The sequence below is a fragment of the Rhinopithecus roxellana genome, chromosome 9 (assembly GCF_007565055.1).
Source record: "Rhinopithecus roxellana isolate Shanxi Qingling chromosome 9, ASM756505v1, whole genome shotgun sequence".
Taxonomy (NCBI): Eukaryota; Metazoa; Chordata; class Mammalia; order Primates; family Cercopithecidae; genus Rhinopithecus; species Rhinopithecus roxellana.
Window position 1 is genome coordinate 34,539,944 of NC_044557.1, and position 1,153,433 is coordinate 35,693,376.

Below are 1,153,433 nucleotides of genomic sequence, written 5' to 3' on the forward strand. Positions count from 1 at the left end.
GTACTTGACTAAGAACAATAACTGTCAAATGGACTTGAGGAAACAACAGAATTAAATGACAACCTATAAAATGAGAGACTATATTTGCAAACCTTACATCTGAGAAGGGCTCAATATCCAAAGATATTTGAAGAAATGATACAGCTTAATAACAAAAAGAGTAATCCAATTTAAATATGGGCTAAGAACCTGAACAGACATTTCTCCAAAGAAGACATACAAATGATCACAGGTTATGTAAAGCTGCTTGTTGTCACTAACATACGGAAAGTAGGTTAGATGCTACTACGGGCTGGGGAGAGGGGCAAGAAATGGAAAAGTATTGCTTAACAGAGAAATGCATATCAAAGCCACAATAAGATATTACCTCATACCTATCTGGCTGGCTATTTTTTTTAATGACAATTTAATGCTGTCCTCATGAAATGCATTGGAAAATACTTCCTTTTCTACTTTCTGAAAATGTTTATGTAAGACAGATATTATTTCTTCCTTAAATATTCAGACAAATTGATAAAGCCATTTGGATATAGAATTATTTGTTTCTTTTTGTGTGTTTTGGTAATTTGTTTTCAAAACATATTTCACTTTTTAAAACTGTTTTCTTATTGTGGTACGTATAAAACATAACACCATTTTAACCACTTTAAATGTACAATTCACAGGCATTAATTACATTCACCACCACATTTATTTCTCAAATTTTGCATTATCCTAAGCAACAATTTCCTATTTCCTGCTCCTCTCCCCAGTCCCTGCTAACCGCTAACTAGCTTTCTGTCTGTATGAATTTGCTTACTTCCTGTAAGTGGAATCAAACAATATTTGCCCTTTTTACCTGGTTTATTTCATTTAGCATAAGGTTCATTAATGTATTAGAACTTTGTTATTTTTATGGTGAAATAATATTCCACAAAGCAAGAGGTATATGACACATCTTGCTTGTCTGTTGATCTATTGACAGACGCTTGGGTTGTTTCCACCACTTGGCTATTGTGAATGATGCTTCTATAAAACGTTGGCATACAAGTATCTGTTTTATTTTATTTGTTACATTTGTTTGCATGAAATTGTTTATAGTATTCCCTTATTATGTGACCTTTTTCTTTATTCTTTATCCTTCTAATTCTATTAAATTTACTTGCTCTTTTTTCCAACTACTTAAAGTGAAAATTTACATCATTTATTCCAAAGTTTCTTCATTTCTAATTTATGCAACTAGAGTTATAAAGTTCTCTTATCACTGTTTAGCTATATCTCACAAACTATGCTGCTTTGATTACATTTTACTTCAAGTATTTTCAAATGTCTTTGTGATTTATTTTGAACAGGTTTTATTTAGAAGTATTTAATTTCCAGATGTCTTTACTTTGTTTTGATTTCTAATTTTGTACTATTGTTACTAGATTACATATTTGTATTATTTCTATCCCTTCAAATATACAGATATAATTTTATAGACTTTGTATGTTCTTTCTTGATGAATGTTTCAAGAGCACTTAAAAAAAATGAATCGTGCCCTAGACAAAATGTTTGTATAAATGTCAATTAGGTCAGATGTGTTGACAGTGGTGTCTGGTCTTGTAGATCCTCACTGATATTTCTGTCTACTATTTTTATCAGTTAATAACACAGGAGTGACAAAACTTACCACTGTAAGTATGTATTTGTCTATTTCTCCTTTTTGTTGTCAATTTTTGAAAATTTAATTTGAAGTTTTGTTGTTAGGTGCATACATTTTTACCATTATTTTTCTTTATTATTAGAAAACTAAACTTTTATCATTATGCCATATCCATCATTTCCCTGGTGCTATTCTTTTTGCTGAATTCCACTTTGGTATTAACACAGGCATTTCCACTTTTGTAGAATTAGCGTTTGCATGGTATATATTTTCTATATTCTTACTTTTAAACTTTATATGTCTGAATACTAAAAGTGTTTCTCTTGCATGGTACATAGTTTAGACTTGTTTTTTCCCCAGGATGGTAACCTCTGCCTTTTACTTCAAGTGTTCAGAATGTTGTTCAATAGAACTTTCTATGACAATAGAATTGTTCTATATCTTCACTGTCTTAAACCACAGCTGTAAGCCACATGCATCTATTGAGCACTTGAAATGTGGCTAGAGCAACTTAGAAATGGACTTTTTGTATTATTTAACTTTAATTAACTTAAACAGCTTGTATATTTCACATAATTGTTGGTATGGTAGAATTCAAATCTACCGTCTTGCTATTTATTTCTGTCCTATCTCTTCTTTCTCTTTCTATCTTATAAATGCATGATTATTTTTAGTATCCCTTTTCATCTACTTTGTTGCCTTGTAACTATGTCTTTTGTGTTGTATGTTTGCAGTGGTAGTACTATGGTTAAAAATAGCACCTTTAACATAGTAACCAATCTGTAAATAATGTGATACCTTCTCATGTATTTACTTGACAATTTGCTTTTATTATCCCATACTATGCCTGCTTTTCTGTATGCATTTTACTTCTACATGTATTATAAACCACACAATTTATTGTTGTTATTTTAAAACTCTAAATTATTTATTTTTTAAAGTGAAAATATAATTATCTGCATATTTACCACTTTTGGTGCTCCTAATTACTTTGTGTAGATCTGAAATGTCTTATTTTTATTCAGCCTCAATAACTTGCTTCGGCAGATATTGTAATGCAATTCCACTGGGTGTAAATTTCATTTATTGTCTGAAGATGTCTTTATTTTGCCTTTGTTGTTGAAAGATGTTTTTTGCTGGACATAGAACTCTAGGCTGATGATTTTTTAAAAATATGTTTAAAATTTAAAGTTTTTAAATGTCATTTCATTGTTTCCTTTTTTTATTTTGCATTGATTAAGAGACTGGGATCAAGTCTTATTTTTGTGCCTTTGTGGTTGCATTTAAGGTTGTAGTCGTATCCAATTTTGAAAGTATCAAATCATTATTTCTTCAAATATTTTTGGCTTTCTTTCATTTTGGGGACTTTAATTAAACATTTGTTAGACTGTTTTATATTTTTCAATAGGTGTTTACAGTCTTGTTTAGTTTTTAAAGTGGTTTTTATCCCTGTGTATCTCTCTCTGTCTCTACCCACCCATCTATTTGTATCCACCTGTTTAATTTTTGCTATATCTTCAAGTTTATTGAACATTTTTATCAGTATCTAATAACCTGTTAAGCATTTTGAGGATTTTTCAATTTCCTTATTGTATTTTTCTTGGTTATAAGTTTATCCATATTCATAAGTTCTGCCTGTCTTGTTTTGGGGGCTTACATTTTCTTATTTGTTTGTAATTGCTATGTTAGAGTCCTTTTCACTTGATTCTGTCTTCTCTGTCATATTTCGTTATTTCTATAGACTTATATTTCTTCTACCTATAGGTAATACTTCCCTGCTTTTCAAATTCTAATATATTTTAAGTTGGTTCTGGTTAGTTTGTCTATCACATTTTTAACTAACTGGTTTTACCTTTCTTTAAACAATTTTGAAGTTTATTTTGATAGTCAAATTGTTTTTAGAGCAGCTTAGTCCTTTAGGAGCTTATTTTTAAAACTTTTAAGGGTTGTTCTGGACTAGGTATATTAATCTCTTTGCTGAGGCATCGTGCTCCTGGTTTTTCTACTGAATGCCTTGAGTGTCCATCTCCGTTTCTAGCAGGTTGTAACCTGAACATCTCCACTATAGCAGGCTGTAACCCGAACACTTCCATTATAGCAGGTTGTAACCTGAACGTCTTCTAGCTGTAGGTGAGCGCTGGTAATTGTTTCTCTATAACACAGAATATATCTTTTCCTGGCTGCAAGGTATTTATTCTACATGTGAACAAATTAATGATCAGCAATAAACTTGAGTGGCACTCTATACAGATTTTTGGACGTCTTTCTCAGTATAGTTGCCTTCTCTCCAATACTCTGCCCTAAAACAGTCAGCTCCAGACCCTATCAAAATGCAACTTTGTCTCCGTAATTCAGCAAAACTTTCATGGTCTACTCCATACTCTGATATTAAAAGTACCTCTACACAAAACCTCAGGTGATTTATAAACTTCTTAGTTTCCTTTAATTTTCTCAGTGATTGTAGTCCTGTACTGCCTGTTGTCTAATGTACAAAATCAACTGTGTCTTATATTGCTTCCACTTGTTTTTCTACTTGTTTATAGTAAGAGGTAAAGTTTGATGCTAGTTATTCCAATATGGCTGCCTGTGATTTTACAACTTTTCTGGCATATTCTCATTATAAAAAATTAGAAGAGCAGCCTCCTTAGTCTTTTTGTCTTCTACTGAAAGTGGAAATCAGTACTACTAATATTTATTAAACTCTCAAAAATATAAAGGTTTCTATCATATTGTAAGTTTTATTCCAGTTGGGATTGTACCACTCTGCTGTAAGAGTGGATAGTGGTTAGCTTGCATGTCTCTCAGTGAAAGCTATTTAATTCTCCAGTTCCATGTGTACCAAATCATCACATGAAACTTAGGGGATTCTATAGTGGTTGGTATTGAGCCTTGATCAAATACAAAACACTGTGGAGATAAGACTACCAAGAAAGTCTAAAACACATTGCAGTCTTCTAAGTAGCAATAACAAGGAACATAATAGTCATTCTTTCATAGTTTTATTGCTGTATTGTCATGTTGAGCCATAATCTACTCTTTGGAGTCAATATTCAGTTAGGCTATTCCTCATGAAAAGATCAGAGATAGAACGGCACAATATAATGTGCAGTATTACAAGGAATAAAAAGTTATCCCACTGTGACATCTCTTTCCTAGGTTATTTTGAAATATGTGCCCTCAATTTACATCAGTGTCACAGAATGTATTCTAGGGGATAATTATTTCTTCTTACATAGAAGTAGTTCACTAAAGTAATTCTATAGTAGTGCATACTTTTTGTTTGTTTGTTTAAGACCCTCAGAATAATTTAAGAGGACTTTGGCTGAGTTTTCCTTTACTAAAAGGGCAATACTGAGTTGGGAAATTAAATAGAATATCTAGAGGGACATTTATTCAGTAGTTTGTGATTATTTCAGACTTGCAAATAGCCATCAAAATAGTCTAGTTTTTCTGAGTAGCTTTGTAACACAGAGATCACTTTTGTTCATTCGTGTGGATGATTTTGAGCAATTTGGCTACCTTCTATGAAAGAACAATTGGTAAAGAGAAAGTAAAGAGTAATTATTAAAACAGAGATTTTAAAGGAACCAGGTGAGGTAAGGTAACTAGTTGGTTCTAAAATATTTTATATTACTTAATTTCTTCTTCTTCTTTTTTTTTTTTTTTTTTTTTTTTTTTTTTTTTTTTTTTTTTTTGAGACGGAGTCTCGCTCTGTCACCCAGGCTGGAGTGCAGTGGCCAGATCTCAGCTCACTGCAAGCTCCGCCTCCCGGGTTCCCGCCATTCTCCTGCCTCAGCCTCCAGAGTAGCTGGGACTACAGGCGCCGCCACCTCGCCCGGCTAGTTTTTTGTATTTTTAGTAGAGACGGGGTTTCACCGTGTTAGCCAGGATGGTCTCGATCTCCTGACCTCGTGATCCGCCCGTCTCGGCCTCCCAAAGTGCTGGGATTACAGGCTTGAGCCACCGCGCCCGGCCGTATTTCTTCTTCTTTCATAACAACTCTCATATATCCAATATCTTATAGCAAGTTAACTGTATTTTAGTTATACTTTAGTTGGATGAGCATAGTTCTAAGGACAAGTTAATTAACTCATTTTTATAAGTCTTTCTTTTAGTTGTTCTCAGAGGACCTCAAAAAGATAATTAAGCATTCTCTAAGGCATTTTTGCTGCCTTTGTTACTGTTGATCTCTAACAAGGCAGCAGAAAAAAAATTCCTCTTTTTGCAGGTTAACAGAGTAGTTTTTAAAAGGCTTTGTTATGTTTGAGTATGATAATATCAATTACTACAGGAATGATGCTTTTCAGACCAAAGCGGAAGGTAGACAAAACACAGAGATGTCATTTATTTCATTTTGCTGTCATTCAATCTATCTGTCAATAGCCTATATACATGAAATTAAGCGTTTTCTCCCCATTCACATTTCAGAATTCACAAGTTCAAATGCCATACTTGTTTACTCTAAGTTTTATGTCTCAATCAATTTAGCACAAATCAGTTCAATCTAAGCCCAGGCGTATAAAATATGGTTGCCACAGGTTAAAAAAATATTTTAAATTATATGTAAGCTATATTTAACTGCAAGAGCAGACTGTTTGATGCATTTATGTCCACTCATAATTGTTTCAAGTGGTTATACTAACACATTTTATAAAAATCTTAGCATATTCAGAAAAAACCGTTTTGTAATTGGTAACTATAAAAACATTTAGAGAAAGTAGAATGTGTTCCTTTGATTTGCACCCAAACCAAATGAAGGACAGACATTTCCATTCCCTATTTTTAAAATTTAAACTGGCAATCCATATACTTGTGCACAAAATTCATTCATTTACCAGACACTTGTCTGGAGTAATCTGCTTCTCCCTGGGACATTTTCATAAAGTGGCACATTGGAAAAAAATCTTTACCTCTGCCTTTAAAATTTATGCATAGGAAGTAGAAAACATTACTTCTAGTCTGGCAAAGAGAAGTAAGGCAAACAACTAGACAGCCACTCCGTATAAGGTCAACGTAAGCTACATGCAGTTGCAACAGTGGGTAAATCATCTGCTTCACACCTCATGCTTTTTGCTCAACTGCCCTTCCGCTTGAAAGGCCCTTGTGAATCTCTCGACACTACACCACACCAGCCTGATAAGCACATTCATTATTCAAGACTGAGTTTAAGCTCACTTCATTATATTCCTACTGAACATTCTGTAATCTCAGTTCAACTGACAATTTAAAAAAAATTTTTGACCTGCATATATCTTTGACTAGTGACGTAAGTTCACTATTTTCTATTTATATACATATAAACATCAGATAGATAAATAATATTCAATTCCGACTCATCACCCCTTTTTTCTGCAGACATGTACCAGAGCAGAAGAGTAGACATTCTGGAGCTGGAACAGCTTAGTTTTTTTGGTGTGTTTTTCTTTTAATTATGGTAAGAACACTTAACATGCGCTGTATCTTCTTAACATATTTTTACATGTACAATACAGTGTTAAGTATATTCACAGTGCTATGCAGAAGATTGCTGGAATTTATTTATCTTACATAACTGAAACTTTATGCTCATTAAATAGCAAATCCCCATTTTCCCCTCTCCCTAGCCCCTGACAACCACGAATCTACTCTCTGTTTCTAGGAATTTACCTTTTTTTATATATAAATGGAATCATACAGTATTTGTTCTTCCATTGATTTATTTCACTTAGCATAGTGGTATCCAGATTCATACATATTATCACATGTGGCATGATTTCCCTCTTTTTTAGGCAGAATAATATTCCATTATAGTATGTAACACATTTTCTTTATTCATTTATCTGTTAATGGACATTTAAATTGTTTTTATATATTGGCTATTATAAATAATGCTGTAATGAACATGAGAATGAATATATCTCTTTGAGATCATGATTTCAATTCTTTCAGATACATTCCCAGAAGTGGCATTGCTGGATCATATGGTCATTTCATTTTTAATTTTTTGAGAAATCATTAAAATGTTCTCTATAGCAGCTGCACCATTTTGCATTTCCACCAATAGTGTAAAATGTTTTAATGTCTGGACCAACTTTGTTCGAGTCTCAGCTTTATCACTTACTAGTTGCAAAATATGTAAATTATAATGCAATTAACTCCATCTCATTTTCCCATTTGAAAACTGAGGGTTATAGTAGCTATGTTATAAGGTAATTGTAAGCAATAAATTATATAAATATAAAACACATTGTATCATTCAATATATTAGCTATGAAAGAGAAATGCAGAAGATCTACATCCACAGGCAAATTCAGAGAGAGAGAAAGACAACTACAAAGAGAAAGTCCTTTGGAAGCTTTAGCAGTTGCCTCAAAAAATTAAATTCTACCTCAAAGCAGGTGGGGCAATGTTACCCAAACTGACTGCTTTTGCAAAGAGCAAAGACTTGGGGCATCGGACTTTTTCCTTGAACCACTGAAGCACAATGTATTTAGTGTTAAGCAACTGGTGTTTGAGAAGGTGCCAGGGAACAGATCCCTTTATACATATTGTTAAATTAACTTAAATTTGGCCCAAAGCTACCTGTGTACATAACTGTACCCTAATTTAAAAGTATATTCTTGTATCAAAGAACCAAGGCTCAGCCAATCACAGTAGCCAAGCTTCAGTCAATCACATGCTGCCAACTGGTCAGACCATGTCCACATAAGGCAAATGCCTCATCACACCATGCCCCAGTGAGGCAAATGCTAATCATGCTGTTTTTATATGTCACTCCCTTTTTCTGTCTATTAATACTGCCTCACCACATTGCTAGGTGGAGCTCCATGAGAGTCTACTGGTTCAAGATGCTGCCCAATTCATGAATCCTTTTTTTGTTAGAATAAACTCTGTTAAGATTATTGTGTTTAAAGTTTATCTTTTAACAACACTAATAGGAGTAGAAATTGGTAAATATTTTGCATGTAAGTTTGGCAATATGTGTATCCTTGAATACATAACACTTTTGAATGTCACAAATATCACTTAAGATTTGTATACATTTTACTAAGAAATTACGCTTTTAGAACTATTTTGCAATAAAATCATCAGTTGTATATGTAGACATATATAGAATACCAGAGCTTTATGTGTAAAGAAGTAAAACCATAGATATGTTCAATGATAGAGTTAATATGTAATTTTTCCCAACAACTAGGTTTTTTTGATAAATGAGAATATTACATAATAAAATTATATCATAGAATAATTTATAATACCATAGAAGGATGTTCATAAAGTATTACAGAAGTCATATTTTATATTTATTTTATATCCATGAAGTAGAGAAGATCTTAAATTTAATCTATTTATTTATATCATAAGTTGACACATACACATGCACACACATCTCAAATAGGTCTGAACAGATCTGTACTAAAAACCACTATTGACAATGGTTATCAGTGGATAGTGTCATTATGTATTTTCTCGAATTTTTACAATGAATTTTTATGACTTTTGTGAGGGAAAAAAAACACTTGGTATGTGACCTGTGCTTCCTTTCTTTTCAGTAATGCTGCATACATCAGGATCCTAATACTTTTAAAGAGGCTCACATTATTTATCCCCAATCTTCATTAGGGCAGTGATCCTGGCACTACTAAGGAGAAAATTTGTGAAATTAACTTAAATTTGTGCAATTTTGTATATAAACCCTTTGTGTGGTAAGAGTCAAGGATCCTGAGGGAGGTTGTCTTGCAAAAATAGTAACCTGTCCTTTTGCAAATACCGACCTGGCTAAGTGGATGCCAAGTCAGTTTCCACAGCCACCAACAAATGGACAATTGGCCTTCATGAGGCCAGAGAGCTGGAACAAAAGTAAAATTTGAAACAAAGACAATCTTTGGCCACCTGGATGCTTTGTGTTATGACCTTCAACCCTCTGTGATAAGTTTGCTAGCCATTCAGGCAAGGAGAATGAACATGCTAAGTGGATGATGTGCCATGTGTTAATGATCATGCATACAGCCAAATGTGGATTGCTTTAAAATTACTGAATTCTGTATATAAACAAAAGAGAATATCAGCATTTTTTTCTTGTGTAGGAAGAAGGGGAAACTTCTTATTCTAAAGTCTCACATGTATCACTACAGATAAATAAAACCCAACATACTCATCTGAGGATGTAATAAAATTTGCCCTTTGATGTTTATCCTGTAGTTTCTAATTCTGTAGAACAACAACAAAAAAAAATCACTGAACAAAATAACATTATGGCAGATTTTATTAAAAACTTCACTGTAAATCATATCAATTATAATATAAAATGCAAGTGATGAATACACTTTTTTGCTCCTCCTTTTGTCAGGTGCTTTATAGCTTTATATGATACTCATTCATTCATCCTATGGGTATATATTGAGTATCTACTAAGGTGATGCCATTATCAACACAGAAGTCACCCTTGCTCTCAAAATCAGACGAATGATGGGGAGAAATATTAAACAATAGTCATCCTTAATTAATTCCCATTGTGGTCAAAGATGTAAAGTGTAAGTCCAAGAGATAAGGGAAGACTTTACTGAAGAAGTAATACTAAAACTGCAAACTATAGGATACCGGGTGAAGTGGTGATGAAGAACAGAAGAACATTCTAGGTAACAAATACAGCACATGGTGCATTGAAAGCCAGGTATTATTTCCAGTTTACAGGGAAACAAAAAACAACAGAAAAATGGAGATTTAAGTAGAACACTTAAGTGAGTCCATAACATGCAAATAGGAAAGCCAGAATTTAAACTTGGATCTACTTGACATCAAAATTCTTTTTTAAAAACTTACCTACAATAATATGTTTGCTTTGATCTGAAAAGGAAAGATTTCCGAATATCTCTTTTCAGTTCTTTTCACTCAATTAGTGCCTTAAATACTATTGTTTAAATATATGCAGGGCTCTTTTTCTTTTGTTTTCTTCATCTTTAATTTAGTGGTTGTTTAAAAACTGGGATAATATGAACGCTTTATTGTTTAAGTTTTTAATCCAAAAGATACACATTTAAATGTCAATATAGGAAACTTACATGGCCAGAAGCTATCCAAACATTGCATAATTTGAAATAATTTTTCACAAGATTTAACTATGCCTAAATTATATAGGCTGAGACAGAAGAATCGCTTGAACCTGGGAGGCAGAAGTTGCAGTGAGCCGAGATAGCACCACTGCACTCCAGCCTGGGTGACAGAGCAAGATTCCATCTCAAAAATAAATAAATAAATAAACGAAATAAATAAATAAATAAATAAATAAATAAATAAATAAATTATGCAGTAGTCCATTTTCAATAATCAGGGAGACATATGTTCTATATTATGGAAATATTTAATGCAAATAGCCTTAGGTAGAAGACACAAAGGATTTTTTCAGAAATCATTTTTCAGTCCCAGGTTTCATTATATTGGTTCTTGACACAACATTAAAATATGACTCAAAAAACATTTTTATGTATTTTTCATCTAAGAAAGTCTCCCCCAAAACCAAGGCTTATTAATAAATGTGACATGAGATTATATGTTCTTGATTATAATTTCACAGTATTGTGTTCATCTATATAAGCGTTACTAAAACCATTCTCAGTAATTATCTAAAAATTATCTAAAAATTCTCATCATATAAAAATGTTCTTCATAACGTAAAAGAGGCAGAAATATCCTTTGGAAACTTAATTTAGCAGATAATGTGAAAGATTTTCATGAAAATTTATTTTAGCCACTCAAATTCTTGACTATTCTGTTTTGAAGAATATTGGGCTCTTAAGGTGCTATTCGATACCTCTGGCTACTTTGCTGTGTAAAGTTCAAGGTTAAAAAACACAAATTTTGATTAATGCAAAAATAAAGTATTGGAACTCAACTGCTAAAATTATACTTTTATAGAAAAATGCTCAGTTAGGAAATAGAAGTTCTAGTTTAGGGTCCAATCCTAAATTAATATTCACATTGCAAGTTGGCACTTTTAGAATCATTTACTGTGTGAGAATTGAATCTGCAAAGATAAAGATTAAACTTTACTCAGATACAAAGCCTATTATTTTACTATACTGTTAAGTTTTTCTAACATGCAAAGAAATGGGCTGTTTCCAATATTCCTGTTGCTCTTACTTACTGCTCATCCTCTCTAGTATGCTCGGAAAGTCTTGTACCTCAACATCTTTAAATGTAGACCATCATTGATTCCAAGTTTTAGTGATATATAATCAAACTTTCAAGTGCACTCACTAACATACATTAAATACATAATTTTTAGTAAGTACGCCCACATCCATAATTTTGTTCTTTTCCATTGTTATGAGGCATTCTCTTTGTCTCATACTCTGGAATAAATTCCCCGACATATTCCCCTATGTTTTTGCAATGTCTTGTTATGTATCTATCTTCTCCTGATTCAGATTTTGTATCAGTTCTTCTGGAGCATACTAACATTGACACTAGTGTCAGCCAAACATCATCTCCTTTGTTGTTTGGTTCCTAGAATACAGGTCTTCTACCCCAAGTTCAGAAACACCAGAACGAACCAACGAGGATCAACCTCCCTCTCAGAAGTCTAAGTTTCAGGTTAGTGGGGCTCATTTCTCATGCTTCTAAGTTTTAGTGATTCCACCTTTTTGCCTCACTGTCCCTTACATTGTGATAGTACATGCTTTCTATATGTAAGTAAAAGTATATAACATAATATATAACAACGTAAGGTAAATTGCCATGATACCTTAATGTATTTTATTTTGCGTTTTGTTACCTAGTTAACAATTCTGCATGCCATGTTAAAAATTCTTCTTTTAAAATTCTCTGTTAAAATAACTGCTGTAATACCAGTCTCCTGACTGGACACTGACTAATCTATAAATTTTTATTGAGAGTGGTCCATGAAATGGTTTCTCAAAGATTGGGCTTAGCTATTGGCCTCATCATGTCTCAGAGCTTAAGCACAATCCCAGATCCTTGCCAATGAGAAATGGGATGCCAGTTAGTTATGATGATGCAGAATGATGAGTGATCACCTGTAGTTAATTTCAAGGAAGTGTCTTCTCAAGTAGATGTCTTGAGGACTATAGGGTTTCTGCGATTAATCTTATTATAGAAATGTCAATGATAAAAATAGGGTGGTGAAATCAGTTTTAAGCTGGTAAATATTTAACAACGAATTACTTGTTTAAAAAAATGAAATATTATTTGTAGGCATGGTCAATTTCCTTGGTCTAAAGATTCCCACCATGGCCAATATCAAGCTATGAATGTGATGTCACTGAACGTGGAGATGAGAAGGGATGCTTGTATCATCTTCTGCTAACTGGTATGAGCCAGGTCCAGCACATGGCTGCATGAGATGGATTTTTCTGACTATACTGGAGTGTTTTCCAAGAAAATGACAAACTCAACTGTGCAACCTCTTATATAATGATCAGAAAACTATAGAGCTTCTTTAGTAGCCCAAGAAGAATCTCTTATTTATGAAGCAATACGGATAATTTTTCTGCAAAACAAATACAGACTTTAATGGTGAAGGTTGCAGAGCTACAACTCAAGTTGAATTGCAAGTATTGTCAAATTTTTTATCTGAAAGTGAAGCTATCATTGGGAAAGCGTGAAACCTTAAGATTTGGAATGGGGACATCTGGGTAGATTTAAATGAAGTTGAGGTGTCTTAGTCACTCTAATAAGTACTCTCTAGCCAGTGAAAACAACCTTCCTCCTGTTTCTCTGAGAAAATTAGCCTCCCTTTGTTTGAATACCTTGCCTTGAGGAAAATGATCATGAATATGTATCTCCTTGGATACTTTTGTCTTTCTTCTTCGAACATGGCAGTGGTGACTGAAGGAGCTGATTTTTCTCTTTAGTGGGAGGAATGCTTTACGCATCAGTTCTCAAAGTGCGTTTCTAGGGACAGCAGTATCTATATCACCAGAAAACTTGTTAGAAATGGAAATTCTTGGGTTTCAACCTGAGCCTATTGAATCAAAAACTCTTGAGGATGGGCTCAGCAATTTATTTGCCAACCTTTCCAATTCATTCTGATTCAAGGCAAAGTTTAAAAACCATGGTTTAAATTCTACCTTGAGAAACTTACTGCTTCATTTTTCTTGATTAGGAAAAATGTTTTCAGTATCAATTTTTAAAAATCCTTAAAATTTAATGCATTTTGGAAAATTATATAAAGCTCTACTTACTATGATCTCAGATACACAGTTCATATGTTATAGGCAAATACAATCTTTAGTGGGGTACACCATTCTTCTTTTTTGGTTATGTTTTATGTTATCAAAAGTATAAGTAATAAAATTATTTACATATTTGCCATGTCAAGTCAACAAGTAGTTTGGGATATCTTGTATGTACCCATTTAAGTATTAGGCATTAGGAGACACGGAATGAAGGTAAGCATATCTTCCCTAAGAAAGACATCAAAATGACATTTATTATTTGTGGTGACTAAGATAAATCTTTTCTCGTTGTACTCTTATGAGTCCCGTTGATTAAAGATCTTACGATCTTATGGAGGAAATGAGGCTTATAAAGTAGAAACAATTACTAATTAGTACAAACTAATTCATAGTCAAGTGACATCTTGTATAATATAAATTATGAATGCTTCATTTGTTAGAATAGAGGAATTACTGTTCATTAACAGAATAGGAAGGCATCATTGGAAATACTTGAATTAAGCCTTAAACCTCAGTGAAATTGTGATAGATAGAAGAAGAATGATGAAGGGGTTGGCTAGGGAAGAGTATATAAGTATCATGGCATAGAGGTGGAGATGAGCATACTCAGAGGGCACAAATGATGTGTTTTTAGAGTAGTTGAAGACATAATTACATAAGTTTAATTATACCAAATATTAACATAACATGAGCATACTTATATTAGCAATTTAATTTGTGATAAAACTCATAGAGAATTTGCCAATGTGACCTGAAATGAATGGACAAAAGCTACTTAACCTAAGGCTGGCAAACAGCACTGGAAGGCCAGGACAAGGAGCAAGTGGAGAAAGCATTAAGATTATAGTGGGTAAATGTACCAGTTGATCCTTGATTTGACACACAAATGATAAATCTAAGGGATGAGAATAACTTTAGGAAAGAAGGAAATAGTGTGGCAAGATCATATACTGCTGAAACTATACAAAATACATTAATGTATGATCAGTCCATATTTTGTTGCCTTTTGTTCATCATTGAGTACACTGGCCTTCCCTACTCGATTTTTTTCTCTTACTTACAAAATTCATTCTTTTGAATTTTGTGCTGCAAACTGAAAATTAGAAGGGACAGTGGAAGAAAAGAGATGAGTAGAACTGGACTGGGGAAGAAACTTCAGAGGAGGTAGATATAAGAAGTGAGGTAAAAGAGATTTGTGTGAGAAAGAAAGGAAAGACAGTTAAGTATTGATATGAACTATGCCTATATTCATTATAAGTGAAAAACAGAAAGAATACCTGAGCTATCTTTTTTTTTTTTTTTAGATGAAGTCTCACTCTGCTTCTCAGGCTGGAGTGCAATGGCATGATCTCAGCTCACTGCGATCTTCACCTCCTGGGATCAAGCAATTCTCCTGCCTCAGACTCCCAAGTCGCTGGGATTACAGGCATGTACCACCATGACTGGCTAATTTTTTTGCTTTTTTAGTAGAGACGAGGTTCCACCATATTGGCCAGGCTGGTCTTGAACTCCTGACTTCAAGTGATCCACCCACCTTGGCCTCCCAAAGTGCTGGGATTATAGGCATGAGCCACCTTACTCGGCCTTCCGGAGCTATTTTGTAGTTGTTTGCAGGTGTTCATCTCTGTCTTCTGTACCATAACCCTGCTCTGAGACTGGATCACATGACTCGTGATGTCAGTAGAGTTATAAAGGAATAGTCTAGTTTTTACTGTGATATTTGCTACAAAAATGCATCTCTTAAGTCTATCATGAGTTCAAAGGCTAATCAATGTCACTGTTTAGCTTTTGCATACCCCTTATCTCTGAAAAGGATTCAGATCCTACACACCTTCCAAAGACATGGGATAGTAGCCACCCACTGCATTCCTAATCATCTTACTGGAGAAATTATTCTAAACTGAGAAGGGAAAGGGAATGAGGATAGGCAGAAATGTCCCTGATCCATCTGAGACCGATCTAGAACAGCCTCTAGATAAGACTCTCTACTGCAACTTATCTCATACTGACAGAGACCCTGAAATAAAACATGGTAAATCCAATTAGCTCTTATATTACTATTATTTCACTGGAAGTACAGGTTTGATTCTTTGAGAGGAGGAAAACTTTTTCTTTATGTAATTCCCCCAAAGGTCACCAGTAATTTTCTCTGACTGAGTAATTATAACAACAGCAACAGCAGCAACAACTGTTTATTGAGTTCCTACTATATGCCAGGCATTGATCTAAGTTCTTTGCTGGTTTTGCATGTTAAAAACAAACAAACAAACAAAAAGAACGGTTCTACTAAAATATTTACTAACCCCAGATAGTGAACAGCATAGGCAAGATTTATTTCCACTCTACTGCAGATTCCTTGCTCTAAACAAAATAATAAATGTTTATTGCTGAATAATGCATTTTAAGAGATTCTCATTCAAAAAAGTTACAAAAAAATCATTCAGAGAATATGCTTATCATCTCTTACTTGAAAGTTTTCAGAAAAGAAAATACTACTTTCCTTGGTAAATATTGTCTAATATTTGTAATATTATTATGAATTAAGCATCATTTTATGTATCTAATCCAGAGCTTCTCAACCAGGGAAGATTTTGCCCCTGGGGGCGTCTGACAATGTTGAGATTGTTGGTTGTCAAAATGAAGAGTGCTACTAGTATCTAGTAGATTGAGGCTAGTCATGCTGCTAAACATCCTACAAAGCCTAAGACAGTCCCTACAACAAAGAATTATGCAGATTAAAATATGTATATTCTGAGGTTGATAAACCATGATGTGATCTAAAACTCTTCTTTGAATCACTGTTAAAGGGATATAATAAAATCAACTTTAATAAACACATTAATTTTTCTTTTTCTTTCTCCTTCTACATTCAAACTATCAGATGGCTCTAAGACTCTAGTTTTCAAATCAGACCCTGGATCCTAACAATTATCACTCTAAGATTTAGGTCAAGCCATCATCATTTCTGCTGTTATTCTTGTTCCTCCTAGATTTCATTAGTTGAAGTGAAATTTTTCCAAAGCCTAAATAAGGATATGAACCTCCCCTGCTCCAGATCCTCAAGCTTTCTTTCGGATTCAAAATCAAACTCAACTGCAAACCATGGCATGCAATATGCCACACGATTTGGTTGCTGACTAAGCTCAGTTCTTATTAGCCATAATGCTCCATTTTTTTCACTATTTTCTGGGCACACTGGTCTTTCGTTTTCCCATGGATATGCTAAGTTCACCCCATCTTGGGGCTTTGCACTTGAGTTTCCTCTCACTAGAATGCTCTTTCTTCACGGTTTGTCATGGTTTCCCCTTTTCATTTTTTAGGACCCAACTTGGAGGAAACTTCCTCCAAGAATCCTTATCCCTAACCCATGATTTATTTTCTTTGTAGTTTTCATCATTTTCTGAAATTGTCTTTTGTCTTTAGGTCTCAACTGACTATTAATTACAAGTATGTAAGCCTTAGGGGGAAGAAGCTTTGTCTTACCTTGCTTTTGCATTTCCCATCTCTAGAACAATGTCTGACATGTAATGGATGATCCATAATATTTGTTGAATAGTGACTAAGTGACAGAATGAATGAAATTTACAGGCTAGGGTTTTCTTTTCTATTGGTATGGATTCATTAAGGTAGGCAGAGTACCTGTCTTCCCTCTGTAGCCTGTGGTAACTTTCTCCTCAGGGAAGTAAAGTGTAAAATGACACTCAAAGAACAGCAAGAAATTAGACCAGCAGAGCATGAGTAAGAGTTTTCTGGAAAGGTGAATTATGGAATGCCTAGACCCGGAATTGAGAGGGAACTGAGTCTGTTGGAGACACAGAAAGAGGGACAGCATTGCTGTGTAAAGAGAAGCATGGACCAGAGTGGAGACTGGAGGGTAGAAAAAGCTGATCTTTGTTAAAAGGATAGACTTTATCATAAGAGACTGGAGGGCTCTGGAAGAGTATTAAATGAGTAGATAATGCTGTCTGTTACACAGTGATCAAAACATGGAACCTGAAGTAACCCAGGCTACAACTAAGCCACATCTGCACAACAGTGAGGTGACAACTAGGGTAAATAAAAGGATTGCTGATGAATGGGGGATTCCTGCTACAGTTCTGAATCCAACAGTTAGTACTCACACTGAATGAATTATGCAATGGCTCAGTGCTAGTCAAAGTGGCAAATCCTGGGTCAAATGATACTATCTCTTCCACAAGATATTGAGCATTTCACAAATTTCAGAAGACTTTTTTTTTCACTAGCGAGACTACTTCAGTTGTGAACTCTTCCATAATTATCCTTTGAAATAAATCGGTTTAATTTTTTTTCTTCTATTCAGGTGCAGATATGCTAAATTATGCTTCATGAAAGTAAAGTAGTCAGATTCAATCAAACCATTCATTCATACCAGCCAGGGCTCTTAGTAATTACTTTTTATCTCAGATCATTGTAATTTGCTTTCCATTTACATAAGAAAATCATTTTGTATTACTCTACCAATATCTCGGAAGAATAATTTAAAACATCAATATTGAGTAATTATCATTTATTTTATTTGCTTTGCCAAATTTGCATATATTCTACTATGTGCAAGATGCCCTTGCCATAGACAAGCAGGAAGATCATGATTATATGCCAAATACAAAACTAAACACCTATGACAATCACTGTTTAGAAGTTCAGACAATTCTGGGCCCAGTGTAAAGTTTCTTGGGAATGTGTAATCAGATTTGACCACCTTCACAAAAGTATTCATCAAACAACATCAAATAATTTTATTCTAATTTTTGAATTTGTAGACCAAAATGAATGAAAAATTATTTGCCTATGTCACACAAATTGGCTTAAACTTAGCCCATAAGTTCCTATAACTGTAATTGATTTACAATAAGAAATTGAGTCCTAAATTTTCTTTATATTCTTTGCTATTAGTGCAGTGCTGGGCATAGAATAGATGCAAAATGTGCATTTGTTAAATGGAACATAGTGAGAATAACTGTTCTTTTTTTCTCCTACAAATTATTTGGCCATGAGATTTGCCTGTGGGAAAATTTATTTAAATGTCTATGAAATCTCATACTGAAAACTGATTCCACATTAATTGTGTCCTCACATCAGACAGCAACATTTGGTACTCAAGGAATGAAGTCTACTGTGATTGTTCCCCTTGCATATGTATCCTATTCAGTACTTTTCATAACAGAAACACCTGTGATTCCCCAGTGATTAGCCTGTGAATAACTGTGCATGTCTTGTTTATTTACATTCAAATCTTGTTCCACCTATCAATTTTACTGACATTGAGATGTGAACAATTTAAGGCATATTGTTATAAATATTAAAATATGTGAAAGTAGGATAAATATAAAATATGTGAAAGTAGGATGAGTTTGTTTTGCATTAATGAAGCTTTTATGCAGACTACTTCCTATTGTCTAATTAGTAATGCAGAAATGTAAATATAATTCTCCAAGGAATCATGAACTTGAATACCTGGCAATGTCAGCATTGTAATGCAAATTGCTGATATAAAAAAAAAATTTTAACTTTTGTTGAAAATGCATACTTACATTCTTAAACATCAAAGTAAGATTTAGATTTTAGCTGAAAGAGATGTGAAAAATAAATCAAATTGAAAAAGAATAAAATATATTTAAAATTTCCCAAATTCCAAACCCAGCAAAAAACTTGGTTTTTTTTCATGATTTTCCCAAATAATTGAATAAAAATTCAGTTATTTTAAACTACACTTAAATAATTATATTATGGGGATATTACCAAGAAAATAGCCATGATATCTACTTAACATTTATTAGATTTTCATATGATATATATGGCATAATATTTATATTTAAGATTAAGTAACTTATTACTTAGGATTGTTACTGAGTTTCATAAAGGGATTTAGAGAAATAATCAGTTGCCAAGTCTAGTTTTTCTCAGGGCACAGGGTACATGTGCAAAATAATTAATTTATGTAAAAATGTATATAAGACAGTGATACATCTCATGATTGCACTAAATAACTTTAGATATTCATTTTAATTTAATAGCACAATATTAGACCCATAAGAATATTCTTGCTGTATTTTTTAAGCTTTCACTTGTAACGAAAGGAGGACTAAAAAGACAACCATCTGTAATTTTAAAAAATCAAAACTTTTGCTAAGCATTTTGGTTAGAGTTTTTTGTTGTTGTTATTAATTATCTACATTTCTTTTATTACTTTTTTTTCAATTTGCATTAAATTGTTATACCTATTTCATTTTTCTATTATTTCTATTATTCCTTTCTTTGCCCCCTATATACTAAAAACTTTCTTGCTGGCTCATAGTATTACTTTCCACCGAAGTTCCACTTGGGTTTCAGTGTTGACAGAATGACTTGTTCTACTCTGGGCCTCCATGTCCCAACTCTGGACTAACCACACAATTTCCTTCTCCATACTTGAGGAAAGCCTATACCTCTGCAGAACAGTGCTTCAATGAATTTATTTTTCTAGTCTTTAAATGGAACACCAGTATTACCTGGCAATTTTCTTATACTTCTGAGCCCATTCTCTCTCCCCATTCTTACAGTAATTATTCAAATCACTGTCAGCAAATACCTGATTCATAGAAAAAATACAGACCCTGTCATGCAGAAACCCTCCAAACTGACCACTGCCAACTGGCCTTAATTGTGATTTGTTCTAAATCTTTTACTTTTAGTAGCAGGGAAGAATCTGTGAATCTTTCATGTCATATCTTTGAGGCTAATTCTTCCACCTCTGCTCAGGGTCCAATGTCCTCCTAGCTCCTCAGCAACCTGTCCATCATTTATCCTTCTCTCTCTTTCCTAGTTATGGGCCATATTATTTTGTGCTCTCCACATGTCTAGTATTTTTTAATTCTGTACTTAAACTTGAGAATGCTACATTGTTAGATTTTTGGTCTAACTCAAAAGACTTTTGGATTTTGTTTTGACCACTACTTTTGGGTCTCCTAGAATCATTAAAACTTTGTATTTTTTTACAATTTTATTAGTGTGGATCAGAGCCAGCTTCTTGGGTGTGCAACCAGGGTATGCTACCTACTTCTTGGGTAGTTGTTAATGGAGAGAAAACATGGCCAGTATCACCATGACCATAAGTAGAAGCTTGTCCTTGTTTATCACTGTTTTTGTTTATAAATATGCTAAGGTGTCTCCCATATTAAAAACACTTCTCATTTCCTACTTACCCAACATTGGCCACCCAGTCCAATAAACCCAAGGGTTTAAATATCAGTGAGATAATCACTACAACCCAGTAACAATTTCTTACTATCCGCTTTGATAATATTAACACCAAGTTTTCTTGCCTCTACTACCAAAAAATGTTTCTATTTTGCTTACTTGCTTTCTATCTCAAATAAACACCAAGTCATTATTGCTTCTCATCTCAAAATGGCAATAACCTCCAAATTGGCCTTGCTGGTGTCAAGAAAAACTTCTTGACACCAAGGTCAAAGCTTCATTTATCACAAACTAGACAGCAATCCTTTAATAGATTAGACTAGATTACATCATGCCTCTGGTTAACACATTCCAGTGGCTTCCTATTGTACTTAACATCCAGTCTCGGCCTTATACAATCTAATTCCAGTCACCTCCCTGACTGCCTCCATTTATTTCCTCTGTATTCAGAGCACTCCGGTCACACTGGATGCCTTTGTGCTCTTCAAATATGAGACTCTTTGAGCCTTAGGCTTTTCTCTTGACTTGGAGGGTAATTCCTTCAATGTGCCCTGACATTCTACTAGCATTTTGTATTAGTCCATTTTCACACTACTGATAAAGACATACCTGGGACAAGGTAATTTATAAAGAAAAGAGATTTAATTGACACATAGTTCAGCATGACTGGGGAAGCCTCAGGAAACTTACAATCATTGCAGAAGGGGAAGCAAACATGTCCTTCAAATGGCTGTAGGAAGGAGAAATGCTGAGCGAAGTGGGGAAAGCCCTTATAAAACCATCAGATCAGCTGGGTGCAGTGGCTCACACCTCTAATCCCAGAACTTTGGGAAACTGAGGAAGGTGAATCACTTGAGGTCAGGAGTTCAAGACCAGCCTGCCTAACATGGTGAAACCTCACGTGTACTAAAAATAGAAAAATTAGCCAGGTGTATTGGTGCGTGCCTATAGTCCCAGCTACTTGGGAGGCTGAGCCAGGAGAATCACTTGAATCTTGGAGGGGAAGGTTATAGCAAACAGATATCGTGCCATTGCACTCCAGCCTTGGCAACAGAGTGAGATTCCAACTCAAAAAAACAAAACAAAACAAAATCCCATCAGCTCTTGTGAGAACTCACCACAGCGAGAACAGCATGAGGGTAACCACCACCACGACTAAATTACCTCCCACCAAGTCCCTCCCATGCCACGTAGGGACTATGGGAACTACAATTCAAGATGAAATTTGGGTGGGAACACAGCCAAAACCTATCACTTTTAGAATATTTGAATGAATACATGTTTTAATTTAAAAGCCATAGATAAATTGAAGAATCTTAACTAAGAATGTTATGGAAATTCTGAATTTAGACAAATCTAGATATGAATCTGTGCTTAGCCACTTTCTAGACTAAAATTTCCTTTACCCATTGGAGTTTCAGTTTCCTCATCTATAAAATTTGGATGATAATATCTGCTTTTCAGACATAATGTATTGGTCCATTTTCATACTGCTATGAAGAAATACCTTAGACTGGGTAATTTATTTAAAAAAACGAGGTTTCATGGACTCACAGTTCCACATGGCAGGGAAGACCTCACAATTATGGTGGAAGGCAAAGGAGGAGCAAGGCACATCTTACATGGTGGCAGGAAAGAGAGCATGTGCAGGTGAACTGCCCTTTATAAAACCATCAAATCTCATGAGACTTATTCACTACTATGAGAACAGCATGGGAAAGCTCAACCCTGTGATTTAATTACCTCCTACTGGGTCCCTCCCACAACACATGAGTATTATGGGAGCTAAAATTCAAGATGAGATTTGGGTTAGGACACAGCCGAACTGTATCATTCTGTCTCTGGCCCCTCCCAAATCTCATGTCCTTACATTTCAAAACCAATCATGCCTTCCCAACAGTTCCCCAAAGTCTTAACTCATTTCAGTATTAATCGAAAAGTCCACACTCCAAAGTCTCATCTGAGACAAGGAAACTCCCTTCTGCCTATGAGCCTGTAAAATCAAAAGTAAGTTAGTTATTTCCAAGATATGATGGGCATACAGGCATTGGGTAAATACACCCATTTTGAATGGGAGAAATTGGCTAAAATGAAAAGGCAACAGGCCACATGCAAGTCTGAAACCCAGTGGGGCAGTCATTAAATTTTAAATCTCCAAAATGATCCACTTTAACTCCATGCCTCACATCCAGGTTATGCTAATGCAAGAGGTGGGTTCCCATAGTCTTGAGCTACTCTATGGCTTTGCAGGGTACAAGCCCCCCTCCTGGCTGCTTTCATGTGCTGGCTTTGAGTGTCTGCAGCTTTTTCAGATGCACAGTGCAAGCTATTGGTGGATCTATCATTCTGGGGTCTGGAGGATGGTGGCCCTCTTCTCACAGCTCCACTAGGCAGTGTCCCAATGGGGACTCTGTGTGGATGCTCCTACCCCACATTTCCCTTCCACACAGCCCTAGCACAGGTTCTCTATGAGGGCCCCTCCTCTCTAGCACACCTCTGCCTGGATATCTATGTATTTCCATAAAGCCTTTGAAATCTAGGTGGATGTCCCCAAACCTTAATTCTTAATTCTTGACTTCTGTGCACCAATACCACATGTAAGCCACCAAGGCTTGGGGATTGCACCCTCTGAAGCAATGGCCTGACCTGTATGTTGGCCCCTTTTAGCCATGGCTAGGATGCAAGGCATTAAGTCCTGCCCAAAACAGCAAGATGCTGGGCCCAGCCCATAAAACTGTTTTTTCTTTTTGGCCTCTGGGCCTGTGATGAGAGGGGTTGCTATGAAGACCTCTGACATGTCCTGGAGACATTTTCCCCATTGCCTTGGCAATTAACATACAACTCCTTGACACTTATGCAAATTTCTAGCTGGCTTGAATTTCTCTCCAGAAAATGGGTTTTTCTTTTCTATTGCATCATCAGGCTGCAAATTTTCCAAACTTTTATGCTCTGCTTCCCCCCTTTTTTTTGAATCTCGCTCTGTCACCCAGGCTGGAGTGCAGTGGCGTTATCTCAGCTCACTGCAAGTCCCGCCTCCAGGGTTTATGCCACTCTCCTGCCTCAGCCTCCTGAGTAGCTGGGACTACAGGCGCCTGCCACCTCGCCTGGCTAATTTTTTGTATTTTTTAGTAGAGACTGGGTTTCACCATGTTAGCCAGGATGGTCTTGATCTCCTGACCTCGTGATCTGCCTGTCTCGGCCTCCCAAAGTGCTGGGATTACAGGATTGAGCCACCGCACCTGGCCTCTGCTTCCCTTTTAAACATAAGTTCCAATTCCAAACCATGTCTTTGTGAATGAATAAAACTGAAGGCTTTTAAAATCACCCACATCACCTCTTGAAAACTTTGCTGCTAGAAATTTATTCCACCAGATACCCTAAATCATTTCTATCCACAGGTTGGGTGCCGTGGCTCACACTTGTAATCCCAACACTTTGGGAGGCCAAGGAGGGTGGATCACCTAAGGTCGAGAGTTCAAGACCAGCCTGACTAATGTGGACAAACCCCGTCTTTACTAAAAAAAAAAGGCAAAATTAGCTGGGCGTGGTGGCACATGCCTGTAATTGCAGCTACTCGGGAGGCTGAGGCAGGAGAATCACTTGAACCTGGAAGGCGGAGGTTGCAGTGAGCTGAGATAGTGCCATTGCACTCCAGCCTGGGCAACAAGAGCTAAATTCCATCTCAAAAAATAATGATCATTTCTTTCCAGTTCAATGTTTCACAGATCTCTAGGCCAGGGACAAACTGCCACCAATCTCTTTGCAAGAATCACCTTTGCTACAGTTCCCAATGAGTTACTCATCTCCATCTGAGATTACCTCAGCCTGGATTTTTGGGTCAGAACCATTCAACAACTTTCTAGGAAGCTCCAAATTTTTCCATATCTTCCTGTCTTTTTTTGAGCCCTTCAAACTGTTCCAACTTCTGCCTGTTACCCAGTTCCAAAGTTACTTCCACATTTTTGCATATCTTAATAGCATTATCCCATTCTACTGGTACTAATTTACTGTATTAGTTCATTTTCATACTACTACAAAGAAATACCTGAGACTGGGTAATTTATAGAGAAAATAAGGTTTAATGGAGTCATAGTTCCACATGTCTGGAGAGGCTTCACAATCATGGCAGAAAGCAAAGAAGGAGCAAAGGCATGTCTTACATGGTGGCAGGCAAGAGAGCATGTGCAGAGGAACTACCCTTTATAAAACCATTGGATCTCATAAGACTTATTAACTCTCATGAGAACAGCATGGGGAAATCCACCCCTATGAATCAATAACCTCTCCCTGGGTCCCTCCCATGATGTATGAGGATTATGGGAGGTAAAATTCAAGATAAGATTTGAGTGGAGACACAGCTAAATTATATCACATAGTATATAAAGGACACATCATTGAAGGCTTAAAGCATAGTAAGTACCTAATGAGTTATAGCTATTAATATAACAAAATAGGAAGAAAAGAAAACAAATTATTATATATAAAGTACATATATATATACATGCATGTATATGTGCTGTGGTTATTTACATGCAAATATATGCTGTCTGAGTTTTAACTATCAACAGATTACTTTTTTGAAATGTTGTAACCTTGAGGTCTCTTCTTATATAAGCATTCCTCATCTCATGATCATGCTATTAATTCTCTGTCCAGTTAACTTTGGTCTGTCATTTTCCTATATTAGAAAAAATGTAGGCAGTGGACAGATTAGCTTATGTTTCCCCTAGATCTTAGTCCTGTTTATTATACTTTAGTTTTTAAATGTATATGTTAATTCACATAACATTCTATGCTCAACTGACAATGCTTATATTTTAAATACACAAAGTGCAGCCAAATTAGATTCAGGGTAACTTTATTGAAAAGCAAGACCTCCAAGGTCTGGCTTCCTCAGGCTCTTTTTTCAGTGACTAAAATAGATCTGAAGGCGGAACTGAGAGAATCTGAACATGAGCCCTCTGTTCAGGCATGACAGGCATGGCAACCTGAGCATCCAAGTGGTCATCTCTAGAGAAGGGATTATGACACCTTTCACATCCTTATAATTAGACCTCCTGAGTATGACTGTTAAAACGACAAAAGAGATCTGAGCAATGGCCCATAGAGGTACTTTTTTTTTTTTTTTTTTTTTTTTTTTTTTTTTTTTTTTTTTTTTTTTACTTTCAATGGGCATCAGTAAATTTTGGTCAAAAGTACAAAAATGGCAAACATGGCATTCCACAAAAACACAAACCAAATGTAAGCAAGATGATTATTTTGAAATTTTAACTTTTTGAAAGAAAACTGATGATTTAGCTGTTCCTTCCCCTTGTGGATTTCTCATAATTAAAATTAGGTTTAAAACTGAGGCTAATCACTTCACAGGAGTAGATAATATAAAATCTTAAAAATGCAAATTTGTTTTTAATCTGTAAAATATGCCTTAAACGCAATATCAGATAAAATTTTAAGCATCAATTTTAATCGTTTAGGAATTAGCCTTTTCTTGGAAGAAAGATTTCTGAAGCCCCAAAATGCTAAATGCATGAAAAAAATAAGAACAAATGTTTGAGAAGAATGCATACAAGAAAGGAGTTTGAGATTAGGACCTTATGAATGACTAGATGTAGCCGGGAACTGTCACTCCCACTGAGAGAGGCCAAAATTTTGAGTAGAGAAACGTAATTTGAACAGATATTTGTAGAGAAAACACTGAGAGTGGATGGAGAAGTGATGCAGACACTGAGGCTGAAGAGGGAGAAAGCTGGGAACCCTGTGTAGGGTATAAACATGCTCGAGCTGATTCCTGGTCCTGAATGGCTCCTGGGGAAGGGGTGAGTGAAGGGATTGTGGGACAGCCTACTCTCGCCTTCTGGGATCCTAGCTACAAGGGACCCCACATCTATCATGGACATTTGATCTGGCGGGGTATCTGCCTGAAGAGTAGGTTTCAGCCAGCTTGGAGTTGGGGGACTTTATGTGGGTGTCAGCTCTGGCAGAGTGCAGCCACAGGTGTCAATCCCCCAGAGACCCCCACCTCTCTCCAGGGAGCTCCTTCAGGAAGCTCTAGGTCCTCCAGAAAGGTCTAGCCCCAGCTCACAGCTGGGGCAGGAGAAAGTGAGGCCAACTTTCACATGGAACCATGTCTGTTCTGCAGGCCCTACTGCCTGCCTGCTCCTCCCAGGGCCCCTGCCTGGCCAGCCCACAGGAGTCTGTTCATAGCACAGTCTCTGCTGCCCAGCTTTGGTGCTTTAGTCTATCTGGGTATGTTCCCAGCAGCCTGGGGGCACTTTGGATTCCCCAGTGCACCTGGAACCTGACCCCACATGTCTGGAAGCTGAAGCTGAAGTGAACTTGTTGTCTGGGGTGACACCCGAAGTTCTGGTCTCACAGCTATGGAGATCAAGGGGGCAGACACACACAAAGGATGAAGTTAGAGAAGAAATTTAATAGGCAAAAGAAAGAATAACTTTCTGCTACAGAGAGAGGTCCTGGAAAAAATGGGTTGCTAATCCATGTTGAAATGCAGGGAATTTTATAGATGAGCTAGTAGGGTGGTGGTGTCTGATCTCCATAGGGCATGAAAAAATGGTTAGGACCAGGTGTGCCATTTGCACAGGGCAGGAATCTCTGGCAGCCCCAACCCCAATCTTTTATTATGCAAGTGGGTTTTCAGCCTGAGGTACTCCATGTTGGACATTTATTTCTTATTGTGCACATGTTAACAAAACATAAAAGAGAAGATGGAGGCCCCATGATGGATATGCCTAGTCCCAGGTAGTGCTTTTTTTTGGTGCAACTGCTGGCATCCCTTTGTGCAAGCTTCCAGCTTCCTTGTCTATGTTTGTGGTTCTATCTTTCAGGCTTCTCTTTGATAGAAAAGAATTAATTTCTACTGCTGCTTTGTTAGAGGGAAGTTCTGCGAATGACTCTTTTCCCCTCACTATCTGCCTAAATAATTTCTCTCTATCTCCTGTATCATTCCCCCACTCAGGAGTGGAAAGCCTAACTGCTATTAGGGGGTGTTGAACGATGACTCTTCTAACTACTTCCTGCTGGAGAGGGGCATTGTGCGGAGAACAGCAACTAGGTTTCCTACTGGGGTCAATCTAAGAGTCCTCAGAAGAAAGACATTTACATGTGTGGTCACCATTTGGTGTTTAATAGCTTCTAGGTGAGAGGAAACAATTCAAGTTACTGTATTGAGTATACAAGGTCCAAATATTAGTAGAAAACACATGAGCAAAAGGTGGCTTAATAAGGGAGCTAACCAGTACCGTAAAGAAGACTGGAATCTATTAAGGAGGGATTGTAGCCACCTGGGGCTGGAGCCTGCACTTTCTCTTAACCTGTCAATGATCCTAATTTGATCTTTAAGTACCATTAGGTTCTCTTCTAGTTGACTAGAGATGTTGGTCTTTGAAGCAACATGGTTCATTTAAAAGTGCACAGGTGGCCAGCCTCATGCCTGTAATGCCTGAACTTTGGGAGGCCAAGGCAAATGGATCACTTGGGGTCAGGAGTTCAAGACCAGCCTGGCCAACATCGTGAAACCCCATCTCTACTAAAAATATAAAAATTAGCCAGGTGTGGTGGCAGGCACCTATAATCCCAGCTACTTGGGAGGCTGAGACAGGAGAATTGCTTGAACCCAGGAGGTGGAGGTTGCAGTGAGCCAACATTGTACCACTGCACTCCAGCCTGGGTGACAGAGTGAGACTCTGTCTCAAAAAAAAAAAAAAGTGCACATGTATCCCCTACTTTGGACATAAGGTAATCCAGAACCTGTCTATTTAGTGCTACTACTGAGGCTAAAGAATCTATGGATTACTGTTTCGTTTCTATGGCTCCTACTGTTGACTTCCACCCTCATTGCATCATAATAGAAATATTAGGTACTGATCTTTCAAGGAGAAGAATACCAACAAATACCAGAATACCAGAATAGTCCTCTGGCTATAGAATCCCCTTTCCAGGGCTTTTCTAAGATAGGATTGTCATGTGCATGTCTTCCCCAGTCTTCTCTTTCAGTTAAGTCTCCATGTGAGGGCATGGAAATGATAGATGTTTGTTCAGTGGATCTGAGCTAGTGCACTTTGTAGAAAAGAGCCTAAGTTAGGGATCTGAGATAGTACACTCTCTAGAAAAGATCCTAAGTTAGGAATGTCCCCAGGTGATGCTGCCATGTTAGTGGAATGTAAAAATAACAGGTCTGGGATCACTGCTACTATAGTGCAGGCTCCCTTCCAGTGACTAGGGAAGATTAAATGCAGCCAAAAGCCACAAAGAAAATACAGTCCTGCTCCTCGAAAGGACAGTTCTAAGTTGTGACTTGTGAAAAACACAGATAAATCTTTCTCATCTCTTAGAAGCTTCCTCTTCTTGGATATAATAGCAGCATCTTTGGGATAGGGATAGCCACACTCAGACAGTCACTCACAATGCCGTTTGCAATTTTACATACTAAATGAGTAGGGCCCCCCTGACAAATGGAGTTTTGAAAGATTAGAGACACAATATGTCCTGGCCAATATCTCAGATAATCCTTGTGGCAGGGGATGACAGCCCAGACATCCCCTGTTTGCCTACAGATTTGCAGGCCACTAGTATTAGCAAACATCACACAGGGGTCTGGAATTACATGAAGGGACATGTTTGTGGAAGCCCATGTGTTGTTTTCTACATCATAGTACCATGTGTCAAGGCAGTTACCCAGCGCCTACCATTCCCACTGGGACTGCCAAACCAGGAGGAAAGGCCAGATTCTAAAAGCCACCGCACAGGGCTTCCAATTTTCTTAGATCTTCCCTATAGCGTTTTTTTTTTTTTTTTTTTTTTCTCCAAACTTTTGAGCTTTCAGCAATTACATGTATAGTGTTACAGTATTTGAGATTTCCCATGTACGGTCCTTTTGCCCTGCTTTTAAAGCAGAGGGAGGAATTTGCTATTGCATGTTCAACTTTTCCTAATATGAAGATATGAAGCTTATCTTTGAAGGAATAGTTTTCTGGCACCAGAGGTGAAGTGTTTTCCTCGGTTGAGTTAGTTACCCAGTTGAAAGTTCTCCCATACCATGTTCCATTTATGCCTGACTAGTTGTTTAATAAAGATAAAGCTAACAAAGGGGTTCCTAAGACAGTAAGTTCCAGGTCATCAAGAGGTTCCTTAGTGTTATTGAACTAAACAAATTGCTCAGGACAGACCCAGCAAGTAGTTCTGTTGTATAAATGTGCCATGACTGATACTGTAGGAGCTAAAGGGTGTGACATATTACAAAACCCAATAAAAAGTCCTAGCAGACTCAGTGATAGACTTCTATGTTTACTTTTTGTCTGTAACTATTAAAGCCACAGCTCATCCTAGAGTCCCAGGCCTGAGGCATGCAACTTATGGGTACTGAGACAACATCGTTGCTGGCACTCAAGTGGGGAAGAAGCCTACATTCTTGGAGTACTGAGAAGGGTAAGACATGCATGTTCATGGGCTGGTACAAGAGCAGGGTGTGTTTCTCTCCACAGGACTGGTCCAGAAAGACTGTGGCCTATCTCCCTGCCAAGGCCTCTGCTTGAGGGAGCCCCATGGCCTGGAACACCTAATAAAAGAAATGCAGGTACAGTGTCAGTAATCAGAAGGGGGTCCTTCGAGGCCCAGGAGAGGACTTGGTGAAGAGATCTTCTCTCTCCCCACTGCACCACAGAGCACATGCTAATATGAGGAAATACAAAAGAGCCACGTGGCTAAGAGCATATCTACTGGCCATTACCCTTAGTCTCCATCTACTGGACCACAGCTCAAACTGCAATATCAAAAATATTTTGCTAATACATCCTCCATGAAACCAATGGCAATAATTCAGCCACAAATAAAGACCATGTACAGAGCCTTGGCCCTCTGAAAACATCCAGAAAGAAAGCCAACTGACTGTACTCAACTTACACTACAGTTAAAGGAACTTTGACCCTCCCAGATGAGAAAAAATGAGCACAAGAACTCTGGCAATTCAAAAAGTCAAAGTATCTCCTACTTCCAAGTGAGTCCTTTAGCTCCCCAGTCATGACTTTTAACCAGTCTGAAATGATTGAAATGACAGATATAAAATTTAGAATCTGGATGACAAGGAAGCTCATTGAGATTGAGGTGAAAGTTGAAACCCAATATAATGAATCCAAGGAATACAGTAAAACAATCCAAGAGCGGAAAGATGAAATTGTCATTTTAAGTAAGAGACAAACTGAACTTCTACAGCTTAAAAATTCACTGCAAGTATTTCATAATACAATCTAAATGTTAACAGGATAATCAAGAAAAAAAAAATCTTAGAGCTTGAGGACCAGTGCTTTGAATCAACTCAGATAAAAATAAAGAAAAAATGATTTTAAAAAATTACCAAAACCTCATATAATTAAAGGATTATTGTAAAGAGACTATATCTATGATTCATTGGCATTTCTGAGAGAGGAGAAGGGGAAATAAACAATTTGGAAAATATATATGAGGATATAGTCCATGAAAATTTCCCTAATCTTGCTAGAGAGGTTGACACACAAATTCAAGAAATACAGAGAACCTCAACTAGATACTAAACAAAATGACCATCTTCAAGGCACATAGGCATAAGATTCACCATGGTCAACACACACACACACACACACACACACATACACACACAAATCTTAAAGGCAGCTAGAGAAAAGCATCAGGTCACATACACAGGAAACTCCATCAGGCTAGCAGCCGAACTCTCAACAGAAACCTTACAAGCCAGAAGAGCCAGGGGGCCTATTTTCAGCCTACATAAAAAAAATAAAAAATAAAAAAAATAAAAAAAAAAATTACAACCAAGAATTTTGTGTTTAACCAATCTAAGTTTCCTAAGTGATGGAGAAATAAATTCCTTCTCAGACAAGCAAATGCTGAGGGAATTCGTTTCAACTAGACCAACCTTAGAAGATTCCTTAATCCCTTTCTGGTTAAGAAAAAACAACAACAATAAAATGTGAAGCTCACTGCTACTGCTCATTTAATTTTACATAAACATGCTCTTTGAGGCTGAAGCAAATTTGACTGATTTTCAATGTGCTAATACAATATAAAAACTGTTCTTGGAGTTATGTCTAAACAGAACTAACATCAGAATCATTTGAATCATCAGAATCATCTATTTCAGAAAAAATCAGATTCATCGAATACATCTTTGATCAATGACTGTTCAAGAACAATGTTAACATCATATGCAGGAATGTTGCATTTTCTAGGATCTGACATTTTCAGCATTTGGAATTTGCTATATGTTGTAAATGGAAATACCACTACTAAAAACAGAATACTATAAATAGGATGATGTATTTTGTTTCCAAAGCCAATATACTAAAATGATGCAAAAATAGTAATAAAAATGAGATACCTTTTGGGAAAGTTATCTCAGGGTAAATACTGCAGCTGCAAGTGCCACCAGTGAGTATTTTTGGTGCAAATGGGAACAAGGTTAAAGTAGTGGGGTAAACATGTAATTAAATGGGTAACACCTACTACCACAAAAACACACTTAAGCCCATAGCCCACAGACATTATAAAGCAACACCATATTCATTTCTACATATCAACTGGCTAACAACACAATGACAGAATGAAAATCTGGCATATCAATGCTAACCCTGAATGTAAATGGGCTAAAAGTCCAACTTAAAAGATATTAGTGACAATCTGGATAAAAAGACAAGACCCAACCATCTTCTCTCTTCAAGAGACCCATTTCACATGTAACAATATCAAAAGGCTCGAAATAAAAGGATGGGGAAAGATGTATTGTGCAAACAAAAAACTGCAAGAGTAACTATTCTTACATCAGATAAAAACAGACTTTAAACCAATAACAATTATGAACAACAAAAAAACGGCATTACGTAATGATAAAGAGTGCAATCCAACAAAATGACTTACTTATTCTAAGCATAAACACACCCAACATTGGAACACCCAGATTCATAAAACAAGTACTTCTTACCCTATGAAAAGAATTAGATAGTCATACAATAGTAGTAGGAGACTTCAACACCCCACTGACAGCCTTAGACAGATCATTAAGGCAGAAAACTAACAAAGAAACTCTGGACTTAACTTCAACACTTGACTAATTGCACCTAATAGACATCTTCTGAACACTCCACCCAACATCCACAGAGTATAGCTTCCTTTCACCTGCACACAGAATATAGTCTAAGATCAACCACATACTCAGTCATAAATCAATCTCAATAAATTTAAAAAAATTGAAGTCGTGTCAACAATACTCAGACCACAATGCATAAAAATGGATATCAGTCTCAAGAAGATATCTCAAAATTACAAATATACATGAAAATTTAAAAAGTTGATCCTGATTAACTCCCAGATACACCCCCAAATTAAGGCAGAATTCAAATATTCTTTGAAATTAATGAAAATAGGACACAACTTACCCACATCTCAAGAATGCAGCTAAAGCATTGTTAAAAGGAAAGTTTACAGCACTAAATGTCTTCATCAAGCAAATAGAAAGATCTAAAATTAACAACAAATGTTATATCTAAAGGAGCTAGAAAGAAAAGAACAAACCAACCTCAAAGCTAGCAGAAGAAAAGAAATAACTAAAATTAGAGAAGAATTTGAAACACAAAAATCCACAAAAACGTGTGAAATCAATAGTTTTTTTTTTTTTTAAAGAATAAATGAGATTGATAGACCACTAGCTAGATTAACAAAGGGGAAAAAAAATAAACACCCAGAAGATCCAAATAAGAACAATAAAAAATGACAAAGGTGACATACCAACGGATCCCATAGAACTACAAGAGATCATCAGAAACTACTATGAAAAACTCTATGCACACAAATTTAAAAATCTAGAGGAAATGAATAAGTGTCTGGAAATAGAAAATCTTCCAAGCAGGAATAGATTAAAACTCCCAATAGACCAATATGAAGTTCAGAAATTGAATCAATAATAATAATAATGACAATAATAGTAAACTTACCAAGCAAAAAGAAACCCTGGAATAGATGAAGTCACAGCCAAATTCTACCAGATGCACAAAGAGGAACTGGTATCAATTCTACTGAAACCATTCCGAACACTTGGGGAAGCGGGGCTTCTCCCTAACACTTTCTATGAAGCCAGCATTAGCCTGATACCAAAATCTGGCAAAGACACAATTAGAAAACTTCAGGCTGATATCCCTGATTAATGTAGACACAAAAATCTTCAACAAAATACTAGTAAACTGAATTCAGCAGCACACCATCATTACCAAGCCTACATGCTCAAGTGGGCTTTATTCCTGGGATGCAAGGATGATTCAACACATGCAAATCAATAAATATGATCTACCATATAAACATGAATAAAAACAAAAACTTTATGATCATCTCAATAGATGCAGAAAAAGCATGTAATAAAATTTACCATCCTTTGATGATAAAAACCCTCAATGGACTAGGTAGGCATCAAAGAAACATACCTCAAGATAATAAGAGCCATCTATGACAAACCCACAGCCAACGTCATACTGAATGGGCAAAACGGCAAGAGTGCTTACTGTCACCACTCGTATTCAACATAGTACTGGAAGTCTTTGCCAGAGTAATCAGGCAAGACAAAGAAATTAAAGGAATCCAAATATGAAAAGAAGCCAGACTAACTATCTTTATTGACGGTATGATTCTATACCTAGAAAACACAAAAGACTTCACCAAATAGTTCCTACAACGGATAAATGAATTTAGTAAAGTCTCAGGATGCAAAAACAATGTTCAAAAATCAGTAGCATTTCCATACACCAGTAACATCCAGGATCCAGACCGAGAATCAAATCAAGAACACATTCGCATTTACAACAGCCACAAAGAAAATGAAATACTGGGGAATACATCTAACCAAGGAGGTGAAAGAGCTCTACAAAGAGAACTACAAAATACTGCTGAAAGAAATCAGAGATAACACAAATAAATGGAAAAAAAAATCCATGTTCATGGATTAAAAGAATCAATATTGTAGAAACAATTATACTCCCAAAGGAATTTACAGATTTATTGCTATTCCTGTGTAACTACAAATGTCATTCTTCATGGAATTAGAAAAAAAACTATTCTAAAGTTCACATGAGACCAAAAAGAGCCCAAATAACTTAACATTTCTAAGCAAGAACAACAAAGTCAATCATATCACAAGATCTAACTTCAAACTATACTATAAATCTACAATAACCAAAACAGAAGGGTACTGGTACAAAAATAGACACATACACCAATAAAATAGAATAGAAAACTCAGAAATGGAGCCGCACACCTACAATCATCTGCTCTTCAACAAAACCAACAAAAAACAAGCAGTGAGGAAAGGACTCCCTATTCAATAAATAGTTCTGGGATAATTGCCAACCATAAGCAGAAGAAGGAAATTGGACCCTAACTTTCACCACATACAAAAACTAACTCAAGGATTAAAGATTTAAATGTAAAACAGCAAACTATAAAAATCCTAGAAGAAAACCTGGGAAATGCCCTTCCTAATTGACCTTGGCAAATAATTTTTGGATAAGTCCCCGAAAGCAATTGCAACAAAAACCAAAATTGACAATTGGGACCTCATTAAACTGAACAATTTTTGCAGAGAAAAAGAAACTACCAACAGAGTAAACAGACAAACTACAGAATGGGAGAAGCTATTCTATTCACCAACTGTCCATGTGACAATGGTTTCACATCCAGAATCTATAAGGAACTTAAATCAACAAGAGAAAAGCAAATAACCCCATTAAAGATGGGCAAAGGACATGAATAGTTACTTATCAAAAGAAAACATACAAGTGACCAATCAACTCATGAAAAATATCCTCATCATCACTAATCATCAGAAAGATGCAAATCAAAATTGTGATGAGATACTATCCCACACAGTCAGAATGGCTATTACTAAAATATCAAAAAAATAACAGATGGCAAGATGGCCGAATAAGAACAGCTCCAGCCTCCAGCTCCCAGCGTGAGCGACACAGAAGACGGGTGATTTCTGCATTTTCAACTGAGGTACCCGGTTCATCTCACTGGGGCATGTCGGACAGTTGGCGCTGGTCCGTGGGTGCAGCCCGTCCAGCAAGAGCTGAAACAGGGCAAGGCATCACCTCTCCTGGGAAGCACAAGGGGGAAGGGAATTCCTTTTCCTAGCCAAAGGAAATTGAGATACACAATACCTGGAAATTTGGGTAACTCCCACCCTAATACTGCACTTTACCAAGGGTCTTAGGAAACGGCACACCAGGAGATTATATCCCACACCTGGCCCAGAGGGTCCCACGCCCACGGAGCCGCCCTCATTGCTAGCACAGCAGTCTGAGATCTAACTGCATGGTGGCAGCGAGGCTGGGGGAGGGGCGTCCGCCATTGCTGAGACTTAAGTAGGTAAATAAAGCCGCTAGGAAGCTCGAATTGGGTGGAGCCCACCACAGCTCAAGGAGGCCGGCCTGCCTCTGTAGACTCCTCCTCTGGGGATAGGGCATAGCTAAACAAAAAGCAGCAGAAACCTTGGCAGAGCTTTGAAGAGAACAGTGGATCTCCCAGCACGGAGGTTGAGATCTGAGAATGGACAGACTGCCTTCAAGTGGGTCCCTGACCCCTGAGTAGCCTAACTGGGAGACATTCCCCACTAGGTGCAGACCAACACCTCACACCTCACACGGTGGGGTACACCCCTGAGACGAAGCTTCCACAGCAAGAATCAGACAGTAACACTTGCTGTTCAGCAATATTCTATCTTCTGCAGCCTCTGCTGCTGATATCCAGGCAAACAGGGTCTGGAGTGGACCTCAAAGAAACTCCAACAGACCTACAGCTGAGGGTCCTGACTGTTAGAAGGAAAACTAACAAACAGAAAGGAAACCCACACCAAAACCCCATCAGTATGTCACCATCATCAAAGACCAAAGGCAGATAAAACCACAAAAATGGGGAAAAAGCAGTGAGAAAAGCTGGAAATTCAAAAAATCAGAGCACATCTTGCCCTCCAAAGGAATGCGGCTCATTGCCAGCAACAGAACAAAGCTGGATGGAGAATGACTGTGCCAAGTTGAGAGAAGAAGGCTTCAGTTGATCAAACTTCTCAGAGCTAAAGGAGGAACTATGTAACCAGCGCAAAGAAACTAAAAACCTTGAAAAAAGAATGGATGAATGGATAACTAGAACAATCAATACAGAGAAGACCTTAAAAGAACTGATAGAGACGAAAACCATAACATGAGAACTATGTGCCAAATGCACAAGCTTCAGTAACCAACTCGATCAACTGGAAGAAAGAGTATCAGTGACTGAAGATTAAATGAATGAAATGAAACGAGAAGAGAAGTATAGAGAAAAAAGAGTAAAAAGAAATGAACAAAGCCTCCAAGAAATATGGGATTATGTGAAAAGACCAAATCTTCATCTGATTGGTGTGCCTGAAAGTGATGGGGAAAATGGAACCAAGTTGAAAAACACTCTGCAGGATACCATCCAGGAGAATTTCCCCTACCTAACAAGGCAGGCCAACATTCTAATTCAGGAAATACAGAGAATGCCACAAAGATACTCCTCGAGAAGAGCAACTTCAAGACACATAATTGTCAGATTCACCAAAGTTGAAATGAAGGAAAAAATGTTAAGGGCAGTCAGAGAGAAAGGTTGGGTTACACACAAAGGGAAGCCCATCAAACTAACAGCAGATCTCTCGGCAGAAAATCTCCAAGCCAGAAGAGAGTTGTTGCCAATATTCAACATTCTTAAAGAAGTAATTTTCAACCCAGAATTTCATATCCAGCCAAACTAAGTTTCATAAGTGAAGGAGAAATAAAATCCTTTACAGACAAGCAAATGCTTAGAGATTTTGTCACCACCAGGCCTGCCCTACAAGAGATCCTGAAAGAAGCACTAAACATGGAAAGGAACAACAGGTACCAGCCATTGCAAAAACATGTCAAAATGTAAAGACCATCAATGCTAGGAAGAAACTGCATCAACTAGCGAGCAAAATAACTAGCTAATATCATAATGACAGGATCAAGTTCACACATAACATTATTAACCTTAAATGTAAATGGATTAAATGGTCCAATTAAAAGACACAGACTGGCAAATTGGATAAAGAGTCAAGACCCATCAGTTTGCTGTATTCAGGAGACCTATCTCACATACAGAGACACACAGAGACTCAAAATAAAGGGATGGAGGAAGATCTACCAAGCAAATGGACAACAAAAAAAGCAGGGGTTGCAATCCTAGTCTCTGATAAAACAGACTTTAAACCATCAAAGATCAAAAGAGACAAAGAAGGCCATTACATAATGGTAAAGGGAACAATTCATCAGGAAGAGCTAACTATCCTATATATATATGCACCCAGTACAGGAGCACCCAGATTCATAAAGCAAGTCCTTAGAGACTTACAAAGAGACTTAGACTCCCATACAATAATAATGGGAGACTTCAACACTCCACTGTCAACATTAGACAGATCAACGAGACAGAAAGTTAACAAGGACATCCAGGAATTGAACTCATCTCTGCACCAAGCGGACCTAATAGACATCTATAGAACTCCCACCCCAAATCAACAGAATATACATTCTTCTCAGCACCACATCACACTTATTCCAAAATTGACCACATAATTGGAAGTAAAGCACTCCTCAGCAAATGTACAAGAACAGAAATTATAACAAACTGTCTCTCAGACCACGGTGCAATCAAACTAGAACTCAGGACTAAGAAACTCAATCAAAACCACTCAACTACATGGAAACTGACCAACCTGCTCCTGAATGACTACTGGGTACATAATGAAATGAAGGCAGAAATAAAGATGTTCTTTGAAACCAATGAGAACAAAGATACAACATACCAGAATCTCTGGGATACATTTAAAGCAGTGTGTTGAGGGAAGTGTATAGCACTAAATGCCCACAAGAAAAAGCAGGAAAGATCTAAAATTGACACCCTAACATCACAATTAAAAGAACCAGAGAAGCAAGAGCAAACACATTCAAAAGCTAGCAGAAGGCAAGAAATAACTAAGATCAGAGAAGAACTAAAGGAGATAGATACACAGAAAACCCTCCAAAAAATCAGTGAATCCAGGAGCTGGTTTTTTGAAAAGATCAACAAAATTGATAGACCACTAGCAAGAATAATAAAGAAGAAAAGAGAGAAGAATCAAATAGATGCAATAAAAAATGATAAAGGGGATATCACCACCGACCCCACAGAAATACAAACTACCATCAGACAATACTGTAAACACCTCTACACAAATAAACTAGAAAACTTAGAAGAAATGGATAATTTCCTGAACACTTACACTCTCCCAAGACTAAACCAGGAAGAAGTTGAATCCCTGAATAGACCAATAGCAGGCTCTGAAATTGAGGCAATAATTAATAGCCTACCAACCAAAAAATGTCCAGGACCAGACAGATTCACAGCTGAATTCTACCAGAAGTACAAGGCGGAGTTGGTACCATTCCTTCTGAAACTATTCCAATCAATAGAAAAAGAAGGAATCCTCCCTAACTCATTTTACAAGGCCAACATCATCCTGATACCAAAGCCTGACAGAGATACAACAACAAAAAAGAGAATTTTAGACCAATATCCCTGATGAACATTGAAGCAAAAATCCTCAATAAAATACTGGCAAAACGAAAACAGTAGCATCTCAAAAAGCTTATCCACCATGATCAAGTGGGCTTCATCCCTGGGATGCAAGATTGGTTCAACATATGCAAATCAAGAAACGTAATCCAGCGTAAAAACAGAACCAAGGACAAAAACCACATGATTATCTCAATAGATGCAGAAAAGGCCTTTGACAAAATTCAACAGCCCTTCATGTTAAAAACTCTCAATAAATTCAGTATTGATGGAACATATCTCAAAATAATCAGAGCTATTTATGACAAACCCACAGCCAATATCACACTGAATGGGCAAAAACTGGAAGCCTTCCCTTTGAAAACTGGCACAAGGTAGGGATGCCCTCTCTCACCACTCCTATTCAACATAGTGTTGGAAGTTCTGGCTAGGGCAATCAGGCAAGAGAAAGAAATCAAGGGTATTCAGTTAGGAAAAGAAGAAGTCAAATTGTCCCTGTTTGCAGATGACATGATTGTATATTTAGAAAACCCCATTGTCTCAGCCTAAAATCTCCTTCAGCTGATAAGCAACTTCAGCAAAGTCTCAGGATACAAAATCAATGTGCAAAAATCACAAACATTCGTGTACACCAGTAACAGACAAACAGAGAGCCAAATCATTAATGAACTCCCATTCACAATAGCTTCAAAGATAATAAAATACCTAGGAATCCAACTTACAAGGGATGTAAAGGACATCTTCAAGCAGAACTACAAACCACTTCTCAGTGAAATAAACGAGGACACAAACAAATGGAAGAACATACCATGCTCATGGATAGGAAGAATCAATATCGTGAAAATGGCCATCCTGCCCAAGGTATTTTATAGATTCAATGCCATCTCCATTAAGCTACCAATGAGTTTCTTCACAGAATTGGAAAAAACTGCTTTAAAGTTCATATAGAACCAAAAAAGACCCTGCATTTCCAAGACAATCCTAAGTCAAAGGAACAAAGCTGGAGGCATCACATTACCTGACTTCAAACTATACTACAAGGCTACAGTAGCCAAAACAGTATGGTACTGGTACCAAAACAGAGATATAGACCAATTGAACAGAACAGAGTCCTCAGAAATAATAGCACACATCTACAGCCATCTGATCTTTGACAAACCTGACAAGAACAAGAAATGGGGAAATGATTCCCTATTTAATAAATGGTGCTGGGAAAATTGGCTAGCCATAAGTAGAAAGCTGAAACTGGATCCTTTCCTTACTCCTTATATGAAAATTAATTCAAGATGGATTAGAGACTTAAATGTTAGACCTAAAACCATAAAAGCCCTAGAAGAAAAGGTAATACCATTCAGGACATAGGCATGGGCAAGGACTTCATGTCTAAAACACCAAAAGCAACGGCAACAAAAGCCAAAATTGACAAATGGGATCTAATTAAACTAAAGAACTTCTGCACAGCAAAAGAAACTACCATTAGAGTGAACAGGCAACCTACAGAATAGGAGAAAATTTTTGCAATCTACTCATCTGACCAAGGGCTAATATCCAGAACCTACAAAAACTCAATCAAATTTATAAGAAAAAAACAAACAACCCCATCAAAAAGTGGGCAAAGGATATGAACAGACACTTCTCAAAAGAAGACATTCATAGAGCCAACAGACACATGAAAAAATTCTCATCATCACTAGCCATCAGAGAAATGCAAATCAAAACCACAATGAGATACCATCTCACACCAGTTAGAAAGGCAATCATTAACAAATCAGGAAACAACAGGTGCTGGAGAGGATGTGGAGAAATAGGAACACTTTTACACTGTTGGTGCGATTGTAAACTAGTTCAACCATTTTGGAAAACAATGTGGCAATTCCTCAATGATCTAGAACTAGAAATACCATTTGACCCAGCCATCCCATTACTGGGGATATACCCAAAGGATTATAAGTCATACTGCTATAAACACACATGCACACATATGTTTATTGCGGCACTATTCACAATACCAAAGACTTGGAATCAACCCAAATGTCCAGCAGTGACAGACTGGATTAAGAAAATGTGGCACATATACACCATGGAATACCATGCAGTCATAAAAAAGGATGAGTTCGTGTCCTTTGTAGGGACATGGATGCAGCTGGAAACCATCATTCTCACAAACTATTGCAAGAACAGAAAAACAAATACCGCATGTTCTCACTCATAGGTGGGAATTGAACAATGAGATCACTTTGACACGGAAGGGGAATATCACACACCGGGTCCTATTGTGGGGGCTGGGGATAGCAATTAGGAGATATATTTAATGTAAATGACGAGTTAATGGGTGCAGCACACCAACATGGCACATGTATACATATGTAACAAACCTGCATGTTGTGCACATGTACGCTAGAACTTAAAGTTTAATAAAAAAAATTTTAAAAAATAACATGCTGCCAAGGTTTTGGAGAAAAGAGAATGCTTGTATGCTGCTGGTGGAATGTAAATTAGTTCAGTCCCTGTAGAAAGCAGGTTTTAGACTTTTCGAAGAACTATAGATAGAGCTACCAATTGATCCAGCAGTCCCACTACTGGGTATATATCCAAAAGAAAATAAATCATTCTACCAAAAAGACACATGCACTCCATGTTCATTGCCATGCTATTCATAGTAGTAAAAACATGGAGTCAACTTAGGTGCCCATCAATGGTGGATTGGCTACTGGAAAGAAAATACGATACACATGCTTCATGTAATATTATACCGCCATATAAAAGAATACAATCATATTCTGTGTAACAACATGGATATAGTTGGAGGCCATAATACTAAGCAAATTAATGAAGGAACAGAAAACCAAATACCACATATTCTCACTTATAAGTGAAAGGTAAACATTGAGCACAACTGGACATACACATGGGAACTGAAGACTATGAGAGAGGAGAGGAAGGCAGTCGAGTGTGTTCTGACAAACTACCTGCTGGGTACTATGCTCACTACCCGGATGATAGGATCTGTACCCCAAACCTCAGCATAATACAATATTCTCATGTAACAAACCTGTACGTGTACCCCTGTATCTAAAATAAAAGTTGAAAAATGTTTAAAAAGAATGAATTTCTTGCCATCTTTATACTTTTAGTTTCTTCAGAGAAGATGAAACTCCACGGTAGGGAGGAATTTAGTTCAAGAGGACAAAAGTAATCTGCTCTCTTCTTCCTCCAGTCAATGCCCCAATGAGAGGAGGTGAGAATAAAAGATCCCCTAAATATATTTTAAAGGTGGAAGACAGTCTAAAAGTAGATGGCACCTGGATCCCATTTCCTTAGTGACATCTAAGTTTCAGCAGAGGTTGCAGTAACAAATACACAAAAAAGTGGGCAGCCACAGGCAGGCAGACAGGGAAAATGCCAGTTCCTGGAATCCTCTGTGTCCATAGAAAGTAGAGTGCCTAGGAAAGTCTCCCATGACTCTACAAAGGATATGGGTGTGGCACTGACCTACTGAATTGTCTTTAGCAATAGTCTCAACAAAGAAAAAGATCAGTACATGCAAAGTATGCCTTAGGGCAGTGGTTCTTAATGCTTGTTCCCTGAACAGCAGAATCTGCATGAGCTGGTACCATGTAAGAAAGGGAGATAGGAGTGGGCCCAGCAGTCTCTGTTCTAATAAGCCCTCCAGAGAATTTTGGTGCAGATTTAAGTTTGAGGACCACTGCTGGTGGATGTCTGCAGAGGACAGAAGGATTGCCAGCATATGTGGACGAGGAACAAAATATACTCTGAAGAACAGTGGGAAGGTGGGGTGGGTGGCAAAATTTTTAATTTGTGGAGTTTAAGAACGTCATTGAGAAATTACTGAATTTGAGAAAGTTAATCTGTGATTGACTAGATTAGGATGAAACTAGATTAAGATGACTAGATTCAGATTAATGGCCTCACTTTGTTACCAGTGAAAGGCGTCTGAGTTACCCTGAGTTACCAGTGGCCTGCCTGTATACATCTGCAGTAACTTCGATTCTTGCCTCCTCAGAAGAAAGAATTCGACTGAGGGGCATAAAGCAGAGGAAGAAACCAAGGCAAGTTTCAGAGTAGGAGTGAAAGTTTATTTAAAAAGGCTTTAGAACAAGAAAGGAAGTAAGGTGCGCTTGCAGGAGACCCAAGGGGGCACATGAAGGTTATTCCTGTTCCTAGGGCATTATAAGCTCACCTTTCTCCCATGATTCTTCCCTTAGGGTGGGCTTCCTGCATGTGCAGTGCCCTCTTTACCCTTGGGAACTGAGCCTGGGCAGTGTGTTTAGGAAGCTGTACATATGCCCATCTGAGGCTGTCTTCCTTTTTTCCCATGGAGTGTACCCGGAAGGTCATGCTTTGCCATTTTGTCTATGAATGCACATATCAGAAAGTTCCTTCTCCCTGGCAATTGTATTCAGTTAACACTTTTATGTTAACAGCTGTGGATTATCAGGAGATAGTCTTTCCCTGGCTTTAGAGAGGTAGTGTGGTAATTGTTGAACCATCACTGATATTCTGAGTGGTTTGGGGGAGAGCTCTCTCCTGCCCTGCTCATGACTAACTACCTGTAACAACTTTATAGATAAAGAAACTGGAAAGTTTGGTGACTTGTCTAGTATCATAAGCCATTAAGATCAAGCAGCACCATTAAATAACTTTTCAATGGCAAACTGAGAAGAAATTATTAACATAGAAATAATTTTGGTATTTTGTTCTGCAGAATCAGGGAAATAAATATTAGTGATAGTAATAGGGGTGATAATGAACTACCATGGCTTGGGAGGTGTTTTTCGTATTGCACAGTCATGCAGGACAGAACAGTCTGAAATGTGAAGGCACCTAGCTGAATAGGCTCATATGGAAGCCAAGTGCACTTTGATGACCCGTGAGGACCTACTGAACTGATTGGAGGACTAGGTTTGTGACATGGTAGATAGTCTCAAAGTCACCTGTAGTGATCACAGCGTATGACCTCAACCTGAACTGTAAGCCCCGCAAATGGCCTTTCAAAAGGATAAACCATTCAGATACTATTGTGTGGCAAAAAGAACACAATATAAAGAAACAACAGGGAACTTTTCATGCATTTGGAAAAGACATCCCAGAAGGCCCTGAGAGATTGATGACAGACATCATTAATGAAACAATCTTTTTGTGTCAATTTCCTTTGGAGATCAAGTCCTTCTATATAGAGCAATGTCCTGAGGATTCCCATCTTACTGAATCTGTTGACTTGTTGATGTCAAATGTTGGTGAGATTGTCAGAGGCTCAACACATATCTGCGATGGTGAAGAAATGCTAGCAGGTTATGAAATGAAAGAGATTGACCACTCCCCATTACTGGTATATAGATCAGAGAAAAGACAGTTCATGTCCTCATGGAGGATATGGCTTGTGTCACACCTGAGATGTACGCTTATACCCTTGATGTGTCCAGTGCTGCAAGTCATAACCAATTCCTTCTGAAGCGTGAAGGAAAGAATATGATTCATGAAAGGAATAGGCTCCCCCTTTAAAAAAACAAGAACAAAAAAAGCCAAAATCTTCCTTTTGTGTTGTTTCATTGGTGCATAACTGTTTCTGTTTTGTCTTTCTGTTTTTTATTTTTACTACCACAAAAAGTAGCCCAGATCAGTTGAATATGAAGTGACATGAGATTGTCATCTTAACAAAATATACATTACAAAATTTGGGGAAAATCTGTGGCATGTAACTCTGTGGTTATGGATACAGTTCATCATTTTACCCAATTATAAGTCATATATACCATATAAATATTTCAATAGTTTTTAAATTATGGTCTAATACATTCCAGTAACTTAACATTTCTGTTCTTTTGAGTATAACTGGAATTCTTTAATTCATTTTATTGCATCAGTGAGTTTAAATAAACATCTTTGGAGGGATTGGCAATATGGTGTGAAAATCTGCTAGTACTAGAATACAGTATAATTCAGAAGTAGATACCGGAATCAAATGAATATAGTCTTTTGCATCAATTATTAATGTTTTCTAAGTCTGTATAGGTGCTTATAATTCTGAGACATACAAACTGATAAGGAATAATTTGTGAAAATGGAATGGCCTTGAAGAATTTGAAGTAAGAGCACAATTCTGGGAGTGGAGTTCTTAGATGATTCAGAACATTCTTCTTAGGATTAATTTAAGGTAAAGAGGCAGACTGATCTTCTTTCTTTTCTGATTATTCCTAAATAGTTAAGAATAAATAAGTTCCAAAGGAATTTGCAGCTGGAATCATTATAATAACTGTAAGTGGCTGTTTGAGTTGCCCCCACCATGACCTCAGATCTAATCTGTGCTACCTTATTACATCACAGAAGGCTTATTGAACGGCTTCACTTCAGAGTTAATTTCTCCCCTAAATGCATATCATGTGCTCTTAATAGGCTGTATTCCAAGCAAGCAATATATAAATACACATAAAATATTTTTTGAGGAACTTCCAGACCACTTTCCAAAGTGGCTGCACCATTGTGTTTACCCACCAGCAGTGTATGAAGGTAACAGTTTAACCACATCCTCACCAACACTTGTTATTACCTGTCTTTTTTATTATGGCCACCCTAGTGGGTGTGATATGATATCTCCTTGGGGTTTTGATAGCATTTTTCTGATGGCTAATGATATGGACCATCCTTTCATATGCTTATTGCTCCTCTGTATATTTTCTTCAGAAAAATGTCTATTCCAATTCTTTGCCCATAAATTATTTGTATTTTCATGATTGAGTTGTAAGAGTTCTTTTATATTCTATAGAAGTCCCTTATCAAAAGTATTATTTGCAAATATTTTCTTCTATTCTGTGGATTGTCTTTTTACTTTCTTAATGATATTCTTTGAAGTACAAAGGTTTTTAATTTCAATAAAGTTAAATTTATCAAACTTCTTTTTTTCACATATGCTTTGATGTCATATCTAAGAAGTCATTGCCTAGTTTGAGATCATGAAAATTTAATCTTGTGTTTTATCCTAATAAATTTACAGTTTTAGTTCTTACATTTCAGGCCATGATACACTTTGAGTTAATTTTTGTGTATGGTGTAAAGTAGGGCTCCAAAGTCATTCTTTTGTGCGTGGATATCCACTTGTTCCACCACTATGTGTTCTTAAACTATTCTTTTCTCTCACTGAATTGCCTTGGTCCCTTTGTTGAAATTCAACTGGAAATAAATGTTACAGTTTATTTTTTCACTCTCAATTTTATTCTACCTATGTTTGTGTTTATTTTTATAACAGGACCACACTGTCTCGATTAGGATAGCTTTGCAGTAAGTTTCTAAATCAGAAAGTGCAAGTCTTCCAACTTTGTTCTTCTTTTTCAAAATTACTTTGGCTAATCTGAGTCCTTTGCATTTCCATGTAAATTTTAGGATAAACTTACAAATTTTCCCACAAAAGTTAATTGGGCTTTCATAGAAATTGCATTGAATCTGTACATTAACTAGGTGAGCACTGTCATTCTATCAATATTAAACCTCATTTTGACCCAAGAACATGCTTTTCTATTTATGTAATTTTTAATTTTTTTTGCACAAAATTAGTTTTCAGAAAAATATGTTTTACAAAATTTTTGTTAAATTCCTATTTAAGTATTTCGTTCTCTTGAATGCTATTGTAAATGAAATTATTCCTTAGTTCATTTTCTAACTCTTCATTGCCAGTACATATAAACAACTGATTTTTGTATGTGGATGTTGTTTCCTGCAACCTAGCTGGACTTTTTTTTCTGTTCCTGTGAAGAATGTCATTGGTATGTTGATAGAGATTACATTGAATCTGGAGATTGCTGTGGGTATTATAAATATTTTAACAATATTAATGCCTCCAATCAATGAGCATGGGGTATCTTTTTTTGTTTGTTTTGTTTTCTCTTCAATTTCTTTCATCAGTGTTGTATAGTTTTTCTTGTAGAGATCTTTTACTTCTTTGGTTAAATTTATTCCTAGGATTCCTTTTTTTTTTTTTTTTGTAGCCATTATAATTGGGATTCTTTTCTTGAATTCTCTTTCAGATTGATTGCTGTTAGCATATATAAATGTTACTGAGTTTTAATGTTGATTTTGTATCCTGCAACTTTACTGAATTTGTTTATCAATTCTAAGAGATTTTTGGTGGAGTTCAGGTTTTTCCCAATATAGTATGCTGTCATCTGCAAACAAGGCTAACTTGACTTTTACTTTCCAATTTGGATGTTGATGTGGGTTGGCTCTGTGTCCTCACCCAAATCTCATGTGGAATTGTAAACCTCAGTGTGGGAGGTGGCCCTGGTGGGAGGCGATTTGATCATGTGGGCAGACTTCTCCCTTGCTGTTATTGTGATAGTGGGTGAGTTCTCGGGTGATCTAGTTGTTAAAAAGCACTTCCCCCTTCACTGTCTTCCTTCTGGTCTGGCCATGTGAAGGCATGTCTGCTTCCCCTTTGCCTTCTCTCATAAGTTTAACTTTCCTGAGGCCTTGCCAGCTTTCTTCCTGTACAACTGACATAACTGAATTAATTAAACCTCTTTTCTTTATAAATTACACAGTCTTGGGTATGCCTTTATAGCAGTGTGGGAATGGACTAATACAGATGTCCTTTATTTCTTTCTCTTACGTACTTGCACTGGTTAGGAATTCCAGTACTATGTTGAAAAGAAGTAGTGAAAGTGTACATTTTTGTCTTGTGCCAGGTCTTCATAGAAATGCTTTTGTGTATATTGTATAATATTAGCTGTGGGTTTGTCCTATATGGCCTTGATTATGTTGAGGTATGATTCTTCTATGACCAATTTGTTGAGAGGTTTTATAAGGAAAGGATGCTGAAGATAATGTTTTTTAAGCATTTGTTGAAATGATAATATGGTTTTGTCCTTGATTCTGTTGATGTGAAGTATCATATTTATTGATATGCATGTGCTGAACCCATCCTTGCATCCCTGGGATGAATCCCACTTGATCATGGTAAATAATCTTTTAGTATGTTCTTGAGTTCAATTTCGTAGTATTTTGTTCATCAGAGATATTGGCCTGTGGTTTTCTTTTTTGTTGTGTCCTCATCTTGTTTTCCTATCAGGGCAATCCTGGACTCTTAGAATGAGTTCAGAAGTACTTCCTCTTCAATTTTTTGAAATAGTTTGAGTAGAATTGCTGTTAGTTCTTCCTTAAGTGTTTGGTAGACTTCAGCAGTAAATTCCTCAGGTCCTAGACTTCTCTTCGTGGGCGACTTTACGAATACTTTAATCTGATTATCTGTTATTAGTCTGTTCACGTTTTCTAGTTCTTCATTGCTCAATCTTAGTAGATTGTGTGTTTCCAGGAATTTACCCATTTCTTCTAGGTTTTCCAAATTGTTGATGTATACTTATTTGTAGTAGTCTCTAATAAGCCCTTGTATATCCATAGTATCAGTTGTAATGTTCTCTTTTTCATTCCTGATTTTGTTAATTTGAGTTTTCTGTTTTATTTCTTAATTCGTCTAGCTAAAATTTGTCAATTTTATCTTTTCAAGGAACCAACAATTTGTTACTTTGATCTTTTATATCTCTTTTTAGTCATAATTTCTTTTATTTCTGTTCTGATCTTTATTATTTTTTGCCTTCTATTAGTTATGGGTTTGGTTCTTGTTTTAATTATCCCTTGAGGAGCATCATTAGATTGTTTATCAGAAGTCTTTCTATTTTTATAACCTAGGCATTTATTGCTATAAACTTCCCTCTTAATCTGCTATTCTGGTATGTTCTGTTTTCATTTTCATTGTTTCAAGAAAATATTTAGTTTTCTTTTTAATTTTTTAATTGACCCATTGGTCATTTAGAAACATTTTTAAAAAAAATTTCCATGTATTTGCACAGTTTCCAAAGTTTCTTTTGTTATTAATTTCTAGTTTTATTCTGGTGTGGTCAGAAAAGATACTTGATATAATTTTTACTGCTTTGAATTTGTTGAGACTTGTTTTATGATCTAAAATATGGCCTGCCCTGGAGAATGCTCCATATATCGATGAGAAAAATGTATATTATGCAGCAGTTCAATGAAATAATGTTCTATAAATTTCTGTTAGGTCAATTTGATTTAGAGTAGGTAAATCTGATGTTTATTTGTTGATTTTATTCCTGGATGATCTGTCCATTGCTAAAAGTAGGGTCTCCTACTATCATTGTATTGCAGTCTATCTCTCCTCATTTAGATCTATTAATGTTTCCTTAATATACTTGTGAGCCCTAGTGTTGAGTGTATAGATACTTATAAATGTTATATCCTTTTGCTGAATTGACCCATTTATCATTATATAGTAACTTTCTTTACTCCTTTTTACAGTCTTTGATTTGTAGTCTGTTTTTCTCATGTAAGTGTACTTACTCTTGCTCTATTTTGGTTTCCAGTTGTGTAGGATATCTTTTTCCACCCCTTCACTTTAAGTCTATGAGTGTCCTTATAAATGAAGCAGATTTATTGTAGGCAGCACATACTTGGGATTTGTTTTTAAATCCATTCAGTCACTTCGTGTCTTTTAATTAGGGAACATAGTCCATTTACTTTCAATGATCTTACTGTTAACCAAGAACTTACTACTACCATTTTGCTGCTTGTTTCCTTGTTATTTTGGAGACTCCTCTCTTTCCTCCTTTCTGTCTTTCTTTGTGGTTAGTGATTTTCTCTGATAGTATGTTTAAGTTTCTTATTTAATTTTTAATGTATCTCTTATAATTTTTATCCTGTGGTTATCATCATGCTTATGAAAAAAATCCTATAAATATAATAAGTTATTTAAATGGATATCAACTTAACTTTGATCACAACAAAGAGGAAAAGAATCCAACCAACAACAAAAAAATCTATACACATTAAATCCTTTCTCTCCCCATATTTAAAATTTTTAATGTCACAAATTTGTATTTTTCATTGGTTCTCTTAACTAATTGATAGCATTATTATTTTTAATAGTTTTATCTTTTAGTTTTCTTATATAAGTGATTTACATGCCATGGTTCCAATATTAGTGTAACAGTAACATTAGTGTCCTTTTTTTTTCAGTTTGAAGAACTTTTAGCATTCTTATAGAATAGGTCTAGTAGCAATAAATACCCTCAGCTTTTGTTTGACTCTGAAAGCCTTTAATCTTTTCAGTTCAGAAAAGTAGCTTTGCTGGGTACAGTTTTCATGGTTGACAGGGTTTTCTTTCAGCACTGTTACTATATCTTCTCACTTGCTCCTAGACTACAAAGTTTCCTCTGAGAAGTCTCCTGCCAGGCATATTGGATCTCCCTTATATGTTATTTGCTTCTTTTCTCTCACTGCTTTCAGGATCCTCTCTTTGTTTTTGAACGTTGAGAGTTTAATCATGTCTTTGGCTACTCCTATTTATGTGTATCTGATTGGTGACCACTGACCTTCCTGTGCCTAGATATTTATATCTTTCACCAGGTTGGAAAAGGTTTTTTTTTTGTTTGTTTGTTTGTTTCTCTCAGTTCTCTCTTTAACTCCAGTAACTCAAATATTTGCTCTTTTGATGTCCAACAGATCTTGTAATCTTTGTTCTTTTATTTTCTTTCTTTTTTCTCCTCCAATTGTGTATGTTCAAATAGTCTGTTGCAGAGTTCACATGTTCTTCCTTCTTTTTGATAAATTCTCCTGTTGATTCTCTTGATGAGGTAATATTTCCCTGAATGTTCTCAGTGCTTGTGGGTGTTTGACCATGCCTGCACGTTAAGGGGTTTGGTATTTATTTTAGTCTTTGCAGTCTGGCTTTCTGTATGCCTATTTTTCTGTAGAGGACTTTTCAGAGATTTAAAACAGACTCACTGTTTTCTCCCTGAGCCTATGACCACTGCAGCCATCTCAGTATGAGAGGATGCTCTCAATCCATGCTTGCCATAGGTCTCACATAGATTCCATGCTGACTCAGGTGGATCTGGGAAAGATAAAAGCAGTTTAGTGAGGCTTTGTGGGAAAACTGGCCAGGGATATTAGTCCAGAAGACTGTCCTGGGGGGTCAGATCAGTGTGATTCTCAGCAGGTCTCTGCAGCGGTACAATGGGCCCCTGTCTATGGCAAGAGGGGCTGGATTTGAAACTGTTGTAGTGAGAATGGAGTTGCATCTGCTGTGAATGGAAGCTGATGGGCCCATTTATCCTATGTGGAACTTGTCAAGATTCTTGAATATGAGAATTACTGTTTTTCATCAGATTTGGGAAACTTTCATCCATTATTTCATTGAATTTTTTCCCGTTTGTCTTTCTCTCCTCTTTATTGTATTCTCATTTCATGTCTGTTGGTGTGCTCAATGGTATTTTACATTCTTCTAAGTCTCTGCTCATTTGTATTCATTTTTTTCTCTTTTTTCTTTATATTGAATAAGGACCATTAATCCATCTCCAAATTTACTGCTTCTTTCTCTTGAAAATTCAAATATACCACTGAGCCTCTCTAGAGAATGTTTTATTTCAGGTATTGTGTTTTTCAACTCTAAACTTTTCATTTGGTTTTTTTAAAAAATAATTTCTATCTCTTTATTTATATTTTTTTTGATGAACATTGTCACTCTATCTTCCTTTACTTCTTCATTCACGGTTTCCCTTAGTGCTTGGAAAATATTTTTAGTGACTGCTTTAAAGCAACTTTGTGAAGTCCAACATCTAGGTCTTTTCACAGGCAGTTTTTAGTGACTGATTTGTTTTCCCCTGTATATTATTAGTTCATTTTTCTTTTCATCTGCATTCCCCTAATTTTTTAATGATAATTTAACATTTTTGATAGTATATTATAGCAACTCTGAATATTGATTTCCTTTCTGAGCTTTTTATTATTGTTTGCTTATTTATTTGTTTTGTTGTTTGCCTTGACTATTTTAGAAAAGTCTATTTCCTGCACAGCAGAAAGCCACTCATGTTGCTCTTCAGAGGGTGCAGCCATGGAACTGCACAAAGTCACTCTAGAATGAGAGTGGTTTTAGCAGGGTTTTATCTTCCTCATCTCTGTTAAGCCATTTTTTTTCTGTTAGTTTCACACCAAGATTTTATGTTATACTAATGGATGGATGATTCCTCTATTGTTTTTGACAATGCACTTAGGGGTATAAATTGTTCCACAGTGTGATATTTGGGTACTTTTTCAGGAATAGATTTTGCATTTTATCCTTATTCCAAAAGGGTTCTTTTTATCTTTTCTTCTGGTTGTCTTTGGTAAACTAGCTGACTTTCAATGTAGTTTGTTTTCTAATGGATTACCAATCTCCTCTTAATTGCTTTCCTTCAAAATACCATTGCATTTGAGAGGGATCTTAGGTAAATTTTTTACACTCTGTTGTAAATAAAATAAATTCTTTTAAGAAGAGTTTTGGCGCCTCTGTTATAAGGCCTGCCTCTTCCCCTGAGCAATATCTTTTTGAGGCCAGTGCTCCTTAGTTGGTCTTGGACAGTGGCCCCTTTCCTTGGAGTAGAATCCTTGCATTATGAGCAGGGCACTGGGTGAGGGAAGTACCCTGTGGTCTTTGCATTTTGTCTTTCCTAACAGTGGAACCTAAGCCTTATGAGTGAGCTGGGGTGGAGGTCATTGGGACTCACTATTCTTGGATTGCCACACCTGGAATAGAGCCCTAGTCATATGTATGCGGAATGGATGGAAAAAAGGTGCCCCCACTTCTCAGCTACGCTCACCTGGAACTAAATGTCTTCAATCCAGAGCTAGGAGAGGATAAGAAATCCTGGCAGCTGCCCTCCTTGCAGAAATACCTGATCTCATGACTGGGAGCTTGGAGAGAGGGAGCACTGTTATCTTGGCACTGCTTGTAGTAGAGCTTCCATCACAATGAGGGGAATTGTGAGGACGGAGAATTTGGGACATAGCTCAAGTGCTACAGATACAATTCTAAGATTAAGTAGAATTTCCTGAAAAAATGTTTCTTCACTGCTGTATCTTCTTAAGATAATTTGCAGAGACTTTAAATGTGGTTTTAAAAAAAAACTTTCACCAGTATTTGGTTTCACTAAGATGCAAGTCCATGAAGTTCTTTATGCCACCATTTCAGAAGTCAAAGCACCACTATTCATTTTACAGCTTCTTTCTGCAAGGCACTGTACTACCTTCTGAATGTAATATGTAGTTGAATAAAAAGTTATTACCGTATTCAATAATGTAATGGAAGAGGCTGGAACATCCACAATTAGATATTCTGCAAGGCATACATGGTAAGTGCTAGAACAGAGGTGCAAAATGTTTTCATTTCTTACAGTAAAAGCTCCATTGTGTTTAAAGTGGCCTAAAAAGCTTCCTCAGAAAAGCAGCACTTGTAAAGGCTTTGACAGACAAAGGGGGAGAAAAATGCAAGAGGAAGGAAGGTCAAGATCCTCTTCCTGGTAGAAAGAATGGTAAGAAATCTACTGTTTGCAGTAGAGGATCCAAGCTACATTTTCTTTCACAGATTAGCATTTTCTCATACAAAATAATTTAGTTACTTTGGAATTCGGGTTGATACTTACTTTTCAAGCAATCAGCTGTGATTGTTTACAAAGCAAATGTGGATTATAAGTAAGCATAGCAGAATGGTTTAGAATAATTCCCACTCAAAGTACATGAAAAAAAAATTTTAAGCAGCTCCTAGTATTAATATTTATTAAAAGATTTAGCTTTACAGTTTAAAAATAACCAAACAATTTTGAAGCTCTAAAGCTGTTAAAAACACAGAAGTTTTATCATGCATATTTTTTCCCTCTACCCCTTCCAGCTTTAACACATATTAACTAGTGCTTCATTTGGCTGCCACCAGCATCAACAATGTTTAGACAACTGAATCCCAGGAGGAAGGTTGCAACTTGTGCCTCTTCTAGGTTATAATCTTTCCTCATGTTTTAGTTACTTTCTCACCCATGTCTGCCCTTTTTTCTTTTTACCTCTTGTCTATGAACATCTCTTTGAATTCAACAAATTAGAGAGTAAAAGATGAAGGGAATCTGCACATGAGTTGTTAGACTTTAGATCATTTGACCTACTCTTTGCTAGATATTGACATTTAAGATGGAAGTTCAGCAGTTCTGCTAAGTTGAAGTCTATGAGAACCAGCATAGTTCTAGAAAAAAAACAGCTATGATCACCAGATGTTTTTAAAAGGGGCTTTTAAACGTAATCAACTAAGAAACTGCTAGATCCTCTGTACCTTTGGCAAACATCAGAGGACTGAATGTATTGGGTGTAGTTACATTTAGTATACTGACATTTCCCAGAAGATAATTCAAAATCAAATCGTTTCATCTTTGAATATTAATAATGCTGAGGTTGAGAAAAAGCAGTGAAAATGAAAATAAAGTTTGAAATGAATCCTGAGAAACAACAGAACGAGGAAAGAGATACGCACAATGTTGAAAATGTTCAAGTAGGTCATACCAAGTAGTAACAGTAAACAGAGATCCTTGTTATACAAGGGCACATAGCACAGACAACTGAGAATCTACAGTAATACATGAGTTGAGTCAGCGACAGATGCATCTTTATGTGGGTATACTGTATCTGAGCAGTGGCTCTATTACCACAGATTATTTGTGGGATTCCCTCTGCATGTGTGTGTGGTGAAGTTGTTAAAGGTGGAGGGTATCCATGTTCTTGACGTCTTGAACAAAGAATTGGACAAAACACACAAAGCAAGGAAGGAATGAAGAGATTTATCGAAAATGCAAGTACACTCCACAGTGTGGGAGCAGGCCAAAGCATAGGGGTTCAAAGGCCTCATTATAGAATTTGTGCAAGTTTAAATACCCTCTACCTGGGATATGCTCTATGTAAATGAAGAAGATGAAGTAAAGTTACAAAGTCATTTACTTAGCCTATGCCCTGTGGAGAGGGTATTTCCTGTCATAGCTGCAGTATAATCGGCCTTATGTTCCCTGCCTCCAGACCCTATTTTCACGCCTCAATGTGATAGCGAGAGGAGTCTAATGTTAAAAAAGAAATCCCCAAAGCAAACAAACACCAAAATGTGTTGACTGGCTTTCCTTCTCTGCATCTCGCTTCCCCTAGTCTCTTCACTGTTGGCTCACTCAGTCAGAGGATGAATGATCCACATTTACTTTCTCTGTGGCAGTTGGGTGGAGAGGACTTCAGCTGTCATGAGAAATGTCACCATGATCTTGGCAAAAATGACTAAACTTAAGGTAAGAAAACAGCCCAGGCAACATGGCATCATGACCCACCAATTCTTCCATTTCTGTTTTGTTAAATATCATATAACAATTATGTAGCTTCGTTATACTCCTCAAAGGAGTTCCTGAGAAGCAGTTTCTACTAAAGAGAGTGCTTTTTATTGTGTTCTACATGCCCTAGAGTTTTGCGCTTAAACCACAACAACTGGATTTGTCTATTTTGTTTATTAGTAATGTAAACAATGTTATGACAAATGGGATTGGGAAACATTTTCATTTTTAAAATCTTAATAATATCTTGATAATAAGGAATGTTTTGCTCAAAAAACATTTTAGAAAGACTAATATAGTGGTTAGAAGCCTGATTTGGACCTACAGTTAACTAGATTAGAATCCTGACTCTACCACTTTCTACTGGAGTGTACATGGGCAACCTAAACTAACTCAGCTTTAAATTAATCACCTAAAAAACAAAGATAATAATATTTCACCAGCTTGTTTTAAGAATAAAAGGAGATGATGAAAATAAAACTCACTATAATGTCTGACACATCATCTGCACCAAATGGCAGTTGTTACTGTCATTATTCTTTTATAGAAAAGAAAAATCCAGAAAGTCCTGTAATTTTTCAATTTTTTAGGGTATTTCATCATGACCTTTGTACCTGGCTTTATCACAAGCAGAGTCCAATTGAGAACAGATGCCTGGCCAAAAAACCAGGTCAAAACTGAGGAGATCTAGGTAACTCCTAGGTATTGTTGTAGGGGAAAATGGGTTATTAGTAATTATGGGGGAAGAGAGGCAGATAGTTCAGAATAAAGCTTCAGGCAGGCAAAGAGAGTCATTTCAACAAAGCTATAAATCAATGCTAATGGATACATATGGTTTCATAAATTATAAATGATTTGAACTCTTTATAGTTATGGTAAAAGCAATTTTGACTTATTTGCATACATTTGCATACATAAAAATTCTATAATAACATTGAAAGATAAATATTATAAACCACCACATTTGAAACATGAAGATACTGAATACAGAAATGATTCTGGACTGTACCCAAGATCAGAAGCCAGAAAGTGGCAGAGCCCAGGTTAGAACCCAGATCCGTTTGACTCTACAATCCTACTCTTTGTATTTTTTTCTAGCCTTAGTTTCATAGCAAATAACGAACTCCTAGAGGATGGGAGCAATGGTGTTCCTATGTACCTTTGTGACTATTAGCTGTGGTTTTTTTTGCTGCACTTCTCCCTGCCTCTCCACTCCCACCCAGTGCTGCTTCCCTGAGGTCAGTTCTGGGAAGCTGCATTGGTGATCATGAGCAGACAGGCACTGACCACTGATTGCAATAGCATTTGCTCTGGCTTGGCTTTGGGTCTGGGGAGGAGGAGAGTGTATTCTTTTCCTAGGGCTGCCTTAATGCAGTTCGACAGACTGGTTGGGTTAAACCAATGGCAATTTTTTTGTCTCGTGGTTCTGGAGACTAGAAGTTCAAGATGGAGATGTTAGCCCGACCATGCTTCCTCTAAATTCTATAAGGAAATGTTCCCTTGCCTCGTGCTGGCTTCTGATTTTTTGCTTCCAACCTTGGCCTTCCTGGGCTAGTAGGTGCACCACTTCAATCTCAACCTTTGTTCTCCACATGGCATTCTACCATGTCCCATTTTTCACATAGCTGTCTTCTTATAAGAACACCAGTCATATTGAATTCCTGGCCCATCCTACTCAAAGATGACCTCATTTTAGCTGGCTACATCTGCAATGATCATATTTCCAAATAATGTCAAATTTTAAGGTTTAGAGGATTAGGACACCAACATTTTTTTCCGGGGGACACAATTCAACTCATAGCAGAGAGAATCTTGCTTCTCTAATTTATATTTTCTAAAATTTGATTTGTTATATAGTCAGGAGTCTTATTGAGAACTTTATCAGAAATATCTTTATAGAATACAACAGAATTTCAGAGTCAAGGAAATAAAATGTTTATATTTAAATCATCCTTATAGATATACCTGTTTGTTTCTTCCTAAGATTCATTGAGTATATTGGTAACAGGATGAACAATTAATCAAAGTTAAGTGTACCCAGTAGACTGAGGCATAGCGGAAGTCAAGCCATGACCCTCCCATGTCTCTGTGCCATTGGCACAGAGGTGTGATTTCTCTAGAGTTAGATCATTGCCACGCTCATTTTTCCCAAGAAAGTTTCTCAGCCTTTATTCCTTCTGAGTAGAGCAATAGTCAGTCTTTGAGGACACATGAAAATGGTAGAGATCAGGTCTGAGCTGCATTCCAGTCTCATTTTACTATAGAATATTCAGGAAAGAGCCCATGACCTACAGGCAAAGCAGGTGACCAGCAAGAACAGATGGCATGAGTAAGTGGCCATAGCAGCCACCTGCAAAGCCATGCTGCCCCGGGCATAGCAACTGTAAAAATTGCAATAATAAAACGAATCAAGCAGAAATCCACCTCAGCTCAGCTGCTGTAAAGGAAGTTGACTGGGATGACTCTGGAACTTGGACCCCAGACAGAAAACAGCTGTTCCCATGAGAGGCGCTTGAAATGGCTGTTAATTCCATACTACCTAGAAAATTAATGGGAACACAAAGAAACCACCCAAGGCAAATAAAGGTCAAAGAGCTTTCTGATTGTAAAGACAGCTACAGAACCAAGCAAAGGAGGAAGCTATTTGTAGAATGATAAAACCACCACCACCACAACAAATTAATCTTAAAGATCCTCTTTGATGTCAATTCTAAGCATTTTCTGATGGAAAGGCCAAGAATGATCTCTCTGCATATGGCACGAAGGACTCTAAAAGGGCTTAGAGAAGAGGATGAGCTTTGTGTTTACAATAGTGCTGTGGAATGGTAGTGCAACTATTATCAACTAACATTTTTCTCTGAAACTCCTACAGTGAAATATTTCTACATATAGGTCTTATTCAAACCTCCTTCCCCAAAGTGCAGATCGGTGGATCCTTTGTGTTTCAGGAATCTGGTCAGGCTCAGTGGGAAGTGGGTGTAGAAGGGGGTCAGTCCTCCACAGACTGTGCTTACATAGAACCCAGAGGGTGTGACCCATGTAGTAGGTTCATGGGGAAGAATTTTCCATAAAAATCAGGCAGATCATCCAACCGATTTATTTGTCAGAGAAGCTAGATAGAGAGGAAAGATCCCGGTATGAAGCAAAAGTACAGCTCTTAGGAAAATGGATGAGAGCAAGTGGATTCTGAGCAGAGGAAAGTCTGGAAGCCTGGAGGGATGCCCTGCCCCTAAGAAAGAAGCTTACTATTCAATAATCTTAAGCCTCAGGCTGGGCAGCTGAAAATGAGCCAGACTAAACCTGGACTGGAACCTTATCTTTGTGGGTGTGTACTATGTTACCTGAACAACCCAAATTCTCCTGTCTTTTGTTTGTCTAGCCCATGATTAACCCTTCAAGCATGCATAATGAAATGAGAAAGAGGGAAGAGAGCCAGCCTCACTCCTTTGTGAGTGATAATGACTACCAAGGTGCCTTCAATTCAACCACCAGGTCTTGCAATAGTAAAATCTCACAGCATCTCAAATATCAGCTTTTTGTGTTCATATAAAGGGCCGAGGAATGTGCAGTTAGTTGGCACAAAAAAAAAAAAAAAAAAAAAGAAAGAAAGAAAAAAAAACTATGTGGACAGTTTTTCAATGCTGATTACAATAACTTTAATAACTTTCTATTTTCATAGTACTTAACTGTGGGAAGCACAAATTTTTTGGAATCCTTTGTGAGTTCTTGCAGTATTTTCCTGAGGCAACAAATACCTTCATTGCAGGTGTTCAGATGATCTATTGTAAGAAATTATACTGAGAAGCACCCAGCATATGTCTCGATCTACATGAGCACTGCCCTGCACTGATGCTGGGTGGTCCTAAGTGGATGTCCATTTCCTATGAAATCGCAACTGCCTTTTCCACAGCCTTTCAGAACATCTGCCAGTGCTAACCAAACAAATCCTGGTGTAATTAGACAGTTCTAATGTAAATGCTTAATACAAACATGGCATTCTCATCTGATTACTTTGCTGCTGCCAAAAAAAGGACGTAATTTAACATTAAGCCTATAATTAGCAAATAGTGCTCTTTTGCTAGGATAAACAAAATCCCTTGCATTTTGACAATAACTTTCATTCAGAATTTAAATTAAAATAACCTAGATACTCATAACCCTACTTTGAAGAAAGAAACTCAGTCAATATCATTTAAGTTACATTCAAAAAGTAAATTCGAATCACTACTTTTCAAGAGTTGATTTTACTAGGAGCTGTTACTTTGTTAAAAAAATTGTTTTTATTAACATGGTAATCTTTATTAGTAACATGGGGATCTTAATTAGTAACATGAAAATTTTCATTCCGCCTTATTTTTATTTTCAGTTTCTTGGTGTATTTTTAGTGGTTGCAGAGTATATATCTGTGTATTAGAAAGTTTATGGATTTTATGGTTCACATTAAGATAGCAAAGGTATAAATAGCATAAACAGTCTTAATACGCATCTTCTTCTGGTTGCTTCTATTAAGAAGAAGAGGTACCCAGTGGCTCCATCTTTTATGTTCCAAGTCAAGGGAGTCGATTAATCCAGTCTGGATTCTCAATGTCTTAGGGCACTTAGTCCTGTGCTGCTGTTGTACAGGTTTCTGTTGGTGTCCAGGGAAGCTGATAGCCCTTATACAGTGCCACAGATTAGGAGCTGAGTAGAAGCTGTCATTTTGTTCTACAGTGCTTAGCAATGACAAGTTCCTGGCATGACCATGACAGTGAGTGCCTAAGATAGAGTGGGTGGAAAAGGTCCTGTGGAGAGCAGACCAAGCAACTGAGAGTCCAGTGTGTGGGAAGGATCAGCCACATATATACTGAAGTTGCCAAGAATCAAAGTAGAAGAGAGTCTCCTGTTTCATAAAAGGAATGTATCTTAGACTACCTGTACTGCTGTGGAAAAATGCCCAAGACTAAATAATTTATAAAGAAAGTCATTTTCACAGTTGCGGAGGCTGGAAGTCCAAGATCAAAAAATCGTGCCTTGTTACTGCATTCTCCAGCAGGGAGGAATGCCGTGTTCTCAGGCAGTGGAAGGGATGAAAGGGCAAGAGAGCTCAACAACTCCCTGTATCCAGCCATTCTACAGCAGCATTAATTCATTCTTGAGGGTGAAGTCCTCTTGACTTAAACATCTCCCAAAAGTCCCCAGCTCTCAACACTGTTGCATTGAGGATTGCTTCCAACACATTAAGTTTGGGGGACATATTCAGACTGCAGCAGAATGATGAGAACCAGTAACTAGAACCAATAGAAATGAATAAAAAAAAAATTGCAAAGAGATTGATTGGATATATGAGATTTAAATCTTGCAAAGCCTTTGGAAGAAAGAGAAGGATCAAAACTTCTAAGGTTATTAAAAAGAAGAAAAATCAGAGAAATCATGACAGCCAGGAGGAGCCTAAAGAGCTATGACAATGAAATGTAATGTGATAACCTGGATGGGACCCTGGAACAGAAAAAGGACAGTAGGTAACATCTAAGGAAATCTGAATAAACTATGATCTCCAGTTAACAATAATGTATCGGTGTTGGTTCGTTAAGTCATTGCCACTTAGGAATGTAAGATGTCAGTAGTAGAAGAAACTGGGTGTGAGGTATCGGGGGATTCTCTCTGCCAGTTTCTCAATTATTCTGTACATACAAAAATGAAGTCTTTTAAAAAAACAAATTAACTAAAATGAAGGATTCAATGAACATGTTTAGAGCAGACTATATAGAGTTGACAAAAAAATCAGTGAGAAATCAAAATATCAAGACAGATCAGAAGATAATGAGAATGAAGGATAAGGAGACAAAAAGATCTAAAATAAAGAAGAAGTTAACAAGTTAACAGGCAGGGTGAGAAAGTCTAAACACGAACTTCTGCAGGAGAGAAAAAAAATGAATGAGGCAGCAGTAATATTACAAAAGATAATGGCTTAGAATGTTCCAGAAATGATGAAAGATCTCAATCCTTACATTTAAAATCCCAGTGAAGCCCAAGCAGGTTAAATAAAAAGAAATATATACTAAGACTCTTAGTGAAGCTGTGGGAAATCAAAGAAGATAATCAAAGTAACAGCCTTTAGACTAACAAGTAGCTTCTCTAAGGCATCCACAGCTGTTGAAAGAAAAAAGAAGAATATCTCTGATGTGCTAAACGAAAAAAAATAAAAGGTGACTGCTAACCTTGAATTCAATGTGCAGAGAAATTATCTCTCAAGAATCAAAGCAGAGGGGGCAGTTTTTTCAGGTAAACAAAAATTGAAAGTATAATTAAACGAGGATGTGAGAGAAATTACCACCCCTAAATCTTTGGAGTCTTTGATGATTTTCCTAGCTCCTACAGTATCCCCTAACAAGAGAGATATAGAGATGCATGCTGTACTGCTGTTTGGTAGATAGGGAGCTCCAGGAACCTCCCACTGGCTCTGTACACCTTTGGTCTTAGTCTGTCAGCAGAGACAACAGTGTAGAGATGCTGCCTTCCCTTAAAGATGTTAATTCCAAATATGCATTAGGGAGCTGTAAAAGCAACCATAAAATGGAATTGAAGCCTTTCAGCTTTTCCAGAAAGCTAAAGTGAAAACTCTAGTTTTCTCCTGATGCCCATAAGACCCAAGTAAGATTGGTGGTATGTGGCAGTGTTTGGGGATTCCAGGAATTAGATGAATTAGGTGAGACATGGTGCCTCACAGTTCTTAAACGATTTGATATTTTTATTCCATTGAAGAATTTTCCTAGTAGGTGGCTTTAGGGTCCTTTGAGTATGGCTAGGAAAATTTCACGGGTCATCACACATAGTGGATACATTGCAAGGTTCATTCTTAAGTCCACCCTGCCTTCCTTTTTTCAAGTTCTTTGATGCTAACTATTTCAGGATTGGGAATTGAGACAGAACTGAAACCGTTTATTACGGTGGTTCACAACAGACTTTCATTCCCCAGACCTGAAATTCTTTCTTTTAGTTTTGATTTGCTTCCAGGAAACTAATGCTCAATTGACTCATGGCTTTGACTTGACATTTGTTACTCTCGAGTATGGAACATTTCTTAATTTTTATGGCAGAAGCACTGTAATCTCCCAAAGTCTCACCATAAATAGGAACTTGATTTTGGAGAAGCACAAGTGGGAATTTAATTAACTAATATAGTTGCCTCATTCCACAGAGTGCTATATTCCTCCCCAGGTTTACTGATGGGAATTGTCACTATCAACTGCCTTATTTTTTGCCTAGAATGAATTCCAGCTTTCTCTTATTTAACTAATGGGCTTTTTACCTGTACTATTGTTAACCCGAGTCAGTTAGGGTTTATAAATGCAAGCAACAGAAATGAATATTAATAGTAAGGGAAATTTATCGGAATATTATTAGATGAGTTCATAGAGTAATTAGGTTACTAGGCTCCATTTTCGGAAAACATGCTGGAATCAACGAGCTCTGGAGAGCTAGGTAGAATGGATGACAGGCGTCTCCAAGAACAGAGTGTCTGAGTCCACCATAGTTTGCAGTGTAAGAGTTAGTATGCACTCAGAAATTATCATTGTTTTTGTCAACCATGATGTTTCTTTAATCCCATCAAACTTCTAAACAGAGCAAAAATTAGATTTTACATACAGCATATATTATTGGCAATTGCTCCATCAAAATTTTTGCAGTTTTATTGCAAGTTTATTTTGACAACATCTTTAAATGGACTTTTGCATTCAAATGTTTCAATCAGTCCACTAAGAGACAAGAGAACAAACATTTAAGAGAGTGAGAATTGTGTTATTTTAAAACCAGTAATAATTAGGCTACCTCTAAGCATGACCTTTTCAAATCAGCTTATAAATATTCCGAAAGTAAGAAATTGAGTGGTAATTGGAACATGAGCTACTTAAACTTCTGTTAAAAAAATTAACTATAGGTTATATCTCATTAAAAGTACATTAGAATACCCTGAGGATAATTTTCTGGCTTAGGAAGCAAATGTCTTTATTAGTTTTGTAATAGGAAGCAAAGTTGAGTTATCCAATACCTAAAGCTAGACAATCACCACTGGAAAAGCTTTTACAAACTGAGTTCAGGATCTAAAGAAGTGAAAAACTTTGTAAATAAGAAAAAAAATTAAGAGTGCAGATTTGAGGAATTAAGGATAACGTGTAAGGACAAAGGAGACCAGAAGAAGAGGATACCCCAGATCTTAAAAGTAAGCAAATAATTCACTATTCCTCTTTTCTTTGTCTGCCAAGGACATATCAGGTAAAGCGGTGGATAAAAATTAATCCCCTAGCTGGTAACTTCACAAGGTGAAATACTCCATGCAAAACTTCAGAGGCTTCTGCTATAAGAAACAATTTCTTCCCACTAGAAAAAAAGAGTGAAACCCTTGAGTTGCTTGTATTATAAGGAGCTATATTTAGGAATGTCTTGTATATGGATAGATAATTACAAGAGGTTGTTTTGATTGATTGAAGAAAAGTCAGACAACTCTAAATTTGAACTGAGTTAATAAAGAATAATTTTTTCCCCCAGCTCTTTCTGTGGTACCATTTGTTTGAGTAACTTGAATTTGACTGATGATTTCAGAACAGATAAGAAGTGTATCCATGTCTTAGTGGTAGCAGGGCTCAGGAGATGGTGATACAGGAATTAACAGGCAAAATTAAGACCGCATGTGGTAGCTCGTACCTGTTAATCCCAGGGATTTGGGGTCCAAGGCAGGAGGATTGCTTGAGGCCAGGGGATTGAGACAAGCCTGGGCAATAGAGCAAGACCCCATCCATAGGAAAAAAAAAAAACTTAGCCAGGCATGGGAGGCTAAGGCCAGAGGATCACTTGAGCCCAGGAGTTCCAGGCTGCGATGAGCCAAGATCAAGCCACACACTCCAGCCTGGGTGACAGAATGAGATGTAGACTCAAAAAAAAAAAAAAAAAACATATTTTTTTCAAAGCCCAAATTGTCTTCCCACAGTTGTAAAACTAGTTTATGGCCAACGGAGAAGGTGAAAAACTGAAGCACAGCTTTGTAAACAAATTCAGACTAATTTTATGATCCTAATAGCTGTCAGCCTCAGATTTCCATTCTAAGAAATAAAAGTGTTAAATAATCTCTGAACACCTTTTGGATTTATGTGTCTGTGCTTGCAGTTTAACTCACTAAAAATGAATTATCTCATTATGAAAAAATATTGTTACGTATTTTGTTTTACCCTGTTTTTTTTTTTTTTTTTTTTTTTTGGTCTAATATTGTTGAACTTCACACTTATGTTCTGTTAACACTAGAGGTCAGGCTAAGAATAGTCCTGTTTCTTATATTATGAACCACATAAGATATTATAGATACTTCAGATATTTTGACTTTTTTTAGTTAGAACTTTTGAATTTCCACTATAATTGTTACATTACTCATTCACGCTTTGTCAACCATAAAAGTAATGAAAGTCTTTTTCTAAACACTAAAAAAACTAAAAAAATAAAAAGTTTACCTTTGTTGTGTGTGCTAATATTACAAATAAAAATTCAACAGATTTTTAAGTAAATCAACAACTTACATTTTCTTCACCTAAATATACCATTATCTACATTTTCCTAAACTTACTCATAATATTTTTCTTTTACTTTTTCATATTTTATCCCCCTGCAGAATTACAAGCACTATGACAAAAGTAACAATTTACCACAACCTTGAAATAACCTTGAAAATCAAACAAAAGCAAAAATAAAGATGCAAAATTAATAGCATCACTTTAAGTAAGCTTAAGGCTCTAGGTAGCCTTTTGAACTTGCCAGGAATTTGGGTGAACCTTGTACATAACCAATCTCACACCCAAATGCACACAGAAATAGACTTAATACCATTTTACAGAGAATTAGTAAATTCTTTGATGTCACACTTGGTAATCTAAAGTAAAGCAGAGGAAGGTATGAAAATGTGATTAAAACTCAGAAGAGAAGGTAAGAAAACATTAAGCTAGGGCTTATGGGCCATACTAGGTAGAACTGGTCTCTACACAAATATAAACAGATAAAATATACTCTTTGCATTTCAGAAATAGAGAACTTCTAGCCATTGGGGGAAAAATAAATAAATGCATCGTGTGTGTGTGTGTGTGTCCCATTCATTCATTTAGTTCACACGTGCCTACATATTCGCAACTAAGTCTTTTTCTTTAGGCAGCGTAAGATATGCATGTAAATCTTCAAGACATTTTTACCCCTAAAACAGGAAGTTCATCAAGAAATTACTATATCTTCAAAGAACCAATGTTATCAACCATCTCCCTAAAAGAAAGTCTTTGCCTGAAGAATCACTAGATAAAAATCAAGATACTGTGCAGAGGACAGGGGCGATTTTCCTAAGGTTGTTGTGTTGAGATAAATGCACTGAGCTGCAGGTAGAGGACCAGCTTTCCGATGAATCATTTCCAACAAGCCCTGACCAGCCCTCTGCGCTCTCTTAGCACTCAGGGGCTGGCCAGCCTGGCATCCAGACTGTTTGGATCAATTGATTGAATCAATTGACCTTTTATGTTCTTTTTTTATTGTTTCCACAATTTTATTGTTTCCCAAATTCCCCATCGGTGTTTCATTTTCTCCAGAGCATCTTTCCACACCAGACACGTGGAATACTTTTTCATCTATGGAAAATGAAGACTCCTCACAGGTAGAGCTTGGAGGTGAAGGGTTAAGAAGAGGTCAGCTACTCCCATATTATTTCTGTTTCTGCCTAGTGAACAGGGGAAACCCCTACATTCACCTATGTCTTTTTTTTTTTTTTTTTTTTTTTTTTTTCCAGAGGACTTCTGCATTCTCTCTCCTAATGGCACGGTTAAAATAGTACTCCCCGTTTTTTAAGTCAAGAGTTCGTTTCTCAGTACTGCATTCACTCTTTTTTTTTTCTTTGAGAGGGAGTTTCGTTATTATTGCCCAGGTTGGAGTGCAATGGCGCTCGCGCAACCTCCGCCTCCTGGGTTCAAGCAATTCTCCTCCCTCAGCCTCCCGAGTAGCTGGGATTACAGGCATGGGCCACTGCGCTGGCTAATTTTGTATTTTTAGTAGCGACAGGGTTTCTCCATGTTAGGCTGGTCTCGAACTCCTGACCTCAGGTGATCTGCCTGCCTTGGCCTCCCAAAGTGCTGGGATTACAGGCGTGAGCCACCGCACCTGGCCTGTTTTCACTCTTATTCACCAACCATACCGTATACAAGTGAGGCACTTTTCATTATCTTCGTCCTCTTGATCCTAAGCAGTTCTTCCCCTCAGGCTTTCTGAACCACAGGGTGGTTATGCTCCTGCCTCTAACTTGGAACAGCCCGGTCCATACCTCCCTAATGAAAAGAATGTGATTGTGCCATCTAGAGTACACAGTAGAAGCAGATAGCAGCACCAAAAAAACACATTTTTTTTTCTCTCTGTATTGCATCCTTGCCTAGCAAGATTAGTTTTGAGTAACTTTGGAAAATATCAAGTTGGATTGTTGACATGAACATCCAAATATGTGTCAAGAAAGAAGCAAGTTAAATATATTCTTTGCCATTCTGCAGCTGATTATACTCTAGAAGGCACAGCACTGATATAAATCATAAGATGTTCAGCTGCCTTAGCATTATTAAGAAGGGATGACATTACGCAAATGTGATTTGTATATTCTTCATCTGTAAAAATATTCATTGCTGGGTTCTTTTTATATATATATATATTTATATGTTTATGAAAAGTGGCTTGGAATTTACTTATTAACAAAAAGTAAATCTACTGCAGTGGTTTACCATTTAAGAAGATCTTCCTGCGGATCCGTTTAGTGAGGTGAAAAAAATCTCTTATTATTTATTTATTCTCTGGATATGTAGAGGATATGGGTTTTCGATACATTTATGTAACATGAATTATATAAACACAATATTTTGTATTACTAAAAGAGATGGGTTAAAAAAATAAAGGTGTAATCTATTGAATGCTGCCAAGTATCCAGCTCCATACCAAATATATCATCAAATTTTCAAAACAGAGGAAACAGGTTCTTATATGATTCTCAGTTTATAGGGAGTGGCACTGAAGCTTAGAGGTTAACTCATTCACCTACAATTACAGTGAGTATAGTGCTAGGCAGAGCTGGGATTCAGAAACTTCTTCTATCTGACTGTGGAAGGCCAAGTTTGAAACCCCTCTGTTTGTCTCTCTTTCTTTCTCTCTCTCTCTCTCTCTCTCTCTCTCTCTCACACACACACACACACACACACACACATTCAAATAGAAGACTTTTCAAAACACTGATGGCAGTTGTGGCTGTGTAGAAAAAGAACTCTCAGTCCATCACTTTCCCTGCCATTCCAGGTGCACGTACTTAAACCAAAGATGACAGAACAGGGTAAACTGCTAGTGGGCAACATAAAAACACCAAGGGTATTTTTTCTTATAAGGACATTTAATCAATATAAATTTAGTTGAAATTTTCTTATAAGGAAATTTTCTTTTCTTATTTTTTTTAGAGAGAGAGAGTCTCACTCTGTTGCCCAGCTGAAGTGCAATGGTGTCATTACAGTTCAACCTTGAACTCCTGGGATCAAGTGATCCTTCCTCCACTACAGCCTCCTAAGTAGCTAGGACCACATGTCTGCACCAGCACACCTAATTTTTGTTTGTTTGTTTTTGTGTAGAGATGAGGTCTCACTCTGTTGTTCAGGCTGGTATCAAACTCCCTGCCTCAGGCGAACCTCCTGCCTCAGCCTCCCAAAGGGCTGGGATTATAGGTGTGAGCCACTGCGCTCCTGACTGAAATTTTCTGTTTGCATTGGAAAAACAGAACATGCTAATGCATAACAATTTGGGAACTGGAGGAAAGGAGAAAGGCAAAAAGTCACCAAAAATATTACTGTCAACAATTCTATTTTTGAGGGTTTTTTTTTTTTTTCAAATCTAGTTGTTTTCTTTCCAATAGAGATATAATCATGGTTCAAAAAATTGCATTCTGATATTGTATATTCTTTGTAAACACCTTAAATTAGGGCATATTCATTCTCCAACTTTATTTTCAGTAAGTTAAATTTACTAGTTTTAAAAGTTAGTTTTTTCAACATTTTATTTTTATACTTTATTTCAAACTCACAGAAGAATTACAAGCATGGTACAAAGAACTATTGTACAACACTTACCAAGATTTCTTACCAAGCTTCACCGTTTGTTACGTTTTGTCCCATATGATTTATCATTCACTCAATGTCTCTTCTCCCTTTCTCTTCCTCTTTCACTGCTTTTCTCCTATTCTTGTGTTCCTCCAACACCTGAGGAAAAAAGTGGGTTGTGAAACCTTTAATTTTTGCCAGTTCCAGAGCTGAGTAATAGATCCAGGGTAGTTATTTTTTTATTTTTCATTTTACAAGTGAAAGTGAACATATGTGTAAAGATCATTTTAAATATTTTCTTTGTAAATTCTTCATCTTTTTGCTCATATTTCTATTGCTTTTTTCTCTTCCTCTGGTTTTAAATATTCCTTGTATTATTAATATTAGTTCTTTATCTGCTATATGTACTGCAAAGTATTTTCTTTCAATTTGTAATTTATCTTTTAACTTTGCTTATGGTGATCTGGCCATATAAAAGTACTCTATTATTTGTTTTATTTGATTAAATTTATAGATTATTCTTTTATTATCCTCATATTTTCAGTGTTATTTAGAACATTTTTTCTGTACTCAAATTATACAGGTACTTATTCTTTTATAATTAATAATTTCAGGGGTAGATACTTTGAGAATATGTAAAATTCAGTTACTCAACACATTTTAGGTCCATTTATATCAATATAAAATCATAGTTTCCTCTTTTAATAAGTGAGCTGAAATATGTTACTATGATTAGTTATGTGATGCTTATATTGTAGTACACTGGCTTTTGTGCCTTTTTGACATGTCCCCATCATTATTTGGGTGCTTTCATGCTTTCTGGCACCCACACAAAAATGCCATATGTCCCAGCCTTGGATTCAGTCACTTCTTCAAAGAGCCGTGGTTGCTTTAGGTGGAGAATGTTCACTTCTCTCTAGATGTCATCCTCATTCCAGCAGCTTCAACTACTGACTCTGGGCCACCACAGCTGCCTCCCCTTTGTAGAATGGTCATCTGCCTTGTTCTGACGCACTAAAGAGCTTGCAATGAATCAGTCTGGAAGGAAAAAAAGAGACAAGGGAGGAAGAGGAAACAAAAAAGAAAAAGAAAGTAGAAAAAAGTTAGTTCATTTATTTTCATACTTTACATTATTTTGCTAAAATGGTTTAAACCTATTAGTTTTCTTCTGATTGTTGCTTTGAATATATATAATATGTAGTCTATTTTTATCATCATGTTAAGATATTTTGTATTTTAGTTTGAATTATCTTCATACATGGAGATTATTTCAAGGGTTTTAAAATAGATTTTCTTTTATATGTACATTTTTTAAGTGAAAGTAGATTATGGAGGTGTCAGTATTTTCTATTTTATTGCATTGCAGTCAGAAAGTATTGTTCATAATACTTCTACATTATCCAACTACAGATGTTTTCTTATGGCTCAGGAAATCATTCATGGAATTTATAATCCATTTTTAATATTCCATGTGCACTGAAAATAAAGGTGCATCTTCTGTTAAGTAGGTATACAGTTTGTTTTATATTTATACAATGTACCTTATCTTATTGATTATGTTATTTAGGTCCTCAATATCCTTTTTATTTTAATCACTTGATCTGTCATACTGTAAATGATATTCAGGTCTTCTCTTATTACTGTCTTTCTATCTGTTCTTCTTTCATCTTTTTTCATCTCCTTTAATTTCCTGTAGTTTCTCCTCTGTAAAGGTAGCAATGTATAATATTATTTGGTGTGTAGATAGTCATAGTTGTTACTTCTATTAGCAATTGTGGTTTTTATTATAAAAAGTGTCTTTGTCATACTTAATTTTTTGTTTATTTGACTTGACTTCACTTAACAGGATCATAAATCCTATTTTCTTGTTGTATGCATTTGACTGATACATCCTTGAGTTGTCCTATTAGTCTTTTGAATCATGTTTTTTTAGTTATCTTATGTCCAGAATTATAGCATAGTATTTCTTTGTTAGCAAAACTGAAAGTTTTCTTTTAATAATTGAGTTAAGCCAATTCATATTTATTGAAATGACTAATATAACCCATTTTATAGTTCCTATAACTTTATATAATTATAATCACATCATTATTGTATGTATTATATTATATTATATTTGTTTTGTCTTCTGCATTAGTTGTATTTACTTTATTCTTTTACATTTTAAATTAAATTTGATGTTTAGAATAGTTAGTATTTTCTTCTAGTGGTTACTTTTTTACTTTTTACTTTCTAATGCTTTCAGTGTCTTGGTTTCTTATCTAAACATTTACTATCAGGTTTGTTGATTTTTAATAGTATCTTTTGACTCCTGCCTATTGCCTGTATAAAAATCAATGAGCTTATTCTATGTTCCTCTTTTGCTTTTTTCCATTATTTTAGTGCATTATTTTTACTTTATCAAAATACATAACACATAAAATAACACTCGTTCGCCATTATTCCACCTTCTTCCCCACTTTAGTCGTAATCTTAGTTCTATACTTCAATACATAAGTGCTCATCATGATGTCTTTTGCTGATGATCCCCCCACCCCTCCAGTCATCTCTTGGTTTTAAAGCTCTACTAGATTAGATTCTTCAAAAAGAACTGTGAGCACTGTACAACCTGGGTTGTTGAATGTTTACAATCATTTTCTTCACAGCCTTGATACTTAAATAGTAGTTTTGTTGAATGTAAAATATTTGATTCACTTTTTTTCCCATGAAAATGCTGCTATATTATTGTCTTGCTTTTCATGTTGCTTTTAAGAAATCTGATTTTCTTGTCCTTTTAAATTACTGATCCTTTTGCCTATAAGTCAAAAGGATTTGCCTGGTAAGGATTTTTTAAATCATTACAGTCTTGTAGATTTATTAACATACTTCTTGGGGCTGGTCATTGCTAAGGTCTAACCTTGCCACTTCTCTCCCCTTTGAGGGCATCCCATGTCAAAACACACCTCACCAAGGCCAGTGAGGGCAAGAAATTCAAAGGTTCATTACTCATTCAGGGAAACTTAAAGTAAAGGAGTCCCTTTAATGTCATTTGATGTCAAGACCAAGGGAGAGAGATGGAGATCCTGGATGGGTACACAAACACACGCACACACACATCCCGGGAATATATAAATAATGCCAAAGTAGATTAATTCTAGAATGGTGCTAGTGTGTGAGAAAACAGATAACAAAGATTAGCAGTAGTAAATAGGGCTAGGATAGTCTTTGGTTCTCTCTCCAGTAGGTGTTAACGATTTCGAGAAATGTCGTTTACTGTGACTTATTCCTTCCAACTTTATTTCTCCACAGTCATTTCAAGAAAAGTGCTCAGGAACCTATGAGGTGTCTTCCATATTTAAAAAGAGTCTCCGCCGGGTGCGGTGGCTCACCCCTGTAATCACAGCACTTTAGGAGGGTCGAGGCAGGCGGATCATGAGGTCAGGAGATGGAGAGCATTCTGGCTAACACGGTGAAATCCGGTCTCTCCTAAAAATACAAAAAAAAATAGCCGGGCGTGGTGGCGGGCGCCTGTAGTCCCAGCTACTTGGGATGCAGAGGCAGGAGAATGGTGTGAACCTGGGAGGCGGAGCTTGCAGTGAGCAGAGATCTCCCTGCTGCACTCCAGCCCAGGCGACAGAGCGAGATTCTGTCTCAAAAAAAAAAAAAAAAAAAAAAAAAAAAAAAAAAAAAGTCTTTATTTTATCTCCAGGAATTTTTATATTATGACTTTTTATATACTATTTTTATTTTTATATATGACTTGTTTGCTATTAGCCTGCTTTCTACTTATTTAGCTACTTTCCTTCTCACTCTTTTTATTTCTTATTGTAACTCATTTTCACTCTCTTGGTAATTTCCGACCTTTCTCCCACGTCCCTTATTAAGTTTTTACTCTCCCCCGGGTTCCCAATAATTTAGTCATCACTACTGATGAAATGTTGTCTTCTCTCTCCTGCCCACTGTTCCTCATCCCCTCTCATTCCCTTATCTGCTTCCTTCTGCTGCTTCTTAGAATTCAATCAACTTTCATTTCATTTCTTCCTTAATATATGAACTTCTTATTCTTGTTATATATATCCACAATTGCTTGTCTGAGGCTGTTTAATTTAGTTTGAAATATTGTGTTAGACTCTTCTGCTTTGTGGTTGGTTTCTTGAGAGAGAATTTTCATCAGGTAAAATGTCTGCTTCTCACTTTGTTTTTCTTTTGTAGTAACTGTGTAGATAAAGACTGTTTACATTTATGCAATTTGTGGGCAGAATGCCAGCAGGTTTGGTTACAAGTTTCCTGTATCAAGAGCATCTTCTTAAGTCAGTGTTGGCAAATGCACATCTTTATGAGAACAGATGAGATTGGGCACGTTCAGGGTGTTATGGCCATAGACTGCACATCTTTAATTATTGCCCTTGTTTAGTTTGTTATTTGGTTAGTGTGAGAAGAGCCTGAATGTCCTGGATTTTATTTTATTTTTTTTCTAGCAGGATCACAATATTTTCCCTTTTGCTTCTTTTCCCCTTTTCCTTCCATTCTCCAAAGGATGCCTCTCCTTTTATTGTACTCTTATTCTTTGGAAGCGTTGCCTCTCAACTCAGCCACCAAGCATCCCACACACTATTATATCCCTTCCCTGCAGCCAGTGCACTGATTTACCAGAAATATTTTTCAGTATTTTCACACTTACAGTGGATGCTTCCTTTCTTGCCGGGGTAGGGGAGTGGATTTTAGGCCAGTTGTAGTCTCTTTCTTCTCTCATTCCCTCTTCCTCAGCAGTGTTTCCAGCATCCACCCCCAGCCCCACCTTTCTGCAAAATTTGAGAGATGGCTCTGCGAAAATAGGCAATTTTTTTTTTGTACTTACAGTGAATTTGAAGTTTGTAATGTTCTCTGAATTCTAGTTATGCTATTTGCCTGATTTTATATGTTATGTTGAGCAAAAGATACTACAAAGGAGTGGCCAGTGGGGATAATGCAGTGTCACAAAGCCAAGGAAAAAATTTTTTCAAGAATAAGGAAAAGATCAATATGTCAAGTGCTGCTGGGAGGTTGATTAAGTTGAAGGCTGAAAGCTAACCATTGGTTCAGGCAGCCTTGAAAAGTCTCACTGTTGAAAAGCCAGCACAAAAGACCTATTGACATGGGATCTACAAAGAAAACAGTGTGAGAAAGTGGATACAGTAAATGGAGCAAGTACAGAACACTCATTTAAGAAGGCTTATTATAAAAGGCCAGATGCACGTATGGTAGTTAGAGGGCACTGTGGGGTCAAGTGTTTTTTTTTTTTCACCTTTAATTTAAGCATATATACTTACAAACGTGCACATATTTTAAATATAGCTCTTGATGAATTTTCAGAAACTCAACAGGCTGCAGATCAAAGAAAAGAGCATTACTATATCCCCAGAAGCCCCCAGTGCTCCATGCAGTCAAAAATTACCCCCAAAAGTGCAACCCCTATACTGCAGTCCAACACTAGAGGGTTAGGTAATCTTTTCTTTCTGGTTTCCTTTGCCGTGCATTATTTTCTGAGAGAATTATTCGTTTTGTTACAAGTAGCTATAGGTTTTTCATCCTCACTGCTATTTAATTTTCTATTGTCTGGATATATGTACTATAATTTATTTATCCATTACAGTGTTGAAGGGAATTTGAAAAGTTCACAATTTTGGATAATTATGCATAGTGCCACTATGTGCTATTAATAATTTCTTAGTTACTAGTCATATATTTTCTAGTACATGGATTTTGGTGACTTATGTATGAATTTCCATGGGGCTTACACCTGGGAATCAAATTGCTGGATCATAGAAAAGACATATATTAAGAAACTATGGCCAAAGTATTCTAAATATTTTTTATTGAAACACTTTATAAGCATTTCAGTTGCTATTTTTGCTAAAACTTAGTTGCATTTTCATTTCATTTTATCAATTGTGATACGTTGTTATTTGCATTTTCCTGATGGCCAATGAGATCATATATTTATTGGCCAATTGGACCAGATGTAGTATCTTTTAAAATGTGTCAATTGTCAACTTTTCTTTTTGGTTAGGTCTCTTATCCTTACTGATTTTTAGGGTTTGTAAACATTCTGTTTATAACTGATTTACTGGCTGAAGTATATTTTGAGATGTGAAAAATATTAAAGTATGTTTTATACTAATAGCAGTAATTTGGTGATTCAAGATACAGAGAGAATAACTGCAGCAGAAAAACCCTTGAGTTAACAATAGTGGATGGGACCCAGGATAGTCATAGCTGACTACAGAAGCTCTATAATATTTAAATTTTTGTTATAGCTAAATGTTTCTGATATTTTACTATTATAAATGTGATGAATATTTTAACTCAGTAAAATTTTACCTATATATTGGGTGATTGTCACTTTCTAAATATTGGAAATATTGATTAAAAAATGAAAACATTAAGACTTTTGGTGCAAATATATAGGTAAAGCATTTTGTGCTGTGTGCATTTGCTTTCTGTTATAAAGACAGTGCCACCAAGCCATGTTATTAATTCTTAGAATACTGTCATTGTACATTTCACTTTTACTTTTTAGTCTGTTTTTCTCCTTCAGGTCTTTTGACTAAATCCATTTTGCATTATTTTATTAATTATATTGTTGTATCTTTTAAACTTTTAACACTTTCGTTGAATGTCCTAAGCATATTCCAACCACTTCAACATTTTTTGTTTAATTTTTTACGTTTTACTTTTTGGGTTTATTTTAGCAAGTTCTAGTTTGTCTGAATTTTTACATTTCTCTTTTATTTCTTGTTTATTTTAATTATGGTCTTTATATTGTATTTTTATTTTTGCTAAATATACTTTTAGTTTTTCTTGACTAACAGAAAATATATTAGAGTAGCTATTTAAATAACTCATACCCTAGTTTTAATAGTTTTAATCCTTTATTTGGCCTTCATGGATCTTTGGCCCTTTCTATCTCTTTTCGTAGCAAAAGAGATAATGCAAAAATCCATGGTCTTTGCTTGTGTAATTATGAATCAAAAGACAGGTCATGCAATAGTTGGCTATTTAACAAAAGAGAGAGGTTGACTGATAATTCTATTGATGAAAGGTACCTCTCTCATGGATAAATTTAATCAAACAGTAAGTGTTCAAAAGATACTTCGGATTTCTTTTATATTCCTATATGCTAAGGCAACATTGACTAGGGCAGGGGTTATACAATTTTGGAATAAAGACAGTTTACTCTTTTGGAGATTACCTAACAAACACAAAACAACCCTTAAAAAAGTAGCATGACCTTGGCTGTTATTTTAGAGCAAAAAGAATCCCGGCCTCATCTCTTACTTTAATCCTCAGTTGTACTAAAACAAGGGTGGACTCCTTAACAGTGTTGCTCGTGACTTTGGAAGAAGTTTTTATTTTTTTTTAAACAAGTCTTGTGTCTTTGCAGCCCGGTGCAGTGGGCTCATGCATGTAATCCCAACACTTTGGGAGGCTGAGTTGGGAGGATCACTTGAGCTCAGGAGTTTGAGTCCAGCATGGGCAACATGCTGAAATCCCATCTCTACAAAAAATACAAACAAAAAGTAACCGGGGGGGTGATGTGCGCCTGTAGTCCCAGCTACTCAGGGGGCTGAGGTGGGAGAATCTCTTGAGTCCAGAAGGTTGAGGTCAAGAGGCTGCAGTGAGCCAAGATCACGCTGCTGCACTCTAGCCTGGGTGACAGAGTGAGATCCTGTCTTAAAAAAAAAAAAAAAAAAAAAAAAAAAAAAAAAAAGCAGGCTTCTTTCAGTGTTAGCCAAGGAGTATGGAGATAGGTCCTAGTGACCTAACATTGATTATAATTTTTTTTCTCAATTTTACTCCAAGATTTCCAGTTTCCTTCTTCATTACAGAATGGTATTTTTTTCACCCTGCCTCACAATATAATTACCCTTTCACATCCCCCCTTTCTGAACAATTATAGATGCTTGGTCTTCTACATTGCTCATTATCAGACACCCAAAGGTGGGAGCTGTATATGATTATTATTCTCAGCTGATTTACTTCTCTGTTTGCATGCATCTCCCTATAAAATCTAGTCTAGGAGCCAGAGGACTTTTCCACCACACACACACACAACAAAGTTAAACACAAGATGCAACCTACGTTAGGTCTGCTGTATCCAGCGAGCAGTGATGTCTGTCAAGTCATGGCGATATACCTTCACTTTCCACATCTCCCTGAGGCAAATAATAGGTTATTTCTATACTGAAAAGACTGCCAGACTATACTTTCCAGTGGCTAACATAATTACAAACAATTTAGATTTTTTTTTAACTCCCCTCTTTGTCTCTATTTTATCCTTCTAAGTTGCCTGGATTATAAATAAACTAAACCCACTTTTTTTTTTTTTAGAAGATTCACATCTGTTTAATGTATATAAAACCAAGGAAAGGGCAGTCCCGGACTCAATAGAAAAATATTCTGTGAAATTCATATGGTGGGATTGAGGGGGAAGGGACAAGGCTATAGAACCCACATCCGAACATGTACAAAAAATAACATACAGTAACCCCCATCCTCAAGGATGATGCAGATCTGCCCAGTCCCCGGGGCTCGGGGGCACACTGCAGACATGGCATTGTGGGAGACAACCAATGTGGGCTCCAGGTGCAGGTGGGAGTGACGAGGGCATCAGTCAGGAGGGGTGGGCGGCTATTAGGAGGCCTTGAAGCGGTTGCCGCCAGAGCACGAGCTCACCAGCTTGTCCACCTTAGTGTGGGCGTAGCAGCCAGCTCCTTGCAGCAGCCTTACTCCTCCACGAGACTCAGGTGGTTAGGTGTGGAAGTTCCGCTTCTCGTCGATGTAGGCGACGGCTGCCCTCGGTGGGCACAAGATGAGGTTGATGTGATCCTGGAAGAAGTTGATCTGCACGCTGGCGTTGCTGAGGTGCAGGATGATGGCGCTGCGGGTGCGGAACCAGGTCCGCAGGTAGGGCAGCCGGGCGAGCTCATTGCTTTCGCGCGGTGTGATGTTGGCACCTGCCTTCAGCAAGTGCTCGCTCAAGTAACTGCGGACATATTTAAAGAGTGTGATCTTCTTCATCAAGGAATTGGGATGGGGATTCACGGTGAAGTAGGACTCGGTGCCATCACACTTTATGTACTGCAGGCTGTCACCATCATTGAAGAGCACCTCCACGCTGTTATCCACAACTGATACCCAGGAATGTACTTGTCTGAATAGTCCATCCACTTGCTGACCCAGAAGATGGAGATGCGGGCAGGATCCTCAGCCTCCTCTTGCCTGACCAGCCCTCCCTCCGAGGGCTTGGAGGCATTGACGCTGTGCAGCAGGCAGCATGTCATGAGGTGGCAGTCGACCACCTCACCCGTCTCTGAAACCGCTGGTTCTTCTTTTTCCCGGGGACTCTCAGGCAGGGTCTTCTCCAAGAGTTTATTCAGGACCGTAAGGGGCTTTCTGTTGCTGGGGTCCGGGCTGCTGGGAGCGATGGAAAACCTCGGTAGAATGGTCAGGCAGGTGATGGGGAGACTGGCTGGGATGTAGCCAGAAGTAAAGAACTCATTGTTAAGCTGTTCGTTAATGGTTGGGCGGGCAGTGGGGTCCGTCTGAAGCGTCTTCTGGATGAGGGAGGCGACCACAGGGTTGATGTGCTTGGGAATACTGTATTCACTCTTCTAGATTCGGAGTTAGGTCTCTTTTAGGCAAGAGGTGCCAAAAGGTGGTTTGCCCACTGACGAGGTATACATGATACACCCACTGGACTGCACATACACCTCAAAACTATGCCCTTTCTTGCTCAGCATCTCGGGAGCTACGTAATTAGTAGTTCCACACAGGGTCTTCTTTCTCTCACCGTCATATTCGACTTGGGTTGCCAGTCCCAAATCCCCTGTTTTCACCTCCAGATCCTCATTCAGGAAAAAGTTGCCCAGCTTGAGGTCTCGGTGAATAACTCGGTTTTGGCGCCGGTACTGGCAGCCAAGCACAATTTGCCGCAGAATACATAGTGCCGGGCTTCAAGTTCAGTTAGGGCTTTCCTCCTCTTGTGCAGCTCCAGGAGAGACCTCTGGCTGCAGAACTCCAACACCACCACGAACACAAAGTCGTTGTCCTCAAAAAAGCCGTGGAATCCTACGACATGCTGGTGGGCGAGGCTGCGGTAAATGGATATTCCTATGGACATCTCCTTAGTGCAGCATGAGCAGCAGAGACTTAGGCACAATCTTGCCCGTGAACACTACCTTGGTGTCCGCCTCTGAGAGCTCGGAAGCACTTGGCAAAGCGGTCCTTGCCCAAAAAGCTGTCCCGCACATAGCGCTGCCGGCTGCGTGGGTCCACTAGGACCTCCGGGATCTCTTTCGCCGGTGGAGCAGCCTCTGGAGCTCCCGGAGCTGCAAATCCGGGGACCCCAGCTTTCCCAGGGACTGCCGGTGCCCGTGTCACTTCCCCGCAGTCACCGTTGCAGTCATGTTCCTGGAGCTGCTCAGCAGATGTGGATCCCAGCAGAGGCTCCTCACCGCTCCGCTCCTCCATGAATTCCTAAAACCAGTTTCTTTAAGGCTTTTCGCTCTTTCCTCTCTGGTTATAATGGAAACAATATAAGGGACCTGGCCATGGCAAGCCTAATTAATAGCAGGCAGTGGCGAGAAGTGGAAGTTCATCACATCCTCCACTTCCACTCACAGGCTCAGGTAAACATTTCATAGGTTTCCCAGTTAGATTCTGACATCAGTAAGTTAGAAACAGCATGACTTCACATTGATAGACCTCTTGCCAAAATTGTCAACTAACTTGTTTTTACAAGAAAAACTTTTTATCCCTGATATCATTTAATTCCTAAAAACTGGCATAATTATTTCTCATGACAACACCTGGCTTGGTAAAGACATTGTTAAAGTCAGGATTTCAGGACTGGTCAGTCTAAACTTGGAGAATTGTCTTCCCTAGGCTGCTCATTTCCTGATAGTTTGTGACTCCAGGAGAAACATGTCCAACCAATTTGGGTTTAATAAATGAATTCAAAAGAAGCAGCCACCAATCAAAATCTAACACAGAAATATTAATTGTTGCTTACTCAGTGAGGGAAAATGGTGCTTGCAGGATGCAATGTCTTTGAATAAAGCAAACTGCTGATCTTCTACAGGGTTTGGACAAGTGAGATTGATGGACGCACAGACGCAAGACCTGTTAGGGATGTGTCAACCTTTAACTGTGGAGAGTTAGTTATTTAGGTGTAGCTGTTGCATATTAGTTGACTCCCAGAAGTGTGGATCTATCACAAAATGCTAGGCATCCAGAAGTGTTATTACTGATGTGAGGTTGTCACTGGTCAGTTAGAATTGTTTCACACCAGATCTGGTAGTTGCTTGTTACTACAGCTAAAGAATAATCAGTGTTTTTTTTTCTAGATAATTAAAATGTTTTGCTCTCGAATATTTTACATACTACTGTGTACTAGCATTATACATGCTAATGTTTCATCTAATTGACCATATTTTAATACTTTGAGGGATGCTGTCTTATGACATTTTATCCCCATTTCCTATAGCATCTTGCATAATAAGTTATAATCACAAGCCCTAGTGGGGTAAGACATACTACGTGGCCAAACTCTTCAGGAATTTAGCAGTAGTGCTGCCAGAGGAAAGAGGTCCAGTATCCTTTTAACAGGTTCAAGGAAAATGGATGGGAAAATAAAACTACAGCCACAGAGATGGCTATAATTACATCACACATAAAATCTAGTATACAGTAAACATATGGAAGGCTAGGATAGAAGTCAAAAGTGGAACCTAAAAACACTCTTCTATAGACCCTTCTTTGCTTGTATGGCTCCTTAAACCTGCCTTCATCTGGGATCTCATCTGCACCTACAGGTCTGGTCCAATTCCCTTTTCCAAAACTGACCTTCTTTTTCTCTGCCCCATCAACCTCTCCCCAGGTCAGCAGCACTGCAACATTATTCACATCTAAAACCTGGCTGAGAAGTTCATCTTTTCCAGAACACAGGTCTCTTCTTCCTCTCCACGAGTCACACTAGGATTGAACACTGTGAACTTACAATTATAGCCCTTGAGTCTCTGCAGACCTTGCCCTTTCATTAATGTTAACTTAAAATATCAGGGATTTGCCAAGGTTCCAAACCCACCTGTGGTTCAGAGACTCATCTTAAGATTCTATACTCTGTCTAGAGACTCACCTTGAGCTCCAGAAATAGAGCTAAAACTGAGGAGACTTCATGAATACCTGAGAATACCTAGTGGTGTGCTCTGAGATCAGCCCCTCAGACCAAATAATCTTTCCTCAGGTCTTCAACTCTAGGAACACTAGAGGGTCCCAGGTTTTCTTTCATCATGCTACTTCTGTATTTTTTTGAGCACCCTTTTTATAGCCAATGCAAGCCTTCACAGGATATAGCTAACTTTTATGAATTGAAAAGATTGACTAATTCAAAGAGGATACCTTGTTTTGGTGTTATGAGACATTACTACAAAACATAATTTATAGTGCTCTGCAATGACGTAAGCATTGCTATAGTGAACATCTATCATAAATTTAATAGGGAGTAAGTTTGTCAAATAAATATAATCATTGATTAATGTCCAATTGAAAACAAATGGAAGGAAGGTATAGTAGGTATTGTCAAATATTTATATGCAATATGAAATATGTAAAGATGATATTAATAATGTGGTTTTAGACTAGAGTATAAGAAGAGAGTGTAAATTTTTCTTACAGCTTACTTACACTTTGTGACAGACGATGAGTAATGAGAAACCAAACCCAAAGTGAACTGGAGCAATAAAACATTACCAGTTACACATTATTGGCCCCTGGGATTTCCCTCAGGAATTCTAAGCATTAGGAATACACCAGAAAGCCAGGACTGCAGTACCTTTCTAGCATTCAGCACAATGAATATCTATTTCTTGGATGACTAAAAGAGTGAATGATTTGAAGAGATTCCAAGATGTATTTCATTTTGACATTGAAAGAAGAAAAATATGGCAAACTGGGCATAATGCAGAAGTTAGTATTAGGGAAGTTTTACACTTGGAAGAATTAATAGGGAAAGGTTTCTTTCATATATGTATTTAATGAAGCTGAGAAGATCAGTAAAAAATAGAGAGCTGGAGTCACTGCAGCTCTATAATTTTAAGAGTTTATAGACAAAACACAATTGTTTTGGGAAATATGGATAAGGGTCTTTGAGCTAACAGTTGGTAGCATTTAGGGAAAAGAAATATGGTTGAAACAATAGTTTGTACATATAAGATCATGCACAAAATTCAGAATATTTTCATTTACTTTTACTAACATCTCTAGTTAATTACTGGGCTCTTGTTAACCCACAACTTTATAGTGGAACTAAACCCAATGTAAGATTCTAATGGCTAAGATGAAAAACAGTTCTAAGGATTTTTGCTATAGAGACGGTGAGCAAGAAAGTAAATGTCTGCAAGAGAAACTATAGTGATAACGTTAGAAAAAGGTGTAGTGAGATGGGCTCTCCTGTCCATTGATAGTGGAAGCAAAAATTGTTAAAATTTTTCTGCAAAAATAATTTGTCGAACAAATAAGTTATTAATGCCATTTGACCTGGTAATTCCATTTCTCAGCATCAATTCTGAAGATAAATTTAGACAAGAATTCAAATAAAAACAATATGAAAGAATGACAAAATATTTATCTTGATACAAAAGTTCTAAAATAGAAGTAAATTAAGTATATTATGTTAGATCAATACAATGAATTACTATACTCTTACTGACTTACATTTTTGAAGTAATTTTGGTAAAGACAATGACAATACTGTGAAGCTAAGAAAAAATATGTGTGCTATATTTTTTATATGTGTGCTAATATGCAAACATATTGACACAAACATATATATCTACATAATAAAATCAAATATATATATCATCATGTTAACACTGATTGTTTCTGTGGAGATAAATGTTACCTTCTTTTTTTTCTTATTGTTTTCTAAGTTCTCTAAAATAAGCTTAAATTCTGTGTTACAATTTCAGGAAAGGAAGCATCAGGATTGAATGATAGCCTGAGGGAAAAAGGAACAGAAAATGATATGTCCTAGGGTTGAGCCTTCTTAAAGACTGCCTAAATTTCTCTTTCTGGAGATGAAACATAGTTTCTACTCTCTGATATGACTGTTGGTATTTACTAAGATTAAAAAGGATAATATATTAGCGTATCCCACAAGTCACTAAACAAATGTTTTAACATCCCTAGAGATAGCACAATTAAGGCAGACTGGAAGATGATTAAATAATATCATCATCCAAAGTAACAGAAAAAAATGAATACACAGAAGTATTAGTTGATGAAAGTACTCTGTAAATATGATTTGAATGTGGAACACAGGGGTAAAGAAGCTATACAGCCTCTGATCCCAGCCAAGCATAGTACCAGATATTTTACATGAATGTCCATTTTGCTAGTAACAGACAAATGTTTTCATAACTGAAACAGAATTGAGACTCTGAAAGTAAGTATGTACAGAGAAGCAAATGTCCTCTAGCAATTGTCTTCAGACTTGGCATAGTTACAGGACACTTACCCTGATTACCAATTACATCCCCTCATTTTCATGACAGACAAAAAGTGAACGTTACCTTCCATCGGGGTTCAGATAGGTACAGACAAAAAAGTGGAGAGAGGGGAGGGTACTGGAAGTCGGTCATCACATGCGTTCAGTGACATTCTCGATGTAAGTGTCCAACAATTGTATTGTTCTTAACACATGCAAAGGACATTCGAGAGCCCCAAAAGTGGCATTAATTATTTTATGTGTTAGTTCAAGAAATAACTGCATTACCCACACTGTTGATGGTAAAAAATAACCTTATGTAGAAAAATCATGGAACTAGAAGACTGTAAGTCACAAAATCATTCAGTCAAGGTGTACATTGAATGTGAAGGTGTTTTAGGGCATGTTAACACATTTATTATACTTATTATCTAACATATTCACAAACAGAATGTATGATAAAAATATATTATCTTTTGAAGGAGGTGGTTCAAGACTAGATGCAGCTTGTATGAACCTCCTCCACAGAGAGGAACCAAAATAGCATGTATATATTCACGCTTCAAATAGATCATCTAAACCAGAACACTGGGGTTCAACAGAGAAGTAATGGGAAGTAAATAAGAAGAGGGAAGGCCAGGTGTGGTGGCTCACGCATGTAATCCCAGCACTTTGGGAGGCCGAGGTAGGTGGATCACGAGGTCAAGAGATTGAGACCTCCCTGACCAACATGGTGAAACTCTGTCTCTACTAAAAATACGAAAAAAAAAAAAAAAAAAATTAGCCAGCTGTGGTGGCAGGCATCTGTAGTTCCAGCTACTCGGGAGGCTGAGGCAGGAGAATCGCTTGAACCCAGGAGGCGGAGGTCACAGTGAGCCGAGATTGTGCCACTGCACTCCAGCCTGGTGACAGAGTGAGACTCTGTCTCAAAAAAAAAAAAAAAAAAAAAAAAGAAGAGGGAAGCTAGGCAGCCTGCTTGGCTGGTTGGCTGGGATTGGCTGAGGACTGAGAAAAGTGCCCAAATGCTAGCAAAGGGCAGGCAAGAATCCCCCAGAGCTCCACATTCCCATCGCAAACTCTCACAATCCTAGCTATTGGAAAGCCCCCAATACGTGTAGGCCTCAACACTAACACAGAGAGTTGCCCAGAGGCTGCACAGAGGAACTGCTCTAGAGAGGTAACTCATGCTGAGTCCCATAGACTTCCAAACCCTGAGCAGCTGCAGCCTTTTGCCATTCTGAAAGTTAAGCTCCCCCAAAACTAAATCCTATCCTGGGGCTGATGATACTGTTGCCGCCCCAGACCAAGGAAGGGGAGAGAAGGCTGGGCACCTTCTCACACTGCAAGAACAAATGCCCCCGTAGCTGCAGCCTTCAATAGGAGCAAACCACAATCCCCACAGCTAACTGCCTACAGAGCTCTCCTTGAGAATGGCTCCACCCTCCCCTATCTCAGGCCTGCAGCTAGTGTTATTCTAAGAGCCCAAACTGTAAAAGTCTGTGTCCTGCCGTAGAGCCAGGGCTGTTGCTGCTTTTGCCACTGCTTGACCAAGGAGGAAGACGGGAAGCTGGGCACTTTCACATGCCATGAGGACACATCGCACCATCACTGCTGCAGGCTGCTATGGGACCAAAGGGCAAGGAAACCACGCATCACAAAGCTACCTCCCTACATTGTCCCCACTGAGAATAACCTCACTCCACCTGGTGGAAAGCCCACAGTGTTGCTGCCACTGCCTACTGTGGAGCATTTGGCCAGTCTCCTGGGGACCACTCTGCCTCTGCCTATCTCTGCCAGCGCCTGAATGTACTACTAGGGTGCAAGAGGACAAGTCTGCTGGCCCATCCCATTGCCCTAGTACTTGTGCACCCAGGGGCCTAGAAATTGTCCAGCCCAGTCCTCCACCAATTGCATCTAAATACTCCCCCCAGGGTCTGAGGTCAGGCCAACAAAACCTGCTGATAACACACAGCTGGCACTCATCCACATGCACCACCAGCAAAAAAAGGTGAATGGTACACTAAACTTGTTGCAGCTACCACAAACACCAACAGAGCCTCTTGGGTGCCAGGGGGTTGCTCCACCACCACTACTGCCATTGTTCATATCAAATCCACTGCTAAGGGACCCAAGAACCCTCCAACATGCCTGGACCACCACTGACATTACTGACACCGGAGTAAGTCACCTGTCACCTGGAGCCCCAAGAATCAGGTTGATTGAACTCACTGACATTGGTGCCAGCATATACCACAGTGGAGCCCAAGGACAAGCATACTCAACCCAATGCTATTACCAGTAGGGCCTGAAGACTGACTCACTTGGCATTATAATCTCCAACAAAACTTTACCACAGCTTCTACCAATAACTGCACCCTAAGCTACTAGAAAAATCACAGATATCACTAATGCTCTTTATGGCTAAATAAATCATATAGAGAGAACACTACTGCATGCATCCAAAATCAAACCAAAATGCCCTACCCAACCAAATATATATTTATTCATATATATATGTGTGTATATATATTCTGAAAAAGTCCTCTCCTATGAAAGAAAATTTTAAAAATTAGAAGAAACAACTGTTATGCAAGATGCACGGATATCAACGAAAAGACACAGGAAACATGAAAAAGCAAGGAAGCATGACACATCCAAAGGAACAATTATTCTCCAGCAATAGATCCTAATCAAAATGGACTTTATAAAATCCCAGATAAAGAATTCAAAACATTGATTTTAAAGAAAGATAAAAGAGGATTGTGTAAAAAATATAGAGAAATTAGAAAACAATTAAGAATAGGAATTAGAAATTTACCAAAGAGACAGACATGTAAAAGACAACCAAACAGAAATTCTGGAACTGAATAATTCATCAAATTAATTACAAAACACACCTGAAAACTCCAGCAATAGACTAGATCAAACATAAGAAAGAATCTCAGAATTTGAAGACAGAACTTGTCAAATAACATAGTCAGACAAAAGTTTAAGAAAAAGGCTATAAATATAATAAGCAAAGCCTTTGTAAAATTTGGGAAACATTAAACAATAGAATATTAGAATTATCAATGTCTCTAAGAGCAAAAGGAGAACAAAGACATTGGAAAACCTGCTTAACAAAATAATTAATAAACTCGAATAGGCAGATGACACAATGAATATTGCCGAATGAATGGATATAATTAAGAACTTTTAGCAAGTGTCAGAAAGTCTCTGACAGAAGTCTGAATCACAAGACAAGGGCCATCACTCTTTAGGATCCGAACTCCCCCAAAGCTACCTAACCTATTCCCCAGATTCATCCAGGACCATGACTACCTGAAAGTACTTATGAAAACGAATACACCCATAAATTATATGTCTCAATACTCATTACTCACATGATTAGCCAGAAACTTAAGTCCTCAGCTATTTGGTTATGTGAATTATAAACATGTAAATGTTCCTTGATACCTTAGGGTCATTGTATCCTCTCACCAAAGATCTGTCTTTATTCCTAATATAAAAAATTCTATGTTTTATTCAGTCATTACTTCCCTTGATGTAAATATGCACATTCCACTCAGGCTTCTCAATTCTTTCTAATTCCATTTCTTAGGGGGACATGCCAATTATCTCTTGCTGCAAAACTAATTATCTCAAAATATAGTGACTTGAAATGAAAGGCATTTTATTACATCGCATGATTGTGTTGATTAGAACTTGGGCAGGCCTGGCTGGGTGGTTTTCTCTCTTTGACATTGACTGACATTGTTCACATAACTTCACTTTCATGCCTTGTATTTGGAGAGTGACATCTGGAAGACTGGCTGCAGCTGGGCTCCTTAGTTCAAGTTCTCCTTTCCTTCCCCATGTATTCTTAGGTCTCCTTCATGTGGTGTCTCCACCTGGGAAATCAGATTTTTAAATGGTAGCTCAGAGCTTAAGAGATAAAGGCAAAGGCTTCTAATCTTCTTAAAATCTAGCCCTGCAACTGCCATAATGTCACTCTCACTCCATCCCACCATGCCATGTGCTCAGGGAACTCTCAGTCCAATGGGAAGGAAAATAAATCCAACCACCCAATAGGAGAAATGTCAGAGAATTTGTTGACATCATTACTCTGCTACTAACTTTCCTACAGCCACAAATTATTTGTATCTATCCCACATGGAAAATGTGTTAATTTCCTGTATGATGCCCAATGTCTCATTCAACTTCCACATCATCGCAAAGTCCAGAATCTTGTTATCTAAATCAGGATCGTGTTATGAATCTCCTCAAGAGGGGTTCCAGTCAACTAAAGAGACAAATCATCTACACTCCCCTACACAAAACATAAAATGTGAAACTGAGGTACGGCAACCTTTGAAATGTGGGAAAATAGGAGCCACAAAACAGACTTCTTCATAGCAGCTCTGAATCCAGCCAGCCACATGTTGACATGTTGACAGTTCCTTGATCAAGGCTCTGCCCTGGTTCCTGAAAAATATTCACAGTTGTATTTGGATTCACTCTGTGGATTTGAGTCATCCTTCCTTTTCTATTAAGAAATGCATCAGTTTTGCAGTTGAGTAGCCTTCTCAGCCTACTTCCTGTCTGTGGAAGGTTAGAGAATAAATATTATTTGGTTTTCATTTTGTACTGTGTATGTCTGTTTTAGGTCAAACTGATAGTCTTTCTGCTAGAGTATAAATCTTAAAAATTTGTAGTTATCTAATATATCAAATTATATTTCATTCCATTAGACAAAAGCCACACCCGTATTACTTCACAAGACAGACACTTACCTGACTTAAGCAATTTGTATTTTGGAAAAAAAAAAAAAATCGTAATATTCTTTAAAATACTATTGCTTAACCAAAAGAATCTGTAAGGCATACCCTTATATATTTCTGCGGTATTTAACAAGGGGCCTTACAGCCTCATTCTGACTTCAATTTTTCCCAGAGTTCTAGACTTACTGCCTTGGGCTTAACTTTTGCTCTATGGACATTTCTGACTTTCAGAATATTTTGCTGGCTAGAAAGACTTTCCTGGGCACTCTATATGTCCTCTAAATTATGTTAAAATAATGAGGCAGTCCTGGCCGGGCGTAGTGGCTCACGCCTGTAATCCCAGCACTTTGGGAGGCTGAGGCGGGCAGATCACGAGGTCAGGAGATCAAGACCATCCTGGCTAACACCGTGAAACCCTGTCTCTACTAAAAAGTACAAAAAGTTAGCCGGGCGTGGTGGCAGGTGCCTGTAGTCCCAGCTATTTGGGAGACTGAGGCAGGAGAATGGCATGAACCCTGGAGGCAGAGCTTGCAGTGAGCTGAGATGGTGACACTGCACTCCAGACTGGGCAGCAGAGCAAGACTCCGTCTCAACAACAACAACAAAAAAGAGACAGTATCTAACTTTCTTCTTATATTGTATTCTAGACTAGACTATTTTACCATAGGTAGAATAGTGAATATTTCAGCATTCTGCCTTGAAATCTCCTTAGCTAGATCATTGAGTTCATTAGTTAGGTACAATTTCATATTTCCTATATTACTTCAAGTCAAAAGGGTTGCCAAACTTTATACTATAAGACTAGGTCCCGTTTTCTTCAGTTCTAACAATGTTCTCTTCATTGTCTTTCAAGTATTCATGAATGATCTCCCCAAACTCTTCTAGCTTTCCTTAACCATCTCCTTGAGGCCATTCTAACATCTGCCACCAGTTTCAGATTTTTGTATTGAAATACTTCATTTCTGGTCACAAGTACTCTTTTTGTTATCTATTGCTTTGTAACAAAGTACCCAAACTTAGTGGCTTGAAATAGCAACCATTTACTTAACTCACACAATTTTATGGGTCAGGAATTTGGGCAGGGCTCAGCTGGGTGATTCTTCTGCTCTATATGTCATCAACTGGGGTCACTTAGTGGTGTCTACCTAATGGGGAGGCTTATCTGGAGGGTCCAAGTTAGACTCATTTACAGGCCTAGTACTTTGCAGGGGATGTTGTTGGAAACATTGGACTTAATTGGGCCCCCTTTCATGTAGCCTCAGAGCCCTTCCTCTCCTGATCCTCCTGCATCCCCTCCCACTACCATAATTTTACTTGAAGGGTGGTCTGTGGGAAAGGTAGCTTATTGGATTTTACTGAAAGGTACCTGTTGCATCAGGAGTGAAAGGGAAAGGCAAAAACTAATCTTTTTTTTTTTTTTTTTTCCCCCAAAGAATTGGTTCTAAATGGCAGAGATTTACTTCTACTACATGCTATGGTCAGTCACAGATCAGGCCAGGTATAAAGAGAGAGAAAATACGTACCACATTTGATGGAAGGAGTGTTATCCTATTCTTCCTTCAATGTTTATTTGCATCATATGAGGTCTTGCTATAAACCAGACATACAAATTATTGGGAAGCTTGCACCCAAGGTACTAGTAGCTCTACTTTTGGAAGTTTGAATATCCAACATAAAAGCCTTTTTAAAAAATAGTTAGGCACTGTATAAGGATATATTGGTCAACAACAGACTTCATCTATGACAGTTGTCCCATACAATTATAAAGTAGCTGAAAAACTCTCAATACCTAGTGATGTTGTAGCTGTTGTAACATCATAGCACAGGGCATTACTCACATGTTTGTGCTGATGCTGGTGTAAACAAATTGCACTGCCAGTCTTACAAAGGCATAGCACACACAATTATGCATAGTACATAATACTTGATTATGATCATAAACAATTGTGTTACTGGTTTATATATTTACTGTACTTTTTATCATTGTTTTAGAGTGAACTCCTTGTACTTATAAAAAAAAAAAGTTAACTGTAAAACAGCCTCAGAGAAGTCCTCCACAAGGTATCCAGAAGCAAATATTATCATAGGAGATGAGAGCTCTATGCACATTATTGCCACTGAACACCTTCCACTAAGATATGGAGGTGGAAGACAGTGTCGTTGATGATCCTGATCCTGCGTAGGACTAGGATAATGTGTGTGTTTGCGTCTTTGTTTTTAACAGAGTTTAAAAAGTAAAAAAATAAAAATAGGCCAGGTGCAGTGGCTCATGCCTGTAATCCCAGCATTTTGGGAGGCCGAGGCAGGTGGATCATCTGAGGTCAGGAGTTTGAGACCAGCCTGGCCAACATGGTGAAAACCTGTCTCTACTAAATATACAAAAATTAGCCAGACACAGTGGTGTGCTCCTTTAATCCCAGCTACTCGGGAGGCTGAAACAAGAGAATCGCTTGAACCTGGGAGGCAAAGATTGCAGTAAGCTGAGATCACGCCACTGCACTCCAGCCTGGGCAAGAGAGCGAGACTCCATCTCAAAAATAAATAAATCAATAAATAAAATAAATAAAATAAATTTAGATAAAAATAAGGATATAAAAAATAAAATGTTTGTTGTACAGATGCACAATGTATCTGTGTTTTAAAATGGGCCATAATAAAAAAGTCAAGAAGTTTAAAAAACTAAAATGTTTATAAAATACAAAATAATAGTAAGTTAAGGTTAATTTATTATTGAAGAAAAATATCTTAAATAATTTTAGTGTACACTGTTTATAAAGTCTACAGGAGTTTACAGTAATGTCCTAGGCCTTCATATTCATTCACCACTCACTCACTGGCTCACCTAAAAGTCAGCAACTTGCAGTCCTGCAGGCTCCATTCATGGTAAATTCTCTATACAGGTGTACCTTTTAAAAATCTTTTACATCATATTTGTACTGTACATTTACCACGTTTAGATGTTTAGATACACAAATACCGTTTTGTTACAATTATTTACCATATTCAGTACAGTAACCTGCTGTATAGATTTGTAGCTTAGGAGCAATAGGCTCTATAATCTAGCCTTGGTGCATAGCAGGTTACACTATCTGGGTTTGTGTAAGTATACTCTGTGATGTTCACAGAATGATAAAATAATGTAATGATGCATTTTTTTCAGAATGTATCCCTATCCGTCATTAACCCGTACATGACTGTGCAGTTTTGTGCTGTCTCATGCTCCTCCACTCTCCAAACTCAGTTCATCTCTTTCTCATATACAGCCTACTTTTTTCTTTCTCTTTTTTCTGTATGCTAAACAACATACTCTGCTTCATACTCGTCCATGTCCCTATTGTTTTTAGAGCCCATACTCCAGTCCCATCTCATGCAACTTTCCCCTTTGCTCGCTGAATTTCTGCCACATAATCTTGCACTTTGCAGATTTTTCTTGCCTAAAATATGTGTGAACATTTCCAACAATCCTCTGTTGTGGTTATCTGGACAATATGTCTCTTCTAGTGAATTGTAAGTTCCATGTAGACAAAGGCCTCATCTGTTTCAATACTATTATTTGCCAGCAGCCAACACAGTTACTGATACACATTTGATGTTCAGAAATTATTTATTCAAAAACTAATTATAAATGTGAATACAAACAAAGTTAAGTGAAAAATTAGGAATAGAGATGTTATCTATCCACAAAAAAGTCAAAAATGTTAAAATGAAATAACTAGTTCCCAGTGTCACACTATTAACGCCTGTCAAAATGCCCAGAAATCGTTTGAGGCATTTCTATATAAATGTTCTTCTACCTCCTCCAACCCTGATATTTGAAATGAAGACATGCAACACATAAAACCTATTTCCATTTAATTCATGCTTAATGTTTAAGGTTAAAGTAGCATTATTTTCCTTCATTGGGTTAAGCAGCCTTTGGAGGCTAAACAGGACAATAAATCAACATTGCTCATAAAAAATGCATGTTTGTTTTTCAGATTTCCAAGTTTTGGAACACAACCACACTAAGTGGAGACCTGCCTAAATAATCTACGAGTATAGAAAAATAAATAGATTATGTGCCATTTTCCAACAGCATGGTACAATTTTTGACAGCCATTTATATCTTCAAATTCTTTTTCACTATGAATTCAGAGACAGCATTTTGGAAGATTTCTAACCTATCTCCTGTTTATTGAATTTATATAACAAATGAATGTGTGTATTTTGGGAGGATTTTCTCCATTCTCATTGCATGAGTTTTCAGTGTTACATTAAAAACTGTAGTTCCTCAACCCACAAGACCTACAACCTTCACAATCAGTGAAACTTTGTAAATGTCTTCTAAGGCAGCAGTATTGGTTTAGTACACTATAAATGCTTATCATTGCCTCTAGAATATTTTATGTTTGCTCTCTTCACAAAGTAATAATTTTTCTTAACACATATTACCGATTTAAAAGTATGAATCTTAGAATGTGAGCCCTGAAAAAGACCTTGAGAAGTCTTCTAGTCCACATCCTTGTATCCATATAGGTCAACTACACCCCACCCTGGATAATGTTCATTGATCCCATATTTAAATACTTCAGCAGGAAGAGGGTTCTCTTTGTTTTTGTCTGTGGTAGATTTCAATGTTTAATAACCCATAAAGCTCTTAGGAAATTTTTCCTTATATCTACCCTAAATTACCAATGGCACACGGATTTAGAGTTGAATCTTTTTTTTTTTTTTTTTTCCGTTCATTCCAATTAACATTTTTTTTTTTTTTAATTATACTTTAAGTTCTAGGGTACATGTGCATAACGTGCAGGTTTGTTACATATGTATACTTATGCCATGTTGGTGTGCTGCACCCATCAACTCGTCAGCACCCATCAATTCATCATTTATATCATGTATAACTCCCCAATGCAATCCCTCCCTCCTCCCCCCTCCCCCCTCCCCATGATAGGCCCCAGTGCGTGATGTTCCCCTTCCCGAGTCCAAGTGATCTCATTGTTCAGTTCCCACCTATGAGTGAGAACATGCGGTGTTTGGTTTTCTGTTCTTGTGATAGTTTGCTAAGAATGATGGTTTCCAGCTGCATCCATGTCCCTACAAAGGACGCAAACTCATCCTTTTTTATGGCTGCATAGTATTCCATGGTGTATATGTGCCACATTTTCTTAATCCAGTCTGTCACAGATGGACATTTGGGTTGATTCCAAGTCTTTGCTATTGTGAATAGTGCCGCAATAAACATACGTGTGCATGTGTCTTTGTAGTAGAATAATTTATAATCCTTTGGGTATATACCCAGTAGTGGGATGGCTGGGTCATATGGTACATCTAGTTCTAGATCCTTGAGGAATTGCCATACTGTTTTCCATAATGGTTGAACTAGTTTACAATCCCACCAACAGTGTAAAAGTGTTCCTATTTCTCCACATCCTCTCCAACACCTGTTGTTTCCTGACTTCTTAATGATTGCCATTCTAACTGGTGTGAGATGGTATCTCATTGTGGTTTTGATTTGCATTTCTCTGATGGCGAGTGACGATGAGCATTTTTTCATGTGTCTGTTGGCTGTATGAATATCTTCTTTTGAGAAATGTCTGTTCATATACTTTCCCCACTTTTTGATGGGGTTGTTTGTTTTTTTCTCGTATATTTGTTTGAGTTCTTTGTAGATTCTGGATATTAGCCCTTTGTCAGATGAGCAGGTTGCAAAAATTTTCTCCCATTCTGTAGGTTGCCTGTTCACTCTGATGGTAGTTTCTTTTGCTGTGCAGAAGCTCTTTAGTTTAATTAGATCCCATTTGTAAATTTTTGCTTTTGCTGCCGTTGCTTTTGGTGTTTTAGACATGAAGTCCTTGCCCATGCCTATATCCTGAATGGTACTACCTAGGTTTTCTTTTAGGGTTTTTATGGTATTAGGTCTAACATTTAAGTCTCTAATCCATCTTGAATTAATCTTCGTATAAGGGGTAAGGAAAGGATCCAGTTTCAGCTTTCTACTTATGGCTAGCCAATTTTCCCAGCACCATTTATTAAATAGGGAATCCTTTCCCCATTTCTTGTTTCTCTCAGGTTTGTCAAAGATCAGATGGCTGTAGATGTGCGGTATTATTTCTGAGGACTCTGTTCTGTTCCATTGGTCTATAGCTCTGTTTTGGTACCAGTACCATGCTGTTTTGGTTACTGTAGCCTTGTAGTATAGTTTGAAGTCAGGTAGCGTGACGCCTCCAGCTTTGTCCTTTTGACTTAGGATTGTCTTGGCAATGTGGGCTCTTTTTTGGTTCCATATGAACTTTAAAGCAGTTTTTTCCAATTCTGTGAAGAAACTCATTGGTAGCTTGATGGGGATGGCATTGCATCTATAAATAACCTTGGGCAGTATGGCCATTTTCACGATATTGATTCTTCCTATCCATGAGCATGGTATGTTCTTCCATTTGTTTGTGTCCTCTTTTATTTCACTGAGCAGTGGTTTGTAGTTCTCCTTGAAGAGGTCCTTTACATCCCGTGTAAGCTGGATTCCTAGGTATTTTATTCTCTTTGAAGCAATTGTGAATGGAAGTTCATTCCTGATTTGGCTCTCTGCTTGTCTGTTACTGGTGTATGAGTTGAATCTTAAGTAACTAGAATAAATTACCTCTGCTATGGAAATAGACATCCGCTCTGAATTTGAAAAACTGTTGTCTGTGTGAAATAAACTGAAAGTATTACTTCTCAGGGATGGAGTACGTGATTTTCAATCAAGTGTCCCAACTCCACAAAGTGTTTGTGCTGTAGTAAGCTAAATGACTGAATGGTCTTGGTATAGCCTTCCAAGACACTTGTGAGCAGTGTAAACACCAGAGCCAAAACAGAGTGCAAGAGATGAACCATGACAAGGAATCAGACAAAATTATGGTCAAGCCATCTGGGTGATGGGTTATGCACATGCACAGGCATCCCACACACATCTCAGCAAACACTGTGTTTAAGCAGATGTGGACAAGCTGAGCCAAGGTTCCTGTTCATATCATTGCTTCATGTTGGTGAAGGGGACTTCACCAACAGAGACTCTTTTCTAGGATTTTATTCAGCTAATACCACTGTATTATTTGTGATTACACAACTTATTTATCTACAGGTGAAAATCTTTCCGTTTACTCATCCTCTAAGTTCATTTTGCCTAATGTTTGACCTTGACATCTGATGGCACGTGATGGTGGAAGGTCAAGGATTTATGTGAACAGTCAGCATACTCTAGGAATGGAAGAAGGTGAAAGTTAAAAAATAAGTAAGTAGTGTTGGCAAATTATTCAAATTCTTATTAGTTGTGTCACTTCAGGTACATTATTTAAGCTTTTTAAAGCTAAGTTTCTTCAACAGTAAAATAGACGTCACCATATCTACATCATGAGTTTGCATGAGGATTAAGTGGGTGCCATAATTCATGAGAAAAGCTTGGTACTCTTAACTATTGTTTCTGACAGTTAATGCATGAAAGCATGAACATGCTAATATTAAAGAAGCTTCATTTATTTTTAATTCAATAAGCATTTGCCTATCATCTACCCAAGTATAAGATCTAGGTTCAGACTCGTTGGTGAAATTAAGAATGAATTAGAGAAAGATCCTAAATTCAATCCGTGAAAAAGAGATGTGAGGCTTATCTAACAAAATGTAGGTAATAAATATCTGACAATATTGTCAATCAACATTTCCTCTTGCATAAAATGAAAAAAGTTATTATAATGCAATATATAACAATATTGGAGAAAAATCAAGCTAAAGGGTCATATAGTTCAAATGGGGGAAACAGGCTAAAAAATGTCCAGATACGGGGCGGGCGGAGCAAGATGGCAGAATAGGAACAGCTCCAGTCTCCAACTCCCAGCGCGAGCGACACAGAAGACCGGTGATTTCTGCATTTTCAACTGAGACTCCACCTCTGGGGACAGCGCACAGCTGAAGACCAACAGGGGAAGCAGCAGGGGCCGGTGCAGACGCGAACGACTCTGTCTGACAGCTTTGGGGAGAGCCGTGGATCTCCCAACGCGGAGGTTGAGATCTGAGAACGGACAGACTGCCTGCTCAGGTGGGTCCCTGACCCCTGAGTAGCCTAGCTGGGAGACATCCCCCACTAGGGGCAGTCTGACACCCCACACCTCACAGGGTGGAGTACACCCCTGAGAGGAAACTTCCAAAGGAAGAATCAGACAGGTACACTCGCTGTTCAGCAATATTCTATCTTCGGCAACCTCTGCTGCTGATACCCAGGCAAACAGGGTCTGGAGTGGACCTCAAGCAATCTCCAACAGACCAACAGACAGTCCTTCTGACTGTCAGAAGGAAAACTATCAAACAGGAAGGACACCTATACCAAAACCCCATCAGTACGTCACCATCATCAAAGACCAGAGACAGATAAAACCACAAAGATGGGGAAGAAGCAGGGCAGAAAAGCTGGAAATTCAAAAAATAAGACCACATCTCCCCCTGCGAAGGAGCGCAGCCCATCGCCAGCAACGGATCAAAGCTGGTCAGAGAATGACTTTGACGAGATGAGAGAAGAAGGCTTCAGTCCATCAAACTTCTCAGAGCTAAAGGAGGAATTACGTACCCAGCGCAAAGAAACTAAAAATCTTGAAAAAAGAGTGGAAGAATTGATAGCTAGAATAATTAATGCAGAGAAGATCATAAACGAAATGACAGAGATGAAAACCATGACACGAGAAATACGTGACAAATGCACAAGCTTCAGTAACCGACTCGATCAACTGGAAGAAAGAGTATCAGTGATTGAAGATCAAATGAATGAAATGAAGCGAGAAGAGAAACCAAAAGAAAAAAGAAGAAAAAGAAATGAACAAAGCCTGCAAGAAGTATGGGATTACATAAAAAGACCAAATCTACGTCTGATTGGGGTGCCTGAAAGTGAGGGGGAAAATGGAACCAAGTTGGAAAACACTCTTCAGGATATCATCCAGGAGAACTTCCCCAACCTAGTAGGGCAGGCCAGCATTCAAATTCAGGAAATACAGAGAACGCTACAAAGATACTCCTCCAGAAGAGCAACTCCAAGACACATAATTGCCAGATTCACCAAAGTTGAAATGAAGGAAAAAATCTTAAGGGCAGCCAGAGAGAAAGGTCGGGTTACCCACAAAGGGAAGCCCATCAGACTAACAGCAGATCTCTTGCAGAAACTCTACAAGCCAGAAGAGAGTGGGGGCCAATATTCAACATTCTTAAAGAAAAGAATTTTAAACCCAGAATTTCATATCCAGCCAAACTAAGTTTCATAAGTGAAGGAGAAATAAAATCCGTTACAGATAAGCAAATGCTTAGAGATTTTGTCACCACCAGGCCTGCCTTACAAGAGACCCTGAAGGAAGCCCTAAACATGGAAAGGAACAACCGGTACCAGCCATTGCAAAAGCATGCCAAAATGTAAAGACAATTGAGGCTAGGAAGAAACTGCATCAACTAACGAGCAAAATAACCAGTTAATATCATAATGGCAGGATCAAGTTCACACATAACAATATTAACCTTAAATGTAAATGGACTAAATGCTCCAATTAAAAGACACAGACTGGCAAACTGGATAAAGAGTCAAGACCCATCAGTCTGCTGTATTCAGGAGACCCATCTCAAATGCAGAGACATACATAGGCTCAAAATAAAGGGATGGAGGAAGATCTACCAAGCAAATGGAGAACAAAAAAAAGCAGGGGTTGCAATCCTAGTCTCTGATAAAACAGACTTTAAACCATCAAAGATCAAAAGAGACAAGGACATTACATAATGGTAAAGGGATCAATTCAACAGGAAGAGCTAACTCTCCTAAATATATACGCACCCAATACAGGAGCTCCCAGATTCATAAAGCAAGTCCTTAGAGACTTACAAAGAGACTTAGACTCCCATACAATAATAATGGGAGACTTCAACACTCCACTGTCAACATTAGACAGATCAACGAGAGAGAAAGTTAACAAGGATATCCAGGAATTGAACTCATCTCTGCACCAAGCAGACCTAATAGACATCTATAGAACTCTCCACCCCAAATCAACAGAATATACATTCTTCTCAGCACCACATCGCACTTATTCCAAAATTGACCACATAATTGGAAGCAAAGCACTCCTCAGCAAATGTAAAAGAACAGAAATTATAACAAACTGTCTCTCAGACCACGGTGCAATCAAACTAGAACTCAGGACTAAGAAACTCAATCAAAACCGCTCAACTACATGGAAACTGAACAACCTGCCCCTGAATGACTACTGGGTACATAACGAAATGAAAGTGGAAATAAAGATGTTCTTTGAAACCAATGAGAACAAAGATACAACATACCAGAATCTCTGGGACACATTTAAAGCCGTGTGTAGAGGGAAATTTATAGCACTAAATGCCCACAAGAGAAAGCAGGAAAGATCTAAAATTGACACTCTAACATCACAATTAAAAGAACTAGAGAGGCAAGAGCAAACACATTCAAAAGCTAGCAGAAGGCAAGAAATAACTAAGATCAGAGCAGAACTGAAGGAGATAGAGACACAAAAAACCCTCCAAAAAAATCAATGAATCCAGGAGTTGGTTTTTTGAAAAGATCAACAAAATTGACAGACCGCTAGCAAGGCTAATAAAGAAGAAAAGAGAGAGGAATCAAATAGATGCAATAAAAAATGATAAAGGGGATATCACCACTGACCCCACAGAAATACAAACAACCATCAGAGAATACTATAAACGCCTCTACGCAAATCAACTAGAAAATCTAGAAGAAATGGATAATTTCCTGGACACTTACACTCTTCCAAGACTAAACCAGGAAGAAGTTGAATCCCTGAATAGACCAATAGCAGGCTCTGAAATTGAGGCAACAATTAATAGCCTACCCACCAAAAAAAGTCCAGGACCAGATGGATTCACAGCTGAATTCTACCAGAGGTACAAGGAGGAGTTGGTACCATTCGTTCTGAAACTATTCCAATCAACTGAAAAAGAGGGAATCCTCCCTAACTCATTTTATGAGGCCAACATCATCCTGATACCAAAGCCTGGCAGAGACACAACAAAAAAAGAGAATTTTAGACCAATATCCCTGATGAACATTGATGCAAAAATCCTCAATAAAATACTGGCAAACCGGATTCAGCAGCACATCAAAAAGCTTATCCACCATGATCAAGTGGGCTTCATCCCTGGGATGCAAAGCTGGTTCAACATTCACAAATCAATAAACGTCATCCAGCATATAAACAGAACCAAAGACAAGAACCACATGATTATCTCAATAGATGCAGAAAAGGCTTTTGACAAAATTCAACAGCCCTTCATGCTAAAAACGTTCAATAAATTCGGTATTGATGGAACGTACCTCAAAATAATAAGAGCTATTTATGACAAACCCACAGCTAATATCATACTGAATGGGCAAAGACTGGAAAAATTCCCTTTGAAAACTGGCACAAGACAGGGATGCCCTCTCTCACCACTCCTATTCAACATAGTGTTGGAAGTTCTGGCTAGGGCAATCAGGCAAGAGAAAGAAATCAAGGGTATCCAGTTAGGAAAAGAAGAAGTCAAATTGTCCCTGTTTGCAGATGACATGATTGTATATTTAGAAAACCCCAGCGTCTCAGCCCAAAATCTCCTTAAGCTGATAAGCAACTTCAGCAAAGTCTCAGGATACAAAATTAATGTGCAAAAATCACAAGCATTCTTATACACCAGTAAGAGACAAGCAGAGAGCCAAATCAGGAATGAACTTCCATTCACAATTGCTTCAAAGAGAATAAAATACCTAGGAATCCAGCTTACACGGGATGTACAGGACCTCTTCAAGGAGAACTACAAACCACTGCTCAGTGAAATAAAAGAGGACACAAACAAATGGAAGAACATACCATGCTCATGGATAGGAAGAATCAATATCGTGAAAATGGCCATACTGCCCAAGGTTATTTATAGATGCAATGCCATCCCCATCAAGCTACCAATGAGTTTCTTCACAGAATTGGAAAAAACTGCTTTAAAGTTCATATGGAACCAAAAAAGAGCCCACATTGCCAAGACAATCCTAAGTCAAAAGGACAAAGCTGGAGGCGTCACGCTACCTGACTTCAAACTATACTACAAGGCTACAGTAACCAAAACAGCATGGTACTGGTACCAAAACAGAGCTATAGACCAATGGAACAGAACAGAGTCCTCAGAAATAATACCGCACATCTACAGCCATCTGATCTTTGACAAACCTGAGAGAAACAAGAAATGGGGAAAGGATTCCCTATTTAATAAATGGTGCTGGGAAAATTGGCTAGCCATAAGTAGAAAGCTGAAACTGGATCCTTTCCTTACCCCTTATACGAAGATTAATTCAAGATGGATTAGAGACTTAAATGTTAGACCTAATACCATAAAAACCCTAAAAGAAAACCTAGGTAGTACCATTCAGGATATAGGCATGGGCAAGGACTTCATGTCTAAAACACCAAAAGCAACGGCAGCAAAAGCAAAAATTTACAAATGGGATCTAATTAAACTAAAGAGCTTCTGCACAGCAAAAGAAACTACCATCAGAGTGAACAGGCAACCTACAGAATGGGAGAAAATTTTTGCAACCTACTCATCTGACAAAGGGCTAATATCCAGAATCTACAAAGAACTCAAACAAATATACGAGAAAAAAACAAACAACCCCATCAAAAAGTGGGGAAAGTATATGAACAGACATTTCTCAAAAGAAGATATTCATACAGCCAACAGACACATGAAAAAATGCTCATCATCACTCGCCATCAGAGAAATGCAAATCAAAACCACAATGAGATACCATCTCACACCAGTTAGAATGGCAATCATTAAGAAGTCAGGAAACAACAGGTGTTGGAGAGGATGTGGAGAAATAGGAACACTTTTACACTGTTGGTGGGATTGTAAACTAGTTCAACCATTATGGAAAACAGTATGGCAATTCCTCAAGGATCTAGAACTAGATGTACCATATGACCCAGCCATCCCACTACTGGGTATATACCCAAAGGATTATAAATTATTCTACTACAAAGACACATGCACACGTATGTTTATTGCGGCACTATTCACAATAGCAAAGACTTGGAATCAACCCAAATGTCCATCTGTGACAGACTGGATTAAGAAAATGTGGCACATATACACCATGGAATACTATGCAGCCATAAAAAAGGATGAGTTTGTGTCCTTTGTAGGGACATGGATGCAGCTGGAAACCATCATTCTTAGCAAACTATCACATGAAGAGAAAACCAAACACCGCATGTTCTCACTCATAGGTGGGAACTGAACAATGAGATCACTTGGACTCGGGAAGAGGAACATCACACAATGGGCCTATCATGGGGAGGGGGGAGGAGGGAGGGATTGCATTGGGGAGTTATACATGATATAAATGATGAATTGATGGGTGCTGACGAGTTGATGGGTGCAGCACACCAACATGGCATAAGTATACATATGTAACAAACCTGCACGTTATGCACATGTACCCTAGAACTTAAAGTATAATAATAAAAACAAAAAGTTAAAAAAAAAAAAAAAGACACCGAAGCAATTAAATAAAGGAAAAAAAAAAATGTCCAGATACATAGATAACATAGATCAGGAAGGTGTTACAGGGAATTTTGAAAGTGTATGTGGTTTGTGTTCTAGGAAAGTTATCTTTTGCACCATTTATCTTCTGAATATTATACATTATTAGCAGTTCTCAAGAACCCACAGAAATATATTACTTTTCCAGTTCAGATGTCCTAAAAGGAGAATGACACTGTCTTACTACATTTAAGGATCTTTACAGATAAGTAATAGAATGGGACATCAGTCTCCAAAGAGGATAATTTCACCGTTCTGGTTGAGGACATGTCTTCACCCATGCTAAAGGTTATGTTTACTCCTATCTGGTTTTCCATGTGATCTCCCTCTTTTTCTCTTTTCTCTACTTGCAATCTTTCCCCTCTATTGGCTCATTCTGTGCAGTTCAAGCCTCTAGCAATAAGGGAATAAAATCCTTAAATCTTTTATCTTTATTTTATTCTTTCACATCACAACTAAGCTGCTTTAAAAAGCATTTTGTGAGACTTTCTGTTTTTGGCCTAGCCTGTAAATAGTTTGGAAGTCACTACTCCATCCTAACAATAAGCAAAAAGCTGAACAAATGGAAAACTCAACAACTCTTCTTAGATCTGACAGAGAACTGAGGACACAGGGCAAGGTGGTATCTCAAAAACTGGAAAGAGAGATAGACAGGTGGATATAAAGAATCACAATTCACTAGAGCATAAAGCTATGAGCAGCAACCTCCATAGGGAACCAGAGTCAGATGAGGAAAACCTGAATTGTAATTGAGAAACTGATGAAGGTTCAGAGTAGACACATTAGAGAGATGCAGACTCCAGTGGGACCCAGTCATTGGGGGCCCCCATATTTTTGTGCATTTTTTCCATCAAGAGTTCTGCCAACCTCTCACAGAGAAAACTGGATAAAAATTCCCTCAGAGTTCCAGCAAAAGGAGGGGGAAAATAACCACTTTGAACTATACCAGAGCATTCTGTGTCTGTTCTATTTAACCAGATATTTTGCCAGAGCTTAACCTATTGGAATTTTTGTCACAGCCTAGCCGTTCTCGAAGAGAGGAAATACCAAACTCCAGTCCCACCTAGCTATCCTGTGAAACCTAGGAAAGTAGGAAAAAATAAATAAAAAGCATTTGTCAATATTGTCAACCAACATTTCCAGCCCCATGTTGCCATCCTATAAAACCTAAAAGAGATTCCCAGCCTAAAGGAACTTCACAGTCCAGGGCACAGGATTATTAAAATACTGAGACATAATCATAGGACTATAGAATGCTTCCTCTCCCTGGACACCTTACTGCTACATGATTAAAGGCCTATTTAACATAGTTCCTTTACCTAGTACATCATGTCTGCCTTTCAACAACAACAATGACAAATTATCAGACATACTAAAAGCCAAAACCACAATTTGAAGAGACAGAGTAAACACCAGAACCAGACTCAAATACATCAGGGATGTTGTAATTATCAGACCATAAATTTAAAACAACTATAATTGATGTGCTAAGGGGTCTAATAGAAAAAAGAAAAGACAACATGCAAGAACTGATGGACAATGTAAGCAGAAAGATGGAAATTCTGAGTCATTCAAAAAGAAATGCTAAAGATCAAAAACACTGTAACAGAAATGAAGAATGTCTTTAACGGGCTCCTTAGTAAACTTGACTTGGCTGAGGAAAGGAATCACTGAGCTTGAGGATATGTCAATAGAAACTACCAAAACTGAAAAACAAAGTGAAAAAGACTAACAAAAAACTGGAATAGAATATCCAAACCTTGTGAGATGATGACAAACGGTATAGCTTACATGTAATAGGAATACCAGAAGTAGATAGATGAGAGAGAGAAAGAACCAGAGAAATATTTAAAGCAGTAATTACTGACAGTTTCTCAAAATTAATGTTGGACACCAGAGTACAGATCAAGGAAGCTCAGAGAACACCAGGAAGGATGAATGTCAAAAATAATACACCGAGACATACCATAAACTACAAAAAAATAGAAGGTAAAGAAATAATGTTAAAAGACATCAGAGGAAAAAAATATCTATAGAGGAACAAAGATAAAAATTATACCTGACTTCTCAGAAAGGAGTACAGTGAAATATTTAAAATATTGAGGTGAAAAACCCAACAACCTAGAATTCTGTACCCTGCAAAATGATTCTTCAAAAATGAAGAGGAAATAAAGTCTTTCTCAGATAAACAAAAATTGAGTGAATTTGTTGGCAGTAAACCTGCCTTGCAAAATCATTAAAAGATCTTCAGAGTTAAAGAAAATTATATAGGTCAGAAACTGTGATCCACATAAAGAGAGAAAGGACACTAGAAAATGAATAAATGAAGGAAAAATAAAAACATTTACTTTTCTTATTCTTAATTGATCTAACATTTAAAAATTTGTTTAAAATAATAATATCAATATATCCGATTATGCATTTCTATGTCAATGTAATTATATGTATGCTTGTGTACAAATGGAAAGAATACCACAAATGATACAAGGCCTAGAAGGGAGAAATTAAGAATATTTTATTATTTTAAGGTATTTGCCCTACCCATGATATTTCTACCAGCATCCTATTTAATATTCTATCATTTTCTAAGAGGATATAAGCTTTATTTATCGTAAGTCTCACTTCTTCTGTACCCTCACCAGCAGCATATTTAAAGTCCATATCTCTAGCAACAATGTCTTTATGATTATTTAGATGATTACCATAATAACACCCCACTTATGATACCAAAATCTATGTTAATTTCCCATTCTTGCTGCAAAAGTTTACTATAAATTTAGTGACTTAAAAATCACGTTTATTTTCTTATAGTTGCAGAAGTCAGAAGATCAAAAACAGTTTCACTGAACCAAAGTCAATATATCATCAAGGTTAGTTCTTACAGAGGCTCTGGGAGAGGATTGGTTTCTTGTTTCTTCCATCTTATAGATGCTGCAGCATTCATTGGCCCCTGGGTATATCATTTCAATCTCCACTTCCATCATCACATTGCCTTATGATTGCTAAATCAATCATATGTTAGCATAAATGTATTGATTTCTCTTTGCAAAGGCAATCATTGTTATTTGAAAAGCCATGGAGAAATCAGAAATGAAAACAAAACAACAGAAAACTTGGATTACTCTTCCTTATATGCTTCATGGTTACTCTTTTCTCAAAGTTTGGGGGGTTAAAGGAGTAGTGTTCAAAAGGCCAAAGTTCCTAATACAAATTCAAGTGTGCAAGAGTAATAACTTTGAGCTGTGTGCTATCCTAGAATTCAGTTTAGTTTTCTAAGGTTTTGATTTAAAATGTAAATAAGGACAGAACCTGTATAAGCTTTGTCCTGTAAACTTAATTCTTTTTATTATATAAAAATGTATAGTATGAGAATGTTTACTCCATGAACTGAGATGGTTCTTGCTTGTCATTGAAATATTGTGGCCTTAACAACATTTCTTTGTAATAGTGCATTAGGAACAGGCATTAGAAAACAGTAGGAAAAATTGAAGACTATTTGTCAGCAAACTGTGACACAGATAAAGAAACATGGCTAAACTTGTGAATGGTGGAGAAACCTGGGGAAGGGATGACTTACTGATTTGTTGCAGTGTGGCTTCAGAGTGGTAATGAAGATTATAATAGAATATAATGTTCACAATATTAGATTTCTGAAGGGATAAGAAAGAAATGTCCAGAGGAAAAAAGGTCAAAATCTGAAAAAGTGATGACTTAATAGAATGTCAAGCATTATTTTATGTGAGATGTGATACTTTAGTATCATTAGGATGAAGAGAGGGAATATAAACATGAGAGTCTAGAGTAGAAAGAGGGAAACAAAATAACAGGTTATATAGTTTTTTGTGCTAACTTATATGTGCATTACAAGTGAATTCTACAGGAAGGATAAGGGGGAGGAGTAGGAGTAGGAAAAGAAGTAGGAGGAGGAGGAAGGAAGAACAAAGAGAAGAATAGAAGAAGAAGGAGAAAGAGCAGAAATACAGCAGTAGCAGCAGTTCCAGCAAAGAACAAGAACAAGAACAAGAATATGAACAGGAATGTCCTGATAACAAGCTGGGTTGCTTTATGTGGCTCTGGAGAAACTGAACAGATTACAGCTCTTGAGGCGGGAGACCCCTATCACAGTTAACACTTCAGCAAAAACTGAGAAGTATCAGAATATGGCAACGGCTACCCCTAGAAGCAAGGCTTCCTGCCAATAAAGATCAACACTTGCACAGAGCTTAATGTCTGCTAAGGACTACAATAGGTGCTATACATTTATTAATTCATTTAATAGTTATAAAAAGTCCATGAGATAGGTGAAATTATTATCCATATTTTGCCAATTAGGAAATTCAGGAAAAAGAGGTTAAATAATTTACCCAAGCTAGTCAGTGTCTGAACTGGGATTTAAACTGAGACAATAAGAGAGGCCTAACATGAACAACATGAAAAAGTAGGAGTTCCAGGCCTTCATCCCTCAACTAAAAGCAATAATTAGACATTTTTCATGAACAAAATAGCTCTCGGAGAGTGCAAGAGTCCAGTTACAAAGCTACAGGAACACAGTAGTGCAAAGAGAGAGAAAGGGAGAGACTATTAACCACACAGAAGGGTAGGAAGAACAGTTTCATTCTGCCTTCATCATTCCATCCCTCAGGACTTTCCTCAGCCCACAATTTCCCTTCATAGGGGAAATGAAAGGCAGAGTGAATGACCAGCTTTTGGAGCATTGCCCATGTGACAAACATTATTTTCACCCCATCCACTGGAGAGATCAGCATAACCAAGATGTCTAGAGATGGCTAGGAGTAAAGAAGAAGGAAGAGGCTGCCAGTATCATCCACACAGTGGGAGCCACTGCAGTCCACAGTGTCCTGTTCCTCAGAGGACTCCCACAACCTTCACTAATGAAGACCTCAACAGCTATCATGAATGCCTTGCTGTTTTTGCTAGAAGGACCCTGCAGTTTTTCACATTTACAGACCTCAGCTGCCCAAACTCCTAAACCATCCTGCCAGAAACATTCCATCCTGTGCCACCACAGGTGTTCTAGCTCCAGAACCCAGTTTAGCCACCACATATATGTCTGAAACCAACTCCAACCCTTGCGAGCAGTGTTTCCCTCCTCCCCATTGTTCATGCACCCATGGTTGACCACTTACACGCAGCCTATGCTGGCCGTACTGACAGTCCCCTCTTCCACACTCATGCACATTGCCAGTCCTGACATCCACAACTGGGCATGCACAGACAGACAAACCCAAAGCCTGCCAACAGCCTCTACCACTGTGTATACAGACACAGCTGGTCACTGCAGCTGCTTGCACGCAGGCTGACAGCTTGGCCTTTGCAGGTGTTCATGCACACATGATTAGTCCCAACCCCCATCAATGCCAGAGCCTATCACCAAGCATATACATACCACTGACATAAGCATGAGATGCCACCTGCCTTAGTTCCTCTCCACCAAAAGAAGATCACTGCTAAACCAAAAAGCACCTCCAAGGACCCAAACAATTCTCTCAGCCACCACAGACATTTGTAGCTCTCACCCCATGGGTCATGGAGTTACTGCTGTTACAGACTGACCCCAGTTGCCCGATCCATGAGACTGTGTCCCCCTGCCACATTTGGTGTCCCATGATAGTATGCCCAGTGTCACTATACATTTGAATGTGCCCCCTCAACAACACCCAAGGAACTCCACCCTACCTCTGTCAATGCTGAAGGTATTGCTGAAGGTCGTTTCTTACTGAAGCCAGTACATAAAGTCCTAAGCAAGTCTACAAGGGTTACAAAGACTCAGGGAAATATGACACTACCAAAGGAACAAAATAAACTTCCAGCAACTGACCCAAAATAAATAAATATCCATAATTTGCCTGAAAAAAATTTCAAAATATGTATGCTAAAGAAGTTCAGTGAGCTACAAGAGAACACAGATACACAATTTAACAAATTCAGAAAAATAATATAAGAACAAAATGAGACCAATAAACAAAAGTTAGAAAACATTAAAAAAAGAGAACCAAATAGAATTTATGGAGCTGAAGAATATGATAACAACAACAACAAAAAAATACAACAGAAGTGTATTAGGGTTCTCCAGAGGAACAGAACCAATAGGAGATGTGTGTGTGTGTTTGTGTGTGTGTGTGTGTGTGTGTGTATGTATGTATGAGGTCATCATGGAGAACTGGCTCAATATAATTGCAAAACAAAGTACTGATATAGTTCCAATGAGTGGAGGAACACCAGGGCTCTTGCTTCGTGCGAACTGGATAAAACTACATGGACACACATGTAGTGGCTTTAAGGAGTGGAGGGTTTAATAGGCAAGAAAGAAGGGAGAAGAAAGAAGGAAGAAGCTCCCCTGTACCGAGACAGACCAGGGTGGGGGGTGGTGGCTCCAAAGCCAAAAGAGGAGACCCCGAGTGTGTTTTTTTTTAATAAAAAACCCTGAGTCAGTTTTATATGAAGGTTGGAGGAATCGGTGTCTGATTTGCATAGGACCCAGGGGATTGGTTTGACAAGGCATGTCATTCACATAGCCTTTGGAAAAAACTGGCCCTCCTACTCTAGCCTTTTAATATGCAAATACAAGGCTCCATGATGTTCTACGCACGTGGAGATATGTGGGGGTGGCATGTTACCAGGCACATGTGGTGACAAGGGCAAGAGGCAATGGTGGAATCGCCATGTTGGGTGGACCCAATTTCTAATGACCTGCATTTGCATATCAAAGGTTGCTGGCCTAGCTCTAAGAGCCAGGACTTTCCTGCTAGACAAGAAACATTTCTGGAGCTCTTTAAAAGAGAAAAAAACTTCCCAATGACCCCTTTCCTCTCTGTCTAAAATAATTTTTTAATAACTCCTACCAGAGTACCACTTAGTCTATCTGCAAGCAGGGGAAAGAGAATTTTCTGACACAATTACAAAAACAAAGTACCACATTAGGCTATCTGCAAGCAAGAGAAAGAGAAGCCAGTAGCATGGCTCAGTCCAAGTCCAAAAGCCTCAAAACCAGAGAGGCCAACAGTGCAGCCCTCAGTCAGAGGCCAAAGGCCCATGAACCTTTGGGAGGCACTGGTGCAAGTCTGAGTCCAAAGGTCAAAGAACCAGGAGTTTGATGTCCAAGGACAGCAGGAGAGGAAGCCAAGCATCCAACACAGCATGGGAAGAGAGAGAGCAAGCCGACTCAGCAAGCAAGCTACCTGTCCCCCTTCTTCTACCTGCTTTGCTCCAGCTGCTCTAACAACCAAATGGATGATGCTCACCCACATTGAGGTGGGTCTTTCCCAGTCCTTTGATTCAAATGTCAGTCTCCTCTGGCAGTACCCTCACAGACACACCCAGGAACAATGCTTTATCATCCATCTAGGCATCCCTCAATCCAGTCAACTTGACACCTAATATTAACCACCACAGACAGCTACAGTAGCAGATTCAATCAAGCAGAAGAAAGAATTCCCAGCAAACTTAAAAACAAATTTGAAATTACATAGTCTGAGGAGATCAGAAAAAATACATTTTAAAACAGTGCAGAAAATTTACCAAATTTATGGAACACCATTAAGAAAAATCAATGTACAAACTATAGGCATCCAGGATCCAGGAGGAGAAGTGAGAATGAAAGGAGCAACAAATTTATTTTTTAAAAAAGAGGGAGATAGGATTAAGATGGCGTATAGGAGGCAGGACTAGCTTGCAGCTCCCACTCGGACGCGCAGAACGGCATGTGTTAACTCACATTGTGAACTTTTGCTCCAATGATTACCACAGAAACATACCAGGAAAGCCAAGAGAATCCACAGACCCTTTGAAGGAACTGAATCACTGCTGCAGGCTCCCTGAGAGGCCAAAAACCTGAGGGTATGATTGCTTTCTGCTTGCTTTCTCAGCAGGGAGGCTTGTGGTCTGGGGCAAGTCCTCAGCCCTGTTCACTGGCTACCTGGAAATAGACTCAGTGTGGTGTTGTGGGGTACGGCATGGTGGGAGTGAGACTTGCCTTGAAGACTGTGGGCTGTGTGGGTGTGGGGTGAGGCCTGTGACTGCCAGCTTTCTCTCACTTCCCTGGTGACCTGAATGACTCAGCAGAGGCAGCCAAAATCCTTCTGGAAACAACTCCACTGGACTGGGGACCACACCCCTATCCCCACAGCAGCCACAGCAAGCCCTGCCCAAGGAAAGGCTGCGCTCAGACACACCTATCTCTGCCCCCACCCACTGATCTTTCTCTACCAGCCCTGGTAGTGAAGATAAAAGTTATAATCTTTTGGGAGTTCCGTGGCCCTGCCCACTGCCTGAGAAACCTGAATGCTTAACCAGGTGCCCCTAGGGCAAGTTTACATCCTCGCTATAGGGGCTGCAGCTGATGCACTCTTGAAAGCACCACATCTTGCCTGGAGGCCAACGAACACAAAATCAGAGCAATAAATAAAAATACAACCAAGGACCCTCACAGAGTACACTTCACTTCCCTGCTACCTCCACTGGAGCAGGTGCTGATATCTACAGCTACAAGACTTGAAGATGGGTCACATCACAGGACTCTTTGCAGACACTCCCCGGTACCAGCCGGGAGCCCAGTAGCTCTACTAGGTGGTTAGAGCCAGAAGAGCAACACAATCACTACAGTTCAGCCCTCACTCAGGAAACCTCATTCCTAGGGGAAGAGGGCAAACGCCATAAGGGAGCACTCTGTGGGACAGAAGAATCTAAACAGCACCCCTTGAATCCCAGATCTTCACTCTGACGTACTCTAACCAAAAGAAAAGAAACCCGAAAAACAATTCTGGCAATATGACAGAATAAGGTTCTTTAACAGGCTCAAAAGATCATACTAGCTCACCAGCAATGGATCCAAACCAAAATGAAATTTCTGAATTGCCAGAAAAAGAATTCAAAAGTCGATTATTAAGCTAATGAAGGAAACACCAGAGAAAGGTGAATTCCAACTTAAAGAAAAAAAAAATCATAGAGGATATGAAAGGAAAATGCTTCAGGGAAATAGATGGCATAAATAAAAAACAATCACAACTTTTGAAAATCAAGGACACACTTACAGAAATGCAACATGCACTGGAAAGTCTTAGCAATAAAATCAAACAAGCAGAAGAAAGAACTTCAGAGCTCGAAGGCAAGGCTTTCAAATTAACCCCATCTGTCACAGGCAAAGAAGAAAAAATTCTTAAAAATGAACAAAACCTTCAAGAAGTTTGAGACTATGTTAAACATCCAAACCTAAGAATAATTGGTGTTCCTTAGAAAGAAGAAAAATCTAAAAGTTTGAAAAACATATCTGAGGAAATAAAGAAAACGTCCCCTGTCTTACTAAAGATCTAGACATCCAAATACGAGAAGCTCAAAGAACATATGGCAAATTCATTGAAAAAAGATTATTGTCCACACACATAGTCACTGGGTTATCTAAAGTCAAGATGAAGGAAAAAAGCTTAAGAACTTTTTTTGAGACAAAAGCATCAGGTAACCTATAAAGGAAAACCTATCAGATTAACAGCAGATTTCTCAGCAAAAACCCTTCAAACTAGATTAACAGCAGATTTCTCAGCAGAACCCTGTGAGTTAAAGAGGTTATTTTTAGCCTCCTTAAACAAAACCATTATCAGCCAAGAATTTTGTATCAGCAAAACTAAGCTTCAAAAATGAAGGAAAGATACAATCTTTCCCAAACAAATGCTGAGACAACTCCCCACTACCAAGTCAGCACTACAAGAACTGCTAAAAGGAGCTTTAAATCCTAAAACAAATCCTCAAAATACACCAAAATAGAATGTCCTTAAAACAGAAATCTCACAGGACCTATATAACAATAACACAATAAAAACAACAACAACAAGGTATTCAGGCAACAAATAGCATGATGAATATAATAGTATCTCCCATCTCAATACTAACGTTAAAAGATACAGAATGAAAGAATGAATAAGAATTCATCAACCAAGTTTCTGCTGTCTCAAGGAGACTTGCCTAACACATAAGGACTCACATAAACTGAATGTAAAGGGGTGGAAGAAGATATTCCATGCAAAAGACACAAAAAAGGAGGCAGGAGTAGCTATTCTTTTATCAGACAAAACAAATCTTTAAAGCAACAGCACTTAAAAAAGAGAGCCATTATATAATGATAAAAGGACTAGTCCAAGAAGAAAATATCACAATTCTAAATATACATGCACCTAACACTGGAACTCCCAAATTTATAAAACAATTACTACTAGACCTGAGAAATGAGATAGACAACACAATAATAGTGATGGAATTTAATACCCCACTGACAGCACTAGACAGATTATCAAGACAGAAAGTCAACAAAGAAACAATGCACTTAAACTATACAACTAATGGGCTTAACAGATATTTACAGAACACCCTGCTCAGCAACTACAGAATGTACATTCTGTTCATCAGCATATGGAACATTCTCCAAAATAGACCATATGGTAGGACACAAGAAAAGTCTTAGTAAATTTTTTAAAATTGAAATTATATCAAGTACTCTCTCAGATCACAGTGAAATAAAATTGTAAATCAACTCCTAAAGGATCCCTCAAAGCCATGCAAATACATGGAAATTAAATAACCTGCTCCTGAATGATCATTGGGTCAACAATGAAATCAAAATGGGAATCAAATGGAAATTAAAATGGAAATTCAAAAATTATTCAAACTGAACGATAATAGTGACACAACCTATCAAAACTTCTGGGATACAGCAAAGCAATGCTAAGAGGAAAGCTCATAACCTTAAGTGTCTACATCAAAAAGTCTGAAAGAGCACAAATAGACAAACTAAAGTCACATCTCGTGGAACCCAAGAAGCAAGAATAATCAAACTGAAAGCCAGCAGAAGAAAACAAATAACATAGATCAGAGCAGAACTAAATGAAATTGAAACAACAACAAAAATGTACAAAAAATAAATCAAACAAAAATCTGGTTCTCTGAAAAGATAAATAAAATTGATAGACCATTAGCAAGATTAACCAAGAAAAGAAGAGAGAAGATCTAAATAAGCTCAATTACAAATAAAACGTGAGATGTTACAACTGATACCACAGAAATACAAACGATTATTCAAGGCTACTATGAACACTTTCATGGGCACAAACTAGAAAACCTAGAGGAGATGGATAAATTCCCGGAAATATACAACCTTCTTAAATTAAACAAGGAAAATATAGAATCCTTGAACTGACCAAAAACAAGCAGCAATACTGAAACGGTAATTTAAAAATTTGCCGACAATGAAAAGTCTAGGACCAGACAGATTACAGCTGAATTCTATCCATTGACAATCTTACTGACACTATTCCAAAAGATAGAGAAAGAGGGAATCCTCCCTAAATCATTCTATGAAGCCTGTATCACCCTAATACCAAAACCAGGGAAGGACACAACAAAAAAATTATAGACCAATATCCCAGATGAACACAGATACAAAAATCCACAACAATACTAGCAAATGGAATCCAATAGCATATTGAAAAGATAATCCACCATGATCAAGTCAGTTTCATACCAGGGATGCAGGAATAGTTTAACATAAGTCAATAAATGTGATACACCACATAAACAGAATTAAAAACAAAAATCACATGATCATCTCCATAGACGCAGAAAAGGCATTTGACAAAATCCAGCATCGCTTTATGATTAAAACCCTCAGCAAAATCAGCATAGAAGGGACATACCTTAAAGTAATCAAAGCCATCTATGACAACGCTACAGCCAACATGATACTGAATGAGAAGTTGAAAGCATTCCCTCTGAGAAATAGAACAAGGAAAGGATGCCCACTTTCACCACTTCTATTCAACATAGTACTGGAAGTCCTAGCCAGAACAATCAGAAAAGAGAAAGAAATCAAGGGCATCTGAATCACTAAAGAAAAAGTCAAACTGTCACTGGTGATGATATGATTGTTTATCTAGAATACTCATCCAAAAAGCTCCTAAAGCTGGTAAATGAACTCAGCAAAGTTTCAGGATACAAAATTTAGGTACACAAATCCGTAGCTCTGCTATACACCAGCAGCGACCAAGCTGAGAATCAAATCAAGAACTCAACTCCTTTCACGATAGCTGCAAATAAAATAAAATAAAATAAAATAAAATAAAATAAAATAAAATAAAATAAAATAATAAAATAAAATAAAATAAATAAAATAAAATAAAATAAAATAAAATAAAATAAAATACTTAGGAATATACCTAGCCAAGGATGTCAAAGACATCTACAAGAAAAACTACAAAACATTACTGAAAGAAATCACAGATGACACAAACAAATGGAAACACATCCCACGCTCATGAATGGGTAGAATCAATATTGTGTATATGACTATACTGCCAAAAGCAATCTACAAATTCAATACATTTCCCATCAAAATGCCATCATCATTCTTCACACTAGAAAGCAGTCCTCTAATTCATATGGAACCAAAAAAGAGCTTGCATAGCCAAAGCAAGACTAAGCAAAAAGAACAAATCTGGGACATCATATTACCCAACTTCAAACTATACTATAAGGCCATAGTCACCAAAACAGCATGGTACTAGTATAAAAATAGGCACATAGACCAATGGAACAGAATAGAGAACCCACAAATAAGTCCAAATACTTATAGCCAACTGATCTTCGACAAAACAAAAACATAAAGTGGCAAAAGGACACCCTATTTGACAAATGGTGCTGGGATAACTGGCAAGCCACAGGTGGAAGAATGAAACTGGATCCTCATCTCTCAACTTATAATAAAATCAACTCAAGATGAATCAAAGACTTAAATCTAAGGACTAAAACCATAAAGATTCTGGAAGATAACATCAGAAAAACCCCTCTAGACATTGGCTTAGGCAAAGACTTCATGACCAGTACCCAAAAGCAAATGCAACAACAAAAAAAGATAAATAACTGCTCTTTAAAAATGAAGGGGAGACAAATTCTTTCCAAGACAGAAGGACTTTGTCACTACTTGACCTATCTTACAAAAAATGCTTAAGGAAGGTCTTCAAGCAATGTAAAAGCATATGAAGGTAGAAATCTCACAGGCAAGGTAAATATACAGTCAAATACAGAATAATAAACACTAACGGTGGTGTCTAAAATACTTGTAATAACTAAGATAAAGGTTTGGTTAAATTATTAAAAAATAACTACTAAGATTTGATAATGAATTTAGAATATAAATTTGATAAATAATTCACAATGAATGAAATCAGAGTAATCTCTGACTTGAACATGTAGTGTGAGTGGGGCAGGTAAGAGTGCAGAGTTTTTTTTTAATACAATTTAAGTTGTTATCAACTAAACTAGAGGGCTGTAACTATAAGAAAGTTTATGTAAGTCTTAATCCCACAAAGAAAAACCTATAGTGGATACACAAAAGATGAAGTGAAAGTAATCAAACCAAACCATTACAAAAAAATCATATAATAAAAGAAGACAGTAAAAGACAAAAAGAGAAACAAAAGAGTTGCAAAAGAGAAAGAAAACAATAAAATGGCAGTAGTAAGACATCAATAATCACTTTATATGTAAATGAACTAAACTCCTCCATCAAAAGGCAGAGTGTACCTGACTGGATATTATTTTATTTTATATTTTTACATTGTCGATTCAGGGGGTATAAGTGCAGGTTTGTTACATGAGTATATTGTATGATGCTAAAGTTTGGGCTTCTAATCATCCTGTCACCCTAGTGGCTAACATATTACCTGATATGCAGTTTTTAAACTCTTGCTCTCCTCCCTCCCTCTCCCCTTAAAGAATCCCTAGTTCTTACTGTCCTAATCTTTGTGTCTGTGTGTACTCAATGTTTAGCTTTCACTTATAAGTGAGAAAATGAAGTAATTGGCTTCTTGTTTCTGTGTTAATTTGCTTAGGATAATGGCCTCCGGCCATACCCATGTTGTTGCAAAGGACATGGATTCACTCTTTTGTTTATGGCTGCATCATGCCCCATAATGTATATGTATCACATTGTCTTTATCCAGTCTACCGTTGGTGAGCATCTGGGTTGATTCCATGTCTTTGCTGTTGTGAGTAGTTGTGTGATAAACACACAAGTGCAAGTGTCTTTTTAGTAGAACTATTTATTTTCCTTTGGGTAGATACCGAATAATGGGATTGCTGGATTGATGGTAATTCTATTTTTAGTTCTTTGAGAAATCTCCACATTACTTTCCATGGTGGCTGAACAAATTTGCATTCCTATCAACAGTGTATAAGCATTCCCTTTTATTCACAATCTTGCCAAAATCAGTTATTTTTTTATTTTTTAGTAATAGCCATTCTGACTGGTATGAGATGGTATCTCATTGTGGTTTTGATTTGCATCTCTGTGGTGATTAGTGATGTAGAGTATCTTTTCATATATGTGTTGGTCACTTTTATGTCTTTTTTTGAGAAGTGTCTGTTCATGTCTATTGTCCACTTTTTAGTGGTGTTATTTATTTTCTTGTTGATTTAAGTACCTTACAGATTCTGGGTATTAATCTTTTACCAAATGCATACTTTGCAAATACTTTCTCCCATTCTGTAGGATGTCTGTTTACTTTGTTGATAGTTTATTTTGCTTGCAGAAACTCTTCAGTTTAATGAAGCCCCATTTATCTATTTTAATTTGTTACATTTGCTTTTGGAGCCTTCTTCATAAATTCTTTTCCTAGATTAATGTCTGGAAGAGTATTTCCTAGGCTTTCTTCTAGGATTTTTATAGTTTGAGAACTTACATTTAAGTCTTTAAACCATCTTCAGTTAATTTTTGTATACTGTGAGAGGTAGGTGTACAGTTTCATTCTTCTGCATATGGATAGCCAGTTTTCCCAGTACCATTTATTGAATAGGGTATCACTTCCCCATTATTTTTGTTGACTTTGCCAAAGATCAGTTGGTTGTAGGTATGCAGCTTTATTTCAGGGGTCTCCATTCTGTTCCATTGGTCTACATATTTATTTTTGTACCACTACTTGCTATTTAGGTTACTGTGACCATGTAGTTTAGTTTGAGCTTGGTGAGATGTGATGCCTCAAAACTTTATTCTTTTTGCTTAGAATTGTTTTGGCCATTATGACTCTTTTTTAGTTCCATATTAATTTTAGAATAGTTTTTCTAATTCTGTGAAAAATGACATTGATAATTTGGTAGGAATAGCATTAAATCTGCAGCTTGTTTTGGACAGTCTGGCCATTTTAATGATATTGATTATTCCAATTCATAAGCATGGAATGCTTTTCCATTTATTTATGTCATCTATGATTTATTTTATCAGTGTTTTGTAGTTTTCCTCATAGAGTTATCTCACCTCCTTAGTTAGATGTATTCCTAAGGATTTTATTTTTCTGTGTGGCTATTATAAATGGATTGCATTCTTGATTTGGTTATCAGCTTGAACGTTATTGGAGTATAGAAATGCTACTGATTTGTGTATGTTGAATTCATATCCTAAGACTTGGCTGAAGTAGTTTAACAGATCTAGAAGTCTTTTCATAGGATCTTTATGGTTTTCTAGGTATATAATTGTATCATCAGTGAAGAGAGACAATTTCACTTCCACTTATTCTATGTGGATGTTTTGCATTTCTTTCTCTTGCCTGATTGCTCTGGCAAGAACTTCAAGTACTATGCTGAATAGAAGTGGTGAGAGTGGACATCCTTGTCTGTTCCAGGTTTTAGAAAGAGTGCTTCCAACTTCTTCCTGTTCAGTATAATGTTGGCTCTTGGTTTGTTATCAATACCCCTCATTATTTTGAGGTATGTTCCTTCAGTACCAAGTTTATTGAGAGATTTTATCATGAAGGGATGCTGGATTTTATCAAAATCTTTTTCTGTGTCTTTTGAGATCATCATATGGTTTTATTTTTTATTTTATTCTGTTTATGTTGTAAATCTCATTTATTGATTTGTATATGTTGTACCCCCTTTTATGCTGGCAATAAAACCTACTTGATAATGGTGAATTAGCTTTGTGATGTGCTGCCGGATTTGGTTTGCTAGTATTTTATGGAGGATTTTTCATCTATGTTCATCAGGGATATTGGCCTGTAGCTTACTTTTTTGTTGTGTTTTTGTCAGATTTTGGTATCAGGATAATATCAGTTTCCTGGAACGAGTTAAGGAAGACTCCCTCTTCCTCAATTTTTTGGAATAAATTTATTATGATTGGTATCAGCATGTTTTTATATGTCTGGCAGAATTTGACTATGAATCCATCTAATCCAGGGACTTTTGGATTGGTAAGGTTTTTTTTTTTTTTCTTACAGATTCAATTTCATTATTCATTATTAGTCTGTTCAGTATTTCTGTTTCTTCCTGGTTCAATCTTTGAAGGTAGTGCTTTCCAGGAATTTATGCATTTCCTTTAGGTTTTCTAGTTTGTATGTACAGAGATGTTCATAATAGTCCCTGAGGATCTTTTTGCATTTCTATGGGATCAGAAATAAACTCTTATCATTTCTGATTGTGCTTATTTGAATCTTCTTTTTTTTCTTCTGTTAACTTAGCTAGTGGTCTGTCAGTGTGGTTGATGAAATGAAAGAACTTTTCATTTCATTCATCTTTTGCATGGTTTTTGGGGGGTCTAAATTTCACTTAGTTCTTCTCTGATTGTAGTTATTTCTTTTTGCTTGTTAATTTTGGGTTTAGTTTCTTTTGTTTTTCTAGTTCCTTCATGTGTGAGGTTAGGTAGTTTATTTGCAAACTTTCTGTTTTCTTGATGTAGGTATTTAGTGCTATAAACTTCCCTTTTAACAGTGCTATTGCTGTATCCCAGAGGTTTCTGTCTGTTCTTTCTCTGTTTTCATTTGCTTCAAAGACTGTTTGATTTCTGTCTTAATTTTGTTGCTTACCCCAAAGTAAGTTGTAAGTTGTTTAGTTTCCATTAACTTGTGTGGCTTTAAGAGTTCCTCTTTGTATTGATTTCTATTTTTATTCCACTGTGGCTCACGAAGATGCCTGGTATAATTCATATTTGAATGTGTTGAGACTTGAGACCTGAGCATGTGGTCAATCTTGGTCAATCTTAGTCAATCTTACGGAGTTTCATGTGCAGATGAGAAGAAAGCACATTCCGTGGTTGTTGCAAGGAGTATTCTGTAGATTTCTATGATGTTGAACTGCTCCATGTCAAATTTAAGTCCAAAATTTATTCCCAAAGTGCTGGTATTACAGACATGAGCCACCACACTTGTTCCTTGTTTTCAATAATGAATAGAACATTCAGACAGAAAATCAGTAAGAAACAGCAGCCATGAGCAAAAATAGACCAAATATACTTAACAGAAAAATGCAGACTTTCCACCCAACAGCAGAATGCACATTCTTCTTAAGTTCACATGAAACCTTCTCCAGAACAGATCACATATCAGGTGACAAAATAAGTCTTAGCAAATATAAGAATATTAAAATAATACCAAGTGTCTTCTCAGACCACAATGTAATAAAACAATAGATCAAAATTAGAAAGCAAACAAGAAAATTAGCAAATATATGGAAACCAAATGACACTCTCTTGAACAATTATTGAGTAAAAGAGAACATCAACAGAATATTTTAAAAATATCTTGATACAAACAAAAATGCAAATAAAATCATCAGAATTTATGAAATGCTGTGAAAACATTATAGTTTACAGCACTGAACACCAATATTTTTTTAAAAGAAAGATCTGTATAAATCAATGCTACTTTACAACTGAAAGAACTAAAATAAACAGAAAGTCAGCAAAAAAAAAAAAAAAAGAAGAAGAAAGAAAGGAAATAATACTGACTAGAGTAAAAGTACACGAGGTAGGAGTAGAAAAACAGAAAAAAAAAAAAACAAAAATTGATTTTTTAAAAGATAAATGAAATTGACCAACCCTTATCTAAGATAAAAAGGGAGAATACTCAAATAAACAAAATCAGAAATTAAGGAGTAAACATTGCAATGCATAACACAGAAATAAAAAAGATCACAAGGCATTATGATGAACAATTATATGCTAACAAATTTGATAACCTGGAAGACTTGGATAAATTCCTAGAAACATACAATTTACCAAGACTAATTCAAGAAGAAATAGAAAGCCTGCACAAACCATTAACAAAAACATTAAATCTGCTCTCAAAACTCTTCAACAAAGAATAGCACAGTATCAAGTGGCTTCACGGGGAAAGTCTACCAAACATCCAAAGAATTAATATCAACCCCTTTTATACCCTTCCAAAAGATAGAGGAACAAACACTGCCAAATTCATTTTGTGTGGCTTGGTTCCAAAACCAGGAAAAGGAAATGCAAGAAAACTACAAACCATATCCCTGAAAAAAGCTGGAGTCATCACACTATCTGATCTCAAAATGTGCTACATAGCTACAATAATCAAAATATCATGTTACTGGCACAATAAAGACATATAGACCAATGGACAGAAGAGAGGACTAAGAAATAAAACCACACCTTTACAGTTAACTGATCTTTGACACAGGTGTCAAGAACACACAATGGAGAAAGGACAATCTCTTTAATAAATGGTGTTGAGACAACTGAATATATGCATGCAGAAGAATGAAATTAGACCCTTAATTCACTCCATATTTCACAAAAATCAACTCAAAATGCTTAAAATATTTTTTGCCTTATACTGGAAGCTAAAACTTGTAGAAGAAAACATGAAGAAAAACCATCTTGGCATTGATCTTGGCAATAATTTTCTGGATATTACCAAGCACAGGTATGAAAAGCACAGACAACAAAAGCAAAAATAGGCAAATGAGATTATGTCAGACTAAAAATCTCCTGCATTGCAAGGGCAACAATCAACAAAACCACAAGGCAATATTAATAATGGGAAAAATATTTCCAACCCCTATATCTGATAAGAAGGTAATATCCAAAATATATAAAGGACTTATGCAATTCAGTACCAAAAGAAAAACTCAATTAAAAAATAGTCAAAAAGACTTAAATAAACACTTTCAAAACAATATATTCAGATGGTCAAAAAGCCCATGAAAAGTTACTCAAAGTCTCTAAACATTAGGGAAATAGAAACCAAACAAAAACTGAGACATCACCTCACACGTTAGAATGACTGTTACCCAAAAGACAAAAGATATCAAGCATTAGAGAGGATGTGGAGAAAAGGCAACCTTGTATACCGTTGGTAGAAATGTAAATTGGTATAGCCATTATGGCAAAAAGTATACATGTTCCTCAAAAAAAATCAAAAACTATCACATGACCCAGTAATCCTACTACTGGGTATACATCCAAGTAAGTTGAAAACAGAATCTTTCCCATGTTGATTGTAGCATTATTCACAATAGCCAAGATATGTGGCATATTATGTAGCCTTCAAAAGGAAGAAAATTCTGCCATAGGTGCAGCTGGAAGCCATTACACTAAGCAAAATAAGTAACACAGAGAAAGTGAAATACTGCATGATCTCACATACATGTGAAATCTAAAATAATAGAGCTTACAGAAGCCGTAAGAGTAGAATGGTAGTTTGCAGGGGGCTGGAGGGAGGAAGATATGCAGTAGTGTTGGTCGAAGGATACAAATCTTTAGTTATGCAAGATGAATAATTTCTGGAGATCTAATATACACTGTGGTAATAATTATTAAAAACAGTGGATTGCAAACTTGAAATTTCTTAAAAAGATAAATTAAGTCTTCTCACCATACATGCATAAGTGGTAAATCTGTAAAGGCAATAAATACATTAATTAGCTGGAATTTACAATGTATATGTATATCAAAACATCAAATTGTACACTTTAAATATATAAAATATTGTCAATAGTCTCTCAGTAAACCTGTTAAAAATGTGAATTTGATTGTGTTGATAGTTATACAACTTTGTAGATATACCAAAATCTATTGAATCTGTACACTTTATATGGGTGAATTATATGTGAATTTTATCTCAATAAAGCTTTTTACAAAAAAAAAAAAAAAAAACCCACAAGACAGTCGTGTTCCAGAATCCACGTTCTGTTTGTTTTTCAGAAACCCTATTTTTGACTATTATTCTGCACTGCATCTCACGCTAAATTAGAATAGGGAGAATTTTTCTGGCAGGGCGTGGTGTCTCACACCTGTAATCCCATCACTTTGGGAGGCCCAGGTGGGCAGATCACTTAAGGCCAGCTGTTTGAGACCAGCCTGGTCAACATGGTGAAACCCTGTCTCTACTAAAACTACAAAAACATTAGCTGGGCATGGTGGCACATGCCTGTGATTCTGGCTGCTGGGGATGCTGAGGCACGAGAATGGCTTGAACATAGACTGAAGTTGCAGTGATCTGAGATCGCACCACTGCCCTCAAGCCTGGGTGACACAGCAAGACTCTGTCTCAAAAATAAGAAAAACAAAACAAAAGAGTGGGAGCATTTTTCAATGAAAACCCTAATTAGTACATGTAAATTGTCTTGATTTAGCCATTTCACAATATACACATATTTCACCATATCATCTTGTATGCCATAAATATATACAGTTTTTGTCAATTTAAAACATTAGTTAATATAAAATAAAATAAGATTTTACATTTTTTAAAAAAGAAAATACTAATTAGTATACGCTCAGGTCACTGAACTGACATCTGGCCCACTAGTCAGGGTGGAGACACATCAGTGTATCCCATTTATAGGTACAATCATCAGAGCTGATCAAATGCAGTGAAAAAAGAAAACAAAACAATAATCTTGAGTCATTTTGAACCAGATATTTAAAGTTTTAGTTTTCTTAATCATGAAATATATATTTTTTAGTAGTAGTTCCTTCACACAAAGAGAAAATAGTAAATGACAACTAGCAAACCACCACCGATATAAGAGAATAAAATTGTACCATGTCAGGCTTATAGAATATAAACACGGTTGCCGAGAACATTATGAATACAGTAAGTGCAAGACAAGCTACTGCATTTTTATCCTTATTGTCATGGCTGTGGGACAGGAGTAAGAAGAATTCTCCATTGTCAGGCATGTACCTGATCTGCTAATCCTGGAGACAAAACTCTCTGCTGGCAGCAATGCTCACAGTGAGTGCTGCCCAGTATGACTGCGCAGTGGCAGTATCAGGTGTGAATTCCTCAGTGGGCTCCCTGCCAGGGTGGCTATGCTCAGAATTCAGTAAGTGTGCTGGGCTTCTTGGTTAAGTATTGATGGTGGAAAAGTGTGTTTGTTTTAAGCTGAGGCTGTATTTCAATATCACAGCCCGTTGTTTTCCTTATGTATTAAAAGAACCACCAGGTGATAAGCTGCTCTCCTTTGAAGCCTTTCATAACAACTTTTTCACCTTTTGCCCGTGTATCAGCTTTTCCTGCCTAATAAATCACCTCAAAACGTAGCGTTTTAAAACACCTAAAATGTATTTAAACTTCGCTGGGTGGTTCTTTGACTGGCCTGGGATATGCTTGTCCTTGTGCCTCTATCTCGCTGGCTTCCAGAGCAGCTCAGCGTTGGTTGCTCAAGGGGGCCTCACCTGGGGCGGCTGCTTCAGGCTTCATGGGTCTCTCATCATCCCTGGACTAGGCTGGGATTGTTCCTGTGGTCTCAGAAGGGCTTCAAGAGTTGCCTCTGAATAATGAAATCTCTCAGGTGTTCCGGCCTGGTATCCACTTTCTATTGTTACTGGAAGATCGCAAAGAGGCCATAGCTTCTATAAAGTGGACCCGGAAGCAGAACGCCACCATTCCTAGTCTCTACCCCTGGGATTCGTTTATCTGACCTTACCTGCTCCCAGGACCCAGCCTCGCCTAAGCGCGACCCTGCGCATGCGCACGCAGTAGCACAGCCTCACCCGCGTCCACCTTCCTGCCCGCTGCGGCGCACAAATGGGGATGACTGTGCTCATTTTTCAATTGAAAAATAAAATTTAAGTTTCAGTGACGTTGGAATTTGTTCAGTGCGATTGTTTCAGAATTGTAGAGGAGAAGTTCTCCACAATATATCTCCCCTGAAGTCATGGTCTCTTCATAATGACATGTTGAAAATTAACATCTATTGAAAAAACAAGTGTATCAAGGAAAACATGAAGAATTTGTTTACATCCCAGGTAAGCATATTGAATACAATCATAAAACCCATTGATGAGAAATGACAACAGAGGCCCCTCCCCAGGTCTGCTCTGCCCTGCTAGCGCTCCCGGGGACTGATTGTCCCTCTACCAGCAGTAGAGACTTAGGGTTATTTATGGATGACAGATAATTTCATTGGCTTTCTGCTTACTGAAACCTCTGATCTGATTTTAACTCTGAATTTAAAAATGAAGAAGTAAGACTCCTTAGTTCCCCCAACCTCTCCTCATCCTGTCAAAATCCTCTGGCTTTTGGAGGAAATTCACTATCCTGTGCTTTTAGAAGGTACATTTAAATTTTGAACACGTGGTATAGCACAAGCACCCACCAGTCACCCCAGAGACTGGCTGTGGAGCCAAGCATCCGTCCTTTGGCTCATGGGAAGGTGCCAGGGCTCCAGGGAATAAAGAGGCTGGGGGAAGGGAGGAGTGGAGAGGGAATTTTTGGATGGCTTGGTGTAATGACCAGTTTCTCACTGGAAAACAATATTTTAATATTTTAACACCAGTATGGCTCTACCAGTATGAATCAGTTAAGCATCAAGACTTTGTGAGTTCCTTAAGAGCAGAGACTGTTTTATTTTTCATTAAACACCACAGTTCCACAAGCATTTATCTGCAATTCTGAAATCTAAAAACTTGAAGAAAACAAAAATTGTCTCTATAACTTCTCTGACTGCAAAAACTGGTTTATTTTGACTTGAGACCATTTATAAACTTTATTATTCCTAAGTGAATAGTCATGATTTTCACTGCTGACACATTAATGTGTTTGATTATAGCATACTGCTCAGGGTCCCCCCAGGGCGTATTTTGTAATAGAAAATGCATGCACTGTTTTACTTTCCTAAAATTTGAAAAAAATTACATTCTGGGGCACATCTGCTCCCAAAGGTTTTGATAAAGGATTGTGTACAGATACTACCCAGCTTGGTGTGTGCTCTGAGGCAGAGTGGGTAGTCAACAAATTCTGTGTTGTTCAGTGAAACTGCCTAGGTGCGTTTAAATTTTGATTGATTAGATGAAATGGCAAAAGGGATGAAAAACACAGTTTCTGCCCAGACTCAGTTTTGTACACTTTTTTTTTTTTTTTTTTTTTGAGACAGAGTCTAGCGCTCTTGCCCAGGGCGGAGTGCGTACAGTGGCACAACCTTGGCTCACTGCAACCTCCACCTCCCGGGTTCAAGCAATTCTCCTGCCTCCCAAGTAGCTGGGATTACAGGCATGCACCACTATGCCTGGCTAATTTTTGTATTTTTAGTAGAGATGGAGTTTTGCCATGTTGGCCAGGCTGGTATTGAACTCCTGACCTCAAGTGATCCGCACAACTTGGCCTCCCAAACTGCTGGGATTACAGGCACTGTGCCTGACCTGTACACTTTTTTAAATCTGTAACAGAGCCAATAGTATTCATGGATTTACATTACTCCATTGTTTACTCCACACATACAAAAAATAATGTTTTCTTATCATTTACAGACAGACCACGTCCAAATATAGGTCTTAAGCAACATACCCATGTGACTAATTCTGCACTTTTTTAATCTCTTAATTAAGGGTATATGTGGAGACACATATGGAAAATATTCATAATCTTATTTATACATTAGTAATAAAGTTTAAAGGAAGATAAATGTCAATTTATGAAACAATGTACTTCATTTTGCCTGGAAATGTTTTCAGTGTTCAAAATTACTCTGATGTCACTTTGTGAATAGTCAAATTGGCTTTTATACACTTAAAGTGATTAAAAACATATAAAATGTAGCCCTTAAAAGTATCAGAAATTGTCTCATAGGAATAATGTGAAAGAAATATTAAAGGTTGAAGAGATAATACAGATTCATATGAATATTTCTGCAAGATGAATTAACGTGAACCCACTGGAAAGCCATCAAGTTTTATCAATAAAGGATTCTTATCAAATCACAATCATACAGCATGGATAGGAAATGTCATAAAGCCCAGAATCATAAAATGATGGGAAAGGAAAAGGAAGGAAAACCAGATAAACTTGAAGTCTAGGAATACTGAAAGTAGAATGAGGAGGGGAGATACTCCCTCCAGAAGGGATGGAAGTGGGTGTGGGGAAGGGAATCCCAAGCACTCAAAAGGCTTGGAAACCCTGGGCAGTGAGAGAGCTGAGTGCAGGCCTGAAACACCATCTGGACTGTGTGAAGAATCCATTCCGAAGGAAAGACACAGGAAGCAGGTAAATCAACTGTAAGATTACTGCAATAAATCAGCTTAGGCATGATGAGACACCGAACCAGAGAAGTGATGGTGAGGATGAAAAAATATGGTGAGGAGAGACTGAATAATAATACACTAAATTTCTTTTCGACTTAAATCCTAGAATCAAGCTAATGTGTTACTCATAAGCCTAGGCTGATGAGCTAGAAATTGATAGATCTTGCCTCTTTCAGCATATTTCTATATTTTTATAAAGAAAGTTTACTTAAGGTTAATGAGTACATGCAAGGGAATGGTTAGAGATGTTTTGTGAATGTTTCACGAGGAACTGAAGACATATAGCAGCCTCTGCACAATTGTCATAATCTGATGTATTTTACCACTGTTTTCTGTCACCTTCATGGGAAAAGCATAAAGGAAAGACATACAGACCTGCCCTTGATGAGGTCTGACAATGGGCAATGGTAATGTTCCTTTTATTCAAAATATAATTCTTCTTCATGATAAACTCAGAAGTAATAGAAACTACATTGAGAAGGGGGTGACTACAATTATGTGAAGTTCCTTTTTGTTGTGCTTTAAACACATAAAAGATATCATTTCATAAAAATCACTTGCATTACACCATAATCCAATAGGATATTAAGCATTTCTTTGAGGATAAAATTCTAGGATTATTAATCTATATAAAACCAAATTCTTCAGCATTGAGGAAAGTAGAAGTTTCCCAAAGGAATTTTGACTTTTCTCTAATCCTAAAAAAAAGCACCAGTTCAAATTTTTATCAATAAACTTTTAAAAAAGATAATACATATGTTTTTAAAAATAAAACACCCCTTCTATTAGGTTTATTTATGTATTCTGCCTCTTCGAGGAAGTTAGTTCTTAGAGTTTTTCTGACTTGAACAATTTTATAAACTATAAAGAACTGAATAAAGTACCACCCACACATTCACCTTAAATTTCTTCCATTATTTGCAACGTATTTCCTTTATGTTGATATTGAGTAGTGTTGCTCAGTTACACTTTATAGTGAATCTTACAAATACTTTATTAGAGCTAAGCTGTTTACCATTACTGATGATATAAAAGTGAAAACTATTATTTCTTTCTTTCTTTTTCTTTTTTTTTTTTTTTTCAGACGGAGTCTCACTCTGTCGCCCTGGCTGGAGTGCAGTGGCGCGATCTCGGCTCACTGCAAGCTCCACCTGCCTCCTGGGTTCACACCTTTCTCCTGCCTCAGCCTCCCCAGTAGCTGGGACTATAGGCGCCACTGCACCCGGCTTTTTTTGTATTTTTAGTAGAGATAGGGTTTCACCATGTTAGCCAGGATGGTCTCGATCTCCTGACCTCACGCTCTGCCCGCCTTGGCCTCCCAAAGTGCTGGGATTACAGGCATGAGCCACCGTGCCCAGCCAAAAACTATTATTTCTTGATGTATACTTTGTCAAAAAAACGAGTTTGCATATTTGATTATCGAGTGAACGTATTGCATACGGTAGTATGGGAACTAGCTTGTTCTGTGACTTTGGGCACTTTTCTATACCTAGCTTCAATTTCCTCATCAGTAAAATTAAGAACAAGTAAGAATGATTTCTATAATCTGGATATGCAATACATATTTTGAGAAAATGAATTTTTCCACCATTGTTAAAATATCAATATTTCATATCAAGTATATTAAGGAATACTTGTGCATCCATTTGTAATATTTTATAATATATTGTAGGTGACTAATAAGTATGTTTTCAAGAGTAAAGTATTCTGTTAACTTTTCAGGAGCTTGTCTTCAATAAACTGCCTATGTGCTATTACTGATATACTTCTGGACAAGGACAAATTTAGGATGAAAACTTAAAGACAAAATATCAAGACAGTAATAGCCTTTACGACTGAATAATCTAGCATCACCGATATGGATATTTCCTAATAAACTAACAGGTGATTCTGAAAATGCAGGTAGATTTTTCTGTTAGGTCTCTTTTAGAGCGATTTTCTCTGAGCCTTTTGATTCAATGATAAAAATGAGAACTGAAGATTTCCTTGTCAATATTGAATCATAAAGTTCTCACCACCGGGAAACACTTCTGGAGAAGCTTGTCTAAGGAAGACAGAGTTGAGCAAAGAACTTACGAAAAAGGTCTTTGTATATTCTCTAGTTACAGTGTCTTTACTCATTTGGAGGTGGTGGAATTTACATCAGTCATTGAAATGACTCTTTTTAAAAATTTAATTTAATTTAATTTTACATTCCAGGATACATGTGCAGGAAGTTCAGGTTTGTTACATAGGTAAACATATGCCATGGTGGTTTGCCGCACCTATCAACCCATCACTAGGTATTAAACCCCGCATGCATTAGCTATTTATCCTGATGCTCTCCCTCCCACTGTGACCCAGCTTGTGATGTTCTCCTCCTTGTGTCCATGTGTTCTCATTGTTCAGCTCCCACTTATAAGAGAGAACGTGCGGTGTTTGGTTTTCTCTTAATATCTACTCTTAATCGTTTTACATGAAAGAAACTTGTAAGGTATGTATACCTGAACATATTTACTGCACTGTATTTGTTCCAGTTTCAGGTGAGATAGTCTTGTCATGCTATCAGCTACCCTTTTCCACAAGACACTTGTTTCCCCTTGACATAAGGGTCCCACTTCATGCTTCCTGAAGCATTGCAATCTTTTCAAAACTTAAACATCTTTGTGGGGTCCCTGAATCTTGTAGCTTTTTGACCTTTTTAAGGAATAACATTCTACCTTGGTTGTAGAACTGCCTTTCTTCTGTGTTGGCGTCAATTAAATTGAATTTAATGGGCATCCCCTCTAAATCCAGCATTGTGTTAGGTTTTCTAAGAGACTGAAAAGAAAAAATAATATGTGAGCCTGAGTCTTGGGCATAGTCCCTCCTCAGCTTCTTTCCCCTCACCTGAGTTCAAAGATTCCCTCACAGTGCATCTCCTGTCTTGCCCCAACTGTCAAGCCATTTCATGTTTTCAGCAAGAATATCAATAATTGAACAAGGAACCTGACCTCACCATTAAACTGTGCTCCTCAAACATTAGATTCGGTTGTCTGATCACAATGGCTGGGTTTCTGCACACTTCGTCAAATACATATGTCACTAGTAATCACAGGCAGGGACTTGGGCAGAAGTGATACCATGTGTTTCCGTGGTCTTTGAATCAAAACACTCACCACCTCCTTCCCAGGATGGCTCATTACAGTTAGGTAATTAGACTTCATCTGCCTGGTAAACTACTAAGTACCTAAATTGCTTGGCATAAAGTTTTCCTTTGCCTTTTCCCCTCTGTGTGGTATAGTTTCTGCCAGAAAAGCTTCTGCCAGATCAGTGTTCCTCTCAGTTTGGATAGTTTTTGCCATTTTTCGAATCCAACATAAGTAACATTCCCCCTGATTCCAACCACCAACTTGTTTAACCCATTGAATTGATATGAATCAGAGAAACCGCTATTTTATATTGCTCATGAGATTGGAGCTTCTCTTTCCAATGATCCCTGGAATTCCACTTTGAATACTACACATTGAACCATCTGATGGTTCTCGATGGGGATTCATAACCTTAGAGTTTTCATTAACATGTGAGAAAAAAATATTTTTAAGCAAAGCTGAAATGAAATCCCACCAACCAGAGCTTATTTCTGGGATGGTAGAACGAGAATATCAGTTTCTTACTTTCCAAACATTATCTTCCTTTACAAATCAGTCTGCCCACCCAACAAATTTCACCCTTTAGTAGCATTATAATTCTTCCAGATTTTAAACTTCAAAGTTTTCTTTTTCTTTTCTTATCTTGTATCTACTTACTCTCTAATACTTAATTTTCTTGGCTTGCCATTTTACAGTGTATAATTGTATTACGTGGCTTCCCTCACCTTACATGTCACATATCATCTGAACTCCATGTTTTCTGCTTTAATCCATCTTGTATACCATGACCAGTCTTTATTAAGCATTACTTTAATAATATCAATTTTCTATTTAAAACTTTCCAGTGGCTTCAAATTTTTATAGATAATTAAGATTAACCTTGTTTTAGATATTGTGATTTTGACCATGAATTCTATCTTATTTCACGCTTATTCAAAATACACCTTCTTATCCCTGTCAAAGTTGGCTTATTTGCTGTCTCGTGAACATGTTATAACCATTCCCACTTTTGTCTCTGCAAAACTGGATGGCAAACTTAAATTGGATATTAGATCGATTTTAATAAAGGAATATTTTTGTATATACAAAAGTATGGACAGAAGTAGGGAAACTACCATAGAGAGTATAATTCCCCAGGGTTAGTATCAGTGCAGACTGTTAGATCAGAGGGGCCAGGAGATGAAGTGGATACTAGGAACTGCAAGAGGAGACTGGTGTTGATAGTATGACCAGGAAAGTCCTGATGCTCAGCGGAAGATCACAGCCAAGGTCAGGCCCACAGGGAGGGTTCGGGAGAATTATTACCCTAACATCTCCTTCCTCCTTCCTCTGATATCACAATAGGGGTACCATTTGGCAAAGTCCATTAAAAGACTGATGGTACAGAAACATGTTGAAGACTAAACATGTTGAAGACAGGTAAGCCTGTCACTAAGAAGTGTGAAGAAGGGGTGAGATTGATTTTGTAGTTAAAAAAAAATCCAACATATTTGTTTAATTTTAATTTTTCTTGAAAGTATTTTATCTTTATAGCTTTCCACTTCCAACTCACCTTATTCTCATCTTTATATTTACATACAATAAACATACTCTTTTTAGTATACAGGTTTATGAGTTTTAACAAGTGCATAGAGTAGTACAACTACTATCAAAATTAAGATACAGAACATATCCATTACCTCCCCAAAATTTCCTCATGCAGTTCTTTGCAGTGACCTCTTCTGTTCCTCTAACCTGGCATCCAGTGCTATATTCTCACTTCATTGGAGTATTCTGTCTTCCAGAACCTCATATGAATGAAATCATATGACCACAAAAGGCAGTATATAGCATCTAAATCTGGCTTCTTTCACTTATCAAAATGTATTTGAGATTCATTCATGTTCTTGAGTGTATCAATAGTTCATTTGCTTTTAATCATAAAGAAATATTTTATTGTATGAATGCACCATATTTTTAAAAAATCCATTTACCAGTTGAAGGACATATGAGGTATTTCCCATTTAGAGTGATTATAAATAAAGGTGCTATAAACTTACATACAGACTTTGTGGTGTGAATCTCACCTAAGAGTAAGATCATTTGGTCATAGAGTAAGTGTTGTTTTACTGTACAAAGTGACTTAACATTTTGCATTCCCTCCTATGAGCAATGTATGAGAGTTTCACTTACTCCATATCCTCATCCCATGCTTGGTGTTGTCATTTTGCTTTGCTTTTGCTTTGCTTTGTTTTGCTTCGGCCATTCTAGTATATATAAAGAGCTATCTCATTGTGATTTACATTTGCAATTAGTGACTAATTATGTTCAGTCCATTTTCACGTGCGTGTTTTGCCGTCTTCTTAGTATCTCATCTCTCCATATATCTTCTTTGCACACCTGCCTGCTTAAAATTTTGTCCATTTTTTATTAGATTGCTTCTTTTCTTTTTGTGTTGTCAGTTCTTTATATACTTGGAGAAAAGGTCCCTTGTCACATGTTATTTACAAATGTTTTCTGCTGGTCTGAAAGTTTCCTTTTCATTCTTTTAATAATGACTTTTCAAGAGTAAAAGAGTAAATGTTTATACAAAAAGAACTAATCATTAAAATAAAATATATTTAAAACAAATGGCAAAGGACAATATTTTACAGCATTGTTTAAATACTAAATGAAATGCACAATTTTCTAGAAAGGAAAGAGAATTCACCAAAATTTGGCCTCAGTAGAAGGTTAGAACAGCTACCATAGAATAAATAGGGAAGTGGCAAGCCTACCGGCTTTGAGAGGGAATTCTGACAAACTTTTAAAGACTGTATAATCCCAATGTTCTTAAATTATTTGAAAACATAGTAAAAGAGAAAAAAATTTAATTCCATTTTAAAATTTGGTTCGAAATAATGCAGGAGGAGCAGGTGTAGGAAATACAAATCAGACAAAATTGGTCTTGAGTTAAGAAATATTAAAGCTACCTGGCTGAGTGTGGTGGCTCACACCTTTAATCCCAGTACTTTGGGAGGCTGAAGCAGATAAATCACCTGAGGTCAGGAGTTCCTAGACCAGGCTGGCCAACAGGGTGAAACCCCATCTTCACTAAAAACAAACAAACAACAACAACACAAAAAAAAAGAAAGAAAAAAAAGAAAGAAAGAAAGAAAGTAAGAAAGAAAGAAAGAAAGAAAGAAAGAAAGAAAGAAAGAAAGAAAGAAAGAAAGAAAGAAAGAAAGAAAGAAAGAAAGAAAGAAGAAAAGAGAAAAAGAAATGTCAAAACCACATGATAGGAACACAAAGGTTAATTATACTCTTCTCTGCAGTTTGTAATGTCTGAAATGTTGCACAGATACAGTTTTTAGTAAATCAAACCACCAACACACAAAGAACATAAAAGCATTTATGAATAGAAATGAAAAAATGACACAGCAATAACTTTCATAAATCTATAGGAAATAAGCATTTTAAATAGAATCCCACCATTGATAAGAGATATGAAGAAAACATTGCAAGGTAAGTAATTGAAACAAAAATTAATGAGTGAGAATAGAATAAATCTCACTGTTTCATTTAAAAATAATAAAAACATTTTCTGATGATTATACATTAAACTAGAATTAATTTTTAAAGAGGTGAGAAATCGTTACAACCAGATTTTTAAAACTTCTTTAAGAACATCTCTGTACTAAAAGGAATAAACAAATCAAAATTAAAGAATTTCTTTTAGAAATAATTACAACTGTACCAAAAATGCTTTATGGAATACAATTAAAACAATGCTCAGAGAAAAATTTGTGGTTCTTAATACAAATAGCAATAAAAACTGGGAAAGGGAGATGAATCAACTAACCATTATTTAATAAAGAAAGAAAGTAACAACTAAGTAAATATAAGGAAAGCAGAAAAACAAAATAATAAAGATAAAACCAGAGAACAGTAAATTAGAAAACAAGGAAATTAAATAATACCTTTTTAAAAAGTTGATTTTTGATGAAATCAATAAAACAAACCCAATAGCTTACAAAACCAAGAAAAAATGTAATAAACATAAGCACAAATACACAAAATTAAAATTATAGAGAAAATAATTTTTGAAGTTACAATAATTTTAAAAATTTTCTTAGGTGACTTTATACAGTTCTTTGGAAATCAAATTGAAAACTTAAATGAGAAAAGTAAATTCCTAGTTAAAGTTTGCGAAAACAATCCTAGGAAGAAGAGAAAGTTTGAATTTCAATACCCATAGAAGAAATAGAGAACGATGTGAAAATGTTATACTCCCAAAAAGGCCCTCATTCAGATGTTTCCATACAGACTGATATTAAATCTTCAAAGAACAATAATGTTATGCTATTTAAATTATTCCAAGGCTTATAAAATAAGGAAAACTTTCAAATTAATTTCATAAAAGAGCATTAACAATGATCCTCAAACCTGGCAATGATTGCAACAATTACAACCACAGAAATGACTGAATTACAAACTAATCTCTTATAGATATTGATGAAAAGTTATAAACAAATCATTAAAAAATAGAATTCAGCAATACATTTGTTAAAATGCATTACGAGTAAATTACACTTATCCCAGAAGACTAAAGACAAATCAAAATCAATATCCTAATTAACAAGGAAACATCTTTCTTGTTGTTATTAAAACCACAAAAAAGGCAAGAATGACTATAATATCCACTACTACTTAATATTATAGTGAATACTTCAGAAAAGATTAATAATTTGAGGCATAAAAATGAAAAAGAAGGAAGAAAAATTGTTTTTATGTGTAGGTTATATGATAGTATACCTTGAAACCAGAGGCAACCACTGAAAAAAATTAATACGAACAAGAGAATCAGTAATTTAGCAGGTTATAAAAGTTAAAATACAAAAATCAATAGCCCCTTTATGACCCAAAATAACCAAGTTTAAAATATATTGGAAGAGAAAATGCCACTTATTACAGAAACAGCAAGAACAAATATTCATGAATATTTTTAACAAAATACATGGAAATATAAATGAGGGAAAATCTAAAATACCATTGAAAGACTGAGAAAGTAGGTTCTTTCACATGGAGAACCCTTTTATGATCTTGGATAGAAAAACTCAACTAAAAGATGCCACTACTTCCCATGTTAATGTATACATTTAATGTAATACCAACACAATCTAACATTTAATTTTATTTTCTTTTTCTGGAGCTACACACAGTAATTTTAAAATTAATATTACAAAATAAAAAGGGACTGTCTGGAAAACCCTGAAAAATGTGAACAATTGAGTTGAAGAGAGTGTGTATATATGTATTTGTATATATGTGAAAATATAAAAATAACCAGTATATATAACCATAAATGATATACATTATTATATTATAACATATTAAATTCTAGATATATCAGTAATACGTGTTATATATTATATTATCTAAAATATGCTGAACATTTATATTTTGTTTTATATATAATATACATATTACAAAGCCAATAATACTAATAAAACAGAATAAAATACAAAGACAACTAAAATACATGTGGAAAACATTTATATAATAAAGATGTAATCTCAAATATCTGAGAAAAAGATGGAATGTTTAATCACTAGTGTTGGAACACTTAAATGGCAACTTAGTACAAGTTTATTTGAAAATGGTACTTCATGCAACCCACTTCAATAAATTAAAAATGGAGATCTAAATGTAAAAATTAAAACATGTAAGTATAACAAGTGGTGGAAAAAGACAAATGACAAACTGGCAAAAAAGTACTTGCAACTAATATCACACATAGGTGTGTCAAGTCTCTAATGTATTCAACAATGTTGAAAATCAAGGAAAGACATAGATTCTAGAAAGAGAGGCAATGTGAGAAGTTCCACAGAAGTACACCCTAGCAAGACAACAATAACTGGTGAAGATATTAATTTTAAAAAAATTAAAGTCTTTGCAAACTGTGCTAAGGGCATACAGAAAATAAAGAAACTTTTTTTTCCCCAAGAAAATGTACCCCACTTTGTTTAGAGCACAGTCTCTGACACTTGACCAAGACCTGCCCCCTCCCTCCCCAGCCAACTCTGCAAGAAAAACCGCCAGTCCAGATGGGATGGGTGTGGCCACAGCACCAATCTAGAACAATGGTATCTTCCCCAGGAGGCTCAGGCGGCCAGGATTTCTTACTGTCCCCCAGCTCCATCTTGTAGAGGCTAAATTTAGGCAGGTAAGTGAACCAAAGTGTTAGGGCTTTCTTCCTCCATCTGCCCCCACTCATAGGGCAGAGCCTCTATTCTAGTCATGGCTCCCAAGAATACTGGATCCTAATCATCTTCATCCTGGGATCCTCATAACGCAGAGGTTCCACGCTGCCAGAGACGAGCTGAAATGACCTGTGTCTGCTGCTTTCACCCAGCTACTCCTCATCAATCAGAAGTTCGCTCTGAAAGAAGGGGACCACCATCCCGCCCCCGGCTCAAGAGCAGCAGCTCAGAGATTTTGCTCTGGTCACAAGAACAGAGCTCTGTAGCTTTTATCAAGGAAACTGACTTCATTTGAAATTGAGCGTGGGACTCTTCAAGTCTAAGGTTCCTATTAAAAAACAATGAAGATTTTTGTAGAAAGTTATTAAAAGGAAGCTGGTAGCTCCATGAGAACAGCAAGCTAAACTGAAGGCCAACTATTTTACCAGAAAGAACTAGAGAAAGAGAAAGATTTTTAAATGTCTCCAAGGGGTCACAGCAACACTCAACTGCTTACCTCAAAAAATATACCTGCAAAGGCTATCAGACCTTGAAGAAATTTATGCCTAGGGCACTGTTGAAAATACAGCAATTAGTCAGCTATTAGTGCAGCCTAACAGCTATACGTGATACTATCAGAAGTAGACAGCTAAATAGAGAGATCAGAGACAGTGACCAAAAAAAAATCGTGTTAATACTACTGTAATCCCTGGAAACTGTGCATGCCCAACAGTGCACCCTCTGCGTGAAATCAGGGGCTTTCAATGTGAGCTGAGCAGTAGTATTTACTGGTGTAAGGTAACGATTATGAGGAGGACGTCAAGAGGATGTGCAGAAACCCTGGTGCTGGCATTGGAACACTGTTGAAGCAAAGCCAACAGTCACCTCTATGCAGACTTCTTGATATGAGAGGAAAAAAATCCCAACTTGGATATGCTTTTATAAATCAGATGCCATGCATCTTGCTTGTGCAACCATGAGGATCAGGAATAAAATGTGCAGGGTTTTGTTTTTCCACACTTCATAGGACTCAGTTCCTAAGTCACCTGGTGGTGAAAGGGAAAGTGGTAATGGAATTTTAAACTGCAGATACCTGCGCTCTGCTCTAAGACTTCTGATTTGGTTGTCCAAGGTGAGGTTCAGAAATCTGTATTTTTAATAAGAATCCCAGTGATTTGTGGGATAAAAAAAGGTACTTGGCTGGCAGTGTTTAGTTTCAAAAATTATGAGAATTTACATACCTTAATACAATTATCTTCCAAACTTCTTAGTTTTCATTAGATTCATCTGTGTTTAGAAACTTTATTCAGTTATTTGGGGACATAAATATGCCCAGAATTTCAAGAGTTATGTTTATGTGAAAAGATACATTAAAATAATTTAATTAACAAATTTGTTGTAACCACATTTATATTTCATTGTAATTTATAAACAATGACTTCCTTATGTTCTGCAATGAGCACTCTAAGTAAGAAGTCATTCAACTCGGTAGCATAATTAAAGAGTGGTACCTTAATTTTGGATCACTGTGGACACAAAATGAGACATTTAGTCTATTCCTTGCTCTCACCTTTCAATCTACTGCTTCTAGTTTGTACCTCCTTTTTTGTCTGTTCACGATAAGAATTAGTAAATACTCTATTTGTGTTCTCTGCAATTTCGATGGCATGTTAAGTGCAACAAAAACATCCTTTACTCCCAAGAGCTTAAAGCCGAAGCTTCCCATTCAGAGAACTCGTTGACTTCATTTGCTTCTGGGATACAGCAAGAAATAATGTAGAGGGAAAATATAACTTTTTGGATGACACATCAGTCCTGTTTGAATCCTTCAAACTTATACAGCCAAAAGAAATGTTCCTAAACTCAAGAACTATGAAGTACGAATTTTAGATTTTTGAATGCCATATTATCAAATAAGTCACTTTTAATCTATTTTAGTCCATTTAGAAAGATGAGGACAATATCACATACTTCAAGGCACGACTGTGGAATGTATGAAAGTGTGAGTAAATAGTTTGTGATTGAAAACTGCTAAGGGTTGTATCAAGGGCTGTGCCTCAGAGAGCATCTGTCTGCACTGCGTGTGCTGCACTTGGGGTTGGGGAGTTCTGTGAAGGCGAGTCATTCCATTTAGCTTCTTCATGACTCATTGATCTAAGCTTTTAGACACTGCTTGAACTTCACATTTCTTAGAAGTGGTTAGAGCGAGTAGCAGACTGCTCACTGGGGACCACTTGGAATGCCCCTAAAGCAATATTAATGATGACATGCATTAGATATGTAGGAGAATCTGAAAGGTGAAAACTTATGGACCTATACGGTATATTACCTCCAATGCTTCCAATTTTGCTCTGGGGTGGATTTTCTCTAAAAATATGTTATCTGAGTGACTGTTAAAAATTCCAATAGCAATAACTTGTCTGACTGTGACTGTGGGTTTTCAGCATCTCCGCCAAGTTTTATGGTGAAGATTCTGCAAAGCAGTAGAAATCTGAAATCTGGCACATACCCCAGACTCATACTACTCAGGGGCTCTAAATAATAAATATTCTTTATCCAATATTCATTCCAGGTACCCTTCCAGCAGAAGTGAGCATGTTTGTTACAAAGCAGAAAAAAGTGAAGATTTTTGAGACAGTTTGTGTGTTTCACTTCAGTTTCCTCTGAAAATGCAGCCTGAGAAGGGGTTTCAGGGTAGGTAGCTTATCTGAGATATGATCTCAAGATGCAGAAGTCAGAAAAGGAGGGAGACAGAAAGACACCACGGGAAGAAAAAACTATATATGTGTGTATTATTGCTTCTACTGCTAAAGGCAATTGGGCTCAGTTCATCTAGAACCTCTGAGAAATGAACAGAACACTTCTCAGAAATGGCCTCATGACAATCAGGAGGCTGAAGCCATTATCCACTGACATCTGTCTCACATTGGTGGAAGGTCACTGTTAAGGGTACTAGCTTCAGGCTGTTCCTACACATGGGCCAAGCAAGTTCTGCAGACATCTCTGAAAGCCCTGGAGCACAATGCATTGATTCAGGCTATGCTTGGTGAGGTTCAGCAAGGTGAGTCAGACCTTGTATGCCACTGTGTACTGCAGATGAGACTAAAAATGAGATAAGCCAACTGGCACCTGCTACAATCTAGCCCATCACCCTGTTCAGATTATCTCATGCCTCTCATGGAGTCCATTCTGTCACTGCATTTTCAAGGTGGTAACTGGCTACAATTTCCTTCAAAAAGCTTTAGATAGGCAGTATCAAGATCATAACTGAAATCTATCACTTTCTTTTCAACAATCCATTCTAAATTTCGCTCATTCACCCAGTACTCCTGAAGAACTAAGTTGCTTGCCCGGTAGCGTGTCTCATGTCTTCAAGCCTGAGGGATCTGTCCTGGTTACCTTGCCATTTTTAAGCAATGGTTGCTACAATTGTCCATTCACAGCTTTCACCAGGCACAGAAGCACAAAGGGACAACACAGTGGATCCTGAAATTGTAGACATACTCTCCTCTTAGTTCCTGATGGCAACCAAAATAATGCTCAAAAATACAACCCACTTTTGTGCTGAAATAAAGAGTCTAAAAGAAACAATCAGAGCTCCAGTTTCAGGGAAATTGTCCTTTCCCTGATGTCCTTTCCCTTGCCACCATTTCCTCTACTCCCAGCAAAAAGCTTTAATCCAGTGGGCCTAAGATCTGTATTGTACATATTCTGAAGATGTGTTGATGGCAGTGATGGGGTGGGAGGTAATTCTATTTGTATCTTTGTTGAATGCAGACATCTAGTAATACCTATCCGAGGTCCCAAGATGCCATTATTTTTCCTAAGGGCCCTTACCTTTAGCAAAGGATATCTCTCAGAGTTATACATTCAGTCTTCACAGAGCCTTCACCCTCGTAACACAATCGTGGGCTACATTTTTAGCATTATTTTGCCCTATGGCTGCAGGTGATACTTGATCGTTGCCATGGAATCCTTCTGGCTATCAGAAAATGCCCTGTGTTGATAGTTGAGAGGAATCAGGAAGCAGAGAAATTGAAACAAGGAAAGATGGAAAGCCAATATAATAAGAGTGCATTATGTAGAATACTATTGCAGGCAGTAGTAGCTCAGTTCTTCCAGGACTTCTAAGAATCATAGAAAATGCTCCCAGAATTATCCAATGAATCCCTTCTCCTGATAGAGGTGCTAAATTTTTTGTAATTCCAGGCTATGCAGGAGCACAAGCTGAAATGTGATCTGGCTAAGTTGGATGAGGTCTTGTGAGAGAATGGAAAAAGATGCAAGGCACTTTAGTAGGTGGGATACTAGAAGTCCAAAGCAGGCTGAGCTTCATTAGAACCATCCCTTACAATTAAAATTGAGATCAGAAGTATGTAGTCAATGTTATTGTGAAGACAGCATGTAATGTGTGAGCTGTGATGCTCTTCACCTGACTTTTAACCCTCCTCGCTCCCCATGTTGAATACTATCCTGCTGGTCACTCTGCTCATACACCACCCCATAAATGAGGTATCTGTGGAGGTGCTCAGAGAGCAGCCAGAGACCCACAGCATATTCTCCTCTACTTTCATGTACTGGCCTGCAGATAACACTGATTGCATGTAAAAAAAAAAAAAAAAAAAAAAAAAGGAAAAAAAGACCTGATGATTGCAGATCTTATTGGAAACTTAGACCACAAAGAGTAGAGAGGGGACGCTTCTCCTGCACCACTCCTCACAATGCATATCTAAATCTGGCTATATGGAACTTGATATTCTTCTCCAAAGACAGGAGGCAAGAAGTTGTGTTAAGCACTGGGCTTGGGAGATGACAGACCAGAGTTTAGATCCTGGCCCTTAACCTACTATGCATTCTTTGTCAAGTTAGGCAAAGTGTCCAATTTTTGACTATCTCATCCTTAACAGGGGAATATCATATCTCTTCACAGGCTTGTCAGAAGGATACTCTGCTGGTTTATGTATTTCTATACATTACATACAATAGGCAATGTGCTTTGTACATTCCCTGGCACATAGCAAATGCTCTGTAAATATCCCTGTGGATGGGAGCTTTTGGCCAATTAGGACTTTGCCACCTTCTCTATCTTCCCAGAATGGCACCTCTGCCATGCGTCCTTCACAGTTTCTGAATTGTCCTTGAATGTGCTTAGTCAGAGTTAATTGCCCAGTATCATTTGTGGACCAAATATAATTTTATGTAAGACACTGCCAGGTACCTTGAGAAAATACAATGTCTTCTGCATTTCTCTTCATGTATCAGCCAGGAACCCTGTTGAAAAAGAGTCACTTAAATCTTACATGGCTTAGAATTAAAAGATACATGATATACCTTTCTAACTTTTCCCATTTTGGTAAATCTTTTTCAACTCTTCCATGGATAGAATCTATAGTTAGTAGAATCAAAGACTGTTGGCCATCTATAATTTTTGGATATAAAGCTCATGCTGTTTCAGATCTTCAAAGAACCCTGTCCAAGACAGGATTGATGTGCAAGAGAATTACTGGGGAAATGCCATGGAGCATAAGGGGTGGGGGAGGTGGGAGAAAAGAGCCTTTAGACTGTGATGCCTGTGTGGTCTCTGTGAGAGGAGGAGGAAAAGGAAGGTGAGGGTAGGAAGGGCTTCAGACTATAGTGCATTTCTGAGATAGTCTCACCATGCTGACAGTGTTACTGAAACACCAGGAGTTTGGTCTAGGTCCCACTGCCTGCCTCACAGAAAGCCAGTCACTGAGACAATGAGTATTGCCAGAGGAGAAGACTTTAATTGGGTGCTGCAACTGAGGAGATGGGAGAGATCAGTCTCAAATCCATCTCCCTGACCTAGTAAAATTAGGGGTTTATATGGTAGAGAAGAAATGTAATCATGTGTGGGAAAACAGGAATTAGGGAAAGATAAGAGAGAGTTGGTTAACAGGATGCAGATGGTTGGTTAGGGAATCATGAAGGGTGAGGGGTCTGGTGTCTCATTGCCCTGGCACAGTGATCTGATAAGTCTCGGTTCTTTGATACCATCTGGGAGGCCTAATGGTTGATTTCCTGAGAAAGGAACTCAAATAAGACAAATTTAATTTTCTCAAGTTTCAAGACTGGGAGGGTCAATTTCTATGGTTATTCAAAAGAAACCATAAACATCAGTTCTATGGGACCTCCTGTTTCAATAGGTGATCTCCAAGCAGAGACTGCTGTTAGCAGTTCCAAGTCAGGCATGTGTGGCCTGGTTCCATAGCCCTGCCATGTTCAGTCACTGATGGGAGCAGCAGGGGGAAGCAGGCCTCAGCATGGGGACTGCAAGGGACTCAGAAGTGCAACAGCTGGGGGCTGTTAGTCCCCACTGGAGGGAGTCCTGCCAGAGATGGGGGTCTAGCACCTTCGTGGCTACAAACCTATCTCTCCATTTCAAAGCACCACTATCCCACTTTAAATCCTTAAGCATTTATAACTTCTGGCCCCAATTCTGTGACTAGCTTGGGGCATAAATTGGCAAGGCCAGAATATGTAAATTAATTAATTTATTTATTAATGAATTTGTCTTTTCTTGAGACAGAGTCTCACTCTGTTGCCCAGGCTGGAGTATAGTTTCAGGATCTCTGGTCACTGCAACCTCTGCCTCCTGGGTTCAAGTGATTCTCCTGTCTCAGCTTCCCAAGTAGCTGAGACTACAGGTGTGCACCACCACACTTGGCTAATTTTTGTATTTTTTGAGTAGAAACAAAGTTTCACCATGTTGGCTGGTCTCAAACTCTGACCTCAAGTCATCTCCCTACCTTGGCCTCCCAAAATGCTGGGATTACAGGTGTGAGCCACCACACCTGGCTCAATTCATTTAAAGCTAAATGTGTAAACTTACACATGTAGATACTATGTAAAGCCTCTAATGCTCTCAGTAACACATCATCTGCAAGATAGTTTGGAGTCAGATGGGAAAAGATAGTTGTTCTGTTATTCAGCACTCATTATCTCTCCCGTTCAGGACATTGGGCTCAGCCCATTCAGTCCTGCCCTGTCCCAGATATGTAGAATTTTAAATGAAGAGTTAGCTAAGTTTTGGTTGTGCTAAATGTTGATCTTTCCTGAGTAGTTGATTGCAGATTTTTGCTGCATCATTGGGCACTGGCATTTACCCAACTCCAGGCATTTCAGGCAATGCCTTTGATGGATCCAGAGCTTTCTTTTTCATTCAGTGACTCGCTCCTTCACTTTTCCACCCCTTGCACATTTCTTGTTAAGGGACGCTCATGTTCACTACAGTTGGCAGGTTGAAAGTAGGGCTTCAGACTCCTCGTTTAATAGAAACCTTTGTCTCTGTCCTGTGGTTTGTCAAACAGCTTCACGGGCACTTTAATGAGTTTGCCAAGCTCATCTTTTGTCTCTATTGATGAGCGTTGGGATCCATTTATTATTATTATTTTTTTTCTGGGAGGGAGTCTTTCTCTGTCTACAAATCAATTTGGGCTTGACGTTTAAAGCTAAGACTTCCTTCCATTTCTGAGTAGTTTTGTTGGTATCAGTTTCTATACCATGTCAGTTCCAATGCTATTTAGTATCTTTTCTAATTTAGCCTTAGGGGCATTGCAGAAAATATAAACAACCTGGTCCTGCTGGGACTTCTGACACCCCAGTGTTAGTCAGTTGCAATTTATCTGTTCTGTTGATAACCAAGAAGCCAGACGGGTTTTATCTTTTCAACATCCTACATCATGACAAATTGAATGCCATGAGTTTTCCCTTCCAGGTGGAGTGAAATAGTTAACTAGGTCAATCTTTGGTGTGGGGAGACACAAATGTCTCTTGATTGTTTTCTCCCCAAAGGATCTGAGAGTGGCAGGTTTGATCTGATAGGGGAAGCAAGTGCTCAGTGTCTGAGAGTTGCTCTGGGTAACTCTTCACTGCTTCCCAAAAGATGAGGTACAGATATTATAATATCATCTTAACATAGGCAGCCAAATTCTCATAGATTGTGTCCCTGGATAAAAACCTGTTCAGCTCTGAAAAGTGTACTTCCTCCTTTGACCATACCGTCCTAGAAAAAATAATTACTTAGGAAAGCAAAGGCTTCACAAAAAGCCGTTCATTATTTATCAAATCACTTTTGTGAGGCAAAAAAAAAAAAAAAAAAAAAAAAAGGGAAGCATAAAGGTATAATTCAGACAAGGTCTGAAGTGGTGATTTGAAGCAATCATTGATGTCTTTCTATTTCCATGTTTTGATGATTCTACATAACATCGGTTTTCACCTTTCTTTTTATATACTCTCATTTTTAATTAGGCACCAATTATCTGGCATACAGAATCACAGAGAAGTGTGTCACTGACAAAAATACATGGCTAGTAGGTAGCACATAACTGAGTACCTTCCATTATATGTACGTTTTTCTTCTGCTGGTTTTTATTCCACTTACTTATGACCAGAATAAAGAGTTTTTTGTTTCCATTTGGATACATTTTTGTTTCATTCTATTGCATGTTCTGCCTGCTTTTCCTGGGGATAATGTCTGCTATTTTATACCTTTGTTTCTTGCCTTCCTTCAGTGTGGCCATCTAGCATAGTGCTACGTTTCAGGAAGGGAGAAAACACAAAGGCATCAGCCTCCTCTCTTTGACCTTGAGGTCTGATATTAAAGGGGGCTTCTTGTGCTATGTCCCCACATGACAAAGAGAATGCTATGAATGCCTCGAAATCACTTTCGGCTCAATTCCATTAAGTGAAAATTTATAGAAAGTAGTTCCATAGAGTTATAGGGACACACTTTTTATGATTATTATTATTGATTGCAATCGGTTTCAGTCCCACTTTAACCCTAGTATCCAGGGTCCATGGTGGAGATGGAGAAGGTTCCTGTGACCTTGGCCTCAACTATTTGGTTTCTTATCATTTGTCTTTAAAGTATGAGCTGCAGAAAGTCTGTTCTAACTATTTTATGTGCACTAAATTGAATTTTATTTTCTTATGAGAGTTTACTTCGTCAAAGTTCTAATTTTTTAGGATTAATCTTCCTTAAATGGCAGTCTCTATGCACTACAGTTTAAACTGGGAATAAGTTTTAATGGCATATACCGAATGCTGACATCATGGGTGCTGGCTAGGACAAAGAGCTTCAGTGAAAGAATTTTCACACTGGGAGCTTTAATGAAAATGTTCCAGGAGAAAAAAGAGAATAATCAGAATAAATTATGAGTGTTTATTCTTTATTCTGTCTTGCAGCTTGATATACAGTACATTTTTTAGATCAAAAACAAACATTGCAGTAATACTTTGGAGAAGGCAAAAATTCTATGAATATAATCCTCTGCAATAGATTAAACACTGAATTGTAACAATCAATAAATAATCATTGATGCCCTATAATATCCCCAAAGAGGGAAATCAATATAACTAAGTTTTCCTAGGGGACACTGTTGATGATACTTGTGTACCAGGGGCTGCTAAGGGCCTATCGGCTGTGATTGCTGAAAGTGGAAGAACAGAGGTAGTAGGAGCGGAGTAGGAAGTGAGTGTCAGGTGGACAGAGTTGTCTATATCTACAACAACTTTAGGGGAAGTCAACAGAGTTGATAAGTAGACAAGTTGGTCCCTGCACTTGGTGACCTGTCTCAGTGTGGTCAGTCCTGGAGGGGTGGTGGTGGAAAAGGGCATCATGGCTGGGCTGGTGAAGTTCTCAAAGAAGCCAAAATGGGGAAATCACCTCTCCTGACTCCACTGTCTATGCTGGTGATGGCCTGGATCACCTGGATGGCTGGTAAGAGCCTACTGTGATTCTGGGAGGAAGTCAGCTCAATTCACAAGATTTCTTATGTATCTTCCTTTGCAGTTGGTCTTGGACAAAAGGAGATAGCTGTGACATCAACAAAATAAAGAGAGAGCTTTTTACCCTAAAGCTCCTGTCTCTCTATCTACTCCCATACAATATACCTGTACTGAATCTCTGCATCACTGACTGTGCACAATTCTGCTCCTGCTTTTCTCAGCCATCAATGGAACAGGTTTTGTACTGGCAAAGAAAAGCAAAGACGGGCAGTGGTGCAGAGAAATGGCTGTGACCCTGAAAATTAAGGACAGACCACTCTTTTCCCAGGCTTCTGGCCTTGAATGAGTCTTTCAATGCAGGTGTGCGAAGTTTAAAAGGTGCTCTAGAAAATACTAAATGTAAGGTAAAATGTTCTCCAGAAACATCCAGAAATTCAATGACAAGAAATGCAAAAGTGAACTTTATTTTAATATGAGGATTCTTTAACTATTCTTTTCATTTTATGGAACTCAGATACCAGGCATTGTGATGACCCTGGTGGATAAAGGGATGGAGAAGTCACGGTTCTGTCTCCCTAGGAGTGTACAGTTAATTGCATTGGAGAAGAGACATATAAACAAATAAACATTCTTTGGGTATTTCATGCTGTAAGAGAGGTAGAGAATTAGGGGAACCCAAGAAGAGAGGGGTCACGTTCCTTTAAGGATCAGGGATGGGTATCTGGAAGAAGAGATCCTTGTTTAATCACCAAAGACTTTACCTTTTAACCAGTTGAATTGATGTTGATGTTATAGTGAGATATATCCAGGATAAAAGGCTTTATGTTTTTAGTGAGGATATATTTCCAGAAAAAGTCAGGCATTTTGAAAAGGTTTTTGAAGAAACAGTTTCACAAGCCAGAGGACTTCAGAAATTATGAAGTTTGGTGGTCATGCTGGGTGATCAGTAAAAGGCTTAAAAATTCTATATTCTCATTGAACATAAAGCCTAAGAAATTTTAGATCTTTAATTACAGATCATTTTCTTAGATTTTATTCTAGCCCTGTAGGAAATATTCAGCCTAATGAAGAAAAAATTAAGTTATTATCCCCATCTCCACACAACAGTTTCATTTACATCATGTTATAAAATCTGATAACATGTGTATGTTTTAAAAAGAGAAAGAGTGAAAAAGAAGCAGAAATTGTCAATTATATTATAATAAAAAGCAAATATACTCTTGATCATCAAGTCCCTAGTAATGTCAAAGGTATTTACTATTGACCTTATAATTTTTAGAATGTATAATACAGTGTCATACAGAATATGACGCTGCTTTTTATTAAGTGATTTATAAAATTTAAGCTCCTTACATTATGATCCCCTCTGACACATGCAGGGTAAGGTGGTGAGATTTTCTAACTCCATCTCCTAGGAAAGTGCTTTGTGAATGCAGGGGCCAGGGTGAGATGTTTGGCCACACAAAGAACACAGAATTGTTCACCAGCTGGATTGAGAGACGATGAACAGCCTGGCTAAGCAACTTCATTTAGTTCTCTTTTCTTTTCATTTGTCTGTAGCACAATAAAGGAAATTAAAATCAGTGATTGATTGTGCTTGAGTGCATTATCATCAAGACTGAATACATAAACAATGCACCAAATGAGAAACTATTTAATCACATTCTTTTTTTTTTTTTGTTACTATATATCTAACTCAGTATATCATGGGCCAAGGAACTGACATTTATTTTATTCAGAAGAAGAAAATAAATTCATTTATTTTATTTGAGTGTTTCTCCTGTGTTAATAGAACATTCTATTTTCCTTGAAAATTTTATATTAAAAACATACAAAAACTTTATTAATGGAAATCATTATCATATAACTTTTTGAAAACACTACTGTTTTGGATGTTTCTCTTAACTGTTGGTTATTAGTTTATTTTAGTTCCTAGAAATCTTCAGTGTAAATGCTGACATTTCAAATATACCAGGAAATTATTTTTCTTCATTGGAAAGGGTTTAAGAAGCCTATTCCTTTTACTGAATCAGATTATCTTATTGCATTAATTTTATTTGGGAATAAGCTTGAAAGTTTTAAAATACATACACACAAAAATGTGATTCAAACCCTTCTAATTATCAAATTTCCTTGCAAGGATAAGCTTACACCCTGGAAGAACTGGCTTACATTTTCATTAAATTGGTTAATTACTCATGTAGTCATAAAGACATTAGATCTAAATGGGTTATGGTACTGGCAGTGAATAAAATGAACTGGTGTTACATGGAACTGGGCACACAACACAAGATAATCTGGAGGAAAATTTGAGATTATTTTTTAAAATGGTCTTCTCCACACTCCCTTTAAAATATCTGTGACTTGGTAACTGAAACAATATTCATGCATTTAGTTAAATGTTTATTAAATGATAAACTTCTCAGTTTAAAGTCTTGATGAAGTGAGTTACAGTCATTCATGAAAGCTGGGGATGTCCTGGTGTAGAAGCATCTCCTAGAATTTGTACTCATGGCTTTTCCAACTTTCTACCTAACAGCTTTGTTTGAAATGAGGCTCCATAACAGGACTAGAATTGTGGTTTTTGTTAGTCCTCAAGTATGTTACAGTTTCCCAAAATAAAGAAGAATAGAAGGTTAGGATTTAAAATCTGCCTCTGCCCTTGATATGGATTGGTTCTGTCTGCACCCAAATCTCATGTTGAATTGTAATCCCCAATGTTGAGGGAGGAATCTAGTGGGAGATGATTGGATCATGGTGACAGATTTTCCCTTTGCTCTTCTCATGATAGTGAATTCTCAAAAGATCTGGTTGTTTAAAAATGTGTAGCACTTACCCCTTTGTACTCTCTCTCTCTCCTGCTCCACCATAGTCAGATGTGCTTGCTTCCCCTTTACCCTTCCACCATGTTTGTAAGTTTCCTGAGGCCTCTCAACCATGCTTCCTGTACAGCCTGCAGAACTGTAGGTCAATTAAACCTCTTTTCTTCATAAAGTATCCAGTCTCAGGTAGTTCTTTATAGCAGTGTGAGATTGGATGAATACAGCCCTAACCTCACTGTGACCCTGGGCAAGTCAGCTAATCTGCCTGGACTTCAGTTTTCCTATCGATAGAATTGGATTAACAGCTCTTCATTCCCTATGCAACGTCAGCCCTGTAGCAGCAGGTTGAAGCAAATATTGTACCATTGTTGGTGGAGTACCTATAATTGAAGGCTGATAATCCCACTTTGATAGTTCAAGTTTATAGGTTAGGGTGATTAATTTGACCAGAACGCCAGATGGGGCATCTTTATTTGTCCAAGACTTTGCATAGAGGAGGATAAGCACAGCCATTAGAGTGTACACAGCAATACAGATGTATCACCTTGATTTGTGCATATATAGCTATTTTAGCATCAAGTCATTTTTTATGGTGAAATGTCAACAGGTGGACTCTAACTAATTTAGATCCTGTGTTGATCTTACCTAAGGAGAGAAACCTATGGCTTCAGCTAAAAAGCTCAGTTAGATAAATCACTGTGTAAATGTATCTCCTTTACAGAAAAATTGATACAGCCCTGGGAACCTTGTGTCTGCTTTCTTTTAGTTCTTCTAGGGTGAAGACTGGGTGCCAATAAAATATATAGAAGACTATAAGAAGAAACTTCAAATAAGTGTCAGATAAGATTAATGTTTTCTCCTGACTGACCGCTGGTTTGTTTGGTATGCACATATGATTTAAGAAGGCAAAGCCTGAGTTTGTATGTAAAAATATTTAAGACCCCCAAAATCTGATCATGTTAATTTCTATGTATTGCAAATTATATGGAAACTGTATATTCTGATGTTAAGATGAGCGTTTAGAGCATAGAAAAAAATATAAAAATAAAAAATTTGTAGACATTGAATTTTTTAGTCATTCCTTACTCCTAATTTTTCTTTATTAAAACATTCACAGTAATATGTATCAGATTTGCCTCAGAAACTTTTAAATTAGAAATAAACTTACATATATAATCGAAGTTTCTATTTCCACCCAATTCCCCAAATCCCAAAGATTATGTTTATTCACATTTGTGTATAGCCACAGTTTGTGTTATGATATGTGCTTTTAGAGTTCCCATAAATTATATCATATTTTACATATATTTTTGCATTTGCTGTTTTCACTCAACATTATTTTCCAGATTTATCCATAGAAATTCAGAAAATTAATTTTAACCGATGTGTAGTTTTACATTGTATGCACATACTCATGATTCGCTTTTCCATTTTCTAGTGATGAGCTTTAAGATTATTTCCAATTTTTGGCTATTATCAAAAATAATTCAACAAACATCTTTGGACATATCTCTTCTGCAAATGTATGTGGATTTCGCTTTGAAAAGGTTTACCTTGTGGAATTTCTAGTGTGTGTGTGTGTGTATATATATAGATACACACTTATATGTGTGTATCTATATATACATATATGTATGTATGTATATATACACACACATATATATTACATATTTTCAACTTTACTATATATTTCCAAAAGCTATCCAAAGTGGAAGATTTAAACTCCCCTTAGCAGTATATAAATTCATGGTTCCTAAAGCCCTTGGCATAGTTTTGTGCTTTTATAGAAAAGAGCATAAAGTCTTATTGCTGTTAAATTGTACCTTACTCTTTTAAATTGTATTTTCATAATAATTCACTATTCATTTTATCATCTGTTGTGAATATAGTGTCATAGTTCTTAATCATTTTTTCTACTAAATTCTTTATTTTGTATCATTAATTTGTAGAAATCCTCTTTATATTATATTTTTCAATTATATATTTTGTAAATATTTTACCCAATTTTCTGGCTTGCATTTAACCTTTATTTAGGATGCCTAGAATTTTTCATTTTAATACTGTCTAACTTATTATTCTCTTCTTTTATTCTTCATAGTTCTGGCATTTGATTAACAGGCCATTTGTTGCCCAACATCATTAGTTTTCTATGTATGTTTTAAACATATACTATCTTAAACATTTAATATTCACAAATAATTTCACAAATAGTTTAAGATTTGAGTCTTCAGCCTAAATAGATATAAGTTTTTGTCATATAGTATAATATACAGATTTTTATTTATATATGAATAGTCACTTATTCTGACATCATTTATTGAATAGTATAATTTTTCTATTGACTTGTAGTATCATATCTTTCATTACAAGTCCAAAGTATTCAGCATATCTATGGATCTATTTCTTGATGTTCCATTTTCTTCCAATTGGTTTATCAGTGTATTACTGAGTCAAAGCAAACCATTTTAATTATTATAATTAAAAAATATTTTTTAACCATTTTAATTATTATAATTAAAATACATTCAAATATTGATAAGGTATTATTCTTCAAAATAATTTTGGTTCTTCCTTTTTATTATTTTAATAAGACTTTTCCAATCAAATTCTAAAAAAATTACTGGTGGTATATTTATTGGAATAGCTGTAAATTAATGTATTGGTTTATTTGTGATTGTAAGCCTTTCCATGCATGAACATGGAAACCTATGTTTTGTTTAGGTGCTCTGTTATGTCACTCAAAATTAAATAAAATATCGTGTATATGTTTTCTGAATTCTTAGGTACATTAATGTTTTATGTTATGAATATGATATTATAATATAATATTTTTAATTGATTGCTACTGTTTACAAGAATTTCACATTTCTTTTTACTTCACCTTCATATCTAAAAATCTTGCTGATTTGATTAAGGCATCCACAAATTTTCTTTGATTTTCTATGGGTAATTTAAAAATCTCCACACAATGAGGTTGCAGTAAAAAATAGTGATTATGCTTCAACATTACATATGGTGGTGTTGATGGTTTTGTTATAGATAAACTTATCAGGTTAAGAAATTTGTCTGCCTTTCCTAGTTTTATATAAGGATTTTAATATAAATGAATATTGTATTTTATCATCTTATATTTTTCCTACGTCTTCTGAGGTAATCCTATGTTTTCCCTCCTTCAATCTCCTATTGTGGTGAATGGCATTAAAATACCTTTTATTGTTAAAACATTCTCACAATGCTGTATAAATGCCATTATTCTGTATTACTGATGGATTTTTGAAGAATACGTAGGTATACTTAGTTTTGTAAGGAGAATAGAACTTCTAATAGTTTTAAAAGATTTTGCATCTATGTTCTTAAGGACATTGGTGTATCATTGCTATACCATCTGGCTACCAGAGGAGCTGACTGAAAATCACACTGCTAGGGAGGGGAGAGGTGACTCTTTTTCTGTTTCTGGTGTTTGTAGCCATCTCCAGGGGTAGTTGCAGTAATAATAATGCTGCAAATGCCAACAGTTCTGGAAAGGGTAACAATAGTGATTTCAGCAGCAGTAGTATTGAGGGATCTCCTTGATGAAGCAATAAAAATAATTCTGGAAGCAATGATAATATCAGCTGTGGCTGTAGCAGCTGAGATGTGAGTTCTCATGGTGGCAGCTTCAAGGACAACAGTAATGGTCCAATGGCCCCCAGACCTAGAAGTGCACATTTCTTCAGCACCTGCTCCAGACGCTGAACTTTGACAGTTGACGCCTTGGATCATCTGCCACTGATCTCTAGTCAACATTTTTATGCACCCAACATGAAAGAAGCAGAGATTTATTGAGTTACTTATTTTTTAACAACCTGACCCTTTCATCTTTTGTTACTCATACTCTTGTAATTGATCTTTCCATGAATTGTTTTCTGTTTAAAGTATCTAGAATGTTTTCTGCTTCTTGACTTGACTCTTACTAATATTTTATAGGTACTAGAAATGGTTCTCAAAATAGATCTTTACACATGAGAATCTGGAAGTGGTTTGCTGACCTGTTTCATTTTGAAGGAAATCCTGACCTTCTTGTCGGTAGAAGACAGAAACCTGGTCATCTGTAGTGTATGGTGGTCTCATGATTGCTTAAATCATTAAATGATGTTATTGGGAATGATGTGTGGTATATGCGAGATAAAATGGTATATTGTAGTTAAATATATTAAAGTATTATTAAATGTAATATTAAATATTAAATATTAAAGTAATATTAAATACATTATTAAATATGTATTAAAATATATTAAAGTGGTATATGTGAGATAAAATGGTTATTGTAGTTAACTGTTGCAGTTATAATATTGTCAACAAGGTCTGTAAGACTACAATGGGCCAGGCGCAGTGGCTCAAGTCTGTAATCCCAGCACTTTGGGAGGCTGAGGCAGGTGGATCACGAAGTCAGGAGATCGAGACCATCCTGGCTAACACAGTGAAACCCTGTCTCTACTAAAAATACAAAAAACTAGCCGGGCGTGGTGGCAGGCGCCTGTAGTCCCAGCTACTCGGGAGGCCGAGGCAGGAGAATGGCATAAACCTGGGGGCCGGAGCTTGCAGTGAGCTGAGATCATGCCACTGCACTCCAGCCTGGGCGACAGAGCGAGACTCAGTCTCAAAAAAAAAAAAAAAAAAAAAGTACAGTGGAGAGCAGGTAGAAAATGGACATCGTTTAAAGACCAAAACAACCACACTATTTTGCTAAATCTTATCAGCGAAAGCCTAGAAAATGTATGAGGCATAAATTTACATGGTGTTTGAGTAAAGCATGCAGAATATAATCTTGACATAGGCTAACTTTATCAACATGGATACATAGAGATTCTGAAGTTAAAGTCTTAGCCCAAGAAGTTAGAAGAGGTGCTCAAGTTTGTTTGTCCAACAGAAACCGTGAATCCACACTGGCCTGCTTATTTTGAGGTTGTGTTGCCAGAGCTTTCCTAGCATAATAAAGAGAGATGCATACAAAAGCATAGGAATAGTAGAAGGTTGGGGTAAAAATATCAGGTATGGTTCACATGCCAAGCCGTCCCCCACTCTGTCCCACAAGAAGGCCCAGAAAATATTTCTCTAAGAAATTAAGAATTCATTTACTGGGGGTGGGAGGTCGGCACTGGAATGCTCAAAAAGTGCTGCGATGGCTGAATTTTGTGGATTTGGGGAGATTGTGGGTTCTCTGATTTCAAGGGGGATGATGTGATCCTAGAGGTGCAAAGAACAAGTGACAGTGGAGGCACTTATTTTGTGTGACTGCACTAGAGACAAGGAAGACACAACTATAATAATGAGTAGCAGGAATGGAGCGGCCAACAGAATATCTGACTATTAGAGGTCTTTGATGAAGGCTAATTGATTCTCAGGGAGTGAACTAGATCAGTGACCAACTATTTGTCTTTATCTAACTGGGTAATGTGGAGGGACTCTAATAAAGGCACTACTTACAGCACAGTAGGAAAGATATAAAGAAACCAGAAAGAAGAGTGTAAGTAGTAAGGGGCAAAGTAGTCACCTAACTAGAGACAGTGCTAACTTTCCAAGAAGGCCCCAGACAGAAGCTGTGACATTCAGCAAAGGGACACAGTGTGCCTGTGCTGACCCTGCAGGGGCAAATGCGGGGGATAAACTCACTCTTTTCTCTCCTATCTTCTGTCACCCCCTCCATTAGCAGAACCCCAATAAAAGCATGAAGGTAAGGGAGATATCTGAAATATCCAATTCAGGTCAGCCTCCTAAGGAACAAAGCAGAATGTAGAAAAGTAAAGAGTGGGTCTAGAGAATAAAACAGAGATATGTACCAGAGCATGATGATGTGTCTGGGAAAGAAGAATATACAAATACTTTTGAAATTGCTAGACACTAAACCTGAGATGACACTAATACAGGTGAATCTCACTTAATGGTAATATATGCCAAGAAATGCATCATTAAGTGACTTTGTGTCTGTGCGGACACCATAGAGTGTACTTATACAAACTTAGATAGTATAGCTTACTACATACCTAGGCTATATTGTATAGCCTATTGCTCCTAGGTTACACACTGGTGTAGCATGTCACTGTGCTGAATACAGTAGACCAGTGGTCCCCAACACCCAAGCCATGGACCAACACCTGTTTGTGTCCTGTTAGGAAGTGGGCACAAAGCAGGAGATGAGTGGCTGGTCAGCCGAGCATTGCACCTGAGCTCTGCCTCGTGTCTGACCATCAGCAGCATTAGATCCTCATGTGAGCGTGAACCCTATTGTGAACTGCACACGTGAGGGATCTAGGTTGCATACTCCTTATGAGACTCTAACCCTGCCTGATGATCTGAAGTGGAACAGTTTCATCCCCAAGCCATCCCCACTTCTTGGAAAAATTGTCTTTCACAAAACCAGTTCCTGATGTCAAAACGGTTGGGGACCACTGCTGTAGGCAATTATATCACAATAGTAATATCTGAACATAGAAAAGGTAGGGTAAAAATATAGTACATTGGGAGGCCGAAGAGGGCGGATCACCTGAAGTCAGAACTTTGAGATCAGCCTGACCAACATGTAGAAACCCTGTCTCTACTAAAAATATAAAATTAGCTGGGCGTGGTGGCATGTGCCTGTAATCTCAGCTACTCGGGAGGCTGAGGCAGGAGAATCACTGGAACCCAGGAGGCAGAGGTTGCTGTGAGCCAGGATCACCTTTGCACTCCAGCCTGGGCAACAGAATGAAACTGTCTCAAAAAAAAAAAAAAAGAAAAGAAAAAGAAAAGATATATATATATATATATATGTGTGTGTGTGTGTGTGTGTGTGTATATATGTGTGTGTGTGTGTACATGTATATATCTATATATAAAACAAAAGTTAAAAAAAAGTGGTACACCAGTATAAGACACTTACCATGAATGGAGTTTGCAGGACTGGCAGTTGCTCTGATGAGTCAGTGAGTGCATGGTGAGTGAATGTGAAGGCCTAGGATATTACCATACATGATTGTAGACTTTATACACACTCTATGCTTAGGCTACACTCAATGTATTTAAAACTTTTATTTCTTTAACAAGTTCATCTTAGCTTATCATAACTTCATTTTATAAACGTTTTAATTTTTTAAACTTTTTGATTCTTTTATAATAGCACATCTTAAAACACAAACACATTGAACAGCTGGACAGAAATTCTTTATATCCTTATTCTATAAGCTTTATTTATTTTTATTTTGTTATGTTTTAATTTGTTTTGTTGAAAACTAAGATACAAACACACACACTAGCTTAGCCCCATAAGGGTCAGGATAATCAATATCACTGTCTTCCATCTCCACCTCTTGTCCCAGTGAAAGGTCTTCAGGGTCTTCAGGGGCAATAACATGCATACAGCTGTCATCTCCTATGATAACAATGCTTTCTTCTGGAATAACTCCCGAAAGACCTGCCTGAGGATGTTTTATAGTTAATTTTTTTTTAATGAGTAGAAATACTACACTCTGAAACATGAATAAAGTGTATAGCATGATAAAATGCTGTTGATTCTTGAACAATGCAAGGTTTAGGGGGACCAGCCCCTGTGCAGTTGAAAATCCATATATAACTTTTGGCTACCCCAAACTTAACTACTAATAGCCTATTCTTAACTGCAAACTTTACTGATCAAATAAACAATCAATTAATGCATACTTTGTTAATTACATACTGTATTCTTACAATAAAGTAAGGGAAAACAAAATTTCGTTAAGCAAATCATAAGGAGGAGAAAATATGCTTACTATTCATTAAGTGGAAGTGGATCATCATAAAGGTCTTTGTCTGCATCTTCATGTTGAGCAACCTGAGGAAGAGGAAGAAGAGAAGGAATTGGTCTTGTTGTCTCAGGGGTAGAAGAAGCAGAAGGAAATTTGTATATAAGTGGACTCATGCATTTCAAATCCATGTTGTTTGAGGATCAACTGTACATAAACTAGTAACATAGTCATTTATTACCATTACCAAGTATGACATACAGTACATAATTATATGTGCTAACCTTTAATGTCACTGACTTTGCTTATACCAGCATCACCACAAACACATGAGTAATGCATTGTGCTATAATGTTATGATGGCCACAGGGTTACTAGATGGTAGGAATTTTTCAGCTCTGTTATCTTCAGCGACCAACATTGTATGCATTTACCAAAAAAAAAAAAAAAAAATTATGTGACACATGACCATATTTGGGACTTTTAGTGTCCTCTGTTCCCTGGATCCTTCTATTCAAAATGTGAACTCATGCATGGTTTAAAATTTGCGATGCTGTGCAGTGGACACATGGGGAATTGATATATTATTCTCTTTACTTTAGAATAGTTTGATGTTTTTAAAAATAGAAAGTCAGAATGGTTTAGGTTTCCAGGGGTCAAATGATAATGAAATTTTTACCTGATTGTCTCACAGTTGGTTCAGTGATCCTCTGGGTCCATTCTATGGCTAAACAGACATGCTTGGAAACTGACAAATTTCCCACTCTGATTCACTTACCTACCTAGTGTACTCATGGTTTTACCAGAAGTGGACCCTGATTCATGAGTAGCTGCTAATAGTTTGGCTAGATGATCAGGGAATTGAAAGGAAGAATATTAAAAGACAGATGATGAGAGGATGACTTCTTAAAACAGACACAAAGTATGAAAATACTTGTATCCCAATAAAATTCTCATTAGAGGGAATCCACTGAAGAGGAGTAATCATATGCATAAAATGACATGTTGTATAATAGATGTTAGTCACCTGACACTTATTCAATGGGCTCTTGGACAAATACACATGACATTAAGGATAGAAGGTATTCGTGACTTTACATAATCAAATTTTATCTGGACTAATGTAGAACAACTCTAAGGCTAATATGACAACCTTCCCTCAGGGGCTACCCAGTCAACTTGAGGATTGATGACATTGAAACCCATGCCTTAGGGATTTTGTTCTCATTGAAATAGATACCTATTTTGGGTATGAATTCACCTTTTACATTTGCAATTATTCTGCTGGTACTACCATGCATGAACTTAAATAATTTGTTATTCACTATCATGGTATCCCATACAATATTGTTTTTGACTAAGGCACTCGTTTTGCTGCCAAAAAAAAATGTGGTAATAGGCTCATGTTTATGCAATTCACTGAATTTACAACAGTTGAATTCTTCACTTAGAAGAACCTGAAATGATAGAATGGAATCATGTAACTCGGTTAATGCTCCCAGCTGGTAAACAACACATCGTAAGGTTGGGATGTTGTCCTACAGTATGTGGTATAAACTTTGAATCAGTGACCAATGTGTAATTTCTCTTACAACAAAAACACACGAATCTGAAAATCAAGAGGAGGGAGCTCCCTGCACTATTATGCCTAATTTGCACTTGCAGACTTTTGCTTCCCTTTTGTGAAACTTTGGGTTCTCCCCATTTAGAGATATTCGTTCCCAAGGGAGGAAACTACTTTAGATGACAAGTTTCATTAAATGGAAGTTGAAATACCACTTGGGCATATTAAGTTCTTCTTGAAACTAAAGCTAAAGAAAACAGTAAATCTATTTACAGGTAATTGAACTAGAGATAACCAAGGTGAAATTGGGTTTCTCTATTCAGTAGGGGCAGGGAGGACTATGCATGGAACACAGGATTATCTCATTAATTTCATGTGTAATAGCATATGAAAGAGACAAGCAGTTGTAATGCTGTTCACTGTGCAAAAGTATCCCTTCTTCCTAACATGGGAGGACCGCTTTTGCAAATACGTCTGTGCTATTTTTCACTGGTCCTGACTCTTCTGTTCTTGGAATCAAACTCAGTCCACGGCAGATTCCACTACTACCTGAATTTCTTTATTAGTCCTGCGCAGAAAAGAAATTTTGTATAGCACCTCAGGGGATTTCTTTAATTTTGCAAAACTATATCATCCTAATTTATTTTTTTAATAATATCTGGTAATGAGCATCCTCTCTCTGCTTCCTATCATATCCAGCTTACAACTGCTTCAGGTGACCTCCTCTTATTTTTAGGTTCAGAATTATGACTCACTTCTGGTTTAATGAACAGAATTTATTTTGGTTTCTCATTTTATTTAATGCTTATATCTTCAAACTAGAAATCCTAGAATTTATTAGATTTATTTTTATGTTTATTTTTGAAACAGTATCCTGCTCTGTCACCCAGGCTAGAGTGCAGTGGCGCAATGACTGTTCATTGTGGCTTTGACCTCCTGGGCTCAAGTGATTCTCCTGCCTCAGTCTTCTGAATAGTTGGGGCTACTGGTTTGCACCACCATACCCAGCAAATTCTTTTATGTTTTCTGTAGAAATGGGTTCTCTCTGTGCTGCTCAGGCTAGTCTCAAACTCCTGGGCTCAAGCGATCTACCTGCCTCGGCCTCCCAAAGTGCTGGGACTACATGTGTGAGTCATCGTGCTCAGTCTAGTTCATTAGATTTAAATTGATATTAGCATTTGTATCCTCTTTTTAATCTTCCAATTGTTTTATGATGTCTAAAAAAAATGAAAAATTGCTTGAATTACCTATAGAATAAAATAGAAAATAATTTTTGTACTCAGTGGCAGCATTCTAAAATGAAATTTGGTTGGGCTTTACTATCACCAGATCTTGGTTTCAGTTACTTTTATTCTACTTATTAGATGTTTGATATTTAATAAGTTATTTATTCACCATTGGACTTTCTCTCTTTGTCTGGAATTCTTGGAGGGTGTCATTAGGATAAAAGTATATAAAAGAGAAATGTCTGGCACATGAGTCACTTGAATGTTAGTTCCCTTCCTTGTTTAAAGGAGTGTGAGTTAACTCTTATTTACAAAAGGAGAAGAGAGAGGAGGAGGAGGTGAAATGTCTTTATGGACACCAGCTTGGTAAATCTAGATATTAATATTACTAACTGATATTTATGGCACCATATTATATTAGAATATCCTAGAGGTTGACCAAAAGTCTTGTGGTAGAAGAACAAAAACAAACTATAAAACACAAAAATTCAAGATCATTCTCTAGAATGCTAATTATGAAACAAACTATTAAACAGAGGTGGCTAAATAATTGCTCCAAAGACAAATATGACTCATTTGTTTTGCTGACCCATATGGTGCTTTAATTTCTTAAATTAATTATAATTGTGGAAAAAATGGAAGTTACCACATAAAAATCCAATTTTCAGCCTTCTCTTGATAAACTCCAGAGTTTCAGTCCCATGCAAAGCAACAATTAGCTGAAGCTGAGTATTGACCGCTTCTTTTAATCAACACTATCCCCTCCATTCACCACATCCCCACCCAGCCTGCTGCCCCTGATCACACTTCCTGCCTGGATATGAATGCATTTCTATTTGCCGCGCCTACTGTAAATGGTCAGTGAGCACAGCAGAATTTCAAGAACATTATTTATTTCCTTTACTTGCCTAAACAAGATATATTTCAAAAGTTATGTAGAGATAATAGACTTAAATTTGAATACTCGTATTTAGAGCCACCTGTAGCTATTAAATGACAAATAAACAAGTTGATCAAATAAATATAATATTAAAATAGTTTGGAAACTTCTGGAATAGCAGGTTTGTTAAAAAGCTTCAAGTAGAAGATGACATTATTTGTGCCAGATTCTCAAGTCTTTGTAGCTTTGGATTTTTTTTTTCTATGTATATGAATCCTTTGAAGGCAATCAGGGCTGACTGCCGAGGACTCTCTGTGCAATCCAATCAGGCTAATTTCAATTTTAAGTGCAACAAACAGGCATGCTTTTCATCGCCTCCTTTGTGAAGCTGTGATGGATTGGCTAGGGTTGAGTTAGTAAGATTTCGAACTGCTTAGAAATTTGGCAAATGCTTAGAACAAATGCTGTCTTAAGCGGCCTGTTAACTAATAAACAGACCTCAAGTCTGAAAATCTCCCACTTGCTGGCTTATTTTAAGAGCAGGGTAAAGCCCCACTAAAACACAGAATACATTTTCACTTTGCAGTTTCATCTGAAAAGCTACCAATATTTACATTCCCACATGATTCAAATAAGAAGTGAAAGTAAGGAATCCCTGTCTGTGATAACATACAGACTTGTACGATCAAGAACTGATAAGAAAAAGTACAAGTTTTTAAAAATATACCATCTTAGCATACTCCCATTTTTGCCTCATCTATTTGAAATTCCTTTACAGAAATCTCTTTTTCAAAATATGGATAGAATACAATGACATAAACTATTAAACAATTAAGGTTATTTTATTTAACTAATAATGAAATAAAATTATTTTTAAATGATTATCGTATGTTCATATGTGTGTGTAAATATAAATATATCAAATCATAATTTGAAAATAGGCATTAGCTATATGAGACTTAGGACAAACTGAAATGTTTCCTAATAATATTCTTTAGTTTACTTTGTATTACTTGCATTCTCTGGAAAGAAAAAGTATAAAGTAAGAAAAAGAACAAAAATAAAAAATTATGTGAACAACTTTAATATGAATTTTCAATTAGAATAAAGATTTTAAAAATTGTCTTAATTAAAATAACACCCATCTGTTACTGCACATTATCCATGAGTGTGGGGCACCTCCAACTGCTTTATGTTAGTTTGTTCATTTAATTTTCACAACACTTACACGTTTTAAATACTTTTAGCATCATCCTCTTTTTACAAAGAAGGACCTGGAAGTAACATAAGTTTCTCAAAGCCATCAAGTAAATCCCTGGTAGTCCAAGATTTCAGGCCAAGAAATCTGGGTCTGGAGTTTTTATCATTACATGTTGCTGGCTCTCATTTGCCAGGTACATATGCTTATGTTTGGGTTTATAATGAGACTTTGCTAATGCTTTCTGCCTTAGAATGGACATGAGCCATGTTTTCTTGGGGCTCAGGGCACATCAATTCTGTGTAATTTTGTCTAATTCAGTGTCCCCATGCCACCTTCAGTGTGTTTGAAGCGCTCTGTGAACTTTCTGAATTGTAAGAGGAGTTTGATGAAGCCTGGGGAGAGAAGGAGCAGTTGGATAAGATCTCACAGAGGAGTTGTCATTTCAGTTGAGCCTTGAATTGGATTGAGAACTCCCCAGGTAGAATTGGAGAGCACACATAAATTGTGTACATTTGGAACCTGGTTCTGGAGATGGGAGTGTTGTAGGAAACTTACTCATGCCAGAAAAAAATAGTAAGAGAGTCAGATAAATGGTGAAGGACTTTGTAAACCCTGCTTAGGACCTCACCCCACACCTGGATCACAGCTCACCAAGCTGGAATACAGGGCTTGCCAAAAATCTTTCTGGATGCTATAGGCCATTTATTATGCTTCAAAGGGGGAAGGTCTTGGATAGACCAGACTCTGATAACACCTGAGACTTTCAGTCAATTCTAGCATTAAAATGATATTTATATCAAATTTAGGAAACCTTTCCTAGGCTAGTAAATTCCTTCCATTCTTCTCCTCTTGGGAATCACTGGGCCCAGTCTCAAAGTCAGGCCTCTCTGGTGACTTCTGTGGCTCTGCTCCTCTACCTCTGCACTCATCCTCACCTCTGGGTTCATCTTTCTCCTCACTCCTTAGATTGTGTCCAGTGGAATTAAACGTTACCTTGAACAAGTTCTTCACACATTTTTATCATCCTACCACGTTTTAGAACTACCAAGAGGAAAAAGATGCCCTGGAAAGGAGGAGATGCTAATTTTTTCCTAGTGTTTTTTTCCTATTCTGAACCTAGACCCATCTATGCTGTGTATTTTCAAATGATTACTGTTTCACTATTAAACAAAAATGTACTGAAGCCCAGGGCATCCAGCTATAATACCACCTGCCTGCCCACCTCTATATGATATTCAGTTTCCGGGTCACTCTTCTGTATTTAGGAAGAATTTGGAGGCCTGGTTCATAGATTTAGCCCCCATCCCAATTTCTGACATTTTTAAAGGAAGCAGAATTATTTGACCATTTGATTTCTAATGATTTTCACTTTCATTCGGTTTAAGCCACTCCCTCTCAATGATTGCAACCTGGACATTTGCGTCAGCCAGAACCATGCATCTGTGAAATCTCAAACTCCTACAGGCCACTCTTCAAATCCAGCGCCTGCTAGAAATTGACTTTGTCTATTAGACTATAGACTAGTCTTCCTCAGACTTCAATAGTGGCTTTTATGTGTCATTTTATGCTGCCACCCCGTGCCTCCTTTCTGAGAGTCTCCTCCTGTTGTCTCCCTGACTCCGTGTATCGAGGATGGTTGATTTTTTCTTTCCTATATAGATGACAGCAGACAGAGATGGGGTTTCATAAGGCAAGCACTAATAGAATCTGCACACCAGAGAATAACTACTCAATAAATTTTCTAATAGAAAAATCTCCTGTGATGGAGTCTTTATTAGGCTTATATGTGAGCAAAAACTGATGAAATCCTAGGGTTTTGCTCTAGTTAGACTAAATGTTTATTCAAAGATAGGTTTATTTGGGCTTAATAGCCAACTGAACATGAAGAAACAATTGAATTGTCTATATAACTCAATGTAATCTCTTTGCATGCCCACCTGAAAGAAGCTTAACCCTGACTTAAAGTTTCTGTGTCTTAATGCAGTTTTCTGGGTATGCCATATGAATTACATAGCATACTGCTATAATGCATATGGAAACATACACATACAGTCTAGTTTCACTAGTCATGGTAGTTATGTTCTAGAAAATCAAGTTACCTCATCGCTTGCAAAAAATATCCTTTTGTTATAACTTTTTATTTTAAGTTGGCTTCATAGCATACAAAAACTTTACAATTTTACTCTCCTCCCTAGGTTTATATTCTTATAGTCTGAGTTTAGTTCTTTATATATGGCACATACATTAACAATTTTTTTGTGGTTATTGCTATTTTTAATAGTTTTGTCTTTTAACTTTTATATTAAGGTGGTACAAGGCAAGAGTGCCCACGTTTACCACTTCAATTCAACATGGCACTAAAAATTCCTACTCAGAAAACTTAGGCAATAAAAAGACATAAAATGCATCCACTTCAGAAAGGAAAAAGTAAAATTATCTCTGCGTGCAAATCACATAAACATATATGCAGAAAACCCTAAAGACTCAACAATAAAGACTATTAGAACAAGTAAACAAATTCAGTAAAGTTGCAGGACACAAAACTTAACGTAAAATATTAATGTTTCTTTGTACAAACAATAATCCATCCAAAAATAAAATTAAGAAAATCGTCCTATTTAAAATTGCAGTGAAAGAAAAATACAGACTTAAGAATAAACTTAAAGAGGTGAAAGCCTTGTATGGTAAAAATTATAAAATATTGATGAAAGAAATCAAAGAAGACACAGGTAAATAGAACTATATCTGTGTTCCTGGATTGTTGAAATTATTATTAGACTTATTGTTGAAATGTCTGTACTACCCAAAATGATTTACAGATTCAGTGTAATCCTTATCAAAATCCTGATGGGATTCGTTAGAGAAATAGAAAAAAAATCTCGAAATTCATATAGAACCACAAAATCCTAAGTAACCAAAGAAATCTCAAGCAAGAATAATAAAGCTGTAGGCATCACACATCCTGATTCCAAAGTGGATTATAAAGCTATTGTAATCAAAACAGTGTGATACTGGCATAAAAATATATATATAGAACAATGCAATAGGAGAGAAAGTACAGAAATAGATACTGTCAACTGATTTTCAGAAAACAGTGCCAAGAATACACAATAGGGCAAAAATAATCTCTTCAATAAATGGTATTGGGAAAATTGGATACTCACATGCAGAAGAATGAAATTGTGTCCTAATGCAAAAAAAGTGGATTAAAGACTTAAGTGTTAACACCTGAAGCCAAATAACTACGGGAAGAAATCATGGGGAAAGAGCTTCTTGACATTGGTCTGGGCAATGATTCTTTGCCTATAATCCCAAAAGCACAGGCAACAAAAGCAAAAGCAAAAATAATCAAGTGAAGTTTGTATCAGATTAAAAACCTTCTGCACAGTGATGGAAATAATCAACAGAGTGAAAAGTTAACTGATGGAATGGGAGAAAATATTTGCAAACAATAATTCTGATAAAGGGCTAATATCCAAAATATATAAGGAACTCATACAACTTGAAGGCCAAAAATTTAATCACCCTATTAAATAATGGACAAAGAACCTGAGTAGAGATTTCTCAAAAGAAGACATAAAATAGGCAACAGATATATGAAAAGGTGCTCAACATCATGAATCACCAGGAAAATTTTTATATGGTACATACTTTAACAAATTTTAGTGGTTATTGCTATTCTTAATGGTTTTCCAATAGCAGATCCAAGCTATTATTAGTTATCACGTCACATCCTTTAGAATGCCTATAATCAAAAAGACAAAAGATAACAAGTATAAGTGAGGATATGGGGGAAAAAAGGGGAACCCTTGTACTCTGTTAGTGGGAATGTAAATGGGTACAGACATTATAGAAAACATGCAGGTTCCTCAAAAAATTAAAAATAAAACTACCATATTATTCAGCAATCCCACTACAGGGTGTATATCAAAAGGAAATGACATCAATATTTGCACTTCAATGTGCAATAGAACATTGCACATTGTTATCAAGGCAGTATTAATACAGTAGCCAAGATAGTAAAATGCATGTTCATAAATAAATGAATGTATAGAGAAAAATGTAAATACAATGGAATAGCTTTTAAAAAAGAAGGAAATCCTGCTGTTTGGAAAACATAGATAAACCAGAAGGGCATTATGCTCAGTGAAATAAGACTGGTACAAAAACCAAATATTGCATGATCTCACTTATAAGTAGAATTTAAATAACTAAAATCTATGGAAGCAGAAAGTAAAATAGTGATTTCCAGCATCTGGGAAAAGGGGGAAAATGGGAACATGTTGGTCAGAACATGTTGCATGGAGTATTTACTTAAGCAAGGTGAATATGTTCTGGAGAGCTAAGGTACAATATGGTAACTACAGTTAACAATACCGTGCAGTCTACTTGAAGCTTGCTGGGAAAGAATATCTTAAGTGTTTTCACAAACAAAAGAGAAAAGAGGAAGGAAGGAAGGAAGGAAGGAAGGAAGGAAGGAAGGAAGGAAGGAAGGAAGGAAAGAAATGGTAACTACATGTGGTGTTGGATATTTTAATTAACTTGATTGCAGCAATCATTTTATAATGTATAGATACGTCAAGATATCGATTAGTAAACCTAAAATATACACAAATTTTGTTAGTTAAAAAAAAGGCAGAGCAGGTGACAGGCAAAATGGCCGAATAGCAAGAGCTCTGGTTGGCAGTTACCAGAGAGACCAAAGGAGAAGGCAGGTGATTTCTGCATTTCCAACTGAGGTACCTGGCTCATCTCATTGGAACTAGTTAGACAGTGGGTGCAGCCCATGGAGGGTGAGCCGAAGCAGGGTGGGGCATTGTCTCACCTGGGAAGCACAAGGAATTGTAGAACTGTTTCCCCTAGCTAAGGGAAACCTTGAGAGAATGTGCTGTGAGAAATGATGCACTCCAGCTCAGATACTACACTTTTTTCACAATCTTCACAACCCGCAGACCAGGAGATTCCCTTGGTTGCCTATGCCACCAGGGTCCTGGGTTTTAAGAACAAAAAACTGAGCAACTGTTTGGGCAGACACCAAGCTAGCTGTAGAAGTTATTTTTCATACCCCAGTGACACCTGGAATGCCAGTGAGACAGAACCATTCACTCCCCTGGAAAGGGGGCTGAAGCCAGGGAGCAAGGTGATCCAGCTCAGTGGACCCCACCCCCATGGAGCCCAGCAAGCTGAGATCGACTTTCTTGAATTTCTCCCTTCCAGCACAGCAGTCAGAAATCAACCGGGAACTCTCAAGCTTGGTGTGGGGAGGGGCATCCACCATTACTGAGGCTTGAATAGGTGGTTTCACCCTCACAGTGTAAACAAAGCCCTCAGGAAGTTCGAACTGAGTGGAGCCCACCACAACTCAGCAAAGCCGCTGTAGCCAGACTGCCTCTCTAGATTCCTCCTCTTTGGGCAGGGTACCTATAAAAGAAAGGCAGCAGCCCCAGTCAGGGACTTATAGATAAAACTCCCATCTCCCTGGGAGAGAGCACTTGGGGGAAGGGGCGACTGTGAGTGTAGTTTCAGCCAACTAAAACATTTCTTCCTGCAGACCCTGAAGTGTGCTGTGGATCTCCCAGCACAGGGCTCCAACTCAGCTAAAGGACAGACTGCCTCCTCAAGTGGTTCACTGACTCCCATGCCTCCTGACTGAGAGACACCTCCCAGCAGGGGTCAACAGACCTCTAATGCAGGAGAGTTCCAGCAGGCATCTGGTGGGTGCCCCTCTGGGACGAAACTTCCAGAGGAAGGAACAGGCAGCAATCTTTGCTGCTCTACATCCTGTGCTGGTGATAGCCAGGCAAACAGGGTCCGGAGTAGACCTGCTGCAAACTCCAGCAGACCTACACAGAAAGGCCTGACTGTTAGAAGGAAAACTAAGAAACAGAAACGAATAGCATCAGTATCAACAAAATGACATCCACACAGAAACCTCGTCTGAAAGACACCAACATCAAAGACCAAAGGTAGATAAATCCATGGATATCAGGATAAAACAGCATAAAAGATTGAAAATTACAAAAACCAGAATGCCTCTTCTTCTCCAAAGGATCCAAACACCTTGCCAGCAAGGGAATAAAACTGGACAGAGAATGAGTTCGACGAATTGACAGAAGTAGGCTTCAGAAGGTTGGTTAATAACAAACTCCTCCGAACTAAAGGAGCATGTTCTAACCCAATGCAAGAAAGCTAAGAACCTAGATAAAAGGTTAGAGGAAATGCTAACTAGAATAACCAGTTTAGAGAAGAACATAAATGACCTGATGGAGCTGAAAAACATGGCATGAGAACTTCGTGAAGCGTACACAAGTATCAATAGCCGAATCGATCAAGCAGAAGAAAGGCTATCCGAGATTGAAGATCAACTTGAGGAACTAAAGCAAGAAGACAAGATTAGAGAAAAAAGAGTGAAAAGGAGCCAACAAAGCTTCCAAGAAATATGGGACTATATGAAAAGACCAAATGTACATTTGATTGGTGTACCTGAAAGTGAGGGGAGAATGGAACCAAGTGGGAAAACACTCTTCAGGATGTTATTCAGGAGAACTTCCCCAATCTAGCAAAAGAGGCCAACATTCAAATTCAGGAAATACAGAGAACACCACAAAGATACTCCTGGAGAAGAGCAAACCCAAGACACATAATCATCAGATTCATCAAAGTTGAAATGAAGGAAAAGTTAAGGGGAGCCAGAGAGAAAGGTTGAGTTACTCACAAAGGGAATCCCATCAGACTAATATCAGATATCTCTGCAGAAACCCTACAAGTCAAAAGAGAATGGGGGCCAATATTCAACATTCTTAAAAAAAAGAATTTTCAACCCAGAAATTCATATCATTCAGTCAAACTAAGCCTCATAAGCAAAGGAGAAATAAAGTCATTTACAGACAAGCAAATGTTGAGGGATTTTGTCACCACCAGGCCTGCCTTACAAATAGCTCCTGAAGGAAGCACTAAATATGGAAAGGAAAAACTGGTATCAGCCACTGCAAAAACATATCAAATTTTAAAGAGCATCGACACTATGAAGAAACTGCATCAACTAATGGGCAAAATAACCAGCTAGCATCATAGTGACAGGATCAAATTCACACATAACATTATTAACCTTAAATGTAAACAGGTCAAATGCCCCAATTAAAAGACACAGACTGGCAAATTGGATAAAGAGTTAGGACCATCGGTGTGCTGTGTTCAGGAGGCCCATCTCACGTGCAAAGACACACACAAAATAAAGCAATGAAGGAATTACTCATAATAAAGGGATGGAGGAATATTTACCAAGCAAATGGAAAGCAAAAAAGAAAAGCAGGTGTTGCAATCCTAGTCTCTGATAAAACAGACTTTAAACCAAGAAAGATCAAAAAGGACAAAGAAGGGCATTACATAGTGGTAAAGGGATCAACGCAACAGGAAGAGCTAACTATCCTAAATATATATGCACCCAATACAGCAGCACCCAGATCATAAAGCAAGTTCTTAGAGACCTACAAAGAGACTTAGACTCTCACACAATAAGAGTGGAACTCTTTAACACTCTGCTGTCAATATTAGACAGATCAATGAGACAGAAAATTAACAAGGATATTCAGTACTTGAACTCAGTTCTGAACCCAGTGGACCTAATAGACATCTACAGAACTCTCCACCCCAAGTCAACAGAATATACATTCTTCTCAGCACCACATTGCACTTATTCTAAAATTGACCACATAATTAGAAGTAAAACACTCCTCAGCAAATGCAAAAGACCAGAAATCATAACAAACAGTCTCTCAGACCACAGTACAATCAAATTAGAACTCAGGATTAAGAAACTCACTCAAAACCACATAACTACATGGAAACTAAACAACCTGTCCCTGAATGACTACTGGGTAAATAACAAAATGAAGGTAGAAATAAAGAATGTCTTTGAAACCAATGATAACAAAGATACAATGTACCAGAATCTCTGAGACACAGCTACAGGAGTATTTAGAGGGAAATTTATAGCACTAAATGCCCACAGGAAAACACAGGAATGATCTAAATTCAACACCCTAACATCACAATTAAAAGAACTGGAGAAGCAATAGCAAACAAGTTCAAAATCTAACAGAAGACAAGAAATGACTAAGATCAGAGCAGAAGTGAAGGCGATAGAGACATGAAGTACCCTTAAAAAAATCAGTGAATCCAGGAACTGGGTTTTTGAAAACATTAACAAAATAGGCCACTAGCAATACTAATAAAGAAGAAAAGAGAGAAGAATCAAATAGATACAATAAAAAATGATAAAGGGGATGTCACCACTGATCCCACAGATGATCCCACAGACATACAAACTACCATCAGAAAATACCATAAACACCTCTATGCAAATAAATTAGAAAATCTTGAAGAAACAGATACATTCCTGGACACATACATCCTCCCAAGACTCAACCAGGAAGAAGTCGAATCCCTGAAAAGACCAATAACAAGTTCTGAAATTGAGTCCGTAACTAATAACCTACCAACCAAAAAAACCCCAGGACCAGACAGATTCATAGCTGAGGTCTACCACAGGTACAAAGAGGATCTGGTACCATTCCTTCTGAAACTATTCCAAACAATAGAAACAGAGGGACTCCTCTGTTCAGAAAAAGAAAATTTCAGGCCAATATCCCTGATGAACATTGATGCAAAAATCGTCAATAAAATATTGGCGAACCGAATCCAGCAGCCCATCAAAAAACCTATCTACCATGAACAAGTCGGCTTCATCCACAGGATGCAAGGCTGGTTTAACATACACAGATAAATAAACGTAGTCTATCACATAAACAGTACCAATGACATAAACCAAATGATTATCTCAATAGATACGGAAAAGGCCTTTGATAAAATTAAACACTGCTTTATGCTAAAAACTCTTGATAAACTAGGTATTGATGGAAACTTTCTCAAAATAATAAGAGTTGCTTATAACAAACCCACAGCCACATCATACTAAATTGGCAAAAGTTAGAAAAATTCCCTTTGAAAACCATCACAAGACAAGTATGCCCTCTCTCACCACTCCTATTCAACATAGTATTGAAAGTTCTAGCCAGGGCAATCAGGCAAGAGAAAGAAATAAAGGGTTTTCAAATAGGAAGAGAGGAAGTCAATTGTCTCTGTTTGCAGATGACATGATTGTATATTTAGAAAACCCCATTGTCTCAGCCCAAAATCTACTTCAGCTGATAAGCAAACTTCCGCAATGCCTCAAGATACAAAATCAATGTGCGAAAGCACAAACATTCCTCTACACAAATTAACAGAGAGTCAAATCATGAGTGAACTCTCATTCACAATTGTTACAAAGAGAAGAAAATGCCTAGGAGTACAACTTACAAGGGATGTGAAGGACCTCTTCAAGGAGAACTACAAACCACTGCTCAAGGAAATTAGAGACGTCATAAACAAATGGAAAAACATTCCATGATCATACATAGGAAAAATCAATATCATGAAAGTGGTCATACTGTCCAAAGTAATTTAGAGATTTAATACTATCCTCATCAAGCTACCATTGACTTTCTTCATAGAATTAGAAGAAACTACTTTAAATTTCATGTGGAACCAAAAAAGAGCCCATAGAGCAAAGACAATCCTAAGCAAAAAGAACAAAGCTGGAAGCATCAGGCTACCTGACTTCAATCTATACTACAATGCTACAGTAACCAAAACAACATAGTACTGGTACCAAAATAGATATATAGAATGATGGAACAGAACAGAGGGCTCAGAAACCAGGCCACACATCTACAACCATTTGCTCTTTGACAAACCTGACAAAAACAAGCAATGGGGAAAGGATTCCCTATTTATTAAATGGTGTTGGGAGAACTGGCTAGCCATATGCAGGAAACTGAAACTGGACCCTTTCCTTACACCTTATACGAAAATTAACTCAAGATGGATTACAGACTTAAATGTAAAATCTAAAACCATAAAAACCCTAGATGTAAGATCTAAAACCAAAAAACCTAGGCAATACCATTCAGGACATAGGCATGGGCAAGGACTTCATGACTATAACATAAAAACCAGTGGCAACAAAAGCCAGAATTGACAAATAGGATCTAATTAAACTAAAGAGCTTCTGTACAGTGAAACAAACTATCATCAGAGTAAACAGGCAACCTACAGAATGGGAGAAAATTTTTGCAATCTTCCCATCTGACAAATGGCTGATATCCAGGATCCACAAGGAACTAAACAAATTTATGAGAAAAAAACAACCCCATCAAAAAGTGGGCAAAGGATATGAAAAGACACTTCTCAAAAGAAGACATTTATGTGGCCAACAAACACTTGAGAATAAGCTCATCATCACCGGTCATTAGAGAAATGCAAATTAAAACCACAATGAGATACCATCTCATGCCAGTTAGAATGGTGATCATTAAAAAGTCAGGAAACAACAGATGCTGTTGAGGATGCGGAGAAATAGGAATGCTTTTACACTGTTGGTGATAGAGTAAATTAGTTCAACCATTGTGGGAGACAGTGTGGTGATTCCTCAAGGATCTAGAACCAGAAATACCATTTGCCCTAGCAATCCCATTACTGGTTATATACCCAAAGAATTATAAATCATTCTAGTATGAAGGCATATGCACACTTGTGTTTATTGCAGCACTGTTCACAATAGCAAAGACTTGTAACCAACTGAAATGCCCATCAATGATAGACTCAATAAAGAAAATATGACACATATACACTGTGGAGTATTATTCAGTCATAAAGAAGGATGAGTTCATGTTTTTTGCAAGGACATGGATGAAGCTGGAAACCATCCTTCTCAGCAAACTAACACAGGAACAGAAAACCAAACACCGCATGTTCTCACTCATAAGTGGGAGTTGAACAATGAGAAAACATGGACACAGGGAGGGGAACATCACACACCAGGGCCTGTCAGAGTTTGGGGGTTACAGAAGGGATAGCATTAGGATAAATACCTAATGTAAATGATGGGTTTATGGATGCAGCAAACCACCATGGCACATGTATACCTATGTAACAAACTTGCAGGTTCTTGCACATGTATCTCAGAACTTAAAGTATTCAAAAAAAATGTTGGCCGGGCGCGGTGGCTCAAGCCTGTAATCCCAGCACTTTGGGAGGCCGAGACGGGCGGATCACGAGGTCAGGAGATCGAGACCATCCTGGCTAACACGGTGAAACCCCGTCTCTACTAAAAAATACAAAAAACTAGCCGGGCGAGGTGGTGGCGCCTGTAGTCCCAGCTACTCGGGAGGCTGAGGCAGGAGAATGGCGGGAACCCGGGAGGCGGAGCTTGCAGTGAGCTGAGATCCGGCCACTGCACTCCAGCCTGGGTGACAGAGCAAGACTCCGTCTCAAAAAAAAAAAAAAAAAAAAAAAAAAAAAAAAAAAAAAAAAAAAAAAAAAATGTTGGGAAGTATTTCCTCTCCTTATAATCTTTTAATGCTCTAATATACTACTTGTTATTTCCTCCTGTGAAATGAAAAATTCTCCTGCACCTGGTTTTTTTGTGGAAGTATTAATAATAAATTCAATAATAATCTACTGTATAAATAATACATTTTTTAAAAAGGCACAGCATCACCTTGACTTCAGCTAAGAATATCTGCCTCAATTTTTTTCCTGCTTTGCACATGACAATGAATAACTAATATGTTGTGAGTATTGATTTGAAGGTTACAAATGAATTTTAGTTAATAGGTGAGTTTGGTAATATGTGTTCTGAGAATAGTAATCATTGAATATATGTTTTGTGTTTGTGTGTGTGTGTGTGTGTGTGTGTGTGTGTATGTGTGCATGTCTTCACTGGTGCCATCTCAATTTTTTTCTTTTACTGACAATGATGAATTTTTAAAGGTTTAAATAGAGCTGACCTGCGGAATAAACCTGAAGCTACTCATGCAGGCATTTAACAACTTTAATAAATGAAATCATGGCATTTGCAGGAACCTGGATGGAACTGGAGACAATTTTTCTAAGTAAAGTAACTCAGGAATGGAAAACCAAACATCTTATGTTCTCACTCATAAATAGGAGCTAAGCTACAAGGACACAAAGGCATAAGAATGATATAATGGACTTTGGGGACTTGAGGGAATGGACGAGGGGGTGAGGGATAAACGACTACACATTGGGTAAAGTGTACACTGTTCAGGTGATGGGTGCACCAAAATCTCAGAAATTACCACTAAAGAACTCATGTAACCAAACACCACCTGTTCCCCAATAACCTATTGAAATAAAAAAAATCTTGTTTTCGAATTGTCTTTACTACTAACTAGTGCTACTACAACTACTCCTTACATATTAGGAAATTTGCAATTATTTTTAAATAATCTTGTTTGTTTCTCCTGCAGACAGTAAGCTATCGAAGGGCCAGGGCAAGGTTTTATTTCGTGTATACTCAACTCCTCTACAGTGCTTGGTTTATTGTAGAGTCCCAATAAATATGGGGTCTTCTTTTGTCATTGTATTATTTTTAGTAAAACTGCATTGGATAATACTAGAAAAGAATGCTCAGATAGGTAGGAGAAGAGACCAGCCAAGGGACGCATGGTCTGTGGTGTCAAGTGCTACAGAGAGACTAAAAAGGAACAGGAACAGGATTAAGAAGGAATAGGATCTGAAGATGATCACAGCTATAATTCAGGGGACCCACTCTAATGACCAGCAGAAAAGGCACCTCAAACTCAGACATGTCTCTTTCCAAAGTCCGTAGTCCTTCCCCTCAGACCATATCATCTGCATCACAGAAAGGAGTATGGAAAGACAGGAAGCCAGATTTACGCTAGCTTTTGGTGTTTTATATAAACAAATGGTGGCAGTTATATTTGGGTAAGTGTCCTGAAGCCATCTTGCAAAGGGACTTGGGTCCCAAACAAGATCTCAAAGACAATGTGATCTCTAACTTCCCGTAGGGAAGTCAAAATTCAACCAAGCCTTCTCTGGTTGAACTTGTATCCCTGGGTCATCCAGAAGGCCACCAGGGCTGAGAACAATCTGGTAACTTTGCATGAGGGAGTAAAACCCAGAACACCTTTAACCAAATTTTTTAGGAATAAATATATTCTGGTGGAGCTGCTGGTCATCATTATCCATGCTTCTGCCATGGGCATTAAAAGATAAAGACATGAACACTAAGGTCAAACTTGTAGTTAGAATCTTACTTGAAGCACCCAGAGCTTTGCTTTGTCATTCATGACTACAGTTGTATTTATCCTGTGCTTTCTGATATGAGGATTAAACCATCTGAATTTCCTTTTTTGGGGGTACCTAATGATGTTTATGAATGAAATGCTTGTTAAATGCTATATAATATTTGTTGTATTTACCTTTATTATTATCCTATGACAGACACAATACTAATGAGAGAAAATATTGCCTGAATTCATGTGACAAGTTAAGCCCAGAAGATATACTCCTATTTTCTGCAGAGTAAATTCAATCTACACAGATTAATAGCCGATTTTATACTGGTTATGATAGGAAGACTCTGCTTTTTTTTTTGCACTGTTCTTGTAGGAAAAAAACCTCCTCTCAGTTTGCTTACAAATACTTAGCAACTTAGTCATTTTACATAAACCACCTCAGTTTCAACAAAGAGTGCTGTTTTATAACATGAGATATGGGCATATGAATTTAAAACTAGATCATATTCATGTCTGTCAATTAAAGAAAAAATTGAAAATATGATTTGTTAAAAATATTGATGAAACTATAAAAAATACAGTGGGGTCTATACAAAAGATAACAGCAGATGAAAATCTTCTGAAGCATTTGTGCCAGCACAGGGTCATCCAGAGTATGAAGAGGTGACAGGCTGATGTAGAAGACTTATCTTCGTGAGCACCCCAAATGCTTCAGGCAATGGGTGTAAGCATGAGACCTCCTTGGACAGGGACAAACGGTAAAAATTTTTGGAAGCATTTGTTTTTTTTTAACCACGTGTACAGCTTTTTGGATTGGCATCTCCAGTGATTCTCATTTTAGCTCACCATAAATCTTCCCTTCCCACCACTCTGCATTAACAAACATTTATTACGTTCCCTATACGTGTCAGAGACTGTGTGAGGAGTTTGGCAGGCACAAAGAATAAGCCAGGACTGTAGCTGTGACCAACTCGAGAGGAGCCCTGGTGGATTTCTATATAATATGCCTGTCCTTTGGGTTTATAACACTGTAGTTGAAATGAATGTTACTGTCAACAAGTTAAGAAAAAAAAAAAGACATAAAAATTCTAATCTCGCTACTGAATGTGATTCATGGATGTGACAAATTTCTCAGGGCTTTTATGACTATTTCCTCTTTCTTTGATATGACAAAAGGAAATAAGCCATAGTATTTATAGAGTTAAACATATTTCTGTTCCCCACATCTTCTCTACTCCACTGAAGAAATAGCAAAAGTCAAATTCCTTTGTCATTTGTTTTACCATAGCATGCAGGAACAGCTTTCAAAGAACCAGGTACTTTTGTTCCTATTGCAAATTGTCACTTGTCATTATAAACAGAGAACACATACCACTGGAGAAGTATAATGTGGTGATATTAGTGGGGCTAAAAGAGGGATACAAAAATCACTAGCACCATCTCAGAAAAAAAATGGCCAATAATAACATTTTACATGTCAGCCATATAGGGAAAAAACCCAAACAACCTTGCAGACTTATGAAATAGTAATTATGCTATTCACAGTCAATAATATGGCTCTTATTGCTACACACTATATACAGAACATAATTATGTTACCTTTAAATGATGTAATTAATGATTAGCAAGACAGACATAAGTGATCATATAAGATTTGGTAATCCTGCCCATTTTAATACTGTGATGAAATGATGAATTCAAAGCTGAAAGAAAAAAATACCACAACATACATTCTGCATAGGCTCAGTCATTATTGTTGCCCGCGTCAAAGTTGGAAGGGAACAGCAGTGCTCATACCCAGGGCCCCTTCGCTTCCCCAAAACCCCGCTGTGACTGAGCTCATGTTCCAATACCGCTCGGGAAATGCTGGGATTCAACGCCCTGCCATGTGTCTGGGAAGATGGCTGATAAAGGTTTTGTAGATATCCTGTTCCATCTGCTTAAATGTTAGGTTTTCTCCCGGTGAAGAGTCTAACGTGTACAGTAGTTTTCAAATGTGGGTGGCTGAAGTGTTTTTAATATGCAGGTTTCTAGACCTTACCCTGCTTCAGTTATGCTGTGTGAGACACTGCTGAAAATCACAGTGTGTTACAGATATTTATTTTTACCCACTGCTGTGAATTTGGTTGTGGTTCAGAGGGAATGGTGCTATGATCTGAATGTTTATGTCCCCCCAAAATTCATAGGTTAAAACCCAGTTACTGAGGTTAGAAGGTGGGGTTTTGAGGAAATGATTAGGTCACCAGGGTAGAACTCTCATAAATGGGATTGGTGTCCTTATACAGGTGACCCTGGACAGCTAGCTAGTCCCTTCTACTATGCAAAGACACAGATGGAAGTTGCTGTCTTTGAGGAGCAGGACCTCACCAGACACGGAATCTTCCAATGCCTTAATCTTCGACTTCTCAGCCTCCAGAACTGTGAGAAATAAATTTCTGTTGTTAATAAACTACTTTGTCTATAGTAGTTTGTTATAGCAGCCCAGATAGAATAAGACAGCTGGTCTTTACTGGGTTTGGGTTCAAGTCTGCCCAGGACTCTCTTTCTAGAATACAGACAAAAGGAAGAGCAGCTTCATGGAGTCTGCACTTTTTATGACTATGGCAGGAGCATAAGAAGATGAATGAAAACATGTCATGGTCCTTAAAGTCCCTGTTTGGAACTGACCCACCCTAGATTCCAGACACATTTTTATTACTCCAAGTGAGTCACATGACCAGACTCAAGTTCAGTGAAGTCCAAAAGTATCCCCTGCTCCGTGGGGCAAAGGAGGAGGAATGATCAATTGGAGATTGATGCTAAGGGACTGGGTATAGCAAACTCCACAGGTGAGCCTTCTTTTCTTTTCTTTTTTAAGAGACAAGGTCTTGCTCTGTTACCCCGACTAGTCTCAAATCTTTGGTGTCAAGTCATCCTCTCATCTTGGCCTCCTGAAGTGCTGGGATTGTAGGGATGAGCCATGGGTAGTTCTTATGAAGTTAATCCTGCACCTGTTGGGGGATTGCCATCTTGGTACCACTAGAGAACATGCCATAGTAAGAGAAATGATGGGCTCCATTCTTTCAGTAGCTCAACTGTCCAAAATTAGAAAATGTTAATGCAATTCATGTAATTTAATAATAGAGGACAGTTAAGAATGGAAAGGGAACAAGAAAAGGGGCACCTATATACAAATGGAGAATGAGGATGAGCATATCAGGAAAGGTCTTCCAGATAAAGCAATATCTGAGCTCAGTGATAACGACAGGTGAACATTTTCTAGAGCTGGGAAGGATATGAAGTGGTGGGAGTAGTCTAGGCAGAGGAGATCCCAGGACAAAATGAGGAGTTTAGAAGCAGCATAATATATTCGGCAGAGTGCCATATGTTCTCCAAATCTTGCTTCTTTTCCATCTTAGTCTCAGAGTTTGGTAACATTTCCAAGCCTAGCTTGCAGTCAGGTATGGCCATGTGGCTGATTATGGCACAAGAATGAGGACATAATTAATACATTATCTTTCACATCTGGCCTTTAGAAACTTGCCACATGTAAACCTCCATTGTCTCCCTCTTTTCCCTCAATCAGGTGAGTGGTAGGAGGGTGAAGCCACAAAGGGAAGGCACAGAGACACCGGATGATCATATGGAAAGTCTTCCCCAGCTAGGAATGTTTGCATGAGTCAGAGACAAAGTTTTATTGTGTCAAGTCACTAAAATTTAGGATGTTTGTTACAGCAGCTAATATTACTTGCCTTAATCAATATAGTATCCGTATGTTTTGCTGATGGTAAGTAATGGCTATGAGGCAGGAAAAAGAGATGACAATCATTGACTAGCCATGTTAGTCATTTCTTCTAGATACTTTGGGGGTTATTCTAGAAACCAAGTGGATTAAAAGATAGAGTAGCACCCTAGAAACATAAACCTGGGCAAGGCATTAATATGAACATGTAATCATGCCCAGCTTAAGGGCTGGTTCATGCAGCAGAGACTGTGTGTGAAGCACAATCATTTATAGTATGCACGTATGGCAGAAGAATCATGAAGATGTTGTTCTGGCAGCTTTTTTGTTCCTAATGTGTTTGGATGCGTGCCCCTCAAAGGTTCATGTTTAACTGCAGCTGAGGTGAGCTTCCCCTGTACCTTTCAACCTTGGAAGTGTCTGTTAGCCAGTGAGACCTAAAGAAAAAATCCCAGCACATGAATCGGTATGTCGTTACATGACTGGAATTAAATAGTTTAACAATAAAACCTCTGAGTTGAAACTATGACAAGTAAGACAAGGTATATGTTCCTGCTTCCTTTTTAAAGTAAGATGCCACCTGGAAGTTATTCTTCCTGCCAAAGAAAGTAGAGACACAAAGGCTCCCTTTTCCTTTCCAAAATGATGACTCACAGAAGAGCTGAGCTCTAGCAAATAGAGAAATAAGCCCTTACAAGGGATAATAGGGACTGGTGAGAGGCAGGTAAGAGAAAGCCCCTTTCAAAGGAAACCTTTTCTTAACACACAAGATGTTAACTTTGTATTGAATATGGATTTTGGCCACACACAAGCAGAGGCCTAGAATATTTGGCATATAATTATAATAAGCGTCTTGGCACAAGGGCAAGATTACTTCATTGGGGATCTTCATGGGAAACAATGACAGAGGAAACCCAGAAGCAGGCTTGGTAGAACCCATCAATACCAGAACAGAAACACAGAATTGACCAAAACAGAGGTAATTCTTCTAGTTACTTCAGTAAGTAGAGAGTGGAAACACGTCTGCGCTCCTACTGTGTCGAATCTCTGATGCTTGACCCTATGTTGTAGGCTCAGTCATTATCCTCTAATCTTGTTCCTATATTTATAAAATCTGGATTCAAAGACTCCTTCAAATTCTTTTCATATATAAAAAGCGGGGTTGAATCCCATTGATTATTTATTCAAGATCCTGGTGCCAAGAATGAACAGACTAGGAGAGTGCAACCATGTCTAAGTTTGAGGTTTTAGGGAAGCAGATTCTGGGACAAGAATTAAAATGCAAGCAGTTTATTTGGGAAATGGTCCTTGAAACCACAGTAGATAAGTGAGAAAGTAAAGCCAAAAAAGGGAGGGCCAATAGAAGTTGGATTATGAAGCAAAGTACCACAGTATTCCACCAAACCTGGGGAACTTTGGAAATGGTACAATATGCACCCTATAGCCATCTTTTCCTAAGGACAAGGGTGCAGAGGTATTTATATACCAGCTCTTGACAAGTCAGAAATTGAGAATTGTTCCTGGGATATTTTAATTCCTCATACCTGCAGCCTGCCCTAAAGGTGAAACACAGGTGCTGGCAGGAGGAAGCTAAACCTCTGTGCACTGAAATAGTAAGGGCAGGAAATACGCGTGTGATATTAAGGACATCTATAAACCCCTGTTGGATGCTTTTTCTAGACTAGATGTGCTGCTTGGTAAAATTACTTCCATGTATTTCCCATTTTGTCCCAACACCAGTAATTTGGCTATACACTGGAGAATCTGTGTGCAGGTACTCACGGTTATTTTTAAGCAAAAGTTGGATTTCTGTGCCTTTTACTATTTATGTAATACAATAAAAAATGACTTCAAGTAAAAAACTGAGCCAGGTCTACAAACATTTTCAAAATGCATCAGTTCCTTACCATTGTTCAGTATATGCATGCTATGGAAAACACATGGGTAAACCTAAGAAAAAGGACATTGTCTAATAAAATATGCTGTCCTGTAGTGAGCTGTACATGAGACCACAACCTTACTGAGGGCACATTTGTGATCCAGTAAATGCAAAGCAAATCTATACTATTTGGCCTTGAGTGGCACTTCTAATTTTCAAAACTACTTAATAATATCAACCATCATAGTACTTTTTTATACTATTATACTTTAAGTTTTGGGACACATGTGCAGAACGTGCAAGTTTGTTACATAGGTATACACGTGCCACAGTGGTTTGCTGCACCTATCAACCTGACAAGTACATTAGGTGTTTCTCTTAATGCTATCCTGCTCCTAGCCCCCTGACCCGTGAGAGGCCCAGATGTGTGATGTTCCCATCCCATCCCTGTTTCCATGTGTTTTCATTGTTCAAGTCCACTTATGAGTGAGAACATGCAGAGTTTGGTTTTCTGTTCCTGTGTTAGTTTGCTGAGAATGATGGTTTCTAGCTTCATCCATGTCCCTGCAAAAAACATGAACTCATCCTTTTTTATGGATGCATAGTACTCCATGGTGTATATGTGCCACTTTTTTTTATCCAGTCTTTCATTGAGGAGCATTTGGGTTGGGTCTAAGGCTTCACTATTGTGAACAGTGCTTCGATAAACATATGTGTGTATATGACTTTACAATAGAATGATTTATAATACTTTGGGTGTATACCAAGTAACGGAATTGTTGGGTCAAATGGTATTTCTGGTTCTAGATGCTTGAGCAATCACCACACTGCAATGGTTGAACTAATTTACCCTCCCACCAATAGTGTAAAAACATTCCTATTTATCCACATCCTCTCCAACATCTGTTATTTCCTGACTTTTTAATGATCACCATTCTAACTGGCATGAGATGGTATCTCATTGTGGTTTTGATTTGCATTTCTCTAATGACCAGTGATGACGAGATTTTTTTCATGTTTGTTGGCCACATAAATGTCTTCTTTTTGAGAAGTGTCTTTTCATATCCTTTGCCCACTTTTTGATGGGGTTGTTTTTTTCTCGTAAATTTCTTTAAGTTCCTTGTGGATCCTGGATATCAGCCATTTGTCAGATGGGAAGATTGCAAAAATTTTCTCCCATTCTGTAGGTTGCCTGTTTACTCTGATGATAGTTTGTTTCACTGTACAGAAGCTCTTTAGTTTAATTAGATCCTATTTGTCAATTCTGGCTTTTGTTGCCACTGGTTTTTATGTTATAGTCATGAAGCCCTTGCCCATGCCTATGTCCTGAATGGTATTGCCTAGGTTTTTTGGTTTTAGATCTTACATCTAGGGTTTTTATGGTTTTAGATCTTACATTTAAGTCTGTAATCCATCTTGAGTTAATTTTCGTATAAGGTGTAAGGAAAGGGTCCAGTTTCAGTTTCCTGCATATGGCTAGCCCGTTCTCCCAACACCATTTAATAAATAGGGAATCCTTTTCCCATTGCTTGTTTTTGTCAGGTTTGTCAAAGAGCAAATGGTTGTAGATGTGTGGCCTGGTTTCTGAGCCCTCTGTTCTGTTCCATCATTCTATATATCTATTTTGGTACCAGTACTATGTTGTTTTGGTTACTGTAGCATTGTAGTATAGATTGAAGTCAGGTAGCCTGATGCTTCCAGCTTTGTTCTTTTTGCTTAGGATTGTCTTTGCTCTATGGGCTCTTTTTTGGTTCCACATGAAATTTAAAGTAGTTTCTTCTAATTCTGTGAAGAAAGTCAATGGTAGCTTGATGAGGATAGCATTAAATCTCTAAATTACTTTGGACAGTATGACCACTTTCATGATATTGATTTTTCCTATGTATGATCATGGAATGTTTTTCCATTTGTTTATGACGTCTCTAATTTCCTTGAGCAGTGGTTTGTAGTTCTCCTTGAAGAGGTCCCTCACATCCCTTGTAAGTTGTACTCCTAGGCATTTTCTTCTCTTTGTAACAATTGTGAATGAGAGTTCACTCATGATTTGACTCTCTGTTATTTGTGTAGAGGAATGTTGGTGATTTCGCACATTGATTTTGTATCTTGAGGCATTGTGGAAGTTTGCTTATCAGCTGAAGTAGATTTTGGGCTGAGACAATGGGGTTTTCTAAATATACAATCATGTCATCTGCAAACAGAGACAATTGACTTCCTCTCTTCCTATTTGAATACCCTTTATTTCTTTCTCTTGCCTGATTGCCCTGGCTAGAACTTTCAATACTATGTTGAATAGGAGTGGTGAGAGAGGGCATACTTGTCTTGTGATGGTTTTCAAAGGGAATTTTTCTAACTTTTGCCAATTTAGTATGATGTGGCTGTGGGTTTGTTATAAGCAACTCTTATTATTTTGAGAAAGTTTCCATCAATACCTAGTTTATCAAGAGTTTTTAGCATAAAGCAGTGTTTAATTTTATCAAAGGCCTTTTCTGTATCTATTGAGATAATCATTTGGTTTATGTCATTGGTACTGTTTATGTGATAGACTACGTTTATTTATCTGTGTATGTTAAACCAGCCTTGCATCCTGTGGATGAAGCCGACTTGTTCATGGTAGATAGGTTTTTTGATGGGCTGCTGGATTCGGTTCGCCAATATTTTATTGACGATTTTTGCATCAATGTTCATCAGGGATATTGGCCTGAAATTTTCTTTTTCTGAACAGAGGAGTCCCTCTGTTTCTATTGTTTGGAATAGTTTCAGAAGGAATGGTACCAGATCCTCTTTGTACCTGTGGTAGACCTCAGCTATGAATCTGTCTGGTCCTGGGGTTTTTTTGGTTGGTAGGTTATTAGTTACGGACTCAATTTCAGAACTTGTTATTGGTCTTTTCAGGGATTCGACTTCTTCCTGGTTGAGTCTTGGGAGGATGTATGTGTCCAGGAATGTATCTGTTTCTTCAAGATTTTCTAGTTTATTTGCATAGAGGTGTTTATGGTATTTTCTGATGGTAGTTTGTACGTCTGTGGGGTCGTCTGTGGGATCAGTGGTGATATTACCTGTATCATTTTTTATTGTGTGTATTTGATTCGTCTTTCTTTTCTTCTTTATTAGTCTGGCTAGTGGCCTATTTTGTTAATCTTTTCAAAAAACCAGCACCTGGATTCTTGTTTTTTGAAGAGTTTTTTGTTTCTCCATCTCCTTTAGTTCTGCTCTGATCTTAGTTATTTCATGTCTTCTGCTAGCTTTTGAATTTGTTTGCTCTTACTTCTCTAGTTCTTTTAATTGTGATGTTAGGGTGTCAAATTTAGATCATTCCTGCTTTTTCTTGTGGACATTTAGTGCTATAAATTTGTCTCTAAACACTGCTTTAGCTGTGTCCCAGAGATTCTGGTGCATTGTGTCTTTGTTCTCATTGTTTTCAAAGAACTTATTTATTTCTGCCTTAATTTAGTTATTTACTCAGTAGTCATTCAAGAGCAGGTTGTTCAGTTTCCATGTAGTTGTGTGGTTTTGAGTGAGTTTCTTAGTCCCGGGTTTTAATTTGATTGCACTGTTTTCTAAGAGACTGTTTGTTATGATTTCCATTATTTTGCATTTGCTGAGAAGTGTTTTACTTCCAATTGTGTGGTCAATTTTAGAATAAGTGTGATGTGGTGCTGAGAAGAATGTATATTCTCTTGATTTGGGGTGGAGAGTTCTATAGATGTCTATTAGGTCCACTTGATCCATAGCTGAGTTCAAGTCCTAAACATCCTTGTTAATTTTCTGTCTCATTGATCTGTCTAATATTGACAGTGGGTTGTTAAAGTCTCCCACTATTATTGTGTGAGTGTGTAAGTCTCTTTGTAGGTCTCTAAGAACTTGTGTTATGAATCTGGGTGCTCATATATTGGATGCATATGTATTTAGTATAGTTAGCTCTTCTTGTTGTATTGATCTCTTTATCATTATGTAATGCCCTTCTTTGCCTTTTTTTATCTTTCTTGGTTTAAAGTCTGTTTTATCAGAGATTAGGATTGCAACCTCTGCTTTTTTTTTTCTTTCCATTTGCTTGGTAAATCTTCCTCCATCTCTTTATTTTGAGCCTGTGTATATCTTTGCACATGAGGTGGGTATCCTAAATATAGCACTCTAATGGGTCTTGACTCTTTATCCAATTTGCAAGTCTGTGTGTTTTAATTGGGGCATTTAGCCCATTTACATTTAAGGTTAATAATGTTATGTGTGAATTTGATCCGTCATTATGATGCTAGCTGGTTATTTTGCCCATTAGTTGATGCAGTTTTTTCTTAGTGTCAATGGTCTTTAAAATTTGATACGTTTTTGCAGTGGCTGGTACCAGTTTTTCCTTTCAATATTTAGTGCTTCCTTCTGGAGCTCTTGTAAAGCAAGCCTGATGGTGACAAAATCTCTCAACATTTGCTTGTTGGTAAATGACTTTATTTCTTATTTGCTTATGAAGCTTAGTTTGGCTGGATATGAATTTCTGGATTGAAAATTCTTTTTTTTTTTTAAGAATGTTGAATATTGGACCCCCTCTCTTCTGGCTTGTAGTGTTTCTGCAGAGAGATCTGATATTAGTCTCATAGGGTTCCCTTTGTGGGTATCCTGACCTTTCTCTCTGGCTGCCCTTAACATTTTTTCTTTCATTTCATCCTTGGTGAATCTGAAGATTATGTGTCTTTGGGTTGCTCTTCTGCAGGAGTATCTTTGTGGTGTACTCTGTATGTCCTGAATTTGAATGTTGACCTGTCTTGCCAGGTTGGGAAAGTTCTCCTGCATAATATCCTAAGAAGTGTTTTCCAAGTTTGTTCCATTCTCCCATCACTTTCAGGTACACCAATCAAATGTACATTTGGTCTTTGCATATAGTCCCATATTTCTTGGAGGTTTTGTCGGTTCCTTTTCATTCTTTTTTCTCTAATCTTGTCTTCTTGCTTTAGTTCCTTAAGTTGATTTTCAGTCTCTGATATCCTTTCTTCTGCTTGATTGATTCAGCTATTGATTCTTGTGTATGCTTCACGAAGTTCTCGTGCTGTGTTTTTCAACTCCATCAGGTCATTTATGTTCTTATCCAAACTGATTATTCTAACCTTTTAGAATAACAACTCTAAAAGGTTTTAGAATTGTTAACCTTTTAGAATAGCAATTTCTCTAACCCTTTATCAAAGTTTTTCACTTCCTTGCATTGGGTTAAAACATGCTCCTTTAGCTCGGAGGAGTTTGTTATTATCAACCTTCTGAAGCCTACTTCTGTAAATTCCTTTAACTCGTTCTTTGTCCAGTTTTATTCCCTTGCTGGCGAGGAGTTTTGATCCTTTGGAGAAGAGGCATTCCCATTTTTGTAATTTTAAGCCTTTTGCGCTGTTTTTTCTTTATCTTCGTGGATGTATCTACCTTTGGTCTTTGATGTTGGTGAAATTTGTATTGGGTTTCTGTATGTATGCCATTTTTGTTGATGGTGATACTATTTCTTTCCATTTGTTAGTTTTCCTTTTAACAGTTAGGCCCATCTGCTGCAGGTCTGCTGTAGTTTGCTGGAGGTCCACTCCAGACCCCGTTTGCCTGGGTATCACCAGCATAGGCTGCAGAACAGCAAAGACTGCTGCTTGTTCCTTCCTCTGGAGGCTTTGTCCCAGAGGGGCACCTGCCAGAGGCCAGCTGGAGCTCTCCTGTATAAACTATTTGTTGAACCCTGCTGGGAGGTGTCTCCCAGTCAGAAGGCATGGGGTCAGGGACCCACTTGAGAAGGCAGTCTATCCCTTAGCAGAGCTTGAGCACTGTGCTGGGAGATCCACTGCTCTTTTCAGAGCTGGCAGGCAGGAACGTTAAGTCTGCTGAAGCTGTGCCCACAGTTGTCCCTTCCCCCAGGTGCTGTGTTCCAGGGAGATGGGAGTTTTATCTATAAGCCCCTGACTGGGGCTGCTGCCCTTCTTTCAGAGATGCCCTGCCTAGAAATGAGGAATCTAGAGAGGCAGTCTGGCTACAGCAGCTGAGTTGGGCTCCGTCCAGTTCGAACTTCCCGGGGCTTTGTTTACACTGTGAAGGAAAAACCATCTATTCAAGCCTCAGTAATGGTGGACGCCCCTCCCCTCACCAAACTCCAGAGTCCCAGGTGGACTTCAGACTGCTGTGATGGCAGCGAGAATTTAAAGTCAGTGGTTCTTAGCTTGCTGGGCTCCATGGGGGTGGGATCCGCTGAGCTGGACCACTTGGCTCCCCGGCTTCAGCCCCCTTTCCTGTAGAGTGAATGGTTCTGTCTTGGCGTTCCACTTGCCACTGGAATATGAAAAAAAAAAAAACAAAACAAAACTCCTGCAGCTAGCTGCATGTCTGCCCAAAGGGCCACTCAGTTTTCTGCTTGAAGCCCAGGGTTCTGGTGGCGTAGGCACCTAAGGGAATCTCCTGGTCTGCTGGTTGTGAAAACCATCAGAAAAGCATAGTATCTCGGCCAGAGTGCACTGCTCCTCAGGGCACAGTCCCTCATAGCTTCTCTTGGCTCGGGGAGGAAGTTCCCCCACCCTTCAGCTTCTCAAGTGAGGAGATGTCCCACCCTGCTTCGGATGGCCTTCCATGAGCTGCACCCACTGTCTAACCAGTCCCAATGAGATGAGTCGGGTACCTCAGTTGGAAATGCAGAAATCTATATTGATCTCTCTGGGAGCTGCAGACCGGAGCTGTTCCTATTCAGTCATCTTGTCAGTCACTTGTCTCATCACAGTACTGTTAACAACTACTTACTCACTTTTCCTTCCTACCAATTTCATTTTCTAATTTTCTCCTTTGAGAACACAGTGGGAAACTATTTGGTTTTACCAAATAGCTTAATTGTTTTTAAAAATCCTCTCAATTTCTTGAATAAAAATATACAGGAAAAAGTAGAGTCATGTTCATATTGAAATGTAAGCTTGTCTTAGCGATGAAAAAATACAAATTGTATATTTATGTATCTTGGTGTATTTGGTGATTTTATATGAATATTAATATATCATGAACAAATAAGAAAAATCTATCACTCATGTTTCCGAAAAACAGTTCATTCCATATTAGCCTGAGTTAACATATTTTGTGTTAGGTTTTACATTTCTGATGGGCAATCTGTTCAGTATTTCATATGCTTACTGTAAATGCATCACACATTTGTATAAGATTGTTTCTTATTTTTAACTAGAAATAATCCTAGATGTACAGAAAAGGTGCAAAAGTAATACACAGAGATCCTATTACCTTTCACTCACCTTCCTTGTTGGAAACCTTTTACAGAAACATAATGCAGTAATATAGGGTTGATTCTTGAGCCAGACAGGTGTGAGAAAATCTGCTCCAAAAGTACATTATCTGATAGAATACTCTCTCTCTGCATATGTTATAGCAGTGCCTCCCTTGTTTGAAAATGGAAGGTAGTGGGGGCATTATTCTCCATACTTTGGAGCACTTAATGTAATCTAATAAATACACACATGCATGCTTACAGAAAACGTTCATGGTGGCATCTGGATTTGCAGAGACTGTATTTGTGTTTTCTTTTCATTTCAATCATGTTACCCTTGCTCTTACTTTGCTACTGTCAATTGTTGGGGCTCTAGCCCATGAGGACTTGTCTGATCTGAGCTCCTGAAATCTTGAAAGCAGAGAGCAGCTGAATTTTCAATAGTTGTAATGAATTGTTTGTATCTCTGATATGAGGACTCTGACGTGGCTCCGAAGGTACACAATATGCATGTACGTTGCAGAGAAATCCCAGTGGCTGCCAATACTCAGCAGTAAATTAAGCAGTGAGGAATTATTGAACTTGCCGGTGTTGGTGGGGTCTGCTCACCGAATGATATTAAAAAAAACACTAAATGGGCCAGGCGCGGTGGCTCACGCCTGTAATCCCTGCACTTTGGGAGGCTGAGGCGGGTGGATCACCATAGGTCAGGAGATTGAGACCAGCCTGGCCAACATGGTGAAACCCCGTCTCTACTAAAAGTACAGAAATTAGCCAGGAGTGGTGGTGCATGCCTGTGATCCCAGCTACTCAGGAGACTGAGGCAGGAGAATCGCTTGGACCCGGGTGGCGGAGGTTGGAGTGAGCTGAGATCGCACCATTGCACTCCAGCCTGGGCAAAAAGAGTGAAACTCCATCTTAAAAAAAAAAAAAGAGAAAAACACTACATGTGTATCACTACAGTACTAATTATAACCAGATCAGTGTTTTCAGGCCACTGATAGAGTTAATGTTAATTGAGGCTTATTTTTAACCAAAACAGAAATGGAAAAAAGGTGTTTGGCTATATCTTTCCAATTGCAGAACTAATTATAAGTTACATTTATTCAATCAAAATATACCAAATAACTTTTCTTATCCTTTCTCCTTTGGTTTCTCCCACTCTACAAGTTTTCCAGTGACCTTAGAAACACCCCCATACAGTATGTCCATCTCCAATTTCTTTCTTATCTGTCAATTAAACAGCCATCTGGGGGGCATTTTTAAATGTTCATATGTAAAGTGCTTAAAATATCAAGAAATATATTTTTAGAGAGTAAGAAAGTATAAAAAATATAACTGTTATCATTTTTCCCTCTTGTATGCCCCCAACATTCATACATCCATTGCTACGCATAATAAGTGAACCAATTCTAACAAGAAGGATTGTCTCAACAGCCATGCAATGGCACACTTATGTTCTGCAGCCCTTCACAGGCATGCTTCAAACTCGCCATACATGTGGTCCACATTTTGCTCCAGTGTAAACCTTATCTTCACTCGAACTGAGCTGGCATACTGCTTTGAAATATCTGTCGGATAATCATGAAGTGATGAAGAAAATCATGAAGAGAATTATAATTTGCTTGCTCCATGAAGGCCCCAATGAGGTTCTCCCAATTAAGTAGGCATCAGAGGAAACACATATATTTACTAATACTTTGAAGAACTTTTCACAGTGGAGGTAGAATGCTTAATCAGGCAATAAACTCTTCAACTCAGTAAAAATGCAGAACTGGGAGGCTTACACAAACAATTAAATAAAAAACAGTGCAATAATTAAGGAGTAATGTTAATTCAAAATAATCTTAATTTAAGGAGAAATTTAAAGCTGGTGTCCTATAGCTAGTATTTGAAAGTGAATCCCCAGAAGTTGGGAATCTGGAAATCTGCACTGGTAGATCTGGCCTCTGGATGTGCTGTCTCCCCCAGGTTATCTGTTAGTTTGGACAACTCACTCCTCTCTTAAGGGAGATAGGACTGAAGTTTCTCAAAAGGGATTTCACCAAGAAATAAAGGCATAGAAGAGATAGACATAAGACAAAAACAAAACAAAACAAACACACAGACTCAAATGGCATTAAGAAGTGTGTGTGTGTGTGTGTGTATGCATATGTTTAATACTCACTACATACTATATATGTGCATGTATACATATATGTTCAACATGATGTGTGAAGTATTATGCTAAAAATGTATACCCATCATTATTCTTCTTGCAACAAATACTGAATTTAACCACTGTTATAAGTACTGGGGAAACAGCTTTGTATTTGAGTTGGGGAGACAGGAAATCATATAGTATGCAAACAATCAGTTGGAAGAAAAATAGAGTGACTGGAGTATTATTTTAGGAGGCCTGTTAAGTAAAGGCCTCCATGGGATGCGACATGAGGCTGAGACCTGCATGAGTCAAGGCTGTAAACTCCACGGAGACAAGCAAGGAGAAAAGGCTAAGGCTTAGCCCTCTGGGGCAAGTCATTTTTATCACACCCACTTTATGTATGGGGAAAATAGGGCTCACAGGGGAGCAAAATGGCTTCCCTGAGATTCTACGGCCAAGAAGCAGTATTAACAGCCATATATCTGATGGACTGTTCAATTTAGATTATTTCCTCTCCAGTTGCTTTTACCAAACTCCTGTTCAGGCCCCATCCTTTCCATTGCTCTGTCATTTTCTAGTCTCATTTCCTCTCCCCAAGAGACTGGTAATTCCTCTTTTAAACCTTCTCTAACTCTCACAGGAAGAAAACTTAATGAAACCAGTTGGCACTAACCTCTTTCAGAGGGAGTGTTACTTTAGGCCTGCAGCTGCTCTCCCTTCCCACCTGTAAGCCCTTGAGGGGAAGAGAGGGCGTGATACCATTTACCTTTGCAGAGCAGGCAGCTAGCGCAGCCCTTTGCATAGAAGCAATTAAGAAGTGAACTAGTAAGAAGTATTTGAGGGAAGGATGGAGAAAGGAAGGAAAAAAAGGAAGGGAGAACGATTTTTAGTTCAGGATGTAATACAATTTAGAAAATGAGAATAAGAGATTGCAGAGAGAAATAAAGGTAGCTTCACACAATTTCTAGACTTATTAGCATTGTGTTATCTTTATTTCTTGTTTAAATGCATTTAGTAAAAATGCATTTTTCAACGGTCTTAAATTACACAAGGAAGAAACTCCAATTTGAGGCTATCAGTAAAGGCGGCAATGGGAAAGGAAGAGGTACACGGGACCCTCCTGATCTCCTAAAATCATACCACATGGGTGATACTAACTCTGAATGTTAGATCAATGTACATTATTACACCTACTTATGAGGGAACAGTTAGCTTCCCTGTGGGTAACTGCTATTTGTGTCCCAAGCTTCAGAGGCAGCATAGGGAATATGTAAATCTAGGAGCTCTAGAATCAAATTCCTTGGCTTTGCATTCCTCTTCCTGGTTTAGCAGCCAGGGGAGCCCCTCCTCTTGTTTCCCTATCTTTTCAATGGTGATGTTCACAGCACCCACCCCATGAGGCTGCAGTCATCATTAAATGAGTGAACACATATAAAGCACTTAGATGGGTGTATGGCACCTGGCAAGGACCCAGTGCAGGTTAGCTGCTAATATGGTACTTTCTAAATAAATAAAATCATGACAAAGTATACTGGGGTAAACATATGTGATTTGGAGAGAAGAAAGTGTCAGTATTTTTATTACCATCATTCATCACAGTCTCTGGAGATGAAGACGTTACAACAGTTTCTGGAAGTTATAGATAGAAGACTTGTTCATGTCCCCTCACTTTTCAGCTGCTTCCTACAGCTTTTAGAGGGGTCAATGGCCTGAGATGTTCTGCAATGTCCTTTTCTATATGCTAAACTACTTATTTTTTAGTGTTCATTTTTTCCTATTGTTTTCATCCATCAAGAATGATGACGAGTATGCGGATTGTGCATAAAGGCAGGGTGCTCACATGATCCTTGATCACTGATGTCTTAAAGCTCGGGTTAAAAAAGGACGGGGAGTTCTGACTCGACTTCTCCGTTCTCCATGATAATAACAGAGGCGGAATGTAAACAATGAATGTTCCCGACCCTTTTATTAACCCAAATCCTGAAGTTATTCATGTGTCCCTACTAGAATTTCAAAGATGTGCAGACTTCCTTGGGAATGATAACTGTCTTAAATTATAAACATAGATCCTGAAGAAACGTTTCAGAAAGAGGATAAAAGTAAAAATAGGACTGCTTTTAATGCCTGAACTAAGGGCTTGAGCAGTTTCCATGTCTAGAGTGGAAGTATTAAAAACGCAAAGACGTCTTGCCTTTTCTTACCAACCTACCGCCAAGAACCCAGGAGGGCAGCAGTGGGCTAGAAACAGGGTTTCTGTGCCAAATTCTGAAGACAGCCTTTTCCGAGATAATTGGCCTGCAGGCCTGTTCCCTGTTCTGGTGTGCTTTTGAGCTCCTTGCGCAGTTCCACCAGGTACAACAAATGCGCCCATAAAATCTGACTTTGAGCCCTGATGAAATTTAATCCTCTGCAGAACGCCTCCTCTCTGTTTTATTAAGTGGGAGAGAGCAGGAGAGTTTCCACAGGATTCACAGAGTTTGTCTGTATCTTAATTATCCGAGATCTGATTTCCAAATCCTTCTCAAACAATTTATTTCTATGAAGATATATTTATGCTCATTCCGGAAACCTTCCCCATTTCTAGAAAAAGCTACGCATCTTCTTCTTTCTCGACTTCTCCTGTCTCCCTCCGGGTGAGGATTTCAAAGGGTCTGTGAGTTGAGAACCCTAAGCCAGGTCTCCCCACGGCGTCCTGGCTAGTCCCGGCGCCCTGGGCCGGAGCATCTCTCAGCCGCAGCGCCCCTTGCCAACCAACTCTGTCCAACTTTCCTTTCAGACTCCAGCAGGGGCGTCCTCCAGGCAACCGGCTGCGGCAGGCAAAAGCAACCTCGGCTCGCAGACCCCCGAGCTGAGAGCTCAACGCCGGTTGAACAGACTCACCCGCGCAGCGCCCGCCAGCCCCCTCGCAGACGGGAAGGTTCCAGAGCTCGGCCTTGAGCTCCGCCGCGCCCGCCCACCCTGGGTGTCTCGCGCCCCGACGCTTCCTCCCCCGACCCCAAGTCATCCCAACTCCCATCCTCGCCACCTCTGGGGCAGCTCAACTAAGCCGTGTCCCTTCCGTTGCAACCGCGTCCGACCACCCTCCCAATCCCCAGCACAACCCTCAGCGAGAAAGCCCAGCTGGGTCTACCCAGTTACACCGGTCAACGAGGGTCTCCAACGCCGCCGGCCGCCCTAATTCACGCTCATTCATATTCATTCTCTTTTCTCTCTGTCCCTCTTCCTTTCTCCCCAAAGACTCCTAACTAGGCAGGCCGATCCTCCGCAGCGGCACTCCCTTTCATTCTTCCCCTCCCACCACACACACACACTCACACACACACACCCGGACCCAGACAGCCCACTCCACTTTCCAGACGCCCACCTCCTACATACTCCCCTCCCCTAAACAGACATTCACCCACTCGCCATCTGTAGCCTCCTTCCGCCCCCCGCCCCGCCCGCCTGGCTCCCCCTCCCCAAGAAGCAGACCTGCACAGTGGGACCCAGGGACCCCCGCCAGACGCTCGGGTCGTGCACGCCGCACTGACCTCGGCCCGCCCCGCCGGGAAACTAACAAAGGCGGGCGAGAGCCCGGAGCCCAGGAGCCGCGAGCGGCGGCCGTGGGGCCAGGGAGCCTGGGCCGGGCCGGGCGGGGACTACTCCGGAGTCAGGAGGCAGCAGCTGCGGAGGAAGCGGATCCCTGGCAGTCAGCGCCGCTCGGACGCTGCCGGCACCATGGGCTGCTGCACCGGACGCTGCTCGCTCATCTGCCTCTGCGCGCTGCAGTTGGTGAGTGCCCCGCGCGCCCCTGCCCCAGTACATGTCCCTGCTCCAGGACCGGCCTCTCAGGCTCCCTCTGCGGTTCCGCAGCTCCAGGCAAGGGGCGAAAGGGTGAGCAGGGCGCTCCGCCCGGCTCCCAGCCTCCTCGCTGCCCGGCTGGGCTCGCACTGCTCTCCAGCCGCGGGCACTCGCTGGGTCGCCCCTGCCCTGCGGGAGGGCGCGGTCTCACCCCCGGTCTCGCGCGCTGGGGTTCGCCGCGCTCCCGCCGGGCGTCGCCACGAGGTCCAGGGGTTGCTGTCCAGGCGCCGGGGGAGTGAGCGATTTCCCTGCCCCTTGATCCGACACCTGGCTTTAGCACCCTCCGAGTTCGTGACGAAGTTACACGGGGACTTGTGGGCTCTTTCTTCTTAGGATGATTTCCAGGAATGTTGCTTAATTACACAATGTGTGTGAATGCCCAGGTTCTGAGGAGACAGAAGCTTCCTCAACTCTGTTAGTGAAGAGTGAGGTGGTTCTTACCTTCAGCAGGTTGAAAGGTGATGGTTAAGGAGTCTGGGACCTCCAGGAAGGAGATCAGGCTGTGTGCTTCAGCCCCGCCCTTCCAATTCCGCTTTGGATTTTATTGAAATATTGCATGTTCAGGCGGCGACGGACTGACAGCTGTCATCAAGGAGAGAACAGAGTGAACCGGCTCCATTGGCGCGGTGCCTTGCAGAGGGAGTGTGTGTAATGGGAAGTTAGAAACTAGAGTGAAGGAAAAAGGGCCTTTCAGAGCAGAGCAAATGCTCCTCTTAATCCCTTTGGATCCTGGACTGGCCCTGTGGTCTATTCCATGGTCACTTGAGGACAAGGCCATAGACCTTTTGAGTCAAACGTGTGTGTGTGAGAGATTAATAGACATCTCCCTTGCGTTATACCTAAGACAGATTCTGAGTGCTCTGCCAAGCTTTCTTCGAAGCACTGTATTTTTTTTCGAGTCACAAATATAAACCTAGTATATTTTGACAAGCGAGAGGAAAAAGCTTGCAATGAACTTTACTCAGTAATGTCATCCCTTGCAAGACTTATGAACTGAGATATAAAATCGTGCTTTTTAGTAGTTAGTCCTTGTTTACATGAAGGTTTTAGAATGTTTTCACTTTTCTCTTGCCTCAGTGTTCCAGTCTCCCATGAAAACCTCACTTTGGATGTGCCCTTCATTGTTCACATAATGCATGCGTAATTTATGTATTCGTAAGTTTGAAATCAGTGACCACTTTTTAAGTCTAATGGATAGTGCCTTCTGTCGTGTGAAATACTTGAATGAAATATATTTTATAGTTTTCTTGAAAAATAATTTTAAAAATTTACAATATGAATGTTTTCTTTCACTGAGAAGGCAGGAGCTTGATTTGTACTTTGGTTTTTAGAAAGGGACATGGTTTGTAAGTTGGAAAAACTGACTAAACATTGAGTCAACTCTTGATTCAATGTAAGATTATGGATAGGCAGCTGGATTGCATAATCTATAATGCATAATATCTATTTTGCATGGAAATAACAAGTAAGGTTTTTATGTAGCAGATTTATCAATGCAATTATGATTTTCTTAACAGGCATTGTGATGATAATGTTTTTGAGATTTCATCCATCAGCCAAGCATGCCCCTCTTTCCACTTTCTCAGTTGATACTTATTTGTCAAAGCTTATCTTAAAATTCCATTTTTTAACGAAGTCTTCCTTGGTGCTCCAGGTAAAATCCCTTATATTCCTATATTCCTTATATTCATAGCACTTCACTTTTTCCTCTGTTAAAAAACATTTGATATACTCTTAAATAATTTTAGGTTATTAATACATATTTCTCACCACTAGATTGTAAGCAACTTGAGGGTAGGGACCATAGTATTAGTGACCTTTGCAAACTCTGCAAGTTGTTAGAGCTCATATTAGGAGCTGAAACATATTTGCTGAATTTCTGATAATACATAACATTTGCAATCCATTCAGGGTTTTGACATAAACATTTCTTTTGACTTTTAAAACTATCCTGTGAGGTAGATACTCATTTCATTTGTTTGCAGGTGAGGAAGTTGATATTCACAGAGTTAAACAATTTTTCCATAATCAGTAGTTTTTGGATGGTAGAAATATTGGGATGATGGTAAGCATTTAACAACTGGATTGTAACCAAAACAAAACATATGTATATATTCCATTATAATATCATACAAGATACTCTTCTTTATGTAAAAGACATGTAACTCTCAGTTGACAAATGATTAGCAGTAGTAAAATATGTAATAGTCTTTAGTGTGAATTCCATACAGCCATTTAATGTTGGCAGAATCTTTTTGCTGAGTTTGACAAACTCTTGGTTTTACAGATGTGACATGAATGCTGGTGAATATTTTTGTTTGCTTTAAGAAGAGGAAAGTGAAAATTGGAAGAAAATATTAGAACTTTACTTCATCAATTACATGAACAGATTCTTGGCTGAACTGGATAATAGTTTTTAAATATTTAAAAATTATTTCCTCAGTTTCTTTCATGCTATTGACAATGTAATGTCTATAGACATGACACACTGTTAGGTTTAATATGCATTACTTAAAATATTTCTCCATTATTTAAAAAGCCTAGACAATCAACAAAACAGTAAGCAACCACTGATTTGTGGAGTTTGCCAAATTCTTTGGTGTAAATACTTCCATCTTGACCAATTTCAAGTTTACCTTTATATAGCATTTCCATCATATACATAAGATAGGCATAACCTCAAAAGCATTGGTAAAGTAAAACACAGCAAAATAATTTGGAAGGAATAACTGTTAACTATTCAGTATCTTGGCTTTTAGTAGGATTTCTTTAAATTTAAGTTTACATAATTTATTTTTTAATAATGGCTGTATTTAACAACTTGCTCACAAAATTCCTAAAAATCTAACAAAACCAATTCTAACTCTGAGCCCATATAAGCCTGCTTCAGCATATCATAGGGTAGAGATCCCTGTTTCCCAGATCTGGTGCACTTTCTACTGAAACCAATTGTCTTTTTTTGCCCTTTTATGTTTTTTTCTGCTTCCACCAGCTATCAGACAATGGAGGTTATGAGGCAGTGAACTAACGAGGGTGTTGAAAGAGGATGACATTGGGAGAACACGTCTGCTGAAGACAATCTACATGCTCATGACTAAGGCTTGACTGGGAGGTCATCAAATAGATGGTACATTAGCTCCTCCTAAAAGTTAAAGGAACATATAAAAGCTTTTCATTATCTTATTCCCATTTCATCTGAGCTACTGTCTGGAGTGGGAAAATAAAAACTCAAATTGGGAAATTTACTTGGAGCAAACATGTCCTTTTCAAGCTAGTATTTGTGGATGAGCTTTTGTTTGCAAAATCTCAGTCATTGTCTGCCTTTCTCACCCCACTGCTCTGGCTGTCTTTCATCATTAGTTTTTCTCCAGGCTTCTGCCCTCAAGGTGTTTGCCCCATGGTTTTATGTTTGTGATCTTCCTGATTTTCCTAGATGAAATTAAAGAGAAAATGAAAAGTATGAATACAGTCCCATCAAAAACTATGTGAAATAAATGTTTTTTTTAAGGAAGTGATTCGTTACTGTGTCACTAATCCATCTAGTCATCCAAGAGCCTTTAAGTACATTTTTTCTTTGTAAGGATACTTTCAGTTTTGCTTGTTTTATAATACTGTATATACTTATTATTAGATAGGTGTAATCTATACATAAAAAGAAACACTTGATCATATGCGGTTAGCACATTCTTTTCAGGTACCACTTTTAAATAAACCTTAATGCATGATTTCAAAGTCTGACATGCCACATCTCATTTCAGAGCCATTTTCTGAGAGTAGCCTCAGTGAAGCACTAACTAATTTTGGCAGTCATTGTTCCCACAGAGCTTTAGACATCTTTCCAACCTCACAGAGGTCAGACTCTGGCATGTTCAACGCAACTTTGGCATGTTCAATGCAACTTTGTCTCAGGATGTTATTATTACCCATGCACATTCATTGCACCTTTCGTCACTTCAAGGTAAAAGTCTTACTATTAGACCTATGAATCAGGGAAATAGAACTCAAAACTTTCACTGGACATATCTGTGGTACCAGAACCCTACAAAATTTAGAGAAAATAGGCAGCTTTTAACTCATAGATGAATATTTTTTATTGTAGAGAACATCTGACTGGGTACAGTGGCTTATGCCTATAATCCTAGCACTTTAGGAAGCCAAGGTCGGAGGATTGCTTGAGTCCAGGAGTTCCAGATCAGTCTGGGCAACATAGCGAAACCTTATCTCTACAACAAATTTAAAAAAATTTTAGCCAGGTGTGGTGGCTTGTGCCTCTAGTCCCAGCTACTTGGGAAGCTAAGGTGGGAAGATCGCTTGAGCTCAGGAGATCGAGACTGCAGTGAACTATGATGCCACTATTGCACTCCAACATGGGAGACAGAGTGACACTCTATAAAAACAAATAAATAAGTAAGTAAGTAAATAAATAAATAAATAGGGAACATTCTCTCAAATTAAAAAAAAAACCAGCATTTTTTTTCTCACAGTGGAAGCGAAGTTTAGTTAAGTTTCTTTCCATACCACATTCAAAGCACCTGTGAGTAAAGCACCTATGACAGTAGAGTGCCGAGATAGATGTGTTAAGAGGTGTCTGTAGGGGGGTGGTGTAGCTGTGGTAACATGTTTTTAACTAAGTACTATGAAAGATGCAGCTCACCTGCCATAGATATTGGACAGCAAATGCCGAAATATATTTCTTTTACTCTGTATTTATACTGATACTTCGGCTTTGACATGGTTTTAATTTTAATAGTTATTTTCTTCTCCTCTGTAATATAATTCTTAATCATTTTGTTTCCGTTCTCTTTCTTTATTTCAACACTGTGGTTCATGTTATGAAACTTAGAAAAGAGAAAGGTTAGTGAAATTCAAATTTTATCTACTAATGAGACTTGAGTTATACTGTGACTGGTATTGAAACCATTCTGCATTAGCCAATACTGAAGGGTTACATCATGAGTAACACAATGAATTGTGGTGCTTGGGTACTGTGTGTGTGTGTGTGTGTGTGTGTGTGTGTGTGTGTGTGTGTGTAAGTGCAGCAGATGTGTTTGGATACATAAGGGTTCTGTTTTAGATACACCGAAGTCCTAATTCCCCATACCTCAGAATGTGATTTTATTTGGAAATGTGGTTTTTTGTTTTTGTTTTTGTTTTTTTGAGACGGAGTCTCCCTCTGTCGCCCAGGCTGGAGTGCAGTGGCCGGATCTCAGCTCACTGCAAGCTCCGCCTCCCGGGTTCCCGCCATTCTCCTGCCTCAGCCTCCCGAGTAGCTGGGACTACAGGCGCCCGCCACCTTGCCCGGCTAGTTTTTTGTATTTTTTAGTAGAGACGGGGTTTCACCGTGTTCGCCAGGATGGTCTCGATCTCCTGACCTCATGATCCGCCCGTCTCGGCCTCCCAAAGTGCTAGGATTACAGGCTTGAGCCACCGTGCCCGGCCGGAAATGTGGTTTTTATAGAGGTTATTAAGCTAAAACGAAGTCATTAATTCCTTATGACTGATGGCATTAAAACCAGGAAATTTGACACAAAGACAGAAAAGCACAGAGGAAAGACACTGGGATGACACAGAGAGATAAAAAATCACTCATTAAAAATAAAAATAAAAATCAGAAAGGAAAACACGCAATTGGGATGCTTTGAGGAAAAGATGACAGACAAGATGTTACCGAGCTAGAGAGACAGTCGACCTTCCCTTTCTTCCAAGGTGCCACGTGAAGACTGAGGATTGGAGTGAGCCAGGGATTGCTGGCAAACCCATGGAAGCCAGGGAGAGGCAAGGAGGGAGTCCCTTACAGGCTTCAGAGGGAGTGGGCCCTGGTGGCACCTGGATTTTGGATTTCCAGCCTTGAGAACTGTGAGATAAGTTGTTCCTCTTGTTTTAAGCCACTTGGTTGTGATACAAGGAAACCCTAGGAACTTAATACAGAGAGAGAGCTAGTCTGGAGTATGTTTTAAGGTAGAACAAACCTAGATTTAATTAAAACCACTTAAATGGTGAAAGAAATGCTTATGTCCAATGTGCATATGGATTCGGGCTTATGGGTGGCAGAAGGTGGAGAGGATGTCATGGCAGGAATAATCAGAGTCAAAGGGTTAAGTTCTTAGGCCAGCAGAGGCAACAGGCCGGGCCTGAGGACCCCTGGACAGTGCTGCCCTCGTGGGCGTCTTTGGATCAGCAGTATCAGAATCATCTGGGAGAGCTTCTCAACAACGGTGGCTCAAGCTCACCAGGATCTACTGGATAGAAATATTTTGGAGAAGGGCTCGAGAGTCTCAAATTATTGAAAGCTCCTTGCATGATTCTGAGGTAGATCAAGGTTTGGGAACGTTTACTCAAATGAAGAGTCCCCTGGGTCAGAAGAACTTGAAGAGAAAAGACTGGATACTTCTTAAGGCTATTAGGGGCAAACCCAATTTCTGAAGGTCAGTTGAGAGCAGAGTTAGCTGAGTTGCCACTGTGAATGTCCTTAGCTTTTTAAGATTTTAGGACAGATACTGGGTATGGTGCCTCATGCCTATAATCCTGCACTGTGGGAGGCTGAGGTGGGAGGATCACTTGAGGCCAGGAGTTTGGGACCTGCCTGGACAACAAAGTGAGACCTGTATCTACCAAAAAAAAAAAAAAAAAAAAAAAAAAAAAAAAGAACCAGACAGTAAGATGAATACTTGTAGCCCTGCCTCCTTGGAGACTGAGGTGGGAGGATTGCTTGAGCTCAGGAAGTCAAGGCTGCAGTGAGCTATGACCGTGCCACTGCATTCCAGCCAGGGTGACAGAAAAAGACTGTCTCCAAATAAACAAACAAACAAATAAGTAAATAAATAAATAGAGTTTTAGAAGAGTTGCTTCTCTTATGAAAGCTTAACGTCTGTGATAGCAGGGAGTCATCCTAACAGACTCTTCGAGGTCTGTGGTCTGTTTCAGAGGGAGTGTCGTGTTTCCTATCCTGAATAGGTCAGTCACTGAGACTGCCTGTCCTCTGCACATGTAGCATCTGGTGTATCTGCAGTAGGCTCTCTGCTCTTTTAGGTCATAGACTGGGTCTGGTTCACAGCCTGCTTTGGAGAGGGAGCCCAGATAAAAGCCCCAGCAGGAAGTGGGCAAGGTGCCTCCTCGCAGCCCCTTTTGACACTGCGTCTATTTCTTTAGCCTAGGACAGGAAAGATCACTTTGCTTTGATAAAAGTGCCTCAGGGCTCATACTGCATGGTTTCAAGGTTTACTTGAAGTAAATGGTTTCAACATTTCTTCTAGAGGACACACTAAAAATGGTTGTAGACCATATTTGTGAGGCTGAGGAATGTTCCTGTTTCTGCTTTGCAAACCAAATTTCTTATTTTTAATTTTAATTGGCAAATAATAATAGTATATACTTATGAGGTAATTTGATGTTTTGATATATGCATAAATCATGGAATAATTAAAACAAGCTAATTAACACATTCATCACCTCACATATCATTTTTTTTTTTTGTGGCAAGACATTTGAAATTTACTCCCTTGGCAATTTTGAAATATACAATACAGTATTATTAACTATAGTCACCATGCTGTGTAATAGATTTCAAACTAGAGTCCTTATGTTTGTAACCCTGATCAGCATTGGTTTGAATATGTCCTTCTAATAAGTATTCATAAGAAAGTTCTGCATTTCTCATGATTTAAGCCTCCCTGACATATAACTATGAAATTTATAACATCCATCAGACCTTTTCTCTCTTGAGCTTCAGTTACTTATTTCACCTTTTATTTTATTAACTAATACTTCATATTCTTTAGGTTGAAACCTAATTTGTTTTTAATTCTTTAGGTTGAAACCTCCTTTCCCAGATTCTCCCTTCAGCTTGCTTGCCCTGCCAAGAGATGTAATGAATTCACTCTCTACAATGCCTGATTGATCTTCTTTAAGTGGAAACTTCAATCTGTCACTCCTCTTCAAAAAATAATCATGTCTCTGTAAGCTGCCATTTAATACCTTACCAATATAGAATTATTTCCTACTTTTCCAGGTCTGCATCCTCAGTTCCATAGGGACAAATTTCTATTTCATGAACAACACATATTCATACTCTTGAACATATGTGGTTCAGGCTTCTTGAAGCAAATTTCAAGGTTGTAAAACTAAGAAAATGGAGATGAACAAAATTTTCACTGAAATAGAAAGAAGTATTTATATATAATGTGGTTTTTATTGTTTATAAAATAATGAATTGCTTTTGTTTTTGTCAAATTATATTCTCCATTTTAATCAAATCATTTTCATTCTCGTTACTTACATGTAGATTTTTGTTTTGCGTAGTCTTTATTTTTTTCCCTTAGAAGGATAATCTTTATCAAAAGATTTTGGGAATTAAATCATTTTCTATCCCCAGAGCATCAATAGTCTTTGCTTTTAAAACATAAACTACTTATTTTATTTTATTTTTTTACCTTTCTCTCGCAAATTGTGCCTGTGATGTAGCAATGTATGTTTTCGATCTTTCGATCAGATTGACTGGGGATGGTATCTCATACCTGTAATCCCCACATTTTGAGAGGCTGAGGTGGGAGGATTCCTTGAACCCAGGAGTTCCAGACCAGTTCTGGAAGGACAGGGAGACCCCACCTCTCCAAAAAAAGGAAACAAAAATAAAACATAGATGGTTGTGGCTGTCTGTGCCTGTAGTCCCAGCTACTTGGAGGCTGAGGTGGGAGGAGAATCAGTTGAGCCCAGGAGTTCCAGGCTGCAGTGAAGCCTTAATGGTGCCACTGCACTCTAGCCTTGGGGACAGAGTGAGACACTGTTTCAAATAAATAAATAAATAAATAAATAAATAAATAAATAAATAAAATAAGGTTTACAAGCACTTAATACAAATAACTCATTAAAAATAAAAATAAAAATCAAGATGGAAAACACAAAATTGGGATGCTTTGGGAAAAAGATGACAGAAGATGTTATTGAGCTAGAGAGACATAGACTTTCCCTTTTTCCCAAGGTCCCAGTGTCTGAATGAAACCAAAATAGTGTGAGGAAGAAAACTGGAGCAAACAGCAGATCGGCAACACTGAAGAATCCAGGAGACAAGTAGAGTGTATTTGGCCCAAGGCCTTAATATTAGTTTGTGCACTGTGTACACGGCATGAAGGTGTTCCTGTGTTACACATAAATTCGGCACTTGTTCCACTTGCACGAAGGGCATAGTGGGCATAGTGCTGGAGTATTGGTGCCTTTTGGCTTCACATGTTGAGAGTTGGATGATTGATAACATTGTGCAGATGATATGGAATGAGAGAATAAATATGCTACTTATTTTAAAAATAAAGCCAATTAATGTGGAAGTTAAGATTTACAGGATTTTGGACAACAATGAGAAGTTAAAAAGAAAACCACAAATTATTCTTTATTGCTTATTTTGATTTTCTTATAATACTTTCTATGTTACACTTTAAAGTAACATTAATTTTGAAAAAGAGAAGAGATTTTCCAAACAATTAGTGGATGCTTTGAGGTCAATTTTAGGAAGACTATTTGGCAAATACTTGATAAGGTTATATTTAGTATAGCTTCTTTCTTAGGTGCATCAAAAATTCATGCTTTTAATCCCCATTAACACTAATTGGTGTTAATGTATGTGAACATGCATCTACAGCAGAATATAACATTAGACTAAAATACTTCATCAGTGATTAGTATTCAAAATGCCAATTAAATGGTAGTACATGCAAATGACATATAGCACAAACTATCTAATTTACATTTTTAATTTGCTATGTTTTGCAAAGATATTGAAATAAAATGGAAGGTAGGCTATGAATGCCCTGTAATGGAACATTCTTACCTTAGGTCTTGATAGAGTATAGGAGAATAGATATTTTAAGATAAGCATAGTAATAAACAAACAAAAAAAATCAGGTGAAGGCATTGACTTAAGTTGGAGAATGTGAAACAGTTGAACTAGTAGGTTGTTGTTCTGTTTGACACTGGTAAGAGCATCTGCAGTTCATTGAATTGGAGGAGAAACTTTTATCCATTGGTAAAGGGAGATGAAGGTGAAGGTGGGTGGGCGGCAGGAGTTGGAGTACTGACAAGGACTCTAATTGCAAGAATTAGATAGCTTATTGTTAAAGGAAGCAAGGGAAGATCATGGCAGTGTTAATGATATTATTCATTTTTTAAATTTTTTTCTTTCATTTTTTGCAGAATAGCATTCTTTAGAATGCTTCGTTCCTTTATTAACAAGAAGTATTGAAACAGGATTTTAGTGATCAGTTTCTCGTAAGAGATATGAGCTCAACAGGGGTGATGATAAGTCATAAATATATTTCTGAAAGTTTCTATTCCAGTAATGAGAGGCATTGTAATACTTTGGTATTGATTAATATCTAGTATAATAAGAGTTTGCATGTGGGAAGCCATAGGCTACAGATGTTGATTGGTTAAATTGGTTAATTAAGGTACAAACAGGAGTGCTCTACACTGAAGTTATGTTTCCTGTGCTGGTAGCTAGCTGTAAATGATCATCATTAAGACAATGGGAGCTATAAATGGTTGTTAATGATAATTATTTATCAAATCTGTATTTAAAATATAAATTCTTGATGAAGTTCTTTCAAATTATAGTTTATGAAAAGTAACATTTCTTAACTTCAAGAGGTCCTCAAGAAATCATCTAGAGCCATTGTTAGCTCCAAAGCAGTTATGTGTGTGATGCTTCAATACTAAAGTCTCTCCTGTGGAATCTTAAATGTCTCTGAGAATATAAAACTTGCTTTGATTTCTGTTGTCTTCTATTCATTTGCTTTATATCTGGATGGTGAACAGCAGATGGAGACAGTCATGGGCTGGAGCTCACTCATACCAACTGGGGACAGCTTCCTGATAGGTTTCCAGGAATCATGTGAGCCAGTTGTTAAATACAGCTTTATTAAAAATTAACCATATAAATGTATAATTAAATTACATTAAAAACAAAAGTATACATATTTAAAAGTCAACACTTTCTAATGATTTTATTGCAGTATACTGTTATCTCTGCTCTGGGGGTTATTTTACATCTACACGGTATGGATTTTACCTACAGTTTGTATGGTGGAAATTCTGTATAATAGAGGACTATCTATTGAGTATCTCTTCCCAATTGTACATCCAGTGACATCATATTGGTAACTAAAAATTTTTTATGAAGTATTTATAGCATAGAAATATCCTCCTTAAGCTCCCAAGGCCAGTTGTTAAATTATTTACTAGCATATCACCAGGTAGGGGCTTTCTTCATCAGGCCAGTTTTTTTCCTTGTACCAAATTGGAACTGATTCATAAGCTTTTAATGTAACTAATTAATGCATGTATAGAGAGTATATTTTATAACCTAAGTGTTTTATTTATTGCTTTGAATACATCTGTAAAATTGCTTAAACATAAAATAGAAGTTTTTATTTTCAAAAAATTACAATATTAAATCCTTTGGCCTTAATAATAGCTTTTGGATCTCCCTAAAGTGTTCATACACTTTGCATGGTAACTGATTTGTTGGTAACTGATTTGCGGCTAAATGATTCAGAACTGATAATGGGTTATAGGTTGTACTTCTAGGTGAGTGACTAGAATCTAGAATCTCTCACTATGAGGGAAAGTTATTTTTGCTTAATGAGTGCTGATTAGTTCCCATGAGGTAAAGGTGGACTTACTCCAATACCCAGTTCTTCCACCTGTTGGGATTATTGGTCCTAATTAGCTTCTTCCACAAGGATGTCAAATAATCAATGGTGAAATGATTGAAATGCCTTTTGACACCCACATCTGGTTCTTCCAGGCTGGGATAATCTGCATTTTCCATTGTCCCCACATTGAAATACTAAATATTCTATCTTGAAGAAGGCTTCAAGAAGATGATTTATGTGCGAGCATACCAAAACTTATTTAGCTCATAAAATTTCTCTTCTAAATTTTTAAAAGCCATCATTGTTACAGTGTGAAACAAAATCCTCTTGTACCTCAAATTCCACTGTATCATTCTTATTTTCATGAGGCAGATATTAATATATTCTCATTTACAGATGAGAAAACTGAAATGTGGGAAAATTAAGGAGTATGTTGAAATTATATGTTATGCTATTGCTTAAAGCATGAGAAATGTAGAAATGCAGAGAACAAAACTGTGTGTGTGTGATCTTAGATTAGATCTTCGATTGTAGTATTGTGATTGCATTAAAAAAGAGTCACTCTTCTGGACTTAGGTCAAATCTGTTGTGAAGAGTAATTATTTAAGCAAGCAATTTTTGTACATGAAATGTGATTTTTACAATGTAATCCAGATGACTTGAGTAGTAAGAAGAGACAATAACCCTGGGACACAGCTTTTTCTTTTGTTTTGTTTTGGCATTTCTGTTGGTAGAGGGTAGCTTTCCCTCATTATTGACATCTATTTTTGGAATCCCTCAGGAGGAATCCCAACTTATCCTGAAACAAAAGAATGAAATGCAAGCTTTCTGCAGACCAAGTATTTTGCAATTTTTGCATGCTCTATTTTCTTCAGCTGATGAACCACTTCTGACAAAGCTTTCTCACTGTCCGGATATAATCTGCTAATACCACTGGGACCTACACTCACAAGTATCCTCTTTCTCCATAAAAGTTTAAGCCACTAATTCTTTTTGATATCTGTTGGGAAACTCTTCCTTTTCCTTGTAGTATTGTGATTGCCAAAGATTTGAATGTGGCAACCAGACCACTGACCGAGCGTCTTGAATGCAGGGCCAATTAGAGGGAAGCACTAGATGAAGCCACTGAACCATTAGGAGGCTTGCAAAGATCCCCTAACAGTCTTTTCATCTACAAGAGAGCTGTGGTTGGAAATACACAGATGGAGTTGTCCTTAGGGATGTGCTCTTCACGCATGTGGTTCTGTTGAAGCATTTTGCAAGTAGAAGACAACGTTTTGTAATATTTCACAGACCCTACATCATACAGAGGCACATTGGTCATCTATTATTAATATGTTTGTTTGGCTCAACAAAAGTGTCTTTCTACACACTTTTTAACTCCTTCCCTACTAATGATACATTTATTGTAAGGCAGAGGTTTTGATTAAAGATATAAGTAATATGATTTTTTAGCTTAGTTTTTCTTTCAACACAACACAAAGTAAAGCACATTAATTTTCCTTATTGATGAAAAACTGGTTTGGCATTTGCAAAACTCTGCATGAATTCTAATTCCAAATAGCTTGATTTTTGTCCCACTATATTTAGGAAATAATATTGTTTCAACATTTAGAGGACCACATCAAGGCTAAAAAGATAATTTCATTTAAACATATTTGAACATGTTTAAACTGCGTATTTTTATATTTTTAGTTATCAGAAAATTTAATTTGTTTCCAAAATGCTGGTTAATTTTAATTCCACCAAATAAAGGTTTAAAGTGCTCTTAGGAGAATGGTAGTCAAAACTCTTATAAAAACAGAAATGTACTTCTTTAGTCAATATGTAGTTTGCTTTGTATTAAATAAAGAGGTAATCTGAAATGTACATTTGGATTAAGTGCCAACTGTAATGCCTATGTACTTTTCATGGCCCAAAATGAAAGGAAAAACATTGGAGAACTGTTATCCCACAGGCATCAGAATTACGCTGATGGGCCATCAGCTGCTCTGCAGCCATGCTTTTCTCCAAGGTGCTCCAGTGAGTACTGCAGGCTGACCTCATGAATGGATGGGTGAAGAATCACAACTAGATGACAGGACTAGCATTCTAGGAGCAATATTTAATGTGACATAACTTAATCCAAGTTGTTATATAATTATGATAGTAGTCAAAAATCAGATGACATTAGAAATAGATGTAACTGAAAAGACTGTAGTAAACCATTGCAAACTTAATAATCTTCATCTGTAGACCTAAGGAATAAAATCATTGAATATTTTTGGACTTATTTTCCATTCAAGTATAGAGGAAATGGTGTTTTGGGCAGGACTACATTACATATTTGTATATGAACATTGATACAAGCAATGATGCCAATTTACAAGAAAGTCCTGAGTACGAAGATCTAAACAGTAATAAACTACAGACGAAAGATGAATCAGAAACATAATGTTTTCTTAAGCAGTAAGTATTGGAATGCCTAAATATAGGCTAATCGCTAAATATATGTAGCCATCCACTGAACATTGGTCAGATACATTTAAACAAAAGAATATGATAGTTTCATATTTCTCAAAAGAATATGATAGTTTCAAATTTTCAAATTGAAAATTTGAAGTATTTTCAAAACTATACAGTCAAACTTAAAAAGAAAGCTAATTTGGAAATGGTTCACAAGGAAAAATGAGGAAATTCACATTGCTTAGCCTAATGGTGAATTATTCGCCTCCTAAGGAGCTGTCTCAGAGTGTTGAAAGGAATATATTCCCTGCTGGCCACCTGCTTGTGCCCTGTTTTCTCCATCCCTGGTGTCATTGTCCCACTTGGCATGTTCTGACCCACCCCAATTCCTGAGCCAATATTGACGAAGTCGAGATAGTATGTATATTATCTTCAGCTCTGCAGTTGGTATCCATTAAAACATTAATTAAATACTTAAACTTCTCTGTTTTAGAAGTGGGAAGAATAACAAGGTAACGATATTGTAAGATGGCTGACTAGAGGAACTTGGGCATCTTCCTCGTTCCTCCTTCCCCACTTGGTTCTCAAGCTTCCTTAGTGGTTCCCAAGTCTTGGTACCTGCTAACTAGTGATTCTACCCTATGTTATTAGTCTAGGCCTATGGATATAATAAGATGCAGTTGGAGTTTACCTGGCACCAAAGTTAGCTACAGCTGCTGCTTGTGCTCTGTGTCAAGCTCTTACTACTGAGAAAGATACAGGCACAGAGGTTTCTATTCCAATTTTTATGATATAGCATCCTCACCCTGCAGACCCCAGCTGCAGCTTGATGTGTCCAGCTGTCCATTGTGATGGTAAAATTACAACATCATGGTGCATGTGCCACTGCTCCTGGGACTGTAGCCTGGCTGCATCACACCATGAATCTTTCTCACTAGTCGCATGTTTTCTGAGTTCAACACTCTTGTGGAGACTCTTGGAGGTCACCTGGAGCAATGTTTTATGATCTGGCCTTCTTCCATCCATATGGCTGAGAAAGGAGCCAGGTGATATTTCCAACATGGCCGCTTTCTTGACCTAAGAAAAGAGTGATATCAGAAGTATACAGCTTATGGCAGCACATCATGGATAAAACAGGTACATAAAAGGTACCATTACGGAAAAGGAGTTTAACATTAATTTTAGGTCAGTGTATAAGTGATCTATTCTTAACTGTCTACTGCCCAAATCATTATTTAAAATTGCTGCCTGGGGCTTGAAAGTACATACATCCTTCTTTCTACTGTTTCTTTGCTTTTCTCTTCACAGTAAAGCCATGAAAGTGACTATTCTATAATTAATCTCTTCTACAAACTGCCAGACATAATCAAATTCTGTAAATACTTTTGTCTGTGTTTACACAGACATGTTGTAACACTTATGGAAGAATATTTGGGAAATTATTTCTATGAAGATCTGTAGAATAGATTGGGGATACTTTTGTCCAAAAAGGTAGAGACAGCCATTATCAGAGTCAAAGAAATAAACTGAGCAGCTTTCAGTAAACATCTATAGATGTGTAATTGGCACATGGCATTGGCAAAACAAATATTTTTAATATTTATACATTTTAACAAAAATTTAAAATAAGGTAGTTTTATTTAAATATGAAAGTAAATCTATTTTATATTTTATTTGTGTCTTCAAGCCTATTCCCTTCTTTATTCACACTTAAATTTTTAACACTCTGAAATAGAGTCGCTGGAAAGCTCTGCATGGTGAAATCTTTTTGGCTGCATTTTTATAGTACACATTTTTATACAAAGATGTGGCATTAACACTGTAATTAGGTGACTTCAGATTTTTGGACACAAGAAAATTTAAAACAATTCAAAACTTTTAACCTTTGTGTATGGTGTCTTTCCCGTTTAGTTTGAGATTTTTAAGTACCTGAAAGTTAGTGGCCTCAATATGATATGATTCCTGCATTTATCATATAAGACCACAGTGCCAGTGAACAGTACCCTGGGGATCTATTTTTCAGAATATTCCACGGCCCACAAAATTGATTTAAATTGAGTTCTCCTTTGCTTTAAAGGAATTTGGTCTCTTCACCCTCCTTCTCTCCTTCCTGTCTCCCTCCGTTCACTCTTCTCTCTTCTATCCTTGGGTCCTAGAAAGTCTCCTTTTGGACTCCTCAGAGTGAAGAAATAAGGGAACACCGAGCAAGGAGCCCTGGACCCCTCCCCTGGCCTTACTCCATAGGAAATGAAGGCTCAGAGGATTTTGAGTGAAAGAATTAAGATTCTATGTTTTGTAAAACACTGGAGTCTAAATAAGACTTAATTTGGGAAAGGAGTTATACTACTGAAAAGAATCATAAAACCACTGCTTTAGAGTGTGAAGTGAAATAGTTCCAGATTTATGTAACCTTGGTAGGAATTATCATGTTAAAATAAATTAAGATTTCTCTCTTCATATGCATGCCTTCTTATTAAATGATGTCAAATCCCTTTTAGTAATATACACATATGAAAGAAAAATAATTATTTTAAATAGATATCAAAGTTTCAGACATATTCAAGGGAAACATAGCATGAGTTAGTTTTACTTACTATGTAATTTAAAGGAAATCTTGACAAGTTGTAACGTATGTCTCATGTAATAGTTGTAGTTGGCTCCATCTGAGGCAGGAGGCGGGACTCGACTCTGGAGGCGGGGCTCAGACAGGAAACAAGGTGGAGGACTAGCTAAAACAGGGAAGAGAGAGAAGCGCCTCTCCCTAAGACAAGCCCACCAGTGTGTCAGGTCAGTTTACTGCTGCCATGGCAACACCCGGAAGTTATTGCCCCTTTCTGTGGCAGTGACCGGACAACTCAAAGGTTACCACCCCTTTTGTAGAAATGTCTCCACAATCCACCCGTTAATTTGTATATAATTAAAAAGCAGGTATAAATATGGCTGCAAACTGCCTTTGAGCTGCTCCTCTGGGCACGCTGCCTATGGGGTAACTTGCTCTGCAAGGAGCAAGACCTCTGCTGCTGCTGTGCATTGCCATTTCAGTAAATGTTGCTAAGACCCTGACTTGCCCTTGAATTATTCCCTGGGTAAACCCAAAACCTCCCAGGCTAAGCCCCAATTATGGGGCACATCTGCCCTGCATCACATCCATCATTGCTGTAGTAGGGTAATTACATTTCAAAAATGTTTGCATGATATCGTATTATTTTCAAAAGCATAATAACTCTGGTTTCTGAGTTATTACAAAACATAAATATAATTATCTTATTGTGTTCCACATTGAAAATTTTGGAGCATGTAGATATGATTCAGAATTGAAGCAATAGAACAAATCATTCAATTTGATTTTCCTGCAAAACATTTTTCCTTACACAGAAAACTTGCCAGTTTGTTTCCTTTTTAGTAGATTACTAAATCAGTGAACCATGGTAAAACTTCAGTGTTTTCAGTTTAAAAATCCGCAGTTTCTTATGTTTCCCTTATTTGTTATGATTCTCTTGGCAGATAACATGTGACATTAATACATTTAATATTATAAGATGGTTGTCTTCTCTACGCTATTATTTCATGCTAATATTCCACATTGCTTTACTTTTCAGTTAACCTTTTACTATTTATATATATTTTTCTTCTATTTGAAGGAAGGAAAGGGTCCTGCCTTACTTGCTTTTGTATTCCCCACAGTGCTTGTGTCCTGATATACACCTAACAGTTGTTCAGTACGTATTCATTGACTTCTTGATAAATGGGTTATTATGTTTCCTACACCATCAGGCTAATTTTGGTCATAGGAAGCAGATAATTCAGGAAAAAATTGCTTAAGCTGGTGCTACTGGAAGTGTGTCCCATAGATTGTTGGTCAGAATACAAACTGTTTATTTCTGATCTGCAAGTAGCTAAGTAATTAAGATTATGCATTTAGAAACATTTACAGCAATTTTAATGTATCGTGATATCCAATGGCTGGTCATTTATCCTAGGAATTTGTTTTTATTGTATTTTACAATAGTTTTTGTCCTCAACTGATTGAAAATTTTAAAAAATCTAATTTCTTAACCACAGGGTGTTTAAGAAGCACAGATTTAGACAATGGGTATTTATTAATAATAAATCTCACATAGTAAGAAATCAAGGAAGAGATAGTTGCTGGGTTGGGGTTCAGCAATGTTCAATAGTGGTAAGGCTCCAAGTTGATGTTTCTTGGGTTCCCTTGGTCTTCCAGCTTAGCTACAATATGCCATCAGCAGTTACAAGCCTCATGCTTTCACATGAAAATACTCAACTGGAGAAGGAAAAGGACAGATGCAGAACAGCCTCTTCTCTCTCACAGCTCTCTTTTTGTCTGGAGAGAAAGACTGTCCATATCTAGAAGACTGTTCATACTTCTTTCTATATCTAATTGACCAGAACTGCATCCCTGTCTTCCCCTGAATCAATCCCTGTAAAATGATCATGGCTTAGTCCAGTGTGATCTATCCTCTGGGTGGGACACCTAGCTGCATGACCAGAGTCAGGGATCTCTCAGCAAGAAGGACTGGAGAATGGCTGTTCTGCAAATTTCTCCAAAGACCTAAAATTATCAGAAATTGACATCACCACTGACAATGTTTCAATAAGTGGGAAGGTGTAATAATAATGGCTCATGTTTATGCAATGGCTGTTATGTTAGGTATTCTGCATAACTCTTCATATTTTGTAAAGCTTCCCTCCACACAGTCAATATTATCCCTCTTTTATAGATAGGAAAAAGGAAACATCAATATGTTAAGTGTTTTACCCACGGTCACATCGCTGGGAGGTAAATAGGGCTGAGATTCCAACCCAACACCATGAATGTCTACACCCAGGTTCTCTCTACTGCTACAAAGGCAATTTTTGTATGGTGCTGGTTGGGTAGCCTGTATATATTTAATACCACAAATCTGAGAAGGCCTGACCAGGGATACTGGCTTGAGAAAATGCCTCTCTAAATAGGCAACATAAACTCTCTTAACATTTCTAAGTACAGTTATTGCATTTCTGGTACGTGGGACTTTTTCCTTTAGCTCACTAAAATGTTACCCTCTCTGTTGCTGTCTGAAATACATCTTCCTGTACAACATCTGTCCCTGTCATTGCTGCTCCAGGTGTCACAGGACTCTGCTGTTGTCTTGAGTTTGGATGTAATATGCAGGAGATGTATTCTTTGTAATTCTGGAATCTAGAAGAACATTGCTCAGTAAAACCCCTGTGCATGGTTTATAAGTATTGCTTGCAACTTTACTAATACTTTATGGCCATGCTATATATCAATAGCACTGTGGCTATTGCTAGGCTTTCCTGGGCTATCAAAAACCATTTTTAACCCCAGAGAGTGTGAAATAACCAACTTTCAAACAATTCTTTGCAGCACAGCTCTTTGATAAGCTGAAAATTGCCCAGTTTATGGAATTCTTTCTTAATCTTATAGTTCCTCATATTCCAATTCCCTAGAAAATTGCTTTTGAGAAAGAGTAGACAATGTATCTCTGAAGTAGTCCATTTTTTTTTATTCCACTGCTGAGCTAGGTATACAATCCTATTTATCTTTGACCGTGTTCCTTTCTGCAGGTGCTAGTCTATTCTAGCTAAAACATTGTGCATAGCAAATTTTAAAAGGCTATGAAAATAAGCTTGGGGACACTCAACTTCAATGCTCAAATACATAGATTTTATTATCACATTTCTGAAAATGTATTACTTATTAAACTATGTGGATCCACCTTAAGGTAAGTTTTTCCTTTCACAGTCCTATATTGTTAATTATACTCAATTGTGAGTTACTTTACGTCAGCAACTGTGACTTGTGTGGCATTTGGTAATGCTCATTAATGTTGCTGTCACTGTCTTTGGATGGAAAACCTCAGCATGTATATAATGCATAATTTCACCAGATTCACTGTTTTATAAGAAGCCATAAAAACAAAATGTGGGGTATAATAAGTCTGTCTATCATCTAAAAATTTCCATGTACTTTCCTTTAAGGAAAAAAAAGTAATTTATGTTAAAGTACCAACAATGAAAACAATTTACTTAATTTATCTTTCTTTAGCTAATGTGGAGGTCCTTATTATTATTTTTTTGATTTTTCCATTGTTTTGTAACTCAGATTGCAGAGTTTTTATCTGTTTGTTTTGAGAGAGGGTCTCACTCTGTCACCACTGGAGTGCAGTGGTATGATCACAGCTCACTGCAGCCTTGAACTCCTGGGCTGAAGTGATCCTCCCATCTCAGTCTCCTGAGTAGCTGGTACCAAAGGCATGTGTGACCACACCCAACAAAGTTTTAAAATTTTCTTATAGAGATGGGGTCTTGCCATGTTGTCCAGGCTGGTCATGAACACCTTGGGTCAAGCAATCATCCTTCCTTGGCCTCTCAAAGGGCAGGGATTACAGTCATGAGCCCTTGGGCCCATCCCATATCACAGGCTTTGTACTTTCAGATCATATGCAATGTGTTTCTTTAAATCAAATTTTAAATTATAAATTTAAAAATTATAGTTGTTTATATTTATGAAGTAAAATGTTATAATTTATGAGAATTATGTAGAATAATTAAATCAAATGAATTACTATATATCACCTAAAATATTTATTTTGTGATGAAAACATTTAAAATTTACTCTCAGCAATGTTGAATGTATAATACATTATTATTTACTATGTTCACCACGTTGTGCAATATATCTCAAAGAAAAAAAACCTTATCCTGCCTTTCTAATTGGCTATATACCCTTTGACAATCATCCCTCCATTACTCCTGCCAATCTCCAACCTATGGTAGCCAGCATTTTACTCTGTGATTCTTTGAGTTCAATTATTGTAGATTCCACATGTAAGTAAGAACATGTGGTATTTGCGTTTCTGTGCCTAGCTCATTTCACTTAGCATAATGCCTTCCAGTGAAAACCAAAAGCAATATTGAAGGGTTGGCTCAACTGAAGTTTAGCATGCCTTGTGAAATAATTTTTTCTTCCTGTTCATTTGAAAACTTGTGAAAATATTAAAAATTGGTACTAAAAACATAACTAATATTTTTAAATGTCACTCATAAGAACATACATATTCATCACATTTTTTGGTATAAACCAAGAAACACAAGAAAAACATCCGAAAAACATTTTAATATCTTTACAGGCTGCTTTAGTTTTAGTTAGAAATAATATAGAGAGTCAGAGACTCAAATTATAAATCTAAGTGGCTCTGCATTCTGCCAAGATTGGAACGCTGCATGGATGAAATTTACTGTGACCCAAACTTTCAACAAAATAGTCCATGACAACAGGATAGGACCACAAATGAGGTTTTTTATTCCAATACATTCTGTGACTTATCTGTTCTTACTGTTGTCTTTAAGCACAAGATTTGTAGTGGGCCCCCAAATTGGGAATTTTAGAAAAGAAAGTTTTACATGGAACTGACTCCAGCTGGGAATTGAGAACTGTTTGGTGTTTTGTCTGGGAGGAAGTATCAAGGTGTACCTAAGAGCTGAGGTATATCTGAAATGGTAGTATCAGGAAGTTTGCAGGGTAGTGTGAAATGAAATGAAAATTTCAATTGTACTGTATCCCAACCAATAATGTAATGTCTTTCTTACATAATGGGCATAATGCTAGAGTTTCACACAGTAAAGAGTACCAACAATAAATAGGCCCATGTTAGCTGTTTTAATTTTTTCAGCATGTGAAGGGTTCCATTGGCGTGATAGCACTAGAGAGGATTTAGGATTTTTTTCCCTTTTTTAAAAAAAATTTGTTTTGGAGATCATCTACCACAGTCACTTTTGTCAGAGAAGAGAGAATTGATTTCAGCTCTAGTGATTCTTCAAATAACATTCTAGAATGCTGAAATATTGTGGTTCCTCAGCTTTATTATCCACAACACTTAGGGAAAGTCCACAGAAACGTGTTATGAGCTGGAGCTGCTTGCCTCCATGCTGCGGAGAGGGGCGGGATTGTTGGGTGGAAGCGTTGCGCTATTTACGTAGCTCAGCTGAACAGTTCACAGAGATGTGGCTATTACAGAGGCAGTAACGTTAACCTATAGGAAATATCTGCCCTCCAACCAGCCTCAGATCAAACAGTAGAATCACAGATTCTACCGGAAAAAGTGCTCAATTGTTTGTTGTACAAATGGATTGTTGTACAAATGAATAAATGAGGGAATAAGGTGATAGAATTTTGGAATGAAAATGTGGTTCCTTGATTCAAGTTATTCAATAATTGTCCTTTGGAATTCGTACAGCAGATCCTCCCAACTTGCTTTTTAACCCAGGTCAGCATTGTACCTTTCTACTCACCTAGGGCATTTAAGCCTGTGCGGAGACACGTAGGTTATCAGAGTGATGGGAATATTGGGGATATGAGTGTTGTGGTTACTTAGTTTCGAAAGCACTGAGATGCTAATGCCCCTGATGAACAGGAAGTCCTGTGCAACGAGGAATTCTTGCCTACAATAATAAATAATATCCCCAATGAGAAGCAGTGAGTCTCCCTCTGGATTCTCCGACAGGAAGGTTAAAGACAAAAGTCCTCATTTCTCAAGTAATTGGTTACTTTGGTGGACATTTAACATTCAAAAAAAGACTTCCTTATACCTTATACTTTGCCAAAACATTTCAAATTGAACTCAGTACCGGCTTTGTCCTTCAAGGAATAGAGACCTGCCAGCTTCTGCTAACGTTATTCCTACAACTCATTTACCTATGTTGCCTATCTGGTTACTTTCTTGAGAGCGCTATCCAGGTTGTCTCTGTCCCTGTCAAGGTGGGGCATTCAAAACTCCATCCAGTCCTCTAACTATGGCCTGCCAAGTGCTATAAATAACACATACAGTCTTAGCGGTCATAACTACTATTTTTTTTTTTTCCGTTAATGCAAACTAAGATGGCATTATTATTATTTTTTGTTGTTAGCTTGTTATCAACGAAAACTTCAGATCTTCACATAAACTGTTGTCAGTCTGAGCATACATCATTCTGAGCTAGGGATTAGCAAGCTTTCTTGGTTAAAGGCCAGATAGCAAATACTTTAGATACCAAGGGTCATTCAGTCTCCATCACAACTACTGAATTCCACCGCTGTAGCATGTAGCCACGGACAACACAGAAATCACTGGGGTGATTGTGTTTCAATTTAACTTTATTTGTAGAAACAGATGGTAGGATATATTTGACTCTTGGGCCATAGTTTGCTGATCCTTGTTCTATACTTAAAGAAATATTAGATTAAAACAGAAATATAGTGCTTTTTAATTATGTCTGTTCATATTATTTTGTTGATTTCAGCCAATCATTCCAAACAGCTGAGAACTTCTTGAATTCTAATTGTGGGAGTTCTGTTATTTAATTTAAAAAGAGTATACTCCTTTTCAACTTTGTATCACCTAACACATGACTTCTATGCTTTTATCTATTAATAGTTCTTTTCCATTCCAAAACAAAAACAATACCTGAGTAGAAAAAAGCCTTAAAAAGACCTTATACTATATACTAGATTTTTAGTTTAAGATGGTCAGTGATATAATTGATAAACCTGTTTTGGTTACTGTAATGATAAAACCACAACATTCTTCTGTCATGCAGCACAGTTCTTTCTGTTCTTTATAAGAAGTACTGGTGCATGTCTGCATTTCCTTCCTGAAATCAAGATGCATGTCTGTGACAAGTTCTTGTTGTGCCTCAAGTGTTAATACCAACAAATCTAATATTGGTCAGTTATAACAGGCTTTTAGTAAATCATCTGTTTACTCATGTATTTTTGCAATCAGCTTAGAAGAGATGTGAATTTTATCAGCTCAGCCCTGTACCTCCCTTTGAGATGTTTACCCGAATGGGGCTTTTATTCCATTGTAGCATGAATATGTAAACACCTTGCTATGTTTCTGAAATCATAGTTATGAATCCGTTAGCACCCTAATGGGAAGGAAGGAGTTAACTGTGGTTTTGTAAATCCCCCCTTCCCTTCCTGAAGACAATCTGGGCCAGGTGCTGACCTCCACCAGGCCTCCTGTAAACATTCCAAGGAGATTTAATAACACAAAGATGATCTAGGAAGTTCAAATATAAGAATGTTTTTATTTGGGTATTCTTTTTCTATCTCGATTACTTATTATAACTAAACCCTTAATTTGTGGGTTTATGTGATGCATATGGCTGGAGAGTGGAAGTTAGTCAAATGAGCTCTTTATCTGCATGAGAAATAACTAAGAAGTCTTAAAGTTATTATTATTTGTTTTCTGAGATAGCTTGCACCATACACATAATGAGCATTCATCTGTTATTCTGGAACCAAACTGCATTCCATTTGAAAAAAAGCAATTTTTTGGAGATTGTGAGAGACAGTTCAAGTCTTTTTGTTACTACATGTGTTTCTGTCGTTACTATATGCTTCGCCAATTGCCAGTGAAGTTGGGTGTAGTCTATGATCTATGATTCCTGTTAGTCGGCTGTGATAACGTAACTCTTTGGGATTCTGCATTATGACAAAATGCAGATGGTCCTAAGACTTGAATGCATCTAAGGCATTGGGGAGGGTCTCTGGTGGCTTTACGTTTTCTTGATTTCTTAAGTTCAATTTCCTTTTAAGGTATTTGTTATTTGATGTTCCATTTTGATTAGAAAAAGTGGAGAAAGAAATTTTGTAATTCTGAATTTTCTCTGTCATTTACCCCACATTATGAGCCTATTAAGTGGATTGCTTCCATATTGATAGACTTACTTCAAATTCTTTTTTGTAATCATACAAATTCTTCCCTTTCTAGTTTAAAGACCAGCTTTTATGACCAACTAAGGGTAAATTTAAGTGTGTGAAACATAGCTAAATGTTTTTAGGTTAAAGGAGTAGAAGAATCCTATGAAATTTACATTTAAAAGCTTATTTAATTTAGTGTCATGAATCGCATTTGGCATATTACAATTGCTAAATGCTAACATTATGTATATCAGCAAATTATTTATATATTACTATAATGTGAGTCTTTAAATTATTTTGATATTGAAATGGAGATAATATATTGAATAGTATTGACTCTTCTAAATTTGATGCTTACTATTCATTTTCTTCTTGGAATATCCCATGATTTTTTAGGTGCTTAAGAAATAAACGTATTGAGGCTGTAGCAGCTGTGTAGAAACTCAGGGTATCTTTTTTTGGTTTAATAATACACAAAAGGTTGGAAATGTACAAAAAATATTAAATCTGAGAGCATGGTAAGTTCTTGCATCAGTTTACTATGTCTGTTCTGATTTTGACTTTTTTCTTTTTTCTTTTTCTTCTTTTTTTTTTTTTGGAGACAAGAGTCTCCCTCTGTCACCCAGGCTGGAGTGCAGTAGCACAATCTCAGTTTACTGCAACCTCTGCCTCCTGGGATCAAGTGATTCTCTTGCCTCAGCCTCCTTAGTAACTGGGATTACAGGCCTATGTCACCACATCCAGCTAATTTTTGTGTTTTTAGTACAGATGGGATTTCGCCATATTGGCTAGTCTGGTGTTGAACTCCTTACCTCAAGTGATCCACCTGCCTTGGCCTCCCAAATTGCTGGGATTACAGGTGTGAGCCACCACGTCTGGCCTGATTTTGACTTTTTTCATTAGCAATGGAGGAGAAGTAATTCAGAGTAGTGTCAAGGCACTCCATTGCTTGATGACAGCATGGAATATAAGAAAAGAAATCTAGATCTAGATCAATTATTGTGCTGCTGATGATCTCAAGCTCTATCCTAATAAGCCATTATGAAAATGAGAGATGATGTGCTATTAAGTACACACATGCTTCATACAGATTTTGAGTGTACCTACATATTCGGTTTTGTCTGTTAAAATCACTTAAAAATTAGGTTGGCAAATTTCCCAATTTATTAATTTATCCATTTTTTTCAAGATAGAAAAAAGTAATGTTCAAGAGAGTGTTATGAAAGGTTGAATATAAAGGCCAGGAATTTGTAATTACTAGCAATCATGCTTTGCTAAATTAATGAGAAGATAATTGTCAATACTTTTTCAGTAGGAATAGTTTTGTTTAAGTCAAACATTGTATTAAAATAAATAATTATTTGGACTCTTTTTAGAATACAACTACGATTTCTCTGCTTTATTTTCAATGGTGAATAAAATGCATGTTTTCATTATTTTCCTATATTTAATTTTTCCTAGAACTCCATACTTTTACCATATAAGATTCTAACATTTTGGCCTTTGACTTCTGCAATTTTTTGGCATTATAATTTTAATAAATTGTTAATAATAGTTCAATTTTATTGATCACTGAGTTTCATATTTAATAATGATGCATATGGTAAGCCTTTTTCAGAAAATATTTAAAAACTATTTGTGAAAGTCCAGGATAAATACTACAGAAATTAATAAAAATTTGTTATTACTGAACAAGTATATTTCAGCTACATTTTTAATGAATCTGTCAAAAGAGTTATTGGGTAGGAAATTATATACGTAGGATACCTTTTTTCCTAGGGTAGTTTTTGGAATCTGCATGATTACTGTTTCCTAATTGAACAGAAAGCAATTTGTATTTTTAAGCATCTGGCTTTTTTCATAATTATACTTAGACTTAGGTAGAATTGTGCAGATATGTAGGGGTATAGGTGGACAGGATTTATCAATGGCTGCTAATGACTGTCTCCCACTCCTAATACCTCTGAACTGTCCAGTGTTGCAACCCCTCCTTCTGTGGGCTTTGGTGGTGACTGACATCTCATGTGTAAGAAAGGTGAGTCATTATCCTTTATACGACATAGCTTGTGTGGTATGAAAATTTATCATCTTCTCCAAAACTTTCTAATATATAGTCACCTCTAAAGTTAAGTAATTCACTTAAGCTAAGCTATTTTTCCAGTTAGAAATACTAAAAAGGGAGATTTAAAATTTATCTTGTGGAAAAGGTTAAGGTAAGTTCAGATGGACTTTGGATATGACCTTGAATAAAGTTCACTTTATTTACTTTTAAAATCCACTTTTAATTTTCTGAGGACTTCTGCTTCTGGCAAGGATGAAGTCGGTGCTTTTGAATCTACTCTTTTAAGGGTAATGGCTATACCACTGGATAAAATAGATGATGCAGTGGTTTTCAGGCACTGCACAACAGGTAATGTGGGACTATGATCTTGAGACTTTACCTTTAAGGTGCTTTTCTAATGTAGAGCAAGGACCTGGAACCTAGCCGGAGTACAGCAGTCTTGCTAACATGACAAGACAAGTATTGGAGATCAGCACAGAAACATGCAGAGCAAGTAAGAGAAAGCTACATAGAGAGGAACAAGGTGTTGATGTGGTACTGTCTCAAGACATTGCCCATGGCCTGGGCTGCCACACTTGCCTGGATTGAGACTCTGTGGAGCCTCTCCTAGAAAAGCTGCTGCAGGATGGAGAACTGAAGAGACTCAGGTCATACAAAGTGAAGAGGCCTACCTGAGAAGCCCTAAGGCAATTAGTACCATAAGGGTCATGCCAAGGAGTAAGTCATCATACCCTAGAGTAAGGGTCACATGCTAGAACTAAGGAATGAAGCAAAGTAGACCCACTGTATAAAGCATAAAGCCATGCATGACAGGACCCAGAGATTCTGCTGTTAGTTTAACTGGCTGCTGGAATAAATGCCAATGTCCTTGAAAGGAAAACAGCATAATCCAGACTCCACATAATCCATGATGTCTAGAATAAAATAAAAAATTGTTAGATATTCACAGAACCAAACAAAAAAGTGATTAGTAATTTAGAGGAAATTTAGTCAATAGAAACAGACCTCAAGATGATCAAGCTTTTGGAATTAACAGAAAAAAACTGTCTTATAAATATGTTGAGAGGTTTAAAAGAAGACACAGAAATGATGAATGGAGAGGACAACTCAGTAGAGGAAATCAAAGAAAAGAACCAGACAGAAATTCTTCCATTAAAATGTACAATGACAGAAATGAAAATGTCTTCTAATGGGCTATAATAGGTATACCATGCCAATCACAAGCATCAGAAAGCTGGTGTGCTTTATGAATATTAGACAGAAAGGAAATCAAAAATGGCATTTTCACAAAGGGGAAATATTTTAATAATGATAAAAGTTCAATTCATTAGAAATTCCCCAAAATCCTAACATGCATTTGACTATTAACAGAATTTCCAAGTATATTAAGCAAAACCAACAGGACTAGAGGGAAAATAGATTCACAATTACAGTTTTTAACAACTCTCAGATATCCATGGGAAAATTAGACAAAAAGCAAATCAGTAAGGATGCAAAAGATTTAAACCACACTGTGAATCAAATTGACATAAGTGATATTTATAAAACATATTCAGAAACTGCATATTATAGGTTCCACACAATCCTGTCAAAAAACTTAAAATGTTTCTTTTGTTATAAGTTAAGAAACTGATTCTAAAATGTATATGGAACTTAAAGGGCCCAAAATATCCAAAACAATTTTGGTAAAGAAAAGCAAAGTTGGGGGGAACTCATAAGATCTGATTTCAAGATTTATTATAAACCTGCAGTAACCATGACAGTGTGGTATAACCAAGGACAGACATATAGATTTAAGGTAACATTATAGAATGCAGCAACAGACCCAAACACAGTTGTTCCATTAATTTTTGACAGGGTATCAAGGCAATTCAATGGAGTCAAGAGAATCTCAACAGATGGTACTGAAACTCTGGATAGACATAGAAAAATATGACTTTTGATCCTGATTTCACTTCACTTACAAAAACTAATTTGAAATAGAACATAGACATAAACATAGAAGCTAAAGTCACAAATTTCTTTAAGAAAACATGGGGAAAATATTGTTGCAACCTTGAAACAGGTAAGCACATCATGCCAAGGCATTTACCATTAAAAAAAGATAAATTATACTTCATCAAAATTAGAACCTTTTGTTCACCAAAAGACAAACTTTAAAAATGTAAAAGCAAGACGCAAACTACAGAAAATATTTGCATTACACCTTCCTGACAAGGGACTTGTGTCTAGAATATTTTAGGAACTAATGTAAACCAATAGTTTAAAAACAAATGGCTCAATTAAAAATGAGCAAAGAACTGGAAGAGACACTCACACAAGAATGTATACAAATGACAGTAAAGCATATGAAAAATATTTTCAACCATTATTATTTATCAGGGAAATGTAAATTAAAACCACAATGAAATATTATTTCTTACTCTTTAGAATAACTAATGTTAAAGACTGATAATCAAAATGTTCAGACATTGTTGGGAAAAGATACAATGGTACAAACACTTTGAAGCAGTGTTTGGCAATTTCTCAGAAATGTAAACATATATTTATCCTATTACCCAGGATTCCACTCCTAAATATTTACACACACACACACACACACACACGTCAAAACAAAAACTTGTGTATGGATTTTATGGGAGCTTTATACTTAATACCCCCAAATGGAAAACAACCCAAATGTCCATTAATGCAAGAATGATTAAGGAATTTGTAGTATTACTCACCAAAGAGAATGAATGAATTACTTATATGTGTGATAACATGGATGAATTTCAATATTATATTGAGAGAAAGAAAATAGATATGATCCTTTAAAAGAAAACATAGGAATTCTTACTGTATAATAGATTTCAAGAACTTCTACTGTGATATAATCAGAATGGTGCAGGAGGAGAAGAGTTGACTGGAAAGTGGCAATTAGGAACCTTCTGAGGTGGTGGAAGTGTTAAGTAAGTTGCTAGTTAAATGGGTGTATAGATTTGCCCAAACTCATTGAATTCTATAAACACAATCTTTTCATTTCACTGTATGTAAATCTCTCTTCAATCAAAAGTATTTTAAAATATTCAGATGTAGAGTCCCTTTCAATGCTCTAAAAATCTGAATTCTTTTGATGTTTCACATTTAATAAAAATCATTTTTGTGTTGCAGAGTTAACTGCAAATTAGTATTCCTAGAGCCTTATTTTGATAACTATAGGCATTATATTGTCAGCAGTCTTAGTCAGTTCCACATTTTGTCTTTTTATTAAAAGGAATGTTAGTGCAGAGACCATTTCCTCCATCTTGTTAAGCATTATGTCTACTGTCTCCAATGACCAACTGATGGTTAATAAATTTCTCCTGGACTCCTGAAAACCAGCTAATTAGACTAATTCCTTTCTTCTGCTCTGAGGATTTCTGACTATAGGGAACAAACACACTTAACCCCCATGACAGTTTCAGCTACTTGGTTTACTTGGCCAGTTGTTTGACAGAATAGTCTTGGGCACAAACCTACTTAAGGAAGAGACCTGGGGTGTCTGAATGGCTCTGCAGACTGCAGGAGTTGGAGAGCTGATGGTAGAGCTCCAGTCAGCACTGCTGAAGTCACAACACATGGAAACCTTTCTCATTAAACAGCTGTCTAAAATCAACACTCCAAAATGCTTTTGTTTGCTGAAATTTAAAATAAACTAACAATATTTATGATTAACACTGTTCAACTTGGTTATAGATGGAAAGTACTTAATGTCAAGTCATGAATTATAATAGCGTCTATAGATGTAACGAGTATTTACTCACTATATACAAGATATTTGATAGATTCTGTTAGGAATACCAAAATGAGTATGGTGCAGTTTTTGTGACCATCAGGGAGTTTACAATTTATAAGGAACATAGCTGTGTAAAGACTTATGAAGATCATGATAAGGGCTATGATTTTTGGAGGATGACTAAATTAGTTTACTAGAATCAGGTGAGGCTTCATGGGAAAAAATTGTATTTGAACAAAATCAGTAATTCTTAATTTTTAAATACTTTTCTCCTGATTATAATGTTAACTCAGACTATGGAAATTTTTGACAGTAAAGGCAAGTACAAAGACATATTAAAAACAGCTGCAATCTTATCTGCGTGCTTGTTCAGTTCAATATTTTAGATCGTTTTCTTTTGATTTTGTGTTGGTTGTTTAGATGTTAAGCATGTGTTTATATACATATATGTAAATGTAGGTGTGTGTGTCATCCAGATATAGTATGAGTTCACATTTTCTTTTATGCTGAGCACATATCCAAGTTGAATACAAGAAGCCCAGGCATTTTATGAGTTCTCATGAAAAATATCATAGGAATGACAAAAATTTTATTTTTTAGAAAGCATGCTTTTTCCACTCACATCTCATATCCTGTCACTGTCATTTCACCTAAATTCTCTGTCCTCTCTCAAGTTATCTTTTGCTTTCTTGCGACCATCTGCTCTTATGTGGCTATTTTTTTTTTTTTTTTGAGTCTTCTAAATACATTTGCATCAATCCTGATCACAAACCCATTTTTCAGTCCCTTGAAGTAGTTGTGGGGATGTGACTGTTCCATAGAACAAAATGTTAGTCAAGGGTCATGTATAACAAGAAAATTACACAAAAAGAAAATTTAAATTGGGTCCCTGATTTGGTCCACAAATCAAAGTTCTGTCACAGGATCCCTTACTGGAAAATTCTCCAGGACCTGGATTAACCCAAGGTTACTATTTTAAATCATATACATGTCATTATATTTTCTAACTAATTATTGAAGTCATATAGCATATCTTTTCTAATGATTGAAGTTAGATTTTAAAATATCTTATATATTTCATCTTTGATTTAACTGTGTTTCAGGAGATTCCCTTACTTTAAAAAATAATACAATTTTATAACTGCAAATATTGGCAACTTTTCTTCCATCTTCTTTGCATAGTATGTCACAGCATTTCTGTTTGTCCTATAATGGTCCCAAAAGCCATTTTAGGTGATGCATGGACAAATATTTTATTTTAGAAATTTTGTATTTTGTATACTTTCAAAAAATATACAATAAAAAACACTTGAAAGATTTTTTATTTCTTTGGGAATACTTTAAAAATTAATGTATTAATATAAAGAGAAATCATAAAACAGGCATCACAAAAGCATCAAAAATTATGAAAGTGACATGTAAAAATTCTTGTGCATGAAAAACTGAAATGCCTCCATCCCTGCTCATTATGAATGCCTTCTTCCACTTTTCCTTTTTGAGACCTGTGACCACATAGCCCAGAATGTCATGTGGATATATTCTTCTCAGGAAAATGGGAGTCCCAGAAGGGGTATCAGAGAAAAGTTTGCCAGGGTGAGGTGGGCCAACAGGCATTGGTGTTGTCTGGCTCACAAAAGTCTGTTTGTGAAACTCTGGGGAGCTGTCAATTTTCTGGTTGTTGTAACCTCTGTGACTGGGACTTAGGGGAGACAGTGGTGGCTTTCTGTCTTTTTCCACTTTTTTTGGTGCTTGCTGTGCTAGTTAAAAGGGTAAGCTGTGCCCAGGCACGGTGGCTCACGTCTGTAATCCCAGCACTTTGGGAGGCCAAGGTGGGCAGATCACCTGTGGTCGGGAGTTCGAGACCAGCCTGACTAACATGGAGAAACCCCGTCTCTGCTAAAAATACAAAATTAGCAAGGCATGGTGGCACATGCCTGTAATCCCAGCTACTCAGGAGGCTGAGGCAGGAGAATCGCTTGAACCATGGAGGCAGAGGTTGCAGTGAGCCGAGATCACACCATTGCCTTTCAGCCTGGGCAACAAGAATGAAACTCCATCTCAAAAATGAAAGAAAGAAAGAAAAAGAAAGAAAGAAAGAGAAAGAAAGAAAGAAAGAAAGAAAGAAAGAAAGAAAGAAAGAAAGAAAGAAAGAAAGAAAGAAAGAAAGAAAGAAAGAAAGAAAGAAAGAAAGAAAGAAAGAAAGAGAGAAAGAAAGAAAGAAAAAGAAAGAGAGAAATAAAGAAAGAGAAAGAAAGAAAGAAGGAAGGAAGGAAGGGAGGAAAAAAAAAAAAAACGAAAAAGAAGAAAGAAAAAGAAAGAAAGAAAGAAAAGAAAAGAGAAAAGAAGAAAGAGAAAGAAAGAAAGAAAGAAAGAAAGAAAAGAAAGAAAGAAAGAGAGAGAAAGAAAGAAAGAGTGGACTGTGTGGTGCTTAGTTTCCGGAAGTAGGAAGTGCAGCTCATTCAAGATCCAGCAGTAACCAAGGTAGACCAACAGGAAGAAAGGGATAAAACATGTATGTGGTGTAGATAAGATGCAAAAATAAACTCTGAAAGCTGGATAATCTCACCTATATAATTACTTACATGCAAGCGAACAATAATTCCTTAACTGTGGTTCAGATTTCCTCAAGGGCATCTGAGTTCAGTGGTTCAAACATTCATCTTTGAGTAAGTTGGTGGGGAAAATTGACCTCTTAGTTTTTAAATTCTCTTTAGTGTTGGTTCAGGGATATACTAGAATGGCTGTAGTTTCATCTCAAATATATTGGTATTTTTAGAAACTAAAGTACTATCCTGGGACTCTTCAATACTCATCATAAAACCAATCCTTTAATCTTACTCCTGGTGTATCCCACGCTTCACAAATGCTAATGTCCCCCAAATGTAGGTCTCACTAGAAGAGAAAATGTCACTGTAAAATGGGGAATGTATGTGTTCTAAACTATTGATCTGAAGTTGGCAGCTATAAAATCTTGGCAAAACAATGCTTCTATTGGGTTGTATATTTCACGATGAAGAAAAGTTGAGAGAATACATAAATGTATACCGTGCTCACCTACAGAAATAGCATCTGCTTTTTGGGGGAAATTCTAGCTTTGTTGTATCTCATTGTCAGGAGCTGTGGTCTTCTTTTCAGGTGTCCTTGGAATGATAGCTGAAGAGTCTGAACCAAAAATCACCTGTGGCTAGAGCAGATTATGTGGAGCAGCTCATTAGACAGTCTCCGAACCCTGCCCTGGGTTTCACTACGTGCTCTGATCTGTCTTCTCCTCCCAGTGGGGCTCCGAGTTAGACTTCAGGTTTTCCTCAGAGTGACTCTCAGAGCTGTCTGTGTGAGCATAGCTGTTATTGGTCCCACTGCCATTCGATGTCACCACGTGAATTTAGGATGAAGCCTGATGGCCCAGGGCCTTCAAACTCCACTCTGTCCAATCCCTTTTTCCTTGAACTTGGCAGATTAGGGTGACCCAGTCATACAAAAATATCTGAACCAGACAGCTTGAAAGCAATGGCAGTTTTTCTTCACTTAAGAATTTACATAATTTGTCAACTCAATTTTCTATACTTGAATATTGGGGGAAAAAAGGAAATGCTGAATTTGCAGCTATTCTAGACAATTGAATCTGTGTATTATGTATGTGGGCATATTTATTTATGCTGCACCTTCTTCCATTTACTGAACTTGCAGTGGCTTACATATTTTTATGTGCAAGATATTTATTTATATCTGCATCCTAAATGGTTAGTCAAGTACTTCGTATATTATAGGTACTCCATAAATGTTTGTTAAATCAAAATGACTTTAAAATAGAGTAAAGATGGTTTAAAGGAAGGAAGTGATCATTCCAGATATCTGAATACAGCAGAATATTATCATTAGGCCATTCATTTGACTGTAAGCTTCTTAAATTCAGGACACTAACCCCTTTGTAATAAATTGTGCAGGATTTAGTTTCTCACAAAACAGTGCATAAAAACCTTACCTTGAAAGTAAAGGAACACAAAATTTATCTTAGCAGACTACACATAAAGAAGTGGTGAAATATAGTGGTAAGCATCCTTGACTATTTTGTATTTATATAAAAGAAGATACAGTAATTTTTTTAAATGAACAGTACTCATATGCCCACTCTCAAAGCTAGAAGGCACGATACTGAACCGTAATTTAATGAAGGAATTCTCTGTGGAAGAGAGATAATGTCTAGGAATCCTCTGTTTATAGTGTAATTTAATACAGTAGGACTTGAATAATTTAAATGAATAGGTTCCTATTAAACCATCACTTTCAAATAGTATTCTTGGCCAGTTTCCAGAACCAATCAGTTTGTGATTCCTTAACAAGTGTCTGTACCATGGCAAGTCACTGTTACTGATTAAATAAGGAATCTGTACTTTCAAGTACTGACATGAAGAGGCAAAGGTGACCTTCAGTGGCGGGTGGCTTGGGAGCCTGACTTGTGTTCTTTGCCTGGACAGAAACCAGTTCATTTCAGCATAAGATTGAGCTGCAGGGGAGTCTTTGGGGAGCAAATGGAAATGTGTTAATGGCATTTGTCTGTACTGTGAATATAGATACTTGGAAGTATGTTTGTCTTATTGTCTTGTTTCATTTTAGAAAATTTATTTTGGACTGTTTCTATACTCTTTGCAGATCTTTGGGGAAAACATCTTATATGAAAGGCTGAAAGGGTAGCTTCAGTGTATTTCAACTGGCACATGGAAATCCCTAGATTATTCCCTCATACTATTATCTGCATGGCTCAGACAACGGGACATTCCTTTATACCCATGCCCTGATTTTTGCAGACCAAATCAGGCCATGGATATAAAGGAATACCCCCTTGTCTGAGCCATGCAGATTACAATAGGCCTTCGGCTCATACGAGGTTGTGATAACGTGTTAGATTAGTTTCTGGTTCTGATTTTTAGAAGGTTTAAGCTATAATGTCCAGCAAAAATGCATCAGTGAAGCTGACAGGTGCGTAAGGCAAACAACCTAATGCCATTAGACTCAGCGTGATTTCATGTAATAATATGGAGTTTGGGTTACGCTGACCTCACATCCTGATTTGAATCCTGATTCACCGAGCAGCAGTGTGAACTAGGGCAACACAACAATCTCTGAGCTTCAGTTTTGTAGCTTTGTGGTCTATTAAAATGGAAATAAATATTAACACATATCTTTGAGGCTTATTTGTATACACATAGTATGTTAGTTTATATTTCACAGCTTTTTGGGGGGAATTCTTGAATTCTTGCGTATAAAATAAGATTGCTTTATTTAACAACAGAAAATCCTGGTTGTTGGATTCTATTAGCACCTCTCTTTGGTTAGAAAACCTACTAAATACAAAATAAAATTTCTCTTAGGTATTTTTTTATGTTCATTTATCAAAATTTAATCTAATAAAGTTTTAACCTATTAAAATCTTTTGGTGAGTTTCATAGCCTACAGATAAAGTACACATTCTTAGCATGGTCCTTCCACATTCTGATTCTAACCTGGCTATTCTTTGTGTCTTCTAGTCATCTCCCTCTACTGTGATCTCCCTGCAGACTCCTTTTGGGAAGCACAGGCGTCTCATGCCTTCTGGTTGTGCTCTAATCATATTGACTTGCTCAGCCTCTGCTTAACCTGTATGTTCTAGCACTTCCTAGTGTCCACGTGTTTTCTCACCTAATGACCTCTTTCTCTTCTTTCTACCTTCACCTGGCAATAGACTATGAAGGCTTTTATTCTCAGTTTATATAGCTCGTCTTCAATAAGACCTCCTAACCCTCCTAGTAAAATAAGCCTCTCCACTTGCCTTGTGCTTCTACAGTGCCTTTGGTAGAATCACATTCTGTCTTTGGGTCTATATACCTGTCCTGCGTGCTGGACTGTGGGCTTCATGAGAACAGTATTTTCATCAGCGTTTATCTTACATAGCATAGTTCCTTTCTGAGAGTAGGCACTCAAAAATATGTATTGAGATTAATTGATTTTAAAAACTTTGATGGAAAGTATCTTTCCCTCATATTCAGCATTTCTTATTTAACTACAAAAAAAGATTATAATAAATAAAATTATAAACATTGAACACCCTGCTCCATACAGGTTTGCTAACAGATGTGTTCTTCCTACTCTTAAATACTCCCATGTTTTGAGACAGAACCTTACTCTATCACCCAGGCAGGTATACAGTGACAAGATCATGGTTCACTTTCAGGCTCAACCTCCCGGACTTCAGCTATTTTCCCACCTTAGCCTGGGGACCACAAGCAGGTGCCATCATGCCTGGTAAATTTTTGTAACTTTTTTTTTTTTTTTTTTGGTAGAGATGGGGTCTCCCTTTGTTTCCCAGGCTGGTCTCCAACTGGTGGGCTCTAGCAAATCTCCCACCTCAGCCTCCCAGTGTACTGGGAATACAAGTGTGAGTCACTGCACCTGACCTCCTGTCAAAATTGAGTCAAAGTAATTACCTACATAGTTCAAATTCTAGAGAGGACTCAACACTTCTATCCTTCCCAAAAACATAACAAACACACGCCTCTAAGGTCCTTTTGATATTCTGGGACATGTTCCAGTGTTTATGTGATGTTTTTGGGGTAACCTTTTACGTGGATACTTGAATCATTTTTTCTTCTGGAAATCAATGTGGCACCTGTCCCTCAGACTTTGGAGGGTATAACAACAAATCCAGGAGTACTTTGAAAGGAGGCACAACCTTAAATAGAATAGTTTGTTCCTTTGGATTTGTTTTGGTGTACCTCATCTCATTACCAAAGTGTAGGCCATTGCAGACCAAATCAGCATGTGGATATGAGGGAATATGCCTTTGTCTGAGACATGCAGATTATAGTAGACCTCTGGTTCATAGGAGGTTATGCCAGTATAAGTGCTAGATTAGTTTCTGACTCTAATTTTTGTAAGGTTTCAGCTCTAGTGTCCAGCAAAAATGCATCAGTGAAGCTGACAGGTGTGTCAGGCAAACATCCTAATGATATTAGACTCAGTGTGATTTCATGCGATAACATGGAGTTTGGGTTACTCCGACCTCACATTGTGGTTTGAATCCTGATTCACCGAGCAGCAGCGTGAACTAGAGCAACACAACAATCTCTGAGCTTCAGTTTTGTAGTCTATAAAAAGGGAAATAAATATTAACACATATTTTTGAGGTTTATTTGTATATATGTAGCATAGTGGTTTCCATTTCACAACTTTTTGGGAGGAATTCTTGAATTCTTGGATATAAAATAAGATCGCTTTATCTAACAAAAAGAAAATCCTGTTTTTTGGATTCTGTTAGCTCCCCTCTTCGATTAGAAAATCTGCTAAACATAAAATAAAATTTCTCATAAAGTGTTTTTTTATGTTCATTTGTCAACATTTAATTAATTGATTATATTTGTTTGTTTGTATATTCAACAATGTTTATTGAGAAGCTACTTTAGACCAGCAAATTCTATGTGCTGTGGATACAGCAATGAACAAGACAGACCAATCTGTGCCGTCATAAAATTACATTTCTAGTAGTCTCACACTTTAGTGTAAATGTTCTGTTTTAGCCAAGACCAACTTTCACATCACCAAATAAAGCTAGTCCATATTTTTGTTTGACCTGTAAGACTGCATTGAATTATTTCAAAAATCACTGCTGGCTTTGACGAGAGCAAATGCACCCTTAGTATGTGCTGTGATCTGTGTAATTCCACGTGGACCTAAAACTCTTTTTGTGTTTGGAGAAGAGAAGAGTTGTTAGGGAAACACAAGGATACACCAGGACTCCTTCATAGAGAAATTAAAGAAGTGGATGCTGGAATGTTTGCTACTATTTCCTCCTTTGATGTAGTTAAAGGTGAGGAAGGGTGAAAAGTAGGAGGAGGCTGAATAACTTTCTGAGGCAGTCGTGAGAACCAGACTGCTGGAAAAAGCTTGACTAAATTGAATGTGTCAGTGTGGCCTCCCTGTGATCATTTCATCATGACCTACCACTAATTTGTGTGGGAGTTGAATGTGATAGGAACCTAAGATGCTATGCCAATAAACAGTTATAAGAAATCCTGTGTGCCTTATGTTTGAAAATCTTTGAACATACCATCTCGTATACAAGGTTGGTTGTAGCATATTAACTGTAATTTTTTTGAAAGAGATTTTACAGTTGCTGTAATTAACATCTTCAACAGAGCAAGAAAGGACAGGATGTATTTCAAGTGATTGAAACCTTGTATTTTCACAGTTTAGTGTGAAAGACACTATGTTAGAATTGTAAATTTAGCAGATCTGCATTGAGAGGAAAAAAATAAATATGCTTCTTTGGTGTTCATCTACATGGCAACAGCTCCAGGATTCCTATCTCTAGCCAGACTTTCTGCTGTGTTCCAGATCCCTGCTACCAGTTTCTTCTGCTTCACTGGCCTCCCTAATGTAAGAATTCCAATATGTAGCCCTTGGTCTCTTCCTTCTCATGCTTCTCAGTAGCTTTTCCTATTTTTCGACTTCTGGTACTTGTCTCCACCCATTTGCTCATTATAGAGACCCAAAACCCTCGCATTCTTTCTCATTGTTCTTTCCTGGGCCATGATCAAGTTGTTCAGGTTCTATCGCCAAATAGATCTGCAATACATTTGCTTTCCTCTGCCACCATGTTTTTCTAGATCACTGCAATCACCTGCTAAATAGACTGCTCGGCCTTCTTTTATTCTTCACGTGGCAGCCATAGGGATCTTTCCAAGAATACCTCTGATCTGATTCTGGCATGCCCCAGTATCAACCCTACCAAAAAATTCCCACCACAATTGAGATGGTAAGCCCCAGTCCACAGCAGAGACTCTTCTGGTCTCCACCTCCCTCCCTGGCATGACCACCCTTTGTCCACTGCACTGCACTGCAGCCACACTGGCTTTTTTTTCTGTGCTCCTAAGTCCCATGTTCTTTCTATCCAGAGCTTTCCCAGGCGCTACTCATTGTCAGTAAGCCACGTGTGTATTACCTTTCTTGTCTTCTCTTTGGGATCAGTGTAAAGTAAGGGCACTTTTCAAAACGAGTCTTTCCAACCTGAATCTGTTCCTCCAGCTATAGATCTTGTTTTTATTTTTGTGGTATTTATCATATGTTTTCCCCAAGACAATACAAGATCTCTATCACTTGACAGCTTCCTATCACAATACAGTAAGTACTTCACAAATATTTGCTGCATGAATAAATGAATGAATGAAAAGTTTAGAGATGAAAAGATACAGTTTTCCCTATATGTCTAAGACCTAGCTTTTTCATGTTAAATAAACCCATGCTTCTCATAGAGCTAACCAACTTAATGTTAGTACAGTGTTGTGTACTTGTAAATAGAAAAAAGATTGCTGTTCTATCATTTTTTGCACTTTTATAAAAATTTATTTAAAATTATGGCTAAACATTGTGCAAAGAAGAGAAAAACCTCCTCTCCCCCATGCCAATTTATTATCCTCCCTGTTTCAGTGGAGCAATGGATTTGGTGTGATAGGTGCTCAGATGAAGGTACTGTCATGGGTCCGTTTCACAGTAAAGGAAGCCACAGTGGCTTGGTTGTGTGGCCCATGTCAGAAATTTGGCTTTGATGATGAAATTGGAAATGCTTCTTCCCTGTTCACACAGGTTGACCTCCCAGGGTGACCAAGAGGTCTATAATCTTGCTATAATAAGTGCTCCTCGGACTGAGAACTCAGGATTGAAAGCACAATGGTTAGCTCAAATGAATTTTATTTTGTCATTACCTGTTTTTCACATAAAGTCAAGATTTATATTCAAACCAGTTTTGGAGAAATACACATTTGATTGTAAATTTAGGACTTGATGTTGACTCAAAAAAAAAAAAAAAAAAAAAGGAATATTTCTCTGTGTATTACCCCAAATTTTTCTGCCTCCTACTTTTATGGCAATGTTCATATATAGTCTACTAAAAGAGGTATTTATTTTAGTTACACTTAGAAATATGAGACAATTTTAACAATATGTGAACACAGAAATGCTTTATTTTTATTGCTTTTGCCACCTTTTCTTTTCTTAGAGGAAAAGAACACAGTATTTTGTTACCATTTTCCTGGCATAATTTTAGTTTAAAAATTGTCTTTTAAAAGTTGATATGCTGCCTTAAATTGTAGTGTGGATCAGTAAATTTTAAATGAGAAATTTGGAGAATAGTAGTGTTGTATTTACAATCATGATCAGAACAAGAATCGTTTCTGTTTCATTGGTAAAACTTGAATGGCTGAAGGATTTTCACATCCTGTAGTAGCTGTAACAGATCGATACTGTTAACTGGATGCAACATTCTTATCCTTAGCTGCATACCGGTTTGTATGCATGGTGGTGGTGGTTGGTGTGCATATGACTCAGCGGGGGTCGGGAACCCTTCTAAGAGGTGGCCACACGATAACGATGAAAGAATATGTTCACAATCATCTGAAACCTAATCATATTTTTTAATTCCAAGTAGAAAAGAACCTCTTTGGAACAGATGTATAAACAATATTAAATTAAAGCAACAATGCGATTATAATCCTGCTGTTATTTCACTTAACTTTATCTGGGTAACATAATTAGATAAAGGTAGATCTAGATCATAATAAATTTATCTACTCAAATGGAAAAACAGAGACTTCTGTGAAAAGTTTAATTTCTAATATAAAAAGTGGAAATCACAGTCAATTTTAACCTTTTATTATCACCTTTAAAATATTTTTTTCTAACAATTAAAAAACAAAGTCTATGAGATAAAAATATTTCAGAAAGGAAAAGTAAAAGGAGCTTTAAATGTATCTTATTTGGCCCAAATAATTCCTTATTATAATTGTTAGCGTTTATCTTACATTTTCCTATTTGATGTCAAGTGAAAAATGGAAAAACATAATTTTCATACAAATTATTCAAAAGGTTTGAAGAAGTCACAGTCAGCTGCAGCAAACATTTTCTTTTGTGGAGCAGTGAATATGTGATGGGGTTGGGAGCACACTGAGTGTTTTAGCTCCACTGAGTTATTTACATGTTCTTAAATGTGTGCCTTTTTTTTCTCCTTAACCAGACTTCGAAGCTCCTTTAATGTAGATATCATTACGAAGTACAAATTAGAGTGAAAAACACAGTACAGGATAAGAAAACAAAATATACATTATAATAGTAGTAAACTTGGCAGAAATTGTATAGAACTATAAACAGAAGACTATCAAATATTCTAAAGAATAAAGACTTTGGTATGTGAAGAAACTGGGCATTGCTCTATTTTGTATACATTAAATGTAGTAAAAGTATGAAATTCTTACAATCGAATTCATAAGTTTAAGAAAATTAGATCAAGTTCAAAGAGGAAATTCTATAAATTCAAAAAATCATTCTAATATTCACTTGAAGTAAATAATAATTTTTATCATAATATTAAAATGTTATTTAAGGGAAACTCTCTATAGCTAGTGTTAAAAGAAAAACCTTAGAAAAGTTAAATTGTCCAGAGTTTAATGGAGCAAAGAAGTATTTGCCAATTGGACAGCCCCCAAAACAGAATAGGTTCAGAGAGGCTCTAGCATTGCCTCGTGATTGAAGATTTATGAATAGAAGAAGGAAAATGACCTACAGAAAATATAAATAAGATACAAAACAGCTTACTTGGCATTTGTCTCATTTGAACCCTGTTTGAACAGTTGGGCACCTGTGATTGACCCAAACCCAGTGATTGGCATAAGAATAGATTACAGCCCATTATATCTTGTTAGGTTACAATTCACTATGTATGAAGAAACCTTCTGAACTTAAAATATGTAAGGAGGCAGCTTTAGACTAAACTTAATTTAACAATAGCATTGATATTTTAAGAAGCGAATTAATTTTCAAAACAGTGTTTGTAGGTTTGGTACACAAATAGGTTTGTAAAATAGAACTGGTTTCCCAGAAATATTTTCTTATATAATTATAATTATAATTAGTTTTTCCAATTTGAATCAGCCTTTTAAGGAGGCATACACAAAAGCAATAAATAGAAATGTGGCTGTTACCGTGCTGTTAACCAAAGTTGAAAAAATCCAGGGATGCCAATAGAAACTTAAACTTTCTATTTCATCTTGGAAAGGCTTACTCCATGCTATCTTACCACCTGTACCATTTGGAAATTCTTCATTTTCAGCGATGGCCACCACAGACTTTCCTAAAAAAAGACTGAATGCCACTATTTAATTAATCTGAGTGTTCTCACTTCCCTAATTACTCTACAAGGCTTCCAAGATGAATAAAAACATGTTCATCTAGAACTGCCTCCTTCCATGCTCAGAATTCTCAAATGAAGCTATTCATGGAGGCATGACTTGGCAGTGTTTTCTATTTCAGGTTCGCCAAATGGGTAAACCAGGGCATTCATGTGGGTTACCTATTCATTAGGAAGAAAGCACTTCTGTATACTTGCTCATTAATCTCTTCTACTTCCCTAAACCACATGAATAAAAGACATTCTTTCTTCTTACCTCAGCTGGGTTCCACACTTCTTTTGCAGTCTTTTGCATCAAAGGGAGCTCTACAGGTCAATATTTCAAAGACTAGACATCATTTCTAGCTCCTGTAGAGAAAAATAAAGTTTATAACACAGAGGCTCTTTTCCCGTTAGCTTCTTTTTGAAAGTTGTATCAATAACAAAGACGGTATAAACATTATTTTAAAATATCATTTTAGTTAAGCTTATACTTTGTTGTAGTCACAGACTAGCCCAAGTAAGTGACCATGAGGGATATCAATATACTTTTTGGACTCTTGATAGTGAATTCTGGCTTTTGTTGTAGTGCCAGGACATAGAAGGTGCTCTATGGATATTCACTGCATATAGATAAAAATCCTTTCCCCTACATTGTTTCAGAGGTGAAAAAACTGATAATGGATCTCCAGAGAAAACGTTACAGTTTATTTTCTTCTTAGTAAACAAATGCATAAGGGAAAAATAGAATGACAGGGTTTAATCTGATCATAACAATGTGTTATTCAGGGCATTTTTGCTCAAAGATTCACAGTTTGTTTGCTCATGCTCCCTGGGATTTCTTTACAGTGGTAACATTATATAGAAGTTTGGGCTGTTAACTCCTCCCAGGTCATGTCGCCTAGGAATACAGTGGCCTCTTGATACATTCACATTGCAAATCACTTGAGCTGCATACCTGAGTTCTACTTCAGGGGGTGAATATACAAGGAGAAGAAAGTTTAGCTCCCTGGTCATTGTTGGGGACTCTGGGATAATGAAAAACAAGGTATAACATTCAAATCAGTAGGGACAATTGGGAAAATGTGTTCTCCAGTGGTTGATTTACTGTTTCTTTTTAAAACAGTTGTGCTTTTTGGTCATTGAATTGGTGACAATTAAAATGAAATGTGTGAAGTTGTTGAATGATCCCTAGATAAACTTAATAGCCCTGGAATGCTCCACAGTGTGAGCAAATTTCCGCATCCTAATTTCCTGAGATTGTCACATGGCTCTTGAAAAACAGCCAATGACTGAGGATCCAATTTCTAGTCCACTCATTTCCTATCTCATGTATTTTTAATAGATTCTTTCCCCCAAAAAGTTGTTTGCTAACAGTGAACTGCACTTCAGAGTACCCAAGTGAGGTTTATCTGAACCAGATAAGCTAATGGCAGAATAGATTGTCTTAAAATGAGGACTCCTTTTGGAATTGTAGGTTAATGTGGTGAAGGGATTCACACACATCATTTAGAAGCTATGAGATCTTGTAGTTGCATTTTCAAAGAATAGCATTGACAGACACTCCACTTTATTGCTTTATCTCTCGAGTTGGATATGATACATCTTAGTTAGGAATCAGCTTATTTTTTGAGAGTTTTAATTTGAAGAAAAGTCAGATAACCTCAAATTCCAGGTCAAATTGTTGAGACTATAATTTAAAAAAAAATACGTATTGAAAAATTGCCTGATGCATAAAAGAAATACAGCCCCTAAAACTCATAACCTAATGTCTTATTTTTAATACTGCAAGATTATTAATGCCTAGAATAAAAACAGCTATTTAAATTGTGAAGGTTGTTACAGTTCTAGAAGTTTAATTTCTAAGGAAGTATTTGATAATCTACTTCTAATTTCGATTTTGAAAAACATGATTAGTACTGCCAGGAGCAGGGAAGTAGGAAAATGGAACAAGACTTCATTTTCTTCCTAATCAGCCACAAGATCTGGGGTAAACCTGTTTTTATATTTCAATTGAAATAGGATGGGCATAGCCATCAGCATATATACATCCTAAGGGATGGTGTAAAAAATGAGTTGCTGAGAAGATGTGTATCTATCTAAATCCATAGAGATTTGGCCCTACCTTTAAGCAGATTGTCTATCAGGAAGAGAACTGGTGCTCTCTCAGCCCCAATCTAAGCACAGAGAAATGTAGTATAGCTTGGTGGAAGTGTTTTTTGTGGAGCTCCAATTCACTTTTTTTCTTATATGGTCCACTAAGAAGCTGTTTTCTAATGCATAATTTAATCTTCTAAGCTGAGTTTCTTAGGACAAACTAGACATCTACATGCTTTACCCCCTTTTCCTATGGTTTGTAACTAGCACATAATGATTATAGATATTTTGAGAGAACAGTGTGATATTTCAATACATGATACAGTGTGTAAATGGTCAAATCAGGGTATTTAGCACATCTACCACATCAAACATTTATCATTTATTTGTATGTGTATTTGTTAAAATGTAAATATGCAAGCATAATGGAGAAAGAGTAGGGAATTGAAAGCCAGCAGGTATGAAGTACTAGTCTCAACCTGTTGCTAACTGATATTGTCTTCTGGGGTAATTACTTAAACACTCCTGACCTGATATTCTATGATTTAATGATTTCCCACCACTGACTGGCTTAGGAATCTTCTGCTGGAACTCGACCAGAGTGACAGCATCCTGCTGTGGTTGTGTCCTTGGTGTGTAGGCATTCAGCATGATGTTCATAGGCCAGCAGAAGCTACTCCAAACTCAAGTGGAAATCCATTTGGGGTGGACCAAATATTGCATTATAAAGTCTCAGTTGTCATGGAAAGTGTCAGAGATGCGAGGCAAAAATGTAATGAAATCTCAGTTCTAAGCCTCTTTCACTGTGTGACCTTTGTCTGTCAGATACTGATGTGTAAAATGAGAATAATTATCAGCTGGTTTAAAGACCGGAAGGAGGGTCTGTAAAGGAAATAGTACATTGCCTGGCACAGAATAGCTTATCTTTAATCAATGGCTATTCTTAATGTGGGGTTACATTTATCATAACATGTTACTCTTATCATTCATTATATAAAACTTAAAGGATTTTTTTTGTCTTTCAACCCCCAGTAGCACATCCATTTTTATTGCTGCTTTAGTTGTTAATAGTTATTTTGAACACAGATATTTCTATGAAATATGACTTTAAAGCTCTAATAGTTACAGATCATTCAGCAGAAATTGGGCTTTAAAGGGAGAAATAGAATTTGAGTTAGGGAATTCCATAATGCATACAGAAATAATTTTGACAAGGTCCTACTGCAAAAATTGCTATAACCTTAGCAACTCATCTTGATGCTGAACAATATGATCATTAGTTAGGATACACATGGACCAATATACTTCATTAAGTGCCTGCTGACTATTGCTTCTCATTGACAAATGCACTCCTAGAAAGCTGATATTTTTAAAACTCAAGTTTCGACTTTCTTTGTAGAAATTATGGAAGCTATCTATACTATTTCCCTGAATGTCCTTTAAAATATGTGTCCAAGATGCTGTAAATCTCTTTGGAGGTCTAAACACCATGGTGTCTCCAGGCCCTCCCTCTGGGCCACAGGCACTAAAGTGTGATGATGGATGGAAAAGAATGGAAGGTTGGTCTCACTGGCCTTCTCCATCTGGGTCCTAAGCATTTATGGTCATTGGGTAGTTGTTGTTAGGACTGCAGACCTTGACTCATTCTTATTTGTCAAAATAGCAAATGAAGAGTTTCGCCTGTGAGTCCTGAACTTGCTGCTTCTGCTGTCCAACATTCCAGGCCATTTTCCCGTGTTCTAGGGGGTCCTGTTGGCCAGCACTCAGTGGGGTACAAAAGAACATAGTGGAGGCATGGGGATGCCTCCTGACCTCCTGCTTTCGCTGTATTCCACTTTCTTGAACTATTAATGTCTCTCTAGGAATTTTTGTCTATAATAAATTATTTTGATTGCACATCATTTTCAAGTATAGTTGTACACCATTTGTGTTAATAGAGTTAGTTTACACCTGCCATTAATTCAGTTCTGCTTGTACTTTATCTTAGGATTTACTTCCTTTTTAAGTGCAGACTTTTGTTTTCGTATTTTTTTGTATTAAATTTTACTATTTGGGGAGAGAACCAAATTTTATCATTGCTTGTCAAGGAGGTCTTGAAAGGAGGATTCTCTTGCTTTTTACTGTACATGGTGGGGGAAGGGGAGGTGGGCAGTAATTAGATATCTCCCAAGAATTTAGAAATAATGACAATAAAACAGTTCAGAAAGATAAACTATTAAAGCAGAATGCAGTAATTATAAGGAGAGCTGTGAAAATCTTAATGAGATAGTTTTTCCCAACACAGGCACTACCTGACTGACTGTATTCATAAATTAAAGAAAGGATATGTCAATGCCTAGAAGGCTGTGAGTGTGAGTGTGTGTGTGTGTGTGTGTCTGTGTGTGCTTAGTTAATGTGTCGGGGAGGAGGGAGCAGAGGGTGGTATCAGTCAACAATAGAATATAAGAAAAGAAGAGTGGGTAGGTCAAATTTTGTCAGTGATCATTCAACATCTGATGGTTTTAGTGGAATCATAGGTTTGGCCAAAGAGCCAGGTAATAGGATTCCATGCTCAGGATGAATGACCACTGAGCAGGTATGTACCTCAAACCATCTTAGCCTAATGCCATTACCCTTTGAAATGATATAACAAATTTCCTGGTTCTGATCTCAGTGCTCACCAAGAAAAATTAACCTTAATATTTGACACCCACTGCAGATGTGTCCATAGGGGAAAGCATACTGGTCATGACCTTACAAGTTCTGCAACAGTTTTATTTCTCAGTATACACTGGAAGAATCAGGAAACATTCTCATTCTGCTACTTGGATTTTTATGAGTTTGAATAATTTGAATCCCCTTCTGAGAAATGCTTCACTTGCTAGAGTGTGGTCAAATTTCTGAGGTGTCAGAGCTGAGGGACCTGCCCTGGTGAATCTCCTGCACACCATGAGTCCTTGGGTAGCTAAGTAGCTGGTATCTCCTGGTGACACTGACCACTCCATATGTGACTCCACTTTAAATATCCTACTTAATTGTTTAACAAAACACAGCTTTTTGTCCCCTTACAGTTTAATTCATTCTCTTCTAGCCAAAAAAAAAAAAAAAAAAAAAAAAAAAAAAAAAATGCTTCTGAAAGTCAGTGGAAATCAACAAGCCAAAATTATGTATAAACTCTGTTCCCCTTGTCTCTCCTTCTTTCCTCTCTCCCTTCTCTCTATCCCCTCCTCTGTCCCTATCTCTCTCCCCTTTTATTTATTTAATTTTCTTCTTTCCTTCCTTCCACTTGTCTTTTTTGGGCGCTGTGTGCATCAGACACTCTGCTAAGTACTAGGAAAACAAAAACCTGATTTTGTAGGAAGAAAGACACAAATCTGCAGCAAGTTGAATTATTTTTCATCTGTGGCATGAATTCAGTTTAACTCCACATGTATGTTTTGTGCCTCTCTTGTGCACGATCACTGTTTTGGGTTTTGCAAAGATTAAAATGCGTAAGGCTTGGCCTCTAGTTGTTTGTATCGACAAAGTTATATTAAATGTTTAGAACTGTAAAAATATAAGGCTGTAAGCGCAACATGAGAAATATTATGTGAATTGCATGAACCTGTTTGAGACAAGAAGGGGTAGCACTTCTAGCTGAAGTATTTTTGGTAAAGTGAGTGGTATCAGGTTGTGTAGTATGACTGTTTTGACTATATTAAGGTTGGATAGAGAGTTAAGCCAGGGGACTGAAGCCAAAGTAGTCTTATGGGGAACATGGCGTAAGGTAAATAGAGCTGGTCAAAAGTGATTGAGATGCTAAGGCTTAGAGATGCTGTTTCCTCAAACTCAGGACACTACAGTGAAATGGGTCAGGAGAACATAGCATTAAGTCAAGAGCTGTGAGTCTAGGATGAAAAGACAGGGCAGACTTGGGTGGATAATTAGGTTAAAGGTAGAGCCAAAAGCACTTTCCTCAGATAGCTAATTATTCTGAAAATATTTAAATAATATAATACCTTTTAATTTCTTTTTCCTAAAGATAACCCTGTGTTGTTTAGTCAGCTGTACCTCAAAGACTTGTTCATGTGACTGCATCCTCTGCCACTCCTCCCTCCTCACTTGTCATGGCTGAGGATGGTTAGGTACCGTCTGCTTTTGGTGTTTTTGAGGAGTGATATGTATGTCATTCAAGCTAGTGCATAAAGTAAGTGTAGTTGTTAAGACAGCTGATGGGGGACTAGTGAGAGGCTTAATTCAATTTAAGGAATTGAAGCTTAATTTATATGGCAATGTGAGGACTTTGAAATTTTATCAGCAAAGGCGATGACTAAGAGCTGTATTTTAGAGGATTATGTTACCAAAAGCAAGTCTGGATACAGGAGAAAATTTATGGGCATATTGCATCATCTTGGGAAAAGATATAAGGATGGCCAACTAGAGTAGTTGCATTCTGCATGGAAGGTCACCTTCATGGGTCATGGTGGAGGTAAAATTAACAGAACTTGGTAATGAATTAACTGTGGGCAACAATGAGATGCAAGAGTCATGACATTCAATGAGCTTGAACCTAGGTGACAAGCCGGCTACTGTAGAAAGGAAAGTGCCACTAGCAGAGATAGAGAAGGGAGCAGGTGCAGGAAGAGATATTAAATTTAGAAATAGAAATTTCAGATCTGCAGAACAACCTTGCATTTTATAACTGAAGGTCTGCCTGTACAACCCATTGACCAATGGGAGGTCTTCCTTCATAATAAAATATATGTTCTTTTGCCTCTCTCTTGGAAAAGTGAGTCATTTACTCAATCATGTGTTGATATTTAAGGGCTTGTTATTTGCTAATGGTTGTTTTGAAAATCAGTGAGATTCAGACTAGATAGAAATGTCCTGCGTTTTATTTAAAGAAAATAAAACCATAATGTTAAGACTGAAAATATCTGTCCATTATGATGCCATGCTCAAGCCATATACCAAAAGGTGTTTTGTTTTATAAAATGGTGCTCATTTGCATTTTGTCTGAATTTTTTAAAAGATAATAATATTTGCACACCTGTTATATGTCCAAATTAAGACAAATGTGTTTAATTATGATTAAAGAAATTGCAAGTGTAACATTAAAAAAGGATTTAAATCACCAAAATAAAATTTTATTTGAATTTCTAAATCACATATGACTCTAAAAAGCATCCTGTGTTTACTGAGAGGGAAGTGTCCTGCCTGAATACTTCCTATTTTGATCATGTACATACAAGTCACATTCAGAAAGATTAGAAAGCAAGGAGCTACAGATCTAGCTAAATTGTAATTTATTGCGAAAGATAAAATCATTACTCACCTTGGTCAGGGCATGCATCATGAGGCTGATAGTTAACAGGTTCTAAGGTATGTTTCAAAGGAAAAATAATAGATTTGGTTGCAATATGAATGCAATTTATGTCTCTGTACTCTCCCAAATCCTTGGCTTTGTTACCTCCAGAGAACTCAACTGTGGGATTTCAGACCCATCTAGAGTGTGTTCCTATGATTTTCAGTTGAATCTTGACAAGTATGATTATTCAGATTTTTTGTATTGTCTGAAATAGAAATATGTTCTGCATCATAATTTAGCAGGAAAGTAGGAAGGACTCTTAGATCTTTGAAACAGCCATGATAGCTTATAGTGAAACCTTTGACATATCAGTATATCTCCAAAGGTTCTAGGCAAATGTGTAAGCAACATGCCCTGAAATAGATAAGATGGAATATCCTTAAAACTCATCTATTTCTCACAATTCTGCTTGGAACTATATATCTCACATTCATCCTGAACTGTAATTTAAACCATAAACCCTGATACATATAGAAAAATTCTAAAGTTATTATGTCATAAAACAGAATGGTTAATGATGCAATGTCATCCTAGTGACCTAGTAGTGTAACGTGTTTGTTGCTTTCATAAAATAAAATAGTCAATCATCTATTTTCAACTGCCTTCTTTATATTGAGTCTTATGAAATGCTTCAGTGTGACAGACAATAACATGCTGAAATGGGAGCAAAACTTTAAGTGAAACTTAAGCTGAAAAAAAAATTGGACTTGAAGGCTTAAAGAAGAGGATAAATGGCATTGAAGTTATTACTATAGAAGCGAAAGCCAAATTTTGCCTATTTTTTAAAAGTATTGAAACACCGGGAAACATCTTTCAAAAGTGAGTTTGGTTAGGAAAATAAAGACAGGAAAGGCACCTGAGTTTAAAGTCTTACAAAGCATATTGCAAATATTAATTCTAATATTGTCAGAAAGAACCATTTTATATTAACTTAAGCATGATTAGAAAGTATTTAGAAACTAGTATGTATGTTACTTTCCAAAATATAAATGTTCCTACACTACAGTAGGTGCTAGGGTACATGGGACTTTCTCCTTAATTTCTTTTGAATATTATTCATTAGTTTGCAAACTGATTAGTCCAAAAGATTCTAAAGTGTAAATAAAGTAAAAGTGGGTGGTGCCCATTATTTGAAGTATCTGATCAGGTACTGAATAAGTAGAGGAGTTGGTTCCATTTGTACATCCTTGGGGGTTGTATAATCATATCTGCCCAGACCCAGAGTGTGTACTCATCTGAAATGGAAGTGGCTGGTTATATAAGACCCTGAATCAACCACAGAGGTGACTCCTTTGCTGCAGATTCTGCTGAGAGGCTGAGAGTACATGTGGGTGGACAAGGATGACACTAGGATCACTTCAAAGATTAAAAATATTCCTCTTCAGACTTGGAGAACCTCAGGTTTCAATCCAGGATTATAATCAAGGCCACCTGACAAGCAGACTGAGTCAGGAACAAACAGTGCAGTACAATTCCTCGACAACAGAAAGGTTATCTCTTCCCTCAAATTTATGTCACTGCTGAGTTATACCTGAAATCTCATTCCTGGAGGAATCATTGTTTAGATGCAGGCTTTGAAATCTGATTTAAAAAAAAAACAAACAAAGCCAAAAGATAAAACCAAAAAACAAAATTGGAAACGTGAAAAATCCAACATTTGATTGTTTTCTGACATTTTATATCTTCAATTTAATATAGATCTAATTAAATGTATATATATTTTGGTAAGGAGATAGGACACAGCAGAGATGGGTACTGGGTAACTGTGGAGAGAGGGCAGGAAAGGGTCAAAGAAGGCAGCTCTGTGTGCATTGAGCTAGGTGCTTCCAAAAGACATGGCCTCAGTTAGTCCTCACAAAAGGCAGGCGTTATTGGACCCATTTATATGGTCCAGAAACTGGGGCCTACGGATTTAAGTAGTTTGACTAAGTTCATTCTGGTAATCAGCGATAGATCTTAATATATCCAACTAATGTCTGTCTGACTCGAAACGCCACCATCATTTCAGTGCCTGAGACTGTGTGCAACTGGGAGGTCAAGTAGGACAGAGCCCTGGACTCCATGAGCCCCTCTGGATGATTTAGGCTAATGGGGCATTTTTTTTTTTTTTAACTGGATCAAGTCTGTGTGAGATTCTTGGTGCCAATGAGCTTTTAAGCTGAGTGTTTTTCAGCTCCACATGTATGTGCCACCTGGGGCACATGAAGACTGCGTGGGGTGCTCCTGTGTGTGAAGACTTTGGGAGGATGAGTTTCAGATCTTCAACTTCCATAAAATCCATCTGCCTGAAATAGTTGAAGTGAGCTCCCTTTCCTATGTCTGAACTCTAAATTCCATTCTCCCACTCTGCAAAGTAAAAGCCTAACTCTCACTCACCCCTCGTTTTACCGTGGGATGTTTGGAGGGGTAAAACCACTGCAGCAGCAAAGAAAGGAAACTTTCAAAATACTGATACTAGTATTGAGAGTGAATGATTTACAGTGACAGAAACTAAAAATCTTAATTACAGGTAAATTGTTTCTAAGAAGTATGATCAAGTGAGAAAAAATTTTCAGAAAAAAAAATAAAGGAGAATGTTCCATGGGGGAAGTAAAATGCCAACGTGACTTCAAAGAGAAAAAGGAACTACATAAGATTTCTGACTTTTGAAGACTTCCTTCATATCTTTTTGAAATAGATGATATTGATTAACTCAATGGATACTTTTGAAAGAGTTATGTAGCAGTTTTATTTTAAAATGTAATTAATTAGAGGACAATGGAAATAACACCTGTTGTGACTGCTTATTCTTTTGGATGTCAGTTGCATAACAATGAGGGTTTGAAAGGAAATATTAGGCTCATAAGCAAAAAAATATTGATGAGCACTGTCAATTCTGGCTGCCCTGGGATGGAATGAGCCACTTCATTGGCATCTTTTCTATCACCAGGCTAGACAGGATCAACTTTGGGAAAAGAGAGACAGGCAAATATGCAACCTCCTCAGCATTACTTTTACTTACACAATTTAAAAGATGTGGTAGGGGCCAGGTGTGATCGCTCACACCTGTAATCCTAGCACTTTTGAAAACTGAGACAGGAAGATCTCTTAAGCCCAGGAGTTCAAGACCAGCCCGTGCAACATAGTGGAACCCTGTTGCTACAAAAAGTACAAAATTAGCTGGGCATGGTGGTGTGCACCTGTGGTCCCAGCTACCTGGGAGGTTGAGGTGGGAGGATCACCTGAGCCTGGGAAGATAGAGGCTGTAGTGAGCCATAATCATGCTACAGCCTGAAGCCTGGGTGACACAGGGAGACCTTGTCTCCAAAAAAAAAAAAAAAAACCAAGCTGTGATGGAGATGTGGGAGATGTTCCGAGTTTACAATTGAATTGCAAGGCTTATGGTCCCCAACGACTCCCTAGGAAAAACAGAGAGCTTGAAGTTGAATATCCAAACTTCCTTCCTAATTAATTATGATATATGTTTCCACCTACAGGTTTTAGGAGAGAATAGTTGACAGTTTACATAAGCAGGAATGTATAGTGAGACAACATGGAAACCTGTTGAGGTTAAACTATCAATTGCTAACCCCCACTCTATTACCAACTCTTTTTTTCCAGAAAAGACAAAAGAACTACTTCTTTTTTCTCTCTCTATTAAAAACTAATTGTGAATGTATTACTTTCATACATAAAATTGTTGTAAAGCACTAATTTATGTAAACTCACCCTGTTTTTGATCAAATAGATAAGAATTTCCTTTAGCAAATCAGTTGTGCAGATTGAATGAAGTGAGGTTATTGCTCTAAGTCATTTAAACAATGAAAGTCCTGTCTTTGAAATACTAATACTTTCATTCTTCTTTCAGAATCCTATTTAGAATTATGTTTTTTCTTCTTCCATTTTTTTCTGAAAGCTGAAAAAAGAACAATAATGCAGTTATACATATACTGATGTACAACTGGCACATAAACTTCACTAGGATGTAAGTTGGAATGTTTTCTTAGAAAAGCAAGTACTCAGGGCATAAATGTCAGCAATTTTGAAAAAGCTATTACTAATTATAAGAAACTCAAGGGGAAATAGTTGATATTCCCTATGGAAATAATAGATGCAAAGGGATGAATGCAGAACAGGTTTGATTCTATTTTGGGAAATTTAAAAAATATTTCACTTACAATTCCAAAAGGCATAAAAGAGTCCTTTCAAAAACTGTGTCATAAGAATTTCAGCACTTTTCGTCAAAGAAGACAAACATTAGCACAACTGTTCACAAGGCACTAAGTTCACATCCAGGCCAAATATATTTATTACCCTGAATATTCCATACTCATTCATATATTTATTTATTCATTCACAAAACATGTACTGTAAACCTACTATGTACAAAACACTGGAGACATTGCTATATAGAACCCATTTAGGCACAGAGAAGAACACAAAAGTATTCTCAAAGAGAAATAAAATAAAATGTATAATGCATTTTTATCATTATTTATCCTGATAATCATCTCTTTATCTTAGACTGATTATAAACATCCTACAGTGGTCGAATCTACCTTCTGAATAACTATCTCTCAAGTTTCTTCTCAGGCACTCAGAAAAAGGTCATATGTTTAGGGAAAATTTTAAATATTCCATAATGTAACACAGTATTGAATTAAATGTATAACACAGAGTTGTATGAAAACTATTAAACAGTTAAGTTGCTAGGCAAATTTTAGGTCTTTTAACATTTAAAACCACCCCAGAAAATGCTCCTGATGTGTTAAACTGTCATTCTGCTGACATAATCCAGAGTCATATCTGGCTACAGTTACAGCCTATGTAACCTGGGTGTGCCATTGTCCAAAACTCTGGTCAGGCACTACTTTGCCCACCTGAACTGAACAAGTTAAAAGTCCTCCTTCTTGCTATGGCAATAGCCTGAGGTTTGCGATGAAACCGGACTTCCTTCTTTGACTCTAGTGTATTCCTTGTAGAGCAAGCTTGATTCTATTGACAGGAAGCTGATCTTTCCTTGGGAAAAGGACTCTGCTTTCAAATATTTGCTGGCTACAATTTGAGTGTTAGCCTGTACCACACACTTCTCCCAGCTTGGCAGAAGTAGATTCTAAGCATTAGGTCCCTTGCTTGTCAAGCTAGGTTTTGGAACTTTCTTTGACAGTCTTTAGTTAAGGAGAATCCTGTGCATTTGACATGCCCCTGTGGTGTTTATGTCTTCCTGAATAACATGTTTGCCTCCGATAATCAAAACACAGCTTACCTTGCAGCAAATTTTTAAAACATACACTTTATGATGCATTTAATACTAGCCAACTATTATGTGATGAGTATCTACAATCATAAACACTGAACCTAATATTCTCCTGTGAAGAAAAACTGATTCAGGAATTTAAATCTTGAGAGTTCTGACTGTGGAAGTTGCAGGTGAGATGATTTGCCCAGTGTGCATATTTCCACCAGCTGTGCTCAGCTTATAGGAGTTTACTGGGGATATGATAGCCTGATGTTTGGTATAAATAGATTGCAAAAGAAGACTTAATAGATTTTTTAAGAAAGAGCCATCACACAGGACACATCTCTTGTTTTTCTAACAAGGATAGCAAATCCATTTTAGCACATTATCTAAGTTACAGCTATGGGTTAACTGTACATTATAGTTATTTGAAAAAGCAACTACAAAGGAAAATGTCGTCTAAAATGGAATTCATAGAAGGCGCTTATATAGCAACTTTCCGGAGTTCAACTACAAGCACAAATTGTAATGTAAGCATAATGCCCTGTGAAATATTATTTTAGCCCATGCCATGGCCCATTGGTTTAGTGTCTTCGTCTCAATTTCCATGGTAGTCCGTGGGATTCATCAGGATTTATTGCAAATGAAAAAGAAGGATGATCTTTAATACTGCTGGGGTCCCCCAGTAATTCATAGTATTTCATTGAAATACAGGAGAAACAAGTTAAAAGTCCTCCTTCTTGCTATGGCAATAGCCTGAGGTTTGCGATGAAACCGGACTTCCTTCTTTGACTCTAGTGTATTCCTTGTAGAGCAAGCTTGATTCTATTGACAAGAAGCTGATCTTTCCTTGGGAAAAGGACTCTGCTTTCAAATTTGCTGGCTACAATTTGAGTGTTAGCCTGTACCACACACTTCTCCCAGCTTGGCAGAAGTAGATTCTAAGCATTAGGTCCCTTGCTTGTCAAGCTACGTTTTGGTTTTGCAGGAGAAATCTTTTTGAAAAGTTGACTATCTTGGAAGTTGAAATGAGAGGGTAACCCAACTTCCAATACCTAAAATGTAAATGTATCTGAGAGAAGCAGGTATTATTAGCTTTGGCAAAAACAGAAATCAGGGATGTGGCCATCTTGATTTAGTGTACCAATGTAGTGTACATCTTTCTGCCTGGGAGGCTGGTGTCCAGTTAAAAAAATGAGTCGTTTTACCTGAAATGCAGTAAATTTTGTGAAACAAGTAGCAGTTTTGAAAGCCTATCAATATATTTTTATCAAATTTATCTCTGGTCCAAGTACTCAAGTTGTGTTGTGGAGAGAGAGTAGAAGTATGTTAACACTTATTCTCAATAACTTTGGCAGCAATGTGCCTGCACAAAACAATTTTTTTTCATGACTTGATATGGTTTGGCTGTGTCCCCACCCAAATCTCATCTTTAATTGTAGTTGCCATAATCCCACATCGTGGGAGAAACCTTGTGGGAGTGATTGAATCATGGGGGCAGTTACCCCCTTGTTGCCGTTCTCATGAGAGTGAGTGAGTTCTCACGAGATCTGATGGTTTTATAAGGGACTTTACCCCCTTTTGCTGCACTTCTCCTTGCTGCCACCATGTGAAGAGAGACACATTTGCTTCCTCATCCACCAGGTTGTAAGTTTCCTGAGACCTCCCCAACCCTAGAGAACTGTGAGTCAATTAAACCTCTGTCCTTTGTAAGTTACTGAGTCTCAGTTATGTCTTTATTGGCAGCATGAGAACGGACTAATACAGTAATGAAGGAAATACTCACTGTAGTATTTTGGATTTTGGATTTTTGGATTTGGGATGCTAAACTGGTAAGTATATAATGCAAATATTCCAAAATAAAATATAATTTAAAATCCAAAACACTTCTGGTTCCAAGCATTTCATATAAGGGATACTCAACCTGTAGTGGAAAAGCATATTAAATGGGCATCTTCATACAGTAGCTGAATAAATAATATGTGAGGGACCTATATTCTAAGTGTGAAGATCTTGTAAAAGTGAAAAAGGAAGTTAGTTAAGCTATTTAAATAGGATCATGCTACAGATGGGGACAAAACATTTGCAGACAAACAAACAAAAACACCCCAAAACATATTTGATAAAGGGCTAGTATCCAACATACATGATGACTTTGAAAACTCAACAATGGGCAAAAGATCTGAACAGGCTTCTCACCAAAGAAGACGCACAGATGGCTAATAAACATAGGAAAATATGCTTCACATCATATGTCATCCATATCATAACTCATCAGGATAATGCAAATTAAAACAAAGAGATACCACTATATGCTTATTAGAATGGCTAAATTCAAAGCACTGACAGCACCCAATGTTGGAGAAAATATGGGACAGCAGGTACTCTCATCCATTGCTGGTGGGAATGCAAAATGGTACAGGCATTCTGGAAGACAGTTTTGCAGCTTTTTATACAACTAAACATGCTCTTATCTTATGAGTCAGTAATTATGTGCCTTGGTATTTACCCCAATGACATGAAAACTTATAGTCACACAATAACCTACACCCAAATGTCTACAACAGCTTTGCTCATAATTGCCAAAACATAAGCAACCAAGATGTCCTTTACAGCTCTCTAAAAGCAAATGATATTTATTCAGGAGTAATATCACAATGGGATTATGCATGCCATAGTAAACTGTGTAGTCAAAGACGTTGAGGCAAGAGAATGTTCTTAAAGCCAAAATGAGGAGGATTACATAAGTTATTTTGAATCAATTATCATTGGAAACAAGAACAAACAACAAGAATGCTATGAGTCCAAGGTTGGACAGGCAGTTGCTGAACAGGTGTCCTTGCAGAAGTATTTTCTGCATAAAGCTGTAGTGGCCTTTGTGTAAAGTTCTGGGTTTTGCCAACTTTTTTGATAGTTCTTATTATCAGGGATATGTGCATGAGAACCCTTCCCTCGTGGCCTTCCCTCTCTCCGTTTGTCAATGCTTAACACAAGTGCCTCCACTTAGACTCTGAAAACTTTCACACCTTCAGTAGGCAAAGGAATAAACTGCAATACATCCAGACAATGAAATATTATTGACCAATACAAAGATATGAATTATCAAGCCATAAAAAGACATGGTGAAGCTTTAAATGCAGATTGCTAAATTAAAGAAGCTAATCTGAAAAGGCTACAAACTGAATAATTCCAAATATATGACATTCTGGAAAAGACAAATTAGGGGCACAATAAAATGATTAGTGGTTTTAAGGGATTTTGGGGGACAGAGGGAGGGAGAGAGGGAAGGACGAATAGCTGAAGCGCAAGGGATTTTTAGTGCAATGCAATGATTCTGTATGATATTGTAATGACGGACACTTACATTTGTCAGAACCCATAGAATGCCCACCAAGAATGAATCCTAATCTAAACTATGGACTTTAATTAACAATAACATATTCATATAGACTCAGTAATTGTAATAAATGTGCCACAATAATTCTAAATCTTAATAAGAGTGTAATCTGAGGATTGGGGAGAGGTGAAGAGAGAGGATATATAGGAACTCTGTACTTTCTGGTCATATTTCTGTAAATGTAAAACTTATAAAGAAAGGCTATTGAAAAAAAGAAAGAACATAAATCTTTATTAAACAGGCTCTGCAAGGTCCCTAAATAGAAACTTTTTAATAATGATTACAACCTAAAAATACAAGTAATAAAATTACATTAATAAAATCATCTTATTACGTAGTCTGCTTCTCTCACTAATTTCAACTGACCTTTCTACCAATAATTCAAAACCAAGATTGATTTGATTTCATGGCAGCAACAATGGATTGAATTAATAAGATGCATATTAGAAATAGGTTGTTTTTTTTATCAGTTCTTTTATAATGCACATTTTGTCAGGAAACATTCATTACAAGAGAGAGCCAAAACATGAGACACCAGTCTTTTAAAATTCCCTTAAGTTAAACAAAAATTGCCAGGAAAAGGAGAAAGAACTATATTCCAGAAAAGTCAACAGAACAAGGTACAATTTAAACCATTTTAACTGCTCACTAGTAAGAGCAATGGGATCTTTGAAGAATAACCAGTTAGTAAGTCACAGTATCCCACCCATGAGAATGAAATGTAACTTTCTATTTTGCTGATAGTGCAAAATAGCAAATTGGTTATTCTCTGTCTTGGCTGCAAGCTTGAAAATCTTGGACATTTATGTATTTTACTGACCTACGAAAAAAATTATGCAATATAAAGAGAATGTCATCCTGCAGTATTTCTTCTTCCCAAAGCCAATAATTATTTTTAAATACATTTTTATTTCAATACTTTTTGGGGGTACATGTGGTTTGGGGGTACATGGGTAAGTTATTTAGTGGTGACTTCTGACATTTTTGTGCACCTGTCACCCAACCCATGTACACTGTAGCCAATATGTAGTCTTTTATGCCTTACCCTGCTCCCAACCTTCATCCTGAGTCCCCAAAGTCCATTATATCATTCTTTTGCCTTTGCATCCTCATAGCTTAACTTCCATGTGGAAGTAATTGCATACACTATTTGGTTTACCATTCCTGAATTACTTCACTGAGAATAATGTCCTCCAGCTCCATCCACATTGCTACGAGAGACATTATTTCATTCCTTTTTATAGCTGAGTAGTATTTCATGGTGTATATGTATCACATTTTCTTTAATCATTCATTGGTTAGATGGGCACTTAGGTTGGTTCCATATCTTTGCAGTTGTGAATTGTGCTGCTATAAACATGCATGTCCATATGTCCTTTACATATAATGGCTTCTTTTCCTTTAGGTAAATACCTAGAAATGGGATTGGTGGATTGAATGGTATTTCTACTTTTAGTTCTTTAAGGAATTTCCACACTGTTTTCCATAGTGGTTGTACTAGTTTACATTCCCACATGCAGTGTAAAAATGTTCCCTTTTCTCCACATCCCTGCCAACATCTGTCGTTTTTTGACTTTTTAATTATGGTCATTCTTACAGGAATAAAGTGGTATCTCATGATGGTTTCAATTTGCATTTAATTTGCATTTTGCATTTTTTGTTTGTTTGAAATTCAAGTAACTTTAATAATTTTTTCCTGTTTGTTGGCTGTTTGTAAATCTTTTTATGAGAATTGTCTATTCATCTCCTTTGTCTGTATTTTGAAGGGATTGTTTGTTTGAGTTCCCTGTAGATTCTGGATATTTGTCCTTTCTTGGATGCACGGTGTGCAAAATTTTTTTCCCACTCTGTGGGTAGTCTGTTTATTGATTAGTTATTTTGCTGTGAAATAGCTTTTTAGTTTAATTAATTAGCTACTTTTTATTAATTTTGTTGCATTTATTATTAATTTTATTACATGTATTGAAATAAAAATAAAAATGTATGTGAAAAATAATTATTGGCTTTGGGAAGAAGAAACACTGCAGGATGATATTCTTTTTATATTGTATCTTTTTTTTCTAGGTCAGTGAAAGACACAAATGTCCAAAAGAATGGTAAGGCCATTCAATGAGGAAAGGTCAGTCCTCAAAAAATGGTGCTGGGGAACTGGATATCCACATGGTAATGAATGAATATGGACCCTTACTAACATTTGTTACTTATAATTTTGTTACATTTGCTTTTGGCTTAGCTAGTTTTTCCAATGCTATCTTCTAGAATGTTTATGGTTTAAGGTCTTAGATTTAAGTCTTTGATCCATCTTGATTGATTTTTGTATAAGGTGAGAGATGAGGATCCAGTTTCACTTTTCTATGTGTGCAAAGCTCACTATTAAATTATTATTGAATAATTACTAATTATTAAAGTAGGTAGAATATAATGGGTATTTTCAACTTCCCTATGAAAACAAATTCAGATGAAGTTGGTCCAAAGAACTAAATGTATGTACTTTTTATATCTTGAGAAATATCACTGGCATTTTATTCATTCTGTCAGTGGGCATTTCAGTTTCCACCTTTTGGCTATTGTGAATAAGGCTGCCATGAACATGAGTATACAAATATCTGAGTCACTGCTTTCAATTCTTTTGGGTATCAACTCAGAAGTGGAATTGCTGGGTCATATGGTAATTCTATGTTTATTTACTTTTTGAGGAACTGCAATAGTGATTTATACAGTGTCCTGCATCATTTTACATTGCCACCAACAGGGAACAAAGACTCTAATTTGTTCACATCGTTGCCAACACTTGCTATTTTCTGCTTTTGTTTTGTTTTGTTTTTGTTTTTTGATAGTAGCCAACCTAATGGTGTTATCTCATTATGGTTTTGATTTGCATTTTCCTAATGATTAGTGATAGTAAAAAAACTTTTCATTGCTTTTTGGCCATTTGTATGTCTTTTGCGGAGAAATGTCGTTTTAAGTCCTTTGCCAATTTTTGAATCAGATTTTTTGTTGTTGCTGTTGAGTTTAGGTGTTCTCTACATATTTTGGGTATTAACCTCTCATCAGATATATGATTTGTAAATATTTTGTCCCATTCCATGGATTGCCTTTATACTCTGTTAATATAGTTCTTTGATGCATAAAAGCTTTAAATTTTCATGAAGTGCATGCTGTTTTTGCTGTTGTTGTCGTTGCATGTGTCTTTGGTGTCATATTCAAGAAATAATTGCCAAATCTTGATGTTGTGAAGCTTTTGCTGTATGTTTTCTTCCAAAAATTTCATAGGTTAGCTGTAACATTTAGGTCTTTGATCTGCTTTTAGCGAATTTTTGTATATGGTGTTAGGTAAGGGTCTAGATTCATTCATTACCATGTGGATATCCAGTTCCCCACCACCATTTTTTGAGGACTGACCTTTCCCCGTTGAATAACCTTACCACTCTTTTCAAAAATGTTTGACCATATATATGAGAAATTCCATTGATCTTTACATCCGCTTTTATACCGACTGCCCTGTTTTGATTACCGTAGCTTTGTAGTAAGTTTTGAAATCAGGAAATGTAAATCCTCTAGCTTTGTTCTTTTTGTTATCACGACTGTTTTGGCTACTTCATGCCCCTGAGATTCCATATGAATTTTAATTTCTATTTATATAAAAAAGTCTGGGATTTTGATAGGAATTGCATTGAATCTATAGATCATTTAGGGTTATTATTGACATTTTAATATTATTAAGTCCTTCAATTCATGAACAGGGGATCTCTTTCCATTTACTTATATCTTTTAAAATTATTTTTAGACATGTTTTAGAGTTTTCATTGCACAGGAATCTTTTAAAAATGTAGCTGTTTTAAAGCCATTCACGTAGTTTTTTCTTACTGGTTTGATCCAACTTTGCATTGCATACTGATCCATATATTATGCCAGCTTATTCCATTTATAGACTGAAAAATGTATATCAATTGTACCTGTGGGCTAAAACTTCTTTAGAACAGTTAAATGACATTTAATGTATACAGTTGGAAAACAATGCCAGTACACAAATCTATTTTTCTAATAATGTGGTTTTTGAATTACATTTCACACAGCTCAGTATTGTCTTCTACCAAATTTATAAGTCCAATGAAAGGTAAAATAGTTTAATATACATAAACAATTATGGTTCTCATTTTCTTACTTAATGAACCTACTATTTCTGATATTTTTTCATTTATCTTTTAATCAGCTTAAACATTTTAAAATACCCATAATGAGAGGGGTCATATTACAAACAAAGGATGAGAATCTGTGGGTAGCAAAATTTGTTTAGTTAGCTTTTTTTCTGGTTGTAAAGAAATGACGTTGGTATTATCTCATAGAGATTTCCTGTTTTCTCAGCCTTCTGGGAAGGAAGAACCATATGCCACTAAACCAATCCTCATTGAACCAGATGTCTTATGCAAAGGAACACCTTAACATCTCAGAGATTATACGTTTTTAGGAAAGAAATATGTTAAAAGGATTAAAAAATATTTTACATCTTTACATTCTCCAGAGTAATTAGCCCAGAACTTTGCATAAATGTGTTTACTTTGTATTCGTGTCTTTATTTAGTAATTCATTCTCAAATATTTGTTTAGTACCTTATATGGACTAATTGCACTGCTGTGCATTGGTGGCTGTGGGATGCAGCCTCCAAGATACCCACAATGATCCCTGGCTCCTGCTACACACCCTTGGGCTGCATTGCACCAGGGTTGGTCTGTGGGACCCATAAAATATTGCAGAAATGATGGTATATTACTTCCAAGATAGGTAGTAAAAGATAGACTTCCGTCTTTTGTATTACCTCTTTTGGGTCACCCTCTCTGGGAAATCCATGTCAGCAGCAGCTTTGTGAAGTGTCCCAGAGGTGAGGAGCTAAAGCCTTGCCAACAGCCATGCAAGTGAGCTGAGAATTGCATCTTCGCAGCCCAGACAAGTTTCAAGTTACTGCAGACCCTGCTGACACTCTAACCGCACCCTCATCAGAGGCCCTGAGCCGGCACCACCAAGAAAAGCTGCTCTAGAATTCCAAACTCTCAGAAACTGTAAGAAAATAAGTGTTTACTCTTTTGCCCTGAAAAATTTGAAAGAATTTTCTATACAGCAATCATTAATTAATACAGGGGTACATGCATGAACAAGTCTTTTCTTAATTTCAATTTTATCATGGGTTAAGGGGTACATGTGCAGGTTTGTTACATGGATAAATTGTGTGATGCTGAGGCATGGGGTACCAATGATCCCATCACCCAGGCCAGAAGAATAGTACCCAACAGGTGGTTCGTCAGCTTACACTCCCCTCCTTTTCTCCAGTGATCCCCAGTGTTTATCATTCCGATCTTTGCAATCATGTGTATTCAATGTTTAGTTTCCATTTGTAAGTGAGAACATGTGGTAGTTGGTTTTCTGTTCCTGTATTACGTTGCTTAGGATAATAGCCTCCAGCTCCATCAGTGGTGCCGCAAAGGGCATGATTTTGTTCTTTTTTATGGCTGCATGATATTCTATGGTGTTTATGTACCATATTTTCTTTATATAGTCCACTGTTGATGGACACTTATGTTGATTTCACATCCCTACTATTGTTAATAGCACTGCAGTGAACATACAGGTGCCTGTGCCTTTATGAGAGAATGAATTATTTTCCTTTGGGTATATATCCAGTCATGGGATTGCTGGTTGAATATTAGTACTGTTTTAGTGGATGAACAATTCTTGTCCTGCCTTCAAGGAGCTTCTAGCTCAGTAGAACTGGTGAACTGTTGATTTACCACTAAACCAAGGGTAGGTACCACAACAGCACCTAGATGCAGCACCTATCTCAGTCTTGGAGACAAGTACAGCCAAATGAATGAATGATTCATAATTTGTGGCTCCAAGAAGGAGGACGAGGAAGTAGCAAGAGGAAAAGCGTGGACAATTCCAGATAGAAGGGAGAAGGTGAGCCATGGTTGAGGTTAGGGAGAGGTGAGTGCAGTAGTTTCCAGGCCCCGGTTTCATGTGAGCAACAGGGATGATGAATAATGAGGGTGGGGAGGTAAGCTGGGAACAGATGAGGAAGGAAGCTATATAGCACAGGAAGGAGGGAAAGGAGAGCCACTGAAGACATTTAAGCACAAACATGACTACCATTCAGAGTATAAGCCAGAGTAAGTAGGAGACAAGGAGGCACTGGCTGCAGAAACAGGAAATGGTACTGGGAGCCTGAGAGAGGGTAGTGGCAGTAGGAAAGGGGGGAGTTGAGTTTGAGGCATGTTAAGAGGTTAGAATCGACAGATTTGAGGCTGAAATACATAATTCAGCATTTTTATCTTTTAATTTCACCACTAAGACCCCCGGACTCTTAACCCATACCTGCCCCTCCTCTAGTATGGGCCATCTTGGTGATTGACACCACAGATGACTCGGTTGCTCCAGATGGCAACCTGGACATGACTGGAAATACCTCCCTTTCCCTTGTAACTGTATCCAGTTAGTAACCTAATTTTACATGTCTAATGCCCAAGATCTTTCTAATTTCCCTTCTTTCCCCACCTGAGTAGTGTTAAGTAAACCCTTGCCACCTCTTCCCTCAATTTTTGTAATGGTTCCTAACAGTTCCACTCCTAGCCATACCTTCTTTGTGTGAATTCTCTGTACCCCTATCAGGCCCATTCAAAACACTCATATGAGTGTTCACCCACCCTGCTTAGACATATTCACTCGTTCCTCTGCCACTGTGGACACAGTCCACATGCTTTGGCTTGGACGCAAATCATTTCTCTCTATCTTTAGACTTCTCTCTCTGTCTCTCTCTCTCTCTCTACATATATATATATATATGTAGATATATATATTATATATTTATATATAGTAGATATATATTATATATATATATATATAATATCTCCTTTCTTCCTTCCTCTTCTACCTTCTCCTTCTCTCTCTCTGTCCATACACACACACACACACACACACACACACACACACACGTATCTTCCCTCCTCCCTCCTCTTCCACCTCCTCCTACTCCCCCCAGAGCCCTATTGTACAGCCATATTAAACTACTGGGGCATTTATGTACCTTTAAACCTTTTCTTTTCTCTAAATGGATCTTCACTCCCTCCCATCCCCACCTAACTCCTACATGTTAGGAGTTAGAACTCATACATGTTAAGACCCAACTGTGTGTTGCCTCTTTTTGGATACATAAGCTGCCACATGATTCCTATCTTCCCTAGCTCTTACCTCACTATATTCAATTTGTGATTTGCATCCAGTCTCTCCCACAAGTTTCCAAACTCCTTGAAGGCAGGGACCACACCTCATGTGCCTGGCACCATCAGCACAGTGTCTCGCATAAAATAGACACTCCACAAATGTGAAGCCTAGAACTGAGCACTGTATTCAAACATTCTGCTTATTGTCCTGAAGAATACAGTCCAAAGAGGAAAGTACTGAACATTAAGAACCTTTTGATCTTCTTTAAGAGTTAGAAAAGCTTGAATAATTCTTTCTTATCAGGTATAGGAAAATTTTTGATTTTTTATATTAGATACACTGGAAAGTGAACTATCAAGCATGAAGAGACAAACATCTACCATTTGAACTTTTGACAACTAATTTATAACTCCAGGATCAATAGGTTATTATGTATATTGTCCTTGTTTGTGCAAGACCAATCAAATACCGCTTTGTATTTATACTTTTAAAAAGATTAAAATTCTGTTTTTTACATCTTTAACTGTGTCTTCAGATATGAGTCAGCTAATATCTTCTTTGAGAGGAGATTTCTTTGAAGTCTGGGGGATATCCCCAGCTAGAAGACCTGGGCAGAAACATGCTCTGGGTGATCATGATCTGAATTCAAAGGGAGCAATTAAGGAGTTATTTCCATTTTGATTCTATTAGCAAAGCTTTTCTACTTGTTGCCCTTCAACCTGTCTTCATGCCAGCTGAAACTTCAATAGAGCCTCATGACAGAGCTGTTAAAAGACTTTGAAAAGGGAACGTGTGGAATCATAAATGCGTCAGAAATAAGAGAATGTTTCTCAGTCCATTACATTCTTAACCCCTTGTTTCTGCTTTACAGACTTTGTTAAAGGTCAGTGAGAATGTTTTAACAGCAAATGCTTGAGACTTCCAAGAACATATTGTTTCCATTCTAGATACCCATTGCTAATAAAGAGCTGGTTTAGTATATTCCATGCTTATATTTTCAGTAAAAATAAAAAGTAATCATCAGAAAGACTTAAGCACAAATCTAAATTTCAAAATTTAGAGTTAGGATATATTTGAAAAATTTTAATTTGTTGTTACTTTTCCAATTAGGATAATGAATAACGTAACATCCGTATAATGCTGAAAATTTCGGTATGCTTTTCTCATTTTTCACTATAATGGTTGAGTGACATGGATAATAATGTAATTTCATTTTAGATATGAGGAGACTGCAGTTGGAGAAGGTTAGGTCGCTTAACTAACGCTGCTAAGCTGTGAATGAGTTGTGATGAGATCCTAGATTTGCAATCACAAACTGACAAACCTCTGTTCTCTATTGAATGCTTCTGTTTTGTTGTTGTTGTTGTTTATTTGTTTCTAAGAAGTTTTCAACCAGGCACTGTGACTCACACTTATAGTCTCAGCACTTCCATCAAGAAGCCAAGACAGGCAGATCACTTGAGCCCAGGAGTTCGAGACCAACCTGGTCACCATGCCGAAACCCCATCTCTACAAAAAATACCAAACTTAGCTAAGCATTTTGGCATGGCCTGTAGTCCCAGTTACTTGGGAGAATGAGGTTGCCGCAGCAGTGAGCTGTGTTTGTGCCACTGCACTCTAGCCTGGCAGACAGAATGAGACTGTGTCAAAAACAAAAACAACAAAAAACAGTTGTTTTTCCAACACAATTCATGAGATTGTTTTTTAAAATGCCCAAACTAGTCCTTTTAAAGATATTTTTGATTTTCCATTACACAAGTACAGAAATTTGTAATTTCTCTATCAACTTTTCCCTTAAGAAATTAATTTTTTTCATTGTCTGAAAGCGATAGAGTGACCTGTCTCTCAAGGATATTTTCCTCAAGTACTCATAGGCAATTTTGAATTTGTGGTTCATTTCACCTTTTTATGACTCCAGAAATTAAATGATTCTTGGCTGTACATCAAAAGATGATTATGTAGTTATTATTTATTTTTATAGCTCAGATGAATCTGGTACTAGCTTCATTATAGTGCATGTCCCATTGGCCAAATGAACACAATCTGGAAATATGACATGCATTTTTAATAGTAATAAGGCAATAATTCTGCATTTTGTGTAGGTGTTCCAGGGGCTGCTTAAGTTAGGTTTAATGTCAATTAAGAAACACTGCAGTGCCCTTATTGGAATCTTGTAATAGTCACATTTCTCTGGTTGTTTTATGAAGTCAGGTGTAAACAATCACTTTAGAGGAGGACTTGCTAAGTATGGACCTGTGCATCATTTTTCTTAGCTATATATATTAACGTATAGTAAAAATAAGCAGCACAAACTTTTCTTCTGTTTCTAGAGTGACAGGCATTCTGTAGTATTGATAGGGCTATAAATAGACATCATTAAATGCTTTACCTATGGCTTTGGGCCCTAGTATCATTATCTGAAAGCATTTAGAATGAGTAACTAAAAGCCAAGAAAATTTACAAATCTCATTTTGGAGAATAATTACAGTTATCCATCACCAAACTGCTGGCAAGTAATGGCATTGCCTCATTGGATTTTATCCCTTTTTATGACTCTGGCTGCTCCTCAGGTGTAAGATCTATAAGCCATCAAGTGGATTGGAAGGGCCAGGAAGACCAGAGGCCCAGAATGACTTCAAGAAACAGCATATAAAAGAGCATTGGCACAATATGGAGAACCAGCTGAAAAATTTGGAATTTGTATGTACTGAGCCATGTGAAGATTGCTACCCAGTACTAATCGTTTCCAAAAGATGGGTTATAATTAGCATTTATAATAACATGTAAGTTCTACTCTGTGCCACCTGATGTAGGAGACTTTATTAGTTACTCAGGGCTGCAGGAAAAAGGTCCACAAATCAAGTGGCTTAAAACAACAGATATTTATTCACTTACAGTTCTTGGAGCTAGAAGTCCAGAATCAAGATGCCAGCAGAGCCTTGCTCTAGGGAAAGATTCCTTCTCTGTTTCTGGTGGTTGTCAGTAATCCTTGGCATTCCTTGGCTTGTAGATGCATCACTCCAATCTCTGCCTCTGTCTTCACATGGCCTTTACCTGTTAAGACTAGGTCCAAACTTCCCACACTGTGTAAGGACAGCAGTCATTGCATTAGAACCTCCCGTAATCCAGTAAGACTTTACCTTAACTTGGTTGCATCTGCAAAGACCCTTTGTCCAATTCAACAAAGACCGTACATTTCCTAACTCAATGGCTTTGAAAGTTAGTGATATTGAAAATACAAATGTGTATTTTTAGAACCAGTATGAAATATGTTTATTATCTATTGCTACATAACAAATCACCCCAAAACTTAGTGCCTTAAAACAACAGCCATTTTGTTATATATCAGGATTTTGTGGTCATAATTTGGATGGGATTTGGCTGGGCAGTTCTCCATGTGGCATCCATAGTGGTATTCAGCTAGTGACTTGGCTGGAGAGTGAAAAATGGCTTTGTTCACAGCTAGAAGGCTAGGCTTGGCTTAATGTCTCTCATCCTGTCTGTGAGCTCAGGACTTTTCCACACACTCCCTCTTGTAGAGTGACTGTGTATCTTAAATGACAATTCAAGGTTTTAAGAGTAAGTAATTAAAGAGACAGGAACTAAAAACTGATAGTCATTAATAAGGGACAGGCCGCCAAACCGGCACAGTATAGTTTCCATAATACTGTTTGTCGTTATAGTCAGAGCGTACCCTCAGATTTAAGGGGAGAGGTGTAACTCTCTGTGGAAAGACTAATTGTTCACCTTTTGGCCACAGATAGCTTACATTTCTCCCATCTTGGAAAATCTCATGCCAGCAAGGCACAGTGGCTCACGCCTGTAAAAATTCCAGCACTTCGGGAGGCTGAGGCAGATGGATCACTTGAGGTCAGGAGACCAGCCTGGCCAAAATAGTGAAACCCCATCTTTATTAAAAATACAAAAATGACCTGGGTGTGGTGGCTGATGCCTGTTATTCCAGCTACTTGGGAGGCTGAGATAAGAGAATTGCTTGAACTTGGGAGGTGAAGGTTGCAGTGAGCCAAGAATTTTGTGCCACTGCACTCCAGCCTGGGTGACAGAGTAAGTGAGACTCTATCTCAAAAAAGAAAAAGAAAAAAAGTAAAAAAGGAATAAAGAAAGAAAAAAGAAAATCTCATTCCATCAGAGCCCTGCCTTGAATTTAAGAAGCCAATGATAAAATCAGGTCTATGTAGAGATGAGACTCTGTGTGTATGTTTTCTCTCCATCTGAAGACCTGTAGACTATAGGAACAAATCTTGTGCCCTCCCCACAACATATAATGGTCAGAGAGGAGTAGATTCTCCTCTTTAAAAAAGAAAATGGGAAACATGTTCCTCAGTAATTCTAAAATCCAACCAGATACAGGTCACTAGATCCTTAACTAGGCTCTAGTCCTGTTTCCTGGAAACTATTTCACTGGCTCTCCGTTTCTCTCTTGAATTCATCCTCCTTTTCCACAAAAACTTGATGGGACCCCTGTGTATCAGATAATGATCCAATAAATCAAAGAAAAGCCACATATACATTGGGTTCTGACATAGTCCTTTTTTTGCTGGAACTTAGGGCATTCTGGGGAAATGAAAAGAAGCCTTCTTTCTAGTTGAAAGGGTTCATCAGGCATCCTTAAAATTCATAGAGACATATCCTATGATTTCTAGAAGTCCACTGAGGCTTACCTTCAGATCTTTCTGAGAGGCCAACAAAGGAACATCCATGAGCTTTATTTTCCCAAAGTCATGTTGTACAGGTAGCAGCAGCCTGGATTTAACCTTTGTCCTGAGGTCATTTGTAACTCTGCAAGTATATTGCTGGGAGAGCCTGGGAATTTTACCTTCATACCCAGCATGTTCTGGTCCTTTTTCCTCTGAATCTTGCTTAGAAACAGAAAGTTTCTCCTTTAGCTCATCCCTTTCCATGTTTTACCATAGGCAACTAGGAACCAGTTGGCACTTTCTCCATTTTGCCTGTTTGTCTTTCTTACCAGACCTTTGTAAAAGTCCATTAAGTTTTGTATCATGTGCAACATTAATGCCAAACTTTCTGCCAGTACAGAAAAAGTATCACATATTTTCTGACCTCCAATAACATATTTTCATTGTCTCCAAAGGCTTCACCAACCGTCTTTTCAAGGCCCTTGGGGCTTTTGCTAACAGTCCGCTTGAAATCCTCTTCTTTCCACTAACAGTCTCCATGAGGCCCTTCTAGCTTCTTGAAGGGGTGGCCTGCCCCTCCACACCTGTGGGCATTTCTCATTAGGTGGAATGAGAGACTTGAGAAAAGAAATGAGACACAGAGACAAAGTATAGAGAAAAAAAAAAGTGGGCCCAGAGGACCAGCGCTCAGCATACAGAGGACCCATGCAGGCACCAGTCTCTGAGTTCCCTTAGTATTTATTGATCATTATCTTTACCATCTTAGAAAAAGGGAAGTGGCAGGATAATAGGATCATCGTAGGGAGAAGGTCAGCAGTAAGACATATGAATAAAGATCTCTGTGACATGAATAAGTTTAAGGAAAAGTGCTGTGCCTTGATATGCATATGCTAACATCTCCATAAACCTTTTTAGTGCTTAAAGAGCAGCATTACTACTAGCACCTCCCACCTTCAGCCCTAAGGCGGTGTTCTCCTTTCTCAGTAAACAGAACATACAATCGGGTTTTACACCTAGATGTTCCATTGCCCAGGGACGGGCAGGAGACAGATGCTTTTCTCTATCTCAACTGCCAAGAGGCCTTCTTTCCTCTTATACTAGTCCTCCTTAGCACAGACCCAGGCTGGGGGACGATCAGGTCTTTCCCTTCCCACAATAGGCCGTCCGTAAGCTAAGGAGCAAAGAAAACCAGTCTGAGTCCCAAAACTGAAGAACTTGGAGTCCAATATTCGAGGGCAGGAAGGGTCCAGCAAGGGAGAAACATGTAGGCTTGGAGGCTAGGCCAATCTAGTCTTTTAATGTCTTACTGCTTGCTTTATATTCTAGCCAGCCTGGCAGCTGACTAGATGGTGCTCAGCCAAATTAAGGGTGGATCTGCTTTCCCCAGCCCACTGACTCAAATGTTAATCTCCTTTGGCAACACCCTCACAGACACACCCAGGATCAATACTTTGCATCCTTCAATCCAATCAAGTTCACACTCAGTATTAACCATCACAGCTCTTGACACAGGGTCATCAGAGACAGGCTCTCTGCTCTGAGTAGCTGGCGTTAAGAAGAGTCTAAAGAATAAGAAGGAACTGCCTGTAATTAGACCACTAGGAAGAACTTTCCAGATGGTGGGTAAAACATAAGGCAAAAGTTCTGGGGTCAGGATGAGGTTTCTTCGTTTGGGCAACTGAAACCCCAGAATGAGTGATGCCTAGTGAGTGAGTTAAGTGAGACATTGTCTGAGATGAGAGAGAAAGGTGGATAGGAACTGATCTAAAAGGGCCTACTAGGCCATAGTAAGGAGTTTAGAGTTTCTTTCTTTCCTTAGCCAGATAGGAAACTGTTCAGGTGTCTTTGCAGGAGAGGGCAAGGTCTAATTTATACTTTAAGAAGCTCAGTCTGACTGCTGCTTGGAGATTGAACCAGAGTGGAACAAAAGTGGAAGTGGGAAGTACACTGGGCTTATTCCTTTTGAACTTCCAGGGATAAAAGTTCAGCTTCTACACTGACTATTTCCTATGGAATTTTTGGTTCTTGTAAGTTAAATTGAACATAAAAATATGAAGACACCTTAAATTTAAATTAAAAAGGCAAGGGTTTTGTTTAGTTTTGTCTAAACTATCTTGTAAATAGCAATTTGCAAAATGAGATTCATCTTTTTCTTTAAAAACTTGTAGATTCCTTTAAATTTAATTTTGATTTCCCCTTGAAAATGGTAATAATTCCTAAGAGGTGCCAGAAATCAACATGTGTTTATTTACATGCTCTGTACCCCAAGTGAAAAAAGAATGAGCATATTTTCCTTATATTATAAAATCCTTTTCTGAAGAAAGGATTTTATAGGAACCGTGGGCTGATTGTTAAAGAAAAAAAAAAAAAATCTAACATTTGCTGAAATGGTAGGGAAGACTTCATTCAGGAGTATTGTGATAGGTGTCAAAACTATCAGAATTGAGGAGAGAAATGGGTATCAACTGAAAATACACACAAGGACAAGTAGAGATTTATATCATTAGGACAAACAGGTTTAATACCTTTTCCTCACAAAGGTCTAGCTGACACTGATATGGCAAAAGACAGATTAATAAGAAATGCGTATAACAAATTTATTTAACAAAGTTTCGTGTTACATAGAAGCCTTCAGGAAAACTGTATTTTTATGTTTTTTAATGTATTTTTTATGTTTAGGTTTGATGAAGAATAGTCATGTAGAAATATAATTGGATAAAAAGTGTATGATGTGATGATTATAAACCTAAGGCAAAGGAAGCCAGCCAGGACTATTGATTCCAATTCTTCTTGGCCTCTCTTTTTAGAATTTTTTCCTCCTGGGTATGGGACAGGTCACCTATCAAATGAGGGTCTTCAAGGGAGAAAGGAGAAGGTCAGAGAGTGACATTTCTAGGTTTTATGGCTTGCTGTGGGGGAGAAGAGTTCTAGTTTCCTATTACCTGCTTTGGGGAAAAGGAATTCTCATTTTTATGGCCTGCTTTGGGGGTGAAATAGGAGAAGGAGAAAGGAGGGCAGAAGAAGGTCAGAGAGAACTTCTTGCTTTTGAGACCCTGCCAATCCCTTTCAGAAGTTCAAAGTCCTCAGCATGCCAAAGCACTGTACTTTGAGTATCATGCTCTGAGCTGCAGTAACAGCCAAGAAGCAGATTTGGAGGTGATAGCGGATGGAAAATTCAGAAGCCAGGACATCAAGGGTAGGGGAAATCTTGCTAAACTGACATAATGGGATTCCTGCTGAGGGCAGGCTAGGGTGATCAGATATTAAGGATGAGAGGATTCCCTGTAAACTAAGGGGGATTCTTGCTGAAACTGGGCTATGCAGACTTCCCAAGGATGATGGTTTGCGGGGAGGCAAGTTTGAGGCATTGTCAAGAAGAGGGCTTAGGGGAGCCTAATGAAAGTTTGGTCAAGGAAAGCATCTGATCATCTTTATTCATTCTTCAAAACAGACATGAGATACAGGTGCTATGAAACAAGACAGATTGATGGTAATATTTTATGTGCTGCCCATTAAAGTACTTACATTTTTATTTATCCAGGAATTGTAACTACATACTTTGGTGTTATTAGATTACCCTTGGAAACACTCAGCTACAGCAAGTTTTCTGTGCTATTTATTTTAGAATTCATGGGATATATAGACAGCTCACTTGCTAGCTGTTAATTTGAGCTGTCAAAGACAAGTTACACAAGTGACAATTGGGAATTTGAGCTATTTGTGTATGTAATTATGAGTTCAACAGGCATTGTTTTTAGGTACTGTGATAGACCCTTTCTGTTACTTAAAGTATGTGATTTGGTTCCAAAGACATTTATGATGTTAATTTTATAAAAAATCAAGAAGGTGATGTGAGTCCCCATACTGCTGGCATCTCAGCTTGGATGACATGTTAACAATAACAGTTAGTCTAGATGAAATTCATTCTAGAAATAATACACCTTGTGAGTTAGAAGCAAGCTTGAAGTGCATGTAATCAAAATCACCTATTTTACTGACTGAGAGGCAAGAGAGGTCACATTGCTACTTGGTGACTCTTTCTGTCAAGTTAGAGCATCAAAAGCAATTTACTTGAACTACAGTGGATTAACTCTCCAAAGAAATTACCTTTGTTCAAATATGATTCAATAAAATGCCTTTAACCTTTATCCAGAGCTGCTGCAATTTTTCAGGATGAAGAGTCAAACCTGATGTCTTTTTGTATGAAGATCCACAAGAAAAAATTTCTTTTGAAATTTAATGCCAGAAAACAAAACAAAACAAGCAGAAACTACATCTCTGGTGAATAATTGGCAGACTTTCTTTTGACATCATGAGACCCATGAGGTTCATTGTGTTTCTCTTTTTCACTTTGTGTCCAGGGCCTGTGGAGTCAGATGACAAGGGCTAAGGAAATTTTCTCCCTTTTTACTCTATTCTGTTTCTTGTTTCCCATTTAACTTTTCTCTGCGCTTTTGTATGTAAATTTTTATTGCAAGCCACCCCACAAATGCTTTTTGAAAGCTATTAAATATAAATTATTCAGCAATAAAGGTGAAGTGACAAAGTCAAGACTATGATCCATATTTCCTATCTCCCAGTGCAAAGTTCAACCCATTCTATCATGATTGGAAAGGCATTAATATCTCTGGCAATTCTTTTCTCCATAGAAAAAAAAATGTTTCCAATGTTTGTGCAAAAGGGAGATATAAAAGTGGTGTCTTACTCCCTCTATAACTTTGGCTCAAATTTTAAAACTTAACAATTGCACCTCTCAACCACCGAGGCAAAAAAAAAAGAAAAAAAAAAAAAAAAGATAGAGAATAAAATAAAAGGAAGAGAAGAAAAAAAAAATCTTTCTTTTTGTTTGGTTCCTTTGGAAATTTGGAAGTATATTATTTTATTGGCACTCAGAGCGGTGCACAGTCCTGTTGGAAATGCCTATATATTCAAAGTGAAGCTTGAAACAGACTTGGGTATCCTGAATACAGATTATATGTACTAAGACCAATGCAATAAAAACCTTTTAAATCAAGCTTTTCCTCTGTAACAAAAGTGTCTAGTCTCTTGATTCCTGAATCCATTAATGCCCTTTGATTGTCACCCAGTCACATACTGCTGGGCATCAGGTTGCCTTTCCAGTGTGGAAGCCTGAGACTCTTGCACAAAGGAACTCTTAGAGCTCTTGATGTTTCTCATCTGGTGACACTGAATTACAGGGCTTCTCTTTTATTAAGTGCTGACTGGAAGAAGGGTTATCACAGCAGCCCCAGCCAGCGTGCCACAGCTGCCCGCACTCTTTGTAATGTTCTTTGAAAAGAATATATTAATAATATCCAAAGTTGGGTCAGGCTGTCAGTCACAGAAAGAATTACTCTTGAGACGTTAAGATTCACTTTCTTAAAATCAAGTGGGAGTCACGGTAGATATTAGAAGAATGGAGTGAGGCATACTTTAATATAACTATCAATGTGCCAATAATAGACACTTGGGGGAGAAACTGGGAATATCATACTTACAGGAAGCATGTCTGATGAGAACTCAGAGAGTGGAGAATACAAGTATGAGATATTATTTTGGATTTCTGGCTATTACATATCATCTTTCCTTTTTCATCATTATTATTATTGCAGACTAAAACCAAATATTATTATTTATTAATCCTTCAGAAATCACTTTGGAGCCTGCATAAGAGTACACACTCCAGAGTCTGACCAAATCCTGGTTTTGTGACATAGCTCCTGGGCTACCCTGGGCAATTTACCTAAACTAGCTTTGCCCTATCTCTTATGCAAAATGGGGGTAATAATTGTGCCTACTATATAGGATTGTTGTAGGATTAATCGAGTTAATATTTGTAATATTTATAAGTTGCCTCGAATTCTGCCTGCCATAGAGTCAGCCTTCTTTGAGTTGTCATTATTATTTTTACAAATGTATACTATCTATTCAGGTGACAAATTATTTTTATTTCAACATTATTCTCTCATTTATATACATAAAACTACTATAAAATTCACTATTCTATAGTCAGTTGAACATCTCATTTAACAAACATTTAAACAAGTGTTTAAAAATGTATTATTTGCTAGACACAGTGGCACACACCTGGAATCTTAGCACTTTGGTAGGCTAAGGCAGGAGAATTGCTCTAGGCCAGGAGTTTGAGACGAGCCTGGGCAACATAGCAAGATCCCATGCCTTCAAAAAATGTTTTTAATTAACTGGGCATGGTGACACATGCCTTTAGTCCCAGCTACTCAGGAGCCTAAGGTGGGAGAACTTCGAGTCCAGGAGTTTGAGGCTACAATAAGCTCTGATTGTGCCACTGCACTCCAGGCTGCATGACAGATCAAGTCTCTGTCTCTTAAAAAAAAAAAAAAAAAAGTATACTTAGCATTCTGTTTACAGAAACGTTTGAATATGAAAGTGGGTATGAAGTTGCTGTACTTCATTTTGATGTACACATTTTGTACAATTTGATGATCAAAATGTACACATTTTGATCCTTTATGGATGGATGAATAAGGTTGTTATTATGGTCAATGTATAATTAGTATCCAAGTGATACTTAACATTTTAAAAGTTAATGTTATTAGCATTAGAGAATTATGCAAATAGAAGACAAGAAAGAAAACTGGAAAAGGCAGTTCATCTTGAGATGAAAGTTTGGATTGGTTGTTGAGATTCAGAAATCCATTTGACAGCCAGGCTTGGGGGTGGAGGGTTGTTGTGGCTTCTGGGGCAACACAGTGCTGGAGCTGGACCTTGATGGACTCATCTGAAACACAAATAAAGAAATCACTTCTTTGAAATAAGCTTAAAAGAACATTAAATGTCAGGTAGCCCAATCTCTATGACTTCTATTTAGAACAGTTGATGTAAATGGGAAATACAATGTACATAAATGCATTATGTAATTATGTACATATATTATACATAAGTGCATAGTGTATACTACATTTCCAGATGTCAACATTTTGAATTGTTGTTATCACAACAATATTGATGTTTGTGATATTTATCCTTATTTAGCTAGATAGCTTAATATATTTACATAGAAATAGAAAATAGTACATTATATTTTCTCTCCTCTATGCTATTGCTTTTCTTTGTAGTTGGTGGTGGGAAGGGTGAACTGTGTGATTTAGTAAGTACATTATGCTTCTAATTGCTATGTGTGTTATCCTGTGACCCAGTTGCCTCTAGATGTTGACTGCTGTCAGTACTCCAGTTTGCTACACGCTAGTAAAACACTGTTAAAACTAAGAAATTTAGAGTCTTTGGTAGTTCCATATGAATTTTAAAATTTTTTTCTTTCTGTTTCTGTGAAGAATGTCATTGATATTTTGATAGGGATTGCATTAAATTGGTAGATAACATTGAGTAGCACAGAAATTTTAACAATATTAATTTTTCCAGTACAATCCAATATATTTTTACTTATTTGTGTTCTTCTCATTTTCTTTCATCAGTGTTTTATGGTATGCATTGTAGAGATCTTTTACCTCTTTGGTTAAATTTATTCCTAGTTATTTTATTTTATTTTTTGGTAGCTATTGGAAAGGGGATTGCTTTCTTGATTTCATTTTCAGATATTTTGCTATTGGTGTATAGAAACTCTACTGGTTATTGTATGTTGACTTTGTATCCTGGAACTTTACCCCATTTATTTATTAATTAAAACAGTTTTTTGGTGGTGGCCATGTTATATACATATACAAGCCATATACAAATACACACACACACATATACGCACATCTACACACATATAAAATCATATATACACATATATGTATACATATATACATATGTATACTTGGAATATATATACCAGATTATATATAATCAAGTCATCAGCAAACAGGGACAGTTTGACTTCTTTCTTTCCCACTTGGATGCCCTGTATTTTACTTCTTTTGCTTAATTTTTCAGCTAGAACTTCCATTACTATGTTGAAGAAAAACAAAACATAGTGTGTTTGTGTATGTTTTCCTGCATACATACACAATGGAATACTATTCAACCATAAAACAGAATGAAATCCTGTCATTTGAGGCAACATAGATGAAGCTAGAGAACATTATGTAAGTGAAGCAAGTCAGGCACAGAAAGACAAACATCATATAACCTCATTCTTGTGTGGAGTATAAAGAGGTTGATCACATAAAAGTAGATAGTAGAATAGTTGTTACCAGAGGCAGGGGAGGAGAGAGTGGAGAGGAAGGTGGGGAGAGGTTAGTAAACATGTAAAAAGTTGTAATTAGCCAGGAAGAATAAGTTCAGGTGTTCTATTACCCAGTTGGGTCAATGTAACTAAAGTAACATATATTTCAAGACAGCTGAGAAAGAGGATTTTGAATGTTATTGCCACAAAGAAATGATAAATGTTTAAAGTGATCGATGTGTCAATTACCCTTATTTGAACATTTTACAGTATATTCATGTATTGAAACATCACACTGTACCTCATAAATATGTACAATTATGATGTCAATTATAATTAAAACAAAATTTTTTTAAAATCTAAGAAATTTGGAATTGTGAAGTGTACCATATTGCCAATAAATTATAAGATTTCAATGATTTGTACACCTTATGCAGCTATTAAACCAGCAAATCCTATTTTTTCCATGAAAATGATCTTGGAAATAATTTATCACATGTATATTTTAAGGGCTTTGAGATCGTATACATGCAGAAGAAGTGAGCCCAGTGTGAAGAGGCTGACTAGCCCTCCTATATTTTGAAGGTCTTGAAATGGCACGACCTGGATATTACTGAGTCTACCAAAGCCTTTACTTTTCGACATCATGGGAGTTGTGTTCTAGGTGCCACTAGAAAGGTTAACCTGAGTCCGTTTATTCTACATTAGTAATTCACCACAGAACCATCAGGGTTACTGAAAACTGTGACTTAGATTGAATTTTCTGAGGTTTATAGAAAAGACAGAGTACAATAATTCAGCGACCATCACAAGGTATTTGGAATGGGTACAATAACTGCTCAGTAGCCTACTGCAGGAGCAAATGAATGACATAATATCCCCACTTTACCTTTCATTTATTATGGCCAATCTGAAAATCCTAATGACAAGTGACAATTTAAATAGGAGAACTGAGGATATTTAGAGTAGTGAATAAAGGGTTGGTGGCATACGTGTCTGAAGAGCCAACACAAAGATCTTCCTGTGGACAGATAGTTACAAGTGATGCTTTCCCATACAAACTGTAAGTTGGTTCTGGACAGTGTAGTAGTAAGAGGATTTTAATGTGAAGGCATCTACTGTAAGTTCAGTTTACTAAAAGCAGAGAGTCCTTGGCTTATCTATGTGCTGCATAACTTAAAATTACATTTCTATGAATGAAGATAGGAGCTTTGGTTGAATTTATTCTATCCAAAGAGATCAATGTATTGGTGCTGTGGGAACCTTGGGAGCTTGTCATGCTATCAACATAAAAGTTGCAGTAGAGAGAAAAAGGAATTGTTGGGCATCTCCAGATATGAGTCTTGCCTTTAAAAAAAGATATCAGAAAATCTTAAAATAAAAAGATGTATTTCCATGTTCAAAGATTCTACAGAGATTAAGAATTGATAGAAGAGTTTCAAAGGCATATCTTGACTATACAACTACAAATTACCTTAAGGAAGATCAAAAAGTAGGCATTTCTGTGGAAATATAAGTAGATTTTTAATAAACCCAACTTTTAAAAGGAAAACACATAAAAATATCAAAGGAAAATGCATAACTAAGCAAGGATTCAAAAAATATGAATAAACATGTAGGAATAATGCCAGATCAAGTGTAGGATGGGATGATTTTTTGAAAAATGTTTTAAAATTTAAGAAGTATTTTTGCAAAGCTAGTTAGAGTGAAACTAACAAGGAAGATATGATAGGCTCATTCTGGGGTAGATAAGTATGAGGCTGCAAAATGACAATGGGAAAGCAAGAGCTACTCATTCTTCATTTCTTCCATCTTATCCTAGCCAAAGAATATACCTTAAGTTGAAGGAAGAGATTCTTCGTTAATCACATAGGGGATCAGAGAGTGAGAAAACACATAGCATTTAAATGAGTCAAGTCTCACAAGAATTGTCAGGCCTTAAATGAACTTGAAGATATGAATTTGGACTATCAGTATTTTCTTATTTTTTAATGTTTTTATTGTTTTACTATCAGTATTTTATTGTTCATAAATATGGTAGGCTGCCATCGATAGGCAGCCTTGATCCTAATTTCCAACATTTAGGAAAAAGTGAATTTAAGCAGCTATCAGTTATTATATGTATTAGTCTCCAGCAAAGGACTAATAAATAGAGGGCATAAATACTTGGAAAAGAATGTAGTGATGACTAGAAAGCCTCATGAGTTCACTAAGAACAAGTCATTCAACTTAAACTATTTGGTCTGTTTTGAAGGAATACTAATTCAGGAAGCATGTTTATATTTGTACATGACATAATCTTTTAGGCACTGTAGATAAATTCAAAAACATTACCAAATTTGAAAAGAAAATTCTGTTGGCTTGCATGATGGAGAAGACAGACAAGATGATATACTTTGTTAGAAATCATCAACCTCCACAGCACGGAATAGGAAAATTACATGTGTAACAACATAAAGGTAAAAATAGGCAGAGGTTTCGGTTGTTCACAGTTTGTATGAGACTCAGCTGTGTTTTCTGGATTCTAAAATATCTAACACAAATCTTAGGCTGCTCTATGGGACTATATAGCTGAGATTAGCAGAAACTCTCCACTGAGCAGTTCTCATCTGGAGTATTTGGCTTACTCTGGATGTGAATTTTAAGATGAATTCTCATAAGAATATCCTCACCTGAGATGAGTGAAAACTATGTTGTATAAGAAACTGTTGAAACCATTGGAGATACTAGTTTGGAAGGAATTACACATGATGACTATTTTTAAATAAAAGAAAAATAATATCATTTACTCATTTCTCATCCAAAATATTGAACTAAGAAATACGAGCCAAAGCCTGCCTGTCCTACTCAACAAAGGCAAGAAATGTCTTGCTCGTGCCTGGCTTTCAGAAAATTCCTCTGTGTTTCCAGATTTTCATTTTAGGTTAGCAGAAGTGATGGTCCCTTCTGCTTAAGTGGCTATGTAACCCTTGAACAGGTCATTACTCAAACACATCCTGATCTGGAATATGTAATTCTAGTATTAATAGTTGTCATTTAAAAAATAACTCCATATGGACAAAAGGAAAAACCTGAGTATTTCCTGAGCCTCATTAATTCTCAGGACTATCGTGCATCATCGTGCATCTTCTGCCATACTTAATTGTGCAACAAAATTTGTGGCACAGTTGTTTGGAGGGTCCAGGTGTCTTCATGTGGAAGTGCAGCAATGGGATTCTTTAATATTTGATCCCTTTGGGAAGGTCGGAGCAAGCTGCCTTACTTTAGAGGGACTGGGAGACTGGACTGCTGAAATTAGGGGTGGGAATTTATTCAGGAAAGTTTAAGCCTGGGTTGAGGCAAAAACCTAACTATACAGGTAAAGGTTAGAACTAGATATAGGTGTTAGATATGACAGATTGTGATTTGTTCAGTTGTTAGTAATTAGTATACATCTGGTGAATAAAATTGGCTTTAAATAGAAGGTTTAGATAAAGCTGAAGAAAATATAAAATTTTAGGAAAAGTGTAATTGGAGAAGCAGATGTTGAAATTTGCTGTGGGTACAGACAGTAAAGCATATGCGTCTGGTACAGACCTGGGTCCCAGCACACACACAACACTAGTCGGGGTCCATCTGGAAAGAATAAGCAGGCCAGGCTCAGTAGCTAGGCCATTACAGTCCCTGAAATCCTTGTTAGGATGAGTTGAGGGAAAGTAGCCTCTCAGGCTTGTGCCAGCCAGAAGACAAACTTCGAATTCTTCCCAGTCTCAAAGGGTGAAGGTAGATACATCAGACCTTCTCCAGGTGAAGCCTTGTTTCATCTCTTCCTCCTGCTCCTCCCAGGACCTGAAGAGACACATCCACAACTTTATTACTCCTTTCAGGTTTGGATTTGTGTTCTAGCAAGGGGTCTACTTGTCTTGACAAATTACTGCTTACGTGTAATTTCATGTGATCCAAGATATGTTGTCTTATGAAATTCTTGTGCATAGCTGATGGGAATGTAAAATGGTGCAACTACTGTGAAAAGCTTTATGGCAGTTCTTCAAAACATTCGACAGAATTACAATATGATCCAACAATTCCATTTACAGGTTATATATGCAAAAGAGTTGGGACTCAAACAGATATTTGCACAACCAAGTGCATAGCAGCATTATTCACAATAGCCAAAAGGTGGAAATCATCCAAAAGTCCATTGAAAGATGAATGGATCAACAAAATATAGTATACACCTAACAATGAAATATTATCCACCCTTAAAAAGGAATGAAATTTCAATACATGCAACAACGTGCATGAACCTTGAAAACATTATACTAAATGAAATAAGCCAGACACAAAAAAACAAACAGCATATGATTCGAGTTATATGAGGTACCTAGAGTAATCAAATTGGTAGAGACAAAAAATGGAGTGGTGGTTACTGGGGGCTGGGGACAGGAGCGAATGGCAAGTTACTGTTAATGGACAGAGTTTCAGCATGGGATGATGATGACAAGTTCTGGGGACAAATGGTGATGATGGCTGCACAACAATGTGAATGTACTTAAGGGCACTGAAATGTACTCTAATAACTGGTTAAAGTGGTAAATTTCATGTTATGTATATTTTAATCATCAAAAAAATCAAAATATATTGCCTTAGAGAGTAATGAGCTTTTACATTTTTATTTATTTATTTATCTATTTGAGACGGAGTCTCCCTCTGTTGCCTAGGATGGAGGACAGTGGCGCAGTCTTGGCTCACAGCAACCTCTGCCTCCCGAGTTCAAGCGATTCTCATGCCTCAGCCTCCAGAGTAGCTGTGATTACAAGCACTGCCACCATGCCCAGCTAATTTTTATGTTTTTAATAGAGAAAAGGCTTCACCATGTTGGCCAGGCTGGTCTCGAACTCCTGACCTTAAGTGATCCACCCACCTTGGCCTCCCAAAGTACTGGGATTACAGGCATGAGCCACTGCACCCGGCTGAGTAATGAGCTTTTCACCACTGATAGTGATCAAGCAGAGCAATCAAACAGAAGTATGTAAAAACACGTATAAAATAAAAATGTGAATAGTATATATAATAAATGTGTAAATATATATTAACATAGATACTATAAAAAGTTATGTAAATGTTAGAATACATAATATAGTCATCCCTCAGTGTTCCCTGGGGACTGATTCCGGGGTGTCTACAGATATCAAAATCCAGGGGTGCTAAGTTTCTTGTATAAAATGGAAGAGTATTTTAAATAACCTGCTCACATTCTCTCATATACTGTTTAATCATCTCTAGATTATTTATAATACCTAACACACTATAAATGCTATGAAAAGTTGCTACATATATTTTTATTAGTATTATTTTTATTGTTGTATTATAATTTTTTACTCTTACTTTTCCTCTGAATATTTTTGATCTTCATTTGGTTGAATTCACAGATGTGGAACCTGTAGATACAGAGGCCTAACTGCTTATATTTTAATATGTAAAATAAATATACATATAAATATATAAATACATTTAAATATATAACATATCATATATAATAAGAATATATATGTATATTTGTGGTTATTTGTCTTTAAAGCATCTTGTAGTTTGTGTAAATTGGACAAATTATAACTTCGCTACTCCTCAGGTATTTTATTTATAAAATATAAATCAGTTCCTAAATTGTAAAGATGTTATAACAACCAAATAGCATCATAATATGAAATTGACCAGTTTTTGTGGTTTATCAAATGTCCATTAAATGTTAATTTCTATTGGACTGAACACACTGAAAATGACCTTTCAGTTTTCTGGAATTTATGATTGTAAGAGGAGGTAGCATCACCACAAAGTAATGACAGATTGATTTTGAGATGCTATGCAGGCATCCTGGGCAACTGTGGAAGAAGCAGGTTTACAGAAGTTATGTTCGAGGATGGAGACAGAGGTGTTCCTCCTGGGCAGGGTCCCCGTGTGTATGGATGAACACTAGTGATGAAGCTCATGGTTTGGTCAAAGACCAAATATTAACTGGCAACACTAACCAGGCAGGGAAATGGGTTGAAAATAAAGAATCAGCTACAAATTGGAGAGAGGACAGTTAGGAAGAGACAGTTATGTTATTAGCCCAAATTAGACTTCTTATGAGAGCAGGAAGGGATGTTTAGGGAAATCAGGCAAGGAAGAGGACAGAGGTGCTGAGACACTTCTGTCGACCCGACTCCTTCCCACTGCTGAGCTTCAGCTCAGAGTTGACCCTCCTTGCCTGTGACCCCTCATCCCTCAGCACTCTGATCAAGATCTCCTTGCTGAAGCTTCTGAGAGAAGTGACAACTCTCTTCTGCATCTGACACACATTTCTCTCTTAGCACATGGACCGTTTTATTCACTCATGCTGATTCCAATATTAGACTTGAAGTGCTTTGAAAAAAGAAGCAACATTTTCTTTGCCTCTTCAGGAGTTATGGAGCAAATGAATCAAATATAAACATGCACAGACAAGAAGGCTCTGGAATGCTTGAGCCAGTCAGAGGCTCTGGAGGATTCTTTGAGGGAAAAGAAGCTGAGCATCGTCTTCTGAAATAGCCTTCTCCCCCCAACATTAAAGATAACTGGCATTTGATCTACATCTTCGAGAGTCAGAAAATGTTGCTTTTTATCTCTTGAAATTACTTTATCTCACATTGTTTGAAACTTAACTGAACTGCTAACCACCATGAGGACACTGTACATCATGTTATAATTACAGGTGAGCATCCCTGTCTCCCATCTCCACGGCAAATTCTCCAGGTCTGCAGAGAGACCATTCATCTTTGTGGAATGCCCACTACTTTTTTACCTAGGAAGTGATTGGAAGAAATATTATACGTACCGCATTAGTATTTTGGAGTGAATGAATTAATTATATAAAGCTCAAGGATTTAGCCCCTTACAAACACCTACTGCGTAACAAAAACTCAGGACATTCAGGCAGACTGATGACTTCGGGGTCTGTACTAATAGGAAGAACAACAATCCATCTGCCTTCTTATTACTTGATCAATAATAAAATCAAACCAGCAGTCTGCACCCCCAGATGTTGTGTAGGCTGTGTCTTTAAGTTAAAAAACTACAAAGCCTCAGTGTGCAGCCCAGTGCCCAGTAGGCCTGTGCCATCAGTGTAGAACACTGTGCTATAGAGATCTGTGACAGGGGTTAGTCATGCCTTGGTATATATACCCAGGTGAACCTTGGCCTGTTTTACAAAAAAAGAAAAAAATAAGTCAACCCTAAGACAGGGTTAGTTTAAGTGTAGTTTAATAGTTTTGATGTACATTCTTAGTAAGAAATATTAGCCCAGGGATTTTAATGCAATTAGAACTTAAATTCTATTTCTGCAAAGAAATGAGATTTTATTAACATTACTGATCTGAAATGATTTCAGAAATCCCCAGGCTGCCAACACTTAAATTTGATCCATACCCTCAATTCTCCTCAGTTTGCATACTTGTATTTATTCATTCATTATTCATCTATTCATTCATTAAGCTATTAGCCACAAATTTTTGTTAATGTATGAATGGTATATTATCTGTTTTTTAAGGAAATGATAACTATGAGATATATCACTAGATTATAGCCTCCCCTATTTCATTGGGCATTTTAGGAAGGCAGTAATTGATAATGTGGCATTAATTTTTATGTGATAACATCTATTGCAGTTTCTGGCACATAGTAGGAACTCCATAAATACTTATTAATAAATAAATAATTTTCCTACCCTTATAGAGAATTTTTTGTCAAATGTGAGTAACTAATTTTTCTTATCCCATATGGATAATAACTTTTCTTGTGACTAATATTATTGGGATTGAAACAGACACAAAGACAAAATTTATAACATAAAATAGATAACTTGGTTTAGGATTTCACAGGCATGATGTTAATGAACATTTCAGATGCTGGGAGAAATTTCAAAACTAAAGCTACATTTTAATGACTCCTTAAAAGAAGCGAGTGTGTATGAGGGATTTGTGAGGAGAGGGGTTGATTATAGCTCAATCTGAGATGTTTAAGAGTGGATCTTTAACTGAGTAGAAGAGATTGTGTTTTGAAAATGGAAAGCATACAGGTTATTTTCGTTTTTGGAAGGAGAGGCCATGAATATCTCAAAGCTTTAGAGAAGTGAAATTCTTTTAGAGAAACAACATTGTGATTAAACAATAAAAACAAAATATAAGCACCGTTCTTGCCATGGTTGTTGTTATTTCTAATACAAATTATATGTAATCATCAAGCTGGAAAGGGCACTAAAGATCTTTTAGCCTACCTTCTTTTTTGAGATGAGTAAATTGGAGAATATAGAGATTTTTCAAGAACTGGGAAGGGTCTGAGATTTTAGGCTATTTGCAAGCTAGCAAGTTAGCTTGTCACAGTTTCATGAATGCTGGTAGAAGACGCAAGGCTCCTGGATAAGAGGTGAAAGACAGTTTGTTTTTTCTTTCTTTCTTTTTTCTTTTTTGAGACGGAGTCTCTGTTACGCGGGCTGGAGAGGCTGGAGGGCAGTGGTGCGATCTCGGCTCACTACAACCTCTGGTTCCCAGGTTCAAGCAATTCTCCTGCCTCAGTCTCCTGAGTAGCTGGGACTACAGGCATGTGCCACCATGCCCGGGTAATTCTTGTATTTTTAGTAGGGAAGGGTTTCACCATGTTGGCCAGGCTGGTCTCAAACTCCTGACCTCAGGTGATCCACCTGCCTCGGCCTCCCAAAGTGCTGGGATTACACACGTGAGCCACTGCGCCGGGCTGACAGTTTCTTATACACAGGAATGACAATAACCAATGTATCAGCATCTGTGCATCCAATCCTTAAGCCCCATTCCCACAGGGGACATAAAGGAGGCTCCCTGATACATGTACAGGCAGAGCTGCAGACAGGAGGAGAGCCCTGCACTTAGGACCCAGGACCTTTTCCACTGGGTAGAAGGCAAGTCGGCCCTTTCTCCTGGAGGGAGATTTATCTTTATTATGTTAGAGAGTAATCTAGCTATCCCTTTTCTCTGGAGGGTGATACTGCCTCTATCTTCTCAGGTTGTTTGCTTTCCAAATACCTTCAAAAACTTTATCCAGAACATAGGGCAGTCAGCACTTCACTGTCAAGATGCACAGAAATGTGAGAGGTTCATAGAGAATTATTTTTCAATAGGGATGAGTCACTTGTGGAAGACCACACAGTTGTCTTCAAGCTGAGGGTTCTTTTGACATCATCACGTTGTTTCCCCATAAATACCTGAAGCCACATCAGCATTTTCATGATATGCAGATTCCTATTTTCTGGAAACTTGTTTCTTCCATTGGAGAGGCAAACTTTGAAATCTTCATAATAAGATTCATGAAGTCAGGAGAGTTTATGCTGTTCCTAAATATCCAGGTTGTTTTACTGCTAACTTTGCTTCTGGGATCAGCATCGGCATCCCAGTTTTACCTTGGATAGAATGTGGCTTAAGCTGATGGAAGCAGTGGAAGTAGTTAAGAAGGAGATGGAACCAAATGTCTAGTAAGTCTGAATACAAGGTAACTCAGCATCATAGATGATTTTCCTATTTTCTCAATTTTTCTAATATTTGTGGCCAGTCTAAATGTATAAAGTCTTAGGGATGTAGATGAAATTCTGTGGCTTACTTACAACACTTAATTTATGATTTTAATTACCCATACATACTTCAATCACATATGCAATTATATGGTATGTTAGTGAAATTGCTTTTTCTCCCGTCTCCTGAAAAAGTGTTACTCAAATTCTACACATGCATTTTCGATATTTAGAGCCATTTTGGGGCCATCTAACATAGTTTTCCAGGACCATCATTTCTACATTCACATTATTTTTAATATAGCAGTTGTTGTTTCTGTGCACAAATTTTATCTTAAATATAAATATATTAGAAAGCTTTGTTTTTACATCTGTGTTGTGAATATGTCATGATCTCTAAAAATTAACAGTGTAGTTTGTGACTTTTCAAGACAATATTTAAAAACTTTGTGAATGGTAACTTCCAGCGGTGGCAGGTATAAGGGCATAACCCTAGCGAGTAATCCTACATCCAGGTCACATTTCTTTGCCCCACTTTCTGTCAACTCATTTAACTGAGTACCAGAGCATCTCAACTAGAATTAGCTGAGAACATTTCAAGATAATGCAGCTTCTTCAAAAGAAAGGGTCCTGGACCATAAGTAACTTCCTAAGAACTTGAATATAGAAAAATTCCCTCTTTACTAAGAGATGATCCTCACCTCATTATGCATGTGATATTAGCTTACCTTAACTAAGTAATTTACAGTTCTAATCCCATTTTTCTCATTAAAATAAGAAAAATGTATATACTGCTGGTGTCTGAGAGTAGTTATGAGTGTTAGATAAAATAATGAGTATGAAAATCTACAAAGCATAGCTTACATGTGTTTATGTATTTGTTTATGATGTTCCTCCCCTGTCATTCTCTATCTTGATTGTTGGCATCCATATCCACCCAGGCACCTAAATTTCACACCTGGAAACAGTCTTTGATTTACTCCCCCTACAAACCATTATCAAGTCCTGCCAAATTTTTACCTTAGTATATTCTCATCTTTATGGTTCTTTTATCCTAACTACTGCCTTGTTCTGGCCTTAATTCATTGTGTCTTGGCAGGCTCCCTGATCACCTGAGAGCCTCTTTTTCACAGAGCTTTCAGAGTAATCGACATAAAGGTGAATCAAATTGTGTCACCCATAAAATTAAAATCTTCAAGTGGTTGCCATTTGCCTAAACACATCCAAAGTGCATTCTGTAATTCCAAGTCCTATAAAGAAACCTCCTCTTAATAAATAATTCCCGGCCAGGCACGGTGGCTCATGCCTGCAATCCCAGCATTTTGGGAAGCTGAGGCAGGTGGATGGCTTGAGCCCAGGAGTTTGAGACCAGCCTGGGTAACATGGCAAAAACTAGTCTCTACAAAAGTTAGCTGGGCATGATGGCTCTCACCTGTAGTCCCAGCTACTTGGGAGGCTGAGGTGGAAGAATTGCTTGAGACTGGCAGGTTGAGGCTGCAGTAAACTGAAATCATGCCACTATACTCCAGTCTGGGCAACAGAGTGAGACCCTGTCTCAAAAAAAAAAAAAAAAAAAAAAAAAAAAAAGAAAAGAAAAAGAAAAAGGAAAAAAAAAAGCACTCCAGCACCAGGTGGTGTGGCTCACACCTATAATCCGAATGATTTGGGAAACTGAGACCAGGAGTTTGAGAACAGCCTGGGCAACATATTGGGACCCTGTCCCCTGTCTCTACAAAAAGTAAAATAAAAAGATTAGCCAGCTGTGGTGGTATATACCTGTAATCCTAGCTACTTGGCAGGCTGAGGCAGGAGGACTGCTTGAGCCCAAGAGTTTGAGGCTACAGAGAGATGGTGCCAGCGCACTCCAGCCTGGGCAACAGAACACGATCCTGTCTCCATAAGGAAGAAAAGCATTCCATAATAGAAATAATTAGAAATTCTGTGTAGTCAAAATTTTTGTTACTGAAAAAACTCTTATTTGCATAGTAAGGCCTTAGAGGAGGCCTAGAATAAAGGCATCTCTTTGTTTTCCCAAATAATGTGATATTCCTAAATAAATTTTTTTTTTTTTGTTTGGCAAAACATCTGTTATTGCTCCAAGAAAGGCACACATCAAAACACAAGCCTATAAAATAAAGCCCAAACTCCTAAACATGGTCCAGAGTCTTCCTTTCATGACCTTGACCTGCCTGGTTCTCTCTCTGCCTTTCACCTCTCCTGAGTCACCGACTCCAAATTCTTGTAACTGTTAGCAGAGTTTGCAAGAAAAAGAGAGATAGGTTTGATGTCCTCCAAAATTGAGGTGTAGTCTACACTCTTAAAATTGTAGTAAGTTGTAATATTTGTTAGTTATAATTTATATTTAAAATTGTTTTTAGATGATAACATATCACCTTATCTTTCTCTTTGACACATGTAGATATCATCAGGCTCTTTGTTCTTTGGAGGTAGCACATAAATTTTAAAGGACTAAATTAAACACCAAGATTGAAATTTTGGTTGATATTTTAAGAGTCAATATATTGGCATACCATACAGATTCATACCATGGAGATAACAGATGGGAAAGCAGCATAAGGTATGCCTAATTTATCAAACCTAGGTCGTGTTCATATCTCAGGCATGCATATGGAGGAAAGGCCTGAATTATGTCACTGATAGTTTTACCAAGAAGTACTTAACATTTGTAAGATTGAGAGTGGAAGCTAATTAATGATCTTATACATTTTTTTAGTACTCAAAAGATCCAAACTTAGTAGTTTGATAATTAGACTGTACTTCATTTTCAGACAGAAATTAGACATGATTAGGAATGCCAAAGCACCGGGCAGGTCAGTTGCTCAGCATTATTAAAGCCATTTAATGCATTTTAATGGTTGTTGATAAGGTACAAAATGCTACGTAAGCCAAATGAAAAAGTTTTATTCCATTATATGTTAAGCGTAGATATAAATGAGTTCCCATTTGCATTTTTATGCATTAGTTCAAAAAATTAAACATTTTTTTCTTAGATATGAGTAATAGAACGTGTAATTTGTAAGAGATGGGCACTGCTGAAGCCAGCACTGCTTCACACTGTGCACCTCAGGATCCTCAGATACAAACTGTCATGTAATAGAAAATTAAGGAAAAGATATATTCAGCATTTGTGTGGCTAAATAATCATGCTTTCGGCTCTAAGATCAATTGCTTGTGTAAGTGGCTTACATTTATTAATAATACAAAATGATAACTTAACCTATGTGTACTGTCTTATTTATGCTAGGCTTAGAGACTTTGTTAATTTATGGAGGTAAACAAACAACAAAAGTGATAGTGCATAATATAGTTTCTGGTGAATATTCTATTTTCTTAGCCATGTTTTAAAAATATTTTACTAGTTCCCATCTACTTTAGATCAAATTCTTATATTTTAAAATTATTTTTCTTAAATAACTTAGTGTTGGAATTGGAGGATACCAATAAATACTATCCTTTTTACTTACCTGGTTTAGAAACCATTGAGACACAGTTACAGACAGATGGAGATCAAAATTTTCCTTTTTTCAACTGATAAGAAGCTATTGGAGCTTGTAGCTTATATGTGAGGTCAGGTCAAGTGGATCTACTAACACGTTCTGATACACAGGCTAACCTGAGGATCAGTACTTGGGAGGGAGAGTTGAACCTGCAGAGCAGAGAGACTTCCTCAGGATCGCTGCCTCCCTTCGGTCCAAAGGAGGAGGACAGATAGAGACCATGACTCCCATGCTCCACTCACATGAGAGGACCAATGACTGTCATCCACCAATGGATAGTTCATTCCACTACTATGAAGAGTACTAAGAATTAGACAAGAGTCAGAACAGGTCTTCTGTTCTGCCAGAGAAATAGCAGCAAGCATCTTTTATGCTTCATAAACCTCCTGATGTGGACAATACATGTAGTTTATGGTAGGGCTACACACACTGCATATTAATTGATGATGCCACTGCCTTGTATTGTCTTAAGGGAGGCAATGGGCAACACAGTATATCTTTATTATATTTATTGTGTAAAAAGTAGATGGAAATGGATGGGAACATCCTTGGTTGAGGGGACAGAGGTTGATTTCAAGGCTCTTATGACATAATGGTAAAAGAGGAGAGGTCCTGGTGTTGAGCTCATCAGTGTCCAGCAACCTCACCCACAATGTGTGTCTCTGACCTACTCAGAGCTGTCCACATCAGAAAACTGGAGCATAAGACAGTCTGTCTCCAAATGCTGTTGTCTTGGAGGTATTCCCAGGCTTCACTCTCTGTAGCCACCCAAAGGGAAAGCCTGCCAGGAAGGCGGGGAGGAGGCATCTGTCCTGATTATTGAGTCACTGGGTAGCTATCAGTGGGCATCCCTGGTTCTTCATGTGACTGTCTGCACATTGCATGGGATCTCCACGTGGATGGGCTGGTTAGTGATCAAGACTCCCAAGAAGATTGTGTCTAAATCCCTGATTATTTCATATCAAAGCAAAAGGTATCAAGACATAACCAGGAAAGTTTGTTAAAGGCGAAATCACTGTTTCATAACAGCTGTTGAGGGCATAAGAAAGCCAAAATAGTTGATAAATCTCATGGTGATTCTGTACAAGCAAAGATCTTTACTGTCCTCTTAATGAAGTGTAATGCAAGTAGCTAACATGTTTAGAATGTGCCATTTTCTGATAGCCTAACATGAATTAATGAATTTAAAGTAAATTAATTCATTTTAAGTCCCAGTAAAGCCCAAGTTTGGGACGATTATTAATATTATTCTGTTGTTTTGAGGTGGAGAGTTCTGTAGATACCTGTCAAGTCTGCTTGATTCAGAGTTGAGTTCAGGTCCTGAATATCTTTGTTAATTTTCTATCTCAATGATCTGACTAATATTGTCAGTGGGGTGTTAAAGTCTCCCACTATTGTTGTGTGGGAGTCTAAGTCTCTTTGATGATTTCTAAGAACTTGCTTTATGAATCTGGGTGCCCCTGTATTGGGTGCATATATATATCTAGGGTAATTAGCTCTTGTTGAATTGAACCCTTTACCATTAGGTAATGCCCTTCTTTGTCTTTTTTGATCTTTGTTGGTTTAAAGTCTCTTTTGTCAGAAACTAGGTTTTGTTTTATCTTCCCATTATGAAAAAGGGACTGAGGTTCTTCGAGGGCTAAATGGCCTACTGACATTCCCCAGTTTAAAAAAAATGGCAGAAGAAGGACAAGAGCCCATCTCTATAGCTAGAGCACCAAACCCCCATATCACACTGCTTATCACCAGTGTAGTAGAATCGCTGGTTATTCCTATTAAACTGAGTCCAATTCTAGAAAAAAAATCTGTTACTTGTGATTGTTTATTGAGTTTTAAAGGAAATATAACTAATGTCATTTATTAAAAGCAATTTTTAGTGTTGGATTTAATTTCAGCAGCATTTTAGCAAATGCTCATTTTTATATGACCTCATCTTATGTTTATGGATCATTTGCTTTGCTTTGCCTTTGATGTTTATATTTGAAGTGCTACCAAATTGATTTGTTTACTTGTTTGTGTGTTGGTATTTCCTTCCTTCCGCTGACAGCATAAGCCCTGTAAAAGAAGTGCCCAGCAATAGTAGGAATTTTAAAAATATTTGTAGAATGATTAAATGAATGAATGAATGAAGTTAAAAAGTTAATTGTTTATTTAGCTTATAGTGGCCTGGTATCTTGATAAACATTGTCTTAAATAGAGAACTACTGTTAATAACTCAATTCTTTTAGAAAGATGAGACAAATGAATTATTTAAAATCCTTGCAGATCTATGATTTTGTAAAATGAAATGTACTTAATGACTCATATTCTTAATATAAGTGTGTGGTTAATGATTCATATTTTTAACACAAGTATGTACTTATTTATTTTTAATTGATATAAAATGAAATGATCACTGAAGAGTTGTGTTTAAAAATAAAGTTTTCCCTACAATTCCCAACAGCTTTAATAAGCAGCCTCATGCTTGTTTGTTTTTTCCTCCAGACTTTGTATATATGATTTCCTCTCCCTATAATGCTCAATGTGTTCCCCTTCACTGTATTAGCTCCTTTTTATCCATTAGATATTAGCTTCCACATCTTTTCCTCCAGGAAACATTTCTAGGCGCTTCAAGTTGGGCCAAGTGTGCATTCTCTGCTACCTCTCTGGCTGCCTTCACAATGCACTGTAGCTTATTGGTCTTACTGGATGGTTTCCCCAAACTCACATTGTTCTTAATGTTAAGACTCTCTTTAGCACCTAGTACAGGAGCTGACAGAGAAAACCACAAATATTGAGTGAGTTGAGTGAATAAATGAATGAGCATCAATGACTAAGAAAGTGGGCATGCTGTAAGAATTATTCTCAAGTAACAGTAAATGAGTTTGTAAAACAGAATAGGAGCCCCAGGCAGGAATCAGAGGGACACATTTAGACTGCCCTGCATAACTCAAATTGTCATAATGGTTTCTGGCTTTTCAAAAGTTGGGCATTGATGTATCAGCTCATGCCAGGTGATTTCCAGACTTCTATGCCAATTCCTGAAGCAAGGAGAATGAACATAAAACCAGGGAAAATGAATAAGAAACACTTGGTGAGGAAACAACAGCTGCAGGAAGGGCACAGTGAGCCAAATGCAAGGACAGTTTCCCAGGTGGGTGGAGAAACCCATGAGACATTGGAAACTGTAAGAGCAGCAAGCAAGAGAAACTGCAGAACCCAAGAGAAACTACACAGTACACCAACAGCAACTGAAGTGAAGGACACCACAGGGTAGTGACACCATAAGGATAAAGGAATAGTGGAGGAGGGCAAGAAAGTATTGTTAAAAGTAAAACTTCGGCTGAATTAAATTCAAAGGACTTTAATTGAGCAATGAAGGATTCAAAAATCAGGCAGACCCCAGAATCACAGCAGATTCAGAGAGACTCCAAGAGTGCCTCATGGTCAGAACAAATTTATAGACAAAGAAAGTAAAGTGAGGTACAGAAATCGGAAGTGAGGTACAGAAACAGCTGCATTGGTTATAGCTCGGGTTTGCCTTATTTGAACGCAGTTTGAACACTCAGCAGTGTATGACTGGTTGAAATACGGCTGCTGGGATTGACCAAGACTCCGAGATTAAAGTAATGTTACAAGCGTATACTCCTAAATTAGGTTTTCAGTCTTGTCTACCTATTAAATTAGGTTGCAGTTCATCCACAAGGACTCAAATATAGAAGTACGGATGCTTCTCAGTCTATACTTAGTTTGCTGTAACAGTATGACTAGTATTATGTACAGAGGGCAATACAGCTCTAAGAGAAACAGTTATAATTGAGCTCTGTTCTGCTGCAGACAATAGAAGTTTCCTCTGACACATACTTGGTAACGCTGTTGCCCTTCACTTGCCTTTGTGCATACCTAAGACATCTTCCAGGACTTTTGATTCTCTTGATAATGAGTCAGCATGATGATAGGCCAGGGTCTTGTAAGGAGAGCTCACTTTTTGGAATGGATCTTCCTCTAACTTTGTTATTCTCAGCTCAGATTTCATCCTGCCTGAGCCCTTATGGTAGGAACAGTAGGCGGCTACCTAACAATGTCTGAGACCCTGAACATTCTGCCTTTCTCCTCAACACACAGTTCTTCAATGCTACCCTGATAGCTGTTTTCTTTAAGGACTTAGGTGAAGCTGCAGGCTGTCTCATCAAATGAATGTGTCATTAGCTCTGACAGCATATTGTAGAGTACTTCTCAAATGGTAATGATCATTATTGGGGTAGATAAAATACATATTTAAAAATTACAGTACAAAAAATTTATGTTATAAGTGCCTTGAATTGTCAGAGAAAGAAAAAATAATTTATACTTGGAGTGATTAAACAAAAACTCCAAGGGGATTAGATGAAAATTATTTTGTTTCTGTCCAATAAGCTACTCCTTGAGCAATCTAGCATTTATCATAAATTCTGTTGGTGAATCTGCTATCTCAGTGACTAGCTCGATTTGAAAGAAAAAGATAGTTTCTATTTTTAAGCAGAAAAATATGAGTTACTCATCTAAATATTAATAGAAAGATGTTTAATCAGTTCGTAGTCTCTTTCTATTATGCAATACAGATTAGAAATAATTTCAAAAACAATGTGGAAGGATGTAGTGTGCCATGCTAAGGTGAAATGGTTACCCAGAAGACATCTCTTATTTGGGTTTCCTTCTCTGTATATAGGCTTATGTGAGCTTAAATTTTTTCCTGTATACTTTTCTTTAAAGCCCATCAGAGTATAAGAAAAAGTGAATGTCTATTAGCCATAATAATGAGTGAATGAATGGTTTCCTGTATGTGTTCTGTTGTAGGTCCATTAAATGAAAGCACTGAAACAAATTAGGGTTTTACTTAATGTGTATATTAATTGGCTCAAGCCTATTAACATACGAAAAGTTAATTAGCAAGTCAGGACTTGTAGTAATGTCTTAAAGGTGGTTGTAAAACTTTTGTAAAAGAGTTTTTCCCCAAACCATTCTACTTCTCTAACTTGGAAAGTTTATGTAATTATGAAATCTGATCCTAAAGGATTTAGCAAAACCAGTGGTCTTTCTTACTAAATTTCTTAGCCCAGCACCTAGCCTCCAACATTTTTATAATGGTGTTTCTCCTTCATGGAGCTTCAAAAGTCATTATAAGAAATTCTACTCCTTTGTTCTTCCCTTTTTAATAATTAAAAAAATCATCTGGCTGGGTTTGGTGGCTCAAGCCTGTAATCCCAGCACTTTGGGAGGCCGAGGAGGGCGGATCACAAGGTCAGGAGATCAAAACCATTCTGGCTAACACCATGACACCCCGTCTCTACTAAAAACACAAAAAATTAACTGGGTGTGGTGGTGGGTGCCTGTAGTCCCACCTACTTGGGAGGCTGAAGCAGGAGAATGGCGTGAACCCGGGAGATGGAGCTTGCAGTGAGCCAAGATTGCACCACTGCACTCCAGCCTGGGTGACAGAGCAAGACGCCATGTCCAAAAAAAAAAAAAAAAAAAAAAATCATCTATGGGATATTTTACTTCCATAGTACACTTAAGTTTTTCTTGCTTCAATCAATTAAAATATACATTTGTTAAAAACCTTTATTTGCAGAGTGATTGTCCAAGGTGCCCTTTAGGATGAATCACTAGAGCTTAAAGGTGATTTGTTACAATACTAAATCTAACAAGCAACTGATTTGTAATTTTCTAAAGATATTACGGGGTGAAGAATCAAAATGGACAGCATCTAGAAATCTGTCAAAATCTAGATGCTTTCTTATTAAACTACTTCCTTCATGTTAATATTGAGAAGTTAGCTTAACTTCAAAAGATTTCATCTTATGATACTCTATTGTTATTCGTTTGATAAATTTCAAGTATACAGAAAAGTATAGAGCAAATATCCCAAATACCTGTGTGTCTTTTGCCAATTTCATTCTCTCCTGTCTTCTACATTGCAGCATTTGGTGTTTATTTTTTCCAATAATTTCTTAGTGTTTCACTCTATAGTTATAGACTCATAAACAATATGGTATTGTTTTGCATATTTAAGCTTTATTTAAATATTAGTACATAAAATTTAAATATGTGCAGTATGACACCATTATTGCTTTTTCTGCTGAACGTAATGTTTTTGATATTTATCCATATTGATGTATGTAGCGCTAGTTCATTTACTTTAACTTCTATGTTGTATTCTATATAGAAGAATGAACATTTATGTTGTTTCTAATTTTTATTCTTATAAACTCTTGCCATTTTATGGATATCATCTTGTACACATGCTACAAGAATTTCTGTAAGCTTATCGGCATGAAATTGCTAAATCATAGCATTTGTGCAGATCTTCAACTTCACTAAGTCTGGAGTTTTCAGTTTGCACTTATCCCTGCAGGACATAGACTGTATATTGCACTAATATCAATCTGTACTTTCTCACTATTTTTTTTTTATCTTTTGAGTGTGAAGTGATATCCAGTTGTTGGCTTAATTTGCATTTGAATGATCAGTGTGAGCTTGAGCATTTTTGCTTATTTGCTTTATGTATTTTTTAAAAAATATTAAAGGTAATACTGGCCTCCTAAGTAAATTTGGAAGTATTCCCCCCGCTCAAATTTTTCAAAGTTTGAGAAGAATTGATATTCGTTCACATTTAAATGTTCTGTAGAATTCAGCCCTGATGCCATCTGGTGCTGTGCTTTTCTTTGATGTAAAGTTCTAAATTACTTATTCAATCCCCTTATTCACTATTGGTCTTTTCAGGCTTTCTATCTCTTCCTAATTTAGTCTCAGTAGGTTGTATGTTTCTAGGAATTTATTGTTTTAGTTTAAGTCATCCAGTTTGTTGGAGTATAATTCTTTATAGCAGTCTCTTGTGATTCTGTTTCTTTCTTTCTTTCTTTCTTTCTTTCTTTCTTTCTTTCTTTCTTTCTTTCTTTCTTTCTTTTTTTTTTTTTTTTTTTTTTTTTTGAGGTACCTCGCTCTGTCACCCAGGCTGGAGCTCAGTGGTGTGATTTTGGCTCACCACAACCTCTACCTCCAGGGTTCAAGCAATTCTTATGGCTCAACCTCCTGAGTAGTTGGGATTACAGGCACGCACCACCATAGTTGACTAATTTTTGTGTTTTCAGTAGAGACGGGGTTTCACCATGTTGGCCGGGCTGGTCTCGAACTCCTGACCTCAAGTGATCAGCTGCTTCCGCCTCCCGAAGTGCTGGGATTAAAGGCCTGAGCCACCACACCCAGCCGCTTCTTTCTATTTCTGTGGTATGATTTAATGTCTCCTTTTTCATGTCTGAGCCTTCTTTTTTTTTCTAGTTAACCTCACTAAAGTATTGTCAATTGTCAATTTCATTTTTATTTTCAAAAAACAGCTCCAGTTCATTGATCTTTTCTATTTTTCTCTAGTTTTTCTTTTTCTCTGCTGTGATCTTTATTTTTTCTTTCCTTATACCAACTTTGGTTGGTTGGTTGAGATCTTTCTTCTTTTTTAATGTAGGCATTTATAGCTACAAACTGCTCTCTTTGAACTGCTTCTGTTGTAGCCTGTAAGTTTTGGTGTGTAATATTTCTGCTTTTGTTTGACTCAAGATATTTTTTGATTTTCCTTTCGATTTCTTTTTTGACTCGAGTTATTTAGGAGCATGTTGTTTCATTTCCGCATATTTGTGAATTTTTCAGATTTCCTCCTGTTATTGATTCTCATTTTGATAGCATTGGAGTCAGAAAAGATACTTGATATTATTTCAGTCTTCTTAAATTTGTTAAGACATGTTTTATATCCTAACATATGATTTATCCTGGAGAATATTTCAAGTGTGCTTCAGAACAATGTGTATTCTGCTGCTATTGAATGGAATGTTCTGTGTGTATCTGTTAGCATTGCCATAATAACAAATAATGCTAGCTTACCACCCTCATACCAAAGCCAGACAAAAAAGTATAAGAAAAAAAAAAAAAATAGGCTGATGTCCCTGATGAACATAGATGCCAAAATTCTCAACAAAATACTAGCAAACCAAATTCAAAAGCACATTAAAAACACCATACATCATAATCAAATGTGATTTATTTTGGGGATGCAAGGATGGTTCGATATGTGCAAATCAACAAAGAGTATTCATTACATTAATAGAACAAAGTACAAAAACCAAATAAACATATCAATAGATGCAGAAAAATGTTATAACAAAATTCAACATTTATTTATGATAAAAACTCTCAACAAATTAGATATGATTTAATATGTAAGAACTGCACTTTAACACAATAAAGGTGCAATCTTATATGTGATAAGCCTACAGCTAATATTTATGCTCAATGGTGAAAAACTGAAAGTTTTCTTTTTAAGATTGTGCATGAAGCAAGGATACCCCCTCTCAACACTAGTATTTGGTATAATAACTGGAAGTCCTAATCAGAGCAATTAGACAAGAGAAAGAAATAAAAGAGCTCCAAATTGGAAGGAAAGAAGTCAAATTGTCCCTGTTTGCAAATGGCACAATCTTATATATTGAAAACCCTACATACTCCATAAAAAAATACCAACTTTGAGAACTAGTAAATGAATTCAGTAAAGTTATAGGGTATGAAGTCAGCATACAAAAGTCAGTAGTGTCTCTATACACTAATGAGGAACTATCAGAAGAAGAAATTAAGAAAACAATCCCATTAAAAACAACTACAAAAAATAAAATCCTTAAGAATAAATTTAACCAAGGAGGTAAAAGACCTGTACACTGAAAGCTCAGTAACACTATGAAAGAACTTGATGACATAAATAAATGGAAAGATATCTTATGTCCATACATTGGAAGAATTGATATTTTTAAAATGTTCATATGCCCTAAGGAGATCTACAAATTCACTATAATTATTATCAAAATCCCAATCATATTCTGTACATAAATAGAGAGAACACTCCTAAAATTCATATGGAGCCACAAAATACCCAAAAGACAAAAAGAACAAAGTTTGAAATATCACCGTACTTGATCTCAAAATCTACTATGAAGCTGTAGTAATCCAAAAAGATTGGTACTTCACAATAACATATACAAGAGTAGACAGAATAGAAGGCCAAGAAATAAATTCATGCATTTACAGTCAACTGATTTTTGACAAATGTGTTAAGAATACACACAGAAAGGATTGTATTTTTAATAAATGGTATTGGAACCTCTCGATATCCACATGCACGTGAAAGTTGTCAGAGGCAAAATGAAGGCACTGGTGTTAAAAAACACCACAAATACAGCTGGGGAAGGGCATGAAGTGGGGCTTCTCAGGAACAAATGCCTGATAACAAGAACTGTCATAAAAGATTCTGAAAAAACACGTTGTGCAAAAGCCATCGCAACCTTACACACACACACACACACACACACACACACACACACACACACATAAGTCTTGTGGACATCTGCCTGTCGTCTAGTTATCCAAACTCAGATTGGTGTCATATTTGTTATTAATCCTTGTAGTCAAGGACAATTATCTCAAAACTATTATTTAATTTTTCTCATTTTTTCTTTAAAAACTTTTTCTTGTTTTTTTTTTTTTTTTTTTTTTAACTTCCCTGAATACACATGTGGTTTACTATGGCATATGTATTCCCATTGCAATGGCTATTCTAGGAAGAATATTATTTTCTTTTAGAGAGTCTCCCTTGCAGTTTGTTATTTATTGACAAAATGATGTCAGAAGTTAAACCAAAGTGAGCTCACCTAGGTTGAATAGGTGGCTCCTGGAATCATGTAAGGTAGCAATTGAGCCCTTTGCACTCTTCATTTCGATGAGTCACCTTTTCTCTGCTGGTAAATCTCCTCTCAGATTGTTGGACTCCCTCCTTTGGTGAGTTCTTTTTAACTTTTTTCAATATCTGATTTGGCTATAAATAAGGCTGCCCTAAATAAAGGACCTTGTATCCCTCTTAAGACTACAAAAGTTTTGTCTGTTGTTATTTTTGTGGCAATCCCTTTCTGGTATAAAGACAAATGTCCTTCTGATTGAGTACTCTAGTTTTACAGAATTTACATTCTGTCTATGAGGTATGTCTTTTTTGGTGAATTCACTTTTGATTCTGCATAACTGGTTTAATTTTTTTTTTTTTTGGTCTGCATACCTGGCTACAATGTTTGTGAGTATTCTGATTTTGTTTTCATTTTGGTTATGCATGTCTGTAAATGATTTGACTCCTTTTTCCCCGCTTGTTTCTGAACATTTCCAAGAGCAAAAATAAACATTCTAAATGGTGGATATGGAATGGCCAACAGAGCAGTCACACTACTATCTACAATACCCACTGAAACTATTGACATTCCCTGAGAGAATTTATAGGAATGTCTTTGCTCTTGAGAGAATAATAAGAAATGGAATGGGATTCTTAAATATTAAGGCATGCTGAAACTTTCTGTGACTCCTGATGGCTACACAGACTTTCCTCATGCATGTTTTCAAATCCGTAACCATCACGGGGATTATTTGAACTCCCCAAGTCTTGTTGTTGTTGTTGCTTTTTTTCTCTTTAGAGATAATTTAGAAAATTGTAAGTATACGGTTAACAGAGCCTTCCAGATTCTGTCTATCTCACTATTTCTTTGCTTGCCTACTTTGAATCTGCTGACTTTTCTGCTGGTGTTGAGATAAACTTACTTCTTATGGCATTCCAGCCAAGATAGGAAAAAAAAAAAGTCTTAAAGAACTTTCAAATTAATGCTTTACAAATTACAGTAGTTCCATGGCAACCAACACCTAGATTTCTTTTTGAGATGTTAATTTTGGTTTGCCTAACAATTTCTTAGTGTGATGAAGCAGTTAGTTGAAGAGTTGATATTTTAAAATAAAAGAGCTACATACATGTTTGTAAAAGTTACCTAATCAACTGTGTCAAAATCTTGAACTCAGAGAAATAGTATAAGGTATCTCTGTCAGTATTAAAATTGCTGTATCTGTCACACAAGGTCCAGAAATTGCTGAAGAAAAAATAATAACTTAAAAAAATGTATAATGCCTTCGCGGCCACATTGACTGCAAAGCAGACCAACAAACAAATGAATAATCTGTTAGTAGTTCAAGGATGTTTGGACAGTTTGTTTTACTTATATGATTCAGCCAATCCTACCTGAAATGTAAACATTTAAAAATTTAACCCCTTAAACTCGTTTGAAGCTAAAAAAAAAAAAGGAGGGGGTAACAAAAGATGAAAAGCATTAAAAAATCAAACTGCTGTGGAAATGGCACACACACATATATATACATATCTATGCACACACACATACACACACACACGATCAAATATGTATTCCTCAAGTAATTTCTACTGAAGTGCCTTGACCATATTTATTTTCATAACTTGGCTTTTATAAAAGGAAAAATATCTTTTCACTGGTAATTGGCCTAGTATCTGTTCAATATTGTTAAGGATTTTTTACCAAGAATGAAACAACTAGCACTAACTATTGTATTACCATTGTAAAACATTATTATTAAATTTTTAAAATTGTAAAACATTATGTACATCTGAACTATGGGCAAGAATGCGGTGTTAGAAAATCATTTTCTATGACTGGACTTGGAGCAGACCCAGAAGAAAAGGGGCAGGAATTCTACGAAGTCCGGTCACCTTAGACGTGGAATTGCTTCTTTTGAAATTTAAAACCAAAGAGAGTAAATGCACCAATCAAGTCTGTTTATAAGCCTTCAGTTGCAAATGTGTTTCATTTTAAGACTGTCTGTAGTAAATCTTAAAGAACATTTTTAAACATAGGCACATAAACGTGGCATATTGTGTCATAGCATAACTTAACTTACCCTTCTGTTGCTTTATTTTATTAATGATTACTGGGTTGATGTCTTACCATATCATCTTATCCTCAAAGCCTGTCAAAATTATGCTCCTGTTTTCTGCTTAATACCCCTGCAAAGCCAAATTCAGACAACATATTTTGTTGTTGTTTTAAAGGCAGCCTGTTTTCTTATCTCTCTCTCTCCATCTTTTCACTTTCCTTAGTCTATCTTTTTGTAAACAAATTTTTTTTCTTAATCCTTTCAAGAACCATCTACATAGATTCTTTTTAGGTGTTTTTGGAATACAATGAAATTAGTTTTTACATGCATAGTATGAACTTTTTAAGCCTTCTTGATTAAAAGACTTAGTTCCATTGTAAAAATTGTGATTCTACTTCAGTTACTGTTTCTTCCTCAGAGACAATCCACTGATTACCTGTTTTCTACCCTTCAGACTTATGGTCCCCTTGTTTCACTGTCTTTAGCTTTTCTACTGAATTCTGGGAGAACTTTCCCCGTATCAAGTTCCTTGATTTTATGTTCTGCAATATAAATTCTGCAATGTAAATTTTTGCCTTTCAATATGGATTTTAATTCTGAGTTTCTGTTTTGTAATAATTTCATTTAATAAACTTGAATTCATTCTTTATTTCACATATCTCCATTATTTAATACACTTTAACATAATTATTTAATACACTAATAAATAATTTGTACTTAATACACCTTAAGTCATTATTTCACATACCCACATTTTATTGTATGTTGCTGTTTTTAGTTTCAGACTATTCTGCTTTCTGTGAACAGCGAGAATGCTAAGAAAGTTTCTAAAACTTTCTTTCAATTCCCATGGTAAATTATTTTCAGTGTTCAGCCCCGCCTTTATTTCTTTTTTTTTTTTTTTGTATTTTTTATTATTATTATTATACTTGAACTTCTAGGGTACATGTGTACAACATGCAGGTTTGTTACGTATGTATACATATGCCATGTTGGTGTGCTGCACCCGTTAACTCGTCATTTACATTAGGTATATCTCCTAATGCTATCCCTCCCCTCTCCCCCTACCCTATGACAGGCCCCAGTGCGTGATGTTCCCCTTCCTATGTCCAAGTGTTCTCATTGTTCAATTCCCACCTATGAGTGAGAACATGCGGTGTTTGGTTTTTAGAGACAAGGCTCCATTTACCTTCTTTGCCAAAGGATTATCAAAATGCCATTCCTTTTCTGTTTTGCTTTTTTTCTATTTTCTATATTTGATGATAGAAACCTGTATCAGAGATATATCTTAGTTCTCATTTAAACAATCAAAACATAGTGGTTTTAATTCTGATTAGATATTGTGAGACAGAGAAAGCCAAACATATTAACTTGGAGATCTGTCAGATTTTAACAAAGTATTTATAAAGACTGCAGATAAACATGAATCTTTTGCCTTTCTGTATAGAGCATTTACTTAAAAAAAGAAAAAAAAGTTGTTTTAGGTCACACACACATATATTCTTTAAGTAATATTTAGTGTTTAGGTATATACTGAAGATTATTAATCTTCAGTCTTATTTCTCTAAAAAGACTTAAAATGTCATAAATAGATGCGACTTGTTTTCTCTTAATTTTGTAAGATGAGTAGAAAGTTAGGTCATTATTTTCTCTGAATTTTGGTACTGATATCTTTCCTTTTCATGTTTCTAAGAAAATATATGGTATTCTTCTTGAATGAGGAGAAAACTGTCAGCTAAGTGAATACCTTTAGACATTTATCCATTTATCTGGTTGTGGAGATTCACATCATATATTTTGTGTCATAATTAAGTAGTTGAAACAATAGATGTTATTTAACTATGGGTATACTTCCTTATAGTTTTGATAACTATAATTTAAATTTTATATACTTGTTTATATGCCAGATTCATTCTAAAATTGTATTTCAATTCATTTTTATTTTGTTTCCTTGTTGTTTTATGAAGATAGCAACCAATTAAATCTCATAAAATCAAAACTTTATAAAGTATTTACAAAAGAAAACACACATAGAGGCACAGATAGACCACTTTTTAGAATAGTCTCCATCAAGTATGAAGTATAGTTCATATTTTATTAAATTCAATTTACATAAAGACATTTTTAAAGCAGTAGCTAGGGTTACTTTGATCATGGCACAAAGACAAAATTTTCAGTAGTGGGGGACTCTGAAAGGAAATCTAGTTCCATCTCTTCTCTGTGAAAGGAGCAAGTCCCACATGCTTGCCTAGACATAAAGGCAAAAACAAACATATTTTCATTTAACAGGGCCTGATTTTCTTAAAATTGTGTAATAATAGGTTCAAACATGTTCCATTATTAGAAACATGTGCACTTATTTGAAGAAATACAACTTTTAAATGTGGAAGTGATGGTAACATTTGAAAGAAGTATGTACCTTCAAGTTTGCAATAATAGGAGAATGCCATAAAAACAATTATCAGAAGGTTTTTTTAAAATCTAGAGTAAAGATAAATATAATCCACATGCCAGAAGCTCTAAAAGGAAACATAGGTTAACTGTGATCTACAAATGGAAAGTTTGAACACATAATTGTAAATGAAGGAAAAAAGGACACATAAAAATGTGTTTCGTAACTCAAATGTTCTTCAATTTTGGAATAGATAGAGAATGATACGTCTACACAACGAAATACTATTCATCAAAATACAGGAATGAACTTCTGATATTGAGAGCAAAATGGATGCATCTCAAAGGCATGTGCTAAGTAACAGAAGCCAGACCCAAAAGACAACATAGTATATGATTCCTTTTATATGCTACTCTGGAAAGTCAAAACTATAGGAAAAGTGCTTGTCAGGAATAAATGAGGAGGGACTGACTGCAAAGGAGCACAGAGGAATTTGGGAAATTAATGGAAATGTTCCTTATCTTGATTGTGGTAGAGGTAATTGGACTGTATGCATTTATTTCAACTTGCAAAACTATCCACTAAAATGAGTGAATTTTACTGTTATGTTAATTATGTCTTAATTTTTTAATGGAAAATATATGTCTTCAAAGGGAATTCAAAATAACAAAAAGACAGTACAAAAATGAAGAGTATACTAATACGTTATATTTGTAATCTAGGTGTAAAAACAAACATTGAGTTAAGAGTGTTTATATGTGTGCCTGTGAGTAATCATTTCAACAATTGTTCCTAATAAATTAGATTGAGGAATATTGAGTAAATACTGGGACTTAAATTTCCTTCTACTTTTAGTTCATCTAAACCCTAGAAAGATAAATTTATGGGACCTAAAATATAGTTGTATGAAAAATATGAGAAACTGGGAGCAGACTGCTCATACGAGGCTTCCATGAGGGAAAGCTGATTGAGTATTGATAGGATTTGGTTTTGATATGAACCAGTCAGGACATTCTCGTGGAATTTCTGATAAGTGAAAATATAGGCTCTACCTCTCAGAAACTGCTAAACTAAAGTTGAATTCTCATCTATGCTGTAGTGCCGCCAATGTTTGTCTCCAAAGTATTTGCCTTCCCAAAGTGGTTTAGCTGCAATTTAATTTGAGTGCAAATGAAAAATTTTAGATGATTATGTACAACTCATGGTGGTATACTGCTCTTTATTTATCCCTGAGGAACTGTTGGAACCTATTAGACTTAAGAAATTACTGCTATAGTTTTCAGCACCAGAAAAAATACTATGTCTTCTAAAATTGAAAGGGAGAATTTATGTGTTTTCTTTCTTCGACTCTCGTTTTTGTGCATGTATTATTTTTTCTCACAAATCTTTCAATAAACAGGCAAAAAAAATGTATCTTTATGTAAGTTTCAAGTGACTATTGAGATTCTAAGTACTTAAATATTTTGTTAGTGATGTGTGACTTAAAAGTCCCCTTGAATGTAAGTCCACCAAATAATTCCAGAGACTGGCTAAACTGTAGTAGAGTATTTCATATAATTTTTATCTTTACTTAGATTATTTACCTTCACTTTATTTACAGTTAAGAAAATCAAAATAGCAGAAAAGCTGATACAGAATACAAAGCTAACCATGACCTCTTGCTTTATCTCTGCCTTTATTTCTTTCACATTTTGTTTTTAAAAAAACCACTTAACAGTCCCTTCTCTCTCTTTTTGCAGGCATTTTAAAAAATTATATTTTCTATTGTTGGTTTTCCTTTAGAAAAGAAAGAACATTCTTACACCTACCAGTAGGACAAGGAAATTCTGCAAAACAACTTTGCAAAACATTTTTAACAATTGCTGAATTTGTATCTTTCCTTTGACTCAGGATGTCTACTTCTAGAAAATTAACTAGAGAAAATAGTCTTGGGTTATTCAAAAATATCACCAGAAAGAGAGGCATTATGAAGCTATTCAAGGTAGTTAAGTGCCAGGATCTGTATAAAGTGCTACATTTCATCCCAAATATTATCCCTTTTTGGTTCGGATAAATAGAGGTTACTCTAAAGGACTGCCAAATTTTAGACACATTTCTTAAAATAAAAAACATTTTATGTTGATAGCTCTACCATCAAATGAATAAAATATGTGTTTTAAAGTCTTCCTGGCCAGGTTTACTTTTAAGATTTCAAGATTTCTAGGCTGAAATTCTACTAACTTTATTCAAAATAGCTGTGTGATTTCATAATTGTTAAGAGAGTTCTTAGAGAAAATATGAGAAATCTTGGCTGTCTACCAATATTTTCGGATCCCTTTATTCTCACCGAGAGAGGAGAGATTATACTGATCTGTTTTGCTCTTATGCCTTATTTATACTCTGCCAGTTTGGAAATTTAGAACCCTTCCAAACCAAGGTTTTTTGGAGATGTTATTTCAGATTTACAGTTTAGGTCCCATGAAGGACCTTTATAGTTGAAATAATGGATCATTTGATGTAAGGTTGCAAGGCAAGCAAAGCAAGTCAAACACTTAAACGAAGATTACAGTTACACATCTATTGCACTGAAGAAAATGAGTTGCCATTAATTGCAACAGTCCATCAACAAATGTACTTTCTTATCACAAAGGTGTGCACTGTCACTTCAATAAGCTGTAGACTGAATCCCAATACCCTCTGTAGAAATTACACTTCTTGGCCAGGCGCAGTGGCCTGTGTCTGTAATCCTAGCACTTTGGGTGGCTGAAGCAGGCTGAGCTCAGGAGTTTGAGACCAACCTAGGCAACATGGTGAAACCCCGTCTCTACTAAAATACAAAAAATCAGCCTGGCGTGGTAGCGGGCGCCTGTAGTCCTAGCAACTTGGGAGGCTGAGGCAGAAGAATCACTTGAACCTGGGAGGCAGAGGTTGCAGTGAGCCAAGATTGCACCACTGCACTCCAGCCTGGGTGACAGAGCAAGACTCCATCTCCAAAAAAAAAAAAAGAAAAGAAAAAGAAAGAAATTATATTTCTTGACTTCGAAAAGACAATTAAAATACAGTTCTCAAAATGAGAAGGGTTTGTGGCCATCTCTGGAGTTAAGTCATGTTTAGCTAGTGCTATTCACTCAAAATTCCATTTAAGGTATTTTCATTACTAGACTTAGTAGACTTCTGCAAAGACTAAGAATATTCATAAGTACTGGCAATTGCAGCCTAACTCTAGTTAGCATAAATTGGCAAATGAAGTTCAAATTATGTGTTGGCTTCTGCAGGAGTGATGCAGTACATCAGTTTCGTGAGAATTCAGGAGTCCAGGCTAAGGAAGATGGTTTGTCAGCTTTAATCAAAATAAGAAGCATTTTCCCTCCTAAGAAGGTTGCTTCTAGGTTTCAACTGTGAGTGCGAACCATGAAATGAGAGCTTCTTGGTGGCAAATTGCACATTGACACAGTCAGTTTTCATGGTTTACTTAATAGCTTCACATTGTTTAACTGTTAAAGGAAATCTTGGCAAATTAAACAGTTCTAGCAGGGTTAGGGGAGGACTGAAGGACTGAAGTAAATCTGGCAAAGCCCAAATCAGTAGAAATTCAAACAAATGTGTGTTAAAATTGGCTATGTTAACTAAACATTAGTCTGTAATGTTATAGCATATTGTCTACCTAGTCCATTTATTTGGAACAAAGTGGATCTTTTGAACATATGATATTGAACTTGGGAAAAGATAACCACAACTAAATCCCATATGCACATAAAAAAAGCTGCACAATTTTGTGGCAACATTTGCACAATTTTTGCTTCTTTCTTTGTGTGTTGTTAATCTTTAATTATTTTATTTTCAAGACTTCTTATGTGTGTAAATGCTCTGTTCCCCTACACCAAATTAAATAATCCACACTACTTTAATGAAGATGCATTATTTGAAACAAATTGATTATTCTCCATATTGAATTCAAAGTCAACCTTATACATTTTGAATTAACCAGATCAGCTTTTTTACTCACCAGCTGCTGGATCATAAGCATGCCATCTAAACTCAGAGATTTGAATCAGTCACCTATTAAATGGGACCGATGTCATCAGGCCTATGTTCTTCACATAGTGTGAAGATCAATTGTATAAGGTCCATGAACACTATGAAGTACAATTCAAATGCTGTGTATCAATATTGATAAGCACTGCAGGTTTTTCCTTTGAAAACATATTTGAAACCCACTGATAGCACACCCTGGAAATGAGTAAATCTGAACCACAGGCCATGACAATCATTCAAGGTGGTGTGCTGGAGGGAGAGCTCAGACCTGAGAGTCAGACAGATCTGATTTAGACGTAGTTTAGGCTACTTAGTATCCATGAGCCCACATTTTATATATTTAGCCATTCTGAACTTCAATTGATTTTTTGATTCATAAGAGTAAATACTAGTATTATATTTAGGACTGTCAAATGTTAATTCTACTATCTAAATTACCAATCAGAGAGACAGAAGATGACATTTCATAAGACGTATACGTATGCTCAGAACACACCCTACTACCTGGACAGATTGTACGGGATAAAAGAAAACCAGTTACAGAAAGAGTCTTTAATGATATTAAAATGCTTAATTTACATGTACTCCTAAAATTCTAATTGAATATATGTTTAACAAGAAATTCTCAGGATTCGTTTTTGACAAAACTTCAGTCCACAGACTTTGAGGCTGCTGTTCTGAGTCATTTGTTTGCAGCAGTTTCAACCTGTTCTTTCCTTTATATTGTACTTGCTCTTGTTCACTTAAGGAGTTCTTACTTGGAGTTCTTACTTTCTGTCAGGCACTATGTTAGGTGCTGGGAAGACAAAGAGAAGAAGAGACACAGTCTCTCTCCTAATGATGCTCATATGCAGTCACTAATGAAAATTGTTCCAACAAAATGTAAAATGTTGAACTGCAATTGGTATTAGGAGTGAGGAGCACTATGCTGGGCTATGAGAACTTTCCTACCCCAAAGAGTTCCCCCAGACACAGGGAGCTTCTCTGACTTTATTCCTGAATGTATGTGCTTTATGTTTGCAGATCCTTCATGCATGGGAAACACTGTGGTGTATGAATGGGATTTTAATGACTAACACCTAATATGGAATTTAAAAAATATTACTCTCTGCAGAAAGACTTTCCCTGATGAACTAAATGCTTTAGCTTCTTTCCTTGTCTTAATCCTGAACTTAACTCTTTTCATGAAATGGGCCCAGGCCTTACTTGTACATCTCCATCTATTCTGACACCAGCTTATCATCTAAATGCTGTCTCTAGTCTGCTAGTGTTTTCAAGAACTAAAATTCTCACCTTTAATAAACAGATTTTCTGTGATAGGGACTCCCAAGTGAGTCCTTCTTAGTCCACAGGTGCTTGCACCTGTCTGGGACCACTCTGTATCTTGGCCTGTCTACCTTGCTCTCTGTGACATAGTACCATTTTCTCTAGGTACTTATCTCAGTTCCAACTCAAGGTTCCTAATATAAAGCTGTAATAACTGTCTCTCAATCTTCTATATCCAAATGTCCAGCCTAGGGATCATATCACGGGGATTAAAAATGCAAATATGTTTACACTCTATTGTTTAGGTAAATCAGAGTTGTTTAGGCCATTGTAGGATAATTTGGTAAATATAAAAAAAATTTCTCTAGATATTGGTAAATTTACATATAATCATATTCTCTTATCTAGAATTAATCCTCTGTGGAAGATAATTAAGTCACAACAGATACTTTTATACTGACTTTATATATATATTTTGGTTTTTCTACATAAAACAAAAAATAACCCTGTAGGAAGACCTACATTGTATGCAGATAAAGCATTCTAAACGTTTTTCATGAAGTTCAAGAAGTTCAGTGAAAAAACTTTAGTACATAAACATTAAGTTTTGATGAGAAGGTTAATGTAATGGAAAATTAACAATAGACTAAAAGCACATTTTACTGCCTAATTCGCATTTAATTAGAACTGGGTTTTCATTTTTACTATGAAAAAAATGTTGATTGCTGAAAAATATGCCTCTTCTTTTAAAAAAAATTCTTCCCTCTTTGTTTCTTTGTATTTCCTATACACACAGAGAGATGCATAGTTTCATATACATAAACACAGCTTTTTCCTCTACTCTTTATTCTTTCTTCAAATATAACCTCCAAAATTCTCTTATTTATTAAGAGCTTATTTAGGCTCTTACAATGATTAAAGTCTTATTTTTCTTTTAAATGGTTTGACTCTCAGAACGATTTTGAGTGTAAGAGTAAAGGTGAGGTTTCAGTCGTTTTCAAGTATATGAATAGCATTAATGCACTAACACATTGTTATTGCCTTCATGGAGTAGAAAATACAAAATAATGGGCTTTAAGTGTAGCATGGTGATATGGTTTAGATTTCTGTCCCCAACCAAATTTCATCTTTAATTATAATCCCGTAATTCCCACAAGTTGTGGGAAGGACCTGGTGGGAGGTAATTAAAACATGGGGGTGGTTCCCCCCATGCTGTTCTCATGATACTGAGTGAGTTCTCATGAGATCTGATGGTTTTGTGAGTCTGGCATTTCCCCTGCTTGCACTCATTCTCCCTCCTGCCACCCTGTGGAGAGGTGCTTTCCACCATGATTGTAAGTTTCTTGAGGTCTTCCCAGCTGTGCAGAATATGAGTCAATTAAACCTCTTTTCTTTATAAATTACCCTGTTCTGGGTATTGCTTCATAGCAATGTGAGAATGGACTAATACAGCAAATTGATACCAGAGATGGGGTGTTGCTATAAAGATACTCAAAATGTGAAAGTGACTTTGGAACTGAGTAACAGGCAGCGGTTGAAACAGTTTACAGGGTTCAGAAGAAGACAGGAAAATGTAGAAAAGTTGGGAACATTTTAGAGACTTGTTGAATTTCTTTGACTAAAATGCTGATAGTGATATGAAAAATGAAGTCCAGGCTGAGGTGGTCTCAGACGGAGATGAGGAACTTGTTGGGAACTGGAGTAAAGGTCACTCTTGCTATGCAAAGAGACTGGCAGCATTTTGCCTCTGCCCTAGAGCTCTGTGGAACTTTGAACTCAAGAGAGATGATTTAGCACATCTGACAGAAGAAATTTCTAAGCAGCAAAGCATTCAAGAGGTGACACATCATAAAAGTTTGAAAAATTTTCAGCCTGACAATGCAGTAGAAAAGACACATTCAATTCAAGCCAGCTACAGAAATTTGCATAAGTAATAAGGAACCAAATGCTAATACCAAGAAAAGGGAAAAATGTTTCCAGAGCATGTCAGAGAGCTTTGCGGCATCACCTCCCATCACAGGCCTGGAGGCCTAGGAGGGAAAAATGATTTCCTGGGCCAGATCCAGGGCACCCCTGCTGTGTGCAGTCCTGGGACTTAGTGCCCTGTGTCCCAGCATAGGCTAAAACGGGCCAAGGTACAGCTCAGGCTATTGCTTCAGGGAGTACAAGCCCCAATCCTTGACAGCTTTCATGTGGTGTTGGTCCTGTGGGTTCACAGAAGACAAGAATTGAGGTTGGGGAACCGCCACCTAGATTTCAGAGGATGTATGGAAATGCGTGAATATCCAGGCAGAAGTCTGCTGCAGGGATGGAGCCCTCATGGAAAACCTCTGCTAGTGCAGTACAGATGGGAAATGTGGGTTCAGAGCCCCCACACAAAGTCCCCACCAGGGCACTACATAGTGGAACTCTGAGAAGAGGGCCATCGTCCTCCAGAGCCCAGAATGGTAGATCTACCAACAGTTTGCACTTTGTGCCTGGAAAATCCCCAGACACTTAATGCCAGCCTGTGAAAGCAACCTGGAGGGGGGCTGTACCACACAAAGACACAGGGGTGGAGCTGCCCAAGGCTGTGGAAATCTATCTCTTGCATCAGTGTGACAGGGATGTGAGACATGGAGTCAAAGGAGATAAGTTTGGAAATTTAAGGTTTAACGACTGCCCTGTTGGATTTTGGACTTACATGGGGCCTGTAGCCCCTTTGTTTTATGCAGTTTCTCCCATTTGTAGTGGGTGTATTTATCCAATACCTGTACCCCCACTGTATCTAGGAAGTAACTAACTTGCTTTTGATTTTACAGGCTCAGAGGCAGAAGGGACTTGCCTTGTCGCAGATGAGACTTTGGACTTGGACTTTTGAGTTAATACTAGAATGAGTTAAGACTTTTGGGGGACCGTGGAAAGGACATGATTTTGTTTTGAAATGTGAGGACATGAGATTTGGGAGGGGGCAGGGGTGGAATTATATGGTTTGGCTTAGTGTCCCCACTCAAATCTCATCTTGAATTGTAATTCCATAGTCCCCATGTGTTGTGGGAAGGACCCCATGAGAGGTAATTGAACCATGGGGGCATTTTCCACCATGCTGTTCTCATAAGAGTGAGTGAGTTCTCTCACGAGATCTGATGGTTTTACAAGAATCTGGCATTTTCCCTGCTTGTACTCATTCTCTCTTCTGCCATCCTGTAAAGAAGTGTCTTCTGCTATGATTGTAAGTTTCCTGAGGCCTCCCAAGCTATGCAGAACTGTGAGTCGATTCAACCTATTTTCTTTGTAAATTACCCAGTCTCTGGTATTTCTTCGTAGCAGCATGAGAACAGACTAATACACATAGGGAAAAGGGGCCTTCATTTTTTTCAGAACAGACTTTCCACCAGGGACCCCTACACAGTTTACCTCCTCTAACTGACTATAAATAATAGACATTCTTCACATTTTCATATTACAGGTGAGGATAAAGAGGCTCAGGCAGGGCTCAACAGGTGAAAGAGCTGGAAACTGAATCAAAATAAATGTCCCTGTCATTATATCTCATGTCTGAGGCTATTCAGTGTATTTAAGGAAAAGTGCCTTGCAATTCAGGTTGTTAAATAGTAAAATAGATTGATAAAGGCGTTGGTAACTAGTATTTTAACATGTATTGTATGTTAACATTGTTAATATGTTTTGTTTGAAATAGCTTAGGCAGACTCCTGCCTAAATAATGAAATACAGACAATGTAGCCTTTACTACAAGCTAGGATGTTATGAGAAGATTTTTTATTTAATAAATAGTTTGCATTTTCAAAGGTTAAATCAACTCATGTCTCAATAGGATAACTTAGACAACCACTTGGACCTTTAGAATCTTTTGCTATAAGTCTAGCTCTCTTTGTCCCTCGTGGAATACCACTCTTGTATACATAATGGGCTTTTTCATCTCTTTCTCCTATCAGATGCCAATGGGAAGAAAGATTGAAACATTTCTTTTTTTTTTTTCTGGCTCATTAGATAATCCAGCAGGTGCATGCCCCAGTTTCTAGCACTAGTCTTAAGCACTCAAGGCCCTAACCACCCCAGGTACCAAGCATATGCCTGTGTCAGAGCTTTGCCAGAAATGACAGTAAACAGGGCTGAATGTCTCCTGTGCTGGTCCTAGGAATGCCTTGTTGCAGGAAAGTGGTAGAAAAAGTCTTCTAAAGTTTATTAGATAAGCAAAGTCCCAGTAAACTCGAAGATAAGTCAACCTTCGAGTTTCCAAATTTGAGTAATTACTGTTTAATATTCAAGTGCAAATAAAACAAAGGAAAAGCTCTTGAATTACATTAAAATGTTATAAAAGCTTTGGCTTGGCAATCTACAGCTCATACTGAAAATGTGGGCACTTAAAGCAGATCACAACAGGTGAATTCAATCAAACATTCATGTGTGAAATATAAGCTCGGTTGTAAGCCATTCTGAAGAACTATTATGTCAGTAAAGAGAAAATGGTAATGGATTTTTTCCCTGTGAAGCACAAATGGAGACTTTATAATTTACTTCTTATGGGGTCTATTGAGAAAACCCATTGTGAGGTACTTTTGAGTATCCCCGCTTTAAAAAATATAAATTACTTGGTTTTCCAATTAAAAACATAAATTAACTATGCTTTATTTCATATTACATTTTCCAGAATCATAAAAGTGAATAAAGTATTATTTCCATACTTTCCAAGACTCTTTATTGTTTCTGAATGCATGGATCATTAATCAGTTTGCTTTTCCTTCCCTTGTCATTGATAAGTTCTCCAGTAATTAAAATTTTTACCTATTTTTCTTTGTATGAAGACTTTTTAAAATACTGAGAATCAGTTTTCTTCTCCATTCACCAAGACATTTTTATCCTGTCAATCAAATTCAAGCCAAAATTTTACTCTTAGCCTAAATCATTGATTACACATTTAAATCTTCTTTATAAAGGGATGCCCTTTACTATTTTCTTCTCTACCCTTGAAAGTCAAGCTTATCCTTTAGGTTTAGAATGTACTGTTTGACTAGATGGTACTTTTGATATATATACATACACATACATATACATATGTATATTAGAACAAGGAAATTAAGTGGTGTTTAGCCATATAAAGGCACATCTTTTCCCAAAGCCTGCCCCATAGTAGGTAAAATGGCTGGTTTTCTAAATAGTTTCATTTAATAGACTCACTCCAGTCTAGGACTCTGATAGATGGAGTGGAGAGACTTTGATCTACAGACAAGACTAGAACTCAATTCTCCTAACTACTAGCTTAATGTTCTTTCCACTACATGATAATTGGTTAATATCAGTGACTGTATAACTCTCAATGAGTTCTTCCCTAGGCATGAATATCCTCTTAATATTTTTACCAATCTGCATGTATAGGCTACTTTTTCCTTTTTCTAACTTCTGGTTAAATTCCATCAATTCTAAGTTTAAAAGTTCTTTGGTTGGAGGAGTCAGAGTGCTGGAGACTCTTCCTTGCTCCTTCTACTAAAGTAATGCCCTCTGTCTTTTGGGACTGCATAGCATTCAGATGTGGGCTAGCACTTTGTTTTAGTACAGCCGATCCTTGAAGAACCCAGGGATTAGGGAAACTGGGGCCCTGCACAGTTGAAAATCCAAATATAAATTTTGACTCTTCAAAATCTTAACTACTCATATCCTACTGTTGACTGGAAGGCTTATGGTTAACATAAACAGTCAATTAACACATTTACATGTTGTATAGTATGACTGCGTAGTATATACAGTTATTTTGCATACAATAAAGTAAGTTAGAGAAAACAAAATGTTATTAAGAAAATCATAAAGAAGAGAAAATATGTTTACTATTCATTAAGTGGGTCCTAATAAAGTTCTTCATCCTTCTTACCTTCACATGGAGTGAGCTGAGGAAAAGGAGGCAAAGTAAGGGTTGGTCTTGCTGTCTCAGAGGTGGCAGAGGTGGAAAAGGTGGAGGAAGTGGAACTAGAAGCAGGCATAATTTTACGGAAATTGGTATAATTTTACAGAAATACATGATAATTTCTGTCTTGTTGCTTTTCATTTCTCTAAATATGTTTCTATATTATACCAAACTTTCTTCCACCGCTTTCTTTAGTCTCATTAACCATATCAAAGAAGGGTTCAAGTCATAAATGAAGTAAAAGCAACCTTTAATTATTGGAACCCTTCTTCCAATTTGTCTAATGTCAATTCGTTTTGTGACACTGCTTCTTCTGTGTCTCCTTCCTCATTGTCTGGCACTGGTTTGGAAGCTCTTATCTTCAAGTTGTCTTCTCCTCTGGTGTGGTGGCTGTTAGCTCTTTAATTTCTCCAATATCTATATGTTGAAACCCTTCACCCTCCACCTTTTTGCCATATCCAAAATTTCTTTCACAATTTCCTTGATTGGCTCTGTCGCAAATCCTGTGAAGTCATGTGCAACATCTGAACACAGCTTTTTCTATAATAATGATGGCCACTTTGATAGTGTAATCTTCATGGACTTTCATGATGTTCTGTCAGGGTTCTCTTCCATAGTGTTGATAATCCTTTCCATAGTGTACCATGTTTAATGAACCTCAAAGGTCCTTATAATCCTCTGATCCAGAGGCTGAATTGGAGACATTGTGTTTGGGGGTAAGTAGACCACTTCTATGACTTTGTTGTTGAACTCAAAGGGTTTTGGGTGACTGGGTACATTACTCAATACCAAAAGAACTTTAAAAGACAGTCCCCTACTGGCAAAGTACTTCCTCACTTGAGGGACAAAGCACTGATGGAACCAACCCAGAAAAATGATTCTCATTGTTTAGGCCTTTTTGTATGACCAGAAGACTGAAAGCTAGCAACTTTATAGGTAAGGGGACTCCTGGTCATCAACCCAACTACATTTGGCAAAAAAATGGAATTAGCCTCTACCTTCCTGCATTAGATCCTGGTGCTCACTTTTATTTCATACTAATAAATGTTCTTTGTAGCTTTTGTTTCCAGAATAGGGCACTTTTGTCCACATTAAAAACCTGTTCAGGCAGATCTTTCTCCTCAATGATTATCTTAATGGCACCTTGAAACTCTGCTGCTGCGTTTTGGTTGGAAGAACATGCGTCTTCTGTTATCTTGACAGTTTTTTAAGCCAAGTGCTTTTCTAAAATTATCAAACCATCCTTTTCTGGCATTAAATTCTCCAACTTTTGGTCCTTCACCTTCCTTTTGCTTTAAATTGTCATCTAATGATTGTTCTGTTTCTCAAATCATTTAGAGTCCATAGATATGACTTTCTTATAGCAATCCTGCACCTACATAAAAGCTAAATTTTCAATACAAGAGAGTATGTATTTTGCAAAAAGCACAAGGTTTTTTCACCTGCTGGTTTAGCTACAGTGACAATTTCATGAATTTTCTTTTTTTTTTTCCACAGTGGTCCTTGGGCTGGATTTATTTATCTTGAAATGCTGGGCAACCGTATCTACAATCCTCAATCTATGGTACATACCAAGCAATTCAACTTTTTCTTGTAGTTTCATAACTTTTCTCTGCTTCTTGGAAGGACTTTCAGCATCACTAGTGGCACTTTGTATGGATTCCATGGTGCTACTCAAGGTTTACTGTGTTGCAGTAAATATGATGAAAAATATGCAAAACTATGGGAGATCACTTTTTACTGTGATACACTATTTACTGAGGAGATGAACTTCTCATGTGAAGATGATTAGCGTCACATGGCATTTTGAGCAGATATTCAGAACACTTGATAGCAATAAGAGGTGGCTATGAATTTATTGTAGTAGTGCAGTAGTTAATATAGTTAACGTTACGCAGTTATGATTTAACATTGCATGTTTACATTTGTATACATTTCTCTTGACTTTGAATGATGCCATCTATGGTCCATAAATGTTTGTTTGCTTAAGTTTCAATAAATATTAAATTTTTATAAAATATTCATACATATTTTATAATAGTAATAGACAAATATCTAAATATATGCATTCACAGCATAACTAACTTTTTCTTAATTTTTTCAATATTTCTAGGCTACAATTTTCTTCTGTGAATTTTTTCAAATTATTGCAAATCTCAAAAATAATTTTAAATGAATTTATTGGAACAACTATGCATATAGGGGGACCCAGGCAGATCAAGCCCATATTGTTCAAGAGTCAATTGTATTTTGAGCATGATCCAAAGATTGTGTCTTCAGACACTTTTCTTGATTCAAAGAATTTGCTATAGGCAAGGAAACTGACATAATATAAGCAGTGTACACTTAAAAATTATGCAAAGACTCTAGAATTCCATAAAGCTTTAGAATTCAGGGACTGCAGTTCCCAAAGGATGACCTCAGAGGTAATGAGTATGATTACAGTGGGACCTCCTAAATCAAGTATAAATCAAAGATGTATAAGATATCATTGTAGTTTGTTGTAAAAAATTTCTTAGATATTATCATTGTAATTACTACATAGAACTCCTGTTTGATGGTGTTTTGTATGTAATAAGTGTCTAGTAGATATCTGCTGAATTTATTCATTTTGGGACCCTCCATTTGTTGAAAGTCTCATCACCTACAGGACATGAGGATCTTTTAGATAAACAGATGACACAATGTAAATTTAGAATCCGGAGTGCGAGTCCCCCCAGTTTCCCAGAGCAATAAATACTCTCCAAAGAGTGCTTCCCTGATGGAGATCATCACTGTCATTATCATAATCCTCTGCAACATCATCATTTCCCTTTATTGAGTACTTACTTATGCCAGGCCCTCTGCAAACATTATCCCATTTAACTCTCATCATAACCCTGGAGGGTACGACTCAACTCCATCACAGATGAATATGTGGAAGCCTAAGGTGGGTATTGTTCTCTCCATTTTTCATATTATAAACTGAAACTCAGAGAAATGATGATGACTTAAATAACTCAAATAGTAAAATGCAGATCCAATATCTAAATAATCCAGATCATTCCACTTTGAAATCCACCAACTCACATAGTTTCACAGTTAACATGGGGAAGGGGGGGAAAGGGAAGTATTTTTAAAATTTCGTTTTCATTTATATTCAAGAAAAGTTACTCATTTTAGTTACAGTTCTATAAATTTTGGCAAATGCATAACGTTATATAGCATGACCACAATCAATATACGGAATAGTTCTATGATGGGCACCCTGAAGTTTCCTCATGTTGTCCATCTGTAGTCTAACACTTTCACATCTCTAACTCCTTGGAACTACTGATGCGTTCTTTGTTCCTGTACTTTTGCCTTTTCCATAATGGTGTATAAATGGCATCTACAGTATGCAGTGTTTTGGTCTGGCTTCTTTCACTTATCAGAAAAAAGTCTGAGATTCATAGGTTACTGTGTGCATCAGTATGTGTGAAATGCATCTGTACATGCACCATAGTTTGTTCATCCATTCAACACTTTAGGATGGTTTTGCTCCTAGCACTAGTGGTCAGCAGGCTATCAGCCAGGGAGCCTCAGTTTTCCTCTACGTTGCCTCCCCAATAGCAGCTTGGGCTCCTCCACATGATGGTTTCAGTGTTCCCAAAGCACTGGGTACAAAAGTGCTTGTGTGCTGAGACTTCTCCTCTCTTGCTTGTGGGTACGTTTACTTACATCTAATTTGTTGCTATATATGGGCCAAAGAGAGTCACTTGGACAACCCCCAGGGTTATGACTCCACTTTTTGAAAGCACATGTGAGAAAGTCACATTGCAAGTTGTGTGAAATCAGGTAAATAGCTTATTACTCTCTTCAAATCTCAGTTGGCTGCTCTGTGAAGTAGTTATAACAATACTCACCTCTTATGATTGTTTTCAAAACTAAAAATGTTTAAAAATGAAAAGCTCCTAATAAAATGCAGTCATTTCATAAATAGTAGCTATGATTATCCCTGGAGTATCTGGAAAGAACAGTGTTAGGCAAAAAACACTAAAGTACAAAGAACATGAAGAACATGACTCTCTCCTATAGGAATACTAGTTCCTTATTGTTCCACGACCTCAATGTATGATTGCAAGTTAATTAGTTGATTTGTTTCTAATTTTTAAAATAAATTATAAAATGAGTAATAAAAATAATGAATACATGAAGGAATTTTAATGTGACAAATCTTGCTTTGCAATCTAATATTGTTATTAAGGATAAAGTTAGAAGCATTATTGAAATACACATTATTATTATAATGGGTGACATGGTAAGGCAGCAGGATACAGTTAAATGCCCGTTGGTCTTAGAAAACCAGACTCTGAGCACCAGCTTTGCCATGTAATTTATGGCCGTGAGCAAGTTATCTTACCTTTCTAAGTCTCCGTTCTCTCATCTGTAAAATGTGGCTTATACAACTGATACAACTGACCTCCATGTTATTGTGAGGACCCAGTGAAATAGTACACTTGGTGTTTCCAAACTGATGTATGAGAGAGAGAGAGAGAGAGAGAGAGAGAGAGAGAGAGAATAAGTCATGAGTCCCTTGCACTTTATAATAGATGATACTTCTTAAAGAATTGGGATAAACATCAAAGGTCATACTGACTATGGTACAGTGTTTTATTAATTTATAGGATCATCTTTTCAGATAGTCACAAATACTACCCAGGCCAGGCCAGGCAGTTGACATAATTGAATGAGTGTCATACAACAGGAAATGGTATATCCTGTAGTAAATAAGGGAGTTTTTGTCCCATGAAATTCAGGGAATCATCAACCACTACTTAGTTTAATGAAATGAATCTTGCCACATGGGAGTGTGGGCCACATGGTAAAAGGGCCCATGTGGTTTTGCAATAAAGCTGGAATATTAGAGTTTCTGATGGAGTTGTTATGTCAAACACAGAGCTGATAAAATAAAAATGTTGCCAAAAAAAAAAAAAACTGTGGTAGATTCAGCATGCAGGCTGCCGTTTTTGACCTCTGATTAAGTCACTGTCACCTGCTTTCTGCATGTAAACACCCATCCACATTGAACGGCCATGTGAAGCAAGCTCAGCAGTTCATCTTACCTTCAGCATTGATGCTTACATTCAGAAAGACCCATTATATTATGCAAGACACATAAGACGTATGAAAGAATAGATCATGTGTGTTCATCACCACCTTAGTTTCTGTTAAGTAGGATCCTAACCCCAATTTGGAGGAGAAAGATGCAGTAACTTTTCCATTGTGATAACATTCCCCCAAGTTGGTACATATTTTGGTGATGCTTTAGTGCTTTGAGAAAGTCACTTAACTATGTTCCTTATCTTTAAAATGAAGGCAGTAGATTAGATTAAAAATACAGTGATTTTCACCTGTAATATTCCATGAGTCTACAGTGAGATTGGTAGTAAATGTAATTTCAAACATACTTTTCAATATGCTTTTCTGTCTTACCTTGAAAAAGGAAAAGCAAAAAACTCTGCTGATGGCTTCTTGTTATCTTAGTAAATATCCTGCAACAAAAATATTTTCCTTTTATATGAATTTTTAAGAATTCATTTTCAAAAATCTTCCCATAGGCCATGGTGGTTTTAGCCATGGGTAAATTTCACTCATATGCCTTACTATGTAATGACATTGTGGAATGTAACTGGCTTTTTAATACAGTTAAATAATTTTCCAAAATGTTTTATTTTAAATAGTTACAGACCACCATTTACTAACTTGCTGCTAAAAAATGTTAAAATATCTGTTTCATGTGAATCAACATTTACCTTCCAAATATTGGCGTGAAAATCCACCTGTTATATGAAAGGCCTTAGATTTTAGAAATGTATTTGGGACCCCAAAATTGTTCTTATTTTTCAGATTATGTTTATATCTGATTATTCCTAACATATAAAGCCTGTTAGATTGCCTTGTCTTTGTTCATTTAAAATTTAGCTACCTCCAATTTAATAGTTGAAGGTTATATTTGAAGCATGGATTTATTTCATGATTTGAAAAACAAAGCTAAGGAAAAATTTGTTTGAAATTCTTGGTCACTGCCTGTTCAGGCCCTAGCAAAGGTAATACATGGTAACAAACGGAGATGGGCAGGCTTGCCATGCATATGTGAATTAACTAAAGTTCACATTTAATTGGCTACTTTTATCAAGCCCTGGCCATGATATTGATAATGCCAGGTGCTACTTTAGACACTTGACAATCATGATGATCTAAAACAACCACGTTTAAATAGTTTTTTAAAACATCCATCAAAGTTGCATTATCCTAATTTTAAAATTAAGACACCAGACTGAGATTACATACCTTTCTAATTACCATGTCTCCAAATTGGGATTTCAGCCAGCTCTGACTGCTGTCGGGTCTCTGGGCTTTCCATTCTGCCATGCGTGCTGGTGAGTGTAAGGTGCACTGTTGGCCTCCAGGGTTTTAGTGTTTCCAGTTGTAATAAAATCTCTAGTTGACCAAAAACTCTGTGGTCAAATAAGCAATTGGGTCATCAGCTTTATTGCTGGGCCAGACCTGTGCCTCACAGACCCAAATACAGGCTTCTGTGGTAAAAATGTAAAGAAGACCAGAGCAAGGCCTCCAGGGAGCCGCCCATATTGAGCTCACGTGCTTTTCTGCGGGTAGAGAAACTGAAGGGCAGCCAGCCTGTCTGCATGGAGGTCCTGGAGAGGGAAGGGAGAACTGCTGCATGGAAACTAGAAAGCCAACCTGAACATAACTTCATCTGCAGGAAAATAAGAGCTGCAATGTTATATACTTTATCTAATTTTATTTTTATTAGATAAATAATATTTTTGTATATCTATGGGGTAAAATTTGGTGTTTCAATATATGTATACATGGTAGAATGATCAAATCAGGTTAATTAGCATATTCATCACCTCAAATATCTATCATTTATTTGTGATGAGAACATTTAAAACCTAGTCTTTTCGCTGTTTTGAAATGGAAAGGATTGGAAGAGCAAAGGAGGTGCTGGAAGACATGACTTTTATATTAAGGCCAAGGTAGGAAATGAAAAGAGAGAAAGGTCTCTGTGTCTGACCATCTCAGGGCAGCCACTGTCACATCAAACTGAGGGAATTCTTCTCTGGGCTCCCTGCTTTTTAGGGTACAGAAAAGGTTTAATATCACTAAATAATTATCCCATTGCTCTTTCTGACATCTAACAATAAATATATTTGCAGAAAGGGAAAACTGAGTAAGTCTGTGGATCTATGTTGCCTACCTGGGTATAGGAGTACCTACAGGTGGGCATGAAGGGTGGATGATTCAGTGTTTCTGCACTCTGCATAAAAAATGCAGAGTAACTGTTTATTATGTGACTTCCTGATACAGTTTGGTAGAGAATCCAATAAGTGTCCAGGCATCCTGGGTGTCATTTAGGGCTCAGTAGCAGTAGTGCCTTATCTTAGATAATTAATGTTTTATCTAGTTTTTGTTGTTGATGATCTTTTTTGCTCTTTGTGTTTGAGAATAATGGGCATTCAGTCCAAACTGAACTGAACGGACAGCATACTTTGCCTTTATTGCCTGTTTGGGGACAGGCAGTCTTGGGAACAAGTCACCTGTATAGATATATGTACCTTTTTCTTTCTTTTTTTAAAATTTAACTTTTGTTTTAAGTTCAGGGGTACATGTGCTGGTATCACTGTTATATTGGTAATTTGTGATATAGGTAAACTTGTGTCATGGGGTTTTTTGTACAATTATTTTTTCACCCAGGTTTTAGGTCTAGTACCCATTAGTTATTCTTCCTGATACTTTCCTTTATCCCACTCCCCACCCTCCAATAGGCCCCAGTGGGTGGTGTTCCACTCTATGTGTCCATTTCTTCTCATCATTTAGCTCCCACTTATAAGTGGGAATATGTGTTCTTTGGCTTTTTGTTCCTGCATTAATTTGCTAAGGATAATATCTGCCAGCTCCATCCATGTTCCTGCAAAGGACATAAGCTTGTTCTTTTTTTTAGGACTGCATAGTATTCCATGGTGCATATGTACAACACATTTTCTTTATCCAGTATATCACTGAAGGGCATTTAGGTTGATTTCATGTTTGGCTATTGTGAATAGTGCTGCAATGAATATAAACATGCATGTGTCTTCATAATAGAATGATTTATATTCCTTTGGATAATACCCACTAATGGAATTGCTGGGTTGAATGGTGTTTCTGCCTCTAGGTCTTTGAGGCATCACTACACTGTGTTCCACAATGGTTGAACTAATTTACACTCTCACAAACAGAGTAAAAGCATTCCTTTTCCTCCACAACTGCATCAGCATCTATTGTTTTGTGACTTTTAAATAATAGCTATTCTGACTGGTGTGAGATGGTATCTCATTGTGGTTTGGATTTGCATTTCTCTAATGATCAGCGATGTTGAGCTTTTTTTCATATGATTGTTGTCCGCGTGTATGTTTTCTTTTGAAAAGCATCTGTTCACGTCCATTTACCCACTTTTCAACAGGGCTGTTTGCTTTTCTTCTTGTAAATTTGTTGTTTCTTACAGATGCTGGATATTAGAACTTTGTCAGATGCATAGTTTGCATAATTTTTCTCCCATTCTGTAGCTTCTCTGTTTACTCTGTTGATAGTTCTCTTTGCTGTGCAGAAGCTCTTTAGTTTAAGTATATCCCATTTGTCAATTTTTATTTTTGTTGCAATTGCTTGTGTCTTCCTCATGAAATCTTTTCCCGTTCCTATGTCCAGAATGTTGTCTTCTAGAAATTGAAACTAGACTTCATCCTTATACCATATACAAAAAATAACTTAAGATTGATTAAATACTTAAATGTAAAACCCAAAACTGTATGTACTTTATCTTTTGGTATCCTAGGAATTTTCCTGAATTGTTTTGTACAACCAAGTCTCCCTTGTAGCCTTAGTGGTCAAAGGACTGCTTTTATTTGAAACAGTTCTTTAGAAGACATATAAATTAAATGGTACTAATTTAGCTGAGGAAGACAAAGATCCAATTCCAGCTGTGAAATAAGGTCAAAGTCATAAGACAACATTAAATAAGAAAGATGAGCATTTAATATTATATTGGGAAATAGAAAAATAGATAAAAGATAAGAACTAGATAAAAAGGCAGCATTTAAATAGGGACAAGTAATATGGGCACAATGAAGGAAGAAGACAAAAGATACATAGAAATGGAATAAAACAGGAAAGTTATGAGATTCTCTGGATAAGAAATGAAAAGCATATGTAATATTATTTTAAAATAGATTTTATGAAAATAAAGGAAATGATATAAGTAAGGGCAAATGGCAGTTTTTGAAATACAATTTGCAGATCACGATGGATAATAAGAAATGTTATCTAAGTTTTTGAAATCTCTCATTGTTTAATGCATTATGAAGATGAATGTGTGTGAATGTGTGTGTGGGCGCACAAGTGTGTGTGTGTGAAAAATATTAGACTCATTTAGGAAATATACATAGCATCAAAAATGTCACACATATCTTGTCATGTTTCACTAAATAATATTGGTACTTGGCTCATTCTGTCTCAACTGGAATAATTTATCTTTGGTGTGTTAATCTCTGACCCTCTCTCAATGACAACAACAACAACAACAACAATAAAACATTCACTAGACAACATAAGAAAGTTCTAATTAAAGCCCTAAAAAGTATTTAGTAGAAGAAAAAAATTGATAAAATATCAGAGCTGCCAAATATCTCAACATTTTAATAGAATAAGACTATGAAAAAAATGTGTAGGAAAACTCCATGCTTTTGAAATTGTTATTACTGGTCATTTTACTCTGAGTAGGAGTTAAGTTTATTGGCAATCACTTGGCTTCACAATAATTTAAAATCACATAAACATGTAACAAAGAGAAATACATTTATAATATCATCATAAAGAGCATTTTGCTAACTATAAACTTTCAAAAATGTGTATGATTTGAAGGAGGTTTCTGTAGTGGAGTGAAGCTCACTTTTATTGCCAATTTGTAAGTTTATGAACATAATTTAGATAAGTTTTATTACTAGTAGTAATGGGAAGTTGAAATATTGAAATTTTTTGCTGTATTTTATATATACTTTATTTTGGCTATATTTATATTTTGGCTGTATTAACTTCAAAAAGTTATCTCGCTTACCTGGCCACTTCATTATGCAAAGAAAAGCATAAATGTATTATATTCATTGAACCATTAAATAGGAGCCTAGCAAAGCAATTAAAATTAATAGGTCATTCTGGAACAGGATAGATATAGTATGAAAAAAAGAAAACCTGTGTTGATTAGCTGTCAAAGTGTTGCATCTGTTTGTCAAGATGAACAGAGAAGCAAATATTTTTGGTAACTGTCTTTCCATTTTTGTCATTATAATTCATATGGTCTCGTCATCTTTTAAAACTGCAGATTAGAATTTTAAAAATATTTTAACTACCCTCTTCAAAAATACTACAAATCAACTATATGACTTAGAGATAAGGAAAATTAATTTTATATTCAGCATTCTCAGTCTCCTGGACTGTAACAGCAGCACAAATCTTCATGTTGACAATGTGCAGAAGTGTTGGTTTATTGGCATAAAAGTTGAAGTGAAAGGTTAAGAAAGATTAACATAGTGCAGGAGTCTACTTTAAATATCAGTAGAATCCCTGGTCATAGATAGTGGAAAATGTAAATGAAACATTGTTAGTTTATGAAGAGACACCAGAGTATTGCATACCCACGATTTTTCTTAAAGAACTAAAGTGTTTTCATTTGTAATGTAATATTCCATGGTTGGTATTGAGGAAATTCATAAAGATTTCTCTCAGATTTTCTTCTAAAAGCTTTATAGTTTTAGCTCTTATATTTAAGTTGATAATCAGGTTTGTGTATTTTTTGTGTATAGTATGAGGAAAGGGTCAGCGTTTTTTTCTACATAGATATTCATTTATTCTAAATCCATTTATTGAAAACACAATCTTCATTTCATTGAATTTCCTTGGTATCTTTGTTGAAAACCCATCTACAACATAATAATTGTGGGTATATTTCTGGACTCAAAATTCCTTTTAATTGATCTATATGTCAATCCTTACTCCTTAGAGTGCTTTTATTGTAAATCTTAAATACCAGCTAATTTGATTCATCTGATTTTGTTTTTTATTTAAAAAAATTAAGCTATTCTAGATTATTTGTCTTTCTGTACAAATATTGACATTGGCTTGTCAAATTCTTACATAGACACTGCTAGGATTTTGATTCTGAACGTATTCGATTTATAGCCAATTCTAGAAGAATTGACCTCTTAAATATGGTGAATTTTCAAATTAATAAAAAAGTATATATCTCCATTTAGATAAGCCTTCTGTAACTTTTTAAAGCAAAGCTTTAGAGTTTCAGCTCACAGACATTGCACATCTTTTTGTTAAATTTATTTCTAAGTGTTTTTCTTTTTATGGTATATGGTGTAGTTAATTAACATTTGATTTTATTGTCAGGTTGTTGATTTCCAGTGTATAAAAAGTTGATTTTTGCATGTTAGTTTTATATCTTGAGAATTTGTTAAACTCATTAGCTTTAGGAAGCTTTATATTAGGTTCTTTAAGATTTCTATATACACCATGTCATATGCAAATAAATGCACTATTGTTACTTCCATTCTAACATGTGCCTTTCAGTTATTTCTTTTTTTGTCTTGCTATTCTTGTAGCGATGAGAGTGGACATTCTTTGCCTTTTTCCCAATTTCAGGAGAAAACATTCTGTTTTTCATCATTAAATATGAAGTTAGTTTTACATTTTTCATAGATACCCTTTATCGGGATAAAGACGTTTTCCTCCATTTCTCATTGCATTTTTTAAAATCATGAATGGTGCTGAATCTTGTTAAATAGTTTTTCTTCCTTTACTAAGATAATCTTACAGTTTTTCTCTTTATTACATTTAGGTAATATGTTTAGATATGTTACCTTTAGATAATACTACATTTATTAACCTTTGGATGTTAAACCAGCTGTGCATACATGGGAAAAATTACATTTGTTCTTGGTGAGTTACTATTTTTTTTTTCTTGCTGTATTTGGTAATTTTTTTTTTTTAATTTAAAAGTAAACTTTAATGTCAAAAATGCAAACCTGGGGAGGGCATAAAGATCACACACAAGGCTGCCACTTCACACTCGGAGGGTTGCACAGCGGCCAGGCAAAGGCGCTCCTCACTTCCCAGACAGAGAGGCGGTCAAGCAGTGGCACTCCTCACTTCTCAGATGGTGGGGTGGGGCGGGGCGGCTGAGCCTAGGCACTCCTCACTGTTTAGGCAGTGTGGCCGCCAGGCGGAGGTGCGCCTCACTTCCCAGATGGGATGGCGGCCTGGCAGAGGCTCCTCACTTTCCAGAGGGTGCAGCGGCTGGGCAGTGGCACTCCTCACTTCCCAGACGGCTGGGCAGCCCAGCAGAGGCGTTCCTCACTTCTCAGACAGTGCGGTGGCCAGGCAGTGGCACTCCTCACTTCCCACACGGTGGGATGGCCAGGCAGTGGCACTCCTCACTTCCCACACGGTGGGGTGGCCAGGCAGTGGCACTCCTCACTTCCCACACGGTGGGATGTTCAGGCAGTGGCACTCCTCACTTCCCACACGGTGGGGTGGCCAGGCAGTGGCACTCCTCACTTCCCACACGGTGGGATGTTCAGGCAGTGGCACTCCTCACTTCCCAGATGTTGGGCAGCCCAGCAGAGGCATTCCTCACTTCTCAGGCCCTGCGGGAGCAGGGCAGAGGCGTTCCTCACTTCCCAGACGGGGCGGAGGCCAGGCAGAGGCGCTGTGTATTTGGTAATATTTTTAAAAATTCATGAAAAAAAGTATATGAAAAAAACAAATTGAGAATGGTCCCACTGTAGAGATTTAAAATTATTTTAAGCAAGAGACTTTATTTATATCTAAATATCAGAGTTTTTTTGTAGATGCTTATGTAAATTCTGGAACTTTGTTTTCAATTTTAATAAAGATATTTATCCAAAGTTCTACACACATCCACATATCCACACACATGCCTATATATCCTGATATCTATCTTCATTAGATACATATCTTAATTACACATATATCTTTATTCGATAGATATCTTAAGAAGCTTCTCTGAAGTGGTAGGTAGATATACAGTTCAATTAGATATACAGTTCAATTAGATATACATATTAGAAGATAGAAATACTTGAGCAATTGATCAATAGAGGTTCTGTTTATTAAATTAAAAAAGTAGTTGCATACCTATTTTTACATGTTAATTATTCTTTCAAAGACACTGGTGAATTTTCATGTTAAAAAAATTATAAAATGTGTATTTAAATCACCCATATAGTGAGTCTTAAGTCTCCAGATTTATTACTTTATGAGCTACCAGAATTATAGAAATGTGGCAATTTATTTTGAAGGAAAAGGAGGATTTTAAAAATGTACTACCATGTGATTTTAATAGCACACTATACAGACATCAGTACTTACAGGGAAAACCTTAATAATCCTTTAGTGTAATGGCTAGTGTTAATTATCTCTCACACAGACACATGCACATACACACTCTCTTAGAGCTACTTTATTTTTATCCTCAGAAGACCCTTATGCACAAAGGCGATTGTTTCCGTTATAGAAGCTTCCCTTGTGTGATTATTTCCCTTTTAGAATCTTAGGCATCACAGTTTAGAGAAGTCCCCTCAAAAGCCCCGTTCTTATATGGCTAAGCCACAACCCGGTGCCTAAGTCTATTCTCAGTGTATCAGTGCTCATCAAGACAATTATACAATGAAAAGCTTAGGCTTTTTTTTACAAAGTCAGTTTATGCTATACTATAAATTAATTTACAGAATTAATTCTCAGATATTCCTTGTATTAAAAGGACCGGGTATTTCCTGGGTACTTCATAGCTTAAGATAACAATGTGTTTATCACAGTATTTTTATTTCACTTATTTGCTTAAACAACTGTGGCTCTTAATTTATAGTAGAATAAATTTGATGTGTGTGTTAACTTTCTACTACTTAATAAACTGATAATTTTAGCCCTACTTGCCCTGTCTATTCTGCCAAACCAAATTACAAAATTTACACTTTACTCCTACGACACATTCTTCATTATTCTTCCCCTGTGACTTTTCTTGTGTTAATCGCTATTAGGAAAATGTCTCTTACTTGTCTCTTCAGAGAAACTTCTTACTGTGGCTTTATTTTCCAGGTACCAGGTTATAACAACTTACTTTGGTATTTGTTATACCAAGCGATTGTGATGCCTGAACTTCCTTGACCTCAGCTGATCATCAGAGGGAGAGAGGACAAAAGCCCTTGAGCAGGCAGTGAGATACATAGAGTTTTTAACAATTTATTGTGCACAACAGATGTCAACAAAATATCATGTAGGTTATTGGGATATTTGGGGTGTTCTTTGGAGTGTTCTAGAGGAATCATCTCAAAACTCTCCCAGCACAGAAGTAGTGTGTCTGTTATCAGTGGTGCCATCACAGATCTTTAAGGCTTTAAGGTTTACTAGGAATGCCACTGGCCTCAGTGCTCGAAGGACCACTGATCCTTGCTACCATCCTGGTATTTAATTAGAGTAGAAAATAAACTTTATCATCCCATTTGTGCCTTTTATTATCTTTTTCCTTAAAAAAAAAAAAAAAAAAAAGCACAACAAACCAAAGCTTCTAAAATTCACCTTTTTTTTTTTTCTTTTTTGGTGGAACAAAGATGTGATAGTATTAGAGTTGTTTATTTTGTTTAAATTAAAGGATTTCTATCTTGAAGTATGTACTTTGTTTTCCTCAGGAGCACAAGCCACTCTACAGATAATAACTCACTTAGATCTTTCAAATTCTGCAGAGAGTTGTAGTGATAAGTAGTGTATACAATTTATAGGGAGGACAGTTGAAATAGAGGTTGCCTCTAATTGCTCAGATTCAGAAACCACAACTATAATGGAACTCAGAATGGAATCTGGGTCTCTTGACTCCCAATTAGTTCTCTATCCACTAGATCACACTCCCTGCTCCTCAGTCTTAGGAAAATAGATGATAAATTTTATATAAGGCTACCTCTCAATTACCTACAGTTTGTAACGAGCTCCTACAGATGCTGGTTTACATTCACATCATTGCCCTGGAGTCGGCGCTAGGGCATCTGCCAGAATCCTGCGGATCAGCTGTCTTGTGCTACTGTGGCAAAGGAAGGAAGAAAGGCAAGCAGGAGGAGAATGAAGGGAGCAGAAGCAGCTTGGATGTGGGAAGCACAGAACTAATAAAAATCAGGGAAACTTTAATAGTTGCGGAGTTGGATGTCAAGATTATGCTGCCATCTATGTGCAGATGGAGACAAATTGAGATAGAATTCCGTCCTTATACATCATTTTCCATACCAACATAAGGGTAAACTTAACATAAGGGTAAACCTGTTGGGAGAGGGATGCAGGCATCATGTCTGGCCACGAAACTGGGAAGAAGCCCCCAAAACAGCCCAAGAAGCAGGCTGAGGAGATGGACAAGGAGATAACATTTTCGAGCATAAGGAGAAAAAGGAGCAGAAGAAACTCAAGGAGCTAAAAGCAGAGGCTGCAGGGAAGGGCCCCCTGGTCTCAGGTGGAATTAAGAAATCTGGTAAAAAGCAAGCTGTTTCTTGTGCCTGAGGCCATGGCGACCCTGGATTCCAACCCTATTTAAACATCTGAATTTCCTGCTGTAACATCCTTTGCCACCTATAGTTAGAATGAAGTGTCATCTTGGAGACTGCTGCACATTTAAGAATAAACTTTTGTAAAAATAAATGAAATAAAAATAAAAGCAAATCTAAACCACAAAATAAGCAAGTAACATTAAAAGCTAGAGCTTTGGCAGTTCTGCAAGGACTTCCGTTGCATAGGCAGATTTCATGTAAGCTGTTGAATCTCTAGTATCAATGGTATGGCATGACTCAAAGTACATGGTAGTAATTTAAAAATTTCCAAGTGAGAGTGGTGACAAAGCAAACACATTACAAAGCTCAATAGGGAGATTATTCACATAGTTAGTATTTGGACGTGGTGCCTTGCAGCAATAAACTGTAGCAGAGTGAACTGTTACTGTCCTGTTTTAGTTATGATTGTCTTTATTTTGATTACTCAGAAATTTCTAATATATCTTCTTGAAAATCAGAGTGGGTTGTGATGTTTAATATAAGAAATTATAGGCCAGGAGCAGTGGCTCATGCCTGTAATCCCAGCAATTTGGGAGGCCGAGGCAGGCAGATCACGAGGTCAGGAGACCGAGATCATCCTGGCTAGCATGGTGAAACTGTGTCTCTACTAAAAATACAAAAAAGTAGCCAGATGTGGTGGCACATGCCTATAATCCCAGCTACTCTGGAGGCTGAGGCAGGAGAATCACTTGAACCCAGAAGGCAGAGGTTGTAGTGAGCCGAGATCACACCACTGCACTCCAGCCTGGGTGACAGAGCAAGACTCCGTCTCAAAAAACAACAAAAAAATTGTTGTCAACATTTATATGGGATAAAACTACTCAACCTTTTTTGTTTCTATTATCTGGAGATATTTACATCATTGTTTTTTAGAAGATAAACTTAAGGCATGAAATACATGTTCAGGGCCGGGCGTGGTAGCTAATGCTTGTAATATCAGCACTTTGGGAGGCCACGGTGGGTGGATCGCGTGAGGTCAGGAGTTCAAGACCAGCCTGGCCAACATGGCGAAACCCTGTCTCTACTAAAAATACAAAAATTAGCAGAGAGTGTTAGTGGGTGCCTGTAATCCCAGCTACTTAGGAGGCTGAGGCAGGAGAATTGCTTGAACCTGGTAGGTGGAAGTTGCAGTGAGCTGAGATCACACCACTGCTCTCCAGCCCGGGTGTAAGAGCCAGCCTCTGTCTCAAAAAAAAAAAAAAAAAAAAAAAAAGAGAGACAGTGAGAGAGAAATACATATTCAGTGATGAGATTTGCTTAAACAAGCAACAATTGTATAAAAGAAGAGAGAATGGAGAGTGTGGCAAATCTTGAAAGTATAAATGACTATATGATCTCTCAAAGGAGCTTTTGGTAAAATTCCTGATGATTAGAATGTGTGAATCTCATTAACTGCACCTTAGAATGGTGCCTGGTGCATAGTCAGCTCTCAGTAAGTATCTGCCTAAATGAAGGACGTAGAAAAGCCAGCTTTTAGTGAGTTCCAGGATGCAAGAGCATTGAGAAAATGGAGAGAGTCATTATGGAAACATCAGCTAACATGCTTGAAGTAAGGAGGAACCATGAATTGTCTCAGAGATGTGCAAGCTTTTTCACAGAGTTAAAAGCTGAGACAATGGTCTAATATAGGGGAGACAGTGTGGATGATACAGGAGAGAGAGGGACAGTATATAAGACAACACTCCTGAACATAGAGGGGCTAAGACTTCCAGCAGAAGTAGAGAGTTTGGCTTATATGAAAGGAGGAACTTGTTTTTGTTTTGTTTTGTTTATTCAGGAGTGAAGGGAAAATAAGAGATCACAATTCAGGCTGGTCAGTTGTGCGAGTTCCTGTGTGGTAGATGCTATATTTTCTTTTCTTTTTTTCTTTTCTGTTTTGTTTTTTTTTGGTTTTTTTGTTTGTTTGTTTGTTTGTTTTTTTTTTTGAGACAGACTCTCACTCTGTCACCCAGACTGGAGTGCAGTGGTGTAATCTTGGCTTGCAGCAACCTCTGCCCCCTGGGTTCAAGTGATTCTCCTGCCTCAGCCCCCACCTAGTAGCTGGGATTACAGGTCCACACCACTACTCCCAGCTAATTTTTGTATTTTTAGTAGAGACGGGGTTTCTCCATGTTGGCCAGGCTGGTCTCGAACTCCTGACTTCAAGTGATCCACCCGCCTTGGCCTCCTAGATTTCTGGCATTACAGGCATGAATCACGGTGCCCGGCCAAATGCTATATTTTCTAGAAATTGGATGTTTTGTTGAGATTGACTGAAAGTATGAACCACAGGGGTGCAGAGGAAGCATTGACAAGGGGAGTGTCCTAGCATTTTTGTAGGACAGGTCTTGTGTTCATGAAATCCCTAGCTTTTGTTTGTCTATGAAGAGTCTTCCTCTCTCCTTCATCTTTGAAGGATATTTTCACTGGATTTACTATTCTACAATAACAGTTAACAGTTGTTTTTTTCTTTTGACATTGTCTCCTGTCCTGTAAGGGTTCCACTGAGAAGTCCGCTGCCACATGTATTGGAGCTCCATTGAATATTATTTGTTTTATTTATCCTGTCACTTTTAGAATCCTTTCTTTATCTCTGGCCTTTGGCAGTTTCATTATTAAATGTCTTCAGATAGACTTACTTAGGATAAATGTGCTTCGTGTTCTATAACCTTCTTGTACTTGGATATTGATATCCTTCTCTAGGTTTGGGAAATTCTGTTAGTATTCTTTTGATGAAACTTTCTACACTTCTCTCTCTCTCTCTCTCTCTCTCTACATCCTCTTTAAGGCCAAGAACTCTTAGATTTTTCCCTTCTGAGGCTGGCTATTTCCCAGATTTTGCATGCATGTGTTATTCTCATTTATTCTTTCTTTTGTCTTCTCTGGCTGTGTATTTTCACGTAGCCTCTCTTCAAATTCACTAATTCTTCTGCTTGATCAATGCTGTTACAAAACTCTTATGCACCCTGCAGTGAGTCAATTGCATTTTTTAACTCTAGAGTTTCTGTTTGATACTTTTAAATTATTTCAATCTTTTAAAAATTTATCTCATAGGATTCGGAATTCCTTCTGTGTCATTATGAATTTTGTCGAGTTTCCTCAAAACAACTCTTTTGAATTTTCTGTCTGTAAGTTCACATATCTCTCCATAATGTTTCACTGGTGCCTTATTTAGTTCATTTGGTGAATGCATGTTTTACTGGATTGTCTTGATGCTTATGGATGTTTATCACTATCGAGGCATTGAAGAGTTAGGCATTTATGGTAGTATTTGCAGTCTGTGCCCATTCTTCTTGGGAAGGCTTTCCAGGTATCCAAAGTGACTTGAGTGTTTTTATCTAAGTTTTTGGTTACTGCAGCCATATCTGCCTTAGGGGGAACCCCACGCCCAGTTTTTATCTAAGTTTTTGGTTACTGCAGCCATATCTGCCTTAGGGGGAACCCCACGCCCAGTAACTCTAAGGATCTTGATGACTCCTAGAAGTACTGCCTTTGTGGTCTTGGATAAGATCTGGAAGAATTCTCTGGATTATCAGGCAGGGACTCGTTCCTTCCCCTTACTTACTCCCAAATAAACAGAGTCTTTCTCTTTGAACTGAGCTTCTAGGGCTGGGAAAGGGGTGACACCATCATGGGGACTCCACCGAGTTAGGCCCAAAGCCAGCACAACACTGGGTCTCACCCAAGGTCCACAATAACCACTGCCTGGCTATTGCCTTTGTTAACTCAAGTTTCTAGAGTTCTAGAATCTGCTGGTGGTGAAACAATCCAGGCTTTTATCTCAACCTTCAGGGCTTCAAGTGTCCCCTGATCACAGTTAGGTCCAGAGATGCTGTCTGGCAGCCAGTCCCTGGAGTCACAAACCTTAGGTATCAACCTGGTGCTCTTTTTTATTGTGGTTCAGCTGACACCAAGGCAACAAGAAAAAATCTTTCCCACTTTTCCCTTCACTTTCCACATGCGGAGGTGTTGCTCCCACTGGTCACCACCACCCAAGCCTGTGGTGAGTAATGTCTGATTACCACCAATGTTTATTCAAGGCCCACGGGCTTTTCAGTCAGCCTGTGGTGAATGCTTCCAGGCCTGGAACTCTCTTTTCAGAGCAGTGGACTCTTCTTTGACTCAGAGTAAGTCAAGAAATACTGTCTAAAAGCCAAGACCTGGAATTGGGTACCTCAAGAGCCCACTTGGTGCTTGATATGGTTTGGCTGTGTCCCCACCCAAATCTCATTCTGAATTGTACTTTCCATAATCCCCACATGTTGTGGGAGGGACCTGGTGGGAAGTAATTGAATCATTAGAGTGGTTTCCTCCACGCCATTCTCATGACAGTAAGTTCTCACAAGATCTGATGGTTTTATAAGAGGCTTTTCCCTTTGCACTTGGCTCTCATTCTTCTCCGTCCTGCCGCCCTGTGAAGAAGGACTTGCTTGCTTCCCCTTTTGCCATGATTATAAGTTTCCTGAGGCTTCCCCAGCCCCACAGAATTGTGAGTGAATTTAACCTCTTTCCTTTTTAAATTACCCAATCTTGAGTATGTCCTTATAGCAGCGTGGGAATGGACTAATACAGTAAATTGGTACCACAAAGAGTGGGCCATTGCTGTAAAGATAACCAAAAATGTGGAAGCAACTTTGGAACTGGGTAACAGGCAGAAGTTGGAACAGTTCGGAGAGCTCAGAAGAAGACAGGACAATGTGGGAAAGTTGGGAATTTCCTAGAGACTTGGAGGGCTCAGAAGACAGGAAGATGTGGGAAACTTTGGACCTTCCTAGAGACTTGTGGAAGGGCTTTGACCAAAACGCTGATAGTGATATGGACAATGAAGACCAGGCTGAGGTGGTCTCAGATGGAGATGAGAAACTTGTTGGGAACTGGAGTAAAAGTCACTCTTGCTCTTCAAAGAGACTGGCAGCATTTTGCCCCTGCCCTAAAGATTTGTGCAACTTTGAACTTGAGAGAGATGATTTAAGGTATCTGGTGGAAGAAATTTCTAAGCAGCAAAGCATTCAAGAGAAAGCACAACATAAAAGTTTGGAAATTTTGCAGCCTGACAATGCAATAGAAAAGAAAAACTCATTTTCTGGGGAGAAATACGAGCCAGCTACAGAAATTTGCATAAGTAACAAGGAACCAAATGTTGATTCCCAAGACAATGGGGAAAATGTTTCCAGGGCATATCAGAGACCTTCATGGCAGCCCCTTTCATCACAGGCACAGAGGCCTAAAAGGAAAAAATGGGCCAGATCCAGGGCTCCCCTGCTATATTTAACCTCAGGACTTGGTGCCCTTCATCCCAGCCACTCCAGCCAAGGCTAAAAGAGGCCAAGTTACAGCTCAGGCCGTTGTTTCAGAGAGTGCAAGCCCCAAGCCTTGGCAGCTACCATGCAGTATTGGTCCTGAGGGTGCACAGAAGACAAGAATTGAGGTTTGGGAACCTCTACCTAGATTTCAGAGAATGTATGGAAATGTCTGGATGTCAGGCAGAAGTCTGCTGCAGGGGTGAAGCCCTCATGGAGAACCTGTGCTAGGAAAGTGTGGAAGGGAAACGTGGGTCAGAGCCCCCACACAAAGTCCTCACTGGGACACTGCCTGGTGGAGCTGTGAGAAGAGGGCCACTGTCTTCCAGACCCTAGAATGGTAGATCCACTGACAGCTTACACCACAGACCTGGAAAAGCAACAGACACTCAATGCCAGCCCATGAAAGCAGCTAGGAGGTGGACTGTACCCTGTAAAGCCACAGGGGCAGAGCTGCTCAAGGCCATGGGAACCCACCTCTTGCAATAGCATGCCCTGGATGTGAGACATGAAGTCAAAGGAGATGTTTGTAACTTTAAGGTTTAATGACTGTCCTGTTGAGTTTCAGACTCACATGGGGCCTGTAGCCCCTTTGTTTTGGCCAATGTCTCACATTTGGAATAGGTGTATTACCCAATGCCTGTACCCTCATTGTGTCTAGGAAGTAACTAACTTGCTTTTGATTTTCCAGGCTCAAATGCATAAGGAAATTGCCTTGTCTCCAGTGAGACTTTGGACTTTGACTTTCGAGTTAATGCTGGAATAAAAGTTTAGAGGACTGTTGGAAGGGCATAATTGTGTTTTGAAATGTGAGGACATGAGATTTGGGAGGGGCCAGGGAGAAGTGATATGGTTTGGCTGTGTCTCCACCCAAGTTTCATCTTGAATTGTAGATCCCATAATCCCAACATGTCGTTGGACGGAGCCTGTAGGAGGTATTTGAATCACTGGGGTGGTTTCCCCCATGCTATTCTCATGATAATGAGTAAGTTTTCTTAAGATCCGGTGGTTTTACAAGGGGCTTATGCATTTGCTTGGCTCTCATTCTTCTCCTTCCTGCCAACATGAAAAGAAAGAAAGAAGGACATGTTTGCCTCCCCCTTCACCATGATTTTAAGTTTCATGAGGCCTCCCCAGCCCTGCAGAACCATGAGTCAATTAAACCTCTTTCCTTTATATATTACCCAATCTCAGGCATGTCCTTATACCAGTGTGAGTATGGACTAGTACAGCGCTGTACCCTACTGTGCCTGAGCTCTTACCTATGCTGTAAGATAAAATACCCTTTTAATTTTCTCTTTCCTTTTCTCAATCAGAAATAGTTTCTCCCTATGGCCACCACAGCTGAGAATGTGTTAGGTCACACCTAAAGTAAGCACATCTCTGAGTCTCACCTATGGCCCATGGTGAGCACTGCCTGGGTATCACTGTTGATTATTCAGGGACCAAGGACTCTTTAGTCAGCAGGTGATGAATCCTGCTGCGACTGAGTCCTTCCTTTCAAGGAAGAGGGTTTGTTTCCTCCCACCCCAGTGTATGTTTGGAAATGTCACCTGGAAGCTAGGGCCTAGAATAGGGGCCTCCATACTCTGCCTGGTACCATATCGTACTGTGGCTGAGCTAATACCCAAGTTGGAATACAAAGTCCTCTTTACTTTTCTGTCTCGTCTCCTCAAGCAGAGGGAAAGAGCCTCTCCTGGAGCTTCAAGTTGAGTTTTCTGGCATTGGGCTAAGGGTGACACAAGCACTCCTTTGGCCACCCCTGCTGGTATCTCACTGGGTCATATCCCCACCAAGTTTACTGGCTCTGAGCCCAGCACAGTACCAAGACTTGACCAGGAATTGCAGCCTTTGTGGCTTAAGCCACTTTTCAAAGTTATATAGGACCACAGAGTACTTTATTAGCCTGTGGTGGTGGAGCTGCAAGAATTCAGGTTCTAACCACTTGGATTAACAATTTTCCTCTTACTGGTGCTAGCATAATTGCTCCTTCTGCAGGTGCTGGCTGAGTTCTGCCTGGTGTTACTATCCATTATGACACAGAAGCACTGAGTTCCAATTCAGAATCCCACAATCAGTGCTCTCTTCGTGCCCTAGGCACATAGATTCTCCATGCCACAGTGCTGCTGCTGGGTGGTGGTGGTGTGGGGGCGGCGTGGTTGCCTTTCCTACCCTCTTCAGTGCCTCTTTCAGTGATGCCAAGCTAAAACCAGGTACTGTAATTGCTCACCTGCTTATTGATTCTTATGAAGGTGCTTTTTTGTGTGAATAGTTGTCCGATTTGTTGTTCTGATGGAGACGATCATCAGTGGACGTTTCTATCTGGCCACCTTGCTCTGCCTCGACATTCAAGTTTTCTTGATGAGCCATTCTCATTTTAGAAGCTCACTGATTTCTCTTTTCTTTTAATTAACAAGCTATTAATAATTTACACCATACAAGTTATTACTTGGCTGTAAATCATTTTTAAACCAGTATCCAATTATTTGAAATTTATGAGTCTCCTTTCTCCAATAAGAATATAAGTTCTTTGATCAATATGGCTCACTACAGTAAAACCAAGGATAATTTATCTTAGTTACCATAATGTTTAATGAAAAATATTGTTCCAAAGTTTTTCCAAAGAGAAGTCACTCCTTATACTGAGTGTCTATCCTCGGTGCCTAACATGTGGCTGAGTACGTACAAGGTATTTAATAAATGCTTATTGAACTGATATGGGCAACTACTTAATATTTAACTCATGTGTATAATTTCATTCCTTATGCTTTCAATGTCTTAAAATGGAGAAGGCCTCACCTCACCTGAATTTGTCTGCTGTAAAATGCGAACTATGTATGTGAGCTCTTAAGAGAGAACTTACATAAATTTAAGAAATATGTAAAAGTTAGATCATGCCCAAGATTTGTTTTTCAAACATAAGAAAATAAAATACATCACTGAGGATATAAGTCTTTTATGAGTCTTTTCTTCCTCATAAAAATAAAAGTAAGATACTTTAGTCACTTTTTTTTAAATAAATATACATTTATATTTGGAAGCTGTTGCTTTCTGGGCTATAAAATTTGCTTTATCACTGGCCCTAAGAAAGACCTATAATAATAATGTTACAATGTTATGTTTCAAAACATCATATTTATATACATTGAGATACCATTTACGTCATTTTATTTTAGACCTCAAAATATATTTTAATGAATCTGTTGATTTATATGAAGTATTTATGCACACTAAATACTTAATAATATTCCTCTATTAGGTGTTCCTGTCTCTAACTGTGCATCTGAAAAGGGGAGTTGAATTTTTCTCAAATTCTTATGTGATCATGGCAAATAAATTAAAACAGACAATTCTGTTGTTCCATATGTAACTTTCTAGAAACTCTTTCATGAACAATATTCATTTAGAATAAGTTTCAAGCAATGTTTAAATTTATTTCAGTTGTAAACAAGATATTTTCCTTTATCATTATCAAATTAGCCACAATGCTGATACTGTCATCACTAGCTGAATTAGAATATTTGTAACAATATAGACATTTGAACATAAACATTTGCAATACTTTTTCTATTTAGGATTCTTTTACTGGACGTTTAGGTATTCATTTTAATTGACTTTCCAAATATTACATGCTTACTGGAATAAAAAGAAAATAACAGTAGGCATTAACAAAGTAAAAAACTCATAAATCAACCATTCAGAGATAAATGTATTAATATTTTAATAGATTTTTTCCAATATTTTATGTGTGTATATGTATATATATACATAAAATATATGTGTGTGTGTGTGTATATATATATATACTTGCATGCTTTTTTTCTATCTTTTCGGATCATGGTATATAGAGAATTTTAAAAAATTAACATTGCATTGAATTTATTATCTGACAAGACTACATACTTTGCTTTTATTTATTTATTTATTTGTTTTTTGAGACAGAGTCTCGCTCTTTCACCAGGCTGGAGTACAGGGGCGCGATCTTGGCTCACTGCAACCTCCGCCTCCCGGGTTCAAATGATTCTCCTGCCTCAGTCTGCCGAGTAGCTGGGGCTACAGGCATGCACCACCACACCCAGCTAATTTTTGTATTTTTAATAGAGACGAGGTTTCACCATGTGGGCCAGGATGGTCTTGATCTCTTGACCTCATGATCCAGTCACCTCAGCCTCCCAAAGTGCTGGGATTACAGGCGTGAGCCACCGTGCCCAGCCTGACTAGATAGTTTTCAAAAATATAATGTTTAAGCTTATGCCTGTAATCCCAGTGGTTTAGGATGCTGATGTGGGAGAATGGTTTGAGGACAGGAGTTAAGAGACCAGCCTAGACAACACAAAGAGACCACGTCTCTACAATACACACATATTTGATCTATGTGGCGGCATGTGTAGCTACCAGGAGGCTGAGACGAGAGGATCACTTGAGGCCAGGAGTTGGAGGCTGCAATGATTTAGGTTCGCACCACTGCACTCTAGGGTGGGTAACAGAGTGAAACCCTGTCTCTAAATACATGTATGTTACAGAGTGACATAGGATTTCACTGTATTATAGTCTATATATTTACCCATCTATTTTATTTACTTTCACTACATATTTTAGATGTTATTGTTTCCCATTTTCCTTTTATGTAATAAACTTTGAACACAAAATTTTGAATATAGCTCTACTTATTCATCCCACTACTTATTACAGTAGAATTTAAGTGGAATCATCATCTCTCAGAATCTTGATCAACACTTTCAAAATATATTTTTAAAGGCTGTGCAAATTTATACATCCATCTAGGGCCAATAGCTGTATTTCTGTATATATATATGTGAATATATACAGCCCTTGGAGTTGTGCAGTGTGCAGCCCACAAAACTGAACTGGTGATTTTACTCTCGCCTGTAGAGTATGACTGTACCCATCTCACTATCACTAATATTAAATGTAATAAATTTAAAATTATTAATAGTATAAAAGGTTAAAAATAAACATGTTTCTTATTGAGCACTCAAGTTCAATTACATTTAGCAGAGATCTTTAAAAACTGTGGTATAAACATTATAGACATTTATTTTTTCTCACTTAGTGGTTTAGAGGAAGTACAGGTGATTCATGTCTGGCAGTAGCTTTTTCCACCATGTTGTTGAAAGATCTCTGTGGCTGTAAACTTTTTGCTGTCACCCACTTGGTCTAAGTTAGTACACCACTGCCTTTACTGTGTCCAAACAGCATTATGGAGGAAAGTGAAAAAGTGAAGGGAAGTAGAATTTCCTTTCTATTTAAGGGAACAATGCAATTTTCTTTATGAAAATTTCTAACTTTGTTTAAAAAACTTCTGTTCACATTCATTAGTCATAAATTAGTCACCTAGACAAATCTAATTGTTAGAGAAACTGGGAGATGTAGTGTTTATTTTGAGTTTGTCAAGATCCAGCTGAAAACTAGGAACTAAATATTGGTGAAAAAACAGAAAAATGGTTTTGAAGAATTATTACTCTCTGCTGTACAGTGAATCTTACATTTGCAATATATTTGATCACTGGTGAAATTGACATTTTTTCATGCATTTATGTAATTTTTTATATCAATTACACATTAGTGCTCTGTGCTATTTTTGCCACAGAAGTGTTTTTAAAAATACTTTTGGAAAGGGCTTTCTGTTTAATATTTATATTAACTTGTTCTTTTTTTTTTTTTTTTTTTTTTTGAGATGAAGTTTCGCTCTTGTTGCCCAGGCTGGAGTGCAGTGGAGCAATCTCAGTTCACTGCGACCTCCATCTCCCAGGTTCAAGCAGTTCTCCTGCCTCAGCCTCCTGAGTAGCTGGGATTACAGGCATATACCACCACACCCAGCGAATTTTGTATTTTTAGTAGAGACAGGATTTCGCCATGTTGGTTAGGCTGGTCTCGAACTCCTGACCTCTGGTGGTCCTCTTGCCTCAGCCTCCCAAAGTGCTGGGATAATAGGCATGAGCCACTGCGCCCGGCCTATGTTATCTGTTGTACTCATTTTAAGTATTATTATTGTACTACTTTTTATTTATTGGAATTTTACAGGCCTATAATCACATTTTTATTATCATTATACTTAGAAAGTTTTTCTATTCCCCAAGATGTTAATATTCATTAATATTTCATTATAGGATTAAATAAATTTAGATTTTATTTAAAATTTTATTTTATCTTTAGGCTTTTTGTTTGTTTTTGTTGTTTGCTAAGGCTAAGAAGAAAAATATCCAACTTCAGAGATTTTTAAAATACTTTTCTTTACTAATTTTGAAATTATTTAACACTAAGTAAAAATTCAGAAGATTTTATATTGTGCTCATATAGTTTACCATGTTTTTTTTGTTGTTGTTGTTCACTACCTTATAGTCCTGGCTCACTTTTTATTAAATATTACAAAATTATACACACATGATTTTAAAAATAATAAGGTTATCCTCCAATATTTAACAACTTTTTAAAATGTTTGATGAGTTTTTTTTTTTTTTTTCAACTCTTTTTAAGATACAGGGAGCACATATTCAGGTTTGTTACGTGGGTACATTGCACTCAGGTAGTGAGCATAGTACCCAATAGGTAATTTAGGAACCCATATCCGCCTCCCTCCCTTCCCCCTCTGTAGTCTGCATTGTCTATTGTTTCCATGTTTATGTCCACGTGTGTTCAATGTTTAGGTCCCACTTTTGAGTGAGAATGTGTGATATTTGGCTTTCTGTCCCTGCATTAATTTCTGATCCTGGTTAGGATAATGGCCTACAGCGCCATCCATGCTGCTGCAAAGGACATGATTTTATTTTTTATTTTTTGTGGCTGTGTAGTATTCATGGTGTGTATATGTAACATTTTCTTTATCCCATCTACCACTGATGGGCACTTAGGTTGATTCCATGTATTTGCTATTGTGAATAACAAGGCAATGGACATGTAAGTATATGTGTATTTTTGGCATAATGATCTATTATCCTTTGCATATATACACAGTAATGGTATTGCTGGGTTGAATAGTAGCTCTGAAATTATAGAACTGAATGAAACTGAGATGTAAGTATTGATACAAAAGATCAGTGAAACCAAGAATTGGTACTTGGTACTTTGGAAAAAAACAAACAAGAAAAGATTGATAGACCATTAGTTAGATTAACAAAGAAAAAAAAGAGAAGATCCAAATAAGCACAATCAGAAATGATAAGAATGACATTATAATTGATCCCACAGAAATATAAAAGATCCTCAGAGTATACTATGAACAACTCTATGCACATAAATTAGAAGATCTAGAGAAAATGGATGAATTCCTGAAAACACATAATGTCCCAAGACCAAATAAGGAAGAGATTAAAACCGTGAATAGACCAATATCAAGTTCTGCTATTGAGTCACAAAAAAACAAAACAACAACAAAAAAACAGTGAACTTACCAACCAAAAAAAGCGCTGGATGAGATGAATTCACAGTTGAATTCTTCCAGACATGCAAAGAAGAGCTGGTGCCAATCTTACTGAAAATATTCCAAAAAATGGAGGCAGAGGGGCTCCTCCCTAAGTCTTTCTATGAAGCTAGCATCAGCTTAACACCAAAATATGTCAGAGACACAATAACAGCAATAACAACAAAAACTTTAGGCCAGTATCCCTGATAAACATAGATATAAAAATCTTCAACAAAATACTAGCAAACCAAATCCCGCAGCATATCAAAACATTTAACACACCATGATCAGTCAGGCTTTATTCCTGGGATGCAAGACTGGTTTAACATACAGAAATCAATAAATGTAATTCACAATATGAACAGAATTAAAAGCAAAACTATGACATTCTTTCAATAGATGGAGAAACAGCTTTTGATAAAATCCAACATCCCTTCATGATAAAAAGCCTCAACAAACTAGGCATTAAAGGAACACACCTCAAAATGGTAAGAGCCACCTATCACAAACCTACAACCAACATCATATTGAATGGGCAAAAGTTAGAACTATTAAATCCTCTTGAGAACTTGGAACAAGAAAAAGATTCCCACTCTCAACACTCTTATTCAACATAGTACTGGAAGTCCTACTCAGAGCAACCAGTCAAGAGAAAGAAATTAAAGGCAACAAAATAGGAAAAGAAGATGTCAAACTATCTCTCTTCCCTGATGATATGATTCTATATCTAGAAAACCCTTGAGGTGATGTCAAAAGACTAGTAGAACTGATAAACAATTTTACTAAGGATTTAGGTTACAAAACAGTGTACAATAATCAGTAGCATATCTATACACCAATAATGTCCAGGCTAAGAGTCAAATAAAGAACACAATTCCCACCTCTACAATAGCAACATAGAAAATGAAATACCTAGGAATACAGCTAATCAAAGGGGTGAAATATTTCTACAAGGAGAAGTACAAAACACTGGTGAATGAAATCAGAGATGACAGAAACAAATGGAAAAACATTCCATGCTTGTGGATTAAAAGAATTAGTATAGTTAAAATGGCCATATTGCCCAAAACTATTTACAGATTCAATGCTATTACTACAAAACTACCAAAGTCATTCTTTACAGAATGAGAAGGAAAAAAATAAAAACTATTCTGGAATTCATGTGGAACCAAAAAAGAGTACAAATAGTTAAAGCAATGTTAAGCATAAGGAACAAGGCCAAAGGCATCACACTACCCAAATTGCAACTATACTATAAAGATATGGTAATCAAAATAGCATGGTACTGGTACAAAAAGAGACACACGAACTAGAGGAACAGAATAGAAAATGCAGAAATAAAGCTACAAGTTTACAACCATCTGATCTTCAATAAGGCTGACAAAGAAAACAAACAAAAAACAAAACAAAACAAAAAAATCAGTGGAGAAAACTCTTCTTATTCAATAAGTAGTGCTAGAATAACTGGCTAGTTACATGCAGAAGATTGAAGCTGGACCCCTGCCTTTCACTATATACAAAAATTAACTCTAAATGGATCAAAGATTTAAATGTAAGACCTCAAACTATAAAAATTCCAGAAGAAAATCTTTAAACAGACAATCTACAGGATGGGAGAAAATATTCCCAAACTATGTATCCAACAAAGGTGTACTATCCAGAATCTATAAGGAACTGAAATCAACAAGCAAAAAACGAATAACCTTGGCTGGGTGCGGTGACTCACACCTGTAATCCCAGCACTTTGTGAGGCAGAGGCAGGTGGAACACTTGAGGTCAGGAGTTTGAGACCAGCCTGGCCAGCATGGTGAAACCCCGACTCTACTAAAAATACAAAAATTAGCCGGGCTTGGTGGTCGGTGCCTGTAGTCCCAGCTACTCGGGAGGCTGAGGCAGGAGAATAGCTTAAACCTGGGAGGCGAAGGTTGCAGTGAGCTGAGATCATGCCACTGCACTGCAGCCTGGGCAACAGAGCGAAACTCCGTCTCAAAAAACAAACAAACAAACAGAAAAAAAGAATACACCATCAAACAACAACAACAACAACAACATAAAAACCTCATGAAAAGATGGGGAAAGAACATGAATGGAAACTTCTCAAAAGAAGACATACAAGTGGCCACCAAACATATAAAGGATGCTCATCACCAGTAATCATCAGAGAAATACAAATTAAAACCACAATGAGGTACTGTCTCACACCAGTCAAAATGACTCTCATTAAAAAGTCAAAACCGACAAATGCTAGCCAGGCTGTAGAGAAAAGGGAGCACTTATACACTGCTGGTGGGAATGTAAATTTGTTCAGCCATTGTGGAAAGCAGTTTGGAGATTTTTCATAGAGTTTAACATCTCTTTAAGGACTATCAGTTCTATTTTGTTGCTTTCTCCAGGGCTGGTGTTCAGTCAGGGCACATGTCTGGAGTGTGGTATATTCTACCAGGATACATTCTGAATATTTGGGACAACTGCCACACCACTTGTTAAATATTTTTGATTATCACCCTTGGGTCTATTGGTTTTTGCCTGAGCCTCACATTATGTAATTTTTCTACCTTATTATGTTGAATTATTAAGTGTTTTTCCTATGTAGAGGGTATTAAAAGATCAATACATTTTAAGGCATTTTTTATAACTTTGGTTTCTCTATTCTATTTTAATCAAGAGCTAAATAAATAGAGGCTAATGTCAAAACTTGATTATTTAAATCTCTAAATATATTCAAGGAAAAAACTAAAGTATAAAATTCAAATCAAGTTTTGACTAAGCTTATATTCTTTGTGAAAGAAAATGTTTAGTTGTCTCAGAATAAATGTACATTTTAATAAATAAAAAATACCATAATATAGGAATGTCTTTATATTACTTTAGTATACTTTAAACAAACCCCAACATAGGAGATGATATAACTTATGATTTATTAATGAGTTATAACTTCTTATTCTAATAAATTCCAAAATATTTAATTTTATTGCTATATGCTTTTACAGAAAGCCTTATGTGATTTTGTTTTTTATTATTTTTCTCATTAATAGGAACTTATTTATATATTTAGACATAGATAATAAATTACTGATTAGTACTTGAATAAATCAGTAATGACCAAAATCTGAAATAAATGTTGATAAAGCTTTGGAATATCTTTTTGTACTTCTGTGTGCATATGTATATCTTTGATTTGGGACTTTTTGTAAAATAAGCCACCTGAATACTATTCAGGATGAGTAAAGACATTTTCTGTTTTTCTACCTTATGCCTCCATTCCTGCCTGCAGTACAGACTATATTTACCATAGATTGCTTTATTTTAAGCTGTATAATAAGATTTTCTTTAAAATGTGTTACTTCTGTTTCAATGGGATTTTCTGTATACTGTGTAAATAGAAGGAGTTGCATTATCCGTGAAGCAAATATAATGTATGGTTGTCAAGACACTTGAAGATTTGATTAAGTTTTCAAATATTTCACCATTTACATTGAGGAATTGGAAGTGTGGAAAAAAATCAACAATACTGTTCTTTTGATGCTTTATTTTAGTATATAATTGCCTCTTAATAAAATATGTCATGTGACGGTTAGCAACAGTTCTGCTGTTCATCGCATGAATGCAGAAGATTTGATAAGAGGAGTTGAAGCAGTGTGAACAATGATTCAGCTTTTCTAGATGTTTTCTACAAATTCGATCCAATTAAGTACAATAAATACTTCTTCAACTGGTCTTATAAAGCTTTTACCTGAGTTAGATATAGGTAAAAAGAACTATATTTCATGAAATCTCCTATTGTTCCTTTTGTTTCAGGGCCTTAGTCAGCAGTCAGTATTTAATTATGATACATGAAATGCTATTTCTTTTAGGTTAGAGGTAATAAGAAAAATCAACAAATATTAGGAAACATGTTATATACAGCAGTAATTTATCATATATACTCTTTAAATATTATCAGAGTGGAAATTCAGAGACTGACAAGGACATTTACCCAGCACACTTTCAAGTCAGTCATTCAGTGTGTAGTATTAGGATCATGTATTTTGAAACCTACGTATTTTGAGTTGAATCTCAGGCAACTATCTGACTGATCTAGATATCATCTTACTCATCCGTGAATTGGAAATTAATTAGAAATATTATATACATCTACTTAATAGGCTTGTAAAGCTTGAGATGTTAAATAGATAATGATGATGATGAGAGAGAGATCAGAAAAGTCTGGATTATAATAAGTGCTAAATAAATAGTAATTCTTCATTATTATTAGCATCATCATCATCATCATCAGTTGTCTACATAGTTGTCAAGAAGCTGAGCATCTTGGCTTGCCATATTTTTATTTTCTAAAATAGTAAAGTGATTAGTGATACATTAAAAGCTAGTGTTAACTACATATAGACTCCAGTCTTTCAACACCTTCATTTTTTAATTGTGGGTTACATATTACAGATGATTTAAGGCTCAGTTTTGCAGTAAAGCACTTGTTGATGTGTATGCATATCTCACAAGGACATGTTGAATGTAATCTACATTTATAACCTATGGAAACTGCTTCTTCCTTTTGCAGGTACAAATGATTCATTATAATAATTTTATTAAGAATTATTATTATTATTATTATTTTGAGATGGAGTCTCGCTCTGTCGCCCAGGCTGGAGTGCAGTGGCGCAATCTCAGCTCTCTACAAGCTCCGCCTCCCGGGCTCATGCCATTCTCCTGCCTCAGCCTCCCGAGTAGCTGGGACTACAGGTGCCTGTCACCACGCCTGCTAATTTTTGGTGTTTTTAGTAGAGATGGGATTTCGCCGTGTTAGCCAGGATGGTCTCGATCTCCTGACCTCGTGAACTGCCTGCCTCGGCCTCCCAAAGTGCTGGGGTTACGGGTGGGAGCCACCGCGCCCGGCCTAAGAATTATTTCTTTTCATACTCTTGAATAATGAGTACCCTTTTCTCTGCCCCCTCACTGCCATGTCTAAGGTCTTGATCTTAACCTTCCTGGGAAAATGTGGGGGCTTATAAAGACATCTGCTCCACTCTTTGCCTTCCAGCCATCTACCATCTGCAATTCATACTCATTACGGATTCAATAGCTGTATTCAGTCAGTATCTTTCTTCCTCTAAAATAATCACATTTTAGTTTCTTACAGTTTTGTGAGGGTGAAGAAACAATTGATGTTTTCTTTTGCATTATTTTCTTCCCTTGCCTTGGCTTTCCCTTTTTATTCTCCTTCAAAAAAGTTTTCATTTTTCTCTAGATGGTCTCCTAATGTGTCTCCTTTGAGCCACATATGTTAGAATGATCTTAACCTGTTCTCCCAGACAGCAGAGCTTAACAAAAAAGACCAGTGGATATTTGATGAATTTTGAATTTTAATTTTTGTGGGTACATAGTAGGTATACATATTTATGGGGTACATGAGCTGTTTTGGTACATAATAATCACATCACGTAAAGTGAAATATCCATCCCCACAAGTATTTATCCTTTGTGTTACAAAAACTCAATTATACTTTTTTAGTTATTTTAAAATGTAAAAATAAATTATTATTGGCCAGGCATGGTGACTCACGCCTGTAATCGCAGCACTTTGCAAGACCAGGTGGGCAGATCTCTTGAGGTCAGGAGTTGGAGACCAGCCTGGCCAACATGGTGAAACCCTGTTTCTACTAAAAATACAAAATTAGCTGAGTGTGGTAGCGCACCATTAATCCCAGCTACTTGGGAGGCTGAGGCAGGAGAATCGCTTGAACCTGGGAGACGGAGGCTGCAGTGAGCTGAGATAATGCCACTGCACTCAGTCTGGGTGACAGAGTGAGACTCCATCTAAATATACATAAATACATACGTATATACACATACATATATACACACACACACATATATATACATACACACATACATATATCTGACTATAGTCACCCTGTTGTTGTACCATCAAATACTAGATCTTATTCATTCTTTCTATTTTTTCACACCCATTAACCTTCTCCACCTACATCCCCATCCTCCTGACTACCCTTCCCAGCCTCTGATAACCATCCTTCTGCTCTCTATCTCCATGAGTTCAATTGTATTGATTTTTAGATCCCACAAGTAATTGAGAATGCAATGTTTGTCTTTCCGTGCCTGGGTTATTTTACTTAGCATAATGACTTCCCATTCCATACATGTTGTTGCAAATGACAGGATCTCATTCTTTTTTTAGGGATGAATAGTACTCCATTGTGTATAAGTACCATACTTTCTTTATCCATTCGCCTGTTGATGGACACTTAAGTTGCTTCCAAATCATGACTATTATAAACAGTGCTGCAGCAAACATAGGAGTGTAGATATCTCTTCCATATACTGATTTCCTTTCTTTTGGGTATATACCCAACATTGAGCTTGCTGGAACATATGGTAGCTCTATTTTTAGTTTTTTGGTGAACCTCTAAACTGTTTTCCATAGTAGTTGAAATAATTTATATTTCTACCAAGAGTGTACAAGAGTTCTCTTTTTTTTGTTTTGTTTTGTTTTGAGACAGAGTCTCGTTCTGTCGCCCAGGCTGGCACGATCTCGGCTCACTGTAAGCTCCACCTCCCGGGTTCACGCCATTCTCCAGCCTCAGCCTCCCAAGAGTTCTCTTTTTTCCACATTCTCACCAGCATTTTTTATTGCCTGTTTATTGGATAAAGCCATATTAATTGGGGAGAGATGATATCTCACTGTAGTTTTGATTTAAATTTCTTTGACAACCAGTGATGCTCAGCATCTTTTTATATGCCTGTGTGCCATTTATTTGTCTTTTTTTTGAGAACTTTCTATTAAAATCTTTTGCTTATTTTTAATCCGATTATTAGATTTTTCCTACAGAGCTGCTTAAATTCCTTGTATATTGTGCTTGTTAATTCCTTATCAGATGGGTAACTTGCAGGATAATGTTTTACTAAGGAATATAATCAAGAAAGAAAGGATGAAGAACAGTAGAGTGAAGGAGAGAAGTGAGAAACCAATGAGATCAAATTCTATTTTGAGTGTGACATTTTGGTATCTCCTTAAATTGTTCATCCAAAGCAAGTGCTTCACACCTCACTCACCTCTCCCCAGTTACAGCCCTGATTGAGAGGCATTATCAGTTCAGATGCCAACAGATGCAACTGGTTGTCTGATCCAGGAACTCTGTTCCCTAAGAAGTGTAGACTGAGTCTTGGGATCACCCATCAGTCGGGAGTAAAGAGTACCTCTGTGAAGATGGTCAAAATCACAGAGCTATCATAAGAGGCAAGTGAATCTAAGAAGATGTGAAATGGTGATTAAGAGATGTACAATCCACTCTTCACACAACTCAGCTACTTGAGTGTCCACCATATATCTGGCTCTCATAAAAAAAGATAAGAAGAAAAAATGTCCTTACTTCTTCTCTGATAGAGATGAAATAAATCAATTATTTTCAGAGGAGTTCCTTTAAGGTAGTGGCCAGCTGCACCCTCTGAAAACTTAATGCAAGTGGGCTAGGAGATTGGCTATCTCTCCCATTACTATAGCTGGTCCTGGGGCTGCAACTGGTCTTTGCCATCTCCCCCCTTTTACCACCCAGTCTAGATTCCCTTCATCTTTAGCAATTCTTTGACTGGTCTGGGTGATTTGTCTCATGGAATGATGCAAATCTTCATTTCAGAGTTGTCTAAATTATTACATTTTTCAATGTTCTCGGGACATGGTTATTACATTCTCTATTTTGCTTTCAAAACTAGAGGTAGAAGCATCAAGTATTGTCACTTTGAATCCCTTGAGTATTACTTGTCTCTGCCCCCATTGCAAAGCAGCAACCCTGACTCTTTATGCTAATCATGGAAGTTAGCCTCCTCTAGTACTGCAACTGCTTTATTTGCTCATAGATCTGCTGGCACGAAGAGTACTGTATGAACCAAGGAAGGTTGTAGCTTCAAGTTTAATTGTACCCTTAATATGTTCTCTAGCAGAAGCATTTCTCTCCTGGGATACAGGATCTCTTGCCCTACATAGCCAAAACTTGCAGAGATGGGAAGCATGACTACAAGTGGGTCATGGAGTGGTGGTAAAAGGAGCCAGTCTTTCTTCTATCATTTGGTTCAAGACCCAAGTAGTCTAATTAAAGGGACATAGGACTATATACTGGCCATTGATTCAGTGTGTGTACTGCATTCTGGAAGTCAACACCTTGACCCCACAGAGTACTCATTTTAAGCTTGTACTGTAACTGAGATCATAGGAGGCAATTTCATCTATCTCTGAGGTTGACTGCATGTGGGTGATTGGTTGCCTGAATTCCATGTACATGTCATTATTGGTACACTTCCTTTGCTGTAAATTATGTCTTTTCCAGTGAGGCAATGCTATGTGCAATATAACATTGATAGTTCAGGTGCATCTTTGCAAAGTCATACTACATGGCCTCTCCCACCCAGGAAAGAACTCTGTAAGAAGGCATTACATTTGATAAGGAGAAATCACAACTCTCCAGGGTGTAAAAGTTCTGATGTGATTTACCTGCCAGTAAATGGCCAGATGGTATTCTCAAGTAATGTTGTCATAGAGAGGGCTCAATGTAAGTTTTTGCTGCTAATAGGTTGTATATTAAGTGGTGACAAATAGATACATCTTGTAGAGAAGGAGTCCGTGTTATTAAGTGTACTTATGAAATTTCTGTCTGCTATCATGGTTACTCTATTCATGGTTTTGTTATAGCAGTCCTGAGATAATCAAGAAAAAATGCTGGCTGCCATTCACAGGAAGAGTCTTCCTATTTCCTGGTGGTTTGGAGCTCTGACTTTGGGAGAAATTCTCCAATGGACATTAATATGTGACACAAAGATTAAAATGTTTTGCATCTCTTCCCATAGGTCCAACCACAAAGGCCATCTCGAGGTGCCCATCCTTGTTTTTTCAATCTTATTCCTTTGAAGCCCGTGTTCAATTAATCAAGCCATTTCCCACCACCCAACAATTTATGCATATCTACAGTGAAGGACACTTCTAGTTCTATATAAAGTAGTGACCAAATTTACAGCCCACAACCATGTCACCTGAGAACATTTCCCTTTCCTAGTATATTTTAGGAGGGGAGCTGTCACGTGTCAGCAGTCAATTTTAGCTAGCAACAACATGTCGTCAATGAGCCAGTCTAGAGTTCTTTTTTCCCTATCATTTTGTTGTAGGAAATCTCTTATGAGTCATGGGTGTGAGCAGAGGGTAGATAAAGTAGGCATTATGAAATGCACCTGTTCATATAATTTACTCATGCTTTCTGGACCTACTCAGGCCCAGATCTAGATATATAATTTCACAAAACAATGGACTATTGCTATGCCCACTTAAGCTCATGCCTCAGCAGACCTGATTGTACTCAACTTAAAGGGTGATTCCAATTACATAGTCAATTATATTCCACAGCCAAGCATTCATTTTTAAAAATGTAATTGGTATTTCTGTGTTACACATTTTAATGCTTAAGTATCAGAATAATGAGTCCTAGGGTTCACCAGGATTCTTTTTGGTGAAAATTTTGTATTTCTTTCTGGAGCCATGACTGTAAGCCTATCAACAAAACCTGAGATACAGAAGTAACAGAAAATATGGAGTTTATATAGCCTTTTAAAAATAAGTGTGGCCAGTTTTACAAGTTTAGCCTTTGTGACATTGTGTGAAACTACTCAAATAGCCATCTAAAAGGATGTGTTTTGGATTAAGTTTGAAAATTTATATTAAGATTAACCAGATTTCAAGAAGAAATAAATGATCTATGTATTGTAAAAATAGAATGAAAATAAGAATTAGATCATTTTCAGATAAATTTACACAAATCATAAATTAGTTTAAAAAATTTCAGAAAATTTAATTGTAATGTGATTCTTAACAAAATTTAGCTGAAATATGGTTTTGGGTAATAATCACTTTTTATTCAACAGAGTCCAGAGATTAGACAGCTATACTCCACAGAAATGGCATAAACACCAAAAGGAAAACTTTAAAAAATTTACTTCATCAGATGACTATATCAGGTCTTAAACATGGCAGATAATCCACTCATCATTCTTAGGCATGCAGCCTACCACACAACTTTGGCAAAGAAACACCACACAAGGTTGAGGATTATAAACCAGAGCAGCCAGGTGCCCAGAAGGTCAGTCCTTACCATGAGGTGGATATTTCTTCTATCCTTCTTAGTTCCTCCAAGCTACTTGGCCCTAAGCAGAGAGCATCAGTTCTCCTATGCCTCTTGGTACTAACCTCTGGCTGTAGCCCAACTAGGCAGGTGTTGCAGATAGAAGAGTGTGCCATTGCTGCAGGGTCAACTCTACCAGATTCTTTGTCTCTACTTCAGTGGAGTAGTGAGCAAAATGTCTTGCAGGAAGTCTGTGCCAACTTTTACTCCTATTGACAGTTCCCGACATACCTGTCTTACTGTTTCCTCCCTGACACAGTTTGCCTTAATTCAAGTCTAAGTGTGTATGTACTTTAGCAGTGCAGGAGGAGGATCTAATCCCCATGGCTTTGCTTTTTGAGGAAGTAGTCTATATGGGGAATATACACACCATCTCCCTGGGGTGGAGCTCATTTTTCTGTATCAGCTGAAAAGGCTGCGGGAGGATTTGGCTGTCAATCAGAGTCTCTCTCTCTCTCTCTTTCTCTCTCTCTCTCTATATATAAATATATATATAAATATATATATACACACACATACACACATGTATGTATATATATATATATATATATATATATACACCTTTCTATGGCTGTGAATGTACTCCCCACAGGAAACCAGGCTGTAGTTCCTCCCTCTTTAGAAGCAAATGTGTATTAAATGCTTGTAGCACGCTTTATATTTATATAGTATAATTTTGTATATCATGAGGTTTTATAAGAACCTCATGATATAGGTACTGTTGTCCCATTTTTTATATATTGGGGAAAACTAAGGAACAGATGAAACAATGTGGAGCTATGAAGTCATATAGTCAGTATGTGATGGGAAACTGGGATTCAAACTCAAGCCTGCTGAACTGACTCCTCATCACTGCACACAGTGGCTCAGAGGACCATTATGGTGAACAGGAATCTGCATTAGCAGCTGCTGTTAGAGCAGGTTTTTAGGAATATTGCTAGTTGCCTAGTCAAAGAGTATGATAATATTCTCATTCCAGTCTCATGCAGAAAATAAACTAACATATGTCAAGTTATTTTGTTTGGGGTAAAATAACTTTTTTATTTCATGACAATTAGTTAAGTTAGGTATTCTGTTTACTTTGAATGCTGAGTGAAATACATTCTTAAATATTTAAGGAAATAAAAAGATGATCTTAAAAACTCTTATTATGGGTGAAAATTATTTCTTAAATTGATGCTGTCTTTCCTAGAGAAACAATGTGGTTTGAATAAACAACATTTTAATTCATTTTTAAGATTAGGAATCTTTCTCTTGTTATGACAATAAAATGCTCTAACAGAATTGGAATGTGAAAAATTTTGAATGCCATGTCATGTAAATAGTCTCTAATAATTTTGAGAAGAGTTTAAGAAAAAAATCAGCTTTCCAGTTTTAATTAACATATCAATGACGACTTATCTCTTTAACTTGGTTTTAAGTATTCTATTCTGGTGATCCAGAAAATCACAAATGGCAGATAAATAGCACATGTCCCATCGTCTCCATCTGGCACTCATATGAGACATTACTAATCAATCACATCTCTTTCCCATTGAAACTGAATTTTATCTCAGAAACTTTTCAAGACAGGGCTTTCACCAGCCACTCGTAGTTGACTAGAGTTAGTAAAGGTATTTACTATATTCCATCTCTGACTTATTTTCCACCTCTGACTTAAGCAATTATCTCTACCATAGCAAAAAAGGAAATATTGGTTGATCACTTACTATGTTTTATATTCTGTGGTAAACAATGGAAATAGAATAATTTAAAAGTTAAGATACTTTTTAAATTCATGGAAGGCTGTCATAAGAAACAATCCCTTAATTCAGTGACTTCACCAAATAAGTTTGTCACTTATGCAAAGTGCATTGCAGATGTCACTGGTTGGGTGACCCCATGGGGCAAGGCCTCCAAGGAGTGATAGAGGAACTCTGGATCCTTCAAACAGTGGCTCTTCCATTTTCAAGGTTGCTGGGGAAAACCATAGCACATTTAACCATGTCAGCCTGGAAGTGACACAAATCACTTTTACTTATATCCACTGACCAGAAAAAGTCACACCACCTGAACTAAATGCAAAGAAACTATGAAATGTAGCCACTGACTGGACTCCCTCTTCCTAAATGAAACTGTGGAAGGAAGGATAGCCTGAATATTTTAATAGGCAACTAGTCATCTCTGAAAGAAATAGGCGTAGTCCTTTATTTATCAGATTCACCATCTAATAAAATCTTTATTTCCAAAGTATGCTCTTTCTCAAGATTTTCATCTCCAGCAGCATGTGCCCTTTACAATCTATGGTCATCTCTATGTTTATATAATATTCATATTATATGTATATTCTTTATACAGATATTCATCTATTCACACCAACATATACATACACACACACTGCCTAAATTTGAAACTGTCCCTCATTCTCAAATTAACACAAATTATGCACTTCTTTTCCATTATTGGCATTCTTATTTTTTACAGCTTTACTAATATAGAGCTATTTTTGATTTCTTCACAAGCTCTTAACCAGGTCTATCCAATCTTTAAATAAAAATTAAGATTATTTTTCAGCTGTGATTTTTACATACTTTTTCTCAATTCTCCTGCATCTACTTCAATTTGAAATTATCATGGCCTTTTCTAAAGTGGATTTCTCATTTCCAACTAACTGACATCTTTTTTATTACTGGCACATTTAGCTCCCCATGACTAAGTCTAACGTATCTTATACTAAAAACATTATTTATTTAATTAATGCTAACATTTTATCTTGTGAAAACATGCAGCAGTATGATGCATTTCATGTATTTTTACTTAGCTTAACACTGGCTTTATGGGAGTAGTGCTCCAGCTTTTTGTGGTCTGTTTTTTTTTATATGAACACATCACTCTTTATTTCCTCTGTGGGAATTTTGAGGGCTGAAGCAAAGGATTCTTCACCCAAAGGTCACATTCTTTATCAAAACCTCCCAAGCTCTTTACAATTAATGCTGGAATAACTGCATATCCACATACAAAAGAATGAATTTGGACCATTATCTTATACCATACAGAAAAATGAACTCAACCTGAAGGAAAGACTTGAAGATAAGACCTGAAACTCTAAAACCACTAGAAGAAAATTTAGAGGAAAGCTCCATAACATTAGTCTAGGCAAAATTTCTTGGATATGACACCAAAAGTGCAGGCAACAAAAGCAAATATAGACAAATGGGACTACATTAAACAAAAATAAAACATTTAACAGAGTAAAAAGGAAACCTATACAACGGAGAAAAATATATACAAACCATACATCCAAAAAGGGGTTAATACAAAAAATCTACAAGGAACTCATACAACTCAATAGCAAATAAAACCAAATAACACAGATAAAAAAAATGTGTGAAGGGCTTGAACAGACATTTTTCCAAAGAAGACTTACAAATGACTGTCAGGGACAAGAAAAAATGCTCAACGTCAGTAATGATCAGGAAATGCAAACCAAAACTATAACAAAATATCATCTCACACCTGTTCAGATGGCTGCTATCAAAAAATCCCAAAGACATAACATGTATTCAAAAGACAATTTAGAACCCTTGTACACTATTGATAGGAGTATAAAGTAATGTAGCCACTAGTAAAACAGTATGGAGTGTCCTTAGAAAATTAAATATAGAAATATGACATGATCTAGCAATCCCACTTCTGTGTACTTATCCAAAAGAACTGAAATTAGAATCTTGAAGACATATTTGCACTCTATTAGTTGCATTTACAGTAGTCAAAGTATGGAAACAATCTAAATGTCCACTGACAGATGAATAGATACAGAAACTGTGATGTGTACATATTATTCAACCTTAAAAAAGAAACAAATCCTGCCGTTATCTGACAACATGGATCAACCCTGAGGACGTTATGTTAAGGGAAATAAGCCAGATACAGAAGGACAAATACTCCATGATTCCACTTATACGAGGTAATGGTCAAAGTCATAAAAACAGAGAGTAGAATAATGGTTTCCCGGCCTGAATGGGAGGAGAAATGGGGAGTTGCTATTCAACAGGTATAAAATTTCAGTTAGGCAAGATGAACTTTTAGAGATCTATTGTTCAACATTGTGTCTATAGTTCACAGTATGCACCATACACTTCTATTTGTTGAGGATATATGTCATATTATGTAGTCTTATAATTTTAAAACAAAAGCCTCCCAGGGAGGGAAGAATTACTCAATACCTTCATTGTCTAATATGATAAATGTGAGCCACATGCATTGGAGTAAACAAAATACATTATTAAAATTAATTTTATGTCTTTTTAAATGTACCTACTACAAAACTCAAAGTTACATGATATTTACATTATATATCTGTTGCACCACACAACACTGGAGGAGATCTTTTGAAAGTATGAGTGAGTACACTTAATCTTATAGGCTTTGGGTTAAATAAGGGTCATGTGGAATTAAATTTGCTGTTATTTGGCTTGTAGTCAGCTAAAGGAATGTATTCTATTTTCTCTATTTTTTGTTGTTGTTCCTGATGAGTTTAATAATGAAAACAAACTTGTATATACGCTGAGAGAGTAGTTAATTTGGCTAGAAAAATTATTTTTTAAAGAATGATAAACTGATGCATTTGGTATCATAGAATGAATGCTTTCTTCAAAATACAAGCATTGACATTCAATGTGACCTTTAGTATCTTGCATGCTTTGTTTAGTAGCTTGTTTCACTCTAGTATCCTCTGCGTGTTCTATGTCTCTCTTACTCGGATGATGTTATCTTAACATCTGTTATCCTCTAGAGTTACATAAACTATGGAGTCAGATATTTTAATTTTATCAGATGTTAGGATATTTCTTCAGAATAGAACATATATTTAATATCCTGTCTACTTTAATGGATTTAATTGACTGATTGATTTGTATTCAAAAGTCTTTCACACTCTCCAAAAATTTATTTTATATTATAATGAGCAATTATCAAGTGCATTTTAGTGAGACTGGAAATGTCAAGTCAGTATCTGTTCAAGTCTTTGAGAGTCTATATTAAAACTCTTGGCATTGAGATAGATAGGATAATGATGAGAACAGGGAAATCTACCATTGGTGACAACGGTGACTTAATTACCTTAGTTTCCAATTTCATAAGGATAAGAGGAATGCATGAAAATTTGATAATGGGAATTTTAAAGAAGACTTTGTTTATTTCCTGATGTAAGCCTCACCAGAAAATCACTCCACTAATCATTAAAGTAAAGTGTAAGATTTTTTAAGCTGGTTACTTCAGAATATGAATATAGCATAAGAATCTGCTTCTTCAAAGACCAAACAGCATCATCTTAAACTACTGGAGTATTTATGAAAACTCAGTAGTGGCTGGTAACTATTTCTATGGTGGTGGACACATTTAACTTTAAAGTAGCCATTTGCCTATGGGGATGTTACCCTTTGAAAACATTTTCCTTGCAGTGCAGAATTTCTAATTATCCATTTAACCTTGGAAGACCGCGTATCTGCAGTGATTTCCCAAACTTGCTCCATTTTCCTCTTGATTCCTTGTGTATAATAAGGTGAAGCATGTTTCAATAATTAAGAGTTTTAGTTAAAAAAAGGCTGAAGTGAATATATCATGGAGACATTGCATAGGAGCAATGCTGAAGTTGCTGACTTTAGTTTTCCTTTTTATTCCCCAGTTTGTTTGTTGAGTTGTTTTATTCTTTATTAGATTTATCCATGTCAAGATGTTATCTCAGAAGTGTCTGGCTAGCAAGAAGAAATTATCTGCTACCCACATCAGCTAGCTTGGCCTCTATGTGGATAAGTTGGAAACACGGGTAATCTCACACTGGATCCTTGGAAAGCACCTGTAGACCACAGGACACTCCCATGCTGGGAACTGTTGTATAAGGTGATACCCCTAGAGCAGCACCTTCATGTTTGAGCTAGTGGCAGTATTACTGTCAATCAAAGCCTGTCAGAAGGAGGTCAAGATGACCAATGGGCCCATTTCTGAATGCAGAGAAAGCTACAAATACAGGCTTTTGATATTGCCTGTAAAAGAGATTACTTCCTTGTCAAAATTACTAATGTGTTAACTATAAGTTTAAATATATCACAATTTTTGGAAACCTGTTTTATTATGGCATTGAAACAAAATATTACAAGACCCTCAACAACTGGAAGTGTTCTGGACTTCTCCATGTGTTTATGAGGCCCTGCTATTCACCAGTGAAAGAGTGGCTGAGAGCCTCCGCTGAGCAAAAGCTTCTGAGACTATGATGTGGTCTCAGATCCTGGGTCCCCTACTGTCTGACTGTGGTCATCTGTCAGGTTCAGTTTCCTCACCTGAAGTGCAGTTAACTACACTTTCAAAAATGTTCTGAGAGAAAATTGAGATAATGTGTATTAGCTTACTGGGAAGTATTAGGTACAAAATAACTATAAGCTAATAATATCACTAACAGATATGATTTATTAGTAAATCTACTTATAGAGCATGTCTCTGTGTACAAAAATTGAGATAATGTGTATTAGCTTACTGGGAAATATTAGGTACAAAATAGCCATAAGCTAATAATATCACTAACAGATATGATTTCTTAGTAAATCTACTTATAGAGCACATCTCTGTGTACAAAACTTGCTTCCTTAGGTTCTTCCTACAAGTGTTATGTTTTCTGTGGCATTTTCAAGAAGAAATTATATTTTTATAATTTTTAATTTTATTTTTAATTTTTATGCATACATAGCAGTTGTACGCATTATAGGGTACATGTATGATGTTTCCATAAGCATACCATGTGTAATGATCAAATCTGGGCAATTGGAATATTTCATAACCTGAAATTATGTCTTTGTACTGGAAACATTACATATTTTATCTTCTAACTATGTTAAAATACACAACAAACTATTGTTAACTATAGTTTCCCTATTGTGCTACTGAACATTAGATTTTATTTCTCCTATCTAACTGTATTTTTGAACCTATTAACCAACCTGTTTTCGCTCTCCACTTGCCACTACCCTTCCCAGCCTCTGTCAACCACCGTTCTATTAACTATCTCCAGGAGATTATTTTTTTTAGCTTCCACATATGCTTGAGAAAATGCAATAGCTGTCTTTCTGTGGCTGGCTTATTTCATTTAACCTAACGTCCTACAGTTTCATGAATGTTGCTGTGAATTATAATATTTCAGTCTCTTTTTATGGCTGAATGATACTCCATTGTGTATATATACCACATTTTCTTTATTCATTCATCCACTGATGGGCACATAAGTTGATTCCATATCTTGACTATTGTAAATGAAGCTTCAATAAACATGAGAGTGCAGATGTCTCTTCAATATATTGATTTCCTTTTTTTGAATATGTACCCAGCAGTGAGATTGCTAGCTCATATGGTAGTTCTACTTTTAGTTTTTTGAAAAACCTCCATATGAATTTTCACAGTGACTGACTGCACTAATTTATATAATCTCCAACAGTGTACAAGTGTTCCCCTCTCTCAGCATCTTCACTTGCATTTATCATCTTTTTGCCTTTTTGATAATAGTCATTTTAACTCAGGTGACATAATAGCTCATTGTGGTTTTGATTTGCATTCCTGTGGTGACTAGTGATGTTGAGCATTTTTTCATATACCTGGTGGTCATTTACATGTCTTCGTTTGAAAAATGTCCATTTAGCACTTTTGCTCATTTTAAAATCAGATTATTTGTTTGTTTGTTATTGAGTTGTTTGGTTATTAATCCCCTTTCAGATATTTTTGCAAGTATCTTCACCTCGTCTGTGGGTTGTCTCTTCACTTATTGTTTCCTTTGCTGTACACAAACTTTTTAGCTTGATGAAATCCCATTTGTCAACTTTTACTTTGGTTGCCTGTGCTTTTGAGGTCTTACACAAAAAAGGTTTGCCCAAATCAATGTTCTGGAGCATTTATTCAGTGTTTTCTTCTAGTAGTTTCATAGTTTCCATTCTTAGATTTGAGTCTTTAATCCATGTTGATTTGATTTTTGTAATATGGTGAGACATAGGGGTCTAGTTTGATTCTTCTACATATGGATATCCAGTTTTTCCAGCTTATTTACTGAAGAGACTGCCTTTTCCCCATTGTATGTTTCTGGTGACTTGGTGGAAAATTAGTTGGCTGTAAATGTCCAATTGCTCTGGGTAGGACATTCAGTACTATGTTGAATAAAAGTAGTGAAAGTGGGCATACTTGTCTTGTTCCATTCAGTATAGGTTTGTCATATAGAGCCTTTATTGTTTTGAGGTATATTTCTTCTACACCCACTTTGAGAGTTTTTATCATGAAGTGTGTTGAATTTTATCAAATGCTCTTTCTAGAATTTATTGAATGTTCATACGGGTTTTGTACTTGATTCTATTAATGTGATTCATTACAGTTCTTGATTTCTGTATATTGAGCCATCCTTGGATCCTTGAGATGAATCCCACCTGATCATGATGAATGATCTTTTTAATAGGTTATTGACTTCAGTTTGCTGAGGATTTGCTTCAGTTCGTTGAGGATTTTTGCATCAATGTTCATCAGTGATATTGGCCTATAGTTTTATTTGTCTAGTTTTGATATTAGGGTAATGGTGGTCTTGTAGAATTAGTTTGGAAATTTTCCTCCATCCGTATTTTTTTTCTTGGCATAGTTTAAGTAGAATTAGTATTATTTGAGGATCTACTTTCTGCCACTTTTGTCTAATAGTGCACCACCGTGGAGCTAGAAGCATTAATGTTTCACATCAGTACAGTTACTACATCCAGGATACTCTAGTCTTTGTGCACTGAAGCTGCACTAGCAACTGCAACCAATTTTTAAATAATTTTTTATTATGATAAATATATATATAACATAGAATTTACTATAGTAATCATTTAACTGTACTGTTTAGTGGTATTAAATTCATTTATAATGTTGTGCAGCCACCATCACCACCATCCATCTCCATAACTCTTTCTATCTTATAAAACTGAATCAGTATACCCATTGAACATTAACTTTCCATTTTTCCAAACTTTGTCCCCTGGAAACAACTTTCACTTTCTCTGTGATTTTCTTTATGATTTTTACCACTGTAAGTACCTCACATAAGTGAATCATACAGTATTTGCCTCTTTGTGACTTGCTTATTTCACATAACATGATGTTCTCAAAGCTTATCCATGGTGTAGCATGTATCAGAATTTCTTCCCCCTTTTAAGGCTGAATAATATCCCATTTTATAGGTACATTACATTTTGCTTATACATTCATCCATTAATGGACACTTGGGTTGCTTTCATATTGTAGCTATTGTGAATAATACTGCTCTGATATTATTCATAGCAATATTATTTATATATACTCTCTAAGATACATACAGATATATGATGGTGTGTGTGTGTGTGTGTGTGTGTATGTGTGTGCGCATATGAGTATGTATTTGAGACCCTGCTTTCAATATTTTGGATATATACCCAGAAGTAGAATTGCTGGATTGTATGATAATATCATTTTTAATGTTTTGATGAACCACAATACTGTTTTGCACAGTGGCTGTACCATTTGCCTTCTCACCAGTAGTGCATAAGGGTTCTAATTTATTCGTATTCTCATGCCTCCATTTTTCACACATTCTTAAAGGAAATCAAAATAAGAACTTTGCATTTAAGAGTAGACATTTTCCTGAAGTAAGAGGGTAGATGTTAAAATTTACTTTAATTGAGAATATGAGAACAGGGCTATTAATGGCTTATGAAAATCAACCCAGAAGATTAAAGTACAATGCAGTAACGTTGTATGTTCCACTCTTTGTGGTATGAGTAGTATGTATGAAGATGGTGGTGTCTGCATAAAGGGAGCTGTTTTTAGAAACAACCAGCTTGGAAAGCATCATGGAGATGGAAATTCACATGGATGTTCAATCATTAGTAAGCTTCTTTTAGACCCTGAAAAAGCAGGGAAGTCTTATAGGCATAGGGTCCAAAATAAGTACAGATGGGATGAATCTAGTTTGCCAAGAAATGGCAAAGCATTTGGACTTAGGAGAAAGTGTGTTAGAAAGAGAGGGAGAGAAAGCACTTATAGCATTTTACAAATATGTTTATGGTTTTGTGTTTTGTATTAATATTTTTCCTTTTATTAGGTAACCGATTTTTGTCACATCCAAAGACAGTCTGAATCAAATATTGATATCTTGCTGGATTTCTTAAATTCTAGTCATTAGTCAAGCCTCATTCTTTTAAAGTAGATGTTCTAAAATTACAAAAACTAAATTATCTGAATGTATTTAACAAAGAACACTCATTTAACAAAGATCCTAACAAAGACCCAAGATGTACATCATGGTTCCTTCACTTATGTTTCTACTTTTTTGGTTAAATATAGCTTGTTTTTACCATCAACATATATAGCAATTTTTTTTTCTGTTAGCCATTTGTTTTTATTTGTCCAAAGTTCTGGTTGAACCAATTTGTGCTAATTTGACTAAGGTATATGACCAATAGTAAACCAATATTATATTTGAAATCATAAATGTGGAAATGTGAATGATGTGGAAATTCATGTAAAAGCTTTTTTGATGAATAGAATTAAACTACAACAAAATGAACCAAATAATATCTTTGTGTTTGTTCTTGCCCAAGGCTTGTATCTGAAAAGCATTATTGCTATAGCAATTGATTTTCTTGTATTCTAAAATAGCAAAGGATTTGTAAAAATGTTTTTAGGTAACCTGAAAAAAAGATGTTTTATTTTCTGCTAAGCCTTGTTACCAATCGATGGTAACAAGAACTGTAAAAGTTCCTTAGAGAATGCTTAATTATCTTTTAAGATGGTCTAAGAAGAACTGAAAAGAAGCTTATAAAAAAAAAGCTTTTCTAACAACTGTTTTCACCCAATTAAACTATAACTGATTTGTAATTAGCCCATGTCATAAGTCTTTAGGTTTTGTAGGAAATAAGGGAGAATCGTTTTTAGCAAAATAAATAAAATACACAATAGGAAATTAATGGAGAACCAAACAGTTGACTACATGGATTTATCCTCAAAATGTTTCTAATTTGATCATTCCTTTTTATAATCTCTCAATTTGCTTCTCCTTGAAAAATAGAAAAAAATCACTCAAAATAATCCATAAAAATGCACAAAAAGGTCTCTGATGTTATGAAAATACTAAAGGAAAATGGAATCATTATGATGATTCTTCACAAGTCTGAAATCATCAGAGACTAAAGAATCCCTGCAGAAGTGATTTTATTTGATTTCCCAGCTGAGTACTGCCTTTCCAGTGGAGGGAAATCTTCTCCTAAGAACTCTTTTATCATTTGGAGGAACTTCAAGAAATGAGGATGCATCTCTCTGAGCCAAAATTTTTTGTTTACAACTTGAGAATAATTTTAATGAATGACTTCTGCATTAGCAGAGAGGACTGTAGAATGGTTTAGGTTTGTGACTCAGAACACCCTCTGTGATATTGATGTTGCTTAAGGGTTTATACATCAAACTAATCTGTAACAAAAATTATACATTAGCATGATATTTGATGTCTGTCGCAATATTGCACATTATTTCGTGCTGTCTTTGCTCTTTTCTGAGCCTGTGTCAGGGAAATCACTATCTAAAGTGTAATGCGCTATCGAAGAGGTGCATCCCAGTCTAAACCCCTTAGCATGGATCATGGAAATTAAATTTTGAATATGGATTTCATATTTGCTTCAAACATTTACTTATTTCTCAACCTGAACATGCAGTAATGAGTCGAAGAACAGGAGACTATTTTTCCCTTGGTATCGGACACTTCATTGAGAAGATCATTATGCATTTCACACTACCTTATTCCTATTGATCCCAAAGCAGAGCTTTTGTATTTCATCAGTACTCAGTAGTATTCACCACACCGAAGCTCTCTGTCTCCACCTGCCATTTGGTATGTCTAAACCAGGGAAGTGAATCTGTGTCATTCCAAGGCACATGAGAGCCACACTTGAAGTAGTTTGTTGTCCTTCAACCCCAAAAGGGATAATCTTCAAGTAATTACTTTGGCAAAGCATTTTATGTTTGTAAATGTTTAATAAATGTCCTGACCCTTTTAAAAATAATTTAAATATTTTTGCCACTTTTTGATTCAAATAAAACTGTAATAATTTCAGTTCAATGCAACTGAAAATATAGTGTCACTAAAGGCTATTTCCTGCTAAATTCCAAATCACAGGTTTGCGAGCCATCTCTGGGCAGAAGCATCAATTCTTACTAAGTTTATTACCTCAGGTTATTGTCAATATTGTAGGAAGTGGGGAACAAGAATGATCAGCTCATAGAATTTGGTTAAGAAAGGGAAAAAACAAAAGCAATACAAATGACAAGTAGTTACAGATGTTAGTAAAATAAAAATACAATCTCAAGTATCAGTTTCTTAAATTAATAGGAAAAAATGCAAGCAAAGTTACAGCAATTATTATTGTGCCAGGTATGGGATCTGGGTAACTTTATTTGCATTTTATGGTGATTTCTTAAGCCTCATGTCCACTGAGACACTTTTACAAAGCGGTATTAGAAACAGAAATTTAGATGTCTATTACACTATCAGATGGTGGGGATTTTTCCCTAAGCAAGTTCTACATCTAGATTGTTATAGGTTGGTGCAAAAGTAATTGCGGTTTTTGCCATTGCTTTTAACAGCAAAAACTGCAATTAATTTGCACCAACCTAATAATTTAAATTTTATTTGACATTAAATTTAGTTTTGTAAATTAATTGGATCAAGAGGATTTGAAAACTTCCCTGGCATCAATATCTATAGCTACCCCTTTCTGTGGATTTTAGAACTAAATCCATAGCTAAGGGATCTGAAAATCAGGCAAGGGCATGTAATCGATATCTTAACATCTTGTCAGCCTTTTGTTCCTTTGATTTTCAGCCTTCAATCCTTCCATTCACTATATCGTTATTAAGCATTCACTAAGAGTAGGAGTCAGCTGAGTCCTGGGCACACAGATATGAACATGGCAGATAAACCATTTGTCCTCATGCAGCTTGTAGTCTGTGTGAGCCTGATGCTGAGCATGCCAAGGAGAAAACGACAAGATCCGGGGAAGGAAGGCACGTAAAATAAATAATTACAGCCTGAGAGAGGTAGTCTGATGGAGACTTGTCTTGTCATTGCAGAGGAAGAGCACCACTATTCTTAAGACTGTCCATGAAGTTGTCCTTCATGGTAGCATTTGAGCTGAGTCACAAATTTGAGCAGAATTTAGACCTTGCTGCCATCACTAAGTGATGAAAGTCTCAACCTCATTTCTCCTTCATTCAACAGTTATGAGGAGCTTAGAGTAATCAGGGAACAATTCCTGGATGCAGTGGCATTGCGGGAGGCAGAAATATGATTGCAAGAGTTTTCAGCCCTGAGAAGGTCCTGCTAGGCAGGAGGATCGTTTTCTTTGAACTCAGGAGGACTGGATTCTGGATGTTATCAGACCAGGGTTTATCTTAAGATAAATCAGGGTGTAAGCAACCCAATAATGTATGGTTTGAGGGAAATTTTAGTAAAAGACTACTTTTTCTCTCCCAAGTCTCTGTCCCTTCGCCTTACACAGGAAATGAAAAAAATTACATCATGATCAAGACATTCCTTCTAATAACGTCTTCAAACTTTACCTAAAGGAGATGTCCCTGTATTAATGCTAGGATTTTCCCAAATGTCTTTTGAAAGGCACACATCCTGGATATGTTTGTGATTTGAAAAAAATGGTTTCATAATAATTAAATCTGGGAAACACTGCAATCTATAGACCTCTCTTGAAAATTAACTGTGCACTTGTGAATTAAGGAATATAGAAATCCTGTGGTTAAAAAATAAGTTAGCTGACCTTTGAACAACTCTCCCCCTTGAGTTTTTGCAGAACATCTATTATGCTGAAAGAGCTCTGAGGCACATGAATCTTTTTTTTTTTTTTTTTTTTTTTTTTTTTTTTTTTTTTTGAGACGGAGTCTCGCTCTGTCATCCAGGCTGGAGTGCCAGTGGCGCGATCTCCGCTCACTGCAAGTTCTGCTTCCCGAGGTCACGCCATTCTCCTGCCTCAGCCTCAGAGTAGCTGGGATTACAGGCGCCTGCCACCACACCCGGCTATTTTTTGTATTTTTGGTAGAGATGGGGTTTCACCGTGTTAGCCAGGATGGTCTCGATCTCCTGACCTCGTTATCCGCCCGCCTCAGCCTCCCAAAGTGCTGGGATTACAGGCGTGAGCCACCGCGCCCGGCCCACATCAATCATTTTTAAACAGCAAGATAAGCTCCCTTTCCTGAGCTGGAGGACACTGAGCTCTGACTGGTGGATGGAGGGATGGAGGATGGAGACGGAGACACAGAGGAGGACGGGAGAAGAGGGTGGAAATTAAGAGATTTTGGATAAGTGGACAATTTTCTAGTCATCACTGATACCTCTAGTTGACCGAGAGACGACACTTCATGTCCTAAAATGCTTCCCCCTATTTTGCTGTCATTTGTGGCCACATTCAGCTACTGAAAGAGTGAGGACTTTAAAGGGTCTCAGGACTAGACGTTCTGATGGTTCAAGGCACTTCCTCCTGGAGGCTAATAACCAGTTTCTGATTCATAGCAACATCAGATTCTGACACCTGAAGGTTATAGACACAATGAAATCTCTCCAGCATGAGCTTCTGTGTACTGCTACCAAAAGCCACACACTGGCAGAATTACGATGTGGGGCCAGGGGAACTGAATTGCTGGGCAATGGGTCACATTAAAAATGAAAAGATGTAGTCTGCTTAAGTAGATACACGAAGCCAAGAAATAATTTCAGCCCTTTTCAAAATTCAATCCGTTGCCATTTCTTTACAAACAAACGAAAGGGAGTTGTTGCTAAAAAATCACTATGCAAATTTTTAGTGACATTCATGCCTGTGAGCACATATAAGGAGTTCCAAGATAAATTTTGCCTTCTTTAGCTTCCTTAAAATGCTTAGAAATTAATATGTATTGTTAACCAAGATTATGAAGTGATGTATGTTCTTTGGAAATATAAAAAATTAAGATATAAAATACAAAAGTTATTACAAATAACATTTTAATGTATATTATTTTAGTTTTTACCCCAAGATATACATCTAAGTATTCATAAGTGTTTTAAACCTCATGTCTACTTCATTATACCTAATCTATTTTGTAGACAAAATCTGTTTTGTAGATTTTCTTCATTAGAAAATGTAAAGACAACATTTCTTTAGCCATTAAATATTCTACACAGTATGCCTTTACATGAGTATACAATTCTTTAACACAATTAATTGTACTCTATTTCATTCCCAATGTTTTCATATTTTGACTTTTAAATCTTTTTGTTTGCCTTTGATATTTTTACTCAAAGTAAATCCCTAAAGGCAAATTGCTGTGTCACAGTATGTGAACAATTTTAAAACTATAACAAGTTGTCAAACAGCTCTCAAATATTATGTATCTTACAGGTCTCTCAGGGGCTAGGTGGAAGAGACAGTATTTCCCTATTCTCATTAATAAATGAAGATTTTAAAGTGCCACAATAGTTCTTTAAAGAAGTCTTCTTCCACTTATATTTTAGCCCAAATGTTACTGGCTGTTTTCTAATTAAAGTAACCAGGTGAAGCCTTTCTTGGTCCTGTGTGGAGTTGAAATCAGGGCTGAGAATTTTACATGAAGCTATTTTTTGAGAAAACTCTAAACTCTACAGACATCTTTTATTTATTTAATAGTGCTTAACATTGCAACTTTGAATGAGACAGAATAAGGCTATCACATTTTTCTTGTCAGTTTAAGTGGTTATAAAACAGCTGTGATCACCAGCTTAATGAATGTAGAAATTTTACATTAACTGTGGATAGATATCCATCTTCATCTTATTTTTATTAGTTATTAAGCATATAATAAAGTAATATGTAAACACATAAAAATTAGAGACCATCTTCTTTTTCAGAAATCCTAGTTTTGCTCACTTAATTAGGAGTTGTTATTTGATGACCATTTTTTTAAAAAAATAATGATCTTACAAATGTCAAATAGCTTTTTATGCAAATTGTACAGAATCAGAAATTCACTTTGTTGTGGAGTCAATGTGATGTCCTAGGTTAAAGAAGAGGTGCATTTTTCATGTTTCTCAAAGGTACTGGACTTTGCACAAACAAAAGTAAGAAATTAAAATCCATACAAAGTGAAAAAATGTAACCGTAATGTGTGAGACACACCACAAAGAGGGTGGCATATTAAAATGAAATAATAATTATTTGTATTTAAGTCGAAAGAAAATGTACCAAAGGCAATGGGAGATTGTTTAGATTCTTCAGGACATTGTCTTCCTAATCACATTGTTTAACTACCTGAGGTTAAAATATAGACGAATGTATTAGTAAGGGGAGATGCAATGATTAAAGATCGGTATTATTAGTTGTGAGATTTTCAAAGACATCCTTATGGACAGAGGTAGAATAGATTTTTTTTTTTTTTTGACACACAGAGGTTAAAAGCATATGAAAAATCCTGAGACTATTAGTGACCTCTAATATCTCAAAGAATAACCACTGAAACAAGAAAATAGGTACAACTAGCTTATCTGAATCTACCTTAAGGAATCATCATAAAATTTCTCCTAAATAGAAACATAAAGCTTTATCACAAATAGTTAGCATAAACTTTAACACGAATAGTTAAATGAAGTAAAACTAAGTTTGCTTTTCCAAATAAATTTCCCACGTTTACAGACAGCACAGTATTTAGATGTCTTATTTACATAACGCCTCCATTTTAGCGGTGGATGGGAATATCCTCAAAGGTTGACTGAAGACTTGTCAGTGCTATTCTGTCATTTCCAGGAATGACTTGTAGATGTTGAGGCATAAGTCCTCCTGTCTTGCCATGCAAGGAAGGGGCTATGAAATTTTAAGTTATAGGTACTACGGAAAGCAGTAAAGACAACATTTTAGAATTCTTCAGGTAATGCTTAGGACCTGTGAACTTAGAAATATATGATGGCAAAAATAATTACCGCAGTGAGCATTTACGTATGAAAACAAATCACTTTAATACCCAAATAGAGAAATTGGGTAAATATGTGATGATCCTTCTTCCCAGTGCAATCAACACAGTTAATTAGATTGAAATTTAAAGAGAATTAGTGATGGCTTGGGAAACTGCTATAAAAGGAGCAGTCAACTATGGAAAAATTAAAAATAATGTTAAAATTTTCTTATGTCTAAAACAGCTGAAAGAAAATATAGCAGAGGTTTAACATTTGATTTGCTGTTCATGAACACTGTGTGTTATTCTTACTTTCCTACATTTTTTTTTTTTTTTTTTTGAGGCGGAGTCTCGCTCTGTCGCCCGGACTGGAGTGCAGTGGCCAGATCTCAGCTCACTGCAAGCTCCGCCTCCCGGGTTTACGCCATTCTCCTGCCTCAGCCTCCCGAGTAGCTGGGACTACAGGCGCCCGCCACCTCGCCCGGCTAGTTTTTGTATTTTTGGTAGAGACGGGGTTTCACCGTGTTAGCCAGGATGGTCTCGATCTCCTGACCTCATGATCCGCCCGTCTCGGCCTCCCAAAGTGCTGGGATTACAGGCTTACTTTCCTACATTTATGATTTTGCAAATTTTCTCTCATAAACTTATATTAACTATTTCCATAATACAACCCACCCTTATTTTAAATTCTACTGTGGGTCCTGTGAACAATGCACAGAGGGGGCAGCTGTGCAGCTTCCAAGAGAAGGGGCTATGCCTGGCTCCACACTCCTCCTCTGGGCTGCTTTGCTACCCCAGCTGCCCTCTCGTCCCTTCCTATCAGCCCTTTGTGTGTGCTGCTTTCTGTAAGTTTTACACTTTCCTTTGTAAATTTTTCACAGGTAAAGGACCTATCTTTAATTGAAGGAGATAATAAAATCAATCTTTGGTTTCTCTTTGTTTATATTTTGTATGCGAAATTGGTATGCTAAAATCAAATGCCACCTGTATTCACAAATAGGGTGACATTTGTGTTGTGCCTGATTACACTGTGAGCCCACATGCACCCTCTCTGTGGCTCCTGGGTGCACTTGTGAGTGCATCTGTCACCTGGAATCACCTCAGGTTCCCTACCATGTTACCTCTATCCTACCCTGGCTCCCACTTGTAAGGGACGTCAATAAGGCCAGTGTCATGAACAGCCACTATTTTTTTTTTTTCTTTGAGATGGAGTCTCACTCTGTTATCCAGGCTGGAGTGCAGTGGCACAGTCTCAGCTCACTGCAACCTAGAGATGGAGTCTCACTCTGTCATCCAGGCTGGAATGCAGTGGCATAATCTCAGCTCACTGCAACCTACACCTCCTGGGTTCAAGAGATTCTCCTGCCTCAGCCTCTCGAGTAGCTGGGACTACAGGCGTGTGCCACCATGCCCAGCTAATTTTTGTATTTTTTGGTGGAGATGGGGTTTCACCGTCTTGCCCAGGCTGGTCTTGAACTCCTGACCTCAAGTGATCTGCCTGTCTTGGCCTCCCAGAGTATAAGGATTATAGGCGGAGCCACTGCGCCTGGCCAGGAACAGCCACTATTAAAATACCAATGTTCATTCTCAAGAGCTCTGATACTCTCACAGGGGCTGATTGATGCCTAGGTGCAGGAGCAATGCTGGTGTTGGGAAACTGGAAGAAGCCGGTGTGGCTAGACAATAGGAAGCAAGTAGAGCATGACACAGCTTTAGACTGAAGAGTTAGGTGGGGCAAATTAGGCAAGACCTCCTAGATCAAGTTAAAGATGTTAGGCTTTATCCAAGGATCACTAGGTAGCTCTTGAAATATTTTAAGCAGGAAAGAGTGATATGATCTGATGTGAAAAGTAAATGATGATTCTGGATATGGTCCACATTTACACAACTGGTGAGAGATGAACAAGGGTGACAGCCTGAGTCCTCTGGATTAGGAAACAAGAAATCTGTCCACAACTATAGGGGAGACTCCAGTAAGTGCAACTTACAGTTTACAAATTTTAAGAGAGGTGCCACATTTGAAGAGACTGTTAGGACAATTACTTGCAGCTCCAGTTTCTCTGTTTGTATAATTTTGATCCCAGCCAACCCATGCTTTTCTGTCTTAAAAAGACCAAACTTAGCAGCTGTTTGAGCCTGAAAGCAAGTTAAAAATACCAACATCATTTTGGCTAAGGAATAGAGTTCCTTCAAGTGCCTCTGCATTTAAGCATTCATCCTGAGTAAAAAATGTATCCAGCACACAGATTGTTCCCTCTCGTGTTACTTTCTGTGTCAGACTTAGTAATCTCAACACTCCATCCAATCTAATTCTGAATCATTAACATTTGTACTTAGCCACATGGATTCAAATGCTGAATGCTTGGAACATTTGCAGACAGATGTTATCAAAGATGTTCTCCTTTCACAGTTTCCTCAGTTAATTTGCATAGAATAACCATTGCCACTGAACATGAGGTGCAGTCAACAGAGAAGCAATTTTTTTGTTGTTGTTTGCTTGCTGTTGGGTTCTGGGCATGTGCTTGTATTGGGAAAGTGTTGTACTTTACCGCATTCAAATATGTATTGCTTCAATTATGGCTTGTTGCTGTTCTTATAGATTTACTTTAATCAGTTAGGAAGCAGATATTAATATGAGAAGAATGTATTTTCCTTTAGATACTGATTTTAATAGAAAGACATTCAGGATCCACTTTTTCATTGAATTCTGCCTTTCTTTTTAGCCAAAATTGGATCCGTTGCTTTTACTAAAATGTGCCTTTTATTTACTCCTTTTTGCAATTCCAAGGTCAGATAGTTTTGAATGAGGAAAGCATCATTACCTCTAATATTGATTTGTCAGGGTCTTCTTATTTACCTTTCATACTGAGCACTAAAAGGACCTAGAAAATAAATTCCAAAGTCCAACCCAAACTAAAGGTGCCCTTCATGTGTGAATTTTATGATTTCTCTGCTCTTGTTCATAAATTAATAACAATCAAAGGATTCTTGTCCAAGCTTCACTGGGGATGAAAAGCTGGTCAAGATTCAGACAAAATTTGTTGCTGAAATGAGAGCATTTTTGTTAGTAGATATGGAAAGAATCAATTTAACCAATATATTAGCAAGTATGTCACTTTTCCTCAGTCTTGGGAAATAAAAGTTCCCTCCTCTTGTCATAGGTCATCATGTCTAACTATGCTCTTCATTAGATCTTTCCCATTTCCTTCATTGCCATTATACGTCCTTCATCTTGAAACTCTTGCTACTGGCTAGTTTCCCTGCAACCTGTGTACATGTTGATTCTTAAGTTTTTGTTACTAAAAAAACCAAACTTCTTGCTCTTCATTAACTCTCTAATGACCATACTCACTCCCCTCCTTTCTTCTTTTTCTTATTCTTTTTTTTTTTTTATTTCCTTCAAGAGAAAACTAAGGACTGTGAAATAAAGATGCCAATGAAAAACCTTGGCATGCAATGTTCCAGAAAGATTAATGTAGCCATGGTCTGCCAGAGGCAAGTAGATCAGTTTTCTGGCTATTGCAAGAGTTTATTCAGTGCAGGGTGATGAATGTCTGCACAAAACTGCTGTTCCAAATATCCTAATTTATTTCAACTACTGTGGTTTTTTCAAATTTTATCCTCAAAATCATCCCCAATGCGGAACCTGTGTTGTGCTGCCATGTTATCCGCCTCCATTTTGAAGGCTTCATCTGGTGGTACTTAATCAACATTCACCTTGGTTTGTTGTTTTATTTGTTTGCTATCCTGTTTCTACTTTGTTTTATCTCTTGCTCTTCGTGACATCTATAGTTTTGAATATAAATATTCTCTAGGAACTTTAGGTCTTATTGATTCAAAGTGCTAAGCTTTTTGTTATTTTTTAAGAAGTAGTAGATAATCTTCCTGATTTTAAGTGATAATATACTATTTTTACTACTATAGTTGTGGGATTTTGTTTTATTTTATTTTGGTTTTTGGCATGCTTTCATATCTATAAGATGAGCTACTTTTCCCAAGTCTTCATTATAGATGTCTTTGAAAAGAATTAAAATCTTTACAATGTTGAATTGTCTATCAGGGAAAAGAGTGTAACTTTATTTCTTCAAGTTTTTGTATCTGTAAGTGGAATTACTAAAGCTTGAAAATCTAAAATACTCTCTATAATGCCTTGTGCATTGTTTATACAACTGTTATTGTAATTCCTAAATGTTTTATCTTATTGTGAGTTTTAACATTATTTTTAATTTTATTTTTTACTTGATTATGCCTGGTATAGGTAAATTATTGCAAGTTAATCTCATATCAAACTTCCCAGAACTACCTTATAATTTTTAAGAATGTGCCTGTTAACTCCATTAGATTTGCCTTGTAGATGAACATATATTGGTAAATAATAATTTTTTTATCTATTCCTATTCTATCCTTATACTTATTATTTTGTTTTCTTATTACATTTTCCAGGATCTTTAGTACTATATACAAAAAAATCAAATCTAATTAAAAACATTGATAAGAAACATCTTCATCTCATTCCCTCCTTTAAAAAATATATACCAAATCACCCCGTTATGTTTGTGTGGGGTTTTGATAAATTCTCTTTATCAAGTTAAGGGATTACTCTTTGCTTTTAAGCTTCCCAGACTTTGAGTATCAAATTGAATTTCATCCCCCTTTTTTTGCATCTGGGAAAATCATATACATTTTTCTGTTATTTTGTTAATTTGATGACTTGTATTGATAAATGTTCTGATAGTAAATCATTATTGTATTCTCTATTGAACATAATATATTTTTGTTAAATTGTTGAGATATAAAAGCTAATTTAATTAATTTGGATTTTTTAATACCTAAGAAATGCCTATACAATTTTCTGTTTTTAATTATCCAGTTTAGCTTATCTGCTCCTTGAAAGTTTGCTAGAATTCTTTATAAAACTATCACAGTCTTGTACTATTTTGCTGGAAAGGAATATATTTAATTCATATTTCAATTTTTAATAGTCATTGTCTATTCATTAGGCTAATGTTACTAGTTTTGGATTTCATATTTTTCTAGAAATATATTCTGTTTTAGATTTCTAAATTTGTTTGCATATGGATGCACAAAACACTATTTCATTATTATAGCATTAATACCTGGAGATATTTCTCTTTTAAATCCTATAATTTATTTATTTGGTCTATTACCCGCTCATAGACACTTAAAAATAATTATTAAGAGAGGTTACCTAACTTTTATTGTTTTCAAATAATCAATTTTTGGTTTCCTCATCTTTTTGATTTGTTAATGTTTCTTTTTGATTTCACTGATTGCTGCCTTTAATTTTTTATTTTCTTTTCATTTTTTGGCTTTGTTACAGTTTTTTAATATTTTTTATAATATCTAACTTGTTTTCACTTCCTCTTGTGGTCTGATAGATCCATTGAAAGCTGTAATCTTTCTATAAATTTCTTGATTGAGCTATGCCCTCAATTGTTGATATATAGGTTAATTGTCACTTAGCTCTAAATTGTTCCTTATTCCCCCATACCATTACCATTTTGACCCAAGTTCATCTGGTCACAAGTGTTTTAGGATAAAAGTATGTCCATTTTTTAACTATTTTCTTCACTGATCTAATTATTTTTCACTTGATCAGTGACCATAATATGTATGATACTGATGTTTTGAAGTTTATTGAGTCTTCCTTTGAGAGTTCATTTAGCATTGACTTTTGTGTATATTCCATGTGTACTTAACATGCCTATTTTTCTTGTCTGATGTAAAATTAGGCATATATCTAATAAGTTTATGAGTCATTCAAAAGTTCTAGAATTTTTCTTATTCTTTTTTCTTTATCAGTTTCTAAGTGTCTCTTTTAAAATCCCAGTCACAATTATTCATTGTGAATAAGACTTTCCCAAGTCTTCATTATAGATGTCTTTGAAAAGAATTAACATCTTTACGATGTTGAATTGTCTATCAGGGAAAAGAGTGTAACTTTATTTCTTCAAGTTTTTGTATCTGTAAGTGGAATTACAGATACAAAATTGTTCATGAATCTATTTTTCCAATAGATGTGATGATTTATGCTTTTTTGTCTTTCAAGTATACATAGACTTACACCTGTTTATGATTATCATGGCCTTTTCACTTATTATCTTTCTTAGTATTATATATTGTCCTTCATTGCTGCTTTCAATTTGCTTGTTGTCCTACATTGTATTTTAACTGGTATTTTATTTATTTTATTTTATTTTTTGAGACAAATTCTTACTCACTCTGCCACCCAGGCTGGAGTACAGTGGCATGATCTCGGCTCACTGCAACATCCACCTTCCAGGTTCAAGCGATTCTCCTGCCTCAGCCCCCGAAGTAGCTGGGACTACAGGCGCGAGCCACCATGCCCGGCTAATTTTATATTTTTAGTTCAAACAGGGTTTCATCATCTTGGCCAGGCTGGTCTTGAACTCCTGGCCTCGAGTGATCCACCCGCCTCGGCCTCTCAAAGTGCTGGGATTTATTGGGGTGTGTGAGCCACCATGCCCAGGCCTCTCAAAGTGCTGGGATTTATTGGGGTGTGTGAGCCACCATGCCCAGCCTTGACTGGTATTTTAACTGCCACTACAATTGTCAGTTAGTTATTATTATTTTCTTATTTTATAATTTTTCTCTTCTCCTCTTTCTTTCGATTTTTTTCAGCATCTTTTTGCCACTAATATATATATATATCATAGGCAATATTTTAGATCAATTTCTAAAAATTCATTCTTATAGAAATAATTTTTTGTTGTAAACTATGCTCCAAGCAGTCTTGTAAGCACTTTGCCTGTATCATCTCATTTCTTTTATATAAAGGTCTAACAGGAATTACTGTTAGCATTACTTTATATATAAAAAACAGCCAGTGGAATTTTAAATAGCTTACCTAGAGATACACAGATAATGGTTTCAGTACTTGAACCTGAGCCTATACTCTTTACCACTATGATGTGCTGCCTTCCAAAAAATTTATAATGCCTTTTTATTGATACATAATACATGTACATATTTTTGGGATACAAGTGATAATTTGACAAATTTATATAATATATAATATGTGAAGGACAAATCAGGGTAATTGGGATATTCATCACCTTAAAATATTATCTTTTCTTTATGCTAGTAACCTTCAAATCATTATCTTCTAGCTATTTTGAAATGTATAATCGATTAATATTAGCTATAGTCACCATACTGATCTGTTGAATACTAGGTCTTATTTCTTCTTCCTAACTGTATATTTGTACCCACAAATCAACATCTCTTTATCCATCCTCCCCACCTCTTGTAACAACCAATCTACTCTCTATCTCCACTTTTTTTTTTTTTTTTTTTTTTTTTTTTTTTTTTTTTTTTGAGACGGAGTCTCGCTCTGTCGCCCAGCCTGGAGTGCAGTGGCCGGATCTCAGCTCACTGCAAGCTCCGCCTCCCGGGTTCCCGCCATTCTCCTGCCTCAGCCTCCCGAGTAGCTGGGACTACAGGCGCCCGCCACCTCGCCTGGCTAGTTTTTTGTATTTTTTTAGTAGAGACAGGGTTTCACCGTGTTAGCCAGGATGGTCTCCATCTCCTGACCTCGTGATCCGCCCGCCTCGGCCTCCCAAAGTGCTGGGATTACAGGCTTGAGCCACCGCGCCCGGCCTGAAATCCACTTTTTTAACTTCCACCTATGACTGAGAACATACAGTATTCATTTGTGTTTCTCTTAATAAAATCACCCCCAGCTCTATCCATGTTGCTACAAATGATAGGATTTCATTATTTTGTATGTCTTATAAATATCCCATTAGGTGTATATACACCACATTTTCTTTATCCATTAATGGACAATTACCTTGATTCCATATTTTGGCTATTGTTAATAGTGCCAATCATGGGAGTGCAGGTATCTCTTCAATATATTTATTTCCTTTCTCTCAAATATACACCCAATAACTAAATTGCTGAATCATATGATAGTTCTATTTTCAGTTTATGAAAAACCTCCATACACATTTCCTTAGTAGCTGTCCTAATTTATATAACCCCCACAGTGTACTAATGTTCTGTCTTCTCCACATTCTTATCAGCATCTGTTACTCCCTGTCTTTTCTGATAAAACCCATTTTAACCATGGTGAGATGATATCTCATTGTGGTTTTGATTTGCATTTTTCTTTTTTCTTTTTTTTTTTTTTTTTTTTTTTTTTTTTGTTAGAGTCTGACTCTGTCACCAGGCTGGAGGGCAGCGGCGCTATTTCGGCTCACTGCAACCTCCACCTCCCGGGTTCAAGCGATTCTCCTGCCTCAGCCTCCCAAGTAGCTAGGACTACAGGCATGCACCACCATGCCCAGCTAATATTTGTATTTTTAGTAGAGAAGGGGTTTCACCATGTTGGCCAGGATGGTCTCAATCTCTTAACCTTGTGATCCGCCTGCCTCGGCCTCCCAAAGTGTTGGGATTACAGGCATGAGCCACTGCTCCCGACCTTGATTTGCATTTTTCTGATGGTTAATGATTTTGAGTCTTTTCCATATATCTGTTGGCCATTTATTTGTCTTTTTTTTTTTTTTTTGAGAAATATCTATTCAGATCTTTTGCCCATTTTTAAATCAATGTTCTTGGATTTTGCTGTTGAGTTGTTTGGGCTCCTTATATTATACTCATTTTTCTTATAAGGAAATTGAGCCCCAGAGAGATTAAATAAAATTGCCCACACAATAAATGCTAGGGCTGGACTTTGAACCTAGTCCATTTTGATTTTGAGTGTACACTCCCAGCTATTTTTTGTTTACTTCTTATATTATACAGTTATACAGAAGTGAGAAGGTGAAATACAAGTTGGGGTGGCACCAAGACATCAAAGGAATGAAGCACAAGATGCAAGTTCAGAATACAGTAGTAGAGATGGTGAGAGTCTCATTCTGTATTGATCCTCCCTGTCTTCACTCCTTGTTCTCCTCTCCTTGGGCACTCTGGTTTTCTATATGGTTTTCTCTTACCCCATCAAAAACCTACCTTCAAAATAGGAGCAGTAACATCCATTCATACTGAAGTCCGGGGACTGGGAGTTAGTTATTTCATCTGGGTCTAATGGTAACAGACCACATTAGAGGAAAATTTTAGATTCCAGAATATTTCAGGCACATAGGGATTACGTTTGTTAAGCAAGAAAATCATAGATTATAAAATAATACATTTAAAGAGATGAGTAAAGCAAATGCCATGGTAGCAGTTTAGAGTGGCAAGAAGTGATGGTGTTATGAAGTTATAGCAATTACTAACTTATTATAGACACTAACAATTAAATATCCTGAGACATATTCTGTTCTAACTTGAGTGAAAATGCCCATTTATTCGCTTTGGCAATTTTAGGATTCAAACTGAAGCCAATAAAGAAACTAAGAAATCCTTTTTAATAGTTGATAAATCAGCTAATTAAAGTTTATGTGAAGTCGTTTCAGAGTCTTCCTCAATAATAACACAAAGAAGAGATCTTATTATATGATTACAGACATGGTTATAACACTGAAGGCAGAGGCAGTGTTGTTAAAATTCCAGGTGATATGTAACATTAATATCTTGACATATGGTTGGTTTTTATTAGTTTTCAGTAAAAATAGCAATAAATAATTTAAGTATATGTCAAAATTAATTATTAAGCTTTGTGTAATGAGCACCGTTTTTAAAACACACTCTTTTATTGTGGCAAAATATGCATAACGTACAATTTATCATTTTAACCATTTTTAAGTGTGCCCTTCATTGACACTAAATACATTCACATTATTGTTCCATCATTGTCTCTAACTTTCTCCAGAACTTTTTCACCATTCCAAACTGAAACTCTATGTCCTCTAAACAATAACTCCATATTCTCCTAGAAACCCCACCAACCTTTGTAACCACTGTTCTACTTTCTATCTCTATGGATTTGACTTCTTCAAGTACATCATATAGGTGGAATCCTACAATGTTTGTCCTCTTGTGCCCGGCATATTTTATTATTTTATTCAGCATGATATCTTCAAGGTTGTAGAATGTGTCAGAATTTCCTTCATTTTTAGGGCTAAGTAATATTCCACTCTATGTGTATACCACTTTTGGTAATTCATTTACTTGTTGATGGACATCTAAGTTGTTTCCACTTTTTGGCTATTGCGACTAATGCTGCTATAAACATTGCTGTGCAAAGCTTTCATATATATCTATATATGATTTGAGTACCTAAAGCAAAATCTTTCAGATAAACTAATAAGACATTAGAAATCTAATACTTGGGGTTAACTAGGATGCCATATCTGGTGAAATTTTTGAATAATTTTGGAAGTATCTGTTATAGTTAGAGTGACCACATAATTTATCATCCAAACCAGGATGGTCTTGACAATAAAAATAGTATGACTAATATTTACCCGGACAAAATCAGCTTACAACAGAACTATCTCAGGCAAACCAGGTCATGTGGCCCCCTTATCCCTTTGAAAGGTGGTTTAATAAATAGAATCTTTTGTTTCCAGGTACTGGAATCTGTCATTTGAAAATATTGTATTAATTTCATTGGAAATCGGGGTCAAATTTTCAGATTAGGAAGTATGTTAGTAGTTTTAAACCTCTGGGATTCCATTTAGTGAGATGAAGTCAAGTTAACCACTTAACACAGTCCTTTGATATTACTTAAGGAAATGATAATTATTAACAGAGGTGGCACCAAGCAGATAGGTCTAGGTGAAGCCATTGTTTTCTATTGCTAGCACTTTTGTCAGTAATTATCTCAGATTCTCCATGAGAAGAGAATAATTAAACACAATAAAAATGAATTTTGTACTTTGGGTTCTTTTCTTTCTCTGACATGGGTCCAACCAACCAATACATATAGTTAATCACTTCTAAATGGACTTAATTGTGTCTAGATCTCACGACTTTTCCCTTCATTCATCAAAAGCAGAAATTCAGACATTCTGGCAGCCCATTGATCTTGGTAGCAAATTTGATCCCCTCTTCCTTGGATATCCAAAGTCCAGGGAAGCACTGATTATATCTATGTAATTAGTACTTCAAAGCCAAATGGAAATAGAAAACCAAACCCCAACAATTTTAGTTCTTGATAAACTATCAAGATAGGTGGGAAACTGTTTAGATAAGTGGGATGTTTGAAATCTAAAACCTTTATCTGAGTACTTGATTAACACTTTGTTTGTTGGGGGAATAGAGAATATTAGGTGTTACTGCTCCAAAGGAAAGGAAATCACCTTGATAAGTCAACATAAGGGAAAAAGCTCTGTTGGCTTTAAGTAGCCATTCAGTTAATAATTGGGTATAATTTATAATGAACAAATTGATTGTTTTATATATTATAACTCACTCTCTTTGCTCTGACATATGCCACATTTATGTCTCAGGTGAGTTTTTTGAAAACATAGATCCCTCTGTTATAGAACCCCATACAGAAGCAAATTAGTGTTTCTGCAGAGGAACATATCAGAATTCTCACAAGAAAGACAGAGACTACAAAGAGCTTCTTTTCAGATTAGGTCAGATTTTGCAGACAAATGAGGGAGTACCAATATTATGGAAAACTTTCAGTTTTCAGTAATTTTAGATTTCAGATATGTAGATGACAGATTGAAGGCCTATGATGACATTTATGTTTAGATTTATAAAAATAATATCTAAAAATACTAACATATTGCAGAACTTATAGACCCCCCCCCAAAAAAAAAAGAAAAAAAGAAAAATCAACTGCCTTTCAGAGAATGCTTTCTAGCTGTTTGGATCTCTCTTTTTAACATAATTGAGATTGCACAATACATGTAGTCTCACAGTTTACTTTATTCTGTTAACATCAGGTATTCTAGAGGGTATTTTTGAAACAAACTCATTAGAAAAATTGGCAGAAAGATAGCAGACCTAGAAGAGGCAACTCTGCTAATCAATAATGGAAGACGTGGAAGGCTATTGTTAGAAGGAATTCTGAGCTTTTTATAAAGAGTCATTGAACTTAAGTCTAGATCAATTTTTAAAGTTATAAAGCATATGATGTTGTGTGGATTTTTTAAATGCAGAAAATTCTTAAACACCATTTTAATCAGGCTTCCCAGTTTTCTTCCCCTCTTTGGTGGTATTACTAATGAGAACACAGTTCTTAATTTGAGGTTATATTGTCTTATTCAATGTCTGTTAAAGGAGAAAATGTTATTTTAGGATTCCCAAGCTATGTTGTTTGCCTTTCTTTTTTTGTAGGGCTTATACTTGCTAACTCAAAGGTTTACTATGAGAAAAAGTGTGTAATGTGATCTCTGAAAGAAACACTAAGTGTTCAAAATGCACCAGAAATCTCAAAATCCCTTTTTTAATGTAGTATTAAGACAGCTTCTTTGAAGTGAAAAATAACTGGCCTTTAGAAGCAGTGTTTTAAAAATTATGGTTTCCAATATTTTCTATGATTGCACACTGTGGAATCACGGAAATTCCACGATTTCTGGAGATTCTAAGTGAATGAAAAGAAGCCTGTTTGGTAGCTAAGCTTACTTTATGTGTAATCTATTAAATCTGTGTCTAACTTCCTGGTCCATCCACCTACTGTATTCCATTCTATATCTATATTAGACTGGAAACATTAACAAATGGTGAAAGCATAAAATAAGTAAAGTGCATGAAACACTCAGGACTGTCAAAATTATGCTTTTCATATATATGTCACCATGCTGGCTTTTAGGAAAAATATAGCTAAATATACATATAATTGTTTCTTCTTTACATTTCATTGAGTTCTATCATAAAACTAACAATAAACTTTGGAATGTACTTTAAGTTTTATTTCTTTTTCTTTTTTTAAAGTCTTTGGTTCATGTGTACCTGATTGATACAGGTGTAATTTTTCAGAATGAATCAGTTTTAAGTATTAAAATACTGAAAGGTATGTTTACGATTTAGAAAAAGAAGAATCCATAAGTGTATTTTTCCCCTTTACTTCTTGATGAGTTTTTGTCTCGTTGAGTCATCAGAATACATTGTGTTTATTGGAATTTGATGCATTACACTTTGGCATGGGCCAGAAGACAAGCTACCACATACGGTCCTTCATTCCTGGGATTGTGATCAGTCAGCCGTGGTTATAAATAGCTTTGGTTGTAGAGAATCTTAGTGAGAAGGTAAACATGTATGCATAATGTCTGAAACTGGAACCACAAGAGGAAGCAAAATAATGATCAAGGCATATTGGTTTTATCAATAGTATTGCAGTCTTTAGTTTGAACAAAAATATTTTCTGCTATTATGATTAAGTAAGCTAAAGAAAGTTACAACTTGTCTTCACCATTTGCTAAAAACATACATAAGGATATTGACAAGAGCACAGGAAAAAAACAAAATCCATCTAGATTTACTAAAATTATGTGAAAATGATGTTTGACAAGGATGTCTGGATTAAACTGAAGCCTAATCTCCAACATTTAAAACATGTAGCTAGTTATTTTTTATTTTTATCAACATTTACATTGTTGAAAAAAATGTTTATTAATATGGAGTGAGAATAGGATTCCTTGTTAAAGGATGGGTAAGATGGAAGCGTAGGAGAGATTAAAAAAATATGGTTTTCTCAAACCCAGAAGAGTTGGGAAAACAAGTACTGGAATTTCACCTCTAATTACACTTCAAACCTGTTAAAATTCAACAGGTGAATAGTTGCCTCAGATCTGCTTACCCAGAGCAAATGCCACTTAATCCAATATGATGATAATGATAATTATGTAATTGCTATGTGCCAGGCACTGCTTTATCCACTTTAAAACATGACTCATTTTGTCTTTAAAACAACTCAGTGAGGGAGTGTTGTTATGTTCACTCTACAGATGAAGAACAGAGGCTCAGAAAACTTCACTGGCCTCTTGAAATCACACAGCAAGTTGACTGCAGAATCAACAGATGAAGCCCAGGCAGTGTAGCTCCAGAATTATGGCTCCTAATCGCTGCTATGTGGTCTGAGATTCTCATGTAATCTACACCATAGCTCAGGATCAGAATGTGGAAGTTGGATCACTGCAGAAGGAAAAATGATCAAATTCATAAAAAAAGCATGAAAGAATGTCTTATGTTATTGTGGTGTGATATATTTTGAACACACTTCACTATGAGCTTGTGAAAGAGGAAGGTAAGACATGGCGAATCCACTTTGTAAGTGAGGAACAGATACAGTGTGCATTGAGAGGTAGAGTGTTTTTTCCCAAAAGGTCATACAGGTAGTACTTATGCAATGTAGAGCAGATTAATTATGTTTTAATATTAATTTTAAAAATATTGAATAGAACTATAATTATCTTTTTTATTATATCAGTTTGGATCACATTTCTTTGGAGAATAGGCAGCTATCACTCATGACTATGGTTATAGTAATTTTAAAGCAATATATTCTTATAAAATACAATTAACCAAAAAGCAAGTGCTCATCATTGAATCGCTTTCCCTTCCCTTCCCTTCCCTCCCCTTCCTTCCCCTCCCCGTCCTACCCTCCCTTCCCCTCCGCTGTCCTCCCCTTCCCTCCCCTCCCAATCCCCTCCTCTCCTGTCCTGTCCTCTCCTCTTCTCTTCATTGAATCATCTTTCTCTCTTAGGTACTGCAACGTCTGTGAATTCAGATAGCCTTTTTGTCAAACATCATTGTCAGATAATGATAGTAATCTAGATGAGTTTTTATAATCTTTGGCACCATCTTCATAAGGTACATAAATCAGGAGAATGTATAAGCACCACCTGAGCAATCTCTTTCCAAACTCATGCTTTTTGGTGGGCCTGTAATGGTAGGATCTATGCTAAAAAGCTAGCATTAAAACATTTTGTAGAAGCCTAAGACCTAAATGTTTCAAATGCTTGAAATAGATTACTTAAAATCATTCACAGTCAAGTATCTTGAGGCTTTTATGTTTTTTGATTAGTCTCCTAATTATCAAAGAGTTTTCTTGATTTACATACTTTATGGAGATCGTGATGGAAAACTACTCTAAACACAATTGTAAAATATTCAGATTCATAAAATATTAAAGCTGGAAGAACCTAGAAATCTTCAGAAATGACCTCTTATTTATTAGGCAAAAATACGCCTGAGATCAGAAAAACAAAAGGAACCATACATGAAAGATTCCACAGCTGCTTTCAGAACATGACCTTTATACATAGACTGTTTGTTGCTTTATTTATTTTCCAGGATATCTCAATAGGTAGTTGTAAATGTTTGAACATTACAATGTCATGAAGCCAGTAGAACAATGCAGTCTGTTTAAAAATAGAATTTACTGGCCAGGTGCGGTAACTCATACCTGTAATCCCAACAATTTGGGAGGCTGAAGTGGGTGGATCACCCGAGGTCAGGAGTTTGAGGCCAGCCTGTCCAACATGGCGAAACCCCGTCTCTATTAAAAATACAAAAATTAGGTGGGCATGGTGGCACACACCTGTAATCCCAGCTACTTGGGAGGCTGAGGCAGGAGAATTGCTTGAATCTGGGAGGCGGAATTTGCAGTGAGCCAAGATTGTGCCACTGCACTCCAGCCTGGGCAACAGGGTGAGACTCTGCTCAAAAGTAAATAAACAAACAAACAAACAAACAAATAGAATTAATTTTATTTTGTGGTGGCTTGAGCAAAAGTCATTTCCAATATGAGGTTTAAATATTGAAGGTGTTCTCTGGAACACAGTAATTATGAGAAAGAGTTCAGAAAGGAAACTTATAAAAATATATTTTGAGGAAAAACACAATAAAACAGTCTTGATTCCTAATCATTTTGTAATTTATACCTTATTATTACTCTTGATTTCTTAATTCCTTATTGAAAGTGGTGTATTTTTTATCGAAAGTGGCTTATTTTTGAAGTATTATACTGGTTTCAAAATACATTTTTTTGAAAAGTCACTTAAATATTTTAGAAAATTTCTTATGCTAAGTGGAGTACTCCAAAAGTAAAAAATCTATATTTCTGAAAACTGTTGACTTTCATTAGTATTTGGCAGTCTAAGAGGGTGTCTTTTGGAAGTGTACATCACTCAGAATAATGGATTCTTGATAAGGTAGACCCAAATTAAGTTTGGGTAAATCAGAAAAAAGAAATTCTCACAAATACCTACATTGAGTTATAGAAAATGAAATATTTACAAACAATAAATATCACTTATGTATTTGTTTTATTTATAGTCTTATTATTTTAAGTTTTCTTTAAAATAAATTAAACAACTATAAAACAAGATGTATGTAAACCTTTAGTTCCACTTGCCTATTTGACTAACAAAAAATTTAATATCATACATTTTTTGAGGTACCATACACTAAAATTCAATCCGCATGTTAATTTTTTAAAGAAAGTATCAACCTGCTCCTGAGTGACTTCTGGGTAGACAATGTAATTAAGGCAGAAATCAATAAATTCTTTGAAGCTAACATGAGAGCAAGATACAACATATCAAAATATCTGCGACATAGCCAAAGCAGTGTTGAGTGGGGAGTTTATACCACTAAACATCCACATCAAAAAGTTAGAAAGATCTCAAATTAACCTAACATCACAATTAGAGGAACTAGATAAACAAGAGCAAACCAGCCCCAAGTCTAACAAAAGACCAGAAAATAATCAAAATCAGAACTGAAATGAAGGAACTTGAGGCATGAAAAACCATAAAAAAGATCAGTGAATCCATGAGCTGATTCTTTGGAAGAATTAATAAGATAGGTAGACCACTAGCTAGGCTAATAAAGAAAAAAAGAGAACATTTAAATAAACACAATCAGAAATGACAAACGGGGCATTACCACTGACCCCACAGAAATACAGAAAACCCTCAGAGACTGTTATGAACACCAATATGCACATAAGCTAGAAAACATAGAAGAAATTGATAAATTTCTGGAAACATGTAACTTCCCAATATTCAACCAAGAAGAGACTGAATCTCTGAACAGACAAATAACAAGTTCTGAAATGGAATAAATATTAAAAAGCCTACTAACCAGAAAAAAAAGCAGGATCGGACAGATGCATAGCTGAATTCCACTTTCCTTGTATAAGGAAGAACTGGTATCATTCCTATTGAAACTACTCATGTTCATTGCGGCACTATTCATAATAGCAAAGACTTGGAATCAACCCAAATGTCCATCAGTGACAGACCGGATTAAGAAAATGTGGCACATATACACCATGGAATACTATGCAGCCATAAAAAAAGATGAGTTCGTGTCCTTTGTAGGGACATGGATGCAGCTGGAAACCATCATTCTCAGCAAACTATGGCAAGCACAGAAAACCAAACACCACATGTTCTCACTCATAGGTGGGAAATGAACAATGAAATCACTTGGACTCGGGAGGGGGAACATCACACACCGGGGCCTATTATGGGGAGGGGGGAGGGGGGAGGGATTGCACCGGGAGTTATACCTGATGTAAATGACTGGTTGATGGGTGCTGACGAGTTGATGGGTGCAGCACACCAACATGGCACAAGTATACATATGTAAGAAAACTGCACGTTACGCACATGTACCCTAGAACTTAAAGTATAATCATAATAATAAAAAAAGAAACTACTCCAAAGAATTTTCTAAAACTTAATTATAAACATTTAGAAATTAAGACTTCATAGATTATCTAATCTCTACCTTTATTTTGTAGATGGAGAAACTGAGGTTCAGATATGGCATGACTTGCTCAGAGTCGCTTAGCCGATAGGTACCAAACCGCACTGAAATCCAGTGTTGTGGACTTCACTCCATAACAATATGCTACTTCAATTTACATATTAAACCAAAAATGTCCAATCTTTCAGCTTCCATGGGCCACAATGGAAGAATTGTCTTGAGCCGTACATAAAATACACCAACACTAACGATAGCTGATGTGCAAAACAAGAAACAAAAAATAAAGAAAAAGAAAAAAATCCGAAAATCTCATAATGTTTTAAGAAAGTTTTTGAATTTGTGTTGGGTCACATTCAACATTGTCCTGGGTTACATGGAGTCTGTGGGCCATGGGTTGGATTGGACAAGCTTGTATTATACTGTCTTACGGTTTTCACAAAGATTGAGTGAAATTCACAACTCCTGCCCTACTATTTTTTATTACCAACTACACAGTGGGGTAAAAACTATAAATTGAACAGTCATTCATGCCCACATGAATTAGTGAAGACTTTCTGCAACTTAATTAAAACACTTCCACTTTCTCAGCATCGTTATATCTAGAATCATGAGTAACACAGCAATTCAGCATTCCTGACATTGAATATTAAGTGTAATGATTAAAGAGAACAAACCATGAGCTTTCTCATATTGTATTGAAATCTTTCTTTTCGATTTTTTTTATGTATAAACACAGGTATACTAAGAGGGAAAAACAGTCAAATACTATTGAATAAAATATAACAAATTCCATGAAAATATACAACTGAGATGTTGAATTAGAATGAAAAAAGAATTTGAGGTCAGCAGCAACAGTTTGTCCAACTTTTTCTGTCCTGAAAGAGCCTTGTACAGTGATCTGGGTTTGCTGAACATCATTGTGATACAATTCAATTGAAATTGGCACATACCAACTTAGGTGGAATCCTGAGGCTCCTCTCATGTCTTGAGATACACCATTGGCTAATTCTTCATGCTCAGGAAAATACAGCAAAAGAACACACAGAAAGATGAGTCCTGTGTCTTAGTTGGATGAAGTTAGAGAAGAGGTAAAGGAAATTCTGGGGGATGTCCCTAGGGAATATGATCTTACATTAAGTAATCTTTACATTGATTTAATCTTTACACTGATTACTAGCTCTGTTCTACCAAAAATACACTTGCATTCATATTTGTCAAAGCACTATTCACATGGAATCAACTGAGATACACATCAGTGGTGGATTGGATAAAGAAAGTGTGGTTCATATACTCCATGGAATACTATGCAGTCATCAAAAAGAACAAAAGCATGTCCTTTGCAGCAATATGGATACAGCTGGAGGACATTACCCTAAGTAAATTAACACAGGAACAGAAAACCAAATACTGCATGTTCTCATTTATAAGTGGGAGCTAAAATTGTGTACTTATGGAGATAAAGATGGCAATGATAGACACTGGGGACTACAAGAGGTGGAAGAGAGGAAGGGAGGAGGGCATGGGATGAAACACTAACTGAGTACTATGTTCTCTACCGGGGTGATGGGATCAATTGTACCCCAAACCTCAGCATTATGCAATATACGCATGTAACACATTTGCACTTGTACCCCCTGAATCTACAATGAAAGTAGATTCAACCTCACAGTGAACTATGTTTGAAAATGTTCAATAAAATATCAAAGTGTCCTTCCATTGAAAAGAATAACTAGCACACAAACAAAAATAAAATTGCAAGCTTATTAGCCTCAAATAAATTAACTGGGAGATTTCATTTTGTCTTTCCTTCATTGTTTGAATATACAGTAATCCCCCTTATCTTTGGGGGATATGTTCTTTCACAGTGGATGCATGAAACCACAAATAGTACTCAACCCTATATACACTATATTTTTTCTACGGGATAACAGAGATGGCTACTATGTGGCAAATGGATAAGTAGTCTGTGCAGATTAAATATACTGGACAAAAGGATGATTCATCTCTCTGGTTGACACAAAGCTAGATGGCACAAAAGTTCATCATGCTGCTCAGAACAGCACACAATTTAAAACTGATGAATTGTTTATTTCTGGAACTTTTCATTTAATATTTTTGGATCACAGTTGACCACGAGTAACTAAAACCCCAGAAAGCAAAACTGTGGATAAGTAGGAACTACAGTACTAGAAGTCTTAAGAAATGGAAACCTTTCTTGATCTCGGAGAGGGCCCTTTTCCTGATATGTATCTGAAGTCAGCATTCAGTCATTGAATCTTAGGTTTGCCTTGGCGTTTTCCCCAACACAGTTTGTACTTTCACCTGGGACAGCAAGAGGTAGATATAGGACCCAGCTGTTGCTGTGAACGGAATATACAAGTTTCCACTTATCTCAACCTTAGTATAAATATTTCCCACTCTGTGATGTGATTTTGGAGTTATTGCAATCTTAGCGAAATTTTAAACATCATGGATTAGATCAGGTCATAAATAATCCTAATGCACCCAGCCTTCGTAAGAACGATTCCTGGAGTTTTGCATACAGTTCTAGGCACTACTTTATAAGAATGTAATTGAAAAGTGCTCATGACCTTTCTCTTTGTACCATTCATCTCATTTTAAATTATCATGCTTAAAGTGTTTACCTTTCTTAGCAGACTTTAATCTCCATGAATGAAAGTAATGTGTTTTTCTATTCATCTGCATATCTCCAGTGCCTGGCATGTAGTAGGTGCTTAAGTAATATTTATTAAATGAATAAAGATGGAAACTAAAATAATGACAGTTTGGGAAATTGTGTACACAGGAAGTGGCTGAATAGGGGCTGTTTGTGGAGAAAGGACTGCCTCAGAGGAGGATATAAACGTCATCTTCAAGTATTTGAAAGGACCATGAATGGAAGAGGGATTTTTTCATTTTATGTTATTCCAGGGGGAAATATAAAGATCTGTTACTGGGTTAAAGCTACTGGTAAGTGTTTTGGTTCAAGAGAACTTAATAGAGTGTCCACACATGAGCAAAAACCTTGCAAAGTATCAAGCTCTCTGCCACCAGTAGTGTTCACATAGAGATGAGATAATCATTGCAGTGGTGGGTGATAGAATAAATTCTTTCATCTGTTGGAGGGTAAGCATGCTGCCTTTGAAGTCCTCTCCAACTATGACTGTGTAACTTTGATATAATTAAGCACATGATGATTTCCACTTGCTGCCTGTAAATCTTATTTTTTGTCTTTTAAAGATGCTTCCTAATTTCATTTGAAAATCCATTTTCTCATTTTTCTAGCTGTGAGTTCTTTTTCCTAGGCAAATAGCGATTGATTAAAAAAATTTGAATAAAAGTGTGATTTAAGTACAGTTTACCATTGATTTAAATTTATACAAATAATTCCTATTATATTTTTAGTGTATTAAATTAGGCATATGTGGATAATCAAAAATAACTTGGGTTTGCCATATATTATAAATTGCTTTTTCTTACCACAGACATTAACATCTGCTTGTACTTAATTTTTTATTCAGGGAGAACTTATTTAAGTCTTTTTCAGGTGGATAAAACATGCATGTGGTCAAGATTACTTAAGCTACTACACTGTAATTGTCTCACTATTGATTACTTACTGATTTTCTGTCTCTTTTATTTGGATTCTATGCATAGGTAGGCCCTCGAGGGGACTGGTTAGTGTATAATCCAGCTTTGTCTGGTCTTCAAATGCTACAGTTTTACATGAAACAAAAATAACAGCATCATAATAGATAGCTCAAAACATATCATCACCTTTCTAAGTATCTGCATGTCTAACTCTGTCAAGATTAATCTCTCTGTGTTCCCCAGCTGCTTAGTTGATGCTGCTGCTTCTGAAATAGGTCTGGTCTTAAATATCAGCCCTATGACTTCATTGCTTACTCCCGGAGCCATGTCTACAAAAATTTATATGCCAAACCTAAGGAGTAAGGAAAGCTATTAAAAAAAAAAAGTTATATAAGATGGACCATGTGTAAATAATCATGTTAAGTGGATAATGTTTACAAGAAAGGGGTAAGGCATTTTAAGAATAAAATCACATCAAAACCTATTTGTCCATGAGAACCAGACTGGAGAGTAATGTGTGTTTGGGTTTGGAGGTGATAGACCCAACCCTGTGACAACAGTGAATAAAGGTTGTTGGTAATTTAGTACCAGACCTTGAGTCATCTGTCACTGTGAAGGCCTGGAAGAATGCATGTCCTACCAGTCATCTTGATTAGAAAAAACAGCTGAGGAAACACTTTTCTGAAAGTTTGCCTTTGTAGAACAAAATGCATTTGTCAAATGAAAGGTCTTTCTTATGTTCTTAAAACGTTGTCCACCCACTCAACAAATAAGGACTGGAAAACCTTCATCAAAATTCAAGAAACATTTAATGATTGTCTGTTATATATGAGATAACCTCTCAATATCTAAAGTTTATCATCAGAATTCATGGCCCCTCTGCAGAAGGTATTGAGAGAAGGAAAGGACATATGTGGCTGATTGGTCCAAGGTGCCCCTTCTGGGCTGTAGGGGCAGAGTCTATTTTGAAACAGGTCAATACAAGTAAAATTGAAAGTCTTTAGAATTCTTTATCTTTCCTGTGAGATTTTCAGACTCTCTGTAGCAGTAAACATTCAAACATCATGACTGATAGGATGAAAGATTAGATTTTATGCCCTTGTGACAGGAGAAAAAGGTAGAGTTTCTTTATGGGTGTGTTCTCAGAGAAAAAAAAAAAAAAAAAAAGCCTAGCAAGTTTGGGCTGTTGGACCCTAGACTGGCAGGCCTCTGTCCTCAGCAGTGCTTGGTCATGAGATATCTTGACCTGATCTAGCCCAGGCTTCCAGTTTAGATCAGGACCTCAGCTGATACTTGGAGTGGAAATTCAGCCCGGCTTGGCAACTTTGATTGACTGTGGCTTCAGAGATCTAGGACATTCCCAGAAGTCTGGGTCAGCTGAGAAGCAGGGAGTGCTCATGATAATTAAAGCCTATCAGCCCTGTCAGGGCTGCTGAAATTTCAGCAGAGGCTTTAGATAAGGATGATCATTGTTTACTAGGCCAAGTGAACAATGATCGCTACTCCCCTACAGACATTTATCACATCTCAGTACCTATCCATGGAGTGCCTACTACTTTCTAGGCTGTATTCTAAGCACTGTGGATGTAGCAGTGAACATGCTTCCTTTTATGCAGTTTATATTTTGGTAGAAGAAGCCAAACAATAAAAAATATGTAATGTCAAGGGATGATAAATGCAATGAAGGAAAACAAAGCAGAGTACAGAGTGACTTGGTAAGGGAAATATTACTTTAGATAAGGTCCAGAAAAGTTTCTATGATAAATTGATATATGATCAAAAATTTAATGGGAAAATGGAGTATGCAATACATAGATCTGAGAAGAAAGCATTCCAGCAATATACAAAGATAAAGTGTGCTCAGAGCAAGCAGGCCAGGGTGCTGAAGGGGAGTAAACAGTAAACAGAGAGAATACAGTAAGAAATGAGTCCAGAGAGGGAGGTGGAGAAAAATACCATGTGGGACTTTCAGGCCATGCTAAGAACTTAGCCATGTGTTTCCTTTGACTGAGATGTGAAGTCACTGAAGGATTGTGAACAAGGGAAGTAACATGATGTGACTTTACATGCTATTGTGAGAATAGACTGTAATGTGGTACAATTCAAAACAGACCATTTAGGAGGCTCTTATAATAGAATGGTTAAGAGCATGTGGTGAGACACCAGCGAAATGGCGGAGTAAGGGCCTCTGAAAATTCTCTCCTCCATCAAAGCAATAAGAAAACTGGCAGCCAGGTGCAGTGGCTCACGCCTGTAATCCCAGCACTCTGGGAGGCTGAGACAGGTGGATCATCTGAGGTCAGGAGTTCGAGACCAGCCTGGCTAACATGGCAAAAACCCGTCTCTACTAAAAATACAAAAATTAGCCGGGTGTGGTGGCAGGTGCCTGTAATCCCAGCTACTTGGGAGGCTGAGGCAGGAGAATCACTTGGACCTGGGAAGCTGAAGTTGCAGTGACCTGAGATCACACCATTGCACTCCAGCCTGGGTGACAACAGTGAAACTCCATCTCAAAAAAAAAAAAAAAAGGAAGAAAGGAAAAGAAAGTAAAGAAAACTGGCAAAATGGTGAGAATAAACTTGTTTAGAAGTCTAGAAATTAAGTAGTCTTATAGAAATCAGGGTGCCCTTATTCAAGAAAAACAGTTGAATCTTGGTAAGAACAATGAGCTTTGTAGTATTTAATTCACTTGAGTACCATTCTCTGTACTCCAGATCTACAGTAGTATTGATAAAGAAGAGCTCACATTCTCAGTGCAGCCTGGCAAGCATCAGAGAGGGAAGAATGGAGCTAGAGCTTACCCAAATCCTCACACCCACAGAACCGTTAGTATTTGACCTGCCTCTTTTGCTCAATAGACCTCACTTGCACAACAGTCTGTACTTGACATTACTCAGAACTACTAAGTGAGAAAAGCCTTGACTCAGAGGATTGTGTGTTAAAACAGTTAGAGGGAAGTATTTTAATTTCATGTCTGCCTGGAGGGATGGGTAACACTTGTGGCAAACAGTAGAATAACCAGAAAGCTTTTAAGGAAAATCTTGGGAATGAATTGTCCGTAGGAGCTTAAAAGCTTTGAGATATTTTTGAGTACCTGGAACGACATAAACAGGTATAAGGCTGAGTACCTGTCCAGGGCTGTGCCTGCTCAGGGAAAACCTGAGAGGTCCTAAACCCCCACCTTTGGTCAATCTTGAGACTCTGCAGAAACAGGAAGTGGAGTCTAATGCAGAGTCGCAAATGCCTTGATGATTGTTGAAAGTATATCTCAACACACACATAGAGTCCCTCAACAAAGACAGAAGATTGGTTAGGAATGAATAGATGACCACTGAGTTACTCTATAAGCTAACGAAGCAGAGACTTTGGTGGCCGCATACAACAAAGAATGTGTACTTTACAGGATTATTCCAGAATAGTCATCAAACAAACATGATTGCAGCAAGAAATAACTGCAAACCCTGGGTAAGACTGTAAGTGCATTCCCAGAGTTGCCACATTACCATGATTAAAATGTCCAGTTCTTAAATACCACGACATTCAAAGGCACAAAAAAGAGTGGCCTATTCAAAGGGGAAAAAGCAATCAATAGCAACTATTTCTAGGGAATCCTAGATGTTGGACTTACTAGACAATGACTTTAAATTAGGTATTTAAAATATGCTCAAATAACTAAAGAAAATATTGTCTAAAGAACTAAAGTGTAAGAATGATATCTTGCCAAATAGAGAATATCAAGAGATAGAAATTATTATAAAAATAGAAATTCTGAAATTGAAATGTATAATAACCTAAAAGAAAAATTCACAAGGTCAGAGTTGAGCCAATAGAAGAAAGAATCGCCAGCCAACTTGAAAATGGGTCAATTGAGGTTATTCAGTGAGAGTAACAAATAAAAATGTATGAAGAAAACTGAGAGCTTCAGATGTCTGTGGGACATTGTCAAACAGACCTTGCTGCTCATACTCATAAATGTGATCTTCCAAAAGAGAACAGAGAGACAAAGAAGTAAGAAGAATAATCGAGGAAATAATGGCAGAACATTTTCTAAATTTGCTTAAAAGCATTAATCTTCACATCCAAGAAGTTCAGTGAACTCCAAGTAGGAGGAATTCAAAGAAAATTATAATGGACACATTATAATTAAACTATCAAATAGCAAAGACCAAGAGAGAATTTTGAATGCAGCAAAATAAAGATGGCTTCTCACAGACAAAGAGCGTGGGCAGGTGGTTCATTGTAAAAGAAGAGAGGCAGAGTGTATGGGCACAGGCGCAGATGGGATGGCAGTTTTAGTGGTGGAAACATGTGGAAATCCTTTCTTTTCTAAAGCTCCCATTTTTTCAAAGAAGTTAGGCATAAGACCACCAACTCAGAATCTGACGGAGAGCAGGAGAGGAAGAAGAGAGGCATGAAGATCACTAGCAATTTGTTTGCAAGGTCAAGCAGTATTGAGGTCAAACCAATGATATAATTCACAATGCACTGATTGTTCATTGCTATTAACAATGCATGGAATGTGGGAGCTTCATCCTTGAACTAATTATTTGTTGACAGACACTGAACTTTTTACATTAATTTAAATGCTTAAATCTTAAAATGTCAGTACTCTGGGCAAAGTCCCTGTTGTCCACCCTACTTGGCAGGAAGATTAAACCTCTGCCAAATTATGCTTTTACATTCTCTCAATAATCCCTGTATTCTTTTCCCTAGATGGCATGTTTTGCCTATATGTGGCCTGAGGTCCCAATCTGGGAACCATGAGGCAACTTGGACCAGGAGACATATATATATTTACCCGTACAACATCTTTACAAAAGAAAAAGGATCACTGGCAATATTCAATAATGAAGAGACTTTTAGATGAAAATCTGTGTTTCTGGTTCCTGGGTCTGAGGAAAATCTGACACAGTGAACCAGGCTGAGAGCAACTGGCTGGAGCTAGGCAGCAACCGGCCTCTTCTCAGGGATCTGCACTTCACATATGGGCTTTGCAAACCTTGCTGCAGTCCACTTTCACTTCATAGAATGAGTGAACTTCTCTCCTATTACTGAATGCCCAAAATGTTCCAGTCATTTCCATAAAGAATGCTTCCTCCCAGTTATTGGTGTTCTCAAAGTTCCTACCACATTTTATAGGTTCAAATGTTATAGCATTTCTCATCTTCCATCTTTATGAACTTATTTGTTCGACCTTTTGTCTCTCCTTTTAGATTTTTAAGTTCTTTAGAGGGAGGGTTGGCATTTTAATCCATTTTTACAACTTCACTCAGAGCTAATAAATGTTTCTGTATAAGCAGGATCAACAAAATGTGCAACGAATAATAAGTTTGGTCCATTATAATTCGGTTTAAAGAGACTGTAGTAAATTTTGAATCTATTTTAGGCACAGTAGAATGCTTATTAGAAATTAATATTGATGTTACCTCAAAAAATGTGGAAAATCAATTCAATTCACCTTGGAATGCACAGCTACTTAGCAGACAAACAAGATCCCTATTATGTTCTACACTATAATATTATAACAGTGCCTTTTAAGTCTTGTCATGGAAGCTAGCAGGCATATTCTAAAATGCACCAAGGGTCAGTTGAATGCAAATTTGTTATCAAAACTCATGCCCTTAGACTGTATTCTGTGGCATCTAAATCTGTGTACAACATGGAAAGTTATACCAACTATTGGTGATTTATTTATTCTTCTTGCCACTAAAGTTGAATCTTTGTCCCTAAATGCTATCATTTTATATGCAATCTTTCTTCTGCTTTGTGTGTATTTGTTGTAAATATCATAGTCTCCCATCCATGGAAAATATGTTCTAAAACCCCCAGTGGCTACCTGAAACTGTATGTAACACCAGACTCTATATTATGTCTATAGTATATCTATGATAAAGTTTAAATTATAAATTAGGTAGAGTAAAAGATTAACAATAAATAAAGCATAACAATTTTAACAATATCCTGTAATTAGTTATATAAATATTGCCTCTATCAAAATACTGTAATAAAGACTGTAGCTGACCACAGGTAACTGAAACTGTGGAAGGTGAAACTACAGAAAGAAAAACTGCAGATGAGGGGGACTACTGTACCACAGATACACACGAAGCTGGGGATATTCCTAGGACATAAAGAGGACTTTCATAGGAAACCTAGTGAAATCCACATAAAGTTATTTAGTGAATCACAGTGTACCACTGTTGCTTTCTTTAGTTTGATAAATGTACCTTGATATTGTTAAGATGTTAACAATGGAGGAAACTGGGGAGGGGTGTGTGGGAATTCTCCCTACTGTCTGTGCAATCTCCCTGTAGCTCTACAAATATAACAAAATAAATTTTCTCTAAAAATCAATAAATAAAAGTTGGTGCAATATTTGGAAAGTATTCTAACATTAAAACTCAGAAAGCTGGTGCCATCTGACAACTCTCCTGAGTTTGGGAGGTCCTGTTGCTGATAACAGCATATTTCATCAAATAATTGTTAATGTGTAATCTTCCTACATATAAGTATACTTAAATGTATATATTTGGATTTGCATAGAAGCAAATTAGAAAAGAAGTCACTAATATTTAATTCATAAAGTAATATTTAAAAAATCAGTTACTATGTGGGCCATCTTTTTGTTCAGTGACATTTTATTGCCTGATAGAACTGTAGTGCTAAAGAGTATCTGTCTTAAGTGCTAGTTAGAATGTTCTATTTGAAGATGGTAACAGATACATCCTAATGGTATTTTAAATCTTATAATATAAGAAAAGTCTCCCATGATGGGTCAGAAAGATCCTGAAGTATAACAGTTTTTGAAAGGCAAAATAGTTGTTTATTGTCAACTGAACTTCCCAGTTATTTAGTCCTGAATCTGAAAAGTGTTAAAAGTAGAATCTTTCTTGATACTATTGACATTTCACATGACTAAATGTATCACTCAATTATTTGTACTTTGTAAGAAAGATATACCTGTGAATTATGCAACATAGAGATATTTCATATGAAACTTACAATTCATTTGCAAAAATAACTGGGAATATTATTTATAGATGAAGACAGAATTGCATTTCAATGTACTGAGCTTAGTATGTAGACGGAATTTTCTTATGCTGTATCCTAAGTGACATTTTGCCTATTTGGAAAACATTTTAAAGACAGATTAAATATGGCATTTCCAACTCTCAAATGGTAAGGTATCACTTTACAGGTTTATTATTTTCAAATATTCAAGCTCAAACATTTTTATAGATTAAAGAGATTGCTTAACTTAATAGAATCCAGAATTCTAAGTTTACATCTTTCTTAAATTATCATTATTGTACACATTGCAAGTAACATAACATCATCAGATTTATACTATAATTGTAAGATGCAAATGTATAATTACTAGAATTTAACCTTCCCAAAATGTGATTCAACCTGATTATCCTGGCTACATAAATGCAAGCTAATCATCAGCAAAGAAACATTGAAATAAAACAAGAATGCTAACACAACAACAACTGCAGAATAAACAAACTTTTCAAGAAGGAAAAAAAAAAAAAAAAAAACAAGGGACTAATTACATCTGCAACAAAAAATCATACATGCCTACTATTTTAAAATATTTTCCTGTCCATTCAGACTTTGGCTGTGGCCAAAATTACTTCAATATGTGTTTTGACCTCTACCTACACCAACAGTCATTTTCCTATATTAATTTCTTCATTCAGTAAACCATCCAATTTCTCCTTCCTTCAGTAAGCATTTATTCTTGGACAGCCCTGAGTTGAACAATGTGAAGGTGTTGGACATGATGGAGAAGAAGCAGTTCCTGCCCTCGGTCTAATTACTTGTTTAAATAAAACTAATTCAAATGTAAGAGATACTCTCATTTTAGGGTACGGTAGCTCACACCTATAATCCTAGCACTTTGAGAGGCTGAGGCAGGTGGATCACTTGAGGTCAGGTGTTCAAAACCAGCCTCGTCAACATGGTGAAACCTTGTTTCTACTAAAAATATAAAAATTAGCCAGGAGTGGTGGCAAACACCTGTAATCCCAACTACTTGAGAGGCAAAGACAAGAGAATCTCTTGAACCCATGAGGCAGAGGATTTAGTGAGCCAAGATCATGCACCACGGCACTCCAGCCTGGGCAACAGAGCCAGAGTCCATCTAAAAAAAAAAAAAAAAAAAAAAGTTTTGAGAGACAAGGTAGCAAAGTAATTTCCAGGGTTTCTAGATTGGGTGAATCTCAGAGCACAGTGAGAACAGGAGCTTTAAATAAATTGGAAGAGAACCTTAATGAAAATTCAAGTTAATAATGTATTATTATTATTGAAAGTTTTTGGAAAGAGGAAATTAGAAAAAGCAAGACAAGTTAATAGTTTTCCTCAAGTAATAGTTTAATATAGATACGAAAATTATTTTATATAACCTATTACTAATGCAGTAGTATCTACCTTTCTTTCCAATGACCAGTTTTTCTCCAAAATATATGATTTATGTTTCCTTAATTTCATTAAAGATCAGTGTTTTTGTCTCTAAGATAGTGATATGTAGATACTTAGTACTCAGATGTCAAACAACTGAACTGAGAAAGTTCCAAAATAAATGTCTGTGCAGATGAGTCATATGCACCTGGGTTAAAGGACAATGACAAAGTCTTAACCAGTCCTGCAGTTTCCAGCTCATACCCTGATGCATGAAAGGGCAAGGAGAGTTGTGTTTAATAGTATATTCTTCAAAGAAATGTCACTTTTCCTCAATGTGTCTTCTGGGTGAGCACATTAAAATCATGTTTTGCTGCAATGCCATCACACCAAGTTGCTGACTTTCTTGTTGCCTTAGCACATGGTATGAAAATGAATTCTGCCATAGGATAAACTTAGGTCTTAAAGACTTCATACCATGGAGTGTAATGTATATTCTTCTTTTGCAATCCATAGTTCTAACATCTCTCTCGCCCTTTTATGTTATTAGCAATCACTCATACCACATGTGGATGAGAGTTAAATAAATTGAAAAGGCATCACTGCTGCTCTAAAACAAAAAAAAAGCGGGGGGAGAGATATTCTCATTTTAAAAGGTTAATCAGATCACGCATTTGCGTGCCTAAATTTCTCAAATGTCTTTCCATTGGGCTTAAATTCAAATTCATGGCCTAACAATGGGCTACGGTGCTCTACAGGACATGCCTCTGACCTCTCGTCTCATTTCTATTCCTGCTCTCCAGCTCTACTGTACAGCAAGCACAGGGGCTTCATTTTTATTTCTCAGAGGTACTTGACTCATTCCTGCCTCAGGACCTTTGTACTTGATCTTGCTGCTTCTGCCTAGAATGTTGCTTCTTGTCTCCTCATTCCCAAGTCCTAACCAAGTCAGAGATTCTGGTTAGTGCTTTCCTCATACTATCTCATTGCATTTCTTAAAAACTGCACCTCCACAAAGAGATTACATACTTCTTTAGAAAAGAAAAATTGGAGAAATCCTAAGAATTTTATGGCAATGAAATCACAGTCTTGATCAGCAACCTTATGAAAGCAAAGGCACAACATCTTTAAACTCCTATAGCCAATTTAAATTATCATGAATTCTTATAAATTAGTGCTCCTTTTTGATCAGTGCAAAAATAATTGATACATAAATACAGTTGACTCTGTCATAAATGTATCTGAAGTCACCTGATATTTTCTCTAAATGTATCTAATGCAGCAATAATGTTAATCGAATATATATAAACAGAAATTAGGATCATGAAAATATGTAAGCTGTAACAAAGCATCACACTTTTCATTAACTAATTTTTTACTGTTTAGAATTTACAAGGCTTTGGAGGAAGATAATTTGGAACTTCCAGGTCTCTCTTAAAATCATCTAAAATAGGTCTTGTTTGAGTCCTTTTCTCTTAGTGAATTATTTTTACATCAAAGAGAGTAACCATGATGCTTAATAAATAAAATAAGAATAAAATATTATTTCATTGAAAGAGTTTTTATTTTATTTATTTATTTATTTATTTATTTATTTATTTATTTATTTATTTTTGAGACAGGGTTTCACTTTGTCACCCAGGCTGGAGTGCAGTGGCACGAGCTCATCTCACTGCAGCCTCGACATTCTGGTCTCAAGCAGTCATCCTCCTACCTCAGCCTCTCAAGCAGCTGGGACTATAGTTGCACACCACCACGCCTGGCTAATTTTTTTTTTTGTATTTTTTGTTAGAGAGGGGGTTTCACCATGTTACCCAGGCTGATCTTGAACTCCTGAGCTCCAGTGATCCACCCGCCTCAGAGTTTTTATTTTTAATTGAGTTTAACCAGCACATTTTTCCTTCATTTTTTTCTTACATACATTCAGCCACAAGCAATTAGTATTTGACCAGGATCCTGATTCTAAAAAGAAGTAGTCACGAGACTTAAGAAAGATAATTTTATTTACTTGTTTGTTTATTTAACACCTGATATTTTGTCTAAAAGTGTCTAATGCAACAATAATGTTAATCAAATATAAATATAAGCAGAAATTAGGATCATGAAAATAGAAGGGAAAATACACTAATCAGGAAAGGTGAAATTTTAGGCAGAAAGTGATTCAGCCTCAGTAGATCTCAGTTTTCTCATTCAATCTAGATCAAGGAAGATAAGTATGTCCTCCCTTGTGTGCCAAACTAGTTTTGTTGGAAGAGATGGTTGCATTGTGTTAAGAAGTGTCTTGAGGCCAGGTAAGAGCTCACCAGGGAACAATGAAGAGATGTTTCCTTGAGGTCCACCAAGCACACAGAATTTGGAAATGGCAGCAGATTTGCTGTGCATTGGCAATGCCTGGACAACGTTACAGTTGTCAGTCATTTTCTAAAGTTTCTTCATTGTTGTTCTACAATTTCTTACCGTTCAGTGAAAGCCATTTGCCAAAAATGAAAAATATTCCAAATTTAGTATTCATTCCAGTTTTCTTGTTATTTAATTTTAATAAATGTATTATGAATGTATGGCCACCACTTTTCTTTCCCAGTGTCCTTATAATTTGAGTTCTGCTTAATGTCATACTTATGTTTCTGAATAATATTTCTGAAAGTAATTGGCATCATCAGAATGAATTTGTCATCCACCATCTTAATTCTGATCTCTTTGCAAGCTTCTCAAAATTGGATTAACTAATTCTGAGTAATGCAACCCTAATCCCAGCACCTAGTAGACATCTGCTGGGTTAGATATCTGCATTCTTTCCAATAATAAAATTTATTCTTATCTAACCCAACGTTCTGTTACTTTTCCTCAATCCCTGAATGCCTAGGACTTCTCCATCCTCCCCGGCCTGTCACCTGTATTGGCCTGGACCATAAGTCTTTATTATTTCTTGAAATATGCTACTGCTTCCTTCTGAGACTTCACACCTCTGAGCCTAGAACCCCATTCTAAAATAGTACCAATGGCTTAGAGTTCAGTGTCATGCCTTCTGATTTCTTACCAACTTCAATTCCCTAGGAATAGATTCTAATATTGAATAATAACGGCAATACTAGAAAACGTGTTTTGAACAAAGACTCTAGGCTAGTAGGCAATACCTGGAATTATCTCATCCTTAAAAAACAATGTATGAAACAGTTATCCATCTTACATGTGGGAGAATGGAAGCATAGGAAAGTTAAGTAGCTTGCCCAAAGTCATGAAACAGGTCAACGATACAGTTGAATATGAACTAGGTTATTTGAACATGAACCTGAGCTCTCGACACTACTGCCCCACTGGTTTTACTAGCATTCTATTCTTCCTGGACAGGTTGCAGGCAGAGTACAGACAAAGAGAAGACCTGCCTTGTCAGGACTGGCACCCAATAAGACCTCTAGATTGGGCCCTTCCCCTTTCATATCCCCTTACTATTTTTATGACTCTATTTTTAAATGTGTACAAAGAGCTTTGCTTGATACTGAGGATATGTAACTCACAAGGCAGGCATGGCCCCTTCCATCCACCTTAGAGGCTTTCAGAGGAAAGAAGCCTTCATCACATAATTTTACAAAGAATTGCACATCCAGAGTTGTGATAAGCTCTACTAAGAAAGATTGCAGTGTACAGTAAAAGCCTACAACAGGATGACCTAACCTATTCTGGCAGGTCAGGGAATTGCTGCATTTTTCATCAACTCCATTGTATGGCTCAATACTTATTGTGTAGTTCACACATCACTTCCCTTCCAGGTTCAACTACAACTAAGTGTATTCAGCAGAATTCTAGCTTTGAGTTGCACAGATATTGGTATGCTTTGCAGCTCTCCCAATTCGCCACAGCCTCTTCTTCACTAATAGAGGTTTTACTAAATATATTTATTAACATATTTCAAGCTACCATTCCCTTATCAGACCTCTGTTCTGCTGAAATACTGAGCAATATTGTTTTATTGATTGGGTACCTACTGATGGTAGCAATATGCAAGCATACGTTATTCTCCTATGACTACAGCTTTAATAGTCTGGAGGTAATATTGAAAGTAATTTACTGTCATCTATAGATGGCAGTTCAAGTGCTGTGGTAGTTAAGGCTGCCAATTTGGAAATTCCAGTCTACATACAAATGAGTTATCCAAAGTCTTTTTAGAACTAACTTGATAAAACAAAAAGGCAAGAAAGCCCACCACTGACCTGATAGTCATCCACAAATATAGTAAATGGGAACAATTTCTTTGGGATGAAAGATAGACATCCTTTCCATTATCTTAAGTTTTCTAGTAGAGTCAATGACAGGCACTGAAGGAGTATGTGGACATGTTGACTTAATTTAGTGTCTAAATCCTGAATCTTTTTGCTAACTGCAGATGCAGGATTTAGACACTAAATTAAGTCAACATGTTCACAAACTCGTGGATTGCAGAGTTCCCCTGCATTGCAGTGTTCATCACCGGAGCTGGAGGCAGAACAGAGATTTAGATAAAGAAAATACTGAAACATTGTTTTTCCCCCACCAGTGACAACGTTAAGATGTTTTGTATATCAAATTATTCAATATTTTATATTATCAAAGGAACAATGTTAAAAAGAAGTAAGCAGAAAACCTACACTCTCATACACAAAAAAATATTATTTTATATTCATTGCTTCCTTTGGCCTAAATGCAGTTTTAAAAAAAAGCTTAGGTTCCATAAATATGTGTAGATCTTGTTGATTCATTTTAACTGCTAGATAGCATTGATAGCATTCCACTGAATGAATAAATCACATCTATGTAAACATTGCACAACAGAGGGACAATTAGGATGTTTTCCTTTTTTAAAAAAAAAACTAGAACACTCAGACATTCAGTGAAAAGTTTTGTACATAGTTCCTGTGCTTATCTAGTTTCTCTCAAATAGATACCCATAAAAAGCAGGGGGAAAGAAAAGTTGTGAAAAAAAATATGCCGTAGGATTTCAATGATCTAAATCTTTAAAACTTACAAGCATTGTTTATAGATGAATTTCTTCATAGTATAGAAGTTCATAAACATGCATAAAAATGATCCACACCATTTTCAAGAGAGTGGATGGTCTTAGGGAGGGCAGGTTAAGGGATGAGAGTAGCACTTTAGCAATATCTGTAACAGTTTACTTCTCTTAAAAAGATGATCTAGAGCAAATTGCAATATGTTAATATCTGTTTGATCCTGGTGGTGATAATTATGTAGATGTTGTATTTTTCCTATACTCTTAAATATGTTTGAAATGTTTTGTAAGTTCTGTGAAAACTAACTTTTACGAAAAGTTGTCAATGTTATTTTAAAAAAGAAAAATCTTGTGTGTATCATAAGAATATTAGAATTACTGATACAATGTCTTCTTTGCAAACATTCAGCTGTCTCCTTTTGGAGGAGGTATTTATGAGTTAGAAAACCAGCTGTGAAAAATTATCAAATTTCAGCTAGTAGTAGGGTTCACATAACTAGGAAACTAAATGGCAGTTTCTACTTCAGCTCACTGGGGACCGGGCTCAGTGACTCAAGCCTATAATCCCAGAACTTCAGGAGGCCAAGGAGGGAGAATTGAAGTTTGAGATCAGCTTCGGCAACATAGGAAGACTTCATCTCTACAAAAATTAAAGAAAAAAAAAATACCTGGGTATGGTGGAGCGTGCCTGAAGTCCCAGCTACTCAGAAGGCTGAGATGGAATGATTGCTTGAGCCGGAGAGGTCAAGACTGTGGTGAGCTATGATCGTACCACGGCACTCCAGTCTGCTCCAGCCTGGATGTCAGAGCAAGGCAAGACCCTGCCTCAAACCAACCAAACAACAAACAGCCTGCCCCAGCCTGGGTGTCAGAGCAAGGCAAGATCCTGTTTCAGAAAAAAAAAAAAAAAGTCTTCAGCTCACTGAACTCACTGGGGTGAAAGGGAGCTGGAGAAAGTGTCTAAAAATCTCAGGAGTTCAGGGAGCTGATTCAAGTGCAACCCAACAAGGACAAGTCAGCCTCAGTCCTGGGATGAGCTGAACTCGGTTACAGACAAAATTCAACCCTTGGGTGGGAAGGAAGGAATGGCACCTTTAACTCCACATGAAATAAAAACTGAATTAGGAATAGGCTACAAGGAAAACCAGAGCGGAAGATCCTAGAAGCAAGGAAGGCGAAGCTGAGTGGGGAAGCTGTGCGGGCAGTCCATGCAGGGGGAGTCAGCAAGCCGGGTTTGAGTGATGGGCAAGATATCAATCTTTCTGAGACTCAGTTTCTTTATCTCAAAACAAAGGTAACACTGTCTGGAGGATATACTTATGAGAATTAAATGAAATAACATATGAAAGTACTTGGCATCTCAATAAAGGTTAGCATCCCCTCCACTTAGTAGGGTATATGCATTCAGGGGTAGGTCAGGGAGAGGAGAGAGAGAAGCAGTCGGCAGGCTTTAGCTGAAGTTATCTCAAGCACTGTCTCAGAAGGGATCCAAGAAAAATGCCATTGATGCTGCCACTCCCTACACCTGTCAGTGGGGTCCAGGGAAGAATAAGGCCATGCAATGACTGAAAAGTGTCGCAAATGAATGAAGAAAGAACATATTAGATTATGCATGTATCTCTCAAATTGGTCAAGATGCGGCAGCCACTTGACTCAGTTACACATATTTAGGAAAAGCTTAGCGGTCTGACCACAACACTAAGCACCAACGATCCTCATTCATGTTCCAGACACTGATCCGCAGTGCAGGCAAAGTGCTCAAGGAGGAGACTTGAGTCTCTGCTGCATGAGCTGCACCAACACAAATTCTTCTGTCTCTGCTCTCTGCTCTGCGAGACTGTCTTGTGCTTTAAAACATTCACTGCAATATACATTTCCAGTGGTCGATTTTGAAGGCAAATAAGAATCTTTAATATGGGCATTCTCTATCTGCTGCTATGTTTGCTCATTGCTGCTGTTTAATTCTCCTTTTATTCAAATTAAATACCTTGCAGTCATTCAGAAACTGTGCCTTCTGTTGCCACATCTTCCTGCCCTCAGCAGTTAATTAGCTCTTGGCAGGTCTTAGCTTTTGAAGAGCTTGAAAGGATGATTTGTAATTGTGCACTGAAGTACAGCAAGTTGCTTCAAATAAACATGGTTAAAAGTCTATTGTTTGACATTTGTCAATTTTTACACGATCATTTATCATTTTCATTTATTTGGCAGAAACAGAACAATCTCCTTCATTTCACATTCCTGAAGGTAGAGCCATCATCATTTCTTATACTTGAACAAAGGAAGACTGTAAAAACCAGAGGAAAAACATAAAAAGGAAAATGGGACCTTATTGAAGCAAAAAGCCCTATAAAATCTGAAAAGGACTTCTCTATGGAAGACCTATACCATAAAATTGATTCTTATTGCTACTGTTACCTTTAAAGGGGTCAGAAATGGGAGACTTATAAAGAATCTTTTTTATTTATCTTTGCCAGCAGAATGAAGTCCGTTTTTCTTAGATTGGCATTCAGAACCCTCAGGGATTTTGAACTTGACACATTTCTCTGATCGTTTCTCCTGGTACTTGTCTGCATATACATTATGTGGCAATTTTTGAACATCTCAGTCTTTCCTTAATAGCCTACCTCAATTTTTACTTTCTTCCTGAGACCTTTCCCTACACTGTTAATGGTCTCTCTTTCCCAGGGACACATTTAGCAAGTAAATATACAAAATGCTCGGTTCAATTTGAATTTCAGGTAAGTGAGAAATAATTTTAATATAAGTCTATCTCTTGCAATATTTAGGATATACTTCTACTAAATATGTATTATTTTTATATCTGAAATTTTTCTACCTGTGTCACCTGTTTTGTATCAAGCAACCCTACTTTCTTCTCTGAGCTCTTGAGAGATTTGTTGTTCTCATGATTTACTTGTCACCTGCCATTTCCAGCCTAGTTGTGTTATGATCTTCAGTCAGATTTTAAGCTCCTTGGAAACACAGTGGAATCTCACTTTCAATTAGGATACAGAAAGGTATAAAAGATCTTCATTCATGTGATCAAACTTCAGAAACCACCAAGCAGACATAGAAACAAAAAAATATATAATTTTCCTTAAAGACATTGAAGCACAGTGAGCACAAAGAAATCTTATGTGAACTAAGCACCAGAGAGACAAACTGTTGGAGGTGAGACCAGTTCCTAGGACTGTGGTCTGGGAACACAGGGAAGCCACCTGCCAGAGAAGGGCAGTCTTTGCTCTGACAAAGAGAAACCAGTAAACGCTGGACAAATCTGTGTGCTGGCAGGTCACTTTTGAATCTGAAGGAGCCTACTAATTCCGTCTCTTAGAATTTTACTGAATAAGCAGAGACTGGAAGTTGGATTGGCAAATGTAGAAAGACCACATGGTCTTATAGCCAGAAAAAAAGACCAGTTCTTAGAGCGGAATAATAATAAATATAAGAAACAATGGCAGCATAATGATAATAGAAAAAAACCTTTTAACTGCTAAAACACAAAAACTAAACAATATCATCAGTCTAAAATGCTGTATACTGTAAAAATATGTTCAAAAAATTAAGGTTAAATGAAAATATTTTCAGATAAACAAAAGATGAGAGAAATTATTGCCAACAGATCCAAATCATCAAAAATGCTAAAAAGAGTTTCTTAAGCTAAAGAGATGAAGTGCCAGATGGAAATTCAGATCTGCAATAAGGAATAAAGAAGCCCAATAATGGCAAATGAAAGGGTAAATATGAAAGGTTATTTTCTCTTCTAAATTTTTAAAAAGTCAATTAAAATTTCTTAGTATATGATAGATATATGAAATATTAATTTAAGGTAGATCATGATAAGTTAACCATGCATGTTGTAATTCTCAGAGCAATGACTATAAAAATAATTTTAAAAGTCACAGCTAAAAAGCCAGTAGAGATATACTAAAGCCTACACATTTATATCCCCTCCTCCGTCCCAAAACTACAAACTGGAAAGTAAAAACAAAGAAACAAAGAACAGAAGGGATAAAAAAATAAATAAATAAATAAAGACAATGTGTTCCACTTGTAGAACCTCAGCTCTCCTCTGTGAAATAATGTATTTTTCATGATGTTCATGATGAGAATAAAGTGAAATAAAAGAAGAAAATTATTTGGAAAATACCTGACACATGTTAAGTCCTCATGATATTCATTATCACTATTTCTATCTTTGCTGTAAATCACTTTAATATCGTGAACGAATGAGAAAGCCACGACACTTCCATCCCAGCCCTGCTCTTCGTGGGCCCTTCTGTGAGCCTTGGCTAGAAGGCTGTGCCTCCATGGTCATTTCTGTTCCAGACTTTTTGTCAACAGCTTCGTTAAAATATAGTTTACATGCCATATAGTTCACCCAATTAAAGAGTATGATTCAATGATTTTTTAGTATATTTACAGAGTTTTGCAGCCATCACATAACCCAATTTTAGAATGTTTCATCATCCCTAAAGAAAGCTTGTACCAGTTAGGATCGAAGAATCCACCCTCAACTCACTGAACCCCTGCTGGTAGACTACAGATATCTGCACTGTAACAAGATCCTACAAGTGATTCTGGGAGAACACTAAAGTTTGACAACTTCAAAGGCACGTGTTTGTGATGGGCTTCCAGGTGCAATGCAGCCTAGGGGACTTTGGAAACTCATGTTGATATAAAATAAAAAGGTTTTGCTAAGGAATATGAACAAACGTTATCTAATTAGTATAAAGCACAGTAGAGAGTAGTGGTTAAGAACAAATACTGTGGCAGGATGGGGTCAGATCACAGCTCTCTTCTTGAAGTTGGGCAAGTTACTGAAACTCTTGGAGCCTCCACTTCTGTGAAATAACACATTTTTCATAAGATTCATAATGAGAATAAAGTGAAACAAAATAAGTAAATTTGAAAACATACCTGGCACATCTCAAGTCCCTGTGATGTTAATAATTACTATCATAATTCTAGTTAATAGCTAGGGATTTTAGATGAGGGTTGTGCTAGGATGAATTTGCAGCATTCTGCTGCTCAGTTCTAAGACAAAGTAAGAAGGCTTAAGTTTTATGACCATGGCATATATTTCAAGGGAATGTAGTGACTGAAAAATAGATATATTAAAGCTCAGAGGGAAGTGGCAAGATAGCACATTTTTCATCTTATTCAGATAGAATTTAGAAGAGTTGAGCCAGCACATTTTTGAAACTGTTATTGTGGAAGCATTGACTATAGCCTTGTTTTGTTTGCTTTTAAAGAATTGTAGACGCATCACATGTTAGACAGTATCTTTTTGTTTCTATGGTCATTTTTTTTGTAGTTTTTTTTTGTTGTTGTTTTGTTTTTTTGTTTGTTTGTTTTTTGTTTTTTGTTTTTTTCTTGAGAACAGAGTCTTGCTCTGCCACCAGATTGGAGTGCAGTGGCGCGATCTGGGCTCACTGTAACCTCCGCCTCGTAGGTTCAAGGGATTCTCCTGCCTCAGCCTCCTGAGTAGCTGAGACTATAGGCACATGCCACCACGCCCACCTAATTTTTGTATTTTTAGTAGAGACGGGGTTTCACCATGTTGGCCAGGGTGGTCTCGATCTCCTGACCTCGTGATCCTCTCGCGTCTGCCTCCCAAAGTGCTGGGATTACAGGCGTGAGCTACCACACCCGGCCTCTATAGTAATTTAAAAGTCATTGTGCCCTCCCTCATATACAGCTTTTTTGAGTAACTATTACTTTTTACTTCTAGTGTTTTGTCCCTGTCTCTTGCTTTAAAAAAATGTAAAATTCCTGCAACCCCTTTAAACTGTCAGCAAAAACAAATAAAGTGGCTTGTGACACCAAGACGGGGGAAATGAGGGGCAAAGAAGAGTGCTGTGACTTCAGGGTGGAGAGAGATGCGGTTTGACTACAAATGTATAGTCAGCTTTGATTGAAGGAAACATAGGAGGGTATAGGAGCAATCAGAGGAAACTATTACAGATCTCCTGGGCAGAGGAAAAAGTCAGGGCAGGAAATGTTCCTGCAGAGAGATGGAGAGGAAACAGCTGGTGAAATGTTAGCGTATCAATCATGTGGGGACACACACGGAGCTGAGCCAGGTGGGAATGCAGACTCCTTGCAGGAATGAGAGCAAGGATGGGCTCAGATTTACATAATTCACATACCTGCAAATTCATGCATGCACACATGCACAAATGCGTGTTTTTTGGAGCCCTTTGCCAAAGACAGTGACAATGGCACATCTATTTTGCATTGGCAGTAAAAATATGTGAAGCTGGTGAATGGGATGAATGAGTCCTGTAGGCTTACCCTGTGTGAGCCAGGGGTCAGGCAATGAGGGAAAGAGCAACACAGGCTTTATTTTCATTGACTTCATGGCTCTCTGAGGGAATGTTCTCTCCTCCCTGCATCAGAGGCTGGGAAACTATTCCCTTGCAGGATGGTTGCTTATGGCCATTCCTTTTATATGGGCATATATGGAGCTTCCTTGGGTGATAGAAATAGTATTGCTAGGAGATGAAGATACTTGCTTCATTATGTGGAGAGGGCTGCTGCCAGGTGTGTATTTCAGGACCTAAAAAGTACCGCAGAGAAGGAAAATGGAAAGGAGTAACTCAGCAGTAAAACAGAAGCTCTAGTTGTGATTCCGTCAAGATGTAATCAACAAGGCAAGAACCCTGTGGGCACAGGCCAGAAGCTGGGAATAAGAGGAGTGACATTTTGGGACCCAGAGAAGAGAAGCAGGACTGCCTAAAAAAGTCAGGGGATTAGAGCAATATTCAAAAAGTATGTAGTTTCCGGAGCCAGCCTTGAACCTGACAAACAAACTACCATCTGTCAGCTAAAATCAATACATAGATAAAAGCTCACAGAATTCTTTTTATGTGAATAGAGGTATTTATTCCCAGAAAAGGCAAACTCACTTCTGTCTGTTCTTAAAAGGACACTAATCCCATTAGAAGGTCTCCCGCTGCACGACCTAATACCTTCCCAAACCTTATCTCCATAAAGCATCACATTGGAGATTAGTGTTTCAACATATGCATTTTGGAGGGGCACAAACATGTAATTGATAACAGTTATTATTATTACCATTATTACCATTTTACTGATGAGGAAACTGAGACATAGAGAGCTAATCAACTGGTAATTAGTAGAGCCAGGTATCCAGCTAGTTAGCAGTCATTCCAGTATTTAAACAAAGGTGACCCAGGTCCAGAATTTTTGCATGCTTTTAACCATTAGACTATGATGCCACTATACAAAGCCAAGGTCACAGGCTCCAATGGCCACTGCCAAAATGATTGTCTGTTACCTTGCAAGAAAGTAAAGTCATGCAGTGTGCCATAACTATGTGAATGGCCCCACAAAATGTATAATTCACAGAAGAACTGAAGGTATAAGCTTTGAAGTTCTTCAGATCCAGCTTCCCGTCCTGACTCTACAACACTAAGTCATGCAACCGTGCACTTACCATAGTCTGCAGCATGAAGATAAGTGTTACTGTTAGTGTTATCATCATTATTAATAATATTTATTATCAATATAAATAAAATAATACATTTTCCTGTGTGATTCTTAACCTGATAGTTCTTTAAAATCATCTGGAAAGGTTTTAAAAAATATATTTCCTGAGTCATACACTAAACCAAATAAACCAGATGATCAGGGATGGAGTCAGGGTTACGGGGTTGCTTACCCATATTTTTCTAAAACTTCCCAAGCAATTCTAAGTTACAGACAGTAATACAAATTGCATTGATCACCTAATACTCATAGAACTTTCAAGGTAGTGTATTGGGTATGACGTTTTGCTGGGCGCCAAGGAGGTTCTCACAAGGAGCTTCTCGTAAGACACAGCACTCTGCCCTGTAGAGCTCTCAGCATAAAGCTTTATGGCATGCACCTGGGAAGCAGGCAGTTCCTCCACTGCTTTATCTTCCAATCCACTGTTTCTGCTTCTCACTGTGTGTCTAATGTTGCCTGCAGATACTAGCCTCATGAGGCCGTAAAATGTAGTGTTGCACTTGATATGTCACTCAGGCTCATTGTTCACCAAACCTGAGGACTTTGAGGATTCATTCCTGGACGTGAGCGTTTCAGTGGGAAATGCCTTAAATCTTTATGGATCAATTGTGTTATTATTATCATTATTATTAGAACTGTAGTTTATTAAGCGCCTCTTATATCCTAGGTTCTCTAACAGGTGCTCTACCTACATTATCTCATTTGACTCCCAATACAACCCAGCAAGAATGGAGCTATTATCCAAATTCGGCAGGTAAAAGAACTGACACGAGCAAATCAAGTTTCCCCAAATCACATGGCTTCTAAGTGGTGAAACCTGAATTTGAACCCAGATCTGAGTTCCAAAGGCCCTATTCCCTCCACCGGCTTCATATAGTCATGGCTAAGACTGCCCAGCTCTCGCTAGAACTGTTAGCAGCTTCTTGTCAGATCTGGATTCACCCCAGGTTGTCCTCAGGTTTTGAAAATAAAAGATCAGTTTTGGTTTCTGAGAGGAGAGGGGTGTCACATAGGGACTATGAAGGTTCTAGAAAAACTGGATGTGCCCAACAGGAAACTTTCAAAGGTTAGAGAGGAGACAAAACGTGTCTATGGCCTCTATGATCCTGAGGATCATGGCTGTTAGGAGAAGAGATAAGGAATGTCTCAGCCCTCAGGGGTCCAGAGTAAATGTCCAGAAGTAAATAAACCTTAGAGATGTTATTTTACAAGCTCCAACAGTTGCGAGGTTGGTCAGGATATTTCTGCTCCCCGCCTTTCCCAGAGAAATTGTAGATAATAAGGAAACAAGTGAGAAAGGTAAAGGAATAGGAAAAAATGAAAAAAATCCCAGCAATTCCCCAGAGCATTTTGGAATTTAGATTGATTTTATTTTGAATCAAAGATGTTTTTACAGGAACACTTCGTTTTTACATAGCATCTCTTTTCTCAAAAATTTAAATGGGAATTCAGTCACTGCACAGCTACTATGCTGTACATTAGGACTTCAGTACTTCCTCATCTTATAACTGAAGGTTTGTACTATTTGACCAATATTTCCCCCTTGCCCCGTCTCCCAGACCCTAATAAGCATTGTGCTATTTTCCATTATTATGAATTTGACTTATTTTAGCTGCCACATACACCTGCGATCATCTGAGTAGATCTCACACGTTCTCACCACGCACACACAAAAAGATAGCTGTGTGAGGCTATGTTAATTAGTGTAATGTGGTAATCATTTAAGAATGCATACATATATCAGAACATCATCTTTTATACCCTAAATATATACAATTTTTATCTGTCAATCATACTTTAATAAAGCTCAGGGAAAACCATTCCATAGCTTGCCATGTTACAGTATTTTCAGGATAAGGTCAGGGAAAAAGTAATGAAGTAACTCACTTGGCTAATTAGGAAGGAAGCAATGTTTAGATTAAAAAAAAAAATTTCTAGTTGATTTGCGTAGAGGTATTTATAGTATTCTCTGATGGTAGTTTGTATTTCTGTGGGGTCGGTGGTGATATCCCCTTTATCATTTTTTATTGCGTCTATTTGATTCTTCTCTCTTTTCTTCCTTATTAGTCTTGCTAGCGGTCTGTCAATTTTGTTGATTTTTTCAAAAAACCAACTCCTGGATTCATTGATTTTTTGGAGGGTTTTTTGCGTCTCTATCTCCTTCAGTTCTGCTCTGATCTTAGTTATTTCTTGCCTTCTGCTAGCTTTTGAATGTGTTTGCTCTTGCTTCTCTAGTTCTTTTAATTGTGATGTTAGAGTGTCAATTTTAGATCTTTCCAGCTTTCGCTTGTGGGCATTTAGTGCTATAAATTTCCCTCTACACACTACTTTAAATGTGTCCCAGAGATTCTGGTATGTTGTATCTTTGTTCTATTGGTTTCAAAGAACATCTTTATTTCTGCCTTCATTTCGTTATGTACCCAGTAGTCATTCAGGAGCAGGTTGTTCAGGACAAAGCTGGAGGCATCACGCTACCTGACTTCAAACTATACTACAAGGCTACAGTAACCAAAACATCATGGTACTGGTACCAAAACAGAGCTATAGACCAATGGAACAGAACAGAGTCCTCAGAAATAATACCACACATCTACAGCCATCTGATCTTTGACAAACCTGAGAGAAACAAGAAATGGGGAAAGGATTCCCTATTTAATAAATGGTGCTGGAAAAATTGGCTAGCCATAAGTAGAAAGCTGAAACTGGATCCTTTCCTTACCCCTTATACGAAGATTAATTCAAGATGGATTAGAGACTTAAATGTTAGACCTACTACCATAAAACCCTAGAAGAAAACCTAGGTAGTACCATTCAGGACATAGGCATGGGCAAGGACTTCATATCTAAAACACCAAAAGCAACGGCAGCAAAAGCAAAAATTGACAAATGGGATCTCATTAAACTAAAGAGCTTCTGCACAGCAAAAGAAACTACCATCAGAGTGAACAGGCAACCTACAGAATGGGAGAAAATTTTTGCAATCTACTCATCTGACAAAGGGCTAATATCCAGAATCTACAAAGAACTCAAACAAACTTACAAGAAAAAAGCAAACAACCCCATCAAAAAGTGGGCAAAGGATATGAACAGACATTTCTCAAAAGAAGACATTCATACAGCCAACAGACACATGAAAAAATGCTCATCATCACTGGCCATCAGAGAGATGCAAATCAAAACACAATGAGATACCATCTCACACCAGTTAGAATGGCAATCATTAAAAAGTCAGGAAACAACAGGTGCTGGAGAGGATGTGGAGAAATAGGAACACTTTTACACTGTTGGTGGGATTGTAAACTAGTTCAACCATTATGGAAAACAGTATGGCGATTCCTCAAGGATCTAGAACTAGATGTACCATATGACCCAGCCATCCCATTACTGGGTATATACCCAAAGGATCATAAATCATACTGCTATAAAGACACATGCACATGCATGTTTATTGCAGCACTATTCACAATAGCAAAGACTTGGAATCAACCCAAATGTCCATCAGTGACAGACTGGATTAAGAAAATGTGGCACATATACACCATGGAATATTATGCAGCCATAAAAAAGGATGAGTTTGCGTCCTTTGTAGGGACATGGATGCAGCTGGAAACCATCATTCTTAGCAAACTATCACAAGAAGAGAAAACCAAACACCGCATGTTCTCACTCATAGGTGGGAACTGAACAATGGGATCACTTGGACTCGGGAAGGGGAACATCACACACCGGGGCCTATCATGGGGAGGGGGGAGGGGGGAGGGATTGCATTGGGGAGTTATACCTGATATAAATGACGAATCGATGGGTGCTGATGAGTTGTTGGGTGCAGCACACCAACATGGCACAAGTATACATATGTAACAAACCTGCACGTTATGCACATGTACCCTAGAACTTAAAGTATAATAATAATAATAATAAAAAGTTAAGGAATAGAGAAGAAAAATGATTTCCAAGAGTCCTAACAGTAGAGAAAAAGCCAGACCAAGACATTTTCAAGATGGTTCTAGGAGACGAAAGCTTCAGGGCTGACTGAAAAAAAGGTCCTGGATTTCTATTTACGTGGCAGTCCTGAGTTGTACCCAGAAAATCATTTCCCGTATAACTCTGGGTCTTTCTTTAAAGCTAGAAACCAAATCCAAGGACTCCTGGAGTCAATTGAATAGTGATGGCCAGTCGGTCCCATGTGGGACCTGGGGGTGGGACATGCATTTTCTCAGTGTCTTAGGGTACAGACAGTAGAGAGACAAAATTGAAAAGTGATTAGAACGGAGCCATTCTCCAGGGATCTGAAAAGAGGTAGGAGAGGGCAACCTGATCAGGAAGTAACTGGAATCTCAAAAAAGTATGAACAGCCTCACCTTCCTGAATTGCCAGTGACTATAAGATAGCTGAGTAGTCATTTAAAAACCCAACATCTCATGCTTCTCATATTTATAATCATCACATCATTGTCATTTCATGTTTATTGATTGCCTTTGTCATACATAATTCTAAATCCTGCCCTGATCTAGATAGTCAGATTCTTGAGTTTTAATTTCCTCTAACCTGAAGGATGTTAGTAAGTGTTTTAAAGTATCTTTTTCACCATTCCTCATCTCATACTTTATGCTCCAGCAACAGTAATAGCTTATAATTCCTGGTGTATCCCTCACCACCTCTGACTTGCACACTCCACCCTCTTCATCCTCCATTTGTCTAGCCATCTTGCATTCATCCTGTAGGGCACTTCTCAGGTGGCACATCCTCTGGGAAGCCTCAAGTTGGATTATTGTCCCTCTCATATGGACATAGATGTTCCTGTGCATAACTCTATCATTGGACTGACCATGTCGTTCGTGAATTACCTATGTATTTGTGTTACCCTGACTAGACCTGTGAGCTGCTTGATGGTTGGGTCTGCATCTTGCTCATCTTTAAAGCCCTACCAGCTAGCACAGAGGCAGGCCCATGGTACCATTTGGTAAAAGTCTGTTGATTTGATAACCAATTAAATTAAAAAACGATGAAATTGATAGGAAACCTTTACGAAAGGTCACCCAGAAATCGATAGCAATAACCAAGACTTAAAAATAATTTCTGCTTCTCTTTATGACTTGGCAGAACACAAGACAGAGAGTTCACTCATCAAAGAAATCATTGTATGCTTTGAGATACAACTAATTGTTGGATGTGATAAAGTCTTATATTGGATAGAAACTTCCTAACTGTGAACAGGTTAGACTCCATTCAATTGACATTCTAATGTATTTGAACCTCAGAGTGTGTTTACCGAATGAATCTGTGCCGTGAATGGTGGTTAGGTGCCCACAATAGCCCATCAGCCCACAAAACCCAATGCAGCCCATAATGCAGCTGAGCTTCTCTCCCCTGTGAATACTTCTCTGCTGTTTCTCTGCACTCAAACATATTACGGGCCCTGAGGCCTTGTCAAGATTCTCCCACCTCCCCATCATCACTTCTAGGAAGATACTTTCCATTCCTACACACGGTCTGCCTTTCACTGTTGGTTATGGTTTTCTAGCCTCCTCTTACTCCCTCTCACACATGTCTTTGCTTTCTTTATTTTTTAATTCTAAGGTTAAATTTTATTCACACAAAAAGGCGGCCAAAACAATATAAAACACATTTAAAGGATAATACTGAGTAAGCTTTAATGGAGCTTGAGTCTGCAAAAGCAGTGAGTCTGAAGGGAGAGGGAAGACTGTCTTGCTCCTGGGCTGCATTGAAGGAAAGAATAAAGGGTACAGCAAGGGACTGGCAATCCCAGACTGGTGCTGGCTAATATCTTACTTCCACCAATTTCAATCATGCAAAAGGTAAAATTGTGCTCAGGGAGAGCTGTGGTGGGGCTGCCACCCTGAGGAGTTGGGGAGTGAGCTCAGTGGCACACTGGGATGGAGCTGGGTGACATATGAGTTTGGAATTTCAAAGGGATAGTCTGGCTTAGCTTTGCCTGCAATGACCAGCAAGTCTTCCAAAATGGATTCAGGGAAGAGTGCCAGCCTTTGGCCTCAGGAGTCTTTCTGGTGAGAGATTCATCATACCCAGTGTGTGCAGTGGCCCTGGGGGTCACTGCAGACCTGCGTTTGCAGGGGCCGGCTGGGCTACAGTTCAATCATGCACTGACATCAGGATTTGCCCATTTCATTGATGTTATCAGGGTAACATTAGCAGGAATTTTACTCCAGAGCTAGGCCTTGCCTTTTCATGACTTTTTGTTGTTGTTTTTGGAGAGGAGAGTCAGGATGGGAGGGGTGTTATTATTTGCTGGTTTTTAAATTTTTCAAAAGGATGTCATAATCTGGAGTCAGAAGAATTTAAATTAACTCCGACACCAAGCAGTGCAGTACGGGAGAAGAAAACCCCCCAGAGATACCAGAACCGTGTCTTCTCCTTTGCAGAGGAAATGGTCCTGGGGCTGGGGAAGCGAGTAAGTGAAAAATAAACTAAAGGTAAGAATGTGGGAATTGCAAGGGCAGGGGGAAGAAGGGGAAATACAACCTTCTTTATTTCTTTTTTTGTTTGTTGTCAGTACTAATTCCTGGCAGACGGACCTCCACTTTAGTCCATATTCGGGTGATACATCTTTGTTTTAAATCTGGTCTTTGGTGGTTTGAATGGGAATCTTCTGGTAGGTTGATTTCTATTCTGAAGGCCTCCTTATCCTGTGGAGGTTTTCAGGAACAATAAGCCCTTGCGGAGTCAATAAATTAGCTTCTTCAACCTGGATGTTGCAGGAGGCTTTCATTCCGCATTTGCAGCTTCTTCAAGCTCCTCTACCAGCCTCCTGTCGGCTGCCCCCTTTCTCTAGCTGGAACCTAGGATCTGACTTCTTAATCCTTCTTAAAATGATCCCCTCCTCTCCATCCCTATAAGTCAAGCTCCTGCATTACAACAGTACTCTCCTAATTGGTCTCACTGCCTCAACACGGGCCCCCTGGATCTATCGTGTACTCTGCAGGCACAGTTAGCAAACAGACCTGTTGGGAGACACACCAAGTGAATGGCTGACAGAGAAACACGTATGGACGTTTCTTCAGCAGATACACAAGTCGGTAGGTGCTGCCCTCCTGTTTCGAGCTCTGTGCTGGCTTCCTGTGCACTCAGGATAAAGCCAGCCTTTCCCAGAGGGCATTCTTGGCTCTCTCTGATGGGCTTCTGCTGTTTTCCTCACTGGACTCATCTCTTGTCACCTCTCATCTCCCTCAGGATGCTCTTAGCAGACTCTAGGCTCTTTCTATGTCTGTTTCACCCCACTCTTTCCCTCTTTCCAGGATGTCCCGCCCCCAGACTTCTTCCTACCCCAACTCCCACTATGACACTCATCCACTAGATAAGTACTCATTTTTCACAATCATTCAGCTTGAAGGTCTGCATCCCATGAAGGCTTTCCTCATTCACCATTAGTTGAACTCCTTCTGCTTTCTACTCTGTGGGGTTTGGGGCCTGTGCAGATCTTGGTTATGAATAGCCCTTTTGTTGTGATTTTTAATAGAGAGGCAGCATTGCATCTTGGTTTGGAACATCTGCTCAGAGCTGAATTTTCTGGGTTCACATCTCAAATCTTCATTTACAAACTTTCCAATCCAGGACAGATTGCACTCTTTATGACACTGATATGGTGAATGGAAAAAAATGTACTCTAGGTTGTCCTTCTGGATAAACAAAAATCTATTCCTTTCCTTCTCATTCTGCATGGTATTTCTTCTCCGCTTGGATGTGAACAGGGATCCAAGGTGGGGAACCTGGGTCTTGGGCCATCACTTTCTGATGTAGTCACTGCTGCAGCACGGAGGGTGGTGTCTTCCATCACAGCAAGCCAGGAACAGACTTTGTTTGGGCAGCAACAGCAATGGTCCAGGGAGGGGCTCAGTCCAGGTGTAGGCAGACATTCACTGGGCTGTGGACTTAGTGGCAGCAGCACCTCCTATCAAGCCAATGAATGCATTCCTGTACATAATTCTGTCATTGAATTTACCATATTATACGTTAATTACTGTTTCTGTTGATTCAACAGAACTGCATAGTCCTTAACTGTCAAGACCCACAGAGCCCTGCCCCTCTCAGGGCCCAAAGAGAGGCATGATTATAACTGCCCCAGGGTTGAGTCCTTTTCATGATGTATGCTAAATTCTGGTGCCTACTGCTTGCTTGCTGCCATCATAGCATCACAATGAGGACAAAAGTGCAAGGAAGAAAGGCTGATGATGGTGGCAGTGAGAATCCATGGGTCAACTGTGAGATAAATGTTCTTTTTTTTTTTTTTTTATTTTTTTATTTTTTTTATTTTTTTTATTTTTTATTATACTTTAAGTTCTAGGGTACATGTGCATAACGTGCAGGTTTGTTACATATGTATACTTATGCCATGTTGGTGTGCTGCACCCATCAACTCATCAGCACCCATCAATTCATCATTTATATCATGTATAACTCCCCAATGCAACCCCTCCCTCCTCCCCCCTCCCCCCTCCCCATGATAGGCCCCAGTGCGTGATGTTCCCCTTCCCGAGTCCAAGTGATCTCATTGTTCAGTTCCCACCTATGAGTGAGAACATGCGGTGTTTGGTTTTCTCTTCTTGTGATAGTTTGCTAAGAATGATGGTTTCCAGCTGCATCCATGTCCCTACAAAGGACGCAAACTCATCCTTTTTTATGGCTGCATAGTGTTCCATGGTGTATATGTGCCACATTTTCTTAATCCAGTCTGTCACAGATGGACATTTGGGTTGATTCCAAGTCTTTGCTATTGTGAATAGTGCCGCAATAAACATACGTGTACATGTGTCTTTGTAGTGGAATAATTTATAATCCTTTGGGTATATACCCAGTAGTGGGATGGCTGGGTCATATGGTACATCTAGTTCTAGATCCTTGAGGAATTGCCATACTGTTTTCCATAATGGTTGAACTAGTTTACAATCCCACCAACAGTGTAAAAGTGTTCCTATTTCTCCACATCCTCTCCAACAGCTGTTGTTTCCTGACTTCTTAATGATTGCCATTCTAACTGGTGTGAGATGGTATCTCATTGTGGTTTTGATTTGCATTTCTCTGATGGCGAGTGATGATGAGCATTTTTTCATGTGTCTGTTGGCTGTATGAATATCTTCTTTTGAGAAATGTCTGTTCATATCCTTTCCCCACTTTTTGATGGGGTTGTTTGTTTTTTTCTCGTATATTTGTTTGAGTTCTTTGTAGATTCTGGATATTAGCCCTTTGTCAGATGAGTAGGTTGCAAAAATTTTCTCCCATTCTGTAGGTTGCCTGTTCACTCTGATGGTAGTTTCTTTTGCTGTGCAAAAGCTCTTTAGTTTAATTAGATCCCATTTGTCAATTTTTGCTTTTGCTGCCGTTGCTTTTGGTGTTTTAGACATGAAGTCCTTGCCCATGCCTATGTCATGAATGGTACTACCTAGATTTTCTTCTAGGGTTTTTATGGTATTAGGTCTGACATTTAAGTCTCTAATCCATCTTGAATTAATCTTCGTATAAGGGGTAAGGAAAGGATCCAGTTTCAGCTTTCTACTTATGGCTAGCCAATTTTCCCAGCACCATTTATTAAATAGGGAATCCTTTCCCCATTTCTTGTTTCTCTCAGGTTTGTCAAAGATCAGATGGCTGTAGATGTGCGGTATTATTTCTGAGGACTCTGTTCTGTTCCATTGGTCTATAGCTCTGTTTTGGTACCAGTACCATGCTGTTTTGGTTACTGTAGCCTTGTAGTATAGTTTGAAGTCAGGTAGCGTGACGCCTCCAGCTTTGTCCTTTTGACTTAGGATTGTCTTGGCAATGCGGGCTCTTTTTTGGTTCCATATGAACTTTAAAGCAGTTTTTTCCAATTCCGTGAAGAAACTCATTGGTAGCTTGATGGGGATGGCATTGAATCTATAAATAACCTTGGGGAGTATGGCCATTTTCACGATATTGATTCTTCCTATCCATGAGCATGGTGTGTTCTTCCATTTGTTTGTGTCCTCTTTTATTTCACTGAGCAGTGGTTTGTAGTTCTCCTTGAAGAGGTCCTTTACATCCCTTGTAAGCTGGATTCCTAGGTATTTTATTCTCTTTGAAGCAATTGTGAATGGAAGTTCATGCCTGATTTGGCTCTCTGCTTGTCTGTTACTGGTGTATAAGAATGCTTGTGATTTTTGCACATTAATTTTGTATCCTGAGACTTTGCTGAAGTTGCTTATCAGCTTAAGGAGATTTTGGGCTGAGACGATGGGGTTTTCTAAATATACAATCATGTCATCTGCAAACAGGGACAATTTGACTTCTTCTTTTCCTAACTGGATACCCTTGATTTCTTTCTCTTGCCTGATTGCCCTAGCCAGAACTTCCAACACTATGTTGAATAGGAGTGGTGAGAGAGGGCATCCCTGTCTTGTGCCAGTTTTCAAAGGGAATTTTTCCAGTTTTTTCCCATTCAGTATGATATTAGCTGTGGGTTTGTCATAAATAGCTCTTATTATTTTGAGGTACGTTCCATCAATACCGAATTTATTGAGCGTTTTTAGCATGAAGGGCTGTTGGATGTTGTCAAAAGCCTTTTCTGCATCTATTGAGACAATCATGTGGTTCTTGTCTTTGGTTCTGTTTATATGCTGGATTACGTTTATTGATTTGCGAATGTTGAACCAGCCTTGCATCCCAGGGATGAAGCCCACTTGATCATGGTGGATAAGCTTTTTGATGTGCTGCTGAATCCGGTTTGCCAGTATTTTATTGAGAATTTTTGCATCAATGTTCATCAGGGATATTGGTCTAAAATTCTCTTTTTTTGTTGTGTCTCTGCCAGGCTTTGGTATCAGGATGATGTTGGCCTCATAAAATGAGTTAGGGAGGATTCCCTCTTTTTCTATTGATTGGAATAGTTTCAGAAGGAATGGTACCAGCTCCTCCTTGTACCTCTGGTAGAATTCAGCTGTGAATCCATCTGGTCCTGGACTTCTTTTGGTGGGTAGGCTATTAATTGTTGCCTCAATTTCAGAGCCTGCTATTGGTCTATTCAGGGATTCAACTTCTTCCTGGTTTAGCCTTGGGAAAGTGTAAGTGTCCAGGAAATTATCCATTTCTTCTAGATTTTCTAGTTGATTTGCGTAGAGGCGTTTATAGTATTCTCTGATGGTAGTTTGTATTTCTGTGGGGTCAGTGGTGATATCCCCTTTATCATTTTTTATTGCATCTATTTGATTCCTCTCTCTTTTCTTCTTTATTAGCCTTGCTAGTGGTCTGTCAATTTTGTTGATCTTTTCAAAAAACCAACTCCTGGATTCATTGATTTTTTGGAGGGTTTTTTGTGTCTCTATCTCCTTCAGTTCGGCTCTGATCTTAGTTATTTCTTGCCTTCTGCTAGCTTTTGAATGTGTTTGCTCTTGCCTCTCTAGTTCTTTTAATTGTGATGTTAGAGTGTCAATTTTAGATCTTTCCTGCTTTCTCTTGTGGGCATTTAGTGCTCTAAATTTCCCTCTACACACTGCTTTAAATGTGTCCCAGAGATTCTGGTATGTTGTATCTTTGTTCTCATTGGTTTCAAAGAACATCTTTATTTCCGCTTTCATTTCGTTATGTACCCAGTAGTCATTCAGGAGCAGGTTGTTCAGTTTCCATGTAGTTGAGCGGTTTTGATTGAGTTTCTTAGTCCTGAGTTGTAGTTTGATTGCACTGTGGTCTGAGAGACAGTTTGTTATAATTTCTGTTCTTTTACATTTGCTGAGGAGTGCTTTACTTCTAGTTATGTGGTCAATTTTGGAATAAGTGCGATGTGGTGCTGAGAAGAATGTATATTCTGTTGATTTGGGGTGGAGAGTTCTATAGATGTCTATTAGGTCCGCTTGGTGCAGAGATGAGTTCAATTCCTGGATATCCTTGTTAACTTTCTGTCTCGTTGATCTGTCTAATGTTGACAGCGGAGTGTTGAAGTCTCCCATTATTATTGTATGGGAGTCTAAGTCTCTTTGTAGGTCTCTAAGGACTTGCTTTATGAATCTGGGTGCTCCTGTATTGGGTGCATATATATTTAGGAGAGTTAGCTCTTCCTGTTGAATTGATCCCTTTACCATTATGTAATGGCCTTCTTTGTCTCTTTTGATCTTTGATGGTTTAAAGTCTGTTTTATCAGAGACAAGGATTGCAACCCCTGCTTTTTTTTGTTCTCCATTTGCTTGGTAGATCTTCCTCCATCCCTTTATTTTGAGCCTATGTATGTCTCTGCATGTGAGATGGGTCTCCTGAATACAGCAGACTGATGGGTCTTGACTCTTTATCCAGTTTGCCAGTCTGTGTCTTTTAATTGGAGCATTTAGTCCATTAACATTTAAGGTTAATATTGTTATGTGTGAACTTGATCCTGCCATTATGATATTAACTGGTTATTTTGCTCATTAGTTGATGCAGTTTCTTCCTAGCCTCGATGGTCTTTACATTTTGGCATGTTTTTGCGATGGCTGGTACCGGTTGTTCCTTTCCATGTTTAGGGCTTCCTTCAGGGTCTCTTGTAAGGCAGGCCTGGTGGTGACAAAATCTCTAAGCATTTGCTTATCTGTAAAGGATTTTATTTCTCCTTCACTGATGAAACTTAGTTTGGCTGGATATGAAATTCTGGGTTTAAAATTCTTTTCTTTCAGAACATTGAATATTGGCCCCCACTCTCTTCTGGCTTGTAGAGTTTCTGCCGAGAGATCTGCTGTTAGTCTGATGGGCTTCCCTTTGTGGGTAACCCGACCTTTCTCTCTGGCTGCCCTTAAGATTTTTTCCTTCATTTCAACTTTGGTGAATCTGGCAATTATGTGTCTTGGAGTTGCTCTTCTGGAGGAGTATCTTTGTGGCGTTCTCTGTATTTCCTGAATTTGAATGTTGGCCTGCCCTACTAGGTTGGGGAAGTTCTCCTGGATGATTTCCTGAAGAGTGTTTTCCAACTTGGTTCCATTTTCCCCCTCACTTTCAGGCACCCCAATCAGACGTAGATTTGGTCTTTTTACGTAATCCCATACTTCTTGCAGGCTTTGCTCATTTCTTTTTCTTCTTTTTTCTTTTGGTTTCTCTTCTCGCTTCATTTCATTCATTTGATCTTCAATCGCTGATACTCTTTCTTCCAGTTGATCGAGTCGGTTACTGAAGCTTGTGCATTTGTCACGTATTTCTCGTGTCATGGTTTTCATCTCTGTCATTTCGTTTATGATCTTCTCTGCATTAATTAGTCTAGCTGTCAATTCTTCCACTCTTTTTTCAAGATTTTTAGTTTCTTTGCGCTGGGTACGTAATTCCTCCTTTAGCTCTGATAAGTTTGATGGACTGAAGCCTTCTTCTCTCCTCTCGTCCAAGTCATTCTCTGACCAGCTTTGATCCGTTGCTGGCGATGGGCTGCGCTCCTTTGCAGGGGGAGATGCGCTCTTATTTTTTGAATTTCCAGCTTTTCTGCCCTGCTTCTTCCCCATCTTTGTGGTTTTATCTGTCTCTGGTCTTTGATGGTGGTGACGTACTGATGGGGTTTTGGTATAGGTGTCCTTCCTGTTTGATAGTTTTCCTTCTGACAGTCAGAAGGACTGTCTGTTGGTCTGTTGGAGATTGCTTGAGGTCCACTCCAGACCCTGTTTGCCTGGGTATCAGCAGCAGAGGTTGCCGAAGATAGAATATTGCTGAACAGCGAGTGTACCTGTCTGATTCTTCCTTTGGAAGTGTCCTCTCAGGGGTGTACTCCACCCTGTGAGGTGTGGGGTGTCAGACTGCCCCTAGTGGGGGATTTCTCCCAGCTAGGCTACTCAGGGGTCAGGGACACACCTGAGCAGGCAGTCTGTCCGTTCTCAGATCTCAACCTCGGCGTTGGGAGATCTACGGCTCTCCCCAAAGCTGTCAGACAGAGTCGTTCGCGTCTGCACCGGCTCCTGCTACTTCCCCTGTTGGTCTTCAGCTGTGCGCTGTCCCCAGAGGTGGAGACTACAGAGACAGGCAGGCTTCCTTGAGCTGCTGTGAGCTCCACCCAGTTCGAGCTTCCCAGCGGCTTTGTTTACCTACTTAAGCCTCAGCAATGGCGGGCGCCCCTCCCCCAGCCTCGCTGCTGCCTTGCGGATAGATCGCGGCAGACTGCTGTGTTAGCAGTGAGGGAGGCTTCCTGGGCGTGGGACCCTCCCGGCCAGGTATGGGTATAATCTCCTGGTGTGCCTGTATGCTTACAGCGCAGTATTGGGGTGGGAGTTACCCGATTTTCCAGGTGTTGTGTGTCTCAGTTCCCCTGGCTAGGAAAAGGGATTCCCTTCCCCCTTGCGCTTCCAGGTGAGGCGATGCCTCGCCCTGCTTCAGCTCTCGCTGGTCAGGCTGCAGCAGCTGACCAGCACCGATTGTCCGGCACTCCCCAGTGAGATGACCCCAGTACCTCAGTTGAAAATGCAGAAATCACCGGTCTTCTGTGTCGCTCGCGCTGGGAGTTGGAGACTGGAGCTGTTCCTATTCGGCCATCTTGCTCCGCCCCCTTTAAAATTATTTTTAACTGATCGATAAATGTTCTTAAGATCCATTCTCGAGAGGCTTTGGAAAGCTACATGGTCTGTGTATATGTAATTTCAAGATAGATGTGTTTGATTATTTCTATTTGTTTTCACTACATTGAGAGGAAAATAACATTTTTATAGCACTAATATGCTAAATCTTGTTTAAAAAAAAATCCATTTATTTATTCCTTCAGTAGTTGTTATTGTGTGCCCGATATGTTTGTGTAATCCCCTGTACTTGAAGGTCAGTAATAGAGCTTAAATTATACATATCTGGGGTCAGTTTTATATGGCTTTTTATTTTATGCCAAGAAGTTTGAACTTTATTCTCTAAGACTGTGGAGCAAAGAACGCCAACTGAATGGAACACAACTTTGTGTCATGTAGATGATTCTGGCAGCAGTGCTGAGGATGGGGTGAAGGGAGAAGTGTTGGGAGCCAAGATTAGGTAAGAGGCTGTAGTTTCCTTTCAGGGAGAAGAGACTAAAATCTAAACCGGGCAATGATCCTTGAAAAAGAGAAGAGGGAATGGATTTGAGAGCAGTTCTGGAGGTCGACTTGAGAGGTTGAACAATAGATCAGATATGAACCCTGCAGGAAAGTCTTTTAGCTTGAGTGAGCAGAAGATTGACAGTGCATAAACTGACTTTTGAAATAGGGGTGGGGCAGGGCTGAGTGATGACAACAAGTCCATATTAATTAGAAAATAGTTGTAGGCTGTTTAGTTGGATACAGACAGTACAAATTAGAGTGTCAGTTTAGTAATGAGGTCAGAGTGAGAGATAAAAGAAAATGTGGGAAATTGCTGGTGTGTAGTTAAAGCTATGAGAGAGAATTAAATCAATCAAGACTAACAAAACAAAAAGAATGCTGAGGACAGAGTCCTAGGGACACCAACATTTTAGAGGCAAAATAAAATGAGTCAGCAAAGGAGACTGAGAAAGTCTGATGAGTGGAGAATCAGTTGAGACTGACAGAGTGGATGTTCTAAGTGAAGAGAGTTCAATATGGCAGGCCAGTATCAGAGTTAAGAAGGAAGGGACCCTCAGTATCTTGGTATCTGTTTAGCTCAAAGAAGAATGATCTTATAAGTTAATTTATTTTAATTTATTGCATGCTTAGCTCAGACTCACAGGATTTCTTTCTTTTTTTAAAAAAATTTCTTTGTTTAACTTTTTTCATCTGAATGTTAGGTGCTCAAAAAGTTAATATATTAGATATTTGAAATGTTTTCCTATGGTAATTCAAAATATTGCTTGGATGTAAGTTTTATGTCTGGGGTAGCTAACCACAAACTGAGTGGGACATCTCGTGCACTTGTATCTGACGTTTCACTTGGTATCCTTGACCTAAAGCAATGTGAAAAAGTAATAACCTTTATTACAATTTTACTAACACAGAAAAAACTTCTAACACACACTCTGGACTGGAAAAGTGAGGAAGACATTATTATTCATCGCTGGGCAGTTCTCCTGCCATTCTTATTAACATTTGCAATTGTCTTAAGGCTCAGTAAATGGCAACTGGCAACAACTTCATTCTGCATCCTTTTTCTGAGGAAAGACTGCAAAGTGGAAGAATGAAGGAAGTGTGAGGGGATGGCATTTAAAATATGGTTGGAGCAGTTTTGGAACTGTTCTTGCTGCTGTTTAGATATCTGATGGTGCAATGAAGTGGAAGCAAGCACACCCGCAAAAACACTCATCATATGCAGACCCTCCCTGAATCTTATATGCACTCACAGCTTTGACACCATTACCTTCTCTTTCTTTCAATGGGGCCATGCACTGAAATGCCAGATTCGTGGACCATGCCAGAGTAGAGAGTTCACTATAATCAAAATAAGGGCCTGGACGTTTAAAATATCACAAAGGTGCTGATTTTTCTCAGGGCACTGAGGAATGCTGGCTCCGCCTTTACCCAGGCACTCACAGGCGATGGTCACTGATGAACTTGAGATTGTAAAGCAGATTTTCTGACACACTAGATTCTGTTTCCAAAATGGCGTGGGTTGTGCTAAGAAACTGAGAGGATTTTTGCTTTCTTTGTAATCAGCAGAAACTCAGAATTATGAGGTTCACTCACTGGATAAAGGACTGCACTTTTCATGGATGGCAGTAGTTGGAACCTTAAATAAATATTACCCACTAGAGGTAATAAGGGCAATATGGACATTGTCATTCTTCGATTGATTTCTACAATGAAAATTCACTCTTCTTTTTATTTTTAAAAGTTAAGACAGCATTGCATGTTTTAATTCCAACAGTGGTCTTATCATGAAGAGGCACAGTTGAATTTCCATGTTGTCTCAATAGTCGGTTTACTGCCTTAATGTTTGTAGTGATACTTTCATTTGGAATTGTATTTTTTCAAGTTTTGAATATCTGCATTGTCAAGTATAATCATAAAATTGTTGAAAATTCAACAATTTATGGCTAGGCAGAAGGGAATGAGTTGAAAGCTACTAATAGTAGTGTAATTCAATCCCATTATCACCACACATCTTGCAAACATATCACTTTATCCAAATATGTGTCTATTGTCATTCTTTCTAACAGCTGCATTTAGGCTAGTTTCATTGCCAGCTACACATTACAAGTGCAAGTAGAGTTTAGGGTAGTATACCAGGAAAATGACAAAGAGTAAATCTGCTAAGAAGTCTGAATGTTATCAATAAATGTGAGAACTTTGAGTGAGTTTTGTAGCTTATTAGATTTCTAGAAAGGTAACTGGACCACTGGGCAGATTTATTGGTCCATTTCATTGTTGATAATGTTTTACCTTAAGATCTAATTTTTAATTTAATGGGTTAGACATTGCATCTTTAAACTGAAGTTTCATAAAGTTGGAGATCACTCTTGCTGAACAGAATTCAGTGCTGCAATAAATTTGGCTATAACCCAACCAAGTCTTAACCTCTTCCTATTCCAAAGACATGACCTCCTTACCTGATTTTGCTGGTTCACCCACAGAGAACATCTCAGTGTTCTGGAAACATCCCAGGCTGTGCTTTACTTCAGTACCACCATACATAGCATTCTATGTACTTGAAGGCATTCCTTCTTTCCTCTGCTAATTCTGACCTATTCATCAAGGATCTCCATGACTTCACAGCACCACTGTGCCTCTTGATTATTATACTTGTCTCATCATTTTATGTAACTCTTCATTGCCCCATCCCTAATAGACAACAAGCTCTTTGATAGCGAAAATCCTTTCTTTTTTGTCTTCATATCCCTGTTGCCTAGCTGAATGGGTAGCACATCATCTCAATAAATACTTAGTGAGAATGAATGAATACATGAGGAAATGATGAAGATATATCGTTAGTTAATGTGAGTCCTGTTGCCTTTTCAGTCCATAAAAGACTTGTGGTAAAAGTTATCAGTGTATAGGTCTCTCACTAACCTGGAATTAGTAGAATATTATCAGTAAAAGGAGCTAATGACATCTGAAGAGGTTGCTACTAATAGAAAAATAAATAATATTTTATTGTGAGCAAAACAAAATTTTTGCAAAGTTTGAGATGCTGAGGAATAAATATGTGTAGGCTGTATTAATCAGAGGGGTGGCTAGCTTCCAGAACTACAAACTATTGGTTCGACTGTTGCTCTGCCACTTAGCAGCTGTGTATCCTTAACCTCCCTGGTAACTATAGCTTCCACCTATGTTTGCTAGGAAGATTCAGTAATATTTTATATATTTTAGCAAAATGGCAGGCATGCTAAATGTTCAGTGAATGCTAGCTATTATTATTCCATTTATCATAGAACAACCATCTATTTGTTTGATTTGAAATTTTAAAATTAATCGCACATTACTCTTGAAATTTTAAAATTAATCACACATTACTCTAAGTCTTAAAATGTATTATGTAATCATAGCCATTAAATAAAAAAAATTCTCAAATTTTAAAATTGTGTATAGCCTTAAATTATAGACATGCACTAACCTCAATTATCTGTTATATCTTATATAGCAACATGTCTCAGAATGAATGAAAACTCTAAGAGTCTCTGAAGGTCTTTGTAGTTTAAGCTTCTCTATGCCTTGTTTTTAATATCGGGGTAACCAAGATTTTTCAAAAATAAAATTCCACTATAGATAGGTTTTAAGGAATACCAATTTTAAAATGATGACAAAACAGCGTATTTAAAAGAGTTGTGTTTGCATTGTATTTTAATTGTGTTCTTCTTTCCTAACAATTACCAATGAGGAAATCAATAACCAAGTACTTAATATACTGAGTTTAACATAGCTCATAAGAGTTGTCTGAAACTAAGCTTTCTTACCTTGCAAATTGAAGTTCTAATATCATCCTTTTATGGATATTATCCTGTGCTTTTGGTGGATAAGTGAAGCAGTGACCTTCAAAGGTGTGCTGACAAGACTAGGTCATGACACCAAAGGTCTGGCTTCCAGTTCAACTTCATTGTTTTCTTATGTGTGATTCTAGATAAATTTAAGTTATCTGAGCCTCAGATTTTTCTTTTATAAATAAGCCCTTATTCAATTTTTTTAGAGTTGTAACTACCAGATGTTAAATACTTTAAAATATGTAAAGTACTACAATAAATATAATTTATTTACATTAAAAGTAGTAACAATAACTATGATTGTCTGGTGTGTCAACTTGGCACTGTACAGTTCATCTTTATTCAAATACTAATCTAGCAGTTTCTGTAGAGGTTTTCTGTAGATGTGATTAAAGTTCATAACCAGTTGACTTTAATGTGGCCAAACCTGATTCAATCAGTTGGAAGGCTTCACAAGTTGGGCTGAGACTTCCCTGAAAGAAGAAATTCCATTTGTGCCCATGCCTATGGGTTCTAGCCTGCCCTTCCTGATGGCCTGCCTTATGAAGTTCAGATGTGCTTAGCTGGCCGTGCAATTGTATAAACAAATTCTGTGCAATAAATCTGTTAATATATATGTCCTGGTTCTGCTTTTTGGTTGATATAGTAGCAATTTACATGGTTACCTTCTTTGCAAAGAAGGAATGTTAGAAAATATAGACATTTAGATGAAGCAATCACATTATGGAACTCAAGGATTCTGGTTAATAGAAATCTTCCTCAGAAAGTCTGGTAGAGAGGAGAGCTATGGGAAATCATAAGCCCTCATTCAGAAATGCAGGAATATATGTTTACTTACAAGGAAACAAAAATTCATGAATGTTTATGTGTGCCTCATAAAGTGTAAGACTGATTCATGGGTACCATATGATGGCCAGCCTATCAAGATGCCATGCCAGTGCTGGCATCACGGAAGAGGCAGCATGTCCTTTCATACAGGAAAGAACAAGGGCTTTGACATAAAACAGACCTAGAATCATTACTGGTTGCCTGAACTTGGACAGGTTATTTAACCTTGCTGAAGCTCAATTACATTAACTTTAATGTAAATATGAAATAATAATACTTCTCTCTCAGGAATGTTATGAGAATCAAAAGAGATAGATTCATGTATAGTGCCAGCACCAAAAAAAACACTCGATAAGTAGTACCTAATGTTCCCTTGAAACATGGATTCTCAACACCAGGACCTTGCTCATCTTCTGATCATCTTAGTAAGAAGCAATACTGATTGACAAGCATCTTCAGTAGTGGTAAATGTTTACTGTTTATGAGCATTCACATATTTCCTATCTATTGTGTCACATGGAAGAAGAAATAGTAAATGCCCATAAAAACTATCACATCTAACTTCCCAAATTGTGTAGAAATATGTATTATAAATCTCAATATGCTTCCTCCTAGGAAATGGACCCCTAATCACCTCCACTGGCAATGTATTGTTTTCTCTGCATCATTATTAGACACATCAAATTACAGATACACTACTTGTTACTTCACAAATTGTGGAAATGTCAGCAATACAATTTTCCACCAATTTTGAAATTACGTTTTTTTTTTTTTTTTTTTTTGCAGCTGCATGTTAATAACAGAAAAACACTATCAGCAATTTAATTGATAGCAGTTTGTCTTTTTTAAACTTTTATTTTAATTTTAGTAATGAGATTGCAGTGGTAGTTCTGTTTTCAGCTCTTTGAAGAATTGTCACATTCTTTCCACAGTGGTTGAACCAATTTACACTCCCACCAACAGTATGTAAGTGTTTCCTTTTCTCTGCAATTTGTTTAAGTTTCTTATAGATGCTGAATCTTAGACTTTTGTCAGATGCATAGTTTGTAAAAATCTTCTCCCATTCTGCAAGTTGTCTGTGATGGTTTCTTAAGTATTTTTAACTTAATTAAACTTAAACTCTTAAGTTGAATTAGATCCCATTTATTAATGCTTGCTTTCATTGGGATTGCTTTTGGTGTGTTTGTCATGAAGTCTTTGCTAGTTCCTATGTCAGAATGGTATTGCCTAGGTTATCTTCCAGGGTTTTTATAGTTTTTCATTTTACATTTAAGTCTTTTATCTACTTTGAGGAAGGGGTTCAATTTCAATCTTCTGTACATGGCTAGTCAGTTATCCCAGAACCATTTATAGAATAGGGACTCCTTTCCTCATTGCTTGTTTTTGTCCCATTTGTCAAAGATCAGATGGTTCTAGGTGTTTGGCCTTGTATCTGGGCTCTCTATTCTGTTCCACTAGTCTATGTGTCTGTGTTTGTACCAGTATCATGCTGTTTTGGTTACTGTAGCCATGTAATATAATTTGAAGTCAATTAATGTGATGCCTCCAACTTTGTTCTTTTTGCTTAGGATTGCCTTGGTTTTTCAGGCCTTTTTTTTTTTTTGGTTCTGTATGAATTTAAAAATATTTTTTCTAGTTCTATGAAGAATGTCATCAGTAATTTGATAGAATAGACTTGAACTTGTAAATTGCTTTGAGCAGTATGGCCATTTTAGTGATATTGATTCTTCCTACCCATGAACATGGAATGTTTTTTCATTTGTTTGTGTTATCTCCATCTCTGAGTTCTTTGATCAGTATTTTGTAATTCTCAATGTTGAGATCTTTCACCTCTGTCATTAGCTATACTCCTAGGTATTCTAGGTATTTTATTCTGTTTGTGGCAATTGTGAATTGGATTGATTTCTGATTTGGCTCTTGGTTTGTCTGTTGGTGTATAGGAATGCTAGTGATTTTTGAAGGTTGATTTTGCATTCTGACACTTTGCTGAAGTTGTTTATTAGATGAAGGAGCTTTTGGGTTGAGACTACAGGGTTTTCTAGAGAGAATCATGTTGTCTGCCAACAGGATAGTTTGTCTTCTTCTTTTCCTATTTGGATGCCCTTTATTTCTTTCTCTTGCCTGATTGCTCTGGCCATGACCTCCAATACTAGGTTGAATAAGAGTGATTGGAGAGGGCATCCTTGTCTTGGGCTGGTTTTCAAGGGAAATGCTTCTAGCTTTTTCCCATTTATTATGGCGCCGGCTGTGAGTTTGTCATAGGTGGCTCTTATTATTTTGAGATATGTTCCTTCAATAACTAGTTTATTGAGAATTTTTAACATGAAACAATGTTGAATTTTATTGAAAGTCTTTTCTGCATCTATTGAGATAATCATGTGGTTTTTGTCTTTAGTTCTGTTTACGTTATGAATCACATTTACTGATTTGCATATGTTGAACCAACCTTGCATCCCAGGGATAAAACCTACTTGATCATGGTGGATTAGCTTTTTGATGTGCTGCTGAATTTGTTCTGCAAATATTTTGAAGATTTTTGCATCAATGTTCATCAAGAATATTGTCGTGAAATTTTCTTTGTTTGTTGTGTCTCTCCCAGGTTTTGGTTGCTGGATGATGCTGGCCTCATAGAATGAGTTGAGGAGGAGTCGCTCTCCTCAATATGTTGTAATAGTTTCAGTAGGAATGCTACCAGCTTTTCCTTGTACATCTGGTAGAACTCGGCTGTGAGTTTCTCTGGGCCTGGGCTTTGTTTGGTTGGTGCTTATTACTGATTCAATTTTGGAGTTCATTCTTGGTTCAGAGAATGGATTTCTTTCTGGTTCAGTCTTAGGAGGGTAAGTCAAGAAAAATGGGAACTAGGAATTTATCCAGGAATTTATCCATGTCTAGGTTTTCTAGTTTGTAAGCCTAGAGGTGTTCATAGTAGTCTCTGATGATTGTTTGTATTTCTATAGGGTCAGTGATAATGTCTGCTTTGTGATTTCCAATTTTGTTTATTTGGATCTTCTCTCTTTTCTTTTTATTAGTCTAGCTAGCAGCCCATCAATCTTATTAATTTTTTTCAAAAAATGACTCCTGGATTTGTTGATTTTTAAAATTTTTTTTTGTGGTAGCAATTTGGGAGTGAAAGAACAGTGTCTATTCTAAAGGTTATTTGGAAATCACTCCCTCCATTTTCAGAGGCCTTTCATTGCATGGTTATTTCCTGTCTCTTATTATCCACCTTTATATCTAGCTGCAGCAGCTGTAGTTCACACTCCTTGCTTGCTGTACTGCAGTTTTGCTATAACTATATCATGACCAATTACATGTAGTTTATATGAATTCTGATAAAACAGTTTTTGAATTAAAAATTTAAAATAGATTTAAATGAGGAATTGAAAGTACTAGAATAAGAGTATTGTTATATAGTCAATATATCAGCAAACGGAAAGAAAATCTATAGACAAGAGCTAGAAATAAATTGATAAATGAGTGCAGAATATGAATGAAATGTTTAAAATGCCATCATGTTTGAGAATTATGCAATCTATTTTGCATACATCTCTTCATTGCAAAATTGGCTTTTTATCAAGAAATTTTTTTTGGTTAAAGTGTTATGAAGAATACAAAAGTAGACCTGCCGTCTGCTCTTGGGGAACAGTGAGACAGAGTGTGTGTGTGTGTGTGTGTGTGTGTGTGTGTGTACATATATATATATAATAAAAATTATGTTCTTGTGGGAACAGAGGTTTAAAAAATAAAGATTTTTAATAAATAAGAAAGAACAGGCCAGGCGCGGTGACTCAAGCCTGTAATCCCAGCACTTTGGGAGGCCGAGATGGGCGGATCACGAGGTCAGGAGATCGAGACCATCCTAGCTAACACGGTGAAACCCCATCTCTACTAAAAAATACAAAAAGCTAGCCGGTCGAGGTGGCGGGCGCCTGTAGTCCCAGCTACTCGGGAGGCTGAGGCAGGAGAATGGTGTAAACCCGGGAGGCGGAGCTTGCAGTGAGCTGAGATCCCGCCACTGCACTCCAGCCCAGGCGACAGAGGGAGACTCTGTCAAAAAAAAAAAAAAAAAGAAAGAAAGAAAGAAAGAAAGAAAGAAAGAAAGAAAGAAAGAAAGAAAGAAAGAAAGAAAGAAAGAAAGAAAGAAAGAAAGAAAGAATAAACCTAAAGTATAGATTGTTGGATGAAAAGCATAGATATTTTAAACTATCATTTACTGACTTATCTCAATCTGTGCTAAGCCATTTATCCACATTACCTAATTTAATATTTCGACAACTCTCTGAACTGAGTCCTAAGTTTTGGATAAGAGAACTGATATTCACAGGGGTTAGATAACTTGCCCAAAGTCAGATAGCTAATAGGGTAATTCATGAGTTGACTTCCAAGCTCTTTCTTTCCCACTGGAAAGCTCTTCAGTGATGGAACCCCAACTATGCTGACTCCAGGTCAGTGCTTACGCCGCATCACAATCACACCACAATTTGTCCCCAGTGAATTGGTCTAAGCAAGGGATTTTGAGTACAGTAACTGTGCATTGAGTTTTTGGGCACATTTTATGTGTAGTTGTAGTTTGTGGTTAGATACTTTTATTAAGATCATCATGCCCTATTAATTTAACATCTTTTAATGATGTGCATCATGGCCTAATAATTTAACAGTCTTTAATAGCGTGTTTACTGTTTATAATACCTAAGCATAAAAGGAAAGGCAGAAAATTATAAATGCACACAAGAAGAAATAAGCTGTCTTAAACTACATTATTAATGAGCTCCCTTTATATTTATATTATTTTCATGCCTATCCCTTCCAATTGGCATGAAAAACTAATGGAGCCAAGATTCTTACTGTGGCTTATGGGGAAAAGTTGCATGCTTTTATAACTCCCATGAGTTTCTGGTCTCCACCTTTAGTCTTATCTAAATGATGTTAAAAGTGCTGGGTATCCAGGCTCATCCAATGTGTTCTTCCTGGATTATCAGAGTCTGAGAGAGCACCTATGAAAGTAACAGTGTTATAGGAAAAGAAATTCCATGGATCTCCATCTTCCTCACCAACTCCGGTTAACACATAAAACTGCTTCAAGAAGTTCAATATGAAGTCAACCTAGTGCCGTTTGTTCAAAACCTAGGCTCATCATCCATTTATTTATTTATTCATGCATGCATTTATTCAACAGAATTAATGACTGAGATAATACAAAGAGTAGATTTCAATGGCGTCAGGGAATATGGGAAAGGTTCTAAAAGGCTATGAAGACCCGCTTTCAACAAAACGGAGCTAAAACGTGTTGCATAATATGATTAGCATAGATTAGACTAACTTTAGCTCCTCTTTTGGGTATCAGAAGTTTCATTTCTTCTGTATTGTTTGTGCAATTAGTTTCTTAGCAGGAATGTTTTAATTTCAGTATGTGGCCTCCAATTTTCCTGCCTCCTTACTGGTGCAGTGATTCCCCAGTGTCTTAATAACTACAGCAGCTATGCTCTGCTTAATGAGTGTGAGCTTTAGAGAATAATGTCATTTATGAACGCTTAATGAGTGTTCACAATTAAGAAGGCACTGAAGTTCAAATTCTTTTTTTTTTTAAAAAGACATTTTCCTAATGATACAGCTGCCATTGAAAGAGTTGATAATCTGGAAACAATGTAGTTTCTTCTGTTTTATAGCTAAAGTTTTGCTCTTACCTTGATAAATTTAAAAAGTATTTGATATATATATATTGATTGCTATTAGAAAAAACAGACAAATTATACAATTTAATGGTTTTTAGTTATAAAAATACAGAATTTAGGGGAGAGAGAATGGAAATTATAGAAAATGGAATAAGCATAGGATATCTATCTCAGTTGTAGACTTGAAAATAATAGTAGAAGATAGGATATATACTGTCTTATCAATAGAAACAATGATACTTGAAGCAATGTCCTGTAGAACATGATGTATGTGGGCAGTAATTTGTAAGTATACCATTTTTCTTTTTTTTATCAAACCCATAGCAGAAGTCTTAGAGGCGTTTATAGCATTTCAAACAGCTTAATTTAGAATAAACTCTTACTAAGTAGGAGGACAATGGCCTGCTAATTCTCTTATTCCCTTCCTACCTACAAGTTTTTACTTGGTTCCAGGCATATTTTCAATGGAGACACACCAGATAATTTTATTCTATGTCAGAGGAGGCTACTTACAATTAGGAAAATACCCTAAGTGTCTAGGAGTGACCCAAAACATCCCTGATCCAAAGTATGCTGAGTGCCAAATTTGAACCTGACACTGAAGCTCAGGAGTCCTGCACTGTGCAGTTGGTGCCTTGACTCTGAGGCCCTTGAAGTCACTCTCTGGGTTCTAAGCCACAGGGAATTAAGTTTATAAATTTCTGCAGCCTGAGTTTCCAGCATTGCCAGGTTGGGTTTATAAGCTACAAAAGTCTTAGAATTAACATTAGTAAGCCTGATATCACCTACCACTGAAGTGATTGAGTGGTTAAGGGAAAGGTGGCCAGCCTTCCTGGATTCAAACCCTCTCTTGCTGCTTAGTTTCTTTCTTTGTTTTTTTACAAAGATGTCACATGTCCTCAAGTGTTTGCAAATGTACATTGATTATGTTTGTAGACCACCATCGCATCACAGGTGAGGAAGACAGTAATCATCAAACCTTTGGGTTGGATGAACTGAGAATAATATTTAGCCCAGATTAGTATATAACATATTGTAAAGTGAGATCCCTGATTGTTTTGTCAAACAAAGTGGCATGAAGATCGTGGAAGAATTGGTCTGAAGAATGCTTTATTTTTTATAATGCTTAGTTTCTGGTTTATTTTATTCAATGCAGTTGCTCTTCTCCTCAGACCCCCTATTGAAATTTAAGCTTTTAAATTTGATTATTAAGATTACTTCTTAGCTGCTTTCTCTTGACCTCATTCCCTACCTTCACCTCCACCCTCTCTGACACATTCAGCACCATATTGCTTAGTTGAATTACCCTGTATAACTGCCTCCTCAGTTTTCACACTCTGCTACCAAATGCACGCATGTTTTCGGCCTCTGCTTGGGTCATAACTACTATAATCTCATTGGCCAAAGCAAATTGCATGGCCAAGTTCAAAGTCAATGAATGGTAAAGAACACTCTGCCTTTCTAGGGAAGACCTGAAAAGTTACATGGCAGAGGTACTGGATATATGCTGAATACTGATTTGGGACAAATAATTCAATCAACCAAGTGATTATATATGTCTTCTTTTCCCATTCAGCCTGTATTACTATATATTAGGACTTGGGATTATAGTCATAAGCAAGACAGCAGCTCAGACCCCATCAATCTCACAATGTAATGGGGAAGACTGACATGGAGCAACCAAATCACAGCCATGATAATTACTGTGATAAGATTTTTGCCATACAATATTCCTTTTTGTTCTGAGATATCCTTCCCCCTTAAAACCATTTATATCTAATAAGAGTATCAAGACTGACTCAAAGATCACCTTCTGTGTAAGTTGATTCCAATCATAATCCTTTCTATTCCACATTCTCTCACTTTTATCAATTCAGATTCTTTGGTGCTGTGAGGAGTTTCCTTGTTAATACAGAATTGGATAGTAGTTGTCAGACTGTGCCATGTGATTGGTCTACACATAACTCAGATGGAGGTAACAGTGGAATATACTAGCATAGACTGCCGTGAATGTGAGGAGGTACTTCCTGCCCATGGTAAGACCTTAGTAAAAGCTGCAAGTATCCCACTCTGGAGATAGTAATTGTACTTTCTGTTCTTTTTGCTGCCTTTCTAGGATGGAATGCCATTGAATGATTCCCAAGACCAATTTTGCAGTATTCATGGTATCTGAAATTTATTAGAGAGGTATTTCACTGAAGGTCTGGAGATAGTAACTATATTTTCTGTTCTTTTTGTTGCTTGTCTAGGAGGGAATTCCACTGAATGATTCCCAAAACCAACTTTGAAATACTCATGGTATCTCAAATTTATTGGAGAAGTATTTCACTGAAGGTCTCCAAGCATAGTTACATTTTATTTGTGTCAATTTAGAGAAAAAATATGTTCATGTGGCACTATGGAGGGGAAAAAAGAGGCAACGGAAACAGCATCGTACCTCCTAAGGGTTGAAAGTCACTGTAAATAGGTGCTTTAATCAAGGTTAGTTAGTGACAAGATTAGGACTTATATATCCCCCTTTATTTAGGCAGTATATATTTTATGGATTTGACCATCACACTAATAAAAACTTGAAACCAGAGATAAACAAGTACTGCAAAAGAAAGCAAGCAAGCAGTGGTCAGGTTTGTTTGTTTCTTTCTTCTTTCTTTCTTTCTTTCTTTCTTTCTTTCTTTCTTTCTTTCTTTCTTTCTTTCTTTCTTTCTTTCTTTCTTTCTTTTTCTTTGTTTCTTTCTTTCTTTTCTTCCTTCCTTCCTTCCTTCCTTCCTTCCTTCCTTCCTTCCTTCCTTCCTTCCTTCCTTCCTTCCTTCCTTCCTTTCTTCTTTCTTTCTTTCTTTTCTTTCTTCTCTCTTTCTTTTTTTCTTTTTGTGTCCTTGTCACAGCAAGATTTTTTTAGTTCACCAATTATTCTTTATTTTTATTATGTGTGGTCATGGTTGAAGCAACTTATAATAAAATAACTGATTGCTTATTTTAAGAGGAAGATCAGACCTAGCATTTTAGGGTTGACACCAACTTCAGTGAACCTCTTCACTGAAGTGAGTCTGAGCGTGAGTACCACTTGTCACTGGGCAAGGTTGCAGGGGGTACTGTTCGTAGAACACATATTGGCAGATTATATAGCAACAGTGATGATGCTATCACTGATGAAGCCAAAGACTTCTATCATCCTGAACTCTTGTATTTTGCATTCCAGCAGCCTGAGACCCAGAGAAGTTAAATGTGCTGTTTCATAGTACACAGTGAGCTAGTGGTAGAGTCTGGATTTGAACCCAATATTCTGTCTATAACCTATGTTCCTTGAATCTTGTCAGCTTTCTTCACGATTTCTTTTTTTTTTTGGCAGTTGGAAGTTGTTGATAATGACACCATGTCTTTCATTACCAAGGAAAAACACTGCATGGATTTAAGCACCAAGAAAAATATAAAACATTCAAGAAAGAGAGAGAGAGAGAGAGAGAGAGAGAAAGAAAGAAAGAGAGAGAAAGAGAGAAAGAGAAAGAATGAACGAAGGAAAAGAAAGGAAAGAAAGATAAGAAAGAAAGAGAAAGGAAAGAAAAAGAAAGAAGAATGACAGAAGAAAGAACGAGAGAAAGAGAAAAGAAAGAAAGAGAGAAAGAGAGGAAAGAAAGAAAGAAAGAAAGAAAGGAAAGAAAGAAGAAGAAAGAAGAAAGAAAGAAAGAAAGAAAGAAAAGGAAGGAAGGAAGGAAGGAAGAAAGAAAGAAAGAAAGAAAGAAAGAAAGAAAGAAAGAAAGAAAGAAAGAAAGAAACAGTGAGTTCCTATTTCTCCACATCCTCTCCAGCACCTATTGTTTCCTGACTTTTTAATGATTGCCATTCTAACTGGTGTGAGATGGTATCTCATTGTGGTTTTGATTTGCATTTCTCTGATGGCCAGCGATGATGAGCATTTTTCCATGTGTCTGTTGGCTGTATGAATGTCTTCTTTTGAGAAATGTCTGTTCATATCCTTTGCCCACTTTTTAATGGGTTTGTTTGTTTTTTTCTTGTAAATTTGTTTGAGTTCTTTGTAGGTTCTGGATATTAGCCCTTTGTCAGATGAGTAGATTGCAAAAATTTTCTCCCATTCTGTAGGTTGCCTGTTCACTCTGATGGTAGTTTCTTTTGCTGTGCAGAAGCTCTTTAGTTTAATGAGATCCCATTTGTCAATTTTGGCTTTTGCTGCCGTTGCTTTTGGTGTTTTAGACATGAAGTCCTTGCCCATGCCTATGTCCTGAATGGTACTACCTAGGTTTTCTTCTAGGGTTTTTATGGTAGTAGGTCTAACATTTAAGTCTCTAATCCATCTTGAATTAATTTTCGTATAAGGAGTAAGGAAAGGATCCAGTTTCAGCTTTCTACTTATGGCTAGCCAATTTTTCCAGCACCATTTATTAAATAGGGAATCCTTTCCCCATTTCTTGTTTCTCTCAGGTTTGTCAAAGATCAGATGGCTGTAGATGTATGGTATTATTTCTGAGGACTCTGTTCTGTTCCATTGGTCTATAGCTCTGTTTTGGTACCAGTACCATGCTGTTTTGGTTACTGTAGCCTTGTAGTATAGTTTGAAGTCAGGTAGTGTGATGCCTCCAGCTTTGTTCTTTTGACTTAGGATTGTCTTGGCAATGCGGGGTCTTTTTTGGTTCCATATGAACTTTAAAGCAGTTTTTTTCCAATTCTGTGAAGAAACTCATTGGTAGCTTGATGGGGATGGCATTGAATCTATAAATGACCTTGAGCAGTATGGCCATTTTCACGATATTGATTCTTCCTATCCATGAGCATGGTATGTTCTTACACTGTTGGTGGGATTGTAAACTAGTTCAACCATTATGGAAAACAGTATGGCGATTCCTCAAGGATCTAGAGCTAGATGTACCATATGACCCAGCCATCCCATTACTGGGTATATACCCAAAGGATCATAAATCATACTGCTATAAAGACACATGCACACATATGTTTATTGTGGCACTATTCACAATAGCAAAGACTTGGAATCAACCCAAATGTCCATCAGTGACAGACTGGATTAAGAAAATGTGGCACATATACACCATGGAATACTATGCAGCCATAAAAAAGGATGAGTTTGAGTCCTTTGTAGGGACATGGATGCAGCTGGAAACCATCATTCTTAGCAAACTATCACAAGAACAGAAAACCAAACACCGCATGTTCTCACTCATAGGTGGGAACTGAACAATGAGATCACTTGGACTTGGGAAGGGGAACATCACACACCAGGGCCCATCACGCGGAGGGGGGAGGGGGAAGGGGGGAGGGATTGCATTGGGAGTTATACCTGATGTAAATGACGAGTTGATGGGTGCTGACGAGTTGATGGGTGCAGCACACCAACATGGCACAGGTATACATATGTAACAAACCTGCATATTATGCACATGTACCCTAGAACTTAAAGTATAATAATAATAAAAAAAAGAAAGAGAGAAAGAAAGAAAGAGAGAAAGAAAGAAAGAAGAAAGAATCAGAGAAGAATCAGATGTGACCTCTGTGGTAGTACATAATCGGTGGGCTGACTGAAGAGAGCCACTCAACAGTGGGGAAGAATTTCATCAAGGAGACAACACCTTAATGGAACCTTGAAGCATAGGCTGTATTTGACACCATTGTGGAGGGAAATGGGTTTGCGCAGGAAGGGACAAGGATATTGCTGGGACCAAGAAGAAGGTTGTCATGGAGAACCGGAGAAGGCAGAAGCATCAAAGGTATCAAGAGGGGAACGATTCCTAAGCTTTTGTTGCTCTTATTTTGTTCCTCTTATAGAGTCAAACCATATTTTCTTGCCACTCTCTCTGTCTGTGGGATGAACCTGGCCCAATGTTCACCTAGAGAGCTGCAGGGATGATACATACCATCATAACAGGGATCTAGGGGTTGCTAGGCCTAATGTCATTGCCAACATTTCAGTTTCTCAACAAAAAATTGAGAAAATATGCATTATTCTTTGTTATGCTAATTATATTCACATAAACATACTCTTATACATGTTCTTTTTTTTCTAGTTATTTCATTTATGCTATTTATTTCCACTGGATAGAGCTGTGAATTTTTGAAAAGAAAAGATCATTTATAATGTAACCATATTATGTCTAAACTTCCTAATATTATTTGCTGAATACAATATGAAATTATATTGAATATATGAAAACCCGGGAGAGAGAGGAAGAAATCACACCCTCACTATCCATGAGTAGCTATTGGAGGCCCCATCCTTACTACCACCCTCATAAGCTTATTATATCCTCCAAGGTCTGTCTCTTCTCTTTTTTAAATAATCACTTTTCTAGGAATAGAGTAATCTAGGATGTAACATTGATTTAGTTCCTTTTGGGCTTTTTCTTCAGGGCTGGTGTTCTTCTGCTGTGTTTCATTTGCTTTCTCAATTCCTTCTAAGTTACAAGGCTTTCTGTTTATTCATGTCTTTCTGGTCATCTCATTTCTGTTTGCAGCTGATTCCAAAGCTGTTGTTGCTTTTATTGTTCCTCTTATGGAGTCAAAGCATATTCTGCTCTCCCCACCCTCTATGTCTAGTCATTATGGAAAATGTGCATTGCCACTGTTGTGTATTCTGTATGATATAGGCTTGACCAAACAGCCTGCAATCTTCACAATTATTCTTCCTATGGTACCCTAAATGTTTGCTTAGTGATTACTCAACTTAAAAGCTGAAATAAATTTTTGTAGCAAACATAAGCCACTGGGCTTACATTTCCTGTGTATAAGTATTCAAATCAGTGCTACTATATGCATGTAAAATAAAATCATAAGCTTCAGTTACTATCCTTGGTATTTACGAACAATATACCTATGCTAAGTGATGAGTCATGTCTGGGATACCGCATTTTTCTCGGTGAATGCATTTTAAATACCAACAGAATCTAGTTGGAGATTATGTTTAAGTAAAAAAAGATTTAAAGTGTTTCCAATTTTCTAGGTGTGCCAGAGGGCTGCCCACTGTGTGGCAACCCATGCAGTCATAGCAGATGGTTGTCAAAGGGGTAGCTTAGCACTTATGACTCATCCTTTGCATTGTTGCTATATAATCTGCCAAGACAATGAAGAAAAGTCTCTTTCTCATAAATTCATTCCTCTCTACTGCCTTTTTATACTCAATCAGGCCCTCCTATTGACATATATATGTATATATTTTATTCTCCTTGCCCTTTCATCTTCTGTCTTATCTCTAGTCTTCCTGTCATTGCTAAAAGTCATGAAGAACAGACTTCACATCTTCACTACTCCTTACCACTCAACTCCACAATCTTGTTTCTGGTTCTAACAGAACCTGCTAATTGACATGAAGCTGCTCTTTCAGAATCCCTAATGAATATCCTATTGCAAAATCCAGTGGCCCCTTTCCCAGTCCTCACACTCATGTAATTTTCCAGAGTTAACCATTCATTCCTTCCCCTACTTAATTTCTATGACACTGCTCTTTTTATCTCCTCCTCCTCTTCTTCTTCTTTTTCTTCTTCTTCTTCTTCTCCTTTTCCTTCCCCTTCTCCTTTTTCCTCTCCTTCTCCTTCTTCTTCTTCTTCTTCTCAGTATCTACTTCTGACCTTTTTCTTCACCTGCCCTTTAAATGTAGAATTCTTGGTATTCTCTGTCCCTATGTGTTCTCCCTGTATGATCTCAGAAGCTTCTCCAGACATCATCTACCCTCAGGTGATTTGAAATTTGTATTGTATACACCAGTTATTTTCCTAGGCTCCATATTTACATATGCAGCAGCTTGATGGGCACAGATATTCCTCTGGACTTCCAAATTTAATGTGTTCAAAGTGTAATTGGACTGTGAGGAGGTGACACAAGAGCATGGCTTTGTCTTCAGATAGACCAGGGTTAGATCTCTGGCTCTTAGTTGCTACAGGACCTTGGAAAACATGCCTGAACTTCTTGTGCAGCTATAAAATGAAGAATACCAAACAGGTCCCCAATCCCTGTGCCACAGACTGGTACTGGTTTGGTCCATGACCTGTTGGGAACCTGGCTGCACAGCAGGAGGTGAGTGGTGGGCTAGCATTACCACCTGAGCTCAGCCTCCTGTCAGATCAGAGGTGGCACTAGATTCTTATCAGGAGAATCCGCCCCCAGTATTTCAACTTAGGTTCTTTCTATTTTCCCTAAGTGTTGGCCAGTCTGAGAAATAAAGAGAAAGAGCACAAAGAGAGGAATTTTACAGTTGGGCTGCTGAGGGTGACATCACATATCAGTAGGTCCATAATGCCCACCTGAGCCACAAAACCAGCAAGTTTTTATCAGGGATTTCAAAAGGGGAGGGGGTATGTGAACAGGGAATAGGTCACATGCTTCAAGGGGCAAAAGGCAGAGCAAAGATCACATGCTTCTGAGGAAACAGGACCAGGGTGAAATCAGAAACTCCTGATAAGGGTCTATGTTCAGCAGTGCACGTATTGTCTTGATAAACATCTTAACAGAAAACAGGGATCGACAGCAGAGAACCGGTCTGACCTCAAATTTACCAGGGCTGGGGTTTCCCAATCTTAGTAAGCCTGAGGGTACTGCAGGAGACCAGGGCGTATCTCAGTCCTTGTCTCAACTGCATAGGACACACTCCCAGAGCAGATGTTTAGAGTCCTACCCCCAGGAATGCAATTCTTTTCCTAGGGTCTTAGTATTATATTATTTGCTAGGAAAAGAATTTAGTCATGTCTCTCCTACTTGCAGGTCTGTTTATAGGCTCTCTGCAAGATGAAAAATACAGCTCTTTTTGCCTGACCCCACAGCAGTCAGACCTTATGGTTATCCTCCTTTGTTCCCTAAAATCACTGTTACTCTGTTCATTTTCAAGGTGCACTGATTTCATATTGTTCAAACACACAGGTTTTACAATCAATTTGTACAGTTGACATAATCATCACAGGGTCTTGAGGTGACGTACATCTCCAGTTTACGAAGATAACAGGATTAAGAGATTAAAGTAAGACAGGCGTAAGAAATTATAAGAGTATTATTAGGGTAGCGATAAATGTCCATGAAATCTTCACAATTTATGTTCCTCTGCCACAGCTCCAGCTGGTCGCTCCAATCGGGGTCCCTGACTTCCTACAACAAATTCTCATAGGAATGTGGACCTTATTGTGAACTGCACATGCAAGAGATCTGGGTTGCATGCTCCTTATGAGAATCTAACGTCTATTGAATCTGAAGTGGAACAGTTTCATCCTGAAACCATCCCCCCACCACCAGTCTGTGGAAAAAATGCCTTCCACAAAACCAGTCCATAGTGCCAAAAGGGTTGGGGACCATTGGTATAAAACCTACTTTGCAGAATAACTGTGAATATAAAATATCTGAAACAAAACCTGGCAAATGGCTGTCCCTCGATGCATATGAGATATTCTGCTATACTACCTTTTCTCCAATGACTCTTCCTTCTATTGGATTCCTGTTCCTTTAATCATATCATCATCTCATAGTCATTTCCTCTTCCTTCTATCCCAATCCTCACATCGAATCACTGGTAATGTCATGTCATGTAGATTATGTTTCTCTAGGTTCCATAGAGTTCACCCCCAGCTGTCTGTATTTTGCTTCTTATTATTTGTTCCTGGATTGTTGCAATAACAATCAAACTGATTTCTCTGTTTTCCATAAATGGAAAACCAAAACATCCATTATTTCATTATCAGAGTTTTGTTGTTTCGATTTTCAGGAAACACAGCAATACTCAGGTTATTCTTTTTAAAACCCTTCAGTAGCTCTGTGTTGCCTACAGCACGATGTTATAATTCCTTTAGCTGTCAATGTCCCTTACAGTGTTACAATCACTGTCTTTCCAAACTGTTCCCTCACTACTTCTCTCTCTGCTCTAGTAACACTAGACTTCTCAATGTCCCTCAAACAAGCTCCAGGTTAATGACATTCTTTCAGTTTTGAATGCCCTTCTTCCCTGAACAAAATGCCAGTTACTTTAGCCAGGTCTTTCTTTTTGTTCCTGTAACACTTACTTGAATCTCTGTTTAGTACTTTTTCATTCTGCATTTTATTGTAGTTAATATGCAAGCATTTTCCCCCACAAGCTAAGTCCTTTGAGATCAGACTAAGTAAATGCAATAAAGGTAGTAAAAAAGACATTCAAATGCTAAAGGAAGAACCAAGAAATGTAATTATGCAAACAATAAGGTCAATACTGCAATAAGGGCAATTACTGTGGCTTTGCACAAAACTTCGTTCTGAAACATTTATCAGTTAAGATTTGGTTATTAATTCATTCACTTCACATATAATTTTGGGGTGAATTCCTTGTGTCTAGTCCTAGGTATTGAAAAGCAACTAACAAGACAGTTCTGGCTCCTACTCAGAAAAAAATTATAGGAAAATGTTATGTACTTCAAACAACCTTAGAGGAATATATACAACAGTTCATGATTAAAAGCAAAATTTATCCCGGTACTAAAGTTTGAGAAAACTTTCTCATTAGGAACATAATGCAGGGGATACTGAGTGAAATAATGTATAAGGTCCTCAATAATAGTCTTATAATAAATATAGAAGCATGATTTTATATGACTGTTAAGGTATAACATTGAAAATCATTTATATCCCCTACTCTATAGAATGCCTTTACATACTGGGGACTTGCTAAATAGTTGTTGAAATCAAGCACTAAATCTGACTTTGTTGATCTTTTTATCAAATACCAATAGATCCATATCTAGTAGTATCATTGGCTTTGTGAATTTATTTATTTGGCACCAAAGAATCTTTGTCTGATGGCCTATGTGTATTAGTTTCCCATTGCTGCTACAACAAATTACCACACAATAGGTGGCATAAAATAACCAAAGTTATCTTGTAATTCTGTAGTTTAGAAGTCTCATATAGTTCTCAGTGGGCTAAAATCAAGACTCTGGCAGGGCTGGATTCTTTTATGATGACTGTAAGGCAGAATCTGTTTCCCTTCCTTTTCTAGCCTCAAGAGGCAACAACCCATATTCCTTGGCATATGGCACTCTTCCTCCATCTTTTAAGCCAATAGTGTTGCATCACTCTAATCATTACTACATAGTCACATCCCCTTCTAATTGCAGCTGAAAAAGATTCTCTGCTTTAAAGGACTCATGTGATTATATTGGACACATCCGGATAAATCAGGATAACTTCCCCATAACAAGATCCTTAGCTTAATCACATCTGCAAAGTCTCTTTTGTCATATATTATATTTACAGGTTTTGGGGATCCGTATGAGAATATTGGGTGTGGGGGACATTATTTCACCTGCCATACATCTTACTGTCATGTCCTAATTTATAAAAGAGACTACGAATTCCAAAGTGCCATTTCAAAGAAGCAAATTGCATGATATAATTCTATACCCCTCCCCTAAAACAACAGCAACAAAGATTACATTTCCTTAGAATGCATAGATACTTGGTATTTGTGCATGTGTGACTTAGGGCATGTGCACTTTTTTTCCTGTTTTTTCTTTTTCTTTTTCTTTTTTTTTTTTTGAGACGGAGTCTCGCTCTGTCACCCAGGCTGGAGTGCAGTGGCGTGATCTCAGCTCACTTCACCCTCTGCGTCTCAGGTTCAAGCTACTCTTCTGCCTCAGCCTCCTGAGTAACTGGGACTACAGGCACACACCACTACGCCCGGCTAATTTTTGTATTTTCAGTAGAACAGGGTTTTACCATATTGGCCAGGCTAGTCTTGAACTCCTGACCTCGTGATCCACCCGCCTCAGCCTCCCAAAGTGCTGGGATTACAGGCATGAGCCACCGCACCTGGTTTTACTGCTTTTGTAAGGTTAGACTTTGGAATTAAAAGAGGGTGTCTGAAGTGACCATGTCAGAATTTGCTCCTTTACAGAGAACATTGGAGATCCCTCTTTCCCTCTCTCTTTCTAATGTTTTGCATTTTTCAACACGTGATGTAGAATTGATAATGGGTTAAAAGCATCTTTTCCATTTCTTTGTCGAGACCAAAATGAAGCCATAAAAATATGTACCAACCCTGGGAAGTTCTTGCATAAATGACTGGTGTTTATTGCTAATGTAAAATGTTTTTGATTGTGAACATGCTGCTATGTGATCTTCTGAATAAAGATAATTTTGTACTGTGTGAAAAATTTCCCTTTGTTTTCCAAAGTGTATGAGTGGTTACAAAAAATATTTTTATTATATGTCTGTCAGTTTCACTATACAAAATTGAAACAATCTTGGAAGTTATGAGTACAACCAGATGGATGAAGATTTCTGATTCCAGTCTGGAATGTGAACAAAGCGTAAAATGCTGTTTGTGGATTATGAGTTATTTACTAGGACTTATCTTAGAACAACGTAATCAGTACCTCAGCAACTATCTAGTTCTGCACACAGCAGGCACTCAATAAATGTTTATTATTTGAATAAGAGAATCATTTTATTTTTCTTCCTGTTAATAGTTGTTCAATTCTATTCTTTCCAGTCCGTACCTCGTACTACAGTTGCTCATTGGGTACCTAAAATTAATACACACTCCCAAATTTGTTACATTGTTTTGGAGAATACGTGACTCAGCCCTTTTGCCAAATGCTATACCTTCCCAGAAGCCTTATAATTGTACTTTGTTCATTGCAAACCACAAAGCTGCCATCATTTCTTTCTCTCTCTCTTTTTTTTTTTAAAAAAAAGGTATCCCAGAATAGATAAAGGAGTCATGATTTATATGACTCTCTTTTCCTTTCTGTTACAAACTTGTTTCCCTCTCCCATAATAGGAAGAAATTATTAGGCAGATTAAAAGGTTTTCCGTGTGGAATCTGTAAAAGAAGTGATGCTTGTACTCGGCTGCCCACTGCAAAGACCACCAATAGAGTAAGGGATGGCAGAAAGGACACAGAAAAAGAGATGCAGGCTGAGATTGAATCAGGTGACCTTTGGAGAGATTCTGCTGGCTCATGAACTGGTGCTTGAAAGTTCTGTGTTTTAGTTTCACTGTATAAAAATGTCCTGAAAAACATCTTAGTGTGTTGTCTTTTAGGTTCATCTGAGACAGATATCTGTCAAATGTAGTGACTGGGCTTCCTAAGGGAAGGTGATATGTTACTCCTTGCAGGAAATAATTCTTTATATGTCCTGTTCCCTAGATAGCTATTGAAATTTGTGTGCCGGGCTGTGGAGAAAGTAGTTCTGTGAAAACCTGGGGAGAATCTGATTAGAGAGTGGTGAAGCCTCCCTGCAAATGCAGAGGAAGCACAAGGGAGAGGAAGGCAGTCCCTTCAGATGGTGACCCTGAATCATTCCAGTCCAACCCTTCACAATAGAGGGACATTTTTTTGCTCAGTTATGGCAGGTTCTCCATTTGCAACAATTTGCTTTAGACCCATTCTTGCCCCTCCCCCTCCACCTTGGACATCACTCTTTTGGGCCTTCTTTTCACTTTACAGCTCACTCAAGCCAAGTCACCACCATTAGTTTTCCTTTGCCGCACCTCACGAAAGCCACATCCACTCTCACGTTAGGATGTGGCTTCTGTGACAACCATCAGAGCCACAAGCCAAGCCCCTCATTGTCTGGGGACCAGTTAGTCATGCCTACTTGGTTTGCCTACCGGCTTTGTTGGGAGATCTTGATAAAATAATATGTTTGACATGCATGGCCAGCTCCAAAGTGTTCTTCAAAGATGACAGAATCAATCTTCTGTAAAGATGGTGATCTAGTCCTTCACTGTCTTCACCTCTCAGCCAGGCTTCAGTGTTCCTGTGAGTTTTATTATGGATTTTCTTTCAGAATGGTGATATTTTAGCATGACATTTTTAATACATATTTTTAAGTTACACTTTATTGAAGTGTAACACAAACACAGAAACATATACCAATTTCAAGTGCGTGGTGGAATGAATTTTCACAAAGTCAGGATACCCATGTAACAAACACCCAGATCAGGAAATAGGACATTACCATCATCAGTGCCCTGATACACACCTCACACCCCTCACAATTCAACAGGTTTCTGAAACAGTGTATTTTGGGAATCCAGTGACTTCTCTACATAGTCATCTGTGGTTTCCCCAGTATGCATGGCTCTGTATATCTTTAGTGAGAAGGTCACTTTCTCTGCAGGGTGTAGCCTACAGCCTTTTTGGGCAAGCAAAAATACCTACAACAAGTGAAGGACATTTAAAGGATTGAGCTCCAGTGTGTGCAAAACCAGCATGAACTCTACATGTGATGACTAAAGCATTGATCATAGAGAGTAGGAGATAATAATGTGGTGTGGGGAGGGGATCCCAAGCAAAGATTTGTCAGAAGCTGGGAATGGCATAATAGAGACATTTCTTCTTCTTATCCCTCACCTCACCCCATACTTTGCACCCCAGATCCTGTTCTGACCACTCGCCACACCCATCTATCCAGGGAGAGTTCCACCCGGCAAGATGTGTAGCCCTTGTTCTTCCCCTCCTTTATCTGCTACCTTTGCTTATTGCTGAGCTTCTCCTGTCTGCTCCCGTCCTTTATTTTCAATGGTGATGTCTCCGACTTAATAAAACAGTCTTGGGTTTTGTATTTCTAATCTATGGGCTATTAATAAAATGTGGCAGTGGTTTCATCCTTATCTCTAACCACCATGAGCATCCAAGTGTCAAGTGTATATTGTGATCACTAAATTGCCATGAGACACGGGCCCACAATTCCAGGAATGCGCCATTTGCCATAAAGCTATATCTGAAATTGCTATTAACTCTTTCCTCTGACTTTGGTCCTTCTACTAGGAATTTTCTTTCTTATCGTTAACTCTCCTAAATATTATATTATCCATAGTTCTCTATTACTAGCCTCATTTATATTGAGACTTTTTAGACATTTCATTAAGTCACTCACTCCATAAAGACCGATCATGGCAATGCACCTGTTATAGACAAAGCATTCTATTAGGTGCAAGGAAATAATAATAATTTGCATGTGGATCTTGCTTTTGAACAAATTACCAAGGGACATAGGACATGTGCATAAATATGTATATTTTAAGTGACCAAAAGAATTGATAGATATGGATGGTTGAGAGATGAGAAGTGGGGAGTAATTCGTTAGGACTGGGGTGATGAAGGAAAACCTCTTGAAGGAAGTCACATTTTAAGAGGGCCTTGAAAGTTGGGTTGGTTTTGGAATATATGATGATTTGGTAATCTTGGTCGTGGAATCAGGATGAATAAGAGAAAAATGAAGACCAAATTGAGTTTGTATAAAGAACAGTGAATAGTTAGGTATTGTACCTGTTAGAAATGCCTACAGGTGAAAGGAACATCAACATCAAAAACAATAAACGCTACCAAGCTAGCTCAAACTGAAAGGGCATTAAGGGTGTATTTTGCAAAAATCCTGGAGGTATTTTGTCCCAGACTGACTACCACCTGCATTCTTTGTTCAGGGCCAGCCATGTCATCAAGGGCTAGTCTTCTCCTCTTCTTCCACTCCATCATTCTTAGCACGTTGGCTCTTCGTGTCAGCTTACCATGACAAATCATGGCAGTGCAGAAGCACATGTCCATCTCTAGGTCAATGGCTGGGAAGGAGATGGGTTTGTTATGATTTTCTGGGACCAACTGTATTCCAGGTCCTTATGAAAACAGGGTTTATTAACAAAAGGAAAGATGAGAAAGAAGAGGAAGAGGAGGAAGAGGAAGGAGGAAGGAAGCAGAAGGTGGAAGGGAATAAGAATAAAAAGAAAAGATTAAGGAGGAAGTGGAAGAGGAGTAAGGAGAAAATGGCTTAAAACTTGAGTTTTAGGGGCACAGTGAGATCATTTTGGCTACAAAGTGGGGACCATATTATGGGTAAACTAGTAAGTCTCATGGTCGGCTTTCATTCTTTTTCCTTGACCTCTTATTTCGCCTGTTGGGCCCTGTTGACTCACCTTCCGCCTCTGTCCTGCTTTTTCCTGTGTTTACTTCCTAATCTCTGGCTGCTCCTTTTCAAGGTCGTTTGTTGGTGCCCGCCCTCTGTTTCCCACATAAGTGCCAGTACTCCCAGGTTTCTGTCCAGGTCCTCTTTCTCATTCCTTCTAAGGGAACCCACATAAACACAACTTTATACACATTGCTCTCAAGCCTCCAGGACAAATCTTTAAACTGCTCTTTCTGCCTTGGATCTGCCTCCCCACACCCTCCCCATGTAGCTCAGTCTCTGTGGATTCCCTCAAGCTTTCCCCACACCCTGGAATTCCACACCCTTTCCTTGGTGTTGTCCAACAAATCACTTCTCATTCAAGAGGAATTTATTTCAGGATGCCTCTCTGCAAACTAGTTCTTACTTCCTTCCTCAGGATTCCCTGTGCCCTCCCCCACCTCTTCAGTGCCTCTCTTCATGCTCGCTTCACTGTATTTAGTCACTGTTTCAGGGACCAGTGACTCTCTAGGCCACTCCAAGACCATTACAGCCTGCCCACTGTAGGCCACTCTCAGATGTCACCCAGATCCCTGGAATAGTCTTCTTATCAACCTCCTTGCAGTCCTCTGGCTATTCTCCAAATTGTACTTTATGTTGCAGCAAAATGATCTTTTCTAAACAATAGTGATTCGATGACTATCCACTGCCCAAAACCTTTCCAAGAGTTCCTGTTATTCTCAGGAGAAAGACAAAGGCCCTGACATTTCATAGAGTTCTACAAGGGGCCTCTCTATTCCGCCTTGATGTACCTTTGTCTCCCTCTTGCTTTCTCTACCACAGTTCCACCGGCCTTCTTTCATTTACTCCAAAGTGGCATGCCGTCTACCTTCCTCCACAGGATCTTTGCAAATGCTTTCCTTTGCCTGGAATGTCTATCTTCTCCACCTTCATCACACTAGCTGCTACTCATCTATCTGATTGCAGCTCAAGAGGTACTGCCTTGGGAAAGCCTTTCTTAACATTTGGATCCCTGACTTTATGGAGCCTTGTCCCACTCATTCATTGTGCTTGTCATTATTTATGACCATGGAATTGTTTTTGTGATTGTTTGATTAATATCTGTTTCCCTCTCTAAATAGTCTTCTCTGTAAGAGCAGCAGCTGGGGCTATTTTGCTGATGTTTTTATTCCCACAATCTTGAATGGTACTTGGCATGTCATAGACACCTAATAAATATAGTGCTTTTAGCAAAATGGACTTTCTATTTTATACCATGAAATTCTGGGAAACTGAGACAAGCCTGCTTTAGTGTTATATTCCAAGGACTTTGAAGAGTTTTTGTCTATGAAAATTGCTAAAATTATTGATAAATGATTGATTTAAGAAGGCATTGTGGATATCAGGCTAATTAATTTGTGATGATTGATGGAAGACTGTGTATTTGTAGGCGTTTATTGCCCTAACCAGCTAATCCCAGATACCCTCACCCAGTATTTCTCTATAATGTTCCTAATCCATTCCATCTGTCCCAGTTTTCTCTTTTAAATGGTCAGCGAGGGCCTGGAAACACGTTCTCACTTCTGCCCCCACTGATCAGACCAAGGAAGCAGAACTTCTCTAATACATGACCAGGGTCTCCCTGGTTTTGAGGGATTTGACGTTCTAAGATACCTCTGTCTTGCCAACTTTGTACTCTGTTCTGTTTCAGTCTGTTATTTATTGTGGTTTTTTAATTCTCCCAACTGTCTCTCTTAATCTCAAATTCCACTATTCTACTTGCTCAGTCCTTTCATCTAGAAGTGACACTGGGGAAGGAGGCACATTGAACACTTTCATGAACCCAGGTCCTAAATGACAATGTGTACTTAGCAATGAACAAACTGTGTTAGTACCGAAGCTGCTGCCACAAAGAAAACTGTGTCTTTCACCTGCAGAGTCTATTTATGTGACCACATGTTTCAGCTCAGGTAAATCTTCAGTGTCCTCTCATCCTGCCTTTCCTTTCTGATTAGGAAATCTTTTATTTATCATGGTTTTCATTTTCTCTGAACAGATGGTACATTACCAACAAGTGACAAATGACTATCCTCCCAACAAGTATTTAGAAACAAATAAAATTAACCACAAGAAATATGGCAGCAGGGTGCGTAGGAAACTCACTAAGTAAATGAGTTTATCACATTATTTGCTTCCCTACTGGTATCATAAGATCCACTTTTGAAAAATACATATTAAATGGTTAAAGAAACTGATTTAGACAGATCAGTTAACATCATATATTTTCCTCCAAACACAGTTATTGGGAAAAATAACTAATCTTTTCTTGTCAAAGCATTTGCTTTCCTAGAAGACAGCAGAGTTCTGTTTAGCCTCATGTAAGGAAATAGTGTAATGCATTATGATAAATAGATGCCTCACACCTTTCTAGGAAAGAAAAATGCTGAGGCCTTTGACTGCAACTAGATGAACTGAAGCTAAATGCAACTATCTCCTTCAGCAAAAGAGACCCAGTTGCTGCTCTCAGAGATTGCAGTTTAGAGGGGGAAACAGATATTAATCAAACAATCACAAAAACATGATCATAAATATAAGCACAATGAATGAGTGAGAAAAGCTCCATGAAGTCATGGAGGAAGCCTCCTTCAGGAAGTGATTCTTGAGCTGCAATCAGATAGATGAGTAGGAGCTAGTGTGGTAAAGGTGGAGAAGATAGACAGACATTTCAGGCAAAGAAAGAGCATTTGTGGCCGCGCACAGTTGCTCACACCTATAATCCCAGCACTGTGGAAGGCTGAAGTGGACAGATACTTGAACAAAGGAGTGTGAAATCAGCCTGGACAAGATGGTGAAATCCCATCTCTACAAAAAAAAAAAAAAAAAAAAAAAAATACAAAAATTAGCTAGGGGTAGTAGCAAACACATGTAGTCCCAGCTACTAGGGAGGCTGAGGTGGGAGGATTGTTTGACCCTAAGAGGCCGAGGCTGCAGATGCCACTGCACTCCAGCCTGGGTGAAAGAGTGAAACCTGTCTCAAAAAAAAAAAAAAACAAAAACAAAAAAAAAACGTAAAAGCATTTGTAAAGATCCTATTGAGGAAGGAGAAGACATGGCACTTAGGAGTAAATGAAAGAAGGCCATTGGAGTTGTGGGAGAGAAAGCAAGAAGGAGATAACTGTGCATCCGTGCAGAAGAGATAGACCCCTTGTAGGGCTCAATGTGAAACGTGAGGGCCTTCCAAGAGTTCCTGTTATTCTTTCTCCTGAGACTAACAGGAATCCTTGGACAGGGGCTTTCAGCAGAGAATTCCCAGCTTACTCTCATTGTTTGAAAAAGCTCGTTTTGCAACTAAAGGCATTACATCTTCAAAGCTGCATTCTATGACATCAACTCATGCTCAGCATCAGGGTATGCACTCAGACATTCTAGATGTAAGCTATACATACTTTTTAAACTATTTTTTAACATAATGCCACCAATTCTGATTCTCTGAAATTCTTCAATCTATGAAATATGCTTTGAAACATACATGCTTTGGATGAAAATGCCATAAAATGGAAATATGATATACCCTATAAATAGATGAAATTATATATGAGAACATCTTAGGAAGAGGATAAAATTAAATCAGTAACTGAAACAGTAATCGTAAAATATTGTTATTTTCCTCACTTTTTACAGATACTTCACTGATAAAAAGGGGCACAAAATATGAGACTGTTAGTCACATGATTTCCTTACCATGAACAATAGTTACACACTTAAATGTGGGCTGATAGTAGTTCAGTCAGAGTCCACACTTCTTTGAGAAGTTGATGTTCTGCATGAGTTAGTCATAGCAAAGTGAATAAATAATTCATGTGTTACTACTCCCCACCCTTCCCAGATGGATGTAGTGTAAGGGATATTAATACACCTAAAAGCAAAAGATGGAAATTCTAACTTCAGGGATGAGCGTGGAGCTAGGTGGCCTGTTCCACCGATCTCTCTTTCCTTCTCTCCTGAATCGTCAGCATTCAAAGTTGCAGTGGCATCTCACATCTTTGAAAACAATTCCACCTTGATCTCACTTTCCCTTCGGCTTTCAGGTCCTTCTACTCCAAAATAATCTATAATGATATATGAGGAATATGTGATTAAATGTTGGTATAATCATAATCCTTAGTTTGTAAATTCATTTTCATTTTCTCCCCCAGTCCTCCCTGACCACCACTCCCTTGTCCTTGTCCACTTCCAAAGCCTCTATCACAATAACCATGAATATCTCCTTGACTGTAATATATCATGACAATATTGTATTGTCTGGGTATGTTTTCACAAAAACAAAATTATGCTAAATTTTAAGAAAAGAAAATTGTGCTAAAGAGTAATTCTGACCTTAATTTTTTTCTATTCAACACTTTTAAAACGATTCAAGTTTCTACATGCATTTTTTTCAATTTATTTTTTAGTTAGCAAATAAAAAGTATATATATTTATGGTGTTCAACATGATGTGTTGCTATATATGTGTATATTTTAATGTATTTCTGATGCGTACTTGCAGTTTCATAGCATAAACCTTGCATATTTTCTCCTCCTTTCCTAAATCGCCTCTATCTCTCCCATGCCACAAACAACACTGTGGTGAATATCATTATGCACACCCTCTGTTTTCTTTTCTTAACCTTTATTTTAGGTTCAGGAGATACATGTGCAGTTTACATGGGTAAACTGTGTGTCACTGGAGTTTTTTGTACAACATCCCTTACTCAAAAGAGAGAAATGTATTTAGTATATATATATCCAGGAGTGGAGCTGTTATATCCTAGGTGTGTGATTAATCGATTGCACCACGGATTGCTTTCCAGAAAGGCTATATTAATTTACACTCTCAACAACAATCCTCTAGGGTTTCTGTTTCCCAGCATCTTTCTGACACTTGGTATTAATTGGGCTCTCTAATTTTTGCCAGTCTGATGGAAGAAAACTCTTATCTTGTTTTAACTTGCATTTATTTGATTGCTAGTGAGGCTGAATATTTCTTCATATACTTGTTAATCATTTGGATTTCACTATAAATTATACATTTAAATTACTTGCTTATTTTTCTATTGTGTTTCCTGTCTTCTTGATTTGGGAGTATTTCCTTAGATTTTTAAGATATTACTCCTTATTGATTATAAATCTTTCCCTGTCTATGATCTGTCTGTCAACTTTGTCTAAGATATTCTCTGTTGAACAAAACACTCCAATTATTTTTTTAAGAAAGGAAGTAAAGTACACTTGGAAGAGAGCCAAGCTGGCAACTTAGGAGATTCAAATGCTAAAGATCCCACATTTAGATGTATGGTTTGTATATTTGGCAGCCTCAATGTTTTCTGTATATTCTTCTATTAACCTTGTAGTTCCACCTTTCACATTTAAGTTTCCCCTCTGTATTGTATGAGGTAAGGATTCAGGGTTGTTGATTTTTCTTTAATTGGTAGTTTTGTCCCAATACCTTCTGCTAAACAGTCTACCATTTCACCGTTGATAATGGTGTCAGCACTATCATATATTAAGTTAACCTTGTCATGTAGTATTTTCTGAGGTCTCTGTGTTACACCAGCACCATGCATCTGTTTATTAGCAGGACCTTAATATGTGTGTTCATATATGGTAAAGCAAAATCCTCATTTTTGCTCTTTGTCAAAATAGCCTTAGCTTGTTTTATTCATGTCACTTTCAAGTACGTTTTCCAAAGTTCTCAAAATTGTTGTTTGGTATTGCATCAAACATATATGTAAACTTGAGGAAAATTAAGATCTTTAAAGTGTGAAATAATCTCACCCATGAACAAAACTTATCTCTCCTTTTACTTAAATATCTCTTATGACCTTTAACAGAGTTTTAAAAATGTGCTCTGTACAAATTTTATGGATTCTTGGCTGAGTTATTACCTAGAAATTTCCTAATTTTGTTGCTGTTGTAACACTACGTCAGTAGTCTGTAGCTTTCTTTTTGAGATTCTCCCTGTAGATATACCAAACTACCAATTTGATGTTTTCATTTTGAGCATCTCTCATTACCTAAAACTTCACACGCACCCAAATGTGCATTTGATCTCCACCCTGCTTCCAGACTGTTCCCCCTTCAGTCTTCTACAATGTTAATAATAGCTACCACTTTCAGTTCCTTCCAGACATCTGATTATAAATCTTTTACTGATTTCCTACCTAAACTATTCTCTTTTTCACCATTTCATTTGACCCTTCATTAAGTTTTACTTTAAAGCTAAAGTTGTTTATAAAAGCAGTCTTTTCAAAATTAGCACATAAATATTGATTGAATAAATGAATAAATTATAATTTTTTTCTCTGATTGCAGAGGTTGTTGATGACTTTTAGATCACAGCAGCAATATTTTTCTTGTATAAGCATAAAATATAATGCTGTTGACACAAGTACAGTTTTTAAAATAAATTTGGCCTTAAAAATGCAGTAGGTATTAATCAGAATAGTATGAAATATGCTGTTATAACAAAATCACCAAACTCTGAAAGTTTATTTCTTACTAAGCAAAGTCTGCTCTGGGTATAAGTAACTCTCTAGGGCAATTGTTCTTCATCCCAGTTTTGGTAGTGATACAACTGAATGGAATCTTCACCGTCCTGTAAAAACATTATCTGGAACTCAGTCTTGTTCACTGACTTTGAAGGCAATGAGAATACTGTATGATTTTTCATTGGCAATGAAAAGCTTTAGATAGAAGTGACACATTTCACTCCCACTCATAGACCATTATCTGGAACTGCACCTAACTACAAAGAGGCAGGGAAGTTTAATCCCCCCAAGAAGAATGGGGTATGGGAGAGCACCAGTCATCTCCACCCCCCAACGTGTATGATCAAGAAAGGAAAAGCAAATCCGCTCACCCATAACACAAAATCCTTCATGTTTCCTCCCAGCATTAGAATATTGCGTTGTGGACATTTTGTTCTTTCAGGACCATCGATTTTAAGTTCTTCTAAGATAATATGGTCTACGGTTTGTTCAGAATGGTTCTAATTCTCACGTTTGCTTTTTAGAATTTTACTAGAAAGGAGAACGATCCTGGAGAAACTATGTCTATATCTATCTAGAGCTATATCTATATCTCTATATATCTATATCTTCCATTTCAAATGGCCTGGGAAACATACAGCATGAGCTGCCCTGACTATGGTCATATTCAGCCCAGGGAGTTAATTGTGTGGGAAATGTTGGAGACTCATGTGTAACTCAGCACCTTAAGATGCCCACTTGGGCCAGGCACAGTGGCTTATGCGTGTAATCCCAGTGCTTTGGAAGACCGAAGTGGGAGGATCACTTGAGGTCAGGAGTTTGAACATGATGAAACTCCATCTGTACTGAAAATAAAAAAATTAACCAGGCATGATGGTACACACTTGTAATCCCAGCTACTTGGGAGGCTGAGGCACGAGAATCACTTGAACCCAGGAGGCAGAGGTTGCAGTGAACTAAGACTGCGCCACTGCACTCCAGGTTGAGGGAGAGTCTATCTCAAAAAAAAAAAAAAAAAAAAAAAGATAACCAGTTGATTCCATCAATCATTGAATTTATGTCTGGTTTTGGGTTATTTAGTTAATCTCTGTGTATCCATTTTCACGTCGCCAAATATTAATAGTAGTAGTGCCTCCTCCTTGGGGTGTTGAAGTATTAAATAGGATAATGCATGTGAACTGTTTCTGTTGTCCCCATCACATTGTAAATGCTAAATAATCATGAGTATTGAGAATATATGATTTCATCATGATTTAAACATTTGGTCCCACCTTTTGGCATCAACTACATTAGGTATCAAAAGATTTAAAAAGTCGTTTTTTCCTAAAAACACATAAACATTGCTTTTTTAAAACTGTGATTTTTCAAAGTTAAAAGGTGAGACAAAAAAAAAGAACCTTGAAATAGTTTGTCTGTGTATTTGAGGTGTTCACAAATAATCTCAGCTGTTGCTAAGACAGCATAAGGAAACAAATCTTTTAGTGACCTGGATTCTAGCTCAGATTTCTGCTAACTAGCTTCAGGATTTAGAAGTGGAGTTAATGCCTGGGCCCCAGTTTTGTCGGTTCTACTATGAAGGGATTTACTAGGCAATCTCTCGGAGTCATTTTAGCGCTCAAATTCTAATACTGAATAGCTTTCACAATGTGTGAAGTGGATATATTTTTCCTAAGGGTAAAATCAATGCTCCAAAATATTTAATGTAGATCTTTGTACCAAATTTATACATAATAAAAAATAGAACACAAAAAAGAATTTGGAGACACAGTTCCTGCCTTCAGTGAGCTTCTACTAGTATGGTGAAATTCCTGGCAGTGTTCACATATTATAAACAGATGAAGTAAACAGAGACTTGTATTTCAAAAGGTCAAGGAAAAGATGGAAGGAGGGTTGACTTGCTAAAATTCTCGTGATAATTCATTAGAATCTCTGGAAGCAGAAACCTCATGTCTTCTGTTTTCATCCTTCTGGATGCTACCCTGTTTATACAGACCGGATTCACTTTCCATGACTCTTAAAATGGTGCTGTCATTAGTAAATGTCACATCAGAGAAAAACTTCTGGTTTAGTGCATATTTTACTTAGAAGCTCAGAATCTATGAACATATATTCAATATGAATGCTACAATCACAGGGATGACACGTATAGCGTCTTCTTTTGGTATCATTACAAGACACCTGCAGGGGATTCAAAGAAGAAACAAATGACTTTTATTAAAGTGATAGAATTGAAGTTGATCCCAAGAAATTCAGCCTTCTGTGGGCATCTGCATGATCATCTGCATGATCACTCTGCATGATCGCTTCTCCTGGACAAAGTGGGTTCTGACAAGGGACCTTTTCTCAACACCAGTCCATGAGTTAACATATAAAAACATCATTTTCAAGGTATAACACTGCTCTTATATTCATAGTTACTTGCATTCAAAATAGCTTTCTAAGTTTTCAGATTGCTGGGGCATCTTAGCTCTCTGAATGTAGCCTTAGAGTACAAGACTCAAGCCATGACCTCATACGTAGTTCAGCACAGCCCTGTGCAGACGGGCCAGATCAGAGGCCTTCCTGCATCAGCCAGGCCTCCTGAGGACTAAGAATATGTCCCAATGGACTCGCAAAATTTCTTTTTCAGTATTTTCCTTTTTTTGCACACTTTGCTTCGTATCTCTCATACACAAAATCTGAAACAAACAAGACAATCCAACAAACAAACAAAAACCTTAAAATTAACTTTTTTTTGGTATATGTTAGATGTATGTCACCCACCTTAGATTGGTAGCAAGCTGGGGTTCTGGGACTATGTAGATAGTCCTAAAATCCTCTTCCTTGGGCTGCTTCTCAACATGACCTTGTGATGCACTATTTAAAATCCTGCAGTTCTGACATCCTTCTTTTCCTCTTTCAAACTTTTAATCGTGTGTCAGATTCATGATACTTAGGAAAGTATAATAAAAGATTTTACACCCATTAAAGGATTCTTTCCAGGATTTTGATTTAGTTACATTACAAATAGTAAAAACATAAAGTAAAATTAATTTTTATAATATATTTTATCTAACTCAAGGTATCCCAAATGTTATCATTTCCATAGGTAATCAATATAAAAAGATTAATAACATAAATTCTTCTTGTCATGTTAAGTGTTTGAAATCCTGAAATACATCTTAAACTGGGTGCTAATTTTTTTTTTTTTTTTTTTTTTTTTTTTTTTTGAGACAGAGTCTGGCTCTGTCGCCCGGCCTGGAGTGCAGTGGCCGGATCTCAGCTCACTGCAAGCTCCGCCTCCCGGGTTTACGCCATTCTCCTGCCTCAGCCTCCCGAGTAGCTGGGACTACAGGCGCCAGCCACCTCGCCCGGCTAGCTTTTTGTATTTTTTTAGTAGAGATGGGGTTTCACCGTGTTAGCCAGGATGGTCTCGAACTCCTGACCTCGTGATTCGCCCGTCTCGGCCTCCCAAAGTGCTGGGATTACAGGCTTGAGCCACCGCGCCCGGCCGGGTGCTAAATTTTTATCACCAATACTTGAACACTACTTACATGTCATAAGATTGAATTTGAAAAAGTAGATTCAAGTAGAAAAAAAAGTGAAAACAAGCTCAAGTTGTTTCAAACATAATTAAAGTATTTGAAACACTGAAATAACTACAGGTTATTATATCTAAATTAAATTAAATTTGAAGTTTGGTTTCTCAGTCACACTGGCCACATTTCGAGTATACAGGTGGCTGGTGGCTCCCATCTTAGACAGTCAAAGTCCTTTTATTTTACTCAGATTTGGTAAGACTTTGCTGGAAAACAATGTATAGGTCTGGACTTAAAAGCTAAGAAGAAATACAGGTAACTTTGAGAGACAAGCAAAATGTCACAAAATTATTTTAAATGCTTTTAAATTTTGGGAAAATATGATTCACCAGGAAGTAGCCAACTTCTGCTTGTGTGGAAAGAGTGCATGGCATAAGAATTGTTAGAGGGGCCATTCTCCATCTCTGACGACAGCCAGACACAGATGAATGGATTTCAGCTCTAATGGGGGAGATTGTTTAGCTGTAAGAAAAAATTTCTCTCTATTCAGAATAGAAAGTCATGAGAACTGTGTCCCTGGAGCTCATTGAAATTAGGGCAAATGTGCCTCTGTCTGGGATGATTTAGTTGTAGCCCTTCCTGAAGGATGGGGTATTGCACCAATCATCTCTCAAGGTCTCTTCCTGCTGTGATGCTATGATTCCAGGAAAACCCGTGGGTAGAAAGGCCATACTGCCAGCTGTTTCAAAATGTCATTTTTGCAAGGACAATTAATCTTTGTGATTACATGACTAGTGCTATAGAGTTTTCAAACTTTTTTTCTTTTCCCTTGTCTGGCAATGTGTTGAAAACTGAGCAAGCACTTAGCTATGAATGCTGGGAAGCTGTGAATTGGTGGAAGAGTCCTTTCTATGTCTGTAAGTGTTTTCAATGGGCAGTAAATCCCATGTGTATTTCAGAGGGGCCCACACATGTTCCTCCTATTTAAATGGTTTTCAGAAAACTGCTGAGATCAAGGACACATTCACATTCAGGTAAATGTAGAGGGTGGACCCATGACCCTCCACCCCCCGGCAAATAATCTTGAATTGCTTTAGTTGCTGATAATGTAGCTGAATCATAGACAAAAAGAGCATCTTGGATCTGGACCTGGATTGCAGCATCTGACTCTCTACAATATTGTTTCCCGTTTACTTCTGAAGATTCATTACTGCAGAGTACTGAGGGACTGCCAATTCAAGAAAGAATGATTCTAGAAACTGACAAACATCTCTGGCTAATGTCATCAAATATCTTTTTTCCTGGATAAGATTTAGTTAAGTTTCCCCCTAAATTGTTTTATTTCTTAGTCGAGTGAAGTCTGAATTCTTAAATGCTATAATTGCTTTTAAAACATTAGGAATGAGGGACTAGAAGCTTTCAGTGTGTTGGTTGAGATTTGCCATGAATTTTCTGAACCAGACAATGATGGCAATGTCAGTTAAATTGCCTGGCTACCCCCGTCCTCTCGCGAAGATGAGAGTGAATAGTCTGCAAAGAATCTAAAAAGGCAGCAGTCTAGGATTTTCTCTGAGGTTAGATCTTATCATATTCACATATAAAACATGTATTAAATGTAGTCATATACTGCATAATGACATTTTGGTCAACTGCAGCCCACAAATACAAATGGTGGTCCTGTAAGATTATAGTGGAGCTGAAACATTCCTATCACCTAATGATAACATAGCCATTGTGACATCATGGCACAACACATTACTCATGTGTTTGTGGTGATACTGGTGTAAACAAACCTACTGTACAGCCAGTTACATGAAAGTACAGCAATACAATTACGTACAGCAAAAATACTTGATAATGATAGTACATGACTATGTTGCTAGTTTATTTATTTACTATACTTTTTATCCCTATTTTAGAGTGTACTTCTCTACTTATTAAAAAAAAGTAAGTGTAAAACAGTCTCAGGCAGGTCCTTCAGTAGGTATCCAGAAGAAGGCCTTGTTATCATAGGAAATGACAGCTCCATGCATGTCATTGACCCTGAAGACCTTCCAGTGGGACAGGATGTGGAGGTGGAAGACAGTGACATTGATGATCCTGACCTTGGATAGGCCTAGGCTAATGGGTGTGTTCTTGTGTTAATTTTTAATAAAAAAGTTTGCAAAGTTAAAAAGAGTTAAAATAGAAAAAGCTTATAGAACAAATATAGGAAATATAATATTGTATTTCATATTAATAATTATCAACTAACAAAGAAGATATTCTTTTACAGCTGTAAAGTGCATTTGTGTTTTAAGCTAAGTGTTATTACAAGAGTCAAAAAGTTTTTAAAATTAAAAACTTTATGAAGTGAAAATGTTACAGTAAGCTAAGGTTAACTTATTACTGAAGAAAGAAAAGTACTGTTTAAAATAAATTTAGTGTACCCTAAGTGTACAGTGTTTATAGTCTACAGTAGTGTATAGTCTTGTCCTACGCCTTCACATTCACTCATCACTCACTCACCGACTCAACCAGAGCAACTTGCAGTCCTGCAAGCTCCACTCATGATAAATGCCCTATACAGGTGTGCCATTTGTTCTTTTATACTGTATTTTTACTGTACCTTTTCTATGTTTATATACACAAATATTCATAGCTTCATTATAATTTCCTACAGTATTCAGTAAAATAACATGCTGCACAGATTTGTATCCTAGGAGCAGCAGACTATACTGTATACTCTAGATGTGCAGCAGGCTATACCATCGAGGTTTGTACAAGTACACTCCGTGATGTTCGTACAACGAAACTGTCTAATAACACATTTCTCAGAACATATCTCATTGTTAAGCAAAGCATGATTTTATTGTGCTTGAGGGAGCTGAGGAACACTTGACCTTGGGCCATAATAACACAGTGAGCAAGTTTCTCAATATTGACCATGTTTCTCAATATTCTTTAATGACTTACCTAAATAAATACAAAACTTTAAAGCAGTTCAGTGAAAAGTGAATGACTAGGCAAACTTGTAAAAGAGAGTAATCAAATAACCCACTGGGTTTCACTGTTGTATACCAGAAATCAACATGTTTAGGATTGGAATGTTTTTAGGAGCAGGAGACAGAAAATGGTTAGGTCTACACTATAGGGTGCACAGCATGGGACATTGTGGGGCCCCCCAAGGTACCACAGTGGGGGATCTCTTTATTTCTTATGACCATGAAGACACCAGGGCTCTGAATATTGAGAGAGGGGAAGGAGGTAATGCACCCATAGCAAGTATGTTTCACGCTTACAGGTACATCAGCTTTCCTTTGGAGTGTACAATGGAGCAAGGGTAAGATGCACTGAGTTCTGACTGTGATGCCAGTAGCACTACCTGGAGCCAGGGTTCTTCCAAGCCTCAGGAAGAGGAGGATGAATTAGAAATACAGCTGTCTTGTCCAGCCTTACTATTTTACAGATATTTAGCATAGCCAAGAGGAATTCTTACTGTGTTGCTTTGGTCCTCAAGGATAACAATCTAGTCTTATATTAACAATAATTACTTTTATATAATATTTTCTATTATGTAGAGCTGAAGACAAGACTCTATGTTAATGGCATTGATAAATCCATTACTCTAGAATCCTGGCATGCATGTATATGAAAAACAAGGAAAGATGGATAAAAGAAGTAAAAAGTTCACCAGACTAAGTCAGCCCCCCACCAAAATAAATAAATAAATAAATAAATAAATAAATAAATAAATAAAATATATATATGCAAATATATCTTGGCCAAGAAAGATTTTAAGGCAAGTAATTGGTTTTAAGAATAACAAACAGGCTATATCTTTGATTTGTCTAAAGATTCATGTTGTCATCTCCAAAGTTTTCCACTACAGAGATTTATGCTGTCGTTGGATCTAATTATGAATTAATGATTGATTCATTTGGGGAATAAGTCGACCAAATGGCAGTGAATTGAAAAATGAGCAGACCCTGAAGGAACACACTGTCAGTAATAACTAATTCTGTCTGCCGATGGCAATCAGCATAGGTCACTTAGAAAATAGCCCTGGATGGAACCAATTACTCACCTTCAATCCACAGTGAGTGGTTTCCTCAGCCGTGCACTACTGACATCAATTAACCCTCATGGCATTCTTCAATTATTTGAAATCTCCAAGCACACCCATCCTTCTGAGGTAACTACTTAGAACATTTCAAGTTTGTTTTGCTTTCTTAGCAAAGGTTTTAAGCGGAATAGCTGTGATATTTTCACTCTTTATTCTTAAAAGCACTCTGCCCATCCACGTTGGTTACTTGTTTACTTTGCACTCACTACTGAGTACATCTTGACATTTTATAAATGAATACAGGTCTACAGAGAATTCGAGAGGTACTCGGGTTTAATAGCTCCACTAGTTTGGTGCTCTATATGGTCATATTAAAGTTGTATTAATTGCACATCAGGATTGATTTTACTGCAAGGTCCTTGAGAAAAATCCCACACCAAACCATCTATTGTTCTGTCAACTCTCTTTGAAGAGGCTACTGTGGTAGGGGTTGGTATGGAGAGACCCTTGAAGGGTAAATGATTTCATATAAATTTCTTCAATTAGCAACAGCTTTATAATTCCTGATGCGAGCCATCAACTACACTCAGATTAGTTTTAATGGGGAAACTGTGTACCAAGAATCCTGCCACAGAACCCCGAAGGAGAGCTGATTACATTTTTTCAGATGCTTACACAAGGATGCATACTTAAAAGTGAATTGTAACCTTTTCAAAACTGACATTTCAAAAGAAACAAATATTGAGTAGTGGGAGGAGGAGGAGGCAGTAGAAGAGGCAATTTCATAAGTGAAGGAAAGGATATCAGAAGGAGTTCTTGCTCTTGGTAAATACACAAAGGCATCGCATGCAGTAACCACCTCTTTCTCTTCTGTTTTGTACACCAGCTTCTTGCTTTTCTTGTCCATATGTTCTCATTATTTAGCTCTCACTTACGAGTGAAAACATGTGGTATTTGGTTTTCTGTTCCTGTGTTAGTTTGCTTAGGACAATGGCCTCCAGCTCCATCCATGTCCCTGCAAAAGAATATATAAATCATTCTATTATAAAGGCACACGCCGGTGTCTACTTCTTAATTCGGTCCCTGCCTCTTGGTCGAGTGCTGAGGTTCCACCCATGGTTGCACTCTTGGTTAATCTGGGCATACTCAGGTTATAAGACCTTCACGCTGGGAGTCAATGGTAACTGAAAAACAACTTCCAACTTTGTTACATGAAAGCTGAGGCACGTTGGTCTGGTGTGGCTACAAAATCTACAGTAAAACTTTTGTAGGTGTTTGTAAGATTGTTGTTAGCGGTTTTCCTATCTAAAGTTTCAAAAATTGGAGTTAAGTATTCAAGGGTTATTTTATAGAACCATGATTACATGGTTTCTTCTGTGATTCAGAGATATCTGAGTCTGACTCTGGTCTGGCACAGGGTGAGGGCAGGCTGGCTAGCTATAATTAGTAAAATATATGTGTCTCACCCTAAACTTTTAAATAGGAAGGAAGCTGCACTTTACATTAAATAACTGGGCATTTTAACGGGATACCAGTGACAACATGGTTTTTAAAACATCCCCCAGTTTAGTGCTCATATGTTTGGGTCACACCTAAGGTTTATTGGAGCGGATCCCATCTGGAAGATTGTATCCGGTACATTTATGAGAAGCATTGATAATTCTTCATTTATGAGAAGCATTGATAATTTACAGTGGAGCAGAGGAGGCAACCTTCACAATCAAAAGCCCAGAAACTAAGGAATGAGAGAAGAGCTGAAGGAATAAGAATTAGAATAAGAAAGGGAAGAGCTGGGAGGAACATAAATAACAATGACATAACACAGTACACAGTAGAAATGTAAATATTTCAAGGGTTATTACATAGAACAACAACAACAAGACTTTGGATTTGAAAGAAAACCATAGTTCAGCTGAAAAACATAAATCAGTACCTTCTAACTTAGAAATCTCCCAAAATGGAGCCCCTATAGCAAAATTTCCGTCATAGCAGGAAATTGACTACTGCCTAGTCAAGAATATTTTGGACTTGGTTTCTGCCCTAGAGTAGAGGTTGAACTAGATTGCCTATGGATATTATTCATCTGTTTACTTAAAGGACAACATTTTAAATAGTAGATTACTAGTTTGATTTCTTTGTCATATTTGACACATGCCTCCCAGAAGCCACATCAGTTTCTAATATTATCATCTAGGAGTGTTTATTTAGCATCAGAAGAAAGCTCAAAATCTTACAGATGGAGAAAACAAAAATGCCATGGTTCTGTGTAATTACAGAATTAATGGAACATTAGATCTAAAATGGACTTCACTGCAGAATGAGAGATGACTACCCAGAGAGTTTTCAGCCCTTCCCATGGATACTTGGTTAGTAATGGGTGGAGCACTGTCCCCTGATCATCTCTCCACTTCACAGATCTTTCCACCCATTTGGTTGAGGCTTAGCCCACAGCAATCAGCTCAGCAGTAACAACAAAAGTCTCTGACACCACCATCCTGCATCTACCCACTACTCACCTTATCCCTGACTTGCAGCCGCTAAATAAGCAGCATCAGGAATCCAGCCTGTGCCTCAGCACTAATCCCCAGTTTTTGCTCCACCCCACTGCAGCTTCTGTCTTTTCTGCATATTCTCACATCAGCATCTATAAGAGGAAAATCTCAGTCTTTATGGTCCCTAGACTAGAATCCCATCATAGTCCCCAAACTAGAGAGAGAAGAGCTCATGACAGACTACATGTCAATCCCATCCAACCAGCCTCCCGTCCTCAGCTGAGATGTACACCAGAATTTCCCAACTCAGTCTCAGCCAAACGACTCAACACTTCAGTCAAATGACTGGCCCCTCTGTTGAAGCTTTCTAAACGGAGCAGTCAAATCAGATTGACGATTGCTGTGAGGTTTACTGTTTCTTCTGTTGTTGAAAATAAAAAATAAGTTATGTGACTCCACAGGCTACCATATATTTATTTAACATTAAATGGAATTTGAGGCTAACCAAACCGTCTTCCTTAGTCAGGACAATAAACCAGATAACCTCATGAACCATATCTTTATAAAATAATAATGGATATAGAGCATGCATTTGAAACAGCAAGATAACTTTTTAAAATTTATGACTGTTTCAAAAGTTTAAGGACACACATTCCTATATAATTAGCAGAGAATTTACTACCATTATGAGTTCATTCACTGACCCTCAGTTTACTTTCCTATATTTGAAATATAAAGAATGTTTGCCCTTTCGTAAACACTATGGACAAGTTAAGAAGCAATGTTTTAGAAAATGTGTTATTGTGTGTATCTCTCCAATTCAATCAGGATCCAGTAATCAACATTAATCAGAAGTGTTCATGCTTTATGTACAAAACTGTTTCAGAAATGTCAAGAGTGAAATAAATCCTAAAGATTCTTCCTAGGTCTGACTTGTGACTTAATAATATCAACATGAAATTGGTTGCTTATGAAGGAATTAGTAAGTTTTTTTGGGGGTGTGTGTGAGTGTGTGTGTGTGCGTGAGAGAGAGAGAGAGACAGAAAGAGAAAGACAGAAAGAGAAAAGAGATTTTTTGAGAAAAATTATCTAGTTCTCTCTTGTCCATTAAACCTATTTGTGTGATTTTATAAAAATAAGAAACAACTTGATGAATGCTAAAGAGAAGATAAACACTGTCCCTGATTCCTACACTTCCAGTCCAGAGGTGATGAGGCTGTATCAGAGTGGGTGGCCCCCAATTCATGGTTTCTCTCTACTCCATACACACACACACACACACACACACACACACACACGGACATAAAGATAGGAACAACAGGCACTGGTGAGTACAAGAAGAGGGAGGGAGAAAGTGGGGCAGGAGTTGAAAGCCTACTGATTTGGTATTATGATATATATATATATATCTATGTATAACATTTTGTTGTAGAATACATGTAACACAAAATGTTTCTATAAGGACTTTAAAATGCCAGTTTGTCATTGTGGTGGCTTTGTGGTTCCTTCTGACAAGCATTGAATCTATTGCAATACTTTCTCCCTCTGTGTAGAATTCATGTTATTTGCCCAACGTTGGCACTTGGCATTGTCCCCAGTAATCTTCTCTCCACCTTCCTCTCTCTCTAAGAAGCTCATAGCTCTTAGAGCTATAGGTAGCCATCTTGTAACCAGGAAAGCAGTTAGCCTCTGTTAAAAGCAGAGTTCAGAGGTGAAAAGAAACATATCCCTGGTGACCCTCTTAGCCAGCAGACACTACATTCCCTGAAACCTGACCTTTATAACTTTTTACTTATTGGGCCCCTATATTCCATATTGCCTATACTGGTATGACATGGTTTTCTGTTATTTGCAACCACAAGCTTGCTCCCTGACATAGTAATTATTCAGAATACTTGTGAAAGGGTGAGGAACTGAGTAATATATTAAGTACCTACACTTTATATCATTTTATGCCACTAAGTGATAGATACCATTTTCCTAATTTTATACATAAGAAAAATGAGGTGTTTAGAAGCTACGTAACTTGAATGAAGCCATAGGGGTAGAAGCAGAATTATAATCAGGACCCTCTGAATCCAAGGCCCCTTTTCATTCTGCTAGACAAGCAGCTCTCAACCTGTTTCTTCTTTATCATCCATAGCAGATGAGGTGCAGGTACAGAACACACTCCCATGGGCATATCTAGAGCTGAATGTAATCCTATCCTCTTCCCATAATTCAACCTGTTTATCTGCTACTCAAGAAAGCAAATGAGGATGCAAGGCATAGTGGCATTTCTTGCAGGATAACTTGACATTTCTTTAATTTAAAATGCAAAAAATTTACTCTAAACCCACTGAGGCTGTCTGTAGTTTTACTTCAAATTATTTTTGACAAATCTCACTGACACATTGCTCCCTTCTGCTTTTCATTATGCTTGTTATTGACTGAATGTTTTTTTCCTCCTCTGCTCCACTCAACAACAACAACAAAAAACTCAGACATTGAAATCCTAACGATGAATGTGATAATACTAAGAAGGGAGCGGACCTTTGGAAGGTGATTGGGACATGAGGGTGGAGCCCTCCTGAATGGGATTAGTGCCTTGTAAAAGATATCCAGAGAACTAGGGTACCCCTTCACCCTTCCACTATATGAGCTTACAGCGAGAAGGTGGGAGGACAACCATCTGAGAAGCAAGCAACAGGCCCTCACCAGACACTGAATCCGTCAGTGCCATGATCTTGGACTTCTCAGCCTCCAGAGCATGAAAAATAAATGTTTGTTGTTTATAAGCCACCCAATATATGGTATTCTGTTATAGAAGCCAAACAGACTATGGCAATACTAAGTGGATGTGCTTTTTTGTACTTTTAGAGCATGCTGGAGAGCTAAGAAATTTTTACCCATGAAGAAAATGAGCAGTCGAGGTCAGAGGTGTCAAGCTGAGCTCTTGTTATCATTGTATAAAAAGGAAAAATTCCACAATATATTTGGAGCAGTACTAGAGGCTTCCCCTACCAGTTTTGGCACCATCCAGTGGAGATTTCTCCTGGCTCAGCTATCCGTCCTGTTCTGTTGACTTTGCACTGACTCAGTTTGGTTACTGTAAATGTACTCACCCAATTCAAAAAAGTTTGCGACACCTTACAATAAGGTCATAGAACTTGTAATTATAATAGAAACAAAGGAAACAACATTATATAGTTAGGAGCCAAGAAATCAACTAAGGAGGGGGATGATTAGGTTCCTGGAAGAGAGTCCAGGACAGGGGTTGACTGTGAAATGTGACTGAAACACCAGATTCTTTTTTTTTTTTTCTGCTTCATAGTTTCAAAATCTTTAGCAAGTTGATGTAATAATCATGTTTCCTACACGACTTCAATTACCTGGGTTGGTAAACTAGAACTTAATTACAACTCATAGTCAAGTAACTTTTAAAAGTTAGGTCTTTATCCTGTGACCCTGAGAACTGATATCTTGGCAGTTGCCTGGGGAATCATGTGAAATCACACCCAGACACAGGGATATTCACTGGCTCTGCTGCTGTTGGTTCTTGGATATGTGGGATTACTCTTGAAAGCAACAAAGAAAATTCCTTGTTTTCCTCTGCAAATAAATTCCGCCAAGAGGTAAGAACATGTGGACAATATTACATTGAGTCATTTCTTCTACTCTGCATTTCCTGGTATTTACTTATTTGTTTGTTTGCTTATTTATTTATTTATTTATTTATTATTTTTTTGAGACGGAGTTTTGCTCTTGTTGCCCAAGCCAGAGTGCAATGGCATGATCTTGGATCACTGCAACCTCCGCCTCCCAGATTCAAGAGACTCTTCTTCCTCAGCCTCCCAAGTAGCTGGGATTACGTGTGTGCACCACCACACCTGGCTAATTTTTTGTATTTTTAGTAGAAACAGGGTTTTACCATGTTAGCCTAGCCAGACTGGTCTCAAACTCCCGACCTCAGGTCATCTGCCAGCCTCGGCCTCCCAAAGTGCTGGAATTACAGGTATGAGCCACCATGTCTGGCCCACTTCCTGGTTTTGAGATTTTTGCTTCAACTCCCTATGAGTAGTCTATTCACATTAAAAAGCAACCACAATCCAGGAATCCTGGTTTGCATAATGTTCATATGTTTGCTCTCTCTTTGCCCACATCGACCTTTCCACAGATGGTGCAGTTCAGAGAGCCAGAGTCGGGGGCCTGAGACAAAAACTGCCTAAGCTTAAAAACCATGTGTGCTGTCTCTGTGGGACACATCAGCAAATACTCCTGGCCACATCTACAGCTCACCAAAGACCCAATGGTACCTCTCATGTCTTTTCAGTACATCATGGATATTTGGTGATTATGAACATTAAGAGTCTTACGTTCTTTCCATTCCTTTTTACCTGTTGTGAACACCCCACAGTCTACTAAATCTTTACCTAACATGTCTCATAGGTTGAAACTAACTTACTTATCTATCCCTAGAACATCAAATAAATTCTGCCTATATTTCCTTAGCCATTCCTTTTATTCTTATTTTGAGACTTCGATAATAGTGGTTTCTCCCTGCCTGTATTCTCAGTAGAAAGCCACACTGGGTGTCATTTTTTCTATTTTAAAAACTCACAATTGCAGCACTCTCATCTTGCATTTTAAGGAGCTAAACACATGTCAGTTTTCCCAACCAGACTGGGCTCTTCAAGGGCAGGGACATGCTTTCTTTTGTATCCCCAGCCAACTGTCTGGTGCAGAGTAGGTGGTGCATATATTTTTTCTGACTAAAGCCATGAAGAAATGAATCAACCCACTGTTTCATTTAAGATGAATGACCTAGAGATGGTCTGAAGTAACTAACTGGGCACTCACTCAGGGAAAGGGAAATCACCAGATTATCTGCACTGTTGAGGAGCCACACCACCACCTACTCTTCAGGCATGAATGTCAGCTTTCAGCTGTGCCAAATCATGCCCTTTCCTAGGGAGCAGGAAATCTAGATCATGCCCATGTGCCCTGCTTCCTGCCAAGTGTTATCATGACTGCCCAGCTCCCTCAGATGACAGTAATGAAGAAAGGACTTAATACACCTTACCCCAGCACGTCTGGGGAATCATGCTGCCATTTATAATCTCTTTGCAAGCCCCCAACAGATGTGTTCTTTTGTCTAACTTTGACATCTATTTTTGGGTTAAGGCTCCTAGTCTGATGCTTTCTTTCTTGAACATGCTCATTTTAGCCAAGGGCTCTATTAAACTATTGTTTGTCAGTGTTGTCAATGAGAAGTGAGATGACCATTTAAGGTGTACCATACCATCACACTGATAAGGACTGTTATCTGAAGGTCAAGGACAGCCTCATGGTACCAGGGTAGTGGACATCAAAACCCGGCAGAGAAAAGCCACTCATCTATGCCAGGGCTGTAATTTGGTTTCACTGTCCATCCCCTGCCCTGTCCCCTAAAGCTTTGCATCTTCATGATCCAATACCACATATAACATCTATACTTGTCCTGAAGCCCCCAGGGAAGAAAACTGCATTCTAATGAACGTGTGCTTTGTTAACTACAGCATAATAAACATGATGCTATAATTATCCATGTTTTTATAGAGCTAGGAAGCTAATCTCTTTAAGAATTAGTGTACCTGGCAGACAGGCTCAGCATTTTGCATTTGTTTTGTGATAATGCATGGCTTCTTAGTGGGTTTGTTGGTTGCAGCATTTTAGCAATATCTGGATGAACACCATACTGAACACATTTTTGTATGTGAGTCTGATTAGAAGTGTTGTTAAAATTGCGTTGTTATCCCACTCTGCTTCCAATTCCACTCTATGAAAAGGCTTATTACTGGAACCTAAGACTGAGAAAGCTTTCCCCAGCAGCTTCTGGATTCTCCCCCTCACTGTAAGTTAAGTTTACACACGGATCGAGTAGTGAGATTTGAGGGACTAGGAATGAAAATGTCCACTCCATATCACATGTTGTTGATGGGCTTGGCACTTTACATTCCAGGACTAATGAGTCAATATTTTGGACCTAGTAGATATTATCTTCTAGAATATTCCTTTATTCATTCATTCAACAAGTCTTGAAGTGTCTGCCCTGTGTCACTCACTCTTTAGACACTTGGATACTATTGTCAGACAAACAAAATACTCTGACATTCTAGTGGTGAGGGGGAGGCAACAGAAATAAATCAGATACATATATAAAATATACAATAGTGGAATGATGATACGTGCTATGTGATGAGGAAAAGAAAACAGGAAATGAAGGAGTCTGGGGAGGGAGCTGTAAGTTACAGTTTGATTAGGAAAGGCCTCACTGAAAATGTGACTTTGAGTAAGCACTCTGTTAAGAATGAGTATCTCAAGGGGACACATGTAAAATGATGGAATTTTAACCAGTAATAACTAGAGCTATTAACAGTTGATACCTTCTGGGGGGATAATCTTATAGAACAGCCCAGCTGCAGTGGAACAAACTGTAGAACATAGATTGAGGCTCTGTATGGTGACACTAAAAAAGAAGTCTCCTAAATGTATAGTTTCACCTGGAGCAGGCTTAGCCCCATGGCTGAGCAGGGCCTTATGTGCTCATCTTCTTACCCTACCTCCTAAACCAGGGCTTCAGGATGCTTGGACCAGGAGAATCATCCTCTGAAGAACATGAATTACATTTGGGAGACTGAGTTCTCTCTACCTGGAAGGCCTAGGAAAGATTTCCCCTTTTTTCTGCTGCTTTCTTCCTTAGTAGATCTTTTAGAAGTTTCTTAAATTTGTAAAATTGCTCTCCCTTTTCCTTGAATCTTTGGTTGTTAGCTGTATACAGAGAAAAAGTCCCATGTATAAGTTGGTCGTTTGTATTATATTTACAGGAATGGGAATTAAGCCTGAATTTTTAAAATGTTTTTTCAGACCCTGAGTAAATATTAATAGAACTCACCTACAATGGAATTATGGAAAACAAAGTTGTGATAACACTTATCCTGGAATATCATCCAGACTTGCAAGTTGCTAGACATGAAAGAAAGACAGCAAACTGGAACTGGAACATGAGGGAGAATGTGGGGTCCACGGAGGGCACTGCAAGTCCCTTTCTGTGATTGTCTCCAGCTGACTTCAGATGCAACATTACCATGGCAACTTCGTGAAAACAAGGAGGGTAGGCTGAGCTCTTCCCAGCTACTGAATTTTCTGAGTCTCTCTCCATTGTCCGATGATCTTCCTGCCTGAGATCTCCCACTTTTTATTAAGCACCATGGGCACAAGACGAGAGCTCTGCCCCTGACTAGGCTTGTTCCCATACGAATGTTCCAGTGAGCATGCACAGGAAGCCCAGGTCTGAGTTAAACAGCGACTACATGTGGGAAAAGTTGAGTTTCTTCCTTTGAAGGTTAATGACAACCAAGCTCAGTTAAATGAAACACCTGTCTGGAAGAAATACAGACAACAGCGATACTCATAAATAGAACAGGTCACCTGCTGAGCTGACTCTAATGCAACCTTCTCTCGCAGTGCTGATATTGCCGAACCACGAAATCATACCCACCAGTACGTCATTTGTTAGAAAGGATGTCATTTTGAACATCATTAAATGTATCTTTTTCACCCCCCAAAACCAACATAAGATGAATCTCACATGTCAACTGTAAAAGGCATCAGCTGTTTCTTATTGAAAACACAACACAGGGGTTTTCATACTTCAGCATGCAGCCAAAGGGCCTCAATGGCTTGCAAAATAAAAGTACTGGGCCCCACCCCCAGACTTTCCTTCTATAAATCTGTAGTAAAGCCTGGGCATCTGTACTTCTAACAGAATTTGAATTTGTTGTTGCTGCTGCTTCTGGGCTGAATTCTAGAACCACTGGTCTAGCAGAGACCTTTACTTCTCCACATGGCTGCCCCTGCCTGCCAGGGAAGTGCTTCTTTCTTTATGGTAAAAATGTAAAAACATTGTATTTATTTATTTTTTTTATATCGTTTCTGATTTTCTGAAAGCTCCACAGAATGGTCCCAAAGAAAGTGTTCATGAGCAGCTTCCTGTGAAACACAACTAGACAAATAACACTCTGCCCATTGCAGATGTATAATTGGAATTCAAATTGATTGTGTGCATGCTTTTTTATGAGTAGCATTATTTATAAACTTGAAATTGGAGTGTCTTTATGGAGTCATTACTACCATTCAGTTCAACACTAAGTGATTCTTCTTTGCATCCAAAATTGGTGGAGCTAGCGGATGAATACTGAGTTGAATTCATACACTATTTGTCTCATTGAAGTACTGACAGCACATGCCACAGTCCACGGGCTGTTTCAGTTGTGCTCATGTTCATGTTGTGTTGAGAAAATTCTCTCTAAGTGTGTTTTCTATTTTTTCTAACACTACAGCAATCATCAATCCAGGAGAAGACTTCTGTGACCATATATGTGGGGTGTTTTTCCCCACACACCAAGCAGTGAACACCAGCTAGGTGTCCTCTAATTCAGTTCTGACATTATCTACCTGGAGACAGTGTCAGATCTCACAGGTTGAGAGCCCAGTCCCTAAGACTGCCCTGCCTTCCGCGCACCCCATCCCAGTCCCAAGTTTGGGCTTCCAGAACTTCTGACTACCAGGCTTCAAGTTGGGATTCCCATAATCCTTTCTTTAGACTCACCAATTTTCTGGAGTGGCTCACAGAACTCAGGGAAACACTTACTTACATTTGCTGATTTATTATAAAATATATTGCAAGGGATCCAGATGAGGAGATGTATAGGGGGAGGTATGGGGGTAGGGACATGGAGCTTCCATACCCTCCCTGGGTGCCCTGCCCTCCAGCAGCCTCTCGGTGTTCAGCTCTCAGGAAGCTCTTGGAACCCTGTCCTCTTGGGTTTTAATGGAAGCCTCATGACTTCAGCATTCCTTCTTCCAGAGAATAGGGTGGGATCCTCTAATGAGAGAGTCTTAAGACCCACAATCAGAAAGTCCAGGGAAGATTAGAGTCCTACTTTGGGCAGGTAAAAGGAGGGCCAGACATCAGTGGCCTGCCCCTGAGTCCTAACACACCCAACATTATAACAAAGGACTGTAAAAAGGGCTGTGGTGCTTATGAAACAGGAACCATGGATGAACACCAATATATATCCTAACACCACACATGTCATATATGTATATACATAAGTACAGAAACACACACATATATGTGACTCTCTATATATGTAAATCTAAGGACATGTATAGACATGCATGAAAAATTTCAAAGAAATGACTCTTAAGTATTTTTGGAACGTTGATTATAAGTGAAGCCATTTGGAACATGAATAAAGAATACTTATAGCGTTTTTAAGATTAAAATTCATTTTAAAATAAATTTATTATAATAATTACTTCAGAAAGCAATGCGGGCAAGCTCCAAGATGACAGATCTTTAGCTGAAGATGGATGACAAGCTGCTTTCTCTATTAGGTCTGCAAAACAAATGTTTTTAAGTCCTAAACACATAGAAGAGTTACGGAATACCTATGATGTGCCTGTTAGCCATTAATTTAACAATAATGTTAACATACGTCCTTTCAACAGGAGATAGGACCTAATCAAGTGGATTTACTGGATTACATTTGCTCTAATATATCCTCTCTAGAAACTGGATAAGGAAGGAGTTCAGTAGAACAGCAGCAAGCATTTCCTGAATGTTCCAAGTGTTGGCTGTAGGAACACATCTAGTAAGGCCTGAGGAAAACATGACAAACAGGGACAGGTTTTGAGACCATGAGGCTGTCTCTGGAAGAACCTATGAAATCCTTTTGAAGTATTTGCTACTTTTTCTCGTCAACTGAATTAAATTTTCTTTTGTCAAGTGAAGCAGTTAGATTTCAGATGGGTTACTTGCCCATATTCTCTTAAATTATATTGGAATACTGGCAATAAACCTTAGTTCATATCTCCCAAACTGAAATACATTTTTATATACAATCCAAACAGTTCTTAGCCTGCATTCCAGCAATCTATGAAGCACTCATGGGGAGAGAATCATGAGAACCCCTGCTCTCCCATCAGGAGAAAAAAGACCCAGAAGACAGCTACAGTTGTTGAAACTCAGGGAGCAGGGGCATACAGACATAGCGACATACTGAAATGTTGGATTTCTGCGTCAACCACTACAGCACTTCAGGAAAAAGAAGGAAAAGACAACCAGTTATCTTAGGCCTTTACTTTGGGATACATTCTAGGTAAAGGTATGTTTTGAATAAGGACAAAGTGCTAACAATATCTCGGCAATTAAACTTAGGAAGAATTCACTATGTAATTGGTTGTTGTTTAACCAAGCAAGGCCTACTCTAGAATTTCTATATTGGTGTGGCTCAGGAACAACAGTGTAGTTAGAAGGAAGAGGTTAAGGACTCTTTGTATCTGATTTGCTAAATAAAGGCGCTGATTTTACTTAGGGAATACCAATAACGTTTAAAAGATGCCTTTATTTACATTTCACATAGTATTCTTTCTACTTAAGCAGTTCTTTCTTTATGGGGGCTGGGAGAGGAAGTCAATATAAATTATTGGGGATCTAAAGCATTTTACACTGCTGCAAGGTGCCTAGCATGTTTTAAAGGTTTCATAAGTGATGTTGGTTTCTATCAGGGGAAAATTCTTCTCCAGTCTTACTTCTGAAGAATCAGGAAGAGTCTCCTTTTTTTATTTTGACTATATTACTCCAAGCCACTTCTCCCTAACTGCATTCTGTTATATCTAGTAATGCTTTATTGCCCCCCTTTTGTTTATTCAACAACTCTCAATTAGCAATATTTGAGCGCTAATGTGTAGTTGCAGAAAGATCAGTTATGAATTCTTTAGGAATCTCAGAAAATAAATCCTATTTGACAACATGCAAGAAACACATCACATGTAAAATGGAGCTGGTGACTCAAAGTTGACATACTTTCTGAGCCACATTGGGCAGGTTGCTTTTGGAAGATACTGCTGCTTAACACTGGATTTGCAGAATCTGGTGCAGGAGAATATTCCCTTTCCTCCACAACCTCAGATAAACCAAGTTCAATGACAGTGCTGCATCATTTGTGTGCCTGGTCTCACAGTGGATGGCAACTGTGATTATCCCCAGAGTCTGGGATCCATGCCAGGAGCTGCTTCCCCTGACAGAAAGCAGGTGTCTGAACACAGAGAAAGGGAAAGGAAAACAGAGCCCTGAGGAGCTTTGAAAAATTCTAGGTCTGACTTGATCTTAGACAAGTACTTTGGAAAGGTAGTTCTTATGATGAGGTAGCTTTTTTGTTGTTGTTCTTGTTGTTGTTGTTGAGACAGGGTCTCCCTCTCTTGCTAAGGCTGGAGTGCAGTGGTACAATCTTGGGCTCACTGCAGCCTCGACCTCTCAGGCTCAAGCAATCCTCCCACCTCAATCTCCCGAGTAGCCAGGACCATAGGCACCCACCACTACACATGGCTAATTTGTTGTATTTTTGGTAGAAATGGGGTTTCATCAAGTTTCCTAGGCTGGTCTCGAACTTCTGAGCTCAAGCAATTCCCCCACGTCAGCCTCCCAAAGTGCTGGGATTACAGGCATGAGCCACCACTCCCAGCTATAAAGTAGCTTTATAGTTTTCCTTAACTTTTTTCCCCCTCCAAATTAAACCTTAAACAGACTTCCAAAAGAAAGTGGTTTTAAAGTGTCTATTGCCATAAATTTCACATGGGATAATTTCAGCTACATAATCGATTCTTGTTGGATTTCATGTTATAAGAGGATTTTTTTTCTACTAGTAACAAATTTCAGATATTCCATATCACTAAATATGATTTCAGCCTCTGTGGTCTCAGGGGAATTTGCTGTTGGTTTCCGTGTTCTTGTTTTGTCAGTATGTTGCTATACATTACATAGCACTTTTTCCACGAGTTTTTCCTACTACCTTGAATCCTAGTAGATATCTACTTTTCCTAATTTTGAGAAATTAAACGTATGCAAGTTCATTTAAGCAGGTAATGAAATATATAATGCCATTGCTTAACACTTTATCCTCTTACCTTATTTCATTTTACTTTGTATCATTTTACATATTAAATAATTGCCTGTTTCTTTATCTGCTCCCACTATCCTTTAAGCACCTAGAAAAGTGCTCAACTCAGAAGGATCATTCAGTGAATGTTTGCAAATGAATACTTGATGTTGGAAGGGCATCCACTTCTCTGAACTTTGAATCCTGATATTGTTTTTATTTTTATCAAAGTTAGATACATCAACATAACTATCTACCAACTCCTGTGTCTATGCCCTGAAACGTGTATATCATTCTCACATTGGTGCTGGAACTATCTGAAATGATATCCATTCCTTTTGAGCTTGAGTGCAAAATTAGCAACATAATTTTACAAATGTGACACCAGGAAGAATTAATTTCTTGAAAGATAACTTAGTAGGAATGATTGCATCATTAAGGAGAAAGTTATCAGAATTGCAAAATACAGACATCCAAAACAATGAAGAGAAATTAAACGCTTTACCTGAAACATCCAAAAAGTCGATTGTAAAACTGACAGAAAACAAGTGTAGGAATTTATTTCAGCTTTACTGCGATATGAAATTGGCCATTTGTTATACACTCTTCCTACAAATCACCAAAATTAGAGGTATATGGTGTGCAGATCTTTAAAAAGATTCAGAGTTTCTTCTGATCAATCACACAAAGACATCAAATAACACCTGTACTGCACCTGGGTGGTGTGTTTGTTTGTTTTGTTTTGTTTTGTTTTGTTTTGTTTTGCTTTTGAGACAGGGTCTTGCTCTGTCATCCAGGCTGGAGTGCAGTGGTGCAATCATGGCTCACCACATCCTCGATCTCCTGAGCTCCAGCAATCCTTCCACCTCAGCAACCCAGGTGACTGGTACTACAGGTGTGCACAACCACAACTGGCTAATTGTAGCAGAGACAAAGTATCACTGTGTTGCCCAGGCTGGTCACTATCTCTGGGCTCAACTGATCTTCCCGCCTCAGCATCTGAAAGTGTTGGGATTCAGGTGTGAGCCGCTTTACCCAGCCAGATGCTTTTTTTAAGTAAGCATTCTAAAGTGTGTTGTGCATTATCAGTCAATTACTTTCAAACAAAAGGCAATAAATGATCTATGCATTGCTTCACTTTGTGTGAATAAATGTTGTGTCAGCCTTACATCAGGGAGAAGTGTAACACTCTTGGTGACTATTATGTTATTTTATTGTTTTTATTTTTATCAAAGTTAGATACATCAACATAATTTAACATTCATTTAGTTCAACAATCGTATAAAAAACATCATTTTCTTGTCTGTCTCCCATTCCTAATTTCTGCTTTCAAAAGGAAACAATTTACAAACCTTCTTACTGTTTATTTTGTCATTTACCTCAAATCACTAAAAAATGTGCTTTAGCTGGTTTCTCTTTTTCAGCTTCATACAACTCACTAGTAAATTTTCACCTTGAAAGAGATTTAACATTTTTTCATTATCCCCTACCAGTTTCAAGCCCTCTCACTCATAATTAAACTCCTACTACCTACCCAGTATAAGCAAATCATCATTTTTTATGGATCAGTTTTCAGTGTTTACATAACTATGTAAGAACTATTCACAAGTGAGCCGTGTAGTGTACTGCAACTACATTTCTATTCTTATAGTCATATCTTTTCATTTATTTGTTTTCTACCTTCTTGTCTCCAATTAACCTCCAACTCTACTCCATAGTATAAATTGGTCAATATGTTCAAACACATTGGCTCTTCTATAAATTTTATCTTCTTGGAGACATGTTTCTCAGAACCCTCTTGCTTAAAATAGAGAGTTTAGAGTAGGCTCTCTAGGCCTACTCTTCAGCTGTCATCTGAAGAGCTCCCTCAATCATTTTGAGGGTGTGTGATGTGCACGTATGTGTGTGTTGTCTTTTTTTTAAATAAAGAATCTCCTATTGTCTAGATCCCATGTCTTTTGCATTTTTTGTTCACTCTTTATTATGGTAAAGTGTTTCCTTCAGTCTTTTTCTGAGAATCTATGTCTAAAATTGTTTTATTCCATCCTATCATTCAAATGGGAGTTTGGCTATAAACAAAACTGTGATTTCAAAATTGTTTTTCTCTCAAATTTTTAAGACACTAGTTTGTTCACTAGCTTCCAGTGTTGGATTAAAAAGTCCAATGTGAACCAGGCGCAGTAGCTCACGCCTTTAATCCCAGAACTTTGGGAGGCCAAGTTGGGGAGATCACTTGAGGTCGGGAGTTTAAGACCAGCCTGGCCAACATGGTGAAACCCGGTCTCAACTAAAAAGACAAAAATAAAGAAATAAAAAAATAGCAAGGTGTGGTGGCACATGCCTGTAATCCCAGCTACTCAGGAGGCTGAGGCAGGAGAATTGCTAGAACCTGGGAGGGGGAGATTACAGTAAGTCGAGGTCTTACCACTGCACTCCAGCCTGGGTTACAGAGCAAGACTCTGTCTCAGAAAGCAAATAAACAAAAAATAAATAAATAATACAATTTAAAAAAGAAGTCCAATGCCATTCTGTTTTCAAATTATCTGTAGAACATCTTCCCTCCCAGCCCAAGTTAATAGAATCCTCTTTTTGTATCCAGTGTTCTGAAATGTCCTAACAGTGTAGCTTTTTGGAGAGATTTTCATTCATTTTTCTGGATGCTTGTTTGTGCGGGGAAGGGTCTTTTATCTGAAAACTTTTTCTTGTGCTCTGAAAAAGTCTATTAAATTATTTTGTTTTCTCTCTTCTTTCCTGAAATACTTCCATGCTTTTGATATTGCACTCATCTTTTTTTCTATTATCCATTTCTTTGCTTTTAATTCTATTTTCTGAGACATTTTCTCAAATTTATCTTATTTTTTTCACCCACTATCTTTTAAATTTCAAGCTCTTTTTGTGCATTTCTGGTGTTTCTCATAGCATTATATCCTTGCTTTATAAAGGTATCTCTTATTTTTCTAAACATATAAATGACAGATTTGAAGTTGTCCTTAATTATTGTTGAACTTTCTTCTCTCTGCACAATATTTCTTCTTTGTTGCTTTTTAAACTTTTAAAATGTCTTGTATGTCAAAGTTGTGTTTTGATCCCTAATTGCTGACATTTAAGAGTCAGCTAATACAAAATCCCATTCATGTGAGTGGGGCTTGCTGCCTGTGTACCTCACTGTAAATCTGGCTAGATTGCTTCACTGAGAAAACTCAAATGACAGTACTGCTAGGTCTTTTCTCCTGGTCTGGTCAAATCCCTCAGAGAGGCTCTTTCCCCTGAGAATAAAAACACAACTCCCAGTGTTCTGGAACCACACCTGGGAAGAGAGCTGAGAAGTGTCAGTTTGTAATACTAAATTCATAGATTTTTGTGTAACCCTCTAGCTTTCATTATGGAAGCTTTACTCACAATTAAGCTTTGGTTGCCCAGTCTAAATCCTTTCTGGATCACCATATCTAGAGGGTAAATGTTCCATTTTCCACCAGAATTAAGAAGGGACAGTCATTCTGCTGCATGCAGTGAAGAGGGGTTTCTCAGGTCTAGCTGTTCTAATTTGTAATCACTCATGCAATATTTAAACCACATGATAAAAATGGGATACATGTTAAAACATGTCAAACATGTTAAAAATGGGATAGCGTCTACCCATGTACCCACAACCAAACATAAGAAAGAGTCCTTCATGCAGTTAAATATTTCTTATATGTCATTCCATGATTGCCCTTGTTCTGGCTTTGCTATTTGTTTTTACCACATGCATACATATCTAAGCAATGTGTAGTAATTTGCATGTTGTTAAACAAGCAAGTACTAATGCAGTACACTGGCTACCTAAAAAAGCAGAAGCTAGTTTCAGAGTTGCCATCACTCTTGCATTTCTGGTCTCAGAGCACATAATGAGACACTGAAGTGGTGGGAAGAGGTGGCATGTAAGTATCTACACTCATAATTGCAAGCTTGCTTGGTTTCTAAATAACAGTTAGAATGAATGTTTCTCTCAACATTCAGTCTCTTGGTGAGATAACCCATACTTGAAGGGGTGATATCTTCAACAAAATGTATATATTAAAGGATACAGGCAAATCATCTGGCTGTCTGAGACTGATGGTGTTGTTGCCTCAGAGTTCCATACTCATATTGTTTTTTGGATCAGTTTTTCACCTCCTGGCTTCTCCTAGCATTTCAGGCTACTAGCCTTCCTTTGGTCCACTTAACTCATAGATGCCCTATAGAGAATTTAGAAATCATTCCTTTCCCTTCCATGCCCATTTTGAAGTAATATGCAAAGGAATCATATAAACTTCATTCTAGTAAATTATGTCTTCAGCATCTATATAAATAGTGGCTCAGAGGCAGCACAGATGATGTTGCTCAATAGCTTCAATGTGATACCTTTGAGGGTCCCATAGAAGACGCTGTAAATAACTTTGCAAAACACCTTTGGAATTGGTGGAAGCATAGATGCCAATACATCCTCTGAATTGTCTGTCACATTGGCCTAGAATGTAATAGTTCATGGGTACCATACTCTTAGCACCCAGAGTCAATGCTAACGTTTTATCTGCTTTATATGAGTTCATTAATTATTGGGTACTTTGGCAAAATCTTTGCCAATGTGTAACATTTTTAATACATAAGAAACTGAAAATCTCAGATTGATCTTCTGAATGTAATTCTCTTCCAGTGTTGGCATACCATATTAGATGTTCGGTAAAATATAACTGTTATGCTTCCTCTCCCAAGGGTTTGTAGGGTTGTTGTGTTATGTCTTATTTTTATTTTTTATCAGTGCAAAAAGTAAAACTTACAGAAAATTTTTAAACTGCAGTAAAATAAGAGAAATGTCAAAAACATTATCTAGAGTCCCATTAATCAAAGGGAATTGCTGTTAACATTGTGTACTTGTATTCATTTATTTGTTTTGAGACAAGTTCCGACTCTGTTACCCAGACTGGAGTACAGTGGTGCGATTATAGCTCACTGCAGCCTCTGCCTCCTGAGCTCAAGAGATCCTCCCACCTCAGCCTTCCAAGTAGCTGGAACTACAGGTGCACGACACCACATCTGGCTAATTTTTAGTAATTTTTGTGGAGATGGAGTCTCACCATGTTGCCTAGACTGGTCTCAAACTCCTGGGCTCAGGTAATCCTCCTGCCTCAGACTCCCAAAGTGCTGGGATTACAGGTGTGAGCCACTGAACCCAGCTTTGTGTGTTTTTTTCCAACTTATTTTATCTTCTTTCTATGAGAATAGAAACAAAATTAAACATGCTATGTTCAAAAGATCATTTTTGTGATTGCAATGATAGTGCACGTTTACTAAGAAAATTTGAAAAATACAGAAATATATAAGAAATTTAAACCCAGAATTTTACTACTCAGATACACACACTTTAAAACTTTATATTTACATATTTCTTTAAGGCCTCATTTTTTATGTTATTTTATTTATTTATTTTTTGAGACGGAGTTGTGCTCTGTCGCCCAGGCTGGAGTGCAGTGGCGCGATCTCCGCTCACTGCAAGCTCCGCCTGCCGGGTTCACGCCATTCTCCTGCCTCAGCCTCCCAAGTAGCTGGGAGTACAGGCGCCCACCACCACGCCCTGCTAATTTATTTGTATTTTTAGTAGAGACGGGGTTTCACCGTGTTAGCCAGGATAGTCTTGATCTCCTGACCTCGTGATCTGCCTGCCCTCCTCGGCCTCCCAAAGTAATGGGATCACAGGCATGAGCCACCGCACACGGCCCTCATTTTTAATTTTTAATCACAAAAGTAGTAAATGCTTATTTAAAAAACTATAAATAACACAGATTTATATAGCATAAATAATTTAGCTTCCCCTTTCAGCCCTATTATTCTCTAAAGTTCTTCAAAGTATAGCCTCTTTAAAGTTTGTTTTACATTTTCCCAGACATCCTTCTAAGTATTTACAATACTTGTATAAAGTACAAACAATCCTTGAACAACATGGGGCACTGATTCCCCTTGCAGTTAAAAATTGGCCTATAACTTTTGACTCTCCTAAAACGTATTAAATAGTTACTAATAGCCTATTGTTGACGGAAGCCTTTCCAATAACATAAACAGTCATTTAACACATATTTTGTATGTTATATGTATTATATACTGTATTCTTACAATAAAGTAAGCTAGAGAAAAGAAAATATTGTTAAGAAAATCATAAGGAAGATAAAATATAATTGCTGTTTACTAAGTGGAAGTGGATCATCATAAAGTTCTTCAGCCTCACAGGCTGAGGAGGAGGAAGAAGAGGAGTAACTCCGGCTGTCTTGGGGGGCTGAGTTGGAAGGATATTCACATAAAATTGAACCCATGCAGCTCAAACCCATATTGTTTAAGGGTCAACTATACATATTTCCTAAGATCCAAAAATACAATGTCTATTATACACACTAACATAAATGTATGTATGCACCAAACTTTAAAGTACTGACATAAATACAATGATAGCACACATCCTATTCCACAACTTGCCTTTTAAATTTGGTCATTTTAAATGAGCACATCTTCCACCAGGCACGGTGGCTCATGCCTATAATCCCAACACTTTGGGAGACTTGAGATTGGTGGATTGTTTGAGGCCAGGAGTTCAAGACCAGCCCAGTCAACATGGCAAAACCCCGTCTCTACTAAAAATACAAAAATTAGCAGGGCGTGTCCCGGCTATTCAGGAGGTTGAGGCAGGAGAATTACTTGAACCTGGGAGGTGGAAGGTGCAGTGCACTGAGATCATACCACTGCACTCCAGCCTGGGCAACAGAGCAAGACTATCTAAATAAATAAATAATGAAATAAATAAGCACATCTTCTATCTCACTGCATATAATTTGATCTCATTCCTTCTAAAGACTGTATGGAATTGATGTGCAATAATTTATGTAAAAATTCTCCAACTGACAGACACTTGTCAATTGTTTCCAGAATTATTTTTCATTTTTTATGGTTACACAAAACACTGCTGCATATATCTGTGTACACAAAACACTTTGCATAAGTCTGTAAAACTTTTTCAGTCTAATAGTTTCCTAGAAATAGAATTATTCAATAAAAAATACACAAATGTTAATGGAAGATCCAATTGCTTTCCAAAAAGGCAGTGTAAGTCACAAACAAAATATATAAACATGCCTGTTTCTTCAAACTCTTACTAATACTGGATGTTGTCAATCTTTAAACATTTACCAATCTAAGAAGTACAAAAATACTGGTTTTTATTTTAATATACATTTCTGTGAGTTTGAGCATTTATCCAAACATGACTTTTGCAAGTAGACTGACTGCTTGCTGCTGGTTGTCTGACATTCTAGATAGCAGATGAAAAGCTACATTCCCCAGCACATATTGCTTCCAGGGCGTGTCTTAGTCTTACCTTTGTCTACAATAGGTTAATGCATTCCTTGTGTGCTCATATCAGAATCTGAGGAAAAGAGTCAAGAGACTTTCACTACACCATCCATACTACAATCTCATTCATTTCCTAGGCATGATATTAGAATGGATATAAGAGAAATCACCTATGGGGGAAAAGCTAATGCAGTACACTGGCTACCTAAAAAAAGCAGTAGCTAGTTTCAGAGTTGCTATGGCTCTTGCATTTCTGATCTCAGGAGCACATAATGAGATGCTGAAGTGGTGGGAAGAGGTGGCACGTAAGTATCTACACTCATAATTGCAAGCTTTCTTGTTTCTAAATAACAAAGCACAAGTAGGCACCAATTGTGCTTTTTGGTCCAGTTATAGCAGGAATTATTTCTCCCAGGTTCTTCAAATGGCCTATTGCTTGTGTATTACTTTGGTGAATTTTCACTGTTTTGGTGTTTTCATCATGATCACTGTTTGGATTTGGAAAGGCCAGACACTACTTCAAACCAGAAGTCTCTGGAATCCCTCTAGATAAATTATTCTCTATTATTTCACTTCTATTTAAACATAAGCTTTAAAAATATTGGAAAGTGTAAGAAAAGGAAATAAAATTGTAGATGTTTAGGGCTTGCCTTACACTTAGCATGCTGTCCCTGGGATTCTGACAGAGTGTGCCAAGAAAGCAGCACAGCTTTAAATATTGAATGATGGGATTTGTGCCAAGGTAGCATATGGTTTTATGTGAACAATGAATATTCTATTATCTCATGTGTGATGCCAGGGAGGAAAGTGGATTTGTGGAGATCTGGTACAGCTGAGCCTACACAAGAGACAATCCTTTTCATTACTGTTGTCTGTCTATGGTCTAAAGATGGATTGAAGGACTCACTTGAGGAGGGCAGACAAGGGTGAAGTTGTTAATGAGTTACAACTGTGCCCCAAAAAGACATCAGCAATTGCTATGATCAAATAAATTTTAATGACTTGAGAGTGTCTCTGGTGATCTGCATTTTATGTGAGCTGCCTGGAGTTTCTTACATTAGTATCATGGTGATTTCAACCCTGCCCTTAGAGAGATCTCCACTGGTCATCTCTCTCTTAACTCCTTCTCAGTTACTAACATAGGACCACGTCTCTCTGCAAATCTCAGACATTCAATTTTCTTGTATATGAGTTTGCCAAAAGCAAAGATAACTAGATAACACCTTGTCTAAGAAGGACTGTCATTAATAATTAGTAAAAATAAGGTTCTTGTGTATGGTGTTTTAAGTTGACTGTCCGGGGCTATGTCTTATTTATTTCTGATCAAACTGAAAAACTCAGAGGCCAGTAATCTGATGGTGAGTGACGAGTTTAGAAATCTGTATTACAGGGCTTTAGCAATTTCAAAAAGTACCATTGTTTGAATCTGCTTTAAAATACTTGTAGAATATCAAGGCCACTATTTAAAATGGTTCCTGCCCACCAGCTCAGTGATGGTCTAAACATGATAGATATGGTCCTCCAACTTCCAGCAGCATTTAGATATGAAGTGTTGGGGCCAGCTGTTACTGGGCTTCAAGCTGTGAGGACAGCCTGGGTTGACTATTCCCCATTGCCATATTGATTGGTACACAACGTGGCATGCTATGGAGATGAAGGCATCTTCTAAGACAGTGCTGCTCGAATTTGAATGTACATAACATCACCTGGGGACCACATTAAGAAACAGAGTCAGATGTTGTACTTCTTGGTGAGATACAGGATTCTGCGTTTCTCACAGGCTCCCAGATGATGCTGATATGGATGCTGCTGGTTCACATCCCATACTTTGAGTACACACAGCCTTGTGTTTTAAATCTTGTAATTCTAGTTGGAGGTACAAATGCAACCTCTGTTGGCTTCTAATCTCTTCCCTTGTTCATCTCATAGAACCTGTCCACTCTTATGCCCTCTTGAACTCTTAACCTGCACACAAGTGAACAGAAATTCAATTTCTACTGTGACAAAAAGGTGACTTATATTTCTTCTGAAAATACCTTCATTCCTCACAACTTCAACTAGCTAGAGTTGAACTTTAATAAATGAACTGAGAATATATTAAGTATTTTAATGTTTGAAACATATTTAACATTTTACTGAACAAGATTTATAATACCTGGAGCATTTGTTAAGAATGGTAGTGTTGACGAAATGGTGATCAAATATATTTTAGATTCCAAGCTGTTACTTCTCTTGTCAGGACTCAGTCCGCCTCTTTCGGGGGACCTGGGGCTATAGCCTTCACAGAGCCATGGCTCCCCCTGTGTTGGGGGTCATTACGCTGCACTGACAGCTGGCTCTGATGCTTTCCATTCTGTCCAGGCACCACAGAGTCCTGGGCACCTTTAAGTGCTCAGTGAATGTTAGTGGAAAAGAAATCCTTATTGGAACAAATAAAGCAAATTTTGGCACATCAAACCAGTGGAGTAAAACGTATGTCAGAAAATAAAAATTTTGAAAACTCTAACGTGGAAATTTTATATTTTGTTAAATAAAAATAAGAGCTGGATATAATACTTTTTTATGTTTACAATTATATGTACATATGTATATAGTTTATAAAAATATATATAATTGTATATATATAAAATTGTAAACATGGAAAATATATATATGATGAACAAACAAAATGAAACATTGAAAAATGAAAACAGACCAGTCATGGAACTGATTATTATTTAACTTCTTTATAAAATTATTCCTTTTTCATATTAGTTTTCAATAAGTTATACGTAAAGAAGAAGCCATGATAAGTAATATTTTAGTATCATTAGGTATCATTCTTGCTTCCCTCCACATGCTTAATTTCAAAAGTCTGCTCTAAGACTCTCTTTAGAGAAATTGAAGGAAATTTTGAAAACATTTAATTAACTGTAAGAGTGAATAATTTTTATAGATTATGTTAATGCTCTCCTTTTACTGTGAACTCTATAGTACTTCCTAAAATTTGATGAAACTCACAGGACCCTTAAGAAAGAGCTTTTGCCTATACATTTTCATATTTTCTCACCCAGGAACTCGGTAAAATGGATAATAGTCTCTTAGTAATTCACCTTATTAAACGGAGTATAGCAAAACACTCACATCTTTAAATCCAATTGTTTTCTCTGCTGCACTTCTTTTTTTGAGGGGGGTGGAGGGTCCTGTTCCACACAGTTAGGTTATTTTTGTTTAATTGAAAAATTTTTTTTTCTTCTCATACTATGTAAAATTTAGCCTCAATAAGAAGTATGGCCTTTCATCTTTCTTCCTGAAACTGAAAAATTTGAAAGGTTTTCACCTAAAACAAGCTAGTGGCTAATAGTATCACTTTAAATTTTGCATTTTTACCTGAGAAGTAAAGAAATATTCTGCCTAGAAATTTGACAACAAGAGTTCTTGTAGGAATAGTTTGGCTAATGGCAGTAGATAAATTCTCTTTTTCTTACACTAGACTATCGATTCCTTCTCTTACCCAGGTGAACATCCTTTCTCCCATTCTTTTCCCTGCCAGTTTTTCTCTCTTCTCTGTCTCCTACTCTTTTTCTCTCTTAAGTAATCTGCCCCTCTAGGTAAAAGTTGTAGAATTGATTTTTATTCCAAAGTTACTAAAGTTATATTTACATATTCAAATACATGCACGTGCATAACTGAACTTGTAAGCTGTGCCAGTATTTTACCCTTTGAGAAGCCCAATACTCATGAAAATAAAAACTGAGTCTCCCTTTGCTCACCTTGTACCTCTAGGGCCTACTAGATCATTGGACATGGGTAGTTATTTGTGTGTTTATTCAAAAAATGGCTATGTGGATTAAAGTATGAATGGATCCTATTAGTGAGATAAAAACTAGTTATGGATACCAAGTTATTAGAAACTCTTCCAATTAAATACATGGGTCCACATTCGACTGCCCTTTTGCTAGCAGCATCAATCGTGTAGCTATGTTAAGAAACTTTTCTCTATTGCTTTATTTGCCATCAAATTATGGCCTTTAAAAGGTGTTTACCTTTTTATTTTCATGCCTGTTCCACTTTTTTCCTTTGATAAATATGACACTTAGAAGCTTTAATTCCATCTTCTTTGAACTAGGACAGCACTTGGTGTATGATTCTCATATGTCATTTATCCCATTCTGCTTTATCATTTGGAGACTTCTCACCCTTACTAGATTTTAAGTTCTCTTAGGAACATAATGATTTCTGTGGGATTGTGCCTGTGTGTGTGTGTGGTTGTTGTTTTCAGTTGTTGTTTCTCTAAATCTTTAAAAGAGACCTATAGGTTCCTAGAAAATCGCTGACATTGGCTGAATTGAACTTGAATTTGAGGCATTCTCTATGAACAATGAGACGCAGTTACATTAAATAGTGTTTATCCAAAGATGGAGAGTAGAAACGAGTTTAAAAGAGTAAAGTTCTCAAGGAAAACTCTCTAAGGCAAAAATGCAGATTGGATTTGTATGTAAATAAAAAGCCTTGAGTGTATTTAATGGGTTCCAATAAAATTAGAGGTGCTACAAATTTTAAGGTATTTTATAGATTCTTGAAACAGAATTTCCTTTAGTATAGGAAATGGGAAGAAGAGTGAGTATGTACAAGAAGAAGAGTTCAAATATTTTTTGGCAGGCACAAGGAGAGTAATACAAATTCCTAGTATATTTCTAAATCCCAACTCTGGTGTCCTAGAAGCACTTTGGAACTATTGATACCTGCCACGAGGCCCTGAGATCACCTCTGCCACTCTTGCTCCTCTCTGTCGCTGCACTGCAATATTTGTATGGCTGAATTCTTTGCCTGTCTCCTCAAAATGGCAGCATTGCATGGGTCCTGGCATCACACTTAGGCCTTGAAGCAGAGTAGAGAGCTAAGCACATAAAGTATTGCTTATACAAGTCACAGAGTGAGTAATAATACGAAGAGAGAAAACTTCCATCAGCAGGTGGTTATTCTGGAATGCAAGAATACAACTTCTTCAGCTACATTAATTTTTTATTTATTATTATTATTATTATTATTATTATTTTTTGAGGCAGAGTCTCGCTCTGCCGCCCAGGCTGGAGTGCAATGGCGCGATCTCGGCTCACTGCAAGCTCCGCCTCCTGGGTTCACGCCATTCTCCCGCCTCAGTCTCCCGAGTAGCTGGGGCTACAGGCGCCCGCCACACCACGCCCGGCCAATTTTTTGTATTTTTAGTAGAGACGGGGCTTCACCGTGTTAGCCAGGATGGTCTCCATCTCCTGACCTCGTGATCCACCCGCCTTGGCCTCCCAAAGTGCTGGGATTACAGGCATGAGCCACCACGCCTGGCCTAATTTTTTTTTAATGGTGCTTCTCCTAAGTATATAAGAGGGAGTGAAGAGGAACAGCGGGAAGGAACGAGTAAAAGTGGAGTCTCTAGTCTCCCGTACTTCATTCCTAGGATCTGCTTCTCTAATCTGAACGGTCATATGGCAGTAGAGTTTTTGTTTTGCTTTTGGTCTTGATTTTTAGAACTGGCTGGTTTAGTCTGAAACATCAGTGCAGTTGAACGTGATGAGGAGGGAAATTCAAGGAGTTGTGGGAATTATGCCTACCAGTGCCTTAGTAATTATTTTAACAGAGAAAGATAAGAAAGAATCTTTAAAATGGAGAGAAATTGATATTGTATTGCTTGTGTGTTTGGTGCTGGAATAGGGCTCGCCCCTGACTTACAAACTTTTGACTTAGCCCACAGAGGTCAGAGAGGACAAAAAACTATGTTGTTTGAACAGTTGTTTTGAGACCTTTGGAAAATGAGTTTGTAATGAGTCCCATTCACAGAAAGCAGAGGTATATCATCACAAAAACCAACCAGTCACTTTGCCAGTAGTTTTAGCAAAAGAATTTTAGATGCAGGACTCAGGTGGGAAATATGCAAAACATCTTGTTCTTAGAATATTAGTAGATAAACTTTCGTATCAGAGATATTGCTGGCCATCTACATTTTACTTATCTTGCTTCTTTGGCTTGATTAATCGCACTTGAAAACACTTGCTATACTTTTACTCTTGGCTTGACAACTTATCTCTTTGATCTCATTTCTTGGCAAATGTTTTTGATCAAATTTAGATCAAATTTCATGGAAAATATTAAAGTCATTAAAAATGTGGTCTTTCCATTATGTTCTTTATGCCTTGATCCAGGACATAATTCATTTACTAGACACATAATTATTGAATTTCACATCTTCTGTATATTGCAGTGCAACACATGTAATTGTTGAGAAAGTTGAAAGTGAAGACCTCACTGATTATTGTTTAAGCTACATTTACATATCTTGATCAGTTGTAATGTTTCTTGTTTTACTTTCTAAGTATGGCTCTCGTTTATTTTAAGAAAATTTATTCTGATTAACTTGGTTAAAAGAAAAATAGTACTCTGCCTCCAGATCGTCACTGAAAAAATACTAGTTCATAATTTTGTGAAGCTCTTCACAGCATGAGTCTAATAATCCCTCGATGGAGAGTCTGATGATTTCTTTGAACTGTTGATCTGTCATAATGCAAAACTTCCAAATTCTTCTTAAACTATAAAGAGAAAGAAAGTCCAATCTCAATGAACAATCTATTCACATTTCCTGTTGTTATGGATGTCACTATTTAATGAGTGAAGGAGCATGTAGTTCTTGTTAAACTGTATCCTGAATGGTACTGAGTGGAACAAATGAAAAATGAAACATGCCATTTCTGAGATTGATGCCAGTTTTCCTGCTTCTCTTCTGTCTGGTGTGATATGTTGAAATCTCAGTTAATGCTCTTGACAAGTATGTACACTTTCAGATGCCAGCCAGGTCTTAACTTTCACAAAAGAACTGCTGGAGAAGTTCTGGCCCTGAGACAGCTGCTGAGATAAAAGCCACCTTTCATTAAAAACGCCACTTCTCCCCTGTGTGTGCTGTGCCCTAATGTGCAGCAACAAAATCACTAGAAGGTGATTCTGAAAGCAGAGGTAGAAAGAGAAAATTGCTGGATCCATGGTTAGCAGGACAGGGTTACATGAAGTTGGCCATACAATTATAATCATGCTGGTAAGTCAATATGGGTTGCCATGGAGAGATGGCTATAAGAAGAAAAACAGATGGTGGTGGTTGTGGTGGAGACAAAGAAATAAAAGTCCCAAATCTCCTTCCAAGTAAAAGTTACATAGAATTCAGCAGTTTGGGAAAGAATGACATTGTGTGTACTTGGAAAGCTTATATTGCTATTTGTATCACTTTAGTGCAGAAATGTATTATTAAAATCATTACATTATTCACCTACTTAATTCCCAGCTCTGGACTCACCCCTTTCACTTGGCTTGCCAAACCATTCCCCTTATTTCATTCAATTCTGTCAATACCCACTTTATTTACTAAATCTGTTATGATTTAAAGCAAGATCGCCCACCAAATATTTTCACTACAAATTCTCTCAAAAAGTTTGTCTTTCCTTTCTCTGAAGAAAAATGAATATCATTTAATACAGATTTATTGTGCAGCCACCGTATGCAAGCCATTGTTATATTCCTTATTTATATGTGTGCTATAAAAATAGAAGCTGATCTAGGCCTTGGATTATTAAAACCTTGCATCTTACACTACAAATACTTTTTCCCTCTAATGTTTACATGATGAAAATGAGCATGTTGTATTTTTATATTGAACACAATTTTTTTTTTTTTTTTTTTTTTTTTTTTTTTTTTTTTTTTTTTAGAGACAGAATCTTGCTCTGTCGCCCAGGCTGGAGTGCAGTGGCATAATCTCGGCTCGCTGCAACCTCGGCCTCCCAGGTTCAAGTGATTCTCTTGCCTCAGCCTCCCGAGTAGCTGGGATTACAGGCACCCACCAACATGCCCGGCTAATTTTTGTATTTTCTACTAAAGACAGGAATTCAAAACTATTTAAATTCACTATGTTGGCCAGGCTGGTCTTGGACACCTGACCTCAGATAATCCACCCTCCTCATAGCTTAGCTTCTACATCCTCATAGCTTAGCTTCCACTTACGAGCGAGAACATATGATGTTTGGTTTTCCGTTCCTGAGTTACTCCACTTAGAACAATAGTCTCCAATCTCATCCAGGTTGCTGTGAATGCCATTAATTCATTCATTTTTATGGCTGAGTAGTACTCCGTCATGTATATATACCACAGTTTCTTTATTCAGTCATTGATTGATGGGCATTTGGGTTCTACATTTTTGCAATTGCAAATGGTGCTGCTATAAACATGCATGTACAAGTATCTTTTTCATGTAATGAATTATTTTCCTTTAGGTAGATACCCCGTAATGGGATTGCTGGATCAAATAGTAGTTCTACTTTTAGTTCTTAAGAAAAAAAAAATGTTCACATTGTTTTCCAAAGTGGTTGTACTAGTTTACATTCCCACCAGCAGTGTAGAAGTGTTCCCTGTTTACCGCATCGACACCAACATGTGCTGCTTCTTGATTTTTTGATTATGGCCATTCTAGCAAGAGTAAGGTGGTATTACATCGTGGTTTTGATTTGCATTTCCCTGATCATTAGTGGTGTTGAGCATTTTTCATATGTTTGTTGACCATTTGTATATCTTCTTTTGCAGATTGTCTCTTCAGGTCCTTAGCCCGCTTTTTGATGGGATTGTTTGTTTATTTCTTGCTATTTTGTTTGAGTTTATTGTAGATTCTAGATAGTAATCCTTTGTTGGATGTATAGATTGTGAATATTTTCTCCCACTCTGTGGGTTGTCTGTTTGCTCTGCTGACTGTTCCTTTTGCTGTGCAAAAGGTCTTTAGTTTAATTAAGTCCCAGCTATTTTTCTTTGTTTTTATTGCATTTGCTTTTGAGTTGTTGGTCATGAAATCCTTGTCTAAGTCAATGTCTAGAAGGGTTTTGCCAATGCTATCTTCAATAATTTTTATAGTTTTCGGTCTTAGATTTAAGTCCTTGATCCATCTTGAGTTGATTTTTGTATAAGGTAAGAGATGAGGATCTAATTTCATTCCCTTCCATGTGGCTTACCAGTCATCCCAGCACCATTTGTTGAATAGGGTGTCCTTTCCCCACTTTATGTTGTTGTTTGCTTTGTCAAAGGTCATTTGGCTTTAAGTTTTAGAGTTTGTTTCTGAGTTCTCTATTCTGTTCCATTGGTCTATGTGCCTATTTTTATACCACTACCATGCTGTTTCAGTGACTATGGCCTTATAGTATAGCTTGAAATCAGGTAATGTGATGCCTCCAGATTTGTTATTTTTGGTTAGTCTTGCTTTGTCTGTGAAGGCTCTTTTTTGGTTTCATATGAATTTTAGGATTTTTTCATCTAGTTCTGTGAAGAATGATGGTGGTATTTTGATGGGAATTGCATTGAATTTGTAGATTTTTTTTTTCATTATGGCCGTTTTCACAATATTGAGTCTACCCATCCATGGGCAAAAATACACATTTAAAAAGTCACATATAGAACAATTATGCAAATTGCTAACATTGTGATTCATAAGACAAGTCTCAGCAAACATATTACTGGTGGTGTCCTTTTGATTGATTTTCTCTACTGTTTTTCTGTTTTCAAATTCACTGATTTCTCCTTATCTCTACCATTTCCTTTCTCCTGCATACTTGGGTTTATTTTGTTCTTTTTCGAGGTTTTTCAGGTGGGAGCCCAGATTACTGATTTGAACTTTTCCTTTTTCTAATATATGCATTAATTTTATCCTTTAAATTTCCCTCTCAACATGTTTAAGCCGTGTCCCATAAATATTGGAATGTTGTATTTTTGCTTTTATTCAGTTCCAGGCATTTTTCTTCCTATAGAGACTTTTTATTTGAAGATAGCTTAATTAGAAGTGTGTTGTTTAGTTTCAAAGTTTGAGAGAGTTTCTTGTCTTTCTGCTATTAATTTCTAGTTTGAGTCCATTTTGGTCAAAGAACAAACTGCCAGTTTCAATTCTTTTTAATTTGTTGAAATTTGATTATGCCTCCAAATATGGTCTACCTGATATATTTTATAGAAATTGAAAAGAATATGTTTTCTGCTGCTTCTGGGTAGCAGAAGCAATGGGATCTAGTTGTTTGATTATACTGGTAATTTTATTTGTGCTATAGTATACTTTTTCTTATATTAATATAGCCACTTTTGCTGTCCTTTGATTAAGGTTTCCATAATACTTTCATTTTTAGCCTTTGAATTTTAACTTGCCTATGTCATTTATTTGAAGTGAGTTTTTTGTAGATAACATACAGAAGTATTTTTAAACTACTCTGACAGTTATGTTTTATTGATTTATTTAGGCCATTTATATTTCATGTGATTCTCAACATATTAAGATGAAGGTCTAGCATTTTAGTTTTCAATTTCTGTTGCTTCTCGTTTGTAAAATTTCTCTCCTCTTTCCCTGCCTTCCTTTTGGTTGCTTGGACATTTTTTAGAATGCCATTTTAATTTATCTATAGTGATTTTGAGGGTATCACCATGCATAGCTTTTTTAGTGGTTTCTCTCATGGTGGCATACATATAAGAGCCTATCAGTGTTATTGTTTTATCATTTCAGGGGTAGTATAGATACCTTACCTTTCTTTACATCTCTTTACTTTCCCATTTTTATAATATCATTGTTTTAAACATTTTCTCCACCTATATTTGGAACCACAACAGATGGCATTATCAATTTTGCTTCCACCATAACATATAATTTAGAGAGCTCAAGAGGAGAAAGAAAACCTGCTGTATTTACCCATATCTGTAATTCTTTTTGCTATCCTGTTGCTTCAGAATTTCTTATTTGATCATTTTCTTTCTATTTTGAGAACTCTCTTCAGCCTTTTTCTTCAGGGTAAGTCTGCTGGCAACAAATTTGGTCAAGAACAAGTTTTCCTTTAGCTGAGACTGTCCTGATTTCTACTCATTCCTAAAGGTTATTTTGCAGAATATAGGATACTTGGTAAACAGCTTTATGTTTTTAGCCAGGATTTGAGAAATATTTTGCTTTTCGTTCTGGCTTTCATAACTTCTGTCATTCACATTGTTTCTTCTGCAAGTAAGCTATTGTTTTTGGCTGCTATCAATATAAATTTATCTGTGTTTAAATTTCTGAAGTTTAATTACGGTATATCTTGCCATGAATTTATTTGGGTTTATTCTTGTCAAGGTTTACTCATCTTCTTGCATCTGCAGGTTTATTTTTCTTGCTAAATTTTAGGAGTTTTCAACCATTATTTCCTCAAGTATTTTTTAGCTTTACCCTCTCTCCTCTCTTTCCAGTATTCCAGTGACTTAAATGTCAGATATTTTGTTATAATCCCACAGGACTTTGAGTCTTTGTTCATTTTTTTCAGTCTAATTTTTGTATGTTATTCATACTGCATAATTTTTATTATTTCATTTTCCAGTTCACTGATTTTTTTTTTTTTTTTTTTTTTTTTTTGAGACCAAGTTTCTCTCTTGTCACACAGGCTGGAGTGCAATAGTGTCATCTGAGCTCACTACAACCTCCGCCTCTTGGGTTCAAGCAGTTCTCCTGTCTCAGCCTCCCAAGTAGCTGAGATTACAGGTGCCCACTACCATGCCTGGCTAATTTTTGTACTTTTTAGTAGAGATGGGGTTTCACCATGTTGGCCAGGCTGGCCCTGAACTCCTGACCTCAGATAATCCACCCTCCTCAGCCTCCCAAAGTGCTGGGATTACCGGGTTGAGCCATCAACTGAATCTTTTCTTTGTCCTATCCTTTCTGTTGTAGATCCTATCTACTGAGCTTTTAATTTCCTTTGTCATATTTTCAAGTTCTACAATTTTTGACTCCTCTTTATATCTCCTATTTCGTAGCTGAGACTGTCCTGATTTCTACTCATTCCTAAAGGTTATTTTGCAGAATATAGGATACTTGGTAAACAGCTTTATGCTTTTAGCCAGGATTTGAGAAATATTTTGCTTTTCATTCTGGCTTTCCTAACTTCTATGATAAATATTTTGTCTACGATAAATAGATAAATTTCTATGATAAAATTTTTTTGTTGAAGATCTTTAGTCTCCCATTTGTTCCAAGCCAGTTTGTAAGTAGTGTTTGACTAGAGTATAACGGCTATTGTCTAAAAGCTTTCTCTCTTGCTAGGCTGCCCTTTCCCTGCTCCTTTGAATAAGGAAAGAAGGGTTTGGAGGTGAGGGGCTTTTTTGTTTGCACTCATTGACATTTCTGAGTTACCAATTTTACCTCTCCCAAATATGAGGTATATGCAGCAAAAAGAAAACCCAGGGAAATCATCACCTCATCATTCCTCAGGTTGCTAGATGTTTTGCTTTCTTCTCTCCACTTTTTAGAGTTATTTTATGTTTGTTGTATACGTGATGGTTAAATTTTTTGATGTACTTAGCAAGAGGATTATAGAAAAGCATGTCTACTACATCTTCCTGCAGGCAGAAGTCTTCTCTGTGTTTTGTTGAGTTTATTTCTATAAACTTGCTACTGCAGATTTAAAAATCCATGAGTGAGGCACAAATAAAAAAATGTCCATATACCACTTTATAAACTCCACATGTGTTTAATAAAATGTTTAAGCAATGTAGGAATTACTCTGAACCTTCGGGGAGAGGCCATACTGTGGTGTAAAAATCTGAAGGAAGTCCTCACGAGGGTTCCAATAATCACTAGTTGTGTTTCTTCATTGTGGTAAGTGTTTCTTTAAATCTCTGTAAAATTAGGGCAAAAATACTCACTTCATAGGGTTTCTAAATTAGGATCAACGAGATGCTATATGTAATGCCAACCACAAAGTACTGATGGGCAAATACTAACACTTCTTCCCCTAACTTTATCAGAAATGGAAATAGATTTATAAAAAACATGAGTCTTTATTTTACTTTAAAATATGGGGTTTGTTGAAACATAGGTCACAGCAATGTAAATATGTGTTTCTCTAATGTTAACAACACTTTCAGCTAAAGTATGGAACAGTAATTAATTGTACTTATTGCCTATAAAATCATCAGAAAAGGCATTATTCCTATAAAGAAACTTACAAATATGTATTCTTACTGGAAGCAAGAATGAGGGTGAGGCTGAGATGAAAGCATAGCGTGTTGACAATGTATCTCCGTATGACCACCTGCATCAGAGGTCAAGGACTTAACACTTAGATCCCTGTCACTAGCAGAGAAGCCAGGAGACAGAGCATTTGATAGCTTCTGTTTTATTTGGCCTCTTTATACACTTAGATTCTTTTAAAATCTTGGAAATTAAGAGGCTAATCAACCTTTACTGGTCCTTCAAGAAACATTCCAATGTCCACAGAGTATGAGAGCATGATGAAAAGAAATGAGTGTCCCTTGAGAGGTATTTAAAAGACTTTGTCCCTTGAGATGTTGAAGAGTAAAAATCACCCACATAAAGTTGATGAAGACCATTTCACCAGGTTAGGTCACAGCTTTTCATTAATGATAAATGTGAAGAAGAAAAAAATAAAATGCAAGGTTACACCAGAAATAGTTCTGTGTGTAACGTTTTCATTAGTTCTACAACCAAGAACACATTCTGTGTCAGTAGTTTACTGCAACTGTCAGTGGTTTACCTTTCCCAGGATATGGACAGAAATAGGGTACTCAAGAAGCTGCTACATAATAAATTTAGGGTAGCAGAAAAAAAGGCAAAAAGAAAGGTAGTTGATGGTGTTAACCTACTTTAACACTATCAGCTGTGTATTACTTAAGCATTTCTTGTGCATTCTGATTTTCAGATGAGAATCACTTATCCATAGTATAAGTACTTTCACATGTACGAGGGTTTTTTTCTATATATTATTTTCTAAAAGAGGAAACATTTAATTTCATTTCCAAATGAAGTATCTAGTTCTTGCTGAAAATGTGTACTTTAAAGAGACTTTTAAAAATAATTTCTTGCAGGTGGTCTCTATCACAAATAAAAATGAGGAAAGGTTCTTAAAGAAACTTTTGGCCCATAACCCTGTCTTCTGTCGTCTCATGCTGGGTTGCCATTTACGTAAAACCACTGTGGGAGTCTTAAATGCCAGGTAGTTGCGTTCCTGCCAGCTTGTTTGTGGGACTGTATGGGTCACCCATCCTAGGGGTTCAACTTTAGTGTTCTCAGGTTCATTATGGCTCCACTGGAGGGTTGAAATTCAATCTCCAGTCACTGTTCTGTAACAAATTGACACGTTGGGCTTTTGCTAAAATAGTTTCCTTATTCCTGGCTTGAGCTATTTGTGGACTATAACTGCATTTTTAAAGTTGCTTTTGCATGGGAGTTAGAAGAAAGAGGAGTTAGGTTTTGGGACACTTTTTGGCAGAGAAAGGATACTTAGAATCTGAATCAAATGATGAAATCACACTCTTTGAGATCGAGGAATATCCTTGAGCAATATTGACAGATTATTCCCTTTTGTCTATTTTTTTGTAACATTCTTACCTAGAGCATTGTTGAGTTAGTATAAGAGAAGGAATGAGAGCATTCTCTAAATGTTTATGGCATGATTTATTTTGTATCTATATCAGTGTCTTTAGTGCTGCTTGAAAACAAGTATAAAAACCCTTCCCTTGGCAAGAACCTGTTAGTAAAATGTAAGATTATTTTTTAAATATGTACCACCAAAGGAAATATTTCAAAAGTTTACTTAATTATGAGAACCTCATTTCCCAGAGTTAAGCACCATAGCTTGAAACTCTTTATATTTAGTTAAGCTAACTGGGTTGATATAAGAGAAGCAGTGATTAAAATAATCTCTCACAGTGAATAACCCAAAAGTTATTTTTAGCAGGCTTTTAGGTTTCTTTACAGGATGTTTTGTACCCAATCCACAGCTATTGCAAGAATTATTCTAATTACATTTGGTTTAATGTACATTAAGAAAACAGTTGACTTCTCCATGCACACATTGACAGATGGGGAGGAGAGAGCTTCCAACCTAGTATCGAGCTCTGCAGGGAATTTCAAAACTCCTTGCTTTGAGGCACTTAAGTGCACAACCATCAGGCGAACCATACACACTAGGTTTTAATTTGCCTTAAATCAAAGGACAGAGAAATCCCACAATTGGACTGTGTAACCTGATGCTGTGTAAGACCTTCCACAGGGATTCAAACACATTAGCTTTAAAACGGTGATTTTCTTCCCCACTTTCAATGATTGTAAGAATATCCATCCAGCAAGTTTTCTTGGTCAGTGTGAAGACTTAAGCAAAATTGACCTACTTTGTTCTTCACTTCGCACAAATAATTGTCCTTTAGATACTAATTTTTAAAATATTAATACAAAGTCCCTCTTCTAAATCCTTTTGGCCACAGTTTGAGTTCACATCCACATCACCTGCTTATTGCAATAGCTTCTGTCTTGCTCCCTACCCTCAGCCAGAGTCCCACCCTCACCCCCACTACCTCCCCACTCTCATTACAGAGCAAGATCAAAACAGCTGCAAACCTGACATAGGTGTTTTTAAAGAATAATGCTGTTTATGAAACTTCTTTATGCAAGAAATAAATCCTTTAATGGTTTCCCAGTACCTACAAGGTAAATTCCAAAATCTTTAACCATGTACATCTTACTTCTCTTTTCCCCTTGTAAGGCACCTTCCACCATATGTGTTCTATACTGGAGTTATACAAACTCCAATTCTTGATCTGCCCATTTTTAGGTTGGAAAATCAATTTAGTAGGCCTGGGCTAGCATTGTATAATCAAATATAATAAAATAGAACAGAAAGACCAGGTTATGTCACACATAATAAAGTTAACCATTGCTTTTTGATGTTTTGTTTCAGTATGATGTGGTAGAAGATGTAAAATGTATTTCCTATTGTGGGTGGACACACACACACACACACACACACACACACAAAATCCCTTTTTAACACAGATAATTTGTGTTTGTTGGCTAAGATATTTAAAAAATTTAGAATAGCAATAATTTTTAAACAACCAATATTTCACCATTCAGAGGTAACTTAGATACATGGATTTAATATTGTATGTTTCCATACACGCAGCTGTACACATACATGATTTGTATGCATAGCTATACAAGTATTTCATACACTTGGAAAGATCTAAAATATTTGTTGATTCAATGAATAAATATAAATTTCATGTTATTAAGTAGAATCCCATTATACACACACAGGATTTTTTCATACATAAGGCATTGTGTATGTATTCACAATACATAAAGTATTGTGATCAGATTTTTATTTCAATACATCTTGGATATACCCTATCTTATGGGCATGTAAATTTTTTTGATGTATCAACATGTACTTTTATTATCCTATAATATCAGACTTTCAATTTCTAATCACTTCCATTATAAACATCATTTTTGTATCATTATATAAGACCAAACATGTCCATATGTATGTATGTACCAACATATATGTATGTATATATGTATACATAGGCATGTGTGTGTGTGTGTGTGTGTGTGTGGGAGAGCACCAGGCATAGATTTAAATGCCTTATACATATTAACTCATTTCATTACCAAAACAACAACTAAAGTTGCAATTATTTTTCTGATTATACAGAGGAGGAACCAAGGCACAGAGTTTAAGGATGTTGCTCAGGATCACATGTCAGTACAAATGGCAGAGCCAGGATTTGAAACCAAATGGTCTGGACCAAAAGTCTGAATATCTACCACTACATAATGTTGCCTCTACAACTTGTGCAATTAAGAAAAAGACTTGAAAGTGGATTTAAAGTTAGTGAAACTAAAATTGAATATAGATGCTACTTCACTTGTGTTGGGGTTATGTCCTGATAAACCCATTGTAAATTGAATATATTGAAAGTCAAAAACGCATTTAATACACCAAACCAAACCTACTCAGTGGTATAACTTATCCAAGCCTCCCTTAAATGTGCTCACACTAGACACTTAAATTACCCTACAATTGGGCAAAATAACCTAACACAAAGTTTATTTTATAATATAGTATTGAATATCTTGTAATGTATTGAATATCTATACAATAAATGAAAAACAATGGTTGTGTAGGTACTCAAAGTACACTTTCTGTGAATGCTTGTTGCTTTTGCACCACTGTAGAGTCAAAAAATCCCAAGTCAATCCATCATCCTTTTAAGGCAGAGGCTATCTCTGTTTTTTTTTTTTGTTTTTTTTCTGAGACGGAGTCTCGCTCTGTCGCCCAGGCTGGAGTGCAGTGGCCGGATCTCAGCTCACTGCAAGCTCCGCCTCCCGGGTTTACTATCTCTGTTTTTAAGGTGTTTATTTCAGAGGCACATGAGACATTGCATGGCTTATGGAAATGCTTTGTTCTAGCTTTAGCTTTAATTGTTCTGCCCCCACCCTTTTCTTCTGGAATACCTTTGCCCGTGCCTTGAGAATGGTGTTCAACAGCAGCCTCTTTGTAAAGGTGTCTTGAATATGTTTGTCTTGTCAGGCAGAGGTTAAACACCTTTATTCTGTGTTCCTTTGGCTCTTTGGACACCCATTTACTATAGCATATATAATATTTTATTATAATGATTTGCTCTATGCCTATCTTCTCCACCAGAGTAAGAACTAGCTCCTCCAACCAAGAATTCTGCCATTCACCTTCGTACTGCTAGTGCTTACCTAATAATTGTTAAATGGTGGTTGTTGAATAAATTAGTGAGTGAACAAAAGAAAGAAAAAAATTCATTAATGGCTTCATGTTTATAAAACTGAATCTAAAAGGAAATAATGAATTATATTCTAATGGTTGGAGCAGAAGTATTTTTTAAAATGTTTTGTGCTTGCATCGCAATCTTTCCACATTACATTAATCGTATACCTAAAACCTTTCTCTTCATCTAGTCATCTGTTAACATGCAGTTTTCATAATCCCTACCACCACAAAATATACCATACTCTGGACTCCAGAGACACCAGCTTCAACATTTTTTTTCAGTTGATTCATCTTTAAAGAGTCAGAGTATCTTGAATTTGATGAATGCCAGTACAGCTGTTTGAAAATAAAAATCGCTGCATAAGTGCTGAATGTTACTGTTGGTCATTAATTATCACTAATCATAGCTCAAATGATTTTTCTTATTATAGACATGAAAGTTATTTTTCTAGACAAGAAAAGAAACTTATACATAATATTTTAATCTCAAATGGGGTATTAGTAGTATATAGCATATATATACTCAAGGATATATACTGGAAATCTTTATCTTTTCCTTTCTATTATGCCTTGTGGATATAGCTGTATATGTACTTTTGTACAGTTAAGGCTACATTTCTTTACATCAAAATTCTTATACCTGTATTACAAAATTCAAATTACAATGTTGCTTCAATGAATTTTTCTGGAACGAAACCTTCCAGTGGATTCAGGATGGTGTGGGAGAAGTCCTGATCACCTCAGTAATGGGGTTGTTCCCAGAAGAAGTGGAACAGACAGTAACATTAGCTCAGATGTTGTTTTCTGGGGTTGGAAGAAGAAAAAGAGAGACTCAAGATTCTTCTTAGACTGGTCAGGGCCGGGCTGAGACGTGCATACATGCCCACTAGCAGACAGGGTACCATTAACGAGGGAACTCCGAATTGACAGAGTAAGAAGAAACGGCGTGGTAGGCAGAATATTGGTCCCAAAGATGTCCATGTCCCAATCACTGAAATGTGTTGATATTTTACTTTACATGGCAAAGAAAAATGCATGTCACAGATGGAATTAAGTATTTAGCTGTTCTTGAAATTAAAAGTTTTCCTAAATTATACAGAAGGACTCAATGTAATTATAAAGATCTTTATAGGTGGAAGAAGGAGACAGGTGAGAAGGAACAGAATAATGGTAGCATGAGGACTCAGCCTACTGTGACTGGCTTTGAAGATGGTGGAAGAGGGCCGCCCGCCAAGGGATGTGGGGAGCTTCTAGAAGCTGGAAAAGTTAAAAAAAGGAAGTTTCCCCTATGGACTCCAGAAGGAATGCAGCCCTTCTGATTCCTTGATTTTAGCCCATTGAGACCTGTTTCAGATTCTGGACTACAAAAGATAATAAAGTAATGTAATATTATAAAGTAAAAAGATTATAAAGTAACACAATAAAGTAATATAAGTTTTGGTAATTTGTTAGAGTACTGAAATAGCAACAGGAAACAAATACACTACTCTTTCTACTTATTGAATGTCATCTATGTTTTTGATGTGTATATCAAATTGAAGATTACTCTTACCTACTTTTGATAAATTGAAGGTTGACTAAGATAGCACAGCTAATAAGTTTCTGAAAAGTGCAAATTGCCTCTTATAAACGCTTGAGGAAGAAATTGCCCCACCTGGATATGGGTGGGATGGAGAAGAAAGAGGGCTAAATCACAAAACACAGCATCATGTGTCCTGTATTTTTTTCTACATTTTATTATAAAGTTTATTTCTGAATTTAACCTCATTAAACAGTGTGCATTTTGATTACATGATTTCAGAGTGGTATGGTCAGAGCATAAAGAGACTAGGTCCCAGCTCTGAGGTTAATTAGTTGATCATTCTGAGTATCTTCCTATATCCAGTAGGGATAGCATCAGATTAGATTAATAAATATAAAAAATTAAAGTGACAAATATTGTCGTATCCATAGTATTACTACTTTGTAGGCTTTAGAACATTTGTTTAATGTATTGGCCTCTTTCTGACATATTGAAAAATTTGAGAAATTGTTTTCACTCTGCCAGTTGATATGCTGAATCAGTGCACAAGGAAAACAAAAGACTTTCCTAAGTGAATGTGTGATACATAGATGTCCTTCACATGCACTTTTTCAGTTCATCAGCTTCCATAAATCTGTCTATTCGCAATGTAATATTCATTCCTCTTTTAATAGAAAACTTGCCTTAAGATGTGATCCACAGTTCCTTATCTCTTAAAGTAAAATAGACTTGCCGCATAACATGTAACTGTTTTCTGAGATCCCATATTGTTTACCTGGCAAAGTAGTTTACATCTTTATTATTGAATTTTAAGGATAGGAAATCCCCATTTCACTTCTTGAGATATAGGGACTAAAAAGTATATAAACAGAATTCAAGTAGCCTTTTCAAATGTTCTGGAGACAATTCTTTCACTTAGTTCGAGGAACATCCTAGACAATCACACTTGACATTAAGGAAAGTACTCTTTCTCTGAGCATGTGCAGTTCCACCTCTTCTAGCTACCTAAGCACTAATGACCATTCAGGCCACTCAAAGTGAACTGTCTTTTACTGTCATTCCACTTGAATATTTCCCCTGTTTACTAAAGGTAGACATAATGAAAAAGATTAAAACAGGGTCACACATATTGGCAGAATCATAAGAAAGCATTTGATCAAACCATAGTTTCACAAAATAAATTAAAGTGTATTGTGTGACTGCTACTCTCTTGTGTGTCTGCTACTTTCTTGTGTGTAATCTGTAGCCTAGGAATTCATGTGATAAATATTTCATAAACATGAAGAATCAACTCTTTCCTTAAAGTGCGATTTAAAAGCGCTAAATATCATTCTTATTAGCTAAATTGGTGTTTCCTAGGCCATTTCAAATAAATCTTGGGTTATTGAAGCAGGCTTTATTTATTTATTTTTTTCAGACAGTCTCACTCTACTGCCCAGGCTGGAGTACAGTGTTGCAGTCTCGACTCACTGCAACCTCTGCCTCCCAGGTTTAAGTGATTCTCCTGCCTCAGCCTCCCAAGTAGCTGGGACTACAGGAACGAGCCGCCATGCCTGGCTAATTTTTGTATTTTTAGTAGACAAGGGGTTTCACCATGATGGCCAGTCATGAGGTTGGTTGCCATAGTCTTGGACAGCTCTACCTCTGTGGCTTTGCAGGGTACATCCTCTCTCCCAGCTGCTTTCATGGACTGCTGTTGAGTGTCTGCAACTTTTCCAGGCACACAGTGAAAGCTGTCGGTGGATCTACCATTCTGGGGTCTGGAGGATGGTGACCCTCTTCTCACAACTCCATTAGGTAGCACCCCAGTGGGGACTCTTCATGGGAGCTCTAACCCCACATTTCCCTTCCACACTGCCCTAGCAGAGAATCTCCATGAAGGCCCCGGCCCTGCAGCAAATTTCTATTGGGCATTCAGGCATTTCCATAAATCTTCTGAAATCCAGACAGAGGTTCCCAAACCCCAATTCTTAGACTTCTGTGCATCCGCAGGCTCAACACCACATGGAAGCTGTCAAGTCTTGGGTTTTGCACCCTGTAAAGTCTTGTCTCGAGCTATATGTTGGCTCCTTTCACCACAGCTGGAACATCTGGGACATAGGGCACCAAATGCCTAGACTGCACACAGCATAGGAACCCTGGACCAGCCCATGAAACCACTTTTTCCTCTTAGGCCTCTGGGTCTGTGATTGGAAGGCTGCCATGAAGACCTCTGATATGCCCTGGAGACATTTTCCCCATTGTCTTGAGGATTAACATTGGCCCCTTTGTTACTTATGCAAATTTATGCAGCTAGTTTGAATTTCACCTCAGAAAATGGGATTTTCTTTTCTCTCACCTTGTCAGGCTGCAGATTTTCCAAACTTCTATGCTCTATTTCCCTTTCAAAACTGAATGCCTTTAACAGCACCCAAGTCACCTCTTGAATGCTTTGCTGCTTAGAAATTTCTTCCACCAGATACCCTAAATCTTCTCTCTCAAGTTCAAAGGGAAAAAATGCTGCCAGTCTCTTTGCTTAAACATAACAGGAGTCACCTTTGTCCCAGTTCCCAAAAAGTTCCACATCTCCTTCTGAGACCACCTTAGCCTGGACCTTGTTGTTCATATCACTATCAGTAATTTTGTCAAAGCCATTCAACAAGTCTCTAGGAAATTCCAAACTTTCCCACATCTTTCTGTCTTCTTTTGAGCACTCCAAACTGTTCCAACCTTTGCCTCTTACCTAGTTTCAAAGTCACTTCCACATTTTGGAGTATATTTTCAGCAACGCCTCACTCTACTGGTAGTAATTTACTGTATTAGTCGGTTTTCACACTGCTGATAAAGACACACCTGAGACTGGGCAATTTACAAAGGTAAGAGATTTATTGGATTTCTAGTTCCCCATGGCTGGGGAGGCCTCACAATCATGACAGAAGGTGAATGGCACATTTCATTTGGTGGCAGACAAGAGAAGAGAGTTTGTGTAGAGAGACTCCCCTTTTTAAAACCATCAGATCTCGTGAGACTTATTCACTATCATGAGAAAAGCACAGGAAAGACCTGTACCCATGATTCAGTTATCTCCCACTGGGTTCCTCTGACAACATGGGAGTATGGGAGCTACGAGATTAGATTTGGGTATGGACACAGAGTCAAAACATATCAATGTATCAATAAGAAACATTGTATTTTAAAGGCACTCCTATTTGTCTCTATATCCATTGCTTGAGCATGAAATAAGCAAGCAGGGACATTTCTTGCGTTACTGGGAGTATAGATGGTTAATGTGGGGCATGGCTAATGATTCATAGACTTGCAGGAAATGTTATTTTCACCTTGGAGCCTCATAAGAAAACACTTGACCCTGCAGGAAGAATTTTAAAACACGCCTTTTCCTCCTTGCCATGACATACAAAATATAGACACATAGCATTCAGACTATCCCAATCTCTCCTAGATATACTTTATATGGTCAAATAGCACTAATATTTTGTTCAGTAACCACACTGAAGAGTTTCAAGTTGTTTACAATTTGATTCTTAAAGGTACAATCTAAGACAACAGTTATACTGACTGTGGAATATTTTTCATGCAGCACCTATCATGAGCTGGGGTTTCATTCCTCAATTGCAGCTTCAATGTTTCCTGTGTTGTGCCACTCAACAAGGCTATTTCGATGGTTTCTTCAGATTTACGTAAAAATCATGCCCCATTTTAATTTTTTGGTATTTTTGAACTATGCTTTCCTTATGTATCTGATTTGGTTTCTTTTCCTTCTTACTTCCCTCCTCCACTCCTTCTTTCTTTCCTGCCTTCTTTTCTTCCTTTTTATTAAGATCCTGATTGCCTTTACTTTGTAACTTTTTAATAAAAGATATTTATTTTCATCCTATTCTTTATAGTATACAGATTCTTATCTACCTTTGCTTTCTTTTAGAAATAATTGCGTTGTTCTTTTTTTAATTATCTAAGATTTTCAAGTTTTATTTTATTTTGTTCATTCTCTTTAAGCTTTTAATTTTTAATTTTGTGGGTACATAGTAGGTGTATATACTTATGGGGCACATATGATTTTATGATAAAGGCTTGAAATGTGTGATAATCACATCAAGATAAATGGGGTATCTGTCATCTCAAGCATTCATTCTTGGTGTTACCAAAAATCTAATTATACTTTTTTGGCTATTCTAAAATGTACAATTAAATTATTTATAGAGTCACACTGTTGTATTATCAAATACTAGACCTTGTTCATACTTTCTTTTTTTTTTTTTTTTTTTTTTTGGTACTCATTAATCTCTCCACTTCCTCCAACCCCCACTACCCTTCTCAGCCTCTGGTAACTATCATTCCACTGTCTGTCTTCATGAGTTCAATTGTTTTTATGTTTAGATCCACAAGTAAGTGAGAACACGTGAAGTTTGTTTTTCTGCGCCTGGCTTATTTCACTTAACATAATGACCTCTAGTTCAATCCATGCTCTGGCAAATGTCAGGATACAAATGACAGGATCTTATTCTTTTTATGGTTAAATAGTACTCCATTGTGTATATGTGCCACATTTTCTTTATCCTTTCAACTGTTAATCAACAGACGTTGCTTCCAAATCTTGGCTATTGTGAATAGTGCTGCAATATACATGGAAGTACATAGATCACTTTGATATACTGATTTCCTTTCTTTTGGGTATAAACCTATAAGTGAGATTGTGGGATCATATGGTAGCACTATTTTTAGTTTTTTGAGTTTATTTTATTTAGTTTTTTTTTTTTAACAAAATTGGAGGAATCACATTACCTGACTTCAAATTATACTACAGAGCTATAATAACTGAAACAGCATAGCACTGGCATAAAAACAGACACATAGATTAATGGAACAGCATAGAGAACCCAGAAATAAATTCATATATCTAAAGTGAACTCATTTTTGGCAAAGATGCTAAAACCATAAATTGGGGAAAGGACAATCTTTTCAATAAATGGGTTTGGGGAAACTGAATATCCATATGCAGAAGAATGAAACCAGACTCCTATCTCTTGACATATTCAAAAATTAAATCAAAAGAGATTTAAGGCCTAAGTCTTAAGATCTCAAACTATAAAACTACTAGAAGAAAACACTGGGGAAACTCTCCAGGACATTGGACTGGGCAAAGATTTCTTTAGTAATATCCCACGAGCGCAAGCAACCAAACCAAAAATGGACAAATGGGATCACATCGAGTTAAAAAGCTTCTGTACAGCATAGCAAACAATCAACAAAGTGGAAGGACAACCCACAGAATGAGAAAAAAATTGCAAACTACCCATCTGACAAGGGGTTAATAATTCAGAATATATAAGGAACTCAAACATCTCATTAAAAAATCTAATTATCTGATCAAAACATGGGTAAATGATGCATTTTTCTTTAGGTCTGTTGATTTCACATTCTCTGGAGCATCTTACTGCCTTTATATTTTCTTTATTTCTCTACTTTTATTTAAACTCAAGTTTTGTAAAAGTCTCATTCATTCTCTTCACTTGGGCATCTCTGCATATATCCACTTTCAGTCCTCTACCCTTCTGCCCTCATCTGGACTGGTTGCTTTCTATTTATGCTACATTACAATTTAGTGACTTCCTTACACTTCTCTTCTGAATCACAATGAGTTTTTCTAGGTGCCATATTCAGTGGTGTGCAGGTAAGAGTTTAACATTGGTTCTCGAAACATACGTATAAACTAATTCTAATTTTCAGCATTTTCTGATTTTCATTTTGCAAATATTCCCATCATGACAGACATCAAGTTCCCAACTTGAGGTCACTGACCATAGAATGGGGAAGAGATGCCTCCTTCCCACCGCCCCCAACCAAGGACAGCATCTCCCCAACACCACAAATTAGAGCCATTTTAACAGAGATGCTTTTAAAGAACAGTCATCCATTTTCCAACTTAACAAAGCAACTTGGATATAATTTAATCTTATTTGGGGTCTCTGGGTCATTATTATAAACATGACAGTCAAGGGCAAAAAGTTGTGTCTCTAGAGATTATGACATTTAGACAGAAAATACTAGCCAGTAAACCAAATGGCTAAATAACCAAAATGCAAGTTAGATAGAATAATTAGGTAAAAAATACAATGGTATTTTGTTTATTTTTGAAGTCTTTGTTGTTGTTAGTTAACTTTTCAAATTTGTAATAATCAAATCTAGTTTTCACAGTTTGTATAGTTGTTACAGCTGCCCTTCTCCATATTCTCAATATGCTCCCTTCTCTGTTTTTCATGTCTTTTTATTTGTACTCTTATTTTTTCCCACCTCAATTCATTTTTTTTAAGTTCTCAGGGAATAAATATTAATAAATAGAGAGAGTGCCTTGAATATAAAATTCATATTTTCTCATAAGTGGCATTAATTTGGCTTCTCTTTCATTACCTGTGTTTTCTTTAATATCATAAAAGAGAATGCAATCCATGCATCTACTGACAGAAAAGAAAATGAGTTTTTCTCTTTGAAAGTTCACCTTAAAGGTTTTTGTTATGCACAACTGCTTTAAAATAGCGTTGTTTTTCAGAATGAATGGCCTGCAGCTGCTCTTCAGGGTTTAATTTTTTTTTTTTTTTTTTTTTTTTTAGTATTTAATTATGCTTGCACATTTAAAAAATACATATTTGTATCACTGCTGGGCCAATAAATAAAATTCTGCGTAGAAAGGTTCCCAGGAACTAATTTTTAAAGAAAGGTTTCTAGGGACTAATTAGAGTCACAAGCAGAGATAAGCAGGAGGTAAAAAACACTGTGCTGCTGCTTCTTTCCTTACTCTGATATTTTGCGTTTTAGCCATTTCTGAACATTTATGGATTCAGGAGATGAATCCTGAATGCATCCTGAATCATATCACGCCATGATCAGGAAATACCCGTGAAATGAATGTGGATCTGGTGTGGTTTTCTTTAGGCATTCGCTCTCTTCTCTTTTCCTCCACAGGTTGCTGAAGGCAAATCTTGACCAAGGTAAATTCAGCTTACTGGATAGAGGACATTTCTTTATGTCCAAGAAAATTAAAGCTATTCAAGCATACGCCTGTCACATAACTAGAAAAATACCTAGGGTGCCAATTTCATTTCAAAGCTGCAGTTTCCAGTGCCATCAGTATGGTTAATCACTGGATCATTTTATTAGAATTACTATTTTATCAATACAAAACTAGAAAAATGTCTGAAATGTATAATGATTCGTGATCAAATACAGCAGGTGATATTGTAAAATTTTTCAATGTAGAATTAAAGAAATATTGTTTGAACATGATAATGGCATTTTTGGTATTCACTGGACCATATGAAATGCATCTGTTTCATCATAAATGGTTGTGTATATATTGACAAATTTTATAATTGTTTTAAAATGTCAAGATGTATGTAATGCAATTATAATAAGCTGTGGCATATCTAAAATTGTAATGATCTCATAATTTCTATTTGGTATTCTAAAAGAATGCTATCTAATCCAAGATGAATTTTCTTGTCGGTATATGATCTCAATAAAATGCGATTCAAAGGGTTTAACTCTAGTTTTAGATCAGAGTCTTGAGCCCAGAGTAAGTAAATGAGTAAGCTTCATTTTGAACAGGTAGTTAGTCATTATCAGCATTGGCAATCTAAGGAAAGGAAAAGAAAGAGAACAGATTTGGCTAATGTATATTTCACACAGGAAAGCGGGGATAGGCAGGAGTTTTTGTTTTTTGTTTGTTTTCCAAAATTATACTAGTTGTAGTGTCGCAAGCCCGGAGTTCTTTTTGATCCAATGATGTTATACTAAGCCAATCGTTTTATTAAAAATAATGATATGAAATAAGCCAATCACAGAAAGACAAACTTCACATGCTCTCATTTATTTGTGGGAGCAAAAATTTGAAACAAATGAACTCATGGAGATAGAGAGTAGAATGATGATTACCAGAGGCTGGGAAGGGGAGAAGAAGATAAAATGAGGATGGCTAATAAATGCAAAAATAGAGGTAGATAGAATGAATAATATCCAGTATTTGATAGTACAACGGGGTGATTATAGTCAACAATAATTTATCACATATTTTAAAACAATTAAAATAGTGGAATTGGAATGTTCCTAACAAAAAGAAAAGAGGAATATTTGAGGTGATGGATACTGTAATTACCCTGCTGTGATTATTACATATGTATGTCTATATTAAGACATCACATGTACCCCATAAATATATATACATATCATGTACCCCTAATAATTAAACATAACTTTTAATATAAAAATAAAAATGATGAACTTAAAACATTAAAAAATCTGTCTGGAATTTCTACTGTAGAAAATGATTTAAGAAGTGTATCTCTAACTCTCCAGATAGATTTAAAATCTATTTATACTTGAAGTTATAATGCTCAAAACTATCTTAGTATAGTTTCTGAGAGAAGATGCAGAAAACAGCACATGAAATAAGAATGAAAATTCTAATAATAATGGTGACAAAAAGTGCGATTAAAGTTGAATATGCAGATTCCTCCAGCCATGAGACAAAAGATTAAAATAACATGATGATGCTTGGATTAGATACTAATGAACTTTGTTTTTGTTGTTGTTGTTGTTGTAGATCTCAGCATTAGAGAGGCAGATCTTTGACTTCCTTGGTTTCCAGTGGGCTCCTATTCTTGGAAATTTTCTGCACATAATAGTTGTCATATTGGGTTTGTTTGGAACCATTCAGTACAGACCTCGATACATAATGGTGGTAAGTCTTATTTTTATCATTTCTCCTCATATAAACAATGCAACATTTCTATAAGAATATAAATAAAATATTTCTAAGTGGCCCCTTCTGATATAATGTGGCATTGCTTTTCTAGCCCTCAAATATTAAATTTTGCTCAGAAGTGATTATCTTTGGAAAATACAACGTAATGAATGTTGTACAGTGAGATCAAAGCCACATGCTCAAAAGTGTGTGATGACATGGTGTCCCTCACAGTGCAACTGAATTCAATTTTTACATAGAAATTCAAAATAGGCTTTGGATACAGTAGGAGGTCTGCTTATCGTCTTGGTTATAGAATAGTTAGATGCAATGTACATTAACTATCAGTGTATTAATTTATCAATTGACTAAAATGTCAATTTCACTGACATTTGTTGCTAACTCCAAAAAGCAAATCTGTCTAGCATAACTGTTTAATCACTGAAAACAAGAATATATTTTAATTTTAATTGATTTAGGACATTACAAGTGCGTGTATGAATGGGTATTTCATACACATCCCTAATGTATTTAATACTGGTTGGTATTGAATATATCTCCATTTGTCAAGATAAATTTGAAACAGATATCCAAAACATGGTCAGCACACACTCCATTATAGGACAGTTTAATGAGGTGTATGCCATGACCCACAGTCTAATGAAAGTTATTCACAGTAATTACTTGTCTTTTCTATAACATAAAAAGAGGGCATTAATGTAGGCTACACATGTGAGAAGGTTGTGAGAAATAATAAGCATATATAATTGTTGTAAATTGGAGTAACATACTATAAAATGTACATTGAGCCTGTGTAAATACACAGTGTTCAGTAGAATTACTGGGTACTTTCCTGGGATACACTGACATTGCCTCACTAGAAGAAGATCATAGACTTAAAAACATGCCATCTTTTCATTTTGACATAATCTAATTCTACCTGTGGAAAATAATAAAGTTATTATTTTTCTCTGTTAAATGCATCCATCCTCTATTTTGATTTTTAAACTTGTCTTTTTTATTTCTTTCACCATTTTGCAGATTTGTAGGTAGCTGAATAGACTGCATTCAAATGGCTTTGGGAGCATTTGATGGCTCTCAATTTGCTGCAGGGGCTAATCAATTTCTGCTTTACTTTCCTTCTCTCAGAGATAGCCTCAGCCAGGTATGGTGACTCACACCTGTAGTCCCAGCACTTTGGGAGGCTGAGGCAGGAGGATTGCTTGAGCTCAGGAGTTCAAGAGCAGCTGGGGTTTTTTAATAGAAATCTTGTGCTTACAAAAACTACAAAAAGTAGCCAGACATTGGGGCGCCTGTCATCCCAGCTACTCAGGGGGCTGAGGCAGGAGGATCACTTGAACCCAGGAGATCAAGACTGCAGTGAGACATGATCATGGCACTCCACTCCAGTCTGGGCAACAGAGAGAAACCCTGTCTCAAAAAAATAAAATAAAATAAAATAGTAAATAAAGATAGCCTCTGCTAAGTAACTGCACGATCTCCTAGAAGGGGGTTTCATGGAGTTGGACTTGCGGCCTAAGATGTTTTCATATCATGCATAATCAAGCTATTATTGAATTCTAAATGTGTTCTAGTTTGTTACTATGAATACAGAGCAATTTTACTCATTACAGACTTTTTGTTTTATGATGTTGTTGTTCTGCTGAGAAACAAAATACCTTGTGGCTTTGAAACCATAGGTGGCTTCCAGAGAATGAAGCTGTAGGTAAACGCCAGTAACATCTAGTCCTGTTGATTTTACCCTCTAAATGTTAACTCTATGCACTATTCACATAACTGCTGCCTTGGTTGAGGCTTATGTTTTCTCTCTTCTACGGGTGGACTTTGCCTCATATTTTCCACCTTTCTCTCCTCCAATTTGCTCTTTGTGCTTTTCTTAAATTACTGGCTTAAAACCGCCACTGGGTCCTTAACTGGATAAGATCTAAGAATATTCTTGCCTGATGTACTTGACCAAACTCATGTCTAACAATTCTTCCTTCTTTTCTTCCTTTGTCCCCCCACCTCCCTCCCTCCATCTCTCCCTCCCTCCCTCCCTTCTTTCCTTCCTCCTTCCCTCCCTCCCTTTTCTCCCACCCATCTTCCCTCCCTTCCATCCTTCCTCCCTTCCTCCCTTCTTTCCTTCCTTCCCTCTTTCCTTTTATCCTTCCTCCCTCCCACCCATCCTCACTTCCTCCTTTCCTCCCTTCTTTCCTCCCTCCCTCCTTCTCTCCCTCTCTCCTTCCTTCCTTCCTTCCTTCCTTCCTTCCTTCCTTCCTTCCTTCCTTCCTTCTTTCTGCCCTTCCTTCTTCCCTTCCTCTCCCCATCCTCTTCTTTTACTCAATTCTTTCTTTTCTAACTTTCTTTCTCCATTTTTTTCATTCACTTATTAATTCAAAAGATATTTATTGAGCTTCTACCCTGTGTTTGGCATTGTGTTAGGTGTGGACTGTACTGGTGAGTAAAACCAGACAGACATATCCTCTGTCCTCCTGGGTGCTTACCTTATAGTGCAGTGAAGAGAGGTGTGCCTTTATCAAACAATTATCCACATAAATGTTAAATTGCAACACATATGAAGGAGCACACTATGCCATGAGATGTCTAATGGGGTATTGTCTGCAGCAGGGCAGTGGAGTTAGGCACCCTGCAGTGAGCTGAGAACTGAGGTCTGCAGTGCAAGTATGAGAGTGAGTCCACAAAGGAAGAAGGGAGTGAAGGGGGGTCTGGGCCCGAGGCACCACAGGGCCCATAGAAGGGGGACTATCACAGCAGTTCTGATTTATTCATTAAGCATTTATTGAGGACCTATACTGTGCTAAGTTTGGAAAAATAGGAAAGAATTCAAATGTCAGAGGCCCTGCTCTGCAGGCACTAACCATGTAAGGAGTGAGGAGGTGCAGGTTCTGGGACTCTCTAGAAGTGAATAAAAGGCAGTGGAGAGGAATGAGACCAGCAGTGGGGCAAGGCCTGGGGGAGGGCCTGAGCCAGGTGTGGAGACCCAGGAGGGCTGAGAGTCTGCACACCTCAGTGTCATGGGCCTCCTGCTGCACCTGCCTCACCAGCCCGTGCTCTGGTAGCCTTGCCTGGTGTTTGTGTCCCAGTCTAGCAATATTTCCTCAGTCTCTCATGGATACCTTCTTCCATACACATTAATGGTGAATCACTCTCTGCTCCTTCACCTCTAGTGTGTCTTGAGTATGTTTTATAATTTGTTCATGTTTGTGTCTTCTAGGCAAAATGTTCTTTGAGAGCATAGAACATAATTAGTGCTCAGTACATATTTATTGATTATTTTTCGTATCTAGTGCCCTACTAGTTCACAGAGTCCACCCACGATGAAACTACTGTCACTTCTCTGTTGGTACTTTTTCCTTTGCTTCCCTCTCTCCCTCCTCCCTCCTGTGTGTAGAGGAAGGCAGTTTTAGGTCTTTCAGAACTGTCAAAGAAAAGCATCAACAAGACCAATGATCCACGTTTTTCCTCATTTGATGGTTTCTTTTTATGGGTTATGCCAACCAAGTCTCTCTCATTTTATTTGCTATCTTATTCAGGATCCTCTCTCAGGAAGGGGAGAGAAAGAAAGCAATAAATTGGTGTGAAAGCCCACCACACCACGTATGTCATTAGGTTTCAATCTCACAAATATCCTACAGGGCATGTATTAGCTTCTCTGATTTCCCAGAGGAGAAAAGAGGTCAGAAAGGTTGAGTGACTAGCCCAAGGAGCATAGGTGGTAGTGGACAGCAGAATTGGATGTGTACTGGCCTGTGATTGTTAGGTTCAAGAAGCTCCTGTATCATGATCTGTGCTTTGCTTTCACTGGCAGATTCCAGATGATAATGTTACCATTGTCAGTATAAGTTGTGATATAGGAAATAGTCTTGGCCTACCTCCCAGTCAGATATCATTACCTTTATGAAAGATTACCTCTTATTCTAATATGGGTATAAATTATCTATTTGATAAAAGTACCTAAGGAATCATTAATCTATGAGTATGGGAAATCTATTTACAAAAAAAAAAAAAAAATGCCTTTTATAAAAAGAGCATGTTGTTATTTGGGAAGTTTTTTTTTTTGTTTTGTTTTGTTTTGTTTTGTTTTGTTTTTTAATTCATTCTTGAGTTGTTGTCACAAATGCTTTGGTTTGAAGCCACAACAGGTGGCCTGGAATTAATTCTGATATCCAAAAAACTGAAAATGAAGGTGACATATGTACCATTGGAGGCAGCAGCTTTTCAATGGCAGTGAGACGAGTCCTGGAGCAGAAATCCATACTGACTTTCACAGTGAGGGGAAAGAGCTTTTTCATTGCAAGAGATTTTCCCTCAAAATTGCTTCTTCTATGTATAGTATTGGCTTCCTTTATTGGCCAAACCACCACACAGATAGGTCAACTAAATTTAATCCGTTTCAAAATAAGAAACACTTTGGAGCACCAGGTATATGCTAAGTGCTCACGCAGAGATTAATAAAATATGTATGTTCACTGCAACAATTAAATAGAGCTCTAGTTTTACAAAAACACAGATAATTTACTGCCATTTTGGACAAGAGACAGGGTTCATCACAGTTGAGTTTAAGTAACTGATCACCTTTATGAAACTGCTTTGGGTAAAGGACCATGAGTCTCAAGCTCTCCAATGACTAGTTTTTCCAAACTCTTAGAGTCTAAATCAAAGCTTATGAAAATTGTTTCTTTATCTACTTCTCCAGCACCTCCTGCATTACCCATTTGCCTGCCTCATGCCAGTCATGCTGAATGATTTGTATTTTCCAAAGACCACATGCTGCTCTTGCCTCTTCAGTTTGCACATCCTGCTCTTCTGCCTGGAATGCCTTAATCTCTCTATCCTCTTGGAAAACTCTTAATAATCCTCAATTAAATAGTCACCTTTTACAGGTCTTGCCTGACCATTGAATGCGAGGGAAAGTGCCTCTTCCCTTCTGCTGCTGTAAATCCTGGTAATTTTCTATCCCAGCACCCTGCCCGGCTGTCATCATTGCTTCCCTCCCTGTCTTGCCCCATTCAGCAATGACTCCTGAAAGGCAGAACTGTGCCCATCTATTGCTGTATTCTAGGCCTATTCCTTTGTTCTAGGCCTATTCCTGTATGTACAGACCATTAGATATGCTTAATACTTGACTGAGCAAACAATAAATGAATCAAAGATTATTGGATGAAAGGATTTTACAAGATGGAATGGACAGGGATTTTTTTTTTTTTTTTTTTTTTAATCTCAGAACATGTCAACAATGCACTGCCTTGCTTGTCTCAGCCTGAATTTGGCTGAGGGAATTATATGATAAAATAATATGTGCTGTGCTACCTGCACCTACCAATAGCTGACTTACTCCTCAAGACTTATTTTTTTTCCAAGAAATGTAATGTTGCGAGCTCCTGCCACTACAATTGAGGAGGCCTCTCGGCAAAGACTATTAGACAAACCTCCCCAAATTGCAGAATCAAAGAGCAATAATTCCCTTCCAGATAGCATCACACTATTAAGGTACAATTTACTACTTCTGTATTTATTTTTAGAATACAAAAACAACTTTGCCACATAGTATTCCTTTGCTCATGAAAGTTTATTTTGGCTAAGGTGCAAGGTGGAACATGTACATTAGGGCAGCCATTCCCAACTTTTGACACCAGGGACTCATTTCATGGAAGATAGTTTTTCCAGAGGTTGGGTAGGATGGTTTTGGGATGAAAATGTTCCATCTCAGATCATCAGGCATTAGTTTGATTCTCATAAGTAGCCACAGCCCAGATCCCTCACGTGAGTAGTTCACAATAGGGCTTGTGTTCCTATGAGAATCTAATGCCACACTGATCTGACAGGAGGCAGAGCTCAGGCAGTACTGGTCTGTGGCCTGGAGATTGGGTACCCCTGCTTTAGAGGAATATCATGTTCAGTCTTGGGTTCTGAAAGGACCTTATGTGCTTCTTTGGCTATAGACAGTATCAAGCAGTGAAATCATATTTACCCATCACAAGATATTGTTGTAAAATCAATTATTTCCTATCTGTTTACTCCTCGGTCAAATATATTTTATTTTACTTGTAAATTTTAAAATAAGATTTTTGGCCTAGAATTACTTAAATCTTTGTTATTTCATGGGTGATAATTTAATCCAGCAGGTTTTAACTCACATGCAGATGAATTAGCAAATTTGTTTAACATTTTTTGAAATAAGATTAACCTTGAAATTAAAATTAGCTCAAAACTGCCTTTAAAAATTTTTAAAGGGTCAAGTAAATTTGAAAAGTCCACAATTTAGTTATCTGGACTTTTATGCAAATATTTATGTGCAAAGAACAACTCATTTTAATCTCACTTGTTATATAGCAAAATTCTTCTGCTATGTCAGCATAAATCCCATTTCAGAGTCACTACTCAACATGAAGTTGAGTGTTAGGTTTTGATTCGATTGGTAAACGTCAAATCTAAATTCTCTTCACCAATTATTGGCTGTGAAGACTTGAGACATTTATTTGCTTTCTTTTTGTCATAGTTACCTCATTTGAAAAACCTGACCCATAAATCATTTTAAATAATTATATAATGTATGTGACTTGCTTACTATAGCCTAACACAGGGTAGATGTTTGACAAATGTTTGAGATGTTCCTATGTCTTTTTCCCCCTTTACTCTACTAAAAAATGTTACAATGACTGAGCAAGAAACTTACTCTACATTTTTATTATAAGTCTGGCACATTGTATGTAATACAGCAAATTGATTTGTATATGAAAGAATGAATGAATGACCTTTCTCGTAATTAGAAAATAAGCAAGCTCAGAAAGTAAAAATAATTCATATTATAAACGAATTGCTTGATGGGGAAGAAATAGGCTGGAAGATGTCCAAAGTTTATTTCCATTAAAAAGTGCTGAAATATCCTTACAAAACTAGGATACATTTAGGAAGTCACATAGAATGCATAAACATTCCTTTTTCATTATTATAGGTCTTGTCTATGTGGATTTGGATTTAAAATATATATACTAAACATAAGCAAAGTAGAAGAGAGATGGAGAGATTATGCAGTGATTTTTTCTTATATTGAAAAGCTTTCTTTACTACAAGTATATTTAATATACCTAAATACATGATATAAGCCTACTTTATAATAACCCAAGTGTATTTGTTTTCAAATGGAGAGTCTTATTTTTTAAGTTATTGCTTCAGTTGAATTATAAATAAAATAACCCACTTCAAAAAGAAGATAGGGAAGGTAGGCAGTCTCTTTGGCCACTGGTTATCCCAATACTTCCTGCCTAACTAAATTTCTATAGCCATATTTGTATCTCCAGCTATCTCTTTTCTTTTATACCCATGATCAGATTTGTGTCTCCAGTACACAGTAAGGTATAATTTATACCTTATAACAATTCAAAAATCAAAAATATATGTCTTCTTTGTTCTCAGCAAAGAAACACAAATTGATTAGAAGAAACTTGTAATGTAAATGTATTAGAAGATATTACACAATATTGCTAACAAACAATACAAGAATTCCATATTATGCATGTCACACTAATTGTAAAATACTAAAGATACTGTCATTCTAAAATAAATTGCCAATTATAGAACATATATGAATAAAAATTTGAGATAAAATGGTAATTTGGTGAATTGGTCATTTGACAAATTGCTTAATTTGGTGACTGATTATCTTGCCATGAATCTATCATCCTTTTACTAAAATCTTTTAAAACAAAACCTACCCTGTATGCATAAGCATCCCAGATAATCAGGTGTCAAATCCTAACTCTGACACTAAATAGGTGATTAAATGATTATCCCTCTACCTCGGTTTTAGTGTGATGATTGAATGACATGATCTAGGCAAAGCACTTACCATAGTAGCAGGAACACAGAAAGCACCAGGATAATAACCCCTTTATTGTCAAAAACGTAGGAACTGACAGTTGAGGTTTACATAGCCTGGTAATTTTGCCTCTGCCGGTTCAGAAGTAGCATCAAGATCATCAAGATTACAACTTGTGGGAGATACTGAATACACTCCAATCACCAAGTCTGTGCCATGATCTTTAAATAGATGTGTTTTATTATGCATTTGTCATAACTATGAATTGATTCACTAAAAAATACCAGTGCATTTAGGAATTAGTCCTAATCATTAAGTCATATCATATGATTTTGTAATTAATTTAGTTTATTGCCTTACTTTAATATTGTTTTATTTTATGTTCTTTTCCTAACCTTTTTCAATGGCTTTTTTTCTCATGACTTAGAGGTTAGCATTGCTCCCCCATTTTGATATACTTATAACTAGATTTATTTAGAATGAAAGATATCAGACACTAGATGCCATCTTGCTAGCAAGAGCTTCAAAACTTATTGAAAGTTCAAACTTTACCAAGTCCACTTGTACTAGAAGACCTTATGAACAGAATATATTACAGCATCAGCAATATCTGCATGTACCAAAAATCTCACTATATATTTTTACTTATCTTAACTTTTTTTTTTTCATTTGCCTAATTCTCACTTCAACTTACCACTCAACCAGCTGCAGGAACTCGACTTTCTGAGTGTGTGCAGCCGTTAACCTAAAACTAGGCAGCCAAGACCTACAAGTCATCGAGCTGTTTTCCAGCTAAGTGAAGTCAGCTGAAATTAAGTGCTTTTTTTTTTTTTTTATTATACTTTAAGTTCTAGGGTACATGTGCACAACGTGCAGGTTTGTTACATATGTATACATGTGCCATGTTGGTGTGCTGCACCCATTAACTCGTCGTTTATATTAGGTATATCTCCTAATGCTATCGCTCCCCCCCCCTACCCTCAATAGGACCCAGTGTGTGATGTTCCCCTTCCTGTGTCCAAGTGATCTCATTGTTCAATTCCCACCTATGAGTGAGAACATGCAGTATTTGGTTTTCTGTTCTTGTGATAGTTTGCTGAGAATGATGGTTTCCAGCTGCATCCATGTCCCTACAAGGGACACGAACTCATCCTTTTTATGGCTGCATAGTATTCCATGGTGTATATGTGCCACATTTTCTTCATCAAATCTGTCACTGATGGACATTTGGGTTGATTCCAAGTCTTTGCTATTGTGAATAGTGCCACAATAAACATATGTGTGCATGTGTCTTTAGAGCAGCATGACATATAATCCTTTGGGTATATCCCCAGGAATGGAATGGCTGGGTCAAATGGTATTTCTAGTTCTAGATCCTTGAGGAATCGCCACACTGTTTTCCACAATGGTTGAATTAGTTTACAGTCCCACCAACAGTGTAAAAGTGTTCCTATTTCTCCACATCCTCTCCAGCACCTGTTGTTTCCTGATTTTTTAATGATTGCCATTCTACCTGGTGTGAGATGGTATCTCATTGTGGTTTTGATTTGCATTTCTCTGATGGCCAGTGATGATGAGCATTTTTTCATGTGTCTGTTGACTGTATGAATGTCTTCTTTTGAGAAGTGTCTGTTTATATCCTTTGCCCACTTTTTGATGGGGTTGTTTGTTTTTTTCTTGTAAATTTGATTGAGTTTTTTATAGGTTCTGGATATTAGCCCTTTGTCAGATGAGTAGATTGCAAAAATTTTCTCCCATTCTGTAGGTTGCCTATTCACTCTGATGGTAGTTTCTTTTGCTGTGCAGAAGCTCTTTAGTTTAATGAGATCCCGTTTGTCAATTTTGGCTTTTGCTGCCGTTGCTTTTGGTGTTCTAGACATGAAGTCCTTGCCCGTGCCTATATCCTGAATGGTATTACCTAGGTTTTCTTCTAGAGTTTTTATGGTATTAGGTCTAACATTTAAGTCTCTAATCCATCTTGAATTAATTTTCGTATAAGGAGTAAGGAAAGGATCCAGTTTCAGCTTTCTACTTATGGCTAGCCAATTTTCCCAGCACCATTTATTAAGTAGGGAATCCTTTCCCCATTTCTTGTTTTTGTCAGGTTTGTCAAAGATCAGATGGCTGTAGATGTGTGGTATTATTTCAGAGGGCTCTGTTCTGTTCCATTGGTCTATATCTCTGTTTTGGTACCAGTACTATGCTGTTTTGGTTATTGTAGCCTTGAAGTATAGTTTGAAGTCAGGTAACGTGATGCCCCCAGCTTTGTTCTTTTGGCTTAGGATTGTCTTGGCAATGCAAGGTCTTTTTTGGTTCCATATGAACTTTAAAGTCGTTTTTTCCAATTCTGTGAAAAAAGTCATTGGTAGCTTACTGGGGATGGCATTGAATCTATAAATTACCATGGGCAGTATGGCCATTTTCAAAATATTGATTCTTCCTGTCCATGAGCATGGTATGTTCTTCCATTTGTTTGTGTCCTCTTATTTCACTGAGCAGTGGTTTGTAGTTATCCTTGAAGAGGTCCTTTACATCCCTTGTAAGCTGGATTCCTAGGTATTTTATTCTCTTTGAAGCTATTGTGAATGGGAGTTCATTCATTATTTGGCTCTCTATTTGTCTGTTACTGGTGTATAAGAATATTTGTGATTTTTGCACCTTGATTTTGTATCCTGAGACTTTGCTGAAGTTGCTTATCAGCTTAAGGAGATTTTGGGCTGAGACAATGGGGTTTTCTAAATATACAATCATGTCATCTGCAAACAGGGACAATTTGACTTCTTCTTTTCCTAACTGAATACCCTTTATTTCTTTCTCTTGCCTGATTGCCCTAGCCAGAACTTCCAACACTATGTTGAATAGGAGTGGTGAGAGAGGGCATCCCTGTCTTGTGCCAGTTTTCAAAGGGATTGCTTCCAGTTTTTGCCCATTCAATATGATATTGGCTGTGGGTTTGTCATAAATAGCTCATATTATTTTGAGATACGTTCCATCAATACCGAATTTATTTAGAGATTTTAGCATGAAGGGCTGTTGAATTTTGTCAAAAGCCTTTTCTGCATCTATTGAAATAATCATGTGGTTTTTGTCTTTGGTTCTGTTTATATGCTGGATTATGTTTATTGATTTGCATATGTTGAGCCAGCCTTGCACCCCAGGGATGAAGCCCACTTGATCATGGTGGATAAGCTTTTTGATGTGCTGCTAGATTCGGTTTCCCAGTATTTTATTGAAGATTTTTGCATCAATGTTCATCAGGGATATTGGTCTAAAATTCTCTTTTTTTGTTGTATCTCTGTCAGGTTTTGGTATCAGGATGACGTTGGCCTCGTAAAATGAGTTAGGGAGGATTCCCTCTTTTTCTATTGATTGGAATAGTTTCAGAAGGAACGGTACAAACTCCTCCTTGTACCTCTGGTAGAATTCGGCTGTGAATCCGTCTGGTCATGAACTTTTTTTGGTTGGTAGGCTATTAATTAATGCCTCAATTTCAGAGCCTGCTATTGGTCTATTCAGAGATTCAACTTCTTCCTGGTTTAGTCTTGGGACCATGGAAGTGTCCAAGAAATTATCCATTTCTTCTAGGTTTTCTTGTTTATTTGCACAGAGGTGTTTATAGTATTCTCTGATGGTAGTTTGTATTTCTGTGGGGTCAGTGGTGATATCCCCTTTATCATTTTTTAATTTTAACTTTTTAATATGTTTTCCAACTAAATTTCCAGTGATTTTGGAGCTTTAACTCATTATTGTAATTGTATTATTCTTAAAAATGAAAGCAAACCTCCTTTCAGAAAAACAAATGTATGATGGAACATTAAATGTAACCAATTATAGGACTGCACTGCTACATGAGATTATTTTTAAAATTCATAAATGACAGAATACAAAATATAAATAGAATTTCATAAATAGTTAAAAGCATCTGATAAAGTTTCTGTTAGTAACATAGTTATATTATACACAGTCTAAATTTTATAATTCTATTATTTGACACAGCATAGAATAAGCTAAAGAAATGATTTCAATATTTAATTTGAAAACAATATGCAATGATTGTAATCACTGATAGAGAATGATAATTCAATTAATAAGTCTACTTACGACATGAAGAATTCATGCATTTTTGTGATAAAAGAAAATGAATAGGCAAACTGTTGTATTTGATATGGTATTTGTATTCTACAGTAAGTACTATCCTCAGTCATCCTAGCTAGCCTGTATGTCAGTTTTCTGCACCTCAATTTCTTTGTCTGCATAAGAAAGTGACTGGATGAGGGGAGCCCTAGTCCAATCATCTATTCTCCATTGATGAGTCTCTCAATCTAGGGCTACCTTAATTAAGACCGACTAATACTCTGGGAGAAGGTATTTCCTAATGCATAATATCTTAATAAAATAAATTAATCAGTAAGACCAGTAGGTTTAAAATTTGTTGGATGGATATGATTGGAAGATATGGAAATCTGTTGTTCATTTCCTCATTCTTAATCATATTTATTAATTTCTCTGCTTTAAAATATTTTATATGATTATATTTTTATTACATGATCAATCAGAGGCACATATTCTACTCTTAATAAAACAGTCCAACAAATGAAAGTTTGTTAATTTTGTAGTCCATGCATGTTTTTTTCAAACATGGTCTTCTTTCAGTCCTAGGTTTCAATAAATATTCCTTAAAATGTGACAGTTTTGTATTACAACTTAAAGATGATAGAGAGCTCATAGAAGATTTGCATAATTGTGTTCCCTAGAAAAGATAATACTCAGGAAACAGAAATCAAATCAACATTTTGGTTTAACTTGTACCTGGAAGCCAGCAAAGCACTTTAAAAGTAAATCTAACTTTGTTGGTGTCTACTGAAAGCAGTAGAAACTATTGGATTTTTAATTTCTGGAAAGCTTAGGGGACCACATAGAGAGCACTCTTTTCTGAGCTCTCCCTGTCAGTTTCTTCCCAGAAGACAGACTTATTGACATTTTTATTATTGATTTATTTGGTATACATGCCTTTCATCTCCACATTTTTCTTCTCTTTCTCCCTCCCCCATTTCTATCTAGTATACAGTGTGGACTGCCCTCTGGGTCACCTGGAATGTGTTCATTATCTGCTTTTATTTGGAAGTAGGTGGACTCTCAAAGGTGAGTTTATCATGGTTTTAAAGTACACTTTAAAATGAGCACACTTCTAGGTATTGTGACTACATATATATATATATAGGTATATAGATATATATATACACAGAGAGAGTGTGTGTGTGTTTGTGTAGAATGATGAAATGCTATTCAAAAAAGACTTTAGGTATAGTGTGTGCTTGTGCATGTGTGTGTGTGTAGAATGATAAAATACTACTCAAAAAAGACTTTAGGTACCATTTAGGAAAGAATGATCTTAGGAGTATGTTAATATAATGGGACTTCAAAACAACTGCCTTCTGGTTTAGTTTGTTATACTGAAGTGGGACTCAACTTCCTGTGTATCCTCTTGTCCATTTTAAAAAGACATAATATAGTGATTGCAGGTCTCAATGTTAAGTAGAAAATGGTTTTGAACATGCTTATGTTTAAAGTAGGAAAAGGGATTGACAAAGATGTTAACGTAACAGATATGAATGGCAAGTTTCTGTCTTTGCTGGAATATTAATAGTGGAAAAACCTGACAAAGAACAAAACCCTTATATAGCATGTTTACTACGAAGTAAATGCATCAGTGTGGTGATTCCTATTTTGAAATTTTAATCAAAGAGAAGACAGTTGTCTTAATGCGGCAATGATACACACGTTATTTCTGCCTGTCTGAAACTGTCAGCAAAGCACATGATTTTATTATGCCTCCTGCAAAAATGTCTCACCACCCAAATGTAAGAACAACTTGAGTTAAGTTTCTAGTTGTGTTTCTTAAACAGTTTTTGTGTGAACCAGCACAATTTTCACTATAGAGAAGAAGCTTAACAGTATGATTACAAAAAGTATAAAAAACTGTCATATTTTAAAGCTTCTCATTATCAAATATATTTATGCTAACTTATTCTACTGTTTTATAACAGTCTCAGATTTTCTAAGTAACGTACTTATGGCTTAGATTTTAGGAAATGTGTCTTGAGCAGCAAGGATGCTTTTAGAATTGTTAGGTTCCATTGAAGTCCTTGTGGTAACAAAACATGATTGATTCAGCCAAGCAGCAAAAACCCCTGAAGGATTTTTCCAGAGCCTCCAGAGGTGGTTACTCTTTTTTTCTCCACTGTAATAACTGTAATTAGAACTAGTCACCATTTTCTCACATTGGCAAATGTATTCAGGAACCAGAAATAACGTTTCCAATATTGAGTTCCATATATTTGGACTAACATCTAACTGAAATAATTATGCTAGTGATTGTAGTGCACCACTAATTTCTAAGGCATAAAAAAAGTGCTTAAATTAATGCCCAGTTATGTTCTATAAATGCAGATTATGAAGTAAATAATTTTCAAATGCAAATCTTATGAATAAAATAATTACAAATAATATGTTAAACACAACATTTTCAACCCATTGCATTTTGTATCTTGCTATTTGAATGGTCATTTTGATCATATTTTTTATTTTACTCAGTAGAAATTACTTTTTCTTCTATATACACTAATTTGGGATAAATTAGACTACAGAAATTTGTCCTACGGAATTGGCTTCACAGTATTTTGAAAGAAGGCCGAATTTTGAATCATGAGTCTTTAGTCCAAATCTTTTCTTTAGCGCTTATTAACTGTGAAATCTGAGGCAAATCATTTGGCTCCATGGAGTCTCTATGAAAAATAATAAGATCAGCTTTGCCAATAATAATAATAGTCAATGTTTATTATACACATGACGTGTGGTAACTCAGGTAAGCTTTGAAACAAATCTGTGAAGTGATAGAACAAATAAGTAAGTATCCACAGTCATTTTTTTCATGTAACTCTGATTTCCCACTTGCTGCTCAAGGTTATTTTTGTGAATTTTTGTAACTGCTTTTCTAATATCCGTGTGCATGTCTAAAAGTTTTTATCTCATTTCTTTGGGCATGAGGTTGAAAACATGGACATAGTAGTCCTGGTTACTCATTTTATTACCTATTTAAATGCCATGAAGCAGTCAACCAAGTATTCTAGGTCATTAAAAAGATAGATGACTCCAAAAGGAGCATCCTAAAGATTTTCTGTTGGTCTCCTATTTACTGCCTCAAAGACTGGTAACATCTCCCTTGTTAGCTACAGTTTAGCCTCAATTCCAGTCTGTGGGAAATCTATTTTGGAAAATAGAGCAAAGTTAAAGACCCTTGGCAAACACAAATACCAGCCACTTTTCCAGGCTGATTCCATTGTGTAGGAAACTCCTTGTCCATATGAGCTAGTTTATATACTAACTTCCTAGATTCTCCATCTCCTGCTAGTTCATGCAGGTGCCTCTTGGAATTACCCATTCAGATAGATTAATAGAAACCTCCCTATACTGTCAATTTGGTCCAAAATATACATTCTGGGATAGTGAATCTTTCTTTAGAAATGGGATCCAGAGTGATTTCCACAACATCTCTATGGATTTGGGTGTTATTCCAATGACAGACATGGCCTAAGAATAGTACATTTGTATGCTAAGGTGTTCTTTTGCTGACAATTTGTATTCATAGAGTGACAGCAGTCCTGTCTCACCTGAAAGATAGTGAGCTGTCTCATGGGCAAGAAAGCCTGGAAACTGAGATTCTTACAATGCTGGGCAGGCTGACAGTGCTGCACACTCTTGTGTTTTAAAAAGATCATTTTAATTTCTAGTAATATAAATACCGATAGATGTAATCCACATAAGCAAAAGCTGTTTAGGATACTCATTAACATTTAAAAGTATAGAAAGGTACTGAGGCCAAAAAGCTTGAGAATCACTCCCATAGAGTAACGAATATAACTAGCTAACTAATTAACTAACTAAATAAAAATAATGCAAACAGTAAGAAACAAAAGCAGATGGTACAAATAAAAAATAAATAATGATATGGTAGATGAAAACATAGCCATGTCAATGATTATATGAAATGTAAATAGACTAAGCACTCCAGTTAAAGACAGAGATTAGAACAATGGATTTTTTAAATGACAATAGTTGATGTTATTTATATGAAATACACATTCAATATAAATACATACATATATTTAAATTTAAAAAGATGGAAAATATATGCTAGGTAAACAATAATCAGAAGAAAACCTCTGTAGTCATATTAATGTCAGAAAAAATGTAGACTTCAAATAAAGAGTACGAATAGAGATAGACAGAGATGTTTTATAATGATAACGGGTCAATGTATTAAATAGACAAAATAATTCAAAACTACACCAAATAACTGAATTTTAGAATACATGAGATAAAAATTGCCAATAGTAAAGGGTGAAATTGAAAAATCCATTAACGTAGGGGGAGAGTTTAATACCCCTTTCTTGCTTATTGAGAGAAAAAGTAGACACAATTCTGTACAAATAAGATATTTGAACAACACTATCAAACAACTTGTCTGTCATATAGAGGATAATACGTTAAAATGACAAGATATATTTTCTATTCATGTGCATATGAACAAGGATCAAGATGGTATTCTGGGCCATAAGCAAGTCTCAATAAATGTTGAATGACTGAAATAATACAGATAATATTCTCCCACCACAAATACCAGAGTAATTTATAATTGTTAATAATTCACAAATCAAAGAAGAAATTTAGAGGAAAATTGAAAAATAAAAGTACATAATTAAAAAAACACTCTTCTTTGTCGATGAATTCCTCTCAGTGTTTAGAGGAAGAAATGTAGATTTAAGTTGCTTATTAGAAAAAATGAAAAGTTAAAAATCAATGATAGACACTTTCATCTTAAGAAGAGCAATTTGACTAACATCCCATAGTTGTTTCTTTGAAAAGATTAATAAACTAATAAGCATGGAGTAAGGTTGATCCAAAAAAAGAAAAAACAATGCAACTTATCAATTCATTAAAGAAAGAAGTGACATAACTACAGATTCAACAGAAATTAAAAGATTAATAGAAAAAAATCAAAAATATTGACAGCAAAGAATTTATAATTAAATATCTTTCTACAAAAAAAAAAATCAAAACAGAAACAATTGGTTTGCAGTTGGTTAAGGAAACAGAATTTTCTGTTTAAATATTTTGGGGTTAGTAGAAAAATGTCAACTTGCTAGGGGGAGTGACTTTCTTTAAGCCTCTAAGGAAAAAACTTAGAACAGAAGACAATAGTTAAAGTTTAGTCTTCTCTTCTCCTAATCTGGGCTCTGTGTGCTAGCAGATCTGTTAGGTGGGGATCCTCAGTGGGGGTCTGTTCAGATGTTGTCTTTAGTTTCTGTAGGGAAAGCAAATATCTCTGGGGCTTTACTTCCCTAGGCTATTGTTAAGGCTACTATTACTTTCTTGTTTAGCAAGTTGCTTAATTACCTCTGGGGCTAGCTAGATGCCTGGAATTTCTCTTTTAAAAAACTTTGCAATTTTCCTTTATTTCCCTGCTTGGAGTTTAGAAGGACTTCAAAAAAAAAGGGTTAGGGTGCAGGTCCTTGTTCAGCATCAATCTATCAAACATAAGAAATAAATAATGCTAATCTTACTCAAACTCCTACAGAAAATACAGGAGGAGGGACCATTTCACAAATAATTTGGTGAGCTGACAAAATCCTGATACCACCTTATAGACAAGAATTAAATTGACCTCTATGTTTTAGCAATCCTTGGCCATCTCTCCAGGAAATTCCTCATTAGCCATGCTGCCAAGAGGGACTCCACATGGTGAATTGTTTGTCACCACCTGATCTTCCCTTCTCTTCTCTCCCAGGCTCTTTGTTAAGATCAAAATTCTTGCTCCTGTATAGATCAAATCGAATCAGCTCTACCTTTTTCTTTCCCTCACTAATCCAAGCTATTTCCAGGTATCCTCACTTTCCTTATCTACAAAGGCCCAACCAAATGTATTCCTTAAAAATGAGCTCTCTGTCCTGCAGATGAGAAATGTCACTCCATCACACGGCAGAAGCATCTACAGTCAGATTGTATTTAAAGACTGTTTTTAAATTCCTCATTACATTTCACTACATTTTGAAGTGGTAGTTATTATTAATCCTAATAGTTTGTTCTAATGGAAATAGACAATGATTTTAGATTTTGTTTTCTTTCTTTTCCTTCCTTCCTTCCTTCCTTTCTTTCCTTCCTTCCTTCTTTCCTTCCTTCCTTCCTTCCTTCCTTCCTTCCTTCCTTCCTTCCTTCCTTCCTTCCTTTCCTTTCCTTTCCTTTCTTCTTTTTCTTTTCTTCTTTTTTTGTCGAGGGCAAGGGTTCTTTTTGGTTAGAGTTCCTTTCTCATAATAAAAAATATGGATTACAAATATAAGTTGCAGAAACTAGATAGACAAGAAGGAACATCATTTTTGCTTCAAACATTTGAAGACCACTGCCACGAATATTTTGATTCCAGTTTATTCTCATTCTGCTGTGTTTCCATGTTTTTTCTCTTCTGTTTTTCATATTACTGTTGAGATAATACTATAGAGAACATTGACACACTGACTTTTTAAAAATTGGACTTAATGAAAAACATTTTCATGTTGTTACTAAAGTCTTGGTTAATATTTTTAATTTTTGTATAACATTACATCAAACATGAGTAGTTTTATTTCTGCCCTTTAACAGGAGATGTTAAAGGCTCGTGATACATTTTGCTAAATTTCTTCTCCAAAAATTATACCATTAGCTGCAAAATATGAGTATCTAGAGTGTCATTAGTACAAGTTAGTCTGTTTCACCATTTTGGGGGTTTTTTTGGGCTATTTTCATGGTGAAAAGAAAATGCTTATTTCTTTGTTTAAAGTATAATTTTTTTTATTTCTTCAAAGTTAAATATCTCCTAACGTGCTTGATAATCAGCTTTATTTTCACTTTTTGTTAATAGGGTTTGTCTTTTTATATTTTGTGTTTTAGTAATGATGTTTTTAGACTTTAGTCTCTATGGAGCATAATTTTGTTCTATTTTTCAAGGTGAAAATCTGAAAAATATTTTACCAATAACTGACCAATGGCAAAAACAGTATTTACTTAGTAGGTTTTTCACTGTTTTTTTATTGTTTTATGATATAATACATTTCTATAAGATCTATTTCTAGGATATCATTTTTTGGCACATACTATTTTATATTAGTTTGTATATACTTTATAATAGGAATTATCTCTCTGCAATCCAGTCTTCCCAAGTCTATGATTTAACCTCATACATTTGGTTTTACAGATGATTTTTAGAATAAATCTGTTCAAATATATACAGTGTGTATTATATATCTCATTTTAGTTTTGTTTTTATTCCTTATATTTAACTTTTAATTAATTTAGTAAAGATTGAGAAAAGTTTATGTTAGAGAATTCAGGAGGAAAGTTTTGAGTAACAGAATCAATTATGAGAACTAATAGTTCCAACATCAAACTCCTTATAAACTATTCATCACAGATTGTGTTAATATTCTTGGGTCACTTGACAGAAATTATTGTTGCAGTTTCCTTACTCCTTAGTTTAGCAAGGTACGAGTTCTTAATCCATGACCAAGAAGCATAAGGCACGCGGACACCGGAGAGTGAATAAGGTAGAGTAGGATTCATTAAGCAACAGAAAAGCTCTCAACAGCAAGAGGAGATCCGAGAGTGGATTGCCAGAAATGGGGCTGAGTTTGGGTCTTTTATGTGGCAGAAACAAGGTAGTCTTCTGTGTGTTCTGCCTTAATGAGAGGGGTAAAGCTGCCCCTTGCAGGTGTTGCATCCGCGCATGCCTAAGGTTGGCTGGAGTGACTCCACGTTGATTATTACTCATGAGTGCCTAAGCGAAACCCACAGAGGGTGGGTGGGGGCAAAATTGCAATGTTAGTGATATTACAATTGGCTCTGGGTCAATTTAAGGGCATTTAGCGGATTTATTTTGCCTTCACCTAAGTTGGGACAGTCCCTTCTGAGCAGACATCCTGGTATAAGAGGGAGTTCTTAACCACATTTCCACCTGCTATCTACGCCACAGGGGCAGTGCAGATGCATTCCCATGGGCTCTGTCTCTCTCCTTAGACCCTCCCACTCTATCTGCCTAGCCAGCCTCTAACTGCCCCCACTCTCCTTATGTCTAGCTAATTCATGTAGAAGGGACACTGTGTTGGAGGGCCAACAGAGGCCAGAGAAGCAGGAGACAGGAGGACTGGGTTTGGAACAGCTAGGAGTTTAGGTAGACACTGGAGGCTCAGAGGAATGACAGTCTTTTCAGAAAGGCACAGCTGAGATGCAAACAGGATCCAGCTGTTGTCTACCTGCTCACTGTTGAAATTACTAGGGTGGGATAGAGGGAAGGTGTAATGATCCCAGCTGGATCAACATCTGCCTCTTTGCCACGGGAAGACAGGGTTCAAGATTAGAGGTCTCATTGATTCCATAAACTGGGAAAAAGCTAATTTCAATACAAAACAAAATGGGTAGTCTCAAGAAAAGAGAGACAACCATGGTCCCACAGAGCATGTCTTAACCATTCTTGTCAACTAATAGTGTATATTCTCATGGGCATAAACAATTTTGCCTCTTGCCTATTATGGGACTCTTGATCACAGCCTCTAGATATTCCCTTTCCTTTTGTCTCATCTGCCAGCAGGCATTTGTTACTGTGAGCTTGAGTGTTTTGGTTTTCCCCATGCCTTCCAGCACTTGAAGGTAATGGATGCCTTGTTTTAAAGGAATGTGTATATGTATGGTGGGGTGGGGAATGACTGTGGGTAAGTAACTAAAAGTGTCTGTCTATACTTGTGTAATCTCCTGAAGCCTCAATTTCCTGTTCTACAAAATGAGGAAAGCCACAACAATAATCATATTGGGTTGTTGAAAGTATTAAATAATACCTATACAGGGCTTAGAAATGATCCTGGCATATTGTGAGGTTTCAGTAAATGGTGGTTCTCATTATTACCATCAACATCATCATCTTTATTATTATTGGAGAAATTAACAGACATCACGATCCTCATCCTGAAAACCTTTGGGACATATTTATTACTATGCCAGAGCTGTAAAAGGGAAAAATGGTAGGACTGAGTGACTTATTTAAAAATATGAAAGAGTCCCTTGTGATAGGACCTCAGAACTGCATATTAACTTCACAGCTGTAACAGTATTAATTAAATGATTTCCTCCAACATGTAAATAGCTTTTCGATATACATTGGCAGCCAGATTCTCCTGGTGTCCCTACCACTTCCCCTAGGAGTACTGTAAGCGTCTTTGGAAGTCTCTAAAGCTATTTTTCATGCCACACTTTAAGATCATCAAGGGAACAATTAATAAGTTATTGCTGCTTGTTTGGAAGTTGCAAGACTTGAAATAATTTTTTCATCCCAAGGAATACATTTAGAATTAAATATGAAAACCCATCTTATTTGCTACACTTAAAGATACTGAAAAATAAGTTATTTTGAGAACCCAAGTTTTAATACTTTTATTCCAAAGAAATTAGTCCAATCTGTCTCAATGGCATCTTTTAATTATTTTACATTTAACATAATTTAAACATTTCTAGGTACATTTTACCTAGAAAATTTAGGTTAATATTTCTCCTAATTGACTTATCTTGAAAGGTTTGGTACTTACATATTAGTAGTCTTAGAGAATTTTCAGTGTGTCACATTTTCATAGAATTCTGAATCCGTACAACTGTGCATGAGCATAACCTCGACATAAAAATGAATGAAAGACATTGTACAAGGACTTATTTTATATTAATCATGAGCTTTGATCAAAGACCTTCTAAAATCTTATAGGCAAGGGACAGGGAAGGGAAATGGACAAACTCTTACTGATTTTCTACATGGCACAGGGGCTTTCCATCAGTTTTTTCCATTTTATCCTTACCTCAGAGGTAGACATTAGTATCTTTATTTTATAAATGAGGAACCTCAGCTAGGAATGACTAACTTGCTCAAGGCACATAGCAGTAAACTGAGACATCGGGTCTTAATGCTTCCTTCCCAAGGCCACTTCATTTCCCATTATAGCAAGTTGCTTCCTACACAGAAGGAAAACCCACCTGCATTTGTTTCTCTATGTCATGTTTTAACAGCTATGCTTTTTCTAACTTGTGGGCATTTTGATTCTTGGAGAAATTTAAGCCATTTCCCCAGAAGGCCATAATAGCACTTTACTGTCCTCTTTTGACTTAAATTGACACCATCATTCATGAAGGTCCTCTTTTTAAATCTTCAGTTGAATAGTTCACCTGAGCAGCCAGGCAGCATCAGTGAAATAGTTCCTCCTCTACAAGGCTCATTCTTATTACTTACCCTGAATTGTTCCTTTGCACTTACTGGGAAAATTCTTTTTCGTGATCAAGATTCGTTTTCCTTCAAGGTTGGATTCTTCTATCAACTACAGCTTTTGGGCAGACAATTTCCAGTAAAAAAATTTTAGACAGTCAATTCAGAGTTCAGTACATGAACAACTGCAGAGGAAACAGAACTCTTAGTTTCCCTCAGCTGCTTAAAATCTATCCATTGTCTTTTATAAACATTCAAATATTTTTGCATCTCATAGAGTTATTTTTCTGATAGTATTTTGAAATTAAATCAAGGATAAATAGTATCTTTCCTTTTTTATTTAAACAAACACAACCTACTGAATCTAGTAATGAGTTTTTAAGTCATATTTATATTTTCCTTTTGATATCTTCCTACCTGGACATTTTTCAAAAGGAATCTTAAAATGTGATGCTTAAAGAGGAATGGAGGTAGGGTACAGAATGTCTGTATTCAGAAATAACATATCAGGCAAATTGTATAGAAATAGCATCCTAGAATCACAGTCAAACTATGCCTACTTTTGGAACTACAAGAATAATATCCTATGCACTATACTGTATCCTGAAGTAAATGGGATGTCTATCTATATCAATGGACACTTTGGGAAATATACATATTCATTTCACTAGAAAAACAAAATATTTCAGGTTCTGAACTAACATATTAGTAGGTATGTATCCTGCTGAGCTAAAGGAATATTTTTGTCTATAATATTGACTGATGGTGGTGGTAGTGGCCATGAGTATCTGCCCAGTTATTAAGGATCTGTAAAGGAAGAATCATCATAATCTGCTTCCAGGTACTAAATCTAAATGAGAACCAAAGACCTGAAAATGTTTGTTGCTATATTTGGTTCCTACACAATCTTTATCCAAAGAGAAGCAATTGTATCCTTTTAAAAAATAGCAAGGCAATGTAAATATAGGTATGAGTTTCCTATTCCAAAAATTTAAGCTATATCTTTTCCTTTGGCATGAGTCTAAGTGAACATAACTTCTGAAAATACAGTCCTCAGTTTCTTTTTATAGTGAGATAATTTGATTCCTACTGTATCTTTTCTGCAATAAAGAAAATTACAAGCAAGGTTAAACTCAATCTTATATTTTTCATAAATTTCATCAAATACAAATACTTCAAAAATCTTTATCCAAAAATGCCAGTGTGAAGCTACATTATAGGCCAGTGACAAATATAAACCACAGTCTAAATTACCACGTAATTGCCGCAACCTGGGTAGTATCAGGAGTTTTTAATCAGAAATTTGTATTGTAATCTTATGCCTTTCCACAGGGGTTCAAATCATTTTCGCCAAGGAGCAGATGAATATATTATTCTATCAACAGTAGCTGTGTTTCTTATTATATGATTAGAATCACTTGTTGAACAAAACCTATGCAAATACAATTGAAACACTACCCAGAAACATGTTGTCTTTGCTCTTTGTATTTTATCTTTTCTTCTTCTAATGAAAATACGCCTGAGATCAATATTTAAAGATAAATATTTTACCTTTGTATCTAGTTTATTGTCTCAACTCATGGGATAATAATCACGAAATGGTTTTATTTCTTTGAATAAACTGCTTCCCCAGTCTTCTGCCCCAAACCCTCTTCCCATTTCATAATACATTGTATACAGAGTCAATGACAACATTGGTCATAAAAAGTTCGTTTCATGTCTGATTCAGATCTATTCTTTGCCTTACCAAAGTTGACCTTGTTTTAGGCCTTGACCTCTCCCTGGTCCCAACTCTACTCTGGGAGAAGAAACAGGAGGTAGTGGGTCTTCTTACATAGTCAGCCTTAAGATTATGCTGGAGTGTTTGAAGGATCCTGATCTCACACTGATGTTGATCTGTTCCAGCTACTGCTAGTGGCCTCTGCTGATGAATCTCCAAACATGGCAAATTCTTCCATTAACTTCAATAAGTCAATATTTATTTTTAATGAGTCTATAATTATTCTAATACATGAAAATTTGTTTACGGTGATTACATTATATTAAGCCTTTCTGAGTGGATCGTAACTGCTGAGCTGAATTTTCATGTAAGCACCATTATCAAGAGAATTTTGATGCTGTGAAGAAACCACACTTTTATAGCTTATATTCAAATGCTTTTCTGTGTTTTTGAAGACAGTTTAAAGCTACTGCTACAGAATTTTTCATGCAGTCAATTGAAGATAAGATCATTGGAGAAGAACAATATGTAGAACCATTATTCTTATAAATGCCATTAAGATTTTGGATTGTCTTGTGATGTTAATTTGCTTCGAATGCAAAATCTTAGTGCTGTGACATGTCAATTAAGAGTACAGTCTTGATGATGAAGAATTTCTGGTGACATCTGTAACAATCAACAAATTATAAAAGAGACCCTGATAAACACATTTTGTGGCATTTATTTACTTTTTAAAACCAGAATAGCAGTATGTACTACTGGATAGCCTTATAAAATAAAACTGCACCACATGGTGAGATTATGATTGATGAACAGTAAGCTGAAGTGCCCTGCAGGAGCAGAGGAGCCTAAGATAACACTTACTCAATGCTACTCCCAAGTATGTTCCAGAGGCAAAACGCAAGTCATTTAAATTCTTTGGATAAAATTTTTCCATGTAGACGATTGAAGGAAAAAAATCACAGATAATATTAATCATTTCTAAACAGTTACTTTTGCACAGAGAAAGTTTGTCTCTGAGCCCCCATGCTACAATGGCATGAGGAATTGTAGGCTTCAGATTGAGCTTAGTGTCTTGCACACATATGGCCCTAGAAGCATTTGAGCATCTGATTTGTGTTTCCTCAGGTTGTGGTAGGCACTGCAACTTTGATATTGTACAATAGTGAAAAAGTTACTAGAGTGAAGATTGTCCAGAAGATGATTGTCCAGCAGAACTGGCTGGTTCCAGTAGAGGCCACTGAATGGAGGCAACAAAGTGACAGAATTAAAAAAGAGGAAGCATCTGAGTGTCTGATAATAAGAATGAGCTAGAATCTCCTTTGCCCTTTAGAAGCCCTCAGCATTGATTCACCTTTGCCTGCTTTCTGATTCAGGAATAACAGTAGTACAGGAAAAATACAGCACACAGCTGTGTGTGTAGTAATTGTCAGTGTGCTTGCATGTTAAAATCAGCGTATTGAAGCATCCAGCTGTCTATGCTCCCTTAAAGGTTAACTTTTGTCTGGAACTTTCATCCCACTACAGAAACCAGATGGAATATCTCACAATCAAATAGCAGTTGAAGCTGAAAAACAATAAAAGCATTTAACATGTAATTCTACTTTATTCTTATAGGAGCCACTTTAACTCAAGGTGTGTGAGAACTTATTTATGGAACCCAAATATTAGTAACTCTTAATTTGCTCAAAGAATAGAAATTTAAAAGCATACATTTCTAGGATTAAAATTGGATGGGGAAGGACAAAAGTTAAATGAAATTTAGCAGACTTCAAAGAAAAAGAAAGAATATCCATTTGTTAAATTAATTTACAAATGGGAAGTATAGCTTTCTGTGAAAATCACACCGTTTTCCTAATTTTCTAAGTGTTCAACTATATTCATCTAATCATTCTTTCATTAAACAAATGATGGCAGAAGTTTCTGGTTATTGTCCATAATCTATTCCCTCTTCTTCTGGTCAAGAGTCTAGGAAAATCTTCCTCTCATCACAGGTTGCAGGGCTAAAAAGCTCTATTTCTTTGTCTCTGTAAGTGTGGTTATGGTCATCTAAGCAAGTTCTGGCCATTGTGATACATGCAGAAGGATTGTGAGGAATTTCTGGAAGGGCTGCTGTAGAGCTGATGAATTAGAAGCACACCCAAACTTAGTGACTTAAAGAATACAAATTGGTTATCTCGCATTTCTTCGGTGGGTCAGAAGTCTCATGTAGGTCTTAATGACACCTCAAAATCGAGGTGTGAGCAGGGGCTGTGTTCATTTCTGCAGGTTCTAAGATGACCTTGAGAATGTCAAGCATGCATTAGAATGGTAGAGCTGAAAGCAAAATGAGCCTAATAACTCAACAGAGCTTTCAGACCAACCCTGAGCCACCCATGACCGGATTTGTTTTACATTAGAAAATGTGTTCAAATCATTGTTTAAGGGTTTGAAATATGCAACTGAAAATAGTGCCTAACTAATCATATATCATTTTATAGTCTATTTTATCTAGCATTTACTTGGTTCAAAGCACTGTACCAGGAACTAGGGTTACATTCAGTTGTTGCCCCCATAAAATATTTAGCATATAGTCTGCCCTCTGAATCTACAGGTTCCACATCCACGCATTCAACCAACTGCAGATCAAAAATATTTGGAAGAAAGCAATAAAAAGTAACAATACAGAAATAAAAAATAATACAAACTTTAAAATGCAGCATAACTATTTACATAGTATTTACACTGTATTAGGTATCACAAGTATTCTAGAGATTACAAAGTATATGGAGGGTGTGCATAGGTCATGTGCAAATACTATATTATTTTGCTTCAGGGACTTGAGCACCCTCAGATTTTAATGTCTGCAGGGGGCCTGGAATCAATGCCCCATGGATACTGAAGAACAACTGTAATCGAAACAAATTTTCTGTTAAATGAGTATTCATAATAAAATGTAGGCCAGGCACGGTGGCTCACGCCTATAATCCCAGCACTTTGGGAGGCCGAGGCGGGTGGATCACCTGAAGTTGGGAGTTCGAGACCAGCCCAACCATCATGGAAAAACCCCGCCTCTACTAAAAATACCAAATTAGCTGGGCATGGTGGCGCATGGCTGTAATCCCAGCTACTAGGGAGGCTGAGGCAGGAGAATCTTGAACCCAGGAGGCGGAGGTTGTCGTGAGCTGAGATCGTGCCATTGCACTCCAGACTGGGCAACAAGAGCGAAACTCCATCTCAAAAAAACGTAGTGAGAAATATGATAATGGAAGGAAAACAAACCTTGATATTTTAAAGCAGGGAACACAGTTTTCCTAAGGAAGATGGAATTAAGAGCAAAGAACATTATAGCAAATAACATGCTGATCTTCACAGCTATGCTGTAATTGACCTACCTTCAGTGAGAAAAGTGCTTTGAGTTGCCACTCTTAAAAATTCCTTATAATAAATGTGAGTCGATCCACCATCTCCATCTTGCCCTCTTTACTCAGATTGTCCTTTGGCAAGCACATATTAAAGAGAGAAACCTCCAAAGATTACATGGATCAGGACTAAGGTCACTACCCTTGAGAGCTGATCCTATAGGCACATCCTCTAAACAAGGGAGGTATCAAGTTATAAATTATAACAATCAGTGGCCTGGAAATATCTGTTCGGACACAGTTAGGAAAAAAATGCTAGTCTACTAGTGCCCCTTTTGAGGTTATCTACAGTTAACCTCAGTAGTTACAGTAGTTAATTTTCCTGAGCATAAACAGACAAATGTGTTCCTCAACTCTAAGACCATTTCACTGTACAACTGCACTATTTAGTTTAGAGTCAATACTGATTCAAAAAATATTTCAAGGCAGGGTAAATACGCTTCCTGCAAAATCCCCTTAAGAAAGTATGCTGCTGAAAGGAAAATGGTGTAAAGAAGTCCTTTCTGAACAAGCACTATATCCCCACACTCATTTTAGCCACAGAAATTCAATTTGGTTGAATTGTCTGGGGACTTGATTTGACCCTGTTTCGAGAACAATGTGCAATGGTTTGACAGCATCATTTTTAAATGGGCCATCTGATGTTTCAGTTTATAGATATGGTTCATCATTTATTTTTGTCCTGTGATTATAAAATTAATGAAGAAAACACTTCCTCTGTGTATTTGAAATATTAAGAGCATCAAGTCATTTTAAGTATTAGTTTGAAAAGATACTCTGTCCTGCTTCAAGGCAGCATAGGACATCAGAAGCAGTGATTGTGTAGTGAGCTATGCTCATCATTAACTGAGATACTGAGCCAGTGGGTGTAGTTATTTCCTACATACAACTAATGTTGCATGCCAAAAACATTATATTAATTTTGGTTCAGTATAAAAAGCAGACAGGCTACTAGTCCCTGAAATCAATGACTGTCAGAAGATCCTAGACATTGGGCATTGGGTGATCACACGAATAATTGAAGACTGATTTGTTAACCACGCAGAAATGAAGTTAGTCATACAGGGAGACACATTATCAATTGCCAGCAATTTGCTGTGTTTTTTGAAAACCACAGGCAGCAATTTACAGAAAAGATTAGGCCAGTTATTGTACACGTGACACATTCTTGATTTAAGATGTCAATCTGGAAAGTTGTAAACTGACATCTGGATTTTGAAATGAGGTTATAAAGTTTATGAAGACCTGATTTTCCCAGAGAATGTCTATATTTCTGCTCTGGAAGATCCCTGAATGCACACCCGCAGCTGGGGCTAACTATGTGTGTACAAATGGGCACTCTCATGGAAGCCTGATGCACCTTCGCTTGGGACCATTCAGCACCTTTGCATCGCTCAGTGCTTGAATGCACTTGGTGTTCATGACGGTATGGTGATGAGCTTTTATTTCTTGGCGAAAAAAATGTTGTCTATATATTTCTATTTCCTGTGCAATCCTGAGGGTTATAATCACTTTCATCCTGCACCAGGAATTTACATTGTGGTACTTCATAAGAAAATGATTAAAGGGAAATCCACTTTTTATTAGTGTAATTTCTTTCCACTTTTTTTCCTATTGGTGTTAAGTCAGTAACAATCTTTTTTTTTTTCATTTTTGAATTTGTGAAAAGGTGAAATGAAGGTAGCCTTGGCCTCCAGAGAAATTTGAAACTAATGGAGTATCCTGAAGGATGACTACTATTGAAAGAATATTTATAAAATACTGCATCTCATATTTAAACACCATAAAGTAAAACCTATGTGTGATCATTTTTTGAATGTTACCAAAAATAGGCTTTCTATATATGTTGAAATTTATTCTCAATATTTACATTAATTTATTAACTTTTCCAAGGATTCCTAGCAAGCATAAATCTTGCAAATACAATTTTAATTGTTATTCCTAATCTGAAATCACACATGCCAATGTAACTATGTTTTAAAAATTGAGTTAAACTTTTAATATGAGAAACAAATAAAGACTTCCTATGTGTGTCATTGTTAGCAATAAAATAAATCTAAAAACTAAGACATATTTTTCTTTCTTCTTCTTTTCACTCTTTCTATATTTGCCCACCTGGCTGAGTCTATAAGCTCCTTTACAAAGTGATGCAGTTCTTGCGTTTTGCTGTAATCATTCTTTCCTACACTTTTCATTTTCCCAAAAGGAGGAAAATATTGATAAATTGGTTTTGGTCTCCTATGTCATGTATTAAAGGTAAAAGATTAAGATGCTAAAAGTTGATCATAAAAGCCAAAATTTGAACTGTTTAATAATAGAGATGAGTATTAGACCATAATTCTGGTTTTCCCCAAAAATTTGTGGGGTTTTCTTAATTTAAAAATCAATAAAATAAAAGTTTACATGAATGAACTAATTTTAAAACATTACGTTGAAAACTGGCACAGCTCTGAAGTGACTCAGCAGTCTTCCCTCACTTTGCCATCCATGGCAAACAATACTCTTGCCACTCTTGGCAAACATGTATTATTTTACATGAAAGTTTGGGAAGCATAGATTTGGAATGGAAATGGAAATCACATTCGACTTTTCCAAAATACTCTCTTTTATGCAACAAGCAAGCATCTGCAATTGTAGCATGTAAACTTTAACTTCCTTAAACTTTCATATCATACAAGTCACAATTATTTTTATAATTATTACAGAAAGTAAGTTTTAAATTATTTATACAGTCTTGGCTTTGGGGGGATCTAATCAATGAAATCATATAGTTTTATTGTCCATGCATTGTCTATAGCATTTTTAATGTAAATTAAGATATACTTTCATAAGGGGAAAAATGTTCAATGATTTAGAAATAGCTACGCTATAGACAACGAAATCATGGTTTTCTGTGTTTGAATGTTTGACTAAATGTTAGATTAGAATATAATAATGTTGCCAGCCTAACAGAATGTTTTCAACTTAGTAAGCTTTGACTTTTGTTGCAAACATCAGGACATTAATCTCTAAGTCTGCATTGTGATAGGTTTACACTCTAAGGTCTCTTGCTGCTCAGGTCAGTCTATAATGATTTGGACTTGATCTATTTCTCTACCTTTAGAAATACCCTACTTTATTTTTCACTAAATCGTCAAAAACCTTGTGCCCTTTGTTACACCAAACACAGAATTGGTTTATTATTAGTTTGCATTTATATCGTATTTTCCCTCAAGTAGCTCAAGATGCTTCACAGAACATAACAGCAGTCATCAGAACCCTTTGTCAGGTATGTAAAGTGAGAAATAATACTGTTGTAAATGTGCTGAAGGCATTGTATTTGCTGGAAAATGTTTATTTTCTACATATTTTGTTATATATAAATTTTTAGTGATTTTGTTTAAAATGAGTTCCAACTCTCATTAACATTTTCTTTTTCTTGGCTTTAGAATCAGACACATTTGTTCAACAAGTTTATTGGGCATCTCCTCTTTGCCAAGTATTCTTGTAGGGACTGAAAATGTAACTGGGGGATAAAAAGAATTTGCTCTCACAGAGCTTTTATTCTGGTGAAAAAGACATAATATATAAATTAGTAAATATACCCTATAATTGCTTGTTGTCTTAAGTGCTATCAAGAGAAAAAACAACAAAATAAAGGGAAATAAAAGGATAGAGAGTAACTTCATGAGAATGGAAGGAGTTGAGAAGCCTTGGTGGCAGAAGGGAACACAGATATGGGGGAATGCCAGGTCTCCCAGATAGGAACATGTTTGGCATGCACAAAGAACTGAAGGGATGCTGAGTCATGTTGCTAACATGCCATGAACCAGTAGAGGAGAGCAGAAGAAAGGGCAACAGCAGGATCCTACAGGAATGTCGTGTAGGTCATGAAATGATTTGGATTTGGTCTCAGTATAATGGAAACCCATTGGATGCGACTGAGCATAGAGGACTGACGGATCAGGTATTACTGTTAGGGGAGAAGAGTGAAAGAAAGATGACCCACAGAGATCCTGGTGGTTCAGGTAAGAAACAAAGCTGGCAGCCAGATGGGGTGGCTCACATCGATAATCCCAGCACTTTGGGAGGCCGAGGCAGGTGGATCACCTGAGGTCAGGAGTTTGGGACCAGCCTGACCAACATGGCAAAACCCTGTCTCTACTAAAAATATAAAGTTAGCCAGGCATGGTGGCACATGCCTGTAATCCCAGCACTTGGGAGGCTGAGGCAGGAGAATCGTTTAAACCTGGGTGGTGGAAGTTGCAGTGAGCCAGGATTGCACCATTGCACTCCAGCCTGGGCAGCAAGAGCAGAACTCCGCTTAAAAAAAAAAAAAAAAAAAAAAAAAAAAAAAAAAAAATGTGGCTTGAATGAGGGGGTGATAGTGACTGAAGTGAGAATAATCAGTTTGAATAATCAATTCAAATAGCCAATTTCAAAGCAGAGTAGATAGTGATAGTAGATAGAAGTAGAGGTGATGCATGAGAAATCTTTAAATTCTGTCTCTGGCACATGTGTTGTTGTCTCAGACTCGAAGTTTTCTCACCAGTAAAAATGCAAAAATAATTACATCAGAGAAAACAGATGTACAGCTGAGAAAACTGAGACCTTGTGCAGAGTATACTTTTGAGCTTTAAAAATGTATCCTGTCTCCCACTTCTTAACTATCCTTTTTCTTTCTTACTTTCTATTCCCTGTAACGTCACACTGCTTATTTCTCTTTCCGTTTTGTTTCCTACTTTGTTGTATCACATATTGTCCTTGCCTCCAAATGTCTTATTTGCAGATGCCAAGATTCTGTTAATGGATTTCTTTGAATACAGAAGGGGTTGATTGAAGTGAGGCCTACTACGTTTCTTAGTTTCATGGTACATATAGTTTCACAGTAGAATCTTAGTTGCATAGCAGAATAATGATTCTACTATGCTCTCTTTTGGTTTCCATAAAACTCTTGGCATAATACTTGATGTACTTCTAATAGATACATCTGAAATTTCAGTGGGGGAAAAAGCTAAATATAGAATACTTGCTTCCTCTATCAGCCAGATAGTCTTTAGCACTGAGAATAAAAAAGAAAATATTTTTGAAATTTACAGTCAATTCTACCCAGTTATATATGTTCACCTTGAAATTCTTCTCATTCTTTTTTTTTAAATTTTATGGGCATATAGTAGCTGTATATATTTATGGGGCACATTAGATGAGTTGATACAGGCATGAAATATGAAATAAGCACATCATGGAAAATGAGGTCTCTATCTCCTTAAGCATTTATGCTTTGAGTTAAAAAAAAAAAAAAAGATCCAATTACATTCTTTAACTTATTTAACAATTAAATTATTGACTAGAGTCACCCTAATGTGCTATCAAGTACTAAGGTCTTTGCCATCCTTTTAAACTATTGCTTGTACTCATTAACCATCCCCACTTCCCCCCACCAGACTTCCGCTACCCTTCCCAGGCTCCAGTAATCATCCTTCTACTTTTTATGTCCACATGTTCAATTGTTTTGACTTTTAAATTCCATACAGTGATAACATGCAATGTTTGTCTTTCTGTGCCTGGCTTATTTCCCTTAACATGCTGACCTCCAGTTCTACCCATGTTGCTGCAAATAACTGGATCCCATCCTTTTTATGACCGAATAGTACTCCATTATGTATATGTGCCACATTTTAAAATCTGTTCATCTGTTGATGGACACTTAGGTTGCCTTCAAATCTTCCCACTTTTAAACAGTGGGGCAACAAACATAGCAGTGCAGATATCTCTTTGATATACTCATTTTCTTTCTTTGGAGTATATACCTAAAAGTGAGACTGCTGGATCATATAGTAACTCAATTTGTAGTTTTTTGAGGAACCTCTAAACTGTTCTCCATAATGGTTTCACTAATTTACATTCCCACCAACAGTGTATGAGGGTTCCCTTTTCTTCACATCCTTGCCAGCATTTGTTATTGCATGTCTTTTGGAAATAAGCCATTTTACCTGTGGTGAGATGATATCTCATTTTAGTTTTGATTTTCATTTCTCTGATGATCTGTGATGCTAAATTCCTTTTCATATGCCTGTTTGCCATTTGTATGTCTTATTTGAGTAATGTCTATTCAAATAATTTGCCTATTTTTGATCAGATTATTAGATTATTATTATAGATCTGTTTGAACTCCTTATATATTCTGGTTATTAATCCCTTGTCAAATGGATAGTTTGCAAATGTTTTTTCCATGTATTTTTATACTGGGACCTATCTCTCTCTTTAGTTCTAATAATATTTCCTTTATATATCTGGATGCTCTCACGTTGGGTGCATATATATTTAAAATTGTTATATCCTTTTACTGAAATGATCCCTTCATGCTTACATAGATACCCTCTTTGTCACTCCCTCTAGTTTTTATCTTGAAATCTATTTTATCTGATATAAGTACAATGATTCCTGCTCTTTTTTGGTTTCCATTGGCATGGAATATCTATTTTCAGTCTTTGTGTGTCTTCATAGGTGATGTGTGTTTCTTGTAGGCAACAGATCAATGGGTCTTGTTTTATTTTTGTTGTTGTTGTTGTTTGTTTTTTAAAATCCACTAAGTCAGTCTATGTCTTTTGATTACAGAGTTTAGCCCATTTACATTCAATGTTATTATTGATAAGTAAGGACTTTCTCTTGCCAATTTGTTATTTGCTTTTTGGTTGTTTTGTGGTCTTTTCTTCCTGCTTTCTTTTCTTCTTGTCTTCCTCTAGTGAAGGTAATTTTCTCTGGTGACATGATTTAATTATTCTCATTTTATTTTTTGTGATCCATTGTATGTTTTTCGGTTTGAGGTTGCCATGAGGCTTGCAAATACTATCTTATAATCCATTATTTTTACCTGATGACAACTTAATACTATTTGCATAAACAAGCAAGCAAAAATAAAGCTAATAAAATCTCTATACTTTAACTTCCTATCCTTCTTTTTAACTTTTTATCATTTCTATTTATATTTTATTGTAACTGCTAATTCTTGAAAAGTTGCTGTGGTTATTATTTTTGATTGGCTCATTGTTTCGTCTTTCTACTTAGAGTAAGAGTAGTTTACACACCACAGTTACAGTGTTACACTATTCTGTGTTTTTCTGTGTACTTATTATTACCAGTGAGTTTTGTACCTTCAGGTGATTATTTTATTGCTCATTAATGTTCTTTTCTTTCTGATTGAAGTATTTTATTTAGCCTTTCTTGTAGGACAGGCCTGGTATTCATGAAAACCCTCAGCTTTTGTTTGTCTGAGAAAATCTTTATTTTTCCTTAATGTTTGAAGGATATTTGCAATGGATACACTATTCTAGAGCAAAAGTTATTTTCCTTCAGGGCTTTAAATATGTCCTGCCACTCTATCCCAGCCTGTAAGGTTTTCACTGAAAAGTCTGCTGCCAGAAGTATTGGAGCTCCATTGTATGTTATTCGTTTCTTTTCTCCTGCTGCTTTTATAATCCTTTCTTTATCCTTGATTTTTGGGAGTTTGATTATTAATTGCCTTAAAGTAGTCTTCTTTGGATAAATCTTCTTGGTGTTCTGTAACCTTCTTGTACTTAGATATTGATATCTTTCTCTATGTTTGGGATGTTCTCTGTTATTATCCTTTTGAGTGCACTTTCTACTCATGTCTCTTTCTCTATCCACCCTTAAAGGCCAATAACTCTTAGATTTTCCCTTTTGAGGTCATTTTATAGATTGTTTAGGCATGTTTTATTGCTTTTTATTCCTTTTTCTCTCCTGATTGTATATGTTCAATTATCCTGTCTTCAAGTTCACTAATTATTACTTCTGCTTGATCAATTCTGATATTAAAGGAATGTGATGCATTCTTTGGTATGCCAACTGCATTTTTCATCTCCAGAATTTCTGCTTTATTCTTTTTAATTATTTCAATCACTTTGTTAAATTTATTGATAGAATTCTGAATTCCTTTTATGCATTATCTTGAATTTCTTTGAGTTTCCTCAACACAGCTATTTTGAATTCTCTGTCTGAAAGGTCATACAACTCTATTTATTCAGGGTTGGTCCCTGGTGCGTTATTTAGTTAATCTGGTGAAGTTATATTTTTCTGGATGGTGCTGATACTAGTAGATGTTCTTCAACATCTGGCCATTGAGGAGTTAGGTATTTATTGTAGTCTTCATTGTCTGGGCTTATTTGTAGCCGTTCTTCTTGGGGAGGCTTTCTAGATATTTGAAAGGACTTGGGTATTGTGATCTAAGCTGGTAGCATCCCAAGCCCAGTAATTCTGTGGTTCTTGCAGACTCATAGGAATACTGCCTTGCTTGTCCTGAATCAAATCTGAGAGAATTCTTAGAATTATCAGATACTCTTGTTCTCATCCCTTACTTTCTCTAAAACATACAGAGTCTATCTCTCCGCTGTCATGGATGGAGTGGCACAAGCACCCCTGTGGCCATCACTACTATGACTCACTGGGTCAGATCTGCAGCCAGTACAGCACTGGGTGTCACTCAGGGCTTGCTGTAGCCACTCCCTAGCTACTGCCTATGTTTACTCAAGGCCCTGAGCATCTGCAATCAGCAGGTGGCAAAACCAACCAGGCCTGTGAGCTTCCCTTCAAGGTAACAAGCTCCCCCAGACCCTGGATGAGTCCAGAAGTCCCATCTGAGAGTCAGGAACTAGACTCAGAAAACTTAGAAGTCTGCCTGGTGTTTCATTGTATTATGGCTGAGCTGGCACCCAAACCACAAGATATAGTTCTTCCCACTCTTCTCTCCCCTTTCCAAAGGCAGAGGGGCCTCATCTTATAGCCACTGCTACTACAGGCCCATGGGGAGTACTGCCAGACTATCTCTAATGTTCCCTTAAAACCCAAGGTCTCTTAAATCAGCTTGTCATGAATGCTTCCTGGACTCACCCTTCAAGACAGTGAACTCCCCTCTGGCCCAGGGTTGGTCCAAAAATGCTATTCAGGAATCAATTCCTGGAATCAGGGACCCCAAGAGCCTGCTTGGTGCTCTGCACCCCTGAGGCTCTGCTGGTACCTAAGGTGCAAGACAAAGTCCCCTTTACTTTTCTCTCTGCTTTTCTCAAGCAGGAAGAGTTTCGCCCCATAGCAACCACAGCTGGTAATGTGCTGAGTCTTACCTGAAGCCAGCAAGTCTCAGAGGCTCATCTGAGGCACTCAAGGTAGTATCTGGGTGTTACTGCTTGTTATTCAGGGCCCAACAGCTCTTCAGTTAGAAGGTGATGAACGCTTCCAGGACTGGGTCCTTTCCTTCAAGGCAACAAGGTGTGTCTAGGAATGTTGTCTGGGAGGTAGGACCTCATGACTCTGCCCAGTGCCCTATCCTGATGTGGCTGAGCTGATTTCCTAGATGCAAGACAAAGTCCTCCTGAATCTTGCCTTTCCTCTCCTCAAACAAAAGGAAGAGATCTCTTTTGGAGTGGTGAGCTGTGAAATGTGGGGTCAGGGGAGGGGTGATGCCAGCACTCCTCTGGCTGCCCTAGGTGGTGTCTCAGTATGTCACATGCCCCCTCAGTCCACTGTCTCTAGGCCTAGTTTAGCACCCGGACTCACCTAAGAGTTGCAGTCCTTGTGGCCTAGACTGCATTTCAAGTTTACTTGTAGACACAGAGCGTAGTAGCCCTTAGCAGGGAGGTTTGCAGGCACTCAAATTCTGACCTGTGGCATCTGCAATTCCTCTCTGGCTAGGGCTGATTTAAATACCTTCGTGGGCAGGCATCAGCTGGGTTTGGTCTGGTTTTCCTTTCTGCTCTAACAAGACAGCACTGAGTTCAGTGACACAATTTCTGTGTTGTCCCTCCCCCAGTGCCCAGAGCTGCTCTTAGCACCACATTGCTGCTGCCAGGGATAGGGGAAGGGTGGCTTCTTCCTAGATTGTTTTTATGCTACATTTGTTGAAGCGTGAATAGTCATGAAAGAATGTGACAGGACACAGGGGTATGCCCTCATGGTAATAAACTGGGGGGCTTAGCAAGGCCTGTTCCTTTCTATCTTCTCTGTGTCCCTGTGTCTTCAGATATAAAGATATCTGAAGATTTCCTCCAGGTATAGGGTGGGCACCACTCACATGAGGATCTTATGACCTTCACAAGAGGGTTAGAAAGTCCTTCCTAGGTTTTATGACCTACTTACAGTGATGGCCAGAAAGTTCTCCCTGCACATTCTGTTTCTCAAATTCCCTCAGCTTAACAGATTCAATATACTATATGCCATATTGGGGGGTAGTGTGTCCTGAACTCCATCAGTACAGAAGTATGTTAGCAATTTCCTCAACCGACAATTTAAGAGACGCAGTAGTAATTTCAAATATATGCTAATTTAGACTCAGACCTCCCCAAAAGAGGCAAGTGCATTTTGTCTTTAAGTATCAATTCTTTGAAACCTAATAGCCACTATTTATGCTACATCTAACACAAAAAGAAAGGTAGTTTGGAAAGAAATAAAAATACAGTTTTTTATTCATCTCTCTCCAGCCTCCTACAACTTTCTTTTTGTATCAGGTCTTTTTCTCAGTTAAGAAACATGTTAATGATCTTATTAACATATTAAACAATAACCTAGGAAAGGCTGACATTTCCCAAAGCTTTTGGTCAATTATCAAAGTAATGAAAGTTGCCAGTTATTCAGGCCAAGCCTATAAACGCCTGAAATTCACTTACTGTCTGAAAGGTCAGGTAAATTAGAGGAAAATATAGGACTGGCCTTGAAGCGTATGAATGTGGTGATCCTGAGTGCTCTTAAAAGTGGCTGAAACTAAGAGGTCTGGTATTAATTCTAGCTGGCTTCCTGGTATTGATTAAGAAGTAATCGCAAGTGCTTATTTGTGGGTAAATTAAGAGATAAGTCCTTTTCAGAAGGTCATTTACATGTCTTCTTTTTAATTAATATTACTGACTGGAAGATTTGCAGTTAAAGTATCCCATTAATTATAAAAGTTATCATTCTGGAGAGTAGGAAAGGATCATTTATTTAATATCAAATCAAGGTTTTCAATAAATTGCCATTTCTTCTGACACCCTACTAGGAAAAGTGGGAAGTTTTCATTTGTGAGTTGAATGGATGATCATGACCTCTGCAGTTCTGTTTTGTTGTTACTGATTTTATTAATAAATGTAATATAAAAATGTAATATTAAAAACCAAAAAATACATTTAATTGTAAGGAAAAAAGAAAAAACTGTTTCTTTATTTTATTGCTCAAAGGTAAATCTAACATTTTAGTACTCCCATTTCTTAAGCTCAGCATAAATATAAATACATGCTTTCTTTAAATTTTTCATTACTTAAAATATAGTTGCATTTTTCACTTTTTCATATAATAAAAGCATTTTCCTATGTCATAAACGTTACTTGAAAACCATGTCTTAATTAAACTTCACTTTGAGATTATTGTAAATTCACATGCAGTTGCAAGAAATAATACAGAAGATCTTGTGTACCCTTTTTAATTTTACTCTTTTAATTTTGATAAGATCCTATTTATTTTCTTTTTACTGGTAGTACTTTTGATGTCAAGTCTAAGAATTCTTTGCTAGCTCTAAATCCTGAAGATTTTCTCCTACTTTTTTCTAAAAGTTTTACAGATTTATGTTTTATATTTAAGTTTCTCCCAATGGTAACATCTTTCAAAGCATTGAACAGTCAAGATAGAAAATATTTCCCTCCTACAAGATCCTTCAAGTTACCCTTTTATAACCATACATAATATCCTGCCACTCCATCCTTAACCCCTGGAAAGCAAATATGTATCCTACATGTCTATAATTGTGGCATTTCAAGAATGCTATAGAAATGAAATTTTATAGCATATGGCCTTTAGGGGTGCGCTCTTCTCGTTCAGGTTAACTCTCCATAATTCTTCTTACATGTATCAATAGATCACTCCTTTTTATTACAGAGTAGTATTCCATGGTAGATGTGTCATGGTTTGTTTGACCATTTACCAAAGGGTATCTGGGTTCTTTCAAACTTTTGAACATTGTGAATGAAACTGCTATGAACATTTACGTATAGGTTTTGTGTGAATGAAAGTTTTTATTTCTCTGTGATAAATGCCCGAGTGTGTAATTGTTAGGTCATTTGGTAGTTGTGTGTTTAGTTCTATATAAAACTGCCAAACTATTTTCTAGAATGACTGTACCATTTTACATCCCACTATCAATGTGTGAGTGATCTAGTTTCTCCACATCCTTCCCAGCATCACTGTTATCACTATTATTATTTTAGTTGTTCTAATAGGTGTGTAGATATTTCATTGTGGCTTTAATTTGCATTTCCTTAATGGCTAATGATGTTGAATATCTTTTCATGTGTTTATTTGCATTGGTAAAATGCTTCTTCCTGTCTTTTGCTTATTTTCTAATTGGATTATTTGTATTTTTACTGTGAAGTTTTGAGATTTCATTAAATAATTTAAATACTAATCTTTTGTCAGAGATACGGTTTGCAACTACTTTCTCCCAGTGTGTAGCTTGTTTTTTCATCCTCTTAACAGACTCTGTCACAGAGAAAATCTTTTTTATTTTGATAAGATCCAACTTATTTTCTTTTTACTGGTAGTACCTTTGATGTCAAGTCTAAGAACTCTTTCCTAGCTCTAAATCCTGAAGATTTTCTCATTACTTTCATGGTTTCTGAGAAGCCAGATGTAATTCTTTGCTCCTCTACAGAGGAAATTTCATTTCCTCTGGCTTTATTTAGTTTTTTTTTTAATCTTTGATTTTCTGTAGTTTGAATACGATATAACCACTTGTCGGTTTTGTTTGTTGTTTGATGTTTATCTGTTGAAGTTTTGTGAGCTTCCTGGATCTGTGCTTTAGAGTCTTACATTAATTTTGGGGAAATTCACAGTCATTGTTGCTTCAAATATTGCTTCTGCTCCTTTCTCTTTTTCTTCTCCTCTGGTGTGCTCATTATGCAGATATTATGGCTTTCATAGTTGTCCCATGGTTCTTGGACATTCTGCTTTTTTTTCCCCCATCTTTTCTCTCTTGCTTCTCAGTTTTGGAAGTTTCTATTGTCATATTCTCAAACTCAGATTATTTTCTCATCAGTATTCAGTCCACTATTGAGTCCATAAAAACATTCGTCATTTCCGTTAGTCTTTTTTGTCGCTAAAAATTTTTTAAAACCTACAATTTCCATTGCTCTTTTTACATTGTCTGTCTCTTCTTGCATGTTTTCTACTTCTTCCATTAAGCCCTTAGCATATTCTTTATTTAAAAAAATTCCTGGTCTGATAATTTCAACATTCCTGCCATATCTGACTTTGGCTATGATGCTTATTCAACCTCTTCAAACTGCATTTCTTGCCTTCTAGTATTTGTTATAACTTTTGGTTAAAAGATAGATATTATATACTGGGTAAAAGGAACAGTGGCCTTTAGTAATGTAATGGTAAGGTATAGGAGAAGGGAAAGATAATCATAGCTTCTTTTCGGAGCTGACTTTAAGTGTTATCTTAAATGCTATCTCGTTTAATTGTTAGAAGAGTCCCAAAAGATAGGCACCATTATCTGCATGTAACAGATAAGGAAGCTAGAGTTTGCCTGAAGTCATATGGCTAATCAATGGAGAAACCTAGACTCCTCCCACTCAGGTTTCTCTGACTCAAAATCTACTTAAGCATTGTGGACTGAGTTATGTAAAACCAGAAACTACATTTTTGATCCATTTGAGTTCTGTCTCCACTAGTTACCAAGTTTGTGACCCAGGTAGGTTGCTTAACATCAAACTCCAGGTTTCTCATCTGCAAATGGGGACAATAGTCGTCCCTGGCTCATCAGGTTGTGATAAATGTGACAATAACTTTGACAGATAAATTAACTGTTTGAATCACACAGGAGGTAATACTTCAATTTGCATAAGGATTGAGAAGGGTACCTAATAGAAGGAGACAGGTGGCAAAGGAGTGAGAGTGAGAGGGAATCGGAAATTGCCGTTTTCTCTTCCTGTCTCCTTTGTTGGGATTCTTTTGGAGCCATAACCACTGTCTTCCCACCATTCTTACTATCCACAGAGGAGACTTGGAGCAGGAAAGACAAATAATTTTTGAACACTTAGCTACAGTGAAGTCAAAAATTGCTGTTAGCACTTTTCATGTGTTAACATGACACAATTGACAAAAAAAAAAAAACCATATAATTAAGGAAACTGAGGCATCGAGGAAACTGAGACTTGCATAAAGACCATAGCTTATGAGTGCTATACTTCATGTGTGCTTTATTTTTGAAGAGGCTAGTGTTTGAGCTCTCTTGCCTCTGAGACATTTCTTGTTCATTAATTTCTAAACACTCTCTCCTGACTGGGGTGAAGAGACCACCTGGAGATTTTTCTCATCACCAGAATAGGTGGGAAGGGTATCCATTGATTCTACTATTAACATATCTCGGGCCCTTCAGAGCGCTTCAATTCCCATTGATTTTCATAGAGAAAAGCTCCATTCAGATGGAAAGCAAAGAAGGATTTATTTGTTCCTGACATAAACTCATGTTTCTTGCTGGGCTCAATAAGTGATGTGAGTGGGGAGGCTGAATTCAGATCAATGAAGAATCCAGAGATCATTCTTACCAAGCAAACACATTATGTGACCTGTTGGGCACCGATACTAAAAAGCATCAGAGGCATGAGGTCATGGTTGTTTTCAGACTCCAGAAATTTATTCCAGAAGTCCTATTCAGCGCTAAACTCTGCAGCATTTCCCAGGGTGGAGGAAGGAGACAACGGTGCTTTGTGACACACGTCTAAAGACAGGGGCTCTTAGGGACAGACTCCTGTGCTTTGGATCCCAGTTTCAACTGCTGACTCTCAAGCAAGTTACTTAGCTGTGCCAGTGTTTTCATCTATAAAAAGAACATAATAATAGCACTTTCTATCTTAGGGTGGTCATAAGTATTAAACGAGATGGTATGTGTAAAGTGTGGAAAATAGTACCCAGCACACCTTAAACGTAACAGCAAAATAATAATTCACTTTTGCTGAATGCATCTTCCCATAGGGCCTAAGTGCTAATTTCAGACAGTAAGTCAACCACTGTTGCCTCCATGTTGCCAAATTTAACAATTAAATCTGTTCAACATGTCAGTGAAATACAGAGGAATTTAGCAAGTTTTTAAAGGCATTTTCTGAATTGCTAATTGCATGATTTGTACATGCTACAGCTCAAAGGAAGGGTGTGCTGGTAGCCAGAGCTAGGAAAGAACCAAGGAAGAAAGTTATCTTCCTCAAGAAAAGCCTCCTGCCTCTTTCCCCCAGTGCCTCAGGGCAACTGGGAAATATAATGGACAAAATACACAATTGTGAATGAGAAGTTGGGTGTTCAAATTGTGGCTCTAGCACTTAATTGTGCCAATTACTCTGTCTAAAATTTAATTTTTCTATTTGAGAAATACAGATAACAACACCCACAGAATTAAATATATTTAAATGTCTCTTTAACAAATAGTGCCCTGTGCAAATGCTACCTATTATTTACTACACTGATGCAATCATTCAAATGCTTATGTCCTGGGAGGGACTGAGAGCTTGCTTATTTACAGCCTGTTATAAATTACTTCACAATCAGGCTGCTTTCCTCATAGACCTGGCTGGGACCAGGGATGGTGGGTAATGGGAGAGCTTTCGTTCTGCTGTGGTAAGAGTAAAGAATAAGTCTTCTTGGAGCATGAGCTACGCTGGACCTGGGATGGGAAAGGGTCCAGAGAGAAAGGTTGTAGAATTCTGTGAGTTTCACATGCTTTGAAATGTGGCTGATGCAAGACCTGATAGAACTGTTCATCAAGATGACTGAGAGGATGATGGTGATTTCAGTAAATACAACTTACCTTTCACAACCTTTTCAAGCTTAAAAACCTCCTTTTCTCTTGCAAAAGTCATCATTTCCTGGTAAAATAGAGGATGATATATATATACTTTTTATCATCCTTAGGTTGCTAGTTTCATGGTGATTTGAAGGAAAGACCAATGTGGTAGGAGGCAGCAGGGTACTAGAGACAGAAGTAGACTGCCTCTACACCTTACTGACCATGTGCCCTTAGACAAGTTCCCGAATCCAACTGGGACATAGTTTCCTCATCCTTAAAACAGCAGCACCCACTGCAAAGACTGTGATCAAGATTAAAGAAGAGCCTTCATCCAACACACCTCCTTCCAGGCACTCAGTAAATGGAATCCATTATCATCACAGCCACCCACATCTGTCAAGGCATCTTGCTGTTGGAAGCACTACGGAAGATCTATAAATGCTGGTTACATTCCATTCATGGTGACTTGGAGTATTACACTGCTTCACAGAGGGGAAAGCTGAAACCCACAAAGGTCAAAGGGCTTGATGAAGCCTATAAGCCATCTTGCACATCAGCTTTGGGAAACATCGCGTAAGGCATGGGCCTGGAGAGGAAAGTGGGCCCACATCCAAGCTTATGTCAGTCAGATGCTAAAATGTCATTATCTCTACACTGAATTAAGTGCTTGTATATGTTGCCGCACAACAAAGTGCATTATTGATGTGCTAATGTTTTCCCACTGGGTTTATCCATGGTTTGCATAGCAAATTTTGCACTATGAGTTTTGCACATTTTGTCATCACCTGTATTTGAAAATAGGAAGTTTCTTGACGAATGATCCCATTATCTAATGAGTTTTATCATTAAGTTTTTTCGTTTCCAATCTAAATGTTTCATTTCTTGACTGTATAATGTTACTTCTTAGTACACAATGCTAAATCATTTTAAGTAATTCTTCTAGCCTGTTTTGTTACTGTTTTCCAAATATTAATAAGCAGTTATCCTTTTCTCTCAGTATTATTTATCTCTAATCTATACATATGCTATGTTCTTAACATCTTGGCATAGCTCATGTTTTTAATCAGTTTCATTTGTGTTCCAGTTTGTCAAGAAATTCTTATAGATTTCTCATGCATAAGTAATGGTTTTAGACAGCATCCTATTCAAGATGATATTTTTTTACACCCGTATATTGGTATCTGTGTCTCTCCCAGGATAGCAACCTCTATGAGGGCAAAGACTGTCTTATTTTAAAATTTTTTCAATATTTTATTCTCAACACCTAGCATAGTGGCTATAATGTAGTCATCCTTGATACATATTTGTTGAATAAATATTGAATATGTAGCTGAAATTCATTTCACTTTCATTAAAGCAAATAATTCACTAAGCTCTCAAATATCTATTTGTAAACATTTTCTCCCTCCTAGCATTTTTGTGTGCTACCTAATTAATGTAAGACATAGCCCCAGCGGTTGGCAGTAGAGAAATGAATTAGGTCTTGCCTGTCCCTGATGGGAAGTAATCAGGTAATTCTAGTAATGCTGGCAAATCACCTGGACAGGGTGACTCTGTGCCAGGCTCTGTTTAACACCTCACTTGTATGAATGTATTTCATCCTCACCAGTACCCTATTTTTGCATGCTTTTTAAATATTTTCTTATCTAATATGCACCATAACCCTAGTGAGTAAGGTAAGTTAATTAGCCGCTCTATGGCTCAGTTTCTTCATCTATCAACTGGAGTTTTATTTATTGAATACATATATTTTACGTGTCTACTATGCCAGGCACTGTTGTAGGCAATAGTGATACAGCAGTGAACACAATGAACAGTGTTCTTGCCTTCGTGGTGTTATAATACATCCATAACAGCACATACTTCATAAGATCTTGGGGAAGATTAAATGAGATGATGCTACTAAAATCACCAAGAACAATATTGGCACATGGTAGGCACTCCATAAATTCTAGGCATTATTATCATGCAAAGACATACATAGAGTAAGTAGACAAATACATGTTTTCTGTTGATTCTGAAGGAATTGAAAGAGAGCAAACAGTTAATATAAAATCATCACTCTAAAAAATTAAAATTGTTGAACTAAGAAGAACCCAGGAATTTTGGGGTAACATATGCTTTTTTAGACTGGAAAATACCAATCACAGTATTTTAAATTTGTTTCTTTTCATTAGGCATATGAATTTATAAACCTTATACATGGATCTGTATTCAAAGATTTGATTCATTGTGGATTTTTTAAAAGGTGCATACTAGTAATTCTAATGCAATTACTGTAGTCTCCATTTATCTGTGGTTTTACTTTCCATGGTTCCAGTTACCTGTGATCAAATGCTGTCTGAAAATAGCTGAGTACAATAAATACAGTAAGATATGGAGAGAGAGAGAACACATTCACATGACTTTTATTATAACATATTATAATCGTTCTATTAGTAGTATAATGTTAATCTCTTACTGTACCTAATTTATAAATCAAAATTTATCATAGGTATGTATGTATAGGAAAAACAGAGTAAATATAGAGTTCAGTACTATTCTCTGTTTCTGGCATCCACCGGAGGTCGTGGAATGCATCCCCTGCAGATAAAGGGGGAGTACTATACATTAGAAAATTGTTTGAACAAGAGGTAGAGCCTGAACTATAAAAACATATGTAGGATGGAGCCCTTTCTTCCAACTGAACACAAATAATGCTCTGCAATAAAATGAGGTATAAGCCACACAGCAGACAATTATAATGGGATTTAACCTAATTAGTATTGGAGAACTGAGAGTCTTCATTAAAAGTGGTACTTCATAATCATATAATCAGGAAGCTTTGGTTCTTTAAGGTTGACAGGAGATCTGACCCTTAAAAAAGGTGTTTTTAAATTTTCCAAGTGTATTCAGCAAATCGTCAAAATGTGCTTGATTAAAACTGTGATGGGGTGTGTATCCAGAACACCACAAACCCTCCACTCCAGTGTTTCCATCTTGATTGCTTTCCCCAAATCACTCACTGGACTCTCATCACCCCCAAGTTCTGCAGACATTGCTTGTTATTTCAAAAATGGAATTAAATGCTATCAGATGTGAATTTTCTCAGCTTACCTTCTCTTTCTGAAAGCACTCCCTCTGTCTGACTCAGAGAAATCTGCCTCCACTCAAAACCTTCAACTCCTTCTAGAAATCACATCTTTCTTCATGTGTTTTTCTCCCCCAACTGCTAGATCTTTCTTTTCATCATATAAACAAGCCTCAATCTTCCTCTTTAATATTAAGAGAAAAGCAACTTTCCTCTAGCCCTTATCCTGCATCTCTCTTCTGTCAGCCAAGTTTCTGGAAAGAGAAATCTGTTTTTACTGTTTCCATTTCCAAGACTCCCATTTACTACCCAAGGGCCCCAAAGAAAGGGACCCTTGCCATTCCAAAGGAGCTACTCTCTCAGTGGCCACTAATGACCCCTTCATGTGAATTCAAGCCAACACCTCTCCACTGTCAGGCTCCTTCTTACTAGAACTTTCTGTAGCATTAGAAACTTTTGACCATACTCCCATCAACTCTTTCCAAGACCCACATCTCCAGAAGGACATTTTTCCTGACCTTCACACCAGTGTTTCTAGCTGTGCCTACTCTTCCTCAATGTCGCCTCTGTAATGTCTTAACATGTCAGAGTTTAACCTTGCAAGCCGCTCTCCACCCTGCCCCATCTCTGATATTTCTCACCTTGGTGAGGGATGCTGTCCTTCACCCATCACCTAATCCAGAAACATAAAAATCTTTCCATACCCTCCCTACTCTCCATATCCACAATGTCCTGATGTCAGAATAATTTTCCTAAGATGAAAATACGGTCACACCATTTCTGTATTTGTCACTTTTCAGTGGCTTCTCACAGCTTTTGAAAGAAAAGCCAAAATATTTAGCAAGATACTCAGAGTCCCTCATGAATTTGCCCTTGCTAAATTTTCACTTCTCATCTTGACCTTCTCCCACATGTATTTGTCACTCCATCTGTTCCACACTTATGTTAGCTTCCAGAGACTTCTGTTCTTTCACATCTCCAAAACAATCCTGCTCCCTCTAATAGCTAACAAAATTCTTGTCTTCAAAACTCAATTTGAGTGCCACCTCTTCTGAAAATGTTTCTGCTAAAAATTTCTCTTCTCTTCGGAGCTCCCAGCCACCCTACTGCCATCTTAATATCTGTGCATTAGCTCATGCCTTGCTTGAAAGTCTCTTTGACTACGTTTTAAGTCACTTGAGGGTGAATACGGTGTCTTATCGATGCTTTAATCATCAAGCCTATCACAATGTCTGATGCAGATTAGGCACATTAAAATTATAACTGTATGTCCATAGCCCAGTGAACACTGAAATGACATGCACAGTGCCCCTTGTGGTAAATTTGGAAACACTGCAAGTGGGTCACACCCAAGCGGGCCCTGATGCTTCCCTTCATGAGGTGGCCTCGCAGTGGTATCTCCGTTTCTCAGATATGAACCTCTTTCTTACAGGAAGGTGATCCCATAAATAAGAGCGACCACTTATATTGATTTAGTAGATTATCACATCTATCTCCATATTTCTAACATAGCATTTATATATTTTTAATATAATCTGCTAGTATTAAACTTTTGTGTCTTAAAAAGTTGAAGTGCTTATTAAACCTTTAGGGAATGTAACTGAGAAATGCTGGACTAGAGTACAAAATGAAAATATCAAGATACCTTTTACAGATATTATCATAAACCTTGTATGGTTTTCTTCCTTCAAAGTGAGCAGAAAACAAAGTTTCTCTGGATATGATGTAGAAAAGATATTTAAATAGTAATCGTCTAAGACAGTTGATTTACAAATGTCTTTTTTTTTCTTTGAGACAGAATCTTGCTCTGTCACTCAGGCTGGAGTGCAATGGCACAATCTCGGCTCTCTACATTCCAGGTTCAAGCGATTCTCCTTCCTCAGTCTCCCGAGTAGCTGGGATTACAGCCATGTGCCACTGTGCCTGGCTAATTTTTCTATTTTTAGTAGAGACGGGGTTTCACCATGTTGGCCAGGCTGGTCTCAAACTCCTGACCTCAGGTGAGTCACCCTTCTCGGCCTCCCAAAGTGCTAGGATGACAGGTGTGTAAAAATGTCTTTAATAAAGAATAAGTTTAAGTGTTCCTGAAGGATCATGCTTCTCACAGAGAGAGTACATTCACATGCTGATTTTTAGTAAATTTAATAAAAATATGTCCCTAAAATATTGTTTTCTGCCTAGGGGAAATGCCCTATTTCTATCTTATCCTGCAAAGCTTGCCCTGGGAATGGAGGCAGAGTGGCACTTGGCTGCAGAGGCAGAGCAGGGTGGATCAATGGTTCCTTGCTTTGGGTGTGTACAGGCTGTGAAGTATGGGATTAGAGCTGGGCCTTGGGAGCCTGATACTTTTGACTATAAATCCTTATGCTGCCACCTAATAGCTGCATGATTGAGAGTTACTGAATCTCTTTTAAGCCTCAGTTTCTACATCTGTAAAATGAGGAAAAATTAATTCACACCTCACAGGACTGTTATGAAATTTATCGTTTTAGAACATTTTGAAAATGGGAAAATAAAACCAGTTTTGAAGATTCACCCTCACCTTATTTTCCATATGACTATTTCTTTTGCATTGTTATTGATAACCCTGTCTCTCACCATCGTAGGGTCCTGAATACTTACTATCTCAGTAATCTTCAGTTCTTGGATGGGGGATTCATATAAACATCTATGGTTCTGACTTACTTGTCAAGTCACATATGTCTTGCAATGAAAACAAAAGCCACTGGGCAGTAAGATACAATAGTAACAATAATAGTGTTCACCAAGCCAGGCCCCTGCATATGCTATTTCTCATCTGTATGACAGCCCCCACAGCATAGGCATCAGTGGCTGCAGGAGAGAGGGGCACTACACATAAGACAGAGAAACAGTGGGCTGGAGGGCAGTCTATGAAAAGGCTTGCCCATGGCCTTTTGGGAACAAAGCTGCCAAAAGTCCAGCTCATCTTTGAGCACAGTCTTTGCAGTGGGTGCTGCTGTTTTAAGGATGAGGAAACTATGTCCCAGTTGGATTCGGGAACTTGTCTAAGGGCACATGGTCAGTAAGGTGTAGAGGCAGTCTACTTCTGTCTCTAGTACCCTGCTGCCTCCTACCACATTGGTCTTTCCTTCAAATCACCATGAAACTAGCAACCTAAGGATGATAAAAAGTATATATATATCATCCTCTATTTTACCAGGAAATGATGACTTTTGCAAGAGAAAAGGAGGTTTTTAAGCTTGTCTGTTATGGACCCCTCCAACTTCAGCCACCTGACTGAAGGCCAGTGTGTGTGCCACACTGGCAGAACCCCACCTGTTAGAAACCTCATGAGGCCTTTGCTTAGCTTTTGGAGGGGGAAAGAATATGAAGAAGGCAGGCATCCCTACAAGAGGTGCCTGTCATTTCTGGGAACCTCCCCCCTTCTCTGTTCCTTTGCATCTAAGAGAGTGCAGCTAAGGCAGACAATAGGGGTGGGAGGGCTCAGTATTAACTTGTAGATTTGATACTCCTTTCTCTCTCCAAAAAACAAACAAACAAAAAAATAGGGTGGATGTAGCCATGTATGCTCAATTTAACTGAAACCAAGGAATAAGAAATGTAATTGAAACCAGCCCAATGTTTCATAGAACATGTATTTATGGTTTCTGTCGAATAAACATAGAAATTGGCCCTCCCAGTCTTAAAACTTGAGAAACTTACAGATATCTTATCTGAGGTTTCTTTCCCTCAGGAAACCAATAATCATAGCTCCCAGATAGATCAAGGAATTGAAACTTACCAGATCACTTCATCTCGACAATGAGATGCTGGACACCTTCCCCATCATGAGTGCCTAAGCGACCACCTGCTACTGGGTTACCAGCTCCTCCTTTATATCTCTCCTTAATTCCTGTTTTCCCACACATGGTTACATTTCTTTCCAGCTATACAAACTCTTAATTTTAGTACATTAGGGAGATGGATTTGAGACTGACCTCCCTTCTCCACAGCTGCAGCAACCAATTAAAGCTTTCTTCCCTGGAAATACTTGTTTGTCTCAGTGATTGGCTTTCTGTGCAGCAAGCAACAGGACCTAGACCAAACCCCTGGCATTTTGGTAACATAATTACAAAGACAACTGTTCTTCTCAGAAAGTTTTGTCCACAAAGAGTAGTAGCTGCACTTCTCAGAGATGGGAAGAGATGAGCCTTGATGGGGCTCTGCAGGGGCAGCTAGGAGAGGAGAGACAGAGATGGAAAGGAGCAAAGTCATGCCTGCATGGACTTGTGGTGAAAAGTCTCCAAAATTGCCTTTAAACAAAGAAGGGAAATAGAGGAGGGTGAGTGAATGGAGTTACTTGTATGGGATAAACCAAACAAGAATGGACTCTATAACTGGCCTTGGAACAGCATGATGAACATGGAAAGAGAAGAGAAAGGAGGAAGAGAAAGAGGGAAAGTAAAAAGAAGGAGGAGAAAAAGGAAGACAGAAAAAAAACTTAGGACACTGCTTTACACAGGAGGCTCAGCTCAGAGAAGGAAAAGATAAAAGCTCAACATTCAGACCAGACAAGAGAGAACCTGGGGATTCTAGTTTACCTGGGGAACCAGGGGCATGGGTCAACTGTGAGAAAGTGGGCATGAGGGAGGAAACAGACAGAGCATCTCTGCAGAGACCTTAGGCACTGGAGGGACTGTGAGAGGGTGTGGACTGTATCCGAAGAATAAAAAATAAATCAAAGATCAAATAAGCCAAGCAAACAGAGGAAACACCTGAAAAATAGTTTCAGTGCTCTAAATATATGCTTTGCTACATGAGATAGTGTCTAGTTGTGACTTCCCTCAATCATTATTTTACTCTGAGCTTCCCACAAATTGTAGTATGAAACATATATGCATATGAAGAGATTCTGATGATAAAAGGCTTGATTTGTGAAAGTTTGAGGTAACAATTGCCAAGTCAAATCCTGTGGTTCTTAAAGAAGAGTCTTCCCTTCCACCAGCTGGTGACCTCCAGAACTTCCTTCTGCACAGCATGCCTGAATGGATTTATTTTTGGGAACTGCTTAGGAAAGTGCTATGGTCAGGAGATTTTTTCCACCCCCATATTAGTATGTTGAAAGCCTAACCCCAAGGTGGTTGTACTAAGAGGTGGGACCCTTGGAAGGTGATTAAGATTAGTGTCCTTATAAAAGAGACTGTGAAAGAGTTTCCTCGCCCCTTCTGTCATGTGAAGACACAGTGACACGGTGCTGTTTATGAACCAGGAAGCAGCCCTCACAAGACACCAAATCTGCCTGAACCTCCATCTTGGACTTTCCAGCTTCCAGATATGTGAGAAATAAATTTCGTTGTTTATAAACCACCAGACTATGGTATTTTGTTATAGCAGCCTAAACGGACTAAGACAGAACATTTTGTTATATTCCCATATTGTTGTCTCTTAATGATACTAATCAGTGACAGAATTTTAGCAGAAGCCTTACTATAATTTGGAAAAATCCAAGAGAAAATATCTGAGTGGTGAGTTTGCCCTGTCTACGGAGAATAGACCACTGCCCAAGACATCTGCATACACAAGTTCAGTCTGCACCAAGTTCAGAATGAAGCCGTGTGATAAGAAGCTCAAATCAAAGTGATGGTGGCTGAAGATGATTCTAGGTGGCAATGAGAAAACATACAACTGATTTTATTTCTTCTTACAGTTTCAAAAATAGATTGAGGTTGAGAATTGTGCTTTGAGAAAGCCAAGATTGCAACTGTTAATAACTTATGTACTGTATTCATTTCAGTCTGTGATGCAGCAATCCACAAAATATTCTATATCGGTGTCTCATGACAAATGAATAAATGAAGAGAAATACTCATTTTTTTGAGTTTCCAAAAATTATAGAAATAAGGTAGCCTCTGAAGACTTACACACACACATGCGCACACATACACACATACATATATGTATACCCTTAAGCACACGTGCATATCAATAGCTCTTGCCAGAATTTTCCTAGTACACTTTATTCACAATGGTATAAAATGGACATTAACGTTTCTCCTTGTACCTTCAAAAGATGAAATTTACAATAGTAAAACCCATATTTTAAAATACAAATCTCTGAACAATGTTGAGGTTGAAAATTCATGCCCATGGCAATGCCAACACACAAAAAAAGGTCTCATAGAGAATAATCTTCTGTTTGTGTATTGTAAGTACCTCCAGGGGAGCATTTTAGTGGGCATACTTTCACTGACGAAACTTCTTTCTCTAATCAGGAATTTCCTCATACATAGAGAACAGGTTTAATTTTATACTGATATTGTAAAGAACCAAAAATCATATCACTGCTATAAATTTTTCTACAAAGGGCCTCATTAGATAACTCAGAAATCCCAATTAATCTTATGTTCATACTGTATAATGATAGTAATTAGTGATGTTAAATTGATATTTGAAAATACATAAGAGCTATTTTACTATTTATTATTTTATTATGATTAACTCTATACTCTCACTTATAATTGCTTGAGAGTTGAATTTTTGCTTCTTTGCAGTAAATGAACTTTCTTTTTTACATGACATTTTTTTTCCATTTCGCATATATATAACAACTGCTATCAGGTTTCTCTGAAAAGTGGGAATCCATTATTTTTTGGAAAGGTATGGTTTGAAGTTTATGACTCTGTTGACAAAGCAATTTTTAAATAACAAAATCTAACAGCAGACATAACTAGGCATGAAACAAACATTTGGTCCTAATGGATAAAGTTCAGTATCTCACCCAAAGACTTTTCATCCTTTCCATTGCCTGACATCTTTGAAGAACATCCCTGAGGCTGCTCAGAGTTCCTAGTGGTATGCCTTAATGCATGGATCAAGCAAGCCATGGAGGAAATACAGCACCTGGGCAGTAGGATGCACATGCAAATAAATGAGCCTCCTATCTCTGCAAACTTTGCTGGACCAGGTGGTTTTGCTGTTTTCTGGCCCCACAAGTAAACTGCAGTAAGAAGACACTAATCAGTTTACTGCTGAGAAATTGGAAGCTCTTTCAGCCTGAAGTGCCTTGCACAGAAAATATAATGAAACCAAACAATAATGCTCCCAGGAAATGTTCTCCTTATCTGTATTTAGTGTTCCATCACTAGAAATCCTTAGTCCTTTGTTGCTACTATTAGAGTAGCCTAAATGGACTTCCAGGCTTACTTCATTTGACTCAGTGAGGTACTAGAATTCCTGAATATTTGGCATTAATTCATTTTAGAGATTCAAGATGCACAGCGATAGTTCAAATAGTACAGCAGAAGGAAGCCTCCTAGGGCTTGACTGGATGCCTCCAGTGTCTGGGGCCTGGGAGTGGGGTCCTTCTGTTCCAACATGAGAGTGAGGCCAACGAGGGGAGATGAGGAATAAGAACACACAGGAACGTGTAAGGTCAGGTTCCATGAGGTGAGATAAGCAACCCATTTTATGTTGACCCCTCTGCCTATAACACATTATAAACACCATTCTGGGGCCGGGCGCGGTGGCTCAAGCCTGTAATCCCAGCACTTTGGGAGGCCGAGACGGGCGGATCACGAGGTCAGGAGATCGAGACCATCCTGGCTAACACGGTGAAACCCCGTCTCTACTAAAAAATACAAAAAAAATCTAGCCAGCGAGGTGGCGGGCGCTTGTAGTCCCAGCTACTCCGGAGGCTGAGGCAGGAGAATGGCGGGAACCCGGGAGGCGGAGCTTGCAGTGAGCTGAGATCCGGTCACTGCACTCCAGCGCTGGCGACAGAGCGAGACTCCGTCTCAAAAAAAAATAAAAAATAAAAATAAAAAACACCATTCTGGGAAGGTAGAAGAATGTACTTATGGCAGTTCTTCATTCATTCCTAAAGGACTCGCCAGTTGATTCACTAACTCTTAACTCTGGGGGCCTTGATTAATATTCTAAAGCTATGGAACAGCTCACAGTATATCAATAACATGTTCTGCCTTGTGGAAATATGTAAAATCTTGAAAATGTGACTTCCTCCAACTATGAGTGTTCCTACAATGTTTGGCTCCTGTTTCAAGACCTTGCAAAAAAAGTGAATGATTGACTCATGCTAAAAAGGTTTGCAGGCGCCTCAGGGAAACACAAAATTAAGCAGTGATGGTAGGAGGAGGACTGATTTTGGATAAAACCCCATCTTCACTATTTTTCTCACAATTGTCATTTTGAAAAAACACTTTTCCAATTTTTTTCATTAATCCTCTACCTCATGGCAGGGTTTCCTAATCTGAGAAATACATTCTACATATGTAGAATGTACAGAGACTAGTGTTGCAGAGCAATACTTTGAAATGAGCCACAGGGAGGCAAACAAAGCTAGAGAAAGGATATGGTATGTGTCATCAACACTTGACTTACACCCACCCTTCAAAATATTCTGTATTATCTTGGCAACTTGTGATTGGAAGATCTACATGCCCTTGGAGGAGTAGATTTAATGAGGAGAATAACTATTGCACGGGTGCAGAACTAGAGTGTATCTTCATCTCCTTTACCCCAAATGCCAAAAATGGCATCACCCATTGGTATTTTTACGCTGTTTCTTTTTTTCTACACTACTCCTATTTAATACTTACAATAAAAGCCAGCCCATTCCTAATGCCATTGATCTAACGCTGACCTCACAACCTTATATCTTCCTTCCCTAAACCCCAGCATAGCTTTTGTGTACTTCAGCCACCAGTGTTCTGTAAGTGCAGGGGTAGATAGGTCTTGCAATCCCAAATGTGCACAAAAGAGACTGGGGGCTCCACAATCTCTGTGCTCCTCCAAAGAAAATTTTGGCCTCATTCTTTGTTTTCTTACTGTAGTGTTCTAAACTAATTCAGACTCTTTTACTCCTGGGCTTTTCTAGAAAATAGCCCTGAAGAAATTTGTAACTTTTTCTGCAAGTGTGCTATCTCAGCACTCTTCTCACATCTCAGAATTATAAAAAAATACTCAAAACCTCACACTGTGCCCTTTGATTAAAATTCAGGGAACTGAGTGAGATCCCTGTAGGCTGAGGCAGACAGACACCGGAAAGCAGACAGAGAATAGAAGGGGACCAATGTTTGAGCCCTGGGAACTCCAAAATTTGGAGGTTGCTTTGGGAAGAAGCACCCAGTGAGATATAAGGAAAACCAAGAGAGTGTTGATATGGAGGCCAAGAGAAGAAAGTAATTCCAGAAGAAGAGAGATGGCCAACTGTGTCAAATGCTACTAGAAGTTCCAATGAGATGAGGTTAGAAAATAGACCACCAGATTTGACAAAATGAAACCCATGTTGATAGACAGAAAAGAAATGAAACTCACAGGGTTTGGAAGGAATCCCTCTCACCAGAGACATGAGGACAAAATGAAAAAGGAATAACTTGCTTGGAAGAATTGTACAGAAAGGAGCTGAAAAGTGAGGCAGTGCCCAGAAGATATAGTTTACATGGAGTTTTTGGTGTCTTATTTGTATTACATACAGACAATATTAAAGCATAATTGCAAGTCGAGGTTGTTGTTGAGAAAAAGAAATTGACCTTGCAAAAGAGAGGGGAAATTATAAAATCAAGATTCTTGAGTGGACTAGAAGTGATAAAAAATAGACAAGTTGGTCATCAGCAGGAGCAGAAACATGCAAAAAGAGGAAAGCGGGGAGAATGTGGGTGTGGGGAGTGTAAATTTGAGTTAGTTTAGTGATGAGAAGTGAAGTGCTTTTTTTCTGATTACTTCCTTTTTTTTTTTTTTTTTTTGAGACGGAGTCTGGCTCTGCCGCCCAAGCTGGAGTGCAGTGGCGCCATCTCGGCTCACTACAACCTCTGCCTCCTGGGTTCACACCGTTCTCCTGCCTCAGCCTCCCGAGTAGCTGGGACTACAGGGGCCCGCCACCAGGCCTGGCTAATTTTTTGTATTTTTTAGCAGAGACGGGGTTTCATCGTGTTAGCCAGGATGGTCTCGATCTTCTGACCTCGTGATCTGCCCCCCTCGGCCTCCCAAAGTGCTGGGATTACAGGCGTGAGCCACTGTGCCCCTCCATTACTTCCCTTTTTATTAATAAAGAATGAGGGGGGCCACAACTGATGAGGAAAAGAGTTTTTGGACACTGAGGAGAGAAAAATGGGTCAATAATCATCTTGGAGAATGGGAACACGAATGTACTAGGAAATTATAGTAGGATTTCTAAGCTTTACCAAATGTCCATTCAAACTTTGTAGTCATAAATTTGGCCCTTATCTCTAATTTGACATTTAGCACTGCATCACATTATTAGTAACCATTTTGTATGTTAAAATGGTATTTTTCCCAATCGTTTACAAGTTTCTTAAAGGTGGAATCCCAAGGTTGTACTAATTGGTACCTTCTCCAGGGCGTACTTCAGTGACCTGGCAAGTAGGTACCTGATATAGTTTGGCTTTGTATCACCACCCAAATCTCATCTTGAATTGTAATCCCCACATGTCAAGGGAGAGACCTAGTGGGATGTGATTGGATCATGGGGGCTGTTTCCCCCATGCTGTTCTCGTGATAGTGAGTTCTCCTGAGATCTGATGGTTTTATAAGGGGCTCTTGCCCCTTTGCTTTGCCCTCTCTCTCACCTGCCGCCATGTATGATGTGTGTTTTCCCCTTCTGCCATGATTGTAAGTTTCCTGAGGCCTCCCCAGGCATAAGGAACTGTGAATCAGTTAAACCTCTTTTCTTATAAATTGCCCAGTTTTGTGTAGTATCTCTATAACAGTGTGAGAATGAACTCATACAGTACCTTATAAATGTTTGTGAACTTTCAGATTGAAGACTGAATTTATCATTGTGAATTAGATGCTTCAGGAAATGTTTCTAGCCCTTCTTTCCTCTGCCCTGAACCATATTAATAGAGATATTCACAGAAATCATTGCTGTTTTTCCTCTGCACACACCCAGCCTGGCAAACACATGTGGCTTAGCCCTTGTATCACTAAAGGGATCCTTGGGACTCTTCTGAGCACCCTAGAGGTGGGTCTACATTCTCCATCTATTCAAATATGTCCTCTACTCATCAAATCTGGTCTAGGACCTGAAGAAGCACTGGTGTGAGGTGTCTGTTTCCAGTTTCTTAAATCAAAGCTGAAAACTAGGGCCAGTTCTATTCATTCATGTTTTTGTGCTCACATTGTTTAACCCCATTAACTTCTAACCCTCGGCATTATGGTTGTAAAAGTCAGAGACTGTGCCTGAGAAAGAGAAAAGCGTCATTTATTTATTTATTTATTTTTGGACCCTTGCTTCTCAAAGTTGGTCCTGACACCAGCAGCACCAGTACTACCTTAGATCTTACTAGAAATGCATCTTGGCTCTTGGGTTCACGGATTCACTCCAGACCCGTTGAATCAGAATCTACACTTTAACAAGATGCTCAGATGATCCTTACACCACCAAAATTTGATAAGCACTCTTCTAGATGATAAAAGAAGTTCCCAAATACAGTTATGTAATTGTGCTAACAGAAAGCTTTGAAAAATATGTGAAAATCTTAATAACTGCTTTGATTTTTGTTCATAAATAAAGACACACTCACTGTATTGTTGTGTATCTTGCTGGATCTAAGGAACAGAAGGATTTTTTGATAGCTGTCAGGAAAGCTGAACTCTGTTTAATGTAGGCTGACTCTTCCACGGGAATTGCAGCTAAAAAGTTAGCTATGAAATACCTTATCACAATAACAAAAATGCTCTCAGTAATCCATAAATTCTTTGTAGCACATTTTCTGTTTGTAGGTTTTTGATAAGTGGTTGGGAGGACAACCAGCAGTCAGGAAAGCATCTGTATTCTTCCAGAGCCTGACTCTAGACAGACTCAAAATTCCTGAACACAGAGAAATGTTTCCTGGGCATTCAAATGCTGCTTAGCAAGTTAAATACCTCATTGATAAAGTGAGAGGCAAGATTAGGAAGGGGTTAGTTAGCTGAGTAACCTATTCTTGAATATGAAAATCACATAATTATTTTCAAGAGAATGTGTGTGAGATTGAATAAATGAAAAATTTAGATAGAGTTTTTTTCTGTGCTACAAATCTTACATGTTTATTGAAAGTCTTTTCTCTAAAACTGTGATGCATTTGACTAAGATTAATTTCAGAAATTTTCCTGTATTTTTAATCTTGTCTAGAAACGAATAGTAGCCATAAAAGAGGCCCTTATTGACTGCCCAGAGTGGTGGGTCACAAGGTAACATGTTCTGAGGATGCTGGGAGGCTGCACCCTGCCAAGAGATATATGGATGAAACAAATCAGACCATGCAACCGCACTGCACTCCTGGGAAAAATGCTTTTTTAAAAAATAAAGATAATACATGTTATTTAAAGTTTGGAAGTTGAGAAAATAACGACGACAAAAACAATGCTCCTACACCCATCTATTCTGAGATTACCACTTGAAACCCATTATTGAAATAGAAACCAGTTTGTCACTGGTAAGCTTGAGGTTCCAACATGTCACCACGTAGCATGTCATAGCAGAACTGCTATCGAAACCTCAGTCAGAATTTTGTATTTCTCAGCAAAACATATACCCATAGGATACTAATGGGCACAGTCCATAACAAAGACATAATATCATTTTCTATATTTATTATCATAACATTTTCTCACGCCTATAGTTTGTCTTTAACATTCTCTTTTAGGCTTCTGATTTTATTTGACATTGGATAATGTTGGTGCTGACCTCTGACTGCCAGGTTCTCAAAGGACAGCCTCATTTTTATAATTTATTCCCCCTTTCTTGGTCTCTTGGTACAACGCTAAACAATATAATGCATGAAGCAAACAAAGCAAATGACTCAATGCACACCTTTTTGCTCTATCTGGTGAGGCAAATATAACCCACTGAATTTACACCTTAATAATTTATTTTTTAAAATGTTAATCTCTTTTTTTTAGGAGTTTTCCCTTGGCTCCTTTTCCTGCAGGCAAAGTAGGTAGTTCACTTTGTCCAAAGTCGTGTTAAGTACAAATGAACAATGATGAGCTTTATGTAGGCAGATTCCTCCCCTCTTTTTACATATCACCATTTTTCTCAATTAGTTTATATGCTAACATATTGTAAACAGAAAGACTTGTTAGTAAATACAAAAAGAGGTGTGCATTTTCTATAATAACAAGATTGACTAAAATAAAAAATTTCTTGGAACTATCTGAAATTTATACATTATTAAGCACAAAAGGGTCATCTTCAGGTTTTTGTTGGTTTTTGTTCAGATCCTAATTTTGGAGCACTTTTGGTTCCAGAAATAAATGGAAATGACCAACGAATGTTAGGTAATGTGGTTAGCTAAAAGAATCCTTTGATACCATCTTTTTTGGTCTTTCTTTAAGATAACTTAGCACCAGAACAATAAAATAATGTAACCACATTTATTCAGTTAGAGTCAGTACAGTGATTTAAATGCACAGTTGGATTTTTTTGACCTCTAGTATAGTAACGTGATTCTACAAGTTAGATATGACTTTACAAATTTAATGTGCTGAGAATAAAAATAATATACAATCAGCTAGGAAGTTAACACACAAAAACATAAAGAGGTGAAGAGTAACTTGTCCAGGAGTGATTTTCTGCAGGCTGGCCTCCCAGAACAGAGGAGGAGTTGGCAACATATAGGGCTCCAAGAAAATTGACTAAAACTGAGTGTCCAAGGCAGTTAATCCTAGTTGAATACCGATGTGGAGAATTGGGTCCAAAACTCATATATCATAGAAGCTGCAAGAGTCAAGCTTTGATCCTGCCCTCTGATCATGCTGGGAACAGAGCTGTTGGTTCCCTGATTGTGCAGCTTAATCCAAGGCCTGGATCCCTTCCCCATATTTCCCACGTCTGAAGGCACTGTGGATTCCCTGTCTCAGAATACAGGGGGCAATAGGGACCTGCGCAACTGTTCCTCAAATAAACCCTGCTTCAGAAGGTCCATTGTGTGTGCTTTTGTTGCACAACATCCACCTGTGGAGTTTTCCTATCAATATTCCAAATGTTGCTAAGCATGCCTTTCTATCTCTTAAGAGCTTTTCTTGTTCTTATATATAAGTTGTTGGATCTCTTGTTGTTTTAGTTATATATAAGTGGTTGGATCTCTTGATATTTTAATAAAGTAATTGTTGTGATGCAAAATTTCTTTCACTGAAATGCCATAAATATCTTCCACTGGACTTTCACTCTTCTTTTTCCCTTTAATGCTCAGACTACATTTGCATGGACTCTACTAAAGGACACCCACGCTCTCTGGGTTCCAGTTGGTTTTGGTAAATAAGAAGAGCCAGTAATGGATGGAAAAGAAAGAGGAAGATGAAGCCAGGGATTTTATTCTCCTGGCTTACTCTTTATGAACCGACTTCAGGCTGCTGGGGGTCCCTTGACTTCATGCCATTGCTCTACGTGGTTCTTTCTGGCTAAACTCTCACTCCCTTAGTCCCTTCAGCTTTAGGAGGGGTGACATCCTCATTGCTCCTGCTGCTGCTAGGTTCCTGCACCATTCTTTGTAGTTCCCATAGGTCTTTTCATTATCTTTATGATTATTCTCTTTGCAAACAAAGGTCTCCTCAAAATATCTTGACTTCAGTGTACCAACCTTTTCTTTTTGGGAACCTGACAGATACAAATAAATTAGGTGCAACATCCTGATTAAGAAGTATAGTTAGATCTTTTTTTGAAAGAAGGCTAAGAGTTTTTTTTTAAGCCTTTCAAAATGACACTTTAAGACTACCCAAATAATAAATCTCTATTTAATATGTTTACCCTTATACCCATCTCTATACCTATATCCACAATTTTCTGGAAATTCAGAACTATTACTTTTAGGAACTTTTTAAAGATTAAGTGAATCAGATATTCACATAATGAAGTCTGTGGAAAGGACAGTCGTAGATTACTTATTTTTGGTTGTGACTAAAAGGTAAGTAGTGGCAGCTTATTGATTATAAATATTGACTTCGGCATTTTCTTTATTAATACTTCTGTTTTTTGATGGTTCCTCAGAAATCAATATGTATTTGGAAGGTCTTTAGTTTTCATCATCCACAGCACCTTGCACAGTGTCAAGCACAAAACAGATGAGGAATAACTGGTTGCTGATCAATTTGTTTGCATAATTAATTGGTTGTGCGATTATCTGCATTCTACTCTGTTGTTTTTTCTGCAGGCAGGCCATCCATAGCTATATTATCTCTGGAAAATGTGAACTCTGTTGCATTTTTTCATCAATAGATTAAAGGAACACCCAGAGGGGAATTATGTAGCAAATCTTACTTGTTGGAAAGGGCTTTAACTTTGCTTGATGGGTTATCAATCACCTAAGTAAAATCATAGTGGTCTCTTGATGGTCTGATTCCAATGCTAATTCAGAGCCAGCGGGGGAGGAGGAGCCAAAGGGTGTAAGAATAGAGCTTGGGTGGCTGTTAACAGCAGACCACTCTTCAATGGATTCGGATCACAGAGTTGAACAGCAGGAAAATAAGGATAGTTCTGGGGGAAAGCCATATCTGCAATTCTTTGAAGCTATTGCATGTTTATACTTTGGACAGAGCCTTCCTTTTACAGCAAATTTTTACTCTATATTTTTGCAGTTTGTAAGTAGAGAAAAATCCTACCAGATACTATGTGAATGACAGAATTTATTTATCACTGTGTGATAAATGTAATGAAGTCATACTGCTTTTGGAAAGGGACAGCTGTAGGGAGAATACTAAGTTTTACTGAAGCTTAATTTAAATACGAATTAGGATAACTATCTTTAAAGTAATCAAGAAGTAAAAAGATGGCCTGTGCAACAACCACAAAACTACAACTTTTAAATCCCTCCCCTTTTAAAATCGGATATAACACTGGATTGAAGATTTTTTAAATTAATCAAATGTATATGAAGTGACGGATTATCTGAAAGCTGAAAGGTCTTCTCCTAAGTAGAATTTTGGGAGAGATTTTTGTAAAGGGCATCATTACTGCTGAGCACCAGCTTTGTTTTGGGTATTTAAACATCTATTGGGGCTTCCATCCTCAGCTACTGCTCTTGTCAGTTAATTTTGTGGTGCAAATCGTCTGAGGTTCAAACTTTCCCTTGTTTAGCCCACAAAGCAATTTTCAAGAAATTCAGATTTTCAATTGCTTAGTCCACAAAACAATTTTCAAAAAATATGTTCTAGTTAATCTAGGTACCTATGCATGTGAAATTATATTCTACTTTCCAAAAATACTACTGGTCTCAGAATGTGTTTTATAGTTGATAATTGAATCTTAAAACTTATTACTTTGAAATACATACCAAAATCTATGGAGATGGAGCTATTATATTGCAATGGCTATTATATATAATAGTTATTATATTATATATTTATATATATTTATATCTTATATATGATATGTATAACATATGCTATATATCATATATATAATATATTATATATTATATATATTATAAATATAATATATAATATATTATATATTATATATATTATAAATATAATATATAATACAATATAATATATAATGCATATATTCTGTTAAAAAAACAAACATGCAGATGTTCTGCTGTCTGGACATTTCTGGTCATGTGTCTTTCCATGAGACACTTTTATCCTCCCATCCCCCATACCAACCACAATTAAGAGGTTTAAATAAAATAAAACTAAGAAAATGAATTTTTGGAGATGTAATCTACTCTTGCTAATAATGTAGGAGGCATCCATTTACATTCAAAACTGCAAAACGGAGCAGAGACTTAGGTTTGTTATCTGTGCTTGTGGAGCCTTTTCATTGACTCACCCAACTCAAAATAAGTCATTTAAGATACTAAAGAAAACTAGTGCAGAAGACGATATGCTTAGACATAAAATATGTCCTTATTTGAACCTATAATATCCTGTTCTGAACATAAAACTCAAATGTAAAAGTTAATTTTTATCTTTCTAATGTTTACAATAAACCATTGTATTTATCCATTTTGAACAGGCTTAGCTTTTGTATAAAGTTGATTTCCTTGCAAATCTATTCCATTAAACAATTTTCATTTATGAGTCTATATTACATTTTATAACACTAAAAGTCACCATCAGTATCTTCTGTTCAACAGATAATAAGTTGTAAACAGAGCAAAAACTATTACGGAAACCATGCATATAACAAATAAAGTAACAGTATCAAATAAAATTAAAAATAATGACCAAAAAATATTTTAAAGGTACAGTAGAACAGTCCAATCACAAAATAAAAACTCCAAGATAGACAACCATGGGAAGAAATGGTAGTGAATGTCAGATCCAAGATGCATCAATGAATAAAAAAATGACTTGTGCCCCCAGCTCCCAGCACAAAGGCTCTGGCAAGCAACTCGGATGAGTTCTTAATTTACTCACTTGCTATGAAATCAATTCTTAAAGACTGTGGGTTTTTACAGTCTGTATTTCACTAAATATTAGAATGTAAGACAGAAAGGAGACAAACATTGAGATACATAATAACAATAGCATTCACATCTATGTGCGGTAATTTCTTAGAACTATTCAATGAAAACTTCCACCTTGGAGCTAACATCTTAGAAGTCATTTGGATACCATCCCTTACGATTCTGTAAGCAAAGTTGTTAAGAGTCTGCAACGGCATAAATGCATACAGCAGTTGTCTAAAATTCTTGAGAGAAAATCGTGAATGTTCTGGGACTGGATACAAATGAAAAGCAAAGTGCCAGAACTACATTCATTTATTTATTTATTTGAGACGGAGTCTTGCTCTGTTGCCCAGTCTGGAGTGCGGTGGCGCCATCTCGGCTCACTGCAAGCTCCGCCTCCCGGGTTCACACCATTCTCCTGCCTTAGCCTCCCGAGTAGCTGGGACTACAGGCACCCGCCACCACGCCCGGCTGATTTTTCGTATTTTTTTAGTAGAGACGGGGTTTCACCGTGTTAGCCAAGATGGTCTCCATCTCCTGACCTCGTGATCCGCCCGCCTCAGTCTCCCAAGGTGCTGGGATTACAGGCGTGAGCCACTGCGTCCGGCCCAGAACTACTTTTAAAGGTGTTCGTCCATTAGGCTAATCTCTAAGCCAATCACTGTATCAGGTTCTGAGGAAAGCAATTATGAGCAAGGTAGACAGAGAACTTGCCTAAGACAGAAAGGAGAATTCAGCAGTATCTCTGATTAAGTGCTTTCAGTGCTGTGAGAACAGATCTGTAGGTGCAGTGTGAGTTTGGCAGGGATCGCTGACCTTAACTAGGGAAGGGGTGGGGATCCAGAAAGTCTTCTTGGATGAAGGAATATCCACGGGGAAACCTGAAGGATGAGCAGAAGTTAGCAAAGTGGAGAGGAAGGAGGGCTGTTTTAAGGAGAGGAAATAGCTTACACAGACTAAGAGGTGAGAAAGAACATGGATCCAAGAGAAAATAAAAACTCAGTAGGGCTTAAGCCTGAATCTCCCAGATTGCTGAAAGGCAAGAAGTGAGCCTGGAGATAAAGTTAGGGAATAAGGCATAAAATCCAAAGTAAGTTTCATTAAAGGAGTTTTACTTAAGACAAGAGTCTTCAAGATTGATCTTTCAAAGAAACTGCTCCATGCAAAGTGGACTGGAGGAATGTAGGTCAGGTAGGTGGATGGCTCCGATTGGTTGTGGCAGTGGAGGTGGAAAGAACTTGATGCAGGTGGGGTGGATTTAGAGGTAGTATTGTGAGGTCCTGTGAGAAACAGGATGGACAGAATGAGAAGTAGGAAAGACTGAGGGACCAAAGTGATTCTTGGGTTTCTGACTTAGACAGCTGGGTGCATGGTCATGCAGTCACTAAGAAAAACATCAAGGGAAGGGCAGTTTGAGTTTAACAAATGGATACATTTTGGGCAAAATGGGTTGGCAATACTTGTGAGCCTTCCAAGTAGTATGTCCTGTAAGACACGGATCCAAGACACGGATCCATGGATCTGGAGCTCCAGAGAGGAACCTGGGATGGAGATGGAGAGTCATGAGATTACATTTGGCAATTGGATTCCACTAAGTGGGTGGTATCTCACCAGAAGAATGTGTGCTGAGAGAAATGACCTAGAGAGAACCCTACAGAGCACCATAAATGTGTGATAAGCAGAGAAAAATAGTCTATGTCTTAGCCCATGTTCCCTAAGAAGCAAGCTGGAAGCAAAGCTACATACTAACCCCTTATGGGGGTTGGGGAAGGATACCATAGCAGGATAGAGGAAACAGAAAAATAGAAGTGAGGTAAGAAAGTCAAGAAAGTAAATACATGGGGGTATATCGCCTAGTTAGCTTCACAGGAATCACAGCCTGGTGCTCAGTCACTGAGACATTTGCAGGAAAACCTTACCTTACAGAATGAATCCCCTTAACAAAAGGGTGAATGTTCAATTTGTCTTCCAGCCTCTTCCCTTTTTGTGCCTCTCATTGATCAACATTTGCCTCTTAGCCATTCTAGGGCTTAGTTCTTCTAGGCAGCTCTTGGAGAAACCAGAGCCTCCATGGGTCCAGGCTGGTTGAGCCAAGGTGCTGGGGCTTCTTATGCCCTCCCCAAGATGAACCTGAGGGAGGCCTTGCCACAGGTCAGTCAGTAAGCTCTGGAAGAGACTGAGACAGGGGGTGGTGTTGGGAGATGGAGAGATGGCATCAGGAGCTGGAATTTTGTAACTGATGCAATGATGTGAGCCTCAGTGGATTCTCTTCGGCCAGGAATTAGAGCAAGCAGTTGATGATCTGAAACAATTTTGGGTAATGTATAAACTGGGTCTGGTATATCCTGTGAAGAAGCCTGAGAAGGATTGGTAAGGGAAGTGGGAGAAAACAAATAATGTCGGAGGGGCGGAGCAAGATGGCCGAATAGGAACAGCTCCAGTCTCCAACTCCCAGCGCGAGCCACACAGAAGACCGGTGATTTCTGCATTTTCAACTGAGGTACTGGGGTCATCTCACTAGGGAGTGCCGGACAATCGGTGCTGGTCAGCTGCTGCAGCCTGACCAGCGAGAGCTGAAGCAGGGCAAGGCATCGCCTCACCTGGAAGCGCAAGGGGGAAGGGGATCCGTTTTCCTAGCCAGGGGAACTGAGACACACAACACCTGGAAAATCGGGTAACTCCCACCCCAATACTGCGCTGTAAGCATACATGCACACCAGGAGAATATATCCCACACCTGGCCGGGAGGGTCCCATGCCCACGAAGCCTCCCTCACTGCTAACACAGCAGTCTGCGGCGATCTATCCGCAAGGCAGCAGCGAGGCTGGGGGAGGGGCGCCCGCCATTGCTGAGGCTTAAGTAGGTAAACAAAGCCGCTGGGAAGCTCGAACTGGGTGGAGCTCAAGGAAGCCTGCCTGTCTCTGTAGTCTCCACCTCTGGGGACAGCGCACAGCTGAAGACCAACAGGGGAAGTAGCGGGAGCCGGTGCAGACACGAACGACTCTGTCTGACAGCTTTGGGGAGAGCTGTGGATCTCCCAACGTGGAGGTTGAGATCTGAGAACGGACAGACTGCCTGCTCAGGTGTGTCCCTGACCCCTGAGTAGCCTAGCTGGGAGAAATCCCCCACTAGGGGCAGTCTGACACCCCACACCTCACAGGGTGGAGTACACCCCTGAGAGGAAACTTCCAAAGGAAGAATCAGACAGGTACACTCGCTGTTCAGCAATATTCTATCTTCGGCAACCTCTGCTGCTGATACCCAGGCAAACAGGGTCTGGAGTGGACCTCAAGCAATCTCCAACAGACCAACAGACAGTCCTTCTGACTGTCAGAAGGAAAACTATCAAACAGGAAGGACACCTATACCAAAACCCCATCAGTACGTCACCACCATCAAAGACCAGAGACAGATAAAACCACAAAGATGGGGAAGAAGCAGGGCAGAAAAGCTGGAAATTCAAAAAATAAGAGCGCATCTCCCCCTGCAAAGGAGCGCAGCCCATCGCCAGCAACGGATCAAAGCTGGTCAGAGAATGATTGGACGAGAGGAGAGAAGAAGGCTTCAGTCCATCAAACTTATCAGAGCTAAAGGAGGAATTACGTACCCAGCGCAAAGAAACTAAAAATCTTGAAAAAAGAGTGGAAGAATTGACAGCTAGACTAATTAATGCAGAGAAGATCATAAACGAAATGACACAGATGAAAACCATGACACGAGAAATACGTGACAAATGCACAAGCTTCAGTAACCGACTCGATCAACTGGAAGAAAGAGTATCAGCGATTGAAGATCAAATGAATGAAATGAAGCGAGAAGACAAACCAAAAGAAAAAAGAAGAAAAAGAAATGAGCAAAGCCTGCAAGAAGTATGGGATTACGTAAAAAGACCAAATCTACATCTGAGTGGGGTGCCTGAAAGTGAGGGGGAAAATGGAACCAAGTTGGAAAACACTCTTCAGGAAATCATCCAGGAGAACTTCCCCAGCCTAGTAGGGCAGGCCAACATTCAAATTCAGGAAATACAGAGAACGCCACAAAGATACTCCTCCAGAAGAGCAACTCCAAGACACATAATTGCCAGATTCACCAAAGTTGAAATGAAGGAAAAAATCTTAAGGGCAGCCAGAGAGAAAGGTCGGGTTACCCACAAAGGGAAGCCCATCAGACTAACAGCAGATCTCTCGGCAGAAACTCTACAAGCCAGAAGACAGTGGGGGCCAATATTCAACGTTCTTAAAGAAAAGAATTTTAAACCCAGAATTTCATATCCAGCCAAACTAAGTTTCATAAGTGAAGGAGAAATAAAATCCTTTACAGATAAGCAAATGCTTAGAGATTTTGTCTCCACCAGGCCTGCCTTACAAGAGACCCTGAAGGAAGCCCTAAACATGGAAAGGAACAACCGGTACCAGCCATTGCAAAAACATGCCAAAATGTAAAGACCATCGAGGCTAGGAAGAAACTGCATCAACTAACGAGCAAAATAACCAGTTAATATCATAATGGCAGGATCAAGTTCACACATAACAATATTAACCTTAAATGTAAATGGACTAAATGCACCAATTAAAAGACACAGACTGGCAAACTGGATAAAGAGTCAAGACCCATCAGTCTGCTGTATTCAGGAGACCCATCTCACATGCAGAGACATACATAGGCTCAAAATAAAGGGATGGAGGAAGATCTACCAAGCAAATGGAGAACAAAAAAAAGCAGGGGTTGCAATCCTTGTCTCTGATAAAACAGACTTTAAACCATCAAAGATCAAAAGAGACAAAGAAGGCCATTACATAATGGTAAAGGGATCAATTCAACAGGAAGAGCTAACTCTCCTAAATATATATGCACCCAATACAGGAGCACCCAGATTCACAAAGCAAGTCCTTAGAGACTTACAAAGAGACTTAGACTCCCATACAATAATAATGGGAGACTTCAACACTCCGCTGTCAACATTAGACAGATCAACGAGACAGAAAGTTAACAAGGATATCCAGGAATTGAACTCATCTCTACACCAAGCAGACCTAATAGACATCTATAGAACTCTCCACCCCAAATCAACAGAATATACATTCTTCTCAGCACCACATCGCACTTATTCCAAAATTGACCACATAATTGGAAGTAAAGCACTCCTCAGCAAATGTAAAAGAACAGAAATTATAACAAACTGTCTCTCAGACCACAGTGCAATCAAACTAGAACTCAGGACTAAGAAACTCAATCAAAACCGCTCAACTACATGGAAACTGAACAACCTGCTCCTGAATGACTACTGGGTACATAACGAAATGAAAGCGGAAATAAAGATGTTCTTTGAAACCAATGAGAACAAAGATACAACATACCAGAATCTCTGGGACACATTTAAAGCAGTGTGTAGAGGGAAATTTATAGCACTAAATGCCCACAAGAGAAAGCAGGAAAGATCTAAAATTGACACTCTAACATCACAATTAAAAGAACTAGAGAGGCAAGAGCAAACACATTCAAAAGCTAGCAGAAGGCAGGAAATAACTAAGATCAGAGCCGAACTGAAGGACATAGAGACACAAAAAACCCTCCAAAAAATCAATGAATCCAGGAGTTGGTTTTTTGAAAAGATCAACAAAATTGACAGACCGCTAGCAAGGCTAATAAAGAAGAAAAGAGAGAGGAATCAAATAGATGCAATAAAAAATGATAAAGGGGATATCACCACCGACCCCACAGAAATACAAACTACCATCAGAAAATAGTATAAATGCCTCTACGCAAATCAACTAGAAAATCTAGAAGAAATGGATAATTTCCTGGACACTTACACTCTCCCAAGGCTAAACCAGGAAGAAGTTGAATCCCTGAATAGACCAATAGCAGGCTCTGAAATTGAGGCAACAATTAATAGCCTACCCACCAAAAAAAGTCCAGGACTAGATGGATTCACAGCTGAATTCTACCAGAGGTACAAGGAGGAGCTGGTACCATTCCTTCTGAAACTATTCCAATCAATAGAAAAAGAGGGAATCCTCCCTAACGCATTTTATGAGGCCAACATCATCCTGATACCAAAGCCTGGCAGAGACACAACAAAAAAAGAGAATTTTAGACCAATATCCCTGATGAACATTGATGCAAAAATTCTCAATAAAATACTGGCAAACCGGATTCAGCAGCATATCAAAAAGCTTATCCACCATGATCAAGTGGGCTTCATCCCTGGGATGCAAGGCTGGTTCAACATTCGCAAATCAATAAACGTAATCCAGCATATAAACAGAACCAAAGACAAGAACCACATGATTATCTCAATAGATGCAGAAAAGGCTTTTGACAAAATTCAACAGCCCTTCATGCTAAAAACGCTCAATAAATTCGGTATTGATGGAACGTACCTCAAAATAATAAGAGCTATTTATGACAAACCCACAGCTAATATCATACTGAATGGGCAAAAACTGGAAAAATTCCCTTTGAAAACTGGCACAAGACAGGGATGCCCTCTCTCACCACTCCTATTCAACATAGTGTTGGAAGTTCTGGCTAGGGCAATCAGGCAAGAGAAAGAAATCAAGGGTATTCAGTTAGGAAAAGAAGAAGTCAAATTGTCCCTGTTTGCAGATGGCATGATTGTATATTTAGAAAACCCCATCGTCTCAGCCCAAAATCTCCTTAAGCTGATAAGCAACTTCAGCAAAGTCTCAGGATACAAAATTAATGTGCAAAAATCACAAGCATTCTTATACACCAGTAACAGACAAGCAGAGAGCCAAATCAGGAATGAACTTCCGTTCACAATTGCTTCAAAGAGAATCAAATACCTAGGAATCCAGCTTACAAGGGATGTAAAGGACCTCTTCAAGGAGAACTACAAACCACTGCTCAGTGAAATCAAAGAGGACACAAACAAATGGAAGAACATACCATGCTCATGGATAGGAAGAATCAATATCGTGAAAATGGCCATACTCCCCAAGGTTATTTATAGATTCAATGCCATCCCCATCAAGCTACCAATGAGTTTCTTCACAGAATTGGAAAAAACTGCTTTAAAGTTCATATGGAACCAAAAAAGAGCCCGCATTGCCAAGACAATCCTAAGTCAAAAGGACAAAGGTGGAGGCGTCACGCTACCTGACTTCAAACTATACTACAAGGCTACAGTAACCAAAACAGCATGGTACTGGTACCAAAACAGAGATATAGACCAATGGAACAGAACAGAGTCCTCAGAAATAATACCATACATCTACAGCCATCTGATGTTTGACAAACCTGAGAGAAACAAGAAATGGGGAAAGGAATCCCTATTTAATAAATGGTGCTGGGAAAATTGGCTAGCCATAAGTAGAAAGCTGAAACTGGATCCTTTCCTTACCCCTTATACGAAGATTAATTCAAGATGGATTAGAGACTTAAATGTTAGACCTAATACCATAAAAACCCTAGAAGAAAATCTAGGTCATACCATTCAGGACATAGGCATGGGCAAGGACTTCATGTCTAAAACAACAAAAGCAACGGCAGCAAAAGCAAAAATTGACAAATGGGATCTAATTAAACTAAAGAGCTTTTGCACAGCAAAAGAAACTACCATCAGAGTGAACAGGCAACCTACAGAATGGGAGAAAATTTTTGCAACCTACTCATCTGACAAAGGGCTAATATCCAGAATCTACAAAGAACTCAAACAAATATACGAGAAAAAAACAAACAACCCCATCAAAAAGTGGGGAAAGGATATGAACAGACATTTCTCAAAAGAAGATATTCATACAGCCAACAGACACATGAAAAAATGCTCATCATCACTCGCCATCAGAGAAATGCAAATCAAAACCACAATGAGATACCATCTCACACCAGTTAGAATGGCAATCATTAAGAAGTCAGGAAACAACAGGTGTTGGAGAGGATGTGGAGAAATAGGAACACTTTTACACTGTTGGTGGGATTGTAAACTAGTTCAACCATTATGGAAAACAGTATGGCAATTCCTCAAGGATCTAGAACTAGATGTACCATATGACCCAGCCATCCCACTACTGGGTATATACCCAAAGGATTATAAATTATTCTACTACAAAGACACATGTACACGTATGTTTATTGCGGCACTATTCACAATAGCAAAGACTTGGAATCAACCCAAATGTCCATCTGTGACAGACTGGATTAAGAAAATGTGGCACATATACACCATGGAATACTATGCAGCCATAAAAAAGGATGAGTTTGCGTCCTTTGTAGGGACATGGATGCAGCTGGAAACCATCATTCTTAGCAAACTATCACAAGAACAGAAAACCAAACACCGCATGTTCTCACTCATAGGTGGGAACTGAACAATGAGATCACTTGGACTCGGGAAGGGGAACATCACGCACTGGGGCCTATCATGGGGAGGGGGGAGGGGGGAGGAGGGAGGGATTGCATTGGGGAGTTATACATGATATAAATGATTAATTGATGGGTGCTGACGAGTTGATGGGTGCAGCACACCAACATGGCATAAGTATACATATGTAACAAACCTGCACGTTATGCACATGTACCCTAGAACTTAAAGTATAATAAAAAAAAATAAAAAAAAAAAAAGAAAAAAGAAAAAGAAAACAAATAATGTCAAAGATTGAAAGAGCATGTTTCAAAAATGGACCATCAGTGTCAAATGTTTCTTTCAAATCCAATAAAATAAAAACTGTAATGTCTATGTGTGTGTTCCTGTGATTCTAGTAAGGTACTTTTATTTTCCTGTGGGAAACCATGCCTTGCCTATTCCTGGTTTATTTGGTTTGTGTTGAGTGAATTCCACCCAGTAATTCCCAGGGTCAGTAAATCGTCCAACTGCAAACAATTGTGAGTGACTCCCCCAAGCATAGGTGTGGCCTGAGCTAAGGGATTGTGCTGGAACAATTGGTAAAGAACTGAAGACTGAATATATTTAAATTTTGTGAACAATACCTTTTTCTTCTTAAGCCAAGTTGAGTTGTTTTTCTGTCATTTGTACTCAAAAGATGCCTAATTACTACAGAAGCAAAAAACACCCATGAGATATAATGACAAAGGTTACTGGAGCCCTCAGTAAGGATGGTGTCAGTTGAGTGGTGCTGGCAGAAGTTGGAGGCATTCTCGCTGCCTCTTCATCTTCTTTTCTTCAACTCCTAAAACACAGTTTTATCTACTTGTAAAAGGAGGGAGAAAAATGAACTAAATGTTTAGAGTGTTCCTGGGAGAAAGCAGAAAACAGTGTTGACATCTCAGAGCCATCCTATTCTGGGCCTCAGCTGAGGAACAGGTGTGCTGCATTGGGCAGGGGCTGGGGGAAGGTTCCCCAGTGCTGCCAGAGCCCAAAGAGACCCCATCTATTTTAAACAATTGCAAAGTCCCCATGATAATAGACTTGCTCTTAATTTTCTATTTCTCCCAAATACTTAATCCTGTGCCAGTGGGCTTTTATTAAATATAGATTCATTTGAGACTCCCCACCTACCTGAGCAAGGAGCAGCCCACAAGAATTACTCAGTCTGGAGTTCTACAGTGTCTTTCTGATGGCTGAAAAAAAACCGCATTTTGATTCCAGGTTTGGTCCTTCTGTGACTGTGGAGGCAGATATGTTTATTATCAGTTCTGTGGGATTCTTTGCTTCATCATAACTCTTTACTTGAACTTGTAATAAATCTGTCATCACAGTCTCAATTTATTTTCACAACATTTTTCTTATCAACCCTTCTTTCCTACTCAAATTATTTTCTAGAATTCAGGTGCTCACTACTTCTACCTCGCAATAGAGTAACAATGCTCTAATTGGTCTTGGTGCCTCTAGTCACTCTTTGCTCCAATCCATCATCAAGCAAATAATCCTCAAATTAATTAAATGCCCCAGCATCAGTTAAAGCAGGCAGTGAAAAAACACATTCCTAAATACTCCTAGAGAATTTATGTTTTCTAAGGACACAATGTCTGCCTTTATTATTATTAGTTGTATATGCTTCTGTGTTTTTGTCTCTCATTCTTTGAGGTTGAGATAGGTTTTAGGGGATCTCATTTCACAAGTAAGGCAAATAAAGATACATTTTCCATAACTAATTACATACCAATGTACAGCATGTAGATATTGAGTCCTACATTTCTGATTATCACCAGTTAAGGGCCAAAGTATGATGTGGGAACATTGAGCTCTCAGGTAGACCACAGGCTCTTGTCAGATGCCTGCCATTGCTATGCCATTCTCATTATTTTATTGCATAGATGAGGAAGAAATAAAGATCAGTCCTGGTGCCATATTTTTAAATATATAAAAAATATACGATTGGCGTGAGCACCATTGAGAATATTCTAGAAAAATAATATTTTATATTGGCCAAAATAATATTTTCTTTAGGAGAAAAATGTAAATTTCTATTGCAAGACTTTCTAACAAGAATTCTTTTGTTTTGTTTTTGCAGGATATTAGTTGAGCATTTCAAACTGCTTTAAAAATTCAGAGACTCTCTATAAAATGTGTATTTTTTAATAAACCTTTGTTTGAGTGTAATTTTTATTTCCCATCAGTACCTAAAAAAAAAACTTCTTTGAAAAGATAAAAGGATATGTTTACAAGATTACTTCCCTCCTAAGAAAAGTGCAATTTTTTTACTGAACAATGTTGATACATTTTCATTTTATTCAACTTATAATTTAATTTGTATTCATATTTTATATTCATATTTGCATGATAAAACAGTGCCACATTTTTCTTAAGCACCTTATATTGTTTGATTGTTAAAGGGAGACACCAAAGAATCAAACAGGAATAAAAATATTCAAATCTCATACTGGAGCAATTTGCATTACTCTCTAATCTTCATCTCATTAAATCTTATTGACAGATCATTGTCTTTCTAGTAAAAGGTCTGTGTCTTAGTCAATTCAAGCTGCTATAACAAAATACCATAAACTGCAGGGCATATAAAAAACATAAATTTATTTCCCACTGTTTTAGAGGCTTGCAAGTCCCAGATCAAGGCAACAGCACATTTGGTGTCTGGTGAGGGCCTACTTTTTGGTTCATAGATAGCACTTTTTGTGTTCTCACATGGTAATATGGTTTGGACATGTGTCCCTTCCAAATCTCATGTTGAAGTGTGATTCCCAATGTTGGAGGTGGGTGTCTGGTGGGATGTGATTTGATCATGGGGTTGGATCCCTCATGAATGGTTTCATACCATTCCCTTTGTGAAAAGTAAGTTCTCACTTAGTTCACATGGGTTCTGGTTGTTAGAAGTCTAGGACCTCCCTCCTCCCTTGCTTCTCTTCTTGCTATGTGACATGCCTGCTCTTGCTTCACCTCCTGCCATGACTAGAAGCTTCCTGAGGCCCTCACCAGAAGCTAAGCAGATGGTGGTGCCATGCTTGTACAGTCTGCAGAACCATGAGCCAGATAAACCTCTTTTTCATTATAAATTATCCAGTCTCAGGTCATAGCAACACAAGAATGGCCTAACATACTTGACGAAAGGGGCAAGGAAGCTCTCTAGGGTCTCAAAATTTTAGAAGGTCACTAAATCCATAGGGGGTTCATCCCCTGACCTAATCAGCTTCCAAGGCTCCACTTCCAAATGCCATCATCTTGGGGATTAGGTTTCAATGTATCAATTTTGAGAGGGCATAAATATTCAGACCACAGCAGTTTAAGAGAACTATTACTTTGCAGTTTTTATGGCAGATCAACAATGTCATTCAACACTTTATGTGATATTATCTCAATAACTTTTGGCCTTTAATATTAGAATAATCATTCAACTTTTAAGATAATTTGGCATTTAGACCAATTAACAAACTATGCAAAGGCTTTCCCCACACTGGCTAGCTTTGGCTTGGCTGAAGCACTGCCAGACATAGGTGCGATTAATCATTTGTTCTCACAATAAAGGTAACAGTTTTTAGAATTGTAAGAAAAGTTTCTTATTCCCATTGTCCTTTATTAGACATAAAGTCCATATATTCTCCTTTTTAGTAAGACAATTAGCAAAAAAAAATTCCTGAGGAGGTTTTAAAGAGGCAGATTATTTGGGGTAAACTGGGAATAGTCTGATATATACCAGCTTGCTAGTTGCTGGTCAAAATAACCCTGGCATATGATGTGGATGCCCAAGCTTTACAACTGCACTTTTTAGTAAAAAAAAATTTGTGCCAGAGCTCTTCTAAGAACTGTACCTTTAATCCTCCAAACAGTGCTTTGAGGTAAATATAGAACATTTATTGTTCTTTTACAGAGGAGGAAACTGAGCCATGGACAAGTTATGAACTTGCTCATGGTCCCTCAACCAGTGTTAGAGCAAAGTCAAAACTCAGGTCTGATTCTGAAGCCCTGCTCTGAGCTACTATGCACTGATAACAAGAGCCTGAAAGAAAAAGAACCAGGAAAGGGGGAATGTGATTTTCTTCTTTTGGGCACATTGAATCAAATTCTCAATATTGTCATTATGAATTTGTGTTCAAGGCCATAGACCCACCTTGGTTTATGTGGAATTACTGTGAGATTCTTCTCTGTGTTGGGTACTAGATTAGTCAGCTCAGGCTGCCATAACAAAGTACTATAGATTGGGTTGCTTAAGTAACAGAAATATATTTTCCCAAAGGTCCGGAAGCTAGAAGTCCGAGATTAGGGTGCCAGCATGGAAAGATTCTGGTGAGGCCCCTCTTCCTGGCCTGCAGAGGGCCACCTTCTGTGTTCTTAAGTAGCAGAGAGAGAGAGAGAGAGAGAGAACCAGAGCAAGCTCTGTGGTTCCTCTTCTTATGAGGGTACTAATCCAATCATGAGACCCCTACTGTCATGATCTCATCTAAAGCTAATTATTTCCCAAAGACCCCACCTTCAATTATCATCACATTGTGATGGGCTTCAATGTAGGAGTTTTGGGGGAGCAGGAGGGACACAATTCAGTCCATAGTAGGTACTCATCCAAGTATTATGGTAGAAAAGTTGAAAAAGATCCAGCTCTTCACTTCAAGGAAGTAAAAATTTAAGGGGATGCATAAGCAAGTTATTGCAACCTGATAGTTCAAAAATAAAGGAATATACAAGTGTCCTGAAAGCAACAAGGAGGATACAATTAATTTTGTTTGGATCTTGGGAGCAGGATGGCATCAAAGCAGGTTCTACAGAGGAAGACTTTGCACTAAGTCTGGAAATATGTGTGACTGGCTCATGATGAAAAAGAGTCCATCAGCCCTACTGTTTCACTGCGGGAAGACGGAGTTTGTTGCCTGTATGATCTTATTTCAGAGTTATTCTACAAAAACAAGAAACCTTGTGATGTTCTGGGTTAGGACTACATATAATCACCCTAGAGAGAAATTCAAAATTGACAAGCATTTTCTATGGACTAAGGGGTTCTAATTATGGTTTTAATCCCTCACCCTTAATAATATAATTCAAGGGATTATAGATTTTTACAGAAAGCTTTTGAAATGAAGGATAGCGACCAAAACACAGCATAAATAAAACAAACTTAGAGGAAACAGAGATGGTAGAGAGAAAAGAAAAGGCTAGGGGACTCCTATCACTAACATCCTAAGAGAAATAAGAGAATATTTTGTAACATCAGCAAAAGAATGAGGTGCTTAAAATAATGCAAAAACACTATGACTGAGTTCATAAAAAATAAAAATATTATATCAGAAATAATTCAATAAATGAGTCAATAAAATGTTTTTCTCATAAAGACTGGAAGGGAAAGAATAGGAAAATAGAAAGGAAAAGATAAAAAAAGTAAAAAAAAAGTTAAGAAAATCCAACAACTAAACAATAGTAGTTCTAGAAAAAGGCAAGCAGAAAATAATCCAAGAAACTCTCCTAAGACAGGTCATAAGTTGTCACACTCAAAAGCTTCAATGGCATAAAAAAATCCATTCTCAGCACATCACTGTGAAATTTCAGAGCAGCTGGGACAAGAAGATGCTACAAGCTTCTAAAGAAAAAAAAATCCACTGGTCAACTACAAAAGGTGAAAAATTAGAATGACTTTATGTCTTAATGGTGCCACAATAGCTAGAGGACAATGGTAGTGTGCCTAAAGTTGAACTTTATAAAGAAAATATTATTTATTTAAAATATAGACCAAATCAAACTATCAATCACATAAAGATATAATGAAGACATTTTCAGGCAAACAAGATTTTCAAAAATTTATCACACATACACATACACATTCTCATGAAACACAGGAGGCTTTTTTCCATGAAACAAGGGAACGAATTAAAAACAAAACAAACAAAAAAGAGGAACTCATGAGAAACAGGAAACAGGAAATGTCAAATAAGAGAGAATCCCCAGAGCTATGGGGAAGGACGACCGCAGGATTATTGCTACAGGTAGACGTAGTCCAGGCTGGAACAAGGATGAAAATGTGTAGTCAAAGATAGCCAAGGGTTCTATATTCATAGTCACTCTTTCCTCTGAATTCAGATGTGACAAAAAGAAACTTATAAATGCAGCTGTTGGGGGTTGAGAGAGTTTATAAGAGTCTGTGTAAGGGGTAAACAGAGGAGCTTAAGGCTATCACGACCATCCAGCTGTTTGCAGACTCTGTGGAATGGGTGTGGAGGAGACCCAGATGGGCCTGAGCTGAAGGGGATCCAGAGGTTCCACTCCTTTCTTCAACCAGAATGAGTCCACCTCTGCCTCTTGCATATACTTTAAATTTAAATATATATGAATGAACCTTTAATAACAAAAATATTGACAGTCACTACTCTCTATTGTAGGCTGTCACTGAAATACTTTAGATGGGAAAGTGATATAATTCGATTTTAATTTTAGAATATGACTTTGATTCCAGGATAGAGGGTAGATTAGAGGAAAATAAGATTAGAAGAAAGGAGGCCATTTAGGAGGCTGTGGTAGTGCAAATAAGTTATTATAAGCTTCTGAATTTTAAATAGTCACTATAGGGATGAAGAAAGAGAAGGACAATATATCAATATAAAAAACAGGTAGAATCAATACAGAACTGGTGAGGCAAGGTGAGAAAGAATGCAACTGACTTCCAAATTTCTAATTTAGACAACTATGTTGGTGATAGTCTGTCTGCTAATATTCAAAGGAAATACAGGAGAAAGAGCAGACTGGTAGAGGAAGATAAAGATGCACATTTTGGGTATCCAGTAGGTGATGTTTTGCAGGGAGCCAGATATATGGATTTGGAATTCAGGAAGGGGTTGATGATGTATATTTTGGCATTCAAACAACAGGTGTTTGCAAACCTGGGTAGATCACCTATGAAGAATATGTAAAGAAGAACAAAGGGACATAAAATTATGGTGGAGCATGAGCAAATACAGGGTATGGGAAATTACTAACACTGAAATACTTGGTCCCTAGGAAAGACTGTGTTAGAAATGAAATTAGCCCCATTTTCTTTGAATATCCAAATGAAATTAAACGAGAATCATCTCTGACCAAACCTCATTGCCTTATCCCCCACAAAGACCAGAGTGATGGCTCCAGAGGCGGACCTTAAGGAGAAGGTGGCAGCTGGGAGAAGTGCTGTGGCTGCCTTCCTGGGCAGTGGCCTCATCTTCATGGAAAGTGGCAGTTCCTTTCAGAAGTCGATTTTGCTGCCATTTTGTGCCATGACTAATATTGATTCACTCTTTACACTCCCTGTTTTCCCATTTAGATAATCAGATTCAACAACTTGTTCTGATCTCAGCCTTGAAAATCAGGACACAGGTTTTATGCTTAAGAGTACTTTTGTGGCTTGCAGAATTTCAGCAGTTGTTACTTCACACATCAGGAAATATTAGCAAATTAAAGAAACAAAGTAAGCAAGGTGCATAGCATTAGATAATCCTATTTGGAGTTCTGTGGCTTAGGGCAACTAGTCTTGAAAATTAGAGCTTCACTTTGTAGATGGTCTTTATATTTAAAAATCACATTTTCCAAAAACATACGTTATTTGAGGTTTTGAATTTGCTAATTGCAATAAGAGTGTTTGTTTTATGGTTGGTTACTGTAAAATGTCTAGTCACAACCACTCCTCTAGTCCCCAAACAAAATAGAGTTCTCAGGCTTCCTACAAGCTCTTTTGTAACCTTGGCCCCATTTTAAAGAGAAACCTCTAATGGTGTTCTGAGGTTACCTCTAGCTGTTCAGGACTGATACACTTATGAAGAAGAAAAGACAATGGAAGTGATTACTAAATCAGCGTGTTACCAAATAATTGAAGATTTAAAAAACATCTATCATGAGAAATGAATCATTTTTCAACAAAAAGGTATTCTTTGTGTTTTCTAAGCTAAAACATTAGAAAGGTCAATTTCCAGTAGATGAGGCTATGTCACAGTTTATTCCATTTATAACTTTCATTGTTTTTGGCTACTTTGTACAGGCTAGAAACATTTCAACTGTTGTACTGTTTAAAATGGCTGCCTATATATGGAATTCTACCTTGCAAAGTAACTATCTTAGTATATCTGAAATTTGCCATCATTTATCAACTGCCCCAAATAGTTTTTTCAATATTTCGTAAGTATACAATAAAATTTCTTAAGGTATCAGAATCCATTTTAGAAATGGAAATAATGTAGTATTACTAACACTCACTTTAATAGGCTGGTTGGTCAACACTGTGTTTAATTATAATTCATTTGGATCCACTTTACATGTGCATTATTTAAAAAGCAAATCATATCCCATCATGTGCCCCTAGCCAATCTCAAGAGCAAGACAACAGGACTTTCACAAATATGTAAGCAATCTTCTTTTTATCATCTTCTGTGTTCAAAGTTCATCCTGAAAGTGTATTGATTTCCCCTATGAGTAGAAAGTTGAAAGAAAAAAAAAAAAGAACGAAACTCATTATCAATCTCTTATTATCAGAAAGACTGGGTCTTTTTGTTGTCCACCATTCTGTCTGTGGTACCTAAAATAGTCTCATGCATGCAGTGAGCTCTGAGTAAACACTTGTTGCATGATAGATGGTGCCAACTATTGGTGCATTCTGAAAAATATGCCATGGAGAAGGTATAGCAGAAAAAGCCCTGTACCATGAAATGGGAGCTCTGAAATCTATTCTGATTTTTACTCTTTTCTAAATGACCTTGGACAAGTTCATGTCCCTTAGAGCCTGAGGTACTCATTTACAGAATGGAGATGAAACTACCTATCCTGTCCTTCAGCAGGCATTTAGTGGAGCAAATGGGGAGAGCTCTGTAAACATCCAAGTAACCAAAAGGACAAAAGAAAACAGAATGGTTGAAGAGAGTGCAGATCTCTCGCTTTATCTCGGCAGTCCATGTGTCTTTGTGTTTACACTCAGCTTTTAATTATCTGCATTAATGAAGGGCAGCCAAGGCATAGATAATCCCAAGCACTTATGTTTGGCTTCGGAATTAAACTGAATGTGCTTTGTATAACATTTTGGGAGTATATTCTCACAAAGTCATGAAATCACGCTATAAAGATCCAATTCTCTGACACTGGCTTTGGGGTAAACTTGTAACAATCTCTTAATCTCCCCAGGCGTTAAGGATCCTTATTACACTCACAGCCCTCTGTCAGTTGAGAGGCAGGCATCATAAACACGGCACATCAGCCTTTGGCAAAATTTAATTTTGCGGTGAGGATTCAGTACAAGACTCTTTAGGAATCCGGAACAATCATTTTGTTTACTTGTTTGCTTTATCAGGCAGAAATTAGTTGAGGCTATCATCGGGGAACTGAGGCAGTAGGTGTGCATAGTTCTAATTTATCACTGCCTGGCATATTATATGTAAATGAGGTATACTCATTCATATATTATGGTGGTTCACTTTTGAATAAATGAATATATCACTCCATGAAGATATTGAGTCATATTTTGAGTCTTTAAAATAAGTACAGTATTCGTAGCTTCCCTTCTATGTAGTGATTTATCATTGATGAAACATGGGTTTCTGAAATAGTGTTGAAATAATTTATTTGTTTTCTAGCCTATGCATTTGTTGATTTGGTTAGTAATTTTATCCTCCCTCTGCAGCAATTGGCTGGTAAACTATTCCTTGTAACTTCAGAACGTAAAGTATTACTTCTTTCTCTCCCTTATGCCTCCAGGCTACTATAATTTCAACCTGTCCTACTTCGCTATGCACATATTTTTAAGTGTCAAAATGTTCTGCATATTTACACTGGAGTATATATCTAGAATGCAGGAGTTATTCAAGGCTCTTAAAAATGCAGCAGTGATGAGGAGAAAAGAGTGACAAAAAGTGAGAGAGAGAGACCCAGCCCACTGGAGAGGCATGTCCCATAATCCCCTCATCCATATGGAAATTCGTTATTTTTCACCCTCCAGGTGCTGATTTTAGTCAGAAATCATTTGTATGGCTATAGAATCACTTTGTCACTGAGCTTGACTATGCCAAGGTCACAAAGTTAAATTAGTACCACAGTCAAGAGGTAACTCAAGGAGCATTTGTTCCACTTTGCTTGCTCTTCTCTACTGAGCTGGCCTCCAAGAGTGATTTACTCGGGTCTATCTCTCCCATCCCCAAAAGTAGTAGTGACCTGATTTGTGATGTCCCACCTTCATGCTGCCTCCAACTCTAGCAATGGGAGGGCAGAATGAACAGAGCTGAGTTTGGATCCTCACTCTGGCACTTGCCAGTTCTATGTCAGGGTGATTATATGTACCTCATAATTTTTTGTAAGAATTAAATGTGATGATCATGAGATATACCTTAGAGCTTTACATATATTAAACTTTTTATTTTTAAAGAGCTTAATGTGACTGACTATGCCATTAATGTGACATAGCACCTCTGCTTTTGCTATCATTGTAACAACAAGGGCTTTATAAGGCAGAGGTGCTCCAGCATGGTCTCTTGCATTGGATGGAGATGGGGGCTGTTTCTTGAATGTTGTGTAATCTATTTCACATATGCTGCTTTCTGGTTGAAGGGTGAGAACAGGTTTGACCATGCAGTTGGTTGCATCCTCTCTGGCTTGCTGATATGGTTTGACTGTGTCCCCACCTAAATCTCATATTGAATTTTTATGTGTTGTGGGAGGGACCTAGTGGGAGGTAACTGAATCATTGGGACAGGTCTTCTCCATGCTCTTCTCCTGATAGTGAATAAGTCTCCTGAGATCTGATGGTTCTATAAAGGGGAGTTTTCCTGCTCCCCTTTGCCTGCTGCCATCCATGTAAGACATGACTTGCTCCTCCTTGCCTTCTGCCATGATTGTGAGGCCTCCCAAGTCATGTGTAATGTAAGTCCATTAAACCTCTTTCTTTTGTATATTGCCCAGACTCAGGTATATCGTTGTCAGTAGTGTGAAAATGGACTAATATGCTTGCTGAATGCCTCAGGGGGAGGTCTGCCTGCTTATCTAACCTAGAGCCACTCCTGAGGCACCAACATGGTTGGGGAGGCAACATGACTTCCTGGATTGAGCACCAGAGCAACAATCATGAGACCTGGGCTTCTTGCCACCAAGCTCCAGCACTAACGATGAGTCACCTTGGTAAACCATTTTCCATTTCTTCTTTCCATTAAAGGAAAATAATTGATCTTTTGGTCATATCTTACAAAGATGTTGTGAAGATAATGTAGAATATCTGAAGGAGCTTCAGAGGGAAACACCACAGAGTACATAATTAGTTTTATAATCCATAATTAAGTATATGGATAGTGAGGGGTATCCACATGTGAATTATACATTTAAAAGTTAGGCTTGCTTTTCTTTCCTTTGTAACTGTAATGAAGAGCCCAATTACATCTGGTGTTATATTAGTAGAGATGAAGACCCAGAAAACTTCATTGTATAAGAAGTTCTTAACACATCAGGAGAATGTGATGCCAAAACTGTTAGTGAAATGATTAAAGGTACGGACAGTCCATGACTAAAGGCAAAAGGTGACAGGTTGTTCTTGATTCACAAAGAAAAGAAATCAAGTCAAAGGTAGTTAAAGATGAAAGGTTCAGGGTCTTAACCCAGTTCTCGATGTGGGCATGTTACAGGACAGTAGTAAACAGTCCATTAAATACTAAAACACACTGAGAAACCATCTCTTCAAGCCGTCCTCTAAGTCCACATACCTCAGCCAAAGGAGATGTCTGGGAGACAGAATGTGAGCAGCTGCCAAGCTGCGACTCTAACCCATTCAGCCAGTCCAGGTGGGGACCATCTCTTGGGTCCCTCCAGGCATCAGGAGACTTCTCCTGCTTTTGTAGCCTTTCCCCACCTTATTCTTCTGTGTATCATCCACTGCAGAATGGCAGGGATTGATACACATAAAGTATTTTTTACTACCTTTCTAGTGCTTTTCCAGATACTCAACAGAAGCAATTTGAGTAAGCTAGACCTCCAAAATTCAAAGTCAATAGAGAAACATGCATTTCTCAGTTATTTGAAAGCAGATTTGAAGCATGTATGCCATCCTTCCACGCTGATTATCTTCACTCCTTGGGTCAGCAAACTCATGCCGTGTCCTGGCCTTTCCTGCTATTTTCTCTCTTTCCACCCTTCACAATCGAGAGGAGGTCTCCTTGGGCCATCATGATCATGAGGTTGGTAGTGCACTTTTTTGTCTGTGCCACAGGCCTCCTGCTTGTTTCCTCCTGAAACTTCTCTTCTCACAGCTCACAACTTCTTGACTTCCAAATTCATAGGTCACAGTTTTAACACACTGGGTTCATAAAGCAAATAAACAGCACTTTTTAATTTTCTCTAGCTGATTGAATCTTTCTCATGAGCCTCTGCTTCCCTGGGCCAAGAAGGTAGGGGAGATTTAAACTTAGCAGTTTCCCAGTTTATTTCAGTCCAGATCATCTCTACTGGGTAAGTCGTCTGTTGGTGTAAAGTTTCACTCTAACAGACCTGTTCCTCCCTCCCTCTCTCTTTCTCCTTCCCCACATGGTTGCTGGCTATAGGGGAAGCTTCTCATTCTCCTGATGTCAGGATGGGGAAGGGTCCCATGTCTCATATTAGGGCTTGGGCTCATGTCCCCTGCATCACCTCTTTAGTTCTTGCTGTCCTCTGACTAGTATCTGCTGAAACCTGGTGGATTCAGCCTTAACTAAGGAGTCTTGCCTGTGTGCCTGTTAAAGTCCTGCCTATTGTAGCTCCAGGTGTGTTTGCTTAGTCAGGCCATGTTCCTGGGAGCCCAGGACCTCCTTTGGCTGAATGGGCCCCTCTCCAGCTCTCACTAGTGTATTTCACCCACCAAGGTCACTATGTGACTCTGAGAGGCGTGTCCATCAGCCCTTAGATTCAGGGTCACTTAGCCCCCACCAAAAGGAGCCCCCTGCAAGCTCCTCAGCTTTTTATAACTGTCCCCTTTTCGACAGGGAACAGAAATTTCTGATCTCTTCTCTGCTACAGGAGAGCCCAGGCTGGCTGAGGAGCACTAACCCCAGCCCCATCAGGCCCAGACTGGCTGAGCTGCCTTGGGTACTCACTGAGGTCTCTGCAAAATGCAGCCCTGGCTCTCACCAGACTGTCCAAACGGGAGTGGACAAAAGCACCTCAGCTCAGATTTTCTGTCAACATTCTCATCATGTTCATGGCTCCTCTCTCAGTCCGGGATAAGGGTCACAGTGTCTTTCTCGGCTTCTCTTGAAAGTGCATGTCTCCCAGAAATCCCAGCAACCAATAATCCATCCGTGACCGACTCCACAATTCTACTCTTTCTATTCCCCTTTGTTTAGCAATTCTTGCTTATTACTTTTTTTTTTTTAACTACAATCATCCTTTCCCCCTAACCTTCAGTTATACATTGATCATTAGAATCTTTTGAATCATTCCTGCAACAAGCAGTTATTGAGGTGAGCTTCATTCTTTGTAGTGGTAATTTAAAAAGTTAATAAAAGCTTCTACTTTTATATCACATACAATCTAGTGAATGACCCAAATTTGTATTTATTTCCTTTTTTAAATTTTACTTAGTAGATTAGTTGGTTGATGTATTTACACAAAATTCTTTGGATACCAACTATGTACAAAATACTTTAAAAGACAATAGGTGAATGTGCTTGGGAGATGATTCAGTGATGAGTAAACACTGTGCCTCTCTTAAAAAGCATATATCTATGACACAAGACATAAATAAGTGCTGTAATGGCTGTACCATTCAACTCCTATGAAGATGTAGAAGAAAGAACAATTCATTCTGACTCGAAACATTTCAGAAGGATTTACAGAGTATAGAATTTTATATGAATCTTTGAAATAATGTGAAAGACCAAAACAAAGTTGAGTTGTATTTTAGACTTGAGAAATAGAATTACAGACATGAAGAAGGCAGGAAAGTTCATAGGAAGGCATAAGAAAGTATATTAGGAGCAAGTGCCCTGTGCTGCCCAAAGCAGAGGATGATTTGATGAGTGGAAGAAGGGATGAAGTTGAAAATGTCAGATATGAAGGCTTTGGATGTCATATTGAGTTTAGACTTTCTTTAAATAGTGGTTCTTGAGAAGGAGAGTGGCATGATCTGGCCTGTTATTTAAAATACAACTTAAGGAATAATGAGTTTGAAGCAGGAAAGAGACTTATTTGTCTCTATTACTCTATTACTCTATTGCAGTAATTCAGGCAGCAGTTATGAGAAGCTGAGATACAGAGGTAGGTGTAGACATGAGAATGCAAGGTCAGACATAAGAGACAGTAGTAGGTTCGATTCACAATATAGGCTGGGGTCGTTTAATAAGCAGCTGAATAAGGTGTCCAGGAGTTTTCCACTAGTATAATGGGGAGTTAGGTGACACTGGGGCAGGGAGAGATTATGAGACAATCTACTACATCCGAATACCCACTTTGTGTAGTATCTTGTACTGACAGTTCTAGGATTGTTCACCCTTTATCTCTGCACACAGGGACAATGACATCAGAACTAACACTTCCACATCTTAATCTTAAACAGTGCTTTCTATACAACATCATCTCCCTACTTCTTTTCTGCTTTTTTCCAATAGGCTCACAAAACAGTCCCAGTGAGTGTGGTGGGACAGTAATATAAAAGAATAAAGGCTCTGTGAACGAGTCCAGTTAACCATGTAAAGCAACAGTGCATGATGCCCAGATGATCCTCCATGAGTATTTGCTGATTGAATGAATTCAAACAATTCCACTGAATCTTAGGAATTATATGGAGCTTCCTGCATAACCCTGAAGAGTATTGCACAGGATGAAACAATTTGATCTTGTTGGAGATATCTTTTCCTTACTTATATTTTCACTATTTTTCATCGTATATCTGGGCCCTACACCTGAGCCTTAAATACTCTGTTTCCTCTACTGTTACAATGAGTGAAACATGCATGATCTTTCCCAAGGCCAACACCTCTATTTCCTGGTAGATCCTAGTAGATCCCCTTTCTCCTAGCAGAAGCTTTTACCTGTAAGAATTTCACTTCTCACTTCTGAATCCACAGTTTTTACTCTCTACTAGATCGCTTTGATTAACATACAAAAGGCGGCTACAAAAGCTCCTATCTTTTAATGAAAAATCTTCCCAATCTGCTCCTATTTGAGGTCCAGCCAGCGCCCATTTCTCTGCTCCATAACAGTGTTTAGACCCACCATCTAAATTTCCTGAGATTCCATTTTCTCCTGAACCCACCCAAATCAAACCATCTAGCTCCCTCTCCTCTGAAATTGTCCTTGTCAAGATCACCTCAACCTCAACTTTGTGGGAAGAGGGGACAATAATCAATTATCTAACCTCATTTTCATCAGTCTCTTAATAACTTTTCATATAGTGGATTCCTCTCTCATTTTTGATACATTTTCCTTACTGAGCTTCTGTGAAGCCCTGGGATCCTGATATTACTTCAACCTTCCAGCCAGGCACTCTCAGTCTACTGTAATAAACCATTTCTCCTTTTCCTATATTTTAAGTCACACTTTCTCTACCAGAGCTCCCCAGAGCATGAGACTGTAATGCCAGAAGGATTCCACTCATGTTTTTCTTCCCCCTATGCATCTACAGTGTTTAGGTGACACACTTGGGATAGGACAAAGAGTCACTTAGGTCATTTTCTATGGTTCAGATGAAGAACTCCAGCTGAGAAAGAATGCTCTAAATGTTGGTGTCACCTAAAATTCAGTCCTGGACCCTTTTCTCATCTCTAAATATCCTTATGACTTAGATGAGCTTACACTGATGACATCCAAAATCTCTATTTCCAACCTCAACTCTTCTTTTAATTCTAGAGACTTTTGAAATTTCTACTTGAACTTATTCTAAGATCTTGTGACTCAAAATGTGTTATTAAGACCAACATTGTGAGCACCTAGGAAGTTATTGGAAATGCAGAATCTCAAGCTCTACCCCAAAACTGAGTCAGAATCTCCATTTTAACAAGAACTCCAGGAAATTCACATGCACATATAGGTTTAAGAAGTATTAAAGTAAACATCTCAATTTTATTATCTCCTAAGCAGACTATTCATTCTTGTTTCTCTTTAATGTTCTAAGAGATTCTTGGTCAAATTTCCCTTCTATCAGTCTGAAACCCTTTCATAGCTTACTGCTTATTTAGGCCTTATGTAAGACAAGTTGTAACTTACGAGTAAAAGAAATTTACCATAAAGAAAAAGGAGCATACATTTCAGAGCCCCTTACTTTACGTGCCCCTTCCAAGCTGCTGGGAGAGGTCCTATCAATGTGTTCACACTATCACCTGTTTTGTATAATTTGCCAAAATCATTTATGCAAATTAAGACCACTTTCTCTTATCCTTTCCATTACTGTCACACTTCTGGGTGACAAGGTGGCACTGGAGTGAACATGGGTGTTTTGGTGATTGGGCCACAGGGAAATTAAGCTGAGAATATACTCAGTTTTAGTTTAAAGGGGTATATTTATGAAGTTCATAGATCATTCTTCGTATAGCCTTCCCAGTATAGGAATGGCTTCCAAGAATAGTCTGGTGGCTTTCTGTGCCCTCTCCCCCAGCATCCTGATGCAGTGATGCAGGGTCAGGTCTCACCATGATGCAAAGGTGTCTATGTGCCCAGCACTAAGTTTCCATGAGTAGGGGAGGAAGATAACATTGGAAGGATATGGAGCCGGAAGCTAGTCTTTCAAACCTTTAACCATCAAACCATAGGATTTTTTCCTACAGAAATGATGTGAAATAGAATTAATCAGAATCAAACTTGGCACAGTGGCTCACGCCTGTAATCCCACCATTTTGGGAGGCTGAGGCATGTGGATCACGAGGTCAGGAATTCAAGACCAGCCTCACCAAGATGGTGAAACCCCATCTCTACTAAAAATACAAAAATTAGCCAGGCGTGGTGGCAGGTGCCCGTAATCCCAGCTACTCGGGAGGCTGAGACAGAGAATTGCTTGAGCCTGGAAGGCGGAAGTTCAAGTGAGCCGAGATCCCGCCACTGCACTCCAGCCTGGGTGACAGAACAAAACTCTCTCTCAAAAAAAAAAACAATTAATTAGAATTCTTGTGCTTGTACAAATTCTGTAATCATACACACAGTAAATATATGTGTGTGAGAATATATGTTTTATGCATTCCAACTATAAATTTTTTCAAAGTTTGATCAACCATGCCAAAGGAAAAACAGAATTATCTTTATATCCAATTGATATAATTATCATTTTATGTTAAGACAATCAAAGTCTATGTAACCAAAAAAAGTATGAAGCAGCATTACAGAGAGATGTTGGGCAGTGCATTTATAAAGGAAGATTATGTATGCATATTATGTTGTTTGTAGTTTTATCAGTTTTAAATATTTGTTATTTTGTGGTTTTTTTCTCATACTAAATAATTTATTATTCTAACTTTTGTATGTGTAATTATTTATCCCTTACCTTGAAGAAAGTCTCCTAAATTATTTAAGTCTCAGGTAACAATGGAGCTGGTTCTGTCCTGGGTTATTGTTCTAAAGGAAGTCCTAACTCTATACTTACGTGCCTTTCTCAAAAAGATAATTTTTACATTATGGTGTCAATTAGAACTTTAATGCTACCAAATCCCTACAAGGAATTTTTATCTATAAATTGTTCCAGCCTTCTTACCGAAGGAAAGGAGGCTTATTCATCAAACCCACTTCCAGTGAGGTGCTAGATTTGATTGAATGTCATCACTGCCAATCCTTTCTGTCCTCTGATGCACAAGCCCAATTACATCCTAAATTCCCTCTATCTCTCCAAAAGAGGATCCTGTGGGATATATAACAAATTTAACTCATATCAAAGGTCAAGTACTGTGTTGTTAGTGAGTAAAGAATAAAGTAGTGAGTAGAAAATACAGAACAGCACACCGCTTTTCATGTCTTGAAATTCCCACGCATTGCTTACGTTAGCAGAACCAAAAATGAGGACCAACCTATAGATGTGAGTGCCACACTTTATACAGTAACTCAGATTAGGAGTCATTCTTATCCTTCTTTTATCCTCACATCCTATACCCAGTTCATCCTCAATTCAAGACAACTCTACCTTCCAAATGTATCATGAAGCAGACCATTACCCCTGTCCCTGCCTAAGCCATCCTCATCACTCACCTGAGCTGTTGCATTAGCCTCCAGCTTCCATGCTCGCCGCCCCACTGGTGCTTTCCTAACCACATCCAGAGTGATCTTTCTAAAAAGTAAATCAGATCAGGCCATCCTATCTAAAAATATCTGGGACTTTCCTTCAAGTTTAGCATGAGCCTCAAAGTCCATGCCTGGCCTTTACAGCCTCACATGATATACCCTGCCTTTGCACTCCACCTCTCCAACTTGCCTCTTTTACAATCATCCACCCACACTTACTTTCAAGGTGTCCACCCAGAAACTCAGCTATTCCTGCCTCAGGGTTTTACAGTTGCAGTTCTTTCTGGTCCCACATCTCCTCTGTCTTCCTGTTGACATAATCCAGATTTGTTTGGGCTCCAACATTCGCTTCTCCATTAGAAGATGCCCTTGAACACCCTGCGTAAATCCAGGCCCCACCTCTCTCTCTCTCTCACAGACACACACACACACACACACACACACACACACACACACAGACTGGCATTCTCTGCCTCCTTGGTATACTTCATTGTTTTTCATAGCACTTGTATCCATCACGAATTGCATTTCTTTATCTCGATGCCCTTCCCACAAAACCAGAAACTCCAATAAGGCATGGACCTTGCTTTGCATCCCCGTTTCTAGAACTGAGACTAATGTCAGTTCTGAACTCATTAAATATTTGTTGAGTAATGAAAAGGATCCTTAAAGACTTTAAAACCTTTTGGTATTGTCTATGACATACTGATAAAAATGAAAGCAATGATGGAATTTTTAGGAGAGAGTAAATTATTTTTTTGAATTTAGAACGTACATTTTAACTTTGGAAAATTCAAGACCAGGGCTGAAGCCTTCTCACTTTCTGCCCAGAGTTGTTTCCATTACACCATGCATGCTGTCTTCCTAAATGATATGTTAGGTAAGAACATTCTTATACAAGATTCTGCACTGTGCAATCATCTATGACAACATGTCTAGAATAAAAATTTAAAAATTGACACCACACCACCCTGACTATTGACATGCCTAAGCAATTTGCTTAAAAATAAACCTGTGAAAGGTGAAGGAAGGCAAGATATCAGTGTATACTTATTAACTAATTAATTACATATATATTCCTTAATTTTAAAAATATTTTTAAAATTTTAAACAGTTCATAGTAAATTAATTCATTTTTAAAAGAGAACAGTCATTATAACTAATTTTCTTTTTTTAAAATTTTTTATTATACTTTAAGTTCTAGGGTACATGTGCACAACATGCAGGTTTGTTACATATGTATACATGTGCCATGTTGGTGTGCTGCACCCATTAACTCGTCATTTACATTAGGTATATCTCCTAATGCTATCCCTCCCCCCGACCCCCTCCCCACAATAGGACCCGGTGTGTGATGTTCCCCTTCCTGTGTCCAAGTGATCTCATTGTTCAATTCCCACCTTTGAGCGAGAACATGCAGTGTTTGGTTTTCTGTTCTTTCCATAGTTTACTGAGAATGATGGTTTCCAGCTGCATCCATGTCCCTACAAAGGACACATACTCATCCTTTTTTATGGCTGCATAGTATTCCATGGTGTATATGTGCCACATTTTCTTCATCCAGTGTGTCACTGATGGACACTTGGGTTGATTCCAAGTCTTTGCTATTGTGAATAGTGCTGAAATAAACATACGTGTGCATGTGTCTTTATAGCAGCATGATCTATAATCCTTTGGGTATATACCCAGTAATGGGATGGCTGTGTCAAATGGTATTTCTAGTTCTAGATCCTTGAGGAATCGCCACACTGTTTTTCACACTGGTTGAACTAGTTTACAGTCCCACCAACAGTGTAAAAGTGTTCCTATTTCTCCACATCCTCTCCAGCACCTGTTGTTTCCTGATTTTTTAATGATTGCCATTCTAACTGGTGTGAGATGGTATCTCATTGCGGTTTTGATTTGCATTTCTCTGATGGCCAGTGATGATGAGCATTTTTTCACGTGTCTGTTGGCTGTGTGAATGTCTTGTTTTAAGAAGTGTCTGTTCGTATACTTTGCCCACTTTTTGATGGGGTTGTTTGTGTTTTTCTTGTAAATTTGTTTGAGTACTTTGTAGGTTCTGGATATTAGCCCTTTGTCAGATGAGTAGATTGCAAAAATTTTCTCCCATTCTATAGGTTGCCTGTTCACTCTGATGGTAGTTTCTTTTGCTGTGCAGAAGCACTTTAGTTTAATTAGATCTCATACCGAATTTATTGAGAGTTTTTAGCATGAAGGGCTGTTGAATTTTGTCAAAGACCTTTTCTGCATCTATTGAGATGATCATATGGTTTTTGTCTTTGATTCTGTTTATATGCTGGATTACATTTATTGATTTGCGTATGTTGAACCAGCTTGCATCCCAGGGATGAAGCCCACTTGATCATGGTTGATAAGCTTTTTGATGTGCTGCTGGATTCAGTTTGCCAGTATTTTATTGAGGATTTTTACATCGATGTTCATCAGGGATATTGGTGTAAAATTTTCTTTTTTTGTTGTGTCTCTGCCAGGCTTTGGTATCAGGATGATGTTGGCCTCATAAAATAAGTTATGAGTTAGGGAGGATTCCCTCTTTTTCTGTCGATTGGAATCATTTCAGAAGGAATGGTACCAGCTCCTCCTTGTACATCTGGTCGAATTCGACTGTGAATCTGGACATTTTTCGTTTTTTATTTTTAATTTTAATCAGTTCATAGTAAATTTATTCATTTTTTAAAAAGAATAGGCATTATAACTAATTTTCCAGTTTTCCTTCAATCTGCCTACAAATGTAGGTTGGTGCTTCTTGATAGCAATCATAACAATGACAAAGTAAATCAGTATTTTTGGATCTCAATCAAGGAACTAATCCTGTATCTAGTCCTAGACTAACCATTTTCTGTTCCATGGTAGACAGAAAGGTCTACCACTCAGCTCTCCCTTGAAGATGGCCCTGGTCATTTACTATCAAGGAGTACTGTAAGCTGATAGTCTCATGCAAGATTTGCCTCATCTTTTAAGGCAAAGCCTCACTCACTCCACGGAGTTCCCAGCCAATGACTAAGCATGACTGGGATGTTAACATTAGCCACTTCTGCCCAACACAGAACTCCTCCAGTGGACAATTATTGCTTTAGAGTTCCCTGTTCATTTGACCTAAACTTTATGAAATCTGCATTTCCTTCTGAAGGCTTTTCCTCCTCAATTCTACTTCCTTTCTCTTTTACCTTCACAGGCATTAACCCCTAATAAACCTCCTGCACTCCTAACTTTGCCTCAGCTTCCAAGAGAACTCAAGTGACATCTTCACGGCACATGGTCTCAAGATCTCTTGAGACTGTGCCTCGGGCCGTGGTCAATCATATTTGCCTCAGAATAAACCTCTTAAAAAATGACACATCTTCTAAATTTCTTTATTCCTCCATTTAGCGGAAAGGTATTTTATCAAATGACTTTTTACATAATGTGTACCCATGTTAGCATGTTAAGCATGACTACACAACAACAACAAAAAAAAAAAACAGTACAAAAGACACTCATTGTAAAGTTATATCAAAGACCTAAGTGGTTTCACAATCTATCCACCTTTTTCTTCTGGCTGGCTTATTTGAATGACAGTGCTTTTGTATCCTTCCATCTGGGGCCCTGGCATGGTAAGGGCTGTGTTGTGACGGATGGGGTTGTCAGAAACCCACTGAGTATTTAGATACTGCATGAGTGCATTACATTTACAAAAAGCTACATGACAGGGAAGTGTGATTGCCTCCTCTTTTATGTTATTCTGCATGTTAAGGAAATCAGCTACTGACTGGAGAGTCACTTGATTTTACAAATGATATATTTTCCTTTCCTTTTCTTACCACTAGTTTTGTGCTTCTTGATTGTAATGGAAGCAAACTCCCAATGTTTTTTTCCACAAAAATTTTAGTCTAAGGAGGAAATACATGTTTTTCAGGTAGTCGTAGATAATCCAGATTAGCAAAGACAACACAATTAGAATCAAGTCTATACCATAAACAACAACAACAACAAAAACCCATTGATTAGAAGATATGTAGAGAATGAAGACTTATTGAAAAAACACTCTACCCCATTTCTTGCTCAAGGATTAAAGAAATCAGCCCTGCTCTCTTAAGAGGTCCATTTTTTATTATGTTTGTGTGGCTTCAGGGGCTCAATGTCTTTAAATGGTAGAATAGGACAGGCATGGGCATCCCCAGGCATTTCCTCCAATTGCAATACAAAGAACATATAATCGTAGACATTTTCTTTAAGAAATTGCTTCTACTCAGTCCTCATGTCTTGAAGAGGGATAGGCATTTTATCCTTGAGATATACATTTCTTGACCCAATACTTTACACTTTTGACACAACCAAGAAAGCAGTCACCATACTGTTAACTCCTTTGGTATTCTCTACTTGGGGAGGCAGGGATGTAACTAAGGGTCTCTGGATTTATAAACACTGTCATGGAAATGTGTGCTGCGTTGGTTGGTTAGAGAGTAGTCTCTTCCTAATAGGCCCCAGTTTTCTTTTGTAAATGGCCCTTTTCACCATTGCCTATGGTCCCCTTGGGAAAGCAATTCAGGTGCTCACTAGAGAAGGTAAAGGAGACCAGGTTCTTTCCTTCCTGAGTAAGCAGCTGACCAAAAGGAATTCTCTTCTGGGACTTCAAAACAGGTAAGTCAAGCCTTGACAGAGGTAATGGCGGCAGATTTCTTTTAAATCCCTGTGGTATAGGGGTCCAAAACAAGTTAAAGAATGGAAATGGACTTCTGTTTCCTATTTTTATGTACACATGCAAGGACACACACAGAGACACACACACAAACACACACACACACACACACAGGCAAAACCCAGTGAGGTGTCTGTTCCAGTCCTCAAAAATTGAACATTTACAATGACTTGTGTGAAGAAATAGTGGCATGACAGATGTTTTTATGTAAAAAAGAAGCTATATCCAGTGGCTTCCCATAAATTCCTATTGTTTTATTTAAGACTCTCAGCACTTTTGATGGTTCAGCATGCTGTCTTCATTCTCACATATTTGAAACTCTTAAGTCTGTGTGGGAGACAGGTCACCCAGGATGAGACCAGATGAAAACAGGCCACCTCTTATCCTACTTCCCTTGATGATTTGAGATTTTTTTTTTTTTTGAGAGCCTGACTGACAACATTCTACTTTGAAACATCCTGTTTATACCCAAGAACATTCTGTTATATCCTTCAGGTGTTCTTGACTAACAACAGTTTCAGATTTAGATGCTTAAAAATAAAAACTTAGTGTCAAGATTGTATTGACTTGAGAATAGAGATAAGTAAGCATCCCTTCTTCATGACATCAGAAAGTTGCTTAAAGTGTTAGAATTCTTTCAAAATAATGAAAATACAATATTTTTCTGGAGAATTTAATACAAGGAAGCTATGTTCTTTATAATTTTACTATTCTTTCCTGGATTTTTATTTTTAAAATGAGGATATAAAAATTAATGATAAGTGCCCTTTGTTTTCCAAGTAGCATAAAACTAAATTAAACTTAAATAATACAGAAGGATTTATTAGATTGGTGTGTGTGTGTGTGTGTGTGCGTGTTGCACACATGAGTCAGGCTTCAAGTATGGTTTGATTCTTGGGACTAAACTATTACTGGGGTTCTGTCTCTGCCTCTTTAAATTTTTCTTTTTGTCTTCCTTCCATGGTATTTTCTTTATGTCAGCTTCCCACATAATAGAATAAAATGGCTTCAGCAGTCCCAGGTGTGACTGCCGTACCCACATATCATCTATAGGAAGTTAACTTACCTTTGTCCTCCAACTCCAAGAAGAAAACCTAGGATTCGGTCTGACTGGTCTGGATGAGCTCACATGCCCACCAGAAACCAATCACTGTAGCCAGATTGCTGAGATGTGCTGATTGACCTGTGTAGGTCATGTGTCCCATCTCTGGAGCAATAATGGCCTCAGCTTCTCTAAAACCACATGAATCCCTAAAAGAAGGTATTGGGAAATGGGAAATGCAGAAAAGTACAGAGCTCAGGCAACCAGCAAGTGTTCAGTCACCTCCTTTGTATTGCCATTGTAAATTAGGAACAAGAACTACAGCTAGATATGTGGTTCAAGGTTCACCCATGCCATCCATCACTTTGTGCAACAGCTTTAGTGTGTGAAGCAACAGAAAGATGTTATATAATGGCCATGGAAAACTATTCACTGTGACTTGTCCCTGAATGTCTCAGAATGTCGGCTTCATGAGTGCCCTAGAAGTATTACATGAAGAAACACTAATCTTCACTAATAGGACTTATGAGACTCTGATACAGAACTCGAAAAGCCTGTTGATCCAATAAAATTAAAACATCCTTGTTTTCAAAGTGACTAGATACTTGCCAGCTATAATAAAAGCCACATTATTATCAGAAGGATGTTTCCTATACTTGGAACCAGAAGAGGCGTGTTTTTATATTTCAAATATGTATGGCATCAGGCCATTGTAGTCAGATGTCCTTACCTTGTCTACAAGATGTGAGTGGGTGAGTCCTCGATTGGCCACAGGCTTAGACAGGCATTGACCATGTTTGCCTCATTGTCTCCCCCATTCCTATGCTTTATGGCTGTTAATACCTTTTCCTGAATGTCTCTTTTATTCTCTAGGTAAACCCTAAATTAAGTCTTTTTGTCTGGGATTTACTCTATCTCTTTATATTGATAGTGTGTGTCAATTTACAGTTTAATTCTATACAGTCAATTTTATCAAAAAAATCTGATTTTTTCTCCTATATACCATGTAAACATCATACTTTACAGGATTTTTATGGAATTAAATAATTTAATATATGTAAATGGAAGTAATACCTGTTGGGAACCTACTATTCCCAAGTGGTTTTACTGGTCATAACACATACCCTAGTTATCTCATTTATACATTGCAATAGCCATGTGATTTTACAGAAAAAGATACTAATGTTCAAAAAAGTCTAGCAGCTTTCTCCAGGTCCAACAGTTAGTAAATGATGAGGTGGGATTCAACTCCGTGCTTGTCTGATTCCAGCGTATGAGGTCTATGCATGTAACCACTATGGAGGAATATTAAGATCAAGTTTGTGTTTCTCACAATTCCTTATTAAACTGTTGAAAAGCAAAATTCTTCATGTCTAAAGACAAGGCAATTCTTAATTCATTATTTCAAATTTAATTGAAAAGTATTAATTTATTTTATTTTTTCTATGCATAGAGTAGACAAATCCTTATAAAGCAGAATGTACAGTAATGACCAAGAAACCATCATGAAAACAGAAAAGAGAGAAGTCATTCAAGAAAACCAGGGGTACAATCTTTATGACTTGCCAAACATTAAAAAGGAAGGGACCAAAGAGATGGAAGAGCTAAAGTAAATAGCAGAATATCTACCTAGGGTCGTGTCTCTCTTAAGTGACCTCCATAGTGTCAGGGGGCTAGTTATAGTCATGCATCACTTAATGACAGTGATACATCCTAAGAAATGTGTTGTTAGGCAATGTCGTCATTGTGCAATTGTTGAGTGTACTTACACAAACCCAGATGGTAGGGCTTGCTACACACTTAGGCTATATGGTATAGTCTGTTTCTCCTAGGCTACAAGCCCGTACAGTATGTTACTGTACTGAATAATATACGCAATTGTAACACAATGGTAAGTATTTGTGCATCTAAACATATTCGAGAAGGAAAGGTACAGTAAAAATTTGGTATTATAATTGTATAGGACCGCCATTGTATATGCAGTCCTTTGTTGACAGACATCATTCTGCAACATATGACTGTATTTGAATGTGTTTCTCTCTGGTTTAAAATCTAGAAATCACCTGTGAATTACCTCTGGCACTATAAAAAATAATTTCCAGGTTCTAGTGGAAAGATTAAATCAGTCTTTTGTTTGTTGGTGTGTTGGCAGAGAGGGAATTTATTTATTAAAAGCTCCAGATGTTACTCTGTTGTGAAGTTGTGCAGCCAGGGCTAAGTACTGGGGTACAGAATAATATCTACCCTACTTAGCAAACACACGCAAATGTCTGTGATCTGAACCCCCACCTATTGCTCTGGCCACATCCAGACATACAGAAGAACTCAAAATTCTCCAAATAAGCCAGGCTGTTTTGTGGCGTGGGTCTTGGCTCATGCTGTCTGTAGACCTGGAATTCTTGCCTGCTGCCTCTCTGCCAGGTGAACTTACTCAAAAAACAGCTTCGCAGTCCTTGTTTATTTCATCAGAAGCAGATGTAACTGTTACCTTCTTTATAGGCTCAATGCTGTTTTTGAAAACCTCCACCATCCTGTTCTTATTTGTCTATGTGTCAAACTCCTTCTACTAATGAAGCTCTTTGTGCTCAGCACTGCCCAATTTGCATTAATTAAGTGAATGACTTCAAGTATCCTGCTTGGTGATGGGGGCAAGAGAATGGTATCACTGTTGTTAGAAACACTAAACCTAATAAATGGCAAGGAAGTGAATAATTAACTACTTAATTGCAATAAAAGTGTCTGGTGCCTGGCTACAAATTTGCTTAACATGTGGAGGGGTAGGTTTTGATTGGACATGATCAGGTGGTAACAGGTGGACGATCAGGCAGGGATGCCCAGCAAATCTCTGTAAATGGGGAATGTGCTCAGTTGTAGAAGATATTCCAATGAGAGACTATCCGAAGGGAAGAGGCAATAGGATTGTGAAAATCTTTTAAAATTGTTACTTTATAGAGAAGAACAGATGCCAATCACAAAACCTCCAGGTAAGGATAATTAAAGTGGGGGACATATCTGGCATCCAGTTCTTCACTCAACATTCTCCTCCACAAATCTTGGACTAAACTGTAAGACACACAGGCGTCCACATGAAGCGTCTGCACAGGCTTCCTTGAAGTGCTGAGAAACAGTGTAGTCTTTGCTCAGCTTTTGTCTGGGAGCATGGAAGTTAATTATATTTTTCATGTTAATATTTTGGAGTTTCAGTATGATCATCTGCAAAATGAGGTTATGAATATGTAACCTACCTATCTTAAAGGATTATTACATGCATTAATATATGCCAAAGAGTTTTGTAGACTGCAAGGTGATGTAAAAATTAGAAGTGATTTTTTCCACCTGTAGCAAGACCTTTATCCTGTGTCAATTCAATTACATTGCCAAATATCACTGATTTCTGCTCCTTTTTTCATCATCTATACCCCCATATTTATAAATCACCATGATAGGTATTCACAAAAATAATTGAATAATTTATTGCAAATCAAAGTTAATGCTTTTTCTTATGGCCTTTCTATTGAACAGACAGAGTATATGCATTTTTCTTCTAAGGCTTGAGAAATTCATCCAAATTTTATGGTGACCTGATTTATGCAGGTGATGGAAAGTAGCAAACATAGAGCAACTGTGTTTAAACTACCCACACCAGTGGTGTGCCAGACACCTGTGGAAGTTCCATGATGGGCTTTGAGGGCCAGGGACTCTAAGATTCCATTGTGGGCTGGGAAGGAAGAACACCTGAACCAGCAGCCATTGTTCCCCTCTCTTGCTCATTGACAGCTGCAAGGTATACTTTTGGGACCACCGGGCAATGGTATGCTGGTGGCAGAGGAGGTGATGCTGACCTCATAGGAAGTTCCTCATAAAAACAGGTGGGCATGCCGTCTCAGGCTCATCAAATCTGCCAGCCATCATAGGTAGACCACAGCCAGGCCAGCCACGCCTTCCAGGATGGACCTTGTTATTTTGAGTTTGCTTTTAAATTAGAAAAGAGGGGATTTATTTGACATTGTTTCCTCTATTATTCTTTATATTAGCTTTTTTTATTTAAAGTACCCACCCACAAACAATACATTCCCTGCTATTCTGTTCCAATTATTCTCTGAAGAAGATTATAAGCAAAAGAGCAGCTTTTCCATAACATTCATAAATTGCCTCTTACATGATAGGCAATGAGTTAGGTTTCTGCAGGAAGGATATTTCATTTAATGTTCACAAAAATCTTATGGGGTAGCTAGAGAACATTGATCCTCACCTCACAGAAGCTCAGAGAGACTAAGTAACTTGTGCCAAGATACATAGTTAGCAAGTGGAAAGACAGAAATTTATACCCAGATCTGTCTGTCTCCAAAGAACATGACTATTAGCTTAGAACAGGACAGATATTGAAAATATACTATCGTTCCAGCACAGTGGCTCACGCCTGTAATCCCAGCACTTTGGGAGGTGAGCAGATCACGAGGTCAGGAGATCGAGACCATCCTGGCTAACATGGTGAAAACCCTATCTCTACTAAAAATACAAAAAATTAGCCGGGCGTGATGGCAGGCACCTGTAGTCCCAGTTACTCAGGAGGCTGAGGCAGGAGAATGGCGTGAACCCAGGAGGTAGAGCTTGCAGTGAGCTGAGATCATGCCACTGCACTCCAGCCTGGGCAACAGAGCAAGACTCGGTCTATTAAAAAAAAAAAAAAAAAAAATACTATCTTATGGGTTAAATTAAATTACCAATGGTTTAAAAGCTAAAAATACCTCTAATTTTGTGGCTGAGTTATATGAAGTTTATGTATCTGTAACCCAACTGTGGTGTAGTATAGTATATAACAGGCTTTTTTTTTTTTTTTTTTTTTTTTTTTTTTTTTTTTTGAGACAGGATCTTGCTCTGTCACCCAGGCTTGCATGCAGTGGCATGAACATGACTCACTGTAGCCTCCGATTTCCAGGCTCCAGTGATCCTCTTACCTCTGCCTCCTGAGTAACTGGCATGACAGTTGTGCATCATCAGGCCAAGCTAATTTTTTTTTAACATTTCTTGTCATATTGCCCAGGCTGATTTCAAATTCCTGGTCTCAAGTGATCCTTCCACTGCAGCCTCCCAAAGTGCTGGGATTACAGGTGTGAGCCACTGCACTGGCCTAATATAGAAATTTTTAAGTATGATGTACAATTGCACAAGTACTGGGGCCTTGTGTATTTTTTTTTGGTTTGTTTTGAATTTTTTAAATATTCAGTAGGTCTGATTTCCCAGGAAACAGACTCTGAAATGGACATTTTCTAGAGGACTACTGAGGTGCATTCTCAGAAACAGCACCTGTAAGGAAGGTAGGGAAGCAGAGATCTGAGCAGTGATACATCAGGTTGGCAAAAACAGCAATTACTTTTGCACCAACCTATTATTCACAGTAGACAACACCTTGTGCCATCCCCAGTGAACTCTTCAGCTGGCATTACCCTTTAGAGTAATCCATCAAGCCAAGGAGACTGGGCCTTTGTACTCTCTTATGGAATATTGGATGTGAGAAGGGGGCATAACTCAGGGAGACACTACTTTCTTCCACAGAGGGCAATTCTTGGAAAAGGACCCCATTGAGAGCTGCGTGGTACAGTAGAGATAGCAAGAGTGCTTTGATCATGACAAGGCCCTGGAAGGCTCATTGCAGCATGCCCTGTAGTCCCCTGTGTCCTCAGGGTCTACCTGAATCATCAAATATGTTCACTTACTATGGGACCAGCTCCAGGGTGCTGGATGGGCTCATTTCCTGGGGTAACTCATAAAAGGAAGGTCAGTGAGGTAAGCGGCAGGCTCCATGGCTGCACTGATTTTGAGGCTACACCAAAAGCTAATTATATGCCAACTGAAATCCTCTCACTTCCGCCCTTCTAGGTGATTTACCTGATAGAATGATGCACATGTGCATCTTGAAGATGTACCCCTAACATTGGGCCTCACTACAAGATAGTATGTCCCCCTGTCCCCTGGTCTAGCTAGGCTGGTCTCTTTGTTATGGTTTGCATTTCTTTATTTGACTCGATTGCTAGTTTTACTCCCTTTCTGAGTCCAAACATATCAAGATTCAAATTCAATGAGAAAGCTTAACACACTCATTAATATTTCTGAAGAGTCTACCCTAGACTAGGTTCCTCCATCATGACCACACCACAATCTTTGGGACCTGCGTATATGTTACCTTGAGCGGCTAAAAAGACTTTGCAGATGTAATAAAGGTTATGGACCCCTAAAATAGGCAGATAGCAGAGTCATTTTTCTCTACTCATTTCCTTTAAGGTTTCATCTGTGCCTTTGCTAAGACATTTATCACTTTCTACCTTGAATTATAGGCATTGTGGTATTAGTTACCTTATCTAACAGGCTGTAAGAACCTTGAAGGAAGAATCTATATCTGCCTTATTTGTATTGCAGTGAATTACACTGGCTAGACATTTTTTAAAAAATTGTAGATTGAGCTTATGAGATCATGCAATATTCGAAATAGATGAGGAAGAGATTTGGTAGGAGCTGCTCAATTCCACCCAATACCCACATTTTGTTCTCTCCCACTCTTACTGGTTGCATAATAACCAACTATTGAATAGCTTCTTAGATCATTACAATATTAATAAAGTTCATTAACTAAACTGGCCCAAGTCACCAAGATGAATGTTTTTAGGCCAGTCATTTCAAACATATTAATATCATCAGTATAACTATATTATCATTGAATAATTTATCAGAAATATCTAGAAAATAGTTAATTCGTGCTATATATATTTTTTCTCTTAACTTAGGTATATAGATTGTTGAAAACATGATTTTGTGTTTGTGTTGTGCTTTATCACATAACACATGAATACTAACTTAGCTAATAAGTGTGTCATATATCTAGTGAATAAGGCTGGAACACAAATAGGACATTTCTGTGACATTCCATACCAAGCGGTAGCTCTTAAGAAATATGAAGAAAGGAGCAACAGTGCCTTGTGGTAAAGGATGAGTCACTCAGGCCAGAACCAGAGACCTTCCAGAAAGAGATAATTAGAGATCCCAGATTGGGATTGACAAGTTTGAAAGCCATGCTGTTCAACCCAGACAGGCTGAGAACAGAGAAAATCATATATTCCAATATCCAGACTAATAGCAGCAGAGAGGTCATTTGTCAGAATTAAAGGGGCAGTAAAAAATAGCAGAAGAGTAGATTTGAGGATTCACTAAAAATGGGAACCTTGGAAACTGAGGCCATTTCTGAGAAGAATCATTATATGCTTCCCCTACAGAAGTAAGCAAAGCCTAGCGGACAAATCCAGAGTTTGTAGTGGGAGGTGAGAGGGTGCATCTAGCAGATGTGAGAGACAATATGACAGAAAAATGGCCAACTCTTAACAGCACAGTAAGTAGATGGATCCTCCAAAGATGACCTCATCCTAATATTTGGGACTTTTGAACATGTTGCCTTGCATGGTGTATTAGTCCATTCTTGAGCTGCTATAAACAAATATCTGAGACTGGGTAATTTATAAAGAAAAGAGATTTAATTGGCTCGTGGTTCCATAGGTTGTACAGGAAGCATAGCACCTTCTGCTTCCGGGGAGGTGTCAGGAAATTTGGAATCATGACAGAAGGTGAAGGGGAAGCACACATGTCTTACATGGCCAGAGCAGAAGGAAAAGAGAGCAGGGAGGTACTACACACTTTTAAACAACCAGATCTCATGAGAACTCATTAACTATCATGAGAACAGCAGCAGGGTGGTGTTAAACCATTCATGAGAAACTATCTCATGATCTAATCACCTCCCACCAGGCCCCGCCTCCAACACTGGGGATTAGAATTCAACATGAAATTTGGGGTGGGGACCCCGATCCAAACAATATCACATGGCAAAAAATACTTTGCAGATACAGTAAAGTTCAGGGACCTTAAATAATAATCCCAGATTATCTAGGTGAGCTTTACCTAATCACATGATCCTTTAAAAGCAGAGAATGTCTTCAGCTGGGAGGAGAGACTGGTAATATGCAGTTGAAGGGAAGGTCAGATAGATTGGAAGCAGGAGAGGGGTTTGACCCATCATTGCTAACTCTGAAGATGAAGAAGACCTAGAACCAGAGAATGCAGAAGGTTCTAGAAGCTTAGAGCAACCCCGAGCCAACAGTCAGCAAGGAAACCTGGAACTCAGTCCTACAAGCACAGGGAACTGAATTGTGTCACTAAACGAAATGAGCTTGGAGGTGGATTCTTCTCAAAGCCTCCAGGAGAAAAACACAGCCCTGCTGACATGCTGATTTTAGCTTTGTGGGACTCTAAGCACAATTCCAGCCAAAACTATCTATTTTCCTACCTGTAGAACTGTGAGATAGTAAATTTGTGTTGTTTTAAACCATTAAAATTATGTCAGTTGCTATGGTAGGCACAGAAAACCAATATAGATAGTAAAAGACATCTTATAATTGCTGACCCATTCATGACTTAAAAAGGATTTTGGCTACTAGTCTCTCTTTTACTTTGTTTCCCTGTTTAAAATATATTAAAAAGTCAAGATACTAGGAAATTTAGCATTATGCTGTTATCAGAAATGGGACAAAAGGAACTTCATTATGTCTTTGGACATACTCTATAGAACTCTTACATTATATGATGGAGTTTTCTAATGTCTTCAACCCTAAAATTCAGTAACGAAAAATGTAATATGTGACTTGAAGACTGGTGTGTGTGTGTGTGTGTGTGCGCATTTTAATGTCTCTTTACAAAAATGCTTCACCAAACTTTTATACTAAATCATTTTGAAAAATAATTATCCATTCAGTCATATAAATTTTCCTTGCCAATTGTTATTTAATTGTAACCAATTTTGCTTCCAATTATAGTAATTGATATTGTACAGGAAAGTTATAAAGATAAGTAATTGTTTTTAGTTAATTGAATAACCTCATATATATTTTTGAGATTTCCTACACTTTTACGAGACAGTAGCAACTGAACATAAACTTTTGTAATATGAAATTAAAACTAGAATTATTTCAACAAGGGAGAACAGCAATTCTGGTGACTATTTAGCCCCTTGATGTGGAATCATGCCATACCACACCTGAATCGTCCTATTTGATTAGAACAACCATTCAAGATACTCAATGCCAATCCTGTCCCAATAAGCTTCAATTGCTCTGAATGTCCATTTAAAAAGTGGATGAAATGCTAATGCTTTAGAAATTGTGTTTGTAACTGCAGTGTTACTAAATGTATTTTAGAAAGAACTTTGAGCTTATTGAATGATAGGTTATAGTAAATGAATGTTCACATTCCCTTTCCCTTCCTAAAGAAAAAATATTCATTTCATGGACTTAGTCTACCTTTGAGATTCTTAGACTTTTCTAGGGAGTTCTAGACATAGAGTTGATATTCAGTTAATTTATCTTTTATTCTCACAAACATGGGCTTTCAAATTTAATTTCCTTCTTTTTTCCGATTGTGGTTTACCAATAAAACTATTCTGGAGTGGTGTAAGAAAAAACAGACTATGTGGCCATTTATCTTCTTTTTGATTCAAAATGATGACGTGGGTTGAAGGCAGGGGAGACGGACTTTCAAAACAGAGTGTTAGAAAACCATGTTATTTTTATGTATTGGTTTAATAAATAAGTTTATGTATATAAATCACTAAAGGGAAAATCATTCTAATGATCTTCTATGTCATTAGAATATGACTTTATATATCCTCCCAGATAACACACTTGAATATTGGTCATGCCACTTTATAATTGTATAATCTTGAATAATTATTTAAACTTATCTTGGCCTTTAAAATGAGAATTATCAGAATCAGGCTCAAAACTGCTCTCAGAGGCAGACTGCCTCTGAAGCATCTGCTTTCTTAGACAAATTGGGAGTTTCAAATGAGGAAAGAAGAAACCAGGTTTTTAAAGGGATAGAAAGTGGGAAATGGTGGATAGGAGGCAGGACTAAATTGCGGCTCCCACTCGGATGGACAGAGCAGCATGTGGAGACACATCATGAACTTTTGCTCCAAGAACTACTGCAGGAAGGTACCAGGAAAGCCAAGAGAATCCACAGACCCTCTGAAGGAAACAGATTGCTCCTGCACCCGGAGAGACAGCCCAAATACTGTGAGTGCCCAAAGTGTGGAAGTGGGAAAGGGGGATCGTTCCCCCTTGAACACACACCCTCACTGGGAAACCTAAAAGTCCGGATTACGGGAATGACTTGACCTTACCTGGAGCTGAGATAATTCAGAGAGCCGAACAAAATACAGGAGTAGAGGAAGCAGCAGGAAGAGCTCTGTGGGCTTTCTCAGTCCCCAGGGAAGCCATTTCTGGTCTCACAGAGGTCCTTGGGGAGGGCTGCCAGGGGAACTGGGAAAAGGCCACAGGAACAAGGAAGCCTCTAGCTGAACTTTGTAACAATTCCAAACAATTGCACAGTTTCTTAGACAGAACTTGGGGGAGGGGTTGGATACAAAGTGCAGATGTGGGCAGGTGGGGAGGCACGAAACCTCTGCTTGCTTTCTCAGTCAGGAAGCTGGTAGCCTGGGGCACTGCTCGCCCACTATCTGGAACAAACTTGGTGCTTTTGAGGTGGGGTTTGGGGGATGCAATATGGGAGTGAGACTGGCCTTTTAAGTTTCATGGGAGTGAGGTGAGTCCTGTAACTGCTGGCTTTCCTCCACTTCCCTGGCAACCTGCATTACACAGCAGAGGCAGCCATGATCCTCCTGGGAACATAACTCCATTGACCTGGGAACCACACCCCTATCCCTCAAAGCTGCTGCAGCAAGCCCTACCCAAGAAGAATTTGAACTCAGGCACATCTAACTCTGCCCCAACTTCATGGTCTTTCTCTACCCACCCTGGTAGCTAAAGACAAAAGCCATATTTTCTCGGGAGTTCTAGGGCCCTGCCCAGCACCTGATCCAATTTATAATTTCAAAGTAGTAATTTGCCAATTATGGGTCAGTTTTTTGTTTGTTTGTTTTGTTTTTTGTTTGTTTGTTTGTTTTTCAGACGGAGTCTCGCTCTGTCGCCCAGGCTGGAGTGCAGTGGCATGATCTCTGCTCACTGCAAGCTCTGCCTCCCGGGTTCATGCCATTCTCCTGCCCCAGCCTCCTGAGTAGCTGGGACTACAGCCACCTGCCGCCATGCCTGGCTAATTTTATGTATTTTTAATAGAGATGGGGTTTCACCATGTTAGCCAGGATGGTCTCGATCTCCTGACTTCGTGATCTGCCCACTTCAGCCTCCCGAAGTGCTGGGATTATAGGCATGGGCTATCAAGCCTGGCCACTATGGGTCAGTTTTTAATGATACTCTCTGTTGCTTCATAATGCAGTTGGTACATGTCTTTATCAAGTTATCAGGAAAACAATACTAAGGATTTACCAAAGGTCAAATTCTCATGCGGCAGGAAATGAGATATTATTAGCTCTTTATGTGCAAGAAGTAGCTGGTTTATTGAGAAATCATAATGTGTTAGGGTATAAAAATAAAACTATGTTATTATTTGTCAGTAAGTACCCCAAAGTGCTCTGTTGAATCTCACCTTTCACACTTGCTGGGTGAGCTTCAGTAATAGAATCATAGCTATAATCTTAACTTTCATTCATTTATTAAAACAGTCACTTAGAGTTCTTAAAACTCAGAATCTCATAAACATTTCATAACTCTTCTCTCCTTGTGCCCCACCCTCAGAAAATAGAATGAAAGGGGATTTGGTCTGGCTCTCATAAGCTTCTCCCTCACATATGTTGCCCACATGTTGGCAAAAATGAAAGAGATGAAGTAAAGCAGGCTCTAGGAGGCCTCCCTGAATGAGGAGGCAGTTCCCTGTCTGGATGGTCTCACTGTCAACCTGGCTGGTGCATGGTTTGACGAGGATGGATGGGGTATTGTCAACTAGTCAAAGCTCATTCTTAGCTAGTCTCCCCAGTATTGGTGCTTCCATGTGAGATTTAGCCACATCTGCCCAACTCCCACTGCAACTTTACCCTGAATTCTTCTCAAATACAGACTGCAGCCAACAATCTCATCAGACATCCACTATCAACTTGAGGCCCACAGGCATGTTCAGACTCCATCTTACATATTAGAAACTGGAAACCCAAGAATGTTCAAGTTGAAGGTGGTGTGAGACTCAGCTTGGCCTGGCAGAAGCCACCATGCCATCTCTCCCCAGTGTTCTCGTCCCCTACTCCACTAGCACAGAAATTCTGGTATTAATGCAGATGTCCAGCTAGGGAAGAACTGTCCATTTCCTGTTCTTATAGGCACATCTAGCTCTAACGAGTTATTCTTTTCAGATTTTCCTTTCTTAGATATGGAAAAATAAAGTGTCCCCTTCCACACCCTAACAAAGTCTGTTTTCCTGGCAAAGCGGTACCTCTTCTCTTTCCATGTCACCTTGTTAGTCCAAGTGTGTATGGGGAGTTCTCGAGAATATTGGGACGAGAAGGATGTAAAGCCAGTGCTGCTGAGACAGTACTTCTCTGCAAACCGGATGGGGCATAGCTGGCTCAAAGCTGTCAGATCTATGAAAGAATATAGGTCTACCTAACACCTCTGTTCTCAGATATAAATCAGTGTTATGAGCTGAATTTTGTAGCCCAAAAACTCCTATGTTGAAGCCCTAACCTCCAGTAGGTTCAGAATGTGACTGTATTTAGAGATAACATCTTTAAAGAAGTAGTTAAGTTAGAATGAGGTCATTGGGGTGGGTCCTAATCCACTATGATTGATGCCCTTATAAGAAAAGGAGATTATGACACAGACATGAACAGAATGAAGACCATATGAAGACAGCAATAGACCATATGAAGACAGTAGAAGATGGCCAGCTACAAGACAAGGTGAGAGTTCCTCAGAAGAAACTAGCCCTGTCTACTCCTTGATCTTGGACTTCTAGCCTCCAAAATAGTGAGAAGATAAGTTTCTGTTGTTTAAGCCCCTGAGTCTGTGGCATTTGTTATGGCAGTCCTAAGAGACTCACATAGTCAGGAAGGCAAGAGCCTGCTGTACAGATAATATCCCATGTTCAAATGCTCCAGAAGACAGTTCTGCCAAGTTGTTGCAAAGGCTCTTACCTCCAGCAATGGTTTTCTCCCAAGCAGGCATAGGTTAACATTGGTGAGATTCATGACAAAATAGGAGGTGGGAAAAGGTTTTCATATTGGGAATATATAGTTTAAATTTACCAGAGCTCAAGGAAGCAAACTGGACTCAAGAAGATTGGAACTTGGGTGAGATCTTCTAAGTCTCCATTATTATGTCACTTTGTTTAGAAAAAAATGATGTTAAAAGGGTTCAATCCGGCCGGGCGCGGTGGCTGAAGACTGTAATCCCAGCACTTTGGGAGGCCGAGACGGGAGGATCACGAGGTCAGGAGATCGAGACCATCCCGGCGAACACGGTGAAACCCCGTCTCTACTAAAAAAATACAAAAATCTAGCCGGGCGAGGTGGCGGGCGCCTGTAGTCCCAGCTACTCGGGAGGCTGAGGCAGGAGAATGGCGCAAACCCGGGAGGCGGAGCTTGCAGTGAGCTGAGATCCGGCCACTGCACTCCAGCCTGGGTGACAGAGCGAGACTCCGTCTCAAAAAAAAAAAAAAAAGGGTTCAATCCTCATTTTCAGTCACCAATTTGTAAACTATCCTCCCTTTTATTCAGTTTTACTATCTATCTATTACTCACAACTGAGGAAAGTGATGCTAATAAGCTGTAATTTTTTACTTCTGAACCACCTGCTTGGTTCACTCATGTTGGAAAAGTAATCAATAACAATCATTTAAAATAAATCACTAGGACTTCCCTTATTCTTTCCTTTTAACAAAGCAAGTTCAGGAACATTAATTCTTCTCTGCTTATTCTTTTAGTCAAGTAGGGAATTTTATTTTTTTTCTAAGCTTCATTGCTATGTATAGTAACAGTGGCATTCAAATACTTGCCCCCAGAGGTTTAATTGGGATGTTAATAGAATCCATATAAAAGGTACCTGCAAAAATGTACATATGAACAGTTAGGTTTCTCTAGCAAGTACAGTGTGGAAAAATGACTCATTCTGACTGTGCAACTATTAAGTCTTTTGGATAAAATGTTCTCGGATAATTGGCAGATAATTTAGGCAAGGTATTTCTTGTCTGTATGTCTAATCCCATCCCCTTCCTGTTTTCTCTCTCCAAAGCTTTCCTCATGAACCGACTCCATATCTGTATCCATAAAATTTTAATAATTAATTACATTTTTAAAATTAAATAATGGTGCTTATGGAGACCATGGTCAGATACCATTCAGATCTCTTTTCAAGAGAAAATCTTCATTGAAGAAGTCAGTTAGTTGACAGCCTGCCTATTCCTGCTCTCCTGTGCCTTATCTTTTACACAACTTCCCAATTTATCCTCTTGCATTTTTGGTGTCTGCTTCACAAAGGACTCTGCCCAGTGTGACAATCTCTGTACAGCCTAAAGAAAAAAAAGTGTTATTAGAGAAAGGGGTAGAGAGATACTCTTCACCACTACTCTTACTGCAGCAAACCATTACCTTTGGGGAAAACAGAAGGGTGTAATTTAATATAAGTTTCCAAATCTAGGTGTTTTTAAACATTTAACGCTAGAATAATTAATGGAAAATAGATGAAGATGGTCTCTCAAAATAAGCAAGTTAACCCCACTTTTTTCATTCAGAGTCAATGTTTTTATTGCCCACAACACTCCCAACTCAATTACATCTTACTTCAAAGTAAAAACTAATATCCATTTTGAATAGCTATACTTTAATAAGCACATTCCCATTACTTGTTGTGCCTTATATCTCCCTGTACACAAAGAACATTATAAATATATTAAGTAAACAACCACATGCATATGGGTTAATTGCTTAGCACAAAAATTGCAAGATCCCTTAGAGATAGATGCTATCTGTATGATAGGATTTGTGTTTACCCAAGGCTAACAGATACTTAGAATAGGAAGGTAACAAATGCACTTTAATCTAGTGAAGAGCTCTAATTTACTTGTATCAAACAATATAATTAGATAAAGCAACATAAACATAAAGTTTCCTATGATAATGACTATGGAAAGGAAGAGTGAGAGCACATCAATCTTTACTGAGTGCATTTTACACGAATTTTCTAATTGTTAACCAATTTAAAGTCTGAACTCCATCACATGATCACATTTGAATTGTTCAGGACACAAATTAAACCTTTCTTACTAGAAGAATATGTGTGTTTTCATTTCCACTAACAAAAAAACATAAGAAAACACAGGAATGTGAAGAGTTATAAATGAAATGTTCAATCAGTTGTTTGGTTAGTCTTTGGGCTTCAGAACAAATCTTCAAGTCCCCTATTCCACTATTCTTGTCCTTCTAGGGACTACTCTTTTTCCTAGAGTTATGTCTAAGTTTAGGAGTGTCCTGAGGGGCCAAGGTGCCTGAGTGGGGAGTGTCCCTTTCATCCTTGAGTCATTTGATGCTATCTCTGGCTGTGTCTGCCTGGATACTCCTTCCAGACAAGGTTTTGCTGGGTCCTTCTTTCTACTCAGGATTTTACCTAAAAACAGATATATTCTCTTGTATTCCCAAGCCCTCCAACCCCCCTTTCTGAAACAGTCCTATTTCCACATGACTCTACCCAAAAATGAGTGTAAAATCACTTCTTTCTCTGAAGCATCAAAAACACTCTGCTTGCCATTAACTTTTCCACATTTCATTCATCTAATTCTAATTCACCAGTCGAGATTACCTTTTTCAAATTTGTCAGAAAGCCCCGCTCTCTTTTTTGATCTTTCTCTCAAATATTTTTTCTGTGTCCCTAAGCTTTCAACTTCCCTTGAAGGTTTAGGCTTTTGGATTGGAAAGCCAAAAGATAGCAGGCTTTCTCTGATTGCTGTTCTGTAGATTCTTCTCCTGGGGCAACAAGCACAATAGCAAACATCTGCTTTAAAGGGAAGAGAAAAAAGGGAAACTACCAAGAGAGAGGAAGAACCATATTATTCTGCCACTTCAGCATATGGCTAGACAGTAAATTAAAGTTTTAGAGTTGAGAGGAACGTTAGAGGTTTCCAAATTCAACCTGTTTTCCTGTCTTCTCTATGTTTCTGGTAGATGGTCAAACATTCTCCATAATTTCACTGACAAATAATTCAGTTCCTCATAAGAGAGTACATTCCTTTCAGAATCATTAGACTTCTTAGAAAGTTCATTCTTATATTGAGTAGGCATCTGTTTCCATTATGGGTAACAGAAGCTGACGGGACTATTGGCCTTGGATCTAAACAGCCAGAGATGGTTCAGATAGTCTCTAGAAGCTTCAGTTTCTTCATCTACAAAATGAAGCAGATGATATCTATCTTTCAAAATCATTGGGAAGATTAAGTGAAATAAATACACATAAATACCTGGTGTACTGTTTGTTGTGGTAGATGTTTGCTAAATATTAACTCTGTGCACCCTGAAACATCCAGTAACAGTCCAAACTCATTCATTCATTCACTCATTTACTCATACAATATTGATTGAACATTCATCTTATTCCAAACCCTGGAATAAACCCTGGTAAAATGGCAGAGAATAAAACAAATTTATACCTTGGTGTCAGGAAAGATAGTGTATCCAGTATAAATATTGAATTAATATGTAAGAAGTTCTGTAAAGCAAAAATTCTACTTAGTACAAAGAGAGCACATACAATGGGAAACATTAAAAATGTCTATTTTCAATCTCACACACAGACACAGACAGACACACACACACACACACACACACACACAACCATAATATATTGTCTCCCCTTACAGAGTCTTCTTATATCAAGAATAAACACTCCAAAGTCTTTATCTATTCTTCAGATAGCATAGTTTTGTGATGGCTTAATGTTTCCTATTACAATGCGGAATGTTGAAAAATCCTTTTTTATGTTAACTTTAAACCTAATAAAAAATTTATATTATTTTAAATTCTTCATGTTATTTCTGCCTCTTTCAACGTGTACAGTAACAACTGCAAGTATGTGTATTCTTTTTATAGTCTGCCCATTCTATGTGCCAATTTTTATTTGCTATTATATTTGCTACTTCAGTATTGAGAAGGAAAATAAGTTTTAAGAGAAACTATAATTTATTTCCTTTTGGAAACCTATTTTTAAAATTACTTATATCTAGATTGAGTTTCTAAGTCTCTCCTCATCACTAGACCTACTGCTGTTGTGATGTGACAAAAAGAGCTTGGGTATCATCCTTTATAAGGAGACATCTAAACTAAAACCTCCAGTCTTATGCTTACTCTGTGTAGCTGCCCTAGGCTCCTGCTCATAGAACACAGCACCCAGAGACCAGGTCTCTCCTCCCTCCTTCCACACACTTCAGTATTTAAGCCATCAGTCTGATTTTATCTCATATTGTTCATTTTCTTCTGGTTTTAAGAAGAATTTGCACTTGGAGATTACTTGTACATTTTGCATTTCAGGCATGCCTGAAATTGACTCCATCAGAAGCTCCCAGACAATGAATTTGCACTCTTTACCCCATTAATATACATTTAACAACCAAAGTTGTACTGATGTATCAGGTTTTAAAACCTCAGTAGACGATGCGCTTGTTCCCAAAATACTCTTTCCCTTTCTTTGTAAAATAAATCTCCTTGCAGTTCGCTGTGCCTTTATGTTAGAAGAGCACATTTTAAAGAACGTTCAGATAATCCTACTTAGCCCAAAATTCCTATCCCCCATCTGAATTTGCTCTTCTTTATCTTTATCTCTTTCACCCTGGAATTCAATACATTTGAATATTAATTTTGAGATTTAATCATCAAGTCAGATGCGTTTCCCAATAAAGAAATTGACAAAGTCTGTTGGACCTGAACAAGCCCTAAAAAAACTTATATTATATCTCAATTTCCTCAGCTGTACCAAGGGAAGTTCACTGGCATTGGGCTACTTGGCCACCGCACTGAAAAAAAAAGATAAATAAATAAAAAAGAAAAAATTGCGCATGTCGAGGAAAGGAGGTAAGAGGGAAAGAAGACTCCTTCACCTTACGGAGTAAGGGTTCTTACGGAGTGTCTGAGTTCGGCTCCATTCTTGACCCACCCCACCCATCTAAATTAGCTTGCTTCGGAAGAGCCAGTAGGACTGCGCACTAATCACAGGGTGTTTCCCCGGGGGCCAAGCACCAGTCCCGGAGTTTTTCCCAGCAGTGCTGTGCACCAATTACAGCGCCCCACCCAGAAATGCCATGCACAGTCATGAGGTTTCTCCCAACGGGACCATGCGCCAATCACAGGGCTTCTTCCAGCGGGCCCCCCTGTCCCTGGACCCGTCCTGACTACACATATTCACCAGCAGCTACCACGCCAGGGCCAGAGAGTAACGAGGCAGGCACTTGTCCCTGAAAAAAGGAAGAAATGTCACCCTCCCTCTGTGAATAGTTGTGATTGTTCTCACTGTCTTCCTTGAAAGCTTTATTTTCTGAAGTACAAGCTATTATGCTATGGCAGATGTACAATCTGGGAAGTTTTCCAAATGCATCACTGAAAAGCATGGAGTATTCAGAATTAGCGCCTCAGTAGAAGTTTCTGTCTCTGCCTCAGTCAGTCTGGCTGGCATCACTGAAGAGTACACGGTTGTCCAGAGGCTGGGTAGGTCGGAGCTGGAGCCCTGTGACAGAAGCACTGCCAGCCAGCTTCTCAGTTTGCAGAGCCGTTAAGGTTTTCCCTGACAGCTGCATACATGCCGCATAAGCAAAACGTTCCACTGATGAGGCGCCAGCTTGAGTTTTTCTGAATAAGCTAACCTCTGGGAAAGTGTAAAGTCATGAGCTTCACCGCGCAGGATCTACAAGGGAAGGATGCAAGAGCAATTGCCATTCTCATTGCTTCCAGCACAAGTGGAAGGAGACACTGAGGATGGTAACTTCCTTACCAATTTCCATTTGTGCCCTGATACTTTGGATCCTGAGTAGAAGCCAAGGAATAAATTATGAAAACAACGATTTGTTCCCCCGATACAATGCAGGTGCATATCAGGGCTATAATCCCTGCCATCAAAAACACGGGATCAAGTTGTCCGACTCTCAGAGGCCATTAAAAACATTCAGGTATTTTAGAGTTTTTCAGTTTCAAGTATGTAGTTCAGTGTTTGTCTTATAAGAAGTTCTTGAAGCTAAGTAGCAGCCGACCTTCTTTAACTTGCATTAACCATTATCTCCTACTTTGTAGAAGTGCTTTCAGCCCTGAAGCAGGTGTTATTGTAGAGAGGCGCACTGAAAGCAAGCATGGAGGATCTTAAGTGCCTGTGCTCTAGAAGGTAACCTGAGAAAGAGGAGAGATGTGGGGACATTCCATTGTGTCTGATTCTGACGCTGTTCAAACTGTATGGCTTAGATAACAAGGAAAGCAGGGGAAGTTGAGGCTGAGTGCTAGGGTGGGTGCCCTCTGGGTGGGCTTGCCTGAGTTAGAGGAAGTGGTGGATTCTTGAATATTTTCAAGTAGATTTCCAATTGTCTCAAGATTCAAGAATTTTTGACATAATTACAATGTTGTTGCTGTTGGTTTTTGGATTTTGTTTTGAAATCCAAGTGAGAAAAATATTGGAATGTTTGAGAATGTTAAATTCTAAAATCGTTAATAAGGCTGTTAAGTCCTGCATATTCTGGGTTCTGTCTTCCTCTGTCACCTCATCTCAGGCCACTCACCTGTACAAAAGGAAAGAAACGACTTTGTTTTAATTTTTTTCTAACAAGATTTATCAAGGCAGGTTTCATGGAAATGAGGAGGTAAGAGATGGTATACTGTGTCAGTTAGCTACTAAATGTGACTGCAAAACAAGCCACATTAAAACATAGTAGTCTAAAGTATTAATAACAGCCATTATTATTGCTCAATAATCTAAGAGCAAGCTAATAGGTCTTCTGGACTCTGTTTAAATTATTCATGTGTCCATGGTCAGCTTCAGGTTAGGCAGGCAGCTCTGCTGATCTTTGAGCATTTTTACGTATTTGGAGATAGCACTGCTTTAGCTGGCTTATAATGATCATGGCTCTTCTCGGCATAATATTCCAGCAGGCCATCCTGGGCTTTTTCTCCCATCATGGCAGGTTCCGAGAGAGAATGCAAGTTCTCAAGGCCACTTGAAGCCTAGTCTTGAGCTGGCAGACTTCACACTGCTCATTTTGTTGGCCAGAGTAAATGAAGAAGCCAGCCCAGATTTAGGAGCTGGAGAAATGCAGTCAGTCTTTTGAAGGAAGGATCTTCAAAGTTGTATTGTAAAGGGCATAGATAAGGGTCCATTTTTATAATCAAATTACCACAAACTTCAAAGATAAGTAGAAGCCCAACTGGCAATGATAATGTGTAAATATGCATCCAGGTATAAGAAGCAATTTGAGAAAGCACAACACAGGTTCTATAAAGGGCAAAGAGAATTGCTGCCAGAACAAAGATTTTGTATGTGCAGACCTAGAAGAACACTCAGGATTTATAAGAAAGAGGACTAGAAATAAGACTTGGGAGAACCTTCCATTCTACACTAAAGAATCAATGATCATTGAAGCAAGCAAGAATTATAGTGATTCTCTGGTGCAGCATTGATCACTGATCCCCATTTCCTTATTCTGGAAATTGCTCCCTTCTGTGCATTCAATGATAACTACTCTCTCTTAGTGTACTTATTATTTCTCTAATGTTTACTCCTCATTGTATTAGTTCTCTGTCTCTGTCTTCTGTTAATTTGAGGCCACTCAACATTCCCTCCTTAGCTTTTTGTTGTTCAAAAATATCTCCTCAACAATTTCATCCACTTCATTAATCTTCACTAATGTCATTTGATGGCTGTCAGATCTATAGCCCTCCCAGATTCTGGAGAGCTGTGGTCTTGTTTATATAACTGCATCCTGGACATACATCTGCAGTTCTAACTTCACTTGTTTCAAAGTCAATCTCCTTATTTTGCCTTCTATGCTCCTCATTCTCCTGTGTATTCTCCCAGTTAAAGACCACTGTTATCCATTCAAATACACAAGTCAGAAAGTCAGGAAACACCTGAACATCCTCCCTTTCCCTCATTTCTTACATTGAGTCTGCAGGTCCTGAGTCAGTTATATTTCCTAATATGTTATCTGTATCTGAATGCTCTATTTATGAGCTGTGGTTGTGGCTGTGGCTTATTGGGTGCTCCAGATTGTGTAGGAAGGACAGAGATAATTTGCCTCACTTAATTTTAATTGGAAAATGGTTTTACTGACGTCTTAATGATATCTTGACCAAGTCATATATAAGTAAAAAATCATTTTTTGAAGCATTCCATAATTTGCTTCTAACAATATAAGATTGTACACCTCATTACAAGAGGCAGGTGTGTCATCCTGAAAGACTGGCAAGAGCATGCCTTTTCAATGTAACTTTTGACCTTTTTATGCACTAACCTAGATATCTTGTTTTCCTGTGACTTGCAGTCATATGGCATATAGCATTTCTCCATGGTCAGTGCAAAGGCTCAGCCCATCTACATCTTGGCACAATATGAATTGGGCTCTTCCTCCAAGTCTGACAACAATACACACAATTAACACTGAAATTTCACAAGTTCTGCTCACTACCTTAAGCAAGGGTTATTTAAGCAGCTTTCTGAAAACAAAATCTTATGTGGAACCTCATACACAAAGCAAATAAAAGAAGAGCTGTCTTTGTTAAAGTATAGATAAGAGTACCCAAACTTTGCCCCGGTCTCCATCCCAATCTTTCTAATCACCTTCTGCAAAGCCCTTGAAGCACTCTAACTAATCTTAAGGCTCTGAAAAATCCAACTAAAAATATCACGAACCTAGGGGAAACATGAGACCAATATACTCTAGGAAAAGAGCAAATGTCATTTATACAGAAGTACATAATGACTTGAGCTAAATCTCATCAATCCCAGACAACAAAAAAGAAAAAAGTTGCATTAATCATAAAAGATTGAATTCATATTTTTATTGATTTATAATAATTATACATATTTTTAGAGGTATATGTGATGTTTTGATATGTGTATAATACGATCAAATCAGAGTAATTGGAATATCCATTACTTCAAACATTTGCTTTGCTTTCTATCAGGAATACTCCAATTCTTCTAACTATTTTGAATATACAATAAATTATTTTTAACTATAGTCTTTCTACTATACTATCAACTCCTGGAATTTATTCCTTCTTTCAAGCTGTATTTTGGTCCCCATTAACCAGATTCTCTTCATTCACTCCCCCCACTGCCCTTCCTAGCCTCTGGTAATTGCAGCACTATTCACAATAGCCAAGATATGGAATCAACTTGTGTCCATCAATGGATGAATAGACTTTTAAAAATATGGTATATACATACAATAGGATGTCATTCAGCCACAAAAAAAGAGTGAAATCTTTTGATTAGCAGCAACATAGATGGAAGTAGAGATCATTGTGTTAGGTGAACTAAGCCATTCATAGAAGACAAATACCACATCTTCTCAGTCACATGTGGGAGCCAAAATAATGAATCATATGAAAGTGGATTCAGAATCTTGACCAGACAAAGAGACAAAATGTCTCCCTCAATTCCAGTAGAACCTCCTCTATGTCACAACTCTAGAACAAGGCTTTTTCTTCCCAATCTTCTGTCAGTGCTTCCCTTACGTGGACTGCCCTGATCATATCTTACCTGAATTCTTGAACTAAACTACCTGGTTACCCTGCTGTTAGTTCCTGACCCATCCAGCAAATGAGTAGAACACTTTCCAAAGTCATCTCACTAAAACCAACTATTATCTCATAGCTTTTATTATCTGTGAAATATGGAGTAAAGTTCAAATTACACAGCTTTCCCCAGAAAAAAACTACCCTTGAGGAGTCCCTGACCAAACTCTCTGGTCAATCCTGCCTTTCTTAACGCACATCCTAAACACCAGTAATCCTGGAAAAAATTCGAGATCTTCAAACTTGCTACATTTTGTATCTCCATATTTCTGTAAATATTGTTTTTTCTGCCTACAATTAGCTTTTCTCTAGTGTCTACCTGGTGCAAGCGCATCTATCCCTCACAGATTTCAAATTGCCTTCTCCTCTCTGAAGGCTTTTCTAATCCTCTCACCTTAGCCTTGATCTCTCCTTCCTCGCCTTATCATAGCACTTCGTACATGCTTAAAATGTTTCACCAATCATACCGTATTACAATTATTTCATGGTATGTCTTTGTGCCAAACTTAATTGCAATTTATACAGGTGAAAGGACCAAGTCTTATTTACTTTCTCATCACCCACACCTAACACAGTACATGACATCAGGCAATGGTTTAGTGACATTCGATGAATGAATTATGGAAGCAAAGCTTTAAGAAAGTAAGTATAGGAACAGCATGGAAAGTGAATCAGAGGGAAAGTCACGTGCACGGGATTGGTTAAGCAAGTATTGAGATAATCCTGGCTGGTGATAATAATAATGAGGTAAAAATAATAATGAGGCAGAAAATTGTCAGTGCATATGGAGCAAGGAATAGTATTTGTTATCTCTGAAAACAGAATCTACAATACTCAGCAAGGGTTTGAAAGGGCAGAAGGAGTAATTGACAATAAATCCAAAATTGAGGCCAGAGCCAAGAATGAATGATTTTAATAACAAGGCTTGGGAAAGAAGGAGGGAAGCTGAATAACTCAGTTTTGGGAATGATAAACATGGATTCTATGCTGTGCACAATGCTAGCTATTGCTGACATGTCGCTTTTTTGTACTCTCCTCAGTTTTGAAAGCAGAACTCAGGGGAGAGTGAAGGCTCAGAACTGTCGACTGCATGACATATGTCTAAGAGCACTGAGGGTAATCATGGTCAAAGCTGTAATCTCTGCCATTTGCTCTGCTCTCACATTGGAGACCGTACAATAGTAGAATTTTTAAAATTAAAGGGGTTTTATCTCCTGCACCTTAAAATGAATGGTTCCAAATGAAGAAATTTTTTTTAAAGAAACGCCTATTTTATATATATGCACACACATATAGTACACTTATTTCTGTATATATATAAACACAAAAATACATATACAAATTTTTATATACATAAATATACAATGTTTGTTTATATTGGGAAACTGAGCTTTTGATTTTTAATTTTTAATGGCCTCTGTTAATTTTCACTCAGTCAGATATCTAATTTGATCACTGTATTTTAGCGTCTGAAGTATATTTTTCAGGGGAATCTATGTTGACTACACTGAACTGTTCTGTTAAACTTTCAAATTATTGTCAGGATTTTTTCCTTACAGGTCATTCATTGTAATGGAGTAAGAATGAATCTAAATCTGGATTAAAAGATTTTGGTGAATTGGGAGTGTTTTTTCCCCGGACTCAGAATTAATGACTTAATGCCCCCTGAAGATTTCATATCTATCGGCAACATGCACCATCTTGCTGAGTTAAAATCCTAGTAAGGATTGGATTAATTCTCCATCTCTAATGAGAAGAGAATAATACCAACAATGATTCTAATTATATCTCGGACTTGAAGAGTTCATTCCCTCCTAGGAGCTAAAGGAAAGTCTGCATCTGTTACGTAATTTATACATAAAGACAAAGTCATTTGACAAAGGTTACACTGTATGATTAGAAACCAATGTGATTGGAATTCTGCATTTTTGATTCTACATTTAGTTCTCTTTGCTTTAAGTTCCCATTTTTTAAAAAAGAAACAATAAATTGTAATTTACAGAATGAATAATTCTAATAATTCTAATTTGATGTAAGGAAGATATTTCTGAGAGATATTTGTGAGATTATGGAGCATGGATTATAAGAATCTGTGAAATTTCTTTTACTAGAAGTGTTCTAACATAAAGCAGATTCATATATGTCTGAACTAGTTTGTGGGGATACTATCTGATTGAAGCAAGGTGAATAAATTATTTATCAAGATTTCCCCTAGTCATAGAATTCAATGATTTCTCTTTGATATGCTCTGTTACATTTTTTCCTAATAAGACTCAAAAATACATATATAAATGTAAAATGATGATGTTAAATTGCTTCCTTTTTGCGGGGAATGAAAGGAAGAGACTTGGGGTTGAATCTTTTCATGGTTGCCTCTCTATTTTCAAAACTGTAGCCAGAGTAATCCTTTACAAACATATGTCAGACCATGGCAGCCCCTGCTCAACACTCTGCATGGCTCCCTATTTCACTTGGAGGAAGAGTCAAGTCCTTTCAATAGCCAATAGAGCCCTACATGATCTACAGAGCCACCTCTCACCTCCCCACTACCTCCCTAGCCTCATCCTCTGTCCTACTATTTGCCTACTCTCTCCCAGCCATGCTGGCCGCCTTGTGGTCCCTCTGCTGGGAACACTCCTGCCTCAGGGCCTTTGCATGTGCTGTTTCCTCAGCCTGGGATTCTCTTCCATGAGTTACCCCTGCGGCTTTCTGCTTCCCCTTCTTCAAGATTTTTCTCAAGTGTTACTTTCTCAATGAGACTATCCTCATTACCTACTAATTAAAATTTCAAACTTCCTCCACATCCAATGAATTCTTCTTTTTACATAATATTTTTTACTTCCTCACATTCTTCATAACTCGCTTACTTATGTTTGTTTTTATTGTCTCTCCCCTCCCCCAACCTCTAGAATCTCCCAACTTCTAGAACATATGCTCTTGATGGGCAAGGATCTTTGTCTATTTTAGTTGATGTTTGTTGATTAATTTCAAAATGGTGCCTGTCATATATTAGGTTCTTAATAATATGTTTTGTACAAATGAATTAATACTCATTAACTAAGATAAGCAATGATTACAAGTGACTAGTAGGTAGCTTTTATTTTGCAAAAGATGTAATTTCTATATAAGCATATTTTATAGTCAGAGGAGCAAAAAGTTGCCATTCCTGAAAAATGACTCAAAGATATACTCTAACAAATTGAAAGATAACTCAAAATAAGATGAAAAGGCAAAGTATAAAATAATTAAGGCTGAATATCAATACCAATAAAATATAGAATTAAATCTTGTTCATTTTGTTAACATTTTAAAATATAATACACATTTCAAAAACAATTATTGAAAGAGAAAATATAATGTAATAAAATAATGTAATCATAAATTCGATCTAAAATTAACAGATTAAATCAGTACAAACTGGGAAATAGAAAAAAAGATATAAGGGACAAAGTAAAAATGGGGAGAATAAGTTCCCACTATTTACAAACAGCATCAATGGAATAAGCATTATTTTAGAGTAATGATGCCATGAGAAGAAAATGTTCAAGTACTTTTCTTAAACCTGACTTCCACATAACAGACCTTCAAATACTTGAAGAGAGTTGTCACGTCTCACCCAGTGCTTAGTATGTACGAAGCATGGTAGACTTTGAACTGTCCCACACAGAACAGAAGTTCAATTTCCTCTGTCATCTGAGTCCCCTACTCCAGCTCCTCTTGCAGATTGGCTGCCAGAATTGGACAAAAACTTCAGCTGTGGTCCCTGCAACACAAAGGAGAGCACACACATCCTCTCACTTGCTCTAGATATTTTGCTTTTATGAGTCACCTTAAGATCATGTTTTTGAGACTATGTTAATGACTCCCACGGAGTTCTTACCAAATTTAGATCCTCAGAATTACGCTACATATACTTCACTGTGTACAACCAAGCGTAGGACCTCATTCTTTTCCAACGAAATAACAATTCGGTAGATTTTAGCTGGTGGCTACATCATGTCAGTGCAATTTTGATTCAGCATATTCATGAATCATAAAGTTAATTTCAACTACAAATTTGGGAGAGTATGTTATTTCTTTATTTAAGAAATGTAAGCAATTGGGAAAATGCTGAAAAGGATAATAGAAGGGATGGAACCATGCAACAATCCACTAGAAACCTCTCTTGTGATTGACATCAAGGCACTAATAAGCACTATTGAGGTAGCGATAGAGCTACTTATCTGTTTTTGAAATTTCATATTTTTCTATATTAAAAATAAGAACAATTTAAGATTTTCCCAATTTAAGAACGAGTCCTGGACAATTCTTTCTTCAGATTCTTCATCTGCTAACCCTATAATAAAATTAAATTAAGATATGCTGTTGTCATTAGAAACATGCTGGCTTTCTTGTGACCTTCCTTGGGATATTTACACATTATCTCTTAATAATTTATTCTAAAATCTCTTTCAAGATTCATATCAATAGTTTGCATAATTTTTCCTCCTACTTTTTGAAAACTAGGAAATTAATTTGATGTAGCGACACAAAAACTGTTCAAAAAAGGTCAAACAAGTTCAAGGAAATTAGTAGGATATGCTGCATTATTATAAAGCACACTGCTAGATTTCTCTGTAATTATACTTTTAATTCTAAATCAATTACATTGAGAATCTATATTAAACTTTGAATGATGACCAATTAAAAATGTCTTTAAATGGCATTGCCCTTCAAAATGGAATTAGTGCTAATGAAATAAACTGCTTTCGATATTGTGAAAATCTGATTAAATGATTGCTTCTGTAGCTAATTAGGCAACCTTGCATATCGAATGCTTCTAAATATCTGCTTCTCTTCCACCTACTTTTCTATCATTTGGCAGTGATGAGGAGAGAGAAAAGAAGAGGTCTCTTAGTTTAACCTAAGATCTTCAAAGGCCTTTCCATGGTTTATTCATGCTTGTCCTATCTTTTGGTTGTGTCATAGGAAGATATTTAAAGTTGCTTGGCTGTTATTAACATTCCTGGAGTTATGATTAGTCTTGAACTGTAGTCTGTAGTGGAATTCCACAGAAGGGTAAAGTCATAGTATTGTATGTTATTAAAACTTTTCTACTACGCAGAATGAAAAAATAAGTAACCAATGAATTATTACTTAGAATCTAGTGTTTTAAGAACAAGAACTTTAAAGAAAATTTGTATATTTAATTGCTTGGGAGGTCAAGGCAGGAGGATCACTTGAGGCCAGGAGTTCAAGACCAGCCTGGGCAATGTAGTAAGACTCTATCTCTAAAAAATTTCTTTTTAAAATCTAGCTGGGTCTGATAGCACATGCCTGTAATCCCAGCTACTGGTAAGCTAAAGTAGACACTAGAGCCCAGGAGTTCAAGGCTGCAGCGAACTATGATTGCACCACTGCACTCCAGTCTGGGTAATAGAGCAAGACCCTGTCTCAAAAAAAAAAAAAAAAAAAAAAAAAAATTAGTTGCTTGATGGTAATTTTAAAATTCGGAATGACTTTAGGTACTTTAGGTTATGTCTCTAAGATATAAAAATAGTCAACTTGGAAAAATGTAAAGAGTAGGAAGAAATCTCTCAGACAATTTTGGAGGTTCAAATGTACTTGACAATTCAGAGAAGCTACGCAAGGTAAAATAAAGAAGCAAAGAATCTGAAGACCAAGCAGATTCCACATCTTGTGCTTAAACATTGGTGCTTGCAGTCAGGTTGTTACAACTCTCCGCATTGCAATTTCCTTAGCAAAAAAATGGAGAAATAATATTTTCCAGAATTGCCTCAGGATAATTTCATTCAAATGTGGAAGTGTCTTATGAACTATGAAATGCAGTGCAAACTCCCAGAAATATAATCTCTTTTCCCATTCATCCCCTAATTCAATAACTATGGTCAATTTGGCAGACATGTATTATTTAAACCTTGAATCACCTATTAATCATCACCTTTGGCAAAGAAAATGGAGATGCAAAAGTAGGTTCTATATAAAAAGCTTAAATACATGATCTGCAGCAAAGCTGTATTTACTCAGTTAAAAAAAGAGAAATTTATCTTAGAAACCCGTTTTAAAATGATAATTAACTGTTTTGTGTTGTCTAGTTAACTATTTCTTCAACAAACATAGTTTGACGAAGCTAGATTTTCTGTTTTATGCAAAATAAATCATCATCAGACCATATTTTCTAAACTGAAAAATATTGCATTTTTATACTGTTGTCTTCCATTCATTTAGTTTATGTACCTTAACTGCTTCATGGTGCTCTTGGCCAGAAACAAATTATTTCTAAATATTATGTTTGCATTTTGATCCTTTATCTTAGCTGTAAAATTATGCATAGCTGGTCTTTTCTCTTATAAACCATCTGTGGTTGCTGAAAAGTAAATTATTTTGTTGAAGGTCAGCATTAAATCCAGCCAGATTTACCTTTTATTAATCCCTGTTTGTTGCTTAGGGATTTTATCACTGTGCTAGAACCACTTTTTGGACCCAGAGTCTTTTCTCTCAATTTAATTCATAATGCCACTATAATGCAATAGATGTTAGGACTTGGCCATCTGGGCATTTTAAAACATGGCAGCAGACCAGTGGAGTCTCAGTTTGGTGTAGCATCTGATGTTGTCTCCTTACTACACATGACCAGCCATTTGTCAAAAATGCACAGCCTGTATCCAACAGTTTATTGTGACCACGTGGGCTTTAGTCACACTTTGTAACTCTCAATTAGAAAAATTTCAGATTTAGTCATTACAAGTTTTATGGGTTGTGAGAGCACAAGGGGTCCTTAAAATGACCAGACGGCCGAAAAACGTGGTGGGCAGTGAAACACCAAGCAAGGAAGTATCCTCTTAGGTCGGTGACTTACGATCCCTCCTGCGCTCACTTTATGTTGAAAGTAAAGTAAAATCCTATTTTCAGTATTGAGTACATGGGATCACTAGAGTGCTATGCAACCAAATTATATGTGAAAAAAAAGTGATGTGAACGATACAATCACCTCAGCTATTCAAATTAGCTCTCTTCAGAAGGGGTCTCTGGAACTCTGTTTCCATGATTTGGCAGTGAACCAGAGGGAATAACAAACAATATTTCCCAGTCTTCTCTCCCAACCGAGGAGCTGCACATTCTTCAAAATCCCAAATTTCACATCTTCCTTGAAGCCTCTCTTGCATGGCCATTTGGAACTAACATTTCTGCTGCAATTCCACAGCACGAACTCCCGAGGCTGAAGTCCACCTGCGCTCTACTTGACCCCATATACTCAAAATGTGCAGTGCGGCATCTGTCCACTGGGGTCGTCTTTTTCCTCGAATTGCGCTAGGGCTCTCCAGCGGCTAACAGTAGCCACCTGAGCTTGTGTGCGCGTTACATATCGTTTCCCTCCTTCGTGGCTTGATTTAGTTCTTTATACTCTCGTCCTCATATCTGGTTCCCACAGTGTCTTCACACTTGAACTGCAACCAAAAGATGTTCAAAGTTGGGTAAAATATATAGTATCCAATAAATTTCTGTAATTCTCAATTCTTCTATAGCGGCATAGGCTCATTCGAAAAATTTGAGTATGTCAGCTGTGTATTATATTTGACATAAATATACAACTTCTAAACCAATATTTTTGGTATCATTCCACTTAGAAAGTATCCAGTTTAAGACAGGAGAATACACAATTATAATGTTTGAGAAACTGAGATGGGGTCAAAGGCAGTGGGAAAATATTTTAATATGGAGATTACGGACATTACAGAAGCATATGTTTGGTTATTACAATCTTGAAAATTAGATTATTATGTACGTTAGATTCTTATGCACATATTGTAGAAAGACAAAATTTCTGTGGAAAATTAATTATTTTTCTTGTATTACCAATGGTAAATACCAATGACTAAAGTAAACATCGCTTATGTGGTTTTATAGATGGTTTAAAATTTGACATTTAGAGGCTGGAGACTAGCATTATGTTTTAACCACTCTTGTAAATTATGTCACCAACATGCTATCCTTACTCACAGATCTATTTTTGAAAAAATCTAGATGGCTTGATTTTAATTTTATGTCAAATAGTTCTGTTGTTGTACAACCTACTTAGAAATATTTAAGATCTATTTTCCAGCACTTCGTTCTAGGAAACTTTGTTTGGTTTCACTTGGATTCCTAGGTTAAACTTAAGATTCTTTCTGTAGAAATATTATGACCACATATACAACATGTCAATGTAAACGTCAATGAAGTCATATAATAATAGAAGAATTAAAAATAAAACCTACAGGGAATTATGCTGCACTGAATCAAATTGTCAGCATTAATGATTGCCTCCATTTACACCAATATTTCACTCCTTTCATTCTGTAGCATCATGGAAATGAGCACTATTAGAGTAATATATTCCAAAAGAGCTCATTATGGGTGGGGGTTGGGAAAGAGAAATATTCCATATTATCACTAATAAATTTAATTACCTCTACCCTGTTAACAGTACATACATTCGTTATTTTAATATATTAAAAATGTATTACCTAAAACCACAGTTAGCTAAGTAATAGCATTGCTTCATCTTATGACATTCACTGTTTTTGGTCATCTTTCACTAGATATTCTCTGAAGCAAATTCTCATTTTTGTTTTAACAATATTGTTATCTAATTTAGATCTTTAAGGTCAACAGAACATTTTAGCAAGATAATTATTAAAGATAGCCTTCTACATCTTTTCCTTGTATGTACCACTAAATTATTCCCCAACTCCCCACAAATAGCCTTAAAAAATCTCAAAACATTTAGATATTTCAGCAATTTAACCAATTTTATACCAATTTAATTACTAGTTACTTAGAAATTAATTCCCAATTTCATTTCTTGAGAACTCCCTCCTAAAATCTTTTGAGGTAATACAACCTGGATTTGTTAAGTGATGTGCCCAGCTCTCATTCAGAGATCTCCCTGTGGAAACATCCTGGTGATTTCCTTTGCTTCCCCTCTGTGCTTAATATCCTCCTTCTGTAATTCATGTCTCCCTCTCTCGGTTTTCTCTCTCATTTAGTGGTGCACATCTTGGTGTGCACAAGAAGTACATTTGTTGAGCCTTTTATGTTTAATGTATTTTTATTTAAGCTTCACACTTGATCTATTATTTGTCTAGGTGTAAAACGCTGGGCATAACATCATTTTTTCACTATATTCTTTCCATATTCTTTAGCACCCAATATCACTGGTGAAAACGTAAAAGCCAATTTATATCCCAATCTTTTGTTTATGACTGGTTACCCTTGAATTGCGCTAGGACTCCATCATTTGGCATTGAGCCAGAGGGAAATATTTCCCAGCCTTCTCTTCCAACCGAGGGGCTGCACATTCTTCAAAATCCTGAAGCATTTGTTCTCTGTTCACATACTCTAAAATTTCTAGATGATTTGATTTGATATTGGTCAGTTTTCATCCACTGTGCTGGTTACTCCATAGACTCTTTCAATATGACAACTCATGACAATTCGTTTGAGAAACGGCCTCAAATTATTATTATTATTTATTTAATTTTTTTGAGACAGAGTCTCGCTCTGTCGCCCAGGCTGGAGTGCAGTGGCGCGATCTCGGCTCACTGCAAGCTCCGCCTCCTGGGTTTACGCCATTCTCCTGCCTCAGCCTCCCGAGTAGCTGGGACTACAGGCGCCCACCACCTCGCCCGGCTAGTTTTTTGTATTTTTTAGTAGAGACGGGGTTTCACTGTGTAGGCCAGGATGGTCTCGATCTCCTGACCTCGTGATCCACCCGTCTCGGCCTCCCAAAGTGCTGGGATTACAGGCTTGAGCCATCACGCCCGGCCGCCTCAAATTATTTTATTGCTCATTCAGTTCCCTTTCTCTTTTCTCTATTTCAGGAACATCCATATTTGGTTACCCATCTTCCCTGGTTGAATGTTTAATTTTCTTATCTTTTCTTTCTTATTTTCATCTTTTAAAAAATGTATCTTCTAGAAAAATTTTTAACTGTATTTTCTAAACGTTCTAAATGAGATTTTAGTTTCATGTTTCATGCCTAAAAAATCATTTTTTTCTGCCTAAAATTTCCCTTTTTATAGTATTTTAATTCTGCTCCATAGTTATAACATTTTATCTTGGCTTTCTGCAGATATGAACAATAGTCCTTTTTTCTAGAGAAGGAGAGCTATCTTCATCATTAGGGTGTCTGTTTCTTTCAAGTACTTTGTGTATTTCTTCCTGTTTGTTGTGGTCTCTGTTCCCCATTTTAGTGACTTTACTGAAATGTCTGACAATTCTTGGTTGTAAGCTCATATGTAAAAGTTGGGATAGGAATTGCTCTAATGCTCTTAACACATGCTGTGAGTCTTATTGCCAGCCTCCTTCATAGTAAAGCGGCAGATTTGGCTTGGCTCTCCAGCTGATCAGATATCCCAAAGAGAGTCTTCTAGATTTTCACCTGGAACAAAAAGTCAGGATTCCTTCTTGTAAACTTATAAACTTTTCTTAAGACTCTTATTTACATTTCAACGACATTTGAGGAAAGAACCATAGCATATTTGTCCAACCACCATCTTGGCCAAGAATTCCCTTTTCTTTCTTGGTAGTGTTGGCAGCTAGAGCATAACTTGCAAAATTAGGTAATAACCAAATAATTGTTGAGTGAATAAATGATTAATAGAATGAATCTAAGAAGCTAAACAGTGATTATCCTTGCTACATATTTGTTTTCTTTAGGAAGGGTTTTACTTTAAATCCAACGCCAAAATGTCTGAAAGTCCTTAAGAACTTATTGAATGGCTCATTTGTTGCTGAGAACAATAATCTGGTCAAATGGAATGAAAGGCTTTAAGAATCTCCCATTTTTTACTGGCAATACCTGGCACAACTCAGAACCATAAAACATCTTTGTTTTAAAAGCTGATAGTTCTGAAGGTATGCCATATTTTGATATGGATATGAATGTTCTAAAAAGTTGCATAAATGTGAGATTATGAACGAGTTTCCCTTTCATTTTATACTACTTCATTATTTTTCAACTAAATTACCACTAAGAATTTCAGAGTTTAGTCTTTTATATTTCTAGGAACTGAAAGAGTTTAGTGAGGAGAAGACCAACTGAACAGAGACCTTGAATCATGGTTTGGTTTCAGGGATTACGAGAGCCCTTTAGAGACAACAGTTGACACATTCTGGGGAAGCGGGGCTCTTTACAGGCAAGACATCTCATGCTGGACATTTAGCCAGTTCTCTCTGGATATTCATGACTTTTTTTTGGAAACTTTTCTTAAATTATTTGTTGATAATCTTTTCCCTTCCATATTTTGTGTCCTTCGCCTTTTCATGGGAATTTATTATCACTCAAACATTGGGTATGCTGGACTGTTCTTCTATTTAACTTTTCTACTTTCTATTTGTTAGGTTTTTCCTGAGTAATTTGATCCACTCTACAGCAGAAAAGATATAGACAAAAACAATTGGGATTCTCCAATAAAATACTCACACAGGTCAACTTACAATGTAGCTCAGAGCTGAGAATTTCTATCTACAGGAAGCGATCTAGAAGTCAGATCCAAGTAGAAGAAAGAGCTGGGGGTGTTTGCATTCAATATTCAGTATGCATCTGATGATGAATCCCCATGTTGTCAGTATGGTACATACACACAACTGTGTGTAGCATTCCCCAGTTCAAGATCTTATTTTCCCTCTCTAGTGAATACATCTCCAGAGTTTTAGGGGAGGAAGGACATGCAGCAATGAGGCATCAGATATATATTTGGTTCTCAGACATATTCTACCTAAGCTGCCAGAGTTCAGAACCACTCCCTTCATCTTCATTCTAAACGTAATGGATATTTTCAATGATTCTGCAAGTGTAAATTGTGTTTGTCTGTACTCTTCCCTACTGATGGCAGTTCCCATTCATTCGTTTATAGCTTCTAAAACTGTGCCCCTTACCACTCCTGATTTCCCCATCCTTGTGGGTTATATCTTTAAGAATATACACCCCTTTGCTATCATTTTTGTAAGTATGTTCTCAATATGGTACTTTAATGAAAGACTAAAATGGCATGGTTTTAACTGTTATTTATTTATTTATTGTTTTTATTTTTCCATAAGTTATTGGGATACAGGTGGTATTTGGTTATATGAGTAAGTTCTTTAGTGGTGATTTCTGAGATTTTAGTGCACTTGTCACTCAAGCAGTATACACTGCACCATATTTGTAGTCTGTCATCCCTTGCTCCCCTCCAACTCTTCCTCCCAAGTCCCCAAAGTTCATTGTATCATTCCTATGCCTTGGCATCCTCATAGCTTAGCTTCCACATATCAGTGAGAACATACGACATTTGGTTGTCCATTCCTGCGTTACTTCACTTAGAATAATAGTCTCTAATCTCATCCAGGTCACTGCAAATGCTGTTAATTCATTCCTTTTTATGGCTACATCGTATTGCATATATATATGTGTGTGTGTGTGTGTGTGTGTGTGTGTGTATACACACACACACATTCATCTTTGACTTTATGTGCATTGCTATAAGTAAGGGATTTAAAGCCTGATTGCTCCTGATAAACACATGGGACTTCTCAGCTCTGAGCTACATTGTACGTTGACCTGTGTATTTTATTGGAGAATCCCAATTTTTAATGTATTAAATACATTTAATGTATTTAATGTGTAAAATTGAATGTATTTAATGTATTAAAATGTATTAAAATTTAATGTATTAAAATTAAATTAAAATTTAATGTATTTTAATGTATTAAAATGGTATTAATATGTATTAAAATGTATATAATGTAATATATGTATACACCTCACAGTCTCTTTTCCACTCATTGATTGATGGGCATTTGGGTTGGATCCACAATTTTGCAATTGTGAATTGTGCTGCTATAAATATGTGTGTGCAAGTATCTTTTTCAAATAATGACTTCTTTTCCTCTGGGTAGATACCCAGCAATGTGGGATTGCTCAATAAAATGGTAGTTCTTCTTTTAGTTATTCAAGGAATCTCCACACTGTTTTCCATAGTGGGTGTACTAGTTTACATTCCCACCAGCAGTGTAGCAGTGTTTCCTGTTCACCCCACTCACACCAACATCTACTGTTTTTTTATTTTTTGATTATGACCGTTCTTGCAGGAGTAAGGTGGTATCACACTGTGGTTTTGATTTGCATTTCCCTGATCATTAGTGATGTTGAGCATTTTTCCATGTGTTTGTTGGCCACTTGTATATCTTTTGAGAATTGTCTATCCATGTCCTTAACCCATTTTTTGATGGGATTGTTTGTTTTTTTCTTACTGATTTGTTTGAGTTCATTGTAGATTCTGGATATTGGTCCTTTTTCAGATGTATAGATTATGAAGATTTTCTCCTACTCTTTGGGTTTTCTATTTACTCTGCCGACTGTTCCTTTTGATATGCAAAAGTTCTTTAGTTTAATTAAGTCCCAGCTATTTATCTTTGTTTTTGATGCATTTGTTTTTGGGTTCTTCATCATGAAATCCTTGCTGAAGCTGATGTCTAGAAAGATTTTTCCAATGCTATCTCCTAGAATTTTTATAGTTTCACATCTTTGGTTTAAGTCCTTAATCCAGCTTGAGTTGATTTTTGTGTAAGCTGAGAGATGAGGATCCAGGTTTATTTGCATACATGTGGCTAGCCAGTTATCCGAGCACCATTTGTTAAAAAGGGTGTCCTTTCCCCACTCTATGTTTTTGTTTGTTTTGTCAAAGACCAGTTGGCTGTACATATTTGGGTTTATTTCTGGGTTGTCTATTCGGTTCCATTGGTCTATGTGCCTATTTTTATACTGTTTTGGTAACTATGGCCTTATAATATAGTTTGAAATCAGGTAGTGTGATGCCTCCAGATTTGTTCTTTTTGATTAGTCTTACTTTGGCTATGTGGGCTCTTTTTTGGTTCCATATGAAGTTTAGAATTGTTTTTTTCTAATTCTGTGAGGAATGATGTGGTATTTTGATGGCAATTGCATGGAATTTGTATATTGCTTTTATACGTATGGCCACTTTCACAGTATTGATTCTACCCATCCATGAGCATGGGATGTGTTTCCATTTGTTTATGTTGTCTATGATTTCTTTCAGCAGTGTTTTGTAATTTTCCTCATAGAGGTCCTTTGACCCCTTGGTTAGGTATATTTCTAATTATTTTATTTTGTAAAAGGGTTGAGTTCTTGATTTGATTCTCCAGTTCGTCGCTATTGGTGTATAGAAGAGCTACTGATTGGTGTATGGATGAGCTACTGATCTTGTATCCGGAAACTACGCTGAATTCTTTTATCAGTTCTAGGAGCTTGCTAGAGGAGTCCTTAGGGTTTTCAAGGTAAATGAGCATATCCTTAGCGAACAATGACAGTGTGACTTCCTCTTTACCAACTTGGATGCCTTTTATTTCTTTCTCTTCTCTGATTGCTCTGGCTAGGACTTCCAGTACTGTGTTGAAGAAGAGTGGTGAGAGTGGGCATCCTTGTCTTGTTCCAGTTCCCAGAGGGAATGCTTTCAACTGTTTCCCATTCAGTATTATGTTGGCTGCAGGTTTGTCGTAGATGGCTTTTATTACATTAAGGTATGTCCCTTGTATGCAGATTTTGATGAGAGTTATAATCATAAAGGGATGCTGGATTATGTCAAATGCTTTTTCTGCATCTATTGAGATATCACATGTTTTTTGTTTTCAATTCTGTTTACATGGGGTATCATATTTATTGACTTCTGTATGTTAAGCCATCCCTGTATCCCCGGTGTGAAACCCATTTGACCATGATGGATTATCTTTTTGATATGTTGTTGGATTCAGTTAGCTAGTATTTTGTTAAGGATTTCAGCATCATGTTCTTCAAGGATATCAGTCTGTAGTTTTCTTTTCTGGTTATCTCCTCTCCTAGATTCAGTATAAGGGTGATGCTGGCTTCATAGAATGAATTAGGGAGGATTCCTTCTTTCTTCATTTTGTGGAATAGTGTCGAAAGGATTGGTATCAATTCTTCTTTGAATATCTGGTAGAATTAACCTGTCAATCCATCTAGTCCTGGACTTTCCTTTGCTGGGAATTTTTTAATGACCATTTCAATCTCACTGCTTGTTACTGGTCTGTTCAAGGTATCTAATTCTTCCTGAGTTAAGCTAGGAGGGTTGTATTTTTCCAGGAATGTATCCATCTCTTCTAAGTTTTCTAGTTTATGTGTGTAAAGGTGTTCACAGTAGCCTTGAATTACCTTTTGGATTTCAGTGGTGTCAGTTGTAACATCCACTGTTTTGTTTCTTAATGAGGTTATTTGGATTTTCTCTCTTCTTTTCTTGGTTTACCTTGCTAATGGTCTCTCAATTTTATTTATCTTTTCAAAGAACCAACTTTTTATTTCATTTATCTTTTGTATTTATTTTTTTGTTTCAATTTCATTTAGTTCTGCTCTTATCTTGGTTATTTCCTTTCTTCTGCTGGGTTTGGATTTGGTTTGTTCTTGTTTCTTTAGTGCCTTGATTTGTGACCTTAGAGTGTCAGTTTGTGCTCTTCCATTCTGATTTAGGTGTTTAGGGCTATGAACTTTCCTCTTAGCACCGCCTTTGCTGTATCCCAGAGGTTTTGATAGCTTGTGTCGTTGTTTTTCAGTTTGAAGAATTTTTATATTTCTGTCTTGATTTTGTTTTTGACCCAAAGCTCATTCAGGATCAGGTTACTAAATTTCTACGTATTTGCATGGTTTTGGAGGTTCCTCTTGGAGTTGATTTCCAGTTTTAGTCCACTGTGGTCTGAGAGAGTGCTTGTTATAATTTCCATTTTCTTAAATTTATTGGAGTGCATTTTATGGCCTATTATATGGTCTATCTTGGAGAATGTTCCATGTGCTGTTGAATGGAATGTGTATTCTGTGGTTGTTGGATGAAATCTTCTGTATATATCTGTTAAGTCGATTTGTTCCAAGGTATAGTTTAAATCATTATTTCTTTGTTGACTTTCTTGATGACCTGTCTAGTGCTGTCAGTGGAGTATTGAAATCCCCTACTATTATCTGTTGCTGTCTATCTCATTTCTTAGGTCTATTGGCAATTGTTTTACAAATTTGAGAGCTGCAGTATTAGCTGCATATATATTTAGGGTGGTGATATTTTCCTGTTGGACAAAGCCATTTACCATTATATAATGTCCCTCTTTGTCTCTTTTAACTGTTATTGCTTTAAAGTTTATTTTACCTAATATAAGAATAGCTACCCCTGCTTGCTTTTGGTGTCCATTTGCATGAAATGCCTTTTTCTACCCCTTTACTTTAAATTTATGAGAGTCCTTATGTGTTAGGTGAGTCTCCCGAAGGCACCAGATAGTTGGTTAGTGAGTTCTTATCCATTCTGTGGTTCTGTATCTTTTCAGTGGAGCATTTAGGACATTTACATTCAATGTTAGTATTAAATTATGAGGTACCATTGTATTCATCATGCTGTTCATTGCCTGTATACTTTGGTTTTTGTGTTTTTTGTTTTTGTTTTTTAACTTATATTTTTGTATGATAGGTACTGTGTGATTTATACTTTAAAGAGGTTCTGTTTTAATTTGTTTCCTAGACTTGTTTCAAGATTTAAAACTCCTTCTAGCAGTTCTTGTAGTGGTGAGTTGGTAATGGCAAATTCTCTCAGCATTTGTTTGTTTGAAAAGACTGTATCTTTCCTTCATATAGGATGCTTAGTTTTGCTGGATAAAAAATTATTGGCTATAAGTCCTTTTGGGATTGCTTGCACCTGATGTCTGAGTAAGGAGCAGGGAGACCCTGGGTGGTGCAGGGCTCCCACCAGGACACGCACACACTTGGAGTTCGCTGTCAGCTTCTTGGTGTTTTGTTTGAGAAGGCTGAAGATAGACCCCCAACCTCTTCTAGTTTGTAGGGTTTCTGCTGAGAAATCTGCAGTTAATCTGATAGGTTTTCCTTTATAGGTTACTTGGTGCTTGTGTCTCAGAGCTCTTAAGATTCTTTCCTTCATCTCAAATTTGTATAACCTGATGACAATGTGCTAGGCAATGATCTTTTTGTGATGAATTTCCCAAGTGTTCTTTGTGCTTCTTGTATGTGGATATCTAGGTCTCCAGAAAGGTCAGGGAAGTTTTCCTCGATTATTCCCCTGAATATGTTTTCCAAGCTTTTAGAATTCTCTTTTTCCTCAGAGCACCAATTATTCTTAGGTTTGGTCATTTAACATAATCCTAGACTTCTTGGAGGTTTTGTTCGTATATTCTTATTTTTCTTTCTCTGTATTTGTTGGATTGGGTTAATTAGAAGACCTTGTCTTTGAGCTTGGAATTTCTTTCTTCTACTTGTTGAATTCTACAAGTCTAGGATTATGTTTCCAGAGCATTTTGCAATTCTAAAAGTGTGTCCAACGTTTCCTGAATTGTTTATTGTGAATAACAATAATGAAGACATCATTTTTTGGATTTCCTTGCATTGGGCTTCACTTTTCTCTGGTCCCTCCCTGATTAGCTTAGTAACTAACCTCCTGAATTCTTTTTCCGTTAAATCATGAATTTCTTCTTTGTTTGGATCAATTGCTGCTGAACTAGTGTGATTTTTTGGGAGTGTTGAAGAGCCTTGTTTTTCATATTACCAGGGTTGGTTTTCTGTTACCTTCTCATTTAGGTAGGCTCTGTAAGAGGAAAGGTCTAGGGCTGAAGGCTGTTGTTCAGATTATTTTGTTCCATGGGGTGTTCCCTTGATGAAGTACTCTTCCCCTTTTCTCATGGATGTGGCTTCCTGTGAACTAAAATGCAGTGATTGTTGTCACTTTTCTGGGCCTAGCTACGCAGCAAGTCTACCCAGCTCCGGGCTGGTACTGGGGGTGGGCTGCACAAAGTCCTGTGATGTGAACCGTCTACGAGTCTCTCAGGTGTGAATACCAGTGCCTGTTCTGGTGGAGGTGGTGGGAGGTTCAGTGGACTCTGTGAGTGTTCTTAGTTTTGGTGGTTTAATGCTCTATTTTTGTGCTGGTTGGCCTCCTGCCAGGAGGTGGTACTTTCCAGAGAGTATCAGCTGTAATAGTATGGGTAGGAACTGGCAGTAGGCGGGGCCCTAGAACTCCCAAGATTGTATGCCCTTTGTCTTCTGCTATCAGGGTGGGTAGGGAAGGACCATCAGGTGGGGGCGGGGCTAGGCGTGTCTGAGCTCAGACTGTCCTTGGGCAGGTCTTGCTGTGGGTGCTGTTGGGGATGGGGGTAAGATTCACAGGGCACTGAAGTTGTGTACCTAGGAGAATTATGGCTGCCTTGGCTGAGTCATGCAGGTTATCAGGGAAGTGGGGGAAAGCCAGCAATCACAAGCCTCATCCAGCTCCTACACAAACCAAAGAGCTGGTCTCACTGCCAGCGTGCACCACCCTGCCAACAGCCCTGAGTCTGTTTCCAGGCAGAGGGCTTGAAAACTTGCCCCAGACTGCCCATCTCCCAGCCTTGAAAGAAAAGGGATTGGTTCTTCCCCAGCCTGTGGAGTGTGCACACTGGATTTGTGCCCTCTCCTGAGCCCTGGCCAGGAGGTTTCTCACCCCATTCAAACTGTTACAAAACTCAGCTAGAGATTTTTTTCTCCCTGTGGAATTTTACTCCCTGCTCTCCTGGCCACCCTCCTGACGGATCCCTGTGGTGCCAGGAAGGAATGGCCTGCTGGGGTCCCAGCGAGTTCCCAGGGCCTTTCTGCTGCTTCCTCTACTCCTGTCTTTCACTTGGCTCTCTCAACTGACTCTGCTCCAAGTAAAGTCGGAAACTTCTCCCACAAACAGACCTTCAGCTTCTCCGGTGGGAGTGTGTGTTCAGTAGAGGAGGGTTTCCCTTTCCCGTTTCCAGAGTTGGGGCACTCACAGTATTTGGGGTGTCTCTTGGGTCCTGCAGGAGCAGTCTACTTCCTTCAGAGGGTCTATAAGTCCTTTTGGGATTGCTTGCACCTGATGTCTGAGTAAGGAGCAGGGAGACCCTGGGTGGTGCAGGGCTCCCACCAGGACACACACACACTTGGAGTTCGCTGTCAGCTTCTTGGTTTTTATTTTTGACTCTCATAGCATAGACAAAAGCTTGCACATAGTAGACACTAACCTGGTATTTGTAGGATTGAATAAATGAATATTTTAAACACATCCAAAACATAGAACTACAGCATTTGCACATACTACAGATTTATGCCTTTAACAAATTAATAAAATTAAATGTCTCTTTCCTCTTCCAGTAATGCAACATATAGATAACTTCATCAGTTTAAAAAATCTATATTGCAAAATGTTAACAATAATTTGAGTGAGCATTTTATCTATCCCTGTGTTCTTATCTATCCAACAAACACTTACTGAGCAACCACAATGCCACTAACAAACACCAAGATTAATGTTTGCATTTTGTTATACAGCATGTCTATTATAAACTGGACATCATTGACATCATTCAATTAGTAAAAATGTCCCTCCAATAAATTTTTATGTATTGAGACTTATTATTTCTCAAATCAAGAACAGATTGAAGTAAACATTTCTACGGTTTATATGTGTCATTAAATATGACTTTGATATATAGGCTCTCACATTCTATTACTAAATTTAATAATGCAAATGGAGTTTTAGTTTATTGCTTCTGTATAAACTTCATTAGGTTTCTGAGGAAGCTATAAAGCTAATTGTAATGTATTTGGAATTTGGTTAGAAAGAGGTTGCTTTTATTAATATTTTTTCAACCAGAATTACGTAAAACCACTAGAGTATGATAGATCAGATTCAATTTATCCAGATATTATAATATTTCCTTAAGGGTGTAACATTGAAGATTTAATTTTTGTATTGGATATTTGATCTATACAAGTTTATGGAAGAGCAGGCAATATAATTTGCCATACCTCTCCATTTTTCATTTCAGAAGTAAACCAGTTCCTTGTACAAAAGTATGACATTTTTTATGTTACAGTTTCAAAGACTGTAATTGGTTCTGATTTATTTTTTAAAGTATAAGGTTTATATTCAGATAAGTTTATTGAAGTGTAAATCTTTAAATAGAGGATGACGGCGTTATTTTTAATGTATATATTTTTAAAAAGTAAAATAACATGCTAGGGTACCTAACTCAAAAGTAGAGGGGACTTCATTGAAAAAAAAAGTAAAAAAAAACAAAAAACAAAAAAGAGAAGACTGCTTTTCTTAGCTATAAATTTTTGTATTTATTTGATCTTTTACATCATATGTATATTATTTACTAAAATTAAAAATTATTTGGAAATAAAGTAGCTAATACCTACTGAGCACTCTCTAAAAGCCGGAAAATCTGCTAAATACTTTATATGGGTTGTTCCATTTAATCCTTAAAATAGCCCTGTACATTATTGTTCTTCACATTTTATAGATTTAAAAAATGCCAAGGCTTAATATAAAACATAAAAGAATAAGATAATCATGTTAACAACAGTTAATATTTAATGAATACAAGCTATGTTTAGGGCACTGTTTTAAGTGTTTCATGTATATTATTCTATTTGAGCCTCACTACAAGTATGAAATAGGTACCATTATTCTTTTTTTTACAAATGAAGAAGATGGTCCAAAAATCACAAGGCCAAAATTCAAACACAAGCAACTTGTGCTAAAATATGATGCTTGGACCACTTGCAAAACTTTATGCTACAAGTATCAGAAACTCTGACACAAAATGCTTTCAACATTAAGGTCATTAACAGTGCTGTTTATTTAGTTCATTCTTGCACTTCTATAAAGACCTGAAACTGTATAATTTTTAAAGAAAAGAGGTTGAATTAGCTCACAGTTCTGCAGGTTGTACAGGTAGCACGGGTGGGGAGGCCTCAGAAGACTTTCAATCATGGTGAAAGGTGATGGGGAAGCAGGTACATTGTCACATGGCAGCAGAGGAGAGAGAGAGAGAGAGAGAAGTAAGGGGTGCTACACACTTTTAAACAACCAAATCTCATGAGAACTTACTATCACAAGAACAGCAAGAGGGAAGTCCACTCCCATGATCCAGTAACCTCCCATGAAGACCCTCCTCCAACATTGGAGATTACAGTTCAACATGAGATTTGGGTGACGAGACAAATCGAAACCATATCAAGTGCACATCACGAAGTCCAGAAATAGGGCCAGTGTCAAGGTTGACTAATGTGATGATGTCATAAAAAACCTAAGTTCCCATATTTGTTTTACCAAATCAGTTTAGCTTCTCTGTTCCTTGTGGGCTATCAATCAAAGGCAAGCTATTTAAACTTACTGACCTTAAATATATTCAAATGTAACTGAGAATGACAGCCTTTCAGTGTTGGTGCAGGACTGGAAACAGGAAGACTGCGTCATTTCCAAGGTTCATATCTCAGTACCTCAGTTTCCTCATCTGCAAGGTCAACATAATGATATTATCTACCCCGTGGGTGTTGTGAGGATTCAGTTGAGATATATAAAGTGCTAAAAACTGTGTCTGTCACACTGTAAGTGCTACAAATACGTTACTTGTTGTTGTCATTGTTACGTTGTTGTGACAATGTCAAGAAGAAATTATGGCACTTCCTTTGATGTGGATTTAATTAAATTGCTGCCTGGTGGGACTTGGATTTCAAGCCAATTCCTGAAGAAGTCACCTAATGGGATAATAGGTTTACCCTTAGACCAACAGTTGGGACACTCTGGAGCTTAGGGTAGAGTCACCTTTTCTGAGGCACGAGGCTGTACAGGGATGGGGCATAAAAGGAGCAGGGTTGCAACAATCTTTCCTGTCTGCTATGAAGATGACATAAAGGCACTTAGCACAGGAGTGTTCAGAGAACAGGGAGCAAGGCAGCATTCTTGGAGCAGATGCCTTCCATCCCTGCCATGGAACTGCTATTTGCTTGAAACACTTATTCGTCATTTAAAAAATGGAACATCACTGGTTGTTTTGAGTGAATAAGTGTAGATCCTCTTCCTCCTTTTCTACTTCCACGGTGTCCCTCCTGTAGCTGCACAGTCAATGAACCTCCCAATAAGAAGACACCCCTTTCCACAGCTCTTTTTGGTCAATGATACACAAGACACCATGCTTTCCTACCAGACCCTACAAACAAATGAAAATGATAATACATGTCATCCTGATTTTAGAGAATGGTTTTAAGAATCAAATATGATAATATATGTGAATAAATGTTCTTTAAACCTGTAAAACTGTATATAGCAGTGAAGGATAGGGGTTAATTTATCCCTACAAGATTTCTGATCTATCTGCTAGGGTGTTTCATTAGCCTTTTCTACTAATGGATTCATGACATTTGTACATTAGAAGCTATGTGGATCATTAACCCATGACACTGACATCTTAGTTATAAAAGTGAGCAACTTTATAGAACACATATTAGTGAGAACATTAACAAAATGATCAGAATTTGATGTTTCCTAATGGGCCATTATATCCTTTTTGTTCTTGATTTTTAAAGTAGGTTAAAAAATACATGAATCTGTGGCAGAGAGATTAATATCATTCTAAAGAACTGGCATCAGAACATTAATAGACATATACAGAGTTGCTCCCTTTGACCTGGAAACTGGAATTCTGAGAAAAAAACAAACAAACAAAACAAAACTTAGAGAATAACAGCTGTCAGTAATTCTCTCTCAAGAAATCCAAACTGCCAGCCATGGAAGCTCACATCTATAATCCCAGCAGTTTGTGAGATGAGGTGGATCACTTGAGGCCAGGAGTTGAAGACTAACCTGGGCAACATAGCAAGACCCCATCTCTTTTAAAAAGGTAAAGCCCAGCTGGGCACGGTGGCTCACACCTGTAATCCCAGCACTTTGGGAGGCCGAGGCAGGCAGATCATGAGGTCAGGAGATCGAGACCATCCTGGCGAACATGGTGAAACCCTGTCTCTACTGAAAATACAAAAAAATTAGCCAGGCATGTTGGTGGGCGCCTGTAGTCCCAGCTTCTAGGGAGGCTGAGGCAGGAGAATGGCATTAACCCTGGAGGCGGTGGAGCTTGCAGTGAGAGGAGATCGTGCCACTGCACTCCAGCCTGGGCGACAGAGTGAGACTCCGTCTCAAAAAAAAAAAAAAAAAGTAAAGCCCAACCAAAATTTACCTAAACGTTAACATTTGTTGCTGAAGATGTTCCTGATATCCTAAATTACCAAAGAGGCTACATCAATGGCTGAATTATCATAGTTTCAATTCTACCTTAAAAATTACTATCGTGAAAGGGCTTTTGATCAGGAAATATCATCAATGTTATAGCAAATAAGGGCTTGACTAGAGCTGAAGAGAGTTTCATACCCAGAATGTAGAGTGTGAAGAGGTCACAATTCAGTAAGTCATCATGTGGCTTGTATTGCTGAATAGCCACAGTTATTTATAGAAAGAATATTCATTTTCTATTTAAAGTATTCTTTAATATTTTGGAAGTACTTCACTCATTTTCCTACAAGTATCAGGATATTAACTGTAGCATTAAGCTTCTCAAATTTGGAAGGTGACTTTTTTTTATGTCTGCCTATGCTTTATACATTGCTTTCATCAATTAGTGACTTCTGCCTATAAGACTGGTATTGTAACACAGGAGACTTTGAATAAAACCAAAGTTATGTGTCTTATTGTGTGTTATATGCTTTATTGTAATTAAGGGTTTTATTTTCCAACAGCAAGTAATGAATAATCATTATCCAGCTAATTTGATCAAGTGCCAATTTTGAATTCTAAATTGGTCAAATTCATGTTTAAAGGTGTCCAATATTAATATATGCACATATTGAGATTCTTATTAAACAAATATTTAGTTTTATTATTTGTTATGTATGTCTGTTTCAGTATGACTATAGAAAATACACCTTATGTATAGAAAATACATAGATTTTCAAATCTTTTGAATTTACTAGACAATAATTCCCAAAAAATCTTTGTGATGGTGAATCAGATGGCAAAAATTATAGGTGTAAGAATAAAGTATATGGCTTTTTGAGAAAATGACTGCCTTTAGGTTATTTCTTAGGGTCCTTAACCATAGATAAATTATTTGGTTAGTATGGTGTATTAGTCCGTTCTCACACTGCTGATAAAGACATACCTGAGACTGGGTGATTTACAAAAGAAAAAGGTTTAATTGGACTTACAGTTCCACGTGGCTGGGGAAATTCTCACAATCATGGTGGAGGGTGAAAGGCACTTCTTACATGGTGGTGGCAAGACAGAATGAGGGAACAAAAGTGGAAACCCCTGATAAACCCATCAGATCTCATGAGACTTATTCACCATCACGAGAATAGCATGGGAAAGACTGGCCCCTATGATTCAATTACCTCCGACTGGGTCCCTCCCACACACGTGGGAATTCTGGGAGATACAATTCAAGTTGAGATTTGGGTGGGGGCACATCCAAACCATATCATATGGCATACTACTTGTAAAACAACCTCATCAATAAAGGCTATGATAAATAGAAGGATTATTTATTATATAACTGTGAAGTTAACTGTACATATTTAACACTATGTAATTCCCCAGTGCTTTGTTTCCAGAATCACACCTAAGGGACACCAGGTTAATTGACTAAATTCCAAGAAATGCAGTCAAATCAATTATTTGCTGATGAGCTTTTAAAATACATTGTAATTCACCTTGCTAATTCATGTGTCGTTTTCCTTAATTTATTAAACCAATTTATCTGTGTAAACACAGTATTAGTTATATGAATATTGTTCTTTTTAACACATGATTGAAAATATTCGATAGTGGTAAAACCATTTATTCAAAGTAGCTTAGCAGAACACAGACTAGGAGGCAACCAATTTTTGATTCCAATGTCAATTTTCGTTGGCTGTCATCTAGAGCAAATTTATATCTTTTTTAAATCATTTTCTTTGCTATATTGCTTTACTTGTTATTTATTATGTCCTTTCTCACTCTAAGATATTCATTTCAGTTTTCTCTAATTCTTTTATAGTTTACATTTTATGTTTAACTCTTTAATAATGATCAGTGGAACTGATCATTTTATTTTAAAGTCTACATGTTGTTTTATTTAAGAGCAAATAATTTATTCAATAAATGTTTATTACCTGCCCATTTTATATCTGACTCTGTGGTTGGCATCGCACATAAATAGATGATTTCATGCTAGCCCTTGAGAGATGTAAAATCAGTGGGCAACACAGGCTACAAAAAGATAAATTACACTACAGTGTAGAAAGGTCCAAAGAGTAAGAAGGGGACATATTGTTGTGCTAATGGTAGTTTCTCCATTGACTAAGGCTCTGTTTCTTGGTGCACTGGGATGCTGAGTTCATAGTAAACTCTCTTTACAAAGCAGGGCTCACATTAGTGGATAAAAGCAGGTGTGCTATTGACTATGGCCTGGCTCAGGACTGCTGGCCAAAGCTGAACAAGAACAATAGACAAATGCCACTGGGGAAGCACTGTTGCTGCCACTGTCATCTCATAAGTCCAAAAAGAGTAGAATATTGTAATTATTTCCCAGGTAGATATTAGGCATAGAAAGGTCCTCATAAGTTTTGTGACCCATTACTTCATTAAAAATCTGGGAACCATAAGCAACTAACCTACCAAAAATGGACGCTGTTCTTAATGCTAAAGTTCTGTTGACCAGAACCCTGGTTATATTCTCTTGGGAACTAGCCTCAACACTTTAACCCATCATAAAAAACTTTGAAAAGTTCTGGCATGATCTAGTCCTATAAATCATTGTCCTATAATTAGCTGATATTTTGTTTGGCTTTTTCCTCTGAGCATATGGCTTTGTTCTGAATTGATTTTCAACAATATGTCAACAAAAATTCCATTTGTCTTATACTTTGCTGACAGATAAGTCACAACTATCACCAACACTAATGCCATCCATAAGTTGGTTAGCATTTCCTCTAATCTCCTGCATACATTTCTATCAGATGCAAGAATTATTATAATTCAGATATAGACACTAAACAAAAGTCTTCATTTTATGTAGGATTATGTCCAAATGAAGTATTTATAAAAATAAGAAGCTATAATTCATACATCCCAAGTTAGAACATTTTCAATATTGAGAATAATTATATAAATAGCCCAGAATGCCTTCAATAATAATTCCTGATATTTTATGATGATTACCTTAACACATTTACACATTTACATTAAATTACAGAAACATATTCGTTTCTAAATGTTAATAAATAAATATGCATTGTGTTTGGTACACTCTATTACAAGTCTCTGAATTTCAGAGCAGAATTCATGATCATGAGTAAAATAAATGCCCAAATAATACCATGAATTACTAAATAACTGTCAAAATTCCCAATGGAATTATGATTTCATAATTTGAATTCTGTTTTTTGTTAATTGTTTATAATGCATGGATCTGACCCATGGATTCCAGGTTTATTGAATGTTATAAAATTCTCTTTTCTCCTGTGCCCAGTCAGTCAGTTTTTCTGACTAAGCTGACAATGGCAATATTTATTCCCTTTTTCCTTCTTGAAAACTTTTTCTCTGTAGCCTATTCTCCAAGGACAATGACCACTGACTCAAGCCATCAAGATAGATGGCCTCTTACTGCAAATTGGTTCCATTTGTTGGAGAGCTCCAGAAGAAGCTCCTATTTTGATCCTGGACAAAGGAGAGGAGTTGAGAATAAGAGGGAAATTATTCTTCTCTAAGTTAACTTGCCCATTAACTTGTTCATAGAAGAGGTGGCTGATATGTTTTCAGCACCCTTTCACTTAACTGTACTTTGGAGTTTTTGCAATTACAGTCCAGACTTACTTGAACTACATGTGGTCGATATTATGCATCTGCCCCATCACTTACTTCATGAGTCTTTACAGAGAGCCACGTAAGAGCATGTACTGACCTCTGAGATAGTGTGAAACAGTGGAGAAGCAATGGCTAGGAAAATATCTGCCCTTATAAAATTTATGTCATACATGCTACCCTATTTCATTACTTTTTATGTAGCCCCATCTGTCCAGGAGTAAAATATCCCTGTAGCAGAGTCACATATAGGAGCTGGAAATTTAAAGTGTGACTTTTCCCAAATAGAGTCAAATATACCAGATAGCATAATACTTTGCTGAAGACTGTCTCAATTCTAAAATATAAGAAAACTATGGCAGTTTTAAATTGAAATTTTTGTAACTTGCCTAAGGTATTATAATACTGCTACTTTGTGCTTGGCCTGAAATTAGAGAATGTTAAACTGGTAAATGAAAATTAAACTCCTCAAGGATACATAAAGAATGCAAATTCTACTATTTCAATTCTCCTTTGATTCAAGTTAAAAATTCAGGCAATAGCCTATGACGCAAACTGAGATGCTTTTTTTCCTCTTAATGATAAGACTATGATTAGAACACCAGCCGAACGGTGCTTTTTAAGTCTCACTCGCTGTGTCTGTGGTACAACTGCTGGCTGTGTGCACTATAAGTCCTTCTTCAGCCAAATGTTGCCCTCAGAGTAGAGAACAATGACTATAAACTGCCTTTGTGCTGTAGATATGAGCAAGAAAAAAATTATGCATTCATTTTTAGAGATCTTGGTAACCTAGTTAGATTTGTCAATTTACAATTATCTCTATGTAGGAAGATTATTACATTCATAAGGAGGAAACCTACATCATTTGAAGACTCCTTGTGTGTTATCTAAAGGCGAAATGGGGCAGAACGTAGACAATGGTTGTGGCCTCAACTGTTGTCACTTCAGACACCTTGAAACATGTAGCCATAATAATCTACTCATCGTCTCTTGAAGATTCCACCTGCCAAGTGTCCCTGTGGATATAATCCTACCTCATGATAGAAGAGTTGTTTCATGACTAGAGACAGGTCTGTGAAAGGGAAGAGCTTTTCCACTTTGGATAAGAATATTTGTATTCATCTAAGCGTTTATGGAAAATATAGCTATGACTAATTTTGGGGAGACAAGAAGGATGTTTTGTTTTAAGATTAGCCACTATCAGGGAGGCGGAGCAAGATGGCCGAATAGGAACAGCTCCAGTCTCCAACTCCCAGCACAAGAGACACAGAAGACCGGTGATTTCTGTATTTTCAACTGAGGTACTGGGGTCATCTCACTAGGGAGTGCCGGACAATCAGGGCTGGTCAGCTGCTGCAGCCCGACCACTGAAAGCTGAAACAGGGTGAGGCATCGCCTCACCTGGGAAGCGCAAGGGGGAAGGGAATCCCTTTTCCAAGCCAGGGGAACTGAGACACACAACACCTGGAAAATCGGGTAACTCCCACCCCAATACTGCGCTTTAAGCAAACGGGCACACCAGGAAATTATACCCACCCCTGGTTGGGATGGTCCCACCGCCAATGAGCCTCCCTCATTGCTAGCACAGCAGTCTGCGATCTAACCCCAAGGCAGCAGAGAGTCTGGGGGAGGGGCGCCCGCCATTGCTGAGGCTTAAGTAGGTAAACAAAGCCTCTGGGAAGCTCGAACTGGGTGGAGCTCACAGCAGCTCAAGGAAACCTGACTGTCTCTGTAGACTCCACCTCTGGGGACAGGGCACAGCTAAACAACAGCAACAACAAAAGCAGCAGAAACCTGCCCAGACGCAAACGACTCTGTCTGGCAGCTTTGAAGAGAGCAGTGGATCTCCCAACACTGAGGTTGAGATCTGAGAAGGGACAGACTGCCTGCTCAAGTGGGTCCCTGACCCCTGAGTAGCCTAACTGGGAGACATCCCCCACTAGGGGCAGTCTGACACCCCACACCTCACAGGGTGGAGTACACCCCTGAGAGGAAGCTTCCAAAGTAAGAATCAGACAGGTACACTCGCTGTTCAGCAATACTCTATCATCTGCAACCTCTGCTGCTGATACCCAGGCAAACAGGGTCTGGAGTGGACCTCAAGCAATCTCCAACAGACCTACAGTTGAGGGTCCTGACTATTAGAAGGAAAACTATCAAACAGGAAGAACACCTATACCAAAATCCCATCAGTACATCACCATCATCAAAGACCAGAGGCAGATAAAATCACAAAGATGGGGAAGAAGCAGGGCAGAAAAGCTGGAAATTCAAAAAATAAGAGCGCATCTCCCCCTGCAAAGGAGCGCAGCTCATCGCCAGCAACGGATCGAAGCTGGTCAGAGAATGATTTGACGAGATGAGAGAAGAAGGCTTCAGTCCATCAAACTTCTCAGAGCTAAAGGAGGAATTACGTACCCAGAGCAAAGAAACTAAAAATCTTGAAAAAAGAGTGGAAGAATTGATAGCCAGAATAATTAATGCGGAGAAGGTCATAAACGAAATGACAGAGATGAAAACCATGACACGAGAAATACGTGACAAATGCGCAAGCTTCAGTAACCGACTCGATCAACTAGAAGAAAGAGTATCAGCGAATGAGGATCACATGAATGAAATGAAACGAGAAGAGAAACCAAAAGAAAAAAGAAGAAAAAGAAATGAACAAAGCCTGCAAGAAGTATGGGATTCTGTAAAAAGACCAAATCTACGTCTGATTGGGGAGCCTGAAAGTGAGGGGGAAAAGGGAACCAAGTTGGAAAGCACTCTTCAGGGTATCATCCAGGAGAACTTCCCCAACCTAGTAGGGCAGGCCAACATTCAAATTCAGGAAATACAGAGAACGCCACAAAGATACTCCTCCAGAAGAGCAACTCCAAGACACATAATTGCCAGATTCACCAAAGTTGAAATGAAGGAAAAAATCTTAAGGGCAGCCAGAGAGAAAGGTCGGGTTATCCACAAAGGGAAGCCCATCAGACTAACAGCAGATCTCTCGGCAGAAACTCTACAAGCCAGAAGAGAGTGGGGGCCAATATTCAACGTTCTTAAAGAAAAGAATTTTAAACCCAGAATTTCATATCCAGCCAAATTAAGTTTCATAAGTGAAGGAGAAATAAAATCCTTTACAGATAAGCAAATGCTTAGAGATTTTGTCACCTCCAGGCCTGCCTTACAAGAGACCCTGAAGGAAGCCCTAAACATGGAAAGGAACAACCGGTACCAGCCATTGCAAAAACATGCCAAAATGTAAAGACCATCGAGGCTAGGAAGAAACTGCATCAAATAACGAGCAAAATAACCAGTTAATATCATAATGGCAGGATCAAGGTCACACATAACAATATTAACCTTAAATGTTAATGGAGTAAATGCTCCAATTAAAAGACACAGACTGGCAAACTGGATAAAGAGTCAAGACCCATCAGTCTGCTGTATTCAGGAGACCCATCTCACATGCAGAGACATACATAGGCTCAAAATAAAGGGATGGAGGAAGATCTACCAAGCAAATGGAGAACAAAAAAAAGCAGGGGTTGCAATCCTAGTCTCTGATAAAATAGACTTTAAACCATCAAAGATCAAAAGAGACAAAGAAGGCCATTACATAATGGTAAAGGGATCAATTCAACAGGAAGAGCTAACTCTCCTAAATATATATGCACCCAATACAGGAGCACCCAGATTCATAAAGCAAGTCCTTAGAGACTTACAAAGAGACTTAGACTCCCATACAATAATAATGGGAGACTTCAACACTCCACTGTCAACATTAGACAGATCAATGAGACAGAAAGTTAACAAGGATATCCAGGAATTGAACTCATCTCTGCACCAAGCAGACCTAATAGACGTCTATAGAAATCTCCACCCCAAATCAACAGAATATACATTCTTCTCAGCACCACATCGCACTTATTCCAAAATTGACCACATAATTGGAAGTAAAGCACTCCTTAGCAAATGTAAAAGAACAGAAATTGTAACAAACTGTCTCTCAGACTACAGTGCAATCAAACTAGAACTCAGGACTAAGAAACTCAATCAAAACCGCTCAACTACATGGAAACTGAACAACCTGCTCCTGAGTGACTACTGGGTACATAACGAAATGAAGGCAGAAATAAAGATGTTCTTTGAAACCAATGAGAACAAAGATACAACATACCAGAATCTCTGGGACACATTTAAAGCAGTGTGTAGAGGGAAATTTATAGCACTAAATGCCCACAAGAGAAAGCTGGAAAGATCTAAAATTGACACTCTAACATCACAATTAAAAGAACTGGAGAAGCAAGAGCAAACACATTCAAAAGCTAGCAGAAGGCAAGAAATAACTAAGATCAGAGCCGAACTGAAGGAGATAGAGACACAAAAAACCCTCCAAAAAATCAATGAATCCAGGAGTTGGTTTTTTGAAAAAATCAACAAAATTGACAGACCGCTAGCAAGACTAATAAAGAAGAAAAGAGAGAAGAATCAAATAGACACAATAAAAAATGATAAAGGGGATATCACCACCGACCCCACAGAAATACAAACTACCATCAGAGAATACTATAAACACCTCTACGCAAATCAACTAGAAAATCTAGAAGAAATGGATAATTTCCTGGACACTTACACTCTTCCAAGACTAAACCAGGAAGAAGTTGAATCCCTGAATAGACTAATAGGAGGCTCTGAAATTGAGGCAATAATTAATAGCCTACCAACCAAAAAAAGTCCAGGACCAGATGGATTCACAGCTGAATTCTACCAGAGGTACAAGGAGGAGCTGGTACCATTCCTTCTGAAACTATTCTAATCAATTGCAAAAGAGGGAATCCTCCCGAACTCATTTTATGAGGCCAACATCATCCTGATACCAAAGCCTGGCAGAGACACAACAAAAAAAGAAAATTTTAGACCAATGTCCCTGATGAACATCAATGCAAAAATCCTCAATAAAATACTGGCAAACCGGATTCAGCAGCACATCAAAAAGCTTATCCACCCTGATCAAGTGGGCTTCATCCCTGGGATGCAAGGCTGGTTCAACATTCGCAAATCAATAAACATAATCCAGCATATAAACAGAACCAAAGACAAGAACCACATGATTATCTCAATAGATGCAGAAAAGGCTTTTGACAAAATTCAACAGCCCTTCATGCTAAAAGCACTCAATAAATTCGGTATTGATGGAACGTACCTCAAAATAATAAGAGCTATTTATGAAAAACCCACAGCCAATACCATACTGAATGGGCAAAAACTGGAAAAATTCCCTTTGAAAACTGGCACAAGACAGGGATGCCCTCTCTCACCACTCCTATTCAACATAGTGTTGGAAGTTCTGGCTAGGGCAATCAGGCAAGAGAAAGAAATCAAGGGTATCCATTTAGGAAAAGAAGAAGTCAAATTGTCCCTGTTTGCAGATGACATGATTGTATATTTAGAAAACCCCATTGCCTCAGCCCAAAATCTCCTTAAGCTGATAAGCAACTTCAGCAAAGTCTCAGGATACAAAATTAATGTGCAAAAATCACAAGCATTCTTATACACCGTAAACAGACAAACAGAGAGCCAAATCATGAATGAACTTCCATTCACAATTGCTTCAAAGAGAATAAAATACCTAGGAATCCAACTTACAAGGGATGTCAAGGACCTCTTCAAGGAGAACTACAAACCACTGCTCAGTGAAATAAAACAGGACACAAACAAATGGAAGAATATACCATGCGCATGGATAGGAAGAATCAATATCGTGAAAATGGCCATAGTGCCCAAGGTAATTTATAGATTCAATGCCATCCCCATCAAGCTACCAATGAGTTTCTTCACAGAATTGGAAAAAACTGCTTTAAAGTTCATATGGAACCAAAAAAGAGCCCACATTACCAAGACAATCCTAAGTCAAAAGAACAAAGCTGGAGGCATCACGCTACCTGGCTTCAAACTATACTACAAGGCTACAGTAACCAAAACAGCATGGTACTGGTACCAAAACAGAGATATAGACCAATGGAACAGAACAGAGTCCTCAGAGATAATACTACACATCTACAGCCATCTGATCTTTGACAAACCTGAGAAAAACAAGAAATGGGGAAAGGATTCCCTATTTAATAAATGGTGCTGGGAAAATTGGCTAGCCATAAGTAGAAAGCTGAAACTGGATCCTTTCCTTACTCCTTATACGAAAATTAATTCAAGATGGATTAGAGACTTAAATGTTAGACCTAATACCATAAAAACCCTAGAAGAAAACCTAGGTAGTACCATTCAGGACATAGGCATGGGCAAGGACTTCATGTCTAAAACACCAAAAGCAATGGCAACAAAAGCCAAAATTGACAAATGGGATCTAATTAAACTAAAGAGCTTCTGCACAGCAAAAGAAACTACCATCAGAGTGAACAGGCAACCTACAGAATGGGAGAAAATTTTTGCAATCTACTCATCTGACAAAGGGCTAATATCCAGAACCTACAAAGAACTCAAACAAATTTACAAGAAAAAAGCAAACAACCCCATCAAAAAGTGGGCAAAGGATATGAACAGATATTTCTCAAAAGAAGACATTCATACAGCCAACAGACACATGAAAAAATGCTCATCATCACTGGCCATCAGAGAGATGCAAATCAAAACCACAATGAGATACCATCTCACACCAGTTAGAATGGCAATCATTAAAAAGTCAGGAAACAACAGGTGCTGGAGAGGATGTGGAGAAATAGGAACACTTTTACACTGTTGGTGGGATTGTAAACTAGTTCAACCATTATGGAAAACAGTATGGCAATTCCTCAAGGATCTAGAACTAGATGTACCATATGACCCAGCCATCCCACTACTGGGTATATACCCAAAGGATTATAAATCATGCTGCTATAAAGACACATGCACACACATGTTTACTGCGGCACTATTCACAATAGCAAAGACTTGGAATCAACCCAAATGTCCATCTGTGACAGACTGGATTAAGAAAATGTGGCACATATACACCATGGAATATTATGCAGCCATAAAAAAGGATGAGTTTGTGTCCTTTGTAGGGACATGGATGCAGCTGGAAACCATCATTCTTAGCAAACTGTCACAAGAACAGAAAACCAAACACCGCATGTTCTCACTCATAGGTGGGAAGTGAACAATGACATCACTTGGACTCGGGAAGGGGAACATCACACACCGGGGCCTATCATGGGGGAATGGGAGCGGGGAGGGATTGCATTGGGAGTTATACCTGATGTGAATGACAAGTTGATGGGTGCTGACGAGTTGATGGGTGCAGCACACCAACATGGCACAGGTATACATATGTAACAGACCTGCACGTTGTGCACATGTACCCTAGAACTTAAAGTATAATAAAAAAATAAATGAATAAATAAATAAAATAAAATAAAATTACATGAAAAAAAAAAAAGATTAGCCACTATCAATAAAGAGAAAAACCAGAAGTTGACCAATGCCTTATAGAGGAAATGGGGTTCCCCATTATCTGAAAATTTAAAAGAATGTAAATATTGTTTGGAAAAGTTCAAATTCAACTTTAATTAAAGAAAAGCTGAAAGTGCCTTGCTTCATTTAAGGAAATTAAAATCGGGATTAATCATTGCCAGTAACAATAAAATCATTCATTTTCTAATGAATTAAGGAGTGGCTTGGAAGCCCTCTGGGCTCCTTAAAACACTAGGAAAGATACCTCCATGAGGCAGCCATGAATTTAAAGATTTTGAGGAATGTAATAACCCTCATTATCATTCCTCCCTACAAATTAAATAGGAATAATACAAAATGATGTTCATAATTTAGATAAGTCCTTTGTGGCCATTGGACCTTATACGCTCATGAACTATCTGGTTAGTAATAATTTCGTTTAGGTGAGAGGTATATAGCTAATGTTGGCATGAAGAATCTGCAAGAGTGGTGTGATTACTTACCGTCAAATCAAGGAGTCCATGGAGACATTAAGAAACACAATATTCTCAAAATAAACGTAGCTACAGTGGGCAGATGTGGGGGTTTCATCTCAGTTCATCCCCTCCCCTATAGCAAAGTGAATGGCATTCCTCCTCCCCACATTGACACATCAAAACATGTATGGAACCCTCATAATTCTAATGGAGAGTCAGGCAACAAGAATGGGCTAACACACATCTCATGGCTACAGTGAAAATCCACCCAGGGAGTTGTATTTGAATCATTGTCCCTGAAACTTCCAGATCACAAGAGGCTGTCCCATACAGCCATCCAAGATGGTTAGTCAACAACTTGAGTTGGTGGAGACAAATAAGAACCTGCCAGAGAGGTTTTTACCATCTTCAACTTTGCAGTTAATCAGAACTGTTTCCAGCCTTGGTAATTATTTTAGCAAAGGAAGCAATTAAGAAAAAAGTCTTATTTTGCAGAGGATTCAAAACCACATCATCTGCCACATCCATAGGTCAAAAATAACAATATTGTTCTATTTATTCAGCTATGCTTCAAAAATGGAACAACTAAAGTAATTATATGGCTTTTAAAAAATCCTATCATATTAAAACAATATTTACTATTTTTCTCAAAAAAGAAATATTTTTCTACCTGAGTTGAGAAATAAGCACATGTTCTTCCCAGGTGGTAAATTTAACAAAAAACACACATAAAAAATTGTGTTGTGTAAATTAGGTAAAATGTGTGCATACATGCATACATGTGCATGATTTATAAGTACACCAAACTATAAATGTAACGCATTAGTACCAGCATGAACCACAAAGGTAGCACTATCTTTTAGTCTTAAAATCCTAATTAGCATAAAAGGGAAAACATCGTAATCAAATAACTATTGATTAACGCAAAGCCAAATGTGTTGAATGGGCTTAGTAATTAACTAAGGAAACTGCAGGTGTTTAAAACTCATAGATTACTAATGAAATGTATACTTATTTTTTAAAAAAATTACCTGTAACTGAATCTTATTGTATTCAGATACAGCAATAACGCACAATATTCGTAGATGTAAACTATACTGTCACAAAGAATACTTGAAGCATTCCTTATTAAATGTCTTAGCTGTTCAAATTCTTTGAAGCTTTTGCAAGGCTGTTTGCACAGGGATATATTTGCTTCTGCTATGGATCTGACACACTTTAAAAGTAGACAAAGCAGTATAAAGAAAAGCATGGATAAGGAATGACCAACTAAGAAATAATCATAGATAAGAGGAGTGTGACATTTAAAAGAAAATGTTTTCTAACAAAACAGATTTTTGCTAACTTCTTACTGTGTTTTCTCTGCACCCCACCAAGGTGGTCCAGCAGTAAAAGTAGACTTCTTCACATCACTTTGTGTTATAGGACTAATGATTTCTTGGGTCGTTAGTAGGAAACTGGAAGTTTTGTTTGGTCCCTTCCGACAGAACCAAATGGCACGGACAAGCTAACCGAAGGGATGAAATTAGGCTGTTTTTAACCATGACTCATTTCCTTGTAGTGTTGTATACTGTCTCGATTATTTCAATTATACATAAGAAAGTATGATTATCTTCCCTATTATTTTTTATTTTTGTTTTTAAATTTTTTATTTTTAATGTTTGTGGGTACATAGTAGGTGCATGTTTATGAGGTGTATGAGATATTTTGATACAGGCATACAGTGTATAATACTTCAGAGTAAATGAGATATTCATCACCTCAACCATTTATCCTTGCTTTGTGTTATCATTCAATTATTCCCTATTAGCTATTTTTAAATGTACAAAAACTATTGTTGACTGTAGTAACCCTGTTCTGCTATTAAATACTAGTTCTTATTCATTCTATCTAACTATATTTTGGTAACTATTTACCATCCCCACTACACCCTACTACCCATCCCAGCCTCTGGTAACTATCATTCTACTCTATATCTGGGTGAATTCCATAGTTTTAATTTTTACCTCCCACAAATAAGTGAGAACATGCGAAGTTTGTCTTTTTGTGCCTGGCTTATTTTATTAACATGACTTCCAGTTCCATCCATGTTGTTGCAAATGACAGGAACTCATTCTTTGTCAGGGCTAAATAGTACTCCATTGTGTATACATACCATATTCCCTTTATTCATTCTTTTGCTGATAGACACTTTTGCTGCCCCAAAATCTTGGTGATTGTGAAGACTGCTGCAATAAACATGGGAGTGCAGATATCTCTTCAATATACCAGTGTCCTTTCTTTCAGGTTTACACTCACCAATGGGATTGCTGGATCATGTGATAGTGTTTTGTTTTAGTTTTTTGGGACAACTCTGAACTGTTCTCCATAGTGGTTGTGATAATTTACATTTCCACCAACAGCATACAAGGGTTTCTCTTTCTCCACACTCTCACCATCATTTATTATTGCCTGTCTTTTGGATATAAGCCATTTTAACTTGAGTGAGATGATATCTCATTGAAGTTTTGATTTGCATTTCTCTGATGATCAAAGATGTTGAGCACCTCTTCATGTATCTGTTTCCTATTTGTGTCTTCTGTTGAAAAAAATATCTATTCAGATCTTTTGTCTATTTTAAAATCAGATTATTGGATTTTTTCCAACAGAGCTGTTTGAGCTGTTTATACATTCTGGCTATTAATCAGATAGATAGTTTGCGAATATTTTCACCCTTTGTGAAGGTTGTCTCTTAATTGTTGATTGTTTCATTTGCTCTGCAGAAGCTTAGATGTGATTCCCAATTGCCGATTTTTCCTTTGGTTGCCTGTGCTTGCAGGGTATTACTCAAGAAATCTTTGCCCATCCAAACATCCTAGAGAGTTTCCTCAAAGTTTTCTTTCAGTAGTTTCATAGTTTGAGGTCTTATATTTAAGTCTTTAAGCCATTTTGATCTGTTTTTTGTATATGCAGACAGATAGGAGTCTAGTTTCATTTTGCTTTCCCCACACAATTTATTGAAGAGACTATTCTTTCCCCAATGTATGTTCTTTGCACCTTTGTCAAAAATGAGTTAATTGTAGATGTATGGATGTATTTCCAAGTTCTTTATTTTATTTCAGTGGTCCATGTGTCTGCCTGTATCACTCTGTTTTGGTTACTGTGAGTCTGCAGTATAATTTTGAGTGTGGTAGTGTGATTCCTTCCATTTTGCTCTTTCTGTTCAGGATAGCTTTGGCTATTCTGGGTATTTTGTGGTTCCATATACATTTTAGGTTTTTTTTTCTATTTATGTGAAGAATGTCATTGATATTTAATAAGGATTGCATTGAATACGTAGATTGCTTTGGGTAGTATGGACACTTTAACAACATTGATTCTTCCAATGCATGAACATGACATATCTCTTCATTGTCTGTGTGATCTCTTCAGCTTCTTTCAATGTTTTATAACTTTTATTGTATGAATATTTCACTTATTTGGTTAAATTAATTCATAGGTATTTTATTTTATTTGGGGCTACTGTAAATGGATTACTTTATTGATTTCTTTTTCAGTTTGCTGTTGGCATATAGAAATGATACAGATTTTGTGTGCTAATTTTGTATTCTACAACTTTTGTTTATCAGTTCTAATAATTTTCTGTTAGAGTCTTTAGGTTTTTTCTAATATAAGATTATATCAATTGCAAACAGGGATAATTTGACTTTTTCCTTACCAATTTGGATGTCCTTTATTTCCTTCTCTTTTCCTATTACTCTAGCTAGTTCAGTGGTGAAAGTGTGCATCCTAGTTGTATTCCAGATCTTACAAGAAAGGTTTTCAATTTATCTTCATTTAGTATAATACTAGCTGTGAGCCTGTAGTATATGGCTTTTCTTATGTTGAAGTATGTTTCTTCTTTACCCAGTTTTTAGAGGATTGTTATCATGGAGGGAAGTTGAATTTTATCAAGTGCTTTCTCGGCAGCAATTGAAATGATCACATGGTTTTTATCCTTCATTTTGTTAATATGATGTATTGCATTGTTTGGTTTGCATATATTGAACTATTCTTGTATCCTTTTATTTATCTTTACATCGTTATGTTTATTATATTTATAATCCTATATTTATGAAGGAAATTGAATCAATAGTTAATACCCTTCATAAACAGACAGCATCAGGCCCAGATGAGTTCACAGGCGAATTCTACTAAACATTTAAAGAAGAAACTATGCCATTGTTCTATGACCTCTTTTAGAAGATAGAAGCAGTGAAGTTACTCCCTAAGTCGTACTCTAAGACCAGCATTGCTCTAATACCAAAACTAGAGAAGAAAATTACAAGAACAGAAAACTACCAGTCAATATTTCTCATGAACACATATGCAAAAATCATTAACAAAATATTAGCAAATTGGATTCAACAACATGCAAAAGAATTATATACCTCACCAAGCAGGATTTATTGTATGTATATGAAGATGATTCAGTGTTAAAAAATCAATTAATGTAATTGACCACATCAGCAGGCTAAAGAAGAAAAATTACAAAAATTACCTGCTCATGTGAATAGATGTATTTGACAAAATCCAATATGCAATCCGGTAAAAATGTTCAGCAAATTAGGAATAGAGGGAAACTTCCTCAATTTAATAAAAAATGTACAAAAACTCTATTGCTAACATCATACTTAATGGTGCAAAACTAGAATCTTTCCCACCAAGATCAGGAACAAGGCAAGAGCGTCCCAGCTCACCACTCTTTTTACCATCATACTGGATGTTCTCACTAAGGCAGTAAGACAACAAAAGGAAACAAGATATAATGATTGGAAAGGAAGAAATAAACTTTGTTCACAGATGCCATAGTCATCTATGTAGAAGATCAACAAAAACAACAATAACAAACTCCTAGAACTAATAAGCAATTATAACAAGGTTGCAGGATAGAAGGTCAATATACAAAAGCTATTCACTTTCCTATATACTAGCAATGAGTAAGTGGCATTTGAAGTTAAAAACACAATACCATTTGCAGTAGCAGCCCCAAAATGAACTATATAGGTATACATTTAAGTAAATGTGCATAAGATCTTTATGAGGAAAACTACAAAATTCTGATGAAAGAACTCCAAGAAATAAATAATGAGGAGAGATTTCATGTGAATGGGTAAGAAGGCTCAATATTGTCAAGATGTCAGTCTTTCCCAACTTAGTCTATATATTCAACAAAATCTTAATTGAAATCCAAAGTTGTTCTGTGGATATTAATAAACTGTTTCTTTTTTTTACTTAAAAAATCTGTTTTATGGAGGTATAATTTATATACTATAAAGTGTACCCATGTAAGTGTACAGTTGGATGAGTTTTTCTTTTTACTGTCATAATCTTTGCAAAAGTTGGATACTTTTTGTGAAAATACAAGTTTTGTAACTGTATTATATGGGTCTGTGTTTGGCCTCTGAATCGATAAGGGCAATACAATGGAAGTCAAGATAGTTTTTTCACCAAATGGTACCATAACAACTGGGCATCCACTTGCAAACTAACAATAATCTAGACATAGACCTCATACTCTTCACAAGAAATAACTCAAAATGGATCACATACACAAATGTAAAATGCAAAAGTATATACTCCTAGATCATCAGAGAAAATCCAGATGATCTTGAGTTTGGCAATAACATTTTAGATATAACATCAAAAGCACAATACATAAAAGAATGAATTGAAAATCTGTACTTCATTTAAATTAAAAACTCCATGGCTGGGCATGGTGGCTCATGCCTGTAATGCCAGCACTTTGGGAGGCCAAGGTGGGTGGATCACCTGAGGTCGGGAGTTTGAGACCAGCCTGACCAGTATGGAGAAACCCCGTCTCTACTAAAAAATACAAAATTAGACGGGCATGGTGGCGCATGCCTGTAATCACAGCTACTCGGGAGGCTGAGGCAGGAGAATTGCTTGAACCCAGGAGGCGGAGATTGCGGTGAGTGGAGATCACGCCATTGCACTCCAGCCTGGGTGACAAGAGTGAAACTCTATCTCAAAAAGAAAAAAAAAAAAAAAACTGGCCAGGCGCGGTGGCTCACGCCTGTAATCCCAGCACTTTGGGAGGCTGATGTGGGCAGATAATGAGGTCAGGAGATAGAGACCAGCCTGGCTAACACAATGAAACCCCGTTTCTACTAAAAATACAAAATACTAGCCAGGCGTGATGGCGAGGCCTATAGTCCCAGCTACCCAGGAGGCTGAGGCAGGAGGATGGCCTGAATCTGGGAGGCGGAACTTGCAGTGAGCCCAGATGGCGCCACTGCACTACAGCTTGGGTGACAGGGCGAGACTCCGTCACAAACAAAGCAAAACAAAAAAAACAAAACAGAAAAAAAGAAAAAAACCTCCTGCTCTGCAAAAGACATTGTCAAGAGAATAAGACAGGCCACAGACTGGGAGAAAATATTTGCAAAATAAGTACCTGATAAAAGACTGTTGTCCAACATACACAATGTACTCTGAACAATAAAAAAGAAATGATTTATTTAGAAAGAAGCCTAAGACCTGAACAGACACCTCAACACGGAAGATATGTATATGGAAAAAAGCACATAATAATACACTCCACGTAACAATTCATCACAGAAATACAAATTAAAACAACAACATGATGCCACTACATACCTATTAGAATGGCCAAATCCAAAACACTGACACCACCATATGTTGGGCAGGATATGGACCAACAGAAAGTCTAATTCAATAGTAGGGGTAATGCAAAATGGTACAGCTACTTTCGAAGACAGTTTGGTAGTTTCTTAAAAAACTAAACTTACTCTTAGCATATGATCTAGCAATTGTGCTTCTTGGTATTAACACTTAGGTCCACATAGAAACCCGCACCTAGATGTTTATAGCAGCTTTATCCATAATTCTATATTATAATAGACATATGACATACTATATACATATGGTATCTTTGTTCAACTTTTAAACTTTGTATAACTGAAATAACACAGTATTTATTTCTTCCATAAGTTGTTTTTGTCAACGTTATGCTTCAGAGATTACCCTTTTTAATGCATGTGTAGGCCTACTTATTTCCACTTCACATAGCATGGATTGCATTCATACAAATTCATTAATTTTTGATAGACATTTAGATGGCTTCCAATCTAAATGTGAAAATAAACTACTGCTATGAACGCTATTACATGTGTACACAGGTGGATGTGTGACAAAGCAAGGATAAATGCGGAGAGGTAAATTGCAGAATCATAACATATGCTCATTTTAAACTGCTAAATGCTGCCAGATTTTTCTGTTTAAGATTGGCCATTGTCCTGCGTAAGAGTGAACTGTTGCGGGAAGTCGGGGACCCCAAACAGAGGGATCGGCTGAAGCCGCGGCAGAAGAACATAAATTGTGAAGATTTCACGGACATTTATTAGTTCCCCAAATTACTACTTTTATAATTTCTTATGCCTGTCTTTACTGCAATCTCTGAACATAAACCGTGAAGATTTCATGGACACTTACCACTCTTCCAATCAATACCCTTGTGATTTCCTGTGCCTGTCTTTACTTTAATCTCTTAATCGTGTCATCTTCTTCCTAAGCTGAGGAGGATCTATGTTGCCTCAGGACCCTGTGATGATTGTGGTAACTGCACAAATTGTTTGTAGAGCATGTGTGTTTGAGCAATATGAAATCTGGGCATCTTGAAAAAACAACAGGATAACAGCGATGTTCAGGGAACAAGGGAGGTAACCTTGAACTGGCCACCAGTGAACTGGACAGAACAGAACCATATTTCTCTTCTTTCAAAAGCAAATAGGAGAAATATCCCTGAATTCTTTTTCACAGCAAGGAACATCCCTGAGAAAGAGAATGTACCCTGAGGGTGGGTCTATGAACAGCCCCCTTGGAGGCATCTGTCTTTTATGGCCGAAGCCGAAGGGATGAAATAAGCCCCAGTCTCCTGTAGCGCTCCCAGGCTTATTAGGTCGAGGAAATTCCTGCTAATAAATTTTGGTCAGACAGGTTGTCTGCTCTCAAACCCTGTCTCCTGATAAGATGTTATCAATACAATGCGTGCCCGAAACTTCATTAGCAATTTTAATTTCACCCTATACTGTGGTCCTGTGATCTCACCCTGCCTCCACTTGCTTTGTGATATTTTATTACCTTGTGAAGTATGTGATCTCTGTGACCCACACCCTATTCATGCACTCCCTCTCCTTTTGAAAATTGCTAATAAAAACTTGCTGGTTTTACAGCTGGGGGAACATCACGGAACCTGCCCACGTGTGATGTCTCCCTCTGACACCCAGCTTTAAATCTCTCTCTCCTACTCTTTCCCTTTATTTCTCAAACCAGCCCAGACATATAGGAAATAGAAAAGAACCCACGTTGACCATCGGGAGCAGGTTCTCCCAATAGTGAACAACGTGCCACATTTGGACAATAACAAATACTACCAAGTTTGATCACTTACCACATAGTTGCTAATTTTATCGGATTTTTAAAGGACCCACTTTGTTCTTTATTGATCTTTTCTATTATATTTTTGATTTTTAATTATGTTCTGCTCTTACATGTACCTCTAATATCCTTATTGTTGTCTTTTAAGATAGTTTTCATCTTCTAACACAAAATATAATTTATTTCTCGTTATATTTATATTCTGAATTGCTCTGCTAGAATTTAACTCCACTAGGGCAGAAATTCTTTCCTGTTCTGTTCATATATTAATTCCAAACCCTAGAACAGAGTAGACACAAACAAATATTTGTTAATTAAACATAAATCTGTTAATCTTTTATTCTAACGTCTTAGTCTCGTTAGCCTTTAAAAATTTTTAAACTGGGTGCTCAGCTCATTTATTTCAGCCTTTCTTCTTTTCTACTACAAATATTAAATGGTATATATTTTTCCTAAATGTCATTTAATGTGTTATTTCTAAGTATTATTTGCCATGAAAAAGAAATCTGTATTATGTACTTTGGTTCTATATGAATTACCCATTTACTTAATTATTTTAAAAACTGCTCACTAATCCTTGTAAGAATTAAAGAATTTCATTTGAATTCGTGGGATTGTGTTTTTAAAAAATTTCTTCCGTTCTTTTTTTATTTATTGCCTCACATATAATGAAGACTTCAATAATGAAGACTTTTATCTCATCAACTCAGTTATCTTGATATACAATTTCTTACTGCAAAAGCAAAACAAATTCTTCTTTCCCTTTAATTACTCATTTTTCAAGTACCGTGTTGTTTTAATAACTGTTTTAACTATTAACAATTGAGTTTTTCTGCCTTTCTTTTTGAGTATTAAGGAATCACAGATGTTCACTGATTCAGTGTGTTTTAGTAGGCTTCAATCATTTCTTCTGATGCTCAACTTATTTCAACTTTGGGCCATGATAGAGCCTTCATAGTGGCTCCTACATCCTTTCAGTGTGACTCAAGACTTTGTACAAGTTTGCAGACTTTCAAGCATAAAAATATACCCTACACTCCCCTTTTTATTCCTTGCACCTCACCTAGATTGGGCATTTCTCCAGGTAAGAGCCCTGACACTTTTTAGTGAGGAATCCTATCAGACAGCAAAACTGGAGTGCTCATTGCTATACTAGAGCAACATTGTTTCCGAGCCATTTCAGTGGACAGGGATCACATGACACACACATAGATACACACACACACACACATACACATACACACAGAAACACACATACACACACAGACACACACACACACACACACACACACACCCTACATTCTATACAATTATTTTTAATCATGAGCGCAATTTGACATTTTCAGTTTAATTTCAATTACATGGTATTTACCTTTATTTTCTTTGATCTTATAACTGTCTTTTCTCTTACACTGAAAATCTTTACTAAATCATTGATGTTATTACTTATTGTTTTAACCCTCAATACAAGGAAAATGATTTTAAAATACCAAACTGATATAAATACATTAGTAAATACTGTTTTGGCACCCTGTTTTCATCCCCTTGACAAAGCCAATGTGCCCTCTCATCAGCTCCTGTAGTGATTGGCTTCTTATTTGTTCAGGGCAACCCTTACTGGGTAGGAGTTAGCTCCTGCTCCCATCCCTGACAGCAAGCCACAGCTGACTGACATAAAAGTACAAAATACTAGCCCCCGAAACCACTAAAGCCAGCATCCTTTGGTGGTGAGGAGAAGATCACTGAGTCATGGTGTAAGATCCAGAGCCCTCCACTGAAGGTCAGATGAAGGACAGACTACCTGAGATCAGATCCATTTTCTTTTCGTCACTCCCTCATATGTGTGTTAGTGCTTCTACCATCTAATTTTTTGCTCTCTATTGTGATTTTTAATGCTTTTTTCTTTATTCTTGATATTATCATTATATTTAAAATTTTTCATTTATTCTCTACTACTTCAAAATAATATCCTCATTTCTACTTTTATTCCATTAAAACTTCACCCTAAACTTTTACCACCCATATTTACATTTAAAATTAATAATCATTGCTACCCTCCACCTAAACAATACTAAAACCTCACCTTCCTTCCATCTTGCATGGCACTGATGAGCAACGTTTAATTCCACCCTGTTTTTTCCTCATAAGTTAGGCATTATTGTCGTCTTGTATAAGTAATATTTATGGGAATTTGCCTGTCTTCTAGGACTTTCTTTCTTCTTGAAATACACTTAGAAAGTTCCATTGGTGGCAAATAGTCTAGATGTTATTTATCTGAAATGCTTTTGTTTCATCATCATTTTAAATAAAGTTTAACCATATATATATATTTCATAAATATGTATATATATTTCTGAGTTAAATCAGCAAGAGAGTAATAGGTTCTTGCTTCCATTGTTGCTGTTGACAACCATACTTAATCAAACATTCTTTTGTTGACAAGTTTTTCTCTTGACTGCATTTTAATAACTTCTTTTTTTAAAATTTCATATGTTATTATTTTACTGTAATGCTCTGGATGTGAAAATATCTACCATTCATTAAGTTTGAAAATTCTTCAAGAACTGTCTTCTAATATTGCCTCCTACTCATTCTCTTATTCTCACCTCCAAATTCTGATCAGATGTATATCAAACCTTCTCGTTCTATTCTCAATGCCTATTGGCCTTTCATATTTTCTATATATGTGTCTCTTTGTGTTGAATTATGGGTAATCTCTTCAAATATATCTTCCAAATCATTGACTCTCTCTTCAATCTCTCTAATCTTTTTAACCTATCTATTGATTTCTTGCTTCAATTATGTATTTAATCTCTAGAAGTTAAACATACCTGTTTATTTTAATATTCTCTTTCCTTTAGTGATTTTTCATCCCAGTTTTTATTTTTATGAACATTTTATGGGCTGGGTATAGTGGTTCATACCTGCAATCCCATCACTTTGGGAAGCCAGTGCAAAAGGGCTGCTTGAGTCCGGGCGTTCAAGACCAACCTGGGCGATATAGTGAGACTTCGTCTCTACAAAAGCCTTAAAAAATTAGCCAAGTGTGGTGGTGCACACCTGTAGTGTCAGCTACTTGGTAGGCTGAGGTGGGAAGATCACCTGAGCCCAGGAGGTGAAGGTTGCAGTGAGCCGAGACTGAGCCTCTGCACTCCAACCTGAGTGACAGAGGGAGTCCCTATCTCAAAAAACAAACAAATAAACAAATAAACTTTTTATGTAATAATTCTAAAATCTACAGTTGCTGATTCTTAAATTGTGTTTACATATTTCCTGTTGACTCTTTTTCATATAATTTTTTTCCTTTTGTGTTTGGCAAATTTTTACTATGGGAGATTATTATAACTATTTAGTCTTAATCTTTGGAAAACCGGAGGGATCTAGTTTTAAGATAAATTACTTTAGAAAGGAATGTTTGAATTTCTCCCCCTCTCCCAGCCCCATAAGTCAGGGACAATGCTTGAACTCATTCAGAATTCCCTTTCTTATGGTAAATTTCTTCTCAGGGAATTTTACCTTTACCTGAAATCTTAGCTCAATTTGAATACTCCAAGGGGAATAATAAAAAAAAAAAAAACAAGAGAGAATACAGTCATGGAAAAGAAAATGTTTTGAAAAAAAGTCAGGAGTTAGCAATGTCAGGAGTGGGAGCTGCAAGTTAGTTTTGCCTGCTATCTGCCATTTTTTCCTGCCAACCTCTCAAAATTGCCCTTGTTTGATGAGAGGAATCAGCAAAAGCGTTGTCATGGTGGAGAAGGACTCTGGTGAAGCTTTCCTGGATATTTCTCTGTTAAAGCTTTGACTAACTTTCTCATATTACTTTTATAATAAGCAGATACTATTGTTCTTTGGCTCTCCAGAAAGTCAACAAGCAAAATGCCTTGAGCACCCTGGAAAACTGTTGCCATGACCTTTACTCTTGACTGGTCCACTTTGGCTTTCACTGGACCACTTCTACCTCTTGTTAGTCATTGCTTTGATTGTGCTTTGTCTTTAGAATTACACTGGTAAAGCCATATTTTATCTCCTGTGACAATTCTTCAAGGAAATGCTTCAGGATCTTGACCACACCTGTTTAAAATTTCCAATAAAAGCCTTGCTCTTGTCTGCAGCTGATCTGAGTGCAATGGTTTTGGCACCCATCAAATGGAAAATATGCTCAACTTTAATTTTTCAGTCAGAATTGTGTAAGCAGAACCAATTGAGATATCTATGGTGTTGGCTATTGTATGTGCTGTTAATCATCAACCCTCTTCAATTAGGGCACAAACAAGATAATTTTTTTTCTTACAAATTGATGTGAATGATCTGCTGGTATGAACTTCATCATCAACATTGTCTTGTCTCTTCTTAAAATGAGTTATCATTGATGGGCATTTGGGTTGATTCCAAGTCTTTGCTATGGTGAATAGTGCTGCAATAAACATATGCGTGCATGTGTCTTTATAGTAGAGTGGTTTGTAATCCTTTAGGTATATAACCAGTAATAGTATTTCTGGGTCAAATGGTATTTCTGGTTCTGGATCCTTGAGGAATGGCCACACTGTCTTCCACAGTAGTTGAACTAATTTACATTCCCACCAACGGTGTAAAAGTATTCCTATTTCTCCACATCCTCTCCTAGCATCCATTGTTTCCTTTTTAATGATCATCATTCTAACTGGTGTGAGATGGTATCTCATTGTGGTTTGCATTTGCATTTCTCTAATGATCAGTGATGATGAGCTTATTTTCATATGTTTGTTGACCACATACATGTCTTCTTTTGGCCAGGCACAGTGGCTCACACCTGCAATCCCAGAACTTTGGGAGGCCTAGGAGGGTGGATCACCTGAGGTCAGGAGTTCAAGACCAGGCTGCCCAACAGGATGAAACCCTATCTCTACTAAAATACAAAAATTAGCTGGGCAAGGTGGCATGTGCCTGTAATCCCAGCTACTTGGGAGGCAGAGGCAGGAGAATTGCTTGAACCTAGAAAGCATAGGTTCATGCCACTGTCCTCCACACTGGGGCGACAGAATGAGACAATCTATCTCCAAAAAAAAAAAGTCCTCTTTTGAATAGTGTCTGTTCATATCATCTCCTTTGCGCACTTTCTGATGGAGTTGTTTGTTATTTTCTTGTAAATTTGTTTAAGTTCCTTGTCAGTTCTGGATATTTGCCCTTTGTCAGATTGATAGATTGCAAAAATTTTCTCCCATTCTGTAGGTTGCCTGTTCACTCTGATGATAGTTTAGTTTCTTTTGCTGTGCAGAAGCTCTTTAGTTTAATTAGATCCCATTTGTCAGTTTTGGCTTTTGAAATGCCCATCAGTGATAAACTGGATAAAGAAAATGTGGCACATATACACCACAGAATACTATGCAGCCATAAAAAAGGATGAGTTTATGTCCTTTGCAGGGACGTGGATGAAGCTGGAAACCATCATTCTCAGCAAACTGACACAGGAACAGAAAACCAAACACCGCATGTTCTCACTCATAAGTGCAGTTGAACAATGAGAACATATGGGCACAAGGAGGGGGACATCACACACCAGGGTCTGTTGGGGGGTGGGGGTTAGGGGAGGGATAGCATTAAGAGAAATACTTAATGTAGATGACGGGTTGATGGGTGCAGCAAACCACCATGGCACTTGTATACCTATGGAACAAACTTGCACATTCTGCACATGTATCCCAGAACTTAAAGTATAATTAAAAAATATATACATATATGTACAAACTTTTAAAAAATGAATTCTCCATTGGTAAACTGCTGATTTCTTTGGAGCATTGTCCTCATAAACTTTTTGTATAGCATTAATGATTTCAGTATTCTTCCATCCAAGCTTCACCACAAATTTGTTGTTTGTTCTTGTGTTTATTTTACCAGAATTTATGTTGCTCTGATAGGGGCTCTTTTCAAACTGATGCCATAACATTCTCATTGCTTCAAACTAGATCCTGTTTCAGACATATTATAACAAGTTAGTATGAGTTTATTTTGGTACAAAAAAAATCGAATCCATGTATAGGCTTTTTTTTTTTTTTTTTTTAAATAGCATTTTCCGTGAACTTTTTAAAGACCCCTCAACCTGTTAAATGGATAAATAAGGCTTCATTGCTCCCTGAAGTGGTCCTATCCGAGGAAAGTAAGCCCAAAATAAAAATAAAATGATCGATTACCTTTAGCTCTGATTCTAGTCTATAATTAATGGTAAAGAATTAAAAATTCTAGCAATACCTAGTTGTAAAGATACGAAAGAGGAGATCAAAATGATCAGTGGCCACTCCTCTATCTGTAGGCTGCTCTTTATAGCCAACATCAATGGCAAAAGTCCAAATGATTATGACTTGCTCATAAATCGCAGGATAAATTTTTTTAGAAAGCAACAGGACATGGCAGACACTCCTAATGAAAGGGTAAATACCTTTTAAGCCTACCTGTAAGCGCTGTTTTTAATGTAGAAAAATATCATATATTTTTTATATATTTGAACTGATTCTAAACCTTTGTATTACAAACTCCAAACACTTAAACCTATCAATCACTGTATTTGCCCTTTATTGTATAGATCCATAATGCTCTATGAAATATTTAGTGTTTCAGCAAAAAGAAAATAATTAGAAAAATAAGACATTTGCTGTAACTATTCTAATTTATATTCTGAGATGAAGAAGTATTTCAAAAGAAGTCTCAATTGGCATGAATTCTACTATATAAATATAAGATCAAAGCACACTCTGTAAAATTGAACAAAATCTGGTTTCTTAAGTTTATATGGGCTTCCCTTTAAGGTCACGTTTTCACTTACAGATGGGCTGGCTTGTGATGGAAACAAAAGTGAAAAGACGAAGAAGGTAGATAGCTATATAAAAATGAATGCAATAACTTTTTGAGCTGCAACTAAGGAGAAAGGCAAAGAAAATGAATATTGTTAGAAGTTAGGAGTCCATTTCTAGAAATAGAAAGGATTACATTTAAATTAAACACATACCCAAAAAAGGAGATTATTAAAAGAGCAAGGAGTAATAAGAAAGAGACTAGCTCCTTGACTAATGAGAAAATTGTATGGTGGTATACTATAAAGAAGTGAATATTGATTTTTTTGTTTGTTTGTTTGTTTGTTTGTTTTTAGAACATGAGCTGATTCTGAAACAGCAAGTACACTTTTTTTGTTTTTGTTGTTGTCTTTGAGACTGAGTCTCGATCTGTCGCTCAGGCTGGAGTGCAGTGGCATGATCCCGGCTCACTGCAAGCTCTGCCTCCCAGCTTTATGCCATTCTCTTGCCTCAACCTCCCCAGTAGTTTGGACTACAGGTGCATGCTGCCACGCCCAGCTAATTTTTTGTATTTTTAGTAGAGATGGAGTTTCACCCTGTTAGCCAGGATGGTCTCGATCTCCTGCCCTCGTGATCCGCCCGCCTCGGCCTCCCGAAGTGCTGGGATTACAGGCGTGAGCCACCGCGCCCGGCCACAGCTACACTTACCATGAATGAATGTGGGCAGGCATATGCACATACATAGTTAATGAACAATATTTCAAATAATTCTGGGTATCTTTTTTAATTGAAATCTTTGGAGAATATGAGAGCAAGTTTGGAATTGACACTAATGAAATGAAAGAGCTCAAACATTTAATGTTTACTTAAATAGATATTAGGGAAAAGGTAGGTACTATGGAATACATTTCTTTGAAGTCATAACTCTGTGCATATATAAGGTATACCTCACACATGGTTATGATGTGCTTTTTCTTTTTCTCCTTGTCCACCCTTAAAGCCACCATCTAATGTTCTTACTATTTTGACTCCTAAAGTTTATGAAAACAAAAACAAAAACAAAAAAAATATTGTCCTTGAAGTTCTGAACACAGCACTCAATATATGCCATTCTGACATATTGATTGATTTGAGTTAAAGAGGAAGTGGGACAGGGGAGAGGGAGAAAGACCAAAAAAAGAATGACTGAGAGAGAAGAAAGAGAGGGAGAGAAGGAAGGAAGGAAGGAAAGGAAGAAGGAGGAAGGAAGGAAGAAGGAAGGAAGGAGAAGGAGAAGAGAGAAAGAGGGAAAGAAGAAAGAAAGAAAGAAAGAAAGAAAGAAGAAAGAAAGAAAGAAGAGAAAGAAAGAAAGAAAGAAAGAAAGAAAAGAAAGAAAGAAGAAAAAGAAAGAACGAAAGAAGAGAAAGAAAAGAGAAAGAAAGAAAGAAGAAAGAAGAGAAGAGAGAAGAAGGAGGGAGGGAGGGAGGAAAGAGAGAGAGAAGAGAAAGAAAGAAAAAGACAAAGAAAGAAAGAAGAAAGAAAGAAAGAAAGAAAGAAAGAAAGAAAGAAAGAAAGAGAGAAAAAGAAAAAGAAAAAGGAAAGAAGGAAAGAAGGAAGAAAGGAAGGAAGGAAGGGTAGGAGAAGAGAAGAGGAAGGAAGGAAGGAAGGAAGGAAGGAAGGAAGGAAGGAAGGAAGGAAGGAAGGAAGGAAGGAAGGAAGGAAGAAAGGAGGGCAGGCACACTCTGACCTTCCTAAAAGCAGGAGATAAAATTCCCATGTGGAATGTCTTCTCCCTGCACTGGAAGAAGGAAGACTCTTATACCAGAGTTGAAGAGTCAAGGCTGAGAGAAATCTTCACCGACAACCTGTATTAAACTAACCCTTATCTTCCTAGCCACTTCTCCATAATCAACTACCTAGGCCCAAGCCCCCTTGCTTTGTTACATTTTCACAATTTACTACTCTTTTTCCAAATAAGTATATAAGTTTTCAACTCTAATTGCAGCTTTGTGTTTTTATTTCCTATGATGACTCCACGTCATGCAAACTGATATTAAATTTGTATGCTTTTCTCTCCTGTTAATTTGTCTGTGTAAATTTAATTCTCAGGCCCATCTAAAAACTCTAAGAGGGTAAAGCTAAAATTGTGCCTTCCCTACAACCTTAACATGCTGTCTTGTCTCCAGGCTGTCCTCACACCTCCTCAACCCTCCTACTTGGTTTTATTTTCTGGTTTCTCTGTTTTCTCTTTGCCTTCTTCTTCCTTGTTCTACAAACTATTCCTTGATAGTCATGTATGTAAGGCAGGAAAAATAATTTTTTCTCTACCCTTCTGAGTTCTTAGCTGGGACTCTTTTTAACAAAAGATAGATTAACAAGAAACAAACAAGCATAATTTTATTAACATGTATATCATATATATATATATATATATATATATATATATATATATATATATGAAATACCCAGGATTAAAATGCCAATTCTTAAATAGGTGGCTTAGAATTCAGGCTTATATAACATCTTCAACTGAAAACAAAGAAGGAAGAGTGTGGTGCAGGCCAGTTACAGGAAACTTATGATAGATAAAAACTAATTAGTAAAGTTCATTATGTAGATTTCTCTGATGCCCTCTCTAGGATGACAAAGGTCTAAAGTCATCTCAGGTAGTTAACTTTAGTTTTTACTGGTAGAGAAGGAAGGAGGGACATCATTGTAAATTTGTGTCTTGCTTTTAGGCAAATAGGAAAAAGACAGAGAGATCTGTGTATATCTGCTTCTTCTCAGTTGCCTTCAGCTCAAACAATTCTTATGCCAAAGTGGCACATTTGGGGGTGGCATATCTGCTACCCTCCACATATGCTTGCATAAATACAAATGCCATTGTTTATATCTTTTTAACTCTAAAGACAAAAGCAAACACACCAGTTGTATCAGTTGTCAACCTTCTCAACGGTGATGGTGCTTAGATCATCATACAATAGTCTGTTTCCAAGAAGTAAAAGAGAAACAGCATTTGAACTACTAACATTATTTTTAGGATTACTTTGTTGATTTATGGTTTAGCGTTAACCCATTGTATTAGTCTGTTCTCACACTGCTAATAAAGACATCCCAGAGACTGGATAACTTATAAAGGAAAGAAGTTTAATTGACCCATAGTTCAGCATGGCTGGGGAGGCCTCAGGAAACTTACAAACATGGTGGAAGCGGAAGCAAGTTCATCCTTGAGAGAGAAGAATGAGAACCAAGCGAAGGGGAAAGCCCCTTCTAAGACCATTAGATCTCGTGAAAACTTACTCACTATCACTACAATGGCATGGGGAAAACCACCCCTATGACTCAATTACCTCCAAGAGGTCCCTTCCACCACATGTGGGATTATGAGAACTATAATTCAAGATGAGATTTGGGTGGGGGACACAGTCAGACTATATCACCCATGTATTTCAAAACTACACACTTTGATGTGGTAACTAAAAGCTTCAACAATAAAGTGATTTGTGTTTCTTTTTCTTTATAAAATGTTATTTTCTGTGTTGTATTTCCTTTGATATGCCTTGTATAGAAAACTGAGTTGTCATGTGGTAAGTTAAAAAAAAATGTTTATGATCCAGTACTGAAATAGATAGAAATCAGACAAAAACTTTAGATAAAATTTTACAATATAGGTGTGGAAAAGGTGTGATAACTTTTCTTCCCCATCGAAAGGGTCACAGTCCACACTCCTAAAACAAAAGAGAGGTTAACAAGAGAAAAGCATTATAGATTTATTCAATCAAAGTTTTATGTGACATGGGAGACTTCAGAAATGAAGACTTAAAGATTCAGGGAAAACTGTCTATTTTTATGTTTTGATTTGATGTGGAATGCACAGCCATGTAGAAGGAAAATCAGACTCAGGCATGGTGGCTTATGGTCCTAGCGATGGTCCTAGCTATGCAGGAGTGGGAGGCAGGAGAATCGGCTTGAGTCCAGGAGTTCAAGGACGGAATGAGCTATGTTCTGACCCCTGAACTCAAGCATGGGCAACAGAATGAAATTATCTCAAAAAATAAAAAATAAATATGATTGAACCAAAAAAGTATGACCTAATGGCAAGAGACTGAATGGGGAAACACAACAAGGCCTGTCTGCTTAGATTCTTCTTGGCTTCTCTGTGTGACATTTCTTCTTCCTGGGTATAGGGTAACACCTTTCTGGAGTAACAGTCTTATGTCTGCCTTTAGACAAGGTAGGTCAGAGAATTTCTTCATTGCTAGCTCTTACACAGAAAGGCAAGTAGTAGAGTAATATTTCTAGGTTTTATGGCTGGCTGTCGGGGAGAAAGGTTCTGGTTCTATGACCTCTCTTAGGGAAGAGGAATTCTAGTTTCTATGGCCTGCCTTCGGGAGAAAAGAAAGCAGGAGAAAGAAGGGCAGAAGAAGGTCAGAAAGAGACTCCTGAAGATTTTCCAGCGTCCTTCATGTTCAAAGTACTCAGCATGCCAAGTCACCATATTTGGGGGTGTCATTTTCAGAGCTCTCAAACAAAAAATGTAAGAAGTTTGAAGTTTAAGTACAATTTAATGTTATTTATATTCTCATTCAAATTTTAATACAGTCATTGCAAGGAATAGTACCGTTTATAAATATGTTATAGTTCCAACAAATTTAGTGATACCTATGCTGAAAGGTTTTATGAGTGTAACAAATATATACGATTAGTTCATAAATTGACTCTTGTTTTATTTGTATAATATAAATTTTAGGTAAAGTCATACTGAAATGAACTTGCAGTCTGCAATAGGATAGGTCACTGGGTAAGAATGATTAAGGAATAGAAATCGTTATGAATTTTGAGATCGTGCTAGTTCATCCTGAACCTAGTAAATTTTATTCAGATGAGAAATAATACATAGTTCTTCTGTAGTAAGCACATTTAACTGTAAGAAATTAAATCTGATGACCAGAAAAGGGAGCAATCAGTGTGCATCTCTGATGTTTTTGTGCAGGTAAATTGCCTTGCGTTAAACTGAATTTGGTAGCTGAAGCAATTATTTTTCTATAATATTTTCCCTTCAGAGAGTAACTGCAAATGATACAGGTAGCAAACCAACAACCAAAAAAATGACCTAAATGTTTTATTATCAATAAAGTGCTGTAACTGTGAAGGTAACTGAATAGCAAACCGACAGTCAAAAGGAAAAAGGTGTAACATGTTTTATTGTTGATATAATATGAGGCATACTTATAATGGCACTTTGAATTCTTTGAATTGAGGAAAATCTAAAACTGCATAGTAACCCTGCCTACCTATATGCACTGGGAATGTTACCACCCTTGTGATTCACTTACCATATACAGCAGTGTAAAAAGAGGGTTTCCCTACTGTCCTTTTCAGAGAGCTCCACCCTGGTTACTTTCAGTGCCACCCATGGGTAAGTTCAAGGCTTTCCATTCCCACTAGCTTCCTCTAAGTTTACAGAGTTCCAACTTCAACATCAGGCATTTAGGTGTGTCCTTGGCAACTGAAGTGGAGACTGTCCTCAAAGGAACCTTGGAATGCACAGACGTGCCTCAGCTGTGTTGCATAGCCTGCGGGCAGCCTCTGCACCTCTCAGCAAAGGTCACATATGGAGCCTGCTCCAACATGGCCCCCTGGCACTCAGACAGAGTTCACTCCTGGAGGGAGTGGAGGCAGGGAAATAAGCAAAAGCTGACTCTGCTCCTGCATTCCCAGCTACCCTACAGAGCAGTGTCCTGGCCCCGGGGACTGCTTTGGCCTCTCTCCATCACCACTCCTTCTTCTTCCTGATCTACATGGGTGGTTGCAGTCTTTGGATTATTTGGAAGTCAAGGTCGTGGTCCCTAATCTGTTCTTTTCAATCTATTGTTTATGACCACAACATTATGATCTTAGCCCTTCATAGGTTAATACCCCAGAAATACTAAAGGGCATCTCTTAAGGATCAAAAACCAGGCTATTTTTTCCAGTAAGAGCTCTGAAAGTGTATTTTAATACATAAAAGTTAAGGTTTGTCTTCTTTGTTCTTGTGATTGACTATGGTGCTATTTTCTTGAAACAATTGAGGAGGAAGGACCTGGCTCTCTTCAGGGTATAAGGAATGATCAGGGCTTTGGAGGTGGAAGACAGCAAGTAATGTGAGAGAGTGCCACGTGATAGCTAAAAGTAAACACTGCACAGTATTATGTCCCAGCTCCACCACTAACTAGCTGTGCTACCATGGGCAAATTCAGTTACCTTGCTGTGACTTACTTTCCTCACCGATACTAGCTTCTCATAACTGCTTTAACAAATCACCGCAAAATTGATGGCTTTAACCTCAGAAATTTATTCTGTCACTGTTCTGAGGGCCAGAAGTCTGAAATCAGTTTCACTGAGCCAAATTCAAGGTCTTGGCAGGGCCACGCTCTCTCTGAAGCTTTAGAGGAGAATTCTTCCTGGCCTCTTCCCACTTTTGGTGGCTGGCAGAAATCCTTGCTGGCTGCCACATCCCAGTCTCTGCTTCCATGGTCACAATGCCTTTGCCTCTTCTTCCTTATGTCTAATCTCTCTCTGCCTCCCTCTTATAAGAATACACACGATTGCATTTAGGGTCCACTCAGATAATCCATGATCACCTCCCCGTCTCATGATCCTTAATTTAATCACATCTGCACAGTGCTTTATTGCCATATAAGGTAAAATTCACAGGTTCCAGGGATTAGAAGCTAAGTGTCATTGGTGGAGACAATTATTCAGCCTGCTATAAATTAGGTTGATCACTAAAGTACCCACACGAACATTCAAGAATATAATATGTGAAATTCACTTAGAACAACATCTACCATGCCATAAAGCATTCAACAATATTTATCCCATGATAGTGATGTTCATGATGCAACAACAAGAAAATGCAGCCAAAAAGTTTCAAGGTAGAAATTATTTTTAAATAAAAGTGTATGGAAGATCTCATCTCTGGATTTTTTAAATGTGTTACCTTTAAAATGTTAATATTAATCAAAGGATTATATCTCCACATTTAATAATTATAACCCAATAATTTAGGCATATAATACATGCAGCCACTGGAGGCTTTGTCTTTTGTTACTTTTCACTTGAAATTGAAATCATTGTACCAATTTCATCCACCCTGAATTCTTCCTAAGGTCAAAGTCAAAGACGTGATCTAATACAATTTTCTCATTTTGCTCTTTTGTCTCCTACCCACCTAGGACACCGATCTAATGACATTCAATATCTCTGTACATCGGTCATGGTGGAGAGAACATGGGCCTGGTTGTGTCAGAAGAGTGCTGCCTCCCTCAGCCCATGGTATGATGGATGATTACACGTACGTCTCTGTCACAGGCTGCATCGTTGACTTCCAGTACCTGGAGGTCATCCACAGTGCTGTCCAAATACTACTCTCTGTAAGTGTCACTTTTGTGTCATTATCTAATCAGAACTCTTCTTTCTTGGCATTTTTTTCTCCACACCTACCTAATAGAAAATGCCTCAGGTAAGCACACAGAGAACATCCAACAGAAATAGCAGCAATTATGGTACCACTAGTTATACCTGATGGCAGGTTACATCTTTTTTCTCTTGGTATCTAGACGTTTTGTATTTAGAAGCAGTTAGTGACTATCATTTCTAACTTGCGATACAATCCACACTATTCAATGAAATAGTATCACCATCCACCAGAAGTAGTCCCTTTTCACTTAGCTGCCTCAGGCTCTTCTGCTAATGCATTCTTCTACTAAAGTTCCAGAGAAAGAAGCATGGAAACACCCGCAGCCAATGGTTTGCTCAGTCTAATCAACCTGACATTTCATTAATTCCTTAAAAAACAAATCCCACTAGAGACTCTTTGCATTTTAGTGCCTAAAATCTGGCATCAGAATACAATTCCATATACAGAAATGAGAAGGAAATGATGTGATTAGTCCATAGAACGTTTATGTGCAAGGGACTCCTTAAAAGTAATTTTCTTCTACCAGACTGCCCCACTCACAGTTTGACCACAATGAGGAGTGGAATTAATTTAAGGATGTATAACATCATCAAGAACAATGTTCCTTTGAGGTCCAAACAGGACTTATCATTTAGTTTGAGTCAATATTCCAATAAAACCATTCTCAACCCACTATTCACATAAACCAACCATCTCAGTTCTGTTCAACTGGTTAGCTTAGTAGGAATAAGAGACACAGAATCATTAGTAAATAAATAGATAGCAGAAATATCAATGGTATGTCAATGAAGAAAGTACCTTGGAATTAATTATAGAAAAATCTTTAAGAAATCCTTGCTATCACTTACTATATTCATTATCTACTACTATGTAACAAACCACTCCAAAATGCAATTGCTTAAAACAATATTAATTTATTGCTTAGAGTTCTGTGCATTAGGAATTTGGGCACATCTCAGCCAGGTAGTTCTTCTGCTTTATATGGTATTAGATAAAGTCACTCATATAAACTCCACACAATATTGACTAGGGTCACTGATGTGAGCCTGTCAATCTGGAGCTCTGCTAGGACTGGAATGTCTAAAGAGGCCTCACTCACATCTCTGGTGCTGGTTGTTGGCCCCATTCTCCTGCACACACATATGGCTTCTCTTTCTTAAAAAAAAAAAAAGAAAAAAGAAAAAAACCTTTAAAGCAGTTTTTTCCAGTTCTGTGAAGAAAGTCATTGGTAGCTTGATAGGGATGGCATTGAATCTATAAATTACCTTGGGCACTATAGCCATTTTCACAATATTGATTCTTCCTATCCATGAGCATGGTATGTTCTTCCATTTGTTTGTGTCCTGTTTTATTTCACTGAGCAGTGGTTTGTAGTTCTCCTTGAAGAGGTCCTTTACATCCCTTGTAAGTTGGATTCCTAGGTATTTTATTCTCTTTGAAGCAATTGTGAATGGAAGTTCATTCATAATTTGGCTCTCTGTTTGTCTGTTACTGCTGTATAAGAACCCAGTCATCCCATTATTGGGTATATACCCAAAGGATTATATATCATGCTGCTATAAAGACACATGCACATGTATGTTTATTGCAGCACTATTCACAATAGCAAAGACTTGGAATCAACCCAAATGTCCATCAGTGACAGATTGGATTAAGAAAATGTGGCACATATACACCATGGAATACTATGCAGCCATAAAAAAGGATGAGTTCGTGTCCTTTGTAGGGACATGGATGCAGCTGGAAACCGTCATTCTCAGCAAACTATCACAAAAACAGAAAACCAAACACCGCATGTTCTCACTCATAGGTGGGAATTGAACAATGAGATCACTTGGACTCGGGAAGGGAAACATCACCCACCGGGGCCTATTATGGGGAGGGGGGAGGGGAGAGGGATTGCATTGGGAGTTATACCTGATGTAAATAACGAGTTGATGGGTGCTGATGAGTTGATGGGTGCTGACGAGTTGATGGGTGCAGCACACCAACATGGCACCAGTATACATACGTAATAAACCTGCACGTTGTGCACATGTACCCTAGAACTTAAATTATAATAATAATAAAAAAAAATTTTTTTAAATGACATTCTCAGGCAACAAGGTAGCTGAATAATAAAAGAAAAAGCCAACATGCAAGCATTTATCAAGCCTCTACTTGAGTAATGCTTGCTATTACTTCATTGGCTACAGCAAATCTATGACCCAGCCTGTAGTCAATGTGAGAGGGGGCTATCAAAAGGTGAGAAGACAAGGAGGCATGGCTCTTCTAGGGCCACCAATGTGGTGATCTTACCTCATTTACTCAATCTACTAGTTACTGTTCTTTAATTTGCATGTCTCAAGTTTTAAAATGATGTTTTAGAGCACATTTGAATTACAATCTTCTAGAAAGACTAAAGATCTGAATAAAACAAAAATCAAAGATCTTTTAGGGTTCTAGTTCAAAGAAAGGCAAATTTGACACTGAATTCAAAGAAAGGGATTGCACCTTGATGGCAAGGAATTTCCTTTCAGACATGTAACAGGGAATCTGATCATTCTAAGTTTCTACAATCACATTTGCAGGTATAAATATAATATACAGTCACTTGTCAATATATGCTTATCAGTCTTTTCTTATTCTCTGATCCTTTTTTAATGTAGCCATTACATATAAAGTTGTGACAAAATATATATGTTTAAATTTTTGTCTTGAAAAAATGTGGAGGCAAATTTTCTTTTAAAAATGTGTAGGTTATTTTAAGTTATAAAAGAACTCTACTATCGTATACTAGATACTTACAGTTTTTATTAATCATCTTAAATAATGAAAATGTTTTTCTAAAATCTTTCATATGTGGACAGATTACTCTCATTTAAAAAAATATTGTAGCGGGGCCGGGGGCGGTGGCTCAAGCCTGTAATCCCAGCACTTTGGGAGGCCGAGATGGGCGGATCACAAGGTCAGGAGATCGAGACCATCCTGGCTAACACAGTGAAACCCCCTCTCTACTAAAAATACAAAAACTAGCTGGGCGAGGTGGCGGGCGCCTGTAGTCCCAGCTACTCGGGAGGCTGAGGCAGGAGAATGGCGTAAACCCGGGAAGCGGAGCTTGCAGTGAGCTGAGATCCAGCCACTGCACTCCAGTCCGGGTGACAGAGCGAAACTCCGCCTCAAAAAAAAAAAAAAAAAATATATATATATATATATATATATATATATATATATTGTAGCAAATTGCTAAACCGTTTTGTGGAATGATGGCATGGCCAGACCTTTATAATGCAGCAGAACGCTGTGGAATCCAAAAGTCATTTCCCCATAGTAACTGCAGTTCAAATGAACAGCAAGTATTTATTTGATAAGGAGCTGGAGTGTCACATAAAAACATTCCCTAAAGAGCAATCTAAATAAACTGTATGTGCTGCCACCTAGAAGTATACTTGTCACTTATAAGTGAATTTCTCCACGTGTTATTTTAGTAAACATTCAAAGCTACCACTTTGCACACATAGCTCTATACTCTTCAGCCTTTGAGAAATAAAAGATTAGTTGCTGCTCACTGACTTTTCTTGTAACACACCTGCAGGACAAGATTTTTAATATTTTACCTTCTATATTAAAGTAAAATAGATCATGAAATTGTTTCACAACTATCCAATTATGTATTGGTGGTGTGATTGATTTTTGTATGGGTTTCTTTTGTTTGTCACTTATTTTATATGATTATGTTTACTTATTAGAACTCTGTCTTTTTTGTTTGTTTGTTTGTTTGTTTTTGTTTTTGTTTTTTTTTTTTTTTTTTGAGATGGGGTTTTGCTCTTGTTGCTCAGGCTGGAGTGCAATGGCACAATCTCGGCTCACTGTAAACTCTGCTTCCCAGGTTCAAGTGACTCTTTTGCCTCAGCCTCCGGAGTAGCTGGAACTACAGGCGCACGCCACCGCCTCCAGCTAATTTTTTGTATTTTTAGTAAAGACGATTTCACCATTTGGCCTTGCTGGTCTTGAACTCCTGACCTCAGGTGATCCACCAGCCTAAGCCTCCCAAAGTAGTGAGATTACAGGTGTGAGCCACTGCGCCCGGCCAGAATTGTGCTTCTTAAACATTTGATTCAGGAGAATCCTTCTTGTTGCCCAATATGTGCCGAAATGTTTATCTTATTACTGAAAAACAGGAGTGATGGTAGCAGTATTTAACAGCCAGAGGGGCGTGGGCAACAACCAAGCAAACAGAGGAGCAGCTTGGAGAAAGGGCAGGGGCTCGGGGACTCTGCTGCAGGGAGTTACCCCTTTAATTACTGGGGCATAGGAATGTCTACAGTAACCTAGAGGAGGGACTGATGGAGGTGGCCAGGAAGGTGGTTTCGGGGAGGGGCTCTCCATCGAATGAGAGGGAAGTATTTGATTGCTTTGACCACTGACACAGCTCCTTTGTGAGTACAGCCTGAGCAAGTGCCCCGCGTGAGTGGAGCTTGGAACTGGAAGAAAAGTCAGCTCTGTGTCATAAGCATTCTACAGACTGTGTATATGCTTGACGGAAACGAATACAATAACTGAACTCAGAAAGGCGACGACGAGCGGGGTTCCTTACCAGGCTGTTGCTTGGGGCTCAGGGAGTATCCCCACTCGCCACCGCCTGTGCCTTGGCACAGAGGCCCCGCGCTCCTGCCGGCGCCTCTGTCCCTGCGAGGCGGCATGGGGCGCCACCTGCTTCCTCCCAGGGCTTTCAGGCTGAGAACGACAGGGAGAGTGCTAGGCCCAGAGTACGTTCTTGTTGTCCTAAAGTCACCAAATCCTGAGGAAGAGTTCCTGCAAATTGTCAGCAACACCAAGATGAAAATCAGCGCGGAATCCTTAGAAAGGTTGCAGATGGTATTGGGGGGAGCAGCAAAATGCAATCCATGCTGGAGTTGAGAAGTCAAAGACAAGCAGAGTCCGGCCATGGGATGATGAGTCCTCCGCTCTGTGCCCACTGCCCGTCTCTGTTCATATGCTCATCGCTTCTCACCTGAAGCTGGTCAGTAACCTCCTAAATAATCTTCCCCACCAAGTTTTGCCCTACACGTCATGCATGCTTCCTGCTCCCCGTAAGATGGTCACAAAGCGCAAATCTGATCACTTTCCTTCCGCTCACCCTTCAGTGATTCTCATCACCTTCAGGATGAAATCTAAATTCCCTGCTGTGCAAGGGAGGCCCTCGTGACCTGCGCCAGCCTGACTCCCACCCTCTCCTTCTGGCATCCAGCAAAAGAACCCTTCCTGCGCCTTCCTCGGGCAGCAGCCTGCATGGAATGGGTTCTCCCCCAAGTCCATTCTCCCTCCTACCCCAACTGGGCTCCTTATCCACCTGGCTCCTACCAGACATCTTCCCCCAAAACACCTCAGGATAAGTTAATGTAATTTTGCTAAATAGTTAATACATTTACTTAGTTCGAAAACATAAAAATGTATACATTAAAACCTCTGTACCGCCTTTGGGTCCCATATGCCTGGTTCTCTCATCTCTGCTCTCCAACAGGCATCCAGTTTTACTCTTTTTTATTTATTTTTGTGCATATGAGTCTAAAGTGCCTTTATGCAAATGCAAGAAAATGTGACTATATATTCTTATTTGCTCCCCACATAAGCTAGAGTATGATATGCACTCTTCTGAGCCCTTCCTTTTATTATTATGCATTTTGTAACTATTTCCATACCAGCACTCAGTGTATCATTGTTTATTTAATACTCTCCTATTAAATATATTGATGGACATTTGGACACTATCCAAGTATGAAAATAACTCCAGATGTATACATAACATGTCTATGTGTGTATATATATACTATAGTATAATATATAGATAGTATGTATTACAATCATATGTCATATTGCTATTATACACAATGTTATACTACAAAACTCTGTGTGCGTGTGTGTGTGTGTTACTGAGAGCATTTCCTATTCCTCCCCCACTCACTCCCTCAGGCTGTACTAGATGCCCTGACTCCTAAGCGCACTGTAATCATTGTGTCTTTATTCTATCTACCAGAAGGAAAGCTTCTTGCAGGATAGAATTGTGTTCTTTTTTCACTTGTTCATATCTGTGGTTTCAGTAACTAGCGCAGTAATGGCACATAAACATTTGTTGAATGAGTAAATGATCAACAAACAAGAGACTCCAAAGTCCGAAATGGGTGAACACAAAAGGAATCTATTGAGCAAAAACTAGCAGGAGTGAATGCATGGACAAGATGTAGGAGCTAGAGTGAAGATGCTCTTCATCTAGGAAGTTAAGAGAATGTCAGTAAAATGTTCTGTGCAGTGCATAGCACAGAAGCACTCAATACATGTTAGTTTTGCATTGCTATTACAAATGTTATTATTACACTGCTCTGTGCTTGTCCTTATCCTATTTAGGCTGGTCCTTGTTTTGAAGGCCAAAGGGCTCCATTCTGGTGGCACTCCATCTACTGAATTCTCATTTCTTTAATCCCACACCTGACACCTGTTTCCTGCATGAGAACATAATTCCTGTGATCTTCGTGAGACACAGCAATCATAAATCCCTATTAGGAGGGCTGAATTTTTACTTAATACGTATGTATTTTCCTCAATCTGGTTTCCCAGAATTCTTTCCTACCTATACCTCACAAGAGCATTTATTGAACTGAATATATTCTCATATTTTCATGAAAAAAGTCTCGGCCGGGCGCGGTGGCTCAAGCCTGTAATCCCAGCACTTTGGGAGGCCGAGGCGGGTGGATCACGAGGTCAGGAGATCGAGACCCTCCTGGCTAACACGGTGAAACCCCGTCTCTACTAAAAATACAAAAAACTAGCCGGGCGCGGTGGCGGGTGCCTGTGGTCCCAGCTACTCGGAGGCTGAGGCGGGAGAATGGCAGGAACCCGGGAGGCGGAGCTTGCAGTGAGCCGAGATCGCGCCACTGCACTCCAGCCTGGGCGACACAGCGAGACTCCGCTCTCAAAAAAAAAAAAAAAAAAAAAAAAAAATCTCAGAATTATTACAGTGGAACAAAGATTTCAGTAGCCTGTCAACAGCCTACAGTATGCTCCTAAAAGCTACTCTTTAACTTCTTATTTATCTCCCATCCCTATTACCTAGAGCTGTACTGAGTTCAGAGTGGCCACTCTTTCATAGTTATTGAGTAAATTGTTGTATACATTTTCTGGATTTTAGATTTACAAAACACAAAGTACATAAATTTTTTTAAAATTTGAAGTAATTTAATGAGGCTATGTCTTGATTTTATTTTATACCATTTGATAAAAACTATCCAGAAAACATACTGTCAAATTATTTCTGAAGCAGAGGCAATTTGTTTGGATTGGTGAGGATACCTAACTATAGGAAAAAGGACAGTCAATCTGCTCCAAGATTGTAACTCTATCTTTGAATTTCTTCTTCCACATGTTCTTTATTTAGAGAGTTATTTTAACAAGTTTAGACTACCTTAGTTGCTTTGCTTCCAGTAGGGGAATTTCAAAATAGTTTCTGGTGAAAATTAAAAACTATGTCTAGTTAAATTCTAAGCACTATATTTTAGGCATTTTTAAATAACATTCTTACTCTGGGAATTTAATACCAGATTTAAAGAGGCTGCACACACACACACACACACGCACGCACACACACACAGTATAGCATTTCCTTTTTCTGCTGGAAAATGTGAATAAAATATTTCTGCTTTAAATAATCTCTATTATCAATTAATGTCATTCTACAATGCTGTATTTTACTCATTTAGCACCCGAACATCTGAAACATGAAAGCTTACAAAACTGAAATTTAAAAGTAACTTTAATATTTGTATCACATGTGGCAAAGAAAGAGTCATTATTCATAATGCACAATGAGCTCATTTAAATGAGTACTAAAACCATGAAGATTTAGTAATTAATTCAATGAACAGTATGAACAAATGTGCTCACATAAGAGAAAAACATCCAAATTGTAAACAGTTTGGTATAAAATATAATTATTGATACTAACCTGATGCATGCAAGTTAACTTTGAAAAATTATTTTCACTAATTTAGCAATTTGTAAAGATAATGCTAAATAGAATTGTAATTTATTTGTAGAATTGTAATTCAAAAATAGAATTACAATTGTAATTCTATTTAGAATTACAATTCAAAAATAGGATTGTAATTTAGCATTAAAGATAGTGCTAAATAGAATTGTAATTCATTTATTTGTAGAGGCAGTCTTTGTCTCACAGACTATTAAAATGCCCATAACTTTTGGTCCTGTAACCCTACTCAATGGACTTTCTTCTAAGAAAATAATTCAACAGAAAGAAATAGCTACCTGCATTCTTTTCATTTCAGTGTTATTTATAATAGCAAAGCCGGATATGTATACATATATGCAACTAAAGCCATAGTATAACAATTTATAGTACATCAACTTGATGAATAGAAAGTAATAACTATGTTAATTTTTAAGACCATATGTAAAACATGAAACAGTTTTTTTATAATTCAAGTACCTGATCCAGGAAGAAAGTTTAGATTCAAAAAGATTTAGAATTATGGATATGCCTTCCCAAAAAATGTTTTTACACAATATATGATATTTTACATCATATTTAAATACTAATTTTAAACCATAATTAAATACTATTTAATTTTCATATTTGTATATTTGATTTGTATAGAACAGTAGAAGAGATGTTATAGTTACTTTTCTTAAATGATCAACCAATCCTAATCTCATAATTTTTATTCGATCATTTAGAGGCACTCATAAATCTTAGTTATTATAAAATATTTCATTTTAGTGGACTGCCCAGTTCTGGGGTTAATAAGTCAATAATAACAATATTCAATTTAAGCTCCTTTTTAATTTTCAGTGTTAGTTATTTATTGGTAAACATGGATTCATATGCTCATGTTGATTAACACACACACACATACACACACACATAAAGGAGCTCATTTTTATGACTAGTAGAAAAATCCTAATCTCCAAACTTGGAAAATATTTTTTAAACTCACCTTACTGATTTCTCTTTGCAGCTAATTTTACACATATATTGCCTTGAATCCTCACTGTCAATATATTCTCCCTCATATCTGATAGGTGACAAGTCTCATTCTTTAACAAACCTTTGGAGGTTGTCACCATGGTCGGAGCTGGGGTCCTATGAGAATTGTTTTTTCATCATCCCTATGCCTCTTGCATTGTATCTCTCTGTTCACATCAACATTTGTCACTGTTCTCTGCCCTTCATATCAGACACATTCAGCTTAATGATAAATTAAAACTGAATAGAGAAGGGTAAAAAGTAATATTAGACCACAAGGTATCCTATAGAATCTTTGTTCTCCAAAGGCTGTATGGCTCTCTGTTCATTGGCTTATAGAATAAATTGCACAACATCGGAGCAGACAGTACTATTGCTGCTTCAGTAACATGCTCACAGAGTGTAAGAATGTAAATCAAAAGATAGGTGAAACTGAACTTTTGAAATATGTCCCAATTACTTTTAATTGTACCTCTCCAAAACTAAATATAGTTAGAAGTTTTTTTTAATTTCTGTGTTAACATTTGCATTTATTTAATAAACTCAGCATGCTCTTGGAGCTGCTCTCTGTGCTTTTCAAATATGAACTCACTTAATTCTCAAAATGACCCATGAGGGTAGTGTTATTATTGTCATTTTACTTGTGTGAAAACTGAGACACATGGAGAAGTTAAAAAACGTGCCGAAGATCCCACAGCTTGTAAGTGAAGATGGACCTCAAACCCAGGCAGACAATTCCTCGTCATGAAAAGAGGACTTCTCCATGCAACACCTTGCAAAGTTTGGTGGTAAACTCTGTCAGATCTGTAAAGCTATGTGTCTCCTGTTGGGCTGATGGGATTTAATTGCAGCTCCACTATTAGAAAGTAAAAATAAAAGTACAATTACATCTAATAGTCAAAAGATTGGCGAATAGTTAAAAATGTTTCCTCTCACCCTCGAAAACGTGTCTCAACCGCCTTTCTGGTGGTTGTTTATTTGTTTAACAGATTATTTCAACGTTTGTCAAATGCTAAATATATTGGACTCTTTTTTTTTCTTTTTTGCTTACTAGGGCTTTCCAGGGTCTGGTAAGAAGAAAGAAATCATGACCAACCTCTTCTGTCCCAAAAGTCTCCCAGAATTACCCTTTTACCAGAAAATCTATTTTTATATAAAATAAATGGCTTCTGCTCATACCACATTTTGAGCTGTTTCTAAGGGCTAGATAGAACTATTAAAGATTTAGATTGAGTTACTCCCCATACACCATCTCTGGTCTCTGTATTCAGTTCCATCCTCAGAAAAGTAAAGCAACAGTTTATCTAAAGTTCCACTCACCCAAAGTAATCATTTATTGGATCATCACAATATTGAGAAGGGTTTATGGTTGTGGGAGAATTTCCATGCCAAAAATATTCAGAGGGCTTTGGCAGAAACGTTTGTGTTCAGAAGCCAGAGTATACCTGGTCAGTCAAATTGTTGGGGCTTGGAACTGTCCATTTAGTGAGTTGTGATTTTAAGTAATTTCATTCTCCGTATTCGTGTCTATGCAATATACTGTCTTGGTGAAATGTGTATACATTTTTGTCAGACTTACTGAAACATAATTCACATACCATACAATTCATCACTTTAAAGTGTACAATTCAATAGCTTTCAGTCTACTCACAGATATGTGCAACCATCACCATGGTCAATTTTAAGACATAATTATCATCTTGGAAAGAAAGCATGACCCCTTAGCTATCACAACCTATGCCTTCTTCCTCCCCAGCTCTAAGCAGCTACTAATCTAATTTATGTCTCTATAGACTTGCCTCTACAGGATATGAAACCACATAATGTGGTCTTTCGAGTTTGGCTTCTTTCACTTAGCACATATTTTTAAGATTCACCCACATAGCATGTATCAGAACTTCCTTTTTTATGGCTGAATAATATTCTATCATATGTTTACTCTTAATATCTGTGCCTGTTACAGACATATGTACAATATTTGGCAAAATTTTCAGAACTAAAATTTAAATTTAGTTAACCTTCACCTTCCCACCAATAAATTCTAAGAGGAATTTAGGCAATCCACTGTGTATTTTATCTACATAGCACCATATGTTCATCTTTTGGAAACATCTAGGTTACAGATAACAATTGATAGCTCTTACGCAGATGTCTAGTCTTACATAAATCCAATATTATGGTTATCTATCATTTGTCCATAGCATCTATGGGATTTAACAATTTAAAGCATGTGAAAATTTAAAGCTTATATTCCTCTTATACCATAGCACTCTCCATAACAGTATGCATATGATTAGTATTTTTTTTCTGTATGTCAATCAGTTATCCCAACCACAAATTTTATGCCATCACTAAACAACAGAATTCAGTCTCTTGAGCCCTGATGCTCGTGATTACCCCAGACAGACATGTTTGTGGGTCTTCATAAATTATTACTGCCATACTAGTTTCAAATAATCTTCTAAATATTGATTATTAAATGCAAACATGAGTTATGACATTTGGTAGACTTAAATATTCTTTCATCAGAGAAATGAAAAACTTAACTAGAAATCTTAACTAACACAAAAGTCGTTAATATAGAAAATCTGAGATCCATTTAATAATTAATCAATCAAACATTATGACTGAGGGCTTATGGAAATATTAGAGGCAAGAAAGCTAATTTTTTGGTGCATTACTTGGGATAATTTAATGTCATTCAGATGTTGGCTGATTTTTCAATTTTAGCCTTAGGTTAGAGTAACTATTAGATGGAAAATAGTAGCTTTTCATAATAACAAGAGTCCATTCAAATATATTTCCATGTCACTTGAAATTAGCACATTTGTATAAATTTCATTAAGAAAATTTTATATCACTTTTTATATTCTTTCTAAATGGAAACAGGATGTTTCATTCATTCAGAGAAACATATTCAGAAGCCCCTACTCTGTAAGAGCATGATGCTGAGAGCTTAGAGATGCAAGGATGGAGATCAACTAAGCAAGGTTGAATTGACATGGTCCTTCCTGCTGTACCTTCCAGCCTACTAGGGGAGATGAAGCCGGCAGTCAAGTGCCATAACTTAGGACAGAAAATGAGAGTTCTAAACCTAATTTCTCAATGCCATGAGAACTCATAGAAGGAAGTAGTGTTTAGGAAAGTTGTGATATTTTACTTCCATCTAAGGCGTTCACTCTTGGATGGGGAGAAAGGAAAAGGAATTCTATACAGAAGGAACAGCATTAGCAAAAACATAAAAATAAGAAATCAGAGGAATAATAAGTGCAGTGCCCTTTGGCTTGAGCAAAGGGTTTATGCACAGAAGTAGTGGCTAAAGATGGAAAGAAAGGTTGAGGATAATCCTGAAGGGGCTTGAATGCCAAGTGAAGGCCTTCGGCCTTTGCAGTAAGTCAAATAAGGAGCTATGTTTCTGTTTGTAAACAGGTAAATGACATATATGGAATCCTGAAGTAAGGAGGCTATTCTGAATGGCATGTGCAGAGTGGATCAGATATGTAGAAACAGGTGTTAGGATATTCCTAGGAAGCCTGGAGCCATTCTCCCCAGAGTGTCCTAGAAATACATGTCTCAGAAATTCAACCTCGAGAAGGACTTCACAATGACATAAGTTTGACTAGCATCATGTTATGCCACTTCTTGGAGATTCACTATGTGAATTAACATATAAAAATTCCTGAGAAACCCTGCCGTTAAAGAAACAAAACAAAACAAAACAAAAACTCACGGAAAACAAAGTGAGAGACTCTGCCAGATTAAAAGAGACTGAGGAAACATGACAACTAATAAAACTTGTGACTCTACACCAAAACACAGACATTAATGAGACAACTGTTGAGAAAGCTGTTTAAGATCTGTGGATTAGACAATAATATTGTGTCAACATTAATTTCCTGATTTTTATAATTATACTGTGGCTGTATAAGATGCTAACACTTGAGGAATATGGGTGAAGGGTATACAAAAATTCATTACATTATTTTTTAAAATTTTTAGTAAGTCTGAAATTACTTCAAAATTAAACTTTAAAAATATTTTTATAATTAAAAGTATAACTGCATTTCCAACCAATCATCTAAGATAAACACTTTTGGAAATACTGGAAAAGTTTTAGGAAAAGTTATGAGGTATTAATGGAAATATAAATCAAAGGACAGATCCAAAAATATTACTGAGACTGGTCCCTGAATGACAAGGGAGGTGAAGGACACTGTGTGGACAGCCTGCACTCCCAAGAAAGGCAGGGGAATTTATATCCACAGAGCAGCTGGGAGAAAGAGCTGGGTTGACAGAGTAAATGAGTTTAGATGTGGACACATGATGAATCATGACACCATTCTTGCTCTTCACATATTTTAGGTACATATATATGTTTTAAACTTAGCTACTTCCTTGAGATAATGAAATCCCCTCTCTTGCTCTTTCAGTCAGAATAGTCCCCAATGCAATGACTGACTGGGAAAGGGAAATTAGAGACAGAATTATCCAAAAGAATTCACAAGAATCCCAATATGAATTTTTGAGAACATGGTTTATTTCATATCTCCACATTATTCAGAAATATACAAGAAACTTGGAATTGTTCACTTAACATATGGTCCCTGGAGATTCTCAAATGCTTCCTCAAACCCTAACACTCTAGTAGTATCAGTAAAGACATAGGTAATCACATTCTTTTTTCTATAACCTGTAAAACAATGAAAACACAAAGTAATTTTTTTAAAAATTACATTCTCTTGACCATAAGGTAATAACTACATCAAGATTATTGTCTGAATTTTAGTTTTTTATATAAGTGGGTTTTTGGTGAAAACTTATTCAATATGATACCTTACTAATTTAATTACATAGAACCTTCATGGATGGGTTGTTCTGGAGATCTAAATAGAGGATTAATCTTGAGGGTTAAAACTTGCTAAATTTTAACAGTATTGAATTTAGTAATGGTAGAAATCAATTGAATGCTCTTCATCAATGGAGTAATAGGATTAGAAATGTGCCTAAGGAAGATGAATTATGTAGCAGCTGCAGACTCTATTTCAGGGAAGATTTAGAGTCAGAACAGTCCTGCAGATAGGTGGGGGATTATGAAGGCCTGAGCTAGAATAGCATGAGGAAGGTAGAACTAGAGAGACTTATGGGACAGAGATCAAATCAGAAGAATGTGGTCATTAATTGGATAAGACAGCAATTGAAAGAAAAACTCCGAAGATAATACTCAGATTTTGAGCGTAGGAGACAAGTGAAATTGCAGTAATGCTGCAGAAAGAGAGAAATAATGATTAGTCAGTCACTGGCAGGTAAACTTCAGTCATTTCATTTAATCTATCACATAATAAAAACAAGTTTAATTTTAATTTAAGGTGGAGAGTCAAAGAATTATTCCTGGCAATCAGGAACCTTAACAAATGCTGGGATACAGGAAGCCTCTCCACCTGTCAGCAAGGTGGGGAGTTGACTCTGAATGGGTAATGTCAGGTATTGCTTAGCACTTTACATCTACTGCATCCTACTGTTGCTTACTTTTCATTTACTTTTTCTATTTCTCCTAGTAGGTTTGTCCTAGAAGAATTTTTTAAATTTTTTTTTAATTTTTCTTTTCTGTGTTTTTTTTTCTTTACCACCTTGCCTTGGACATAACAGGCTCACAGTGTATATTGCATAATTACTAGCATATGAGACATTTATGTATAGGTAAGCAAAACTAAGTGAACTAATTGTGGAGACTCAAAAGTCATGTGGAGGAAGGAAAACTGTGCTGCAAAGTAATGACAGCATGTGTTGTGTACTCTGTAATTTACTTTAAATAATGTTCTGTGTATGTGTACTGAGTTTACTGCTTATCCTGGGAAGGTGGGGGAAGATGGGGGTGGATTGGTCGTCTTCAGTTCACACTTAGAGTATGCGAATCAGAAGGGCTGTTCACAGTTTAAAGACTAAACAAAAGCCCACATGTCAGAGACAGCTTCTAAAAGCTTTTAGCAACTATTCCCTGATCAACACCAAGAAGTGTTTACTTAGTATACTGAGTATTAGAAACGATGTCATCTTGGTGAAATGAATGGATCTCAAGTTATATGAATTGACTGTATATTTTCTTCAGGCATTCCTAGCTGCTTTGCCTGCACAGAGCATCTGAATGCTGTAAGCTTCTGGCCCTACACTTTGTTCAGATACTTGAGGATTCCATTGCCTGACTCCAGCTGGAAGTATGGCTACATGTTCTACTAGAATATTGTCAGAAGCAGCTTTTCATATTGCCAAAAAGAACAGACAATGGGGACTTTAGCAAGCTTGCAGAATAGGTTTTGTGACTGTTTTTATGCTGTTTGCTAATAAATATCCGTATGTGTAAGGCAGAATTTATATTGAGACTTACTTGATTTCTGGTAGCTAGGCTGTGGGAGAGAAACAATTTGGCCCTTTACTTTCCCTAGATATCTACTCCCCCCCAAAAAGATTTTATGATTGTGATTAATCAAATTAGTTTAGTCAATATTTATCAGAGTAGCCTAGGCAGAATTCTTTTAGGAATTAGCATTGCCAGACATGGTAGCTCACACCTGTAATCCCAGCACTTTGGGAGGCTGAGGTGGGTGGATCACCTGAGGTCAGGAGTTCCAGACCAGCCTGGCCAACATGGTGAAACCCTGTCTCTACTACAAATATAAAAATTAGCTAGGCATGGTGGTGGTCACCTGAAATCCCAGCTACCTGGTAGGCTGAGGCAGAAGAATAGCTTGAACCCAGGAGGTGGAGGTTTCAGTGAGCCGAGATAAGGCCATTGCAGTCCAGCCTGGGCAACAAGAGCGAAACTCTGTCTCAAAAAAAAAAAGGTGGCATTTGATCTGAAATGAACTCATTTGAAAACTGGGGCTAAGAATATTCCAAGGGAAACAAAGATTCACATGGGTATAACTTAGCACATAAAGAAAAGAGTGATTAAAGATGAAATTAGAGAAGTAAGTAGAGGTTAAAGAAGATGTGACACACAATTTAAGACATTGGGATGGTGTCACCATATTTCAACCAGAAGAATGGCATGTTCTATATTTAGGAAAGCAACTCTGAAACTACTCAAGAGAATGGATTGGAGAGAACAAGGCTATCACAGTAGACCACATGAGAGAAGATGGTAGCTTGGCTTTGGGTGGTAGCAGTAGAAATAGAAATGACTAGACAACAGTTCTGGCAGGAAAAGAGGAAGTGGTATGTTAGGAAAAGGAAAAAAGAGGATGAGGCTTAGGTTTTGGATTTGAGCAACAAGATAGATGATACTGCTGCTTACTGAGATGACAGAGTTCAGAGATTTTGTTCCACTAGTAGCTTGTATCTCTTTTAAACTTGAATAAAACGTACAGAACAAACAGATTTTTTAAAAATTTCAATAATTAGAGAAATCTTTCTAGATCTATCAAACAACTTATATAGGCTGGGCACAGTGGCTCATGCCTGTAATCCCAGCACTTTGGGAGGCCGAGGTGGGTAGATCACAAGGTCAGGAGATCGAGACCATCCTGGCTAATATGGTGAAATCGTGTCTCTACTAAAAATACAAAAAATTAGCTGGGCATGGTGGTGGGCACCTGTAGTCCCAGCTACTCGGGAGGCTGAGGCAGGAGAATGGTATGAACCTGGGAGGCAGAGCTTGCAGTGAACCGAGATCAAGCCACTGCACTATAGCCTGGACAACAAGTGCCAGACTCCGCCTCAAAAAAAAAAAAAAAAACAAACAAAACAAAACAAAACAAAAAAAAACTTACATAGCCTAAAAGAAGCATCACCTAGAAACAGAAGGTATGCCTTCTCAGATTGGAAAACCTGGCTATTCTAGTGGTTCAAAATTGATTGTCATTTCATAATGGCTTAAAGCAATTAGTGTGCTATCAGCATTTACATTTGACTAAAAATAAAACTGCTAACAAGAAAGCTACAGGGAAGTGGTATTCTTTATTTAAATTGATCACTGTAAACAGCTCTTTCATTTAAAATTGATTTATATAAAGTCAAGAAAATATTTGCAAAGCACAATTATTACTTAGTAGCAAAGATAATGAGGAAGTCTTACAGACAATGAAACATGAACAATTAAAATATGCAGGATACACAAAGTTTTTAATTAATGAGCTAAACTAATTCAAATAAGCAGGGAACTATGTTGTAAGGCTTGGCTGTTATGGTTTTAAAGCCAATGATTACAAGAAGAAGAATTATAGCTACTGTAAGAGTTAGCTAAAGAGGAAAGAAATATGAAAAGCAGCTCAACAGTCAAAGACAGGTTTATTTTGGAGAATAAACCTGAGAGGGGCTTCTCAGGCTGGCATATCTCTGGTTAGGGAGGGGTTTACCATAGGTTTGGAATGTTTCCAGTTGGAGATGTCATTTGTAGTTATGATTATGCTGACCTTAGCCATTAGGCTGATGCCCTTTGGGTTGGATTTAGGTGGTTATTGATCAAGGGGAATTTTAAAATGGCAGTGCCTGTCCAAGATGGTGATGCTTCTGCTCTGTCAGCTAGTGTTTACTGAACATATTCCATGTGCCTGGTCTCTTTCTCTGAAGTACTATTTTGCAGAATCTTCTTGAGAATAATGTGAGGTCGGCTGCATTATTTCTATATATGAAGAAACTGGGACATAAAGAAAATAAGTATTTTGTTCAAGGTCCTGTGGTCAGTGTTAGAGAGAGGGCATTAATCTTGGTTCTGATGTATCTCAACACTGCTGTACTTACTGAAGATACTTTGTTAGTACAGAGAATAAAAGGCAATATACAAATAAGTGTATTTTTTTTGAGACAGAGCCTTGCTCTGTTGCCCAGGCTGGAGTGCAGTGGCATGATTATCGTCACTCCAGCCTTGAACTCTTGGGCTCAAGCAACCCTCCCACCTTACATTCCTAAATAGCTAGAACTACAAGTGTGTGCCACCATATCCGGCCAGTGTTTTTATTTTTTGTGGATACAGGGTCTCAATATGTTGCCCAGGCTTGAAATAACTGCATTTTTAAATACATGCTTTGGAAAGATATTAGAGTTGTAAAGAGTCAACTTGCAAATTTTGTCTGTTTGACTATATCATACAAATCAAAATCCTCAAATCCTGAAATTTATGTGTCCTACATGTACTGGACAAGGAAAACAAATTCTTTTCAAGCTATTATCATTAATGGAATTAACTATCAGAAGGAAAATCCAATTATCAGATAATTTTTTAGGTGGGGCTTTGGAAGATTTTTTCTTTTTTACCTTTTATTTTTCTTTTTGGTGAGATAGTCTCGCTCTGTCGCCCAGGCTAGAGTGCAGTGGTGCAATCTCAGTCACTCCAATCTCTGCCTCCTGGGTTCACGTCATTCTCCTGCCTCGGCCTCCCAAGTAACTGGGACTACAGGCGCCCACCACCACACCCAGCTAATTTTTTTTTTTTTTTTTTTTTTGTATTTTTAGTAGAGATGGGGTTTCACCATGTTAGCCAGGATGGTCTGGATCTCCTGACATCGTGATTCACCTGCCTCGGCCTCCCAAAGTGCTGGGATTACAGGCATGAGCCACCACATCAAACCCGGAAGATTTGTCTATGCTTACATGTGAACATGAAATTATGTCAGGTTCGCTAGGTGTGGTGGCTCATGCCTGTAATCCCAGTGCTTTGGGAGGCTGAGGCAGGCAGATCACGAGGTCAGGAGCTTGAGTCCAGTCTGGCCAACATAGTGAAAACCCGTCTCTACTAAAGATACCAAACAAAATTAGCCGGATGTGGTGGTGTGTGCCTATAATCCCAGCTACTCGGGAGGCTGAGGCAGTAGAATCATGTGAACCCAGGAGGTAGAGGTTGCAATGAGCCGAGATCATGCCATTGCACTCCAGCCTGGGTGACAGAGCGAGACTCCGTCTCAAAAAGAAAAAAGAAATCATGTCAGGTTCAGGCACTGGATGAAAAACAAATATGGAAATCAGAGCATGGGTGTGCAAATCATAGAAAGATTTCATTCTCCTATTTCTAGAACCCCTTCTCAACCTGGCTAGTACTTCCTTCAGCCCCTCTAACTTTCAGGTTGACGGAAAGGCCCTGCCTAAGCAGAATTCACCTGCCCCTAATCTAGAAGGGTGCTCTCATTTTGATTCTTTCTTTCTTGAGCATATGTGGTAAATTCAGTTTTGATCTTCTTTCCTGACCATTGAGTCAGAATTTATATTTGTATAGGAGCTGGGTTGTAAGAAAGGATGAGTCAACAATAATCCAATACCTTTTTATATAAGAAGTTAATTACATTAAATTGATTAATCATAAACATCTGTCTTGATGTTGCAGATGATTCTATTAGATTTAATTGAATAAAAGAAAGCTTTAAACCATATTCAAGTAAGTATGTCCCAGATATAAATTGTCAACATTTATCTATAACTCTGTATGTGTGTATGCACATATAATTACCATAAATGAATTTTTTCATCTATTAAACTCAGTATTTTATATTCTACTTCAGTACAAGACTTTCTATAAGATTAGTATTAATATTCAACTAATATTTCATGGTAATTTTTAAAATATACTTGAAAAATACAATTAAAATGTTATCAAATCAAGCCAGAATATTTATTTCTGAGTTGTTTTGATGCTACTTTGCAAATTACTTGAATCTTTTTTGCTTGCTTTATTTCCATTGTAGTCGTCAACATCAAGTATTGATTGATTTACTTTTGGCCTAGCACTAACCAGGTAGATTCTGTATCTCAATATAGCAGATATAAAACAGACACAGTACCATGCTGATGATTATTGGTTATTATAATAACACAGAGGAAAAGAGAAAAAATTATCTGACAACTATTTCATACAGGCCTATAATAGATTTTATGATTAAACAACTTAATGTAATAACTATTAACTTATTTGATGTTCCTAACAATGTTATTATTAGCCCGATTTCACAAATAAGAAAACTAAGGCAAGAAAATGCTATTCGGCTTGCCCAGAATCATACACGAAACAAGTGGCAGAACTGAGATTTGAAACCAGTATTCTGAGTCCACCAGGTATCTGCTAAACACCCCCTCTGTGTTTTGATTCTCTGATAAAGATTACCTTCAGAATTGGCTTCCAATAAGATATAAAAGACATTTCCAATTTTCTTTGAAATTTATGGATGAGAGGGTTCCTAGTTGCTGTTTTCCTGAGCCAGATGCTGAAATGAAGACTTGAGTGCAGATCATTGATTTAGGAGGTGATTCCAGGACACACAAGTGAGAAAGGAAGGAGAAAACCCAGGAAAGGGTAGCTTATTGAGCAAAAAAAAAAAAAAAAAAATTATCCACTATGAGTGACAGGGCTCAATTCCCTGGGGATTTTCCCCTCGATTTGGAGTGTATGCTATACAGTTCAGAAATTCTTCACTGAATGGCAAAGAAGCTGGAGTATTTACTTGTTCACCAAATCCCATCCCTGTTTAGTTGAAAGCTTTCTAAAAACATTAAACCTATGACATTCCAGGATGCCCTGGTTTGGGCTTGAGCAGCTTCCCCTGGGGACAGAATAAGCCCCCCTTCCCAACCCCAGCAAGCATCACAGTAGCCAATATGTAGGAAACCTGTCCAGTATAGCTTCAGGTTAACTTGCAGGTTGGCCACGAGAACAGGGAGCAGGGAATCCAGTAAGGAGTACTGGACATCTATTGTCTTTGCCTACCAGTTTCCATTCCCCTAACTTTTTATAATAGTACCGCAATTCCCTTTTACTTAGAGAGCTACACACTTAACTCTCTCCCTCTGCATAGTGAAGGTGGGTTCTCATTAGGATGGGGCTGACCCCACTATCCTCCAGCCTCTGGATTGGACATGAGACTCAGGAATTGTCAGTCAACATATTTCTTGCTTTGGATCTAATAGTTGGTTTAGGTATAGTTATATGAGATAAACTGGTCCCTGCATCTCAACTCAATGACTCTCAACTATTGGAGAAGATAAATTCTCCCCTCCTCTCCAAGACCACTGAATTCGGAGGGCATACACCTAAAGAGGCTGGTGGCCACCTCATGGAGAGCACCTATAAGAGAGGAAAGCAGGGCTGTGAAACAGAGATATACGCAGATAGAGACAGGCAGACAGAGGATCCAGTTATGCTCAACACAGCTCTAACCTTGGACTTTTCAGTTACATGAGTCAAGAAACTCTCTTTTTTTTTTCTTAAATCAATTTGAGGAGAGTTTCTCTTACCAGTACTATTTCTTCACCAAAATGTTTTTAGTGTCTACATAGTTTCTTAATTTCTGCGTGTTTTGCATTTACTTAGAAGCTTAGAATTCTTAATTGAAATAGACATTTAAAGTCCACTAGACTGATCTTCTCACAATGCAGGAACATAATCTACAGCTGTGCTGTCCAATGTGACAGCCACCAGCCTCATGTTGCTATAGAGAGAAGGCATGTGGTCCAATTGAGAATGCTTTAAGTATAGAATTCACACTGGATTTGGAATCTTAGTACAAAAAAGAAGATAAAATATCACACATAATTATTTTATATTGATTATATATCTTAAAATAAAAGTCTTTTGGATATATTGGGTTAAATAGAATATATTATTAAAATTAATTTTACCTGTTTCTTTAAATGTATTGACGTGGCTACTAGACAATTTAAAATCATACATGCAACTAGCATTATGTTTCTATTAGACAGTGCTAGTCCCTGACAAAGGGTGATGCAGCCTCTGCTTGAAAATGCAGCTAATTAACCCTCTGGGCAGCCACATCCATCATTGGACTGCTCTAAGTGTAAAAATGATTTTGTGCCTCTGCATTCAAAATCCGTCACTTTGGAACTTTCATCTATTGGCACTAATTCTGCCTCCTGTGTATCACAGAGTATCTACTCCTCATATATATTCAGCTATTTTGCTTCTTCCTGGAAGATTGCCATCCAACCTGTCTCTCACAATCTTATGAAATAGGACATCACATTTTTGACTCCTGCTCTGCTGACAGGATCCCCTATTTGCATTAACAACAGTTGCAGGTTTGTTAGCCATAATCTTTCTGTGCTTAATGATAAACTAGCCTTCATCTTCTTATGAAGCTACAGACAAAGTAGAGACTTCTGCTTGAGACTCAGGAAGTTCTCTCTGCCCCAAAAGTCTAACTGAGAGAGACACAGGAGTTAAGGACATCCATCAGGGATGTCATTCCTTGCTCTGAGTTCTATCACGGGAAATGAATGTGGACTTTGGGATGAGAAAAGGTCAGTTTTCAACAGGAACTAGCAGCTCTGAGTTCATTTTCAGCAGACAACAGTCTGTTCCAACCTAACCTACTCCAGCCTAAGCTTCATGGAGACAGACTGGGGCTGACAAAAGGAAAAATGGTTTTAATGTCATTAGTGTCTTTAATGAAATAGCAATAACATTTCATTTCTTTCTTAAATTTAACAATCCAAACAAGTAAGGTGGAATGCAGCAGACTGTTATTTAAGTATGTCATGAAGATTTCAAGTTTTAGATCTTGATGTCTATTTTCATGATTAAACAAAATTAAAATCTTTCAAGAAAAAAAGCCATGATTTCAAAGACTGTTGTCTGTGGTTATGATATATTCAAAGTATTTTCATTGCAATGTTGTGGACATCCATGATAAATTATGCCTTTTTTTAAAAATTTCAGGCAATTGGCACTCTTGAAAATAAAAACCCATCTGTCCAAAACCAACTTTTTTTCATTTCCTGTCATTTCAGTTTAGATTGCACCACTAATCTCTGAAGTCCACATTTTAGTCTAGTGATCAAACAAAAGTTTTTTCTGATCTAGGGAAAACTTTTTATTGCAAAAGAAAGTTATTAATGAAAAAGTTAAATAAGACAAGTTCAAAAGTTTATACCAGGACTAGTTAGAGCATCTAGGATTTGTGGATAAAATAATATGCCCCAATAATCCGGCTGTGTAATTTAGGAAGTAATAAATTATGTGCTGATGAATCTAATTCAAAACATCAATACATGCTAAGACACTCCACAGCCCGTTCAAACACCCTCCCCAATTGTCTTGTTTTAAATACTATCAACAGCCACCAATTGAAGTTCTGTCTATATGATGCCCCAAACATATGGTTAATTCAGTTCATTCAACCCCGTTAATTCAATATGCCAAAAAATTCACCAATGAATAGACAAGCTAATCTTAGCAAAATCACTGATCAGTGAGTCATAACCTAAGAAGATTTGGCAGAGACAGTCTGAACAGCCAGGGCTCTCCTCCCATCTCACTATTCCTTCAACAGGTCATTTTGCTTCGTCTAGCTTCCACTTACAATAACCTTCAGTATCTTATAGTGCCTCTTTTTCCTTAATTCAATAAGGTTTCTCTATATCATTAAACCCAAAGTTTCTAAAGTCTCATCTCTGGACCATTCCTGAACAATTAAAAGAGTATAGGTGATTCTTCTAAGCAGTTTGGAGATTCAACAGTCCTCTGAAAAGCTTCCTAATTTATGCCTTTTTTATCTTCTGTCCTAGAATATGTAGACACTGTGATCCCCAATTAACTTTCTCTATTGGTGGATGGACCCTAAGGTGACTCAATAATCTCCCCTTCTAGTACTCATGCCCCTGCATAATCCCCTCCTCTTGAGTGTGATTAGCATCTGGGATTTTCTTCTAACAGAATATGACAAAGATGACACGTCCATTCCATATATTACATTATATGGCAAAAGTGCTAGGATGTTACTCCCATGATTATTTTACATTCCACAAGACTAGGAGGAGCTTGCACATCTAGCAGAAGAGAAATGAAGGGGCCCAAGCTCTCCAAACATCCCTGACTCATTGGGTGACTGCATGCCTAGGCAAGAAAGATCTGGAGAGCACAGAAGATCCAGGGATAATCTATAAATTGCCCAAGTTTTTAGTTTACGTCATAACCCCCACACAGGTGCAATAGCAGAGGATAGGAGATTTACTGGCTTTGAGTGTGTCTTAGTCAGTTCAGGCTGCTATAATAGAATACTACAGACTAAGTAGTTTAAACAACAAACCTGTGTTTCTCAGAGTTCTAGATGCTAAGAAATCTAAGATCAAGGTACCAGCAGATCCAGTGTCTGATGGGGGCCTACTTCCTAAATTACAGATGAGGGTTTTCTTATTCTATCATCACATGGTAGAGACAGACAGAAACTAATCTCTCATGTCTCTTCTTATGAAGGTACTAATAACATTTATAAGGGATCCACTGATACCATCACATTGGCTGTTAGGATTTTAACATATAAATCTGGGGGGAACACAAACATACAGTCCATAGCAAGGTGTTTGAGCAAACCTCTAACCAATCATTGACCGACCAATGAGTTATGCAGACATATAGGTGACCTCTAAAAGCCCAGGATAAAAATAAAAATAAAAGCAGAATTAAAAAAAAGAAAGAAAGAAAGAAAGAAAAACTAAGCAGAGACTTCAGTGACCACAAGCCAAGATTAAACCTAGCCAAGTTACTTAAACACAAAACAAAGCAAATGAGTAACAACTGACAGGAGGCCGGCAGGTGGGGGGGTGGATGGAATGCAGAATCCAGAGTTGATATATATTATCTAAAATATTCAGTTTTCAACAACAACAAAAATAAGATATACAAAGAAACAGGAAAATGTGACTTAAACTCCAAGGGGAGAAAAAAATAATAAATAGATATTTGTCTCTAATTGGTATTGTATACTTTATCTATCAAAGACTTCAAAGTATTAATTATCAAAATGTCCAAAATTAAAAGAATCATGTTTAAATAATAAAAGTGGTCTGGCACGGTGGCTCACACCTATAATCCCAGCACTTTGGGAGGCCAAGGTGGGAGGATCACTTGAGCCCAGGAGTTCAAGACCAAACAAGGCAACATGGCAAGATCCCATCTCCACAAAAAATAAATGAATAAATACATAATAAAAGGAAAATATCCCAACAATGACTCAACAATAGAAAATCTCAATGAAGAGATTTTTAAATGGATATTTAGAATTGAAAATTACAATAAATTGAAATGAAAAATTCACTCAACAGTTTCAATAATAGATTTGAAATGGCAGACGCATTAAACTTGAGAAACAGAAATTATTCAATTTGATGAAAAAATAATAATTAAAGAACAAATAAAAGAACCTCAGAGATCTGGGGAAAATATGAAACATAACAATATAAATGTAATTCGGGTGTCAGAAAGAGAGATGAGAGAGGAAGTAGCAAAAAAATGTTTTTGAAGAATGAATGGCGCATAGCTTATCACATGTATTAAAAAAATGATCTATAGATTCAAGAAACTTGAGGAACTTCAGGTAGGGTAAACACAAGGAGATTCACACTTTGATTCACTATAGTTAAAATGCTGAAAATCAAGGATAAAGTCTTCTTTTTTTTATTTTTATGGGAACATAATAGATATATATATATTTGTTGGGTATAGGAGATACTTTGATACAGGCATACAATGCATAATAATCACATCAGAATAATTGGGATATCCATCACCTCATATATTTATCCTTTCTTTGTGTTACAAACAATCCAGCTTTATTATTTTGGTTATTTTAAAATGTAGAGTAAATTATTGTTTACTGTAGGTACCGTATTGTGCTATCAAATATGAGATTTTATTTATCCTACTAACTATATTTTTGTACTCATTAACCATCCCTACCATCCCCCACTATTCTTCCCACCTCTGGTTACAATTATTCTACTTTCTGTCTCTCCGTAAATTCAATTGTTTTAAATTTTACCACCTACAAATAAGTGAGAATGTGCAAAGTTTGTCTCTCTTGCCTGGCTTGTTTCACTTAACATGATTTCAGGTTCCATCCATGTTGTTGCAAATGATACGATCTCACTTTTTATGGCTGAATAGTACACCATTGCGTATATATACTACATTTTCTTTATCCATTCATCTGTTGATGGACACTTTTGTTGCTCCCACATCTTGGTTACTGTGATTAGTGCTGCAGTAAACAGGGGAGTCTAGATGTCTTTTGACAGGTTTTTGAGAAACGTCCAAAGTCTTCTCCATAGTGGTCGTACTAATTTACATTCTCACTAAAAAGTTTATAAGGGTTCCCTTTTCTTCACATTCTTGTCAGCATTTATTGCCTTTCTTTTGGACAAAACTATTTTAACTGGGGAGAAATATCTCATTGTAGTTTTGATTTGCATTTCTCTGATGTTCAGTGATGTTGAGCATCTCTTTATACGTCTGTTTGCTATTCCTAAGTCTTCTTTTGATAAATGTCTGTTCATATCTTTTGCCTACCTTTTTTTTTTTTTTTCCAGATGGAGTCTTACTCTATCATCAGGCTGGAGTGCAGTGGCACGATCTCAGCTCACTGCAACCTCCTCCTGCCAGGTTCAAGCGATTCTCTTGCCTCAGTCTCCCGAGTAGCTGGGACTACAGGTGCTAGCCACCACCCCAGGCTAATTTTTATATTTTTAGTAGATACAGGGTTTCACCATGTTGGCCAGGCTGGTCTCGAACTCCTGATCTCATGATCCACCCACCTCAGCCTCCCAAAGTGCCAGGATTACAAGCGTGAGCCACTGTGCCCAGCTCTTTTGCCTATTTTTAATTGGATTATTAGATTTTTTTTCCTATATATTTGTCTGAGTTGCTTGTTTATTCTGGTTATTAATCTCCTGTCAGATAGTTTGTCAGCACTTTCTCCCTTTTTGAAGATTGTCTCTTTGTTTATTGTTTCCTTTACTGTGCAAAGCTTTGCCCAGTCTAATGTCTTGGAGAGTCTCTCCAATGTTTTCTTTTAGTAGCTTGATGATTTGAGATCTTATACTTAAGTTTTTTAATTTACTTTGATTTGATGTTTGTATATGGAGAGAGATTGGAGTATGGTTTCATTTTTCTGTATATGGGTTTCCAGTTTTCCCAGCACCATTTATTGAAGAGTCTCTCCTTTCCCCAATGTATGTTCTTGGCACTTTTGTCTAAAATGAGTTCACTGTAGATGTATAGATTTAATTCTAGGTTCTCTATTCTGTTCCATCGATCTATGAATCTGTTTTTATGTCAGTACCATGTTGTTTTGGTTATGGTAGCTCTGCAGCATAATTTGAAATCAGGTAATGTGATTCCTCCAGTTTTGCTATTTTTCCTCAGGATAACTGATACAGTTTGGCTATGTCCCCGCGCAAATCTCATCTTGAATTGTAATCCCATAATTCCCACGTGCAGTGGAAGGGACTTGGTAGGACATAATTGAATCATGGGGGCAGGTCTTTCCTGTGCTATTCTAATGACAGTGAGTAAATCTCATGAGATCTAGTGGTTTTATAAAGGGGAGTTCTCCTGCACACGCTCTCTTGCCTGCCACCATATAAGACATGTCTTTGCTCCTTATTCACCTTCCACCATGATTATGAGGCCTCCCCAACCTTGTGGAACTGTGAGTCAATTAAACCTCTAGCCTTTATAAATTACCTGGTCTAGGATATGCCTTTATTAACAACGTGAGAACGAACTAATACAATAGCATTCGCTATTCTGGGTCTTTTGTGGTTCAGTATAAATTTTCAAATAGTTTCTTCTATTGCTTTGAAGAATGTCATTGGTATTTTGATAGATATTGTATTGAATCTGTAGATTGTTTTTGGTAATATGGACATTTTAACAATATTGATTCTTCCAATATATGAACATAAAATGTCTTTCCATTTTTCTGTGTCTTAAATTTTATGCATCAGTGTTTCATAGTTTTCACTGTAGAACTCTTTGATTTCTTTGGTTAAGTTAATTTCTGCATGTTTTGCTTTATTTGTAGGTATAGTAAATGAGATTACTTTCTTGGTTTCTTTTTCAGATTGTTTGCTGTTGGCATATAGAATTGCTACTGATTTTTGTATGTTGATTTTGTATCTTGCAACTTTACTGAATTTGTTTATCAGTTCTAAAAGTTTTCTCGTGGAGTCTTTTGATGTTACCAAATATAAGATCATATTGTTTGCAAACAAGGATCACTTAACTTATTCCTTTCCAATTTGGATGCCCTTTATTTCTTCCTCTTGTCTGATTGCTCTAGCTGGGACTTGCACTACTATGCTGAATTACAGTGGTGAAAGTGAGCAGCCTTGTTATGTTCCAGATTTTAGAGGAAAGGCTTTCAATTTTTGCCCATTTAGTGTGAGATTAGCTGATTGTATGTCATATATGGCTTTTCTTGTGTTGTGGTGTGTTCCTTCTTTACCCAGTTTTTTTTAGGGTTTGTATCATAAAGGGATGTTGAATTTTATCAAACACTTTCTCAGCATAAATTGAACTGATCACATTGTTTTTGTACTTTATTCTGCTGATACGATGTATTACATTGTATGATTTGCATGTGATGATTTATCCTTGCATCCCTGGGATAAATCTAACTTGGTTATAATGAGAGATCTTTAAATTTATTGTTCCATTCAGTTTGCTAGTATTTTATTGATTATTTTTGCATCAATTCTCATCAGGGATATTGGCTTATAGTTTTATTTTTATTGATATATTTTTGCCTGGTTTTAGTACCAGGGTAAAACTGGCCTCATGGAATGAATTTGGAAGTATTTTCTCCTCCTCTACTGTTCAGAATAGTTTGGATATGAGTGGTATTTGTTCTTCTTTAAATGGTTGGTAAAATTCAGCAGTGAAGCTATCACATCCCAAGTTTTTCTTTACTGGGAGGCTTATTATTACGGCATTAATCTAGGTACTTGTTATTGGGCTGTTGTGATTTTGGATTTCTTCATGTTTCAATCTTGGGAGGTTGTATGTGTCCAGGAATTTATCTAATTCTTCTAAATTTTCCAATTTATTGCCATATAGTTGTTCACAGTGGCTTCTAATAATCCTTTGAATTTCTGTAGTATCAGTTGTAATGTCTCCTTCTTCATCTCCAATTTTTTTATTTGGGTCTTCTCTCATTTTTTCTTCATTTGTCTTGCTAAAAATGTGTCGATTTGGTTTATCTTTTCAAAAAACAAAATTTTCATTTTGTTGATAGTCTGTATTGTTTTATTAATTTCAATTTCATTTATTTCTACTCAGCTCTTTGTTGTTTCTTTTCTTCTACTAGTTTTGCACTTGCAGTGCTCTTGCTTTTCTGGTTATTCAAGATGCATCATTATATTATTTATTTGAAGTTTTTCTACTTGTTTCATGTAGGCACTTACATTATAAACTGTCCTCTTAGTACTGCTATTGCTGTATCCCATAGGTTTTTGAAGGTCATGTTTCTACAATAATTTGTTTCAATAATTAAATTTTTTAAAACTTTTCTTCATTGACTCACTGGTCATTCAGGAGCCTGTTGTTAAATTTCCATGTGCTTCTTTAGTTTCCCAAATTCCTCTTGTTATTGATTTCTAGTTTTTTCTAGTATCCATTGTATAATCTGTAGCCATTGGATGAAATGTTCTGCAAACATCTATTAGGCCCATTTGATCTATTGTACAGATTAAGTCTGATGTTTCTTTGTCGATTTTTCTGTCTGGATAATCTGTCCAGTGCTGAAACTGGGGTGTTGAATTATCCAACTATTATTGTTTTGGGTCTACCCCTCTCTTTAGCTCTAACAATATTTATTTATCTGGGTGCATATATGTTTACAACTTTTATATCCACTTGCTGAACTGACTCTTTATCATTAGGTAATGATCTTCTTCATCTCTTTTGTAGTTTTTGTCTTGAAACTTATTTGTCTGATATAAACATGGCTACTCCTGCTCTATTTTTGTTCCCATTTGCATGAAACATCTTTTCTCCTCCCTTTGTTTTCAGTCTGTGTGTGTCTTTATAGGTGAAGTGTGTTTCTTCTAGGGGTCTTATTTGTTGGGTCTTATTTTCTTTTCTGTTTTCTAAATCAATTCAGCTACTGTATGTCTTTTGTTTGGATAGTTTAGTCTATTTACACCCAACGTTATTATGGATAAGTAAGGACTGACTTCCGCAATTTTTAAATTTGTTTTCTGAGGGTTTTCTTTTTGGTGACCTTCTCTTTCTTCTTCCTTCCTGTCTTCTGTTTAGTGAAGGTGATTTTCTTCAGTGGTATGTCTTAATTTCTGGCTTAGTTTGTGTGCATTTCTGTTTTATGTTTTCTGATTTGAAGTTACAATGAGGCTTGCAAATAATATCTTATAAACCATTATTTTAAACTGATGGCAACTTAACACTGATTGCATTACCATTATTTTAAACTGATGGCAACTTAACACTGATTGCATTAAAGAAAACCAAATGGGCCGGGCGCGGTGGCTCAAGCCTGTAATCCCAGCACTTTGGGAGGCCGAGACGTGCAGATCATGAGGTCAGGAGATCGAGACCATCCTGGCTAACACGGTGAAACCCCATCTCTACTAAAAAAATACAAAAAACTAGCTGGGCGAGGTGGCGGGCACCTGTAGTCCCAGCTACTCGGGAGGCTGAGGCAGGAGAATGGCGTAAACCCGGGAGGCGGAGCTTGCAGTGAGCTGAGATCCGGCCTCTGCACTCCAGCCCCGGCGACAGAGCAAGACTCCGTCTCAAAAAAAAAAAAAAAGAAAGAAGAGAAAACCAAATAAACTAAGAAGGAAAGAGAAAACCAAAAACAAATGTACACTTTAAGTTCTTCTCCCTGCTTTTAAAGTTTTTATAGTTTCTATTTTTACCTTATCGTATACCCTGTGTCTTGAAAAGTTGTTGTACTTATTATTTTCAATTAGTTTATCTTTTAAACTTTTTACTCAAGTTATGAATAGTTTATACACCACGATTATGGTATTCTAATATTCTTTTTTTCTGTGTACTTATTATTACCGGTGAGATTTGTACCATCAGATGATTACTTCTCACTCATTAATGGCATTTTCTTTCAAATTAAAGAACTCCCTGTAGCATTTCTTGTCAAAAGAGTCTGGTGTTAATGAAGTTTTTCAACTTTTGTCAGAGAAAGTCTTTATTTCTCCTTCACGTTTAAAGAATATTTTCACTGAATATACTCTTCTCACTTTAAATATGTCATGCCACTCTCATGCTCTCTAGGGTTGCCGCTGACAAGTCTGCTGCCAGACATATTGGAGCTTCATTTTATGTTATTTGTTTTCTCTTGCTGCTTTTAGAACCCTTTCTTTGTCCTCAACCTTTGGGAGTTTGATTATTGAATAGTTTGAGGAGCCTTCTTTGGGTTAAATCAACTTGGTGTTCTATAATTTTCTTGTACTTGAAAATTGATATCTTTCTCTAGGTTTGGAAGTTCTTTGATATTATCCCTTTGAATAAACTTTTTAACCCTATCTCTCTGTCTACCTCCGCTTTACAGCCACTAAGTCTCAGATTTGCTCCTTTGAAGATTTTTTTTTTATCTTTTAGATATGGTTCATTCTTTTTTATTTTTTTCTCTTTGGTATCCTCTGACTATGTGTTTTCAAATGGCCTGTCTAGCTCACTCATTCTTTCTTCTGCTCTATCAATTCTGCATGAATCTGATGCATTCATCAATATGCCAAACATTTTCAACTTCATAACTACTGCTTGATTATTCTTAAGTATTTCAGTCTCTTTGTCAAATTTATCTGACATGATTCTTAATTTTTTCTCTGTGTTATAATGATTTCATTGAAATTCCCCCAAAAAGCTACTTTGAATTCTCTAGCTGAAAGGTTACATACCTCTGTCTCTCCATAATTTAGTCTGTTTGGTAAGGTCATAATTTCCTTGATAGTTTTGATGCTTGTGGGTGTTCATCAGTGTCTGGGCATAGAAGAATTAGGAAATTATTGTAGTCCTTATAGTTTGGGCTTGTTTGTACACTTCTTTCTTGGAAACACTTTCCAGGTATTCAAAGGTCCTTGATTGTTGAGATCTAAGTTTTTGGCTTCTGCAGCTGTGTCAGCATTAGGAGGCATTCCAAGCCCCATAATATTGTGGCTCTTGAACACTTGTAGAGGTAGCACTTTGGGGGTCTTGGATAAGACCCAGAAGAATTCTCTAGATAATCAGGCAGAAACTCTTATTCTCTTCCCTTGCTTTCCCTAAGACAGAGTCTCTGTATGTGCTGAGCTGCCTGGAGCTGCGGGAGGAGTAACACAAGCATCCCTGTGGCCATTACCACGGAGACTGTGCTGGATCAGACCCAAAGCCAATACAGCACTGAGTCTCTCCCACAGCCCATGGTAACCACATCCTTGCTAGTACCTAAGTTCACTCAAGGCACTAGACCCTTAAAATCAGCAAGTGGGAAAACCAGCCAGGCTTATGTCCTTCCCTTTGGGGCAGTGAGTTCCTGCAGTCCGAGGTAGATTTAGAGATGCTGTCTGAGAGCCAGGTTCTGGAATCAGAAACTTAAGGAATTTACCAGATACTATATGCCACTGCAGCTGAGCTGGCTCCGAAGTCAAAAAACAAAGTTCTTACCACTCTTCCCTCTCCTTTCCACAAGAAGAGGAGTATGGAACTCCCCATAGTCACCACTACCACAGGCTCACAACAAATATTGTCTGGTTACTGCCAACATTCGCTCAAGACACAAGAACTCCTAAGTCACCTTGTACTGAATGCTACGAGGCCTGGAATTCTCTCTTCAGGGAAGTGGGCTCTCCTCTGGCCCAGAACAGATCCAGAAAAGGTTTGAGAGAGTGAGAGACTGGAATCAAAGACCCCAATACCCCACTTTTTGCTTTATTCCACTGTGTTGGAGCTGGTATCTAAGCTACCAGACAAAGTCCCCTTTACTCTTCCCTCTCTTTTCTCAAGCAGAAAACGTCCTCCTCATAGTTACTATAGCTGGGAATGTGCTGGGTCACAGCTGAAACCAGAATATCTTTGAGTCTCACCTAGGCCCACAATGGTACTGCCTGGGTATTGCTGCTGATTATTCAAGCCTTTGGGTTCAAAGGCTCTTCAGTTAGCAGGCCATGAATCTTGCCAAGACTTGATCCTTCCCTTCAAGGCTACAGGTTTCTTTTTAGCCCAGAGTGTGTCCAGAGATGTCATGTAGGAGCTAGGGCCTGGAATGGCGGCCTCAGGACTCTGCCAGCTGCCCTATCCTACTGTGGCTGAGTTGGTATCCACATTGCAAGACAAACTCCTCTTTACTCTTCCCTCTCCTCTCAAGCAGAGGGAAGGAGTCTCTCACAAAGCTGTGATCTGTGCTAGCTGGTGTTGGTGGGGAGGGGTGACACAAGCTCGTTCTTGACTGATGTAGCTGGCATCTCACTAGGTCACATGCTCCCCAAGTTCACTGGCACCAAGGTCCATACAGCACGAAGGCTTGCCCAGGAGTACAGTCCTTATGCTTAGCCTACCTCTCATGTTCACTTAGGACCCTAGAGCACTCAGCCTTCAATGGCAAGGTTTGCCAGAACCTAACTTCTCACCACTGGCATGGATGATTCTCCTCTGACTAGGGCTGTTATAAATGCTCCCTACATGGTGTCAGCTGAGTTTTTTCCAGTGTTGCTTTCCACTGAGACAGCACAGAACTGTGTTCCAACACAAAGTCTCACAATTACTGTGCTCTCCCTGTCCTAATCCCACATATTCTCTCTCTGTGGCATTTGGTCACTGATGGAGGATGAGAAAGCAGTGGCATTGGCAATTCAAGACTTTCCTTTCTACCCACTTCAGTGCCTCTTTCATAGACACAGTTAACAGGTACTGTAATTGCTTATCTGATTTTCAATTCTTATGAGGGTAATTTTTGGTGGGTAATGGTTCAATTGGGTGTCCCTGTGGCAAGGACAATCAGTGGAGGTTTCTATTCAGCTATCTTGCTCTGCCTCCAAATGAGAAAATCTTGAAAGCAGTAACAAATAAAACAACTCATCACATACAAAGAAATCCAAATAAAATTTACAGCTGTCTTCTTATCAAAAACAGTGAACGCAAGAAGACAATGAAATTATGTATTTAAAGTGCTAAAACAAAAAAATCAACCATGAATTCTATATCCAATAAAATAAAGAGGAAAATGAAGTTGAAATAAAGCATTCCTCAGATAACCAAAAACAAAGAAAACTGAATGCTAGCAGATCTACATTACAAGAAATGCCAGAGAAATTTTTTCAAGATAAAAAAAAAAGAAAATAACTTGAATTAAAAGGAAAAAATAAAGACAAACAGAAATGGTAAATGTGCGGGTAAATATGAAAGACTACATGAATGCAATACTTCTCTGTTCTTCTCCTAATGTGTTTAAAAGATTGTGGCCAAGCACAGTAGCTCACACCTGTAATCTCAGCACTTTGGGAGGCTAAGGCAGGCAGATAACCTGAGGTCAGGATTCTGAGATCTGGCCAACATGGTAAAACCTCTGTCTCTATCAAAAAATACAACAGTTAGCTGGGCGTGGTGGTATGTGCCTGTAGTCCCAGCTATTGGGGAGGCTGAAGGGGAGAATCATTTAAACCTGGGAGGCAGAGGTTGCAGTGAACTGAGATCATGCCACTGAGCTCTGGCATGGGTGACAGAGTAAGATCCTATTTCAAAAAATAAATAAATAAAAGATATTGCATAAAACAATAATTATAACACTTGTTTTGTTTTTAATATATGTACATGTATTATAAAAATAATGATAGCACAAAGAGGAAAGAAAAATAGAGCTATATTGGACAAAATTTTTATATTTTATCAGTTAAGCCCATATTCACCCAAAGATAAATTAAATTGTGATGCATTAAGATACATATTGTAATTTGAAAATAACTTTAAAAATAAAGTTTAAAAGTCAATAGAAGAATTTAGATAACATGATTAAAACTACAAACAAAATATTTGTTTAACATAAAAGATCATAAGGAAGAACATTAAACAAAAAGATATAAACATATATAAAACAAATAGCAAAATGGCAAATGTAAATAAAGCATGCAAGTCATTATATAAATTTGAATTGACAAAATATTTCATTCAAAAGGCACAGATTGCCAGAATAGATTAATTTTTAAAAGGGAAATCTCCAACTATATGCTATCTACAAGGGACATACTTGAGATTCAAAGACGTGTACATATTTAAAGTAATTAATAGAAAAAGATGACCCATAAAAATAATAGCAGTAAGACAGCGAGCATCTATATTAATATCAGAAAATATAAGCTTTAAAAAGAAATGTAATTACAGATAATGAGAGTATTTGAAAATGGTAAAAGGTTCAATACATCAAGATGACATACCTAAGAACAAAATCTTGAGAAACCTATATGAAAGCCAAAAGAATTTTAAAAATAAATAGAAAATTTTAAAAAACATAGTTGGATAGTTCAATATTCTACTCAGAAATAATTGATAAAACAGATGCTTAGTTCAACGTAACTGACTAGAGTCACTGGACATTCACCATCTGCAAAAAGGAGAACCAAAATTGTAAATAGATAATCACACCTTGAATATAATACCTAGGAAAGAACACTGGAGTTCAACAAAGAACTCACAGGAAACACCTGAGGCTCAAAAGAAGAAGAAAGCTAGCAGTCAATTCAGTTGAGATTGACTCAGAGCCCAGAGAGTCTCTCTATCACAGCAAAATGGAAAAAATCTTTCCTTACAAAAGCAAATTTGAAAAATTAGGAAGAAGCAACTATTACACCAGATGTATAGATATCAACGTAAGAAGATAAGAAACATGAAAAAACAAGAAATTGTGACAACTCAAAGGTAACACAATAATTCTCCAGCAACAAATCCCAATCCAAAGGAAATTTACAAAATCTCAGAAAAAGAATTGAAAATTCTGATAAAAGAAATTCAGTGAGATATGGGAAAATTCTAAGAAACAATACAAAGAAATCATAAAAGCAATTCAGAATATGAATGAAAAATATACCAAAGAGATAGATATCATTAAAAAGAACCAAACAGAAATTCAGGAACTGAAGAATTCATTGAATGAAATAGAAAATACATTTAAAGCTTCAACAGTAAACTAAATCAGACCAGGCATGGTGGCTCATACCTGTAATCCCAGCATTTTGAGATGCCAAGTCACATGTGTCACTTGAGTCCATGTATTTGAAACTAATCTGGGCAACATAGTGAAACTCTGTCTTTACAAAATATACAAAAAATAGCCAGGCCTGATGGCATGTTCCTGTAGTCCAGCTACTTGGGAGGCTGAGGTGGGAGGATAGCTTGATCCCAGGAGATGGAGATTGCAGTAAGCTGAGATTGCATGACTGCACTCCAGCTTAGGTTACAGAGTGAGACCCTGTAAAAAACAAAAACAAAAAAAGCACACTATAAACTAAATCAAACAGAAGAAAGAATCTCAGAACTTGAAGACAGGTCTTTTGAAATAGTCAAACAAAAATAAAGAAAAAAGAATTTTAAAAATAAACAAAGCTTTCACAATATATGGAACACGATAAAGCAACCAAATATATGAATTGTAGGTATCCCAGAAGGCAAAGAGTGAATAAAAGTGTTAGAAAACCTACTTGATGAAATAATAGCCAAAAATTTTCCAAGTCTAGCCAGAGATTTAAACATACAGATATCGGAGGCCCAGCAATCCCTGAATGATTACAATAAAAAAGGTTTTATGCAAGGCACATGTGTTAAGTCATTCGTACATTGCTATAAAGAAATACTGTAGGAAGAGTAATTTATAAAGAAAATAGGTATAATTGGCTCTGAGTTGTATAGGATGTACAAGCATGGCACCAACATTTGCTCAGCTTCTGTGGAGGCCTCAGGGAACTGTTACTGATGGCAGAAGGTGAAGTGGGAGCAAGTATATTGCATGTCAAAAGCCAAAGCAAGAGAAAGAGTGGGAGCGAGGTGCCACACAATTTTAAACAACCAGATTTCACAAGAACTCACTCACTTTGTTAGGACAGCACCAAGCCATGAGGGATTGACTCCCATGACCCAAACATCTCCTACCGGGCCCCACTTAATCACTAAAGATTACATTTCAACATGAGATTTGTCAGGACAAATGTCTAAACCATATCAGCACATTATAGTCAAGCTGTCTAAAATCAAAGAAAAAACAAAATTTATTTTAAAAGCAAGAGAAAAGCATCTAGTCATCTATAAAGGAAATCCCATAAGACCAATGGCAGACTTCTCAGCAGAAATCTTACAGGACAGGAGAGATGGGACGATATATTCAAAGTGCTGATAGAAAAAATAAACTGCTGCCCTAAAGTACTATCTCCAGCAAAATTATTCTTCATACATGAAGGAGAAGTAGTCTTTCCAAGACAAGCAAATGCTGAGAGAATTCATCACCACTACACTGGCCTTATAAGAAATACTCAAGGGAGTTCTGAATCTGGAAGTAAAAAGATGAGAGTTACCATCATGTAAACAAGAGAAAGTATAATATTTATTTGTAAAGCAAATATACAAATGAGGAAAAGACTCAAATGGTACCACTACAGAAAACCACCAAATCACAAGAAAAAACATTAAGAGAAAGAAAAGGAACAAAGAATACAGAAAACAACAAACAATATGAAGAATATGACAGGAACAAAACCTCATATAGCAATAATAGCCCTGAAAGTAAGCAGATTAAATTATTCACTTAAAAGATACAGACCAAATGGATTTAAAAAAACACATGATCTATGTATATACTGCCTGAAAGAAACACACATTATCTTTGAAGACACATATAGATTGCAAGTAAATGGATGGAGAAAGATACTCTATGCAAATGGAAACCAAAAGAAAGCAGGAATAGCTATACTTGTATAAAACAAAATTTAAATCAGAAATTATTTTAAAAGACAATGGCCATTATACTATGATAAATTGATCAATCTAACAAAAGGATAGTTAACCATTCTAAATATATATATACCCAACATTGGAGCACCAAGATTCATAAAGAAAATGTTACCAGATGTAATGAGAGAGATAGAATTGGATTCAAAAATAGTCATAGACTGCAATACCCTATTCTCACCATTATGGAGATCATCTAGACAGAAAGCCAAAAAAAAAAAAAATTGAATTTACACTGCATGTTAGACCAAATAGACCTAACAGACATTACAGAATATTTTATGCAACATTGTCAGAATATACATCTTTCTCAGCAGCATACAGAACATTCTCCAAGATGGACAATATGTTAGAACACAAAACAAGTATCAACAAATTTGTAAAGTTCAAAATTATACCAAGTATCTTCTCATATACCACAATGGAACAAGACTAGAATCAAAGCAGTGGTAAAAGGAAAATTTATAGTAATAAACGACTACATGAAAAGAAAACCTCAGAAAACTTTCAAATAAACGACCAAATAATACACCTCAAGAAACTAGGAAAAAAAGAACAAACCAAACCCCAAATTGACAGGGAAAAGAAATAATAAAGATCAGAGCAGAACTAAATGAAATGGAGACTGCAGAGACAATACAAAAGATCAATGAAACAAAAAGTTGGTTCCTAGAAAAGATAAACGAAATTGGTAAACTGCTACCCAACAAAAGAAGAAGGGAGACCCAAATAAACAAAATCAGAATTCAAGAGACATTACAACTGATACCACAGAAATATAAATGATCATCAGAGACTATTATGAACTATTGTAAATTAACTGGAAAACCCTGAGGAAATGGATATATTCCTAAAAATATACAACCTACTGAGACTGACCCAAGAAGAAGTAGGAAACCTGGGCTGTTAAATAATGAGTAATGAGATTAAATCAGCAATAAAATGTCTCCCAACAAAGAAAAGCCCACGAGCAGACAGATTTATCAATGAATTACACCAAATGTATAAAGAAGAACTAATACCAATTCCCTCAACTATCCTAAAAATTAAAGAGGAGGGAATTCTCCCTAACTCATTCTACAATGATAGCATCATCCTAATACCAAACCCAGACAAGGACACAACAAAGAAAGAAAACTATAGGCCTATATCACTGATGAACATAGATGCAAAAGTTCTCGGCAAAATACTAACAAACCAAATCCAACAGCATATCAAAAAAATAATATACCATGATCAAGTGGGATTTATTCCAGGGATGAAGAAATGGTTCAACATATGAAAATTAATAAATATCATACATCACATAGACAGAATTAAAGACTCATATGATCATTTTATTAGATGCAGAAAAAGCATTTGATAAAATTCAGTACCCGTTCATGAATAAAAACTCTCAACTAAAAGTTAGGCATAGAAAAGACATAGCTCAAAATAATAGAGGTCATATGTGACAAACACATAGCTAATATATTGAATGGAGAAAAGTTGAAAGCTTTTCTTCTAAGAACTGTAGCAAAACAAGGATGCCCATTTTCACCACTTTTATTCAACATAGTATAGAAACTTCTTAGCATAGCAATAAGACAAGAGAAAGAAATAAAAGTCCTCCAAACTGGAAAAGAAGTCAAATTGTCCCTCTTTGTAAATGACATGATTTTATATTTAGAAAAATCAAGATTTCACCAAAAACTCTTAGAACTTACAAACAAATTCAGTAAAGTTGCAGCATACAAAATTAACACAAAAATCAGTAGCATTTATACATGCCAATAATGAAATAGCCAAAAAAAAATCAAGAAGGCAATTTCATTTAAAATAGCTGCAAAAAGTAAATAAAATACATATGAATAAATTTAATCAAGGAGGTGAAACATATCTACGAGAAAAATTTATAAAACACTGATGAGAGAAATGAGGAGGACATAAAAAAATGGAAGGACATTTTATGCCTGTGGGTTAGAAGAATTTATATCATTAATCATACCACCCAAAGTACTCTACAGATTCAAGCAGTCTTTATCAAACTGACAATTTCATTTTCACAGAAATAGAAAAAACATCTTAAAATGTGTATGGAATAAAAAATGGGCCAGAATAATCAAAGCAATCCTGTACTAAAAGAACAAAGCTGGTGGCATCACATTATCTGACTTCAGGACATGTTATGAAGCTATACTAACCAAAGCAGCATAGTATTGGAATAAAAATAGATGCATGGACCAATGGAACAGAATAGAGAACCCAGAAATAAATCCAAGTATTTGCAGCCAACTCAACTGATATTTCATAAAGCCTCCAAGAACATACACTGGGTAAAATAAACCCTTTTCAAAAAATTCTGCTGGGAAAACTAGATAGCGATATGCAGAAGAATGTAACTGTATCCCTATTTCTCACCATATACAAAAGTCAACTCAAGATGGATTAAAGATTTTAAGGTAAGATGGATTAAAGATTTTAAGGTAAGACCCAAAACTATAAAACTGTTAGAAGAACACAGAAGAAACTCTTTGAAACATTGCTCTAGGCAAAGATTTTATGGCTATGACTTCAGAAGCACAGGCAACAAAATCCAAAATAAACAAATGGGATATTTAACTAAAAATCTGCACAGCAAAATAAGCAATTAATTGAGTGAAGAGACAACCTCTTGAATGGAGAAAATGCTTGCAAACTACCTATTCAACAGGGAGCTAATATTCAGTATATACAAGGAACTCAACAGGAAAACATATCTCATTAAAAAATGGGAAAAGGACATGAATAGACATTTCTTAAAAGAAGACGTACAAATGGCCAACAGTTGTATGAAAAGATGCTCAACATTACTAATCATCAGAGAAATAAAAAAAAAAAAAATGATATATCATCTCACTCCAGTTAAAATGGAAATTACCAAAAAGACAAAAATATCAGGGCTGGCAAGCATGCTGAGAAAAGGGAATGCTTATATGCTGTTGGAGGGAATGTAAATAAGTAAAAGACTATGGAAAGCAGTATGTAGATTTCTCAAAAAACTAAAAATTTGACTACCATACAGTCCAGCAATCTCACTACCCAGTATTTATCCAAAGGAAAAGAAATCAGTACATCAAAGGGACACCTGCAGTCACATGTTTATCTCCACACTATTCAGATAGCAAAGATTTGAAATCAACCTAGGTGTTCATCAATGGATGAATGGATAAAGAAAATGTGGCATATATACATAATGGGAATACTATTTGGTCATAAAAAAGAATAAAATCATGCCATTCACTACAACATGGATGGAATTGGAGGTCATTATTTTAAGTGAAATAAGCAAGGCACAGAAAGACAAATACTCATGTTCTTACTCATATGTGGGAGCTAAAAATATGTAAATAAATAACTTGGTCACACGGACACAGAGAATAGAATGATACATACCAGACAATGGATAGAGTGGGTGAATCAAAGAAGGAAAAAATGAAGAGAAGTTGGTTAATGGGTACAAACTACAGTTAGACAGAAGAAACACGTTCTAATGTTTGTTAGCAGACTAAGGTCACTGTACATAGTAACAATACTGTGTGTATTTCAAAATAATTAGAAAAGAGAACTTTAAATGATATCAAAAAATAGAAATGATAAATACTCAAGGTGATAGATACCCCAAATACTCTGACTGGATCATTAAACATTCTATGCATGTCATAAAATGTGTATTTTTGTACCCTACAAAAATATTATGTATTAATAAAAAATTAAACGTTTTAAGTTTATAGACGTGCACAAAAATAATTGATAAACAGAGTGCTAAGGACTGAAAGTTTTTGTCCCCCCAAAATTCATACATTAACATCCTAATCCCAAAGATGATAGCATAAATGGGGTTTTTAGTAAGTGATTAAGTCATGAGGGCTTTGAATGGAATTAATGCCCTTATAAAATAGCCCCCAGAAGCCAGATAGCCCCTTCCGTCATGTGAAGTCACTGCAAGAAATCAGCAGCCTGGAAGAAGACCCTCAGCAGAATTCAACCATGCTGAGACTCTGATTTTAGACTTCCCAGACTCCAGAACTGTGAGAAATAAATCTCTGTTGCCTATAAGTCACCCAGTCTATGGTATTTGGTTATAGCAGGTGGAACAGAATGAGACACAGAGAATTAGCAAGGATATAAAAGACCTCCACAACACTAGCAACCAACCTGACCTGACTGATACTTTGTAAAACATTCCACTTAACAGCAGAAACAGCAGAATATACTTTTTCCTTTTTTTTTTTTTTTTTTTTTTCCCCAAGACAGGATCTTGTTCTGGTGCCCAGGCTACTGGAATGCAATGGCATGATCTCTGCTCACTGCAGCCTCAACCTCCCCAGCTCAAGCAAGCCTCTTGAGGCTCAAGCCTCAGCCTCCGTAGTAGCTGAGACTACAAGGGAGATTCCAGCCATGTGCAACCACATGCAGCTAATTTTTTAATTTTTTTGTAGAGACCTGTATTTTGTATTTTGTGTGTTTGTTTGTTTTGCCATGTTGCCCAGGCTGTTCTCAAACTCCTGAGCTCAAGTGATCCACATTCCTCAACCTCCCAAAGTGCTGGAATTGCAGGCATGTGCCACCGCATCTGGCACAGAATACACATTTTTTTAAAGAGCACATGCAGCATTTTCCAGGACAGACCAAATGATAGGCTGTAAAACAAATCTCAATAAATTTTAAAGGATTAAAATTATTTAAGTGTGTTGTCTGACCATAAGAACATTGAATAGAATGGAAACTAAAATATAACGTATCAAAATGTACAAGACACAGTTAACACAGTTATGAAAGGTAAATTGATAGTTATAAATGGACACATCAGAAATGAAAAATGTTTTCAAACAATTTGTCTAAATGTTCACTTCAAGTAACTAGAAGAAGTGCAGACTACCCCTAAAGCAAGCAGAAGTGAAGAAATAATAAAGAGTAAAGCAAAAATTAATAAAATAAAAATAGAAAAACAACAGGAAGAAATCAGTACGACCAAAGGTTGCTACTTTCAAAAGACCAACACAACTGATAAGGCTTTAGCTAGACTTACCAAGATAAAAACCAAAGAAGGCATAAATCGTGAAAATCAAAAATGAAAGAAGGGACATAATTATTGACCATACAGAAATTTTAAAAGATTATAAGCTAATGCTATGAGCAACTGTGTGCCAGTAATTTAGACAAACTACCAAAAAATGGACAAATTACTAAAACTGACTCAAGCAGAAGTATAAATTCTGAATGTACTGAAAAAGAGAAAATAAATAAATTAGTAACTAAAAATCACCCAGCAACAACAACAAAAATATCCTAAGCCCTGATAGCTTCACTGGTGAATTCTATCAAATATTTTATACCAATTCTTCACAAATTCTTTCAGAAAATAGAGCATGAAGGAGCACTTCCCAGCTTCTGTTGGGCTGGTATTACTTAGACACCAAGACCACAAAAAGACATCACAAAAATAAAAAACATAGGTATATGAATCTTTTTTCAGACATTGACAATCCAAAATCTAGCAACATATGAAAAGTTTTATTTTCAAATGAAAACTACGGTGAAATAGTCACTTCGCAACTACTGATTCGGCTATGATTTAAAAAGACAGTTACAAATGTGAGTGAAGATGTAGAGAAATTAAAACCCTCATCCACTGCTGGTTCAAAATGTAAGTTGATGCAGCTGCTTTGGAAAACAGTCTGACAGTTTCTCAACAAATTAAATATAGAGCTTCCATGTAAACCAACAATTTCCCTTCTAAGTATATACCCAAGAAAAATGAAGACATAAATCCGCACAAAAATTTGTACACAAATGTTCACAACAACTTTACTTATAATAGCCAAACCATGTCTAACTCATTAACTTTCATACAATGAAATATTATTCAGCAATAAAAATAAATGAATCACTAGTATACACTACAATGTAGATAACCCTCAAAAACATTATAAGTTAAAGAAACCATTCACAGAAGACCACATAGTATATGATACCATTTATATAAAATGCTGTAACAGGCAAATCTATGGAAACAGAAAGTAGATCAGTGGTCACTTATACCAGGGAGGGAGTGGTGAGGAGGAGGAGAGATGGAGAGTGACTGTTAATGGGCATTGGGTTTCTTTTTGCAATTATGTGAATGTTCTAAAATTAGATTGTGGTGATAGTTGCACAGCTCTGTGGATATACTAAAAATCACTGAATTGTGCACTTTAAATGGGTGAATTGTATGCTATGTGAATTATATCTTAATAAAACTGGCTTTAAAAAGTTTTATATACCATGATCAAGGGGAATTCATTCCAGGAATGCAAGATTAGCTAACATCCAGAAATACAATCTTTCTCTGCTTTTTTATGTTAAAAATAATACTGCAATGAATAGACATATTGTCATCTTTTTAGAGGGTTGTTAAGAGACAATACATCACTCCTCTATTTTCTTTTTCAGTTTAAAATTAAGCTGGAAAATGATACAGGAAATGGACAAATGGAAATCAGAATATGAGCCTTATTCCTCATAAATCCAATTGAAGAGCATGGCTTTAGATAGGCAACTAAAGCGTCTTTCAAATCCCTGCCTCTCAAACTGAGCACCCTCACAACTAGACAGCCAGGTGTTCCCCATGAGGCCAGTACTGGAATAAGTGGCAGAGAGCAAATCACGCTTTCAGGCAAGCTGGTTCTCCCACCCCTACTTCCATACCACCACCTCCACACCCCCTCCCACTGCAACAAAAAGAAAAACGTGCTCAATTCAAGTGCTCCCAACTTCAGCAAAGGAGTTTTAGTCCCTACAAATGTACGTATAAAAAACGGACATAGATGATTCTCCCATAACAAGTAGTCTTGCAGAGGTACTTACACTAGACATGTGGAATCATAATTAAACCTTCCTATTATAAATGAATATTTGTGGAACAAGTAAATGACTAAATGACACATTTAACAGTATAGTACTGAATTGTTTTTATCCCATCTGGGGTAATAATTTTATTAAGTGTCTTTTATTTTTATATATTGCAGGGAGAGACAGCTTGAGGATGATCAGTACTTTCCCGTTAAACTCTGCCCCACTCCTGTACTCCTAAGGGATTGCCACCTGCTTTGCAGAGTGGCCAAATTCTGCTTCACTTCTCATCTGCTCACATAAAAGGATTCATGTTGAATTACCTAGCACAGTTGAAAAAAACACCTACAGAGGGTCCATCATGGGTGATCCAGGGAACAGTAACAGAAGGGCACAAGAAAGAAAATTGATCTTGTAATTGCATTCTGTCAAACAGCTAAATAAGCAGCCAGCAGTTTTGCATTAGAATGCATTTGGTTATCCTATTTACAATGGGCTAGTAATCCCATAAATATTTATTGCTAAACTAAAAAAAGCAACATAAGCTTTTGCCCTTTGAGAAAGGTCTGTAACATGCATGGTGTCAGTAAAGTACGAAACCCTGATGATTTGGTTACTTCTTAATATGTTAGAGTCTGGGCTGCACTTGGCACATGCGAACAGTTTGAATGCAATTGTCAGCGCTTGTTTCTGGAGGACAATTGTAAGCATATGTTTCAGTAGATGAGCTATCAAACCCACAGCTGCTATCTACCCTGAACCTGAGGCAGGACAATGGGAAACCCAGAGATTGGCAGATTTAACTTTGAATGGTTGGTAACAGGGATCAATCCATTATGAGAACAACAAATGCAAGAACAGTAGGAGAAAAACAGAAAAAGAAAATACTTTTCGTGAGATGATTCTGTATCTGTGTACATTACATAATGTTAATCCTTCATTGTGGCTTGAGGGAAATAACTGATTCTCTCCTTGAAAGGCATGGTATTCCTCAAGCAATAAATGTATTTCATTTCCAATTTTATATGCTGCGTGTGTCAAGTAAACAAATATTAAAAACACATCAATTATGGTTTACAGATATTTTCATATTCTGTTTACTCTCCAAAAGATTTAGGCAGCTAATAATAAAAGCACAAAAATTGAAAAGACCAAAAATAGTTATTAATAAAACAAAGAAAACAGTCAAAAATAAGAGAAAGGTAGAGAAAAAGAACAAAACCTGCTGCCCCCACAAATCTCCAATAATTAGCCATGATACTTAATTATAAACTTCTTGTATAACCAGGGCAAAGAGAAAAACTTAGTTAATACATACTGTCATCCTCTTATTTTAAAAAGTTATGAGAATTTCTCAAAACTGCACATCAATACACCATGTGTTTTTCTTGCTGTCTTGGTGTGATGATGAACACCAATAGGCAGTGAGCAAATAGGCTCACTGTCTCCGTGTGTGTGTGTCTGTCTGTCTGTTTGTCTGTCTATCTGTGTGTACAGCAGGAATTCTAAAAGGAAAATAATTATTCTCTCTTAAATATCTGCTGTATGTCTAGTACGTTTCCAGACACCGGGGATACACAGAAAACAAGACAGATGTGGTCTTGCCCTCACTGCACTTAAAAGCTATTGAGAAAGACATGCTTTGGGACAAGAAATTACAACTCTGAAAAGTGCTACCCACAGTGATGGGTGCATAATCCTCCCATCACAGATAGCAAGGAGATTCGACTTAGCCCTGGTCAGCAGCGCATTTGTCTCTGCCTAGGTGAGTGGTAGGTTTAAATATGCTTAGGTTTAAATACTATCTCAGCCGATAACCAGCGCCGTAGCCTCAGCCATGTTACTCAGCTTCTCCGTGTTCCAGGTCCCTCACCTCTAAAGTGGGGATAACGGTAGTAGCTACCTCCTAAGTAATTGTGTTATTGTGAGAACTAAATAGGTCTTTTCCCATGGCAGTCTCATGACTAAGAGTATATTAGCAGAAGTTTCAAGGCCTCTGAGTTCAAGTCTTGAAACTTCTCAAATCTTACTTCTGCTGCATCCCACTGGTCAAAGTAAGTCACAAAGGCAACCTAGATTCAAAGGATGAGGATATCGTTTCCACCTCATTAGAGGAAGAGCTGCAAAGCACCATGGCGGTTTTGGCAATCTTCCACATGACAGTGGAGAACATAAAATGAACCAATGAGAACGTAAAATGAACAGCTCTTAGTGTATGACTTGACATGGGGAAGTGGAAGAAAAAGGGAAAAAGGAGCCAATGATAACACCCCATTTTCAGTCCAGACAAACTATGTGAGTATTTTTGCAAATCACTTGGTACTGAATTGAGAACCAGTTAAAATTTAACCAACAGGTTTAGAATATTTTGTTATTATGTGGGTTTTTCAAAGCTCCAAATAAATGACTCAGGCTGGTGTGAGAATCATAATCCTCAATATTATTAAATATTGTTGAATTTGTTTGACTTTGATCCTCAAAACTGAAAACATTCTTCAATGTGCATACCAAGCCATAAATTACTTATACTAGTTCCATTACAACAAATTCCACATATATCCTGATTGATACCAATTATGTTGAAGTGTTTCCAACACTGTAAATGTCTATTCCTCCCATGTGAGAATTAGTTCATTTTAAGGTGTTTTGACTTTCACTCATATAATGATTGAAAACTTCTCTGTGAAAAAACTATTATCCATGTTCATAACAGTTACCAGAAAAATTAACAGCACTACCTTACCAAAGGGGCCAGAAGTAAACATTGTTGAATACACTTTTTGTTTGTTTTCATTTCTGTGCTGATTGTTCTGTCTTTCTTGGCTTTACTGAGGTACAATTGACAAAAATTGTATGTATTCAAGGTGTACAACCTGATGTTTTGATATGTATGCATTGTGAGATAATTATCACAATCAAGTTGATTAACGTATTTATCACCTCACATAGTTCCAGGTTTCACTACCTCTTTAGTTAAATTCATGACCACGGATACTGATATAAAAATTACAATAGTCTGAGACCTCTTATCCTCAACCATACCCATGTAAATGAAACTCTGATGGCTTCACTGTGAATACTCCTAAATATCTCTCCCTGTCTTCCTTTCTGCATCTAGACAACCATTGCCTTAATTTAAGTTTGGAACAGTTCCTGAACAGATTTCCCTTCCTGTAACTCCCCCTTTTAAAGCTATTGTCTGTATGTTTCTAAAATGTAAATCCAATTATTAACTTATCAACTTAAAAAAAGTGAATTTCTCTACCAGAGAGTCCATCCCAAACCAATATTTTCAATGGATTACAGTATAAATTAGCAGATTTATTTAACCTATTCTCAAACTTTCAACAAGAGAAAGTGAAAGTATACATTTGCAAGGAAATTAGACTGTTATTTCCAAGCCCAAACTCTTCATTTTCTTGGCTATAATTCAAGCAGTATGGTCAACAGTTATTTGGATGGAGGCATAAGTTGTGTCTGGTGCTTTCAGTTTCAAAGTACTGGGATTTGTTTTTAGTTTCCAGGCGTATTTCTTGCCACATGTCAGTGGTGGAGCCTGATGGATATGATGTTGCTGCATGATGACTGCCTTTCAATTTTGAGTTTTTGAGTTGTTTGAGATCTTTCTCTGATGTTCTATGTGGTCTTGGGTCAATTAAAAGCACACACATAATGAGCGCTTGCTCGTGCCAAAAATGGAGAGAAGAATAAAACGTGGTCCTTGTTCTCAAGGACTCTATAGCCCTGTAGGTAAGAATGACCTTCAACAAGTAATAATAGCTCAGTGTGATACAAACTTAACATAAAGTTAGAGGACCAAGGTATCAAGGAAAAGTGGATTGAGGAAGGGATCTGATAAAATCCGGGAACATTTCACAGATGAGCTGACACATGAATAAGTCTTGAAAGATGAATAGAAATGTATAGGTTAAAAAGTCTGAGAATAATATTTCAGTGAAGGGGGAACAGCACAGACAATTTTTTTGAAGATGTAAAACAGCATGGTACATGCAGGTGAGTGTAATAATTTAGTGCAAAGATTCAATAGGAAAAGTGGTGGAAGATGAGGAACAAAAAGGTAGTTGGGTACTAAACCCATGGAGGGCTTCCTACTCTGTGCATGCTCAAGGTGATACACATAGGGCACAGTGTTAGGTTGAGCCATAAGAGATTATCCTTTATGTTGGTCAAAAGAGTCAACTATTGGGGTTTCAGAGACTCAAAATACTGCAATTCATCTGTGGAGTCTTAAACCACCTTCAACTTTGGCATTTAGAAGTGAGTATACCTAACCTGACACATTTGCTTATAAGAAAAAGAAGCCCAGTCAACGTTTTTCAGGTAGTGGGTGGATTTACCAAGGAAAATTTAAAAAGCACTCCCAAAAGTCCAAGAACAAGAGTTGGACTCAGCCGATAGAAATGATCCCACCCTGCCTTCCCCACAGCATTGCAGGTTTTTTTTTTTTTTTTTTTTTTTTTTGGAGATTTCACTTTTTTTTCTCTATCAATTGACGTTTTTGACTTATAGTTTCTGCTCCCTCATGTCTTTATCTCACTATAGACATGGCACGCCAAGCCCTTCTCCAAATCAAAACTTTTTGGCTTCAGCTTTCTCAGCAACTGAGAACTTACAAACCTGTTTTGAAATCCTGAAAGGATAGATCTCATTGGTTCATCTCATCTTTTTTAATAAGCTGTGGATTACTGGCCAGTTTATGAACTGGTTGTCCTCTTTAAGTCCAGTACCTATCAGTAGGTCCATTATCTGTGACTGTGGGAATAACATGGCGACGTAGTGGTAGGAGGGTGGATGGACCACTTCCTGCAGAAGTAGTTGTGGTGGGCAGGCCTATCGAGGCTGAGCAGCTCTGCTTATTTCTCCCAGTAAAGTTGGCATGAAAGCCTCTGAGTTGATTCTCGAGGTCTAAGAAGACCTAATCTCCAACATTGAAGTGTCAGCTTTAAGAAAATCTAAGATATGCATCCTAAATGTCATTACCCAGAATGTCTATAATCTTCATCAAGCTTAATATTTCTACATTAATTTGAGCCCAAGGTGGGGGGAAGTCACTAATTAAGTCACAATAGCAAAATGCCTTTTTTTATTAACCAAATGCATCTGACCATATAAGCAAATGTTGACAGTCATTTCTTTTCTACCTACTCGCATTGGATGTGCTTGAACATCTCTTTCTGCCCTTTAAAATAGAAGGCCTCTCTTACAGCACCAGTGGCTACTAGAACAGGTGAGCTGCAGTACTAGCAATAGCTTTGTTCCTTCTTCTTACCACCTCTTATGCCTTCTGTTTGCCACCTTTAGTAGCCTTTGCACATAAAGCCTATTGATTTCTCTACAGTAAGTAAGATGGCTTGTCTGGTAATAAGTGGCCTCATAATGAGCTGATTTTTAACATGTTCAGATTCTAGTTTGGCTCCAAATATCAAATAAATATCAAATAAAGCATGAGACAAATGTCAGAGACAATTCCTTTTTCACTTCCTATGTGGTGTATAAGTACATGAAAAATCCATTCAACAGTCACTAATAAACGCTATTAATAGATAAAATGTCATCAGGCAAAAGCAGAGCTCTGTAACAGTACTTACAAAATAGTCCTGGGTTCTGAAGCTGCTCTCCAGAAAATCTATACCCACCCCCCTCCACCAAATCTACATAAAATACTGTTCTTACATATCTATTAAAGTGTTTCTTGAGGTGAAGCGCTGGGAAGGGAAAAGTAAGGGTGGTGAGCAGGAGAAACGGAGATCTGTTTGAGCTCAGCCCTTCTTCTAGCCTCATGTTATTTCCTCTCCATCACCTACACTTTTTACTTATTTATTTGGGAGAGGATTACAAATAATGTCAGACTTCCTGGTAGTTGTCTACAGCCCTGTAATACTGCATATAATTTGTATTCCAGTATTGAAGTGCCTAACGTGGTAGAAATGAGGAGTAGCTTCCTAATACAGGGACTGCGAGTGCAGAGATACTGAGAGGGGGTTGTAGTTGAAGAGCACAGCACTAGCTGCCTCTTGGCTCCTGCTGCTTCTTTTATTGCCTTCCCCCTTCTAGCTTGTTCATGCCAATATTTAGCCATCCAGCCATGCATCTATGATCTTTCCATCCCCTTCACACAACTTATTGTGTACCTGTGTGTGTATACCATGGTGCCAGTGACCACAATTTATCTTAAGCTCAGCCATATCAAAAATCTGTAGAGAGCAAGGTCCAGGAATTTGTATAATTAATCAACTCTAAAGGTGATTCTTATTCTCAGACCTGTCTGAGTACCGTTTATTTAGCAGCTTCAAATATGTTTGACCTGGATTGCTACCGTCAAGGAGGTCCCCCTTTGACTTTTTCTTATCTGCTGCTAAAACCTTATCCTTATTATTTTCCTCTCTTACAAAGGTAACACAAAACAAAACCAAGAACTAATATGTCTAAGGTTTTGCCAACATTTATAATTGAAATAAATGCTAAAATTGAGTTGGAGGTTAGTGAAGAGAAAAATGTACTTTTTTCCCCACCGTGTTCATGGGTCCCCTGAATTCCATCACAAGCCCCTTGGGTGCCTATGAGCCCCAGGTTGAAAAGTACTGTAAACAGGAATTTTACAGCAGTGCTGTGTAGTGCAAAAGGCACTGACTCATCCTAGAATCAAGCAGTCTTAAGTTTAGATCCCGGCTCCAGAATTTATTGGCTATAGAACCTTCAGCTAGAAGGTACTTAACTTCTCAATGTCTTCATTTTGTCTTTTGTCTTTTTTTTAGCTCTAAAATGGAATTAAGAGAGAATTAGTAATAATAATGTTTTATAAGTTTCTAAATTTAATTAGATAACACAGCTAGTATGAGTGTTCATTATGAGTGTTCAAAATTAGGTTCAATATATATTATTCACCTTCCCCCATGTTAATCTAAGTTACCTGAAGCGTCCTTAGGCCCAGATAATCAATATTATATGAACTTACTTTAACCATATCAGCTAGTCATGTTTTCTGATGAAATTACTATGTATTAATCACATTTTCAAATAATACGTGTATGTGTGTGTGTATGTATGAAATGACCCTAACTCTGAATTTGTGAATCTTTATAAATCCACTAAATATCCAGATCCCAACCAAACCTCAAAACCTTTCGAAGACCATTTTTAAAAGGGTTGATTTGGCCAAAAAAAAATTGACTGTCTTCAATTCTCCACCTTTAGTTTGAGGCTCACCAATTAAATGTCCCTCATCTGTGATGTGATTTTTAAAGTCCGCAGTAGGCCAGGCATGGTGGCTCACACCTGTAATCCCAGCACTTTGGGAGGCCGAGACAAGTGGATCACTTGAGGCCAGGAGTTGGAAACCAGCCTGGCCAACAGAATGAAACCCCATCTCTACTAAAAATACAAAAAATAGCCGGGCATGGTGGCGCATACCTGTAATCCCAGCTACTTGGGAGACTGGGGCAGGAGAACTGCTTGAACCTGGGAGGTGGAGGTTGCAGTGAGCCGAGATCACACCACTGAACTCCAGTCTGAGTGACGAAGTGAGACTCTGTCTTTAAAAAAAAAAAAAAAAAAAAAAAAAAAACAGATCAGCAATGGATGCTAGATACTGCCTCCAGTCTCTGCAGATGCTCAAGTCTGCTCAATTTGACTAGATGATTACACTGCCCAAATGCACACATGATGCTTGTCACTCATCTAATTGCAGACAGCCAATCTGAATTCTTCACATGTAGGCCATTGATGACTAAATGTATCCAGAGATCTGGATTTACAAAGAATATTTTCTCATAACAATACTTAAATCTCAAAGAATTGTTTACACCCAGGCTCTAATCTTAACCTATCTTGTACTGTGCAGAGGAACAAGAATGTACAGGATAGTGAGCACTGTGGAATTTAATTTGGTAGAAAGGGGAAGCATGATTTTTATGCTGAAAGAATACTAGTTTTTGTTTCACACATGCACACAAACACACACAAATACTCATGTACACGCATTGAGCTTAACAAAAATTTCAAGGCACCATTCTGAAATCGGTCCATTAGCACTTTGAGTGTGAATTTATTCATACATGCTGGTTCTCCTGAAAAAGGCGGACTTTATCTCCTAAGTCTTTTAGAGCAACTTAAAAAGAGCATGAAGTGCTCTCTGATTCCATTTGTTTAGAGAACAATAGACCCACTGTGAGATAACAGGAATTGGATGAAAATGTCTTCTACCTGTTGTTTCTTCTGTATGTGTTATTTGACTTGATCTTTATTCTCTGGAAAAAGCAGAATTTCTTTGTTTCAGAGAAGGATCTCTCCTCGGGAGGATTAAAACTTTCTTCTTACAGCTCTTTAACAGAAATCACTTTCATAGCTAAACAAGAGCATAGTAAATGGATTTTTTCCAGGCCCTAAAACTTACATAAATGAGCTCTCTTTTTCACCCAAAGTTCAGGAAAACGCAGTCTGCAAATAACAAATGGTAGAAATCCATATAATAGACTCCTTGGTCATAGGTGAATTTAGCAGCAGGCACTTTTGGAAAATGTGTACACATGTAAGTTAAAAGAATGATTCTACCAAAATCTGCAGATCATGAGCAGTTAAAATAATGTTGGGAAAAAAATGACTCATTCTTTTTATACTTGAGACGAATGATGCAAAATGGAGTGCCCTTCCATTGTTCACCTGTGTCTCCTGCCAGACAGTGACCTCTCTCAGCTTGCAGGGCCTTACTTGTTTTTTCTCATGTCTGTCAGAGTATCTGATATATGGTAGACTTTCAATAAATAATAGTTAAAATGATGAACAAATAAATGAATTAAAAATTGCAAGCCACAATGTCTAAACAAGTTAAAAACAACTATAATGTTATGAGCAAATACAACTATAATGTTATGGGCTAAATTGCATGCCCCAGAAACTCATATGTTGAAGTCCTAACCCTCAGTGACTCAGAATATGACCTTATGGAAAGGAGTCTCTGAAGATAATAATTAAAGTTAAGATAAGGTCACAGTGGAGTAGAGTGACTCCCTAATTCCATGTGACTACTGTCATTATAAAAAGGGGAAATTTGTAGACAGACCCACACACAGGAAGAATGCCATGTAAAGAATGGAGTTATGCTGCCACAAATTAATGAACTGCTGGATGCTAGGCCTGGAACAGATTCTTCCCAAAGTGCTTTTCAAATATGAACTTACTTAATTCTCAAAATGACCCACTACGAAAGTGTGGTTATTGTAGTCATTTTACAGGTGTGAAAACTGAGACACATGAAGAAGTTAAAAAATATGCCTCCAAAGTCACACAGCTTGTAAGTGAAGGTGGACCTCAAACCCAAGCAGACAATCCCTCATGATGTAAGAAAAGAGAACTTCTTAGTTCCTTGCAGCACCTTGCAGAGTTTGGGGGTAAACTCTGTCAGATCTGTAAAGCTATGCATCTCCTGTTGAGTTGCTGATATTTAATTGCAGCTCCACTGTTAGAAAGTAAGAACAAAAGTATAATTATGCCTAATAGTTTAAAGATTGGTGAATAGTTCAAAATGTTTCCTTTCACCCACGACCCTTTTCATCTTGACCTCAGACTTCTGGCTTGTAGAACTGGGATAATAAATTGTTGTTGCTAAGCCAATCCGTTTGTGGGCATTTTTTTTTTTACAGCAGCCCTAGCACACTAATACACATAGCAATTAAGAATTTGGAAGAAGGAAGAGTACCGAAAATGTTGAAAGGAAAGGAGATATCAAGAAAACATTGCTACCAGAGGCAGTGTCCTAACCACTGATTGGGATGGAAGAACTGGACTCTAATGCCTTTGGAAGAAATAGGCCCCTGACCTGGAGTCGAGGCAGTGACCAGATGGGGACTCACAGGACCAAGGTGTCCATCAAAGGGGATTGAAGATCCAATAGCACATGAGGGCCTGCTTTGAGGTCAGAATCAGAGCTGGTTAAATGTTGTCCTTATGAAGTTTAAATTGATGTTGGGACTGGAAATGGACAGGAATTGTATGTGGAGATCTAGAGAATATGAATGTGGTGAGGAGGGATGCATAAACTAGGAACCAGTCTGTCCAAAATAATTTCATCATGTTTGGAGCATATTTCCTACTTAAAGGAATAATCATCAGAGTTAACAGATAACCCACAAAGTGGGAGAAAATCTTCACAATTTATTCATCTGACAAAGTACTAATATCTACAGTCTACAAATAACTCAAACAAATCAGCAAGAAAAAAAAAAAAAAACAATTGCATCAAAAAGTAGGCTAAGTGCATGAATAGATCATTCTAAAAAGAAGATATACAAATGGCCAACGAGCATATGGAAAAATGCTCAACATCACTAATTATCAGAGAAATGTAAATCAAAACCACAATGTGATACCACCTTACTCCTGCAAGAATGGACATAAGCAAAAAATCAAAACATAGTAAATGTTGATGTGGATACAGCGAAAAGGGAACACTTTTACACTGTTGGTGGGAATGTAAACTAGTACAACCACTATGAAAACCAGTGTGGAGGTTCCTTAAATAACTAAAAGGAGATCTACCATTTGATCCAGCAATCCCACTGCTAGGTATCTACCCAGAGAAAAATAAGTCATTATATAAAAAAGATACTTGCACAATTTGCAACTGCAAAACTATACAACCAGCCCAAATGCCCATCAGTTCACCAATGAGTGGATAGAGAGAAAATGTGACATATACATAGCATGCAATACTAGTCAGCCATAAAAAGGAACAAAATAATGGCATTCGTAGCAACCTGAGTGGAATTGGAGGCACTTATTCTAAGTGAAGTAAATCAGGAATGGAAAATCAAATATTGTATGTTCTCACTCATGAGTTGGAGCTAAGATATGAGGACTCAATGCAAAAGAATGATACAATGGAATTGGGGGACTTGGGGGAAAGACTGGGAGGTGGGTGAGGGATAAGAGACTAGAAATTGGGTACAGTTTGTACTGTTTGGGTGATGGATGCACCAAAATCTCATAAATCACCACTAAAGAACTTATTCACGTAACCAAACACTACCTGCTCCCCAAAAACCTATTGAAATAAACAATAAACAAACAAACAAATAAAACATTAAATTGCTGATACTGCATATGCAATGTGATTGCAATTTTGTATATGCCAGTAGTTGATTCTGCCAATTATTACTCACAGAGGAGGAGCGGTTCCTGCGAGACCCTCTGCTAGACATTGTTTGTGATACAAAGTATTCTAGGACTCTGGAGTAAGACCAAAGACCAAGTCTACCACTCTGTCACTTATCTGCTGTGATGGAATTCCCTTCTGGTATTGAATTTTATACTATAACCTCGGATCTATTTCTAAAAGGAGGAATTCCCAGTACACAGAACTAAAATCATCATGTAGATCTGCAGACATACAGCCTGTACCTTCCAGGGATTTTCTCTACTATAAATTCACCATGGAGAATTTCAGTAAAGCTATGTTTTTCTTTAAAAACAAAATCACCAGAGAGATGTCTTGCTTATTTCTAGTTGTCTACATGAGACCAAACGGGAATAATGCCTGTCCTCTGCAGTGCAGAAAGGATAGTGCATGATGAAAGGTGGTGATGAACAACATGGTCCACTGATGACCCTGCCCAAAATCATAACTAGAATATTTCCTAAAACATATATTATTCTTTCACAACTTTATACATCAAGTATTTAGTTTATTAAATCTTTTACTACAAAGGATAGATTTTCTTTTTGTTAATTTGTGCACATCTGCATTTGTGAAAATTTAGAATTAATGGATATTTATTATAATATATTTCAAGTGAATAGAAAATACAACATATACTCTTGTATCCAAATTGAGCAAATGTTATAAAAATGATTTATTGTTTATTTTAAGATATAAGAATGAGATTATAATTATGTTAAAAATATGCTCTATATTTTAGAATGAATACTGGAATAGTTATTAATTTAAAAATTATTTTCAAATTTTAAAAAAGACATATACTTGATTTTAAAAAATTAAACTAATTTAAAATTTTATCTTCTTTTTGAACACAATAAAGACTTTATAGTAATCATTCCTCACTCATTTTTCATGTTAATTTTGTCTAGTTTTTAGGTCGCCCTTATTTATTAGGAGCACAACTTAACGAATATTTTTATAGCAGCTAATTACTTTGATGTGTCCACGTGCTTATCAGTCTTTGGAAACTATTTCTTCTAACATACCACTTTGGGTTCTATTTTCCTATACCTGAAGAACACGCTGTAGTAGTAGTTTCACCAAAAACTTGTGAACTCTTTAGTAGCTTTTTGTTGCTCCGAATGTCTTTATTTCAGTCTCATTTTATAATAGTAGTTCAACTCAATAGTTATTCTAGTCCAACACTATTTTCTTCAGTGCATCATCATCTGGTGTCTATTGTTGTCCGATGTTATCAATCACTTTAGTTTGGTAAGCATTCCCAAAAGCATGTGTGTATGAAGAAAATACTTGACTCACAGTTTCATAGGAAAACAATTGTATAGGTTGTTAAGTGGTTATACTACTATTGCATTTGTCTTACCAAAATAATTCAAATTCCATTGAAATATATTTATGTATGTGTGTGTGTGTATGTGTGTGTATATATATATATAGAGAGAGAATGCATATTGAAAGCCAGGGATTTTCATAAATTTATCCCATTTATTCTCACAATCTTAGGAAGTTGTTTTAATATCTCTACACTTTGCAGATGAAGAAACTGAAGCCCAGTGTGGTCAAATAATTTACTTTTGATCACACAGCTGAGAAATGGCATTTGCCAGAGGTAACCTAGGTCTTCTAATTGTGAATACAGCAGAGTTGCCTCTAGCATCAACATTATGTATTTTCATCCCCTCACTTATTTTTATGACAGTGAAAGGAGATAGAATAATTGTAATTAAGATCAGAGGCACTGGTCACTCTCATTTAAAAATCACATAGTTTATGAAAAAATATTACTCACAGGGTTCAAGGTGGAAGTCGGACCTTGAACCCCCAACATTCCCCCTGAGGACCGGGCAAGCCGCTCTGCTTCAAAGCCTGAGAGTCGGGAACTCAGCCGCTTCCATGCATAATCATATTCATGAGTTTCAGATTCTAGGTAGTTTCCTCAGCCGCATGTTGAGAAACTGAAAAATGGCAAAATTGAAAAATAAATGACCTTTGAAATACAGAAGAGCCTTTACTCTGGAGAAAAATGTAATTCAGTTTTCAGGTACATTCCACTTCTTTTATGATTTGAGGATATCACAAGGCATGCCAGCAAATCTAAGGGGATATACTTGGAGGACTAGGTCATTTCTCGGGTAAAAAATTTTTTTTATTTACAGCGTCCAAGCATGGGAATGAGAAGGTCTGGGTTTCAGCCTGGACCCTTGATCTCATTTGCTTTGAGGACACCCACAAGTCATTTGAACTCCATGGGCTTCAGTTTTTTCATTTGTAAAATGTAAAAGTCAAACTAGGTATCTCTTTTAATAGGTGAGCTAAATACGTTTCCATTTATTGGACAAACTTTGATCTTTTATGTTTTGTTTACCATATTATGTATGTATGACTGTAAGTATGTAGGTAGAAAGGGATTTTTTTTTTTTTTTTTTTTTTTTTTTTGGCTTGCTTTCTTCTCTTTTCCTGACTTTTGTTAAACGGATAGTGATTTAAATCTTCTTGGACTTAATGCATGTATGCCTGCATGTATGTATGTATTTGCCGCTCACTTGAAAAATGTACCAATATTTTCTTCTATTAAAGATTACTTTTAATTTCTTCCTAATCTTTAAATTAAACTTTTAAAAATATAAGTGGATTCACATACAGCTGTAGGCAATTATAAAGGAAGAGCTTGTGTACTTTTACCCCGTTTTCCCCAATGATAACTATATTTTGCCGAAGTATAGTACAACATTACAACCAGGATATTGGTGCTGCTACAGCTAACATACTGAACAATTTCATCAGCACACGGATCCCTTCTGTGGCTCTTTTATAACTATATCCCCTTCCTCCTTTGCCTCCCACCCCCATCCTTGATCTCTGACAATCCCTACTCTGTTCTCTGTTGTTGTATGTTGTCATCTCAGGAATGTTGAGATGACAACATTCTTGTAAATGGACTCATACAGTATGTAAACATTTAAGATTGGCTTTTTTCTTGCAGCATAATTTCCTGTAAAGTCGTCCAAGTGGTTCCATATATCAGTCATTCCTTTTTATTACTGTACTAGTAGTATTCCTTGATATGGCTGTACCACAGCTTATTTAAACAATTGACTGAAAGGACATCTATGTTGTTTACAGTTTGGGGTCATTACAAATAAAGCTGTTATGACCATTTATGTAAAGGTTTTTATGTGAAAAAAGCTTTCATTTCTCTGTGATAAATGCTCAAAAGTGTAATTTCTGTATATGATGGCATTTGCATATTTAGTTTTAAAATAACTTGCTAAACTGTTTTCCAGAGTAGTTGCACCATTGTACATTCCCACCAGCAATATATGGGTGATCTGGTTTCTGTGCATCTTGGACAGCATTTTTCATTATTGTCATTATTTCTTTATTTCAACCATTCTTATAAGTATATAGTAATATATAATTTGTGGTTTTAATTCGCATTACCCTGATGGGGGTTTCTAATTTTTCTGAAATACCCTGATGGCTAACAATGGAGAATAATGTTTTGTGTGCTTATTTGCCATCGGCATATCGTCTTCAGTAAAATGTCTGTTTGTGTCTTTTGCCAATTTTATATTTAGATTTATTTTATTTTATTTTTATTTTTTTGCTTTTCTTACTGTTGAATTTTGACAGTTCTTTATATTTTCTAGATACAAGTTATTTGTTGAATATGTGGCTTGTAAATATTTTCTCAAAGTCTGTTGCTTGTCTCTTCATCCTCTTAATTGTCTTTCCCAAAGCATTTTTCCTTTCATGGATCATGCATTGCATGTCAAGTCTAAGAAGTATTTGCCTAGCTATAGACACAAAATACTTTTTCCAGTGTTTTTTTTTTTTTCTAAAGCTTTTATAGTTTTACACTTTATATTTAAGTGCACGATTCGTGTCGAGTAAATTTTTGAATAAGTAAATTTAGGTCAAGCTTTATTGACCTATGGATATCTAATAGTTCCCACACAATTTGTGAAAGGACTATTTTTCTACATTGAATCGCTCGTGCACCTTCGTCAATAATCAATTGGGTACAGTTGTGTGAATCTATTTCTGGATTCCCCTTTCTGTTCCACTCTTCTAAGTATCAATCTTTTCATCAGTACCACACTCTTTGAACTACAACTATACAGTTGGGTTGAATAATTCTTTCCACTTTATTTTTTCAGAACTGTTTTACATATTTTAGGGGCTGTGCATTTTCATATATGTTTTAGAGAAGCTTATTTATGTCTACAAAATCCTTGCTGGAATCTTGTTAAAAATTGCATCAAATCTATAGATCAGCCTGGGGAGAAATGACATCTTTACTTTCCTGAGTCTTCTAATGGCATGTATGTGTGTCTCTTTACTAATTTAGAACTTTACTTTCTTTCATTGACATTTTATAATTTACAGCATAAAGAGTCTGTGCATGTTTTGCTAAATTTATACCTAAGTATTTGACTTTATTTGGAGTGATTGTAAAAATGTTGTGTTTTCAAATTTTAGTTTTCATATGTTCATTGTTAATATATAGCAATGTAAGTTCATTATTAATATATGATTTTGTGCATATTATTCTGTAATCTTGCTTCACTCACTTATTAGTTCTAGGAGGGTTTTTTACAATTCTTATAATTTTTTATATAGACAATTATGTCATTTGCAAATGGAAACGATTTTATTTCTTCCTTTCCAATCAGTATGCTTTTTACTAGACTCAATTTTTTGATTTCTAGAGAAATACACATTTCTTAATGAAGACTAAATTTATTCAATAGCTATTTTCCTCACCGAATGATGTCACACTTTGACTGCCTCATGTTATTGTTTCTTAGAGTTTTGTTTTACCTGCTTTAAACACACACAATAATTTTCATTGATCTTTTTAATAAAATCAATAGTTCATTAAAATTATTGACACATCTTATCAGTATCTGTGTTTAACATATTTTCTTGTAACATGTACCTTTCCTCAGGTTCATTTTTCTTGTTGCTGAAGTAGTACCTTTACTAAATGTCTTGTTTATTAAGTGAAGGCCTAAGTCCTCATTCTTCTCCACAATGACATCCAATTTTCCTGGCACCATTTATTAAAGAGTGTGTGTCCTTTCCCATTAAATGTTCTTGGCACCTTTTTCGAAAATCAGTTGGATGTAAATACAAGGATTTATTCATTTCTGGGTTTCCTATTCTTTTCCACTGGTCTATGTGTTTTTATACCAGTATCATGTGATTTTGGTTATTACAGCTTTGTGGTATATCTTGAACTCAGTTAATATAATGCCTGCAACTTTGTCCTGGCACTCAGGATTGTTTCAGCTGTTCAGAATCTTTTGTGATTCTATACAAATTTTAAGTTTTTTTAATCTCTATGAAAAAGTCATTGGTATTTTGGTGATGGTATTACATTGTACCTGTAGACTGCTTTCACTTTAAGTCTATGTGTGTCTTTATTGGTCAGTGAACTTCTTGTAGGCAGCATATAGTTGAGTCTTCTTTTTTTTTTTTGTTTGCTTTTTTCTTAATCCATTTGGCCAGTCTATATATTTTCATTAGGGAATTTAATCCATTTACATTCACAGTTGTTTTTAATAGATGAGGACTTCCTTCTATTATTTTGTTGGTAGTTTCTTGGTTGTTTTATATATTCTTTGTTCCTTTCTTCTGCTCTTAGTGTTTGTGTTTGTGATTTGGTGCTTCTCATAGTGATAATATTTTATTCCTTTTTCTTACTTCATGTATTTTCTCTATCAGTAAACTTTATAATTGGGCATGTTTTCATGACAGTAGACAATGTCTTTTTGCTTCCAGATGTAGGACTCCTTTAAGCATTTATTGCAGGGCCAGTCTAGTGGTGACGAGTTCCCTTAGTCTTTACTTGTCTGGAGAAGGCTTTACTTCTTAAAAACAGCCTTGCTGTGTATAATATTCTTGTCTGACAGTTTTTTCTTTTAGTGCTCTGAATACATCATCTCATTCTGTCCAGGTCTGTAAGGTTGCTGCTGAGAAATCTGTTGTTAGTCTAATAAGGATTCCCCTACATGTGACTTAATGTTTTTCTCTTGCTGTTTTTAGATTTTTTTTTTTTTTTTGTCTTTGACTTTTGAGAGTTTGACTATATTGTGTCTCTGAGAGAACTTCTTTGGATTGAATCTATTTAAGAATCTTTTAGCTTCCTATATCTGGATGTTCATACCTCTCCCAAGACTTGGGAAGTTTACAGCTATTATCTTGCTATATAGGATTTTAAGGTCTTTCCCCAACCTCTTCTTCTCGAATTTTCATAAGTCAAACATTCTTTCACTTAATTATGTTCCATATGTCTCATGGGCTTTTGTCATTCTTTTAATGATCTGTTCCTTTTTAAATAGAAACAATTTGGTTATTTCAAAAAACCTGTCTTTAAATTCATGAATTCTTTATCCTGCTTGATCTAGTCTATTGTTGAAGTTTTCAATTGCATTCTTATTTCACTCATTGAATCTTCTGTTCCAATATTTCAATATTTCTGTTTGATTCTGTTTTATAGCTGTCTCTTTGTTGAATTTTTCATTGAGGTCATAGCTTCCAAGATTTTGTTGAATTATCTCTCTGTACTCTTGTATCTCACTAAATTTCCTTAAGACTGTCATTTTGAATTCACTTTCAGGAATTTCATAGATTTCCTTTTCTATTACTGAAGAGTTATTGTATTCCTTTGAGAGTGTCATGTTTCCTTGCTTTTCTATATTTCTTATGTCCCTATATTGACATTCGTGCATCTGGTGGAACAGTCACTTCTTCTAATTTTATGAAGTAACTTTCTCAGGGAAATACTTTTTTTCCTGTAGATGTGTCCTATGGTGTTGGTTGGGTATGGTGCTTTGGCATTGGTTCTGGGTAGGTGCAGTAGTGTAGGCTTTGTATGATTTGTTCAGCTGTAATCAATGTCAGTGGTGTATACAATTACCTCCATGGCCTAGGCTGTGATTGTTTGTGAAGGCTGTGGTATGGCTTTGCTGAGGTGTGCTGGTTCCTAGGTTCTTGGGGAGTACATAAGCATGTAGCAACTCTGCCTTGTGGCAACAGTTGTCCCCAGGAGGGTTGGTTCTCAGGCTACTGGGAGGTATATACATTGGCAGTTCTACCTCTGGAGGGAGTTTGGCCATGGCAGCTCTTGGTTCTGGGGAGTACATACATTAGCCCCTTCTGCCCTGAGGGAAGCCTCTCCACTATGCTGGATCACTTGTGCTATCAGGGTGTAGAGTGCTATGTGGGCTTGGTGCTGGGTTCAGCGCTGTACCATTGAGTCCAACTGGTATCAAGACACTTCAGCCCTCAGAGTGGACGTGGGAGAATGTCAGCAGGACTTCAATTATGTGGAGATGCAGGGACTAATGACCCCCAGGGCAGGATGCATTCTGGTGGTGACTCCACTCTCAAAATGGCACCATGCAGTAGTGACTGTGTCAGAAATTCCACAGAATTTCCTCTCTGGAAAGATGTAGTCACATGGCTTCCAGACAGTTCCCTAGTCTGGGCTCAGGACCTGCAAGAGTTTTGGGACTTTTCTGTAGGTAGGGTTGCAGGCATCCATGGTGGGAATATAGACTTCTGGAGATCTCCTGATTACCTTCTCCTCACAAAGGGAAGCCCCTTTTGACTCCAAGCCAGTCTCCCATCCAGGTGCTTTGCTTCTCTCTCTGTGCTGAGTTTCTGTGCCTCAGAGGGTCTTTGTCACTTCTTTGCTCAATTCCAGTGTTCTCCCCTAGACATACTATTTGATGTGTGGTTATCTGTTTGTTGTTTTGGTCTTTTTTTGTGGAGGAGGTGAGTGCTGCATGCCTCTAGTCAGCCATCTTGATGACCAATTAAACGTGCACAGTTTAAAGTTCTTGTCACAACCATCATTTTTTAAAAGTTGAAATAAATGTGTGTTCCAGTTGTTGATTTTGCTGATTTTCTTAGTAAGAGAGCTTCATATTGTGAACTTGCTGTATATTTTCAAATTTTAGCTGTTAAATTTATTTTGAGTGGGAAATTTTAGTTTTTCCCTCTTTTCCCTCCTAGATTCACCTTCTTCTGGTCTGGCATTTTTGGCAGCTTCCAGGCTCTACCCACCTTCACTGACTCTAGGCTTTCAGCTGAGAACCAGATCTTACAGTGATTTTTCAGAGCTCTCCCTCTCTGATATTGTGGCTATCACAAACCAGTCACCCAGCCAACAGACATCTTGGTTCAGTTCAGTGGGGATGAAGGCATGTTCTATTCCCCCAGATCCTCTAAGAGCATCTTGCGAAGTCACAATTTCAGGTAGCAAAAACAAAGCCATTCTCCCCTTTTCCACGTAAGAAGAGTGTCTTCTCCTCAGTCCTGGGCTTCATTGAACCTGTCCTTAGTGTTTTTTGTGGAAAGCACTATTCACATTTATCTCTAAAGATTAAAACTTTCACAGTCACTGCCGGCTCACAAACCAGGGTCCAGCAGGTCTGAGTCTTCATTTTCATTTACCATTTTTGTGTTTCTTTCCTGTTTTTGATTGCATATATAACTCATCTTTTAAACCCATCAATGCCTTTCTGCATGGCCTCTTTTAATATTTTATTGCTGTATATTTGAAGTAAAAGAAGTATATTAGAATGTGAACGGCACTGCTTGAAACAAACCTGAACTAGAACTAATATTCATTTTATCTATGTGACTTTATGATAGATCTTTATCAAATTTCCTAGATATACATACACACACAAACACAGTTAGTTAACATAAAAGCTGGAGAAAAACTGCATGTGGTCCATAATAATTAATAGTATTGTGCCGATGTCAATTCCTTTTTTGATATTTACAACAGTTATATATGATGTCGCAGAGGGGAAAGCTAAATGAAGTGTTGCCAGGATCAATGTACTATGTTTGCAACTTTCTGTGAAATTGCAGTTGTTTCAAAATAAGAAGTTTAAAAACCAAGGTTATATAGTTATACAAATATCAGATTGTTTTTATTATTTTTCATTCAAGAAGTAGGCAGTTCTGAGGAAAAACAAATGATATGCCGTATAAAGTCATTTAGCCCTGTACATGACGCATGGAAAGCATTAATTAAATTTTACTTTATCTCCTTTCCTAATAATCATATTTCTATGCCAACTTTTCTTTCCCACTGTGATCTGCTTTGTGTCTTGTTTGTTCATTTATTTGTTCACAGAGCAAATTCTTTTGAAGCACCAATTATGTGTCAAGCGCTACATTAAGCCCTGGAATATCAAAGATGAATAAGATAGAATTCCTTTATCCAAGGTTCTTCTAATCTATTGCAAAGGAAAAAACATGTAAGCAGCTACAAAATAACCTGATAATTATATGAAGTAAGTGCTGCAGGAACACAGAAAAGGGAACATTTGTCTTTGTGACTCAGTTACAGCATCCCAGAGTACATGCAGGCTAGATCCTAAAGGGTAAGCAGGGATTTTTCAGAATGTGAGGAATTTTATGGAATAACTAACCTAATTTATTACAAATGAATGATATGAATAAAAAAGGTGTTGGGGTGATTGCTACAGATTAAAAGATACTTAAGAAAGAAGTCAACCAAATTATAGTCATCATTTGAATAAAACAACTGCAAAAAGACATTCATGGTATAATCAAAGAAATTTGAAAACAAACTGGATGGATAGTAATAAATTATTGTTAATACTGAGTAATAGTAATGACACGACTAAAGATATAATATTGTTAATAACACTGGGAGTTACAGAATTATTGTTATATTTATGTATATATATAATTGTTATTTTTTATTAGGCACAATAACAGTATTGTTATTTAACTTATATCCTTTATGTCAGAGTTACAAACTGAAGTATTCACAAATAAAATGATATGATGACTGGGACTTGCCATAAAATGCTCTAGAAAAACAACATTGTGGAGGATAGATGACATATGATGAATAAAAAGTGACTAAATCTTGAACTTGGTGTATGGGTGAATGGAAATTCATTAACATTGTTCTCCCTATGCTAATTCTATGTTTGGAAATTCTCATAATAAAAAGTAAAATTTATCCCACAATCATCAACATTTTACCTAGCAACTTCAGATTATTTCACACCTAATCTTTATTTTAACCTATTGTGAGTCATAGATAGCATTGATTAATTTTTTCAGTCATGGTAGTAATATTTTCTTCTTGGTCATAGTCTCCTGTATTCCAGTTAGGTACCAGCCATGGCATCAGGAATTAAGAAGAATGTATTGAAGTTATTTGTGTTTCCTCTGTGCATTGGATGAAGATAAAATTTTTTTCAGAGAAATTACTGGGGAAAAAAAAGATCAGTCTGCCTTCTTTACCATTCCGTGTGTGAGTGATTTTATCAGCTTTGAAATTGTAAACCCACACTTTTGACTCTGAGAATAAGCTGATAAGATTTTAAAACCTTCTACCCAAAAGACTGCACACTATTTTTTTTAAAAAACTTCAAATAGTCTCAGTAAATACATTTTGCTTTTTAAAAATGAGCAAAATATAAAATGTTTGGAGCTAGGGATGCTGGATGAAGGAAGAAAAGAAAAATCACTCCAGGCAAGGAAAGCAGTATTTTTTTTAACAAAAAGCTAATGTTAGGAAAATGTTGAAATGTTGACTGGAGCCAAGGGTAGACTGTGAACCAAGATGGGGATGGTGAGGATATGAAGCTGAAACATAGTTAGGAACCACATGGCTAATAGTATGTCCTAACTAACAAGTTCTTCACAAAGAATTTTACTGTTTAATCCCTATAGGCAAGAGAGAACCAATGCAGATTTGCAACGAAAGAATAACAGAGCTGTGTTTATTTTGAATGTATCTCAGGTAGTGATATGGACTATGGAATAAAGGGAGAATGAGCTGCCATCGGGGCATCAATGAGGAACTTTTTAATAGTATAAGCAATAGACAATGAGGGCTAAACTACATCACGGCATTGAGAATGAAAGTAAATGCTTCGTCTGAGACTGATTCAGTTAAGATTTGGAGGCTCACTGTAAGAGGTGGGAAGAAGAGGAACAAATTACTTGATGGTAACATCATTAAAGAAGTGTGAGAATATGAAACTTAGAGTAGGTTTGGGGAGGGAGGACGTAATGAGCCCAGTATTAGACATGTTAACCGTGAAGCTATACAGGACAACCAGGCAGAGCTCAGGGCTGGAGGTTAGCTGTCCTTCACTGAAGCAAAATATATTGTTTATTGTAGAATGAGAAGACTGAAGGCAAAACTCTGGTGAACCAACAAACATGTGAAAAACTTGTAGGTTGAAAGAGTAATGGGCAGAGATGAGGAGAACCACAGTAAAATGTTGTCTGGGATAATTTCAGAAAAGCTTCTTGGAGTAAGTGAGATGAAGAAATGCTTGATTATGCTAGAATACCATATTAGGGAGCTGTAAGAATCCATGAAGAAGAAACTCTGAGTAAACAGACATAAACATGAACGTGCATGTTTAGCTAAGTAATTTGAAGCAATCTGAGTCTACAACGCCTTTATTTTTGTTTAATTATCTTTGTACTATTTGCTTCCTGGTAGTTATATTCTCCCAATCCTATCATGGGCATAATTATAAGCAGGAGAATTTTAATTAATGCTGACTGCATTTTATTGTGAGACGGTTTCAAAATTCAAAGCTTTTGTATCTTATAACAATGAGCTACAGAGTTTTAGCTCTTGGTTTTTATAAAATGACAGTTGAGGTAAGAATGATACCAATTATTCCCTGGTATCATGTCTTTCCCTTCTTTATTGACAGTAAATGTTTCCTTTTATTTTGTTTCTGCAAAGTCAATTCTCAAATATCTCCCTGACAAATGTGAGAATCTGTGGCAAAATTTTACATTATGAAAATAGAAACACAATGGTGGATTTTTATTTTATCCTTTGCTTATTTGTCTGTTTCCTCTTTCACTATGTCAAGACAGAGGTCTTGTCTCCATACCAAAGTTCAGTTTTTACAGTCAAACACTTAAATAGCTTTTCTATCTCTAACAAAAGTTTCTGGGAAACTTTTCTTTTAAGGTTATGATGTTTCTTTTCAGAAAAAGGAGAAAGAGCAGTTGAATACTGGCTGGTGCTTTCCATTAGTGTTATAGGTGATTTCATGCGTAATGAGGGGAACTCTTTGAGCAAGAAACAGAATTTGGAAGACAATTCTGCTTCTTTTTTTGAATTGTGTCATTATTTTAAAAGTAATCGTATCCTGACCTCGTGATCCGCCCGTCTCGGCCTCCCAAAGTGCTGGGATTACAGGCTTGAGCCACCGCGCCCGGCCATCCTGGCGAACACGGTGAAACCCCGTCTCTCTAAAAAATACAAAAAAAAAAACTAGCCGGGCGAGGTGGCGGGCGCCTGTAGTCCCAGCTACTCGGGAGGCTGAGGCGGGAAAATGGCGTAAACCCGGGAGGCGGAGCTTGCAGTGAGCTGAGGTCCAGCCACTGCACTCCAGCCTGGGTGACAGAGCGAGACTCCGTCTCAAAAAAAAAAAAAAAAAAAAAAAGTAATCATCAATTTCTAAATCATATACTGAAAGTAGATGACACATAACTATGTGTCCTGATCTACATCTTTAGCAAAGAAACTTAAGCATTAGTTGAGATCATAAAATATGACATATAAGCTATCTAAAATGACCTTTTTGGGCTCCTGTACCCATCTCATTTGGAGGACACGACAGGTGGGTGTTCCCTGAGAAGGTATTCACGAGCCCATGAGTGTGAGTTTTACTAAATGACACTAAATTATTGAAAATGTAAAATAGGGAAAATAATGAATTTTTATTTGCTGAACATTAGAAAAGGGACTCCGCAGAAGCTGTACTTTTCGATGCAATCTTCCTATAGCCTTGCTACGGAAAAGTCATTATAGAGGGTGATGAGCAAAGCCACAGATTAGGGCTGGAAAAAAAGAATCCCTCCGGGATACAAATTTGAAGATTCATTTTCTCATTACTGGTTTACAACCCAGTGTGAAGTTTAAATTGGGTTGATCAAGGTGGCAAAATCCTTCCATTATCAAAATGAAGCATATTTTCAAAAGGAAAAGGCACCAACTGATCTATAGTGATTATTCTATTGCTGATTTTATCTTCTTGATGCTAGTGCATAATTTATTTCCTCTCACTAGGATGGAAGAGAATCTTTGAAGGAGTCTGAGTAAAAGGCATCAAAAGGAAAATTCTATTGATAAAAATACAAAAATTGAAAGCAGATGAAATCTTTAGTTTAAGAAGAGTGTTTCAATAAGAACATTAATATGAGGTAAATTATGTACTAATCAATTTTAAAGCATTTTACCTTAACAGTCTGACCTGCATGTACATAACATACATGCTGATTTTGCAAGGTTTCTTAAGTATTAGAATGAAAGTATCCCAAAATACCTAAATACCTAAATTGACTAATCTAGGAGGATCTAAGTAAGGACAATACAAGGAACACTTATGTTTGAACCCAGTTTGGAACATAATTTTCAACTCTTTCTCATTTTCTGCACTGCTGTGGGAGGTCACTGATGTTATATTATACTTGTCATTCTTGGGCTAAATATCCAGCCTGCACTGTAATGTGTACCTTGAGGAGTCCTAGGAGCAGTCTTTAGGGGACTTCCTTTTGCTAAAGGTGTTTGCCAGTGAATAAATGCAATCTTGCATCACTTAATAACAAGGAAACATCCTGATAAGTGCATCCTTAGGCAATTTTGTCTTTGTGTGAACATCACAGAGTGTACCTGCACACATCCAGATGGCGTAGCCTACTACACACTTAAGTTATATGGCATAGCCTATTGTTCCTATACTACGAACCTGTACAGCATGTTACTGTAGGCAATTGTAACACAATAGTAATTATGTGCATTTCTAAACACAGAACAGATACAGTAGAAATGTAGGTGGTGTAAAAGATTTAAAATGGTACATCTGTACAGAGCACTTAGCATGAATGGAGCATGCAGGACTGGAAGTTGCTGTGGGTGAGTCAGCAGGTGAGTGGTGAGAGAATGTGAAGGCCTGGGAGATTACGATACACTACTGAAGACTATAAACACTACACTTAGGCTACACGACAATGTTAAAACAGTAAGTAAGTATACTACAATGTTATGACAGCTGCAATGTCACTAGGCAATAGGATTTTTTCAGCTCCATTGTCCTCTTATGGTACCACTTTTACATATTCAGCCCATTATTGACCAATATGTAATGACATATTGTATGCAGCAGATGACTATATACAAAAGCAAGGGAAGCCATAGTTGTTTCTTCCTTGATATCATAATGTTTAATACAGATAAATTGCCTGTAACACTTAACAGAAAAACTCACAGGATATAATTTAATGATGCTATGGAGCTGAAGACTGATAGCAAATTCAAATACAGTATTTATAAAATCCATTTTTTGTGTTATTAGTTTTAAAACCTAGCAACTTCCTAAGGCGCTCAGATTCCAACAAAAAGAAGAATGTTGCTTTGAGAAGATTAAAACAGACTGATTAAGAAAGCCCTTCATAATCTGGCACAAGTCTACCTTTCCACTTCAAGGCAGCCACTTTCTGTTATACAGCTCAAGTATGGGAGTACCTCCACCCTTATAATCGCTGAAGATCTGTATATTTAGGGCAACAATTTTCTGACAGATGGCTAAGGGCAAGGCCTTCTAATTCTCAGGAAAGAGTCATTTGGGCTCAAGACAGTGTCATTCCAACCTTATTCTCTATAGTATCTAAAATCAAATTCCCTCACCAGTTGTCTTCGATTGGATTCCATGAGAAACAAGCTCGCTGGTAGAAAGTTTCATACAAGAAATTTAATGACCTATGCCCTTCATGAACAAACACCTGGAGGAGGTACAGGAAGTAGGATTAAGCAGAGGGGAGAACTGTCTTAACAAAGACATCAGGCAATTCCATAGGAACACTTGAGCTGTGATACCTCTTCAAAATTGTTCACTTTGAGGGAAGGAGATTGAGATTTTATACCCCTGCATTGACCAACCATTGGATAGGGACTCTTCCAGGATAGAGGACATGACATTGGGTCAGACAGCTTTCTTCAGTGGAGAGTAATTCCGTGAAAGTGACTGAGCAGTAAACTATCAACCACCAATATTCTCAATAGCTGAGAGAATGAGTACTTGGTCCCATATGGGGAATTTGAGTGGCATGCCACAACACCTGCTACACTAGCCCTGCCTCTGCAGTATTCTCATTGTTTCTCCTATCCATTAATGTAACAGATACTTAGTAGGTACCCAACCTATTGGATGCAAGATATCTGCTGGGTCTTGGCAACATAAATTTGAATGTAAAGTGATTCTGCAGTCTAAGGGGAAAAAATACCCCCTCTTTGACACACACACACATATACAAATAGTGGTGAGTGCTCTAACAATGATAGACACAACATACTTTGGAAACGCAGAGGAGGAAATGTTTGACTTCCTGGGGAAATTTAGTCAGTCTTCATGGGAGAAGCATGAGCCTAACACATGTATATTGCAATTCCCATGCTTTCTACTTGGCCTGATTGTCCTCTCCACTCTTTTTCACCTATTTAGAGCCTCTTCTATATGGCTCTGACCAGTCCTAACTCTACCCCAAGCTCTATAACTACCACTCTTTAACCCACCTTAGGATCTGAGCAACTTCTATTCTATACTGCACTACAGTTAGCCTCTGATGCCACATGCCATTTACCTTCTCCTGGAGGTGTCACGTCACTCTATTAAATGGCAAAAGCAGCAGGACAGGGTCAACACAATACTTAAGTGAAGATTGTCATATCACAGAATGTAGAACCCAAAAAGTACTTAGAGATGATCTTGACCAAGCATCTGAAATGCAGGGGAGTGGGGCAGGCAAGAAAGGAAAATGTGATTTTCTTGAGGTCTTTCAGCAAAGAAAGCAAAGATTTAAGCTAGGACCAAGTCCATGGACCCCACCCATTGCCTTACACTATCTTCTCCAATGAATGAAACCATTCACAGGTTTAGTCTTAAAAAAACTTAAGGAAACTTTGAAGTATGTGTTAGAAAGTAGACTTTTTTCACCAAAGTAAGAGACAAATTTTATCAAGCTGAGTGATCTTATTTATAACTCCCATGGACTGTTCTGTTTTACTAGACATATTTAGGTGAAGATCAAAAGTATCTTTTGTTGTAGTTTCAACAAATGGTTGGAACAAATCCATAATAAATTGTGTATGTCCAATTGAGCTACTATGGAGATACTTAAAATGTTTTTGTTCTCTCTAAACTTTATAGTCTGTGACCAAAAATGTCCAGGTGCTATAATGAGACAAAATTCACTAGTTTAGATAAACTACTGGCTTGAATGGCTGCGACAATTTGTGTCTGTGCATGTGTGTGTGTTTGTCATCTTTATGCATAGCTGTATTTAAACCAACCAAACCTACTGAGTGAAACAATGGTCCCTAAACCTGACTGATAATCAGAATTACCCAGAGGTATTTTCAAATATTCCTGAGTCCCAGTCTCTGGAAATCTGCACTGACCATTTATGAAATGTGGTCTAAACAGCTACCTGTGAGAGGCTCCCCAGATAATCCTCAGTGCAACCAGGCTTAGAAATTGTATTGTAAAGTATGGGGTGACAGAGCTTGGCCTGTCTGTGGTGCTGCTACAGAGGGCAGAGTGATCCTGCCCTCTGACTTATGACCCCTGACTGCTGGTCAGCTTCAGGCAGTCCCATTAGTCACAGAGAGGTCTGGAGTGAGGGAAGGAAGGGCACAGCAGCAGCCATGCCGTGAAAACTGACAAACATATTTTACATGCCACATCAATAGCATCCCTGAAGGCGAGTTATAACAAGTGCCTCACTCTAATATTATAATACTTGCTCCTGACTCAGGCCTCCTCCTGCCCTAATCATAAAGTCATGTACTCTACACTCTCCTCTGCTCATCTCTGATAAACATGTTGGAAATTGCCTAAAGAGATATTGCACTTTAATGACCTGTTACCTTAGCCTCATTTCCTAACTTAAAAGAACAATAGATCATTGAAAATACCATGAAGGCTATTTGAGGCCATAAAGGCATAAATAAAATAATTATTACCATAAGAACAACAAGTGGTGTGTGTGTGTGTGTGTGTGTGTGTGTGTATTCTTAAAAACCTACTCCAAGAAAATGAACTTTATTTATTTAAATTTGCTTGAGTAAGGCTTTATGCATTTATTACGATGGCAGATCAGGCCCTGCTTAAAAATGTGATCACCATCTCTACTGACTTCTATATTCTATTTAATTCAGAATGATTAAATTCTCTTAGGCAGTACATATTAAAATTTCCTTGGAGCAAGAGTCTCTTTTCTCTAACTTTGTTAAATAAGATTTCCCATGTAAAATATTTCTATCCATTCCATAGTAACAAGGCTGATTTTAAATGGATGAACCTAGAGAAATTGAGTTCCATTCCCTAAACACTCCATAATTACCAAATAACAGTCACTGATTGCTCCAAGACAAAAACCTGATCTCATTAGTACCTGCTGTTTGGGTAGGGAGAAGACAATTACATGTGAAGGGTACTATGCTTTTGGAAATGCTAATTAATTATACATTATGTATTGGAAATACAATGCTCTCCTTGTACTGTAGCTAGGAAAACAGAGGAAGTGTAAGAACTTAAATAGCTGAGACATGCTGAATTGTAATGAACTATAGTCATTTGTTTCAAATCTGGGATCCTTTGCTGGTTTAAATACAACTTTATATACCTAGTCTCAAAGTCTTTTTCTTTTGTCAGAACAGGCTATCAAGGTCTAAGAGTGTGGAAAGGAAATTACTCTGTTATTTGGCAGGTTTTAGCCAAACTAAGCTGATCTAGGTAGTTTAATTTTCATTTTACAAAGGTAAATAATAGATTAAGTAAGTGACAGTAAATAGTAAATAAACAATTTCCCAGCCCAAACCAAAAAGCTGGTATCAATAAAGAGATAGGAGCTTGGCATGTGATGGTTTCTGACAAAGTAAATTGCTTTGCATCAATGTTGTAGAATTGTACCCATGCTAAAGTCTTTATACAGTGCTTTCCTGTTAGCTGGCATTAGTAACAAAAGGCTAAGAGAACACAGGATCTCTGTACACACTAGGCAAAGAAACAGAAGTCCTCATTTCCATTTCTTGCAAGCCTAGCAATTGCCTTCTCTGCAGTTTATATGTCAACTATGCTGGGGGAAAAAGAGCCTTACAGGTTAAACATGAGCAGTGTTACCTTGATTTGCTCTCATAATGTGGTTTTTAAAAATTATCCATCAATTCTTCCAAATATGTCGAGAGCAAATGCTAAAATGTGAAGAATACACATAGTTAACTTGAAATTTTTATGTAATTTATTATTTCACCTAAATCATCTGGCTGGCAGCATGACACATGGGCAAGAGGCAGAAGACCTGTGTGTTTCTCTGACACCTGCTCCCAAGTCCATTATTATCCTCAACTCTCTATCACATGATTATGGTAGACCAGATAGAGGTCTATAAACTTAAAAAAAAATTATACTGTGTAAATTTTCACCCAAATAAGAGTAGAAAATACAGTAAGCTCCATGTATCCATCACCCAGCTTCAACCATTGGCAATACAATTTCTAATAATCAACATTAAGAAATATTAAGTTAATAAGTACTCAAACATGGCTTATATGTAAATTATAAACATTTATGTTTACATTTATGAGCTACACCAATATATTATGCACATTTTAGAACATAGATCATAAGTATAAAATGTTAAAACATGGAATAAAATAAAATGAAGTCCTGCACATGAATGTTCATAGCAGCTTTATTTGTGACAGCTGAGAGCTAGAAACCATCTAGATGTCCTCCATCAGTTGAAGAGAAAAGCCAACAGGTATGTTCACACAATGCAATACTATTCAGTAATTAAAAAATAATTAAAAAACTATTGCTATCCATTGATATATGCAATAACATTGTAAGGAGCCAGTCTAAAAAGACAACATATGTTGTTGTTCCACTTTTTTTTGACGTTCTAGAAAAGATAAAACTATTGTTACATAAAATTAATCAGTGTTTGCCAGAGGTTATAGGTGGAGTAAGAATATAATTATAAAAGATTGCCTGAGACAGTTCTTTGAGGTGACAAAACTGTCTTGAGCCTAGTTGTAATACAGCTATACAAACCTATGCACATATTAAAATTCATAGAACTGTAAAACACATGCCAAAAAATCCATTTTATTGTATGACAATATACAAAAAAAGAATTAAAAAATAACTGAATTCTAATGCTTTCTCTTTTCAATCACATGGTTCATTACTCACATTAATTGAAGAACCAGTAGACTATATTACCTCTAAGTTCCCTTTTAGAGACGATCATAATCTGAAAAAATGAGGTTACTATAATAAACTAGCTAAAAATTTTTTGAGGCTTCTCCCATTGAAACAGGAGGAGTCTACACCCACTCTTTGAATCTGTTAGAGCTCTTGATTGCTTTGACAAATGCTTTGACAGAAGAAATGTTACTATGTCCATTTGGGGAGCCAGATCTTAAGATTCTAGAAGCTTCTACTTTCACATGGCCCACTTACTCTTGGAGCTCAGCCACCATGCTGTGGGAAAGGCCAACCAAGCAGCTCCACAGATAATCTCATGAAGAAAGAAGCTAAGACTCCTGGCTGACCTCCCAGCCAGCAGCCAGTACCAACTTGCCAGAGATGTGAGTGAGTGAGCCTGTTGGAAGTAACTATCTAGCTCCAGTCAAACCATCCCTGCTGATACTGCAAGGACGGAGATGAGACATCCCATGAAGCACTTTCTAAATTTCAGATTCATGATCAAAATAAATCACTGGGTTTGGAGGTTTATTATATAGAAATAGTCAATTTGGTTGATAGATAATATAATAGTATATATGTTTGTTATATAGTAATAGATAATACAGAACTTAAAGTTCTTCAAGAAAAAGTAGGCTTCAGAGTCATGAGTTATTGCCTTAATGCAGAGGTTTTTTAGTGTGTCAGCCTCAGCAACCTGAATCAGAGTGATCTGAAGTGTTGTGAAAAATGCCAAACCGGATGCATCAGAATCTCTTGCATTGGGGATCCAGAAACTCAGAGTTTTAACAAGCTTTCCACGTGGTTCTTCTGCATCCTAATGTTTGACCATCTGCATTTCAGTCACACTGAAAAGAGTAACTGGAAGTATCTGGACCCCAGGATGATGTCACATGTCAATACCACAAGAGGTAAAGAAACTAGTGAAGAAAAAATTACCATAAGCAAACCAGGTAGAGAGGTCCCTGAAGTGGCCTTGTTCTACAAGACAAAATAGAGCCCAGCAAAGGATAAATTCTAAGTGGGCATGAAAAGTAAGAGATAATAAGATCAGGTATATTGCCAAAAATAGGTATGACATAAACAGACACATCATATTAATAGGATATTTAAGTCCTGTGACTTTATGATTTTTGACAAATTAAATAAGAATGATAACATAAAGGCAAGATTAGGAAGGCTACTTTTTTTTGTTGTTTGTTAAGTAGATAGATAGATGATAGATAGATAGATAGATAGATAGATAGATAGATAGATAGATAGATAGACAGATCTATTTCAAAGGAAAGCAACTTAAAAACTATAACCACCTCTCTTTCTTTACATGAATACAAACTTTATAATTCATTAGAGATATTAGTGCTTAAACTAGACTGCTGTAAGTTATTCTTTTCACTTTCATCCCAAAATCAAAGAGAAAGAGAGAGAAGGAAAAAAATAATTGCCACATCTGCTTCAAATTAACTTTGAAATAAAGTGGGAAATGAACAAATTGAAGAAATAACCATGTGTTCTAGTTACTAAAAAAGCAAAAGCATGCATCAAAGGAGAAGCCAGAATCCTATTTTAGATATATATATTTCAAGCTCAAGGAGCTCAAAGTAGTCTCTGAGAGGCAGAAATGAAAGGGATCTAAGAGTCATGACAGAACACAGAAAGTTTCTAGGTACATTTTCAGGAACCAGTATTTTCTGGTTTTGTTTTCATTTTTTACCAGGGCAAAAAGTCATCGGCACAACATTCTCTATAGACTTTTTGGTAGCCACTTATACGGTATCTATGATTCATATTTAATTATTACCGTTTTTTCCCACTAAGAAACAAAAATCCAGACTTTTCCCTTTATGCTCAATATGCAGAAGTGTACTAGGATTAAATCTGAGTTGTAGTAGTAAACTCAAGAGTTGATATAAATGGTAAATAGCATTAACCAAGGGACTGAATAATAAGATAATACATGTGAACATACTTAATATAGACTCCTGCACATTATAAGGGCCCAATTAACACAAATTGCCTTAAATTTTTCTAAAGCTAAATTAATTCCTTTTGCTTTATATTATCTCTATTATCATTTTTCTGATTTTTGAATATATGTTTATTCTAACAGCATGGTGCAACTATGAAAGTGCGTGCATATACTTTATAAAAGTAGTTATGTTTCTGAAAATCTGTCAGAAATTAAGCATAAAACTTCCACTGAGCAGCAGGTCCCTCTCCACTCCAAGCCCAGGCACTTGGATAGTTGGATCAGCAGCCTGAGCTGCCCAACCCTTCCTGCGCAGAGACTGTGGTGCAACAGGGTCCTCTATGCTCTACGCCCAGGATTAGGAGTTTACGTCCCTACCACCCATGCAGAGAATTCTCAGCTCCATGCCTAGATGCACCTGTCAGTGCTTACTGCCTTCCCACTGGACATCCCTTCAGCACTGATACTTGTGCCTGCCATTGGTGGACCTGCAAGCAGGCCTGCCTGGTCCAGTCCCACCCATCTTGGACCTGCTCCACAGGGATGAGCAAGAAGCTCAGACTACCCTACACACTCCACGGATCAGTCCATTGCTTGAGACAGCAGAGAGAACTTCTCTCAATAAATAATATTCAAGTGGGGCGGAGCAAGATGGCCCAATAGGAACAGCTCCAGTCTCCAACTCCCAGCGCAAGCGACACAGAAGACCAGTGATTTCTGCATTTTCAACTGAGGTACTGGGGTCATCTCACTGGGGAGTGCCGGACAATTGGTGCTGGTCAGCTGCTGCAGCCCGACCAGCAAGAGCTGAAGCAGGGCAAGACATTGCCTCACCTGGGAAGCACAAGGGGGAAGGGAATCCCTTTTCCTAGCCAGGGGAACTGAGACACACAACACCTGGAAAACCGGGTAATTCCCACCCCAATATTGCGCTTTAAGCAAATGGGCACACCAGGAAATTATACCCACACCTGGCCAGGAGGGTCCCACGGTCACGGAGCCTCCCTCATTGCTAGCACAGCAGTCTGCGATCTAACCCAAATGGCAGCAGTGAGGCTGGGGGAGGGGCGCCCGCCATTGCTGAGGCTTAAGTAGGTAAACAAAGCCGCTGGGAAGCTCAACTAGGTGGAGCTCACAGCAGCTCAAGGAAACCTGCCTGTCTCTGTAGACTCCACCTCTGGGGACAGGGCACAGCTAAACAACAAAAGGGGAAGGAGCAGAGGCCTGTGCAGACGCGAACGACTCTGTCTGACAGCTTTGAAGAGAGCAGTGGATCTCCCAACACGGAGGTTGAGATCTGAGAATGGACAGACTGCCTGCTCATGTGGGTCCCTGATCCCTGAGTAGCCTAACTGGGAGACATCCCCCACTGCTTAGAGATTTTGTCACCACCAGGCCTGCCTTACAAGAGACCCTGAAGGAAGCCCTAAACATGGAAAGGAACAACCGGTACCAGCCATTGCAAAAACATGCCAAAATGTAAAGACCATCGAGGCTAGGAAGAAACTGCATCAACTAACGAGCAAAATAACCAGTTAATATCATAATGGCAGGATCAAGTTCACACATAACAATATTAGCCTTAAATGTTAATGGACTAAATGCTCCAATTAAAAGACACAGACTGGCAAACTGGATAAAGAGTCAAGACCCATCAGTCTGCTGTATTCAGGAGACCCATCTCACATGCAGAGACATACATAGGCTCAAAATAAAGGGATGGAGGAAGATCTACCAAGCAAATGGAGAACAAAAAAAAGCAGGGGTTGCAATCCTAGTCTCTGATAAAATAGACTTTAAACCATCAAAGATCAAAAGAGACAAAGAAGGCCATTACATAATGGTAAAGGGATCAATTCAACAGGAAGAGCTAACTATCCTAAATATATATGCACCCAATACAGGAGCACCCAGATTCACAAAGCAAGTCCTTAGAGACTTACAAAGAGACTTAGACTCCCATACAATAATAATGGGAGACTTCAACACTCCACTGTCAACATTAGACAGATCAACGAGACAGAAAGTTAACAAGGATATCCAGGAATTGAACTCATCTCTGCACCAAGCGGACCTAATAGACATCTACAGAACTCTCCACCCCAAATCAACAGAATATACATTCTTCTCAGTACCACATCGCACTTATTCCAAAATTGACCACATAATTGGAAGTAAAGCACTCCTTAGCAAATGTAAAAGAAGAGAAATTATAACAAGCTGTCTCTCAGACCACAGTGCAATCAAACTAGAACTCAGGACTAAGAAACTCAATCAAAACCGCTCAACTACATGGAAACTGAACAACCTGCTCCTGAATGACTACTGGGTACATAACGAAATGAAGGCAGAAATAAAGATGTTCTTTGAAACCAATGAGAACAAAGATACAACATACCAGAATCTCTGGGACACATTTAAAGCAGTGTGTAGAGGGAAATTTATACCACTAAATGCCCACAAGAGAAAGCTGGAAAGATCTAAAATTGACACTCTAACATCACAATTAAAAGAACTGGAGAAGCAAGAGCAAACACATTCAAAAGCTAGCAGAAGGCAAGAAATAACTAAGATCAGAGCAGAACTGAAGGAGATAGAGACACAAAAAACCCTCCAAAAAATCAATGAATCCAGGAGTTGGTTTTTTGAAAAAATCAACAAAATTGACAGACCGCTAGCAAGACTAACAAAGAAGAAAAGAGAGAAGAATCAAATAGACGCAATAAAAAATGATAAAGGGGATATCACCACCGACCCCACAGAAATACAAACTACCATCAGAGAATACTATAAACACCTCTACGCAAATCAACTAGAAAATCTAGAAGAAATGGATAATTTCCTGGACACTTACACTCTTCCAAGACCAAACCAGGAAGAAGTTGAATCCCTGAATAGACCAATAGCAGCCTCTGAAATTGAGGCAATAATTAATAGCCTACCAACCAAAAAAAGTCCAGGACCAGATGGATTCACAGCTGAATTCTACCAGAGGTACAAGGAGGAGCTGGTACCATTCCTTCTGAAATTATTCCAATCAATAAAAAAAGAGGGAATCCTCCCTAACTCATTTTATGAGGCCAACATCATCCTGATACCAAAGCCTGGCAGAGACACAACAAGAAAAGAGAATTTTAGACCAATATCCCTGATGAACATTGATGCAAAAATCCTCAACTAAATACCGGCAAACCGGATTCAGCAGCACATCAAAAAGCTTATCCACCATGATCAAGTGGGCTTCATCCCTGGGATGCAAGGCTGGTTCAACATTCGCAAATCAATAAACGTAATCCAGCATATAAACAGAACCAAAGACAAGAACCACATGATTATCTCAATAGATGCAGAAAAGGCTTTTGACAAAATTCAACAGCCCTTCATGCTAAAAATGCTCAATAAATTCGGTATTGATGGAACATACCTCAAAATAATAAGAGCTATTTATGACAAACCCACAGCCAATATCATACTGAATGGGCAAAAACTGGAAAAATTCCCTTTGAAAACTGGCACAAGACAGGGATGCCCTCTCTCACCACTCCTATTCAACATAGTGTTGGACGTTCTGGCTAGGGCAATCAGGCAAGAGAAAGAAATCAAGGGTATCCAGTTAGGAAAAGAATAAGTCAAATTGTCCGTGTTTGCAGATGACATGATTCTATATTTATTTATTTATTTTATTTTATTTTATTTTTTTTGTGACAGAGTCTCGCTCTGTCTCCCAGGCTGGAGTGCAGTGGCCAGATCTCAGCTCACTGCAAGCTCCGCCCCCTGGGTTTACACCATTCTCCTGCCTCAGCCTCCCAAGTAGCTGGGACTACAGGTGCCCGCCACCTCGCCTGGCTAGTTTTTTGTATTTTTTAGTAGAGACGGGGTTTCACCGTATTAGCCAGGATGGTCTCGATCTCCTGACCTCGTGATCTGCCCGTCTCGGCCTCCCAAAGTGCTGGGATTACAGGCTTGAGCCACCGTGCCCGGCCCCCTGATTGTATATTTAGAAAACCCCATTGTCTCAGCCTAAAATCTCCTTAAGCTGATAAGCAACTTCAGCAAAGTCTCAGGATACAAAATTAATGTGCAAAAATCACAAGCATTCCTATACACCAGTAACAGTCAAACAGAGAGCCAAATCATGAATGAACTTCCATTCACAATTGCTTCAAAGAGAATAAAATACCTAGGAATCCAACTTACAAGGGATGTAAAGGAACTCTTCAAGGAGAACTACAAACCACTGCTCAGTGAAATAAAACAGGACACAAACAAATGGAAGAACATACCATGCTCATGGATACGAAGAATCAATATCGTGAAAATGGCCATAGTGCCCAAGGTAATTTATAGATTCAATGCCATTCCCATCAAGCTACCAATTACTTTCTTCACAGAATTGGAAAAAATGGCTTTAAAGTTCATATGGAACCAAAAAAGAGCCTGCACTGCCAAGACAATCCTAAGTCATAAGAACAAAGCTGGAGGCATCACGCTACATGACTTCAAACTATACTACAAGGCTACAGTAACCAAAACAGCATGGTACTGGTACCAAAACAGAGCTATAGACCAATGGAACAGAACAGAGTCCTCAGAAATAATACCACACATCTACAGCCATCTGATCTTTGACAAACCTGAGAGAAACAAGAAATGGGGAAAGGATTCCCTATTTAATAAATGGTGCTGGGAAAATTGGCTAGCCATAAGTAGAAAGCTGAAACTGGATCCTTTCCTTACTCCTTATACGAAAATCAATTCAAGATGGATTAGAGACTTAAATGTTAGACCTAATACCATAAAAACTCTAGAAGAAAACCTAGGTAGTACCATTCAGGACATAGGCATGGGCAAGGACTTCATGTCTAAAACACCAAAAGCAACGGCAACAAAAGCCAAAATTGACAAATGGGATCTCATTAAAGAGCTTCTGCACAGCAAAAGAAACTACCATCAGAGTGAACAGGCAACCTACAGAATGGGAGAAAATTTTTGCAATCTACTCATCTGACAAAGGGCTAATATCCAGAATCTACAGAGAACTCAAACAAATTTACAAGAAAAAAACAAACAACCCCTTCAAAAAGTGGGCAAAGGATATGAACAGACATTTCTCAAAAGAAGACATTCATACAGCCAACAGACACATGAAAAAATGCTCATCATCACTGGCCATCAGAGAGATGCAAATCAAAACCACAATGAGATACCATCTCACACCAGTTAGAATGGCAATCATTAAAAAGTCAGGAAACAACAGGTGCCAGAGAGGATGTGGAGAAATAGGAACACTTTTACACTGTTGGTGGGATTGTAAACTAGTTCAACCATTATGGAAAACAGTATGGCGATTCCTCAAGGATCTAGAACTAGATGTACCATATGACCCAGCCATCCCACTACTGGGTATATACCCAAAGGATTATAAATCGTGCTGCTATAAAGACACATGCACACGCATGTTTATTGCAGCACTATTCACAATAGCAAAGACTTGGAATCAACCCAACTGTCCATCTGTGACAGACTGGATTAAGAAAATGTGGCACATATACACCATGGAATATTATGCAGCCATAAAGAAGGATGAGTTTGCGTCCTTTGTAGGGACATGGATGCAGCTGGAAACCATCATTCTTAGCAAACTATCACAAGAAGAGAAAACCAAACACCGCATGTTCTCACTCATAGGTGGGAACTGAACAATGAGATCACTTGGACTCAGGAAGGGGAACATCACACATTGGGGCCTATCATGGGGAGGGGGGAGGGGGGAGGGATTGCATTGGGAGTTATACATGATATAAATGATGAATTGATGGGTGCTGACTAGTTGATGGGTGCAGCACACCAACATGGCATAAGTATACATATGTAACAAACCTGCACGTTATGCACATGTACCCTAGAACTTAAAGTATAATAAAAAAATAAAAATAATAATAATAATAATAATCAAGTATCAGACCCATCTGCAGTTAACTCTTACCCATATGCACTATCTGTTGGCCCATAGTTTGAATTACACTGCCCAATATAAGACCTGCTGACAGAATTGTGTAGAAGAAAAGTCAGAGACCCTCCCCCATCATTCTCTACACTCACACCTCCTAGGAAAGTGGGGAAAGGAAAATGAAAAAATAAATAAATACAAGGGAATAATGGAAAAAATTATAAAATTTAGAAGTGCCAGCATCCCCAGATGAGACGGAACCAGCACAAGAATTATGGCACCATGAAAAATCTGAATGTGGTGACACCAAAGAATCACACTAGCTCTTCAGAAATCCTCCCTAACCAAAATGGAAATTCAAAAATGTCATAAATAATTCAAAGCATGGGTTGTAAGGACCCTCAAATGAGATCCAAGACAAGTTTGAAATCAAAACAAAGAAAATTCTAAAGCAATCCAGAAAATAAGGAATAGATACACATCTTTAAAAGAAATCAATCAGAGCTTTTGGAATTGAAAAACTTACTTAAGAAATTTAAAAATACAAATGAAAGTTTTATCAATAGACTAGACCAGGCAGAAGAAAGAATTTCAGAGCTCGAAGACTGGTATTTTGAACTAACCCAGTTAGACAAAAATAAAGAAAAAAAAATTTTAATGAGCAGGAACTTCAAGAAATATGGTATTACGTGAATTGACCAAACCTATGAATTATTGGAATTCCTGAAAGAGGAGAATAACCTTGAAAACACATTTGAGGGAATAATTCAATAAAATTTCCTTAACTTTGCTAGGTGGGCAGACATCCAGATACAAGAAATCCAGAGAACATCTGTGAGATGTTATACAAAGCAAGTATCATCAAGGCATATAGTCCACAGACTGTCCAAGGTCAATAATAAAGAAAAATCTTAAAGGCAGCTTAAAAAAGAAAGATCAGGCCATGTACAAAGAGAAGCCCCTCAGGCTAACAGCAGACTTCTCAGTAAAAAACATCCAAACCAGAAGAGATTAGAGGCCTATTTTCAGCATTCTTATAGAAATTCCAACCAAGAATTTTATGTCTCACCAAATTAAGCTTCATAAGTGAGAGAGAAATAAAATCTTTTCCATAAAAGCCATCACTAAGGACATTCATTATCACCTTACCAGCATTATAGGAAATCCCTAAGGAAGTTCTAAACAGAAAGAAAAGAACAATACCTGGTATGACAAAAAAAAAAAAAAAAAAAAAATACACATAAGTACATATCCCACAGACTATAAACTTACTAATATATAGAAACAACAAACAATGAACAACTTCACCTTCACAATAGGATCAAAACCTCACATATCAATATTAACCCTGAATGTAAACTGGCTGAACACTCCACTTAAAAGGCACAGAGTGGCCAGGTGGATAAAAAGAGAAAACCAATCTGTCTGCTATACTCAAGAGACTCAACTCACATGTAACAACACTCATAGGCTTGAAGTAAAGGGTTGGAGAAAGATCTCCAGTGCAAAAGGAAAACCAAAAAGAGCAGGGGTTGCTATTCTTATATCAAATAAAACATTATTACATAATTATAAAGAATTAAATTCAACAAGATGACTTAACTATCCTATTATATATGCACCCAATATTGGAGCACCCAGATACATAAAACAAGTACTTCTAGACCTATGAAAAGACTTAGACAGCTGAACAATCATAGTGAGGGACTTCAACAACCCACTATCAGCATTAGACAGATCACTGAGGGAGAAAACTGGCAAAAAAAATTCTAGACTTAAACTCGACATTTGACCAATTGGACTTAAGAGAGATCTACAGAATATTTCACCCATCAACCACAGAATATACATTCTTCTCATCTACACACAAAGCATACTCCATAATAGACCTCATGCTCAGCCATAAAGCAAGTCTCAATAAATTAAAAAAACTTAACATACAAGCCATTGTTTTGGACCACAGTAGAATAAAAATAGCAATCAATACCAAGAAAATCTCTCAAAACTTCACAATTACATGGAAATAAAACATCTTGCTCCTGAATGACTTTTGGTTAAACAATAAAATTAACGCAGAAATGAAAAATTATTTGAAATAAATGAAAACAGAGATACAACATACCAAAATCTTTGGGATGCAGCAAAAGCAATGTTAAGAGGAACATTTATAGTGCAAAAAACCTGCGTCAGGAAGTTAGAAAGATCTCAAATGAATGAACTAACATCACACAACTACAAGAACAAAATAACCTCAAAGCTAGAAGAAGAAAATAAATAACTAAAATCAGAGCAGAACTGAATAAAATTAAATTGCACAACTCTATACAACAGATCAACAAAACCAAAAGTTGGCTCTTTTAAACAATAAACAAGATGATAGACCACTAGCTAGATTAACAAAGACAAAAAGAAAGAAGGTCCTAACAGGCAAAATCAGAAATGACAAAGGTAACATTACAACCAATCCCACAGAAATATACAAAAGATCATCAAAGGCTGTTATGAACACCTTTATGCACACAAACCAGAAAATCCAGAGGAAATGGATCAACTCCTGGAAACACATAACCTCCCAAGATTATATCAGGAAGAAATTGTAATGCTGAACAGACCAATATCCAATTCCAAAATTGTATCAGTAGTAGAAAACCTACCAACCAAAAAGCCCCAAATAGATTCACAGCCAAGTCCTACAAGATGTACAAAGAAGAGCTGATACTAGTTTTAATGCAACTGTTCAAAAAAATTGAAGGGGAGGAACTCCTCCCTAAATCATTCTATAAAGCCAGCATTACCCTGATACCAAAATATGGCAAAGACACAGTGAAAAGAGAAAACTACAGGTCAATATTACTGAAGAACATAGATACAAAAACACTCAACAAAATACTAGCAAACTAAAACCAGAATCACATCAAAAAGTTAATTCACCATGATCAAGTGGGCTTTATTCCTGGGATGCAAGGTTGGTTCAACATATACAAGTCAGTAAATGTGATTTACCACATAACAGAATGAAAAACAAAAATCAAATGATCATCTCAATAGATGTAAAACAGGCTTTTGATAAAATCCAAAATGCCTTCATGATAAAAACACTAAACAAATTAGGGTTAGAAAGAACATATCTCAAAATAGTAAGAACTGTCTAAGAGAAACCCACAGCCAACATCATACTGAATGGGCAGAAGTTGGAAGCATGCCCCTTAAGAACAGGAAGAAAACAAAAATGCCCACTCTCACTATTCCCATTCTACATGGCACTGGAAGTGCTAGCCAGAGTAATCAGTCAAGAGAAAGAAATGAAACGTATCCAATAGGAAAACAAGAATTCAAACTACTTCTCTTTGCTGACAATATGATTCTATACCTAGAAAACTTTAAAGACTCCACCAAAAGATGCCTAGAATTGATAAATGAGTTCAGTAAAGTTTTAGGATACAAAATCAACGTACGAAAACCAGTAGCATTTCTATACACCAATTCAAACTGAAAGCCAAAACAAGAATGCAATTCCATTTATACTAACTACACACATACACATCACACAAATACCTAGGAATACATCTAACCAAGGAAGTGAAAAGATTTCTACAGTGAGAACTACAAAGCACTGCTGAAAGAAAACATAGGTGACACAAACAAGTGGAAAAACATTCCATGTTCATGGACTGGAAAACTCAACATAATTAAAAGGACCATACTGCCCAAAGCAATCAATTTATTTAATGTTATTCCTATCAAACTACCAATGTCATTTTTCACAGAACCAGAAAAAACTATTCTAACATTCATGTGGAACCATGAAAGAGTTTTAATAGCCAAGGCAATTGTAAGCAAAAAGAACGAAGCCTGAAGCTTCACATTACCTGACTTTAAAGTATACAACAAGGCAGCAGTAATCAAAACAGCACGGTACCGGCACCAAAACAGACACACAGACCAATGGAACTGAATAGAGAAGCCAAAAATGAAACCACACCACTACAACCATCTGACTTTGACAAAGCTGACAAAAATAAGCAATGGGAAAAGGACTCCCTATTCAATACATGCTGGTGGGATCACTGGCTAGCCACATTCAGAAGAATGATTTTGGACCCCTACCTTTCACACATACAAAAATTAACCAAAAATGGATTAAATATCTTATATGTTAGACCTTAACCTATAAAAATCTTAGAAGAAAACCTAGGAAATACCATTCTGGACATTGGCTTTAGCAAATAATTTATGACTAAATCCTCAAAAGCAATTGCAACAAAAACAAAACTTGACAAATGGTACCTAATTAAACTAAAGAGCTTCTGCACAACAGAAGATACTATCAACAGAGTAAACAGACAACCTACAGAGTGGGAGAAAATATTAGCAAACTATGCATTCAACGAAGATCTAATATCCAGAATCTATAGGGAACTTATTCAACTCAACAAGCAAAAAACAATTCAACAAGCAAAAAACCAATAACCCCATTAAAAAGTGGGCAAAGGATTTGAACACTTTTCCAAAAAAAGACTTACAAGCCACCAACAAACATATGAAAAAATGCTCAATATTATTATGCATCAGAGAAATGCAAACCAAAACCACAATGAGAAACATCTTACCCCAGTCACACTGGCTATTAATAAGAAGTCAAAAAACAACAGATGCTGGTGAGGCTGTGAAGAAAAAGGAACACTTATACCCTGCTGGTGGGAATATAAATTAGATCACCTTCTGTGGAAAGCAGTTTGGAAATTTCTCACAGAACTTAGAACTACCATTTGACCCAGCAATCCCATTACTGGGTGTACACCCAAAGGAAAATAAATCATTGTGCTGAAAAGACACATGCACTTTTATGTTCATTGCAGTGTTATTCACAATAGCAAAGACGTGCAATCAACCTTGGTACCCATGAATGATGTATTGGATAAAGAAAATGTGGTACATATACACCATGGAATACTATGCAGGGATTAAAAAGAGCACAATCATGTTCTTTGGAGCAACACAGATGCAGCTGGAGGCCATTATCCTAAGTGAATTAAGACTGGAATAGAAAACCAAATATTGCATGTTCTCACAAGTGGAAGCTAAACATTGGGTACACATGGACATAAATATGGAAACAATAAACACTAACGGAATACCAGAGAGGTGAGCAAGAGCTGAAAATCTACCTATTTGTTGTGATCCTCACTGCCTGGGTGATAGGATCACTCATACTCCAAACCTCAGTATTATGAAATATACTCATTCAACAAACCTGTACATATACCCCCTGAATCTAAATAAAAGTTGAAATTATTTTTTAAAAAATTTCCACTCAAACCCCACATCTAAGCTAAATGTTTTAGTATAAAATACCCTTTTATTTTACATTATGTATGGTGTCCTGTGACAATAAAATGTATAGGGAAGATTTCATAAATGTACTAAATATAATAGTATCTCTCATCTGCAAATTTCAGAACTTTTAAAATTTCATAATGTCAATATGACATTTTCTGGTTGTCTTCAAGATTCCCATTTAGCAAAACCAGAAGACAAAGCAGTAGCTCCTCTTGTCAAGTAGGTAGAATTGCATGGTTTTTCTGACAGCAAGGACAGTACATAACAAAGTTGCCTGCATGAGTCAGCCTGGCTCACTGATGGAGCTGAATGGAGGGCTTCTCACTGCGTGGTCCTGTTATGCTTTGGCTCCAATGGCCTCAATATCTTCATGAAGTCCATGCTGGAGATGACTTTGGCAAGAACAAGTGCCCTGAGATGATTAAGAAACAGGACTTAGGGTTCAGAATAAGAACTTAAGCAGCATCAGGCCTAGTTAAGAGTTAAAGATTCAAATGTCTGTATGAAGAGTTGAACAGAGTAAAACCTAAACCTTTCAATAAACAAAAAAAAAAAATGAGTTTTTCTGGAAAACTGAAGTGTCATAGGTCCATTTATTATTAAAGGGAGTAAATGCAGTTTCTGTGAAGTTCACTCACAGAGGAGACTAGACTCAGCATCCTGCCTCTGTTTGATATTCTCGCAAGATTCCATTGTTTGTTTTCTAAGAAAACATTACCAAGGAGTAGCCAGCTTCTCCAGTGTCAGAGCCTTGTAAATGACATTGTGTATAATGAACTAGCATTTATTTTTAATGAATGTTATCCTCTTTCTGCCTTCACAAACTTGCAATTTATTTAAGATGTTTGAAGTTGATTGATTCTATGTATCTTCATAGATAGGGAAGGTAACACTATCTCCATTTTAGGTTGAAGCATTCCTTCATGATTCTTTTAAATCAGTGATGAATGATTTAATAATGATCACAACTGCTGAAGCATAGATTGGAAATTCAGTAACACAGAGGCAGAGGAAACACCCTCACAGTTGGTATCAGGAAACACAAAGAATTATTTTCTTTCATCTGACAATTTCAGTAAGATTTTAGAATTATCTTAAAGTAATGTTTAATTGTTCTGTGAAAACTTTTTATTCTTTACATGAAAACAATGTGTAAGGCAACGTACTAGAGTGCCCACACATCGCGTCAGTTCTAGTGACCACAGCATGGTGTTTCTGTTTCAACTCTGTAGCTCAATATTTCCCATTTCCCATCTGTCTACCGATTGTAACAGAATAATTCTTGGATAGCTAGCAGATTTGACAAAATGAGATGCACTATCAAATAATTTTCACACTTTTTTTCTAAATGCAACATGCTTTAGGGTTACTGAGGAGCAAAAGATTCTGAATTAATTCACTTTGTCTCTAATGACAAAAACAACTAGAATTTGCAAAGGTGATTTATCTTAATTAAACATGAGTTAATATATCTCCCCACCAAAAGGAATCCTATCATAGGAAACTGCAATAGGCTTGGGGGATTGATATCCAGAGAGACTTCAAATTTAGTTGAAATCGAATTCGTTGTATAGTCTGGGTTTATTACGTGCAAGATACATCCTAATGCTGATAAGAACGATAAAGGTAAGGATAAACTCTCTTAATGCTTAAAAACTTAGGAAAACAAAATGTATAGAGAGGAAGTACTTAAGTCCTAGGACATAGAAGTGTGCAAAGGTGTGTGTGTGTGTATCTCACTTTGAACAATACCTCTGTGTGTGTATGTGGTTGTGTATATATTGAGCATATCATGAAATATACTCAAGCATATTGCAGCTTCCTATGATAGGATTCCTTTTGGTGGGGAGACATATTAACTCATGTTTAATTAAGAGAAATCATGTTTGCAAATTCTAATTATTTTCATCATCAGAGACAAAGTGAATTTTATAAATATAGTATATACACATACACACACACACACACACACATATATATATATATATATACTGTTCAAACTGCTTCTCTGAACACCAGAGGAATTAGGTGAGACATTTAGAAAAGAGATTTGTGCATTTGGTGAAACTTTAATAAAAAATGGAAGATGCAAATAGGTAAAATTGTGTAGCTAGAATAACTCTCAAATTATCTTATAATTGTCTTAATTGATGTGTAAATGTTATTCTGCTCCCACATATGTCTACATAAGTTTCTGCCAGAGAAAATTCAACTTGCAGATCAAGCATATAGGGGTATTGGTTAACGAGGGAGTTATTGACTCCATGTATGGAAGCCTTTTGTATTTGTGAGACACAATTATTAGGCATCAGAGCAAAAAAAAAAAAAAAAAAAATCCAAAAGAGTAAACTCCTTAGCATTTCACAAGCTGATTTCCATTTATCCCAGTAAAATGTAAACGTGCCAGACAATATTTTTGTTTCCGGGGGATCGCCGCAAAAACTTGCACTCTTCTAATGGAAAACAAAAGAGTGATTTTTATTAACTTTTAGCTTTGGATAACTCGGGTAGAAATTGTAATACACACCAGCGTCGTCTCCCATCTTGCTCCTGAGTACAAGGATTGTAGGGATTTGACTCCACTCCACAGCCCTCCAGGGTGTAGACATTTCAGACATAATTTTACCTGCCTTCCTACACACACTCAATCCTATGTCACACAGCCATCTCTCCAATAGGCAGAAATCTGACAGCGATGCAGTTTCTCTGTTACGTTGTTTTTGACTCTATTACTTTCCTCCTTCTAAAGACATAACAACCAGAATTCCTTGTCTATCATCAACTTTTTCTTCTTTATTTATGCACACTCAATTTTCTTTTTTTGATGAACTTAAAATCTGCTAAGCCTGACAGACTATCCTATTTAAAGATTTTAGAGGATTTGCCTACATTTAAAAAAAAACTGCTTTCACACCATCACAGAATCAAATAGATAGAAATCACTTTTGTCTCTATCAAATAAATTTGGATTTCCTAAAAAGTCACTTAAAAATTGGTAGAAAAAACAAAAGATACCCATATTTGAAGTGGCATTATTTTAGCTTTTTAAAATTCTGAATAAAAGGAGGTAAATCTGTTGTAGAGACCTCATGATTTGGTATGTATCAAATAAGTGAAATCAGAAGTTGGTTTCAAACTAGAAGATCAAATAACTTTTTTTCTTTTAATTAATTAATTTATTTTTAGAAATGGTCTCCCTCTGTCACCCAGGCTGGAGTGCAGTAGTGTGATCACAGTTCAGTGTAACTGTGGACTCCTGGGCTCAAGCAATCCTGCCTCAGCCTTCTGAGTAGCTGATACTACAGGTGTGTGCCACCATTCCTGGCAAATTTTTTATATAACGTTTGTTAGGGTTTCACTATGTTGCCCTGACTGGTGTCAAACTCTGGCCTCAAGCAATCTTCCCTCCTTGGCCTCCCAAAGTGCTGAAATTGCAGGCATGAACCACCGCACCCAGCCTGCCTAAGACATTTATAAAATGCCTTTCCCACATTCAAGAATCGCACATTTAGTTCCAGTATTTTCTCTCTAGATTGTAAACAAGATTGAGGATAGAAGTAAATTGTCTTTTCATGCTTATGTATTCACATCCACATACATCCCCTCCAAAGCATTGCTCTTCGTAGGCATTCAATAAATATTTTTGAATGAATAAATGGCTTTTGTAAATACGAGCTCAGCCTTACTGTTATCACCAGGAGAAAAAAATATATTTCTGGCATGCATCTTCCTTAACCTACATTGTCCTCCTACTGCTAGTTCCACATGAAAAATAGACATCTCGAAAGGATATTGACTTATTTTGTGACCTGGTCATGTACTTAGTGTTTACAATGCATATACCATTGTTCAACATAGTCTGCTCAGTTCCACTATAGACATATCCATCAAGCTTTCTAAAAATTAATTTTTAACAGTAAAACATAATATTACCTTTCCTCTAGAGCTTGATTTGTTTAAACCTGGAGGATCATGAAAAAAATACAATCAAAGAGAAATTAAGTGTTCCTTTCTTTTGGTTCCTGTCCTTTTACACTGCTCTCTACATTTTTAGTGCTAAAACTTCTTTTTATGAAGAAAATTCCAGAAGTCCAGATTGCTTGAGAGGCTCAGATTGATAATATCTATGCTGTCTTAAGGCTGATTGACCATCCAGGATAAAAGGGCTTTACAAATAAATATTATAATTGCAAGCAAGCAAATATTACCAGATTGATTTCTCCAACCATTTTAACAGTATTACATACCTCTTCAGTTCCCAGTTTCTATATTTAAAAGTTGGCAACTCGGCCCACATAAAGAAAAAATATAACTGTGGCAAAGGAAGGGGAAAATGTCTCTATTGAATACATGGCCTACTCAGAACATCTGAGAAAGAGTCATCAAACCATGCCTGTGTTGTTCATGCACAGGTATGAACAACATTGCACCATCATGGCACCGCTGGAACAGCTATGCGTATGCTTGCTTTTTGCACACTTTTGCATTTTCCCCAGGGACTTTCAAATTGAAGAACTCAGCTAGAGGGTTCACACATTGACTGCAGTCAGGTCTTTGTGGGAGGTAGCATAAAGGACCTGCAAAGATGGGCCTGTCTTAATCACCAGACCTGTCAATATGTTATCTTACATAGAACAAGGTATTTTGCAGCTGTGATTATAATTAAGGACCCTAGAATGGGGAAATTTTCCTAGATTATTCCAAGGAGCTCAATATAATATTTTTAAACTGATAAATTATAATAATTGTAATTATATTACATTTATAGAGTACAGTGTGATGTTTTCATATATGTATGTAATACGGCATTATTAAATCAAATTAATTAACATATATATCCCTTCACTTACTTGACATTTTTTGTGATGACATCTTTGAAATTTACTCTCTTATTTTGAAATACACAGTACATTATTATTAGCTATGGTCATCCTGCTGTGCAACAGATCTCTAAACCTCCTGTCTAGCTGAAACTGTGTATCCTTTAAACAGTAACTCCACATTCTCTTACTCCTCCCCACCCAAGCCCCCCATCTCTGGCTCTGATAACCACCATTCTATTCTCCAATTATATGGATGAATCTTTTTTAGATTCCACACACAAATGAGATCATGTAGTATTTACCTTTCTGTGCATGACTTATTTCACTTAGCATAACCTCTGCTAGATTCATCCATCTTGTCCCAAATGACAGAATTTCATCTTTTTAAAGGATAAGTAATAATTCATTTTGTGTACTGTATTTTCTGTATCCAACTATTGATAGTCAAGTTGATTCCCTATCTTGACTACTGTGAATAACACTGCAATGAACATGGGAGTGCAGCTATCTCTTTGGCATACTTAATAATTTCCCTTGTAATACCCAGTAGTGGGATGCTAGATCATATTGTAGTTCTATTTTTAGTTTTTTGAGGAAATTCCATACTGGTTTCGATAATGGCTGAACCATTTACATTACCACCAACAGTATGCAAGTGTTCTGTATTCTCTACATCCTCTCCAGTGGTTGTTATCTTTCATCTTTTTGATAAAAGCCATTCTAGCGGATATAAATAGATATCTTGTCATGGTTTTAAATTGCATTTTCCTAATGATTAGTTCATTTTTTAAATGAACCTGTTGGCCATTTGGATGATTGAGAAGTGTTTGTTCAGGTCCTTTGACCACTTTTAAATTGGGTTATTTGTTTTCTTACTATTGAGTTATTTCAGTTCCTTGTATATTTTGTATATTAACCCTTTACTAGATATATGAGCTATCTGAAAAGAAAGTTAAGAAAATAATCCCATTTACAATAGCAACCAAAAAAAAAATAAAAACTTAGAAGTAAATTTAAATCAGAAGGTAAAAGATTTATATACTGAAGACTATAAAACACTGATGAATGAAATTGAAGAAAACACAAATAAATTGAAAAATATCTCATCTCAATGGACTGAAATAATTAATATTGTTAAAATATCCACACTACCAAAAATAATGTACAGATTCAATGCAATCCCTATAAAAATTTCAAGGTCATTTTTCAAAAATGGAAAAATCAATCCTAAAATTTTATAGAACCACAATATGCCCCAGATAACCAAAGCAATCTTGAGCAAAAAGAACAAAGCTGGAGGCATCATACTACCTGACTTCAAAATGTATTATAAAAGTGATCATAATTAAAACAGCATAGTACTGGCATAAAAACAGACACATGAACCTATGGGACAGGACAGAAAGCTCAGTAATAAACTCATGCCTTCATGGTCAATTGATTTTTTACAAAAGTGCCAAGAACCCATAATGGAGAAAAAACATTCTATTCAAGAAATGGTTCTAGGAAAACTAGTTATCCACATTCAGGAAAAAATGAAATTAGACCCCTACCTTACACTATGCCCCAAAATCAACTCAAAATGATTAAAGACTTAAAGTTGTAAAACTGCTAGAAGAAAGCATATAGGAAAAGCTCCAGGACATTTGTTTGGACAAGGATTTTTTGGATATAACCCCAAAATCTCAAGTAACAAAAGAACAAATAGACAAATGGGATTGCACCAAATCAAGAAGCTTCTGCACAGCAGAAGAAATGATGAACAAAGAGACAACCCATGCAATGAGAAAAATATTTGCAAACCGTGGGTCTTTACAGTGGAAGAGGGAGGCAGGAGAGTGAGCAAGTCATGCAGAGGAGATAGAATTCAGCCAGCTCTTGGTTGTTGTTGGCTTTGGAGTTTAAAGGAGGCCCAGATGCAAGGAATTCAGATGAAGCTGGAAAAGACAAGGAAATAGATTCTCCCCTAGAGACTCCAGAAAAACAGTACCCTGCTAGCATCTTTGTTCTTTTTATTTTATTTATTTATTTATTTATTTATTTATTTATTTATTTATTCATTTTGAGACAGTCTCGTTTGGTCACCTAGGCTAGAATGCAGTGGCATTATGTCGACTCACTGCAACCTCCACCATGGGTTCAAGTGATTCTCCTGCCTCAGCTTCCCGAGCAGCTGGGACTACAGGTGCATGCCACCACATCTGGCTAATTTTTATATTTTTAATAAAGACAGGGTTTCACAATGTTGGCCAGCTGGTCTCGAACTCCTGACCTCAAGTGATCAGCCCACCTCGGCCTCCCAAAGTGCTGGAATTATAGGCATTAGTCACCATGCCCGGGCCCTCCTGACATCTTGGTTTTACCCCAGGGAGATTCATGTTAGACTTTTGACTTCTAGAACTGTAAGATAATAAATTTGTGCTTTTTAAATGACTAAGTTTATGAGGATTTGCCAAATCAACAATAGGGAACTAATAGAGTGCTTTTTCAGGCCTTTTTTCTCGTCTATAATAAGAGAGGTCTCTGTATCTCCTTCTGAAGGGAAGTTCTGCTGTAAGAGGGAGTGCTTTTCACTGCAACCTCACTCCTCTCCTTTGCTGGTGTATGTACCAAAGTATAACCTTTCTGCAAAAATGAAATGCCATGCAAGAAATAAAAATGTTTGAGAACTAGCCCATTTGTCAGTAGGAGTCTAAAGCTTTATACCGAGAATCCTAAATCCAATAACTAACAAGTGACTTGAGGCACTCATAACTTCATTATAAAAGGTTATTTGCATGACAAATTAATACTGTAGTAACAGTAGCTGCCAATGCTAAAGCTAAAGCAAGAACTTAAATGCCACAAACATGCAGATCATTGGCCTGGTTGATGGGACAGGGCAACTTTGGCCTTAAGTATTTTTTGGCAAATTAACATATTTGCATTTTTGCCTCAAGCTATTTAAATATTTTAGGATTCCATTATTTATAGAAAGCATAATGGGGGAACTCTCCAGAGTTACTAAAGGTTAAACCAGAGAAAAAGTGAAAGTATCCAGAGAATAAAATAACTTTCTAGATATCTTGTGTACACATGTCCAACGAAAAAGGACAATTTATTTCCACATATGGTAGGAATTTCAGATTCCTTCAGAAAATTTCAGATTAGCTGTTTATATTTAGGAGTCTTAATTAAGCTGTAGGCTATCACTTACAAAAAATGTGAAATCAGAGTAAAAGAAAAATGTTATTTTTTACCCAAGAATAGAGTAGGTCCTCACTTCATTGCCTCAAGAGATAAAATTTTAATTGTCTATGACTTCAACGTTATCAGATATTGATAGCTGGGCCTTAATGGGAACACTTCATTTTGTTGTTCTAGATTAGTTGCTTTGATACAAAATGCTATACATTAGAATTTAATGTGATCTGCGTGAAGTCTAGATGAAAAAGGATTAAGGCAAAAGACAAGAATGAGAAAGAATTCCTGGTCAAAGGAGCTTGTTTCATTTTGGTGGCTGTCCCCATTTGGGCTCCCATAAATGTACTGCCAGGTCTATCGGGAGCAGAAACATTGAGCTTGGGCAGTCGATTAACCACAGCATCCCCAACACTCCATGAATCATACTCCCATTACCCAACAAGGAAACAGTGTCTAAGAAGGGCCCCTGGTGCCCTGCGCCTTCCCGTTCACTTACTTTCCTGCTCCACATCTGAAAGGAAGTTTAGATGAAATAATGCCCGTTTTTCCTACCAAGTACATTGTATGCAACCGTAAGTCATCAAAGAACCACTGTCCAGACCTAGAACATATGTGGACATCACGAGAAATAAAAAAAGGAATATTCGATCATGTGTTGGATTTTTTTTAGGGTTAATATAAAGGCAGATGTCCAAAGTTAGGGATTCTTTCAATGTTTTCCTATTTCCACTTCTCTTGCTCCTACATTGGCTCTGTGTTTTATAAATCTTCTTTTTCATAATATAGATTCATTGACCTGCAGAATAATAGATTTTATATATATATATGTGTGTGTGTATATATATAATCTATTACATATATTTAATATGTATATATTGTACCTAACAGAGTTGGCTCCTTGCCTATATTTATCAAACGTTCTTCCCCCGACTCTCATCAGTCCTTCCCCAAACAAGAAGTTTAACAAAAAGAGACTAGGGGCTTCTTTAGCTCGCTTGTCCCTACCATCCCACAGGACCTGAATATGAGTCCTGTCCAGGAGCAGTGGTGAACTGGAACAGAGCAAATATAGTACCCGCAGCGAATGATGAAAGAGGATTGGGTCAGAATTGAAAACTCTAAATAACTGATGTAGCTTATACATTTATTACTTTAGCTTATCACAGTTATCCCAGAAGATGTGAAATAAAATCAGAGAAAAGAGAATTTTAAACAGACATTCACATAATAGTTCATACGGACATGCAGACTGCTGACCAGGCACAAAATTCTGGCAGGCAGGACTGGGAGCAAGAGGTAACTGGCATTATTTAAGCAAGGACTGAACAGTGTATTCAGAAAAGAAAAAAAAAAATAAGTGGCCTAGGGAAAAGAGAGGCTTTGTTCTGACTAATCCTTTTTGTTCACCACACACCCAACCTGCTAGCAGTTTCAACATAATTTTACTAAATACAACATTCACCCTGCTTTCTGTATTCTATTGATTTACTTAATAAAAACAAACCTGCTTTGTAGTTCTTAGCTACACAGAACTAACCAGAGGTCCCAATCTTTTTAGAAGATATAGCGTGAATTCAGAATGTCAAATTTCTAAAAATTGATTGCTATCCACAGGATAGGAAAATCTCAATTTGTACTTGAATTTTTAAAAATTCATCATGATCACACAGCTATCAGAGAGGAATAAAGATTAAAAACGCTGAAGTAACATGTAGAGGGCAGGAAAGAAAGCCCATCTGTTTTCAGTCCAGTAAGTGATGAATGTGCAACAGAGAGGCATGAACTAAAAGAGCTTTGACAAAAGAATTTTCCTTTTTCAAAGTTAAAAGGAAGTTTAGTTCCCTTTTAAATAATAGAATCTTCTTTTTCCAGTTGATTTTTTTTTTACTTCCAACTTTTATTTTAAGTTCAGGGGTACACGTGCAGGATGTGCAGGTTTGTTACATAGATAAACATGTGCCATGATGGTTTACTGTACAGATTATTCCATCACCCAGGTATTAGGCACAGCATCCATTAGCTGTTCTTCCTGATGTTCTCCTTCCTCTCATCCCCCACCCTCCAACAGGTCCCATGTGTGTTATTCTCCCCCTCGTGACCATGTGTTCTCATCATTCAGGTCCCACTTATAAGTCAGCACATGTAGTATTTGGTTTTTGGTTCCTGCATTAGTTTGCTAAGGATAATAACCTCCAGCTTCATCCATGTTCATGCAAAGAACATGATCTCATTCCTTTTTAAGCCTGTATATTATTCTGTGGTATACATTTACCACATCTTCTTTATTCAGTCTATCATTGATAGGCGTTGTATTAATCTGGTCTCATGCTGTGAATAAAGACCCAAGGCTGGGTAATTTATAAAGAAAGAGGTTTAATTGACTCATAGTTCCACATGGCTAGGGAGGGCTACCAGTCATGGTGGAAGGTGAATGAGGAGCAAAGTTATGTCTTACATGGTAGCAGCCAAGAGAGCTTGTGCAGGGTAACTCCCATTTATAAAACCATGAGATCTTGTGAGACTTATTCACTACCATGAGAACAGTATGGCAGCAAATGCCCCCATAATTCAATTATCTCCATCTGTCCCTGCCCTTGACATGTGGGGATTATTACAATTCAAGGTGAGATTTGGGTGAGGACACAACCAAACCATCTCAGGCATTTAGGTTGATTCCATGTCTTTGCCATTGTGGCTAGTGCTGCAATGAACACACACATGCATGTATCTTCATAATAGAATGATTTATATTCCTTTGGGTATATATCCAGTAATGGGATTGCTGGGCCAAATGGTATTTCTGCTGCTAGGTCTTTGGGAAATCACCACACTGTCTTCCACAAGGGTTGAACTAATTTACACTCCCATTAACAGTGTAAAAGTGTTCCTTTTTCTCCACAACCTCGCCAGCATTTGTTTTTTGACTTTTTAATAATAGCCATTATGACTGACATTAGATGGTATTTCATTGCAGTTTTGATTTGTATTTCTCTAATGATCAGTGATGTTGAGCTGTTTTTCACATGATTGTTGACCACATGTGTGTCTTCCTTTGAGAAGTCTCTGTTCATGTTCTTTGCCCACTTTTTAATGAGGTTGTTTAGTTTTCTCTTATAAATTTAAGTTCTTTATAGATGCTGGATATTAGACCTTTGTCAGATGGACAAAGTGCAAAACAACTTTCTCCCACTCTGTAGGTTGTATCTACTCTGTTGATAGTTTGTTTTCCTGTGCAGAAGCTTTCTAGTTTAATTAGATCCCATTGGTCAATTTTTGCTTTTGTTGCAATTGTTTCCAGTATCTTGATCATGAAACTTTGCCCGTGCTTATGTCCTGAATGGCATAGTCTAGGTTTTCTTCTATGGTTTTTATAGTTTTGGGGTTTAATTTAAGTCTTAATGCATCTTGAGTTGACTTTTGTATATGGTGTAAGGAAAGGATCCAGTTTTCATTTTCTGCATATGGCTAACCAGTTCTCCCAGTATAATTTATCAAATAGTGAATCTTTTCTCCATTGCTTTTGTCAGGTTTGTCAAAGATCAGATAGCTGTAAGCGTGTGGCCTTATTTGTGGGTTCTCTATTGTATTCCATTGGTCTATGTGTCTGCTCTTGTACTTGTACAATGCTGTTTTGGTTACTGTAGCCTTGTGGTATAGTTTGAAGTTGGGTATCGTGATGCCTCCAGCTTTTTTCTTTTTGCTTAGGATTGCCTTGGTTATTTTAGCTCTTTTCTGATCCTATGAATTTTAAAATAGTTTTTCTAATTCTGTGAAGCATGTCAATGGTAGTTTAATGGAAGTAGCATTGAATCTATAAATTGCTTTGGGCAGTGTAGCCATTTTCATGATACTGATTCTATCCATGAGCATGGAATGTTTTTCCATTTGTTTGTGTCATCTCGGATTTCTTTGAACAATGGTTTGTAGTTCTTCTTAAAAAGGTCCTTCATTTCTCTTGTTAGCTATTTTCCTAGGTATTTTATTCTTTTTGTGGCAATTGTGAATGGGAGTTCGTTTGTGATCTGGCTCTCAGCTTGCCTGTTGTTTGTGTATAGGAATGCTAGCAATTTTTCTCATTGATTTTGTATCCTCAGACTTTGCTGAAGTTGCTTATCAGCTTAAGAAGCTTTTGATCTGAGACAATGGGATATTCTAGGCATAGGATCATGTCATCTGCAAACAGGGATAGTTTGACTTCCTCTCTTCCTATTTGAATACACTTTATTTCTTTCTCTTGCCTGATTGCCTGGTCCAGAACTCCCAATACTATGTTGAATAGTAGTGGTGAGAGAGGGCAAACTTGTCTTGTGCCAGTTTTTAAAGGGAATGCTTCCCCTTGAAAGGTTTTGCCCATTCACTATGGGCTGTGGGTTTGTCATATATGGCTCTTATTATTTTGAGGTATGTACCTACAAGATCTAGTTTATTTAGAGTTTTTAATATGAAGGGAAGTTAATTTTTATCAAAGGCCTTTTCTGCATCTATTGAGATAATCATGTGTTTTTCGTCTTTAGTTCTGTTTATGCGATGAATTACATTTATTGTTTTGTGTATGTTGAACCAGCTTGCATCTCAAAGATGAAGCCAACTTGATCATGGTGGATAAACTTTTTGACGTGCTACCGGATTCAGTTTGCCAGTATTTTGTTGAGGATTTTTGCATTGATGTTTATACAGGATAATGGCCTAAACTTTCCTTTTTTTGTCGTATCTCTGCCAGGTTTTGGTATCAGAATAATGCTGGCCTCATAGAATAAGTTAGAGAGCAGTCCCTCCTTTTCAATTTTTTGGAATAGTTTCAGCTGGAGTGGTACCAGCTATTCTCGGTACCTCTGGTAGAATTCAGATGTGAATCCAACTGGTCCTGGGGTCCTGGGCTTTTTTTTTTTTTTTTTTTTTTTTTTTTTTTTTTTTTTTTTTTTTTTTTTTGGTAGGCTATTTATTACTGTTTCAATTTCAGAACTCTCTATTGGTCTATTCAGGGATTCAATTTCTTCCCGATTCAGTCTTTGGAGGGCGTATGTGCCGGGAAAATATCCATTTCTTCTAGATTTTCTAGTTTATGTGCACAGAGGTGTTTATAGTTTTCTCTGATGGTTGTTTGTATGTCTGTAGGGTCAGTGGTAATATCCCCCTTATCATTTCTAATTGTGTTTATTTGAATCTTCTTTATGTTTTCTTTATTAGTCTAGCTATCAGTCTATCTCTTTTATTACTTTTCTCCAGCAAAAGCAGCTCCTGGATTCGCTGATTTTTGAAGGGCTTTTCATGTCTCTCTTTCAATTCAGCTCTGATGTTGGTTATTTCTGCTAGCTTTCAGGTTTGTGTGCTCTTGGTTCTCTAGTTCTTTTAACTGTGATGTTAGGTTGTTAACTTGAGATCTTTCTAGCTTTTTGGTATGGGTATTTAGTGAGTAAATTTCTCTCTTAACTGCTTTAGCTGCATCCCACACATGCTGGTACATTGTATCTTTGCTCTCATTAGTTTCAAAGAACTTCTTGATTTCTGCAATGATTTCATTATTTACCCAAAAGTCATCCAGGGGCAGGTTGTTCAATTTCAGTGTAGTTGTATGGTTTTCTGTGAATTTCTTAATTTTGAGTTCTAATTTGATTGTGCTGTGGTCCAAGAGACTGTTAGGATTTCAGCTCTTTTGCATTTGCTGAGGAGTGTATTACTTCTGATTATGTGATCAATTTTAGAGTAAGTGCCATGTCGTGATGAGAGGAATATATGTTCTGTTGTTTTGGGGTGGAGAGTTCCGTAGTTATCTATCAGGTCAACTTGATCCAGACCTGAGTTCAGGCCCTGAATATCTTTGTCAATGTTCTGTCTCAATTATCTGCCTAATATTGTCAGTGAGGTGTTAAAGTCTCTCACTATTATTGTGCGGGAGTCTAAGTTTCTTTTAAAATCTCTAAGAACTTGCTTTATGAATCTGGGTGCTCCTGTACTGGGTGTGTATATATTTAAGATAGCGCTTCTTGTTGAATTGAAACCTTTACCATTATGTAATGCCCTTTTTGTCCTTTTGATCTTTGTTAAAGTCTGTCTTATCAGAAACTTGGATTGCAATTCCTGCTTTCTTCTGTTCTCCATTTGCTTGATAAATTTTCCTCTATCCTTTTATTTTGATCCTCTGTGAGGCTTAAGATCCGTATAGATGGATCTTGATTCTTTATCCAGCTTGCCATTCTGTGTCTTTTAATTGGGGCATGTAGCTCATTTACATTTAATGTTAGTATTGTTTTGTGTAGATTTGATCCTGTCATCATGATGCTAGCTGATTATTTTGCAGACTAGTTTATGTGGTTACTCCATAGTGTCACAAGTACTCATAGTGTACTTCAGTGTGTTTTCATAATGGCTGGTGACGGTTTTTCTTTCCATATTTAGTGCTTCCTTCAGAAGCTCTTGTAAGGCAGAGATTTAACATCCCGCTGACAACATTAGGCAGATCATTGAGACAGCATTTGCCTGCCTCAGCGTTTGCCTGTCTGAAAAGTATCTTATTTCTCCTTCACTTATAAAGCTTAGTTTGGCTGGATATGAAATTCTGGGTTGGAAATTCTTTTCTTTTTTTTTTTTTGTTTTTTTTTTTTTGTTTTGTTTTCAGCACAAACTTAGGGCTCTTTATTCAGGCAATAAAGTAAGGTAGAGTAAAGTGGGAGGGCTACACCATCACCATGGCAACAGAAAGTCTTAAAAATGTAAAATCCCTCAACTTCTGTTGGACAGACTCTTCCTAGCTCAGAAGAAACACATTTTAACAGGCTGAGAACAAGGCCAGGCAGCCTGGCCAAGGTGTGAAAGAGTGGCTGGACATGCAGCCTCTGGTCAGGCCTGGAAGTGCTCAGTGAGAACTTCCAGCAGCTCCTGCTTCTTCAGCCCATTCTTCAGCCCGTATGCCTCTTTCAGCATGGGCAGAGTGAACTTGCCCAGCATGCCCTTGCAGATATCGGCCTTCAGCTCCTCTTCTGAATACTTCACCTTGGGCCTTTTGCTTCCAAAAATCTTCATTTATTGTGTTTTCTCTTGGTAAATTTCCCGTCAGGATTGTAATCTGGTGGGTAAACAAGCTCCTTAAACTCAGCCACCAGGGAACCCAGTCTTTTAATCATTGCTTCAACCTTGAGCAATGTCAGGTCCACTGCTTGTTCAGCCTCCAGCAAATCCAAGGCCAAGGCCTCCAGGTTCCTGAAGTGCTGCTGCAGCCCGGGGTTCTCAAAGTTGTCAATTCTGTATGTGAAGCGGAGCTTCTGAATGATAGCCTTCATCTTGTCCACCTGCTCCGGAGTTGCTATGACTTTTTCAGTAAAGGACATCTTCCTTTTATCATCAGCAAAGGATAAAAAGACAAGCTGGAATCCTAGAGGAGTCACCTGAATTTTCTGGTCCTCCATCCTCTTCCTGTGACACTAAAGCCACAAAATAAGGAGAGATGTTCCTGTGGGGTGTGTATCTGCGCAATGCTACAACCTCCTTCTCCAGACACTTTATGTGCAGGGCACTAAACAGGGTTGAGCTCCCAATCACCAGCAACTCCTTGGGGCACATGAACAGAGATGGCCTCAGGTGATTGTGCTTCTTCAGCATTACCAAGGGTTTGAAACCCATGAGCATCAAACCTGGATCATCAAACTGTTTTAGCTCTTCTGTTTCCTCTTTCTCCATTATAATCTGAGACTCCCATAGATCTGAGATCTCTTGGTATCGCTAGGCAGAAGCAAACTGCTTGTATTTGTGTTAAATGTCCGGGTCTTGAATTTCACTGGTTCATTTTTTTCCCAATAGAGCTTTATTGGAGAAGGCTTGAGAGCCTTCTGGACCAGATTATAAATGCCCAGAGATCACTATATCTTTGATGAGCTTCAGCTTTAACCTGCTGAGTGCTTGCTTCCTAGTCTCCTTGGCGTGAACCTTCTGCAACAGGTCTTTTAGCTTGCTGGATTCTTCAAAGTGAACCCTGAGGTCCTCATCCTCTCCTATGCTGGTGATATCTCTATAGAACAAGGATATGTCAAAGCACTCTGGTTTCTTCAGGTGCATCAAGTGAAGGAAGATGCCTCTATCTCGGAGATCACTGGCTTTGGTCCTGGCCCAGCTGGCTTTGGTCCTGGCCTGGCTGGCTTTGGCACTGTCATTGCCATGGGGGTTGTCTTCATTGGTGAACAGCATGATCTTCTTATGACTCATCATGAACTGGACATCACTAAAGAGGTTGGCACAGACCCACAGCACTTCACTGAATGAGTCATCAGATCTGTAGTCCCTCAAGTCTTGGAAACATGTTTGTTCCTGCTGCCCCTTAAACTGATCAAACTCGAGAATTCATTTTCCAACTCCTGTAAGACATAAATATTTCACTGAACCTTTGTCTTTCTCTGTACCATAGAACACCACTGCCAAGAGATCTCAATCACTGTTTATGATCTTACTGGTGTACACACTTTGCATACACTGGGATGCTCATGTCAAAGGGAGTCAACTCATCTTCACTCTGAGATTCGAACATAGCCCTGGAAGCATCAACCACAAAAACCAAACTATCTCTTCCTGAATACTTATAGTCTCCACTTGCTTCAAGGTTCTCTTCTTGTTCTTCTTTGCTTCTTCATCGCCCTCAGTTTTGTAATGAGACTCCCACCTTTACATGTTGGCTGCTTCTCACTTTGGTGCAGGGAAGTGACCAACTTGGACCAGAAATTCTTTCCTTTAAGAATGTTGAATATTGACCCCCAATCTCTTCTGGCTGTAGAGTGTCTTCTGAGAGGTTATTCTCATGGGCCTCCCTTTGCAGGTGACCTTGCCTTTCTCTTTGGCTGCCCTTAACATTTTTTGTTTCATTTCGACCTTAGAGAATCTGACGATTATGTATCTTGGGAATAACCTTTTCATGGAGTATCTTACTGGAGTTCTCTGCATTTCTTGAATTTGAATGTTGACCTGTGTTGCCAGGTTGAGGAAGTTCTCCTGGATGATATCCTGAAGTATGTTTTCCAAATTGGTTCCATTCTCCCCGTCTCTTTCACATACCCCAATCAGTCATAGATTTGGTCTCTTTACACAAATCCCATAGTTCTTGGAGGTTTTGTTCATTCCTTCACAGTCTTTTTTATCTATTCTTTTCTGCCAGTCTTATTTCAGAAAGACAGTCTTCAAGCTCTGAAATTCTTTCCTCCACTTGGTCTATTCTGCTATTAATACTTGTGATTGCACTATGAAGTTCTTATATTGTGTTTTTCAGTTCTATCATGTTCTTCTCTAAACTGGCTATTTTGACTGTCAGCTTCTGCATTGTCTTATTATGACTTTTAGATTCTTTGTGTTGGGTTACAACACACTCCTTTAGCTCAGAGATGTTCATTTTTATCCACATTCTGAAGCCTACTTCTGTCATTTCAGCATCTCAGCCTTAGCCCTGTTTTAAGCCCTTGCTGCAGAAGCACTGTAGTCATTTAGAAGAAAAGAGGCACTCTGGTTTTTTGAGTTTTTGACATTTTTTAGTTGATTCTTTCTCATCTTTGTGGGCTTCTCTACCTTTGATCTTTGAGGTTGCTAACAATTAGATGGGATTCTCATGGGGATTTTTTCTTGTTGTTGTTTTCTGTTTTGTTTTGTTTTTCTTTTAACAGTCTGACCGCTGTTCCATAGGGCTGCTGTGGTTTGCTGGGGGTCTGCTCCAGACCCTAGTTATCTTGGTTTTTCCTGTACCTGGAGGTATCACCAGTGAAGTCTGAGAAACAGCAAAGATGGCAGCCTGCCCCTTCCTCTGGAAGCTCCATCCCAGGGGGTTACTGACCTGTTGCCAGGCCAAACACACTTGTAAGGGGTGCCTGAAGACCTTGTTTGGGAGGTCTCACCCAGTCAGGAGAAATGTGATCTAGTACCTGCTTAAAGAAGCAGTCTGGCTGCTTTTCGATAGAGCAGCATGCTGTGTTGGGGATCTCTTCATCCTCCAATCAGACTGGGAACCCCAAGGCCCACAGGCTGGACTGGCTAAGATGCTTGAACAGCCAAGGCAGTGGCATGCCCCACCCCCAGGGCACTGCATCCCAGGGAGAAATAAGAGCTCTGGCCATACCGTATGTGCAGGTTGAGGTAGCTGGAGGCCCAGCTGGAAGTTCTCACCCATTGAGGGGGAATGGATTGAGATCCCGCTTACAGAAGTAATCTGGCCACATTCTGGCAAAGCAGCTATGCTGCACTGGGGAAACTCTTCCTCATCCAGACCATTTGGACGTTCCAAAGTCCACAGGCTGAAACAGCTGAGTCAACCAAACAGCAGAGATGGCAACCTGTCCCTCCCCCTCAGGGCCCCATTTCTTCTCAGGCAGGCACCCCGTTGCTGCAGGCTGGCTGAAATTCCAAACCAGTGGGTCTTGTCTTGTGAGGTGCCATGGAAGTGGGATCCACAGACCAACGCTGCTTCGCTCCTTGGATTCAGCTCCCTTCCTAGGGGTATGTACAGACACCATGCATTGCCTGGGCTGCAGACACCTTTGTTGGGGATCCCAGGACTGGAGTATGTAAAGTTCCTGGATCTTGGTGCATGCCTGAGCAGCTTCTCTGCCAAGACTCCACACAGCTCTGTGTGTTGGACCCAAGGCCCTGGTGGTGTGGGCTCATGAGGGGATCTCCTGATTCGCAGGTTGCAAAGATCCGTGGGAGAAGCATGGTTTCCCAGGGTTGCACAATCACTCACTGCTTCCCTTGGCTGGGGGTGGGGATTCCCTTGGCTCTGTGTCACACCCAGGTGGGCCATCACCCTACCCTGCTTTTCTTCCTTCTCCATGATTTGGATTGTTTCCCTAATCAATCCCAATGTGGGTAGCTCGACAATTCAGTTGAAGGTGCTGTATCCACTCACCCCAGTTCATAACCAAGTCTTATCACTTGTTAATCTCCTAAGTAACCCAGATGTATCTACTTTATTCTACTTTGACCACCACAACCTTAGACCAAGCTGTCATCATCTTGTCTGGGCTCCTGCACCAGCCATCCTATCTATTCTTAGTAACCCAGTTAACTTTTTCTATACTCTTATTTCAAGTGAACAAAAAAAAAAAAAAAAAAAAAAAAAAAAAAAAAAAAAAACCTTCATAGAAGTAACCTAGTTACATTTAACCAAATTAAATAAAAAGCATTTTAACCAAAACCAAATAAATATATACATATATGTGTGTGTGTGCTTAAATTGCTTTAAAGATAATGAGCTCTTATGTTGCTATAGTTCCCTATATTCTTTATAGTAAATCCTACAAGATTTGCTCACTTTTTGCTACCAACCCCCAGTACTAAATAAGCTATTTGTGGGTCTCACTCTACTAGATTTTCATATAGAGGATAGTGTATGTGTCCTAGGTAGTGGTCATAGATATTGCTTCCAATGTTGCTGATTTCAGTAGCATAAAGAAGACATAGCCCAGTAAATGGAAGGGCAAAGGAGAATGAAATTTTTAATAGCTTTGCTCTTAGTGCTTTGTCTGTAAGAATCACTGTTGCAGTTGACATTTGTTGCCATTTTGCTTTTTCATTTTGAATTGTGGAGCCAGACTGTGTCTCTGTGTTGAGGGGAGGAGAAGGAATGACCTCAGAAATGTCAGAATTATTACTAATGGCAGCCTTTAAGCTTGGATAGGTGGGCAATAGTGCTTGATTAATCTGCTTAAATGCTGACTGTAGAGAAGGGACCTGAAACAATAATGGGAAGCTATTTAAAATTTGGAAGAGGCAAAATATGTGATAGGAAAGATGTGGCTTATTTTCAAGTACAGGCCATGTGGTATGGTAGCAGCAGATGCCTAAGGAATAAGGGCAGCGTCTGAGCAGAGCTAAATGTAACCTCACGTCTGTCATTTCCTACTTGTGATATTGGGCAGGGTCCACAATCCCTCTGAGCCATCACCTTTCTTGCATGTAAAATGAAATCATACCACCCACTCAAGGGGCTGTTGAGAAGATTAATGAGATTGTGTATACAAAATTCCAGCCACCATAGATGCCAGTTTGTTTTTTTCTCCCTTGCTTCTATTTTAACATTGCAGGTAATTTACACTAACAGGTGATCAAGGACTAGACCTAAGACTCCTTCCAAGAGACTAGCCCACCTCACAGACCTCTAAGAGAGAGTGTAATTCACTGCAGAGGACTTGCTCCCACTTATTCCTGCTAAACAAGTTCCTGGAGAGGTTTGAATAGACATTGGAGACAGTCAGTGGTACTTGTCCTTATGCAATGCTGTCAGATGAATTTTTCTATCTGATGAAGATTGGTCCGAGGCCAGCTTCTTGACCTCAGGTTGCAAGTGGTGACTAGGAGCAGTTGTCACGACAACTTGTGTTCTTGCACATGGCTCACAACCAAGGGTAAAACAGCCTCCAGACTGTATATCCCAGAAATAAATCTAGGTATTTCTACTCAGACTAATTTTTCTCTAAGGGGACACTGGAGCTTTTCTGGGACTGAGCCACCCATCTGGCTTCATTTCAGGAAAGGCAGAAGGCCTTATGCTGAATGCTTACTCAAGACCTAAGACAGCCAAGGCAAATAGACTTAACGTGCTTGACAGCTAATCTACTGGTGGTGAATGCCTCGCTAGATGGCTGTAGAATTCCCAGTCCTCTTCTGGGCTCAGCATTAATTGTGTGACTCGATCAGTGATGATGTCTCCCATACGTACTGTGGAGGGTTGTCAAGGCACACATGACAGAATTGGAAACCTCATTATCTGGAGATCCTCAAAGTTCTACTTTAGTTCAATAAGGACACTGGCTGTTATTCAAGAACTGGTCTTAGCCACACACACAAACCATAGTGTCATGACTGAGTAACTCCTTGAGCTGGGTAACAACACCATGAACACAATATACAAAAACAACCTCAATTTTTTATCAGTGTCTCAAAAGATTCCAGACCCACTAACAATTTTGAATGTCACTAGGGATATGTGTTCTGTATACTATCTAGTCCCTCACAACCTGGTGATTCTGGGAACTCAAGGACTTTCCTAGCATCACTTGAAATCACTGAAAGTCAAGGCTAACCCTGGTGCTTTTATCATCACTTCCAGCAGCCTCCCTCAGGTAGGAACACACTGGAGTACAAAAGAAAACAAAATGTACTGTTCCTGACAGAAATCCCAGGACTTTGAAATATTTAGACTTTTTAAGCCCAAAGACCACCTGTCTTCTAGCCTGCTGCTTGAGCTATTGATCTTCTGCCGGGTACATGTATTCATGATCAGTCAAAGATGTCATCCCATGGAGAATTTAATGAAAGAAATCTACAGAAGGGCTCCATCTACCCATCTATTGTTTTTCCTCCTTGTCCAGAGGAGAAGCAAGGATGCACATCTGTGCAGCGAGCACCAGGTGTTAAATAAAATCATTATCTAAAACTAATACTTTCCCATGGACTCCAGGATTGCAGTATTAGCACAAGTGAACTATAATTTACACCAAACAAGGATTCCTGAAAAACATAACTAGCCAGAATCATGAAAAGTGATAAAAGATCTTTTTATTATGGCCACATTGAGTACATATTAGACTGCTCAGACGTTTCTGATCATGATTCCATTAGGCTATTACATAATCTGAATGTTGGGTGATATTGTTATTCTTGCTCTCCTGACTCATCAAAAACTACACAGTGCCAGCCCCACCATGAAGACATCAACCTGATACCCATGTCAGAAAGTATGTGTTTCACTTTACCTTGGCAGAATCTTGGGACACAGAGGTCCGTCTGTGTCCTTTGAACCAGTGGAGTTCTGGATTGGAAACCCCAGTTCTCCATCTCGCCCACCTGTCTCTAATTCTATACTTTTCACATGTTTTTAATCTGGTAACTCTTTTTGCTTTGTCTTTCAAGTGAAATTTTACCAAGAATCCGTTTGTCGTTGTTTTTGTTTTCCAGTACTGCCATAACAAAGTACTACAAATTAGGCGGCCTAAACAACAGAAATGTATTGTCTCACAGTTCTGGAGGACAGCAGTCTGAGATCAAGGTGTTGGAGGACTGATTCCTCTGGAGGGCTGTGAGGGAGAATTTGTTCCATGGCTTTCTCCTAGTTTCTGTGGTTTGCCAGCAATCTTTGGCTTTTCTTGGTTTGTGAAATCATCACCCTATCTCTGTCTTGTAGATTCTATGGTGTACTCTGTGTGTCTCTGTGTCCGTCTCTGTGCTCAAATTGTTCCTTTTTCTAAGGAGTCTAGACATATTGGATTGGGATCCTTCCTAATGACCTCACTTTCATTCGATGTTCTACAAAGACCCTCTTTCATAAGCACCAGAGGTTCGGACTTCAATATTTCGAGGGGAACACACTTCAACCCATAACAAATCTCTATTATAAAACATAAAAGTGAAGCTGTTTCCCTTAACATGGGATGGGAAACTAAAGCCCTTTCTCTCTCTTTCATTCGTCCCCCTTTTTCTCTCTTGACATTTCTCTAAAATGCTCTGGGCTACTTGTTTTGTTTTTAAAATCACCTCTCCAATAAAAATGATATGCAACAATAAAATATTTTAGCAGTTGTCAGAGGTCTAGTGTGAGTTAAGTCTTGCATTTACCAATTTAATATTAACTCCAGTCTTAAGGAACCAGTCTTGTGACTTATTGCACTGCAGAGGGCAACTCCTTTAAGAGAGCACAGGAAGGCTGTGAGGGCCCCAGGTGGGGCAGGGTGGGGGGTGGCGTTTGTAAGGGAACTCTCTCTGAGGATTGTGTATCACTGGAGAGAACAAGGTTTTATCCGTCAAACTGTCAGCAACAACTCATAAAGTGTTGGTGTCACTTCCTTGGGGAAGCCAAACCTCCTGTGGGCCATTAGCACAGACCATCAGAACCTCAATGAGATGCATGGGTGAGCCAAGAACAGATTTATTTACTGGTCCTCTTCTTTCCTCATGCTGCCAGATCCAGTACCTTCCCAATTACAAAGCCAGAAAGTCAATTCCAAACTCCCTGCATTTTAATTCCTGAAGAACTCAGCTATTCAGTTGCCTGCTACATACACAGAATTTGTCGATCTTGAAAACTGGCAAGACTGCAAAGTATATTGTTCACCTTGGAGCAGCAAAAATCAGGTAGGGAAAACCTGTTAGCTCCAGAAGAGCACCCATTATCAAGGAGGCCCCCACACTCCCAATGTCCCTCTCCTTCACAGTCACATCCTGTGTCTGTATTGCTCTTCAGGCACATTGGTTTCTATTAATTTCTTCATGAAAGCACTGGGGAAGTATCCTTATTTTGTGACTCTTGAGAAACCTGTATTAATGCCATTAACAAGGATACACCGAAGGGTTCTTCTACCAGAATCCCAGAACACAATCACAAATACCTTTCCAAACGCTTTGCAATCCATCCCAATCATATTAGCAGATAAACTGATTGTCCCATAAGTTCTGCTTTAATGAGGCATATGTGTTCCTAAGAAATAATGCAGTAAAAGCCACAAGACTTATGGGAAAAATGGGTCAGGGGAACAACACTCAATTACTTCATCGGTAACATATTTAAAAATAGAGATCTATTAAAATGATACAACATATTTATACATATTAGATGGTTAAGAAGTACATATATACTACAATAAATGGGGCATTTTACTTTGAAAAGGATCTGCAGTTTACTTGTGGAAATTCGCAACAGAAGGATTGCAGCCTATGAGTTACCATGAAGTAGAAGAAAAGTTGTCTGAAATTTGACGGAAAATTGTTCCCTAATATTTCCCAAATTGTTATGTTCAGGTTGTTTCCTAATATATCAATCATATTGGGACAAATTCACGTTTCAAAGCAAGCATGCTAGCAGAACTGATGGTACTTGAAGCCGTATCTTTAATTTACACCATCATCAGAGAAAAAATCAGAACAGCTTCTTCACGCTCTCCCAGCCTCTACCTTCAGATGTCCCTTTCCATATTAATCTTCATTTCCATCCTTATTTTCAGCACCTGCTGCCCTCTGCCCTCTCCCCCACCCCCTCCGCCCACCATTCTAAGGCCAGGAAGCAAACCATCTGAGAGATGCAAAGTAAGTAACAGTAAACTGTAGAAAAGTCCTCGGAGTGGAAACTGGATTTGGTTCTCCACTTTGCACATACATTTGACTAGCTGGCTACAAAGTTGGTAGCAGAACAACTTCATCAAACTTTTGCAGGGGTTTCAAAAATTGTTAGGTCATTTCTGGGCTGCCTCCGAAGAAAAGAAACATGCTTGAGATGTTGTTCTGAGCTACTCTCCTCAAAGCTCTCTGGAGTATGTACCTTGGGTTTCTACTCACTTGCATCTTGATCTTCCCTCCTTTTCTGGAACAAGGCTAATATCCCTGTCTCTTCCTTGCTCATCCTTTGCACTCTGCTCCTGACAATGTAGAATGTACCTCTCTCCGTAGCCTTGCTGGGAGCCATGTCAGGCCACATCCCAGCATATCTTGTTGACTTTGTCAAAGTTCCATTTTCATAATGCATCTGCTGGAATGCCAGTCCTTCTTGCCTCACAATTAACTCAAATTATTTGCTCTTCTACTCCACCCAACAGTGCATCTGCCTAGTTGAACCAACAGTAAGATTACTGAACGGGACATTTCTTTTTGGTCATGATTCCACAAGAAGTTCAATTTTTCAGCCTGCATCATTTTCAGAATATTGTGGGAACTCACTGCATTATTTGAATTGAGTCAACTTAGTAATCGCCTTGTAAAAGAAATGGCATATTCATTCTTTCCAAATAATATAACTGTAATGCTATTTTGTAATTTCTGATTATATTAAGATATTAGCATATTTGTTGCAAATAAACTAGAGTGCTATTTTTATTAGTAGTTTGGCTTTAATTAATGTTTGGTAGTATGAATAATTTTAGAATTAAACCATGAACAGGTTTGAATCAGCAGCCTAATCTTCACATTCTAAAATAATTTTAAATGAATGAGTGCATAAAGAAGGCAGATTCATCTTGATGGGTATGAAGGAGCTGACATAGGCACTTTCTTTGTTTGTTCTTTAGTGTCACATGTGAAACAAATTGACTCTCTTGATACCCATATGGTGCATTTAGGGCTCCAATTGTTTTCTTGCATTATAAATCTGTAGTTGTCCTAACTAAATTTCTACTTTCACCATATTTTATTTACAACAATCTGTTTGAGCTGAGGTTCAGTTTGGCTATTGAGACTGATTGCCAAAAAGTGAATTTGCCACCAGAAATTCAATTATAAAAACAATATTAATAAAACTAGACAGCTGCCCCTCTGTATTTTAAAGCAGTAAAAACATGATTTGGCTTCTCATTTACATGGCAGATCTGATTCATCATGTTAACATAGTTTAACAGAAGAAGAAATATTTCACATAGATAGCAGTGTGCAAAGCAGTCACTTCTATAAAGAACATAGTAATTTTTTTAAAAGAAAATACAATATGGAATCAATGAATGGAATCATAACAATGACGTTTACAGTATCACATAGAAAATTATGATTCTTTGTAAGTAAAACAAAGTGAAAATTAAAATGGACTTATATTTAAAATTAAAAGGACTAAAGAAACTGGCTTCTTGGAAAGAGCATCATATATTTAAAAACTAAAATAAAGAGTGCAATTTAAAATAATTCAAAACATTTTCAGGGACAAAAAAAAGGAAATATTTAACATTTATTATAATACCTGAGTTTTCCTTCCTTCATGAAGAGTGCTGAAAATCATTTTAAAAAATTTTAGTTCTAAATAAAATAGATTCAAGAGTTTTTAAAGTTCACTGAAAATTGCTTTGGAATTGGAGAAAATAACATTTAATGATTTATAGCTTTTAGGAGAGATAGGATACAAGTCAATGACTTGAAGAAATGGAAAGAATGAAGACTCAGGAAATAACACAGAGAGTGAAAAAGATAAGAATATTCCACAGAGAAGTTAGAAAATATAAGTGTAGTTTTGAGGGCTCCGATTAGGAAAAACGGCATTAGTTTTTGTTTTTTACAAAAACTCTAAAAGGAGCTTAAAAATGGTTTATTTTTCCATAATGCAGGAGTGATAAGACACAGTTTTAAGTGTTTTAAGTGTCTGTGTGTGCGTATGTGTGTGTATGCATATATGTGTGTGCATGTATATGCATATATATTTTGGTATGTAACCACACGTGTGCATGCAAGGATGTGCCTGGGTATGCATGTGCATATTTATGTGTGTAAACACTATGGTGACTCTAAATGCTTTGATCCTCTGTATCATATATCTCTCAAGTTAAGAAAAGGGTATTCGCCATCCTGCTCATTGGAAGGTGCAGCTGAGGTGACGTTTTCTTCTATTATTTTTTCCTTTCAGCTTCTTGCTCCAATTCTTCTATCTCCTGCAGGCGTTTTTCCAATAACTCAGCCTGCCTCTTCTGTTTATTTTTCAGTTTTTTCTTTTTGTTTTTAGATATTTTTCCCATAGGTTTCTTCTGCGGAGCCACACTCACTGCAAACCCTGAAGGAGGTGGAAGACCTGCTTTCTGCCACTCAGTGGTCTCAGCTGCCGTTCTTCTCACATATGCATCATCCATACACATCAAGATGTTTTGCAGCTTTATGTCAGTATGAATAATCTTGGTCTTACTGTGTAAATAATCTAACCCTTGAAGGAACCATCGAATGATTCTCTTCACACAACGTACTGGGAGGCCTTGATAGTTGGACTTGATGATCCACTTGAGGAGATGGTGGCCAAGCACTTCAAAGACCATGCAGACGTGTATCCCATTCACGCCTGAAATCGTGAAGCCGTCAATGAGCTGGATCACCATGTGTTTGTTTGGGTCACTGGGATCACTTTCCTGAACACATTTGAGCAATTTTATTTCATCCTAGGCTGTGTCTGTATAATGCTGAGCACTTTTGACAACTTTCATTGCAACAAATCTTTTCCCCTACATATCCCAACACAGCCAGACAGTAGAGAAGTGCCCCTGACCAAGCTTTCTAATAACATGATACCGGCCATTGACGAGGCCTGCAATTTTCACTGGATGATAGCCACCTTTGCAGTAGTCCGCAGGGTCCTCTTGCTCCTCATCATCTGATCCCGGATCTCCTCCTTTGGCTCTGGTGGTGTGGGGTCTGCCAAAGGTGGCGGTGGCGGTGGTGCTGGTGGCGGGGAAGGAGGAGGAACTAAAGGAGCTTTCTGTTGAGGCTCCGGATTTTTTGGGTGCTTCTCTCTTTTCGGCCTCCGCTTTTGGGCCTAAATGGGAAACGCTATCCTGGAGTTCATTCCAACGCGGCGGAAGCGGGCCTAGGGGCTTTGAGAAGGAGGCGGCTAAGCATGCGGGTGAGGAGACCAGCCGCGCTGTGGCTTCCACTTGCTCAAACGGCCGGGAGGAGGTAAGAACTGCGCCTGCGCCGCCGCCGCCCCCGCCGTCGCCGCTCTAGCAGAGGGCGAATACTGCCCAGAGGTGAAACGAAAAACAACAGGATTAGAGGCGGCGGCCGAGGCAGAGACCGCAAAGGGAAATAGTGAAGCTGAGGACCAGGAAGAGAAAGAAGACGCTGAGAAAGAAAACATTGAAAAAGAAGAAGATGATGTAGATCAGCAACTTGCGAATATAGACCCGAGGTGGATAGAATCACCTAAAACCAATGGCCATCTTGAAAATGGCCCATTCTTACTGGAGCAGCAACTGGACGATGAAGAGGATAATGAAGAAGACTGCCCAAATCCTGAGGAATATAATCTTGATGAGCCAAATGCAGAAAGTGATTACACATATAGCAAGCAGCTCCTATGAATAAGTCAACAGTGAATTGCCAAATGGACGGCATAAAATTCCCGAGTCACAGTTTCCAGAGTTTTCCACCTCGTTGTTCTCCGGAGCCTTAGAACCTGTGGCCTGCGGCTCTGTGCTTTCTGAGGGATCACCACTTACTGAGCAAAGGGAAAGCAGTCCGTCCCATGACAAAAGCAGGACGGCTTCAGCCTCCAGTACCGGGGATTTGCCAAAAGCCCGGGAGGCTGACTTGTTGGTGAACCCCCTGGATCCAAGGAATGCTGATAAAATTAGAGTAGAAATTGCTGACCTGGGAAATGCTTGTTGGGTGCATAAACACTTCACGGAAAACATCCAGATGCGTCAGTACCCTTCCATAGAGGTTTTAACAGGAACGGGATACAGCACCCCTGCGGACGTCTGGAGCACGGCATGTATGGCATTTGAGCTGGCAACGGGCGATTATTTGTTTGAACCACATTCTGGGGAAGACTATTCCAGAGACGAAGATCACATAGCATTGATCATTGAACAGCTGGGGAAAGTCCCTCGAAAGTACGCTATGTTGGGGAAATGTTTCAAGGAGTTTTTCACCAGAAAAGGAGAACTGCGACATGACCAAGCCGAAGCCCTATGCCCTTTTGATGTACTTGTGGAGAAGTATGGCTGGCCCCACGAAGACACTGCACAGTTTACAGATTTCCTGATCCCAACGTTAGAGATGGTTCCCGAGAAAACGAGTCTCAGCTGGCTAATGCCTTCGGCATCCTTGGTTGAATTCTTAGCAAATTCTACCCATATTGCATTCTGAGCTAGCAAATGTTCCCAGCTCATTGGACCTAAACGGTGACTCTCATTCTTTAACAGGATTGCAAGTGAGCTGGCTTCATCCTCAGACCTTTATTTTGCTTTGAAGTGCTGTTGTTTGACATTTTGCTTTTTGTGCACTGTGATCCTGGGGAAGGGTAGTCTTTTGTCTTCACCTTAGTAGTTTACTGACCATTTTCTTCTGGAAACAATAACACGTCTGGAAGCATTGTTTTTTGTGTTGTGTGACATTCACATGTGTGTGTGTGTGTGTGTGTTTTAATGAGAAATACTTTCCCCTTTGTGTTTTGGCAGGGTTTGTAACTATGAAAAAAAATTAGCTGAGTACTATATAATTTACAGTCTTAAAAATTATCAAGTTGGAACCAAGAAATAGCAAGGAAAAGTGAAATGTTATCTTCTGGCAAAGGGACATCATTCCTGTATTATAGTGTATGTAATCACACCCTGTAAATGTTACTTTCCATTAAACATGGGAGGGGGCTCAAATTTCAAAAAAGCTACCAAGTCTTAAGTGCTATGTAGCCTATGTTGCATGTAGCCGACTTTAACTGCTCCAAGGAGTTGTGCAAACTTTTCATTCCATAACAGTCCTTTCACATTTGATTTTAAACAAAGTGACTCCGGGTTGTAAGATACCATTCTCTATATGGCACTTTAAAGGAAGAAAATATATGCTTCTCATTCTAAAATATGCATTATAATTTAGCAGTCCCATTTGTATTTTCACATATTTTTAAAAGTATTTTTAAAGAAAAAGAGCGATTTCACTTTTAAAATGTAAAGACTTAGTACCATGTCATATTGCCTCCTCTGGGCACTGTAAGTTAAGCTCTACATAGATTAAATCTGAAAAGAGAAACGTGTTCATTGTGTGGAATTAAAAAATACATATATTTTTGGAAAAGCATGATCATGCTTGTCTAGAACACAAGGTATGATATATATAATTTGCAGTGTGATGGGCAGAATACTCCTCACAGCTCAAAGGTACCAGTGATCACATTCATTCCATAGGTAGCTTTATGTGTGGCTACAACAAATTTTAGTAGCTTTTTTATTGTCTTTCCATGAAATGAAGTTGAGAAAACGATTTTCCCTTTGCAAGTTGCACAGTTTTGTTTATGCATTTCCTTAAAATTAATTGTAGAATCCAAGACACAAACCACAGTAGGCAATGCAATTTTAGAATGTAATATATAGAGGTATATTTAGCCTCTCTTAGAAGTCAGTGGTTGAATGTCTTTTTATTTTAAATTTTACATTCATTAAGGTGCCTCATTTTTTTACTTTGTCCATTAACATTTATTCATGTGCCTTTGCAATAACTAGATTGTGAAAAGCTAACAAGTGTTGTAACGATAATCCATTTTTGAGGTGCTTGCAGTTGTCTTAAAAATTAAAGTGTTGGCCGGGTGTGGTGGCTCATACCTGTAATCCCAGCATTTTGGAAGGCCGAGGCAGTGGATCACGAGACTAGGAGAGCGAGACCACCCTGACTAACATGGTGAAACCCCATCTCTACTATAAATACAAAAAATTAGCCGGGCGTGGTGGCAGGCACCTGTAGTCCCAGCTACTCCGTGAGGCTGAGGCAGGAGAATGGGGTAAACCCAGGAAGTGGAGCCTGCAGTGAGCCCAGATCGCACCACTGCACTCCAACCTGGGCGACACAGACAGACTCTGTCTTAAAAATAAATAAATAAATAAATAAATAAATAAATAAATAAATAAATAATAAATAAATAAAGTGTTTTGTTTTGTTTCGTTTCCAGAAAAAAAAAGAAAAGAAAAGAGTAAAGAGAGAGTAACCATAGGCTCTCTATTTTTTTGTGTTCAAGAAGCACGCAGAACACCCGAATGATTAAAAACATGATCTTTAGAGTCATATGCACCTGGGTTACAATTCTGACATTTCACTTCTACATCATATCAGGCAATTTCATTAATCTTCCCATGTCTCAATTTCTTCTTTACAAATTGAAAATGGTAGTAACTTCTTCATAAGACTGTTTTAAGGATTGAATGAAATCATGTATAAAGCCCTCAACATAGTGCCTTAGCACAGTGTATAATTAATACATGATATTCACTGTAATTATTATTTTTACTGATACATGTACCAAGAATGAAACCAAAAAAAGACACACCAGAAAGTCCAGCAAAAAAAAAATAGAAGATAGGAGGAGAGAATTGAGAATTGATTGACCAATATCTGTCATAGCTCAAAAGACTTATGCAAGAGGAATCAAAAGCCTCCACTAATCCATGACTGCTCTCTTCTCAGCAAGGCTGTGACTACACAGTCAACTCAGAGGATGGGAATAGTGAGATTCCACAATAAATTTCATACTAAAATGCACTGCCCAGTAGCAGAAACATTAGCTGATGATGATGAATACAATAGCCTAGCATTTAACCGAGATATTTAAAGCAGCACATGACATTTTCATAACTACCCTTCACTAGCAGTCTAAAAGAATAAAAAGCTTCTCTTTGATCAAACCGTGTTCCAAAATGAAATAAATCCCTTGGTTTTATGTGTATGAGTATATTTACCCTGAAAATCTATACATATATTCACAAATACATGCACAGAGCAATGTAGTACATGCAGCTGTGTAAGAATAAATGGCTTTAAAACATATCAGCAAATCAACAACTGAATCATTAAACTGACAGGAAACCTTGTTCAAGATTCCCATGTCATTCTGCAAAGAATGTACTGGATCTGACTAGAATGCATTAAGAGACCAGGAGTTTGGAGTTTGAAAAACATCTTTAAAGGAAAAGAAAGAGAAGTATGATTGTTAGAAAAGGAAGCAGATGTTCTCACCAGAATAAAAAGTCAAATTATGAACACTTGAGCTTTACAACAGCTTTAAATAACCCTCTGTGGTGAGGCATAAGAACTTTAAACTTTAATGAAAGCAAAAATCATTTCATCATACTGATGGTATAGAGTATTTCTTTTTCTTTTCATGTTTTCTTCTTTATTCTTAGTTCTTTTCCATTTTTTTATTCCTTGTGACCTGGTATTTGCTTCTGTTATAAATTAGGACTGTGCTAGCAAAAGGAAATGGACCAAGGAGGCATTTGTCTGAATAATTCAGGCAGAAACAATTTATACTTGAAGTAGCAAGAAGTTTTAGACAAAGGAGAATTTTTGCTTGGATTAACCCTCGACCTGGTTCAGCTTCAGACATAAAATAATGATGATACCCGTGGTGCTGTAACTTTGATTCATCCAGTGTACTGAACAGTCTGCCCTGTGCTTTGGGACCCTGTTGTGATAATGCCAGCATGATCATGCATGTGAATGCTTACTTTTGAACACCGTTACTCAATTCTCATATCCTGAAAAACTTAGTGAGAGAAAATTGCATGCATTCAACATTTATAAACCCTGATAAGCTCAGTTTCTAAATACTGGCATGAGTGTTGACTGGAAGGGCTGTCATCAGAGGCCCTGCCTTATGAGAACATCATGCCTAGTATTTCGACAACCTGCTGATAGACTGCAAGTGATGGATCTACAGCAGGATGAAGACTTCTGAATTAGCATTGAGGCCTTTCTCTCTGCTGCTCACAGCGGAGACAGAAGAAAAGGAAAAAAAAAAGGGGGGGGATTAGATCTTTTCTCCTTGCCCCTGTAGTTTTCTTCCGACAGTAGACCTACATTGATGGGAACGGACCTGATACGCACAATAAGAGAGTGGGGTGTGCCTTTGTTGGCATGTCGTCTGAAATGACCTCAGCAAAGAATGCTGTGGAAAAGAAATGGTGATTCTAAAGAAAAGGCATTTGTAACGTTTTAAAATAAATTTTACTTTAACTTCTGGAATAGATGTGCTGAACGTGCAGGTTTGTTATATAGGTATGCATGTGCGATGGTGGTTTCCTGCACCTATCAGCCTGTCATCTAGGTTTTAAGTCCCACATGCATTAGGTATTTGTCCTAATGCTCTCCCTCCCCTTACCTCTCCCCCCACCTCCCTGACATGCGCAGGTGTGTGATGTTCCCCTCCCTGTGTCCATGTGTTCTCATTGTTCAACTCCCACTTATGAGTGAGAACATGCAGTGTTTGGTTTTCTGTTCCTGTGTTAGTTTTCTTTTAAAATATTTGAAAGATGAAATATTAAGAGAAAAGAAAATTATTTTATGGAGATGTTTCTCCAATAGGCAAATTAGGTTAGAAGGAAAATTAATGACATCTAACCAGAGAAATCAACTCAGTGGACTGCATCAAATCGGCTCTCAGTGCGGCTAAAGCAAAGCAGGCAGAAAAAGGCAGAGAAGCAGCTTCCTGGGTCTGGGTTTACTTGCACCAGCGGCCCCTTGCTGGGGTAGATGGGGCTCCCAGGACTTGCCTCGGCACTGTTAGCCCTTTTTTTTTTTTTTTTTTTTTTTTTTTTTGGAGACAGAGTTTCTCTCTGTCACCCAGGCTGGAGTACAGTGGCGTGATATCAGTCACTGCAAGCTCGCCTCCCGGGTTCACGCCATTCTCCTGCCTCCGCCTCCCAAGTGGCTGGGATTGCAGGCACCTGCCACCATGCCCAGCTAATTTTTTTGTATTTTTAATAGAGACGGGGTTTCAGCGTCTTAGCCAGGATGGTCTCTATCTCCTGACCTCTTGATCCACCTGCCTCAGCCTCCCAAAGTGCTGGGATTACAGGTGTGAGCCACCGCCCCGGCCCCAGCCCCCTTTCATTGGGCTTTTGGATGTGGACTGAGCCACTCCAGGCTTCTCTTCTTCACCAGCTTGCAGATGACCTATTGTGGGACTTTGCCTTATAATCGTGTGAGCCAAGTCTCCCTAATAAACTCTCTTTTGTATATACATTTATCCTATTGGGTCTGTCCCTCTGGAGAACCCTGGCTAATACAAGGACTTTTAAAGAAATAGATGTGCATTAGAGACGAGAAAGAATGGAAATCACTAAATGAAGCCATTTACTCTTACTGTTTAGCTTTGGAAAAGTAGTTCAAGGAAAAAGTTTTAGATTTCTCTTCTTTAGCACAACAAAGATCGTATTGGGAAAACCGGATTCAGACTGACTTTTTCAACCTTATTGAGATAACATTGACAAACAAAAATTGTATATATTCAAGGTTACAATGTGATGTTTTGATATATGTACACACTATGAAATGACTGACACACTCAAGCTATTAACACATCTAGGCCAGGTGCAGTGGCTCCGAACTGTAACCCCAGCACTTTGGGAGGCCAAAGCAGGTGGATCACCTGAGGTCAAGAGTTTGAGACCAGCTTGGCCAACATGGTGAAATCCCAACTCTACTAAAAATACAAAAAAATTGAGCCAGACATGGTGGTGTGCACCTGTAATCCTAGCTACTCAGGAGGTAGAGGTTACAGTGGGCCAAGATCATGCCACTGCACTCCAGCCTGGGTAACAGAGCAAGACTCTGTCAAAAAAAAAAAAAAAAAAAAATCCATTCTCTCACATAGTTACCATTAGTGTGTGTGTTTGATGAGAACACTTAAGATCTACTCTCTTGGCAAATTTCAAATGGACAATATTAACTGTAGTCAACATGCTATACATTACGTCTCCAGGGCTTATTCATTTTATAACTGCAGGGGGGGCTGCAAACAGCTGAAGTCAGGGTGTGGGATGCCCTTCTAGGGGCCCAGCCCAAGAGAGAATGTGGCAGGAGAGGAATTTAGACTTTGGGAAGGGAACAGACCATGAAACAGTTGAAGGTGGCAAAACATACCTATGGAATCCCTCCCTTAACTTTTCATATCTTCAGTAAAATTGCCATTTTCACCAGTTTACTTGTGGGAAATGATGAGGAATCAGAGATCTAACCAATCTAGAATACTTCAGCCATGCTTTATTTAGGGAGGCAAATTAATTTAGAAGGGAAATTAATAATACTTAACTTTCAAAAAATATAAATGGAATCCACATAGGAATTTGAAACATAGTCATGCATTGTATAAGGACATTTTGGTTAATGACAAACCACATATGCAATGGTGGTTCTATGATATTATACTGCTGTATTTCACTTTTCTATGTTTAGATAAGTTTTGTTACACAAATACTTACCATTGTGCTCCATCTGCCTACAGTATTCAGTACAGTAACTTGCTGTACATGCTTGTAGCCTAGAAGAAATAGCTTATGCTATATAGCCTAGGTGTATAGCTGGTGACACCATCTAGTTTTGTGTAAGTACACTTCATGTTGCCTACAAGGCAAAAGTCACCTGATGACGCCATTGTCAGAAGGTATCACTGTTATTAAGCAATGCATAACTAGAGCATATTTGTATCTGCAAACTCAGGACAAAGAATTCTGTGGTGACATTAGTGCAAGGAATTTGCTGAAGTATTGGGGAGTACTTAGGACTAGTATTCTTTTTGAGCCAAGTATTCTAAACTTCTGAGAGATAAGGAGATCCCAGTGACATCTAGGATATGTAAAGCTCATGTACAACAGCTGAGGTCTCCTCACAGCAGTACAGTTGAAAGTCCAAATGCAGGGGCATCCAACTGGACTCTCACTGTTCAGGTCCCCTCCTGCCCAAGCATTAGAATCTAGACCTCACTGCAGTTTTTAAGCATTGTGTTACCACTGTGTAATTTTGTTTTTTTAAATGAATAAGAAAGAGACAACTCTGCCAAATGGCATTGTGAACAGAAGGGTTATTTCTCAGAGGATAGGGAGTAAGTAAGTCCACATATGCCCTCAGTCAAGAGAAAGCGAAAAGAATTTTCAACTCAGAATTTCATATCCAGCCAAATTAAGCTTCAGAAGCAAAGGAGAAATAAAATCCTTTACAGACAAGCAAATGCTGAGAGATTTCATTACCACCAGGCCTGCTCTGCAAGAGCTCCTGAAAGCACTAAATATGGAAAGGAAAAACTGGTACCAGCCACTGCAAAAACACACCAAAATGTGAAGATCAATGACACTATGAAGAAACTGCATCAACTCATGTACAAAATAACTAAATAGCATCATGATTACAGGATCAAATTCACACATAACAATACTAACCTTAAATGTAAAAGACACAAACTGGCAAATTGGATAAGGAGTTAAGACCAATTGGTGTGTTGTATTCAGGAGACCCATCCTGTGTGCAGACACACATAGGCGCAAAATAAAGAGATGGAGGAAAATTTGCTAAGCAAATGGAAAGCAAAAAAGCGGGAATTGCAATCATAGTCTCTAACAAAACAGACTTTAAATTAACAAAGACCAAAAAAGACAAGTAAGGGCATTACATAATGGTAAAGGGAACAATTCAACAAGAAGAGCTAATAACTATTCTAAATATACACGCACCCAATAAAGAAGCACCCAGATTCACAAAACAAGTTATTAGGGACCTACAAAGAGACTTAGACTCCCACACTATAATATTGGGAGATTTTGACACCCCACTGTCAGTATGAGACAGTTCAGAGACACAGAAAATTAACAAAGACATTCGGGACTTGAACTCAGCTCTGGATCAAGTGGATCTAGTAGATGTCTGCAGAACGCTGTACCCCAAAACAACAGAATATACATTCTTCTCAGTGCCACATGGCACTTATTCTAAAATTGACCATATAATTGGAAGTAAAACACTCCTCATGAAATGTAAAGAAACTGAAATCATAACAGGATCTCAGACCACAGTGTAATCAAATTAGAACTCAGGAATAAGAAACTTACTCAAAACCACACAATTACATGGAAACAGAACAACCTGCTCCTGGATGACTCCTGGGTAAATAATGAAATTAAGGCAGAAATCAAGAAGTTCTTTGAAATGAACGAGAACAAAGAGACAATATACCAGAAGCTCTGGGTTACAGGAAAGCAGTGTTAACAGGGAAATTTATAGCACTAAATGCCCACATCAGAAAGGTAGAAATATCTCAAATTGACACCCAGACATCACAACTAAAAGAGCTAGCGAGGCAAGAGCAAACAAAACCAAAAGCTAGCAGAAGACAACAAATAACTAAGATCAGAGAAGAATTGAAGGAGATAGAGACACAAAAAACCCTCCAAAAAATCAACGAATCCAGGAGCTGTTTTTTGAAAAATCTAACAAAATAGATAAACCACTAGCTAGACTAATAAAGAAGAGAGAGAAGAATCAAATAGACACAATAAAAAATGATAAAGAGGATTTCACCACTGACCCCAAAGAAATAAAAACTACCATCAGATAATATTATAAACACGTCTACGCAAATAAACTAGACAACCTGGAAGAAATGATAAATTCCTGGACGCATACACCCTACCAAGACTAAACCAGGAAGAAGTTGAATCCCTGAATAGACCAATAACAAGCTCTGAAATTGAAGCAGTAATTAATAGCCTACCAACCAAAAAAATCCCAGGACCAGAAGGATTCACAGCTGAATTCTACCAGAAATATAAAAAGGAGCCGGTACTGTTCCTTCTGAAACTATTCTAAACAATTGAGAAGGAGGGACTCCCCGCTAAATCACTTTATGAAGCCAGCATCACCCTGATACCAAAACAGGGAAGAGACACATCAAAAAAGGAAAACTTCAGGCAAATATCCCTGATGAACATCAATGCAAAAATCCTCAATAAAATACTGGCAAACTGAATCCATCAGCACATTTAAAAACGTATCCAACACCATCAAGTTGGCTTCATCCCTGGGATGCAAGGTTGGTTGAACATATGCAAATCAATAAACATAATCCATCACATAAACAGAACCAAAGACAAAAACCACATGATTATCTCAATAGATGCAGAAAAGGCCTTTGATAAAATTCAACATCACTTCATGGTAAAAACTCTGAATAAACTAGGTACTGATAGAATATATCTCAAAATAATTAGAACTATTTATAACAAACACACAGACAATATCGTATTGAATGGGCAAAAGCTGGAAGCATTCCCTTTGAAAACCAGCACAAGACAAGAATGCCCTCTCTCACCACTCCTATTCAACATAGTATTGGAAGTTCTGGCCAGGGCAATCAGGCAAGAGAAAGAAATAAAGCATAATCAAATAGGAAGAGAGGAAGTCAGGTTGTGTCTGTTTGCAGACAACATGATTTTATATTTAGAAAACCCCATCATCTCAGCCTAAAAACTCCTTGAACTGATAAGCAACTTCAACAAAGTCTCAGGATACAAAACCAATGTGCAAAAATCACAAGCATTCCTATACATGAATAATAGGCAAGCAGAGAGCCAAATCATGAGTGAACTCCCATTCACAATGGCTACAAAGAGAATAAAATACCTGGGACTACAGCTAACAAGGGATGTGAAGGACCTCCTCAAGGAGAACTACAAACCACTGCTCAAGGAAATAAGAGAGGATACAAATGAAAAAACATTCCATCCTCATGGATAGGAGAAATCAATATCATGAAAATGGCCATATTGCCCAAAGTAATCTATAGATTCAATGCTATTCCCATCAAACAACCATTGACATTCGTCACAGAATTAGAAAAAAACCTATTTTAAATTTAATATGGAATCAAACACCTCGTATAGTCAAGATAATCCTCAGCAAAAAGAACAAAGCTGGAAGCATCATTCTACCTGACTTTGAACTATACTACCAGGCTACAGAAACCAAAGCATCATAGTACTGGTACCAAAACAGACATATAGGCCAATGGAGAAGAACAGAGACCTCAGAAATAACAATGCAAATCTACAACCATCTGATCTTTGACAGACTTGACAAAAACAAGCAATGGGGAAAGGATCTCCTCCTATTCAGTAAATGCTGCTTGGAAAAAAGGCTAGCCATATGTAGAAAACTGAAACTGGACCCCTCCCTTACATCTTATGCAAAAAGTATCTCAAGATGGTTTAAAGACTTAAATGTAAAGCTCAAAACCATAAAAACCCTAGAAGAAAGTCTAGGCAATACCATTCAGGACATAGGAATGGGAAAAGATTTCATGACAAAAACACCACAAGCAATTGCAACAAAAGCCAAAATTGACAAATGTGATCTAATTAAACTAAAGAGCTAATGTACAGCAAAAGAAACTAGCATTAGAGTGAACAGGCAAGCCACAGAATGGTAGAAAATGTTTGCAATCTACTCATCTGACAAGGGTCCAATATCCAGAATTTACAAGGAACGTAAACATATTTACAAGAAAAAAAATAAACAACCCCATCAAAAAGTGGGCAAAAGATATGAACAGACACTTCTCAAAAGAAGACATTTATGCAGCCAAAAACTACATAAAAAAAAAAGCTCAACATCACTGATCATCAGAAAAATGCAAATCAAAACCACAGTGAGACACCAGCTCACACCAGGCAGAATGGCTATTATCAAAAAGTCAGGAAACAATAGATGCCAGTGAGGGTGTGGATGAATAGGAATGCTTTTACCCTCTTGGTGGGAAGGTAAATTAGTTCAACCATTGTAGAAGACAGTGTGGTGATTCCTCAATGATCTAGAATCAGAAATACCATTTGACCCAGCAATCCCAATACTGGGTATACACCCAAAGTGTTAGAAGTCATTCTACTCTAAAGACACATGCACACGTATGTTTACTGCAGCACTATTTACAATAGCAAAGACATGGAAACAAACCAAATGCCCATCGATGATAGACTGGATAAAGAAAATGTGGTAAATATACACCATAGGATGCTATGCAGCCATAAAAACGAATGAGATCATGTCCTTTCCAGGGGCATAGATAGAGCTGGAAGCCTCAGCAAACTAACTCAGGCAAACTAACTCAGGAACAGAAAACCGAACACCCCATGTTCTCACTCATAAGTGTGAGTTGAACATTGAGAACTCATGGACACAGAGAGGGTAACAACACAACCGGGTCTTTTTGGGGGTGGGGGATGAGGGGAGGGAACTTAGAGGATGGGTCAATAGGTGCAGCAAACCATCATGACACACGTATACCTATGTAACAAACCTGCACATTCTGCACGTGTCCCGCGTTTGTTTGTTTGTTTGTTTAGAAGAAATAAAGAAAAATTCTTCAATAAAAGTTTGGGGTTTTTAACTCTCAAAAAAAAAGAAGGTGAGGGAGAGAGAGAAAGAGTGAAAGTCAAGCTCCCCTGCATCAAAGGGATCAATTAGGAAGTACCAAACTGAAAGTAACCAGCAATCCTTTATTCCTTATTGTAGTGCAGGCCAGGATGAAGGTGCCAGCTCCCACGGTGTTGCACATGGCCAGGACGGTCTCACTGTCAAAGGAACTCTGAACCAAAGGCTCCTCCTATCTTACGGACCCAGAGAGGAAGTGGAAAGGACTAGTAGTGAAAAAAATACAAAATACCCATTCAAAGTTAAGAAAATTATCTTCAAGACTCCTCCAATAAGGTGGTCTCAGCAGATGCACCCAAAGCTAGGGGCAACCCAATTAGTAGGCCTTGGAATGGAGGCACTTAAGGGAGAAATGCAGATACACAAAACAGGATCAGCTGTAGAGTTGAGGGGAGTGGGGGTCAGGATCTGAGGCCTTGACTGCACTTCCCTTCAGGGACGGCAGTGCACTAGCTGATGTGGGGAGGACAGCTTCCCCCATTAGCCTGCCAGATAATGACTTTGAAACCTCCTATGGTTTGACATGAAAGGTCACACATAGGATCTTGACCTGGAGCCAGCCAGGCACCTCATTTCCTGGTTGAAATTTGTAATGCTAAAATTGTAAGTTATGCAGTCCTACCCAAAGCTGGTATTTTTATATTCACAGCACAGTTTCCTTTATTTTCCTAATGAATAAATGGATGACTTATTTTCATATGAATGATAGTATCAACAAAGAGAAAGATACAAAGAGATCAGACCAGGCGTAGTGGCTTATGCCTGTAATCGCAGCGCTTTGGGAGGCGGAGGCAGGCAGATCACCTGAAGTTAGGAGTTCGAGACCAGCCTGACCAACATGAAGAAACCTTGTCTCTACTAAAAACACAAAATTAGCCAGGCATGGTGGCACATGCCTGTAATCCCAGCTACCCAGGAGGCTGTGGCGAGCAGAGATTGTACCATTGCACTCCAGCCTGGGCAACAAGAGTGAAATTCCATCTCAAAAAAAAAAAAAAAAAGACACAAAAAGCTCAAATATGGGACTTTGCATTTCAGCCAATAATCAAATATGTACAATAATTAGTTTTGTTTCAATCTTCTCATTTTCTTCAGATGTTTTAGAATACTAAGAGGATTTTTTAGTAGGGAAATATGTAGATTAGATGTTTGAATAGAATACATTGCTTTGACAATTCTAAATTATTTTTCTGAAGAAGAATTCAACCTTTTACAAAATCCCAATGAAGACCATACTCCACTGAATCAAATAATCCTTTTCTTATCAATTACTATGTCCCCTCAGAGAAAGCAAAACATAAGTATGTAATTTTGCTGCTATGACAGAAGAGTCCTGCTGGTGACCACTGGCAAACACATTAATCACTGAAGCACCTCAATAACTCTGACCCTCGGTAAATACCTCTACTCCCTAAGAGAGAGATATACTGTTGTTGTGTTCTGCTGTTGTGTTTGTGTTGCTGCTGTGTTATATTGCTGTGTTTTTGTTGTTGCATTATGCTGTTGTATTTTTGTTGAATAGGAGGCATCAAGGAGCACAGCTGTCTATGGGTGTGTCCAAATGAGGGAGCTTGGTTGCCCCTGTGAATAGCCCCGCCCTGTCTGCTTAGGCCCATGCTCCCACCTAAAAGAGGGACTGTTCCCCAGGAAGGTCAGCAGCCTTTCATGGCAGTACATTTTAGTTTCAGATCAAATCCATTCCCCAGAGGATTGCAATCTCATACACAGAGAATGTATTGCAGTGTCTGAAGAGAGTTGCAGCCAAGGACTCAGAACCTGACTCCCATCCCCTCAACTGGCCATAGTCTTGTGCGTGTCTGCATTCATACCTGTAGTGCCTCCATTCCAAGTCCTCCATGTTAGGCTGCCCTTAGCCTTGGGTCCATCTTCTGAGATCACCTTATTAGGAAGCAATGAAGAGATGGCAGAAGCTGCTTAAATTTTACAGCCTCCTCCGAGTCAGAGATTGCCAGTCCCTACATTAAGATGAGTGTGTAATACCACATGCCAGACATTAACCAATTTATTTATAATTCATTTAATATAAACATAAATTTCATGCATGAGTTAGGTGTTATTATTATTATTGATCTTACTTTGTAGAGGTGGAAAAAAAGAGGCAGAGAGAGGGAAAATCTTGGCCAAGGAAACACATGTAATAAGCGGTAACACTGGGATAGGACTCCAAGCTGTCTGGACACGTTACCACCATGTCAAACCCATCTCTCAGTGAAGCCAGGGCACTGAATTCACACAGGTGTTTGATATCATCCAATGCCTCCAATCAGATGACTTAACAGAAGACAGATTCTTTCTCGAAAGTGCCACAGTTACCTACACAACAAAAATATTTCATTTAAAACCTAGCATCCCATCCTCCTGCCAGGTCTGGGCCCAAAACTTAGCATGAAGTGAAGGGGATTACATTTTTTTTTACAACAAAGTGTGGGATGAGAAGTGATAGAGGACCACAGTTAAATTGAGAAGATTTCTTCAAAACTACACACTTTAAGTAGATTGATCTATTTCCCTTAAAAAATGGAATTTTAAAAGATTTACTTACGGCTTTGTGCACACTTAACTCCCCCTCCAGATTCCTCTGTTTAATGACAAAGACAACACAGGACATAGATGGTTTAGGCATCTCCCCTATGGGGACTCCAGATTGAAGATTCCTGCTCCACACAACTTTATCCTACTTGTCAACTAGCAGAGTCCAAAATTTACTGAATACTGGAGGAGGGTGGGCATGGCCAAGGGTACAGGTGCTGGAACTACATGGTTAATTTTAAATTTGATTAAAGAGCACATAGAAAATCATTTCTGTATATTTAATTTACATGCCATATACCCACCCTCCACATATGCACAGCTTTCCCCACTATCAATATCCCATACCAAGGGGTTTATGGAAATTTCTGTACTTTCTGCTCAATTTTGCTGTGACCCTAAAACTGCTCTAAAAAAATAAAATTTTTAATTAATAAAAATTCTGCATCAGAGTGGTACATTTATTATAAGTGTAATACATTGAACGTCATCATTACCAAAAGCCCATCATTTTACATCAGGGTTCACTCTTGGTATTTTACGTTAGGGTTCACTCTAGGCGTTGTACATTCTATGGATTTGGACTAATGTATAATGATGTCCATTCATCATTATAGTATCATACAGAATAGTTTCATTGCCCTAAAAATCCCCTGTCTTCCACCTATTCATCTGTTCTTCCCCCTAGTCCCTGACAATCACTGGTTCTTTTACTATATTCATATTTTTGCCTTTTCCTATACTCTTTTTTTTGCCTTTTCCAGAATGTTATGTAGCTGAAATCAATATGTAGCCTTTTTAGACTGGCTCCTTTCGCTTAGTAACGTGCATTTAAGTTTCCTCCATGTCTTTTCACTACTCAACTCCAAGATGTGACATAAAACTACAGTGATAAAAGGTGTGTGGTATTGGAAAAAGAATAGACAAATAGCAAATAGCTCAATAGAATAGAATAGAGAACCCAGGAATAGTCTTGATAGCTAGTTTCTTTTTAGACTGAATATTTCATTGTCTAGATATACCACAGTTTATCCATTCACCTGATGAATGACATCTTGGTTGCTTCCAAATTTTAACAATTATAGATAAAGTTGCTATAAACATCCTTGTTCAGATTTTTGTGCAAACATGTTTTAAACTCTTTTGCGTGAATACCAAAAGGCGTGATTGCTGGATCATATGGTAAGAATATGTTTAGTTTTCTAAGAAACTGCCAAACAGTCTTCTGAAGGGTCTGGACCATTTTGTATTCCCACCAGGAATAAATTAAAGTTTCTGTTGAACTCAGAATCCTCAACACATCCTCACCAGAATTTGTTGTTGTCAGTGTTTTTGGAATTTGGTCATTCTAATAGGTGTGTAGTGGTATCCCATCATTGTTTTAATTTGCAGTTCCTTAGTGACATATGATACTGCTCATCTTGTATCTGCCTACTTACCTCTGTATATCTTGTTTGGTGAGCTGTCTATTCAGGTCTTTGGGCCATTTTTAATAGAGTTATTCATTTTCTTACAGCTGAGTTTTAAGAATTATTTGTATATTTAGGATAACAGTCCTTTATCAGACACTTCTTTTGCAAATGTTTTCTCCCAAAGTGTGGCTTGTCTTCTTCTCTTGAAACTGTCTCAGAGCAGAACATTTTAATTTTAATTAAGTTCAGCTTATAAATTATTTCTTTCATGGGACATGTTTTTGGTGTTGTACTTATATATTTATTATTTAATTTTTTAGTTTTTTTGAGATGGAGGCTCGCTCTGTCACCCAGGCTGGAGGACAATGACGCAATCTCTGCTCAATGCAACCTCCGCCTCCCGGGTTCAGTGATTCTCCTGCCTCAATCTCCATAGTAGCTAGGATTACAGGCATCCACCACCACGTCTGGCTAATTTTTGTATTTTTATTAGAGATGGGGTTTCACCATATTGGCCAGGCTGGTCTCCAATTCTTTGCCTTAAGTGATCTGCCCACCTCGGTCTCCCAGAGCGCTGGGATTACAGGCATAAGCCACCATGCCCGGCCTGGTGTTGTATTTAAAAAGATATTGCCATACCCAAGATCACCTAGTTTTTTTTTTTTTTTTTTTTTTTTTTTTTTACGTATTCAAGGAATTTTATAGTTTTGTGTTTTACATTTAAGTCTATAATGCATTTTGAATTAATTTTAAGGAGTGTATTCATTTTTTTGCATATGGATGTCCTATTTTTCCAGGATCATTTGTTGAAGACTATCTTTGCTCCATTATGTTACCTTTGCTCCTTTGTCAAAGATCTGTTGACTATACTTGTGTGGGACTGTTTCTGGGCTCTCTATTCTGTTCCATTGAACTATTTGTCTATTTTTGTGCCAATACCACTCTCTCTATTACTGTATTGCTTTATTACTAAAGCTTTATACTAAGTCTTAAAGTTTGGTAGTGACAGTCTGCCAACTTTTTTCTTCTTCATACAGTGCTGGCTATTCTAGGACTTCTTCCTCTCCACATAAACTTTAGGCTTGGTTGGTTGGCATCCACAAGATAACTTTCTGGGATTTTGATTGGAATTTTGTTGAATCTATAGATTAAGTTGGGAAAGACTGACATGGTAATGATATTGAGTCTCCCTATTCACAAACAGGAGGTGTGTCTTCTATTATTTAGTCTTTTGAGTTCTTTCATCAGAGCTTTGTAATTTTCCTCATAAATATCTTGTGCATATTTTGTTAGATTTATACTTAAGTATTTCATTTTATGGGGTTCTAATGTAAATGGTATTTTTTTTTAATTGCAAATGTCAGTTATACTTTTCTAGTATATAGCAAAGTGATAGACTTTTGTATGTTAACTTCTTATCCTGCAAGCTTGGAATCATTGTTTATTAGTTCCAGGAGTTTTATGTTTATTCTTTGCAGATTTTCTACATAGATGATCATGTCATCTGTGAACAAAGACAGTTTTATTTCTCTGTTCCTAGTACCTCTTATTTACTTTTGTTGTCATATCACATTAGCTAAGAATTTAAGTACAATGTTGAATAGAAGTAGTAAGAGGAATATCCTTGCCTTGTTCTTGATCTTAGCAGAAAAACCTGTAGGCTCTCATCAAATATGATGCTAACTGTAGGTTTTTTGTAGATGTTTTTTACCAAGTTGATTTTGTTTCCAAGTTCATTGATTTTTGCTCTAATTTTTATTATTTCTTTTCTTCTAGTTACATTGGATTTAAATTCCCCTTCTTTTTCTAGTTTCCTAAAGTTGGAACTTAGATTATTAATTTTAGATCTTTCTTTTTTCTAATATTTGTACTCAATTCCTAGTTTCTTCTCATTTCTAGTTTGCTGAAAGTTTGTAATTATAAATGGGTATTGGATTTTGTCAAATGCTTTCTGTGTACCTATGATCCTGTGATTTTTCTTCTTTAGCGTGCTGATGTGATGAATTACATTAGTTCATGTTAGAATAGTAAACTAGCCTTGCATAACTAGGATAAATCTCACTTAGTCATGATGCATAACTCTTTTTATACATTGTTGAATTCAATTTACTAATATTTTATTGAAGATTTTTGTGTCTATGGCCTGCAGTTTTCTTCTTTTATAATGTCTTTGTCTGGCTTTGGTATTAGGATAATGCTGGCCTCCTAAAACAAGTTAAATAGCATACCCTCTGCTTCTATTTTCTGGAAGAGATTTTAGAGAATTTTTTTATTTTAGTTTAGTTTAGTTTGAGATGGAGTTTCACTCTTGTTGCCCAGGATGGAGTGCAATGGCGCAATCTCGGCTCACCACAACTTCTGCCTCCCGGGTTCAAGATATTCTCCTCCCTCAGCCTCCTGAGTAGCTGGGATTACAGACATGCACCACCACGCCAAGCTAGTTTTGTATTTTTAGTAGAGATGGGGTTTCTCCATGTTGGTCAGGCTGGTCTCAAACCTTCGACCTCAAGTGATCTGCCTACCTCGGCCTCCCAAAGTGCTGGGATTATAGGCATGAGACCCTGCATCAGCACTAAAGAATTTATATCATTTCTTCCTTAAATATTTAGTAGAATTCACCAGTGAACCCATTTGAGCTTGCTGCTTTCTGTTTGGGAAGATTAATTATAGATTCCATTTCTTTAATAGATATAACCTGTTTAAATTATCTATTCTTTCTTGTGTGAATTTTGGCAGACATGTCTTTCAAGGAATTGATCTGTTTTATTTAGGTTATCCAATTTGTTTACAATATTATTTTATTGTCTTTTTGATGCCCATGGATGTGTAGTGATATCCCCTCTTTCAGTTTTGATATTAGTAATTTGTGTCTTCTCCCTCTGGCTACAGTTGTATCAATGTTATTGATTTTTTTTATTTCTGTTCAATAGCTTTCTATTAAACTTATGATTTGTTGATTTTCTCTACTGATTTTGTTTCCAATTTCATTGATTTTTGCTCTAATTTTTATTGTTTCTTTTCTTCTACTTACTTTGGATTTAAATTGCTCTTCTTTTTCTAGTTTCCTAAAGTAGAAGCTTAGATTATTTCTTTTATATGTTACTTTTATGTAATGTTTGTATTCAATGCGATAAATTTCTCTTTAAGCAGTGCTTTCTCTGCATATCACAAATTTTGTTGTTTTATTTTTATTTTCATTTAGTTCAAAATATTTTTTAAATTTCCTTTGAGGCTTCTTCTTTGATTCATGTTATTTAGAAGGATATTGCTTAATCTATAAGTATTTGGAGATTTTCCAGCTATCTTTCTGTGATTTATTTCTAGTTTAATCCCACTGTGGTCTGAGAGCAGACATTGTATGATTTTTATGCTTTAAATTGTGTTAAGGTGTGTTTTATGGCCCAGAATTTGGTCTTTCCTGCTGAATGTTCTATGTGAGCTTGAGAAGAATGTGTATTCTACTGTTGCTGGATGAAATAGTCAATACATGTCAATTATATCCATCTGTTGATGGTTGTGTTGAGTTTAACTACGTTCTTACTGATTTTCTGCCTGCTGGGTCTGTCCATTTCTGAACAGGGACATTGAAGTCTCCAAGTACAATAGTGTCTTCCACCCTTTTCTGCCTTTTGTGGTTTTAACTGGGCATTTTATATAAGTTTATTCTCCTTTCTTATCATATCAATTATACTTTTATAACTTCATTTTTTAATGGTTGCCCTAGACTTTGTAATATACATTCACAACAGTTTCATATCCACTTTCAAATAACACATTACCACTTCCCAGGTAGGGTGAGTGTCTCATAACAATAAAATAGTCTTAGTTTATCTTCCCATCCCTTGTATCACTACTTATTCATTATACTCATACAGAAGCATTTGTAAACATATTAATCAAATACATTGTTATTATGAACAAGCTATTGTGTATTAGATCAATTAAGAATAAGTAAAATTTTTATTTTATCTTCACTTATTCCTTGTCTAATGCTCTTTCTTTCTCTTTGTAGATACAAGTTTCTCTAACCTATATTACCTTACATCTCTCTAAAGAATTTCTTGTAAGACAGGTCTACTGTCAACAAATTATCTCAATTTTTGATTTTATGATAAAATCTTTATTTCTCCTTCAGTTTAAAGGGATAATTTCACAGGGTGCAGAATTTTAGGTTGGTGAGGGTCTTTTCTTAACAGTAAGTACTTCTCTTTTTAAAATTTTACTTTAAGTTCTGGGATACATGTGCAGAACTTGCAAGTTTGTTACATAGGTATACCAATGGTGGTTTGCTGTACCCATCAACCTATCATCTAGGTTTTAAGCCCTGCATGCATTAGGTATTTGCCCTAATGCTCTCCCTCCCCTTGGCCTCCACCCCCAACAGACCCCAGTGCGTGATGTTCCCTTCCCTGGGTCCATGTGTTCTCATTGTTCAACTCCCACTTAGGAGTGAGAACATGCAGTGTTTGGTTTTCTGTTCCTATGTTAGTATGCGGAGGATGATGGCTTCCAGCTTCATCCATGTTTCTACAGAGGATACGAATTCATTCTTTTTTATGGCTACATAGTATTCCATGGTGTATATGTGCCACAATTGCTTTATCCAGGCTATCACTGATGGGCATTTGGGTTGGTTCCAAGTCTTTGCTACTGTAAAGAGTGCTGCAATAAACATACGTGTGAACTGAGCACTGAATATTTCACTTCACTCTCTTCTTGCTTTCACGGTTTCCAAGGATAAGTCAGTTGCAATTCTTTTCTCCTCTGTAAGTAAAGCGTTTTTTCTCCCTCTGGTTTTTTTCAGAATTTTTTTCCTTATCTTTGATTTTCTGATTTTAAGTTCTGAATCTCTGTATCTACCTGCTTCTCTTCTATGATAAACCTACATGTAGCTTTTTTTTTTTTTTTTTTTTTTTTTTTGCATTTATCCCGTTCTTGGAGTTTCTTGGATCTGTGGGTTGATATCTGATATTAATTTAAGAAAATCCTCAGTCGTCATTACTACAAGTATTACTTCAGATCCTTTCTTCTCTTTTTCTCCTTCTACTCTTCTTATTATATATATTTTATACCTTTTATAGTTGTCCCACTATTTTTAAATAACCTGTTCTTATTTTTATAAATAACCTGTTATTGTTTTTTAGTTTTTCTATTTGCTTTTTCATTTTGAAGGTTTCTATTGATATATGCTCAAGCTCAGAGATTTTCCTCAGCTGTGTTCAGTCTCGTAATGGGCCCAACAAAGGCATTGTTTATTTCTTACACAGTGTTTTTATTTTATCTCTAGCATTTCTTTTTACTTTTTTCTTAGAATTCCATTTCTCTGCTTATATTGTCCTTGTGTTTTTGCATGCTGACTACTTTTTTCATTAAACCCCTTAGCATATTAATAATTGTTGTTTTAAATTTTTATTCCAGTAATTCCAACATTCATGCCATTTCTGAGTCTGGTTCTGATACTTCCTTTGTCTCTTCAAACTAAAAAGTTTGAAGTTCACTTTTAGTATGACTTGTAATTATTTCCTGATAGCTGGATATGAGTGCAGAATAGAAGGAAACATGATAAATGTGCCTTTAACAATGTGGTGGTAAGATGTAGGGGGAAGTGATGCATTTTACAGCCTTGTGATTCAGTCTCAGTTTTTGAGCCTCTGAACTGTGACCTTCACAAATATGTCTTAGATTTTTGCTCTCCCACTTAGATGAGAAAGGGTTAGTAAAGCAGGCTAGAGTTGGGTATTTCTCTTTCCCCAGGTCATTAAGTTCTGATAAAATCCCAATAGTTTAGGTCATGTTTAAAATAAAAGTTTCTCTTGAGAGCAGGGTTTGTTAAGAACAGAATGCTCTGACATATTTCAATATGGTTTCTTTTCCCCTACCCCTGCTGAGGGCATGAGGGGATTTTGCTCTAACATTCACTGTGAGAACTTGGTGGAGCTCCTGTAAATAAAACTCACAAAAATGTGTGGGGTCCCAAGTGACTGGTCACTAATTTTTGACTTTCACTCCATTTTTTACTGTCCACTGTAAGCCTCCAACAATTCATCACTTATGGTCCAGAGTTGTCTACACAGTTTGGGTTTATGTTCCATTAAGTTGGATTCTCTGTATCTACCTGCATATCTCCAATTTTGGGAGCAGTGGTTTGTCCTGCAACTTTACTTCTCTGAAGTATCTAAGAAAAGTTTTTGATTTTTCAGTTTTTCTAGCTTTTTATTGTTGGAGCATGGAGTGATGATTTCTAAATTTTTTCCTTTCCAGACCAGAAATGTAAATTTTAAAACAAAATTGCTAACTCTAGGCATCTTTAAAAGTGAATATCTTTTGTGATTTAGCTTTTTGCCATCAACTTCAACCCTTCCTAATTTATCTGAAGCTTTGTATTAGTCCACTAGAAAAAGTTTTAGTGGTCATGCTTCTTAGCTTATATCAGTCTTTCTTACTTTTAGAGCAATGAGTTATGTATTTATGTGTTACTCTGTGTTGCTTATTCAACAAACAAGTTTTTAATGAGCCCTTCTTACCTTTCATCGAACTCATTTGAGAGGTTCCAAAAAGTTATTCTCAGTTTTTAGCATAAGTTTCTTAGATAAATGCTGTGTGTCAGCAAAGGACTAGATGCAAAGTTACAAAGAAAAATAAAATAAAGTGACAGTACAATACAAATTCAAAATTTTATTGAATAGTCCAGGCATGGGGGCTCATGCCTGTAAACCCAGCACTTTGGGAGGCTGAGATGGGCGGATCACCTGAGGTCAGGAGTTCGAGACCACCCTGGCCAACATGGTGAAACCCTGTCTCTACTAAAAATGCAAAAGAATTAGCTGGGCATGATGGCGGGTGCCTGTAATCTCAGTTACTCAGGAGGTTGAGGCAGGAGAATTGCTTGAACCTGGGAGGCGGAGGTTACAGTGAGCCAAGATCACGCCATTGCACTCCAGTCTGGGCAACAAGAGCAAAACTCCATCTCAAAAAAAAAAAAAAATATATATATATATATATATATGTGTGTGTGTGTGTGTGTGTGTGTGTGTGTGTGTAATTGAACATCGTAAGAGGTCCCTCAGAAGACCACCAAAATAATGTAATACAGTATTGCTGTTAAGCTTTGGATGAAAATAGTAAATAGTAAATCCTGTGGTTCTCCCAAGGAGGGAGCCATCACTTCTCACTGACAAAATCTAACCATTATTGAATGCCTGATATGCCACTTTTGGGTGGGTAAGTATATTTTCAGTGATTAAAAAGTACCTAAGGAAGTGATGAAATATTTTTCTGGTTCTTGAAAGCTCAGAAAAACTAGTTAGGTAATGTTTCATTTAGAAATGCAGAATAGACACAACATAGAATTTCAGAGATTGAGGTGTGCTCAGGAAGCCTTCATGACAGAGCACCTAGGATAGACCTTGAGCAATGCCCAGGATTCGGAGAGGAGAATTTGGTGAGCAAAGGTCTGGCATTGGGATGAGCGTGGCATAACTTTTAATTAGCTTTGGGTTTGAAAAGAGAGAAAATATATCTTATTAATATTTCTAGTTACATGTTGAGAGGCCACAGTGGAATGGTATAATAGAAACCAAAGTTTCTCAATATTATTTTGGTTGGTTTCAAGACAGAGAAAATATATATTAATACAAGCTCTATATTCACCTTCCCAATTAGAGTGTGGTGTGTAGAAAAGTCTGTAAAAATAATTTATTTTGAACATGTTCTTTAGTTGAATAGGTGACAGTTTCATCTGTTGGAATCCACAGTAACTCTTACTGAATCAGTTGATCTGAAGCAGCATTAAAATGTTTTGATATGCTCCCTTGGAAGGATAGTAAGCCAACTTTACTAAACATTTAAAAATATCGCCCTTCCAAGGGGATTATGGAAGCATTTTATGCTCTGATTGCAAATAAGTATACTCAATACCAAATAGATGTTTAGCAAATAAGTATTGATAGCTCTGTCTTTGTTTGTAATTGTCCTTTTGTTAGTTAATAACAATGAAAGGATATGTCATACAGATACTTTCTTTATTCAAGCCCACTGCCTACATGCGGGACTCAGGTCACAACTTGCTGTTCAGGCCAGTTCTTCCTTTCAACTGACTTATGTTTCCTGAGGTTACTTTCCAGTTTATTGAAAGGTAGTTTCTCTGCCCACAATGAAAGTGCTTTATTTTCCTCTGTGCTCCTTGTACAATAGTGTAGAAAGAGCATCCAGGTATGAAATGTATGTAAACAAAGAATTAGCATTCCAGACTTGAGTTTTCATCTGTTCTACCTGGAGCGCCATTAGATGTCGATGCTCTCAGAATAAACCTGCTTGCACACCCACCAGCACCCTCTCACCAATAGGAGAGGGACAGGGTTGAGGTACCCTCTCTGCAGGCTTGCCTGTCTACCCAAAAGGGAAGTGGTACCCAAAAGGGAAGTGTGTGGCATTTGTTGTTCATTCCACCTCCTCATCACCAAAGTCCTTCCCCACCATTTGCTAATGTGACATTTCCAAAATTTTATCCCTTTATAATTGTTAAATGGCTTTGTCCCTTTAATTTTTTAACTTTTGAAGACTACCAGATGTCTGTAGTTTGCTCTTTAATACCAATGATGCATCTGAGAATATCTGAAAGGGAGCAAGGCAGGAGGGTACCATGATGCTGGACCCTTCTGGAGGCCAGTGGGAAGAGGCAAGTGTGATGGTTAAGTGTCAACTTGATTCGATTGAAGGATGCAAAGTATTGTTTCTGGGTATGTCTGTGATGGTGATGACAAGGGAGATTAACGTTTGAGTCAGTGAACTGGGAGAGGCAGACCCATCCTCAATGTGGGTGGGCACCATCGAATCAACTGCTAGCGTGGCTGGAATAAAGCAGACAGAAAAAGGTGGGAGAAACTTGCTTGCTGAGTCTTTCAGCCTTCATCTTTCTCCCGTGCTGGATGTTTCCTGCCTTTTAACATCGGACTCCAAGTTCTTCAGCTTTTGGACTCTTGGACTTACACTAGTGATTTGCCGGGGACTCTGGGCTTCAGCCACAGACTAAAGGCTGCACTGTTGGCTTCCCTATTTTGAGGTTTTGGGACTTGGACTGGCTTCCTTGCTGCTCAGCTTGCAGACGGCCTATTGTGGGACTTCACATTGTGATCGTGTGACTCAATTCTCCTTAATAAACTCCCCTTCATGTATACATCTATCCTGCTAGTTCTGTCCCTCTAGAGAACCCAGACTAAAAGCAAGTGTCACTGCGTGGCATCTAAATGTCACTGCGTGGTGTGCAATCTAGTCAGCTTGACTTCACTATTAACTATTAAAATGCTACTTCTAGTTAGCCTTTTGAACAGAGACAAAATTCCTTCCTTATTTACCAATTCACATGGTAATTTTACTATTTCTGAGATATAGATAAAATCCTTCCAAAGCCACAAGATATGGTTTCAGCCTTAGAATGTGACTTCTTCCCTCTTTCTCCTTCTTTTATCTTCATCCCACTCTTCATCCTCTTTCTCTTCCTCCTTGCCTTCCCTCTTGCTTTCTCTTTTCCATCACGCAATAAATACGAGTTGAATGATAAGACTAAAGGAGGGATGTCAGGAAAGTCCCAGCTGAAACTATTTGAGAATCCATCACTGGTGGAATAAGGCTTAAATTCCTTCTATTTGTAGGATTAGAATTGGTAGCAACACCACAAACAACAAAACTAGGGCTGATGAAGATGGGTGACATAGAGGTTACAATAGATTCCTGAGGCTGCCTTAATTCATTTTAGCAAGAATTAAACATACTTAACAGTTCTTTTGTATACAACTGTTTAATTACTTTCCCGAGTAGAGCTATCTGCATGTATTATATAATGCAAAATCTTTCCCAATTAGAAAAAATAATAAACAGAAATAAAAAGGAAAGGAAGGAGCATTGTCCTTTAGACAATATTATTTCATAGTCAGAGTCTAACATAGGTTAACATTTCAAATGACATCTGCAAAATCTCCTTCTAAATCTGCTTCCATCATAGTGTTAAATACTTCACGCTAGCACCATGTGGAGAAAAAGGAATATATTTTTATAATTGTCATCTTATTAACTGATGTGAGAAAATGTTTCTCAATCTCATGAAGTATGAATTAGATATATCCTTATATTTTCCAGGCTGTGATTATTAGTCCCCTAGTGAAATGCTCAAATCACATGTTTGAAAATACAAACATATTTCTGAAGAAAATAAATAAACAAAATCAGTTTTGTTACTCTGGTTCAACAATAAATTCAAATATGAAGAACAGGAACTCTTAAATATAAAGATTAGAAAGAAAGGTACTCTCATGTCAAAATCTTAGTTGTTTTATTTGGTAAAAAAAAAAATAGTTGTTTAATTTGGTAACAAATTATTTAGGTCATTGTTTATTCACACAGTCTTCTATTAGCTTCTCACAAACAAATAGAAGAAGATGACACCCCTTCCTCTGAGAATCTGTCGTTAATTTAGAAAGGTCAGACACACCGGCATAAAAGAGTTAAGAAATGGCAATGAGATTTGTTGGTGGTGATAACTAGTTCTGTGTGTCAATTTCCTGACCCAAAAAATAAAGGGATGGGGAGGGATCCTTTAGCTCAATAGGCTTTATTCCATCTCAAAAGTGTATATTAGTACAAAAAGGTAGTTTAATAAGAGGAAAATAAATTGTATAATTTTTTCACATAGCTATTGAGAGTGCACAGCTCTGTACCAAGAAGTGCATGGATCTAAATGTCACTGAATCAACTTTTCCACATAAATTCAGAGACTTCAAATGTGTGCATACAAGGTTGGCTCAGGGCAACTTGCTTACCTCACCTCCCATCCATGCTCTTTCCTCCAGGTCAAGACTCCACCATGTCCATACATTCAGGGGAAACATTCAAATGGCTCAGTTGCCAGCAAATATGGTGTGAGGACTCCAAAAAATATGACTGCTCTGTTTCAAGGAGTAGCAGCCAGTCAGTTTGAGTGGACTGTTAATATACAGAATCTAGGTCCAATTTTTCCTCTAATTTTTTAAAAAGAAATCAGAAACTTGAGATTTTATGTGAAATCTTCCAAAATGACCTTCTAAAATAATATTTTCCTTTTGACGACCATCTTAACATTTTAAGGAAACAACATGTGAACCAAATGAAATATATCTATAAGCTATGGGCTATGGGCTGGACATAGACTAATGACACCAGTGTGTTATATTTGTTCCAGTGATTCAGTGTGAACTGGAGAAGTGAGGGGAAGCCTGTGATGTTTACTGCAGGGTTTGAGCTACTCCTTGAATATGTGTGTGTGCGTGTGTGTGTGCACGCACATATGCACATAACGAACTGTGTACACACAAGGATATATGCAACTGGGAAGGTAAAAACAGAGGCCAATACTCAGACCCTGGAAATATCCATGATCAAATGGTTGGAATGATAGGAAAGTATGGAATTTTGGGCATCACAGTAGAATGTTTTCCTGGCTAGAGGAGACAGAAGATTGAGTTTGTTGCAAAACAGAGCCTTAAAAGGTGGGTGGAGATGTTTGTGCTAGCAGAAAATTATTAAACAATCTTAATTAATTACATGTTGATCATATGTAAAGATGTGTATCTCCCAGGATACGTGCCATAAAATAATACTACCAATGAAAACCCAGGACTCCATATAATAGATTAAATGAATTGTATCAAGACCCAGCAAACAATGACACTTTCAAAACATATTTCTTCCTCCTCACTTATTATCAATCATAAATATGAATTTGAAATCTTAGTTGACTTCAGTTGCAAAAATGCTGGAGTTTTGATTATTTGTATAGCGATCCTGATGTAAATTTCTCCAGTAGGCAAGACAGAAAATTAAAGTTGAGCTGAATGTCAATTATACATGCTAATTTCCATTCATGTACAAATATCTGATTAAACTCATATAATGCAGCTGGGTCCATTTTCACCTTTAATGAAAAGAAAATATCACTGAAAGGATTTGAAAATAGGAATTGATCATAATTATCATTTTCTCGAACACTTAAGAGGAACTCAAGATTTTCACATTACTATTGTTTTGGTTTCATTTGTTCGGTCTTTTGTTTGTGTTCTGTTGTTATTGTTTATTTATTATTATTATTATTTGTGTTTGTTTGTGGATATTATCTTCTTGTAATGAAAATTCCCAACTAGACAGAAGGGAATGCTACAGAATTTAAATTTTCCTCCCAGCCTTTAAACCAGGACATAGTTCCCCTCTCAAGAGGCAACAGCTGCTATCAGTTCTTTGGATTAACTTCCAGAAATATTACATACATATAAGTATCACTTAGTCACTGAGTTAAGCACATAAAAGAGTGAAAATCGAAGTCATTTAGAAGGTATAGGTGTGTTTTTCTCTCATGTAAAAGAGGTCTGGAGGCAGGCACACCAAACTGGTAAATATCAGAAACTCAGGCACTTTTAATCTTTTTTTGTCATTATTCTCAGAATGTAGTTTTTGTCCTTAAAGTCACTTCACAAGCACAACATAACATAACTGCTAGAGTGAGATCTATCACATCAATATTCCAGGCAAGAAGGAAGAACAAAAGGATATCACTCCCAGCAGTCAGCTCCCTTTAAAAAGCTTTCTTGAAAATCTCACATCACATCTAATTGTTTAGCCTTTTAGGCTTAAGCCTAAAGTAGGTTTTAAGGTTTTAAGTAGGTTTTAAGATGGATATTTTGCAAGTCCCAAATATAGGGGTTCTGTTGGTAAAGAATAAGGGAAGAAGGAATATTAATAGTCAACTAGCAGCCCACAATATAGAAGCCTATACATATATGTATTCTCTTCCTTCACAATTTTTAAACAAATGGTAGCTTACTAACACAGTCACATTGCTTTTGACTCTATCCTCCACATTCATTAGATTTCAGTGGTACCAAAACCAAAGGCCCAAGCCCAGGGCTGATTCCTCTAAAAGACAGGCTCTGCCCTCCTTCAGCTACTCAGAATAATGATTGCTTCCTGCACTCCTTGCTCTGCAAAGACGATCAGTCGCAAACCAGCAACATCACTGTTACCTAAAGGCTTCCAGAGTCTACTAGAAATGCAGAATCTCAGCCTCTTCTTCAAATCTACTGAATCAGAATTTGTAGTTTAACAAGATCTCAGGTAGTGTGGATAAGAATTTCAGTTTGAGAAGCAGTATGCACACTCAGCCCTTCTAAGGTCCCAGGTTAGTGACAGCAAAGCTTGAGAGTCTATTAGGAGTCTTCTCCTAACCAGTTGTTGGAGTCTGGAAGTAATTCCATATGCTAGGCGGGGTATCTGTGAGAACCCTAGAGTAAATCAGCACTAGTTTGAGCATCAAGCTGTAAACTTACTAATCTATTTCTGATTGTGCCAGTAGTCAGAAGTTCTGGTCCTTCTTCCCTAAGGTTATGGACTGGGGTCCTCTCTGCAAAACTGGAAGGAAAGTAGCATTCAACTCCAGCTAACTCTCTGGTTTTACCTTCCATTTTCTTATGGAGCTGTCCTTTCTTCCAGTTTCCTTGCCTCTTCTCAAATGAGCTTCACTTGTTTTTAATCATTAAAACCAACAACTCTGAGAATTTATCACCATCCTGAAGCCTAGATCCTGGCTTTTTTTTTTTTTCTTTTTTTGCTTTATTGAGTCAGGACAACGTTGATGTCTCAGTCAATTTGAGCTGCTACAACAAAGCACCATAGACTGAGTGGCTTAAACAATAGAAATGTATTTGTCACAGTTCCGGAGGACAGGAAGTCCAAGATCAGGGTGCCAGCATGGTCAGGTTCTGGTGAGGGCCCTCCTTTTGGTTCACAGATGGATGCCTTCTGCCTGTAGGCTCACGTGGTAGGGAAGAGAGACAAAAAGAGACCAGGCTCTCTCCTGTCTCTTCTTATTGGGGCACTAATCCCATCATGGGGGCTCCACCCTCACGACCTAATTACCTCCCAAAAGCCTCACCTCCTAATACCAACATGTTAAGGATTAGAGTTTCAACATGTACATTCTGAGGGGACACAAGCATTCAGTCCATAACACTTGGCTACTACCAGTAGCTGGGCTAAGGGCTGAAAGGTCTCTTTTAGAGTCAGTCCTGCCTCCCAAATCTCAGGCAGATTTTTTCCACCCTAAGTTTATGCCAAGTCTCAAGTGTCCCTGATGGTTCTCTTTTACCCAACGGTAAAATCAGCCTAATGCCCAAAAGACCATGCTGCTAATGTCAAGATGTGACTTGTTGCTTTTCTGACCACTTTTTTTAAATCCATTGTTAGCACAGCAAGAACTGCTTCGAGGTGCTGGAGCCAGGCTGAAATGCAGAGGTCGGTTAAGTGGCTCTAGCTGGGATGGAGATAGGCAAGCTTAGCAGAACCTAATAATTGCAGTCTAGTTGGATCCTAATGTCAACACTATGTGAATTTGGATGGATAAAAAGGCCATTAGATTTGACAAAATATAGGCTGTTAACCTTTAAGAGAGCAATCTCAGCAGAAAAGTAGGGCCGGAAGGCAGATTGCAATGAATCAAGCAAGGAATGAAAAACAGAGGAGAAGAGGCAGCTGATTACATTCATTTCAGACATCTGTGGATAGAAGGAAGAAACTATAAGACGTAACAGAATCAAATGACATTTTTGTAAGATAAGGGAGAACTACACATTTTTGAAGTCAGAAGGAAAAGAGTCTGTGCAAAGGACATATTGGAGACAAACACAATAGAGCAACAGAAAAATCTTTGAGAGTGAAAATAACGAAGGAACACTGCAGAGGGCTTGTCCAAAGAGGAGGAACTTCCCAGATACAGTAAGAAAGAATGAAGGAATAAATGTAGACACAAAATACAATCAGGTGTATCTGCAGATTGGTTCACCTAAATAGTCTTATACTCAACAAAGTAATAGAACAGGCAATGTTTTGTGTTACATTTAGGACTTTCATAGAATCAAAGATTTGTACTGTAAGAAAAGCTTATGGAAACAAATGTGGTGTATTTTTTTTTTTTTTCATTTAAAGAGATAGGAAACCATGAATGAATAAAATAAATGATTTGCCAAGATGGGTTTAAAGTAATCTAGTGGCCTTCAGGACTTGACACTATCTAGAAGAGTCCCTGAGACCTTGCCTAGAGATGAAGACAGGATTTGCCAAGTGCTGGAAACAAGGCTGGGAGCACTCTTAGCCTGAGGCTGAGGATGACCTTGAGAACAGAGATGAAGGCCAAAGTTGAAGATGAAGAAGTTAACATTAGTTGGTTCTCATTTGGAGGGCCTGAGCACTGTGGCTCTGCTCTACTTGGTGAAGCAAGAGCTGGGCAAAGACAGCAGAAGTTGGCTTGATTCAGGGTTGGGGCTTGGCGTGGTCATTAATGGGCAGGCATGAATGAGCCCCTGGGGGCTGTCAAGAGGGCAGCATGAAGCTACCCACCAAGTTCCTCCATCATGGGGAATCTCTAATGTAACAAACTTCATCTTCTTGGATCTTGCCTGGTGAATGTGGAGATAGTTTTAACTGTGTTAAAGGCAAAGGACTTTGGAGACTAAAGATTTGTGTTTGATTCCTGATTTCACTACTGACTAGCTACAGGATCTGAAACAAGTTATTCTGATCCTTGAGTTCCTCATCCACAAAAGAGACATGATAATACAGCTGTTCCTCAGTATCCATGAAAGATTGGTTCCAGGACTCCTCAAGGATACCAACATTCATGAATGCTCAAGTCCCTTATTTAAAATGAGGGAGTATTTCCATATAACTTACACATATCCTCCCATATACTTCAAATCACCCCAAATAGTACCTAATACAATGTAAATGCTATGTAAGTGGTTGTTATACTGCATTGTTTTGGGAATAATTACAAGAAAAAAAAGTCTGTACATGATCAGTACAGACACAACTATCATAGGCCTACATACACTGGTTGTTGAATCCATGGATGTGGAACCCATGGACACAGAGGGCCAACTCTACTCACCTCACAAAGATGTTGTGAAAGTTAAATTACCACAGACTTAGAATTAAATACCAGGTAAATACCTTAAAATATAACTACCAATGTAACGTAACTCCCTTTTTCTAATGAAATGTAAATATGCATCGTAATATAAAAAGAGATATAATCTGTCTCGAAGTATCAGATCATTTAAAGAGAGACAGCAGTATAAGACATGCCCATTCAGGTATTCTCTATAAGTTTCGTTAATGAGTGAGAGCATTCTCTCTGGTCAGCTCCCAACATACAGAAAAGCAGAAAACTACTCAACTTGGTAGGGACTGTGATTCTGAGAGAGATGGCCTTAGGCTATCTCAAATGCCATTTTAAGGTCTTTAAAGCTCATTGAACACCATTATCTCCACTGAGTTTAAATGACTCCAAAGCTTCTTCCTACACAGTTTCCACCTTTCAGGGCACAGCAGGGAAGCCAAGTTCTAATTATCACTGAACAAACCCTAATGTCTTTCTCCTAGCTTGGTCCACACAGCAGAATAGTTTCAGTCTGGTAAGTAATAAAGCAGAACTGAAACAGAAAACTATTTGCAATTTGTATTTATTTATTTATTTATTTAAGAGATGGGCTCATGCTGTGTCACCCAGACTGGAGTGCATAAGTGACATAATCACAGCTCCCTGCAGCCTCTAACTCCTGGGCTCAAGCGATCCTCCTCCCTCAGCCTCCTGAGTAGCTGGGATTATAGGTACAAACCACTGTACGAGGCAATAATTTGCATTTTTAAACACCTGAAATAGAAGTAGATGTGCCATTTATTTTCACTCATGGCTACAAAAAATCTATTTTCTATTTTAGGATTTTTGTGGAATATGGTATGTCTGCAAGTACTTTTTTTTTTAAACAAAACTATAAGTTAGATCTTTAAAACACCTAGAAATGTCACTGGTTTTTAACCTGCTTTCTTTCAGCCCAAATATCCCTTTTGAATAATAACATTCTAACCTCCGAAATTCCTTCCAGAATACCTTTCTGGAATTTGGTTAAATATGAACATGCTTCACTTGATGGATGTTGGCAGCTGGGCTTGAGATGTCCTCCCCAAAGGGACTGGCTCTGGGGCAAACAAGGCTGCTAAGCGCCAGCTCTGTCACCATGGAAACACAGCTGCTCCTGTGAGCACCCACAGCCTGGCCTCAGTCACCAGCACTGGTGGCACATCCTACTTGAAATATGTACATCATAACAGCTTGAGTGTGGCTTGTACAACACAGAGCTCATCCGTCTCTTCCAGAAATCACACAACTGACTTTCATCAACAACAGAGAAACAAGATTGCTCCCAGGGTAGTTTTTAATTTTTTCCTAAAAATTAAAAAGGAGAATTCCAAAGATAACAGAGCAGAAAACACCACAACATGCCTTCCCCACCCCAAAATGGAACAGATCATTAAACATATTATTTAAGTACTCTAAGTAACAAACATGTTAGAACCCCCAAAAGTCAACATAGACACTCTAAGAGTAAGCCCTAATGAGTTAACTGCACTTCACTTTTGGACATAGTTACTAGGCTATGCTGGGATTCAAGCCTGCTATGATCCAAGGTGCTATGATTTGTTTTGTCCCTGCCAAAACTCATGTTGAAATTTGTTCCTCAATATGGCAATACTCGGAGGTGAGTCCTAGTGGAACGTGTTTGAGTCAGTGAGGCAGGTCCCTCATGAATAGACTAATGCTCTCCTTTGGGAGTAAGTGACTTCTCACTCTCATGGTAATGGATTAGTTTCTGAGAGAACAGGTTGTTAGAGTCTGGTTTCCTTGGTTTCATTCTCTTACTTTCTCTCCCTCCATGTGGTCTATTTGCACATACCAGATTCTCTTCTGCTTTCTGACACAAATTGACACAGCCTAAGACCCCCACAAGACGCAGATGCCCAACTCTTAACATTCCAGCATCAGAATTGTGAGCCAATTTAATATCTTTTCTTTATAAACTATCTAGTCTCAGGTATTCTGTTATAGCAACACAAAACAAGCTAAGACACATGCACCTGAATGTGCAAATTCAAGTGCACCTGAATTTCATCAAAGCATTTAGCAATCAATTACACTCCAATAATAATGAATCCCCTGGACCAAAACCAGATGCAAGTATTTGAAGGGAAATATCATGTTAATATAGTTCCGGGACTGTTCCAAAGACACCTCAGAACTCTTAGTTTGGGCAATAAGAAAATGGGAGTCAAAGGAAAAGAAATCATTATATCAAAAAGACACAAGCATGCACATTTCTATCACAGCATAATTCACAATTGCAAAGATATGAAACCAACCTAAGTGTCCAACAGCTGAAGAGTGGATGAAGAAAAGTAGGTATATTCACACCAGGGAATACTACCCAGCCATAATAAAGAATGAAATAATGTCTTCTGCAGCAACTTGGATGGAACTTGAGACCATTATTCAAAGTAATTCAGGAGTGAAAAACCAAATATCATGTGTTCTCACTTATAAATGGGAGCTAAGCTATGGGTACACAAAGGGATACAGAGTGGTATAGTGGATACTGGAGACTCAGTAGGAAGGAGAGTGGACAGAGGATGAGATTTAAAAAACAAAAAACAACTACAGATTGTCTCAAACTATGAAACTACTACAAGAAAACATTAGGAAAACTCCCCAGGACAGCAGTCTAGGCAAAAATTTCTTTAGTAATACCCCACAAGCATAGGCAACCAAAGCAAAAATGGACAAATCGGATCACATAAAGTTAAAAAACTTCTCCATAGCAAATGAAACAATCAACAAGGTGAAGAGATGATGCGCAGAATGGGAGAAAATATTTGCAAATTACCCAGCTGTCAAGTGATTACTAACTAGAATATATAAGAAGCTCAAGCAACTCCATAGGAAAAACTCCAATAATCCAGTTAGAAAATGTGCAAAAGATTTGAATACACATTTCTTAAAAGAAAACATACAAACGGCAAACAGACAGATGAAAATTGCTCAACATCATTGATCATCAGAGAAATGCAAATCAAAACTACAATGGAATATCATCTCAACCCAGTTAAAATGACTTTTATCCAAAAGATAGTAACAAATGCTGGCAAGGATTTGGAGAAAAGGGAACCCTTGTATAGTTGGTGGGAATGTAAATTAGTACAGCAACTATGGAGAACAGTATGGAGCTTCCTCAAAAAAATGAAAAAAAAGCTTCCATACAATCCAGCAATCGCACTGCTAGGTAAATATCCAAAAGAAAGGAAATTGGTATATCATAGAGATATCTGAACTCCCATGTTTGTTTCAGCACTTTTTACAATAGCCAAAATTTGGAAGCAACATAAGTGTCCATCAACAGATGAATAAAGAAAATGTGGTACATATACACAACTGAGTACTGTTCAGCCATAAAAAAAGAATGAGATCCTGAGATCTTGTCATTTGCAACAACATGGCTGGAACTGGAGGACATTATGCTAAGTGAAATAAGCCAGGCACAGAAAGACAAACATCACATGTTCTCATGTATATGTGGGATCTAAAAATCAAACTCATGGAGATAGAGTAGAAGGATGGTTACCAGAGGCTGGGAAGGCTAGCGGGAGGGGTTAGGGGAGCTGGGATGGTTAATAGGTATAAAAAAAAGAAGTTGGAAAGAATGAATAAGACCTAGTATTCAATAACATAGCAGGGTGACTATAGTCTATAATAACTTAACTGTACATTTTCAAATAACTGAAAGAGTATAATTTGGATTGTTTGTAACATAAAGGATAAATGCTTGAAGGGATGGATACCCCATTTCACATGATGGGATTATTATGCATTGCATGCCTGCATCAAAACATCTCATGTAGCCCACAAATATATACACTTTCAATGTACCCACAAAAAAAATAATTTTTAAAATTACATATTGGGTACACTGTACACTACTCAGGTGATGGATACACTAAAATTTCAGACTTCACTATTTTACAATTCATCCATGTAACCAAAACTACTTATACCCCTAAAGCTACTGAAATTTAAAAAAAAAAAAAGCTATAAAGAAAATGAGTACCATTCATGAAAAAGTTCTCATTTCTATTGATTTTAACACATTATTATGAAAAAAATTATGGTCGGTGCTCATTGAATTGAAAAAGTTACAATAAGGCCAAAGGTAAAGTTTAAGAACTCTAGATTATTAGACACAAGCATCCTGGAGCTATGTTGTGCTTTTGACTCAAATCTTGTGCTTCTTGTGCTGGAAAAAAAAAAAAATGCTTTTAAAAGTTTAATCCACCATTTAAAAAGTACATAGCATATAGTGAGCAATGTGTGGAGGTGGACAGCACTTAATTCTAAGTAAGGATTACTCTGAAGAATTACACCATCATTCTGGGGATTACAGTGTAAAAGATCTTGCCACTATTTTGCTAAGTAAATGCAGCTTTGGATTGTGGAAGGAGAACTGCATATTGATCAACAGTAAGCAGAGGGATTAACATCATGGGTTCCAAAGCCAGAGCATCCCTACCTAAGTGGTTTGGGTACAAGTTAATTAACCTCTGTGCCTCAATTTTCTCACACATAGAATGAAATCAACAATACAACTTAGCACTTGGAGATATAAGAACTTAATGAATTAATAGATATATATTGTTCAGAATAGTGTCCAACTAAACCCCATGCTAAGCACTAGATATGCATTACCTTGATAATCTTCACAATAATTGATGACGTAGTATAATTACATCTATTTGACAGATTAGGAACTGAGGTTCAGTGAGGTTAAATACCATACCCAAGGCTCACTCTAAGAGTAGTGGCAAAGGCAAAATTTAAACTGAGATCTCTCTGACCACAAAGATGGACTCTTGACCACCATAACCATCAACTGTAAGGTGAGTGTTGGAACAAGACTGAAACTCATCCTGAGACCTGGGTACATCACAGCAACGCTGTTGGCAAGAGTTGTCTCATGTTGATCCCCCAAGTGTCCGATGGAACCCCTTGAATCCCTGCCACCCAAGAACAGTAATGGTCCTGAGAATAGAGGTGAATTATCTCCAGTGGTCAGGAGAGAAGAGATACAAAGTCTCAGATCCAAGGAGGATGTAGGAGCACAATACAGGAAAAGTGGTGATACTCAGTGTCCATTCTGCCAAGATCATAAGGGAGGCCCAGTAGTCAACGACATGAGATCCTTTCCCACCCTTGATCCTGGAGTGGATGGTCTGTGATCTGATGCAGCAATGACGGAGGATGGGCAGGTCCTAGGCTACACAATGGGCTTCACTCAAAAGTCTATCAGTTGCAAAAGATGGTACTGAACTGGGAGTGGTGGTATGGGCCTCCAGTATGAGCTACTTACCACTTGGGAAGCTGAGGCAGGAGGGTTGCTTGAGTCCAGGAGTTCAAGGTTAGCCTGGAAAACACAGCAAGATGCTCTATCTTAAGAAAAAAAAAAGAGGGAGAGAGAGAAAGCTGATACTGTGGCCAGTTTCTCACACATAACACCCTGGTGCCTTCTCAGAGCTGGGCCTACAGCATCATCAGTCTAATTTTGACTCCTGTGCGAGGCAGTGGAATTAGGTGTCATGGACTCCATCTGCTGATTCAGCAGATCACAGCATCTGCCACATTTCACTAGGTACAACTTTTACATACTTCCCGCAAGTTAGGAAGGCCATGAAACACCATTCAATTACAGAAAAGCAGGTTTCCCTATTACGAAACATCTCTCAACTTCCACAAACACATATGGATAGAGAAATGCCTGTCTTTCTCTTAGATTCTCCCGAGATCTATAAACTCCATGTTTCTGTATGTGGCTTTTTCTGCATCGAGGGACTGAACAGTCTACTGAGTTTACCATGACTCACGGGATGGCAGGAGCAGCACCTGCAACAGAAAGGGCTCCAGACATTGCCATTTGCAAAAAACATACCCTCAATAGCTCCTTATTGGCTAAGTCAGCTGCTCACTGAGAAACAGACAGGCAGGGGGTGGACATGCCAGTCTGTATGCCCAGAGGGTGGTGCCTGAATGCCTAAGCATGGAGATCAGAGCACAGCTGCTCTGCCATCCATGGCCTCCCAGTGGCTGCTCTGGGGACCTCAGCTCTCAATGCATACAACCTGGAGATGAACACCTACTGCTGGGTTATGTGGTTCTGTGGAAATCTGTATCTGAGGATCCATTGGCACAAATATGTTTCATGAAATACTGAGGGTGCCCCAAGGTGGAAGGGGCACGAAAACAGTACAAATGCTCTAGTAAGCCAGAAGCCAGATTCAAAATGAGTGGTAAGAACAAGGGTTTTGAGCAGCTAGAGGTTGAAGTCAATAGCTCAAGATGGGAATATGGAACAGAGGTTGAATAAGCAAATCTGAGGTCAGCCTGAATAGACACAGGCCAAGGGCTCCTGCCCAAGCCCAACTTTTACTCCAGTTCCTTGGGTCTGACTGAATGTAAACGATCAAGCATGGAGGAGGCAGAGCTCAGTGTAACCTAGATAATTTATAAGTCCCCATAGCCACAAAGACATGTATACTCAACCCAACCCAAGACCTTACCTGTCACATTCTGACACGACAAAAACAACTCTCTATCCTCAAGATATACCCATAGTCAAGTGACACATTTATGAATTCTCTTTTAATTTACATTTTGGATTGTAAATGGGTAAAGATTAGATGGAATTTTTCCTTGATGGAAGTATTTTTCTTCAAATGACCCCATAACACTCAGATATAATGACCCTATCAAACTAGTCACATAACATCATTGAAGAATTATTGAATTTGGCAAGGCACACTTAGAAAAGTCCTATATGAAATGATCTACTTAAATAGGCCCCTTTACCAAAAAAAAAAAAAAAAAAAAAAAAAAAAATCTTAGACAACGTTCTTATTCCTTAACGACTTGCCACCAGAAATGCATTATCTTAGAACAAGTTTCTTTGTGAGTCAGGGTCACATTGATGTCCTCCATGATATTGCTGAGCTGGTATGTGCAGAGTGTCTGTATCACAGAAGTATGTCATTGAAAGTCTTATCTTCTTTGGTAGAGGCCAGCAAATCATTTGTTTTTCATTTTGAAACTGTCTCCACAAGTGCTTCCCATATACATAAGGGCAGTAAATCCCCAGAGCTTGAATAAATGTGATGCTGCTGCTGTTGTGAATTTTTATGGTCATCGTGGAGAAAACAACTTATTTCCATATTCATTGATTCATTTGGAGTCCACGGTGCCAGTGGGACTCTTAGGAGAGTGAACCAAATGTCTTCACATAATTTCAGGCTTCACTTGGCATAGGACACTTCCATAAAAGATGCAGCTCTAATTCTGGATTCCTGAAGGAACAGTAGGAGCAGTTTGATTAAAAACAAACAGATTAGGTATTACTGGGAGTCACACTCTCCCCAGAGTGATTCAAATAAATAAGAGGCCAGTCTTTCCTAAGACTTCTTCCCTTGAGGATCCTAAGAGCCTAGACTTCCGTTCCACTGGCCACACAAGAGAGCACAGAGGGACCTGGGTGACTGTCGCACCAAAAGGCCCTCTCGGGAGCCATAGAAAAAGAAATGTGGCCACAAAGCATGGGGAGATGAAACTGTCCACCTGCTGCCTCTTCTTCAGTCTCAGAGTTTTTGATAAGCCCTCTAGAATAAGGAAGAATAAATATGCTGCCTGTATTAATCTGTTCTCACACTGCTATGAAGAAATACCCAAGACTGGGTAATTTATAAAGGAAAGAGGTTTAATTGACTCACAGTTCAGCATGGCTGGGGAAGCCTCAGGAAACTTACAATCGTGGCAGAAGGCACCTTTTCACAGCATGGCAGGAGAGAGAATGAGTGTCTAGAGAAGGGGGAAGCCCCTGATAAAACCACCAGATCTCATGAGGACTCATTCACTATTATGAGAACAGCGTGGGGGAAACCACCCCCACGATTCAATTATCTCCACCTGGTCCCACCCTTGACACATAGGGATTATTACAATTCAAAGTGAGATTTAGACACAGAGCCAAACCATATCACTGTCCAACCCAAAACTGAAGGTGAACCCTTGGACAAAGCTGAGCCCTCAATCCCTTAGAAGATGGAATTGAAAGTTTCCCAAATTAGTAGCCACATGTTATGTATCTGGACATTCCATTGTTTACCATACTGACTTAGGACAAGAGAGTATGCTGAATTCAGGCTTGCTATGAGGGTTGGAACACTGCCTGCCTGATGACAACTGCTTTATCAGTTCAACAGAGTGGCTGGAAAAGTCTTATCCTGTCATATTATTTCTCTCTCCCCAGTGAAGGAAGCAGTATGCATTCTGAGATATCCATAGTTATTTTTAATATCTTTCAAATGTTTGGTTTCATGTAAAATCAACCAATGTTAACCCATAAGTGAAAAGACTCTAATATCCCTTTACTTCCCACATGTTTATACTTCATCCATCTGTTAAAGATGGTATTATATAATTATTGACTTGTTCTCATGTTTAGTGCATGATCCAGACAATATCAAAGCAAAGCAGCAAAAATCTGGAGAACTTATTGAATCATGGCAATAACTCTGATGCACACGAGCAGAGCTGGAGTTTACAGTGGCTGAGCAACATGGTGACCCACGAGGGAACTTCAGGATTGTTACCATGCTGGAGTTCTGAAATTCATCCACTGTATTTCAGACATACTGGTTTTCCTCCCCTACCTCACTTTGCAATGCAATTCTTCTCATCATTTATTCATTCAGAAACATTCGATGAATACATTCTTCTTAGCAGGCAGTGCTAAGTGTTAGAAATGCAAAGTTGAATTGAGAAAAAGCTCTCATCCTGGAAGAGCTTCATAGTAGAGACAAACATGTAAATAAGTGTAATCACCATGAGAAATGTGCTTTATTTGAGGAGGATGATGATGTGTCAAAGTAGAGGAAGAAGCTTGGGGATTATTACAATTCCAGGTGAGATTTGGGTCTGATGGAGGTGGGGCAGGACTCTCAGAGGACACAACCTTTGCATCAGGTCTCTCAGAGGGTAGTTCCTGCCTTCCAGGACCTACTTAGAAGATAACAAATGGATGCAATGCTGTGATACAAAGCAGTACCTTGAAGCTGCCATTACAGATATAAGAACAAAGTGTAGAGACTATTCAAACTAGAGATGGATCAACTAAAGAAATCAAAGAAAGTGACATTTACAACTGGGCTTAAAGAATGAGAGGGTTTGTGCATGCAGAGATGTGAGAATAGGGTGAGGGGTCATGGGCAAGCAAATAATGGGGTGTACTCAGGGAGTTGGAGTACAGATGCATGGCAGAGGAGAGTGGAAGACAAGCCTTGGAGTCAGGCTGAGGCAGGATCATAAAGGGGCTAGAAGTGTATAACAAGTGCATGTGCACTTGCATCTGTGAAATAATCTTTGTTATTGAGTACCTACCTCCAATTGTGAATAAAGATTTAAGAAAGTGTTTTTGCCATCAAAATTCAAATATGCTATAATTGCTATAAAACTCACCTTTTAAAAAATAAAGAAACCTCACTAACTTCATATTTTTCTCCAGCAACTCTCCTTTTTCTCCTCCTCTTTCAGTAAAACTCCTTGAAAGAACTATTAACACTGTATTTTCTCTTGAACTTGCTCTGATCAAATTTTTGCCCTTCTCTCCACGAAAATGACCATCATTAAGACCACTGATGTCTTCCACTTGTCCAGTACAGTGTTCAGTGCTCAGTCATTGTTCTTAACCTATCAGAGACCTTTAACACAGCCAACAGCCTCCATTTCTGTACCCCTCATACTTCTCTTGTCAGTCCTTTTTGGTCTCTTTTGCTAGTTTCTAGTCTTCTCTCCAATTGCTGAATGTCATGATGATCCAGAACTTCATCCATGAACCCCTTCTCTTCACTCACTTCCTTAGTGATCTACTTCAGTCACATAGCTTTAAATACCATCTACAGATATTCTGTTAACCTCTACATGTGTCATTGTTCTTTACCTGAGAATTTCTCAGCATTGTGCTTTCATCAAGCAACATTCAGGGATGAATTAACTTCTTCCCAATCACACCGCCACAGAAAGTAGGCTGGATTCATCTTACTGTGAGAACAGCACAGAATTTCTTCCCAATAACACAATCCACAGGTGTGCACGCATCCATCAAGGCCCAAGAGACATGATAAATGGAGAAAGATATATGAAACTTGTGTTGCCCTCTGCATTGTGAGTAAAACTCCTTTGTTTCTGACCCAGCACCCATGGAACAGTAATAGACTACTTTGTTAATTTATAAGTAGGGTAAAATCCCTGCAAAGTTTCTGACATTAGGTAGCTATGCTTTCTCTTAGAAGTTACTTAATACCTTAACCCAAATATGTTACATATAGAAGCTTTCTATTCACAAATGTTCAACTTAATGACTTTCATTGGAATAAAGCTCTGCACAGAGCAGTGTGTCAATCTCTGTCTGCCTCCCATACGCAGTCTTGGTGAAGCATTTCATAGAGTCATTTTGAACTTGAGGAAACAATAACTAATGAGCAGCATTGTAGAACCTGTGTGATATGGTTTGACTGTGTCCCCACCCAAATCACATCTTGAATTGTAGCTCCAATAATTCCCACGTGTCATGGAAGGGACCCAATGGGAGATAATTGAATCATGGGAGTGGGACTTTTCCATGCTGTTCTCATGATAGTAAATAAGTCTCATGGGATCTGATGGTTTTATAAAGGGGAGTTTCCCTGCACACAATATCTTGCATACCGCCATGTAAGACATGACTTTGCTCATCCTTTGCCTTCCACCATGATTGTGAGGCCTCCTCAGCCATGTGCAACTGTGAGTCAATTAAATATCTTTCCTTTATAAATTACCCAGTATTGGGTAATATGTCTTTATTAGCAATGTGAGAACAGACTAATACAGTAAATTGGTACCAGGAGTGGGGTACTTCTGTAAAGGTACCAAAAGATGTGGAAGCAACTTTGAAACTAGGTAACAGGCAGAGATTGGAACAGTTTGAAGGGATAAGAAGACAGGAAGGTTGAAAAAGTTTGGAACTCCCTAGAGACTTATTGAATAGCTTTGTTCAAAATGCTGATAGTGATATGGACAATGAAGTCCTGCTTGAGTAGTCTCAGATGGAGATGAGGAACTTGTTGGAAAGTAAAATTAAGGTGACTCTTGCTATGTTTTAGCAAAGAGATTGGTGGCATTTTGCCCCTTCCCTAGAGATCTGTAGATCTTTGAACTTGAGAGCTATAATTTAGGGTATCAGACAGAAGAAATTTCTAAGCAGCAAAGCATTTAAGAGGTGATTTGGGTGCTGTTACGTATTAATGTATTTATGTATTAATAAAGATATAGTTTGGAATTGGAACTTATGTTTAAAAGGGAAACAGAGCATTAAAGTTCAGAAAATTTGCAGGCTGATGATGCAATACAAAAACAAAACCCATTTTCTGAGGAGAAATTCAAGCTGGCTGCAGAAATTTGTATAAGAAGTCAAATGTTAATTGCTGGGACAACGGGGAAAATGTCTCCAGGGCATTTCAGAGGTCTTCATAGCAGCCCCTCCCATAACGAGCTGATAGGCAAGGAGGAAAAAATGGTTTCATGGGCTGGGCCGAGGGCCTTGCTGTTTTGTACAGTCTTGAGACTTGGTGCCCTGCATCCCAGTTGTGGCTAAAAGGGGCCAATGTACAGCTCAGGCTGTTGCTTCAGAGGGTGCAAGCCCCAAGCCTTGGCAGCTTACACATGGTATTGGGCCTTCAGGGGCACATAAGTTAAGAATTGAGGTTTGAGAACTTCCACCTAGATTTCAGAGGATGTATGGAAATACCTGGATGTCCAGGCAGAGGTGTGCTGCAGGAGCAGAGCCCTCATGGAGAACCTCTGCTGGTGCAGTGCAGAAGGGAAATGTGCAGTGGGAAACCCCACACAGAGTCCCCACTGGGGCAATGCCTAGTGGAGCTATGAGAAGAGGGTCACTGTCCTTCAGACCCCAGAATGGTACATCCACCAACATCTTGCACCATAGACCTAGAAAATCCACAGACACTCAATGTCAGTCTATGAAAGCAGCCAGGATGGGGGTGATATCCTGCAAAGCCACAGCTGTGGAGCTATTCAAGACCATAAGAACCCACCCCTTGCATCAGTGTGACCTGTATGTGAGACATGGAATCAAAGGAGATCATTTTGGAGCTTACTTCCCCGCTGGATTTTGAACTTCCAAGGGACCTGTAGCCCCTTTGTTTGGCCAATTTCTCCCATTTGGAACAGGTGTATTTACCCAATGCCTGTATCCCCATGGTATCTTGGAAGTAACTAACTTATTTTTGATTTTACAGGCTCATAGGTGGAAGGGACTTGCTTTGTCTCAGATGAGACTTTGGACTCTGGACTTTTGGGTTAATGCTAAAATGCATTAAGACTTTGGGGGACAGTTGGGAAGGCAGGATTCATTTTGAAATGTGAGGACATGAGATTTGGGCCAGGAGTGGAATGTTATGGTTTGGCTGTGTCCCCATCCAAATCTCATCTTGAATTATAGCTCCCATAATTCCCACATGTCACGGGAAGGACCCAGTGGGAGGTAGTTGAATCTTGGCTGTGGGTCTTTCCCACGCTGTTCTCATGGTAGTGAATAAGTCTCACAATATCTGATGGTTTTATAAAGGGGAGTTCCCCTGCACACACTCTCTTGCCTCCTGCCACGTAAGACATGACTTTTCTCCACCTTTGCCTTCTGCCATGATTGTGAGGCCTCCTCAGCAACGGAACTGTGAGTCCATTAAACCTCTTTCCTTTATAAATTACCCAGTCTTAGGTATGTCTTTATTAGCAGCATGAGACAGACTAATACACCATGTATTAAATAGAGAAACTTCTATCATTCCTTAAGGATTCTCTTAAGCTTTAAGACTTCAATGTTGGTGTGCATGTGGGGAAACAGGAGAGTGATTGGGGAGTTATGTTGTTCAAGGATCCTTCTGTCTTTCTTCAAGTCCAGCAATCCTCTCTTCTCTGAGCTCTGGATGAGCTTTTTTTATCCATCTATTTCACATAAAAGTGGCCACTAAAGACACATGATTTCAGGGATGACTCAATTTTTTAATTCATTCTTAGTAAGAGTCACAACTAGCAGAACACACAGCCAGTGGTTATCCTCCTAGTATCTACAGGTATGAAACCTAATCTAGTCAATTCTTATAGAAGGCCTGCAGGTCAAAACAAACCAACCCCACATACAAATTCTATTTGCAAAAAAAAATCAATCTCTTAACAAAAAGTGGAGTTAGAATGTAGTTTTATGTCTTTTGCATTAATTAAATATATCAAAGAAGATGGAAAGTATGCTGTCAGAATTTACAATATAGAGAAGAAAGTTATTTTAAATTATATAACTACAGAAATGGATACCTTTAGTGAGAGAAGACAGAAGATGTCTTTAAAATGAATGATTCTTTTCAAAACTTTATTAAAAGTAGAGATAATCAAGATTGTTATGCTGATGTTATTTACTTTGTATGTGTTTGTTATTGGCAAGAATGCATTTTCCACTTCTTGTAGACAAGTAGAAAGCCACAGGGACTATTTAAATTCAAATTCTGGGAAATCAAGAACTACACAACAGTCAGTCATCTACAAATTGCTTATTAACATGATGTCTAGACAGTTTGTCATGAGGGTAACATTATTAATTAAGCAGCAGTTTGGTTAATCACAATAGCAAAAGTAATTTTTGGAATAAATATTTTATGAGTGTGCCCATCAATAAGGCAAAAGTAAAAGAAAATGTTTTAATTAATTCATTTATAATAATATTGAGATTATGGGTCCAAATTCTGTTTGAGGACTTGAAGAATGATTTAATATTTCTAGCATGGCATGTCATCATCTTATTGTTTTCAGCTAATGGTACTGTCTGTCTTAATTGCCTGGCCAAAAATTCTTTCATGTCGTCTATCAAGACAATATTAAGGTCCATTAGTGAATAGTTAGATCTGACAAATTTTTTCTTGCTATACATTGCTTTGTTCTTTTAAAATTATGCATTCCCACATTTATCAGTAAGAAAATATTCACTGGATAGGGAGGCATAACATGCTTCCATGTTAAAAAACTGACCTTACTTTCTGTCCATCAAAAGACTAGTTATTTGGAAAAGGAAAAATAAATAAATTGACCAGTTCTCTTTAGCACATAGACAATGAATCTTTTCAGAAAATGCAGTTAAATCAATATTTTTAGAATAATCCACGGTCTTAAAACTATGAGAAAAAAGTATAAGTTACATAGAACTTCAGTAAACACATATTTCTGAAAAAAATATCCAAAGAGCTTACTCTCTTTTGCCTTCATAAAAGTTCATCTATAACCATCTTCTCATATATAACTTGCTTACTGCCTCATCCTCCTCCCAAACCTCTCTTTGAATTTCAACTGTACTTACTTGAAGGATAAAATCAAGACTGCAAAGCTTGCATTTATTTTTCAATGTTAGTCATCTGGTCAACATCTTTCTTTTTAGCCTAGAAGAAAGTGTGCATTAAAATCACATAAAGATTTCCTGCAACAAATACAATTTTATTTTATATTATAAAGATTTCTTAGAGGGTACCTAGATTTTTATCCTTAAATGTGTGAATATGTAACAAAATAATATATAGTTCAACTACTAACAGTTAACAATTTCCAGTCCTCTTACAACAGTGGAAAGATAATCTAGTAGAGGGTAGTATACACTTAGTTTCAGGTCAAGATTCTTCCATCGGGATAGGATTTTTTTTTAAAGGGAAATTGGTGTCCTATTGGATTTCCAGGCTCAATTCCATCAAATCAACACTACATATTGATATGTGAAAACAATGTATCAGCATGACTGAGTTTGTTCTCAAGAGACGTTCTCATCAATCCTCTGGCCTTTCTTCCAGTAAATGCCAATGGATCAACCAGTAAATGCTGATGGACCAACCAATAAATGCTGATGGACTCTAGCATGACAAATCGAATGAGCCAATATTAGAAAACACCGAAATACATATGTCCTGTCAAAGAGGCTAACAATATGCTAACATACACTTTAGGCATCATTCTCATATTGAAAAACATCAAAAAAGATAAAATAACAATTCACTTTAATTCAATATAAAGGTGTGGGTAGAAGTATTATATTTTTTCCAAAAAAAGAGGGGAGGCAATGTATTAGAACATTAGAAAATAATATTCATTGTGGCATTGAGCTATCATGAACACTTTAGCTTTATACTGGAAAAGTCCTATAGTACTCAATCAAAACGTTTTGATATATCTTTGCTTACCTCTCACCTATATGGATGAAAAAATAATGATTTGTGAGATTTAACTTACCTGAGTTTGTTGTGGAGGGATAATCATTGGAATACAAAAACTATCAAGCAACTATGGACTTACTATCCAATAAGCAACTTCCAACATAGAATTCGCAATGCCTCATCTAAATTTCTGTCTGTATGCAAAACAACAGAACTCCTCGTACAGAAATTTTCCAATGCAGCCTGATTCCTCCATTCTGTTACTATCCTTCTCCTTCCTTGAAGTGCCACTGAAAGAAAATCCAGAGTGTCAGTCATTTTAGTCACAGTGGATAGGAAGAGAATCTTGATCTGCCTGGCTGCTGCTTGGTCTAGCTCCTTAGATTTCAAAAGAAATCTGATTTATCAATGTTTATGACACTAGAACTCATGTCGCCCAAACTTACTGAACTATTTTTCAAGCTAAAGGATCATCTTCAAAGTAAGCTCCCCAAAGTAATGAATTCAAAGAGGTACACAAAATAACAACAGAAAATGCATGTATTGAAAGGGCCACACAGGATAATCTGTGGAAGCATGGGAAGTTGCAGCTCTTTTTTCTATTTATTTTTATCTAAAAACCTAAGGAACATTAGCTAGTAACAATATCTGACTTATAGTTTGACACTGGTAGCCTTACTAGGCTTATATGCCAGAAGGTCTTATGTTACTTAACTACCGGGATAAATGCTGAGAAATGCGGCCTTACGCGATTTCATCATTGTGAGAACATCATAGAGTTTACTTATACAGACCTCGGTGGTATAGCCTACTACACACCTAGGCTACAAACCTCTGTAGCACTGTTACTGTACTGAATACTATAGGCAATTGTAACACAATGGTAAGTATTTATGCATCTAAATATATCTAAATATAGAAGAAGTGCAGTAAAAATACGGTATAACACGTAAAAGTTGATAAGCCTGTATATGGCACTTACCATAGTTGGAGCTTGCAGGACTGGAAGTTGCTCTCGGTGAGTCGGTGAGGGAGTGATCGGTGAATGTGAAGGCCTAGGATGTTACTCTACACTGCTGTGGACTATAATCACTTTACACTTAGGCTATACTATATTTGTTTTTTTAAATTTACTTTCTTCAATAACAAATTCATCTTGGCTTACTGTAACTTTTTTAGTTTATAAACTTTTTAAAGAAATTTTGACTCTTAAAATAGCACTTAGCTTGTAACACAAACACAACGACCTTGTGCAGCTGTACAAAAATATTTTTTCTTTACATCCTTGTTTATAAACCCTTTTCTATTAATTTTTTTTAACTTTTTAAACTTCTTTGTTAAAAACTAAGATCCAGCTAGGCGCGGTGGCTCACGCCTCTAATTCCAGCACTCCGGGAGGCCCAGGCGGGCGGATAACCTGAGGTCAGCAGTTCGAGACGAGCCTGACCAACATGGAGAAATCCTGTCTCTACTAAAAATACACAATTAGCCGGGCATGGTGGTGCATGCTTGTACTCCCAACAACTCAAGAGACTGAGGCAGGAGAATCCTCTGAACCCAGGAGGCAGACGTTCTAGTGAGCTGAGATTGCACCATTGCACTCCAGACTGGGCAACAAGAGCGAAACTCTGTCTCAAAGAAAAAAAAAGAAAAGTAAAGAAAAGAAAAAACTGAGATCCAAACAGACACATTAGCCTCAGCCTAATCATCAATATCTCTGGGGTCAGTATAATCAATATTGTTGTCTTCTCCCTCCATACCCTCTTTCATGGGAAGGTTTTCAGTGGCAATAACAGGCATGAAGCTGTCATCTCCTATGATAACAATGCCTTCTGAAACACCTTCTGAAGGACCTGCCTGAGGCTGTTTTGCATTGAACTTTTTGTTTTTAAGGTAGAAGGAGTACACTCTACAGTAAGAAGTATAGTATAAAAACATAAACTAGTAGCATCGTTGTTCACTATCAATATCAAGTATTATATACTATACGTATTTGTGTTTGCTATACTTTTATATGACTGGCAGTGCAGTAGATTTGTTTACAACAGCATTAGCACAAATATGTGAGTGTTGCATGTGCTATGATGTCACAACAGCTACGATGTCAATAGGAATTTTTCAGCCCCATTATAATTTCATGAAACCACCATTATTTATGTGGTTCATCACTGACGGAAATGTTGTTATGTGATGCATGACTATGCTAGCAGTAGCCTGTGGGGGAGCAAAACTCCATAGTGTAATGCAGTTAGCAGTGACGATTGTGTTGGGTGTATTGAGATGAACTGCAATCTCTGTGCAGGATTTAGTAGATTTACAGATTATATTATCTGTTTTTAAGAAAACTAATGTTCACAAAATTTCAAGTGGCATAGATGTTTTCTTGGAAGAATCCATGCATTAAAGATAAAACTAATTATGGACATGTATGAATTTTCTTAATAGCAGAGTTGACGTGTGTCCTCCTAGTACAAGCTCCCTGTCAGGTACAATGCAAAATAAAAACAACAATGATCTAATCAAAGTGAAAAGACAATACTCCCAGAATTTGAAATTGTTTGAAATGTGCTATGTAAAATAATTATGATCTGCTTATACACTTTTGGTGGAAGTGTAAATTAGGTCAATCATTGTGAAAATCAGTGTGGCCATTCCTCAAAGGGCAAAAAGCAGAACTACCATGCAATCCAGCAATCCTGTTACTGGGGCTGGGTATATACCCAAAGGAATATAAATCACTCTATTATAAAGAGACATGCATGCCTATGTTTATTGCTACACTATTCTCAATAGTAAAAATATGGAATCAACCCAAATGTCCATCAATGATAGACTGGATAAAGAAATTGTGATATATATACACCATGGAATACTATGCAGCCATAAAAAATAATGAAATCATGTATTTTGTGGGAAAATGGATGGAACTGGAGACTATTTTCCTTAGCAAACTAAAGCAGGAACAGAAAACCAAATACCACATGTTCTCACTTATAAATGAGAGCTAAATGATAAGAACTTATGAATACAAAGAAGGAAACAATAGACACTGGGGTCTACTTGAGGGTGGAGGATGGGAGGAAGAAGAGGAGCAGAAAAGATTAACTATTGGGTACTGGACTTAATACCTGTGTGATGAAATAATCTGTACAACAAACCCCCTGCCACATGTTTGCCTGTGTAACAAACCTTCACATGTAGCCCCAAACCTAAAATAAAAGTTAAATAAATTAATTAAATAACTATATTCTGCTGTTAGGATTTATATTTGTAGGTAGGATGAGAAAACATGGACTAGATGTAAAAACACCAAATTGATGATCATGGTTTCTTCCCAATATTAAAAGATGGCATTTGCTGACAAGAGTGGATTGCTATGAACTGTGACTTGTCAAATTTTCCTCTCATCATTTTTTAAAATTAGGATGTCATCATCATACTTCATACATTAAAACTTAAATAATTTTCTTTTTTTAAGTTTTTTGAGTGGTTACTTTAATCTTTCTGTTTTGTTTTGTTTTGCTATTACACTTTAAGTTCTGGGATACACGTGAAGAACATGCAGGCTTGTTACATAGGTATGCATGTGCCATGGTGGCTTGCTGCGCCCATCAACCTGTCATTTAGGTTTTAAGCCCCACATGCATTAGGTGTTTGTCCTGATGCTCTCCCTCTCCTTGCCCCCCACAGGCCCTGGTGTGTGATATTCCCCTGCATGTGTCCATGTGTTCCTGTTCTTCAACTCCCACTAATGAGTGAGAACATGAGGTGTTTGGTTTTCTGTTCCTGTGTAAGATTTAAGTAATTTTCTCAGTGTGATTTCTCCATCTCCACTGTGGCCTAAATTGTGCAGAACCTGCTGTGAGTCTAAATATGAGTTCACATGTGATAGGCAGATGTGATAGATAGAATAACAGTTCCCTAAAGATTTCCACATCCTCATCTCTGGAACCTGTGAATAAATTACTGCACAGGGCAAAGGAGAATGAATAAAGGTTGCAGATAAAATTGATTGATAATCTTGTGACCTTAACACGGAGGGATTGTCCTAAGTTGTCCAGGTGTGTCCAACATCCTTAACAGCAAGATAGGAAGGCGGGGAAAGAAGGACCAGGGAGATGGCAGCCTGAGACAGAATCAGCAGCTAAGGAATGTAGGCATCCTCTTGTGGCTGAAAAAGGCAAGGAAACAGTTTGCTAGATCTTCTAGGAGTACAGCCCTGCTGACACCTTGATATTAGCCTCATAAGGCCCATTTCAGACAACTGACCTTCAGAACTGTAAGATTTGTGTTGTTTTAAGCCACTAAGTTTGCAGCAATCTCTTACAGCAGCAACAGAAGACTAATGCAAGAGAGTTCTTGATTTACATGTATGCATGCTTCCAGGTATACACATATACACACATACCCCTAAGGGAGAACCCACCAAGAACTAGAAAGTTGTTTGCTGGCAAATGCCTTCTAACATACAGTTTAGTAATAAAATGTTCCCACATTATGAAACCATCACTATCACAGGCTAATACAAAGAAACAAAATTTGCTACAAATACAGCAAAGGCTCTCCCCCATAAGACCTCATATAAATTAACAAAAACAAAATCAAGTTAATAAATGGGCAAAGAACTTCTGAGGTCATTCACAAAAGAAAAAACATAAATGACTAATAAAATATGAAAATACGTTAGATGAAAGAGAACTATTGCAAAAATAAATAAATGAAGAGATGCCATTCTATTTTCTTGACATGTATTTTTAAGTGGAACTATCCTATGGTATGGAAAAGCAAGCATTTTCAGTCACTGCTGTGGTAGGATAGATGATACAAACTTTCTGAAAACCAATAAACCAATAGTGTATAAAAAATGGTCATAAAAATATTCAATGGCACTTCTGCAATAACAATTTTACCTCTGGGAATCCGATCATCAAAAATTCAGGAAAAACATTAATATTTTTCATAATATTATTTATAACTTGAAAACAATTTTCAATAATAGAACATTACTTTAATACATAGCAGTATATTTAAATAATACAAATTTACGTAGTCATTAATAATTAAGCTTATGGAGAGTATTAACTTGGGTCATACAAGTATAAGTGATACATAGCAACTACAAGAAAGAAAGATTGGAAAGAAATCTATTGTAAAGCTATTAGTGATGGAATTAGGGGCCATTTCTTTCTTGTGTATGTAACTGGTTTACTGAATGGGTTGCTAGAATACAGTCAAAAGGCAATTTTGTTTGTTCTCTCACTGCCCCTTCAAGTACACATTACGGCTTTGTTCCATCTCACCCTTTGGATCATATTTCAAGCAGAATTTATAGCTCTTTTAGCTCCTCAGAGATATTAAATATCTAGTCCAGGTCACTGCAAATTCTCATCCACTTAAAAACTCTCCCGCTCAGCTTGGGCCTGATTTCAACTTGCAGATTTGCAGAGGAGGGAACACAGCACTGCTTCCTCCTCTTCTCACTCCACTTCTCTCACTGTTCCTCTGCGTTGTTGTGGGGATGAAGTAGAAGGAGGAATGATGGGAGAAAAGGAGGGAATAAGGTGTTAGCATGATGGGTTCCATTGTAATCTGGCAGGGATACTCTCTGGGTGTGACAGCTCCTACACGCTCATGCTTCTTCTTGTGGGGTGCTTTTAGGGGTTCTTCAAAATCCCACCCCACCCCTCCTTTAAGATCCCTACCTGTTTCTCAGATGATCAGCCTCCCTGGCTTGCCACTTTGCACCCCTACTTGCCTTCTGTAGCCAAAGTACCACCATCCTTTTTCTGAGGTCACCTGCCCTTCCAGGAAGTCCTCTGGGATGGCTCCAACTCCAGAACAGCACAGGAAGATCTCTCCAGAGGCCTTACTCCCAGGCTAAGGGCACACACACACATCCTACCCTGCCAATTCCACTCAGTCCTGTCTCCACACACTGCTACCAAAAGCCCCTCTAGACACAGCCTCTTGCCTTTTGACTCTTCCAAGTGTGAGTTGGTTGCCAAGCCCCCATGTTGCCCAAAGTGTAAGAAATATTAAGCTCCCTCAGTGCTTTCTGAAGCACCCCCTCACTTGGTTTGAGGTGAGAGGAGGTGCCCGCTGGGTGGGAGGAGCCATCAGCACCCTGGCAGATTTCTCTGTAAGTCCTTCCCCTAAGATCTCACCCTAAACTTTTCCCTAACCTCTCATCCTCTCAGGGCTTCTTGACCTTTGTCTAGACAGTCCAGAGATGGATTACAAGCTCAGGGTCCTAATTCACGTGGGCAGTCAAAAGCCTCAGATATCTTGTTCTCTGCATTGGAAACTTCAGCCTTTGACACCAGGACTATCAGAAAAAGTTTCTTTTCCCAGTGTTATTTTATAATGGTGGTAAAGGGTGGAAAAAAATGTTAACAAAGGCAAGAAGATAAACTACAGAAGCTATTAAGTATTTACTTTTCATACCTATTGAAGTGCTTATAGTAAGTATTTTTAGGCTGGACTAGATTCATTGACAATTTTGTCCTCTAGGAATTGCAGTGTCTTTGGCTCCATGGAATAAAAATCGTCCTCCTAGCATCAGAAATGCAGAGGTTAAATTCTACACCTGCATTTATTCTCTGAACTACTAGTATCCAAAGTACAAATTATCTCTTCTATTTTGTTTTATCACTACTGAATCACCAGCAAGTTAATGTGTTTTCTTGTGGTATGATTAACAAAGCAATTTAGTATCTAAATATGATTTACATTCCCAGAACATTTTAAATAATTAAGTAGATGATTGGTATTTAATTTATAAGCAACATGTTTTGATTCCTTCTGTAGCTTTTAAACATTAAAATAGTTACAGTTAATGAGTGCTAGTACAAAATGCTCAATCATCAGAAAAAAATCAAAAGTTTAAAATGGATTTCTTAATAATCTTTGCTGATTATAAAATACAAGAACTGTAAGTCCCAAATCAAAATCTAAGTGAAATGTCTAGAAATTGGTTTTTTCCCACATTTCTGTGTACTTTTTAGAAAGCTATTGTGGCTACATAGAAATGAAAAGGCTCTTTTAAAATCACAGCTATCATTTTGAAAGAGTGTTTTCTACTGCAAATTCTTAAAAGTTGCTCATAAATTTTTATCTTTATTAGATTATATTGGCTCTTTAAGTGTGGAAACTTGGCATAGATTCTTAAGGTACACATGTTTTCCCTCTTGCAGTTGGTGGGTTTTGTGTATGCCTGTTATGTGATCAGTATTTCCATGGAAGAAGAAGACACATGTAAGTACTGTTTTCTCTCTCCCTGTGGGTTCCTTTTGAATGAGATACAGCTTCCAAAACTAATCATTACAGGGTTATGAACTCTTTTATATTTGGAGTCTAAAATGATTGAACTCAGCATACTAAAGTTACAGTCAAAAGTTGACAGACTGAATTGCACACAAATAAGGTGACGCTACATATTGAAACTCTCAATTTATGAGAGCACGTGCAGAGACTCAGAAGGCCAAAGATTGCTGTCATATATCTTAGCAACTTTTCATCAAACATCTAACCATTATGCTGAGTAGACAATCAATGGTTGTTTTATCTATTAACAATTTTAGGCATGTTGGTGGCAGAATTTGAAGTCTGAGTAACAGTAGTGATATCAATACAATAATACATTACAGAAAGATCTATATGTATATAAACGATAAAAAATGCAATGAAAAAAAACTAAAATTTACAACCTTCCAGGCGAGATGCAAAAAAAAAAAAAAAAATTACGAGGTGCTAAAAAAAAAGTTAATGGGATACTTAAAAGCTAAATCACGTTTTAGCAGAACACCCAAAAGAAAAACATTTATTAATATTATGACCTGCAGTTATATGATAGAGCTTTAGCAGCATAGGTCAACAGATGGCCTTCATTGAGCACCTGCTGATGTATAAGACACTTCTTGGCACAACTCTGTTAAGGACTCATATTTTAATTTACTTTCAAAAAATTTTTTTTTTTTTTTGAAACGGAGTCTCACTCTGTCGCCGAGGCTGGAGTGCAGGGGCGCAATCTCCGCTCACTGTAAGCTCCTCCTCCCTGGTTCACGCCATTCTCTTGCCTCAGTCTCCCAAGTAGCTGAGACAACAGGTGCCCGCCACCACGCCTGGCTAATTATTTTGTATTTTTAGTAGAGACGGGGTTTCCCCTTGTTAGCCAGGAAGGTCTCGATCTCCTGACCTTGTGATCTGCCCGCCTCGGCCTCCCAAAGTGCTGGGATTACAGGCGTAAGCCACTGTGCCCAGCTTACTTTGAAAATTTTAATTTACTTTCAAAATTTTAATTTACTTTCAAAAAATAAATTATTTTAGATAAAGAAATCACACCTAACCAAACCAGAGATTGCATTGCAATCATTGTTTGAATTTGTAACAAAATGAAGCAAAGTAGCTAGCCATTATAACTTCCTTCCAGAACACAACCTCAAAAGGGTCTGACGAATGCTTCCCATCAAATAGATGGGTGGTGCATGATATATGAGTTGTAATCCAGAATCTAATGGGGTCTTGTCTCAATTTATTTGACCAAACCTCAGACCCTGAGATTAAAAGTATCAGGCAGTGAAAACACGCAGACAAATTGCATCATGTATTTAATGCTTACTCAGGTTTTTTTTGTTTTATTTTAATGCTAGATAAGACAAAAAGTTTCTGTCACTTGAAAAGTGCAGTTCTAATGACAACACTTTTCATTTTGAGGTTAACTTCAAAATCTCTATTTTTAGTTTTATTAGTAGTTCTACAACCTGATGCAGTTAATATACAGAAGGTTAGCAGCATGCTTCTAACCCACAGTTACCACAGGCTGCATAGCCAAAAACAGTTGGTTGAGCATGAGCAATATTAACTGGAATTTCAACCTGAAAGTTATTGGAATTTGAGCTGAATAAGTAAAAAAATTAATAAATTGATAAATCCCAGCTGAATCTCTTATAAAGTAGATACCTACTTTTGAGTAGTTATAAGACAACAACAACCACCAAAACAAACTGTCCTCTTTCTTTTCCTCCTCACTGAACTGTTCGAAGACTCTCAAAAGACACCAGTGCTCAGTTGTACCTAACAGTGGGAGAAAAGGCAGATTAATCAATAGTCTTATCATCTAGTGCAGTAAATATACAAAAGTCTTTTCCTTGAGACTTGTGGTTTGAGCAAAGCTGGGAAATGCAAAATGGCATGCAAAATAAAAGACTCATATAAATGGATACTTTTGTTAACCTTCTATTAGCCTTCTTTTCAGTGTATATAAATTGTATTGTTCACTGACAGATATTGTTGTTCCATTGACTTTGACATCTTTAATTAGCTTAAGTTTCTCTATAGAAATCTCTGAATCAGCTATTTCAATGCCCTTCAAACTGGGATTGAAGCAGCTGCTAGGAGACTATTCTATTAGTAGTTTAATTCTAGTGTTTGTTATGAGGGCCATACATTACATTACTGAGAGACATCTGGATATAGTACTTGTGTTGTCATCAATTCAAATTGATTCAGAGTCAAAACGAAACTTGGGTGCTCAAAGCAAAGTATATATGCCCAAGACTAACTTAACATGATAATCTGCTGGAAGAGAGATGACAATGGAAAGCAGTCACAAACATTTGAGTCTGATAGTTCTCAACTGAGGGTAATTTTATGTTTTTTATTGAAAAAGGTAGGAAATAAAAGTGCAGATGTAATTAAGTTGTCCCAGGGTCTTCAGAAGGCAGATGTGAGCAAAATGTAATATCTGAAACCAATTGCAATGATCTCATACACTAGTACTATTTGTGCCAACACTTAGCTTTTAGGTGCAATAATGAACTGCCCCTTGGATATGACATTACCAACCCTCTGTCAGGAAGACATGTCTTTTGAATTATTTTTCCAAAACTTGCACACAAAATAAGTAAACAATACTGGTATCTTTCCAATTTGTCTAAGTACACTTCTGGAAAGCTTATTCTAAAAGAGAACCGCAAATATAATATAATGTCAGTTTTTTGGCAGGCAATACATCATTCATAATTTTGATTCTATTCCAACTAATGAAAATTTCTACATTATTCAAAATGCAAAGTTAAGCCTTGTTCTTGGACTGAAAGCTGCCAGCCAGCCTTAAAAATTAATAACAGCTACCACTTCCCTCCTCCACACTGTTAAAGTGGATATATGGGACTAACATTTCAGACAGATATTTCTGAAGGGTAATAAATACTTGAGGAAACATTTATTTCTAGCCACCCGTCTTCTTGGTTACCTCTCAGCCTCTTTTATTAACTATTTCTTATAAAGATTATGATTGCAGGTCAAAGACAATGAAATAAAAAGCTCACAAAAGGCAGAGTGCTAGGTGGGGTCAGCGCTTTTCATCATTCATTCTAATGAAAAAGCCTAGTTATATCTCTTCCTTCCATTTTTCATTTCGTTTAAATATATAAATATATATCAATCTCCATGAACACTTTCATGAGACTAGAATCTCTGGAATCAAAATGATAAAAATCTGTCAACACCTTGTTTGGGAATCATTTGCTGAAAATGAACTTGTGGATTTGTTATTACCTTGTTAGACTTTCTAGAAATAATGTTTTTAATTCAGAGAAGTGTGAAGATAAGGCGAAAGATGCTGAAAAATAGCATTTTACTTGCATAAGTACTGCCAGGCTTTTTCAGAGTTTCTGTTGCTTGCACTACTCCTTGTGACGTTAGGCTGCAAATTGCAACTGGCACATTTATTTGGGCTCACAAAGGCTAGTCTGGGTTGTATATGTGGAATGATGAGAAAGAAAAGTATACTGAAAACGCTAACAGTTTTTGAAAGGAAATGGACCCCTCAGATGTGGGTTCAATATTTTACATTACAAAGCTCCAAATAGTTCTTTATATAAATATTTGACCCTCGCTATTATACTTTTGAGGAACTTTTTATTGGAAGGAAGCATAACTATCAGAAAAACATTTCATTGCTCTACTGTCCTTGAAGCTTCCTGCTGGCTAATGTTCATGTATTTACCTGTCTGCCCATGAACTCCTTCTAAGAAAATGAGGTGATATTTCCATAGCAATAGTGTGAGCTGAAAATTTTTAAAAATCCTATCTCTGCCTAAGAATTTATGGAAGAAGTGAATGGTAAGAAAAAAAAAAAAAAAGACTAGTTTGAATGTTAATTTATGAATTTCCTTTCCCCAACTTATAATGTATGGAAGCCTCAGAGAAGTAAAGTGACCACAAGGCCAGACACCAGGGGAGGGAATAAGCAGAGACCCGGAAGATCTTCAGAGTAGAAAACCAGTCCAGTGTTTTGCACCCCTAGCAATGTATGGATATTTGAAGGTGAGAGGAGAGGAGAATGTTGTGAGTCAAAGACGGAGAAATGTGCAAGACTATGTAAGGATGGTCCTGAAGTCAGAGTGAACATTTCAAAGGAGTTACCATGTTTGCCTAATAAGCCTTTAAGAGTCTACTGATTCTCAGAGTGCGTAATTTTCTTTTTTGGTAACTATCTAGTTGGTTGCATGTAACTGTCCTAAAGGCTGATTCTTTCTCCATCAGCCTCACTAGAGCTCAGATTTAGATCCTGAAACATTTTCCTAATTTGCTGAGATGGCTCTGCCAAATATCTACACAATGACTAGCTAATCCTCCCACTAGCACAGATCTGTGAGGCAGAATATTTGTTTTGCTCCCCATTGTAACCCTATAACTCAGAAAAATGCCTTGCATGTAGAATTCAGTAAAGAAGTATTTGTTGGCTGGGTGTGGTGGCTCAATCCTATAATCCCAGCACTTTGCTAGGTCGAAGTGGGCAAATCACTTGAGCTCAGGAATTCAAGGGCAGCCTGGGCAACATGGTGAGACCTCATCTCTACCAAAAATACAAAAACATAGTTGGTGTGGTGGTATGCACCTGTGGTCCCAGCTACTCAGGAGGCCAAGATAGGAGGATCACTTGAGCTTGGGGTTGGAAGTGGGGTTGGTGGGATGGAGATTCCAGGTTTCTGTGAGCTGAGATCCTGCCACTGCACTCCAGCCTGGGTGACAGAGACGCTGTCTCAAAAACAATGAGGAAAAGAAATATTTGTTGAGTTTATAGTGTTAAATAAATTTTCTGGGCCCAATAACTCAGTTTTACAAAGTCATTTTTAAAACCCCAATGTTCTCAAATTTCATGAAATTATACTGCTTTATGTTTCAAACTTAGTGAGATTTCCAATGCACTTGCAAATGTTTATGTGAGGCAAGTGGAGGTCCTGCATTTTTAATACAATTAGATATATTTTTAGTAATTTTGAAAGTCAAGGTATAGGGAGATGAAATAAACCTCCACTGTGCCACATCAGAACAAGAGCTTGATTTTGTTCTGGACAAGAACACTCCTGAGAAAACAGGGACTTACTTGAATGGGATGCACTCACAGGGTAAGGCAGGCATTTAGGAGTCAACTCATCTGCAACATGTGGTGAAGGGGATGGAGTTACTGTCAAAGAGTGGGGACCAGCAGAGTTGTAACCTCAGCCACCCCACACAAGGGAAGTCCAGAACAGGATCCCAGCTACAGTGCCCTGGCTGAGTGATAAGATTCTAACCCTTAAATAGGTTACTGAGACAGACTCTCTCTCAAGAATATCATAAGCGTTCAAATGCCCAAACCCGCAAACCAACTGGAGACTCCTCACAGGGGAAAGATAGAGAAGCCCCTTTACCAGAACCAAGTCCAAGATTAGCACTAAACTCACAGTGAAGTAGAGCCTAGATGATTGCCTATCTCCTTAAGCCAGGACTCCTGATTATAATTCAGCCTGACTAGGAATCATCTACAGCTATATATCCTACTCTCCTCCCTTACCCACTTCCAGTCACATGTGTTTTGCTGAATCCACCAAGCGCTTTCACACCCAGCCCTTTGAGAGAGGCTCCCTCCCTCTGTTGACCCACTAACTTATATACACCCTTTGGATTTCAGCTTAGCTGTCTCTTCCAAAGTTTAATCACTTTCCTCTCACCCTCTCCAGGTTAGTTTTAGATACTGATGATATATTGTGAGATGTTTTCATTGCACACTGTGCTTTTTCCTTGGCAACATTTAACACAACTGTAATTTTTTAAAGTCATGTTTTTCACCAGGGCTGACCCCATTTCCTAACATAATGGGAACCCTGCACAATTTTCAATGAATGACTATTAAATGAATGAGTCAATGTATGAACAAATGGACTCAGTAAGATGATTAGGATTTCCATTGGCAGAGATCAGGGAGAAGGTTCTTCCTTTTTATTCTCTATTTCCATTTATATAAATGACAGCTCTTCACATCAGCTGAAAAGCTTGGGCATATTCCTTGTATCCCCTGACTCTTCCCTGATTGTCCCAACCTAGTCAATCATCAAATGAAACATCTTCACCTCCTGTCTTAGTTCTTCTGGGCTGCTATATCAGAATACCATAGACTGGGTAGCTTATAAATAACAGGAAGTTATTTCACAGAGCTCTGTTGTGAAAAGTTTAAAATCAAGGTACCAGCAGACTTGGTGTCTGCTGAGGGCCCACTTCTCTGTTCATAAGTGGCTCTCTTCTTCCTGTGTTCTCACATGGGCAAGCGGGTAAGGCAGCTTTCTGAGGTCTCTTTTATAAGGGCACTAACCCATTCATGAGTGACCTAATCACTTCCCAAAGGCCTCACCTACTAACACCATCACGTTGGGGATTAGGTTTCAACATATGAATTGGTGGGGGAGGAGGGAAATAAACATTCAGACCATAGCATCTCCCTTCAAATAACTAAAAACTTCTACATGTTCTTTAACATTCTTCTCACAAACACCCTCTTCCTCTTCTCCATGCCTCAGTAGACCCTGAGTCTCTGAACCTGCGCTCAATTTACGTTTTAATTAATTGCCTTCGCCACTCATGAAAGGTGGAGATCATGTCTTACCTACCCTAGGATCTCAGAACCTGCTTCAGTGTATGGAACATCATAGGAAATTAGTGAATATTTGTTGTACAAAATACATAGTGTAGAAAATGCTCGTCTTTACATTATCTCTCATATCTCTTTCCTCACTCACTAAGAAAATTTAAACTTCCCATTCCCTGTACCACAGGAAAAAAAAAAAACGATTAATTCATAATAAGGTATTTGTGCACTTATATCTTTAACAATTTTCCAGAGCAAAAGCATGCCCCTATATTATGCACTTACATTATCTGGAAATTTTCTGGAGAGAAGGTGTAGCCTGTTTTGCCAAAAACTTGAGACCAGCAAGCACACTACTCCTGCATCCCAGAAGGGGTTCTAATTTTCTACGTTTCTACTTGAAACCAGATGTTAGAAATGATTTCGGTAATGGTGGTCCTAACTGCCAATATCTAGCTGTGTAACCACTGCTGAATCACATCACCTCTTTGAGGATCCGCAAGTCACCTACAGCCCTGACACTGCAGTTCTATAGATGATGCTTTTGAGTGGGGGTGATTTCAAGGTATGATCAGGCACATCACATTTCCTTCTTCACTGATTTACAAATGGTCAGCATCAGGAGTGGTTTTAAAACACCCTGACCTCTGTGCTCCAGAGTTACAGTAACGAGGTCTGATGTACCAGCTTCATCCCTGAAACAGGCCCTCTACACAAATGCCTGCCTGCTCAGAAGGAGGAATCATACCTCCCTACTCCCTGCTTTAGACAGGTCGGAGCTCTCCAGTTCTCACCATTACCAACAGTGCCAGGCTGTGCAGCATCCTTTTACTTGAAAAGGAAGAATGAAGAATCTGCCATCCAGATGGTGCGGAGTGGAAAATGAGGGATTTGGGATGCAGATGTGATAATGAGGGAGCAGAGTACCAAATTTAAAAATCACATCCTCATGACACCCTGGATGCATGGCAAGGAAAAAAAAAATGGATTGTAAGGATTTTATGAGGATCTTGTGCAATAGTTTTATCCTGGTTGTTAGTGGTAAAATTTAGGAGCCCAGCAGAAGAGCAGTTGACAGCATTGTGCCAGGGCCTCTGTGTTTCCAGTTTAGATCTAAATTCAGTATTCTAATCCCAACAACCCCCCTTCTCAATGGTCTCACTAAGCTGGCTCCGCCAGCCCCACTGTGGGTTTACTGATCCTCCACTTCTGCACGTCTGTCCCTAAGCTGCTTAGTGATGCAGAGAGGAGCACATGTCCTGATGCAACCTCACAACCTCACATGTGAGCCACCCAACCCGCCACGGGGCCTTCCCACTCATTCTTCATCAGTGCTTTCTCCAAGGCCCCTAAAAGTGAGTTATTTGAGATGCCAGTGCCACAGAGCACCCTAGCCTCATTTTAGAGAACTTAGAGTTTCTATCCTCATTTTTGGGATAAAGAAGTGAGGCCCAAAGAGGTAATGTGACCGCCGGCGGCTTTCTCCTCTTAGCATTAAGACTCCGTCACTGAGACTCTTTCACACAAAAAATAAAAGCAGTGAGAATGATTTCCTCAAGTTCCCAGGCTGTCTCTCTGTCAGATCTGTCTGTATCCATCTATGATCATCATCAGAAAAAGCAGACTTCATTCTGTCCCGTGGCTTTTGTGGCTGCTATGTCCATCCCACCCACCTGTTCAGCACCTTGCTCTCTTAATTAGGTTTTCTCTCTGTCCCCTCCCCTAACTTTACTCCTTCTGCCCAGCTTCTTCCTCCACTAGGTCTTTTCCCTTCAGCTTATAAACAAAGTCACATAAACCAGAAAAAAAAAATAGAAATCACCCTTGACTCCACCTGGCATGAATTGCACTTTCTTGTCTGTCATACTCCTCCTTCCCTCCACATCCCAACTTCTCTGCAAAGTGGCCGAGACTGACAGCGCTCCTTTCCTCACCCTACTCCCACTCACTCTCATGCCTCCTGAGTTATCACTGAACATGCTGTCTCAGAGGCCAGCAGGGACTTCCTAATTGTCAAGTTCTCTCGGATCTTTTCAAGATTGATTGACAGCTTTGGCTGCTGTTGACTTCTCCTTCCTTGAACACTTTCTCCCCTGGATTTCCAGAAAATCCCATCTCTTGAACAGCACATATTTTGCCAGTTAAAAATTATTTTTTACTATCTAGTGTTCAATAGTAGAGTGACTATAATTTACAATATCTATTGCACTTTGCAAAATAGCTAGATGAGAATACTTTGAATGTTTCCATCATAAAGCAAATAAAAATATTTAAGTGATGGATATCCCAAGTACACTGATTTGATCTTTGCAAATCATATGAATGTATTAAATTATCACATGTGCCCCAAAACTATGTACATCAATTATGCCTCTATTTTTAAAGGTACTTTTAATATTCATATGCAGATTAAGCAGATTTCTGATGCAGACACAGGTAACAAATTCTGAAGAACTTGTTCAAGCTGCTTTTGAAGTGATGAGCTGTCATTATGTCCTTAAAATATTAACTAATCATTCCTACTATAGAACTTATGTTAACATCCACACTGTTATACTAAAGCATTTTAAGTAAGGTCAGTCAATAAAACAGAAATGTTTTAAAGTAAGGCCAGACAATAAAAGAGATGTTTATCCTTTTAAATAACAAAATGGCATATAATATTTTAAGAGCTATAGTCTTGGACCAACTATTTAAGATTTAATGAAGATCTGATTTTACAATTCCTTAAAAAGCAGTATCATACAAGTAACCAGCAATAAAGGGCATATATGGAACACTCATCTTCATGTTCTCTACACTATGTACTTTACTAAGAAAAAAATAATAATTTAGTGTTCTTACTGGGAACAATATTTGAAACTGGCACCTAAATGAGATGTTAGGGAGTACTCATATGACTTGAAAGCAAGTATGAAAAAAATAGGGAACATTTGATAAAAGCATTTACCTTTCCTTCTAAATTGTATAAGACACAAAGTAAGTTAATTATAAATTATATCTAAGTTATAATAAACTAGTGTTTCCATTTTATCCACATTTTTCCTCATAAAAGGGAACAGTTCTTTCTCTTTCCATCTATCCCAGCCTCCAGGCAGTTAGGTGCTCCATGAGATTGTATTCTAGACGAGGGCCCCTAAATAACTTCCACATGTGATTCTTCATGCTCTTATCCTCTCTTCCTGCTGGACATAGACCAGCACTGAAGCTTTGGAAGCCGCACGTTTCAAATGCCGGAGCCACATTATCAAACGGGCCTGGGTCGTTGAGTGTTGCTTAGAGAAAAGTTGACCATATTAACTTGAGAAGCAGGTGATAAGTGCCTTTGAGGCATAAGAACTGAGGAGCACCTGAGAGAGTCTGTCAGAGAAAGGCTGCCTCCCAGACAGCAAGACCCCGAGTAGAAAGAGGCAGGAGTTCCCCTGTCACTCAAGGGAGAGTCAGGAGTCCAGCGTATCAGGCATTCAGCAAACAGGAGTGCCTCCAGCATGCCTGGGAAGCTCTCTTTGAGAAGAGGACATGTAGGCTGAGACCTGAGGATGAAAAGGAGCTAGGAGGCAAAGGCCAGGAGAGCATTCCTGGCAGAAGGAGCAGTAAGCATGTAGGGAATCACTTACTGGAAAGGTTTCCAGTCAAAACAAAGGGCTTGACTTCAGAAGCAGCTTCATAGCAAATGGTCGAAGAAATGATCTGGGCTTCCCTGACCTGCTGACTCTCAAAAGAGTAGTGAATTAAAGGTCAGATTGTCTCAGAGACTTCATTGTAAATCCCATATTGAGCAGGAGGTCTCTGTGAAAAGGATAAAAAGCATACTGCGTTTTCGCATATTGTGAGAAAAAAATCACAGGTTGGGCTTAAGTTTTATTTTCTTTTCCTTTGTTCTATATTTGCCTCATTTTCTATTTACTCACTTACATGTTTATTTGGAAAAGTAAATTAAATCTGTTTCTTTTTTACTTAAGGAAAACAAACACTCTTAGTTACTAGCCCTAAAGTCAAAGCCAAGGTGTCATACTGTGTTTTCCTCATAACTGAGACAAGAAAGTTTCAGGGAAACAGGTGAAGACCAAAGTTGCTCTAGGACTTTGTACATTTTCATGAGGGAGGCTTTTCTGCCCAGAAAATTCTATTAACATCTACTCAGGGTTTTAACCCATTATGCATTTTTTTCAAAGTAACAAATTTTTTAAAAACTGTGTTTTTGTGTTTTTTTAAGCTCTAAATCAAGCTTGTCCAACCCGCGGCCCACGGGACACATGAGCCCAGGGTGACTTTAAATGCAGCCCAATACAAATTTGCATACTTTCTTAAAACTTTATGAGATTGTTTTGAGATTTTTCTTTCAACTCATCAGCTATCATTAATGTTAGCATATTTTATGTGTGGCCCAAGACAATTCTTCTTCCAATGTGGCCCAGAGAAGCCAAAAACTTGGACACCCCTGCTCTAGATGCTACATAGAACTTTAAGTATTCTGCTTATAAATCTCATAAGTGTTAATAATCACTATAGGGGAGAGTTTCTTTTCATTGTGGTAAAATGCATAACATAATATTAACCATTTTAATATTTTTAAGTGTACAAGTCAGTGGCATTAGGTACATTCACAATGTTGTGCAACCATCAACACTATCATTTCCAGAACTTTTTCATCGTCCTAAACAGAATCTCTGTACCCATCCAACAACTTGTCATCCTCTCCTCCCTCCAGCCTCAAGTAACCTCTATTCTACTTTTTTTTTTTTTTTTTTTGAGACAAAGTTTCTCTCTCTTGTCCCCCAGGCTGGAGTGCAATGGCACAATCTTGGTTCACTGCAACTTCCGCCTCTCCAGTTCAAACGATTCTCCTGCCTCAGCCTCCCACGTAGCTGGGATTACAGGCACCTGCCACCATGCCTGGCTAATTTTTGTATTTTTAGTAGAGATGGGGTTTCACCATGTTGGCCAGGCTGGTCTCGAACTCCTGACCTCAGGTGATCAACCTGCCTTGACCTCCCAAAGTGCTGGGATTACAGGCGTGAGTCACTGCGCCCTGCCCTCTATTCTACTTTTTATCTCTGTGAATTTGTCTATTCTAATTACCTCATGTAAATGGAATTACACAATACTTGTTCTTTTGTGTATGGTTTATTTAACGTCCCATAAGGTTTTCAATTTTCAACTATATTGTAGCATGTATCAGAATTTCATCCTTTTTTTTTTTTTTTTTTTTTTTTTGAGGCAGAGTCTTGCTCTATCACCCAAGCTGGAGAGCAGTGGCACGATCTCCGCTCACTGCAAGCTCCGCCTCCCGGGTTCACACCATTCTCCTGCCTCAGCCTCCCGAGTAGCTGGGACTACAGGCGCCTGCCACCACACCTGGCTAATTTTGTTTTTGTATTTTTAGTAGAGACAGAGTTTCACCATGTTAGCTGGGATGATCTCCATCTCCTGACCTCGTGATCTGCCCACCTCAGCCTCCCAAAGTGCTGGGATTACAGGCATAAGCCAACACATTGAAACTTCAATTACTATTCAATCTATTTAAATTCAATCATCTACGTTCCTTTAAATAATCTGTTCCATTTATAACTTAAATTCCCTTAAACATTTAACATGAATTCATTGTAATTATCATTTTTGGAAGTCCTTCATGTATTAGTACCAATAAACAAAACATTTGCTGGTTTTTAAGCCAATACAACAAATCTAATAAATCTAATAAAATAAGCTCATCCATAAATTAAATCTCAAGTTTTTTAACATTACCCAAATTTAATAAAACATTGTCATGTCTTTCAACCTAAAATCACAAGTATAAAATCAATCACTCAATTAAAATTTTGAATTGGTTTCAGTGGGTGAATCTATCAAATCTAATATAATCCATCTGATTATCTTAAGAACTAAAAAGATTTTATATACCATGCAGACACAGATTATCCCAATGATTATAAAATCCTAACCTGTACTTTCTGAAATGGTATTAACACTATATGAGATTAGCTTACTTTGTTTTCTCTATAGTTAATTTCACGTGTTAGAAATACATTTCTCCAATAAATAAGCATCTCAGACAACTTAAGGTTTCTATATGTTGAGGAATTTTCACCTGGGAAGCAGGACCCAAATTCTAAGGAGATTCTATAGCTTACCACTAATGAATTTAAAGGACTTTTCTTTAAGAGTTGTTGGAACAAAAGAAAATCTCATTCCATAAAATAATCTAGCAGCCCACAACTACAGGACTCAAAGGACAGTAGATTTGAATACACAGAAGACTTTACTCCTACTGAAAGTCTCATTTTGGTTGCCTTAATACTTGTTAGCCCTTTAAAACATTTTAACATCTTTTCATATGGCTTGACAGACACTTTATTGACATTCCATTTGCTTCTTTTAATCATATTGCCTGATGGAATCCTGTATTCCTCCCATATTTCAGGTAGGCTGCTAACTCCTATGCACACTGAAATGTTTGACTGGCTGTATTTCTCTCATATCTTTTCTTGTTCTGAGTTCACTAAACTGTTGATATTCAAAAGCATTTATAGTCCAGATGCAACATATTATTGTTTAATTTTAGACTTGTAAGTCCCTTAAATACTTAACCTGCAAACACGAAGTCACTGTAATGATTAATATCATTTTTGAGTCCTTCAAATATTGTCCTAATAAACAAAACAAGAATAAATAAACAAACTTAAATAGCTAATTTTTCACTTATTAATTGATTCACTCATTCAAAAAACAATTATTGAGAAGAGAGACTTCTGTGAGTTAGGCCACAAGGATACAGTGACGAATAAAACTTGATCTGCCAGAAGATCTTACATTCTATTAAGGAAGTGAGGTAGGCAAACAATTACAGAAGAGTGAAATGCAGATAGTGGTCTGTGTAAAGTGAATCAGATGCATAGAAAACATAAGCAGAGGCTAACTGTGTCTCAAGTCATCAAATGTGGCTGCTCAGAGCATATAGTATGGTCTCATGTGAAAAATAACATGTCATCAGGAAGAGAACAAAGGAAAGACATTTTAGATACCAGGGAAAATAAGCTACAAAAGCTTAGAGATACCATAAAATATTTAGGACTGTCTGTGGAAAATCTGGATCAATCAGGAAGTCATAAGTTACTGGGGATGTTCAGTTCACGAAATGAATGGTGGATCGGTCCTTGAGGGACCTTGGATTCCGTTTTACACTAGTGATTTTCAACCTATTTCATACTTGGCACTCATGGAAATGCCTCTTTTTTAATTTTAACTTTTTAGAGACAGGGTCTCTCTCTGTGCCCCATGCTGGAGTACTGTGGCACAATCATAGCTCACTGCATCCTCGAACTTCTGAGCTTAAGTGATTCTCCCACCTCAGCTTCCCACTGGGATTACAGGGGCCTGGCTGGAGAATTCCAACATTTATAGGCATCCAGTGGCAAATAAACTAGCCATCTCCCAGCAAGAAATATCTGGCCTAGAAGGCTAGCTACCTCAAGCCTCACTCAATGGACACACACACACACACACACACACACCCCTAGGGAATGAGGAAATCGGTACCTTGTCACATCTGTACCTACTCACATCACACCACTTCAGATGCTCTGCTGGATCATGTGGAGCAGTGAATGTATTTAATCTTAGGAATGAAATGATCAAATTCAATTTTCTTTGAACAGTAATTCATAGAAAGGGAAAAAGGATTTATAAAAGAGATCTCAGTGAGCAAATGGCATTTTCGATGGAGATTGTCCTAGGAAAGAAAGAAACAAAAGTATTAATAGGAGCTATAAAAAAAGAAAGTACTTCAGAAGGGAAATGTCCAAAATTGTGAAAGCAGACAGTAAAAAGGAATTATAAAGAGACTTCAATGCCAGCAAGCCTTTGTTACTTGATTTAAAGAGCAAAGTAAAACATTGGCTAGACTTAAATAAGAATGATAAAAAATATATATATAGAGAGAGGGAAAAAACTGGATAACTAAGAAAAAATGTATTACATAGGAAAAGAATTTGTCTAAAACTATTTAGGCAAAGTCTCAGGATTGTTTTAAGCCTCATACCTTTTTGACCATGACTTTTCCTCTCAGCCATTCTATTCTGCTTCGTTGACTCCAAAGAGTTTAGAAATTCATTATCCCATTATGTAAATATTATACACTATTGAAAAATTTTAAAATGGGAGAAAATTGTCAGCACTGAGTATGGGAAACATCTGATTCCAAAGATCTGTACTCACAGTGGGAACAAAAGCCAGAAGTACAGTCAAATAAAAATGTTGAATAGCTCCAAAAATAGAAAAGGTAGGTGTTTTCAAGAACTTTTTCCTATCTTGCTTTCTCCCGAATAAAAGTTTCCTCCACATGAGCCCAGCAACACTGACACAAAGACCCCAGCCACCAGTGAATCTGAACAGATGGTAATTGAAAAATTACAAAAACTTTGAGAGGGCCTTCAGTAAGGCCGAAGCAGCCACTCCATCTCATTACTGAGCTCTTGACAAAGATTAAGGAAGGATTAAGGGCATATCTACTATAGAGAAAGAGAGCACAATTTGTGTGTCTTTAAAAAGAGCTGAGTAACTCTTAAATTAAGAGAAAATGTACCATTAAAGATACTGAAAAAGTCTTGTGTGGTGACATGCACCTGTAATCCCAGCTGTTTGGGTGGCCAAGGTGGGAAGATCCCTTGAGGCCAGAAGCTTGAGACCAGCCTGGGCAACATAGTGAGACCTTCTCTCTAAAAAAAAGGAAAGAAAGAAAAGTAGCAGGGTGTGCTGGTGCATGCTGCTTGGGAGGCTGAGGTGGGAGAATCTGTTGAGCCCAGGAGACTGAGGCTGCAGTGAGCCCTGATGGTGCCACTGTCTTCCAGCCTGGAAAACAAAGCAAGACTCTGTCTCTTAAAAGAAAAAAATGCAGACTAAAGTAAGAAAAATAACTTACTTTTTCCAAATGTGAGAAAATCAACACAAAAAAGTGTATATATGTTAGGAGAGGGCTGGAATGGTGAGAGGTGGTGTGTTATAGACATCTTTATTAATATGGTACAACTCTTGCAACAAAAAGCAGTGACAGAAGCTGCAGCAGCAGTAAATGCACACCTATAGGGACTCTACAGCCTGGTTCCCTGACTCAAGGATCAGAAACAAAACCCTAAAGCAAGCACAGTACAGGGGTTCCTCACAGAATAACCAGAATAAGCGTATCAGTGGATCTAAAGGAATAACGCTGAAAACAATTGGAAAAAGCCACTTTGGGCACCTTACTCAAAGGAGATATTATTTTCAAAGACTCTCTGGCGTGACTTGAAATGATACGACAGGAGAGAGATCTTCTCTCATGGTTTGTGCTACTAGGGAAAAAAGGGGGTAGAAAATGAAAGCAATGTCAGGCAAAAGCTAAAGGAAAGGTGAGCAGCATTGTCCTGAGCACCAGGCACTGACCTGCCCATGAGCTATTCAGCAGCAGCCCTGAAGAGAGAGAAGGACGACACTTCCATATGACACTCAAATTCACGAATTCTGCCTCCATGGAGTTTTCTTTTCTTTCCTAAGAGATCTTTATGCAGACAAGCTTTCTTTCTAGAATAAAAAAGTCATAGAAGATAAAACCATTAGTCCTCAAAATGTGGCACACTAATCAATTTTCCCTTCCAAAGTTGCTGCTCATTTTAAATATGAGGAAATCCAACCAAGCACATGTTCGTGCAAGTTCCACAAGGACACAACACTGTTCGAGGGATAGCGAGGACAGAATGTTGGAATTCTTACAAATCATTATGTAATCCTACATTAGACAGAGCCTTTGAAATTTTGGAAATAACAGTTGATGGGAGTGTATCCTCAAAATAAGATAAATGTTTAAATAAGTCAGCAACAGCTTGCTGTTTACTGCATGCTTTCTGTGTGCCGGCACTCCATTGCCATTATCTTGTATAAGGTAATGACACCCTGTGAGGCAGCCATTGTCCTCATTTTACAGATGAGTAAACTACAATTTTCTTTTCCCAACTCACATAGCATGTAAGAACTGCAAATAATATTTAATCCAGATATTTTGGGTGCCAAAGTCCAAATGCATTCCAAAATGCAGTAGTACCTTTCTTTCCAGAATTTTGTTAACAATAAAGTTCTTCATAAATAGACTAAAAGAGATAGATTATATATAGAGAGAAAGAGAGACATTAGTAACTCACTAGATTAAAACCAGAATATTCATATTTAAATATTGAGTGATAATATAAAGTACTGGCACAATATAGTGAAAATAATGGATTAGCCCACTAAAATTTAAGTGGATATGAGCAGGCAAATGTAACAGAACACATTCAATAATCTTCTTTCAAATCAATTGTCTCAGCACAGAATATTCAATATGTGAAGCTTATCATTAGAATAACAGAATTTCAGAATCCAGTTCAAATACTAAAAAAACTAACAACAAAAAAATTTAAAAACAAAAACTGTGTTTCATTTTAATAGCTGCAAAATTCTATATGGCTATCCAATGCAATTATTAAATGGAAGAACACACCATTGTTAAAGTCTGACTTGATACAATGTAAGATAATATGACATGACAGATGTTGTGGGTATGATTTAAAAAACAAAAGCGTAACCACCACTATTTTCCAAAGACCAGACTTAATGCTTCTTCTTCATGGTAGTGGCTTTCAGAACTCGGCCATCTCAGTCATTTCACAACCACATCAAGTGCAAGCACAGGGACTGATTCTGAAGTCAGGGTTGATGTGGCAGTGTGGGATGTGAGGAGTAGGAGTAGACATCCACTTCCTTTCCCATCTTTCCTGTTGACATCCACTGAGCTGTGTAAGTGACCCACCCCTACTGTGGTCTCAGTTGTCAGGCATGTCCTGCTCTCAGCTGTCAGCACTCCACATGTGAACTGCAGTGGAGCCTGGGACTCTATACCAACTTCCTGAGCATCAGAACTGCTGTTTCACTTGTCTTGCATAATCTCACAAATGTCTATACAGCCAACCCTAACTCAGAACCATATACAGAAGGAAATTCCAGGACACATAATTCCAGCTTAGATAAATTAACACCATACAAAATAACTATAATTTTTAATAATAAAAATGAAAGCATTACTATTCTGAAAGTATCCCATGGATTCTAAATGCTATAGTGATTTAACACTCATCATTAACCATTTTAATGTCCCTAAACAAACTTTAACTAATAGTTGAAATTTTAAACCATTCCATCTTTCCATCTTATTTTTGGACATTTTCTACATTCCACTTCTCCCATAAAATTCTGTCCTAATGTCATTTGCTTATTCTGTTAAAAATTTTTTCTTAACTCAATATATATTTCTGCAGTAAAAAATTCTTGCAGATTGAAATTCCATTCTCAATGTTACCTTTTCACGAACAAAAGTTTTTAATTTGTATAGCTCAGTTATTAAGCTTAAAGTAAGAAATTCTGTGGTTAGTACTTTTTCATACTTTTTAGAACTTTGCCTAAACTATGTCCCATGAAGATATTCTTCTATATTATATCATATTATATTATATGTTAAGCATCTTACATTGTGATCTATTGATTTTTACATATCATGTGAGGTAGAAATCATCATTCTTTATTTCCTTCATATACGTATTCAGTTGACCAAAAAACCCTTCACATAGAAAACTATTCTTGACCACATTGCAAAGAAAATAGCAGATAGGAACTAACTTGCAGCTCCCACTCAGATGGAGAGAACAGCATGTGGAGACTCACATCATGAACTTCTGCACCAAGAACTACTGCAGGCAAATATCAGGAAAACTGAAAGAATTCACAGAGTCTTTGAAAGAAGTGGCTTGCCACTGCATACTCCGTGAAACAACTGAAAACTGTGAGTGCCCAAAGTGTGAGAGGGGGAACATCTGTTTCCAAGCATACATCCTCACTGGGGAACTTGAAAATTCAGGTCACAGGAGAAGAATTTAACCTCACCTAGAACTGAAACGAATTTAGAGAGCTGAGTGAAATATAAAAGCAGAAGCAGCATTGGGAAGGGCCCTGTAGGGACTCCTGGCCCCCAAGGAAGACCAGGGAAGCCATTTCTTACTTTATTTCACAAGGCAACTTGGGGAAGGCTGCCAGTGGAATTGGGGAAAAACCACAGGGAGAAAGAACCTTCCTGCTAAACTTTGTAATAATTTAAACATAATGTGAATTTTCCTGGACAGAATCTGCAGTGGTGGGGGAGCAAAAGAGAAGTACAGATACAACCACAGAAGCCTCAGCAGGCAGGGAGGGGTGAAGTCTGAAAGCCCTGCTTGCTTTCTCAGCAGGGAGGCTTGTAGCCTGGGGCAAGTTCTAAGCCCTGCTTACTGGTTGCCTGGAAATAAATTTGGTGCTATTGGCAGCGACACAGTGGGAGAGAGACTGGCCTTTCTGGCTGCATGAGAACTGACTGAAACCTATCATTGCTGATTTTCTCCCACTACGCTGGCAACCTGTGTGACACAGCAGAGGCAGCCATAATTTCTCCAGGAACATAACTCCATTGGCCTGAGAACCACACCTCCATACCGTACAGCAGTCACAGCAAGCCCTGCCCAAAAAGAGTGTGAGTTCAGACACGCCCAACCCTGCCACCACCTAATGGTCTTTCTCTACCCGCCTGGTAGCCAAAGACAAAAGACATAATCTCTTGGGAGCTCTAATGGCCCTGCCCTCAACCTGAGAAAGCTGAGTACTCCTCCAGGTGACCATAGGAGAAGTTTGTATCCTCCCTATACTACCACAGCTGATGCTATCTTGAAAGCATTACCTCCTGGCTGGAGGCTAGCCAACTCAAACCATAAAAGAACAACTCATAAGAGAACAACACTGCCCCAAGAAAGGAGAAGACAACAGCTAATTTCACCACCTGTAACATCCTGGCTAACCAGAGGTCCTGAGTCTTTCCATGTGACAACTTTACTGCCAGCACAACCAGCATTCAAGTAAAGCAGTGCACTAAACAAAACCATAACCAAGGTCCCACACAGAGTCCACTTCACTGCCCCGCTGCCTCCACTGGAGCAGTTGCTAGTAATCATGGATGAGTGACCTGAAGACAGTTCACATCATAGGACTTTTTGCAGACACACCCCAGTACCAGCCCAGAGCCCGGTAGCTCTGCTGGATGGCTAGACCCAAAGAGAAACAACAATCACTATAGTCAGGCTCTTAGGAAGCCCCATCCCTAGCGGTAGGGGGAGAGCACCAAATCAAGGCAAGCACCCCATGAAACTAAAGAATCTGAACAGCAGAACTTGAGCCCTAGATCTTCCCTCTGACATAGTCCACGCAAACAAGAAGGAACCAGAAAAACAATTCTGGTAATATGACAAAACAAGGTTCTTTACTAGCCCAAAAGACTACACTAGCTCACCAGCAGTGGATCCAAACCAACAAGAAATATCTGTATTGCCAGAAAAATAATTCAGAAAGTCTATTATTAGGCTATTCAAGGAGGCATCAGAGAAAGGTGAAGTACAAGTTAAAGAAATTTTTTAAATGTTACTGGATATGGATGGAAAAATCTCCAGAGAAATAGAATGCATAAATTTTAAAACAATCACAATTTCTGGAAATGAAGGACACACTTAGAGAAACGCAAAATATACTGGAAAATCTCGGCAATAAAATCAAACAAGTACAAGAAAGAACTTCAGAGCTCAAAGGCAAGGCTTTGGCATTAATCCAATCTAACAAAAACAAAGAAAAAAAATCAGAAAAAAAATGAACCTCTAAGAAGTTTGGGATTATGTTAAACAACCAAACATAAGAATAATTGGTGTTCCTGGAGAAGAAGAGAAATCTAAAAGTTCAGAAAACATATTTGAGGGAATCAGTGAGGAAAACTTTTCTGGCCTTACTACAGATCTAGACATCCAAATACAAAAAAACTCAAAGAACACCCAGGAAATTCATTGCAAAAAGATAATTGCCTAGGCACATAGTCATCAGGTTATCTAAAGTCAACACAAAGGAAAGAATCTTAAGAACTGTGAGGCAAAAGCTTCAGGTAACCTATAAAGGCAAACCTATCAGATTAAGAGCAGATTTCTCAGCAGAAACTATAAGCTAGAAGGAAGTGGGGTCCTATCTTTAGCCTCCTTAAACAAAACAATTATCAGCCAAGAATTTTGTATCCAACAAACCAAGATTCATAAATGAAAAAAGATATAGTCTTTTCAGACAAAAAAATGCTGAGAGAATCTGCCACTACCCAGCCAGCACTACAAGAACTGTTCAAAGGAGCTCTAAATCTTGAAACAAAACCTCAAAATACATCAAAATAGAACCTTCTGAAAGCATAAATCTAACAGGACCTATAAAACAATAACACAATAGAAAAAAAAGCAAGGTATTCAGGCAACAACTAGCATGATGAATAGAATAGTACCTTATATCTCAATACTAATGTTGATTGTAAATGGCCTGAATGCTCCACTTAAAAAATACAGAATGGCAGAATGGGTAAGAATTCACCAACCAAGTCTCTTCTGTCTTCCAGAAATTTGCCTAACACATAAGGACTTATGTAAACTTAAGGAAAAAAATATTCCATGCAAATGGACACCAAAAGTGAGCAGGAGTAGCTATTTTTTATATCAGACAAAACAAACTTTAAAGCAACAACAGTTAAAAAAAAAAACAAACAAAAAAAAAAAGACAGCCAGGCGCGGTAGCTCAAGCCTGTAATCTCAGCACTTTGGGAGGCCGAGACGGGCGGATCACGCGGTCAGGAGATCGAGACCATCCTGGCTAACACGGTGAAACCCCGTCTCTACTAAAAAATACAAAAAACTAGCCGGGTGAGGTGGCGGGTGCCTGTAGTCCCAGCTACTCGGAAGGCTGAGGCAGGAGAATGGCGTAAACCCGGGAGGTGGAGCTTGCAGTGAGCTGAGATCCAGCCACTGCGCTCCAGCCTGGGTGACAGAGCGAGACTCCGTCTCAAAAAAAAAAAAAAAAAAAAAAAAAAGACAAAGAGGGACATTATATTATGATAAAGGACTAGTCCAACAGGAAAATATTACAATCCTAAATATATATGCATCTAACACTGGAACTCACAAATTTATAAAATGGTAATTACTAGACCTAAGAAATGAGATAGATGGCAACACGATAATCCTCCACGGACAGCACTAGGCAGGTCATATAGACAGAAAGTCAACAAAGAAACAATGGGCTTAAACTATACCCTAGGAACAAATGAACTTAACAGATATTTACAAAACATTCTATGCAACAACTGCAGAATGTACATTCTATTCATAAGCACATGGAACATTCTTCAAGGTAGACCATAAGATAGTCCACAAAACAAGTCTCAACAAATTTACAGAAATTGAAATTATATCAAGTACTCTCTCAGACCACAGTGGAATAAAATTGGGTATCAATTGCAAAAGGAAGCCGCAAAACCCTGCAAATACATAGAAATTAAATAATCTACTCCTAAATCATTGCTGGGTCAACAATGAAATCAAGATGGAAACTTAAAAATTATTTGAACTGAACAATAATAGTAACACAACCTATCAAAGCCTCTGGGATACAGCAAAAGCAATTCTAAAGGAAAGTTTAAAGCTTTAAATGCCTACATCAAAAAGTCTGAAAGAGCACAAATAGACAATCTCAGGTCATACCTGAAGGAGCTAGAGAAAGAAGAACAAACCAAACCCAAACCCTGCAGAAGAAATAACAATGATCAGAGCAGAACCAAATATATTGAAAAAAAAAAATACAAAAGATAAGTGAAACAGAAAGCTGGTTCTTTAAAAAGATAAATAGGATTGATAGATTTGTAGCAAAATTAACCAAGAAAAGAGAGAAAATCCAAATAAGCTCAATTAGAAACAAAATGGGAGATATTACAAAGAATAACACAGACAAAGATTATTCAAGGTTACTATGAACATCTTTATGTGTACAAACTAGAAAACCTAGAAAAGATGGATAAATTCCTGGAAATATGCAACCCTCCTAGATTAAACCAGGAAGAAATAGAAACCCTGAGCCGGCCAATAACAAACAGCAAGATTGAAATGATAATTTTAAAAAAATTACCAATTAAAAAAAAGTCCAGGACCAGATGGATTCACAGCTGAATTCTATCAGACATTCAAAGAATTGGTACCAATCCTATTGACACTATTCCACAAGATAAAGAGGAAATTCTTCCTAAATCATTCTACGAAGCCACTATCACCCTAATACCAAAACCAGGAAAGGATATAACAACAACAGAAACTACAGACTAATACCTTGATGAACATAGATGCAAAAATCCTCAACAAAATGCTAGCTAACCAAATCCAACAGCATATTAAAAAGATAATCCACCATAATCAAGTGGGTTTCATACCAGGGACACAGGGATGGTTTAACATACACAAGTCAATAAATGTGATACACCACACAAACAGAATTAATTAAAAACACAAATCACATGATCATGTCAATAGATTCAGAAAAAGCATTTGGCAAAATCCAGCATCCCTTTATGATTGAAACTCTCAGCAAAATTGACATAGAAGAGACATACCTTAAGGTCATAAAAGCCATGTATGACAAACTCACAGTCAACACTATACTGAAAGGGGAAATGTTGAAAGCTTTCCCCATGAGAACTGGAACAAGACAAGGATGCCCGTTTTCACCACTTCTGTTTAACACAGTACTGGAAGTCATAGTCAGAGCAATCAGACAAGAGAAAGAAATAGAGGGCATCCAAATTAGTAAAGAGAAAGTCAAACCATCACTGTTTACTGTTGATATGATCATATACCTAGAAAAGCCTACAAACTAACCTAAAAAGATCCTAGAACTGATAAATAAATTCAGTAAAGTTTGAGGATACAAAATACACAAATCAGTAGCAGTGCTATATACCAACAGCAGTGAAGCTGTGAATCAAATAAGAACTCAATCCCTTTTACAATAGCTGCCATATATATATATACACACACACACACTTAACATATATACCTAACAATATACCTAACCAAGGAGGTGAAAGACCTCTACAACAAAAACTACAAGACACTGCTGAAAGAAATTATAGATGACACAAATGGAAATATACCCCATGCTCATGGATGCATAGAATCAATACTGTGAAATGACCATACTCCCAAAAGCTATCTACAAATTCAGTGCAATTCCCATCACAATACCATCATCATTCATCACAGAACTGAAAAAAAAAAAAAAATCCTAAAATACATATGGAACCAAAAAAGAGCCCACACAGCCAAGCCAGATTAAACAAAAATAACAAATCTGGAGGCATCACATTATCTGACTTCAAACTATGCTACAAGGCTATAGTCATTAAAACAGCATGGTACTGATATAAAACTAGGCACATAGACCAAGGGAACAGAATAGAGAACACAGAAACAAAGCCAAATACTTACAGCCAACTGATCTTCAACAAGCAAACAAAAACATTAAGTGGGGAAAAGACACCCTATTCAACAAATGGTGCTGAGATAATTGACAACTCACATGTAGAAGAATGAAACTGGATCCTCATCTTTCGCCTTATATGTATAAAAAGCAACTCAAGATGAATCAAAGAATTAAATCTAAGACCTGAAACCATAGAAATTCTAGAAGGTAATATTGGAAAAACCCTTCTAGACATTGACTTAAGCAAAGACTTCATTACCAAGAACCCAAAAGCAAATGCAACAAAAACTAAGATAAATAGATGGTACTTAATAAAACTAAAGTTTCTGCACAGCAAAAGAAATAATTAGCAGAGTAAGCAGACAACCCACAGAGTTGGAGAAAATCTTTGCAAATTACACATCCGATAAATGACTAATCTCCAAGATCTACAAGGAACTCAAACTAATCAGCAGGAAAAAAACAAACAAATCCATCAGAAAGTGGGCTAAGACATAAATAGGCAATTCTAAAAAGAAGATATGCAAATTGTCAACAAACATATGAAAAAATGCTCAATCTTACTGATCATCAGGGAAATGCAAATCAAAATTACAATGTGATACCACCTTACTCTTGCAAGAATAGTCATAATTTAAAAATCAAAAAAGAATAGATGTTGGCATAGATGTGGTGAAAACGGAACACTTACTTTTACACTGCTTGTGGAAATGTAAACTAGTACAACCACTATGGAAAACAGTGTGAAGATTTCTTAAAGAACTAAAAATAGATCTGCCATTTGATCCAGCAATCCCACTACTGGGTACCTACCCAGAGGAAAAGTCATTATATGAAAAGGACACATGACGTGCATGTTTATAGCAGCAAAACTCACAATTGCAACAATATGGAGCCAGCCCAAATGCCCATCAGTCAACAAGTGCATAAGGAAAATGTGGCATATATTTATATATGTGTGTGTGTGTATATACATATATACATATTGTAATTTTATATTTATATGGTATATTATATTTTTATATGGTCTAAAATATATACATATACACCATGGAATATTACTCAGCCATAAGAAGGAACAAAATAATCTGGATGGAATTGGAGATTATTATTCTAAGTGAAGTAACTCAGGAATGGAGAACCAAGCATTGTATGTTTTCACTTATAAATGGGAGCTAAGCTATGAGGACTCAAAGGCATAAGAACGACATAATGGACTTTGGGAAATGGGGAGAAAGGTGGGAGTGGGTGAGGGATAAACGACTACACATTGGGCACAGTGTATACTGCCTGGGTGATGGGTGCACCAAAATCTCAGAAATCATCACTAAAGAACTTATCTGTGTAATCAAACACCACCTGTTTACCGAAAACCCATTGAAACATGTATATAAAACTATTATTTCCCTGTTGTCCTATGATGACACCTTTGTCATAAATCAAGTAGATCTATTTTTTAACTCTATTGTTTCATTTATCTATTGTCCTTTCTTATGTAATGGCATACTCTCTTAATTACTGTAATTTACTTGAAAAAAAGTCTTGATATCTGGTAGTAAAAGTTCTTCAACTTGGTTCTTCTTCAATATTGTCTTATCTTGAGTCTTTACCTTCTCACATAAATTTTAGAAATCAGCATTTTTATTAAACTGCTGAAATTTTTATTGGGCTTTCTTTGAATTCATAGATTAATTGCTCCAAAGATCAACTGGTATTTTAAAATATTGAGTTTCAAAATCCATTAATCTTTTATATTATTCCATTCATTCAGACATATTTAATTTCTCTCAATTACATTTTACTGAAATCAGTGTGGTGGCTTGCAAATCTTTTCAGATTTATTCACCCCCCCCAAAATTAATTTTCCCTGTAAATTGGAAATTTTTAAGTGTTCAATTTCTTCTTTGGATGGGAATATAATTTCAATTATTGGCCATCAACATGATTGAGTAAACATAAATTTATTACAAATCTTGATGAATGAGTCCTAAACATAAAATGAAATATTTATTGGAAAAGCACCTCTTAATGAAATGAATGCAGCAGTTTTGTTTCAATAAGTTCATGTCTTCATGGATGAATATTAGTTATTGCTAGAATGATGGGCTACCTCAAATACTTCCAATATTTGGTGCTAGTATTTATTTATAGAAACCTTGTTCACAGAAAAAATAGGAGAATGGGAAGAAATTTGCTGTAACAATATCACTCAATTTTTTTAAATTCCTTCCTTCTCCAAGTACTTTTTAGGACCTGCTTTGTACTAGACACTGTTCTAGGTTTGAGGGCTATAGCAGGGAGCAAAACTATATAGAAGACAAAAATTTTTCCCTTATGAAGCTTAACTTGTAATGAGGGGGTCTGACAACACATGAATTTTTTAAGTAAAATATACAATATTGCATAGTAAATAGTGATAAGTATAAAAGAGAAAAAAATAAAGCAGGGAAGGAGATACAACATGTGCAGAAGGTTGACCCTGCAGATAAACAGGCTGAGCTATGTGCCCAAAAATACATGGTGACCTATCATCTAAAGATATTTTTAAAGTGCTACTAGTCATGAGGTTCTTCTTCAATTTTTTTGGAAGTAAACGATTGAAAGCCAGCTACCTTTTTATTAGTAGCTATTACTTTATTAATATCAGCATACAAAATTAAAACTACCACTATGTTTGGTGACCCGAAGGCTTGTCCTGCTAGGATGATGCACCAAGCTAAGGTTCCAGATGGCTGAGATAAATACCTGTCCTTGCAAAGTGGAAAGAAGATGATTATAGAAAGGAATGAGAGAAGCAATGTCCAGAATGGCAATACTTTTTCAAAGGCACATAAATTTTGGAATTGAGTCTCTTGAAATTGAACACTCTGCATGCCTACACACCATTTGTGAGGTCTTACATTCACCTGGGGCATATCTTCTCCAGTTTGAAGACCACGGGTCTCTTATTGCCTCCCTTCTCACTCCTCACAATGAGGAAGAATGAGGATCCGAGACAGAGCTGGGGAGGCTTCCAGACCCTCCAGACTCTTGGGGATTGCACTCAGTGTTTGTCAGAACAAGTTGCCATCAAGGACAATTGAACTATATCAGTTCTTCATGTAAGTACCTGAGACTGAGAGGGACAAGATAGAGTGGAAGCATCCATTTTGCATAGTATTGCCGATTAGAAAGAGGTAAAAAATGTTGGGAAACTCTGATCTGGACAATGCAGCGTCTGGGACTGCATATTCTATTCTTTCAGCTGGAACTGGCTTAACATGGAACATTTCATTGGTCTCATGTGTTTCTCTTCAATTTCACATGCCTTCTGAAAGGTGGAGGAGATTTTAAATTTCCTGAAGCATAAAGAGAACAACCATAAATAGTCATAAAGCTGGCACTTCGGCATCATCTGCCTGCTTGGACAGCTCTTCGGGGTCACAAAGTTATTTCAGGCGGGGGGTAGGACAGCCCCAACCACCCCCGGGACATAAGCAATGGTTTAAGGCACTGTGAAGTCCACTGTGCCCAGCAGACCCATCACGGTGCCTTGGCGGCCACTAGGTATGCCATAAGCAGCCCCAACTGTGGCCTGTGTTTTGACACAGCAGGCCGTGCCTACTGAATGCTCAGATTGTTCAGACAGGAGACAGCAACAGATCAGTGACACTGCAGAGTAACTCATTCTCTCATAACATTAGCAGGGTTTAATTGCCAGCTACCTCTGAAATAACTGGTCTTTCCTAAAAGCCCTCATTATGGTGGGGTGCTGCGAACTCCTCTCTGCAGTCTTTGAAGGGTCTCTCTGTGTGAACTAAGTTGATGTCAAGCCTCTTCCCCAGCTTTTTCCTTATGAATTTGTATCACGGAACAAGCAAATCACAGTGTAACTGCCCCCATATTTGAGTTCTTCAGATGTTTCTTTAAGACGTTATTGTTGGACTTGGCAACTTGCAAAATAAATGCTGATTACAAAAGCCTAATACCTACATAGCAGGAACAATGATGGACTAGAAAGCAACCTCAGAATAAATGTGTTAATTGTCCTGCAGCTTCCTGAGTCTTGTCTTTTCTCTGACCTAAACACAATGTTATAGGGGCTCTGTGCTCCTAAATTCGGTGACGAGGCAGTGTGCAACATAGCCAGAGCGAAACAAAATGCCTACATCCTGGTTAATTATTTGGTGAATATAGTTAAACCTGGGACATAAATGACGGCTTGAGCTCACTGGAAATGGCACGTTTTCACTTTAAGTGTATCCAAGTCAGAGGCAAAAGTCTCAATCTGAGGCTCTTAACCTGGAGTCCATAAATGCAATGGGCTATGAACCCCATGAAATAAAATCATTCAATGGATACAGAAGTGTGCACCTTTTTTTTTTTTTTTTTTTTTTGGAGACGGTGTCTCGCTGTGTCACCTAGGCTGGAGTGCAGTGGCACGATCTCGGCTCACTGCAAACTCCACCTCCCGGGTTCACGCCATTCTCCTGCCTCAGCCTCCTGAGTAGCTGGGACTACAGGCGCCCGCCACCACGTCCAGCTAATTTTTTGTATTTTTAGCAGAGACGGGGTTTCACCGTGTTAGCCAGGATGGTCTCAATCTCCTGACCTTGTGATGCACCCGCCTCGGCCTCCCAAAGTGCTGGGATTACAGGCGTGAGGCACCGCGCCTGGCCAAATGTGCACTTTCTTACAAAGGGGTTCTTCAAGTTTTGTAAGATTATAAGAGATCTGTGATCCTAAAGATAATAAGAGCCATGACTAAATATTCTCAAAACCTTACAATTATTAACCCCTTCCCCTCCTTCACTGAAAAAGCAAACACTTGCTGAATGCCTAGGACTTCCGCAGTCCCGTGACATCTGCTTTGGGGAAACAAACACGAATTAAAGTTCTAGTGAAGAAAAAGAATTAAATTCATATATTTGAGCTCCTTCCAAGGGCTAGCCAGGCACTATCCTGCATATAGTATACATTTTTCTTGTCAGTCTTCATAGTAAACCCATTGGAAGTCACTATTAGTACTAGCCATTATAGAAGAATTTAATTGCTAATAATGGTCACAACAATATTTCCTGCCTAACTTCCCCATCAAGAAGTGGAGTTGCAGTTCTGCCTCTTAAGCCCAGGCAGGCTTGGCAGCTGTCCTGACTAATCGAGTTTGGTGGAAGTGGCTCTGAGTGACTTTTCAGGCCAGATCATAGAAGGTGACACAGCTTCTGCCTGACTATATTTGGTTACTAACCCTTAAATTCAACTACCATTTTGCAAGGAAGCCCAGGCCACATGGAGAGGCCCTTGTGGAGAGCAACAAGGTCTCCAGCCCTCAGCCCCAGCTAAGCAAACAGCCAAGAGCCTGTCCTGACTTGCCTGCCATGTGAATGCACCACCTCATAAGCTGCTGCTGCAGCCTCCTGTGCCCCAGCTAACATTGTGTTTAGCAAAAATAAACCTTTCCTACTACACTCTGCTCAGATGTACCAATTCATGAGCAAAACAAATGGTGATTATTGTTTTAAGACACCATTATGTGGTTATGTGCTATATAGCAATAGATAGCTAGAGCAAGCAGCTTGCCCATATGAGCAACTGCCACTTAGAAGTTAAATAATTTGCCCACAATTACAAAGCTAATAAGTGTAGAGCTGGAATTCAAAACAAGATCTGCCTGATATATAAAATCAAGTCAAGAGGATGAAGGAGAGAGTTTTACCTATATCTGTGATTTGGTACTTCTTTTTTTTTTTTTTTTTTTTTTTTTTTTTTTTTTTTTTTTTTTTTTTTTTTTTTTTTTGATACAGAGTCTCACTCTGTCGCCCAGGCTGGAATGCAGTGGTGTGTAATCGCGGCTCACTGCAACCTCCTCCTCATGGGTTCAAGCAATTTTCCTGCCTCAGCCTCCCGAATAGCTGGGAATACAGGCACACACCACCCCACCCAGCTAATTTTTGTATTTTTAGTAGAGACAGGGTTTCACCATGTTGGCCAGGATGGTCTCCATCTCTTGACCTCATGATCTGCCCGCCTCGGCCTCCCAAAGTGCTGGGATTGCAGGTGTGAGCCACTGCACCTGGCCAGTATTTCTTAAAATAAAAAGAAATTTGAACAAAATATAGCAAAAAATATTTAATCCTAAAGTGGAAACACAGGCATCTGCTATTTTATATTCTACATTTCTCTGTGTATTAGAAGTGATTTACAACTTAAAAGTATCTTTTCAAAAAGAAAGCAAAGTACTTATCAAATTTGAAAATATGTTTAAGACCAGACTTGAAAAATAAGTTAAAATTTAAATTGTGTAAAGTTGCCATACTTTATAAAACCAGAGGCATTACTAATGTAATGTCTAGATAATAAAAGAAGATATTGCTTGGATTTGCCCAATTCCAACCTCTCTTTCTTCATCTAGTGGTGTTAATTCGCATCCTCATGCGTATGTTCTGAGCTTTCAGCTCAGCAGAATCTTGAAAATCTGAGATGTGCATGAATGTACAGGAAAATAGACTCCAGCCCACAGAGGAGGATCCAAGTATCGATTCTGGATTTACAATAAGCAGCAAGCATTTCCATAAGAGAAGGGAAACATTAGCACTTAGACTGCCTCTGAGGAGCACAGGAAATTTCTCAGAGCTAAGGGTGACTCTTCCCACAGCCCCCGAAGGGCTACATCTTCAACTTCACGTGACATGTAGTGAATTATTTCTCATAGGAAGCTGCCGGGTTGAAAGCCAGCCACCTTGCACATGTTGCCTCCTGAACAGCAGCATGGGATGAAGGAGAATCAATTGCCTTGAGTTCCCCTTTGATTCTGCATAAAGTCAATCAGGTTTGCCATGGCTGTGTGGGGAACTGAATCAGTAACACTGAATTATCTAATGGAAACTTTGTTTGTGATCTAGAGTATCCCACAGACAAACAGAAAAGTTGCTATTGGTGGTGTATTTTTTACAAGTAGAATACAAGTCTGTATTTGCACAGTAGGATGCTGCTATAAATCTAAAGTAGCTCTGTAATTCCTTCCGTTCTGTGAGAATCCGTGTCAGGAACTGGTGATGGCTAGAGCGAGTAACCACAAAGATATTTTGTTACAAGTAATATTATTTCTTCCAAGAAGTTGCTTGGCTGTGCTGCTGGAAGTTGGCACAGGAAGAAGATTTGAAAGGACGGCAAACAAAGGGGTTTCCTGGCTACAGGCTCTCCCCAGGGGATCTTTGATGGTAACACCTCAGGTTCTGAAAATGGGTGTAGAGAGTGGCCCTCTGTGTGGCTGACTTTTCTGGACAGTTGATGCCAACCCTTAATTGTGTTGTTATTTTTTTCTAAAATATATTTTTCACTTCCAGGATCTAATAATCAAAGTACATGGAACTCAATTTCACTGTCCTGCAGGCTCTCAGCAAGCTGTGCCCTGATGCTTCCTTCTCTTGCTCCATCTCTTCTGCTGAAGATCTCTGTGTAGTGTTCTTGCTGTTATAACTACAGATTTCCTTCGATGTTTTTATTCCAATCTTCCTTTTCTAATACTTCTGAAAACCTGTCCGTGCCTTTTCTGTTTATTTTCGTGTTTCATTGAAATTCACACCCTTATTTCCACTGAAGAAAGTACTTAATTCAGCATCTTCTCTTCTCCTATCTTTCTCAAGAAAGTGAATTTAAAAATGCAGAGTTGCTTTACTTTCTTATTGGTATAATATGACTGCCTTTCCCCAAACATAATTAAAAACTGAAGGTCTTTCCTAATGAGTTGTTTTCAAGTCTTTTGTTAAGTCTTCTATTTTTAAAATTTCTTCGTTTTTAAAGCACTTGATGTCATTTTGAAAAAGCTTTCATAATCTGTAAACTCGTCCTCTGTGTACACTTTCATTTGTCCCTTTGCTTGAACTGTCATCCCACTCTAGCAAATGGGAAATAATGATGCATGCATGGCAAACTATTTTTTAATATGAAAACATCCTCATCTTGAGGACTTGGTGGCTTCCATGGCCAAAAAGCCTCATTTCTCTGTCCCATCCATGAAGAATTCTTGATATTTCAGTTTCTTTATTACTTACTTTTCAATGATTCCTCCTTAATAGTTAAATTTTGTATAGTCTTGTCTAGTTCTAGAATCTGATAATTTAAGTCTTACCTATATGTGACATTTTATTTCTAGAGTTTACAACATTTACATCATACTAGGTTTCTGATAGGCAGAGAAGGTATAGCCAGAAAACAAATAACAATTAAAAAGAAAGAAAAAAACAAATAACAAATAACAATTTAAAAAAGAAAGAAAGAAAAAACACATAGGTGTGGCTGATTTATAGTGCCATCAATTGCAGGGACCAGATGTCCTAATTTGGTTAAAACAGTCCTTGCTTACACAAATTGCCCTGGCACTTTATCTGGTTTAGACTTTGTCCTGCATTTTTTAGTTTTCAAATGAAATATTACTATTGATAGTTATATTAGGAAAATCTAGAATGGGCATGTAGACAATTCTTCCCATTTCTATCATAGTCTTATCAAGGTATGTGAGATGTCTGAGCAATCAACAGAATCCTTTTTTTTTTTTTTTTTTTTAGAATTCTCTTTTAATTGTACGGTTAAATCTGTAAGAAAACCAACAATACCACTCTCTTTTCTCCAACACTTAAAAGACAAAACATAACCAGCATCTTCCTTTCAAAGGCAGTATGCAACCTGATCACTGAGAAAGATACCTACTTCAGTAGGAGTAGTGGAGATGGCTAACTCCATCCAGTCTCAGGTGGATGTGGGAGAGGTACTGCAATCTACAGCTCCTACCAGCAACTCTTCCTACCATATCCAGCTGGTAGGGTCAGTGGAGAGCACCTGGAAGTGTAGGTTAATGCACCGACACATTAGGAGAAGAATTTCTCAGAGTTAAAATAATGATGCCAGTCTTATATACCAGTTTATAGTACTGGAATTATATTAGTTTATCAGATGCTTTCAACAGAACACCAATTAACTTATTTAAATGATTTTACTTTTTTAATCTGATTCATATAATTAGCATAAGCCTTTTAAATTTGTTTATTTGTTTTGTTTTTTAGACAGGATCTGGCTTTGTCTCCCAAGCTGGAGTGCAGTGGCACATTCTGGCCTCACTGCCACCTCCACCTCCATCTTGTAGGCTCAAACCATCCTTCCACTTCAGCTTCCCAAGTTGCTGGGACTACAGGCACATGGCACTACACCCAGCTAATTTTTGAATTTTTTTTTTTAATGGGGATGGGGTTTCACCATTGTTGCCCAGCTGGTCTCAAACTCCTGAGCTCAAGCAATCCACCTGCCTTGGCCTCCCAAAGTGCTGGAATTGCAGGCATGAGCCACTGCACCTGGCTTAGCATAAGCCTTTTTATTTTATTTTATTTTTTGTTTCTTTTATTTTTATTATTTTTGAAAACAGAGTCTCCCTCTGTCACCCAGGCTGGAGTGCAGTGGCATGATCTTGGCTCACTGCAACCTCCATCTCCTAGGTTCAAGCAATTCTCCTGCCTCAGCCTCTGAGTAGCTGGGATTAGAGGCATGTGCCACCATGTCCAGCTAATTTTTTTATTTTTAATAGAAACAGGGTTTCACTATGTTGGCCAGGCTGGTCTTAAACTCCTGACTTCAAATGATCTGCCCACCTTGGCCTCCTAAAGTGCTAGCATTACATGCATGAGCCACCGTGACCAGCGAGCATAAGCCTTTTAGATGTTCATTCTGTCCAAGGTAAAACTCTGATATTATTTTAAATCCTGTCATAATCTAATTAAGTAGCAAATATTAGAGATACATTTATTTATTTTGTGGAAATAATACAATACAAATTTTGTGAAGTACAACATATGGCTTAAAAAAACAACAAAAAATATTCTTACTATGTTAAAAAATACATGAAGCAGGACTGTATTTGGAATTCAAGTGCACAAGAAACTTACAATTGCATTCTAATAAAGCTGCACTATTTTACCAATGAAAACAGAAATTCTAAGTGTCTTCAAAATTTATATATATATATATACACACACACACATACACACACACACACACACACACACATTTAGAGTAAAAAAAAAATAGAATATTTTTGTGATGAGGTCATTGTTGAAAACAAAAAGAACTTCAACATAAAAGAATACATTTTCTCTCTTCCCTTCCCTTTATCAATCTGAGTTCGGACTATTTCGGCCTTTGAAGAACTACTTTGTAAATCAACCTAAGTTTCTTAAAATGTCTGTATTTTTATAAATGAATCTTCTACATTTTAGTTGCATTACATTCAAGATCAATTGCAAAACTTAAATTCATTATTCAACAAACCAAAGCACCCCCCCAAAAAACTTTCAAAACTCTTCATAAATTGCAATAATTGAAAGGTTACAGAAAACATTGAACTATATCCTCACAAAAGCAAAAGACAAATGAGAACTCAAAATGTTGCACAATAATTGATGTTTTAATTTTATAATTTCCCTTTGAGATATCTTGACTTGAGAAAAGACATTTTAGAATGGAGTCCCAGTTTTTAATTGGACAAATGTATTTTCTGCACCTGAAGGAACAGAAGTTGATTTGAGAAGACTTAGAATTTTGTAGTGTCTATATTTGGTGAAAAGAATCATAAACAGATACTATTTATGGGTTTTGTTTTATAAAATTTTTGCCAAAAACTGATACTCTATATGAAGGCAAATATTTGGGCTAAAATATACTACACATGTCCTCCATTTAACAAACTTGCTTGGCATTTACACACACACACACACACACTCCTGAGAGTTCAGTTTTCCTACACGCCTGTATGCCTGTTAATGTTACAGTGCTATAATACAACCAAAGCTTGGTTTAAAGTAATTAGTATCTTTAGTGGACTGTGAAACAGGAGAAACAAAGATCATATATGTACATTAGATTTTGGAGAAGAAAAGATTGAGGCTTTGCTCAAAACCAAAAGAAATTGGAAAGAATATTACAAAGATGAGAAGTCTATACAGAGAGCCAGTTACTCTGCCATTAGGCAGGAAACAAAACCTTTGCAAAAGGCACATGCCTATTTTTGGGGGGTGGCTTGGGGATAGAAGGCATGGAGATAGATTGTGTGGCTTCTCAAATGCCTTTCTAATGGTGCAATACATATTCTTAAGGAAACATAAAGGATTCTGGCAGCAAGAGGAGACAGTTTATCTTTTGATATATAAGGAGAAAGGGCATGTCTGTGTGCCTAAGGACAAACACATTATTTAAAATCTCATGCTATTTAGTATTACTTCATTTTTTACTGAAACCAATAGCAACTTATTTTTCAGACCCTATGAATCCAGGTTATTTGTGTATTTTTTCAATTTCCTCTTTTTGGCTCATTGACAATATTTTTAGTAGTCCTTTTTGCTAAACATTTTTTTGTTTTATGGTGAATGGATATTTTTGTTAACTTGGCTCTTATGCATTCTACCTTAAACATTAATATTATGTGTATTTTTCACATACTTATTCATATTGGCCTATGTTATATTTTCAGTTGATTTCATAGGTGGACTTGATACACACTCCTACTACCAGGATCATGTTGAGTTAAAGCCTGTTAAACCAGTAAGTAAAGGTGTGATGATATGGAAAATATTAATCCTTCTAACTCAGCGAAAACTAACCAAAAGTGAAATAATTTGAACCTACTACTACTAATCATTGGTTTAATTTTCCACTCATATTTAAAACACACCTTTCACATGTAACCCAACATCATCATTATTATTATTCATTCCAAAAAGGATTTGAAGCTGGTGACATCATTTATGTTTCAAAAACAATAGTTTTATCTTATTCCCCTTATCAATAGTTGGTTACTGAATTTTGTAAATGAGATTATTTAATCTGCAGAAGTGAAGACTGAATATGTGTCCTGGGGCAGCACAGCAAAGTAAAAAGGGAAGAAAGACCTGCAGTGAATCCAGGCCCTCCATGTGACATCCAGGCACCTTCCTCAGTGTCTCTAAGACTTGGTCTATCACCATACTATGGTTTCACAGGGGGGAAACAGATTAAATTGGATAATGTGTGTATGGTACATGTAAAGTTGCCTATTACTCTTCCTAGTACTCAAACATTTGACTAACAAGTTCAGAAACAAGTTTTCTATGTTCTTAGAGGACATGGAAGGAAGTCAGCAACAACAAAACCACCCAAAACTGGTTAGATTTCAGTTGAGTACAAGAAAGAAATCTTAGTCACCTCATTAATAAAATGCTAGGAAACATGGAAATAGATACAGTGACTCCATTCCTAGAAAATTCCAAGTAGCACATATAAAACTGTATAAATTAATAATAGCTATCATACTTGCATATATTATCTCACTGAATCTTCATGAAAACACTGCAATGTGCTAATTAATACTCCCATTTTATAAATAAGAAAACTGAGGTTCATAGAGGTTAGGCAACTTTCTCAAAGTTCCACTATTAGTAAGTTGTGGAGCTGAGATCTTTCCTGGGTAGCAACCTATCACCCAACCTGATATGATGGACTTGCTCAGATGATCTTTTGTTCTTTCAGCTCAGTGTTCTGTAATTCCATGGTGATAGAAGAAATTATGTAAAATAGTCACTTGTATAATAAACACATATGAAAAGCTTCATCTGCTGCCTCTTTGCCACAGTGGTTCTTACCCAAATATGTAGCCCCTGCACCCAGTGTCTGTGAGGACTGAAGCTCTGAGAAGGCTACTCTGACTCCTCTACCTCCCCAGGTTGAATTAACTTTATTCTGGCAGAATGATCTAAAGTAAACATAGCTCACAGGCAGCACAAATCAGCACTGTGCCTGTCATATGATAGATGTTTAAATAAATTTTGGTTTCTTAAAGCAAATCCAATTTGGAAAAAAAAATTCACCCTGTATAACACTCCAGAACCAAGCAGTCACCACGTCATTACTCATACCACTAAGTGCTCATAAACGATATGTTCCAAAAGTTGATATTTGCAGATTTGGGAAACTTGTCAGGGATTGTGACAATAATCAAGGTGATTAGTGCATTGGGAGTGAGAAAAGAACGAAGACAATGCCTAGTGGTGACTTAGAGAGTCTTCATATATTTGTTATGTGATAAGAGGATGATGAATGGTTTCTTTCATCTCCACTGTGAGAAAAAAAAAAAAGTCAGCAGAGAAATTGCAATATGAAAAATGCTGCAATTTAAGAGAGATCTTTCTATTAGGGAAAGTTATTAAAAACTCCATTTGATAAATATTGATAATGGAATTTTCTTCTTGAATGACTTTTAAAACCTAGACGCCCGTGTACCTACGTACCTCAAAAGGGTGTTCTGTGGCATGACCCAGAGGCAAGCGACTTCCACTTATGTTCTCTAAAGTTACTTCCATCTCTGTGAATCAAAAACACCTAAAACATACTTTTAAGATCACCTAAAAGGCTTTGATCAGCTCCACTATCTGCTCCAAGGCTTTTCTCAGCATCCCTGTTCACTGCTGACCTAGCAGTGGATTGCTGAATATAGCATAAACTACAAGCTATTCTCTACAGAAAGCAATAGAACAAGCTTCTGCTTTGACAGATTACGCATATTACCATGTCAGATGAATATGAAATGCCTTTCAACCATGAAGGAAGCAAAAATCTAAAACATCAAACAAAGCCTGAATTGAAATCACTGTGCATGAAACAATTTAAGAGGTCAGTATCTGTACTCTCCACCAGTATGCAAATATTTCAGCATTTATCCAATCTGCCTCTGTCAGTCTACTTGATTTCTTTTAGTAAGGCTGTTATATTGAATTTCATTGAACCCAATGATGCCATATCACTACCCAGCAACAGCTTGGAGAAAAAGCCAACCTTCTGTGCAAAATTATTACAGAGGGGAATGAATGCTGGCTTTGACTTTCATTAAGCCTCTTTTATCACCATTAAGTAGAAAGCCAGGTGTTGTGAGGAAGCCACTTTATTAAGGGGGTCAGAAGAATCCTTAGCGTATTCCCAGGCACATGTCTGTGAACAGGTAGCTTTGAACTCCATATGCAGAGTTTCCAGCCAGCAGCTCATTCCTAGGTAATACTGCACAATTGCACAGGAAGCCTTAATTCTCATGTTTGAGTATGTCAATGCTCCATAACCACAAAGTGCACCTTTCAAGTGTGCACAAATTGTATGTGAATGTGTATATGGGAAGTGGGGTTAGGACAGGGGTAAGGTGGTTCACAGATGTTTTGTTTCTTTCTTTTTAAAGTAATGATATCAAGCTTTAAAAGCCCACTGATTACATCAATCAGTTTAATTCACTTTACAATCACTGATTGATTACCTACACTATGCACGCCAGGCACATCCTAAGTGCTAGAGATATAAAGATAAATAATACTTGAGATTTGACCTTTAGGAGCCAATGATCTAGGAGGGAAGATGTACATAGAACAGGTAGATGCAAAACAATATCTATCTCCAAGGAAATTTTATGTGGGAGGGGGAATAGTTAACTCTCTCTTGGCAGGAAAGGCTTCCAGGAGAAATAACAATTGAACTACTTTGAAAAGATGACACAGAATTTATCAAAAGCAGAATAAATATAACTATGTTGGAAGATACTTTGGCAGTTTCTTACAAAACTAAGCATACTTTTACAGTAAGATCTAGCAATCAAGCTCCTTGGTATTTACCCAAAGAAACTAAAAAGTTTGGTTCACACAAAAACCTACACATGGATATTTATAGCAGCTTTATTCATAATTGCCAAAACTTGATAAAGAACAAAGATGTCCTCCTCAGGTGAATGGATGAACTCTGGGACATCCATACCATGGATTATTTAGTGCTAAAAAGAAATGAGCTACGGCATCATGAAATGACATGGAGGAGCTTTAAATGCATGTTATGAAATGAAAGAAGTCAAACTGAAAAGGCTACATACTATATAATTCCAACTATATGGCATTTTGGGAGAGGCAAAACTATGGAGACGGTAAACAGATGAAGGGCTGCGGGATGGGAGACATGAATAGGCAAAGCACAGAGGATTTTTAGAACAGTAGGACTACTCTGTATGACATTGGAATGATGGACATATTTCAGCATACATCTGTCCAAACCCATGGAATGTACAACACCAAGGGTGAATCCTAATGTAAACGATAGGCTTCACGTGACGATATCAATGTAGGTTCATCAGTTGTGACACATGTAACACACTGGTAGTGAATGCTGATAATGGAGGAGGCTGTGCAAGGGCAGGAACAGGGGCAGGGACCATTTGGGAAATCTCTGTACCTTCCTCTCAATTTTGCTGTGAACCTAAAACTGCTCTTAAAATATTAAGTCTTTAAGGGGGGAAAAAAGCAGCAGAAGAAAACAGGTATCCCTAGCATGGAGGCTGATTTGCTTGGTGATTCTAGAGAAGACAAAGTTGAAGCCCGTGACTCCCTAATCTGATGTTTGCCATAGTTCTCATATAAGTGAATGGATAGGAAGCAGAGGCTTAAGCAGAGCAGGTGTCTTGACAGCTCTCGGTGAGGACCCTAAGAGACCTGCAGCAGCCATGGCTCCACCATTATGCCTAAAGCTATCAAGATGCTTTCAGTGTTGGTTATCTGGGTCTGGCCTGGGGACATGTGACGCACAGGTCAGGAGTAATCTGTGCTGGGATTCAATATCTTACCACAACTGCCAGCAAGGGAGGTGTAAGTCTCACCATAACTGCCATGGAGTCTCTACCAGGATCTACACCATCAATGCCTCCACTCACTGACAGCACCACCCATGAAAGGAAAGAGTAAAGACTGCTCTTATCGTAAGAACGCAGAGCCCAGTGGTCAGCAGTGGCTTTGAAGAGGACAACTACACATCAGCTTACAGTAGGGGCAGCAGTAACACCAGGAGAAGAGGGTTAACAGAAGCAGATTTACCCCTTGGGAAGAAAAATAGCATGGCGTAAACATATGCAGCTATCAACGAGATATGGAATTTCAGAGAACATAGTGAGTAACTAAATTTAAGTTTGTCAAAATCATAAGTGGTGTATTTCCATCCAAATGGTTAGCAACTGGGTACCGGGAAGATTAAGCTCCATGTAGCAGTAATTCTTCACATAACAATAATTAGAGCAAGGCAGTTTATCAAAGGACAGCAGCTGGAATTCCAGAACTGTCTTCTACAGTAAAGGTAGAGCTAGATCTGATTATGTTAGAAATTTCCATGAGGATAATGCCTATGACTGCAGTTAAGAAAGACTTGATGAGAAAAGCTGACCTGAGATTCCCCCATACCTTTCAGCAAGTCTTTTTCTAAGGCTTACAAATGAAAACTTGACTTTTCTTTGGTATCTTAACTTGTCTGATTGCCTTTGCTGGAGGCTAATTTTTCTTCACAAAAATTGCTACATGCTATGTGGCCACTGCTGATTGAGTGGCTGCTATTGCAACTAAGTACTAGAAGACAGCCAAAGCTAATCCATACTTCAGGGTAGCCCTGCAGCCAGCTCCACAGGTACTTTCACTGCCTGCTTTCTATCTCTGACAATCCAGGTACACAGGAAACCCACCTCTGATGATCAGGCTGTAGGACAGATGCAGAGGTGGTCACCTCTTTCTACTCTTTCCTGAGAATAGCTGTTTTGCATTCGTACCCCCATATGTAAGTTGATGTCAGGCCATTTTGCACTTACAGCATCTACATTAAGCACCAGCCAGTAGGACAAATCAGGGTGTGTGTGTGTGCGTGTGTGTGTGTGTGTCTGTAGGAGTTGGTGGGAAGGTGGAGTAATGTTCTTTCAAACCTTGATTTAAAAACCAACAATCACCAGCCATGTGTTAGTAAACTGCAGCTGTAGGCACCTAAAGAGGAATAGAATCACTCTATCTTTATACTGTTTTCATTTGTCCTTGATTAGCCTTCACATCTTATATTTATCCAGATAGAATGCGCGCTGAGCTATATCAAATTCTGCCTGCCATCTCTGCCCTGCGGCATGTGACTATAAGGTGACTGTGATCTGCTCATATCAGTGGTTGTCTCACTGTTCCCACTACTAAAGGTGGAACTCTGTTCCCTGAGGCTCACCGTCAGTCCCTGGAAATGGAAGGGACTTTGTGAGGCATTAACTCTCCTGGGCTGTCTCAAGAGCACTGCAGCTGTAATGCACTCAGCGCCTTCTTAGTTATCCCGAAGGAGAGATGGGCTTCTCTGTGTGCCTGCCTTACCTAGCACCAGTGCAGTGGCACTTAGGGCTCGTTGCTCTCTCTAGCTTCGGACCTCTTTCCCCTTGTCACTGACATTAATAACTTTTTGATGCATCATAAGAATGGTTGTACCATGTCATGGAATACTGTAAGAACACATCCTGATGTATACTTATTTGACCATGTAGCAGTGAAATGGCTGTTTATACAGCTTATGCACTTCAGACTTATCATTGAAGTATCCAGTTTGTGCACCTCTGTCTTTGTTAGGAGGGAATGATGCCACCAATAGTGCAACTGGCAACATGCAAGAGGATTTGCTGTGACCAGTGACCAGTCACATGTCAAAGGAAACAGAGATCATTTCCTTTGACCTGTGACTTCACTCTCTGCCCCTAAAATTTGTGGAGCCTGATTCTCATGCTTCTTTATGAAGCACATAAAGCCTTTTTCCAAAATCAGAAAGCTCATATCTGAATAGTGTTCCCCAGGGAGAATATCAATTCCTGGCTTTCTCAGAAGTTTTCTGTATATTTGCCATTGATGCCAATGGCAAGAAAATAGACTTATGCAGTGATGTGGAGATATAGTCCACCACCACCCCCTGAAAAAAATCAAGAACACAAATAAAAAGTCATTTTGCCCTGTTTCCAAGAGAAAGTGTCCTCTGATTTTAAAATACAAGCCAATGATATAAACCAAATTTTATGTTAAATACACATATTTTGCACTTAATATTGACATCAAAAAAATGTATAATCCCCATATTATGATAAGTTCTGGGAAGAAACAATATACAGGAAAGATTACACAATACGCAGGAAAAAAGCACACACACACACACAGACACACACACAGAAGTGATTAGAAAAGCAATAGAAAAAGAAACATTTACAGTGCTATCAGAAGAAACACTCGATTCCATTCTGCCTTGAGGACAGTTACCCTTAAGTAACTACTAACATATCTACAAACATCTGCAAAAAGAGAGAGAGAAAAAGAGAAAGAAAGAGGGAAACGATCTTACGGATCCCCAAAATCGAAGTATTCTATGCAGACCCATTGATCAATCATAGCATCATTAAAAGTAGGGCAACCAGGCCGGGCGTGGTGGCTCACTCCTGTAATCCCAGCACTCTGGGAGGCGGAGGCGGACAGATCACTTGAGGTCAGGAGTTCGACACCAGCCTGGGCAACATGATGAAGACTTGTCTCCACCAAAAAATAAAAAATTAGCCAGGAGTGGTGGTGCATGACTGTAGTCCCCAGCTACTCGGGAAGCTGAGGCAGGAGAACCGCTTGAACCCGGAGGCAGAGGTTTCAGTGAGCTGAGATCGTGCCACTGCACTCCAGCCTGGGTGGCAGAGTGAGACTCCATCTCAAAAAAAAAAAAAAAAAAAAAAAAAAAAAAAAAAAAATTTAAAAAGTGGGACAACCAGACACGTGTCTCCAGATGTGCTACAATAAGAAGGGCACAGCACCACCTATAAAATGCCTTGCCATAAAGTCAAGCCTGACCTTGGACTGACACTATTAAAATATAAAAATAATTAAACCTCACCACAAGGAAGCAATCAGCCAAATCTAGCATGTGGGAAATAGTATAAAGCAAATAAAAAAAAAGAAGAAGAAGAAAGGAAGGGAAACTGTTATTGATTTAAAGAGACACAATAGTCAAACACATTGTGTATATGTGGTTTGCTTGGTTTTAAAACTTTTTTTAAAACAGAACTAGATTATATTTCAATACACAACTTCTGTATAACCAAAAAATAAAACACCACAGTAAAACGAATGAGAAAAAATCATATTTGCAATTCTTGACAAAATGTTAATATCTTTAATTGTAAATGAACTCTTCAGAGATCAGTACTAAGAGACTAACGTTACAAGAGAAGTGAAAATAAAAGGAACAGAGGAAAATGGAATAGCACAAATGAGTTATAAGGCTGTATGAAGATAATATGGTTAACATTAATAGCTGAGAAAGAATTTCATTATAAATTACATTATTGATGCTTACAAATATTGATATCTGAGGTTTGTACAGCTTTAGGAAATGAAGAATTCTCAAATACTGGGGCAAGTTACCCTAGTCATGGGGAGTTTACGCAAAAATGTAGATTTTTGCATAAACTTGGCCCAGGCAGTTCTCAATCATAGGAATCACTCCAACAAATAGTTGGATACACACCCACACACATACACATACATGTTTACTACATAGAAAATGTGTAAGTAATCTATCATCCCCAAAGAAACTATTTATGTATCAACTGGTTTATAAAATAATAGACTAGGGGGTAGAAATAGAAAGAAAAAAAAGACGCTTAAGTAAAAATACTACATTTCACAAAATTCTGTATCCTTTGAATTCTTAAGAAAGATTTTTAATGAATCAGTTTTATATTTACCTTGCTATTAGTGAAAATTATAAATATATGCACTTCATAGTGATGCTTCCAGACTTTTAAGGTATATTCAACAAACCAATTGTAATGAGATATTTCTAGATGATTGGGGAAAGTGATTATGGGCTGGGTATTAAATGATGTTAAGAAATTTTTGTCAATTTTGATAGGTATGCTAATGAATAGCTAAAAGGAAGAAAAGAAATTCTTACCAATTGAGCAGGTTATTTCAACCTCTACACTTTTGACTTTGGACAAGGTAATTCTTTGCAGTGGATCTGTGCCACTATGGGATACTTAACAGCATTCTTGGCCTGTACCTCCTAGATGCCATATTAACACCATTCCCTACCAAACTGCAACAACCATTGCTGTCTCCAGATACCGGCAAGTGTCGACTGGTTAAGAATCACTGAGTTAGAAATGCATAGAGATATGAATGAAAGAACATAATAGTTGAGATTTTATTTTAAATACTCTAGCCAAAAAAAGCAGGGGGGTGCTAGTTGATACGTGAAACTTTAATAGCACAACTTTCATTTTAGCTGAAGCTGAGTGATGAATGCATAGAGATTCATAACACTAATCTGTCTACTTTTGTGTCTGACTTTTTTTTCTTTTCTTTTCTTTTCTTTTTTTGAGATGGAGTTTCACTCTTTTTGCCCAGGCTGAAGTGCAATGGCGTGACCTCAGCTCACTGCAACGTCCACCTCCCGGGTTCAAGGGATTCTCCTGCCTCAGCCTCTCTAGTAGCTGGGACTACAGGTGCCCGCTGCCACGCCTGGCTAATTTTTTGTATTTTTAATAGAGACAGGGTTTCACCATTTTGATCAGGCTGCTCTCAAACTCCTGACCTCAGATGATCCACCAGCCTCGACCTCCCAAAGTGCTGAGGTTACAGGCGTGAGCCACTGTGCCCAGCCCTGTTTGATTTTTTAAAAGTCAATCTGCTAATAAAACCTAACACAGGTTTACCAATAGGTTTTCCTTTGAATGCCCCCTTTCGGAGTTGCCTCACTGTCTTCTGCAAAAGCTCCTCACAGACATGTTTCCCAGCTCCTGAAGTAACACTTTCAGAATTCCTACCTGACATCATAGGAACAGGCTCAGCCTGTTTCACTGCTTCACCAATCCATGTTGCTAAAGCCCAGAAGCAGAAAATATTAGCTAGAGGCAGAGCCGGTGTTAAAGACAAATGTAATGGGTACCTAGAAGTTCCCCAAAACCCTCACTGACACTACTGCTAACAAAGAAAAACACCTTCTCCTGTTGCCTTATCCTCACTCTCAAAGAGATTCATGTATTGGATGGAAAAATAAACCCTGAAAATTCCTTCTACTGTAAAGATTGCATAAAACTATTCCACCATTATAATCCCATCCCTTTCTCTTTTAGTTTAAATCCCTGTTAAAATGCCAAGGAATAGAAAGTGTAGACACTGATATTCAGAATGTAGAGAATAGATGAGCAGAGGAAATGTGATGGGGCACAGGGAGAGGCCTGGAGGATTCCCACTCCTGAGGCATGCAGGAGGGATTTGTTCTCTAGATGAGTTCTAGGAGCTTGGGTGGGTATTTTGTGGTTGTTTTCTTCATGCTCTACAATGAGAAGAGCGGCAAACAAAAAGTAAAACTGTTGGGAAATTTTTCAGCCATTCCAAATTATAACTGAAGAGTTCACTCCAACGCATAAAGTCATCAAGCTGAAGTAGAGGAAAAGGAGTTGCTAGATGTGGTTATGAAGAGAGTGTGAAACGCAGTCTGTTGGAATGATGCTTACAATTTAGTTGAAGGAAGACAACTTGCATGCCTGGGTGAAGTAATTAATCATGAGTCCTGGATGCCACTAGCTGTACATAGGGAAGAGCTGATAGCCTGAGAGTTGCTTTTAGCAGGATGAGAAAGCAAAATGGCTGAGGGAGAAGTGGAAGTCTTCTTTGCAGTAGAGAAGAAATTTCAGCCAAACCTGCAAAGGTGAGTAGGGGTTTGGATTAGCTAAGACTTTTCACAGGAGAGAAACTGTGAGAGCAAAAGTGTTCAACAGATGTTTATGAAGTAACAACTACGCAGTAGGTACTGTGTTAAGGTTGACATTGTGCAAAGATGCGGAAGCTGATGCCCTAACATTTCAAAGGCTTACTGCTTAGGATAGAATAAGGAGAGTCGTTTTCAAAAGTGTGGAGACAACAGTGATTGGAGATGGGGATCTGTATGAGTCAGGGTTCTCCAGAGAAACAGAACCAGTAGAGAGTGTGTGTGTGTGTGTGTGTGTGTGTGTGTGTGTGTGTGTGCGTCCACACGTGCCTGCATCTGGGGGCTGGCAGACTGGAGGCCCAAGGAAGAGATGCAGCTCAAGTCCAAAGACAGTCTGGAGGCAGACTTTCTTCTTCCACAAGAGACCTCAGTCTTTTCTCTTAAGATTTTCTCACAGATTACATGAGGCCCACCCACATTACAGAGGGCAATCTGCTTTACTCAAAGTCTACTGATTTACATGTTAATCCTTTTTAAAATAAATAAATAAATAAAAAATAAAAGAAAAAAACCTTTACAGTGAGAGGTAAACTGAAGTTTTACCAAACATCTGGACACCATGGCCTGGCCATGCTGACACATAAAAGTAGCCATCACAGGATGAGATGTGTGTAAGAAACATGAGTCATTGGTTGGGTGTTATGAAAGCAAGAGCAGGATGATCTTGAGCACTTAACCATCAGCATACTGTAGAAAGAACAGGCTATGCGAATGTCTCATAGTTTGGGGACACAACATTACCCTGTTATCTTTACTCTTAAGAAAAGCAATAGCGACTACTCCACATCACACAACAATTACTGTGTGGTTGGCACTTCTCTCCCAGGAAATCATCCTGCACTCTGATCATGATGCCCGATTACCATGCCCTAATCTGAAAAGCAGAAGGCCCAGGTTTCTAACTTTCTTATTGCTACAGTCAGACAGCACCAGGTGCACCCAGGAGCTATTTTGCATTTCAAAAGACCTGGATGAATATAAAAGATATTGAGCTGTCAGCTTTGAAGTTGTTGAAAGCAATTTGTGTTTTCTGTTTTAGGTCGAAATAAGTAATGACATTGAACCAGAAATGCGGCTGCTGAACTTGACTTAGGGAGCAAAGGACCATTGACTGCGCACCTCGGTGGATCCGACTAGCCTCACGTTCCTTCCAGAGGCTAGACTGTGCTTCCTGGCTTTCCCATGAATCATGGAGTTCTTTGGTCACAGCCTTTGTATTATTAGCATTGTTCTCTAGATGAGTTCTAGGTGCTTGGGTGGGTAATTTTTTAGTTGTTTCCTTCTTATATGAACACTTGTAAATTGTAAAAAAAAGAAAAAAGAAAAAACAGAATTTGGTTTAAAAATTTTAACAATATTTAATGTGAGGCATGCAAAATGAAAAATCAGATCTGTGAAAACCTTTACAGTCAATTCTAAGAGAAATCTCAGTGTGTGCTATGGAGATATTAAGTCAGCACTGCTGACTGTTGAAGTTATTCTAGGCCTGATGAATTTGTTTTAGCAGACATTACCTGTGGTTATCAGCCACCAAGGTAGACCCTGTGACAGCTGATAAATGGGTACAAATAATGGATTCAGCTTTTGAATTGAATATGGGTAATTTTTTTCAATGCCATAAAACAAAACATGGAGTCCTCCTTTGTTCTTGACTTCTTAAAACCCAGAACAATATTATGGCAATCTAAATTTTCAGACTTGTGCATATCTTGTTTTTCCTGATACACACACACACACACACACACACACACACACACACACACACATATATATATATATATATATAGTGGGCACATGGAAGAATAAAAGGATTAGTAGAGCCCCTTTCCCCTTTGGAGGGAATATGGGTATCTCTGAGGTCCATATTTTCTACTCATTATTCCATTCCTGACACTGCTGTCAGACCTAAACATACAGCTCATACCCCCTGTGGGACAGAAATCACAAACATAGACCTGCAGTCAGGAACTTTGCTCTTAGGATATTCAAAAGAAGCATGAAAATACTGTGGCATTCTTTATAAATACTTCTAAAGGAGAATTCATGTTTGAGCAACATCAGTTTTTCTTTCTCCTACCCCTTCCCAAATACCAAGAAAATGATATGGGAAGCAATTATCTGTGGGAAAAAGGAGTGTCTTGAAAATGCATCACAGTTGTGTTTTTTTAACTGGCACAAAATTTACATATGGTAAAATGCACAAATAGTAATGATATGATTTGATTAGTTTTGAAAAATATACATATCCATGTAACCAAGGCCTCAATCAAAATGCAGAACATTTCCATCACTTTAGAAAATTCCCTTATGCCCTCTTTCAGGCAATGCCTACATTCTTGTAGACAACCACTGTACTAATTTTCATCATCACTGATAATTTGATCTGTTCTAAATATAAAATATATACTCTTTTCACATCACTTTTGCCCACACTTCTCAATCACTATTTTTTATATGAAAATAAGTTTTGCTCACTTCGTGTAACAATGACAGTGAAGCTCCCTGTAGGCCAGAAAGTTGTGAATATGTGGTTGTTAACTCAGCCCATGCATCTCTAAGAAGTCGGTCTATTAACCACCTAAAACTGTTACAAATGTTTGTATGTGTGTAAAAGTCCTTTGTTCCTCTTGTTCTTCTTTTGGCGCCTATAGGTTTCATGAGACTCTGTTAAGAATCAGAGTTTAATGTGACAAAGTTTGCCTTCATTCCTCCAAGCTCATCACAACCACAGTGAGCCATTTGGAGACCTAATTTACTCACTAGCCTCCAGATTATACCCCTTTAATCCGCTGGTACCCACAAACTCCCATCACTTTTTATTCTACTTAATACATTCAAAGTCAAATAAAGAAAAGCTGGCAGGGACTTTGAAGATGGTGGAATCCAAGCCACTATTCTGCAGATGAGGGGGCTGAAGCCTAAGAGATTTGGTGAACTTGTCCAGAGCCTGTATCTGTACACAGGGGCAAGAGCCATAGCCAGTGGACAGAGAACATGGGAGCAAAAGTTGGGGTTTGGGTCCTATCCACCACCATGTTCTTGGACAGTGTTTGACATCTCTGCACTACAGTTTTCCTCATCTATGAAATGGAACTATGATCCCTACCTCCCAAAGGTGAGGTGAGAATTTAACGAAAAATGTAAAAAAAAAATCTCAGTACACGGTGAAGCACCTCACAATTAAAGGAGGTGATTATTATTAATCATGTCAAAACACTCCTCTGTACCCTGTCTGGAGCTCTTGCTTTCCACTCAAGCACTTTGAAGAGCCGACGGAAACAACAAACTCTGTTTTTTAAAAAGCAGCTGGAAAAATGTTGCCCAAGTTTAAATGATTGGAAATCAACTAAAAATATGCTTTAATTTAAAAGTAATTTTTATATTCAAATTCCAAAACTAATGCCAATAATTATTGTTAGTATTGTTACGATTATTGAAAAAGCTGATAAAACATCAAAACTGTAGAGCATCAGTAAAACAGAAGGATAAAGTTAATATTGAAATATTTTAAGCTGTCACTGAATTTACGCCCACACATACACATGCAAGTAAAACATGGTTAACATTTCACAAAATAGAACCATACTAAATTTTGTTTCTATTTTATGTTCACATGAATTTGTACATACTTCTGGTAGGCATTGCAGAATCTGAACTTTGTCTAAGTGCAGAAAACAGCTTTGAGGAGAAAATCCTTACGTTAGTGATTTGTCTATTAATATGCAATATAGGCAATTATTTAATATGGTATATATGTTTTCATTTTTAATCTTTCTTGACTTAAATATGAAGTTATAACTGTTTCAATCCCCACCCTCAGCAATCCATAAAGATTGTCCTAACATTCTGGATATTTGCCACTCATCAGAAACAAGTTAGATTGATCTGCCACCTCCTCTTCTCTCTTTTCTTCTCCCTGCCTCTCATCTTCCTGGCTACTCTTTGGGGGCTATGCTTCTGTAAGACAAAGGGAAAAACAGAAGTGCCGAGTTGTACAGTAATACTCAGCAATTATCCGTTAATCTGGGTAATTCCAATGCAGTACTGTCACAGTTACTGTTCCATGGAAATGAGCATTTGCAGTTGTTGCTTTTGCCTCCAGTCTTAGAGAATGCACTCTCCATTGTGCATATCCATTAGGGTTTTCAGCAAAGACGTGGTCACTACATGCACTGTATGTTCTTGCCAAACCTCAGCTTCTCCATATGCAATTGTGTGTCTGGTCAGAGTAAGGGAAAATGAATGCATCCTTTAGCTTGTATTCATTGGTCAGAATCTTAACTATCTTAAGAGATGGTGTAGTTCTAGATTCAATAGCTCTCCTCAGAAGTGGCCCTGGCAAAACTGAAGATAGGACATCCACTGCCCTTTAGCCTCTAGTACTGACTGGAATGGAGAGGTGAACATTTAATGCCTGTGTTTTTCCTCTTGGAGCCACCTTAGCACTGCGTCTTGTAAACCTTGGCCAGCCCTTCCCCAGGCTGTGCCTTCTATCTTGTGGGAATGATGCATCCTTTCTTAAGTGTCTTCTGCTGACCTCATGCAACACCACAGGAAGTTGGGATGCTTTCCAGCTTACTTTTTCTTTATTTGAGCTTCTGGTCATGTTTCAAAGCCAGCAAAATCTAAGCAAGGGAGTTATAGGCAGGGTTAGAGAATTACCAAAGGACACAAAATGTCTTGGGGTGTGGAACAGCACACATCAGAGAAATCTCAAACATCTCTTAGGAAAATCTCTAAATGTGTATATCCCCAAGTATCTTAGCCTTCCACCTGCCACATAAAGTGAGGGTATGTGTCCCTCAAATGAAAAAAAAATGAAAATACACTTTCTTACCACTTTAAATCTGGGAAGTGGTTGGCTCGTTTGTTTTGAAGACAACTCGACAATTTGCCCTAGCAAAATATTGACTTCTTTGATTTTTCCTTCAGAAAAATAAGCCCTGCTATTCCTATAGACCTAAATAAGGGAGGCAGCCAGCTTCAAGAGGCTGGCTCTAACAAAATATATGTGAAGGCTGCCATCTGTCTCACTTAATGAATGGGCAACTCCTGATTGAGAAGAATTTGTCTTCATTAAAACCAGCTAAAATGTACATTGCAAATCTGAGGAAAACCATCATGACTCCTTGCTAAATTGAGAAGCAAAAACCAAAATTTCTCTTTTCAATCTTTGCAAATTAAAAGGAATCTTGCCGAGAATAAACAAATCTTCATTTCTTAATTTAAAAACGAATGGTGTCCCCAAATGTGGTCTATTCTGGCTAATTATTTTTGAAGCAAATTCTCACTTATTCTGTCTGAGTCACTTTAGTATGTAACTAGGATAAATTTCATAGTTGATTAGAATGCAAATGTTCTAACTTGACATTTTTGCCCAAGATACATTCTTTCCAGGTATAGCTGAATTAAGTAGGAAAAATATAAATAATTGCTCTTTTAAAACTATAGCAACTTGAATGCCTGGGTTTTACTTCCATCTAATTTAAAAGTTATCTGTAACCTTTGTTTGATAGAAGGTCTGTTGAAGTGTCTAAGAACCATATTGAAATATTTGTGATAAACAGGCCCACAACTTAAGGACATTATGCCCAAAAGTGAACTGACAGAGGAAAGTACTCCTCATATAACTACATAGTGAGCAATTTAGAAAGGGAACAGATGACCAGACACAGTGGCCCATGCCTATAATCCCAAAGCTTTGGGAAGTTGAGGTGAGAGGATCACTTGAGGCCAAGAGTTCAAGACCAGCTTGGACAAAATAGTGAGACCCTATCTCTACAAAAACAAACAAAGAACAACAACAATAAATACCTAAAAAAACTTTAAATTAGCCAAGTGTGGTGGCACATACCTATGATCCCAGCCACTTTAGGGACTGAGGGAAGAAGATTACTTGAGCCCAGGAAATAGAGGCTGCAGTGAGTGCACTACTACACTCCAGCCTAGGCAATAGAGCAAGAGCCTGTCTCTAAAAAAAGAGAGAGAGAGAAGAAGAAATAGATATGTTTTAATTATTAGAAGACCCATCTCTACTGAAAAATACAAAAAAACTAGCCAGGCAATGTGGCGGGCGCCTGTAGTCCCAGCTACTGGGGAGGCTGAGGCAGGAGAATGGCATAAACCCGGGAGGCGGAGCTTGCAGTGAGCCAAGATCCAGCCACTGCACTCCAGCCTGGGCGACAGAGCGAGACTCCATCTCAAAAAAAAAAAAAAAAAAATTATTAGAAGAATGTATTTATCAATAAAGAATTCTCAAAAAAAATGGAATTAACAAAAAATTCTAAAGTTATAGGTAGTGTCTCTTTCTCATCTTAAAGAGCTTAGCGTCTTATTGAAGACTAAAAGAAAAAGGCCACTTCTTGAAGGTGGATACAGCTTCTTAAATATTGGTATTTGTAGAAAAATGTGGTGGCAAGCAAAAAATGAATCATCTTTCTTGAACTTGCATTCATACAAAGGGTAAGAATCATGTTAAATGCTAAACATTTTTAAAAACTGAAATATTTAAAGAATCCAAAATATGCTGTAGTTTAAACTTGAGAGCTAAGTTAAGTAAAAAGAAGAAAAGAATAGAAGGTAGAAAGGAAGGGAGAGGGAAATGGAGAGACGGTGAGGAAGAGAAAGAGAAAGAAAGGGAATGGACAGGGAGACAGGAAGGAAGAATCCAAAGCTGAAAGTCACCTAACTGGAATTTGAACAATGTCAATTCTTAACTCAGAATTTTGTTCTTGTTTCTTTGATTGACTAAAAACATTGAATCATTTTCCATGTAAGGCATGTTTTTCCTTTCCTCTTCAGAGTTATTAAGAAACAGTTTGAAGAAACCAATAGTCTATCCATTTCTTGTCATAGAATTTGCTTTGGCAGACAACTTAATCTATATTAGTTAGGATTAGGCTTACCTACAAGTGACAGAAAATGAAAAATGACAATAGATTAAATAAGATAGAGGTATATTTCTCTTTTTATTTCAAAATTCTGGAAAGAGTCAGCAAAGAGCTGGATGTGATTTCCCTAGAGACAAGGACCGAGACTCCTCTCTTGTTGCTTCGTCCTCTGTGGCCACCATTTTCAAGACCATAACATGACTCAAAATGTCTGCTGAAGCGTCAGCTATTGGTTTTGTATTCTGACCTTGGAGGTGGAAAAGGAACAAAAGGAGTGTTTCTTTCCTTTAAGGATATGCCTCAGAAGTACACACACTACTTCTGCTTACATCTCATTAGCCAAAACTTGGTCCACCCCCAACTTTGCTGCAAAGAAACCTGGGTATTATAGTCTTTATTCTTAATGACTTTATGCTTAACTAAAAATTAAGAGCTATGCTGGACATGGTGGCTTATGCCTGTAATTCCAGCAATTTGGAAGGCCAAGGCATGCAGATCACTTGAACTCACAAGTTCGAGACCAACGTGAGCAACATGGCAAAACCCCATATCTATAAAAAATGCAAAAATTAGCCAAGTGTGGTGGTGAGTGCTTGTAGTCCCAGCTACTCGGGAGGCTGAAATGGGAGGATTGTTTGAACCTGGCAGACGGAGGTTGCAGTTAGCCAAGATCATGCCAGTGCACTCCAGCTTGGGAGATGGAGCCAAACCTTGTCTCAAAAAAAAAGCGGGGGAGGGGGGCTTCATTTTTTAGTAAGAAGGAAAAATATTTATAAAATAATACTTAGCAGTTTCAATCACACAGTTCAAACTAATTGACACTTCTTGGAATAGTGTTTTCATTTATAGTACTTTAATTATAACACATTCCAGAAAAATGTACATATATTCTTCAGTACTGTGAGAAATTTAATGATCAAGTCTGAGAAATGAGAATTTCTGCCTCATCTTGTTTCCTTATCTTGTCTTCGTGGTTAGAAAGAAATGAAAATAAATCGATGGCACTACATCCTTCTATGGTTCCCATAATTTTGCAGACAGGTTTAACTATTCTTCTCTAGAATTGAATTTAAAATTTTAGAGCCAATCTGACATTTTGCTTGGTCCTCATTATCCTGCCACAATAAATTAATTCTTCTATGGTTGTAACACTTAGCTATTTTATTTTGGTAGGACTTTCTCTTCCGAACTGATTAGTAGTGTTATTATTTTCTTGTTATTCAGTTTAACAAGTATGTAATCAACATCAGTGCTTAGGAAGTCAGGGGTAGGAGAGATAAATAAGAAGTATATGATCTTTTCTCTTATTTTCTCTCAGTAAAAGTTGGACCTATTTTCCCCTTCATCTATTTTTCTTCAGGAACATAATATAGGCTGAAGTGGAATGATTATTCAAATTGTCCAAAAAATATGCAAGTGAGGGAATTTATAAAAGTTTGTAATTGTATATATATATATATATATATATATATATATAGCGGTAAAATAGGACTTTTTTTTATTTTTAACCACTAGATTGAGTATGTTGATACATCAAATGCCAGTCTTTGTCTTCCTAGTTTTTCATATAGAAAAGTGATACTAACATCAATAATTAAACTTCCCAAGATTTTTCTGTCTCTCTCTGAATCAAGTTCATTGTCTGCTTACATGCTTCTCAGTTGACATTTGCGAAGGCAGATTACACCCATGGCACAGTGGTGAATAAATCCACCCCAAAATTCCTTTGCAGATTTTGAGTATTTGCCATTAATCTCCATGATTTATTTACATTCTTTTTTCATATGTATACTTTAAGTTCTGGGATACATGTGCAGAACATGCAGGTTTGTTACATAGGTATACATGTGCCATGGTGGTTTGCTGCACCCATCAACTCGTCATCTACATTAGGTATATCTCCTAATGTTATCCCTCCCCTTGGCCCCATCCCCCAACAGGCCCCAGTGTGTGATGTTCCCCTCCCTGTGCCCATATGTTCTCATTGTTCAACTCCCACTTATGAGTGAGAACATGCAGTGTTTGGCTTTTTGTTCTTGTGTTAGTTTGCTGAGAATGATGGTTTCCAGCTTCATCCATGTCCCTGCAAAGGACATTAACTCATTTTTTATGGCTGCATAGTATTCCATGATGTTTGTGTGCCACATTTTCTTTATCCAGTCTAACATTGATGGGCATTTGGGTTGGTTCCAAGTCTTCGCTATTGTGAATAGTGCTGCAATAAATGTAGGAGTGCATGTGTCATTATAGTAGAATGATTTATAATCCTTTGGGTATATACCCAGTAAGGGGATTGCTGGATCAAATGGTATTTCTAGTTCCAGATCCTTGAGGAATTGACACACTGTCATCCACAATGATTGAACTAAATACACTCCCACCAACAGTGTTAAGAGCATTCCTAGATCTCCACATCCTCTTCAGCATTTGTTGTTTCCTTTTTAATGATCACCATTCTAACTGGCATGAGATGGTATCTTATTGTGGTTTTGATTTGCATTTCTCTAACAACCCATGATGATGAGATATTTTTTATGTTTTTTGGCCACATAAATGTCTTCTTTTAAGAAGTGTCTATTCATATCATTAAACTGCTTTTTGATGTTTTTTTTCTTTCTTGTAAATTTAAGTTCCTTGTAGATACTGGATATTAGCCCTTTGTCGGATGGATACGTTGCAAAACTTTTCTCCCATTCTGTAGGTTGCCTGTTCACTCTGATAATAGTTTCTTTTGCCATACAGAAGCCCTTTAGTTTAATTAGATCCCATTTGTCAATTCTGGATTTTGTTGACATTGCTTTTAGTATTTTCATCATGAAGTATTTGTCCATGCCCATGTCCTGAATGGTATTGCCTGGGTTTTCTTCTAGGGTTTTTATGGTTTTGAATTTTACATTTAAGTCTTTAAACCATCATGAATTAATTTTTGTATAAGATGTAAGGAAGGGGTCCAGTTTCAGTTTTCTGCGTATGGCTAGCGTTTTCCCAGCACCATTTATTAAATAGGAAACCCTTTCCCTATTGCTTGCTTTTGTCAGGTTTGTCAAAGATCAGATGGTTGTAGATGTGTAGCGTTATTTCTGAGGGCTCTGTTCTGTTCCATTGGTCTATATATATGTTTTGGCACAAGTACCATGCTGTTTTGGTTACTGTAGCCTTGTAGTATAGTTTGAAGTCAGGTAGCATGATGCCTCCAGCTTTGTTCTTTTTGCTTAGGATTGTTTTGGCTATAAGGGCACTTTTTTGGTTCCATATGAAATTTAAAGTAGTTTTTTCTAATTCTGTGAAAAAAGTCAATGCTAGCTTGATGGAAATAGCATTGAATCTATAAATTACTTTGGGCAGTATGGCTATTTTTAGGATATTGATTCTTCCTATCCATGAGCATGGAATGTTTTTCCGTTTGTTGGTGTCCTCTCTTATTTCCTTGAGCAGTGGTTTATAGTTCTTGAAGAAGTCCTTCACATCCCTTGTAAGTTGTATTCCTAGGTATTTTATTCTCTTTGTAGCAATTGTGAATGGGAGTTCACTCACGATTTGGCTCTCTGTTTGTCTATTATTGGTGCATAGGAATGCTTGTGATTTTGGCATATTGATTTTGTATCCTGCAACTTTCCTGAAATTGCTTATCAGCTTAAGGAGTTTTGGGACTGAGACGATGGGGTTTTCTAAATATACAACCATATCATCTGCAAACAGAGACAATTTGACTTCCTCTCTTCCTGTTTGAATATGCTTTATTTCTTTCTCTTGCCTGTTTGCCCTGACCAGAACTTCCAATACTATGTTGAATAGGAGTGGTGAGAGAAGTCATCCTTGTCTTGTGCAAGTTTTCAAAGGGAATGCTTCCAGCTTTTGTCCATTCAGTGTTATATTTGCTGTGGGTCTGTCATAAACAGCTCTTATTATTTTGAGAGCTATTCCATCAATACCTAGTTTATTGAGTGTTTTTAGCATGAAGGAGTGTTGAATTTTGTTGAAGGCCTTTTCTGTATCTGTTGAGATAATCATTTGGTTTTTGTCATTGGTTCTGTTTATGTGATGGATTACATTCATCGATTTGCATATGTTGAACCAGCCTTGCATCTCAGGGATGAAGCTGACTTGATCATGGTCGGTAAGCTTTTTAATGTACTGCTGGATTCAGTTTGCCAGTGTTTTATTGGAGATTTTCGCATAGATGTTCATCAGAGATATTGGCCTGAAATTTTCATGTTTTTGTTGTGTCTCTGGCAGGGTTTGGTTTCAGAATGATGCTGGCATCAAAATATGAGTTAGGGAGGAGTCCCTCTTTTTCTACTGTTTGGAATAGTTTCAGAAGGAATGGTACCACCTCCTCTTTGTACCTCTGGTAGAGTTTGACTGTGAGTCCCTCTGGTCCTGGACTTTTTTTGGTTGGTAGGGTATTAATTACTGCCTCAATTTCAGAACTTGTTGTTGGCCTATTCAGGGATTCAACTTCTTCCTGGTTTAGTCTTGGTAGGGTGAATGTGTCCAGGAATTTATCCATTTCTTCTAGATTTTTTAGTTTATTTGGGTGGAGGGGTTTGTAGTATTCTCTGATGGTAGTTTGCATTTCTATGGGATTAGTGGTGATCTCCCCTTTATCACTTTTTATTGTATCTATTTGATTCTTCTCTATTTTCTTCTTTATTTGCCTGGCTAGCCATCTATTTTGTTAATCTTTTCAAAAAACCATCTCCTGGATTCATTGATATTTTTGAAGGGTTTTTCATATCTCCTTCAGTTCTGTTCTGATCTTCGTTATTTCTTGTCTTCTGCTAGCTTTTGAAATAGTTTGCTCTTGTTTCTCTAATTCTTTTAATTGTGACCTTAGCATGTTGATTTTAGATGTTTCCTACTTTCTCCTGTGGGCATTTAATATTATAAATGTCCCTCTAAGCAGTGCTTTAGCTGTGTCCCAGAGAGTATGTTACATTGTGTCTTTGTTCTTGTTGGTTTCAAATAACTTATTTATTTCTGCCATAATCTCATTTTTTTCCCATGAGTCATTCAGAAGCAGGTTGTTCAGTTTCCAAGTAGTTGTGTGGTTTGGAGTGAGCTTCTTAATACTGAGTTCTAATTTGATGTTACTGTGGTCTGAGAGACTGTTTGTTATGGTTTTCATTCTTTTGCATTTGCTGATGAGTGTTTTACCTCTAGTTATATCGTCGATTTTAGAAAAAGTGCTATGTGGTGCTGAGGAGACTATATATTCTGTTGATTTGGGGTGGAAAATTCTGTAGATATCTATTAGGTCTTCCAGGTCAAGGGGTGAGTTCAAGTCCTGAATATCCTTGTTAATTTTCTATCTCAGTGATCTGTCCAATATATACAGTGGAGTGTTAAAGTCTCCCACTATTAATTGTGTGGGAGTCTAAGTCTCTTTGTAGGTCTCTAAGAACTTGCTTTACGAATCTGGGTGCTCCTGTATTGGGTGCATACATATTTAGGATAGTTAGCTCTTCCTGTTGCATGATTCCTTTACTCTCATGTAATGGCCTTCTTTGTCTGTTTTGATCTTTGTTGGTTTAAAGTCTGTTTTATCAGAGACTAAGATTGCAACCCCTGTTTTTTTGTTTTGTTTTGTTTTGTTTTGTTTTGTTTTTTGCTTTCCATTAGTTTGGTAAATATCCCTCCATCCCTTTACTTTGAGCCTATGTGTGTCTTTGCACACAAGATGGATCTTTTGAATACAGCACACCGATGGGTCTTGGCTCTTTATCCAATTGCCAGTGTGTGCCTTTTTATTGGGGCATTTAGCCCATTAACCATTAACCATTTACATTTAAGGTTAATATTGTTATGTGTGAATTTGATTCTGTCATTATGATGCTAGCTGGTTATGTTGCCCATTAATTGATGCAGCTTCTTCATAGTGTTGATGGTTTTTACATTTTGGGTTGTTTTTGCAGTGGCTGATACCAGTTGTTCCTTTCCATATTCAGTGCTTCTTTCAGAAGCTCTTATAAAGGCATGCTTGGTGGTGACAAAATTCCTCAGCATTTGTTTGTCTGTAAAGGGTTTTATTTCTCCTTCACTTATGAAGCTTAGTTTGGCTGGATATGAAATTCTGGGCTGAAAATTTTTATCTTTAAAAATGTTGAATATTGGCCCCACTCTCTTCTGGCTTATAGGGTTTCTGTTGAGAGATCTGCTGTTAGTCTGATGGGCTTCCCTCTGTGGGTAACCTGACCTGTCTCTCTGGCTGCCCTTAACATTTCTTCCTTCATTTCAACCTTGGTCAATCTGACAATTACGTGTCTTGGGGTTGCTCTTCTCAAGGAGTATTTTTGTGGTGGTCTCTGTATTTCCTGAATTTGAATGTTGGCCTGCCTTGCTAGACTGGGAAAGTTCTCCTGAATAATATCCTGAAGAATGTTTTCCAACTTGGTTCCATTCTCCCCGTCACTTTCAGGTACACCTATCAAAAGTAGATTTGGTCTTTTCACATAGTACCATATTTCTTGGAGGCTTTGTTCATTCTTTTTCAGTTTTTTTTCTTCTAATCTTGTCTTCATGCTTTATTTCATTAAGTTGATCTTCATTCTCTGATATCCTGTCTTCTGCTTGATCAGTTTGGCTATTGATGAAGTTCTCGTGCTGTGTTTTTCAGCTCCATCAGGTCATTTGTGTTCTTCTCAAAACTGGTTATTCTAGTTAGCAATTCCTCTAACCTTTTATCAAGGTTCTTAGCTTCCTTGCATTAGGTTACAATATGCTCCATTAGCTTTGAGGAGTTTGTTATTACCCATCTTCTGAAGCCTACTTCTCTCAATTCGTCAAACCCATTCTCCATTCGGTATTGTTCCCTTGCTGGTGATGAGTTGTGATCCTTTGAAGGAGAAGAGCCACTCTGGTTTTGGGAATTTTCAGCCTTGTTGAACTGGTTTTTCCTTATCTTTGTGGATTTATCTACCTTTGGTCTTTGCTGTTGGTGACCTTTGGATGGAGTGTTTGCCTGGTCATCCTCTTTGTTGATGTTGATGCTATTGCTTTCTGTTTGTTAGTTTTACTTCTAACAGTCAGGCCCCTCTTCTGCAGGTCTGCTGGAGTTTTCTGGGAGTCCACTCCAGACCCTGTTTGCATGCTTATCACCAGCAGAGGCTGCAGAACAGCAAAGATTGCCGCCTCGTGCTTCCTCTGGAAGCTTCATCCCAGAGGGGCACCTGCCAGATGCTAGCCAGAGCTCTCCTGTATGAAGTGTCTGTCGATCCCTGCTGGGAGGTGTCTCTCCATCAGGAGGCATGGGGGTCAGGGACCCACTTGTGGAGGCAGTCTCTCCCTTAGCAGGAGATCTGCTGCTGTCTTCAGAGCTGGCAGGCAGGAACGTTTAAGTCTGCTGAAGCTGTGCCCACACCCAGGTGCTGTCCCCAGGAGATGGGAGTTTTATCTATAAGCCCCTGACCAGGGCTGCTGGCTTTCTTTCAGAGATGCCCTGCACAGAGAGGAGGAATCTAGAGAGGCAGTCTGGCTTCAGTGGCTTTGCAGTGCTGCGGTGGGCTCCACCCAGACTGAACTTCCCCACAGCTTTGTTTACACTGTATGGGGAAAACTGCCTACTCAAGCCTCATTAATGACAGACGCCCCTCCCCCCACCAAGCTTGAGTGTCCCAGTTCCACTTCAGACTGCTGTGCTGTCAGGGAGAATTTCAAGCCAGTGGATCTTAGCTTGCTGCGCTCCCTGGGGGTGGGATCTGCCAAGCAAGATGACTTGGCTCCCTGGCTTCAGCCCCCTTTCCAGGGGAGTGAATGGTTCTGTCTTGCTGGCATTCCCAGGCACCACTGTGGTATGAAAAACACTCCTGCAACTAGCTCAGTGTCTGCCCAAATGGCCACCCAGTTTCGTGCTTGAAATCCAGGCCCTTGTGTTGTAGGCACCCAAGGGGATCTCCTGGCCTGTGGATTGTGAAGACCATGGGAAAAGCGTAGTATCTGGGCCAGAGTGCACCACCCCTCATGGCATGGTCCCTCATGGCTTCCCTTGGCTAGGAGAGGGAGTTCCCCAACCCCTTGCACTTCCCAGGTGAGACACTGATCTACCTTTCTTCTGCTTGCCCTCCATGGGCTGCACCCACTGTCTAACCAGTCCCAGTGAGATGAACTGAGTATCTCAGTTGGAAATGCAGAAATCACCCACTTTCTGCGTTGGTCTTGCTGGGAACTGCAGACAGGAGCTGTTCCTATTCGGCCATCTTGCCTGGGAATCTGTAATTGTATTGTATTGCATATTCTTCCTAGGTTGGGTGTGTGTGTGTGTGTGTGTGAGAGAGAGAGAGAGACAGAGAGAGAGAGAGAAACAGAAACAGAGACAAGGAGATAGAGACAGTGAAACAGAAACAGAGACATCTTCCAGGTTCTGCTTATTAAGCAATATCCCATGAAGTCACTGAAAAGTGTTATATTCTCCTAATACCTAGTGTTTGCAAATCTGGCAGTTGTCACTGATAATTTAAACAAGATTGGGTGACTTATTCATGTACACACACATCCACAATCAAACTTCAACAGTCAAGTGTACCCTTTTCTAAATAATCACATTGCTAAAATGTGCCATATGGCCCATTTCTTTAAACAACAAATGGTAAATTATTATTTTAGGGAATGAAAGCTGAAAGAAATAATATGTCTAATACAATGAGTCATTTTCTCTATACAACACAATGTTAGCATTGAAAAGGACCTCAGCGATTCCATTTGCCCCGTTTTCAGATGAGGAGATTGAGGCTGGTAGTTACAGTGGTTTTGCTTCATGTCCCATCCCATCGGGGCTGCTATGCAAGCTCTCAGTCTAGTCTTCTTTCCTCTACACTTGGTGGCCATCAGCTGTAACAAGTCCTGACTAGACCAGGGCTTTGTTGTTGACTACAATTCAACGCCTTTTTTGCCTGCACTTGTTCTGACCCTGCTAATCAAGGCTGCAGGGCAGCTACAGAAAGACACCTGCTATTGGCTTACCCGCTCTTTGCACCTTTTTTGCCTGCGCTTGTTCTGACCCTGCTAATCAAGGCTGCAGGGCAGCTACAGAAAGACACCTGCTATTGGCTTACCTGCTTTTTGCCTTCCCTCTGCTTGGGTCTGAGCATCAGAAAGCCACCTTCTAGTGGATGTTTGTCTTGCTTTTGTCTTGTCTTTGCTTTTTATTCATCTTTGCTTTTGTCTTCTCAGGACAAATAAGAAATCCTAGACCTCAGATCACTGTTCTTTGCTTCCCAAAAGAGAGAACAGCTCAGTCCTGGCTGCCACCTTCTTTCTTTACTCTTGGTTTAAATGTAATCCCATATGCCCTAGACAAGCCTCCTGATTATTTTTCGTCAAACATGAAAATAGCTTACTTTTAACTGCTGGGTGTCAGTCTCTTCTAAAAATTTTGTTCCTAAGGAAGTGATTTGGCAAATCAGTGCTTAAAGTCACTTTTAACTGCCTCACATCGTTTCATTTCTTTGACAACTCTTTTTAAAGGGGATTGCTCTCTTCTCCTTCTGGTTTCTCAAATCTACTTCTAACCTCAAATAGCAGTCATGCAATGTAGTTTTATAAGATAATATACTAGGACCATCTATCTGATATGAAACCAAGCATAATCATTGCAATTATTTCTAATGAGTTCAGATAATGATAATGCAAATAAGAGTATGACATATGTAAATGTTGATTAGCTTTCTGGTTCCTTCATCGAAACTTGCGTTGTGTTGCTCAGCCTTTTCTTTGCATTGTCCAGGGGTTTTGTTATTACAAACCATAATATTTAACCCATTTCTTCTACTAATAACTTTTAATATTTGTGTAATGTTATAGCTTTTTATTTTTGACATGTATCTAAACCAGAAAAAAATATTCCCTGTACATGATATTTTTAGGCAAAACATAATGTCTGGAGCCCCAAGTGAAATAACAGTGGAGAACAGAATGTTGGACAATTTGTGTGGCATGCTTAGCTTAATTTGTTTCTATGGCACAAGCAAAGCTCATTAATTCCATTTATTATTTTAAGCCACTTGTTTAATGTTATGGATTTTAAAAATCAGTTGGTGTTAGAATTTTTAATAACAAAGAGAAAAGCCATTGATTATGGAACTCAAATTATCTAAGGTTTACCCAGAAGACAAAATCACTTGGCCCTCTGTAAAGTTCTCTTTGTGTTCCTAGCCCCACAAAGTCTTTAGTCTGAAGTCTCAGAGCTTAAATTGCAATGGCCCTGTTAATCTTTGTCAAAAAGGAAGTTTGGGCAGCAGTTTCAGGGAAGGGTTGAGAAGATAATTCCTGGTCCTATTTTATTCTTTCCTCATTTGTTCAGTGCTCATGGCCATCTACAACATTCCTTAATTCTATTCTGCCTAACCTCTTATTTCCACATCTATAAGTATAGTGCTACATAATAATTACAACCTTTAAGAAAATGGAGAGTTTTCATTAAATGGCCCCTGCAAATCTACGATGCTAGATGACAGATGCTACTAGAAGGCCAGAGTATTAATAGCACCCATGATAACTGTAGTAAGAATATGTCTCATTTTCTTTTAAAGACATAGATATTCTATTTCAATCCTGTAAAACTCAAAGAAAATTTGGGTGTTAACACTTTGAAATACTTCTACCTCCTTAGGGGGAAATCCAAACTGAAAGGAGTTAATATCCACATCAGTTCCTAAAGCAAAATGCCTGACATAGACTAACAAAGCTCTTTCTCATCCTGTGGTAGGAACTTAGGGGTGATAACTCACACTGAGAACTTCTGATCTGAAAACACTAAGGAATTTCTGCCATTGGAGGTAGAAAAAAAAAGACAAAAATGGTCTTCTCAGGTGAGCTTAACTTTCAAATTTTTCTGAGACTTCCTAAATGTGAAAGAACTCTGCTGTGTGGCAACCTCATGTATCCACAACAGAACTAAGAACCAAAAAACAAATAGATCTCTATCCCAATAGATTTTATAAAATCCATACTCTAAAACTCCTGAGTTTTATTTATAGAAAAGCTCTTTAACCCTTTGTTTAAATCCTATCTACTCTTAATGATACATAGTTTGAATTATCTAAATGAAATAATCTTCAAGCACACAACAGATTAGAAACAGAAAATGAGAAAGGTGTAGTAGATATTATGTAAATAAGCAGAAAGAGTGGCAATAATTAAACACACTATCTCTACCTAAAGGAACAGAGATAGAAAACTTGTATAAAAATCTAAACTACAGTTTTATGGGAATAGTTAATGTAAGAGTCTGCAGGCAGCACTGTATTGCTTTACGAAACAGCATTTCATTTATATTATGATGATTTCAGATCATCAATTTAAAAATTCATTTGTGTGAATTAAGAACAGATACCATTTTCTCCAGATACTTTCCCTTCATTTGTCCTGAAATTAATTATTGACTTTTATTTAAATAAGATATCTTATTTTCATCTCTGGAAAACTGTTTCTGATAACCATATATATCTTCAATGTCTATAATTCGAATGGAGAGCCCTTTCAATCTGGCATTCCTGTTTCTTCCATAACCTCACAACAATACGTGGTGGCCCCGCACTCATCATGGCCTTGTTAACAATTAGGTTGGTATAAACTATATTTTAGAAAGAGTCTTCCAAAATGCCTCTCCTTTCAAAATGGCTAAAAGGGCAAAGTGTCAGTAATTCTGCAGACATGCTCCATGCATGTTCTGAATAAGAGCCATGGTATAGTGAGATGCTATCTCTAGGAAAAAAAAAAAAAAAAAAGAATAGATTTTCAAGATTGTGGGCACTGACATGACTTCTCTAAAATTTTCTCCTTTGATAAATTTTCCTTTACCTAGCTGTTGCCAAACTGTCTCTTCTAGCAGAATGCCCTAGTTTTTTTTCAGTTCCAAAGTTACCAAAATCCCAGGAACATTTCACACAAAAGAGAAGCATTTATAGCAAGCATGGGTGTGGCATGTTTTCTCGGTGGGAAGTTGTCATCCTCCACAAGATCTTGCTCACACTCAAACAAACTTGCTTCCCATCACATTCTTGGTCTGTCAGCACTGTGTAAAAGGAAATCTCATCTCCTCTCTGTTGATAGCAGAGCTTATATCAAACAGGGACGTGTTTCTTCTTCATTCATGGACAAGTCTGATTTTCTCTCTGGTGTGTAAAACTGACAATACCCACAAGATACTACTGACTTGGAAGTTTCACTGCAGGTTGCTACCATACCAGCATTTGGTAAACTAGCTCCCTAGGTGAGACAGCATTAGATGACCTCCTTTGAGCCACACTACTTGCCAGTATCCACTGGGGAACAAATTATGATTGCTGCTTCCTTCTTTGAAAACACTCCTGCTGAGTACCTACTGTATGTGAGTCACTGTGCAGGCACTAGAAATATAAAGCAGAAAAAAAAAAAAAAAGCAGATTCTACCCACAGGGAGCTCCTAGTCCAGTGGTGAAGAGGTGTGTATAACCCTCAAGGCCCTGAGAAAATCCCCAATAGTGCTCTGCACAAGCCAGGTTCTGATAGGAGGTGCCAGTGCTTTTCTTCTTCCAGATTCAGAGCTCCAGCAATCCCAGGATGATGGAAAGCCCATTTGCAACCCTCTTCTGTCTCCCTAAGCATTCAACAAACACTTAGTGAGCATCTGTCTTTGCAAAAAGCTTGGAGAGTGATAAAAACAAATCAAATTCACATGTTTAATTTATGGCGTTTAGGAGGTAAATCCTAGTGTGGATTTCACATGGTCAATGATTTGCTTTCCTTGAGTTTGCCCTCTGCAACCAATACCTTTGGTGCTATGACCCTGAAGTCCTCCTAGACCGCTCCATTTATCTGAGTAGTTAGGGCTCTGGATGAAGGAACAAATGGACAAAATAAGCCCCCTCTTGTTCAGGACTTGACTAACATTTCAGAACGGCGGTCATCCATTTTAAACAAACCAAAGCACATCTGACAGATCTCTGAATTTGCATTAAAAAGAGCACATCTACAGCTCCTAACAATCAAAAACGACTATGAACACTGCTTGCTTCAGTGATGCCAACAGACATTTTCTTGTTACGTGTGTGGTGATCTAAGAGAGATGACATTGGACCCAGTTTGACTGGTTAGTGTTTAAATAAAACTTAACAGAACAGGCAACTAAAGGAACTCAGTAAAAGACCAAAAGCAGTGCTCAAAGGGAGTGCCTGGATAACCATGATGTAATTGCAGTTTGACATATATCTGGGTTTTTCATTATTGTTTTTAAAAACTAGATATTATTGCTTTATTATTATGTTGATGATGATTATTGAAAGCACGAGAGCAATGTTTAAATGGTGAGAATGATTCTAAGCCTCTTTTTGTTGCTGTGACTGACAGAACTAAAGTGGTTTGCTCTCACCTTCACAATACCAACTCTGCCATCTTATGGAAAATATCGGAAGTACCTAGAGCATTTCATTCTATTTCAAAGGCACAGGTTGCTGGTAAGAGGGACAGAAAGACAAGAACATTGTACCTTCTATTTCTACTACATGTTTTTAATCTTTAACATTTTTACCAGCAGAAATCATTTAAAAAAACAACAACTCTCAATCTTCAAATAATTCTTAGATTGCTTGCCAACAACGATGTCTCTCGATCTTGACACTGGAATTCAATGTAAAAATCTTCAATGATATTTTGTACTGATATGAATTTCTACTGTCCCATAACACTGTGTAGTGACTTCACTGTATATTAACTTCTTTTCTACAGATGTTTGAGCTACGAGATGAATTAATTGAAAAAGTCAAAGCCTATCAGGAGCTATCCTATATGATGTTGGTAGCTTGTGAAAAAATAAATGTCTTTTTTCTTATACAAACTGATAACAAGACTTGCTTTCACAATTACTTTTTACATTTTTGTGCATATAATACCTGTATATTATAATCATATTTGAAAGTGACCAGAAAGTGTTATTTAATAGAAACTACATACATTTTTTTATGTCTCTCTGGGCCCTTTGATTCTAAGTAAATTTACAGTAAGTTACCAGTAATAGACTATTCTTTTCAACTATGAATAAAAATGTACATTGAAGTACAAGATGACTACTGTTTTCAATACATTTTCCTCGCTGTATTATGTATTTATTGTAGTAAACTTGGAAACCACATGCATTTCGAATGTTCCTGAATTCTTCAGATTTTGGAGGATTACCCCCCTATTTCATACACAAATAAAAGTCTTAAGCTACATGACTATAGGAAACCAGCCCATCCCCTAAAAATTTCTGAGCAATGCTGGAGAGGATTTAAATGTTCTGCAAGTGCACCCAGGAGACGCCACTGCCCACTGCAGACAGCTGCTCTGGGCTTCCCCACCAATGCCCCGACTTCAATTACTTCTCACCCCTGCCGCTCACTCCACACTGCCTCTTCCCAAAACAGGAACTCGGCCTCTCTTTTGATTCAGCAAGCAAAGTTGGAACAAACCTTTGTAACTAACAAATGTTACTAAAGTTTTGTGGTAAATATACTCCAGAAAAGAAAAGCTTAAAGTAGGTCTCAGGTACCAATGGGTCCAGAGACACTCTGAATTCACCTTCAGAGGCTGGTCTCCACCAGACTCTCTCTTCTTGCTCCCCTGCCTCTATCTTGTTGCTCCCAAGGAGATCTGCCCACTTTTGACTTGTTCATTGCCTCTGGGTCAGGTCACCAAAATATCCTCCACCACAGCCCAGCCAGGGAGTAAAATCCCCTTAACATGAGAATACTGTAATCTCCACAAAGATTATTTAAAATAACACTGTATTCTTTACATCATTTGACAGAACATTAAACATCTGACCTGAGTCATCTCACTGGGATTCCATCCCAAGATCAGACTTTCCCAAAAACAATGAATGAATTTGTCTTGAACCAATTGCTAGTACCTCACAGTGCATTCATCACAAAAAAAAAGAAAAAAAAAAAAAAAGGGAGGGTGTTAAATTTTATGGGAACTTTCTGTATTGCTTTTGCAATTTTTCGTAGTTCTGAAACTTTATTTAAAAGGAAGCAGGGAGGCTTGTTTTAGCGACATATTCCAGATTCTACTCTTAGAGATGAAAGCACAACATAAAAATTCATACATTTTTTTCCATTTCCATTTATCAAAGTCAAAATATAGTCTAGTCTCAGAGTATCTACTTATAAGCCAAATTTTAAGAAGAAAAGTTTACATTGCTGATATGACTGCCTTTTCCCTTGGATGAGCATTTGAATTCCTATGCCTCGTTGGACAAATGGAAATCATATCGTGTCCGGAATTGGTGGGTTCTTGGTCTCGCTGACTTCAAGAATGAAGCCGTGGACCCTCACGGTGAGTGTTATTGTTCTTAAAGATGGTGTATCTGGAGTTTGTTCCTTCTGATGTTTGGAGGTGTCCGGAGTTTCTACCTGCTGGTGGGTTCATGGTCTCGCTGACTTCAGGAGTGAAGCTGCAGACCTTCGAGGGTGAGTGTTACAGTTCTTAAAGGCAACATGTCTGGAGTTGTTCGTTCCTCCCGGTGGGTTCGTGGTCTCACTGGCCTCAGGAGTGAAGCTGCAGACCTTCGCGGTTAGTGTTACAGCTCATAAAGGTGACATAGACCCAAAGAGTGAGCAGCAGCAAGATTTATTGCAAAGACCAAAAGAACAAAGCTTCCATAGAGTGGAAGGGGATCCAGCAGATTGTAGCTGCTAGCTCAGGTAGACTGCCTTTATTCCCTTATCTGGCCCCACTCACATCCTGCTGATTGGTCCATTTTACAGAGAGTTGTTTGGTCCATTTTACAGAGAGCTTATTGGTCCGTTTTGACAGAGTGCTGATAGGTGCGTTTACAGTCCTTTAGCTAAGACAGAAAAGTTCTCCAAGTCCCCACCAGATTAGCTATACACAGAGCGCTGATTGGTGCGTTTACAATCCTTTAGCTAGACAGAAAAGTTCTCCAAGTCCCCACCCATCCCAGAAACCCAGCTGATTTCACCTCTCACTGGCCCCCCGGCAGGACTTTGCGGCAGCTTGCCCAGGCAGTCTGGCAGCCCAGAGGGAGCTCGTCCCAGACAATCAAGAGGAAAAGAGGGGAAGCAAGAGAGAGACAGAGACCTGCTATCATGGCCAATGATCCCGTGAAGAGGGAATGGCGGTCCACGCACAGGATTCAGCCTCCAATCAAGCTCAGCAGGCTCCAGCCGGCTGCACCAAGTGTGGGGCTTCCCAAGCCCCCGCTCACCTGGAACAGTCACCAACCGGCGAGTGCCATGCAGCCCCGCCTCCCACCTGCGCCTCTCTCTTCACACTTCCCTGCAAGCAGAGAGAGCCGGCTCTGACCTTGGCCAGCCCCAGAGAGGAGCCCTCATAGCCCAGCAGCAGACCGAAGGGCTGGAGCATGGCCGGAGTGGTGCCAAGAGCAAGCGAGGGCTGCTAGCACGCTGTCACCTCTCAATATTGTATGGCAGATACATTTTATAGCAAAAACTTCACTTAAGCATACCCTAAGAATGACCCTAAGGCTTAAGAAGAATGTGTGTTTGGAGACCTGTGCTAAAGAATCCAGGAGTGGCCAACGCAGAGATTAGTCTCTTATGTATGAGGAACATCTGAGCCCCTAGTCCATCCTGTGGAAGGCAGTCCATGCAGGAGATTGAGGCTCTTTGTTTTGGGTTAAATGAAGGTTGCCAAGTGGAGGTTGCTAGCAGAAGGGTGATAAGTGAAAATGTCATATAAACTGCATGCTTTTTACAAGTGGTTGCAGTCCTCCTCTCCAGCCCACTATCACTGGACTGCCCCATATGTAAGTCCCCTCAATAAACTCTGTGTCTCATTCACTGGCTTCAGGTCTCTAATTCAGCCTCTCAAACATGGTGCCCTGCCTACTGAAGTGAATGACATTAGGCACGACACATATTAGATGTTCCTATAATCTAATCATAGCTATGATTTAAACTACAGACTAGTATATATTATTTTTCTTCTCTTTCATGTTTTGCCTGTGTCAAAATAAGTTAATCATCTCTTTGCTCCTCCTCTGCAATCCCACTACCACTACGTTTATTATGGCACTCTTTATTAGTCTCTTCATGAAGCCCTCCCCCATCCCCCAAAACTCTGCTTTTCAGTATTATATTTCTAAAGTAAGAAATGTGATCCTTGTTTTATCACCCTGCTTAAAATCTTGAAATAGAAGAAAGACTCAGATCCAAATTTCTCATCTTGATATATAAACTCATCCATTATCTGACCCAACATAGATTATCAGCCTTGTCTATTACACACAATGTGTTTCTTTCTTGCTGTTGTCCAAACACTGCCCTTGTTCTTTCATGCTTATATGATTTGGGAGCTCTTCATGTACAATGCTTATATCATCTTGAATGCTAGATATATTTCCATATCTTTTAAGACCTAAGTTCAATTACATCCTATTAAAAGTACACTCAATATATAATTATTGACTGGGTGTGGTAGCTCATGCCTGTAATCCCAGCTCTTTGGGAGGCCGAGGTGGCTGAATCACTTGAGTTCAGGAGTTTAAGATTAGCCTGGCTAACATGACAAAACCCCATCTCTACTAAAAATACAAAAAAAAAAAAAAAATCAGCTGGGTGTGGTGGTGCATACCTGCAATTCTACTTGGGAGGCTGAGGCATGAGAATCACTTGATTCTTGGGAGAATCACAGCTACTTGGGAGGCTGAGACATGAGAATCACTTGAATTCAGGAGGTGGAGTATATTAGGCTGCTTTCACACTGCTAATAAAGATATACCTGAGACTGGGTAATTTATAAAAAATAAGAGGTTTAACAGACTCATGGTTCCACATGACTGAGGAGGCCTCACAATTATGACAGAAGGCAAAGGAGGAGCAAAGTCACGTCTTACATAGCAGCAGGGAATAGAGCATGTCCAGGGGAACTCCCCCTTATAAAACCATCAGATATCATGAGACTTATTCACTATTAGGAGCACAGCACATGAAAGACCTGCCCCCATGATTCAATAACCTCCCACTGGGTCCTTCCTATAACACATGGGAATTATGAGAGCTACAATTCAAGATGAGACTTGGGTGGGTGACACAGCCAAATCATATCATTTTGCCCCTGACCCCTCCCAAATCTCATGTCCTCACATTTCAAAACACAGTCATGCCTTCCCAACAGTCCCCCAAAGTCTTAACTCATTCCAGCATTAATACAAAATCCCAACTCCAAAGTCTCATCTGAGACAACTCAAATCCCTTCCACCTATGAACCTGTAAAAATCAAAAGCAAGTTAGTTACTTTCTAGATCTAATGGGAGTACAGGCATTGGGTAAATACTCCTGTTCAAAATTGGAGAAATTGACAAAAACCAAAGGGCTATAGGCCCTCTGCAAGTCTGGAATCCAATGGGGCAATCATTAAACTTTAAATTTCCAAAATGGTCTCCTTTGACTAACCATGTCTCACGTCCAGGTCATATTGATGCAAGAAGTGGGCTCCCACAGCCTTGGGCAGCTCCACTTCTGTGGCTTTGCAGGGTACAACCTCCGTCCTGGCTGCTTTCATAGGCTGGCGATGAGTGTCTGTGGCTTTTCCAGATGCATCGTGCTATCTGTCAGTGGGTCTACCATTCTGGGGTCTGGAGGATAGTGGTCCTCTTCTCGCAGATCCACTAGGCAGTGCCTCAGTGGGGACCCTGTGTGGGGGTTCCAACCCCACATTTTTCTTCTCCTCTGCCCTAGCAGAGAGTCTCCATGAGGGCTCCGCCCCTGCAGCACACTTCTGCCTGGACATCCAGGTGTTTCCATACCTGGACATCCAGGTGTTTCAGAGGATCTCTGAAAGCTAGACGGAGGTTCCCAAACCTCAGTTCTTGACTTCTATGCACCCACAGGCTCAATACCATGTGGAAGCTGCCAAGGCTTGGGACTTGCACCCTCTGAAGCCACAGCCTGAGGTTTACCTTGGCCCCTTTTAGCCAAGGCTGGAGCTGCTGGTAGGCAAGGTGCCAAGTCCCTTGGCTGCACACAGCAGAGAGTCCTGGGGCCCACCCCAGGAAACCATTTGTTCCTCCTAGGCCTCTGGGCCTGTGATGGCAGGGGCTGCTATGAAGATCTCTGACATGCCCTGGAGGCATCTTCCTCATTGTCTTGGTGATTAACATTTCAGCTCCTCGGTACTTATGCAAATTTCTGCAGACAGCTTCGATTTCTTCCCAGAAAATGGAGTTTTCTTTTCTATCACATCGTTGGGAAGCAAATTTTCCAAACTTTTATGCTTTGCTTCCTCTTGAATGCTTCATCGCTTAGAAATTTCTTCCCCTAGATTCGCTAAATCATCTCTTTCAAGTTCAATGTTCCACAGATCTCTAGAGCAGGGGCAAAATGCCACCAGTCTCTTTACTGGAGTAAAAAATGACCTTTATTCCAGTTCCCAACAAGTTCCTCATCTCCATCTGAGACCGCTTCAGCCTGGATTTTATCATCCATAGCACTATCAGCATTTTGGTCAAAGACATTCAACAAATCTCTAGGAAGTTCCAAACTTTCCCACATCTTCCTTTCTTCTTCTGAGCCTTCCAAACTGTTCCAACCTCTGCCTCTTACCCAGTTCCAAAGTCACTTCCACATTTTTGGGTATCTTTACAGCAGTGCCCCACTACCTGGTACCAATTTACTGTTTTAGTCTGTTCTCACTCTACTAACAAAGACATACCTGAGAGTGGGTAATTTATGAAGAATACCAGGCTTAATGGACTCACAATTCCATATGGCTGGGGAGACATCATAATCATGGCAGAAGGCAAAGGAGGAGCAAAGTCATGTCTTACATGGTGGCAGGGAAGAGAGCTTGTGTAGGGGAACTACCCCTTACAAAACCATCAGATCTCATGAGACTTATTCACTATCACAAGATCAGCACACAAAAGACCCACTCCCATGATTCTATAACCTCCTACCAGGTCTCTCCCAAAACATGTGGAAATTATGGAAGCTACAATCTAAGATGAGATTTGAGTGGGGACACAGCCAAGCCATATCACAGAGCTTGCAATGAGCTGAGATCATGCCACTGCACTCCAACAGAGGGAGATTCTGTCTCAAAAAAAAATATTTTTTAATAAAAAGAAAAATATATACATATATAATTATTGAACATTTATTGTGTGGAAGATGTTGGTTCTACTCAACAGAATTGGTCTTTCTACACCCTAAGAAATTTAGTATTACTTCCATTATTAGACATTGAACCCTAAATACACCTATGACATCATGAATTCTCTGAGTGCTTTGTAAATAGGAATCAAATTAGCTTTTCTGGCAATCACATTACCTTGTTCATTCTCATCAAATCTTTCTAACCTGGAACCATAAGGTTATCATTCCCCCCAATACACACAAAGGTAACTGTTAAGTAAAAATTCCCCATTTGTGTCTGCTCAATGAATGTTTAGACTTGATTTCAGGCACTTATATTGACTTTTATTAAACTTAATTTTGTTTGATTCAGCAAGTCATTTCAATTGGATAAGATCAATTTAAATGTTAATATTTTAAAAATCAACTTATTTGTTATTCTCAGATTCATTTGATCTGCAAGTATGCAAACATCTTTTTATCCAGATGCTGCAAATCACTAAATAGAGCAAGAGTTAGTAAGATATTATCACCAAATTGTCACATCAGTCAGGCCTCATGTGCTTCCTAAGAACTGAGGTGATGCATTACTTTAGATAGAGTATCATTCTAAACCCCAGATTCAACATCTTCCTAATCTTTCTAGTGCAGTCTAATATATAAATTTTATGAAAAACATAGGTTTTTTTTAACCTGCAGTGCTATTTGAGAATGTATATTAATTCCTAAAGATTGGCATTGGTTTTCATAAAATGTTATAAACTATTATCTTAGCATCTTACCAGGAATTTCCACTAAATTCACCAATTTATGATTTGCGAAATCTAATTGCTTTTACTTTTTGAAAATTTTCATGTGAATTTCCCATTTTCAGTGTTGTAGCACCTCTCTCTTCCTCTAAGATACTACAAACTCACCAAAAGCCACGATTTTATTGTACCAGCAGTTTTATTTATTCAATCCTTCAACAAGTAGTTATTGAACTTCTATAATGTGCCAGGCTCTGGGCTTGGCACTGGAGCTCACCTTATGCCAAACAGATACAATCGATCCATTCAAAGTGTCCTAATTACACATTGAGGGACCAACTATATCTTTTCTCACTGTAAACTTGGAGCAAAAGTAAATTCATTAAAATAACTTTACATTATAGTGCCACAAAAAAATGAACAGAACCAGAAAGCATTTTTTATAAAAATTAACAGAACAGTGTCATAGAGGGGAAAAGGATGTGAGATCATGGTGCCCTACCTTCAATAGGGTGGCCAGAAAACACCTCTCTGAAGAAGCAGCATCTGAGCTGAGACTTGAAGAACAAGGAGTCAGTGATGCAGAGAACCTTAGGAGATGGCTTCCAATCTGAGAAAACAGTAAGCGCAAAGGCCACAAGATGGGAAAGAGGTGAACAATGTTCAGGGAACTGAGAGGAGCCCTCTGTGGTTGAGCCCAGTAAGTTGAGGAGAGAGGCTTGAGACTGGACAGGTGGGAGGTAGGAGGTAGCTGCATTATTCAGAGCCTTGTAGGTCAAAGCAAGAAGTTGAGGTTTTGTTCACTAGGAAACCATGAGAGGGTGTTAGGTGTTAATAGCAGTGGGTAAGCCTAATCATCTCAATACCACCTCTTTGGTATAAAATACTAGCAAATACTAGGAACTGCATGCATCTTTAAAGACCAGAATTGTTGGCAAAGAATAAGGGTACTGCACTCTTCCTCTGTTTGAGCAGAAATTAAATTTAATGTCATTCCTCCCAGCTTTTGCCATCTTAATCCTTTGAGAATACAAAGATACCAATGTAGAGCAAAATATGTGCTTGTTCAGCTCACTGACACATAATAACCTGACATTAGTCAATATGTTGGAAAAGGAAATTTAATCACAAAAGACATTTTTGCTTCCAGATTACGTAGAAATGACTTCATTAAGTTTGCTTTCAGAGTGTGTTTCTGAAAAGCTGATGTCTCTTTAAATGATTACATTAAAGAGCTCTAATGAAGACTTACATGAGCTGAAATATCAGCACTAATGGTGCTTGATTCTGTCTTAGTCATTTTGGTGATGAAAAATAAAAGAAGACTGGATATCTCCAGTTAATGCAATCCTTTTAGAGCTCTTTAATTGAACGTGTCTTTAAGGGACAAAGTGTCCTGGGGAATAAAAAACAGCTCAAGCAATTTCCTTGAGTTGCAGGCATTGGTACAGTGCAAATATGTTCAGAAAAAAGAGGGGTCAGTAGCCGGAGTCGAGGTGTCACTGAGACCCCTGGGCCCATACCCAGCATTGTTCCCCTCACCACTCCCCTTTATTCTCTTTTCTTCTTCTTCTTTTTTTTTCTTTTTTCTTTTAGACAGAGTCTCGCTTTGTCATCCAGGCTGCAGGGCAGTGGCACGACCTCAGCACTCTACAACCTACATTTCCCGGGTTTAAGGGACCCTCCTACCTCCTGAGTAGCTGGGATTACAGGCATGCGCCACCATATTCAGTTAATTTTTGTATTTGTAGAGAGGGGCTTTTACCATGTTGACCAGACTGGTCTCAAACTCCTGACCTCAAGTGATCCACCCACCTCAGGATCCCAAAGTTCTGGGATTATAGGCATGAGCCACCGCTCCCAGCCACTTCTCTTTTCTTCTTTATCTTTCCTTCCTGTATCTCTGATCTCTCTGTATTTGTTATACTTGGGGATGCCCCTCTCTCTGTTACTTTAGTGCCAGTTCTACTATTCATTTACTCCGTATTTTTGGATCAGTGAAACTTCCCAGAGCCTGAGTTCTCTTGCTTTTGTATAAAGAGAGACTGACACCTGTCTCATTGGGTTGCTGTGGAAAACAGACAACACAGGACATGACATATTGATAAGTCCCCTCCAAATGTTAGTGTTCCCTCACCCTCATCCATCCCACCCTTTCAACTTTCCTTTTTCTCCCCTTCCCCTGCCCATGCCATAGGTCAAGTTTTTCATGTAGCCGTGATTCACTCTACCTGTGGCCCATGGGTTCCAAGGGCTGGAGGCCACCGGTATAGAGTTTATACACTCAAAAGTATATTCTAGCATGCAAATTCTGCTAGTTAAAGGCAGAATTTTTTTTTTAGTTGGGGAAAGCTGCATAACAAAGTTGAATCCTATGCTTGCCTTCATGCTTAAGAGCAATCTGTCAGCAGAGGCCAGTCCTAAAGGAAAACTAACATCCGGTTAATGAGGGCATAAAACTCAAGCTTTCTTGAGTAGCTCTCCTCCAAGCAGATTCAGGGACCCAGTCTCATTGTGTGCTCTGGTTTTGTGAAAACCTAGGACCCTGAAGGTTTTGTTTTGTTTTGTTTGCCTCCAGGTACAGAAGAAAAAAGACTGAAAATAGGAGTGATTGCATGGGGAATTTTTTAGAGGCCAGGCCTAGAAGTGGTTCACATTACCTCTTTCTGCCCACATTCCTCAGGCCAGAACATAATCATAGTATCCCACCAGACAGCAATGAAAGCAGAAAAACAGGATCTAGCTCTGGCCCAAAAAGAAAAGGAAATAGAATATACTGAACACATAGCAAACTCTACCACACAACCTTTTATTACAAATAGTTTCGTTTAGTATTTTTTTCATTGTAATGTGTATTTGATGTATTAGGATTTTACCAACATTTAAGAAAATTGGAAAATTAGGACAAAAAGAAAATGTACTCAAACTTTAGCTTTCCATAGAATAATAGTGACTGTCTTAATCTTCATCCTCTGTGCATGTTACAAAAATAATATGTCAACTAGGAGAGTAAATAATGCCACCACAACATTATTATCTAGGGGCACCATATGGCCCCCTTTCTCCTGGCACTAGAGAAATGTCTCACATGTCCTGTCTCTCTTTTTCAGCCTTCCGTGGCCCCTTTGTCTCTCCAGTCTTTTTGCTAACAAATCACTCTTGTCCTCGGCCTCTGGTATTTGTTCTGGTTGGGCCTGATGTTGGGGTTGGGAGGATGCAAATGACAAAAATACTATGCCAAAAGAGTCCTGGTAATTATCTCTTCTTTGAGTTGTATTACCTAAGGCAGCCTATGTTACTTTGTGACTTAGAGAAATGAAAAAGAATGAGGCAGATAAACTACCTTTTCTCATTGAGATAATTTCTGCCTTGTAAAAGCAAGTTGAGAGCAAGGAAGAAAAACACAAATGAAAGAATCACGTCCCATAGCTTATAAACCATCTTATCTAACTTCAGATCACTGGTTTAATGCCCTTACATTATTCCAGAGCCTTTTATAAGCTCTTTAAATGCATTAATTACTTTGAGAAGACTTTAAATTGGAGTATTAGTAGTATAGATTTGTCACTATGTGTTAACATTAAAGATGCACATACCCTTTGACCCAGAAATTTTTAGAAAGTTGTCCTGCAGATATACCCACATATGTGTAAAAAAGTCATTCACTGCTTTCATCGAAGCATTTTGGTAGTAAGAAAATGTTAGAAACAACCCCAATGCCTACCAGTGGAAAACTGCTTACATTAATTATGGTACTGCCATACAATGGGTCATTATGCAGCTATCAGAAAAGAATGAAGGAATCTGTGTGCTGGAGTATTTCCAAGATAGGGTAAGGGGAAAAGTCACATGCAGAAGTAGGTGCAGTATGCCACCATGTTCGTGAAAAGTGGGGAAGGGATTGTATGATGATTTGTCTAAGTGTAGAATGTCCCAGGAAGGATGTAAAAGAAATCAGTTGCACTGGTCATCTCTGGGAAAAAGGATTGAGTGGCTGGGCACCATAGATCAAGGAAGGAGACGTTTTAGGCTTTCCTCATAAAACCTATTTGGAAAATTCAAGTTCATTCATTCATTCATTCATTAAATATTATGGTCTTTAACCAGCAGTGTCAAAGGCTACTGAGAGCAGAGTTTCAGCTCCTCATTTGAACTGGAACATTCCAGGGAAGGAGCATCTCCTTGAAGGGAATTTGACTAAGGCATTAACTGAGAGAAGAGAAATGTAACCTACATTTCCTCCATCTCCATCTGGAAAGTCCTTTCAGGTGTCATCTTAGGAAAATCTAGGTTTATCCTTTACAAGGAAGGTAGCATTTTATTTCACGGAAAATCAGACTCTGTTTTCTTATAGTTGTTTCAGCTTGACTCAAGCTCAGCAAAGTAAATAGCAAAAATAGGTGAACCGTAAAATTAAACCTACATCATTGGGGTGTTAACTAAGGCCATTAAATTTGTCATTTGGGATCTAAATATTGGAGTAGGACTTTGATGATACTGTGAAATTATACCTAAAGTAGACTAATCCAGAATAATAATATAGTAAACAGCATGACTGAAAAATTTGAAAAACTACTTAAGCTTTCCAATTGGCATTTACATTTGCACATTCCCATCCTTAATGACATCAAATGAAATAGCTCTACAGATGCTTAATGCACCAGGGCTCAGTGAATCTGGAGGAAAAGCAGATGGCTTATGTATATCTGAGAGCATTTTAATATTAAGCAAATAAACCACAATTAGATGGGCGTGGCAGAGGCATATCCTGTTGCATGCTTAACGGTGAGAAATGGATATTTCAGATGTCTGTCCTCTGTACTTTACAAGAGTTTATTCAAAATGGCTGCAGGATAAGGACTGGGGAATTAAGCAAGGCTAAGAAGCAAGACAGTAGAGGAATGAGAATCTTCACTGTGGTATAGATGAATGCTACAGTAGAGGCTGCTCAGCTGGTGCCTGAGAGGGAACGGAGGACCTTTGTTCACACTGTTCTGTGTCTGTTATGCTGAGCTGTGACTATGGTTGTTGCCGAACTAAAAACAAAGAAAAGCTAAACTGACCTATATCAGAAATGTCATAGAGATGTGTGGTTGAAGGAAGATGGAGGAAATGGGAAACACAAGGCGGAAGAACGAAAGGTAGGTTGGGAGTTTAGAGAGGTAGGAAGAAAAAAAGGCTAGCGTGACATAAGAAACTTCAAGAGTGGACAATCAATTCAGAATTTATATGCATATCAAAACATCAAGTTGTTCACCGTAGATACGTAAAATTTCTATTCAATTATAGTTCCATAAAGCCAAAAATATTTAAAATATTAGAATAATTATAATAGTATTCAAAAGAGTGGTACCAAATCAGCAGCATCAACATCACCTGGGAGCTTGTTAGAAATGCAAATTCTCAAGCCTCACCTCAGACTGAATCAGAAACTCTTGGATGGGCCCAACAGTCTGTGAACAAGCTCTGCAGGTGATTCTCATGCACTCTCAAGACAGAACCACTGGTCCACACCTTCTAGTTAACATGATAACCAGGTTGACCTATGCTATAAATATTTCCATTGAACACAAAAGTGATGTAAAATTGCTAGAAACTGTCTGTATTGGTCTTTTTTCACACTGCTAAAAAGATTCTACCAGAAACTGGGTAATTCATAAAGGAAAGAGGTTTCATTAACTCATAGTTCTGCATCACTGGGGAGGCCTCAGAAAACTTACAATCATGACAGAAGGCGAAAGAGAATCAAAGCACGCCTTACATGGTGGCAGGAGAGACACAGAGTGTGCAGGGGAAAGCTGCCACTTTTAAAACCATCAGATCTCATGAGAGCTCCCTCACTATCATGAGAACAGCATGGCCGAAACCACCCCCATTATCCAATCACCTCCCATCAGGTCCCTCCCTTGACACTTGGGGATTACAATTCAAGATGAGATTTAGGTAGGAACACAGCCAAACCATATCATTCTGCCCTGGCCCCTCCAAAATCTCTGTCCTTTTTACATTTCAAAACCAATCATGTCTTCCCAACAGTCCCCCAAAGTCTTAATTCATTCCAGCATTAACACAAAAGTCCAAGTCCAAAGTCTCACCTGAGACAAGGTAAGTCCCTCCCACCTATGAGCCTGTAAAATCAAAAGCAAGTTAGTTATTTCCAAGATACAATGGGGGTACAAGTATTGGGTAAATGTTCCTATTCCAAATGGGAGAAATTGGCCAAAACAAAGAGGTCACAGGCACCATGCTAGTCCAAAACGTGATGGGGCAGTCATCTAATCTTAAAGGTCCAAAATGATCTCCTTTGACTCCATGTCTCACATCCAGGGCATGCTGATGCAAGGGGTGAGCTCCCATGGCCTTGGGCAGCTCCTCCTCTGTAGCTCTGCAGGGTACAGCCTCTGCTGCTGCGTTCACAGGCTGGTGTGGAGTGCCTGCAGCTTTTCCAGGCACACGGTGCAAGCTGTCGGTGGATCTACCATTCTGGGGTCTGGAAGATGGTGGCCCTCTTCTCACAGTTCCACTAGGTAGTGCCCCAGTGGGGACTCTGTCGGGGGTTCCAGCGCCACATTTCCTTCCCATACTGCCTTAGCAGAGGTTCTCCCTGAGGCTTTCTTATGAAGACCAGCTTGGGAGGCAATAAAATTATTTACTGAAAGAAATATTAAGAAAAAAATTCTGCCCCCTACCCCACCGAGCTTTGGAAAAAAAGTTGCTTCTGGCACATTTCTAGAAACTAAGCTCCAAATAAAATTTGTAAATTGTAGATGGAAAGTGATAATAAGGACAGGCAGGTGATAATGGGAGTGTATTTGGATTAACTTCTGAAAAAACAAAAAACTAGAAATTTTGGGGGGGATTTTAAAACCATGGCAGTGAATAAGAATGAAGAGGTGAACAGAAAAAAAAATTTGGGGGTTTTGTTTTAATTAAAAAGCAAAAAGGTCAATAATACACAAGACACCTAAATAAAAGTGATAAAGAGAAACAAATTAAGAGGATTTGGAACTCATGATTCACTTGAGGGTCACCTTGGTAGTAGTGAGGAGTAATGGAGTGAGAAGAGCCTGGGTTTTCAGAGTCAGTGTTCAGATCCACTAGCTGTAAATTATATCATTCTAGATAATTCACTTAACGTTAGGGATTGACATGCTTTCATTTGTTCTTACTTTGCTCTATATTGGGAGAAGTAAAGTGTTTAATTAGGGCTATTATTAGTTTCCAATTTACCAAGTAAATGAGCTCTTTTCTTAAAAAAATAAATTAAAAAGAGGAAGAGGAGGAACAATGTCTGGTGAGTGTGTTACGAAATCTTAGCGTATTTTTGACAATGCAATAGCCCCCTCCTCCAGAATCTCACAAAAATGAAAACTTCAACTAAAGACTTGTATTACTCCTTAGGGATTTTTGGAGTCAGATTTATGGGTTTTTCTGTGTATGGTACTGGGTTGACATGAGGTTTGAGTTGGAAGCAAGAAAGCCTCATGTTATTTGGGTTGAATTAAAATTGAGACTATGAGCCCAGTACATTTTTTCCAGTATATTTCATGTTTAGGGCCATTACCATCAGCATTCATTTGCTGTTTGTAGTCAGAGGCTTTATACCCCCTTGTGTCTCCAAGTTCTTGTCATCTATTTTATGAAAGAGGCCATATGGACACTGTCGTCTATAATGGTGTCAAATATTAGTTAGAGGGTTAAGTTGTAAAATGAGTGCATAAAGCAAAAGCTAAGTGTAATCAAAATTTCCATTTGATATGCTGTAATTCACCCCTCAAGTGCAGAATCCACAAACCTGATTGTCCACTCACATTCAGCCAGGTAAGGAGTTTCTCTGGCATTGAATGCAGAGTTCTTCATCACAGGCAGTGATGGGGGACAAAATAAAGTCCCAGTCTTCATGTAAATTACGTTCTAGGTAAGGTGGCAGAAAATAATTACATGAGCAAGTAAATAAAACTACTTCAGATAGTTTTATGTGCAGTGGAGACAAAGCAGAGGAAGGGAGCCATAGGGCCAAGATAAGAGTTGTTGCAGGAGGGTGGTCAGGAAAGGCCTCATTGGGAAAGTGACGTTTAAGTAAAGACTGGAAGGAAGCCAGGACGTGGGCATGGAGTGAGGAAGGGCAAGGTGGCCGGAGATGAACTGAAAGTGGCAGCAGGGGCCAGATCACTGAAGCCTCAGAGGCCAAGGCATGCAGTCCACTGTGACTGTGAGTGAGTTAGGAATCTGTTCGAGAGTTTGGCACAGAGGAGTAACATGATGGGACCCGGGTTTTTGAAGGATCTCTCTGATTCCTTTATTGAGAAGAGATTATTGGGGAGCAATCACAGGAACAGGCAACAGGCAACAGATCACAGACTCACTCTGCACGTGGCTGCGGCCCCAGACAGGTGTTTTTGTTTGTTTGTTTGTTTGTTTGTTTGTTTGTTTGTTTGTTTTCATCTGCCAAAGAAATGGCCACCTAACCTGTTGAGGGTGACGCAGCTGCCCAGGGAATGCAGGGAGAAAAGAAGAAAGGAAAGAAAATCAAGCAACAGGTGAGTAGACTGTGGCAATACTCCCGGTGAGAGTTTGTGGTGGCTTCCGCAACATCTGTGGTGGCAAGAGTGTGTAGAAGTGACTGGATTCTGTGGTCACCAGAATCCCATGGTCACCAGTCAAATGAGTTAGTTGACAGAGGTCTGTTATGGTGTAACTATCCCTCAAAATTCAGGTGTTAAAACCTAATCACCCATGTGACTGTATTAAAGGGTGGGGCCTTTAGGAAGTGATTACATCATTAGAGTAAAGCCCTGGTGAACGGGATCAAGGCCTTTATCGAAGAGGCTTCACCCAGTCCTTTTTTGCCCTTGTGTGATGCAGTAATAAGGCCCTCACCAGACACTGAACCTGCCAGGACTCTCATCTTGGACTTTCCAGCCTCCAGAACTATGAGAAATAAATTTCTTTATAAATCACCCAGTCTATGTGGTATTTTGTTATAGCATGTAGAACAGACTAAGACCAGATCTTCACGGTGGAAAAATTAAGCTGTCACCCCTGGAAATACTGATCAGTCTTCCCACCATTCAAAGTGGGAAATCATACCTTAGGTCCTCTCTGATGTGATACAGGATGCTATACTCATCCAGCACTAATGCATAGTATTTCTGCCAAAGAATCAAACCTGCTTCCAATCCAACATGGAGAGCTAACTTCCGGTTTACAGGAAATGTAGTTAGCAGAGGAAAAGTAAAATGACACTATGAGAGAGCAAACAAAATCAGACTCGGGAAGCCTTCCAGAAGAAAACTGCTGTAATTTCTCCAACAAGGTGGTAGAATTTTTAAAAAATAAAAATGGAAGAATGAAGAGGGTTCAGGAAGGTTTTCTGCCTGTGACCCTGTTTGCACTCAGTTTTGATAGCACCTTCTGGAGTCCACTTTCCCTGACTTCCTCTCCCACCCAGCAGCCACTCCCTGAACCTTATCTCTCTTTGCCTCAGGACTTCTGTTCAGTTCAGTGTGGTTTCTATGATTCTCCCCAGTTGCACACAGTTTTATGTACTCACTTGCAACTTGGGACCATGTGAGGACTTCTATTCACCAGTTGTTCTCATATCCATGTACTTGGGTTCCAGTCAGGGTGGCTCTTCTATGTTTGGGAATATGTGTGGGTTTGTTTCATTGGTTTTAGTGATATTCCAATTTTACAACTTGTAGGGCTTGTTAGGTTTGTGTTTCATTTTTCTTTCTCTCTCTCTCTCTTTTTTTTTTTTTTTTTTTTTTTTTTTTGCAGCAGGGAGTCTCACTGTGTTGCTAGGCTGGAATGCAGTGGTGCGATCTTGGCTCACTGAAACCTCCACCTCCTGGGTTCAAGTGATTCTTGTGCCTCAGCCTCCAAGTAGCTGGGATTACAGGCACTTACCACCACATCCAGCTAATTTTTGTATTTTTAGTAGAGACGGGGTTTTACCATGTTGGACAGGCTGGTCTCGAACTCCTGACCTCAAGTGATCCATCTGCCTCAGCCTCCCAAATTGCTGGGATTACAGGCATGAGTCACCACGCTTGGCTGCTTTTCATTGTTCTATCACTTGCACTATACAACTGCTGATCCCTCACCAGTCCTATTGCTGGTAGGGGTTTGCCTGATATGCCTGAATTCTGTGATTTGAGAAGATTTTCTGTCATCCAGTTTTCTTGAGGATGATTTTCATGCATATTTTGTCCTTTAACTATGCTGGTTGATCCATTTGGCTTTCAGTAATAACTTGAAAGATGTTTTAAAAACTACCTGCATTATACCCCACCACCTTAAACTGGATGAAATTTCCTGCTTGATAAACCAACTAAGACTAAATCTAGCGGTTAGTGAGATCAGAAGAGAATAAAAAGAGTATGTCTTCCATTCTAACAGTGTGAGGTGATACCTCATTGTGATTTTAATTTGCATTTCCCTAATAATTAGTGATTTTGAGCTGTTTTTCATGAACCTGTTGTCCTTTTTTATGTTTTGAGAAATGTCTGTGCAGATCCTTTGCTCATTTTTAAATTGGGTTATTGATTTTCTTATTGACTTGTTTTGGGTCCTTATATATTTTGAATATTAATCCCTTATCTGATGTAAGGTGTGTTCATCTGTTTTGCATTGTTATAAAGGAATACTCAAGCCTGGGTACTTTATGAAGAAAACGCAGTCGATTATTTGACTCGTGATTCCGCAGGCTGTACAAGCAGCATCGAGCCGGCACCTGCTCAGCTTTGGAAAGGACTCAGGAAGCTTTTACTCACAATGGAAGGCAAAGCGGGAGCAGGCACGTCACATAGCAAGAGTGGAAGCAAGAGAGACACCATGCTGTTTTAAACAATCAGCTCCCATGTGAACTAATAGAGTGAGAACTCACTTATTTCTGTAGCGAGGGCATCAAGCCATTTACAAGGGATCCATCCTCATGACACAAACACCGCTATCCCCCACCTCCAACACTGGGGATGACATTTCAACATGAGATTTGGAAGGGACAAATATCCAAACGATATCGTATGGTTTGCAGATATTTTCTTCCGCTCCTTGAGTTACTTTTTCATTTTGTTAATTGTTTCCTTTGCTGTGCTGAAGCTTTTTAGTTTAATGAAATCCCATTTGTCTATTTTTGCTTTTGTTGCCTGTGCTTCTGGGATCCTATCTAAATTATTATTGCCCGGAGCATTGTTGTGAAGCTTCCCCCTATATATTCTTTTAGCAGTTTTACAGTTTCAGGTCTACTATTTAAGTCTTCAATCAATTTTGAGATTTTTTTTAAAATACGATATGAGATAGATATCCAATTTTATTCTTCTGAATGTGGATATCTGATTTTCCCAGCACCATTTTTTGAAGAGACTGCCCTTTCCCCATTGTATGTTCTTGGCACCTTTGTCAAAAATCAATTGACTGTAAATGTGTGAGTTTATTGTGGTGTTGGTAAGAATGTAGAGAAATGGGACCCCTTTGCACTGCTGGTAGGACCCCACATTGGTACAGCCATAATGGAAAATAGTATGGAGGTGCCTCAAAAGACTAAAAATAGAACCACCATATAATCCAGCAATTCTGCTTCTTGATATGTAGTCAAAAGAATTGAAATACGTATGTTGAAAAGATAGCTGCACTCTCATGTTTACTGCAGCATTATTCACAATAGCCATGATATGGACTCAAACTAAATGTTCGTCAATGAATGAATGGATACAGAAAATATGGTATACATACACAATGGAATACTATTCAGCCTCTAACACGAAGGAAATTCTGTCATTTATGACAACATGAATGAAGCTGAAGGACACGATGCTAAACAAAGTAAGCGAGGCACACAAAGACAAATACTGCATGGTCTCACTTATACATTGAATCCGAAAGAAATCAAATTCATAAAAGTAGAGAATAGAATGGTGGTTACCAGAGGTGGGCAGGGAAAGCAACTGGTCAAAAGGAGCAAAATTTCAATTAGGCAGGATAAATAAGTTTTTCGTTGTTGTTTCTTGGTTTTTTGATTTGTTTGTTTGTTTGTTTATTTATTTATTGGGGTTTCACCATGTTGCCTAGACAGGTTTCGAACAGGAGTTCGAAACTCAAGATATCCGCCTGACTTGGCCTCCCAAAGTGCTAGCATTACAGGGGTGAGGGATAAGTTTTTGAGATCGATGGCACAGCAGGGTGACTATAGCCAATAATAGTGTATGATATATTTCAAAATAGCTATGAGAGTAAATTTCAGACGTCTCACTATAAAAAATGACAAGCAAATGAGATGATGGATGTTACTTAACTGAATTTAGTCATTCCATATTGTATACATATATCAAAAGATCACATTGTACTCCATAAATGTATACAATTATAATTTTACAATTAAAAACAATATTAATAAGAAAAATATTTTAAGGAGCATGTCTTCCTAGTGCCAAAGTGTTTCCAGAAGCAAAGAGGGACAACCATACCAAATAACAGATGAAGTTACATGAGGACTTGGGACATTGGATTCAGCCACCTGGAGGTCATTGGTAACCTTGACAAGAGTAATTTCTATGGAGCACAGGGGTGAAAACACCAAAGTCCTGTGGAATAGATTTGAGAGAAGATAGAAGGGGAGAAATGAGAGTCATCAAGTATAGATGACTCTTTCGAGAAGGTTTATTGTAAAAGTATACAGCAAATTAACGAGATAATGAGAGAATGTGCAGAGTCAACAGAAGACTTTTAAAGGTAGGAGGTACTATAGTGTGTAAGTGTGATTACTGGAATGAGTCTAGAGAGACGTAAATATTAATGATGTAGGAGGAGGGGGCCATTTGCTTGTGTGATGCCCCTGGGTAGTAGAAAATGGAAAGGATCTGGTGCACAGTAGAGGAGGTGGTCTCAGCTGACAATACGTGATTGGCCAGAGCTTCAGGTAGGGAAGGGAGAGGATATGTGTACAGATGATGGTGGGGGAGGACTGAACAGTGGGGCTTGTTGGGGGTTCTCTTCTAATCCTTTTCAATATTTCTGAGCTAACAGAAGGAAGTTCATCAGCTTACAGTGAAGAGAGAGGAAAGGTGTTGGAGATTTGACAGAAAGGGTGAGAAGCAGTTACTGGGGAGAATGAAGAAGGAAACAGACTAGGAAAGTGTATTCAGATGGTGCAGCAGCACTGAGGTCCTGCTTATGGTAGTGACAAAACCAGTTCAGTTCTCTTCAGATGAGCACCAAATGAAAGAATTGGTTTGCATTTAGGGGCCATTTATACACAAAACACAGTGTTTTGGTTTTTATCATTATAGCTTTTTCTTTTTCTTTTTTTTTTTCTTTTTTCTTTTTTTTTTTTTTTTGAGACGGAGTCTCTCTCTGTCGCCCAGGCTGGAGTGCAGTGGCCGGATCTCAGCTCACTGCAAGCTCCGCCTCCCGGGTTCACGCCATTCTCCTGCCTCAGCCTCCCGAGCAGGTGGGACTACAGGCGCCCGCCACCTCGCCCGGCTAGTTTTTTGTATTTTTTAGTAGAGACGGGGTTTCACCGTGTTAGCCAAGATGGTCTCGATCTCCTGACCTCATGATCCGCCCGTCTCGGCCTTCCAAAGTGCTGGGATTACAGGCTTGAGCCACCGCGCCCGGCCCATTATAGCTTTTTCAATAGTTTTTTGTTGATTGTGCATAGTAGATTTTGAGAAAATTGAGAAATTAAATGCATATCTGATGGCATCCACTGACCTTCCCTTTTCACTGATATTTATTCACCTAAGGATTATGGTTCCAGAATCATATTCAGTGTGGCTCTCAATATTATCCTGCTCTCAGCAGTTTCTGGTGGGTGACACTTAAGTAGAACAAGCAAATGTTAAAGAAAAAAAGACTTAAATTTCCTAGAAGCAGGTGACATTTCTCCCATTTGTTTCACAAACTTTCACAAGTGAGAAAAATCATGAAAGACTTGGTCCTTGATCTCTTTCACCTCTTGAAAATGATGCAACATTTCTTTCTAGTTTGCAAGGTGAGTATTTTTTTGAATGTTTTAAATCTCAAAATTCAAACAATGGTGTCAAAGCGCCAGGCTGGAGCTCACCATGGGGTGCCAGCTTGGGACCTGTGCCCTGGGTAGCACTGAGGCTCATGCTGTAAACGGGGCATGGGGACAGTTCCGGAGCTCAGGAAGAGGCTTTGGTCCTGAATATGGACCACAGGCCCAGGAAGCACTGCTTATTCCTTAGACATCACACACTCAAATGCTTTCCTTCAAGAAATACAGTTTAAATTCCAGGCTTTGATTTAGGCACAGGGTCTATAAAGTAAACAACTGTGATCCTTCCTCCTCAAGAGCTAACTCCCAGTCCAGTGGAGAAGAAACATATTAAATTAGTGAGCTCCATGGAAGGCTAGAAGAGCCTGCAAAAGTCAAAGTCTATGTGGAGCCAAGTGTCGGAGAGGGCCAAGGAAAATTTCATGGATCTTTTCAGGAGTGTGGTGAAGGGGAGGATTTAGATTACAAAATGTCTTATCTCCAACTGTGTAGCTTTAGGCAGGTCACAATCTCTGAGCACCCATTTTCCCATTTGCATAATGGGGGTGGTAGTAATAATAATAATGTTACAAGAGGATGTGCTAATTAAATGTTTATCAACTGCCCTATACCAGGGCTTTTCAAGTGCTCAGCAAATGTCAATTCCCTTCACATGTTTCTGCCCTTATATGTTTGAACTCTTTAACAATAAGTTGGAGCTAAATGTTTTCAGATTAGACATGGAAAAATTAAGATAACCAGCGAGTTCAATTGCAAGTTAAAAGTCATGCCTCGGGAATTAGTTGAAGATTTATAATTAAGAGAAAGTTTCTACAAAATACCTGGCCTATAGTCTTCACAAATGTCAAGGTCATAAAAGACAAAAACTGAGGAGCAGATTAAGGACTACAGAGACATGAAAATTAAATGCAACTTGTGATTCTGAATTGGATTCTAGACCTGAAAATACTTGTATTATTTACATAGAGGACAATGTCAGGACAATGTGTAAAATTTTAATAAGGTCTATTGATGTTGATAATTACGTAGTATTATGTAAGAGAGTGTCGTTACTTTTAGGAAATATACATTGAAGTATTTAGGTGTAAAAGGCAACACATCTGCAATTTAATATCAAGTGGTTAAAAATAATATATGTATATGTGTCAGTGAATATACACACACACCACACACATACACAGAGAACAGAGAATAGGAGAGAAAGAGAATAATAATGCAAATGTGTAAAATGTTAACATTCGGGTGTGGGTGAAGGGAATTTTTTGTACAATATTTGCAATTTTTCTGTAAGACTAAAATTATTTCAAAATAACCAGTTCCCATTATAAAAGGCAAAATAAATGACTTTTAAGTCATAATGATTCAGGAAATCCTACAGAAAAAGAAAAAAATCTAAATTAGCAGCCAGGCTTTAAAATGGAAACACATTAAAATGACCCAAGCCAGAATCCTGGCAAGGTTCACAGAATTCGAGAAGCCCTAATTAGAAGTGATGAGACCTGAACTGGTAATACCTTGACACACTCTCATTAGTTCAGCATCAGTTCTTGCCTTAAGGTACAGTTCAACAGGAGGGCACCATTTGTGTGGTTTCTGGGCACCCTGAGGCCCTTCACAGTTTGTCAGGCCTTTCTGTTTGAAAGTAAAGAAAAGGTAAAGGCTTAATTGCAGTAGCAGAACAGCAACAAAGTACACACAACTGATCCTGCATGTAAATAGCTGGTTTGGGATCATGCCTTCTGGAAAACTTCATACTGTAATGATCACCTCTTGGAATGCTTTTATTCATGTAAAGCAGAAGTCTGTAAGCCTTAACCAGGCTACTTTAATTACACCATTTCAATGTCAGAATGATTCAGCCCCCTCTTAATTTAATGTGCACAATGAATTTTTTATTTCTGACAAAAATCCATTACATAAAATATGAAAATATTCATATATATAAAAATAAAAATTAATAATTATAATGTATTATATTTATGTGCAATAAGTAATTATATATTTATGCATAAATATATTATATATAATATAATAAGCTCTTAGGAATTAATTCAAAAGTTGCTAGAATTAATAAATGGCTCAATAAAAAGAACAGGTAAAAAATTCACAGACGGGCGGGGCACGGTGGCTCAAGCCTGTAATCCCAGCACTTTGGGAGGCCGAGACGGGTGGATCACGAGGTCAGGAGATCGAGACCACCCTGGCTAACACGGTGAAACCCCGTCTCTACTAAAAAATACAAAAAACTAGCCGGGCGAGGTGGCAGGCGCCTGTAGTCCCAGCTACTCTGGAGGCTGAGGCAGGAGAATGGCATAAACCCGGGAGGCGGAGCTTGCAGTGACCTGAGATCTGGCCACTGCACTCCAGCCCGGGCGAGAGCGAGACTCCGTCTCAAAAAAAAAAAAAAAAAAAAAAAAAAAAAAAAAAAAAAAAAAAAAAAAAAAAAAAAATTCACAGACAAACATATCAGTGGAATGCTAGTAAACAAACTCCCCACTCCCATATCCCTAAAAAATCTGTTAAAAAATTTTAGAGATACTCTTTTGATAGGTTCAAGAGGTGTATGCTTAAAACTTTCTATTTAAGATAGTAAACTAATCCCATTGAGAAATACCAACAGATAATGAAATAACTGATCCAATGAGAAATGTATCATATAAAAAACTACTTAGCTGAACTAGGAGATATAAAAGACACTTTGTATGTTGCCCTATCAAAAAAGCTAAACACTGTAAAGATATGGGGTTTTTTCAAATTAATGCATAGGCTTATTGTATTTCCAATAAAATCCATGTTGTGGGGGGGAAGGGAGAATTTGAGAAAATAATTGTAAAATTCATCTTAACGTGTAAATAGGAAAAGATACCAAAACAAATTATTTAAAAGAAAACAAATAAGAGTCTGTCTTATATTAAAATGTTGCAAATATATTGCAATTAAATGAGAGGTATTGGCATAAGAATAAGCACAAATTAATGAAACAAAATAGATGGCAGAAAACAGACAACAGTGTTTATAATAATTCATTGTATCCTATAGACAGCATCATGAATAATTGGAGAAAGAAATTATTTGACAATGATTCTGGAAAAACTAGTTGTAAATATGGAACAAAAAATTAGCTACTAACTTCACTTCATACTCCAAAATGAACTGTGGTTGAATTATAGCGTTAAAAAGTTATAATACAAAAAATCAGAAAAAATATAAAACAAAAAGGAGGGCAATACTTTCTAGGCTTAAAAAAAGATCTAAACAAACATGGAGAGAACATCTAAAAATGTGGCTACATTTAAAAAAATGTCTTTATGTCAAGGAAAAAAGAAGACATAAAGTCAAGGAAGATAGATAAAAACATTTTCTAAAAAGATGACAAATAAAGGGTTAATAATGTTATGTAAAGAGCTATATACCTAACTTGTTAGCTTGAAAGTAGGGTAAAAGAAAAACAAAATAAAGAATTACATACCAAAATAAAAACAAACGATATACCAAATAAGATGAACATTAAGAAACTAATAAAAAGTAAAAAAAGAAAAAAAATGAATAATTTGCAATATAGATAAAACAAATATTGAGCCTAGTGTGGTAGTGTGTGCCTATAGTCCCAGCTACTTGGGAGACTGAGGCAGGAGGACCACTTGAGCCCAGAAGATGGACGCTATACTATGATTATGCTCATGAATAGCCTCTGCATTCCAGCCTGAGCAATACCAAGAGACCCTGTCTCTAAAAAAAAATTAATAATTAAAGAAATAAAGAAACAAATACTGCTGGGCACAGTGGCTCACGCCTGTAATCCCAGCACTTTGGGAAGCCGAGGCAGGTGGATCACCTGAGGTTGGGAGTTTGAGATCAGCCTGACCAACATGGAGAACCACTGTCTCTACTAAAAATACAAAATTAGCCGGGCATGGTAGTGCATGCCTTTAATCCCAGCTACTCTGGAGACTGAGGCAGGAGAATGGCTTGAACCCAGGAGGCGGAGGTTGTGGTGAGCCAAGATCGCGCCGTTGCACTCCAGCCTGGGCAACAAGAGTGAAACTCTGTCTCAAAAAAAAAAAAAAAGAAAAAGAAAAAGAAATTACTGAGCTCATTTATTCTCACTAGCCATCAAAGAAATGAGAGAAACAATAATGTACCTTTCCTCATTTATTAGCAAATAATGAAATAAAATGTTTCTCTTGCTTGGTCCATTCAGGCTGCTTTAACAAAACTTATTTCTCACAGTACTGGAGGCTAGAAAGTCCAAGAACAAACGTCTGGCAGATTTGATGTCTGGTGAGGGCCTGTTTCCTGGTTCATAGATGGACAGCTTCTTACTCTAACCTCACATCGTAGAAGAGGCAGTAGGTCTCTTTCAGGCCTCTTTTATAAGTACACTAATGCCATTCACAAAGACTCCACACTAATCACCTACCAAAAGCCCCACATCCTAATACTATCACCTTGGGGATTAGGATTTCAACCTATGAACTTGTGGGTGAAACAAGCATTCAGACTGTAGCAGTATTCAATAATATTCACAGCTACTGAGGGTCTGGTAAAATTGGTGCCATAAAGTGTTGCCAGATGCAGTGGCTCATGCCTGTAATTCCAGCACTTTAGGAGGCCAAGGTGGGAGGATTGCCTGAGCCCAGGAGTTTGAGATCAGCCTAGGCAACATGGCAAAACCCCATCTCTACAAAAAGTACAAAAAATTAGCTGGTCGTGGTGGCGTGCACCTGTAGTCTCAGCTACTTGGGAGGCTGAGGTGTGAGGATCACCTGAATCCGGGAGGTCAAAGCTGCAGTGAGCTGTGATTGCACCACTGCACTCCAGTCTGGGTAACAGACCCTGTCTCAAAATAATAATAATAATAATAATAATAATAATAATAATAACTAATTTTTTTAAATGTTGTCAGATACACTGTAAAATACATTGATTCTTGTGGAAAACAACTTTGCAACTGAATCAAGAACCAAAGGTTTCCCAGTAATCCCATTTTGGAAATCAAGGAAATTATCCCAAAGTTCCTGTTCAAGAACCAGGGCAGGATGTCACTTGACACTGGTAGCACCAGCTGTCAGATGCCACCATAGCTAAGGAAGATGCCAAATCAAAAAGCAGTAACAATTCCTAATCCCTGTGGGTCAAAGGCACCTCGGAGGTCCCTTTGGGCGATGCTTTGGTTGTCCCAGGCAGTGACTAGCAGCCAGGTAAGTATCTTATCAGAGGAAGTGAGGAAGTAGTCAGGGTAAAAACCATAGTTCATGTGAAAGGGAAATGGGCAGCAATGGTGGCAGAGGTGTGCTTGACCAGATGCAAGGGGCTCTAGGCCCTAACCTGAAAGCTCTCTTTCGCTTTGGATCTATCAGTGAAGAATCCTGAACAATGAACCTGATTCAGAAGTTTCAGAATCCAGGCACAAACTGAGCGCTGGGATCAAATGTTGGCTATCTTGGCCATCCATAAAGCCATCAGCTGTTGCTGGTAATCAGTGGAGAACGGAATGGGGGACTTGCACTCTAGGGGACAACATCTACCATTTTTATGAGGGTGTCACATAAATCTCACAACCATAAGAGGAGGCAAATAGAAAGAGAAGTCCAAGCAAGAACTCCCTGGGGGCATTTGGAGATTAGATATGGCACAAGTCACCTGGCCAAGGCACAGAAGGCACAGAAGTGACTGTATTAACCACCTGTTTTCTAGCTTCGATATCGGATGCTTTGACCTGAGAGGCCTTCCTGAAGGGGAGGGAGGCCTGTGGGGGGAAGCGGGGTGCTGCTCCTCCCAGCGTCAACTAATTCTTGGAGATAACAAACCCTCCTGTGAGGGTGCCTTTCATAAGCAAACTAACCAATTCGCAGCCCGCTCCCCACCCCCTGCTTAATAAGCTCTTGCACTGGGGGACACTATTCCCCTGTCCTAATCACCTCGGGAGCAGGCAAGGCATCGAGTTATGCAAGTGAGCCAATCTTAAACCTGCTTAGCCTGCTCACCCAGCCTCACCCACAACTTCCTGCAAACATCACAAAAAGGCTCTTTCCGGAGGCAGTTCGCCTCACTCTCTGCGCCTACAACTGACCTCAGCACCCCTCCTGCGTGGGTGGCTGACCTGCCCCCCTCCTCCTGGAAACTATAATAAACTATCATTTCAATGGCAATTGTCTCCTGATCTGTTGACCTCATGATACCTAAATAAACAATAAAATCTACATTTTAAAAGGGGCTTATGGGCAGACTGTCAGCCTCCTTCCAAGCTGGCAAATTTGAGCAGTCTTGTCTCAGTGTTTTCAGGGGTCCATGGTATCTAACTGGCTCAACACTTAGACAAAGACAGCCCATGGATACAAAAGGAATCAACCCCCTCGCGATGCTTTCAGCGTCTCATATGCTTATCCTGGGAGGATTTGGGTCTCAGGAAGGACAGACACATGGTTGTCTGTCTGCTGCCAGCCCAGACGACAAGGACTGCCCAGTGGTCCCACAGTATCCGAAGCTAAATAAAATGGTTACTTTAAACCACTAAACTAGGAGTTGCTGCACAACAAACAAGAGCTTCTGAGACAGCTTGATGTCCTGAGGTTAGCACTCCCTCAGGACCTGGAGCCCCTTCCTGTGGGAGGACTAGATGAACATGGAACTGAGCCTGGCAGTTCTGCACATGAGGCTCCTGCCAGCCAGGAGAAGCATCGATAGCAACACCAAGGGTATCCTGAGGAAAGCAGTGAGGTCCAGCTCCAGGAAGCTGCAGCAACGTTAGGCCACTGCAACAGACCTCATCTTCAGAAGGATTTTAAGCCGAAGCCCAAGGTAAAGGGGAACAAGGACTTTAATGCAGCTTGTTTTTGTGCAGGTATTAGGGACTCTGAGGAAGCCCTGTCCTTCCAGGTTTTTTGTTTGTTTGTTTTTGTTTGTTTGTTTTCTATACACATGGGAGAGGATTCAAACGCAGTAATCACTTTCTTGCTCTTTTTTTTTTTCCTTTTCTTTTTAAATAGAGACAGAGTCTTGCTATATTGCCCAGACTGGTTTCAAATTCCTGGGCTCAAATGATCCTCATGCATCAGCCTCCAAAACTGCTGGGATTACAGGCATGAACTCCCCCATGGTTGGCCAATTTTCTTGTTCTGTAAAGCTGCACTGCTTAAGCACAGGGCCAAAATGAGGTCTCTCCCCACTTCTGCTTGAATAAAACCTACCCAGTGAATGCTGGGCTAGGCAGTCAGTCTTCCCCACATGTGGTAATGTTCTGCCCTCGTCATGTTCTGACCACAAGGCAGCAAACACTGGTGGAGCTGAGGCTGAGGCTGGGGCTGCAGCCTGAACTTGTACATTACTTAGTTAATTACAAAGACAGGCAAATCACCCCAAAGATCCACACACCCAAGGGTACTGGATAAGAAAAAAATCCTGAATATCAAACCCTCTCTGGGAGAGACCAGGGAGAGCATGGAAGAGAAGAGGTCTGGGGTAGGCAGTGGCTGGTGGCCTAGAGCAATTCTAACCCAGGAGGCCTCAACAGGGAGCCTACACCTGAGCGTTGGGAGAAGCAGAGTTACTGTCAGTCTGTTGACTTTAAAGGAACCATCCTTCATGCCCAAAGGAGGCAAGTGTTTGGCAGCTTTTCCAGATGGAATGTCTTGCAGTTATTGAAAATTTTTTAAAGTGTAATTCTTGATACTGTATCTCCAAGACAGAGAGACAAGTCCCTAGTCACCCTCCTGAACACCATAAAGTTGCGATCTCCATCAGACACTGGGGCACTTGTCCTGGACACTCTCGGCTTGTGGGAACCTGCTTGCATGTCAAGCTTTCTTCAGTTCTGTTCCTAATTCCGGGCTCCATTGTCCAGTTACTAAATTGCTCTGGTCCTTTGCCTCTTGCACTTTGATTCCCCAGGTGGACTCTGGCTTGGATCTGCCTCCCTGCCCCACTTTGGGCCATAACAGGTAGAATTCCTGACCTGTCTGCACCCTCGATCCACCTCCTACACTGACCAATCCTAGCCTGCTGAGCTTAGTCATACAGCAGGGCAATCCAACCCTCCCAGAGGGTAAAGACCCAGCAGCTCCGGCCGTCCTGCAGCAATAAGGAAATGTGCTTTTGATCTAGTTAAGTAAAAAGAGCAGAACACAAAGTATTGGCAACTGTGTGAAAACAGGCCAAAGGGAAATAACTAAAGGAGTTCCTTAATTCAATTCTTTTATTATCATTGTTACATTGTTATTGTTCTAAAGTCCATTCTAAGTTCAAATCTTGTTTTATGTGGTTATTTTCCCTCAAAACTGGGGTCAATCATTATATTTAATTATACTAAGAGATTCGCATATATTATTTGTTAGCTACTTTGACCTTGGGTAGAGACTAGCAAAGAGGAACCAAGCAATTTAGATTCTTTTGACTACAGAAGAGAAAAAATGCAAATTCCCATCCTCACTTCATTTTACAAAACTGAAAGAGAAAGGATAGTTTTAACTAGTGGCAAAGTAAAACTGCTATTCTAGCTGCTCAAGTTGAATACTTTTATTGTGCAAATTATTAATTTTATTAAAAGTGTAGGAAATAATTTTTTAGATTATCAGAGGCTATAAAAGAAAAAGCACCTTTTCTCGGTTTAAAAACGCAGAAAAAATGTAAAGGATTCAAAGTATGCAGAGTATAAATAGAGACTTTCATGGCTAAGGTTACACAGTTAGCGAATGGCACAAATAAAACCTGACCCTTGGCATCTGACTTCTGGTGCGCTTGCCCACTCTTCTCCACTGGGAAGCTGGATGGAAGGTATGACATACAAACTGGTTAAGAAAGAATTGCAATTTTTATTTTGTGAACAGTTCATTGTAATAATCCAGGAGTGATGTGGCTGGCCTAAAACAAATACTATGTAGGCTTCATTAATGGAAATACAGTCTTCCCACTACCCAGTGTGATCAACTAAACTCTCTTCCATTCTGAGATTCTCTAATTCCCTCAAACCCTTGAGTTTCTCCCTGAAAAACTTCTAGGATTAACTTGAATGCTGAACTATAGCAAAAGATGTTACAGTGTTATTGTAAAATTTTTCTAAAGGGAATCTATGCTATGAAACAAACTGACTCTAAATTAAGATTATGAGAAATTGTAATAAATGTCAGAGAACTGGAAGCCGAAAAGCATGCCAAATTTATGCAAAAAGGAAGAAGTTCAACAGGAAAGCTAACGATTAGAAACTTTCCTTTAAATTTGGAAGAGAAACCATGACAAGATTTAGAGTACATTGAGAAACCTTACGCTATAGGAACAAACAAACAAACAAACAAACAAACACCAAGTTCATGCTCATTTGAAGCACTTCTGCCCATACCCTTAGAAATGACCAAGGAATACTTGATTGATTTGGTACCTTCCCTGCAGGCCTTTCCAGAAGCATCTCTCATTACATGAGATGTTGATTCTTTCTTCACCCACCCCCCCAAAAAAACACACTCTGCTAGCTTAGATTTTGGACAGTTAAGCATCAGGGGAGAGAAAATTGGAATTGTATGTACAATCTATAGATTTATGTACATGATAGCACCTGGCCCTTAATACATGCTTAAAAGTGTTTTTATTGAGTCATCAGGACCTCCTCATAGATCAGAGTGGAAAACATCCAGTATTAGGTGTAAGTCTGTGTTTGTTTATATTTAAATAAATATATATTTAAATAAATTAAATACAATATTTAACAAATATAATTTACTTGTAAATGTTCCTTAGGTTTCTAACAATTTCCTAAAATCTACTATTCTAAATAATTGAGTGCAAACACAGTCAGTTAAACATTAGGTTAGCTTGTTCTCTCCTGACATCTAGTGTTTCCTATACATTACTGCAAAACACCTCCAGTTTTTCATTTTTAATGTTTACAGGTTTATTATAAAGGACATTACAAAGGACACAGATGAAGAGACACATAGGGCGAGGTACCAGGGAAGGGGCACGGAGCTTCCATGCCCTCCCTGGGCGCTCCACCCTACAGGAACCTCCCTGTGTTCAGCTATCCAGAAGCTCTCCAAACTCCATCCTCTTGGGCTTTAATGGAAGCTTCAAGTGGTCAGCATTCCTTCCCCCAGGGTATGCGGTGGGGCCCTCTCTGGAGAACCCCAGTTAATTTTTAACTACTAAAATAAAAATGCTGGCCAAGCGCGCAGTGGCTCACGCCTGTAATTCCAGCACTTTAGGAGACTGAGACAGGGGGATCACTTGAAGTCAGGAATTCAAGACCAGTCTGACCAACATGGTGAAACCCCATCTCTACTAAAAATACAAAAATCAGCCAGCTGTGGTGGTGCGTGCCTGTAATTCCAGCTGCTTGGGAGGCTGAGGCAGGAGAGTCACCCGAATCCCGGAGATGGAGGTTGCAGTGAGCTGAGACTGCACCACTGCACTCCATCCAGCCTGGGGTGACGGAACGAGACTCTGTTTCAAAAAAAAAAAAAAAAAGAAAGAAAGAAAGAAAGAAAAGAAAATGCTATATGGAACACAAATTGTATTTATTTTTGAAATAAATTTGTTTAAACGAAATAAAATCCCAAGCAAACAACAAAGTTGTTTCTGAGGAGTGAAAGACCTTTTTTGCTTAATTATTCCCATAGGAGAAAATTTTTTAAAATATTTTCTTGCAATTCGATAAAAATGGAAAGACCCAGCATGTAGGTGGGGCTGCTTGATTATTGCAATGGAGGGAGGGAAGATGGGGGAAGCGCATGCGGCCCTTCTGTGCGCCAGGCTCCAGGTGCGAGGACTCTCATAGGACCATTTGTGCAATGAGGGATTCGGCCTACTGACAAGGTTTTGAGGATTTCCCTACTCTGCTATGTGGAAATGGAGACACTCAACATCTCCTCATAAAATATCTTGCTCCAGCCTTCAAGATACATGAAGCTGTGGGCCCTCAGAAACATCTGGCTCAAGAGAAATGAGTGCAGGCCCAGCGTATCTACTCCATTTGGGATATTCCACACAGGAAGAGAATTGGAAATGCTGGAGGTAAGAGCTTTGGCAATCGCTCTCCAAAAACCCTTGGAAACTCAAATCAGCTTTGGCTGGGGAAGGGAGCACATTAGCCGTCTCTTCCATCTAGTCCTTCCTGTTTCTGTTCTTTCTTCTTATTCCTTTCCAATCCACACCTGCTCCCTCAGTCACACTTTCTTTCAGCCTCTGCCCTCTCCTGCTGACAGAGGGCTGTGACCTCCCCTCTTCCCCAGGCACCCCACGTCAGGCCGTCTTCCAGGAGTGGCCATCCATCTCTCAGGGCTTTCCAGACTACTGCCCAGCAACTACAACAGGCACCTCTAATCAACGACCTCTCCTGCATCCACTAATGTAGGGATGCCAGGCTTCTGAACGGCACTGCTCTCCTCACTTGCCTTCAAGCTGGCCTTTCCTGCTGGTGGTGGTGGGCAGAGGCAAGGGTGTGGTCAGCTTTGAAAGAGATTCCATTCTTGGAATAAAGTGACCTAGCAAATAAAGTCTTCAAAAAAAAAAAAAAAAAAAAAAAAAACATGATGGGAAAAACGATAAGCTGAACATGAGCAGAAACACACATTTTCTTGCATTTGCGGTGGTCCTCTATGAAGCACAGTAAGAACCTTTGGAAGCCAGTATTCAGGGCAAAAGGAGGGAGGATGCAGCATCATGAGTAACCAGAGTCGGGATGAAGTTGTTCTTGGGAACTGCACAGATAAGCAGTTCTGTATGGTTTCAACACAAATGGGTTGGGAAGAACCCTGGCACCGTGAGCAATGATAGTGTCACTACCTTTTTCTAGTGGTGGGAGACAAAAACTTAGCCAGGCACATTCAACAGTAAAACTCAACAAATAATCGTGTTCACAGACAGAAACTAAATCTGCCACATTTCTAGTAAAGTTCTTTGTTAATTAAATGTATTAATGTCTTCCAATTTACATGTGCCATTTGTCCCCACTCCCCAAAGATTATGGCTTAGCTCAGTGTCTGCAGGTGATTGTTCTTCTCTTGTTGCATGTGAAATCATCCACGATGCCCTCCAACATCACCCCTAATCACGGTTTTCTATTTCCCCTTCTCTTGCAGAAGCTCTGGAAGCCCACAGAGAACAGATGTATAAACACCATTTACCATTCACAGCTCAGCAAACCCTCTCTCTCTTCCTTCCAGCAGCTTGGTTGTCCTCAAAGAGTTCCTAAATTTCATACTTCTGAGGGTTATATGGGACAGTGAAGAGTGGAGGAGAGCAGCACGGATTGAAAAATACATTAAAGTTGGCCAGGTGCAGTGGCTCATGCCTGTAATCCCAGCACTTTCAGAGGCCGAGGCTGGTGGATCACCTGAGCTCAGGAGTTTGAGACTAGCCTGGCCAACGTGGCGAAACCCCATCTCTACTAAAAATACAAAATTTAGCCGGGTGTGGTGGCGCATCCTTGTAATCCCAGCTACTCAGGACACTGAGGCAGGAGAATCACTTGAACCCAGGAAGCGGAGGTTGCAGTGAGCTGAGATTGCACCATTGCACTCCAGCCTGGGCAACAAGAGAGAAGCTCCATCTCAAAAAAAGAAAAAAGAAAAAAAAAAAGACACAAAGAAAAGTACATTAAAGTGTGCCAAAATAAATATATGACAGCTTTTAAGTTATTTTCCATGGGAAAAAACTTACAAGTAGTGACAATTACTTACTGAGGGCCTACTGGGCTAGACACTGTGAAAGATAAAAACTTCAAGACACAGACTCTGTTTTCAGGATGTGTACGCTTGAAATGTGAAGTTAACACAGGGCAGAAAAGGAGATACACACATACACACATACCCCCACACACACACATACACACACACACAAATACTCCTGAGACCCAAAGGAGGGAGACATCACAATGAACAAGTGGTAGGATTTTAAAAGATTCTTTTCTTTTTCAGCAAGGAGGATGGGGTGGGCAGGTAGGGGATGGTATTTATTTCCAAAGCAAATCAATTAGAAAAATATTTGTATTTCAGTAAATTTATTTTTTCCAATCTTCAGATATAAGGCTTTTCCATGAAAACACTCTGATTATTTATGTCTCACTAATTATCATATTATATAAATAGTCCTATACTGAATGAAGAATCAGAGCCAGTCACATTATAGAAAAGAATCTGTGACTTCCTAATCTTGCCATGAGTAGCAAGTTATTCTAACAGTTTAATCATGGAATTATTCAAATTTTCTCTGTCAACAAATTGAAGACTTTCAATCAAATATATAACATTGCTGAAATGAAGAAATATTTCCAGTATAAACAGGACTGAACTGATAAATCAGTGCTTTCTCCTCTTCAGATTCAGATTGAAAATGATGGTTGTTTTTCCGAGCTGAAAGAAAAAAAAGTTAATTTTTAAAAATATTAGATGACAAAATCTTCAAGAGACTATTTTATAACATTTCTTCCTGCAATCAGCATTATTAAGTGGGAAAATATCAACAAGAAGAGAAATGCGACTGCTCTGCCTATAGAGCAGCCATCTTTTTTTTTTCTTTACTTCTCTAATAAACTTGTTTTCAAGGAGGAGGAGGAGAAGGAGGAGGAGGAGAAGGGGGAGGGGGAGGGGAAAGAAGGAGGAGGAGGAGAAGGAGTAAGAGGAGGGAGGGAGGGAGGGAAATGCTTTACAACATTTCCCCAAATAAAGCAGTGCCCGATTTATGGCACAGTCACCCACGGACACAGCAGCTGTGCTGCATTCGCCCTGCAGCATATCCCATGCAGTGCTCACTCACTCTGCAACCCATTCAAATACTTACCAAGTGGCTATGTGTACACAAGACTTGATACACAGCCTGGGGATGGAAATATAAACAGAACAGGTCCTAACACTCAAGAAGTTCAGCCTCGTAACCACACAGAATCATATAAAAATGTTTTTATGGCGTATCATCACTGGATGCTACGAGAGGAAAAAGGATGGAGAAACTGGCGAAGCTGAGGCAGATGGAGAAGTGAGACATTTTCACAGGTAAGGCAGAATTATGAAAAACCAGGAGGCACAGTGAGAAGTTTGGCATGATGGAAGCTGGAATGTGAGGAGGTGAGAGCTCCTAAAGCTCCCAAAGTCAAAGTAAATACAGGCTCTTACGGCATTATTAGAAAGAATAATGTTGGAAGATAAAGACCACATAGACCAAATGCCACGTGACTACTATTGCAGCAAATGCGGCACTGCCACTGCTGCCCTCATTCACTCCACGCACACAGGAAAACGTTCCTTTGGACTAATACTGTATACGGGATACTTTTTTTTTTTAATTTGGAGTTTTTGTCATTAAACCATCCACTCAGCTTTGCATAATTCTAAAGCAGAGTAAACTCAGTAGGAAGTACTTAACTTCCCAGCAATGGCAGGAGAGTTGATAAAAACTTAGGACAAGCTTGGAGATGGAATGACAACAAAGTTCACTGAAGTCTTTAAATGGCTATACCTCACTAAAGTGATCTCTATCCTTTACAAGTTGTTTCTGTACCTCTGTCTTACAGTCTCACTTAACATCATTGATAGGTTCTTGTACTACTTTTAAGCAAAACAATGTATAACAAAACCATTTTCCATCAATGTTATAATGAAACGGCTTCAAAGTAAACAATGTAGTTTAAGGACCTGCTATACACAGTTCTGCTTAAATCATAGGACTTATTGTACCTAAAATGCTCAACTAAGAAATGAGCATTTACAACCAAATTCTTGGTTTACCACAAACATAACACAGCACAAACATATCTATGTTTTCATCACCAAAAAGCAGGCAGAGTTTATCTGCTTTCTCTACTATGCCAACGCCTACAGACAGGTAGCCTTAAAATCACAAACTGGTGGTATATATTCAATTTCTATCACTGTCTTGGAAAAGTAACACCTAATTCTCAGAGACTGTTATAATTAAAAAATTATTCTAAAAAATGGAGAGTAATGGGGAAGAATCTAAATGAAAAGTATCCTAGAAGAAAGAGCTTGGCATGGTAGTGTGCACCTGTAGTCCCAGCAACTCAGGATGCTGAGGCAGGAGCATCCCCTGAGCCCAGGAGTTCGAGGCTGCAATAAGCTATGATCACATCACTGCATTTCAGCCTGGGCAACAGAGCAAGATCCTGTCAAAACAAAACAAAACAAAACAAAACAAAAACAACAAAGAAAAAGAAAGAAAGAAAGAAAAAACTCTCAACATTCTTCATGCTGTTGTTCAAGAACTCTGCCCACTGAAGCATGTGTGATACTGTTAATTGAAATAACTGTCCTGGTTTTATTAGAATACCTAACATCTCAATTTCAGGGCTTTCACATTACTTAACATTTGTATTATTCATTAAAGTTAAACCTATAGAACTTCCAAAACATTTATAGAGCAAAAAGGTAGGTAAAAGTTCAGATGAGGGCAATTTTCTTCAAAACTACCCCAAAATGACAAAATTATATACCCTCATATTACCTTCATTAACAAAAAACTCTGCTAAATAAAATGCAGTTTTCACAGCATTAGGTGCATGGGAAATGCCATCCAAATTCTTCCACTCATAAGGTGCTTTCTCTGGATGCCACTGGACACCATATATTGGATATTTGTATCCTGTAAGAAGAACACAAATTAGTAAGTACTAAGAATGGTTTAAGATGTTACTTATAATGAAATTGGTTTATGTCTTATGTAAAACATGTTACAACTCACAATAGCAGACAAGGTAAAATTGTACATATTCTCTCAGACACAAAATAATTTCCATTCACACTCAATGTGAAAATTCCCAGTAATGTATTTCACTGATTAGCAAACCTTTTACAATTTATAGAGCGATTTGCTTTTCGAGATATTCATAGCAAAGTAGAAGCTGAGATGAGGAACGTATCCCCGCCCAAAAGTCAGATGCACATTTTATTGGTGATACAAGCTTCTTCCACAGTGGGTCTCTTTCTCCCCCGTCTCATAGCATGCTTTTCCTGTCCTCCCATAATGTCTTATTCACATGAGAATGAAGTATGGCAGCACTTCTGGTGTCCTTTCCCACAAGCCAGTTTGTCCCAGCCTAAACTGTGTCTCTCTCTCAGTCTATGGAATGACTGATGACTTTGTGGTATACATTTTTAAAATATTTTTTAGAAGTTTAAAAGCAGACATAAAACAAGAAGGGACACAGAGCTATTGACAATCGTCGAAGCTAACTGAGACAGACACCCAGGGTTCATATTACTCTCTCTACTTTTACATAAGCATGAACAATTCCACAATTCAAAAAATGTGAATATGTATAATAGTTACCTTCAGAAAAATACACATATTCATCTCTTTTTCAGATGTGCCTTTCCTTATTTTGATTTGAAAAAAATAAAAATCTCCCCTCTATTATTTTTTGCTTTGGAATTGTAACCATAACCATCATCAGAAAGTACTTGGAGGAATGAAGACAATTAATGAAAGAAGAGATATCTAGGGGGAAGAGCACTGTCCATTCTCATCCCAGTAAGCTTCCTGACTAGAGAGCAGGCCCAGAAGGGAGACATTTTATCCCAGCTTTGTGGATATTCACGAGAGGAAACACCCGCCTCATGCAATTCCAGGCACTCAGCTCCCTGCCTCCCCCACTTCCGTGTGACACTATCATTTCTTCCTCTCTATTCTGGGACTACCTGTGAAGCTACCGGCAAGAGGCCCACAGGCTGGGGGACTAGCAAATTAACTGTGACGTACAGTTAACTGAAAAGCAGATCTTCTAGTAAATTTTCCAATGCATGAAGCACTATTGAGGACAAAAAATGTCTTAAATCATAAAAAGGATTTACATCCAATAGAATCAGAGACAGAAAGAGAAAGAGAGACATACATAACATATATATAAGAAGTCTTCAAAAAGCTCATGGAAAATGTGTATTATGAAAAAAATTATGCAAGGTTTTCAACATTTTTTTTGCACCAAAATAAACTTGAAGTAACTTGTATGAACAGGATCGAGTGTGAGGCACTAAGAAGGATAAGACATCAGTTTTAAAAGAACCCCTGTAACAGCAATATGAATTTTGCTAAAATTGAAGACAGAAAAAATAGCAAATTTATGGTGAAGCTTGGATGAAAGAATGGTGAAATCACTAACGCTTTATGAAAAATTTATGGGGATAATGCCCCAAAGAAGCCAGCAGTTTCCCAATGGATAACTCATTTTAAGACGGAATGAAACAATGTTGAAGCCCTCCAGGCAGACTATTCACATCAGTTTGCCAGGAAAATATGTATCTTGTTTGTGTCTTAATTGAAGAAGATGGACAATAAACAGCAGAATAGCCAATACCACAGACATCTCAATTGGGAGAGTTTACACAACCCTGACTGAAAAACCAGAGTTGAGCAAACTTTCCACTCGATGGGTGCCAAAACCACTGCACACAGATCAGCTGCACACAAGAGGAGAGCTTTCAATGGACATTTTTAATAGGTGGGATCAAGACCCTAGAGCATTACTTTGAAGAACTGCCACTGCAGATAAAACACGGCTTTACCAGTATGAACCTGAAGACACAATCAAAGCAATGGCTACCAAGAGATGGAAGTGGTCCAGTCAAAGCCAAAGTGAACTGGTCAAGGGCAAAGGTCATAATGTTTTTTTGGATGCTCCAAGGCATTTTGCTTGTTGATTTTCTGGAGAACCAAAGAACAGTAACATTTGCTTTTTATGTGTTTTCAGAAAGTCAGCCAAAGCTTTAGCAGAAAAACACCCAAGAAAGCTTCTCCAGAGTCCTTCTCCAGCATGACATTGTTCCTGCTCATTCCTTTCATCCAACAAGGGCTACTTAGTGAGCATTTTGATGAGAAACCATTAGGACCTTATGGTCCTGATTTGGCTCCTTCTGACTTATTCTTGTTTCCTAATCTTAAAAAGTCTTTAAAGGGCACTCATTTCCGTTAAGAATGTAAAAAAGACTGCATTTGACATGGTTCAATTCACAGGACCCTCAGTTCTTTAGGGATGAACTAAAAGGCTGGTATCATCACAGGCAAAAATGTCTTAAACTTGATAGAGCTTGAGAAACAAAGTTTATAGTTTTATTTTTATATTTTAATTCAATTTTTCCCATAAACTTTTTGAAGTCACCGACATTCAGTAACAAGTGAGGTTTACTCTTCTTTAGTAAACTGCATTACTAAAAGACCAGTGCAGTTTCCTGAAAATGAGGAATCATACCCTGCCTCACTGATTTAGACAAAAGTATCAAGAGTGGAAAGAAAATATGCAAATAATAAAGCATCTCAAGTGTTCTTATTTTGGAGGTGGGAGAAAATTTTCAAATGAGCCTGGTATGGCATAGTCAAAAGCAGAACCAACAGGGAACCTGATTCTCTAACTTCTAACCCAATATTCTATCATTTAAATAAGTAGGCATTCATTCAACATCTATGAGGTTTACATAAAGCCCTGGAAACACAAAGGAGAATAAGATACAGTTCCTGATCTCAAAGAGCTCTTCATCTAGAGGGATAGAACAAGAGCAAATATGTGCTCTTAGGAAACATTCCCACATAGCACAAAGCACCAAGGTGATGGAGAAGAGGAATGATGGTAGAGAAGGCCTCTATGGATGACAAGTGGCCTGGGTTTTTCAAGATGGCTAAGAGTTCATCAGGAGAAACAAACAGGGGAAAGCAGGAGCTTTTCAGAGAAGAGGAAAGCACATGAGAAGGTGCGCAGAGCCAAGAAGCATGGCTCTGTGGAAGGGCTGTGTGTAGCAGGGTCATGCAGGGTACAAGCTGGAGGTGAAGGCAGAGAGAGGGCGTGGAGGAAGTGAGCTCATAAATCTAGACTTCATCCTCCAATGCAGAGGAGCCACTGAGGAGTTTTGTTCAGGCAATACTATCAGACTGGTACTTCAGCAGACCACGAGAGGGTGGCTGGAAGAAGATGGGTTTGTGGAAGCCTTAGCAGGCTGCTGCTGCAGCAATCCAAGTAGCAGGTGGTTAATGCTGATGTAGTGAGGTCTGCCGGATTGCGAGGAGGAAACATGACTAATACTTCCAAAGCCTTTCTACTGTCCTTCCCACCCCTTCAGCCCAGTGAGAAGGACTCTCATAAGTATTCATCACCGCATCCTTGCCTTAAGAGTTACCACCAAACAATACATTTTCTTTTTTGCCAAATTTTAATCATCATATAAATGAAAATATACAGCATGTATTCTCTTGGGACTTGTTTCAACTCAAAATTGTCTTCATGATTCATTCAGTGGTACACACCAGTGTGCTCACTGATTTTAATAGCTATGTAGTATTACGTATCCTTTGCACTATTGGACTTTTGAGTTGTTTCCCATTTTTTTGCTGGTATATGAAATTATTTAATTAAGGTATTTTTTAAGCAATGAATAAAACTGCCAGGTAACAAAACTGGAAAATGTTTGATTTTACTAAGAAATGCCAAATGTTTTCCAATCATAAGTGCATGAGAGCACCTGCTGTGCCATGTCCTGGGTAACACTAGTTATCAGCAGGCTTCTTAATTTTGCCAATCTGATGGGTATAAAATGATTTTTACTTTGGTTTCCATTTGCATTCCCTGATCATGAATTAATTCCCTGTAATTACACTGAGCAACTTATCTCACCAAGCCATAAGTGGACAGGACAAGTTTCTCTTATATGGTATCTATTCAAATATCACATCCTTTTTTTTCTCTTTTTTTTTTTTTTTTTTTTGAGGCAGAGTCTCACTCTGTCGCCCAGGCTGGAGTGCAGTGGTGCAATCTCAGCTTACTGAAACCTCCGCCCGCTAGATTCAAGCAATTCTCTTGCCTCAGCTTCCCAAGTAGCTGGGATTACAAGCGTATGCCACCACACCTGGTTAATTTTTGTATTTTTAGTAGAGACGCAGTTTCACCAGGTTGGTCACGCTGGTCTCAAACTCCTGACCTCAAGCGATCTGCCCGCCTTGGTCTCTGAAAGTTCTAGGATTACAGGTGTGAGCTACCATGCCCAGCCCTCATATCCATGTTTCATAAGTTACTTTTTCTTCCTAAATCATAGTTTTACTTTATGTAAGGTAGACGCATAACTTTTGTCAGTTATATGCATTACAAATACCTCCCCTTTTTTTCTTCTCTGTGTACTTTGTTTTCTTTTATGAACACAACTTCTTCATTTGATTGAATTCATCAAGCTTTTCCTTTATGGTTTGTTTATATTTTGTCTTCAAAACTCCTTCCCTTAAACAAGATCATAAAGACATTCTCCTTTATTTTTTCTAATACTTTATCGTAGTGTGCCTTTCTCCTTAGGTCTTTTATCCACCTGAATTTTTTTTTTTTTTAAACACAGAAAAAAGAGTCTGTCTCTATCCTACTTTTTCCCATTCCTTCTAGAGTTCTGGTTAGGTATGTAAGAAATCACTTTACCCTCCAGATTCCCACCTTTCTTCTGACACATTTGGCATTTACATTTACATGTCTGGCTATGTTGCATTCTGAATGTTTCCTTCACATCTCTTCAATTCTAGTTCATTAATTTCTCCTCAACTGTGTCTAACCTTCTGATTAACATGTCTACTGAGGGTTTTATTTCAATTATAATTTCTTCTCTTTTTTTTGAAACAGTCTTGCTCTGTCATCCAGGCTGGAGTGCAGTGGCACAATCTCGACTCACTGCAACCTCCAAGTAGCTGGGACTACAGGCACGTGCCACCATGCCCAGGTTTTTGTTTTTTTGTTTGTTTGTTTGTTTTTTTAGTAGAGATGGGGTTTCACCACGTTGGCCAGGCTGGTCTTGAATTTCTGACCTCAGGAGATCCGCCTCGGCCTCCCAAAGTGCTGGGATTACAGGCGTGAGCCACCACACCTAGCCTCAATTATAATTTCTAATAGCTGAATTAGGTTATTTTCAAATCTGATTGTTTCATGCCTATATTTGCAAGCATTCTTATTTCTTTCTTTAAAACTTAAAATATATTATACTTTATCTCATAATACTAATATCTAACATTTATGCGGGTCTGCTTCCACCTCTGTTATCTCTGCTAGTTCTCATTCACAGTACCTTGCTTGCTTGTACATTAGCAGTATTTTGACTGTGAAGTGTTCATTTTCCTTCAAATTTCATATATGGAAATTCCTTGAAGCCTGGGATGAACCTCTGGTCCTCTCAAAATAATTATTTACATTTGCTTCAGCCTCACATGTGAGGGCATTACCAGTCTGAGACAACCTTGAACAAAATTACTTACTTTTGTCCAACTTTCCAGTTAGTATAATGGCTGGCCACACTAGAACAGCCCATCATTATAAACATTCAAGGCTTTATTCACTGCCCCCCACCCCACTGCCTTAGCCCCAAGGCTCAGGATGGGCAATTCTCCTTGCCATTCTGTGGGGGTGATTCCAGCTGTATTTTGAGTTCAGCCTTACATTGCAGGTATAGCCTTCCAGGTCTTGCTCCATGTAGAGGGTCCTGACTGTCTCAAGTTCTCCTGATTCAATAACGCTGGTTTAAACATTCCACTCAACTCTTAAAATTTTGAACCTGAGTATCTTTATGTCTTTGCGAATTGATCAGCATATTTACTAGGTTTTTCCATTATCACCCACATTTAGTTTGTTGTTGGCTGGAGGAAAGTCTATCTAGGTATTTCATCTGCAATACTGCCAGAAACAGAAGTCACTTTCTTCATTTCTTTCTTCATCTCCACCTCCTTTATTCTTTTACCTTTCTTCTTCACCACCCCATTCAGGAAAATACCCAGGAAAACTGCAATTAATTTGAAACATGGACAAAACATGTCTCCTGTCTCCCAAAATGCCTAACATCCATCTTCAGGCCCCAAAGTAACATGATTTTAAGACATACAAAATCAAAATTCAAAAATATAAAATAAATGAAATAAAGCGTACATGCTATAATGATATACCTTCCATTGTTGAAATAAACTCAATCTCGCCATCTGTATTTGTAGTTAAGACATTGAAAAACTTCTTTAACTTTTCATTCATCGTAAAATTCTAGAATACGAAAATAAAACAAAATGATTACTTCTGCAGTTATTCTAAACATATTAATTTCATTGTGTAATTAGTGTGATACCTTCATGGAGAGGCTCCACTTATGGAAATTGGCAGTCAGAGGTTCTACTGCTAACGACAGCAACAATTCAGTAGGAAAATTCTGGAACATTCTGCTGTGTAATTGACCTGAAATAATTTAAGTGCAAGAGAAATAATTTAAACACACAAAAAATAAAATCCACTGAAATCACTTATCTGCACCCAAAGAGAAGCCATTATGAAGACATAATCAAGATGACTAAATGATAAGCAAAACACATCATTTCCATAGAAGTATTCCAATCAAGTTACAAAATGTGTTTATATGCTCCAGATATAAGTAATTTTCTTCTAGAATTTTAACATGAATAAGTAAAATTCTTCTGATATAGTATTGGCAAGCTATAGAACAGGCAGGGAATCTTAACTAGATTTCCACAGACTATTCTGAAAAACAGTTAAAACTTTCCATGGGTGTACGTATCTGCCCATGAAAGGATCCAAAACTTTCAACATATTTTCAGAGGTATCTGGGACAAACAAATAAAAATACAAACAATGTAAAAAAGAACATGAACCAAGCCAAGAAATTTTGACCGAGTAAACAGATCAAAAAGCAATATATCTTAGTGGTCAACCCTGAAGGTACTGCACAGATTCAAACACCAACAAATAGATTTTGAAGAAAAGACTGACGTTTTCGAGGCGATAGTGCCAGCTGTTGCAAACCAGGCCCCTTATTCTTGCTAGAGACTTCCATGAAAATCGCAGCACCTTGAAACATTCCTTTTCTGTATAAACTGGGTTCTGGCAACAGAACCAAAGTACTCTGACCAAAACAGTACTTCCCACTGGGTTTTTGCAATTATTAAGTGAGACAATGGAAGAAAGAGCTTTCAAAAGCATAAAGCATTCTATAAGTTTTAAGTATGACTGCTACTTTCCTTGCAAAATTCTCAAGAGAACAGAAATAGCTGGTGGTTTTAATTCTAAGCATTCAGAGATCAAGTAACCAACAATAATCATTATCTACTTATACAGAGTGCTATCATTAAGAATCTTTCTGGTCTTCATCCTGGGTTCCTGACAGGAAGCTTCTAAAACCCTTGGAATTCCTGGAGTGATAAAAGTATTTTTGTTATGCTAATGTGGTAATTCAAGGTGGGTCCCTCAATTATTTCAGGATGAAGACTAATCATTCGAAAAACTAACTTCATGATCAGAAAGTTGAAACTTCGAGCCAGCCCAATCAATCTCCAAGTATGAAAGAGGGGCTGGAGATTTGAGTTCAGTTACATAGGCAACGATTCAATCAATTATTTCATAATAACATTCCAGTAAAAACTCTACACACCAAAATTCACTGGAGTTCCTGGTTACTGAGTAAATATAGCACTTCCCGGTGGATCCTCTAATCCCAGCACTTTGGGAGGCCAAGATGGGCAGATCACCTGAGGTCAGGAGTTTGAGACCAGCCTGGCCAACATGGTGAAACCTTGTCTCTACTAAAAACACAAAATTCAGCCAGGTGTGGTGGGGCGCCTGTAGTCCCAGCTACTCAGGAGGCTAAGGCAGGAGAATCCCTTGAACCCTGGAGGGGGAGGTTGCAGTGAGCTGAGATTGCATCACTGCACTCCAGAGTGACACAGAGACTCTGTCTAAAAAAAAAAAAGAAAAAAAGAAAAAAAAATCTTACTTAATTCTCACAAAAAAAAAAAAACCCTAAGCGTTAGACCTTTTGCAAATGAGGACACTGAACCTCAGAGGTAAAAATGATTCCTCAAGGTCAAAGTGAGAAAGCTAGGACTCAAAATCAGATCCCATTTCAGAGTTCTTCATCACACACAGTCCTGATATCACTAGAAGCAATGAGTTATTAAAATTCACAATTCCTTAAGTCTTCCTCATAAATGAGTACAAGGATGGTCATTCACATGTTCAACCTGTGTAAATAATTTAAATGCTAATGTTGTAAGCACTTTTTTCTTCAGGGAAAAGGCTAAAAAGAAAATAAAAATAAGTACTTTTACTTTCATATTTGCTACTTACTAATCCTGCCCAGTAAATATTTTTTAAAGGGTTGAAAAGAGTACTCTTACCTCCAGTGAAGTTCAGCGGCATTGCCACGTCAACAGTATTTGTGATAGTTAATAAGAACTCTCCACTAATCAGTAGTGAAAGCTCTTCAAATCCAAGGCATGTGCCCCACACAGGAAAATAGTCTCCATCATGAAAACCCTTTGCAGGTGGAAAAAGAGAAAACTAAGTTTATTCAAACTTTTCAAAATAAAAATTAGCCATATCTTTTGTCATTACCAAACAGGCACCTGAGTTACACATGGATTTCTGAAGAATTCTCCAGGATCCATAAGTAGATTATCACTTAATCTCTCTTCAGACCAAGCTCCCACACAGGCTGGAACACATGAGCTGTGGACACACTGTATATCTTGACCCAAAGACTATAAAAGCCTACAGATTACTGATCTTAGCTATTAAAAGTTTGAAACAAGTATTTCAAAGGCTAAAAACACTTATTTAGGGAAATATTTAAGGGGGGATTGGTAAGATACTAGGGCCAGCAAGATTAATTTAAAAATCACTGTTAATAGTTGAGGATAGAAACAGTAAGGGTTTGAGCTATGGTACAAAGGCAGTCCCACTGTGACCATTACAAAGGAGAAGTCAGAGGCTCAGAAGCTCTGCTTGATAAATGAACATGGAGTCTACGGTAACTGTGAAGAAAGTTCAAATAGGATTGAATGAGTTGGGAAGAAGAAGATTTCAAGAAGTGAGAATTAATAACAGAGAAACAATGCCAAAAAAAATAAAATAAAATAAATAAGAGGACAGAGAGGGACATCAGAATGTCTACATCACATAAGGACATGGTTCACATTAACAAGCATCAAGAGAGGACCAGTCAGCAGGGCTCTGAAGGGTCTCTGGAAGCCCAGGATTAGATGAAGCACATGGAAAACACTTTCACTTGGGCGCAGCCAAGAACAGGTGCCTCAAGGTTAAAGGTATGATGAGGCTAAGGGTAATTTTGAAGAGAGCATTACCATCTGCTTAAAACAAGAACTACTCTCACTAAAACTTACAAAACTTACAAAAACGCATCTGGAATAACAAGCAATAGCTGATATTTACCTGTATGGACAAGTCGTAAAATATTTTGGCCACTTTAGCATAATCTGAGCGCCTCAGGTCAACACTTCCTCCAGGGAAAAGGATTCTGAAACAACGTCACATAAATCAAATAGGGTGTATTTTGCCACCTCTGACCCATACACACACAGAAAACAAGCTTTTTATTTTAAAATGATTTTTCTTATTACATATGCAATAAGATCCTTGAAGAAAATTAGAAAAATAAAAAAGAAATTATAAAATATTTACAATCCCAGCCATTCAGAAACTACAGCAGTTAACAACAGTTTAGAGAATATTGTCCAAAAACTTCTTCAAAAAGTTTCTTTGATGAAATAGAGTGTGGGAAAATTAAAAGTAAATAAGTAGGGGAGGGGCAAGAGTACACGGAGCTAGATATCAAAGACAGACAAAATTCCAGGTTTAGCCAGGTTTAAAAGAAGGTGATCCGTGATGCCAAATCAATTGCAGGTGGGTAGGACTTAGCTCACAAATAATTTAACTATAAAGAACAAGCTGGTCATAAAAATATATTTAAGCTGGAATTAAATTTCTACAAGAACTTAATTCTTATCACCCTGAGTCTCTTCAGAAATACGCACGGTATTAGGACATTTTTTTCAAGAAACGTAAGTACGATTCTACAAAAAGTCTAAGAAAAGAAGGCTATCAAAAATATTTGATATTATTTTATACACTTATAAAGGCGAAATATAGAAAACTATTTTACCATGTTTTTATACCAACTTTTAAAATTAAACTTTTAAATTTAAAATTTATAGCAAGGTCTTGAAAGAACCAAGGATATTCAAAAGAGATAAGAAAAATGGTATTAAACATATTAAAATTTTGAAAATATTTAAATACAAGTTTGAGATATGTGAAATATCACTTGTGAGACTGTTCTTATTCAAGAAATATATTGTTTATTCCATGAGCTAGACTCAGGACTTGCCTAGAGAGACAAACATGAGTGGTTTTGCTGTTCGGAAGATCACAGTCTGGTAGAAAACATACAAGCATCTGTGTGGGAGAATATCTACCACAAACCCAAGCAGAAAATCCCACAATTAAAAGTGGCTTAGGGAAGACTCATTAGCGTTCTCTCTTTCCATTAACTCAGTATTTTTTAATTTTTATGTTTTGCATCCCAGGTCTCCAGCTTACAGACATTAACTTAGTATTTAAAAAGCTGTCTCTGATCAAATATGGTATGTCTAACCCCAAAGTCCTTTCATGCAGCAAAACCTGACTGTCCCTCCTATATGACAAACTCCTTAAGGCATGGCTCTGTCTTTTCACCTCTGTTATTCCCCCTGCAAAATACTATGGGGTTCAATGCATAATAGTGACTCAATAAAGGTGCTTTTGAAGTCACATTAGAATACAGCTCATTTTCTGGTGACACTCCGAGATATAAATAAGGCCTCCAATTTAACCCACTTTGGAGTGCAGCTTTCAGTGACTACATGAGAGAGAAAAGGGGCCTACAGGAGCAAGAATTAGTGGCAATGCAGAAAACAAGTGAGGAAGATAGAAAATGGACTCATTTTGGTGGTTTGCATGAAGACATACTGAGCAAATGGACAGGCTAGCCCCCAAAAGTATGTATTACTGTCTACACTGCTACTTGATTTCAGATTCCTCTCCAAACAGGAATGCAATTGGGGAGAGGATGGGAAGAAAATGAAGTGATTCAAAAGGTCTATTTTTGAGGTTCTACTATTACATTCTAGCCTAGACTTAATGATCTTTGTCCATGCCAAAGTACCTTGCACACAGCACATACTGGGCATTGTAAATGTTTTACTAAATTGAAATGATTTTACAGTAAATATTTACTGAACCAAACTGAACTGAAGGCAAATAATTTTCTAAACAAGGCTTTTTTTTTTTTTTTTAATTATTATACTTTAAGTTCTAGGGTACATGTGCACAACGTGCAGGTTTGCTACATTATGTATACTTGTGCCATGTTGGTGTGCTACACCCATCAACTCGTCAGCACCCATCAACTCGTCATTTACATCAGGTATAACTCCCAATGCAATCCCTCCCCCCTCCCCGCTCCCCTCTTCCCATAATAGGCCCCGGTGTGTGATGTTCTCCTTCCCGAGTCCAAGCGATCTCATTGTTCAGTTCCCACCTATGAGTGAGAACATGCGGTGTTTGTAAACATGGCTTTTTAAAAGAAACAATAAATTAACATGGTTTTAGAAGTAAAAATAATAAAGCTCTTTTTAAAAAACATTTTACAGTAAAATACGTCCTCCCACCCTATTCCCAATCAGAAATGACTGCCATTAAAATCTGCTGTGTTGATTTGTAGAAATATGCATATCTCTTCACCCTGACTTTTAACAAAAAGCAAACGGGGGGTGTATGCTATACACACCATCACATGCCTTGCCTTTTTCACATGGGGGACAATGGTGATCCAAGTCAGCATCTACAGATAGCCTCATTTTTTAATTCCTGCATAGTATTCTATTAAATGTACATAGTCTGTTTTATTTCACCAATTCTCACCTGATGGACTACTGGGTGACAGTCAGACAATACTACTAATACAATGCATATATTTGAGTCTAAGTCTTCATGCAAGGTGGGATATATTTATAAAATAAAATTCCTCCTCAAGTTCCCAGGTCAAAGGGTGTATGTACTTCTAATTTCAATAGGTATTGCAACATTATCCCAAAATAGACTACATGATTTACATTTCCTCTAATAAAGTATGAGCATGCCTGTTTCCTCACAGGCCCTATAGCGTATAAGCAAACTTTCTGATCTCTGCCAACTTGGTAATTAAATGTTTTTGACTGCTGTAATTAGCCTTCTTTCCTAAAATTAAGAGTAATGGTGAACATTTTTTTTTTCATATGATTAGAAGTCTTGTTCTGTGAGCTAACATATCTTTTGTGGTGAAACCAGAGGAGAGAACAGTTTTTTCCAATACACCTGAAAAAAAAAAAAAACCAACATCCTCAGACTTTGGACTTATAAACTCCATATGCAAGCAGTATGCCACGCCATTCAAGGTAGCTTCAAACATTTAAGACAAGCATTAAAAGAACAAAGATTAAGTCACACGTTTAAAAAAATTATGTGTGTCTACTATGTAACAATTATACATTTCCTAATCTGCCTCTTCCTCTTTTGAAGAACTTTTGCATCTCCCAAGAAAATATATCCTATAAAAGAACTCAGAAAACTAATACTATACCACTCTAAGATAGTTACAAAGAAACATGTATAATATTTGTATGATTTCTTTTACAAAAGCAGACATATATGTAGACCACTCATATACCACATCAAACCAGTGCTGCCAACTTACCCATTAATAGATTTGAAAAGTGTTTCATAGTCTTTCTCTGTAAGATCCAGCCTGATAACAATAAAAACAGTTATTGTTATATTTGTGACAAAGTAAACCTCTAAATGAAGTCACCACATTACTTTTAAAAAGTCAAATAAAAACTAATTTTTAATTACTAGACAATATTATCTACTTTCCTAGAGGCATTTTTGCAAACCACTTGAAAGCCACATAATTCTATCCTTGTTTTGCTAATCAGACAAGTAAATATGTTTTTCTGTGATCTAATGTAATTTAACATTGTGAAGTATATTTTAGTATGCAAAACATTAAAGACTGTGAGATTTAGGCACCAGTAACTTCTCTACTAACCAAGAACTACAAAAAGAAATGTAAGAATAGTCAGTAGTTTCATGTAAAGACTCCTTTAAGTAACTTTATTTATCATGCCTATTTAACTACAGGCAGCTCTGGCAGATGAAAAAATATATAAATAAATGTCAAGTCTCTGCTTCATCCTACCTCAACAAACTAGTTGCAAGAATCTAGGGACTACTCTGCGTTTCAAAGTCAGGACGGTTCAGATCTAGTCTGAACTGACGGACTACAGAGATGACTGTAGAACAGCCTAACTGCCCAGGTAATTACTCTGAAAGACCCTTGATCAAACACCCCTTAAGGGCCTCCTAACAATTGCCATATTATTGGTGACTTTATTCCCTTTCTCCAGATTAATCTGTGACATACGGCGACAACATTTACTAAGTCACAGTAAGATATTTGCTCTCCCAAAAGTTCAATAAAATGCAACAATAAGGGAAGAGAGCACCAAGTCAGTGAAATCCTTGCAAGAACTCTCCCACATTTAGCAGCCTTCGGTTTCTGCGAGAGAATAAATGGTACCTGTCCTCTCAACCTGCCCTAAAGGAAGCAGACTTATGACTAGATGTCAACTAGTCCATTTCTGCCCTCAAAGAAGTTTTAGGGGGAGGTAAGATCCCTCACACCGATTATTAACTAGACACCTGTGATATCCAGAACACAGGCTGTGTTTTGCCAGCAAACAGCTTCGGGATCTACTCTCAAGTCCAAACAAGCTTTGCAAGTCCAGGTCTGTCTTTCACAAGTTCATAGTAATCTCTTCCTGGCAGAGAGCCACAAAACAATGAGTGATACCAGAATGGTGCTTACCATGGTCTTAAGTGGAGAAAATACTGACAGGTAGCCCTGCCTTGGGAAATGACAGGGAGGTGAAATATGAATCTACATGTACCCAGTATTCTGCCAGTCTAATCTCCCCAGATTGTGGCAATAAAAAGGAACCAACCAGTCAGGACCCAGAATTCTCCCCATGGATATTTAAACCAGAATGGGCAACCACTACCATCAGGGACCAAAATGGATTTAGATCACACAGCTGCACTCCAAGAACTCCTGCCAGTTAGCAGTGCAAGCTAGTTTCAGTCATTTCATTAATTCTAAATAAATGGTTCCCACACTGTCCATGACTATAGTTTTGGTCCCCACTTGTCACTATTAGGAGGCTTAATTGTCACAGGGGAAGGAGTGTGCCATGTCACAACTCTGGTGCCTAGGGGCCCTGGCAGAGAATACAGCTGTAAGTTGCATGTTATCAGACATTTCTTGAAACAAAAGACCCTTTCAACAAAGTATAAGAACAGTTTATTCTCTCCTTAAGTGTAAGGAAATGGCTTAAGCCTGGTGATGATGGCAAATGACACAGTTTTAGCAGCACGAAAAGGATGGCAAAGCACTGTTGACAATGGGGAGTCTCTGCCCCATTTAAAACCCAATCCAAATAACTGTCTTCAAAAGAACCAAAAATTCAGACTCTTATAAAGTCTGATTTGTGGTCTTTGGGGTTTTTTTGAGAAAGGTCCGGCTCTGTCACCCAGGCTGGAGTGCAGTAGCACCATGTCAGCTCACTGCAACCTCCACCTCCTGGGTTCAAGTGATTTTCCCACCTCAGCCTCCTGAGTAGCTGGGCCCATAGGTACACGCCACCACTCTCGGCTTTTAAAAAAAATTTTTTATAAATAGGGGTTTTTCCATGTTGCCCAAGCTGGTCTCAAACTCATGAGCTTAAGTGATCTTCCCACCTCGGCCTCCCAAATTGCTGGGATAATAGACGTGAGCCACCGTGCCCAGCCTGATTTGTGTTTTAAAATACAGTGTGAACAAAATATATTTTTAAACCAAAAGCAGCAGCCCATGGGCTGTTGTATGCTACCTCTGAGGAAGCAGGACATTCTGTTTTCCACTAGTCCCGCACTGGGAATTTATGACAACCTGAGAGCACCAAGCACCTGAGAGAGAAGGTAGCAGGAAGAAGGCAGAAGGAAACCAAAGACAAATGTCTTGACCTATTTCAGAATGCTTCCCAGGTCTCCCATCTCTTCCTTTTCACTTCTAAACCACAGAAGTTGACTCCTAGCATCCAAAATTCAGAAATGAACCTAATATCATCATGATCATTTCAGTCTTATTTTGCATCGGATAATCATTTGCAGGCTAGTCTGTGAACTTAGCCCTTATGTATTACACTGTTTCTACAGGATCTCATGATTCCAACAATATACCTTAAATGAACTCTGAGAACCCAAGCTGGAAATTAACCTATATGCTGACAGTCATGTTCTCAGCATCTCTCACAAATACCAATATTCTGCAAAGTCATTCAGTTTCAAAACTCCCATGATTTCAAAACTTCCATCATCCTTATCTATTTTTTCCTCCCTGTGCCCTTTTATTAGTCATCATATATTGGTGATTTTTTTTAAACAACACTTACCTATCATTCCCACACCACCAGTCTAAGCCAAGCCCTCAACACTTCACACCTAGCCTACTGCAACTACCTCTAAACTGGTCTACCTGCCTTAAGGCATTTTGTTTTATTTTTTTAAAGACTTTATTTTTTAGAGTAATTTCAGGTTCACAGCAAAATTAAGGGAAGGTTAAGGATTTCCTATACAACCCTTGCCCCAAAACATGCATAGCTTCCTCCATTAACATCTTGGGTGGTACACTGTAACAGTTGATAAAAACACACTGACACATCATAATTGCCCAAATCCTAGTTTACATTGGGGTTCATTCTTGGAATTGTACTGTCTTCAATTGTTTGAATGAGCGTAAGAAGGGCTGGTATTAATTCTGCTTTAGATGTTTGGTAGAATTTACCAGTGAAGCCAGCTGGTCTTGGGCTTTTCTGTGTTGAGAGGCTACTGATTACCGTTTCAATCTCTTCACCAGTGACAGATTTGTTTCTAGAGCCTCTTCCCCAGCTCTAAAACTCTGATGTTATATGGGTTTCAAAATGTCATTTGTAAAATTAGATATGCTACTAAAATATGAAAGACTAATATCAAAAGCAAATGGTAATCTTGGTGTAGAAACAGTTAATTTAAATGTAAAAGATCATATGAGAAAACAATTCTTATAAATCCAAACCTAAGGCCATTTTGTGGTACAATTCTCTAAATTGTAATATTGGCTTTATTAGTAGTATTTGAACAGTACTTTTGTTATAATTTTTGATGCGAAATTATTTGCAGAAACAGGCTGTATAGAATAAATAGTGTTTTGTGTGTGAAATCACTCAAAATGGATTAGATGGGGGTGCTGAAAGATTATAAAATACATTAATTTTAGCTGACAAGATATTATAAATACATGTAAGAATCTGGTTGTTATCTCCTTCCAAATGAAAAATATGGGAAGAATTCAGTTCTAAATGAAAATATTAGATGAATCATTTTATTCTTATAGGAACATTTTATCACAAAAATAATGTAGTGCCTTTAAAACTGCAATACCTATAATCTACACTGAAGCAATTCTAATGCATTAGTAATTTACAAACTTTTAAAGTAGAGTGTGAAGGTATTTTAAAAGTCATTTTCTAAAAACCTCCTTCATTCCCTAAGTGTTCTCCTATCCTAATATTATAGAATAAAGCTGGTTAAACTGTAGATTTTTTTTTTTTAATTTTTTTTCAATGGCCTTTGGGGTAAAACTGGCTTTTGGTTACACGGATGAATTGTATAGTGGTGAAGTCTGAGATTTCAATGCACCAGTCACCTGAGTAATGCACAGTGTACCCAATATGTAATTTTTTATCTCTCACCCCCACAACCACCCTCTCCCACTCTGAGTTTGCATAAATTTTAGATTCTTTTACTCCATTACCTTCATAGTGTCTGTGAGGACCACCTTTTCTGGGGTAAAGGAAACTATCATTTCATTCTTGATGCTAATGCATATGACATACAGTACCTCTAATGACATTACAGGTAACACACAGCTTCCCACATTGAACAATTCAATGAGAGACTCTAAGCAACATGTTTGTGGCAAAAATCAGGTGCAATGTTACTGCATTTAAACAATGTAATCATAAAGAGAAAGCACTAATTTTAGAGATATTAGGCAGTAATTATTATTTTTTTGAGACGGAGTCTTGCTCTGTTGTTCAAACTGGAGTGCAGTGGTACAATCTCAACTCATTGCAACCTCCACCTCCCTGGTTCAAGCGATTCTCCTTCCTCAGCCTCTCCAGTAGCTGGGATTACAGGTGTGCACCACTGCACCCAGCTAATTGTTGTATTTTTAGTAGAGACAGGGTTTCACCAGGTTGGCTAGACTGGTCTCGAACTCCTGACCTCAGGTAGACCACCCGCCTCGGCCTCCCGAATTGCTGGGATTACAGGCATGAGGCACCGCACCCGGCCATATGCAGCAATTTCTTTACAGAGTAAAATTTTAAAAAACACTGAATCATACCTTACTGGTACAACTCTTGCACCTGCAGACTCCAAATACTTTACATAGGATGCAGCAATATAGTATCTTCCATAGTTTTTCATGACTTTATTACGGCATTTTTGCATTAATATTCCTAATAACAAAAAAAAAATTTAGTTTCAAGCAAATTTCTTCTTGCTCAGAAACTGAAATCTATCACAGCAAAAATACCATATTTTATTATTTCAATTCACAGAATTAAATAGGAAGTTTCTCCTCCAAGTCCACCCACAGGCTGTGGGAAAGAAGCAGGGGAGGCTAATCTTAGTTTCAAGTAGATCTATCTCTCACCACATCAGGGAAGCCAAGTAGCACGTGCAGCCTTCAAACAACTGTAGACCTACACTTACAGTAGCACGTGCAGCCTTCAAACAACTGTAGACCTAGAATCTATCTAAAGAATACAGATCCTTAAATCTACAAGGCTGTCACTCCTTTCCCACACATACTCACAGACACACTGATTCCCTGACAATGAAGCAAAGGAGTGAAAACATCTTCCATCCACACCTCTCCAACATTACTTTAGCCCAAGCTATCAATATCTCTTCTCTCCCCACCGCACTGTAATAGACTCTTAGAAGGTCTTGTTACATCTTCTCTTAAGAAATCCCTCAAGCTCCAAGCAGCTTCCCATATAGAAGCAAATCGGATCACATCACCATTCCTGTTCCTACAGTCATTCAATATAATATTGAATTATACCTCATGCCAGGCAACAAACTAGGTGCTGGGGACACAGGAATATGAGAGAACCAAACAAAAACCCCTACCCTGTGTGTATTAATTCGAATATGTATCAGGGAGGGGGGAGGGGCCAAACAATAAACAAGATAAAAAGGCATAATATATAGAGTGGCTGGTCATAGGCACTAAGGAGAGAAAGAAGGTGGGGAAGGAGATCCCATCTATGGAGGAAAGGACAGTGTCTTCAATATGGTGGCCAGGCAAGTCCTCCTTGAGAAGGTAAAACATGACATTTGAGCCAGGACTCCAGAGAGGTGACAGAGTAAACCGTATTCACATATCTGGGAAAAGAGGAATCTAGGAAAAAAGAAAGGTAAGAGAAAAGGCCAGCAGTCAGGAAGGTGCCTGTCACATTGCAAGGAATCCGTATTACTAGAGCCAAGTGAGTGAAGGCAAAAAGCTATAGGAAAGGAGATCACGGAGAGACAGATCAGCAAGCAGGTGTCACCACCTTGTTTAACTACCTCAGTGGGTCCCTAAATTTTAATAAACTCTGTAAGACCCTGTGTGCTCTGCCCCACCCATCTCTCTGGCCTCCTTTTACCAGTGAAACCCAGCCCCAGCACAGTACAGCAACCAGCACACATCAAAACACGTCTGTCGGGTGAGTACCTGTGCCTACTACTATTCAGCACTTCAGCATTTGGAACACTTTCAGTGTCTCTGTAGGCCACCTGATAGGAAGAGCTGTTGTCTGTATTACTCACTTTGTATTTCCAGCTTCTTACAATTGGCATTCATCAGGTATTCAGGTAATATATCAAACGACCAAATTTGTTCAGTAAGACTTTTTCTCCTTACTGGTAGGTAAAATCATCTTTACTAAGGAATACAAAGTTTGGCTAGGGAACAAAGAACTAGGAATGTCATAGGAAATGGAGTGGTACAGGGTACATGGAGTGAGGTACCACAAAGGTGACATGGGGCATCATGGGAGCACAAGGGTTACCAGAAAGAGAAGTACATCAAAGTGAGTTCCACCAATATCTCCCCTTCCCCTGGGCCCAGCATACTCACTTTTCCCATCCCTGGGAAAAGAGCTCAAGCTGTTCTCCCTGTCCCTCAAAATGTGACCAAAATTTCACCAATAATTTAAGGCCATCTGTTAACTTTTGCAGCTTCTTTGTCATCTTTTAATCCTTTGCACTTCCTAGAGCAAGACTGTGTACACAGTCGGTACTCAGTTAATGATTCTGTGCTAATCTCAGTGACCAAAAGCAAAGCCCGTTTTTTAAATATTTGACACAGGGCTACCCCTGATTCTAGAAAAGGGAAAACAATCCCCTCTGCTTTTTTTCTCTTCTCTGGACACACAATATGCAACCTGTTACATTAATTACAGCTTGAGTTAGTTCGCGGAGAATCAAATCACCATGTTAAACAGCTATGAAATAAGTTCCAAATATTAGTAAGCAACCTATTTGAAAATTGGGCACTACCTATATGAAAAAACATTCATCTAATTTCTGTTTAGTTACAGAATACAGTGATAATCTTCATAGAAAAAAATAGTATGAAAGGCATAATCCTACAGCCAAAATAAAACTAATCTTAATGTCCATACACAAATTTCTTTGGGCAAATTTTAACCCCAGGATGATTTCTCCTAGGTAGCCTTCCTTGGGCCTATCTCAAATGCGTGTTTTGGTAACACAGACTGATTTTATTATCTCTTTAAAACACAAATATGTTGGAAACGAAAAATTGTGTACTGCATTTTAACGTCAAATAGAACCTACATTAGGATATTAGCCACTGCTGTCCTCTGCTACTGAACATGACAAAATCCAAATTATACCTTAATTTCTTGATTTTATATTACAATACACTGGTATTTTAAATACGCCCTCAACCCGAGACATTTTGACGAATGTAATGCACGCACGTGTAGATGTAAATGAGTAAAAAATTCCCAACTATGTGCGAAAAAGAAATGTTTTATTTTAGTATAAATTCCCAGCTGTGTAGAAAAAAAGAAAATCCGCAGGATTCTTCACGGTGCACCCTCCTCCCTCCCATCTTTAAGAGCCATATGGGTCTAAAGGCATGAACGAGGCACCTCAACCAGGTACATTTCAGTACGACCCAAATGGTACCCAGCCCGGGGTCCTCCTTGCACCAAAAGCCAAGCACATCTGGGGGTTTCCCCCGGTAGGACGCGCCAGCTGGAGCGCGGCGGCGGGAGGCGCCCAGCGCCGACACCCAGCCCCTCCCCATATGCTGCGGCCCCGCACAGCCTCCTTACCGATGATGGGCTTCTTGGCGGTGTCACCGTGGGGTTTGGACAGCCGGAGGCTCGCCGCCCCGCAGAGTAGCAGGCCCAGCACGCACAGTAGGCGGCCCGGGCTCGCCATGGCGCTCGCCGCCTCCCGCCGCCTTTCAAAAGCTCTGCGGACGGGCGGGCGGGGGCTGCGGCGGGGACACCTCGCGGCCGCGCACTCGCGTGGGCTCGGGTGGGCGGTGCTCCGCAGCGCGGGCCTATGGGAAATGCAGTCCGGGCGCGCGCTAGGCGGCCGTGGGGCTGCGGTGGGCGGCTCTGGGACTGCGGCAGGCGCTGCGCGCCCGCCCCATTGCTCTGTCCCCGGTCCGCGACCCCCACGGGTCGCCTAAGCGGAGACTCTGGAAACGTCTGGGGCGGGTACCGGGTGGTGTCCGCGTCCTTCCCTTTCAACTGTTATGTCGATGTGGCCTTCAATCAGCCCTACAAAGCTGGGCCGGCCAACCCGGGCCCTCGAGAGAGGAGGTTGGGTGTCCCTGGCAGTGTGTGGTAACCAGGCAGCGGAGAGGCTGGCGGGAGATTCTAGAAGGCCCCTGAGAACTGCGCGCCAACCGCACCGCCTACTTGAAGGTCGGGGCCCTATCTCTGGGAATGGTGACAACGTTCGCTGTATGGACAGCCCGTGTCTTCAAATGTGAATGTCTACATCTTGCTGTTTTGGGGGTCCCGGCATCTGTAGAAAGTGAAGAAGAGTGGACGGCGATGTGAACACATACACAGGCGCATCACTAGGCTCAGAACTGGCCCAACTCCCAGCTTCTACTGCGAAGCGTGCACGCCCAGGCCACGCCTGCAAACTTCGTCAGTTCCTCTGATCAACCGCGGTCAGCGCCATCCACAGACGACCACTAAGTAGCTTATCCACCGGGGCAGAAAAGATGACTGATTCCTATTCATTAAAACTGTTGTGATTGTTCCTAAATATGTGGATATATAGCTTGTACTAGGTGAAATTTCCCATCTATAAGGGCCAACTTAAATTCAGAATAAAACAAGAATGTTTGAAAACCTACTACATCAATGCTCGGTATTAAAGGTGAAAACATAAATTGGACAATGTCTTTTTCACAAGACGTTTAAATTTAGTAAGGAAAAAAGGCAGAAAACATGACTCAGAGAGACAACAAGAACAATTTTAGCATATTGCAAGAAGAGTAAATGCAGTGAATGGTCTGGTTTAACAAGGAAATAATGCTACTGTAGAAGGGTGTGGTGAGAGGTAAGCAATAAAGGATGTGATGAAAGACATGAAAGGGTCGAGCTGGTTTTGAGTATGATTAAATAGACAAGTAGGCTTGTAAATATGAACTTGTGATGCCAAAATAATTGACTAGCCACATAGGAAAAATTTTTTTACCTGGCATTACACACAAAAATAAACTTCAGGTGAAGTGAATATGTAAATATGAAAGGCAAAATATTATACTTTGATTAAAAAATATAGAAATGTGTGTTCATAACTTTGGCGGTCAGAAGAGTTTCTTAAAACATTGAAAATAAAAATGTTAATTAAAAATTGACTACATAGCTAAGAAAATTAAAGTTAAAGCACAAACTTGGAAAACTTAGTTATAAAATATAAAGTATTTCTAAAATATGCAAAGAGATAATAAGAACAATGACACACTACAGAAATGGAAAAAATGTGAACAGCAAGCCAAACTTTCTGTAGTCATCCGAAAAATGCAAGTTAAGACAAGATAATATGTCACATCCATTAGACTGTGCAGAAAAACAGCCTGTTTCCTGGCAAGAGTGACACCATCTTGAAGCAAAACTATCTTGGAAACTGATGTTTGACCCACTGCATACCAAAGTGTTCTGCAGAAAAGGTCTTTAAACAATACTCATAACATACATACATAATCCCTCACAAAGATGCTTATCTAACGTCCCCAGTGATCACAATAGTCTGAGAGCTAACTAGTCGCACTTCTCTTTACCCTCATATCTTGCTAAATAAAGCATACTTTCAGGAGAGCAAGTGCAAGGGTTGCTTCTGTTTGTCTCTGTTAAGTGTTTCTTTCTGAGAAACTGGATTGGTCAGCCTCTTTAGTCTCCCTGCTTCCTCGGTCTTTGGAAGCAGGTTTCTGTAAATTGACAAAAATGTAAGCCTTTGATAATAAGTGAAGGATGTAGTAAAATGAGAGTTCTCTGCATTTCTGGTGGAATTGTAATTATTGTAACTATTTTTGAGAAAAATTAAGCAATATCTGGTAAAGGTGAAGATCTACATATTCTGTAACCCAGTACTTCTTAGATATAAGTATGTACCTGGATTAATGCATGTGCCTGTGAACAAAAAATGTGTGTAAGTATGCTTTTTGGAGCATCTTTTTGTAATAGCAAAATATTAAATGTAAATGACCAATGTCGTGAAGCTTTTCCCTTATGTTTTCTTCTAGTCATTTTACAGTTCAGGGTCTCATATTTAAGTGCTTAATTCACTTTAGTTGATTTTTGCACATGGTGAGACATAAGGATCTAATTTCCAGTTTTTCCCAACACTGATTATTGAAGAAGATCCCCTTTCCCCATTGTGTGTTCTTGGCACCTTTGTCAAAAATCAATTGACAACATATGTGTTGGGTCTTCTATCCTGGCGCATTGGTCAATGCCTGTATTTTTATGCCAGTACAATGATATTTTGATTAAATTACTATAATTGTAATATGTCTTGAAATCACAGAGTATGATGCCTTCAACTTTGATTTTTTTTTCTCAAGATTGTTTTAGGTATGTGGGGTCTTTTGTGGTTTCATACAAATTTAAGGATTTTTTTACATTTATGTGAAAAAAGTGACATTGGAATTTTTGTAGGGATTACAATGAATCTATAGATTGCTGTAGGTAGTATAGACACGTTCACAATATTAACTATTCCAATCCGTGAACATGAGGTATCTTTCCATTTACTTGTATTTTCGTCAATTTCTTTCATGTGTTTTATAGTTTTCAGTGTACAGGACTTTTGCTTACTCATTAAATGTGTACACCTGAGTATTTAATGTTTTGTTACTATTTTAAAGGAGATTGTTTTGTTAATTTCATTTTAATTTGTTATTAGTATATAAAAATGCTACTGACTTTTATATGTTTATTTTGTATTCTGCATCTTTACTGTTCATTTATCAGTTCTAATAGTTTTTTGGTGTATTTACATATAAGATCATGTCATCAGAAAATAGAGATATTTTCACTTCTTCATTTCCTATTAGGCTTCAATTTTTCCTCTTGCCTAATTGCTCTAGTTGGGACTTCCAGTACTATATTGAAAAGAAGTGGTGAGAATAGGCATGCTTATCTTGTCACTAGAGGAAAAGCTTTCAGTGTTTTACTATTGAGAATGATGTTAGCTAAGGGTTTGTCATATGTAACCTTTATTGTGCTGAGGTACATTCCCTCTATACCTATACCCAATTTGTTAAGAATTTTATCATAAAAGGATGTTGAGTTTTTTCAAATGTTGTTTCTGCATGTATTGAAATCATTATATGATTTTCATCCTTTAATAATGTGGTGTATCACATATTGATTTGTGTGTGTATATATGTCTATTATAGTAGATATAGGCAATGTATATTGTAATGTCTCCTCTTTCACTTCTGATCTTATTTATTTGAGTAGTCTCTTGTTTTCCTAGTCTAGCCATGGGTTTGTCAACTTTGTTTATCTTTTCAAAACACCAACTTAGTTTTGTTGACATTTTCTATTGTTTTTCTAGTCTCTAGTTCATTTATTTCTGTGCTGAGTTTTGTTATTTCCTCTCATCTGCTATCACTGGGCTTAGTTTATACTTATGTTTCTAGTTTCTTGAGTGGTAACATTAGATTATTTGTAACCTTACTTTATTTGATATAGATGTTCATTGCTATGAATTTCCCTCTTAGGATTGCTTTTGCTGTCTCCCATAAGTTTTGATATATTGTCTTAACATTTTCGTTTGTCTCATGGTAATTTTTTATCTTCTATTTGCTTTCTTCTTTAACCTATTGGTTGTTTAGGAGCATGTTGTTTCATTTCCACACATTTGTGTATTTTCCAAGGTATCTGTAATCCTGGAGGTTATTGATTTCTGATTTCATGCCATTGTGATCTCAAAAGATACTTAATATGATTTCAATTCTCTTAAATTTGTTAAGATTTGTTTTGTGCATTAACATATGGGCTATCCTGGAAAATGTTTTATGTGCACTTAAGAAGGATGTCTATTTTGTTGCTATTGGATACAGTGTTGTGTGTATTTCTATTTGGTCTATTTAAAGTGTAATTCAAGTCCATGGTTTCTTTATGGATTTTCTCTCTAGACGATCTGTCCATTATTGCAAGTGGAATATGGAGAGCCCCTACTGTAATATTATTAAATTCTATTTTTTCCTTTAGATCATTTAGTAATTGCTTTGTGTATTTAGGTGCTCTGATTTTAAGTAAATGTATATTTACAATTGTTATGTCTTTGTGGTGATTTAACTTCTTTGTTATGTAATGGCCTTCTTTTTCTCTTTTTGTAGTATTTAACTTAAATCTATTTTGTCTGATATAAGTATAGCTACCCCAGCTCTCTTTTCGTTTCTATTTGCATGGAATATCTTTTCTATCCCTTCACTTTCAGTCTGTGTGTGTCCTTATTACTAAAGTGAGTCTCTTGTATGCAGCTTATGATTAGATCTTGCTTTTTTAAAATCTATTCAGCTGCTCCATGTATTTTATTGGACAGTATAATCCATTTACATTGAAAGTCATTATGGACAGGTAAGTGCTTACCACTGCCATTTTGTAATTTCTCTTCTGATTGTATTATAGGTCTTTTACTTACTTCTTTCTCTCTTACTATCTTCCTTTGTGGTTTGGTGGCTTTGTATGGTTGTATACTTTTTATCCTTTCTTTTTATATTGTGTGTAACTACTATAAATTTTTGCTTTGTGATTACCATGAGGCTTACATAATATAGCTTATCCTTAAAACAGTTTACTTTAATCTGATAAAACTTGTCTTTAATTGCATATAAAAACTCTACACTTTCACTCCCTCCCACCCACATTTCATTATTTTGATGTCAAAATTTACATATTTGGTAATTTGTATTTGTTAATAATTTGCATAGCTATAGTTGGTTTTAATAGTTTTGTCTGGACACCACTAAATAGCTGTTCCTGACATGCATGTGCAAGCATTGATTCCACTGCCACCACCCTGACGAAGTGCTTTGGTTGGCACTCCTCATCAGAGTATTGTTACCAGCAGACTGGGAGCACCTTAACCCCTAAGGTGCAGTAGGTGCTTAACCTCGAGGTGCCAGAGAACAAACCTATGGGCCTCGTACTAGACCTCCAGGATTACAGCAAGCAGCTCAAGAGTACTTAGCTGAGCTTTGGTCCCCTGAAATCTTCCAGAAAGAAAACCAGTCAACTAAACCCAACTTATACCACAGTCAAACCCTTATGGTATCAAAGAATATAAAAGCAAAAAACCCCATCCAAAAGACAGCAACTTTAAAGATTAAAGGAACATCAGGCCACTGTGTTCCTGGCCTGAGAAACAACCAGTGCAAGAACTCTGGCAACTCAAAAAGTCAGAGTGTCTTCTTACATCCAAATGATAGTACTAACTCCTCAGCAATGTTTCTTAACCAGGCTGAAATGGCTAAAATGAGAGACATAGAATTCGGAATCTGGATAGGGATGAAGATCATTGAGATTCAGGGGAAAGTTGAAATAAAATCATACAAGAGATGAAAGATAAAATAACCATTTTAAGAAAGAACGAAACCAATCTGATGGAGCTGAAAAACTCACTAAAATAATATAATAATAAAATTGCAAGTATTAACAGCAGAATAGACCAAGGTGAGGAAAGACTCTCATAGTTCAAAGATTGTTTCATTGAATCAACTCAGTCAGACAAAAATAAAGAAAAAAGAATAAACAAAGCCACTGAGAAATATGGGATTATATAAAGAGAACTAAACTACAACTTAATTGGCATCCCTGAAAGAGAGAGAAAGATCAAGCAACTTGGAAAACATATCTGAGAATACTGACTATACTATATAATCACAATACTAATATTGTGATTAGAGGTGTCTCCAACCTCATTAGAAAGAACATTCAAATATGAGAAATGCAGAGAACCCCTGAAAGATACTGTATAAGATGACCATCTCCAAAACACATAGTCGTCAGATTCTCCAAGATCAATGTGAAGGAAAAAATGTTGAAGGCAGCTGGAGAGAAGGGGCAGGTCACCTAAAAAGGAAATATCATCAGGCTAACAGCAGATCTTTCAGCAGAAACCCTACAACCAGAAGAGATGGGGGTCTATATTCAGCATTCTTAAAGAAAAGAAATTCTAACTAATAATTTCATATCCAGCCAAACTAAACTCAATAAGCGAAGGAAAAATAAGATCTTAAAAGACAAGCCAATGCTAAGGGATTTGTTACCACTAGACCTACTTTATGAAAGATCCTTAAGGGAGTATTAAACATAGAAACAAAAGATCATTACCAGCCACCACAAAAACACACTTAAATACATGGACCATTGACACTATAAAGCAATTACACATTCAAGTATACATAACAACCAGCTAACAACACAATGACAGGATCAAATCTGCACATACCAATATTAACCTTGAATGTAAATGGGCCAAATGCCCCACTTAAAAGGCACAGAGTGGCAACTTGGATAAAGAAGCAAGACCCCATCGTGTGCTGTCTTCAAGAGACCTATTTCACATGCAATGACAGTCATAGTTTCAAAGTAAATGGATGGAGAAAAATCTACCAAGCAAATGGAAAACAAACAAATGGAAATCTACCAAGCAAAAGGAAAAAAAAAAATAGGGTTTCATATTCTAATTTCAGATAAAGCAGATTTTAAGCTGAAAACAATAAAAAAGGATGAAGAATGGCATTACATAATAACAAAGATATGTTTGAGCCTAGTTATAATGATTTAAAATTCACGGTCCAAAACCATAATTACATTTGCACCAACCTAATAGTTGTAATGTTAGGTTGTTAACTTGAGACCTTTCTCTCTGATGTGGGTGTTTAGTGCTATAAATTTCACTCTTAAAACTGCCTTAGCTTTGCCCCAGAGATTCCAGTAGGTTGTATCTTTGTTCTCATTTTCTTTATTTCCGCCTTAATATCGTTATTTACCCAAAAGCCATTCAGGAGCAGGTTATTCAATTTCTGTGCAATTGTATGTTTGAGTAGATTTCATAGTCCTGATTTTTATTTATTTATTTATTTATTCGAGAAGGAGTCTCACTCTGTCACCCAGGCTAGAGTGCAGTGGCAAGATCTTGGCTGACTGCAACTCCGCCTCCTGGGTTCAAGCAATCCTCATGCCTCAGTCTCCTGAGTAGCTGGCACTACAGGCACGTGCCACCATGCCCAGCTAATTTTTGTGTTTTTTGTAGAGAAGGGATTTTGCCATGTTGGCCAGGCTGGTCTTGAACTCTCGACCTCAGGTGATCCACCCACCTTGACCTCTCAAAGTGCTGGGATTACATGTGTGAGCCACCACACCCTGCCGTTAGTCTTGATTTCTAATTTTATTGCACTGTAGTCCAAGAGATTATGATTTTAGTTCTTTTGCATTTGCTGAGGTGTGTTTTATTTCTGATTATCTGATCAATTTTAGAGTATATGTCATGTGGCAATGAGAATGTAAATTCTGTTTTTTCTGGGTGAAGAGTTCTGTAGGTGTCTATTAGGTTCATCTGATCCAGTGCTAAATTCAGACCCTGAATATCTTTGTTCATTTTCTGTCTCAATGATCTGTCTAATATCATCAATGGAGTGTTAAAGTCTCTCATTATTGTGTAGGAGTCTAAGTCTTTTTGAAGGTCTCTAAGAACTTCCTTTATGAATCTGGGTGCTCCTGTGTTGGGTGCATATATGTTTAGTATAGTTAGGTCTTCCTGCTGAATTGAACCTTTTATCATTATGTAATGCCCTTCTTTGGTTTTTTAAAATCTTTGTTGGTTGAAAGTCTGTTTTGTCTGAAATTAAGATTGCAATCCCTGCTCTTTTTTTGTTGTTGTTTTCCATTTACTTGGTGGATTTTTCTCCATCTTTTATTTTGACCCTATGTGTGTCACTGCATGTGAGATGGGTCTCTTGAAAACAGCATACCAATGAGTCTTGGTTATTTATCCGGCTTGCCCCTCTGTGCCTTTTAACTGGGGCACTTAACCCATTTACTTTCAAGGTTAGTATTGTTGTATGTGGATTTGATCCTGTCATGATGTTAGCAGGTTATTTCATAGACTTGTTTATGTGGTTGCTTTATAGTATCACTGGTCTGTGTGCCTCAGTGCTTTTTGTTTGTACTGGCTGGTAACAGTCTCTCCTTTCCATATTTAGTGCTTCCTTCAGAAACTCTTGTAAGGCAGGTCTGGTGGTAATGAATTCCCACAGTATTTGCTTGTCTGAAAGGATCTTACTTCTCCTTCACTTATGAAGTTTAGTTTAGCCAGATATGAAATTCTGGATTGTAATTTCTTTATTTAAGAATTTTGATTATTTGCCCCCAATCTCTTCTGGTTTGTAGGGTTTCTGCTGAGAGGTCAGCTGTTAATATGTTGGCCTCCCTTTGTAGAAAACCTGGCCTTTCTCTCTAGCTGCCTTTACCATTTTTTCTTTCATTTTGACCTTGGAGACTGAGAATTATGAGTCTTGGGGATGACGCTTGAAGAAGTGGTAGTTAGTTGGTGAGAGGTCATGTGAATATGGTGTATGACGTAAAACTTCATAGCCCAATTTGTTCAACTTGTGAAGCCTTGGTTGTGTGACGTGTGATCAGGCATTGCCGTGGAGAAGATTTGGGCCCTTTATGTTGACCAATGCCAGTTGCAGGCACTGCAGTTTTTAGTGCATCTCATTGATTTGCTGAGCATACTTCTCAGATGTAATGGTTTCACTGGGATTCAGAAAGCTGAATAGTAGTGGATCAGACTGGTAGCAGACCACCAAACAGTGATCATGATCTTTTTTTGGTGCAAGTTCAGCTTTGGGAAGTGCTTTGGAGCTTCTTCTTGGTCCAACCACTGAGCTGGTTGTCTCTGGTTGTGGCATAAAATCCACTTTTCATCGCATATCACAATCCAATTGAGAAGTGGTTCATTGTTGTTGCATAGAATAAGAGAAGATAACACTTAAAATGATGACTTTTTTTTATTTTCAGTCAGCTCATGAGGCGCCTACTTATTGAGCTTTTTCACTGTCCCAATTTGCTTCAAATGCCAAATGACCATAGAGTGGTTGATGTTGAGTTCTTTGGCACCTTCTCACGTAGTTGTAAGAGGATCAGCTTCAATAATTGCTCTCAATTGGTCATTGTTAAATTCCAATGTTGGTTCACTACACTCTTCATTTTCAAGGCTCTCGTCTCCTTTGCAAAACCTCTTGAACCACCACTGTCCTGTACATTCACTAGCAGCTCCTAGCCGACATGCATTGTTGATGTTGCAAGTTGTCTCCGCTGCTTTATGACCCATTTTGAACTCGAATAAGAAAACAGCTAGAATTTGCTTTTTGTATAACATCATTTCCAGAGTCTAAAATAAACATAAAATAAACAGCAAGTGATAAGTCATTAGCAAAAAAAGCAAGAAATGTGCATTAAAACAATATACAACATAACCACATTTATTTAAGAATGTATTCCAACATCAAACAGCAAATTCCAACAATGCAAAAACTGCAATCACGTTTTTACCAACTTAATGAAAGAGCTAGAGAACCAAGAGAAACCCAACCTCAAAACTAGAAGACAAGAAACAACCAAAATCAGACATTAACTGAAGGAGATTGAAATACAAAAACCATTAAAAAAAATCAGTGAGGTAGGGCACAGTGGCTAACACCTATAATTCCAGCACTTTGGGAGGCCATGGTGGGCAGATCACCTGAGGTCGGGAGTTCAAGACCACCCTGACCAACATGGAGAAACTTCATCTCTATTAAAAATACAAAAATTACCTGGGCATGGTGGCAAATGCCTGTAATCCTAGCTACTCAGGAGGCTGAGGCAGGAGAATCTCTTGAACCTGGGAGGTGGAGGTTGTGGTGAGCTGAGATAGTGCCATTGCACTCCAGCCTGGGCAACAAGACCAAAACTCTGTCTCAAAAAAAAAAAAAAACAAAAAACAAAACAAACAAAAAAAAAGAATCCAGGAGCTGCTGTTTTTGAAAAAATTAATAAAATAGATGAACTACTAGCTAGACTAATAAAGAAGAGAGAACATCAAAATTAACACAATTGGAAACAATAAGGGAGATGTTACCACTGACCCCACAGAAATACACACAATCATCAGAGAATATTATAAACAACTCTGTGGACATAAACTAGAAGATCTGGAAGAAATGGATAAATTACTGGACACAAACACCCTCCCAAGACTGAACCAGGAAGAAATTGAATCCTTGGACAGCCCAATAATGAAGTGTGAAACTGAATCTGTAATAAATAGCCTACCAACTGGAAAAGAAAAAAGAAAAAAATCCCAGGATCAGATGCATTCACAGACTATTCCTGATTCATGGGGTTAGGTCAAAATACCATCATTAACAGGGGTTTAGAAGAAGTCGATTCCAACTCTCATGGATGATTTTGAGTGGTTTAAGATTTCAGTGGAGATAGTAATTGAACATGTGGTAGAAATAGCAAGATAACTAGAATTAGAAGTTGAGCCTGAAGATGTGACTGAATTGCTGTAACCTCATGATGAAACTTGATTGGATGAGAAGTTGTTGTGAACATTGTTGAAACTTAATGGGTAAAGCAACTACCAGGTTTGACAGGAGTGACTCCAATTTTGAAAGAAGTTCTACTGAGGGTAAAATGCTACAAAAAGCTTCACATGCTAGAGAGAAATCTGTTGTTGAAAGAGTCAGTCGATGCAGCCAACTTCATTGTTATTGTATTTTAAGAAATTGCCTCAGCCACCCCAAACTTCAGCAACTACCACTCTGATCAAGTCAGCAGCCATCAGTATTGAGGCAAGACCCTCCACCAGCAAAAAGATACAATTTGTTGAAGTCTCAGATGACCATTAGCATTTTTAGCAATAAAGTATTTTTAATGTATGTACATTGGGGTTTTTTTAGACACAATGCTATTGCACACATAATAAAATACAGTAGAGTATAAACAAAACTTTCATATGTACTGGGAAACCAAACAAAAATTTATGACTTACTTTATTGCAATATTTGCTTTGTTGAGGTGGTCTGGAACTAAACCCACAATATCTCTGAGGTATGCCTGTATTATGCTCTGATGGTGATCTGGAACTGAGAAGGGCTCTGGAGACAAGGCATTTAATCAGGGGGATACTTATAAGCAAAAGCAGAAAAATAACTATGAGAGGTGTGTTAAGGAGTAAAACCAAGACTTGAGGCCAGGAAGCAACCAATCTAGTGGATTCCAGGAAATTGATGTGACGAGGTCCTTTTTTGATTGAGTTAGGATTGTGGTGGCAGCAGCATGCATTTCCTCATTAGCAACTGAATATTCTTGTTTATGATGTAGAGGTCAGAGACATTTTAGATAACAATCATGCAGCAGCTGCTTCCAAAGTAAACATGCCTCACCTCTAGATGCCAAGGTCATATTGAGTGCCTGTCAGTTGTGGAGCTCTGTGTATTGAGTCTTTTGAAATTCTGGGGTGGAAGAGTGAAGTTCTTTATTTGGTTGTTTGCAGTGATGGTCATCTCCCATATTACATCTTAGAACTTATGAGAGTTTCTCTTCACTCTGAGTATCCCATACTGCAGCTGCTCCAGGCAAAAAAGTGACCTAAATGTGATCAAATGCAGCTTTAAGTTCTGGAGATTTCCTACTATCTCAGCTTCATTTTCAAGGGTCTCTGAGCTCTAACAATGAAAGGAAGAATGCAGTAATATTTTGGTGACGACCTCTACATTTTCAGGAGGCACGGTTACTAATGCACCATCAAGACCAATGATGGACATTAAAAGGGACAGAGAATAATTTAAATACTTTAAGAAGGTAGTTGAGCTATATATATGGTAGGGGTTGACAAGACTGGCTAGATAACACGAGCCTGTCCAGTGTTCTAGGACATACCAGTAGTTTCCTCTTCCATAAATGAAATAGTTGTCTTCTATGGCTAACCAAGTGAAGTGGGAGCAATTCTCTTCCACTATACTAGGTTGAGGAAAGAGTATGGCTATAAGGGGAATATCTTGATTGGTACTTTTCCACATGTAAATCTTTAGTCTCCACATGGCAATTCCCCATATTCCCCATGGTAAACTTATTTCATATAACATTGTATTTTCTGTGGGAAAATGACTAATAGTTACAAATACTGTCATCAGAGTTGACACAGTAAATCCTATAAAGCCAGAAACTAGAATCTAGAAGATTGCTGTCTATAAAATTGTGAGAGAAATAAAAATGATTTTTTGTAAAAGTGGTTCAGATTCTATTTGGATACTTGTGTGATTGATGTAAAATATAGGAAGAATTTCCTAACATTGTGCAGAGGAAAACAGCTAAATCAATAGCTATGCAGATTTTAAAAATGAGAAGAATAATTTGGGGGAAGATGGTATATTAGTAAAGTCTTGCACTTCTATAAAGAAATAACTGAGCCTGGGCAATTTATAAAGAAAAAAGGTTTAATTGGCTCATGGTTCTGCAAGCTATACAGGAAGCATAGGGGCTTCTGCTTCTGGGGAAGCCTCAGGAAGCTTCCAATCATGGTGAAAGGTAACAAAGGAGTGAAGCATCTCACATGGCAGGAGCAGGAGCAAGAGAGAGTGAGGGCACAGATGCTGCACATTTTTTAAAAACCAGATCTCAAAAACGAGAACTCACTCACTATCACAAGAACAGCATCAAGAGCGTGGTACTAAACCATTCACGAGAAGTCTGTCCCCATGATCCAACCACCTCCCACCAGGTCCCACCTCCAACACTGGGGACTGCAATTCAAGATGAGATTTGGTGAGAACATAGATCCAAACTATATCAGATGGTTGGTCCAAGAGAGAAAAGGATGAATAAAAGCGATGATTTTAAGAAAGATTTTAAGATTGGGTAATCTCTTCAGTACGAGCCATCCATAAGTTTTGAGCATCCTTTCTGAAGGTAGGTAAATGGGAATAGAGAAGAAAGAAATGGTAGGGAGGGCAAAAAGGAAAAGAACATACTTGCCTCAGAAAGCTTTTGTATTTATGAGTGCAAAAGGATAATAAGGACAATAAGAAGGACACAAAGGGAGAATATGGAGGGAATTAAAAATAGGGGGATCTTGTTCTGGTGTCTTGGGTAGAAGTCAGCCACCTGATGGCATCATGCAGTTGTTCTTGGGAAAGCAGTCTTCCTTATGTCATCATCTGCTTCTAGGGACTCTTGAAAGACCTCCAATTTAATGTTTCCTTTTGGGGTGAATTTCTATTTGAAGACTTGTATTTTTAAAATTATGAAATGTCAGCCTAAGGTTGTACTCTTTGTAGTCTTGAAGCAGTTTTGGTGGTGAAGAAGAGAGCTGCGATTTGGCTGAGGACACCTAAAGTATATCCATCCCTTTCGTGTATAAAAAGGGAAAGGTTAATGAGTAATTGAGGCATCTAGCAGTGAGGGAAGAGGATGGAGAGAACTTGAGGCTTTGAAATGCAGACTCAAAAGCCCAATTAAGGGGTTTTAGGACAGTCTACTCAGGGAGGAGCAATAGCAGAAAAGTTAGGGATCCAGTTTTGGCATTAGCCTATGTATTTTAGAAACAGTCAGAGTTGTCTTTTGGCCTTAGGGAAAAGGAAAGTGATGAAAATGTTAAATCTTTTAGGAGACAAAGTGTGTCCTTCAAGGGAGATATGTCCTAGGCCCTTGAGGGCTGTTAATTTTATGTTGGGTTTAATGATGTTATGTCCCTTGTGGGCAACAGTTTGAAGTAAATGTTGACTGTTAACAATCACCATTGAACTGAGAAGGGGTCATCTACCTTCTGAATTCGGGTAATATTAGAGCTCAGACACTTTCAGAGGTGACCGATGGACTGAAGTTCCTCAAATGAGGCTGGCCTGAGTCATGAGTGGATGAGACTGAGCAGAAGGGAAGGATAGCCGGTACAATGCGGGGGCTAGCCTGACCATTCCCATCTCAGACCCCCACGTCTTCCCAAGAGCATGATGCTCTGAGAAAGACAGGGATACAGTGCACAGCAAAGCTCTGCTGTGGGAAACCCACTGAAAGAGCTCAGTGCAGCAGCAGCACATGTTTTCTTGTTGACTGGAGAGAGACCCACACAGAAAAGCAAATTGCAACAGGTTTTTATTTAACAATGGTTAATGATTCTCCTGAACAACCCCTTAGGGACCAGCCTATAATATGTATGAGTATATATGAGATTAAAAGAATTGAAATTCAAAATCAATTAAAAATCAAACCTAATTTGTTAAGATACTTAAAACAGAGACATTGGAGTGAAGTTAGAGATGGAAATAAAGACTAGTGGGTAAGAACTTATGTAAGACAGCTAACACTTAGAATGAGTGGGAAAAAGTAGAGGGAGAAAGTCAAGTCTAAGAGCTTATGAGGAGGCCGTTGAGGTCATCCCAACTTCTCAGTAAGTGATATTCTATTTAGCATAGTGCCAGGCTTCATTGCACTGTGTATGACCTGTGGCTGCCCCTGCTGATGGCTGTCACCCACCCTTGCAACAAGAAATATGCCCATGTCATGTCTGCCATGTGAGTATTGACCCTGTGATAGACACTAGTTAGATACTGATTATACAAGGATGGAAATACAGTGTTTGCATTTAAGAATACTTTCTAGAAGGGAGAGAGGCAAGTAACTGCCTGTAAGTTCAAACAGGAGAACACACAAGTGTGAGCAAAGAATTCTTACCGGGGATGGTTAGTGAATGTTTCACAGAGTGGACAAGGGGGCAGGACTTATATCTCTATATTCGCAGACAGAACAAGGGCATCGACCAGAGGAAACAAAGAACAAAGGTTCAGAGTCCAAAATATTCCTCACTTCCCTTCCACCTCATTCTTCCACTCCTTTCTGCCAGTTCCGATGTGTCTTATATGGAAGGGATGATATTATCACAGTGGTGAAAAGGTTGGTGTGCCTGGAGTATAGGTGGAGTTGAGTCCTACAATGTGAGAATGAAAAAACAGGTTGTTCCTGTGTGTGAAGGGCCTTGGGTGCCAATTAGCAGTTTACCCTGCTTACAGTGCTGCTCCCTTGAAGATCAGAAAGGTAAGTCAGGCAGCATGGAAAGCGTGGGTAAAGGGAGGAGCAATGAAAAACCTGTAGTCCAAGAGGAAGCTATTACAGAAGACTGGATGAAAGATGACAAGCCTCAGAGATGGATCAGGGTCAGACATTTCTGGGTAAGACTGATAGAATTTGATGGCCACTGATCTCTGTGGCCTGCAGAATCTGGTCTGACAGGAGCATGGTGGTGTTGTGGAATATGTGGACTTTATAGCCAGGCCAGCCGAGTTCAGTCTGATTCTGCCTTACAAAGCTCTGTGATTCTGAGCAAAGGATGTGCAAATTGGTCTAATGCCATTTAAACTTTCTTTCTTTCTTTTTTTTTTTTTTTGCAAAGATGAAATGATGCCGTGTATGTAAATCTAATATAGTCCCTGGCACATAAGTAATTCATGCACCTTAGTGCCCTTCAGCTGATGTTTAAGGCCCCTTATAATTTGATTCACATGGATCTTTCTAGGCAAATGAACCACCTTCCTGTACTCATCCTTTTCCTCCAAAAATAGAAGGCTTTTTTGATGTAGGCATTTCTGCTTATAAATTTCCCTCTTGGTACTACTTTTGCTGTATCTCACAGATTTTGGTACGTTGTGTTTCTATTTTCATTGGTTTCAAGAAATTTTTAAATATCCTTCTTAATTTCTTCATTAACCCATAGGTCATTCAGGAGGATGCTGTTTAATTTCCATGTATTTGTACAGTTTCCAAGGGTTTTTTTGTTACTGCTTTCTAGTTTTGTTCCATTATGGGCTGTAAAGAGATTTGGTATGATTTTTAAAAAATTGTTGGGACTTGTTTTGTGGCCTAACATATGGTCTATCCTGGAGAATATTCTATATGCTGATGAGAAGAATTCTGCAGCTGTTGAAGGACATGTTGTGTATATGTCTATTAAGACCATTTGCTCTAAAGTGCAGCTTAAATCCAATGTTTCTTTGTTGATTTTTTGTCTAGATGATCAGTCCGATACTATGAGTAAAGAATTGAAGTCCCCAACTATTATTATATTAGGGTCTATCTGTCCCTTTAAATCTCAAATAAATAACCCAATGATGCACCTCAAGGAACTAGAAAAGCAACAACAAATAAAACTTAAAATTAGCAGAAAGAAAGAAATAATAAAATTCAGAGCAGAAATAAATGAAATAGAGAACAAAAAAAATACAAAAGATCAATGAAAAGAGAAGTTGGTTTTTTGAAAAGATAAATGAAATTGACAAAACATTAGCTAGACTAAGAAAAAAAGAGAAAATTCAAATAACCTCGGAAATGAAAAAGAAGACATTACAACTCATGCCATTAAATTACAGGGCTATTTACTATTTCTCAGACATGCCTTACTCTTTCTGATCTCTAAGTCTTTCCTCACATAATTTATTTTCTTTAAGTATCCTTCTCCTCAGTTTTCATTGCTACCTTAAAGGCTTTGCTTCAAATAATACCTCCTTTTTGCAGCACTATTCACAAGAGCAAAGACTTGGAATCAACCCAAATGTTCATCAGTGACAGACTAGATTAAGAAAATGTGGCACATATACACCATGGAATACTATGCAGCCATAAAAAAGGATGAGTTCGTGTCCTTTGTAGGGACATGGATGCAGCTGGAAACCATCATTCTCAGCAAACTATCGCAAGAACAGAAAACCAAACACCGCATGTTCTCACTCATAGATGGGAATTGAACAATGAGATCACTTGGACACAGGAAGGGGAACATCACACACCAGGGCCTATTGTGGGGAGCGGGGAGGGGGGAGGGATAGCATTAGGAGATATACCTAATGTAAATGACGAGTTAATGGGTGCAGCACACCAACATGGCACATGTATACATATGTAACAAACCTGCGCGTTGTGCACATGTACTCTAGAACTTAAAGTATAAAAAAAAAAAAAAAAAAAAAAAAAAAAAAGAACACATCCTCAGTACCCCACATGGAAATTATCTTTCCTTCTGTTAAACTCTCAAAACACTTTATTGGAATCACTTTAATGGCCCTTACAATATACTGCACTTTAACTAGCTATTTGGAATATATTTTTCCCACTCCTACGTAGCATATGATTAATTTTCCTAGTCACTGTAGTACTTAATTCAGTCTACTTATCAAAAGTAGACATTTAACAGATTAATATGATTGCCTGAGAGAGAGGAGAACAGTCCGTTGAGTGCTAGGTATGGGTGTAGGAGAAGAATGGTGTATGTCCTTGCTAACCAGAAAAGTCATAGGGTTGTACAGCTGTCAATCCTAATTTTATTGCTCTCATTTCTAGTTCCTCTACAGCATCTAGGTATGGCAAAATTCAATATATAAGGCCAGCAAGGAGTGTTTCAGACAATACCATCTGACTAATTGGCTGGAGTTCATGGTTATATGTCTAATCTGTTTTATGATCTACAGTCTTAATTTAGGTGATTGACAAAGATAAAGATATTTGCAATAGGACTTCAGTGCTATTTCTGTAAGAAAAAAATCTAGTTTGACAAATGAAATCATGATCTAGGCTAATAGCATATTGTTTCAAAATCAAATGACTCTATCTTGTACTTCATGCTCAATTTTGCTGAGAACCTAAAACTTCTAAAAAATTGAAGTATATTAAAGAAAATAAAATTATCTGATTAAGTGGCAAACTATGGCATTTTTTGCTTAGAACTTTTAACTTCTTGACTATCCATGGCTTAGGGATTAGTTTGTGGTCCCCTTTATGTACAGCAAAAGACATTAGAGAAATATGGTATTGAACTAAGCAGCTGGAATACCAGCCTGTCACTAAACTTATGAAGAAAAAACTGACACTTGAGTAATGGACAAACAGATGTGCTAAGATTTTTTTTTCTGTAAGGAAAAGCAGTTTTTGAAAAAGAATGCCTCATATTTATATTTTAAAATTAAAAAATAACTTGTACACTATGGTTTATGTGAAAGATGTTTATTTTCTTTCAAACAATATTAAAACAAATAAATTACTGTGCAGTTAACACAATGAGCACACAATACAGTTAATCTTTTAAAAGGCACTTCTGGTATAATCACTAAAGTAATATGGACAATTAGACAATTATTTGCTTTGACACTTTGTTCGTTTGCCCATTCATTTCAATTTTCTTTTAATATTCTTCAGTGAATTTCTTCATTTATAAACATTACAAAGTTCCATCATAAAATATGCCTAGATTGATTGACTTATCTTAATTCTATTTACTATTGATCCTATCACCAAAAAATCACATTTAAAAGACATTTTAAAATGTTATCCTTTATTTGGGTACTAAACTAATCACTCCTCCACAGAGTCATAAGAAAGTGTTTGAAATAGCCAAAAATAAATGAAGTGGAACTGGTGATATAAATCTTCCAGAAACAAAAGTTGGGTAAGCCAGAGGTCTTTTGTTATTCACACTTTATTCTTTTTAAGTGATTTTATTCATTTATTATTTTTAATTATACAATTTTAAATAGTATGCTTTTATTTTAAAAGAATTTAAAGTGTTTTTTAGAAAATAGGCAGGGTCTAGTTTTTTAATAAACATTATAATGTTGTTAGCTTCCCAATGCTAAGTCAAAATCAAAACACGTTCTCTAAAGAACATCCACAATTACTTTCAATTTTATCATAGATATATGCATAATCATAAGTATCAGCTCACCTGATTAATTTTCTTATAAAGAAAAACACCCTTCACATATCCTTACATAAAGATACTATTAATGTATATGATTAATGTTGAAACCTAACTAGCTGAACAAACGTTCAACAGATTTCAGACCTCGTATTCTTTCATTTTCAAGTTTATAACAAAATTAAGAAATTATAAAATACTAAGTATAAAAATTATGTCATAAATTGAGAGCTATGTTGAATATGAAAGCTGAGATGATATCTTTCTTAATAAATGAAATATTATAAACTGCAGTACTAACAGTACATCTTTACTGGCTATTCATTTATTTTTAAAATAGAGACAGGGTTTTCCTGTGTTGCCCAGGCTGGTCTACAGCTCCTGTGCTCAAGCAATCATCCTGCCTTGGCCTCCCAAAGTGCTGGGATTACAGGTTTGAGCCACCACGCCCAGCCTCTACCAGATGTTTTTTTTAAGTTAATATAAATTGCAGGATTTGATTAAAATATTCTGATACAATAGTCAAACTCGTATTATTTTATGCATAATCTGAAAAATACCAAATGTAATTGACAGTAATTTTTTAAAATATAAACAGTTCCTTTCCTTTGTGTAGTTATGTTATTTTTAACTAAAAATAGTTCATGTATAAGACTATTAAATATGATCCATCCCTTTCTGTGTAGTCGTAAGAATAGCCATAAGCAAAAGTAAAATTACATTTTTGATTTGTTTAAAAATGCAAAACAGATATCGAGAAGCCATCAACTGTGCCTGATGTATTTTCTAAATTATTTTTGTTAATCAATGACATCAACATGAATGATTTCATAGAAACCTAAAGATGCCACACAAAGTAGTATAGCATATAGACTCCTCAGTTGAAAGTTTCTATTGTGGCCAGGCACAACGGCTCACGACTGTAATCCCAGTACTCTGGGAGGCCGAAGCAGGCAAATTACTTGAGTTCAGGAGTTTGAGACCAGCTTGACCAACATGGCGAAACCCCATCTCTATGTAAAAATACAAAACTTAGCCAGGAGTGGTGGTGTGCACCTGTAATCCTAGCAGAGGTTGCAGTGAACTGAGATCACACCACTGCACTCCAGCCTGGGGTACACAGCAAGACTCTGTCTGGAAAAAAAAAAAAAAAAAAAAAAAAGTTTCTATCGTGTTAATATACTAAAATAAAATTTCCCTGAGATGAAATGTCTTGCTGGCCCACAGGAATAACTATAAAACTCTATTCAGATTTTAATTATAGTGAATTATAATTTAATCTGACACCCACTTAAAATAAGTGTTAATTTTTTATCATCAGCTGACTTGTGCTAATATTTTTACGTGGAATATTTCTAAATTTATTTCTAAACTAACATAATCAGAGAATTTGTTTAAAATATAATTTTCTAGAAACATACAAAGATGCACATGAACGGCTACTTTAGTAATAACTTTCATGTTCTCTTCAAGTACAAAATCGCCAATTTTTATGTTCTTAAAATGTACTGCCATTTAATTACTTCAAAAGTAGAGAAAAAAGCATTTAAAAAGTAAAAAATCTTTCCAAATACTTGTGTGGCTCATGTCAGAAGATTTCTACATTTTTAAAGATCAGGCAAGCATTAGTTTAAAAGATTTGCTCCTTTTCTTTCATTCATTTAACCAGGTTGAATATCACTCATGTTTTTAATTAGGAAGCCATTCACATGAAGTAACTTCTCATTGAACGCTCTCAGAAATGCTGCTGAGATAATCTTCAGACTTCATTATAAAATTTGTCCATTCCTGACAAATGTCCTCCATGGAGAATTCTTCACCACCATATTCCAGAGGAAGAATGTCTGGGAAATGCTGAAGCAAGCTTTGTTTGTAGTTGTTCCCATGCATATGAATCTGAAATAGCCAAACCATTTTAGAAGGAATCCTCATTAGATGCATTTCCAGTGGAAAATCAACCTCATAAAACAAGGTATTCTAATAACTTCTAAAATAGGAAAGTATAAATAGATACTACATCCTTTATTCCTCTGGTTATGAATCTAATCATTTTACTTATGTTTAGGTTGTGTTACTGTGGATCTAATAATCTTACTCTTTCTTGGATTTGCATTCTTATAACTCCATAAAATTTATAAAAAGTCATTTTCCTCTTCCATAAGTAAATTTTAAAGACTAACTAAAGTATTTTATAAATTCTATTCCCTTATTTGCAAGTGATTCTTACCAAACTAATACCTTGGGACTAGTCTATAGATACTAAAAATGTACTAGCTGGTACTAATTCATATTAAGTAGAAGCATATATCTGAGCACACAATTAGGTCTATGAGAAACAATTTATATGGTACAGTCAATGGATACTGTCGGCTGGTATAAAGTTAAGAGACAGCCGGGTGCAGTGGCTCATGCCTGTAATCCCAGCACTTTGAGAGACCAAGGCAGGTGGATTGCTTGAGCTCAGGAGTTCAACACCAGCCTGGGCAATATGGCTGGTACAAAAAAAATACAAAAATTAGCTGGGCATGGTAGTGTGGGACTGTAGTCCCAGCTGCTTGGTGGGCTGAGGCAGGAGGACTGCTTGAACCCAGGAGGTAGAGGTTGCAGTGAGCTGAGATCGTGCCACTGCACAAAGTGAGACCCTGTCTCAAAAAAAAAAAAAAAAAAAAAAGAATAAAAAAGTCAAAATTTTTAAAAAATATGAAAAGACAATTATGACGGTTGAGAACCTTAACTTTTCAAATATTTTAAACTATAAAAATTGATCATAGAATGCCCTGAAGTTAAGAGAAAGCCATAGAAACTTGAACCAAAAGCACACCTGCTAAAATAAATAAATAAGCTTTTTCCACTTTCTAGGGCAAAATGTTCCTCTATGAATTCAACAATCATTTAATAAGCACCTACTATGTGCCGGGGTATGAAGTTTGATGGATGAAATGAGTTTCCTATGCTCACTTAGGAAACTCAGAAAGCCAATCTTTAATTTTTTTTCTGAAATATGTAAAATATTATCAGTTAATTGAGAAGAAATTCTGTCTCCTCAGGAAGCGGCAAAATAAGAAAATGTATGGGGCATTGCCAAAAACTTGAAAAGGAAAACAGTGGCTGGATCAGTTTTTTCTCCCTATTTTGGCAAGTCTGTTTCATGTCAACTAACTTTTGCTGACATCCTTCCCCTAACTTCTCAACTTTTTATTTTTCTTTCTTTTTTCTCCATATTCTCCTATTTCTTAGGTTCAGTTTATTCTTGTTTTTGTTTTTATCTAAAATACAATGCAAATTAGAAATAGCTATTTTTAGCTCTCTAAGAATTAAACAGAGGGAAGCCAAATATTATCAAGTTACACTGAATATAGAAAAAGACGAACAAAAAAGTTGATTGGTATAAAAATACTAGAATAAAAAGTAGCTGAAAATGGCCATCTTTGCTAAAGCAGGCAATTTAAGGGTGGTTCCTGAAGACAAACAGAAATATCCACTAGATAACCTCTAAAGAAGCTGGAGGGGCATAACTTTCTGAACAGGTATAAGATGTTATATTTTCTTAATATGAAAGAACATCTTTTTTTAAAATTCCAAATGTGTTATTACAGTTTATATTATCACTGCTGATATTTCAGTAATTTTTTAGATTTAAATTGTTAAAGCCTTTACAAACTGTTTTGTGTTCAAGGCATTAGATGATGCCCATGTTTGTCTAAATAGATGCTCTAAAAATTCTTCTTTACAGATTAATTTAGAAGAATGGTTGCCATTCTTGAGAATGCATACTCTATTTTCAACCTTTCAAAAAGTCTAAGAGATATGAGATGTTTTTTCTGAGATAAGACTCCATAGGGTAGGTAAAAAAAAAAATCCAGTATCTTTGCTCTAACTAGCGTGACGTTGTCATATACCTCAGTTACTGTGGTTCTCAGTTACACTGAAACTGTTAATTAGGCTTCACTGTTTAAGAAAAATGTTTATTTTTATTTGCGTTAATAATAAATTCACATGGTTACAAATCAAAACAAGATAAAAGATACACAGTGAGAGATCTTGCTCCCAAACCTATTCTCATCTACTGTAGTTCACACCTCTTCTCTTGTTCCCTATAGATATCCACTTATATTACTTTTTATATATCCTTTTAATGTAAATGTATGAAATATATTCTTATTTCTTCCCTTTGTATACAAAAGGTAGCATGCCATAAACACTATTCCACATTTTGCTTACTTCAGTTTACAAAACATCCTGCAATCTCGTTGTTTTCTGTTGTGTCGATATTTATTTAACCAATGCCCTAATGGTGAACACTTGCTGGTTTTCAGTCTTCTGCTGCTGGGGCTCCTCTAATATATGTAATTTTGTTTATGTACAGGTAATTGAAGACAGTGATTTTGATGTCTTTGCCACACTGCCCTCTATAGGAATATACCATTAAGCATTCCAACCAGCAGTGTATGAAAAGCCCAGTTACGCCACAGTCATACAACCAATATGCCTCATTTTTATAAATTAAAACTAAATTTTAATTTACTTTTTTTAGTTGGTTTATTAGAGAAATATTCAAAATATTGGGCTAACGACATAGATGGGCAGGTACGAGGAAAGATAATAAAGCAATCCTTAAATTAAAAAGGGTTGGAATGTTTGGTGTAGAGGAACACAAACTTGAATATGCTTTACTCACCCGTTCCTTAATTTTTTCAGTCAGGAATGGTTTGATCATAGAAAAGACAGCATGGAAAATTACTGGTTCATTTATCAAATGGATGCCACGAACTTTCAATGGAAATGAATCCTTTTGAAAATAAAGAAATCTTAATAACAAAACATTAATATTACAATCTGATACCTAATGTCAAGTCTCTTCTTTGAACACTTGCTAAACTTACGGAAATATCTAAAGTGTGATTTTATCTTCAAAATTATTTATTCCATCAACACAAAAGTCTGACTTACAGTTCACTGTCACGAGATTAAGAAAAGATCTCTAAAAAGGTTTCTCCTTATAGATTTGGCAAAGTATTTTATGAAATATCTGCACAATTTCACCAGAAAATTCCTTTACCATCACATATAGATGTTCTTTTAATGAACCAATGAGTCTTTTGGAAATTTACATTTAATTTTTTCCCCAAAAATGTTTATTTTGAGAAAAAAAATCACAAATATTGAAAGACTAGCACAATAAACACATACTTTTAAACTCTGACATTGGTATATGTCTTTAGCATCACAGTAATATAGGCTTATTTAGAAAGTTTACAAAGTTAAGAGTTGAAGGAAGAGGATAGTTTTCCTACCTACAAGTTTATTATTAATACAGAGACCTTTCATTCCAAGGTTCTTTTATGTGAAGTTCTTTTATTTTTCCATGCATCGCTTTCAGAGGTGTATTATTAATTTGGGGATTGTCCTTCCAAATCCCTTCTATGTATAATTTTCTTTTAAACATAATTGCTACTATGCTGTCTAAATAATTTTCATCCCACTGTGTTCCACGGATATAATACAGCTTTTGTAAATATCATGTTTTATCATTGTTGCAAGAATCCATCAAATGAATATACCATTTCTTAAGTAACCACGTTTCTATTTTCTGGACTAATAAACTATTTATTTTATTTTATTTTATTTTACTTCTTTACTGAAATTGATGCTGCAGTAACTGTCTTTATGTATAGGAGAAGTGGTGGCTATAAGCACAAGTTTTACATTCAGATGACCTGGGCTGGAATTCTCACTTCACTACTGACAAACTGTGTGTGCCTGGGCATCGCTATGTCACTTCTTGGATATAGTTTATTAATTGCAAAGTGGGAAAATACAATAGTCATATGTCATAGGCTCAGTGTGGACATTAAAAGGTAATGCATTTGAAACACTTAGCAAAGTACCTGCCACATAGTAAGCTATTATTATTATATGCAATCTTTAATATATTAAAGATTATTCCTTAGCTAGTTTCCCAGAAATAGAATTACTGAGTCAAAGATGATGACCACTTTAAAAACCTTTTGAAAAAAAGGATATCAATATATACCTACCAAGACTTATGTGACATCTTATTGTGCCATTGCTTATACATTTTTAAATCAATTTTTAATTTAGAAAAAATATTTTAATGATGAAAAGATAAAGTCACCACATATTAAGATGCATAAATCCTCTCGTTACTAATTTGAACATATTTTTGCAGTTTGTTGCAACATTTTTTCTTTTATAAACTAATAACATTTTACTTCCTCTTAGCATTACTGAATTCTACATATCATTTCCAAAATTGTATTTAAATTTCTAATAAATGTTCTTTTACTTATCTTTGTCTAATATATAACAAAATGTAAAACTATAATTTGGAAGTATTATGCCTGACAGTTAAAATATACATTTACCGTAAGTACAGCAGCAATCTTCTTGGCTACAGATGGAGTGATTTGAAAAGCATGAGAAAGCTGCCAGCCTTCCAGATCAAAGATAGCCTTGATTCCATTCCGCTGAGTTTCTACCTCCCGTACAATAAGCTCGGATGTGATTAGACTTACTCGAAATACATCATAAGCTGTAAAAACTTTGGGGTCCCAGTGTGCTAAAAAAATAAAGCATATCATATCTTAGCATTGTATAAAAAATCAGAAAGATTTCTAAAGGGAGATTAATTCATTTTAGACTTAAAAGATCAGTTGAAATAAAAGCATCTACAAAGATCATGAATTGAATAATAAATCCAACTGGGGTACAAGAACATGTGCCTGCTTCTCCCTCCCTCCTCAAATTCTAGCAAAGAATGACTTTTAAAGAGTATTGGGGGAAAAGGAATGGATGCAGGATGAATTTGACTGCAAGATGAAGTTACAACCTCACATAAAGATGGGAATGCCATTGTGTATGCTCCAAGCTCAGAGGTGTTGGAAATGGAAAAGCAAGGGCCTGGATTATAAAGAGCCATTAGGGTCCCATAGTAACTAAAGAGGTAGCTAAGAGAAATGCATGAGGAAACAGAGAGGCAAGTTGATCCTCTGACAGCCTTCCAGTGGTAAGTAGTACATTGCAGAGTCATGTCCCTGTAGGCTAGAGCAGGAAGTGAGGGCTTGGGAAAGAAGAGCCAGGGAAGCACTTAGGTGGCTGCCCACACCAAAGAAAAACAGGGAGTACCTGTGCTAATAGAGGAGTTACTGAGATTCTTGTTCATTCATCTCACCCCTTCCCACCACCCCCGGGACAGGCCACGCCATGCAGAAATGACAGTAATGGATGGACAGGCAGATAATCTTTTTTAAAATACATCTTTTCCTTAAAAATTAGAATATTAAACACATTCATACACAGAGAGAGAGAGAGGGAAGCCAAACTCAATAGACAAAGGCATCAACTAGAGAAAATAAGAAAGCAGGAGACACTTAAAAACATAGTAGAAGCCAGGTACAGGTGCCGTGGTAGGTGCCTGTATTTCCAGCTACTAGGGTGGCTGAACTGGGGGCAGGGGGGACACTGAAGCCCAGGAGTTTGAGTCCAATCAGGGCAACATAGCAAGAATCAGTCTGTAAAAAAAAAAATTTTAAGAATTTTTTTAAAGAAGCATAATAGTTTCAGCAGGGGGTGGGGAGAATACTGTAAGTTATTATAAGAACAGGTTATTATTAAAAAGACTCAGTTGAGATCTTAGAAATAAAAAGATAAGTTTTTTTAAAAAAAATTCATTGATGGGATAAATGCTGGAAAAGACAGAGCCAATCAAGGAAAAATGGTTTGGAAGATTAAGTTGAAGAATTCTCTCAAATTTGGCACAAAAGAGCCAAGAGTTCACATGTATGAATAAAAAATTAAGAAACACATGCAGCTGGATCCAGGAGTTTCAACATCCAACTAATAAAAGTTCTAGAAGGCAGTAACAGAGAACAAAGGACAGAGGAATCATAGCAATAGAGAAAAGTTCTCCAAAGCTGAAAAAAACATGTAAGTCTTCAGACTGAAGTGCCTAACAGGATGAATGAAAAAGAAAAAAAAAAAAATCTTAACTAAGTAATAGTAAATGTTCAAGCAAGCAAACAAACAAACAAACAAACAAACAAAGTTTCTGGCATGGGGAACTGGATAGAATGGTAACACCATTTATTTATTTATTTTCAACTCTTTTTTAGATTCAGGAGGTGCATGTGCAGGTTTGTTACCATGGTATACTGCATGATGCTGAGGTTTCAGGTATAGATGATCTTGTCACCCAGGTATGTGAGCATAGTACCCAATAGTTAGTTTTTCAACCCTTGCTCCCCTCCTTCCCTCTCCTCTCTTGTCGTCTCCAGTATCTACTGTTCCCATCTTTAAGTGTTTAGCTCCTACTTATAAGTGAGAACGTGTGGTATTTGGTTTTCTGTTCCTGTCTTAATTCACTAAAGATAATGGCCTCCAGCTGCATCCATGTTGCTGCAAAGGACATAATTTCATTCGTTTTATGGCTGTGTAGTATTCCATGGTGTACATGTGGTGCCATTTATTGAGATAAGAGACGTGTTTGGGTGAAAAAGATCGTAAGTATGGACATGTTAAAATGGTGACTGTGAGACATCCAACTGGGTACAGCTGGAATAGGAGCTAGTTGTGTGGGTTGGGATCCTCAAGGAAAAGGTGGGACTGAAGATACAAATCTGGGGTTTGTTTGTGCCTATATGACGATCCGTATGAGACAATCTGGGATTGTCTCAGAGCTATGGTTTTCTCTATCAAAGCAGAGAGATAAAATAGCATAAAAAGAAAATGCTGAGGCCAATGTCCTAAAAAAATTCAGAGTTTAAAGGATAAATAGAAAAGAAGATGCCAGCAAAAGAGATTAAGGAGGAGCAGCCAGTGATGTCAGAGGAAAACACCAGGCAGACATGGCATCAGAGAAGCCAAGGGAAGAGGATTTTTCAAGAAAGAGGAAGTGATTCACTGTGTTGAGAGGTTAAGTGAAATAGGACTAAACACGTCCATTAGATGTGGTGAAAAGAAAGTCACTGATGGTTGGTTATGTTCATTTCAGCAGGGATGGGAGTGAAATCAAACTAGGGTGGGCTGAGGAAGAACTATGAGAAAATGTGGATGGTGGACATCGCTAATAAAAGGAGTTTGGCTGAGAACAAGAAGAGGGGGAGATGGATGTAAGGAAATGGAGAAGGATGGAGAGTTTTGTGGAAACAAGGAGTTTTTGTTTTGTTTTCAGTGGCTGGCCATTAACTGATTTAAATGATAACTGGTAGCATTTAGTAGCAAGAGAAAAGTTGAAGATCTAGAAAAAGAAAGAATAAACAGAAATATTCCTAAGAAGGCACAATGGGATTGCTATTTTTTAATTTTTATTTTCTGTCATATTAATGGATCCTTTAGGAGGTATGTTATTTTTTAAGTCTCAGATTTCTGGCCGGGTATGGTGGCTCACGCCTCTGATCCCAGCACTTTGGGAGGCCAAGGTGGGCAGATCACTTGAGGCCAGGAGTTCAAGACCAGCCTGGCCAACATGGTGAAACTTCATCTCTACTAAAAACATAAAATTAGCTGGGCATAGTGGCACATGCCTGTAGGCCCAGCTACTTGGAATGCTGAGGCAGGAGAATCGCTTGAACTCAGGAGGCGGAGATTGTAGCGAGTCGAGGTGGCCCACTGCTCTCCAGCCTCGGCAACAGAACAAGACTCTGTCTCAAAAAAAAAAAAAAAAAAAAAAAACCAAACCTCACATCTCACATTTCTCATAAGAATTTGAATAATCAACCCACAGGTAACCCAGATCAAAAATACTCTACTAACTTCAGACATTGGCTGAATACAATAATGATAAAAAACAAGTAGAACAAATGAAGTTTGCCAATCAAAAAAATAGTTAATATCCTAAGTTCTGAACCAACCAACATAACTGTTTGACCTACACTGGCTAATATGGTAGCCATTAGCCATATGTGGTCATTCAAATTTAAATTAAAAATTTAGTTTCACAGGGTGCAGTGGTTCATGCCTAGAACCCCAGCACTTTGTGGGTCTGATAGGGGAGGATTGCTTGAGGCCAGGAGTGAGACCATCCTGGGCAACATAGTGAGAACGCATCTCTAAAAACTAAAAATAAAATAACCGACTGGGTGTGGTAGCACATGCCTCTGGTCCCAGCTACTCCAAAAGCTGAAGCAAGAGGATCACTTGAGCCCAGGAGTTCAAGGCTGCAGTGAGCTATGATTGTGCCACTGCACTCTAGTCCAGGTGGCAGAGCAAGATCCTAGCTTAGAAGAAAAAAAAAAATCTGTTTCTTAGTTGCAGTAGTCACATTTCAGCGCTCAATAGCCACATGAGAATAGTGGCTACTGTAGAACAGTTTCGTCATCATAGAAAGTTCTGTGGTACACTGCTGGCTAGAATTTAAGCTCCGTTGAGGCAAAAGAAAAATATACCTTATATTTTGAATTCCTTCTCCAGTATCTACTTCACATGTATTGAGTGCTTTTATGTACCAGGTAATGCTCTTGTTATATTTTAGATAGACAGACTGATTGACTGATTTCATGCTTACAGCAACCCTATGTGATAGCTTTTCACTATGCCCATTTTACAGATGAGAAAATGCAGTTACAGCTACATAGTGTTTCACACAGCTAGAATGTAGTAGAGCTGAGATTCCAATCCAGGTCACATGCTCCAGAACCTGTATTCACAAGAACTAAGCCACAGTCAAAACTTCACACTCACTGTCAAATTTTACTTTTGCTGCTGTAGTATACTATGGAATCTCAAAAGACATAAAATTATATCCTCTAGTATGTTGGCTGATGAAGGTCAAAACTTAGCTTCACCTTGGGTTGCCCAGCCCGCATGGAGGAAAGGGCTGTGTGCATTTTCTCATTGCTTTTACTACACAGAGATGGTATCTAGAGGAAGTGGTTATGCTAAAGTTCTATCAAAGAACTCCACCACAGATTTCCTTCTTTAACTCCTACCATTAATTCAATTAAATTTAGAAAAGTTTTCATTTTACTCATAAAACTTTCTGAGTTTCTCCCTTTCATCGTAGAATAACAGAACATACAGGAGATTTGCAACATACCTTCCTGTTCTGACCATCACTAAATTACGTTTTCTTGATTTTCAAATCTCTTGAGTTAAACAATATACTTCTAAATTAATGTGCTACATGAGGCCCGAAAATATCCCTACTGGTTCAGTGTTAAGGTATTTATGATCAAAGCTGCACATCTGCTTTCTCACTATCAAGGTGTCACTTTTACTTCTTCACCTGCCTCAGTCAGTTTATGAACAAACTAGAAACAATAAAATCTAGCCAGGCAATGCAGAGCCAAGACATTTACAGAAATAATTAGCTGCAGGTTTCAGTTTTATGGTTCTGGGACCCCTGAGTAGAGTTACCAGGTAAAATATACAACACCCAATTAAAGTTGAATTTCAGATAACCAGTATATAATTTTTAACATAAGGATGCTCCATACATACTTAAAAACACTATTTGTTGTTTATCTGAAATTCACATGTAACTGGGCATCCCTTAATTTTATAACATATAGGTTTATTTTCTAAACAAAACATAGGTACTTTGTTAAATCTGGCAAGACTACCCCTAAATAGCTCAAGGAACTTCATTGCTATGAGCTCATTCAATTTCCTCTGACACTAGTGCAGCAATGAAAGAACAGAAAGATCATGATGTCTGTTTTATATATGGGATTTCATGATTAACTCAATTTTATTTGACACTTAAGCTAGCACACAAAAATAAAAAATAAAAAACAGCCCCAAATCATTTTACTCCATCTTCCAATATCCTTTCAAAAATTAAATACAGTATCTTCTTGCAGTATAGCAAGCAGTTGAGTTATAGGCAGGTATCTTACCTATAAGCAGGCAAGAAATGCAAATATTTAAATACTTTAAATCTTTAAATATTTTAAATCTTTAAAGATATAAATATATGTGGCACATATACACCATGGAATACTATGCAGCCATAAAAAAGGATGAGTTTGCGTCCTTTGTAGGGACATGGATGCAGCTGGAAACCATCATTCTTAGCAAACTATCACAAGAACAGAAAACCAAACACCGCATGTTCTCACTCATAGGTGGGAACTGAACAATGAGATCACTTGGACTCGGGAAGGAGAACATCACACACTGGGGCCTATCATGGGGAGGGGGGAGGGGGGAGGGATTGCATTGGGGAGTTATACATGATATAAATGATGAATTGATGGGTGCTGACGAGTTGATGGGTGCAGCACACCAACATGGCACAAATATACATATGTAACAAACCTGCACATTGTGCACATGTACCCTAGAACTTAAAGTATAATAAAAAAAAATTAAAAAAAAATAAATAAAGATATAAATATTTCTGTAAAATTATAATTCAAAAATTCTGGTCATGAAATGATAGTTTATCTTTGTCCCTCCAACTGGGTGGGTCATGAGAAATTCTGGGAATAGTGTGAGTCCTTCTCCTGTGCCTGTCATTTTTAATCACACACAGGTCTGAGGGAGGACAGAAGTTATAGGTCACCAACTGCTATGGTCTGAATGTTTGCATCCCCTCAACAGTCATATGCTGAAATTCTGACTCCCAATGTGATGGTAGTAAGAGGTGGGGCCTTTGCGAGATGATGAGGTCATGAGGATGGAACCCTCATGAATAGGATTAGTTCCCTTATGAATCCCAAGAGAGATGCCTTTTCCCTTCCAATACGTGAGGTTAAAGTGAGAGATGTCACCTAGGAACCAGGTAGCAGCCCTCACCAAACACCAAATCTGCCAGTGCCTTGATCTTAGACTTCCCAGCCTCCAGAACTGTGAGAAATAGAATTCTGTTTTTATAAGTCATCCAGTCTATGGCATTTTGTTATAGTGGCCTGAATACACTAAGACACCAATCTACAAGAAACACTAGCAACACCTAATAGAAAAAAGGGGGATGCAATGAGAATAAACAGGAGTTAATGGAATACAGTGTTTGCAACAGCTCCCAGAGGAGTTGCCTTGCCTCTGTACCCTCCTCCACCCAAAAGAATGAGCCTCTTGCTCCTTGCTTGGCCTGGGGCATTTTCGAACTAGTCATTCACTCACTCATTCCACAAATATTGAGTGACTACCTACCAAGTACCAGACCATGTTTTCAGTGCTTGGAATACACCAGTAAACAGAGCAGATAAAATCCATAATCTCATGGAGTTTACATTATAGCCCAGAATTCTGGTTGTTTTTTGTTCATTCGTTTGTTTGAGACAGACTCTTGCTCTTTTGCCCAGGCTGGACTGCAATAGCGCAATTGGCTCACTGCAACCTCTGCCTCCCAGGTTCATGTGATCCTCCTGCCTTGGCCTCCCAAGTAGCTGGGATTACAGACATGCACCACTACACTCGGCTAATTTTTGTATTTTTAGTAGACACAGGGTTTCACCATATTGGCCAGGTTGGTCTCAAACTCCTGACCTCAGCTGGGATTTGTACTTCCCACTAAGCATTTTTGAAATACTATTTCATGATTTTTTAAAATACTCTCATACTATTTATCTTCACTATTTTCCTTTCTTCTTATCTTGTACAGTTGACTGCATGGAAGAATGGAACTAGGATTTTCACTTGTATCTGTTCATTTTCTCACAACTGCCAAAGTGTTATTATATTTGGGGGACATTAGGACCTAAATTAACCTAAGTTAAAACCCAAAATTTTAAATTAAAGCCCAAATTCCTAAAGATAAACGCTTTGAAGCTTTCTATATGGTATTCAAGGAAGAAATGGAAGAAAGAGAGAAGAGAGGAGAGGGAACAGAACTGAACTGGAGGAGAGGAGAAAAAAAGAAGAGTTGTATATGACTTACCGATTCTGTAAATAAGAACTTTGCTGCCGGTGGGATCCCTGGATCTCAGAACTGCATGGTAGCCAGCCTTTAGGAGGCCAATAATACTTCTAGGGTGTAGATCTGCACTTATTTCTGGACATTCTGCTCTCCACTTATAATAGTTTTGTAGTAACTGAAAAATAAAATTAAAATTGTCTACAAGGGCATACATGGTAAGGATTTTGTAAAAATGGAAGAAAAGCTTTGGCATTGTGTATAAACTTTGCCATCCATGATGTCAAGAGTTTAATCTGGGGTATCTTTTTAGCTGTGAAAACTGAAAGTTCCCTTTATCAAGGATCTGAGGTGACTGGGGTTTATCACAAATTCAGAGCTGAGCAATTTTCATCCACCACCCATGGTAGATATTCTCCAAAGACAGTCCACCAATTCCTCCCCTCCTGATATACCCATGCACCATTCTTCCCATTAACAGGTGGCATCTATTTGCTTCCCTCCCCTTGAATCTAGGCTGGCCTTCCACCTCGCTTTGATCTAATATCAATAGGCAGAAGTGACACTTCGTGGGCCAAGCTTTAAGAAGCCTGGTACCTTCTGAATTTACTATTTGGGATCCAGACACTATGTGAGATTACTGAACGATAGCAGTTCATGTGGAGAGAAGCATGGAGGTTGAGAGGCCATCCTGGATAGTGTGACTTCAGCCAAGTTCCCATCTAATGCCATGTGGAACAGAGATGAACCACTCCCACTGAGCCCTGCGCAAACTGGTGATATCAAAAACAAATAAATCATTGTGTTTTAAGTCACTTATTCTTGGAGTGACTTGTTACTCAGCAATAGAGAACTGAAACACCACCTTTGGTATTTTTTGAAATAAGGAAGTATAGAAATCAATCAAATGAGTTAGAAGAGCCCAGTAGCAGTATGCTTGGGTATTGGATCTTGTCAAAATATGGTTTGAAGAAATCCCACTTTCTTTCTTTCCAAAAGAACCACCAGAAATATCTAATCGCATATGCAAATAATATGAACACCGCCAGCATATTGTGGAAAATACTAAAGCAAATTATGTATTCAAAAATTATTATGTTTATATTTTAATTTTCCTCTTTATGATTTTTGGCACTCTCAATTTTTCACAAGTTATAATATATTTGTTTTGAGTTTAAAGAGACCTGTTAACGATGTGAAACTGGAATGCAAAGGAAAGGACAGAATTTATATTTGAGAGTCACTGGAATAAACAAGGTAACTATAACCACAAAAACAGCAATGATCTGGTGGAGAAACTACAAACGACAACAACTAGAGAGGAAAATGCTGAGCCTTGGAAAATGTCAATGGTTGGGAATGGCTGGAGGAAGAGAGAAACTGGGTGGACCTTAAGAGAACCAGCACTGGTACAGGAGAGGGAAGACAGTGCCATCTGTGTTGCTCTGCTCCCCCTCATCCCCATCTCTGATTTATCTCCCTCTCTTTCTCTCTCTGTCTGTCTCCCTCTATTTCATTTCTGTATTTAATAAACTTTTCTTAACTTTAAAAAAAGAGAGAATGTTGTTAAGAGTTAAATGTAAGAGAGAAGTAAGAAAGAAAAAAATCAATTTGCCAACAAAGAAATCATTGGTGACCTAAATAGCAGTTTCCAAAAGCAGTGAGAACAACAGGCACATTGTGGATCCTAATATCTTCATTCTACTCTATAAGGTGAATTTCTCTTCCTCCTCCAGTCTTAGGGGGTACCAGAATAACTGTTAATAGCATTCTACAATGCTTTTTACTTTTCCGATAGTTTCCTCAGACATAAAAAGTCTTTTTCATTCCAATTCAAGTAAAACGCTGGAGGCAGCACATTAGTAACTATATAGAAATGTTTTTTTTTTTTTTTCCTGTGGAATGATAAAAGTTGTGGCTTCATTAGAAGGGATGATTTAGGTTTAATAGTGGCAGGGTGCTCAGCTTATTCATCTCTGCAGAGTGCTGCACACTCAGGAGATAACAACACGTGTTGAATGAAAGAATAAAGTAAGTCATGAGTAAACCAACTGGATCCACACACTTGAAAAACTGACTTCTATGAAGAGGCACAAATCACTATCTGGCACAATTTTTGCAAACTGAAAGATCTAAACCTGGATCTTTGGTCATTACTTATCCACTGATAGATAAATTCACAATACAGTAGTCATAAATAAATTATGTAAATAAACTGCTACTGAGCAATTCTCAAACAAATCACCCTATGTCCACAACAACAAAGAAGTGGCTAAAAATAAATATTCATTATTGGAAGGTCTGTTTTGCAAACATTAGAAGTAAATAAACATTTAAAATGTTATGGGTTAACTATGTTTTGTAATAGAGTAGGTTTCTTCTTACATGTTTCATGTACTTAGAAACAAAATAAGAATCACCATATTTGGAGCACTTTTATAGGGTCTAATGCCATCTTTTGAATTCCTCTTCACAACTACCCTGAGAAGTAGCTACGGTTGTGGCATTATAAGAATAAGAAAAGTAACGCTCCAGCCAGGCACAGTGGCTCATGCCTGTAATCCTAGCACTTTGGGAGGCCAAAGTGGATGCATCACAAGGTGAAGAGATCAAGACCACCCTGGCCAATATGGTGAAACCCCATCTCTAAAAGTACAAAAATTAGCTGGGTGTGGTGGCGCGTGATCAGGAGGCTGAGGCAGGAGAATCGCTTGAAACTGGGAGGCGAAGGTTGCACTTATCTGAGCTGAGATCCTGCCGATGCGCTCCAGCCTGGCAACAGAGCGAGACTTTGTCTCAAAAAAAAAAGTAAAGTAAAACTCTGAGAAATTACACATTTGTTCAAGGGCAATAACTATCAGGAGCAGAGTAGAAACTGAAATGGACACATGATATGAAAAATTTTATAAAAGAAGCTGCATTTAGAGAGAAATTAGCAGGGAGAATCTATGGAATTTTGAAAGCTTTGGGAAAACCATGAAGATAATTATAGCATAAAAAGCTTATCATATGGAACAAAAGTATAAGGAACTGGGCTATCACTTGATAGAAGGAATTCATGAGACTATGCAGAACAGGCAGAAAAGTGAATGGTTATCTGTTTTATATGTTTGTTGTTTTAAACAGAAGAGGCTAGTGCAGTGTATTTGAGAGCACAGGCTCTCTCCTGAGCCCCACCCAAGTTCAAATCCCTGCTTCAACACTTAATAGTTACATAATTTCAGACAAGTTACTTATTCTTTATATCTGTTTCTCCCAAAATGAGAAAATAATAAAAGATAATCCATGAAAACCCTACTTACCAAAGTATGTTGCATTCTATAAGCATATTAGCTATTAGGATTATATAATAAAACCTTGCTAATTCATTATAACTTCAAATACAAAAACTAGAATAATGAGAAATTTCATTGTGACTGAAGCACTTATCAAGCTTTCTTTATACAAAAACTATAGGGCTTCTATATTATGAATGAAGAAGTTAGAGTTGAACTAAGTGCTATTGCAGAGGAAAATGAAAAAAAATTTTGCACTCTTACCCTTTCCTTTTCCTTTCCAGTTGGCAGAAAAGCAAGACAAAGAGTTTACAGACAGAAACTTGATTTCTATCCAGTGGATTTAGACACAGTCCTGCTAGCCAATTCCTCAAGGGCATGGTGCAATGAAAACAATTCCTTATTTAAGGAATACAGAAAAAAACATATATGTCCAAGGGCTGAGGGTCAATTTTATTTTTCTATTTAAACGTTACTTTTTTAAAAGAAGCTAAAAGGAAATCAGTAAGGTAAACATGTTTTATTGTTAGTTATCTCTAAACATATATATGTTTAATGCCTTATTTAAGCTTCATTCTTCATAGGACCTGAGATTGTGTTTTCCTATTCAGTAGTTACTAGTACATATTAGTTTATTACTCATGATATTGGGATACTTATATAGACATCTAAAAAATGAAAATAAATAAAGCTGGATTCCTATTTTACTCCTAACATAAAAACAAATCTCAATAGATCAAAGACTCCAAGATAAAAAAAGATAAGACATAAATAACTAGAAAAAATTTTGGACAAGAGAAGAGATTATAAAACCCAAAGGCAATCAAAGACTAATAAAATCAATTCATCTGATTACATTAAAATTTAAAATTCTGCAGAGAAAAAATATAAATAATATAACAAACAAAAATCAAGGACAAAGGCCTAAAATACATAAAAATATTTTACAAATCAGTAAAACATAAAAATGGGATCCATTATAAGATGGCTGAATAGGAACAGCTCTGGTCTGCAGCTCCCAGCGTGAGCAATGCAGAAGACGGGTGATTTCTGCATTTCCAACTGAGGTACCCAGTTCATCTCATTGGGACTGGTTGGACAGTGGGTGCAGCCCACAGAGGGTGAGCTGAAGTGAGGCAGGGCATCGCCTCACTCAGGAAGCGCAAGGGGTTGGGGGATTTCCCTTTCCTAGCCAAGGGAAGACATGAGAGACTATACCTGGAAAAAGGGACATGCCCACCCAAATACTATGCTTTCCCAAGGTCTTAGCAACCGCAGACAAGGAGATTCTCTCCCGTGCATGGCTCGGGGGGTCCCATGCGCATGGACCCTTGCTCACTAGTAGTGCAGCAGCCTGAGATCTATCTTCAAGGTGGCAGCCTGGCTGGGGGAGGGGCATCCGCCATTGCTGAGGCTTGAGTAGGTAAACTAAGCAGGCCAAAAGCTCAAACTGGGTGGAGCCCACCGCAGCTCAACAAGGCCTATGGCCTCTATAGACTCCACCTCTGTGGGCAGGGCATAGTTGCACAAAAGACAGCAGACAGCTTCTGCAGACTTAAATGTCGCTGTCTGACAGTTCTGAAGAGATGAGTGGTTCCCCCAGCACAGTGTTTGTGCTCTGAGAATGGACACACTGCCTCCTCAAGTGGGTCCCTAACCCCTGTGTAGCCTAACTGGGAGACACCTCCCAAAAGGGGCCGACAAACACCTCATATAGGCCCCTCTGGGATGAAGCTTCCAGAGGAAGGATCAGGCAACAATATTCGCTATTCTTCAATATTTGCTGTTCTGCAGCCTCCACTGGTGATACACAGGCAAACAGGGTCTGGAGTGGACCTCCAGCAATCTCCAACAGACCTGTAGCTGAGAGACCTGGCTGTTAGAAGGAAAACTAACAAACAGAAAGGAATAGCACCAACATCAACAAAAAGGACATCCACACCAAAACCCCATCTGTAGGTGATGAACATCAAAGACCAAAGGTAGAAAAAAACCACAAAGATGGGGAGAAACCAGATCATAAAAGCTGAAAATTCTAAAAGCCAAAGCACCTCTTCTCCTACAAAGGATCACAGCTCCTCGCCAGCAATGGAACAAAGCCAGATGAAGAATGACCTTGACGAGGTGACAGAAGTAGGCTTCAGAAGGTCAGTAATAACACACTTCTCTGAGCCAAAGGAGCATGTTCAAACCCATCGCAAGGAAGCTAAAAACCTAGAAAAAAAGGTTAGACGAATGGCTAACTAGAATAAACAGTGTAGAGAAGACCTTAAATGACCTGATGGAACTGAAAAACACAGCACGAAAACTTCGTGATGCATGCACGAGCTTCAATAGCTGATTTGATCAAGTGGAAGAAAGGGTATCAGTGATTGAAAATCAAATCAATGAAATAAAGCAAGAAGACAAGGTTAGAGGAAAAAGAGCAAAAAGAAATGAACAAAGATTCCAAGAAATATGGGACTATGTGAAAAGACCAAAACTACTTTTGATGGGTGCACCTGAAAGTGATGGGGAGAATGGAACCAAGTTGGAAAACACTCTTCAGGATATTATCCAGGAGAATTTCCCCAACCTAGCAAGGCAGACCAACATTCAAATTCAGGAAATACAGAGAACACCAGAAAGATACTCCTCAAGAAGAGCAACCCCAAGACACATAATTATCAGATTCACCAAGATTGAAATGAAGGAAGAAATGTTAAGGGCAGGCAGAGAGAAAGGTCAGGTTACCCACAAAGGGAAGCCCATCAGATTAACAGCAGATCTCTTGACAGAAACCCTACAAGCCAGAAGAGAGTGGGGCCAATATTCAACATTCTTAAAGAAAATAATTTTCAACCCAGAACTTCATATCCAGCCAAACTAAGCTTCATAAGTGAAGGGGAAATAAAATCCTTTACAGACAAGCTGAGAGATCTGTCACCACCAGGCCTGCCTTACAAGAGCTCCTGAAGGAAGCACTGAACATGGAAAGGAACAACCAGTACCAGTCACTGCAAAACATGCCAAATTGTAGAGACCATCGATGCCATGAAGAAACTGCATCAATTAATGGGCAAAATAACCAGCTAACATCATAATGACAGAATCAAGTTCACACAACAATATTAACCTTAAATGTAAATGGGCTAAATGCCCCAATTAAAAGACACAGACTGGCAAATTGGATAGTCAAGACCCATCAGTGTGCTATATTCAGGAGACCCATCTCACATGCAGAGACACATATAGGCTCAGAATAAAGGAATGGAAGGCCGGGCGTGGTGGCTCACGCCTGTAATCCCAGCACTTTGGAAGGCCAAGACAGGCGGATCATGAGGTCAGGAGATCAAGACCATCCTGGCTAACATGGTGAAACCCTGTCTCTACTAAAAATACAAAAAATTAGCTGGGCGTGGTGGCGGGTGCCTGTAGTCTTAGCTACTTGGGAGGCTGAGGCAGGAGAATGGAGTGAAACCAGGAGGTGGAGCTTGCAGTGAGCCAAGATCGTGCCACTGCACTCCAGCCTGGGCAACAGAGCAGGACTCTATCTCAAAAAAAAAAAAAAAAAAAAAAAAAAAGAATAAAGGAATGGAGGAAGATCTACCAAGCACATGGAAAGAAAAAAAAAAAAAAAGCAGGGGTTGCAATCCTAGTCTCTGATAAAACAGACTTTAAACCAACAAAGATCAAAAGAGACAAAGAAAGCCATTATATAATGGTAAAGGGATCAATTCTACAAGAAGAGCTAACTATCCTAAATATATAAGCACCCAGATTCATAAAGGAAGTCCTTAGAGACCTACAAAGAGACTTAGACTCCCACACAATAATAATGGGAGATTTTAACACCCCACTGTCAATATTAGACAGATCAATGAGACAGAAGGTTAACAAGGATATCCAGGACTTGAACTCAGTTCTGCACCAAGCAGACCTAATAGACATCTAGAGAACTCTCCACCCCAAATCAACAGAATATACATTCTTCTCAGCACCACATCACACTTATTCTAAAATTGACCACATAATTGGAAGTAAAGCACTCCTCAGCAAATGTAAAAGAACAGAAATCACAACAAACTGTCTCTCAGATCACAGTGCAATCAAATTAGAACTCAGGATTAAGAAACTCACTCAAAACCGCACAACTACATGGAAACTGAACAACCTACTCCTGAATGACTATTGGGTAAATAAGGAAATGAAGGCAGAAATAAAGATGTTCTTTGAAACCAATAAGAACAAAGACACAAATGTACCAGAATCTCTGGGACACATTTAAAGCAGTGTGTAGAGGGAAATTTATAGCACTAAATGCCCACAAGAGAAAGCTGGAAAGATCTCAAATCGACACCCTAACATCACAATTAAAAGAGCTAGAGATGCAAGAGCAAACAAATTCGAAAGCTAGCATAAGGCAAGAAATAACTAAGATCAGAGCAGAACTGAAAGAGATAGAGACACAAAAAACCCTTCAAAAAATCAATGAATCCAGGAGCTGGTTTTTTGGAAAGATCAACAAAATTGATAGACCGCTAGCAAGACTAATAAAGAAGAAAAGAGAGAAGAATCAAATAGACACAATAAAAAATGATCAAGGATATGACCACCGACCCCACAGAAATACAAACTACCATCAGAGAATACTATAAACACCTTTACTCAAATAAACTGGAAAATCTAGAAGAAATGGATAAGTTCCTGGACACATACACCTTCCCAAGACTAAACCAGGAAGAAGCTGAATCTCTGAATAGACCAATAACAGGCTCTGTAATTATTAATCAATAATTAATAGCCTACCAACTAAAAAAAGGACCAGACAGATTAACAGACAAATTCTACCAGCAGTACAAAGAGAAGTTGGTACCATTCCTTCTGAAACTATTCCAATCAATAGAAAAAGAGGGGATCCTCACTAACTCACTTTATGAGGCCAGCATCATCCTGATACCAAAGGCTGGCAGAGACACAACAAAAAAAGAGAATTTTAGACCAATATTCCTGATGAACATCGATGCAAAAATTCTCAATAAAATACTGGCAAACCGAATCCCAGCACATCAAAAATCTTATCCACCATGACCAAGAGGGCTTCATCCCTGGGATACAAGCCTGGTTCAACATACGCAAATCAATAAAAGTAATCCATCACATAAACAGAACCAATGACAAAAACCACATGATTATCTCAATAGATGCAGAAAAGGTCTTTGACAAAATTCAACAGCCCTTCATGCTAAAGACTGTCAAAAAACTAGATGTTGATGGAATGTATCTCAAAATAATAAGAGGTATTTATGACAGACCCACAGCCTATATCATACTGAATGGGCAAAAACTGGAAGCATTCCCTTTGAAAACTGGCACAAGACAGGGATGCCCTCTCTCACCCCTCCCATTCAACGTAGTGTTGGAAGTTCTGGCCAGGGCACTCAGGCAGGAGAAAGAAATAAAGGGTATTCAATTAGGAAACGAGGAAGTCAAATTGTCCCTGTTTGCAGAAGACATGATTGTATATTTAGAAAGCCCCATCATCTCAACCCAAAATCTCCTTAAGCTGATAAGCAACTTCAGCAAAGTCTCAGGATACAAAATCAATGTGCAAAACTCACAAGCATTCCTATATACCAATAACAGTCAAACAGAGAGCCAAATTCTGAGAGAACTCCCATTCACAATTGCTACAAAGAGAATAAAATACCTAGGAATCCAACTTACAAGGGATGTGAAGGACCTCTTCAAGGAGCACTACAAACCACTTCTGAACGAAATAAAAGAGGACACAAACAAACGGAAGAACATTCCATGCTCATGGATAGGAAGAAACAATATCGTGAAAATGGCCATACTGCCCAAGGTAGTTTACAGATTCAATGCCATCCCCATCAAGCTACCAATGACTTTCTTCACAGAATTGGAAAAGACTACTATAAAGTTCATATGGAACCAAAAAAGAGCCCGCATTGCCAAGACAATCCTAAGCAAAAAGAACAAAGCTGGAGGCATCACACTACCTGACTTCAAACTATACTGCAAGACTACAGTAACCAAAACAGCATGGTACTGGTACCAAAACAGTTAAATAGACCAACGGAACAGAACACAGGCCTGAGAAATAACACCACACATCCACAAGCATATGATCTTTGACAAACCTGACAAAAACAAGAAATGAGGAAAGGATTCCCTATTTAATAAATGGTGCTGGGAAAACTGGCTAGCCATATGTAGAAAGCTGAAACTGGATCCCTTTCTTAAACCTTATACAAAAATTAATTCATGATGGATTAAAAACTTAAATGTTAGACCTAAAACCATAAAAACTCTAGAAGAAAACCTAGGCAATACAATTCAGAACATAGGCATGGGCAAGGACTTCATGACTAAAACACCAAAAGCAATGGCAACAAAAGCCAAAATAGACAAATGGGATCTAATTAAACTAAAGAGCTTCTGTATGGCAAAAGAAACTACCATCAGCGTGAAGAGGCAACCTACAGAATGGGAGTAAATTTTAGAAATCTACCCATCTGACAAAAGGTCTAATATCCAGAATCTGCAAGGAACGTAAACAAATTTACAAGAAAAACAGCCCCATCAAAAAGTGGGTGAAGGATATGAACAGACACTTCTCAAAAGAAGACATTATGCAGCCAACAGACACATGAAGAAATTCTCATCATCACTGGCCATCAGAGAAATGCAAATCAAAACCACAATGAGATACCATCTCACGCCAGTTAGAATGGCGATCATTGAAAAGTCAGGAAACAACAGATGCTGGAGAGGATGTGGAGAAATAGGAACAGTTTTACACTGTTGGTGGGAGTGTAAATTAGTTTAACCATTGTGGAAGACAGTGTTGTGATTCCTCAAGGATCTAGAACTAGAAATACCATTTGACCCAGCAATCCCATTACTGGGTATATACCCAAAGGATTATAAATCATGCTACTATAAAGACACATGCACAAGTGTATTTATTGTGGCACTATTCACAATAGCAAAGACTTGGAACCAACCCAAATGTCCATCAATGACAGACTGGATTAAGAAAATGTGGCACATATACACCATGGAATACATATACACCATAAAAAAGGATGAGTTCATGTCCTTTGCAGGGACATGGATGAAGCTAGAAACCATCTATCTCAGCAAACTATCACAAAGACAGAAAACCAAACACTGCATGTTCTCACTCGTAGGTGGGAATTGAACAATGAGAACACTTGGACACAGGGTGGGAAACATCACATACCAGAGCCTGTTGGAGGGAGGGGAGCTGGGGGAGAGATAGCATTAGGAGAAATACCTAATGTAAATGATGAGTTGATGAGTGCAGCAAACCAACATGGCATACATATACCTATGCATCAAACCTAAACGTTGTGCACATGTACCCTAAAACTTAAAGTATAATAGTAAAAAAATGAACAAAAGCAAACACAGGCCATTTTCAGTTAACTGGAAAGAAATTTTGAAATTTTACATGTATATAAAAAATTATTGATGACACTTATAATTAAATAAATGCTTATTATAATAACAATGAAAAAGTATATCTCTTCTAGCAGGTTTATACACAAATCATGTTTGGTAATACAGTGTGGGTTATGGAGGAAAAGGCAAAATCATGTAATATCAGAGTCATGAGTGATAGAGATTCTTTTTTCCTTTCTTTCTTTCTTTCTTTTTTTTTTTTTTTTTTTTGAAACAGGTCCTCACTCTGTTGTCCAGGCTGTCGTGCAGTGGCACAATCTTGGTGCTCCGCAACCTCCGCCTCCTGGGGCAAGTGATTCTCCCACCTCAGCCTCCCAAGTAGCTGGGATTACATGCATGTGCCACCACACCTGGCTAATTTTTGTTATTTTTTGTAGAGATGAGGTTTCATCATGTTGAGCAGGTTGTTCGTGATCTCCTGAACTCAATTGATCCACCATCCTCAGCCTCCCAAAGTGCTGGGATTGCAGGTCCGAGCCACTGCGACCTTTGGAAGGCACTGAAAACTCTTTGGAAGACACTTTGTTATATTACTCAACACTGAAAAATACACATCTAATTTCACCCAGCAATTTCACTGGTTGAATTTATCCTGTAAGTTTATATTCCTATTTATGCACAAAGTGTGAGGACATGAAGCATGCCCAGTCAGTGATGGAAGAAACCAAGCCACCTTGTTGACTGCAACTTGTGTACTACTAGGCAAATTGTAGAGTCCAAAAAATAATTGTTGAATGAAGGAATGAACAGCAATAAGCCCTAAGTCCAATAACAGGTTACGTAAATTTTAATGTAGTCTGCTATATCCATACAGTAGAATAACAGCAGCCCAATAAAGAGTAAGATGGATGTATACCAGTTGATATGGGATGGCTGCAAAGACAGGCAAGCAAGACAAAATAGAAATCACACACAAACATGCTTGTGCAAGATCAGGCTGTCTAAAAAGATAAATGAGTAACACTAACCAGCCTCTGGGTATGTGACTGACAAACCGAAGTTTGAGGTAGGGAGCATTTTTCCTTTAGAAAGTTACTGTTAGAAACTTACTTTTCACGTTTTAGGATTTTGTGTTATCTAGATTATTTTTACCATAATTTTACTTAAGTTAAAAACAACCTCAGGCTGTTCTGTCTCTGTGGAGTAGCCATTATTTTGTTTCTTTACATTCTTAATAAACTTGCTTTCACTCTAAAACAAACAAGAGAAACCCTCAAAAACCTCATACTGAGACACACTGGAATTTTGTACTATAATATCTTTCCTGCTAGGCAGCTGTGTGACACTGAACAAGCCACTTAGAGAAAGGGCTAGATCTGGTTCAACTGCTAAATGCTTACTGTGTGCCAGGCACTGTGCTGGGCACAGCTTGTTCTGTTAAACTGGTTAATGTTCAATCTTCACAAACAATCAATGAGACAGGCATTTCCATCATTATTTAACAGATAAGGATGTTGAACCTAAAGTGATAGAACTCAAGATCGCATCCCTCTTTCTAATTCTTATCTTTCCATCACCTCTTCTTTCAATGAGCTGTAACATACCGGAAACACAAAAGAACTGCCCGACTACAACCCAGACTCGAAGTATACTGGGTTGTTTTACTGTCTTGACACTAAAGAGTTACTAGTAATAATACTATGTTGCTACTATATGGCTTCAGAACTTCAGTTTTACCAGCAATTTCATTTTCCCCTCTACACGTGGTTAATCTGGTCACGTGTGATAAATCTGAGCTTGGAACTTCTAAGCTGTTACTTTGTTTTGTACCACAAGCTTTCCTACAGAGGAAGGCATTTCCCCCAAACTTTGTAGGTTCAGGAGAGTCATCTAGCGCAGGCGTTCCCCAGGCTTGAGATCAAACGGGCCATTATCCCACCGCTCCAACACTTTCTAGGTTTCTCGTTTCCATGACCCAGAGAAACTGGAAGGACCGGCGCCGGATTCTCGTAACACCTACAGCCTCAGCACCCACGCCAGGTGGTTAGGGGCGCATTACCTGCCTTCGGCTTCGGCACGGGTCGGGGATCCTGGGTCGTGGGACAGGGGACGCGGCGGGTGAGGTGCGCACTGCCGAGCGCCCGGGGCACGCACGCTTACCCTCCAGGCCAGGTCCAGATCGAAATCCCGGGCGCGCAGGAACCGCAGCAGGAAGGAGTCGGTAAGCGGCAGCGGCGCCAGCGGGACGCCAGCTTCCCGGGCCCGGCGCCGCAGCGCTGCCAGGCCCGGCTGCACCAACGGCGAGTGGTCCGGTAGCGCGTTGAGCTGCGGCCCCCTCGAGGGCTGGGACTGCACCTCTGCCATGCCCGCCGCCGCCGCTGCCGCCGCAGCTACCCGAGCACCCGGGAAAAGCGCGCGCCCCGCGCCACCCTCGGCCCCGCCTCTGCGGCCGCTGCCCGACTCACAACCACCCTCCAGCCTGGCAGGGCGGCCTCCTGCCTTGCACGCCCGACCCGCGCGGAGCAGAGCTGCCTCTTAAAGGAAACCGCATAGTGTCCCCACGGATGCTAACCACCCGTTTAGCAGCTTTGGTGAGGAACCCCAGCTTTTTCCCAGCGAGGGAAACCACTGGTGCTCAACACCGAGGGAACGATGTCAAAGTTAGTTGGGACGTTTTTTACAATCTACTAGAGAACCTTTTGTTTTTATTTTTCCTTCCTCCCTCTCTCTTGCTTCCATTCTTCCATCCTTCTTACAATCTTGGAGCTGAAAGGAGCCTTAGAATGAGCCTTTAATGGCCCGTGGCGGACGCGCTACTGAGCCTTCTCGGGTCTCTTTCCATCAGATTCCAGACTGCTGACCCCTTGCCTCGCACTGGATTACAGCATGCATTCTAAAACATGCATTCCATAATGCCTCTTTAGCTGCCTCACCACTTTTCTCCCTCCAGATTCGGGAAAACTTCTCTAATCCTGGCACCGGCCCCTGTTACTGACACAAATAAGTGACTAGCTCGTGCCCTGCCCTCCTTCCCCACCAATATTTATATACTTATATATTTTATTAATGTATTATTTACTTATTTAGAGACAGGGTCTCACTGTCGCCCAGGCTGGAGTGCAGCATTCTGATCAAGGCTCACAGCAGCCTCCAACTCCTGGGCTCAAGTGATCCTCCTGCCTAGGCCTCCCAAAGTTTTGGGATTACAGGCTTGAGCCACCATTAGTGGCCTCCACATATTTTTAGCACCCTAAACTTACTCTGTTACACTCCACCACCACTAAACTTTAAGCATCTGTCCTCGCTAAAATGGACAGTCCAAAGCTGTTATATGATTGTGTCTATGAAGGCCTGGGGAATGAAGATGAAGTAGGGAAATAATGTGGAAACTTGAAAGGCTGTTCCATTGTCCTTTTCTTGATTTCTCCGTATTGGAACTAGCCTACAAATTGACTTGTCTTCCCGAGACAGAATCCATGAAACCGTTTCTTATTAAATGCATACTGTGCTTCAGTTAAATGCTGGACTTGGAAAAAAAAAATTAAACCAAATCTTTGCTTTTAGGGAGCTCAGAGGGTGGAGAAAGAGACTGACATTTCATTAATTAAAGAAAGAGTGATTGCGTGACCCTGTTCTAGGTACTGAGGCCGCTCCTGTGAACAAAGTAGACACAACTCTTGCTTTCAAGGAGTTTTCATTCTTTAGGGGGAGGGAATGGATGACAAACAAGATAAATCAGTAAATAATGTGATGTAAGAAATGGCAGTCAATGCTATGGGGAAACAAAGCCAAAACGTGGTCAGCATCTACAGTGACGCTGGAATAAACACCTGAGTGAGGTGAGTGAGCTGGCCCCGGGGGTATCTGGGACTGGAGGGCTGTGGGCTTTGGCTTCTATTCTGAGGGAGATGGGAAGCATTAGAGTAAATAATCCCAATCCAATCAGAAAGCAACTATACCTGGGGACAAAAGATTCCTAGCTTTGGCTTATACTCAGTGAGACCGAAGCTATTGGAGTAAAGGTTTACAAGTCAATGTGACAAGTGTACAAAACAGGTTTGGAGACCATGGTGTGAGAACACAGAGGAACACTACCAACACTCCCTAGGAGATCTAGAAAGGCCTCACAAAGGGGCTGTTTGCATGGCCTTAGTGAATGCACAGGGAATGTTTGCCAGCCAAAGGCGAGAAGGGGAAAGAAGAAAGTACTAGTCAAGAGGGGCTGCCTGTGCAAGGCCTTTCTGGAAGCTCTGAAGAATTAAAAGACAATGGTGGTCTTTCTTTTCTAGAAGTTTTAAGTGTCTAAAAGTAAATTAATAAGACAGGGCCTATAGAGCGTGTTTTCCTCCCTTCAAGAAGATTTTTTTCAACGCACTCTCCTACTTGTTTTTAGTAATTAGCATCCGCTTTTTTGAAATTGGGCAGAAAGTTCAGTGAGAGATCGGGACATTATCTAGCTATAGCTGTTGAAGGTGCAAAGAGAATGTTTCTTCCTCTCTGAAAGTTCCATGATTTTAGTATATAAAACAACCTGACAGTAGACAGACTAATGGGAAAAAGGCACACACGTATATTAATGTGTGTAAACAAGGGAGTCATACACAAAGTATGAGACTTAAAGAAGGGGCCATGTAATGAAGTTTTATACCATCCTGAGGTTACAAAAAGAACAGGGGCTTGGGGCTTCTTGGGGAGAGATGGAGACACAGGTTATGGGAAAGCGAGGAAGGAAAGCATGGCGTAGAGCCTATCTAGTTTTGCAGATAAAATCCTCCAGGGAGGAGCTCTCAGAAAGAATAAGACAGGAGCCTGTGGTAACAGTTTCCTTAGCAAACCTTTAAGGTGTCCAACTTTTAGTCCCTTTTTCCCAAAGGTAAATCTTTCCTAGATCCAGAGAAGGGAAGCCACAGAGAAAGCTTGGATGTTTATTTCACCTATATGGATTTTCTCTACAGATACAAATCTCCCCTATAAAAGACAGCTTTTCAGGGCTATTCTTGTGTTGGCAATCCCTCTGAATAGCCATCTCAAAATAGACCAAAGGAGTATATTGTGAATGGCATATTTTTGGTTTTTTTTTTTTTTTTTTTTTTTTTTTTGAGACGGAGTCTTGCTCTGTCGCCAGGCTGGAGTGCAGTGGCGCAATCTCAGTTCACTGCAACCTCCGCCTTCCAGGTTCAATCGATTCTCCTACCTCAACCTCCTGAGTAGCTGGGACTACAAGTGGGTGCTGCCATGCCTAGCTAGTTTGTGTATTTTTAGTAGAGATGGGGTTTCACCATGTTGGCCAGGATGGTCTCAATCTCTTGACCTTGTGATGAGTCCACCTTAGCCTCCCAAAGTGCTGGGATTTCAGGCGTGAGCCACCATGCCCGGCCTAGTATCCCTTTTTAGAACTGATAAATCTGTTATTTCTGCATCTGTGAAACTCTTCTAAGAAATCAATAAGATTGATTGATTGATTGCCATTAAACTCAGTGAAAATGAAGCCAACATGGAGCCCAGATGGTGGTGAGAGGTGGCCCCTGAATATCTAAGAGGTGGCAGAGGAAGCAGTGGATATCTATAACTCAAGTGGGAAGCAATGCCAATGTCAGTGGTTAGTCCAGTGGTAGAAAAGATTGCACCACTATGGGAAAGAGAGAAAAACGTTGAAGAATTGATGGGGCAGACATATAAGGTGACAATTTTACACTAAAATTTGATTACTTTGGGGTTAAATTATACAGATCATGCTTCTGTCTTTCAATAATGTTATTTTGGGTTTGTAATAAAATTTTAGATTTCTTGGCACAAGCTTTCAAGAGATATTACTCAATTTTTGTTTTGAAGTGTTTTCACATTTTCTATGCTCATATTTCAGTCTGGTGAGCTCTTGTGTTTACCGAAAATGCATCCAGGCCTCTGGCTGAAAGATTCCAAAGGGGTTTCTGGAACTAATGGTATGAGGAAATAAAAACAAAACTGGAAGGAAAAGTTCGTTGACTTTTGTAGCTACCTTACAATTTACTCTGAAATTACTTAACATGTATTTATTAACATAATAATTCATAAGTATACTAATTTATTTTACTTTCAGCTTCACAGAAAAGACAAATATTTTTCTCTGTTAAAAGATAACTTTTCAAAAAAGATAAAATTATGACACATATACATATGTAAAAGTGAACATGTGTTAAAGATTTTATTCAACTGGTAAGGAGGAAAGTAGACACGTTATTGCAAGTTCAAAGAAGTTTAAAAAAAAGCACACATTTACATGGAGTAAAGGATGTTGAAAGGGATGTGCAAATGGAGGCAAAACTAACTTCTTTCACATGAGGGACAGAGGTCAATCAAAACTCCTCCAGGCACGACAGAATTAGCATGTTATTAGACAAGAATTATTTGCCATTGCTATCAGTGATCTACAGTTCGTAGAATTGTAGAATAGCTTCAATAGAATGAGAATCAAATAATGCAGGAGGTGCCATCTAGAGTCTATGTAATGCATAATTTTCCACTGAAGCACAAATATTACCCCACATCACTTGGGAAACTCTGTGTAAGATTTATAAAATAATATTTACCATAGAACATTTCAAACATATGTAAAAGTAATAGTAATGAATACCAATGTACAGCCTGCTTCAGTAATCAATGATATTTTGCCAATCTTGTTTTATCCACCTCCCCTACTTTTTAATAAGCTGAAATATTTTAAAGACATACCCACACATTACACTATTTTAAATATCATACTCTTGTAAATACTACAAAATAAATTTTTTACATTACCACAATACCATTTTTCATACTTAAAAAATTAGCAACAATTCCCCAGTATTATCTCATACCCAGTCTATATTCAAAATTCCCTGATTATCTCAAAGATATCTCATTTAAGTTCTTCACATTAGGATCCACATACAGTTCATACATTGCATTTGGTTGCTGTGTGTAAGTGTCAAGAATAGCCTCCCTGTTTTTTAAATGCTATTAATTTGTTGGCATAACCAGGTCAATTTTATTTAGCATTTACCATCTTCTGGATTTTTCTGATTGTTTCTTATTGGCATCATTACATTGTTTTTCTTTCCTCTGCATTTCTGGTAAAGAATAGTTAGATCTAGAGGATTGGTTAGATTTAGATTCAATCTTACTTTGGTAAGAATGTTTCATGAGGTGCATCACATGAAAAGGTATATAATATCGATGTTGTTCCCCGTGTAGATCCTCACAAAAGAGGAAAGTGCTTTGAGAATTGACCATGCAATGCTTCCATGGTACATCTCAAAAGATATTCCCCTGATGCTAGTGGGTGACCCAACATCAATCAGCTCACTCTCTGATCAGCCTGTCTCCAATGGGAATCTTACCGCCCTTGAAGGCAAATGTTTCCACAGCTTCAAAGTGTTTAAATTGTTCTTTTTCCCCCTCTAAATGCACAAAGAAATGAACAGCCCGCTGGAGTAATAACCATTTACTGCAACTGCTCTCAGACGTCTCCAAAACTGCTGCCCTTGCCAGTGACCTGGTAGCTATTGCACACACAGTGGCTAAGTGCTTTCTCACAAAATACAGTAATCCCTGGTACCCCCTAAAGCCAAAAAGATCATGGAACTCAAGATGTATTAAAGGCTTAAATGTAAAACCCAAAACCATAAAAATCCTAGAAGAAAGCCTAGGCAATAACATTCAGGACATAGGCACGGGCAAAGACTTCATGACTAAAACAGAAAAAGCAATTGCAACAAAAGCCAGAACTGACAAACAGGATCTAATTAAACTAAAAAGCTTCAGCACAGCAAAAGAAACTATCATCAGAATGAACAGGCAACCTACAGAATGGGAGAAAATTTTTTCAATCTACCCATCTGACAAAGGTCTAATATTGAGAATCTGCAAGGAACTTAAGCAAATTTACAAGAAAAACAACCCCATCAAAAAGTGGGCAAAGGACGCTTCTCAAAAGAAAACATTTATGCACCAAAAAACATATGAAAAAAAGCTCATCATCCCTGATCAGCAGAGAAATGCAAATCAAATCCACAATAAAATACCATCTAATGCCAGTCAGAATGGTGATTATTAAAAAGTCAGGAAACAATAGATGCTGGTGAGGCTGTAGAGAAATAGGAATGCTTTTACACTGTTAGTGAGATTGAAAATTAGTTAAACCATTGTGGAAGACAGTGTGGCAATTCCTCAAGGATCTAGAACCAGAAATACCTTTTGACTCAGCAATCTCATTACTGGGTGTATACCCAAAGGAATATAAATCATTCCTCTCTAAAGACACATGCACACATATGTCTATGGAAGCACTATTTACAATAGCAAAGACTTGGAACAAAGCCAAATGCCCATCAATGATAGACTGGATAAAGAAAATGTGGTACATATACACACCTTGGAATACTATGCAGTCATAAAAAAGAATGAGATCCTGTCCTTTGTAGGGACATGGATGAAGCTGGAAGCCATCATCCTCAGCATATTAACACAGGAATAGAAAACTGAACATTGCATGTTCTCACTCATAAGTGGGAGTTGAACAATGAGAACACATAGACATGGGGAGGAGAACACACACACTGGGGCCTTTTGGGGATTGGGGGCAAGGGGAAGGAGAGCATTAGGACAAATATCTAATGCATGTGGGGCTTAAAACCTAGATGATGGGTTGATAGGTATGGCAAACCACCATGGCACATGTATACCTAGATAACAAACCTGCACAATCCACGTATGTATCCCAGAACTTAAAGTAAAATAGGAAAGGAAAGGAGGGGAGGGGCGAAGGGGAGCGAAGAGGAGAGGAGAGGAGAGGAGAGGAGAGGAGAGGAGGGGAGGGGAGGGGAGGGGAGGGGAGGGGAGGGAGGGAGGGAGGGAGGGAGGGAAGGGAGGGAAGGAAGGAGGGAAGGAAGGGAGAGAGAGAGAGAGGGAGGGGAGGGAGAGGAGGAGAGGAGAGATCATGGAACTCAATGCAAAAGAAAGCAGAGCTTGGCCGGGCGCGGTGGCTCAAGCCTGTAATCCCAGCACTTTGGGAGGCCGAGACGGGCGGATCACGAGGTCAGGAGATCGAGACCATCCTGGCTAACACGGTGAAACCCCGTCTCTACTAAAAATACAAAAACTAGCCGGGCGAGGTGGCGGGCGCCTGTAGTCCCAGCTACTCGGGAGGCTGAGGCAGGAGAATGGCGTAAACCCGGGAGGCGGAGTTTGCAGTGAGCTGAGATCTGGCCACTGCACTCCAGTCCGGGCGACAGAGCGAGACTCCACCTCAAAAAAAAAAAAAAAAAAAAAAAAAAAAAAAAAAAAAAAAGAAAGCAGAGCTTTAGACCTGAGAAAAACCGGTCTATAACTCTTGTGACTCCATGAGGAAAACAAAAGACCTTAAAGAGGAGGTGTGTGGCACCTTTCTCTGGGTTCCTCAAGGGGTCTCAGGGTGGCTAGAAATCTCTAGATTTCTTCATGTGGCAAAAGGAAGGAGAAGTCAAAGTGGAAGTAAATGGAAAAACAAGTCTTAGAGGAGTCAATTGGGAGAGATTTTAAGCTTTCCAAAGGCGAATGAAGTTTTGCATTTTTCTCATTAAAAAAACATGCCAACAAGAAGGGAAGCAAACAGAGGGACCAACCCCTCTGAGATTAACACCTTATTAAAAATGATTTCAATCGACTGAAAAAACTTTCCAGGAACAGGGCCCAAAGGAGAAAAAGTAGAAAGACCTTTAAAAATAAAAATCATAACTTGTTGGCCAGGCTCAGTGGCTCACGCCTGTAATCCCAGCACTTTGGGAGACTGAGGTGGGCGGGTCACGAGGTCAGGAGATAGAGACCATCCTGGCTAACACGGTGAAACCCCGTCTCTATCGGAAAATACAAAAAATTAGCCAGGCGCGGTGGTGGGCGCCTGTAGTCCCAGCTACTCGGGAGGCTGAGGCAGGAGAATGGCGTGAACCCGGGAGGCGGAGCTTGCAGTGAGCCGAGACCGCGCCACTGCACTCCAGCCTGGGTGGCAGAGCGAGACTCCGTCTCAAAAAAAAAAAAAAAAAAAACATAACTTGTTATCAGCTTTCAGCTAAGCTGGCTTCTGACCTTAGAGTTCTTTAAAAAAAAAAAAAAAAAAAGTTTTCAAATCTCTTATCAGATTTTCACCAGCACAACCAGCCAATATTCCTGGCTTTTGAACTTTTTTTTTCTGTTAAACCGAAGATATCTTTCCAAGTGACTCACTAAAATCAATAAGCCTTAACCAAGGTTATTACTGAAACTAAGGACGCCTAGACAGCTCCAAAGAGTTGCAAAGCAGTTCTCACAAGATGCAGGACTACAACAAAGATGGCTTAAAGAAAGGAAAGTTTTGCTAGCCTCAAACAGGGAATAACCCACATTTCTGTACAGCCATATTCTCTAGGGTCTCAGCTTCTCAGCTGACCATCTACCTACAAAGACCCAAAAGCCTCGTGTGGTCTCAGAGATGGAAGAAGACAGGCAATCAAAACCTGTTGTTGGAAGGGAAAAGGATCAGTAACAAAAGAGTACCCCCAAAAGTACCTTTTTAGAAGTATAACTTTACAATGGTGTACTTATCCTCGTAGTGACTCAGTCCAATAAGTCTCTTCATGAAAAACCCAGGAGGTATTTTTCCAGATTTAGAATAAGCTTTCACCATATAAGCAAGAGAAGTTTCTTGGAGAGAGCATAGAAAAGGCAACCTCAATGATTATCCAAGAAAGAGAGAGAGAGAGAGAATTCACTCCGAGGAATAGGCTGAGATAGTAAAATACTTGCTGCCACAGATGGCTGTGAATAGTGCTTGTTCTGCTGAAGTCTTAGGGAAGAAAAAAAAAAAAAAACCATAGCATTTGTGCATACAGTGCTGCCAATATCCCACAGATCTGGGGATATTGTTAACAGACCTGTTAATCCATGACACTGGGTAGCTTCTCCTGGGATTGCTCATTGCCAGGACTAACCAGACAACAACGTTGAGAAGGCAAAAGCCTCTTATGGATGGGACTTTTTATTAAGACAAACTCTCCTGAGAGCTTGACACATTTGGAACAAAAAGTGTGCTGCTTAAAATTGTGTGTGTCTTGGGTTCCAGACTTTTCAGACAGGGCTACTGGACATGATGTGAAAATCATACTCAGAATGACAGCACTCCCACTTGGTCACAAGTCAAGCTCTCAAAACCATTAAAACAAGAGGAGAGGAGAATCTCATTCAGTTTTTATTCATGGTTCTCATATTCTCTACCAGTGGGACAGAATCTATCTGAAGGGATAACCCAAACCTTCATTTCATAAGCTCTGAGTCCTTGGTGCCCCTAACTTTGTTGAGTTAATGTAGTTTTTCTTAATTATTACCACATAGAACTCTTGGGTGAATTCCTTTGGGTGGAAATATGGTCTTTCTTACCCCTCTTCTATAGCTGAAACCCAATTTCTCCTTAGTAATTCAGATCATGAAAAGTCTCTTCATGAAAATCCCAGGAGGGGCTAGAATTTGGCTAGCACCATGACTCCCCTTTTCTGAAGGTCAATTCAATAGTAAAAGAAGCTGTAAATGGCTATGTGACAGTTTCAGTTTCTAATTTATTACAACCATAACTGTATTCTCTAATCAAATAATTCTCTTGGGCACTAAGACCTCTAAATTTTCTGAATCAAAGCTTTTTGGTACAGTAAACAAACTTAGTAAGTAGGTTATTAGATGTAATAGTAAGAGACACATAGTCACTTTTATCTATTGTTTCCTGACCCTTGTCTTATGCAATAGTGTTTCTGCACCAAATATTGGCCATGTGTTTAAAGTATATCGATATCCTCTAAAGCAAATTATAAATCTTGCAGGATGCTTTCTCTCAGGTAGCACCATAATTGAGTCTTAGCTTGGTTCTTTGTCAATCTTTAGTTGATTCTAAGTCAATCAACTGTGTCTAGGTGGTAAGGAAGCTGGCAACCCCAGTGAGTTCTGTTGGAATGAGCTCTTCGCTATGTCTACTATGCCATAAAATAAATTCTGCAGTCTGAGGCAATGATGTGTGGGATACTACGGTGATGACAAGACATCTGTAAGTCTACCCACAATGGTGTTTCTGAAGCTACTTTGGTGAGGAAAGCCAATTTATATGTGAAATGTGTAATTTTTCTATGAGAACATATTACTGCCTTTTCCTTATGTAAGTGGGTTCAGTGTAATCAACAGGTCAGCCGCTGAATTATCTCCCCAGGGAATGGTGCCATATTGGGGCTCATTACATTGATGTCAAATTGGGAAAGAACCAGTTCAGACTTAGTGAAGGGAAGTCAGGATTTTGAGTCATGTATGTAGCCCACATTTCTGCCATCATGTAATTGACACTTTGTAATGGAACCCATTAAATTGACAATAGGGTGCCTGGCAATTAAAAGGATCACACACAGGATGGATTGTCTTATCCTCTTGATTACTGAGAGACTCCTCTCAGTGGAGACCTTTACTAACCTTTTATCATCACCTTTCCATCAGAAATCCTTGTCTCCAAAGGGTATTTATATTTGAAGCCTGTGCCCATCTCAGGAGATACATCCACACATTTCCACCCATCTGCCTGATTGTCAGATATTTAATATTGTTGTTTCCAAATCTGTTATCCCAACAACCCATTAGCCACTGTACATAAAACAGAGTAGATATGTATTTCAGGCCTTTTCTCCTAGAACATGAAGCAGACAACCAGATGTACCTGAAGTTCTGCCCACTGGGAAAGTTTCCCTTTACCATCATCTTTCAGGGATAACCTGAATGAACGTGTCATGAAGTAGTTGTTTACATCCAGTTTGTGCCTTTATGGTGCTGGCCCATTCATAAGCTGGGCCATGCTTTTCCTCTTCTATTAACTAATTATAGGAATTCTTCATAACACCATAGCTGGGAGTTACGGGAGAGACGGCAAAGCAGTAGGGTCAGGTACTACGAAAATTTAGGCTGCATACTTATGAAATTTTTTTATGCTTCCTTACCTGCTAGAGCCCTGCTTTGTACATATTATTTCCATTTTACAACAAAATATTGCTACAAACATTCAATTTTATGATTCATTAGATCAGGTAATAAACAATTGATGATTAACAATTCAAGTTAGATAAGTACTTGGTGTTCCACGGCCAGACCTCCAGTCTCTGCCAGAGCCCAGTAGCAAGCCAGGAGCTCTATTTGAATGAAGAAGTGTTGTAAGCAGAACAGTGCATGCCCTTACTAAAAAATCCTGGAAGTATGCACTGTGATTCTCCTAATGAGGCCCCTCTGTCTGCCATAGTCATTTCCAACACCATTGGGTGGGTCATAAGACTCAAATGGCAGGGCAGTTGGTGCTACAGCTTGAACCTACTGCAAAGCCTTTTCTTACTTCATGCCCCATGCAATACTGACAGCCTGACAGCTGGATGCTAAGTAGTCTGGAGCAGCAAGCTCCAGTGTGGTAACATGTTGCTTCTAACATCCAAGGGGCCAATCCGATGTGCGTCTTTCCTCACTGACATGGCAGCACCTGAACTAATTAATATGAGGCTCATTTCTGTCCTCTGGCATATGCCATCTTACTAAAGCACCTCATTTGCTGGCTATATCCTGCTCACCAGACCCAATTAACATATAATAATGTAACAGACCAGTGTGCTGAATAGTTTCCATTTCCACTCCAGGTACACCGACTATTCTTTCCTGTGTGCCACACAATTTTCTGTGTGCCACAAAGCTGGCCTTTATTGACTTCCTCAGTGGGCTCCCTTGACCTCTGGCTTCAAATTGTGACATGGAAGCAAAATCAGAGATAAAATAATGACACAATATTTTTTTGGTGGTAAAATATACGTAACATGATATTTATCATTTTAATCTCTTGTAAGTACACAATTAAGTTCAGTTTAACATATTCATTCCCAAATTATTCACCACTATCTGTACATACGTTTTCATCACTCTCAACAAAAACTCTGTACCCATTAACCAATAATTCCCCTCCTCCTACTCCCCCAGCTTCTGGTAACCTCTATTCTACTTTCTGTCTCTATAAAGTTGCCTATTATATGTATCCTATGTAATAGAAAGCTAAAGTTTTCTAATAGAAAACTGAAGTAATAGTTTTTACCTTTGCTTGGAACATTACTGATCCTTGTTTCATTTCTCAGAATCAAAGAAACTGATTTTGAGTTTTTTATGGCCTTTAATAATTGAGTAAGGTATAATACACCTGTGAACAAAATTTGGAGCATATTTGTTTCTCTGTCTCCGCCTGGCTTCTCCAGAATTTGGAAACTAGTTGTGAGTATTCTTAACTTATGGCAATATAGTTGTTTGCATCAGTGCAATAAAAATCCATGGAATGGTTCCATATTTGTTTTTCTCTGCCTGACCTATTTTACTTAACATAATGTTTTCAAGGGCCATCCATGTTGTAGTATATATCAAATTACATCCCCTTTATGGCTGAATAATAGTTCATTTTATGTGTGCAGCACATTTTCTTGATCCATTCATCTGTCCACGGATCCTTGGATTGCTTCTTCTTTTGGTGATTGTGAATAGGGCTGTTATGAGCATTTGTACACAAATATCTGTTTTAGTCTTTACGTTCAGTTTCTCTGGATATATACCCAGGAGTAGACTTTCTGGGTACTGCAGTAGTTCTCTGCTTAACTTTTTGAGGAACTGACATGTTATTTTCCATAGAGGCTTTAACTGGTACAATCTTTTAATCCTTGCCAACCAGCAGGTCATGGGTATAAATCAATGGTCATGGGGAAGAGGTGGGGGAGTTGATGAATCAGATGTAGTCCTCAACATTCCCAAAGTCAAAATATAGTAGTTTTATTTAATTGCAAAGCTGGCTTAGAGTTCATAACCAATGGGGCTTAGTCCTTTCATGGATTCTTTTAACAAATTCTGAATTTTGATGCCATAGGGGATGATAATTGTATGGAAAAACATGTGATAGAGACAGGAGACTGCCAAATGCTACCCAGGTCATTGTGCGCAGGGGGCTTGCTCTAACATGCCCATGGTGAAAAATTCTGTCCCTTAACACATGTGCATTAAGGAAAATAAATAAATGTGGAATAGCTCAGACCAGGAGTCTACCTGCACACTGGGAGAATGGGGTCGAGCCACCAGGAATTCACACCTTATGCAGGAGAGAGGAGCCTAGCCTCTTCAGCTCATGTGTGGTGGCCTGGTATTCAATTTGTGAGGTGGGAGCCTATTGGCAGGACCCCCTTTTTACACTGGGAGCTTTATTTTAATAAATTCCAGTCTCCCCTGGGGACAGTGGCTCACGCCTGTAATCCCAACACTTTGGGAGGTCAAGGCGGGCAGAACACCTGAGGTCAGGAGTTCAAGACCACCCTGACCAACATGGAGAAACTCTGTCTCTACTAAAAATACAAAATTAACTGGGCGTGATGGTGTATGCCTGTAATCCCAACAACTTGGGAGGCTGGGGCAAGAGAATTGCTTGAACCTGGGAGGCGGAAGGTGCAGAGAGCTGAGATCGCGCCATTGCACTCCAGCTTGGGGTGCAATGAACAAGAGCGAACAAGAGTGAAACTCCATCTCAAAAAATATAAATAAATAAATAGATACCACCATCCTCACCTTTCAATGTGTCCACGTGCCTAAGTTTTCCTGGTCATGACACAAGAACCCAGATTGTAGCTTAACTAAAAAGCAGAAAATCTTGCATTATTTTCATGACCCGTATGGGCATATGAGAAAAGGTTGTCAATCACAATGTTGTCAATCACAATGAGGTTTTTATGTTAAATTATTGCAAACCATGGAGGTAACCAAATTTCTTTGTCAATCATGTTTCCAACTGTAACTACCCTGGACAGTTTGTTATTCACAGACAATTGTTGTTTTGTTTTGATTCTTTTCAAAAGTTGGTTTATAATCAGCTATAGGACTTTGACAGGTGCTCTCAAATGCAGGTTTCTGATAACTTTGGAGATTATAACATCGGAATAAAGGAAAAACGTACAGGACTCATGAAGAACTGAAATGTTCATGAATATCAAACAGAACAAGAGTTAACAGAATGGACTGAACTAATAGAAAACTGAAGTAATGTTTTTTGACTTTTGCTTGGAACATTGCTGATCCTTGTTTTGTTATTCAGAGTCAAAGAAACTGATTTTGAGCTATTTATGGCCCTTAATAATTAAGTAAGGTATATTCCTGAGAACAAAATTTGGAGCATATTTGTTTCTCTGCCTGGCTTCTCCAGAATTTGGAAACTAGCTGTGAGTATCCTTAACTTATGATAATATAGTTGTTTGCATCAGTAAAATAAAAATACATTTTCTTTTGCAACAGGACACAACTGGAGAAACTTATTTTTTTACCAAAGCATTGACTGGAAGGGTATGTTTCCTTTTAAGGAGTCAAGCTCGACTTGCAGAGCCAATAAAAGTCCCTTGGGAAAACTGGACTTCTCTACACAGTCCCTGTGTAGACAAGTTTCCTAACCTGCAAATAAAGAATGAGTGAGGAAAGAATGTCACTTTCTGGCTGGGCACGGTGGCTCATGCCTGTAATCCCAACACTTTGGGAGGCTGAGGTGAGTGGATCACTTGAGACCAGGGGTTTGAGACTAGCCTGGCCAGCATGGAGAAACTCTGTTTCTTCTAAAACACACAAAAACTAGCAGGGCATGGTAGTGCACACTTGCAGTCCCAGCTACTCAGGAGGCTGAGGCACGAGAATTGCTTGAACCCAGGAGGCAGACGTTGCAGTGAGCCAGTATCATGCCACTACACTACAGAGCAAGACTCTGTCTCAATGAAAAAAAAAAAAGAAGTCACTTTCTAACAGGCCCAGGAACTCCATGTTCTTGGGACCTCAAGAAGAGAGAAGTTTACCCAACTCACAGGTATTTGAGTAAAAAACTCATGGCTGGGCTCGGCTTTAGAAAGTTCTATCTGAGATTCTTTGTGGAATAGAGTTCCATGAAAGCCAATTTTAAAAGCCTATGTAGAAATAATTATTCTTGCTGCACTTTATGCAAATGATCAGGCCAAGTATAAGACTAAAGTTTATTTTACGAACAACTCAGTCCCATTATGATTTGTTTTTAACAAAAATGAGGACTGGAGAGAAAGAAATTGTGTTTCAGGGTTTATCATACATTTGTCATGAAATTCTATGCACATTAGTTGTTATTAAGTTTTTGCCTACATTTTAATCTAACCCCGCTTATTCCTGTGGACCAACCAGCAATCTCTGACTGCAGCTCAGAAGGAACAAAAGGGATGGGTAATGTAAAAATCTGGATCAATATTCTAGTTCTGAACAATTATTCTGCAAATCCTGCCAAGTGATGGGAATAAATAAGGTGCCCATAATACAGAGGTTTCCTTTTTGGGAAAGTGAGACCAAGGTAGCTAACCAAAGCCAAGCCTCATGCACTCAAATCTTAGCAAGGGTAATTCTAGCCACCAGTTATCTGGGTGTGTCACAAGACATCCTTTTCTCTCTCGTGTTGGAGGAGGACTCAATTCCACAGCTTTGCCTTAGCATTTGGCTTATGATAAAGAATCCATGTAATCCCTTGAGACACATTTTTGTCCAAATTCAGTTCCAAGCTTAGAGTCAAAGCCTTAGGAAAGAAAACTGGATCAGAGGGATCCAGAGGCAGACAATAAAGGAAGTTAAAAGGCATAGCACAAGTGAGCTTGACTAATTCCTCCTGTTTCATGGATAAAAATCATGCTAGTATTCATGGCATAAATGAGGTCTAGGGAAATTGAAGGCCACTGACAGCATGGGAGATAGGATATAAGTGGGTAAGAGCTTTCTGTGTTGTAGGCACTGCAAGATCATCTGAAACTTTATTTTGGAATCACCAAGCTAAAACAGCTTGTTTCAAAACTTAAGTGACAGAAAATCATTCAATCTGTTTTCCTTATCTAAAAAGAGAGGAATTGGACTAGACACTTTCTTAGGTGTAAGCGTTATAGTTCTAAAATATTTGAAAATATTCAATCTAAAATTTGCTTTTTCTCCTGTAATATCTTAAATGACAGTATTAATATGATTAATGTTATATCTAGAAAGTATAAAAATCTTCTTTGTCATGAAAGACCTTCTATATGGTATAAAAGTAAAACAAACCTAAATAGCCATCTCTACTTGGCATGTAGCATCTAGAATTCACACTAAGAAAAGCCCTCCTCCCAAGTGATGTCCCACTCCCAGCAAGGATGACAGCAGCAGAGTCATAATTGAGGAAGGAATTTTATATAAGGGAAGCTATTTTCTCTGTTACACTTACAATTTAACGTCAGATTAAGAATATGAAAAATGCCAATTTGTCTGGTTTCAGAGAATGTTAACACATAATTGCTCCGCTACATGAAAGTCGTTTGTATAGATCGTCATAGTCTGGGAATAGGAATAAGTATCTGAAGGCAGAGTTTTTAAAAAGAATGAGGCACCCAGGCATCTGTAGCCTGTTTATTCAGTGGTAACCTACTTTTTTTTAGGGTAGTGTACTAAAAGAGTTGGCTACCCAGTGTTGTAAATATCCAAAGGCCAATGCCAGCATGTGCTTACTTAGCCTTGCCCTTTGAGTTAGTTCTGGAAAACAGCTATACAAATTAACTCTCATCCTATTAGCCAAGTTCAAATAATACTTCAAAACAGCATTTGCTTTTTTATACTACACAAAAAATTGGTATCTTCCTGATTTAAATATTTCCAAAATGTATTTTTATACAGCTTACATAAACTATAAGCAAAGAAATAATTTTTTTGTAGAGACAGGGTTTTGCCATGTTGCCCAGTCTGGTCTCAAACTCCTGAGCTCAGGTGATCTACCCGCCTCAGCCTCTTAAAGTGCTGGGATTATACGCATGAACCACCATGCCTGGCCAGAAATACTATTTTTAATACATCAGATTAGAATTGGTTAAATGAAGATTAAAGATCAACATGATTGTTGAGAAGAACATTAGGAAACCAATACTTATACAGAACAATACACCATAGAGAGTGGGAGTATAGTTTGGCACACATTTCCAGATTGTTTGGCAATTCATATTCAAATGCTCTGGGGGAAAAGTACATGCAATTTAATCCAAAGATTTATTTTGAGGAAATTATTGGACAAGAATATAAAGGACGACATACAAACATGCTCATTGCAGCAGTGGTAAACTCAGAGATTTCTCGCTAAATATTTTAAAATTAAGGCCTGAAGTCTCTGTTATGAAATCCCCCTAACTGAATAACAAGCAGGAGGGGGGGCATCCTGTTGCTACAGCTCCAGGAGAACTGACCAAGCTGTGTCATTCACAAGAGTAGTAGGAGGATCATGACCTGAGCCCAGGAGGACCATGGCTTGAGTCCAGGAGGTTGAAGCTGCAGTGAGCCAAGATCGCACCACTGTACTCCAGCCTAGGCAACAGAGTGAGACCCTGCCAAAAACAAAAAGAGAAAAGAAAACAAATCAACTCATTTCAGTTCTTTGGTTAAATATACCTAGATTTGGGCCGGGCAGTTGCTCACGGCTATAATCCTAGCACTTTGGGAGGCCGAGGCAGGTGAATCGCCTGAGGTCGGGAGTGCAAGACCAACCTGACCAACATGAAGAAATCCTTTCTCTACTAAAAATGCAAAATTAGCCGGGCATGGTGGCATATGCCTGTAATCCCAGCTACTCGGGAGACTGAGGCAGGAGAATTGCTTGAACCGGGGAGGCAGAGGTTGTGGTGAGCCGAGATAGTGCCACTGCACTCCAGCCTGGGCAATAAGAGTGAAACTCCATCTCAAAAAAATAATGTGTATATATATATATATATATGTGTGTGTGTGTGTGTGTGTACACACACACACACACACACCTAGGTTTTCTTTAGACAATTATATTCTTTAAAAAAAAAAATCTCCTAATCATCTACATTTGCATTATGGTCAACTTACTATGTGCCTCGTTAGGCAGTGTGGAAGAAACTACTGGTACCACCTGTATCTGTGTTTTCCTTGCTGGACAGGCAGCTAGACCACATTTCCCAGTGCACCCTCCTTTTGCAGTTGGGTGGGACATGTGCCTGAATTCTGGCCAGTGAAATTTAAGCAGATATGATGTGTGATGTCAAGAGCCAATTAGGAAAGCAGACATAAAGCATTTCTAGTAACAGAAAGTTAATGCAGATTATTGCTTGCAAAGGCATTGGAAGGGCTGAGAAACTAAAAAGAAGAATAAAGTGATGAAATGCCAAGATTAGTAATGTCAGAAAGCACCTACCATGTGCACAATTGGAAGAATAATGGGAAGAGTTGTGTCACCAGAGACCAGTAATGTAGAGGAGATGCCACCTGGGCTGGTGCTGGGGACCACAGAGGAAGAGCTCCTGAGTTGGTGCTGGATCCACTGAAAGATGGAGGGACCACCACAGAGCACTGCTGGGATCATGAGGAAGAGGCCCCTAGCAGGTGCTGGGACCACGAGCAGGATCTGAGTGCTGATGCTGGGACTGAGGAAGTCAGCACTGAGAATGGGCTGCGCCCGTTGAATAATGAGACAGTTAAAAGACACTTTTCCATAGCTGGCTGCTTCTGAAAGAATATTGACACAATGAAGGATGCATTTCTCTTCCTTTCCTCCCATCTTCTAATCTCCCACTATCTTCTCATTGGTAGAAAGAAGTTGACCAGAAGCCAGCTAGCAAAGGAGTCTGAGAAATAAAGTTTGCAAGGTTCTCGGCCCAAAAATACATATCCAGGTACAGAAGGGAGAGGTGGGCATAGGGACTGAGAGCAAAGAGGCAAATGACAGGCAAAAGGCCGCCTGATGAGAGCCTGGAATGCCATGCCAAGAGGTTTGGTTTGTTCCTAAGGCAACAAGAGGCTTTCCAAAGAAGAAATAAATTAGATTTTTTGGACGTCTAACTGTACCTGAGTTTTAACAATATTTACGTTGAAGAGGAATAGAATGTAATTATGACCAAACTTCATTTTATTATCATACACCACCTTTTTCTTCTGTTAAAAAATACATGCTTACAGTGGAAAATTTGAGAACAACATAAAATTATTTAAAAAAATAATCCTGCCATCTAGAGATTGTCACAATTACTATTTCAGTATATTTCCTTCTTTTTGTCTAAAATACATGTTTTTAAATATTAAAATGATAAGGTAAGGCAGGTGCAGTGGCTCACACCTGTAATGCCAGCACTTTGAGAGGCTGAGGCAGGAGGATTGTTTGAGCCCAGCAGTTCGAGACCAGCCTGGGCAACATTGTGAGATCCCATCTATAAAAGACAATTAAAAATAAAAAAATTAGCTGGGCATGGTGGTGTATGCCTGTAGCCCTAGCTACTCAGGAGGCTAAGGTGAGAGGATTAGTTGAGCTCACAGTTCAGGTCTGCAGGGAACCACGATTACGCCACTGCACTCGAACCTGGCTGATAAAGTAAGACCCTATGTCAAAAATAAAAATAAAATGATAAGGCAAAAATATTTTATAGCTTTTTCTTTAACCAACATATTGTATTTCTTTATAGGGTAACTTTAATAATTGCATAATATTTTATCAAATAACATACACTATAAGTTACTTAAGCATTCACAACATCGTTAAACTTGGAACAGGATGATAAAATGGACGTTTTCTAGACCCTAAGGTATTTAGATATCAGATACCAATGTGATTTGTAAGACAAACTACTCTGTAGAAATATCAGAATGATTGTCTGAAAACTTGCTCATAACTTTTAAATACCTTATCCTCATCTAGGATATAAAGGAGTCAAAAGTGGAGACGAAGGGGAGATTTATAAAACGGAGCTCTCCAGAGAGATTGAAGCTGAGTCCCAGTGGGGAAGGGAAAAGGAAGGCTTTCTCTTTGTCTTTTTACATCAAGAAAGTTGGCCCTCAGTGGGGTCACTCTGAGGGCTAATATGATTCCCCTGTAATTAGGGGGATGTTGTAGACTAGCATCTAATTCTTGGTTGGAAAACATACCAGGCAGAGACCTGTTGGTGAGCTGCTTTATGGCAAGAGGAAAGGAGGGAAGCTGCGTGTCTCCACTCTCAGAGCTTGTTAGGGTAAAAAAAATGCTGAGTGTTTCCCATGAATGAGATTCGGAGCACATTTGTAAAAAGAGCTAGCCTGGTGCTGCCTTAAATTCCGTCCAAGGGAAGCTGTCTGGAGGGATCAGGTTCCAAAAAATGTCTTTATGAAGCAGACCATGTTGTGGACAGAGTATGTCTTCCACAGACCACGAATAGAAAACAGAGGTTGAGGGGGCAGAAGTCAGCTGTTGGAAAGTACATCATCTATAACTGTGCTTTCTCAACCGGGGATTATTTTGCACCCTTGGGGACATTTGATAGTGTCCAAAGATATTTTTGGTTGTCACAACTGATACGAGCGTTACACTCATGGATAGAGGCCAGATATGGTGATTAACATCCTATACAAGACAACAATTATCTAGCCCAAATGGCAAGCGTGCTGAGATTGAGAAACCCTGATCCATACCATGGAGAAGGAGAGAGTCAGTACAGTATTAAATATCTGTCAAAAAATGGATTGTGGGATGGTTGCATAATTCTATGAACATACTAAAATTCTAAAAACCATTGAGATGTACACTTTAAATGGATGAATTATTACATATGTGAATCATATCTCACACATTTATAATTATTTATATTTTTCTACTATAAGTTTGTTTCTATAATATGGCAATGCCCGTTGTTTTATAAAAATATCATTTTATAAAAATAAATTTATAATTAAAAAACCGTTAATATGTAACCAATACATTGAATAACCAGGACCCATGGAAGTTAATCAGAAGGAAACTTTATTTTTGTATCCTAGTATGGCTTTACAATCTGTCTATTGGAAGAAATTCTTTCCCAACCACTGGAAAATTTTTTTAAAATAATTCCCATGATCCCTTATTTTCAGCGAAACAGTCTCGATTTAGAAATTACAATGTTTAGTCCTACGTAATAATTATGTAAGAATCATAACTATGGATTAAATTGTCACCTGAAAGACTTTCAGGGATCATTTCTATAGTTTGTTACAAGAGAAGTTTCTCTGAATTATAGGGCACAAATAATAACATTAAAAAATAAGATAAAATTGCACTTGACTCCCAGCTTGGCCTTTCTGCAGTTAGAAAAAGGAGAATTAACTGAAAATTTCACTCATTTGACATCATCCTATTTATGACTCTTTCAGGGTTTAAAAGGACAAGGAGAAGAGGGTTGAGGGATGAAAGATAAGAAAGAGCAAAAAAGATTTCCACCTAACTGCTATTGATGTAGCTTCATGCTTACATCTTATGATAACTTTACCTGTAACCTTTTCAGGAACTGCCAGGATGTTTTCCAAGGTAGGTGAAATGTTTCATATTCTCACCAACAATGTATGAGGATTCTGACTTCTCAACATCCTCATCAACACTTGTTATTATCTGACTTTTTTATTATAGCCATACTAACAGGTGTGAAATGGTATCTAATTATGATTTTGATTTTCATTTCCCTGACGTCTAATGATGATGAATATATTTTCATGTACTTATTTGCCATTTGTATCTCTTCTTTGAAGAAATATTTGTTTATATCCTTTGCTCATTTTTAAATTGAATTATCTTTTTATTACTGAGTTGTAAGAGTTCTTTATATGTTCTAGATGTAAACTCCTTATCAGACACATGACTTGTAAATATTTTCTCCCATTCTCTGGGTTGTCTTTTGACTTTCTTGCTTGTGTCATTTGAAATGCAAAGTTTTTAATTTTGATGAAATTCAATTTACTTTTTGTTTTGTCACTTGTACTGTAGGTGTCACATCTAAGAAGGTTTTGCCTGTACCAAAATCATGAAAATTTACTCTTACATTTTCTTCTGTATGTTTTATAAGTTTAGCTTTTACATTTAGATTTAGATCTTTTATGTTTAGCTGTAACGTTTGACTTAATTTTGTGTATTCAGTGTGAGGGAGGGATCTAACTTCTTTCTTTTGCATGTGAATATTCAGTTGCCACAACATCATTTGTTGAAAATATTATTTTTCCCCATTGAACAGTCTTGGTACCCTTGTTGAAAATCAACCAACTGTCAATGAAAAGTATTTATTTCTAGGCTCTCAATTCTAGTCCATTGATCTATATATGTCTATCCTTATGCCAATACTACACTGTATTAATTACTGTAGCTTTGTAGTATGTTTTAAAATTCAGATTTTTCCTTAGATATCTAGAATCACTCTATATTCAAAGAGTATAAATGTATTTAAATATCTTGATACATGTTGATAAACCTTCTTCCAGTAAAATCAAATTAATTAATAAATCTACCAAAAGTAGACCGTATATTTCCAATGAATTGCAATTTTTATATTTCAACAAAATAGGCAAGTTATGAATCTGAAATATATGCAGCAGTGTTATATTAATGGGTATAAGGAACTAATATGCAACTATATTAATTTCCCATTGCTATTGTAACAAACTACCACAAATTTAGTAACTTAAAATAACACAAATTTAACCAGGTGCAGTGGCATGTGCCTAGGCCCAGCTACTCAGGAAGATGAGGTAGGAGGATTGTTTGGGCCCAAGTGTTTGAGGATGTAATGTGCTATGATCAGGCCTGTAAATAGCCACTGCACTCCAGGCTGGGCAACACAGTGAGACCCTGTTTCTAAAAGACAACACAAATTTCAGTTTTGCATGGTTATAGTTGAGGTGTTTACAAGGTGGGTTTGTTCCGGAGGATCTTAAAGGAGAATTCATTTTCTTACATTTTTCTGCTTCTAGCCTGTATTCTTTTTTTGAGACTGAGTCTTGCTCTATCGCTCAGGCTGGAGTGCAGTGGCACCATCTTGGCTCACTGCTACCTTCACCTCTCAGGTTCAAATGATTCTCATGCCTCAGTCTCCTGAGTAACTGGGATTACAGGCACCCACCACCACGCCCGGCTAATTTTTGTATTTTTAGTAGAGACGGGGTTTCACCATGTAAGCCAGGCTGATCTCGAACTCCTGACCTCAAGTGATCCACCCACCTCAGCCTCCCAAAGTGCTGGGATTACAGGCATGAGCCACCGCACCCAGCCTAGCCTGTATTCTTTAGCTTGTGGCTTCTTCTTCCATCTTCAAAGTATGTCATCACTACTCGTCTACTTCTGTCATCACATCACCTTCTTCTCTAACTTCTGATTCCTCATGTATCTCTCTTATAACGAGTTATGTAATTACATCAGGCACACCTAAATAATCAGGATAGTCTCTCCATCTCAAGATCTCTAATTTAATTATATCTGTAAAGTGTGTTTTGCCATATAAGGTAACATTTACAAGTTCCAGAGAATAAGACATAAATAGGAGAGGTCTTCGAAAAACTCACAGAAAATACATATTATGAAAAATCTATGCATGGACTTTAAGTTTTTTTGCACCAAAATAAGCTCATACTAACTTATTACAACATGTCTAAACAGAATCTAGTTTAAGGCACTAAAAAGTATGAGACATAAAAGTATAAGTTTGAGAAAAGCCCCTATCACAGCAACATGAATTCTGCTAAAATTAACACAAGAACAAACATCAAATTTGTGGGGAAGCTTAGGTGAAAGAAGATGAAATGATCAATGCTTTACAAAAAGCTTACAGGGACAGTGCCTCAAAGGAATTAGAGGTTACAACTGGATACTTGTTTTAAGAAGGGACAAGACAATGTTGAAGATGAAGCCCTGAATGGCAGACCATCCACATCAATTTGTCAGGAAAAAAATGTACCTTGTTTGTGCCCTAATCGAAGAGAACTGACAGTTAACAGCACAAACAATAGCCAACACTATAGATATCCGAACAGATTTCATTCACACAATTCTGACTGAAGAAACAAATTCGAACAAACTTTCCAGTCAATGGAAGCCAAAACCATTGCATGCAGATCAGCTGCAGACAAGAACAAGCTTCAGTGGAAATTTTAACCAAGTGGAATCAAGATCCCGAAGGATTTCTTCAAAGAATTGTAACAGGAGGTGAAACATGACTTCACCAGCATGACCCTGAAGACAAAGCACAATCAAAGCAATGGCTACCAAGAGGTGGAAGGGGCTAGTCAAGAGTAAAAGTCATGGTAACAGTGTATCAGGATGCTCAAAGCATTTTACCTGTTGATTTTCTGGAAGGCCGAAGAGCAATAACATCAGCTTATTATTAGAGCGTTTTTGAGAAATTTAGACAAAGCTTTAGCAGAAAAACCCTGAAGAAAATTTTATCAGAGTGTTCTTCACCACCACAACAATGCTCCTGCTCATTCCTCTCATCCAACAAGGGAAACTTTGTGCGAGTTTTGATGGGAAATCATTAGGTATTTACCTTACAGTGCTGATTTCACTCCTTTCAATTTCCTTTTGTTTCCTAATCTTAAAAAAATCTTTAAAAGGAACTCATTTCTGTTAGTAAGATTAAAAAGACTACATTAACATGGCTAAATTCCCAGGATTCTCAATTCTTTAGGAATGGACTAAACAGCTGATATCATTGCTTACAAAAAATGTATCTTGACCTTGATGGAGGTTATGTTGAGAAATAAAGTTTATCATTTTATTTTTATCTTTTAATTCCATTTTTCCATAAACTTTTTGAAGTTCCCTCATATGTTTGGGAACCATTATTCAGTCTGCCACAAAAACCTTTTTATAGATACTCTATAAATTTATTCACAAGTAATAAACTTTCACATTTTTTAGTTGCTAAATCAGTGTAATGGCATAAAATTACAACTAATTCCATTAAAATTAACCTGCATTTATTTATGATACGACCAGGAAAAAAGCTGTAATATATGATGTATATATTACAATGAGGTAATTTTGTGATATCTGTAGTCATGAGCCAGAGGACTCATGGGGAACAAACATACAGTAAAGGGGGAAACTTACTGAGCCTCATTGATGAAGGACTTCTGGGCCACAGCACCGAGGGAGAAGATTGTAAGTTACAATTTTTGCAGACTGCTCTAAATGCCATAGGTAATGCCACATAAATACATGTGATCAGAAGTGTGCCTAATTTTTTATTACTTTAGCTGCATATCTGAAAGTTGAGAACTACTGGTAATTGAAAAATTACTTACCCAAATTTCTAAAAGTACTATATTGTAAATTAATGGCTCACAAAGTACGGTCTAGGTACCGCCTGTTATTTCAAAGGACCTCACAGTTATAAGGGTCAAAATTATGTCTTTTAAATGTTTTTAATAGATCATTGCTTGATTGTCATGTAGCATAAGTCAATTTATTTTCCATAATACTTGATAGATGTCACCTTCCAGGTGTTTCATTAAATCAGCTCTAGACTTGCAACAAGTTGATTCTGCTTTTGTTTATCAACAGTAACACAATGAAGAGATTGAGTGGGGGAAATCGAAGACATCTTGAACACCAAACTAAGATCTAAAGTTTGAGAACTAGTGGATTTTTTAAAAGGCAATTAATTAATTTCACTTTAGCACCACCTAGTGGAAATTTTGAAGAAATAAATTGGATTTTTTCTATCTTTCAAACAAGGAAAAATGTAAAGTGAACTGAGTTCATTTTAAAGTCAGCTCAAAGTAAATTGCACTTCCTAAAGTGATCAAGGAAACGAATATGCTCCATTTAAAAATGAGAAGCTGTGTAGTCTCAACTATTTATGAGGCTGAGGAGGGGGGTTCACTTGAACCCAAAAGTTAGAGTCCAGCTTGGGCAACATTATAAAATCCCATCTCAAAAAAAAAAAAGAAATTGGAAGCAAGTTTATATTTGTAAAACTATTTTTTTCTAGTTATAAGTTGAAACTTACCCATCTTATGTATTTTACAAAATAAAAAAGTCTACTAGGTTAAAACTCATTCATTCATAATTCCCCCATTCAAGTATGTATGTGATTTCAGACATTTTTTTCTATGTCCATGGGTATATATTTACATTTCAAAATGGAGTTTATGTTGTAACACTGTTTTCATTTAACACTTCATTGGTTACATCAAGCTATTAAATATTTATTACAGTGTTTCGTGGATGGATTCAGTAAAAATACATGTAATTTGACCATATGTCTTAGCAAATAAGCAAAAGAAAAAACTTTGAAAAAGATAAGCTGGAAGTTGAGTCTGAACAATTCTATGAACTAGATAAGCAACCTCAGGCTAAATCTGTTGAAGGTCAGTTTGTTCTCAATAAAACTTGATGAAAGTCAATTTCATAAGGTTAGTAGGAATAAATGGCACATTATGCAAATAAAAAACTAGTACACAGAGACAATTAATAAACAGTAACTATAGCTATAAGTAGGTTGATGCAAATTAAATAGATATAAAAATCATTTAGCCAGCCAGGTGCGGTGGCTCGCGCCTGTAATCCCAGTACTTTGGGAGGCTGAGGTGGACAGATTACTTGAGGCCAGGAGATCAGCCTGGCCAACATGACGAAACCACTAAAAAAAAAAAAAAAAATTAGCCGGGCATGGTGGCGGGGGCCTATAACCCCAACTACTCAGGAATCTCAGACAGGAGAATTGTTTGAACCCGGAGATGGAGGTTGCAGTGAGCCGAGATTGCACCACTGCACTCCAGCCTGGGCTACAAAGCAAGACTCTGTTTCTAAATAAATAAATAATTAGTTATGCTGGGAAGTAATTCCATGGTTATTAAAATTAACCTATTACAACTAAGCCTTAAAACTCCTTTATTTTGAAGAACATTCATAGAATTTGCTTAAAAATTAAATCGATTTAATAAAATGTTAAATTTTTATAGCATACATGTTTTATTAATATAATAGCTGTCTGACATTAAATAAAAATGAGAACTGGATGCAGTGGCGTGGGTCTGTAATCCCAGCTACTCAGCAGGCTGAGGTGAGAGGATTGCTTCAGCCCAGAAGTTCCAGGCTACAGTGAACTATGGTCGTGCCACTGCACTCCAGCGTGGGTGACAGAGTGAGACCTTGTCTCTAAAAAATAAATAAAATGAGTCAAATGCATACCATTTTATGAAGCTGTAAGAATAATGTGGTTTCAGCTTTTACTTCAATGTATTTAATTACTATACATCTAATGTCATGATCTGTCATGACATACTGCATACGTCTTCACTCATGAACATATTTAGGGCATTTAAAAAATGAGATTAAACAATTCAACAATATGAATATATTGTTACATGTGTTTTTAAACTTTAACTAATGTCTATGTGGTGAATATTCATAGTTTCCATTATTGTCTTATTTCTAAACTGTTATGATCCTTATCTGTATTTATACATCTTTGTATGCAGCCAATGCAGAAATGAAATTGTAGAAACAGTGATTAATTTTTTTAATTTTTGAAAAAGAAATGAAATTGCGGTAATAATGGCAAGTTTAGAATTGTGACTGTAACTTTTTTTTTTCTTAAAGATAGAGTATCATTCTGTCACTGAGGCTGGAGTGCAATGGTACAGTCATAGCTCACTATACCCTCAAACTTCTGGGGTCAAAAGATCCTTGCACCTCAGCCTCCTGAGTACCTGGCACCACAGGCATGCACCATTACCAGCCAGCTAGTTTTTTGGTTTTTTACGTAGTGATGGGCAAGTGGGGGATGCCTCACTATGTTGCCCAGGTTGGTCTCGAACTCCTGTCCTCAAACGCTTCTCCCACTTCGGCCCCGCAAAGTGCTAGGATTACAGGCGTAAGCCACTGTAACTTGCCGTTATTCCCACAATTTCCCAGTCTGTGCCAGACAGGCTGTTCTTTAAGGAATCACCCCACAAAAGCAGAGGTAACTCCTTAAAACAAATTAAAAGTAAGCAGTTTTATGGTGACCACTAGTAAGCTACCAAGAAAGCCACCTCTCTTATGATCCAGCTAGATCCAGGTGCTGAGCTTACAATACCTAAAAGAATATTCAGACTACGTCTTACTTAGTTCAGGCTCTATGGAAATAGGATCTGAGACAGCGATCTGCACGCAGGGAGTTTATTGGGGCATGCACTCAGAAGGAACACCTCTAGGCGAGCCAGGGAAGTAAATTGGGCAGAAGTTAAACTGTGATGCAGCAGCTGGAGAGGCTTCAGTCAGTCCCAGAGAGAGCCCTGGACCTGGATCGCCCTTCAGAGATGAAGGAAAGAAGATCGTCTGTGCCCTCACCCCAACCAATAACTGGATGGAAGCTGTCTCCAGGGAGGGGGCGTAACCTTGGATAAGTCAGCCTCCTTCTGCTAAGGGCGATTTCTGAAGAGGAACTGTGAGACATCAGTAGCCAACAGTGTGAGCAGCTGGGGAAATGAGTGTGTCAGTCCTGAAGGGCCAGGTCTGGGCAGGACACCACAGCAGCCAGCACAAAGTATAAATTCTCTGTCAGTCTTTCCAGAATGTGACTTCTCTCACTCAGCTAAGATATTGATAACATCTCAGCAATTGATATGTAACGCTTGACTGTTACTGAAACTGCAGATTTTCTCTGCTGTCACTTAAATAGACTCATGTGTGTTGTCAGACAAGTCAGAGGTCTGACATCCTCTGTGAAAACTGAGAAGACTAACCAAAAATTGCATCTGAATGAAGGTTACTACTTCTCCAAGAAGATAGATGATCCAAAGAAGTATGTATGCTGAAGGTCAGATTCAGAATCTACTTATAATTTTTTAAAATTTCTTTCCAAAACATAGATAAACAAGGGCTTGAGGCCCTGAAAGTCCATTCTACATAGCACGACAGCTTGGCCTCAAAAAATTCAGCCTGCAAATGAGGAAGCACTCTGAGGTTTCTAAGCTTCATTCAGTTAGAATAGGAGGTAGTCACTAGACATTCAAAGAATCAGCAGTATGTTGAGAAGGAAACTAGCTAACTGCATTAATCTTGTTGAAGATGAAGACTTGCCATAAAATGCACCACAAGTCCTGAAGCTGGTAAAAGGAAGTTTCTTCATAATTGTGTTGTTCCTTAATTTTTTCTGTAGACTCCAAATAGAGTTGGAGGAATTCTATTTCCCCTGATGATTATGCTTTAACAGGATCTATTTTCATCTTTTGAATTCCTAGGGCATCCTCTTAGATATTCAAACAACACTTCTCCGTTTCTTGGATACTGGAGTGCACATGACAAACTTCATGTTCTGTATTGATGTGCCTAACTAAGATTCTGCAACTCTTGGCAGAAAAGTATTTGCAAAATACTTTTCTGTTTGTCTGGTGCTTTCTTAACTTCTCCAGATATATTGGGAAAGATTGCCTTCTCCACTTGGTGTAGTCACTATTAATTCCTCTAACTGTCAGCCCCTCTCAGAGCATTCCTGGCTCATCTGTCCTGTGGCATCACCCTGCTGCGCTCCCTCTCAGATTCTCATTTCCATCAGTCAGCAATTCTAAGTATATTCTAAGTGCATTCAAGTCTAATTATGTAAAAGAATCATTTCTCCAAAGAAGCAACGTAATTCTGCTAAAGCCTATCCTGATCGTTTTTATAAGTTATTTTTTTTTAATTTCACATTTCATAAATTATTTATGAGGTTGAACATTTTTCACATGTTTATTGGTCATTTGAATATTTTCTTTGATGAATTCCTGGCTATTGCTTTTGCCCATTTTTCATTGAAAATGTGTTTTTTTCTTTTTCTATTGATTTGTACATGACCTTTATCCATTAAGGATATCAATCCATTTTTCCTCAATCTGTTTTTTTTTTTAGCAAAATGTAGAGAAAAATAATGACTTACCAAAATGACTTCAAATTTAACATTTGCCACTGAGTTCAACATTCCCTCATCATGAGCTGATATCTTTTTAAATACGTTCATAAATCTGTCTATGATATCACCATTCTTCTAATTGCTAAGTCTGGAATTTTCTTTTTCCTTTTAGTTTTTAAGAGACAGAGTCTCACTCTGCTGCCCAGGCTGGAGTGCCGTGGTATGATCATAGCTCCCTGTAGCCTCGAACTCCTGGGCTCAAGTAACCTTAGCATTTCACCCTCTGGAGTAGCTGATACAACAGAAGTGCACCACCATGCCTGGCTAATATTTTAATTTAAAATTTTTTGTACAGATGGGGTCTGGCTATGATGCCCGGGCTGGTCTCAAACTCCTGACCTCAAGCAATCCTCCTGACTAGGCCTCCCAAAGTTCTAGGACTAAGGATATAGCTAATTGTTATGTACTAAATGCTTATAAATTATGTGTATTATAAAATATAGACAAGTATATTACAGTATGATATAAAGAATAATTTAAAATCATTTAGTTTTACTAATGTTATAAAGATACTTTTTGCTCTTACTATTAATATTTTTGCTGAGTACTGAGTGAATATGCATAATCATTTTTAAAAATTTTGAGTGATCACTTTTCAATACAACAATCAAAAGCTGAATTATAAGTTCAGCTTATTTTGGTAATCAGCTATATTTTTAAAAGATACCTCACAAAAATATGTAGATCCAACACTTACTATTCAATTTCATATATTTATTCAAAAGGTTTCATTGAAAATCAATGAAAACCTAATACATTTCCACTTTTCCTAATGTCAATTAGCTGTTTCCTAAAGTCAATTAACTGGAAGGTGCTGTATTTTCAAATCTTTAAAAGCATTGGAATCTCACTGAAGTGCTTCATTTTAAATTGAAGAACTTTAGAATATGTTTTAAAAAATCTGTTTCTAAATTTCCTAAGCATGTGGAGATATGAGAATTTGTATAGGTGATATATTTGTTCCAAAAATAAAATTATATCATAATTTTAAAACCATTTGGTGTCAAAATACTTTTGTTTATTTTATAGAAAAAAACAACTTTTGTATTTTTAATTAAAATGTCATATGAACTGACCGGTAAAATGTGTGTTTTTAGGTATCCACTAGGTGGAGTAATACTAATCTGACGATACTCACCAACAAAGGTCAACAAAGTTAGAAACTCTTTTTATTTTTAAAGTTTTTATTGGAAATTAACATGTACACACTACGTACAAATAATTAAATTCAAATAAATAACAGCTCTAAATGTTAGAACTAAAACTATAAACTTCTATAAGAAAACATACAAGAAAATCTTTGTGACCTTGCTTAAGGCAAACGTTTATTAGATAGAATACAATAAGTATGAACCATAATAAATAAAATTGATAAATTGGACTTAATAAAAACTGAACACTTCCAGTCTTTAGAAGAACTACTATGAAAAAGGAAAAAAAAAAAAGCCCCAGACTGGGAGAAAATTTCTCCCTGAAATGTCCTGATGAAGGACATGTATATGGGATATGCAAAGAACCCTCACAAGTCAATAAGAAGACAATCAAGAGAAATCAAAATACCATAAAGAGGTAAAGGTGAATGTTTATTCATAATAGCCAAAATCTGGGAAAAAACACATAACCATTTATTGTTAAATAGGTAAACAGATTGTGGATAAACGTGGAAAAACAATGGATAAACCTCTTTATAATGAAATACTATTCAGCAAGAAAAAGGAATGAGTGCTGGTACATGCAATAACCTGGATGAATCTCAATAGTATTACAAATGATGCTAGAATTAATAACCTATATAACACATATAATTTTGCAAGTGTGCAAATATATATGTGTAGATGTATATATGATAAATTATTTGAAGAGGGATTACTGGGTCAGAGGACATGTGTGTTTGTCATTTTGATAGGTATTTCAAAATTGCCTTCCTTAGGGGCTGTATTAATTTGCATTCCTACTAGCAGTGTAGAGGGTGCTCAAAAGAGTGTGTGTGTGTAGAATCCTGAGAACATAGTGAGACTCTGTCTGTACAAAAAATACAAAAATTAGGTGACCATGATGGCACATGCTTGTAGTCTCATCTACTTGAAAAGCTAAAGTGGGAGGATTGCTTGAGCCCAGGATTTCAATGTTATAGTGCGCTATGATCACACCATTGCACTCCAGCCTGGGCGACAGAGTGAGATGCTATCTCAAAACAAAAAGAAAAAAAAAAGAGTACGTAGAATTTATGGATTTTTGCTAATCTGACAGGGAAATAGCTTCTAAGCATATATTTAATTAATATTTCTGTTTAAATAGAAGCTCTAATATATTACCTGGTACTCTAATTGATCATCTCACAGATCTCCTCAAATACATTACTTACTACAGTACCCCGAAACTGCCACACCACTTTACACCTTTGGGCTTGGTGAACCCCTACTTATCCTTCAAAACTTTTGCCACTTTTGTGAAGCTTTCCTTGGTTCTTTTAGACTGTGATAAGATTACTTTCCTATGAACTAATGTTATACTTTGTGTCTGCTGCCCTACATGTCATAGCGAATTTAAATTATTGGTCTTCCCCAATACCCTGTGAACTCTTAAGCATATTGGAGAGTTTATCTAAGTTCCATAAGACAGGGCTGCAATTCATGCATCTCTCCATGCTCAGGAGCTAGCATGGTATCTGGCACAAATTAAGGCTACAATAAATGGGTACTGAACTGAAAGGAATGGACTGTGCAGAAACAAACATGTTTCTGTAAATATGTGTGCATGAATGAATGCACATTTATAAAGGAAATTTTCTGATGAATAAATCTGTCTAACAATATAATTCTGTATCTAGTAGTGATTTGTCTCAACCCTCCCACTCTGATAACTCACATTTTAAAAACAAAAATTTATGTCATTTGGCAAGTAGTTCAGTATGGTCCAGAAGTAGCTAGTAGAATGAGAAAGCCAGGCTTCTTAATTTTATGTTGAGTCCCACCTGTTCATAATGCACATAAAATCAAGATATCTAAAATGCTGTTGTGGAAGGAATTTGTTACCTTTTCAGACTCCTAGAGGCAGGAGGAAAATCCTGGTGGCACCATAAAACAAGATTGGAGGCAAGAGACAATGTGCAGCAGATATTCCAAAGTGAATGCAGGTGTCCTGAAATGTGTCACTCAGAGAAGCACGTCTGCTCTCCTTCTATTCTAAGGACATTATAGAAAGCCCTTTTGGAGAAGAGCAAGCTGGTCAACATGTCATTTGGATCATGCAGATAGTGTAACACTTTCTATAACGCCCTTAAAATGCTGTCTGTATTCTAAGGGCATTATAGAAAGCATTACACTAAAAATCCTTCACCTATACCAAGCACATGTCCATAAACTGCCCCAGATCTAAAGGACCAAGACAACTTTTCATTATCTGTTCATCAAAGAGTAGACATTTGGGCATGATGCCTGGAAGTAGCCTGGAAATAAACCTTATATACTAACACCTCACAAACTCAATAGGGAAGATGAATATCTTATCATCGTTCATAGTAAGCGAAAAGACTTCTGCAGAATTTGTGAATAATAGCTTAGTACAAACAAGAAGTATTTCTTTAAGATCCATGACCACTCCTCAGTACCAAGGAAGGCAGAAGAGAACTACTATATGCTATTTAGCAAATATTCTTAAAATAACTATGTGTTGGACATTACATTAGGTAATCTGGACAAAAAGTTGAATAAAGTATCATGTCTGCCCTAAAGGAGCTTAGAATGTAATTCTGAGGATGAGGCAGTTGTAACATCATATATTTCTACAACACTTTTCAGTTTACAAAGAACTTCACATTGTAAATTCACACATTGTGAATTCACCTCTCCGCCCCCCTTTCTGTGCTAGCAGAATTTAAAGGCCATCCGCAAAATACAAAGTACTATGGAGGATCAAAAGAAAGAGATTCCTTGTAGTTGAGTAGTAGGCATGGGGTGAGAAGTGAAGACTTCGTGGGGAAGGAAGTATTTTAGGTGAGCTTCGAAAGGTGAATATGTTTCTGTACACAATGATCGGTGGCAATGGTTCTATGTGCATAGACACAAAGTCAAGAGAAGATATATATGTGAATTGGGGATTGGTGACTAGATTAAGAAAGGGAAGAATTTAGCAGAATCATGAAGAACATTATTTGGCCGGAAAAGTAGAAGAAAATAAGTCTAGAAATTTAGATTCGGGAATGTATGCTTAATTCATCTAGATTCAGGGTAGGTGAATAAAATAAACAAATTGTGCTTTAATCTGAGATAGAAAGATCAGTTTAGCTACAACTGGGCACCATCACAACAGGTACCCTCAGCAAAGTTGTGCCATAGGCATTTTTACTATCCCTCAAAAGAGTTCCTTGTTTATTTCAAGCTACCCCTCCCAGATTAGCATCAAATTCACTTGATATTCTCTATCCTCCTCCAAAAATCTTATCAAGAGTAAACTTTTCTTAATCTAGTCACTAATCCTCAATTCATATGCCTATCTTCTTTTTCCCATGTAGTAGTTGTCTCTAAATCACCAAAATTTGACTGTTCTTTTATTCATTTGCTTGTTTGTAGTTTCTGATTTTCTGTAAGGAGCAGAAAGTTTTAATAATGCAAATCTATTTTTGTAATAAAATATGATTACCAATACCTTAGATTATATCCTTCAATATTCTATTATATAAACAATATGTGTCCTTTTTCTACAACCTAATGTCACACATACTTTTTTGCAATTTACCATTTATTGGACGTGTAGGGTACCCCAAATTTTTGAAACGACACTGAAGAGCAGTTAAAAGTAGATGAAAATAAGTTAGTATTAAAAAGTACAATCCCTTTGTACATTAAATCTAGTTTGTTTGTGTTTTTTTTTTTAAAGTACAATCCGCCACGGTGGGGGTAGGGTCGGGGGGGCGATAAAAAATAAGCAAAAAATGCTTAAAGATGCATAAAACATTACAAAACCATCCCCATGACCCAAATGACATGTTGTTGACCAGTTTGCTTTCCTCCAAATTATTTTCAGTAAAATAGTAATGTTTCACTATGAGTACTATACCAGCCAATGATGATATTAAAGATAAAATACCTTAAAATTTTTGTTTTATTTTAGGTTTGGGAATACATGTGAAGGTTTGTTACATAGGTAAATACATGTCACAAGGGTTTGTTGTACAGATTATTTCATCACCCAGATATTAAGCCCAGCACCCAATAGTAATCTTTTCTGCACCTCTCCCTCCTCCCAATCTCCACCCTCAAGGAGGCCCCAATGTCTGTTGTTTCTTTCTTTGTGTTCATAAGTTCTTATCATTTAGCTCCCAAAGATGAAATACCTTATCTTTGTCTTCAAGGAGCTTTAAGGGACACGGGCAACATAAAGGATTCCCAGAATGCTCCTGATATACAGAGAAAGGTATCCAATCTTGGATAAAGGATCAAGAAAGATATCCTTGAGGACAGTAATAGAAACAAGCCCTGAAGGATGAGTATGCATTAGGCAAAGAAGTGGCTGGGGAGAATGGGAGTGTAAAAGAATTTCCAGGTAGAGAGAACAATCTGTGCAAAGAGACAGAGAATAACAGTACACTGAGAATTTTAAGTACTTTATAGCGGCTAGAAAGTGTTATTAAAAGAAGTGACAAAAGCCGCCATTACTTTTGCACCAACCTAATAGGAATATAGGCCCAGCACGGTGCATCATGCCTGTGATTCCAGCACTTTGGGAGGCTAAGGCGGGCAGATCACATCAGCTCAGGAGTTCAGGACCAGCCTAGGCAACATGGTGAAACCTTGGCTCTACAATCAATCAATCAATCAATCAATAAAAATTAGTCGGGTGTGGTAGTGCATGCTTATAGTCCCAGCTCCTCGGGAGGCCAAGGCGGGAGGATCCCTTGAGCCTGGGAGGCTGAGGTTACAGTGAGCCAACCAAGACCATGCCATGGCATTCCAGCCTGAGTGACAAAGTGAGATCCTGTCTTAAAAAGAAAAAGTAAAAAGAAAATTTTAATTTGAAGAAAAAAAAAAGTAGAAATATATATGTATGTGAGCTGATAGTAGCGAGGAGGAAGAACATGAGAAGACAAGTTTACAGAGTGGGTGTGCTCAATACAGGTACTATAGAGCAAGGAAAATTATAATTTTCATTTATTTTTAGTTCCTATTTTTAGAAACTAAATGTCTTCTTATGATATAATCTATATTACACCTAATATTAGCACAATAATACAAATACGTAAATTACAAAAACTAAATTAGGCTACATTGAGTCCTCAAAATTGTTTTTCTGGTTATGGATATGGGTTCAATGACATTTGAAGACAATTGTTCTAAAAAATAACTGCTCTTACTTTAAGTAAAGAGGAACTATGAAGGGTTTTAAGTAAGAAAGTATGTCAACAAGACCTGAAAACTCGGCAACAGGGTGGAGAAATGCTGATGGCTGAAAAGCAGTCTGGAGGTACGAGTCAAAGTTAGAAACGATGAAAAGTGGAACTCAAGAAATAGAAGTCGGAGTGGTGAGAAAGTGACATATTGAAGTGATACTTAGAAGTAAAATAGAGCAGGCTTAATAAATTAATACTTTGTGGAATGCAGAGAAAAAAGAACAGAAATAACAGAAAGAAGAGGACGGATCTCGAGGATAGGTCTCACATGAACAATGACAATCAAATGTCAAGAATAAATAAATTCAAGCAGAATAAATCATTTCAGCAACATTGCAGGATGCATATCCTTGTATAGGCCACCATTTATATTAGTTTAGTGGAAAAAAGCATTTTAAGTTCTGAATTGCCAACCTACACAGATATAACATAATAAATATATTGTTGACAGGCGCCTGTAGTCCCAGCTATTCAGGAGGCTGAGGCAGTAGAATCACTTGAACCCAGGAGGCAGAGATTGCAGTGAGCTGAGATCACACCAATCCACTACAGCCTGGGCAACAGGGCGAGACTCTGTCTAAAATATATATAGTTGGATACCATTACCATTAACCCAGAAGTAGAACAAATTATCACACTCTGATTGAAAGAAACATTTGAAATGTAATGAGTTCCAATGGAAGTGGTTTAAAGTTCTAAACTAATTTCTACTTGTAAACAACATCCATTGTTGTAAAAGATAGTGACATAATTACAAGATTACCCAGTCTTTCTAAAGTTCAGCGAATCCCCGTCTGGAAACCATGTACAGCTACAGATAATGTCTAGAGATAGGCACAGGGTGTAGGAGTGAAAATATTTTTACTCTGAAACAGCAAGGTGTGTCAGTTCGAACCCGAGAGCACACCAGCAAACAACGCAAGGCAGTGTGGAGAAACACGCTTTTTTGTTTGTTTGGTTGGTTGGTGTTTTGAGAGGAGTCTTGCTCTGTCACCAGGCTGGAGTGCAGTGGCGTGATATCGGCTCATTGCAACCTCCTCCTCCCAGGTTCAAGCGATTTTCCTGCCTTAGCCTCCTGAGCAGCTGGGACTACAGGTGCGCGCCACCACGCCCAGCTAATTTTTTTTTTTTTTTTTTTTTTTTTTGTATTTTTAGTAGAGACGAGTTTTCACCATGTTGGCCAGGATGGTCTCCATCTCTTGACCTTTTGATCTGCCCGCCTCCGCTTCCAAAGTGCTGGGAGTACAGGCGTGAGCCACCGCGCCTGGCCAACACGCTGTTTTAATGAGAACCTGGGTGCAGGAGGGCTGAGGCCTAAAATGACATCAGTATCCAACGAGGACCGGGCAGGGGTTTTACAGTCTCCTGTAAACAGGAAGTGTCTCAGACTGATGTAACTGCTACGCGGTACCCGGAAGGCCGCTCTTCAGGAGGTATGTGTCTTCGGCCAGCTCTCTTCCTGCTTCTGCTATCTTGCTGAGGCACGCTGCTGGTGCCAAGTGGTCTTGCGCCTTGGGACTGGGCCTGAGAAGGGAGGACTTACTCATTCCCTTAAGTTTTCAGGCCCCGGGGAGAATCTTTCAGAAACTCTCATTGCAAGTTAATTTGGCACATTATGATAGAATGCTATTTTAAATAATTACTACACTTTTTCTCCCTGTTTTATACCTAAATATGGGATTTACCTTATTTTGCAACCACCTTACCTAGCAAAGAAATAATATAATAAAAATCTAAAAACTTTTTTGAGCCCTAGCCACTAATATTCTTCCCTTTGCCCGCTATGCTCTACCCGTACTGATTCTATCCTCTCAATTCTGAGACATGTTCTTCCCTCCCTTCCCTCTACTACTCTTCTCCCCCCGCATTTTGCCTTGGGTATTATTTTTCATGTTTCAGCTTAAACTTACTAATTTTCTCAAGAAGGCACTTACCATACCATTATAAGGTTTAAATACTTTTGCCACATCTCCCATGTACTTCCTTTTGCTAACATTTATTTGATTTGTAATTCTTTTTTACTACCTGCCTCCCACTGGACTATAATCATAACTTGGGCAAGGACACTGCGTGGCACATGAGGGGCACGTAGTAAATATTAAATAAATTAAATTGAGCTTTATATGTTGAACATATAAAACAGGCATATTAGGCCAGACTCTCCATCTACAAACTCAGACATGCAAGAAATATAACTTGATTTCTACAATTCCACTTTATTTCTATTTCACGGCATCATTTTACAAGGCTAGTAGAAATTTTGTGTTGGTCAATTCCATGTCTTTCCCTCTTTTTCCTCTCGTGATTGTATGGAGCCAAAGTCCTACTAAAACGAAGCTCTTTTATCCTCACTGTCATCTATCCCTTCAGTCACTGAGATATCCATTCCTCATTTGGCCATTTTGAATTAGTCCAAGAAGATTTCTCTGGACATCCTTGTTCCTATTCCAGACTCTGCTGAGCCAGGGTGTCTCTCCTCTACTCTACATTATTGGATCCATGGGACCCATTCGGTTACCCCAGTCCTGCAACCTGGCTTAGGGGAACTCCCCTGAGGCTAAGACCGCACCTGCAGGGACACACCTCACAGCTGCTTCCAGTGAGTCTGGGCACATTGCTGGAGTCCTCCTCGGAAGTAAGGAAGTGGTATGGACCTCTCGCCCCCACATGGGGTAGTGCTCTCTGGAGCTCAGCAGGGGCAACTTCTTTCTCTCGGGCCCTCCCACGCCCCTCCTCTCAGACTCTCCAAACTCCTCTCAACCTTGGGGATTCTTGTTTGTAAAGAGTGTATAGGGATATGGAAGAGGAAGAGCTGTATTCTTTCTGATATCTTCTAACCCTTCTGTCTATTCATTAGTTTCTTCTTTTTATCCGTAGGTCTCTGCTTTTAAAAATCAAAAGCTAGGCCGGGCGCGGTGGCTCAAGCCTGTAATCCCAGCACTTTGGGAGGCCGAGACGGGTGGATCACGAGGTCAGGAGATCGAGACCATCCTGGCTAACACGGTGAAACCCCGTCTCTACTAAAAAATACAAAAAACTAGCGGGGTGAGGTGGCGGGCGCCTGTAGTCCCAGCTACTCGGGAGGCTGAGGCAGGAGAATGGCGTGAATCCGGGAGGCGGAGCTTGCAGTGAGCTGAGATCCGGCCACTGCACTCCAGCCTGGGCGACAGAGTGAGACTCCGTCTCAAAAAAAAAAAAAAAAAAAGCTAGGAAGAGACTCCCCCAACCTTATTTTTTTCTGTAGCCACATCCTTTCCCTGAGTATAAATCAAAGAGTCCAGCTGCTGCTTAAATATGGAAAAAGGATCAAGAAGCAAAAGGAAAATGTGGAAAAAAGAGAAGAGGGGGTTTGGATAGAGACCGATAAATATTGCAAAATCAGTCTCCTGCTTCGTAAGTATAATTGTAATGCCTGAAAGAAATATTCGTGATGGGTTTCTAAAGACGAATTTAAGATTATTTGCTAATTGTAGGTGTGAGAATGTGGTAAAGTGCATCACTGCCTCTTACAGAATTCTGGACTCATGGTTTGTCCAATATAGTATTTTGTTATTATTTCTGCTTATTTTGTTACTTTATTTATTTATTTATTTTATATGAGACAGGGTCTCTGTCACCCAGGCTGGAGTGCAGTTGCATGATCTCGGCTCACTGCACCCTCCACCTCCTGGCTTCAAGCGATTCTCCAGCCTCAGCCTCCCAAGTAGCTGGGATTACAGGCATGTACCACCATGTCCGGCCAAAAAACTTTAATTTTAAAACATTCATATTAAAGCTGATTTTCTCATAGGCTAGGAGGTTATGTCCAACTTTCTATGATCCAACCACCACTTTTAATCAGCTACAAATGACATATCTGTTTAATCTATACATTGCTTTCTAATATATTTAACTTAGAGAACTACAATAATATTTAATAATTCAGTATCATAGTCTATATCAACAAGAAGGAACACTTAGGTATCACAATGTGTCAATCACTATGCTTGTTACTTTAAATACAGTCAGTCTTCATTATTTGCAGATTCTGTATTTGCAAATATGTCCACTCATTAAAATTTATTTGTAGGCCAGGCATGGTGCCTCACACCTGTAATCCCAGCACCTTGGGAAGCTAAGGCGGGCAGATCACTTGATGCCAGGAGTTCGAGACCAGCCTGGCCAACGTGGCGAACTCCCCCAACCCCCCATCACTAAAAAAAAAAACTTGTAACCCCCAAATCAACACTCCAGTGCTTTCATAGTCACAGACATATACATGCACAGAACAGAAAAAAAAATTACATTGCTGAAGGAGGCCCATTTCCCAGCTGAACTCAAACCAGATGATGCTCTGCCTTTTTCTTTCAGTTCTTACATAGTACACAAGTTTCCTTTTTGTGATCTTCTTAGCGCCACATTTTTTACATTTTTGTACTTTTTCTTGGTGATTTTGTTGTCTGAAATGGCTCCCAAGTGTAGTTCTGAAGTGCTGTCCAGAGCTCCTAAGTGAAGAAGTTGTAATGTGTCTTATGAAGAAAATTAAGTATGTTAAACAAACCTCCTTCAGGCAGCAGTTATAGTGCTTTGGCCTTGAGTTTGGTGTTAATGAATCAACAGTTTATATTACATAGGTGTCTTTAAACAGAAACAGGAATAAAACAAGGTTACCTGGTTATCCCCTGATGAGAATGTTGTGACCAGGGGCTTGAGGGAACCTAACGCTATATTACACCCAGGAGCAATGACTCCATAATCTCTAATTCAATGTTTGAGATGACTTTATAGAACTACTGTGGATAAGAAAAAATCGACTGTACATTTGTTTGTATATGCTAATTCTTCTCTTAAAATTTTTTATTATGAAAAAATTCAAATAGATAAGTAAAGAGAATGGTAAAATGAAACCCTGGGGACGTACCACCCAGTCTCAAAAATTACCAACTCAGCCAAACTTGTTTTCTCTTTAACCTTCTAATTCCTTCTCTCCTCCTTGCATTTGACACAAATCCCAGACATTGTATCATTTCAACCTTATCTACTTTATACATTAAATTCTTGTTAACTTTTTAAAATTATAAGAATAGAAAATCTCAACTCTGGAAGAGTTACAAGTTACAAGGAGGAGAAAATAACTATGTAAATTAATACTGAATTAACATTTTATTTTTCTCAGTCTTTTTATGTATAGAGTAAATTAAAAGATTGAAATCATTCTGATTAGATTTCTTTTCATATAACATTAAATTTTTTTAAATAACATTAAACATTCTTCAAAAATATAGTGAAATAGCCTCTGCATGGTGGTTCACAACGGTAATCTCAGCACTTTGGAAAGCCAAGTTGGGTAGATCACTTGAGTCCAGGAGTTCAACACCAGCCTGGGCAACATGGTGAAACCCCGTCTTTACCAAAAAATACAAAAATTAACTGCGCATGGTGGCGCAAGCCTATAATCCCAGCTACTCGGGAGGCTGAGGTGGGAGGATCACCTCAGCCCTGGAAGGTAGAGGCTACAGTGAACTATGATCACATCATTGCAGTCCACCCTGGGTGACAGAGGGAGATCCTGTCTCAAAAATGTGTGTGTGTGTGTGTGTGTGTGTGTGTGTGTGTGTGTGTGTGTGTGTGTGTAAAATAAAATATAACTTTTTACACATTCTCGTTTAATGTCATATTATTTTTTCATATCTACCCTACTTTTTAAGAGAGATGTGACTACTTATTTATTTAAAATTAATGTCATTTGAGATAATTGTAGATTCATATATGTTGTAAGAAAGAATACAGACAATAAAGTATACACTTTGCCAACCTAAAAGGAAGAAGCTGAGGCAAAATTAATATAAAGAGTTTATTTGGGCCAAGTTTGAGGACTGCAGACCAGTATGCACTTCCACGTTACCTTGAGGAGTGCTCTGGGGAACAAAGGAGAGGATCCCATTTTTGAAGAAAAAGGGATGAATCAGCAGAGGGAGTGATTACACAGGTTTTTGTCAGGAATTCTCATTGGTTTACAGAACTTACAATGGTCAGTGATTGGTGATACACTGTTGAACTATAGGGTGTGTGGCATTTCATGCCTACTTGGCATTATTAGTCTAGAGCCCACATAACAAGTGACTTCAACAGGGTTTTTTTTTGGATTTTTGGTTTTTTTCTTTTTGAGACAGCCTCTCACCTGTTGCCCAGGCTGGATTTCAGTAATACAATCTTAGGTCACTGTAACCTCTGCCTTTCAGGCTCAAGCCATCCTCCCACCTCAGCCGCCATAGCAGCTGGGACTACAGGCGCGTGCTACCATGTCTGGCTAATTTTTTGTGTATTTTGCAGAGACAGGGTTTCACCATATTGCCCAGGCTGGCCTCGAACTCCTGAGCTCAAGCGATCTGCACTCCTTGGCCTCTCAAAGTGCTGGGATTACAGACCTAAGTCACTGCGCCAGGCCTCAAGAGGTAATTATTGGCTCAAGGTGAAGTAACATGACTGCTGTTTTATTCCAGTACTTCTCTGGGCCTGACAATTTAAAAGGGACTCATATTCCTCAGACAAAGTGTCTCTTCTTTTATTTTTTTTTTCACATTTCCCCTTTTGATTAAAAAAAAAAAATCTTTCCATTGGCTAGATGTGGTGGCTCATGCCTGTAATCCCAGCACTTTGAGTGGTCAAGGTGGGAGAATCGCATGAGCTCAGGAGTTTGAGACTAGCTCAGGCAACATGGAGAAACCCTGTCTCTATGAAAACTACAAAAATTAGCTAGGTTTGAGGGCATGTGCCTGTAGTCCCAGCTCCTCGGGAGGCTGAGGTGTGAGGATCACTTGAGCCCAGGAGATGGAGGTTGCCCTGAGGCCGAGATCATGCCACTGCACTCCAGCCTGGGCAACAGAGTGATATTCTGTCTCAAAAAAAGAAATTAAAAAAAGCATTAAATATTAAAAATTTAATAACTATCTTCTTGAAACCATTGATTATCAAAATCTGAGTGTTAGGGTGTTCTTTGTCACCCGGAGGGCCCATTCTTGGATAGTCCTGTCCCACATCAAGAGGGAAAGAAAGAGACATTTCAATGAGGAATTTTGTTTTAGTATACATGCATGGGGTCTCTCTATATTGCCCAGGCTGGTCTCCCTTTCCTGGACTTAAGTAAGTCTCCACTTCAGCCTCCCAGATTACAGGAATTACAGGCACAAGCCAGTATGCTGTCAGTGAAGAATTTTTAAAGAGCACCCAAAAGTTGATTTGATATGGCATCACAGAATGACAAAAATGAGACCTCAGTCAATCACTGGTTTATAGAGCTGCTATGGCTTATTGAATCACCTCTAGTCCTTGGAATTCATGACTTTGGTTTTCTAGTAACACATAAGATTTATAAGCAAAAAAACAAAAACAAACAAACCAACAAAAAAGAATCTGTATGCCAGAATGAGAAAAACAACAACAACAACAACAAAACACATTCCATTAAGGAGTCAACTGAAAACACCATGAAGAAAATGACAACCAGCTTTTTTTTTTTTTTTTTTTTTTTTGAGATAAGGTCTCACTCTGTCGACCAGACTGGGGCTCATTGCAGCTTTGACTCAGATGAGCCAGGGCTCAGATGATCCTCTCACCTCAGCCTCCTGAGTAGCTGGGACTACAGAGACACACCATTATGGCTAATTTTTGAATTTTTGTAGAGATGGGGTTTCACCATGTTGCCCAGGCTGATCATGAACTCCCATGAACGTGGGAGGTCAATTGACCCTCCCACGTTAGCCTCCAAAAGTGCTAGGACTAAAGCATTAGCCACGTGCCTGGCGGAGACTTCTTGTAGCCAGGAAATAATTCAGAATTTAGTCCAAATTGTGGGAAGATAATAAAAGCTCAAATATGATGAACAGAGCTAGAATCGAATAACTAACAGTTGTACTATAGTTTCCTTCTGAAGCGTAATTTTTTTCACTATAGTCCCCCTTTTCTACCAATGAGAAATCATGGAAAGACCAATTTATTGGCAAAAAAAAAAAATTAGTATTATTATACTTGGCCTGATTATTTGCATAATGTGCAACAAGAATAGTGATTAGCCATATAGGCTTCTTTGTTGATTTGTTTTGTTTTGTTTTATTGAGCCAGAGTCTTGCTCTGTCGCCCAGGTTGGAGTGCAGTGGTGATCTCGGCTCACTGCAACTTCTGCCTCCCAAGTTCACAAGCGATTCTCCTGCCTCAGCCTTCTGAGTAGCTGGGACTACAGGCATGAGGCACTGTGCCCAGCCATAGACTCCTTTTAAATTGGCTTTGCTGGAAATTTGCTTTGTTTTTTTTTTTTTGTTTGAGACGGAGTCTTGCTCTGTTGCCCAGGCTGGAGGGCAGTGGCACGATCTTAGCTCACTGCAACTTCTGCCTCCTGGGTTTAAGCAATTTTCCTGCCTCAGCCTCCCAAGTAGCTTGGATTACAGGTGCCCGCCACCACAGGTGCCCGCCACCACACCCAGCTAATTTTTTTTTTTTTTTTTTTTTTTTTTGGTATTTTTAATAGAGATGGGGTTTCACCATGTTGGCCAGGCTGGTCTGGAACTCCTGACCTCAAGTGATCCGCCTGCCTCAGCTTCCCAAAGTGCTGGGATTACAGGCATGAGCCACAGGGCCTGGCCTTATTTATTTATTTTTATTTTTATTTTTATTTTTTGAGACAGAATCTCACTCTGTCACCCAGGCTGGAGTACAGTGGTGTGATCTCGGTTCACCGCAACCTCTGCCTCCTGGGTTCAAGCAATTCTCCTGCCTCAGCCTCCCGAGTAGCTGAGATTACAGGCATGCACCACAACACCCAGCTAACTTTTGTAGTTTTAGTAGAGACAGGTTTCACCAGTTAGCCAGGCTCCTCTTGAACTCCTGGCCTCGAGTGATCTGCCTGCCTCAGCCTCCCAAAATGCTGGGATTATAGGCATGAGTCACTGCAACCAGCTTCTTTATTTTTCAGTAGAGACAGGGTCTTGCTGTGTTGGCCAGGGTGGTCTCGAACTCCTGGCCTTAAGCAACCCTCCTGCCTCAGCCTGACAAAGTGCTGGGATTACAGGTGTGAACCACATGCCCCATCCAGATTAGAGTTTTTAAAACCTCTCAAGGCTAGGAAGCCAAGTCAAGGATTCACCATCAGACTGTGCCTGTAATACATGTACAAATTGGGTGAATTTCTCTCTTCTTGAAGTTTCAAAATATCTTGGTTTCCTAGGCCTGTCAGAAAGTAACATTCTTCACTAACTATAGGTCAAGAATCTTGTGAAAGAACAGCATAGACAATGTACTAGGCCAGTCTTACCAAGAGGCTTTTTTAAAAATTAAATCAGTTTTATTTAAGAATTTTCAACATTGACAACTCTTATAAAAAAACATCCAAGCACAGGACACAGAACTGCAGCAAAGAGCATTCTTATGGGTAGCTAACAGACATTAGAACTTCCACTGATTTTTGAGACACCTAAGCTCACTGGCGAACTCTGCTTCCAAGTACTCTTGCAAAGCACACTGCAAGCTCAGTCCATGTTCTCAACCCATCAGCTTCAATTCACATTACCACACTTACAGATCAGTAACAGAAGAGAACACACACCATACAACATTCACAGCAGTTGACAAAGGGGTAGGGGAAATGCAAGTATCATTTCACTTAACACATTCAACTAATGTGGGTTATCTAAGAACAAAAACTCACTTAAAGTCTTCCAACAGATGTGGATGTCCTTTGAATGCAAAAAAAATTCATACATGGCCGGGTGTTGTGTGGGATTACGCCTGTAATCCCAGCACTTTGGGAGGCACATGCGGGCAGATCACAAGGTCAGGAGATCAAGACCATCCTGGCGAACATGGTGAAACCTCGTCTCTACTAAAAATAGAAAAATTAGTTGGGTGTGGTAGCGGGCACCTGTAATCTCAGCTACTCGGGAGGCTGAGGCGGGAGAATGGCGTGAACCCGGGAGGCAGAACTTGCAGGGAGCCGAGATCACGCCACTGCCCTCCAGCCTGGGTGACAGAGCCAGACGCCGTCTAAAAAAAAAAATTCATACATTATTTGCTATCATTGCCTTCTGCACATTGTCTCATCGAAGCCACAGGACTGAGAGGCACACCTGGCCAAGTTAAAAAATATCCATTGCCCAGGCGCGGTGGCTCACACCTGTAATCCTGTAATCCCAACACTCTGACAGGCTGAGGTGGGCAAATCACCTGAGGTTGGGAGTTCCAGACCACCCTAAACAACATAGAGTAACCCCGTCTCTACTAAAAATACAAAATTAGCCAGGCGTGGTGGAGCATGCCTTTAATCCCAGTTATTCGGGAGGCTGAGACAGGAGAATTACTTAAACCTGGGAGGTGGAGGTTGTGGTGAGCCGAGATTGCACCATTTCACTCCAGCCTAGACCACAAGAGCGAAACTCTATCTCAAAAAAATAAATAAATAAAAATAAAATAAAAACATATCCATTATGCACCACCAAGCTTCTGCACACGCTCTCTCCTTTTCTCACTTATACTAACCTTTCATGCCTCGGCACCACCATCAGTCCCACACAAGGTTTCAAAAGTTCTAACAGCCTTCTGGTTCCATATCGCAGCCTTGCATTCACAGCATTGATATTACTCCATGAAATAAAGAATAGTAGATAAAAATGGGACAACCACCATCAAAGACACAACCTGTGATGCGTGATGATGAATTCTTGAATGAGAAAGCACGTAGACAGAAGAAGTATTCCTGTGGCAGAATATTTACAGCACTACTTTCAATGAAGTGCTTCTTTCATAAACATTTGAAATGAGATGAACTGCAGAGATTAAATGAAGGCTATTGTACTTTTGTATATGAGAGAAGAAAAGTGTTTAAAAACAAAAGAACTAAACACTGTGACACCATGATCTCCCAAAAGGAGATTTTCTTAAGGAAAAAAATCCATATGGTGGGGTTCAAATTAAAACAAGGAGTGAAGAATGTAGTTCTAATCAATGGTTTCCATTTTGAACATGCAAATAATTCACTTGACAAGTCCAGGGATAAAATATTACAGAAGGCTTTTGATATCAATTGTAGTGTGTTGGTTTACCAATCAGGCAAACAGCAGTTCACTTTCAACCATTCAATATTTCAACTTTTCGTGTAACAAAGCATAAAATTCCTTTAGCTCTTCCTTTCTCTAACGAAAAATATCAAAAATACTACTGAATGTACTACACACTGAACAAAACAATTTTGAAAATTCTTAGTATGTATGTATTTTACAATGAGTTTAGAAAAATTTGAATTCCCACCATTCTATATCAAGCAACCACAATCACACTGTTTACATTCCTCAGCCAGAAGACTTAGAATCCATGTTTGAGCCAAAGCCTCCATTAAAACCACTGCCCCACCCTGCATTTGAAGCTGATCCCCAACCAATTGCTGCCCCAGTATTAGAACCACTATAAGAGTTATTTCCAGAATTGAAGGCCTGGTTTGGCTCCCTCTGCGTGTTGCCTTGGCTTTGGTTATTACCCAATGGGCCTGGCTGGTTCTGCCGGCTGGTTAACATGCCCATGATACCCCAACTGCTGTGTAGCGCTGCCTGGGCTGCAGCCATCACGGCTGGATTAATGCTGAACTCACCAAAGTTTATCCCACCAACCATATTACTACTTAGGTTGTTTTGCAAACCAGCTCCACCTCCTCTACTATTACCAAATCCACTCTGATTCCCAAAGCCACCTGGATTACCACCAAATCTTCCACTTCTTTCTGTCTATTGCTATTGTGCTTAGGTTTGGCATTGGGTATTTGAATGCTGATTCCTTTAATGATCAAGTCCTCTCCACAAAGAGATTGTGCAACCCACATATGTTTATTGCAGCACTATTCACAGTAGCAAAGACTTGGAACCAACCCAAATGTCCATCAGGGACAGACTGGATTAAGAAAATGTGACACATATACACCATGGAATACTCTGCAGCCATAAAAAAGGATGAGTTCATGTCCTTTGGAGGGACATGGATGAAGCTGGAAATCACCATTCTCAACAAACTATCACAAAGACAGAAAACCAAACACCGCATGTTCTCACTCATAGGTGAGAACTGAACAATGGGAACACTTGGTCACAGGGAGGGGAGCATCACACACCAGGGCCTGTCAAGGGGTGGGGGCCTGGGGGAGGGGTACCATTAGGAGAAATACCTAATGTAAATGATTAGCTGATGGGTGCAGCAAAACAACATGGCACATGTATACCTATGTAACAAACCTGCACATTGTGCACATGTACCCTAGAACTCAAAGTATAATAAAAATCAAAAATAAATTAAAAAAAGAGAGCGATTGAGCAACCTGATCATCTGCAAATGTAACAAAGGCAAAGGCCCTGAACGGCTTGGAGATGAAGACATCACCACTTCCCCGTACTGACAGAAGAACTGCGACAGCGCATCCACAGTCGTGTTCTCTGTACTGCCCCAAAAACACTTTTCTGCTTCTCAAAGTTTCATCTGGGCTTTGCTTAGAATTAGGAAGTTTACAGTCACACCGTTGTCCATCTACCATATGTCACTGTGACATTACTTTCACCTGTGTTTCATATTCCATAAAATGAACAAAGCAAACCCCTCTGAATGACCAGTCTTAATATCTTTTTAGACCTGCACCATAAGAACTCCAAAGGTACTAAAATATTCTTTCAGATCCTGTTCAGTTGTTTTCCATGGGAGATCCAACACTTTTCACTTTCACTGCTGATGAAGCATCTGTCTCATCCATTTTGCTTCTGTTGTCTTTGGGATAGTTGAAAACATACACCAGATTTCCCCAGCCAGCATCGGGGCATGCAGAATTCCTTCTACCAGCCAGAAACCTCTCATACACTGAGACACCGGATTCCTGTAGCAAAGCCTGCGAGTCCCTTGGCCATAACCGTGGACAGCAGCACCGTCCCATTGTCTCCTGGTGGTATTTAAATGGGATCATTGTTCTCATCTTCGGTTACCTGAATATATTCAGACATCTTTCACTTTTCTGCTAGGCTGCTGCTAGGAATCCCAACAGGGACACTGAGGGAGTGACAGATTCAAGCACAGCCCAACAACCACTTCGCTCCCACAAAATGCTAGGGGCTTTTTATCAACTCTATAAAGACAACATCAATTCCTCAAGCAGTCTATTCATATCTGAAAATATGGCATTCCAATCAAAGCCTTGGTAAAATAACCAGTGTCTCCAATGTCCTACTACAAAAGAAAACATATTCTTATTGAACTTATGCAAATAACTACAGTGTCATAAAGTAATACTCATGAATAGTTTTTAAATTCTGGAGAAATCAGGTAGAAAGAAAGGTAAATGTTTCAATTTTGCTCACAAAAGTATATTTTACCCAATTAATGTAAGCTATAAATGACCAAAAGAAAAATATAAAATGATTTACTGACTCTGGAAAACAAAATGTAAAAAGAAGGCCTGGTGTGGTGGCATGCATCTGTAGTCCCAGTCACTCTGGAGGCTGAGGTGTGAGGATCTCTTGAGCTAGCAGTTTGAGTCCAGCCTGGACAACATAATTAGATACAATTTCTAAGGATAAAATTTTAAAGTTAAAAGGAAAAAGAAAAGGAAAATTAGAACAGTAGAGAAAATCAGAGGCAGTCTTTGTCTCTTAAAAAATTTTTTTTAAAAGAATCATAAGGGTTTCAGAAAAAAAAATCAAACAATTATATCAGTCTTTTATCAGTTTAGCCCCATGTAATGAATTCTTGTTTTGTTTGATGTTGGCCTAGCAATCTTCACGAATACATCAGCTTTTAATTAGAGATCTGGAAGTTTTTAACCTCATCCAATGGTATGATCTCCAAAGTTATCAGAAATCTATATTCAACAGTATTTATCAGTGTCCTTTCCATAAATTTCTTTGAAAAGGCAAAGTTTAGACTTTAACCAATAGTAAATGGCTTTTTAAGAGAATCAAATTAAAACAATTTGGCGGGGCGCAGTAGCTGATGCCTGTAATTCCCAGCACTTTGAGAGGCCGAAGCAGGCATATTACCTGAGGTCAAGAGTTGGAGACCAGCCTGACCAATATGGTGAAACCCCATCTCTACTAAAAATACAAAATTAGCTGGGCGTGGTGGCACATGCCTATAATCCCAGCTGCTCAGGAGGCTGAGGCAGGAGAATCACTTGAACCTGGGAGGCAGAGGTTGCAGAGAGTCAAGATCATGCCATTGCACTCCAGCCTGGGCAACAAGAGCGAAACTCCATTTCAGAAATAACAACAACAAAAACAATTCTCTGTGGATAACAAGACTTAGAACAGCCATGATTAAAGATGCAACTGGGGCCGGGAGCGATGGCTCACGCCTGTAATCTCAGCACTTTGGGAGGCCAAGGCGGGCAGATCAACTGAGGTCAGGAGTTCGAGACCAGCCTGACCAACATGGAGAAACCCTGTCTCTACTAGAAATACAAAATTAGCGCAGTGTGGTGGCGTATGCCTGTAATCCCAGCTACTCAGGAGGCTGAGGCAGGAGAATCGCTTGAACCAGGGAGGCGGAAGTTGCGGTGAGCCAAGATCACGCCACTACACTCCAGCCTGGGCAAAAGAGTGAGACTCACTCTCCAAAAAAAAAAAAAAAAAAAGATGCAAAGACGCAACTGACAAAGAAATTTGATTATTTCTGTGGTATAGAAGTTAACATAAAATCATATTATGACTGATAACATATACCAAGACATATCAGAATTTAGAAATATCATAGAATATTGGAACACATGTAACCAACACATGTATATGTATACAAATATAACTTAAACACCATTTCTTATTTGACAGTGCTTTCTGTATGATTTTAACATACCAAAGAAGCCTAATATGTCTCTTTTGGACATCCAGGGACTTCCAAGTTAGTCAGGTGAAAAAGACTTGATTTTACAATTTGAAATTTGATTTTGGGAAGTATTTAAAATATCAAAGTTTAAGATACTTGTCGTTTCTCAGCCTTTTGGCTAAGATCAAGTATAAAATGATTGATGTCAAAATCGGATCACAAGTCACCATAAAATAAGTCAGTCATTTGGCCAAAGTGACAATTAAGACATTTCAAAAAACAAACACCTTTACTCTTTGAGACAGAGGAGACTCAGTTTCCCAATCAAAAGACCCAATACAGACAGCATAAAGCCAGCTGAATCTATTGTTCCCTCTCTCCCTTCTCTCTTTTTTTTTTTTTTTTGGCAATTTACACAAAAGGTGAACAAAACCTTTAAATATCCCTTATTAATACTACACCGAAATCTTGTTCATACAAGAAAACGAAATTAGATCTTTGCATTAGTATATTATTAATGTGAAAGCTAATTTTAGTAAAGACTTATAAATAAATCTGTCCGATCTCAATCTGCTTTGACCACAAAAGTTTTTCATAAAATTTTATAACTTTTTACAAATTTTTAAAAAGTCTTCTTTTCCCAACTTTTTATATTCAGTTTCTCTACATAATTTTTAAAATGTGAAATGTGTCCAGCCTCTAAACTAGACAAAAGTACTTTGCCTTTAACAAAAACCACATCTTCTGGGAGCTAAATGATGAGAACACATGGACACATAGAGAGGAGCACACACAATGGGGCCTTTGGAGGGTGGAGGGTGGAAGGAAGGAGAGAATCAGGAAAAATAACTAATGGATACTAGGCTTAATACATTTAATAACTAAAAATAACGAATGGGTACTAAGCTTAGTACCTTTCATATACCAAGACATATCAGAATTTAGAAATACCGTACAATATTGGAGCACATATAACCAACACATGTATATATTCATCACCTGGGTAATGATATGATCTGTACAACAAACCCCATTACACAAATTTACCTATGTAACAAACCTATATTTGCAGCCCTCAACTTAAAATAAAAGTATTTTAAAAAACTATATCCTCATTTGTTTTTTATAATGCTCTTCATGCAAAACACATCCTGTTTTTTTGTTGTTTTTGTTTGTTTGTTTGTTTGTTTTTGAGACAGAGTCTCAGTCTGTCGGCCAGGCTGGAGTGCAGTGGCATGATCTTGGTCACTGCAACCTCTGCCTCCCGGGCTCAAGCAATTCTCCTGCCTCAGTCTCCTGAGTAGCTGGGATTACAGGTGTCTGCCACCACTCCCGGCTAACTTTTGGATTTTTAATAGAGATGGGGTTTCACCATGTTGGCCAGGCTGGTCTTGAACTCCTGACCTCAGGTAATCCACCCACCTCAGCCTCCCAAATTGCTGGGATTACAGGCATGAGCCACCACACCCAACCCACATTCTGTTTTTTTTTTTTTTTTTGATACTTTGCATAAAGAGTCTTCCTCTTGTATCTAGCAGTTTTAATTACATATTTTAATTACAGTGTTAAATCTTAGTAAGCCTTATTTCCAGTGAGAAAACTAGGAAGTGATTTTGAACTGTTTTATGTCAGTATCAATACATTAAAACCATTTCATAATTTTGAGAAAAATGGCTTCTCATTTTTTTATTAACAGGTCGAAATATATTGTTTTTTAATATTAAACATAAGATGCCAAAGTATATAAACTTTACCTTATGTGTAATAATTAGTGTTTTAATATTTTAATTTACCTAGCAACGACTCAGACTCTATGATTCCGTTACTTAACACAACTTTTTAATATTTTAAATTACTAACAAAAAGTTTCTGTGCTTCTTGTTTCCACAGTTTTACGTAGTTTCCTGCCAATGTCAACATTTTGCAAAACTAGAGTTCTATATTACTGAAAGGTTCTTGTATCAGTTCTAACCCCAAGAGCGGCCAGCAGACACCACCAGGCGGTGTGGAGCAATATGCTGTTTTAATGAGCGCCTGGGTGCAGGCGAGCTGAGGCCTAAAATGGCATCAGTACCAAATGAGAACGGGGCAGGGGTTTCATAGTCTCCTGTAAACAGGAAGTGCCTCAGTCTGATGTAACTGCTATGCGGGGTATCCAGACGTCCTCTCTCTGAGTCTTCAGGCGGGTATGTGTCTTCCCGCCAGCTCTCTTCCTGCTTCTGTTATCTTGCTGGCTGCTATCTTGCAGGCTGCTGGCACAAGTGGTCTTGCGCCTTGGGACTGGGCCTGAGAAGGGAGAAGTTACTCATTCCCTTAAGTTTCAGGCCCGGGGGGCAGGGGGTGGGGGGAGAACTTTCAATTACGATCAGGATATTGACATCAATACACTAAGATACAAAATTTTCCCTCAAAACAAGGGTCATTTGCGTTGTTCTTTTATAGCTAACTCTACGTCTCTACTGCCCCCAATTCCTCCTTAAACACTGATAACCACTAATCTGTTCTCTATTTTATAATTTTGTCTTTTATTATTATTATTTTCGAGACAAAGTCTTGCTTTGTTGCCCAGGCTGGAGTGCAGTGAGGCACAATCTCAGCTCACTGCAACCCCCGCCTCCTGGGTTCAAGCGATTCCCCTGCCTCAGCCTCCCAAGTAGCTAGGATCACAGGTGTGTGCCACTACTCTTAGCTAATTTTTTTGTATTTTTAGTAGAGACGGGGTTTCACCATGTTGGCCAGGCTGGTCTTGAACTCCTGACCTTGTGATCTACCCACCTCAGCCTCCCAAAGTGCTGGGATTACAGACATAAGCCACTGTGCCCAGCCGTATAATTTTTGTCATTTTGAGAATGTTAATATAAATAAATTCTCGGGGAAGTTTACCTGTCACCCTCTGTGGGTTCACTGAAAATAAACTGGAAAAACATAGATTAATAGGAGAAAAAAACCACACATAATTTTTTTTAATGACCATACTATAGGGGAAGAGCAGGAGAATGATTGCCCAAATAACCCAAGAGATGCAGAAACCTGTTTATCCTTTTTCATAGAGGAGGAAGGAGACTGGGAATGTAGACAGTTCTTCTGAGGGATAGTAAATCATTAGAGAGAAGTGAATGAACCTGGGAGGTGTTAGGCAGACATTATGGGAAAGTGAGGAATGGAGTTGCACAGGAATTCAGGTTGTCTTATTATGTGGATGAAGTCCCCCAGGTAATCTCTGGGAGCTGCCCTTGGAAGAATAGATGAAAAGTGTGTTGGGCATGGTGATTACTCCTAGCCTCATCTCTTTTCCCGTAGTTAATCTTTTCCAGTTATTTTCTGAGATCTCTAGGGAGGGGATTTAAGACAATGGAATTTCTTTTAGAAAGAAAGCTTTGTTGATCAGACAAGGAAACTCCAAAGAGTCTTTCTCTGCATTAGGGAGAGAAGGAAAGACGAGGTTAGAGAAACCTTGACTTTAAGGCAGCATGCAAGGCTTCCTAGCGTGTCAAAGTGCCAGTCTTTGGGGTATCACTTGCTGAGCCCCAACAGATTCATATGGTATATGAACCATTGAGACTGGTTTTTTTCACTCAGCATAATTCCCTGGAGATTTATCAAAGTTGATGCACATGTCAAAAGTCCTTTCCTTTTTATTCCAAGTGTCAGTGTAGCACAGTTTATTCAGCCATTCAGTCACTATGATATCTGGGTTGATTCCAGTTTTGTGTTATTATAAATGTCAACTGAAGAATGATGTTCATAAATTTGGAAAGGAGAGCTTTATTTCTTATAAAGAATTGCAGCCTGTAGGTTCTTCCTGGCCATTCTTACAGGCTGGGAAATGTAGCCTCTGGTCAGAAGCTGAAAACAGACACTTGAGGGTAGAAAGAATAAGACATGGATTTATGCTAAATGAAGTAGCAAAATATACATATTCAATAAGTAATAGGAGGAGTCATGAATATTCATGAAAGGAGAAACCTACACATGCAGTTGAGCTTCATGCCTCTTCAGGGACCCATATTCAAAAACTAGTGGCCATAACAATCTGAGGGGAGAGTTTTTGGCCCTCCGACATCAAAAGGTGAAGCAGAGGACACAGCCTCACTGAGCTACACACCGCAACTCATGCCTGTAATCCCAGCACTTTGGGAGGCTGAGACAGGTGGATTGCTCGAGCCCAGGAGATCAAGACTGGCCTGTGCAACATGGCAAAACCCTATCTCTACAAAAAATACAAAAAATTAGCTGTGTGTGGTGGGGCATTCTTGTGATGCCAGCTATTTCTGAGGCTGAGGTGGAAGGATTGCCTGAGCTGGGGAGGTAGAGGCTGCAGTGAACCATTATCATGCCACTCTGTACTCCAGCCTGGGTGACAGGGTGAAATCCTGTCTTAATAAAAATAGTAAAAGCAAAATCCCTCACTGTGCATCCTCTGTAGACTGGCCAGAATGACTCCATGGTCAGTGGTCTCTATCAGTAAGGAACGCTGGTTGGTTATCTTGTTGAAACTTCAAAAGGGAGGGGCAGCATCAGGCAGTTGGTTGATATCAGGGTGGAGTGAGTCTTTCCAAAGGGCTGGTTTCTGTTTAACTCTTAGGAAAGAAAGCCTAACGGTGGTTAGTAAGGGAGGGAGTATAAGGAGGGAGTATAAAGAGGGGTACAAGGAGGTGTATCCAACCCCAGGTTTCTCTGGGGTTCCCTTAGCCAAGAGGGAGTCTGTCCAGTTTGTTGAGGGTCTTAGGATTTCATTTTGATTTCTCACCAATAAAGTGACTACAAACATTTGTGTATAGGTTTTTGCATGAACACGAAAGTACATTAGATTTATATTCCTGCTGTAACGAATCACCACAAATTTAGTGGCTTAAAACAATATAAACTTATTACCTTACACTTAGGGAGGTCAGAGGTCTGCCTTTCTTCTGGAGGCTCTAGGGGAAAAAATCCATTCTTTGTCTTTTCCTTCTAGAGGTTGCTGGCATTTCTTGCTTTTGGCTTCATTAATCCACCTAATTTCATCACCTCTGCAAAAAACCTCTGCCATGTAAAGTAATGTGTTCCCAAATTCTGTGGATTAGGATGTGTACATCATTATGGGGCTATTATTTAGCTGGGTACAATGAATTTTCACGTCTCTGGGATAAGTGTAACTGCCCAGTGGGTTCACCTTGCCTGCTGCCTAGACAGAGCTTATTTATCAAGACAGGGGAATTGCAATACAGAAAGAGTAATTCACACAGAGCCGGCTGTGCAGGAGACTGGAGCTTTATTATTACCCCAATCAGTCTCCCCAGGCATTCAGGAATCAGAGTTTTTAAGGATAATTTGGTGGGTTGGGGACAGCCAGTGAGTCAGGAGTGCTGACTGATTGGGTCGGAGATGAAATCATAAGGAGTCAAAACTGTCTTACATGGAATCAGTTCTTGGGTGGGGATCACAAGATCAGATAAGCCAGTTTATTAGTCTGGGTGGTGCTGTTACTGGAGGGGGTCCTGATCCAGACCCCAAGAGAGGGTTCTTGGATCTTGCCCGAAAAACGACTCAAGGCAAATCCATAAAGTGAAAGCAAGTTTATTAAGAAAGTAAAAGAATAAGGAATGGCTCTTCCATATGCAGAGCAGCCCTAAGGGCTGCTGTTTGGATGTTTTAATGGTTATTTCTTGATTATATGCTAAACAAGGCATGGATTATTCAGGAGTTTTCTGGGAAGAGGGTGAGCAATTCCCAAAACTGAGGGTTCCTGTTTTCCAACTATATAGGGTACCTTCCTGGCGTTGCCGTGACATTTGTAAACTGTCATGGCACTAGTGGGAGAGTGTTTCAGCAAGTGAATGCATCGTAATTAGTGTATAATGAGCAGTGAGGATGACCAGAGGTCACTTTTGTCACCATCTTGGTTTTGATGGGTTTTGACCAGCTTCTTTATCTCATTCTTTTATGAACAAGGTCTTTATGACCTGTACCTTGTGCTGACCTCCTGTCTTATCCTGTGACTTAGACTGCCTGACCTGCTGGGAATGCAGTCCAGTAGGTCTCAGCCTTATTTTACCCAGACCCCATTTAAGATGGAGTTGTTCTGGTTCATGTACCTCGGACAGTGCCAGCTGATTCATGAAGTGCAGGGTCTGCAAAATATCTCAAGCACTGATCGTAGGTTTTATAATAATAATGTTATCCTCCAGGTGCATGACTCCAAAACCATAATTTCTAATCTTGTGGCTAATTTGTTAGTCCTACAAAGGCAGTCGTGTCCCCAGACAAGAAGGAGGTCTGTTTTGGGAAAGGGCTTTTATTATCTTTGTTTAAAACTACAAACTAAGTTCCTCCCAAAGTTAGTTCAACCTATGCCCAGGGATGAGCAAGCATTATTTAGAGGTTAGAAGCAAAATGGACTTGGTTAGTTAAGATCTCTTTCACTGTCTCAGTTATAATTTTACAATGGCAGCTTCACAGGTATCCAAAAGTGCAACAATTTGTTCATATGATAGTTGTATGTATAGTTTTTTATGAAATTGTCAGTTTTCCATATTGACTGCCTCAGTTTATAATCCCCTCAGCGACATGGGAGTGACATAGTTTCTCTACAACTTCACGAGCATTTGGTGCTGTCACTCTTTTTTATTTTAGCCATTCTAATAGGTGGTTAATGATATCTTACCATGGCTTGAATTTGCATTTCTCTAATAGCTAAAGATGTTGGATATACTCACGGTTTTTACATATCATCTGTATATTCTCTTTGGTAAAGTATCTGTCCATATCTCTTTGTCTGCATTATTTTTAATGTAAATAACCAGCAGTTCTTTAGAAATATTTTCACCAGGGGTAATAACAGAATTAAGCCATTCTTTGGATAAATTTTTGACCTCCATCTCTGGGGAAAATTTAGTGTAGTGCTTCTAAAACTTTAGTGTGCATCAGAATCATGAGTAGAGCTTATTAAACAAATTGTTGCGACCCAACCAAAATTTCAAAATTTCTGATTTAGTAACTATGGGGTGGGCCCTGGATAATCTGCATTTCCAATGAACTTCCTTGTGTTGCTGATCCTCTTATTCCAGGAAATAATTTCCTGCTGCCTTTTTTTTTTTTTTCTTTGAGATAGGGTCTCACTTTGTTGCCCAGGCTGGAGTGTAGTGGTGCAAACACAGCTCACTGCAGCCTCAACCTCCTGGGCTCAAGTGATCATCCCACCTTAGCCTCTCAAGTATCTGGGACTACAGGTGAATGCCACCACGCCCAGCTAATTTTTGTAGTTTTTGTAGAGATGGGGTTTCACCACGTTGCCAAGGCTGGTCCTGATCTCAAGGGATCTGCCTGCCTCAGCCTCCCAAAGTGCTGGGATTACAGGTGTGAGCCACTGAACCACACCCACCATTTTGTCATTGTAAATTTTCCTGTAGTAAACTGACAGTGAATGAGAAAGTTGTGCTCAAAAGTGAAGAGCTACCAAAAAACAAAAATGGTTGGAGACATGTCAAAAAGGCACAAGAACCAACCTGATCTTCAGAAGGCTAAAACTAGAATAATTTGAACAATAAAATAAGTAATAACTGTACTGGATTATAACCTAAAGAATAAAACAAATCTCTAAGTCCTGTCAAAGGAAAATTTAACTTTGGACCCCAAATTCACTAAGCCAAAGGGAAAAGTCAAGCTGTAGGGTAAAACTGCCTCCCATTGTATTCCTAAATAAAATAGCTACAGAGATAAAAAAGCTGTATACCTCCCTCACAACTTTCCCACAAGGAAATTTCTTGTAGACAAAGGACAGAAAGAACTCAGTCATCCCTCTGCTCCCATGAGACAAATGCATATGTGACTGCTTCCTTTGCCCTATTGTTTCACTAAGCTAGACAAAGGCATAAGTGACTACTCCTATAAGATGTGTATTCAAAGGCTCATCAGAAACTCAAAACAATACAATCGTTTGTCTCTTACCTACCTATCCAGATAGGATAATTCCCTTGACCCCCTTCATGGGCAGGAACTGGAATAGTTTATTTCGCTTAGCCCTCCGCTGGCCACTCCTCATGAGAGGGAGCGTGTAAGCAAGCAAGTATGGGAACCAGAGCAAATGAACCAAATGAACGCTGGAACCCACCTGTTGTTACCCTCTGATGGGAGCAGGCTGTGTGCAGCCCCGCAGCAGCATCCAAGCATATTACAACCAATGCTTTTTCATCTCTGCCATCTGGGGATGGCCAAGTGCCAAACAGTTGAAAGGGTCAGGTTGGCAGCCCCTGCCCTCTCGGTACCTGGGTTCATGTTCAGCGTCCAGGTCACATGAATGGATTGAAGGGTAGTGTATGTGGAGGATTTTACTGGGCAGTGGAAGTGGCTGTCAGTGGAACCGGGAGTGAGAAAGGGGATGGATGGTATGGGAAAAAAAGTGATCTTTCCCTGAAGACTGGCCATCTCCAGCCAGACCCCTCTCTGAACCTGCACATCTGAAGTTAGCCATGTCTATCCATAGTCTCCAATGCTCAGTTGCTTCTCTGCTCACCACTCAACCACTTGTATCCCCAATGCTCAGGGGCTTGTATCCCCAACAGTCGCTTATGTTGCTCTGCCAGCTGAAGTCTTTTTATGGGCACATGATATGGGCATGGCAGATCAAACAGGCAACATTTGGGTGGAAAAAATGGGGTTGGCTGTTTTCACTTAGGGCCTCAGTTTCAGGCTTAAGGGTGGGGTTTAGCAGGAAGCCCAGCCCTTCTGTATCACTATGACCTGGATGCCCCATCCCCACTTCAAGTTGTCCCACCTTTCTGGACTGAACCAGTGTGCATCTTATATATATTGATTGATGTCTCATGTCTCCCTAAAATGTATAAAACCAAACTGTGCCCTGACCCCTTTGAGTACATGTCAACAGGACCTCCTGAGACTGTGTCATGGATGCGTCCTTAACCTTGGCAAAATAATCTTTCAAAGTTGAGTAAGACTTGTCTCACATATTTTAGGTTCATAGTCCATTGTTATATAAATAAATGGGGGAGGCTGGGTGCCATGGCTCACGCCTGTAATCCCAACACTTTGGGATGCCAAGGCGGGTGGACCACTTAAGGCCAGGAGTTCGAGATCAGCCTAGCCAACATGGTGAAATCCTGTCTATACTAAAAATACAAAAATTAGCCAGGCATGGTGGCAGGGACCTGTACTCCCAGCTACTCAGGAGGTTGAGGTGGGAGAATTGCTTGCAACTGGGAGGCAGAGGTTGCAATGAGCTGAGAGCACTTCACTGCACTCCAGCCTGGGTGACAGAGTGAGACCTTATCTCAAAAAAAAAAAAAAAAAAGAATAAAGGGGGGAGAAGGGGCAAGCCTTACTTACATATGAATTCTATATAACATATCTAAGTACTTTCCCACCAAAGAGGTGAAGTTTTAATTCTCTTCCTCTTGAGTGTGGGCTGGATTTAATGACTCATCTTAAGGAGAAAATACTAACTTTGCCATGGAAAAATCTGGCATACATCATCTTAACGAAATGATCAAGAGGAATATCACCAATATATACATACTGAAGTCATGTATGATATATGATGTGATGAGAAAGGCACCTAACCTTGTGGTACTGTCCTCCCGTGGCAGGGTGAACTCACAAACTGGAGTTCAGTCTGGAAGGACAAGTGGGTTCTTGGCTTTATGCAGGAAAGAGCTCAAAAGCAAGTGACAGAGTAAAGTGAAAGCAAGTTTATTACGAAAGTAAAGGAATATCAAAGTAATAAAAGCCATTTATGACAAACCCACAGCCAGTATCATGCTGAAAAGTTAAAAGCATTCCTGTTACCGGTAGAAGGTATCCAAGTTGCCAGTGGTGAATCCATATGGGTCTGCAGCAACCTCAATTCTTGCCTCCTGGGAAGGAAGAATTCAACTGAGGGACACAAGGCAGAAAAGGAGACTGAGGCAAGCTTTCAGAGCAGGAGTGAAGGTTTATTTAAAAAGGCTTGGAATGGGGCTGGGTGCGGTGGCTCATGCCTGCAATCCCAGCACTCTGGGAGGCCAAGGTGTGTGGATCAGCTGAGATCACAAGTTCGAGACCAGCCCGGCAAACATGGCAAAACCATGTGTCTACTAAAAATACAAAAAAAAAAAAAAAAAAATTAGCGGGGCATGGTGGCAGTCACCTGTAGTCCCAGCTCCTCAGGAGGCTGAAGCAAGATAATCACTTGAGCCTGGGAGGCAGAGGTTGCAGTGAGCGGAAATCAAACGCCACTGCACTCCAGCCTGGAAGACAGAGCTAGACTCCGTCTCAAAAAAAAAAAAAAAAAAAAAAAAGATTTTAGAACAGGAAAGAAAGGAGGGTACACTTGGAAGAGTTCCAAGGGGGCACCGAGGTCAAGTGAGATGTTTAACCTTGACCCTAGGACTTTATAGGCTCACCCCTTTCCAGGATTCTTTCCTTAGGGTGGGCCACCCGCAGGCACAGTGCCCTACTTACCCTTGGGAAGTGAGCATGCGCACTGTGTTTAGGAAGTTGTATGCATGCCCATCTTTTTTTTTTTTTTTTTTTTTTGAGATGAGTCTCACTTGTCACCCAGGCTGAAGTGCAGTGGCATGATCTTGGCTCACTGCAACCTCTGCCTCCCAGGTTCAAGTGATTCTCCTACCTCAGCCTCCCGAGTAGTTGGGATTACAGGCATGAACCACCACACCTGGCTAATTTTTGTTTTTGTTTTTGTTTTTTGAGACAGAGTCTCGCTCTGTCGCCCAGGCTGGAGTGCAGTGGCGCGATCTTGGCTTACTGCAACCTCCACCTCTCAGGTTCAAGCAATTCTTCTGCCTCAGCCTCCCGTGTAGCTGAGACTACAGGCGCCGGCCACCACGCACGACTACTTTTTGTATTTTTAGTAGAGATGCGGTTTTACCATGTTGGTCAGGCTGGTCTTGAACTCCCGACCTTGGGTGATCCGCCCACCTCAGCCTCCCAAAGTGCTGGGATTACAGGTGTGAGCCACCGTGCCCGGCTTAATTTTTGTATTTTTAGTAGAGATGGGGTTTCGCCATGTTCATCAGGTTGGTCTTCAACTCCTGACTTCAAGTGATTCACCTGCCCCGGCCTCTCAACGTGCTGGCATTACAGGCGTGAGCCACAGCACCCAGCCCGTACGCATGCCAATCTGAGGCTTTTTTCCCTTTTCCGATGGAGTGACCCAAGACATCATACTCCACCATTTTGTCTCTTAATTCATATACATGGGAAGTTGCTTCTCCCTGGTGTCTGCTTTCAATTAACATTTTAGTGCAATAGGTGTAGACCATCAGGAAATAGCCTCTTCCTGGCACCAGCTGCCAATTTATCACTTTTAGAAAGGCAATGTGATAATTGCCGAACCATTACCCAACATTCCTAGTGGGTAGGGGAAGAGCCCTCTCCTGCCCTACTCATGCCAGTCTAACTACACTTAACAAGGAAAGACCTAACAAGGAAATTGACAAATTGGAGGGGATTAAAGAGACATGACATTGAAATGTTATATGGTATTCTAGAATAGAAAGAAAAATATTCGTGGAATAACTGAGGAACTCTAAGTAGTCTATAGTTAATAATATTGTACCAATGTTAAAAGTATTGTACCCATGTCAATTACAATTTTTTAAAGCCCATATCTTGGCATAATTACAATGTTGTGTAAGATGTGAAAATTAAGGAAAGGTGAGTGAAGAATACACGGGAACTCTCTTTGCAATACTTCCATAAATTTACAATTATTTCAAAATAAAGGTGCTTTTTGTTTTTTGATACGTAGTTTCGCTCTTGTTGCCCAGGCCTGAGTGAAATGGCATGATTTCGGCTCACTGCAACCTCCCGCCTTCAAGCAATTCTTCTGCCTCAGCCTCCCGAGTAGCTGAGATTACAGGCATGCACCACCACACCTGGCTAATTTTGTATTTTCAGTAGAGACGGGGTTTCTCCATGTTGGTCAGGCTGGTCTGACCTCAGGTGATCCTCCCGCCTCGGCCTCCCAAAGTGCTGGGATTACAGGCATGAGCCACTGCGCCCAACCAAAGATGCTTTTTTTTTTTTTTTTTTTTTTTTGAGATGGAGTCTCACTCTGCTGCCCAGGCTGGAATGCAGTGATGTGATCTTGGCTCACTGCAACTTCCACTTCCTGGGTTCAAGTGATTCTCCTGCCTCAGCCTCCCAAGTAGCTGGGATTACAGGCGCCCACCACCATGCCTGGCTAATTTTTGTATTTTTAGTACAGATGGGGTTTCACCATGTTGGTGAGGCTGATCTCAAACTTCTGACCCCAGGCGATCCATCTGCCTCAGCCTCCCAAAAGTGCTGGGATTATAGGCATGGGTCACCACGACTGTTTTTTTTTTTTTTTTTTTTTTTTTTGATACACGGACTTTTGGTCCCAACCCTAGAGCTTCTGATTCTGTAAATAAGGGCTGGGCCCGATAATCTGCATTTGAATAAGTTCCTAGGAGATGTTGCTGCTAGTCCCAAGGAAACAGTTTGAAGAAATTGCTTTAATCAAATCTTAAGGTTATTTGATGTTTTCTGCTGCCTTGTTCTTGTCACTGTAAATTTCCCTGCAGTAAACATAAGAATAAATGGAAAAGTTTTGGCTTTTCTGTTTCAAAGAAGATTGACTGATTTTTTTACTTTATTCAGTGTCTTTCTAAGCTGTTAGTGATTTTACCTCAAGCATATTTAAGAATACCTCTTTTTAAAAGTGCATCAACCAATCCTCAAGTTGAATTTTCTACACTTCATTCATGTACTATGTATGTTGCTTAAATAACAGAAAGCCGTAGAAATTTTGGCTTAAACACTGGTAAAATTCAAAGATAAGTTTAAGTGCTGCTAGTTAACAAAGCAAATCCAGGAAATTACTAGGGACAGAGTTTACTACTAAGTATCTCTCCAACCATTCTCTCCTTCTTCCTTAGTAGTAAACACCCTCATTTTAACTGAACACATGGCCACTCAGAATATATTTTCCAGCTTTCACTTAACTTTAAATACTTGTAGGAAACTATGTTTTAGTTAGTAGGAAGTAGCCAGAAATGGTAATATAGTTTGGATGTTTGTCGCCTCCAAATTTCACAATTGAATGTAATCCCTAATGTTGATGGGGGAGAGGCATTTCGATCACTGGGGCAGATCCTTTATGAATGGTTTAGCACCATCCCCTTGGTGATGAGTGAGTTCTTTCTGTGAGTTCACAGGAGAACTGGTTGTTTAAAGTGTATGTCACCTCCCCCATCTCACTCTTGCATCCATTCTCACCATGTGTAAGCCAGGTCCCCCTTTGTCTTCTGCCATGATTGTAAGCTTCCTGAGGCCTCACCAGAAGCCAAGCAGATGCTGGCACCATGCTTCCTCAATAGCCTGCAGAATAGTAAGTCAACTAAACCTCTCTTCTTTATAGATTTCTCAGTCTTGGGTATTCCTTTATAGTGATGGAAAAACAGACTAATACCAGTGGGAAAAATGCAATTTCTACAAAATGTACTTTTTTTTTTTTTTTTTGAGACGGAGTTTCGCTCTGTCGCCCAGGCTGGAGTGCAGTGGCCGGATCTCAGCTCACTGCAAGCTCCGCCTCCCGGGTTTACGCCATTCTCCTGCCTCAGCCTCCCGAGTAGCTGGGACTACAGGCGCCCGCCACCTCGCCTGGCTAGTTTTTTTGTATTTTTTAGTAGAGACGGGGTTTCACCGTGTTAGCCAGGATGGTCTCGATCTCCTGACCTCATGATCCACCCGTCTCGGCCTCCCAAAGTGCTGGGATTACAGGCTTGAGCCACCGCGCCCGGCCCAAAATGTCCTTAAAGGAGAACAATGTGCTTTCTTAACTTTGTTTTTCTGCTGGTGGGAATGTGATTATGATGGCTGGAAGTTGAGCAGCCATCATGGGTCACAGGTAGAGGTATCATAATGAGGATTGTTAGATATGAGTTCTAAATTTCTTTTCAAAAAATCAGTATGTCAGTATGTTCAATTCTTTGCCTTCTACTTTTAAACTTAACTTCATCATAAAGCAACCTTTTTCGATTACCTGCTCCACCCTGCCTCATTCCAGTTACCTACTCCACCCTGACTCATTCCGACTACCTGCTCTGTCATAACCATTTTTCCCGCCAAACCACTCACCCTGTCAGTCTCTTTAAATTAGCCAGTCAGAATTAGTTTAGCCTGTGTCGTCTAACCCTAGCTAATAGGGGAACGACACAGCAGCAGGGGCCACATGCATCAGGGATAGAACCCCTTCCCTTCCTTTGCCCAAGTGTGCGCTCACCGTTGTTCCATCCGTAAGGGTGCACCCTTCTATAGAAGTAACTTGCCTTGCTGATAATTAAAAAGAAAATTCTATATTCGAGTGCTGTTTCTTTCGTGGCAATGAAACTTCATTTATAACAGGATGGCGGAGCAACAGACTAGATGAAGCCTGGATATCTGATATAATGGCAACCCAAGTCCTGGACTATATTCAGACTGCTGTTATATGAGAAAAACAGATTTCTATCTTCACCTCTTGTTATTTTGAACTTGATACTACTTGTAGCTGAACCTAATTTGAACTGATAGAAGCAGTCATACAGAAGTTACAGTTGTGCAGAATGGAACTTCACTGTCTGTCATTTCAGCACTTTGGGAGGCCAAGGCGGGAGGATCCCTTGAGCCCAGGAGTTGGAGACCAGCTTGGGAACACAGCAAGACCATGTCGCTATAATTAAACAACAAAACAACAAACAACAACAACAACACATGCACACACAAACACCAAGGTTGGCTGAGGGAAAAATGAGGCCTTAAATCCAGCCTGCCCTCTCCTTTCCAAGCTTTACACTGTGATGTGTGCTCCAGGAGGCCGACATACCCTAATGGTTCTGCAGAAGAGTGCATTTTTATCTAGAATCTAGGCTCTGTGGCAACATTTTTCAAAATATCCTCTCCATTCTCCTTGCCCAAGACCATGGGAACCCATCTCTTGCATCAGCATGACCTGGATGTGAGACCTGGAGTGAAAGGGGATCATTTTGGAGCTTTAAAATTTGACTGCCCTTTGCATGGGCCCTGTAACCCCTTTGTTTTGGCTGATTTCTCCCATTTGGAATGGCTGTATTTACCCATTATCTGTACCCCCATTGTATCTAGGAAGTAGCTGGCTTGCTTTTGATTTTACAGGCTCATAGGCTAAATGGACTTGCCTTGTCTCAGATGAGACTTGGACTGTAGACTTTCGGGTTAATGCTGAAATGAGTTAAGACTTTGGGGTACTATTGGGAAGGCATGATTGGTTTTGAAATGTGAGGAAATGAGATTTGGAGGGGCCAGGGCAGAATGATATAGTTTGGCTATGTCCTCACCCAAATCTCAACTTGAATTTATCTCCCAGAATTCCCACATGTTGTGGGAAGGACCCAGGGGGAGGTAATTGAAGCATGGGGGCCGGTATTTCCTGTGCTAGTATCATTATAGTGAATTAGTCTCATGAGATCTGATGGGTTTATCGGGGTTTCCTGCTTTTGCTTTTTCCTCATTTTCTCCTGCTGTCCCCCATGTAAGAAGTGCCTTTTGCCTCCTGCCATGATTCTGAGGCCTCCCCAGCCATGTGGAACTTTAAGTCCAATTAAACCTCTTTTTCTCCTCAGTCTTGGGTATGTCTTTATCAACAGCATGAAAATGGACTAATACACTCCTGGAGGCATTGGAGATGGTTTTTAGGTAGTCCCCAGATGTACTTCAAAAGTCTGTTAATATTAAATTAAGTAGGTTTGTATTTGAGGTTAGTTAGCACTACATTCAGCAAGTTCAGACCTGATTGCTAGGAAGAAAAGTCATAAAGGAAGAAGTTTGTTGAGCAGAAATGAAAGAGAATAGAAGCTCATAATATTATGTCATTAGCCAGTATTATATGGTAGTTATTAGAGTGGGAACTTGGGAGTCAAACTGCCTGAGTTCAAAACCTGGCTCTCATAGTGACTGGCTGTTACTTGTGGCATGTTTCCTAACCTCACTGTATCAGTTTTTGTAATGGCACTTCTGCAAGGATGCTGTGGGAATTAACATGACATATAATGTGTTCTCAATAAATGTAAGCGATTACTATTTCTGGGAATCTTTTAGCAAAGGAACAATTCACTACCTGTATATAGCCACAGTTCGTTGAAAGCTTACTTTTGTGTCAGGAACTGTACACAAAGGACCTAATCTTACTTACGAGGAAGCCAAGGCTTAGAAAGTTTCAGGCCGGGCGCAGTGGCTCACGCCTGTAATTCCAGCACTTTGGGAGGCCAAGGTGGGCGGATCACGAGGTCAGGAGATCGAGACCATCCTGGCTAACATAGTTAAACTCCATTTCTACTAAAAATACAAAAAAATTAGCTGGGATGGTGGCCTGCGCCTGTAGTCCTGGCTGCTGGGGAGGCTGAGGCAGGAGAATAGCCTGAACCTGGGAGGCAGAGCTTGCAGTGAGCCGAGATCACGCCACTGTACTCCAGCCTGGGTGACATAGCAAGACTGTCTCAAAAAAAAAAAAAAAAAAAAAGTTTCAGTGCCTCTACCAAGGTTATAACACTAATTCTTGCTCCACTAGAATTCAAACTCGAATTGATTGGGTTCCAAAGCCATGATACTAAGGATCAAAGACAAGGCTTGCAAGATTTCATAAGCCTCCTCTTGTATATTCTCTCTCAAGTTCCTGGCTCATAGCATGTATCAGTAAACTCATTAAAACTAAAACGGTGTTTGGGAGTGAAGGATGGGAGACATTGAGAGCAACAGCAGAAAGGGTTGGTGGAGTCTTGGGAAGTGCAAGGGTGCTCAGGTTGGCACCTGTGGCAATGAATGGGAGGGCCAGGGAAACTGACCAGAACTCAAAAATGCCTCTTGGTGATTCACAAGAAAAGTCGCCTCTTAAGTTTTTCTATTATTCAGTGCTTCTAAGATACTGTTGCACTGTAAACTACAAAGTTAATCTTATGATTCTACAATTATACTTTCTAAATGATCACTTATTTGATGGTTTTGAAGTACAGAAAGTATTTGGTCATTTAAATTATTTCCTTCCATGGAGTCTGTATCACTGAAAGACAAGGAATGTTTGCCTTTATTGTAGATATTTCAATGAAAATGTCAACATGTTGCAAATTGGCATCCTTTGGGTTTGCCAATATGTGGAAAAGAACTTTTTCAATGGAAATTTCCCTCTTTTTAGGGTCGAAAAGACGCTCTGCAACTATACTTAAGTATCCCAGGCAACTTTACTCATTCAAAAAAATCAGAGCGGAGTCAAAAGCACAAATCCATGAATTGGGCGGCGAAGTCTGACTCCAGAGATAACGGCTGAACTGGGTTTGGAGAGACTGAACCCGCGCCGGTGCTCCTCCCGTTTGCTTGGACATAAGTACCACAGCTCTAACCCGCCACTTCAGTTGCACTGGCGGGTTTGTGCGGACGCAGCAACTCCGTCCCGAGGGCGGCTGAGTCAGCACCCGTGCCCGCGGCTTTGGGCGGCCGCCGGAGGCTCCTGTTAGGCCCGGCCCGCTCACTGGGATCTTCCCTGCCTCCGTCCAGTCAGCCTCCAGGAGGGCACCGCCGGCCGCCGTGACTTAAGCAAGGCACTACTATCTCCATCGGCCGCCTTCCTGCCCAGAGTGCGACAAAATCCGGCTCTGGCCAGCCTTCCAGCTGACGCCGCTTGGCCAGCGCCCTGCAGCATCAGGGCGGGATAGAAGGAATCCGCAGACAAGACGCTGAAAGTTGGCACTCGCGGACGCCCCGACGCCCTCCCTCCACGACGCATGCGCCCACGGGCAGTCAGCGCGTCCCGTCTCCGATGACGTGACGGTGCGGAGGCGGAGCCAAGACCGGCGGCGGGAGGGTGGGGGAGGAAGAGCGAGGTGAGCGCGGACGTCAGAGTGGAGAGCGGAAGGTCAGGGAGGCTCGGAGCGGAAGTGAGACTAGGGAGTCTGTCCGCCATTGTGGACCCGAGAAGCGGAGAGAGAGAGGGGGAAGAGGAGCGTGCAAGCGGAAAAGACGGGCCTCTTCCTCCGACTCCCGAGCGCGAGGCCCTCATTTTGGGTTCTCAGCGAGCGGCGGCAGCGGCGGCGGTTGGAACAATCACTCGGCCAAGGGCGACAGCCAACTGCTGTGAGTGCACGGGGAGAGGCCCAGGCAGCGGCGGCGGCGGCGGCTCTCGGGTTGCGGTGAAGAATGTCAGCCACTAGCGTGGATCAGGTGAGGGAGCAGAGGGCCCAGGCTCGGCGAAGGCCCGAGTCCCGGAGCTCCACCCTCGCGCGGGGCTTCGGCTCCTCCCCGTCGCCGCCGCTGCCGGCCCCATAGCGGTGCCCCGGGCGCAAGTTGCTGCGGTGTAGCTGCCTGGGCCGGGGCGTACGTCTTGGCCCCGTAGCCTGCGGCCGGGCGCGGTGCTGCGGTGGGTGGGGGCAAGGACCGGTCTTAGGGGCCTTAGGACACATCGTGAGGGCGGCAGACATGGGGCTGAGACAGGGCGAGCTCTGGGAGAAGGATTCCGAGTGGCGGGTGGGAGGTTTAAAGGCCGGGGGTGGTTGGGAAATTGGTGGCTGTGGAGGATATGGTGGGTTTTTACTCCTACGCGGATAGTCTAAAATAACTTGTCTTTGATAATGCCTTTGATTAACACACTTTCTCTCTTCTTCCTTTTTCTCCTCTTTACCGCATCTTTCGTCTTGCTACACAGAGACCTAAAGGGCAAGGAAATAAAGGTGAGTTTGGATTTTTTTTTCTTACTGCTCAGTGTTGCCTTGATGTTACTTTTAAACTCTGTGAGGGTTTTTTGTTTGTTTTTGCTCCGTCTTGGGAAAAAATGTAGGATTAGCTAAAATATTCATCGTGGCTAAGGTAGCCAAGTTCTATCCAGAACTTCGGTAGTTCGTTGCTTTGAAGCCACTTTATAGAAACCAAAGTAGTACGAGAAACAGTTTCCTTGTTAGTTAAGCAGGAATTGGTGTGAACCTAGTGGTATTTCTTTGGTTTTCCAGTTTATCTGTGTTATGTAACTTCTGCCACAAAAAATTTCTACATGTGTATGTAGACAAGTATATTCTTGAAGTGGACATTTTGTTTGACTTGTCTGGATTACACTGGAAAATGGAACTCTACATACTATTCCATCAGATTAATGAAAATTGTACTGTTAATCACAGATTCTGTTGAAGTCAGTTGCAAGGAGGCAACAACACGAGAGAGATTAGAATTAAGTAGGCATGCAATCTTGCACTGTTGTCCTGATTGCAAGGTGTGAATCAATCTGGTATTCTATAAAGGGCTGAGAATAAAATAATTTGTGACTTTCTTTCAGGATTTTATAATTTACTCTTTAGCAAAAGTACCGTTGAAAGAAAAGTGTTTTTTTTTTTAAAGTGTGTTTTGTATTAATATGGAACAGTGCAGTCAGCTGACTACATTAGTCATGTGACAGTTAAGTATAGAACAATAACTGCTTTCTTGGGATATTGCCAATTAACATCAAAGCAAATTGTATATAACATTTTGTAGTGCTTGAAATTACGCTAAAATTTGCTTTCTGTTCATTTCAGTAACAGTGTTAGAAATTAAGATCTATAGTAGCCTTTTAGATATAGATTGTCTTTGGTGCCTTTTAAATTCTTGTTAGGGTATTTATTTGCTATTGCAAATTTGGTGAATTTAAAATAATAGGTTTTGGATATGTAGATTAGTTAATTTCCTTTGAAATGTGGAATTTGTACATACCAATTACATGGCACCATATTAGGTAACATTTATTGGTTTGTTTTCATTAAAGATGTTTTCTTGCAGTATATAAATATTTAGACATTTTAATTTTTAAAATTTCATTTCTAGAATTTTTTTTGTTGTAAGCGTAAACCTGAAATAAAATTGGATATTGATTTATTTTAAATGAGTTTTTAAAAATTTGTGAATTTTCAAAAGAATGATCCATTAATTTCTTTTTTTGCTAGTCTACCCATTAGGAATTACATAGACTTGGAGATTGTGAAATTGTGGTCATTATTGCCTAGCATAAATTATGTTATCCTAGATCTGTGGGGAGGTGGCACTTTGCAAGGCTATTTGAAATGCTAAGTGTTTTGTGTTACCTGCTTTAAGGTAAGTACACAAGTTCTATGAGGTACTTGTTTGTTAAAAGAGTCTCTACAGCATTGTAAGTCAGTAAAATAAATAAATTTGATTTATGAGTGGTCATTTCACTTAGGCACTGGTGGCATCTTTGATATTAGACATGAGTTGTCTATAAACTGTGTAATATATCCACTGTTTGCAAATAAGTATATTTTGGTTATTTCAAAAATTTTTATCCGTCAGTTTCACTTCTGTTAGGTGTATTGAGACACATACACAAAGTGTTTATTTTGATAGTTCTTTATTCTCAAGAAATTTTCTTTTTTTTTTTTTTTTTGTTGAGACGGAGTCTCGCTCTGTCGCCCAGGCTGGAGTGCAGTGGCCAGATCTCAGCTCACTGCAAGCTCCGCCTCCCGGGTTTACGCCATTCTCCTGCCTCAGCCTCCCGAGTAGCTGGGACTACAGGAGCCCGCCACCTCGCCCGGCTAGTTTTTTTTTTTGTATTTTTAGTAGAGACGGGGTTTCACCGTGTTAGCCAGGATGGTCTCGATCTCCTGACCTCGTGATCCGCCCGTCTTGGCCTCCCAAAGTGCTGGGATTACAGGCTTGAGCCACCGCGCCCGGCCTTCTCAAATTTTCTTTCTTTCCCCCTTGTTGTTCAGTTTATTAATTTCATCTAAGGTTAGAATAATGGATTGGGATTCCTTGGAGTCCTGAGTTCTAATACTGCCTTTGGCTACTGACTTGCCAAGTGAGCTTGAAAACATTCTACCTGTTTGTCAGAATCTCCCCTCTATAAAATAAAAATAATAACTCTAGTCATAATTGTTGTGGTATGTTGTGAGGATTCTTATAATTACAATAGTTCGCTGCTCTAGTAGCAATTACATTTGCTGAATTTCTTTTCACTTTCCTCACTTAATCTATTTTTAAGATGCAGGAAGACTCCTTTGCATGGAGCCTTGGCAGGAGGGGAAAAATGTTACTGGCCTGAAAGTATTGCTAATCATTTAAGTTCCTTAAAAATGGCAGATGCTACAAATGCACAAATACACATATACGTTATTTGTATTTTTATGACTCTGCAGGGAGAATTACAAGGCAAAGGCAGCACCACCAGTGAACCTCATATTAGTAGCTATGTGTGTATTTGAGAAAAGCTGTTCTGCCTTAGCTTGTTTCCAGCTAGTAAAATTATTTTACAGTTCTGTTTACTTTTATTAAGTTATTTTCCTTAAACTACAAGCTCGGTATTCTAAATATGTGTAATCTTGAATTCAGAACTTAGCAAGCTTATAAAAAATATGTCCTTGAGAAGTTGGTGTCAGTTAAAATTTTGAACACATAATCCTTTTCAGTCAACTTACTCTAATTTCAGAGATTCTGTTTCTTTTCTGAATTGTCTTCAGTTGACAGCATTAGCCTAACACCTAGTTTTAGTGTCTTTGATTTTCTGTATATCCTTAATTACTTAATTCATTACAGAAGCCAAAAGGAATTCTAAATAAGTGTCTTTGATATGACGAAAGTGTTTTTGTAGAGTAAGTAATAATTCAAGGTTTACTTGTTTTCTAAGTTTGAATGCTTTTTTAATTAATAGTCTGTCCCTGTGTTAAATATTGGAACTCTTTATTATCCTTGGCAAGAGTAGTACCAAAGGATAGTAGAAATTTAAGGATAATTATTGCCTGTTGGTTCATAATTTAGCACTGACTTTGTATTTTTTTTATTATTAACAAGTAGAATTTTTGCTTATTGGAATAAAGGTGTGCAGTGCTTTTATTTGGGAGTACTATGGATGGAAGTGTCAGATGCCGTACTTACAGTCTTAGGCCTTACTGCCTCCTTTCTCCTCTTCCTAAGTTTATAAATAGCAAATTCATGGAACAGGATTTATCTTTTTCCTCCTCTCTACTCTCTTCCAACAGAGAGACATATGCATTGTTTTATACAACTATAATTTAAAATAATTAGGTTAAATTTGGCTAAGTTTTAATTTTCAGGAAAGTAGTGGAAAATGTCTTGCATTTTGGCAATATTCAGTTGTATTCTCTCCTCATCCTCCCAAGAAATGATTTCAAAGCACTTTACTGTCATTATTTTAGGCTTCATTTTATCAATCCTCACAACATCCTTGTAAGGAGATAGAGGGTATATGGTATTGTCGCTGTTTTTGTAGGTGGGGAAACATGATGCACAGATCTGTTGACTTTCCTAACTTGATGTAGTCAGGACCAGAGCAAAGAATCACCTGGCTCCTAAGGCCCATGTTCTATCTTGATTTGACTCTGTTTCATAGAGCAGAGGAAACAGGCGAAGAATCATGTAAGTCATCTGTTCTTTTTTCCCCTGAAGAACTTTTACAGACTATGGAACTAGCTTGGATTTCAATTCTATTTAATGGTTTTCAGACTCCAAGACATTAGTTTGTCATTAAGTAATATTCAAAAACGAAAGTCTTTATGATCGTTTTCTTAAAGATACACTTCCAAAACTTAAGGGCTAGTTTAATGCAAATAGCTTCTCAGTATATGTGAAGTACTTTTAATTAAACTTTTAAGTAGATTGACTTCTTGTACTATGTTTTAAGACTTTGTAGACATTTATGCATCATTTAAAAATGATTGTAGACTGTATTTTTAATAGTATATGGGTTGTTCTCAGGCCTAGCCTTAGAAGAGAAAGAATGGAACAGAAGAAATAAGTAAGAATAGCAGTATAATATACAGATAAATTTTAAGTAAGTACTTTTTTTTTTTTTTTTAATAGAGACAGGGTCTCGCTCTGTAGCCCAGGCTGGAGTGCAGTCACATAATCATAGCTCAGTGTAACCTGGAATGCCTGGGCTCAAGTGATCCTCCTTAGACTCCTGAGTAACTGGGACTATAGGCACATGCCACCACACCTGTCTAATTTCTAAACATTTTTCGTAAAGATGGGATCTTGCTAGGTTGCCCAGGCTGGTCTTGAGCTCCTGGCCTGGCAGTTTTTGTATTTCTATGAACTAGATTTTTGAGAACCTAGTGGATATGAGAGATAGTCATAATTTTTAGGTTGTTAGCTGTTGCAAATATTGACTAACATGTATGAGTGTAATAGTGAAGACTTTTTTTTCAAGAAGTAATAGACCGTGCATAAACTGCCTTTGATTTAGGAACAGTAAAGCCAGTGTCAGAGGAGAACAGGTATGTCAGAATCTCTTGGACTGAAATGAGTAACCCAGCCTTATAATGGCACTAGAAGTAACCTAAGGCACCCTCTTTATTTTGGTTTCTAGTGGCTATTACTTATTTAAATTCCATGGAGCATATTTAGCTCAACTCTAGTTCTGATGCAGTCCTTATCAGACATAGTTAAATTAACGTTAGTGGAGCCAGGATCAAGTTGACCTTCAGGTTGCTCTTGTGGCCTCTGAGGGGCAATGTGGTGTAGTAAGAAGTCTACTTTGAGTGCTTTACACAGTAGCATCATATCTTTGAGTGATCTTTGCTACTCATCGGATGGCAAAGATTTAAGGAATTTTGTGTATCTTTGCTCCCAAGCCACTGTTAACTCATAATATTACATTTTAGGTGCTCTACACTCATGGGAAAATTTAGGGATAATAAAAATGTTACAGTATTACAGAGGAACACATAACTTAAACCCATCACCCTCCTAACTTCATAAAATTTGGTGATGTTGTACCTTTGAGCAGTAAATCTTTAGATATGGAGTTCTTTTTGTTTCTAATTTGTGGAGATCCATCGGAAACTTTCAACTTTTTTCATCTTCACTAGTATAGAATAGTATATTTACATAGTGCCACCCCAGCAAGTATTAGCCTAGTAACACTTCTGTTTAAATGGTTCTAAAGTCATATTAGTCCTATTTGGATCTTGTAATATTTAATGTGATAATATCTAAGATTATTGAACACTGTCATTTAATAATCAGATGAGATGAGGTAGGTACTATTCATAACCTTCTGAAACAGAAACAGTCAAAGGTTAGAGAGGTTAAATCCCTAACTGGAGATCATCTCCTCAGTGGTGGACTTGAGATTCAAATTCAGGACCTTACTTCTGGAGTCTGCTCAAAAGCACTCTGAAACAGCATCCAGAGAATAACAACTTCAGAGTGTTTGTGGAGATGACCTTTGAACAAAATTATTTTCTGACTTGTTTTCTGATCTTGTTGCAAGGATGATTATGGCTATCATTTGTGTCTTAATTTTGTTTGTCGTTTCATGTGAAAGTCTTCGTTTTGGAGAGCTTAGAATTAAAGCCCTCTTTATTTAGACATTTCATAATTATAAGTCTATTCATTGTGATATTGTTTCAGGTTAATTTAAGCTAAACTTTACTGGAGACATTTAAGACATTTACTGTAATATGAGATAAAAAATAGTTATTTTTGGCCGGGCGCGGTGGCTCAAGCCTGTAATCCCAGCACTTTGGGAGGCCGAGACGGGCGGATCACGAGGTCAGGAGATCGAGACCATCCTGGCTAACACGGTGAAACCCCGTCTCTACTAAATGCAAAAAAAAAAAAAAAAAAAAACTAGCCGGGCGAGGTGGCGGGCGCCTGTAGTCCCAGCTACTGGGGAGGCTGAGGCAGGAGAATGGCGTAAACCCGGGAGGCGGAGCTTGCAGTGAGCTGAGATCCGGCCACTGCACTCCAGACCGGGCGACAGAGCAAGACTCCGTCTCAAAAAAAAAAAAAAAAAAAAAAAAAAAATAGTTATTTTTTTATTAGAGTAAATAATTTAGAGATTTAAACAGAGAACATTCAGAAATCTTTTTTATTGCCTACAACACTACTTGAAATAGTTATTTTAGATTCAAATATAGCATTAGGGAACTCTTTCCAACATTGTTATATAACAGTTTACTCACTACAGTGTTGAGATTGGGATATTTACTTAAAGTTTTTGGTAAGGGGAAGTATATACATGGCTTGTGTTTATGTGGTCTTGGGCTTATGTATCAAAAGACTTTTAAGTATTTGTGGCACATAAATATTTGTATCTAAAATAGTTTATCCTTAAGAGGGTTCTTAAAAGGAAAAATAACTCAGTATTATTTTTTCGGATTACTTTTTTGGCTTGAAAAATATTAAAAACATTAGGTTGTGCTGTGAGTTTCGTAAAGATAACTACAACACTTCTAATACAAACATATTTTTTAGTTTCAGTACAAAACGGTTCGATTCATCAAAAAGATGCTGTAAATGATGATGATTTTGAGCCATACTTAAGTAGCCAGACAAATCAGGTAAGTCTTTGACAGTTTCAGATTTTAGGAAATTAACCTTTTATTAATATTAATTGATTTTCCAAATAAATTATTTAATGAGATTAACCATAACATGGATTCATTCATCTCGTGTACCTATATAGTAAGTGAGTGGTGGGTAGTAGTTGCAGGTTTATGGCACAGGAGAGTTCTTCTTCAGAAAGTATAGGCACCAGAAACTAGGTTATGAAATATAGAATAAAGATTTGAAGGTGACCATTATTTGTATATATTATGGTTAGGTTTTGTGTGTGTGTGTGTGTGTGTGTGTGTGTGTGTATTGAAGGAACTTAATCTTTTAATGTCACTGCTATATCTTCATAGCTTAAGCTAATTAAAAGGCTTAATTAGCTAGAAATTTGTGTATTTGAAGGAGGGATTAGTTGCCTGAAATTGCCTGCAATTTTGAGTTAAATGTAGTGTTTTCTTTTTTTTAAAACATTTCAATTTGAATTCATTGATAACTATTGAAAATTTTAACATACTTTGATAATGTTAGGAATAGTTAAGGATTTTATAAACATACTTGCTTTATAAACACAGTTGCTTGCGTATTGTAGACATGGACAGTTTTATCAAAGCAAGTAATTGATAACTGGTGGCCTTGAGTGTTTGTGTACAAGCATAATTCCAATTTAAACATTGAAGAACAATGGTATTAGGTATCTGTATGCCATTTCTGCATCCATTTGTCTGTTATTAAAAATATGCCACTGATAGAAATAAATGAAGAAAATACATTTTCAGTATTCACCAGTTTTTTTTAGAGAGAACATTCTGGAATGAAACTTTCTGTTTTGCATTAAAAAAGCAAAAAATGCTTAAGAGCTTCGGGTCTTAAAATTAGTTCTGTAGTTCTTTGGAATAATTTTATGATTAATTTCATTGGAAATTCAGTTTTTTTGTTTGTTTGTTTTTAATTTTTGAGACAGTCTTGTTCTGTTGCCCAGGCTGGAGTGCAGTGGCCCAATCTTGGCTCACTCTAATGTCTGCCTCCCAGGCTCAAGTGATTCTTACTGCCTCAGCCTCCTGAGTAGCTGGGATTATGGGCACATGCCACTACGCCTGGCTAGTTTTTGTATTTTTTAGTAGAGATAGAGTTTCACCATGTTGACCAGGCTGGTCTTGAACTCCTGACCTGAAGTAATCTGCCCGCCTCAGCCTCCCAAAGTGCTGGGATTACAGGCGTGAGCCACCGTGCCCAGCCGAAAATTCAGATTTTAATTGGCACTGTTAAAGATGCCAGTTTTATGTGCATAAATTTGAAGAGTAAATTGGAAAACTGAAGTTTGACTTGTCTGCTTGCATATATGGAGAAAATGAAAAATGTACTCTAAAATTTTAACCTAGATTTTTGAAACTGTGAAAGAACAAGGAACCAAAACTTACAGAATTGAACATTTTGTACAATAGAGTTATAGGGAAAATTTGAACAAAAAATAGTTCCCAATTTGTGGGATGCAGGATTATTTTTAGGACCAAGGAGAGTGGTGGTTGTGTTCAACCTCATCTACCTCTTGGTTACTTCCCCTTAACCACCCCTTCCTATCTACTGAGCAACATTCCTAGCATACATTGGAGGAGAAGAAATAAATGGGAAAGAAAAAACTTTACGATCTCAGCAAAATTACTTTTCCACCTAAAGGTTATGAAAGTAGATCATTTGTTGTGAAGTGTAGTGCAAGTTTTAAAGGAAGTGTGATTTTATTACATTCTGGCTCATAGAGTGATCTCAGTTAACACTTATGGCAATATGGCAGTATTTTCCAACTTTGCTGAGAAATTTTGATATTAGGAGGTGTAGTAAATATTCCTTCAAAAAGATCTCCATGTTTAGATAGGTTTGAGAAATTTTGGGGGCTAAACAGTTGAACTGGTTTTTTTTTTTTTTTTTGCTACTTGATTTCATAATTTATAAATTATAATTGAAAATGAAGTTCTTAAGATGAACATATGGTATAAAAAATCCTGACTTGTTCAAACTGTTTATTTTTTTTTTTGAAATGGAGTCTCACTCTTCGGCCCAGGCTGGAGTTCAGTGCCATGATCTTGGCTCACTGCAACCTCTGTCACCCAGGTTCAAGAAATTTTCCTGCCTCAGCCTCCCCCGTAGCTGGGATTACAGACACATGCTACCACGCCTGGCTAATTTTTATATTTTTAGGAGAGGCGAGGTTTCAACGTGTTGGCCAGGCTGGTCTTGAACTCCTGACCTCAAGTGATCCACTTGCCTTGGCCCCCCAAAGTGCTGGGATGGATTACAGGCGTGGGACACTGCACTCAGCCTTTCAAACTCTTTTTAAAGGAATTTTAGTGGACTGTAAAAGACAGTTTTGAAATTGCTACCTGAAGTAATCTTGCATGTTTTGCTTGGTAACAGATATTTTACAATTCTTTATTATTTGTCACAAGGGCATAGAAGGGTTTCTGTTGGAGGAAAAATTTTTGTCAAGAGAGTTTCTGGTATTTAATAGAGGCACTTTAGTCTCTTCCTAGGGGAGAAACCAGCGGAGGGTGCCTGAATCCCACCAGTGTAGCAACCAGTGCTGTGGTTTGCATTTTATCTGTTCTATATATTGGAATTGTGCGTAAGACTTTACTTGTAAAAAAAAAAAAAAAAAAAAAAAGTTTTAAAAAGTGTTTGGGAAACCATTACTTTTTAAAGGATGTAAAGGCATTTACCTTAGTGAACCCAAATGATTTTTTTCAGCTACATCATTGCGGCTTATGTTGGGACAAAACATTTGTAAAATATTTCTTTTAATGTTTTAAAAGATTTGTTTTAACTCATGACCTTTGGAATCAACATTTGTATAATGTTTGAAGAGAAGTTGTAAAGTTTGATTCCAGTAAGGTCTGTTCTACGTATCCTTTGCAGTACTAAATAGATTTTCAGCAGTCATCTTTCTTTAATATTAAAAATAATTATCTCTAGCAAGATACGTATTTACATTTTAAAGAGGAGTAGTACTGTAGAATATTGAAAACTCGTTTATTGAAAATTATCTGGAATCTTCAAGGTAAATTGTATGAGAATTTAGGTTACTCTCAATTACCTAGCTAGAAAATTAAATAAAATGTTTGGACCTTTTAAATAGTACTATCATAATACATGAGTGAAAACTGGATTTATTGGTGAAAGATCTCAAGAAGATAGTGGCAAATTTAAAGTTATACAACTGTTTAATAAGGTCCTTATACACCATACACGGTGTGTTTTTAAAATTAAATTCATTTATCTGATTTTAAAATTATAAATAAAAATAAATATTTTGATGGGAAAGGTGTTTAAACGTCTTTTGCTAATAACTTAAATTGTTTTGTATACTTAGATCTAGTTCATATCAAACCTAAGCGTACTTTAAAACAAGTTGTTGACCTTTCTACTTCTGTGGCAGCATATTTCTTCTATTTTATAGTGTTCAATTTCTGAAGGAATAATGTTTATAGTAATTTTGAAAGTAAATCACAGTCCTTCATTTCTTAAAATTAGTTCTTTATAGTTCTTCAGAATAATTTTATGACTGAATTGATTGGAAAATTTAGATTTTAATTAAATATGCCATATAATTTGTGCATATAAATTTGAAGAATAATTTGGAAAACTCAAGTTGAGTTTGTCTGCTTGTGTGTTCGGGAAAGTAAGTTCTTAGCTATTTTTATCAGAGAAGTAATATAGAGAATTAAATTGTCGTTTTCTGCCTTTGTCATCACTGTCCTTAGTTAAGGTATTCATTAGTTCTGCCTATTGATGTGATTTTCTAACTAATAATTCTGTACTGCCACTCAGCAGTCTTAAAATCCAAGTCTGATTGTGTCACTGTAATGTTAAATAATTACTGTAGTTCCTTTTTTTTTTTTTTTTTTGAGACGGAGTCTTGCTCTGTCACCCAGGCTGGAGTGCAGTGGCCAGATCTCAGCTCACTGCAAGCTCCGCCTCCCGGGTTCATGCCATTCTCCTGCCTCAGCCTCCCCAGTAGCTGGGACTACAGGCGCCATCACCTCGCCCGGCTAGTTTTTTGTATTTTTTAGTAGAGACGGGGTTTCACCGTGTTAGCCAGGATGGTCTCGATCTCCTGACCTCGTGATCCGCCCGTCTCGGCCTCCCAAAGTGCTGGGATTACAGGCTTGAGCCACCGCGCCCGGCCTATGTAGTTTCTCAACAGTGAATACATTTATTATATGAATGCCCTTAAAGTGGTGGTTCCACTTCCCTTTCTAGCTCATCTTCTGCCAACTTTCTCCATCTGATTGGCAAAATAGAACTTACCATTATTTTATGCAAGTATAAATATTTTCTTAATGTTTCTTTCACGATCTCAATTTTTGTATATATGTCTTATACAAACATGTGTACACACACCTATGGCATTTCCTTCAGGAAGTCTTTTCTGATTTTCCAGTTATTTACTCCCTCTTCTTTGTACTTGTGTTTTGTTTTACTTTCTTTGTACTTCAGTTAGAGTGATTATCACGTTATAGGGTAAATAAGTCTTCCTCACCATACCTGTGAAGTGCTCCGGATTGGAGACCATGTTTTTATTTTTTGTCTCCAGTAACCAGCATGGTATCTGGCATATATAGCATTCATTATTTATTAAGTGAATGGATGGATTAGGTTATCTAATAGAATCAGAGAATGAAGAATTATGGTTGGTGAAATATTCAGGTTGAATATTATGACATTTTTCTTAACGACATTTTTATGATTAGATATGCATAAATTATACTTTTAGAAAATTATACTAGGAGAAGGTACATAGAATAATACAAGCATTAAAATTAGAATGAACATCACTTAACTTTTTGCTTTTTGTTGTTAAATCAGAAGTCACTTGAGGAGTTTGAAGCACCTCAATTTTTGTGTGTGGGGGGGGGGTTTTTTTGTTTTTTTTTTTTTGTTTTTTTTTTTAAGAGGGTCTTATCTCTGTAGCCCACCCTGGAGTACGGTAGTGTGATCGTAGTTCACTGCAGCCTCGAACTCCTGGGCCCAAGCAATCCTCCCACCTCACCTCCCAAGTAGCTGAGTCTACAGGCATGCACCACCATGCCTGGCTAATTTTTTTTTTATTTTAATGAGATAATCTCTTGTGCAGGCTGGTCTTGAACTCCTGGACTCAATTGATCCTCCTTTTCCAGGCTCCGGAGTAACTGGGATTACAAGCGCAAGCCACCGTGCCTGGCTTTAAGCTAAAAGCTTTTATAAGAGTTGCTAAAAGAAAAAAACCCAAATAGGTGACAGAGACTGAACATGGCTTGATTTACTTGTTGGCCTCTTAGTTTGCTGACCCCTGAATTACACTATGGGTATAGACAAATTAAAAACTTTACGTGTAACTGTTGTGTAGAATTCAGCACTTGTCATAGTGAAATAAGAATATTCAATATAAATTTTGAGTTTAATTTTCTGAATGCTTTCTTATAAAGAATTAACATAAAAACTTCCTACTTTGTGTGCTTTTCCACTCCCACATCCAGATGAAGACTACTGAATCTGGATTGCATTGCCAACAATCAAAATTAAAACTTGGAAACCAGTTACCTTCATATTCAGCCCACCTTTCCTATGCATCTCCATGTGGAATTTATCCACTTTCCTGTATTATTTGTCTTTTCCATTTAACTGTAGATATTCTTTTAGAATGAGAATCTTATATCAATGTTTTTTGCAATGTATGCATTTGATTAGTGGTTGACATAAATAGTTAAAATTATAAATAAAGGATACATTTAACGGTTTAATAAAAGGATGAAGACAGTATACAGTTTTATCTTTTTTTGGGGGGGGGGCCGGAGTCTTGCTCCCTCGCCCAGGCTAGAGTGCAGCGGCCGGATCTCGGCTCACTGCAAGCTCCGCCTCCCGGGTTTATGCCGTTCTCCTACCTCAGCCTCCCGAGTAGCTGGGACTACAGGCACCTGCCTCCTTGCTCGGCTAGTTTTTTTGTATTTTTTAGTAGAGATGGAGTTTCTCCGTGTTAGCCAGGATGGTCTTGATCTCCTGACCTCGTGATCCGCCCGTCTCGGCCTCCCAAAGTGCTGGGATTACAGGCTTGAGCCACCACGCCTGGCCTTCTTTTCTTTTTTGAGACAGTCTCGTTTGTTGCCCAGGCTGGAGTGCAGTGGTTTGATCTTGGCTCACTACAACCTCTGCCTCTTGAGTTCAAGCGATTCTCCTGCCTCACTCAGCCTCCCGAGTAGCTGGGATTACAGATGTGTGCCCCCATGCCCAGCTAATTTTTGTAATTTTGGTAGAGATGGGGTTTCACCATTTTGGCCAGGCTAGTCTCGAACTCCAGACCTCAGGTGATTTGCCTGCCTTGGCCTCCCAAAGTGCTGAGATTACAGGCGTGAACCACCGCTTCCAGCCCAGTTTTATCTTTTAATCAGTTAACGTATATTCATTTATACTAGATGAACTTCTCATTTTTATTAAACTTTTGAGAGTTTTATATCACAATGACTTTTTGTCAGTATGAAGCACTGAGTACTTTTCATTTTTAGTAGATACTTTAGTGATCAAATTGTACACATTTGTGTGTGTCATCTTCATAGCTTCCAAAGTTTAGTCATTAATTTTGTCGAGATTTTTTTTCTTCAAGAACTATTGTTGGTGTATTTGAACTTCCCTCAGGCTTTTCTTTATATATATATTTAAATATAGCAGTCAGTACTTCCAATATTGATTTCTGTAAGATGCTACTATTGCAGTTTTAAACATGCTGTTGATTCCTTTCATGTGAATATTGTGAGCATTCTTTGACTATATTTGCAGTTAGAGTTACTAATTATCCATTATAGCTGAAGAATGTGTTCAGTTAGTAAATAGTAACACATGAATTTTCCAGTTTTAAATATAGTCAGCCCTCCATATCTGCAGTGTCTACATTCACGGATTCAGTCAGTTGTGGATCAAAAATACAGTTGTCTCTAGGTATCTGTGGGAGATTGGTTCCGGAACACCTAACAGATACCAAAATCTGCGTATGCTCAAGAACCTTATATAAAATGATATAATAGTTACGTGTAACCTATGCACATCCTTCTGTATACTTTAGATCATCTCTGGGTTATTTATAATACCTAATACAGTGTAAATGGTTATACTGTATTGTTTAGGTAATAATGACAGGAAAAAGTCTGTATGTGTTCAATACAGATGCAACTATTCATTTCTTTTTCACAGCTGTTTTCAATCTGTGAATGGTTGAATCCGCAGATGTAGAACCCACTGATACGAAGGACTGATTGTGTTGGAAAAAGAAATAACAATACAACTAGCAATAGCCAGGAAATCGTCAGAATTATTAATTTAAATGTAACCTCTATTTTTTTGAGACGGAGTCTCGCTCTGTCGCCCAGGTCGGAGTGCAGTGGCCGGATCTCAGCTCACTGCAAGCTCCGCCTCCCGGGTTTACACCATTCTCCTGCCTCAGCCTCCCGAGTAGCTGGGACTACAGGCGCCCGCCACCTCGCCCGGCTAGTTTTTTGTATTTTTTTAGTAGAGACAGGGTTTCACCGTGTTGGCCAGGATGGTCTCGATCTCCTGACCTTGTGATCCGCCCGTCTCGGCCTCCCAAAGTGCTGGGATTACAGGCTTGAGCCACTGCGCCCGGCCTATATTTGGTTCTTAAGTTATTTTAGTCATATCAGAATCATTTCAAAAAACAATATGTTAAGTTAGCTTTCCATAGACAGTAGACAGTTACAAGAGTATACCAAATACTTTGTGTACCAAAGGTAATTTAATAGTAAAACAAGTAACTTAGTAATAAAACATCTCAGTTTTCAGTGATAAGCCTTTTCAAAAATAATTGAAAATTAGTTCCAGGTAGGATCTGTGATGTTATTGTCACATATTCATGAGTGGAAAAGCAGCCACGAAATAGTGACAAGAGTGTAACAGTAGAAGAAATGGATTAAGAACTTTACTCCAAAGAACTTTGACTGTCTATATAAATTAAATAACCTTCAAAATGCTATTGACCCTTGAAAAGTAATACCAGTTGTACTGACAATATTAGTGGATTTTTTTCACTTTGTGTAAATCTACAAATTGTGAAGCTCTGTGCAGTGCTTTAAAATCACACGTAAATCACACTTTGGGTGGCTGAGACGGGCAGATTGCTTGAGCCCAGGAGTTCAAGACCAGCCTGGGCAACATGGTGAAATCCTCATCTCTACAAAAAATACAAAAAATTAGCTGGACATGGTGGTGGACGTCTGTGGTCTCAACTATTCTGGGAGCTGAAATGGGAGGATTGCTTCAGCCTCGGGAAGTGGATGTTGCAGTGAGCCAAGATAGCGCTGCTGCACTTCTGCCTGAGTGACACAGTGAGACTCTGTTTCAAAAATAAAACAGAATAAAAGCACACCTAAATCAAAGATCGAAAATCTAGTTTCAGACCTTTTTTTTTTTTTTGCCTAAGAAGCTTGCTTCAAAAGAAATAAGTATTTAAAATATTTTATTTTATTTTTTATATTGTCTAGTAACAAATTTGAGCTTTTTTTTTTTCCTTTAGTGAAATTTGGTGCCTTGATTTTTGGCAGTTCACTAAATGATAAGTATAATGAAGGTTGATTGAATTTCAGTAATTCTGGAAAAAAATTTATATGAACTCACTATTTCTAATTAAAAAAAACAAAACTGTTCTGTAATAGGTTTATTGTGTAAAATTTGGGGAAACGGAGAATGTAAAGAAAAACATGTCTGTTATTCCACCAGTAAGAAACTATGATAAGGAATTTGTTTTATTTCTTTTTGAAATAAACAAGGCAAAGCAAAACGAAAAGAAATTTGGATCCTGCTGTAGACATAATCTTGAATCTTCTCAGACTATGAGCATTTCTCCATTTTTTCCTTAACGAAAGTACAAAATGTAATGACTGAACTGGATTCCATCATATAGATGAGCTGTAATTCTTCTAATATTTGGCAGAGTTGTCTAGTTTATTTAATCCTTACATGTAAGTGATTGCATACATCAGTTGGTTAAAGTACAGCTGGCTGTAAATCGTAATTTTGTGTCCACAAAGTTTATATATTAGCCTTCTGTAGAAATTAAGATATTTTTAAATTGTGACAGAGGGCCTGGCTCTTCAAACAAAAATAATGCTCATTATACTCTCATCCCTGAAAAAAGCCTTATAGGTTATTTTGTATTAAATATTTTAAGATGTGAATACTCATCAGCAAATTTTTCTGTTGATAAAACTGGATTTGAAATTTTAATTTTGTTTATCTAGAATAGGTATATCTTTTATTTTCATTTACTTAAAACTTCTTGATTTTAATCTTTCAGATTTCTTTTTTTGCCCTTTTAAGAGGACATTTCGCTACTGATTGTGATATTTTGTTTTGCAGAGTAATAGCTATCCACCAATGTCAGATCCGTACATGCCTAGTTACTATGCTCCATCCATTGGATTTCCATATTCTCTTGGGGAAGCAGCGTGGTCCACGGCTGGAGACCAGCCTATGCCATATCTGACAACCTATGGACAAATGAGTAATGGAGAACATCACTATATACCAGATGGTGTATTTAGTCAACCTGGGGCATTAGGAAATACCCCTCCATTTCTTGGTCAACATGGATTTAACTTTTTTCCTGGTAATGCTGATTTCTCTACATGGGGGACAAGTGGATCTCAGGGACAATCAACACAAAGTTCTGCTTATAGTAGCAGTTATGGCTATCCACCTAGTTCTCTTGGGAGAGCTATTACTGATGGACAGGCTGGATTTGGCAATGATACTTTGAGTAAGGTGCCTGGCATTAGCAGTATTGAGCAAGGCATGACTGGACTGAAAATTGGTGGTGACCTGACAGCTGCAGTGACAAAAACTGTAGGTACAGCTTTGAGCAGCAGTGGTATGACTAGCATTGCAACCAATAGTGTGCCCCCAGTTAGCAGTGCAGCACCTAAACCAACCTCCTGGGCTGCCATTGCCAGAAAACCTGCCAAACCTCAACCGAAACTTAAACCCAAGGGCAATGTGGGAATTGGGGGTTCTGCTGTACCACCACCTCCTATAAAACACAACATGAATATTGGAACTTGGGATGAAAAGGGGTCAGTGGTAAAGGCTCCACCAACCCAACCAGTTCTGCCTCCTCAAACTATAATCCAGCAGCCTCAGCCATTAATTCAACCACCACCATTGGTGCAAAGCCAACTGCCTCAACAGCAGCCTCAACCACCACAACCACAGCAGCAACAAGGACCTCAGCCACAGGCCCAGCCTCACCAAGTGCAGCCTCAACAGCAGCAGCTGCAGAATCGCTGGGTAGCTCCTCGGAACAGGGGAGCAGGCTTCAACCAGAACAATGGAGCGGGCAGTGAAAACTTTGGTTTAGGTGTTGTACCTGTCAGTGCTTCACCTTCTAGTGTAGAAGTGCATCCCGTGCTGGAAAAGCTAAAGGCCATAAACAACTATAATCCCAAAGACTTTGATTGGAATCTGAAGAATGGACGTGTGTTTATCATTAAAAGCTACTCTGAGGATGACATACATCGTTCCATTAAATACTCTATCTGGTGTAGTACTGAGCATGGTAATAAGCGTTTGGATGCAGCTTACCGTTCCCTGAATGGGAAAGGCCCACTCTATTTACTCTTCAGTGTGAATGGCAGTGGACATTTTTGTGGAATGGCTGAAATGAAGTCTGTTGTGGACTATAATGCATATGCTGGTGTCTGGTCTCAGGATAAGTGGAAGGGCAAATTTGAAGTTAAATGGATCTTTGTCAAAGATGTTCCCAATAACCAGTTACGGCATATTCGCTTAGAAAATAATGACAACAAACCGGTTACCAATTCAAGGGACACTCAAGAGGTACCCCTAGAAAAAGCTAAGCAAGTGCTTAAAATAATTGCTACTTTCAAGCATACCACCTCAATCTTTGATGACTTTGCACATTATGAAAAGCGTCAAGAAGAGGAGGAAGCCATGCGTAGGGTAAGAATATAGTAATTTTTTGTTTGGGGTCTTTGTATTGCTGGTGGGGTGCATGGATGGGTATTCTTGAATGCCTGTTAGTATTCTGAGTTTAAGAACTTTCTGTGAAGGAAACCAACTACTTAAGAAACAACTCTACAAACACCCTTGAAGGTATTGTGTGTGTCCTATATGAGCTGTTTCTTTCCTTTCCTAGGGTAACTCACGCTGAGTTAGCCTCTTGCTCATTCTTCATACTCCCTAGATGATAAAGGCCATTGGGCCTCATTGTTTATCATCAAAGCTGAATGAATTTTGGCATTTGTAACTAAACAGACTTTGTAAACTAACCAGGGTCTCTAATTACTAATATTATTAATCATACTAAGATAGGAGAAAATGTATTTAGAGTTTGAAACAAAGAATTTTTTTTTTGAGATGACATCTTGCCATGTTGCCCAGGCTGGAGTGCAGTGGCTATTCACAGGTGCAGTCATGGAATATAGCCTCAAATTCCCGGCCCCGAGCAATCCTCCTGCCTTAGACTCCCAAGTAGCTGGGACTACAGACCTGTGCCACTGAACCTGGCACTTAAAACACGTTTTATTTATTTACATTTTATATATTATTTAATTTTTTTTCAGATAGGGTCTCTCTTGTCCCGGCAGGAGTGTACTGGCGTGAACATGGCTCACTGCAGCCTTGATCTCCTGGGCTCCAGCGATCTTCCTACCTCAGCTTCCCGAGTAGCTGGGACTGCGGTCACATGCCACCATGCCCGGCTAATTTTTGTGTTTTTTTGTAGGTAGAGGGTTTCCACATGTTGCCCAGGCTGGTGTCCTGAGCTCAAGGGATCTGTCCCCACCCCTCTGCCTCCCAAAATGTTGGGATTACAGTCCTGAGCCACTGTACCCGGCTGAAACAACTTTTAAATAAATGTTTTACTAATTTTGTGTTTATAAGAAATTACATGATACATATATATATTTTTTGTTTTGTTTTGTTTTGTTTTTTTTTTTTGAGATGGAATCTCTCCCTGTCACCCAGGCTGGAGTGCAGTGGTATGGTCTCAGCTCACTGCAACCTCCACCTCCTGGGTTCAAGCGATTCTCTTGCCTCAGCCTCCCGAGTAGCTGGGATTACAGGTGCCCGCCAGCACACCTGGCTAATTTTTGTATTTTTGGTAAGACAGGTTTCACGATGTTGGCCAGGCTGGTCTTGAACTGCTGACCTCGTGATCGGTGCACCTCGGCCTTCCAAAGTGCTGGGGTTACAGGCGTGAGCCACCGTGCCTGGCAAAATATGTTTTTAAAACGTAAAACTTTTGAAGTATTTTTGTAATTTTTATACTTAAAGCACTTGTACAAAATACAGGCTTTGCAGAATTTGATTCCTAATTCTGTTATGTACCCTCTGTAAGACTGAGGGAGACATTCCTGAAATAAAACATGCTGTTTATCCTTGTATTATATTGGCCAGAATTTTTTTAATTTTATTTTTTAAAAATATCTTACCAAGTGGCCCATATGGGGATTAGCCTCCCAAATATTGGCCAGACTTTGATCACAGGGCCACAAGAGTAAGTTCAACTAGGGAATGTTTTCTCTTCCAAACGGTAACGTAAAATTGGGGTTCTATTTTTAGGTGGAAAGAGAAAATGGATGGGCTTTTCTATAGGGGATACATTTGAATTTCTTTTGAAACTTAGTAGGGGTTAAGTTAGAAGCTCCTCTAGTAAATAATGCTTGTTACTATGGAAAGCATGTTCTTACAGAATGCCTGTTCCTATGTAGAAATTAAGATAAAGAGGTAACTTAATTTAACTCTGTAAAATGTCAGTGATTTGTTTCTGTGTGTGAAGCTGAATATCTTGTCTTCATGGTTGTGTGCAGCAGAGGGAAGTGTTTCAACATTTCTCGGAGGGAAGATGTTGGAATAATAACCCCAGAGCAGTAGTTTCCAAACCTTAGTTCACATAAGTATTAATTGGGGTGTTTATTGAAATAGTAGATTCTTGAGACCTATCCCTTGGTATATTTGTTAAAGGAACTTGTAGTGTACTTTTTAAGTATAAACTACTCCAGGTGATTCTGGTGCTAGTTATTGATTGCTGTGTTGGATTGTTAGAAACTTTGCTTTGGAGTAATTAATACAAATGACTTTAAGGCTCTGCTGAACCTTTTAGATGGGTTGCTGAATATAATTGTGTTTTGTCCCACTTGAATGTGGGAAATGAGAGAAATGGGATCAAAAGTAGTTACTGAGTTTCAGTTTAGCAGTTGAGTAAAGTGGTCATACTGTAACTGCCATTACAAATAGCGCGTCAGGAGAAATGATTTGAGGTTTGAAAGGTGGGATGCAAGTTGAGACTTCATTTTTAGATTGTGCTGGTTTTAAGGTACCTTTGAGAAATACAGGCAGCAAAATCTCTGATTAGGCAAGTTAGATGTTGGAGTCACAGATATGGGGACCTTTTGTTCTTAAACAGTTGATAGTATGGAAGTGGGATGAGCTTACTTAGGACAAAGGATACATGGCAAGGAAATAACTTTTCTTTCGCCCACCACTGAGGAGATAATCACCCTTCTGTCTTTTTTTTTCCTACCCAACTTGAAAGTTTAATCCTAGTTTTGTTATAATGTATTTGGTATGTTAATATTATGTAGTTGTTTTAGGAAATTTTTAATGACAGGTATATGTTGTAGCTATATTATGATGTATATTGTAGCCATATACACAACAGTGATTTAAACTTTAACTTTACCCTTATATTGTTTCATTATTTTGTTAAATAAAATTTATCCTAAAGCTGCCTCCTTACATATTTTAAGTCTAGCCTAAAGGTTTTTCTGTACATGGCGAACTATAACAAGTGGAGGTATAAACAGACCGTAGCCTACTCTTGGTGCCAATCGCCAAATTTTGGCTGAATCAAATGTAGCCAACTGTTCAAATAAGGCAGATGCCAACCTGTAACCAATCGAGCTGTTGATCTCACTTCCGTTTTCTGTACATCACTTTTCCTTTTTCTGTCTACAAATCTTCCACCACAGGGCTGCACTTGAGTGTGAGAGCCTACTCTGGCTGGCTTTGTGATTCGTGAATCATATTCATTGCTCAATTAATCTCCTTTCAATTTAATTCGGCAGAAGTTTTTCTTCTGTCACATTGCTGCCACCCTTTTTAATGCCTAACACACCTTTGACGGCTCTGTTTTGAATCTTATTTAACTTATTATTTATTAGTAAGCCTTTAGATCCATAAAATGTCTTTGGTCAGAATATGTAAACAGCCATTTAGCTAGGTATAGAATTCTTTCTAGTCAACAGCCTTTTCACTTAAGGTACTATGTATAGGCTTTGCTTTTTCGTTAAATGGTTTTATATTATGGAAAATTCTGAGGCTAGCCTACATTTTTTGTTTGTAAATAGCTGTTTTTTTGGTGTGTGCACAAAAGATTTTTATTTTTACATTGTGAATGTAAATGTGAAAACGTGTACAACATGAATATTGTTTTCTGTAATCCTTTGTCTGCAGGCCACTTTTTTCTATTAATGTCAACAAATTTGTTGAATCTTTGTCCTTGAGTTCTGTTGGTTCTTTATTCTTTTTCTCTTCTTTTGGAGGATTTGATTTTTCCTGCTCACTAATTTTTCATGTGTATTTGATTTGTGATGTTTCTGTGATTTGTGAGGTTTTGCATTCTTCACTGATAGTATTTGTTTGCTTCTGTTGTCACATCCAGCTCCCACTCTTAACTCTGTTTTCTTAATGGAATCCCTTGATCCTAGAATTCATCTTGATTTTATTGAGCACAAAGGACTGTTTAAAACTTATGTCTGCTTTCTGTCCTTACTGTTTTTTAGAAATTTTATATCTTTTTCTTCTAAAAATAATTAAATATAATAAAATTGTAAATTTCCTTGACCTGCCAGTTTATAGTCAAGCCCTCTCTCTCCCTCTCATTACTGAACCACTGATTGGTTGTTTGTCCCTATAAGACATTTTCCATATTGTCATAATTGAAATTATGTACTATATGATCTTTTAAGACATTTATCTTTCACTCATCATGGTATCTTTGCAATTCATCTATGTCGTTGTATAACTCAGTTCTTTATTCCTTTGTATTACTAAGTAGTTTTCTATTACATGGATAGACCATTGTGTCTATTCCATTCATTCTTTGAAGGATATTTGGGGTGTTTTCCTTTTGGGGGGTAACGTAAATAAGGCTCCTATAAGAATATGTGTATACTTAAAATATGTGTATTTTATTCATAAAATTCATTCGTACAATGAAATTCACTTTTGGGGGGTGTACAGCTCTGTGAATTGTAACATGTAGATTTGTGTAACCACATTATCAGTTAGGATACAGAACAGTTTCGTCATCCCCCAAATCCTCCCTTATATACTAGCCTTTTGTTTTTCCATCCTTTCCCAAGGCCTAAGCCCTGGCAGCCACTCATCTGGACTCATAATTTTGTTATCTCCTTTGTGGTTGGGGGGAGGCTTCAGGGCTATCCTTTGGGCTTTTTGTGTTTAGTCATTGAACCAGTAAGAGGATCATTGAATTCAGTTACTTGCCTCAAAATGGGTACTTTTACCTTCCCCACCCCATTTCTTTCATTGCTGGGTGCTAGTTGCATATACCTTTCCCTTTGCAAATGTGGAGATGGGAGAATCATGCTGTAAATTGATTTTACCAGTTAAGTGATTCACCAGTCTGTGGAGATTTAAAAGGGAAAGCCAGTTGTGCTAGGTATTTGACTGTCCGTTAAGTTTGAAATCACTGTGTTAGGAACCAGTTTTCCTTGCTTGTTAGATGGTTAGCATATAGGGTACCATGTGTTTTTGTCCAGTTTTCTTTCTGGTACTTTAAGCCTTGTGTAGGCAGAATTTGTATTTTCATTTGTAGATTTTCTCTTTGATATGCTTGTGCTTCAGCATAACTGCTTTCAAATACTTTTATCATTTTAGTGCTGAAGGAAGGATGTACTGCTGTCTATTCTAGGTCCTTCTTCACTTCATTGAAAAGAAAAAATCAGTGGTATTTTGCTAGGATTTTCTTTACTACGTATGCTTTTTTTTTTTTTTCTTAATAAAAGTAGTTGTAAGTCATTATTAGTGTCTAGTTTTAATATGGTCTTATCTCATGTATTTAGCTGGAATTTCTCAAAGCTTCTGGTATGTAGATGTACTGTATCCCCAAGTGGGTATCTTGGAAGCCTTGGGTAAAGGTTGGGTTTCATAAACAAGACACAGGCAGCACTAATTGCAAAAGACTGCTAAATGTGATTAGATTAAAATCTGTCCATCAAAAGATGCTTTAAAGAAAGTTTAAGAGGCCTGGCTGCTCATCGTGGCTCATGTCTGTAATCCCAACACTTTGGGAGGCCCAGGCGTGCAGATTGCTTGAGGTCAGGAGTTTGATACCAGCCTGGCCAACATGGTGAAACTCTGTCTCTACTAAAAATACAAAAATTAGCCAGGCACAGGCATGGTGGTGCGTGCCTGTAGTCCCAGCTACTTGGGAGGCTGAGGCAGGAGAATTGGTTGAACCGTGGAGGCAGAGATTGCAGTGAGCCAAGATTGCACCAGTGCACTCCAGCCTGGGTGATAAACTAGACTCCGTCCAAAAAAAAGAAAAAAGAAGAAGCCATGTTTTTTAAAAGACTAAAAGAAATTTGAACATAACTGACTAAAGATTTGTGTCAAGAGTATATAAGCTAGTGTGGTGGTGCATGCCTATATTCACAGCTACTCAGGAGGCTGAGGCAGGAGGATTGCTTCGGCCCAGGAGTTTGAGACCAGCCTAAGTAGCGCAATGAGAACCCATCTCTAAAATAAATGAATATATATTTTAAAGAATTTATATAGAAATTCTATGTATTTAAGAAAAGATAACCCAATAGAAAAAGTCAAAGATGTGAATAGGCATTTAATGAGAGAAAAAACATGGAGCTAATAAGAATATAAAGGCTTACTAAAAATGAGGGAATACGAGTCAGGACTACAGTGAGAATATTTTATATCCATTCATTTGGCAAAATTAAGTTTGACAATATCAAGTATTGGAAAGACTGTAGATAACAAGACCTCTTACACAGTTGCAAATGGGAATCTAAATTGATAAAGTCACTTCAAGAAGCAGTTTTGTATTTTCCTGTAAAGTTGAACATACATCTACCTTATAATTCAGCAGTTATTTTCTGGGTTGCATACCTAATAGAAACTTTCATGTATAAGAATGTTAGGAGCAATCAATAGTTTTTTTTTTTTTTTTAAAGGCAGCAGTTCAAATGTCCATCATTAGAAAAATGGCCAAATATATTGGTGCCAAGATAATAGAATAGTTAAACTGTAGTTACATGCAAAAATATTGGTGATTATACTTTTGCTTCATCTTTTTGGTTGTAAATAAACTTTTTAGGGGAGGCCGGGCATGGTGGCTCATGCCTGTAATCCCAGCATTTTGGGAGGCCGATACGGGTAATTCACCTGAGGTCAGATGTTCGATAGCAGCCTGGCTAACATGGTGAAACCCCTTTTCTACTAAAAATACAAAAAGTTAGCCGGACAAGGTGGCACATGCCTGTAATCCCATCTGCTTGGGAGGCTGAGGCAGGAGAATCGCTTGAACCCAGTAGGCGGAGGTTGCAGTGAGGCGAGTTCGTGCCGTTGCACTACAGCTTGGTCAACAAGAGCAAAACTCCATCTCAAAAAACAATAAAAATAAAAAAAATAAATTTTGGGGGGAATAAGAATATGTGAAACATTCATACCTTTTATCCAGATTCACTTATTATTAACATGCTTCCCCATCTGCTTTATGGTTCTTTTTGAACCACTTGAGATAACTTTCCCCCCAAAAACTATAGTGTTTTTTTCTATAGGAAAGAATAAGGGTATTATCTTGCATAACCGTAATATTCTGTCAGATGATCCATGAAATTGCTTATTGCTTTCTTCTAGTAGAGAATCCAATCTAGGATCAGGTAAAGGATCTAACTTGGTTACAACAATTTTGAATAATAAGTTTAGAAGGGTTATACTAACCTGCCTTCCCCAAGTTTGGGGAGATTTTAACTAAAATTTACATTGAGGTCTATAGTTACTGTATCTTTCTATCATTTCCTACCTGTGTTCATGTTTTTCTTTAAATTCTTGAGCCTGATTATGACAACAAATAAGGACTTTAAAAATCTAATTTCATCTCTTGTCATTGCTAGATATTTTTTATTGACTGATTATTTTGGCAACAGGAGTTCCTTGGCTTGCCTTGGCAGCCAACAAGGCTCTTCCTGTGGAGGAGCCAACCTGTCATATCCTGTCTGCTTATATAAAACTTGGAATGTCAGGTCCTCTATTTCAGAGTGAAGGGTATTGGTGAAGCATTAAATTACGGGAGAAATCCATGCTAGTTAATATTTGTATTACATTTGAAAACATAATTTTAATATATTTGAGTAAAATCAAGCTTGATGAATGAGTTACCAGTACCCCATTAAAAGTAGTAGTAATTCCGGCAGTGGAAGATTATTAAAAATACAAAGCAAAATTGTAATTTGTATTGTTAGGAAGGATTCCTGTGTAAAAAGAACAGAAAACCAGAAAGTGTTATTGGAAATCAGAAACATAATTATCAGAATTTAAAAAATCTGAGTAACCACATTAATAAAATGTCATGTTTTAGATCCAGTTGATGATCTGAAACTTCAGAATAGAGAAAAATTTCAAATGCGCAGCAATAGAGATGAAAATACAGAATGGGAAAGATGTGATGGAAAGAGAGGTGCTCTTGTATTTCTCTAAAAGAGTGTTAAAAGAATACAAGAAACAGTAATCGAAAGGAGGAATGATTAAAGAAAACAGATAAATGTTTTCAAATGGAATGGGCTGTAATCCCAGCACTTTGGGGAGACCAAAGCAGGAGGAACACATGAGCCCAGGAGTTCAAGACTACCCTGGGCAACATAGTGAGACTCTCTGTTTACAAGAGTGGGTGTGTGTGTGTCAGGGTCTCACTCCCATCGCCCAGGCTGGAGTGCAGTGGTGTGATCATAAGTTCATTACAGCCTTGACTTCCCAGGCTCAGGTGATTCTTTTACCTCAGTCTCCCAAGTACCTGTGACTACAGGCATGCACCACCACGCCCATCTAATTTTTCCTTTGTTTAGTAGAGACAGGGTTTTGCCATGTTGCCCAGGTTGGTTTAGAACTAACAGACTCAAGCGCTCTGCGCGCCTTGGCCTCTCAAAGTTCTGGGATTACAGGCATGAATCACCACACCTGGGCTTTACAAAAAATTTAAAAATTAGCCAAGTGTGGTGTTAAGTGCCAGTATTCCCAGCTACTTGGGAGGCTGAGTTTGGAGTATTGCTTGAGCCTGGGAAGTTGAAGCTGCAGTTAGCCATGATTGCGCCACTGAACTCCAGCTTGGGCGACGGAAGTCTGTCTCTTAAAAAGAAAAAAAAAATTAAAGGCTGGGCATGGTGGCTCAATGCCTGTAATCACAGCACTTTGGGAGGCCAAGGCGGGAGGATCACTTGAGGTCAGGAGTTTGAGACCATCCTGGCCAACATGGTGAAACCCTGTCTCTACTAAAATTATAAAAATTAGTGAGGTGTGCTGGCAGGCACCTGTAATCCCAGCTCCTTGGGAGGCTGAGGCAGGAGAAGGAACCCAGGAGGCGGAAGTTGCAGTGAGTTGAGATTGCGCCACTGCACTCCATCCTGGGATACAGAGCAAAGACTCCATCTAAAAAAAACAAAAAACAAAAAACAAAAAGAAAAGAATTAAAAAGGACAAAGACAAAATTTTAAAAGCTTCCTGAGTAAAAGACAAATTACCTACAAAGAAAGGAGAATCAGACTGTCATCAGAATTCTATAGCCCTGGATACTCAAATTTAAAATCTTTATTTTTGGGTTGAGAGGGGTGGAGAGGAGTGGTTTGTGGAATTTTACCTGTAACGATGAGTATTTAATTATATCAGTGAGGTGGGTTGGAGAGGGTTGGGGGAGTAAAAGAAATATAGACTTAAAAAAAGAAATGTAGACTTAAAAGAGCTTAGCCACATGCTGTTCATGAAAACTATACTTAAAGTGTTTCAGCAGAATGAAAAAGAATTCAAGAAAGAACAACAGCCCGTAGCACCTGGTTATACTAGAACAAATATCTCTTAGCAGGGACCCTATGTGTGTTTTATGTTACACAGGTTGACGTTGTTTATAGAGGATCAGAACTTTTGGCCATCTCATCCTGCCTGCTTAATTGGCATTATGGTCCTTCACGCCTGACAATGTGGGCCCTTGGTTGGGAACCACTGACCTTGGAGAATTGAAGGAAGCTAAAAAGAAATAAAATTTCTAGATAGCCATTGTCATATTGGAAGCTAACTTCTGAAAGAGCGGGGTTGACTTTGCTCTCTGCTGAATCCCTAGCACCTAGCAAAATGCTTAGCACACAGTAGGTTTGAAGTAGACATTTGTTAAATGTGTAAATGCTTTGAAGAATCTCTTCCCATTTGCAAAGTATGAATGTCTGTAGGATTTTTTCTTTTTTATAGGTGTAATCACTGTGTTACTTGATCAATGAAGTTATGTAAAATGCTGTCTGTTGGTGTTTTTCATTTGTAGAAATAGACAGTAGAATATGAAATATTTAATTATATTTAGAACAGAATGTTATGAGATGGAATGGGATGAGTTTAAGGAAGAGTAAATCACTTATTTTCTAATCTTTCTGACAGTAGCATAATTCTTTAAAGATATATCAAGGAACAGTACCTTAAGCATATTGTTTCAAATAATAAGCATAGCCACTGGAATAATTAAAAATAGTGTGGCTTGTAGTACAGGAGAGAAGTGGGATATACCATATTCACTGTGATATGGTAAATTACTCATGTGCAATGGGAATCGATAGTGTCTGAATTGATAAGCAATTTTTGTATTAGTATGCTATTTCAATTTATAATGGCAACCCCTCAGAGGAACTGAATAATGGAAGGGAAAAGAAAAATAACTTAATAAAAATCCTGAGTATATTTGTCCAGTATAAATTCAAATAATCTGCATAGCAGTAGAATCTACTTTTGACTATTGAGGTGATTCTTTGTTTTGATATTTTTCCATTGTTGTAGTGAATGTGAGTCATTTAAATCCCCCTATATTCCTTCGTTCTTGTAAATCTTCATTAGTCAGGAAACATAATCTGAGACTATTTTTGGTTCAGTTACTCTTTTAATTCCACATAGGAATAATTAGAGTTTTCAATTGCCTGTAACATTGAGATAAACTTTCAAATCATGGCATTATTTATTCCCCCAGAAAGAGATGGAGCCCTGCAGTTTATGCAGAAATAAGCAAGGCATAATTGTAGTAAAATCTCTAGAATTTTCTGTGTATTTTAGTTTTTTGTGCTGTTACATAGTTGGGCGTTTCTTTTTCTTTTTCTTTTTTTTTTTTTTGGATACAGAGTCTTGCTCTGTCACCCAGGCTGGAGTACAGTGGCACAGTCTGGGCTCACTGCAGCCTCCACCTTTGGGATTCAAGTGATTCTCATGCCTCAGCCTCCCGAGTAGCCAGGACTACAGGTGTGGGCCACCATGCCTGGCTAATTTTTGTATTTTTAGTAGAGATGGGGTTTCACCATGTTGGCCAGGCTGGTCTCGAACTCCTGACCCTCAGGTCATCCGCCCACCTCGGCCTTCCAAGGTGCTGGGATTACAGACTTGAGCCACCATGCCTGGCCAAGTTGGGCATTTCTGAAGATTTAAGTTTTAGTGCCTGATACAATTTTTTTCATATTTGGAATAACTTTGAAATGATGTTAGGTCTATCTCAGAGTACTCAACTTTGTGTTAACATTGAAGAAATTACTTCAAAAATAGTTATACCTGTGACAACAGCAAACGTTTCCCTGGCAGTTTTTAATGATGTGGGTTGAAATCTATCCTATTACCCTTTGGTAAATTTTTCTATGGTTATAGTTCTCTGTTGCTGAAAAAGTTGATTATAATTAACAGAAACAAATTTAATATGTAAAGTCTACTTTTCCTTTGCTCATTGTAAAATTTGAAGAATGTTTTCCTAGAAAGTGAAGTTGGGCCCAGGATGTAACACTTTTGATACAATAAACTTTTATGTAACATATTTAATTAAATAATATTACATATTTAATTAAATAATTCCTTGGTAAAAACATTGAGTGGTATTTTGAATAGTCAAGATGATTGAGTTTTTACTTCAGTGTTACTCTATTCTGAACTTGGTAAATATTTTTTATGAGTTAGAATTGGAAAGGGGGTGCTTCAATTAACATTATATTGATTTGTTTTTATTTTTTTCTCAGATTATTAATAGTGGTTATGTTTCAATGCTGATAACTGTATCAAGTTAATCATAGATCTTTGGGAGATACTTCTTCTGTACTATAATTGTGAGGTCATTAAATTGGACAGAATTTCATTTATAGTCATTTCTTGGTATATACGGGGATTACTCCAGGACCCCCGTGAATACCAAAATCTGCACATACTCAATCTCTGCAGTTGCCTCTCCCTCTATATAGGCATGTTTTACATCCCTTGAATACTGCATTTTTTATCCCTTTGGTTGAAATCATTATAAGTGGACTCCTGCAGTTCAAACCAGTGTTTGTTAAAGGGTCAGCTGTGTTTCATTTATCTTTTTCTTCAGCAAATACATAAGCTGAGTAGCACATATATTTAACCTTAGGTGGATATGAAATATCTTATGTTTCCACAAATAAATTATTAAATTATTCCAGTTTAATAGTTTTTTTTAAATGTGACATGCAGTTTCTTAAAGTATGTGTGTCCAAGAAAAGAAAATATTTTTTCATGAATAGAAAGCTGTATTTACTGAAGATAAGAGTTGCTCTTCCATAAGGGTCGTTTGAGGTGCTTAACTGACTTTACCTGTTTCTTGGAATGGCTTAAACATTTTTTTTAATTTATAAAAATCTGTTGGGTATTTTACCCTACTCGTACATGAATACTGTTGAAGTTAGGGAAAGATATCAAAGCTCCATTCTCTGTACTTTGGCCTTTGTTGTATTAAATGAGTAGGGATAGTGTTTGGTCTGTTGTGAATTGCTGTCTCAGTTACTTGTGACTGCCTAATAAATTTCTCCAAAACTCATTGGCTTAAAACATACAATTTACAGTTTTTGCATGTCAGAAATCTGGGCACAGCTTGTCTGGGTCCTCAGCCTTAGGGCCTCTCACAAGGCTGCAGTCAAGGCTGGGCTTGAGGTCTCATTGTGAATACTCTGCTGATGAAAGATACGCGTCCAAACTCATGTGGTTGTTGGCAGAACGGTTTCTCAAGGGTTGTTGGACTAAGATCCTCACTTCCTGTTGGCTGTATGCCAGAGCCTGCCTATACTATTCCTTGCCACATGGGACTTTCCCATAGGAGGCTTGCTTCATCAAAGCGAGCAAGCTGAGAGGGCAATAGAGTAAGCTGAGGAGACAGTAGCTACCAGGACAGAAGTCACAGTCTTTTGTAACTTAATTACAGAAGTGACACCCTGTCGCCTCTGCTGAATTTTTTTCAAATTTTTCAGATTTTAAAATTTCTTTTAAAACTTAATTGTTAAATTTCTTTCATTTTTCTTTTCTTTTTTTTTTTTTTTTCTTATTCTTTAATTTGAGATACTGGGGATTGAACCCCTGCTGAAATCTGTTGATTAGAAGCAATTCACTCATTGGGTCCAGGCCACACTTGGGGGAGGGGATTTATAAGGGTGCAGATACCTGAATGCAGAAACCATTGTGGTACTGCCTGCCACAACTCTTTTGAATCTTTTAATGGGTGGACCGTATGGTTATATCAAATCATGCTACCTGATTTGAATTTGTGGTGGTCTGGCAGTATTTGTTATGATTATCAGGTCTTCAAATTTTTATTTGTAAACCAAAAAATTAGATTAAAGCCTTATTCAATTTAAAACATGTTATCTTTATTCCTAGCAAATACAATTTTGATTGGAAGTTTCAGGGTGTCAAGGTGAATTTTTAGTATGGGCCTTGAATGATAATATGTAGGATTTCATAATAAAGTCAAGACAGGCATTCAGAGCCTAGGGTATTGTGATATGTTGAAGTAATCTAAAATAGCTAAAACTTAGGGAAAGGAGGCAGTACAGAAAAAGGGATAAAAGATAAATCACAAGTTGAAGACATTTTATTCAGCAGGCATTTTTGAACATGCTAGACACTTAAGGGATAGAGCTCATTAAGAAAATTTCTGTCTTCAAGGAGCTAAAGTCTGATAGTATTGAGGAATCATTTTTAAAATTTTTAAGCAAGGAAGTTACATGCAAATTAGGTATGTTGAAGTGTCACTGTAGAAATATCTAAGCCTTCAATCAAACAAGGATTGCAAAAAATGAGAGAAATATCTAAGCCATTGCATGTATTTATGTAGAGATTTACAGCCAGGTGTGGTGACTCATGCCTGTGATCCCAGGATTTTGGGAAAGTGAGGCAGGAGGTTTGCTTGAGACCAGGAGTTCGAGACCACACTGGCCATCACAGACCCTGTCTCTATATTTAGAATAAAAAATAAAGATTTACATGATGTTTTTAATTACATAGGAAATTATGTGAATGCCAGTAAAACCTTTATTTTACTACTATTTCTTCATTTCGTTAACAGTTAGCATAAGTAACATTATATGCATAAAATTGTACTTATAGTTGGTCTCTAGTTAATAAATATAATTTACCAGATGTTGAGTTAATCATTTTCATTATAGAGAATCCTCACCAAACTTTACATTGCACTCTAATTTCTGAGTGAAATTGACTTCGCTGTTTTTGGATGAAAATTCTGAATTTATTGAAAGATGATTCAACTCTGATATTGTCTGCATTTGACACGCTTGATATACTTTCTGCTGAATTAGAAATAACTTGAGGGAATTAAAGAAACATAGTGAAAATCTACAATTAGAGAACTAGGCTATAAAAACTATTAGTGAACAATTCTGCATGTGAAAGACGGTCTAGAATATAATAATTATTTTTATTTTATCAAAAAGAGCCCAAAGTTTGGCATCCCAAATAGAATTGCATATGCATTCCTTTGCTTGGCTTTAAGAGCCTCTGTTACCAGATCTTTTTTCCTGAGATTTCTTGCAACACACATCTTGTATTCTAATCAACCTGTGTCATCATATATTTAGATACTGCAAGTTCTTTTCTTAACTGTGTTCCCTCATTCAACAGATAAATAATAAAGGGTACTGTAAACCACCAAAGATAAATAACCCTTTGTAGAACTCAGTCTACTATAGGAAGCCAAATGTTTATTTCCTCTCTGGAGAATTTTGCAATGCTAGAGCCTCATTAAAATGTAAATATAAGTTGAAGAAATCTGAAGAGTTGATTTCCAAAACAGAACATCTCCATCCCCAAAACAAAATCATTGTCCTTTCCCCGATAATTGTATAGTTTTGAAATTAGTTTTACAGTGCGGAATTGGTTTGTTTCCTTTACAATTTTGTCTTTTGGTTTTTTAATGCCAGAGGATCCATCCTGTTGTTGGGACAGTGCATGCTAGAAGCTTATCTAAGTATTATAGCACTTTAAAGGTGGACATATGTGCAGGCTTTGAGCAGCTGGGGTTTTATCCATCTGCTACTGCCCTTGTTCTACTCTTTTTTTTTTTTTTGAGAGGGAGTCTTACTCTTGTTGCCCAGGCTGGAGTACAATAGCATAATCTTGGCTCACCGCAACCTCCACCTCCTGGGTTCAAGTGATTCTCCTGCCCCAGCCTCCCGAGTAGCTGGGTTGACAGGTGCCCGCCACCACACGCAGCTGATATTTTGTATTTTTATAGAGACAGGGTTTTCACATGTTTGTCAGGCTGGTCTCAAACCCCTGACCTCAGGTGATCCACCCGCCTCAGGTTCCCAAAGTGCTGAGATTACAGGCATGAGCCACCGCACCTGGCCCTTGTTCTACTCTTTAGCATGAATTTTTTTAGACCTATCAGCCACCTATGCAGATTTCATTCCTGGTAAGTTATTAATTTTCCTAAATAATTGAATCTATTAGATGTTTTAATTTCATTGTTCGTTTATGAACGTCTTCTTTTCTTGAAACACGCACACTGTGATTTTTATTCTTAATTTTAAAATGCTGTCTGCTGGGCACAGTGGCTCACGCCTGTAATCCTATCACTTTGGAAGGCCAAGGCACGTGGATCACCTGAGGTCAGGAGTTCTAGACCAGCCTGGCCAACGTGGTGAAAACCTGTCTCTACTAAAAATACAAAAATTAGCTGGGCGTGGTGGCAGAAGCCTGTGATCCCAGCTACTCAAGAGGCTTGAGACACGAGAATTGCTTGAACCTGGGAGGCGGAAGTTGTAGTGAGCCCAGATTGTGCCACCGCACTCCAGCCTGGGTGACGAGTGAAACTCCGTCTCAAAAAAAAAAAAAAAAATGCAGTCTGATATATTCCCTGGCTTTAACTTTTGGGTGAAATTTCAGTAACACTTTTATCCTCATAAACAATAAGGATAAGCAGGGCAACCATTAAAATAGTAATACCTTATAGAATATATATACACACACATACATATTTCTGCAATAGGGTATTTGTTATTTGGTAGTTGTATGCAAGTTGTAGTTTACTAAATTTAGTGATTTTTTAAAACTTTATTTCAAAATAATTTTAGATTTACAGAAATGTTTCAAAGATTACAGGGAATTTCTGTATATTCTTTATTCATTTTCCCTAATATTAACACACAATCATAGTACATTTATTTAAACTAAGAAATGAACATTGGTACAATATTAACTAAATTACAGAGATTTTCCACATTTTCCCGGTTTTCTCACTAATGTTGTTTTCTTTTTCAAGAACTAGTCTGGACACTAACATTGATTGCATTTAGTTATCATGTCTCCTTACTCTCCTCTAAGCTGTTACAGTTTCTCCGTCTTGCTTTGTTTACCATTACATTTTTAAGGAGTACTTGTCAGGTATTTTGTTAAGATATCTCTCAATTTCTGTTTGGCTGATATTTTCTCATGATTAGACTAGGGCTTATGGATTTTTGAGAAGGATACCACAGACGTGATGTATCCTCTTCATGTCATCATGTATCTTATTACTAGCGATCTTAACTTCGACTGCTTAAAGTGGTGTCTGCTAGGTTTCTCCACCATAAAATGTTCTGTTTTCCCCTTTGTGTACTCTGTTCCTAGAGGCAAGTCATGCACTGTGCAGCCCACACTTCAGGAAATCAAACCCCACCTGCCGCAAAGAGGAATATCAAAGACTTTGTGGCATTTTTTGTTGTTTATCACCCTTCTGTTTGTTCTTTTTTCTGCTTCTGGAATATTCATTTTTGTCTTGGATCTGTCTTTTTTTTTTTTTTTTTTGTGCTTTCCATTTCTTTATTCTTGCTCTGTGATGTGAGATATTTCTTGGATTTAATATTCTACTCCACAAATGAAGCAGTGACCATTTCTCCCTTAATTAATCTACTGAATTTTTCAATTTGAAAATCAAGATTCTAAGCTACAAAATTGTTTTTATGTTTGTTGCTTTTTTTTTTGAGATGGAGTTTTGCTCTTATTGCCTAGGCTGGAGTGCAATGGCGTGATCTTGGCTCACCGCAACCTCCACCTCCTGGGTTCAAGCGATTCTCCTGCCTCAGCCTCCCCAGTAACTGGGATTACAGGCATGTGCCACCACGCCCAGCTAATTTTGTATTATTTAGTAGAGATGGGGTTTCTCCATGTTGGTCAGGATGGTCTCGAACTCCTGACCTCAGGCGATCTGCCCACCTCGGCCTCCCAAAGTGTTGGGATTACAGGTGTGAGCCACTGCTCCTGGCTTGTTCGTTGCATTTCATATCAAGTAATATGATTGCTTTTTCTCTTTTTCAGATATTCACTGCCCTTCTTCAGCAGTTCTATTTTATCGTTATTTATGTTCTCAGTGTTTATTCTTCTTTTCCTTTTGAATGCTATGGCCTTTTAGATACACAGTTACTTTTTCCCTTGTGGCTCATTTAGACTCAGTTCTGGTTACTGAAATATTGCTAATGGTGATAAACCTACAGAAGATTACAAGGAGAATAAGTCATTTATCTGTCTTGTCTTGTTAAGGGCATGCGGTAGGCTCCTTTTAGGACATTGAAGAAAGTCTTGGTTTTCAGGCTGTTTCCTGGTTTGAAGTCTAGGGAAGTCTTAGCTCCTTTGTTAACCTCTCTGAAAAAGACAGGAGTTCGCAGTAAACTTCCTTCCGGGCTCATTTCCATATGACAAATTCCAGTCTTTGCTCTCGGATCCTATGCTGGTCTCCAGTGTATTTGCTTAGTTCACGGTGGGGAAGAAGCCCTGTACCTCTTAGTTTTTCCTCAAGAGATTCAGCCCTTAAATTTCAGAATCTGTCCAAAGTGTCTTCTTCTAAACTATAACTAGGGGCTTAGTCCTTCTCCGGGTATATGGGATCGTGGCTATTTTTGTGTAATTCAGGTTTCCTTTATCCCCAAGTTACTTTCCAACAACATACCAGTACATGTAATTATGATGTTAACTATGTAATACCTCATTTTATAATAACATCACAAGTTAATAGTATCACTGATAGCTCATAATTTCTTTCTTTCTTTTTCTTTGTTTCCTTTTTTTTTTTCTGAGACGGAGTCTGGCTCTGTTTCCCAGACTGGAGTGCAGTGGTGCAATCTTGGCTCACTGCAACATTCACCTTGTGGGTTCAAGCAGTTCTCCTGCTTCAGCCTCCTGAGTACCTGGGATTACAGGTGTATGCCACCACGCCTGGCTGATTATTGTATTTTTAGTAAAGACAGGGTTTCCCCATGTTGGCCAGGCGGGTCTTAAACTCTTGACCTCAGGTGATCCACCTGCGTCGGCCTCTCAAAGTGTGGTATTACAGGCGTGAGCTACTGCACTCGTTTCTTCGTTCGTTTCTTAGTCTCACGCTTCTAGTGATCTATAGCTGATAGTATGCCCATAGATATTGTGTTAAAATATTTTAATAGTAACACTGTCAGACACAGTCCATCTTGCTAATATAAATGTGGGGTTTTTTTGGTCTTAAAGCAGAGGTTCTTAAAAAATGGATCATAAAGTTTTGGAGGACTTGAGTTCAGTTGATGGATTTTTACCATGCACTGTGGACTTTCAAATTTGTATTCCACCTGGACCTTTTTCTCCTGTCTGCTACTCAGGTATCCAGTTGGCTATTTGACATCTTTATTTAGTTGTCTCATAAGCAGCCTAAATTTACTGTAACTCCTGTTTTTTTTTTTTTTGTTGTTGTTGTTGTTGTTGTTGTTGTTGTTGTTGTTGTTTTGAGACGGAGTTCCACTCTTTTTGGCCAGGCTGGAGTGCAGTGGCGCGATCTTGACTCACCGCAACCTCCGCCTCCCGGATTCAAGTGATTCTCCTGCCTCAGCCTCCTGAGTAGCTGGGATTACAGACATGTGCCATCACGGCCAGCTAATTTTGTGTTTTCAGTAGAGATGGGATTGGTCAGGCTGGTCTCGAACTCCTGACTTCAGGTGATCCGCCTGCCACAGCCTCCCAAAGTGCGGGGATTACAGGTGTGAGCCCCTGTGGCCGGCCATAACTCCTGTTCTTTTGCCTGCTCCAAACTTTATTCATCTTAGTAGAGGAGATGGGATGATACCACTCTCCTTTCAGTTGCTTAGGCCAAAAGTTCTGGGCTTATCTTTGATACTTCTTTCTAACCCCGATCTAATCCATCAGTAAGTCTTGTTGACGTTACTTTCAAATATATACTGAATCCAAGCACTTCTTAGTAACTCCACCTTTTTAAAGTTGTTACTTTTTTGTCTTTCACATTCAGATTTATTGGCATATTAGCATGATTAACATTTTCATTTACTAATAATACTAAGTGTTCATATCTAGACTTCATTTTTTAAAAATCAGTAATTTCAGAGACTTTTCTATTGTTTTTTTTCCCCCTCTAAAACGTCAGCTTTTAATTTTGTTTCTCTTTTCTAATTTCCATTATGATGTTTTGGAGACTGTTAGAACTGTGTTTTAGAAATACCAAACATGAATTTTTTCCTTGTTATCTGTTTTGTTTCCAAAATTGATGTCAGAAAATGTGATCTGTATGGTACTAATTCTTTGACATTATATTAAGATTCACTGGATAGTTGTTCATTGTATACCTTGGTAAAATATGTACCTTGTAATTATTTGTCTCAGTTTTCCGTATTCCGTGTACTCAATCTGTATTTTTACTAACGTGTAAATGTGTTAAGTTCTCCTGCTCTCTTAGAAATTTGTCAGCTTCTCTTTGTACTTGACAACTTACTAATATATTTAAAATTGTAGTTTTAGTTTAGTATTGGTACAGCTTTTCAAAAACTGTTATGTAGCATGTGGTGACCATTGTGTCTCCAACAGTGGTTTTGGCTTTAAGTCCACTGTCTGTTATTAGTATAGTTGTATGAGTCTTCATTTGCTTTGTGTTGTTGTATGTCTCTGTTAGTCTTAACTTCTGTTTCTTTGTGTGTTAGGTTTATTTCTTATAAATTATGTATAATGGGATTTTAAAGTTTTTTTAGCTGGTATCTGGTGGTTTCATTGATGGGCCTACATTTATTGTGACTCCTAGTTTAAATGATATAAATGTTTATTTCCACCCTCTTGTGCTTTCTAATCTAGATTTTTTTCAAACTCATTCTTAACTTTTCTGTCCTTTTGGGGTATTTTCTTTATTCTCCCCTTGTCCATTGAGTTGGGAGTTATGCATTTTATATATAGATAGACATATATGTAATCTGTATATTTTAGTGATTCATGTAAAGTACATACTTGATTATAATTCAAACTGAAACAGCACAACACGTGGTCCTCATTGTTATAACTGATCATCTCACTGGCATTAAACTACTCTTTGTCTAACTTATCCTTAAGAAAAGTTGCGTTTTTTTCCTGTAGTTTCTAGGAGTCTTCATGGAGTTGAGAAATTTCTCTTAAGTTTTGATCAGTTATTTTATGGGGAGAACAAGCAGATTGCCGTTACATCTTTTTACTTAATCTCTCTATGTATTTTGTATCTAGCTTATTAGAGTATGCTTCCAAATTTCTCATCTAAAGCTATTTGTTTCCTTTAGCAGTGAATTAAACTTTCTTTATGTTTCATCTGGTTTGTGAAAAGTTGTAGGACCTTTGTAAAATTAGACTACAGCTTCATGCTACCAAATCCTTGTTTTATCTTTTCTTCCTTTGCTGATATTGTGGGATTTTTGTTTTTGCTTACTCTTTTGAAATGTACTTAATCTAGCTAGCTGTGTCTATTTTTGTTATTCCATTTCAGTGTATCTCACCGATACTCGTTAGTCTATGAAATAGTTTCATTTTATAGTTACGTAGTAGGACATTTCTTTTATTAGCTTTATGTATGAAATAATGCTCTGCAAGTTCCAGGAATGTATTAAAATAAAAAAGAAAGGACTTTTAGTAACAAACAGCTGAGGTTCTCTTTGAAATTTACAGTACAGTTTTCAGGGGATGGAAAACTAAATTGACCACTTGCAAAATACGATTTGTATTTGTTACAGAACATGTTTTACTCATGCAAAAATAAAATGAGAGTAGCAAAAGCACAGTGAGAGTCTCATAATGTGTTAAACACCAGTGGTTTTCAAAGTGCAGTTTCTGGACCAGCAGTCCAGAATCACCTGTGAACTTGTTAGAAATTCAGATTCTCAGGTTCCACATCAGACCTCTGGGGCCCAGATGTGCCATCCAGGTAGGTGACTGTGATACTTGTTTTAGAACCACTAAGTTACACATTAAAACAAGGTTGTACAAACTACTTGATGTGTTCAGTTGATAGGCATGTACAATGCTAGTCATTTTTTCATCAGAAATATTTAAAATATTTGATTACTAATAAACATTATTTGACTCAGTTTAACTTTTGTTCAAGTAGTTTTTGCTTTTTAAAATCGGAATTATAATTTTTCTCTCACTTATGTTATAAGCCAGCATTCAACTGAATTTGTCTAACACTCATCTTTTTTTTTTTTGAGATGGAGTTTTGCTCTTGTTGCCTAGCCTGGCATGTAACAGTGCGATCTCGGCTCATGGCCACCTCCGCCTCCTGGGTTCAAACGATTTTCCTGCCTCAGCCTCCCCAGTAGCTGGGATTACAGGCATCTGCTACCACCCCCAGCTAATTTTTATATTTTTAGTAGAGACGGGGTTTCATCATGTTGGTCAGGCTGATCTTGAACTCCTGACCTCAGGTGATCCACCTGTCTTGGCCTCCCAAAGTGCTGGGATTACAAGCGTGAGCCACTGCCCCCGGCCTCGTCTTACTTTTTAATGCAAAAAGTTATAGTGTGCTGAAAGAGAGAGTGTAAGATATGGAGGAAATTTGTAATTTAAAGTTTTTTTATTAATCTGAAATCTTCATTGAATGCAACTGTACTGCAGTTTAATGCAAGTTTTAACCTTTTTCTCCTACCCCTGCCTCAGCCAATAGCTTTTAGTCTGTTTGACACCTCAAGATCAAAAACTCATTGAAAGGTTGTAACGATGTTATTATATTTTCATCATAAACAAACAATAGGGATGTGGAGAGGATCTATACTCTCCTGAAATAGGTCTTTGTGTTTGGGAGTTCTTTATTTAAAATGTTTTGTGGTAATAATCTCACTATGGTATATAGAGGTAATTATCAATTGTTTTTAATTACTTGAATTAGTACTTGAACTTTATGTGGAGATGATTTACATTATATGTGCATATAGTTTAAATCTTTAAATAATGAGAGTTTTTCATTGTAATTCTTTTTGTTTGTTTGTTTTTTCAGGAGAGAAATAGAAACAAACAATAACCATATGAAGATGTCCTGTTAAATTTACAACACTAACGATGTAGACTCTGGAAATGCCTAAAAGAAGACGTTATTAAAGCTTTTTTTCTGCTTAAGGTGACATCTTTGAACACTTTAACACAAAGTTGACTCTTCTCGTAATGGTTTTCATCAGCGCATCTGCCCTTATACTCTCACCAAACACACTTGAGAACTGTAACTTCGTCAAGCACTTTCTGTCCTGAAGCTTTTAACAGTATCTGCTGTCTTTTGTAATTATGCATCCTAGCTAAGGCACAGAAGACTGAATGAATGCAAGGATTCATTAACTCTTTGAATTTGTTAAATACTAACAGTTAACCATTAGAAGTGGTTCAATGATGTAAGAGTCACACTGCTTCAACTTTTTCTTTGTTGTAGTTTTTAAATTGTCGATTTTTAGCTATTTGACAGATTAAAAGCAAAGTAATCATGCCATATTTAGTCCTGGAGTTCAAGTCTAAATGTTTATGTGAAAAATTATTGTAGTAAACTTTTAATATGGCAAAGCAACCTTAAGCTCTATTTTAGCCAAATGAAACATAATCTGAAATTATATTAGAACATTTCCCTTGTCTTCAAACTGTTTGGTGTAACAGAATATTGATATGCATCTTGGTGGATTTCACCAGTTAATGCACATTCTTCTTCCCTCCTCCCCCCATTAATATGTATACTGAAAAATGTGCATTTGTCTGAGGAATTATTTTGTTTGCTACCACTTAATGAATCTCAAACTTTTGAGTAAATGTACCTCAGTCTAATCAGACTTTTTATGACCTTTATAACTACATTTAAAACCCTTAATTCCTATTTCTGGGTGTTTGCGAGCCTGATTGCTATCATGAAGTAAAAATTTATTACTCTAGGTATTCACTAGCTAAATAAACATAGTTCTTGTTTAGCAAGCATATATTGTTCCTCAGCTCTTTTCTCCAGCTTTTGCAGTGTCCTGGCATCCTTAAAATACTTTGAAAATATGGCCTTGATCCATGGATTAAATCAGTATCTAAGTGAATGTGTTGATGTTTTATTGATCAGATCTATATCAGTGGGAATACAGCATATATCTGGATATTCTTATAGTTATCTTTTTAACATCTTATTTTTTTCATTAATTACATATCAACATTAATTTTGTATCTTGAAGCAAATTGATTTTGTATAATTAAATGTGTCAAGCATCTGTATTAATTGATTTGATGGCATAAGGTTATGAAAATAATGTACTGCCCCATGTATTACCGTTCCAAAAGGAGAAAGCTATGTAGAAAGATACGTTAAGGGTGAAAATAGCAATACAGTAGATTTGAATACCTTGATGTTTTTACATTACTTCATTTATGTTTACATCATGTTTAGAAATGTTTTCATTTACTATGGTCTTTGGTCACTTCAGCTCAAAAACCTAGTGATGGATATTTCTTTGAGGCTTTCATTTATATAATTTTGTTTCGTACAATGTTTTTTAAAAAAATGTACAAATACTGTATTCAAGTGAAAACGGTATTTGTAGATAACCATAGCTACTACACAGTTCTTTGGTAGTCCCAGTGTAGTTATATCAGTGTTTACTGAAGGGAACATCAAAATATTAATGGTATATTATAAAATAAAGACTTTCTTAAAGGAAAGTTGCACCTATTTTACCTTTTTAAGAGTAAGCCATGAAATCTTGTAAAATGTCTCTTAACTATTTATAATGAAAAGTGGCATTTGGGTATAGTCACCACAGCAACGTTCTACATCCCTAAGATTTACATAGGTAGGACATGTCAAAGATGACTGTTGTCATTCTGGAGGTCCTATTAGAGAATATTATAAAAGGGTGACCTTGTAGGAAGGATCTGAGTCCTCCCCCTGAGGTTCTCTTTTTCTTGGTGCTTTATTAGCAACTCTGGATATTTTTATAAAACTAGTTACATTATAAACGGTTTCAAACATGTTTAATTTACATTAGGTTTTTATGTAAGAGTGTCATGGAAGCACTCAGCAAGCAGGCTGATTGCAATAGACTCAGACATATGAATAAGTGTAATTGAGAGTCTATTCATGGTGAGGAGTACATCCCAGTGCCTTTAACCTGGATTTCTAATCTTAAGTGAAATGGGTGCAGCATTCCTTTGGAAAAAAAAATCTTTTTATTTTCAAGTGATAATTTTGTGTTTTTCTCATATAAGTTTTCTCCAGAGCACCCACCTTCTCTTCCTTCTTGGTCTGTCATTATATTGCAAAATATTTTTCCTCTAAATGAAATTATTACAGGTTGTCTCAAGTACAACCAACTGAATGTCTCTTAACTGTGGGGACCAAAAGGGAGAGAGCCTGGGGTCTACAAAAGGAGACACATCATCAAATGTTTGAATGATCACAAATTAAGACATTATCAGCCCAGTAAATTTCTTGCTAAATGTTTTTCCAAGTTCTGGCTTGAATATTTCTTATTAAAGTTATCTTACGTGGGTATTTTATTTTGAAAGGTATTATAGTTTGTATATTTAACAGTAAGGAGGAAACTGTAACCAAAATTAGTATTTCTCTATACATATTGGTACTTGAAGATTCCTTTCAAAAGAAATCCAGCCTTTTCCTAATTTAGTTCTTAATTTCTCTTTTTAATTTAAGTGATCTTTCTAATTCGAAAGCTGTGTTCTTTTTGAATACCATGCATGGGGGTTAAGCTGATGTTAAAACAGTTTGCAATAAAAAAAGAATCAGCTTAAGTTATTTAATCATTTCAAGTGCATTCTGCATCCTTTAAAAATAAGTTTAAGAAATTTAAGAGAATTGTGTTTTCATTAAGTTTTGCATATCTTTTGTTATGCCATGTAAATTCCCTTTTTCGTATGATTAAAGGAAGGTTATGATAAAATGATTAGTTCATTTACATTCACTTGTAGCAATTACATGAGAATTTGAATTTTGTCGTGTTTGGGTTTGTTCATTCCTGTGAATGATGGTACAGTTAGGTGAGATTTTCTGTTATGGTACCCAAACTCACCATTTGGTCCTCTTTAATCTTTGAGGGTTTCAATAAAAATTGTTCACTCATATCTGTGTTCTTTCCATTTTATCTTCCTGAATATGTATTGCTTGCCAGAAAACGTAACATTTTTGCCTGCTCTTATGGATTTCCTGATTGACATATTTTTCACGTACAAGTAGATTATATCACTCCTAGTTGACTATTTGAATGAAGTAGAGGAATTAAACAGATTAATACTAAGCTTAGAGCAAAACAGAAAGAGAAGGCCTCTTTGTTTTTTTGTAGCAGGAGGAAATAGTGGCAGCAGTGAATAATCCTAATGGCCCACTCTTGGTACCAAGGAATGCTTTTCTGACATTGTCTGCATTACCTCTTGGGATTGATAGTTTATGTCGATAAGATCATGGTGTCTCCGGATGATGCACTGATTATTGCTGGGCTCTCTATCTAAGGTATTTGTTCAGATAGGAAAATTACAGAATTGTTTTGTGTTGTCAAAACCAGCAGGCTACATATAATACTACTGGTCTGTGACCCAGGCACAAGCTTGAAGAGTCGCTCCAGGTGCCTACACTGCAGCAGCATCAGAATCCTCCTTTTTATTACTGGTCATCTAGAGAGACCAAGGGTGTATGTCTCATCAGCATATTAAAATTGAGGACAGTCAATCATAGTTGGGGCCTAATTTAGCTTGGCTTTATCTTGCTTGGTGATACTGGATTTAGTCATTCTAGTCTATGAACCAACATATTCTTGCAGTCAGAAGTTAACTGACCAAAGTTGCTATCTTTCTAATCACAGTACTTGCCATTACATAATCTTGATGAATTCTTTCCTCATTTCTCTTGGTGCAATAGTGAGAAAAAGAACTCTCTCTCTCTCTCTCTCTATATATATATATGTGTGTGTGTGTGTGTGTGTGTGTGTGTGTATGTATATATAACCCATAAGTAGTGGCAGTTTAAATGTGGTTTATTTGTAAATAGTGAACCAAATTCAGAATTTATCACCTTTATAATTTTAGTTACCTGTATAACGCTCGGACTAAATGTAAATGAAAAACTGTTTTTTTAAACTTACTGTTTTTTTAAACTTACTGTTTAAGGAAGGTTATGAATGCAGGGTTAATAACGCTGGAAGATTCCCCACTTCTTCTGCCACCATACTTTTTCCTTTATAGAACACACTTAAAGATTTAGATATTAGAATGTTACTTAAAACAGTGTTAGATATTTCTAAGAGACCAATCTATAACCAGAATGGAACCACTGTCTGGGGGAAGATTTTAGTATTGAGAGTTGAAAGACCAGACCTAGTTATTTCCAACTAGTAGGCTTGACACTAATCATTTCTTTTATTGTAAGTGTCCATATTAATAAAATCAGGAGGTTGGAGTAGAAGGCATCTCAAGTTCCTTGCAGTTCTAATATTTTATAATTTATTATTTAAATAGGTAGTTTTGTAGGCTGTGCTTTATTCTAGGAAGGGTGAATGGGTTTTTTGAAAGTGATGTTATATATATTCATATATAACATGTTGGTTTCCAAACATGGTTTTTTTTTTTTTTTTTTTTTTCCTGGGTAAGAGAGTCTCCCTTTGCTGCCCAGGCTGGTTTTGAACTGCTGCCTCAACCTTTGAAAGTGCTGGGATTGTAGGCATGTGAACCACTGTACCCGGCCAGTATGATTTTTAATAATCATCCTTTTTTCAAAGTATATGTAATAAATAGCCCAGAAAATAAATTTTTGGAACTGATCAAATATGACTACCACTGTCCGTGAATTATGGTCTAGTGGTACAAAAGGTCCATCTTTTCTAAGCGTTAGTAAAGAGAAGCAAGATAATGTGTGTCCCAAAAAAATCCTAGTTGTTTTTTACATTCTACCATTTCATATTATATTTGTATTTTTAAAATAGACCTTAATTTTTAGTACCGCTTTACAGAAAAATTGCAAACACCATACAGAAAGTTCCCAGCACCCTGCACTTGATTAACATCTTACAAATGAATGAACCAGTATACACTGTCACTAACTGAAATGTTAGTGAATTTTGCAGAATTCCCGAGTTTTTACGTAATACACATTTTCTGATTCAGGATCTCATCAAAGACACCGCATTACTTTTAGTTGTCATGTGTCCTTGGGTTCCTATTGGCTGTGATGGTTTTGGTTTCTTATTCTTGTTTTTGGTGACCTTGATCGTATTGAGGCATACTCAGATAATGTTTTAAAACTCCTATCTGCACCAGAACAACAGATTTGCAGAATGCGCCTCCTTTGGAATTTGGCTGGTGGTTTTCTTATGTTTAGACTGGCTTTGGGGAGGAAACACCACATTAGTAAAGTGCCATTTCTATCGTGTCCAGTCAATACCACCAACTTTTTATGACTGTTGATGTTGGACCTTGATCACCTGGCTGAAGTAGAGTTTGTTAGGTTTCTCCACTGTATAACATTACTTGCCCTCCCCTCCCCCTCCCCCACCCCCCACACACTTTCTGTACTGTACAAAGTCTTTGGAAGGAAGTCACAGCCCACATTTGAGTAGGAAATTATGATCTCTTATCCTGGTTTTTTGTTTGTTTTTTGTTTTTTGTTTTTTTTTTTTTTTGAGATGGAGTTTCACTCTTGTTGCCCAGGCTGGAGTGCAATGGCGTGATCTCGGCTCACCGCAACCTCCACCTCCCGGATTCAAGCGATTCTCCTGCATCAGCCTCTGGAGTAGCTGGGATTACAGGCATGCACCACCATGCCCAGCGAATTTTTTTGTATTTTTAGTAAAGACGGGGTTTCTCCATGTTGGTCAGGCTGGTCTTGAACTCCCGACCTCAGGTGATCCACCCGCCTCAGCCTCCCAAAGTGCTGGAATTACAAGTGTAAGCCACCGTGCCCGGCCTTATCCTGGTATTTTTAATGGGGAAGACAGGAATCTGTCTTCATACCATTTGTAAACAGAGGGAGAGTAACAGTTTACCCTATTTTTTATCCATTCCAAGGAGCTTATTGACTTACATGCTTTTAATACTACGCTTAAAGCAAAAGAGAAAGAGAAGGCCTGTTTGTTTTTTGTAGCAGGAGGAAATAGTGGCAGCAGCGAATAATCCTAATGCCCCACTCTTGGTACCAAGGAATGCTTTTCTGACATTGTCTGCATTACCTCTTGGGATTGATAGTTTATGTGGATAGGATCATGGTGACTCTGGATGATGCACTGATTATTGCTGGACTCTGTAAGGTATTTGTTCAGATAGGAAAATTACAGAATTGTTTTGTGTTGTCAAAACCAGCAGGCTACATATAACACTACTGGTCTGTGACCCGGGCTCAGCAGGCTTGTGTGCCAATACATTATTATTATTATTTTTTTTTTTTTTTTTTTTGCCTGTATGTTTTTAGCACACTCCCCATTTTCCCCTCATTTTCAACAGGACAGTTGGATATTGGAGGAATTGCAATGAAGACTTACTTATACGTATTTCTTGAATTCTAATTTTGTGTGTAATAAAGGGATTGAAGTTGTAGTCATAGAGAATATTTAGATAAAAGCAAAATATCTTGATCTTATGGTGTAGGTAGAAACAGTCATTCAGATTTAGCTGAGGGAGATAAACCATAATATTTTATGGTTAGAATGGTGCATTCCCTTGAAAAAAACATTTGGAATACCTTGGCATCTGCTTTTTGATGTAATTCTTTTGAAATACTTTTGAGCCTGCTGTGTAATATAATGGCCAAGACCTTGGACTTCAGAGACTGATTGATCTGTCTTGGAATCCTAGGTTCACTTCTTAACTAACTTGAAGCCTCAATTTTCTGGTCAATTAAAAAATATAAAAGAATGGTAACAGAACCTATTTCAGAAAGGTTAAATGAGGTAATTATCAAGTGTGTAGTACAATTCCAGGAGCCATTTCAAGCCCTCAAAAGTTAGTTGTTAACGATCTTCTGTTTCTTTGGGAGAATTTAGAATTTATTGCCATTGAAGATGTTTTAGGATAGCCTTTACTGCTTCTAGCAGCTTAGAGGTTGTAGTCAAAGTTGATTACTTTCAATTTATAGAGTTACATCGAGATCCTGAGAACAGCCACTGTGAATAAAGCTTTGTTAAATTATAATTTATCTTTTGTTTTTGCTACTTTGGTTTCCAGTGTTTTCAGTGACAGCCATGCCTTTTCCAAGTAAAATGTAACAATATAGAGCTTATCCTGCTAGAGCAGATGGCAGAACCAAAGACGAATTAGGTTAAAAGGAAAGCAAACATGGGGGAATAATGGTAAGAAAACGTGTAAACAATGGAATAAAATTAAATCAAAGATAAAAATTAGATGTATTTTGATTTGCTTATTACAAATGCCCCTTGATATTTAGTGTCATTTAAATATATAAGTAAGTTGTAAGCACTTCATTATGTCTGTTTGGTATCATTACAGAATGGAAACACTAATGCAGATATGTTACTTAGGTATTTCCTCAGTGAAGTCGTGCAACTTTAAAAGGAAGAGGTATTTGGTATATACAAACTTAGATGGCAATTCTATTCTAGTAAATATTCAAAAGGACGATTATATCTTAAGTTTACACATGAAATATGAAAGCTCCAACATAATGCTGTTGCATGTTAATATTAAAGCTACTATCCCCAACAAATATATTGTTTGTTATTACTACTTTGCCGGATTAAGTGGCTTGGTGTCCCCTGGAAAGCAGCCAGTGCTGAGAGTACAATTGGTACTTGTATCTCATAGCTATTTTCTAGTTTGCTTATGTTTTTATGCCTTCCTAGAGTCATTTGTGCTTCTTTCTGAACTTGTTGATTCCAGTTGTACTTGTTTTATTATGAAATTTAAATGTGTAAGTTGATAAAAATGCAACTGAAAAAGAGTTGTTTCTAAGAAAACTAAGTTGGCTGCTTTGGAACTACCTGGTAAAGGTGAGTTGTCTGATTAGGTGGATGAAAACTTAAAAGCCATGGGACAATCATAAAACGTGGAAGTTTTTAATTTGCAAGTGTTTTTTCACTTCTCATTCCACTGAAAACACTTAGAGGATACAAGTATGCTTCATAGAAGAAAAGTATTAAGGAATTGAAATAACAGACTTATTTAAAGAAAAAGTCTTGGACCTATATCAAATAATTGAATTAAAGTATGTGTTTTAAACTAAAATGTTTAAGGCAGGTTTGTATCACTTAAAGTCCCAAAACGTTTTTCCTCTGTGTTAAACAAGTTGACCATCTTCTGCATGTGGCTGCATGTGAACGTATGCAATAATAAGTTGTTATGATATCTTTGTAAATAAATGTAGTAAAGAGAAAGAATTATTCATGCTACTTAGAAAATATAATGTGCTAACACATACTTGTCTAAACTGTAAGAAATATTTCCTGTATGAAATGTTGGAGAGAAGAAATGCACCCAACACCAAGTCTTGGTATCTAAATTAATTAATTAATTAATTAATTAATTAATGTAGAGATAGGATCTGGCTTTGTCACCCAGGCTGGAGTTCAGTGGCGCGATCTTGACTCACTGCAACCTCCATCTGCTGGGCTCCAGCGATCCTCCCACCTCAGCCTCCTGAGTAGCTGGGACTACAGGCGCATGCCACCACATCGAGCTAACTTTTTGTATTTTAGTAGAGACGGGGTTTTACCATGTTGCACGGACTGGTCTTGAACTCTTGACCTCAACTGATCCGCCTGCCTTACCCTCCCAAGGTGCAGGGATTACAGGCTATCCGCCACCCCACCCAGCCTTGGTGTCTAAATTTAAAGCCACTGAAACCATGTCAGGTCTTGAGAATTGCCATGAGTAAATCATTTCTTTTAGAAGGGCACGTTTTGTTTCTCAGAGCTTGTACTAACTTTTTTTCCTCCATAATACTCCCTTTTAATGAGAAAAAAAAAAAAATGCCTGAGGAAAAGGAAGTTAACCATTAAATACCTATCTTGGAATTTGTTTTAATTTCCTGTTACTTGCCAGGCAGTATTTGAAAGGTCATGCATTAAAAAAAGAAAGTATGTCAATAGCATATACATGTAGAAATAAATCATGTCAATCAGTGTTGATTTTCATAGGAATGCAGATAAAAAAGATTTTACAGAAGATATTTTGAACAGCTTTTCAACAAAGGCTCACATCTGAAAAAGAAATTAATGTAAAGTTTTATTCACATAGAGACCACAGCCACTCTTTCCCTTTTAGTTCATTCTTACAGTTTGGTGAGGAAACTGCTCCACAAAGAAGTCATAGCTTTTGCTGTTTTCAAGGAAAACCTCAGAAGTTTCATCATTTTTTATCTTTTTTTCAAAACGCAATTCAGGAGTATCACACAGACCCACCATAGACACAAATGAGCATCTACCACCTAAGTGGTTCTTGAGTGGTTTTGATACTCAGATCCACTTTCCCAGGTATCTGGTGTTAATATATGGTCCTGATAATTAACAGTAAAATTATTAATGTCAAATTTGTAATATTTTCATGATGATATATAATAATCTTACATTTATTAACAGGTTGGGCAGCAAAACTTCTTACTCTCAGGACTCCTTTAAATGCAAATTGTTGAGGAACCCAAAGAACTTTTTGCTTATGTGGTTGTATTGGTCGATATTTCCCATATTGGAAATTAAAGCTGAAAAGTTTTAAAGCATTGTTTCACTTAATGGAAAGCAGCTGGATTTTCATCTCTGCTTCTGCATTCAATTGTGATATCTCTTGTCATGGAAACCTCTGGAAAACACTATACATATGAAAGAATACGAGTGAAAAAGTCTTAGTATTATCATGAATATAAATTTGGCATTGCAGACGTCCTTTGAGAACTGCTCTTTGGTGATACACGTCGGTGATGGACTGTTTGCAGTTTGAGCTCCTCTACGTGAATGGATATTCCCAAGAGGTTCTGTTGGATCACTTAAGCAGCCCTACCTTGGGGCAACTCTGCCATATATAGGCCTGCCCACCCTCCTACAGACGCACACCAGCCTCTTTCCTTGACCTTGTTAACATAAAATCACATTCTCATCTCAAGGAATGTATCTACTACTTGGAATCTATAGAGTCAGCTTTTAGTTATCAGTGAATTTTTTTGCTTCTGCTTCATACCATTTTCTTACCTTATCTGGTGATTCATTGCCTATAAAAATAATGAGTAGTTTTATAATGAAAGTTAGCTTTGAATTGTGTTTACAAACGTCATAAATTTGTATGGATTTATATTTTTAAGGAATTTTTGTGAAGATACTTAGTATCTGAAGGGAAATGTTTGTTTAACCTCAGTCTTCCTTGTCTATCCTAACCCCAACTCTCCCGGGGAAAAAAAGCTTCCTTTTTTTCCCCTCTGCTCTACTTTCAGTACCACTAATTTATTAACTTATCAAACTCCAAGCAAAGGTGGAGGTAACAAAAGCAGAGGAAATTGTCATCATTGCTTCCTCTTCTCCACCTCACTGTGTTTCCTCTGTCCAACGCAGCACTCTTCTGTTTTTAACCACCCCGGACTTCCTCTCACGTGTCAACTCACCCCATCTTCTGCCTTGTCACTGTGCTCCAGCCACACTGGCTTCCTTGTCTTCCCTCGAACTTTTCACGTGCATTTCTGCTTCAAGGTTTTTCTGTCCTCTCTGCTTGTGTCAGATGTTTCTTCTCTTCTGCACGAGTCTGCTAAAATCACAGTTTATTAGTGTGTATGTCCTTCATCACTGTCTAAAATAATAACTTTGTCCTCTATTTTCTTATCCTCTATTTACTTCATAGAAATTATCTAAAGTTAATTTGTACATGGCTTTATCTTTATAAACCGAGATTCATGAGGGAAGGGACTTTGTCTTCTTTATTGCTGTAAACACTGCCTGGCACATAGCATCCTTAACAGCTACTGATTGAATGAGTCATTGACCATCCTCCAAGCTCATTCTTAAGTTGTGACAAATGGATCATTACTGTTGATGCTGCAATGACAGTTTTGCTAGGGAGCCAGAAGTCAGTCTGTGAAACTGGTGATACTAGTAACTGCTTGAAAGAAAGCCATGTGACTTACATTTTTCGTACCAAAGGGAAAGTTGACTGCTTGATAATATCCCCATTTCCACTTTAATACTCGATTTGGCTGCTCTTGTGAAGCTGCCTTCTCTCCCCCTCCCCCCTTCATTCCTTGTTTTCTTCTTTCCAAAATTACCTTTGACTCTCATTTAAACCAGATTTTTTTTTTTCTGGGTCAGATAAGGGGGAGGAATACAGTGTGATTTACCCTGAGATCATAGAGTGCTGGAAAGGACCTATGCGGGTCATTTAATCTTATCTTCCTGTTTATAGATGAAGAAACAGCCTGGAAGGCTATAACTTTCCCACGTGAGTGAGAAAATCAGGACTTGATAAAAGCCCTGATTTTCTAGTTCCTACTTCAATGTCAAGCTCATCTAAATCTGTGCCCTTCAGATTTTGGGTTTTCAGATTAGGGATGTTCACCTAGTAAATATAATGCAAATCTTCCAAAGTCCAAAAAAAAAAAATGGATATCTGAAGCATTCTGGTGTTTAGAATTTCAAATAAGGAATACTTAACTCATATTTACTTGTTGACTGACCCAACAATTAAGTGCCTCTGTCATTTTTCTTATTTGTAAAATGAGAAACATCCTTACTCAGAATTGTTCAGAGAATTAAACAAAAATGCATAATGCATGACATCTTTTTTTTTTTTTTTTTTTTTTTTTTTTGAGACAGAGTCTTGCTCTGTCACCCAGACTGGACTGCAGTGGCGCTGTCTCAGCTCACTGCAGCCTCCACCTCCCAGACTCAAGCAATTGCCCTGCCTCAGCCTCTCTAGTAGCTGAGCGTGCACCACCATGCCCAGCTAATTTTTGTAGTTTTGGTAGAGACAGAGTTTCAGCCTGGTCTTAAACTCATGACCTCAAGTGATAACGCCCACCTCCCAAAGTGCTGGGATTACAGCCATGAGCCACTGTGCCCAGCCCATCATTCTCCCCTCCACTCCCCTCTCCTCCTCCCCCTCCCCACCCCTCCCTTTTTTGAGACGGAGTTCCTTTCACTCCTGTTGCCCAGACTGGAGTGCAGTGGCGTGATCTCGGCTCTCTGCAAACCTCCACCTCTCGGAAATAAGCAATTTCCCTCCCTCAGCCTTCCAAGTACCTGGGATTACAGGTGTGCACCACCACCCTAGGCCAGTTTTGTATTTTTAGTAGAGATGGGGTTTCACCATGTTGGCCAGGCTTCTCTTGAACTCCTGACCTCAGGGGATCTACCCACCTAGGCCTCCCAAAGTGCTGGGATTACGCGCATGAGCCACTGTGCCAGGCCGGCCCAGTCCATCTTGAAGCCTTCATTGTGTTAGCTTTGGCTCCTGCCCCTCTTTTTCTAGGAGTCCTGGCTGTCCTCTTGCAGAAGAACTTGCTTTTTTCCCTAAATTTGCTAGTGCTTTTTCTGCATTCGACTGTAGACCGTCTAGATCCTTCTCAAAGCCATTGGCTTTTTGGCTTTCACATGTCCAAGATTGTCTAGACAGGTGAAACTTTAAAATTTTATTTTTAAAAATTAGTTTGGTTTTTAGAGGTTGATGATGTTTCCTTGTTATTAAAGTATATATAGAACTTTTCAGAAATCTAATCATTCTAAATCTACTTCTATACCTACCATATAGGAAAAAAAAGTTTGACCAGAAAATGGTCATTAGTAATACAGGAATGATGCCTCCACTTTTAGGTAAGAGTGGTAAGCATTTAATCAAATACTCTTCTATACTACCCAGCTTAATGTGGCTCCTGGTTGAGTAATTACAAAAAGATAAATAAAACAAAACAAAAAATTACACAAAAGGACAGCAGAGGGAGCTATTGAGATTTCATTATATTTTGTGTTGAGTTTTGCTTTTTAAAAAAAAAAAAAGAAAAAGCTATAATATTTTGACTTAGTCTTTCTCATCTCACTTATCAATATGCAGGAAAAGTTTTATCATATTGGATAATGTATATGGAATTTGGGGGTGGCATAAGAGGCTTTTTTTTTTCTATCTGCCCCCACTCAAATTCTGTTAATCACCCCCATCACTCCTATAAATGTAGCTGGTATAAGAAAAATAATGATAATTTTCCATAGTAATTTTAGAAATGTGTTTATTTCATTAGTGTAAATCTGGATCATGCAAAATCAACTGCTTTACAGGGCATTGTCTCTCATTGTGTTTTTATAGGCTCCCTGGAGACCTCTCCTGGGCTTCTAAAGTCTTCTACCCTGTCCTTCATTATAAGGGGTGGATTATGAGACCTAAAAGGGTTAAAATTCATAGAATTTTATGAAGTGTACTCGTTAGAAGAGGAGGATTGTACTTAGGCTAGGGGTGTGTGTGTAATGTACAGGTGGGTGGTGGTTAGGGAGAGGGAAGTGAAAGGTTTGTTTCAGGCCTTTCTCCACAGTCCTGATGCCACATTTCATGTGTACAACCCACTTCTGCTCTTGATATTTTTGTCTCTCTTTGTCCTACCCACAGTTCCTATGCTTACTAACTCGTCCTTCAGCCTCAGAATTCTACTCACTCCAAGTCCATCCTCTACACGTTAGCCATAGTCGTCACATATTAAAGACAACTCTGAATTCCTTTTCCTGGAATTTGTTCTTTTGTTTATAAGTTCACAGAAAATGTATGGGTTCACAGGGATACTACTTGTGGTATTATTTGTAATTGCAAATTTAAAAAATGGGAATGAATCTGTTCACCTAAAAATTAAATTGTGAAACTTCAGTACAATGAAATACTATATAGCCATTGATGGGAAGCCATTGTGGGAAGATGTCAATGCATTATCTTAAAAAAAAAAAAAATAATGGTCTGTACCATGAGTTTTAAAATATAATACACAATTGAAATATTTTGCATTTGATTTTAATACATAATTTAAATTTAAATCAGATTTTGAAAGGATTTTGCAGGTAGAGAAAATAGAAGTAGCACAAAATATTCCTAACAATGGTTACCTCTGAAGTATGATGCTAGACTTGCTGGCTGTGGGGGAGGACAGAGAAGAGGTTTTACTTTTTGCCTTAAATCTTTCTTTCGTTTGAACTGTCTATCAAGACCTTATAATTTATAAATAAATGTAAATTTAAATATACTAGTATTCCAAGATTTGGTTCCAGCATCAGTGTCTCCCTGAAGCCTTTCATGGTCCCATTGGTTTGGTTTAGGTGGACTCCCTTTCTTGACACTGACTTATAATCCTCTACTGGAGCCAGCTTAATGTAGTAGAACCAGTAGGGACTTTGATGTCAGATAAAACTGGGTTAAAGTATGACTCAGCCTTTATCCACTGTGTGATATTAGACAAGAAATTTAATCTCCTTTGGCCTCAGTTTCCTTACTTCAAGAGTGAGAAAACTGATGTTAATCTTGCACAATTGTTTAGGAGCAGAGTGAATTTATGCAAAGTGTCATTGCAAGACAACAGGCATATGTAGGTCTTCAATAAGAGGTAATGTTACTGGAAAGGGGTCCACATCCAGACCCCAAGAGAGGGTTCTTGGATCTTGCACAAGAAAGAATTCAGGGAAAGTCCATAGAGTAAAGTGAAAGCAAGTTTATTAGGAAAATAAAGGAGTAAAAGAATGACTACTACATAGACAGAGCAGCTGCTGGTTGCCCATTTTTATGGTTATTTCTTGATTATATGCTAAACAAGGGGTGGATCATTCATGCTTCCTCTTTTTGATCATATAGGGTAACTTCCTGACATTGCCATGGCAATTGTAAACTGTCATGGCGCTGGTGGGAGTGTAGTAGTGAGATGGCCAGAGGTCACTCGTTGACCTGTTGGTTTTGGTGGGTTTTAGCCAGTGTCTTTACTACAAACTGTTTTATCAGCAAGGTCTTTATGATCTGTATCCTGTGCTGACCTCCTATCTCATCCTGTGACTAAGAATGCCTTAACCTCTTTGGAATGCAGCCCAGTAGGTCTCAGCCTCATTTTACACAGCCCCTATTCACAGTGGAGTTGCTCTGGTTCAAACACTTCTAACAGTAACAAGTACTATTATTGAGAATGGAGATTGTTTACTACATTCTTAAAGCCATGGTTCTTTATTGAATAAACACAGTAATGCTTTTTATTCTGAGTTTTTCTTGTGACATGACTTCATTCTCTAGACTTCTGTATCAAATTGTACCTGCACTATGGTCTCATTCACTCCAAGCCAGCTCTCAGCTAGTTGTTTGGATGAACAATTCTGATTATGGCTTAATACTAAAGCCTGCTGACATATTTCTAAGAACGCACTAATGGCTTACCTGAAGGTGAATGCAATGGTGGTATCCAAGCATCATATTAGGAAGAGCACAGTTATAGAAAATGCAGAGTGAAGCTTTGGCATTTTTAAGCCAACTATATGGGTAGTCTCTAGTTGTACTATCTACCCATGGTTTGAATTTTATCTGTGCAGCATGAAGCAGAGAGGAGCAGTCAAATTGGTGGTGCTACTGAGAGTATCACCTACCTACCTGCATTAGAGACAGTGGATGGTCTTCTAATTGTAAGTTATCACCCTCTCTTATGAATTACCTCTTTTTAAAGGCACTCTACCATACTGCCTTTTATTATGCTTTTATTTTGAAATTGTAAGCAGCAATTGCCCTGTATCAGAGTTTTGTGAACACAAATATTTGAATGAATCAATCAATCCATGACTTTTCCCAGAGTTTGATAGTCCTTCCAATCATCTAATTGTATGTCATTTGTTTAGTGAGATATCATCAAACTGTTTTGCTTCTTGAGAAGCATTCAGGTGGTAAGAATCACTGATTGACTTGATTGTTCCACAAACATATAAACACCATCGGCAGAGTTCATTTATCTAGAAAATGCTTCTGGCATCTGGTACTGCAACAGTGTGATAAGGTGATGCATCTAGGTGAGTGAAATACATGTCAGAAATAGATCCTATAAAAATTCAGTGCTGCCTGTCTCCTTTAGTTCCTTTAAGCCACAAGTATGCTTGGTTTTAGCTTTTCTGTTTATTTTGACACTGCTTTTTATCAGCAATAGGAGATGTGTTGTTTTATCTTTTGTTTTAAATGTCTGTTTTAAACCTTAACCCCCTTTTCCTTCGTAAGAATGAATTAAAGGTCTATTTTTGTTAATATCTAAGATTGTTATCCCAGGAAATGAGTCAGTGAAAATATGTTTGCATAAAATGACAATAGCAAAATCTGTTCTTAATGAGATGCATTGTTCTAGCAAGAGGTCAGATGATTCTCCCATATTACCCCTACCAAACCTTTGCCAATCAAGTCAATATGCCAATTCTAAGCCTGGTAGCAAGTACTTTCCAAAGTACTTCTAAAGTACATCTCCAATAAGACTGTTCAGGGTTTCCTTGTCATGCCCTGCATTACGAAAGTCAATATTGATCTATCCTGTTGTCCAAGGAAAGGCCCTGAATGACTTCAGTCTCACCCCCTCCTGACTACAACCAAGTGAGAAACCAGCAGAA

The 1,153,433-nt window shown here is 37.7% G+C and overlaps 4 protein-coding genes and 5 pseudogenes across 8 annotated transcripts; 4 read left to right on the plus strand and 5 right to left on the minus strand.

The window, feature by feature from the left end:
* Positions 1–77,587: 77,587 nt before the first annotated feature.
* LOC104660104 lies at positions 77,588–79,362 on the minus strand (annotated as a pseudogene).
* Positions 79,363–192,043: 112,681 nt separating this feature from the next.
* Positions 192,044–943,117, plus strand: NKAIN3 (sodium/potassium transporting ATPase interacting 3). 2 transcript variants are annotated; one of them, XM_010360366.2, is made up of 7 exons: positions 192,234–192,501; positions 512,226–512,363; positions 525,268–525,348; positions 687,891–688,088; positions 858,543–858,603; positions 931,681–932,605; positions 942,693–943,117. In XM_010360366.2, exons 1-6 carry the CDS (start codon positions 192,448–192,450, stop codon positions 931,740–931,742), a joined length of 594 nt encoding a protein of 197 aa, XP_010358668.1. In that variant the 5' UTR covers positions 192,234–192,447; the 3' UTR covers positions 931,743–932,605; positions 942,693–943,117. The 2 variants fall into 2 exon arrangements, with proteins under 2 accessions (XP_010358669.1, XP_010358668.1); XM_010360367.1 differs by lacking the exons at positions 858,543–858,603; positions 931,681–932,605; positions 942,693–943,117 and adding an exon at positions 802,920–803,157 and having other exon boundaries at positions 192,044–192,501.
* LOC115899700 lies at positions 325,252–325,460 on the plus strand (annotated as a pseudogene).
* LOC115899701 lies at positions 791,330–793,147 on the minus strand (annotated as a pseudogene).
* On the plus strand, positions 803,222–805,025 carry LOC104660113 (annotated as a pseudogene).
* Positions 943,118–958,975: 15,858 nt separating the features above from the next.
* On the minus strand, positions 958,976–982,514 carry GGH (gamma-glutamyl hydrolase). Its single transcript, XM_010360368.2, has 9 exons — positions 982,320–982,514; positions 979,307–979,421; positions 974,519–974,569; positions 971,179–971,263; positions 970,125–970,263; positions 968,066–968,172; positions 967,893–967,983; positions 961,449–961,586; positions 958,976–959,344 (listed from the first exon to the last, which is right to left on the minus strand). Exons 1-9 carry the CDS (start codon positions 982,426–982,428, stop codon positions 959,223–959,225), a joined length of 957 nt encoding a protein of 318 aa, XP_010358670.1. The 5' UTR covers positions 982,429–982,514; the 3' UTR covers positions 958,976–959,222.
* Positions 982,515–1,000,552: 18,038 nt separating this feature from the next.
* TTPA (alpha tocopherol transfer protein) lies at positions 1,000,553–1,028,171 on the minus strand. The gene is made up of 5 exons (XM_010360369.2): positions 1,027,942–1,028,171; positions 1,015,100–1,015,253; positions 1,007,646–1,007,839; positions 1,005,938–1,006,048; positions 1,000,553–1,003,155 (listed from the first exon to the last, which is right to left on the minus strand). Exons 1-5 carry the CDS (start codon positions 1,028,143–1,028,145, stop codon positions 1,002,982–1,002,984), a joined length of 837 nt encoding a protein of 278 aa, XP_010358671.1. The 5' UTR covers positions 1,028,146–1,028,171; the 3' UTR covers positions 1,000,553–1,002,981.
* Positions 1,028,172–1,075,247: 47,076 nt separating this feature from the next.
* LOC104660108 lies at positions 1,075,248–1,076,939 on the minus strand (annotated as a pseudogene).
* Positions 1,076,940–1,096,597: 19,658 nt separating this feature from the next.
* YTHDF3 (YTH N6-methyladenosine RNA binding protein 3) lies at positions 1,096,598–1,139,997 on the plus strand. 4 transcript variants are annotated; one of them, XM_030937735.1, is made up of 6 exons: positions 1,096,598–1,096,941; positions 1,097,423–1,097,447; positions 1,100,987–1,101,132; positions 1,103,977–1,104,062; positions 1,113,445–1,115,043; positions 1,136,903–1,139,997. In XM_030937735.1, exons 3-6 carry the CDS (start codon positions 1,101,075–1,101,077, stop codon positions 1,136,924–1,136,926), a joined length of 1,767 nt encoding a protein of 588 aa, XP_030793595.1. In that variant the 5' UTR covers positions 1,096,598–1,096,941; positions 1,097,423–1,097,447; positions 1,100,987–1,101,074; the 3' UTR covers positions 1,136,927–1,139,997. The 4 variants fall into 4 exon arrangements, with proteins under 4 accessions (XP_030793595.1, XP_010358672.2, XP_030793597.1 ...); XM_030937737.1 differs by having other exon boundaries at positions 1,096,609–1,096,854; XM_010360370.2 differs by lacking the exon at positions 1,100,987–1,101,132.
* Positions 1,139,998–1,153,433: the final 13,436 nt, after the last annotated feature.

Bases quoted from the DNA above. Each gene is read 5' to 3' on its own strand.
- NKAIN3 (XM_010360366.2), top strand. From the start codon at position 192,448: ATGGGCTGCTGCACCGGACGCTGCTCGCTCATCTGCCTCTGCGCGCTG. The intron at 512,364-525,267 runs GTAAGTCTTATT...ATTTCTATCTAG, and splicing joins GACCTCGATACATAATGGTG to TATACAGTGTGGACTGCCCT. The intron at 688,089-858,542 runs GTAAGTGTCACT...TCCCTCTTGCAG, and splicing joins CTGTCCAAATACTACTCTCT to TTGGTGGGTTTTGTGTATGC.
- GGH (XM_010360368.2), bottom strand. From the start codon at position 982,428: ATGGCGAGCCCGGGCCGCCTACTGTGCGTGCTGGGCCTGCTACTCTGC. The intron at 967,984-968,065 runs GTATCACACTAA...TTCGTATTCTAG, and splicing joins AGTGGAGCCTCTCCATGAAG to AATTTTACGATGAATGAAAA. The intron at 961,587-967,892 runs GTATATCATTAT...TTCTTCTTACAG, and splicing joins GTTTATTTCAACAATGGAAG to GATACAAATATCCAATATAT.
- TTPA (XM_010360369.2), bottom strand. From the start codon at position 1,028,145: ATGGCAGAGGTGCAGTCCCAGCCCTCGAGGGGGCCGCAGCTCAACGCG. The intron at 1,015,254-1,027,941 runs GTAAGCGTGCGT...TTTATTTTTCAG, and splicing joins ATCTGGACCTGGCCTGGAGG to TTACTACAAAACTATTATAA. The intron at 1,003,156-1,005,937 runs GTGAGTAAAGCA...TGGCTATTTCAG, and splicing joins CTGAAAAAATTAAGGAACGG to ATTCATATGCATGGGAACAA.
- YTHDF3 (XM_030937735.1), top strand. From the start codon at position 1,101,075: ATGTTCTATCTTGATTTGACTCTGTTTCATAGAGCAGAGGAAACAGGC. The intron at 1,101,133-1,103,976 runs GTAAGTCATCTG...CATATTTTTTAG, and splicing joins GGAAACAGGCGAAGAATCAT to TTTCAGTACAAAACGGTTCG. The intron at 1,104,063-1,113,444 runs GTAAGTCTTTGA...TTTGTTTTGCAG, and splicing joins TAAGTAGCCAGACAAATCAG to AGTAATAGCTATCCACCAAT.